General features: G+C 41.4%; 4 protein-coding genes, 2 long non-coding RNA genes and 1 pseudogene across 16 annotated transcripts; 3 read left to right on the top strand and 4 right to left on the bottom strand.

Moving 5' to 3' along the window:
* Positions 1-34788: 34788 nt before the first annotated feature.
* On the bottom strand, positions 34789-182997 carry TPRG1 (tumor protein p63 regulated 1). 2 transcript variants are annotated; one of them, XM_044251983.1, is made up of 6 exons: positions 182807-182997; positions 152719-152949; positions 143434-143525; positions 117725-117901; positions 51371-51524; positions 34789-38326 (listed from the first exon to the last, which is right to left on the bottom strand). In XM_044251983.1, the coding sequence occupies exons 2-6, from the start codon at positions 152938-152940 to the stop codon at positions 38132-38134; spliced, it is 840 nt and encodes a 279-aa protein (XP_044107918.1). In that variant the 5' UTR covers positions 152941-152949; positions 182807-182997; the 3' UTR covers positions 34789-38131. The 2 variants fall into 2 exon arrangements, with proteins under 2 accessions (XP_044107918.1, XP_044107919.1); XM_044251984.1 differs by lacking the exon at positions 182807-182997 and adding an exon at positions 177343-177448.
* Positions 182998-200775: 17778 nt separating this feature from the next.
* Positions 200776-215228, bottom strand: LOC122908800. 2 transcript variants are annotated; one of them, XR_006385027.1, is made up of 3 exons: positions 206440-206741; positions 205303-205499; positions 200776-202336 (listed from the first exon to the last, which is right to left on the bottom strand). It is a non-coding gene; the product is annotated as an uncharacterized LOC122908800 (long non-coding RNA). The 2 variants fall into 2 exon arrangements; XR_006385028.1 differs by lacking the exon at positions 200776-202336 and adding an exon at positions 215192-215228 and having other exon boundaries at positions 203793-205499; positions 206440-206689.
* A 14546-nt stretch (positions 215229-229774) lies between these two features.
* Positions 229775-230688, bottom strand: LOC122910116 (annotated as a pseudogene).
* An 87086-nt stretch (positions 230689-317774) lies between these two features.
* On the top strand, positions 317775-318488 carry LOC122910115 (cytochrome b-c1 complex subunit Rieske, mitochondrial-like). Its single transcript, XM_044254821.1, has one exon. It carries the CDS (start codon positions 317775-317777, stop codon positions 318381-318383), a length of 609 nt encoding a protein of 202 aa, XP_044110756.1. The 3' UTR covers positions 318384-318488.
* A 125946-nt stretch (positions 318489-444434) lies between these two features.
* Positions 444435-1117626, bottom strand: LOC122908796 (LIM domain containing preferred translocation partner in lipoma). 9 transcript variants are annotated; one of them, XM_044251972.1, is made up of 14 exons: positions 1117511-1117626; positions 1053961-1054083; positions 965385-965516; positions 962844-962895; positions 956319-956382; positions 904328-904535; positions 831885-831997; positions 792197-792322; positions 707312-708001; positions 615919-616045; positions 568146-568315; positions 468654-468832; positions 462645-462765; positions 444435-459625 (listed from the first exon to the last, which is right to left on the bottom strand). In XM_044251972.1, the coding sequence occupies exons 6-14, from the start codon at positions 904518-904520 to the stop codon at positions 459497-459499; spliced, it is 1848 nt and encodes a 615-aa protein (XP_044107907.1). In that variant the 5' UTR covers positions 904521-904535; positions 956319-956382; positions 962844-962895; positions 965385-965516; positions 1053961-1054083; positions 1117511-1117626; the 3' UTR covers positions 444435-459496. The 9 variants fall into 9 exon arrangements, with proteins under 9 accessions (XP_044107907.1, XP_044107916.1, XP_044107909.1 ...); XM_044251981.1 differs by having other exon boundaries at positions 792197-792319; XM_044251974.1 differs by lacking the exon at positions 1117511-1117626 and adding an exon at positions 1117318-1117333.
* LOC122908799 lies at positions 557028-567084 on the top strand. Its single transcript, XR_006385026.1, has 2 exons — positions 557028-557547; positions 566799-567084. It is a non-coding gene; the product is annotated as an uncharacterized LOC122908799 (long non-coding RNA).
* LOC122908798 (ATP synthase F(0) complex subunit C2, mitochondrial-like) lies at positions 923646-924327 on the top strand. Its single transcript, XM_044251982.1, has one exon. It carries the CDS (start codon positions 923710-923712, stop codon positions 924145-924147), a length of 438 nt encoding a protein of 145 aa, XP_044107917.1. The 5' UTR covers positions 923646-923709; the 3' UTR covers positions 924148-924327.
* Positions 1117627-1153433: the final 35807 nt, after the last annotated feature.

Here is a 1153433-nt window from a genome sequence, read left to right as displayed (position 1 = left end):
CCTCTCTGCTCAGCACGGAGCCTGCTTCCTCCTCTCTCTCTGCCTGCCTCTCTGCCTGCTTGTCATCTCTCTCTGTGAAGTAAATAAAATCTTAAAAAAAAAAAAAAAAAAGAGAGAGTGGGAAAGAATGACTACTTGGTCCTAACCCTGTGTCAGAAACTATGTTACATGCTTTACCAAGACTATTTTACTTTGCTGAAAAAATATCTAGGCTTACCCTTCCTAGTTCACTGATGGGAAACCAGAATTCCCAGAAAAGAAAACCAGGGGGACAGGTCACATGATGATGTAGAAGCAGACTCAGGACTAGATTCCCAGTCCAATCTGTTTTGTTCCCTTTCCTGATATACCCCGCCTTTCAACTCACTCACTTCCAAAGGCCTGTTACCCTTCCAGAAAAATTAGAGGTGATGCAGAAGTGAGAAAAATTTTAAAGGGGGAAAAAAATAAAAAAAACCTTTTTGATTTCCCACTGTTACTGCCCTCTATAAAAATAACTGCATTTTAGAAGTGGGGAATAATAAAATCTCTGAAAATAGTTAAGGATTAGCTCAAAAGAGCACCCTGGCCATCATGTCAGTGGATCTCCAGAAAGGCTTTGCTCTACCAGACTCGGGGATCACAGCAGCCACAGTCTGGAAACCCAGAATAACAGTGACAGAAAAATGTGCCCATTGCTTACTATGTGTCAAGCACAGTGACACTGCTTAACTCAACCCTCAAAGTAACCCATTCAAGGGACTATTATCAGGGCCATTTCAGATTGGGGAACCTGGGATTTAGCAGTTACACAACGCACCCAAATTCAAACAGCTTATAAGTGTCCAAAGCAGCATTTGAACAAACTTTAATTCTAGACCCTGAGCTTCTCACCACTATTTTGTACCCACCTTGGGAACCGGTGATGATAGTTAATACTTATGCTGTCTTTTGGGGTTTATAAATCTTAATACCCCCATCCTATTTAATTCCTGTAAAAATGTGGGAAGATGTCATGGTAGGAATCGTTAAATCCTATGCAGGAGATAAAAACACTGAAGCCATGTGAGGCTAAGGATCTGGTCTTGGGTTTTAGGTGGAAAGTGCAGAAAGAGAAATTCTGAGCCCTGGGACACTACATTTTTTCCTTACATCACAGTGACAGGCTAGGCTAACGAAGCAGGGATCATGGAGATAAGTCACGGTCAAGCCTTAGTCAGAGTCACTGCACAGGGAGTTATCTGACCACCCCCAACTCCCTGACCTTGAGGAAAGAGACATGGTAGTTCTCTGAGGTCATCGTAGTGTAATACTAAATACACTCTCCTCTTCCCACTGTGTTCCATGCGGACTGGCACAGGCAGAGAGACCCTAGTTATTCCTCTAAATATAAGAGGGGGAAGGAGAATGGAAATCACAGAAGATGGCTGGTCTTCCTGATAACCTGCGTTGGCTTCTTATTTTTCTATCTATAAATGAACTAAGGAATCTTTAAGCTCTGACATTTGCTGGTTGCACTGGCCTTGGGTGGTAGTTTAAAGGGGGGAAGTCAGGGCTTCTCTGCTTCTCCCTTATCATAAGCTCCTCCATTACAAGATGACGACTGCCATCCCTGTTGGCTCCCCTCCACCAAGTGCCACACCTCGCCATCTCTGCTGAATGCGTTCTCATCAGGCTTTCTGGTGAAATATGTCTGGTGGGCTGATGAGTCCACATCACACATTGAAGTACATTTCCAAGACAGAATATAAATGATTATAGGAAATTTAATCCTTATCCAACATTGATTTTTTAAAAATGTCCCCTTTTTATAAGCAAATGCCACAGATGCTAGATTTCTTATTCCTAAAAACAAAACAAACACCTAACATTTTAAATGAAGGGGGGGGAAGGTTTATATGAACACAGTTCTTGAATTATTCCAATGCTGATTATTCGGGAAGTCTTCATTGATTTTTAATGGAAAGTAAAATTATTTTGCAATCACTCCACTGCTGCCTTAAAATATCTGGAGTTCATCTTTTCCTTTTTTTTTTTTTTCTTATGCCTGTACTTACTGGCCATCAAAACTCTATATGATACATACTTGTAAGCATATACACACATTTTGATATGCACACTGTCATAAAATGCTAAGTTATAAACACATAAGCTCTAATATAAAGCTCCAAATCCAAAGGCTGTTATGAACCTCTTCTCTTTTCTGTTGTTAAGAGCTCAGGCAACATTTTTTTTTTTTTAAGATTTTATTTATTTATTTGACAGAGAGAAATCACAAGTAGGCAGAGAGGCAGGCAGAGAGAGAGAGAGGGAAGCAGGCTCCCTGCTGGAGCTCAGGCAACATTTTAACATGACGGGCTCTTATTTTCCATGCCTCTCAAATGGCAATAACCATTTTCACCCTGCCTTCTCTAAGATCTCACAGAATTGTTATAAAGATTAGAGTGAATCACTTGTATTAAACAATTTTGAAAACTATATGGCTCATATACATGTGAGGCATTTTTACTACATTTATTTCTCTTTTTAACCTCCTCCCCAATCTTTGTTCCACATAATGTGAGTTTGCCATCCTATTGTAGATATTCTTCTCTATAACCTTGCTTTATGTCTTATGAATATGCAACTATTTAGTTTTACTGCACAAGTCTTTTTATTATTATCACTTATTCTCTTAGTTACCTTACTGTGCCATTGTTTCAAAAATTAGAGGCTAGGTGCCAAGCTTTATTAAGAAGGTGCAGACGGTAATACTGTATTTATTTGTTAATGATTAAAAAGAGTTATTTTCCTTTTCATTCACCTTTCTATTAACTTATGGTTTTTATATGTTTTTTATTGAAAATATCACATTCAATATTTTCATCTGAATATTTATTCAAGTAGTCTATACTATAAGACCCAGACCAGACCTTGATAATAAATGTGTTGCCACATCAATTATATATATTTTTCCTTTTGCAAAGAATAAAGGAGGCAGGAATCACTGGGACCACTTGATATGTCTGCCTGCAACAGCCATCTTAAATGTACTCAATTAGCAATTACACATAGACACACACGAAAAGGAAAGCAATATCTAAGGCCAACAAAAAATTTCATTGTTTTACTTAGACAAGGGTGACAGCCATAAGATATTGGGAAAGAAAAACATTTCTTCTCTCTGAGCCTCAGTTTCTTATCACTAAGATGAGGTTAATAATACCTTTTATTATACCTTGTGGGTGAGTATGGGGAACAATTGTATAAATGGGTAGGAGTGCGATTGATAAACTGTAGAAAGTGATCCAGAAGGGAAAGAGTGTATTGTGAATTCTTGGGCGCTGGTAGCGTTTATAGGTAGACCTAAGCCAGGGACCAGGGTGAGCATTCACAGTCCGTGAATCATCCCTCAAGCCCTCAGTCCCAGTGTGCAAGACAAGACTGGGCTATTCCTTCATTTGTTGTGGCTTTATGCCCTTTCAAGCCACGCCTACCTATATAAGAATGAAGTTCTTATAAGAACTTATGAGAAATTCATTTGAAATGCTTGCTTTATTGGGAATACCACTTAGGTCCAACCCTTTCATGATAAGCCCAGGTTGATTTTGTTAAAGGCTTGCAACTGGTTTCCAGACCTGCCCTTACATAACCCCAGTGAGTCCTAAATCAGCCTCAAACTTTAACAATGACAGCAACCTTGCACATCAGGGCAAAGAGCCCCTGTTCTCACCAACCTTCAATCAGCATAGCTTGGGCATCCAAAGTGACACAAAAGGAACCAGTGTTTCACCATTTAACAACCAAGCAGACCTCATTACCATTACCCAGTTTAAGAGCACAGAGACCACAAAACTACCACCGTGTATACCGCAGCAGGTAAGGCACTGATTCCCGGCTTCTGGATCATCACAGGGCCAGGGAAATGTTGAAAAGCACAAGGCCTCGGGTAGCCTCCAGGAGAACTACTGGAATGTTGTTTATCTTCAGACCGCAACAACTGGCCCAGCGTTTCACAACAGGAAGGTCTGTCCTGGAGCTCAGACGTTGAAGGCTTAGAGAAGCAAGGCCTGAAATAACCCCCACTTCTCTTCTGCCTCTGTCTCTCTACCCTCCTGGACCCCCCTTCCTGGCTCAAGAGTTCAGATTTAAAAAAAAAAAAAAAGGCACAGCCAGGGCTGTGACCTTGAAATAGATACAGCTTTCCTAGCAGCTTGCTGTGAACCTGATACTCTAGCTGGGATGGGATACAGCCTGATCCAACAGCGCTTGAGATGATGGGGAAACCAGAAACTGTGTCTTCTTTTATTGTCTTAAGCCCTTGGTTCATAAAAATTACCCCCACCGCTTCCCCCCTCCCAGAGTCTGCGTTTTTAGAAGTTGAGATGCCTCCTGAATGAGAGAAAGAAGAAACTGATTATGATTCAAACTATAAAATAACTGTCAATGCCTGGTAATATCATTTTAGCTCCATGTGATTTGGGAAAGTTAGTTTTAAAAAGTCCTAATAAGTAGCTCTGTGATCTTGGACAAATCACTTAACCTCTCTAAGCCTGTGTGAATGTCTGGAGGAGAGAAGACAAGGCCTGTGGAGTGGGAAGATTGCGTGAGTCCTGCACGTTCCAGCTCCCAGGATCTCCGCATCTCCCAGGCAGAGAGCACAGAACTAGGAAGAATCTCGGTGGCTTTGTTCTTTAAAGTGATAGAAGCAGACTGATTGAGAAAGGAACCTTTACACAGCAGGCCCTGAGCAGGCTCCTGAGCCTTCAGACTTGGAGGAGGGACAAATGGGTCTGTGGTATTCGTGACCAGGTCTCATCTGGGTTTGCACAACCTGCTTCAATGCAGCTCCTCTTCCCTGAGGAGAGAGAAGAAGGAAAGCTAGGTCCAAGGAAAATGCTCCTTTTCCAGACATGCTAGGATGGAGAAGTACTTGACCTAAAGACAAGTGACTCGATCCTAATTATTTCAGAAAAACATAACCACTCCAAGCCCAGCTCCTTTTTCGGGACACTGAAGCCCTCTAGGTAGCCATAGTATGCCTACTTCGGGACAAGCTGAAGTCATTCATTTATTCAGCAAGCAAGTACCATTGCCCTGTCTTAAGGTCCAAGACGAGTCATACATCTTGGACTCAGGAAAGGCACAGAGAAAACAAACTGGTAAAAGAAATCATATCTCATATCAGGCAAAGTAAAACACAGGTACAACAGGTGATGGAGATGGGGAGCAGAAAAAACACAAACATTTAATTCCAATTGTAGATTTCAAAAAAGGCCTTCAGGCACTCAGTGCTCCAGGGGCCTGAACGTAAGGAACAGACAGGTTTTGATAGGGATGATAGAGGGGTGATCTCATTTCAACTTGAAGTCAAAGCAGCAGCAAGAGTGCGAAGAAGTGAGAAAATATATGTGAAACTTGTGGAAAACAGTGACAAACTAGACGTGAGGACGTACAGATTGTTACCACACCTTTCCAATGCCTCCAGAAGGACTCCCATTTTCAAACTGCCCCGTAGAGCACCTTCTTTATGAGAGCCGCATTATGAGGAGGTTAAAAACACAGTCCCTTGGTCCAGTTGCCTGGGTTTAAGAGCCAGCCCTGCCACTTACTGGTTGTAAGACTTTGAAGAAGTTGGCTGATGCCTCTAAACCGCAGGCTCCTCTTCCATGAAATGGGAACTAATACTACCTGTTGTGAGATGAAATAATGAAGGAAGGTAAAATACTTGGCATAGTGCCAGGCACATAATAAGGATCCAATGGTCCTGTTTTGGTTATTTGTCTCTTTTAGTTCCCTTATTAGATAAGTATCCTAAAAAACAAAGAACCATCTCTTCTCATTCTACCCTAAAGGCCCAGAATTTAGAATTGTGCTTTTGCACAAAAACAGGATTTCTATAAACACTTAAATGAAAGAATGTTCACTTAATCATAAGTGAACAGTTCACATGTAAGTTTTCCTATTACTGGGGTTCGACTTGGATTTACATCACTGAGCTATATAACTGTCTTAAAGCTTTTATATTTAAAAAAAAATGCTAGCAGACATTCTGGTCGTGGTGAGGTGTGCTCAGGAAGACATCTGGAGAGTGCCGAGACATGGGTAGAACATCCTAAGAGCCAGTGTGCTGCACATAGTCTGGCCTTTCTCCCTGGAGGATGTATGTTTGATCTGTAACAAAATTCTAACTGTAAAATAAAAATAATTACAGTGACTGCTTAATAGGGTGAACTTATTAAATGACTCAAAAAACAAAAACAAAAAACCTTTGAAAAGGCATTTGGCTAAAACCCAGCAGCAGGATAATGAAGGGTCCACAGAGAATTGCAAGACACAGTACCCATCCAAATCAGCCACCTGAACAAACTCCTAGGTGATTTTTTCGCATTCTGTACAGATTCAGAATCAGAGACTAAAAAGAAAGGCCACTATTAGCAGCTAACATGTTAATCAAATTTTCCAGATGTTTATCACATGTATTTGAAGACAGAGAATATATAGATAACTAGTCCTTTTGGGTAAGGAATGGGTTGCATAAAAACACTCACTCTTTTCAAATTTCCATGCAGGCTAGCTTAAAAAGTTTAATACCAGGAAAGAGTAAAAGGTAAGGACGCAAAACATAAACCCTATACAGAATGGATGGAGATTTTTAGAGGAACAAATGTAGAGAACTCCAAAAAAAAAAAAAAAAATGCTGTGACAAGTATCTTTGTACTAATGGCTTTGGAAATAGGTTTGAATATGTTTCTTCCATGGTCCTGGACCTTCCATGTTCTGCTTTCTGCTAGACACGCTCTTCCGTCACATCTTCTGGCCTAAAACCTAATTACCTCTCAAAGTCACCCCTGAAGGCTACCACTACCGCCACGTCTTCTGCCATTTCGATCACAGCATGTGGCATAACACGCATCTCTGCTGTCCTCGATTTCCCCTTCCATCAAGAGCCCCCTGAGGCCAGAATGTTTCTCGTGTTCACTGCCAACCCCACAGCGACAAAAGAAGCCAATATACAGTAAGTACTAACATACCATCTGTGAAATTTCCGAGTAAATAATAATAACAATAACTGCCCAGCTTCGAAACTCTGGGTTGCAAACTCCGAGAAGGACAGCACGCAAAGCAGATCATGCTTCTGAGTTCTACGTGAAGTTTCATGCACATCCTAGTGGCTTCGCTGTAGTCTTTTTGTTTGGCAAAAAAATGTCTGAGGCCCACTGAAGCATGCAGAGACTGTAATTTTGCTGTGTCGATCTTAGCTGAAACCGAGGTGCATTTGCATGAGACGGTAATCACTTAACTGCCTTGCTGCTAAGAACACTAATATTTTGGCCTTTCCAGACAGGCTGGAGAATATGATTAGGAGCCATTTGAAAAATGACACCCCACAGTCAAATGGAGCTTTGTGGCCTCTTCTTCAATCCCAGCTTCTGATCCTTTAAAACCTCCTTTAGAAACATTTTTTTTTCCTTTTCTTATGGATGTTTATAAAAAGGCGCGAATAAGAACTCTCTTCTAAAACTACCAGTACCTGCCAAATTATCCACTATTTATTTAGGCAATATTCAAGTCTCTGTATTTAAAATAAACCTAAAATCTTTCTATATCGAACCAGCCAATGAATTCTATGCTAGATTATGTAGCCACTCATTATTCTTCTTTGTAAAATACATATAAACAGAAAATTATGTCATGAGTTTTGTCCTGACTTTTGGTCTTCTGCCTATCTTGCTGAGTCTTTACAGATAGCGTTTGTCTCAGGCAGTGTTTTCACAGTGCCATTATTGGCTAATAGAATCTCAGGTTTGGGCAGGAACTCGATGCTGGATCTTCTGTATGTAGTTTTCTGCCAAATGGCTGTGGAATTTCTGATGAAGAACTAACCAGCTAACGCACTCAGTCATTCTGGGGAGCAGCTCACCCACCTTTGAACAACACTGGCTATTTCACCTTGTGAAATCATTTTTTCTGGCGCTTTCTATAATGTTAGTCCTAACTTATCCCTCAGGGCTGCAGAGCCTAAATACAATCTGTCCTCCCGGCCGGCCCTTCAGAAACCTGAAGATGGTAACAATAATTCCATTGAGTCTTCTGCAAGTGACTCCCTCCCGGGAAGTCATTTGAATCATACTCGTCTGAGGATTCCTCTGTCAGGGTCAAAAGTCTGGTCCCTAGATCTGAGAGCGGCCATCCACATCTTTTCTGACAAAGCAAAAGAGCAGGACCATTATGAACGTCCCTCATCCGCTAATGTGAGCCCCACATCTCTTTCCTTCATCTTCAATTTTCCATTCAGCTTTCAACTTGACCTTTCAGCTCATTCTTTAAGTTCATACGCTCATCCTCTTGCCTTTTCTCACCCGTGCTTTTAAAATGTGTAGTACATAAGGTGTTTCCAATACAGAAAACAAACATGCAATGAAACCTGCAAGACAGCCATAGAGGATCTTTACTGGAGCTTCTGCCTTGCTGTGGGTCAAATAAACAACTTCATATTTGCCATTCTGGGTAACTTTCATCACTTTAAATCTGCCTTCTGTCTTCTTTGCAAGAGTGCATTGAAGCTCTGAGAAGATTGATATCACACCATGCAGAGACATTTGTGGCCTATACTGTATCAGTTGTGGAAGCTGGTATTAACCAAGAGGTGTCTGTCTCTACCTGCCAACATCAATGTCCATGTGCTTCTCTGCTTTTCCTTCTCTCTACCTCTCCACCTGCACATAAGATCTCACCTCCACCAGAAAGTAAAATAGACATCCCACCCTTAACATATCTCACATCAATTCCTGATATGCCACAACCTCAAACCTCCTTCTTCAGTCCTTCCAAACTCCAGAAATGACAACCCTATCCTTCTAGTAGCTCAGGCCAAAAATGGTGGACTTCTCTTTGACTTTTTCTCTTTTTCTCATACTCAATATTTATTCTATCCTACAACCCTGTTGTTCTTATCTTCTAAATGTATCCAGAGTCCAACCACTTATACTGGTCTACATTGCAATACCCTGGTCTAAGCCACAATCCTGTTTCACCAGGATTATTGCAGTAGCCTCCTTACTGCTGCCTCTGCGTCCCCTTGAACCCTATGAACTATTTTACTCAGAGTATCTAACGTGATCCTGTTAAAAATTGAGTAAGACCATGTCACTCTTCGTGTAAAACAGTAAAAGGCTTCTCACTTCACTGAGAGTAAGAGCCAAAGCTTACAATAAACCACATGGCCCTACGTGATCTGGATACATGTGGTTTGTCTGACCTTGACTTTCCCTACTCACTCCTCACTCAGATATACTGGCCTCTTTGTTCTTTAAAAATTTTAAACCTATGTCTGCAGTAACCTTTGTACTGAGTGCTGCCAGGTGTCCCCCTGGTTCTGTTTCTTGCCCCTTCAGGTCATTGCCCTAATGAGACCTCCCCTGATTACCATATTTAAAATCAACTATCTCCCTCCAGGACCCTTCAACCCACTTTACTTTTTTGTGTTTTTGTTGTTGTTGTTGTTGCTGTTGTTTTTTGTCCATTGCACTTTTCAATTTCTTAAGTATTCCTTTATTGAGTACATGGGGTGGGCTCAGCCAATTAAGCATCTGCCTTCAGCTCAGGTCATGATCCCAGGGTTCTGGGATTGAGTCGCACATCAGGTTCCCTGCTCAGCAGAAAGCCTGCTTCTCCCTTTCCTTCTGTTGCTCCCTCTGCTTGTGCTCACTCTCTCTCTCTCTCCTCCTCTGTTCAATAATTAAATAAAATCTTTAAAAATATATTCCTCTATTGTGTTTATTTTCCCTTCCTTTCCCTCTGGTCGCATCATCAAAATCCTTCATGAAGTCAGAGATTTTAATGTTTTCTTTTCCTTTTTTTTTTTTCTTTTTTCATTAATATACCCCAAGTAGCTAGAACAGTATCTGGCTTTTAGTCAGCACTCGATAAATATTCACCAGTTGAAATCCCACAAGTCTCTTGCTATGTATTTCACATCACATACTGCTTTGACATTTCCTTTTGCTGACCGGGTGACTTTTTCAGGGTCTCAGGACCCTCCAAAGAGATGCATGGATGATTTCTGGATACTTCCCACACCACACCAGAGCTGTCTCTGGTCTCCTTTGTGCAGACATGACACAGCACCACTCCTTATCAGTGTGATCAGTATTCTGAAACCTGCCAGAATCCATTCAGGAAGTAGGCTCCTGGTCAGCTGTAATTGCAGATCACCTCTTCTGAGGGAAGTGGAGTATTTACCCACTAACCTTTCATCTTGTTCAAGTTCACTGCTGAGTGGGGGAGTCACGTCCTCAGAAACCTTCCCGAGCCTCTTACTAGTTTGGCTACCTCTCTTCCTCATCCTCAGATTTTTAACTCCTCATGGTCAATATGGAGACCAGTCTATGCTTAACACTCTGCCAACATTAGTCCATGCCAGAACCCTCATTACTGACTTCTAAAAGACTGAGGCTCTTCCAAGTCCCCCAAGATTTTCTCTGACATGTTTTTCTTTTTCTCTTTCTTTCTTTCTTTCTTTCTCCTCCTCCTCCTCCTTCTTCTTTTCCAATCTCTGTCATCAGCTTCAAAAAACCTATTTTGAAACAAAAAATTGAGGCTCTTCTCCTTCCTGGTGTCTGAGCTTCTGCAGTAACAATTCATCCTGAGGACATGAGACTAAAGTGAATAGCCCCAGGATCCAAGAAATCAGAAGGGGATGAACTCATCAATTAATATTTAAGATCTTATTCAGTGTTCCAGAAAATTGGAAGGTTTGGAATCCTTGCCAGGAAGGAGGGGTTAGGAAGCATTTATAATCTAAAATTCCCATAACCCTAACCTTTAAATCATCCAGGTTCTCCTGTTACAGAATCCCAAGACACATTCTCAGAAGACCTGGAAGAGTACCTTATTCCTGTACCATTCATCTCCCATCCAGGTGACATTACAGGATTCATTACTCCCTTCTGACCTACCTCCTGTCTGAATGAGTTGAGATACTCACGTGTAAGTTATAAGAACTCATTTGGCCCCTAATATCTCAGAGAGTAATTACTGGCCCTGCACGGAATTGTATCACCATATGGCTAGAACATGTCCTTAGGGATCCACACTCAGACCGTATCCTGGCAGGCTCAGAGTGGTGAGGAAGAGGGAGGCTGGGTCTGTGTAAAAGGCACTCACTTGTTACAGTGGTCTGAGTAACTGGAAAGTGTTGGCATTCTCCTGGATTAAAAATGAGGATGCTATGAAAAAACACAGGCCAGAGCAGAAGGCTAGTCCACCTCTATCACTGTGTGAGGAAGGCAGATTTCCACCATAAGAGGGCCTTCAAAATATGAAAATATTGAAATTGACCCATCATTATTAGTCCTCTCCTTTTTGACTGATACTCAAATTATGTGGTATTTGCTAGATCCTGGCCTCAAAATCAGATGAGTGAGGCAGTGTGTGGCCACTCGGGAAACATCAGCGCGTCCCAGGACTAGGGGCAAGCCAGTGATGAATAGAATAGTCAGAATGGGAAAGACAGTATCAGGGCTCCAGTAAGTGGGTGCAACAAAGGAGCTGGTGAAAAAGAAAAATCCCAGTGCCTGGGAGAGACAAAAGGGAGGAAGCCTTAGCCAGGGGTGTTGCTTTTACTGCATTTCTAGCACCTTTCTCCTCTGCACCCCGGTTCTACCATAACCCACTCTGAGCTCAGGTAATGCAAACTCATTTTCACATCAGCAAAAGGGATTAGGAAAGTAAATCTTCAGAGGAAAAACATATCCATGATGTATTTTAAAGTCGCGAGAAGTATAAATGATATTTTTATCCACTCTTCTGTATTATTCATGCTTCAGTTCCCTGTCATGGCCATGCATAAATGAAACTGAGCAAATGTTGTTTGGTCCACAGTGGTCCACAATCACCCTAGAAGCTGAAGATCAGCTGCAACTTATTCCAAAGACTCACAGAGTGTGAATGGGAAGGGCTTGGAGATAATCAAACTTAAAATCAAAATCAGAAGACTTCCACACTCTTTACAAACTCCCTTTGAGAAATAAAAATTCCCATACCCACACTTAATTGCATTTGAAATTCAAAGTAAATTAAAAATTGTGACAAAAAGGCAATTCAGATCAACAGAACAAAGTATGCTGTTGTGTATTTATACCAGACGTTCCCCTTGACCTATTATAGACCCTCTTTTGATAACTAAAGTGTAGATCAGGCAACAGCAAAATACAGCTTGCCACCTGCTTTTAAATGGCCCATGAGCTGAGAATCATTGTTACATTTTTAAAAGGTTGAGAAAATCCAAAGAGGAATAATACTTCGTGACATACCTCTGCCCCCCAAAATGATATGAAATTCTAGTTTCAGCGTCCATGAACAAAGTTTCATTAGGAGCCCAGCCATGCTCACCTGAATGGTCTGTGTCTTGCTTTTGCACATGGCAACGGGGCAGCATAAGTACAACGTTAGATCGTATAGCCTGCAAGGTCCAAAATAGGCACCAGTGACACCTGTCCCTGGCATAAACCAATGCCCTCTTTTGAGGATAAGGAAACACAAACCCAGAGGCAAGCAGTACCTCAGGCTTCCAGCACTGGCATGCGGCAGTGATGATGCTGGGATCACTTAAATCTCATCATGTAGGGGCTTTTCTCATCATACTCCGTGGCCTGGAGTCCCACGGACCATAGGGTGCAAGCCAGTGACTGAGCGGGCCATGGTCACAAGACCCACTTTGGGGGTCTTAGCATCAATGAATGTTTCCTAGAAAGAGGAGGGAAAAAAATAGACAACAAAACCAAAATGCTGAAACTAGTTATGAAGGTGTTGTGGCGAATTTATCGTGTCTTCTCATGTGTCCTGTTGGGTGACATGGCCATATATGGAACCTTCTGGTCTGAATGGATACTGCCCACTCTACAGTCAGAGTACCCATCTGCTGCTTGTACCCATCCCCACCTCGTGGCTGCGATCTAAGAGCCACCAACGCCGGGGTGTGGAGCGCGTCATGTGAGGGAGAGCACTGGGAAAAGACAAAAAACAAAACAAAACAAAACAAAACAAAAAGGGGAGAATCTGGGAACTGGGGGGAGTCAAACTTGGTTTTCTGCTGGAGGCTACATTTTTATTTTTATTATTTTTTTTCCGACTGGCACGCGTCTTCTTTGTTTTGAATAATGGAGATAATTATACATTCAAGGGATCACACTCTAAACCCCTTGAACGATTAAGAAATCTTATTGCAGGCAATCATGAGAAAATGTAAGGGAGGATTACCGGGAGAGACAATGGAAATCATACTTCTTCAAGTCGCTTGCTTAGCAGAGAGACCTAATCACTATTCTCCTCTTTTTCCCATGGTCTGATTGTTGATATTCCAGGTCTGTCTCAGGGAAAGGCCATGCTGTCTCCTAAAGCCTGTTCATGTGAAGTTAGAGGTTTGGATGGCTCCCTTTTGGGAAAGTGCTGCCTCAGTGATTTTGACACTGACCTATAAGCTCCGACTTACCAGCCACTAGGAGCACAAGAAAACCTCTCATTATGTTCAGGCTGCAAAGTTCTTCGTGTAGGGGAAGGAATCCTGTGGGTCATTTGCTTAATTTGACAAATATTTATAGAGCCGCTATCCCACGGCAGACGTTATTCTGGAAGCTGGGGATAAACCTGAAAAACTATAGTCCCTGACCTTAAGGGCTATGTCTACTCCATCCGGACAGATAGACAAGGAAGTCGAAAAATCAAATGTGTGTCATAAAGGAGATAAGAAAAGTAAGGACAGATGATTCAGGGGCTGTTTAGTAGAGCTGAGCGAATTTGAAGAGTAAGCAGAATTAACTTGGAAAAGAGGTTGGAGAAGGCGTGTGTCATGAAGCTGTGCAGACGAGGGAGAACATGGGTTGTTTATAAAACTAGGGTGGGACTGATCCAACCTTGGGGAGGGGAACAAGAGGCTGGTAAATTGGGAGGGAGAAGGGCAAAGGATGGGGCTGGGAACATCTGTCAAAACCCAGCACTGAGGATAAGGAAAGCATCCTTAGACTCTGAAGGCAATGCAGAACCTCAAGAGTGTTTTTCTTTTTTTAAAAGATTATATTTATTTATTTGTTTCTTTGTTTGAAAGAAAGGGAGAATGGTAGAGAGAGTGGGAGCTGGGTGGTGGGGGAGGAGCTGGAGCAAAGGGAGAAGGACAAGCAGACTGGGGAGCTGAGCACAGACCCCTACTCTGGTCTAGTTCTCAGGACCCTAGATCATGACCCTAGCTGAAATCAAGAGTCAGATGCTCAACCAACTGAGCCATCCAGGGGCTCTGCCTCGAGAGTTTCCTCATGACAGTGGGTGATTGAATGACATTTGCCTCTTTTTCATGACCATAAAATACCCCTCTCTCCCCTCATTAGGGACTATATATTTTGACCCACTGTGCCCTCAGTTTCGTGGTATAAAATAATAACAATAATAGCTAGCACCTATTGTATTAACATGTGCCTGCCACTGTGTTAAGCACTTTACCTGAATGTATATCATTTAATCCTTACAATAATCCTGTGAAATAAATAGTATTTCTGACAGATAAGGAAATTGAGGCACAGGTGTTAAATAACATGCCCCAAAATGCACAGGTTTGTTTGGGCTTTTTTAAAGATTTTATTTATTCATTTGAGAAAGAGAGAGAGAATGAGCATGGGCAGGGGGCGGGGAGCAGAGGAGAGGGAGAAGCAGTCTCCCCACTAAGCAGGGAAACCTAGGTGGGGTTCCATCTCAGGACACTGAGAACATGACCTGAACTGAAGGCAGAGGCTTAATCGACTGAGCCAACCAGGCAATTCCCAAAATGTACAATTCTTTTTTTTTTTTAATATTTATTATTCATTTGTCACAAACAGAGATTACAAGGAGGCAGAGAGGCAGGCAGAGAGAGAGGAGGAAGGAGGCTCCCTACTGAGCAGAGAGCTGGATGTGGGGCTGGATCCCAGGACCCTGAGATCATGACCTGAGCTGAAGGCAGAGGCTTTAATCCACTGAGCCACCCAGGTGCCCCCAAAATGTACAATTCTTCAGGCAAGAAGCTAGAATTTAAATAAATGCAGTCTTCCTCCAAAACTGAAGCTGAGCATGAGCCCAAGTATTAAAAAAACAGAAACAAAAAACAGAGCTTCCAACTCTGCCTCTCAGAGACTCTGCAATCATGGACTTTTGCTGGCTGAAGCCTTCCTTTCATTTAAATGAGAAGGATGGGTTAATAATCTACTACTTCAAGTCTAATATCAAGATATTTCATTTATTATGGTGCCTGGGTGGCTCAGTGGGTTGAGCATCTGCCTTCAGCTCACGTCATGATCCCAGGGTTCTGGGATCCAGCCCTGAGCGGGGGTCCCCATTGAGTTGCTTATCCCTCTCCCTCTGTCCCTCCTCCCTGCTCATGTTCTCCTTCTCTCTCTCTCTTTCCAATAAATGAATAAAATCTTTTTTCAAAAAAAGGTATTTTATTTCTCGTAGATGTCTGTAGAAAAAGAGGAGTTCAGCATAGCAATTTAATTCTTGCTGTTCCTAAGGCAAGAACCAAATTTACAAGAAATCAATGTTACAGCATACATATGATCTCTCTCAGGGATAATTCCCAATCTCTCCTCCACCCCCTCACCTTCTCAGTCTTTTTTCCCAAGGGTTGGGTGGGAAATCCAGTGACAGACTGATTTCCATAAACACATGTTGACTGTCAGTGGATCAGAAAATATAATATCTCTGGAACTTCTCCCCCCATGTCACTGTCATCAGGTTTTGTCTTCTTTATGGTCCATCAACAGTGACAATAATCCAAGCTCTGTTTTCTCTGTCAATTACATTTTAAGCTGATCAGAGTGAGATTTCATTAAGGAAAAATGAACAGTTCTGAAAAGGCAGGTGTTAAAAACTAACAAAAAGGGGGCGCCTGGGTGGCTCATTGGGTTAAAGCCTCTGCCTTTGGCTCAGGTCATGATACCGGGGTCCTGGGATTGAGGTCCTGGGGTGGAGCCCCAAGTCAGGCTCTCTGCTCAACAGGGAGCCTGCTTCCTCCTCTCTCTCTCTCTGCCTGCCTCTCTGCCTACTTGTGATCTCTGTCTGTCAAATAAATAAATAAAATCTTTAAAAAAAAAAAAAAAGCTCACAAAAGGATTCAAAGGAGTCTATGTTATGAATGGCTAATAGGTTTGGTAAATTTGGAGTGGCCAACAGGTGCCTTTTTCTGAGTTTATACCATGATCCATAATAGAGAATAGAAGTCATAACTAGAAAAGAAGAAGAAGGAGAAGGGGAAGGAGGAGGAGGGAGAGGGGGAAGAGAAAGGGTATGAAGAAAGAAACATCTAGAAAAGGGTAGAGAACCATCTCGTGTTAGTTTCCTAGGGTTGTCAAGGCAGTATCACCCTTCAGTTGGCTTTTGATGCTGGAAACATAACTCAGTGGTCTCAGCTTCAAAATTCTTAGACTTCCTGGAACCACAGGTCTAAAGTCTTGGCAAGCTTGAGTCATGGCTTCAGTCTCTGTTTCCTTAGAAAAAAATCTGAAGTGCAAGTGATTTATGGTATGTTCTTGTAGAAGAGCTCTCCAACCCCTGGCCACTGAATGGACTTTGAAATATGCCCACAGGGAGCCTTTATCCAAGGACAATCTCTGAGTGCTTATTATTCACTTTACTAGTGTAGAAGCTCTTTAATCATTGTCTCTGCATTTGCTTTAATCTACAAACTATCAATTTATTAGCTTGTAATGTGCCTGAAGCTTCTCACCATCCCTCCTGGAGAAAGACTAGTTTAAATTCAAAAGTTGATTCTAAAAGTCAGATTGATATGAGAGAATAAAAAAGACAAAATAATATAACAATTGTAGTAGAAAATTAAATTTTATTTAGGAAAAGAAGCATTCTATACTTTAAGTGGAATGAAACTTCTTTTTAGCTCCAGTCAACACCTGAAGGATTTTCAGCACCAAAACTTTGAAAGATGCATGTTTGAGAGATGCTTCTGAAAACAAAAGTGCTTAGGAGATACCAAACAAATTATTATTACACACACACACACACACACATACATGTGTATATATTACATATTATATATATATATAAATATATATTTGTGTACCATAAATATATATATGAGAATAACAGAGCATCAAAAAAAAATATATTTAAGATACAGGAGTCAAAATAGTACAAGACCAAAGCAGTAATGGGACAAATGTTAAAGAGAGGATGACATAAACGAGTCCAGGGAAAAAGGACTAAAGAATAGCAATGTCCTTGGCTCCTGGATAACCTACAGAGAGTCCAATCACTAGAATCATTGAGCTCTACTTATGGGATTCCTAATTTGTTGCTATTTGTTTCATATCTCTTCCCAGTGCTGTTTCATTCCTAAGCAAAATGTTCACTCTTTTTTTCCCTTACAGAAGAGACTTTAAAGATTACCTGGTTCAAGTCATTCACTTTACAAATGAGGAAACCAGGTCCCCAAGAGCTTAAAGTGAATCTTTCAAAGTTGCCAAAGTAGAAAGCACCACAGACAGGACCCAAATGCTGGATCTTCTAATGCTCAAACAACACTTCCTTACAAGGGCTCATTCCTCCTCTCAAATAATCACCACTTTCCTCTTAATCAAAGTAGTGATTTCTGCAAAGGCATAGAAATACCACAGGGAATTGCAAATGTCAGATGTTAAAATGAGCAATTGGAAACTACGTATCTATATAGACTCACCGGAAAGTGAAAGGTAGAAAAAATTATCCTGTTCCTTTTCAAGAGGGTCTCAATACAATCTTCCAGCCTATTGGCTAAAAATCATAGGTTCTTCCTGCCCTGTCAATTAGCCACCCTGTTATTTTCTTACCAGAGATAGAATTTAGGGATTCAAAAGATCTTAGACATAGCCTGGACTTACTTTCTTATCTTATGAATGAGAAAGTTGAGGTTCAAAGAGAGAAACAAAATGACAAAACATTAGAATTTGAAGGGGTAATAGATATTTAGTCAATCTGAAGTTTAATTTAGAGAAATAGATGTACAAAAAATACTCAACTATTACAACTATTACAACTCAACTATTACAACACCTGTACCTCTTTGACAACTGTTCATATTTTGCCATATTTATTTTAAACATTTTTATTATAGGAAATAAAACTATGCAGATATTGTTGAAATTCTTTTTCCCCAACCCTAAATCTCCCTGCCCTCCTTGTTAACCCAGGGACAGCCAGTATTTGAAAAATGTTTTAAATCCTTATAATCTACCATGTATAAAAGTCCATCTGCCCATGTTGATATCAAGGGATCATATATATTCTCTACTAGTTCCAGGGGTTTCAGGATCCTTCAGTCACAATTATTCTGCTTCTGTCCACTTCTATATTATTTTTCCTATAAATAGTTAGTAGAAAACTACCGTAACATAACAAAACTGTAAACAATTTCAATCTGACACACCCATTTAACAGACACGTCAAAGAGGTTACCAGACTTGCCCCAAGTGATACAGTGTCATCTTTCAGTTAGAACCCAGACGCCCTCCCCCATACCTGTGTCTTAAGTTCCCTTTTCACTAGAAAACCCCACCTTGTTGTCTTGTTCCCCCTCTTCTAAGTGCTGTGAATGTTTTTCTTCATTTTTTTAGAAAGCCACACTTCTCTCTCACACCTCCATTCAAAAAGAAACAATTCTGGGGTTGAGAAATCTCATCCAGAAACAATATACTCTTTAACTTCACACTTCGTTCTCAACAGCGAGGCAGCCAGGCTCACAAACCATTATGAATCTGTCAGCAATTAGAATTCTAAACCCTGTTCGGTTTTTACTTGCTTCAATCAACTTGTCACTGCAGCAAGGATTATCTACTTTCTCAACATAAACATCAACAGGAGTGAGTGCAATGGCTTGCGTCCTGGGCCAAGGCACCGCCAGGGAGAATGTTAAAGAGCACATTCTGCAGACAGGAGGGATCTGGGGCTTTAATGGGCCCTAATTAGAGGGGGCAGAGCCTACTAGCCTTTGTGCAAGGCTTCAGAATTCTGCTCTCTTTAGGATCCGGAGACATTTGGGGAAATGCAAGGAGACTCTTGTCTGCTTCTCCCTTCTCCATTTCCTGAGCTAAAGAAAGGAACACAAGACAATGCATCCATGCAGTGTTTCAGTCAGATTCCAAGGGCCCAGGAGGATCATGCCGCCCAACACCCTCATTTAAAAGATTAGGAAACTGAGCTCCGGAGAGGGGAAGACCAGGCCAAGGTTAAACCTGTGACAGAACCCAGTGTCCTGACTCCCAACCCTGTGTTCCATCTACCTCACCACACTGCCCTCTGTAGGGTGGGGTTGAGGGGTGGAAAGAACCTGAGAAATGAGGTTCATTCTTCTCCCCCCCTAAAAGCTCTCACAGATTTCTATTTGCAGTTAACAGTGCAAAAGACAAAGAGAGTCAGTACAAGTGTGAAAACAAACCAAGCCCAGGGTGCCAGGGACATCTAGAGGAGGGTCTCATTCTACCTCAAATCCCTTGTGAAGATAGTGTGTAAGGACACAAGTAGAAATTGGTTTAATTCCTTTCAACAAACTATTTTGTAAATCATTGTCTAAGGACATTAGAGTTGGGTGAGTGGAGAGAAAGAGACGTTGACATCTTCCACTACAAATAATAACTAACGTTATGTGGATTAATTTATTAAATCTTCATAACAATTTTATGAGGTCAGCATTATTATCTTAATCTTTATTTTACAGATGAAGAAACTGAGGCACAGAGTGTTGGGTGACTTGATCAAGATTATGCATTGACAATGGCAACACTAAGATTTTACCCCAAATGGTCAGGCCCTGGAACCTCCACTCTTGCATAGAAGAGTGAGGTGACCAATCATCCTGATTTGCTTGGGGTTACCCCAGGAAAGCCCTTGGCCATGAAGAAACCAGGACACTTGAACACATTACACATAACTGCATTCTTTTATATGTCAACAATTAAACTTGAGCCTTAAGAAGTGATCCAGTCAGTCAGGTTGCCATACTTGTCTTCATGCCCTTGGTAGACTGAGGTCAGAGGGAAGAGCATAAATATTAACACATGCCAGTACCATACTGAGAAGTTTCCATGATTTGTGTCATTTGAATTCTCATGTGCAATTTATATAAGGATCCCTCCAGTTCTGCATGCCTATAATCCATTAATTCTAATAGTTAGAATTATTCTTCCCTTTAGAGGGATAGTCTACTCCCTACTATAATAGGAAGGAAGGAAGGAAGGGTAAGAGAGGATTGGATCGGTTGCATAAAGTCTCAGAGTTAGCAAGTAGTAGTGCCAGGATTTGAACCTAAGCAAGCCCCATCACAATGACATTTCTTTACAGAGACATGCCTACAATGACAAAGTCTTAAAATATGAAAATCCTGCCTGTTTTTTTTTTTCTTCCTGGATATGGGAATTCACACCTAGAAACTTAGGTATAACTCTTTGAGTAGCATTTGTGCTTCCTCCTCCTTCTTACTCAGCTATGAGATATAGCATCAGCTGACCACAAAGTGGTGCCTAAACCCTCAATGCCCACCCCCGGCCCCATGCTATGTCCACACTATCTCCCCATCTTAGATTCTTGCTCTTCTGCTGATGTGCACAGGCACAATTCCTACCCAACTTTTAAGACCAGTTCAAAAAGTACCTTCCCTAAAAGCCTTCTGTGAATAACCTGGTTTAATCATTCTGTCTCTTTCCTTAAGAATCACATACCTTTTTAAAATAAGTATCCTGACCCACCTTATTCTAGAATCTCAGAGTACATAAATAAAAGGAACTTATGCTCTCTTTTTCCTGGGAACCCCACCTAGGTTTTCCCATATTTCCTTTCCCAGCACCCCCACAGTACAGAAAGAGCACCTGCACAAGCAATAGTCAGTAGTCAGTAGTTCACAGTCAGATGGCTTGTTGAATGAATATGTGAATCCATCAACGCATCTAGTTATGAACCATCATGGAAGTACGTGGGCATCTGGATAATGAAAACAAATGTCCTGGATTTTTGTGTATGTCATGGGGTAATTTCTTTGCCACTTCTAGACCAGGCTGTACTCTAAAACTAAAGAAAAAGATGAAGACAATCAGCTAGTTGATTTTATTAGGTACCTACTTCTATAAACTTTAAGTACCTTTACAAATTACTTAGTGTTAAGAATAGTGATTTTGAACTGTTTTCATGGAAGTGAATGCAGGGTAAGGAATCAGTTTCCACTTTTTTGGTAATAGCACAAACTCACAGTGCAAACTTTGGTTCTCCTTTGGCCCAAGTGATAGGAGAATGGTGGTAGAATTACATGATTTCTAGGATCCCCTCCAGCCCTACATGCCTACAATCCATTAATTCTAATAATTAGAGCAATTCTTTCCTCCAGAGGGATATTCTGTTCCCTTCTTTATAACCTTGGCATTCAGAAAATTTAGGATGAATAATAATATCAATAACAAAATGGGAAAGGACAAGTGGAAGCTACCTGAGGAAGAAAAGGGTGTTCTGTCTAAAGAAAGGAAGCCAGAGATTCTGGAGGGACCTGATGTGTGAAATGCAGGCTAGAGGTTTAATGAGTTTGAGGCGTGAAAAACCCAAGCTTCAGGGCCACATTCTCTGGCAGTGTTGAGCACAGCATGTCTCCATGGCCGTGTGGCTGAGTTCTATTTTAGAATGTACTCACGCCTGAATCCTCTAACACAGCTGTGACCGCCTGTTAACTTTTAGGCATGGTTTTCCATTCAAGCAGATGGCTTTTAGGTTTATTTTGACAGACCTGGGGGAAAAGGCAACTAGAGGAGGTCAAATCCAAAAACCATCAGCAAGTCAATTGATGGCAAAGAGGCGGGCTTTACTGAGATCGAGATGCAGCGAATTTAGCCCAATGAACCAGGGAAGAGAGAAGATTATCTAGGAAGGTCAGAAGCAAATGGAATAGGGAGACTCACTGGACAAACCCACCCATGAAGAAATGTTTCATTCAGCCATTGAGGGCCTCTCAAGCCTTCTCTGCCATTAACGTTCCTTTCTAGCTAAGACATACCCCATGAGACCTTAACCCATGGAAAAAATGAGACCACAGAGGAGTCGTTTCATCAGGCTCCCACCCTTCTCCCTTCTGGAATCCTTTCCAAGGTCCACAGTGCAGAGCTGTCAAGTCCTGCCCTGAATGTTTGGCTTAAGTGGATGCCCAGCCCAACTGAGGAAGCTGTGTCAGGCCTGGATTAAGCTCTCCAGCTGCTGGGAAGGGCTGAAGCAGTCACCATGGAAACAAGCCCCTCATCAATCATTTAGTGACTCACCAGATGATCATGGGGATGCAAAGGGGACTAGAGTCCCTGAAAGACAACACCTTTCTCCTTAAAAAGGACTATCAGACCACATTCTTGAAAAACAAGGCAGCCACTTCCAGAACAAGGTGGAATGGCTAGGGTTGCTCCTGTCTCTTGAACTTAGGCCTAGATGCTATGTGTCCTGAGCCTGTGAAGACAGGAATGCCCCCATCTGTGTGGATTTTGTTACTACAGCCAGTTCTATTTGATAACAATATCACGTCAAAGGGAGAAGAAGACTTCAGGAGTTATCTAGCCAAAAACTAACTATTTTAAAGGAATAACTGAGGATCAAGTATTGAATAACTTTTCCAAGGACCATACAGTGGATCAGTAGGAGAGCCAGGACTGCAATTAAGGTCATGCACTGCAAATCTGTTACTCCTTCCACCATCCTGCGTCAGAGCAGATTTTACTGGGAAGCTAGTAAAGATTAAATTCAAAATACTTCCTTTAAGGTATCCCTTCCAAGGCTGTGAGAGGGATCTTAGCAATGTATTCCTTTGGCTTCTCTTTCTTTCTCTTTCTCTTTCTTTCTTTTTTCTTTTTCTTTCTCTCTTTCTCTTTCTTTTTCTTCCTTCCTCCCTCCCTCCCTCCCATCCTTCCTTCCTTCCTTCCTTTCCTTCTTTCAAAAGTAAGATATTTTAACTCAAATGGGTTAAGAATGCTGTTCCTTTCTATTTTGCCTTCCATTGTCACTTTCCCCTCTAGATGGAAACTAGAACGGACATGGGAATTTGTGAAATCTGGCTAAGACAAAGTTGAGGTAGGTTAACATTGAGTTGGGGGGCTGGTAAGATATGAGTATGTGGTTCCTAGTCACTTTCATGAAGAGTAAAGTCATTTTCTATCTTGCTTGATATAGGACGGGCCTCTGAGAACACTTCTACAACTAGCACCAGTATTCAAAAGGAGGGCAGGGCCGAAGTTCTGTTCCCTGATGATATTAATAGGCCCTAAGGCATCTAACACAGGAAACATGAAGATAATGAAGAAGAACAAGGTTTAAAACACATGGTTTCAGGGGTGCCTAGTGTCTCAGTTGGTGAACCATCTGCCTTTGGCTCAGGTCATGATCCCAGGGCCATGGGATTGAGCCCCCTCTTTGGGTACTCTGCTCAGCTGAGATCCTTTTGCTCCCCCTCCCTCTGCTGCTCCCTCTGCTTGTGCTTTCTCTGTGCCTATCTTTCTCTTCTGTCAAATTAATGTATAAATAAATAAAATCTTTAAATCAATCAATCAATCAATCAGCCAATAAAACACATGGATTCAGGGAGGTCCGGGGTAGCTCAATCAGTTTGGCTCAGGTCATGATCCCAGGGTCCCGGGATCAAGTTCTGCATTGGGCTCCCTGCTCTCCCTGCTTACACTCTCTTTCTCTCTCTGTCAAATAAATATTTTTTTTTCCACTTCAAACCCCTCAGATTGTTTTTCAGAGTCCATAGTCTCTCGTGGTTTGAAGTGGTGGGGGGGAGGGAGGTTGGGGTACCAGGTGGTGGGTATTATAGAGGGCACAGATTGCATGGAGCACTGGGTGTGGTGAAAAAATAATGAATACTGTCTTTCTGAAAATAAATAAATGAAAAAAATATATATATTTTTTCCCCAAATCTCATGTCTTACATGTGAAAGAAATTTGATAGTCATTTTTCATTATCAATGATAATTCATGAAGCTAAATGAAACTTATCTGCTTAGAAATAACAATTTTGTAAGAATACATTTCAATAAACTGAGGAAAAATAGAATTATCTCCTCTTTATACAGAAAATAATTTTAAAAATGCATAGTCATAAGAAAAGGCAATCAACCAATATGCAGTCAATACTAGGTTTGAATAAAGTATTAAAGGTGTGGGGTTTTTTAATTAAAGTATAATTGACATAAAATGTTGTATTAGTTTCAAGTGTACAACATATGGATAGGTGAGATAATTAATAAAGGTAGTATGCTATTTTCTAGATTTTTTATTTTTTGTAGTATTTGTCAGGTTTGTAATAGCTACAATTTTTTGTAATTGTGATGTATTTTTTCATTCAAAAATATTCATTTCTGCACCTAATTTTGTATTTATAATTTTATATTATTTTTTCTTAAAGAGAGCCCCTATGTCATATAAGCTGTATGAAATTTGGATCTGTCCCCAGTCTGTGATACTTCTTTAATAATGTTGCATTCAACACAGGATCACTAAAAATGACAGAACTTGTCCAGTGTGGGGTTTGTGGGTCAGAAGCTCATCCTTACTGTACAATAACTCTAGCACCATCCTCATGGGAATTGGGCAGTTTAGAAGAGTGTTCAGAGTATTTTACTCTGTGCACAGGAAACATCTCCCAATGCCAGTCTGGAGCACCTCCCTTGCTGGTAACAGGAACCAAGATTCATAACACTTTGCTATTACTCATTGACATTATCTTTGTATACTGCCTATCTCCCAAGCAACCAAACCACTTAATCTCTTTTGATTTTACCAAATCCAATTCATCTTCCAAATATTCACATCCATGAAACATGTCCAGGAGAGAGGCTATTCCAGCCCATTTTACAGAAAGAGAAGACTCAATCATAGGGATGAATTATTAAAATTCCAACTACTCAATTCTATTTCTGAAATAGTCCCTACTGAGGGACTTGCTGTGAGGGTTAAATAAGATAACATATATGAACTATCCTAGCCCTGATGCTAGGACATGAGTGCTTGGTAAATGTTAGTTTAATGTTAGATGATTCTTTACCCATAGGTAAGCATTTGCCAAGTTGAGTTCATGAAGCACCCAGATGCCTGGAGGCATTTCTACAGTTCCTTGAAAGAAAATGTGGTCACAGTACACAAGCTTCAAATTTCTCTGCTTCAACATGAACCATGGTTTGTAAACCTGAATCAAGAAACCCAACCCATAAACTTTTTTGCAAACATGACTGGTTAGAAAACTTTACTGAGAACAGACTTGTGTGGTGTTCTCTCACCAGAAAACCTAATCGACTCTCAATGTACTTACCTCCCAGTTATGTGACCTTGGTCAAGTCATTCTACTTATTTCTATTGGATTTCTTTCTTTGCAGAACAAGGATATTAATAATTTATGGGTCTGTGAGAGAATCATTAAAATAAAGTACGTGGTAAATTTGAAGACATATAGATAATGAATTGCCATGTTTGCACCAACAGAGATGGAGGACTGAAGTTAAGGAGCAGATGATTTGTTTCACATCCTTCCTTCTACAAGGAAGTGATTCCCATCACCACTTACCTTAGAATTACTAAGTACACGATAAGGGTGACACATTTAATATGATTCCAGAAAAGAATGTTAACGAACTATGTAGAAGCTAAGATATATTTGACAAAGGGAAAAAATAAGAGCTGCTGAGAAAAGCTAAAGTTATCTCACCAACGACTTTATTGACCCTGAGGGGAGATGAGATAAAAACTAAAGTTGATAGAGAAATCAAAGTGAAAGCATATCATCTAAGTAAGAAATATAGTCAAAAGAAAAGAAAATAATGAACATTTAAGACAGCAAGGGAAATGTGAAGTATAGTATATGTGAACTAAGTCTGGTTCTTTCATAGAGGAAGTCAATAGATCATCCCTGATGTTGATAAATCAATACACAGAAATAGAAACATATTTGTCAGAGTATTCAAGGTGACTAACAGCATAACCAGAAAAGCTTAGAAAATAGGTTGACACTAAGTTGGAAGTTGGCGATGAGTGGGGGAAGCTGTTGGTTTCCAACAGAAGCTCTTCTGTAACATTTGATTTTCTTTAACATTTGACAAAATATAAAAGAAAAAAAATAAATAATTCAGAAAGGACTGTGTTTTGGTCTGTGTTCTGGTTATCAAGATAACCTCAGATATTCAACATTTTGTTTTTAAGGATTTGTTTTCAGCCATCTATTTTCTTCATTCTATATATGCTGGTCAATAGAACAAGACACATGTGGCTATTGGAGATATGTCTCCAAAGGCAAAGGAAACAAAGGTGAAAATAAACTTTTGGGACTTCATCAAAATCAAAAGCTTCTGCACAGCAAAGGAAACAATCAAGAAAACAAAGAGGCAACCCACGGAATGGGAGAATATATTTGCAAATGACAGTACAGACAAAAGGTTGATATCCAGGATCTATAATGAACTCCTCAAACTCAACACACACGAAACAGGCAAACATATCAAAAAATGGGAAGAAGATATGAACAGACACTTCTCCAATCAAGACATACAAATGGCTATCAGACACATGAAAAAATGTTCATCATCATTAGCCCTCAGGGAGATTCAAATTAAAACCACATTGAGATATCATCTTACACCAGTTAGAATGGCCGAAATTAACAAAACAGGAAACAACATGTGTTGGAGAGGATGTGGAGAAAGGGGAACCCTCTTACACTGTTGGTGGGAATGCAAGTTGGTGCAGCCTCTTTGGAGAACAGTGTGGAGATTCCTCAAGAAATTAAAAATAGAACTTCCCTATGACCCTGCAATTGCACTCCTGGGTATTTACCCCAAAGATACAGATGTCGTGAAAAGAAGGGCCATCTGTACCCCAATGTTTATAGCAGCAATGGCCTCGGTCGCCAAACTATGGAAAGAACCAAGATGCCCTTCAACAGACAAATGGATAAGGAAGATGTGGTCCATATACACTATGGAGTATTATGCCTCCATCAGAAAGGATGAATACCCAACTTTTGTAGCAACATGGACGGGACTGGAAGAGATTATGCTGAGTGAAATAAGTCAAGCAGAGAGAGTCAATTATCATATAGTTTCACTTATTCGTGGAGCATAACAAATACCATGGAGGACAAGGGGAGTTAGAGAGGAGAAGGGAGTTGGGGTAAATTGGAAGGGGAGGTGAATCATGAGAGACTATGGACTCTGAAAAACAATTTGAGGGGTTTGAAGTGGCGGGGGTGTGGGAGGTTGGGGTACCAGGTGGTGGGTATTATAGAGGGCACGGATTGCATGGAGCACTGGGTGTGGTGAAAAAATAATGAATACTGTTTTTCTGAAAATAAATAAATTGAAAAATTTTTTTAAAAAAAGACACATGTGGCTATATGGAATTTAATTAATTGAAATAAAATAAAAATTTGGTTTCTAAGTCTCATCTGTCATATTTCATAGCTCATGGCTACTGTGTCTGACAGCACAGAATTATGGTTTCCATTATTACAAGAAGTCCTACAATCTCATCTACACGTACAATTTTAACTGCCACTCATTCTTGGATGACTCCTTGATCTTTATCTCTAGCCAAAGATCCTCTCTCCTGAACAACACACCTTCATAAGCACCTGCTGGTTAGATAGGAATTATTTTCACTTGATGTCCCATAGCCCTCAAATGCAACTTATCCAAATCTGGACACATTGTATTTTCTGTGAAAATCACTTCTACTCTCTATGCTCCCTACCTGTAGTGTTGAAGTCACTCAGTTTTAGTGAGAAGTCACTAGAATCAGATGCCTGGTCTCCACAGCTTGCAGGTCATATCACTTTCCCTGAAATCAATGGCAGTCTGGGAGACCTTAGCTTATCACTTCCTTTAGATACACCTCTTCTGGCTGTAGTATCTACCAGGTCATCGCCTTCTATTTATTCTAGATGTGGCCTATACTTCTACAACAAGCCCCTGACTGACCCTCTGGGCATCACTCAGCTAGTCTTATGATTTTTTTTTTTTTTAAACCCCGGTGAAATGTCATTCCTTACTTTCCATAGTTATGATATGTTCTGAGAATTGCTATGTGTTTTTGATGTAACCACAACAATATCTGGAGCATAAAAAGGGTTTTGCTAAAATCAAAATACTATTTTTTTTTCTAACATCAAGGAGAAAGCCTAAGCTGGGCCACTGCTCTGTAAAACCAGACTGCAGAAAGGCAGTGGTTCCATGGCAGCTTAAACATGGACTACTGGAATGGGTTGAACCCCAAATGCCTATGGCATCAGTGTCATAAAAAACACATCTACTAATTGCATATTATGTAAGGTTCTGTGTTAAAGGAGAAATTGGGGTACCTTCAAGGACTTCACAATAAATCAGGGGAAAAAACACTTTAGCAGCTCTCTTTAATAAAAGGGAGGATCCAGTAGGATGGCCAGTTCAACAACCAACCTTGCTCTAGTAGGCCTTTTGTACTACAGAAGGTAGAAAGCTAAATATTATAACCTCAGATTCCTCTGTAGCTAGATTTGGGTATCATCAAGTTGCAACTTAATCCAGGTCTTCTATCTACAAATACACAAGTTTCTTTGCCTCTTTGTAGTCTGCTTTCTTCATTTCAAGATGGAGGTTATAACAATATATTCTCGACAGAGTTACAAGATTCACTGGTACAGTGAATACAAAAACCTTAGCCTCCTGCCTGGTACCTAGAAACACTCAATAAATTCTTGTAATTATTGTTAAGAGGAAGAATTGGAACATCCTTCCCATGTCCTGCTTCAGGATAAGTTAGGAGGAAGGAGACAGAAAGCGTCACATTTACTTTGCTGGTGCAGATCTAGCAGATACAACATAGCTCTTTACCCGGTGGGTCTAATGGAAGCCCCTGATCATTAGATGGTGACTCAGGGGTGTGATCCTGGTGCTTGCTGTTGGAAGAGAAACTTCCTGATTGCTTAGCTTCCTATAAGGCATTGACAACGAATCCTTAGGTGGACCAATTTTGCCCTGTTGTTCTGGGAATCACTTCCGGAACTCCAGCGTAGAGCCTGGGCCTCCAGACTTCCTAAGAATGCTGTGAGTACTTAAATCCATCTATTAAAACACTTTGCTTTCAAATAGTGAAGTGGTTTCTATAAGGTAAAACTGAATCCAAACGGGATAGAGGCAGGATGGAAGAAGGGCCGTCATCTCTCTGCCATTAGCAAGCTGCGGTGGCTGTGTGAGGTCCGCGTGGCAGTAACTGGGTCATATCACTAGTCCAAGTCTCTGTTTCTTCATTTATAAAATGGAAGGTAGTAGTAAAGCAGTACTCGTAAAGGGCATTTGATTCATTCTGCTCACTACGAGGAATTTTCCTTACTACTTGGTCTCAGGACCCCCCATGGAGTAAGTACCACAACTGGATACTTCCAAATCATAGAAAACCTTCTATATCATCTAAAACCATTTGTAAATAGGTTCAAAAAATTTCCCCCAAACCACTGGTTGTAGGAACTCTCCACAAAGCTGTAAGTGTGGGCCGAAAGAAAGAAGGAAATGTAGTAGGAATATATATCATGGTTTTCTGGGACACTTACTCATGCAACTTACATGTGACTTCAGGACCTACTTTAGACTTAGCATGTATATATCACCCCAATTGATGGAGTTCTGCTGTGCATACCCCAATATTTGACTTGATGGGTCACACAACATTGAGTTGGGCAATGTAGGCTGTACCACAAGTTGGTACCCTATGGCCAAGTGCTCAGTCTGTAAAACTGCCCAGTTGTGATCCAAAAAGAAAATTGTTATCTAATAGAATGGAATATCTTTGTTCAGAATCCTAACGTCTAGCCAGTGATTCACCTACAGGGGCTGGCCAAAGGTCCCATGCAGGATCTCAATCTGCCACAGATACTACAAGCAACATTGGATCTGCTGTATATATAACCCAAGTGATAAAATAGCCTGCACTGCAGCCTGAACCTGTTCTAGATCTTTCTTCTATTCTGTGCACCATTTGAAACTAGCAACTTCTTGGACTAAATGCACAATGGGTTCAAGTAGCAGACCCAAGTGAGGTATACATTACCTCCAAAATCTAAAGAACTCCATTAGGCACTGTGGCTCTCTCTTTGTAATAAGAGGGTGGAAAATTTGCCATTTGCCTTTGGACATGTATCTTGACATGTCCCAGACCACCGATCCCTTAGAAAAGTCAGCTGTGTGACTTTTGATGACAAAGGCCTCAGAATCTGGGAGTGGTATATTTCCACACATGTGTCACACAAGTGTTACAATAGTTCCTACTCCCTATTCACCTGGTTAAATCAGTATGATCTCATCAGTGAAACAGACCAAGGTGATGTCTTACAGGATAGCAAGATAATCAATTTCCCTTTGACTAGATTCTGACATAGGTTTAGAAGGTTGACATAAACCTTAGTGTACTAGTGGTCCCAATATCTGAAAGCAAACTGCCCCTGATGATCTTTAATAACAGGTAAAAAGAAAAACAAAACAAAACAAAATAACAACAACAAAAAAACCCTAGCATACCAGTTGTCAGGGAATGTACTTTTTACTCAAGCAAAAAAGAAACTTTCACACATCTGCATTCCTGGTAGAGCTGGAGTCAGCACTTGATTAAATGCATAATAATCCATTCTCACTGTTTGTAGACGCATAACCAAATTCAGTTTCTAACAAGTCAGTAAAAAAGTGTGACTCATGAGAAGGTATAATATACCCAAAATAATTGTGAGGTTTTGCAAATTTATATTAGCAAAAAACCGGAGAACATGAATGGGAACCAATCCTAAGGATATTAGAGCAGAGTGGAAGAAATATAATATAGGAGCAGACAAAATTTACTAATTACACTGCACCAAGTTAAAATTCTAGTTTCGATGCATATAAGCCACTAAAAACAGCTCAAAGAGTTTGCTTCATAAATTGCCTAAAACATGGGGCCAAAAGAAGTATATGCTGAGTGAAGTTGAATTGCCCAAGGAAGGCATCCAAAGGCCAAAGTGGATTATTATGTAGGACCCCACCTCCCTTCTGTGAAGGTCTGGAGATGCTTCCTTCACCAAAGCTATGAGAGATACGTTTATGAGGAAAATCTCGACATGCTTAAGATGTAGCCCCACTGTGGTTATTCTCTGTCGACAGAAATGGCAGTGGGAACTGCTGCCATTGAATTGGGTTTTCTGGATTCAGTGGGGTGAAGGGTATCCTGGGGTGGTGTCCTGACTCGAGACACACTTCCATTCATTTCTTCTCAGATCAAATAAGACTTGAGTGGGCTGCCCATTTATTTGTGCTCTAGGGACAAAACAATCAATTAACCAATGCCAAATATCTCTAAGGATCCAACCATGCTGACTACTGTTTTGGTTCAGCTCCCATCATGGTAGCCAGGCCCACCAAGTCCTCTAGATTGGAGATGGGGGAAAAAAATCCCACTTAAAAATAATTTTGGGTGCTAAAAACCATAGAAGAGGAAATGTCTTACCGATTTAGGGTTAAATATTAAACAGATTCTTTAACAACAAAATTTAAAAATAAATATAAAAGTCAGGAAGAAAATCAGTAATTACTAGGAACTAGTACAGGTTTATTATTAGTAATCCATAAAAAACTGGTCTCAATTGTTTGTTTGCTTTTGAGAGAGAGATGACTGCACATGCATGAATGAGCAGGGGCTGGGTTGGGAATTGCTGAGGGAAGGAGAGAATCTTAAGCAGGCTTCTTGCCTAGTGCAAAGCCTGACTTGGGGCTCGATCTCACGACCCAGAGATCATGACCTGAGCCAAAATCAAGAGTCAGAAGTTTAACTGACTGAGCCACCTAGGCACCCTTCATTTGTTTCTTAAGTGAAATTACTAAATCAGAAAAAAAAAAAGTTATATACAGTATGAGACTGACCCTAAGTTTCCTGTAAACAAATAGTATGATAAAGAAAACCCATATTTCCTCAATAGTAGTGTGGTGGCAAGTGAAGAAAAACTACACTCTAATCTGTATATGAACTTCCAGGCCTGTGTTGAATATGATATTTTCAAAGAAAGGTTAACCAAAGCGAATACCACAAGTAAGAGACAAGTTCAGTAAGGGCTCTCTATAACCTATCACATGAAGAACGGTTGTAGGAATTGGGGCTTTCGTGTCAAAAACAAACAGGAAAACCCCCACACAACTACTTTGTTGGGAGAATATCAATTAGCTGCCTTTATTTGAAGTGTGACCACATGGGATACAAAACTGATTTATTTGGGGTAACTTCAGAGGAAGATGTAGGATCAAATAGACAAACCTCTAGAGAGGAAGGTTTGGAGGCAATGTTCAGAAAAACTTTCTCCTCGCTGCAGCTGCTGAGCATAGTATTAGCTGCTGTAGAAAGCCACGGATTCAGGGTGACTGGGTGGCTCAGTGAGTTAAAGCCTCTGCCTTTAGCTCAGGTCATGATCCCAGGGTCTTGATATCAAGCCCTGCATTGAGCTCTCTGCTCAGCAGGGAGCATGCTTCCCTTCCTCTCTCTGCCTACTTGTGATCTCTGTCTGTCAAATAAATAAATAAAATCTTAAAAAAAAAAGGAAAGCAAGCAAGCAAGCAACCCAGGGATTCTCTGCCTTGCAAATGTTTTTGCAGAAGCTCCTTCTGCAGCAGCTTCTACGTGTTTTGCTTAACGGAATTCCTGCAATAGGTAGGAGGCTAAAGTAGATGACACTTAAGGTCCCTTCCAGTCTCAGCTTCTAAAGAGTAAGCAGAATGTAAAAGCAAAGAGGAATTTCTGAGATGCATGGTGTGGGCACTGTTGACAGGATGTGAGACACAAGGGGGCTATTTCAGATCCTTCCAATCTACCTAAAAACATGAGTTCATTACATCAGAACTACGTTTTTCTCACCACAATTTAACCCATCAATGGTGATACAGTGATTTAGATGTCATGCCTTTCCCTGGGAATGGAAGATACTTGGAAGAAACAGTGGACCAGAAACAGGAAATTGGAAGCTGTAGGATCTAATCCTGGTATTGCCAAAAAATCACCATCTGTTCTTTGAGCAACTCCTTGCAAATTCCGCGTGGCTTCACCAGGAGGAGACTTGGGAGATGTATGCTAAGGTCCTTTTAAGACTGAGCACAAATAGCCCATCAGATACAAGATCTAGACTCAGGTGCAACCTCATGACTTTGCCTCTCATTATTCCACATTGGCTGCAGCTCTGAAATGAAATCCAGCTCATGTACTTTTTGTCCCAGGTTTTAAGGCTGAAGCGAGATTCTTCTGTGATTCCTCTTTGTGGCTGCCGCAGTCAAGTGGAATAAGAAAAGCATGGATCAAACCTCAGTCACTTCCAAGGCCTCAGAAGGAGTCCTTCCCTAGCCTCCAAGGAATGGGTATCTGCCAGGCAGTGAGGAGGACTGGCCCCCTAACTGCTTAAGGAGCACGTTGTGGGAGGTGCAGACCAAGGTGAGTTTACACATCAGCGACTAAAGTTTCCTGCCACTAAGCACAAGAAGTCACTCATGAGCAGCGTCCCTAAACCACAGCTACAGGATGTGGGCATAAGCCCTTGTATAACTGTTGGCCAGGAGCCAATGAGCATTCATCCCTGTGCAAATACTTGGGCTTTTTTTTTTTTTTTTTTTTGCTGTTAACCTTTGAAAACCACAGGCATTAGTCTCTCTTTCTTCCCCTTGGCACGAGTCATCTTCTTTTCTCCAACTTGGTCTCTTGTGTGTAAAGAATTTCTGAGGAGCTTTTAAGCCTAAATTTAATACTTTTGCCCTCCCCTCTCTGGCCCCACCAAATGCCAGGCAGAGGTAAAGCCGCCTTACAAAATATCTGCTGGCTCGGCTGGCTTCCGCAGCTTTGTTTGGGCTTTTCGATCAGATAGGAAATCAGAGAGTTCTGTGAGTGACCTTAGCCTTTAAGAAAAGACAGGTAATTTCTGGAAATTCCCCTCAAAAAACGATGACCTATTGTTTTCTTACCTCAGAATCAGCCGGGCACCTATGAGGCCCTGATTTAGATGCTATGCCTTTCCCTGGGAATAGAGATATATGCAAAGAGCAGTGGGCCAGGAATAGGAAATTGGAAGCTTTAGAGTTTAATCCCAGTACCATCTGCTTTTTGAGCAATTTTTTTTTTCCAGTTTTTATCCCTTTGTTTCATTGTGAAATGAACGCACGGGGTTGGATGATTTTCCTGCCTCCTTAGCCCCAGGGTTCTGTGCGTGGCTTTCTTAGTATTGCTTGAGCAAGGGGACAAGGAGAACAGGCCTCGAGGCAAAAGATCCAAAGCATATCAACTGGCTTCTCTTTTCTGCCTTAGAGAATGGCCAAAGGTCAGGCCTCCTAGGAGGCCCTATTGCCCACTTGAAGGTCAGGCTCACCAATTCTTGACAGCTCCCCTTCTTGTAAACATTAGAGAATCCACCAACCTCGCCTCTGTACCCACGTATCCCACATCCCGGTATCCCAGTGTGAAAACTGAAGCTAAACTCACTCCAGCAAAAGAATTTTTTTTTTTTTTTTTTTTTTTAATTCCTGAAGTCTCGGCAGGTGGATGTTACAGAGTCTTAAACAAAAGAAGAAGAATATTCTAACCATCAGAACGACCCAAGATCTGTCAAGAAATCTTGAACTATCTGTCAATAAAGATGTTCAAGCAGTTTTTGAAAGGAGATTTATCAAGGACTTCCTGAATGGAATAAAGATCAGATAAAGAAGATGGCCAACCATGACATTTTTATGATGATGTGCCTGATACTTAATAGCTCTTATAAATAACCATATTCCCAAATTAATGATGTCCTTTTCAGAAACTTTATTAGTATAGTTCAGATGACAGTCTGAATGAACAGTCCAGGCATATAGTAGGTCCCCTGATTTGTGGTTTGTATTTCCTGTTGAGCTTATGGACAAGGAACCCAAGTTAGAGCACCAAGGATCAAATGGGAGAATGATGGTCAGTAGGTCCATAGTGACCAAGGAAAAATTCCCAGGGGGAACTAAATATAGTTCCCAAGGATGTTGTCCTGCTTTCTGCTTCTAAGTCTTATCACTCTACAGGCAGGTACTCAATGTTTTTTTTTTTTGGGGGGGGGGATTGTTTGCTTTTGTTTTTTAATACAATAATTTAACCTCATTTCATTCAGTTCTTACAAGATCTTTATGAACTGGGCAGAAAAGTTATCACTGTCTCCATTTTACAGATGAGGAAATTAAATCTTAAGGAAAGTTGAGATAATTTTCTAGGGTCTCATTTGACTGATTCAATTCTTTTCAAAGAAAAATGATTTAATTATCTAATCATTAGTAACAATTATTTGGAGGATCATAGTAAGGTCTCTAGCTTTAAAGTGTAATATCAATAACCCATTTGTCAATCCTGTTCACAATATCCACTTCACCTAGGCCCTACATCGAGTGACGGCAGGCTCCCTCTTCCAAGGGGCAACCATTCCATCTTCGACATCCCTACCTGTAAGAAGTTCTTTTTTACCTTAACGCACTTTCTAGACTCCTGAATCCTTTCATCCTCTAGTCATAGCCTGCTTTTTAGGTCCCACATATCAGTTTATGGGATATCACACTAGACAGTCTTTGTGAAATGTGCAAAGCATTCTCATGTCATCATCCCTGAGTTCATTCTTCTCCATAGCAAACAGTTTCAGTGTTATTAAATGCTTATCCTATTTGTTAGAGGCTAGACCTCAGGGCTAAGAGACATCTCCCTCCTCTCATCTTTTGCATTGGTGGGACTGCACTGTGCTCTTTAGAAAGTCACTTGGGAACAGTCTGTCCTAAGTTACAAGGGGGACAAATGTGCAGAAAGAAGTCTATTGTCAGGCTGATCCTTAAATGGTAACTCAAAAGAATATGCTGGACATTTCAGATGCTTCTGCCAACAAATGCCACTATCTTGAGGCAAACAGGGTTTTTCGGGCAACAGTGTTATAATAATTTGCCAATTATGCCTGCTTCAGAACCACTGCCAAAACAATCCAACGACTTTTCATTCCACTACTGTTGACAGGACAGCTAAGGATTTCAACATTTCCTTTTACAGTCTGAATAGAAGTTCCCTGCCTTGGGGACTAGAACAATATTTGCCATCATGGTGGGGCGGGGGGCAGAGGCTGTTGAGGGGAAGTGGATGCTGTGAAGGGGAAAGAGAGAGAAAAAGACAAATGTTAATGGAAGTAAACAATGACAAAGACTAAATAAAATGAAGGTTATTTAAGGTGTGGGTTTTGAATGTCTGCATCAAATTGATGTTTGTTAATGAATCAGAGGACAAATCTTTGAAATTGAAGAAATAAAATTTTAGAAGAAAAGACTTTAAAAATAAACTCTTCACAAGCCAACCCCCCCCCAAAAAATAGCTGGAATTTTTAACTTGAATACAAACCAAAGTGTCTTAACTTTCAGTCTTGAGACAGACTTGAAAAGCTAATTGTAATAATATTCATGGTGTTCATCATTCAAAGAAACTTTTCAAAATATATTAAAAAAATAAAATTGTAAAAGTGAAAAAAGAAAAACTCAAAAGAGATGAGAACAGATGAGATAATCTCCTGAGTTGCTCATCAGGGAAAGGAAGAGAGGAAAATATGAGAGAAAAGAGCAAAGGAAACAGGATAAGATAGGACAGTATTTTTGAAAACATGCTCTTCAAAACCTTCTGGGACCTATCAACATTCCACAGGGGGTACCTCTGAGACCCATAAAAAGAGGAATCTGAGGCATTCCCATGTCCACTTCAATCTTAGTGGCCTTACTTCTATCTGTTCTACACATTAAGAGTCTACAACATATTTCAATGGAAGAAAGTGTCTGCTATTGTAAAATGAAATGAAATAAATGTTTGAACAAAAAACTGCAGAAGAAACGAACCATTAAAAGTTCTTAAGCGGGGAGTGATAGGGTCAAATTGTGCTTTAGAAATCTGGCAACCGAATGCAGGCTGGATTAGAATAGAGTCAGCCTCAGATCAAAGATCCCAAGTAAAAGGCAATGGCAAAATTATCCAGGGGAACAGAATTAGAGACTTGATCTAATAATACACACCTGTGAAAATGGAAAGGCAAAAGAGTTCATGAACAAGGTTGAAAGAAGAATGAACTTTAAGTTTGACATCTGGGCATTGGGGTACAATGCTAAGCCATACATAAATTTGGTATTGTTATGGTCTGACCGTTTGTGTCACCCCAAAATTCATATGCTGAAATCCTAAAACCCAATGTGATGGTATTAAAAAGTGGCCTCTGGGAGGTGATTCCATCATGAAAGCAGAGCCCTCATGAATAAGATTAATAAAAAAAGCACAAGAGAACCCTCTTGCCCCTTACTATGTGAGGATATGACAAGAAGTCTGTCACCTGGGAAGAGGGCCCTCACCTGCCTATGATGGCAGCCTGTTCTGAATTCCAGCCTCCAAAAAAATACATTTCTGTTGTTTATAAGCTACCCATTCTGTGGAATTTTGTAATAAATGTCCAAGCAGACAAAGAAAGATCTTATATGAAATTATTTAGCAAGGAATTTAGATATATCAAAACTGATGGCTTTCAGGCATGATGACTAGAACCATAAAAATGCCACAGAAAACGCTAGGATTTTGAAGATGTTGAATATGAGTAGCTGTTGGAACACTGATATATATGATTAGCAGAAAGAAATACAAAACTGAATCTTGAAGCAATATCAGGGATATAAATATGGACTTGTAATTCATCCTCACAAAAAAGAGTATATAGTCAGTCAACGATATAGTCAGACCCCAGTGAAAGAGAAGATCAGAATCAAAGGACTCAAGGTCAAGATCCAGAAAATGCCTACATTTAGAGGACAAAAGAATAAGAACCCAGAGTCTACCCTCAGTTTATGATCAGGCATTCTAACATTATTTGATGAGCTTAAGAGAATGTATTTTCTGGCTTTAGGAAATTTGGTTACACTTACACGAGGTCTGAAGTGTACACATATCAGTCTAGTCAAGTTTTTAGATTTTCTGAGACACTAAGTATTCAAAGTCATGTTATAGTATTAGGAAGTCATGAATTGTTTCAATCCAAAACTATGGTGGCCTGAAACAGAATCTTCGATAAATATGTATTAGTGGATGGCATACTTATACATCAAAAAACATCTCAAAAACCAATACTCCCGCGGGCAAGGGAATAGCCAAGTTTGTTGCGGTTTCCAATGAATGACATCAGCCCCATGTAGGTTTCAATCAAAATGGGTTCAGTTAGCACCATCAGTCCCTTTCCTCTTTCAGATCCAGTCAAATTCTTGTGGGCATTCTGGATAGCTGGAACAAGCTTAGACGTGAACCCAGACAACTAAAGAGGAAAAGAAGGCACAGTTAGTAAATGTAAAGTAGGTCCAAAGACACTTCCTCCCCAGCCAGTCCTCACCAAAGTGGACAACTCTCCTGAGGCTGCAACTATCCTTATTTATATAGAAATTGTTTCTCAGATTATCAACATTGCTTCTGTTAGTCTTTATAAATTCATCAGTCAATAGATTATGTACATAATGAAATCATCTGCCTCATCCTGTTTATTTTTCATCCTTCATAATTTGTACAACATTAAGAAGTCAGTTTAATAAATATTTGCGGTAGTCTATTATGAATCAGATATCTGTTGGGTGCTGCTGAAGATTTAATGACAAGTAAGATAGAGTGTCTGTCTCCAAAGAAGTGATACTACAATAATCTAAGAAATGAAGTTCTTTTTTTTTTTAAGATTTTATTCATTTATTTGAGAGAGAGAGAGAGAGAGAGCAGGGTAGGAGTAGAGGGAGAGGGATAATCAGACTTTGGTGCTAAGCATGCAACCCTAGGTGAGGCTCAATCCTATGACCCCAAGAGCATGACCTGAGCCAAAACCAAGAGTCAGGTGCTCAACAGACAGAGATACCCAGGTGCCCCTAAGAAATGAACTTGTAACGATTACACAAAGTTTGTGAAAATAAAAAGCAAAAGAAGCACAAGATGCTAAGGTAACACAAAAGAAGGAGAAATCATATGTAATGAGAAGATCAGAAATGACCTCAAAAGGCAATTCTCGAGACAATCCTTAAAGGGTTCATAGGGTTTCATTAGGTAAAATGGGGTTAGGAAGAGCCTTGTCAACAGCTGTTGTTTTTTTCCAACCCAGCATCCTTTCCGTCATGGGAGATAATTCTTCCAACAAGAGTCCCTCCTTTTTTCTTTGGACAACCACCCTATCCCATTTAGCCCACAGAGTTTAAGTGGCTCTGACTTTAGCATATGGTTCAGACTAGCCAATCAGAGGACTCCATTTTTCTAGTGACAGAGATTGGTTCAGAATGAGCAAATGAACAGTATTGTTATAAAACTGATAGAATGCAAGCCTGGAGGTATTCATGGTCATTTTGCCACACATAGTAAGAACCTGACTGAGAAATAAGCCCACAAAAGTGAAAGAACTAAGATGTAGAGTAAGATGAATTCTTGACAAAGTCATTCAAGTTATTAGATCAGTCGACCCTGAGCTTTTAAGTTAAGTGAGTAAAAGAAAAATTCCTTTTTTTTGTTCAAGTCAAGATGAATTGGATTAAGAGGAGGTAATTCAGGGAGCATTCTAAACAGAGAAACAAGCAAGGAAATGAAGTAGGAAAGCTCAAATCTTTGTATTTCCAATAAGCTCTTTTTATTTCCATGATTTCTTTCTTATATAAATGTATTAGGTAAGTCAAAGTAGCTATCATGACTTCCATGTTAGAAAACCAAGGCTCATGTAAGGTAAATGACTTACCCACAGTAACTCCACTTTCTGCATCACAGTGAAAAAGAACATGGGGAATAAAATCTTATTCACAGTGAGATACAAATCTGTCTCCTAAGCAACTGGCCACTAATCTAAATTAAGACTCTTATTAGAGTATATTCCTATATCAATTCAAATTATTAAGCATACTATGTAAAGTGATCATTGTTCTTCCCATTTGCCCACGAGGAGACAAATCTTTGCTTTAAGGGACTAACACAAGATTGATGATTCAATGAAGATAGAGAAGCCTGTAGTCTTTCTCTATAATACAATTTTCCATATAGATATTATCCTGATGGCTAGTAATGATGAACATTTTTTCATGTGTCTGATAGCCATTTGTATGTCTTCATTGGAGAAGTCTCTGTTCATATCTTCTGCCCATTTTTAATATGATTGTCTGTTTTGTGTGTATTGAGTTTGAGGAGTTCATTATAGATCCTGGATATCAACCTTTTGTCTGTACTGTCATTTGCAAATATCTTCTCCCATTCCGTGGGTTGCCTCTTTGTTTTCTTGACTGTTTCCTTTGCTGTGTAGAAGCTTTTGATTTTGATGAAGTCCCAAAAGTTTATTTTCGCTTTTGTTTCCTTTGCCTTTGGAGAATATCTTGAAAGTTGCTGTGGCTGATATCGAAGAGGTTCCTGCCTATGTTCTCCTCTAGTATTCTGATGGATTCCTGTCTCACGTTGAGGTCTTTTATCCATTTTGAGTTTATCTTTGTGTGGTGTAAGAGAATGGTCGAGTTTCATTCTTCTACATATAGCTGCCCAGTTTTCCCAGCACCATTTAGTGAAGAGACTGTCTTTTCCACTGTATATGTTTTCCTGTTTTGTCGAAGGTTATCTGCCCATAGAGCTGAGGGTCCATATCTGGGCTCTCTACTCTGTTACACTGGTCTATGTGTCTGTTTTTATGCCAGTACTATGCTGTCTTGGTGATCACAGCTTTGTAATAAAGCTTGAAATCAGATAACGTGATGCCCCCAGTTTTATTTTTGTTTTTCAACACTTCCTTAGCGATTTGGGGTCTCTTCTGATTCCATATAAATTTTTGGATCATTTGCCCCAGCTCTTTGAAGAATACCTGTAGAATTTTGACCGGAATGGCATTAAAAGTATAGATTGCTCTAGGCAGTATAGACATTTTAACAATGTTTACTTAATATTATTGTACCACTGTTGAATTCCCAGGCTTTGATTATTATATTATATTATATTATATTTTTATATAAGTTGTTAGAAGAATTTGAATGACAGGTTCATGGAAACTTTACCACCTTTGCAATTTCCTGTAAGTCTAAAATTATTTCAAAATAAAAAGCCTTTAAACTCTTAATTGAAAGAAAATCCTAAATATTAGTTCCTCAAAATTATTGAAGTTTTCAGTTGATCAAGGAGAAAAGTTCCAAAGAAAACCAGGTGCAAGATGACACTTTCACTTTGTTTCTCTTATCTCTATATTTTTTAATATAAACCTACACCAAAGTTATGCCAGCATTACTGATTTTCATTAAGACTCTGTTTTCTGACATGAATTACACTAAGACAATTGGGTTTACTGAAGAATCTTCCATCTGAAAGAAATAATTTATAAACTGTTCCATTTTTTTTCTGAAAAATTTCCATTGGACGAATTCATGTATATACCATTAAATTAAATCAAAAAGTTTGTTTTTATCCATTTCAAGGTTTGTCATTTTTAAGTTTTCTTCTGACAAGATTACTTTTAATATTATTACTTTCCTGAGTGTATTTTTAGTTGTCAGTTTAAGTTTGTGCTTAACTCTACTAATGCTAACTTTCTTCAGGCCAAATTTTGCATCTTAATGTCAAAAATAACATGCAATTCTTCACTTTATTTATTAACTATGTGAAGTTACCATTTGTCATTTTAGTTTTAACAGCTTTAATTTTCTATGTATATATGAATTATTTATATCAGTATTAATACTGTAAACTAACTCTCAAAGTCACTAATAGATTAAAAAGCTCTAACATCATCCAAAAAATATTAATGAAACACCTACACTATTCACCAGGCATTTTCTAAGCACTGTGACTAAATAGGCAAAACAGCCATCCTATTCCCATGGATATTACAATCTTGTGGTATAAGAAAAAGTAAATATAGGTGATTTTGATGGTGATAAATTCTAGGAGAAAATAAAATGTGGAAAAGGGCAAAGTAATAGGATTGAGGGTTATTTTAATATTGAATTCAGGGCACATCTTTCTGAGAAAGTAAAACTTGATCTGAGGCCCAAAGGATGAAAAAGAGGCAATCATATGGTAGTCCAGGGAGAAAATAAAAGCACTTGTACAGTCTGTGGGATAGGGATGAGCTTAGTTTATTCAAGGAACAGGGAAAAAAATCCTTTACAACTATAATATAGTGATTAAACAAAAAGGATTGAAGTGAAATCTTAGGCAGAGAGCATCTTGTGAGCCATATAAAGACTTTTAAGTGATTTTAAAGATCTTTTTAAAAATTTATTTATTTGAGAGAGAGAGATCACAAGTAGGCAGAGAGGCAGGCAGAGAGGCAGGAGAGAGAGAAGCCTCCCCTGCTTCCCGATGTGAGCAGAGAGCCCGATGTGGGGCTCATCCCAGGACCCTGAGATCATGAGCTGAGCCAAAGGCAGCGGCTTAACCCACTGAGCCAGACAGGTGCCCCAAAGTGATTTTAAAGATAAGTTCAATGATGTATGTTTTTTGGGTTTTGGTGGGGTTTTGTGTGTTTGTTTTTTATTTTGTTTTGTTTTGTTTTAAATAATCTTGGCTATTCTATGGAGAATTTACTGTTAGAGTCAAGAATGGAAACAGGAAGATTAAGAGGAATTTGTAGATCACTTCATTAGCCCAGGCAAGAGATTATGGTGGCTTGGACAAAAAGAGCAGTGGAGAATATGAGAACTGGTTGACTTAAGGATACTACCTGATGCAGAGTCATAGAAATTACTGGTATAAGGAAATATAGAGGATGAAGAGGCCAGAGGAATCAAAGAAGACACCTAGATTTTTGGTGTGAGAAACTGGATAGAAAGTGATTTCATTATTGGATTGGGAAAACTCGGTGAGAGAAGAGCTTGCACTTGGTGAGGTATAGGGATCAAGGATTCTGTTTTAGATGTGTGGCTTGAGGTGTCTACCCAGTAAGCCTCTTAGTAATTTCTAATGTCAGCTGGATACATGAGTCTGGGGCATGAAGAAATAGAGAGATGATAGGTCTGTGTCTATAGTCAATGATTCCAAAATAATAATTATAGATCCTGAGGTCAAGAGCAATGTTCATAAAGTGAAGTTAATAGCCTACACAAGATTGGTTATAGGGCAGAGATTCGGAATCCACAAATTCAGGGGCACCTAGGTGTCTCAGTGGGTTGAGCCTCGCCTTTGGTTCAGGGCATGGTCTCAGGGTCCTGGGATCAAACCCACATCAGGCTCTCTGCTCAGCAGTGAGTCTGCTCTCCTCTCCCCCTCTGCCTGCCTCTCTTCCTGCTTGTGATCTCTCTTTCTCTGTCAAATAAATAAATAAAATCTTAAAAAAAAAAAAAAAAGAAATCCACACATTCAGAAAGCTTTGTTGGGCAAGATGCTAGTCATTGGGGGTAACACATAGGGGATCTAAGAGGTAAACTGAGGGTCCAAGTGTTTCAGAGATTTTTCTACTGATAAATAACTTATAAGCAACTGAGCAAAGTCTTGGACCCAAGTCTCTTGACTTAAGTGTTAGAGTCCTCTCTTCTATAAAATACTGTTATTATGAGCAGTAAAACTCTAATATTTAGCAAAGGATTTATGGTTCTTATTTTTCAGAAAGGATAGAAAAAAAATTATACTCAGAATTTTCACACAATGTTCCTTAGAACACCAGATTTCCTCATAGATTGGATGACCATGCGATTTATTATCCAAACCAAGATTCTTTTGGAAAGAAAGGAAGTGTTCTTATTAACAATGTTGGAACAACAGATATTCCTGATGGTTTGGGGAGAAGATATGGGAAGGCAAGGAAGTAACATACGCCTGTTGCAACAATCACATCAATTAGAGCTGCTCTATTTTTAACAGGTTTATATATTTGGGTTTCAAGTAAAATTTTATTTTTAAAAAGTTTTTTGCTTCTAAAAAAAATTTAAAAAACACTATACTATGCTTGCCTAGCAACCTCTAGCTCTGACAGTGTTTTCAAGTCCACAAAGATCTATATTGTCTATGTTCCTATTCATTTTTCAAAACCAAATGCAAATCCTATCTCTCCCACTTGCCCTCCCATCTACTGAAGGTAAAAATTGATATTTTATTCTATCACATTTCATTTAGATCTCCACTTAAATATTTCATCCAGTTTTCTAAGAATTAGAGTCAAAAGTGTGGCTGTTTGTCTATATAAGTAAACCAAGGTTTCTTTACCTTGGGACTATTGTTACTTTGTGCCAAATAATTCTTTACTGTGAAGGACAATGTCCTCTATATTTTAGGATGTTAAGCATCCTCAATAGCCTCTCCCTACCAGATACCAATAGTATCCCCACCCCAGGTGTGAGAACCAAAAATGTCTTAAGACATTGCTAAATGTCCCCCAGGAGGTAAAAATCATCCCCTGTTGGAAAGCACTGAACTAAAGGAAGTATGCATGATGTAACATGAGTATTGAGATAAAACCAATCCAGTCTTGGGCTGCAAATAAGGCACTCATGAGCTGTGTGACTGTGAGCAAGTTATTCAACCTCTCTGAATTTTATCGTTCCTTTTCCATTAAAAAATAATAATAATAATAATAGGGTCAAAGGAAGAGGGTGGCTGTGAAGATTAAACGAACTTTAATAACTGAAGGGTTTGTGTATAAGCTCTCCATGTACAGATACACATATTCGTGTATTTTAGGAAGGGCTGGGGAAATGGAATGAGATGAGGCTGGAACGTGGAGACATATTGCAAAGGCCATTAAGGAAGCCTATTACCAGGAATCAACAAATACTGTCAAAAAATCACTGACAATATCATCATCAAACTATGACTTCTTGAAGACCAAAATGCAATTCACCTCGACATTTCCATTGCAAACACCCTCTGGACTGTCAGGATATCTTTTCCTAGCTCGATAAATGTCTTTAGATTAGATGACCGGATGCTTCTCCAGTCCTCATCATCAGCTTCATTCAGAGAAGCCTCTGTGGCCTCAGCATCTAAGTGCTAGAAGAAAAAGTTGACACTATTTCATACTCCATGAACCTGGCATTTCATTAGCGTCAGATGCACTTCATTTCTAGTCATTTTGGTGAGCCCTCTAAAAGGAGGAGGGACCATGAAGACAAAGTGACAAGTAGCACATTGAAGGAAAGGCAGACAAAAGGCCAAGTCTGCAAGCTGGCTTTTGAGCATCTCAAGCACCTGAACTCAATCTGTGTGACAGGAACGCCGAGTCATCTGATATGAATGCCACCAGCCACATTCTTTTCTCTAAAAGCTTTTATACACCCACCCTTGGCTCCTTCTTTTATTCCAGTCTTAAAGACAGAGGGTCAAGTTTTAACAACTCAAATTACATAGGAGCTGAGTGCTGCTTGGGGTAAAGTATAGCAGTGTGTGTGGGTGGGTGGGTGGATGTGTTGGAGGTGGGGGGGAGAGAGGGTGGTGGGAGCCCGGAATGTTCTTCTTGACTCTACAGCAATTATTTACCAGCTGAGTGACTGGGCTCCTGGGCTGCTTCAGGTGCCGTCTGCCAGCAGTTCACTGCCTAGAGTCTCAGTTTTCCTTATTACAACCATAACTTGCTTCCTGTTTACACTAAGTAAAGAGACCAGGTTTCATGCCTGCAGGCCCACATTCCTCAGCTGAGCAGGTTTTCCAAACCTTCAGGCTATAAGTTTCCCTCTGTAGGAAGTGAAGCATGCTGGGATAAAGAGCAAGTCCATCCAACACCCAATCCTGGAAACCAATTGAAAAGCCACACAGCTGGATAGAATGTTTCTATCATCCCGGTACATTTCACCTGGAATTATTTTTATGGAGAGGCTGTCACTGTGGGTATGCTCAGGTGTGTAGAGAGAAAAAGGAGGCTGAGACAGAAGCTTCTTTCCTCTAAGAGAGGTTCCTCTACATCCTGATTTTCATCCTCTTCCTATTCCATTCCCCCAATTCTTCCCAATCAACACACACTTGTTCTAAATTTTAGCTAAAACTAAGATTTAGATTTAGATTTAGATTTAGCTAAATCTATTCAAGAAGATTTCATATATCTTGCAGCTTCCAGCCACTTTATTTTATTTTAAAATGTCTTTTCTCACATCTTTTGATGCTTACATCTCTCATACTTTGAGTTTCACTTCAAATGTTATCATACCTGCTAACTTTCAGATTTACTTTTTCCCTCTTGTGGGCTCCCGTAGAAACTTGTGTCCCTCTATCAACTGTCTTAGCGTATGAAATTATAATTTGTTAATTACCTTTTTTTGCTTTCTCCCTCTACTCTCCAAGTGTCTGGAGGGCAGAATCTGTTTTATTCTTCTCAGTATCCCAGCTTACTAGCTCATTGTTTAGTATATAGTATTCAATGCTAGATGGTCAACTCAATGAATATTTGTCAAATTGATGTGAAGGGAAACTAAGAAACTAAGGATGTGAAGTTACATTTGATTGCCAAAACATGAGTTCACTTTCATACTTCCCTTGAAAAGAAGGGTAAATATGCCAGAAAAGAGTAAAAATGATTGGTCTATACATCCCTTTAATTTGATTATAGATCATTCATGACCCATTCACTATTATTCACCACCTCTGGACTAGGTCATTAGTTCACCCCAGCAAGACTGTCCTCATCCTAAGAACCCAGCAAGGCAACAGTTAAAACAGGGGAAATGAGACTACAAATTACAGATATAAAGTGGATGAAACAATCAAGGATAATTGAGTCTTGTCATAAGTATAATATATCACATTCCATTATATCAATAAATATACACATACACATATGCACAAAGAATTTCTTCAGGTTTATACCCATTTCCTCGCTTACTAGTAAATTGATTAGGTTGGAAATAGAGCATTTTATTGTAATACCTTAGTCAATTCATTTAATCACTCTAAGTATACTCATTTTAAAAATAGAGATAACTATCTTGACCTCACAGGATTTTTGTTAGTTGAATTACATGAAAACATGTAAACTGTAATCAATAAATATCATCTGATTATACTATATTACATGAGATTATTTTTATATCTTGTAACAAGAAAGTCAATGCCAAAAAATGATTATTTCCTATTTTTACATCTGTTTTATATGAGTAATGCAAAGTATATGCATACACAGATTGAAACAGGTTGGTGAGGCTCAGAGACAAGTAAGAATGTCTGGAAAGAGGCCATTTGACCATTGTATCTGCCAGATGTAGAATGCTATAGAGTTAGTGAGATGAATACAAGAAAAAAAAGATGTATTTTGAAGCTGTATTGCATTACTTTGATAGTAATTTTTTAGATAAGTCTTAAAAGACTTAGAGATCGTATGAATTTGGATTTAAACATAATTAATGTGTCCATTGATGATCTTTCCTATGGTAACTGCCTGACCAGCAAAGCCCATGACTCAGCTTTGACCCAAAGTTATATGATTTGAGACCTCTATTACCAGTTTTTCTTTCTCTCTTGAGCTTCAGACCTAAATTTCTAGCTGCCTGAAACCAACTAAACTCCATGTTCCATGATGTTCTAAACTCAACAAGTCCTACACTGAACCTTCAAACGTACTCTCCTTTCAGTTTTCCCCATTGAAATTGATGGAATCACAATCTACCCAAACCAGAAACTATATCATCTTCAACCTCTTTCTCTCCTCCACCTTCTATATCATGTAAGTTACCTGCTTCCATTAATTCTGTGTCTTGAATATCTCAAAATTTCTTTATTTTCTCTCCATTCTTACTGACCTTAACTTAAGCCCTTATACCTATTATTTGAGCCATTATAATCATGATAGGAATATATGAGATAAAATTCCATAAACTCCAGATAAGATAAATTACTCTGTTTCTACGAATGTTACTTGTACTTTCATGTGCCTCCACTCTTCTTCATTTGATCTAAACTTCTAGTTTAATCAACTAAGTACTCATTTAAAAATCTTTGCATTTTTATCTGCCTCCTCTGTTAAGCAATGTCTTCCACAAAGATATAAATCTTGTCTCATTTATGTTTGCATCCCGAACAATAATACCCATACTTTGTAGATGTCAGAAAATACTTGTTGAATAAATAGATCTCAGGTACCATACAAGAAAAGACTCTGAGTAAGAATAAATTTGGATTTTTTTAAGGTATTTCTTAAATAAGTTATTCCATTGGATTGTACATAATTTGAAAATTTTGGCCATATGTAACCCAGCTGTATAGGATTCCTTTTTCTCTGCTATAATGGACTTGTTAAATTACTTCAGGTATTCAATTTAGTTATGCAATTTCCCCATATTTTTCCACTTTTTCCCATTTCATTTATAAGGGGAATGGAAAAACTAGTTTATATCATCCTTTTAAAATCTTATGTTATGCCAAAATACTCACATAAAAGAAATTATATATCCACAGAATCATCTTTCTTCTTATTTACTCATTTACATTAATATAACTGAGTGTTAATCAAGGCCTATCTTGGAAAGTATCCTAAGCACAAATAATATTGTGACATAAAACCAACAACAAAAAAGAAATTGAGACTCAAAGAACTGGATCAGAGTATTCATCATCTGACATCACAGATGGAGATCATTTGTTTTCATAGAGAATCAGGACTTGGGGTGGCCTTTGAATAAGAAATAGTTGGCAAATGAAAATGCCAGACTGTTGCCAGGAAGTTAAAAAAAAATAAAAATAAAAATAAAAAGCTTTGGAAGAGTAGATTAAGAGAAAAACCTTAAAGGAAATACACTTGACAGATCCACAAAATAGTTTGATTGATTGAAAACCAACCAACTAAACAACCATTCATTATACTCACATCCACACATGTGAGCTCAAGTGCACACACACACACCTGCTATCTTACTCCCATCTAACAGGAGCTTTATAAATATTGAGTTTTCCTTTTAGCCTTGACTAATAAGAAGGCTTATGTAAAATTAATACTCCATTCTACTAACCACATTCATTGTATTTGGGAGTCAATTATTCTATCCCTCCATTAGACATTTTGCTTCTTATCTTCCTTTTAAAATTATTTTATTTTGTGTGTATATATATATATATATATATATATCAGAATAAAACAAAGTACCATCAGAAATTAGAATAATGCTGTGTCATTTCTCTGCAGTGAATAGAACTTATTCTTTAATCCCTTACCCTGAACGTATTTCAGCAAAGGACACTCAGGGAGTAAGAAGTTAATGCATCAGGTATGAGGAATAAGAGACTGGCTCAGAAAGTGATGGATGTAGAAACCAAGGCTGTTGGTATTTATTTTAACTTACAATAAAATACAATTACTATTAATGCAAAATACATATTATTTTAATGACCAGAACTAGACTTTCTTTAAAGGTGGGAGGTTACTTTGGAAAAATATATTATTAAGCATTTGGGGTTGGATTAGCAGGTGTTAGAAAAAAAGAAACAGACAAAATAATCTGAACTATTAATAAGAAGAAAAGAAGAAGGAGGAGGAGAAGAAGAAGAAGTGGGGGGGAAGGAGAAGGAGAAAGAAAAAGAAAGGAGAAGAAGGGAAAGAGGAAGAGGAAAGACAAGTGTTTGGGGAAGAGAAAGACAGGATCCAGAGGAGAGGAGAAAGGATTGTGAAGCAATGTATCAGAGTATTATAATTAATAAGGATTTTAAAAACAGGGACGCCTGATATTCCCTGTGAAGTCTGGACTCATTATGATATAAATTCCCACTCCATCTCACTGAAGCCCTCAGCAAGTCTACTCTCACATCAGTGCCTTTGTGTAATGGGTTTTGTTGTTCTCATTGGTTTTCATTCTGTTCTGTTTTGTTGCATTTGGGTAGTAGAGTCAGGTTAGGGGCTGATGTTGAAGCTTGGGCTTGTAGCATCGTGAAACTGGACTATTACATGATCCATATAATGAACTAACTCAGTGTCTGCAATTAGCTGGAGGTTAACCTGGAGACCATAAGCCCCTGAGGACGTTTGCATCAATCTTGTAAAGACCATTGATCTTTCTGAGAGCAGAAGGGATTTAAGCCAGCTCCATCTATATATTAGAGAGAATGAAGACTCCATCTATTTTATAATCACATATGTTTTTGCCTCAAATCCTTTTTAAAATAGGGGGTTTATCAATCAAAAATATATTTATACATATGCATACTTGCATGAATAGATGTGTTGGAAACAACACAGGCAATGCAATGCATGCTGTCCCTCCACAGAAGGACTTGAGATGTATGTTGCTAATTTTTGAATTTATACCAAATAGAGAGTTGTGATGCTTGGAAGTGAATGACAGCATATAAAAGTAAATGTAGAAAGGACAGAGAAGGCAAGAATTTCTTCGTCTATCCCATTTAACCTTACAGTGCTCCAATGAAGTTAGGGGCTTATGGTTTCCAGGTTTACCTCTGGCCTATAAGCACACTCCTATGTGTATATAGATTTTACTGAAAATATAAAAGTCTGATCTTTCTCAGCATTTATAGCTCCAATTGTTTCACTTCCTGCCTACTTAGTGTGCTAGCACTGCCTGAATTTCCCTAGGGGGGATGAAAGAAGAGTAGAAAGACTCTCCCTGCCACTACCCCTCCCTGATAAAATCTATTTGGGGAGATGAAATGGAAAGACATAAAAATACTCTTAATTAACTCCTGATTGCTCTATCGTGTATAGGGCATTTGTATACACATTATCTCATTTAACCTTACAGTGCTCCAATGAAGTTAGGAGGAAGGGCAGTGATCATCTATATGTCCATTTTAGAGATGAGACTACCAAGGTCCAGAAAGAAAAATGACAAACATGACCAGAGGGCCATATCTAACTTTATGCTTCATACTATTCCACACTCCTTCTCTGAATAAAATTATTAGAATTTAATGACATACATAAAATTATATGTATCCTTTCAGCAATAAACAGAGTCAGACACAAGTATTGTGATTTTTAAATAATATTACACTATAATTTTTGGTAAGAAATTAGCAAGGAGGAATCAATATGGTTAATATAAACATTATATATTTTTTTATTTTTTAAAGATTTTATTTATTTATTTGACAGAGAGAGAGATCACAAGTAGGCAGAGGGGCAAGAAGAGAGAGAGAGGGAAGCAGGTTCCCTGCCGAACAGACAGCCCAATGCAGGCCTTGATCCCAGGACCCTGAGATCATGACCTGAGCCAAAGGAAGGGGTTTAATCCACTGAACCACCTAGACACCCTGACATTTTATATTTTTAATAAATAAAACAACTCCACTGTTTACTAAAAAGTACTGCAAACCTTATAAAGTTTGTATCTGTATAAACCCAGGTTGTTTCTTACCTTTTTTGTTTGTTTTTTGGAACACTACATGTTTTAGAAGCACACAGCTTCACCATCAAAGGTGATCTAAGAGTGATGCCCAAACTGCCTACCTCACAAATTTCGAGGAACTTCTCGTTGGAATATTTCATAGGGTGCTCAGTGAAGGTCGCATAAGGCACCTCAGTGGACCATGGGTTCCAGCGGGAAAAGAGGGACTGCTGTTCCAGACTTCCCCAGTAGATCCTAAGGCCTTCTCCTTGTCTCCTACAAGAAAGGAATTTCCTTTAGATTAGCCATTGCCATTAGATTAACACATAAAGAAAAGGATGGGAAAGTAAGGTTGTGTCTCAGTTAACCTTTATAATAATGCTAAATGACTTGCCTACTAACTAATTGATTATTCCAGAAATTTAGGAGGTAAGAATAAAAGGATAAATTCAATTCCAAACATGATGAGTTCTGGGTGTTGTTGAGAATCCTATATGGAAATGCCTTGCTGGAAGTGTGACTCTGGTGCTGAGGACCGAAGCCAGGGATGGAAATAGGGATATCAATCTCATGCCAATATTCCAATGGTAATGGTTAAATGGGAAAGGACAGGAAGATTCAAGGTGGTGGGACAGGAACTGAAGTGCTGAGGTGGCAGAAGGTTTCAGGAAGGAGGGGAATGACAGCAGTTCCAGTTTCTACAAAAAAGAAAAAAAAAAATGCAAGCAGGAAATGACTGAGAAGAGACATGAGACATCAAGAACAGTAGCGTATATATGATCCTTAAGAGGGATGATGACCGATTCAAAATATCTGTGACTTCAGCTTTGGTTCTCTGTTCTCTGCACACATTCCAGGCAGCAAAGTTGCAGAAACAAACATATCAAAGCTCGTAAAGGAATTGTGCCTGCCTTTTCACACCCTACCTGGTATAACCGAGGCCTGGTCATCTGGTAAACCCAAGTGCAAAAACAAGAGGAAGCTTGGGAGTGATGGGAGGGAAGTTGTGGCAGGAGAGTGTGGCCACGTTGAATAACAAAACTGTAATTCCTGTGGTCTCTTCTTTTACATGTGCCCATCAGAATTTATGGTTTGTGGTTTTAGACATTTCTAAATGCAAAGAGATCCCTGGAGGTTAAGCTAAGCTCAGGTGCTTTGCATTCAACAAGCTTTAAAACTAAGTTGCCTGTAATTCTAAACAGCCCCATGGAACATCATAGAGCTCTCATTTCTTCTAGAAATTAAATCCTGGGATCTAGAATAAAAACCCAGAGCTTAATTGTGGTACCTTCACAAAGCTGTCACTTCCTGTATTAAGGAAGAATACCTTTGGGAATGCTATTGTGGCTTCTGGGTGTTTATCCAAGTAGAGATGTGTATAAACACAATCTCACACAGAGACATATGCCACCCCTCTTTCCCATTGGCTGATCTCTGAGATTCTATTTTCAAAAGAAAATAAGAAAAGAGTCTGGTTCATTCTACTGCCCAGTTCTCAGATTTTTGATCATTATGTTTGAAAGCTGACACTGAACCATTTTGGTTTTTTTACTTAATCCCTCCCCACAAAAGAAAAAAAAAAAAAAGAAGAAGAAGAAGAGAGGAAAAGAAACATATTGTACATACCCCTAAAGTTCCCTTTCTAACCTCTTACCTTCCCAGCTGCTATGCTGACATTTATCATCCCTTACCCCCATACGTTCCTTCATTCTGTTTCTTTTCTTTCTTTCTCTCTCTCTTTCTCCCCCCCCCACCCCCACCCGCCAGGCCTGGTGTTAAACTCTAAGCTCAGTGAATATTCTATGCATGCTGGCTAATGGAGCCTTCTGGCTTTAGTCCATTCAAACAACTTGTACAATGGAATTATTTACTGCTTCATATGTCAATTTATGTGCTCAGTGCAATTTTGCTTTTATCCAAAGGCAATGAAAATCTGCCAAAATAGCTTCTCTAATAAGTACACCTTATATTTTTTTACCTTAGGGAAACCTCAAATGAAGTTTAAGCGTGAAATTCAAGAGGGACCCTATTTCTAAATAACCAATCAATTTGAGCATGACAGTGACATTTCTCAGAAATGTAGCATACTTCTAAATATACAAGTTCATACTCAGCCATCAGAAAGGATGAATACTTACCATTTACATCGATCTGGATGGAACTGGAGATATTAAGCTGAGTGAAATAAGTCAATCAGAGAAAGACAATTATCATATGGTTTCACTCATGCATGGAATATAAGAAATAGAAAAGAGGATCATAGGGGAAGGGAGGGAAAACTCGATAGGAAGTCATCAGAGAGTGAGAAAAACCATAAGACAAGACTATAGGAAACAAACTGAGAGTTGTTAGAAGGGGTAATTGGGTGATGGGCATTAAGGAGGGCATGTGATGTGATGAACACTGGGTATTATAAGCAACTGATGAATTACTGAACACTATATCTGAAACTAGTGATATACTATATGTTGGCTAATTGAATTTAAATTTTAAAAGAAAATAAATAAATAGGCATACAAATTCAGCCAACCTTCTCTCTTAAGTTCCGCTGGTGATATCTAAGAAGATAAATCTGCAACTAAGAAGTCTTTCCAAAGGTAAAACTAAGGCAACGCTTCTCAACAAAGACTTTAGTACGAGAAACCTATGAAAATCTGTCATTTTCTGTTCTGTCAAATGTCATTAGAATAATTCTGGGAATATAGATGCCTTTATGACCAGGAGCATTCTATTAGTTACTTAGGCTCACCATGAAAGATAGCATATGATGTAACAGAATAAAGTGAAAAATGCAAAGAATAAAATGTCATGTATAATTTTGTTACAGTCTTTGTTCTGACGCTTAATGCTGTGTGACTATGAATGAGCTAGTTTCATTTTCTAAATCTCAGTTTTACCTTATGCTCTTTGGCATGTTTCCATGTGACACCTCATGACCTCAGTAACTATGTAAATGGTGTAGACAGCTACGGACATGATGCTACTGACATTCATCCAGTCAAGGACATACAAGATCTGAAAGAAACCTCTGGGTTATGGCTTCAGTTTAGAGGCATCAAATTAGCCCCCTGAACACCTCCTCTGGTGCAAAGACTACACCAAGCATTGTCCCATGATTCCTAGGGAACTTCAGCACCTACCATGATACCTCACAAATATGTAAAAGCACAAATCCGCCACCGGTGATGGAATAGCATTTTAATGTTTATAAACTAGAGAACTTCATAGCTAGAAGGGCTCTTGGAAGGTAAAACCCAGTGCCTTCTTTCTGGATATGAGAAAACTGATACAGAAGGATTAGAGCTTCCTTGAAGCATCATTATACACACGGCTGAGCTGTTGAGAGCCCTGGTCTCCTAAGACTTCATTTAGGGGTGTTTTCACCATTCTGGGATATCATCACAAAATGCATTCCAAGTTAAGGTCCTGCTTTTGCACAACACAGCCTTATTTCCAACTGACATATAGTTAAAAGACTTGCCCTGAGGAGACCGTCATCATCTGTAGGCAAAAGGCCTGCCCAGAGATCACAGCTAAAAAAGTAAAAAAGAAAATCGCAGTCGCAAAAGGAACTGTGTGTGTGTGTGTATGTGTATTTATGTGTATGTGTATATATATATGTGTGTATATATGTGTGTGTGTATATATATATACACACACACATATATACACATACACACATATATAAATATTTATATAATAATATTATATATAAATAAATATTTATTATATATATTAAATACATAATAATAAATTATATATAAATTATATATATACACACATATGTATACTTGTGTGTGTGTATGTGTGTGTGTGTGTATACTATTTATGAGATTGCAGGAAAATAAGTTAGCCCTGGGAGTGAAGAGAGAAATTAAGAAATTATAAACAAGTTATGTCTTCAGGGTAAGAAGACTGATCTTTCTCACCGAGCTGCTATGGTCAAGTTTATCAAAGTGGGGGTACAGTTCTGGATAAAGAATGCAACACCAAATTATTATTTTTTTTTTAAGAGAGAGAGAATCTTTTTTTTTTTTTAAGATTTTATTTATTTATTTGACAGATAGAGATCACAAGTAGGCAGAGAGGCATGCAGAGAGAGAGGAGGAAACAGGCTGCCTGCGGAGCAGAGAGTCCGATGCGGGGCTCGATCCCAGGACCCTGGGATCATGACCTGAGCTGAAGGCAGAGGCTTTAACCAACTGAGCCACCCAGGTGCCCCCCAAATTATTAAGTAAAGAAAAATTTGCCAGCTTTCTGCTCCAAATCATATTTTGAGTGTAAACCCTGGCTTTGAGTGTTATATACCATCTTTCCAATCTTTAGGTAATAACAACTTCATGAGGAACAAGAGGATAACAGGTGAAAAAGTGTTTTGTATGCCATAAGGCATTGTCCCACTAGCAAATATTGAGTTCTTAGTGTATACCATAATGCTTACAGTGTACTGTTAGAAACTTTATATTTTTTTTCCAATTTATTTATTTTCAGAAAAACAGTATTCATTATTTTTTCACCACACCCAGTGCTCCATGCAAGCCATGCCCTCTATAATACCCACCACCTGGTACCCCAACCTCCCACACCCCCCCCCGCCACTTCAAACCCCTCAGATTGTTTTTCAGAGTCCATAGTCTCTCATGGTTCACCTCCAGTTCCAATTTACCCAAAAGCACATACCCTCCCCAATGTCCATAACCCTACCCCCCCTTCTCCCAACCCCCCTCCCCCCAGCAACCCACAGTTTGTTTCATGAGATTAAGAGTCACTTATGGGGGCTTAAGTGGGTAGGAGAAGAATCCATGAAACAAGATGGGATAGGGAGGGAGACACTTTATATTTTTAAATTTTATTTAACTGTTACAGAATTTTTCTAAACATCTTTGGTATAAATAAATGAATTTAATAAGAAATATGATAAAGAATATGACCAGGCTTAATCAGATCTGCAAGACAAGAACCACTAAAGGAACAGACTAAGAAGGGGGAGGAGAAATACCAGGACCCCTACATATACAAAAGCAGAAAAACAAATCTCTAGAACAGAGAAAAACAGAAGGTTCTGGAATATTCTACATTTTTCTTCACCTATTGATCTCTTCCTCCACCTGACTCTGAGTCTCTGGATACTTATGAGTTTAGCTTCTGCTTTATCAGTGTTTTGATGTGTATAACTTCCTACTTACATTAAATCCATCAGAGACTTCCATTCAGCTGAAAACACCCCTATAGCTCTTTTTTCTTCAGACTGAATCAACATGGTTCTGTAAAACTTTTCTAATAATTCAAAAATAATCTTTTTAATTGCCTCAGAGGTGATTCCCTGAAATAGTCCCAAGAAGTTTAACTTCACTCCCATAATGTAATTAGCATATTCTCTGTACAGTACAGTGTATTGTTGCAGGTAGAGAAATGAAGCCCATCATCCATTTTACTATCATCTCTTTCCCATACCTCAAACAGGTACGAATAGAAACCCACAGATCCCTTTATAAAAGCAGAAGTTCACCCATTACAATTTACTTCATTCCCGTTTTCTATCATCAGGAAAACCATCTGGATGTGGCCTCCATTCCCACAGTAGTAGAAGCAAGAAAGTCAATGTACCCTTCACTTCTGATAAATTTCAAAACCTTCCAGAAAGATATAGAAGTAGAGGAAAGTCTCCATAAGGATTCATAAGAACTTGGTGGAAGAAGAGTGCTTATAACAGTTGGAGATTTTTTGGATCCCGGACTGAGTTAGAGGCCTTTTAAGAGATATGTTTCCAATTTTTTCATTTTATGGATGTATAAACTGAGGACCAGAATTTTCAAAGATCAGCGTTCTTCCTTTAGTCTTGTTAATTACATGTTCTACTCAGTGACTCAGACTAGAATTCTACTCAAACACAGTTGTTGTCAGGATAGAAACCTAAGCAATTACTACTTTAAACCATCATAGCAGCTGAAGAGATTTGCCTTCTACACCACAAAAAACAAAGGCATGTTGAAGAGATGAGGTTTATACAGAAGAAACTATCATCCAAGTGCCAAAGGACCAATCATGAAAAATAAATGAACACCACAAAAAAAGGAGCTCCAAGTTGAATGGAGGGAAAACGTTCTTTGATAACAATTTTCATAAGACAATACATTATTTTTGACAGGAAAGACTCCTGTCCTTGAAGTCATTTTTAGCTGAACCAGAAAACTATGCCACCCAGTCACCAGACTGAGTTAATTTGCTCATTCCACACATTCTACTACCTTCAGAGAGAAGCCATGTATCCTTCAGCATAGTACAACATAGCGGTCGTACAACATAGCTATTCTTTCTCTTGACTTCCCACTCTCCTTCCACCCTGGCCTTCACAGAGGCTGAGCTAAGGCTTTCAACCACCTGAGAGAAGATGTGAATGAGGAGGCAAGTCCCCTGAAGGAGAGATGGCAACTTCTATTATTACTTCCATCAGCTGCCCCTCCTTTCTACTCATCTCAGATCTCAAAGCTCTACCACAGAATTAAAAACATAGCTCCAGGCACCAAGCCGAGATTTATGAGGAAGCACAGACATTAAGTCCTGCTCTAAACGCAGGGCGTGTGCTTGTAAGTATGTGAGCAAACAGAGGGAGGACGCAGGGGAGGAGAGCAGCTGCCCAGGGGAGAGAGCTGTTCAGAACAACACAATATATTTTCTTTATGTCTCCTTTTTCCCTACCTTACAGCCTATAGTGTTGAAAAGCAGACCTAGAACCATGAAATGTTAGTCTCTTGCTTATTTAATCTGGACAAAAGTGGGGGGACAGAGTTGGCACCCTGGAGGGTATTCAATGCTTCTTTTTGCTCATTGAATGACCTCAGATGAAATATTTTCCATGACAAGAACCCCAAAGACGCTGGCACAGTGTCAGACAATAAGATTTGCAGAATGTGTTTACATTCTCTCTGTGTCCCCAGGCTGTTCTAACCCATCGGCAGGTGGTGCCTTTATCTGCTCTCTTTGCTCACCTGGCTCCCTCCCAGAAGTTGCCAGGCCCTTGGGCTCAGTGAGATTAACCATTTCCTGGCATGGGAAACCAAAAAATTACGTGGGTTATTTTACATGAGGGAGAAGTAAGTGATAAAGTAAAACAGACCAGTAGTGTCCCTAAAGAAAGAACTCTAGGACAATGTGGTGTCATAGCAAACACCTTGGATGACAGATAGGACCTGGGTTCAAAGACTAAACCTGCTACTGACTTGCTGGGTAATTTGAACCATTTCTTCTCTCTGGGTTCCAGGGGACCATCTATAAAAGTAGTAGTTGAACTAGATCACCTCTAATCTCCTTTTATGCCCTGATAAATTAATATCTATTATGAAAAAAATAATTTATATCCTACCAGTTAGACAAAAAGCCAAAGGAGAAATTAGTGACTGAGAAATTCCTAGAGGGCTGCTGAGACTTTTTCTTCTTCTAGAGGAAGAATGGATCTTAAACTACAGAATAAAAGATGTAGGATTAAACCAGAATCAGAACCCAGAGAAAGTGAGATGAATTAGAAAAAGAGCTACAGAAAAAGGCTATGGAATCTCTCAGGATGAAAGTCCTGAAAAGAAATGTTTATTTGCTTGGGAAACTTAATGCTTGTCCTTGAGGGCTCCATGTTCAGGGCTGAGGTGAAGAAGACTAAGGTCCAAACCAGAGGTCCAACCTAAGATCTTGTGACTCACAGTGTTAGTGTATATATCTGTGTGTGTGCGCGTGCACACGCGTGCATGCCTACATACATACACACACAGCTAATGTTTAGGCTAAAGTTACAGTGTGCAAGGTACATAGTAATCACTCCATAAATCCATGTTTAATAAAGATGAATGAATAAATAAATTCACAGAATTCATAAGCCAGTTAGGATGCCTATGAATGCGAATGCCATATCATTCCATTCATAAAATCTTACATGTTGTGGTAGTAAAAGCCCTGAATTTGTAGTCAGTAAAATATGGGTCTAAACCTATTACTGATGCTAACTTTCTTTGTGGCTTAGAGCTGGGCACAGCATCACTGAGCCTCCATTTCTATTTGCTACAGTCTGATTATTTGTGTCCTACCAACATGTATATATTAAGATCCTAATGACCAAGATGATGAAATCAGGAGGTGATGACTTTGGGAGGTGATTAGGTCACAAGGTTGAGTCCTCATGAATGAAATGAATGTCTTTATAAAGGAGCCCCCAGAGAGCTCCCTCACCACTTCCCTTATATGAGGACACAGGGAGAAGGTGCCACATGTGAACCAGAAAGCAGACACTTCCTAGAGACTGAATCTGCTAGCATATTGATCATGGACTTCCTAGCCTCCAGAAGTATGATGAAGGAATTTATACTATTTATAAGCTAAACAGTCTCTAGTATTTTATTATAGCAGCCTCAGAAGACCAAGACATCCCTCTTATAAAATAATTGTAGAGAGCAAAATGGAGTCTCTCATGTCAAGCAGGAGCCTGTGTCAAGCAGTGATGCAAGCATTTAAGGTATTGCAGTCAGGAGATATCACCAGGACCAATGTCAGTTGACCTCCCCCCAGGACTGATAATGAGCAGAACCCGAGGAGGTCTGCAGAGACCCGAAACTGACTGAATCCCTTAAAAAAAAGGGAAGGATTTTGTCAGCCAACTGTGAGACTCTTCAGACATGACCCCTCTATGTCTGACCACTTAAAAAGGCAACTGCCACAATCTGCCCAATCAATCACCTAACAGAACAGAGATCCTTCCCTCCATGAACATCAGAAGTGGTTAAGTGCCCAGAGCTGACCCGGACCAGTCCTAGGCCTTATCTCAACTGTGTACCCACAGACTGAGTTCGCATTCGTTTTGTTTTCTTCCTACACCCTTCTGTTACCTTGTTTGTTCTGTGGCTTGTCTTCTCTCCTGCTCTGTGGGCTGTGTAGGAAGCCATATTTAATCACATGATGGATTGTCATTGAGTTTGGAATTCTGAACCTGCTTTAGAATTGTGATTTAACTTTGCTATCTGACTGAACAAAGCTGACATTGCAGAAAGACCCAACTCCTATGTGCGCCTTCGCCGTGTGCTTATGATGATGACGGAGGCTTTGGATCAGATATTCTCTAGAGGACGCTCCAAGTATGTGCCTGTGGAACACTCCTGACTCACCAGGCTTAATCATTACCTACCTCTGGGTTTCACTTAAATAATATACGGAGATATTTTATTTTCCAGAACTGACATGAATGGATTATTTAGATAGCAATCATTCTAAAACATACATACTTATTTTCTCAAGAAAATTATATTAAATATAAAGAGTATTTTTATGGCTTAATAAAAATCATCACAAACCAAATTTTAAGACCTAAAAGGGATTTATTATTAACCATTTGTGTCCTATGTTCTTGATCCCTTAATTTTACTAAAACAAAGACTGAAATCTAAAAGATTACCTGGATTCATACTCAATCTCCTCCTAATATTTTCCTACACTTCAGTGCTTCTCTTTATGAAAGCCAAGGGCTGTACATGAAGAGTAAGGCTATTTACCCAAACTCTGAAAGATTCTTGACTGCCAAGTTTTTTAGTTCTTATATCAGCCCTCTCTTCCTTCACCTCTGTTATTTCTTGCTGCTATCAACATTCCTGACTCCTTCTAATTTGCTTTTTCTGAACTTTCTACTGAGGGGGAATCTAGGAATACATTACTTTTGGGGTCATGGGCAAATAATTAAACAAAATGACACTCTTTTCTATGCCCTTCCTGTAAGGGATATTGATAGCAAAAGCTTTGGTTTCATAGATGATATTTAAATGGAGAGCTAACCCAATAGTGTTGATGTTGAATAACTTTTAGATGGGGATCTGAGTGGCTCAAGTTTTAGAAAGTCCTTTTGGAGTTCTATGCCTATGAGAATGAAATCTGATCTAAGAATTAATAATGACAACCACCTTTCCACCAATGGAGTTGACATGAAATTTTGTCATCCTTTTTTTTTTTTTTTTTTTTTTTTTTTTTTTTTTTTTAGAGAGAGAGAGAGAGAGATCACAAGTAAGCAGAGAGGCAGGCAGAGAGAGAGAGGGGGAAGCAGGCTCCCCGCTGAGCAGAGAGCCCGATGCGGGACTCGATCCCAGGAACCTGAGACCATGACCCGAGCCGAAGGCAGAGGCCTAACCCACTGAGCCACACAGGCGCCCCGAAATTTTGTCATCCTTAAGGTCATAGTCTGGTAGACTGACACTGTCATATTCTGTACAAGGAGTGGCACTGTCATATTCTGTATAAGAAGTCTTATATTCTGACCCATCCTTCAAACTGTTTAGAGTATAGCTCCCATAATACTTAATGATTAATCTGAGTAGCAAAATTATCAGCATATCTCTGCTAGTATTCTTCAATATAGTCCAGAGAAAATGCTCTAAATAAAATGTAACAGGGATTTAGCTGCAGGAACAGTCCCTTATATTTGAAGGTATCAAATAGGGCCTCATTCATTCCGTACATGTTTAGGAGATCTGAGGTGGATTGACAAAGAGGATATTTCGTGGCATTTCTGGAAGTCTGCCTACTCCTAGCAGTGCTCAGAGTAAAGATCTAGATCAGAACTGTGTCTACAGTGATGAAAGAGAAAGGCAGTTAAAGCCTATCTCCAGGTCCTGTTCTTGTAAACAGCAAAGCAAATCAGGAAGCAGTCAAGTCTCAAGAAGGACAGTAGTAAACTTGTTTCCCTTCTGGTTGAAGGATTGAAAGAAACATTCTAGAGTATTAACAATATTGATGCAATAGGATTACTTTCCTCCTTTTAAAATTCCCTACTTTCGAGGTACCTGGGTGGCTCAGTGGTTTAAGCCTTTGGCTTAGCCTTTGGCTAAGGTTATGATCTCAGGGTCCTGGGATCGAGCCCTGCATCGGGAATCTCTGCTCAGCAGGGAACCTGCTTTCCCCTCCCCCTCTGCCTGCCCCTTTGCCTACTTAGGATCTCTCTCTTTCTCTCTCTCTCTGTCAAATAAATAAATAAAAATTTAAAAAAATTCCCTACTTTCTGTAATGAGAATGTATTATTTTTACATGGAAATGAACAATTGCATATTTAAGATGATGTCATCCATCACAACCAGAGCCATGACTAATTAGTACCAGCAGTGGGCTAAGACCTCTGCATCTATTATCTCTAGTCCTTACCACAAACAAGTTTGGTTCATAATCTCTATTTCACAGAGAGATCCAAAGCCACCAAGTGGTAAGTGGTAGAATTGGGATTCAGATTTGGATCTCCCTGGTTCCACACACCCCCACAAATGCATGGAACCCTTTGGATATACAAGACAGAGACAAAAATGAACACTGTTGCCAACCAGCTGCGTGTTCCCCTCACAAACCTAAATAAAGCCCATCATCAATGCAGAGCTCACATTTTTATTTCTAGTTTCTGTTCACCTCAACTAATCCACGTTTTTACACCTTTCTCCAAAATGCTAATTTCGACACCTAAAGAGGTTTCCAGTTGCCTTTAAAATTCAGAAACAATCTCTCAGCCTCACAGTCGAGACTTTTTGCACTATGGTTCAAGCATTCTTTCATTTCCAAAACTCAAAGCCACAACTCTTCAAAGATCCAACCAAACAATGCAACTTGCTGAGCCCAGCTTACAGCATTTGTGATCATTCCACCAACATGATATTATTCTGTGTATTTGTCTCATATCATCAAATGAACCGCGAGCTGTCCAAGACGAGGGTCCATGCATAAATCATATACGTCCCTCCGACAAGATCTTATATAAGATATTCTTATATAATATAATAATGTATTATTATATTTTATTATTATATATAATAATATAAGATATACTTATATATAAGATATATGATATCTTATATAAGATATACTATCTTACAGTAAATGGTTTTTTTAAAATAAGTAGACCCATTGTCTTTACTATAAAAAGTACACATCAAAACAGAACAAAAATACTCTCCCTCAAACCAGATAGATCAGGCTGCTGCTTTTGTCTTTCATTAGTCTACAATTCTGAATTGCACTCTTTAAAACTGAGCTCTCCCATTGTTTTCTATTTGTTTAAGCGGAGGGGGCAGAGGTGTACCTAAAAGGACATGCTTAGAGAAAGGTCCAGGATGGAAGGGGCTGTACCTTTGCCTGCAGGTTGTCTAGGACCCTGCTCTAAGAGCACTGGCTGCAGGGGCTAGCATGCCAGGCCTGCGCTGAGGTTTCTGTGTGTACAGAGGAGAGGGCAACTTTTACAATCCAGGAAAATGCCACACAATAAAGGAAACGATTCTGAGGCATCTCCCTCTATTATGAATGGGGATATTTGGCAAATCACATTAGCCTTGAGTTTGTGTGAGTTTTGGTCTCCTCTCTCAACAGGAAGTTGCTTTTAAGCACCCTAAACAGCCAAGTTTCAACAGGCAGGGAGTAGCTAAGTTAAAGTAAAGAAAAGCATCTAAGAAAAACATTTTTTTTTTTTTAATCTCCTCTGCTTCCATTTCCTCTTAAGGGAGATGGAGATTAGATTGTCTGGAATACACACACAGACAAGGAGAGAGACCAGTTACCAGAAACTTGTGGCCCAGCTCTCCTGTGTCCTTTGGAAGCAGACGGGGCCACCCAGAAAGGCGATGGGCATATGAGAGCTCTGAATGAGAGAAGAAACTCAGCTCTGCCCACCAATGCTTCACCTTGATCTTGCTCCTGAGTCAGCAAGCATTTTGCTTTTTCCACTTTGGAGGAATTTGGAATGAAATGAAACAAATCTCAAGAGACTATACATGATATACCTATTTATTTTCCCGTTGATGCTTAAGAAAATATTTTGTGAGGAAGTTTATTTATGATACTCCCTACAGTATGTTATGTCGGCCAATAAACAATAAAAATCCGTCCCTCTCTAACTTCTACGCACAGACATGGTCCACCATCAGCATCACATTCTTCCCTGGTCACGGTTGACATGAGCTATTCAAACTGTTCAGCGAGAACGGTGTGTTCAGTGCCCGCCCCCATCCCTGCCCAAAGTGAATATACTCCATCACAGGTAAAATTCAGACAACATAAACATCCATATTGTTTATGAGGTACTTTGATATAATAAAGAAGTCCTCTCTCTTTTAGAGAGAGGATGCAGACCAGGGTTTGAATCTATGCCTTCATTTATTATGTAGCCTTGGAAAAAGCACTTTAATCCTCATAGTCTGTTTTCTCTTTTGCAAAAGGAAGAGACAATTGCCTATTTAGCAGAACTGTTGCTGGCTGGGTATAGTATGCCTGTCACCTTTCATCAGAGGTTTCAAGCCCTCCTTTAGCAGACCCCTGAAAAGTCAATCAGAAGGCAAGGCATTTCTGAATTCTCTTGCACTCTTGCTAGTTTCTTTTCCATCCACCAAAAACTGCCAAATCATAAATATGGGGCGCGGGTGGTAGAGGAGGACAAAGAAGGAACAAGGGGTGAAATAAAGGCTATATACAAAGTTAAGAAATCCAGACATTTCATGAAACAGAACTGATTTACCTACATTCCACAGTGCATATTTGCTTTGCGGTATGTGAGCAAATGTGTGTGTGGTTTTTTGGTGTGTGTGCATTTTTTTTTTAATCTTCATGTTGCAATTGTATTGCTTTGCATACATATGAGATTGGGGTTTTATAATTTTGTTTTCACTTAAGATTTACTTCTACCACAGAGCTTTATTTTACTATCCAGGCCCAGAGCAACAATACAGACAGAAACCAGGCATCTTCTCTCTTATTATTTTTTTTTTAAAGATTTTATTTATTTATTTGACAGAGAGAGATCACAAGCAGGCAGAGAGGCAGGCAGAGAGAGAGAGGAGGAAGCAGGCTCCCCGCCGAGCAGAGAGCCGGTGGCACTCTAGCCCTGCTATCCAGTCCCTCAGTGGGGGGCATTGCTTACATAAACGAGAACAATCAGCCCATATATCCAAGTTCCACCCTCAAATGGTCACCCTTTGGTTACCCCTCAGGCTTAAGGCTATGTCCCTGGGCAGCACAGTATGCTCTGGGAAGGACAGGCCCTGAAGGCCAATGTAGGACATTTTGGGCAGCAAATTCTAGGGTCTGTGGTACCCAGAGCATGGTCTAGAATAATTCCTGACAAGCTTTAATATGTGTTTGAATCACACGGGGACCCTGTTAAAATACAGATTCTGATTCACTTGGTGGAATGTATCCTGAGAATCTAGAAAACTCTGGTCTTTTAACAAGCTCCAGGTGATCTTGATGTCACCAGTCCCAATAACAAGTAGCTCAGTGGGGGAAGGGTGCAGGCTGTGGGTTAGGAATATCCCCATGGCCCTGTGGCCTCCTTAGTCTGTGGGAATGGTCACAGCTGGATAAGGATCAAAGGAAGGCTATCTACCATGTGGGACTAGGGCAGGAGTCATGGTTGACCAAGGAAAGGCCCAGAGGTTTGTACCTGATTGCAAGGCAAGAATCTAAGAGAAGAGGGTTCTATTGATAATCTGTGGTTAAAGGCAAAATCTAAAGCCTGCAATCAAGATAGTTTTCCCATCATACAATGGAATTATCTAACTGAAGTCCTGAAAAAAATTTATTTTTCATCAAGAGACTAGTGTTAAATTTGTTTAAAGATTACTCAAATGTTCAGTGATACAAGATTTTTTTTTATCATAGAATCTCTTCCCAGATAGATATATAGATAGATAGTACAGGTATAGATATAAATAAAGATATATAGGTATATATATAATGTTCCAGCTTTTGAGAGTCCTAATTAAAGTATATGGCCAAGAAAGGAAAACAATACTCCAATAGTGATCCAGTCAGTGTGGAATACCATGACAACTCCGTCTCTCCTTCTAGGGGCTGTACATCAGTGAATTTAGCCAACAATAATATTGGCTGTGCAGGTGACTTACCACACTGCTGACTCATCTGGAGTTCACCATAAAATACAGTTTCTAATTTCTAAGTCTTTTTCACGCCTGCTGCTGCTAAATTACATTGTGAAGAGTTGACTTTTCAAATTGACTTTGGAGAAAGTAGACCTGGAAAATACAGCTCATACTTAAATCCCACCTTTGGCACCTGATCTTTCATAAGGAATCTTTTGATCAGAAACTATAAGGCAAAACAAACAAACTCTCCTGATGACTTATTTAGGCTAAATGCTCAAGGCAAAAACAAAAGGAATTTAATGTGTTATATCCTGGTAGGGCAGGCATTAAATTACCAGCTCATCATAAAATGCTACCTCCATTTTAAATTAGTTCTTGAATTAAGGGAGGTAGAGCTGAAACAAATAATGGATTGGATGGATGGACGGATGGATGGATGGACGGACGGATGGATGGATGGATAGATAGGTATGTAGGTAGATAGATAGATAGATCAACTGCCTCTCTTGGCCAAAGCTTAAAAATGGTTTAAGTGTTTTAAAAAAATAAGGGAAAAAAATCATTTAAAAATGAAATCAAATAATTTTTCCACAATAAAATTAAGAGGTGGTAGGACATTTCAGTAACCACAACTACTTTTTGCATTATAAGCATTAACCAAAAGGCTATAGGAGCCACAAAGACAAAAGCTGAGCACAGTCTCAAATTAATCCTGCATCAGGCCTACTACAGCAGCATGCACTTTTGGGAGCAGATTACTGAAATTAAAATTCGCACATACAAACAATCTCGCAAAGATACTTGGAGTACAACTACAGTCTTCTTCTACCATATCTGCTTATATTTCTACAGAGAGCTGAAAAGATTCTCAGAATATCAAAAAAGCATCTTCAGAATAATTTAAAGGTCAAGGAGATGAAGATCTTTTTTTTGCAATTTGAGTTATGCCCAATAGAGTATGTTACCTAACTCCTGAAGACAAACAAAAATGAATTATCATTTAAAACCACAGAAACAATATCATTTAATGATGTAGTCCTTTTTCCACTGGATATTTTTTTTTTCCTGCTTTGTCGAAGATTAATTGACCATAGAACTGAGGGTCGATATCTGGGCTATTCTGTTCCATTGATCTATGTGTGCTTTTGTGCCAGTTCCATGCTGTCCTGGTGATCATAGTTTCGTAATATAGCTTGAAATCAGAAAATGTGATGTCCCCAACTTTGTTTTTCTTTTTCAATATTTCCTTGGTGATTTGGGGTCTTTTCTGATTTCATACAAATTTTAGGATTGTTCGTTCTAGCACTTTGAAAAGTGCCATTAATATTTTGACCAGGATGGTGCTTACAATGGAAAAAAGACAGTCTCTTCAATAAAATTGGACAGCTATAAACAGAAGAATATACACCATACACAAAGATAAACTCCAAATTGATGAAAGGCCTCAATGTGAAACAAGAATCCATCAAAATTCTAGAGGAGAACGTAGGCAGTAATGTTCTCGACATTGGCCACAGCAAATTCTTTCAAAATACATCTTCAAAGGCAAGGGAAACAAAAGCAAAAATGAACTTCTGGGACCTCAACAAGATAAAAACCTCTGCACAACAAAGGAAACAGTCAACAAAACAAAGAGACAACCCATGGAATGGGAGAAGATATTTGCAAATATCTTTTGCAAAGATAAGGGGCTGATACCCAGGATCTATAAAGAACGTCTCAAATTCAACACCAAAAACAAATAATCAAGTCAAAAAATGGGCAGAAGACATGAACAGACACTTCTCCAATGAAGACACACAAATGGCTAACAGATACATGGAAAAATGTGACTCATCACTAGCCATCAGGCAAATTCAAATCAAAATGACACTGAGATACCACATTATACCACTTAGAATGGCAAAACTTGACAAGACAAGAAACAACAAATGTTGGAGAGCTTGTGGAGGAAGGGGAACCCTCTTACGCTGTTGGTGGGAATGCAAGGTGGGTAGGGCTCTTTGGAAAACAGTGTGGAGGTTCCTCAAAACTTAAAAGGAGAGCTACCCTATGACTCAGCAATTGCACTACTGCACATTTACCCCAAAGATACAGATGCAGTGAAAAGAACCCAACGTTCATAGCAGCAATGACCACAATAGCCAAACTGTGGAAGGAGCCAAGATGCCCTTCAACAGATGAATGGATAAAGAAGATGTAGTCCATATAGACAATGGAATATTACTTGACCTCAGAAAGCATGAATGCCCAACTTTGGCATCAACATGGATGAAACTGGAGGAGATTATGCTGAGTGAAATAAGCTAAGCAGAGAAAATCAATTATCATATGGTTTCACTTCTTTGTGAAACATAAGGAATAGCATGGAGGACATTAAGAGAAGGAAGGGAAAAATGAAGGGAGGGTACATCAGAGGGAGAGGAATAATGAGAGTCTGTGGACTCAGAGAATCAAACTGAGGGTTTTGGAGGAGAAAATAAGTGAGCTCAGTGATGGGTATTAAGGAGGGCATGTATTACATGGAGCACTGGATGTTATACACAAACAATGAATCACGGAACATCAAAAACTAATGATGTACTATATGACTAACATAACTTAATAAAAAATTTAAAAAAAAAGATGTAAAGTATTGAAATTTATCTTAGAAGCAATACTCATTCAAGAGGTGTGTGCTCAGTGGAACTCTGTTCAAAACACTGCCCCGGCAATATTTATCTGAGATAAACAACGAAATTGGTCCTCATGCAGGTTGCTCACAGTCAGTAAGAAAGACTAACTGTCCTGAAAAAAAAAGATAGGAGGAGATAACAGTGAAGAGAAGCTATCGTTACATACAGGAAGATTCCACACCTGATTTGAGGATCAGCAAATCCTGAAAGTTGTGACAATCAGAACATGGAGGTATAAAATGCAGTGGGTATTCAACGATGAGGAAGATACTCCAAATGGAAGAACATAACATAAAGTCATGAATGTGGGGATGTATTGGAGTTTTTCTACTTCTCACCCTGAGCCAGGTAAATTGAGTATTATCCTTGAGCTTAATGTCTTTAACCAGTTCCTTCCTGTTCTAGAATGAGGGAGAAATTCTCTCCCCTCACCACCATCCCCTTCGTGTGTGTGCACATTGAGAAATTGGGGTGATGCAGAAAAGGGGAGCATTCGTGTTCCACATGGAAGCACATAGTTTGCAGGTAGTAGACCCTCTCTGGTAAGTCACAGTCTGGTATAATAAGAAGCCTAGCTCCGATGTATTAATCAGATGCTTTAGAAGTGCCTGGGTGGCTCAGTCTGTTAAGCCTTTCTTCAGCTCTGGTCATGATACCAGGGTCCTGGGATGGAGCCCCGAGTCTGGCTCCCTGCTCACTGGGGAGTCTGCTGATTGGGCAGTCTGCTTTTCCCTCTCCCTCTGTGCATCCACCCCATCCCACGTGCTAATACTGTTTCTCTCTCTCTCTCAAGTAAATAAATAAAATGTTTATTTTAAAAAATAGACACTTTACATTCCTCAACCACACATCTCATAGCAATTTTGTGGTAGATATTATTTTCTATATTTATGAAGAAATTGAAACTCAGACTATTCAAAAACCCTACTTAGAAGTATTGAAGTATTTTCTTCAGTTTTGTTTGACCTTAGGGCCTATGTGTTTTCTCCTATGATAAACAAGTCCGCTCTCCATCTCTCCAAAGAGGATGCAGGTGGGCTAGTAGTATGTTTTTCTCAGCCAAAGTCCTCACAAAAATCTTCGAAGATACAGAGTGTTTTAATAATGTTAGTTTATCATTTCACTTCTGCCTTTGCTCATTCTCTTATACCTAAAAAGCAAACTGGGCAGGAACACAAATTTTATTACATTATGGGGTGGTATTATGCTATCAACCTGGTTATTATCAACCTGGTTATAATTTAGAATAGATTCCAAGAAATAGCTTGTTTTTGTTATTGCTTTGCTTTGTTTCTATTTGTTTACTTTTTCTCTTTCTTCCCATGTACGGGTTCTTATATATCACTGTAGAGGTAACATAGTTTCTGAATACTGGATCCCAAATCTTCACTTTTATCCCTCTCTTTAAACTTAAATTTCAGTCTTCAAAATCTCCAGTCAGTCCCCCATAGACAAAACCATCTGGTAGGAAAGGTAAACTGATAAGGAGACATTCACATTGTTTTACGTACCCAATTAATTCTTAATCTTAAAGCTTCATATAGTATTCCCAAAAGAAATTGTAAAGCACATACAAAAGCTGTTGAATTTGCCAGTGTGACTTAAACCTAGCATACGTAAAAGAAGAAGTCAACAGAGTATGGACAAATAGATTGGAGTCAGGTAACAAAAGATAAGGAAAACTCAACCACAGAGTCTATCTTTATGCTGTAAACAACTGGGGGCTGAGGAAAGCTTTTAATAAGGGAAGAGATATGAACTTGACCATAACTTTGACTTTAAAGATTAAATGGTCAGAACCTGAGGGGTAGGATGAATTTGGAGGGTACCCAGTAAGGGAGACCAGTTAGGAGTCTCAGTGTGGATAAATCATGAGACCTAGAGCAGAGTGTTACCAAGGAGAATAAAAAGGAGACTGAGGGAGACTTCAGGGTTCCTGACACATCTTACCCCACCTTCCCCATGCCAAACCCTCTCCAGGAGTGAAAAGCTCTTTAATTATCCACACCCCAGATCAGGAGGCCTTCAGTGTTCAGTGCAGCAGGAAAGAAGAAAAGAGAGTGCCTACCCCATCCCCCCCCTCCCACCCCCCAAAAGGCAGGTTGCCACCAGGGCTTTGCCCAGTTTGTGAAGGGGGAGGTGCAAGATGAGGTCTTCCCATCCAAACAGACCAGGCCTCCAACTCTAGAAACTGGGAGTTAAGGACACTGCCAGAGGAGCCCCCACATCTCCTCATTTATAACCTGGGGAATAACAAAACAGATATGGGTGGTATGAACTCTCTCCTCACAATCTGGCTTCAAGTCGCCAATTTTAAAGAAAAGAAATTCCTAATGAATGACATAAACCAATTAGAGAGCTGCCTAAACCAAGCCCAAACCCTGCAACAGAGGCTTCAGGTTCTTAATAGGTGCAGTGATCTGAACAAGGGCCAACGCAAGCAGATGTGGGACCCTGGGACGCCTGAATTCTGGCCTGCCCTGGAAGACAGCCCAATACTCTGGGCTGTAGAAGCTGCTCTCATCCATCTCCTCACATTTAAGGATGTCTTTACAAACATGCTTCCCAATCTCGCTCCTGTGATCATCTGTCCTGGCTTCTTTGCTCATTGCCATGTGGCATTTAATTACAATATTCTGTAAAAGCCCATCACCAAAGGACATGTGGGAAAGCGTTAAGATGTGGGATAACTTGTCACCCTAAAGTTTTCACCTGCTTGTTTTTGCAAATGAGTATGTTTAAATTCTAAAGAATTTAGGGACGCCTGGGTGGCGCAGTTGGTTGGACGACTGCCTTCAGCTCAGGGCGTGATCCTGGAGTCCCGGGATCGAGTCCCACATCAGGCTCCCAGCTCCATGGGGAGTCTGCTTCACTCTCTGACCTTCTCCTCGCTCATGCTCTCTCTCACACTCTCTCTCTCTCAAATAAATAAATAAAATCTTTAAAAAAAAAATAAATAAATAAATTCTAAAGAATTTAGAGTTATCACTTAGATTTTTTTCTAGCCTGAAACTAATATAAATTTGAAAGGAGGGAAGAAGAGGTACAGGTGGTGGTAGACATATATTAGCTGATCAGTCCACGCCAGGATCCTTATAGTATATTAGTTTTTAATCCTCCCACAACCGTGTGAGTCGTGTATGATTATGATTATGATTATTTCTATTTTATACAAAAGAAATTGAGAAACAGGGAGGTGAAAGAGGTTTTCCAGGTGGTAAAGGCAGCAAGTTGGGGAGATAAACCAGCTCCAAAATGTGGCACTGTAGCCAAGCTAATATAATTGCTATTTTTACATAACATTTAGTGGGGAGAGAAAACAGCTAGCAAGTAAGGATAAGCAAGGAAAAGAAAGAAAGAAAGAAAGAAAGAGAGAGAGAGAGAAAGAAAGAAAGAAAGAAAGAATTGCATCTAATCCCACCACCCAGAGATAATCACTCTTAATATTCTGCTGTAAATCCTGCAATTGCAAAAGTTTTAAATCCCTTTTTGGAGTTCCTACACTGATGCTACAGAAGGCTTTTGAACAAATTACATCTTCTTGTCATATTCAGAATCATCAAGAAAAAACAGGAAAGATATTTTCATGTTTTAAAAAAGTGAATGTGAGAAGTAGTCATCAAGTCTGGAGAATTAGAAGGTATTCCTATTCTGTTGGTACCTGTCCTCCACAAGCTCCCCTAAAATAGCAGCCATGGATAAACAGAGGCATGGTCAGAGCTCTGGGAGGTCTCCAAAGTCGCAGTCAGAGGGGTCCACGGTATTTTCCATAAGCTTGTTTTGTGACCATGGACAAAAACTGAGGACCTCAGATTCAGTCTGTCCAAGTGGTATTTATCACTCTTACCCTGCCTAGTGATCAGGATTGTTTTCAGGAGTTAATGAGATAAATATTTATGAAAGCACTTGGAAATAAAGCAGTATGCAAATGAAAGATAACTGCTCAAATCTCTAATAATTAGGGACCCAACTTCAGAAATAAAGATTTTGCCACAGGGTAAAGGGAATCATGATGCTATCCGTTTATAACCCTAAACCATAAATTAGTTGCCAAACCATAATAAAAATGCTACTGTAATAAAAATTCATTTTCATAGATGTATATGAATAATAATAATTGATGATGATGATGATGATGACAGCTAATATTTATTTCCTTAGGCACCTTATTTTCAACACTTTGGAAGGGATTTGCATGGCTTTCTCATCTTAATCCTCACACTGACCTAGTGTGGAGCCGTATTATCTCCATTTCACAGATAAGGAGGCTCCATTGAAGTTTACAAAGTGTTGTTACATATAAACCAATTGCCTCATTTGATTCTTATATCCCCAATAGTTTTTTTATTTTGTTGGATGATAGAATTATGAATCAGAAAGTCAATTTGCCACGTTCACAAAATTTTCACAGGGCAGATTTGGTCTAAAACTTGGTCTACCCTGGGTTTTTTTAAACTAAACTGCTGTTGGCTCTGTATTCAAATAATCACAGAAAGCTTCACCACTCAGTTAACTCCTCAAATAACCCAAGGTCCATACATATGATCCCTGTTTTGAGAGGGAGTTTACCTGGCTTCATTCTAGCCTATGTAACTCAAAAGATACCTGCAGAGGTTCTCCAGCATGGACCTCATGCCAAACCTCCTCCTCTTCATCATTTTCTCCTTCCCCTCCTCCTCCTCCTCCTTCTTCTTCTTCCTCTTCTTTTTGTTTCCTTATTCCTACTTAATTTTAATTTTTTAATTTTTTGTTATGCTATGTTAGTCACCATAATTAGTTTTTCATATAGTGTTCCATGATTCATTGTTTGTGTACAATACCCAGTGCTCCATGCAATATGTGCTCTCCTTAATAGCCATCACTGGGCTCACCTATTCCCAACTCCTCCAAACCCTCAGTTTGATTCTCTGAGTCCACAGACTCTCATGATTTGTCTCCCTCTCTGATTTCCCTGCCTTCATTTTTCCCTTCCTTCTCTTAATGTCGCCATGCTATTCCTTATGTTTCACAAAGAAGTGAAACCATATGATAATTGATTTTCTCTGCTTGGCTTATTTCACTCAGTATATTCTCCTCCAGTTCCATCCATGTTGATGCCAAAGTTGGGCATTCATCCTTTCTGAGGTCTGAGTAATATTCCATTGTCTATATGGACCACATCTTCTTTATCCATTCATCTGTTGAAGGGCATCTTGGCTCCTTCCACAGTTTGGCTATTGTGGTCATTGCTGCTATGAACGTTGGGTTCTTTTCACTGCATCTGTATCTTTGGGGTAAATGCGTAGTAGTGCAATTGCTGAGTCATAGGGTAGCTCTCCTTTTAAGTTTTGAGGAACCTCCACACTGTTTTCCAAAGTGCCCTACCCACCTTGCATTCCCACCAACAGCGTAAGAGGGTTCCCCTTCCTCCACAAGCTCTCCAACATTTGTTGTTTCTTGTCTTGTCAAGTTTTGCCATTCTAAGTGGTATAATGTGGTATCTCAGTGTCATTTTGATTTGAATTTGCCTGATGGCTAGGGATGAGTCATATTTTTCCATGTATCTGTTAGCCATTTGTGTGTCTTCTTTGGAGAAGTGTCTGTTCATGTCTTCTGCCCATTTTTTGACTTGATTATTTGTTTTTTTGGTGTTGAGTTTGAGAAGTTTTTTAGAGATCTTGGATATCAGCCCTTTATCTGTAGTGTCATTTGCAAATATCTTCTCCCATTCCATGGGTTGTCTCTTTGTTTTGTTGACTGTTTCCTTTGCTGTGCAGAAGGTTTTAATCTTGTTGAAGTCCCAAACTTCATTTTAGCTTTTGTTTCTCTTGCCTTTGGAGACTTGTCTTGAACTACAACAATCTACACTCAAACACAGCCAAGCCTCTGTTCTGGAACCATTCAGAGATTTTTTCCTCCACAAAATCTTATTCCTTCCAAAGAGATCCAACAGCTCTCTAATAAATGCTCATCCTGAATTTCTGATTTCATTGATGACAAACAATATCTGTTTATCTCTAACAGACTTAAGACACAGCTTTCTGTGTGAGGGTACTCCATGGACAACACTTTCTTTTTCTTTTTTTTTTTTTTAAAGATTTTATTCATTTATTTTACAGACAGAAATCACAAGTAGGCAGAGAGACAGGCAGAGAGAGAGAGGAGGAAGCAGGCTCCCCGCTGAGCAGAGAGCCCGATGCGGGGCTTGATCCCAGAACCCTGGGATCATGACCTGAGCCAAAGGCAGAGGCTTTAACCCACTGAGCCACCCAGGCGCCCCCATGGACAACACTTTCAAGTCATCTTTAACACTTCTCTTTACTTCATCAGCTCCATCAGTTCATCACCAAGACACAGGCTTTAGGATATGGATGAATTTAGAGCAAAGGAAAGTAAATGCAGTATGCATGAGAGGTGTCATAGTTGGATAGCTTGGAGCAGCCCAAGAGGAAGAAATTATGTGAGAACATTCACTGGCAGTAGAATGATGGTACATGTATGGCAAACACTGATATGTCTGAATTGATGAGGTTTTGAGTTATATAAAGAGAATATAAGAATGGACAGGCTAAAAAAGTAGGTTGGGATCATAGTGCAAAAGTTTTGTAAGCCACACTATGAAACTGTATGTTACTGCTTCTCATATTTGCCTGTGGAATATTCCTAAGGCTGTAAGGGCAAGGCCACTTGCTTTAAACACTAAATTTATTTGCAATCTCTTGTTTTATCCTTAAAACCGTATGATTAGGTTTCTTGCTATATCTCATTTACATGGATTGGTTTTAATTAAAAAAATAGTATTTTAAAATCCTAACCATTTAACACTCATCAAAATTTAGACTTCAGATGGATAAGGCATCTATCTCTGTTACTTGAGCATATCTCTGTTACTTGAGATTTTCTGCAATACAGCTTGTGAAGCATAAAGAGATAATGGAGCATCACTAATGGAATTTTGAGGAAAGAGATGAATCAATCAAAGTGATAAATTAAGAAGATAATCCTAGAATGTTAAATTGGATGAATTTGAGGACTGGTGGACATTGGAGGCGGGAAGATGCAATAACTTCATAATGTTTAGTATTTATTTAGTGCTATAGCAGATACTTAAGATAAATAGTCTTAGCTAATCCCAATAATCCTATGAAGTGCAAACTATCATCATCTCCATTTCACAGATTTAAAGAAACCAAAGGAAATGGAATATAAGAGACATTCTGAAGAGTTGTTAAGATGGTAAGTGACTGAAACTGAACTTAAACCAGAACAAGTCTAGAGAGTCCAGGCTCTTAAACACTACATTGAAATGCTTTGGGGACCACCATATTCATTGAAATGAGAGGTAATCAAGACCCAAAGTAACATCATGACAGTAGCCATGGAAAGGGTTAGGTTTGAGTAATGTGGCAAAGATAGACTTGACAGAATTTGACGACCTGGTTAGATTTGGGGGAAAATAAGGAGTCAGAGATGACTGATTTGTGAAACCTGGATAATTGGGACGATAATGAGGCCATCCTCATAAATAAAGGCCTATAGAAGAGAAGCAGGTTTGTTAGGGAAGCACAAGATAGGAGGAAGATGATGTGTTGAGTTGGAGATGCCTGTGGGGCATACAGGTGGAGACAGCCAAGGGGAAGGAGTGCAGGTGTGGAGTGCTTCCCATCACTGGGCCCCCAGACTTGCTAAAGTTTCAATCAGCTATTTGCAGCCTATTTTCAGTCTTAGACTCACCCTGAAAATTGGTGAGTGACAGGATAGAATTTTCCATAAATGCTCAGAGTTGGAAAAGAAAATAACAAAAAACAAAAAACTATAAAACCCCTATAAATTCAGCCACCTCATAATAAGCCGGACACTTTTGCAAAATCACCTTACACTGCTTATATTCCAGACTCAAAATATTAGGCACACAAATCAGTGGCTTGAGGATAGATGCAGTAACAGTGGACTAATTCCTTCCTTCCCTGAAGCAAACTGCCCTTATGAAGGTGAATTTGCTCCTGCATGATAATGAAGTCTATTTGGAAGTTTCAGAAGTGCAGTTTAGCTCAAAATTATTTCCTTTGTCTGGAGTGAGGTCTAAGAGAACTCCTAATCAGGCTGAGGAAATGAAAGAAAAAAAGAAAGACGGGGACTTTGGGGAAGAGTCCAAAGTTGGCAGAGAAAAGAAGACTTGGAACACAGAAGCCACTGGGTTGTTTAAAATGCTCATGTGGGGGACACCTAACTGGCTCAGCCAGAAGAACATGGGACTCTTGATCTCAGGATTGTGAGTTCAAGTCCACACTGGCTATAAAGATTACTAAAAAAATAAATAAATAAATAAACTTAGAAAGAGAAGTGAATTTTGTGTTTCAGTTAGTAGGGACTTAGGATCACAGGACAAATTGGGATTGGTCTTTCTAAAAATAAGCATTATCACCCCAAAAGTAACAGTGAGTAATAGAGAGCTTTTCATAGTAGTTCTGTCTGCCATACCAGTCTTTCCTTTCCTCCTGCAATATATGTTGACCTCTGGAGCTTGTTCTTACTTTGCACTGCAATCTCACTACAGATTCCAGAAACAACCAAACAGAATATGGAAACTTTGCTCTCACAGTTTTTCACAGATAGCAGCATCTGCTGGTTATAGACAATATTTTCTTCATTTTTTTAACAAGTGAAGGGGATACATTATTGGTCTGAATTTTAAAAATTTTGAAAATGAATTTTATTACTTTAGGCTGAACTTTGGTTGTGTTCACACATACACACACATTCTCTCACTCTCTCTTATTGTGCTGTTTTTGATACAACCTTTCTGTTAAAAATCCAAATGCAAATTTCCATGATTATAGTATTGGGTAAAAAAGTCCTATCACTACAGATTCAGTTCTCTAAATCTGTTCCCACACTGCCACCTCAGAAGTTTTTTCTTTTAAAAATTTATCAAACCATAAAATGGGGGGACAACATACAAAGATAAATGCATTTAAGTTATACTTTTAGAGTTGACTTTTCACTGAAAAATTTTAATAGTCATTAAATATTTTCACATATAGTAGTTATTAAATATTTTAAATAGTCATCACCAGTGATTTTTCTGGGCAACATTAACTTAGCATCCTGAACCCAAATAACATTTGTACTGACAGATATTGTGATGCCCGGTAGCACTTAGAACATTAAGCAAGACCAGCATCTCTGAATACTTCCTCTCTGAATTATCAGCACCAGAGCAAATTGCTCAGATATTAGAGGCACTTTATAGAAATAGTCACAATGCCCTTTGAGCTGCCTGGGGCTCTCAGGTATTTCTTGTGTCTTTTCTCATTTTTTTTTCAGTGTTCCAAAATTCATTGTTTATGCTCCACACCCAATGCTCCATGTAATACATGCCCTCCTTAATACGAGGCTCACCCAACCACCCAACCCTCTCCCCTTCAAAACCCTCACTTTGTTTCTCAGAGTCCACAGTCTCTCATGGTTTGTCTCCCCCTCCAATTTCCCTCAACTCATTTCTCCTCTCCATCTCCCACTGTCCTCTGTGTTATCTATTGGCTTCTACTTCCCCTCTCCTTTGGGCTCATATCCGAGGCTCATATCCATCACAACATTTGCAGATTACAACTTAAAACAAGCATTTTAATAGCTCTCAGCAAAGTTTATAGTCTTGTTCTTTTTTAGACAATTGTAAGTGTCCAGTAGTATTTATAGGGGAACTACACACATTATTTCTATTTGAGTTCTAGAAAATATGCAGACAAATAAAATATTACCAATAAATCAGTAAATAACACCTTCTGACACAGAATTCTGAGATGTAGTATTCAATGACACGTAGATTCACTTATTATGGATTCACTGAGCCCTGACTATGAAGACAACTTGTGTTAAGAGTTTAATGGGAAAGTTAAGGCCCAGCCCAACCAGCAAGTGCTTACAATGGAGATGTGGAATCTTTAAGACATGCAGTTGTGCAAAGAAATGCTACTGGAGTCAAAAAAGTTGGCCATTAATATGGGTTGGAGCTGAAGCTTCTTTGGTAGAAAATAAGATGCTTAGAGGTTCCTGGGTGGCTCAGTCAGTTAAGCACCTGCCTTCAGTTCAGGTCATGATCCTGGTGTCCTGGGATCAAGACACACATTGGGGCTGCTTCTCCCTCTCCCTCTGCCCCTCCCTACCACCAATTGTGCTATCTTTCTCGCTCACTCTCTCTCTAAGATAAGTAAATGAAATCTTAAAAAAAGAAAAAAAGGAGAAGATTCTCAAAGACCAAATTAAAGCCCATAATCAACATCTACATATGATGGAGGCTGTATGTTCAGCATGTTCTGAAGGCCACAGCATTAGGTATGGTCCCCCTTTCAAATAGAGTACATTCAAACTAAAAAGAGAAAACAATTGAGAATGAGTAGAGCTAAACTCTGGAATATGTAGCAGGTTCTTTTGGCTGCTGTTTACAATAAATTCTGTTGAACTAGCCAACCAAGAGCCATTTGAAGCCTTCTTTTCTTTTGCCATCCTCATATAGAAATATCAAAAAAGCTAAAATACTTGATTACTTAAAGTCAGGACACTGTTCTAGACAGTGAGATATAGGAAGACAACCTCTCTGAAATGAAAAGGCAAGGAAAGCCCCACCAGGAAAACCTCTTAAACTTGGTCTCCTTCCCCTTTCTTCCTGTTTGATGTGCAGAAGTGATGCTAGGGGAGGTATGGCGCCACCTTGTAACCATTAAGTGACAGCATGAATACCATGGTCTTCAGGGGAAGGGCAGCAGAATAGGAAGATGAAAGAGGCTGAATTCCTGATGGCTTCAGGAGCCATCACTGGGTGCCAATGCTGAACTTTTTCATAAACAACTGTTAAATCACTATTTGTCTTAACAGCTGTCTTCAATCCTTACTACTAAACCACTCAAGCTTCTGCTCTGGTCTGGTACTGTTCTAGAAACCAGGGACACAGCAGGAAATCAAATCAAGCCCCAGCTGTTACGGAGTTCTGCTTTTTGGTCCATGGACTCAGGCAAGAAACAAGCCAACATATAATATGTGGTGGAAATATGTGGTACAGAGAAAAATAAAGTAGGAAAAAGCAAAAGGCTGATATGACAGGGAAAATTACTATTTTCCATAGGGTGGTCACGGTTCTAGGAAGGTGACATTTAAAACAGAGATCTGTAGAAAATGAGAGAGCATTTTATGTGATATCGGGGGAATGACATTCTAGGCAGAGAGAAGAGCAGATGTGAAGACCCTGAAACTAGATAATTTATTTACTTGACAATTTTCTAAGAAACACCATGGAACCAACACATCTTTAGCAGTCTGAACTAAGGGGCAAGTTGTAGCAGATAAGTCAAGTGAGGGGTCAGACTGCATCTTCTTAGTGTCCACCTTTGAGAGTAGGCCCCTGTTCAAACAAGACTAAGATGGGTTGGGAAATATTTCTCAAAAATGCCTACTACACACTGATATAAGGGGGCTAGAGTACATAGTTGGAAAAGAGAAATCATCATGTGCGGAAAGTTAGAAAAGTCTGTATGGAGAAAGTACAAGGCAGGATTGCATAAGGGAAGATCATGGGTTTGGAGTCAGAAAGACCCAAGTTCAGATCCTACCAGGACCATTAGGACAGCCGGTTCTTGGACAAGAGATCAGCCTCTTCAATTCCCAAGTAAAAGAGATTTAATGTATGCCTTCAAAGATTGTTGTGAGAAAGAACTAAGTTAAATTATGCAATGCCTGGTTTATTTATATGCAGAAAGGTGCTTGAGAAAAGAGTTCTTATGATCAAAGAACTTGTGGGAAAACCACTCTTTTAGACATTCACAATGCACATTAGTCTACCAGCATTCTAGAAGGTCCTTTTTAGGAGACCTATTTAACTCCTGCATTCTGATACTTCTTCATTTACTTGGAGCACTGAGCAACTTTTTGATGTGTGTGATTCCATGAAGAACTTTAGACCTGATGTCCTCAAAGGGCCTGGCTCTCTCTGATACAGAAAGGTCACAGTACTCTGTCTCGGTGAGTCCTACAGCACTGTGGACCCAATTTCCAGAGGTCTGGCAGGCCCTGGCAAGAAAGACTGACAAGTCAAGTTCACTGACACTTTGCAAACTGCGTGTGACACCTTTCCTCTCCCAACAAGGCAGCATCCTGTACTGTAGGAAAATAACCAAGGGCAATTCTAAGAAAATGTGAGGAATTTGAAGTAAAAATGGGGCAGGGCACTGGCAGGAAGTTTTCTTCCTGAAGTTAGTGGAGAAACATTGACGAAGAGTCAGGGAACATGAGCAGAGGTACATTGGATGCCTGACTCAAGTACATCTGTGCATCCATTTTTTATTAGATGTCCTTGATCTGCCCCCACTTTTAATATAATTCTGATCACAGGAGAAGAGGGAGAAGTCTCCAGTCATCCTGTCTGTTGCCAAACACAAAAACAGCAAAGTAAATTTGAACGGTTCACCCCTCTGTCTACATCTTTAGTTTATTTAACTTGAGATTTGGGTTTGGGTCCTGGCCCTGCTAGTTACTAGCACTGTGATCTAAACAAGTGATTTACTTTCCCCATGACTTAATTTTTCTGTTTTTAAAAAGAAGAAAATATTTTTTACCTCTCAAGATTATCATAAATATTAAATGAAACAATGAGTAGGACAGTCCCTTGCCATGCTCAGTTTTACCAAATATTTTTAGAATGATGGCTCGTTGTGCTGACCATTCCCCCATCATAAAAATACCCTCTCCCTTGGTTTCTATGACTCTATCCAATTTTATTTTTAAGGACACTGTTAAAAACATCAATCTCGTAGTAAGCAAATCCAACAGCATTCGGATACATTCTACTAAGACATATTCATAAAAAACAAAGCGCTGAGAATTTCTAACAAATCGTATTGCAAGAAAATTGTATTTTGTTTTTGAGTTTGATCTAAAAGAAATGACTACTGATCTTAAGGAAATGGTTATTTGGCTTGCTGAAAAAAAAAAATTCAGAATAAAGCCTGGGAGTCACAAAAGAGACATTCCCAGTTCTGAATTCTGAAAGAAGTTGAGTACCAGTTTAATGAATCTGAAAATCGTTACCAGTCCATCAGATCTTAGGTGTCTCATTACTTTAAAAAATAGGTACAAACATGATGCACAAATAACTGAGGTTTGATACAAAAATGAAAATGAATGATGGAGGAACTCCAAAGCCTTTAATAATTAATACCTAAAACTTCTGGTAATTTAAATTATGGGTGAGGTAACTCAGACCCAATACATTAATTCACCTTGAGAGAAGTTGACTTAAAATTTCCTTTTTAGATATGCATGGTTTACTCAGTAATCATAATAAAAGAGAACCACAAAATTCCACTTCTACAGCATCACTCCCTCTCAACCAGCCCCAGCACGCCAGGCTACAGAGCACTTAAACCCACACACCAAGAGTTTAACTTGAGCTTGGCTGGGGGGCTTGGACGAGACTTTCACTATTCAGACACAGAAAATATTAATTATCATCAAATCTGTCATTATCTTCCCATCCCCCCTCCCCACATCTTCATCTTGCCTATCTGATCCTTTCTCCCTCCAGCCAGCAAAATGAAAAGCAATGCTTTGCCGAGTGGATTGTGGTTTTACTCGAACAGAAAAGGGGCCAGCTGTGTATGCCAGCTCCGAGTAATCAAAACAAGGAGTTGGGAAAGGTATTCCTTGAACCGCCCCAAGGCATTTTTATAGAAAACCCCAGAAAATGCGATTCCATTAAATCAGCTACAAAAGAAAGTCAGAGAGGAAGAGGGGAGAGGGAGAGAAGAAGACAGACACTGACTGAGCTTGGGGGCCGGGGGACTAACAGAGAGGACTGCAGGGAAAAAACAAGAAAGCGGAGGGAGAAGGAAGGAGAAATTAGACCAAATAGAATGAGACACAAAACCACGTGTTTCATGCCCTCTCCCCAAGTTTCTCTGCCTTCCAAACTGCGTGTCTGGGCAGATAAAGGTGTTAGAGGAGTGTGCAGAAGCAGCCCCTAGAGCCAGCCTGGCATACTGAAGAGAACAGACGGAACAAGATATGACTTCAGGTGCACCTAGATGACCCACTGCCCAAAATAACAGCACTTTATGCATTGGCTGATGACGAAGATTCCACACTTCCTGCTTCATTTATTTTGGAAAGAGCTATGATGCCCACTGACATTGCCTTGAGCTAGGAAACTCTTTCAGCCTTTTGCAACCATTTATAATCTTCTTGTGGACGCCTTTCAAGAGCTTTCCTGGGTGCTGGTTTGGACCCAGGGTAAGAGGAGAAAATATGAAACTCAGAGGTACCGAAGCCGGAAAGAGTCAAACCGGAAAGCTAAAGTCACTGAGGACAAAACTTACCTACTCGGCTAGAACTCAAACCTGTGAACCCCAGAAATGACAGTAATCATCTAGTCTGTATTTAAAAATTAAGGAAGATGAAAAATACCAATTATCTTTTGATTTTGAATTTCTAAAGTTCTATGTGTCACATAAGTAGATAACAAAAAATAGTCCCAATATCACATAAACACTCATGCATACACATGCAGATCTGCTCTGATACAGCTCCAGGGTTGTTTGGTTCAGGAGTTAAGTGTCATTTTTTTAAAAACAGGCTCTAACAATCTGTTTGCTTTGCAGTCCTATATATTTCATGTTAGGTTCTTTCATAGTAGTACGGTGGCTAGAGCTATGGCAGGTCTCACATGCAGACCTAACAATGCAGAGCTCTTTTTTTTAAATCAATGAAGGAAACTTTTCAATGAAGAAAACTTTTCCCTGAAGTTCCTTAACAGAATTTCACTTATGTGAGAAGGCATTTTGCTTAATGAGGAGGATCAGATTTTAGGGACAGGCTCCGGGGTTTGAACACAGTTCTACCACTGATGAGCTGTGTTTCCGTGGACCAGTTACTTAACCTCTCTGATCTCTCAGTTTACCTCATAGGAGGTTAACTGAATTAATGTATATAAAGACTTTATGACAGCATCTGGTTCATAGTAAATCTTATTACATGTTTGTTAATGAGCTTGAACTGGGTTATGCTCATGCCTGAAGCATTAACTGACAAGGGAAAGAGCTTACTTAACCAATCACTCATCTCCTGGGACTGGAAATCCACCTTCCCTGAATCACATGACTTCTCTGAGGACAGCTGGATCTGGTTAGAATGGAGGGAGGGGGTAAGGGGTTGTTAGGTAGGCAATCAACATTGGTTACTACCTGTATTATAGACATGAATCCTGATTATAGTTCTGAGATGCAGATAGCATCATCCTCATATTACAGAGAAAAATTTAAGACTCAGAAGTGTGAACTTGCCAAAAGTAATGGAAATAGCAATGGTAGGGTTGGTCCTTGAAACCAGAAACCAGAATGTTTGCTAGTCATATGTTCTCTCCATAATGGCAATCAGCTTCACTTTAATGGAGGATGCAAGGCTTCTCTGAGTCTCTATTAGCAGAGTTTTCCTTTAGCCTTATGGAGGCATATGCAGGAAGGATTCATACTTGTCTCTGTGCCATGGCTTAGGGAAGGAAAAAATGGAAAAGGAAGTGGTTAAGAAGATCTACAGGTTCTTTAGTTCTCATTACTAATACATGCGTTTATTTTTTTAATTTTTTAAGATTTTATGTATTTATTTATTTATTTGACAGAGAGAGAGAGAAGAGGGGGAGCACAAGCAAGAGGAGTGGGAGAGGAAGAGGCAGGGAGCCCAATGCAGGGCTCGATCCCAGGACCCTGGGATCATGACCAGAGACAAAGACAGATGCTTAAGGACTGAGCCACCCAGGCACCCCTAATACATGTATTTATTTAAATGAACTACGTCTTCTATCACTCATGAGACTCCTACTTTAAAAACAAACAAACAAACAAATCTTCTACAGTCTGTTAGGCTGGAGGGACAAAGACCCTGTTCATCATCTGAAATACCTTCTAGTGTAGCATGGTGATGGTCTATGAAGGGCTGATGCTGATATGGGATTCATGCTAACAGCAAAATCTCTGAGTAGCAGAGAGAAGGTATAGTAGTATTACTACTGCTCCTGTCCTCCACAATAGGAATTTTACCTAACCCCAGATAACAGAAAGTGGTTACAGAGTTAGTTCAGAGATCTTCCAGATAAATACCCACGGTCTACCAGAATATTCTCACTCCATGTTGAGAGGCCCCTTCCTGTAATTCCTCTGCCTATCTGAAGGACAAGACTCAGTTTCCCTTTCATTTATCCATCCCCCTCTGTAACTTTCCTTAAAGACCTTGCTAGAGAGGGAATCATCTCTCTGTACTGTTCCCTCCAAAGTCACAATCCACAAGTTGATAATGATACCCCAGATACAATATGGAACAGTCATCAGGGGAATCAGCTTATGTGAGTTCTCCAAATCAGGTGATTTTCTTCATTTTGGTTGTGACCCAGAGAGGTTTTTCATACTACCTTGTACTGAGGGCTTACTGTGTGTCAGACATTGGATTAAATACTTCATGTATGTTATCTAGTTTAATCTTCACAATAAACTGAGACAAAGAAAATTATGCTCATTTTACAGATGAAGAAAATAAAACTCAGAGAGGCTGAATACAAGTTCTACAAGTTACCAAGAATTGTTCTAAACAAAAAATAGTAGAATTGCAGTTAGAATGTACGTCTATTTAACTCTAAAGGCAATGTTTTTGGCCACTAGGTTATATCTGGTTCTTTCTGCATCCTAGTCATGTTGCAAAATATAATAAAGGACATTCTAGATTTCTGAAATCCACAGATTTACCAGGCGTGCCCTCTGCCTTTGACTGAATCATGCACAGGAATGCTGAACAGGACAGAACAGGGCCCTTTCTATAAGCTGCCAAGCTCTGTCCTCCAGTTTGTTAGCTGTCCACCCTCTGGGGCAGGGATTGGCATATGAGGGTGTGTGGCCAGATCTGGTCCACTGCCTATTATTAAAAACAACAACAACAACAACAAAAACAAACCTATATTGTAAGAGAGCTGTGTCCACTCATTTACATATTTTCTATGGTTGCTTTTACTCTAAAAGAGCAGAATTGAGAAGTTGTGACACTTACCGTATCGTTCATAAAGTCTAATGTATTTACCATCTATTCCTTGACAGAAAAGTTTTTTGACCTCTAGTCTAGAATATCCCTGACCTCAAATACAGCCTAAAAAGTCTTGACTTCTGACGTTTTATTATTTTATGTTCTGTAAAAACTTCCTAAGTACTGGGGCGCCTGGGTGGCTCAGTGGGTTAAAGCCTCTGCCTTCGGCTCAGGTCATGATCCGAGGATCCTGGGACCAAGCCCCTCATCAGGCTCTCTGCTCGGCAGGGAGCCTGCTCCTCCTCTCTCTGTGCCTGCCTCTCTGCCTACTTGTGATTTCTGTCTGTCAAATAAATAAATAAAATCTTTAAAACAAAAAACAAAAAACAAAAAACAAACTTCCGAAGAACACTGAGCATAGATGCTAAGCAGTTTTGTCCCTCTATTATGAGATCCATAGTCAACCTTATTTAATGAGCACATGGACTAGGGAGGTGGGGAGAAAGAGGCATTGCTCATAGTATCATTTACCATGGTACTGAGATGAGATATTATGGATCTGGATAAGCAACCTGCTCCATCTGTAAGCCAGTCTGCTTCCCAGCACCAGCTTCTGGCAACCCACACTGGCCTACAAGACCTACATATCAGGGCTATGATAGTCCAGACTTCTGCTGGCCTCTGGACTCCTACTGTTCTTCCCCAACCCAGGGAAATTCTCATCATTATCTAAATGTTCATCTTGGGAACAGCCAAACAGATGACCCAAGTGGTAGATCCCCATGTTCTTCACTGCTCCTGAGCCTTGGAAGTCACAGTACATTTTTTTCTTAAGATTTTACTTATTTCTTTTTATTTGAGAGAGAGTGATTAGGGGAAGGGGCAGAGGGAGAGGGAGAGAATACCAAGCAGGGTCCCCACTGAGCACAGAGCCTACTCAAGGCTGAACTTGGGGTTTGATCCCACGATCATGAGGTCAAAACCAAGAGTCAGATGCTCAACTGCCTGAGTCACCAAAGCACCCCTCACCGCACCATTTTAAATCCATTAAGACTCAATGTCATAGAGGGATGCCTGGGTGTCTCAGTAGGTTAAGCAACTGCCTTTAGCTGAGATCATGATCCCAGGGCCCTGAGATCCAGCTCCGTTCTGGGCTCCCTGCTTGGTGGGGAGCCTGCTTCTCCCTCTTCCTCCACTACTCTGCCTGTTTCTCCTCTCTTTCTGTCAAATAAATAAATAAAATACTTTAAAAAAAAAAAGACAGAATGTCATGAAAATAAAAGTTACCAAACCCAAGTCAAGCAACCAAAGGTATGAGTAGGCATATATGATAAAGGTCCTAAATAGGAATTGATGTCCTCTGTGAAGAGGGTCCATTAGCCAGGAGACACATAGCCTGAGAAAGCACATGTTCCCAGATCTGAAGCCTGTGAATAGACAGAAAGAATTAGACTTTTCTGTGGCTCTTGATGCAAAAAAAGCACAGAGGGGGGCAGACTGGGAAAAACAGAAGAAGCTTCTAAGAGTTGTACCTCAGTAAAGAGCAGAACAGTTTGCCCGAGGAGGTAGTGAGTTCCCCATCTCTGAGCATATTGGAGCAGACACCACTCTCCCCTTCAGCAGACAATGCAATAGTGATTCCAACACAGAATGTGGAATTGGACAAGCAGAGCTGAAAAATAGTTCTAGTTCAGGAACTGATGCTACCCCTGCTGCTCATAGAGGTGTTTTGAAGTGGCCTTTACTGTGCATAATTTTCCACAACTGACCTCCCTACTTGAATCATTGGCATTCAGGACTTCAAGGCCGTAAGTTTTTATTTAGTCTGTTCTATTCTGTACAATGATCAAACACTGCTGACTGCAAAGTCCTACTGAGTGACGCATTTGATTTGGGGAGACATGAGTCGCAAATGGAAAAAGAACAACATTTAAGAAGAACTGTTTCAAATAGAACTGTGTTATAGTCCCATTTTTAAAAATTTTATGTATTTATATGAGAGAGAGAGAGAGAGAGAAATGAGCAGGGAGGAGGGGCAGATGGAAAAGGAGATGCAGCTCAGTGAGAAGCCTGATTCAGGACTTAATCCCAGGACCCTGAGTTTTTGACCTGAACTTAACTGACCCACCCAAGTGCCGCTGTTATAGTCCCTTTCTTTTTTTTTTTTTTTTTTTTTTTTTGGTCAAAATGAGAGAGAGAGAGAGAGAGCAGCACACAAGCAGGAGGAGCAATAAGCATAGGAAGAAGCAGACTCCCTCCTGAGCAAGGAGCCCAAAATCGGACTTGATCCCAGGACCCTGGGATCATGACCTGAGCTGAAGGCAAATGCTTAACTGATGGAGCCACATAGGTGCCCTTATATTCCCATTCTTAACTCATCCTACTATCTATATTCTTTTCTCCACTGAACTATTAGATTGCTCAAATCAATAATCCTAACCTCAAATGTACTGTTTTCTGATATCTAATGTGGTCTTGAAATTCCCCTGGGATCTCGGGTTATAAGGTGTTGTGTGTGTGCATGTTGTGTTTACGGTCCCCCCTCTGTAGCTGGAGAATTATATCTGGGGCAAATGCAGCATAGAGACCTACCCCCATCTCATACTCCATGCTTTCAGAGTGCTAGGAGGGCTGGAGATTATAGAGGAAGCTGTCTTGGTTGGGCAGAATGCCACAAGGCTACATGTTTCACACAGACCTCCTGTTCCATGTTATTTCCTCTCTACCCTTCTGTTGCCAAACCACCACCGTTCAGCTAATTCCTCCCTGAGCAGCATCTCACCCAGTGCTGCAATTACAGTGGAGACAGAAATGGAGCTGGAAGTGAAGTAATGAGGAGGCAAAGAGAAGAGACCACCAGGATTCATGCTGATAGCATGCGGGGTCAATAAATACAAATATATGTGTGTGTATATATATATATATATATATATATATATATATATATATAAAATATTTATTTATATATAGTATTTACATTTATATTTATTTTATATACTATATATTTATATTTATATATATTTATTATATATTTACATATTTATATGTATAAATATATATAATGTATATAGTTTTATATTATATATATATATTTCCATAATCATCATGCATATATGGTCCATTAATCACCAATTTTATCTGCTAATTAAAAGAAAAAAGAAAGAAATGAAAATTAGGTGTTTTGACAAAACCATGTCCCTGTTGGTCTCTTCCCAAGGAAGCAGCTTGCTGAAGTGTAAGTGTAAGTGTATGTGTAAGTTCCAGAGGAATGCCAAAGCAGTAATCCTATGTAATTTCAACATATTATTTAGAATGTCCATAGCCAAGCCAAGGGAGTCTAAGAATTCTTAACAATGTCTGGTGTTACACTTTCTAGTTCATATATATGATCTTTTTGTCTTAGACATCAATACTTTAAAGTGTGCTTGAGGCAATGTTTGGGCAACACTCCTGTGGCCTTGATTTTTGGGGGGAGAGAAAAGAGAAAAATTATGACATCATAGCTTAAGAAATTTTGCTCATTGCCCAGTTTTATGGAGATTAGCTTATTTTGCTCTCTAGCAGTGACCCAACATTGAATTCCACACATTTCCCTGGAAACCAACCTCTCCTGACTGCTGCATCCTTACCAATGGGAGCAACCCTCTCCTTGCCTCCCAGACCTCCAGTGCTACCCGTTCAGCTCCTGTTCAATTCTCCACTTCTGCAAACCCCTTTGCAGCATCTAATCAATTCTGCTGATGCTGCCTCTTCTATAGATAAGGTCACCCTCTCTTCATCTTTACCCCCATTTTAGCTCATGCTCCCTTCCTCTTTCCCATGCTGCTTTAGCAGCCACATAACTGGTCTCCCCTAACACCATCTTCCTGCCAAATCTCCCCTCCCTGTGTGCCTTGTGTTAGCAATCACACAAACTGTGACAGGGTCTTCTGGGCCAGCATTTCTCATTCTTGCCCACTCGACAGACTTTACCCCATGCTTGAGGTCCATTTAAGCAACTTTCCATGATCGCCTAGTTATCTGAGCACGATGCCCCCACAATAATTGTTAAATATATTAGAATAATTGTATTTGCTTCTCCTCCCACCCAGAAATGAAGAGTTCGTAGTATGAAATTATCTATTTTTTTCCTTTGAATTCTCAACAGTTCACAAGTCCAACCTGGAGAGAGTATGTCAAAAACAAACAAACAAAATCTATTTATGGACGCACTTCCACATTTAAAGTTCAACAGTGGCTTCAGAGCGACCAAGAAGACACAAGCACTTTACAATGAAATTCAAAGCCTCCTTCTTCATTTGGTCCCATTCTAGCCTTACCATCCACCCTGCCTTCATGATACTCAAGCAAAAACTGCACCTACTCACTTTTGTCTCTGCTTCCCTGCTTTTTTCCTGACCATATGGCTTTATTTTTGCTATACCTTCTACGTGGACCACCCTCTACCCCTAACTAGCTCTTTACATCCTAACTCCCACCAATATCCTAGTCCCATCCTTCAAAGACCATGTTACATACCACCTTTTTTATGTTCCTCGGATGTAGCTACAGTTGTATAAATATTCTCTCTTATGTCAACTCCGTAGAACCTTATGGTTATGCATAACCAATGGTATAACCAATGACATAACCTTATCGCACCTTAAAGCAAAGCTCTCCAGATGCTTGACTTAAATTTTCTCTGCTGTTAGAATGTGCACTATTTCCAGCAGGGACTGTGTCACTTAGCTCTGTATCACTACGACACGTAACACAGTGGTGTGTGCATTTTTGTATCCAGCGCATGCTTCCTGCATTTGAACTGATTGTTTGAACCTGGCTTGAAATAGTGCCTTTATGCATGTTCCTTGGTGCCTGAGCCAAACTGTCAAGTACAAGCTTGATCTTAGAAGAGCTTGGTCAAAGAGGAAAAGGCCTCAGACCTCCCTAAAGGCAATGCATTTTCTATTCTCTTCTTCTTAGAGCAATCAAAAGGCACAAATATGAGTAGTGCCTAACCTTAATAAATATTTCATAAATGAGTTGTTTTGTAGTTTATAATTATTACAGTCAATTATGACTTTATTTTTACCCATCCCTCAAAATTCACAAAATTGCTAAGGTATGCTTTTGGGAAAACTCCGTGGATATTATTTGTTTTAGAAAAAGCACAGATCCGGGGGCACCTGGGTGGCTCAGTGGGTTAAAGCCTCTGCCTTCAGCTCAGGTCATGATCCCAGGGTTCTGGGATTGAGCCCCGCATCAGGCTCTCTGCTCGGCGGGGAACCTGCTTCCTTCCCTCTCTGCCTGCCTCTCTGCCTACTTGTGATCTCTGTCTGTCAAATAAATAAATAAAATCTTTAAAAAAAAAAGAAAATAGAAAAAGCACAGATCAAAATTAAAGCAAGAATTGAGACCTATTCATATGCTTTCAGATATGATCAAAATCGCCAACTCTCCAGAATTTTTTAAATTGGTGAGGAATTTCTATTGTCAAGTTGAGGGACAAGCCTCATTTCTTTTAGCCTAGAGAAAAGAGAGGAGGTGGCAAATCCTGGGGATTCCTTTGCAAAATTCTGAATCAATGATGAAAGCTTACTGAAATTAGAAAAATCTTTACTCTGACATAGCAGTCTTAGAGAATTCTCAGAGCTACTATGTGGGTCCCATGTCTCAATTACTAGTCTCTCCACCATTCACATGAGAGTCATTCAGAGTCCAAAAATCAGTGAGTCCACTGTCCTCTCGGGTCCACATACTGATTTAAGTTCTCTATAATATAAAAACTCCCAAGAAAGATTGGCATTGACCCTGAAATTTATCCGGACAGGCTAAACAAATGGCAATTACATTTTTTCCTATTCCAAGAAAAAGAATATTTCATGTAATAGCACGTGGAGACTGGATTCTATATCCCATCATTAAGGTCTTTCCTTCCAGTGATTCTGAGATGCCCCTTTGACCCAATATTTTGCCTTCACTCTAGTTCCAAAAAAATCATCAGAGCTTGGCTGAAGCAGGTGGGAATAATGCCTACTTCAGTTCTAACAGACTCCTTACACCTCTGGGTCAGAGTCATTAGCTCTTTCCCTCAAAATCTCTCCAAGGATCAGTGAAAAAAAAGAAAAAAATGAAGTGCACAAATTAAAAAAAATAAAGGATTTAAGGCATCAAGGCACTTGGGGGTACAAAATAACCTGTCATTAGGCCATTTTCAAGGTACGTTTTTTTTCACTGGCTTCCAGACAAACACAACATTATTTCCACATAGGAGTGGGCAGACACTGCCTTAGTCATCTTTTTTGTGCTGGTCAATGGAAAGATCCCAGGGGCAACTTCCAATTTGCCTGGGCATGTCCGAAATTTCTGTGGGTTTTTCTAAGTGTGCTTTCAATTTAATGATTGCTGAAAACATCTCAAGTACGAGTTAAGGGTCACCCCAATACAGTCCATAGCATGGAAGAGAGAGCTCAGAGGGATTTGGTAAGGCCCAGCTGCAGGGAGAAGTAAGTACTGATCATCTACTTTAGGCTGACCAGTGATGAATAGAAATAAAGAGGTGAAAAATAACCTGTCATCCAAAGGCTAGGCCAGACTCATCAGATAAGGACATCAGCTATTTGTCTTAAAACATCAAGGACGAATAACATGAAAAGATACCATTTACATCGTCTACTATGGGAAATGAATCGACTTGTTCAGTGTCTCATAAGGATGATGGCGGCAAAACTGGGATTGGAACTCAAGTCTCTTGAGTTCTATGACTTCCAAAATTTCACTGCCTGTCACCTCCTAGAGGTACAGTTAGCCTGAGGAGGATAGAAATAAAGGAAGACATGAAGACTTTTGCTTCTCATACCCTTTGGGGTATCTCTCCTGCCCCCTTTTCTGGTTAAGAAGAACTCTGTGCCCCTCATTACTCCATGTTGACACACAGCAGCACTTGTCACAACATACTGTGACTGGTGATTTACTTGTCTACCTCTCCAACCACACTGAAGCCCTTGAAAAGAAAGATGTCTTATTTTATCTCTCCAGAGCTAGGCACAGTGTTTGACATACAGTTGGAACTAAATAGTTGTTGAATTAATGAACTGACTCTTGATTCTATGCAGCTGTAGTGAAAAACACTGGGACCAATAGATGACAGCTTCAAGAAGAGCTTATTTCAACTCAATATAGGAAATGTCATTCTTGCCAGAGCCTTCCAAGAGTGGGACAGGCGAGACAGATAACAGTGAATTCTCTTTTTACCAGAAGCCTGCAAACAGAAGCTGGGCAATCACCTGCCAGGGTTACGGGAGAGAAGAAACCTGCTTTGGGTGGTCTCCAGTATAGTGATTCTAGGACTATTCCATTCCAGCACCCAGGTCTCATGACTGATTTGAGAGAAGAGTCTCTAGCGCCACCTTCCTGTAACCTGGGGTACTTTATAAAGGTCTGTCCTCCCTAGAGCGGACTAGTGGGGTTGCTGATTCTATTTCATGTGGAGCCTCTGCCGTTAAATAGCAAAATCAAAACCAAACAAAAATGCGTATTTTAGTAGGAGAGGTCTCTGGCTGAGAAGTCAACTTAATCTTCCACTACTGAGTTGATTTGAGTTAGAATGACACATGCTCCTACTCCACAAGAAACATTATGAAAGTCATAATAAACCTGGGTCCCCATATATGCTAGAAGAAAACATAGACAAAGCAAATTTGAAAATTGATCAGAACATCATAAATCACCTGAACTAAAATGCTCACATTCAGGCCTCAAAGGGAGACATCTCTAACCACATTCCTAGTGCCTGGTAGGGTTGGCACAAAATCCCGCTGATTACAAGGCCAGAATTCTTTTCATTACCCAGTGCTGTGAAGCCCACTATAATATAACACTAATTATACAGGTTCAGGAATACAAGTCAAAGCAGATCCCAAATGTAATAATAGATGCTAAAACTACATATGGGAAAAGCATGCTATAACATGGTTAACCTATGACGTAAATAAATTATAAAGGGATTGATTGCACTGTATTTTTCCCATGAAAGGCTGAGTTGTACTCCTCTATCATGTGGGTCATCTGTGCTGTAAACTCTAAGACACATGATTTCATTAGAATCCATACCAAATCAGGGTCATTGGGGCATCAGGGTGGATAGGAAAGGCAAAGCATATAAGTACTACATGAGGCTTTTGAATATACTACCTCATTTAGACTGGCCAACTACCATGCAAAGTAGTTATAATTATCTCTATTTTTAAAGATGAGACTGGAACTCAGAGACATCGAGTGTTTAACCTGTGGTTATACTACCAGTAAATGACAGAGTCAGGATTCAAATCCACATTTGTTCATTTCCCAAGCCCAAGCTCCTCCCCAAGGGATCAGGACACCCGAGCTGTCTGTGGCCCTGTACATGGATTTGACTTTACATAAGTAACTTTCCTTCTTGGGGTCTTCGGTCATCTTGAAGGTCCATTCTCCGACGCAACCTCAAATATCCAAGATTTGAAATGAAGTTCTAGTATATGTCCTATCCAAAAATAAATAAGGTAAAACATACAATGCACAATTTCCACAATGTCTAGATTGCTTTCTTTTCTATTTTCTGCTATGGCACATTTAGCTGGATTTGTCTAAGTGTTGGCACCAAATGAAGACCTTCAGTAAAGACGCAACATATTCACAGTTTCTTTATATGCGTGATGTGCAAGCTTAAGTGAGGCATCTACTGTGTGCAGAGATCTGGAAGCAGCTGCAGCTTAAACAGGCATCATCTAAATGTAGGCAGGAATTAGCTCAGGCTGACAGAAGAGGGCCCTCAAGTTGGGGACAGTCAACTGTGTGCACTAAGGCTGAAGACTGTCCCTCCACCTCTAAGCCAAAGATCCTAGAGGACTAATCATGTAGAGAAAACAGCCCATCTCTTCAAGCCACTGTGCTGTGGTGAAAATGTCCTAGACTTAGCTATGCATCACGTACCCCAAGGACTTTGATAAGATGCCTTACCTTCAAGGGAGCCTCAGTTTCCTCATCCACAAAATTTAAAATTAACCACCCTCCTGCATTTATTATGGAAGGGGGGGTGTGTGTATATGTGTGTGTGTGTCCAAATAATGAGTGCAGGGCCTTGTAGGTTCTAAGACTCTGAAGTACTGAGAGCTGACATTCTCCTTTCTCCAACCAAAATTTTGCCTGACACTTCCACTCTCTTTGATTCCCCCACCTCAAAAACAGAGATGTGATTTGTGGGGTAGGCTTTCTCTTTATTATTATTTATTATTATTATTATTTTTTTTTTTAAGCACTCTTATGGTGGGGAAAGCATGGGTTTTAGTGTCTTTGGTTTTAAACCAGTTGAACTACTGGCTGGCTTGTTGTTGCCTTAAGTATGTTTGTTAATCTTTATTTTCTTCAGGTTCCCAATCTGTCAAATGGGGTAATAATACCTTTTGAGTGGTGATATTTGAATTCAAAATGACATATTGAAAGAGCCTAACACACTTTCTGGTCCACAGTGGCTGTTCAATAAATTGTGGTGGGCACTGTAATGATATACTACTCTTTTCACATGGCCAGTGATAAACCAAGGGAAAGGAAAGATTGAGTGCCCCCCCCATCCCAGTCCCCGCTCTTGCCTGCCAATCCAACACCTCACAGCCCTTCCGGCTTTGTCAGTGACTTGCTGTGGGGGCCACTCAGTGCTAAAGGAACATGGTCAGTTGTCTTCTCCCGTGGGCTAATACTTCAGTACGTCTGCTGCCACCCAGCAACTGCCCAGGGGAACTGCATGCATTTCATACATGCCGAATTGAAAGCGGTAGTTATTTGAAAAGTCTAAGAAGCAATGAAGGGAAACCTATTTTGAAAACCCCTTCCCCAGCAATAACTTATAAATGCGGGAAAGGTTCCATGCTAAGATTGGGTCAAATTTCACGTTCCTGACAGGTATAATTTCTACAGAACCACTTGGAGCTTCTTCTCTCCTCAGCATACTACTACTACTACTACTACTACTACTACTACTACTCCTCTTATTATTATTTAAGAGTACCCAGATAAGAATTTTGAATTACACAATTTTAGTTCTGAAGGACACCTGGAAGATCAGAGCCTATGCTCCCATTGCTCTGCAGATGTTTAAGAAAAAAAAGTCCAGAGAAGAGAAGAGAGAAAATCATCAAGAGCCAGGGTCAGGGAGCTCATTTACAGAAAGTCAAAACTCTAATTCCACATATACTCTCTGATGCTGATGCTCCACTCCCTAGATGTTTCTAAAGAGTAGATTCCCTGTTTCCTGATGATGTAAAGAGAACAACACTAAAGATTTAGTCAATGAACAACCTTCTTAATTAATTACCCTTCTGTAGGTTCTCCTCTCAGCCTTGTCATTGGGGTCCCGAGCACAGTCCCCTAAAACCACAGTTTATATCTCTCCTAAAAGGGAGACTGAACCAGACACTCTAAAATCCCTTCAAGCTCCAAAAGCCTGTGTTTCTCATCACTCACTCTCATTTACTGAATTATCATAATGGCACCTTGAAAGAATTTAAACACATCAAAGTTAACAGTTGTTTTTTTTTTTTTTTCCCCTGCAATAAATTAAAAGAAACAAATCCTGAACTCTGACTCTCTGCCAAGCGTCCCTAAGTTTCCATGACCTTCCTCCAGGTGGGTTCTCTCTGAGACATACGCTATGTAGCCCTGGGGCACAGGCCAACCTGGTAATTACTCTTGCCTTTTCTTATTTGTATGTAAGCTTGTACACATGGGTAAGAGCTCTTTTCTGAGGCGATCCATTAGTCAGTGAACATTCATGCCACCCCTAATGAAAAGGAGTTCGGGGAGTTAAAAAAAAAATAATAACATATGGTTGGTGATCAAGATATGATTCGGAAAATCATGGGAAGAGTCACAGCATGTGACCTTGAAGTCACACGTTCTTATGGCAATTGTATGTTAAAGATGGATCTTGACAGAAAGATCAGAAACACTGAACTTTGAGTCAGAAAGCTAGAATAACGGGCTTTTTATTTGTGCTTTTGCCTTATGCCCTGCTTTTTGCCGTGTGTTTTTATTTGTGTTTTGTTCTGTGTTCTTTCCTTTGGGGGGGGGGAAACTGAGGATGTTAACTGGGGTATTTCTAAAGATAGATGATCCAAATACCAGTTCTAAGATTTAACTGCTGATTCTTCAGAGTCTCATTTGGTGAAAATAGAAGGAAAATACATAATATAAGAGCATTTTCCCCACAGAAAGAATAGAAAAGCTAAATTGATGGGGTCTGAAAAGCTAACATCTAAATATGGATTACAAGTAAGAACAAAGTCAAGAGTGCCCTGTGTGTGAAAGATCCACATTCTCCAGCTTCCCAGACTCTATGCTTTGGATTCCGGCAACAATCAGGCTCCCTTTCGGAGAACTGATTTGTCTCTTCATTTATTTATGTATTTATTTATTTATTTTCTATTTTATTAACATATAACGTATTACTATTTGTCTCTTTAACACCGAATCCCTGACTTGGATTCCAAATATGCTTCAGAATTCGGCCATTACGCCACTGAAGACCACAAACGCTTCTCTGAAGAAACACGGTGCCTCTAACACTGATGGGTTTTCTTGTTATTTAGAGCAACAGACTTTAATAGAACCTCAAACTGGGTGCCCTAACAGTAAGTACACAGTAAGTACTTGCAGAGTAAGTTTTTGGGTAGTTTTCAAGCATATCCCCGCAGGGATGGGATCCTGCCCTCTGCAGGAATTCCTAGGCAACTACTTCCCAAGGAGGTATTGCTCATTTAAATAAAACCTCCTGGCAACCAAATATTTATCTAGAAGAAATTGGGAGTGGCCCTGTCCAATCAGGCACCTGGTTCAGCCAATTACTCAAAAATAACAGGATTGTGGCATCCGAGGCACGCCTCCTCCCAGGGCTTTGCCAAGAAATAGCTCAGCCACCCCCCACCATCCACCCATCCTTGTCAACACGCCTCCCTGGGCATTATAAGTGAGTGGACGACACCGCACCCAACATCCAATCCAGGGCATTCTTGGCACAGACCCCGCCCCCACCCCACCCCCCGAAGGCAAAGTGGCGAGCATGCGTGACAAAATCCTTGCCTGCTGCCCCGTTCACCATAGAATGCCACGTAACGCGATCCTTACTGAGGATGGTAGCCCCATAAACCTCAAGGCAATGTTTTCAGACTTTATTTCTATCCAAGCGAATCTCAAGCAACTTGGTTCCCATGGAATCTGGAGCCATTAATCAGTGTTGCCCACAAGAAGATGATACTCAGACTCTCATACATAACTTCTTCTTTCCACACCTAGGTTAAGTATCCAACATCTCTCAGCAAGACTGACTCGAAGATCTGATCAAACTTTTCTCAGTGCTCTAACCCACGCCACACACCACCACCTGTCCGAATCATTTATTTACCACCCATTGAATACACACGGAATATTGTGTTATCAGCTGTGAAAACACCAAGATGCATAAAAGCCTTTTTGCTCTATAACTTTTATGACTTCCTTTGACCAATCAAAATATAGAAAACCTCCTTATCCTGCCTTTTAACACCATCGATCAACAGGTTTTCCTTCCTCCCCTCCCTCCCTCCCTCTCTCTACCCTTCTTGTCCTCCAGTGGCCTAGGAGGCTAGTCATGGATTCTGAAACAACTTTCCACATTTTGTATCATGTCTTTTGATAATACTCTTTCCCTAGCCCATGAGGCACTTACTGTTCTCTACCAAAATCCATTAGTCTGTTATATCTTTAGCAATAATTTTCATGCTTAGGAAAACAGTTGCCTAATCAGTGCTTCCAGTGCTCCCACAGTGCACTGCCTCTGTCAGTCATTCAGGGTTTGTCCTGTATGTGTGTTATATGAGGATTAGTTTTCTAGGTATATACTCTCCCAGCCCAAATTAGATCTCAGGTTTTTGAGAGTAAGGCCAATGTGTAATTCATCTCCTTTCCCCTGTAGAAATTATGACACCATTGTTCTCATTGGTTGAATCACCACATTAATCCTATCAAAACTAAATCTTTCTTCCAGGATCTGGGTACAGCAATATCTAATTTGCCATGAAAGAAAACAAAAAACACACAAGGAAAATGCACAATGATGGTAACTATATGAAACAGCTGAAATAATTTTTAACTAAAAAAAAAAATCAAGGAATATTTAAAACCAAGGTAATATTAATATTAATCAAGGTAATATTAATTGCCTATCATTCTTAATTATAAGTTGGGTTTTGCACCAGAACCAACTTCCTCTACCTGCCACGCCTTCAGCAAATGGGACAAAATATAACACAAGGTGTTTTAGGTAGGCACACCCTGGATTTGGGTCACTTCTCTGTGCATACCTATAAAGTCATTTCTTCCTATACACGCCTTCTGCTTGGTCTGAACTGGGAGCTACATTCTCATTCTTAGGAGCATTTTAACATGTGCTTCCCCTACTCACAGAAATAGATCCCTTATCTCCTGTTCATATGGCTCAGACTCTCCCAAACCAACTCATGAAGTTGCTATTCCTCCCAGAAAATAGACCCCAGCTCCCTGTTAGCTTGACACAGAGGGACAGGCCTAGAGCTGAGTGAACAATTAACACTCCTTTCCTGCTGAACTTACAGTGCAGACCTGTAGTCCCAGCTGCCCCACTTGGTGAGTCAACAGCTTCTTAGGGGATAGCTGTCTATGAGCACTCCCAATACCTTGAAGAATACATGTAGCATGTCATCTCCCTAATAACTCCCAGAGTTAAGTAGAAAGCGAGAGGGAACTAATAGTTTGGAGCCCACCTATAGTGGTCACCAGCCCAGCATCTCTCAAGTATCCTTCCCTAATCTTCACAACTCCATGAGGTGGGTATTACTAACCCCATTTCAGAGATAAGAACACTAACCTGAGAAAAGTCATGTATCCAAGACGGCAAGTGACAGATCTGGGATTGGAACCATAGTCTGTGGAATCCTGAACATTCTACCACATGAAACTGCCATCTCTGTCATCATCAGCCTTCAGGAGTTGGCAGAATCACCTATGCTCTGTTAGAAGGAGGTTTGGTTGTATGTAACAGAAAAAATACCAGCTAATGATGAAATGCACGTTCTCTCTAGGTAAAAGAAGATCAGAGGTGGGCAGTGTAGGAGGGGAAGGGAAGTTCCACAGAGTCACTGAGAAGCCAGGCTCCTTTCAGCTGCCCCCCCTCCACCCTTAAGTTTGATCCTTGGATCCACCATCCAGGATTGGGGCCAGAGTGCTACATCCCTGTTATAGATAGAAAGAGGGGAAAGTAGAAAAGGACAGACAAGAGCGTGTCCTTGCCTTTTGAGGAATCTTCCCAAAAGGCCCTCCCATTTCTTCTGGTTACAATTCATTGGCCAGAACTTGGTCAAATGGACATACTTAGCATCCAGAGAGTCTGAGAAATGTAATGCTTCAGTTAGAGCTATGGCCGCCCCCAATAACTTAGGGATTCTGTCAGATGGGGCGAGAGAAGAACTTTACTGAGAACTGGCATAATGACATTCGTACTTCGCAGACATTGCTCCTACTCTGAAGGTTAATTTAATGTTTTAAAGACAGAATGTGCCAGATTCTAATGCAGTTGCGAAAAGGTAGAAAAAAGAAAATTGGGTCATTTTTATTTATGCTTAGAGATACTCTAAAGAGAAGGTAAAATTTGTTGCCTTTTTTTTTTTTTTTTCCATAGTGGAAGGATCAGATGACCCAACCATGTCTGGCCTCTCACCACTATGCCCTTTTCAGAAGAGAGGACTCCCTTGGCTTCCAGGGCCTCCATTCACACTGAAAGCAATACTAAAGATTTTGTGACCCTAAGCACTGTAAAGATTGTGGACTTCTCTACTCCTGTGTAAATCAGAATACAAGCAACACAGAATCAAAAAGTAGAATATGTTCATAACCACTGAAATTGAAGTAGTTTCTTTCAAGCTTTGCAGATTAACAGTGGCGAGTGAATACACCAGGATTAAGCGCCTGTCACCATTTGGTGACTGTACCTCATTGCTGCCATTCGCCCAGCGCTGTCTGCTTATTGTGTAATCTGAGGCTATTTATAATTTTTCTGGGATTTCATTTGTTCCCCGGTCTTCCTATCCTGAGTCCTGTGGAGTGCAGAACTACTTCTGTAAATAAGGATTAATTTGGGGAGGAAAGTACTGTTCTACAGTATCTTATTCACTTAGGGAGTATTTGGGGAAGAAGAGGATGAGAAGCCGGAGCCAGACAGTAACTTCTCAGGAAAACAACAGACTAGACTCTGGTCCAATCACCTCTTACCTCACTCACACCTAGTGAGGAGAATTTGCTTTGTGAGTTTTTTAAAATACCCTCCTTGTGAGATAAACGCTCTGTTGGATAGATAATCTAATATTCACACGTATTTAAGTGAAGAAGAACTTAACCTGTTTCACACTTGACTGGGTGTTTTTAATAAAGAGAGAAACAAGGGATGACAAAATGAAAACATGAACCATATGAGTGGGTCCAGGGACCGTGGACTAAGAAAAACAGGGACTGAGGCGGAGCGGCGGGGGGGTGGGGGGAGAAGAATGCATCTGCACAAGCTGGAAATAAGTGGATCAAATACCAGCTCGGAACTCTTTTCTCTTCACCTGTTCCATCCTTCTCATGGGTCAGCAAAATAAATGCACAGATGTTTAGTTTCTGCCGCCAACATTCAACTTTCCCAAAGCAAAAAACTGTCATTGGCCAGAGCATTTTTTGTCTGCTGACATTAAAGTAGTTCTTATTCTCTCATTTCATGGAAGCAAAACTGGAAACAATGTTACAAAAACTTGGTTAATCCCTGGCCCAAGAAATGGCAGAGACCCTAAAGATCATCCAGTTTAACCCCTTTCATGTTACACGTGGGTAAATTAAGGCCCTGAGAGGGGAAACACGTATCTTTTAAGGATATACAGCAAACTGAAGACAGAATATGGACGAAGAATTCAAACTTTTCTTTTTCCCAGAAGCAGAGATATCATAGTGCATTTTTAAAGTCTCCTTTAACTAAGATTAATAAGAGCCATGCTCTATCTTATTAAGGTGAATGGGTTAAAAGGAGCTCACCCCCAACCCCAACCTGCCTCTCCCTGCTACACCCATGGCAATCAATCTCTGATTACTCTGCTGCCTCCATTTCTGGACCTAAAACCCTTCCCAAGAACTCTGGAAAACTTCACAGGTCTCTTGGTTTGGAGTAAAATGCCATACCATCACCATGCACATCTGATTTTAATCCCCCAAATCTGTTTCCATCATCACTGATAAAGCCTTATGTTTATATAACACCTTCCCCCAAAAAGCCCAGGGAGATTTATGAACATTATCTCATTACATAATAAGTAATTATCCTAAGAGATAAGTGGGCAATTTTATTCATTTCGTACACTGAATCAGACCCATTTCCCAGCAGTCCAGAGACAGTTGTACAGTTCAGAGCGAGGGCTTTCAAACTCGTTTTAACTCTGAGCCCCCTCACTCTCTAGTGAATGCCAGCGCAAATGACAGATAAAAGCAGAATTACTCTAATTCCTCCAAAATAACATAGCTCATCCACAGCTATACACAGAACTCATCTCCATGTTGGCGTCCCTCTGGCCCTTCCTAGCTAGTGGGCCATGCTGGCTGGTTCATAGTTCTTCAGAGGTACTAAATTCTCTACTCCTTTGCACACATTCATTCATCTCTCTGCCTGGAACACTCTCTCCATAACCCCCTTCACTTTGTCAACACCTATCCATCCTTTTCCAACCCTGGCTTCAGAATCCCTTCCTCAGAGAAGCCTTCCCTGCTCTTCCCTCTCCAAAGCTAGGTCTAAATCCTGTCATAAGTGCTCTGGTATCCTTCAGATGATAGGCTACCTGTCTTTCAGATGGCCTCCAAAAATGTCTGCTTCCTGATGCACATGTCCTTGTGCCACAGCCTCCCCTGGAGTGTGAGCTGGATTCACTTGCCTCCAACGAGCAGAATGTGGTACAGATAATCACATAATGGTAATAGATGTCCCCTCCAAGATTAGGTTACTTAAAGATGGTGGCTTCCATCTTGCTCAACCTCTCTTGCTCTCACCTTCTCCCTTGCTCTCTCTAACAGAAGCAAGCAGCCATGTTGTCAGTGGCCTTACGGAAAGGCTCACAAGGTAGGAACTGATTTCTCTAGCCAATGGCCAGCTAGGACCTGAACCTGCTGACATGAGCAATCTTGAGACTCATCCTCTCCCATTGAGCCTTGAGATGCTGTGGCCCAAGTGATCTTGACTGAAGCATTGGAGAGATCCTGAATGAGAGGATCTAGCTAAGCCTCACCCACATCCCTGACCGAGGGATAATAAATGTTTTTCATTTTACACTACTTAGGTCTGAGGTAAATCATTACATGGCAATAGATAATTCACGCGTCCCATATATGTCCTTCAGAGCATATCCTTGTTGTAATTTTAATCTTATTGCTATGATGATTTCATTACTGTCTGATGGGGCAGAAACTCTATCACAATGGCATCACAGTACACAGCACAGCAACCGGCATGACAAGTACTTAATAAATGTCAGTTATGTGAACACTTTATCCAAACATCGCCCCATAACCAGTCAGTCTCCCCAGGAACAAACATGAAGAGCACCTTCCACTTGGAGGCTTATGGTCACCATCTCCCTCTGCCACCTCAAGAAAACCCAATCCAGTCACCATGTATCAGAGTCTACTTCAACTGAGCCTTCTCACACCCATGCCCTCCTTTTGCCACTCACTGGTCTAGTTCAGGTCTCTCCACCAGAGAATCTGTCCCCTAGCCAGCCCCTTTCTCCAGTTTCTGTCTCTTCCAAACCATCTCTTACATGGTTGCCACCTTTAACTTCCTGAGCAGAATGTCAATGATTTCAGGCTTCTCCCCACCCCCCAAAATTCATCCCTTTACATGCTAATATGACTAAATCTCAAACTCCTCATGTTATTATTCAAAACCATTCAGAAGCTTCCACTATACTTTCCCAACAGCCAGGACCAAGTCCCATGGAAGACTTGGTGTGGTCTCAGCGGTTGGGCTTTCACCTACCTATGCCTGGACCACACTGCCCCTCTCCATCTCTCTGCCCAAATTTGACTTATCCTACAAAGTTCTGTCCAGATTCCACCTCCTCCATTAGACCTCCCCATACCTCGTAGTAGAAATTCTTTTCCCCTCTCTGGTGCCCATGACACTGTTGCCTCTCCATCAAAGCATTAAATAATGCCTGCTTAAAGCATGAGTGTGTATGGGTCTGCCTTCTTGTGAGACTGTGAACATCTTGGGGACAGAGTCCATGTCTCATTATTTTGTCATGCTCAATGCCTGCCACCTGGCCAGGGCTTAGGAAACACTCACTGAATGTAATTGAATTACTACTTGGAAAGAGCATGCCTTTAGAGGGCCGCCTTCTATTTGCAACATGCTGTTGGGAGAACAGATTATTAAATCAGTGTTTTCTTGTTTTTTGTTTTTTGTTTTTTTAAAGCAAAGACCACAAACCACCTCTGAAGCCAAGAAAAAGATGCGATTGGAGGGAAATAAATCGGTACCTTTAATCCTCCACTGACTTTGGAAAAACAACAAAATGCCAGCTTCCACCAGATCATTTCTTTTTAATTAAAAGTTAGCCAGATTCTTCTGGAGCACTCAATTTTCTGGTCAGGTCAACAAAAAGCAACCAATGCCTTTCACCGCCCCCCATCCTCCACCCCCACTCCTGGGAGTTGGGCAACCCTTGGGGGCGGAATAGACTTCAGCTGTTTGCTCTGTGCTCGTAATTAGATTGTCTAGACAGGAGATGTTGCTGGAGCAATAGGAAAATATTTTACAAGGTGTTCCACAGAACCACACTTATAACAGTGATTAGAACACACTGACAGACGCAGAGACAGCAGAATTGGCCTGGGCCACCAGCTGGTTTCACCCAGAGCGGAGCAGAGGCACTTTGAAGCTCTTGTCTGGGAAAAAGAAGCCCAATTAGAACTCTGGGGGTACAGAGCAGCTCACTGGCCTTTGGATCCAAGGGAACACTGCTGAGCTGATGGAGTCATGTCTGGCATCCCCTCCTGCCGCCCCCTGGATGTGCTGACACTAAGTCAACAGGGGGCGGCTTCTATCTCCTGCTTCCACCAGCATCTCTATAGACAGAATGAGTGGTGGTGTCCTCCACAGGAAGTTTCCCAAGCCTCACTTCTGCAGCACAGTCTATCCCTTCTATTATGCCAAATGCAAATTTTAAACAGCATGGAGAGATGAATATGTGATGCCTACTCTTGTAGGAAGACATTTCTAGGCATGACCTTCCTGCTCAGCTTTTGTTGACATATCAATGTGACAGAAATAGTATTTTCCAGCATAAAACCTCTTTAGAGACATTTTTCACAGGAGTAATTGATTAGGTAAAGTCATCTAGGCCTCCAAGATGAATGACTTTTGAAAACTCGCTATTCCAATAGAGTACCATAAAGGTACAGAATTTCTATATCAAAACCACACACACAAACCAAAAACAAAACAAAGACCCTAAACCGAAAAGCGAAAAACCCTTACAGATTTTATCAATGAAGAAAATGAGTCTCAGCAAAGGGCAGAGACATATCAGGAAAGCCATCAGGACCCAGGTCTCTGAATCCTAAACTAGTATCTTCCCACCAAACCTACTAGAGAAGCAATAGATTTGCTTCTGCTGCATCACATACCAGAGTGCTCACTCATACCAGATATTTTTCTGAGCATTGGAAATGTATTATCTCATTTAATTCTCCACACATATCAAAGAGATAGATACTATTACTCTCTTCAGTTTATAAATGAGGAGACTGAAGCACAGGCTGCTATGGGACTTGCCCTATATGTTACTCATAAGCAGATCTAGGATCAGTTCCCTGGGCAGCCTGACTTCAGAACCTGCTAAGTTCTAGAGTTCCCTACCTCCCCATTACAAAGTTCAGACAGGAATGGAAGCAAAGAAGTGGGGCCCATTTATCCTCAAAAAGTACAATGCATTTGAGGATGAGTAGGAATCAGGAGCTTGACAAACGGAGGATTTGAATTCAGAAGACCTCAAGTTTTCAGCCCCACCACTGTCTACTTACATACAAGCCACTAGACCACTCAAGATCACAGCTTCCTCACCCTTAGTTCTTGTGGGCATTTTTTTTTTTTTAATGAGAGAGTTATCAAGTAAGTATGGATTTCTAGAATTCTGTGACAACTTACTTCATTTTAGCAGCTTTCAATTTACAAAACACTCTCACATTCATCATTAAAATTGACAGTAATCTATGAGTTAGCCTGGTAGGAATTTTTATTATTGGCATTTTATAGATTAGAAATTGAAAGCCCAGGAATTACAATGCATTTTCCAAAGTTGAACAGCAAGAAAATCGGTATGGTTAAGATTAGTCATAGCTTTGGGGCACCTGGGTGGCTCAGTGGGTTAAAGCCTCTGCCTTCGGCTCAGGTCATGATCTCAGGGTCCTGGAATAGAGCCCTGCATGAGGCTCTCTGCTCAGCAGGAAGCCTTCTTCCTCCCTCTCTCTATGCCTGCCCCTCTGCCTGCTTGTGATCTCTTTCTCTCTCTGTCAAATAAATAAATAAAATATTTTTTAAAAAAAGAGATTAGTCATAGCTTTAACCTGTGGTTAATCTCACAGAAGCCTAGTCCTCTCTCCTCTACTTTTTTCTTTTTTTTTTTAAGATTTATTTATTTATTTGAGAGACAGAGAGAGGTAAGGGATAGGAACAAAGAGAGAGGGAGAGAGACTTTTCAAGCAGACTCCCAGCTGTGCATAGAGCCCAACATGCGGTTCCGTCTCACAACCCTGAGTTCATGACCTGAGTCAAAATGGAGCCAGATAGACACTTAACTGACGAAGCCACTGAGAGGTGTCCTTCTCCTCTACTTTTCCGAAAGGTTACAGATACAACAGGATCATGAAAATGGGTTTCTAATTAAAATCTGAAAATAAATTCAATAATGATAGAAATAAGGTGTAGGGTTCCATTTGAGATAAGAAATAGTAACAAATGCTATGTACTAGCAACTAGTTGACCTAGAGTATAAACCAGGTCTTGTACCATTTCCTGACTTTGTCTCTAGTTAATGTTCTGATCCAAAGAGAACTGGTCTTCATCTCACAAATACCTAACCCACAGCCTCTAGTCCTCTCTGGCTATTGCTCTCTCCTTCACATGAAGCCAAAAGGCAAGCAGCAGATAAAACAAAACAACTTTGTTTTGTAAGCCCCAATATGTGGGATTCATTGGCACACATTCCACTAAGTTCCAAAAGTCCTCTTAGTGGCTTCTTAAGAGAAGCAGAGCTACATTAACAGGGGGAGATTATATTCACCCAGAGGGATGGAGAAGAGGAAAGGAGAAGGGACAGGATGAAAAACACAGAGGCAAGATCATAAGTAGAAGAGGGGGAAGGAAGAGAAAGGACTGGACCAGAAGGGAAGGAGGACGAAAGGGAGAGAAAGAAAGAAGCAAATAAAATAGTATTTATCCAAAAATAATACTGGACAGGGAGTTGGAAGAATTGATTTTGAAACCCAGCTCTGATACTAAACAGTGGAGCGTGCCCCAATCCCAGAGCCTCTTTTGTCTTGCCTCAACTCTAAACTGTATTCACTTAGCCTATTTCTTCTTGGGGGTTGAAGGGCAAATGGCACAGGGGGTTAAAGCTATTTGGTAAACAAGGTCAGCATTACCACCTACCGCCAGAGGAGGCTAATATTAAATCACTGCATTTTCTTATGAGAAGGGAATTTTCTCTGACTCTGTCCAAGCTTTCCTCTGGGATGGGCTTATGATTATTCAGCAGCTGGTTTTCCCTTGCCTCTCTTGCTCCTCTGCCAGCTGCTGCCTGACCTCTGACCTTATAATGGTGACTTAATGCCCAACCAAGGAGGGCCAACTGACTTGGAAACAAAGACAACAATCAAATCAGCCTACTTAGTTCCATGTTAACAAAAGCTCTTATCTGGGAGAAAAATCAGAACTCGTCAACAGTTGATATCTATGAGGCATATTACAAAATGCTTTCAAGCTATCTCATTAGAACCTTACAATATGACTATTAATGAAGCAGAATGATGATCAATGTCACCTTTTTTGAGAAATGAGGAAACAAAGTTAACAGCTATAAGATCAGGGCTGAAACCCAGATTCCACTCCTAGTCCAGCAATCTGCTATGGAGGTTTGCTAGAGAACTGAGGGGAACTTAGAACATCACCCGCCTTCCTCACATTGTGTTCCTACCACCTGGGGCTCAGGAAAGCCCTTTACATTTACCAACATGCCAGCTGCTGGCACAGGCTTTCTTTCCCTAACCCCAGAATGCAAATCTGGAGAAAGCCATACAAGTTAATTAGGAGGGCTGGAATTACATCAACTTTCTGTGGTAATAATTGGGTGTCTCGTGGGAAATAAAATAAAATCTGCCATAAAAAAATGAAATTTGTCTGGTAAATCTAATGAAAGAAGGGAGATGAAAGATGAGAGAATATGGGAATAGTATGAATATGCAGATTTCTTGGAGGTTCAATGTAAGCTATTTAAGATAACACATCGAGTGGAAACATATTATTTAAATAACCACTGAAGTAACTAAAAATGATCAGTATAGGCATTTTTTTAAAAAAGTGAATGACAGAGAAGTACAAAAAGAAGATGAAAGAACTGAGTTATTTGTTAATGTGAATGGGTTTATATTAGGAAGTCACTAGATATTAGTCAAAAAGGCTAGGATAAAAATACTGTGCTAAGTTACACCTCTAGTCACCCACAGAAAAAGATAGACTAAAACCTTCTTGTTAAAAGAAAAATACACTCAGAACACCTAGGTGGCTCATATAGTGAAGCATTCAACTCTTCATCTCCGTTCAGGTTATGATCTCAGGATCAGAATATTAAGCCTTTGACAGGCCCTGTCAGCACGGAGTCTGCTTGGGATTCTTTCCCTCTCCATCTCCCTCCCCCTTTTCTCCTCCCCCTGCGGGGATCTCTCTTTCTAAAATAAATAAATAAAATATTTTTTTAAAAAAGAGAGAGAAAATACACTCAATGGAAAGCAAAGGAAATCTAGAAAATATGGCAATATATTTCAAATAATATTACAATACAAAAATCAAGATGGTGGAATAAAGATTATCATTGTCGTATCATTATATGTAAGTAGGTTCATCTTTCCAATTTAAGTTGGATCACAATACCAAGTTGGATCACAAAGCAAAATTCAATCATATGTTATGTATATGAACATATGAAAAACAAAGAGACTCAGGTTTATAGTATGAACTAAGCAAATATATATGAAGAAGATGCAAAGAAAACCAATTTAAGTTTTACAATATTCACCAGACAAGAATAAAAACAGGCAAGGCACTAAATAAGATAAAATTTATAAGGAAAAAAGTATAATCTAAGATAAATATCAAATTCTGTAAGTGTTCCTATACTTACAGATTGAAATATACCAATCATCTGTCTTAAATAAGACAGTATCAATATTCATAATGTAAAGTCATGAAAGAAAAAAAAACATAGTAATTAAGGAAAATTTAATTCTCAACTCTCAGTCTATGACAGATCAAGTAGCCAAAAAAATAATAGTAATTTGTTAATTAATTAATAGTCAAAGACAGAGAAGACATATATAACATAATGATAGTGGATCAAAGTACCAGTTATCAGGTTCTATACACAGAAACAGAGACTGTACATTCAAGTATTTATGAAATGTGGATAAAAATTAACTATTTAAATGTAAAAATATCCAGTAAGTCCAAAAACACAGAAATAGAGAAGACAGACTCTAAAACCAATGTATACATCTAGAAATCAATAATATATCACAAAGGAGTAAAAACCCTTCTAACTTTAAAAAAAGTTACCTTAGTCATATCCTTGAATCAAAGATAAAACAAAAGGGCATTTGAAATATAATAAAACATTATAGCTAGAAAAGCTTAATTAAAGAAAATTTAACATTCATAGAATTTATGCATTTAATACAAAATAATTCTAAATAAACTTTAAGTGAAAAAGTTACAAAATGCACAACAGAATTTACATAAATAGAGCAACAGGAAATACAAATAAATATAAAAAATTATAAATGGGAAAATGAACAAGTAAACTCAAGAGGTGGTATTTTGAACTCAACTATTAGCTACTCAATTACCTACGTAAGGAAAAAAGCATTACATATAAAATAATGTTTTATTATTACTTTAATCATCTGTCTTCTTACTTCTCTCAACTCAATGAAAATTTAGAAACCTGAATAAAATGGAATGATTATCTAGTAAAAAATAAAGAAAATAGCTATAAATAGAATATCTAAACATGCCAATATGGTAGAGAGTATTGAGAAAGTTGTAGTGCTACTTCCCCTTAAAAAGCACCAGGTCCAGTCATGTTCATAGGTGAAATATACCATTCATCTTAGTAAAAGATAAAGTCATTTCTTTATTTGGTAAAAATCAAGAAGGGGAGGGGAAACATTGTCTTTTAATATAATTACCAAAATCTGCAAAGAGAACCCAATAGAAGATAATTAAATATCAATCAAATTTATGAATATTGATATGAAAAACACTTTCAAAACTTGCAATGAATATTCAATAGAATATTTATACCTTGAATATATAAAAATGTCTCAATATTAAGAAATGTGTGACAGTACTCATCATATTAATCAGATCTAAGGAGAAAAATAGTATCTCCAAAGATGCTTTCTATAAAAGCATTTGTAGAAACTCAATATCTAGGCATAGATTCCCAGAAGACTAGCTCTTCTGAAGATAACGACTAGAAATTCTACACAAAATACCAAAAAACAAAACAAAAGCAAAACAAAATAAAACCCAAAAGACCCATCTTCCTCCCCATAAATATTCCACCTATGGTATTAGAGAGTAAATAAAGGAAGTCTTCACAATGCCAGAAGGAATAAATTTGAAAGTAATCAGTATACAAATAATCAACAAAGTATGACCTATCCCTAAAAAGGCCCATCCATGGAAGCAATCCATTGATGACCCATAAGCTTGAAATAACCCTTAAGTTGGAATTATCAGGGAGAACTTTAAAGTAATTATTGTAATTATGCTAAGTAAGATAAAGGAAAATATATCCATAAAGAAAAGAAAATATATGAAGTATTTTAAGAGAAATAGAAAATATAAGAGAACTAAATGGATGTTTTAAAACAAAAAGAACAATTGTAGTAAAAAAAAAATACTTGATAGACTTAATAGCAGAATGGAATGAAAAAGAAAAATGTCAGTAAATGTGAAGTTACATTAATAGAAATTGCCAATATGAAGATGAGATAGAGAAGAGACTCGGAAAAAATAGAGACTCAGATACCTGTAGGGTAATACCAAAATTTCTATTATGCATGTAATTGAAATATCAGGGAGAAAAAAACACAGAGAATGGGACAAAAAAAGTTTTAAAAGGTAATAAACCCAAAATTTCCAAATTTGTTGAAAGATACAAATTTTTAATGCAAGAAGCTCAGGGAATCCCAAATACATACATGCACACACACATAACTAGGCACATCACAGTCAAACTTCTGAAAAGTAAAAATAAAAGTAACGTGTGAAAGCAGCTAAAGAATACACAGAATAGCAGTTCAAATAACTATGAACTTCTCTTCAGAAATTATGGAGGCCAGAAGACAGTGGAACATCTCGAGAGTACGAAAGAAAAGAAAATGTCAAGTAAGAATTCTCTAACTAGAGAAAATATCATTCAAGAATGAAGGCTAAATAAAGATTATATATATATATATATATATATATATATATATATATATCTCCAGATTGCAGTACAAGGAATAAAAAATTAATTTTTCATATGGAAGGCATATGGCATCAAAAGGAAATCTAAGTAATCTGGAACAAATGAAGAGTACCAGAAATGAAAATATCTATTTAAATACAAGATACAATTATATATCCTAATCTCTTAGAAATACATGTAATTTCTTTTAAAAAATATTTAATTTATTTATTTGAAAGGAGAGAGAGCAAGCACAGAAGTGTGTGTGGAAGGGGGAAGGCAGAAGGAGAGGTAGAAGCAGACCCACCCCTGCTGAACAGGAAGCCTGATGTGGGGCTCTATCTCAGGACCCTGAGATTATGACCTGACCCAAAGGCAGATGCTTAACCAACTGAGCCACCCATGTGCCCCACATATAATTTCTTAAAGCAAAGTTTATAACATTATTGTGGGGGGTTTAAAATGCACATACAAGTAATATGCATGACAACAGCACCATGAAGTTCAGTGAGGAAGGGGTGTAAATAGTGTTACATGCATATTGTATAGGTGTCTGCATGAAGGTAGGTATATATTTTAATGTATATTATGATGTTTCTACATATTAAGGGAGACTTTCTGTCTGGGGAGAGATAGCCCCTCTTGGGCAATAAACTCTTGGAGATAGTTTATTTTTAGAGATAGTCCAACCCAGAGTACACCAGTGATATGCATATAAAACAATCCAGAGTCATACCTCTTCTGTCTGGTCCATATACCTATGAGGCAACATTCTTCTGCCTTAATTAATCCAGGGTCAGGTACTAAGAAACAATGGATTACTCCTATGGCTTAAAGTCCACCAAAATTACTAAAACTAGCCAATCCCCAAATTAATTACTTTGTCATGCCTTGCCCTTCCTGTAGAAACTCCAGTAAAGGCCATGGTCAAAGTTCTCTCATAGCTCCTGCCCTTTCAGCCTCCTGACTGCCACTGGTGAATTCCCCTGTGCCCTATGTGGCATACAGTGACCTCCTATCTTGGACCGTGAATATAATAAACTTCTTTCTTCTAAGCTGCTTTCTCATTTTCACCTGTGACCACACCAACTTTATCATACCATATCCAACACTTACATTCTTAGAACAAAATGTTTACAAGATTTCTATGTTTGAAGTATAGCATTAAAAATTTAACTCTAAGTAGACTGTGAAAAACTAAATACTTACACTATAATTCCTTCAGGAATGGTTCTCAATATGGAGTGATTTTGCCCTTAGGGTACATTGGCAATGTCTGGGGACATTTTTTGATTGTCATAACAGAAGCAGGGTACTACTGTCATCTAGTGGGTATAAGCCAGAGTTACTGTTAAACATCCTACAATGCACAGAACAGCTTTCCACACCAAAGAATTATCCTGTCCAAAATGTTAATAGTGCTGATGTTAAGAAATTCTGCCTAAAGTAATCACAAAATGACATAAATGTTATAGCTAAAAAGCCAACAGAAATATTAAAATTGAATTAGGAAGATTTAAATAATTAAAAAGACTGTTGAAAAGAGGATAAAAGAATAAAAACTAGAAAGGAAAAACAGAAAAGAAGTAATGGGTAGACTCAACTTCAATCAAATTAAAATTATATAAAATGTAAAAGGATTAACACTCCAATTAAAAGGCAGAGATTATCAGAATGGATTAAAAGCATGATTCAATTATGTGATCTCTATAAGAAATGAGGTTTGGGGACACCTGGGTGGCTCAGTCAATTAAGCAGCTGCCTTCAGCTCAGGTCATGATCCTGAGATCCTGAGTTCCTCAGATCAAGTCCCTCATCGGGCTCCTTGCCCGGTGGGGAGCCTGCTTCTCCCTCTTCCTGCTCTGCCTGCTATTCCCCCTGCTTGTGCTCTCTCGCTCTTCTCTCTGTGTTAAATAAATAAATAAGATCTTAAAAAAAAAAAAGAAAGAAAGAAATGTAGCTGGAATACAAAGATGTGGAGAGTAAATGGATTTTAAAAAGATTTACTATGCAAAAAAGTATTAAAATGATGGAGTGGATAAAATAAAATTAAATATAAAAATAAACTTCAACACATAGAATTCTGGTAGAGATAAAGAGGAACAAATATTTCATAATAAAAAAAGCTCAATTTTTCAGGAAGTCATATTAATTATAAATGTATTTGTACTTAATAAAAGACTCTCAAAATACATGAAGCAAAGAATAATAAAATTAAAGAAGCAACAAGAAAACCCCATGATGATAGATTTCACCATTCCTTTCTCAATAACCAATAAAAAGCTAGACAAAAATCTGTAAAAATATAGATTTTTACAATGCTGTCAAATATAATGAACTAAATGATATCTGTCAAATGTAAACAATGCTGTCAAATATAATGAACTAAATGATATTTATAGAAAACTATATACAGAATTCTTTTCCAATGAACAAGATCATTCACAAAGATGTACTACTGTTCAGTCAGTAAAAGAAGTCTCAATATATTTATAAAGATTAAAATCAAAGCCATATGTTCTCTAAGTTAAAATTAAATAATATTAAAATCTTAAGAAAACTCAAAATATTTGAAAATGCCAAATCAATTTCTAAAGTAGTCATGGCTCAAAGAAGAAATCGCAAGAAAAATTAGAGACTACTTCTTGCTGAATGATAATAGAAGCACAATATGTCAAAATCTATGAGGTCCAGTGTAGGCAGTCCTTGGGAAAAAATCTAGACCTTTAACCACTCATATCAGAAAAGAAGAAAGGGCTAAAATTGATATCCTTGGGTTTCAAATTAAGAAGTTAAAAAAAAAAAAAAAAAGGAAAGGAAAGGTAAACCAAAAAGTAAGTACAAGAATGGGGAAAAAATAAATCAAAGAGCAGAAATCAACAAAATAAAAATCAAATGAGAGTGAAAATTAACAAAATTAAAAGCAAGTTCTTATAAACCAAAAAAATTGAAAGGTCCATTGGAAAAAAAAAGGAAAAAAAACCCACAAATCACCAAAATCAGGAAATAAAAGGGATATCACTAAATATCTTAAATACATTAATGTGGTAAAAAAAAGAATGTTTTTAACATGTTTATATTTTCAAATACCACGATGTTGGTAAGTGTAACAAATTCCTTGAAAAATAAAATTTACAAAAATTAACACAAAATCAAAGAATTATGACATTACCCAATATTTATAAAATATTGCAAATGTGAAATAAGAGACCAATATCTCTCATTAACTTAGACACAAAACTCCTTAATAAAATATTAGCACACTGAAACCAACAATGTGTAAAAAGAACAAAACATCATGACTAAATGTGTTTATCTTAAGAATTCAAAGTTGATTTAATATTTGAGAATCCTAGTATAAATAGGATTTTTAATTAAGCAAGCAGACAAAAATAAATATGCATAAATAAACATAAATTCTTTAAAAAGTCTTAAAAAGAACAGAAAATTATCTCTATCAGATATGAAAACATAATGAAATATTATAATAATGGAAACCACTTTGTACCTTAATAAACAGATAAATGGAATGGTGATTCCAGAAATAAAGAGAAATACACATGATAAAGGTTATATGTTAGAGAGGACAAGATGGAGTATTGAACAAATTGTGCTGAGAAATCTAACCTGCCATTTAGGTAAAAAAAAAAAAAAAAAGCTGATTGCATATCTTTTTCCTCACTTAAGGTAAATGCTAGATGAAATGCAAATTTAACTATTTAAAAAAATAAAATTATAAAAACACTGGAAGAAAATTCGGAATATATTTTAAAATTTCAATGTGGAGAAAGGATTCACAAAAAGAAATAAATGTAGAAAGTTGATTTGAAAGACTGATACATTTGAAAACCCAAAATTCAAAGAAAGTAAAAAAAAAAAAAAAAAAAGCCTTATAAAGAGAGCTGAGACAAGCTGAAAAAAAATATTTGTAAAATATAAGGCAGAACAGAGGACAAATTCTTTTACAGATAAAGAACTCTTATAAATCAATAATAAAATAATCAATGTCCCAATAGAAAAAAAACATAGGTCATTGTCGTGATTAGACAGGTCACAGAAAAATAAATAAAAGGGCTTTCTAACATAAGAAAAACATCCTCAGCTTCCTTCAAGTTCTAGAGATGGAAATTAAAACAAAAATGAGTTGTTTTTATTTATCTCACTGGCAAAGCAAGAGAAGATTCATAGTGTGTGATATTGGTGAAGATGTGTGGAAAAGGATACTTGTAAACTTTGTATAAAGTGTAAATGCTATAATACACTTCATTATAATGTATAGAGTATAAATTGGTGTTATCTGTGTAGAAGGCAATTTGACAACATCTATTAGTTAAAATTCACAAGACTTTTGATCTAATAGGAATTTACATTATAGGAATATTTTCACATTTGTGCCAAGTCCTTTACACAAGAATAGTTATAGTAGCATTGTGTGTAATAGCAAAGGTAAAAATAAATATCCATTAATGAAGGGCTGGATAAATAAATTAGCTTTCAAATAAAATATTCTGTACTGTTAAAAAGATTGAAGTTGATCTATAGATGATTATAAAATAAAATCTCCAAGGCATAATATCATTGGGTAAAATATCTTAAGGGAAAACAATTTATGACATGTGTTCCCATTGTGTAAAGTAATTTATGACAAATGCACATATTTATACTTATAAATATGTATAAACACACATAAATGCATACAAAAACATTTGTATTCTTTTATATTTGCACACTATTTCTTTAAAACAACAACAATGTGTAACTATTGGCTATTACATAGGGAGATAATGCTTGAGAACTGAGAGTCTGGGTTGAGGGAGAGATTTCCTGAAAATAAGCATTTTAAGATATTTAAAAATATATTTACAACTGCTTATATTATTGAAATATCCAAAAGTTTGAAAACTCAGCAAAAAATCAATTTGTTGCATCTTACATCTATGAAAAGTAAATTAAAAAACAGATCTTTGATATGGTGTGCTTTTTGTAAAGAAACCAACCACTCGACTGAATTGCACTTTTTTTTCCCTGATCTTACTATTTGTTAGGCCCAAGGCCAGGTGTTTAGAGAAAACTAAGCAAACAAACAAAAACAATGTACTTTCCCTCAAGGAGCTCACCATTCAATGGGAGCAGCTCACATTCAAAGACTCAGAGGAAGACTGCTGTCCTTCTGGCTTAGATATAAGATATTTAGAAAAACAGTTCCTTCCAAAACCATAACAAGAGCTTAGTACAGCAACTTTCTCCAGATCTCACCAGGTATCATGGTGAATGCCAACACAACATTGAGATGGTTGATGTCATCTCCACTAAGCTGCCAGGGCAGAGCTCAAAGAGACTTCTTCTAAGAAGAGCTATTAAGGGTGCCTGGGTGGCTCAGTGGCTTAAAGCCTCTGCCTTTGGCTCAGGTCATGATCTCAGGGTCCTGGGATCGAGCCCTGCATGGGGCCTCTCTGCTCAGCAGGGAGCCTGCTTCCTCCTTTCTCTCTGCCTGTCTCTCTGCCTACTTGTGATCTCTGTCTGTCAAATAAATAAATAAAATCTTAAAAACAAAAAAAAGAAGAAGAAGAAGAGCTATTAACCATCATAGATTCTGTCTGCTCAACTTACTGAATAATTTCAATTTCCAAAGGCATTACACTCTTCCCACCTCTACTCCCTCGACTATTCCTTCAGCTTGGAGTGTTGAATTTTTGTTCTCCTTCTTTGGCTAACCCCACCCAACATCAAATGTAGGCTCAAATCTTTCTCCAGAAAAGCCTTTCTGATTCTCTGCCACACAAATTAGGTCGGGAATCTTTCTTCCATGCTCCCACAGCTCCATCCACTTTTACATTCAACCACTTTTTTCTCATGCTCTCATATTAAAGTACAAATTTACTTAAAGATGTATCCCTGGTGTTTGACACACAGTAGAAACTCAATAATTGATGAAATCAATTTGTAGAGCTTCACTTTTTCCCTATGGATTCACGAAGCTTACCATACTAACCTGAACTTTGCGATTGATTCCCTATGTGACACGCCCCCACTGAACCACTATTCCAAATCTAAAATATCACACTCACTTGTCCAGTGACATCCCAGGGAAGACAAACTTGCCCAGGCAGATTCTGTAGAGGGAGCTCAGGGGAATCCGCTGCAACTGCACACAGCTGAGCATGATAAAGTCATATTTACAGATCAAGAGAGTCTTGTCTGTGACCAGCAAAATCCTCTCCTTCTCATTGTTCCAGTGGTCTATCCTGTAGGAATCATCACAGAGGATACGAGTTAATGGCATGGTCTTTCCAAGTTAAAGATAATGGCACTCCCTGAAATGCCTCTACTAACACGGAAAATAGGGAGATTTGATCACCTCAGAAGAAGGGTTGAGGGATACCTAATGCCATCCTCTCTCTCTCTCAGTCCAGCTCCATGACCAAGGGAGGAGGGAAGATGGAAGATTGCAGAAAGAATATGATTTCAGAGATGAGTAACCATGAAGACATCTATGAGGGGAATGACAAGCTTGTAGTGTGTTGACAGACACCTGATTCATGCTCCTTCATATCTTCCCTGTTCGCTAGAAAAACTTCATCTTCCTCCAAGGACACCAAAACATTGTTCTTTTCCCCAATTCAGTTCTTACCATAAACTTTACTCACCACACACTAGTTTTTTCTAATCCCAAAAAGTTATGTTGCTGAGTGAAGATAAAATGGAGACAGGTGCACTGACCTCCTCCCCAACAAGCCATCTGCTCATCCTATCGTATCCTTGAACAAGTGAACTGGTGTTCTTGTGAGCCAAGGACAAAGTAGACACTAGATAAGTGTTTACTAAATTAATTTGCTTTGGCTTTGAATGGAAAATTTTGATTCCAACAGAATCTCCATCAGAGAAAACAAAAAGAAATACAAGCAATGCTGTCTGGTTAGAAGAAAATGCACATGGTCTGGAAATCTTCTCACTCACAGCAATTTTGCTGTCTATCTACTATAGTCTTTAGGATATAACACTCACGATTTTTATTAGATTTATTTCAGTACATGTTTTGTTTTCCTTAGGTAACTTGAAAAGGGTGATCTGTGACTGATTCATTCCTGAATCCTCACTACACAAAATCAGTCTAATGTAAAGACAGAAAGGACACCCTACTCCCATCCATTCTCACACAGTGCTATTTTTAAAATACAAACAGAATGACATCACTCCCCTATTTATTTTATTAAATAGCATCTCTTTGATCTTAGGAGCGAATCCAAGTTAGGAGCAAATCCCACGGACTGTAGCATTATCTCATAACCCTAACTGTCCTATGATTTATAGGTCAAATGCCTCATGCAAGAGGATTTCTTCAGTTTCTATACAAACGTGGCACTCCATTATGTTCTCTCAAAGCATCCTGATCCTCCTTCATTTTTGGACCCATTGCTTTTTGTAAGGAGGGATGATATGTAAAACGTTTAGAGGTAAGTACCATGTGGACACTGACTAATCAGAATGGACACTAAAATACAGAGGGAAGACAGTGACAGTCAGTGTGAGCTCAGTACTCTGTGTGTGTGTGTGTGAGTGTGTGTGTTTCAAAAAGGTAGAGACTCTATCCAGCTCCTGTCAAATAGCCTACAATAAATAAATTCCTGTTGAGTGAATAAATGAGTGCTAATCAAAAATTTTGAAGGTTTTTGGGCTAGATGAGGGCGGAGGTAAAACTTCCAGTTCTATAACTTACTGACTCTGTAGGATTGGATATTTAACCTGTCTTTGGCTCCTGCTCCTTACCTGTGAAATGGAGACAATACTAGCACTCATCTCCTAAGTTTGGGGAAAGGATTAGGGGAAATTATTCTCAATCAGTGCTCTATAAAATCAGCTGTTATGATCAGGGGCAGGCACCTCAGTCACTAAGGAATTTTGGGCAACCCAGATATAAGCTTTTCCTCAGTACAGCATAACCTAAACCCAGACAGGCAAGGCAAGCCAAGAATTAAATCAGTGCAAGGAAAAGTAGACATGTAAAAAAGAGAAAAAAGATAGAAGAGAAGAAAAGAGAGAAAAGGAGAAAAAGGAAAAACAAGAAGGCTGGGATCATTGATAGAGGTCCTGTTGTAAGGTAGCCATAATGTGGTAAGAGTATTAGCTCTACATCCCCCACAACCCTTTGAAGAAAGTCACATCTGAAGTCAGTCAACTAGAATATGGTAATAGGATCAGTGGTGCAGAGTCTGAGAGATTTGGTTTAAATCCTGTCTCCTCGGTGTCCCTCCACTTCAACGACACTGCCATACTCAACTCCTGACGTACTGGGAAAAGGAAGGAATTCTAGATGATCTGTTTAACACTCTCAGTCTTAATCAGAAAGAGACTGGGGACTCTGAAATGTCTTATCGGATATCTACATAAATTTCTCTAAATAGCTTGCATCTACTTAGCAGCAAGTTAAAAGCTGTTGCCTAATAAACCAGACTTGGTTTTAGTCTAAAAAAACCACAGCTTTTGGTTGAATGGTTTTACTGAAAATGTCAGCACTCCATAATGAGATTTATTTTAAAAGGTAAAGGATTTGGGAAAAAAGAGAATTCTTTTTAGGAACACAGAGTGCTCTGCTGTGACACAGATTTTGCATAATTTACATGTCGGGAAAGTCTGAATTCAAGTAAACACACAGATTTATAAATAGTTTGGGGCCACATCTCTAGCTCCTGGGTGGTATATGTATTTATTTAGACTTCAATCGCACCTTTTTCCCCAAATAACTCATGGAAAAAACATTGAATTTCATATCCCCAATATTAACATAATTGAAGTTGGGTTGGCAACAGTATCCACCACAAATATAGGGATAGGAGTAACAGTGAAATATTGTGGAGATTTACAAAGTCCTTGGATATTGATGGTCCTATTAATCCTCACAACAACTCTTTGGACTGGATGTTATTACCTTCACTTTAAAGACAAAGTAGAGACATAAAACCCAGCCACGGTATTGGCTTTCTTCCTAGTACCATCCACCTCCAAAGAGAGGGTCCTTCAGGTGGTATGAGAATGTTGTAAAACCCACTTCTGGAAGGAGCTGATGTGATGATATATACCACTCCGGGGACTGTTCTTTCTGGGAAACCTTTCTCCTGAGAAAACACACATTACTGTCCCTTTCAAACGTTGTCCTCTTCCAGTGTTCCCAATCTTGGTGAAGAACCCTCCTTCCAGTTATGCAAGCCAGAGACATAGGAGGGAGTCATTCTGGACTCTACCTTTCCTTACCTCCTCTGCCAGGTCCTAAACATTTGATGCCCAAAATATTTCTCAACGTCACCCACTTATCTCCATCTTGACTTTGACCTCCTCTTGACTGGATCAAGTCTTCCCTCATCTCCTGCTTAGACTATCACAGTCATCCTCTGACTAGGTCTGGCTACTAGTCACCGAGACCCATTTTGCCTACATCTACTCTTGTTCCCTCCTAACCTCTCCACATTTTGAGGGAGACCTTTTGGAAAAAAAAAAAACAAATTTGGCCGTCACCTCTCCACTTTGGCTTCAGACATTTCAATAGTTCTCCAGAGTTCTCATAAGAAATGACAAAAGTTCTTCACCAGGTCTGAAATGCTCTCCACAGTCAAGCCCTACTTAACTTCTTCAGCCTCATCCCATGTCAAGTCTCTGCACTCATTCTTCTCCATCTTTCAGTTTCTTGTCTTCAACATCCCCACTCCTACTAAAGTGACTTTGCATTTGCTGCCTCCTCCTGGGATTCTTTACTTAACTGCTATAGTGCTGAGCTCAATTACTCCTTACTCAGGCAAGCCTTCCCAGACCTCTGTGACTACTTCTGCTCTTTCTAATGTACACTTACTTACATAATGCTGCACACTTCTCCTTCATAGTGCTTATCCCAGATGCAATTTTAGTTATTTCTATGATGACCTAATTAACGTCTGCCTCCTCTCCTATACTACGAACACCACAAAGATAGAGATAGTTCTGCACATCGTGTCTTTGAGGTTGCATGTGTCCAAAAAATATTTCTGAAATGAATTAGTAAAGAATGAACAATCCTTGTGCTGTACAAGCCATATGCTTTGGCTCATGCTGTTTAGGAATCCTATCCTCACGTTTACACATTGAAATACTCCCCCATAAAATAGCACAGTTTCAAAAACTAATCAGTAACATTGGGAAAATGTTCATGCAGTGTAAAAATCAGAAAGAGAGGATACAAAATGTTGCTTTCAGTATACTTCCAACTTTGTAGCAACAAATCCATAGATCAAAATGGTAACTGATTATTTCTGAGTGCTGGGGTTTTTCATGCTTTTATTAGCCAGTATTTAATTTCCTTTGGCAATGAACATATTCTACTTTCATGATAAAAAGATATTTAAAAAAATAATAATCTCACCTATCCTTCAAGTCCCCAGTTTAAATGCTATCTATTTCATGGAGATTCACCCTCACCAGTCTCCAGCCTACCTCTTGCAAAGCAGATATCATCTTTCTTTGCATTAAAGACACACAAGCTTGGGGCACCTGGGTGACTCAGTGGGTTAAGCCTCTGCCTTCGGCTCAGGTCTTGATCTCAGGGTCCTGGGATGGAGCCCCGAATTAGGCTCTCTGCTAAGCAGGGAGTCTGCTTCCCCCCCGCCCCGCCTGCCTCTCTGACTACTTGTGATCTCTCTCTCTCTGTCAAATAAATAAATAAAATCTTAAAAAATTTTTTTTTTTTTTTTTTTAAAAGACACACAAGCTTTTTATTAGAGCCTCAGCTGTGGCCCAGGTCACAATCTGCTCTATATTACAGTGATGTCTACCTCCAGAATATCCTCTTGTTCCCCACATTTGATGAGAGACAACCCCCCCCCCCAGTACAGAGAGGTGTTTTAGTCCTGTCTGGGTCCCCTCATTATGCCCAGCACAAAGCCGAGATAGAAATCATAGCAAGTGAGCAGAGCATGAAAGACGAAAACCATAAGATTTATCCTCTTAGTTGTGAGACTCAGTGTCTCCTGGCAGAGGCTTTGCCATATCTCCTGTTGCCACTATTGTTCCTCAACATTAGTGTCATTTCCCTATTCGATGAAGGGCCTGGACACCCCAGTGTAAAAGGGAATCTAGGAACTCCAGATTTGTGGTTTCCGGGGATGACAACAGTTTTGCCAGCAGAGGGCAACAGCGAACCAGCAATGACAGGCAACCGGGCAGAACAAGTTTCCAGGGCCCCTACCCGGTCACTCAAACCATCCAGATGCTTTCCTTGTGGCCCCAGCCCTACCCCAACAATATTTTCAGTTGCTCTTTTAAGGCTGTGTCACATTAATTTGTGGCTTAGAAATGATTTTCATCCCAAAATATTTTTTCTAACATTATTCCTTCACACTTACACACATGCATGTATGTACACACACACACACACACACACACCCCATTCAGTAGAAACATCGTCCCTAATACTGAATAGACTGACTATACCTCATTTACAAATTCATCTTCCTTCGTGTGTCCCTCCAGCCTCTTAGCACAGCCCAGACCTTAAAAGAAAAAGACAGTTTCTTGGCTAGCCAGAAATCGGCAACCCAGGAGGAAAACACTGAATCATTCATTCCACACATATTCCCTGAGCACCCACTGGGTTCCAGGCCCTGAAGAGAATCCAATTTGGGTTTGCTCTTGAAACACAAACAGATGAAAAATGCATGGCATTGAAGCAAAGCAATTTTCCTCCCCCTGGGTTAAGTGAAGTCTTAAAAAACCTGTAGCTAAATAATCCACATTAAATTCTTTCAATCATTTGGTTTTTCTTTCCTGGGCGCGCTCCAATTTGTTTAAAATAGGGGACCCTCCAAGTAAACATGGTATTCTAATAAAAACCCGATGCCCACAAACCTTCTTTGTTCTCAGATCCCCTGACCTGACTTCCTGTGGTTCGGTTTTCTCCCCACTACCCCACAGAGCTAGGCATGTTCCAAGCTCTGTGGTAGCTACTGGGAATAGTGAGAAGAATATTCTGCTCTTAAGGAATACACAATTTTCTAAGACATGAGATGAAATCATGTATGGAAGAACTAATATGGCACCCAAAGTTGTGACGAGATTTTATAGTATTAACACAAGTCCACAGACTCAGGTCTCCAGATTCCCAGCCCCTGTTCACAGGGCTGAGGAAAAGGAACCCCAGGAATCTACCTATTTCATGCCCTTGAAGAACATTCTTTTATCAACACTTCATTTCCTGCTGTTAGGTGTAAGATCTTTGTGCTGAAAAAACATACGTTGCAAAGCAGGAATGATTCTTGGAAATAAACACATGCAAAAAGTTTTCAGGAGTATTAAGTTGTGTGTGTGTGTGTGTGTGTGTGTGTGTTTAACACTTCCTTAATGATAACCACTGTAGGATAGACAAAGTGTCCCCATAAAACATAGACAGGATAGACCTGGAAACATCCATTCATGTACCCACAAAGACTGTTTATTTCCTGAGTAAGAAAAAACAATGGCCATTTTTTCCCTCAGAAAACAATGGAGTCTTTGAATTCTAAAAGATATAATGAAACTATAAACAATCAGTTTTTACTTAGGAAATTATACACATATATAATTTATATGTGTGTGTGTATATATGCAAATATATATATGGGTGTATATATACACCCATATATATGCCAATTCTAAAGCTTCTGAGATCTACATGCATATGAATAATTCTGCCATGCATTTTTCTTAGGTTATAATCAAAAGCCTTCATTTATTGGGGGTCTTCTCTGGATCAGGTAGTGTGCCAGATATTACACAAATATTACCTGTTTTAATCTGCATCGAACAGTCTGGATGAGTACTGGTGAGGAAATGGAGACTCAGGGAGTATAACAGACTGAATATTTATTTCCCCTCAAAATTCTGATGTTGAAGCTCTAACTTCCAAAATGACGGTACTAAGCAGTGAGGCCATTCAAAGGTGATTAGGTGTAGATGAGGTCATGGAGATGGAGCTCCCCCCATGAGATTATGGGCCTTATAAAAAGAGAAAGAGCCTCTGCCTTCGGCTCAGATCATTATCCCAGGGTCCTGGGATCGAGCCCCGCATCGGGCTCTCTGCTCCGCAGCGAGCCTGCTTCCCCTTCTCTCTCTGCCTGCCTCTCTGCCTACTTGTGATCTCTCTCTCTCTGTCAAATAAATACAATCTTTAAAAAAAAAAAAAAAAAAAGAAGTGGAAGAAACAGAATTTTCTCCCTCCAGGATGTGAGGATACAATGAGAAGGCAAGCCAGGAAAAAAAGCTCTCACTGAGAACCAAATCTGTGGGCATCTTGATCTTAGACTTCCCAGTCTCCAGAACTGTGAGAAATAAATGTCTGTCATTTAACAGACTCTATGGGCATTTTGTCACAGCAACCCACGTTGACTAATAAAGGAGGCTAAATTGTTCCAAATAACATAGCCTGGATTCATCCAAGGTATGTTCCACCTTAAACCCTTATGCTCTCCTCTCTACAAAAACACCACTTATTAGGAAGGTAATGAAATCTCATCATGTAATCAATTAATATTGCTGAGTGTTTATACACTTGATACTTGAACAACGTAGGTTTTAACTGTGTGGGTCCACTTATATGCAGTTTTTTTGGTAAACAGAGTACAGTAGTGTAAGTGTATTTTGATTTTCTTAATAGCATTTTCTTTTCTCTAGCCTACTTTATTGTAAGAACATATATAACATTCAAAATAGGTGTTCACTGACTGTGTTATTGGTAAGCTTTCTAGTCAACGGTGGGCTCTTGGTAAAGTTTGGGGAGCCAAAAGTTATAGATGGATTTTTGACTCAGTACCCATAATCCCTTCATTGTTCCAGGGTCAGTTGTGCTTTATTAAAGACATTACGTGGGCACTTAGACTGTAAAGTCTTCCTCAATTTTTCCTGTTCTTAAAAGCTTATACTCTAATGTGGGAGAACATAAATCAGTACTATTGTATTGAGTGATAAATAATAACGTGGAAGCTTGTATACAACGCTATGGAAATCTCAGCTGCCTACTATTGATTTAACGTTTACTTTGTAAGATTTTGGACTAAGTTCTTTGTATAAATTACTTCATTTATGCTCACAGAAAACCCATGAAGATGTGTCATTATCCCCATTTTATAGATGAGGAAAGAAAACATAAAGAGGTGAAATAACTTGCCCAATTCTGGAACTACAATTCACACTGAGGGTGTCTGCCTCTAGAAAACATACTTTTGATTAACCACTCTGCTACTGAAAGGCACTTAAAACTCCCAAGGAAATGAGGCAAGGCTCTGGATAAAGTGTGCTTGAAGAATTATTTTGAAATAACTTGATGCAGAAGGTGGATAAATTAATTTTAGATAGAGGGAACAGTATGTAAAAGACACACAATGACATGTACAGAATGACTTGTTAGAACACACATGTTTGCACAGTATGTAAAGGAAATTCATGAAAATAGATTACCATAAAAAGAGAAGGTAGAACCCAGGAGGATTCTGATTCAGAGTTGCTGAGATAGAATCCTGGGCCTCTATCCTTTTTTTTTTTTTTTCTTTTTTTTTTTTAAGATTTTATTTATTTATTTGAGAGAGAGAGCATGAGAGAGGAGAAGGTCAGAGGGAGAAGCAGACTCCCCGTAGAGCTGGAGCCTGATGCGAGGCTCGATCCCAGGACTCCGGGATCATGACCTGAGCTGAAGGCAGTGGCTTAACCAACTGAGCCACCCAGGTGCTTCTGGGCATCTATCCTTTTAAAAGACATCCAGAGGCAGAACCAAGGTTTTGAAATGTCAAGACATTGTCAGGAGCTGATTCCTCAGGCACTGAGGTGGAACCATTTTGAGCCTAAACCCAAAGAATTTAAAGGTGGCACTGGAAGATGTGTGGATTTACCCAACTTTTCAGAGTAGAATGCTACAGAGTATTTCTAAAGATTACTTTACCAATGCAAATAATTAATCATGATCACCATCACTTTATCAAAAGTTCTTTAACCACCAGGAGTGAACCTCTTCTGCTTCTTAGTCTCCCAGCCAAAATAACTAACCAGAAGGGATCATTATATTATGTCATAGTCCCAACCTAGTCCTGGTGTACCAGAAATTGTTTCGTGAATGTTAATTTCTTTTTTTATGTCCCTGTCCTGAAGACAAGCAGCCCTTGATCAGTAGTTTTGCCAATACTCCTGTGAGCTTTAAACTCATTTTAACCACAAATGGATCTTCATTTCATGGTACATTTCAAGTGCTAGATTCCTGAGCAATAGTGGGCTTCCTGTCACACAGACCAGAGTTAGAGATGCAGTTCTGACCCTTACTAGCTGTGAGATCTTACAGAAGTTACTTATCTTTTCTAAAATCCATTTTCCACATCTCTAAAATGAAAATAATAATAATACAGATATACTTCATAGGGTTGCTGTGAATTTTAAAAATAGTGTTACAGAGCATTTAGTAGAATGCAAAGCACACATAATGCACTTAGTTTTCATTGACTATTAATATGATGGTGATGGTGATGGTGATGATGATGGTGATGATGATGATGGTGATGAAGAAGGAGGAGGAGAAAATGATGATAAAGAATTATTTTAAATTCCCTTTAAACACTTTTGCAGCAGGGGCACCTGGGTAGCTTAGTTGGTTTAGAATCAGACTCTTGATTTCATCTCCAGGCATGATCCCAGGGTCATGAGATGCGGCCCCAAGTAGAGCTTCACCCCATATGTGAAGCCTGCTTAAGATTCTATTTATTTGAGAGAGAGAGAGAGTGCACAGGCAGGGAAGAGGGGTAAAGGGAGAAGGAGAGAATCTCAGTCAGACCACACTGAGTGTGAAACCCAATGCAGGACTGGATCTCATGATGCTGAGGTCATGACCTGAGCCAAAATCAAGAGTCAGACACTTAACCAACTAAGACACCCAGAGGCCCCAAGGAAGGTATTTCTTTAGAGAAGCAATACTAGATATCCAGTTCAGACATAATCCCCTTTAATGATCCAACAAATATTTATTGAGCCATAATTATGCTCCAGGCTCTACTCGTATAGTGGTGAGGCAAACAAGCCCCTGTTCCTCTAGTGCTTACATTCTAGGAAGGCACACAGACAAAAGGAAATGGACAGGCTCCATCACATTTCATAAAACAGCAAGGAAGCCGGCATGACCAAGGTGAAGGGAGCAAGGAAGAGAGTGGAGGGAGATGTAAACGGAAGCCACATCCCATGCTGGAACAACTACAGTTTCTTCATGATTTATGAATGTTTTTCATTTTAACGGTTGTTATCCTCCACTTTACAGATGGAGAAACCAAGCCCCGATAAAGCAACATGCACCTAGTACTGAGTAACAGAGGCAAGACCAGAATCCAGCTCTTTGGACACCCCTAGCCCAGGCAATATACATCCCATCCAGCTGCTTCTCCCACTTATTTTTCATATACAGCCAGGCAACTTTGCTCTCCCTGTCACAGTACCATCAGTAAAAGGATATTTTAAAAGCTACACAGAAGAAAAGACTCTGGGCACACCCCATTCTTCTCTCTTCTCCACAAAACGACTGAATAGCTGTTGAATAGCTCAAGTCCCCCCAGCGCACCAGGGGCTAACAGGACGCCCACCCCCTGAGGAGCTCTCTCCTCCCCTGAATTGACTTTGGGGATATTCACTTGATCAGAAGCCAAAAAAGCTGGCAAGAGAACAAGGCCTAATTTTGAGAAGGCGGCAGAGAAGAAAGAACAGTGGGACAAGATACAGCAAATGCTCACTTTGTGCCACCTCCATTGTATTATTCTTTTTAACGGGGAGAGATGTCTATTTACTGCACCATGTCAGTTCAGCTCTTCGGGTACAGAAGACACAGCCCAGATTGGGCGAGCCCAGAAAAAGGAGATATATAAATACTCTGAGGAATCCCACAGAAATCCAAGAGCAGGAACCATTGCGCAGTTGGGCTTTATGAAAGCTGGAAAGCCACAAGGATCAAAAGCTATTCCCTCGGGGGCTGTCTCTATCATGATTTCTGGGTCTCTCTGCACACTGCATGTTTCCTCTTGATTGCCATGTTCCCTTGCTCACTACCAGTGTTTGTTCCTCTTTAATTTCACCTTGCCTATGACCTTTGTTTCCTAACTGGACATGAACTTCCAGACCCACTTTCATAGCCATGATAGCTGTTCCTCCCTGTTCAAATGCTCAAGATCTGGAATTCTTTTAGTCCTGAACTTTCCTTTGAGCTGTCTTTTTGGATCACGGGCCAGTTAATGGATCAGCTCCTTTTTGTCCAATCAGCTATGGCCAGGGACTGAAGTCACAGAGCAGAACATAGGAGTGGTCAGTGAAAGGCACTTTCATCTTCATTTTCAGAACTGTTCCAGCTATTCTGATTCCTAGGTCTCTATAAAAATTTTAGAATGTATTGTTTATAGCTGCAAAAAACCTTGCCGAGATTTTGAAAGGAATCATCTTAAACCTACAGGTCAAACATTGGAGAATTGATATCTTGACTATACTGCATCTTCAGATCTATGAATATGGTATGTCTCTCACTTATTGAGGTCTTTGACTTCTTTCATCAGCATTTGGTAGTTTTCAGCATGCCAAATCCTTTACATATTTTATTAGATTTACACTTAAGTATTTCTTTCTTTGGATAATTACAAATGTTACTGTATTTTTAATTTGTTTTCACTTCTTCAATGCTAGCCTATAGAAATACAGCTAATTTCGTATGATCCTGTACCCTGCAAAAATAATTTATTAAATTACTAAAGTTATTTATTACTTCTGGGAATTTTGTTGTAGATTTCTTGGGTTTTTCTACAAATATTTTCATGCCATCTACAATTAAGGACAATTTTTATTTCTTCCTTTCTTATCTGTGTGGCTTTTATTTCCTTTCTTGCCTTATTGTGCTGGCTAGAGCTTCCACTACCAAGTTAAATACTGGTAGTTGAGAGTTGACTCTTTTGCTTTCTTCCCAGTCTTAAGGAGAAAGAAAGCACTAGTCTTTTCCCACTAGCATGCTGTTAATTATAGGTGTTAATAAATATTCTTCATCAAATCAAAAAAGTTCCTGCTGCATATTTTTGAGGTCTTTTATCAGAAATGTGCGTGTTTAATTTTGCCAAATGCTTTCTCAGCATCAATTTATCTGATCATGTAATTTTTCTTCTTTAGCCAGTTAATATGGTAGATTACACTGATTAATTTTCCAATACTGAACCAGTTTTATATCCCTCGAGTAAACCCTACTTTGTCATGATATATAATTATTTTTATATGTTACTTAATTTCTATTTGCTAACATTTCAATAAGAATTTTTGCATTTATATTCATGACAGATATAGGTTTGTAGTTTTATTTGTGACTGTCTTAGTCTGGATTTAGTATCAGGTTAATACTGTCTTCACAGAATGAGCTGGGAATTGTTTCTTCCTCTTCTATTTTCTGAAGAAGATTATGTAAATTGGTGCTCATTAGTCTCTAAACATTTCATAGAATTCTCCAGTGAAACCACCTGGGCTGGGGGATTTCTTTTTGGGGAGCATTTTTAATTATAAATTCAATTTCCTAATTGTTGTAGAGCTACTGAAGTTATCTGCTTCATATTGAGTGAGTTGTGGTCATTAGAGTATTTTGAGGAATTGATCCATTTCTTCTAAATTGGCAAATTTATGTGTGTAGAGTTTTTAGCTATAATCACTTATTATTTCTTGCACTTATTATTGTGTTGTTTGCAGGGTCTGTAGGGATATTCCATTTCATTTCTGATATTAATAATCTGTATCCTATTTCTTTTTTCTTTGTCAGCCTTGTTAAAAGTTTCTCAATTTTATTGAACTTTTCGGAAAACCAATGTTTCCTTCATTAATTTTCTCTATTTTTTTAAATTATTATTGACTTCTACTCTTATCCTTATTATTTCCTTCCTTCTTTTACTATTAAGTTTGTTTTCTTATTGTTGTTGTTTTCTAGTTTCTTGATGCAGGAGTTTGGGTTATTGGTTTGAGACTTTTCCTCAGTTGCCTTTAGCATTCTTCCATTAGTGCTACTAATTTTTCAGGACTGCTTTAACTGAATCTCACATATGTTATATTTTTATTTGAACTCAGCTTCAATATACTTTTGATTTCCTTTGAAACTTCCTCTTTGACTCCTGGATTGTTTAGAAATGTGTTGTTTCTAACAGTTTGGAGATTTTCCTGTTCTCTTCCGGTTATTAATTTCTTGTTTCATTCCATTGTGGTGGAAGAACACTTTCTGAATGATTTCAATTATTTTAAATTTGGTGAGGTATGTTTTGTGGCTCAGGATATGTTGGATCTTGGTAGATATTCTCTGGGTGCTTAAAAAGAACATTAATTCTGCTTTTTCTGGGTGCAGTGTTCTATAAATGCCTATTGGGTTCTGTTGGTATGGGGAGTTCTTCTAAATCCTTACCAACTTTCAGTGTATTTGTCATATTGTTTATTAAGGGAATGGCATTGAAGTCTCTAACTAGAATCATGGATTAGTCTATTTCTCCTTCCCATGCTATTAGTTTTCATTTCACATATTTTACAGTTCTCTTGTTTGGTGCAGGCACATTTAGGGTTGTTCTGTCTTCTTGGTAGATTGACCCTTTTATCATTATATAAGTCTTTCTTTGCCCTGGGTAATTGTCTTTGCTCAGATGTCTACATTTTTATTAATTCAAAAAGCACAGCATTTCATTTCTTAAACTTTTTTGTTCTTCCTACTAAAGAGACCAGTGGAAGCAGAAGTTCCCGCTTCTTCACACAGATTACTCTTCTTAGACTCACCCTATGTTCCCTAAAACAGGGCATTTGAGGACAGCCTAGGTACCTCATAGAGTAAACACAATTTACTGTTTGTGAATCAGGCAACATGTTTATTCATAAGACTCTTTAATAGTTGTTTGTATAACAGCTGTAGAGGCCCAAATGCGTTGATAGCCTCAATATTAAAGTTGAGGTCTTATTTGTTTTCTTTACTGAAACACACATTGGCAGGCCCCAAAATAATCAAGATTAACTTTAGATTATTGGTAAATCATTTCCAGAACCTATTACCTTTCTAAAAATGTCAAAACCCTGTTTGATATCTTTCAGTAACTCAAGAAAGAAATGCCTATAGTGGTCACGAAGGAAACATAATGACAGTGGTGTGTTGTAAACTGTAAACTCTTTCTAAAATAATAGTAATGATAGTGATGATGTCCCCATTTCATTTCTTTGGTATATATTTTCCTACTACACTGATTTCAAGATGCCAAGCTAAGGTCACTGATCATGAGAGGCCTACTGTTGGCGCTCATGACTGGAAGAGAGCATCACCCATCACTGCAACAAGGGAATAAAGAGGGGCCAGTATGAGGTAATGGGGAGTGACATGATGTTGGCAAATTGGAAATACATAATCAATTTAAAGCATTTGAATGATCCATGGATCTCCAATTTGTGGCTGCAGGAAAAAAATGCAATCCAAACTCCTTAGCCTGGCATTCAAAATTCCTGACTTTCTGCTTCCTTTCTACCTTCCTAGCTTGTTTCTAGCTCTCTCTCTTACTCTGGATCACTATAACCCAGATACACTGAACTATTTGTGGTTCCTGGAGCCTATGTCTGTTATTCTACACATGTTCTTTCCCTCTTCCTTGGAAGTTCTTCTTCATCATATATTTTTGGAAATTTCTCTTTCTTCTTTAATCCTGGATATCCCCTTTACCTAAGTCAACAATACGAATGCAAAGTTCTATGCTCCTGAAAGATCATTTGCAGGACTGTATATCAACATATATTATATACTGACTTCATTTACATATCCTCCTTCCCTCCAGACTGAGAGCTCCCTGAGCAAAAAAATCTTGTCTTGTTATTTTGGTATTTTCATCACTTAGGATAGAGTCTGGCTTATGGGAGGAGCTTGGTGAATACACAAATGAATGTATGAATGAGTCAATATAAATAATAACAATAACAATAACAATAATAATAATAAAAACCAGCTCTCAGGTGGTACATACACATATTGTAGGTGTTACAAACATTGTGAGTGTTCTACATATATTAAGTAATTTAATCCTTAAATTAATAACCTATTTCCATCCCCATCTTATAAGTAATAAATAATAATATAAATATAAATAATATATAGTATATATGTTATATATACTATATATTATAAATATAAACAATAATATAAATAATATGTTGTTTATATAATATTATATATTATGTATAATTTGTATGTTATTTATATAAATAATGAAATAATAGTTTTATTATTTATAAAACTGAGGCCTGGAGGATATAGGAGATTTGTATAATCAAAGTCACATGGCTAGTAAGTGATGGAACTGGGCATTTATCTGCATCAGACTTTTTCACCTCTTGGCTCTTTCTGACTCCTCCCTAATTGGTAGCAGTCTTGGGAAAACAAACATTTCCAAGTACATCTGTGACTGCAGTAACTAAATGCCCTCGCTGTCCTATAATTCAGGTCACTCCGGGACCATTAGCTATCTGGATGCGTCTGCTGCCATGGGGAATTTATAGAGAAAGGCAATGTGTTTAATTAAGTGGTTGTCGAAAACACCCACCCAGTATAAATGGTTTCTGGCAACAGAGGTGCTGTTGTTGCTGCCAGAGTCCTGCCACAGGTCATTAACATCTTAATGGATTTGAGGCACTTTCCAGCTTGACTGCTTTCACTGGAGGATGCAAGGGGTCTCTAGGAGGCCCAGGGAAATAGAGGCAGGACTCAATGGATGGACCGTGTTAGTGTCAGTGGAGGGCTTCAAACAGGAGATGACTCTATCAGAATTAAATTCAAGTCAAGTTCCTGATGGGTTCTGAGCCCCAACATGCCAGACATCCTTGGGAGGTGGGCAGAGATGGGCTTGGACAAATGTGAATCAGAATCAGGCTCTGCCTCAAGGGATGAATCCTTCACAGTATGTAACCTATGCTATGGAGTATAATGTGACCAGAAAGAAGAAAGGGAACATTTTGAGAGAATTATATGGGCAGGCTTGATAGACATATCACCTCTGAAGATCCAGAAAGTTCTGAACAAACAGAATGGAGGGAACAGCATACGAAATAAAGTGAGGGAGTACAATCATGGCTATGATGCCAAAGCACTGTGTCAGGAACTTTAGGAAACCAGTGTGCTTTGAGTTTACTTTGAGAATTTGTTCACTTTGAGAATTTGTAAAGGGACATCATAGTAAATAGGGCTAGGGAGCCAAGTTCATTCCATAATACACAGGGTTTTAAAGATACAGCAGAAGAGTATATAGGCAGTGAGGAGCCACAAAATTCCTCGGACGATAAGCACAAGAGTGACCTGAACAAGAACTTCTTAAATTTTAGTGTACAAACAAGTCAACTAGGGAACCTGTGTAAACAGATTCAGGTTCATGTTCCATAGGTCTGGGGTGGGTCCCGAGCATGAGCTCTGTTAATAAATCCCTAGGTGGTGTTGATGCTACTCATTCCAAGACCACTCTTTCAGTACAAAGGTCTAAAAGAGAGTGCATGTAAAAATAGACAGGGATGGGTAGGAGATACACTTCAGAATGTCAACTCAATTTGCACAGTAAGTTTATTATTCAGGACTAAAAAGATCAGAAATCCATGGTTCCAGAGTTCTTTGGGGTCTTTCTACTTTTCCGAAGTTATCAGTAGCAGTATTTTTCATTAAAAAAGTAGTTCAATACTCCTTACAATTAGACTGGAACAAGATAAAAGATGATGAGACCCACCCCTACAGGTATTGGACTTTTTAGCTGATTCGGGGAAAACACTAAGTAAAGTCAAAACAACAGAAGCAGAGTAAGATCTGGAGAGGCAAACGGGAAAATGTCTCTGAACTTGATCAGTGAGTCTCTGTCCTCCTCCCTTCAGACAGCAGACAATCAACAAAGAAACTGGACCCAGCCACAAAGAGTATTCAGGTAATTTTAAACTGTGGTGATCACTGTCTCCAGAGATGAAAACTCACAAAAAGCAGCATGAGCCACATAATGAGAAGACAAGGAGGCTGGGTGAGGGGCACTGTGAAATTAAGCCCTACTGTGACCTTAATAAGTGGTTGCCCTTAGGCAGGTCATTTAATCTCTGGGTTTCTTCATCCGTAAAATAAAGTCAATAGTTCCTTCTGGCCTCCCCCCATTGGTCTGTTTGAGGATCAAATGGGAGCGCAGCTGAGAAAGTGATCACCTACAGTGCTGCTTTGGGGATCCATTAGTGCCTGGGGCACCCTGTGCCTGGGAAATACTTTCCAGTAGTCTGTTCCTCAACATCCCGTTCTCTCTCAGGATGACTCTTTTTATTTAAGCTTCCAGGATAGCTCTTTCTTCTGGGAAATCTAAGTTAAGCACCCTTCCATTTACCCCACCCAAGAAACAGAATTCTGATTTTATCCAACCTGTTCCTGCTGGAAGAACGACAGACCACAACCCAGTAAGGGCCGCAAATGGAATCTGGGCACAACAGCAAAAGGATCATTTTAGCAAAAGTCAGGGCTGCAAAATGCACTACAGCCCCACCTCTCTTACTCTCTGAGCCTTGATTTCCTCACCTCCAAACTGGAGGTAATGTTTCTTATGTCAGAGGACTGCTATGAAGATTGGATTAAATGAAGAAGAGCACTTTTTAACTACAAAGTGCTATAGAACGTGACTTTAAAAAAAATCAAAACATAAACGGAGAATGTCTTATATATTTTCATTTCTCTTTCCTACTGTGGAGTCTCACTTTGCCCTACTGGTAAATATCTCTTACTGAGGGCTTCAACATAAACGAAATAATATCAATCCTTAAATTTGCGTAGCCACTGATAGTTTGGAATTAATCACCCAGTAATAGATGAATGGTCAAGTAACTTTATAAAAGCTACATGGAAAATATGAGGAAGAGCCCAAGGGAAGTGCCATTTAGAGATGATCTAAGTCATGTGTATTATAACAGTATAATGGCAAGTGCAGGGAAATCACTTATCAGAACATGTGGTACAATTTAAACATTCCATAAGTTATTTATTAATATTATTTCTGATCTTTAGCAAAGATGCATGAAGAAAAGCAGGAATAAAATACATCTAAAATTAACAATAGTTGTGCTTCTGTCAAGAACATTGAATTTCTAATGGACTAAAGACTATATTAAAACAAGATAAACTCAAAATGGATGAAAAACCTCAATGTGAGGCAGGAATTCATCAAAGTCCTAGAGGAGAACACAGGCAGCAACCTCTTTGACATGGGCCACAGCAACTTCTTTCAAGATACATCTCCATAGGCAAGAGAAACAAAAGCAAAAATGAACTTTTGGGACTTTATCAAGATAAAAGATTTCTACATAGCAAAGGAAACAGCCAAAAAACATAGAGGCAACCCAGGGAATGGGAGAAGATTTTTGCAAATGACACTACAGACAAAAGGCTGATATCCAAGATCTATAAAGAACTTCTCAAACTCAACACCCCAAAAAACAAATAATCAAGTCAAAAAATGGGCAAAAGACATGAATAGTCAGTTCTCAAAAGAAAACATACAAATGGCTAACAGACACATGAAAAAATGTTCATCATCATTAGCCATCAGGGAAATTCAAATCAAAACCACATTGAGATACTACCTTACACTAGTTAGAATGGCAAAAATTGATAAGACAAGAAACAATAAATGTTGGAGAGGTTGCGGAGAAAGGGGAGCCCTCTTACACTGTTGGTGGGAATGCAAGTTGGTGCAGCCACTTTGGAAAACAATGTGGAGGTTCCTCAAAAACTTAAAAATAGAGGTATCCTAAGACTTAGCAATTGCACTACTGGGTATTTGCCCCGAAGATACAGATGAGTGAAAAGAAGGGCCACATGTACCCCAATGTTCATAGCAGCAATGTCCACAACAGCCAAACTGGAAGGAGCCAAGATGTCCTTCAACAGATGAATGGATAAAGAAGATATGGTCCATGTATACAATGGAATATTACTTTGCCATCAGGAAGGATGGATACCCAACTTTTGCACCAACATAGATGGGACTGGAGGAGATTATGCTAAGTGAATTAAGTCAAGCAGAGAAAGTAAATTATTATATGGTTTCACCTATTTGTGGGACATAAGGAATAGAATGGAGGGCATTAGGAGAAGGTAGGAAAAAACGAAGGCAGGAAAATCAGAGGGGGAGGCAAACCATGAGAGACTATGGACACTGAGAAACAAACTGAGGGTTTTAGAGGGGAGGGGGTGGGGGGATGAGTTAGCCCAGTGATGGGTATTAAGGAGGGCACATATCGCATGGAGCATTGGGTATTATACACAAACAATGACTCATGGAACACTACATCAAAAAGTAATGATGTACCGTACGGTGAGTAACATAACATAATAAAAAAAAATACCCTAATTAAAAAAACAAATGCCAAAACCTACTTAAGTTTATTTCACTGCACTGATAGTGAGTAGCAGAAGAAGGATTCAAACCCAAGTCTTCTGACTGCAAATCCAAGACTCTTTCTATGACATGAGATTGCCACCTTGATTTCACTTCTTTTGTATTGTCTGTATGTTTAACATAGATAGAGAATTGGGTTTCATATATTTATTATGCCAAAGTGCTAGGATAGAAACCTTGGTGGGTTTAGGGGAAGGCAGACAATAAAACACACTGTATATTCCACAAAAATGAAGAGTGGGAGTTACTTGACCCCCAGCCACTGGAGGCAAGACTTCTCATTTAAGAATAAGAGGAATGAGAACATCCGCCCCACCACTTCAGATTAATGTGTTGGAGAGAAAGATCCCATCTCCTCTTGCCTCCTTAAGTACCATATACAAAGACATCTTGAGTACATTCTACTGAAGAACTACTTCATTGCCATTATAACACAATTTTTGAGACTTACAGAGTGTCAAGATGTTCTCCTTGGTGCTGCCTTAATGGATCACTTCTGAAACGATACACACAATTTCTTCAAAAAGTTCTTTCCCAGTAGGGCCAAGAAGGACAGTGAGAGGAGGAGATAAAGTTAAGATAAATACCATCCTGTCTTTATAGCTATAGAAGCATATAAAGCTCCAGGATGGGCTGGGCTGGAGGCCTGGGTCCTAACTAGAGTCTTCTTAGGGTTCTATTCTTAATAGTTTCAGCTAACTGGGAACTAGCTGGAGTTGATGGTTGCATCTCTTCAGTTCTTCATTTGGCCTCTCTGTCCATCCTCCTCATATCCCCCACACAAGTGCCTTCAAACTAATTTTTCTAGTTTTACTGAATAATCTACCTGTATACATACATTTAGAACATCACAAAGCAGCTCCTCTGAATTGGGGTGATAGTCCTTGGAATATGCCTTTACTGACTTAATGCTATTTAATGCCCTTAGAGACTATAGAAGACAAGTCTGTAAGAAACAAATGTCGTGAGGATCACTTAAGATAGTACCTGGATCCCTATGTAAAGCCATCCACTCAACATCTCCATGCAGATGCTCTATGGACACCTCACACACCTTTTGCCCCCAAACTGTACTGAGTTCTTTAAAAAAAGCAAATGACAAGACTGTTTGGATAATTAAATGAGATTACATGCACCAAGTTCTTTCTGCGACGTTCGGGATATGGCATGTTCTCGATAAAGGAGAATTACCTTTTCCTTCTAAACCAGGGATGGCGGTAGAGTGAACCCATCTGTTTCCCAGGCCAAAGACCACCAGCTGCCTTGAACTCTTTCCTCACAGATGCTTAAACACAGAGATCCACAAAGTCCAGCTCTGTAGGTTATTAGTTCACCTCTCAATCCCAAACGCACCCTTCAGCACATGCTCTATGCTGAACAGAATTCTGTGAAGCATTTCTTCTTTAATGTGTGCCCAATGTTACACTTTTGCAGTAGAGAGCACAAGAGGGATGAAATAGAAAAAGGAGGATTTTTATAATTTCCGGCTCATACTGGGGGTCAGCAGTCAGGTGTGAGAGCAGCAATGGCCTGGGCCCTAGCCTCAGGCCCAGAACACGAACCCTCAGCAGCCTTGCAGCCTCTGCTTGGCAGTAAGCTTTCCTCAGCTGCCTGTTCAGGGTTCACCCCCTCTTCTGTGAAAAAAAGTGACTTTCATGGAATAGGATAATAGGTTTTAGGTTTTTTTTTTTTTCCCTAAATGCTGGAAAAATATTTCAATATTTTGGTATATTATTATAGTATCACAGCCACAGACATGACATACTTTTGAATTTCATCGGCTTTTTAAAGACATTCTCTCTTGCTTTCTGGAGTTCAGACAGTCCACGGAGCCATACATCAAGCTCTAATCTCTCATATTTGCTGACTTCCATGGTTTACTCGTTGCCACCAGGGCTGATTCCAAGTGACTAATATGGCGGCATGGAAGGTATAACTAAGAAGAGGTGTGAGGTAACACCCCCTTCCTGTAGCATTTCCATGATACAAATACCAGAGGCATGAAGAGCAAATGGAACAACAAAGTGAAATCAAGAACGTCAGAAAGTAAGGAGGCTTGAGTTCATTATCTTTGCTTTAAATTGAATTTACTCGGTGTGGAATTTTATGTTTTAATAATTAACAATCAGCTCTCAACATTGCTGAAATGGTAACATTCACCGGTCATAAGCCTGCATGAACCGGTGCAGGCCGTCACTGGACTGGATTCCGCTGATACCGCGTGGTTTCTAATGCATCAGCCAGACTTCCTGCCCCTCCACCCCCTACGCTGATCCTTCACATGTCAAAGATGTGCACACCCTACTCCGTCAGCCATGATTCCAAATTCAGTAAAGCGCTGAAAATGGCGACTGTGACGGAAGCCACGTCTGAACCCTCACGCAGCCTATCACTCTACTTTTAATGTCACGTATTTTCCTGAAAAAAATGTTCATGTGCTTGATCATGGAGGGCTGTCCCAGACCTCCCTTGGGGACATCAGATAAAACACATATGCGTTGTTTTCCCTTTCAAAATTTTGAAAAATTCTCAATCTGATTCACATCTGGTTCCAAAAGTTTTAGATAAGGGATTGTGGGCCTTTAGTGATCCTTATAAAGTAGAAATAGAGTCACACTTTGGTTACCCATCAGTGCCACCCCATAGCCTACGGGGCAGAATCTAAATTCTTAAACAAGATGCTCAGGGCCCTTTAGCCCTCACGATCATGCCCACCCACATCACCCTCCTGTATCAAACCACTTCTGGGACTCACCACTTAAAGGTTGAGCTGAGCTCATTAATCACCCCACATCGACACATCACATCACATCCTTTGGGCAAGAATCAGAACCCAGCTAGTGCAAGAATGCAGTCTGCCTTCTTCGCTTTTTCTGTTATATGCTCTTCATCTGCCTACTTCCTCCTCCTTCACCTCCAGTTCTCACCTATCAAATGGCAGTCACAAAACCAGCAAGGCTGTCACACACATAAAGCAAGTTCATGGACACCAAGCTAGCTTGTCATGTGCCCTATAGTTTAAAGGAGTCTTCACTCTTACATTCTGAAACTGAAAAACTTGTTTGAAAGCAAACATTCTTTAAAAATTGCTGGATAGTAGCTAGGGGCTTCTCATTTCCATAAAAGAAGCTAACCATTGATGTGCATAAAGCCCAGTCATTTCTACCACACACAAAAGCCTTACATTTGACAAGAAAGAGCCTTATGTGGTTGGTGCAGTTGGGGGAGCTGATCTATAGAACAGTCTCTGCAACTCATAAGAACTGAATGGATGGGTCTCATCCCATTAGAAAAAAGAGAGAAGGAGGCAAGAGTAGCCCCAGGCTCTCACCTTTCTGGGCCTGAATATTTATAGGTTTGTTTAGGCGTGTTGTTTTGTTTTGCTTTGCTTTGCTTTGCTTTGCTGTTGTTATTTTGGGGATTTGGGGTTTTGTTTGATTGTTTTTATTGTTGTGTTTGCCTTCCCTACATCGGTGCACTACAAAAACTTAAGTGTGAAAGGTCATTCAGAAGGTCTAGGCGTGCCCTTCCTTTGACAAATACCTCCCATCTTCTGCTTGAACAGTCAAAGTGACTCAGAGCCTATTCATTTAGCCCAGATGCCTGACCCATCTTACTTACAACTGGCTCCGTCCATGACAAGAAGGCGGTCTGAACCAACTTTAAGGCTCAACAGGCAAAGAAAAGCAAACAGCAAATTCTTACTATCTAGAAATGACTTAATTGCATAAGACTGATGAATCAAAGACATGTACCCCTGAAACAAATAATTCATGTTAATAAAAACAAATAAATAATTTTTTAAGTAGTTTTTGATGGAGTGTGGGAAGAGGTGTAAAAGGATTTTGGCAGAGAGGAAGACCAAAGAGAATAAAAAGGAACTACCATTTACAGAGGGGAAATGAGGAGCGCGTGGCTGGCTTAGCTGGTTAAGCATCTGACACTTGGTTTCAACTCAGGCCATGATCTTGGGGTCTTGGGATTGAGCCCCATCTCAGGCTCCATGCTCAGCATTCAGTCTGCTTTGGATTTTCTCTCCCTCTCCTTCCCCCTCTGTCCCTCCCCTCTGTTTTCTTGCACTCTCTCTCTAAAAATAAATAAATAAAATCCTTAAAAAAAAAATAAAAGAGGAGAAATGGTTTCAAAGTGCAAATGGAGGAAAGTCTGACAGGGAACAACGATTGCTTAAAATTCCACATGAACAAGATACATCCCTCATTAGTGTCTATGACATAAAGAAATACCACAAAGCAAAAGAGAAACAGTTGCCAGATAGTCCTTACCAATTCTTTGAACTTCCCATTAGGTTCAGAGCTAAGTGTTAAACTTGGGTCTTTGGGGCACAAATTTATCTGAAAACTCCTGGATTTATCTGAAAACTCCTGGATTTATTAATCATCCTAGTTGATGTTAAATCAAATAGAATTATGATGCTAAGTCTCAATGCAGATCACACAGTTTCATTTATCTTTGGACAAATGATATACCTAGGCCTTTATAATCACTGAACAAATATATTTAAACAAACAAACAAACATAAAGCCAAATTTCTATACAAATAAGACAATTCAAACACATAATATTAAAGAAATTGCTGATTCTATTATTTGAGAATTCAAAATGCCACCCCTGATTTTTAAAGACTGGGTTTGTACATTTTTTTCTAATCAATGAAATGCACTGTAGAAAAAATAGGTGTCTATTTCTGATTAGACCTTAAGATTTTAAGTAGACATCAGTCCTAATCAAGGTAGACATTTTATTTGCACAAATCAAATTTTACTTTGCAGATGGAAGGTGGGTATGAAATGTGCATTGGTAAAAGTCAATCAGTAAAAAACCTGAATTATAGATTTTTCTTTTCATTAGAGATAACCCGGAGATGAAGGAGATAGAGATGGATGGGACAGGAATAAAGGCAGGGACAACCAAACAAACAAAAACAAAAGGCCTTTACCAATAGTTAGAACTTGTGAACAGAGGAGGGACACTGACATCTGTTGAAAATCCACTATGGGTTGGGGACTTTGCTAAGAATTTTACCATGCTATCTTATTTAGCTCTTATAATAATTCCTCAGATGCATATTAGTATCTCCAGGGTATACATGAAGAAACAAATGCTCAGAAATGATCAGGTTGGTTTTCCAAACTCATTTTCACTCAATTCTTAGAACCCATTTGAAACAATAATGTGAGATGGTGGTCAGTCAGATGGATCCACAGGTGATCTGATTCTACATTCCACTGACTGAGGGAGTTTTGTTGGCTTGGAAGGTTGAACATTCAAGTGTTACCCATCCCCCCACTTATCCCCACACCTCCCTTCCAAAAAACTTGGTTAAAGAAGATGTCCTGCCCAGGGGTGAAAGATTAAATGATCCTCTACTCAAAGTATACAAATTACTGAGCTTTTCTTCTGGACTCTTTGAAGCCGGAAACCTTACTGAATCAACTGAGTATCCAAAATGGAGTTCTAAGTACAGTCTCCATTTAATATTATGGATTCTGTAGGAGGGAAGAGGTGCTTCTTTCTGTTATTATGTAAATTCTATTATATGAATATATTACTGCTATTCTGTAGCAGAAAAGAGATGCCTCTTTCTCTTATTATATGAATATATTATTATGTGAATATATTCCTTTATCATTGTAAAGACCATGGCATTCCTAATAGTCTGCTGGTAAAAGTCACAGATTCTAGAATCTCAGGGCAAGACACAAAGATAACCATCTTCTTGGTGTCATTTGCAATTAAAGCCGTTAGAGCTAAGATAGGCCTTAGGATGAATAGAGCACTTATTAAAGGAAAGGAATCAAGTATTAGACTTGGTTTTTATCCTAACTCTGGACTGGTGGCCTGTCTTCTCTATCCTGCATGATTTCCCTAGTTTCATGGCCCAGGTTATTACACAAAAGATAAAATTCAAACTATATACATTGACCTCATTCATCTTTTTAACCTTCTTTTCCACTGTCCCCAGAGTGTGATGGGTTAGTAGCCTGATGTGCTGGAAGGAGAGTATTTATAAGAGACAGATTAGAACCAAAGAGGTGGGTGAGGAGGCCCCTGCAATAGTCCTTGAGAGCCATGATGAGGGCCTGTGAGAAAGTTAGAGTGATAGCTGAGTGAAGCGACTCACCAACCTCACCATACATCAGCCATAGGGCACCATGAAACTTTACTCTCTAACTGGGGGATATGTCAATCAATGATCTTACCTGGCATCCAGAATAAATTCTTTCACATGTCTGTCTCCTATTTTGTTACAGTGGTCTTAAGGAAAATGCCAGATTTCCACTGACCTTCACTTAGCCATAAGTACTCACTCTGTCAAGAGCCAGAAGCCTTGAATTTTCTCTCCAGAAGTCTCGGCTATGTGCCCTTTCAAGTCTTCCATGGCAGTCTCAATGGCCCCCGGCTGGATGGAAAAAAGAAAATACCTAGTTTAGAGAAATTGAGCCCTCTGTGTGCTTATGATTAGTGAGTATAACCCACAGCCTCCTCCGGAAAGTCGATGGGAAAGATAGCTCTTGCATTTGTCTGTTTCTTCTAGGCACAGCCTGCCGGGGAGCTGAGTCATGAACTCTGGTATTTACAAAGCTGTTCTCCTTGAGTGGGACCAAAGGGATCCGAGTGCTATCTCCCATGATCCAACTCATACTTTCTCACAGAAATGATGTCAGCCATTTTCAGAGGGCCAGTTTTCCTCAATAAACATGTTTAACAGAAATTTCAAAACATTTAGCAATATATACATTTTTAAAATCAAACGTTTCTCTCTTCAAAGAGCACATGGCAATAAAAGACCTAAGAGAAATCCTTTTCTAATATTTTGACCATAACTGTAGCTGGGTCTGGGCAATTAGCTTTTTTGTCTCATTATCTTGCATTCTTTACCCTTCTCCAAACAGGTGCTCCCAAGCATGGGCCTACCTCTAGTTCAAAGTTGATTAACCCTTTTCCTGATAAGATATTCAGAGATCTCTAGCTCAGTGATCCCTAAACTTTCAGTGCACATCAGAATCAGAAACACAGATGTCTGGGCACTGTTTCCAGCTTTTCTGATTTAGTAGGTCTGGAATGTGCCCGAGAATTTACATTTACAACAAGTTCCCAGGTGGTGCTGTTGGTGTGGGCTATACTATGAGAACTATTGCTCTCTAGACCGTTATCTTCAACCCTGGCTACACAATCAAAATCACCAGGGGAGCTTTTAAAAATCCTAATGCCCAAGATGCACACCAGGGCAATGATATCCAGATTCTCAGTGGATGGGACTCACATATCAGTACACCAGGATTTTTTAAAGTGTCCCAGATGACTCTAATGTGTAGACAAGTTTGAGAACCACTACAGCCCAGGGATTATCTAGCCTGAGCAATTTCATTTTATAGGTGTGGAAATGGGGGCTGTTGTGGGGAAGTAAGTTGTCAAGTTCATTCAGCTAAGAAGTGGTAGAGACAAAACAAGAAAACAGACATTTCATTGCCCCACCTACAAGGTAGTGCTGGCCTCATCCTCATTCCTGAGCTACTGACAAGTAGGTTGTCAGTTCTTGAATATCGTCTGTGTAACAGGACTTTGATACTAACCACCTAATCTTTTCTAAATATTAACATTCCTAATCCCCCCAGCCTGAGACCCTTCTCTCATGAAAGGAAACGAAGACACTAACCTGGCCTAGGACCCATTCAAATGCCTTTTCCTCTTGGAGGTAAAGAGGTGGTAGATTTGGGTTTGCTCGCTTTCTCAGTCTATGATGAAAGGCTTGGAACATTTTGGCCACAGAGTCCATTGGTCAAGAAAAAGACCTTAGAATAGGAGAATCCATATACAAAAAAAAAAAAAAAAAAAAAAAAAAAAAGGAGAAGAATGGCACTGTTTCAGAGGAAGTGGTAGGAATGGCACAGAGCTTTCCCAATTTAGCTCTGCCCCTCCCCGTCCAACTCACTGGACAGAGCCCAAGTCATCCAGGAAATGTCCATTAAACAGAGTCAAGTGACCTGGGCTCTGGCTCCAGATCTGTCGTAAATCAGTTCTGTGATCTGTAGCTAATGGTTTGAGCTTCCTTAGCCTACATTTCCTTATCTACAAAGACAAATGAGGAGACTGAACCAATGCTTTCCAAGCCAAGCTGATGATGGAAGCCTCCTGGAAGTCTTTAAGAAAATATGATCATAGCCCTGATACTGAGACATTCTGAGTTCCTCATTTTAACACATTTCCTGCTGAATGGAATAGTCAGCCAGTGGACTGAATGATTTCTGACTCCTTTGTCATCCTCAGCTGCTAATTCTTGGGTTGTCAGGGAGCTAACATGGCTGCCTATGTCTGCTGGAAACTGTAAGTCATAAAATCAGTTAGTTCTGGAGGATTAATCAAGTAGACCTTGAGCCTCCACTGACAGAGAAGGTTGTCCCAACATCACTGTTCTACCCACTGGCAGGACCAAACTAGGCTGGAGAGAAATCCCCTATGATCCCACGACAATGCTCCCATCTCCCAACCTGAGCTCCCCAGGATGCAGCCTGACTTCTCCAGACCAAATCATCCTTTCTTTGATGACTCATCAGGCTATTTTTCCTGTCTCTCCTCTTATATCCACATAATTTCTTCCTCTAGCTAACATAACTCAGTAGTGAAACTAATACTTTTCAGAAGAAGAAAAAAAAAACTGCAAGTGAAATTGGAGAATAATGAAATAATCCTAAAATAAGCATTTTGTTGAATGCTTTTGCACCAGGCACTTTGCCAGAATATGTGAAGATGAATATAAGATTGTAGAATTTCTCAAAACCTTACTTGTCTTCCCTATGGAAAGCAATTGGCAAAATCTATCAAAATGATCTATCCTTTGATCTACACATTCCACTTCTGTGAAGTCATACTATGGCTGCTCTTGCATATGAGAAAAATGACAGATGTATAGACAGTGTTCTCCACAGACTTATTTGTGAATAGAAAAATTTTGGAAACAAGGCAAATATCTATCTGTAGGGGACTTGTTAGATATAATAGGAGACACATCCATACAATGGAACATGATGAATGTGCAAAAACAATTAGAAAATCTGTGCTAATATGGAAAGATTTCAAAATGTATTACTAAGTGAATGAAAAAATGTTCAGAAGAAAGGGCAAATATGCCACATTTTTTATAAAAGAGAGGAGAACAGATAAGGATAAATATTTGCATGTGCTTATCTATGCTAAGGCAACTCTAGAAGGATACCTAGAAAATGTTAATTGTGGTCCCCATAAGGGGAGACACTTGATGGGACAGTGGCTAGAGGTGATGTTCTACTGTACACCTTTTCAAAACCTAAACATTGGACATCACTGTGGTTTTTATGAAATGGCTGGGAAGTCTCTAGAGTTCTGTCAGTGAGTGTCCTCACTGAGTGTGGTGTCATCACCTTTAGCAGAAACAGTGTTTGTGCCTTTATGGAACAGTTAATCACTGTATTTTAATATTTTACTCTCTTCTGTTTGCCATTGTTGGTTAACTGGAATAAATTAATTGCTGCCATTCGATGTAGAAAACGAGATGGTGTGTGAACACTCTGACTTGTGCCCAGGACAAGGTTTAGATCTCAAACTTTCTGCTCACCATGAGACCCATATTATGTCCTTATTATTCCAGATATCAGTTTACTCATTTGCTGGGTGGGTAAGATAATATTAACTATAACAGAGCTGTTGGGAAATGCCAAAAACATATGGGAACATTGAATAATAAAACACTGTATTTTCATTCTTATTGTTAATATTAAATACAGGGAAAATAGTCATACCAGGATTTGGGGGTCGAATGGTCACGGAAATGGAAAAATTAGCTTGAAGACGCCATGTTGCCTAAGACTAATAGGAAAGTACAATGGAATAATAAGTACCCATCATTCAATATGTGTATATTTCTAATGTTAAATTTGAAGAAAAATTATGAGGGGGATCCTTATTTATAAGTTATTATACAGCTGAGTAAGCAATATCTGTTCTAATAGTTCAGCACTGAGTATCTTCAGTCAAAACAAACCTACTAAGGGAATTTCAAAGACACGTGTGCGTGTGTGTGTGTGTGTGTGTGTGTGTGTGTGTTTCCCTACCTTTCCTGAAGCTAGACTAGCCAGGGGCCAGTTGTCACACAAATAATACTCCCATCTGCTGGTAATAGTTTACCATGTACTAGATCCTTAGACCATAAGAGGAGAGGGCAGCATAGAAAGGAGTGCTCCCAGGGACTCACACACAATAAGATCTCTCTTGTGAATACCATCATGCCCAGATAGAAATCACTCCATGGTAAACACATACAGGAAGAAAAACAGCTCTAAATTGGATGCAATTTGTAAAGTCCAGGGCAAATTTGTCTCTCTTTGAAAATAAAGGAAATGTTGCCTATTTTTTTATTGGTAAGTGCCTGCCCTCAGAAAGAAACACCACTTTTATTACAATCTTCAAGGGATTTCACTGTAAGGAGGGGAATCAAGAAACCTTTTGCCCAGTGAGATGTGTAATTTCTAGACCAGGAAGAAGCTCACACAGACAATAACAATACAACTAATATATTTAGTTGTTCCCAATGCAAGAGCAAGACACAGGGAACCCTATAGTAAGAGAAGAGGGGAAGGGAGAGAGTATGAAAGCCAAATTAGTGTCATGAAAGCAATGACATCTTGCTACACAATGGGAAGTCCCAAACCTGCTTATTAAAGTCTCGTTCCTCACAATAGAACACAGGCTATAAAAAGGCCATGGGGAACCATTAATTAAATATTAAAAGATCAAATAGTTTTAGTCCCATTAGTTTGTATGTAATTTACATTCTCAAGTATAAATTTAGAGATAATTCCCCATCCCTAATCGCTTTCAACTTTCTGATAAGGTATCTGCAAATATAGAGTCCTACAGGGAGTTTAAAAATATCTTTCCCCATGCGTATCAAGTATTGTTCCTTTCATAAGAAGTTGCTTTTGAATATCAGTCTCACAACTAAAGGGATTATCATAATATACCTCGAGTTATTAGCCTTGAGTGGTACTTTTGTTCAGAAAAGGCACTAGGCCTTTTTTAGATATGTCTAGGCAATAAAATAGCAAATGAACAAAAACAGGAGGAAAAAATTATCCAAGCAGAGTGACGGTAAGTGCTTCAGACATTCATTCCTATGAACTCTCATTCGTTGTCCAAGGTCAGAGGCTCTGAAGGGGTGGTAAAAAGTGTCAGGAGTCCTGGCTCTTAGTCTTGGCATGGCCCTTAACTGCTGGTTGACTTTGGACAAGTCATGTCTTCTTTGTGTGTTTCAGGGGTTGGACTGGATATTCCTCTAAGGCTCCTTCTGGCTCTGAGGAAGAATGTCTCTATGTTGGAAGGGCACAGTTCAGGAAATAAATAATAGTCTGGAAGTCTGTGGATAGGAAACAATATCCCAGATACCCCATGAAATAACATGAGAGGTTTAAGGAACCATATTGACTTCTTTTATGATCTGGTATGATCTAAGGCATTAGAGGTATGATCTAATGCATGAGGTTATGATGCTTGAAAAATGACTCTTGGGGACAGCTGCGTGGCTGGTTCAGTTGGCTATGTGTCCGACTCTTGATTTTGACTCAGGTCATGATCTGCGGTTCATGAGATAGAGCCTCTTGTTTGCCTTGGATTAATTTAAACTTCCAGACCAGTCACATCTTTGCATATGCAGTCTGACACTCATATAATTGACTTTATAATTGGCTTCTTTCTTATCATAACATTGGGGATCTGCTCTCGGTACCCAAGAAACTCAGTGACATTCTGCCACAGCAAGCCAAAGACTAACTTTCCTTTCTGGGATAAAAGATATAAGTAGGAAGGGACATCTGGGTGGCTCAGTGGTTAAGCATCTGCCTTCGGCTCAGGTCATGATCCCAGGGTCCTGGGATCGAGCCCAGCATTGGGCTCTCTGCTTAGCAAAGAGGCTTCTTCTCCCTCTCCCTCTGTCTCCCGGCTTGTGCTCTCACTCTTTCTCTCTGTCAAACAAACAAATAAAATAAAATCTTAAGTATATATACATATATATGTATATATACATATATATATATATATATATATATATATGTAGGAAACAATATGTCCATCAAAAGTTAAATAAATTAAATCATATCTCTATAGTGGAATGTTATTGAATGGTGAAAAATGATTTTATGGAAGTTTAGCTATTGACATAAGAAATATTTTTATACAACCAATTGTACATGTGAGGAGGAAAGTAAAAGAGAATATACACCAAAACATATAAGCACACACTCAGTATACTTTGGTTAAAGTTGGACAGGAAGATTATGGTGACTTTTACTTTGCTTATTGACATTTTTCTTTTTTTTTTTTTCAATAAACCACCTTCTGTGAAATGGTCTTAAAACATTTAATAAAACAAAATACTTGATCAAGGAATTCCTCAACTCATTTACTTACTGTTCTTCTGAATTTACAACCTATATGCTTTAAATTCTTGTACTGTAATAAACTTATTTCTTTTTAATTGCTTCATGGGATCACAGAACTATGAATTGGGAATCAGAAAACTTGGGTTCTAACCCTAGCTTTAGCACTTGTTACTAGCCTCTTGGGGAAGTTGGTGCTCACTAATGGTTATGACACTGGACAAGCATCCCTCTATAAGCCTTAATGTTGACTAGCTCATTGGTGCTCCAGGTCTGGTCTGTGGACAGATTGCATCTTATTGCCAGAAGATATGTATGAGGCTTTCCTCTAGGCCTATTAAGTCAGATGAGCATTATCACAAGATTTCCAGGTCATTTGTCTACATGATGAAGCTGGAGAACCAGGGGACCAGATCATCTGTCGACCTTGTTTCAGCTCTAAGAAGTGATACTTTATGATGAATCTTTCATAGATCTGAATCATTCAGAGCCAGGGTCTTATTGAATTATTCCCTGAGAAGTGAATTAGTTTCCTTCACTCAAACCTCTTTACTACTATAGATGCTATACATCTACATTTGTGTCTCCCTCTGGAAGTCATGGTGAGGTCATGGGCGCTTAATGTCATTCCTTATGACCAAAACAGAAATGGGAATGTCAAATCAACAGGAAAGGAAGAAAGCATTCATTATAGCAATGAGAAGCTGCTTATGAAATGTTAATAGATGTGCCATGCATTATACTAAGAATATTTAGAACATTAGTGCCACACATTGTACTAAGAATATTTAAACCTCTGTATAAAACTGGTATTTTATCTACTCATTGCAAATGAAAAAATTTATAGATAGATAAAGATATAGATAAAAAATATAAAAATACATATAAAGCACATTCATTACACACACATGCTCACAGAATATTATATTTATATATATAAATACACACACACACACACACACACACACACACACACACACACTGTTTCTTGGTCTGAAGGAGAGCAAATGCTGAGTGCCTTGAGCATGTAGCCCTCTCAGCCCCTAAAGAGTCCTCAAGTCTACTTTAAATTCATTAACAAGATTAGAAGCTTTCCCTCCCAACCTCTTGAGAATTTAGAGCTTGTTTCTGTATACCCAAGGAAGAAGATATTCTTCACATGGACTGGAGTCAGTCACTGGCTCCCTTAGGAAAGGGCTGTAAATGCAATTGTATTCGATGGTGGGAAGACCACTGGACTTACAAACAGGAGATATGGTTTCTAGCTATAGGCATTCCACTAATATCGTGCGACCTGGCCAGGTCACTTCACTCCACTGAAGCTGTAATATGTCCACAATGAAACAAGAATAATAAGCCCTCCTCAGCCTACCTTACTGTGTCACTCCAGGTGGCCTCACTGAATAAGTTACATAGAGCCACACAAATAGAAGCATCACTCAAACAAAGAAAACTCCATGGTGGCTTTACACTGTCGATGTAGCTAAGCTAGAACTGCATTTTCTAGAATTTCCTTTCCTATCTGTTTCCCAGTTAGAGTTGGCCACAAGAGACATTAGTGTCAGGCCTGCAAGGCAGAAAGTGACACCTCGGTCATTTCCCTGCAGATCAGTGCAGGACAGCAGCCACTGTGGCAGCTCGTGTTCTCGGCCTCTTCACTTGACAGCATGGGGCAACTTCAGGCCCATCAGCAGAGGCAAAGACGATAGCTTTGCAGAGCCCCCCGCCCCCCCCCACAGCCAGCCCTCATAACTGCACCCGCTTCTGAGCACGATGCCTCTCTTATTCCGTACCACTCATGGTTGTTATCTCATCAAGCTGTGACTGATACATCATCATTACCAAAGATGAGATGACTTTAAAGGGGGGGGGGGTTTGATTTCCTTCCCAGATGTATCTTACAACTTAATTTTGCTTATTCAATAAAGTTCACGGGATTTGGAAAACAAACCATATGCTCCGCATATGTTACCACACACACACACACACACACACACACACCCCACACACTGAGTCAACTTAATTCAACTTTTATCTTAACCAAAGATGTTCTAAAAACTACCAAATCAGGATTCGTTAAAGCTTTATATATTGTCACATCTTAGCCACAATTTATTCATAATATTGAGTTGAAAAAAAAATTTTTTCAAAATGTGTCCCATGTATTGCTTCAAAAATGAGATGGTCTCCATTGCCACACTGTGCAATCCCATTTATCCACCGACTGATTGTGGCCTGTGAGCCAGCAATTACTGTGTTAACAAGAACCCTGAAGGATTGGGAAAGAACACTGATAAGTAGGAAGGAGAGTTTGAGAGAGAGAAAGTACTCAAACCCAGGAAGCACTCTCCACTTGATCTAAATGCTAGAGGTTCAAAATTTCTTTTTTTCTTTTTTTTTTTTTTAAGAGAAAGAGTGAGCAGGGAGGGGCAGAGGGAAAAGGAGAGAGAATCTCCAGTAGACTCGATGCCCAAGACAGAGCCTGACATGGGGCCTGATCTCAAACCCCCCAGATCAGGACCTGAGCCAAAATCAAGAGTCAGATGCTCAACAGAATGAACCACCCAGGCGCCCCATTCTTTTTTTATATCTAGACGTACAAACTCCATATCCATTACTCATTCTTCCATTTGCTCTCTCAGCTCCAATGCTCAGGAGAAAGAGCTCAGGTTCAGAAAGCAGGCAAGGGTTTGGGATTTCGAAGTGCTACTCCCACACTATAATCCCAGTATCCCAGTGTAGACCCTGAGGTTCAACCTATTCTCAGCAAGGCTTTCTACTCCATCACCCCGTCTTTTTCAAACATGCAGCAAATACCCACTCTGCACACACAGATTTATATTCCAGCTGTTTGGATTTTCTCTCCATAGGTCATTAATCTATGGAGATCAAGGTTAACATGAGCACAGGACTGAGGAGCCAAGGATCCATGGAAAACAGATAACCAGCTTCTCCTCAACACTACATGATTATCAAAAAAAGACAATTAACTTCTCTGAAGTTCAGCTCCTTCACCTGTAAAATGCGACAAGGATAGCTAGCTAATTCATGTTTATTATGACTGTTAGGTAACAAATGTGAAAATACTTGGTAAAACTTGCAGCATGTATAATGATATTAGAATATTCTAAAGAGTAGTCTTGTGTAGTATTTTAGAAGGTCAAACTGTAACCTCAAAAATTTTACCCGTGTAGCGAAGTACTTCCGTGAGACAAAAGGTCGGTGATAAGGATTGGGGTAGAGGGTTGATTCAGTCACACTTGTCTGCCTTGAAATCTGCCTTGGCTCCGGGTCCTTGCCTGGGTCCCTCTCCTCCATGGACAGCTGGTCAGTCTCAGAGGGTTGGTCATCTCCCTCTTGCTTCAGAGACACAGGGTGGAATCCCTCAAAACTCCTAATCGTTGACATTTCTTCTACCTAAAACAAAGGAAAAAACAATCTTCTCAGTAGGAAAAAAAAAAAAAAAAAGGGGAAAGAAGTCACCTCTGTCCTTTGCTCTGACAAAAAGTTGGCAGTGTGCAAATGATGTTCCTGAAACTGACAAAAGCACCCACACGTTATCTAAACAAAGGCACTAATGAATCAGTTCAATAACACAGACACTACCACCCTGTTAGGCCATTTGGTGGGGGGGTGTAGGAGGGATGGGAAGCAGAGACCCTCTAGACAGACAAAAGGTGGCTGTAAGTAGATCCTTCCCCCGCCCCCCCCCCGCCTTGAATCCCAGAAGACAGGAAGCAGAGTATGGAGATGGGAGTATAAAATAATTACCAAGCAATCGATCTTCAAGATTTCATAGAATTTTTGCTTAAAAACCCATCAGCCTGACAACTTATTTAACACTTAAAAGGAATGATAATGCACCTTTTCCTATGCTGCTTGTGTAGTAATAGGGCACAAAAGCACTTAGAACTGAGCATATTTTAACTCAAAAAACAACAATTCCAAAATTTTATCCTAAGGAAATAATGTAGACAAATGCCCAAAGACATCAATATAGAAGGTAGTTCATCACATGTGTCTAATAGTAGAAAAATACACAACTTTATGTCTAATAGCAAAACATTGTGTATAACAGTCACATTAGACACTCATGCAATACTGTTTCTAATACCAAAAGAATATAGTAAAGTGAAGAACCAGTCAGTAGGGAATTGGTTAAATACATTATATCATAAAGTGAAATATAATTTACATTATATACATTAAAAATGTAAGTGCATATTTTTACCATGGAAATCTATCCAAAATATATTGTTAATTAAAAAAGATTATGAATAATTAACAAATTATTAGATTCAAATGGGTTAAAAATAATTCAAAAAGACAAAAAAGAAAGTAGAAAGGAAACTGGAAGTTGAATATGTATATACATGTATTATGTGGCAGGGTTAGAAAATATCTAAAAAGAAATAAAATAGAATATTCATGGTTATTTCTGGATGATAGGTGATTTTCATTTTTTGTTTTTAGAAGTCTCTGGACGCTTGCAATGATTATTTATATATGACTTAAGTAAAAACACAATAAACTTAATCTATTTCATAAATACACAGCACAATTGAACAAAATAAATAGAAAGCACACACTACTCTAGTAAAAAGCGCCTCCACATCAGGTCACCATGCCCAAGCTGAGGTCAGATAGTCTGGCCTGCAGTAAGTACACTGTCCAGGCTACACAGAAGGTGGGTTTTGTGCCCTGCTTCACTGTGACTGGGAACACCATCTTATTCTCAAAGCTACTTCAGTGTTCCTAAGTCAGATAAATCCCATCTCCTCAATTCCTGTGAAACACTAGACCATGAGAAACAGCCCCGACCTCAGCCGTGTACTCTTAACATTGGAATTAAGAGAGGTAAAAATAGTATGAGCATATAACCTATTGCCTAAAGCTGGACACTTTGGAGCATGAAAAGCGCACTATTAACAATTATGTCAGAATGAGAGGAGTAAACAGGGCCTCTGTCAGACAGAGGTGGACGTACCCAGTCACCCTGCAATGTTTGAATGCAGGAGAAAACACAGCTGGTTAGGGGACTCTGTAGGTCACATGATGGGTCCCCCATCGGATCCTCCCAGCAACCCTACAAGATGGTTTTACCTATATCTCTCTGGGAATCACAGCATTTAGGGACCCACCCAGGGCACACTCAGATAGCTGTGGGGGCATCCGGATGCCCACCCTGGGCTCCCAACCGGGCTTCCAGACCAGTCCAGCGCGCCCATCCTGAGGCACGCTGTGTTACAGCAGGATGGCTTTGCTGAGTCTTCAGTAATTTTTTTTAAGTTAAATGCACAAAAGGCAGCTATTGGCCTGTAGGAAATACAAGGCACACCCATAGAAGCAGAAGAAATCGTGTGTGCGTGCACTTGTGTGTGTGTGTGCGAGAGAGAGAAAGACAGAGACAGAGACAGAGACAGAACAATCAGTGAAGTACTTCAGCCTCCCTGGCAGGTCTGCCGCCTCAACCACCCAGCAGGCTGTTAGAAGGAAGAGTGTTTCTGGAGTTCCCTGTAACCTGTTAAGGAAGATTTGTGCCTTTGGGGGAAGGAAAGCCTGCTTCTGTATTTGCCACACTCTGCGAACGCATGCCTCACAACAGACATCTGCAGAAGGCTCCTGTGCCTGGAAAACAGGGGGAGGACTTAATTTGCACCACTTCCTCTCCCTCAGGCTGTCTTCTCTGGAAACACTCTGGGAAGAGAATCAGAGCACTTTGAGACCAAGCTGTTTGAGATCCAGGAAAGAAGGAAACTCAGCTCCAGTTCAATTCTTAACAGCCATGAATGGTGGAAAATGGAGACTGGCCGCCTTAATCCAGGATGATTCCAGCTCTGCTCTGGTCACGGGGACATCTTTGCAAGGACAGCAAATGTAACTTTCTCTACAACCTCCCCAATATGAGGGGAGCGCCCACATCGAAGGGGCCAGCTCCTCTCCTCATCACCCTCTTCCCAGACAATATATTTCCCCAGCGCAGCAGATAAGCTCTTCTACCTTTGCCTGAATAGTGGACATTGAAATATTAAAAGCGTATTAATACTGAAAACAAATCCAGACAAATTCAAATGTTTTTGCTGCTTCACATGGATAAAGCATGCCTTGTGACACACCCATTTGGGGCCATTTATAATTTAAAAAGATCATTATTCTCTAACACTCCATGAAATCTTAAGTTTTAGCATTTAGTACTCAAATCACACAATTTCTAAGGGAAGTAAGGTCAAGGTTTAGAAAAGAAGTCCATGCTTTTTGACCTGATCTCATCCCAGGAAATTCTAAAAAAGCAAAAGGGAGTCATATTAATTGCTTATTGTGGGAGGTAATGAAATAGAAATCAAGTAAACACCGAACAGCAGGAGTTGCAAAGTCTGTCCAATTGATAGCCTGCAGACATTTAAAATAACATGCATAACCACTGCCAGAGCAAGGAAGTGAAGGACGCATCTTCCTAGGTGGAAAAAAAAAAAAAAAAAAAGCAAAAGCAAAAAAAGATTTTCTCTAGATAGGATGAGTTGAATAATTTTTTACACTGATAAAGACCATAAGGAAAATACTTAGATTTATTGAGGTAATTGAACTGAAAGTGATTTTTCTTTTTGCTTTAAAAAAAATTAAATTGTGTTAGTGCTGCTTTTGTAATAAAACATACAATGTTTAGTAAATATGTTGATTTGCAAATTCTGGAGACGTTCTGATATAATATGAAGCCATCCCCCGACAGAGAGGGCAAGGAGAGATCAGACAAAGAGCAGTAGGTGGCCGGTTTAACAGGCAAGAGAACTTAATGTGAGTTGTCTTTGGTGCTTCAAAACAGGCACCTCTCTACATGTGCCCACTGGAACTGTGAAAGTTTATTAAGTTTTTAAAGATAGATTTATTTATTTGCTTGCTTATTTATTTATTTGTCAAGAGAGAGCACAAGCAGGGACAGCAGCAGGCAGAGGGAAAGGGTTAGAAGCAGGCTCCCCACTGAGCAGAGAACCCGATATGGGGCTCGATTCCAGGACCCTGAGATCATGACCTAAGCTGAAGGCAGACACTTAACCCACTGAGCCACCCAGGTGCCCTGCCTTTTTTTTTTTTTTTTTTTGAAGATTTTCAAAATCTTAAAAGTTTGTACACATGACATACTTGGATTCCATCATATATAAGGTCAATATGGTCTCAGCAACACCTTCACTCTCTCTTTTCCTTTCTCTCTCTCAGCTGTGTCCTGTCTCTCCTTAGCTGTGGTTCCCACTGTGGGAATAGTGGGTGGAATGTACATTTCAAGGGCAGGGGATGGGGGAGAATTTTCCAACTGCCCTGGGGCTAGCTAACTCGAAGGTCAACTAGTGATCATATCTTCTGCATGACCTTCAATGTAATGCCAAGTAAATATCTAAAGTAAATAACCTGAGCAATTCTTCCTTCAATTAGATGATAAGTCTTCTATATTTTTCAGCTGCCAGCAAATTCAGAGCTAAATTTAATACAGTATTGCAGTGATAACTTATTTCTGGGTCCTCATCTAAGTATACCTGCCTCACTATATACATGCTTTCATCTATCTCTCTATGATCTTTTCTGATAGTATTTCAGAAGCACATGGGGCATAAATTGTGGCTGGAAAATCAATGTCTAGTGCAACTCCTTCATTTTGCAAACTTTGGAACACTCAGGTGAGGGCCTCACCCAAGTAGCTAAATAGAATCAAAACAGAACTTCGGATTCTTGCTCACTGCTTCAAGTTGGAGCACTTAGGAGAAGCCAAGATACAGTTACCAAATTTACATGTTGATCAATTGGAAACACTTTTGCCGAATGTCTCAGTCAGTCAGCTCTGCTTTGCTCTGGGCTGGGAGATAAAACTCCCAGGAAGCAACTTCTCCTGCATCCCCAGCAGGTACCCAGCACCCAACCCCAGGAGCTAAAGCTTTCTCCTCTACCTCGCATCAGGTTGATTTATCTGTTAAGTATGACAGGCACAGTGCCTATGATCCACAAACCTTTTAGAGGCTCAGGAAACATGTCAATTTATTTTAATATTGGAAAAGAGGAGCACCTGGGTGGCTCAGTGGGTTAAAGCCGCTGCCTTCGGCTCAGGTCATGATCCCAGGGTCCTGGGATGGAGCCCCACATCGGGCTCTCTGCTCTGTGGGGGGTCTGCTTCCTCCTCTCTCTCTGCCTGCCTCTCTGCCTACTTGTGATCTCTGTCAAATAAATAAATAAAATATTTAAAAAAAAAAGAAAAGACAGTTTTATGGTCAAAAGAAATGTTTTGATTTAACGACACTATTTAATGACATAGATATGTAAGTTTTAATATTGACAATGTTATGGTGGAGAGGCCCATAAAGACAAAAGAGTTTTAGTCTCATGGAGATGATAATGTGACCCTGAATCAAAGCTCCATCCTACTACTGACACTGGCCCTTAATATTTCTGGAAATATTCCATTCCATTCTAATAAACTATCAGATCTAGAAACATTCCCCACCCCTTCCAGTGCCTCCAAACTCCTTATTCTGGAAGATTCTCCTCCACTATGTACTGAAAGATTTCTGTTTTCTGTCCTGTGGACAAACTGTGCAATCTTAAGATAATTATTTTTTGCTTTATTAAAATCAAAGAGACATCCTGAAGAGTTGACCCCAATAAATATTTGTTTTCTAGAAACGTGTATAAAGAACTATGCTGAAAAGTTCTGGTCAGCTTGAAAGAAGTAGCTGGCCACACTGAGTGGCCACAACTCCAACCAGAGGCAAAGAAGGGGGGAGCTTGGGGACTTTTTCCTTCTCACAAAAGTTTAATAAAGAATAGGATAGACATGATAAAAAGTATCACAGAGATACAAGTAAAATAAATAGCAGTAAGACTCAGGCTAGTTCATGGTGGACCTTTTTTCAAGGCCCATCCATGCCACTCTCCATCACTATCTTTCCCATTTTTCCATCTTCTTTTAGGAAGTCTTGGCTCCTCACCTTCTCTGCCTCCCTGGCAAGCCTGCACAGCTGTTTCTCCCTTACTTTCTTTACTTTCCCTGGCTTCTCCCATGTAACTCTGTAAGTCTCCATGGGATTGTTTTTAACTCTATGTAACCCTATTGCAGGTGCCTTGTGATTTCCGTAAAGCTTTTGAAATTTTAATAGCTATTTAAGTATCCCCCTTACCATTTTTCTGGATCTTTGCGCAGACAATGCCTAGTTAGGAAACACACATCTGTGCTAGCCTCCACATTTTGTCAATGAGGAAATTGAGGCCCAGGTGGGTTCTGTGTCTCTTCTGAACTTGACCAGTCAAGTCAATTAAGAAGAAGTGATAAAGAGTAAAGTTATGGCGGCCACCAGATTAAAAATACTATTTCCAGAGGATTATCTGTGGGCCAGCCAGGAGCTTAGGAAAGTCCATAGTTTTCTGACAAGAACTGCTACCTCTTGCCAATGATGTAGCGCACAGCTGGGGAGGGAGCGTGGGCGTAAGTTCCTGTGGCTTACCTTGCTTTTGAAGAAGTCAGCTGCTTTTCTGATGGTGACACATGTACCCACTAGAAGGGGTTAACAAGCTTGAGGCACATCCCCAAAATAAAAATCCACTTTTAATTCTGACATTTTGTAAAGGTAATTTATGTGAATTTATATGCACAGCCTTTCCTGAGTCTCTGTGAGAACAGCCAAGGGATGTGAGGTGGAGAAACAATACTCTAACACCGCAGAACTCCAACGAGCCCTTCTCTGTGCCAGCTGAGATAAGAGAATTGGCAAACAAGCCTTCACAATTTCACATTTTGTACATTAGTGATAAAACGTGCCAGCAGGGCTGCTTGTATCCTGGGGGAAAGTTGAATGGATGCAGGGTCTCTTCGATCCCAGCTGGGCCCCCCCTGGCGGGCAGGGCCTTGTGCTCATTCAGGGCCAAGGAGGTGGGAGAAACACAGGTCCGGCGTGAAGAAGGCATCCCCATCACTCACTGGGTAATTCTAGGGAAGTCCCTCTTCTTTCTGTACCGTAGATTCCTTTTCAACAAAAATGAGCGGCCAGACTTCATGGTTTGCATACATGAGTAACTCATTTCAATCAAAATTTTTCCACTTCTCCGGTTTTGGACCTTCTCTGAAGCTTTCATGTGGAGAGAACACTATGTGAAAGTTTGAAAACTGTTCGAGTGATTATACCCAAGTTTCCTTCCAGCTCAACAGTGCTACAAGATTTGGACTTTTCTCCAGTGCCTACAATATTCTAGATCTAAATTTGGAGAGGTTGCTCATGTATGGTTTTCCCCATCTCATCTTCACTATGTGACTCCCACGAACATGGTAGTTCCCCTGTGATGCACAGTCTGTAGGGTCAGAGGAAGAGAATTGCCATGTCATGAATTTGGGTGCCCATTGTGAAGACTCTGGGGTGTTTGGCCTCTGACTTCCCTCTAGTGCAAATGGCTATCTACATTGACCAGAGCTACTAGGGACATACCCTGGGCACCTCACTCAAGCCAGGGCTGGAGACACACTAGGGCCCCAATAAGTCTTCTTGCATATAAGAAGGAAAACATGCAGAGATTTGCTGAGCCCCTCACACCAGAAACTAATTTTTAAAGGGGGCTCTTCAAAAATGTATACGGAAAAGAATTGATAAAGACAAAGATATTGGCTAGAAAAATTTGTGAGGTTACAGATCCCTTGTGACTCCCTGAGATTAATTTTCTTACACATTCCACAAACACTTCCACCAGTCTCCAAGGTGAGGTTACAGTAGGGCTTGGGTCCCTGACTTGTAGCACTTATCTTGCTATTGTGTCATTCCCCACGACATCCCTGTCCTCACTCCTGGGCCATGAGCAACTCCAAGCACTCATCTTTATAGCCCACAGTTGGCATGGGCATGACCGAGAGCAGGTACCAAGTACAAATTCTCAAATGGGCATCCTGCTTGTTTCTCTGTCAGGTCTAAGTTTGAAAGACAAGGCTTCCGTCAGATCTATTGTTGCTGGCACATGACCTCATACTTCATATATGAGTACTCAGTAAATGTTGGTGAGCTGAGGAATGAAGCCCTGGGCACAACATGGATAGAAACACCTTCTGGACAGGCACAGACACAGACACACATAGAAGCACATTGCACAGTCTTTCCTCAGAGAAGCTCACAATCTAGCAGATAATTACAGACTTTGGTGAGCAAGTCACACTAGGAGAATGCACACAAATACTGTGGAAAGAGAAGGCAGGATTAACAGCGGTGAGCGGAGGAAGGGCTGAGAGTGTGGAAAGTTAAAGTTGTAGAGAAAGGCGCCGTAGAGCCAACAGCATGTTGGAGATAGGCAAGGCCAGTCCTTGCACAGCTGTGAGGTGTGAAAAGCATTGTGTTCAAAAGATGGCAGGTAATATGGTGTGTGTGACTGAAATGCCAGCTGCCCACCTCCAGCCCACACCCCTTGAGGAGTTGGTAACACTTGCTTAAAATTGCCACTCTCTAGCAGGATGAGAGTCTGAAGTCTTCCTCACACCTCCTCTCTGCTGTCACCACACCTCCATCCCTGCTAGAATAGCTCCCTCACAGGCAACCCAAATGCAGCATCAGGGCTGGCACTGTAGTGGTTTCACTTGCCCCAGATGATTTGTGAGATTAACAACATCACCAAGGACTGAGAGAAGTCCTGGAGGGGTGAGTCACATTGCATACGGTCCAACTTTGCACCATTCATCTGTGTCTTCTTTCTTTCCAGGGTAACAATTTCTTCCTTGTGTGTTTATTATTTGAAGGACATATCTGTTTCTTCTTTTTTTTTTTTTTAAGATTTTTATTTATTTGTCATAGAGAGAGAGCACAAGCACGCAAGCAGGCAGAGACAGAGAGAGAAGCAGGCTCCTGCTGAGCGAAGGGCCTGATGCGGGACTTGATCCCAGGACACTGGGATCATGACCGAGCCGAAGGCAGTGGCTTAACCAACTGAGCCACCCAGGCATCCCAGGACATATCTGTTTTACCCACATAGCCAAGTCACTCAGGTTCTCCCCTTCATCACCCCAAATAAATGGAGTTCCCCCACAAAGATAAATTCTGGAGGTAGCTATTAATATAAACCTGTACAAGGATTTGTGAGTTGGGGAGGAGGTGGCTGGGGATGTGCTTAAAAAAGCAGAAGGAGGCCAACGTATAAGCCAACCGTTAAGCCAGGAATCACATGTAATGACTTATCTCACACAGTAGCAGAGGTGTCCTAAATTTGCAATTGACCTGATGGTAAAGAGCTTAGGACAGGGAGGGGACAGAAAGTGGTGGAATTCTCCTCCTGGGAAGAAGAATAATTAAGGCTAAATCACCAACCTTCCAATCCCCTCCAGAAGACCAGAATCTTTATTCTTTGACCAGAATAAAGATGCCGGGTCCGGACGATGTGCTTCAAGGGGACTATAAGACCTCAAATATGGTTTCCACATACTAGTGAAAAAGGAAGGAGCAGAGAACTCAAAAGAATCAACAAAGGGCAACAATTCAGCCTACTGCAGCCTCTTTTCTTCCCTCTCCAAAGTAAATAGGTTCCCTGATTTTGAAGCCACTGATTCAGAGACTAGATGGTGATAAGGCTTAGAAATGAGAACAAGTCTCTTTCCCAGTTATTGGGATATCCCAGGGGAGTGTGTGGGTTATGTCACCAGGACTACTACCTGCCCAGCATTCGTCTCAGTGCCAGGGAGCAGTGCTAGCACACATTCCACAACCAGATGTTCCTGGCTGGGAGCTTTGTTGAAGGAAGTCACCCCCAAGCCTGGGTTTCCTGTTGAGCCAACTGTGACTTCTCACATAAAGATTTTGTGAAATTTGGGGAAAGACATTTATCCAAATGCTGACAACAGCATTCTCTCCAACCCCCCCCAAAAAAAAACCTGCATCCTTTATTATTTTAATGACATTTTTATTAGAAACATTTTTTACTGAAGTATGACATGCATTCAAAAAATCATAAATGAAGGATCATAAAATAAACACACCCAGGTAACTACCACATAGGTCCAGAAATACCATAGTAATGGCACATTGACAGGATTTATTTTTCTCAAAGTAAATATTCAGTCGGTTTCAAATGATGAAATCCAAGAGCACTGCCAGACATTTTAGATATCTGACAACACCCTCATTTTACAAATAAGAAACCAGATGCTCAGAGGAGTGACTTAGTTCAGGTCACAAAGCAAATTAGAGGAAGAGCAAGGTTTCAGGCTCCTCTTTCCTGTTCTTATTGCCCCCAACTCCTAGGAAGACTTAGCTGGCCTACGAAGAAAAGAAACCTACTCCTTGTGATGAATCCCTTCTCCAAGAGTCTGAGGTTCACTCTCTCTTGGCTCCATAAACCTCATCTCTGAGGAGCTGTCCTGGAGACACTCCTCTAAAGCCCACACAAATGATGGTTTCCTCTCTGATGGACTCCTGGTGTCTATCTGACACATGGTAAAATATTTGTTAAATGAAATAATAAAGGGACACTTTACCATATCAACCGATGCTTCTCAAATTCTCCCTATTTCCATGATCAGACTGGTCATCTTGACCCATGGCCTGTGAGATAACCTTCCCCTTTATTCTGAAGAGAATGAGGGACCACCAATTGTGGTCCCCAACATGAGGAACGATAAAAAGAACTGGAGAATTTTAGTTGAGATGAAAGAAAATATGGAGGACACTGAAGCAGTCTCTTCAGATATCTAACAGATAGCCAGGAGGAAAAGAGCACATTTATTCTGTTTGACCTTGGAAGCATAAGTAAGGTGAAGAGTCTTGTTTTTCATGACCAAGCTTCTAACAAAAAAAAAAAAAAAAAATGGTCCAGCCATGCTGTCTCTATTTAATTTTATCTCATTCACACCTGAACCCATAGAAATCTGTTTTTCAGTCCCTTTGAAATATTCTCAGTGATGCTTTTGTGACAATGCAATAGATACTTTCCATTCCTTATCCTTCTTGATCATCTTTAGCACAGTTGATTGATGACATCATCCTTCTAGAAATTCTTGTGTCCTTCTGACCCTTGGAACTGCACATTCCCAGTGGTCTTTCTACTTGCTTGTTCACTGCATGTATTTCTTTCAGGGAAACCCCACCACAAACGCACAGCACACACCCATGTCTCATACGCTGGTGCTTGTCAGAGCACACTCTGGACGTTCTCTCTAAGCAAGCTCCATCATTCTTACTGCTTAGCCATAATCTGTACGTCTATGACTCCCAAATCAGTATCTCCAGTCCGATCTCTCTCCCAGGCTCAAATCCATCTAAACAACTGCTTAATACATACGTCACCTTTGTTGACCCACAGGTACTGCAAACTCATTTTTAAAGTTTTTTTTTATTTATTTATTTTTATTTAGTTACTTGACAGAGATCACAAGTAGGCAGAGAGGCAGGCAGAGACAGAGAAAGGGAGAAGCAGGCTCCTCACTGAGCAGAAAGCCCGATGTGGAGCTCAATCCCAGGATCCTGGGATCATGACCTGAGCCAAAGACAGAGGCTTTGACCCACTGAGCCACCCAGGTGCCCCAAACTCATTTTATCCAAAGAGGAACTCATCATCTTCATATCTCCCCCGTAAACTCATTCCTCCTTTTCAGTCCAATCTCAGTAAATGAGGTCACAGCTATAAAGTCTGCCTGGCCAGAAGTCCGTCTGATTCTCTCTTTTTCTGCAATACTTAGCCATCAGGCCCCCAGTCCTATAGCTCTTAATTCCTCAACATCTATTGAATTCTCTATTATGCTCTACTGCTATTGCCATGGCCTGATGGTCACCTCTTGTGGATCATTTTAAAGGTCCACTAACTGCTCTCTCTCTAATACTTCCCTCTCAAATTCATGCAGCATACAGCAGGAAGACTACTCTTTCTAAAATACAAATCAGATTGTGTCACTGGCCAACTAAGTTTCAATGAATCCTCATGGCACTCCAAATAAAGTAGGAGCTCCTGAGTATGGCAGGCATGATCTGGACTCCTACTCACCTATAGAGGCTCATGTCTCACCAAATGTCTTCCCTCCATTTTCTTTTCCATTTTCTCCCGTCTTCCCTGCTATATCCCAGCACTCACAACCTGTGCTTCAGCCACACTCCTCTACCTTTAGACTCATAAATTCACCCTGCTCCTTCTCAGTTCCTTTACCTGATAACTCCCGTTGCCTTTCTTGTCTCCATTTAGAAAGCAGCTAGAGGCTTCCCTGTCCAATCTTGCCTCATAACTTACGTGCTTTTCCATTGTTTCTCCTTGTAGACTGTGTTTATCATTATGACAATACTTGACACACTATATCACAGCTATCCCTTAACGTTCACATTATCCTCATTATTACATAAAATAGTTGATGGGGACAGAGTTTTCTTACTGTGATATGCTTAGCACCAAGTAGAGCACATAATCAACATTCATTATGTGTTAGCTGAACAAATGGATCAGTCATAGATATCTTTATTCCATGGAGCACCCATGACAGAAAAGCAAAGGAGGTTCAGCTTAGAGAGGCTTTCTTCTCAGATGTGATGGAATCAGACCTGAAAAGAGAAGATTTGAAACCCTTTATTTTGAACCAGGCTCCAAACTGCCAGTTCCCATAAGTTTCACAGGAACGGCAATTTGGAAATGCAGTGTTTCCTGTGCTTTCCTGTGATCATGATCTTTTATCAGCCAATTCTTTAGTCATTGCCTGTAATTGGTCTCCCTGAGTAGTTTGTAAGCTCTGGGAGGGAATGAACCATGGCCTCATTTATCCTCTTGGATGCCCACAGGATACTTAACCCTATGTTCAGGAGAGTTTGCTCAGTCACAGCGGATGTCACAGAAGACATCTGCACCACCAGAGACAGAGCAAGGAGAAAGTCACTTCTGCCTCAAAGTACCCTGATGGGTAGATGACAAATATGACCACCTTTCCCGAAAGCAGGTCTAGGAATGGAAGGAGTAGAGGAGAGCTTTTCCTGAAACCAAAGGGCAATATTTGGAAACAGACACTTGAAAGGGGTAGAATAAGACCAGATAGGGAAGTCTGGTCTTAAAAACCTGGTCTTAAAAACAGATACTGTTAACTTCTCATCTCGTTGGTTACCATAACTGAAAAACAATCCATTTTTTTTAAGATTTTATTTATTTGACAGACAGAGATTACAAGTAGACAGAGAAGCAGGCAGAGAGAGAGAGAGAAGCAGGCTCCCTGCTGAGCAGAAAGCCTGATGCAGGGCTCCATCCCAGGACCCTGGGATCATGACCTGAGCCAAAGGCAGAGGCTTTAACCCACTAAGTCACCCAGGCGCCCTGACAATCCATGTTTTAATAGTGAAATACACATTGAAGTCCAATGATGAATACTAAACAAGACATCAAATGGCACAATATTTTTTTAGCTAGAAGAAAGTGTTAGAGTAATATCATCCTAAGGCAATTTTGACCCAATTCCACTCCTCCTAGGGAAGAATGTTAACACCTGGGATTCAGCTTGTTCTACAAGATGCCAAGAAGATCCAAGTAGGTCCAGAGAACACTGCCCAGAGAGCGAAAAGTCAAGAGAACTAAAGCAAAGCATTATTCTCCCATCCAAATAATGAAGGCCATCATACAGGTATAGAGAAATGAGGACAGTTCTGTTTCAAGAAGGACCTTCACATTCTTTATAAGATTATTTAAGAAGAGTGGACAGATCAGAATTCTAATGAATAAGAAGTAAAAATATATATATATATACTGGGGCACCTGGGTGGCTCAGTAGGTTAGGCCACTGCCTTCAGCTCAGGTCACGATCTCAGGGTCCTGGGATCGAGCCCTGCATCAGACTCTCTGCTCAGCCGGGCACCTGCTTCTCTCTTTCTCTCTCTCTGCCTGCCTCTACCTACTTGTGATCTCTCTCTGTCAAAAAATAAAATAAAATCTTTAAAAAAAAAGAAGTAAAAAAAAAAAAAATATATATATATATATATATATATATATATATATTAGCTTGCTGTAGTTAGATAAGAGTCGGAGATGAGGAATAATAACATCTGTCACAAAAGGCCTTTTTGTTATCTGTATTTCAGTAAGAAAACAAAATATGTTAGTACCTATGAGAATATAATTATATATGTACATAACTAAATAGCATGCACATAAATAAGTCCAGAATATTAGAAAGTAAGGATAAGTGTATGTTTATGTGTGGCCTCTGCTACATCTACTGTTGAAGCAATAAGCAGCATGACACAGAATAGTTAGTAAATGCACTGAGAAAATTAAAATGCTGCTGGTGATATTCACAGTTCCTTAGTTCTAGGAAGGTGTATATCAAGGCTGGCTTCCTGGGGAAGAATGCTGTTTGGTTATGCTCAGCCTTCTGCAAATGTATGACTTCACTCACAAAGCAATCAAGTGGGTGTAGGAACATGGACCAGGGAAGGATAAAGCCCGTCATTTGTAAGTGTTGTCAGCAATGCCATCTTCATATGTTAAGTGCACATATATGTTGTAATAATACCTCTCAATTTCTTTATCTGTGAAAATCTGCCTATGGATGCCTGCCCTGCTTAGTCTATGAGATTGTTCGTGAAGATCAAATGAAAAGGTTTTGAAGGTCCTTTCCAAATGATAGAGAGCACCTTGATCTTACATCTTTTGAAGAGCCATTAGTATATTATCCTAGAAAAAAGAGGAGTTAATAAAATAATGTCTGAGCAGTTGCTTTCCCATTCCCTAAAAGATGCCAAGGGGAAAGTGATCATGTCCAAAGCCCTTAGGGAAAGTGACTCCTATCTTGCTGAAGGCAGTTACTGGCAAAATGCGGGGGATGATAGTGAGGAGACACTGTGTTTAGATGAGGGATGTGCCAGATCTTCCCAGGAGGCAACCATTCCAACTAGGCCAGGAGACCAGATAGAAAATGAAGCCCAATTTGATGCCGATGCTTGCCAGAGTCATCCATATATACACTTCCTGCCTCTAGAGTATCTCTTCAGAATATCAACTTGGTAAAAGAACATCTGGGGCTTATATAATATGTCCTATTTGTGAATGGAGAAATTCAAGTCAATGGATAAGTGTAGCCACTCTTTGAGAGCTTCCTTTTTGAGGTAAGTATTACTTAGTGTAGGTTGGAGTACAGTGTTACTGTTTGGCAGTATCTCTGCATCTAAGACCTTCAGTCATGACCCTGCATGGTTTTTAAAGAGATCACTGAACTGTTTGACGTTTTCCAAAATAAATATATATTTAAATATAATATCCATATTCATCAGTGATATTGGTCTGAAATTCTCCTTTTTGGTAGGGTCCTTGCCTGGTTTGGGGATCAGGGTAATGCTGGCTTCATAGAAAGAGTCTGGAAGTTTTCCTTCTGCTTCAATTTTTTGAAACAGCTTCAGGAGAATAGGTGTTATTTCTTCTTTGAAGGTTTGGTAGAATTCCCCAGGGAATCCGTCAGGTCCTGGGCTCTTGTTTTTTGGGAGGTTTTTGATCACTGATTCAATCTCGTTATTAGATATCGGTCTATTCAGGTTGTCGATTTCTTCCTGGCTCAATGTTGGTAGTTTATATTTTTCCAGGAATGCATCCATTTCATCTAGGTTGCTAAGCTTATTGGCATATAACTGTTCGTAATAACTTCTGATGATTGTTTCTACTTCCTTGGCGCAGAAGATATGAACAGACACTTCTCCAATCAAGACATACAAATGGCGATCAGACACATGAAATTATGCTCATCATCATTAGCCCTCAGGGAGCTTCAAATTAAAACCACATTGAGATATCACCTTACACCAGTTAGAATGGCCAAAATTAACAAAACAGGAAACAACATGTGTTGGAGAGGATGTGGAGAAAGGCGAACCCTCTTCCACTGTTGGTGGGAATGCAAGTTGGTGCAGCCACTTTGGAGAACAGTGTGGAGATTCCTCAAGAAATTAAAAATAGAGCTTCCCTACGACCCTGCAATTGCACTCCTGGGTATTTACCCCAAAGATACAGATGTCGTGAAAAGAAGGGCCATCTGTACCCCAATGTTTATAGCAGCAATGGCCACAGTCGCCAAACTATGGAAAGAACCAAGATGCCCTTCAACGGATGAATGGATAAGGAAGATGTGGTCCATATACACTATGGAGTATTATGCCTCCATCAGAAAGGATGAATACCCAACTTTTGTAGCAACGTGGACGGGACTGGAAGAGATTATGCTGAGTGAAATAAGTCAAGCAGAGAGAATCAATTATCATATGGTTTCACTTATTTGTGGAGCATAACAGATAGCATGGAGGACAAGGGGCGTTAGAGAGGAGTAGGGAATTTGGGTAAATTGGAAGGGGAGGTGAACCATGAGAGACTATGGACTCTGAAAAACAGTCTGAGGGGTTTGAAGTGGCGGGGGGGTGGGAGGTTGGGGTACCAGGTGGTGGGTATTATAGAGGGCACGGCTTGCATGGAGCACTGGGTGTGGTGAAAAAATAATGAATACTGTTTATCTGAAAATAAATAAATTGGAAAAAAATAAATAAATAAATCTAAAAAAAAAATTAAAAGGACATCATCCTATTTGGATTGACTTTAGGATTTCTTTTAAAACTGCTAATAAAGAATATTTTCTTCCTTAAAAAATAAATAAATAAATAAATAAATTAATATAATATCCATGAAGGATATCCTATCTTCCCTTCTTTTTATTTTAACGTAAATTTTACTTAGTTAACATACAATGCAATATTAGTTGCCGGAGTAGTTGTCTTCCCTTCTTATTGAGCTAGGGCCAATCTCTAATACCCAGTACCATCCCTTGTTAATATTATTCATCACTTCTTCTCTTGCATCCCACCCAAAATAAGGAAAGTCAGGCTCCAAATTCCATTAATGTTGGACTGTGAAATTCTGTTAAGAAACAGTAATTTTCCCACCAAAGCCTAGGCAGAGGATAAAATTATTTGAAAATGCTAGAGAATAGTTGAAATCAACTCTTTGTTTGGAAGTGATTAGATGTAGACTCTTCAATGTAGGAGGCAGCTTACTTAATGGTAGTTCAGTATCATACCCAGTATAGATGTCTCTAAGACTGTTACTTTGTTTCACTAATAATGGTATGTATCTAGAGATTTAGATTGCATGGTAAAGAAACTGAGATTAAGCAGTACATTTTTAGATGCTGTGCTGACATATCTGAACAAAGAAAGAGAGATATCATTTAAAAATAACTGATATCTCTAGCTCTATTTTAAATTCATCATGTTCTAGTGGCAATGCCAACTCCTTTTTAAAATAGCACTACTGTTTAATTTATAATTTATTTATAATATCTAATATAGTTTAGATATAATATTATATAACTAATATAATAAACATAGTACAAATATAATAGAAAGACATCTAGGCATTTTTTTAAAAAAGACTACAGAATAGGACAGAGCGTGATCTTAGTTTTTATACAAATAAAATATGGCTATGTATAAAAGAAAGTTTACAAGGATAACCACAAAAATGTTAACATTGGTTTTCTCTAATACTGGGATTATAGATATTTTTCCTTAATTATATTTTCAAATTTTCTACAATAAAAATATTTTAAAGAGGATGAAGTGAAAAAGGAGTATTAGTTCTAGCCAAAACATTTGAAAACTTAATGGTTTTTTAAGCACACACATTTTTAAACTTTATTTTATTTTTTCAGTGCACCAAGATTCATTAAGCACACACATTTTCATCACAGATCTCTTATTCTCCAGCACTCAGTGGCAGAGATAAAATAAATTCTGTTTTTTAACAGAAAATGCATCAAAATTTGGCCCTCAGAGATTTCCCCAAAATTAAAGTCAGAAGAAGGCCAAAAATCATACACAGATAAAGACTATTTTCTGTACACAGATAGCTGGTCTATTAAGCAATGACTTTTGTCTGCCCACTAATACGCAAAGGCTGTATGGAGAAATAAAATCAAAAGAAAGTGAGAGATGGACAAAGATACTGTCTCTTAGGCAAGTTTTATCACAAAGAGTTATGAAATCACTATGTGGACCACAAGTTACGAACCGGTTATGTAAATTCTGTAAGGGAAAAAGGTGGGAGAAACATTTGTCTTAGAGAGATAAGTCAAATACACTTCCAATAAGCAGATCCTCTGAGAACAAAGTCCTTATTTACAAGTGGACTGGACAGAATAATTTGGCAGAAGTTGCAGGTTTCCAGCAAAAGGTCACAGCATGGGATGTGGAGTTGGAGAAGAGGCAGCAGGCCCCTCGTTTGGAAGAGTCTCCTGGGGAAGTGGCAGGGAGGGGCCTATTGAGGGGAACCCTTCCACACCAACCTGACCTTGACATAGGTCAGATTTTAAAACATCAATTTGAAACAAAGCATAAAATACTTTCCTTCATACCCGCTGCATTGTGCCAAACAGACTTAGAAGTCATACTATAACCTATAAAGCTTGAGAAGAGGTCAAGAGAAGATGCCTGGCCAAGGGAATCCATATCCCAAAACACAGCCCTGAATTTCCTTCACACCTGCTAACTCTTCAATGATTCTTTGTGCGTCTCTCTGAAATACATCCTTTCTTTTAGCAGAGATGACTTCACTTATGTGGTATTGAACAGGTTCTTATTTTCTTTTCCTTTTATGCTTTTTATTCTCCCCCAACATTTATAAAACTTTCATTTTTGTTTGTTTTCAGTTGTCAAGCTGCAATCCTGTTTGGGAGCTGGGCCAATCAGTAGGAGTGGCTAAGTTACACAACTTAGCTTCCTCTCCTGGAGCCTGGAAGATGTCTTTGCTTTTGATTTAAGTGCTGCTTTGTGGGGGATGTGTCAAAATCACTGACCCGCAACTCAAAGGCACAAATGTTTGGAGAGTTAATTAAACCAGCTCTTCCACAAGACAATAGACAAGGAATAGTAAAGACATAAATTGATTCATTTCATGCAATCGATTCCTGTATCAGGACAGAGACTGGCACAGTAGAAAAATCTTTGGAGTCAGACAGGTTTGGGCTTCAATCCAGACCCCACAACTTACCAGCTGCCTGAGGTTGGGTAGCAATTTTAAAATCCTTAACTTCCATTTTTTCAAATGTATATAGATTCAATATTTACCTTGCAGGACAGGATAAGAATGAGAGGAATTAATGGCTTAAAGACCTAACAAAGTACCTAAACTATAATAGAGTTTTATTGAAAGATTTCCAGGAAAAGGAAGCTAGAAGTCTAATGATCAACAGAATCTATGTTAGAGACACTTGAACAGTTGGGATCAGAGCATGTAGTTCTAAACTGAAGTAGAGAGCTAAAAGGCCATTTTCAAAGCAGATGAAATACCAAAAATAACAAGATGGAATACATTTGCTTTTATCACCTTCATCCCAATACAAATCAAAACTTGCTAGTCCTTGGTTATAGATTTATAGAGTCACATCTTTAAGAGAACCAGGGATATGAAATCAATAAGAAGAATAAGTTACTAGTTTGTTTGTTTTTTTAATCTTTTTTTTTAAGATTTTATTTATTCACTTGACAGACAGAGATCACAAGTAGGCAGAGAGAGAGGAGGAAGAAGGCTCCCTGCAGAGCAGAGAGCCCAATGCGGGGCTCGATCCCAGGACCCGGGGATCATCACCCGAGCCGAAGGCAGAGGCTTTAACCCACTGAGCCACCCAGGTGCCCCTTGGTTTTGGTATTTAATTCAACAAGCAAGAAACACCAAATGTTGGGAACTTCTTGCCTGGTTTCATTAGGTGTTCCCTCCAAATAGTGAGGGTGGCACTTTGGAGAGGATGCCCTTCCTAGGCATTCATCCTGCCCTCCATCCTGCCCACCTGACCCATTCAAGGACAAGTTGTTCTCCTACCACAACCAACCACAATGTTGTGGTTCATGGCCCCTTTCCACCCTCTGAAGTGACCTAGCCATAACTTCTTGGATCCATTCACATAATGGAAGCTTCCATTGAGAGGATTTAATCATAGAATAAAGGATTTCATCTTTTCAACTGGCTATATAACTACAAAGATGAAACAAAACTAGATCTTCTTGTATGAAGTTGAATAAATATAAATATAAATATCATTACCCCTTCCATTATGGAAGGGGTAATGATTTAAGCATCAATCCTAAATTAGATAGGTTTAAAATTAAAGATATTTATTGTATCAACTATGTGTACACACCCTTAGTGGAATATAATGGAACCATTAGAAATCATATTTTTAAGACAGTTACATGATGGATAAAAATTCATATAATAATGTTAAGTGAAAAAGCAGGTACAATGCTACACATGACCTAGGTTTTATTTTTAAAACCTAAAGTATATTTAAATAAGCACAGGAAAGTCCTAGAAACTAACATACAGAAGCGTTAAAGTGAGCTTCTCTCTAGGAGGGGGAGGTTGTAAAAGATGTCACAGCATAAGCCTGTAGTCAAATATTAATTGACATGAAAAGATATATTATTATGAAACAGAAATGCAGATTAAAATATTATATTAAAAATCACCCACACATGTATTAGAAACACACGCACCAAAATGTTATGAATGATTATCTCTGCATGACTGGCTTATGGTTGATTTTTACTTTCTTCTTTACATTTTTCTAACTTTTCTAAATTTTATTTTTGCATTAGACATACATTATAGTTATGCTCAAGGACCCCCAAAATGTGAAAACTAATGTTTCAAGGATGTTTATCAAATGATGACTCATGTCAGAGTCATGGGGGTGTCGGCACAAAAGGAATTGACTGAAATATAAGAATCAACATCTAAGACCTCAGAAAACAGGTGGAGAAAGAGGCCATCACACAAGAAATCTTATCAAAGGTAGTGGTGACGCAAGGAGCTTAGAAGGGCTCCATCCTAGTCAGAGATCATTCTACCTGTGGGCTATGGAAATACACTTGTTTTTAATGCCCCTCTCGTAGCCCCACCCTACCACCTTAAGATAGCTTTCTCTAGCTATCCAAACTCCCTTGAGACGGATGGATCTTCTCAACAAGATGAAGCATTACCTGCACATAAGCTAAGTGCGCTTCCCTTTGGAGGCACTAGAGATTCCTCTAGGTCAGAAATCAACCTTTGTGCTGCTTTGTATCCTCCCTCACCCCAGTAAGCATCCCCAGCACTCCCAACATAAGGATGCTTGCTAAATGTTTACTAGATACACCACATGGGGTACGGCAGAGAACAGGGTAGAGTAGTGAGGGGAACCCATGGGTAATCAGACTAGCACTACCAACCACAGCCCGTATGGCTTCCATGACAATGATTTGAAGAGATTTTGGTGACTTGACAGTGAGGCAAACAGTGGTAACACAGGCAAAGAAGTCCTGTGCTGAGAGATTTTCATTTATAGGGATTGATACTGATGACCATTTGGAGCCATTTAACATTTCTTATTACATTGTAGGTCATACATAAAAGCAAAAGGAAAAGGAATCTTCCCCTAAATCTACCATGCAGAGAAAATGAAAGTAAATTTTCATGTGTGTCTTTTAAGATTTCCATTTATATCTATAGATAATATCATTTTTTACTTCCAAAATGAAGTTATGCTGTAAATATTGTTTCAAATCTGCCTTTTACACTTCAGATATTGAGGCATATATTGTACATATACTTGCTATGTTGAATATTACACTGGGTGCCAAACACTTGGCTTTAACAGCATTGGCTGATTTCAACATCATAGCCCTGTGGTCCAGGTATTGGAGTTACCCTCATTTTACAGATTAGGACACTGAATCTCAGAAAAGTTGAGGAATTTTCTCAGGGTCACACAGTTAGTGATAAGAGCTCTAAGCTGATCAAAATTCTCTCAAACCTCATGCTCTGTTTTCTGTCAGTGCACTAAACTATTCAGCTAATAAATAATTTCCTACAGTAGCATATTGGGGGCCATAAAGGCTTTGTTATGCCATCATATTTAACTATTTATTTAACTCTATTATATTAACTCTATTAACTCTGCCACTATTTATTTAACTCAACACCTATTGTTTCTTATTCGTGTTGCTGCTTCTTTACCTTGCTTTTTTAATGACTATGCACTGAAGATTCTTGCAGGTAAAATTTTTCAAGATCCTTACATTTTGGGGCACCTGAGTGGCTCAGTGGGTTAAAGCCTCTGCCTTCAGCTTGGGTGATTATCCCAGGGTGCTGGGATCGAGCCCCGAGTCGGGCTCTCTGCTCAGCGGGGAGCCTGCTTCCTCCTCTCTCTCTGCCTGCCTCTCTGCCTACTTGTGATGTCTGTCAAATAAATAAATCTTTAAAAAAAAATCATTACATTTTTCCTTTGTATAAATTGCAGAAATGGAAATGCTGGGTCAAAGAGTTTGTAGATTTCAGGTGTTTGATAGATATGGCCACGTTGCCCCTCCCAGAAATGTTGTAAAATTTAAGTCTCTGTTGAATCTGAAGACAATTTATATGTGAAATCTAAGAAAGAGAGAGAGAAAGAAAGAAATCAACCAACCAATCAATCTAAAGCAAAAACAAAAAAAATAAGCTCATAGATAGAGATTGGTAGCTGCCAGAGGTAGAGATTGGCAGATGGGCAAAATGGTGGAAGGGATCAAAAGGTAAAGATTTCCAGTTATAAAATAAATAAGTCTTGGGATGTAATATACAGCATGGTGACTACAATTAATAATATTGTGTTGCATATTTGAAAGGTGCTGAGAGGGTAGATCTTAAAAGTTCTCATCACAAGGAAAGAAGGACTCTTGTAATGATGTACATTACATCATTGATGTAACGTAATGGACATTAACTAGAGGCATTATGGTGATCATTTCACAATATATGCAAGTACCGATTCATTACACTGTAACCTGAAGCTAATATAATGCTACATGTCAATTATAGTTCAATAAAAAATTTAAAAATATATATAGTCAATTTTCCTGCATGTCAGGAGAGAATTTTGTAATCTTAAAAAATACATGTTTTGCAATTAATGGTTTAAATGAGTCCAGTATTTGCTTTATCTTGCAATGCTTTTTTTTTAAATTATGAGTTTGCAGTCAAATGCTCTACCACTGAGCTATACCCCCTAAATTATGAGTTTGAAAGGTTGGGGGGATGTGTGTGTTTGGACTTTTATTAGTTTCATTGTTTGATCTTACTGATCCACAAGAATTCTTCATTTTACTAAATGCATAAACAAACAAATGTTCATAATGTCAACAGCTCTTAATGATTATAGTAACACTACTAAAAGTTACAGGTGTGTGTAGTGATGGTATAAAATTTTCAGTAAAGGCTTATCAGTTATACAGGCTTAGGTATGTCTGACTAAAGGGCACATGAACCACACCAGTTGGCTTCTAAAGTTCTAAGTTTGACTTGCCTAACTTACTAACTGCATATAAGAATATCTTGAACTTGGGTACTCTACTTTTTTTTCCTGTGTGATATAAATTAGTCTTCACGGTGCAACTCTACATGGTACAAAATACTTCATTTTAATTTATCAATTCAAACATATTTTGGGGAACCATTTCTGTGCCAACCATGGTGCTGGGGAAGACAGACAAATGGAGAGTAGAAGAAAACTTACAAATAAAATTTCTGCCCTTAAGGAGTAAATTGTCTATAAAAGAATCAGATCTGCCAAAAGATAATTATAAGATGGCTGGATAAAGATCTAGATAGGCATCTGCTCAAAGTGCAAAGAAGAATTCTAGGGGCAGTGCAGAGTCATGCTGAGCTGTCTGAAGCTATATGGATCTAAGAGTTCTTATACAAAGCAAAACACCAAACAGACATGTGCTTTTCTGGGCTGGGTCAAATAATATAGGTTTCAATGTATCCCTGATTACAGAGTAGTAATATCACAGTTGGAACCCATGTAGGGTTGAAGACCCAGAAACTTGTGGTTGGAGCTCCATGTAAACAGGAAGAGCTTTAATCATGTATGACCTTCAAGTAGAAAGAAAGCAGCAGACACCATTAAGGATGTATTATATATCGAATTCTCAAAAAAAAAAAAAAAAAAAAGAAAGAAAGAAAAAAAGGAAAAAGACAAGAAATTGCATTCTTGTGATCCAGCATGGAAATGGTTCAACACGAAACCCTGTGTTGACCATCCTTGGAAGATTCTTTCTAAATATGACAAGCTTGCTCTGATGCAGATGCTGAGTTCCCTCCCAAGGCCCCAGACATCCCGCATCTGGTTAAATCACACCTACAGTTCAGGATGCACTGCTGTGAAGTCCAGATTCCCTGGGATGTATGAAAGGGGCTTAAACAATGACAAAGTCAAAGCTTCATAAAGCTTTATAGAGCATTCTAAGGCTCCGATATTATCTGTGTAGTATGAGGCTGTGGTAGAGAAAAGAACAATGAATTTGACTTTCAGAGCCCAGATTTGAGTCCCATCTCTTATTAGATTGCTGTGAGGTTTGGGACAGATGACTTCAACCCCCTGAGCCTTATTTTCCTTCCCTGAAAAAAGGTAAGATGATTACCTTTACCAAGACTGCTTCACAGAGGTAGAAAAAAGAAAATACTTTATGTGTATCAGTTAGTTTATAAGCTCTCTAAAAGTATTTTTTGATCATTGCCTCCCACCTTAAGGGGGAAAAAATGTCTCCTTCTTTCCCCCTCCACTTTGTGTCCATTTTCTCTGGGTCCGTCTACAAATGAGCTCCTTGGAAAGAACATCTGTATTCATCAGCTCCAATTCCTCTTATTCCATTCTCTCCAGAACCCACCCAGCCATACTGCTTTCTGTGTATTCGGATCTCTGACCTCCTCTCCCTTCACCTCTCAGTAGCATCTGTGCCATCTGGCCTCCTTCTTCTCCTCAGAAATCTTCTGCACTTGGATCTCAGAGAGCATGGCACTCACCTAGTGTGGGCCACCACTCCGGCTGCTGCTTCTCCATCTTTTGTCTTGGTTCCCATGGAACCAGAGAGAAGTAGTGGGTGGTGGGAGTAAAAGGAGTAGTCTGCTCCAGGTACAGATTGTAAAGGGACACACTGTCTATAGAAAATATAAATGAAAAATACTCTTCATTATTACCATGTGCTGAGGATTCTGAACAATTTCAGTGAAGATCTCTCTACTATTGTAGAACTGCACCCACCATGTCCCTTTCCCTTTGGTACACTGTTGACTGGGTTCTTCTCACCTTCCTAACCCAAAGTCTTGCAGTATCCAGGTCAGCCCTTCAATCTCTCACTTACTTTGTTTCTTTCTTTCCTCTTCTTCTTCCTTTTTTTTTTTTTGTGTGTGTGTGTATATACAAACTCCTTTGATAATCTTATTTAATTTCATTGATGTAAATATCATGTATATATTGGTGACTTTTTGTCTTCAGTTCAGATATCCACATGGAATCTCAAATTTGTATATAAACTCACTAATCCACATCTCCAACTTAACCTGTCTAAAAGTGATCTAGTGTTCCTTCAAAACTTGTCCCTGCCACGGTCTTCTCCATCTCAGACAGAAGGCAGTAGTAGTACTGGTACTGGTAGAAAGCTTTCTACCAGTTGCTCATCAAAAGCCTTGGAGCCATCCTTGGCTCCTTCCTGTCCCATTATTCACCATTCAATCCATCTCAGCCATAAGATGCAAACACATGTCCTCATCTCTGCCACTACCAACTTGTCTAAGCTTCCTCATCACTTATCCAGATTATAGCAGTAACTCCTTTATGAACCCCCTGTTTCTGCCTGGCTTCTCCCTACCCCACCCTCGTCTATTCTCAACACACAGACCAAGGACTTCCTTTGAAAGGTAAGTTAGACCATGTCATTCCTCTGTCCAAAAATCTGCAAATGGCTCTCATTTTACTCAGAGTGAAAGTCAAAGTCCTTATTGTGTCTTACAGGGCTTGCATTTTGCTGTCCCCTTCCTCACCCTGCCATCGTCCTTCTAGCTTTATTTCTAAGGATTTTTTCTGCTCAGTCTACTCTCTGCAATATACTTTAAAGGGACAGGCAGATATGCTTCTGTTTGGGGACCTTTACCCTTGCTACTCTAGATGTGTGGACCACAATTTGCCCAGTTATTTACATGACACATTCCCTTGTATCATTAGGATCTTTACTCAAATAACAACTTATTTCTCCTCAAGCACCCTCTCCAAAATCTCAACTCTCCAAGACTTCCTGTATCTTTCCCTATTTTTTCTCTATATCTCACATATTGTATATTTTACTGATTGATTTGTTTATTTTCCATCTGTCTCATGAGACATGGAAGCTACTTGGGGGCAGAGATTATTTCTTTTTGTTCATTGTAGAGGTTTTCCCAAACCCTAGAATCCATATTCAATAAATAGTTTTGAAAGAATGAAACTTGAAGTGATGTTTGTATTGAACAGATATTCAATGGATACCTTTAAATGAATCTCTGTGCCACATTACCTGTGTACTTCCCTTCAAGCACAGGCCTTTGAGATGTGGGTACAATGCTGATCCAATCTCACAGACAAACATGTGCATGAAAATTAGAATAGTTTGGTCAATTACACAAATACCTTGTGGTATGTGTGGAAACATTGTTCTGGTGACTGGTGGAGTCCTTCACAAGACCAGAACCTTCCCTTCAGACCATCAGGAATGCTATAAACCACAGTGAAGTCTTCAAATATTTGCGGAGTTCTCCAGCAATGTTTTAAGGAAAGTGATTGCTTTCCAGACCAAAGGGAAAAGCTTATCAGCTAAAAATAACACTCTATATCTCACAAGAACTTATGCACATCACTTTTACAACTTTCAGATAACCCAGAAGAATAAACTTGCTCTAAAAAAAAAAAAAATCAAAAAATCTTTACCTTTTCCCCCCTGAGTATTCCTTATAAGTTCTCAACATATTTTAAAAAATATTTTAATCCATCTTTGTAATTCTTCTGTATATTACCACTTTGCCTCGGTCCCTAAGCAGCTGATACTGTCTACCATGTTTAGAAGTGTTCGGTTCTGTTTTTTGCCTCTTAGTTTTTTTCGAAAAACCTAAAGCTAAGCTAAGTGGTACCTACACGGATGTTCTGTCACTGCCAAGGTATGGACTTGGGTAGCCATGAACTTGGATTAAATGTCTGGTCAATAGTTTTAATGTTCCTTGAATCCACCACGTTATGCCTCTTCTGAAGCCCTTAGCTTGTCACTCAGCACCCAAGATCTGGTACAGACCTACCTTTCTAGCTTCAATCTCCCTCCATCCCACTGGCCCTATATGTACCCACAATGAATACTCTATCTCTCAAGTACACTTCAGATAGCACTGAATGTGTTTATTTAAATTCTTCTTTTGCTGGAAACTCTTCCTACCTCTATCTGTCCAAAGTGTTTCTTCCTTACAGCCATCCTGGTGACAACCTACATAGTTTCCATGAGTATCTCTTTACTCAGAAAAACCAACAACATTGGCTTTCTTCTTCTTGTAGCATTTATTATTTTTTATCCTGTATTGTGGTTATTTGTGTAAGCCCCTTTGGGGAAGCGTCTTTGCTCTTTATCCCTAAATCCCTCAGCTTAGGATGATGCACAATATAAGTGATTAAGAAATGATTATTTTATTAGTGAATGGATTACAGAAAATGTATTATTGGGTTAGTGTCCAGAATTTCAGCAATTTGTTCTGTATTCTTTGGGAATGTGGAGCATTGTGTTGTATTCTATGTGCTATCACACATCATAATTTCTTTTCTTATTTTTGTGACATTGCTCTATTGAGTTAAGAGTATTACCCTGTGCTTTTCATTTTTTCTCTTGTGGGCATCCAGAGATTGTGCTGCAACCGTGTCAGTAGCTGAATACTTAAGCTTCCTAGTCACTGAGCTTTGACATTTGGTTTAATATCTTGGGTTGGTATCAGGACCAATGGCATGTTCTGCTAAGTCATCATTTCTCTTCCTACCTCGCAAATAATAAGAGGTTAGGACTAAAGAATTAATTTCACCTCCTCCCGGGTGAAATTGATCTGTGGTCTAGCCTATCATTGTGTGGAACTAGGTTTTCCCTGATACACAGAATGATTTGAGCCCATGACAGATTAGAAGAGACCAGCACTGACAAATGAAAATACATGGTAGCCAAAATCAGGTCCCACAGACATGTGAATTATTGAGGAATACATGCTCTGTCTACAAGAAGCACATGCTGCCCAGACCCAGCTGATATGTTTTCCAAGTGGGTATTTGTACCCACTATAACCAGATCTTCCAATCTTCCTTAAAAATGATATATCTGAACTTTTACAAGAAATTCCCTGGATGTTAGATACTTGCAACAGGTTCAGTTTGGTTTACCACTGCACCACAAACAAAACAAATCTGAATGCTGGACTCACCTGTGACCACTGGTCTGGAGCCCCTGGATTAAAGGAACTCTAGACCTCAACCCTCCCATTGAACTTTATAATTCTGAATTCAAGATCAATCAGCATGACAACCAGTTAAACTGGGTGACACCTCTCATATCTAAAAGATACAAAGATCTAGATGGGATGAACAAAATGAAGATGCTGCCACTCCTTGCACATCTCCCAACCCTATATGTAAAAAGCAGTTCTGGAATTTGGCTGAAACAAATATTGGGCAAGAACCAAGCTAATAAGGAAAGAGTCTTCTCTAGAAAACTCCCCCACTCTCTTTAGGGTATAATATTTCCATCAAGTGCTAAGAAAAGGCCAAAGTTCTGTATCATGTTTCATTGAAAGGAATCTTAAAGGACATCTGGGTCTAATCCCCCTAATGACACAGCTCCTCCTTCTGCTGAGGGATCCCGGCACTATTCACTATGCATCATGGGCAGTGAAAGAGGAGAAATGTGTGTTTGACTGACAGCTTTAATAACTGCTGGCCTTGTGGGCTTGTGCACATCATGTCATCTTTCTGGGCTTCAGTTTCTCCATTTTGAATGCGGTAGTTGATTAAGTGACTTCTTCCAGATGCTTACAGCCGGGCACTAAGAATATACAGAAGTCTGCCAAAGATGGTGTAGCATGGCAACCCACTGTGTTGTGGTGGGCTCATGAGGATGAATATTAGCACTGTCATAACAAACTCAAACACATGCACACACACACACACACACACACTTGCACAAAATATTTCCTTCCACAACTAAGAATGATACAACCTTTTGAGCATGAAGGGAAAATGATAGCTAAAATTAGCATCTTAAAAAATAAACTACATAATCACTGAAGATGAGATTTTCTTAAAACTATAGAACAATGAGATATAATGATAGCTGTCATAAGAGAGGAAATTGCAGGAGTCAATTTGAAAAGGATTTGGGGGTGTTCCCTCCCCCCTCATTGAGATCTGTTTTCCACATACCACAGGAAGATGGAAAAGCTAAATATTTCCCCAGGGCTTTTGTGAGCTGTGCCTCATAAGGCTCCTGCTGACATTAGGAGAGTGTCATCCAGCCCCAGATGCAAGCCTTCTCATACAGAGAGTGAGAACATATTTCGGGCTCCACGGAGCCATTTTCCCACATTTGCATATCACTTTTTGGTTTGCAAGGCCTCTTTATATACATATTCTCATTTATTCTCTAGAAGCAGCCTTATCTGATGGAGCCTATATAGCATTATAAGATCTGTCTTGGATGAGCTCAAAAATATCCCTCCCAACCTGCCTGTAAGGAAATAACACCTTTTGTTTCTCATTGGACAGTGCAGGAAGCCTTTTCACTTTTCGTGGCTTTTTGAGATAAAGTATGACCTACTGGGTCATACAGAAGAGGAAGAGAGGGACACCTGGGTGGCTCAGTGGGTTAAAGCCTCTGCCTTCGACTTAGATCATGATCCCAGCGTCCTGGGATCGAGCCTGGTGTAGGACTCTCTGCTCAGTGGGGAGCTTGCTTCCCCCCCACCCCTGCCTGCCTCTCTGCCTGCTTGTGATCTCTGTCTGTCAAATAAATAAAATCTTTAAAAAAATAAAAAAGAGGAAGAGAGAAGGAGGAATCAAATCTAATCTTGGCCTTAGCCTGCTGATCTTCCTGGAACAAATCACTTCCAATCACCAAGCCTCTGTTCACTAAGCCATTGAATGGAGAAAATTATACCTATCCTACTGCTTTTATAAGGCAGTTGAGATCAAAATCAATATATAGATAAGTATGTCAAGTAATTTTATAGGCTGAAGAATGCTGGTCTACAAACCTCATCAATCCTGGGCAGTAAGGATGAAGGGAGGACTTTCCTATGGGTGAAGTGAGCTACAAGCCTAGACAAACAGCCTGTCCGTGATGGAAGTGACCAGAAAGCCAGGCGAGGGGCTAGGAGCAATTGACACAGAGAGAGAAATCCCATTTCCTTGCAGAACCCGGCACAAGCCAGCTGGTCTTACCTGACAAGGCTGTGGCTGACCCTCAAGGCTCTTCTTTCTCTTCTTTGATGAGGGGGGACAGAGCACAGAGAGTGGTTGGCTCAGATGAAGCCCAACACAAGGGTGCCCTTGGGTTGTCACCCCCTGAGTCTCAACCCTGCCTCACCAAGTGGACTGCAAGTTAGGAGCCCGGTCTCAAACAAAGGGTCCGATGAAAGGATTGAGGATGTTTACAGGGTGGAACTCCACCTGTCAGGGACAGGTTTGTGGGTGGGGCCTTTCTCGTTCTAGTGACACACCTCTCTCTCTCGTCCTCTGCTTCAAGAAGACCTGGATTTTCCTGCCAACTTCCTCTCTGACTGAAATCTTCTCAAGAGGTGAGCAGGGGCAGCCTCCTGTCCCTTCCTCCATGTCATCTGCGGGCTCCCAATTAGCTACAAGGAAGCTTAAGCCTGAAGCTTTCGTTCTATTGTTAATCTTCTCCTCCGAGGACTTGATTTATTGGCTAGCTGGGATCCCGAGCATCATTTCCACTTTCCATCAGAGATATAGAAGACATGCAGAGCAGTCTGTCTCCATGAGAAGACAGACACACGTGCAACACCACCTCTGGTCAGTATTTCTTCTGGGGTATTTGCCATATGGCATGGTTTTCCGTTCAAGTATATGTCCCTGTCATTAGACTGTGAACCCCTGGAGGGAGGTGACCACATCATATTCTCCCATACATTCCCCACCATGTCCAGCATGTAGCAAGGACCAAATAAATACATACTGAATGAATGATGATAAAGAATATCTGTTTATTGAGTCCTAATCTGCCACGGAATGGCTTTGTAACCAATGGGAGAGAACCACCGGCCCCTGAGCTGATATTTTTGGTCACCTGTAAACTGGAGATATCATTCCACCTTCAGAGATGTTGCATTTGAAAGGATAAGCATAGGAAGTGAACCTAGGATAAGAGTTGACACAGTAACCACTGCTAGAAAATATAATTCCATCATAATTAATTGATCTTGAAACCCAAATAAGACTTTCCTACATAGAGAGTCAGTGTATGAAGTATGAGCAGTAAAAAGACATCCCATGTCTGCCAGTGTTTTTACATGCCTCCATAATGTCTAGGACATAATCAATGAGTAGTTAAGTGAGTTATTCAATGTGTAATTAACTGAGCAACCCCCTTGGCCATTCTCAGTTCTCAGTGTAGACAAGGATAGAAAAATGAACTAGACACCGTGTCTGGCATGAAGACTCCAGAAAATAAAATATATAGAAAGTGATGAGCACCTGAGCACCACAGATAGCATCAGAACCACTGCTGAGGGAAACCCTGAGGAGGGAGAATTCCAGGAAGGCCTCAAGAGAGAGGAGACAGCCTTAGCTCTGGGCTGGTAGGAAGAGTTGGCATTTGACAAGAAAAGACGATGCAGTCAATGTGAGATGGACTGTCCCCTCATGTAACTGATTTAAGCCTTCCGTACTACCGACCCCAGGATGAAAAGAGGGCTTCACATAAGCAGTATCAAGGTCACTCCACTTCTACACCACAGAACTACAGGGCCATGAGACATGATTTCAAGACAAATATTGTTTCCACTCAGCCATGGTGTCTTTCTGGTACTTAGCCAGGGGCGGAGGGGAAAGTGGCTGAGAGGTGCAGGATCCCAGCCTGGGACCAAGTCATGCATCGCTGTTTGTAGCACGTTGTTTTAAAGGGCCAGAGATTCTGAAAAGACGTCTATGTCCACAGGGCAGCTGAGGATCACCAGGCTTCCACTGGCCGTGAGATGCTTCTCCCAGCCCGCGCTGTGCTCCAGCCACCCTGCAGCCTGCAGTAATGGGGGCGGCGACTCTATGGCCGGGGAGGAGGGCACCGCCTTTGAAGATTGTCCCGTAAAAATCCTAGGTTCTGGACCCTCTTTGCTACTCCCTGGAACTAACTGGCAAGTAGCTATGTTCTTCCCTGGCCTCAGGTGGCTCTTCCGTGCAGTGGGAATTCTAACACAGACCCCACGCACCTGCCCAGGCTGGCGAGGGAGAGCATGAGATCCTGGAGGTGAGATGAGCTTTGTTTTTTTTAAGATTTTATTTATTTATTTGAGAGAGAGACAGTGAGAGAGAGCATGAGAGGCGAGAAGGTCAGAGGGAGAAGCAGACTCCCCATGGAGCTGAGAGCCTGATGCGGGACTCGATCCCGGGACTCCGGGACCGTGACCTGAGCCGAAGGCAGTTGCTTAACCAACTGAGCCACCCAGGCGCCCGAGATGAGCTTTGTTAATGCTAAGTCCTGCTGTGAACGTGCAGCACCGTCACGATGGGACATATGATGACATGCGGGATTCATCTCTCCTCTGCTGGCTTCAGGGATAGCGAGGGCTGTGTCCTGGTGGCTGACGAATTCCACCACCAAGGAACCGAGAATCACAGAACCATTTTACCAGAGAAGCACTTAGGCATCATTTCTTTTGGTACCTGGTCCCTTCTCTCTCTTCTGTGATGGCCTTTACAGTTCTCTCTTTACTTTACTTTACTTTAATCCTGCTGTCACTGGCAGAAAATGTAAGCTGTTGCTTATTTGGGTCAGGAAACATGGGTTTATTAGATCTCCCCTCCAGCCATTTTGCAGGGGAGAGAGGGTGATTCTGATAACCCCTAGCTGCCCTCTCCCTGACTTCGGCAGGGTGCCTCCCTTACAGCCACGCCCGGGCCAGCAGATGGGTGGGAGAAAGGACAGGTCCGCACGGATCCTCACCAGGTCTGAGCCAGAACCCAGGGCTTCCCCCTCATGCCAAGAAGGACTGATACACAGGCATACCCCCGGGGGGCAAATGGGTTGTGTCTGTAGCAATCCCACATCCCTGCTCCCCAGCCCTGCCTCCTCCCTAGGAGTCTTTTCGTAAAGAGGAGCATGGGGATGATATGCAGACACTGAAAGGCCCTGCTGTCAGAGCCAACGGGAATCTGCAGGCAGGTTACCCGTCGAGGAAGGTAGGCAAAATGAATTTCCCTTTCTCCTGAGTTCCACAGCACACAGCACACAGCAGGCTTCACTGGCATCAGTCTCCACCGTGGTTAGTCTTCTCCCCTGATCTTTATCTGTCTGCTCTCTTTACAAGGAAGGAGCCTTGTCTAAAACATTGCTTTTGGGACCTAGTACAGGACAAAGGCAATAGGGGTGCTCAAGAGATGTCGGACAGAGGGAAGGATGGATGGGCAGACTGATAGATGGACAGACAGATAGAAGGACAGACGGACAGACGAACGCACAGGTGTGTGAACTACTGAACTACTCTGCTCCCCTGGCCCAAAAAGGCCCAGCACCGGAGAAACAACAAGCAGGAGGAGAAGCACGACGTTCCCCTGTGATTTTGACAGGGACTAAATTCAGCCCAAAGCATCTTTCTTCCTCTCTCTATTTACTCTGGACAATCTGTCCCTTATCAGATGAGCTCAAGGCTGGTTGGAAATATGCGTATTTTATTTGACAATATCTTCTTCTTCCAGTTTTGTTTTGCCGCAGAGACATTTGTCTGTTTTGCTGTATGTTGTGTATCAGATAGGACTCAGACAAACTGCTCTGGCTTTCTCAACTGTTTTGTTTTCTCCGTTCAGTTATCATTGATCACATTTCCCTTCCTGCCTCTCACTCTCGTTCCCAAATTCCAATTTCACCCACAGTGAGAGAGAACAATTCCACGGATACCCAGCTCTATCAAGGGCTACAGAGGGCAACAACGTTACAAGGCCAGAGAACCGGTCCCCAGGCACCAGCAAGGAGCGGCACCAGCAAGGAGCAGCACCACCTTCCATGGATCACCTTTCCTAGCTTCTCCCGCTTCTTCGCAAAATAAAGTCTGCTCTTGACTGCCGTGGCATCTGCGTGGGAAAGCTTGAAAGTCTCTGGCCACCAAGCCGCACTAAGGCTTGTGCCATTTTTCACATTCACTGCAACTGGGAAAAGATTTCTCATCTTTAGCTTTGGTTCAAGGCAATGGTCTGGTGTCTGTTGGACTAATGAAGTCCCCCCACTAACTCTCGCCTCCAGATCCCCATCTTACTCCCTGATCCAACCCACCCAGGGTGGCTTCCTGGGCAAGGATCCCACACAGGAGCCCAGAGCCCTGTAGATAGAAAGCCCCATGCTGGGTTGTGTTCAGCTGTCACTGTGTTAAAATTCGTAATTTTTGGACGAGGGGTCTGCGTTTTCATTTTGCACTGAGGCTTGCAAACAGTGTGGCCAATCTTACAAACCCGGTCCCCTAAAGCAATATAGAAGGAAAACATCAGAAGAAGAGAACAACGGACTAGCCTTACCAGCCACTGATGGAGGCAGGAAGGGCTCCCCACATGGCAGAGCCTGGCCGTGGAACACCCGTCACTGTAAATAGTTAACCAAAGAGAAGACAAGGTGGGAGAACATGAAACTTGCCGCAGGCCCCACCCCTATCAAGCTTCCCCATCTGGGGTGGATTGGGGGCCTGACTCATGCCCAAGGTGTGGCTCCCATTCCCGTCAGCACACTGAGCTCCTCCCTGCTCGTGGAGCTCAGGAGGAAGTGTGGGTTGCCCTGGAGTGAACGTGAAAACCATCTAGTCACCACCTGACCTCACAGAGCTAGACAGGGTTCCAGAGCAGTTGTCACAGGCCACCCTTCATCAGGGAAACAATCCGCTCCAGGTTCGAGAACAGACTGATCCACATATACACTGGGAGTCCATTTCCTGTGCTGCTCTCAGCATTAATTCCCTTTTGACTGACTTCTCTTTTCTATCTGTTTGGGATCCACATCCACCCTACTTGTCTGTCGCACCAGTAACATAATCCCACCCCAGGTACAGCGACCAGCAGGTTCCACTGCTTAACATAGAGATGTCAGATTAAATGGAGGATGAGCCTGGTCTTTTAAATCTGCAGTACAATAAAACTATTACCACTGGCTCTTCTCTCCTACCCAAAGTTCTTCTCATAGCCCAAGTCAGATCATATGTCTCAGTAAAGACGAAATCAAAGAAGGCAGGCAAAACTTCACCAAACTTAAACATGTAAATAAAGAGCCTATCATAAACAACATGCAAGTAAGACAAGGTTTTGAAACACGGAGACTCCAGCCCCAAGGGCACCTGGGGGGGCTCAGTTGGTTAAGCCTCTGCCTTTGCCTCAGGTCATGGTCCCAGGTTCCTTGGATCAAGTCCCACGTCAGGCTCCCTGCTCAGTGGAGAGCCTACTTCTCCCTCTGCCCCCTTCTATAGCACTCACGCTCTCTCTATCTCCCTCTCTCTCTCTCAAATAAATAAAGTATATTTTAAAAAAGAAGAAGAAGAAACATCGAGACTCCAAGGGAAGCCTGAAGGGCACTAAAGCCTGAAGGGCACTAGTTAAGATGAAAGGAATGACACACCTGTGTATGTACGGAGAGTCACTGCTGAGGGCTGGCTCACTAACGTTCTGGTTGTACTTGGGCAAGCATACACTTTGGAAAGTTTCCCTGTCCGGACTTAGGCTTCCTGACCAACAGCACAAGGAGGGTTGGACATGCTCAGAGTGAAGGTCATTCCAGGGCTGGCCTTCGCTGCTTCTAAGAACCAAAAGGCTAATGGGGGGCCTGCGTGTCTCAGTGGGCTAAGGCCTCTGCCTTTGACTCAGGTCATGATCCCAGGGTCCTGGGATCGAGCCCCACATCGGGCTCTCTGCTCAGTGGGGAGCCTGCTTCCCCCCCTCTCTCTCTGCCTGTCTCTCTGCCTACTAGTGATCTCTGTCAAATAAATAAATAAAATCTTTAAAAAAAAAAAAAAAAAAGAACCAGAATGCTATCATCTTTATTTCAGTGTCATGACTTAAGAACTGATTCCCAGAGTAAAATTATTGAGTGCTGACCACAGGAGGGGACCCAGAGAGGAAGCTGCTAGAGAATTCTTCTGAAGCTAGGGTTACAACCCAGGTGATGGAGGTACATCAGGGTGGTGTACCCCTGTATCCCAGGAGGGGCCCTGGGGCCATGGGTCCTCACTGCCCAGTGATGTGATTTAGACCAAGCCCTGCCCCCATGCACCGTTGCTAGAACAGTCCCCCTGCTCTGATGGGATGCGTGAGAATGAGGCGGATGGTGAGCTGGAGACAAAGACCATACTTACTGAGGGTCTGGAAATCTAGGCCAGGAAGCTTATACTTTATTTTTATCATTATTATGTGTTGGGGACTCTGTTGAGGGATTCTGTCTTGACATTTGATGCGCTCCTGTGGGCCATGACCAGATTGCAAGCAGACAGCCTCAGATGTTGCCCAGATCACATGGGGAAGGACCTATTCTAGTTCCTGTCCTGGCCACACTCCCACAACACAAGGAATTTTGCACAGAGGGAATGTTCTGTGACCACCTGAACCAAAGCCAGCCCCACAGTTTGGGTTTCATGACTCCAATCTAAGCGTGGACCTTTAGGCCATGGCGTCCTTTAGTGCAAGACCCAGAAAGGACAACCCTAAAGACAGCAAGCATTTGATGTGCAAGCAGTTCTGGGACTACCTGCCTGAGAATCTCCTGTGAAAAGTGTATATTCTCAGGCTTCATTCTTGATTTACTGGATTAGCACCCCTGGGGTGAGCCCAGGAATCCCCACGTTAAGATGTCCTGCAGCGTGGCTGGTGTGCGCCTAAGAGTTTGAGACGAGAGCACGGCACTTTCTCAGTCTCCCAACAGAGAGCTTCAACCTGGAGCAGGCTGCACGGAAACCCAGGACGGGAGCTCATGGGGTGAGGCAGTCTCCGCCTCACAGAAGCAGTGGCAGAACCTGTGTGGCCAGAGCACTGGGTGGTAGGACAGGTGAGGTGTGTGATCAAGTCAGAAAACCTGTGATCGTGCCTAAGAGACCCATGAGCCTTTTACCGAGGTCCCAAACTCTGGGATGGATCCCTAGGCCCTCACTGACTTACTAGACATGAAAGACCTAACAACGATCTGCCAAGGGAGAAGGGAAAAGAAGATGCCAAGGGACAGGGTCATGACGAGTTGCATGACACCAAGGTCTACAGAAAAGAGAATGAGAAGGGTTTCGTGAAGTGAAGGAGTTCCCCGAAGGGCACCCCCGCTTCCAGGAAGACTCTCTTCCACATGAAGGGTGTGAGGCCAGTGAGGACAAGCTCCCACTCCCTAGAGTTTTCTTCAGGAGCGTTTGGGACCCCAGGTGACGCGGGAACTGCAGAGGAACAACACGCCATATCCATTTTCAGAGGGTGTCAACACCCTCCTTCCCACACCTGCTGTTCCCAAATATCACAACCTGATTTTTTCTCTCCAACCTCCTGTCTTGATAATGATTAAATATTCATGGATTGCTGTGATGCCAACATACTTTGTGAAATTTCAGATACCTTTTTTTAAACGGAAGCTTTTTTTTTTTTTTTTCCCTGAGATTATCCCACTTTTGAAGAGAGGTAAAAGGAATGACAAATGCCAGGGACTCAAAAAGGAGAAACTGAACAGAAAGCTAATGATATCCTGAGTTTTCACGACAGTTCTTCCGGCCAAAAGTATCCCATTCTAAGAAGGAGAGAGCACCGAATTTTGAAAACAGAGACTTTGAAGAGCAATTGTTCACATTACAAAAGAATTTTTCATTTTAGCACAGGGCCCATTTATACAGCGAAGTCCCACGTTCTGTGGAAAATACAAGCAAATGCACATATGTATTATTATGCAAAAATAAGTTCACCTTATTTGAAAAAAATGTGTAATTTTAGAATCATAGACTATTAGCTAAAAGTTAACAGTCTCATCTTACCCGTAGTTTCCAGAATGAGTTTCAGGGGGCCCTCGGAGTCCCACTAAGGTGCCCTGGGGACTACCAGGAGAGACAGACTGATCCCCAGGGGAGAGTGAGGAGGTGCCATCCCAATTCAACCAGAGAAGCTCCCCTGCTCCCTGGGTATCCATTAGAGGTCCCTGTGACTTGTAGTTTGTTTTTTTTTGTTGTTGTTGTTGTTGTTGTTTTTGTGTGTGTGTGTGTTTTTAAGAGAGAGATCACAAGTAGGCAGAGAAACAGGCAGAGAGAGAGGGGGAAGCAGTCTCCCTTCTGTGCAGAGAGCCTGATGTGGGGCTCCATCCCAGGACCCTGAGAACACGACCTGAGCTGAAGGCAGAGGCTTAACCCACTGAGCCATCCAGGCACCCCTAGTTTTTTTAAGAAGTTGTGGGGGAGGCTCCAGTAATATCCATAGAAACCTAATTCCTTACGTTGACATTTTGGGAAACCAGAACACAGTGAGGAATGACTGTCCTGAAGTCTTACCTTTCGTTTTAGTGTCAGAGCACTTATTTTCCCTTTCACTCTCCTTTAGTACCCCACAGAAGTCCTTGGAATTTATTAAAGTCACCTGTTTAGTTCCTAGAAATACTATGGCTTAAGCTTCATCCTAGTAATCCATTAAAATATCCAGAACAATGGGTTATGAAGTCATCATAAACTGAAGGTAAGATGCAAACTTTTTGCTTCCTGAACAAGTCTGACATTCTTAAAGGTCTCCAGATTAGCTGAATAATGTCAGTGTGGATCACAGCTCTGTCTTGAATCATAACACAGATAACTTGGGCTAGCACATTCCCAAATTTTACTTAAAATATCAACTAAAGCAAGGTGTCATCAAATTGAATCAATGCCTCAGTGAGATTAGTCATTCAGAGGAAAAACACTAAGAACCTTATGTTGGATCAGCTTGTATCCTATATTTATTTATTTCTAGTGGCTTAACAAATACCTATAGAGTACTTAATTATGTGCCAGAAAGTGCTATAAGGGCTTTATGAATATTAATCATGTGTCCCCCCACAATAGCCATGTGGGGAAACTCCTACATGTCACTCCCATCTCACAGGTAGGGGACTGGGCACTAATGACTAACTTGGCCAGTATCACATCGCTACTCAGTGTGATAAGTACAAAAGATGCTCTCCTAGGTCACAGTCAACATAAAGGATACTGCATCACCATCAGGATTATTACACCAGCACCCCCCACCCCGAATGTACTTCAAGACCTCCAAAGAGCAGAACCAGGTAGAATCTGCACCATTAGTTTCTTTTTTTTTTTTTTAATGTTTTATTTATTTGACAGACAGAGATCACAAGTAGGCAGAGAGGCAGGCAGAGAGAGAGGAGGAAGCAGGCTCCCCACTGAGCAGAAAGCCTGATGCGGGGCTCGATCCCAGGACCCTGGGATCATGACCCGAGCCGAAGGCAGAGGCTTTAACCCACTGAGCCACCCAGGCGCCCCCATTAGTTTCTTTTTTAAAAGAAGATTGGTTTATTTATTTGAGAGTGAGAATAAGTGAGTTGGGGAAGGGGCAGAGACAGAGAACCTCCAAGGATATAGGGCTCAGTCTTACAACCCATGAGATCAGGACCTGAGTGGAAACCAAGAGTCCAATGCTCAACCGACTGGGCCACCCATGTGCCCCTGCACCATTAGTTTCATTATCACCAATCAGCTGATAATATTATCTCATCTTAGTGTCTTGTACTTTGCCAAAACTGTAATGATGCTTAATGGACATGACAATTCTGTTAGGGAGCGATGGTCATTAGACTTATTTTGTAAATGAGGGAAGAGACTCAAAAGTTAAGGAATATGCTGAAAATCATACCCTTACAGGACAAAGCCGGAGTTCAGCACCAGATTCATCTAACTATATTATGTATGTTCTAGCACAGCTCTTCAATGGATTCTTGCTGGTTGGTTTATTTTATCCACAGTGTTTTCATAATTTTTGCAACAAGATGCTAAAATCTAGTAATTGGGAGACTTTAATGAAAAAAACCTAGCACTGATTGTGTCATGAACCCCTGAAACTTATCAGCAAACTTTCAAAAGTTTGCAGAGCCCTAGTCAAAAGTCACTAAGCTACAGTGTAATTGCTGTGACCTGTGAAAATATTTTCTACTGCAAAGTATCACTGCATAGCATAAAGACCATGATTACAACTGGTAATTGTTTATTAACATTGAATTAAAAACAAAATGTAACTTACGTAGCGTGATGCTTTCAAGGTTCACCCACCTTGAAACTTATATCATACTTCATTTCTTTTTATGGCTAAATGATATTCCATTGTCTGGCTACCCCACATTTAGTTTATCTGTTCAGGCATTTGTGTTTGCCAGGAGCCAGGAGGAGCAGGAGTGGAGAGTGACAGCTTAGTAGTTAGGGCTTCCTTTTGGGGTGGTGAAAAGTTCTGGAACTAAATAGTGGTGATGATTGCACAACATACAGGTATACTTAATAGTTAGAATGGTAATTTTACTTTATGGGTATTTTACCACAATAAAGAAAAAAGGCTTTCATAGTTCACAGATCTTCCAAGAAGCCTGACTTCAAAGAAACAGTAAACTCATTTGGATTCTTTGTTTGATAGCCTTATGTGTACTCTGATCTCCTCTAAAAGAGAAACCATCATCACTGATAGGAGCTTCAAGATCCTATCATGATACCTGAAGTCATCTCTCCAAATTTCCCAACTTGTATTTTATACAAGCAGCCTAGATTCATCCGTTTTCAAATGATTTCTGAGGCTGTCCACACTCCGTGTCCTTATTTTCCTTTTGACTGAGAATCTGGAACACCATCACCTTTTCTCTCCCATATCAGCTATCAAAGACCAAGATAAATAGCATGATCTGGCTGTTGTTAGAACCAGATGCAAACGCCACTTCTGATACAACTTATTGCATCTTCCTTGTCATATTACTTACCCTCTTGCATAAAAAAGCTCTCCATGTTTTCTCACTGCAAATCAAACTGAGTACAATATTATTGTACTGTCATTAAACTGAGTACAATATTATTGTACTGTCATTAAAAACTCTTAATAATAATGCCTTACCCTTATTCCCCATTTTTTTTTCCCTTCAGAGATCACACATTCCATCCAAACTAAACAATCGCCACTTCCCCAAATATGTCTCATACACCGATACACCCTTGCCTTTTCTTGGGATGTGTCCTCTGCCGGGAGGCCCTCACCATCCCCTCCACTTAGAGTAAATCTTGACAGCTCCCACGACCATTCCAAACTCACCTCTTCCATGGAGCTTGCACCAGATCGTGTCATTCCTTCCACCTTTCAGATGCCACCCACGGTTGACTTTGACCCTCTTCCCCAGCTTGACCCTATCTGTCTCATGTCATGATTTCTAGACTGTGCCTTTTCCCGACTGATCTGTGAGCTCCTTAAGAGCAGGAACCATCCTAGTAATTGCTGTAAGTCCTTCATCCCTGTATCATAACAGGGACTCAGTTAAAATGTATCTCATGGAATGGAATGAAATAAAATAGAATGAACAGAGGAAAAAAAAAAGAATAAAGACCGAGACATAATCATTGCATTTAGACAAACCACCAGGTTTCTCCTGAGCCTAGACAATGGGATATTTTGTGTAGTCTTGGCAGCTGAGAAAAGTAGTTGGTGAGGGGAGGCAGGCAGATGTCGATAAGAAGAACAAGAAAGCAGGATTTACTAAGCTGGGGTTGGGGGGCAGCACTGTGTTAAATACTTAAAATAATTGTATCATTTGGTTCTTACCCTAGCTCTTCATTTTATGGCTGGAGAAACTGGGGAGAAACAAGAGTGAATAACTTGGGGCACCTGGATGGCTCAGTCAGTTAAGCATCGGACTCTTGATTTTGACTCAGGTTGTGATTTTAGGGTCGGAATGGAGCTCCACATGAGCCCTGCCTCAGCAGGGGGTCTGCTTCTCTCTCTCTCTGCCCCTCCCCTGCTCTCTCTCTCTCAAATAAATAAATAAATCTTAAAAAAAAAAAAAAAGAGCCAATAACTTGCCAAAGCTTCCATGAGTGGTCTGGTCTACAGGCTGTGCTGTTGTCTCATGGCAAACTATTTCTCTTAACAAATGAGAAGTGAGAGAGGCCATCCTAGCCTCTCTAACCCTAGCCCCCAGGGGGTTCTTACACCAGATTACTTCACTTTATATGTAATAAAAAAAGGCAATAACAATAAAAGCCAATACCTCCTAAATGTCTATCATGTATAAGTTAATAGATACTTTCAACACATTGTCCCAAATTCACCAACCATCCCATGAAGGGAATGTTATAAATCTTTTTACAGAGAAGGAAGTGAAGTCGGGTGATTTGTCCAAAGTCATGTCACAGCGAAAAGCCAAAACTCCAACAAGATCTTTTAAAGGTCCCCCTTCAGTTACGTTTCATCGTCTCTATATAGAGTCTAGCCATAAGTAGTCTATTAAAAGGAGTCTCCACCAAGAACAAAAACAAAACAAGAGGCCATGATGGCAGGAACTGCTATCTTGAATATGAAGAACACAGTAAGAATTTTCCATTTGGTGGCTGAGATCTTTATCCCTCAGAGAGGAATACACATGGAAACAAGTCTAGCAGGTGAAGAGGGTGCGGCGGTGCCAGCATCTCACCACTTCCTCTGAGCTTTCATCTTTCCCAAGAGTTGTTTTATTTTGATTCCTGTTGCCACCACCAAGGGAAGTCCCCATCTCCCAGGGCTGGGGAGGGGGAGAAGATGAGAGAGGTACTTTCCCTTTTTTCTTCGCAGCTTAAGGTAAACATGATCTTTCTTCTTGTTTTCCTTAGCACAACTGAGACAGGCTGACATATTCAACATGAAATTTACCAAACACTGAGAAAAACTCGAATGGAAATAAAGAAAATAAGAAGTGCACAAAATAGATGACTGATTACAAGACTTCTAACTAGAAAGGAGGGTTACTGAGCACCAGGTTCTATCATATTCCCCTAGCCAAAGATAACCTTGAGTGGGTTCATCCTTCCGCCAAGAAGAAATAACCCAGTCAAATCCCCAGAGTTAACTTGCTAACTGCCTTGGGTTTTTCCGCTAATTCTGGTTTCTTTTGATGAAATTCATCTCACGGATCAATTGCCAAAAGATACTGACATCCACAAGTCTTTAAGAGCACTGCCGCCCACCTCAGTTCAGGCTAACGAATCTGCCCACCTCCTCAGCCACCAGACGACCCTTGCACCCATCCACCCACCCATCCACCCCAGAGGCATTCCTTCGGAACTTGAATTTTAGGATTTATCATGACATTAAATAGAGAGACATTAAGCACTCTCTCCCAATGCTCACCAAAACTGATGACAGTGGATGTTTACAGCTCATGAACCCCACAGAAAAACACTCCATCAAAGCATCACCTACCACAACAGAGTTTACCCCAGGGCTGTGGGTATGAATTGCCAGTACCTGAGAAAAACAGGTGTCCTATCTCACATTTCTCATCCCATATTGCACTCCTAGGACCAAGAATAACATACAAGATAATTAAACCACACCAGCCACTGAATCAGATCATTCTTGTCCAAGATCCACGGCTGACTGCAGATTGTTGGTAATAAGAGTACGAACACATAAATAGCAACATCAACGTGAACCAACACCGCTTGCCTTATATTCCTGCAGCGCTCTCAAATTTATGAGAGTTTCCCCTCTCTCATCTCTACTGGGCCTCCCATCCGTTCTAAGAAATCGCCAGGACAGTGGGGGATAGCGCTGCCCCTCCCTCTTCTCAGCCTACTCCTCCAGAATCACTTCTCACCTTTCCCTCTGTGTCACCTTGACTTGCCAAGCTTGTTTTTGCTTCTCTCCTTTTGTCTGCCCTATTCTCTCTGCCTGAAACACCAGAGCCACCTCGCCCCACATCTGAAGGAATATGCCGTCCTCTTGAGATCCATTCCTTGGGAAACCTTTGGTCATTCTCAGAGTTGGGTCTACCCTTATCTCTTCATTGAAAAGACTGGAAAGAAACTTTGTTACTTTTTTTTTTTTTAAAGTACATTGCTCGGATTAATTACCATTTTGAATGTTTTTTGAAGAGTGTACCACGATTTTCGAGTTGAAACGAAAAGCTGTGAGCCCAGAATGGCACAGACCCAGGGCAGCAGGGTGTAAATGTGGTGTGAGAGGAGTGCATTTTTATCATTATAGGAAGAACTGCCAGCTCCTCAGGAGAAAATCCTGGAGACAATAAACTTTATTATCTTAACAGCTTTCATAATCATTCTTTTTAAGGAGAAAATTGCCTTTGTCTAGGACTAAAAAAGAAAAAAATACCTTGATAAGTTCTTGAGATAGAAAATGTGCTTTTGAAGGCAGCTTCAGAGAAGTGGGCAAACATCTATGGTGAAAATGAGAGTAATTTGGTTTCATTCCTCAGAAGAGGGAGTGTAAAAGGAAGACAACGGAGCTATAAAGTGGGGGAAAGAGGCAAAACCACCAAACTGGAGACAAAATGAACAAACTGGGGTGAGGCCCTTGAAACCCCATGTCTCCAGGGAATAGGAAAGGGGATGCCTATTCTTCCCATGTGAAGGTAGTAAAAGGCCCCAGATCCCCTCCGCACCTCAGAGCCTCAGTTCTCCCAGCTGAACAAGGAGAATAATGATGAAACCTAGCTCCTGGGGCTGTTTTAGAAAGTGAGTAATAAAAATGAGTGGGAGAACATTTTGAAAACCATAATGATGGTGACTACTTCCTACAGAATAATGTTTGAAGGACCCTTCCGTGTTGACAGTGAATGACTATGGTGTTGATATTCAGTATCTTTTTTCATGATAAATAGTTTGGCTAGAGCTTTTGTTTTATAAATGTGGCCCCCAAAAACCAAAAGTGTGACATAACATTTATAAAGTAGCACAGTAAATAGATAATACCCCTGGTATTTTTCTGACTTTTATCAGTCTATGTAATACACATTGCACAATACACGGCAACCATCATTCAGCCTTTATTGCTACACAGGCTGGGTTCCAGCCAGAATGGAGAGAAGTGGCAGAACTTACGAGGACTCCTGTCACAGAAACTGCATGTTCCAAGTCAGCAGGCTGGCCCAGGGAGGACGATGGGGAGCATGTTCACGTGGCAGATCTGCCCGTCCTCCTGGGAGGCAGTAGTATGCTGATGTTTTGCTTTGTGTTTTATTTTCATGGAAACTTCCTCCCGAAGGGTAAAGGATGCCTGCCATACTCCCTTAACAGACTACTCTCTTCCTTCTTTGCTTTTCCTGCTCTCCCTCGTCTTTTGCCAAAAGCATCATTAGGCAACCCGGAACAGAAGGTGGCCGGAACCTGGCCTGTGTGTCCGCCTCGCAGAGCTCCAAGCCAGAAGGAGGTGCCCCTCACTGAGTCCCTGGCATTTGATGTTCAGTCTGGAAAGGAAGCATGGCCATCTGCCTTGGACTCTATCAAACGGAGCCTGTTCTCGCTGTTAAGTCCCATGGACATGTGAATCGTGGACCAGGTGGAATAGAAGTAAGCTCTCCAACGTGGGCTGGGCAGGGACAGTTCTAGAGTCAGAATAATCTCCAACAGGATGGCAGAGAAGAGAAGATGAGAGAAGTAGGTCAGTGCCTACTCTTCAGAACCAAAGACAGAATGGTGGGGTTTGGGGGGGTGGGGGGCTGTTGCTGAGACCTTGGCTGGATGAACACTTGTTCAGGCCTCCCTCCAAGACACATAACTGAGGTCGGTAAGAACCAGAGAACCAGGTCCAAGGAGGCTTGTAGGGATCATTGGCTCCTGCACCTGCAGATCCCAGGTGAAGAAACGGAGATTTACAGCAGCTGAGTAGCAGAGCCAGAGTCATGGTCGGGTAGCCCATCTCCTTGACCGAGAGCTCCTCTCCCACACCAGCATGACAGGCGTCACTGGCTGAGCTTAGCCAAGTGTACTGAGGACAGAAGCACGGTGGTTGTAAGTGACTGTCTCAGTGATGCTCGGTGTAAGGAATCTGTCCCACAGCCTGAGAACCCCATCAGCAGACCATCAACAGGCCTCCAGATAATACAGTTTACGTCAAAACAACTTTTATTTCCTGAGTGTTTTCTCAGCTGTGCCTTAAAATAAAATGTATGTGTCTAATCTCATCCGGCTCTGTGCTGCTTCTGCCATCAGGGAGGCGGGAGAGGGGGGTTGATGGAGAGGCTGCAGAGAGTGGGGGGACTCTGCTGGGTGAACCCGGGAGAAGGGTGGTACCACCGCAGGCCACCCCCAGCCAGCTGAGCCGGCTGTATGCATCCTCCTGGCTCCGCCTCTCGGCCACATCAGAGCAGAAAGGGCATGGCTCTACAGCCCCTCAGCGTCCCCCTAGCAGGTCATCCCCATCTCACCATAGGACACCCCATCCTTCCAGTGGTTCCACCACAAATTCTTAGAGTTAACCCTGCCTCTCTTTCCCACGTTCTTGGCATCCAGTCCATCAGTAAACTGTTGGCTCTCACCCCACCACCCTGCCTGTATTTGTTTCTTATTGCTGCTCTTGGTGCATTGCCACAAATGCAGTAGATTAAAAGCCACTTTTTTTTTTTTTCTTGTAGTTCTGGAGGTCAGAAGTCTGCCAGGCTGCATTTCTTCTGGAGGCTGTAGGGGAGAACGTTTCCCTTGACTTCTCCCGCATCTAGAAGCCAGCTACGTTCCTTGACTAGTGACCCCTTACCCTATGTGATGTCAAAGCCAACAACACCGCCTCTTCTCTTCTCTCTCTGCTTCCTCATCACTGCGTACCTTCTAACACCACTGCCTCCCTCTTAGAAGGACCACTGTGAGCGTACTGGGATCACATGAATCACCCAGAATAATCTCCCCATCTCAGGATCTTTAATTTAACCATGTTTGAAAAGGCCTGTTGGCTAGAAGCTTCTAGGTATTAGGATGGGGACATGTTTGGAGCCTTTTTCAGTCTACTATGTAGCCAAATGCTGATTATTTTCCCGGGAACTTTCCTAGCTACTACCCTCATCCCAGCCTCCAGTGTCCCTCACTTGGGTTATTGAAGCAGCCTCCTGACCAGTTCTCCTGCTTCTGCCATCCTTCTACCAACATCATCTCCCCCAACACCTGGTCTTTTTTTTTTTTTTTTGCATTATGAACATTAATGTGATAATTCTATTTATTTATTATGTTTTGATTCTCTAATCTTACTTTTTAAAATTTTATTTTTTCAGTGTTCCAAGATCCATTGTTTATGCACCACACCCAGAGCTTCGTGCAATAAGTGTCCTCCTTAATACCCACCACCAGGCTCACCAAACCCCCCCCACATTCCCCTCCAAAACCCTGTTTGTTTCTCAGAGTCCACAGTCTCTCATGGTTTGTCTCCCCCTCCCATTTCCCCCAACTCACTTCTCTCCATCTCCCAATGTCCTCCATGGTATTTGTTATGCTCCGCAAGTAAGTGAAACCATATGATAATTGACTCTCTCTGCTTGACTTATTTCACTCAGCATAATCTCCACTAGTCCCATCCATGTTGATACAAAAGTTGGGTATTCGTCCTCTCTGATGGAGGCATAATACTCCATTGTATATGTTGACCATATCCTTTTTATCCATTCATCTGTTGAAGGGAATCTTGGCTCTTTCCACAGTTTGGTAACTGTGGCCATTGCTGCTATGAAGATTGGGGTACAGATCACCCTTCTGTTCACTACATCTGTATCTTTGGGGTAAATACACTCCTCCAAAGAAGACATACAGATGGCTAACAGACACATGAAAAAATGTTCGTCATCATTAACCATCAGGGAGATTCAAATCAAAACCACACTGAGATACCACCTTACACCAGTTCGAATGGCCAAAACCAACAAGACAGGAAACAACGTGTGTTGGAGAGGAGGTGAAGAAAGGGAAACCCTCTTACACTGTTGGGAATGCAAGTTGGTGCAGCCACTTTGAAAAACAGTGTGGAGACTCCTTAAGAAATTAAAAATAGAGCTATCCTAACACCTGGTCTTCAAGACACGGTTTATTAGAAATGTAAGTCAGAGGGGCACCTGGGTGGCTCAGTGGGTTAAGCCTCTGCCTTCGGCTCAGGTCATGATCTCAGGGTGCTGGGATGGAGCCCTACATCGGGCTCTCTGCTCTGCGGGGAGCCTGCTTCCCTTCCTTTCTCTCTGCCTGCCTCTCTGCCTGCTTGTGATCTCTGTCTCTGTGTCAAATAAGTAAATAAAACCTTTAAAAAAAAAAAAAGAAAGAATGAAAGAAATGTAAGTCAGATCCTGCCCATCCTCTTCTCAGATGTCTTACGGCCTCCAAAACCCTCTGGGGCTGGCAGATGATCCAGCCCGAGCAATTCCAGCCCTTCCCTCCTCTGGCTGCTCTTGCTCTTGCTCTGATCCTAACACACCAGCCTCTAGACGGGCCCTTGGACCTGCCAGGCACACTGGCACCTCAGAGCATGTAGCCTGTGCTGATCCCCCTGCCTGGACACCCTTCTCCAGAGGCTCAGAGGGCTCATTCCCTTATCTCCTTCAGGTCTTCGATCAAATATCACTGTCTTAGCAAAACCAACCTTGTCTGTCTGCCTGAAAATGATATCTCCATAATACAACCACCCTCCCACTCTCTTTCCCTGATGAAGTTTTTTTTTCGAGCATCGACCCCCATCTGCGATAGTATATGTTTTACTGATCAGTTACTCTGTCTCCTGCCTTCCCCACCACAGAAGTGCACACTGTGTGGAGGCACGTGTTTTTACTTATTTTGCTCATGGCCTCAGCACCTGGCAGAGAGCACGTAATAGGCTCTCAACAACAGTTTGAAGAATCAGGGAGTTGGTGAGTGAAGTTCCTTCTCTGAGGCTGTTTCCAAAACAATGAGACGGGGTAACAATGTCCACTCTGCAAGCTTTGCAAAAGGTGTTCTGGCCATCCCTCAGGTTTTCCTGCACAGCATCCAAACTTTCTTCCTACTTCTGAAGCAGATCCCACGATGAGAGTTATTGGTAAGATATAGTCCATTCCTTCCACCTGAGAAAAAGCTTTCCTCACCTTCCCTGCCATTCCTGGCATGTAGATGATGGACACGTGATCTCAATTAAGGATCCTTTGTCTTATCACTCTCTTCTAGAGCAATCTAAAATACACCTGTCACCCCTTTCATACAGTAGCTGTTGGCCCTTCAACAACATGGGCATGAATGCCACGGGTCCACTTACAAGTGGATTATTTTCCATAAATACAATATAATTCTGTAAATGTATTTTCTCTTCCTTAGGCCTGTTGTAACATGTTTTTCTCTCAAGCTTACTTTGCTGTAAGAATACATATATATATAATACATGAACAAAATATGTCAGTTGTCTGCTCATGTTATCAGTAATGCTTCTGGTCAACAGTAGGCCATTAGCAGTTCAGTATTTGGGGTGTCAAAATTTTACATGGATTTTCAACTGTGCAGGGGTCAGCCTCCTTGACCCCCACATTGTTCAAGGTCAACTGTGAGAGAGCGAAGCAATCCTATTCCTTCTTAGGCTTTCCCTTCATCAAACAAATGAGTCGAGGGAGCTGACATGATTGTCTTCTATCACATGTCACTCTGGAGAGGAAACGGCGCAGGCATAGACTTTGCTGGGCGACGGGCTTTCCTCCAGCTTAGGAGCAGCTACATTCATGGCTGTGGCAGGACTTGAAAGAGGGGTTCTGGCACTGATCCACAGCACCCAGAATACGTCTCTCCAGATGTTACAATATGGAGTAAACGGTGCATCCTGGCAGCAGGAAGAGAAAAGATTCTGAGAAGCAGAAACTGGCAGAGGTGCTGAGTTGTGCTGAAGGAGAAGCACAGAATGAGGCTCATGTCCTCTGATTTCTGTGGTCCCTAACGCAGACCCAGGGACCCCTGCTGGATCCAGACCATATTCCTATTCTAGGTACCGAGGTTCGACGGTTAAGTCAGAGACACCTGTTTCCACATGGGTGAACCCTCCATGACTCGATTTAACTTGGGTTTCCCTTTCTCACATCCAAGATTGCTTAACATCCTGCAAATTAAAGACAAGCTAATATCCCATTCCCAAGCCCTCTGCACTGCCATGGTTTCAGCTCTACCCAGGGTCAAATTTGCCTCTTCAGGGAACATCTCCAAAGTGCTTAGAAGTGAAGTCAGAAGACTGTTCCTTCATCAGCTCCACCTCTCAACTCGGATTCACTCTTTCTCTACCAGGGAGTCCCTAACAACAGTGTGCCCTGAAACCGCAAGGCCCACTTGCTTTCCTGAATGCCTGTGCTTATGGAACCCCAAGGACAAGCAGTGCAAAGAGACTCATGTTGGAGATATGCTTGCCATTTTAATTATGTGTGCAGATCATTGCACAGACGTCTTTAGAAGAGAATGGGAGCCAAAGCTGGACTTTTACTAATTGAAAATTACTCAGCAGTTTTAATCAAAAGATTAGGGCTTTTTTGGTAACAGAGACAAAAACTAAAGAAACCCAAGCCATTGTCAGAGATGGGAGGTCCTGGGGAGTCAATTCTCTTATTTCACAGATGGAAAAACTGAGGCCCAGAGAAGAGTATTTTGCCCAGGGTCACATTTGCAGGACCAGGGACCATCAGGGCTACATTACAGATGTCCTAACAGCCAGCCCCAACTCTCTCCATGAATACCCACTCATCCCTGCCTTCAAGGAGCTAAGGAGCTTGCTGGACAACCCCACCACATACATGGGGAGCACTGCATTCCCTCCACCACTCTGTTGATTTTTATTCAAAATGACTCCAAGAAAAAAAAATTGACCACCTGGTATTAGGGAAACTTTACTGAGGTCCCAAATATCTTTAGAGTTCTGATGGACCCTTGTAAATATATTGAAAATCCATTGAAAAAAAATAGTTATTGATTCTGTACTCTAAGCCAGGTCCTAGGCCAAACACGGAAGGTTTCTTTTTAGGAGTTCATGCCTTAACAAAGGGAGACAAGCAGAGAAACCAAGAGTTACAACTGAATGAGGTAAGTGAACAGGAGATGGCCACACGGTGTCTAAAAACCATGCAAAGATGTTCCTGCCTTGCTGCTCTTTATTATAAGACAGTAGGCTAAGTTGTATTTCCATTTTGTCTAATAAAACACAGAACAACTGCAACCCATTCATTCTAAAGTGTGATATCCATTCAGTTAATGTTTATTGAACTTGGCACTGGGAACATAAAAGGACACTGGTCACCGTGCCCTCAGGAAAATAACAATTAACCTAAGTAATGTAGGCAAGAATCAATGCTAAAGTAGTTGTTCAAGCGTGTGGAAATGTTGTGTACATAATCAAGTACTGGGCAAGTCTCTGAGTGAAAGTTAACATCTTTTTTGTGAAGGTCTCAAAGAAAAGGTGGGGGCCTGCCTTGGAAAGATCTGACAGATGTCAGCTGCCAGATGGCAAGAAGGAGGCAGTTCCGGACACAGGCTTGCAACAGAGAAGTTCGTGTGGGCAAGTGAGAGCAAATTGACCCCATCATGCAGAGAGAGTGGGCAAGGCGTGAGGGAAGACAGGGGGCACAAGAAGGAGTTAGAAGAAATGCTGTTGGGTGGGTGGAATTTCTGTTTTGCCTCAGAAAGAGCGGATCTGAAAGGGCAGGAAGATAACCACGTTGGTGGAACAAAACAGCTTTAGTCATCAGGGACCAGCCCCTCTTGACCCATTCTTGGACTGAAATCTCTCTCCCTGTGGCAAATTCCATCTAGAGGCTACATGTCTTCACAGAACAGAAAGACCTGTGCATCTTGAATATTCAGACGCTTGTAAAAAGGCTAGTGAATGCTTTTCCAGAGTGCTCTTCTTGGAATGAAAGCAACAAATTGTATGCCGTTAATAAATGTCAGAGGGTTCCTTCTACAAACTCCATCATAGATGTTCTGTGGGCTGAGAACAGCATGTATGCTGTAAAGGTTGAACGTGAATTAATGCAGTAGGCAGCAGGCAAGTGATGCTCACAGGACCCTGCAGGGGTGGCTGGTCTCTAGCCACCAACCTGTATTTGGCCTCTGGCAATCTAAAGTTGCTTGAGACTGGGTGACATGGGGATATACATCGCTAGTTTAGGAAAGTCAAAGTATCCATAAGATGGGGTCACCGTAAAATGGAGCCTCCAGGGCTGCAAGTGATTCTACCAACAGGGGTAAAAAGATGTTAATTTAAAAGGATCACATCCATTGGGTTTCCAACAAATGACATTTTTAGAAAAGGCAAAATTATGGAGAGAGTAAAAAGATCCGTTGTTGCCAGGGAGTCCAGGGAAGGGATGAAGAGACGGGCCACAGAGGGGTTTTAAGGCAGTGAAAAGAGTATGATACCATGATGATGGATATCTGCCATTACACACGTGCCCAAACCTATAGAATGTGCAACGCCAAGAGTCAGCCCTAATATGAACTATGAACCGTGGGTGCTAACAATGTGTCATGTAAGGTTCCTCCACTGCGACCAATGCACTTCTCGGGTGGGGGATGTGGATCACAAGGGAGGCTGTGCACGTGTGGGAGGGGAAGGTGTGCATTATCTCTCACCTTCCTCTTCATTTTGCTGTAAACAAAACTGCTCCAAAAAACCAAAATCTCTTTAAAACATAGAAACACAAATAATATGATTTGTCATTAATTAATGGATTAATTGAAGGCAAAGGGAAATATCTAGAACCTAATTTATGAACAATCATGTACATAGGAAGGACAGGACATGGTTACCCCTAAAATTAGAGCAGGTGGTCATGTGAGGAAGGAATCCTCCAGAGTGATAGGTGTCACATCAGGTCCTTCTGAGGCTCAGATGTTATCTGAAAGTCCCCGTGTGCATGAGGGTGGCAGGCTGGGAAGGAGACTTCTGCTTCAATCAGAACAGCTACGACTTCGTCGACTTCACACAATGAGCTTCTGTAGGAGATCTGAAATGATGACAGTGTTCACAATGAGTGAAAGCATGCATGATAGACACTTATCTGTATGCAGCAAAATGTGGTCCCATCATTTTTTCTGTTCTCAGACTTGTTGCCTTGGCCAGGCGTTCAGCGTCTCCCATGTGCTAGCCTCAACCTTCTTCCAGTTTCTGTCTACAGCTTCTTTCCCATGTTCCTTACTTATGAACCAGACTAATGATTTGCAGCTCATACTTGCCTGTGCCATTCCTGTGTTCCTGCTCCTGCTGGTAGCGTTAACTATAAGGCAGGCTTCCAGACCCAGCCCAAAGGAGTCTTCTGAGCCCCCAGAGAGAGGTCCTCTGCTTTGGTAACACTTAGTAACTTTTCTCTAACATAGCATTTTTTTAGGTTATAATTACTTGGTGGTGTGTCAGTTTCTTCCATTAGACAGGGAGCTCTCTAAGGGCAGCAATGGTGTTTTGTGCATCTGCTTTGTTAACCAGTTAAGGGAGTGCCTGGCCCCTTTGAAGGGTTTGTTAAGTGAAAGGTCACATTCAAGTTGCAGTGACCAATAGGTCCCACCAGATGGCAGTGTGTGGACATTTTTTTTTTCCCCCCTTACCAATCAGAAAGGAGGAGAAGGTTTTACAGCAACTTGACTTTCCTCTCTGTCCTTGCAGACAGACAAACAAATTTCTGCAGACATTAGGACTTTTGACTAGGCAGTAGAATTCACACTGCTGAATCGGACCCTCAGGCAGCCATTGTATTCCCTACATACCACTGCTTTCTGAAAGTATTCCTCCCTTAGGCTGAGAAAGGATTATACTGTTTAGTGCTCTATGACAGAGAAACTTGAATTTGAGTTTCATAGTGAGACACAAAGTGGCCATCTTTTCAGCACTTAGAGAAAATGGCCACCATTACCCACTGATTGCTGCCATCCATTGAGGTTCCTCCTGCTTACCTCCATCTGTGAGAACAAGACAGCAAGCCCAAGTCAGCCCAACACGTGGGCTTACTTTTAAATGTTCGGTCTTTCTGGGTTCCTGCCTCCTTCCTCACTCAAGAGCTTGGCGGGTCAGGTTCAGGAGAACTGTAGGTGCTCTAAGCATAGAGCTTCCGGCCTCTTCAGCTGTGAACCCTATGTTCAGCTGTGGAGCTCCTCATAAATAAAGGGTTCCCAAATGGAAGACATCTCCAATCCAAATGAAAAGCTGAAAGAAACATCCCCAAATGACTTCCCACACCAAAAAAGCCCGAAGGCCAAAGTTATCTTTGTCCTTCGGTTTCTGTGTCTCAGCTCCATTTACTTGCTTCCCCTCTTGCCATTATGTCATCTCCTGAATTGCCTCTACCAGCATCCCTGATGCTCTAATTCCTCCAGATTTGCCCTGTTCCCATGGACTTCTTTCTCTACTGCTAGAGAAGTAGAATAAGAGGCAAGAAGATTCTAGAGAACTCTGCTTCTTTTAACCAAATAAGGCGATCTCGCTTAAGGGCATCTAACTCTGTGCCCCACCCTTTCTCACCAGGCAAAATGCTTTTTTCAATAAGTAGTAGAATGGTTAAGCCACACCACATGCTCTGGAATCAGCAGCAGACCTGGGCCAAATTCTGGTTCTGTCACATCCTGACAGTGTGAACTCGGGTGAATTGCTTACCTTCCCCAAATCCTATTAAATGGGGAAAATGTATACATATCTCAGAGGGATGTTGAGCCAGTTAAATGACAAGGCATGTAAAGAGTTTAGCACAGTGCTGGTTTGTGGAGCACTGAATTCATGTTAGCAATTGCTGTTAGCATTAGCAGAAACAGCCTGCGGAAGGCATGGCTCTCCAGAAGCAATTCCTGTGTTGAGTACTATACTCAACACAGCTCCAGAAATTTCTAACAGCACAAAACTCTTCATAAATCATGCCAGGATCTATCCTTTCAATGAGATCCGTGTTGTTTTCACAGATTAATTTTTTTCATTCAGTAGGACTTACTGAGCTTATAAGCTGTGGCAAGCTCAGAGGAGACTGATACAAGGATGCCTAGACATGGGCTCTCTTCTCAAGGAGTTTGCTATGCACTGAATAGGCCCACTTGCTAATAATTACAGAGTGGCAGGATCAGTGCCCTAACACAATATGGACAAGACACAGCAGAGACAGGGAGCCTGAGCTCCAGTACTCCTTAGAAGACATTGTAGACCTTTTGTGATCTAACCCTTGCCTTGCTGGCAATACCTATTGCCAGAAATATTTGTCTTTCTGAGAATACATTTTGTTGTTCCATATCTCTAACCTTGGCACCTGAATGGATTCCTTTCTACATGGAAAAGCCATACCAATCCTCCAAGTATACCTAAAGGTAGTGTCCTGTGAAAAGTCTTCTCATCTCCATCAAGGAGACTTAGAGGCCTCTCCTCCCATCAGCTGTGATCTCAATGAAAGTGGGAGCCACGTACTTTTATTCTCCCCCTAATGCTTGGCTCAGTGCCCAGCCCAAAAGTGACATTGAGCACAAGTGACACAGAAGTGAGACATGCCTCGAAGCCTACTCCACACAACCGGTGTTGTCCGTGCTTCATTCAGTGCCACGACAACTAGCTGATCTGATGGAGATCACCTGTCCCCAGGTCACACAGACCCACTATAGGAAAGCTCTGCTGCCACAGAAAGTCTTCTAATGTCATGCACATACACCAGTTTGGCCTAGCTCTAATCATCAGAATAATCCCAAATAAATGTGTCCATATTCTATTCAACATAGCAGCCCTTCATATATATGAAGACATCAGACAGATATAACATCAATATAGGATTCTCCTTTGTGTTCTTTCCCTTCGAACACACATAGCTAATTAAACCATCATTAACATCCATTTTTAAAGTGCCTAACATATGCTTAGTACTTCTTAGAAGGTTTGTGTGTCATAAATTTAATCCGGACCCCTCCACTACCACCCACGTACACATACCATAAGTTTTGACATGTTTCATCATGTTGGTGTCAGTCCTGTGTTCTAGAAGCTCTAGACCATTTTAGATTTTAATCCTGTAACATCATGATTAATATGGCATTAATTCATTGAAAACATGTACCAAGCATAATACCAGGCCCCTTTTTAAATTCTCATATTGAACTGAAAAGACCAACAACCATATTGCTTCTTTACAGGTCTGAGGGTGAACGGTCAGAGAGATTAAGCCCTGGCTCCTGTCGTTTGCTGATAGGTGTCAGGGACAAAAGGCAAGGTCAGCTCAGCCTTCCTTGAAGCCAGCATCCTCTCCTCTAGCCCATGCCATCTCTAAGTGCCAGTCCCTGGTGTTTTCTCTTCATATTAGTCTGGGGTCATCTGAAAATCTGTACATCTCTCCTTCTACCTAAACGTCCAGGTCATTCATAAAAGGTATTGACCAGGAAAAAGACTCTGGTCCTTGCCAGAGACTTCTTTCTAGCTCACAAAAAGATGTTCAGCAATCCCTTAGAGCCATTACTGTGAAACCAATGACTGTGGCATGAACCCTCTCGAGTTCACCATCTCACATACAATCAGATCACGGGAAGTCATGTTAAGTCCACTGCTAAAATGTCCTCATACTGCTGATTCACCAACTCAGTGGCACAATAAGAAAGGGAAATGCAGTATGTCTAGCAGGATGTGTTTGCAGTCAACTTGCATTAACTTCTAGTGATGGGTGCCTTTTCTTCAAAGATGCCCACAGATTAATTGTGTAACAATCTGTTCCAAAATTTCAGCAGGAACCTAGATAAAACTCATATAATTTCCTGGCTTCAGTGTTTATTCCTGTGATAAGATCCAAAGGAAACCCCTTAATTAAAAGGGAAAACATTATGAATTTACCAGTATTATCTGTTCTTTTATCAAGCAACCCTACTGACCACCAACCCCCCACCACCTCCACCCCACCCCCACCCCAGTTAACATTTCAATGTTCAGGTTGACTGCAGAACTTCCCACTTCTTTGTTTTGGAGTGTGATGTTACATCAGTATTCCAGATCCCTTTTCCTCTTCATGCCTCTACATCACCTGGCAGAGTGGTTGAGTAAGTATTCATAACCCCCAAATTGAAGATTAAAAACTTTTCAAAACTGTAGGAACAAACGACTGCCTATGAGGCATGTGGACCTCTGGAGTCAACTTCCAGGAAAGTGCTGTCTTCCAAGAGCACATTAAATCCAGAGGATATGGATGGTATGCGATTATCCTCATTGTATCCCCAGTACCAGGAACATGGTAAATGCTCAAGAAGTATTTGTGATAGCCAGCAGGGAGAAGATGGTAATAAAAATATGTACACCTTTGGGAAACTCTGAGTTTTAAACTCATCCTAAAACGAGGAGGAGGACCTTGACAGGAGGACCTTTATAGAAAGCAGATGTGGCCAGAGGACTATGGGAAGAGTCCCTGAAGAGTCCTAGAGGAGTACGGGAAAGCCACAGAGAGGGGCAAGAGGAGAGAAAAGAGAAGACAAGGGAAGGGCCATGAGCTGTGCAGAAGCAGTGGAATGAGCCCTGATGATGGACACAGAGGTCCAAGATTGAGACTCTCGTGTCCCACTATGAGCTGTTTACCATGGAAGAAATCTCATGCCTTACAGAACCCCATTTCCTAACTGACGTGACAGACGCAAGAAGCCACATCGTGCAAGAGTGCCATGAACATCAGACGAGGTAAAGCATATAAAAGCACATTATCAAATCAGTATCTCCTCCACCTAAATCTGCACTGGAGTCACCTTGAATGGAAAGCCTGGATAGAAGAGCAGTGGATTACCAAACAGATTTAAGATGGACTAAGAGTCTGCTTCCTGCATGTGGACCCTTGGGCAAACATGAAATGTTTCTGACTTTGGAAAAATGCTGACCTCCACCAGGTAGAGAAGACAGTGCTTATACAGTTCCAGGGCAGCTGAGAGATGGAGCCATACAAATATTTATCTAGGGCTGGGTGCCCTCTAGTCAGTGGACCCTCAGCACATCCTAACCTGAAAGTATAATCTTTGGCAGAGAACCAATTATCCCCATTTCTGGTACTGATAGACCACTATCTCTAGCCAGTTGGGCCTGAAATCTGGGTCTTTGTTGTCAACCCCTGCACCAGCCTAAGAGGAGGGGGAGGGTGTGACATCCCAGGGCTGTCATCCTGAGAAATCTTTGAACGGCTCTGAGCCCCAGTATTCTCATATGTCAAACAGAGATGGCACCTCCTGCTCCACTCTGTTTCAGCATTTTATGAGACTCAACAGACTGATATAAAAGCTTTTGAAAACTTTAAGATGCTATTAAAAATAGATGGTCTTCATAATTGCAATATTACAGGACCAACTGCCTTTGTGTGTCCTGTACATAAAGAATCAAGTCCAAAAGTCTCAATTTAGTGATACCAAAGATATTGGTTCAAAGAAGTGTGACAGCTAGTCGTGTAATTGTTCTACTTGTTCTCTAACTAAATAGCTTGAATCTATGGAGTTCTGATGTCAAAGAAATTAAGAAAATCATCACCACATTAAAGGTGCAATTTTAAAAAAAAAAAATACACTAATGAGATGGTAGAAAGTAGACTGACAGCAAAGTAGGTTTGTAAGTGTTTGGTTTTCCTAATTAAATGGAGCTAATGAGTTTCTCCACTGAGCCCGAGTGCTGGGCTGAACAGTCTAACAAGCCTCAGATTCTGTGATCTCAATAAGGGATGGCCAACTGGCAGCTGAAAATACCTGTGTCATGGTGTGATTCATCCTTCACATCTTGGAGTGAAACCATCCCATCAGAATGCAGGAGCAGGTCATAAGCACCATGGGGGGTTGAAGTGAGATCCTACAGGGATCTACTCAAGGCACTTTAGTGCCACATCACTATGAGGTACAGAGAATCTCAAAGTGGAAGCCACCACAGATCACAAATCAGGGCTGAGAACAAAGAGGTCAAGAGGAGATGAAGTTTATAATTTGTCCAATTATAACTGAGCATGGATTTGTGGGTGGGATACACAGATACAAAAGGCATGTCCCTCCCCCCATGTAAAGCTTTGAAACAAATTGAGGAAATAGATATACAAAATAAAAATAAAAACAATTGAAAACATTCTCAGTGTTTCCATGGTGTCTCCAGATACAATCAATCCTTCGACATAGTGGATGAAGCCATTTATGAAACGACCGACCTCTCTCCATTTCTGGCCCCATCATAAACTTCCCTCCCACACACTCAAGGAGCATGAAGGGAGCTTCTCTGAGCACTGGTGTGGTGTCTTTTGGGGCACTCATTCCTCTGTAAGGGTTTCTCTTTCTGCCTGAGATGCCTTGTCTCTCCCACCAGATGTAGCCAACTGCCCAGAGTCACATGGGCTGTGAAGCCCTTCCTATAGCTCCATTTCTCTCAACTCTCAAATGCTAAGCTCATTCCTCTTATGGAACTTGGCACTTCCATCTGTCATTTTATCCCTACTCATTTCTCAGGTCTCCATTTAAATACAACTTGAAGAAGCATTCCTTGATAACTCACCAACATCTAAATCAGGGCGTCGTCTTATTTTCTACTAGAATCCTCTTCTGTTCCTTCATAACACTTATCACAGCTTTTAAGTGAGTAACAAACAAATAATATTTGTCTGAGTACACATGCTTACAAATGCTCAAGACTGTAACTTTGATAAATTTCAAGGGCTATCTGTTTTGTTCATCATGGTAGATTCCAACACACATTGGTACTCAATCAGTATTTGTTGAACAAATTCCTCAAAGTGCTCAGAGTACTTCGTATAATCTTTAAGTATAACACTTAGTCCATAATAATGTAATTACTTATCCACATTTTTATCCCCACCTCTGGAATTTTGAGCTACTCCAGTCTTGGTGAGGCAGCCCCCAAATCATCTTGTATTTTGGCAGTATTCTAGATCTTACACTCTGTATCTTAATAGGCTTCCATCTGACTGCCATCTTCTTAGGGCAGGAAAGGAATGTTTACATTATATCCCAGGTGCCTAGCACTGTGTCTAACACACAAATGGTTTCTAAGAGAATGAGTGAATGAATGAATGAATAGAACTTTTCCCATTTTCTCCTGACCCTCCAAAGTACTCTTCAAATGTTGGAAGAATTTTATATCCCAGCACTATGGTGTCTCATACACTTTCTGTGCACAAGTTTCCTACTTGGAGCACATCCAATAAAACCCATAACACCTCAGATTTACAGAATAGACATTAACTTCCTCAAAAAAAATATTTTTTTCTCCACAAAATAATGCAGAGACCTGTAGGCACAAAGGTCCTCCCCACCACTGAGTTTAAAGGATTAAATGATTTACTGAAAACAGTTATTGATGAATTTTCCAAAGAGAGGAATATTCTGTAAAGCTCACTGTAATCTGGTAAATCATTGCCATTGCATAGGTAGGACCTATGCAAACACCATGCTCACTGCAAACACCATGTTTGCTGTGACATGGACATACCCAAGCAAGCCCAAGCATGTGACCAGGCTAGCAAGGGGTGTCCATGCCGCATCAGACAAGGAAGCTGGAGGAACAAGAGGAGCTGAATGAGAATATGACATGCCTACAAGGTATATGATGGCCTCTCCAAATACCTAAGGCCTACCACCCAGTTAGGCTTTATGTATATGCCTCAGAAGAAAGACTCAGGATGGGGGTGACATTTATTTTTAATGTGAGAAAAAACTACTTAAGAGAGTTGCACAGAAGAGAACAGGCTGCCATGGAAGCGATGGGCAACCCAGATGCCACCCCAGTGTGACACATGAATAAGAGAACAATGGTAGCTTGAGCTGTGGGGGAGTGCGTAAGCATTGGATTTGGGTTTGGAGAGAGTGAGGAAGAAGTAATGGATACTGATGACCACCATTGATTGAGTCAGGTACTGTGCCTAAGCAGTTAATCCCCCCACAACATCCTACATCATGAGGGTACTCTTACTACCCTCTGTTTCACCAAGGGACAGACTGAGGCACACAAAGCCTCAAGGTCACCAAGCTAAGGATGGCATCAGGATTCAAGCCATGGTTCATTCAATTCCAGAGCCCGTGCTTTTAGCTGCAAAGATGGCTAAAGTCCCATGCAACTCTAATACCCTGGGACTCTCTGAATATTGAGGTATCAAGAAAACAATCAATAAACCATCTCAAATGTAACTAATGGAGCTGAGTCCTTCGCCTTCTCCTTTCCCTTTGTCCTCCAGTGTAACTCCTATGCTTGCACATACAGAGCATCTAACTGGGTTTCAAGTTTACTGTGTGTCTCTGTGTATATGTGTGCATAGATCTGACAGGGCTAGTTCATTTCAAGTAACCAAGTATGTCTTTGGACAGCTCTTGTCAAGATCCAATAGAAGAGCCAATTCCAAAAATATGTTCCTTTAGTGGTTTTTTAGGGTTCTCTGCTCTGCACGGATTGACAATGTGGTAACAAGAGACATTCTGGAGACTGGATTTAATGCAACCATATGCTAGACAGAATGAGAACCCATATTGCAACAGACCAGCCGGTACATTTCCATGTTAACAGAAGCTTGATTGCAAATTACATTTAGTCTCAACAGCTCAGTTCACTGCACACAGATGCCATGGGGGACTGTAAAGTTAGCGAGATGTGGGGGAGTACAACTAACATTTTTTTTTTTTTTTCGGAAAAAAAAAAAAAATTCTTCAGCTGATAGAATGCCAAGGAGCATCAGCGCTGATGCTGAAAAGAAAATGCTGCTATATTTGTTTTGCCAGGAAAAGAAAAATAATCATTGTCGCGAGTTGTTAGTCAAATTATGAATACGAGCTCGGCTGGTAATTGTCTGATAATACAAACAGCGATATTGGGGCTGTCAGAGGCTGCACGCGCTGCTTGACAGCTAACATGTACATGCTCTCTGAACAAGGAGCTGGTTCACTGATTCCAAAAGTCAGGCTGACAGAAGAGTAGCTGAGAGGAGAATTTCCCCCAGGATCCTGGCCCCATGTCTAGGACTGGATCTCGGTCAACTTTCCAAAGTATGGTCAGCATCTGCCCCATGGGAAGGAGGATGTGTGGAACTGTGGAAAGAATGCAACATGGGTTTGGATGGCTGGTCTGTCTCTTTCTTACTGTGCAACCCTAGGTAAATCATTTAACCTCTCTAGGCTTAGGTTTCTTCATTTCTAAAATGGGAATGAGAATTCTCAACCAGGTCCTTCTCCCAAGATTAGCGGGAAGATCAGCTGAAGACAGTGAACACGTAGTTCTCTATAAATGTTGAGGCTGTAAGTTGCCTTCTTGGCTGGATTTCTTTTTGTTCCCATTTTAAGAGCTGAGCTGAAATGATTTCTTGTCCATTTTCTCATGGCTGGAGCAGAATTCTTTCATCTAGATATAAGCACCCTTGAATTAGAATCATTCTTCTTCTTTTCTGCTGAAGAGTCTGGCCACAGGGCACTTCTCACAAACAGCCCAGCCTGACTCCTTTATCACACGCCTTCCCCCCAGGGAAGCTGGAGGCTTTCAGAAATTCCAATCTGGTAGGTACAATACCCTCATTCTTTCCATTCCCCTGTTCTCTAGACTCCAAGCTGTGGTAGAGATCATTCTGCTTGACATTTCATGTTCTCCCCTTAGCCTCTAATTCCCAGAACCCCTTGCAGTTAAGTGTGGCCATCTAGCTAGGTTCTGGCCAAAGAAATATGAATATCAGTGAAATTCACAGCTTCCCACTCTTACCTTTAAGTTATCTGTGCATACATGACCCATCCTCCTTCTCTTTCTCCATCTATGCATTGAGGCAAACACAGGCCTATGAGAGAACAGAGATACACACAGAAGGAATTCAGGCCACTGAATGATGGTCTGGAGAAGAACTCCTGGCAACATACACTGGGCTAGGAAGTGACTAAGAAATGAAGTCTACACTCTTAAACCTCTATGGCTAATTTGCTGATCATTAAAGTAACCAGCCTACCTTAAAGCTCAGACAAAGTCTATCTTATCTAATTACATAATGAACATTGTTATCGGCAACACAGTCAGCAACTTGTCAAACACTCCCCAAGCACTTTCACACCTCCAAGGCTTTGCTTACCCGGCCATTTTCTCCCCTTGTCCCTCAACCCCAGCTATACTTGGCTACCAAGCAAACTCTCACTCCAGCGTCCTGCTCTGAAGCATCACCCAGATGCAAGGAATCTCTCTATCCTTTGGGCTTTCCCAAATACATACATACCTTTTATTTGATTATAGTGGAATTATGGTCTACATAGGTCTCCCTCCTCTTGAGGCAGGGACCCTGTCTTCTTCAAACCCCTGATTAACATCTGAGAAAGCACCTTCTTGTCTTTTGGCTCTGTCTTCATTCAGTACCCATAGGATTGTGTGCCCTGAGACTATCTTCCAGCATAAAGATGGAGGAGTAGAGGGGCAAACATCAATGCCTCTGTAACTTAAGATGTCTTATTACAGCTCAGGGAAAGCAAGTTCACGTCCTCATTGCTAGACATCTACCAACCAAGGCACTCAACCGTTACAAATATGTGAAGAGTGGGAAGGTGTTGGATGGCCTGAGGAAAGCAGGCATAACTTTAATGTGTTACGGACATAGGGGAGGACCCATTAATGGGAGCCTCCTCCTCCCTGCTCACCCCACTCCTCTATGCACCCCATTAGGACTCCCCGTGATCATCCTTCAAAAGGTAAGAAGCCAAGCTGTGGCCTGTTCCCTTCTGAGTCCAGCTCTGCCTGTCAATCAGGACTGCATGGAAGATACAAATTGGAGTTCTGCTCACAGCAGGACCTGGATACTCACATCAAACACTTTCCCTGTAATGTAAGGACACCCTGTGGGGTTTCGCCTCTGAGAGAACAAACTACTTTAATTTTTGTTTTCCAGTGGCTATTACTGTCATTCTGTTCATTGTTTTGGTTTGGGATCTGTTCCTTCCCCCTACATTGGGGTTTTCAGAAGCTGCTTGATTTTCTCACTTTCTTAAAATTTGATATTTTGGGCTTCTCTATCGGTCACTCTGACATCCTCATTGGCATCAGCTGTTCTGAGTTAACTCCTGGAGATCGCTCAGGGATATTCAGCTAGGCAGAAGGTTGGCAAGATTAGAGTCCCAGATAGGGAATGGGAAGCCCAGTGGACACTAGCTCTACTACTGATCTACTATCATTTCACATTAGTCTCTTTATCTCTAAAAATAGGAGGGGAAATATGAACTCTGTCCCTCTAGACTATCAGCTCCATCAGAGCAGGGGATATGTGTATTTTGTTCAATTGTAGCCCTATACCTATCCCAACACATGGTATGTGGTAGATAGTCAATAAAGATTGTTGAGTGACTAAATGATTGTTGGGAAGACCAAATAAACTAATAGACATAAAAACACTTGGCAAATCCTATGGTAGTGTACACAGAGAAGCATTACTACTGCACAGATGGGAAATGCATGGACTGTCCCCAAACTGAAGAGTTACTAGGCTATTTAAAATATCAGAAGATATTTTGGCAAATATTTTTTGAATGTGCATAATATCGTTGATGTAGCCCAGGGTTGAAACTGAGATGGGAGGCAGGCCAGAGAGGAGATGAAGAAAGGAGAAGGCAGTGTGGATTAGAGAGAACCAGGATGTTCCTAGGTGGAAAAGAGTAACAAGTAGGGAGGAATCTTATGCTCAGTTGTTCTAACAAAACAGGTTTTATTGGCTGCCCAAGGGCACTGGAATCTAGAGTAGGATAAGAGTTTTCCCAGAGTCACTATTTCCTAATATTTTCATATTTATTTATAATCAAAATCTGAAACCAAATCTGAAAAATGACTTAAGGCAGAACTTGTCAAAATAGGCCCTCAAAGCTGACATTTGAGCCAGTCAAATCTCATCTCATAGATGGGAGACTTGGGAAAATTATGTGTCTCAAGTAACTCAGCTAGAAGTGATATTCAGTGCTAGCCACATTCCTAACACAGCTTTCTGAACCATAGATCGCTAGAGAAACTAAGAATACTGGCCTATAGCAAGAAAGAAGAAAACAGACACACAAAAAGAACAAAAGTACAACCACTTCCTGGACCCCCTATGGCTCTTCATCCCCTGGTTCCAACTCAGTTCCAGACCTAACTATTTCCTTGCCTTTGGATGCTGACACCCTCACATCCTTAAAATAAGTTTATCTTTGTAGCCCAGCTAGCAGCATTGGGTTTTGTTCATGGGAATGAGGAGTCTTTAACAATCTAACTACTAACTATTAGTTCCTTGAGGGATCAGGTGTCCCCAGGCTTCTAGCACAAAGCCTTGCACAGAGTAGGTACTCAGTAAAGATAAGATATTGATATTGAAGCTTCAGGAATCATCCCTAATACCTGCTCTCCTCTCTCAGATAACTTCTCCCAGAAGGTTCTTGTACTGTAACTGCCAACATACTTGCCCAATCTTGCTTTCTAAACCAATGTCTCCATGTCCCAAAGCATAACCCCACTGTTTCCCATCTAGACACAAGTAGTAATGGGGGAGGCAAAGAAATTAGAGGCCACTGTACTAGAATCGTAAGCTTGTTTATTGCATCAAGTTCATGAAGTGTCAGCCATAAGTTGTTGAATCAATACTGAAGGAAGTAAAAGAAAACAAAATCATCATTCTAGTCTTATGACAGGAAGATGAATAAAATATAGTTTCTAGCCCTTAAGACTTTACAATGTGTTGGGAAACAGATACAAACACACTCAACTAGAATATGATTTAAATATTATAATAGACACAGAATAAATAAACAAATATCATAATAAACTCAGGTGCAGAGTCCTCTGAGAACTCAGAGGTTATCCCGGGACATGGGATCAAAGAAGGCTTCAGAGAGTAGGAGACATTTGAATTGGACCATGAAACATGCGTAGGATTTCCCCAGATGGCAAGAGTCAGGAAGAAGGGCATTCTAAGCAATGGAAATAACAAGTGCAGTGACAAGTAGGGGTGGACAGATGTGACAATGATAAGGGGCTATAATTCATCTGGAATGACTAGACGAACATTGGCCAGACATACCCTGGAAACAAATGTCCATGGTTCATAAGTTTGGAAAATGCATCCTTTATTCCCACTTAGAAATTTAAAATTTATATTTGCTTATCAAATTGCTTTGAGAAATCAGTGAGATGACTACATGGATAGTCCAGGAAAATATGGTGGAAATCCTGGAAAGGTGAGAGCAGAAATGAGTTCAAAGAAGGATGCAGGAAAACAAGATTGCACAAATGGAACACAATCAGGACTTCTGCAAATGTGGAAGAGGAAGAGGAAAAGGACTTAAAAGGATTAGGTTTTAGCTTGTTGCACTGAATGGAAGACAATGCAACTGGAGGAGAAAAGGGAAGTATTTGGGGAAGATAACATAGATTTGGCTTCAGTCATGTTGAATGTGAGCTGGCCGGGAAGATAACCACAGATAGCTGACAATACAGGTCTAGGTTCCAGAAGTAATGTAGTAGTTCAAGAAGATGCTGGACAACCAATAGAACTGTTATAGAAAATATCTAGCCCTGGACAGGGCACTGGATTGGATGAACTCCAAAGTCCATTTGGCCCAGAGCTAACATAATTTTATGGCCAGAGGGACACACACTGAGGAGTGTAGATGGTCCAGCCTCTGCCTGCTGACCACATCCAAGTAGGTAACTTCCTACAGCTGCCCATCAAAGTAAAGACCACAAAATAAGCTTGACATCTGCACAGATCCCAGGAAAAGGAAGGGTTCATTTTGTTTGAGATTTTATACCTAAGAATCTCTATACCCAACATGAGGCTGGAACTCACAACACCAAGGTCAAGAGTTGCATGCTAGAAGTGGTTTTAAAGAAATATGTTTCACAAGGATGCCTGGGTGGCTCAGTCAATTGGGCAGCTCTCTTCAGTATAGGTCATGATCCCAGGGTCTTGGGATTGAGTCCCACATTGGGCTCCTTGCTCAGGAGGTAGTCTGCTTCTCCCTCTACTTAGTTCTCTCTCTCTCTCTCTCTGACAAGTGAATACATAAAATCTTTTTTTTTAAGTGTCTTTCATAAGTAATATTTTGCAGTGACCCTGGTAAAATGGCTCCCTTTCTTTTGGCCTGGTGTCACTGAGGAGAAACACTGTAAATACAAGATATTCAAGAACAGACATGGACTCTGGGTGTGTTCCTGGCAATGTGTTCCACTGACCTTTCCTAGGGACCAGTACAGCCCAGGAGAGCCAAGAGAGCATGGGCTGGGAGTCAGGTGGCCAAGGTTCTAGTGCTGACCATTAATTCACTGTATGTCCTTGTAAAAATTACCTACCTTCTATGTATCTCTATACCTTTATCTACACCTCTATGAAATACTATTATATAATAATACCTGCACAGCATATCCCAAGTTATCAGGAGGGTTCAATGATACGAGATTGTTTTGTGAAAGATAACCTTAGTAATGAAGATTACTTCATTACTAAATATTCATCCTAAACTCTTAGAGCTGCAAGGGGTCCCAGGCACTGATTAATTCAATACATGATGCCTATTTTGCAGATAGAAAACCAAGGCCCAGAGGGATCAGAGTATTTACCCAAGGTCAGACAGGAAGCAAAGCTGAGCCAGCAGTAACATGAGCTCTCTTTCTTCCAAGCCACTGCCTTCTAAAGACCAAGAACTGGTACCAAGGCAGGAAAGAAATCATAAGCTGGAAAGAAAATGTAGTTGAATATATAGTATTCAGAATTCAGAGCAGTAAATAAAGTCTACAGTGTGAGTAGGCCAGCTAAATCTATTTGCCCCATATTCCTATAAAGTGGGTAGTCTCCTTTGTGTCAAACTGAGCTGACTCCAGCTGTCTCCTTGATCCCTTGATGATTTCACACACATTATGATGGTGAACGTTTTTATAGTGATATCCTCCCTAACCAGATTAAAAATTCAAACATATTTATTCTACTCTTTTCTGTAGATGCTCTCCTTTCTAATCTAAGGGAATGTTCTAGGTGGGGAGCAATGAGCTGGTTTTACTCACGACACTCCTGACATCAAATGTGTGTAGGAGGGTTTCCCACAGCAACTGATTGCCCAGCTCTCTAGTACTAACATAGAGTTAGAGCAGGTCCCACAGGCTAAGAACTCTTTCCCACAAGTCTGCCCCCACTTCAGAGGCCCGTCTTACCACCTGTACTTCTGACCAACTGGCTATAAATTCAGCAGGTTCCCACAATCCTCTCCTCAGATTTACTACTTTGCTAGAACATCTCACGGGACTCGGGAATATTTTACTATCACAGACTTTTTATAAAGGATATAAATCATCGGGACTTATATCGTGGGTTTATGATATCACCATGGTTGATTAACTCATTGGCCGTTGGTGGTTGACTCAAGCTCCAGTCACTCCACTTCTGCCCTTCTCCAGGAATTGGGAGATGGGACTCAAAGCTCCACCCCTCTAGTCATACCTTGATTTTTCTGGTAATAAGCCCCATACTGAAATTATCTAGGGATCCCCAGCAGCCAGTTGTCTCATTAGGAAAAAAAGATATCCTATCACTCAGGAAATTCCAAGGGATTTATAGGAGCTCTGTGTTTAAAAATTTTTGTTAAAAAAAAATGCTCTTATCACTCCTATCACTGAAGAAATTACAAGAGTTTTAAGGACTCTTTGCCAAGAACCAGGGACAAAGACCAAATATATATTTCTTATTTTGCGAACAGGAGCCATAGTTTATTTCTTTCCTGAACTGTGATGAGAGTCCCTAACCAATCTTCCTTGATCTTGCTTCTCCATCTTTTCCTCCCTACGGCTGGCATTGTTACTTTTCCACAGTGTCTCTGCTTCTTCCCCTCCCCATCTTCACAGCATAGAGGACAAGGCCCAAAACTGCATCTTGGCATTCAAGCTCCTTCCGGATTTGGACTCAATCTGTCCTTCAAGCCTTATTTCTTCTCCTCCCTCACCGTGCACGACGCATCAAGCTCAACCTAGACTCACTGCTAAATCCTGAACACACGTAGGCCTTCTTCACACCAGTCTTTCAATCAGTGGACCATTCATCAGGGCCCACTACTGGTTCCCTCACACCCCCGTGGTCTTGGGCTTTTCCTGTTTCAGCACGTATCTCCTTTCATAAGATCGTGATGTGTGTGCCTGTCCACTTCCTCATTAGATGGTCCTCATGTAAGCTCACCTCTCCTTTCCTCACAGCACTCAGCTCAGTGCCCAGAAACCAAGTCTCAGAAAAATAACTTCTTTACTTGAAGGAAAACAAATATGTATACCACACCAGAAGTGAAGACCATCGTACAAAAACAAAACAAAACAAAACCCAGTGTTGGTTGAAGAGGAAATTTTCTACTCGTCTTCAGATCAGAGTTGGTAGCTGGTTCTCCAGAGAAGCACTTGGAAAAATCATTTTACCTGTTCCCCTTCTTGTATGTTCAGTTGCCTAAACCGCTCTGAAGTCTGTAAAATGGCCAATATCTCCAATCAGAGCAGTGTTTCCTTTCCAGACAGGAAGACTGCTGCGAAGGAGAGAAGCCACGCTTGTTTTTGCGGTCTGGGCTGCGACGATGACTCATCCCCTAAAGCCAGAGGCTGTCTATTTTGATCTCTCTATGTTCAGAGTCTATTTACGGTGGCAATTTTCTTTCTTTCTCTTTCTCCCTTCCCACCCCTGGTGACTTATCGGAATGGTCACACGCATTTGACAAACGGAACCTGTATAAGGAGGGAGAGTGCATGATTGAACATGCTTTCAGCTAAAGCCCACGAATGAATGCTTATGTTTACAGCTCTGATGATAGGGTTCCGGTAATGACTTGGCCTTTTTCTCCTTGATTGAATATTCCCCTGGGCCTGCCAGTCTGGGTTCCTGTTATTTAATGAGGACATTGGAGCGCAACCTCAAGATGTCTGCAAAAATGACCTTTTCTTTGGGCTGATTCCAAATGCAAAGAAAAGTAGAGCCCAAGTTAGACAGGGTGCTTCTGGAATACAGCTTTGGAATTCACTTTTTCCCTCTGAAGCTCAGAAGCCTGGAATCACATACTATCAAAGCCAGAGGGAACCATAGAGGTGATCTGGTTACAAGTTTTCATTCTGCAGATGGAGAAATCCAGGACCAGAGGGAAAAAGCAAGGCACCGTAAATCATACGGCAGACACAGTCACAACAAATTCAGGCTTGGAACCTGTCTTAGAGTTGTAGTCAGTGTTCTTTTGAATGGCTGGGGATTGAAATTAATGGCTGGCTAAATGGTTGCTTAAATAAAGGAAAAGCTTCTCTTCGTTTCCCGTGTTACACCATGACGGCAGTATGCCCTGTTCTCTCTACAGTCCACACAAGAGACGGGAAGCATGAGCAAACGGATTCACTTCTCCCTGTTAGCTCAGGGTCTCACTGTTGACATTAAACACCAATATAGGAAAAGCATAAGAGCCAGTGGTGGAAGGTCTTACCTGGGACAACCTTGGAGCTCCCACATATGCCTTATTCACTGTCTTCTCTGCATTTTTGGCTTCTCTTGTGAAATGGGACATAAGCTTACTGACTACAGCCTTCTTTGCAAGTTTAAGCAAGAAAATATGATCAGAAAATTCTTGGGATATAAGGATCTGTTCTACTTGTAAGAAGGATTATTACTATACTACTAGACTCCTATCTATGTGGTCTTACTTTCTCCAAGGTGACAACTTTATATTCTCCTGTCAAAAGAAATCCCTTCATTCTAAAGGAGAGATTTTAAAGATAATTTTTAGCTGTAAAATTTTTACATATTCATTGTAGGCTATTTAGAAATCCAGAAACATATTTTTTAAAAAGGAAAATCCATCTATAATCTTGTTACCTAGGTATAACCACATACACATACAATTTGAATCAAGTTATTATAATTTTGTCTTTTCTGAGTTTTTTTCCAGATCATTAAATATTGGGTATATGTGTGTGTGTTATATGTGCATACTATTCCAACAACAGAATGCATCATGATATATTTAAATGGCATAATTTCACTTTTTTAAATGTTTTATTTCAATAAGCTCTATATCCAATATGGGGCTTAAAATGACAACCCTGAGACCAAGAGTTGCATGCCTTTCTGACTAAGCCAGCTAGGTGCCCCTGACATAATTAGTTTTTAACACTTAGGGGGTTTATTAGGATTTCCTTAACATGTGTTTAAAGATTGCATGATATCTCAATGTGGTTTTAAAGATTTATTTATTTATTTATTTATTTGAGAGAGAGACAGTGAGAGAGAGCATGAACAAGGAGAAGGTCAGAGAGAGAAGCAGGCTCCCCGTGGAGCTGGGAGCCCGATGCGGGACTCGATCCCAGGACTCCAGGATCATGACCTGAGCCGAAGGCAGTCATCCAACCAACTGAGCCACTCAGGCGTCCCTCTCAATGTGGTTTCAATTTGAATCTCCCTGAGGGCTAATGATGATGAGCATTTTTTCATGTGTCTGATAGCCATTTGTATTTCTTGATTGGAGAAGTGTCTTTTCATATCTTCTGCCCATTTTTTGATGTGTTTGTCTGTTTCGTGTGGGTTGAGTTTGAGGAGTTCATTATAGATCCTGGATATCAACCTTTTGTCTGTACTGTCATTTGCAAATATCTTCTCCCATTCCGTGGGTTGCCTCTTTGTTTTTTTGACACCAGTTAGAATGGCCAAAATTAACAAAACAGTAAACAACATGTGTTGGAGAGGATGTGGAGAAAGGCGAACCCTCTTACACTGTTGGTGGGAATGCAAGTTGGTGCAGCCTCTTTGGAGAACAGTGTGGAGATTCCTCAAGAAATTAAAAATAGAGCTTCCCTACGACCCTGCAATTGCACTCCTGGGTATTTACCCCAAAGATACAGATGTCGTGAAAAGAAGGGCCATCTGTACCCCAATGTTTATAGCAGCAATGGCCACAGTCGCCAAACTATGGAAAGAACCAAGATGCCCTTCAACGGATGAATGGATAAGGAAGATGTGGTCCATATACACTATGGAGTATTATGCCTCCATCAGAAAGGACGAATATCCAACTTTTGTAGCAACATGGACGGGACTGGAAGTGATTATGCTGAGTGAAATCAGTCAAGCAGAGAGAGTCAATTATCATATGGTTTCACTCATTTGTGGAGCATAACCAATAGCATGGAGGACAAGGGGCGTTAGAGAGGAGTAGGGAATTTGGGTAAATTGGAAGGGGAGGTGAACCATGAGAGACTATGGACTCTGAAAAACAGATGAGGGGTTTGAAGTGGCGGGGGGGGTGGGAGGTTGGGGTACCAGGTGGTGGGTATTATAGAGGGCACAGCTTGCATGGAGCACTGGGTGTGGTGAAAAAATAATGAATACTGTTTTTCTGAAAATAAATAAATTGGGAAAAAAAAAAAGATTGCATGAATTCTCAGCTAGAATTTCTCTGAGCCTTACTATGGAAAGGGCGATATGTTGTTCTCTTGTCTAAGACAGGATATTTTATTTTCTTTAGAATAGAAAGTCGTACTATCAACAATTATGCCATGGCAGAAAATATAAATCTGAACCACTCCGAGAAAAATGGGTCATATGATCATACTACTTATAGTTATAAGGAATTTTAAGAATATCACTAACTGGAGGCAATATGGCGTAAGGCTAGAAACACATTTTCTGGAATCAGAACATTTGGACCCGAGATCTAGATCCACAATTGTAGGCAAAAATGACATAAAGGTACTGAATCTCGGTTTCCTCATCTCTAAAACAAAAGCTATTACCTGAATCAACTGCAGAAAAGTTGAAGAAGAATATAAAGGAAAGCATGTTGTAGCTAGAATAAGCTCTCCCGTTGGACAAAATTTTTTTTTAATGACATTAGTGTACATTAGTGTAACGGAGCTAGATTGTCTTCACATCAGCATTCTTCACAAGGGTGTCCTAAACAATTCACATTCTGCCTGAATATGCAAATGATTACTCTGATAGGAGACAGGAGAATAAACCACTGACCCACACAAGGAGAATCTATATTTGCCCCTAGCTGGATCTCATCACACTCCACACAGAAGGATAATTAGTGTTCTCTGTAAAACTGCCCTTTAGCTTTATTGACTACTGGTTAACATAATATGCTCTAGTTTGGAAATCTTTTGGCCATGCCAGTCCTTTATCGTCTGATGATATTCGGGGCACTGGGATTATGCCCATATGGTCAGTTCTAGTCACGAAAAATAGAAGTTTAACTCTTCCAGGTTATATAAATTATATATAAATTAATTCCCAATTTCCTAATGAGGAGCATGCTTGAATTCTCTGAAGCCTTGTGCTGTCTTCCAGACAGGAGAGGAATCATAGGCCCAAAGGCAGTCAAATGGTTCTCTTCTAGTTGGGGTCTTCTCTCTGAATTAGGAGAAAAAGTTTAAAATGCTCCTAACACTGCAGACTAAGGCACCAAGATCTTCCCAACATGATCATCTTGTTGGAGATGTCCTATACCACACAGCTTGATAACTGACTGCCTTATGAGACACTTGCCCTTGTCATAGTCATTGATGTGACTATTTTTCAGTTCAATATTTGGCTGAGAAGTTTCATTATCCCTTTTATTAAAAGTACCTTAAGTATGAATCTTTGACTTATCAGCCTTCTTTGGATTTTTTTGTACACTTCTCTTTCCTTCACTGGACCTCCTATAATGCCATGTATAGAAGTGTTTGATCAATACTTGTGAAATGAAAAAAATTATCCCTACCTCCTTCCCACTGCACATCTGAAACAATCATACCTTTACAGTAACCCAAATTCTTTCCCTTTTTTCTTCACCTGTGTTATAGGGAAAAGAACAATAAACTTGGAATTACAATAACTGAACTTAAACGAGGTAACTGGATAAACCTACAAGTCTTTCCTATGGAGGAATGCCAATTAATTAATGTAGAAAGGATAAGGACCACACTAGGCACGGCAGCAAGCAAGATCTACCAATAGATGCTAAAATTGGTGGATGAAAGTTTAATTGGACACAGGATTTGAGCATGGTCTCAAAGTATCTCCTCTAAAAATATTTAGTAATCACAAAGGGGAAAACAGTAAGTGTACAGTGGAAAAACCCAGCAGATGCCATCTTTAGCAAGTGGTCTAGATTAATATCACTGATACAACATGTCAACATAATAAACATGGTATGGCCCGAAAAGGACTATCTCCTCTGCGGATTCCTTCCCAGTGCCTTCCATAGAATCCTGAGAAAACATCAGGCAAACCAAAACCACAGGACATCCTACAAAATAACTCATCAGTACTAGACAAAAGCACTAAGATCATGAAAGACAGGAAAAACCGAGGAACCATTCCAGATGGTAGGAGACTAAGGAAACATGACAACAGACAGTGATGTGGGAAGCGGAAATGGATTCTGGGAAAGAAAAGGGCCACTAGTGGGAAAATTCATGAAATCTGAATAAAGTCAGTGGACAGTAGTAATATACCAAGGTGAATTCCTTAGATTTGATTATTGTTCTATGGCTATTTAAGGTGTTCATGTAAAAAGGAGTTGCCTAAAGGGGATACAGGAGCACCCTACTAGTTTTGCAACTTTTTTGTAAGTCTAAAACTATCTCAAAATAAGAAGCTTAAAAAGTACATGAGCTTGAATGCTGGCACTGCCACCGTCTGTGGCATGTCCTTAGGTAAGTCACTGAACATCTCTGAACCTTATCCTGCATCACATCCAAAACCAGAAGAACAACACTACCTTTAGTTAATGTGAGGACAAAGTAAAAAAAGAAACCTGAGCTCCTCCTCCCCTTTCTAAGATTTATTTATTTATTTGAGAGAGAAAGAAAGAGTGTGCATGAGCAGGAGGGGCCAAGGAAGAGGGACCGAGAATCTCAGGAGACTCCAAGCTGAGCATGGAGTCCTACGCTGGGCTCTATCTCAAGACCCTAAGAGCACAACCTGAGTCAAAATCAAAAGTCGGATGCTTAACTAACTGTGTCACTTAGGTGCCCTCCAAGGGTGCTTTTAAAACTATAAATTCTGGGGCGTCTGGGTGGCTCAGTAGGTTAAGTATCCACCTTACAGCCCAGGTCACTATGCCAGGGTCCTGGGTTAAAGTCCCACATCAGGCTCCCTGCTCAGTGGGGAGCTTGCTTCTACGTGTGCCCCTTCCCTTTCCCTCCTCATGCTCTCTCCTCTCTCTCTCAAATAAATAAATAAAATCTTTAAAAAAATTATAAACCTTTCTTTAAAAATACATTATTTTTATTATTATTAGCTCCATTACTATTTCCTGCCCCAAACACTTAGGGTTACCAGATAAAATACAGGATGCCCCACTAAATTTGGATCTAAGATAAATAATCGCTCTAGTCTAAATATATCCCATGTAATAAGTGAAACATATTTACCTTAAAAAATCATATTTTGACTATCAACATTGAAACCAACGGGGTATCCTATATTTTTATTTATTAAATCTGGCAATCCTACTTCTACCCAACTTCTAATTGTCAGTCCCTTTCTTTAAGACACTCTTCCTTCCTTGAGCCTCTTTTTACACAGTGCTGATGCTCTCTGCTCTGAAGACCCTCTGGCATAAAGATCTCACCCCAGCACCACAGCCTCAGCCTATGCTCCAGGAGGGGACACAAAGGTTAGTCACTAATAGGAGTTTGACTCTGGCAAAGTGAGGTCACAGGGAATGTGCAACTCAGAGGAATTTTCTCTCTGACTTGTAACTGTACAAAATTTGTTTTTAAATTTTTAGTGTATTTTTACTACCCACTCCTTAGAGCAGCCCAGTGATGGAAGTGTTATATAAATTGGTAAGCCAAAGGAAAAATATCAAAGCTACCGAGAGCGCAGATGATGCACCAGCTCTTGGGATCTGTGGGGAGGGAAGGAAAGAAATGAGGGAGCTTTTGGGCACAATGCTTTCCTCTATGTTAGCGGACCACATAGGAGAAGTATGCCTGTGCCCGTTTCCTGATGAGAAACTCAGGCTGAGGGAAGAAAAATAATTTAGACTCTCTCTAGCCCACCCAGAAATGATCACCTTTTTGCATTAGGGCCAATCATTGTATCCACACCTTTCTTTGGCATAGCAGCTGGTCATCGAGGTTCTATTCGAAGACCATCTCTTCTGGAAGTTTGTACCCCTGATTCTCCAAACCAGGCATAAGGTTTGTTTTTCTTTCCCTCTACATTACTTTGAGAAAAGCCTAAGACCTTCACCTGGGTCTGCTTTCTATCTTCTTTTTGGCTTTGAGGGTAAAGATTGTGTCATGTTCATGTCAAGATTTCCTCCAGTGCCTCCAAAGCAAAGGTGACACTTTCTAAATTAGGCGGGAAGAGGCCCAAGTCCTAGACCAGATTCCCCACTCACTTGGCATACGGGTAACAGCACATACTGTCACAGCTACAATTTTACCAGTGGCAAATAGCTTCTGCTTACTCCCATGCATAATCACCCAGATGATTTCGGAGATCCTTCTGGTTCCAGCATTCTGCCCTCTGGGACTCTGGTTTCTGATGGAGCGGCCATCTGAGTCATGGTCTCCTGTTGCTAGTGCCTTCCTGGCTTTGGAAGAGGACTTCCCGTGGGTATCCTCATTTTCCCTTTCAGTTGAGACTCCTATGTTCCCTTCTCCCTGCCTCATAGGTAGATCAGAAATATTAAAAGAAAAGATCTCCTGTAGGACATGCCCCAGGCTCAAGGGACACCTGAACAAGAATAATAGGGTTTCCATGAATCAAAAGCATGAAATCTTAGGGTATCTCCCTCTTACTTCAGGAAGGATGCTTGCTGCTTCAAAGGGTAGAAGCAATTTTATTCTAACTAACAGTAGTCACAATCTCCAAGTGTATGCTTTGCTTTAGAAGATATTCCTGCTGGATTTAAGTAGAGTAACACAATTCATCTTTCTAGGCCAGTGGTTACCAACCATTTCACAAAGGAAAGCATATGAATAAAAGCTGTTCTCTCCTCTCAGTGTTCGGTAGAAAGCAAGAAAGATAAAACCAGCAACCATGCAGACGGCTCATACCACACACCATGTAGCCAGCGAAGCAACTTACGTGCATCATTTACTCCTTCCTGATGTCCCTACAACTTTGGTATTGTCATTTCCATTTTTTTTTTTTGAAAAAGGAAATAAAAGCCTGCTTTTATTGATGTACCCACAGGTGGACCCATGATTTGGAAAGGAAGGCGACCCTAACAAGACACCCGTGGTTAATGCAAATGAAACACAAAGCAACAGGAGATGGCTTTACAGTCTCCTATAAAATTGTCTCCACAAGTTAGGGAAACAGACCGCAGGCTGGCTGCTCTCTCATTTCATCTTCTTCATGAACTCCTCTCAGTTCTTGATGGAGGCCTTCAGCTCAGGGATGGCTTCTGCTATCATCTTCTCTTTGAAAGGGGAGGTCTTATCAATGCCTGGATTCTTCTGGATGCCCTTTGCCCCCAGGAATAATGGTGTAGAGACATAGGGCCCGTCTGTTTCTTGGGACTTAATGAAGAAACACTGAACAACTCCTTCCTTCCTGTTCATTGCCTCCACAAGAGAGAAGACAAACTCAGCTCCCACATAGCCACAGACAGGGCAGCAGAGCCTGCTTTGGCTTAGACCTTCACCTCTTCTATGTGGGCTTCCTGACTCTTCCCAGTAACAGCTCTCAACTGGTCCTGGAGGAACGTCCACCTTGAGAGTGCTTGGGGAGATCGGAGGATGACGGTCTTCCCAGCATGGCCACCAGTAACAGGAACATTGATGCAAGCAGGAGCCAAACCCCTCAGTTCTATAATAAAAGTCTTGGCTCTGGCAACGTCTAAGGTTGTCACTCCAAAAATTTTACTGGGGTGTGTGCTCCGTGTTTCTTGAAAGCTTCCGTTGCCATTGGGATGATGGAGTTAACCAGATTTGAGAGGATGCCACTCATGCCTCAGGGCAATGCCAGGTGCAGAAGGCAGCCAGGGTGGCCACAATTGGGGCACTAGTGTTGGACAGGTCACCCCTGTCATGCATGGTTTCCTCGGGGCTCCTGCTGGAATAACAACCCCATGGCAACCTTTCGAGTAGTCTGGCAGCTACTCGGGTGCGAGGCAGCCCTTCCCAGTTGCTCCAGTCTCCGTGCAGCTCAGATCTGCAGCGACTCAGGGTGTGTGAGTAGCTGAAGCTGCAGAGGGGACTGGCACCAGCAGGGCAGGTGAGGGCAGAAAGCAGGACTGGAGCAGGCAGGGCATGCACTGCAGGTGGAGAAGCTGGATGGAGGCAGCTCACGCCGAGGACCTCCACACTGCACAGAAACCCCTGCCCGCTCTGCCCGGTGTCTGGTACGGTCATCTCATCTGAAAGCCGAGGAGACCTATGCTCAGTAAGTTTAAGCAAACTGTCCAAGGTCACAGAGCTAGCAAATAATTGGAGTGTGATTCAGACACAGACCAAAGCCCTCAAAACATGTGTTTTTTTTAAAATGACCTCCTGGCCACTCATTTGCAAATGCTTTAAAAATCAGAAAGCATCACACACAGGCATTGTCACTTAATCCACAGAACATACCAGGGAGCGAGGAGGCATATATATGTATATATATATATATATATATATATATATATATATATATATAAAAGACTAGAAGAAGTCATGCTATCTTACAAGAGGATAGCTCTACCCCCTTCCTGTGTCTTCTGAGTCAAACTGACATATTTTATCTGGAACAAGGAGTTTTCCTGGTGTCAGCACCTCATAACTCGAAATGGACTTCTCTCCGTCTCACGCATCATCCCCAAACCAAAACTGCTAGCGAAGTCCTGCTTCCAGAATTTTCATTATCTGCAAGGATGCTATGAACTCAGGGAAGGAGCCGAGTTCTGTTCCAGGCACAGCAGCACCTGCAGTGTTGACGGGGAGAAATCCACCTTGGTCATGGTCAAGGAAGTGAATTTGATCGGAGACGAGAAAGATGGACTGCCATCAGAGTAGTGCTCTTGCAGAAGCACTTTGCTGATTGTTAAAGACTTTTTTTATATATCAAACAAAATCTAACAGAATGAACTAAAAACTAAAAAGCCAGAAGCTCCATTTTCTGAGCAGGCAATGAAATCTCTAACTAGGGGGAGAAAGGAAAAAAAAGGAGTCTGACATAAGGAATTTGGCAAAGGGGAGGAGGGGGAGTTCGGATGGTCTTCCTTGAAATGTGAGGCCCTCAAGCCCCCAGAATCCTCAAGTAGGACTGGAAGGTACTGCCTCATTGGAGCCTTGTGATTAAGAAGACACAAAGGAAACAGTCAACAAAACAAAGAGGCAACCCATGGAATGGAAGAAGATATTTGCAAATGACAGTACAGACAAAAGGTTGTACCCAGGATCTATAAAGAACTCCTCAAACTCAACACACACAAAACAGACAAGCATATCAAAAAATGGGCAGAAGATATGAACAGACACTTCTCCAATGAAGACATACAAATGGCTATCAGACACATGAAAAAATGTTCATCATCACTAGCCATCAGGGAGATTCAAATTAAAACCACATTGAGATACCACCTTATACCAGTTAGAATGGCCAAAATAAACAAAACAGGAAACAACATGTATTGGAGAGGATGTGGAGAAAGGGGAACCCTCCTACACTATTGGTGGGAATGCAAGTTGGTGCAGCCTCTTTGGAGAACAGTGTGGAGATTCCTCAAGAAATCAAAAATAGAGTTTCCCTATGACCCTGCAATTGCATTACTGAATATCTACCCCAAAGATACAGATGTAGTGAAAAGAAGGGCCATCTGTACCTCAATGTTTATACAGCAATGGCCACGGTCGCCAAACTGTGGAAAGAACCAAGATGCCCTTCAACGGACGAATGGATAAGGAAGATGTGGTCCATATACACTATGGAGTATTGTGCCTCCATCAGAAAGGATGAATACCCAACTTTTGTAGCAACATGGACGGGACTGGAAGAGATTATGCTGAGTGAAGTAAGTCAAGTAGAGAGAGTCAATTATCATATATGGTTTCACTTCTTTGTGGAGCATATCAAGTAGCATGGAAGACAAGGGGAGATGGAGAGGAGAAGGGAGTTGAGGGAAATTGGAAGGGGAGGTGAACCATGAGAGACTATAGACTCTGAAAAACAATCTGAGGGTTTTGAAGGGGCGGGGGGTGGGAGGTTGGGGGAACCAGGTGGTGGGTATGAGAGGGCACGGATTGCATGGAGCACTGGGTGTGGTGCAAAAACAATGAATACTGTTATGCTGAAAAAAATTAATTAATTAAAAAAAAAAGACACATGAATAGGGAATCCAAAGAAGGATTAAGTGGGAGAGAAACTTTACATGAAAGCTACAGCTTTTTATTTCTTTGCCAATCCCCCCTCTGCGGACTTTAAAAAGCAGGCAGGTTGCAGGGAGTGTTAATCGACTGTAAACAAACAACCCTGGAAAAAGATCATATGGTCTGAGAGGCCCAGGGCTCAATGAATAATAAGCACCTTCACTCATACAGCACTTTATAGTTCAGAGTACACTTTTAATTAGATCATTACTTTTGATCCTCAACAATGATGGGAGGTCGCCTGGGATTAGTAGCCCATTTCATACCTGAGAAAGCTGAAACCAGGAGAGGAAAGTAATGTGCCCACAGTTACACAGCTGGCTTGTAGCAGAACAAAAACTTGAACCTCCGTCTCTGACTCAGGAATACAGGTCCCCCCCCCCCTTTATGTCACATTATCATAATGCAAATGTTGAAAAAAAATAATGCCTCTTGGGGCGCCTGGGTGGCTCAGTGGGTTGAAGCCTCTGCCTTCAGCTCAGGTCATGATCCCAGGGTCCTGGCATAGAGCCCCGCATCGGGCTCTCTGCTCGGCAGGGAGCCTGCTTCCTTTCCTCTCTCTCTGCCTGCCTCTCTGCCTGCTTGTGATCTCTGTCTGTTAAATAAATAATTAAAAAAAAAAAAAATAACGCCTCTTGTTGAGTATAAGCAAGCTTCCTGACATCATATCAAAATTAATTAAATGAATAAAATCTACTTTTACCATCCAAGATTGGAAAACAAAAAGTGTAAGTAAAATTAAGCATGGGCAAGTACCTAAAAGATCACCACCTACTAACCTGAATTAAAGCGAATCACTTAGGATCTCATTCAGAGATCTATTATTGCTTTGGTCCAAAGTGTATTTCACTTTCAGGCTAACAAACAAAATGTTACAATTTCTTTAAAACGGGTATTTTATACAAAGATGGGTCTAATCTCTGTCATCATTCAGCCAGTCCACAAATATTTGTCTTGCTTCCTGCCAATGACTGACCTTCCCAAACGGAATGTGAAAATACTTTGGTAGATTGGTTTCATGAAGGAAGAAATAAGGACCATTATTTTTGGCACTGACTGTGAAAAAACAAATGTTTATTTAAGATAAATATTTTCCTCCTATGTAAAATGGGGAGGACATTTTCTCCTGCTACCAGGATTATTTAAGGGAGCATTAAGTGAATTAACAGAGACCATTCAGATGGATCATCTGTATTTTTTTAAATAAAGCACTTTGTTCTAAAAATCTCTTCTAAGAAACATGTACATATGAAACAAATGAGAGGGAGTCTCCACTTGAGGGGAGCAGATGGCAGGGTTTGCACAAAAGAAAATCCAAGTCCTCCAGGCCATTGACATTTCCAGCCCAGTCCAGAGTCCTCACTGCGCAGAGAGAGCTCCCACCACCCCTTCATAATCCCAGCATGCCTTGCACCTGCTCCTTCCACTAAGCCACCATGTTTCACTGTCATATAGAATCTCTGCCTGCCTTCCACATGAAACTGAGCATTCCTTAAGGATGGCCACTATGTCTTAATCTGTGCCCCTACTCCAGAACATTCTCTACTGTCTCAAATACACAGACCTCATTAATTAAAGTGTTCTGAATGAATGCATGAGTTAGTGAGTGAGCAAATGAAGTCTTTAAGAAGATAGTGTTCTTGAAAAAGCTGACTCACGAGAACAAATGCAATTAAGATAATACGCTGTTGCATTACTCTCCTGCATTTCAGAACCTAACAATCATAAGGTACCATCTCTATTTTGTAAATGGAGGGGATGCCAGACTTGATGGACCTGCAAAAGCCAGCAAGTCAGGGTCTGAGAAAGACGAATCCAGGAATATAGTTCTCAGACACATTCCTAGTCCCAAGAAGAATCACTGCTGTCAAGTTAATCAGCCAAATCCTTCTGATTACCAGAGGTCAAGAGCACAAGCAGCAAACCACTTCTCTACTGGCTTTAGAGGCTTGAGAGAGTGCCAGGAAGTACAATGAATGTTTTACCTTACAAATGCTGAGGAGACAACATGTTCCTTTTAGCATTAATTGCTTCATTCAAAAGAAGCCGTTTAGAATCAGTCTGGTCTTTTTCCTTGATGAGCAATTTCAGGCTGCCTACCAAAGCTTTTGTTTGTTGGGAGGAGAGAGGAAGAGAAAGCATTTTGTTAAGGCATTTTAATTTTCATATTTAATGAAACAGATTGGGTAGCAGGTTCCTTTGATTTTATTTCCCTGTTCCCTGAATACCTTCTTGTGTATTACATATTCTGCAGCAGCTTCCTGCAAGAACTTTGCTACATTTCACAAGTTAAGGCTGTCAACTGTTACCCACTGAATCAAATATATTTCTTGTGCCAATATTCAGTTGTTATTATTATTGTAACAGACCAATCATAAATCTTAAAACTGGAGAGAATGAGAACATGGACTGCTATTTCCCCATATTCTTTTGAGCACATAAAATTATATAACTCTCTGAAGCCCTCCTATTATTGCTGCACCTAAAATGCTTTGCATTCTTCACAGGAGAAATCCTTTAACGGGGTTACCTATCCTTAGTATGAGAGAATCAATCAATCAGTCAATCAGAAATTTCATTGGTTTTAATTCATTAACAAGGATGGAGAGAAAAATCACTACCGGATTGGAGTCGGGAGGCCAGGTCGCTCGGTCCAGCTATTATTTATTATGGGGTTTTCTTCTTTTTTCCTCCCTGATAAAAAGAGGGCAGAAACTCTGTTTTGTTTATATTTAGAACAAAGCCGGAGCAGAGCCGGGCCCATAACAGGGGCTCAATCAAAATTTGTGGAATAAATGAGTAAGATCGTTCAACTGTTTGACGCGATTTTCCTGAGCCTCAATTTCCTTCTTTGTTAAAAAACCAAAAGTGTTGATTATGCCTGTGTTTCCTACCTCACAGATGAGATAAATGATGGCTTTGTGAAAACTGTTGAGTTATGCACATAATTAAAGGAGTGGCATCATTAGTAATAGCAGCAGGTCTGCACTTGATCAGCTGTGTGACCTTGGCCCAAACATTTCAGTTCTTCAGGCTTTCAATTTCTCATCTGTAAAGGGACAGGATTGGACTAGATGATCCCTACATTTCCTTCCAGCTCAAACCAGTATCTTTAAACCATCAACAAATACTTAGGTAGTACCTACTCTATGCAAAACAGTCTTCTAGGAAAAAACACAAAGGCATAATCTAAGAGAGTTCAAAGAAAAATAAAAACAATAAAATTTCTAAAATACTTCCTCTTGGTTATTTTTCTAATATAAAAGCAGGCCATTAGGGAAAAGCATGGGAAGATGTGAAAACCAGATTTCACAAGAAAAGTCATTTGGGGAAATCAAAAATTGAGTTTGCTGCTGGTATGCATTTTGTGGAGATCATTCTGACCTTCCAAATCGCTTGTGCAACAAACTTGGATTTGACATTTGGTGTTGGCTTTTACAATCTACCTAATGAGAAATATCTTTACAAAGAGCGACAGCATGCTGCTTAAAACTGTTCAAGAAAATGGAGATTTGGGGAGAAGGGAAAACCAAGAAGTAAAGCAGCAAAAATATGTTATTGTGATTTAAACACGTGACTTCCTTGAGTGTGTAGACAACTCAAGACAATTCCAGTCACAAAGAGAATACATATATGCACAGCTCTCAGAGGAATTCATTGATTCAAGGATTTAGAAAATTTCCTCCAGAATTCAGCTGATCCAGGGAGCCCATCAACAAATACAAATGGTATATAGATACTAGATACTACAGGGAATTAAACATGTAAGACCACAATACCTGCCCTCAAGAAGATTTATGAGATCATCCATATTATAAAGTAAAAAAATCCTTCTAATCTAATACGTCCAAAATTAATTTCATACTTTTATCCTCAAACCTACTCTTTTTCATTTGGCCTATCTTGAAAAATTCCATCTCAGTTCACAACTTTCCCTACACAAACCAAAAAAACAACAGCTTCCTTGATTCCTGCTTTCTAATTTCCTATGCCAAACAAGTTACCAAAGCTTAGTGTCATAAATGACCCTCATGAAATAGAAAGGCAGGCATGGGAAGACATCTACAAGGAGAAATACATTCATCAGAATAGACAAGGCTCTGCTTCAATAAAAAAAAAATATTATCAACATATCAATGGTTTAACACAACAAACATTCACTTCTTGCTCATGTTGTAGCTTGATGGAGGTTGGCTGTACTTGGTAGTTCTTCTAAGCCCTCATTCAATGATTCAAGTTGCTTCTACCTTTTATCTACAGTAAGTATATTGTCTTCCAGATTCAACATAAGAAGAGAAAGGGAAATAGAATATAGGAGCTATTTTTAAAGGTCAAGCTTAGAGGTGGTTTATATCTCTTTTGCTCACATTCCGCTGGCCAAGACTCAGTCCAATAAAACTCAGTCCTAATCTAACCTCAAAGAGGCTAAGAAGTGTAGTCTCAGCAAACCCAGGAAGAGAAAATTGTGTGGTAAACTCAGAGTGTTATCTTTGCCATGAGGGCTGATACCTAAATTAGATTAGGAGAGATTTTTCAAGCCCTAAGATCCACACATTCTCAGGGTTCTCCACCTAACTGACAGAATCGACTCATAATTGAAGTCTTCCTGCAATTCTGTGACTTCATCCTCTAGGACAATTAAAATTTATAGATCTGTGTCTTTACTGTCACCTACCTCACTCTGGGATAAAATACTTTTGCTCATACTGTACTGTACAGTCTAATAATTTACCTTTAGCATTTCTACAGGTGTCTTCCTTTTCTATTATAGAATAAACATGTCAGTATTCACAGGTTTCCCTATTCTTGCCACAATCATTTGAAACTGCAAAGATTCCAATAAGACCTGAAAATTCAGAAAATTTTCAAAACCCTGAAATCACTCAACCCACAGCAGCAAGGTTGACCAGGTTTGACTTTTCTTCTGTAATTTAGACAAAATCCCTTGAACCTTCCTAACACTCCATCCTCTCCAGGCACATTTATCAACTAACCCTCATTTATCTTTCAGGCCTAAACCTAGATATCACTTTTCTTTAAAAGACTTTCCTGGCCTCCCAAATCAGCCTGGGTGTCCATATTATGTGAATGCAGAGTACACTGTTCTTATCTTTCTCACAGCTCTTGCCAAACTCTGGGCTAATAACATTGATTTTTTTTGGAGGGATGGGTGTTTTGTATTCCTCAATGAGCTCTTTGACACAGACAGAATGTGTTGTTGTGGTAATGGTGATGTTGGCTGTGTCTCCATATTCTAAAGCCATTTAGATTCTCCAAATTGTTTGTTGAATGAATGACTGAGCATATGCTTGCATAATTCTAACTAGAAACTAAATAAATCTTGGAATAATTTTCCAGAGTCCAAACAATGTTGGCAGTTGGTGACCATAGTTGAAGCCCACGTGGATGGGAATAAGAAAGTTTCAGAAGGATTAACTATCATAAAACTTGCTCTGGTCACCTCAGATTAGGAGTTTTCATGCTCCATAATCAGAAGACCTATAATTCTTTAGGCCTTTCTTATGGCAATGAACACACATGACTTTTTGTCATCACGTCTTTGTCTTACGGCTTTAACTAGATGGTGAACTCTAGAAGACAAGGAATGGTCTCTGTCTCTGTGTATTTCTCAATACTTAGTTCAATGCCCTATGTGTAATAGGACTCCAGAATATGAATTGTAGATATTGCATCCTATAAATTCATGCTGAGTTAAAAATAGATACACCATATAGAATTTTATATCTGAACATTTGCCCTGTACATCCATGTTGATTCCAATTCCACTGTAAGGTCTCTGTTCCTAGTCCATCTCCCATCTGATAGTCTAATATAGAAATATCAATAACAAATAATTTGTAGGGCATAAATCAGATACAGGTCTTCTGGAAAATCCTTATTCCCTATGTCTTAGTTTTCTTTTTTTAGAAGTAAAATGTAGCTACCGTTGTTCTGCCTAAATCAAAAGGTGGTATATAACTCAAACTGGATATAGTTTATGATCAAACTTGTAATGAGAGAAAGACCATTTTTTTAATCTCTATTACATGCCACCTGAAGGCAGATTGGCTACTGTCCTTGGAGGAAGAGAACAGCCTCCCATCTTCATGTGATAATTCTCCACCCCCACGTCAACCAACCTGTTTCTCTGTATTTCTTCCTGAGATCAAGCAATTTCGTTTTTGTCTATAAAATGCTCAAATGGGTAAGAAGAGTAATTCAAACTATATTCTAGATCAAATGTCCTCTTGTTATTCAGTTATTCCCATTCACATTACCAATATATAGATAATGACATCAAATGTCATAGATTATCCAAAAAAAAAACCCTGAAAAACTAAAAACAATATAAAAATGTCTCAGATTTGAGCAATAAGAACTTCATCCCACTACCAGATTCTCAAAGAGAAACTGAGGTTCCCAAATTAACATCCCTAGCTATTGTACATTTTGTTCCAAGAAACAAAATCTTTCCTATTTTTTTTCATTTCAGCCAGAGCATCAGTTGGCTCAGAACTGTGAGCAGAACATGGGCTCCCATATCACCCCAGCCTGAGCTCTCTACTAATAGAACAAGAGTAATTCCTTAAAGGGCCTTCCAAATTCAATTAATCCAATAAAGCCTTTCTCATGTCCCACTAGTTAAAAAAACAGCAGGAAGTTAACATATACAAATGCTATCACAATACCTGTTCCACACACTCAAAATATAAATAAAACACACACACACACACACATCCCCAGCCCTTAGAACCAAGATCCCAGTCAAAATGACATACCTGGATCTCACTCAAGGACTACAACATTAAGACACACATAGCTATTCCCAAGACCCAACCAGAAAACCAGTATATCTGACTAAAAGAGAATAAAGAGGGGAAAAAAATAGTATCTACACCTTATTAGCCTTACCAATCTCTTTGTCCAGGGTCTACATCTTAAAGCTGAAACTTAGAATAAAATGTCTTATGATTATATTAAAAATAAGGATATTTACCCTAATTGTAGGTAGGGAGAACTCATTTGTGCATATTCTCAACTTTTTTTTTTCTTCAGAGAGTGACTTCCTTGGATTCCCTCCTACTCCCCAAAGTTTAAAAATTTTCAGTGATAGCAGCCCCTGTCATCAGGCCATTGTTTGCTTTTCTTCCATCCACCCTCTGAAACCCAACAATATTCAGTTTTACTTTCAACCTGTGTTCCTGGTTCTTCAGTGCTGGGTAAGAGCAACGTCACCTCCGCACCCTGTTTTAAGCAGGTTTGCTTCAGGTAGTGGTTCTTCCCATTGCCTCTGGCAAACACGGATATTGAAGGGTTTATAAGGCAGCTAGTGTTACTTATCATTACTAATCAAGGGACCCCTCCACTGCGAAAGTCATAAGGTCATGAGTTCCAAGTTTTCCAATTACATTTATTTTCGACCATATCTGGTCTGTCCATAACTCCCAGCATTAGATGGTCTCTTTCTGAATACGTTCCTCCACCAGATCAACACTTAGGCTAAGCCTGGACACCATCTCTTATTGACTTACTGTATTTTCTGTTAGTATGTCCCTGTGTTAGGTACAGTTAATATGCCCTCTTGGGTTTCATAGGTTCTCAGGGGCTTCCCAGATACTTGGCCACTTACTCATGGAGAACTCTACTGCTACTGCCATCCCCAGCACCCCCTGATCTGCTAGCATGGCCTCCATTGTGCTTGCTGTGGCCACAACCAGAGAATCTCCAGCAGCCAGGCCATGGAACTGGGATCTGACCTGACCCACAAAGGCGGTTGTTCCTTCTACCACTTTGGAACTTGGCTGCAGTCCTAACCCAAAGGACACGGAACCTGGCTTCCCTAGGGACTATCCCTTTAAAGGGGTCATGTTGTGTAACCTAATGAGTACATGAGTGTCTCTATGGGAAGAAACTTGACTACTGAATGACAGGTGGTAGTGAGGAGCTAAGACATAAATTCTCTCCCCACCTCTTTCCAGAGAGACCCAAGTGACCGAACAACCACTGATGATTTTTTTATGAAGAGGTGACCCACTCAGTAACTTACCACCTTATATTCGTTTACATCTTTTCCTCCCTACCATCTTTTCTCTCACCTTTCCCACCTGAGATTATACCTTCCAATGAAGTATTTGTATTAAACTTTGCCTCAGGTAAAGGAAGCAAAATGGTTTGAACAGGAGATAAGAGTGTTCTTTAAGGGAAAGTTTGAGATCTCAGAGGACAGGCAAACTGATATGACAGGAAAAGAGGATACAGCCAAGTCTAACTTCTCTTTGAGAAGAATATTTTTAGTGTTTTTTATTATTTTTATTTTAGATTGTGTTAAAATATGTATAACATAAAATTTACCATCCTAACCAATTTTAAGTGTACAGTTCAGTAGTGTTAAGTACATTCACACTGTGGTGCATCTGATCTCCAGAACTCTTCTCACCTTGCAAAACTGAAATGCTCTCCTCATTAAACAACAGCTCTTCCTCTCCCCTCCCCTCAGCCCCTGGCAACCACCATTCTACTCACAGTCTCTATGAATTTGACTGCTCTCGATAGCTCACATAAATGGATTTGTACAGTATTTCACTTTTTATGACAGGGTTATTTCACTTAGCATAATGTCCTCAAAATTCAAATACGTTGCAGCGTGCATCCAAATTTCCTTTTTAGGGTTGAATAATATTCCACTGCATGTATATTGTTTATTCATTTACCTTTCAGTGGGTACTTGGGTTGCTTCTATCCTTTGGTTATTGGAAGTAATGCTGCTATGAACTTGGGTGTTCTCTTTGAGACCCTGCTTTCAATTCTTAAGGGTATATACATAGAATTGTTGGATCATATATTAATTCCATTTTTTGTTTTTTTTTGGAGGGGGGCTGTCATACTATTTTTCATGTGCTGCCTCACGGTACATTCCCACTAAAAATTCAGGGATCCAGTGGTCAACCACTAATATTTTGAAGGCTTGTATAATGAAACACAATTGCGTTGGACAAATCTATGCCAAGGTGAGCTGTGGAGATCCACACCAGTGGAACTCCAGCTCTATAATCAAAATATGAGCCACTGCCGATCACCTAAGTGAAGATCCAAGAGAATTTGGCTTACCAAAGGATGAAAGCCTACACACTTCTTGCCTTAGCTACTGTGTAAGTGTCAATTTCTCCTGCAGCTCAGTCTCCAAATATTAGCCCCTGGGACTATTTCTTAAGATTCCTAGCCTATGTACCAATCAATATGTTGGAGTCGGCAGTGGAAGTGTAATAAGTAACACTCCACTCTCCTCTCAAGATCCGATCTACTTGAAAAATGACTCAAGAATTATCAAAGATCAAAATAGTGGTTTTACTACAGAAATCGCTTTTCTTCCTCCTCGGTTTCAAACTCTACTCCCAAGCTGAATGCACGCATCCTACCTCAAACAGAGCTGGGCAGGACCACCACAAGTTCCCACCAAGCAGAGTACATGTGTGTCCTACAATCAAGTCTAAGAGTAGGAGACATGAAGCAAAGATAAGTGGTCTCTTTCTTTACTTCTACAAAAATAGAAATTCCGACTTTATGTACAAAGAGAACTTAGGTAGGCATATAGTTCTGCTTATATTTCCCCTTAGATATAAGGGGAAACCACAGCTGTGGTTTAGTTCAGTCGTTCTATTGTAGTTGAGATTTTTCTATGAGAATTGCAGCCCCTTGAGGTTACATCTGAGGAATCCAGTCAACAATTCACTGGGCTCTCCTGTACCCTTAATCTATTTAGAGTTTCTATCACCCACCCTTCTGGGCCAAATACTAGGAATTAGGGTTTCTACAAAGTGTAAAGTGGTATGCTGAGCTCCTTCCCAGTGACAGAAGCCAAGCCTAATTCTACCACTGGCATCACTAGTCCTCTTCTTCCTCATCAAACTCTTATGTGGAGGAAGCTGGGTGGTGTGGGAGAGTTCTTATTCTGAGTGTCATTCATGGAATAAATTCAGTGATCTAAATTCTCCAGACTTGAGCTCGAGTTATTTAAAGAAGAGATTTAGAATTAAAACACATACATTTTACTTTCTCAAAGTATTGTCTTTTTCTTTCAAGAAAAGTTATCTTTATTGCCTGTATGGTTGGGTAAGGGCTCTTGAAAGCATAGGGATATAAAAACATTTCTCACTTTATTCTCCAAATACTATTTTGCTGCATATGGAAATAAGACTGGGAGTCTCTATAAAAAATAAAAATAGTCCATAAATTTTATTTAAGTTTTCTATAACAGCCATGAATTATTTTTAAAATCAGAAAAGAACACCAGAGCCTTTTTTAAAAAACAGAGTGTAGTGCTATCATTTGGACACATTCACATAAAAAGAAAATTACCAGATTTCATAAGGTACTATTTTCTCACCTCTAAGGTTGGAGAAATACTAGTATTTGCTGCTTAATTTGGGGAGGCATAATAGACATTCTGAACACACAGCACCTACGTGTCTGGTACAAAGTCTGTGCCCCACAAATTGATTTCCTATCAACAAATCAACAAAACTTGCCCTAGAGCTGGTGCCAGTGGAAATGCATTCATTAGTTATCTCCCAAAATACCCCACAGTAAAACTATCAGGATAGAAACTTCCTCATGTAATAAAGAGTTTGGGGTATTTTAGCTGCCTGTCAGGTAAGGAAAAAAATTTTTTTAACATATCCAGACAAACATCTGGATATTTTTCATCAGGAAAAACAGTTCTTAAGCAAGAAATAATAGCAATTACTCAACAATTCTTCCAGAATATAGAGTAGGAGGGAAAATCTTCTAATTTTATGAGACCAACAGTACTCTGATACCAAAACAAAAAGAGAGAGAGAGAGAGAGAGAGAGAGAGAGAGAGAAAATGAAAAAAGGAAAGAATAAAATTATACATCAATATCTCTTATGAATATAGATGTAAAAATTTCAATAAAGTAGTTTCAAATGGAATTTCATTGCATATGAAAAGGATGATATACCATGACTGAGTTGATCACAAGAATGCAAGGCAGGTTTAACATTCAAATCTCAGTAATTCATATCATACCAACAGAATAAAGAGGAAAACAACAGAGTAGCTCACAGGCTACAGAGGAATTTTTTAGGCAAAATTTGAGATTCATTCCTGATTTAAAAAAAACAAACAGACCTCTCAGTAAACTAGGAATAAAAGGGAACTTCCACAACCTGATAAAGGGCACTATTAAAGAATTAAGCTAATATCATACTTAATGGTAAAACACTAAATATCTTCCTCCCAAGACCAGGACAAAGACCAGCATCTCTGTTCTCAACACTTCCACTCAGTATTGTACCAAAAGTATAGTCCAGTGCAACAAGTCAAGGGAAGGAAAAAAAAAAAAGACATACTGAATGGAAAGGAAGAAATGAGTGTGTATTCATAGATAATATGATTGCTTAAAGAAAGAATCTCAAAAAATACTAAGAAAAAACTTTTAAAACTCAGACACGAGTTTAACAAGAGCACAGGATATATATGTTCAATCATATTTCTCTATACGAACAACAAATAATTAGAAATTGAAATGCAAAAAAGGTAGTATTTACAGTAGCAGCAAAAAGATTGAAATATGCATAAATCTTCCAAATTATCAGATATTTAAAATCAAGTTAAAATGTTAATTTTCCTCTAAACCGATCTATAAATTCAATATAATTCCAGTTGAAATCCCAGTGAGAATTTTTTTTCAGAAATTAATAAGCTGATTCTAAAATTTACAAAAAAAGATGATGAAACAAGAAAAGATTAAACAATTTTGAAAGGAAAAGCAAAGTTAGGGGTTATACTACCTAATTTCCAGACTTACTATAAAGCTGTAATAGTCAAAACAGTTTGGTGTTAGAGAAAGGTTGTTAAAGGTATAGATCAGTGCACCCAAATAGAGACCAAGAACAGACCCATATGTGGACAAGGGAGTTCAATAAAGGTTGCAAAGGCAATTCAATAAAGGGTAATCTTTTCAACAAACAGCTGTAACAATTATGTGTCCATTTGCAAAAAGCCCAAAGAACAAAAATCAAAAAAAGAACCTGGATCCATACCTTGTATCTTATACAAAACTTGACTCAGAAATGAATCGTAGACCCAAATGTAGAAACTATAAAACTTCCAGAAGAAAAGGGGGGGGCACTTTATAACCTTCAAAATATGCAAAGAGTTCTTAGATAAAGCGTAAGCCACAAAAGACAATTTGATATATTGAACTTTACCAAATACAAGAAGTTTTGCACTTTGAAACTTCTGATAAAGGCATAATAGCCACAGACTGAAAGGAAGTGCTTCCAAATGATGTATCTGGACTTATAACCAGAATATATAAAGAACTCTCAAAATTCAACAATTAAATTAAAAAAAAAATTTAAGTGGCCAAAATATTTGAATGGATAATTCACCAAAAATATAAAAATGCCAAGGAAGCCATGCAAACTAAAACCACAATGTAATACCATTACATGCTTACTAAAATAAAACATATAAGAAAAAAGTGACGATACAAAGGGGAGCAAAGTAAAATTCCTCCTATGTTGCTGATGAGAATGAAGCATTACACCCCCTTTGGAAGTCAGTTTGCAAGTATCTTATAAAGTTGATCATAAACCACACAATGAAGCAATCCTACTCCCAGGTATTTACCAAGCAAAATGAAAACCTATGTTCACATAAAGCCATATAAATGTTTATAGCAACTTTCTTTGTAGTCACCCAAATCTAGAAACAACCGTGGTACATACATATATCTAATACTATTCAGTAATAAAAAGCAACCCATACAGTACATGCAACGGCAAGGAAGGTTCTCAAATGTACTATTCTAAGTGAAAGAAGCTAGACTCAAATGCCTAGTGAAATCCATGAAAATGACTAGTTAATTCAATAGTGTGTGACTTACTTCTAGGACAATCCTGCAAAGCCAGATCTATAGGGTGAAGAACAAATCAGTGGTTGCCAGGGGAGAGGGGAAAAGGAGTCCTCGAGAGTCTAAGGGAGTGAGACAACTGTTCTCTGTTGTGTGGTCGTGGTGGTTATAAGACCATGTTTGCCAAAACTCACAGAACTGTCTCCTGAAAGGATGAGCTTTACTGTATGTTAATTTACCTTAATTTTTTTAAGTGAGAAAAATAATTCTTGATTTTATAACGAGGTGTCCTCTCACTCCACACACTAAGGTGTATTATGAACCCACAATTCAATGTAATATTTCTTTTTTTTTTCCAATTTTTTTATTTTCAGAAAAACAGTATTCATTATTTTTTCACCACACCCAGTGCTCCATGCAAGCCGTGCCCTCTATAATACTCACCACCTGGTACCCCAACCTCCCACCCCCCTGCCACTTCAAACCCCTCAGACTGTTTTTCAGAGTCCATAGTCTCTCATGGTTCACCTCCCCTTCCAATTTACCCAAATTCCCCACTCCTCTCTAACGCCCCTTGTCCTCCATGCTATTTGTTATGCTCCACAAATAAGTGAAACCATATGATAATTGACTCTCTCTGCTTGACTTATTTCACTCAGCATAATCTCTTCCAGTCCCGTCCATGTTGCTACAAAAGTTGGGTATTCATCCTTTCTGATGGAGGCATAATACTCCATAGTGTATATGGACTACATCTTCCTTATCCATTCATCCGTTGAAGGGCATCTTGGTTCTTTCCATAGTTTGGCGATTGTGGCCATTGCTGCTATAAACATTGGGGTACAGATGGCCCTTCATTTCACGACATCTGTGTCTTTGGGGTAAATACCCAGGAGTGCAATTGCAGGGTCATAGGGAAGCTCTATTTTTAATTTCTTGAGGAATCTCCACACTGTTCTCCAAAGAGGCTGCACCAACTTGCATTCCCACCAACAGTGTAAGAGGGTTTGCCTTTCTCCACATCCTCTCCAACACATGTTGTTTCCTGTTTTGTTAATTTTGGCCATTCTAACTGGTGTAAGGTGGTATCTCAATGTGGTTTTAATTTGAATCTCCCTGAGGGCTAATGATGATGAGCATTTTTTCATGTGTCTGATAGCCATTTGTATGTCTTGATTGGAGAAGTGTCTGTTCATATCTTCTGCCCATTTTTTGATGAGTTTGTCTGTTTCGTGTGGGTTGAGTTTGAGGAGTTCATTATAGATCCTGGATATCAACCTTTTGTCTGTACTGTCATTTGCAAATATATTCTCCCATTCCGTGGGTTGCCTCTTTGTTTTTTTGACTGTTTCCTTTGCTGTGCAGAAGCTTTTGATTTTGATGAAGTCCCAGAAGTTTATTTCTATCCTGAGTTTCTACTCTGCTGGGTCAAGTAGAACTGACAATGAGCTTGTCCAGCAAGTACTCTTGCTGGACAAGCTCATTGTCAGTTCTTTCTGGGACTTATTCCCCATCCTGGTTTCTCCCAAGCTTATGCCATACTCATGTCAAGCTTTCTCCCAAGCTTATGCCACAGACAGTAGCAAGGTGGGAGTGCTGTGGCCATGGATTCATAGTCCTAGGTCCACATGGCGGCTGCATCCATTGTCCTGTGCTGCATAGCCCATTATATCTGTAACTCCCCAGTGTTTCTGTCACTCTTGGGGAAAGGGAATTTTTCTTACAAGCCTGCTGTATATCAATTTTCACATGGATTTCCATGCACGAGGCAGCTATTTGCTCTTTAGGGTCTAGTCAAGGTTATGGGAAGTAGGGAGCAGGATCCTTCTTCTTCTCTCTGGACCACAGAGCTCTCTGCATCATCACTTCTTTTTGACTCCTCCCACCCCCCTCGCTTTTGTACACAGTGCCCAGAGGAATACTCTGCTCTCTCCTCTGCTTGCTTCTGGCCAAAATACTTCATCTATACCCTTAAATACCAACCTTTTACCTTCTCCAGGAAAACTCTCAAAGCTCCCCTGAGGGCTTAGGCTTTTCCATGACAAATGTCAGAAAGACAAGCAGGCTATTTCTGAGTTCAGCCCTTTCACTGCCTCCCCTGAGGCAATCAAGATGAGTTAAGTACAGGGGTGAAGAGAGAGGGAGGGGAGATGGAAACACAGCTAGAACAAAACAGATGGATATCTTGAAATATTGCTCCACCTCTCTTGGATGAGAAATTTTAAAGGTGCTACTTTAATTGCAGTTTCCTTTACAGGAAGATGGAAATACCTGATCTGACATTATTAAAATTATGTTATTGTGTTATGAGATTACACTGTTCCACAGAAAGTAGGAACAAAGATTTTTGAATGCAAGGAATAATGTACGAGCCAACAAGTATAAAAGAAGGGGCATAAAATCATACTAAGACACATTGCCGGTCTATCAGCATTCTGGGCAGCTGTTCTGAAGCGCGCACGCATACACACACACACACACACACACACACGAAAAACAAATTCTAAATAAGATTTTTGAAAAGTGTGCTGCCAAATATTAGGTTAAAAAATCAGTAAAAAAGAGTAATTAATTCACATATACCATTTTCTCCTGTTTTAAACCTCCCAATGGCAATCAGGTACTTTTGAAGGAGACATTTAGAAACCTAAGCTCACTTAAAACATTCTCTTTCCGTGTTGTTTAAGTGGGTAGGAGAAGAATCCATGAAACAAGATGGGATAGGGAGGGAGACAAACCATAAGTGACTCTTAATCTCACGAAACAAACTGTGGGTTGCTGGGGAGAGGGGGGTTGGGAGAAGGGGGGTAGGGTTATGGACATTGGGGAGGGTATGTGCTTTTGGGTAAATTGGAAGGGGTGGTGAACCATGAGAGACTATGGACTCTGAAAAACAATCTGAGGGGTTTGAAGTGGCGGGGGGGGGTGGGAGGTTAGGGTACCAGGTGGTGAGTATTATAGAGGGCACGGCTTGCATGGAGCACTGGGTGTGGTGAAAAAATAATGAATACTGTTTTTCTGAAAATAAATAAATTGGAAAAAAAAAAAAATTCTCTTTCCGGCAAGCAGCTAGTGAGGGACCTACTTGTTCTGAGGGCTATTGTCAACATGCCCCTGCCTCGAGCCCCAAAGGAAGTCAACCTGCCTTGTGACCAGATAGTCAAAGCAATCACGTGTTGGACTCAACTGTAGAGCACCCTTTCCAGATGTCCAGAATCTCAGGGAAGCTACTGTTCAAACCTAAATGAAGCCCTGTGCTTCACAGGCCAGCAACCTGCAGGGGGCTAGAGAGACCACCTTCAGTTGGGGAAAGAATCAACCCGGTTTATCTGTGGGTGTGTACAGAGGTCAGGTGGTAAGTTGCGGGACACACAAAGTATTCAAGGAGAGAATAGATGGGTTTGGAGGCCTTATTGTAGAGAAAATTCAAAGGCACGTGGTCTAAATGGCTTTTAAAAATCTCCTACCACCATAAGACCTTAGGATTCTATGAAATTGTATTTTTTCCAAAGAAGTGAGAAAAGAATACGGTATTCTTTTTTTTGATAATTAGCCATTCGTTTTATTCAATTTTTTCCACTATAAAATAAAATAAGGTGTATTTCTTCCAATTACATTTCAACGTCTATTAAAATAATAATGTATTTTATCTCATTTAATTTTTTTCTTATTTATTTTAATTTATTTTCAGCAGAACAGTATTCATTGTTTTTGCACCACACCCAGTGCTCTATGCAATCCGTGTCCTCTTTAATACCCACCACCTGGTTCCCCCAACCTCCCATCCCCCGCCCCTTCAAAACCCTCAGATTGTTTTTCAGAGTCCATAGTCTCTCATGGTTCATGGAGGACAAGGGGAGATGGAGAGGAGAAGGGAGTTGAGGGAAATTGGAAGGGGAAGTGAACCATAAGAATACGGTATTCTAAGAAACTTCGCTTCCCTAATGAATCAAAGCCTGGCTGAGTCCACAGAGAAATGAAAACAAATGATACCATATTTAGGAATTGTGTAACCTGAGGTATAAATCAGAGATAGTCTACTAATTCGGGGATTTTTTAAAACTATGTATTTAATTCAGTGTAATACTTGTAGTGGTTTATGTAATTTTTCACTTCGTTTAAGTTTGTGCTATAGGACTGCCCTGAGATTGTAGGATTTTTTTGAATGCAAAAGAACAGAACTTCCTCATTTGAAATAAAGCAAGAAGAGTAACATGATTCAGTAGGAAAATCGGGCCCACGTATGGGAATTTCTATAAAGCGATGACGTTGCAATGCTTTCAAGTCCACGTGTTATTGCAAGGTAATGGCTAATAGAGTGAAGTAAATCCATAGGGAAAAAAGTTGGGGTAGGAAATCTGTGATAGGCATACTATGAAGCAAAAGGCATATTTTGAGAGAATTTTTAATTTTTTAAGCCACTGGTTGACTGGTTGACAAAAACTAAATTTTCATTTTGACCAGATGCTCTCATAAGAAAATAAATGTGTTCAGACAGAGAAATTGTTTCCTGCTTTTAATCAGTATGTATTCCATACTGTTTGTCTGAAGTTCTATGAACCCCAAAGAAATGGGACCAAGTGCATGAGATCTTCTCTTTACATTCTTCTCCACAGTAGGTCACATGAAGAAGTCAAGCCATTAAAGTTGTGCAATTGCAGGGGGCATAGGGAAAAATCTTGGTACCTTTTGTACTCAATTTTGTTATAAACATAAAACTGTTCTAAAAAAGTTAAATCTCCTAAAAAAAAATTTTAAAAAAGAAGACTTCATTTTACCTAGATATTTCCAAGATTTAAATAGTATTTTTTTCAAATATAAAAAAAAAATGGCTCAATCATTGAACATGTGACTCTTGACTTCTTGATTCCAGCTCAGGTCATGATCTCAGCTCAGATCATGATCTCAGGGTCCTGGGACAAAGCCAGGCATTAGGCTTCTTGCTTCCCCTCTTCCTTTTCGTCTGCCCCCCCCCTTCGCTCAAGCAATTTCTATGTATCTCTCTCTCTCTCAAATAAGGAAATCTTTTTTTAAAATTACATTATGCATATTTAAATTATTTCTAAAAGCTATCTTTAACTTTATTCTTAAAAAATTATTACTGATTTTGATGAAGTCCCAAAAGTTTATTTTCACTTTTATTTCCTTTGCCTTTGGAGACATATCTTGAAAGAAGTTGCTGTGGCTGATATCGAAGAGATTACTGCCTCTGTTCTCCTCTAGGATTCTGATGATTCCTGTCTCACGTTGAGGTCTTTTATCCATTTTGAGTTTATCTTTGTGTACGGTATAAGAGAATGGTCGAGTTTCATTCTTCTACATATAGTTGCCAAGTTTTCCCAGCACCATTTATTGAAGAGACTGTCCTTTTTCCACTGTATATTTTTTCCTGCTTTGTCAAAGATTATTTGCCCATAGAGTTGAGGTTCCATATCTGGGCTCTCTACTCTGTTCCACTGGTCTATGTGTCTGTTTTTATGCCAGTACCATGCTGTCTTGGTGATCACAGCTTTGTAGTAAAGCTTGAAATCAGGTAGTGTGATACCCCCAGTTTTATTTTTGTTTTTTAACATTTCCTTAGCGATTCGGGGTCTCTTCTGGTTCCATACAAATTTTTGGATTATTTGCTCCAGCTCTTTGAAGAGTACCGGTGGAATTTTGATCGGAATGGCATTAAAAGTATAGATTGCTGTAGGCAGTATCTACATTTTAACAATGTTTATTCTTCTGATCCAAGAGCATGGAATGGTCTTCCATCTTTTTGTGTCTTCTTCAATTTCTTTCTTTCTTCATGAGTGTTCTGTAGTTCCTTGAATACAGATCCTTTACCTCTTTGGTTAGGTTTATTCCCAGGTATCTTACGGTTCTTGGTGCTATAGTAAATGGAATCGATTCTCTAATTTTCCTTTCTGTATTTTCATTGTTAGTGTATAAGAAAGCCACTGATTTCTGTACATTGACTTTGTATCCTGCCACGTTGCTGAATTGCTGTATGAGTTCTAGTAGTTTGGGGGTGGAGTCTTTTGGGTTTTCCATATAAAGAATCATGTCATCTGCGAAGAGAGTTTGACTTCTTCATTGCCAATTTGGATACCTTTTATTTCTCTTTGTTGTCTGATTGCTGTTGCTGGAACTTCTAATACTATGTTGAACAAGAGTGGTGAGAGTGGGCATCCTTGTCGTGTTCCTGATCTCAACGGGAAGGATGCAAGCTTTTTCTCACTGAGGATGATATTTGCTGTGAGTCTTTCATAGATAGATTTTATGAAGTTCAGGAATGTTCCCTCTATCCCTATACTTTGAAGCGTTTTAATCAGGAATGGATGCTGGATTTTGTCAATGCTTTTTCTGCATCGATTGAGAGGACCATGTGGTTCTTCTCTCTTCTCATATTAATTTGTTCTATCACATTGATTGATTTGTGAATGTTGAACCATCCTTGTAGCCCAGGGATGAATCCCACCTGGTCATGGTGGATAATCTTTTTAATGTGCTGTTGGATCCTGGACTTCATCAAAATCAAAAGCTTCTGCACAGCAAAGGAAACAGTCAAAAAAAAAAAAAAAAAAAAACAAAGAGGCAACCCACGGAATGGGAGAATATATTTGCAAATGACAGTACAGACAAAAGGTTGATATCCAGGATCTATAATGAACTCCTCAAACTCAACACACACAAAACAGACAAGCATATCAAAAAATGGGCATAAGATATGAACAGACACTTCTCCAATCAAGACATACAAATGGCTATCAGACACATGAAAAAATGTTCATCATCACTAGCTATCAGGGAGATTCAAATTAAAACCACATTGAGATATCACCTTACACCAGTTAGAATGGCCAAAATTAACAAAACAGGAAACAACATGTGTTGGAGGGGATGTGGAGAAAGGGGAACCCTCCTACACTGTTCGTGGGAATGCAAGTTGGTGCAGCCTCTTTGGAGAACAGTGTGGAGATTCCTCAAGAAATTAAAAATAGAGCTTCCCTATGACCCTGCAATTGCACTCCTGGCTATTTACCCCAAAGATACAGATGTCGTGAAATGAAGGGCCATCTGTACCCCAATGTTTATAGCAGCAATGGCCATGGTCACCAAACTGTGGAAAGAACCAAGATGCCCTTTAACGGACGAATGGATAAGGAAGATGTGGTCCGTAACACTATGGAGTATTATGCCTCCATCAGAAAGGATGAATACCCAAGCTTTATAGCAACATGGACGGGACTGGAAGAGATTATGCTGAGTGAAATAAGTCAAGCAGAGAGAGTCAATTATCATATGGTTTCACTTATTTGTGGAGCATAACAAATAGCATGGAGGACAAAGGAAGTTAGAGAGGAGAAGGGAGTTGGGGTAAATTGGAAGGGGAGGTGAACCATGAGAGACTATGGACTCTGAAAAACAATCTGAGCGGTTTGAAGTGGCAGGGGGGTGGGAGGTTGGGGTTCCAGGTGGTGGGTATTATAGAGGGCACGGATTGCATGGAGCACTGGGAGTGGTGAGAAAATAATGAATACTGTTATGCTGAAAATAAATAAAAAATAAATTTAAAAAAATTATTACTGGAAAGAGTCTTGGACTAAGAGTCAACATGTTCTCCCAGTTCTGATCACAGTCCCCCATGCTACCAGCTAAGTGAGACTGTGTTAATTCCTCTTTCTGGACCTCAGTGTTATTAGATGGAAACTGGGACAGTCTCACCCTTCCCTACCCAGAATGAGAGGAACATGAAAAATCTTTGAGAAGAATAAGGTCATATACAAATGTAAGCATGGGAGAAAGAAAACAGTATGCTATAAGAATTCCTTCCTTCTGTCTTTACATCTTTCCTTCTTCCGTCTTTCCATCTTTCCTTCTTCCCTTCCTTCATCTAGCAAATACTATGTGAATTCTCAACATAAAGCAGGCTCTGCCAGGCACTAAAAATTTCACAGCAAACAAAAGTAGATAGCATTGCAGCCTTTCTGGAATTTACAGTCTAGTGGAGAACACAGGTGCTAAATAATAATACAAATTAATATAATTAAAGTTGTGATGTTTGCCATGAGGAACAGTTAAAGGCAGGTTAGGAAATAATGATGGGTGACCTGAATTAGGTACAGGATTTAGGGTGGAGAGTAAAGGAATCAAGAGAAATTCTCTCAGAGACTTGAGACATAAAGAACTGGCAGATAAAAATTTGAGGGAAGAGGTTGCCGATAGTATTCCCAGTAAAGGAAAAAATACTTGCAAAGGTTTTGAGATGATAAAAGCTTGATATATCCAAAGTACTAGCAGAAGGCCTGGGTAACCACTGGTGTTTTTAATTCATGCTACCCTGATGATAATCTCCTACTGATTTTGAGATAAGACTAGAACAATTATGAAAACAGAATCCTAATTTTCACTCAGGTTAAACTTTCTATGCTCAACAAATGTTTCTAACTTAGAATGTCTCTGTATCCAAAGAAAATTCCTAATCCCTATATATTTAGTATTTATTATGCCTGAAGGACATTTTGGACATCCTCTATTCTATAGGTTTCAAAAAGAGTCATCTGGTTAAAATTAAGAATTTTTTTTAAAAAGTAGACTTATTTGTTTGCTTGTTTGAGAGAGAGAGAGAGAGAATGAGCTGGAGAGGCAGAGAAAAAAGGAGAAAACCTCAAGCAGACTCCACACTAAGCATGGAGCCTGATGTGGGCTTGATCTCATGGTCATGAGGTCATGACCTGCTAAAACCAAGAGTCAGATGCTTAACTGATGGCACCACCCAGGTGTTCCCAAATTAAGCATTTTAATAAGAAAATTGATAGATTAGAATCTATCCGGAGAAAAGATAAGTGGACTCAAAACCTTAACATTTAAGCAAAAGTTAATGATTTTAAGGCTGTTGGTCCTAGGAAAGAGAAAACAAAGGAGACAGAGCCTGGATCTGACATACTTACACAAAGCTGTCACATGGAAAAGAGGGGGCATCAAAGGTCTCTAATGGATACCAGAGGATGTCATGGTTAAAGTTCAAAGGAGGACAAAATATTCCTCAGTCTATAAGAAAGAATCAGATAAGAGTCAGAGGTGTCTAATTTGGCAGATGGAAGAAATAGGTATTCTTTTAGAAGTCACAAATGAATCATAAATGTATGTACAGATTCAATCATCCCTTGGACACCTAGAGAAAATTCCGACAAAACCTGAAGGACCAATGTAACAGACAACTTGTGAATTCTGGCACCAGGAGATACCGCTGGAAAGTGCCTCTTAACAGAAAGATTAAAGAAACTCTTCTCAATAAAAGAGAAGTTTCATCTCCCAAAACTGTTAATCAACTAGGAGACAGGAGCTATAATAAGGAGTGGGATGGCTTTAATAACAGCACCGTGGGAGAGCTGTTGGAAGCTTTGCAGCTATCAGTGGTTACCATAATGTATTTTATTAGTGGATGGAAATTTTTATTTATCAGAAATCTCTGTTAGCATTGCTCATTATGGGTTTAGAATTTTGGTACAGTTTGGTAAGGGAAATTGGGGTGGGAGGTGAGAGCCCCAGGATACCTGGCTTGAGCATAAATGTTCTGTACCAGATCTGGGGGAAAGTTGTTGAAGGACTTCTGGAGGTGGATGAGCATGGGCCAGGAAAGTCACAGAGCCAGAGCAGACACAGGGATGAAGAGCTATGGAAGTGAAGTTAACAAGGCAGGAAGAATCATTTTAATAGGCGAGAAAGAGAAAGAGAAACCCAAGAGAGTCCAAATATTTAAGAAAGCACAAGAATCAATAGTTTGAGTGTGGGCTGTGTGAGCTAGTTTGGTGAAGAGGTAAGCTGAAACTTTGCTTGTGAAAGAATAAACATTGATTCAGGAGGTCAGGGGTTCTTAACCTTGAGTTTCTGTTAGCCTTCTGAACATATGAATATAATCTCTTACAGGTACAAATGAGGGCTTGTTCTGTGATGCCCTAGAGTTTCCCTTAGGGAATATGGCAATTCAGCCTGAGCCAAGGGAGAGTCCTGGGCTTTATTTATGTTGACTTAAGTATGACTAGGAGACAAGATGGGACACAGAGACTGATAGAGATTTTATCAGTCCATCATGTTGATAAAATTTCAAAAAAGTGACTGGCTATGTTACATTCTTCCTAAGTCCCCCTCCCAATCCCAACCCAGATGATGGTTTAGACATTTAGATAGCATTTACTGAGTGTCTATTATCTGCCAGTGCACAAGTACTTTATTCTCAACACAAGTCTGTAAAGTAAATGCTATTCTCATCTTATAAGAGGAAAAGAGACTTAAAAAGGTTAAATCCTTTATTCATTTCACTCAGCTATTCATTTACTGAGCCAATATATTTGGTTATGCACCTCTTACTTGCTGGTGTAGGCAGCATCTACCAAGTGCTATTCTAGGGAAACCTACCAAGAGCTACTATAGGATGCACCCATTGCTTCATATGTCCAGCACCCTTTCTTCTTAGAACAGTACCACTTTGGGGTGCATGGGTGGTTCAGTTGGTTAAGCGGCCAACTTTTGATTTCATGATACCAGTGTCCTGGGATCTAGCCCTGCATCAGTCTCCATGCTCAGTGGGGAGTCTGCTCAAAGATCCTCTCCTTCCCTCTCTGCCCCTCTCCTGCTCATTCTCTTATTCTCTCTCTCTCAAATAAAAATAAATCTTTTAAAAAAAAAGGATTTCTTTTCTTTTGGGGCCTTCCTGTTTCTCTAGTCTATCAGTATGTATCAAAAAACTTTCATTTTCTCAACTAATACCTATTTCTTGACCATAAGTGGAGGTCAATTGACTTAGTATCCTGAGATTTGGGACTAAGAGAAAATTGGAATGAAGTCTGGTCACTGGCTGAAAACTATAGGATGAAGTATTCAGAAGCTGTGAAAGACCATGCTTTTTGTCAGCTGGAGGAAGTCCACAGTAAAAGGGAAAAAATGAAGCTGGCACAGTGAAAAACAGCAGGGACACGAGACAGCCTGGATGCTGATGGCAGTCATATATCTTCTCCATTGCTTTACCTTTCCCAGGGACTGGGTATTCACCTCTCCTTGGAGTCCATGAATATATCTTGGGGTCCTGCAAAAATTCTTTCTGCTTAATCTTCCCTTCTTTTTTAAACTTCTAATAGCTTATCACCATGTTATGCATGGAAGACACAAAGATGAAAAAAATACAGTTCCTGACTTATAACTTAAGAGGTATTGCATAAGGACACGGGTATGGACATAGATCATTACAACATTCTCAGCAGGGTTGGGTGGAACACTTATGACCCCTTACAGTGTGTATCTGACTCATCCAAATGCCCCTTCCTTTGTTATACATCCTCTACAAGATCTTGATCAACTTTCTCTCTCCAGGCATTGGCATCTCTAAGAATCTGGCTTTAGTGAGGCACAGTAATTGATGTAAGATCAGAGGTCTGCAAACATTTTCTGCAAGGGGCCATACAGTAAATATTTTGGCCTTGTGGATAGTATAGACTGTCATAATTATTCAATTCTGCTCTTACAGCATGAAGATAGCCACAGAGAATACTTAAATGATCATGTCTGTGTTCCAAGACAAATTTATTTACAAATTCGGGTTAAGAGGCCAAATTTCATCCACAGGTCATAGTTTGCCAATCCTAGCTCTCAGATATTCGGGGACAAAGTGAAGTTAAGAAACACGATGTGAAATGTTAATTGATTGACAGGAGTGTGCATCAGGTGCTGTAGAAACTCAGAGAAAGCACCAAAGTATTCCACGCGCATGAGGATAAAACATTTATTCAAGAGATGATACCCTCATGGAGTCTTTGAAAACAAAGGGATGTTAGAGGAAGAGGAGGTGAGTAGGGAAAGCTGCATTTATAAATGTGATGAGTTGTAAGAGACCCTGGCATTTGAAGGATTGCCAATAGTTTCCATTACTGGGAAAAGAAGTAAAAAGTTAGGAGAGTGTCAAAAATAAGACAAAGAAGGAAAGCAAGGACAATTTTAAGCAAACAAACAAACAAAACCAAGGTATTAGGGAGCCACTGAAGAATTTTAGACAGAGCAGAATAGACATTATCTGATTTCTTCTTCTTCTTTTTTTTTTCTTTGATACTATTTCAGGATCACAAGAAGTAGGGGCAGGGATTTCAGGTAGAAAAACACTGCAATTGTTTGGAATCACAGTGGTTTAAAGGCCTAGCTCTAGGCAATGAAGTCAACTGAAGCATTAGAATCCGTAGGATCCAATGTGGAAACAGGTTATATGCGGGACCAAGAGAAGAAGGAATAGACTATCCATAGGACTATTGGGCAGATAAAAGTGGGGAAAGTCATCAGCACTGAAATATCTGGGGCATCCTGAGTTCAGTATCTAACTGTTGAGTGTGAGATACCTGTGGAACATTCAAGTAGAGATGTAGGAGGCAATCACCTGGTCGTGAAGGTAGACCAGCTTTTTACACACATCGGTCAGCTAGGTGCAATTATTATTCCCATTTCACAGATAAAGAAAGGTCAGGGAAAATGTATTTTAACAATAACTCCAGCTGGATTTCTTATTTCTTGACCTGAATTACTCAATTAGGAGTCAACCGAGCATAGGAGCAGAGGACATACGAAGAGTATGTAGGATGAGAAAAGAGAAAGATTTAAGCTGAAATTCCAGAAACTAAGTTTTTAGGCTACAGGGGTAGCAGTGTCCATGGTGGTTATGTCCCTCCCCTGGAGCCAGAATGCCCGAGTTCAAATCCCAGTCCAGTTTCTTCTTAACAGTAGCATGATTTGGAAAAATCCCTTAGACAATTGTATTCTTGCTTCATCATCTGAAAAGGGTAAATAATAATAGCAACAAACTCCTAGACTCCTAACAATCAAGTAAAAGATGTATGTAAATATCTGACTATGCAACACAGCAAACAGTGAATACTCAAGAAATATTTGTTACTTTCGTTATTATTACCTTGCAAAGGAAACAGAAAATGAATGAATGGTAAAACAGGAAAAGTGGGAGAAAGTGCCATCCTTGAGGCTAAGAAAAGAGAAAAGAAAAGAAGTACACAGAACATCAAATACTGTAGAGAGGTCAAGAAAAAGGGGCCTTAAATAGATATGTGGGTTTACCCACTTTATGGTCATATGCAGGGTAGGGGAGACAGTTGCCAGGCTGTGGCTGGTTGAGGAAAGAGTGGGTGCTGGAGAAGCAGAGTCAGTAATAGCTAAGTATATACTAAAAGGTTTGTAGGTGTAAGCAGAGAACGTTGACTAAGGGAGATGTCAACAGAATGTAATTTCTAGTAAGTGTGGGTTGCTAAGGTAGGACAAATGGGTAGCTTTCCATGCTGAACATGAAAAGCAAGTAGTGAAGAAGAGGTTGAAGATACAAGGAACAGGAGAAAACAGCTAGATCAAAGTTCTTGAGGAGGAAGAGGTATATGGTGAGATTCAGAGTTCAGGGGGAATTGACCTAGAAGGGAAAGAGACGCCTATTCCACAGAAGCAGGTGTAGCCAAGATAAAGAGTGGTTTCAGCTATAATTCTCATCTAATAACCTCAACATCGTTGTCACAGAGTAAACATGCTATCTTGCTGGGAGCGTTGGAGCCATGGGATAGAGCAACTGAGTTTCCAGAAAAGTCTAAAATGTCTGTTGTCGAAAATAGCCAAAGGACCAAATTCTCAATACATAAAAGACTATGCAGGTGTCACTGAGCACCAGACAGAGGTTGGAACCATGAACTTACAGTGGCATCAAGTCATGTGGTGGCATGATTTCCCCCCAGCTGGCTCGGTGCTCTAAGTGCAGGAGCAAGGAAACAGAGTGGAGCTGATTTAGCATGTGCAATGTCCAAGGAGAGAGACTTAAGATACCAACAAGAGAATGGCCATCCAGGCTGGACAGGAGGATCAGAAGAACAGGAAAACAGAGAAGGACTGTTAGTGGGGGGAAGGTAGGCATGGACACCAGAAAACAGATGAAGGGGTAAGAGATGCAATGAGAAGTTTGTGGTCAGAGGATGAAATTTTGTATTTCTGAAAGACAAGGAGTCAAATAGTCCTCTGGATACTGATCACTGAGGATAATGGCTGGACTTAGGGAAGGAAGGAGAACAACAAGTGGTCCTTAGTCTTCAATGAATCAATGAATGTGAAGAGACAGTAAGAGGTCCATGGTTGACAAGGTGGTAGGGCACGGGGAGTAGGCAGGAGTGTGGAGGATTTGGAAGGTATAGCCAAATGCCATGTTTTTGTTTTTATTTTGTTTTCAAGAGAAATAGGGAACTGGAGGAAGAAGGATGATTTGGAAGCAGCAGCATGTGGGATAGAGAAAGGTCACGTTGCTCTACTTACAGGCAAGATTTAAGAAAAATGCACTGGTTTTCCAGATTAGAGAACTTCCAGGTAAGTGGTCTCTCTGGGGAGACCAGGCTCCAATTACTACAGAGGGTAGAGAATGAACCCTGTAAAAAGACTGACAGTAGAAGAGAGTTTGTCGGCATGAACAGGCAAGCTTCAAAGTTGCAACACAGGGGGTATATAGCTCAGTGGTAGAGCATTTGACTGCAAAGTTGCAACGCAAAAGGTCGGAAGGGGTAGTGTGTGCAGAAGGGAAAAGTGAAAGGAATCAAAGTAGGACAGAGGTGCAGGGATGTGCCTAGTGGAGCAGTAATAACCCAAGGGCACATCTGCCAAGGAAAGCTATGATGTGAACTCTGGCAGAGTTCACTGCCTTCAAATTTCCAAAAGAAACTTTGGAATAAACTTGTTTTGATGCTAGAAAACCATGGCATTTGCTGAGGGTTCCAAACAGAATGTTGGTAAAAAAAAATATGATGCCTCCAAAGTAATCTTTTTTTTTTTTTTCCTATGTGTGCCAGGGCAGGATTTTCTTTTACCAAAAGTGTAGCTCTTGGTGGAAGCTACTGTGACTCCAGTAACAAATAAGGGGGTCCAGATCTCTCTTGGTGGCACCACCAGCAGCCTGAGCTGGTCCAGCAAGTTGTCCTGGCACCCATGGTCAGCCCATGATTCAAGTTTATATTCAAACTCTTACCTGATGGAATCACGATCTATGCTTTCTATACAAGTTTGCCTCTATATAAAGCAGACTATCAGTAACCACTCAGCTATTTCTCAAGGTCGTTATAGAGAACAATGGAGTTGATATTCACCAAAGCAATAAACTTTGCAAATGGAGATACACGATACACATATCAGGCACTACCATGACCAAGTAGTTTACTAGGTGACAGTTGGAGATAAATACCAGAAACGAAAAATGAAGTGCAATCGAATGGGGTAGAAAGGTAGAGCCAAGACCCACGGGGAGTGACTTGGCAAGGGTTCTCTGCGGAGGTGAGATTGGAGCTGGAGGCTGGAAGTGTTTCCTTTCCCCCAAAGATTCCTCGCCTCCAGTTGCGCAGCCATACCCTTCCTCTCCCCACGTCAGCTAAGCCTCGAAAATTCGCGGTCAGCAGAGAACGCGAGGGAAGCCAGCAAGGCCTCAGTCCACTAACTGAAGCCGAATGTGGGGTGGAAACACACAGCCCACCTACCTCACAGGCCATTGTCTCCCCTTGGCAGAGCCACTCCTCGCTGCTCCAGCTCGGCTCCTGGGACCTGACCTCTTTTTCAAGCCTGTGGTCGGCCTGCTTATCGGGCCTGACCTCCTGCAGCTGGATCGTGTTTTTGAGTTGGCTCCTTTCTTCTCAGCTGTTTCCATTTTAGACCTCTGCTTCTGACTCTTGAAAGCAAAAGTAGCCAAGCCCCTTCCCTCTGCCCAGGCGAAGGTCAAAGGACTATATTAGGGCACCTCAAACCTAAGTGGGACCAAAGCTTGGTGTCCATCTTTGGCTTTCTGGTCGAGGCCTTATTTGGAACAGCTAAGCCTCCTCTAGGAGTCTGGGGTTCAGGAGAACAGCATGTCAGCCTGAGGGGAAGAGAGATTTCAGCAGGAAGGAAAAGGTAGAGGCCTTCTTTTCCCAGATAGGGGCTGAAAGCCCACTTCCTTTCCATTTTGAGCAGTTGAACTGCTGAGGAGCATGAAGTCAAACCCCATTTACTCTCCCGCTTTATCAGGCTCTGAGGCCCAGGGTGTGGAGAGTTCGAAATGCACCCATCTTGCCAAATAAACAAGAAAAACGCACAAAAAGCTTTCCCTAAATTTCTGCACCCCAGATTTGGGAGTGTGCCTCCACCTCCAGGAGCAAGTAAGTGGCTTCCTGGAAGGCTAAAGGGGATGAAAAAAGCAAGACTGACTCTCCCTATTGCCCACTCTCACGCCACTGCCTCGTCTGCCCCCCCTTCCCACCCACAACCCCTCCTACTCCCCAAGGGGTGCCATTTTGGAGCCAAAATCCACTTTGTCAGCACAGGAGCAGCCCTGCCTTCTCTTGCTCCACATACCATGTGACCCTGGAGAACCTCCAGGGCATATTTCATCTGGCATCAGCAACTAGAGGTCACCGTGACCCAAAACTTCCTGCTTTCCCAGGCCTGGCAGCCCTGCCAAAGCCAGCCGTGGCGGGGGAAGGAGAGCGCCGCTTGGGGGGAGCTGACCGAGTGTGGTGTCGGCCGCCCTGCCTGCCAGCAGACAGCAGCGCTGGTTTTCCACTGCCGGCCATTCATTGGACTTGGCCAGCTTTGTTCCTTCCCTGGGACCAAGTCAACAAGCTGAGACCAGAGGGGTTGCGGCTCTGGCATGCAGAGTGAAGCCATTTCTGTTTGCATGCACACCACGGGCTGTTGCTGTGCTCGGCGGCCCTCGCACTCTGATTTCCCACCTGTCCTACCTGTTGGGCTCAGCAGTGCGTCCAGGGTTCAGGACTCCCAGCAATGGCTGCTCCTTTTTTTTTTTTTTTTTTCCCCTTCTATGTAGGAGAGAAGAGGTCATTACAGAGGCTAGAGACTTCATACTGAATTTTGCTCAGTCAGAAGAGACAATGAAGGAGAACCTCTAGAGCCAGAAAACAATTTTAGTATCAGTTTCCAGGCTCCCCTTCCATGCAAGAATCATAAAGTTTTAGGGTTAGAAAAGATCATAAATGATCCATGTAAGTGGTTTACACAATTTGGTAAAGAGGTCTTTGGGTAACTGACCAAAACAAGCCACTCCCTTGCCCTAGGCAAAACCCAGCAGACCCTGGAGATTTGGCCCATAATTTGGGGAATGCAGGGACTCCTAGAGCCCCTGTGCAGTGGCCTTCTGGACCACTCCTTCCCCTCCCAGCCCTCTCCTTTTGCAGAAGGAGATCCATGAGACCCAGAGAGGACAGTGACTCTTGCAAAGTCAAGGCTAGATGTGCACCTGCTGAACCCAGATCCCTTGATTCCAAGGGAATCATCAGAGCCCTCACCTCTGGAACCCCTTCCCATTATCTTCTTGGCTTTGCTCTCAGTGTCCCTCTTTCTCTTCCTTTATTCTCTTCCTGCTTGCTCTCCTCAGGTCTTCTCTCTTTCTCTCTCCAATTATCTTTCTTCAAGTTTTATTCCCATCTGTGCTTTCCTTACTCCTACTCTCTTGTCTTCTCTGCCTCTTCCTGGTGTCTCAGAACCCAGTCAATTCATCAGTGTCAATTGTCTGGTCCTCTGGACAGGTCATCAGCTCCTGTGGAAGGATATCCTGTGTACCTCAAGGAAAGAATAAAATTGTTGAAAGTAGTGACATCAAGGAGAAAAATTTCATCTCCCTCCCCAAATCTTCAGTATAGATCTAGTGGAACTAGTCTTTTTCTCACCCTTCGTGAAGACAAATAATGTCTAGGGAGAGGAATACAGAAACCAGGAGATTAACAGCACTCATGGTATGGTTGGGGAGCTCCAGGGGGTCCCTGAGACCTTTTCAGGGGGTCTACAAGGTCAAAATTGCTCTCACCATAATGCTAACATCATAAAAAAAACATTATTTGCCCTTTTTTTTGTCGTTTTTACTGTGTTAACATTCGACCTGATGGTGTAAACACCACAAGGGATAAAACTGGGGAGGAGGGGTAGGGAAGGAAGGGAGAGGGTTAGCATGTATCCAGGCATTAAAACCAAATTGGATTCCCAGTCATTGTAATCTTCACAGTCATGAACAACAGTTTTTTTAAAAAGTAAATTTTACTTCAGAATACTCATAAAGGAGCTGTTAAAAATATTTTTTAAATATAGATTAAGTCTTATTAAACTGAAAATAAGCCTCGAGTACACATTTTTTTATCTATTCCCCAGCAAGGTGAGAAGCGTGCATAAAGTACTTCAGTCACACACTAACGTCTAACGGTTGCCTCAAGGAAAAGGAGTTACGCAGTTGAGATATAAGCTTTACCAATCACTTTTTTCCAGTTTTACCTGGAAGAACGACTGACAAACTGTGGTTGTCTAAACCTGTGTATTTGGCAGGCATTTTCCTAATAATGAACAAAGTGAGCCTGTCGCTTCCAGGGCAAAATAGACAGCACCTTTTGCCAATGGTAAATCTGAGCTTTCAGTCAAAAATTAAAATGTTAGAAATGTGTATCTAACACCATTAACTGAACTGTTTCCCCATACTTAAAACTTTTCTGGTTAGATCAGTGGTGATATTGACAAATGTGATTATTTGAATTTTTAGAATGAAGTATGTCAACATTTGAAAGACGGGTGTAAGTCAGTGAACTGGTATTTTCCAAATGACCATTGCATGGTGTTACAAAACCATGCCTGGGAAAACAGCCACTGAAAATGCAAGACAGACTAGTGGATTTTAACATAACTGAATACAAAGTGTTCACTAATAGGTTCCAAGTTTCACAAGGCAACTAAATTCTAAGAAACTACCATATCTTGAGTTTTGATGTAGTAGCAAAGAAAAATGTCTCCAATTATCTGAAAACACTAGGAAAATACCCCACTCTTTTCCAGCTCTGTATCTGTAAAAAGCAGGATTTCATTCATCTACTTCAATTAAACCAAGTATTATTACAAATTTAATAGGAGATAAAATCTACCAGTCTTTAATTAAACCATATTTTAAAGAGATTTGAAAAAAATGTACAATGATACCAATTTTTTTTCTTTTGGAAAATATGGGCATTTGTGAATTTTTAAAAATTTATGAGTTTTAATTGCTAATACATGTCTATGAATAAATATAACCCACACAAGCACAAGCTCTTTAGAGTTGAATGGAGTCCTGAGGCCAAAATATTTGAGTGCCACTCCTGTAGACTATTCTAGAAGGAAGCAGAGATAAATCTGTGCAATACTTGTTAACTGGGCTCAAGTATGGGTAAGGATCATGCTAAGTACTACAGGGGATCCAGCTCTTACAGCCCTCACAGTGTAGCAGGAGGGTAAGGCATGGAGACGAATAGCTGTGCTCTGAGTCCAGGAGTGCCACCAGAGAGAAGGAATGAAATGGCACCAACGCTCCACTTGGGTTGGAGGTAAGAGGACCTAGAAAAGTCTTTACAAAGGAGGTGACAGTTGAGAAGGCTGAACATTAAGAAAACAAAATAAAAAAGCAGAGAGTCTGAAAGCGTTGATGCAGGCCAAGCAGAGGGAAGAGGATGGGGGTGGGAGAGCAGAGAGTACATTGAATAGTGCAAGCATTCCTTCAGGCACAACAGAAATGCAAGGCACAAAGCCTCCTATAGAGCCGATGCTCCATAAATGCTTGCTAGATGAGCCTATGTATGAAAACAATGATTGGCTAGGCCATGGATGGGTTTAGCTGTGTCTTATCATCCCTTCTTCCCACAATATATGTGAGAAAATTATGTGGAGAAAGTTGATAGAGGCCAAAGAAGTGAGAAGATTCATATAGTACAAATAGTACAAAGTACAAATTAGAGACAGAGCTACGGGCCCTGACCTGGCTTCAAGGTCTCCTTTGCCAGACAATTCCTTCTTAAGTCAGGCTGATAGTCCTCTGCCCCAACTGAGTGACATGACATGACACTGAATGAAGAAGGTTGAGACTGACACAAGCCTTGAGATTCATCCTTGGAAGAACTTCTGCCAAACACCACTCCCTGATCAGGGCAAAGGGATTTGGAGAGGAAAAAGATGATGTTCTTGTCCTCACAGTCTCTAGAACAAGGTCTTCAGGGGAGAAAGACCCATCTGATCATTACTGTGAGGGTATAGTGCCACCCTAAGTACAGAGCACAGACAAGGCCTCCATCTGAGTGATGGTGAAGCTTTCAAGAGGGGATGGAAAGGATAGACGTGATTAAAATGACTTTTAAAGGATAAAGACTGATTAGATACATTAACACCCATTCTTGAATTCACAGGTTCCTGAAGGTCTGTAAAGCTGTCCTCTTTGTCTCTGCATCCCCAACACCAAACACAGTGCCTGTCATACAAAGACATTCCATAAGTGCCCGGTGCACTACTCTGAAAGAAAGGGTGAAGAGGAAATATGATGCCAAGACTCAATTTTTTTTCACCTTTTTCCATCATTCCACTAAGATATTTTTGGTATATCATATATAGAAGTTTAACGTGTACGACGTGATGATGTGATACACATATACATCACAAAATAATTATCCCAAAAAGGTTAGTTAACACTTCCATCCCCTCACATACTTATCATTTTGTGTGTGTGATGATAACTTTAAGATTTACTCTCCTAATAACTTTCAAATGTATAATACAGTATTGTTAATTATAGTCACCATGCCATACATTAGATCCCCAGAACTTACTTCTCTTATAGCAGAAAGTTTATACCATTTGACCACCATCTCTACATTTCTCCCTACCCTTTTACTCCTGACAATCACAATTCTATTCTCTACTTCTTTGTGTTCTGCTTTTTTAGATTCTGCATACAATGGAGAACATAGAGCATTTGTCTTTTTTTCTGTTTATTTTGCTTAGCATAAGGCCCTCAACATCCATCCACGTTGTCACAAATGGCAGGATTTCCTTCTTTTTTATGGATGAATAATTTTCCATTACAAATATGTATCATATTTTCTTTAACTATTTACATGTTTACTGACACTTAGGTTATCTCCGTGTCTTGGCTATTGTGACTACTGCTGCAGTGAACATGGGAGTGCAGATACCTCTTCCAGAGTGATTAATTCCTTTGGACATATACAGAAGAAGAAATGCTGGATAATATGTTATTTCCATTTTTAATATTTTGGTAAATCTCCATTTTTTATTTAAATTCAATTAACCAAGTTATAGTACATCATTAGTTTTTGATATAATGTTCAATGATTCATTAGTTGAGTATAACACACAGTTCCTCCATTTTGTTTTCCACTGTGATTGTACCAATTTACTTCCCAGCAACAGTGCACAACTGTTCCCTTTTCTCTACAGGCTGACCAAAACTTCTTGTCTCTTCTCTTTTTGTTAACAGCCTCCTAATGAGGAGCCTGTTTTTATTTGAATTTCCCTGATGATTAGTGATTTGAGCATTTTTTAATGACTCTGTTGGCCATTTCCAAGACCTAATTTTGAATATGCCACACATTTTCTATGCTCTGCTCTATGACTTCCCAATCTCCCCTTCTCCACCATTAGAAATTTTCTCAGTCATTGATACCCAAATCTGCCACTGGCAGGCAGCCTTTCCTGGACCAGCAATCAAAAGGTAAAAGTGTCCTGTTTCACTGCAGACAAAACCCTGTAGACAAACAAGACAATAGCTACTATAGACCAAGTAAGTCTCCGCCTCTCTTTACACACGCTCTCTCACTCCTTCTCAACAAGCAGGGAACAAAAGCATCACATTGGTACCCTAGTCATGAATCAGAATCTCTGTAAGAAAGGCTACAATCAATATGCATGACACAAGACTGATATGATGCCCTAAAATGAGGGACCATCTGCAAAACTGATGCCAATCACTTCCTAAGATCCCGTGTTACACTCCTCCAGGATGGATGGGTCTGCTTCCCACCTCGACTAGAGCAAGGAGGAAGGCTTCAATGATGGATAACAGTGAGGGATTATCAGCTCTAAAGAAGGACATTTTGTACTTCTCTTGCCACCCCATCAGCACCGATATGCACAGAGATGCAGTCCTACACATCATGTCTAAAAATGCTCACATTGAAAACACTTCCCCTTTTTGGGATTGGCTGTCAATACAAGTGACACCGTGAGAGAATCATTTATGCCTGGGTGAATTTTAGCACCATATCTCACAGACCTGTGGTCACCAGAACAAATGATGTGAACTTCAGATGCAAGCAGGAGCCAGTGATGAGGTGGAGGGCTTTCAGTGGCATAAATAGCAAGTTGAACTCCAAACCCAAGGACCTGAAGCAGTTGGTCAACCCAGGACTTCCTAACGCCACATAAAGGGAACCTCAGAGCACTTGGAATAGGTATTTTTTGTTCATAAAGAAATTTATAGGTGGGGGATCCAGCAGGGTGTTGGGGGGGCAGGAAGGGGCAGCTATGGAGTGGTTGAGGAAGGGTAAGAAAGGACTAACTGTACTGGGAAACATCTTTCTTCTTGTGAGATCCAGGTGGAAGGTTGCCTGGCCTGGACTTCAACTTACTCAGGCAGGGAGGCCCACTCTCATAACCCCCCTTCTCATAACCCTGTCACAGCACACATAATGCCTTGGGGGATGCTACCTCCAAATCTGTCTCACTATAGGACTCTGGTGACCCTTGCACTCAGGAACTTAGAAGAATGATTTCTGTGTCCCCAGACTTGAGCGGTAGGGCTGGGCCATGGTAGGAGCCCTCATTTTGTTCAGAGGCTGTATTCCGAGGGAGACTCAAATGACAAACTGAAAAATGAACAATTGATTAAAAGGAGGTAGACCTAAACAAAGCCAGTAACCCAAGGGCTGCTCTGACCATGACCTTTAGTTTAGGCTGCTCTCTTTACCAAGAGGAGCACTGTCTGATCATAACTGAGGACATTTAGAATGCCTCCTAGAGGCACAGCAAATATCTCATTTTAAAGAAACAGATTTTTATATATGGAAAATTGTGATTGTGTTTTCTTTATAAACCAAATACCTTTAAAAACAGGGGAAACATATTTTAAGAGTATGAGCTTAAAATTTCCCAGAATGCACATACTGTTAATTAGTGGCCTGAACCTAAAATACAGGGGGCTTCACCTGGATTTCCATTGTCCATCCACATTCTGAAAATTATAGGAAAAATCCTTCAGAAGAAAGATCACATTAAGCTGCAAATTCAAATCAGTCAGGTTCCAAGATTTAAATGGCTTCCTCTTTGGCGTCTACATAAATAGCCCATAAAATCCCTGTAAGCCCACAAAATAAGAGACCATTTTATTCAGCTCAGAAACAATCCATACAACACAGAACAAGATGTCTCTCCAATAACCTTATGAAAATCTGCCTTTTCGTAAGCCAAAATTAATATTCCTCCTCTTCTCCTGGTTTATGTCTATAAGGTCACTGCAGTGAGAACTCCTTCTGAATGTCGAAGGCTACTCAATTAATCTTCTTGTTTGCAGAGATCTGAAAGCATTTAAGAGAGGTCAAAAACTAACACCAAGCAAAATGCAGCTAAATTCCCCCCTGTTGTGCAAGGTTTACCCTAACTCATGTTCCCCTTCCCATTTTTCCTGTCTCTTCTTTATTTACCATTTTCCCTGACTTCTAGTTTTTATTTCGTTTTCTCTTCTTTTCTTTTATCTCTCTCTTAATCTCTTTACTCTGTGCACTTGCCATTATATGGGCTTTGACTCAGGTATTATCTAATTATCCTGGAATATTTGGTCAATTTTATATAGACAAATCTCTGTGTCTTCAGCATCCTTTCATTTACTCACAGAATTGAAGAAGGAAAAGAGGATATGATTAGAGTAAAGAGAAATCGTATTCCTTAATATAAGTAAGTTAGAGAGCATTAACAACACAGAGAGGAAGAGTTGAGGTGGTTTAGATTTTCAGAGCTTGTCAAGTTCCATCCTTTAAATGAATTCATACATGTAACACATAACAGTGCCTTTTATGAGGTGGGCACTCAATAATGCCAATTTCCTTACTTCTACCCTCATCCCAATGATATATTATGGTGGTAGAGCTATATAGCTGACCACAGCTGTGCTGGTCAACCCTGTCCCCAGGTTGTACTAAACAGTTGGTAGTTGGTTTCACCCATAGGCTAAAGCAATGAACTTCAGCTCTGAATTGAAAGAGGTGGTGGAACTCCCACACCTGCACTCCAAGCTACCATGCACTCCTGTGAGCCGCCTACCTGCTCCTTGCCCACAGACACAGGAACAGGTGAGCAATAGGCAACTTTGACAACCAGGAATTTAAAAAGAAGGAGGGCAAGTGGTGCCTGAATGGCTGACCCTTGAGTTTGGCTCTGGTCATGATCTCAGGGTTTTGGGATGGAGCCCTACATTGGGCTCCACACTGGCCAAGGAGCCTGCCTCGGATTCTCTCTCTCCCTCTTTCTCTGCCCCTCCCCAGCTCTCTCTCTCTCTCTCTCAATCTCAAAAAAAAAAAAAAAAAAAAGATGGAGAGGAAAAAGGAAAGGAGCAAAGAAAAGAAAAATATTTGAGAAAAACCAACACCAGAAGAGAAGCTACAAATGTAACAAATACGAGTATTAACATTCAAGAAATAAATAAAGTTAATATGGAGAACAAATAGGAAGACATTTAAGATACCAATTACTATCTTCAGGAAGATTAAGGAGAATATCACATCCTCAAGGACTTGGAAGCTAGAGGCTTGCTTCTCAGAGTGTGGTCCACATCCCCATGGCCTGCAAGCTTGTTAGAAAAGCAGAATGTCAGGCCTCACCCGAGAATGACTAAAATCATACCTGTAGTTTGACAAGACCCACAAGGTTTGTGTGTGCTCATCGCCATTGGTGGAGCAGAGCACTGTGTTAAACGGCTTGGAATCTGAAGTTTTGATCACAGGGGGTGAGGAAGATTAATGGATAGAAAAGCAGAAATAGATTTGGCTAAGTGGAAAGTGAGTTAAAAGCCCCATCTGAGGTGGTCTCTTTCAGCACTGGATCAGAACTCTCATTGGCAAAATCAGATGTCAGGAGAAAAGGAAGGAAAATATGATCAGCTTGGAACATGTGCCTAGTATATAAACTACCAGTAAAAACAGAGAGCAAAATAAAATCATATGCAGGTTTACAAAGATTCAGAAAAGTTATTGCCCTCATTGGAGTGAGGTGAGATGTACATGAAGTCATTTGAAAGAATGGATAAAACCCAAAGAATAAATAATACATAAGGTATGAGGAAGAGTGGAAAGTAAGCAGAAAACCTAGATTAGGTTTAAATAACTCTTGATGCATAATTTTAAAATATTTATAACTAAATATATCTCAAGTCCCAGATAATCTCAAAGTGGCAGGCGGTAGAGGGAAGGGAAGAACTACTTAGGTTCTTCTCTCATTTAAGGAAGATTAGAGAGATTGCATAACTCTCGATAATAGTAGCAAAATATGTTTCAATGTGTATGTCACAAAAGACTGCCTGCTGTCTGACTCCACATCTACATAACTCTAGAAAGGACAAAACTAACCCATAGAGACAGAAAGCATACTCATGGTTACCTGGAGCTGAAAGAGGCAAGGGTGGGAAGTGGGAGAGGGACTGTATGGGAAGGGTACAAAGTGTTTTGGGGGTGAGGGAAATGTTCAGTATCTCCATTTTGGGGATAATTAAGTGTTATTAAAATGTATTAAATGTAAATTTCTCTCTTTGGGTTTTATTTAAATTCAAGTTATTTAACATATACTGTATTACTAATTTCAGGGTAGAATTTAGTGATTCATCAGTTGCATATAACACCCAAGGCTCATTACATCAAATGCCCTTCTTAATGCCCATCTCCCAGTTACCCCATCCCTCACCCACCTCCCCTCTAGTAACTTTCAGTTTCCTATAGTTAAGAGTCTCTTATGATTTGTCTCCCGCTCTGTCTTTATCCTATTTTATTTTTCCTTCCCTTCCTTTATGAATGAAATCATATGGTATTTGTCTTTCTCTGACTGACTTATTTCACCTAGAATAATACCTTCTAGTTCTATCCACACCATTGCAAATGACAAGGTTTCTTTCTTTTTGAGGGATGAGTAATAGAACACTATATCGTCTTTATCCATTTACCTGTGGATGGACATCTGGGTTCTTTTCAGAGTTTGACTATTGTGGACATTGCTGCCAATCAAAATACACATTTAAAATGTGTCCATGATGTCACATGCAAATGATGTCTCCTAAAGTTGATTTTTAAAGTACTATGTCACATAAACAAAGGTAATTGTTAGAAGAATAAAAATTAAATATTTTAGATAGATTAGATGGAGGGTGGAAGGGAAGCTTAATTAACTCAATAGATACAAGTGGAGAGATAAATGGGATAATGATAATAAAATAGCTAACATTTATGCAGTACTCGCTGTTTCTGAGACCAGATTTTGGATACATTATATATAACAGTTTCCTTAATCCCTAGAACAAGTCCATGACATAGGTCTGATAATAGTCATTCTCATTTTATTGACGAAGAAACAAAGCACATCGGATTTATGTAACTTAGCACGACCAAACATCTCGTGTGACAGAGCTGGGGTGCCAAGCCAGCTCATAATTTGTTCTAGTAAATAGAAATAGTAAAAAAAATAGAAAATGTAAATAGAAAATGTAAAGTAAAAAGGAGAAAGTGCCAAATTGGTGTTAATCAAAGCAAAAGAATGTGTAATATGTTTTCCCATTAGAAATCAGATTGTATAAATAAATAAATAAATAAATAAGGCTTAGCGACATCTTATTTACAAAAGACATACCCAAAACAAAAAAAGAGTTGAAAATTATATCTAATCCATTTGGAAGGTATACTAGGTAAAATGCTAAGACTATAAGCAGGGCTGTTAATATAAAAGAAGTCGAGATGAAAATATTTTAAAATATCAGAGATGAATACTCCCAACTGATAAAAGGTACAATTGATGAAGAAAATGAAGCTGTTATTAAGCTTCTATGTATCTAATAGCACAGACTCAAGGCAGACAAGGCCATCAACTATGACAGAGCCAAAACTTAGTGAAGGTTTTCAATACATCTCTTTCAATAACTGACATTGTAAGTAGACCAAAACCAAGTAATGACCTGAATGATTCAACTAAAGAGGGTAAATTATCAGCCTTTTGTCAGGCACAAATAAATTGCAGTAAATTCTGTAAAGCAATAAATATTTATATCAGATTCTCTGACCTCGATGAAAATTAAAAATTAAAAACAAAATGTAGCTATCCTCTTTGAAAAGAAACAAAAGAAAGTCTATATATTTGGAAAATTTTAAATATTATTTTAAATATTCAGAATCTACTTAGAAATGGATGCCCATATAAAAACTTATGGGATGTAGCCAGTGTAACAAAGTAACACTGAGAGGAATCCATATGTTCTTAAATGCATTTAATAATAAGCAAGAAATGTTGAAAATGAATTAGCTATGAATCCAATTAAAATGCTATAAAATAAAAATAAAATAAATCCGAAGACTGATGAAGAGTAACTAATATATATGTTTTAGGGCTCATCAATAACTCCAATAGGTATTTCTTAAATGACTAATAAAATAGACAGATTCCTGGTAAATCTTACAAAGAAAGAGAAGGAAGATACAACCATATGAAAAAATAAACTCGGGATTTTATTACCAATATGGAGGAGATTTTGAAAATATTAAGAAAATACTATTTATAGGCCATATCAGTACATTTGGAAATCTAGACAAAATGGAGAATACAATATCCTGAGAAACTCTAAGTTTCCAAACAGATTCCAAAAGAATTGTGAAAAATTTGAATAGCAAGTGATAAAAAGAGAAAACTAAGAAAAAATACCAGAGATCTTTCTATCTTTCCATTAAAATAATGTCAGGTGATTTCGGATGATCTCTACTAAACCTTTAAGGAAATACTCTGATTTTTTTTTTTAATGGATGCCTTTCCATTTTCTTCCATAAGACTAATAAACCCTGGTGTTAAACATGAAAAATAGTCCCCAAAGCAGTCAATTTGGACTTAGGAACACAGAAGAAATAAATCCAAACTAAAATGTCTTAATTGTATCTTTTGTAAGAAGTCAGTATATATCTGAGAGAGAGAAGAAAGAAAGAACATGTTAGGGCTTGGAGAGGACTTAGTGGCAATTTAGTCCAATCTCCTCACTGTAAAGAAGAATTTCATGTCCTAAAAGGAGAATTTATTTACTCAAGTGTCACAGCAAATAAGTGAGACTAACTTACCCCTCTAACTCACTACTTGAGAGTTTCTTTAAAGTCCTATGTTTCTTCCTTTCCCTCACCTCAAACTTAAATCACAAATACTCTGTGTATGTAGATGGGATATAGGAAATGGCCTGACCATATAAAGACGGAGATGTTTTATTAACAGCTTAAAGACATTTATAAATAACTGAAATAAGGTTGGAATTTAGGGAAACAACACAAATATTAGAATCATGGTCAAGTAGAATGACCCTGACTTCTCTTTGTTAGAGTCAAAATACTGGAATCCTCAAACAGTGTCTCTGACTTACTGTGAGCATTAAAATGTTCCACCGGGTATCTGAAGAAGACTTTCAAATTTTCTTGGCATACATTACCTGTCTTGATTTCTTTTACAATTCTGGTAGCCAATGAGAAGCAACGCATTTTTTTATATCAAGAGAACTTCAGAAGATGTGATATACTTAAAAACCCTAATATTCATGTTATTGAAGTATATTAAAGCTGCAAATAAACTTCTGGTGTCAGAAAAGCAGAGGGAAGTTGGCAATAAAGAAGTTAAGATACATGTTCTATAGATTCAGAAAACAATGCTTTCTGAGCATTAAGATTTAAAGTGTGTGGTTCAACTGCTTTCATTCATTTATTCATTTAGAGTATGTACCATGTGGTAACCTCTATGATAAAAGCATATAATGTAACAATTAGAGTTGGCCACAACCTTTAAAATCTTCTTTTTTCCAGGTAAAATATAAGAAGCAGGATACCAGCATTTCCCATATAGCAACAGGCTCTCCTGCAGCAGAATGTGCTCTTGCTACAGGAATGGCTGAAGTGGGCTTAATCAGGTAATCATGCCCTGTCTAAAAAGCCTACTATCTGGTAAGAAGAAAGACACAAATAATAACAACACCATCCCACGCTTATAATTCTCTGTCTAGAATTTGTCAACAGAAACTTGGCATAGGCATCTGGAAAATACCTGTTTAATTTAGTGGCAATAGAATAATACACTTAGGAGGGAGAAAATGTTAAGACCTGGGAGAGATCTTTCAGATCAAACCCCAAATCCTCATTTTTCAGAGGGCAAAACACAAATCTAGAAAGGGAAGATGATTTGTTCCAGGCACCAGAGTAAGTCCAAGGCAAAGCTGATATTAAAATTTAAGTCTCCTGCCCCCTGCTCCAGCTGTTTCTGAGGGTCCTTGAACAGACTTGCAACAGGCCCCGAACTAGTAGTTCTGTAGTCAGCCAGTTACAGAAGCACCTGCCCTGGCCTTCCCTCTCCTCTCTGGGTTCTGCTGCGTCTCCTGGATTGCTCACGAACCCTCAAGGAGAAGTTTCACCACTATAGCTCCAGCCCCTGTTAAACCCAATGTCCAAGCCAGAGTCGTCAAAGTTTCCAGGCCTCTGCTTCCATGGCTGTGCTGGCTTCCAGGCAGTGTCAGTGAGAAGATCCTCCTCCCAGCTCAGTGCCACCCTTGGTCACCTGGGCCCCAGTGGTTCTATCTGTGCCAAGAATCTCACAAAATATTTTTTAAACAGACCTGCCAACTTCTGCTTGCCCTCTCCCTCCACAGCCCACGCTAATTATAGGCGCTCAAACCTAGTCAGTGGAAAAATATAAGAAATGAGCCTACTATCTTCCCCTTTTTTCTTGTCCTTCTTTTTCCCAGGCTCTGTTCCCACCCAAATTTCATCTCTTTCCCCTACTATGCATGTGACTGGACACCAAGGCAGGTAGATCTCTGCTGTGTGTGTGTGTGTGTGTGTGTGTGCATGTGTAAATGCAGCAGGGATGTTGTAAGCAGTCATATATTCTGCTATGCTTGGAATTAATTTGCTGGTCTTTTCTAGTGTCAGTCACACAGTTGATGGCTACTATAGCTGCATTTCTAACCCCTGGAATTTACCTCTCTGAGCACAAGAAATTCAAGGTAAATTGTGAAGCTTGAAACAGAATCAATTCAACCAAGTTGCAGTGAGTGGCAGGACACCTGAGGGTACATGTATCTGTAGCTCAGGTACATGATGGATTTGGAGTCATTGTTGAGACTCCATTTATGTGGATGTGTACAAACAAAGCCCAGAATACTTCCTGCAGCCTTAAGAAGTCAGTAAACAAGATTCACCTGGCCTTCTAATACGAAGCCTCACATGCTTCTAGGTTTTTTCCTTTCTGGATGAAGTATATTTAAAAAAAAAACTCAAGAAGGTCGACATTGAGCCAAGCATCATGCTCCACAGAGTCATTTTTTCTTGGTTAATCTTCTCCAAAGCCACATAAGGCCACAAAGAGGTCAACTAATGATCTGTCCAATATCATGTGACCAAAGATGGCAGAGCTAAGCAAGAAACCAGGTCGTGGGGACACAAACAAGTAAGCAAATGATGATAATATGGCTGCCTACTATGTACCAAACATCACACTACTGCTTTGCTAAAGTCACAAGAACAAAATCTTTTAAGTAGATATTATCATATATATCAGATGTGATATAGTACATATCAATTATCATATATTATCATATCATACATATGTCACATATTGCTATTGTACAGAATTAAATAAATAAAAACATAGGCTCAAAGACATTGAAAACTTGTTTAAAGTGATGCAGTTGGTGTATGGTGAAGGCAAGATATTTATTTATTTATTTATTTATTTATTTATTTTTTTTTTTAAAGATTTTATTTATTTATTTGACAGACAGAGATCACAAGTAGACAGAGAGGCAGGCAGAGAGAGAGGAGGAAGCAGGCTCCCTGCTGAGCAGAGAGCCTGATGCGGGGCTCGATCCCAGGACCCTGGGATCATGACCTGAGCCGAAGGCAGTGGCTTTAACCCACTGAGCCACCCAGGTGCCCCGAAGGCAAGATATTTAAATATAACTATGCTTAAATTCAGAGCCATGAGTTACTAAGTACATAATGCAGCATGATATATCCATCACCTCTAGACCATTGTTCTTCATACAGCCTTGAATGTATACAGCATTGAAGAGCTTCCAGAATTTCATGAGACAAAGAAATTTAGGCCACAATCTAGCTAGAGATAAGAGCTTTCATGGTTAATCTTATATTTTTCTTTCCTCCCTTCATTCAGTAAGAGGTATATGGGAAAATAAGAATCTGTCTGTAAGACTTTCTAATTATAGAAACATATTTTTAAGGAAAAGGGTTTCAGGAGAAACATAGTTAGACCAATAGTGCTCTTAAAAGCAGATTAATTGGCAAATGGCTCTGTGATCATCTTTGTTGAGAAGAGGTTTTGGCTTTGCTTGACGCATAGTGCATTAAATTTGAAGCACTATATGTTTGTGTCTCTTCAGGTATAGGGTTGACAATGTAATTTCTCAGTTCTTCAAATAAAACAAAGCCCAATATAATATCTACTAAATAAGGGATACTTTGCATTTCAATGCAGATTGATAACTAACTAATACTGAGTGCTTGAAAACTTGAGATGTGAATATTTTCTATCAGTAGGTAAGCTCAATTAGATTCAGAGCCTGGAACATATCAATTTCTCTATAGTCACATTTTTAATTGAGGCCTAATTAACAAATAATAAAGTACTCAAATCTGAAGTGTTTAGTTCAATGAGTTTTGAAAATTTTGTGCACCTGTATAACCACACCTCCAAAGAAAATACTGAATATATTCATCACAAAAGCAAGTTTCTTATATCATTTTCCAGTCATTAATAATAATATTATCATTGATTTAACTTTTATTAATAAGTCTTCTAGAAACACTGTTGTTTAAGTTTTTAGTTTAGTTTTCATATACCTTGAATAAATACCTAGGGGTATACCTGTTCAGTCATGGTGTACATCCATGTTTAACTTTATAAGAAATTGAAGAACACATCTCTATAGCCATGTATCACTTTACTCTCCCATTAGCTAGGTATGAGAGTTCCAGTTGCTCCACATTATCACTGACATTTAGTATTGGTCTTCTGGATTTTTGTCATTTGTAGTTTATCTTACTGTGATTTTACTTTGCAACAAGCACTTTCTCATGTGCTTATTGGCTATTCATATATAGTCTATTGTGAAGTATTTGTCCATTTGTCTTCATAGAGTATTTTAACTTTTTTTGTAATTCACTCAATACCACAATATTTAGCTATTAATTTGATAGTTCAGGTATTAACTTATTATTTCCAGAAAAAAACAGTGATAGATTTGCCTAAGTTGTCCATTAGCATCTTCTTGGAAATTATTGGGCAGGTGTTGCTTAGTTACATTACCTTATAACCCCCAGTAATAATTTATGCATTTGTAAAAGGAAAGGAGAGACCAATAAGTCCAGAACTTAACAGCAAAGTTCCATATAGAACCAATAAACCACTCACTAACCAGCTGTTCATGCTGGTGAGCCCATTCTATTTTGTCATTCCTTTGTCAAGGAGTATTTCATATAAAGAACAGTGACAGGGATGCCTGGGTGACTCAGTGGGTTAAGCCTCTGCCTTTGGCTCAGGTCATGATCTCGGGGTCCTGGGATCGAGCCCCGCATCAGGCTCTCTACTCAGCAGGGAGCCTGCTTCCCCCTCCCTCTGCCTGCCTCTCTGCCTACTTGTGACCTCTCTCTGTCAAATAAATAAATAAAATCTTTAAAAAAAAGAACAGTGATAGATAATGCACATATAGTAAAATTTAAGTGATATTCAATCAACAACTTACATGTTGCTGAGAATGGGTCAAACAAAAAGTGCAGATGAAAGGGAACTTAGAGTTCATCTCAGCCAAACCACCTAGTGTTGTAGAAGAGAAAACTGAGGCCTAGAGACTTAACAAATTTCCCAGGCAACAACAAAACCCAGATAATTCTACTAGAGCTTAAGATTCCTCCTACCATAACATGATGCCTCTAGAAAGAAAAAGTACCCTCATTTCATTTAGAAAATTAGAAAAAAAATAGAAAAAATCAGCTTAAATTAGAAAAAAAAATCTAAACTCAGTAGAAGTTTGGAAAAATACTAGATGGGAAAATAATGCCAAAAGAAAGACTGCTTGGAGTCACTAAAAAATTATGGAATCTAAAGCCAGGAAACCTAGATTTGAGTCCAGCACTTTCACTCATTAACCATGTGGCTTTAAACTAGTCATTTCAACTTAACATTGAGACTGGAGATAATAAATATGTAGTTATATTCAGAAACAGAACAGAAGTCTATATTGAGAAGGGGGTTGAATCAGACCTGCTGGCCCTGAGAGCTAGAAGTCAAAGAATAATGGGATAAAACAGTTCCTGCAGAATGAGTGACAAAAACTACACTGACTGATTGAGGCTGGGGATTTGCTATATGTGGAGGGTATCCTCAAGCATAAAGGTTGCCAATTTTATCCCTAAAATTATGATTTATAGGAGGCTGTGAACCCAATGAAGTAGGACTATAAAAGTACTGCCTGATGTAGAACTGAACTAGACAACTCATTGCCTCAAAAGTTGGATCTCAGTATCTCTAAAATCACCATACAACTGAAGCCCCAACATGCCATTTTAAAATTAGGCTCAGGACTTGATTTTCATGGGAGGTAGTTTTGAATGCTTGTAAGACTATCAACTACCGACCAGAGAGGAAGAGAGACAAAAATAATCCCTCTGACTCAAATGAGTACATCAGCCCAAATTTTAAAATTGATGAAAACATCTAGAGATAAGAAAGGCAACAAGTGAAATCAACAGCTAGAACATGAATTCACTCCTGTGAAACTAATTTTAAGAGACAGTATGACAAAAACTTTCAAGTTAGAATGTTAGAATGGTCAAATATAAATGAAAGAATAACATAATTAAAAAGATCCAATGATATGAAAAAAGCATGAATAATACTAGAATAGGTGGCTATGATAATAGCCATAAATGAACACAGTTGAAAAGAGAACAGCACAGAGATTTTTAAAAAAATAGAAATATGCCACAGCAACTTTTTTCAAGACATGTCTCCAAAAGCAAAGGAAACAAAAGTGAAAATGAACTGTTGGGACTTCATCAGGATCAAAAGCTTCTGCACAGCAAAGGAAACAGTCAACAAAAAAAAGAGGCAACCCACGGAATGGAAGAAGATATTCACAAATGACACTACAGACAAAGGGCTGATATCTAAGATCTATAAAGAACTCCTCAAACTCACCACACACAAAACAGATAATCATGTCAAAAAATGGGCAGAAGACATGGACAGACATTTCTCCAAAGAAGACATACAAATGGCTAACAGACACATGAAAAAAATGTTCATCATCATTAGCCATCAGGGAGATTCAAATCAAAACCAAATTGAGATACCACCTTACACCAGTTAGAATGGCCAAAATCAACAAGACAATAAACAACAACTGTTGGAGAGGTTGTGGAGAAAGGGGAACCCTCTTACACTGTTGGTGAGAATGCAAGTTGGTGCAGCCACTTTGGATAACAATGTGGAGGTTCCTTAAGAAATTAAAAATAGAGCTCCCTTATGACCCTGCAATTGCACTACTGGGTATTTACCCCAAAGATACAGATGTAGTGAAATGAAGGGCCATATGTACCCCAATATTCATAGCAGCAATGGCCACAATCACCACTGTGACTTCACAATCGCCAAACTGTGGAAAGAGCCAACCCTTCAACAGATGAATGGATAAAGAAGATATGGTCCATATATGCAATGGAGTATTATGCCTCCATCAGAAAAGATGAATACCCAGCTTTTGTATCAACATGGAGGGGACTGGAAGAGATTATGCTGAGTGAAGTAAGTCAAGCAGAGAGAGTCAATTATCATATGGTTTCGCTTATTTGTGGAGCATAGGGAATAAGATGGAGGACATTAGGAGAAGGAAAGGAAAAGTGAATTGGGGGGAATCAGAGTGGGAGACAAACCATGAGAGACTGTGGGCTCTGAGAAACAAACTGAGGGTTTTGGAAGGCAGGGGGTGGGAGGTTAGGTGAGCCTAGTGGTGGATACTGAGGAAAGCACATATTGCATGGAGCACTGGGTGTGTGCATAAACAATGAATCTCAGAACACTGAAAAATAAAATAAAATTCAATAAAATAAAAATGTGTAAATGTAAAAAAAAAAAGAAGTATGGAAGAACAGTTAAGAATCATGGAGAATACACTGAGATGCTCCAACATAAATCTAAAAAGAGTTACAGAAGAAAGCAATGGGGAAAAAATCAAATAAAATATCAGAGGGGTTTCCTGACTTAAAAAATAAAATAAAATAAATCCTTAGAATAAAAAAATCTCTAAATAATCTACACCACAGTACATATTAATGAATCGGCAGAACCATAAGAACTAAAAGAAAGGCCGAGTAACCACAAATAATAACAACTATACTGATAGCAGATTGCACGTTAGCATTAATAGATTTCAAAAAATAATAGGATACTGTATTAAAAATACTGATGAAAAATAACTAGCAATTCACAATTTTATGTCAAAAGTAAGAGTAAACTATATAGAGTAATATGGAGTATAATCAGAAAGTACTGATAAGTATAAAAAGGACAGTGTGAAATAATGGTAACATATACACTATTTTTTTAGTATCTACAGCAACATACATATATTACTTTTGTGTACATTTTGATGAGAAAGAAGGAGAAATAACATATATCTATGCTTATTTTTCCTAAAAGAGACATGGGAAGGATAAATCAGAAAATAATGAAATTGCTTACCTATTAGGATAATGTGACACTTCCATGAGTATATTTTGTTGGCAGTGTTTTAACACGTGAACTCTTGTTAACCATCTACAAATTCAAAACACAAAATTAAATCAATAAGGATGGGAAAGAAAACAGGATAATATAAAAACAGAACATAAGTGTGTATGAATAACACTAAACTAAAAAACACCCTAACTAAAGGGTGAGGGAAGAGCTATTCAAGTATCTTTTGATACTAGACTTTTTTCTAAAGAGGAAAAAAAAGAACAAAAGAACAAGAGAAAATCTTAAATTGTTTTTAATTGTTTTTTTTTTTATAACATTGTGAGTATAGCAATATTGACATAATTTCTGTGGTTTGTAGGATTAAACAAAAGAGTAAATGACATTGACACTGTTGGGAGCTAGAGCTCCTACTGGGGGGAAGGAAATATAAATATTGAATGGGGAAGGCAAGGAAGGACTTTGTCGGGGTGGAATGGAATTGGAGGAACCAGTTAAAACTCATGGTTTCAACGGATGAATGGATAAGGAAGATGTGGTCCATATACACTATGGAGTATTATGCCTCCATCAGAAAGGATGAATACCCAACTTTTGTAGCAACATGGACGGGACTGGAAGAGATTATGCTGAGTGAAATAAGTCAAGCAGAGAGAGTCAATTATCATATGGTTTCACTTATTTGTGGAGCATAACAAATAGCATGGAGGACAAGGGGCGTTAGAGAGGAGAAGGGAATTTGGGTAAATTGGAAGGGGAGGTGAACCATGAGAGACTATGGACTCTGAAAAACAATCTGAGGGGTTTGAAATGGCGGGGGGGGGGTGAGAGGTTGGGGTACCAGGTGGTGAGTATTATAGAGGGCATGGCTTGCATGGAGCACTGGGTGTGGTGAAAAAAAAATAATGAATAATGTTTTTCTGAAAATAAATAAATTGATTAAAAAAACCTCATGGTTTCATATTTCATGAACTAATCACTGGAGGACCTTAAGACTCCCAGAGCGGGGGGACCCGGGTGGCTCAGTCAGTTTAGCATCTGCTTCAGCTCAGTTCAAGATCTCAGGGTCCTGGGATCAAGCCCCACACACATCTGGCTCTCTGAACAGCAGGGAGTCTGCTTCTCCCTCTGCCCTCCACCTGCTTGTGCTCTCTTTTTCTCTTTCTCAAATAAATAAATGAAATCTTTAAGAAAAAAAAAAAATCACCCATAGCAATGAACACACATACTATCCAGATCCTGGTTTCTAAAGAAATTATGAAAGAGACCAGTGCTGTTGGGAAATTGTTAATTCAAGAACTAGGCAGAGAAGGTACAAAATAAATATGGAATACCGTGTGTCAGAAAGTAAAAAGTGTCTAAAAAATATGGAGCCATATACTAATACATAGAAGTCTGCTTGAAAGAGCTCTCATTTTAAAATCTATGGAAATTTGTGTGTCAAAATTAATAAGAAGGGGTGCCTGGGAATCAGTTAGTTATGTGTTCAACTTTTTTTTTTAATTAATTTATTTATTTTCAGAAAAACACTATTCATTATTTTTTCACCACACCCAGTGCTCCATGCAATCCGTGCCCTCCATAATACCCACCACCTAGTACCCCAATCCCCCACACCCCGGCCACTTCAAACCCCTCAGATTATTTTTCGGAGTCCATAGTCTCTCATGGTTCACCTCCCCTTCCAATTTACCCAAATTCCCTACTCCTCTCTAACACCCCCTGTCCTTTATGCTATTTGTTATGCTCCACAAATAAATGAGACCATATGATAATTGACTCTCTCTGTTTGACTTATTTTACTCAGCATAATCTCTTCCAGTCCCGTCCAAGTTGCTACAAAAGTTGGGTATTCGTCCTTTCTGATGGAGGCATAATACTCCATAGTGTATATGGACCACATCTTCCTTATCCATTCGTCCGTTAAAGGGCATCTTGGTTCTTTCCATAGTTTAGTGACCATGGCCATTGCTGCTATAAACATTGAGGTACAGATGGCCCTTCTTTTCACAACATCTGTATCGTTGGGGTAAATACCCAGGAGTGCAATTGAAGGGTCACAGAGAAGCTCTATTTTTAATTTCTTGAGGAATCTCCACACTGTTCTCCAAAGAGGCTGCACCAACTTGAATTCCCACCAACAGTGTAAGAGGGTTCCCCTTTCTCCACATCCTCTCCAACACATGTTGTTTCCTGTTTTGTTTATTTTGGCCATTCTAACTAGTGTAAGGTGATATCTCAATGTGGTTTTAATTTGAATCTCCCTGAGGGCTAGTGATGATGAACATTTTTTCATGTTTCTGATAGCCACTTGTATGTCTTGATTGGAAAACTGTCTGTTCATATCTTCTGCCCATTTTTTGATATGTTTGCCTGTTTCGTGTGTGTTGAGTTTGAGGAGTTCATTATAGATCCTGGATATCAACTTTTTGTCTGAACTGTCATTTGCAAATATCTTCTCCCATTCCGTGGGTTGCCTCTTTGTTTTTTTGACTATTTCCTTTGCTGTGCAGAAGCTTTTGATTTTGATGAAGTCCGAAAAGTTCATATTCTCTTTTGTTTCCTTTGCCTTTGGAGACATATCTTGAAAGAAGTTGCTGTGGCTGATATCAAAGAGATTACTGCCTATGTTCTCCTCTAGGATTCTGATGGATTCCTGTCTCATGTTGAGGTCTTTTATCCATTTTGAGTTTATCTTTGTGTATGGTATAAGAGAATGGTCGGGCCCAGATATGGACCCTCAACTCTATGGTCAATTAATTTTTGACAAAACAGGAAAAAATATACAGTGAAAAAAAGACAGTCTCTTCAATAAATGGTGCTGGGAAAACTGGACAGCTATAAGTAGAAGAATGTGTCCAACTTTTGATTTTGGCTCAGGTCATGATCTCATGGGTCCTAAGATTAAGCCCTGTGTGTGGAGACTGGCTGGGAATCTCTCCATTTCCCTCTGCCTCTTCCCCATGCCTTTAAAAAAATTTAAAAAAAAATTTTAAGGAAAAAACTGGAGAAACCAAACATTTTCAACACATGATCAAAATGAACATCACCAATGAAAATAGACATCATGTGCCTCTGGGTGTGATGCCGCAGGAAAGACACAGTATCATTTGTGAATTAAATGAGTCAGAAGAAATAACTTCATCTTTTCATGAGGCTACCTCTGAAAAATCCACACTGAGGAACAATTTTTACAACAGCAGGCTGGTATTTTTCAAAATTCTTAATGATATTAAAAACAAGAAACACCTGAAGATTAGCTCTTGATTAAAGGAAAATCAAGACATGACCCCGTAAAGGCAATGCATGAGCCCACATTGGATCCTGAGCCGGCAGAAAACAACAGTGATACAGGACATCATAGGACAATTGCTAACTCTGGGATATGACCTGTAGATAAAAGTTTTGTATCAATGTTAAATTTCCTCAAGACATTGATGAAATAAGGGAAATCCTTTAGTGATAGGCTCATTTATTATGACTTTTCCTCCATGTATTGTAGAATCCAAGTTCAGACAGAATATTAAATATTCATTTTTCCCTTCTCATCACTATCTAGTCTGTGTGATAAAGCCTGGTAGGGCCAACATTTCACATTCCCTTAACATACCCCTCAAATAATTGAGGTTTCGCTTCATTCTTCATGCATATGCCGGGTGGAGAGTGATGATGCCAGGCTCTTAGCAATCTGAAGCCTGTCTGAACCTGGCTCCATGGAGACCCCTTCATGGAGACCCAGATCCTGATTGTATTTGTGGGAACCAAAGCTGTGTTGAATTGAGCACACAACCTAATTAGCAGATTTTGAACCTTAGAAACTTTCATTATGTTATAATCCCACATCATCTTTTGAAGCTCAAAAAAAAAAAAAAGTAGCTCTGTCATTAATTTATTGCGATAAGTGCATCATCCCTGCCTTTGAATACTCTGAGGCTAATGATATGCCCAAAGGTGTGATGCCAAGAATGACTCATAGTAGTTTTCTTTCTAGGGAGATTACTCTGTATGCGCACACATGCCACCATGAATGAATTTTTCTCCACCTGTGTGACTGCCTCTTTCAGTAGTGTGTGTGTACATATGCCCACTGGTGCTTGTAGGTGTAGGTTCATGCCTCTGTGCAGGTGTGTAGACACCATTGTGTGGATAAATGCCTCTGTATTGCTATGCTCCTGTGTGTACACGAATGCCACTTACACATTGCTGAGCATAGAGAAGACAGACAATGCATCTGTTAATGATCTCTCAATTGCAAGTGGTACCAAACCAAACTAAGGTTTGGTCTAAGCCAAAAGGAAATGTATTGGCTCATTGAACTGAATTGTCTGTGACTAGTTTTAAATTCCCACTAGGTAAAGGTGGAAGTGGGGAACAATATCCAAGCGCTGCTCCTCAGCTCCCAGAGAAGCTGCTGAGCAGGAATGCCCTGGAGTCCCTGACCTAAGGTCCTTTCTTTGGCCAGCTTATCTGGGGCTTCCACTGAGCTCCCCACAAGGCACTCTCCTTTTTTGAGTTTTAGTTTGTTTGCTTCCAGGTAATTCCTGGGGCAAATACTAGGTCCAAAAATCGTTAACAAGTCACAGTATTTGAATCCAGAAACTGATCTGGGAATTTCCATTTTCCAGCAGCTGGTGTCTCTCTGTCCCCTCGCCCTCAGTTTGTGCTCTGTGTCTTAATCAATCAAAGGCCAATTTAAAACAATGGCCACCCAGGGCATCAAACTTCAAGTCCTAATTCAATCTCCTGCTATGTTTCTTGGGTCACTGCCTTTGCTCACTTGAAGTGTAGATTGAGAAGGGGGGGATCTGTTTTTGCAATACTGTAAGATTCTGGAATACCTCAGTATTCATTTATCTTAGCATTCAGGCCATAGGTAGGATTTTCTTAGTGAGACTTCATTGTCATTCTCTCTTTGTTTCTCTTATTATTTTTTAATATTGTGTTTATTGTTGATTCATATGCAGTTGTAAGAAATAATACAGATATCCCTCAGACACTTTTCCCATCTCCCCCAGTGGTAAAATTTTGCAAAATTATAGTGTGATATCACAACCAGGACATTGACATTGATAGAGCCTACCAGTCTTTCCAGATGGCCTCTCTTTAACTTGTGATTAATACTTGTGATTACTTGCAATGTGTGTGGGGGGGGGTGGAGAGAAAGCGAGAGGGAAAGAGAGATGCTCAACATCATATGCTATAGAGGAAATGCAAATTAAAGCAAAATATCACCACACATCTATTGCATGACCAAAATTCATAACACTGACAACACAAAATGCTGGTAAGGACATAAGCAATGGGAACTCATACTGAACAACATAGATAGCATATCTCATTCTATGGCGTCAACATTTTACCACCGCAATAAGTCACCACTGAAGTGTGGCAACTTTTCTTCCATGTGGGTCCCCTCACCTTTCCCATTTTTAAAAAATGTCATTGTCCTGGAGCTCCTGGGTTGGCTCAGTCAGTTGACTCTTGATTTCAGCTCAGGTCATGATCTCAGGGTCCTGAGATCCAGCCCTGATTCTGGCTCTGTGCTCAGCATGGAGTCTGCTTGAGATTCTCTCTCTCTGTCCCTCTCCCACTTCTCTCTCAAAAAGAAATTTTTAAAAATACATTAGAATAAAAAATAAATTTAAAAAATTTTAAAAATCAAGGTAACTATTAAAAGATTAGAAATAAATAAATAACATAATTCTGGGTACTACATATTAGAATTTTTGTTCAACCAGTTATGATTTATAAAACTCATGACAAGATAGTCTACTGTGTGTACCCCTATTTCTACTCTTTTTAGAGGTGACAGTTCTTCTGTATAGCACTTGAAAAATATTATGTCTCTTCCTTCTGACCTCCGTGGCTTCATATGAGAAATTATCTTCATTCCAACTAGTGTTCCTCAGTAAGTAAGGCATCATTTCTCTCTGGCTGCATTCAAGATTTTGGATGCATTTTGAAAACTAAAAATTTTGTCTTTAGCTTTCAGAAGTTTAATAATACTGTATATTGGCATTGATGTTGGGGAGATTTATCCTGTTTGTGATTTCCGCAGGTTCTTGATTCTGTAGGTTTCTATTTTTGCCAAATTTGGGGAGTTCTCAGCTATTACTTCTTGGACTGTTCTTCATCCTCATTCTCTTTTCCTCTACTCTGGAAATCCAATAATGTGAGTTGTGGTTCCTTTGCTATCATCATACAAGTCCCTGAGGTTCTGTGTTGTTGTATTGGGTTGTCTTTTTCAGTCAATTTCCTTTCTGTTGTTCAGATTGGGAGAATTCTCTCTGTCCTCAAGTTCATGGATTCTATTCTTCATCACCTCCCTGCTTCTAAGGACTCCAGCCAATAAGGTGTTGTTGTTGTTGTTGTTGTTTAATACCCAATATTATATTTTTTAGCTCTGTAATTTTTATTTGGCTCCTTTCTATAAATTCCACTTCTTTGCTGAAGTTTTCTGTTTTTTCATTTGTTTCAAGAAAATTTGTAATTGGTTGTCAAGTCATTTTTATTTAACTGCTTTAAAATCTTTGTCATAAAATTCCAATGTTTGATTCATGTCAGAGGTGATATCGGTTGTCTTTCTCATTCAAGTTGTGATTATTCTTAATCCTAAGTATGATGAGTGATTTTCTGTTGTATTCTAGACACTGTGTCAATTATGGTAGGTGACTCTGTATCCTATTTAAATCTTTTAATTTTATTACTCTGCTTAAATTAAGCATGCAGGTAGATCCTGGTCTACTTTCTTGGTCTGGTTCCAGTGATAGTTTAATTCCCATATTATTTTCAGTATCATTTTGTCTGGTTGGTTTATGTGAGTCTCTTGGTGTTCCTATGATCCTTGTTGGTACTGCCTGAAGTGGTAGAAAATTTTCACCAGGCTGGGCCACCAAGTATCTAAAGGTGGAAAAGGGTAGTCTCAAGTGTGTTGGCATAAAGAGGCTTCCAGACTAACCACTTGCTTTGGTAGGATCACCCTACTCATGCTATCCTAGCTCTTCTACTGTCTCTGGGCAGGAAGAGAATCTCAGGCTCTTGGGGTCTGGGCAGGAAAGGGGAATCTCAAGCTTCCCAGGCCATCTTCCTTTGGATTGGTCTTTCCTCCTGGTTCTACCCATCCATTCTGATGTCCCTGGGTAGGGGAAGAAATTCTCAAGCCCAGCTAGGAAGAATTCCAAGTCAATACACATTTGCTGGTGTTGTTCAGTTCACTTTATGTTGTCAGTCTTGGAAAGAAGAAGCCTATGTGGGATGCCTTTTGTTGCTAGACCAGAGGTCAGGAAATTCTGGGCATCCTTTTTCTGTCTGGTGGGAGATTAGAATCTTGACATTGTGTTTGTTTTTTTCCCTCCAGTGCTATGACCCTAAACTTGTTTGTCTTTTGCTTGTCACCTTTAAGAGATGTCTTTTTGGTTGCCTCTTACATTGTTTACATGGGTTTTGCTTGTGTTTAGCAAGGAGGAACAGAATCTAGGCTATCTTGTCCAGGACTCATTCTCTTTTCACCAGTAGACCAGCTTTAATCTTGGTTGATTTCTTTCTTATAGAGCTTTGCTGAAGGTCACAAGAAACAGCTAGTAGATTCTAACATCATGAAAAGTGTTGCATATTTCCCAGAACATAAAGGATCTTTCTCTGCTTTTCATCCAACTCAAACAGTTCTACAGTTTTAGTCAGTCACTTTCAACATCTCACTTCCTGGATCAATTTCTATATTCTTTAAGACTATGACTATAGGTAAGATAAACTAACTGAAACTTATGAAGAATATTAGTGTAAAAAGAGGATTACTCACAGAATTGGGGGGAAAGGGAGTAGCAGGTGAAACAATCAGGTTTGATGGGTCAACAACAGACAACCCCAGAAGTCTTACTGGGAGAAACTTCCTGAGCATCTCATCAGCCTTGCCACTCTGAAATGAATGGACAGGAAACTTTTCTTTTTCCTAGCCTTGGGTAATACTATTAGGACTCAAATCACAGAGGAAAGAGTCCTTTGCCTATTTTTGTCACAGACCCATCCCTTGGCCAAAAGAAGGGAGCTCTTTGATTAACAGACTTACCACGGCAGTGCATGATGAAAGAGAGACAATTCTCTAGAAGAATTTCATCAGGCTCTATCAGCCTCTTCTACTTGCTAACTAGCTCTCTAATTTATAGTCTTATCTTGGTCTGTACCACCCCTACGTTAAATCTCGCATTTGTATTTTATTACCTGAAATAAGTTTTTGAACTAATCGTTCTTGTCGAGATTCTTTACCTTCCAAGTGATAGAAATCCAACTCAAACTAGCACAAGCAAAGAAAAGGCATTAACTTATGTAACTGGAGGGTTCAAAGGAAAACCTCAGCCTCACTGGATCTAGGGCTTCAAAAGAAGTGACTTTCAGGACCCAGACTTTCCTTCTCTCCAACTCTCACCCTTCCTTGACTCTTCTTCAAGTGTAGGGTAAGATTTGGCTCCTTATCACAAGTTCTCATCCCAAGAGCTTCATGACTTGGTACTTCTCCAGCCTCATCTCCTGCAAATGTGCCTTTGACTTTAGATACTAACAACTCAAACTCCCTATATTCCCCCAAAGACTCCGAGCCTTGAATTCTTGGCTTGAATCTGGGAAAATTCCCTTTCCTCAATGCACATTTAGTTTATTAGTTACTCTGCATGCAATTTATGCAACTCAAACTCCCTATATTCCCCCAAAGACTCCAAGCCTTGAATCCTTGGCTTGAATCTGGGAAAATTCCCTTTCCTCAATGCACATTTATATTATTAGTTACTCTGTGTGCAATTTATGCAATGTCTTAATCTGTCCTTATGTATTGTTCTAAGAATACAATAACAATAAAAATTAACGTGTAAGTGCCTCTGGCGCCAGACTGTCAAGGTTTGAATTCCTTGAACTACTGGTTACACAAACTTAGGCAAATTATATAACCTCTCTGTACCTCAAGTTCCTCACCCCTCAAATCGAAGCAATAATATTATCTATCTTGTGGAGTTGCTTGAAGTCTTTAATCGAATTAATCCATGAGTTTAGAACTGTGCTTAGTACCTAGAAAGTATTCAGTAAATATTAATTATTCTTATTGTTATTTTTGAGACCACTTATGTGCTGAACACTTAACTTGGGTCTATCTCATGTAATCCTCATAACAATCCTGTGAATTGGAAATACCATTACCTACATTGTAGGTATTAGGATATGGAGGTTTAAGATTAAATAACTTGCTCAAGGTCACAGAGCTAGTAAATGATAGAGTCAAAAATGGTGCATATCTTAGCTGGGACACCCTCATGACCATTGGTATCTCAGCATTAGTACCTGGAAGGGCAAAACTAAATATGATCAGAGAAAGACAATTGTCTAAATGAAATTACCGCAGTCAGAGTTTGCTACATCTTGTTTGTGAACTGGTCTCTGTGCATATGGGTCTTTCTCAGTGCCTCTGAGCATGTCTTCTAACTCATATACTTTAAGGTCCATTTCACCAATTCAGCCTGAGCAGCAAAAGCACAAATCATCCATCTATTCCCCAGCCTCAGGGATAAAGCCTCAGTGTATGTTTTAAATACAGCTGTTTTAAGTTAGACACATCCTGGGTAAATCACCTTTACAGACAACCTATGACTTTCCCAAGAAAGCAACAGCTTTAAGAAACCAGCATTAAAGGATAAAAACCAGCATTTTTCTTAAAACAGTTTCATAATGCAGGCCTCTTTGTTGGGATTCCATTTTTGTGGAGACTGAATGAATTTTAACAGTCCCTGACCCTTCTAAATCCCTTGATCCCATGGGATGCTTTATGGGCCCACAAAGGGGTACATACACAGTTATAAATATACATAATAAAAGATAATTCTTTTATCTTTTGGTATTTGGTATTTTGGTGTTTGGCACCACAGTATAATAAGTAGCTAGATTTTGCACTTTCTACTTTCTATGTCACTGTCATTTGAGGCCAAACTATATTGTGCAGAGTTGCTTGCCCAAGTGTATACTCCTTGATCACACAGAAGGGAACCATTGGTAAGCTGGTCACTGATGGCTTCAAGGAGAGCAAATCATGAGATGGTAGAAAGAACCCAGGGTGCGGGGTTAAAACTTTGGCTCTAGCAAATATTTAAATTACCTGTTATTTCTGAGGCCTCATTCCTCTTGAAGGGGCCATGTAGGTGGGAGGGTGTTACATAATCCCTAAGGCATCTTTCCAGCCACCAATCTACTCACACAGAACTCACAACTTCCTTTCAGTCAACACACAATGCAAAGGAAGACTTCAAAGATCCAGAGGTTCCTGCCATATTCGTGTGTTAAGAGCCATACAAAAGTAGGAACTGTGCTTCAGAAATGAGAATAACCCCTTCTTGTCTTCTATCAGTGGGTCATTTAATTTTTATTTTATTTAATTTTTTTAAAATTTTTCTTTTTGTTTTATTTAACATGTTTGTTTCAGTGAAAGTTTTGCCCATAGCTGTTAACACTTTCTCTCTTGGGCCACACAGGAGAATCATTAAAGGATTTGCAGAAGGTGATCAGATTCTAGAAGTGAGGCCACAGAATATGTAAACAACAACAACAAAAACAACAAAAAGATCATGGCTCTATACGAAGTACCACCTCTTACATATGCCATCTTATTATCATCTCTGATGATTTTCCTTTTTATTGCCTTGTGTCTAGACAAAACAAAACTGCTGGAGTTTTATGAAATGATTTCCAATCCCAAAATCTTTTCGTGCATGTGTTACAGCCCAGAGGAGATACTTTCCACTCTTAACGATTTAGACACGGAGAGGTGGGGTACCAGTGCAAACACCAGCAAGCACTTGGATGCTGAAGTGTACATACATCATGTGCTGGCAACACAAACAATAATAAGCCCAGGGTCTCGAAAGATGCTGTGTATTGAACATTTTTGGATCCACTTACTGATTCCCACGGAATATTTTTTTACTTAGCCTCTACCGTGTTCTCAGACACTCCCCAATCCTAATGGGCCTAGAGAGCTTAGAGGAAGGATGATAGATGTAATGTCAAGCCATTAATTTAGCAATGCTTCAAGAAGGAAGCAACATTTCAGAAATTATTCCCCTTGGGGGTGGGAACAAACCTCAAGATGCCATTGGAAGAGTTAAAGCATGAGTAAGGGTGAAAAATCTCAGGCACTTAGGCTGTGTATCTTCAAAATTTACATGACATTGAAGTGTTCCAAAGGTTCTGCAATCATTTTGATAGTAGCCCAAGACCATGTAGCCCCAAAGGAGTAGGTGTGAACATGAATAAAAACTAAAAATCCCACCCCGATCTAGGACTATGCATTCAAGCTGTTCATCTATCAGAGAATGTTTCAACCATTCCAGCTGGCTTTGCCTGGGTCCCTACCATGACAAACACCCAGACTAGGTTCTGTCATGGAGAGTCCAACATGATTCTTGACCTCAAGGAGCTTATAAATGAGCAGGGGATTTAGCATATGCATATAAATAATTATGATTCAAATGAAAATGATGTAATCACAGAAAGTTCGTAGGGGAGAGAGATTACTTCAACTGGAAGGAGACTTGAAACTATTCATTCATCTACTTAACATCTACTGAGGCCTATTTATTGGGCCCAGCTCTCTGCTGAAAAGGAGTCACACCCAAATGAGGGAGAGAGAGAGAGAACAGCAGGAATACCTCTGGTTTTTACAGTGATGGAAACAGGCATGAAACACCGTGGCTTGCCCTCCTCTGACTCCTTTGGGGTCCTACTTCCCTGCTGCCTTGTGATTTGCTCCTGGGAGTTACTTTTTAAAAACTGGCTTTCACATGAATTCTTGCCTCAGGGTCTGCTTTGGGAACCCCAACCTAAGTGAGGAACACAACAAAATTTTCAGAACGAAGAAGAGGGAATGTGAGAGGACACCGGAAGGAAGGCAGCACACGGTGGTGGGGAGGCCTTGGAACTGGGGATGGGGGATACTATCTCACAGCTCCTTGGTAACCTGGGAAGAGGACCTCCTATTTTGGCTTTAGTGTCCACACACAACACTTTGAATTTGGTCCAGAGTAACTAAATACCAGATAAAACTTCATTTGAAAAAAAAGAAAAAAGGTTTGGTTAGGGCAAATAGATATTTTTGAAAGACCATATTATATACACACAACCACAGGCCTCAGTAATGCACATGTTAAATCTCTCACTCTGTTATCAATTCTTATAGCATCTTCCACACACTTGGCCTTGACAGAAAGAGCCATACCTGTATCCTCAGAAAAAGAAAAAAAGTTAAGCTACCTGGATTTCAAAACCTTTCTCTGCCTTAAATAAGGGTCTTACTCATTCCAGTACTTCACTTCCTCTCTGCGCTCAATGAAGAAGCGTGAGTTTTTATACCAGTTTTTTGGGGTGGTAAGGAGGCAGTTGAGAGAGTTGACTAATAGCCATAAAACAGAAATTGCATTCCCTGGGCAGCTTCCACTACAGGAAAAGCCTAATGGAAAATATCTTTAATCTTAGAACTTTTACAAAAGAAACTGGTAAATCTTTTAGAGAAGACTTAAAAACCCTGTTGTGATGTTTCTGTTACACAATCTTTCAATTTCCCTGGTTTGACAGATGATTCATTCCCCTTTCCTTGTTTTTCTCTGCTGGGCTTTTGACTTAAAGAATTCCCTGCATAACTGTTCCCTACAACTCAGGCCAGGAAAACTTTCCTAGATACTTTCCCAAGAAAGAGCCAGCTCTGCCTCTTATATCTACTCGCTGGATATTTGCAACAGTCCTGACACACAGACCAGATCATCAGCCTTACTGGACCACACTTTGCTCTCTGAGTCCTCCCAGGCTGTGTAGATTTCCAGACTCGGGAGGAGCAGAGAGCTTTCCAACAACCCCTGCCTACTGACATAGACCATGAAATTAAACCTTGTTGTCATTGATCTAGAATTTCAGTATGCCCCAGATGAACCACTGATTGATCCCCAATTACAACTCAACTGAGCTTTTGCCTCGGTTTCCTCAAATCACTGGTGCCCACACCCTGTGTCTTTGAGATGCCCCAGGAGTCTACAGAACTCTTGCCAGTTCCCTTTATAGGAGCTCTCTCCAAGGCCCTACACTCTCTGGATCCTGCCTCTCCCCCTGACCTTGGGCAGCACCCTCCTGCCACTGGATTTTCCTTTACTCTTCTCTACCTTCCTACTTAGCCTTCCTTTTCTGGCTCCAGCCCCTGCCTGAGCTTAGTGTGGATATTGGACCCTCCAGTGGAGACCACAGCTTGCCCCAGTGCCAAGTTCCCGCAGCAGGCAAGTTTCCTCAGTCTCTAACCCACTCAACCCAGGCTCCTCCCCTCCAGTACAGTCCTTGTAGCTGTGGTCCAAGACTACTCAGGAATGCGACATCATTTCAGTTATCCTACAAGTAAATTTTTACCGTGGGGACAGGCAATCTAGGGTGACTATGTATTAGTGAAAATGACAAAGATTAAAATAGCTACAGCTTAGCAGACAGTTACTCTGTGCCAGCTTCTACTCTAGGTAAAATACAGATATTTTCCCATTTGACAGATTAAGAACTGAGGTTTAGAGATATAATGACCTGTTCCAGCATCACTAATAATAACTGACAGAATCAAAACTGAACCCAGACATCTAATTTCAATAGCTATCCTCTTTTTCACTTATGCCATCAAATGTATAAATCCTGATTATTTAAAAGAACATTTTTGAGCCTTATAGTCCTTCTTTTCCTCTAGTGATGAATAGCAATTACATAAGTCATTTACTCCTGCAGATGAAAGGGAAAAGTAGACCTGGCTACAGATGAATTCACCGTAATCCTTGCACTTGAAGGCTATGCCATTGGCAGTTAGATAGTACTAAAGCTGAAAATAAATTCATATTTGTTTGGGAAGATCTTTAGTGCTCTTAGAACTAAGATACCATGTTTTCCATACAGGATGTTTGTCTTTAGTGTAGTGCTTTAAAAATATATATACAAGCATTGATTAAAAATAGACCTTAGCCAATGAAGGGCATGGTTAGAAAAACTCTCTAAGGGTATGTTTCTGCTAATGCTAGATAAATTAGATCATCCAGGGTAGCAGAGTTTTATTTGGTCATTTTCCAGAAATATTAATAAACCCTCTGATCACCTGAAAGAGTTCCTTTTCTTCACCCAGGATGAGCATTACACTTTCTTTTCTTTTCTTTTTTTAAATTTTATTTTATTTATTTGACAGAGAGAGCACAAGGAGGCAGAGAGACAGGCAGAGAGAGAGGGGGAAGCAGGCTCCGCGCTGAGCAGAGAGCCCGATGCAGGGCTCGAGATCATGACCCAAGCCGAAGGCAGAGGCTTAACCCACTGAGCCACCCAGGTGCCCCGAGCATTACACTTTCAAAAAGCAAATCACACTTTGACATAGAATCTAATACCACGGTCCTCTCATGGAGTACTGTTATTATAGGTCTAAATGAATTAACTCTAATCCTCTGTTCTGATCACATCATGCCCCTTCTCCAAAAAGATCCAGGGGCTGTCCGTTTTCTGCAGAATTCCAAAGATTCTGTCATCCTAGTTTTTTCCCAGTAAGACCAACCGACCTTTCTAAACTTCTTCTCCACTTCAGGTACGCTAGACCACAGTTCTTTTCTACACATAATACAGATCCTTCCTAACCTTGCTTATGCTCTCCTAACCAGGCTATCCTCTCCCTACTCTTTACCTCCCTTATGTATGAAAAGCAGACCTGTCCTTCAAGGCACAGCTCAAATTCCTTCTTTTTCATGATGTTCCAGCCACATAATCTCTCTACCTCTGAAGTGTCTGTGATACTTGACTTATCTCTTTTCTATAGCACAGGTCATGGGCTACCTTGTATTTACTCTTTGACATACACACATCCTCTCTTTCTTTCCTATTAACTCTTTGATTCTGGACATCAAGATTCATTTATTTATCAAACATTTCCTAGATATCTGCCTTGTGCCTTTATCCGGCCTATTACAGACACCAGTAAAACCTTGACATTGGGTCATCAGTTAGAAAAATGAGACATGAAAAAAAATTAAGGACCTTGTGTCAGTCCTGACTAGTGGGTTTAACTCAAATGCTGTAGATGGCACTCGTCATTCACAGACCGCCTTACTTCTAGAGAGCCGACTTTCTCCTTTGGTAATGAAAGTCACTTCTCTTAATGACATCCTTGTGGAAACTTTTGGCTCCAGTCAGTAGCCATCTTTGGATCGCAACCCAACTACTAGTTTTAAAGGGTGATTCAACCACTAGCCCCAAGCAGAAATGCCAATGTCACCGTGCCCTTCTCCAATTCAAAAGAGTGGGCGTCATAGAATTCCAGTGCCATTCCAATGCCGAAATTGAGGTGGTGAATGGCAGGCTTTCAACATACACAAGCCAGTCCCCAGAGTCAGTTGTCGCCCAAAAAATTTCAATAGGCAAAGTAGAGGATTGACTTTGGTGACGGTCTGCTTCTTAGTAAATCAACAAATTGTTCTTTCATCTGGGGTGAAAATATGAAAAATAAAGAAAGCACTTAATGTCACAGAAGGTCAAATCCCATAAAGGGCCTGTGTGATACATCGCCCAACCTTGTCATTTTAGCAGATGGAAAAACTGAGGCTCGGACAGAAATTGCTTGTGCCAGGTCCCAGTCCCAAAGAAAGCCAGTGGAACTGTTGAGAGCCTCTTACAAACTGACACCCCTAATTCCTAATCTCAGGTCTTTGCAGCAGCCCTTTTGTGCCCTTTTTAATCTGTACCCTCTCTATGTTTTCCCCTCAAAAACAGGACCTTATTTTCATAAAAATTCAGACATCATCGGGTATTTTGTGCTTCAAAATTATCATTTCTCTTAGTCTGGATTTAGTCTCTATATGTTCTTTCCTCTGTTTTCTGAGCAGGACTCATTTATTTTGACCTTAAAATCCAGGTGAAAGTAGAAAGACCATAGAGTTAGTACGTACTACAGCAGCATTCTCTTTTGCTTTACAAAATATTTGCAGAATAAACAATGAATGAACAGTATGCGCAGTGTTTTCAGCCACAAGTGGTGGTGGGAAGCAGGTCCACTCTGGCTCTTCTCAGCTGCCCCCATTGTGTAGATGTTTGGGCAGAGACCAGAGTTCCAGTACCAGTCCTGCCAGGGAGCTCCCACGCATCTCACGCAAGTCACTCTCCCTCTCCCTGGACATCAGTTTCCCTCCTCTATAAAATGAGGTTCCTCCCAGTCTTAGCCGATTATGCATTGTGATATGATGCTTTATCAAAATGCCTAAAGAAATTATTTTATTTTCTGTTTTGTTGCATAATTTTCTTCAAGTAAGACTGAGTTCCTTTTTACCAGGGACTTTCAGTGTGTCCCACGGAGCTGAGCTATAATATAGAGAAGCTGTCAGAAGTCCTGGACTCAAGGGCCAACTCTACTTCCTGCTGGACCAGTGATTTACATAATCACTGGGACTCTACTTCCTTCTGCACAGACATAAGATAATATGCCCTCCTCACTCCTTGTTCAAGCTTCCTTTTCCTTTATTGAAAATCTACTGTAAACCGGTGGTTTTTTTTATTTGTTTGTTTTTTTGGTTTTTTTTTTTTTTTGGAGAAAAATAGTTTTATTCTCAATATACTTTTTTTTCCAATTTATTTATTTTTAGAAAAACAGTATTCATTATTTTTTCAGCACACCCAGTGCTTCATGCAATCTGTGCCCTCTATAATACCCACCACCTGGTACCCCAACCTCCCACCCCCCCCCCGCCACTGAAGTGTAAACCGGTGTTTTAAGTGCTTTAAGTTGGTGTGAGATTTCTGAGACAATAGCTATCGAAGCAATCTATAAATTATGAAACACCATCAAGATGGAAAAGATTACCAAGATTTTTAATCGCCTCTGACTTAGAACTTCCTACATGTCTCGCAGACATGGATGACTCAAAAGGGGATAAAACATATGCTAAGATAGTAGAAAAACAAATGCTACCAAAAAGCGGGGAATTGGGAAAGAGATTTATTCTTGATAGTTCAAAAAATACATTAAGGTTGTCATTATGTGGGGAGCTCACCTTCCTTTGACTTTCTGATACTTATTTTATGACCCAAATGTTGTTTTTGTTTTGTTTTGTTTGTTTTCCCCAATTCCAAAAGATGAGAGATTTTAGCTTTGTAATGCTTAGGGCTTCCTAAGGACTTAACCAGCTCTAATGTCCCATAGGTAATGCAATTCACTGTATGGAGCAGCCCATTGGTTCAAAAACAGATCTCCGAGGTTGGTATTAATGACCCAGAAGGATCCCCCAGGCTTGGGGGGAGGGAAGTTGATTTTTATATCAAGATCCAAATCATTAGGCTTGCTATTTGTGTCCAGTTTTATACCTAACATTCAGCATCCTGAGAAAATAAATAGACCTGTAACAACGGGGACAAATGGTTCAGCGTGTGAATCCAAGGCCTTTGTGCCGTTGCAGAATCTTTTTTTTTTTTTAATTTTTTCAATTTATTTATTTTCAGAAAAACAGTATTGATTATTTTTTCACCACACCCAGTGCTCCATGCAATCCGTGCCCTCTATAATACCCACCACCTGGTACCCCAACCTCCGACCCCCCCACCACTTCAAACCCCTCAGATTGTTTTTCAGAGTCCATAGTCTCTCATGATTCACCTCCCCTTCCAATTTACCCCAACTCCCTTCTCTTCTATAACACCCCTTGTCCTCCATGATATTTGTTATGCTCCACAAATAAGTGAAACCATATGATAATTGACTCTCTCTGCTTGACTGATTTCACTCAGCATAATCTACGGAGTCCTTTCCCCATTTGAAAGGCTATGGAGATGGATAAGGAAGATGTGGTCCATATACACTATGGAGTATTATGCCTCCATCAGAAAGGATGAATACCCAACTTTTGTAGCAATATGGACAGGGCTGGAAGAGATTATGCTGAGTGAAATAAGTCAAGCAGAGAGAGTCAATTATCATATGGTTTCACTTATTTGTGGAGCATAACAAATAGCATGGAGGACAAGGGGCGTTAGAGAGGAGTAGGGAATTTGGGTAAATTGGAAGGGGAGGTGAACCATGAGAGACTATGGACTCTGAAAAACAGTCTGAGGGGTTTGAAGTGGCGGGGGGGGGGGGGTGGGAGGTTGGGGTACCAGGTGGTGGGTATTATAGAGGGCACGGATTGCATGGAGCACTGGGTGTGGTGAAAAAATAATGAATAATGTTTTTCTGAAAATAAATAAATTGAAAGAAAAAAAAAAGGCTATGGAGAGAGAATTCAGGAAAAGAGATCACACCATCCTCTGCCACCAGAGGGCCCCATCACCAGGTAATAGGGCAGAAAATTGCCAGCATCTGAGTGAATGACTCAGACTCGGAAGCATCCATCTCCCCACTCGAATGTGGCAGTTGAAGCCTTGAGCACCTCACCCATGCCCTGTGTGTGGTTTGGGTTTTTCTCCCTAATTAATAACAGTAGTAGCCCCCAGATATAGGATGCTACATGACATATATCTTACCTAATCCTAACAACAGTCCTGTGAAGTGGGTAATAATTGCTTTCTCCTTTTACAGGTAAAGTCAAACTGAAACTGATGATGGATAAGCAGTACACCCAAACCACAAAGCCAGAAAGGAACTGAATTAGGAATTGAACTTGAGACGCTCTGATTTCAGAGACCAGATCCATAGCCACAGTGCTGTATTTTTCCTGGATGACAGGAGAAGCTTTTAGTTCATCATCTTGGACCCTGCGGTAAGATTTAAAAAGGTAAGGATGGTGCTAAGTGAGAATCCAGCTTGTAAAATGAACCAATTTCTAGGGGTAGGTGGGCTTTTCCTTAACAAAGAGAGAGAGGAGCAGAGAAGGGAGAAAGGAAGAGATATGAAGCAGAGGGGACTACTGCTATCCTAAAATGGCTGTGTTGGTCTGTACTTCCAGCATTCCCCGAGCAAAGGGGTCCTAGGTCTAGCTATAGCTGTTGCCAACCTAAAATTGCAACAAATCTGGGGAAGCCTATAGAGGAGTGTCCTGGGAAATAAGTCAGTCTAAGGAGTGCCTACAACTGCCTCTGAGCTGGCAAGGAGGCATGGTATCGGTGATCATCAGGGCCTTCCCTTAGACTCATCACCCAGCTCAGTCCCTAGCAACTTGTGCTTAAATCCTGGGGATAGAAGACCTGCACATAAGTCCTAAATGAAGTGTTTTTGCCCATCGCGTCCATGAGGCTTTGAAGTAAGGGGTCACACCACTGTGGGACCAGTGTAAGAGACAATGGCATAAAGGTGGGAGACACTGTGTATCTGCGATGATGTCCCCATCATGCAGACATCAGTAACAGGAACACCAGTATCAGCGGGGGCCGGAGCTGTGGCAGGCAGGCACAGAGTGCTCTTAATGGTTGACAGAATGGCATTTTGATTCCATTGGTAGATGTTAAGGGCCTTAGTCACAGCAGGAAACAAAGCAATGGTCTGAGGTGGGATTAAAAGACCAAGAGAGAACCTCAAGAAAACCCTTGGTTTAACTCTCTGGGCACCATTCATGAAGCTCACCAGTGGCAGAGCAATGAGGAAACTACCAGGAAAACAGGCACTTTGGCAACCAAGGCTGAGGAGGTATATCTGTGCATCCATAGGTATACCTCTAGGAACACCTGAAAATAATTGGGGGGATGGTTAGAGAGAGGTAGAGATTCGCTGTTCTCTGTTTTCTTAAATGTCTAGAGGAAGATTAAAGTCATTTAATTTTCATTAAAATTAATTCATCTTCATTAAAATTTATTTCATTCCTCCACCACAATGAGGACCTCCTAGAGAAGGCAAGATTGATAAGGAACATGAACTCTCACCTCATGAAGGAGGTGAGATCCAAGAGTTATAACCTAACTCCTGAGTAATAGAGAGGCGGCTTTTCTGCCAATAACCCTTATCAGGAGCGGCTTACACAGCTTTCCTGAGGATGGGAAGATGTGTCCTAAAGTAATGGATTGATGGCCTATTTCCAGAAGAATCTTGAGGTTAAACTTATTAGGGAATGGATGCTTGTAGAGAGAATCCCATACTGGGCTACTGTTGTATCAGTTGACTTCTTGGAAACTTCCAGCTCTAAAGTTCTGTGGTTCTAGGAAAAAATTTAAAAGCCAGAAAGGAAGCTACCTGAGAATGAGCTCCTTTCTGAGGTGCCATCTGTATGAGGACAAAATTACCTATTTTCCTTGCTTTCCGGAAATGACAGGAAGGCAAGTGAACCTTCTCTTGTAATAACCTGGTGTTCAAAACTAGATTTCCACTAAAACTGGAAAGACTTTTGGCTCTCGGTACATGTTTTCACAGCCATAATCATGTATGAAGTAGTTTTCCTTTTGCTGTGCAAAGGGAAAGAGCAAAAGGGGTCTTCAACTTGTATGGAGCCCCTAAATGTCTACACTCAATGATGCCATGGATTTCTCTCTTATTGTGCTGTCACTGAACCCTATACTCTTATCATTTCCCCCGCCTTAAGAATTGCCCTCTCCCTGGGATCACATCCTCTTTTTTAAGTGTTTCACTGAATTCTTAACACTTTCAATGTATTTAACTTCCTAGACACTTTTCTTAATAGGGCACTGAAAATTTTAGAGCATGCCCGGGGGAGGGCTATTTCTGAGCCTTGACAAAATGCCCTAGGACTAGGGTGGAATGGGGCCATCACTGCTTCCTACTTAATGAAGATTCAGCAGGAAATACAAGACCCAGAAAGCCAACTCCAGTTTAGGGTGGTCTGTTTCTCTCTGAATGTTTTCATAGAGCAACGTCTCCCTACCCAAACTCTCCTGCTCTGACTATCCTTGTATATGTCACTTGTGACCTGTGTTTCTCTAGGTCCACAAGAGGAATTTCTGGGTTGCAGGATTCGCATATATTCAATTTCCTGACAGATTGCAGTCCAGAATGGCTCACCAGTTTATACTCCCCCCAGCAGTGCATGAGGATTCTCCCTTTGCCACATCTGTGCCAACAATGTTACCATCTGACTTTCTAATTTTTATCAGCCTTATGGGTGTAAGATGAGTCTCATTGTGGTTTTAATTTATATCCCTCTGACTGCTTGCGATGTTGGGGATCTCTTCATGAGCATGTAGGTAATTTGGGTTTCCCCTTCTGTGAATCGCCTATTCGTATTCTTTGTTAATTCATCTTTTTTTCTTGTTGACTTGCAGGAATTGCCTAATTATTCTAGATATTAATCCCTTGTCAGTTTTAAGTGTTGTAATTATCTTCTCCCAGTCTGTCTCCCATCTGTTATCTTTATCTACAGTGTCCTTCATTGAACAGAAATTCTTAATTTTTATGTAGCTAAATCCGTTTTCCCATTTTAGTTTGGACTTTTTGGGTACTGCTCAAGAAATCATTTCCCACTCCAAAATCACCAAGGTGTTTTTCAACAATTTCTTAATAGTTTAGAATCTATCTGTATACCTAGGTGTTTAATACATTCAAAATTTTATCAATCTCCATTTTTCTCCATTTGCTAAGCCACTTAAACCACACAAAATGTTTAAGAAAAAAATCTGTCTTTCCTCCATTGATTTATGACAATCTATTACATATAAGGACATCATATAATTTATAATCCAAACTGAGAGAAATTTGAGAGTAAAAGGTGTTATGATGATAATTTTGCTAGACCAACAGGCGTAAATTAGGGCTTTCCCAGACTAATTCAAATAGTTACCTTAATTTTGTACCATATTTTATATGGGACTATCTATGGCCCTTTAATCTGTTACATTATTTTATATGTTTGTTATAAGCCACACTGTTTTCTTTAATTATTATCTGGTAATATAGGGTATGGCAAATATTGCCAACCCTTGCCAATCCTTTTTGCTCTTCTATTCTGAAACTGCCCTTCACTTATGGACTTCTGTTTTTCCAAACATATTTTAGACCCACTATTTCAAGTTCCTCTGCAGAAGTACTTATTAGAATTCCATGCACTATTTATTGAATTGAGGAAAATTTGATGTCTTTAAAATGTTAACTCATCCCATCCATGAATATGGTTTATCTCTACATTTACTCAGATCTTCTTGTATGTCTTTTAGTACAGATAATAATTTCTCCAAAATCATCTTGTATGATTTTTATTAGATTAATGTATTTCGTTTTAAAGTTTTATTGGTCTCCCGTGAAATGACAAATGTATTTTATTATTTCTGGTGAGAATTCTGTTGATTGTTATAAGATCATCTTTTATCCAGAACTAGGGTTCTGTACCAAACAGTGTAAAAGATTGTTAGTTTTGATAAATGGGTATGTCTTCTGAAACATTTTTCTCTTTCAAATATTTATTCTTCATTGTGTTTCTTGTTTTATAAAATTGGTTATATTCTTTAGCATTAAAGTAAACCAGTGGTGGTGACACAAATCTTTCTTGTCTTATATTAAACATACCTAAAACTTCTTCCTTAAATAAGATGTTTGCTGGACATTTCTCATATATAGACTTTAACTAGTTAATCAGATTCTTTTCTATGTCTAACTTTGTAAAAAAAATTATATTATCAGAGATGACTGCATGGCTCAGTCTGTTAAGCATCTGCTTTTGGCCCAGATCATGATCTCAGGATCCTGGGATTGAACCTCACATTGGGCTCCCTGCCCAGAAGTGAAGTCTGCTTCTCCCTCTCCCCCCACTGCTTGTGCTTTCTCTCACAGGCCCTCTCCCTCTCTCTCAAATAAATAAATAAAATATTTTTTAAAATTGTATTATAAGTAGGAACTGAATTCTATTCCATAATCTTCTATCTCTATTAAATTAAGCATGTGATCGATTTCCTTATAAATCAATATATTGTTTTTTAAAAAGAATTGGGAGGGAGACAAACCATAAAAGACTCTTAATCTCACAAAACAAACTGAGGATTACTGGGGGGAGGGAGAATAGGAGTAAGGGTGGCTGAGTTATGGACATTGGGGAAGGTATGGTGAGGGCTGTGAATGTGAAAGCCTGATGATACACAGACCTGTACCTGTGGCAAATAATACATTATAAGTTAATTTCTTTTAAAAAAAGTAATGTTATAATTTGTTGGGGTGCCTTGATGGCTCCATCAGTTAAGCATCTGATCTTGATTTCAGCTCAGGTCATGATCTCAAGGTTCCTGAGATTGAGCTCTGGGGTGGGCTCTGTACTCAGCAGATGATTCTCTGAGGATTGAAGGTTCCCTCCTTCTCCCTCTGCTCCTCCCCCTGCTGACACATGATCTCTTTCTCTTTCTCTCTCTCAAATGAATAAATCTAAAAAAAAAAAAGGAATGTTGTAATTTGTGATTTAATAATTACTCTAGGACTTTCATATCTGTTTATAAATAAAATTGACCTATAATTTTCTTTACAGATAACATTCTTATATGCCAAAAAAAAATCAATGTTAAACTAGACTTACTAAATGATTTAATGATTTAGGCAACTCAGCTTCTTTTATTCTTCCACTTCCTAGGATAATCTGTAATATTCCCAGAATATTACTTATTTATTAATTTTTTAAGAAATCACTTACAAATTATTTGAGCCTGAGATTTTGGTAAAGGGTAGAGGTTGAAAGGAGGACTTTTCAATAATCATTTCAGTTTCTATTATGTTCTTTAAAATTGGTTTTTTTAATTTTAAATTTCCTATTTCTTCTGCTAATTATGGTTTATAGATTGTTCTATACCTTTTTTATTTTATTAAGAGGGATAATGACTTTATTAAGTTACTTGCTTAGTTACCTCCAATATCCATTATCCCTTTTTTCTGCAGTGACAGAGCCCCTGGCTTTTAGTTCAGCACAAAATCATCCAAAATCAAGACAACATTTCCCAGACTTTTTGTCATGTGACCATGTAATAAAGTTCTGGGTGAGAAAAGATGTGTGCAATTTCTGGAACACATACTTAAAAAGTAAGGATATGACCTTTCTTTTCCTCTTCTTTCAACCACCTATTTGAAATATATATGTGATTCTGAGACATTTTGGCCATCAGTGAAAGAAACACCCTTAAGAAGTTAAGATTAACAAGATATAAACAGCCAGGATTTTTTGGCAACTTGGGACAACAAAACCCTCCCACCGACCCTGGGCCACTTACCACTTAATTCTTACTTGAGAGAGATAACTTATCCCTTGTATATTGTTTTCTATGACTCCTGTAACTAATGATCACAACCTTAGTGGGGTCAATAAATCTATTATGATTCAGTTTCCGATGTCAGAAGTTCTAAATTCAAGGTTCAGACAGCACTGCATTTTTTCTGGAGGTCCTAGGGATAGATCTGCTTCCCTGCCTTTTCCAGCATCTTGAAGTCACCTGCCTTCCTTCGGCTATGGCCCCTTCCTTGCATCACTCCAATCACTCCTTCACTCATTATGTCTCCTTCTTATAAGGATCCTTATAATTACATTGCATGCACATAATCCATGGTCCTCTCCTTATGTTAACATCTGTAACTTAATCACATCGGCAAACTCTCTTTTACTATGTAATGTAACATATTCATGAATTTTAAGATTAGGCTGGGGGCATCTTTGGAAAGGTCATTATTCTACCTATAACATCTTATTTAAATGACTGTTACTTTGGTCAGTTTTACGCATAGCTAGACCTAAATTCTTATATTACCTTATTTCACAAATTCTATTTGTTTCTTCCTGTTAGTGCTTACTTTTATTACTTTATTGCTTCTTTTCTTGTTGAGGTACTGCTTTCAAGGGTGCTTCCAAAGAGTTCTTTGTTTGGGAAACTCTTTTTTTTTTTTTTTTAAGATTTTATTTATTTGTTTGACAGAGATCACAAATAGGCAGAGAGACAGGCAGAGAGAGAGAGGGGGAAGCAGGCTCCCCACTGAGCAGAGACCCCGAAGGGAGGTTGATCCCAGGACTCTGGGATCACAACCTGAGCTGAAGGCAGAGGATTAACCCACTGCGCCACCCAGGTGCCCCTGAGAAACTCTTTTTAATATGTCATATGCACTCTCTACCTCCTACTTCTTAAACAAGGGATGCCTAAAGTTTGCTCTCTTAGTCTCAATCACCCCTCCACAGAGCCAATTATCACTGGTATTATTAAGGAAACCTGCCTTGTACATATTTATATTTCAAGGGCCTAAAACAGTATCTAGAACACAGTATTCACTCAGTAAAAGTTTGCTGAAAGAAGCACTGACTTGATCTTTATGCAACAGTACAGCAAAAAGGGGAAAGTCAACAACATAAGGAATATGGCAAGAAAGACATAGAGAAAATGTTCATCTGCCACTCAGTCTTGCATGTCTTGACTTCCAGATATATCCAAGTCTATATATAAAGTGGGCTTGATATAAATGTATAAACATATATAATATCAACCATGCATATATCAAATATATGTGTGTCACATATTCTGTAAGGTAGATAGGCATTCTCTTTTCAACTTGACAGGATTTTTCAGTGTCCCTCTTCACTTTTGACTGATCACTTTCTTCAGCAGCTAGTGGTGCTGTGCTGACATTGATGACAAGATCCTTCTAATACTATGGTTAAAGGCACAGACACTGGAGCCACCCAGTCTGGGTTTCAGGTGCTGATTTTGTTTTTTAGAAGTGTGTGATCTTAAACAAATTACTCAACATTTCTGTGCCTTAGATTCTTCATCTGTAAAATGAGGTGGTGATAATAGAAACTAATTCATAGGATTGAGGAATGGATTAAGTGAGACTCATGTGTGGAATATGAGAAACGGCACAAAGGATCATTGGGGAAGGGAAGGAAAACTGAATGGGAAGGAATTAGAGAGAAAGAGAAACCATGAGAGACTCTTAACTATAAGTAACAAATAGGGTTGCTGGAGGGGACAGGAGTGGGGGGTGAGGTAATTAGGTAACAGGCATTAAGGAGGGCATGTGATATGACAAGCATAGCATGTTATATGCAACTGATGAATTATTGAACTCTACATCTGAAACTAATGATGTACTATATGTTGGCTAATTGAATTTAAATTAAAAAATTAAAAAATACATAAACATAAAGTACTTACATAGTTTCTAGCAAATAATAAGCTCTGTACATGCTAGCTATTTTTTAAATGGCGTTTATGAAGCCTTCAATCAAGATTAAATGAATGAATTAAATCTTCTTATACTTCACTGTAAAGTTTTTATGAGCAGCACCAAAATGAAATCCATTTCATCTCAAGAGACATAGTCATAGATGGTGATCTGCCATTAAGCCTTCTACATGCTTCTAGAAGTGGTCCAGCCCACTTCCGGGGGTGAAGTAAGTGGGGTGGGATAAAGGCAGGATTATAGTAACATTTCCAGTTCTCTTGACTTCTTCCCCTGCAAAGCGATTGCTGGTAAATAATTTTTAGTAAATTTAATTGGGAATAATAGCTGGAAGGAGAGACTGAATTTAGCGTAACTCAAAGCCAGATTATCCAACCCAGATATATTAGGAATATTTTTTTTTTTAAAATTGATATGTTGATTCCAAGTCCAGTGACTGTTCAAAACTTACATAAGGAAAGGGTATGAGTGACACATCACAGATAATGTTGCCAGATAGAAGATGCCCACTTACATGAGAATTTAAATTTAACTGGGTGTTAATTTGAATTTAAATTTAACTGGATGTTCACTTTGCTTTGTTTTATTTTTGCTTTTGTGTTGAGCTAATCTGACAATGCTATAGGAAACCCTAATCATCTTACCAAATTCCCTCATTTTATGGTAGGTAAACTGAGAAATAAATAATGAAATAAAATCTCCTACATCTAGTGACTGAGATCCAGGACTTAAACTCAGACCTCCTGACTTCTTTAATGAAGCACAGAGAATGTCAGGTGTATTCAGGTTAAAAAAAAAAAAAAAAAAAAAAAAGTGAAAGGGAAGGAAACATCTCTGGTTTCTACCCCCTGACCCAGTTACATAAAAATATCTCCTAAATTTGTAATCCACCTTTCAAGCCACTTTTGAAGCCCTATACTACATTATCTTTTCATTGTTGTTCCTAAAATCATTAACCCATTAATTAAGATTGCGTGGGTTTGCTCTGGAAAAGCTGATTGAATTGCTTTTGTCTGCTCTACAATAAACGACAACACAGAGGCAGGTTGGCATTAATTACGTGAAAGCCCTATTCATCTCTATTGATGTTAGTTCACATGGAATGTTTTATAACATCAACATTTTATACTGTTTATTCCCTGCTCTTTTTTATCAGAAGCACCACCATCATAAAACATTGCACCTTTAAATGAACCACATTTCCACGTGCCTGTTTTCAGCTATGGAAGTCACATCTCACACATAAACCGATTCTTTTTTTTCCTCTTTGAACAAATCTAAATTTCAATAAGAAGGTATTATTTTTTCTGGTTTCCTTCATGCAGGGAGCGGACATTATCATATTAACAATTTTAGGATAGAAAAACAGGCTCCATTTTCACTGAACCTCTTCCCAAACTGTTCAATTTACCTAAACTCTCATATGCAACTCACTACATCACTTTGTTTTTTCACTGAAAACAGTTATTCAGTTCCTTCTTCGGTAGGAAATGCACCATGATTAAGAACAGGGAGAAATTTAAATGAGTCTCCCTTCCCCCTCCATTCCAAGACACTCCATGTTTTCCTTAAAATGCTTATCATAATCAGCACGGCCAGCAAGTTATTTATGCATGTGTCCGCAATGTCTGCTGGAATGGGAGCTCCCTGTGGTCAGGGGCTTGTTGAACCCTAACTAGTATAGTAATAATTTAGTACTACATCTATGTAGCACATCTCCATTTGCAGAGACAAATGATTATGATAACTACCCTTCTTGAGCTTACCACTCTTCAGGCAATGTGCGTGGCAACTTACCTTCAGCGCCTCACTGTTGGTTGCAACCCTCTCAGAAATTCCTGGGTGAAACCAGGCCCCATATACAGAGGGCCTGGAGAGACCAAAGAAAGAGGCAGGACACTCCAGGTTGCTGGGTGGCAGTTTTAACAAGCAAAGGGATCTTACATATGAAGCTAGTTTGGGGCAGAAGCAAAATGAGTGGGTCCCCACATTTACTAACCAAATCTTAGAAGTTCATATAGCCATGTCAGTGGGGTCCCATCAAGTATATCATGCTGATGTTTCCAACATTTGGAATGGGACAAGGAAGTGGAACCCACATTCCAAGGTGAAGAGAGGGGGTAAGGAGAGTCCAGGTGCCCAAGTCCATTCCAGTGATAAACTGGCAGTCACACCTTTTCAATGACCTTTCCTAGCACTCACAATAATACTAAATTGTAAGAAATATTAGCACACCTAATTTACAGGTACCTTCCCAGAGGTTTGAGGAGATGGGTAATTTAAAAACACCTAGAGGGGCACCTGGGTGGCTCAGTTGGCTAAGCAGCTGCCTTCAGTCCAGGTCATGATCCTGGAGTTCTGGGATCGAGTCCCGAGTTAGGCTCCCTGCTCTGTGGGGAGTCTGCTTCTCCCTCTGTCCCTCACCAACCCCCCATGCGCTTGCTCGCTCTCTCTCTCTCTCTCTCAAATAAATTAAAAAACAAAACAAAACAAAAAACTAGAAAATGCTGCAGTGGGAATTTAAATCTAGATCTGCACTAGATGTCCCTTGTTTTCTCAGCCATTAGCTATAATGGGTGAAGACCTCAGATGTGACAGACCAGGATCCTAATCCTTCCCCATTTCTCACTTAATACCAAAGAATTAATAAGCAATGCATACTATTCCAAGGGAAGCTGAAAGTGACCCTGAGCACCTAGAGAGAAGATCATTAAGTGACACCATTGGTCATCTTCTAAGGCTTGATTATCCAGTTCATCACTGTTTTCCCCACCTTTGCACAGTGACCAAGGTGAAGAATGCGTAAGTGTCTACCTCAAGTGCCAGTATTTTGTGGCAAGTAGGGCACTGGAAAGAGGGTCAGAGACCTGGAAGCCTAGTCCTGACACTGATTTACCAGAGTTTCTTCATCTGTCAAGCCATGAGGTTAAACTACATAATCAAAGTTTCCTTCTAGCTTTTATCTTCCTATAAACTACTGGGGTGTGAGTTTCCTGAAAAACCCAGCATCTGGCACCTAGTAAGTTCTCAATAATAAAGACTCTGATGACATAATGAAAAAAATGAATGAACAACAAATATATGGCCCTTAATTCAGTTCCCAGGAATCATAAACAAGGCTTCCCTTCACTTCAAGGCATGAGAGAGGATGCAAGCTCACTGTTTGCAATGCTAGTGCTTTCGAGCCTTCTAACACACTTCCATCTGGCCCTGATTTTCCATTTTCCCAATTTGGAACAACTTTTCCCATTCATTGGAATCACTTCCTTTCTTATGTTTACAAAACAGATGATTTGGGGATTTTACATAATTCATCCTAAACACAGACTAACTCAAACTGAGTCCAAGTACCACCCACTAACAGCGTGGAATATTGCATTAAATGTAAAAAAAACACCATTCTGTGTGCCTTTAAGAACCTAGTGAGGAACTTCAATCTGACAATATTTTTAATCATAGTAATGTTGCCCTTATGGGGTTCTCCTGAGTGCACCACGGCGTGAGTTTATATTCCTAGGAAGAGTTTATAGTGTTTTGGTTCATTATAGTCTGGTTGTTGAAATGAATGCAGAAATATGAGATTTTTAGCATAGTTCCGACTTTCTATTTACATACCTTACTTAGTCCAGATGTAAACTTTTAGAACAGCTGTATCCCTTAGATGCAAAAGATTTATTGGTTGCTTAAGTGCATTCTGAATCCTGCTGGGGTATATTTTGGATTTCTTTTGGCAGGATCAGTGGAGACAGACTGGGGTAGGCAGAGTAAAAATCTAATTGCTTGCAAAAGTAGGTCTGAGATACAGGTGTAGGGAAAAATTACAGGAGTCATTAAGTAAAACACTTATTTTAAAGTTGGTCAAGGAAAAAAGAAAGTGATTTGGGACTTTTGTTTCATGATTTTCCACCTTTACTATACAAGCAAACAGTTCAGTAGCCTTATACACCAGGTACCTTTTTAAGTACCTTACGTATACGGACATGTGTAAAATTCTTAACACTTCTATTAGCTCTATATCACTTACAAAGAAACAACTGCTTAGAGAAGTAAAGTCATTTGCCTAAAGTAATCCAGTTATGTAAGAGGCATAAATCAGATTTGAAACAAGACAGCTTGGCTTTGGAGTCAATGCTCTTAACAACCACACCATATCAAGCTGTCTCTGAAGTGCCCTTAATTACTTCAATGGCCTTCTAACTGGCCTCCTCACTTCCCATCTTCTATGCCCCCCTCCAAGCTGTTCTTCACCAGCATCATCTGCTTATAGTGCAGCTTTGACCCATGTCATTCCCCAGCTCAAAATTCTTCAATGGCTCACAGCTACTCTGAGCCAAATCAAGTGACACAGCCTCACCCCAGTACTCCAAGGCTCTCCAACTTTGTCCCAACCTCTCTTTTCAACCTACATCCAAAATCTCTCCCTCAAAAATATTGTGCTCTGGGGGCGCCTGGGTGGCTCAGTGGGTTAAGCCTCTGCCTTCAGCTCAGGTCGTGATCCCAGGGTCCTGGGATGGAGTCCCACGTTGGGCTCCCTGCTGAGCAGGGAGCCTGCTTCCTCCCCTCTCTCTCTCTGCCTCTCTGCCTACTTGTGATCTCTCTCCCTCCCTCTCTCCAAATAAATAAATAAAATCTTTAAAAAAAAAAAATATTGTGCTCTGATTAAACTTAAACCCAGACTGCTGTTCCAAGAAAAAAAAAAAAATGGTTTTGTTTATTATCCACCAGCACATTGAAAACCTTCCCAAAACCAAGGCTAATATAAACCTCACCTTCTCCTTCAATATGCAAAAATCATGTACTCTGTTATAGACTGAGTTATGTCCCTCCAAAATTGCTAATACTAACCATGCAGTATGACTATATGTGAAGATAACACCTCTATGGAGGTAATTAAAATTAAATGAAGGTCTAAGAGTATTTCTAAACTCAGTGTGTCTGGTGTCCTTACCGAAGAGGAAGAGACGCCAGAGATACACATACAGAGGAAAATTCATGTGAGGACACAGCAAGAAGGCAGCCATTTGCAAACCAGGAAGAGAGAGGCCTTACCAGAAGCCAATCCTGTTGGTACCTTGATGTTAGACTTCCATCTTCCTCAACTGTACAAAAATAAATTTCAGCTGTTTTAGCCATCCAGTCAGAGGAATTGTGTATGGCAGCCTGAGCAAAGTAATACTCTCCTTCATTCCTTAGGGTAAGAATTATTAATCTTGTGTTCAATGACTGGATTTGAGCCCTTTGAGTTTAGTAATGCACTATTATGGGATTTTAAAAATTGGGGGAAAAAACCTCTGGGAAAAAATCACTATTAATGAGAATACAATCACTTCTGAGGAAAAACAACATCTCTCTATATTTAAATATCACTCATGGTTATTCCACTTTTTCTGGGCCATTATACAGTACAGTTATTTTTTTAATTGTAGATATTTTTACTGATTTGATAGTGTTTTCTTAGATATTTGAAAGACAATATTCTTTCACATTCTAGAGAACATTCCAGAAAGCAAGCACAGTCTTGATTATGCTATATCTCTTCCCTCCCACAGTCAGTAATTACTCTCTGTTCTTACTCGTATTTCAGGAAAGATGTCAACCATCAGAGTGTGTACAGTTAGTCACACCACAGTTTAGTTTGACACACTGCCCACATTTCTTCAGCATCCCTGAGAAGGCCCATCAGCAAACCAGTTGACAATTATTGCACTTGGGCAGTGACCATCTGAGAGTCATAGAACAACACCATAAGCAAATATTAGAAATAAATACTAAATTTATTTCTTTGCCAAAGGACTTTGTATTGATAAATGAACAGAAACAATGACCAGAAATTGTTGGTAATTGGCAGAAAAGATTACAAAGTGATTTTAGTTTAGGTTTTTTTTTAATGCTTTTCTGCATTTCCAAATTTTCTCTGGTGATTAAGTATACTTTTAGAATCAAAGAGGTAAAAAAGAAAGAAATTCTCACTGAACAGAATCTCCATCCAGCCACCCAGGTCCCTCCTTACTGAGTCTCTATAGATCTACCTTTCCTAATTACCTAATTACCACTATTCTTGTCCTGCTCCTTGGTCATCATTTACATTCACTAGACCAATGTCCATTCCCTCAGGTCAGTCAAAAAAATTAACCATATTACTATGAGCTAATGTCTTAATAGGGTTAAGTGCTCTATAACTCTAATTATCATATTTGAATTTCAGTCATACTTTCAGAAAACACTCCCAAAATGTGGACTCCTTAACCCTGGAGCTAGCCAGTGGTCCATGAAAGTGTGAGTGGGATTACCAGCCTTTTAGTCACTAACCAAAATGTGGTCACTGATTCAGTAGCCCTACTTATACTGGAGTAAATAATTTAGTCCTGTGGTAGCAAATGGACAACCACATCACCGTGCCAAATTGCCAAGCCTTAGTTTATTCTCTTACCTTTCTCTTAACCACCTTGGTTGATCCACTCACTCTCAATCTGGACAAGTTAAGAGGCCTTGAGAGAGAAAATAAAGTATTTAGATATCTAAGCCTTACTCTGTTGGAACATAATATAACATAATATATTTGAAGAGGAAGAGCTCTTCAAATAAAGAGACATTTTATTTTGTTATGTTTCTCTTAGCACATCTTAAATTCCAAATGGAATTTTCCCCATGACTGTTCCCTTTTCCATCCCCATTTGATGTTTCCCAGGGTCCATAAACTCTGCAATCCATTGTACATGGATATAATCTCTGACTGAAAATAAGAATGCCATTACTTTAGAGCCTCCCAGGCATCCTTCCACCCCACAAAAGACAGTAAAAATTCTTGCTTTGGAAGGAAGAAAACATAGCATACTAATTAATTTCTCATTGAGACATTCCACTAATTAGTTAAAATAAAATAGTGCCAGGGCTTGGGTTAGAACTATATTTCAGAAACTCAGGCCAGCGTTATTTCCACTACATTAATGATTCTCAACCTTGGCTGCACAATGAAATCACCTATAAAACTTTAATAATTACTGATGTCCAGTCACACCCCAAGAGATTTTGATTTAATTGTTCTGATGGCCTACGTATCCAGAGCTTTAAAACATCCCCAGGTGGTTCTAATATGCAGCCAAGCTTGCAAACCATTGATCACAGTGTGCTGCCTCTCCTAGTGACTAATGGCCAACCAGACAGGACACATGGACAGTGAATAAACTAGATGGTACCCACATTGTTCACCCCAGCTTCCCCTCTGTGCCCCCTCTCCCTACTCACGTATGTGTAGCTATGTGCTTAGCATAAAGAGTTGCTTATTTAACTGATAGATGCTGTCTCTGTCTAGAGCAGGTTTCTTTAAACATTTTCCTGAAGAGCCAGATAGTAAATATTTTAGACTTTTCAAGTCATAGTTTCTGTAGCATCATCAGCTGCATCATTGTAGCAAGAAAGCCATTGAAAATAGTAATGAACATGGTTGTATTCCCATAAAACCATATTTGTGAAAACAGGCACCCAATCCTCAGCCTATAGTTTGTTGATCCTTTATTTAGAGTCTCTAAGGCATATAAAGCAATTACTATATATTTTTTTCAAACTGAGACTGCAGTAACTCTGATGCCAGTGACCTTCAGAATTCCATTGTCATCACTGGAGTGTATTTGCCTGCCTGAAGGAAAGACTTCCTGCAGAATAGTTCTCCTTTGCCTTTTCCTGCTGTTGAATAGAACTACTTTTTCAGGGTGGAAGCGACGGTGTTCCCCAAAAGTCCATATCCATATATGTTCAGTACTTCCATGATATCCAAATGGGGAGGTCTCTCCCTCTGGACACCTCCAGCTCCTTCTTGTACATATATTGATTACATCACTTGTCACTTTTCACACTATTATTTTGCACATTCTATCTCCTGTTCTAGATCATAAGCAACTGAAGGATAGTTACTTTAACTAACACTACTACTTATTATTGTGATTATTATCATTTGCATACATAGGGTGCTTTGCAGCTCAGGCTCATTTTCACTTTCATTAGACCCTTTAATTAAACCCTCCCCTCCTCTCCCCCTGCCCAGGAGACAAATGGAGTCATTAGTGTTAAGAAACGCCTGGGTGTTAAGATGAGAAAACTGAGACTCAACGAGATTACTGAGCATTAAGAAGCAAAGTCTACACTTGAATCCAGATCTTGTGATTGCAAGGTGTGTTTAATGCAGGAAATTACATATGGATTCAGAGAGTTGTATTCAAATTGATTTGGTAGTGGGTATGAAAATTAAAAAAACAACAAAATACTTTCATTCATTGTAAATGTCAAGGCCAAAGAGCATCAGATTAAACAGTCTGTAAAGAAAGCTCAATGACATTAGTGTGGCCAATGTCAACACCTTCGCTGATGAGGCCTGATAGAGAGAAAAAGGCATATGTTCAACTTGCTTCCATGATGCATTGGATACTGCCAATAAAATTGGGATCATCTAAACTGAATCTAGTCAGCTAATTCTAAACATAAATATTTTTAAAAATAAAAAAAGAAGTTTAATTAATATTTTTGTAATCTTGAACAACTTATTCAATGTCTCCGAATTTTTGTTTTTTAAACTACAAAAATATGGATACCAGTAATATACTTACCTCTAAGAGTTATTTTGGGAATTAGAGACAATATGATTAATATTTCTGGTATGACTAAGTGGTCAATACTGGCAACTACCATCACTACTAATATCGATACTATTGTAATTAACCCTGCTACTATTAATACCACTGATTATCCAGGATTCTTTTCATTTTGTACATGCTTCCATTCATTGTTGCATGTTACATTATATTTAATACACTGCCTTTAATCTGACAGATGCTTAATTAAAAAATTTTTTTGAAGATTTTATTTATTTGACAGACAGAGATCACAAGTAGGCAGAGAGGCAGGCAGAGAGAGAGGGGGAAGCAGGCTCCCCGCAGAGCAGAGAGCCCGATGCGGGGCTCGATCCCAGGATGCTGGGATCATGACCTGAGCCGAAGGCAGAGGCTTTAACCCACTGAGCCACCCAGACAGATGCTTAATTAATACTGAATGAATTTAATCAATTAGTTTACTAGCGATTGGTTATATGTACCAATATTTATAAGCTCCTTCCACTATAAACCTTTTAAATCTCCCCAAAAGCAAATGACTCCCTTTTAAAAAGACAATATATAAAAGTAATTTCCTTCTAAACTCAAAGAATGTCCTTTGGCAAGTATACATTCCCAGAAACACTTTACTTAACCACCTGAAATAAGGGAACATAACCCCCAGCTGATCTTCTTATAGAATCATTAATACTTAAAAGTTAACAAAAGCAAAGCTGTCAGCAGAATTTTCTGGATTAGTAGATGTTCGACTTTGGCTGAATCATCAGTAAAAATGATCATTTTCTCTTGACTTACAATCTTTCTTGGATGACATGCCAAAACACTCCTGTAGACCTCTGGATAGGGTCAAAAGTTCAGAGATAGCTCATTCAAGCACCCCAGTCACCTCTAATCTGCTCCACTGAGAAGTCAGTGAATTGATTAATTAAGACATACTGAACCCCCACTATGTATCATGCACTTTACTGGGCACTGAGGTGGTGAAAGAAGCAAAAGACATTATCTATGAGTTCAAGCAGTTTATGATCTGATGAGTAAGAACCAATGTACAATTCTGAAACAGACTCTGTAAAGTATGCTCTGGGGTGATGTCTTAAAATTCCAGAGAGAGAGAGAGAAGTATGGGCCAGGATAGGCATAGAAAATTTCCAAAGGCAAATTTCCAACTCCAGACTTCTAGTGGTACATGGAGCAGAGAGGAGCAAGATGGAAGAGGAGTAGGAGACCTAAATTTCGTTAGGTCACAAGAATTCAGCTAGATAGTTATCAAACCATTCTGGACATCTACAAACTCAATGGGAGATTGAAGAGAAGAAGAGCAGCAATTCTAAGAACAGAAAAGCAACCACTTTCTGGAAGGTGGAATGTGTTGAGAAGTGAATCCAAGGTGATATATGGGAAGATAGACCACAGGGGAGGAGCCGGCTCCTGGCAAGTGGTGGAGCAGTGGAGCACAAAATCAGAACTTTTAGAAGTCTGCTTCACTGAGGGATGTCACTCCAGAGCTTAAGCAGGGAGTGGAGCTCTCACAGGGAGAGTGTGGCCTCAGGACCCGTGGGGTCACAGAAAGAGCAGGTATGCCTGAGTGTGGCAGACGTCACACAGACGTCAGGGTGCCTGACTTCTCTGACTATCGGCGCACTGAAGTGTTAGATGGTACAAAGTCTTCAAAAGAAAGCAGTGAGGTTAGAAAAGGTTTCTCCTATTTGATAACTGCAACAACTAGTATAGGTGTTGCATATGCTGCCAAGAATGTCGTCTCGCAATTTGTTTCCAGCATGAGTGCTTCTGCTGATGTGTTGGCCATGTCGAAGATCGAAATCAAGCTATCTGATATTCCAGAAGGCAAGAACATGGCTTCCAAATGGAGAGGAAAACCGCTGTTTGTGTGCCATAGAACCAAAAAGGAAATTGAGCAGGAGGCTGCAGTTGAAGTGTCCCAGTTGAGGGACCCACAGCATGATTTAGATCGAGTAAAGAAACCTGAATGGGTTATCTTGATAGGGGTTTGCACTCATCTTGGTTGTGCACCCATTGCAAATGCAGGAGATTTTGGTGGTTATTACTGCCCTTGCCATGGGTCACACTATGATGCTTCTGGCAGGATCAGGAAGGGGCCTGCACCTCTCAACCCTGAAGTTCCCTCATATGAGTTCACCGGTGATGACATTGTGGTTGTTGGTTAGAGACCTGGACTCAAGTGCTAGGCTCCTTTCCGGCTTGTCACCTAAGAAGACTTAAATAAGCAAGCCTTCTATACTTAAGTTGATTTGAAATATTTAAGAATTGCTAATAATTCTTACCAGGTATCAAATTCAACCAATAATTCAACCAGGTATCAAAGCGGGGAAGCCAACTACAGAGACAGACCTGAGGAGGGGGCTCTCATTTCGGGGTTATCTTAAATCATGATCCAAGGCACAGTCGGGCCACTGTTTTTCAAGGAGAGACCCCACAGGTGCCAGAAGCAGGGAGACTCACCCTGCTCCTCACAGGAGTGAGGAGCAGGAATCTACTGGGTTTGGAGACTCCAAATGGCACCATGCCCCAGAGACAGAAATGCTCAGTCACAGGCCAGGTGAGCACAGACTGTGGCCAGAGACCAGGGAGATGGAAGGGATTGACTGCTTTTCTCTGAGGGTGCACTGAGGAGTGGGGCCTGAGCTCTCAGCTCCTATGGGCCAGAGATTGAGAGGCTGCCATTTTCATACTCCTCCTCCAAAACTGTACAGAAAGCATTCAGAGAACAAAACTACTGAGAGTGAACTGGAGCAGATTACTTAGCCTGGCCTCAGGCAAGGGCAGTGCAATTCCGCCTCTAGCAAAGACATTTGAGAATCACTGCAACAGGCCCTTCCCACAGAAGATCAATAAGAACATCCAGGCAAGACCAAGTTCACCTATCAATGAGAACTGTGGAACTCCAGAGCTAGGGGAATGCAGCACATAGAATTCATGACTTTTTTCCCATGATTCTTTAGTCTTTCAAAGTTAAAATTTTTAAATTTTGTTTCTAATTTTATTTTTTTATTTTTTCTCTTTCCTATTTTAACCTCTTTTAACTATTTTATCTTATCAATACCTTTTTTAAAATATTTTTAAATTTTCATTGTTGTAGTCATATTCTATCTCTTCATTGTATTTAACCTTATTTTTATATACATGTAAGTTTTTCTTTCTTTAAAATTCTGGGGTATTGTTTTCTCTAACATATAAAAATATACCCTAAATGTATGATGTGGCTTTGTTCTAGTCTCTGGCCTAATCACATTCTCTTCTTCTTTTTTTTTTTTTCAACCAACTTCTTATCAATTCTTTGTTTAAAATCTTTTTAAATTTTATCTTTATAGTCATATTCCATCCCTTCATCGTGTTTACCCTTATTTGTGTGTGTGTGTGTGTGTGTGTATTTTTTTTCCTTTCTTTAAAATTTTGGGAGGTAGTTTCTTCTAACAGACCAAAATATACCCCAAATCAAGTGTGTGGCTCTGTTTTACCCACCAATCTAGATAGATAGATAGATAGATAGATAGATAGATAGATTTTTTTTTCCTCCTTTCTTCTCTCCCCAGTTTTGGGTCTCTTCTGATTTGGTTAGTGTACATTTTTCTGGGGTCGTTACTAACCTTTTAGTATTTTGTTCTCTCATTCATCTCTTCTTATCTGGATAAAATGACAGGCAGAAAAACTCACCTCAAAAAAAAGAACAAGAGGCAGTATCAATGGGTAGGGACCTAATCAATACAAACATTAGTAAGATGTCAGAACTAGAGTTTAGAATGATGATTATCAAGATGCTAGCTGGTCTTGAAAAAAATCATAGAAGATATTAGAGAATCCCTTTCTGTGGAAATAAAAGAACTAAAATCTAACCAATTTGAAAACAAAAAAGCTATTAATGAGGTGCAATAAAAAATGGAGATTCTAACCACTAGGATAAATGAGGCAGAAGAGAGAATAAATGATATAGAAGACCAAATGATGGAGAATAAAGAAGCTGAGAAAAAGAGAGATAAACAACTACTGGACCATGATGAGAGAATTAAAGAGATAAGTTATACCATAAGATGAAACAATATTAGAATAATTGGGATCCCAGAAGAAGAAAGAGAGAGGGGCAGATGGTATATTGGAGCAAATTATAGCAGAGAACATCCCTAATTTGGGGAAGGAAACAAACATCAAAATCCAGGTGGCACAGAGAAGCCCCCCTCAAAATCAATAAAAATAGGTCAACACCCCATCATCTAATAGTAAAACTTACAAATCTCAGTGACAAAGAGAATATTCTGAAAGCAGCTCAGGAGAAGAGGTCTGTAACATACAATGGTATAAATATTAGCTTGGCAGCAGACCTCTCCACAGAGAGCTGGCAGGCCAGAAATGACAGGCAGGAAATATTCAGAGCACTAAATGAGAAAAATATACAGCCAAGAATACTATATGCAGCTAGGCTGTCTGTCACTGAAAATAAAAAGAGAGATAAAAAGCTTCCAGGACAAACACACTTCTAGTGGCACACGAACATGTGAAGAGCACTGGCATCTGGTCAGGCATTCAAGGAGGTAATGGCTGGAAGAAGAGGAAGAGGCTTTACCATCCAGTTCAAAAGGAGATCTGAAGAGCAAATTCCCGATGAGTTCTGCTCTAGGCTATAACTCAGGGATCCACACGATTCTGTGACTTTTTCCTCCTCTAAGTCTTTGGGGTCTGCACTGTTCAGCTAGCAGATGAGTGCCAAGAGAGTAAGAATCACATGAAGAAGGTTTTTATGGACAAATCTGAAAAGGGGCACATCACTTCTGTTTTTTCATTAGTCAAAACTCAGTCATGTGGTCATCTTGAACCACAAGAAAGACAAGAAAAATGTAGTCTACCTGTATGCTCAGGAGGAAGAAAATACATTGATATTAAAGAACGCTAGCCATGTATTCCATAGGGTGCCATTCTGGCCATCAAACTTCTAGTTCATTCTTCTTCAACATATTGTACATACTTACATTCTCCCAAAGAACTAACATGGAGTCCTATCTAGTAACTGCACCAAACTCAAAGTCTGAATCCACTGAATTCAGCATATCTGATTCGATCCTTTCTGTCGGACCTGGATATATCTCCTTATGGTCTAGTAACCTTGGAGCTACATGGAATATGTAATTGTGTAATAATGAAGGATTACCAAAATAATAATACTCATTCAGAAAAAGGAAGGATGGGAGACACACAGAAGTGATTTTCCATAGCAATTCTTAAATCCCCCTTGGAAAGGCAGTTGAAGAGCTTTTAAAATGGGAGTGGGGAAGATTAGTTGACTGGGTATTGATGCTGCCATTGGGAGAAGATCTCCTGTCCATTTGTTGCTATTGCAACTGGCTCCTCCTTGGGAAGTACTTCTTTACCCACTATCTTCTGTGGCCATATCTTAAGTGAATGTTTGTGCTTTTTTGGAGCAGTCCAAATTTCACAGCCAGTGTCTCACTGATGCAAATATGAGGAAATGAAGAAAACATAAAAGCATTATCAGTCCTGAGTCACAGTTTTTTTGATGTGACAATGCATTAGAAAATGTGGTAGATTTATGATATATTTCCTTCTTGTCAGTTTCTCATGCAAATACACACAAAGTCTCTCCTACATAGAGGAGAACATGAATATTGGTGAGCATTACTGGTTTCTGCTATAATTACCCATTGTGCAAAAAGGGGGAGAAATACGTATATGCATTTATATTTGCTTGTCATTTTAAAAATAAACCGTAAAAGGATAAACACAGTAAGGAAGGGAAAACAGAGTGAATAGAGACAGGGGTGGGAGCCAGATTTTCTGTTTATATTTGTTAACATTGTTTGGATTTTTGAACCACATAAATGTATTACCATTTACAAAAAATAGCAACTTTTAAAATGAATGTAAAGAAAACCTGGTGCTCACATACATCCAAACAGTCTGTCTTCCTTCATCTTTTCAGTAACATCAATTCTCTCTGTGGGCTTCACTGTCATGTTTACTTATACCAATTTTACAAAGCAGATAGAATCAGGGAAAGAACCACATGCTAAGATTCACTCCTAAATCCTCAGCCCAAGAGCATAACTCTCTTTAGCTCCTCAGAGAGGGCATGGCAAGAACTGAGCATATAGTTATAAGTGTCCCTAAAAGAAGATTACAGCAATGATTACTGAGAAGAAGATATTGAGCCATGCATTCTTTGGCATTGGCATACATAAACAGTCTTTTTTTTAAAGGTCACATTTAGGTAAGTAGAAAGAAAGAGAAAGGAATTTCCAGACCAGACTACAAGAGAGAACTGTGATACTAACCCACCCAAGAATCAAATTTAATCTGTAGTCCATACTCAGCCACCAAAAATGAAGCAGGAGACTAGGTAACACAAAGTGCCTTTGAAACCAGTCAATATACAAGGCATAGTTCTACAAGTGTGTTCTAGAGTGATCAGCTACAATAGGTGCCTCCATATATTAAAGGGCAGTTTTAAAGAAGAGGGAAAGAAATTGGTCCACTTGGTCCCAGAAAACAGAAAGAGAAGTCTGGATGAAAGTTCCAGTGTTATATTTTTCCTAAATTAAGAAAGTTTTAAGACAGTTTTCTAGAGAAGGGATGCACCACTTTACCACATTGAAGAAGGAGTGCCACAGACACACAGGGTCAACTGGCTTGAGGTATTATTGGGGCATTTGGGACAGGTGGTTCCTGAAGCTCCTGTGATTCAGTGCCTTGTGGGTGATTCTAGCACTCTCTCTCTTATTCTCTCCTCTCTGTGCTACTGCTTGAACACTATGCCTGGGGTGTGGACCAAGTAGTAGTTATAGTCTCTGAAACCACAGCTGCAAGTAGCAATGGTATGTGGGAAAAAATATATATTTTGCCTTTAACACACCAAGTAATAGGCTGTAGAGTGTGTATTACAGAACTCCATGCAAAAGATTCAAAGCCATTAAAAAGATAATAATAATTATTATTATTATTATTATTGAATCCTTACATAGGTATGTTTGAAGATTTTTTTTTAAGTATTAAATCATTTAATCCTTTTGGAGGAGGTAGCCCTTGAGCAAATGCTTAAAAAATAAACAAGACATTGACATGTCAATATAGTGAGCAGATGGAATATAATGACTGAATTCAAGTCAAAGGTGAAGCCTGTGTCAGTTCATAGCAAAGTCTCAATCATAACCTTAAATTCTCTATGGTACTGGAGAATTTTGGTTCAGTACTCATCAGATGAAGAATGATGTCTGCAGACACAAAAGATGTCAGAAAATTCAGAAAATTCCTTAGGGTAATCATTTATCAACATGTAGCTCCAGAGAGAATGGAGTAAACAGATTTTTTTTTTTAAGTTACAGAGTTTGGAGAGATTTGGAGAACTTGGTATTAAGTATTCTGCTCTATATCAGAATCTGTTAAACCTTCAGGGATAGACTGAAATGTTTTTGTTGTGGTGGTTGAGCATGAAGATAAATAGATTGAGCCAACCAGATTGGCAAGTCTCTTCACAGTTCAACAGTTCATATCTAAGAATCACAAATAATTCCAAATCACAAACCCCTAAGAAAGATTTTGGATTCTAATAGCAAAGGAGAATAGTAAAGAAAGAGGATCGTAGCCAGAGAATCCTCATTCCAAGTCCAAGTTTTGCAATAAGTGTTGATAACTCTTGGACACAATCTCTAATCCTCCAATTTGGCAAGGCTCTTTTAATGGATGTGAAGAGGAACTGCTTTGATTCCCCCCTTCAAGGAAGGTCTGGTTGACCCCGTTGCTGGAACTGCTATTACAGAATGCCTTCAGTTGTCAACCCTCCAGGGATTGCCTCAGGTGTAGAGCTTCTTTGCCCAAGGTGATACCTTCCTGGTGTGGCTCATATCCAACAGAGGGAGGCTGGACTAGAAAGTCCTGGTTATTGTAATCAAATTGGGACAGCCCTGATGGATCATTATAGCTCCAGAGTTTCTTGTGGTGTTGGTTTAAGTGACCAGAAACGGAGTTTGCCTATGACAGCTCCACTTCCCCTGCCCCCGCCCTCTCCTGCATATGCCCCTTTCTTTCCACAGGTGTTGATTCTAAGGACATTCTCTAGCAAATATTCTGTGTACTAAATCTCTCTGACAGGGTCAGATGGAAACTTTCCACAGATTACTAATCACTGAGCTAGGACTTAACTGAATCATCTGTCAACAAAACAAAGGTTAAATTTGCATAAAGTGACTTTAAAAAATTGGTTTACCTCTTTGGGCATTAGCTTTCCATCTACAAAATGGGAGCACTGCATATAAGGCTCTTCTATATCTGTAAACCCATATCGTATGGAATCTGCACAGTGGCCAGGCAGAACAAGAAAGCACTATCTACACAGTGTGAATCAAGAAACTGTAAAATTCAACCTGATTAAAATGTTATTTTCCAACCCTTAGATGCCTACTGTGTCATATTTCTGCCCCATGATTTAGACTTTAAATCTGTCAATAGCTGAAACATAAGGAAGTACTTGTGAAGTTTAGACATATCAATTCTTTTCACAAGAACATGATTGGAGGAAGGAAAGTAACAAGGGAGATAAAAAAAAAGAAGTCTGGTCTCTGCAGAGGAGTAAAGGTTTAAATTGTAGAAACAAATTGTCCTGAATCAAACATATTTGTATTGGGAACAGCGTTGGGTACATGAGGTAGTGTACCTAATGTTTAATGCTCTTCAATCTAGACTCATCCTTTTTTCTTATAACCACTACTGATTATGCAGAGAAGTATTATAGAGCAAGCACTAAAATCCAAATGCCCTACTTCTGAGTCAAAGGCTGCAACAACTAGCTGTCCCACTCAGGGCAATCTAGGCATTCTGAGATAAATTCCTCTTCTGTAAGATGGGCATTTTAGACATTTCTTTGCTTTTCAGTAGGGATACTGGAAAGATGAAGTGACATGTGCATATAAAAATACTTTGTTAAGTAAAAAAGCAACACACACATGCAATATATTTTTGTCATTTCTTTATTTCCAATTGTCACAGTCAGAAAGTCTCCCTGGTCATTGAACTCATCTTAACTTCAGCAGCTTTCAAGAAAACAAAAGTCAAATTTCCTCAAGGGAAAGACGATTCTGGGAAGATAGTGGGGTGGTGGGAAACATTAGGAAACGTTCTGTTTACCTAGAAAACAATTGTATGGAAAGAATTTATCTGATTTAACTATTTTGGAACTCTGGAGTCTATTGAAGGTTTTCAACTTCCAGAGTAAATCTTGGAAAGCAAAGAACAGTTCATTTCAGTCAATTTCAACTCTTAGATAGTAGCAGCTACCACCCCCTACTCTCAAGCCCCATGGCAGGCAGCTATGAATACATTCCAAGAGCAGATTCTACCAAAAGCCAGACAAAAAGGGCTCTGTCCTACAAATATCTGAGATCTATGCTTCTGATCACAGTTATGCAAAGAGGTGGGTGACCTTGTTCTTACACTTCCTCCCATTGCTGGAGGCCCCTCCTCTCTGGCTGAAATGAATTTCAGGGGACTTAAAAGGTTCTTTTTCTTCTTCCCTTCATTTTTCTCTTTTTCCTCTTTTGGAGACTAGACATTAAAGATGGGGGCATTGAAAAACAACTGCAAACACAGGGAAAGTTAAAAAGTATATTCCCAAGGAAAAGCACAGACTCAGAAAAAGCCTGAAGAGACCTATGTTTACATCTCTTCTAATCTTTGGCATAGAAAGAGTCTGCCTTGGGGTGCCTGGGTGGCTCAATGGGTTAAGCCTCTGCCTTCGGCTCATGTCATGATCCCAGGGTCCTGGGATTGAACCCCACATCAGGCTTTCTGCTCAGCAGGGGGCCTGCTTCCCCCGCCCTGCCTACCTCGATGGCTACTTGTGATTTCTCTATATATATCAAATAAATAAATAAAAATCTTTTTAAAAAATGGTCTGCCTCAAAACAAAACAAAACAAAACAAAAACACAAGTAGCAAACCCATGGAGAAGGGTAGAATATAATTTCCAGAACTAATGAATCATTAAATTTGAATATTCAATCTTTAATATAAAATCACAAGGTATATAAAGAAACAGAAAAATAAGGCACATTCAAAGGAAGAATAATCAATAGAAACTATCTTTAGAAAAAGACTTGATGGAGAATCTATTAGACAAAGACTTTAAAACAACTTTCTTTTTTTTTTTAAAGATTTTATTTATTTATTTGATAGAGATGACAAGTAGGCAGAGAGGCAGGCAGAGAGACAGGCAGAGAGACAGGAAGAAGCAGGCTCTCCACGGAGCAGAGAGCCCGATGCGGGGCTCGATCCCAGGACCCTAGGATCATGACCTGAGCCGAAGGCAGAGGCTTTAACCCACTGAGCCACCCAGGCACCCCTAAAACAACTTTCTTATAGATGCTCAAAGAGCTAAAAGATAATGTGGAGAAGACAAGAAAAATGGGGTATGAACAAAATGGAAATATCATTAAAGAGATTTTATAAAAACTTAGAAAGAAACCAAAAAGAAATTCTAAAGCTAAAAATTATAATAACTGAAATGAAAATTTCACTGAAGGGATTCAAAGACAGATTTGAGCAGACAAAAGAAAGAATCAGCAAACTTAAAGATAGGATCATTGACAGTATTCAGTCTAAAGAACAAAAGAAAAAAGATTAAGGAAAAGTGAATAGGGTCAAAAGGACATATGGGACACCAAGGGACAGACATACACATTTGGAAGTCTCAGAATAAGAAATGACAGTAAAATGGGGGGCATCACGTTACCTGATTTCAAGCTTTACTACAAAGCTGTGATCACCAAGACAGCATGGTACTGGCATAAAAACAGACACATAGACCAGTGGAACAGAGTAGAGAGCCCAGATATGGACCCTCAACTCTATGGTCAAATAATCTTCGACAAAACAGGGAAAAATATACAGTGGAAAAAAGACAGTCTCTTTAATAAATGGTGCTGGGAAAACTGGGCAGCTATATGTAGAAGAATGACCATTCTCTTACACCATACACAAAGATAAACTCAAAATGGATAAAAGACCTCAATATGAGACAGGAATCCATCAGAATCCTAGAGGAGAACATAGGCAGTAATCTCTTCGATATCAGCCACAGCAACTTCTTTCAAGATATGTCTCCAAAGGCAAAGGAAACAAAAGCGAATATGAACTTTTCAGACTTCATCAAAATCAAAAGCTTCTGCACAGCAAAGGAAACAGTCAAGAAAACAAAGAGGCAACCCACGGAATAGAAGAAGATATTTGCAAATGACAGTATAGACAAAAGGTTGATATCCAGGATCTGTAATGAACTCCTCAAATTCAACACATACAAAACAGACAAGCACATCCAAAAAATGGGCAGAAGATATGAACAGACACTTCTCCAATGAAGACACACAAATGGCTATCAGACACATGAAAAAATGTTCATCATCACTAGCCCTCAGGGAGATTCAAATTAAAACCACATTGAGATAACACCTTACACCAGTTAGAATGAACAAAATTAGCAAGACAGGAAACAACATGTGTTGGAGGGGATGTGGAGAAAGGGGAATCCTCTTCCACTGTTGGTGGGAATGCAAGTTGGTGCAGCCTCTTTGGAGAACTGGAGTTCTCCAGTTCTTGGAGTTCTTTGGAGTGTGGAGATTCCTCAAGAAATTAAAAATAGAACTTCCCTATGACCCTTCAATTGCACTCCTGGGTATTTACCCCAAAGATACAGATGTCGTGAAAAAAAGGGCCATCTGTACCCCAATGTTTATAGCAGCAATGGCTATGGTCACCAAACTGTGGAAAGAACCAAGATGCCCTTCAACGGAAGAATGGATAAGGAAGATGTGGTCCATATACACTATGGAGTATTATGCCTCCATCAGAAAGGACGAATACCCAACTTTTGTAGCAACATAGATGGGACTGGAAGAGATCATGCTGAGTGAAATAAGTCAAGCAGAGAGAGTCAGTTATCATATGGTCTCACTTATTTGTGGAGCATAACAAATAGCATGGAGGACATGGGGAGTTAGAGAGGAGAAGGGAGTTGGGGGAAATTGGAAGAGGAGGTGAACCATGAGAGACTATACGGACTCTGAAAAACAATCTGAGGGTTTTGAAGGTGCGGGGGGTGGGAGGTCGGGGTACCAGGTGGTGGGTATTATAGAGGGCACGGACTGCATGGAGCACTGGGTGTGGTGCAAAAATAATGAATACTGTTATGCTGAAAATAAATAAAAAATAAATTAAAAAAAAAGAAATGACAATAGGAATATTTGAAGAAATAATGGTTAAAAACTTTCCAAAGCTGATGAAAGTCTTGAATATAAGCATCTCAGAAGCTCAAGAAACTGCGGGGAAGATGAACCCAAAGAGATCCACACTGAGATACATTATAATCAACTATTTGAAAGACAAAGACAAAGAATCCTGAAAGCTGCAAGAAAGAAGACACTTGTCATGTATAAAGGATTCTCAATAAATAATCAGCAGACTTTTCATCAGAAACCTTGGAAAAAAAAAAAAAAAGAAACCTTGGAAGGCAGAAGACAGTGAACATACATATTGGAAGTCCTAAAAGGAAAAACTGTTAATCAAGAATCTTAAACCATCAAAACTGCCCTTCAAAGGTGAGGGAGAAATTAAGATAGTCCCAAGTGAACAAGAGCTTAGAGAGTTCTTTACCATGAGAAATGCTCTGTAAGAAATTCTCAAGAGAGCCCTGTGAGATGAAATGAAGGACACTAGATAATAACTATTAGCCATATGAAGAAAGATCTCAGTGAAGGTAAATATATGGGCAGTTATAAAAGCTAGTATTTATTGTAACAATGGTTTGCAACCCTTTTTGTTTTCTACATGATTAAAGAGACTCATATGTTGTTAAAGACTATTAGTCTAAAACTTAGTGTTATTATAAATTGGGTGCAAAATTGCACATTATCTTTTCTACAAAATTTAAAAGACTAAAGAATTGTTAAAAATCATTAGTTATATTTTTGGGCATGCGATGTATAAGGATATAAGTTCATGACATCAATAACTTACCAAAAGTGGTGGGGACAAAACTGTAAAGGAGCAGAGTTTTTGCATATTACTGAAGTTAAACTGCTATAAATTCAAATAAGAATGTTATAACTTTAAGATGTTACCTTTAATCTCCATGATAACCACAAAGTGAATGGCTATTGAATATATACAAAAGAAAATAAGAAATAAATTTAAACATTTTATTACAAAATAAAAAACACAAAAAAAGAAAGTATGCAATAAATGGGGGGTAAAATATGTATAAGGCAAATAGAAAACAAATAGCAAGTGACAGAAATCAGTTTTTCCTGACAGTAATTACTTTAAATGTAAATGGATTCAATTTTCCAATCAGAAGACAGAGATTGCCAGAATGGATTAAAACTCATGTTGTAACTATATTTCATTTATAAGACACTCAATTTAGATCTAAAGACAAAAATAAGTTGAAAGTAAAAGGATGAAAAAAGATAACAAAAAATAGAAAATTGAACAATACTACATAAGACTAAAATAATCTGAGGTGAAATAGACATTAAAACAAACCCAAAAAATGAGACAAAGAATTTATAATAAAAGATTCAATAGAACAAAAAGATATAACTATTAAAAACATTTATACATTTAGTGACAAATCATTGAAATATATGAATCAAAACTGAAAAAATTGAAAGGAAAAATGAGCAGATCTATAGTAATAGTTGAAGACTTTAATCCCCCACTTTCAATAATGGGTAGAACACTCAGACATAAGTAAGAAAATACAAGACTTAATACAGTGAACTGAATATTTCTAACATATTTACAGAACATTCTACCCTACATCAACAGCATACACATTCTTATCAAAGGCAAAAAGGGACATTTTGTGGAATAAACCATATGTTAGGCCACAAGTAAAATCTTAATAGATGTATCTGTAATGATAGAGATACTATACAAAAATTTTACACCAACCACAACAAGATGAATATGAAGTTAGAAATTAATAACAGAAGTAAAACTGAAAAATGCACAAATTTTTGGATATTAAACAACAAACTCTTAAAACACCCAAAAGATCAAAAAAGAAATCACAATGGAAATTAGAAAATACCTAGAGAGGAAGGGCACCTGGGGCACCTGGGTGGCTCAGTCGGTTAAGCATCTGCCTTCAGCTAAGGTCATGATCCCAGGGTCTTGGGATCAAGCCCTGCATAGGGCTTCCTGCTCAGCAGAAAGCCTTCATCTTTGCCCTCTCTCTCTGCCTGCTACTCCCTCTACTTGTGCTCTCTCTCTCAAACAAATAAATTAATTTTTTAAAGGAAAAAAAATACTTAGAGATGAATGAAAATGAAAACACAAACATACCAAAGCTTGTAGAACATAATGAAAGCTAAGGGGAAATTTTATAGCTGCAAACTATAAACAATTCATATAAACTAAAAAAAAAAAAAAAAGAAAAGAAAATAAGAAAAATCTGAAATCAACAACCTAACCTTGCAACCTAAATTTGGTTGAATTTAGAATTTAGAAGAAGGAAGGAAATAATAAAGATTAGAACAAAAACCACAAAATAGAAAATTTTTTAAAATAGCAGAAAATTAATAAAACCAAAGTTTGATTCTTTGAAAAGGTTAGCCAAATTGACAAGCTTAGCTAGCTAAACTAAAAATAAAGAGAAAAAAATCAACTTGCTAAAATCAGAAATGAAAATAGGGACATTACTACCAAATTTATAGAAATAAAAAGAACTATTCCTAGGTATCTTGTAGTTTAGGTGCAGTTGTAAATGGGATTGATTCCTTAATTTATCTTCCCTTGGTCTCATTGTTAATGTATAGAAATGCAACTGATTTCTATGCATTGTTTTTGCTGGAAATTCTGGGGTGGAGTCTTTTGGGTTTTCCATATAAAGTAACATGGCATCTGTGAAGACTGAGAATTTGACTTTTCCCTTGCCAATTTGAATGTCTTTTATTTTTATCATCTGATTACTAGTACTATGTTGAACAACAGTGATAAGAGCAGACATCCCTGTTGTGTTTCTGACCTTAGGGGGAAGGCACTCAGTTTTTCCCCATTGAGAGTGATATTCATTATAGGCTTTTCATAGATGGCTTTTATGATATTGAGGTATGTTCCCTCTAACCCTACACTGTGGAGAGTTTTAATCAAGAAATGATGCTGTATTTTCTCAATGCTTTTTCTGCATCAGTTGAGGGGATCATATGGTTCTTATTCTTTATTTTATTAATGTGATGTATAATGTTGATTTGTTTGCAAATGTTGAACAACCTTGCAGCCCAGGAATAAATCCCATTTGGTCGTGGTGAATAATCCTTTCAATGTACCATTGGATCCTACTGGCTAGTATCTTGGTGACTGTTTTTTACATCGATGAGGATGGAACTTGAGGGTATTATGCTAAGTGAAATAAGTCAGTCGAAGAAAGACAATTATCGTAAGGTTTCACTTATATGTGGAATATAAGAAACAATGCAGAAGATCATAAAGAAGGGAGGGAAAACTGAATACGAAGAAATCAGAGAAAAGACAAACCATGGGAGACTTAACTGTAGGAAACAAACTGAGGATGGCCTAAGGGAAGGTGGATGGGGGAATGGGGTAACTGGGTGATTGGCATTAAGGAGAATATGTGATGTGATGAGCACTGGGTGTTATATGCAACTGATGAATTGTTGAACACTACATCTGAAACTATTGAATTTAAAATAAAAAAGAATTATAAAAGGGTACTATAAACTATTGTATGCTTTAAAAATTTGATAACTTAGTTGAAATGCACAAATTCTAGAAACACCAAATTTATCAAGACTGAATTATGAAAAATTTAAAAATCTGAAAAGATCTATAACTAGTAAGGAGACTGAATCAGTAATCAAAAATCTCTCAACAAGGAAAAGCCCTAGACCTAGCAGCTTCACTGATGAATAGAGAAAGAATCAGTTTCATCATAATAAAAAGCCATATGTGGAAAACCCATGGTGATCATATTCAATTGTGAAACACTGAATACTTTTCCTCTAAGACCAGCAATAAAGTAAGGATGTTCATTTTCACCATTTCTATTTAACATAGAACTGGAAGTTCTAGCCAGAGAAAATTAGGCAAGAAAAGAAAATAAAAAGAAATGAAGTAAAATTATTTGTTTGCCAAAGATATGAACTTAGATGTAGAAATTCTTAACAATTCTATGAAAAACAAATGAATACAATCAAAAAGAAAAAGAAACAAACAAAAACCATTAGAATTAATAAAAGCATTCAGCAAAGTAACAGGATAAAAAGTCAACACACAAAAGTCAGTTGCATTTCTTTATGCTAATAGTGAAAAATCTGGAAAAGAAATTATAAAGACAAGTTGTTTAAAAACACTATCAAGAAGAACAAAATTCTTGGGAAATAACTTAACCAAAAAGGTAAAAGTTTTATACAATAAAAACTACAAAATGTTTCTGAAAGAAATTTAGACATAAATAAATGGAAAGACACCTCATTAATGAACTGTAATACTTAATATTATTAAGATGTCAATAGTACCCAAAGCAATCTACAAAGTCAAAGCAATATCTATCAAAATTCCAATTAACTTTTTATACAGAAATAGAAAAGCCCATCTTAAAATTCTTAAAAGACCCCCAAATAGCCGAAGCAATCTTGAGAAATAAGAACAAAACTGGAGGATTCGTATTTCTGATTTTAAAACAATACAAAGAGAAAGTAAACAATACAGTACAATAGTGAAATAAAGATAGACATGTAGACAAATGGAATAGAGTAGAGAGCCTGGAAATAAACCCTTATGTTTATGGTCAAATGATTTTTAACAAAGGTGCTAAAAGCATTTAATGGGGAAGGACAGTCCTTTCAACAATTGTTTCTGTATATCCACATGCAAAAGAATGAAATTGGACCTTGTACCTAATGCCATAGACAAAAATTAACCCAAAATGGATCAAATACTTAAATGTAAGGCCTAAAACTATATAAGAACTCCCAGAAAAGAATACAGCAAAGACTTCATGACATTGGATTTGGTAATTTCTTGAATCCAACACCAAAGTCACAGACAACAACAACAACAAAAATAGACAAATTGGACTTCATGAAAAATTTTTAAATTATGCTTCAAAGGATGATGGCAACAGTTAAAAAGCAACCACAGAATGGGAGAAAATACTTGAAAATTACATATCAGATAAAGAACTAATATTCAGAACATATAGAGAGAGAATTTCTAAAACTTAACAATAAAAAACCAAACAACCCAATTCAAAAATGGGCAAAGGACTTAAACACTTCTGCAAAACAGATAGACACATGACCAATAAGCAGACGAAAAATGCCCAATATCTCAAATCATTAAGGAAATGCAAGTCAAAACTGCAATGAGTCATTACAATGGCTACCATGAAAAGAACAAAAGCAGCAAGTATTGGGGAGGTTGTGGAGAAAATGGAATCTTTGTGCATCATTTTTTGGAAGAGTATAATGATATAGCTGCTGTGGAAAACAGAATGGCATTTTCTTAAAAACTTAAAAATAGAGGGGTACCTCGGTGGCTCAGTGGGTTAAAGCCTCTGCCTTCAGCTCGGGTCATGGTCCCAGGGTCCTGGGATTGAGCCCCACATCAGGCTCTCTGTTCAGCGGGGAGCCTGCTTCCTCCTCTCTCTCTGACTGCCTCTCTGCCTACTTGTAATCTCTGTCAAATAAATTAAATCTTTTTTAAAAAAAAAGTTAAAAATAGAATTAACATACAATCCAGCAATTCCACTTCTGGATAAATACCTAAAAGAGTTGAAAACAGGGTCTCAAAGAGATATTTATTAATTGCAGCATTATTCACAAAAGCTAAAATTTGGAAGCAACCCAAGTGTCCTTCACCAGATGAATATACAAGAAAGTGTGGCATACACATACAATGAAATACTACTCTGTTTTTAAAAGAAAGGAAATTCTGAAATATGCTATAACATGGATGAAACTTGAATAATACTATACCAGGAGAAATAAATCAGTCAGAGAAAAATACTGTATGATTCTAATTTACTTGGAGAGCTAAAACTATAGAAATGGATAGTAGAATGTTATCCAAGGTCTGACTGGCTGGGAGAAGGGAAAATTGTTGCTTATTGAGTACAGGGCTTTAGCTTTATAAGACATAAAGTGTTATAGAGATAGATGGTCCTGAATGTTTTACATCATAAATGCACTTAATACCACTAAAGTGTACACTTGAAAATGATTAAAATGATAAATTTTATGTAATATATGTTTTATTACAATCTAAAAAATGAATAGACTACCAGGGAAGATGACAGAGTAGGACCCTGAGCTCCCCTCATCCCACGGATACAACTAGGTAACACTCACATCAGTGTAAATAACCAGAAAAATGACCCAAAGACTGGCAGAACAAACTCTCCACAGCTAAATGTAGAGAAGAGGCCACATCAAAGAGGATAGGAAGGGCGGAGACAAAGTTGGGAGCTAAACAGACCGCAGGGCTCTCCAAAGGAGGGAGGGACACCTCCGGTGCAGAAAGGAGAAAGAAACTGACCCTCACACCAGGGAGCCCACACAGGAAGACAAATTCCCATAACATATGTCTTTGAAAACTAGGCAGACCAAATATCATGAGTTCTTACAATCAGTGAGGCTTAACACCTAGAATTTTAAAAATCAGTGGACTCAACTATGGGAGAGCCAGAAGGCTAAAGACCCTGTCCTTAAAGAGACAGCACAACAAACAGCCTTATAGAGATATAGCATAGAAGCAGCATTTGAAAAATGCCGGGAGTATGTAAGAGGTGCATTTACTTACTAATCTCAAAGCATGTACTGGAGGAACAGGGATCATTGGGAGACTTCTCCAAGAACAAAAGAGCTGGCAGGAACCATTTCCCTCCCCTGCCCCACAGCCTAGACACAGGAATACCTATGAGAACAAGCATAGCACCAACACTTGCTACTCAACTTCCTAAGAGTGCACACTAACCTGCATTTTCCTGTGGGTATTCCCCCTCCATCCATGACTTGGATCCAGATATCCTTCCACAGCAGACCCATGTTAACCTTACTGACACTGCAGGCCTACCTCTGTGCTTTCCTTTGGACCTGCCCTCTCCAATACACCCTTTGCCACAGCTTACCTCAAGTGGTACAATAAGCCTGATAATGTGCAAACAGTTCCAGTGGGGACCAGCAGCACTCAAGTGACTCCAGGAAAGGGGAGGATAACCATACACAGTGTTTGACTGCAGCCCTAGCAGTGGGCTAGGCACAGACATCTGGTCTGACTACAGGCTCCACCCACCAATCTTCTCTCAGGAGACAACACAGGGACAGTACCCTGAAGTTATGTGTTACCACATCTCTTGCAAATGCCTGGTCTGACTCAACTTAAGCCTAAGATGGCCCCAGACTTACATTCACAACACAGGGACCAAATCCTACCCACAACAGGCAGTGATCCACTGCAAAATACTGGACTGAAGGCAAAAGTGGCTCAGCCATAACATCAGGGTGTATGCAACACATCATTGAAAACCCCCTGAAGAACCAGGTTCTGGTGAACAGGGGACACTGCCCTGCAGGGCATTACAGGACCTCTTCTTCATAAGGTCATTACTTTCAAGAGCAGGAGACATAGCTGACTTTCCTAACACATAGAAACACTGAGAGTTAGACAAAATGAGGAGTCAGAGGAATATATGGGATAAATGAAAGAAGAGAACAAAACCACACCAACAGAGCTAAATGAAACAGAGATAAGTAATATGCCTAATAAAGAATTTCAAATAATGGTCATAAAGATACTCACTGGACTTGAGAAAAGAGTGGAGGACCTCACTCTTTTCACTCTTGAGAGTGGAGGTCTCAAAGTGATGGGGAACATAAAAAAGAACCTTCCAGAGAAGAAGAACTCAAGAACTAAAATTAAAAATACACTAGATGGAATGAATAGTAGACTATAGGGAGCAGAAGAATGGATCAGTGACCTGGAATATAGAGTAATGGAAAACAATCAAGCTAAGTAGGAGAAAGAATAATAGTAATTAAAAAATGAAAGTATACTTAGGGAACTCAGTGATACCATTAAGCATAATAACATTCATATTATAGGAATCCCCACAGAAAAAGAGAGAAAAGGGGGCAGAATATTTTTTTGAAGAAATAATAGCTGAAAACTTCCCAAATCTGGGGACAAAAACAGAAATTCAGACCCAGGATGCACAGAGAGTCCCCAACAAAATCAACCCAAGGAGGTCCACACCAAGACACATAATAATTAAAATGGCAGAAAGTAGTGATGAAGAAAGAACATTAAAAGCAGCAAAGGAGGTCACTTATTATGATGAGCACTGGGTGTTATACATAACTAATGAATCATTGAACATTACATCAAAAACTAATAATGTCTTTTTTCTGCTGTATATTTTTTCCTGCTTTTTTGAAGATTATTTTACCAGAGAGTTGAGGGTCCATATCTGGGCTCTCTATTCTGTTCCACTGGTCTTCTTGTCTATTTTTGTGCCAGTACCATGCTGTCTCGGTGATCACAACTTTGTAGTAAAGTTTGAAATCAGGCAACAAGATGCCCCCAGTTTTGGTTTTCTTTTTCAACATTTCCATAGCAATTCGGTGTCTCTTGTGGTTCCATGCAAATTTTAGGATTGTTTGTTCCAGCTCTTTGAAAAATTCCAGTGGAATTTTGAATGGGATGGCACTGAAAGTAGAGAGTGCTCTAGGCAGTATAGACATTTTAAGAATGTTTATTCCTCCGATCCATGAGCATGGAATGCTCTTCCATCTTTTTGTGTCTTCTTCAATTTCTTTCATGAGTGTTCTGTAGTTCCTCGAGTACAGATCCTTTACCTCTTTGGTTAGGTTTATTCCCAGGTATCTTATGGTTCTTGCTGCTATAGTAAATGGAATTGATTCTCTTATTTCCCTTTCTATATTTTCATTGTTAATGTATAAGAAAGCAACTGATTTCTGTACATTGATTTTGTATCCTGCCACATTACCGAATTGCTGTATGAGTTCTAGTAGTTTGGGGGTGGGGTCTCTTCAATAAATGAATAGGAAAATTGGACAGCTATGTTTAGAAGAATGAAACTTGACCATTCTCTTCACCATGCACAAAGATAAACTTGAAATGGATAAAAGACCTCAATGTGAGGCAGGAATCTAGCAAAATCCTAGAGGAGAACATAGGCAATAACCTCTTTGACATTGCCCACTGAAACTTCTTTCAAGAATGTCCCCAAAGACAAAGGAAACAGAAGTGAAAATGAACTTTTGGGACTTCATCAAGACCAAAAGCTTCAGAGGAGGAGTCAAAAAATAGTGGAGGAGTAGCAGGCTCAGATGACATCAGGTCGCAGGAGTTCAGTTAGACAGTTATCAAACCATTCTGAACACCTACAAGTCCAACAGGAGATTGAAGAGAAGAAAGGCAGCAATTCTAGAAACAGAAAATCAACCACTTTCTGAAAGGTAGAATGTGTGGAGGAGTGAATCTGAAGTGATGGGAAGATAGACAGCAGGGGGAGGGGCCGGCTCCTGGCAAGTGGCAGAGGAACAGAGCACAAAATCAGAACTTTTAAAAGGCTGCTCCACTGAAGGACATCACTCCAGAGGCTAATCAAAGATGGAGCCCTCATGGGGACACTGTGGTCTCGGGTCCTGTGGGGTCACAGAAGGATTGGTGGTGTCTGAGTGTAGGAGAGCTCACAAGTATTAGAGTGGGGAAGATGGCTACAGAGACGGGGCTGAGGAGTGAGCTCTCAGCTCGGAATTAACTTAAAATGTGTTCTGCGGCACAATCAGACCACTGCTCTTTGAGCAGGGACCCCACAAGTGGCAGATCCAGGAGACTCACCTTCCTTCTCTGGAGGCAGGAATCTGCTCAGTTTGGAGATTGCAAATGGGGTTGTGTGCCAGAGACAGAAATGCTCAGTCACAGGCCAAGCGAGCTCAGAGTGTGGCCAGAGACCAGGGAGATGGGAGTAATTGAGCACTTTTCTCCAAGAGCGCACTGATGAGTGGGTCCCTGAGCTCTCAGCTCCTCTGGGCCAAAGATTGAGAGGCATCCATTTTCATTCCCATCCTCCAGAGCTCTACAGAAAGTGCTGAGAGCACAAAACCTCTGGAGATTGAACTCGAGCAGATTACTTAGCCAGGCTCCTGGCGAGGGCAGAGCAATTCCACCTCAGGCAAAGACATTTGAGAATCACTACAACAGGCCCCTCCCCTTGAAGATCAGCAAGAACATCCAGCCAAGACCAAGCTCACTGATCAAGGAGAACAGTGGAATTCCAGAGGAGGAGAAAGCAAAGCATGGAATTCATGGCTTTCTTCCTATGATTCTTTAGTCTTGCAAAGTTAATTAAATTTTTTTAATTTTATTTTTTTCTTATTCTAATTTTTTAAACTTTTACTCTTTCCTCTTTAAATGTTTTTTAACTAGTTTATCTTAGCAATAACTTTCTTTAAAAAAATCTTTTGAACCTTTATTATTATAGTCATGATTTATCCTTCTTTGTATCTAACTTTATATATATATATAAATATATATATATTTATTTATATATATTGAGAAAATTCTCTCCACTTTCTTTTTCTTTCTTTTCCCAAGCAACTTATCTTATCAACTCCTTTTTTAGAATTTTTTTTTAAATTTTCATCTTTACAGTCATACTCTATCCCTTCATCATGTTTACCCTTGTTTTTGTATATACATTTAAGTTTTCTTTCTTTAAAATTTTGGGAGGCAGTGTCTTCCTTTTTTTTTTTTTAAGAGTTTATGTATTTATTTGACAGACAGAGATCACAAGTAGACAGAGAGGCAAGCAGAGAGAGAGGGAGGGAAGCAGGCTCCCTGTTGAGTAGAGAGCCAGATGCGGGCTCGATTCCAGGACCCTGGGATCATGACCTGAGTCAATGGCAGAGGCTTTAACCCACTGAGCCACCCAGGTGCCCCAAGGCAGTGTCTTCAAACAGGCCAAAATACACCCCAAATCAAGTGAGTGGCTTTTTTCTATTCACCAGTCTAATATATATATTTTTTTAAATTTGAACTTTTTCTTACCCCACGATTTGGGGGTTTCTTCTGATTTTGTTAATGCACATTTTTCTGGGGTCTTTGCCACCCTTTTAGTATTTTATTCTCTCCTTCATATATTCTTATCTGGATAAAATGACAAAGTGGAAAAACTCACCACAAAAAAAAAAAAAAAAAAAAGAGGCAGGACCAAAGGCTAGAAACATAATCAATATGGACATTGGTAACATGTCAGATCTAGAGTTCAGAATGACAATTCTCGAAGTGGTAGCTGGGCTCGAAAAAGGCATGGAAGATATTAAAGAAATGCTGTCTAGAGAAATAAAAGCCCTTTCTGGAGAAATAAAAGAACTAAAATCTAACCAAGCTGGAATAAAAAAGGCTATTAATGAGGTGCAATAAAAAATAGAGACTCTTACTGCTAAGATAAATGAGGCAGAGAGAGAATTAGTGATATAGAAGACAAAATGATGGAGAATAAAGAAGCAGAGCAAAAGAGAGACAAACAACTACTGGACCATGAGAGGAGAATTTGGGAGATAAGTGATACCATAAGATGAAACAATATTAGGATAATTGGGATTCTAGAAGAAGAAGAAAGAGAGAGGGGAACAGAAGGTATATTGGAGCAAATTATTATAAAGACTTTCCCTAATATGGAAAAGGCAAAAAACATCAAAACCCAGGAGGCACAGAGAACCTTCTTAAAATCAATAAGAATAGGTACAGACCCCATCATCTAATAGGAAAACTTACAAGTCTTAGTGACAAAGAAAATCCTCAAAGCAGCCCAGGACAAGAAGTTTGTAACGTAAAATGATAAAAATATTAGATTGGCAGCAGACTTATCTACAGAGACCTGGCAGGCCAGAAAGAACAGGCGTGATATATTCAGAGCACTAAATGAGAAAAACATGCAGCCAAGAATACTATATCCAGGTAGGCTATCATTAAAAATAGAAGGAGAGATAAAAAGTTTCCAGGACAAACAAAAACCAAAAGAATTTGTAAACACCAAACCGTGCTACAGGAAATTCTGAAAGGAGTCCTCTAAGCAAAGAGAGAGCTTAAAAGTAGTAGACCAGAAAGGAACAGAGACAACAGATAGTACCACTCACCTTACAGTCAATACAATGACACTAAATTCATATCTCTCAATAGTTACCCTGAATGTTAATGGGCTAAATGCCCCAATCAAAAGACACAGGGTATCAGAATGGATAAAAAAACAAAACCCATCTATATGTTGCCCACAAGAAACTCATTTCAGACTCGAAGACACCTCCAGATTTAAAGTGAGGGGGTGGAAAACAATTTACCATGCTAATGGACATCAAAAGAAAGCTGGGGTGGCAATCCTTATGTCAGATAAATTAGATTTTAAGCCAAAAACTATAATAAGAGATGAGGAAGGTCACTATACCATACTCAAAGGGTCTGTCCAACAAGAAGATATAACAATTTTAAATATCTATGCCCTTAACATGAGAGCAGCCAACTATATAAGCCAACTAATAACAAAATCAAAGAAACACATCAACAACAATACAATAATAGTAGGAGACTTTAACACCCCCCTCACTGAAATGGACAGATCATCTAAGCAAAAGATCAACAAGGAAATAAAGGCCTTAAATAACACACTGGACCAGATGGACATCATACATATATACAGAACATTCTATCCCAAAGAAACACAATACACATTCTTCTCTAGTGCACATGAAATATTCTCTATAATAGATAACATCCTGGGTCATAAATCACATTTCAACTGGTACCAAAAGATTGGGATCATTCACTGCATATTTTCAGACCACAATGCTCTGAAGCTAGAACTCAATCACAAGAGGAAATTTCGAAAGAACCCAAATACATGGAGACTAAAGAGCATCTTACTAAAAAGTGAATGGGTCAACCAGGAAATTAAAGAAGAATTTTTAAAAATCCATGGAAACAAATGATAATGAAAACACAACTGTTCAAAATCTGTGGGACACAACAAAAGCAGTCCATAGAGGAAAATATAGTGAAATATCGCTATATATAGTGATACAAGCCTTTCTCAACAAACAAGAAAGGTCCCAAATACACAACCTAACCCTACACCTAAAGGAGCTGGAGAAAGAATAGCAAAAAAAACCCTAAACCCAGCAGGAGAAGAGAAATAATCAAGATCAGAGCAGAAATCAATGAAATAAAAACCAAAAAAAAAACAATAGAACAAATCAACAAAATGAGGAGCTGGTGCTTTGAAAGAATTAATAAGATTAATCAAACCCCTGGCCAGACTTATCAAAAAGAAAAGAGAAAGGACCCAAATAAATAAAATCATGAATGAAAGAGGAAATATCATAACCAACACCAAAGAAATACAGTTATAAGAACGTATTATGAGCAAATATATGCCACCAAGTTTGACAATCTGGAAGAAATGGATGCATTTCTAGAGATGTATAAACTACCAAAACTGAACCAGGAAGAAATAGAAAATCTGAACAGACCCATAACCAGTAAGGAAATTGAAACAGTCATCAAAAATTTCCTAACAAACAAGAGCCCAGGGTCAGATGGCTTCCCAGGGGAATTCTACCAAACATTTAAAGAAGAATTAATACCTATTCTGAAACTGTTCCAAAAAATAGAAATGGAAGGAAAACTCCCAAACTCATTTTATGAGGCCAGCATTACCTTGATCCCAAAACCAAAGACACCATCAAAAAAGAGAATTAAAGACCAATATCCTTGGTAAACACAGATGTGAAAATTCTCACCAAAATACTAGCCAATAGGATCCAATAGTAAATTAAAAGGATTATTCACCATGATCAGGTGGGATTTACTCCAGGACTGCAAGGTTGGTTCAACATCCACAAATCAAGCAATGTGATACAACACATTAATAAAAGAAAGAACAAGAACCATATGTTACTTTCAATAGATGCTAAAAAAGCATTTGACAAAGTACAGCATCCTCTCTTGATCAAAACTCTTCAAAGTAGGGATAGAGGATACATACCTCAATATCATCAAAGCCATCAATGAAAAACCCACAGCGAACATCATTCTCAATAGAGAAAAACAGAGCTTTTCCACTAAGGTCAGGAACACAGCAGGCATGTCCATTACCACCACTGCTATTCGACATAGTACTAGAAGTCCTAGCCTCAACAATCAGACAACAAAAAGAAATTAAAGGCATCCAAATCAGCAAAGAAGAAGTCAAACTCTCACTCTTTGCAGATGATATGATACTTTATGTGGGAAACCCAAAAGACTCTACTCCAAATCTGCTAGAACTTATACAGGAATTCAGTAAAGTGTCAGGATATAAAATCAATGCACAGAAATCAGTTGCATTTCCATACACCAACAACAAGACAGAAGAAAGAAATTAAGGAGTCAATCCTATTTACAACTGCACCCAAAACCTTAAGATACCTAGGAATAAACCTAAACAAAGAGGCAAAGAGTCTGTACTCAGAAATCTATAAAGTACTAATGAAAGAAATTGAGGGAGATGGAAAGAAATGGAAAAATGTTTTATGCTCATGGATTGGAAGAATAAATATTATGAAACTGTCTATGCTACTGAAAGTAATCTACACATTTAATGCAATCCCTATCAAAATACCATCTATTTTTTGCAAAGAAATGGAACAAATAATCCTAAAATATATATGGAACCAGAAAAGACCTCGAATAGTCAGAGGAATGTTGAAAAAGAAAGCCAAAGTTGGTGGCATCACAATTCCCACTTCAAACTCTATTACAAAGCTCTCATCATCAAGACAGTATGGTAGTGGCTCAAAAACAGACACATAGATCAGTGGAACAGAATAGAGAGCTCAGAAATTGACCCTCAACTCTATGGTCAACTAATCTTTGACAAAGCAGGAAAGAATATCCAATGGAAAAAAAGATAGTCTCTTCAATAAATGGTGTTGGGAAAATTGGACAGCAACATGCAGAAAAATGAAATTGGACTATTTCCTTACACCACACACAAAAAAATAGACTGAAAAAGGATGAAGGACCTCAATGTGAGAAAGATATCCATCAGAATCCTTGAGGAGAACACAAGCAGCAACCTCTTCAACATCAGCCACAGCAACTTCTTCCTAGGAACATCACCAAAAGCAAGGGAAGCAAGGGAAAAAATGAAAAATTAGGAATTCATCAAGATCAAAAGCCTTTGCACAGCAAAGGAAACAGTCAACAAGAACAAAAGACAACTGAAAGAATGGGAGAAGATATTTGCAAACGACATATCAGATAAAGGGCTAGTATCCAACATCTATAAAAAACTTATCAAACTGAACACCCAAAGAACAAATAATCCAATCAAGAAACGGGCAGAGGACATGAACAGACATTTCTGCAAAGAAGACATCCAGATGGCCAACAGACACATGAAAAAGTGCTCCACATCACTCCACATCAGGGAAATACAAATCAAAACCACAATGAGATACGACCTCACACCGTCAGAGTGGCTAAAATTAACAAGCCAGGAAATGACAGTTGCTAGCAAAGATGTGGAGAAAGGGGAACCCTCCTACACTGTTGGTGGGAATGCAAGCTGGTGCAACCACTCTGGAAAACAACATGGAGGTTCCTCAAAAAGTTGAAAATAGAGCTACCCTGCAACACACCACTGGGTATTTACCCTAAAGATACAAATGTAGTGATCCAAAGGGGCATGTGCACCTGAATGTTTATAGCAGCAATGTTCACAATACCCAAACTATGGAAAAAACCTAGATGTCCATCAACAGATGAATGGATAAAGAAGAGGTGGTATATATATACAATGGAATACTATGCAGCCATCAAAAGAAATGAATTTGCAATGACATGGATGGAACTAGAGGGTATTATGCTGAACGAAATAAGTCTATCAGAGAAAGACAATTATCATATGATCTCCCTGATATGAAGAATTTGAGAGGCAACATGAGGGTTTGGGGGGTAGGGAAGGAAAAAATGAAACAAGATGGGATCAGGAGGGAGAAGAAACCATAAGAGACTCTTAATCTCACAAAGCAGAGAGTTGCTGGGGGGAGAGGGGGAGGGCAACGTGGTTGGGTTATGGACATTGGGGAGGGTATGTGCTATGGTGAGTGATGTGAAATATGCAAACCTGGTGATTCACAGACCTGTACCCCTGGGGCTAATAATACATTATATGTTAATAAAAATTTTTTTTTAAATAAAAAGATTCTACACAGTAAAGGAAAGAGAAAAAAACAAAGAGGCAACCCACAGAATGGGAGAAGATATTTGCAAATGACACTAGAGACAAAGGGCTAATATCCAAGATCTATAAAGAACTCCTCAAACTTAACACACACAAAACAGATAATCACATCAAAAAATGGGCAGAAGACATGAACAGACACTTATCCAAAGAAGACATACAAATGGCTAACAGACACATGAAGAAATGTTCATCATTAGCCATGAGGGAGATTCAAATCAAAACCCCATTGAGATACCACCTTACACCAGTTAGAATGGCCAAAATCAACAAGACAGTAAACAATAAGTGTTGGGAGGATGTGGAGAAAGAGGAACCCTCTTACACTGTTGGTGTTAATGCAAGTTGGTGCAGCCACTTTGGAAAACAGTGTGGAGAGTCCTTCAGAAACTAAAAATAGAGCTACCCTATGAAACTGGAATTGCATTACTGGGTATTTACCCCAAAGATACAGATGTAGTGATGTACCCCAATGTTCATAGCAGCAATGGCCATAGTCACCAAACTGTGGAAAGAGCCAAGATGACCTTCAACAGACAAATGGATAAAGAAGATATTATAGAGGGCACGGATTGCATGGAGCACTGGGTGTGGTGCAAAAATAATGAATACTGTTATGCTGAAAATAAAAAATAAATTTAAAAAAAAGAAGAAGAAGATATGGTCCAGGGGTGCCTGGGTGGCTCAGTGGGTTAAGCTGGTGCCTTCAGCTCAGGTCATGATCTCAGGGTCCTGGGATCGAGTCCCGCACTGGGCTTCCTGCTCAGCTGGAATCCTGCTTCCCTCTCTCTCTTTCTGCCTACTTGTGATCTCTCTCTGTCAAATAAATAAATAAAATCTTAAAAAAGAAGAAAAAGAAGGAGGAGGAGGAGGAGAAGGAGAAGATATGATCCATATATACAATGGAGTATTATGCCTCCATCAGAAAGGATGAATACCCAACTTTTGTATCAACATGGACAGGATTGGAAGAGATTATGCTGAGTGAAATAAGTCAAGCAGAGAGAGTCAATTATTATACGATTTCACTTAGTTATTGAACATAAGGAATAACACAGAGGACACTGGGAGATGGAGAGGAGAAGGGAGTTGGGGGAAATCAGAGGGGGAGACAACCCATGAGAGACTGTGGACTCTGAGAAACAAACTGAGAGTTTGGGAGGGGAGCTGGTGGGGTTTGGTGGTGGGTATTATGGAGGGCACATATTGCATGGAGCACTGGGTGTGGCGCATAAACAATGAATTATAGAACACTGAACAAAATTAAATTAAATTAAATTTTAAAAAACTAATGATGTATTATACAGTGGCTAACTGAGCATAATAAAAATAAAAAATAGATTAAAAAATAAAAAGAAGAAAAAGAAAAGCAGCAAGAAAAAAGAAAACTGTTATGTACAAGGGAAACTCCCAGAAGGTTATCAGCTGATATTACAGCAGAAACTTTGAATGCCAGAAGAGAGTAGAATGATATATACAAAATGCAGAAAGGAAAGAACCTGCAACCAAGAATATTCTACCCAGCAAAGTTATAGTTCAGAATAGAAGGAGATATAAGGAGTTTCCCAGGCAAACAAAAGTTAAAGGAATTCATCACCACTAAACCAGCCCTACAAGAAATGTTAGAGGAGACTCTTTGAGTGGAAAGGAAATACCATAAGCAAAAGTAAGAAAAGTAGCAAGCACAAAAGCAGTAAAAATAAGTATATGTGTAAAAATCAGGGAATTCACAAGGTAAAAAGATGTAAAGTATGACACCATGTATCTAAAATGTCTGTGGGGAGGTTGGGAGTAAAGAATGGGCTCAAGCTTAAGCAACCATCAACTTAATACAGACTGGTATGTGCAGAAGATGTTATATACAAACTTAATTGTAACCACAAATCAGAAACCAGTAATAGATATGCAAAAAATAAAGAGCAATTTAAAAAAGAAAAAAGAAAAAAGACACAAACCAAAAAGCAAACTCTTAACTATTAAACAAACAAACAAAACCCAAAAACCCTGCTGGCTGCCTGAAGAGAGGAGGGTGGGTGATTGGGTGAAATAGGGGAAGATTAAAGAGTACACTTATCATGATGAGCACTGAGTAATGTATAGAATTGTTGAACCACTATATGGTACACCTGAAATTAATATAACACTGTATGTTAATTATATTGGAATAAAAATGATAATTAAAATTAACATAAAAAGTAAATACATAATAATAATGAAAAAGACAAAAAATTTTCCACAGAAGGAAAAAAGTTCTTCTTATCCTTCTCATTCCTTTATCCCTTCTTTTGGTTTCTTTGTTCTGTTTTGGTTTTGGTTTTGCAGTTTGTCTTTCTAGCTTATATGTTGCAACTCAAAAGTTACAGAACTTGAGGAACACCTGAATAAATGAATGTATGTTCTTGACTGGGGAAATTTGATGTATTACATTGCTAACATTCTCCAAAATTCATCTTGAAATTTAACAACGCTCCACTCCAAACTTGAATGTCTTTTTGAAATGAGACTATGTTGGGAGACTTACAAATCTAGGTAATAAATGGATTTAAGAGCTACAATTCTTTAAATAGTGGTATAGAACCACAGAAAGGGGTAAATAGAATAGAGGGAAAAGCTCAAAAAGAGAGCTGAACGTGTATGACAATAATTTTTTTTAAGATTTTTTCATTTATTTGTTTGACAGACAGAGATCACAGGTAGGCAGAGAGAAAGAGAGAGAGAGAGAGAGGAGGAAGCAGGTTCCCTGATGAGCAGAGAGCCCAATGTGGGGCTCGATCCCAGGACCCTGGGACCATGACGTGAGCTGAAGGCAGAGGCTTTAACCCACTGAGCCACCCAGGCGCCCCTATGACGATAATTTTTTACATTAAAACAGGGCATGTGCATTCCATTTTTTAAAAAATTTACTCATGTGTACATTTAGATATAAATTTCTGTAAGTATATCTCAATAGTTTTAGGGAAAATATTTTAAATTGGAGAATAAGAAATTCAATAGTCAAGTAAAGTATATCAAGCAAAATAACTATTTTGAAAAACAAAACCCATATATTAAACTTCTATCATATGCTAAAAAATTTTTCAGTTTAATTAACCTTTAAAAACATGGTTGATATTTATAGGATATCAGTATGGGAATGGAAGATATAGAAGATGTACACACTGAATTCAACAACCAACTGACTAACCTCTATTGAAGCATATGTAGCAGGTAAAAAGCTATTACAAATTGAAATAAAAATGCCAAATACTCCAATATAAAAATAATCAATGGTTAACTTTACCTCAAGCTTTAAGTCCATTCAATAATTACTTAATTATTAGGGACATGTTGTTTTCTTCCATCAATCTGGTGTGTTTTCTTTTTCTTATGATGCTATCAAAGTTTGTCTAGAGTATGAAAAAAATACGTGGCTAGTGGGAGTCTAAATTGGTACAACTTTTGGCAATAAGTAGCTAAAGCCGTAAATTCTGCATCTTAAATCTCCCACATGATTTGAGCCAGCAAATCCGACAGTAGAAATGTCTCCTAAGTAAAGAATCATGAGAGTGGAAAAATATTTCTGTACGTGAAAATTGTCCAGTATGGAACCATAGCTAACTGAGACTATTGGAAAGAATCCAAATGTCTGACAGAGGGAAAGATCAATTATGTAAACTATAATACATCACATAATGGAATATCATGCAGCTGTTAAAAGTATTTAAATAGAATCACTATCATTTCTTGCCAGATATTTTTGTAAGTGCTTTACATGTGTTAGCTTTTTTAATCCTCATAAAACTGTGTGAGCTCTGTATCCCTTATTATCCTCCTTAAGAAAACTGAGGCAAAGAAGTTAACTTAACCTATATCCATGATAAGTGGTAGGATGGAATAAAACAAAGTCAAGCCATGAGGCTCCATGGCTACTGCCCCTAACCACTACGCACGTGCCCATATTGTGGTGGAGGAATACTTAATACCATTTGGAAATGCTATACTCAGTTCAGCAATGTATGACTTTTTCTGTAGCTCTTACAGGCTACATGATGTCATGAGTGTATGATCAATGAATTATGTTCAGACACCAACAGCCACTTGCTGCCCACACCAAAAGTGCAGGACACATCTTTAATTCTTTTTTCCACACCCCCACTGACCCCCATTCAATAGCAAATCCTATAATCTCTAAATCCAAAATGGGTCTTAAATATGACCACTTCCTCCATCCCATCCTAGAACCATTCAGCTTTTACATTTATTTGAACAATCTCAATATCTCCCTAATTTGGTCTCACTACCCCTACTCTCAACTGTTACGATCTTACCCACAGAGAAGTTTAAAAGATATATACCTTCAATATGATTCAGACCACATTGCTCTCTTACTAAAAATCATCTAGAGTTGCCCCTTGAACAACAAGGGAGTTCGAGGCACTGACTCCCCAGTAGTCAAAAAGTTCTGTATGATTTTCACTCCCCCAAAATTTAACTACTAATATCCTACTGTTGACCACCGACCTTACCAATAACATAAAGTCAATTAACACACCTTCTGTATATGTGTTGTATACTGTATCATAATAAAGTAGCTAGAGAAAAGAAAATGTTATTAAGAAAATCATAAAGAGGAGAAAATGCATTTACAGTAGTGTACTATAAAAAATCTGCATATAAGTGGACCATGTAGTTCACACCTGTGTTGTAAGTGTCAACTGTAGTGTCTTCACCCAAATTCTTTGCCATGGCCTTCCAAGCCCTAGCATGCTCTGGTTCCTTCTTTCCAATACCACATAATAATAATAACATTTTTGTTTCCTATGTTCCAGCCATGCTCCTCTAGATGTTTTTCAAACAAGCCAGTTGGAAGTCTCTATAGTCACTCTTCTTTCCCTACATCTTCTCACTATTGGCTCCTTCTCATGTTTCCAGTTACAGCTCACATTCTACCTCCTCACAAACCCAGTTTAAAATATACCCCATTACGGTTTATCCTATCACACTATTTGATTTTATTCACACCCAAACTATGTTACTCTTATACTCACAGGTTTATTTGTTTATTTTTTACTTCCATAAGCACATAAATTCCATAGCAGCAAAAATAAGATTGTTGTTGTTGTTGTTTTTAATCACTAAGCCCCCAGCACCTAAGATAGTGCCCAGCATGTGGTAAAAACCCTACACATCTTTAATTGGACAAGTGAGTGAATGGGTGAATGAATATGAATTTTTAAATTTGCCCCGAACTGTTCTTACTCATAACATTTCTGGCACCAAATTTATGGTTTGGTTTTGTTTTTCACATGCTAACCAGTTATGATGCCAACTGGATGATCTACAATTCAGTTCAATTCTTAGTCAGACTCCACAGGTTTAAATGTTCAGTCTTATAAGACTGTCCCCACTTCAGATGCCAGGCATAAATATCAGATCCTCTGATTATCCATACTTCTGTCTGACTTGGCTACAAGTTTGAGGATTCTCCTAGCCCACTCTCTCCATTCCCCATGACATTTGATAATTTGCCAGAACAACTTACAGAACTCAGGAAAATGCTTTACTTATTATTACCAGTTCATTGTGAAGGCTAAGACTTAGGAACAGTCAGATAGAAGAGATACACATCACAAAGTACTGGGCAGGGGTCGGTGGATGATGGGGAGAGACAGGTAAGCAAAGCTCCATGGCTTTACTAGGCACACTGCTCTCCCAACACCTTGATGTGTTCATGCCAACCTTGCTAGCCTTCTACAGAGGGTAGAAATTTATTGTTGGAATATTTTTATAGAGCTATATCTCCAGCTCTGCCCCACCCCTTCCTGGAGGTTCCTGAATGGGGCTGAGAGTTCTGATCTTCTGCTGATCCTCTGTTCACTAGGTCTTTCTCTTGACCAGCTCCATCCTTAGTGCATCTTTCCCCACCCTAAGTCACTTCATTTGCATAAACTCAGCTGTGCTGAGTTATTCACAACAAAGCTCCTTTGGAGTCAAAGGAGCTTTGTTGTGAATAACAAAATATACTCCTATCACTCAGGAAATTCCAAGATTTTAGGCGCTCTGTGCAGGAACCAAGACAAAGACCAAATATATTTTTATACTATATCACAGTCTCTAGGAATAAACTTAAATCCTGGTATGTAAAAGAAGAGTCTATATCTAGGGCAAAGACAAATCGGGGAAGAAGAAAAATCATAGACCTTAAACCAGAAATCCAGAAATCAAGGGTTGAAGGAGTGGGAGGGAAGGAGATGGGAGAGAGGGGTGTAGCATAAGGAATATCACAAATGAACAGCAAAGGACGAAGTCTCTTTCTTTATAGTTGGTGATATAGGCATCGAGATGCATCAGAGATAGCTACTGGATTGTAATGTTCAAACATGCCTTCCCTGGAGATATTCCCAGGAGCTAGAGAGGTAAGGACTCTTTTTATGAACCTGAGCTGTTGTGCTAGTTCGTTGAGGCTGAAGGGTAGGTATCTTAGTGAGCTAGTTGTGTAAGATCTAGGGTGACCAACTCATTCTAATTTACTTGGTGCTACCCCACTTTTAAAACTGAAATTCCCATGTCCTGGAAACCTCTTCAGGCCCTGGCAAACTAGGATAATCAGTCACTCTAAAAGATCAGAGCATTGCACTCTATAAGCAAACTTCAAAAAAAAAACTTCATATTTTTCTTATCTTTGACATTATTCCCCTACAGCTTTCCTCAGAGTTTGACACATTTTTTTAAAATATTTTATTTATTTATTTGACAGATAGATCACAAGTAGGCAGAGAGGCAGGCAGAGAGAGGAAGGGAAGCAGGCTCCCCACTGAGCAGAGAACCCGATGCGGGGCTTGATCCCAGAACCCTGGGACCATGACCTGAGCCGAAAGCAGAGGCTTTAACCCACTGAGCCACCCAGGCGCCCCAGAGTTTGATACATTTTAAAGTCCCAGTACATTTTAGTTTTCTGCACTATACAGAAATTAAGAATGTTTAAAGGAAATCATATGATGGGGGCCATGTGATTACAGTGAGATAGCCTCAGGGGAAAGTGGCATATATGGGAACAGAATTGATGCTGCTTAGCCTAGAGGTTCTTATACCTGTGCCAACTCTTGACAATATTTTCCACAGGGGGGAAAACCTGAATGGAGAGAGGGAGGAAAACAAAAATGATGTGAATGAAGGAGTACACCATACTGGCACTGATGGAGCTCAGTTCCTTTGTTTTTCCAGCAATGAAGATAGAATTTATGTCAATTCACCAGTCCTCTCCCACTAAGTCACTTTTGTGGTCACATTGCCCATAGCTAAGAGATATCAACAAGACCACCTTCTCATAGTTTAGGAATCAGTTTCACTAGAAAATGTATTTGATGAATTTCAACACATTTTCCAGAGCAAAATATATAATGAAATAGGAAGTAGATTCGAATAGATGCAGATGCCATTTTGATTTCTGATCCCTTGTATGGGACAGTTTCATCTCTAATGACAGGCAACCCATGTACACTTTCAATCTTAAGTGTCACATCTTTTGGACTGAGAAGATTTAACAAAATTGTGACTTAGACAGTTTCTCCTCCACTGTTCACTCTGGTCTTTCTTTCTACTAGCTTCTATTAGGTAAAGGTTGGAGTTTATGGTTTAGTTTTTCAATTTTGTATTTTTCTATTGACCATCTTTTGTATCTTCATTCTAATTACCAGGTTATTTCTTTAACTTTATATCCCAACTATTTTTAAGGCATTTTTTATCACCATATTTTTTATTTTTATTTTTTTATTATCATAATTTTTAATTTCTCAAAAGCTTTGTTTTGTTCCCTGGTATTTCTATTTGTTTTTTTTTTCTTTAAATGTATGAGACATCTTTTTGTTATTTCCAGGGTGTTCTATTTTCCCTTATCTCTCTGAGGAAATTATTTATAATATTTTTTAAAGATTTTATTTATTTATTTGACAGAGAGAGATCACAAGTAGGCAGAGAGGCAGGCAGAAAGAGAGGAGGAAGCAGGCTCCCTACTGAGCAGAGAGCCCGATGTGGGCCTCAATCCCAGGACCCTGAGATCATGACCTGAGCTGAAGGCAGCGTCTTAACCCACTGAGCCACCCAGGTGCCCTTATTTATAATATTTTAATTGGTTTCTTCCATATGTCTCTTTTTTTCAAGTTCCTTTTTATTTGTTATTTTATTTATTTGTTCAGTCTGTTCTGTGAGAGACTTTTCTCAAATATCTTTCTTTTTTTCTTAGAATTGTCTGTTTCCTTTGCCAGTCTTTCTATTACTGAAATTTTGTTTTTACTATAGCACTCTTTATATAGAAAGGAGTTTAGCTTTATAGTTAAGTGTAGCAACAATTTTCCTGCTAATTAATTATTTGTCTTATTTGAGTATCTATGTAGAAAATTTAAATTTTGTATGATTAAGCTTAGTCATTATTTATTTCAGTTTATACTGCTATTCCATCCAAGACTAATTTTGGTATGATAGGGAAGTAAAGGGGCTCCTGGGTGGCTCTGTCAGTTAAGTGTCTGACTCTTGATTTTCATTCTGGTCATGATCTCAGGATCCTGGAATCTAGCCCCCCAACAGGATCTGTGTTCACTAGGGTATCTGAAGATTCTTTCTCTCTGCCCTACCCCCATGCATTCATTCTCTCTCTCTCTCAAATAATTAGATGATAAATTAAAAATAAAATTATCTTTTAAAAAGTGAAGACTCTACTTCATTTTTTCCCCAAAAAAACTAGGTATGTTGTTCCAACATTATTTACTGAAAGACTCACTGATTCAAAATGCCATTGGTATTAGTTAGGATTATATCTAGCTAAATATCTTAGAAACCTGATCAAAGTGATTGAATCACGTAATTCTTTTCCCCCACATTTAACCAGATATCTGAAGATAAAAAGTCCTGTACTGAGTTTTGTAATGCCATTAACACCCAAGTCTCTAGTCTTTGCTCCATATATATTTTATTCTCATGGTTGCCTCATGTAATATAAACCCGCTCCATTTTTTGCATAAAATCAACATATTCAGGAAGAAAGAAAGAAAGAAAGAGGGGAGAAGGAGACTAAAGAAAAAGAGAAGTATATTATGGCTCTTATGAGTATCTTATGGATGATATTTCCTGTAAGAGAGATTAGTAAATAATTTCTTTTAAAGTTCTACATATTGCTGCACTAAACAATTATTAGGCTTCCATTAAAAAGAAAAAGAGAGGGGCATCTGGGTGGCTCAGCTGGTTAAGCATCTGTCTTTGACTCAGGTCATGCTCCTAGGGTCCTGGGATCGAGCCCCACATCAGTCTCCCTGCTCAGTGAGGAGCCTGCTTCTCCACTCTCTCTCCCAAATAAATAAATAAAATATTTTTAAAAAGAGAGAGAGAAAAGGACAATGGATCTGGATAGCAGCTAACAGTGTTGGGTGCTAAATTGTTATATGTGGACTTGATAAATCACCTAGTACATTTGTGTATAAAATAATAATGCAGAATATTTTATAAAACTATTAGATCATATGGAGATTAATTATCTATGTGTACTTGAAAGTGAAGAAAAGTAATAAATAAGGCAATTATTAACTTTGGGAAAAACAAAGAATTGTACTAAAAGATAAACAAGCATGATTACTATTTATTTCAAAAATAAACGTTGCTTTTATAATCATAACAATATAAACACAGAAGTTTTTCTGACTTCAGAAGAGAAGAAAAACTATTTTAGGCATGGCCTTAAAGTTTCTATTTTTCTGGGGCACCTGGGTGGCTCAGTGGGTTAAAGCCTCTGCCTTCAGCTCAGGTCATGATCCCAGGATCCTGAGATTGAGCCCCGCATGGGGCTCTCTGCTCAGCGGGGAGCCTGCTTCCTCCTCTCTCTCTCTGCCTGCCTCTCTGCCTACTCGTGATCTCTGTCTGTCAAATGAATGAATAAAATCTTTAAAAAAAAAAAGTTTCCATTTTCCATCCTTGCTCATCTCCTGGGCTCCTGGTTACATGCATCAAGGACTCCCCTGAGGAGACTAAAAACAAAAGGAATACCACAGTCCCTCTGGGTTGAAGTGGACTTTACATCAATTAGGACAATTATACAGTTTAATTTTTCTCTATAATATCCCTCACAAGTGGTTACGAGGCTCCTGCTTAAACGTCTTCACTGATGGGAGCTCGCTGTTACTTCCAGACAGTTCATTCAATTCCTGGACAGCTGTAATCACTGCCAAATCATTCCCTATAATCAGGTTAAGGTCAGTGTACTCTAACTTTGCTGTATTCATCCTTCTCTACTCCCTAAAGTCCTACAGAATTCTTCTTTCACAAGAAAGTAACCAGCTATTTGAATACTGGTGTCAAGATACCTACTCCCAATCCTCCCTATGCAGAATCCTTCTCCACGTCCTCCAACCATTTTTAAATGATACGGTCTTACATTCCAGTGACAAGTTGGATACCTTCTTTTGGATGCACTTCATCTGGTTAATGTCCCACTTAAAATATTGCACCAAAAGAGAAAATATGATTGCCAGATTAAGTGGGAAAAAATATGAAAACAAAGTTCCTGAATTTTACTTTATGTTAGGAAGCATCATATAAGCTTCTATTTGGGGACCTTTTGGCCAAAGATAAGAAATAAGGTAAGAGATGTCTGTGCTTACAAAAACTTATGGAAAATTTTTTATTCCATTCCCTGGGCCTTTACCAAATACTTTTGTCCCAGTTCATTATCCACAATACAGAAAAAGTTCTAAAGTCTGGTCATGTAAAAATGGGGTCTGGGTGAGCCATCTTATCTTTCAAGAATCAAAGAAGAATTGTAAACTAAGATTCTTTTAACAATCTTGAATATCAAATAACTCTAGGATGAGATTTTTTTTTTTTTCCCAATACCTCGCCCTACCCACAAGGAGAACATGTCCCAATTTACTGGAGTCAAACAGCCAGGTTCTGTTTCTGATCTGCAGTGTCTGTCAGTATTCTTGTCTTCATATCTACTACTTCCTCTTCTTTATACTCATTTAGAATGCACTAATGGAAGTAGCCTGCCACGTGGCTTTCCTCTTTGCCACTTTTTCTCAGGAAATGTGATTAAAGAACGTGGAGTGGGCTGCTTTACGCACAAATATTCAGACAGTCTCTTAGCAATAAATGGCTGTCGCTTCTATTATCTGTCTGGCTTTGAGTTCTATTATCTGTTGTGAATTGGTGCAGGGCTCTGTAAAACAGTATTTAGGCAGCCTCATTACTCCCTTCCACACCTTCTGCTCTATCTGAGAGTGCTGCTGCTGTGATTGCTGGGTGATGTTTGCCATTAGACAAGGCACATAAAAGAATCAAGCTATGACTAATTCACTTGATGGCTGTGTGCCCTGTGTCATGCTCATTAACACCTCTCCACTCCGTTATTAGAGAGAATCACAGAGCAGATCTCAGCAAGTTCACATTTATAGTATAGGATGCTTTATTTTTCCATCTAAGCCACATCCTTATCACTGACTTGTTCTGATCACCCTCACTTTATACCCCAAGCCCACCATACCCTGCCACACTAAACTGGGTCTTTTACTGAATAAATAGATTTTCATGGGAGTCAGTTGGCAAGAAGGCCTTTAGACTGTTTGAAAATGGGGGTTTATGCCCTCTAATGACTCATCCACTCACCTTCCCTCTGAAAAATCATCAGAGATGCTTCTGGTAGAAATCCAAAGAAAAATGATAACAACTTAAGATACTAAAGTGTACCCAGGTTTTGTAAGCATTATTTGGTGTGAGGTTTACAACAACCCTTTGTGACAGGCTGCATAAATAATACTCTATCATTAACTTCAACACTAGATTCTCTAACTCAGAAGAGGTGTTATACAGAAGTAAGTCATCTACAATGTCAGGCAAAATAGAAAGAAATAGCATTATTTATGTTTGACTTTTCCAAGCCTAGTGATCAAAGTAATGGCAGAGCAGAGAGACAGAGATAGAGAGAATGTTTTCCTTAGTACTAACAGTGTTCTGTTCCAAGACTATGGGCATCATACTTAGCTGCCTGAATCATCACTAACTCCAACTGTAAGTTCACATGTAACCATCACTATCGTTCACTGATATCTAGGTATCCTTTACTTCTGAGTACACAGAAGACTATACTAATCTTCCTCTTGAACTTGAGCATAGCCATGTGATTTGATTTGACCATGAAATATGAGTTGAAGTGACAAGTGCAGTTTCCATGTGGAAGTAATTTACTTGCAGATGCTTGAAACCATAGCTTGGCTTTTCCTTTGCCATAAGAATTACAGAAGTATGTATCCATATGGAAGTACCATAAGATCTAAGCAGCCTAAGATACCGAGTTAGCACATCGTGGGCAGATGCCCTGGGGAAACTTTCAGTAGAATTTGAGCACTAGGTAAAATTTTGTTATGCTAAATTGCTAAGATGTTGGAGTTGTTACCATAGCACATCTTAGTCTATAGTGACTTAAGTAGTCTTCATTTGTTCTAGCTGTATCATAAAATTAAGCCATTTGTGGAAATGAAAAATAAATGCTGCATGGCCAAATGAAAAAGAAAAAAAAAGTAACGAATTTAATGCCAAAAGTCCAATTCTTTCTAAGACATGAACTCTCTCAGGTACCATGTAATGACTACCAAGGTTTTTCACTGCACAAGGGCAAACATGAGGTAAGGACAAGTGAAGTCTGAAATCTAATTCACACTTTGTTCACCAAGCTGTGCATCATGGTTCAGAGCTGTGCCCAACAGCAGGGTACCTCTTTCCAAATCACACAAAAGTACTCTATATGAAAGCTGAATCCCTGAACTAAGATTTCACTTACTCTCTGGATAACCTATGAAACATTACTCAAATTATCTAAAGCTTCCATTATTTTTTTCATATTTAAAATATGAACAAAAATCTTTACCAGTTTGGTTGTTGGGAAATTTAAACTGAACAAGATATTTAAAGGCATATATATATAGTGTCCACAACATAGAACAGTAACACTTAAACCAAAAATAATAAACTTTGATTGTTGAAAGATTACATCAGAAAAAAGTAGAGTCAATGTTTGTGAGTGGACAAATGACCACTCTTCAAAATAAGTGGTTTGGGAAGCTTTAAAAATGTGATTTAGATTACAGTTGGTCCAGTGCTCTGACAATACATGTGTCCAAGTGACAGAAACCTGGTTTGAACCAGTTTAATAAAAAAGAGAGTGGAAGGTAATTGGTTCCCAAAAACTAAACAAGATTTGAGTAAGCAAGTGATGAGAAGAGGAGAGATGAAGCTCGACTTTGTAACAACTAGAGTCAGGGAATTGAACGTGACCACACCCTTCTTTTTCTGTGTCTTTTTCTTTTTTGCTCTTTTTCTCTATGTGTCACAGTTCTTTTCTTCCATTGCAAATGGGGTGTTCCAAAGAAGAGGAAACTGAGCTGCCAAATTTCTTGAAATTCCAACCAGAAGACAACAACTAACACTTTCTCTCAATTACATTTCAAAAAAATTTAGAAGTAATTCTGATTATCTCATCTGATCAGGGACCTATACTCAGACCAATAAACTGTTTCCAGGAAACAAAACACTGATTATTCCAACTTGAGTAATATGCCATTTTTGGACCAATAAAATATGACCAAGAATGGAATCGAGGTCATGGAAAGTCATGGTAGTCCCAATTAAAACCAGTTGGTTTGAATGGGGGGAAAAAACAATTCCTAAAAGAAATGAAGCATGTAGATTAGAGAATACTATAGATTTCTTTTTCAGATAATATTTCAAGGTGAATCAGTTGGGGAAAGTGAGGATAACAAAAACAAGTTCAATATTATGATGGGAAAAGGAGAACCAATTATCTCTGACATGGGTCCAGTGGCAGAATTTAGCAATGTATTTCTATTTGAGTAATTTTCCAGAAAGACAGATTGCCTGGGGCAGCTGGATGTTTTCCCATCCATTACCTCTCTTATTACAGGACACCATTCACTCATCAGGAGACTTAGATAAACCAGAAGTCATCTGACTATATTTTCTGGAATCCCCCTTGTTAATGTGAATATACATTAGTATTTACCAATAAGAAAAACTCACAAGACATTTTGGTAGGCAGAAGTGATTTGGAAGATAAAGGTGGCCAGATGGGTGGCCAAGAGAAGGTTATTAACCAAGATAGTTGATTAAGAATTTTCTGAGACTCAAGAATTGCAGCAATTTCCTGGTGAAATTTTTGTTAACCACTTACTATAATTTCAAGCTGTTTCTCTGATATTTTGATTCCACCCTTCTTAATCTTTCCTATCTCAGTTAATCCTTAATTCCTATATTAAGATAGTATTACCTATTCTTTATAGAATTCAGTATCTCATATATTCTATATCCTACATAGAATTCAATATTCTTTTTATTTTATATTCTATATAAAAATATTGTTCCCATATTACTTAGAATGACTGTTTTCCTTCCCTAACAAATGCTGGTACAAGTAGAGATCTAGTGAGATACAAGTAAAGAGATTATAGGCTGATTGACTATAAGGTACCTTCAAAGATCAAAAGTCAGGGTAAATTTGGTGAATAAAAATAACAAAAAAAGAAAGAGAACCAGGGAATTTATTGCCCAATGAAATAATACAGGAAATCTCAGGGTCTAACATGAGAGGTCATACTTCCCCATAAAATATCCAAGATTATTTTTTTCTTATGCTACAAAGAACAAGTAGGACAGTTGGTAATTAATTATAAGATCAAATAATATATCAATGTTAATTTCCTAACTTGGATAATTGTACCAAGGTTATTTTAAAGAATATTGGTTTTAACACACTGAAGTTGTCATGTTTTGCAACTTACTCTCAAATGGTTGAAAGAAATTGGATAAAAATTTTTAAAAAAGAAAAATAGAAAAGAAAACTGAAAATTTCCAACTCTACCTAATAAAAAGCCACCTGTTGGGTGTCAATGGAGGTCAAGTTGGGAACCTACTACATAACAGTAACCACTACGTAACAGTAGTTACTACATAACCACCACATAACAGTAACAACACACTGCCTTCTTGCCCCAACCCCTGTCAAAATGGATTCAGAAAAAGTAAGCTTAAATGATGGATTTCAATAAAATCTGATTTGTCATAAAATAGATCCAAAATATCCAGGTTTTAATTTTAAAATATCATGCCAAATACCAGAAGACCTCAAATTGAATGAAAGAAGACAATCATAGTTGCCAAGACTGAGATGACAGTAATGTTAGAATGACCTGACAAATACTGTAAAGCAGCTATCATAAAAAGGCTTTAATGAGCAATTATGCGCACAGATGAAACAGGTGCCAAAGATTCTTCATAGAAGCTCTCGGTGAGGAATAGAAAATGCAAAAAAGAACCACGTTGAAATTTTAGAACTAAAAAATACAATGACTTAGCTTAAAAAAACACAATGCATGGATTCAAAGGTAAGATGGAGGAGACAGATTAATTAGTAAATGTTAAGGACAATAGAAACTACCCAACCCAAACGACAGAGGAAAACAGACTGAGAAAAAATGAGCAAAACCTCAAGGACTGTGGGAATATAAAAAAAGATATAACGTTTGTGTCTTTGGGGTTCTGGAAGAAAAGGAAAGGATAGGAATAAAAATTATTTGAAGAAATAGGGCCTGAAATTTTCCCGAATTTGTCTCCCCAAAATTAACAAACCCAAAAACAACACATAAACCTCCAGATTCAAGAGGCTGAGAAAATCCCAAAGAGGTAAACCCCCAAAGAAATTCATACCAAGACATATCAAAGTCTTAAAAACAAAAGACAAAGAAAAAAATATTAAAGCAGCAAAAAAGAAATAAAGCCACACTTATATGAAAAACACCAGTCAAACTACAGTTGGATTTCCCAGTAGAAATTACAGTGGATAGAAGAAAAATTCACATTTTTCAATTACTTAAATGAAAGAAGTGTCAACCCAGAATCCAACATCCAGTGAAAATATCCTTCAGCAGGGAAAGGAAAATCAAGGCATTTTTCAGAAACAGGGAAATAAAAGAATTTGTCATCAGAAAACCTACCACAACAAAATGGCTAAGGGAGTTCTCTGAACAGAGAAAAAAGTGATAAAAGAAAAGATCTTAGAAGAAAGTATCTGGTAAGCAAAAATATGTACCAATAAAAATAGACTTTCCTTCTCTTGAGTTTTCTAAATTATTTTGCACAATTGAAGCAAAAGTTATAATGTTGTTTGATATGGATCTAAGTGCATGTACAGAAAGTATTTAGGAAAGTTATATTTTAAATTGGGGAAGGTTAAAAAATACAAAGAGAGATAAAATTTATATATTTCATTCAAATTGGTAAAATGACACCAGTGAAGAGTGATGTTATGTATATATAATGTAAAATGTAGAGCAACCACTAAAACAACTATAGAAAGAGATAAGATTTTTAAAAAAAATACTATAGAAAAATGATAATGGAATTCTATAGAAAGTTCAATTAACCCAGAGAACAATAGGAAAAAAAACAGAAACAAACAAACAAAAACACCAGAATAAAAGCAAAGCAAAAAATAAAATTGCAAATGTAACTCTAAGATATCAATAATTATTAAAAAAATGTAGAGGGTGCAAATGCATTAATTAAAGATAACAATAGAGGAGAAAAGAATAATAGAGTGGTAGAAGTCACTGTACCTGATATATAGCTTAATCGTACCTACACTAATCGATACAATTTGATATTTATGGAAGAACAGACACATAGATCAGTAAAGCCAGATAAATAACTACGAAATAGATTCACAAAAATATTCCCAACTGATTTTTGACTTGGGTGCGGAAACAATTCAATAGGAGAAGGCCGTCCTTTTAAACAAATGGTGCTGGGCTAATTAGACATGTACAAACCAAAAAATTTTTAAAAATAAAAATAAGCTTCTTTTTAATCCCCACATCTTTTTTTTTTTTTAAAGATTTTGTTTATTTATTTGACAGACAGAGATCGCAAGTAGGCAGACAGGCAGGCAGAGAGAGAGGAGGAAGCAGGCTCCCTGCAGAGCAGAAAGCCCGATGCGGGACTCGATCCCAGGACACTGAGATCATGACTTGAGCCGAAGGCAGAGGCTTTAACCCACTGAGCCACCCAGGCACCCTAATCCCCACATCTTAAACAAAAATCAACTCAAATGGATCATGGACTGAAATGGAAAATAGAAAACTATCAAACTTTTAAAAATAGGAAAAAGTCTTTGGTATCCTGGGATAAACAAGAATTCTTATTGACGCTAAAGCATGATCCATAACAGGAAACAAATCATAAAATGCACTTCCTCAAAGTTAAATTTTGATGTAAAGAGACTCTATTAGGGGATGAGAGAACAAGTTATAGCCTGGAAGAATATCTTCGCAAACCACATATACAACAAATGACTATTACCTAGAATATATAAAAACTCTCAAAACTCAACGGTAAAAACAACCAACCAAGCAATTGAAGATGTCCATACTCATTTGCATTAGAAAAATGCAAATTCATACCATAATGAGATATCACTACATGCCTATCAGAATGGCTGAAATAAAAATTTAAAAAAAATAGTGACAACACCATATGCTGGAGAGGATTCAGAGAAACTGGATCACTCACACATTGCTGGGATACAAAATGGTACAGACACTTTGGAAAATAGTTTGACTATTTCTTTAAAAATGAAACATGTTGGGGCACCGAGGTGTCTAGTTTGCTTAATTCTCTGTCTATGGATCAGGTCATGATCTCGGGGTCCTGGGATGGAGTCCCACATCAGGCTTCCAGCTCAGTGGGGAATCTGTTTCTCCCTCTTGCTCTGCACCCCTCCACCCCTTGTGTGTGTGCCCTATCTCTCTTTCTTTCTTTCTCTGTGTGACTCAAATAAAATAAATAGAATCTTTAAAAAAAAAAAAAAAAAGAAAGAAAGAAACATGTAATTACCATATGAACCAGCAATTGTACTCCTGGGCATTTATCCCAAAGAAATGAAGACTTGTAATCATTCAAAACCTTATATACAAATGTTTATGGCACTGTATTAGTTTGCTAGGGCTGCACTAACAAAGCACCACAAACTGGGTGGCTTTAACAAGAGAAATTCTTTGTCTTACAGTTTGGGAGGCCAGAAGTCCAAGATCGAAGTGTTAGAAGATTGTTTCCTTCTGAGGGCTGTAAGAGAGACTTTGTTCCACGCCTCTTGCCTGGCTTCTGGTAGTTGTGTGCAATTCTTGGTCCTCCTTGACTTGCTGAAACCTCGCCCCAATCTCTGACTTCATTTTCACATGGCGTTCACCCTCTGTGCATGCCTGCCTCCAAATTTCTGCTTTCACAAGAACACCAGTCACCCTGAAACAGGGCCCATCTTAATGACCTCATTTTAAACTTGACTACCCCTGGGCGCCTGGGTGGCTCAGTGAGTTAAGCCGCTGCCTTAGGCTCAGGTCATGATCTCAGGGTCCTGGGATCGAGTCCCGCATTGGGCTCTCTGCTTGGCAGGGAGCCTGCTTCCTCCTCTCTCTCTGCCTGCCTCTCTGCCTACTTGTGATCTCTCTCTGTCAAATAAATAAATAAAATCTTTTTTTAAAATAAATAAATAAATAAGCTTGACTACCCCTGTAAAGACCCAATCTCTAAATTCAGTCATATTCTGAGGTCCTGGAAGCTAGGACTTCAACACAGAAATTCTGGGGATACACAATTCAGTTCACAGTAAGTACCTCTACTTGCAATATCCCATTCCTGGAAACAACCTGGATATCTTCCAATAGGTAAATATTTAAACAAAGTTTGGTTCATGTATACCATGGAATATTACTCAGTAATGAAAAGAAAAATACCGTTGATGCATGCAATGACCTGGATGACTCCCTAGGAAATTATGCTAAATGAAAAAAAAATTCCCAAAAAGCTACTTACACACTGTGTGGTTCCATTTATATAACATTCTTCAAAGATCAAATTTTAGAAACAGAGAACTATCTCCAGAATTAGTGGCTGCCACGGATTGAGGAGGGGATGGGGCAGGAGAGGTGTGGGCATGGCTAAAGGAGGATCAAAAGGGACCCCTGTGGTGATGGAATGTTCTGTATCTTGATTTATGCAAGTCAATATTCCATTTGTGATATTGTATTGGGCAAAGGGTACACATGATCTCTCTGTGTTAGTTCTTACAACTCCATGCCAATTTAATGTGATAAATAAAATGTTTTTTAAAAGTTCATGTTGGTTTTACCACATTATTATAATCAAATGTGATTAAAAATAGAAATCTTAGAAAATAAAAAATAATATGTGGAGAAACATTTTAAAATCAATCATAATCCAGCATAAGGTTGGACTGCTGTTTCTAAAAAGTAATGAATTATGATACATATATAACCTCCATAAAATCTGGGTGGGATCAGTCTGCCCCTTAAAGTGTAGATAAGACTGAGTTACACATATACTTACCCTCATATCCTTTTCAGTGTCTGTAAGAATCAAAACTGTTTCCCCAGATTTTTGTTCGTGCTTGGTGGTAGAAGTAGAAATTGATTCAAGCTCACGGATACCTGCTTCTGAAGTCCTGCTTTGGCTGAATCAGTTCCATGTGTGAATCATCTGCCAAATCTGTTCATGACATTTTCAGTGCTGCAACCCAGCCCCTTCCCTAAAGCTCTACTTTCATGAGATACGTGTGTGCTTAGCTGGTTTTACTGATGATCAGAGAAAGATGGCCAAGGAAAGGACTACATCACACCAACAAAAATATGTTTAAACTGACCATCAGACTTCTTTGCTCTAGAAAGCCTTTGCTTGACCCACAAATGGGTATTATCGCTGCCACTTTTCTCCTGAGGTCTTCAGGCTTTGTGCTACCTTCTAACATTCTGTCTTTTTCCTCTTACCTCCTGACCACTCTCCCCCAATTCCCAAATCCCTGTTCATCATTTATTGAAAGGAGTTTAGCCTTCTCTTTTGTCACCTTGGTTCTTGGTAGCTCAGAATTTCTCACTTTCTTACTCAGCAGCTTGTCAAGAATTTTTGGAGCCCAAGATATTTTCTTCCATAAGAAAAATCCTTGTACCATTTGTTAAGGAAACCCATTTATTTCCCTTACTATGCAGGGGGTACTAAAGTGTATGTGCTCAGTAGATACTGGCTAGCCCTGTGTCAAGGGACAGCTAGAGACAGAGGTGCTCAGTTATCCTGATCTTGGGTTCCTCTGAATCATTCCTAACATTGGCCTCTTCAAAATTGGTTCTTTTTTCAGGAAAGGAAGATATTGCAACAATAATTACATAAAAAATAATGATGCTAATAAGTAAGGATATCTGTGACATTCTTCCTTCTTTCTTAGTAAGCAAACCTCAATATTGCCTGAACAGTAATGTACCAAATTCAGGAGAACTAGTCATGATGGGTACTATGGGCTGAGTGGTATTCCCCCAGAACTCAGACTATATTGAATTCCTAATCCATGTTACCTCAGACTGTATCTACATTTGGAGAGAGAATCTTTAAAGAGGTAATCCAGTTAAAATGAAGTCATTAGGATGGTCCCTAATCCATTATGATTGATGTCTTTAGGAGAAAGGGGATGAACACATAAATACACATAGAGAAATGACCGAGTGAAGACACAGGTAGAAGAAAGTCACTTATAAACCAAGAAGAAATACTTCAGACAAAAACAACCCTGCTGACACTGATCGTAGATATCTAGCCTCCAGAACCTTGAGAAAATAAATTCCTGTTGGGTAAGTTAGCCAGTCTGTGGTACTTTGTTATGGTAGCCCTAGGAAATTAATACAGTGGGTCAAAGTCAGTCATGGAAATTTGTTTTTATTTTGCATATGGCCCAGCTATAGAGAATTAGATACAACAAGAAGTCTTTTAGGTCTTTCAACAAAGCTCTGATGTTGTGTTTTAGATATCATTCTAGGAAAACATGATGTTTGGAATGGTAATGGCCATCTTGAAAAATGGAAGGAAGAAAAAGGATATTCCCCAAGTATTGATCTTAACCTTTGACATTGATGAGTTGCTTATCTAACCCAGAACTGCTCATCTCTGGACATGCTGCTTTTTCACTTTTGTTAATAAATCTGAATCATTTGAACTAGTTTTGACAGATACTCTCTTATTTGCAGCCAAAAGCATCAAAACTGTCACATTTCCAAACATTGCATGAATTGTTTTCATATGAAGTCAGTCCAATCCTTTGTCTGAGATCTGGAAAACTCAATCACAGAGGTAATATTAGTGTATCAACCAGAAGAACGAATTTCGTCACATCAGAAAATACAGGGAAATGGAATAGAGGTACATGAGGAAAATACGATGAAATTGTATCTAAATTCATTTGGTAGAAAGTATTCCCTTCCTCGCCTCGTCATATTAATTTCTTATTCCAGCATCGTCTACTTATACTGTGCTTGGTGCTTGGTGCCATTTCCCCTGAAAGGGTTATTAGGCTTATTTATACTTTTTCCTGACTCTGGTTCAAGATTGTTTATTGTGTATATGAAGACTAAATATTTTAGCCAGACCCATTTGGCTGACACATAGAACCAAAGGAGTGAGGTCAAACCTGGCCTGGTGCCTTTGGCTATAAAAGCAGCCAGACACTCCCCTTTTTCACTTTCTGCCCCACGCCAGGCTAGGGGGTCCACTGTTAACCGGAAAAACCACTGGTCATATCATATACATGAAGCTACAACATTGCACGGCCCCATGATTTGGGAGCCGGGGGAAACTATGCAAAATGAGTCCCTGCCCCAGAAAGCAGCCCACAGGCACAGGCTGCTTTCCAGAAGGCAGTCCAGTGTGTGAAAGCATGCTGGCACCACGAAGACACGGTCAACGGCCACGCTCCCATGAACCTTGCTGCGTCCCAGGTGGGAGAACATCTGACACCATCGGTGGCAAGTTCAATCCTCCTTCTGAACCCAGCAATTAATCACTGGCGTCAGGAGGGAAAAGCAAAATAAAGCTTGGGTTTTTGTTTTTGTGTGTATGTGTGTGATGGCAGCCAAGGAATCATTATTTTCCTTCGAGGTGCCCAATAACTGAAAAGCCAGCTCCCATCTCCGTATTGTTGTTGTCCCGCCGAGGGGTGGGTAGGGGCTGGCAGTCAGACAAACGGAGCTTTAATTGGCCTCCTCCTGGAAGGGAAAGAGCCAAACGTTTGCGGGATGCTTACTTGAGCCGGTTTCAGAGTAATAAAAAGTGCATCTTTGATACACAGAGAGTTTATGTTCTTCATAAAAATGCTAATTGCAATCTTCGCAGAAAGCAGTGGCAAGAATGCTTTTCCCCTTAGGCTTTTCAATAGGAAAAGAGCTGCGCTATGTGGGTGACCTTGTGTTCTTTAACTAGGGACAAGGCTTAAGTCCTCCCTAAGACCTTTCAAAACCCACTTTAAGGATTCCACCACTGCGAGTCTGGGAGCATCAAACTCTTTTCATGGAAAACTGGAAAGCAATCTATTTGTTTCTTTTGAAAAAAAAAAAATCTCTTAATACAAATACACAGGGGGAGCTTAGAATATTTTTCCTTCAGTGAGTATGTTTTTCCAAGGTCAATTTGGAGGTTCTTCCTATTTGGCTGAGAAAAACTAAGGCCCCGGTAAACGCATCCACGCTCCTTCTGTGGCTTGGAAAACTTCCCCACCTACAGATGCTACAAGAAGTTGCTGATGTTTTTCCAGGGTCCCACTGTTTGCTTCTCTTGCTACAGAGAAGGAAGACAGGGTGATGAGTGAGGTTTTATTTGTCCTGTAGGATGACTCATTCAGCAAGAGTTTCTGACCCCAGAATTCTCCTCCTTCTTTGCTCTATCCATCCCCACTCCCCAACCCCCCCCCTTTTTTTTTTGGTCCTTGGCAGGGCAGTTTTCCATTTACCCTCTCCTGCTACCTTCTCCCTCGAATCTCAAAAAAATAATAAGTTTTTTTTTTTTTTTTTCCAAGTCAAACTTCCCACAATTGCATTCAATTTACTCTGGGAACTCATTTAAAGGGCAGGAGTTTTGAAATATGATCAACAAAATAATCAGTTCTGGGTTACATTAAATAACATCCTTCCAGACTGACCTAAGACTTAAGAGGGAAAGCAGTTGCCTGTGATCTCTCTCGCCATGAATGGGACTCTGTGTCTCAAAAACTTTGTGTTGAATATTTCCCGAAATGATGTCTGCCTTTCCAACAGGGAGAGAGCAAAGTCTTTCTCAGAAAGCAGTCTCATCTTTGGCCCAGCTGCAGGCAAGCGTTGTTCAACAAATAGCCTAGGGCTCGTCTGGTGCTCACACTGTCTCCACAGCAGATGTCCTACGGTCTCAGGAAGGCTGGTCTTTTTTCAAAAAGAGGTGAAGTGAGGGAGACACTCAATAGAAGGGAAGCAAAACATCGTAAACTAACTGGACCAAAACTTCAGAGCATCTAACCAATTTTCATTCCATCCATGCAAATCCAGGAGACCAAGTATCAAAACATGTGTTCATAAGCTCTGATTTCTAGCATCTCTATCGTTTCTTCTAATTTATTATAGCATGCATGAGATGCTGTTCTTTCAACTTTGTCCTTCCCCATCTGTAAACCAGACAGAGAAAGAAGGAACACAGAGCAATGATTTCTGATAAGGATGCTACTGCCTACCTGTCTAATACCACTTAATCCCAGGTCACATAATAAATAGTCCTATGGAAACTATCTGTTCTACCTCTTTAAATCTGGCACAGTCCAACATTGACCAAGGATGCAGAGTTACCAGCAGTCTCTGTGGATGGCAGCTTACAGGAAGCCGTCTCTACCCCCAGACAAGTGTGAACAAGGCCAGGAGGGATCAGCCAAATCGAAGATGGTATATCATTGAAAGCAGGGTTTTCCAGTCAAGGAAGGTGTGCTGCAAACACCAAATTTAGATCAAGGCTAGAGTCACAGAACCAAGAGTTCACAGCCAGATTAATCAGTATCAAGTGCTAAGGTGATGAGGGAACAGGTACCTAAGGGTGGAAGGCGGAGTGGGGAGAAAAGCTGGTGAGCGTGTTCCACTGCAGTGAGGAGTGCAAAGATCTTGCTAGGAATGTTGGTATCTGCATTGAGGAAGGTGTCTTCAACTAGCCCAGTAAAGAGCTGCTGGCTGCAGTGAGGTGAAAAGAGGGTAACACAGGAAGGAGGGACCGTGACGGCCAGACAGCAATCAGCACCGAGAAGCACAAGACGATATAAATAAACGAATAAGTGGCCCAAAATGAATAGGGAATAGCAAAGGGCATTGATGGCATTTGAGAGGGAAAGTGACACAATCCGGTAAATATGACCACAGTATGTTGCAGGGCCTTGGGGGAGAAGGAAGGCAGAGAGACCTGTGACATCCCCTGTTTTCCTTCTGAACATTCTGCTTTAGAATTTAAAAATTTTAGTGTTCTTTTTAATGCCCCTTCCCCTGAGAGAGGAGAGCGGGTACAGATCTTTTTTATCTTGTCCAGGCCAGGGTCTCCAAAACCAGTGTCTCCAACACCTGCTAGTTGTCTAGCATGCAGGAAGCATCTAAACAATGTGTGTGTTGAAGAAATAAGCATATGGAGAAATGAATATAAAGCTTAAAGAAACCGAGGGTAATGACAAGCGAGACAGAAGCAGAGAGAAACCCATGTAAGGCTCGCGAGGTGTTAAAACCAACAGCACTCCAGAACTAATGAGAGTTGGGGAAGAGGGAGGGAGTAGTCAAAGATTGCAGATTTAGGAACTAAGTGTCCAAGAGAAGGATGCTGCTTGGGGTGGGGTGGCGGGGTGTGGGGGGAGGGGCGTCTTCTCAGGAGCCAGAGTGGGTCCAGATCCATATGGAGATGCAGGTGGCTTTGGTCCTGCTGACTTAGAGTCATGATGGTTATCGCACTGAAATGTCCAGAGGAGCTGAAAAATACAGAGGTAGGGCCCACAAAAGAGGTCAAAGCTAAAGAGAGAGGCTTGATTTTACCTTCGAAAAAGCGTCAGTTAAAGCTGTGGGCAAGGATGAACTTGTCCAAGAAGGCAGGCAGAGAAGAGAAAGCGAACAAAGACGGAGCCTTAGGGAGGGTGGCAAGACGAGCCAGTGTCTGAAGTTTATGAACCACGTCTTGATCTCCTGATTCAGTTATCTGATCTCTGGTTCACCCAGCCAGCCCGGAAAACACCACATATCCTTGCCCTGCCCAGGGAGAGAAGGGCTTGAAATGCCTGCTGCATTCCAGCCATTAACTACAATCTCCAGTTCTTGCATCAACCATTAACAGCTAGAAGCCGCTCTGAGATTGCCACTTGAGGCTGTACGTTGCAAACTTACTTTTCCCTCTGATGTTCTTTACTTTCTGATGATGTTATTAAAATGAGAGGATTCTTTTTTTAATGAGCTAGAAGGGAATCCACTTAACCAAAGTGTTCGTAAAAGGAATAAAACACATCAAGACTCTTTGGTTTGCACCAATCCACCAATATAGGATCCTGCAAGAACCTTCTTATGTAAATATTTACAAGGAGAGTAAAAAAGGAAAGTGGTTTGGGGAGCCACCAGATGGAATAATACAAGAACAAACTTGAATACAGTCAAAATGGGCTGCAGCAACAACTGGGCACCATCTCAGGAATTTACTATTCCCTGGGGGGTGAGGGAGGAAGAATACAGAACGAAAAGGAAAAGCAGCTCAGCAGAGTGTCTCCTGAGCCTCGCCTTAGCTAATCTCTGAAAACTTGGTTTTTGTTTTTATTAAGATCTTTAAAAACTAATGGGAATAAACTTCTTAATACTAATATTTAGGGATTAACTCATTAGCCATCACGCTCCTATAACCAACCTCTTCCCTCTCCCAAAGTCTTTCAGAAGATGTCGTTTTCGGTGCTTGGTGGCTGGAAGGCAGGAGTGGGTAGTCTTCCTCCTGGGTTGCCTCCCTTTGGGTTGCCTGTCGTCCCTTTGCATTTCATTTATAAGGCTGTGGAGTCTGTTCATGCTGCTCCCCATGAGCTCATGATGCTTTCCCAGTTTCCATTGCTCCACCTGCCTTGTGGAGCCCGATGACAAAGAAAAGATCATTAAAAGATAAATCAATTCTATAATGTCTTTGTAACTGTTTTCCTGCCCTTCCCCACCTCCAGCCCAGAGAACATTTGAAGCAAACTTGACTCACAATGCATTTTGCAAATAAACCACAAAATAACATGATTGTAAAAATGTTAGCTGCAAAAGTAATAAATAAGGAAATAAATAGGTGTGGAAACACAGAGGCTTGTCTGGCTCCTCGGCCCTCTGACCACAGGGCCCTCTGCTGTCTGTCCTCACTAGTGGGGAGGCCAGGAAAATGGGAAAACACTTGGTCCTTGCCCACAGGTCTCATAGGTAGAAGTTACACAGAGATGGGTTTGTTTCTTTCTTTGTGAGGTAGACAGTTCAATGGGAAATCTTTGCATCAAAAAATTACCAGAACATGGAAGACAGGGGCTTCGTGCCACCATTGTTTCAGAGTCACCTAAGACTTCTGAGCACACGATAGGAGACAGGCTCCATGTCAGGATGTGCTCATGTGACAGCCCTTCAGTAACCCTAGGAGTAGATATGAGTAGTCCCAATATGCAGATAAGGAAAACTGACACCCATCAAGAGGGAAGGAGAAGTCAGACTAGAACATTTCACAGGTGCTATGAAATCTCCATAATGATTGTAGTGAATGAGGGAGCAAAGGAGAAATCTGTGTGATTATTGGCCCTCCTTTCAATCCTGACTGTTGGGATGTCCTCATTTACAAAGATTCTGGGACTTAAACATGAAAGTCTAAACACAAGGCTTGCCAAGTATTTTTGTTTTTTGTTTTTAACTTACTTTTACTTGGAAATCCCGGTAGCCCAAAACTTTTTGGCACCCGTGGTAGAGACCTGTGTGGCTGTAGGATTCTGCCAAGGGCATGACCAATCCAGTTCAATCAAAGACAAAATGGAGACTGAAAGCTGGGCCTGAAACCAGACAATAGAGGGACAACATTAAATTTGGGCCCAGAATCCAGTATTCGGCAATATTTTATGCCCTGGGATAGGACTCAAATATTAGGGAGGGAAAAGAGAGCCACTGCTGTTTAACAGTTACAGACAGTATGCCAGGCATTTTATTCAGAGCCTCTGCATCAGCCAACCTTAAAGGACCCTATTCACATGATGATCCTATGAATGGTGCCCACCCCACCCCCACGCCACCCCCCCGCCACCATAGTGTTGTGCAGGACGCATGACCTGCCCAGGATTTCAACGTACCCTTTCTTCAAGGAGACACCAAAACAAACAAAAAACAAACATGAAATCCAAGAAAAACACAGCCCCAAATAAGTAACAGCCCCAAATAAGTAACAATCAAATGAGGGAGATAGGTGTGTATGCCAGTGATCATTAGAGGTAAGAGTAGTTGTAAGTGCAGTTACAGGCTGAGAATGGAACCACCATTCAGTTGGCCAATTTCCCATCAAGTAGTGTCTTTGATTTTCACAACTCCATGAATAAGGGTTATTATCCCCCTTTTCCATGTGGGAAAACAGAGGTTCAAAGAAGAAAGGTGATTTTTCTAAAATCTCTGTCTCTTCGGTAGAAAGCTAAGCTCGGTACCCAAGTCCCTAGGCCCTGCCCTAGAGCTCCTCCCTGCCCTCACCACCACATTGGAAATGCCACAGAAGAGTGACCCAAAGTAGCTCAGGATGCCAGTGCCAGGGCTGAAAGCCACAGTCTGGAAAGGAGGAAAAGAAACTGTAGGAACACAGGAGGCACAGAGACAATAAGCAGCCTGGAAGTAGGGTGCATGACAAAAAATGACCCATAGCACTGTTGGGTTTATTAAAATTCAAATCGAATGATTCCTTCTATAGGATGGTATATGCTAAATGCCAAAGGTTTATGGTTTTAATATAAATTTTATTGTAACTTAGTTGGGATGGAACTCTTTCTAAATTGACTATGCATTTGTCTATATTCTAAAACAAATCATAAAAAATGTAATTTAACCTTATGGTTGTGGGGAGAGGACTACGGGCTGTCACTTTCTTCACCGAACTCTAATGTACAATGACATTCTAGTAGAGGATTCTAAATTTAAAGGACTGCTTAACTCAATTCAGGCTGCAGTGATTTTTTTTTTCCATACTTGTGGATTTGTGGTCATGTTTTGTTTTGTTTTTCCCTCTCCTCTCGTCTTATCAACCCATCACCTTGATACATCTCTCCATCTCCAGTAGCCTGCCCATGCTGGCCATTTCTTCCACTTTTAATTAGCTAGGTTTGGTCTCATGTATTTGTAAGCAACTAAGTTTATAGGCAGTTTTTAAAATTAAAACTCATCAATCTCTGGATGAAGGACTGTAGCCCATCGGCAAACCATGTAAATATTGGTGCATTGAGCTTGAGTCCTTCTTGTGGCTGGATCCACATCCCCTGCTAATTTGTCAGGTTTACTTGTATTCATTCAATGAGTGGTCTTTAAGACCTAACATAACTAAAACTGCCCAAAGTAACCAGCTAAAACTAACTTCTGCCTCTGAACTTCCAAATCAGCACGTGTGCCTTTGGGGGATGGGGTGGTCATCACTGCCTACCTTTGGTTTATTGTCAGAGGGTCTTCTCCTTTTATTAAAAACTGAAAGACAGGATTTGCATTTTACTTGTCTTAATATCTTCCCCCCAACCAGGTCTCTGTCCATAATTAAGATATAAATATTGTCCTTAAGGGAATTTGTTCTAGTAGAAAAGGCAAATGGGAGGAGGAAGAAAGCAGAAAAAGTTGAAAGAGAATGAAGATGGCGATGGATGTGGAGGGAGGGAAGGAAGAGAAAAAAGAAGTAGAAGACCCTCCAATGCCTTAACTTGGTCTATTTTGCCAAACAAAGGATCAGCCGCACAAAGTGAGGAGCCATTTCTGGCATTTCCTGAGTCTCTCACTAGTTTCCATCCAGTGACTGTCTGCAAATGTGGACAGATGCCACCAGAGCTAGGACCGAGGGACTGAACACAAGTACCCAGATGAACCTCCAAGCCATGCCCACTAGAAAGGACACCAGGGGCCAGGAGGCCGTGCTGCCTGGAGGCTCGTGGGAGGAGGGAGCAGCCCAGCTGGCAGGAGACGCTGTGGGCTCTGCCCTTTCCTGCCTCCCAGCAGCCTGGCTCCAGAGCACCAAGCGAGCATGGCCTGAGGTGAACTCATCAGAGGCCCTCCTGCTTTGAGACAGGTATTCAAATGAGTGAATGTTTTATTTTAAAAGACTTTGTTTAAAAATATGGTCTCAGAACTTTCTCTGTTCCTCTTGCCCTCATACTCACTAATGCCAGTATAAGAAAACTAGGCCAGTTTGAAATCAACAAAATCAAAGCAATTTAACTTTGGTTGGGTGCCCAATATATACCCTATGAATATCCCTGCTTTGGAACTTTCCACACCCTGTCTCCTTTAGATGAGTTGTTGAATGAATTGTGATGCCTCCAGTGACGGGCATTTTGATTCACCACAGTCCCTTCCCATGTGTGTGGCATTACCACACAGCACATCAGCCCTCTTCAGCTCTCTTGGCCTTGATGGATAAAGCTGTGGTGGGTGCAACAGAGTATCTCTGTCGTTTTGGCCTTTCGGGCACCCATTTTCTCCTATTCTAACAACAGGGCTCCGCTCTTCCTTTAGAGAACCACTCCTCCATCATGTGGTATTTATATGAGGAACTGACCTTGCTCCTCTCAGCAATGTTTGTGGGGTAGACCCAAGCTTGCTCAATGAGCACATCGAACTTCGCTGGCCACAGTCCCTGAATTAGAGAGGGGTACATGCCCCTGTCAGTCCACTGAGAGTGGATTATGGATGTTTTGTCAAAATTACTTGACAAAAGTCAAGTAATGACTTGGAGGAAACCCAATTTTTAGTTAAGGTTTTTCAACTGATATGACATAAACATTTAGCAGCGGGGAAATACCAACAGAAGCCTGAGAAAGAAGCCAACACAGAAAAAAGCACGGCTGATAAAAGAAGAGAAGCATTGGGGCACCTGGGTGGCTCAGTCGGTTAGGATCCTAGGGTTCTGGGACAGAGTCCCGCATTGGGCTCCCTGCTCAGTGGGGAGTCTGCATCTCTCTCTCTCTCTACTTCTTCTCCTGCTCCTGTTTCTCTGTCTCTCTCCAATAAATAAATAAAATCAAAGAAGAAGAAGAGGAGGAGGGTGAGGAAGAGAAGAAGGAGAAGGAGAGAAACATGGTTCTGTTGGAATTATTCAGTTTTGTACCCAGTATGTGATCTATTACTTAGTCTACTTTGTGTTGGGTTTCTGGTAGTTGAATCAAGAAAGTCCTGGTTAGTACAGGTGCAGATACAAGTGTAATATAAGATTCCTACCTTCATAATTCTTTCTACTTTGCAAAGTAGCATCAAATGCATTATCTCATTTAAATATCAACAAAGATTCAAAAGGTGCCCATTATCATGCTCCCTATTTAATCCATGAGAAAATGAAGGTGAACTAACTAAGTTATGCTCTGGTTGCTGGTAGGTTCCAGAGCTGGAACTGGTATCCTATGTTCCTGCCTTAAGTCCAGCGGCACCCATCCTTGTTCCGGGGAGTTTACAATCGAGAACAGAAAACAAGCTGAGCCTGTGGGTAAAGTTGTTGAACAACGCAAAGCCAGACAGTCCATGCAATGGTGAAATATACCTAATGAGGCAGCATTTGTTTGTCCGTAAAATTGATGGTCCTTAGAGTAAATGGTTTGTTTGTCCAGAGGCGCGTGAGTGCTGAGGCTTGGCAGTATTAGCAGGATGTATGGAGGAGAAAGGATGGCACTGTTGTTAAACTTCCCTAGAGGAGTTTAAGGCACTTTGGGATATTAGATTCAGAGAGCCTTTTAAAAACCTTCTAGTCCAGTCCCATCTTGAAAGGAAGAAAGGAAGAAAGAAAGAAAGAAAGAAAGGAAGGAAGGAAGGAAGGAAGGAAGGAAGAGGACTAGTAAGAGAAAGAAGAAAAGGGCCTTGTTATTTATTATTGCCATTCATTCATTATCTACTCATTTCCCAGCTCCATTTAAGGCCAATATCACCCATGCTCACATTAATGTTGCAAGTTGTTATTATCCGTGTTTTCCTGATTTGAAAATGAAAGTCAAATTTCTTCCCTTGGTTCTTCTGTACAAGCTGCGCTCTTATCTCAGACGGCCTTCCTTTTCTTATCTGAATGAGGAGCACCACTTTATCTTCTATGAAGTCTCTGAAGACTCCTCCCCCAGGGACTTTTGTGCCCTGCACCATTCACTGTCCCCTCCCCACATTCAAACCCAGCCAGCCATATCAAAGCACCACACTTCCCTAGAATTAGAGGGCTTTGCTCACATCTCTTCCCCCTCTACCAGACTACCAGCTCCTTGAGGTTAGGTACCACATTTTGCTCATCTTTGTATACTCAGGGCCTCTTCTAAAAGCTGGCACCAGCGCTGATGGGAGGAGACAACAAAAGAGAGGAGAGGAAATGGAGGACATAGACTTAGCCATGGGGAAGTGCCCACTGTAGCAAGGCTGTGAAAGAACTGGAGGCCAGGATGGAAGCATCAGAGAAGAACCAGAGTAATGGTGGGTCTCCAGAAACACTGGAGGAAAGACTGTCAATAGCATGCAATGTGTGGCAGAGAGAGAGCAGAGAACGGGACTGGAGAAAAAGTCGGGGAATGGAGAGCCATGCTGGTTTTGCAACCTGCTGGTAATTCCTCAGAGGAAATTATCAGGGGTTTCAGATTTATCAAGAGAAATGCTTTTCTCTTCAGGCAATCTGGAGGATCTATGAAGTTGAGTAATGGTGTAATTACACTTCTATGTCTGCTTTTGCCTAAGTGACCTCGGTTGAAAGACCTCCAGGGCTTCTGGTTTCCATTTTCAGAGCAGGGACTGGTTGTGGCAGCTTCACTTTCATAGGGGAAAACCCAGCACAATGATAGTGAAGCACATTTCATACACCAAGAAAACTGGGATTCAAAACCAAAGTACAAGCTGAACTACTAAGCTTCCCAAGGGTTTAGTTACACTGTCAGGTGAGAGATTCTTATCAGATTAGTGTAAGAAATCCAGGCTACGCCCCTAATTTTGGTTATTGCACTCAGGGAGACGAACCAGGCCCTTCCACATAAAACTGTCCATGGCTACCATCAGAAACCCAGTCCTGGGTGGGTTAGCCTTGGGTCTCTTCCCAGAGGGAGAAAAGAACCATGAAGATTTAATTTCAGCAGTTCTATTTATCAGATGTTTGGTGGTTGGGCAAGAAATTTCCCCACCCTGAACCTCAATGTTCTTATCTGTGAAGTGGGTAGTATAATAATACCTTCGCCACAGTGTTGGTGTGGGAATCCAATAAGACACTGGTCTTAAAAATTATTTGTCAGCTCTGAAGTGCTATACCAATACTGCAGGTTCCCAGCATGAATAGAAATGCTCTTGTTACCAATGGAAATCAAGGGTGGAAATAGCCCCAAAGTCTGAAACCATCAGCCTGCAGAACTCAATTCATTTCCTTCTTTTTCTGACCTTTAGAATGTATTAATCTCAGCACACCCCTCTGCTGAGATAAGGACTTTCTTTTTTTTTTTTTCTTTCCTTACCCATTTACTGAATACCTGTTACATGCTACATTTTGGGCAGAGGAAATATGAAGGGAGGAACAAGAGCAGTTATAGTAATGAATATCCAGAATTCCTTGAGCCCTTTCTACATTCCAGGTTTTAAGTCAAGCGCTTGACGTGTACTAACTCATTTCATCTTTTAATGTCCCTAAGATAATATTTACTATCTTCATGTCACAGATGAGAAAACTAAGATCTGAAGAGGTTCAGTAATCTGCCCAAAGTCACACAGTGGGTAAGTGGCAAAGCCAGGGCCAGAAGAAGGACTGGTCTAGGTACTTGTCCCTAAATCCTATACATTTACTGTAGTGCCAGACTGTCTTAGTGGACAGGATCTTTATAGCCCCAGAGCTCACAGGCTGACTGAGGATGCAGACAGGTCAAGAGTCAGAGACAATATCTGCCTCCACAGGGGAGCACCTGGGAAGAACAACCCCTCTCTGAGAACAAATCTATCAATTTGCTTATCAGTGCCCGGAGCCAAGGTCGGTTTCATTGGCAATACTGAATATTGTCCTCTGAAATATTTACAGCCTTTTATATCTAATCATAATACTACACCCCCCCTTCATGTTTCTGCAGGGTTTTATGACCTGTTTACAAGGTATTTTACATTCATGATCTCATTTGATCCTCCCAACAGTGATGAGAGGTGGGTGGGCCTGGGACAATTATTCCCATTTTACACATGAGGAGACTGAGGCCCTGAGAGAGAAAGGTGCTGGTCCCAAGTCATCCACTTAGCAATGGCAGACCAGGGATTTCAAACCAGGTCAGCAGACTGGGGTCCAGGCTTCACTAATATCTGTCCTTGAGAAAACGTCATCTAGTGTCTTGGCCTAGAAGCTTTGACAAACAGAATTACCTCTTTGGACCAATCTGCAGAAGTTAAAGTTCTGCTTCCACTTCATTCATTCATTCATTCATATTTAAAAATAAAGCCACTTTGTATTTATAGACTGTCTTTTGTCACTTGTTTGTAAACACTTCTCAGCTCAGAGTTTAGAGAATTTTGTACTCTCAGGATTAATCAGCCATTGACTTTGATCCCCTCTGACCTTGTCTAATGTCATGATCTAATGTGATCATTTTAAACCCCTGCTGTTCACAGTGCATATCACTTTGGGAGGCCTGGTGCTTGCAGAGCATAGGGGTAATCAGATATGCCCTGTACTGATTTCCTGGGACCAAGGAGATCCCTCCAAGCAGATTTTTCCATGGGCCTGAGCTTAAGATGTGAAATTGACTTCCAAGCATCAAGAAAAAGAGTCTTCAGAGACTTTGAACACATTTTTACTTTACATACCTTAGTACAACCAATATCCTTTTAAATGCCAGAATATGTTTTTTGTTGTTGTTGTTGTTTTCACTTTCTCTGTCTCTCCCACTTTTCCCTCTTGACCAAAAGGCACCCAGCCACAGACCCAGAGGAAACATGCAGGCAGTTACTTTTATAGTCTTTGACACTTGATCAAGGACAAAAATCATTACAACCGACTCTTAGGAGTCTCAGTGGTTATGAAGGATAAGAAGGTTAAAGTCTATGCTGAAGTTTGAGAAGTATTAATTTAAATTTAAGGGCCCTTCCCTTCTAAATTTTAGCCAGAGTGGTTCAAACAACAAACTATCCTTGATTCTGAGTATGTCGGAGATTTCTGGGAATAAACAAACTGAACTATGGATTCCTGTTGTGGGAAGGCCCAGGTTGAAATATGTTGTGATCTTACTTATTAAGCTCAAACTTTGAATATGTACTCTGGAATGTATGAGTATCTGTACAGTGACAGCAGAACAGAATCCCATGCAACCAGTAAAATCCTGGGCATGTGATGATCGATCATCACCAGGACGAGAGGTTATAGAAGGGACAGACCAACCAGACTGCGATTGAATGCATATCCTAAAGCCTCAAGGACATCAAAGCAAGCCTTGGACATCATAATCATGTAAAAGAGAGCTACTAGCACAATCCTCCAAAGTCATCCTTTGAAAAGCATAGCTCCGATCATGATACTCCATAGTTTAGAATTCATCCCTTTCCGTCTAGCTCCTCAGTGGCCCCTGTTCCTCCCTGGCCCCACATCTTTGCACAAATATGCCTGGAATGCCTCTCTTGGACTGTTTCTCTCTGGAGAATTCCTACATCCTGATCTCTGGCAAGCTCACATGCCTCCTCCTCTGAGAAATCTCCCCTGACTACCGTAGAATTACTTGCTTCTTCCTCCGTGCTCCCTTAGCACTTGGGACACACCCCTGGGGTGGCATTAAACATGTTGCACTGCAATTATTTATGTCTTTTTTCTTTGCTACATTAGACTCAAATGAGACCTTATAGAGTCTCAGTGTCTTACTCAGTGACTGACACATACAGAGCAGACACTTAGACGTTGGATGGAAGAAAGGAAAGAGAAAAAAAGAAGAGAGTGATGGAAGAAAGAAAGAAGAAGGGACAGGAAAGGGAAGATGGGGTGGGGAGGGAAAGAAAGGACACAGGAAGAAATGGAAGAAAGAAAAAATGGCACTCTCTTTCCTCAACTGATAATACTGTGAAGTAGGAATAATCTCTCCTCCCACTCCCCAGACATGGAGAATCCATATTTATTTCACGTCTCTCAATTAAGTGGCTCATTTGGATCTAATAAGACATTTATTGACTCTTGGTTTTTCTATTGATTCTGAAAAGGCCCCCAGAAAGGTTTAATAAGTATAGAAAAGATAAATAAGTGTACAGGTAATAAACTCTGGATTACATAAGCAAACATTACTTAATTACATTCCTATTAATACACTGACTCTATAATGAATTTTTGAGGCATTTAATTACTAATTTGACAAGATAATCTAGGGGTAGTTAATGATTATACCAGTAAATTGTTTTTAAAAATCACTGACAATTATTAAGTCTCGTAACAGACATCAAATTAACTTGCTAGAGCTGTCTGGTTAAATAGACAGCGGTTAATTATGAGGTACTTTCACATTGCTTCAAATCTTAATATGTAAGCCGTTTTAATTGTGTAACATCAAAATTGTTGTGTAAGGGAACTGTTTACCCATGGGGAATATTCATATTCTGTGCAGTGTGACCACGGGACAAGTAGGAGCATGATCTGTGATGCTTGGCCTGGTTTGTCCCACTTTTCATCTTGGAAAAAAAAGAACTCCCTAAAAGAGACAAATGGTTGTCATCCACAGTCAGGCCTGGGAGGCCATTCCAACTCTTTCTCAGAGGGAGGTACAGAAAAATGGTCAGGTGACAAAGATCTAGGATGATGATGGTAGTATTTGCCACTTCATGGTAGTACCTGGCCCACCAAGTGTGGGTCAGACAGTGCACCAATTGCTTTATAAAGACTATCTCTTTTAATGGTCAAAAGATAGCAAATCCACCAATATGCAGGTTTCCCTTGGAATGCTTAGTAGGAGAGGCAGAGTAAGAAATCACACACACCAGGCCACTGAGATGACTCATCTCAGCTTAAAATGGCAGCCAAAGGCTGCTGGCCACATGTCTGGAACCAGACAGAAGGCAATGGTCCCAGTGTTGAAGGTATAAACCCAACTGAATACCATTTACTTTTCAGGGGTTGAGAGTATCTCTTTTTCATCTCTTCCCTTACCCAGAATCTGTGGTTCCAAAAGACCTCTATCTGCCCTGCTGGCTGGGACACTTTTATTCAATGACCAGTGGACAGGAGACATTTTACAAAGTACCTTTATTCTGACCCTCACAGTTCCAGATTTGACATTCTTGCCTGAGACTTGACATTCTTGCCTGAGACTCTCTTACTCTCTATATTTTATCGTCATTTTTTTAATATGTGATTTACCCGTTGCCATCAAAACTCAGGTATCTTGGGTCCTACTCTTCTGGGTTAGCTCTCACAATGCTTAGTGCAGTGATTGCCAGCACAAACTCAACATTCAGAAGACTATTTGCTTTTTTTTTTAGAGAGAGAGTGCATGTGTGTGCTCCAGCGGCTGGCAGGGGAGGACCTAAGGGACAGGGAGAGAGAGAATCTTAACTAGGCTCCACACCCAAGCATGAAGCCCAATGTGGGACTTGATCTCACCACACTAAGATCATGACCTGTGCAGAAATCAAGAGTCAGATGCTCAACCAACTGAGCCACCTAGAAGAGTATTTCTTGAGTTGAACTGAATTAAGCTGAACAGGATTGGATTTGATGGAAAGGGGTTGCATTGGATTGCATTGCATTGGACTGGACTATATTGAATGAAATCTTGTGAAAAAGGAGAATAGATCACAAAACTCAAGTTTCTTCACTTTTAGGCTAAGGTGATTTCCAAGATAACAAAGCTGCATCAGAGCAGAGCATGGATTCTGTGACCAAACTACAAGTCCTAGGTAAACCTCAGCACTACCACTTACCATGTCTATGATACAGGCTAAATTCCTCAAACTCCTTGTGCCCCTAGAATAAAGCTAGGATACCAGTAGTACCTACTTTAAAGGACGGCTGTGGAGAGTACATTCAATTAATTAATTCTTGTAAAGTCCTTGGAGTAATGCCTGGCACACAGAACTCATGTAAGTGTTAAGTTTTTAAAATAAAAATATGCACTTAAGCCCCCATGTTGCATCATTACTTAAGTGGGTAGGAGAAGAATCCATGAAACAAGATGGGATAGGGAGGGAGACAAACCATAAGTGACTCTTAATCTCACAAAACAAACTGTGGGTTGCTGGGGGGAGGGGGGTTGGGAGAAGGGGGGTAGGGTTATGGACATTGGGGAGGGTATGTGCTTTTGGGTAAATTGGAAGGGGAGGTGAACCATGAGAGACTATGGACTCTGAAAAACAATCTGAGGGGTTTGAAGTGGCAGGGGGGTGGGAGGTTGGGGTACCAGGTGGTGGGTATTATAGAGGGCACGGCTTGCATGGAGCACTGGGTGTGGTGAAAAAATAATGAATACTGTTTTTCTGAAAATAAATAAATTGGAAAAAATAAAATAAAATAAAAATATGTTCATAGCAACAATGGCCACAGTCGCCAAACTGTGGGAAAAACCAAGATGCCCTTCAATGGAAGAATGGATAAAGAAGATGTGGTCCATATATACTATGGAGTATTATGCCTCCATCAGAAAGGATGGATACCCAACTTTTGTATTAACATGGATGGGACTGGAAGGGATTATGCTGAGTGAAATTAGTCAAGCAGAGAGAGTCAGTTATCATATGGTTTCACTTATTTGTGGAGCAAAGGAATAACAGAGAGGACATTGGGAGATGGAGAGGAGAAGGGTGTTGGGGGAAGTAGGAGGGGAGACAAACAATGAGAGACTGTGGACTCTGAGAAACAAACTGAGGGTTTTCAAGGGGAGAGGGGTGGGAGGTTGGGTGAGCCTGGTGGTGGGTATTATGGAGGGCACGTATTGCATGGAGCACTGGGCATGGTGCATAAACAATGAATTCTGGAACACTGAAAAGAAATTTAAAAAATAAAAATTAAAAAAATAAAAATAATTTTAGAAAATAAAATCACTGCTTTGCACTATATTCCATTATATTCCACACTTACAAAGCTTTTTTTCTGTATGGTAAATTAAATCACATATCCACAGCAACAATTCATCCCCATCTGGCCTAAAACCACATGCAGATCAAGAAGTCAAGAGGGACAAAAGTGGTTATAGACTTGAACTCAGTTCTGTCTTATTAAAGACAGATTTTCCTTTGGGGAGGTACGGTCGTCTGATGGTAACCCAGACAGTTTTCATACGTAGTTTTGACTACAGTATATGCTGTTGGTCGCCTGATAGGCAAGAGTTATGTAAAGTCATAGTATCCTCCATATTATCAGAAAAGCCTTTTTCTTGCCCAATACTCACCCCTGCAAGGGATTCCAGCCTGGATTAAGATGAAAGTTTTATGATGTGGTATGATAGAAAGAGCCGCAGTGAGGAATTTGGGAAACCTGAATTTGGGCCCTGCTCAACCACTAACTCTGGTGATATTAATAACTAACATTTATTGAGAGCTTTCTCTGGGCTGGGCCCTGGATTGTTATCATTTAAACCTCACAACAGCCCATGAGCATAGATATGTTTGTCATTGCATTTTGCAGAGGAGAAAACTGAGGTATGGTGGACAAGTAACTCATTCAGGTCAAACTGCTGGTAAGTGTGATGATAAGTCTGATTTGTAGATTGAGGGGATGGGACCACTATGACCTCAAAGGCACATTCCAACTCAGTCCATCTATAATTGAGTGCACTCTTGCCTAATCCTCCCTCCTCTGGGGGTAATTCTGTGGTTCTGGGCAACTCTATGTCAAACCTCAGACATCACAAGGCCTCTCAAGATACCAAGGTTGAAAAACTAGTGAATTGTTGCATAATGTGGGATTTTCTAATCATTGAAAGAACCCCAAGTGAAAAATTGGCAAAAGATTAAAAACTCCAAGTCTCCTCCAGTTTACCCTTTTCATATATACATTTATTAAGTTTGTAATCATGGGGTTCATTTCATTTTGCACTCTTCTTTTTTCACTGAATTTGCTCTCATAAACATTTTGTCAATAATTATTGCTAAAATTCTTCATAATTACCCTTCTCATGACTACATAGAAAACCAGCAACAACTACAACAATCATGAACTACAGGTTCACTGATGACCTGTTGTTGAACTTTAAGTAGTTTTAGGTGTATTTACTATTATATATAAACCTGCAATAAATGTCTTTGCAGAGTTCACTTTGTATCTCAGTCACTGTTTCTAGAACATGCATTCCCCAGAAGGCAAAGCTAAGGCAAAGGGCAGGTCCGTGTTTGTGGCTCACACACTCTGAAAAAGGGAGAGTGTAATATTCATGGTTGACCACAAATGGCCCTGTACTGTTGAAATCTTAAGACATTGAACAGTGCATCTGGTTCCAGATTTTGAGTAAATGTGACTGTTTTGCTAAGGTGAACAAACATTAATTTAATAGAGGTTTCTAATGCTGAAGTTTTGGCGCCTAGATTCCGAGACAAAGCTTACTTACTGGGGGAAAAGGGGGAAAAGGTCTGTGAGAAGTGTCTACAAGAAACTGACTTATAGAATAAAAAATAATAATAATAATAAAAAAAGATCTTAAGGGGGCGCCTGGGTGGCTCAGTGGGTTAAGCCGCTGCCTTCAGCTCGGATCACGATCTCAGGATCCTGGGATCAAGCCCCACATTGTGCTCTTCCCTCAGCGGGGAACCTGCTTCTCTCTCTCTGCCTGCCTCTCTGCCTGCTTGTGATCTCTGTCTGTCAAATAAATAAATAAAATCTTCTAAGAAAAAAAAAAGAGAGAGATCTTAAGGGAATTTTACCCTCAAGAGAATAACACTGGGGAGACACAGTAAACCAGTTCTCTTGTATCTCACTGTGCTATTTTAATCTTAATACTAAAGAAACACAGTCACCAGTGTCAACTAATCAGAAAAGTTGGCTAAACATGGGGTTCATATGAATGCACGTATTTTAAGTTAAGGCACTCATTTGCCATTCAACAGGCAAAATCCCCTCTTCAAGCATGCATGTCCCAAATCCCAATTTCCATTGCGTGTGTTTTTTTCCCTCATTTTGCTGCTTTAATAAAGGAAGACTTTAAAACTTGCAGAATTCTTCCAGATATTGAATTTTTGTCCTTCTTTCACAGTTGCCTGGTCCACAAATGCATTTTAGAGTATTTTTCAGTAACTCATCTCCTTTGAGCCTTTCCAAAGCAATTAATTTAGTTTTCATGGAAATAAATCTCTTTATTTTCACACTCATACTTGATCTGCTTGCATAATATTTAAATTACATAATTATATGAAGTACTAAAACGGACATAAATAGGTTTGGGGTGGAGAAATTCAACCAATATTTGGTAAGCATGCAGCTCAACTCGTGGGAGGAAATGGGTACCAGGACACTGGAGAGAAGGATGACATCCAGGAGTATTCAGTGTGCTTGGGGGCATCACTCAGAATCTTTGCAAAGTGAATGAAGGACTTCTGTCAATTAGGTGGGAGTTACATGTACGGAATAACCAGGTGATCCACAACCTGGAAGAGAAGAAGAGAATGTGGACTGAGTTCTTATACCCTGAATGCAGAACCCGTAAACATGGGTTTATGTTACCTGCTGTCCCAACGTCATCAACAAGATGGGGAGACATTAGTCTCACTCTGAGGAATTAGAGCTAAGTGTCAGAGACTGTGTCCTTCATTTTCTTGGACACCTCATCCCACTATTTTTTAAGTCCTTTCTTAAAGTTTATTTTTTTGTTATTAGCAAAGAATGTCTTATTTGTCTGAGAGGTACAGGTCTGTGTTTCATCAATCTTTCATAACACACAGCACTCACCACAACACATACCCTCCCCAGTGTCCTTCACCCAGTTACCCCAGCCCCAGCCCCCTCCCCTCCAGCAACCTTCAGTCCGTTTCCTGAGATTAAGAGCCTCTTATGGTTTGTCTCCCTCTCTGGTTTCATCATTTCATTTTTTTCCTCTCTTCCTCTATAGATCCTCTGCCTTGTTTCTTAATTCCATATATCAGTGAGATCATATGAGAATTGTCTCTCTCTGATTGATTTATTTCACTTAGCATAATACCCTCTAGTTCTAGCCATATGATTGCAAAGAGCAAGGTTTTAATTTTGATGGCTGCATAATATTTCAGGGTGTGTGTGTGTGTGTGTGTGTGTGTGTGTATCACATTTTCTTTATTCATTCAACTGTTGATGGGCATCAGGCTCTTTCCATAGTGTGGCTATTGTGGACATTGTTGCTATGAACATTGGGTTGCACATGCCCCTTCAGATCACTACATTTGTATATTTGGGGTAAATACCCAGTAGTGCAATTACTGAGTCGTAGGGTAGCTCTATTTTCAACTTTTTGAGGAACCTCCATACAGTTTTCCAGGATGGCTCCACCAGCTTGAATTCCCACCAACAATGTAAAAAGGTTCCCCTTTCTCCACATCCGTGCCAACATCTGTCATTTCCTAACTTGTTAATTTTAGCCATTCTGACTAGCGTGAGATGGTATCTCATTGTGGTTTTGATTTGTATTTCCCTGATGCTGAGTGATGTTGAGCACTTTTTCATGCATCTGTTGGCCATTTGGATATTTTCTTTGCAGAAAATCATTCCACTATTTTAACTTAGTGATATTTATACCTTTGGAGGTGGTCCTAGACCCTCCTGATGAAATTGAAGGAGGTTCTGCTAAGAAGTGGCATTGGCAACCTCATGCAACTTCAGAAAGTTCATGGATCTTCTCATGAATCCTGATCCTACAGGATTCTGTCCATTCTAGATTAGGGATTCCTATTCCAAAGGGGAGGAGTATTTTGTTAATGGTAATAGTTCCATCACTTTGCTAGGAATTCTGAACCAAGATACAAGATAAGGTTGAAGCCTTAAAGATTTGAGCAGGATAAGCCCTTATAGATCAGATGGTTTCCCCATTTTAATACACTGAGGCTCAGAGATAGCTCCAGTTTATCTAAGGTCATCTGCACCCATGACATGGTACTCAAACAGATTATCTGTTATCTGTTATGATCTATTGGCTTAGGAAAATAACTTCTTTTTAATGGCCAGTGAACAGGGCCATGAGCATACTTGGAGCCTAAATATCTAGCCAGGTTCCAGCTTCCAGATTCACCAAAGGTCAAAGACTGGGAGATGAAGGAATTGGAACCTGAAACTACAAAGCTAGCAAAAGCTGGGTTCCACTTCAAGTTTTACTACAAAGTCACTGATGATGGGAAATCATTTCTATTCATTTGGTCTAAGATTTCTTGTTTATGAAATTAGATCATTCGACTAGGAAATTTTAAGGTTCGTTTCCAATTTTAAAAACAAAGTCTGGTAGTCCTCATTTTCTTGGCTTTTTTTTTCCTCTTGGGTACAACCCAGAGATAGTGACCACTAGGGGTCAGATTTGCAAGGAGGAACCAAAATCTTGGCTACCCTTCAACACCCCACCCTTCCCCCAACTGAAAGGAAACAAGAGATCCTCTAGCCTGGCAAGTAGTGCCACATTTAAAGTCTTTCAACATGTGAGACTGTATTGCATTTTTAAATAGTTCTAAGAAACAGGTTTCACAACCCTCTCTTCCAAGAAAGTCTTGATTATATTTAACGACCAGCCCTCAATTCTAATCTATCTCTTATTGCAGTGTTCCAGTGAAGACTGGTAGTCATTGGCTATTTTCCTCTGGGGAAGATATGCATTCTTCTTAGCAAGTGTCAGTTCATGTCTCAGTTTCCATATCTTTAAAATGGGGCCTAGGATTAGACTCCCTTTTCCAATAAATAGCACTTAAGTACATGGAACCTTGGATAGGAAACACAGGAATGTACCAGCCCTCAAGGAGCTTTGGTGATCTCTAAGACCTATTAAATGAGATCACCTGTCATGTTCTTAAGTAAGACCTCATTTTGCATTTTTCAAAATAAAGGAGTCACAATAATGTCCTTTGAAACCTCTTAATGGATTTGCGGCTATAGGATTCTAGGACTACTGATTGTGAGTCTTCTTTCAGATTGTCTTTCGTTATACCTTTTTCCCTTCTCAAAACCCATATTTTATGCCTTGGGTGTATGTTTTTGTCGAATAGTCTTCTCACCCAGAGCTTGTCATCTCCACTAACTGTCCAGGCTCTGTCTACTCAGTAGCATGGAGAAAACTCTGGCAGAGAGGAAGTCTGAAGTTCCTTGGCACCAGACCCTCAGCCCTCTTCCCATCCCACAGGGAGCTTAGTTTAGCTGTTGTTTTTAAAATACTTTTATGTATTTTTAAATACATAAAAATAATTTTAAAATATTTTTAAAGTACTAAATATTTTTAATTAATAATTTTATGATTATGTAATTATGTAATGATTACATAATAATTAATTTAATTAGTATTTTAAAATATTAACTATTTTTATTTACATTAAAATACATAAAAACTGTATATTTTTAAATCTCTATAGAGCAGAAATTTAATCAATATAAAAGTATATACATCCACGAACAAAATTCCCCCATTTCCTCCTTTTGCCCCAGTTGCATATCTTGGAGGTAAAGGCTATACACATTTTGGGATTATCTTTCCAGATTTGTTTCTTTCTGTATACACACATAAGATTTTTGTTTTTACCAACTCAGCATTCTCAAGGAGGTATGTAAAACTACTCACTAAAGATAGCAGCCTAGTGAAAATGAACAAACTGCCAATACATACGGTAATAAGAATGAGTATCAAAAATAGTATGTTGAGTGAAAAAAGACTTATACAGACAAGTACATTCTATATATCGTTCCATTTATATGAAGTTCTAGAACAGGCCAAATAGAATCCATGATGAAAAAAAGAATAAGAATAGAGTTTCCCTCTATTTGGGGAAAACAGGGATTGCCTGGGAAGAGACATGACAGAACTTTACAAGGTGACGCTAATGTGTTTTATATCTGAGTAGGAACTTGGGATTCACAGATGCAGGCATTTGTCAAAACTCAGTGAATGCATAGTTAAGACCGCATTTCATTCCATATAAATATATTTGAAAAGAAAAATAGCAAACAAATATTGAACTCCAGCTAATGATATTCATGCCGAAGAATTGAAGGAGAAGTGTCTGTAAGTTATTTTGAAATACATTAAAGTATGGGTTAGTGGATGGATAAAAGAATGGATAAATGGACAGATAAATGATAAAACAAGTTCAGTAAAATGTTAATGGTAGACTCTAGAAAGTGAGTATACAAGCAAAAAATTTACCCATTGAAACCTAGAGACAAAGCTCCAGCTCTTACCAAAAAAATAAGCACTAAGGGACAGTGCATATCTGGGCTCCAGCCCTGGCTCTGAGATGATTTAATGATTATAAAATCATTTTATCTTTGACATAGATTTAAAATCTTTTCACAATAAAATGGAAAACATGCTTTGAAAAGCTTTAAACACATATAAATACAATAGATTACTACTGATAATAACAATGTCATCACATTTTTGAGCCCTCAGGAAACAGCATAAAGCAAGACGCCTAATCCTCTCCCCTCGATCGTCACCAATTAGTAGCTACATCATTCATATGGGCTCCAGGAAGATGATAAAAACCTCAGGAAATAACTGTAACAGCTACAGTATGTTGGAGACTCCTGCATACCGTAGAGTCCAAATACATCGCGTCATTAAACACTTTCACTTTGAAAAATAAGTACTAGTATCCATATTTGAAGAAAAAGCAAGAATACTAAGGCTCAGAGTTAAGCTACTAACTCAAAATCACACGGCCAGTGAATGGCTGGGTCAGGGTCAACACTAGGTCTTACATAATCATGAAGCCCACATTCTGCTCCCTAGAATGCCAGGTCTCTCATACAGCCCCTCCTGGCCTCGGCCTCCTAGGTAGAAAGGTCAACCTTGCATGAAGGAATGCAGGGGTTGAGGAGAAAAGGGCCCTCAAAGTTGTCATGGAGCAGTAGCTTCCTTAGCCACCTTGATTGCTGTGGCAGTGAGCTCAGGTTAGTTCCAGAAACCCTTGGCATCTCTTGGTATAGGCTTCAACATGAAGGGGCAAACTCCAGGCTTTGAGGAGGGAGCTGAAGGCAATAAACTAGGCCGGCAGTAAAAGGCAAATGTGTTCTGATGTGTTAGATCAAAACCTGGGAACCTCATGAGCTCCACCCAACACCCCTCCCCCCCATAACAGCTGCAAATGTTTGTCTTATTTCTCTAACATCTGGTTCACCCATGTGTAAACAGAATGAAGGCTCAGAGGGAGGAAAGAACCTGAGAATGCCCCATTTCTCAGCCTTGAGGATACAGTGAAATGGGACAGAGCCCGAGTTAGGACACTCTTTAATTTCACTGAGATTCGGGCAGCAGTTTCCAAAGCCACTTTAGGGTCCCTCACCTTTGAGTCCTTTTTCCAGCCATTGTAGGAAAGTTGTGTTGGGGAGCAGTGAAAGCTTCACACTGAGAATTAGATGACCCAGATTTCAATTTGGCCTCCTCCACCAACTGCCTGTGCACCTGTGAGGAAATTTGTCTTCCTAGGTCTCATTTTACCATCTGGGTTACAAAGGGTGGAGTCCTCTGTAAGGTTTCATCCAGCATTAACCGTCAATTTTTTGGCACAATTTCAGTGGTTACCATATTACTGTCTCTGTTTATTTAATAAGTACATTCCTTGCCGCTGTGTCTCCCATTGCCTACAGGGCACTTGAAAGGTTATCAGCCTCCAGCACTTGTTTATGTCAAGTAAGTTTCACCTTGATTTTCTCCTAAAAAATATGTTAGGACTAACTTCAATGCTAAAGATAGCATTCAATCTATCAATTATTGCTCCTGTTTAAAAAACTAATTATTTAAGTAGGGTCTTTGGCCTTGTTCAAAATTATAAGCAGATTAAGTATTTGCTGAACCTGATTTTAATGTGAAATGTATGACTTTGATATTCAAATACACTTTTAAAAACTTCAGTACATTTTCATTTTCTAAAAACTAGATCAAGGTAAGGTTCTTATTTAAAATAAGCATGTTATTAGCCTTGATATATGAATGCAAACAAAATAATGCATTATGAATTTACAAATACACTTTGAATGCTGAGGTAAAGAATGTTGACTTAGTTTAGTAGGCAATGAATGGCTGATTAAAGTTTTTAACCTAGGAAACAATACAAACTGAGATAGAAATCACTGCTCCGAGAAATCGCTCTTTGTAACCCACCCATTAGGCCTCAAGAAGGTCGAATTCATATTTTATGCCCACTTTCCCCTCTGTAAACCCCCTCTTTTCATCTCTTCAAAGATGATCTTTTGGGTTTAATTGCCACCATGAACTCTTTCCACAAATACTAATCAGTAAGATGAGGCAAAAGACAGAAACTGAATACAGGAAATCAGAAACGTAGAAGCTAAGAGAATGTCATGGAACGGATCCATCTTGTTTTGAGCTTGTTTGTTTCTATAGCGGTGGCTCAGAGCGTCCCTGAGTGGGAGGCGAGAGAACCTCATGGAATGGAACCATGTTATTTTGAGTTTGTGTTTAAGTAGGGGCGGCTCAGAGCTTCCCTGAGTGGGAACCTCTCTCTCAAGGAAACCCCAATCTTTCTTTTCATCCTTTCAGAGTTCCTGTTGGCCCCGCTTCCAAGATGGTTGAGACTGTTGGGTCCTGCTCCAATCCAGCAGAGGGCGCTCTTGGAGTACAATTGGTGATGGTAATGGGAAACTCTGGGAGGACAATCTCAACCTCCTTCACCAGAGGGCTGGCTTCCTATTATCTGAGCCTACTGCTCTGACCCGAAAGACTGATCATTGGCCCTTCTTGCCTTGCTTTATAGAATTCTACTCCAGTCCAGTTCAACTCTACTGAAGATCCTGTTTTCCAGTTCTACCTCTCTTCCCACCTAAGAAAAAAAGGGACTAACTGATCCTCAAGAGATAAGAAATGAGTTAAGAAGTATTTTACCCAGGCAGTTGCACAGAAAACCTGCTGAGAACTGAAAAACCAGGTTAACCAGGTGAGGTGTATGTCAGAGACAGTCAAACCAGCATAAGCAAGATCACCAATCTACCTCTCCTTACCTCACATTCTACAAGGGAATTCATGAATTTTTTTAAAAAGTGGTGGCAGATAACATGGAGAGAGCCCAATAATGACACAAAATGAACTTTGAACTAGGAATGGGGAGCAGAAATCCACAAAGATTTTTGAGCCCAAGAATGATGTAACCAAAGCTTAGCAACTGGGCTGCCTAGCAAAAAATTTACCCATTGAAACCTCAAAGCTCCAGCTCTTACCAAAAAAATAAGCACTAAGGGACAGTGCATATCTGGGCTCCAGCCCTGGCTCTGAGATTTTGTGGCTTTGTGTCTTGGGCCAAGTCCCTTGGGCAAGTCTTTTTGCCTCAGTTTCCTCATCTGTCAAGTGAGGGAGTTGAACTACACAATCTGCCAGATTCATTTCTCCTTCTATATCCTGAGTCTGTGGGTTGCTAATATCTTAGAATTATAATTTGAGTTTTCTTTAGGGAATTCGTGTAAGGAAGGTTAAGGGTAACTCTGTTCAATCATTATTCAAAGAACACATACATCCTTCATCAGGAAGAACAGATTGAATCCAAAAGTTCCAGCCACAACCCATCCCCCATTCATTTATGCCCTTCAACCACCAGCACTCGGGATATGGGTGTGAGGGCATTGGTTTCTTCATTGGTTTGTGGGCTCCGAGGTGGATCATGGAGTTTGATCAGTCAACTCAGTCAACTCTGAGTTTCAGCAAATAAAACATGAGCACTAGAAGTAACCTCAGAGCTCAACTGCACTCTCTATCATTTAATAAATGTTGAGACACACATCTCAAAGCAATACAGTAATTGGTAGAATAAATCTGGATTATGGTATCCTTATAGGCTAATTGTAACTTCCACCATATAAACTCCACACTCACTAATCCCATAACTCCACTAGGACTGTTTAAATTTTCTTCTTCCAATTATCATCTTGTCTTCGCACTGCTTACAGATAATCACAATCCCGTCAAACCCTCTCACACAAAACTACAACTCAAACATGGAAGCACTAGTCGAGTGATACTATAAAATTTGGACATTTTGCTTCAACTATAATTAGGAGGGTTTCCGTGGGTTCACTAATCAATCATAAGTGGGCTTATTTCTCCACTTCAAACACTAACTGAGGTCCAACTGAAACCTTTCTATTCATTCATTTATGTAACCCTACTTGGAAAAATATTTAAGGAAGATTACAGTAAAAAGTGTAAGTGCTGTTTTAAACCCACCCACAAGTATTATGCTGAGCTAAGTAAGTCAATCAGAGAAAGATAATTATCATATCATCTCTCTGATATGAGGAATTTGAGAGGCAGGATGGAGGGTTTGGGGGGTAGGGAAGGGAAAAAATAAACAAGATGGGATCGGGAGGGAGACAAGTCATAAAAGACTCTTAATCTCATGAAACAAACTGAGTGTTGCTGGGCGGGGAGGGTAGGGAGAAGGTGGTTGGGTTATGGACCTTGGGGAGGGTATGTGCTATGGTGAGTGCTGTGAAATGTGTTAAGCCTGATGATTCACAGACCTGTACCCCAGGCAAATAATACATTATATGTTAATAAAAATAATTTTAAAAAATAAAAAATAAACCTACCCACAAAACAAGAACATAAAAGCAATTATTCTTGAGCCCTAAAGGAGTTATTATAACCCCAAAATGACCAAAAACAGTTTTTAATGATGTCATTCTGTACTATATGACTTCACTGAGGGATTTGCTATGTGGGTCTTCACATAAGAGCTATTAAATAACTTAACAGATAACATGCCAATAGCACCTTCATAATAAAGAATCTTCTTCATGCCAATCTTACAACAGACCTTGGGAAATGTCAAATATATACTGTTGAGTTATACTGCCAAGGCAGAGTTCTGATGCCCCAAGCCATGTAGTCGTGGATGGTGTGAGGCTTCCTGGGGACCTAATACAGGATAGGGGGAGAGCTGAAGCATCTTGAAGAACAGCTGGTTAGCAGGAACCTCAGTGCTGTCTCCTCAGATATCAGCTGTCTCAGCCGGACCGGGAAGTAGAGAGTAGACAAGTCTAGACAGAGCCTGCTGACCAGGCCTGAAGTTCAGATGTGCCGTGTTGGGGCCTAAAGAAAGGTCTCCAGGCTCTGGACACACAGGGAGTCTTTCAGGCCTGAGAGGCTGAGACTGGTCAGGCTTCCTCCCTGAAGAACGAGGCTGTCAGACCTGGCTTTGTGTCTACTGAGCAGTCACTCCATGCCCACTTCTTCCGCCCATCCCCACACACGTGCCCACACACACACACAGAGGCAAGCTGGCTCTTCATGGTCTTTACTGTGGAATCACAGCATGCTAGAGCGATTCAGGGCTATTTTACCCATTTATTTTACAAAGATGGAAACTGAAGCTCAGACGGAGGGGAGCCCCCACTTGCTTAGGGACAAACTGGGATATAACAGAGGCCAGCTCCAGAGTCTATCCCTCCACCTAACAGATGTGTCTCACCAAAACACATGGTAGGTAATGCCATGGTCCTGCTCAGTCGCCTCCATTGATCTCCCACGGCCCCCAGGAGAGAATACGAGTGTCCCACCGAGCATCAGAGTCCTGCTGATAATGGTCCTGTTTGCTTTTTTGTGCTGGCTCCCTGTCCCCTTTCTTGACCGCTAGCTGGTGTGCTCCTCATCTGCCCCTTGCTCCCACTCAGGTTGGATTCATTCCAACTCCTGTCATAAGACTGATTCTTTCTAGTTTCTGAGAGGCTGTTCTCAGTGAATGGAAGTGTTCCAGAAACTAAAGCAGAACCATAAAATAGCCTCACACTTATAAACACATACTTATAGCACATTCCTACTTTTAATAATATTTTTACATAATAACCAAAGCCTCTTCCAGCCTCAGCCCCCTCCTATGTGGTAGGAACAGCAAATACACCCATTTTATAGGGGAGACAAAGGAAGTGAGACCCAATGCCAAGAAAGGGCATATGATTCATCCTCCAGAAACTAGTGAGTCAGAGGAGAAGTAGAAAGAAGACCCAGGCTTCCTGACACTGGGGCTCCATTCACAAGGCCAGGCATCTTGCCTGCTCTTCTTTCCAGATGCTTGATATTTCAGAAAATAAGTCAACAAATACCCCCAAGAGGTTTACTTTTGAGAAAAATTGTGATGAAGCTTAACTACTTAGTTTATAACAAAGCACCTCTAAGCTTTCCAGGTTGTGACCTCCTCCTAGACAACCACATTACTATCTGAAGGTAATGCTGAACAGTTGAACTGTGGAAGATATTGGACAAGACCAAAAATCCAGTTGAGGTTAAAAGTGAGCGCGTCATCCCAGCAGACCAGATGACCATCTCCGAAGTTTGATAGCTACTTCTAACCTCCAGTGGTGGTCCTACTGTTTAGGGGCTCAGAGGAACAGGAAGAGTTTCAGTGAGCAACTTCATATAGAGTCAGAGCATTTGGAAATGGAAGGCGTGTCAAAAAGACAATGGTACTGGGTGCTTATAGAGTTCTTCCCCAGGAAAGAGAAAGAACACTTGGGAGCATGCCTCCAGGCTGGAGAAAAAAGGTAGGGCCAAGAACCGCCACTCTACACACACCCCCCCCCCCCAGGACCTGGGTAGAGAAATAACTCTGACATGCTCTTTGTGGCAGCCCACCACATTTACTGAGTCTTATTAATGGGCAAGGTACTAGGATAGAGCCCCTTAGTAAGGTGACCATATATCATCCAAACTAGAGCACTTAAGGGAGAAAAGGGAGCTATTAAGAATGATTCCAGCAAAATAGCCATTAACTCGGAAGATGAAGCAGGGTATATGGGTGCGTAAACCTTCAGAGTTGAGGTCAACAAGAAAGGATCCCTATCCATGGAGAAATCTCCCCTCCTGAAGAAGGATACAATAATCACATCAATGCCATGACCCAGAGCTAGCTGCTTATACTGAGACCTTATGGAAGACCCCAAGAAGAGTTGAAGGAGAAAGAGAACACAACACCTCTAGAGATGAGAATTGGTTTTGAGGGATGCAAAAGATTTGAATGTGTGGCAATGAGAAGCCAAAAAGCCTTCCAGGTATTTGAAAAAAAAAAAAAAAAAAAAAAGGAAGCCTGAGCCAATGCAGTTGGGTGGAGAGGGCAGGGGACCAGGGGCCTCTGGGAAGCGTGGTGAGGAGCAGAGTAGATCTGTTGTGGCTGCAGAGGGAGATATAGTAAGACCAGGGAGGGATGAGGCAGAAAGGGCGTGGAGGCCCTGTTAGACTTGGTTCTAGTTTTGTGGATATCACCAGGGAGCATAAGCGGGGTGGCATGTATCAGTGCCCACGGTCTCGGACATCAGTTGAGACTACCCGGCCGTCCAGACACATCGCATAAGCTACTGCTGGTCTCTCCAGGCCGACTATCCTCCCTCCAACAAGTGAGGCAGTCTGATCATTTGAGGAACTGTGGGACCTTTTCTAGTTTCAGTACCAAGCACTTTCTCTCTCCATCCAGCTGCTAGAGAAGTGGTTTTGGACATTTGGGGGGAAGTGTCTGTTTGGCAATCCTGAGAGCTAGACAGCTTGGGGGGGTAGAATTTAGGGGCTATCCCCTGGTAAATATTCAAACTTTTGAAGTTCCTGGTGAGACCACTTTACATTCCTAATTTCCAGGAGAGCACACTCAAGTCCAGAGGAAGTCTGGAACTTGGGGCTTTCTGAAGGATAGAAGTCAAGGTAGTCCGGGAGAGTATCTGTGACACAGAGCAGAGCTCTGCAGTTGGTAAGAGACTTTCCAATGTGGGCCCCACATTTTGTGAGATAGGTCAGGAAGGTGTTATTACTGTGAACGAGTGGCATATAAAGGAATTAGGGTGCAGACACATGGGTGACTCATCCAAGGTCACAGAGCAAGTGAAGGAGGGCCTCTACTGGAGCCAGGCCATGTAGGCAAGCACCAACCCCACAGCCTGCTCTCAGAAGGGGGACAAGGGAGCAAAACCAGAGGGGAAGGAGGCATAGAAGGCAGAGCCAGTGGGAGGGAAGGAAGAAGTTAGAAGGGAGAGAATTACAGTAGAAGCTTGGCAAAACCCTTCCATCTAGTTGCGGGGACCTGAGATGGGCCTAGAACCTTCTCACTCTCCTTTTTCCTTCCGGATCCAAGAAAGTCAGGCCGAGGCTGTGCGGTAAGGAAGGGCTGCAGGCGTGTTGCTGGGCCTGCCCCATGTATACAGGGACCAAGCAGCAGGGGCGGCCGAGGGCCCGGGCCAGGAGGAGGGGCCGGGCCTGCCTTTGGTGCCTAGAAATCAAAGCAGCCAACCTTGGGCTTTTTCTTCCCCTCACACTGAGGCACTTTTATTGGCGAGATGAAGGGAGGCAGAGCGGGCCTACAATCCTCGCTTAGCTTTTGGAGGTTAATGACCCAGTTAGCAGCTCTTGGCTGCGTTTCCGACATTTTGCAGACATCAAGCCCCGCGTCTCTGCCAAGTACATTCTGTTCCCTGGAGCTCATCCAATGCATCTCAGATTACTATGTAATGCGACAAAGAGGGAGAGGTGGCTGGGAGGGGCAGCGGGAGCGGGCGGGCTGAGCGGCCGGAGGGGCGAGGGAGGGGTAAGGGGATGCCACCCTAAATATAGCTGCCCTCCTAGAGATGGAGGGCCAAGGTGCCTATTACTGCACTAGAGTGATCCCCAAGGGAGGGCACGGAGGCCTTAGGGTCCGGGAAAGAACTGAAGGAATCCTGCGGCGAGCTCACCCTGGGGGGCGGGGGGCCTGCCAGAGCCTCCGGGTGGGCGGGGAGAACGGGGGAGGGGGATCGGGGAGGGGGAGGAGCTACGGGATAGGCCCCGCCCCAAAGCCCTTCCCGCAGTTCCAGAGCTGCTGCAGCCCGCGCGCTAATTATAGACGTGAATGGAAAGCGGCAGCTTGTGAATGATCGCGTTGCTCGTGCTGCCTTTGGAGGCTGAGGAGCAGGTGCTGCCCTGCTAGATACAAAGTGATTCATTTAAAAGCCCTCTGTCCCGCGAGCACACTCACGGACGACAGGAATCCTCTAGTTCTCTCCTTCCACTGCCCAGAGGTGGATTCCACTATTGGTTTTAAGAGTCCTGGATCTGGGGATCCGGACGGTGAGAGGCTGGAGTTTCCCATCTCTTTCCTCCCATCTTTACAAATCTCCCCGTGGGTGAGAAGAACCCCCACGCCTTTTCAAGCTGTTGGGAAGTAGTATCTTGTTTTACAGATGGAGAAATTGAGGCTGGGACAGAAGCAGGGATGTGCCCCGCCCCCCGCCCCATGCACACATCCTGGGGCGCATGGTGAGTCAGTGTGAGCTATTTGCCTTACCAAGTGGGAACCTGAAGCAGATTTCACTTCAGTAACATTCATTTCCAGGCATGGATCTTTGGCATAGGATCATCCCCTTCCCTATCCTGCCTCAGCTTCCCCTCTTCCCCGCCCCCCATCCCGCCACTGCCACCAGGAAAACTTGCTAATGCTAGCTGATTCTCATTGGGAGGTTTAAGTTCCGGGCCTGGAAACTGGGTGAAGTGAAAACTATGCCCATTTTCCTGTCGGTTATGTGTGAGTCAATCTGATGTGCCCTCCATCAGCATAATCCTGTCATGAGGAACTCCAGAGGAGGCAAAATGCAGCCTTTTCTTCCTCCTCAGCATCTCACATGCACCCAGCGCTCAGATGCCACATGATCTCATGAACATCACCACGGAACCCAGGCCACGCAAGCACAGCAAAAAGTCTCATCACCATTTTACCAAGGGTTTGGAAGGTGGAGGAGACTTGCTCTCGGTCATCTGCTTGTAGTAGCCAGTTTGAGAGCCAAACCCAGGACTCCAACCCGCATGCTGCGCTGTGCCTAGTTCTCAGACTGTGGTCTGCAACAGGGGGCAGGGATCCACCTCGTCCTAAAGAGAGGTTGTGCTAAGAAGCCTGGTGATCTCCCACTTGGCTGCTGGCCTTCTCTCCTCAGAGGCTCCCACGCCCCCTTCCTCCATCCTAAGCCACAGTAGACAACTGGGTGTGAACAGCTGCCTTCTTTGGGACCGGAAGTCTCCAAACCCCTCACTGCTCTAGACTTCAAAGAACAAGGCCAATCCCACTCATCTGCTGGACCTATTTACGTTCTCCTCACCTCAGCTGATCCCCCTGGGCCTAGCTCTTTCCCTGTGTTCCCCTCAAGATGTCTACCTGGGAGCATCAAATACTACGCTGAAAAAAGAAGGAATAGATGTGAAGGATATTTTAATTATTCTTTTATTTGCCTCTTTGAAGCAAGGAGTGTATCTGAGTCTTTGTAGGTCCCCATCCAACCAGACATACAAGGGTACAGCTGACTGCACTAGCATAGCAGACACACAGAAATGTTGAAGAATCATAAAGCTTTCACATAGCTGAGGAAATGTGCATATACCGAGGCTGGCCATTGTCACGTCTCTCTGACAACACAGATCTTTGGTCAGAATCTGCAATTTGCACGTGCAGGATGAGGCTCTGCCCTGATCAGTTGTGCAATATTGGCAGGTTGCTTAATCCCTCTGGGTCTCCATTTTCTCATCTGCAAAATGGACATTATTATACCTCACAGAGTCAATGGTAAGTGGTATTGGCAGTGCTGGGCCAGGAAAGGAGGAAAATGGGTTCAAATGTGAATGGTAGTCTCTGTAGTCACTACTTAGTTTGGAAACCAAAACTGGCTATGGAACTCGGGTAAGCTTTTTAACCTCCACATGCCTCCACTTTCTCATGTATAAGGCAAGGATACTAAGCATACCTATCTTATAGTGTTATGTGAATTAAATGAGTTAGGAGGTGTAGAGGGCTAAAAATAGTGCCTGGCACAGAGTAAGCGCTCAGTACATATGACTGTTGCTTTTATTGGAATTAAGTGAGAATTGAATGGTGTAATGTGTGCGGAATTCCTAGCATAATGCCTAGCAGAGGGTCAGCACTCAGGAAATAATTTATTTCCTCATCTGTAGAATGGGATTATGATAGTTTCTCTTACACAGGTTGTTCTGAGGATTATTTTAGATAAACTATTAGATAAATTATTTAGATGGACACTCTCTGTAAAACTATATAGGACATGTTTTGTTATTAACTTTAATGTTGGGGTGTTGATTCAACCAGGGTGTTCTAACTGTGCCTGGTCCTGTTTGAGATAGAGATAAATAATATCTGCACTATCGAGGTGTGGCTAGGGAGGTGAGACCCGGCCTGGATATACAAATGATTCTAGAACATCAGGCAGAAGGTGATGGGTGCCCCAATTAGCCTGTAAACCAAATGCCAGGACCATCAGAGAAGGGGAAGCAGAGGAGGAGACCAGGCAGTAGAGTCCCAGGGAGCCCCAGGGAGCCCCCGGGGCCCTGTGAGCCCTACTGATGACATGGAGGGCTGGTGATTCATGGTTAAACTGCAAAATCTCAGATAGTGGAAGTGGAGACAGAGGGGAGGGAGGTTTCTCCAGGGCCAGAACTGGAGAGGCAGACACTGGGGATTTCCACAGCTCCTCTACCGGCACCTCTCAGCTTCCATCACTGCATGTGTCCCTTTGTTCTTCACACTGACATATAAGCTCCAGAAAAGATGGGAATGGAGTATTTCTTCCTTGTCCCTAAGGCCTGCCAGGCTGACAGCACATAGTAGGAACTCAATAAAGACTCACCAAACAAGTGAATGCTTCCTTGATCCTAAAGACAAAAGGACCACGAGAGTGGCCTAGAAATGGTCCACAGGGTCTCCAAGGAGGTTTTTCCTACCTTTAACTACTAACCTTTAACTTCAGCATACAGGTGGGCCCAGGGTGACAGAGTTTAAAAATTCACTAAACAGGAGTGCAGAATTTGTTTCATGATCCTTCAAATATAACTATTTTTAGAAAATTTTTTTTAAAAATTCTATTTTTAGAAAATAGAAAGGGCTGGGAAGAAAGTTAAAAGAAGAAACCTGGGTGGGGCGCCTGGTTGGCTTAGTGGTTTAAGTCTCTGCCTTCAGCTCAGATCATGATTTTGGGGTCCTGGGATTAAGCCCCACATCAGGCTCTTGGCTCAGCAGGGAGCCTGCTTCCCTCTCTCTCTCTCTGCCTGCCTCTCTGTCTGCTTGTGACCTCTGTCTGATTTTAAATAAAATCTTAAAAAAAAAAAAAACCTGGGGATGAAATAAATTTCCACCTGTAGCCCTCCATCTCTTATTTAGTTACTTTAGCTAGCTGTCTGCTATTTTTCCACTTCTCCTTCTGAAAAAGAGAAGGAAAAAGAAAAAACAAATAGGGAAAGAAAGGAAAAGAGAGAGAAGAAGAAAAGAAGTTACCCAAGAAAGCAATGAGTGTGGTCAACTGGTCTTGTTGTATTCTCAAACCCTCCATGACCTGGATCCCTTTCCAGCTCAAGTTGGGGAGCAGAAAAGAAATCCAACTGGTTTCGGTTGTTAAGGGTATAGAACAAGCAGCTAGCTGATAGAAGCTTTGCCTACTCTCCTTCCTCACCATCTTTAAAATAATTTGTCATTGTCTTTCTTCATCTGCCTTGGGTAGACCATTTGCTCCTGGGCTTCTTGATCAAAGGTACAGAGCGCTTAAATTCAACTCTTTTGTGTCATAAATCAGAAAACAAAGGAAAGAGCGTCAGGAAATGAAATGTCCAAGGTCTCCCAGCTCATTTGTCATGGAGAACAGGACCCAAGACTTCTGATTTCAAGTTTAATGCTCTTTCCAAACGCCATGACACTCCCTTTAATGGAGTAATGTTCATATTATAACATCAAATATTCCCATGTCCCTGAGAAGAAGGTAGCTCTGAGAGAGGCAGACCCAGGTTTGAATCCCACTTCTACTGTACACTAGCTGTGTAACTGGAAGCAAGAAGCCAGATCTTGTACAGTAACAGCAGCCATCACCGTAAGCATCTATTTTGTGCTAAACTCAGAAAAGTTGAGAAACTGGCCCAAGACGGTATAAGTGGTGGACCCAGAATTTGAACCCAGTCTGTCATATTCTAAATCCCATAATTTTCTACTATAGCATACTGTTTCTCTATACCTCAGCTTCCTCACCTACAAAACATGGGATTATTTTTAAGAATAAATGAGAGAAGAAGAACCTAGCTCAGTTCTTGACATGCGGTAGACACTCTACTATTATTTTGAACATTGCATTCTGAATATTGTTATACCCCAGGTCTTACAATTTTGACTATATTGCTCAAAAATGGTAGCAACTATCAGTCATCCTCACCATACTCAACAGCCTCTACCGTCCCAGCCTTAGCTTCCCCTGGTGTGTCCTTTCAAGGTGTTGTGTTCCAAACATGGAAGATTTAGAAACTAAATCTGCCTGTCAGTGCTGGAATGCTGAGCAGACAGCTCAGGTCTAGCAATGGTAGCTACATCCACTCATAGGCTAGGGGAGCAGAAGGCAACAGGATATCCACATGCAAGAGCCTGACAGATTTTCCTACCTAGGGGCTGGAGTACAGGGTTTGAGAGTGGGCAGTGTCTAAGACAGAGAGACCATGGCTTCCAAAAGTCCAAATCACAGGAGTCCAAGCCACCACTTCTGGCAAAAGCCAAATAAGACTTTATCTAGGAGGGAATAAAGCTGGTTAGGAAGGTCACCAGAAAAAGAACATAAAAACCAGGATTAAAGTAAAATCCAGTCGAAAGGCATAGTGATTAAAATCGACCTAGCTCTTCTGAACATGACAGATGAGTCTTTTTTTTTTCCTCCCCTGATTATAAAAATAAATAACCCTGCAATTCCCCTGGCCATAAATTATAGATACACTTGCTTAGAGTGAAGGCACCAAAACATTCATGGGAAGGATACCCATCAAATTTTGAATAGTGGTGGGAGCTTTAACCATGTGCATTACATTTGATTTCTTTGAACAAAAAAATAAATATGGCAAAATGCTAGCATCTGTTTTCTGATGGTAAGTACATGACATTTGTTACATCTTTTCTGTATGATTACATATTTAATAATTTAAAACATAATTAAATATATGTTTAAATTAAGTGTATAATATTAACATGTGACCATTACAGAAAATCTGGAGATTTTATGAGTCATAACATAGAAACATAATGAGTTTTTAGTGTTCTGATGTTAGCTATTTAAAAGTCAGGATGTGGTATTTCTCAGGTATAACAGGTCTCACTCTGGTGAGAATTCATGTAAGACCACTGTGGTAGATTTACATACTGACAGTCCACATATGTATGTTGGGAGGAAGATTTCAGGATCCTTCACATCATACTATCTGGCCAACCATTCCAGAAATACCCAACTCTTAACTCCTGACCTGGCTGAACAAAAAGTCCCATTTTAAGATAAAAATCAGGATCTCGTGCTCTCAATACAGAAAGAAAATCTAAAAGACTTGTTACAAATTTCATAAACTAAAATTCATGGATGGAAACCCAGCAAGGTTAAAGAGCAGAACACCACCATCAACCATGGGATCTAACTGACATTTATAGAATATTCTGCCCAACAAGAGCGAGATTCACAGTCTTTTCAAGGGCACATGGAACATTCACCAAGATAGACCATATCCTGGGTCATAAACCTTATGGATGTCTCCCATGAAGCAGAGACCTTCAGACCCTCACTCCGAAAAAAGTCTCATTTTACCTAAAATTGACAGACCATCTGGAGTCTCTGACCATAGCACGGCCGAAGAGAAAGCAGAATTGCTTCACAGTGGGCAATACTCATCAGTAATAGCTGCCTGCCAAACCATTCCGGAGGAGACAAAGTACCTATAAAAAGAGACTCAAGGGCCCAAAGCAAGTAGTCTGGAGCCATCTAGTTCAGGTGTAAACTGTAACAAGCCCAGAAATGCCCAGAAATGAAGCAGTCTGCACTAGCATACTTAATGGTTTAGTAGAAAGAGCATGGGAGTCAGCTGATGAGGGTTTGGGCATGGCTCTGCCTCTAACCCACAAAAGGCTGTGGGCCTGTCTCTTTCACTTCCTCTTTCTGGGAACTAGCTTCCTCTTGGGCAAAATGGAGTCACTAGAACCTACAACGAGACCTCCAAGATGATTTCCACTTCTACCTCTCTGTGGCTATTTTTGTGCTCATTCTAATTCCCCTGGGTTCTTCAAGGAAAGGATGAATAATTCTTGGTGATTTTTGTGTTTGAAGTCAGGGGAGAGTGTGAGCCCTCAGAGCGCATATTTGCTTACATGACCTAGCTTATCCCACACCTACTCCCCCCGTCAATCCTGGATCTGCTCAGAAGTATCCCGAAGGGTTCCACAAGGACATATTTACAAACAGCTTCCAAAAAGCGGTAAAATGGCAAAACAAGCGTTGCAAGAGAAATTCTGTATACCAGACAATTTAATTCTGAACAATGGACCACATGAGGGTGTATAAATAACTAATTACGCTGGACAACATGAACAGCTTTTTTGGATGATTGCAAAATTGGGGAGGAAGGAAATGTGATGGGTATTTATATATTTGGGCTTCAGTCAAAGATTTCATATTCACTCTTAAGCAATTTGACTTACAAAATTAGCTCAGACTAGAACACGGTCAAACGACTCAAAATTGGCAGAGTCTGCTCTCAAAGGAGGATGGTTTGTGTCCAAGCATCCAGAGGACTGGAATAGAGGATGGGTGTGCCCTCTAGTCTCCGTAGGGTGTTGCGTTAGAGATGCCTTGGTCTCTGCGATGACCTAGAAAAGTAGAGACAGTTTGGGGGCATTTGGAGAAAGTGTTTCGATGCAAAGTCAAGCTCATCTTGTTATCATACAAGCACATATTCCTGGGGACTTGATTCCACATTTTCCCCAAGTCCCTACTGTGTGACTGGTACGATGCCAAGTCTTGGAGAGGCGGATCCTGGGTCTCTGGAAGAGGCAGGGCATACGTTGCTCACCACTGTATATCTGGTACTGACCTCTGCCTCTGGTACCTACCTACTGGTTGTACCAACACAGCAGGCGAGCAGAGATACTTATTGGATAAGTGAATTGTTGAATGAAATGAGTAACACACAGTCCTTACCCAGACAGAATTCTCAGACCAGTGAAGGACAGAAAACTGTAGTTTTCTCTAACACAGAGCAGGTATTAATACATGTGGTCACCGAGGCTCTGTGAGCACAGAAGAGATACAGCAGTCAATTCTGACCTTTGCGATTGGCAAAGCTCTTTCCTCCTTGCTGTAGGGCCCTCACACACCCATTTTTTTTTATTGCTACTCTCTGCCTAAATCCTATTTATCTTCATAACATCCCTTCCAGAGAAGTCTTCCCTAACTCCACAGTTGCTAAGTAATACTCCCTCTCTTTTGCATCATTTTGCCTCAGGGCACCAATGTGCCCTGTGTTCTATGTATTCAAAACACATAGAACAACTCATTGTTTATATTTTTATGTGTGTTTATTTGTGTGAAGTCTACTCGGGCAAGACTAAAAGCAGCAGTGTGTGTGTTTTTCATGGGTATCTCACCAACACCTAGTACGGTGCCTCATGCCCAGGAACGCAGAGGACATTTTTTAAGTTGTTCATGGGATACACACAGAACTCTCCACAAAGGATGCAGAATTTGACCAGGACCTTGAAAAAAGTTCTGGCAAAGAGAAATGTAGGAGAAGAGAATTCCGGGAGGATGGAACAGCATAACCAGAAGCAAGGAAGAGAAAAGGTACAGACAGGAGACATTGACGTGGTCATGAGGAGCAGACCAGTGTTTGCCACAGGTGACGGGCTAAGGAATAGCAGCGGGAACCATCAGGGGTTTTTGAGAAAGAGAAATAAAATGACCAGAGCTGGAACTTACAAAACTGGCTCAAGAAGCTCTACGAAGACTGACTGATCAAAAGAGAAACTGGAGAGAAAGAGATTATTAAGAGGCTGCTAGTGACCCATGAAAAAAATGAAGGCAGTCTGACTGGGGCAGCCCTAGTAATAGTGAAAAGATCAAAGATACAGTAGCATGTGAGTGAATGGAATTATATGTGTAGAGAAAGAGAAGGACAATTCATCAATAACCCTCAAGTTCCCACCTGGGAGAGTGGGGGGAAGGGGAGGGAGCTGTGAGCAAAGATTGCGCACACAACAGAGCAAGGTGGAGTGTGGGAATGAACAAAGCAAGAGAACTTCATGTGGACCTCTGATGTCTGAGGTGTTGAGGAGCCATTAATGGTAACTACCAAGCAGAAAGAAAGAGATCAGGACTAAGATGTCCTGGCAACACCTGCCAGGAGTGTAGACTGGAGTTGGTGAGCCTTAGATGAGAACTTCCTGGAACACATCCATTTTTCCTGCACAAAGTCTCAGCCTGAGACCCCAGAAAGTGAGCCCAGAAAAGGGGTTCCAGAATCCTCCAGGGTGCCAGCACCCTGTTCCCACCTTCTTTGCTGGATGTTGGACAGCAGAGGCACACCCTGCTAGTCATTCAGTTGTTGGCACACAGGTAACCATTGCTCTTGGATCCTGGAAAATAGCCTTTCTACTTTGAAAATCTTCTTGATACTCTCTCCTTCCACTGGGTTCTCCCAACTAGTGCCTACAGCCTGAGCTTACGCTGCCTTAACTCTTTCTGATCTTAACACTCCAGGTATCCAAAGCTGAATTCTTCCTGGCCACAATGCACCCTGTGTCCTCATCAAGGATATGATAGACTTAAGGAAGAAACAAGAACACACACAGAGCTAGAAAAAAAAAATTATCTCCTGGTGGTAGAAACCTTAGCTTTGACTGACAGTAAGATTATGCTCCTAAGTGTTTCCAAACTTAAATAATAAGGAAAATCAGCCAAATGTCAGACTCATGTGAAAGAATTTCTGAAGGTGAAGAGTACCACATGGGTAGTTGGTCATGACAGTTGACAGAGAGAACATTGTTTCTCACCAGTCATCCACAGTCAGGCATGGAGAGGGGTGAGGCCAGACTGATGAAACAAGCTCAGCTCTCAAGGAGTATTTCCTTGAAGGAGAAGGACAAAGGCAGGATGTTAACTCTACCAGCTGCTTCCTTCAGGAGGCCTGCTGTGGCAGAAGTAGCCCCTCACAGATCCGCCAAGAATGAAGCTTTTAAAATTACTACTGACAAGGACATAGGGTCAGAAGTTTCTAGGATTACTTTCTACTTGAGTCAAAGAAGCTCAGGGAAGAAGGGAGTTCCACTATCAGATGTGAGTGATTTTGAACCCTAGCCCACACTCTGACCCTCTGGAGATCCTTTGGAGGTTAAGGAGGATCCTGCCTAGTGACTGAGGGTTGACACAAGGCCATTTGTTCTTTTTAATATCCCAAAGTGCCTAGCTTGAGCCTTTCTGCAGGAGCAAGAATATTAATGCCGTGTGAATAGCCCTGGGACAGGACCACAGCACTATCCTCCACCTCTCTGAACAATGCCTATCTTTTGTTTCAAAATTGTATATTTTATTTTTGGTATGGATATTTTTTCCTTATTGCCAGAGGCAGCAAAACTTGGATGAGAAAAGTCTGGAGTTCAAAACCTGCTCCTCTGACCTCTTGGTTTCCCCGGGCCCCAGTTTCATCAAATGTCCAAACGAGGGAATGACAGTTGCTTGGGTATTCTCAGGTTGTTATGAGGAGTAGGTCATATGCGCAAAGAGGAAAAGGCTTTGCACTCTTGAGCTCTCCACACATCAGAGATTAGCATCTGACTAAACCCATCAGGTAGATTTTCTTCTACCTCAATTTCTGCTCTATTTTCCTTGAGGTTCGTGAAGTGTGTTAAGAGGCTGTCACTGGCCATCGTGGGCTTCCTGCTCTCCGCCTGTGTCAACAGGGGAACTACGGAGCACAAGGCCTGTGAGCACCTCCAGTCTGTGAGAGCAACGTGGACTGTATATATTAGAGCACATAACATAGTCAAGGAAAGCAAACTTCTTCCCACCACCGGTTCTTCTTAACAAAGCACAGCCAAGCTGGTCTGGGAAAACTGGAGCAACCAACCTTGCCCGGAATGTTCTCTAAATAAAGAGTTCATTCTCATGGATGGGAACTTGGGGCCAGATCATCCCAATTTCCAGTCCCAGTGGGCCACTCCCTGGCTGGGTGACCCCAACAAGGTCACCTAACATAGCAATATAATGTGGCTAATAACACCAACCTATGAAAAGGGCTCTCAAGAGTAAATCCAATGAAGTAATAATTGTGAAAGTGTCTGTCATGCAGTAAGCCCCTTGTCATGGGTTTCCTTCCTTCATCATAGGGGCCTAGAGGAGAAGTGATGATAACAGTAGTAACAGTAGCTATTTTATTCAGCGTTTGTCGCAGAAGGCGCCTGTTCTTGCAGCTTTAATTCTACTGGCTCATTTAGCCTTCACAACAACTATTTACATCTTCATGTCACAGGTGGGTAAGTTTAAAGCTCTTTATGGTTAAAGACCTACCTGATGTCACGTAGTTCACAGAAGCAGATTCAGGAAACGATGGCGGCAGCTGGCCTCTCAATGTACACCACTTACCCACTAGGCTTTAGTGCCTCCCGTGATTGTGGATATTAACCCACAAGGGTCCCTTCAACTTTGTTCTGAGATTTGATACATAGGCTTTTATCTTCTTCTTAATACGAAATCTCTTTCTAGAAAATAGATACTTTAATGAGTTTTTTTTTAATATCGAAAATATGCTTTCCTGTCATTTGTAATGAGTCAGCTTCTAACAAGCTTGTTAACTGTAAGTTATTTTTTTCTCCACCTAAACTACCTTTGCAGAGGTCACACGCAGTTATTTATGGTTTAAGGGCATCATATGTTTAAACCAAAGTATGTTTATTAAGGTAGAATTAACAGTGATTGAGTTGATTTCACTGATTGGGTAATTGGGGAAATGAACAGGTAATTGGGTATTTACAGAAGAAGGTCAGGAGCAGTTCCTGGGAGGGACTAGTCAGTCAGAGCCATTCCAGACCATTTGCTCAGCCTTGCCTCCCCACCAAACCACCCGACTTTAGGGCAGGGAAGGAAAGCACCATATGAACACTTGCTTACGGCTGGTTCATTCTTCTCACAAAAACTGTACTCTGGTCTGATCTACCCCGACTCTTCCCAAGGCACTGTGTCTGCAGAATGAAACCAAACCTCAGTGCAGCCTCAAGGGTCCTCCACCCTGGTCTGACTCCAGACCACTTCTGCTATCACGCTTCAGACCCTGCTTTTCCCCAATCACTCCCTCCCTGGGGCCTTTGCATAAGCCAGTCCCTTCCCCTTTCACTCTGCCAGTATGCCAGCAAGTTTTCAAGGCCTTTCAAACCACATTTTCCCCACATGTATGTCCCAGATACTCCCCAATTCAGAATTAGCCTTTTTTTTTTTTTTTGCTTTACTTTCCTACTGTGTAGAATTATACTGCTATTTTAGAACCAAGCACTGATCATCTTGTGCGTGTGTGTGTGTCTGCTCCTTTCACCAAAAGTGAGCCCCTATTTGGCAGGGTGAAGGTGACTTTCATCTGGGAATGCCCCCACAGTCCCTCAACAATTCCTAGTGAGAGCAAACTTTCAGTCAAGTTTGGCTTACTTGAGTTGAGCTTCGAGCATAGCAGAGTGGAATCATCTCAAGATTGTGCTCTGAGTGGAGAGCCCACACCAAAAACTAAACCAGCCAATGAACTTTTCCTACAGTGACTCTAAGACAGTGACTCTAAGACTCTGTGAGTCAGAGGGAAAACTCAGATTTAAGCATCTGAAGTTTTACTTAACTGAAGGTGTCATTCCACCAGAAAGTATGATTGTGATTTCTCTTACTATTCAGATTATGAATAAGAATCATTATAGTGATAAATTAGTGGCAGGGACCATTGATTTTTAGAAAGGAGAATTAATAATGCATCATGGAATCGTAGTTGGAGACTCTCAGGCATCCTTTGCATACGCCCCGATAATAAAAATTTACTCAGCAGCACTTTACAGTTGGTATGTCAACGTGATTTCATTCTCATACTGATACAGAAAAGCTGGACTCGTCACCAATTTGCAGAACAGAAAATGGAGGACAAGGAAGGCAAAGAGACAAAAAATTGTGTGGTGCCAGAGTTGGGTCTCAGGCTCAGGACCCCTGCCTGTATCCTGGGTTCTCTTCTCCTGGGCACAGTGCTACAGACTGAATGTCTGTGTCATGTGTTGGAACCTAATCCACACTACGGTGGTCTTTGGAGGTGGGTCTTTGGGAGGTGATTAGGTCATGACAGTGAAACCCTCATGAATAAGATTAGTGCCTTTATGGGGGAAAAATAAGGGAGGCCACAGAAAGATCCCTCATGTCTTTTGCCCTGTGAGGACGTAGCTCTCTGCAAACCAGGAAGTGAGTCCTCATCAGACAAAGAAACTGCCGTTGCTTTGATCTTAGACTTCCCAGTCTCCAGAGCTGGGAGAAATAAATGTACGTTGTTTCAGCCACTCAGTCAATGTCTGTTACAGCAGCCCTAACCAACTAAGACACGCTGCCCTGCCCAGGGTCTCAGGAGCTTCCTCAGGATAAGGTTTGCCGATGAACAGCTTCCTCTCCAGGCCTCCGGTGTCCTTGTGGAAGGCTTGTCTGGGTCTGTATCACTCAAGCCACAGTTGGTGAAGTACAAGTTAGGTGCCTCAGCTGTGGAATTAATTGCTCACTCCAGAGTATCTCAGGATCCAGAACAGTCCAGAGTGTTTCACTGATCTCTGGTGATATTTCAGAGACTTACCTTCATTTTATTTTATTTTTTTAAAATTCCTGTCTTCAAGAAATAACTATGCCCTAATCCTAAACCACTCCTTCACCTCACCTTCCCCTTACACAGTAAACTGCCTGATTCTTTCAAAGATCTTCTTTCAAAATGAAATCAGTGACACTCGGTGGAGGGGTTGTTCTAAATGAGCTGAGTCTTCATCTATTTTAGTAAAATATTAATTCACAGTATAAGCTCCCTGGTTGACCAGAACAGAGCTTGGCAAACAGAAGCTGTTCAAGACATATTGACTGTTGGATAAAGTAAACAAAACAAGAAATAATATTAATAAGCGTATTACTTAGAGTCGTGGAACTAATCACAATAAAAACTAGAGCAAGGATGGTTAGAAGTCACTGTCTCCGAGTGCAGTGACTCACGGTGAGAAGAGCATGAATCAGGAGACTGCTGCCTACGATTATGTGCCTTCTGGAGTATTTGATTTCAGGGCGGAGTCTGCCTAATCCGATGGAAGCCTTTTCTCAATGCTCCTACCTGCAACAACGGCACCCTCCCACCTTAAAACGGAAAAGCACCCTCAGCACCAAAGCCCTGTGTCCACACCTGTTTTAACCAAGTGGCTCTATTACTTTAATAAAAATCCGAACATCAAATATATTTTACAAATCGGTTTATAGTCTTTGCAACTTGTGGTCTCTGAGATGCACAAAGGACCCAAAGCCTCTATCAAGAGTCCTTTCTTCCATCCTCCTTTCTGTAGCTTAAAATTACGAAGCCAAGTGGAAGAAATAACTAAGTGGCGACAGGGGAGCCCACTGCCCTTTCACACACGCAACACTGTGTCTTTCAGGGTGATTTGCTACACCTCTCCCCACCAACTCTGTCATGATCCTGTACTCAGAGTACACCAGAGCCCCAAAGCACCCCCCGTCTCATGCCGGGGGTGGAGGGGACAGTCTTTCCAGGTTGATTGAACAGAAAGAGCCCAGGACATGCCCACAGGACGTCCAATTCTACTGGCACCAAGGGTGAGTGTGAGGGCTACTGTACTGAAAATGACACAATTTAAGCAACAGCTCAAAATAAGTATTTAAGGCTGAAATTAAAGCATAGAGACAAAGATCATGGGGGGAAGGCAGGAGATGTGTGCACTGGGCCTGCCTATTGCTGCCCATTGGCTGGATGAGTCACTTGTCTGGACCAGAGGCTGTTCCCCCAATGACAGGAGGACAAAATCCTGCCCTACCAGCCTCATAGGGTGACTATTGGAGGAGATACTGGGCATTAAAAAGTTTGGGGGGCTCTGAGGTTCTGTATATTTTTGCAAGATTTTTGTTATCATACAGTGGACTGGAAAGAGAAGGAGACATTGTTTTTTTCCCCTGGCCTGGAACTTTGAGTCACAAAGCAGCTAACTCAGCAGTTTTGGGGCTGACCTAGGGGAGGATTTCTGGCCTCCCGCCTCTTGTCCCCATTGTTAAAATCAGCACAGTGCTGTAGAATAGAATCTACAGCACAGTGCTGTAGAATAGAATGCATCACATAGATGTAATCTTTAAAAGCAAACCCAGAGGGGACCACGTACTGCCCTCTAGGCTCTCCCTGCAGGGCCCCTAGAGGAATGTCATGCTGACTCTCCAAAACCTATGTTTTCTCCCCAGGTTTAACCTTTCAGAGACAGAGGCAGAAAATTAGCACTGAGGGCCACCTACTTCTGGGAAATCTTAGAGCATTTACCTGAATCCCACTAGCCTTGTAAAGCAGGCACTCTTATCCCCCTGTATTGAAGATGAGGACTGAGGTTGAGAAAGTTGATGGGCGTTATGCAAGTCTGCAGGCAATTCAAGACCTGGTCTCTGCCTGAGCTCCCTAGCTTCATGGTGACTGGATGTGGGGCCAGGAAACCAACTTGAAAGATGTCAGAACATGAGCTCCAAGTGAGGGGACATATCACAATCCATCCTCACTCCCAATAAGCATTCACTCTCCAGCGAGGTTCTAGAAACTTCCAGGATGAGCTTCTTTGACCGAATAACAACAGGACTAGTAGCCTAGAGGAAGATATTGAAAGGTTTTGCCTTCTCATATGTGTTCCTGGCTTCCCACTCTGGGAGACCCTCTCAGAAGACTGTTAAACTCATGACAAAGGTCCAGGGGCTCCCTAGGGCAGGGAACCCTCTCCAGATGGCATGCCCACTTCAATCTCACCCAGGCAGAGTGGACATGGCCTGCACAGAGTCCCAGCTAGCCATGGCCTCATCTGAGAGAATGAGTGCCCTGTAAGTGCCTGGGGACACCTAGAGTAAGTGTTCCTGATCTCCCCAGAAGCCTCCACTTTTTACAATTATGCTCTCTGGCAGCCCCCAGGCACTCCAGCTCCAACTCTGGGCTATAGGGGTATGTGGGACTCAGGGCACCTCACAGTTCACAGACTTCTCCTGCCTTTCTGGCCACAACCTGAGGCTTCCTGATCTGGGTTTGGGGGAACTGAGGCTTTGTGGCTGTAAGAACCTTAGGCCCTTAGGCAAACTGGTTCTGGTGCAAAGCTGCAGGAAAGCACCCAGGCCTGGGCCCACCACCTGGAGCTAGATATGGTTGGAGAGGCTCCAGGAGGGCTAAGGGTATGAGGCGATCCACTCAGCGTTGCTATGTAGGAGGTCCACTAGAAGTTACAATGTGGGCTCCTACTGTCCTCCCTCTCAGAGCCTACAGAGAGGAAGCAGTTTGACTGCCCTGGCCCCTGGCAGTGGGCTGGTAGGGATCGGATTCTGACACCTGCAGTTTGAAAGGGAAGGAAGAGATCCTGTCTGGGCCTCTCTCTGCGGCCCTCAAAAGGAATATCTGAGGGGATGCCTGGACGGTTCATTTGGTAGAGCATGCAACTCTTGATCTCAGGGTCATGAGTTCAAGCCCCATATTGGGTATGGAGACCGAAGGAAAAAAAAAAAGAAGAGAAAGGAAAGGAAAGGAAAGAAAGGAAAGGAAAGGGAAAGAAAGGAAAGGAAAAAAGGAAAGGAAAGGAAAGAAAGTAAGGGATACCTGAGGCTGGAGATGGGTAGGACCTTTTTATCAGCAGGATGGAGGCTGCAGGCAGAAGAAAGGGTAGTCACAGAATTTCAGGCCTCAGAATCCAAGGTGTTTTGGAGGGTACTGGACACTCAACTGAACTAGCAAGGATCAGAGAGACTTGGTGTATATTTTAGCACTGAGAGAAGAGAAGAGGATTTGGTATTGCCTGGAGCATGGTCAGGGTTGGTTGGAGAACTGCAGGAGCCACTTCCTTCCCTGCAGTCCCTGGAAATGAGCTCACAGTCTCGCCTTCTGAGATTTCTGAGATCAGTCAGGAGAAGCTGTGGATGGACAGGGTGATGTCAGATTCCGCTGGCACAAACACAGGAGTTTACAGTAGAAGGACTAGGTTGCAAGAGTGTGGTTTAAAGCTGTCCTGGCCAGACTGGGGGAGCCTGGAAGGTCCTGAGTACAGTCACCCCCTTTCATTTCCATTTCCACATCCCCTCCCCCAGGGTCTACAGAACATCCAGGCTCCTGGGCACAAGCAACTTGTCAGGAGAGCTAAGTCTAGTCAAAGAGAGAAAACTGCCAGGCCAGGTGCTAACTCGGGGAGGTTCTAGGAGGGTCCTGGGTAGCAAGTGGAGTATGACAGCATGATTGGGGATCAGCAGTGAACACAGACTCAGGTAGTGACAGGGGTTGGGGGGCCTAGGAGAAGACCTACATTCCCACACCTGGGCCAGGCTTGGGAGCAGGCTGGGTCCTGTTAGGGTGGGGAACAGAAGAAAGTCAAGGGTATTAGTAAGAAGATGGATCCCATTCCAAGAGTGTATAAAGGCAGGGCCTGAGGGAGAGGAGGAGTAGGATTGGACCCAGTTGCTAAGCACAGGCAGAGAATCATAGCACCAGGGCCAAGACTAACATGACACTTCTTTCCCCAAGCTACTGACCCAGGGCTCCTTAAATTCTTTTTTTTTATTTTTTAAGATTTTATTTATTTATTTGACAACAGACAGAGATCACAAGTAGGCAGAGAGGCAGGCAGAGAGGTGGGGGCGGGGGAAGCAGGCTCCCCACCGAGCAGAGGGCCTAACATGGGCATCCATCCCAGCACCCTGAGATCATGACCTGAGCTGAAGGCAGAGGCTCAACCCAGTGTCTCAACCCTGAGACACCCAGGCGCCCCAGGGCTCCTTAAATTCTAACTGATTTTTTTCTTCATAAAAAAAATTCACCCACTACAGAACCTAGGACCAGGCTGAGTCTTCTTAGGGCCTACATGAAATCTGGCCTAAGTTCCTGGAAGAAAGCTAGCGAGCCAACAGGGGCCTACAGAGCCTGATCCCATCACTAAATCCCTGTTTGATTTTTAATAAATCCCCTCACCTCCTTGGGCCTTAGTGGCCCCATGCGTGAAATGAGGCTGGAGGTCCACAATTGAGGTCCGTGAAGCCAGGGTATCTAAGGATGGGCCCAGGGATCAGAGAAGAGTGAGGCTTAGAAAGGGAGACCAGAAGCCCAAACTCACCACCACCTAGAGCACTTCCATTTTTAAGTTGAACATTTTGAGTTTCCATATAGAATTTTAGGGAGGAGCCACCAAAAAAAGAAAGGAAGGAAGGAAGGAAGGAAGAAAAACAGACAAAGAGAAAAGGGGGGGTAGTAAAGAACAGAAAAGAAAAGGAATGAAAGAAGACAGACGAGTGCTGAGCTAGATGGTCTCCAACAGTCTCAGTCCTGCTGGGCTCTGACTCACTAGGATGCTCTCCTGCCCACATTTTCAGGAACCACTTCTGTTCCTTACTGCTATCCTCTCAGGGAAGAATCCATACATAAACCCAGAAAAAGCCAGTGGTTAAATCTCATCTTCCAGCTCTGGAGAGTGGCTGGCTCAAAGAGGAGGAAACTGGGGGGCCGATGTGGGCTAAGAGGGAGGAGGTCTGAGGGCCTGAGCTGTAAATCAGGCTCAGAGATTTGGATACCCTGCTGTGTGACCTTCAGATGCCCCTCGGGGTTCCAGAAACCCGCACACTAACACCCTGGCTGAGGGAAACATGCCAAGCTCCCAGGCTGCCCCTGGAAGCTGGGCCCACTCAGAGGAGTTATTTTGAATTTTCAGGAAAAACTGCTCAAAGCCAAACCTTCCTTCCCAAGAACAACACAGGCAGCGCTTTTTTGATGTGCTTGGGAGATGACAGCTTTGGGCAGCTCTAGGCCGATGCCAGGCCACGGAGACACACAGATAACATCCACGCCCAAGTCAGTATGTATGGATCACAATTGTGATTTCATTTGACTCTACAGGCTTCCAAGTGTTGCCAAGTCTCGGGGATTCCTGACGTTCTTTAAATGGTTTTGCTCTACCATCTCTCAACCTGACCATACTTTGGCACAGTTGACTCTCGATATTCAGCCCACAAGGTTAGACATGCCACATGAGCTTGGAGATAGAGCAAATCCAGACTATATTGCTGGTTTCCTTGATGGGCACACACACCACCAGGTGAGAGCACTCTACTGCTCTCTCACACAAGAGGAGGAGTCATTGAAACTATCTGAAACAAAGGGTAGTGGAAAGAGCACTGAACTGAAAGTCGAGAGAGAATTCCCTAGAGCTAACACCCACTGACCTTCCCTCCATGAGCGCTGGTAGGTCACTTCCTTTTTCCAGGCCTGTTTCCTCCCTGTGAAATGAGGAGGGGAGGGGTCCTTCATTCACTCACCTGACATTTACCATGAACCTGCTCTCTGATGAAGTGGTTCTCCATGACCAAGGTGGCAACTCAAGGAATGGCACAGAAGCCACATGAGACAAATTAACTCTGGAGATCACTAGAGCACCTGATGTCAATGTCAATTTTGACTGTAAAAGGAATGGATTAGGCACATCCTCATCCCTCTGAAAGCTCCCAGAATAATGAAGGAGAGGGACATGGAAGGATAATCACTGATCAATGTGGAAATGCTTTACTAACAGTTACCTGGCTGTCATGGGGTTTCAGAGAGGATAGCTCTACAACGTGTCCCAGGAAAGGGGACAGCTAAGTTGAATTCTAAAGGTGGCACACAAGAGAAGGGAAGAAGCAAAGGAAGGAATATGGACAGGAGTTTGGTAGGTTCAAGAGTTTCAAGTAATTCTTCTATGATGAGACACTGTGGGGTGAAAAGGAAAGAGGAAGTAAGAGATTAGGTAAATCTGATCTCCAGGAGTCTGTGTGCTTCAGGCTATGGGGTTCAGGTTTGTTTGGGTTCTTTGCCCTGAAGGCAATAGGGAAACACCAAGCTGCAGGGTGATTTAGGAATTTTGCTCTGGCTGTCTTCTAGGCGATGGTCTGGAGGGAGAAAGAAATGGAAGGCAGGGAGATTGCTGCTCCAGAAGCAAGAGCAAGAGGTCATGGTGGTATAAACGGCACCAGGCATGATGGGAATGAAGAAAGGGAAGTGAAACCAAAGTATATAGGCAGGGCCATGACTAGATGAACGTTTTCCATTTCTAACTTTCTAGGACTCCACAGCTAAAGAAATCTCCCTGCACACATTTCACCTCCCATTTTTACTCCCCTCCCCCCACCGCCCCCACACTGCGAAGTCTGGCTGGCCCCTCCCACTCGGAGGCTTGGATAATAGGTGTGGCAGCGGGCCCAGAAGTTCCCGCCATCTTCTCCACCAGCATGTTCTGCTGCCTGAGCAGTTGGCCGCCGCCATGAGTGTTAATTGGAGAGACATCTGAAGTGACCAGACTGGTTCCGCCGCCGCCATGATAGACACCCTCCATCTGCTCTAACCAGGCGCCTCTCAGTACACACACGAGGCCGGCCCGCCTCCCTGTGCCCAGGACTTGTTAGAAGTGAGATTCAGAGAAGTTAGATTCGTAGGCTTTTTTTTTTTTTTTAAAGATTTATTTATTTATTTATTTGACAGACAGAGATCACAAGCAGGCAGAGAGGCAGGCAGAGAGAGAGGAGGAAGCAGGCTCCCTGCTGAGCAGAGAGCCCGATGTGGGGCTCGATCCCAGGACCCTGAGATCATGACCTGAGCCGAAGGCAGCGGCTTAACCCACTGAGCCACCCAGGTGCCCCAGATTCGTAGGTTTTTTAACTGAAAACTGCCTCAGGGAACATTGAGTGCGTGCCCTTTATTTTGATACGGAAAATGAGGCCTACTCTTGCCCCGGGTTCCACTAGGAGCACCTGGTGGGGGTCTCCTGGCCGGTCCTCTGCCCTTTGTGGGTGGATAAAGTGTGAAGCTGGGGCCTGAGCTTCTAAAATCAGAAGCTGACCAGTAGAGCTTCCTGAACAGATTTGCTCAGATTATGGACGAACTGGTCAGTGACTTTACTTTGGGGTGGAATTTTCATAGACAATATTAATTTCTTAAAAATGTTTCAGTTATTCTATTATCTAGCTGGAAGAGACTTTAGACATAGCCTCCTATGCCAATGGTTTTCTGACCAGTATTTGTTTTGTTTTAGTAGCAGATCCTTTTCCACAAGCTGGAGCAGAGGCTCAGAAAGGGGAGCACTTGGACAAGAGGCCGAATAAGTGACAAGGTGTGATTAGCACCAAGCTCATGAAACCTCAAGCATATATTCCACATCTATGGTCTTATTTGGTCTTCACAACAAGCCCACTGCCACCCACTCCCTGCTCTGCACTGGGAAGGGACATGGAAGAGGAAGGCTCCAACATGAGTAGGTGTGTCTGTCTTATTTTCAGCCCTAAAATCTTACAGAACAGACTCTTTTAATATTACCTGATTGTTGCGTGGCTCTTTCTAATTATTTATTCACATTTACACATATAATCCCATGAGAACTGTGAAGAAGGTCCATGCATATCTTTTTACAGCAGACACAGAGAAAAAGGAATAGCCACACTGTCTGGGTCCAGTGAGAAGGGCAAGACCCAGCTGTCTCATTGTTTGGATCTCCATGCAGGGGCCCCTGTAACCAGGAGTTATCACTCATCCCAAGAGCACCCACACTCTTATCAGTTGCCTTTTGCAGACTCCGTTCCAGTGGTGAAAACAGAGAACCACTGTTGCTAAGCTGCCGGATTACACATATCGTTGCAACTTCCTTGATTGTAGTTCATCAACAAGGGAGAATGGAAGTCATTAAGGAGGCCAACCTGGGACTTGCAATTAACGAGGAGCCAAGGTATCATGAGAAACCAGCAGGAACTGGAGGGATCCGTGAAGAGCAGAGGGTCAGGACTCCATGAAGCCCCATCTTGGCCCCTTCTGTCTTCTGAGGTGCTGAGAAGCGACAAAGGCAAAGCTGCGTGGTGGGCGCTAGAGCCAGCAGGCCTGCAGTGCAGGTAAGACTGGATGTCAGGGGACTGAGGACGTGCTCTTGGAAGAACCTGGTCGTCTGTAGGCCCTAGGTATATGCTCCTGCTGGGTGGGGGAGAGAGGACCATGACCAGGGGAGGTTCAGGCCTGGGTCATCTCCTCCCCAGTGAACACTTTCATAATAGAGAGAAATCTGGCTTAGGGTGATCCTGAGAGGGAGAAAGCAGTGGAAAATGCAGCTCAAAGTGAGACTATGGTGCTGTACAAGGGGTTTCATTGCATTCTCATTTAGCCGATTTTTGATCATATGGTGATTGAGACACTTGGCCGTGACAGCTGCCTGATTCTTAGAAGCAGCTAACAACTCTCCCACGATAATAATGGTGATAAAAATAATAAGGATAGCAGCAATAATTACAAGTATAAATATTAAAATAACTACTATTAAGGACAGCTCACAGACATAAACAGTTTTGATTCTTCTAGAATTCTTTACTGTTTGTTATTGCATTTGATTTTCAAAAAACCTACAGGAGATAGGCAGCGCAGGAAAGACATTCACACCCATTTTACAGAAGCAGCAGCTAAGGTCCAGAAAGGAGGAGTGGGCTGGTCAGGTCATAATCTGGTGGCAGCGCAGCCAGGATTCAGAGGTGGGAGAGTAGAAGAGGAAAGCTGAACAATTTGGGCCTGCCAAGTCCCAACAAAGAAGGATACTGACTTCCCTTTGGAAGGTATGCTTATTGTTGTTCCTTCTGGGCAAAGTAACGTTGAAAGGCCACACTGTTGAATGGGGCGTCTAGAATCTCAGAGATCCAGCTATGCAAGGGAAATGTGACTCATAAGGAACACTTTAAAAAGGGAGATGCTGGTCTCTGGGCCTTGAGCATAGAGTGGACAACGTTCACAGTTGCCTGGTCCTCAACCACATAACAGAAGCCACAGAACCAATAGAGGAGAAAAAAAATAAGCCACTGCATAGACACATGTCCAGCATTGCTCTTCAAGGTCACACGGAGATCTCTTCTTTGTCTGTCCTTCCTCCCCCGTCCCCAGCGGCCCCTGCTCTGGTGGGAACTTCTGGATATCCTGAACTTGATCTCTTTCTTCTCTGCATCCATGGTGCCTAGTACATTGCTGGGCACAGAGCTGTTGTTCAATCCACGTTGAATCCATGTGTGCATAAAGGAATGAAGAGATGAATACATCAAGAGACGACTGACTTGGAGCCTGCGGGGTACAGGGAGGACAACCTCTGACTGAAATAACTGGCTCCTTGTGCCAAGAACTTGGTCTCTCTGTGTCTTCTCCTCTTAATGTTTACCACAAATGTTTACGTCTTTGCAAACTTCAGGGAGAACAATAATGTGGAGTCTGAATGACAGAAGGTTAAACAGCAGCATAAACCCCGAAGTATCAGTACGAGGGGCTGCTTAATAAAACCGCACAGCTGCCTTCCTCCTCCCATCAGACCTTGGTAGCATTACTAACCTGATAAAGAATACCAGCCACTGGAAACCATGGCCATGTATCAGTTCCAGCCCACCGGATTCACATGTACAATAATTTCAGTCTGCCTCGGAGACTTCACGGAAAAGACCACGGACTTAAATACCCAAAAGAGAGCATTTAATTCAAAGGTGTAGCGGGGGTCTACATGTGCAAAGCCCTGTGTTAAGCACCTGGGGGATAAGACAATTAATCCGATTAGTTCTTGCTTTCAAGAATTTACAGTATTATGAAGCACAAGATAGTACCAGGCAAAAAAATAAATAAATGCTAAGTAGAGCATATTAATCTCCTATTGCAGCTTTTAACAATTCACCGCAAATTTGGTGACTTAAAAGTACATAAACTGACTATCAAACAGTTCTGGAGGTCTGATGGGCCCACAGGGCTGTGTTCCTTCTGGAGGTTCTAGGGGAGAACCTCTTTCCTTTCCTTTTCCAGATTCTAGAGGCTGGCTGCATTCCTTGGCTACTGGCCTATCTCCCATCTTTAAAGTCGGCAGTATAGCATTTGCCCTACTGTCCCACCTCCTAGCTCTCTTTCATAAGGACCCTTGTGATTTCATTGGGGCCCCTTGGATAATCCAGTATAATGTTCCCACTTCAAGTTTATTTTTTTTTTAAGATTTATTTATTTATTTATTTATTTGATAGGGTGGGTAGTGGTGGTGAGCATGCATGCAAGCACGGGGAGGGGCAGGGAGAGAGAGATTGAGAATCCTGGAGCAGACTCTCTGCTGAGTGGGGAGCCCAAGGCAGGGCTCAATCCCAGGACTCCAACATCATGACCTAAGCTGAAATCAAGAGTTGGATGCTTAAGTGACTGAGCCAGCCAGCACCCTCCACCATCATCTGAAGATTCGTAATTGTATCTGCAAATTTCCTTTTACCATGTTAGGTAACATAGTTACAGGTTCTAGGGAGTAGGGCGTGGGCATCATTGGAGGCCACCAGGTAAAGGAACAGTTAGTTAGAAGCTTTGGGAGTTTACAAAGAAAACCATGGTGAATTCCAACAAGAGGCTCAGCTGGGCTTCACAAGGAGGCACCATTTGGACTGGTCCTGAAGGATAGATAGGATTTTATGGGGGGGGTAGGAAATGGTGAAAAAGAATTTGGTGAAAATGGGATGAGTGTTTATGTGGGAGGGAAGCACTGGGAGGCATGGCAGAGGATACTATCTAGTCCAAACTGAAAACTTTTGTGTTCTTCATGCACAGGGAGACCTCAAACACTTTTTAGAAATGTCCTGTCTTTCCAAAAGATGATTCTAGCAACAGCATGGACAATGTACAAGAGAGCTAAACTGTGCACAAGAGGGCAAGGTGACCAGTATGATAGCCTAAGCCAGTAGATGATGAGTTAAGCCATTGGTATTGGGGCTGGAAAAGAGGGGAAGATTTAGAGACACCAGAGAAGTCAATTTGTCAGGATATGAAGACTCTGCGGAAGAGAAGAGAAACCTGGAAGAGATAAAGATATAAGTGCAGTAGCTTGAATTGATCCCCTTGTGTCGACTGTTAATTAGGTGAACCATTAGCCCAAACAGTACACGGGCAAAGGAGCAGATGGGTACATTCAGCACAGGCTGTTGAGTCCAAGGTGCTAGGGGCTTCCAAGTAGAGGTGACGGTAGGTCGGTGGAATTTCAGATTAGAACCTTAATTGAGAGATCATTGCCCTTTCTATCTGGCTGCCATCCATTTGTCTAGTATAAGGGTCACAGCAGACGTGAGTGATTAAAATGAGTTCTGGGAGGGGCGCCTGGGTGGCTCAGTGGGTTAAGGCCTCTGCCTCTGGCTCGGGTCATGATCCCAGGGTCCTTCAAGGAAATAATACTCACCCCTTACCATTGATTGTATTTCTTTTAGAATTCTTTGCCTGAAGTATCTGTTACTTTGTATTATAATCACTTATGTATTTAAGGCTCTCTTCCCTCCCAAACCCAGAATTTTTTGAGAGCGAAGGTACTGCCTGATTTATTTCTGTGAGCATGCTAGAGCCTGACATGATGTCTTGCACACAGCCAGGGTTCTATAAATTCAGGATAAATTGATAAGAATGGTTGTTTGTGCACTTATGTGGCACCCTCCTCTCTCTCTTACTTTATAATAAGTAGATGTTTGGGGACCTTCTTGTGGTCAGGGATTTCTTCTTACTAAAGTCTAAGAGTACCTCCTGTGTGATTGGAGCACCGTCAGTCATTGTTGAATTCAGCCATGTTGATGACTTGGGACTCACGGCAAAGAGATCTAGAATAATGAGGCCTGGTGGTATGATTGTTTTGAACCAATAGACCACAGAGCTTGAGGACAGCTCAGCCTTGCCCCAAGGCTGGGAGAGGTGAGGCATCTTAGACCCTGAAGAGAAGAGAAGGGGATCCAGAAGCAGCTGGAACTTGGCAAAGTGGGCAGATGTGTGGACTGAGGATTCAGGGGGAAAACCAGCATGGGTCAGTGAGCACAAGACAGGACGTCTGGAGTCCTGGATGTGAGGTCTGGGTCAATTTCTGATTAGCTGTGTGAACTTGAGCAAATTGTTCCACAACTACTTTTCCTCATCATTCAAGTTTCTACTTGAGTATCACCTTTTCTTGGAGGAAGGTCTTCCCTGACCGTTCAAACTACAAACATCCCTATCACCTTCTTCTAGTTTTGTTGCAGCAACAGTAGCCTACATAAATCTGAACGCATTTGCTTAGCACTTACTTTTTTTCCCCTACCAGAGCACAAACAGACCACAGCTCTGCCTGTCTGGTTCATCAATGTTTTGGTTTGCCATATTCTAGGAACTCAATATTTGTTGAGTAGTTTGACTATCTATAAGTGGTAGGTAAGATTTCTAAGGAAGTTGATTAGATGATTTCTAACAAAAATGATTTTTATTATGATTTCTAAGAAATTTCTGTCCTCCTAACTATACAATTGCACATTTCATTCTGTATACCTCTGATGATCTTGGAGATTCTGAAATGAAATATAAATTTAAGTCCCCAAAATTATTATAGCGGCTGCCTTTCGATGTAGTTGCTGAACTTATCCTGAAAAACAGTGGTTGTAAGACAAATTCTGCAGTCTGCAGTGTCTGAGTCTTCCATGCTGGTATTCAATTCTTCCCTCTGCAAATGCAAGATCAATCCACCTGGGCCAAAACATTGGGCTGTGAGGCCCAGGGACTTTGGTCACCGCGGCAGAGAATGTTATGGTGGAAGATGGAGAAGGAGTCATGAGATATTAACCACTTTAAGTGTTTTTGCAAAGAAATGGAGACATTGAAGCCAGAAGAGGAGGGGGCTATCCAGTTCTCCTGAATCTAAACCTTTAAATCATTGTGTTTTAACTACTCCCTGTGCCATGAAGACAATGGGGCATTCAAAACTGGATTTTTGATTTTAGAAAGGGGTGGCTCTTGTCTGCATTTCCTCTGACCTGGTGGGGGAAAATCAGAATCCACGAACAGCACAGAATAAGAGCCCCTTCTCTCAGGGAGTGGAGAAGAATGCAATCCTAGGTCTCTCAGAACACACCCCACAGCAAAGATGCTCTCAGGAGGTGGGTGGGGGGCTGTGAAATTAAAGTCACAGTCCCTTGAGTGAGCGCAACAACCTGATAGGCTCCGCCCCTCACCATAGGATGCCTCTACCTGAGCGTCTGGGCTGGAAACAGGGGAGACCCTAGGAGAGTGGTGCCAGGGAGAGAGCCGCCCCCACAGGAAAACTTACCCCATGAGCCCCAGATCCAGGCAGCCTCCAGGGGACAAATTGCGGAGACTGATTTTCTCTAAATTCACCAAAAAAGATCCGCCCGAGTCTGCCATTTTCTCCTCTGCAGAGCGTGGCAGGACAGCCATGGGGATTAAGAGGGACTTAGCTGTGACAGACGCTAGCACATTGGAACATTCTCATTTTACTTCTAAAGAAGCAGACCCCTTGACCAACAAACAAGGCAAGGGAAGGTGTTTTCTGATTCAAGGCCTCAAACCATGTGTTCTCCATTAGCGCTTAAGGCTCTCTGTACATAATCAGCATTTTGTAGTTCCCTCAAAGTGGCATGTTGACTACCTCACTTCACTCCACTGACAGTTCTGCGAGGGGGGGAGCAAACCAGGTTCTCACTCATTCAGGCACTGGGTTACTGTCAGGGCATCACTCTGCCAGGAGCCATGATGGGGGCTGCTGGCCATGCAGGTACCAAATGTGACAGCAGGGGAAACTGAGGTTCGGGAAGCCAGTGTGGTTTGCAGAGCAGTGCAGAACGATTCTGCGGGGACAACTGGAACTCACGCTCAGCTCTGCTCAGTGGGCGGGTCTTTCCTTGCCTGCTCCACACCCTGCTGCCCATTTCTGCACACAGAAATTCAGACGATGATCAACGTCTCCTGTCGCTCCCTTCCTCTTCCTTTCTTCTCCTGATTTACATATTGCTAAATGATGAAATTATACAGTACATAATTCCACAGCAACTCTGCTGCTTAAAAAAAAATCGGGAATGGAGTAATTAGGCAGAAAGGATTCTCAATTAGGCAGTGGATTCTGTTTCTAAAGCAGTAAATGGAGAAGAGATATTTTTTAACTGTCTCTTGAATATATTGCCACGGAGTGATTGCTGCCTCGTAGAGCGGCAGTGTGGCTCAGAAATGGAACCCTGTGAGCCTGCCTCAGAGCAGTGTTTTGCGTCTGGATTTCCTGCCTGGTTCTAGGTCTTCAGGTTTGGGAAGGAATCTCACACCGTAGGGTCTCTTACCTAAGATCAGCAGTCAAGACTGCCACTTAATGCTATGTATCTTCTCTAGTTTTCCTTGTTTTAGGGTGGATCATGGGAGAAGGAACATCCAGAGGTCTTCCCAGGATCCTTGGTGCTGGGCAGCTGCAGAAAACAATGGAAGGTAGCATCACTTGGGTTTCCCAAAGGTGATCTTGAATTCCCAACCTATCACTTTCCAGTTGGGTGGCCCTGCAGAATTCTACCTCTCGGGGCTTTAGTGGGCTAAAGAACATACATGAATCTAATCCCATGCAGTGACAAGGAGGATGGTGAGAGGTAATGGTAGAATCTAGCATGTGGTAGGAGTAGATGGAAGGTTCGTTCCCTTCTTAAGAGGGAATCTTTGCTATGTTCAGGTTGAGGAAGTATTGCCTTTGGGAGAGGGTACGGATTTGTTGAAATGACTTCTCTGTGCATGTAACTAGAGTCAGTGGGTAGACATTCAAGTCACTTATAGCTTATTAGCATAAATGTAGTGACCTTTTGTAAAGTTGTTCAACAGTAGAGCTCATCAGAGGTGAGTTTCCCATCACTGGAGATAATCAAGCAATGGTTCAACTACTATTTGGAAGAGATGTTTTAGAGTGGATCCCAGCTGCCAGCAAAATTTGAACAGTTTGACCTCTTAGGTCTTTTCCAAAAGTGAAATTCCATAATTCTAACCATGGTCATTTTCCTTCTGTAGCATGAGGAAAAGACCAAAGACACCTAATTGACATGCAAGGACTTGTGTCTGCTTCAAGGAAAATGAGCCCAGATGTACTAACCTTGAAGATCCCGGCCTTTCTCCTTCTGAATTACTGCTCTGCATTGGGTTAACACCAGCAGTGCCCCATTATGCCCATATGCCATGACTTCCAGGAGACACTAAAAAGAACCATAGATTGAGTTTAGACTAAATGCAAGTGAGTGGGCCTCCTAGCCTCCTGGGTTTTTTCATATAAAATAAAATCGTAAAGGATTCTAAAATGATCCATGGTGGGCTTTGCTAGAACTTTATTTACTTGCTTGTTCGTTGGAAGATAAGTCATTTCTAGAACATGGACACCAGTAACGAGGCCACTAACTCATTATACCAAAATCTGTATGTTCTGTGATGGACTGTGGCTTTGCCACAGTGGCCAGTAAAATCTTCCAAGTGTTTATAATGGCTAAGCCTCAAAAAGCTAAATGGATTTGATGCCAGACTTTGAGTGAAAGACAAAGCTCAACCACCCATCTAAGGTCAACAAATCTCAATATTTGCTGGGAAGGCAGAGCTTATCCTGTGAGTTTTCTTGGCAAGACTCGGTCAGACTGAAATTCATCCTAAGCACATGATGGGAAAAACACTGACAAGAATAATCCTTCCCATGGTACTTACACAGCCATTACTTCAAAACTCTATTAATTAAAAATATATCAATACCCCCATTTTATAGTTGGTTACATGACTTTCCAGAAGAGATGATAAAATCCACATGTAAAAACCAAGTGTCTCAGAGATCAGCTGTGGTTAAAAAAGATCTAGTCCAAAAGGCTCAGAGAAATTAGCAATACAACTTTTTTTCTTTTCTTTTCTTTTCCTTTTTTTTTTTTTTTTTTTTTTTTTGGTAGAAAGACACAGAGGTGGAGTTATGAAGGTCAGAAATGTGTTGAGGAAGTCGAGACAACCCAGTTAGGAAGTGACTCATTTGGGATCACACAATGTCAGGATCCCAAATGAGACTTTTTCCTCCTTAGCTGGGAAAGCATGAAGAAACTGGTTAACATGGAAACTAAGAGGGAAAGCCCAGTCCTCAGACTCTCCGGAAGCACCGGGCCCTCCAGCTCTGAGAATGTATCATGTACTTCAAAACCGGGACCTGGCTTTCGGACACATGCTGTTGGGGAGATTGCCAGGAGTGGATCCCTTGTCATCAGATTTTGCCTGTTGACCTGCTCAGCCAGACAAGAAGAACAGGACAGTCAGGGAGGAACACCTCCATCAGAAAGGAAGAAGCACACCCCTGTAATATCAGACAATGAACAAAAGTTCTTAAAGCATTTTCTCCAACAGAAGTAATTTGTATTGATCGATAACTCTCAAAGGACGCTCCCATTCCCTATTGAGTTTGGTCTTTACAAGAGTCTAGGGAAGTAGTGGGGGGTGGGGTCATTACCTCCTCTTACCGGGGAGGAAACTGAAGCTTGGAGAGGCTAAATGATGGGGCTGTGGCCAGAGTTTGTAAAGGGTGGTTCTGGAGTGATACTCAGGCACTACTCCTTGTATAGTTCTACCCCATGACCTCCCACTCTTTTTGATATGTGGGAAACAGAAGGGAAGATGTTAAAAATTTTTCTAATCATGTGCAGAGGCTATCTCTGATGTATAGGGAAGGTTTATACCCCTCTTCATTCCACCAAACCAGAGGCAGATGTTGGGTAGAAGGAGATCAATACCCCTAAATGGTGACGACCATATGGTTGTCATGAAAACCATCCTTTCTTGCTCTTTACCCTAAATATTATTATAGCAAAAATGGTGTAAGGATGTCAGGCGGAGGCACAGGAGAGCTGTGATTCCATGAGGCTCAACAGTTTTTAGTTTATGAGCCTCAGGCACATTCTTCCAAAAGGAAATACAAGACAGCATGTCTGATCTTCCTCGTAGATCATCCGAAGGAGCCATGATTTCTGTTCTAGTTGGAGGATATACACACGCATTCCAGAAACAATAAGAGTATATATAGATATATGAAATTCTACATACATGTGCTTGTGTAAATATATAGAGAGATATCCAAGAGAATGTTTATATGAACATTTTATATGAAGAGAAGGTAAATAGTTCCTAAATGAAGAAAATGCCTCATAGTTTGAGACAAAGTAATCAATCTACAAGTGTTTTGGGGTCAGTATGAGAAATTTTTATATATAACATTTATTGACTATTCTATACTAGGCACTATACTGAAGGTTTTTATGTATTAATGATGATAATAAGAATAATAACAAATCCCATGTTTTCCACATACCACACTCATCTGGCAGAAAGCATGGGGACATGATCTGAGTCCCCAAGCGGTCCTGTCCTGGTCCTTGTCCACACGTGTACATCTACAATCCCCTACAAAGTTCTTTCGGACTATTTCTGAGCAGCTTGAGGGAGTGACTCACGTGCATTCCCATGCACAGCATCATTTGGCATATTTCCAGTTACTTCTGTTGACTCTGGCAACAGACCACAGAAACACCCTCCATGCTGCCGCCCCAAACTGAAGGGCATGAGGCTGTCAAAGGTGCCGACACCAACTCACAGACACACCCTCAAAGCATTAGAGCTACCTTGTGCTGCCTTTCTCTCTGTTTTCTAGAATGATGTTCCATGGGCCCCAAAGTGAAGCTGCCAAGGGCTCCTAATCCTTAAAGACTTCAACAAAACCACAGAAACAGCAGGCCGACCAAGATAAAAATGGGCACATTATCTTGAGAATGGCCCGCCTCCTTTCCCCAAAGCCATTTTCTATGGACCTTTGGTAGACGCCTCCACTCTCTCTTGCCCCCCAGGAATGTTCCCTTTTAGCAGGTTTTTCAGTCGCCACCATAAATAGTTCACCTGCTGACCTACCCCCTAGAACTTCCAGCTCTCTGCAGACAGACGTCCACCACGGGAGGGACTCCGCCTCGCTGTAGGCCAGCACTCCCATGTCATGGGTGGCCACATTACAGACACACATATGCTCCACAGGTATTACATGGCTAAGATGGGCCATGCAGGCTACGGGAAAATATAGCTAACTATGGGGTAGATTTTTCAGCTGTGAGGTCAAAGGTGCTTCTTCTCTGATCTTGAAAAGCACAGGAAGCATCAGCTGCTCCAAGGGCATGGAACGGGCACCAGGCTGTCCTGTATTCTTCCAAGCCTACACACCACCAGGGGGAAATCTGTTTCCAAACACTCAGGTCAAAGGCTCGCAGGGCAGCCTGAGCCCCAGCTGCACTCAGACGCCCGTGGGGGTGAGTTCTCTGGTCGGCTCTTGCCCTTGTTTACAGGAGCGCGCCGAGGGCCTTGGCCAGACCAGCTCGCCTGGCAACTGTCTGCAGCGTCTTGAGTGGAGGTTTTGCTTTTAGAAGATAAGGCAGAAAGTCCTGGAAAGAAGAGAACCAGAGAACAATAGATCACTTCCTAGGTCCCCTTCACAGAGGAAGACGATATTTCAAGGAAGCGGATGTTTTACATCTACACAGTTTTCCACTTAACCTCTGACCTCTTCTACTGCCACAGTAAATCTGCTGACCACTTTGCTGTCAGCCTTCCCAACAGCATTTCTCTCCAGTGACCCTTTAGGAGAAGAAAAATGTGCACAACGGGAGAGAGGGAGACTGTCTCAGGCAAGTCCTTTTCTTCCTCTGTCTCTGCAAACAAAGCAAAGTTGTAGCCTAACAGCAATGAGAAGATGATGGTGGGGGGAGGCTGAGGAGGAGGCGGGGGGATGTGTGCGTGCACACATGTGGATGTGCACCCCTCTTGGAACACTGTCTTTCTGATGATCCCTTCCTCTTGGTGCCTCAGTGGCACTTAACCTTGTTGCTTAGGAGTTTGTTCTAAGGTCGCAGCTATGAAAATGGTTGGTTTACAACAGTGCATGATTTTCAAGTTGGCTTTCCGTCTTGTCGCTGGCCATCCGCTGGCTAGGTGACCTTGTGTGATCCAGGTAACTCCTTGAGTCTTGCTTGTCTGCACAGTTGAGAAAAACTTATTTATTCCACAAGCAAACATGGAGTGCCCACTCCATACCAGGCTTCTTGCTAGCTACCACGTGTGTGGGAAAAAGGGGGCAAGGAGATAAGCAAAACACAATCCTTTCTACTAAGTTCCTACTGGATGACAAAATCCCTAAAACTCTCCTCTCTTGGCTTGTGGGATGCCACCTTCTGTGTCTGGGATTGGGGCTCATCCAGTGCTGCCCACGCACCTTCTATGGCACACCCTTAAACACTCTCCTCGTGCCATTCTCTAGATTCTTGTTCCCCTGAACTATGGTGTTCACGTGCTGTTTGGAGTCCCCTACATTTTTCTGTTTAATACTCCTGGAGAGCCATTTCTCACACCCTTCTAGCATTACCACAGTCACAATTTTATCTTCATTTTAATCCTCAAACTAATGGTTGTCTTCTCCGCTTGACTGAAACTTCCATATAGACAAGCCTCACGTCTGCTCTCCCAGCACACTACCTGGTGCAGAGCAGGCATTAATATTGGTTACACGAGTGAACTAATGAACCCTTGGCTTCTACTCTGCTCCTTGGTATATTCTTCTTGGGCCTTATTTAGCCCAATTGCCTCATTTTACAGATGAGCAAAACTGAACTCCAGAGGGAAAAAATTTGCTCAGCATCACACTTGGCCTGAGAGGCTGAGGCAGAATGAAACACCAGGTCTGCTGACGCCAGGGGAAGACTCCAGGCTCTTTCCATGCTGTTCTTTTCCTAATGGAGGGTAAGAGAAATGCCTCAGACATTACCAGTCTGTGACGACTCAAGGAAATTAAGTTTCCCTTAAGATGTCTCCCAACTCTAGTTGGGAGTCCCTAGGGAAGATACCCACATGGACCCACAAAGCACAGTATCAGCGATAGCCACAACTCACCTGCTCTTATCTTAGGCCTCTCTTCCCACTTGTCCATAACCGGATTCCTGCAGAATCAGCTTGGGAGACCCACTGCTTCCATCCATCATCAGGAGAATATCAAGCTTGGTCTCGACTGTTTCCAGTCTGTGAATACAAGACTATCACTGATTTCTTGAAGGAAGGAAGGAAAGCATCTTGTCCCTCCCCCATGCCTTATGTACTGTTGTATGTGCTCGGTCTCATGAAAGTATGTGCAAATCCTCCAGATCAAGCAGCCTCCAAGCCTTCTCTCCTCTAGAGCCACAAATCTGCCCGAGGAATAGCTAGGGACAGCAGGTACCATTGGTACTCTAAATCATCTTCCCCAACACAAGCCCCCAGCCAAGTCTGTGCAGGGACAGCGGTGGGGACCGACACTGGGGGAGTGGGATGCAGGCTCATGCTACCTATGCAGGGTCTGGGCTCAGCAGGCAGAAATGTAACTTTTCATGAGTACCTGTGCTGAGGCAGCACAGAAACTTACACATTCAAACAGCAAGGCTGATGACCATGGTTCTCTGTAAAAGAGGCACGTTTGCTAATTTCAAAAAGTCCCAGGTAAAACTGCCTATTTTCTGGGACTTCCTTTATATCGTTTTGCGTCTCTCACAGAATGTAGCTCGCTGGGCTTCTCGTGGAAGGCCCCCATAATACATATGTTTTATGTTTATAGCACACCCTAGAGACTAAGTCAATTATTTTGATGCCGTGGACTTTGTCCAAATGATCACTTGGCTAAAAATCTTATGCCAGTTCCAAGGATGGTAAAATGGAACAAAGACTTACATGGCCTTCATGTCAGGATCTTAGAGGGGAAAAGGATTTCCCTACTCTCTCCTCCATTCCTTCGTTTATTCACTCTTTAGGATTTGGGCTAGGATCTGGGGCTACCAACATAGATAAGACCCAAACCTTGGCTTCAGGATGCATGCATGGACCAGCTGCAGTGGACCCATGCAAGCAGAAACAATCTCACATGCAGCATAACACGTGCTCTAAAAAGACCAGCCACTGGGGGTCTGGGGAAGAAATGCTTAGGATCCAGAAATCCGAGGAGCACAAGTCAACTCCAACAAGATCTGAAATAAAGAAAGAAATGCCAAAACAGGAAATGGAATATAATATTGGACAAATAAGGGCCAGGAAACAGAGTGGGGAAGCAGATGGCTAAATAAGACCAGACATCAGGCAAGATCACCAAACGGTATGTATTTGGGTGGAAACAGAAGCAAGCCAGGAGGAGAGAGAGTGTACATAAGTATCAGAGCAGCTAAAAACATAGGTAGGCCCCGGACAAGTGGGACTGACATAGCCAGCAAAACAGAATGGGCAGCTCAGACCCTCCCCCGGGCCTGTTGGACCTCGTGGGGCCCTTTGCTGAGTGGAATTTGATGTGGGATCCCAACTTTACAATGTGCTGTTTTTTGGGGGGTAACTCTAAGTAACTTGATCAAGGTCATGTCAAAGAGTATTTCGGGCTATAAATAGGGCCCTGGACTCCCTCCACAAATTCTCTCTGTTGTCTGAGGACTCCCAGCCTTGCAGAAGACAAGGCACAGAGAGCTCCACTCAGAACTGCGGATGTGGTGGGGAAGTGGAAACCAAGCCGACATTTGGTGTGTTGTAGCATTCCCAGCTCTGGTTTAACACAAGCGATGTGTTTCGCTCACAAACTGGCACTGAGAGCTCATTTACATTTAAATAAGAGGCTTGTTAATGCCAGCAGGAGGACGCTGTCAATGCCAAGCCTGGCTCAGGATTCCTGCCAAGGAGTTTCTAAGAGCATCGCTCTAGGAAACTCCCCCAGAAGAGAAGCAAGCATGCCTTCTCATTAAGACAACTCCACCACAGTGACATTTGCCTCAGAGTGGCAAGACTTTGGCTGGGCTGGAAGCAGGTTGTTGAGTCTTAGAAAGTTATCGGTTGCCAAGACAGTTGTTTAGTTCCGTTTGGCGCCGCACACATTCAGAGACCACTGGCACATGCAAGGTGGGGTGGTCAGCTGGGCAGCAGGCTCATTCCTGACCTCTGGCCCTTCCAGTCATGCTGGGAGGGTTGGGTGTTACTAAGAAGCACTTGCAGAAGCTCGTCTTACAACATGAAGGAAGAGAGGGTCCACCCTATTGTTGGACAACTCCTAATATTGGAAGGTTCTTCCTGGCATGAACAGGGAATACTTCTGTTGCAAAAATAGTATACTCAGAATGCTTACAGATGCCAAGCAGGGAACATAGAGGAGGGAGGCAGGCTGTTCATGAAACCCTCAAAAATGTTTGGGGTTCTGCTATCCTGGAGTGTATCTGTCTAGTCTAAAGGGGATTACACTACTTAGCAAAAGCCGATCTTGGGTTTTATAGACATGGATCTTGTCCTATATAGTTTAAAGACTGATGGAGAAGTCAAATAATTTGACAAGAATTCCAACACTGTTAATAGATATTATCAGGGGAAAGTAAAAAGTACCATAGGAGCACATGGGAGTGATAGGGTTACATAAACCAGAGTTCAAAGGTCATAAAGGGCTTGATGTTTAAGTTCCATCTGAAGGATGAACTTCAGAAGTTACCCAGGGAAAAATGGGTGGAGAGAAAGGGAAGAACAGGTCCAAAGGCCCTGAGGCAAGATAGATAGCAAAGTAGAAATGAGAATTTAAATTTCCTATGGTGGGAATTTAAAGTTCAAGGTAGGGAAAGGATAGAGAGGTAAGTAGGGATTAGAATTCCAAGGACTTCCAAGCCACTGAAAGAATTTGGACGTTAAGTTAAGATGGGTGAGTTAAACAGAAGAGTAACAGGGTCAGCGCTGATGCAGGCTGAGTTTTCTACAGATTCAACACCACGCCCCTCCCTCCCCACAGTAGATAAAGACCAGCTCAGGACTTGGAGTCAGAAAGCTGTGGGCTCTGGTTCCAGCTCCACTCCCGGGTGACCCTGAGCAAGCCTTATTCAGCTCTCCTGTGAGATGGGAAGAACATATACCCATGTGGGAGAAATAATGGGGAAAATAGGACTGTCGTACCATGCTAGTGCTATGGTAAACAGTAATCGTTAAAACTTAGGAGGGCTGTTTGACAATATGTATCAGAAGCCTTAAGAGTGCGCATTCTCTTGGGTTGAGCAATTCGGTTTCTAATATTTAGCTTAAAGAAAAAATTAAGTATTTTTTGGCAAATATTTAACTATAGTAGTATTCAATGTAGTGTGGTTTATAAGAGCCAAAAAAAAAGTATAATTCAGGTCTGTGCTGACTGGGTATTCCTTAAATTTTTATCCTGTTGAGTTAAATTTGGTCTTTAATATTTAAACAAAATTGGCTCAGGCACCGATCCCATGTGCAGGGAAAACCCTGTGGCCCCAATCCCAATATCTCTTGATACTCTTATTCTCCTACTTGCCTCTGCCTCCAAGTTCTGTCTAATTCTCCGTCTCTACTCTATATTTTACATAGGCCTATGCTGTCCTTTTATTTCAATGTACCACTTTGTGCAATATAATCTAGCCCAAGTGCCGTTTACAGCTCTGGGTACCTTAGCCATAGGCAAGAAGTGTGGTCAGATATTACTAAGAGCTTGAAAGTGGGGAGGTTGATGCCCGGGAGTCAACCACCTTTCTCAGCACCACCCTCCCTCATTCTAAGCCTCTTTCTATCTGTTCTGCTCTTTGTTTTCCAGGAGCCCTCATTCTTGCCCTCCTTATCTACCCACCCCTAAGCTATTGCCTTTCCTGTATATTTTTCAAATTCATTGGGCTCTCTACTTTCAACTTGTATGCCATCCTAACTAGAGAGTGGACTCTATGCAGGGTCTTACTCATTAACAGCATGAAAGAGTCTTTTTTGTTTTGAGAGAGAGGGAGGGGGAGGGGAAGGGGATGAGGGAGAGAACCTTAGGCAAGCTCCACACTCAGCAGAGCCCGACATAGAGCTCAATCCCATGACCCTGAGATCATGACCTGAGCCAAAATCGAGTCAGATGCTCAACCAATTGAGCCAACCAGGTATCCCAGCATGGATGAGTCCTAAGATTTCTGTCCTTCTCACATTTCCCCCGTGGTTTCTGTAAGTAGAAGGACAGAGCATAAGAATTTGTTTCCCAGCTCAAATGTATTATGTCAAACTCTTCCCATCTTAGAAAGAAAAAGAGCCACAATAATTTTACTTTGTTTTTGTTTTAATACTCTTACTACCCTTGGGGATAATCGGATTGTCCCCAAATTGGGGATGAAATAAACCAATCCACAACCACTCAATGGAGCCCATGGAGAGGTTATGGTGACGTAGAACAGATACCAACACGTTCAGAAACTATGTTTAAGTGAAAATGAAAATATGAAATAATATACATGCTATAACTCCATTAAAAATAGGAATTTACTAGTAGGTATGCAAGAAAGAAGACTGGAAAACTGTGTTCCTAGTAATCTTTAGAGCAGAGATTCTCAATGGGAGTGATTTCACCACTAGGGGGCATATGGCAATGTCTCCTGACATTTTTGGTTGTTCCAATGGTGGGGAGGTGGGGGAACAGGGGTCTAATGGCATCTAGTAGGTAGAAGCCAGGGATGCTATTAAACATCCTACAATACACAGGACAGCCCTCGCAACAAGGGATTATTCAACTAAAAATGTCAGTAGTGCCGAGGTTGAAAAATGCTTCTCTAGATGATGAGCTTAACAGAATATTAGAACTTTCTTTTTTGCTTATTTGTATTTTCTACTTTTTCTACAGTGAGCCTATAGTCCACATGTAGTTGTTGGTTTTTGTTTCTTAAAGCACATTAAATGAATATCTCTGAAAAAGAGCTGTATCAAATAAATGCCTTCATTTTTCCTATGAGACGAGACATGGGAAAGCACTTGGCACAGTGCCTCCGGTTTCTTGACCGTAACAGCGCCTTTCTCCAAATCCATACCTTTAAATCGGGACCAAGGGTCAGGAGCCCTGATACCCCAGACACAGAAGATGACTGTCTCCCCCATCGTGCTTCTAGTCATTCTCCCTCTGATGGCCCAGGCCTTTGGGCAGTGTCATCTCACAGCCAACCCAGTGAACTTGCTCTTCCCTGAAACTTCTTTAGTTTTGTCACTTGTGGTCCCCTGAGGCATCTCACCAGAACCAGAGGTGGAGCAGGGATTTGGCCAGAGGAGACAGGCTTAAGGCCCATGAACACCCATGTTCCAGGCTACTAATCCTCCATTCACGGAGCTGTGTCTTGGGGATGCAGTTGGTTGCCTTGGAGAACCTTTGCAAAGGAATGGTTCTTGTGGTAATCAAAGTGTGCTCACTTGGAAGTTTAATCACTTGAAAAAGCACTTTATTGCCCCCACAGACTCCTCTGCTGTGAACATTAGAACTAATTAGCAGTTGAAATAGTGATGATTTAGCAGAGCTTCTGCATTTGAAGGCTGTGGTTTCAGGGCCACCAATCGCAGTTGAAAAGAAAAAAGCAATCATCTCTGCCATGTAATGAATCCTTCTTCCCAATTCCCAGGGAACTAAAAGGCCCTGTGGGGACTGGCTTTTCATCTGACCCTAAAATTGGTAGAAACTCAGAGGTTATAGAAATGACTCACAACCTGGGAAAAGTGACCAAAACCTTGGCAGTGGTTTTTCAGAAAGGGGAGAGTTTCTTCATTGCCCCAGGCCGGCAGGCTTTCTCTGGAATGTAGCGTGGGTCAGTCACTCCTTTCTGCTGCCAGACTGGCTGGGAGAGAGGAGAAGATGAGGCTGTAACTGTTCAGAACAAAGGCTGAACCTAATGGGGTCTATATCCAGAGATGCTGGGTGAGGCAGGGGCGGCCATTTTCTAAGATTTTGGAAGGGAAGGAGGAGCAGAGGAAACACTGGGATTCTGTTTGGTCTGAAAGCCTTCTGTTAAACAATATATGCTGTCATCTGCTACTGATGAGGGAGGAGGGGCTCTCTGACCTTTCCCAGGTATATTTAATGGGTGTCCTTCTCTCTCTCCTGTCTTTGAAGATATTCCCAGAGCTTCGGTTCTGCTCATTTCTCCATTTTCTCCCTGAGAGAAGTCATTACCAATCCTGTCTCTAGTGATGTAGTCCACATGGAACAAGGCTCTGAAATCTCTTTACTGTCTGCAAACATAACTTGTTTCCCAGAAGGCAGAACTATGAGGAATAGTCTACAGGGAGGCAGAAGCAACTGTTGGCAGCCCAAAGGTGTGAGGACTTGTTTTGGAAGGGACGGCGCTCCCGAAGAAAGAGAGTGTTTACATCATGCTTGAACAGCTTGGCGAGGATGTCATGGTGACACTGCAGATCTCAGGAAGGGCAGGGAAAGTGTTGGCTCCTCACTAGATGACCTGGACAAGGTCTTTTCTAATGTGGATTTTGATATTCTTTCGTGCTTTTGTGAATAACACAGAACAGCTAAAACAAAAACAATAAAATTCAAGAACAACAACAAAAAACATTGCTAAACTTAAGGGAACTCTTGAGAGGTTTTCTTTCTTTCTTTTTTTTTTTTTCCCTTCCATTTTTTTTCCCCTCTCTCAAGTGGTTATGATGTGCAGGAAGTCATTCTGTCCAGACAGCAACGTATAACAACAGCCTGGAACTTTTCCATTCTACTGAGTCAAAAAAAAAAAAAAAAAAAAAAGTGCCAGAGGAAGTAATATTAGTCAGTACTTAGTCACACTTGAAAACAATGGGATAGTTTAGGTTGGCTTGACTTCACACATTTGCATCTGGTTATGGCCCAAGAAGAAGCCCTTTCAGTTGGCAGATTTTGTCCAGTGTTTGAAGGGATTCGAGTCCTCCTTCCCCTCTATATTACAGTAAAGGCTACAAAATGGTTCCTCACAGCCCTTGAGGGGAAGAAGTTTCACATAAAAATTTAGGATTTGAGAAGGGAAAAAAATGGAGTGGAAAATCTCAGCAGCATGGAAGAACAAGTCTATACGGGTTCATCTTCCTCTCCTCTTGGAAAAGTGTAATTGCCTTCCTCTTACTCAGCAGCCAGCTCCCTCACTCTCCATTTCCCTTGGGGACAAATCTAGACAGAGAGTACATCTTAACCCTTACCATCCCGCACACCAGCCCTTCCATTCATTCATTCATTCATTCATGTATTCAATGTCTACTTAATACACATTTATTCAAGGCCTGTTACCTACTTGGCTCAGTGTATATATAGAGGAACAGAACACAACTCCCAACAGTCAGGGTTTTAGTCTGGATAGAAGTTTGACTAAAAGAAAAATAAACTTTAGTTTAATATAAGATATATCCTAGTATATGTCTGCTCTAATTCGTATGGGCTTACGTATAGAAGAGTTAGAACCACCACGCTGGATGTCAAGGAAAGAATATTTCCTGGAGTGGGTAACGTGGGGGGCTGGACCTTGGAGTATGAGTAGTGTCAAAGGGAAACAAAGCTAGACATTCGTTCCAGTGGAGAAAACACTTGATTTGTAACTACTGACAGGAGAGGAAAGGGCTAAACTCCACTTCCATTTGTGCAGAGGCTGTTGGCATTTTAAAGGGAGCAGAAGGTACTAAGGATGGGAGTAGTCAGGAGCTCAACTGGAATCGAGGAAGTGAAAAATTACAAAAAGCCATCAAGAGAGTTGGTCAGTAGGACTGTGATTAGCCCGGCTGTGTCTGCTAGCTAGCAATCATGAAGTCAGGATTCAATCCTCCCAGAGACTGGCAGACAAAAGCCCTATCCTTTCTGATGATTGCGTGTCAAAGCAGTGGCTTTCAGTTCCTTGAGAAAGATATTCCTGGGATGCAGGAGAAACCTGTGTGTGTGTGTGTGTGCGTGTGTGTGTGTGCGTGTGTGTGTGTGCACGTGCGTGCGCATGTGTATGTCCCTCAAAGGGACAGAGGACGGACTTGTAACTGTAAGCTTTTTAAAGTCAATGTTCTAAGAAAGAGGGGTCAGAGGCCTATTGTCAGGGTTGGTCAAGGCCCAGTGCAGGCCTTTGGCTGGAGTCCTGTTGTATTTCTCAGTGGGTGCCAGCCAAGAGGAGGAAGGGGTGGTCTAATCTCAAAGAAGGGACTACAAAAGCATGGAGAAGTGAGAAGGCATGGTTAGTTTAGAAATGTCTGGTTTAATGGCGGGTATGTTGGGGGGAAGGAGTGGGAGCAGATAAGTCTGAAAAGGTAACTTACAGAGTCTGAAGAGTCATGCCAAGGAGTTTGTGTTGTATCCTGGGGCAATGAAGAGATCGTCAAGATTACAGGTGAGTGAGGTGACCCATTTGTAGCTTAGAGATGAGCTGGCCATCGTGGAGGATGGTTTAGAGGGACGGTGAGGTGATAGGTTCAGAAAGACTGAAACAGGGAGAAAACTGTGGACTCTGAAATGATTTCTTAAAGGAATGAAAGCCTGGATTGTGACAGGGCAGACAAGGTGAGGGAGATGGCTTTAAGAGGATGGGGCAGGAATGCGGAGATATTAAGATGAGCAAATGAGAGGGGGGTTTGGGGACCAAATTGAGGTTTGTGTTCTGCATGACTCAAAGAACATGGCAGACTTTGTTGACATGACTGTAGGGTGTTTGTTTCTTCCTTCTTCCTATTTACTGGACTCATGCCCTTAATAAGAGAGTTGAGAGGAAGACCCTTCCACCTGAATTCAGGAATCATGTTTGGGATGCTTCGCGCAGAGTTCTCTACCATTGTTACTTTTATCTCATCATAGGAAAGTAATGAATATTTTGCTTACTTCCTGAGCATAACAGCCAAGGCAGAAAGAGGTGAAATGCTTTGGTTTCAACATGAATCTAAGGTGGAGTTGAAACAGGACCAATTTAATTCCACTGGATAATCCTTCAGTTAGGATCTGTGATGTGCCAGGCTGTGCTGGATATTTTGGGAGCCCCTAAATTAGTAAGACTTTTCCCATCTCAGAAACAAAAACAAAAACAAAAACACAACAAAAACCAAAAAACAACCCATAGTTGTTTGGGTATGCAGATATGGACACAACCGAGGGAGGGTGGTACGCTAGTTTGCACTGTAAAGGGAACTTGGAAGAGGGACTAGTCAGTTTCAATAAAGAATGTAGTGGAGACTTGATGGTAGAAGTCTTTGTAGGAGATGTCAGGGGAAGTATGGGAAGGGAAGTATCCTGTAATTGCATGGCCTGCACTGAGAGCTTTGCTCTAGGTTCCATTTTCCATTCATCCTCATCTACATTCAACTAAAGAAGTGGGTTCTAGGATTTGTATAAAAAGTGCTGGGAGGGGACTTCTCTTAGCCCCTTTCTGAAGGCAGCCTTAATCTCAGATGCATCAGTCACTAAGGATGTATTAGGCACTTGACTCTGTACTGGAGTAGAAAGGGGAGTTACCAAGAAGCACTTCTTCTCTTCCTTTCTCTTTTAACGATTGTATTTTGAACTGTAAGATGCACAGAGAGCACATGGTATAATGTATCATGATGAGTGTCCATGAACCCACAAGCCAACTACAGAAATCAAGTATTAATAACACACTGAAGTTCCCTTATGTCTTTCACCAATCACATCTTCCTCCTTTTATCTTGTTCCCCAGTATGTATATAAGAATATGGATATAGAGATCCTTAGCATGATTAGTTTTGCTTAATTTTTTGATAAATGATAGAAATATATCTATCCTTTAAAACCATTTTTTCTAATGGTTTTCTAATATTATATTTTTGAGAACTGACCATATCAAGTTACTCAGCCTAGAGCATACTCACTAATGTTCAATTATACAGTGTCCCATTGCAGGAATAAGCTATGATTTACTGACCAATTAGCCTCAGATAGACTTTGTGTTATCTTTAGCTTATCTCATTAATAAACCGTACCGCTCTTTGTATCTTCGTACTTCCCTCTGGGGTATGTGGGCAGAAGTGGAGTTGTTGGTCATAGGATTTGTACATCTTAATCTTTATTAGATAATGCTAAATTGCTTTCCTTTTTTTTTTTTTTTTTTTTTAGATTTTATTTATTTATTTGAGAGAGAGAGAATAAGCAGGGGGAAGGAGCAGAGAGAAAGGGAGAGACAGGCTTCCCCACTGAGTAGGGAGCCTGTTGTGTGGTGCCCAGGACCCTGAGATCATGACCTAAGCCAAAGGCAGATGCTTAACCAACTAAGCCACCCAGGGACCTACTAAATTGCTTTCCAATGTGATTTTAATAACTTCTACTCCCACCAGTATTGCATATAAATAACCATTACTCTACATTATCTCCAATACTTGACATTATCAGACTTTTAGATTTTTGCTGATCTGGTTGATATAAAATGGTAACTCACATTGGTTTTAATTTGCATTTCTCTAATGACTAACTTAAATGTTCTTTCATATGTCAGCTAGCCAGTTTGTTTCCCCTTCCATGAAATATCTGTTCTTGTGCCCATTTTTCTACTACTTCTCTTTTTCTTAGGAATTCTTTGTAGATTCTGGATAGTAGTAACCCTTTGTTTGTTTTGTGTCTGGCAAATAGTTTTTCTCACCTTGAATCTGTTATGAATCTTTTGATTAACAACATTTCTTAATTTTAGTGAGGTCTAAATTATCAGTTCTTTGTAGTTTTAATGTGTTTTTTTTTAAATTTTGCTCAAGAAATCCTTGTAACCTAAAAGTCATAAAGATTTTTTAATAGGTCTCAAAATTTTGTCTGCATGAGGTAGGCATGGGATGTTATTTTTTTTGACACATGAAAAACCAATTATCTCAGCATCTACCTTTTCCACAGTGATTTGCAGTATCATCCATGTCCCATATTAAGTAAAGCATAAATGGATGGTTTTGTTTTAGAGTTCTTAACTGTGGTCCAATTGTATATTTGTTGTTTTATACAAATAGTACACTGCCTTAATGACCACAGATTTTGTAAGGTTTTATCTGATAAACAAAATTATCCTTGTTTTTCAAAAAAGTCTTGGGTATTTTAGAGTTTGCGTTTCCAGGGAAATTTTGTAATCAGCTTATCAAAGTCAATAGAAAAATTTGGTGGGATTTAGATTAGAATTCCATTAAATCTATGGATTGGTTTAAGGAAAATATATATATAAAGAGAATATATATATAAAGATTTTATATATATATATAGAATATATATATAGAATATATAGAATACATATATAGAATATATATATAGAATATATATAAAGAGAATATATATATAAAGATTTTATTTATTTATTTGACAGAGATCACAAGTAGGCAGAGAGGGGGGGAAGCAGGCTCCAGAGCCCGATGCAGGGCTCCATCCCAGGAGCCTGGGATCATGACCTGAGCTGAAGGCAGAGGCTTAATCCACTGAGCCACCCAGGCACTCTGAGAATTTATATTTTTATAATATATTTCTATCTTTGAGTACGGTCTATCTTTCCACTTCTTTAGATCTACTTTAGTGTCTTTCAGTAAAATTTTAGGATTTCCTCCATTAAGGTCTTCTACATTTAAAAAGATATTCTTAGGTAGTTTACATTTTTTGTTAATATTTTATATGGTTTATTCAAAATATATTATCAAACTTTTTGTGGTTGTTGCATAGAAATAAAATGCATTTTTTGTATATTAACATGATAGCTAGAAAACTTGTTAAACTTCTGGAGCCAATTATTTGCCCATTTTGGTTTTCCAATTTCTTACAGTTACATCCTCTATGATTGGTGACGGTTTGGTTTCTTACATTCCATTTTTTATAAATTTCATTTAGGTTTCTAGTATAACTGTACTGACTAGAGTCCTCAGTACAAAACTGAATGGAAGTGGTGATAGTAGTTATCTTTCTCTTATTTATAATTTAGAATAATTACTTCTAATGTCTCACTATCTGGGATAATTTGCATAGATAGTCTTTACTCAGTTAAGGAATTTCTACTCCTAGTTTGCTAAGGTTTTTTTTTTTTAATTGTATTTTTATTTTATTATATCTTTTTTCTGCATCTATTAAGATATGTTCATAAGATTTTTCTATTTTGTTCTGTGCAAGTTGCAAAAAATATTATAAATTATATTCTAGTGTTCCACTGTCCTCATATTCCTAGGACACACCTGACTTTTGGAGGTTAAACTCTGTGTCTGCCATTTTCTTTGCTCATCATCATCCCTTTTTGCATCACTGATATTCCTCCTTGGTTTATTTTATTTTGGAATTTCTCTAATTAGGGTCTATGGACATGGAGCCCTCTGCATTTTCATTTATTTCTAATATCTTTACTTTTTCATAGAAATGGAAATTATAGAGAGAGCACTTGTCCCACTTTCTTCCACATTATTGAAGTCATCAGTATGATAGCATTGGACTCAAGATGCAGCCTTGACATTAAATTATTTTGTGACCTTAGGTAAATCCCTTCATGTCTCTGGGACTTGGTGTTCTCTCATAAGATCAGAGTAAAAGTGCTCTAAGAGGACTTCATGCTCTCGTAGTCTGTGACTAGGACAAACGAATGTATGGTTGCTAGCCTTAGAATACAGAGAGCAGAAGAGAGTCAAAGAACAGAAAGCGAGAAATAGAAGAACAGGGAAAGGGAAGACAAGATTACATGTTTATGATTGTTTAGAATTTTCTGAGAAGAAATTATGTATGCCCTGAGTCCCAGTGATTTGTCTATTATTATTTGCTTATTCAAAACCAGCTTGTGTATGGCACCTTTAAAAATGGTGGCCTCTTGGGGCGCCGAGGTGTCTCAGTTGATACAGTGTGTCTGACTCTCGGTTTCGGCACAGGTCATGGTCTCTCAGGGTCTTGAAATCAAGCCCTGTGTCAGGCTCTGCACTCAGTGGGGAATCTGCTTGAGGAGGAGACTCACCCCTTTCCCCCCCCAACCCCACACTCCTGAATCCCTCTCCTTACCACCCTGCACACTCTCTCTTTCTCAAATAAAAAATAAATAAATCTTAAAAAAAAAAAAAAGGTGGCCTCTGAGTGCCGGCTTTCTGCATCTATGTTCTCAGATTCCACCAACATTGGTAGGCCGACACGTGATGCCGGAGAGATGAAACCCAAGGTCAGACTGGGAAAGACAGAGATACTCTTTTCTGAATTTCGTGGAGGACTTTCATGTACCCTCTAGTTCCAGTCACTCCTATGGCTTAGTGGACAAACCAGTGGACTGGGTGTCAGGGGCACCGGGTTCCCCTGTAGGCCTGTTACTTAAAAAAAAAAAAAAAAAAAAAAGAGAAAGGAAAAAAAAAAGCTCTTAGTGAACAGTCACAATGGATTATTAACTTTATGTCTTGCATTCTTATCTGTAAAATGAAGGTAAAAATAATTCCAGATCAGTGCATAAACAATGAATGCTGGAACACTGAAAATAAGTAAAATAAATTCGAAAAAAAATGATAAAACGAACAGTGAAAGTTTTCAAAATGCTAAATTACTCTCTCAAGTGTCTGAGTCTTTCTTTCGTTTCCCCAAATGGCTCCATATCTATCAGCTCTGATAGACTATAGAAGTCTTGAAAGCAGGAACTGCCTGAAGCATACCCATATCCTTCAAAATGCCTAGTACAGGGCAGATTCTTAGTGTCTGACAAGTCCACACAGTACGGATGAAGAAGTGTGAAAAAGTCAGCCAGTGTTGGTGGCGGAGACCTCCCACCCTCACATCCAGAGACCCATTGGGGGGTTGGATCCAGCTTTAAAGGCATAAAATCCTTCACTTGTAAGGTTAAGACACAGAGTGGTCAGGTAATTTTAGAACACATCCAACCTTAAGATCTTCTGTGCTGTTAGTGGAGGAGAGTGGGTGCCTTCATACTCTTGTTGGCATCGTGTTTGCTCTGAGAGGCATTCCCTTCTCAGAAGACCATCTGGAAAGCAAATGATATAAAAAATGAATCACAGTAAAAGGGGTCAGAAGAAAGGAAACCAGGATTATCCAACTCAAAAAGAATGCCACACAAAGACAAGTATATGTAATAAGAAGTTTATTGGATTTCTAAATATAATAAAGGAGTTGCAGATCTTTTACAGAAAAAAAAGGAATATCATTTTTGTATTTATTCTTATAGAGCATTGGAAAAACATAACAGAGGAAAAAAAGAAGGTAAATAGAAATGTTTTAATATAATTGGATAATACATAAATACAAAGAAAATACCCAAATCACTTGCTTATAACAGGTTTTATTCTTATTTTCATAAGGAATCATGTAGGTTATTTTGGATAAGTCAGTGATGGTTCACGATGTAGTGGAGAAATGTGATTTGCTAAGAATAAAATAAGAAAGAGGAACCTATATTTTAGGAATATCATGGCTCTGTCAGTACCACATATGTGAAAAAAGGCATATTCCCTATATGTGTTCGTGTGGCTTTCCCTAAATCAGGGAATGTTATTCTGATTAGCAGCTGATCGTGGTGGGGCTAAGCCTGTACTCAGTGGGACATTCTTGCTCTTGGAGAGAAAACCTGGCCTCTACCTGTCTCCCCCTTCTCCTTTACCACTTAACATTCACACAAAATTCTCTCTCTCTCACAGTCATGGTCATCAGGTTGACACCTGGAGCAGAGCCCTATCGTCGCTTTCCCCACCATCTTGTTCCCAAGGAGAAAACCCCCGTATCCTAATACTTCTGACACCACACAGAGATTTTTCAACTCTTATCTAGCACTGACATCTGATGCTCTAAAAAATAGAAAATGACTAGTGTTGAAACTGGATAAGGTAAAAACAGAAAACGAACGTCAACAGGAAGAGTAGACATTTTTAGTGAAGAGTATCACTCTTTCTCCAGGGAGCCAACTGGTCTCATAAAACGATGACAGCTAACGCAGGGTGGTCCACACTTGAGATTATGCAACAGTAATCTGTTCCAGCCTCATCCCTGGTGTATGTAGCCCCCTACATACACCTTATATGGAAGGCAGAATGGTGGCTGACTGCAGTGCCATGGAAACCATCTCCTATAGCTCATCCCTCTCTACTTCCTTTTGGTGAAAAGTGGGTGGGGCAGGAGATAACTTTGTGACCAAGACAACGTCAAGAGCTTCCTTGGAGAGAGGCTAACTGGAGGCATCTCTCTTTCCCAAAGGAGAGGCGTATTCAAATGAACATGGAGCCAAATGACTTAGAAGGAAAGAGAGCGACTTGGCAAGCGTAATTTGCCAGCTGGTTGAGTCAGACGACACATTGAGAAAGATCTTTTTTGGAAGCACGTCCTCTCTTCAACCCTTTTTCCTAAAATCATGCACGGTCTCCCTCGTCCTATTTCCCCGGACCCTCTCCTGCGCCACACCTGGAGACGAGCCCCTCCTTCCGGGCGGTGCCGCTGTCCCATCAGCAGCGTCTATGCCTGCGATGCCCACGACAGAACTACGGAAACAAAAGTCACTCGATAACATATGCTACTATTTTTAGGAGTCAAAGTAAAGATGCTCTAAGGATCTGGCAAGGACATTTGGCCCCCTGAGCCTCCAATCCTCACAGCCAAGACTTTTCTTTCATTTTCTCTGATGTTAGCCTGAGAGATAAAAGGAGGGAAAAAAAAAATGGGCTGACATGCGAAACCCACCAATGCTTAGTTTATAAAACACACATACGACCCATATCCTAATACAGATCCTGGCTCTATTAATTCTCCTTAACACTGTTTCCTTCTGACTGCACATTCCAGTTCCGTCCGGCATCGAGTCCCTGGGAGCAGACTATAGGAAGCCTTAGCGGTGTGCCGCCATCCAGTCAGATATAAATACCAAGTGGCTGTATCAGCAAGGAATGCTCAGGGAATGTGTTTGCAGCCTGTTTCACGGTGCCACTCGAGAGGGGATATTGGAAATGAGTGACTTTCTTCCATTTGGCAAGCGTTCCTCATCTTAGCACCTACTCCTTTAGATGGTATGTTTTTGAAGGCTGCACAGTATGACTCCGGGTACCGTGTGTACATACATATGTAGGAATAACGTTTATGTTTCTCAGAATAGGCACTTTTTGAAGGCAGTAAATCTAAAAGTAAAGTTAATAGAGCCTATATTTAGTGCTCATCTTCTCACTTTGCTGATGTGTATGCTGAACAGAAGATCACAGATTTGAGTCAGTCTCGCAAAGAGGCCGGAGTCGGCAAATGGCTATATTCAGAGCTGGGGAAGTCTTGCCAACTCAACTGTAGCTGTTAAAAAGGCAGACTTGGAGAAGGTGCAATCGTTTTTCTCAAAGGTGACGGCACAGAAGGAGAAAAGCCTGTGACAAAGCCACGAAATAAAAGCTCGTGTGTGCAGCACAGAAAAATTACTATCCTCGGGCTCCGCATCTCCATGTCACGTCTCCTTCGTGGCACAGATTTGCTACTCAGAAAGTTCTTTCCCTTCTTTTTTTTTTTTTTGGTGCGTCTTATAATTGCACATATTCCCAGTAGAGAAAGAGCCCCAAATCTGTTAAACGAATGATAAACGTGGAGTTTAAAAGACAAAACAAAACAAAAACAAAATAGTTCACTGCACAGATAGCCCGGAAGAAGTTAATGTTACATCCAGCTGTGAAAATGCAGCATCTAAGTTTAAATTTTCACTTAAGGCACATTCAATCACAGGATAATTTTATTCACACTAACGGATCAGACAATCAAGTGTCATCTTTAATTCCGTTTGCTCTTTGATGGGTTTCCTGAAAAAGAACAAGGACAGAATTCAGATTTTGAGGGGGGAAATAGATTCTGACTTTGTTTACTAAGGAAAGAATTCTTGGATCATTTACTTATCAGCTTTCCCAAGAGAGTAAACGGGGAGTAAGAGGAAGTAAGTCTTTTAAATGTGATTCTGCAACTACTTCACTATACACACTGGTGATAAGATTCAGTTTCCAGGGTCCTAAATCTCTCTCATCAAGGATATGTCTCAATTCTGACATTTCAGTGGGGATGAGGAGACCCGCACGGTGTCTGCCAGTTTCAGCGTGCTACCTAGGGAGAGAGGTCTAGGGCACTCTGGCTCGTTCTAGCAATCTCTCCCTGATGCATTGATGTGCTTGGCATTCATCGAAAAACAAAGCAGAAGGGTTAGTAAAATGCAAACGTTGCCTAAATATCGACTTGCCTTTTCTGATTTGAAATGAAAATCAGGCCATTTCTATTGTTGGCATTTAACTGATCAAAATCCCGTTTCCTCTGAAGTCTGAGTCTGAAGGAATGAACCCCATTGGCAGACACATCACAACCTGGCTATGTTCTTCTCCTACTTCTGGCTTATGGTTCCTAAGTGATCATCAGCTGTCACTCACAGAGAAAACGAGACGAGAAGGTATTGGACTTTTTCCCCCTTTTATAATTAAGTCTCTTAAGAAAGAAAGGAAAGGAGACATGCATCCAAGAAAAACCAGCTTCTCCCCTTTTTACATTTTCTAAAGCAGTTCAGAAATGGCGTTAAATAATTTGGTGAGGAAAGACATCCAGACTTAATATCTACTCCCTCATGATGGAGTAAATGGAGTCAGGAGAGGAAGTGTGATTCTCTCCTCTTGGCACAGAGCTGGCAGGCACCTTCCAACGCGGGAACAGGATGCTTCAGTCAGAATGGCCCGGGAAGAGGCTTTACTCTTTTCCCCACACATAGAAATGTAAAGAGAGAATCAGGCAGGAGAGATAAACACTTTGGTTTCCACCCCCACCTCAAATCGCTTTGGCGTATTTTAAGAGATAAATGGATCCATACAAAATTTAAAGAGCTTTCTCTTTTCCTTCTTGGCAGCCACAAAAATGGGTCAGGTCTAGGAATTATTAATTTCCTGGCCTGAAAAACCCAAGTGTTTTAAAATAAGATTTCTTTTTTGAAGGCTCGGCTTTCTTGGAAGACGTCTGTATGTGCATATGCGTGAGACTGTGTGCACGCACGTGCACGGGTGTGTGTTTTAAAGACAACGCAATTGTGTTTTCCCTACATATGGAGGACGGCATCATGTAGAATGGAGGAAGGAGAGGTTTTATTCATAATTTTCTTTACATTATGTGAAGGGAGATCAGTGTTTGTGACTCCCTTTCTTTTTTTAAAGGGCTGCTTCTCCATCTTCACTACCTCACGGTCCTTTTTTTTTTCCTGCTAAGGAGATGTCACAGGCTCCACCTGGGGTTGTTTCTACCTGGGTGGAGTCACCTAGATAATTCTGGAGAGTTCTCAAAATTCTTATTCTAGTCACCCACTCCCAGGTAGGGGTACTCTGTCTCTCCTACAAGAACTGCTCTCCACAGCTTCAGCCAGAGTATATCTCAAGCCTCACAGGAAAACGAGGCACCTCTCCAGGCTTGGAATGTTGCCATTTCCGCCAAGGGTACTACCCCGCTGGCCCCGCTGGCCCGTCCTGTGTGTTCCAGGTGTGAAGTGTGGAAAGGGGTGAGAGGCTGTCTGCGACTTTATGTGGCCTTCATTAATCCCAGGGACTAAGTAGAGGGAGGCTGAGAGCAGCCTGATGGGACGGTAGACTCTAGAGAGGGAAAAGCCTAGAAAGCTTATTAGATGAGATCATTTTACAGGTTTCCTACAGGAGATTTAACTCAGACGAAGAGAGAATACCTTGCCATCGGTTCACAGATTTTAACTGGAAGCCAAACAACTATAATGAGAAATGGGAGAAAAGGGAAGCCCAAGAGCACGAATCAAAAGGCGCGCCTTCCCAGGGAACGCAGCTCAAGAGAAGGAATGGGGAGTTGTTGGCCTGCCACGTAGGGCAGCTTCTAGAGTATCACGGAGGCTTCTGAGTGAGCATCCGGGGAACAATGCAGTACCAAACCCCCAGAATAGGCAAACACGAATCCCAAAACCATACCGGCCTGGGCAGCCCTGTCTCTCCAATGGCGAACACCGAAGGCAGAGCTGCATTCAGTCCTGCAGCCTCTGTTCCCAGACAGTTCAAGGTCATGGGGTGGGTGGGTGGGAAGCGCCTGGTGCAGTGACAGATGCCTTGGGCCTCAGTAACTGTGAACCGGAAGGAAGAACCCTCCACATTGTTTTCCTCCAGAAGTCTCTGTCTCTGGGGGTCGTAAATCGTAGCCCATGGGAGAGAGACCTGTCTTAGGGACCCAGTCGCCTCTGCCCTCCACTGCATTTGAAATGACATGAACTTGGTTGATAGGCTGCACCTCACGGCTGCAGAGCTTTCCCCTTTGTGGAAAGTAAACCAACAGTCTCTGGGGAGATTTGCTGCCGTGTGCTTCAGCGCCACAGCTGTTCTCGGTGGTGGCCTTCCCCGACCGCCATCATCACAGTGCCGGTCAGACAGAATACCTGGTCGTTCCCCACCGGATGACACAGAAGACGCATGCAGGCGCTCAGCGATCGGAGGCCCTGCAGCACACACGTGGCTTTGCCTCCTGAGGTCTAGGATGGGTTAGGAGAACAGCTCTGGATGCCTTTGCACAGGCGGCACATTAGTCTGGGCAAAGCACACATTGTGCTCGGAGGTATTCTGTGCCCCTAGAGCGGCGGCTGGAGAGCACACTGGACTTGCACGACCTGGCTGCGTCCCCAGATCTGCCACTTACCAGCTGCATTGCTTCTGGCAAGTCACTTAACAATTCTGAGCCTCAGCTCTCTCTTCTAGGATAGGGCTATTAATAACCTTCCTCCCAGGGCTGTTTCATGTGTGAAAGCGGTTTGTAAGCTCTCTTAGGAATTATTATTTTAGAGCTCAGAAAGCCACCCCCAGGTCCTGCCCAGGAGACTGGTGACAGGTTCTGCCAATAGGGCCCTCTAATTCTAACCTGGAGAGGAACAGGGTGACAGTCCATGGTAACCCAGGGCACCGCTGAAAGAATGTATACATTTCTACCTAAAACCGGAACATCCTATCAGCCTGTCCCCCAAGAACCATTTCCTCTGACAAAGAACAATTAGACAAAAGTAGAGTTTCAACAGAACCACTATCTTTTGCATTTGACTTCTTCCTTTTTAGAAGTGGAGATTTTTTCAACCCCTTCAGGTCCATTATCATCAGGCCAGGTAACTGGAGGGCGCTGTTCATGGGCTGGGCACTGGGGGGAGGGCATAAGCTATGTATGTACCAACTGTCAGAACCATTTGTCTTTTGAGTAAGAAAATAAAGACAACAACAAAAAAAAAATTATACAAACTCTAAAACCTGACCCTCAGAGAAGGCTTCAGACTCTTTTTAAGGCTCTTTAAAGGTTTTTTAATCTTTAGCTAAAAATCAAAGTTTTTTTTTTTTTTTTTAATGTAATGTGTTGCCAAAATGAAAACAAATACATTTGGAAGGAAAATGAAGGGAGGAACAACATTTTATTATGTGTTAAAGATGAGTTTTATGTGGCACTCAGGCAAGCATAATCTCCAAACTTGGTTCTGCTTCAGAGTCAAGGGGAGTTTGAACAAAGTCTGATGGAGGAAATGGAAGACCCAAGAAGTTATGAACGTGTTGATACAGGTGACGTGTACGCAGAGTCTGGATTACCACTTAGCAGTGACTCAGTAAAAGGGAATTTTAACACCAAGTGAAATTGATGATAGCAGGGTCTTTTCCAATTGTTGACCTAATGTAATAGGAAAACAAGGCTGTCTTGCTTCTTCTCTTGCAGGTGTTCAAAAGACACGTGTGTTTGCTCCAAGAGTAGAATATCTACGCTATAAAGCTTCTTGTATGTGCCGGATTGTATTGGGGCGGCTCATTCTATCTTCCAATTATAAAGATACAAGATAGAAAACAGCAATTGAATTAGCCTTCCTCCATGCCTTTTACCTTCCCATTGACCCTGAATATCTGGAAATTTTTTCTCCTGTTAAGGAAATTCCAGAATCTTTAATACTTAAAGTATAGGGTCTTTCCTGAAGACAGTTTTGCTCCTCTAGTGTTTCTAGTACCTTAAATCTTCTTCAACTACATCAAGTCAATGAATCAGTTCAGTATTTCTTACCAAATTTCACTCCTCCATGAAGCCTCAGTGATGCCACTGGGAAGCAGCACCCCTCTCGATGCCATCTTCCTGAGTCCCTGTTGAGCCTGTTTGATCTTACTGCAGCTGGACTGAATCAAAGCTACTTAGGGGCTGATTCTCCTACACTAATTTTTAAATTAAGATGAGTAAGGATGAGGAGGTTAGAAAGACAAAAGTAAAGAGAAATACAGACCCCTAAGGGTAGTTCCTAACTGATCTGCAGGGAAGCTGCTCACTTGGTCTAAAGTGCAACATCTCTTGGTACACATATTTGAGCACGGGAAAACGGAAGTGAATCTCGAAACCAATTAGCAAGTAAATATTTAGGTCAAACTCCTATAAAGTAATCAGAACTCTTTTTACATATTCAGTATGGGAACGTGGACCAAAAAAAAAGGTGTTATTCCTGGGACGACAGAGACAAAGGGCGAGGGCTACAGAGACTTTATGAACATTAACCAAGAAGTGAGAATCTCGTAGATGGCGTAGGGGTTAGCTTGCTTCTTGTTTTCAGAATGACTTGGATTTTGGCTACATCAAAAATAGTATAGGAAACAATGTCAAAGGTCTGTTTTATACACATGGAATATCTAGGGTCATCTATCTTCAACTCTCCTGAGTCTTGGTCCTTGGTGGAAATTTCCACGTTGACTACCAGTTTCCTTTGGGTGACTTCACTTCCATTTACTTTCAATCCCCAAAGAAAGTGTTTCTACCTAGGCCGACCCAAAGTGATTACTAAGTTTCATTGAGCAGCATGAAATAAAATTAAAAGCTATTTGTCCAAGTGTTCAAAGGAGAAGCAGAAGGGTGATCGGATTTGACACCATGTCAATAAATGGCAAAGAGTTGAAAGAGTTCATGATAACTAATCTCTAAGTAAAGATTTAGACATTAGCCTTGTTTTGTGAAGCCCTGGAGACAAACTTATATGCAGCACGAGGAAGAACTTTTGTAGAAAAGAGTTGCCCTAATAGTAGAATGGACTGCTGTGAACAGTATTACATACTGGCCAGGTCTAAGATATAGGATGGTGACTTGCTAGCAAAATAACAGAGGAGATTCAGGTCCTCAAAGAGCCCACAATTCTGTGTTTGTTTGGAATGCCACCAACGGATGTTTGGGGTCAGCTAGAACCCTCTACACTATATAATACAAGATGACATAGCGAGACCCGTCTCATTCTTGGTGAACCATTCTACTTCTGGGGCTTGAGAGTGAACTAGAAGCTACATTCAGTGCCAAGCTGACTGCATCTATTATGCGGGCTGTTCAATAAGGCTGCTGTTTGGGTCAGTGAGTTAAATGCCTATCACAGTTAGATGAATAAGGTTTTCTTTTGCCCCTAAGTGGATGAGTTGCTTGGAAAATTTAAAAAGGCATATTGTAAGGAAAGACTAATGCAAGTATCTTAAATTATACAAAGGAATTAGCTATATGTTTTCTCTTCTCTCTAGTATATATAATCTTCTGCGTGTAGAATATAAATTTTTGTTTGTAACAAAGGCTGGAGAGAGAGACATGTATTAGTGTGGTTCTAACCAGTAATAATCAGAAATAAACAGCAAAGCTTTTAGTAATTTTTTTGTGATTTTAAGGGGGGGTAATGTTTATGAATTTCATAAAAGTGCATCTTCCATACGACTTTTCACAAAAGAAACCACATGCATGTTGGATAACCAAAATAGTGTCTACAACTTCTTGCACAAGGGGCAGGAAAGTAAAACAGGGCGAGGGAGAAGTGTTCTTTACAGGAAAATAAGCCATTTTATATTTCCTTTTATTTTTTTAAAGTTAATAAGATAAAGTTAGTTTTCTGCGTTTGCAACTAAAAAAGAGAAAAATGAGTACAAGTCAGTTATAGTTTGGCTGCTTAGGTACCACATTACAGAGAGTGGATGACTGGATTTCAACAAGAGAACGACAGACCTGAACTCCTACTTCCTGTCATCATGAGGTAAGTATTGGAAAAGGAAAAACACTGCATGTGTGAAAGCAGGAACTTCTAACCTTCAGAGATGCTTAGGGTACAGTGCGGTGTGTGCCCAAGAGTGTGTCAGAATATAAATCACCATCGTTTAGGCAGAGAACGAGCTGTGCCCTGTCTTGGAGGGGGCGAAAGGACGCGTGTTACAAATTTCTGCAGTAGCTGCGATCATGCCATGGGGCCAGTGGCTGCTCTCGTTCCCTTTTCTTCCAACAAGGGAAAAATATATGGTGATCCGTAGTGATTTTTAAATTCCTCATAAACTATAAAAATATTTTACTTGTTTAAACAACTACAGTTGTTGATGTCTGAAACCCCTCTGCAAGTTCTCAGAGTCACACTTTACAAGAACTCTCCTGCCATCATTTCAGTTGTAGACGGTCCCTTTTCTTAAAACCCTCCTTCGTCTCCCGAATTCCACTCTTCTTGGAGACAGGTTAAAACAAACAAACAAACAAACAAAAAACAAACCTCCAAAAAAAAAAAAAAAAAACCTTCACAAAACTCTGCTTCTGTATCGAAACAACATACCCACTGAGACTTGGCAGATTCACGTTATGTATTGAATTAAACATGTATTAAGTATGTTTTACTTCCCCTACATGTGACCCTCTGAAAAGGGAAAAATCAATGTCATTCCTGTGAAAACTTGCAGAAAGTGGAAGTGAGAGCAGAAACCAAAGGTGAAAATATATCCCTAGAAATATAAGCTTTTTCCAAACAGATTTTAAAAAAACGGACACAGAGGGCACACGTTTATCAATATTAGCCAGAGTTCAAAAGAATCTCAAAGCTGAATTTTAACAAAATGTTTTACTGACAGACCCAGACTTGTTCTTCTCAGGTTGCTTTTTCTGTTTTTTATAAACATACCACAGGCCTGTGAACTACTCTGAGAACAACTCTGGCGCTGACCTATCCCTGTAAAATACTGCGATTCAACTATTAGGGTTTAATATTTAATATTTAATTTAATATTTAATATTGCTCATAGGCAAAATGTTGATATGTATAAAAATTCTGGAAAGATAAAGGCTTTTCTTTGCCATGAGGAAAATTACCAAGTTTCATTAAGAATAAAATAACATGCCACACCACTTAAAAATATGTTTGTTTTGGCCAAAATGCTTTGCATTTTTAAAAAAAATTCCTAACCTAGTCTTAGAAAGATCACTTTGCATATAGCTGAGAAAAGTAGGGCAGTCATAAAGAATTTGCCAAGAACTCTATGATCTGAGTCCCTGATGAAAAGTCATTAAAATCAACCTGAAAGACTCTATTATCTCATCTTGCTTTATGAATAAACACAATCTGGAAAATATGCCCTTTTAAAGGAAGGATTTATGGATGCCATGCATATTTGACAGTAGCTTCCTTCCCTTCCTATGGTTGTACATCTGTAAAGATCAGGATGCACTGATATAATTTACCTATGAAAAGTCCAAGCACAATAATATTAACAGGTAGGATGAAAAGCAGGACAGAATGTAAGAAAGGAAGTCAGGAGATAAAAAAGGAGGTGGGAGAGAAAAAGGCGAGGAGGGAGAGAAGAATTCTCACCAAACCATGGAGCTTTAATCAGATAATTTTTTAAAGGTTTGAAATAGTACGTAGTATGCTACCCAGACAACAGCCTCTTAAGAAGAATCTCATTCTACGTATCTGTCATGTAAATAACAACCTGATATGTCCACGGTTGTACCATAATAATAACTCAGACCTCAACCTGTTCTGTCCACTATTAAATTAAGACAACAGACAAACCAAAAAGCTATGACAATTCCTAAACATGGATATGCTGAGTGGGTGGTAAAGACGCAAATGGAAATCTGTCTTCCTTATCGGACTACAACCAGAGAAAGACCAAAACCAATCACTAACAACATCCAACATCACCTCCTGGCATAAAAGTGTTTTCTTAATTCAGGAATCCACAAGGTCCTTCCAAGAGACAAGGAGAAAAGAAACATTATTAGAACTCATTAAGATAAAGAGTTTACACTTCTCTGGATTTTGTTTTCCTGTCCGATGAGTGTACTTGGAAATCTGGGAGATGATTACTAACATTACGGACGCTCCAGTGAATATCTGTAGTGGCGTAGACACTCTAAAAATAAGGCACATATACATGTTGTTCTCGGACTGTCTCCCACGAAAGTGCCCTGCGAGAGCGATCTCAAGAAAGGGACTTCAGGCACATTTTGTGGAGGTATATCTTTTTCAGCCTACTGGCTTCCTACAGATGGCTAAAGCAGGGTATGGAACATGCTGTCATATTTCATTCATAACACACATGTACTGTAGCTCCAGGCAACAGATGGACAATCACTTGTTTAAACTACAAATGTGAAATACTAAGGTAGCATGGCAATATTTCTAGAAATGTCTATGAGAAAAAGAAGCCTTTCCAAGCCAAGAGGAGTGGTGAGAGGCTGGGAGGTCACATCAGTGTTTCCCTGATCTCCCTAGCAGCTGCCATAATTTCCCCGACACCCTTCAAAACGTGATGATGGAGGGATCAGGGGGCAGCCGACACAGATTTGACAAGAGAAGCCCAAACCATATCAAATAGAAATAACACTGTTATCCCCGGCTGGTTCACATTAATAGGATTTTTACTAACTAGGAAAACTGTTGGAAGTTGTGTTTTCAGAGACCGGTCTATATTCAATAAATCCTCTACTACAGCCCTCTTGTCAAAGTGCTCTCTGTCTTCCTCTGAACCCAAATAAAAACACTTGTTTAAATGTAGTTAGAATTTTATAGACTTTAAACATCACCATAAACAATTTTTCAGAATCTTGCGTGGTGAGGAAACAATGATAGTGTTGATAACTCGGCTGCATGGGTCAGCAGACAGCCAATGAAGCAATCTTGATCAGAGAAGTTGCCCCTACATAAACAGTTTAGCAATGACAGGGAAAAAAAAACCCACGTCTTTGAGCTGCAGAGATGTCCAGCATCTCAAAGCCTTGATGCCTTATGCTGGGACACATGACTTAGTTGTGAGTTTCAAATGCAATTTTGATTGCAAACGAGACTTCATGTTGACTCAGTGTGAGCTAGGGATCCAGACAGTAAAGGAATTTGATTTTGGAATGGTATGCAGAGCCCATGACATAGTGGGTTTCTTTTTTCCTTTTCCACATCTCTTATCACACAGAATTACCAAATATTTGTGTTCTTGACAATTTTTTAAAGCCGTATAGTTTAACAAACTTTCTCTTATATACTTTGATTTTTCTATTATTTATGAATTTAAATAACAATCAAGACTCTACACCAAAAGACAAAATAATTATAATTGTTCAGGTAATAGTGATCTTTCTGTCTCTGTTATAGGCAAAACTTAACATAACTAAAACACTAAAGAGTGATTTGGCATTAGTTTAAACCAAAGGATTAATAGAAAAGATAAGAAAGCAATATAAATCATATACTTAAGAAATCCTGGAACAAAATAACATAGGATCCTTTCCTTACTATATCTTGTGAAAGAAAAGAAATCTGAATCTAAATATTTCTGCATATGTGTGTGCACATTCATTATTACAAAAGTATAATAAGTCTATATTAAAAAGAGATTTACTTTAAAACTCTTTGGTAAAGATACTCTGAGGTTATGTGATAAAAATGTACTATAAAGACTGAAAGCCACCAGTATTCTGGCAATGCCACAGTGATGGGTCTGTGACAGCATTTTCTTATAACTCTCTCTCTCTTTAAAATGTTTTGGCTTGTAAACATTTAGTTACACAAGGACTTAAAGGTAACAAACAAGTAGAATGTATTGCATTTTTAGTGTATAAATATTTCATACATTTTCCTCTTTTGGCAAAATTCATAATAATATGACGATGCTTCAAGAGATAAAATTCATCCCTCAATAAATTGGGCTTTTGGCCTAAGCACAATTTCCGCCAAGTATTTCATAGAAAACAAATTGCTGAGGCAATTCAAGCAAATTACATTATCTCTCCAATTGGCTAATAGTTAGTGCTTTTTGAGGTCATCAGCAAGTCTGATCTTGAACGTGGAGGATGGAAATTCAGAGATATAGTCACTACAGTATCTTCAAATTCACACGCTGCCCATTGTGTTTCCCATTAAGAAAAATATAAGGCCAATGATAAGAGTAGCAAAGTAAGGAAAGGCAAAGTTTTCCGAGAAAACTTTGCGAAGTCCCAACTTTGGTGGTCTCTTTGGATGACCAAGGCAAAAAAGCCACACATTAACTTAGGTGAGCTAATGACCATAGGCTTAAGAATTTCTTATTGAAAAAGAAAAAGAAAGAAAGAAAACTAAACAATCATTCCTACTAAAGTAAAATCGATGTAACTGGAATTCCTGAGGCATGGGTATAATTCAAAATAGGCACAAATACTTTTTCATTTCTGTTTTGAGTGTTAAAATTAAAAATTCAAATAAAAGTCAGACAAGAAAATCAACTTTATCACTTAATCATGAAAAAGGTATTTGTGGACTCAGGAAAGGGTGCATAAGGGAATGTTAACTATATTTGTTATAGTTGATTTCTTAAACTGGGTGTTATGTATATAGGGATTCATTATATTATTATTTATATTTTGTGTATACTTAAAATACTTCATAATTTAAAAGTATATACTTGTGGAAGATTTGAAGAAACGTTTAAGAAATCTCAATCCAAAATACTTGATTAGTCTACAAAATGGCAACCTGCCGTTACAAAGATGGGCGTCTCTCTTTAAAAGAAACAAGTTAGAACCCAAAAGAAGGGTTCTGTAGTTGGCAAGCAAGCATTTCAGTGCCCAGTAAGAGTTTGAATAAAGATTCTAGGCAGAGACTCTGCATATTTTTAGCTCAGAAAGGCAGTGTTGTTTTTTTTTTTTCAGAGATTGTCTTTGAAAAGTGTGGTATAAATGTCACATTCATGATATGAACACATCTCCCGTGATATGCAATTTGAGTTGCGGCGGGATTATGGGAGTGATGAAACTGTGGTTTCACCATTTTTTCAAGCTTTCCTGTCTTTTTAAAGTAAACTAAACAAAACTCCACAATTTTATTTTGTGTGCTCTGATTTGCAGTTGTCAGGCAAAAAGGACCCGGGGCCTGGGGCGGGGTGGGGGAGGAGGGGGGAGGAAGAATAGGACAGTTCTTTACGACTGTCTTCCCCCACAGAAAGCTCAACTTTGGTAGTTGTGTTTGGATCAAAAAACAACATGGCAATATTTCTGAGATGAAAAGCGGGACAGTATTGTAAATGTAATGTTCCAGAGAAAACAAAGTTTGTCTGAATTATGAGGTCTAGGTAGCACGGAAAAGGGAAATCTTAAGACAGAATGGTGCGATAATAATAAGCTTTTCAAAATACCCCCAAAATGCTTTTTTTCCCCTGCATTCCTTTAGGGAAAAAAAAGTGAACTTTGGATCTCTCTCATCAATAACTGTTTTCAAATGAGCCCTAACCACTGGTCACGACAGATTTTGAATTTCCAATCAAATTTGGTTGCAAATTAAATTTGGGCTTATTTTAACCTATGTAATTTACAGCTTAAATTCTTTGTAGCCTAACATATACATGGCACACTATTTTTCCCCCCAAGGGGCATGACTGGTTTAGAGTAACCGAAAGATGTACTTTTTAATACACAGAAAAAGAGTGGCTATCCTTCCTGTTCACAGGCCACGTGGAACTGACAGGACGGACCCTTCAAGCCTAAAAGCACCTGTGAGTTGGCCCGACTCACCCAAGAAAAACTGCGTGACAGCAAATACCACACTAAAAAAAGCCATTCAACCAGATGAAAAGTGAAACAAACATAGGGATTAAAAGTTACAGGAATGCAGAAGTGAATGGGATGGAGTATAATCCGTGCAAAAATGTGGAAGTCCTTGGGAACAAAGGCCCATCAAGGTCCTACATGATTAAATGTGAAATGTGTATCTGGTGAGAATGTAAAAAAAAAAAAATCTCATCATCTATGTGCTTCTAAAGAAGGATTAATATTAGAGGAACAACAGAGACCATCTCACGGCTTGACTGCCTTTCCTGTATTTCCCATATCTTTGTCTTGTGCTTCCTTCTTCTCAGTGCCCCCAACTAAGCAGCTCAGCAGGCAACTGTATTTAGAGGTCGGTGCTGGCCTTGGCGGTGAGCACCCTGATGCGGGCAGAGTTGCAGGTCTTACAGAGGATGTGTCCATCCAGAGGGTAGCAGCCTTGGTTGTCTCCTTCAGACAGGAGACCACCACAGTCCTGGAAAAATGGAAAGGATGTAAGAAAAACTGGAAACTAGGAATGTGAGGACTGCTTTCCTTAGCTTTCTGTTTGATGCCTCCGTAATGCTCCTACGGTCCTACGTCCTACGTAGCACCGTCCTACGGTCAATAACACCTCTGCAGCTCCATTTTGGAAAGTGACACGTAACTCCTACCTTTCCTCTTTCTGTACCACTGGACCCCTCCGGTCCTTCCCCAGGATACAACATACCATCTTGAACAAGGCCGAATGAGAGATTGGGGGCATAAACACAAAAAGGGTAAAACGAACCCCACCTCCCACCGCCTTAGGTTACGTCACAGGAAATGCAAGTTCAAGAAGAGGAGAACCCAAGGGTCTGGGACCTCAAGGAGTAATTTTGTTCTCTCACCCAGGCAACAAAAACAGCAAGAATAAGAGAAAATAAAACAAGAGGAGATCCCTAACTGCTAAGTCATCTTAACACTTTATCACGAGTCTTGGGATCTCTCAAAAGGAATACACAGGCGCAGGGACAGAACTCCTGGGCCGTTTCTGGGCAGAAGCAGGTCTGGAGAGGGCCTGCTTCCAAGCAGAAGGGCCAGCCCTAGGCTCCGCATCCTGGTTCCAGCTGTAGCGAGAAAACAAAACCCTAACGTGTGCGGGGAGTACTGGTTTGCTGCACGTTCTGAGGGAGACAGTGTGGTGTGGGAACGTGTTGGACCGGGAGCCGGCCTCTCCCGGGGGCGCCCCTTAGCTCTGCCTTGGTGTCACTGAGAAGAGTTCCTGCGTGTCCAACTCACCAAGCCTTTGGGAGTATCAAAGAGGAAACTGGATGTGAGTGTACTTTGAAACAAATGCAGGGAGCACCAGAGCTGGGAAGGATCAAAGCAACGTCCTACGGTCAATAACACCTCTGCAGCTCCATTTTGGAAAGTGACACGTAATCGCCAAATGCCGGCCCTTACTTTGGGAGGACATGGAAGTTTCTTTGAAAAGAAAAATACAGGACCTCCTCTGGCCGTATGTGGCCCTCGCTCACTTCAGCAGAAGCTCTTCTAAAAGGCCAGCACCACCGCACACGCCCTGCTGCTGCTGTCTGCTAAGACAGTCGGGAGGTCACTGGGGCTCCCGTCTGTATGTGGCTAACGACGAAATGCAAGCTCAGAAAGGGCAGGGCTGACAAGCCCACAGCAGCAGCAGTGGCGGCAGGAGCCAGGCTGGCTCCCCAGAAGCCGGCCTTGCCCCAGTGAGCAGCCATCCTGCTGCTCTAGGGGCACCCGGGGCACTGTGCGTAATGGAATTAAATGAACTCTTCTCATCGCGATAAAGAAAGAAGGGAATTTCATAAATGACACAGCCATAAGCATTTAGTGAGCTGACCTCTACGGTCACCTGGGCACCGTGATGAGCCCAGAGTCAACCACAATGTCGGCACCATCAATGCCCGGACTCTGGGAACCCAAAGGGGCCACCTGGGGTATCCAGTGCACCCTCCTCATATCTATAGAGGGGTAAGTGAGGAGCAGAAGGGGACATGATTTCTCCAGTGTCATGCGGGGTCTGAGACAGGACTAGAATGATGGTCTGCCCTCTTCTAATTCAGTGCTCTTCCCGGGCTATAGCAATGCTTTGTAAACAAACAAAAAACCAACTTCACAGGCCTTTAAAGCAAACTTCATTTGTACTGCTCTCATTTCATTGGGAAGGAGGAAAGGCACCTTTATGCAACTCTGGGCACAAAACCCCAGGCCATTTAAGGTCAAAGCCTATTGGTATGCATAGCAAGTGTGTGGGCAGTGTTGGGAAGCTTTTCTTCTTTAAGCCTCAGTTTCTCCTTCTGTAAAATGACCTCAAAGGCATCTATCAGCTTTTTCACAGTAATGAATCAGGTCAGTTTTAAGGCTGGAGGTGGCTGTTCCTCCGTAGTCATAAAATCCGGCATGAAAGCTGGTAGATTATCTTTTCTCATGTTAAGGACACAGACACAGATGCAGCTTGGGCTCTAGGGCAAAACAAAGAACCCCACATCAATCAGGTGGTGTGTTTCTGCTAGAGCAATGAGTGGATCGAACACAGTCCTAGAGAGCCAGGGGAAGCTCCATCCCCAGTGTCTTGGGAAGATCACCCAGTGGGACGACATGAACCAACGGGCGAGGGTGTGGTGGTAAGGCAGTTCAGACTCTCCTTCCCAGAGGGAAGAGGGAGCTCGTAAGTACTGTCCTCAGATGAGCTAGTGGAAAACAAGAAAATGGCTTCAAAGAGGGGTCTCTGCATAACTAGAACCAGGATAAGAAAACATTTTAAAATCACTTCCTGAATGCAGTGCCCTTTTGATACACAGATTATAAGGGAGGGACTTGTGTGCTTTGCTGTAGAAATGATTACATGGCCCTTGCGCAAGAAGCCTTCCTTGTCATTTTCAGCCTGGATTATGAGCCTCTTATGTGTGTACCCACAGCACCTGTGCGTACCTCTGTGGGGCCCTTCGCAGTCTCCTGGCCTGACCTGACCTGACCGCCTGTTGTATATGCTCAGTCAGTGCCTGTAACTCAACCAATCTCTGTGACTTGGAGCATCAAGCTCCTACTGCTTTGAAAGGAGTTAATTTTCCTCCTTTCCCCTGAGTGAGGATGACTCTTCTGTCCCACAGAAGTATCAGAGCCATGGTTAAAGAGCAGTGTAACAATAATAATTATAGTAACAAGAATACCATTTGTCCCTAACTTAGTACTTTGTGATTTACAATGTCCTTTAATACCCAGTTTTGCATTGTAGTCACTCAGCCAAATCTGAGGAGGTTCCTAAGGATTTGAGTCCTTTTCACAGGTGGGGAAATTGACACTGAGTGGGGAAGTGACTTACCCAGTGTCGCTAGCCTTAAATGAAAGCCTAAGACCTAAAACCCAAGTCCTGTGAACACAGGCATCAGGGGGCTTTCCCGGCTTGAATAATTGCCATATTTGTGGAAACCCAGCTCTGCTGGGCCTTTCCATGCCTGCCGTGCAGTGATGGGGGTGGGGAGCTGACCACAGACCTCACAGCGGTAGCAATGAACGTGGAAATCACGATCCAGAGCCACAATCCGGACAGTCTCCTCCTGGCCTGGGGCTGGCATGATAGGCTCCTTGCACACAGAACATCGGGGGGCAAATTTCCTGTAAATGGAGACACAGGTCTGGTTAGATTCTGACCAATGGGGGAGACCCGGAAGTGAAAAGAAAAGGAGTTAGCAAAGGGTCAGGACATCTGCTCTGTCGTCTTGTGTGACCTTGAGCAAGTCACTTTCCTTCTCTGGGTCTGCTTCCTCAGCTATAAGGGATTTAAGACTTGGTGATTTGTGGAGGTCCTTCTAGATAAGAACATTGTGATATTTGGTGAGGTGGGGAGTTAGTGCATGAAGTGCTTCTAGGAGCTCCTGGCCACTTGGTGTGTGACATGAAGTTCGCTGGTGGATAGATTGCAAACACAGACCCTGGGCTAGGGAAGGGGCCTGGGGCAGTTACTTGTTTCCTTTTCTTGACTTTGTCTTGCTTGACTTTTTGCTTCTAGACTTGTGTACTTGCTCCCCAGGCCCTACACAAATATTCTGAGGTTGGTAATTGTGTCATTCCCACTTACTAGAGCCTCTTTCTCTCAAACTGAGCTCTAGCAATTAACACAAGAACCTCAACCACACACCTTGTCGATACAGCAGAGTAGCCAGTCTGAATACACCAAACTGGACACCAAACTCACTATGACCAAGTTTGTACTTCCTACGTTTCAGTTGTGTTAAACTGTGGTTTAAAAAGAAAAAAAAGCTCCAAAGCCATCAAGTTCTTTATTCTTTTTTTTTTCTTTAAGATTTTATTCATTTATTTGACAGAGAGAGATCACAAGCAGGCAGAGAGGCAGGCAGAGAGAGAAGGGGGGAAGCAGGCTCCCCTGCTGAGCAGAGAGCCCAATGTGGGGTTCAATCCCAAGACCCTGAGATCATGGCCTGAGCTGAAGGCAGAGGCTTAACCCATTGAGCCATGCAGGTGCCCCAAGTTCTTTATTCTTTAGAAGGTCTTAACACTTCCAAAAGGTGTAAACACTTACACGTGTAGATACGCATACACATATATGTGCTTTTGAGACTAACTGTTGGTGAGGAATCTTAATATTTCCTGATCTCTTACTATTCCTTAATACGATCAACGGCCCTAAAATTTCTCTCTCATAACAGATTAAGAGGCTGCAAATACAGGCTGTGCATTCATCTGTATCTTCTGGAAATTAGGGGTGGCATTTGGGAAGGTGTGAAATGAGACATGATTTGAAATGGCCATGGATTAAAAACTGAAGAGATGGAGGGGAAAAAAAAAAGGACAAACAGACTGAGCGAGCCAGTTTTTTTCATGGTAATGGTTTTGAGATTAATGACGTTAAAATTTATCTATTTGTAGCGAGACTTAAAAAGAAATAATGATAGTAATCTAATACTTTGCAGAGCACTTTATGGTTGTCAAAGCATTTTTACATACATTATACTCTATATGTACATATTAATTTTCTTGGCAGCACCCAAAAGGCATCTGTGTGGCTGCAATCTAAATAAATATGAATTAAGCAGCAGATCAATTGATTGCTATGAAAGAAAAATTAAAAGGATCATGGTACAACTGCAGCAGTAATCAGAGTTGTTATAATTGGCATTTTATGCGAGAAATTTACACCCAGTGGTAAAAAAAAAAAAAGAAAAAATGCTTCGGACTACCTGATTATTTTTGAATCTGGGTCACCAGTAGTGAAATAAGCAGGCTTTGGAATCCAGCGTGCAGACTTTCCTTTCCCCACGCCCATCGAGACTGTAGTCTGTGAGGTCAGAAGCATGTCTTGGCCCATCATGAACTGTGAGCCTGCTCCTTTTTCCTCAGCCACAATCACTTACGTCTTTAGGATAAACGATCCTTCACTGAATTTGCCTGTTTTAGTACTAATTGTTTGCCTATCTTTGGGGACCACTGAACTGTGAGTTTCTAGCGGGCAGGTTTTGCTCCATCTCTGAATCTCAGGAAACAACTCCTACGACCAGGGCAAACAAGGGAATTTCAGGCTCTAGCTAATGAAATGAAGCGTCTGCCATATTGCTCTATATAAAGATGTTACTTAGAGCTTCATGTTCAACCTCAAGGTCCTTCCTCTTTGGAAAGGCATAAACTGTATTCTCGCTGAGTCATGATTCCTTCCTACCAATTGGCCTCATTTCCATGATGGGAAAAAACAAAGTAAAGAGACAGGAAGTGGTTTCCACAGTCCCCACAGTGTTCTTGGGCCGGCATTTTGAAGACTTTTCTAAATCCCAGGTGGTCTGTTTCAAGGCTCAGCTCACTAAGTAGACAATAATAATAATAATAATAATAATAAAACATTTGAGGAAAACAACCACTTTTGATGGTTGAAACAGCTACCATATATTGTGTGCTGATTATGTGCCAAGCCTTGTTAAGCACTCTGTGCACTTGACCTCATTTTTTAACTGACAGCAACATTATGAAGAAGTAGCTTTTTTTTTTTATATCATTTCTGCTTCATAGCCACAGGAGCCAAGGCTCAGAGTGGGCCGGTCTTCATCATCTTTATCCTGGCCCATTTCTGGCAATCAACAAACGGGTGCTGATTAGACAAATAAGTGGATGGGTGTAATGTCTCTGATAAGAAAGCATGGACAGTGAAATAAAGGATCAACGCAATGAAAGGGTCAGCTAAATAAGCCGGCTCTTCTGAGCTCACTGTCCTGGCACTGGGAATACAGAAATAAACTAGGGCTCCCGCAGTCCTACTGGTGAGGGAGTTCTATATATTTCTGCATTTGTTCTGTTAGTCGAGATGTACACATCCTATCATATTGCAAAAATGCAATAGGTGAAGATATGTAAAACTGGGTGTGTGTATGTATATTCTTTATTACTAACCAGTACTAGGTTAAGTACTAGGTATACCCGATTTACAAAATTCTACAGAACATAAACAGAGAGATATAAATTCATTCAGGGGGATAGGGAGGGGTTGAGGTCAGGGAACTGTTCTCAGAGGAGGTGGTAAATGAGCTGGGGCTTAAAAGATGGCTATTTAAGTGAAATGCAAAAGTATGTTTGGTGTCTGTAGTGTGTGTGTGTGTGTGTGTGTGTGTGTTTGTGTGGATGCGGGTGGATACAGTCAGTTTGCCAGGGAACTAGTTTGAGCAGTCATCTGAAATAACATATGGGAAAAGAGTGGGTAGACCTAATAAGATGGAGGACTTGGGCCAACCTTGACTGAAGGTAGTTATGCAGGGGATGGCCCATTTACAATGCCTCAAAAATAGTATTTGGGAAGCTTATTACTCACCATGCAGTCTAAGACCACCGGGGAGCTTGTCAGAAATGCAGAATTGTAGGTCCCACCCTAGACCTACTGAATTAGAATTTGCAGTTTAACAAGATCCCTAGGTGACTTGTAAGCACATTAACATTTGGGAAGCACTGGTTTAGAAGACAGGATGCTAAGCAGGCGAGATGAATCTCTTCTCATGGGCCTTCTGCGTCTCACAGTGACTTCCACTCCCAGGCTGCTCTAGTTACAGCCCAGCAAACCTTCCATGAATTAGAGAAGCCCTTCTTCACTTTGTGCCCTTCTTTATTCCTGAGTTGTTCCTGCTGTCAGGAATCTCCATTTCTCACTTAAAATGCTCTTCAAATTCTGCTTCCAGAAGCCTCCCTAGATCTCAGGGCCAAGTAATCTTCTCTGACTCTGACAGCTCAAGCTTTTGCCTCTGCCTGTCTCATTGTGTCTGGCCCCTTCTGCCTGATATCACACATACTCTGTGCTTATTCTCCCCCTCCTCCTGGCAAGCTCCTTGCTGACAGGGGCTTTTCTCTCCGTGTCTGTGCATTTTCTACCCCTGCAATTTCTCTCCTTGGATCTCTCTCTCCTTTAGCACTGAGCACATAGAGGGCTCTTTGTAGACGTGGTTGAATTGAATTGAAAGATACCTCCTAAAAGCTCATAGAGTGAGACCAAGAATCAAGGCCGCCCAAAACAGTTTGCAGAAGGAGGTTGTATCCCCCAGTGTACGCTCTCGTTAGCCTGGCAATGCCTACCCTGGGTGGGGCTTTTAGCTGCTTTGTGTTCTAGTACTTTCAAGGCTCACAAACAGAGTTCTGTAAAATGTATCTCTAATTTTCCTTTGGGAAATGGTGAAAAGATCAAAAAGCTTTCCCCGCTACATAGCTGCCAATCATCCAGACAACATTATTTTTTAAAAAAATCATCTGTGTCTTAACATGCCATTGCATTGGTGGTGGAGCTGGGGGCTCCGAGACGGTTCTTCCCTTCTAGCTGCTAAGACTGCTTGTCGGGAGTGTTCAGACCCACACACCTATGTCACCAGACCCCAGCCTCTAATTATGCTCCTCACTCTTAGAAATGAAAGACAAATGGCAGAGATATAAACTTCCATTTGTCAGAATTGATTTCCTGTTTTAATTGGGGGGTGTAATAGATCAGTCTTTTCTAAGCAACAGAAACGTGTGTGCTCTGATTACATCTCCCCGTCCTCCTTGGATTAGGGTACGTCTAAGAAAGGAGAGAAACCGTGACAGAAACACACTCCCCATCGGTATCTTTTCACTTCCCTTAAATAGATGCAGGTTTTTTTTTTTTTTTTAAATGTGTAATTACAAGCTAAAAATATCAATAACGTGAAGTACAATTTATGCTGTGACTGCCCTTTCAAAGTGAGCCCTTACTTGTCTAATTCAGGTTGAGAATTCCTGCCTCTGGGTTTTTTTTTTTTTTTTAATTCATTCAGCCTCACGTCTTTTGGTGAGGTTTTTCAATTTCTTTGCTACTTGGAAAGTGTTCAGGAAATTCACTTTTAAAATAGAGGAGTCTTAGGTCCCCAGACTGCCTGTGGCAAGTACCTCCTGATTGTTGACAATCAACAGAGCGATGAAAATTAACCCGCAAGACTACACATCTGGAGGTCATAAAATGGAGACCCAAACTGGGGAGTCACGTGAGCTTTATCTCTGGGAGAGCTTCAGACTGTCCTCAAAGACCCAGACTGCCCAGCAAGGAAGCCAGAAAGCCTCTGTGCCAGCAGCTTGTAGATCTCCACTGTGGCTTTCATATCATTTCTAAATATATGCAACAGATCTCATCAACCAATCAGCTAACTAAGAAAGGGGCCAGATAAACAGAAGCAAAACACAAAATTGTACAATTGTCAAGAAAACCCCAGCTATGACAGAGGAAAGAGGGCCCGACGAGTGAGAAAACCGAATAAGGACACGTTTTTTTCCAGGCCCATGAGTAAGTGGTCTTGACCTTGAGAGTCGACTTCCTAATCTTCCCAAAAGACTCCACAGGACTACATTCATTAATGTTATTAGAAAGTGTCCTGAGGAAGAGAAGGCCTGGGTCGGGAAAGAGGTTATGGGACGATGTGAATGTGTTGCTAATGACAGGAAAATAACCCCAAAATGTGAGGGGCTTGCCCTAGGAAGAGGGAACGAACTGTTCCCTGTCCATTGCCCTCTCCATATTACCCCCTCTCGGCAGACTGGCAAAGATATAGAGGACGGCTCTAGAGAGAACCTTGGACTGTCACACCTGGGGAGCTTTAAGACAGGCTCTGTTCTAATGAGCAGACTGAAAAGCTCCAAGACATTCAGCAATTTGTCCACTGTAACACATCTTGCTCATATATAGGCCAGGGAAGTCTACCTTAGGATCCTTCCTCTTTCCAATACACATATTCTGCAGCTGAGTCAACATTCTTAGTATCAGAGCCGCACAAAGATGTGACAGATCAGCCTCAGGGCAGCCTGTAGGCAGAAACAAGGCTGGAGGACAGCTGCATTAACTGATACCCATTCCTGCATTAGGAGAGGGGGATAAACAAGCCCTTCTTAAGGTCCCACCAAATCCTGGGATTCTGCAGCTTTGACAGAGGAGAACGGATGGCCCAGAGATGAGGCTGTGAGAACAGATTCCAGAGGGGACTGGCAGGCTTGAGGGAACAAAGCAGACCACCTACTTGTGGAAGTCCTCAATGCAGTGAATGAGGCCACCAGCGTCCACAGTGAACGGGATCCCATCAAGGCTGCGGTGGCACATCACACAGGTAAAGCAATGAGGATGATAGGCCTTCCCAGTGGCTCGCAGAATCCGCTCCATGATGGGCTTGGAGCACACGCTGCACTGCTCCAGGGTATTCTGGGGAGGGGAAGAGACAAGCCAGTGTCAGGTTGTGACTTGCAGTGTTCCATGCATGTAGTCCCTTATAGCATGACTAGCACCTTACAGACACACTGGCTCGTGTGCCTATCACACAGTACCTGGAAGAAGGCAGCGTGCGTAACAAGGAAACACATGAAATAGATCGAGTGTCTTTTAAATTCACGCAGGGAGGTGGTGGCAAATCTAGGATTTAGAACACATGTCTTCTGACTTCTCTCCCTTTTCTACCACTACTGCAGGGTTGATGGCAAATGTTCCTGTGAAGGCACAGAGAGTAAGTATTTCTGGGTTTGTTGCAGCATTTCAGTTCTGCTGTCTGTCATAGGGTGAAAGCAGCTGCAAACAGTACTAAGCAGATGGGCATGACCGTGTTCCAATAAAACTTTATTTACAAAAGCAGGCTGGAGTTAGTTCACAGCTGCAGTTTCTGGACCCCTGAACTACATAACCCAGGTTCTCCGCTGGAAGAACACATAACTATTCTGAAACCCGATTAGTCATGAAAAACCTGGTAGGGTCACCAAGGACCTTGAGATTTTAGAGTGGTCTGCCTGATGATGGACATACACAGAGCATGCCGGGTGCAGAGCCCCATCCGAGCTCATCATCAATGAGGCTACTGATTATTTTAAGCCTTGATTCAAACACCACCTCCATGTTCAGTGTTGTGAACTCTTGATAGAAATGTTGAATCTAGGGAGGCTCCTGTTATGATAAGTGAATTATGATAGTCAATTTCTCTGGCTTAAAAAAATATGCTGAACTTTAAAAATGAAAAACAAAAATGCTCCCACAAAAGGATACCACATATTGAGTCAGGACTCTAAAAGATTGATATAATTTGCTATTAACTTTCTATCCTTCCCTAGAATCCCATGCTGTCTTACCAAACAACTATGTTTCCCATGTAATATGCTATATTCCAAGTGAGATGTCTGGGCTGATGGGGAGTTTACAATCCAGAATAAACCTGAGATGGGGGTCTGATTAAAAGATGCAGAACTGGAACTGCCCTCTCACCACAAGAACCTTTAAATGCCTGTAGGCATCAGTGCTGATGTCTCCACCACAGCAACAGTCTCTGACTGGCTTCCTTGTTTGCATCTCTCCTCCTATAACACTGTAACTCCTCTAACACTAGAACTCCCTATCCCCAAAATGATTTTTGGTTTCCTTTCTAAAACACAGATATGACCAAGTCACATGGCTGCTACCAAAAACTTCTATGGCTCTACAATGTGAAAAGCCCTCATTCCTCAAATGACATCCAACCTCCGTTTCTAGGGTCAGGTTTTCCTAATGTCTCAGACCGCTCACTCTTATTCAAACCTGTAGGAAACTCCCATACTTCTGTGCACAGGCTAATGCCAAGTATGAACCACAGTTTGTCATTTTGCCCTTTCAAGGTACAGATCAGAAGGTAACTTGCCAGTGAAGCCTTCCTGGATGCCTTCATTTGCAATCAACACCTTCTTCCTCTACCCTTCCCAAGCGCTTAATTAAAACTGCTTATAGTATTACAGTGTCCGCTGTATTAAAATTATTTGTGGGGCGCCTGAATGGCTCAGTCAGTTAAGCTTTTGTCCTTGGCTTAGGACATGATACCAGGGTCTGGGGATTGAGTCCCCCTTTGCTTCTCCCTCTGCCTGCTGCTTTCCCCTGCTTGTGCTTGCTCAGTCTCTCTCTCTGACAAATAGATAAATGAAGTCTTAAAAAAGTTATTTGCACATTTGTGCAAACTAATTTCTTTAAGGGAAGGGGCCATGTCTTTCTTTTTAAAGTCTAACATTTTAACTCCAGGGTAGTTAACATAGTGTTATATTAGTTTCAGGCGTACAATATAGTGATTCAATGATTCTATCACAGTGATTCTATATCACGCAGTGCTCATCATAAGGGAAATCTTTTTTTTTTTTAAGATTTTATTTATTTATTTGACAGGCAGAGATCACAAGTAGGCAGACAGGCAGGCAGAGAGAGAGAAGAAAATGGGCTCCCTGCTGAGCAGAGGGCCTGATGCAGGGCTCGATCCCAAGACCCTGGGGTCATGACCTGAGCCGAAGGCAGAGGCTTTAACCCACTGAGCCACCCAGGCACCCCAATAAGTGAATTCTTAATTCCTGTCACCTATTTCACCCATCCCCCTACCCACCTCGCCTCTGGTAACCATCAGTCTGTTCTCTAGAGTTAAGGGTCTTGTTTCTTGGTTTCTTACTTTCTTTCCCTTTGTTCATTTGCTTCCTTTCTTAAATTCCACATATGGTATTTGTTATTCTTTCACTGTCTTGTGTTGCTTAGTATTATACACTCTAGCTTCATCTATGTTGTTACAAATGGCAAGATTTCATTCCTTTCTTTGTGGCTGAGTAATATTCCAGTGTGTGTGTGTGTATGTGTGTGTGTGTACACCATATCTTCTTTATCCATTCATCTATTGGTGGACTTGGGGGGCTTCCGTCATTTGGCCGTTGTAAATAATGCTGCAAAAAACACGTGGAATCATATATCCTTTCAAACTGGTATTTTTGTATTTTGGGGGGTAAAAACTCAGTAGTGTCACTGGATTTCAGGATAGTTCTTATTTTTAACTTTTTGAGGACCATCTCTACTATTTTCAGTAGTGGCCACACCTGTTTGCATTATAACCAATAATGCACAAGGGTCCCTTTTTCTCCAAATCTTTGCCAATGCGTGTTGTTTTTTGTGTTTTTGATTTTTAGCCATCCTGACAACAATTTAGAATTGCATTTCCCTGATGGTAAGTGATGTTGAGCATCTTTTCTGTCGGCCATCTGGATATATTCTTTGGAGCAATGTCTGTCCTTGCCTTCTGCCCATTTATTAATTGGATTAGTGTGTGTGTGCATTTGTGTGTGTGTTGGGCTGTATACTTTGTATATTGGATACTAACCCTTTATTGGATATGTTCATTTGCAAATATCTTCTCATATTTAGTAGGTTGTCTTTTAGTTTTGTTGATTGTTTCCTTCGCTATGCAGAAGATTTTTATTTTGATATAGTCCCAATAGCTTATTTTTGCTTTTATTTTCCTTGCCTCAGGAGACATATCTAGAAAAATATTGGTATGGCCAATATCAGAGGAATTACTGCCTATGCTCTCTTCTAGGATTTTTATGGTTTCAGGTCTCACATTTAGGTCTTTAATAGATTTTGAGTGTATTTTTGTGTATTGTGTAAAAAAGTGGTCTAGTTTCATTCTTTTGCATGTAGCAATTTTCCCAATACCATTTGAAGAGAATTTTTGAAGAGACTTTTCCCACTGCATATTCCTGCCTTTGAAGAGACTTTGAAGAGACTTTCCCACGACATGTTCCTGCCTATTTGTCAAAGATTAATTGACCATGTACTTGTGGCTTTGTCTCTGGGCTTTCTATCCTGTTTCACTGATCTGTGTGTCTATTTTTTGTGCCGTACCATACTGTTCTGATGACTACAGCTCTGTGGTATAATTTGAAATCTGGAACTGTGATAACTTCAACTTAGTTTTTTCTTTCTCAAGACTGCTATTGCTGTTTGGGGTATTCTGTGGTTCCATATAAATTTTAGAATTTTTTATTCTAGTTCTGTGAAAAATGCTGTTAGTATTTTGATAGGGATTGTATTAAATCTGTAGATTGCTTTCGGTACTACAGACATTTTAACAATATTTGTTTTTTCAACCCATGAACATGGAATATCTTTCTATTTATGTTATCTTGAGTTTCTTTCATCAGCGATGTAGTTTACAGAGTACAGGTTTTTTTCTCCTTGGTTAAGTTTATTACTAGGTATTTCATTATTTTTGGTGTAATTGTAAATGGGTTGCTTTCTTAATTTCTCTTTCTGTCCCTTCCTTATTAGTATCTAGAAATGCAATGGATTTCTGCATATTGATTTTGCACCCTGTAGCCTTATGGAATTTATTTTTCAGTTCCAGTAGTGTTTTGGTGGAGTCTTTAGGGTTTTCTATGTATGTAGTAACATGTCATCTGCAAGTTGTCAAGGTTTTACTTCTTCCTTACCAATTTGAATGTCTTTACTTTTTCTTGTCTGAGTGCTGTTACTAGAACTTCTAGTACTATGCTGAATAAAAGTGGCGAAAGTAGACATTGTAGTCTTGTTCCTGATCTTAGGGGAAAAATTCTCAGGTTTTTTTTTTGTTTGTTTGTTTGTTTTTGTTTTTTTACCATTCAGTATGATGTTAGCTGTGGGTTTTTCATCTATGGCCTTTACTATATTGAGGTATGTCCCCTCTAAGCCAACTTTTTTGAAGGTGTTTATCATGAATGTTGTACTTTATCAAATGCTTTTTCTGCATCTATCAAAATGACCATATAGTTTTTAACCTTTTTCTTGTTGATGTGCTATATCACATTGATTGATTTGTGAATACTGAAACACCCTTGGAATCCAGGAATAAATTCCACTTGATCATAGTCATGATTTTTTTTTCATGTATTGTTGGACTTAATTTGCTAATGTTTTGTTGAGGATTTTTACATTAGTGTTCATCAGTGATATTGGTCTGTAGTTTCCTTTTTTGGGGGGTGTGTGTCTTCATCTGGTTTTGGTATCAGAGTAATGCAGGCCTCGGAGACCATGTCTTAAGAAGGTATTTTGCAGTCTCATACTACACCCAGTATCCTACCTGGAATAAAACTAACCCTAGGATGAATGTGTGCAAAAAGAATGAATGAAGGAATATTATTTACATCCTACCCGGGCATTACTGGACTGGTTTGACTCTCCTGACTCTGGAATCCATCCCAAAATGAATTGGTAAATTCATCACCATCTTCTCCTCAAAGCTGTGGTTGCTGGATGTTCTGAAATTGCTTAGTATGCCTCTGGTCACAGTCTAAACTCATGGAAACTATTAACCTATTTTCCCCCCATTTTGAAGTGGTGAAATTAAAATAGCAGAAGAACATAAGATGAAAGTCTGGAGAAAATGACCCTCTGGACAATGAGGGCCCTGCTTTTTCTCTGTCCTGGTGATCTGAGCTGATGTGGCTGCAAACTGTCTTCCCAGAGCTTGTGTTTTGCTCTTTGTGGCTTTTAACCATTTTTTTTTTTTTTTTAAGGCAGCCCTGTAATGGAAGAGAACAAACCAGAGAATGTTTGACCGGCGAATGTTTTTGTTCGCACTGAGGCCTGGCTGCAAGATTTAGCCCATTTATTCAATACCAGCAGCAGCATATAAGGGTGAGTCAGTTTCTAAGGAAAGACTTTATGGTCTCTGGAAGCACTGTTTAAAGGACAGGTAATCTGCACGTTTATGCTACAAAGGAAGAACAGTGTAAAAGATACCTAAAGTGAGACAACTATAATACGTCTGCAAATCAGAAAATGAAGGTTTTAAGAATATGGCTGACTGGAAGCTTGGGCTAGCAAATGGTGGAGGAGGACATATAAAACGTCTCTAGCCAGTTCCCTTTACTGAACCTTTCTCCTTTCAGTCTCTAGCTGGTCCACTAGAAGCCATAGACACATCTTCTCTTTGAGGAAGTGTAAAGACTCTTTACCCTTATCATGTTAAGTGTAGTTACCATCTGTCATCATACAAAGTTATTACAGTACTATTGATTCTATTTCCTGGGTTGTACTTTTCATCTCCATGACTTATTTATTTTATATCTGGAAGTTTGAATCACTATGTTGTGCACATGAAACTAATATACCATTGTATATCAGCTATAAATACCAATAATAATAATAATAATTATCCAAAGGTTATGAACATAGTGATTCAAAGGGGCACATGCACCCCAATATTTATGTCAGCAATGGCCACAATAGCCAAATTATGAAAAGAACCCAGATGTCCATTGACAGATGAATGGATAAAGAAGATGTGGTATATACATAGACACATATATGTGTATTATATACATATATATACATATATACAATGGAATATTACTCAGCCCTCAAAAAGAATGAACTCTTGCCATTTACAATGTTGTGGATAGAAGTAGAAGGTATTACGCTAAGCAAAATAAATCGTCAGAGAAGGACAAATACCACATGATTTCACTCATATGTGGAATTTCAGAAACAAAACAGATGAATATAGGGGATGGGAAGGAAAAGTAAAGTGAGATGAAATCAGAGATGGAGACAAACCGCAGAGACTCTTAACTCTAGGAAACAAACTGAGGGTTTCTGGAGGGGAGTGGGGTAAGGGGATGGGGTAACTGGGTGATGGTCATTAAGGAGGGCCCGTGATGTAATGAGCACTGGGTGTTATATGCAACTGGCGAATCATTAAATTCTACCCCTAAAACAAAGAAAACACTCTATGTTAACTAAATTAAATTTAAAGATTTAGTTATTTATTTATTTATTACAGAAGAAAGAGAGCGAGCAAGCAAGTGGGGGTAGGGACAGAGGGAGAGACTCTCAAGCAGACTTCCTGCTGAGCATGGAGCTGGACGTGGGATGCTGGACTTGAACACAAGACCTGTAAGATCATGACCTGAGCCAAAACTAAGAGTTGGACACTTAACTGACTAAACCACCCAGGTGTGCCCCTATTGAATTTAAATTTAAAAAAAAAAGATGCACTTTCTAATAAATAGATAGGTAGATAGTAAAGGACTTTCACAATGTTAGAGAGGAAGGAATAAGGAATTCCTCTAGTCTAGGTCTCTGATTTCACAGGTGAAAAACAGACCCAGAGCACTAATACAGTTGGATGTGAGTCACGGAGTTCATTAGGGACAGAGTAGAGACTATTACCCCAGGTTCCTGTAACTCCCTCACTCAGATATGGATCTGATGAATTAATTGTGTTGCCATAGGGAGGGAAAGCTGTTAGATGAAGAATATGGACCGTTCATTAACATCCACTGTTTGGGTACTTGGGTAAATCTTTTCTTCTCCCTAGACCTCAGTTTCTCAACTGCAAAACAATGATTAATTCTAACTACAATTGTATTGCTCTGTGATAAATCAGAATTAACAACAGCAGGGAAAGAACAACGTTTCCATTACTAGAGGTATACTAGAAACAACTGGGTGACCTCTGGTCTGAAGTTTGAAAGGAGGGTTCATGTGTTAGAAACCTGGACTGTATAATCTTTACTACGTCTTAACCACTTGAAATGACTAGTGGTAAAATTTCAAACATGACAGAGAAAGATCTTTGTGTCTTCTTATAGAAGGTTATTTTACAACCAAACCAAAAGATGCCCTCTCTGCATAAACACAAGGCTTTTCTAAAGTCAGTTAAGATGAAATGGCTAATAAATAAAACAGTTTTTAAGGAAACAGAAAAAGAAATATGTCTCCAAGCAAATAAGTGAAAGAAGGACATCTGTAAGTATGTCTACTCAGTGCATCTTGTGTGTGGCGTAGGGGTGTCATGGCGGAATGGGCGGGGGTTTAGGAAGGAAGAACATACTCCAGCTTAAGAACCATCCAGATCTATAGAGTGTTTTATGACCTGGCTCTGGATCCATCTCAGCTTCTCTCTCTAATGGACCCCACCTTCCAGCTGCCACTCCAAGTTCTTTGTCACCTCTTTAATAAGCTGTGTTCGTTCACAAGCCCAGAACAGCGCACATCCTTCTTTGCCTAAAGAATACTTATTCATTCTTCAAAGTTAAGCTCAAATGTCACCTCCTCTGCAAAACACTTCTTATTCTCCCTCTGCTGTACCCTGAGCAAAATAAGTCACTTCTATTCCCATAGGACTACATGATGCTTCTCTGAAGACACCCATATAACGTGCTCGGATTCATGATTCATGTCAACCTCTGCTACCAAACTGTGAGCACCCTACACTCACTGCACAGAGCCACAGCCCTAGGTAGAGCTTCCTAGGAAATAGATTCTGAAACAGAGATTTACACATGGGAAGTTAGTGAGGAGTGTCTTTGAGATCAGCACCTGTAGGAGAGTGCAGGAAGCCCTTGAGCAGAGGAAGAAGCGGGACTGTGATGCAGTCCTAGCAAAGGCATCTCATAGTTCCCTGGAGAACTCTGGAGTTAGGATGGTTCTGCACATTTGTCCTTCCTTGACGCAAGGGGGTAGGACCTTTATACCCCCTGCATCTACCAGTCAACGGATACAGAAGACTCTCGAGGAGGAGTGATCTTGGGTGAAGGGGTTCCCTCCAACTTACCAGAGAAGGAACTCCGCAACCAACGGTTAGCAGTGGGGAAGGAAAGCCTCAGTCCTGAAGAAGGATCCGAGCCATGTACTACCACATCCACACCATAACCATCCCTGCCCGGGACCTTGATATTTCCTGATGCACCGTCGGCAACTGCTGACCAGTTATGAAGCACCTTACAGCTGAAGCTGAATGAAGAGTCTAGGTTTCTTTTCTTTTTCAAAGATTCTAGGCACTGTTTGAGGTTTTTTTTAGAGTCTTTAGAAAATGTCTTAGGCAGTTACTCCAATGAAGGTATGGTTAAAGGGAGATGTGAGAGTAGCAGAAGCAAACAAGAAAGCTACCAAAAGGCACAGCTTATCAACTTTGCTCAAGTGATGGCAATACAATTGTGTTTAAAAGCAAGAAGTTAAGTGAAAATAAAAATAAAAGTCACAAACAAATCTTGTACACGAAACTCCCAAATGTAACTGTTTTTAAATTAGAGATACAATCTGGTTGTATCTTTTCTATCCTTGGGTACTGTATAAATAACTTGTCTAATTCACAGGCAGAAGAGCTAGAAGAATCATCTGAATATAAATGAAGCATATAGGTAACAGGAGCATTAGCTACTAGTTAGATGATAGGAAAAATAGTTCTAAAATTTACATATTGCATAGGTGTGTACACATGTTCAATGGTGAGTATTTCAAATCAAGGCACATAACTATTGGAAGGTTTGGAAGACTAAAGTGTTGCCATTTAGAAATGTTAAAATTTTCATTTCATAAAATTAAAATGTGATCTTATATTCAATCTTTATTGTTTTTTTAGGTACAAAAGCAGTTTTGAAACAGAAAAGACTCTTGGAAAAAAATGAGGGTGATATTTCATTTCTAGATACACTTTTGGTCTCGTTGGGATAAGAATAACAAGGTAAAAGAAGAGTTCAAAGATACTAGGCCTTTAGAGGTGACTCTTGCCCAGGAGTTTGAACTCCCCTCTCTTGCCTGCCTCTCCCATAATCCATCACTCCAGGCAACAGTTACCAGGGAAGCACACCCAGAACAGTCCCAAATCCCTTCTGGATGAAGAACATGAAAGGATGGTGCCTGGGCGGGGGGGGGTTCCACACTGTGCAGTTTAAAAACCATGATTCTAGTCCAACTATCCGATTCTAGACACTAAGGCACAGAGAGGGAAACACCTAGTAGTAGATCTGGGGTTAGAAAACTGGTCTCCTAATTCTCTCTCCAGTAGCTAATCCCTGCCCCAACACACTATACCTAGTTCATATTTCAGAAGACACATTCTGTATCAAAAATAAAAGGCATTCAGGCAGGCTACTTAAACGTTACCCACATACACAGAAAGAGAGGAAATATGTCAAGATCTTAACACAGTTTGTCTCTTGCCAACTTCATTGGTTCCCATAGGGTAAGACAGAAAACTCACTGTTGCATCCCCAGCATCTACAGCAGTATCCTTGCATAAAATTGCTGCTCCCCAAATACTGGTGAGATGATGACCCAATACACTCTGGATATGTACTTTACATAAAATAAAAGGGTTCTATTTAACCATGCAAAACAATTATCAGTAGGCAGGCTAAGACACAGGGTGCCTCACTGGCTTCCAGGGGTACCACATTTTAGGGGGGCAGTGGGGGTCAGGGGTTTCCATAGTTCCTGAGTGGTCATCTTGGGTTAGGAGAAGTCCCATCCACCAATGCCAGTGTGCTGACTGAATGCCATCCTTTCCCCCATAGGCCATGATGTAAAGAAGGTCATGAAGAACAGCGGAAGTGTTGCTGTCCCCAACGGGATAGTGGTATGGTATAGTAAGAGGAGAAGAGGGCTATGACTCAGCACATCTCCTCAGAAATGCCAGAGTGACACTGCTGAAACTCCAAGAATTACATTCCCTACCTTAATTGTGTACTTTAATTTCTTCTTTTTTTTAAAATATTCATTAAATTCATTTGACAGACAGAGATCACAAGTAGGCAGAGAGGCAGGGAGAGAGAGGAAGGGAAGCAGGCTCCCCGCTGAGCAGAGAGCCAGATGCGGGACTCGATCCCAAGACCCTGGGATCATGACCTGAGCCAAAGGCAGAGGCTTTAACCCACTGGAGCCACCCAGGTGCGCCTTTAATTTTTTCTTGATGTTGATAATCAGGAAGACTTCCCACATGATGGCAGTATTCTGGGTTTCCCAGTAAATGAAGACATCATGTTACCTTGGTAGTTCTAATAGGCTACGGTACAACGCTTCCCTACGGTTCTGCCTCCCAGTGGGGCACACATTTCTTATTAAAAGGTTTTTGACTTTCCAAGTGTCCTTCACGTATATGTGTATCTTTTTTATTTTTTCTTTTGGTAAAGATTTATTTACTATTTTGGGGGTGGCGCACGAGCAGGAGGGGCATAGGAGAGGGAGATAATCTCTAGCAGACTCCACGTGCAGCGTGGAGCCCAGTGTGGGGTTCAGTCTCACGACCGCTGAAATCACAACCTGGGCTGAAACCAAGAGTAGGACCCTTAACTGACTGAGCCATCCAGGTGCCCCCACCTATATCTATGTTTTAATCTAATTCTGTATCTGTATCTAATATGTGCTTAGAAACAGATTGAGAATAATAATGCTAAGGCCAGTGTCATCCGATGTCTTTGACTGTGATTTTTGAATCAGAATCCACATTCCTATTCTATAGATGAGAATTCTAATTTTTAAAGACAGAAAAACTCCCGAGTCAATTTATTAGATGGCATCAAACCCCTATAATGTGTTTTCTTTTGAGGTTACAACACACACACACAGAAGTGACAACTATGAAACATGGAGCTGGAAATTTAGTAAAAGAACACAACCTTCTTATTTTTTGTCCATTTCCGCTAATTTTTTTGAGCACAACTCTGTGCACCCAGTGCCAGTATTACCTCAGCTTTCCTATCAATCCCCTTTAAAGAAACTTCTTGTATGATTTTCTGATGAGCAGAGCAGCCAGCCTTCCCACTTAATTTAGCATTGCAGAAAGCCTAAAGAGGGGAACAAAATGTTCAACATCCTGGCAGGTACAGAGGCAGAGAGAACAAAGATACCATCCCTGCCCTCAGAGGTTCCCAACGTAGTGGGAGGAGCAGACACTTCTATAAATAACTGACTAGAGGCAAAGGGCAGAGCACATTGCTATTATGGAGGAATGAGTAATGTGTGATGGAAACACAGAGGAGAGAGTAATTACTTCTGAGTGGTGAAGGAAAAGGCAGCATGATGGTGGTGGGTGATGCTGGGAACCCATCTGGGTGGGATTTGAGTTGGCTCTTGAAAAAAAAAATGGCCATTATAACACTCTTTGGAATTAAAGTTATGTTATAAGGAAAGTTTTCATTATCTAAGTCCCAGGTCTGCCTCCACGGAAATGAAATTCATTTCCCAGGAAGAGTTTGTGACAGACTCGGTGTATTGAGCAGCACTGGTGAAGGAAAACTCCACCCTGTCAGAGACCAAAATCTGTGTCAGACTAACATCAATAAAGGACATGCAGGACTATTCATGTAGAATTTAGAAAAAAAATTCGTACAAAGTTTTCTGTGTGTATTTGGACTAAATAAACTGGATTTAAAATTAAGAAGTATGTCCTCACACCACAAGAAAAAGGGCTGACAGAAAGGACAAAAAGATCAGAACAATTAAGTCACTTTACTCAATTTTGCCCTGAGCCACAAGTCACATCTCCACAAAGTAAATAAAGCCCTGTTGCTTATTCTGAAGCACTCAGTTTGGGATGATGATCTGAGCTTTAGGAAATTAAAAAAAAAAAAAAAAGTCCCATTAAAGGACATTTAGTTTATCTATACCTCAAGGCCTAGAGACGTGGTATTTTACCTTCAACTGTGCAGCTCTTGTAGTACGCTAGCTTTCCCTAAACACTTGGCTTGAATGTCTCATAACCCTGGAGGCGTAGGATGAAGGCAGAGGGGGCGGAGCCCTGATGAGTGTGCCAGACCTTCATGCCAGGAGCAAAATTAAAAGATCACACGGCACTCCTTGGAGACTATTGTGAGAGGGGGGAAAAAAGAACAGAATTCCTTTCCTTCCCAGCCAAGTCAGATCACAGATTTGCCTTTACAACACCTTCAAGGTACAGTCTGTCGGGACTTGTCATCTCAGGAACCAGAACAGAGAGTCAGAACACAGAGTCTGTCATATGCAGTCAGAGAAGTGGTGAAGATTTGAGAAACCTGGGCTGGGAAGACCAGGCAGTGGTCCTGACCTTGTTGGCCTTCTGTTTCCTCCTCTACTAAGAGGGAAAGTGTCTATAGTGCGGTATTGGGAGCACCAAGTGAGATCCATGTATGAAAGGAAGTGTCCAGTGCCTGCTATATTCTAATGAGTTTTGTGTTCATCCTCCTTACAGATTCTAAGGGCCCAAGACATATATTTAATGAACTTGGCATGCTTTGATCACAGCTGAATTACCATATCTAAGCACTGCATTTCAATTTTTTTCTAACTTGTCCTTCACCATCAATTCTTCTATACATTATAGAAGAATTTCATATCTCTACTTTAAAAATATGGATTATTTAAGGAATCCTGTGTATGACACTCTGGGACAACTCAATAATGTAATATCAAATAAGCTTCTAGATTCCTAAGAGATTGTCCCCCTGCTTCCTAGGAACTTTGTGGAAACGTTGTTCTTACTTCTATGTAAGCATTATTGTACCTCAAACCTATACATTTCTCAGTCCTTCTTAAAAGTTAAGAGTTATTTTACACTCCCCAAACAAAAACTGACAGCTTGCCTGGGTTGAGTTTTTAAAGTTTACAAAGTATGTGTTAGAGGGTAGAATGGTAGAACTCTTGTTTTGGTTATTTGCTGCATGACTATTAATGTGCTTGGATTTGAACCAACGTCCTCTAAGTTCAAAGATAAAGTTGCTCATTCTTCTACTTCACACTGTCCCCTGATTTTCTCCTAAGTATCTCTATCTAGTTCATGTAATGCCAATTACACTGATTGCAGTTGCAACTCTCTAGCAAACTGCTGTACCACAGCCTTTTTAAGTATATAGTTTGCTTGGGCTTGAAAAAAATTATGAAAATCATCTCATTCCACTCTCTCCCCTCAGACAGTAGGACACTGCATTCAAGGAAGTCAAATGCCTAACGTTGTAAACTAAGGGAAGAGTTGAGTTCAGGGCCCAGTTGCCCTAGTTCTGTATGGTACTCTTTCCCAGACCTCGTGGGGGAACGTTTTGGAGTACCAAAACTTCTCTTTGGTGTTCTGGCCCTTGTTAGCAATAAGAATATGAAAACTAATATTGGTTAGCTATTGACAAAATTACTTACATCCAAATGAAAAATCATTAGCAGAGTATATGACATAACTTGAATTTTCGCCATTGTCAAAACGTGGTCATCTCACATTGGTAAGAATGGGGGCCCTCTGGCCAATGACTCGGAGGGCTAATCCTGTTCTAGGCCATGGCATGATGACTTAGGTTCACTTTTCATAATTCCTGCTACTTGCAACTTGTAAATAGAGGTTATGCATGGAACTCAGATAGGTTCCAGCGAGGTAGTCAATTTCCGGAGTAACTGGAATTTCACAGTTTCCTGAACAAAACTCCATCTGAGTGTCCATTTTTCATCTATTAGAATGGGATACTGATTATTGGCCTATCTTATAGAATCTTGGTAATTAAATGAGATAAGACATGTAAAATGCACTCTTAAGAATGTAAAGATTAACTATAGAGAACAAACTATACTGATAGTTACCAGAACGGACATGGGTCAAGGGATGGGGGACACAGGTGATGGGGATTAAAGAGGGCACTTACCATGATGAGCACTGAGTACTGTACAGAACTGTCAGATCACAGTACTGTACACCTGAAACTAATATAACACTGCAGGTTAACTCTGTTGGGATTAAAATTAAAAAAAAAATGAAAGAAGAATGTAAAGAGATGTAAAGATATTGTTATAAAGTTCTTTTCTCCAGGCAAAATTACTGTTCCATGTGAGGACTGACCGGAATTATTGGCTCTTTAGTCTCTGACTAGTCAACGGAGCCTACTTTCCATTGCTCTTACTACAGAGAGAAGACAATATGAGATGTAGACGTAGACATCCTTAATCCCACACATAGTGTGTTTTGGAAAATCCAGTGTGCTTTTTTTCCTTTTTTCTTTTGTTTTCAACAGACATTTTGTGTTGTTCTATTTTTCTTTCATTTACATATGTGGGACACCTAATAAGTGCCGGAACAGGTACATATTATATATTTCGAGTGTGCATGCACAAGTCTCATGGATGGTGTAGTTTGTCACAGGCTCTTCAACTAAGCCCTTGTGAAGCGCCATCTTGACTACCCTCAATTTACAGTGGACAGGAGGCCTCCATGGGGAAAACGATTTCATTCTAGATCACAACACTAACCCGAGCACTATTTGAAACTAGGACTGTTGAAGTAGATGTTTATGGAAACCCTGCACAATATGGTGACATAGAAATGACCCCAAGGCAAAGGCTGTGCCTAGTTTTGGAAGCCTAGCCAATGGCAATGAGGTTTGTGGAAAGGATTTTCTTCTGTTGGCCTAAATTCCTATACCTTTAAGATAAGAGTCTTTATTAGGGAGACCTCTTGGTCTCCTGAAGCTCTGTGATTGGTTTGAGAACCCAAGAGAAGTTTCAGCAGGGCAGCACTCTTTGTCTTATTCACTGCTTCAGCCCCAGTTCACTGCAAAATGGCTGGCACACAGTAGAAGCTCAATAAATATTTAATTAAGGAAATGAATCAGTGATTCGGAAGGAATATTCCAAAGAGTCATCCAATAGCACTGACTTCCATAGACCTACCCGAAATTCCATAACCATCTTCAGATGGCCTTCCATCACCACCCTATTTGTAGCCCCCTCTCCTGAGCCAGACTCTATCTCATTGCCTTTGTACTTTCTTTATACCCTTATCACTGCCTGATACCACCCTGAGCATCTAGTTGCTGACATGCTTATTGTTCATTTCCCCACAAGTCTGTTTGAGACACTACAACATTCACGGTCTTGGAGCAGTGCTGAACACACACCAACCACCTAAAATGTGTTGGTTGAATGAGAGAAGTAAATGACATTAATCTATTATCTAAGGTCTCTTCCAACTCTTGGTTCTTTGAGTCCATCTCAGCAAAACTCTCTCTCTAAAAAAAAAAGGTTAGTGCTACAATTTCTGCTTAAAAAACCCCATATGATCTGACGTTAATTATACAACACTGGTAGGACAATCTCTTAACTTGTAGCATTTGTCAACTGTGGGTAACTGACCCATCTAGGGGCCAAACCTAAAACCAGGGGTTTAAGTAATGATATTTTCAGCCACATGCATACATAATAATGACTGCCTGCCTGCACAATTCAGATCAGAATTAAATCCATTGTGAATCATCCATTAGAGTTGGGATCTGCAAGCAGAGACTAGAAATGTTCCCAATACCATTCTGCTCACGTGCTGCCTCCCTTCAGAGTTGCCTGAAACTCAGCTCTGCCAAGATGTTTATTTTCTACCTGGCTTTATGAATTGCAATTACTTCCTAAATTATAACAAGCCACAAGTGGTCTGAGCCAAACAACTGGGGTCACAGAAGGTCTATCCTTGTACTCCTGGGGATGACAGAAAAGCTTGTTTGAACCAAACTTGATCCTCTTTCAAAAGAAAGGGAAAACTTTAAGCCTCTAACTCTTGGGAGTGGCAAAGAGAACAGCCAGAGGGCCATGAGCTAACTTCGATCCTCTAGAGATCAGTTGAACAAATTTGGCAATGATTTGGCTTCTGTTGAAAACAAGCCCTTCTAATTACACTTCTGCCGATGGAAGACAGAAGACAGCACCATCGCTTAGAAAGGCCATTAATGACATGCCAACATCATGGTTGCGACTGTGTAGTTTCCTTCGGAGCAGAGCACTGTTGACGTGAACTTCAAACGCCTGGCTCTGGAACCCCTTCACGAGAACACAGCCTCCTGAAGAGCACAAAGGGAAGTCGGCGCAGTGATTTACTTCCCTTAAACTGTATCTTGGCTGTCATATTTTCTGACACCAGAAATAAAATAATTCCATGTTTTGGTTCCTCTCTCTATCCCCAAGGAGGCCAAAGCGGTTTACATTAAGGAGGTAGGAAAGGCACAGACAAGAGCACAGGGTTTTCCATTCTGTAACTCCTGAAAGACAAAGGGGACAGAAAATACAGATGTTTTCTCTTCGCTGCTGCAAAAGGGCGGGGGACTAACTCTTCCAGTGTCTCTGGAATGCAAATTTTCTTTCACAGTTTAGCAGTCTTTTTTGGATTTCAGCACAGTGAACTAACACTTTCCTGGATTCCAAGACCTCCAGAGAACCAGATGGAGGGGAGGAATTGGGAAAAAAGAACCCACGCTACTTGAAAAAGGTATGAATTTCTCACTCTGCATCCAGCCAAAAGCTCTGAAAATTAGAAGAGCGAAATCACTTTTGGTTTGTTCAAATGCATGCCATCCTAGAGTTGTTTGTGGTGGGGGAAAAAAAAAATGGAAAGTGATATGATGGTTTAGAGTCTGCGTTCAGTTTAAGCTAGGAAGCAAACTTTAACAGAGATGATATGTTTACTATCAAAGACAGGAAATAATGTAGATGGAAGAGATTGCACTAGAGGATCATTCTATAGGCGGGGCTCTAAAGCCAGTGACCACACCCCAGTGCCAGACTCTCTGGCTTGACACTGGAGACCCTTCAGGATATTGTCTCACCTCCCCTTTCCAGGTACCTATCCCGCCATTCCCCCAAGGCAGTCTTCATTCCTGTCAACCCAAGCTTTTGCTCAACCCACCTTCATGCTCCTTGTTCTTGCATGCCTATGCCTACGCTCGTGCCCCCGCCTTGAACATTCTTCTTTACAAGTGAGATGGCTCAACATTCAGGGCCATGGGCATGTGACTGTTGCCTCCTTTATTAATCATTTCCCTCCACATTTGTTTCTTCCCAGCACTGCTCATACCTTCATCATAGCAGGGGCCCCCATACAGTGTTTTTTATGCTGTGGAAAAAGCTGTCACAAAGTGCGCTTTCCAAGGACCACGACGCCAACCTATATCCCATGCCACATGCTCTTTTTCCAGTGTGACCCTGGTAGTCCACTACAGACAGGTGAGGTCTGGGAGGACATGTGTCATTCGGACATGTGCCACTTTTATCGGGATAAATATTTGGATTCCCTCAGCAGTTTTTTATGGCACATGATTTCATCATCTTGTCCTCCTATCCATCATTCTCTGCACGAGTTCTAGTTTGCCAGGTTGCCTTCGATGTGTGGGGCCTGGAAAGGAACACATCCCACCAAGGACTACTGCATTCCCTGTTTTGCACACTCATCTTTATACGGGTGTGGGGGAAGACTGTGTTTACTTTCATGTGGTCCTATTCATTATTACTCATCTTGGGCTCACATGGTCTCCCCTCTAAGTCTCTAGTTTTTTACATGAACATCTGTTAAATTAAATGACCCTCATGTATACTTGTATAGTTAGTTCTTTAAGCTAAGAATAAGATTTGACTTTTGTCTTGCTTATACTCTGTCTTATCAGATTTGGGTCAGGGTTCCAGATAATTCAGGGTTTTCATATTAATGATCATATTTTATAAAATAAAATCCCTCCTGTCTTTTACCTCAAACCAGTAAGTTCAGTTCAGTTCAACTTCAAGAGCTACAGTTTTGCTACTGTTGAAAGATGCTTGACATCAGCATGAGCATCACCTTTCCTATATCCCACCAGGCGCCAAGTCCTATTATTTTGCCTACTAGATATTTTTACTCCATTCATTATTCGCCCTCCGTCACACAGTTCCAGTATCTCCCACTTAGGAGATGACGACAGCCTCCTAACTGGCCTCTCAGCCTCCCGTTTCCCCCACCCCAGTCAATCACCAGATCAACCTGCCTGTGCCACACCAGCATGCTGGACTCAGCAGTCAGCTTTACAAATGGAAGGTTCCTGGGTCACCTCCAGACCCATTTAATCATTATCTCTGGTTATGGGGCTCAGGCATCCGTAACTTCTAAAAATTCGATGACTGTTCCAGAGCATCCAGATCTTTCAGGGTCGCTGGAATTGGAGTTTTTGTAAAGCACAGAAGAACAAACCACACATCAGAACAGACTGATTATGGGTATCTGGAGGAGAGTCAAGGATTTAGATTCCTTGCAGTTATTTTCTGGGAAGTGAGGTTGCCTTCGAGTTGGAGGAACCCCAAGGGAGGAAGGAGAAAGGAGACAGGACTGACACTTGCAGGACCAGACACCTGTTCTGTACAAGGAATGGCGTGAGGCCCTTTCACAGACACTGTCCCACTTAATTCTTAAAACAATGTCAGTGTGATGATAATATCACTATTTGAGAGAAGAAAAAACTGAGGTTTAGAGTTTTTCTTTATATGCACCCGAAGTCCCAAACTAGTACACAGGAATTAAATGTGGGTTTGCCTGACCCCTATTTATGAGGCCTCAGGATTAATAAACACAAACATTTTTTTAAACAAACATATATTTTTAAAGATTTTATATATTTGTTTGACAGACAGAGATCACAAGTAGGTAGAGAGGCAGGTGGGGGGGGAAGCAGGCTCCCCGCTCAGCAGAGAGCCCGATGCGGGGTTCGATCCCAGGACCCTGGGATCATGACCTGAGCGGAAGGCAGAGGCTTTAACTCACTGAGCCACCCAGGCGCCACAAAGAAATATTTTACTTATTTATTTGAGAGACAGAGAGAGCAACAGAGATAGTGAGAGAGAGCATGGGTGGGAGGAGAGAGAGAAGCAGGCTCCTTGTCCTTAATCCCAGGACCCTGGGGTCATGACCTGAGTTGAAGGCAGATGCTTAACCCACTGAGCCACTCAGGTGCCCCAATACAAACATCTCCTAAGCAAAGGAGATACATTGTATTTTGGATGGATATACAAGTGATGAATTTGTAAAACTCAAAGAGGTCTTACAGGCTTTGATTGAAGATCACATTTCTATGAGAAAAAACTATGGTATAGTAGAAAGCGCATTTGACTAGGAGTCTGGAAACACAACACTAGTCCTGGAAATGACATTAAATTGCTGTGATGCCCCTTGATAGTTGTTTCCCTACAGCTGTTCTCCCCTTATTTCCTTATAACCTCCAAATTTTAGCTAGGTACACAGCTGTTCAGAATATATATTACATTTTCCAGCCTCAGTGCAGCTAAGTTGGGCCATGAGACTGAGTCCTGGCCAAAGGGTTGAAGGTGGAAGGGAAGCGGCATCAGAGGGAATGGATCTGCCCTCAGTCCACTGAAAAGCAGAAGCCGCCATGCTGACCCCGTGCTGAGCATGGCAGAGGAACACAGTGGAAGACTGGGTCCTTGCCTACCACTTTCCTGGACCCCCTACTTCCCCAGGGAGAGAGAGAAGTGAACATTTCCTTGTTCTGTCACTATTACTGTGTGGTGTCCCTCCGGCTGAACCTAGTCCTCATTAACACACTGACTTTGTGATTCAAGTCCAGTGATTCCCTTCTCTGTGCCTCTGTTTTCTTATGTATGTAACAAAGAGGTTGGGCTAAATAACACCAAAGGTCCATTTCAGGTCTCCTATTCTAGGACTAAACGGCACGCCAGATGGGAAAGATTCGGAACTGCCATCAGCGTCTTGAAGAAAGATTCACGCTCCCACGTTCATGGCAGTACTGTTCACAGTAGACAACATCTGGAAACAACCCAAGTGTCCACTGACAAAGAAATGGACAAAGAAAATTTAGTATATACCTACAATGGAATACTAAGCAGCCTTAAAAAAAGAAAGAAAATTCTGCTATGCACAGTAACATAGATGAAGCTGGAAGACACAATGTTAGGTAGAATAAGTCAGTCACAGAAGGATAAGTACTACAAGATTCCAATTACATGAGGTATCCAAAATAGTCAAATTTGTAGAAGGAGATAATACAATCGTGGTTGCCAGGAGGTGGGGGGAGCAGGGAATGAGGAGTTATTGTTCAATGCGGGTCAAGGTTCAGTTATGCTCCAAGAGTAAGTTCTAGAGCTCTGCTATATAATATAATGTCTACAGTTGAAAAACTAGAGTTGTGTACTCGAAAACTTGTTAAGAGGACAGATCTCATGTTAAGTGTTCTTCCTATAACAAAACAAAACTCTGGGAAGTGTGGGATATGTCCATTACGCCCGTGAGAGTGGTATGGCGGGTGTTTGCATATGTCCAAACTAATCCCATTGTACATATTAAATATGTGTCATTCTTTGTATATCCATTATAACTCCATAAAACTGTTACAAGTAACAGATGAATTCAAAGTAAACAAATGAATAATCCAGTAATAATATTAAAACAAACACACCAAAACTTCCTTCCTCTAGTAGCTTGGAATGCTGACCTGCTAGTGAATGGTCCTTCCAAGTCTACGATTGCTCCATCAGTATGCGTAGAAGCTACTGGACGAGAGGGATCCATCCTGTGCAGAATCTGGATTAAGCAGCTCTCAAGCCCCTGCCTGTCACTGGATATTCCAATGATACTACAGTCAGCTCAGCCCCTCCTCGAAACACCTGAGAGAAGGTTTGGGGTTCTCATGGTATCCAGAAGCCTCAACCCAGAGTTTGTTCTGCCTGTATTACTCTATGGTGGGGACACATACAGTAGTTAGACTAGACTATAAATCCCCAATGATGAATTGCAATCATGACCATGGAAATCTCATGGGGTGAAGAATGGTATCTTGTGATTTATAATCATAATATTGTGACTTATTTAATTGCTAAAACTCCCTATGAGACCAGAACTAGGGGGAAGCAGGTGAGGCACTTAGGTGGCAAAATTTAAGGAGGCACCCTCTCTCTCAGGGTCTTGCAAATGCCCGAGAATCCCCTTCAGTCTGGTTCTCAGGAGTGTTACTTCTATCATCCCAGCTTCATGTTTTGTATTAACTTGTCCTCCCCTAAGAAATTGCACCCAATGGGTATAACTATATTTGAAATCTACATTTTACCATTACCCATGTGTTTCACATCAGCTGAACTAAGGACTGTCTTCTGCTGTCCCCAGGGTGGAATATCACCCACAGTGATAGGATCAGTCTAGGGATTTCATGCATCCCTTTTCCTTACTTGTTTTCTTGGTTTCAAGAATGGACATTTGCCTGACAACTCGTTAGAGTTCATGATAAAGTATATGAGACAGACAATGAAAAAAAAAGATACAACTGGTTGCGTCATAATATCAAGCTCTAAACTTTCAGCACAATGAGGCTACGGACTTACAGGTATATTTTCAACAGAGTTATTGATATTTTCCAACGACTTGAACTACAAAGGGCCACATTAAATGCAAGACCATTTTTCCAAAGATTCCTCTTTGTCCTGTGCGTAAGATCTTATGGGATCCTATCCATTTATTATCCAAAATAAAAATCCCAGTTTTTCCTGACTTTTCTGTCTCGCACATCCCTTACACATCGAAACAATGTGTGCACCATCACTCGGGTTTTCAGTGTGCCTGGAAGGACAACAGCAACATCAGTTCACCAACGATCTTTCTGACACTGGATTTGCTTTACTCCGTAAGCCTCACACTCAAATACAAGATCCAGAAAGACAGCATCGATGAGTGGCATGCTTTGTGTAATGAACAGAACCTAATGAACAGTGGGTGGTGAAGGGATTGTGACAGACTGCAGAATGCATGCCCCAGCGGAAGGTGGAAAGAAGGTCCTTCCACATTCCAGTTGGTTGTTGCCAGGCAGAAATTGTGAAGCCTACTTTTTATCCAAAGCTATAAACCGAGATTTTTAGGTGCATTCTCCCAAACTGTCAAAGTCTGCCATTAGTTTAAAATTTTAAAAAGATCTTTTGAATATCAGACAAAATACATCTGAGGGTACCTGGTCTGAAAGCTGTCAGTGTGGGACCTCTGCCAGAGGATCACCTCTTCAATGCTGTCAGAGCATAGTTCCAAAATGAAGAAAGCATCAGATATCTGCTGTGTCTAGAAACCATGAAAAGATCCACCATTCCTAGAAGAGATATCCAAGTCCTTGGCAGCGTGGTAAGAACGGGCACAACCTTGACACTCAACACTGGACACTCAACATTCCTCTTACGTACCCGACATCCCAGCCACATCAGAGTGCTACTATTTCCCTCAACATATCCTACACTTTCCCCGTTGGAACCTCTCTTCCGACACTCTGCCCACTTTATCTCTGACCGGAAACTCCAGACTCTGACCATAGGTACCCTCTTCTCTGACCCCTTCCCTGAGTCAGTCTCTCTCAGGCAGATGGGTTGTTATCTCCTTCTTCATCCATAGAACATTTGCAGGTAGATTCCCGTGGCATTTGTTACACTGTGTTCTAGTTTGTGTATATGTTTGTCTGCCCCTGCTATTTTGAGCTCCCTGAGAAAGGACCAAATCTTACCCATCTTCGGCATCTCCTACCACAGTGTCTGGTACAAAATAGTAGGCGTGCAATACGTCTTCCCTGGCTAATGGATGACTGAACAGAAGCACAAATTCAAAAAAGCTTTTAAGTGGATTTTGTTGAGGTAAACAGTGTGAATCCTCTTCTGGTTTAGGTGAAACTAGACTTCAAAGAAGAAAGCTGGGTTTCGAACACAAAAGCAAAAGGGAATGGCCTGGATGTCTGGGCAACAACACAGCCATTCCCCGATCTGAGGTAAGCCACAACCATAAACACTTTGTAGTGATGGAGCATCTTTCTCAGACAAGCTCTCAAGCCCAGTGCAGATATGATCTCCTTCATCTGGTGTGAGTTAACTTGCTCCAAGGTCACAGTCTGTCTTTGGCAGAAACAACAGACCTGAGAGCTCCCAATTCCCACGTCACTGCTCCGTGTTCCAGAGCAGAAGGTCTCCGTTAACAGTGTTGTCCTTGCCACTGGTATACGGCACATACACCAGAGGAAGTGGATGAAAGAAAGCGGCTGGGAGACCTACTTAGGTATGCTTCTCACTCACTCATGTTAGATCAAGGAGAAAAAAAAATCACAGCCACTCCACACAGTTACCGGAAGAGGGGACCAGTGCAAAATCACAGCTAGTAAAGTATCTCCTGCAAGTGAAAATATACTTTACAGTGCTGATTTGTTTTTAGTGGATCACTAGTCCTCCCTCACGTTCGGCGAATTTTTAATTTCTCTCGAGGTTTTCTACCATCCTCCCCCACGCTTTCTAGGGACAGAGGGATGATTTCCAGATTCTGGGGCTGTCAGAGCCTCAGCGGCAGAATCGGGAGACACATCTCCCTGCATGGAGGTCTCATCTCTGCAGTGCAGCACAGAACGCTCACGAAATGAACGTTCTGATCCTGTCCCTCCTGCTCCTTCACTTCACCAGGCCAGTAAAATACGTTCTTCTGGATCGAATCACAATGTGGTAAGATACCAGCAATATAATGAGAAGACTCAGACTCTGTGAGTGTGAAAGTTTATACTTCGTTTTGGAAGTTCTGAAGTCAGAGTTTAAAACATCAGGCTCGGGGCGCCTGGGTGGCTCAGTGGGTTAAGCCACTGCCTTCAGCTCAGGTCATGATCTCAGGGTCCTGGGATCGAGTCCCGCATCGGGCTCTCTGCTCAGCAGGGAGCCTGCTTCCCCCTCTCTCTCTCTGCCTGCCTCTCCATCTACTTGTGATTTCTCTCTGTCAAATAAATTTAAAAAAAAAAAAAAAAACCATCAGGCTTGAAGACTGACGTTACGATGAGAAGAAGCTGAAGGGACAAGTCCAGAGTAACTGCATGACCATCTCTATTGGGTTCCTACGTTGTGCACCACAAATTTTACATGGATTATCTGAGATCCTCAAAACAACCTTGAAAAAGAGACATCATTATTCCCAATTCACAAATAAGAACGGAAAGGCTGAAAGAGGTTAAGTGATTTTCCAAAGCTGTTCAGCTGGAACGTAGGTGGGCCAAGATGAAAAAAATTAGCCTTTCTGAGTCTCTAAGTCCACGTGCTCTTTCCCGCCCACTGGGCTGCAAAGAATATATCCAAGGAGACAGATAATAAAATTGATAGATATTTCCCAAATCCATTTTTGCTCAGAGATGGAATTTTGCATTTCCCAGTATATATGCATAAATATAGTAATCTCTAAGCTCCCTTGGTATCCAAAATAATTATATTACTGACCTCGGAGAAGTTGGAAAAATATCCTCCTTCACCGTTCCACTCCTTTCCGTTTATTTCATGCTAGGGACAGATACTATTTCTTCAACTGAAGCAAAGTTTGCCTTTAAAATAAAAAATTCATAGACAGCATTTCCCGGAGGGAGAGGGATTGTGTTTCAAAGGCCTTTTTCTATAAATTGTGAAGACAAGGAGAGGAGGTATTTATAAGTTGAGTTCTACAGTAAAACAGACATTGTCCAATGAATCATATTAGCCCAGGAACAGCTAAAATATAGGTAGGCCAGCACTTTGACTATCTGGTGCCCCCCAAAAGATCACAAAACTAGTATTACAAGTCAGGAGGACCAAACTTGACTCAGTAGTTTAGAAGCTACTACAAGATAGGTGAGGGAGACAGAAAAAGCAATTTCATAATGTAGTATGCCAAAAAGGATAAGTAAGTATAATAACCCTTATTAGCTTTGCAAAGTAATAGCATGGTAAGCACCTGACAGATGGGTAAACATTTAAGACTCAACACTTTCAGGGAAATCTTTCTCGCAGCAAATGCTTTAGACAACATATCTTCTCTGTGCTCCACTTCTGGAAAAGGGAAGTGCTGCGGGACATGGGAGAGGGGGGTACCGAAGACATTTTCTCAAATGATCTGATGCTTTGGATACCTCACCACACAGAGGCAGAAGAGTGAAATCCGGGGTTGACTGAAAAGGACAAGGTGTCCACAGCCTAGAGGAGCAATTGGAAAGGACTGCAGGGTCTCCAAGATGGAGAAGCTGAAGGTTTATCCAGTCCAAACAGACCATTTTATGAATGGAGAAACTGAGGTCCAGGGATGAAGTGGTCATTCCAACTGCTGAACAGGGACAGAGCAGCTGTTTGAACCGGGTCTCTTGGCTCTCTGGCTGGTGTTTCCACTTCACAGGGATGCCAGTGGGAACAATGGAGGAATACAAAACAAAGGTATCTCCTTCATGGTTCAGGTGGCTGTCAGGGCCCCTCACGGCAGAAACCTGAGGCCCATGGGTACTGAACAGAAGATGGGTCTGACCCAAGGATTCATTACTTATATTCCCACATTTTTCACCTTTATAAATTCAGGGCCAAATCCCAAAAGAGAATGGATAAACTAATGAGAGCTATACTTATCAGAGCAGTAGGATTCTGCTCAGTAACAACAAGGCACAGATCGCTGAGGTGCCAACACAGCAGAAGCATCTCACAAACCTGCATGTGGAAGTCAGAAAAAACATCAACTGGGTGTGATTGCATGTATTGGAATTAAAAGAACAGAGAGAATTTATGGCGAGAGAGGTCAGCAAGTAGTTAATTCTGAGGGTGGCAGGTGGGAATTCGTTGGAAAGCCTCATGAGGGGAATCTTCTGGAGTGATGTATACAGTTGTCCAATCTCATCACCAGTTTACAGGTTACCCCCAGAGACACTCATGATCTGAGTATTTTACTGCATGTGAATCATGCCTCCATTGAAAATGAGAAAAAGGCAAGAAGAGAATAGGGAGGAACTGTAATAAGTGGTATTAGAAATAAATACATCATGTTGTATATACCAATATAAAGTAATAAAAATAAAAATAAAAATGAAGTAAATAAATAAGTGAAAAGAGGGAAAAACCTTAATTTTATGGCCCATTTAACAAAGATGAATGCCCTAGCTCGGCAAGGGCCTAACTCTCTAAATGCAAACAAATGGAAATTGTGCCTTTTCTTTTTTTAAGAATGAACATCATTAGAAAGGGATGCTCTATTTCTTTGCTGCCTTAAATAGCTCCTATTTATAACTTAACCTTTTTTTTCATAATGAAGTCTGTGGCTCTTTCAATCAACTCTCTACATAGAAAAGTTAAAGAACAATTTCAGAGGAGGAAGCGATATTTGAAATCACCTGGTTCAAACACAATGGTAGTTGAGAAAACGGTTCAGAAAGGGCAGGGTGACTTTCTTGGGAAAGGCAGGACTAGAAATTAGTTTCCTAAGTTCTCAGGATGAGGTCTTTTCACTGTACCATGCTGACTGAGGGCCTGGAAAGATGCCTTAAAGCTAGCCCGCCTTCCATGTCCAACTTTTATAGGGCACTATAAGGAACAAATTATAGATATTGTTTTTCTCATGTGCCTTCCATGTGGAAGATGAAGCCACAAAGACTATGACTTACAAACATATTTTATCAATAGGCTGGTCTTAGTAAAGGGCCTAGAGTGCAATAGCCCCAGACCTCCCTAATTCTCCTGACAGACCAGGGAGAATCTGCTGACCCCACAGCCCACAGCAACCCCTTTGTTGGGGCCTGAGAAGAAGACAAGCCAGTCCCCAAAGAGCACCATTTCCCAAGTGGTCTGGATGCCTGCCATGTCAGATTGCTTCATCGTTAGTGCAAACCGAGCCCGAGCTTGCTCTATAGGCCCGAGGGAGCCAGAAACAAGGCTGGAGGTGGAAAAGAATGTCACTGGATTTCAGAACAGGCTGGGGTGCTAGTACTGGTGCATGCAATCTCCTATCACGGGCAAATCACAACACCCTAGTCTCTCATCTGTAAAATGAGGATAACAGTGTCCCTTTTTGGGGTTGAGAGAACAAAATGAGATGAGATGATGAAGTCCAAGTCCAACTCTCCTTGAATGCAGGGATTCACTATTATAAGAGGGGACATAATGTCTTTCTCCATGCATGGGAATAGCAATATGGCTTCCTCCTCCAGATCCACTATCTGGCCCTCTCAGTCTGAGAGGAAGATGTGGTTGCATAGAGGTACATCACAGCTTCCATTGACCCCAACTATCCCTTGAATTCACCGACACTGGTTCCCAAATAGCTCAGGGGGTGCTACAAAGATCTGAACATATCACTTCCTGTGCCCACCAATAGCCAGAAAAAGGAAGAAGGGAATCTTGAATTTTCTAGAACACGAGGTGGTAGAAAAACATGAAACCTGGGGATTACCACCTCTGTCAAAATGATAAGTTCTGTCTCTGGGCATTTGAGGAATGAGGGCTGGAATAATCCAGTCATCTTAAACTAACTAGATAGGTATTTTTTTGTTTTTGTTTTTCCCCATATCTTACCTGTAAAGCAGCAATTTCTAAATTACTTTGTGGACAGTAAACCTGAAGTTCAGAAAAGTAAAGTTTTAATCCTTAATGGGTGTATGATATTTTAGTGGTGGAGCTGGGTTTTATATTCAGGCCTGTCTGATTTACTCCTACGGCTTCTCCCTGCCTCCCTCTTGCTGTTCACTCAAATAACCCTCTGAGCAGATGTGCTATCCCAGTCTTGGCTATAATTCCCACATTGACTGCTAGTCCTAGAAGTGATGTGCAAAATGTTTGCTGGAGCCTTGAGGGCCCTAATGATAGAACAAACATCAGTTATCCTTGCTGACCTCATAAGGGAGCTGTGAGCTTTGAAATCTAACCTAGAGTAACAACTGATGCTTACAGAGATCTTTTAGATATTTAGATAAGACTCTATTAAGAGCTATTTCCCTATCTGTACACCAGACTGTCCGCCAGTTTCAAAGTTTAAAGCAGCTTTGTGTAGCCCAAGTACCTTTGTATAGCCGCGGTTCTCTGTTTCTTAGAGAATTTCAGGTAAAGATGGAAATCCTCTGGTGATTCTTATCAAGTTGTGAGAAGACAGAAGTGTGGGAGATACCCTCACAAATTGTGGCTTCTGTCCTTCAGTTTGTAACTTCCAAAGTCTTGTGAAGACATTTCAGATTTTCAAATGGGGAATGAAAACCGCTCCTATGAAACAGAATGGCTTCCAATCCAAGCTGTACATTTCCTAATAGCAAAGTTGTTTTGGGAGAATTCTGAGAGAAAGAGGATACCATGAAGAATGAGAGGCAGCATAAGCCAAACCTCTCTACATGCCTATGTCCAGTATTTAGGAAAAGCCTTAGGAAAGAGCATGAGTTTATAAATTTCAGAATGTGGGTGTGAATGTCCTCCATTATTTAGAAGCAAATTTATGTCACACAGTTCTTTATCCTCCTAGGATCTGTCTTTTTCCATCTATGAAATGTCGATTACAATACATCCAACAGGCACAGAATACTAAAGAGGACATTGCTTTTCATGCTAAAACAACATTAAATAATATTAGCAATAATAACAGAATGACAAAATAATACAGTGCTTCATAAGCCATAAAATGCTAAATAAATATTTGCCATCTCTGAAATTGCTATCCATTGAAGCTACCTGGCCAAACAAGACTTGGAACAGGAACCACTAAAGATAATGTGTGTGTGTGTGTGTGTGTATGTGTGTGTGTGTGTGTGAATAATATGACTTAGCATAGTTTAATCTCTGTTCTAAACTGGTTCCATGTTTTCCCACACTAGATAGACAGGCAGACAAGATTTCCGGGGTTCCCAAATCTCCTAAAATCATAATGCTAACAGGATGCCACACCAGAATCAGACCCAGATCTTACAAAACCGAGGCAAGGCTCTCCTCATTTCATCACTAGGGCCCCTTTATATTTCTTAACTCATTCTTGTTAAGTTTTTTATTTTTCTCTCAAGGTAATGACCACACTGAGAAAGACCTTAAAGATGGAGAAGCTTCTGAAAAGGAGGAATGCAAGCACAGAAAAAGCAAATGATGGCTTGAATACATGATCACTGGCCCTCAAACTTGAAATAGGTGCAATTTCAAGATGTATCACAAAGTATGAATAAGGTCAGCAAAACAGAATGGATTTCCCAGTTGGTTGAGGGTAACTACTGTTATTCTTTTCCCTGACCAAAAGCAACCAGTTTAGCAGTGAGCACAAAGACAGAGGTCTTGTCTGTCAGTAAGAACAGCAACACTGGAAATTCAGTAAGTTATCCGGATTACTTCTGAGCGCTTGTCTGTTTTTAGAATCAGTCTAGGAACAGTCACAAAACAGAGTGAACAAAATATTGATCAAAATATTGTGAATACACACATAGTAACTTGATTAAGGAGAGTGCAAACTCGTAACTAATTCATTCACTAACTGTAAAAAAAGCAACTATGTCAAGGTCCTCACCTGTAAGTGATAAGCATTTCCAAAGGCTCTCTAAAAGCCAGGGCAACCCTGGGAGTTGAGGATTTTATGCCACATGAACACAAAGTTAGGCAACTACACTGGCCAGGAAACTCAGGAAATGAGTCTTGTGGACCCAAGGCCATTTTGTGGGACAGTATGAAAAGATTAACCCTGTAACTGAAAATATTCTAATTTCTATTCATTGAGGCTTTTACTGAAAGTAACACAAACCATTCATTGAGCATTAAAAAGCAATACGAGGTTGCTGGGGTTGGGGAGTAGGGATAGGGTGCCTGGGTGATGGACATTGGGGAGGGTATGTGCTAGGGTGAACGCTGTGAATTGTGTGATGAATCACAGACCTGTACCCCTGAAGCAAATAATACGTTATATGTTCATTAAAAATTTTTTAAAAATCAATTAAAAAAAAAAAGAAAACAGAGAGGGAGACAAACCATAAGAGACTCTGAACTCTAGGAAATAAACTAAGGACTGCCAGGGGGTGGTGGGTGGGGAGATGGGGTAACTGGGTGATGGGCATTAAGGCAGACACTTGGAAGACATGAGCACTGGCTGTTATATGCAACTGATAAATCACTAAATTCTACCTCTGAAACTCATAATATGCTATATGTTAATTAAATGGAATTTAAATAAAAAATTAAAAATGGGGGAAAAAAAGCAATACGAAATATGTACCAATGAAACGTCTTATTGAAGACCTAGACAGTGCACCTAATAGAATTAAGCAGCTCATGGAATCAAACTGGAAGATTCATCCAAGCGTTCACTCGTGCCTTGAGCCCCTATTGTGTGCAAAACATAATTACGAGCCCTGCAGGGATAGACAGAAGAATCAGATCATGGATGCCACCCCGTCAAGTTGCTCACACAGAAACAATATGAAAGAACTTCATACAGGATTGGAAAGCTGACAAAACTGCAAAGTCATAGAGCGCCAAATGCTTATTGTATAAGGCAAGGGCAAATATGACAGCCCTAAGACCAGCATCAGTTATTGCTATAGAAAATGAACACGCAGGAATGTTTTGTGTTTGCCCTCCTCCAACCCTGTACACTAAAGAAAATAATCTTCTATTTTATGCTTAAAGGGGCAACATCAAAGAGTTTAGGGCTCAAGACGTGGGGAAACTGAAGCTCACACAAAGAGAAATCAAAACAGTAGTTTGGCAGTAGAAGCTTTTGATACATTTTCTTTATCCTCCCCCTTTCTTTCAAGAAAATTAAAATAAACATTTCCTAGAGTTTTAAAGAACCCTAACATGACCCTACAGTTCTGGACAGAAAGTAATATATGAAATTTATTTGAACTAGGAGACAAAATTGCCTGAAAGCATTTGTTCTAAATCCTGGCAGACAGGTGTTCACACAATATGCAACAAAGTCCTTGTTTCTGGGGCTGTCCAGAGATGGGGGCGCCTGGGTGGCTCAGTCGGTTAAGCATTTGACTCTTGCTTTCAGCTCAGGGTTGTGAGATCGAGCCCATGTCAGGCTCTACCCTAGGTGTGGAGCCTGCTTAGGATTCTCTCTTTTCCTCTCCCTCTGCTCCTCCCCGCTGTGCCCACTTGCATGCATGCTCTGTCTCTCAAAAAAAAAAAAAAAAAAAGAAAAGCAGAGACGTGCACAGGGAAAATATGCACATGAGTGATAATTAGAATGGTTTTTCTGGAATATACACCATTGTGCTTGCCTCTGAAAACTGGGCAGAAGGCTTCCCTTGATTCAAGAACTGATACCATCTTATGGAATCTGCCCCATGAGAAAGGAGTGAATGTAGCCTCTGCTGATATCACAGTGAATAGAGCCCCTGCCTCACAGCTGTGGATGTCCTTTTGGAAGCTACTACCGATGGCTGGCTAGAGCTGTTTCCCGCTTGTCTTGGAGCTTACTCCCTAGAAGTGTCAGGATTCTGGGAATAATCACAATATCTAACACTGGATTAAATGCGCTTCCTTGTGGGCCAAAGGATTGAACTACTTGGTATGTGTGCCTATGACACAACGAGCATAAGCAGTAAGGAAAGTATGTGGAGCCAGGCAGGAGTTCGTTCTGCCGTAAACTCTTTCCAGGACTTTCGGCAAGGCAATGCCCCCTCTCACGGTTGAGCTGCTGCATCTGTGAAACGGGAAGGCTGAAATGAGTGTATCTGTCAAGCTCTGTGAATTGTAATACTCATTCATCTCTGAACTACTGGGACACAATCCATCTATAATTTGGGAGCTGCCCACATGGATTTTCACAGATCATTCAAATCCTCTCACTTGGTGTCTCAGATACTATAGCAAGATCTAGGATTGCATTATCCGGTCCCTGGGAAAAATGTAACCAATGAACATTCTTCCCTTTATGAAATAGACAGTTATGGAACATCAGTATTCTGTAAGACCTTGTGCTAGGCAGCGGGGTCATCACGGATTAGACAAGCAGGTTCTCTGCATTGTAAGAGCTCACCACCTAGTAGGGGAAACTGAGGAATTAAACAGATCCATTAAAATTTCAACGGTGGGCTTTATGGCTGACTGGTGAAAAGTGCTCTAGGCTCAAAGATGAGAAAGCAGACTGAAGTCTGGTAGCGTGACACCCGAACCACTGAGATAACGAGCCAGAGGAACTCCAGGGAGCCAGGCTCAAATATTTCAGGCTAGTATTCAATTAGCACTGGATCTCAACCTCAAATTAGAAAACAGATACAAAAACCAAAACAGAGTAAGTCAACAAAATCCTTAAATGAAGGAACCAAACACCAAAAACTGAAGTTAGGGATAAAAACTAGGTTTGATGAAGGATGATGACCCAAAATGCAGCAGGGAGAGCACATTTCTGTGAGTTCCTGATGCTTGATCCCCCCCCGTACACGTCATCATGCCAACACGAGAACAGGATGTATATAGAGATAGGTAAAAATTCAGACCATTTTTGCGGGAACAAACATAACCACAGACATTTTGTAATGTATGTTTTAAAAGGAGTCGTCTCTCGGAAGGAGGTTGGTTTTAATAATGAGATCTTGATTTTGTTTTTCCTAAAGTGGGCAAAACAAATCTGCAGTGAAATAGCAACACTTTCAGAGGTAATGTGCATGGTGCCATATAAACGTGTCTATGAACCTTGCCTGGAAAATGCAAGTATAAACGTATTTTTCTGTTCCAAATGAGCAGAGTCACAATACGTAAATTGTCCATACAAAAAGAGTTCACAGGGCTTACTGGGACATCTACAAACAGACCGATTAAACACCTCCATAATTTCTCAGGCTCTTGGGGATTAATTTACTTTTCCCTGGTCCATGGTTGCAGGAAGGATGGTAACAAAAAGAAACAAATTTTGGGCTGACGGAGAGTGTAAAGGGCCTGGATTTGTAAGTGAAGACATTTTGTTTAGTGAAATCTTTCATCAGATAAACTGCCAAGGCTCCAACAGCCCTTCAAGAACAGGGAAACATGTTCAAACCAGTTTTGCCTGCAGACAGTGGGACGCTAATTGCCTTTACCCAGATTCTCTTGAACCTTCTTGCATGCAGAAGCATAAAAGTAGCCAAGCTGTACACACTGCCTCTAGGATCCAACCCTCCACCTGTGGAAAGGAATTCAAGTTTCAACGCTGTCTCGCTGCCACAGGTTTTCTTTGGAGCCTAATTACCAACTAGGTTTGATGACAGCCTAACTGGCTCCAGGCGCTTCTTGTTCCTTCCAAACAAAACAAAAAACAAATTCCTGAACCAAGACCTGAAATGTACCACTGGGAATCTAGAATCAGTGATGCAATTCCAAACTGGGGCTAGTCTCCTTATTTTCACATCAGCAACTTCCCTGGAGAGCCTGTCTCCGTAAGTGTGCACCAGCTTCGACAAATGTTTACTGACAAATGCCCATTACTTCAATAATCATCACCATTTGCAATCATTTGTTGATTTATAGCCAATAACACTTTCGTTGACGTTCTCTCACTTGATGGCCACAAACCTGTGAGTAAAAGTATACAGGGCAGGGCTCATTAACTTACTTAAGGGGTGAAAGTTTACGTCTCTGCTGAGCGGTAATATTGGGAGCAAGAGATCCTGGGTTGTGGACATGTCCCATCTGTCCCCTCCAGTCCGTCCTTGATGAAGCAGGCAGATAAGGACCATTCGCCAACTGGGATGGTCCAGGACTGAGAGAATAGGGAGCCCCCCACCAGGCTACCTGGGATCCAGGGTATATCAGAGGATGCCTCTGCGTAGTGTAGTTCCCTTTGGAGGGTGGAACTTGACAGCTTGCCAACTGGTTGACCCTGGAATGGGCTGTCCTGTGAAGTGGTTTCTCCCCACCACTGAAGATGCTTAAGCAGAACCTTCATAACTGCTGATTTAGAAAACTGTAGGAGACTCCTTTACTAGGTGGGGATTTTCTAAATGGCACCTGGTTAGAAAATACTGAAGGGTATTGTATTCGCTTTCAATCGCTGCTTCACAAGCTAAGTGGCTTAAAACAACATGTCCTTTTATCTTAAGGTTTCTGGGGGTCCATGCATGGCTTTGCTGGATCCTCTGCTCAGAGCCTTACAGGCAGAAATCGGGGTGTTGCTGAGAGGTATTTTCCTCTGGAGGCTTGGGCGGGGATGACTCTGTTCCAAACAGCATTCAGGTTGTTGGCAGAATTCATTCCCTTTGGTTGTTAAGGCTTTGGCTATTTGTTGGCCGTTAGTTGAAGGCCACCCCCTCAGCTCCTAGAGGGAGCCCACAGTTCCTTAGAGACCTTAGTTCATGGGCTTCTCCAACATGGTTACTTGCTTCCTCAAGCTTACAATAGTGTCTTGAGCCAGTCCGCTGAGATGGATTCTGAGAGAATGTGGGAGTTGAACCCCGATACCTTTGCCATTTTCTATTGATTAGAAGAAAATTACATGCCCCACCTGCACTCAGGAAAAGGGAATTACACAAATAGGTAAACACCAGGAAATGTCACATTATAGCCCATCCCCCAGAAATATCTCTGTAGAAAATCCAAGATCCTTTACAACTTGTCTCAGAATAAATACAGTGCCTTTCCATCCACTGAAGCCTTACCTAAATCATCAAGACACATCATCTCTGTGAGACCCTCCTTTACTGTCCTGAGAGGAGGAGATAGTAATGCATATCCAGAGGGTGGATGCTTAGCCCAGATGGTCTGCAATAGTCATCTTCAGGAAGCATATTAAGGTATATGTGGCTTGATATATTATCATAATAAGAAAGAGGCGCTGCTTCATTACACAGCTAGATGGAGACTCAAAAGACCTGGGTTCTCAACCAGATCTCCCATGGACTCATTGTGTGACCTTGGGCAAGCCATATCTGACTGTTAGGATTCTAAAATGAGCCCGAGGAGAATGCCGTAAGTGCTGAGAGTCTAATCTGAGCCTGCACCTATCTATGCAGTATATGCCTAACGCCAAGAAGGAGGAGGCTGGGGGGCTAGGCCCATGGGGTTCTCTGCTTGCCTTCTAGGCTTCCCTTTTCAGAAAGCAGAGCAGTGTCATGTGGTACCAGGAGGGAGTATGCCCAGCTACAGACCCCAATTGGGGCCTGTTTTAAATCCAGGCAGGTGGGGCTGGGCTAAGGCCTGGATGTCCAATCCTAAAAGAATTCGGAATCTCTAGCTGCTGTTGGGAGAGCTGCTACCAGGGAACCACCCTCTCCCAAGTGCTGGGTCTAGTCCCTAATAGAGATCTAATTCTTAATTTTGCACTCCAGGTAGATGTCTACATAGCCCTATCCACAGTACCCATGACCCTTTTAGTCTCTGCATTATAGCCGAATTCAAAGCTATAGGGATGCTCCCATGTGTGTGAGGAGGCACTGCTCATCTCTCTCCTCTCCCTCCCAGCTGACTCTGACGATCTGGATCAAAATTCACTATAACATGGAGCTCCTGCCTGGCACCATCTCCTGGTCGTCCCTGGTGCATCCTGGGGGAGCAAAGCAGAATGATGACAGAGAAATCTCAGTACTTGTGCACAGATTACTCCTGTCATCCAGGCCATAGGTCCCTGCTGCAAATATTATTCAGTCTAATTATATGTCCCTCTATTGAGAACCGATTATAAAAAAATAAAACACTAAGGTTTGAAATTTCACAAAAATCGCTATATAACTTCAGAATTTCCAAGTCCCAAGGGGTAGCTGATTTGTGACATGGCAGTTCAACAGCAATCCAGGATGATCACAGAATCTGAATGGGTTCCTGGACAAGCAATAAGCTCGGCCCATAATGCTGAGCCTCTCACTATAACAAGACAGATCAACACATCACTTCACATCACTGGATTTTACAGGTCACTGTAAACACCTCTGCAGTGCAATGAAAAAAGACTATCTTCTTTGCTATTTATCAAGTGTGTGTGTGTGTGTGTTCCTTGGGAGGAAGCTGTTTTTAAATAATATTTGGACTCTGGCAGTTGTGCACACTCCATTTTTTAGCCCATGTATTTAAAAAAAGCCTGCATGAATCCTATATTCTTTATCAGCAGTGCCAATGCTTAGTTATGCCTGATGATTCTAAAGAGCTTTTCTTTTTCTGGTGTGTGTGGAAATCACAAAGTGTCCACTTCTTCCTTTCGTATACATCAGTCATTATATTTTTACAGAGCTTATTCATTCTCCTGACATTTATTCTTTCTGAAATTTCTTAACATGTCTTTTAATCTTCAAAATATGCCTGTGAGTCAGGATGGGCAAGAGTTACTTTTGTTTTACAGAAGTGAAAACCAAGGCATTTCCCAGGGTCGAAATGTGAGTAGAAAGCAATGCCAGGGTGGGAATTCTGGTCATCCCAGTGCCAAGCATGAACTTTTTCGACCCGGTATGGCTGGAGATGATGGGAATTCAGGCGTCAGTGCTGCCATTTTTAGCCACGTAAACTTGGGAGTTTTCACTCAGATCTCTGAGCTGTTTCCTTATTAGAAACATGCCGCTGATAATCCCCGAAGTTTGTACCTCACATAGCTCTTTAAGGATCACATGAAAAAGGAATGAAATCTCTTCTTCGAGAGAGTAGGAGCACATTAGAACTACAGGGTTAGGGCACGATAGGTTTTGAGAGAGGAGCCTCACCAAGGAGCCCAATGGACAGAAATAATTTAAGTTTGTGTGAAAGTAGAACAAGCGACAGGAGCTGGCTAGATCCACAGGAAATAATCTCTGAGAAGCTCCTGTGCAGGAGCAGAGGGGTGGGATGGTCAGGGAGCTGGGAGAAGGAGGTGGGCATTCTGCAGGAGGTGGGAAGGAACGGTGGGTGGTTATAAGCAGGGAGAGGAGATGGACAGAATGCATTTAGGTATGACATGAGAAGGATCAGAACCAGAGAAGGTTCCAACAACTGCCTTTGGCACAAGATTATTGTGCCTTGGAAAGGTGTATTACATTTGTTTGTTTGTTTCTTTTTCTTTTTTTCTTTTTTAATATTACATTTGTTTCTAATTTAGCAAGCAAACATAGAATTCTCCATGTGCCAAGGAACTATGGAGGCTACGGAGATTCTCAAGATGTGGTTCTTCTTTTGTTTTTAAAGATTTTATTCATTTATTTGACAGAGAGAGATCACAAGTAGGCAGAGAGGCAGGCAGAGAGAGAGAGGAAGAAGCAGAATCCCTGCTGAGCAGGGAGCCCAATGCGGGGCTCAATCCCAGGACCCTGAGATCATGACCTGAGCCGAAGGCAACGGCTTAACCCACTGAGCCACCCAGGCGCCCCTCAGTATGTGGTTCTTGTCTTCAAAAGGGCACAGAGTAGCAGAAAAAGAGACACAGATAAAAATACAGGCATTTGAGAAAAAATGGAATATTATGGGTGCAAAGTTAATAATAATGCTATGTACACAACACACACACATATATGCTATATATGTTACATACATGATGTATATACTATAATATATAGCCTCATGTTACAAATAATACAAACCAACAGTCATTTAGGGTGTATAGGGAAGCAGGTCCTGGCTTGAACACCTTACATGCATCATCTCATTTAATCCCCCAAATCACCCAAGAAGATGTCAGTTTTCCTTGTGATTCTGGACATATAGATAAGGACATTGAAGCACAGTGAGATCCATTAGCCTGCCCAGTTCACATGACCTGGAAGGATGGAGCTAGGGTTCCAATTCCAGCCCCGGCTGTCCAATTCTGTACTGTGACCTGGAGCCCTCTCTCCGCCTACATTTCCTTTTCCAACCTAGCTTATTTCTTTTCCCAGCATTTACTACCTTCCAATATATTATAAAATTTACCAATTATTTTGTTTATTGTCCTCCCACTCAAACGTAGAGTCCACAGGGCAGAACTTTCTGTCTGCTCACTGTTTTGTTTACTGTTGTATCTTAAACAACTAGATGGTTTGGGCTCAACAGTATTTGTTGAGCAGATGTGTTAAGAGATCACATGATTCTACTGTGGGTCTCACAGCTGGGGAAAAAATATGGCCAGATGCAGACATCTGGAGGGGGAATGAGATGTACCATGGAAAGGTAGACGGAGAGGAAGGTAGGAGAATGGAAAATGTTATGTAGGTAAAGACTGAAAAGCAGGTAGTGGGGAAGCAGATGGGAGAAACAGGGGTTGTTTGCAGGTCAGTAAGGAGAAAGATGATGAGAGAGATTTACAGTCCACATTCCAGCAGGCACTCAGCTAGGAACACACTCAAAGTTCTGAATTCACTCACGTAATGCTCTGTTACATAGTTGGGAAAAGGAATCTTCCCCCGCCCTACCATTTGGCTCCTACCCTCACCCCCTCCTACTGCGGAAGTGCAGGACTCCCAACATTTTCCTCTCTAGTCCCCTCTCTGTTGAGGGAATGTCAGCCAGCTCCAACTCCCACTTCCTTTCGTGCTGTTTATGACCCGGCAGCCCAAAATTTGGTAATTAAGTCATTTAGAAGTACAAAATTGAGTAAGACTTGTCTTATCTTCTTACCCCGGTTTCTGATTCAGCTGTGCAAAACCACCATATGATAGAAGCAGTCATGTTTTCATCATAAGTTGCTGCTATTTTGTTGGGGCTTTTTATATCAGCAAGGAAATAAATGTATGGGCTGATGGGCTGTGGTGTGGGAAATTATCTTCTCACTTTCATGTGTCTGGGCAATAGAGTGTTTATGTCACTATTATTCGAGCCTTGTTTCAAAAGAACATGCTGGGTTGGATGCCAGACCTGAGTTACAATCCTAGCTCTATGACTTCCTTGCTCTGTGATCTCGATCAGTCACATATAACTCTTAGTTTCCTCATTTGAAAATGAAGGTGGTATAGGAAGGGACATAGTGGCGAGATTATCTGGAAGTTTCTGCGAACTCTAATATTCCATCCCATTAATATTAAACTATTTCAAGTCTCCTATATAAGCAATCTCTTCTCAGTAGTTCCAGTCAATGCAAGTACATCAGTATTCTATACATGGTTTCTGCCATTTACTCACTGACCTACTCAACAAGTATTCTTTGAAAAGCTATAGGATATGAGGAAATAAGCCTGCCCTAAGCCTAACGAGGGAGAAGGCAGGAGGAGGTAAGACAAGATCATGGCATCATCATGAAATCTCATATCCAGTAGTAGAAATATGGCCTATTCAACTAAATAACAAGTATCACAAGATAGGACTTAATTGAGGATGTCATAAGAGAGGTCGAGAGATAAGAGTGGGAGTTCAGAGGAGAGAACTGTCACTTTCAGCAAATATAAATACCTTTGCAGAGGAAGAGGTGTTTGGCTTGGGTCTTAGAGGCTGGGATACCTGCTGCTATTGCCACGGGTGGTTCTGGTGATGGTGGCAGGATGGTGGTGGTAGTGACATGATAACGGTGCTGATGGTGATAATGGTAGTGGTAAGGGTGATGGAGGTGATGGTAGTGGTAATGGTGATAGTGGTGGTAATGACGATGATGCTGATGGAGGTGATGGGGGTGGTGGCAGAGGCAGCGTGGGGTGGTGATGGTGATGGAGGTGATGGCAGGGGTGGGGGTGGTAATGGAGGTCGTGGTGGCAGTGGTGGTCGGGGTGATGGTGGGGGTTATGTTAGTGATGGGGGTGGTGATAGAGGCAGCGGTGGGGTGGTGATGGAGGTGATAGTGGGGGTGGGAGTGGTGAGGGAATTCCAGGCAGAGACAGTACAAGCAAAGACACAGTGATGGGAAAACCTATTGCTAATGTGGGTGGAGTAAGATAGAAGGTGATGTTAGAAGTTAGAAGTCAGGGCATGGAGGGCCTAGAATGCCAGTCTAAGATATCTAGATATTAGGAGATTGAAGTTATTCGACATTTCATATTAAGCTATATTTCTGCTTGTATGTAGTCTTCTGCCTACAGACAGCATGTAAAATGTCTATCCCAAGACACACTGCCCGTGTAGGGCTAATAGGGCAGAACTTTCCAGATAAGACCTTGAAGTAATTACTGCTGAAAGCTAATGGAAAAAGGATCTTCACTGAGGGAGGCAGGACGTCTCCAATAAATCAGTCTACAGAAACCAGAGAGTATTTTGTTAGTCCTCTTACTGGAACCAAACAAATATTTGATGTGTTCTAAAATAGTGAAAAACCTTAGTATATAAGAAAGCTGAGCTGCTTTCTCTCAAGACGTAACCTGTCCACTGGAGAGACTGGAAGTGCTTGCAATCTCTCCAGTCAGTCCTGGGCAGCCGTTTGCACCAAAATAAGTACAGGCTATAGAGCACAAGCTGTACTCCGCAGAGAGTGGCACATAAAGACCCAGGGGAGGGGAGGGTGAGGGGGGAGGCTGAGGGGGCGGAGAGAGGAAAGAAAGGCTAGGTATGATTATGTCACCAGGTATCCTTGGTAACCAGAAAACATCTCATACATTCTGCTTCAGAGTTCAGTAGCACATGGAGGAAAAACGTGCCCTACTTCTGTCAACATCAACAGCATGGCAACAGGACATCTTTGTGCCTCAGTCAAGATGGGATCAGAGATCTAGGGCCCTTAAATCTTAAGTATCTAGCAAAAAAAAAGCAAGCAAGCAAGCAAGCAAGCTAGAGTGTGAGTATGTGTGCGTGCGTGCACGCGTGTGCGTGTCGGGGTGGTGTTGGCCGTACTGGAGTGTGATGGTGAAGAAAGCTCTCGGAATGCAGAAGTTCAGGGAGGGTATTGTGAAGGTCCTGGGGCACTGGGGTTAACTAGTTCTGAAGGCAGCATCCAAGCAACTCCAGGGTTGGGTGGATATCCTGCAAGAGAGGGGCTCAACACAAGTGGCTCACACTCTCCAAAAACAGGATTCAAAGACACGCTGTTAATACCCGCCATTCCATAGATGACAAGGTTCGGGGAGAGAAAGAGGAGTGGATTTGGTGTGTCCACTAATAGCATATTAGTGTCCTAATAATAATGGCTAATTTATAGCTAATACTTCAATAGAACTTAGGATTATAGTACATCCTAAGTTCTCTCTCTCTCTGTATATATATATACATATATATATAGTACATCCTAAGTTATATATATATATAGTTATATATATTATATGTATATGACTACTGAGGCATATGTATACACATATACATATATGTATTTATGTGTTGTATGTATATATATATAAATGAGAACATATGTATGTATATGTGCTTATAATGTACACACACACACACACACACACACACATTCTTTTTATTCCACATACCTATCCTGTTATAGGAACTCTCATTACCCTCATGTTAGGTAAGAAAACTACTACACAAAGCAGGTAAGTAACTTTGCCAAGATCACCTCAATAGTTTGTGGTGGAACTGGGAACTGAGCAGTCAGCTTCAGAGTCCTTGCTAGGAAAAAAATAGGTGAAACTACCATGCCTAAGGAAAAAAGTGTCCTTTCACACACATGAGAGAGTGGGCATACGTGTGTGTGCACATACAGAGACACGCACAACACTCAGAGCGAGTCAGGCACCCCTGCATCTATACAGATGTGAACCTCAGACCATTCAGGCAGCCGAGATGGTCACCATGCTACGTCTTTAGCTGAGTGTTGCCCAAAAAAATCACTGATGATATTAATAACCAGTATTAACTTTGGTATACGGTTTTATAGTTCGTGAAGGACTTTCAAAATCAGACATTTCTACAGAATGTGGGGGGTGGGGCAGATCATAAGCAAAAGGGGCAAATGTCGTCTTCTTATCAGACAGCTGCTTCTGCATTCACTGAAGATGAATTTCTGCCAATCCATAGCAGCAACTTGAGTCTCAGATGTCCCTCACTCTCCATTCCCAGCACAATTATCCCACTTCACTTTAGGCTTTAGAGCTCAGCAAGCCATCATCGCCTTTGATGGCTAAATTTATGAAGGGGACTGTGAGGTTTCATTTTGGAACTCGGATGAAGTCAGAGAAATGTGCCAAAGACGACACTGGACATATGGTACTTAAAAACGATTCTGACAGAATTCAGAATAAGCAGGCCCACTGCTTCCACATCTGTGATGATGCAGCTGACATGCCACTGAGCACAAAGTAACCCTTCTCTTGGCATGCAATGTCCGTCGTCTCGCATGCGGCTCAAGGGGAAAGACAGACTACTTTGGAGATTGTACTATCCGCAGCAGTTCAGAGAGCAACTCAAAGAGCTATCACCTAATCTCAAACTGCAATTCCCAGCGTTAGGGAAGAGAGTGTTATTCTACTCCACGGGACTCTCTGTGATGATGGAACAGTTCTTCCGTGTAGTCCAATATGGTAGCTGCTAGCTATATGTGAAAAGTACGCATTTAAGATGTGGTTAAAATTTTAAAATGTTAATTAACTTAAATTTAAATAAGTCACATGCCCCTAGTGGCTGCCATCTTGGGCAGTGACATCCTGGATCATTTGGACCATGGATCCTTTCATCCTGCTATAAGCCATGTCCTTTAAACCTCATACCCAGATGAATGAATGAACTGGTCAGAGGATAACAGTGGGGCTACACAGGATAGCTACTTGCTCAAAATCACACAGTGCCAGGATGATAACACAAATCTCCTGATTATTCTGGTTCTTCTTCCCTTCAAGTACATATTTCTGAGATTAAAGTATTATACAAATAAATAGATTACTGTGAGGTAAGACATGACCATTAACCTTCTATTTTCTCCTTAATTTTAATAACTTTGGTAGTGGAGTATACCTAAGATCTAATGGTTATAAAAATTGGCAAGAGCAACAACAAAGAGTCAGTCCCAGGGATTGGGCTGATACATATAGGGAGGAATATAAAAGCTTATCACAACAAATAACAGAATTGAAGACATAATGTGAGAATCCTATGTTCATTATCTTCTTGGACAACAAAAAACATGATTAAGAAAACTCATTAGAATATTTACCAACGAACTACTATAACTTTACATCTTACCTCTGTCATTCTCTGACTTTATTTAACTTCATTTTCCCCCTGCGTTCTATACTAAAGGAGTTATACAGATTTTCATAAAATCCAGAAGTATTTTGGAGTCATGGGAATGCAAATAAGCCTCAGCAAAACAAAACATTTTAATTTGTTTTACTTGTTCTTTTTTTATTAACATTTACAACACAGAAATTGTGTTTGTTTTTTCCTCCCCCCTCCCAAATCTGTACCCAATAAAAAAAAATGTTTCCAAACTGGGATGCCAAGTTTCCATTCAAATCCCATTTTATTTTATATCCCTGGGTGAACCCTCCTTAAAACCAAGATTTACACTGAAGCTTGGATGGACTTACTAGTGAACACTGAGATATACCATCCTGCAGCCATCCGAGCCCACCACACCTCCAGAGCACTGGGAGGGGGTCCTTCAGAGGAAAAGGGCCAGCTTGAGCAGGACCCAGGACATGTGTCTCTCTGGCTAAGGAAAGCTGCTTCTAATCCTGAAGACATTTCTTCTCACTCATCTCTTTTTAGAAAGGCTGAGAAATTTCACATCTCTTGGCCACATTATCTTGATTATTATCCTGGCTCGTTCCTTGAGGACTCAGAGATTGGCTGGAATTTTAAATAGGGCGGTCAGGAGGAAGTCATGGAATCAGGAAATGTCCAAGTAAGACTTTTATAGAAGAAGACATGGCATCTAACCTGTGCCCAAGCTTTTGTGCAGGACTGTATCTCTCTCAAAAGAGAAGATACCTCTTCTACCCTAGGATACGGTTTGGTAAACAGTTTTCTGTACAAAACAAACACACACAACACAACACAAGAGACACCCTCCACCCCTAAACACACAAAACCGTGATGGGGGATTAATGCTGCAGGGATTTCACATTGACAAAGGAAAGCATTTCTTATACATATGGTTCCCAATTTTAGACACAATGCATGCCTGGAAATTTTGTTTTGTTTTGTTTTGTTTTTTTTTTTTTTTAAAGATTCTATTTATTTATTTCAGAGAGAGAGAGAGAGAGAGAGGATGAGAAGCAGACTCCCCATAGAGCTGGGAGCCTGATGCAGGACTTGATCCCGGGACTCCAGGATCATGACCTGAGCTGAAGGCAATCACTTAATCAACTGAGCCACCCAGGGTGCCCCCATTCCTGGAAATTTTATCATAAAGTAGATCACCAGAATGCAAAGTGCTAATTGTACCTGCTCCTTTCATTCAATAAGCACCTACTGAATGCCTGCTATGGCCCAGGCACAGGGATAAGTTCTGCCACGTTCACATGGCCTAAAACCAGTCTTTCAATCAGAAGAGGGAAGGCAGTAAGAACAGAAATAAGTGTTTACAAGGCTTCAGCAAATGAGCAGAGCATTGGAGTGGCAAAGAGTGGGGACTCTGGGACATTCCTTGGACAACTGAGTTTGAAGCATTATCATATATTACCTTGGATCGTTAGACAGATGTTTTCTTTCTGCCTTCTTGCAAGCAGACTCTCAGCATCTGGTGAACATCTACCATGTCATCTTAGATGACCCAAATCCCAGTGGGATTTCAGTGTTCCTCTGCATCTGCTGCTTCCTCTACCACACTTGACCCATTTGTTCCAGAGCTTGGCTCAGACCTTCCTGAAGCTTCATCTTCAAATTCAGGCTCACTTCTTCCAGCCAAAGTAGTGACCTTAACTTTTAATGCCCGAGGAGACAGTGTTCAGAGGCTACATTGCCCAATATTTCAAGATTCAAAGAGTCCTTGTCATCATTTCATGACCTGCCCCTTCCTTCCAGAAGAGGAAAATCATTCCCAAGTTAATTTTGTCAGTTAGTAGGGACTCCTTCAGTGTTAAGGTTCAAGGTTTCTAAAACCCGGAGCCAATCTGTGTTAAGTTCTGTGTCGGAGGAAGAGCAGGAAATAGCCATTCCTCCCAATGCTGGGAAGAAAGAGGGTACTAGGTAGCTCTTAGGGGGCTACTACTCTCCTTTCCAGCCCACACTGGGCTGACTGTCCTTTCACGAACACTGAAGGGATCACTTCAGTGGGACATCCCCACACTGAAGGGATCAGCAGATCACTTGATTTATTCCCAAGGTAAAAACTGAATTAATGCTCCCCAAATTGTTTAAGAGTATTTCCTGCAAACTTAATTTGTAAAAATAGAGGAATAAATAAACCGTGGTGTATTCGTGTACAATAAATGTTACATAAATATTAAGAACCAGGTTATTAGAAAATATTTCTGGGGATATATGGGAAAATATCCCATATAAATAAAATAGATTAGGAATAAACATACATGTACATTTTAATCAATTACATGCAAATATGTGAATAGATATCAAATATATAAGCACAAATATATAAAATTTATTATATACAGTATACATATATAGTGCATATATATGTATAAATATATAGGCACAGTTACTATACGTATATACACACACACACACACACATATATACATATGACTGCAGTTTTGTTTAAAAGAAGGAGAAAAATAATAGGCAGGCTAGCTATTCCAAAATATTTATAGTGATTAAACAGTAAGTTATGTGATACAGGTGATTCAAAATGTTATCCTTTAAAGGATGTGCTTGTATAAAAATAGCAAATATCATCATACACACAAAAAATATTTCGTATATATGCTGCTGTAGAAGAGCACAAACAAAAGGATTTAAACCAATAATTCTCAACACTGGAATCACTTAAAACACTTTAAAAAAATTCTGATGTCTGGGACCCACCCCAGATACTCTGTTAAGTGGTCTGAGGCATTGTCTGGGTATCAATTTTAAAAGCACCCAGGTAATTCTAATGTTTAGCTATTGGAACCATAGCTGGGAACCACTGTTCTTGAAATATGTTTCTTTTCAACCATATGTTTTATTTAGTGGAAATATACATGTCCAAAAAAGACTCTGACTTAATATTGCAATTTAAAGTTATATTCATTAGAACTGTTGCAAATGGAATCTGGAAAACAAAACAAAACAAAACACCAGACACTACAGAGGGGAATGGAGGCGAGAACTGTACCAGAGACTTAAAAAAAAAAAAAAAGGTTACAGTAGCACAACATTACACTTAGGCTTGAGCTTCCTGGCAGCTGAGAAAAAGAGGAAGCTTAATATGAAATAAAATGGTAATTTCTCTTAAATTCTACAAGGGAAATCATTTCATATATTCATTGACGTAGTGGAAACCATCTTTAACAAGTCTCACAAGAAACACATAGACACCCTTTCTTATAGAAGTTTGTTTCTTACACTGATTTCTTGTAAAAGCCAAAGGAAGAAATAAAAGACAAACATGGTGTTTGATTTTACTTTTATGAAAACATTTCAGGGGTGAACTAAGCTGAATGGTCTCGGTTTACTACAGGTGACAAAGTGTGACTTTAGAATAAAAAGGATTATTCAAGAATATTGAAAACTCAAATGCATACCCTTTCTATTGATCTTGCCTGTGCCTGCAACAGAGAATATCCCAGTTTAGCATTTTCCGAGATGCAAATGAAGCCAATTTAGAAAATTTAAGTTGGGGTATGTTGGGGAGTGGGATACAGTTGGGAGAAGCAAACACAATGAATGTAATAATTCTCATCAGCAAATACGAAAGTAGGTGTTTTGGAAAAGCACTTGATGTGAACTTTTGAGAACCGCTTTCTGCCTTCTGAACCAATTAATAACACACAGATGCAGACAAACGTAAACAAAAGACACACACAAACTTTCTGGTTTGTTTTTTGTTTTTGTTTTTGTTTTTTTTTGGGGGGGGCTAATTTCCAAAGGGCACTAAGAAACATTGACTTGCAAGAACTTAACTTCTATCACTTGGGGGCCCTGGGTGACTCAGTCGTTAAGCGTTTGCCTTCAGCTCAGCTCATGATCCCAGCATCCTGAGACTGAGCCCCTCATCTGGCTCCCTGCTCGGCAGGCCTGAAGCTTTCTTCTCCCTCTCCCACTCCCTCTGCTTGTGTTCCCTCTCTCACTGTGTCTCTCTCTGTCAAGAAAAACAAACAAAACGAAACAAAACAAAACAAAAAATAACTTAAAATTTTCAACATGAGCATCCTCTGATCTTTTACTCAGTCACGCGCCTATGTATATGCACACACATACACGTGCATATACACACACAAATTACAGGACAGCAAAACACAGCAGGGAGTGAGGAAATTCTAAGGGGGAAACTTGACCTTTAACACAGAAGCCATGATTTATTGCTAACAGCACTTAACGTGATGGCCTTAGAAAAAAGTGCTTACCACACTTCCTTGGGAGAATCTGCTAAAAAACAAAACTGACCCTGTTACACACCAGTGAAATAACTCCAGGGCTCTGTGGAGTTGGCTGGAGGAGCTGAAGTCATAGACACTATGTAACCTTTCCAAACCTTAGGAGCTTCAACTTAGAGCACAAAGTTTCCTTCTCAGATAGGGCCCCCCCAGTGTTCACAGACCTTCCTGTTGACCACCAGTGGTGACTGTGCCATTCAGGACCCTCTGGGAAACAGCAACCCCAACTGATCTTTCTGTGTCTGTTTTCTCCTTCTGCTCTTCTGCTTTTCGGTCCCACTGGCCAAATGAGCCTCACGCATGGGTTGAACTTTTCCACCTCGAACCTGGGGTCAGCTTCTTCAATTTCTTTCTACCTTTCAACACAACATGACCTGCTAAAAATCCTACTCAGTCCTTAAGATCCAGCCCCCACCTCCTCTAGAGAGTGGTCCCTGACCATCTCATTAGAATATGTTCCTTTCTCACCCAACTGTATACTTCTCTTACGACACCCTACAAATTCAACTTTTACTTTATTGCAAACTAAAGGCTTTTCCTTCCCTTGACGAATTCTCAGAGGACAGAGCCTTGCTGGGTGGGTCTTTGTAGCCCCTACAGAGACTCATAATATGGGTATGCATATTTTAAGAAATGTATTTGGATTTTTAAGACTAGACCAAGCAGAGAGTCATACAGGAATAACAGAGACTGCATACATTTTATAAATTATATACATACACAGATAACGTAGGTGTTGCAACTCTTCATAGGACAGAAAACAAATCTTTAAATTATTATCAACTGAGTTCTCATGACAATTATCAGACAATTATCTTCAGGACAAATTATCTTCTCGTCTCCACACAACCCAAGCTGGGTCGAAAACAGATGGCTGGCCATGGAAGGCTGGGAAGGAATCTGCATGTGCTACGGGCTTACAAGAAGTCAAGTGCTTCACACGTATAATCCAAGAGTAACACTGCAAGGGAGACTCACCTGTGTTTGTTTTTTTGTTTGTTTGCTTTTAAAGAATGTAACTCTCAGAAAGGTTAAAAATATGCCCAAGCCACTGCCTTTGGCTCAGGTCATGATCTCAGGGTCCTGGGATCGTGTCCCACATTGGGCTCTCTGCTCAGCGGGGAGCCTGCTTCCTCCTCTCTCTCTGCCTGCCTCTCTGCCTACTTGTGACCTCTCTCTGTCAAATAAATAAAATCTTAAAAAAAAAAAAATGCCCAAGGCCATATTACTAGAAAGCTGTATAAACCCTGGGATGTAGAACTGCAAAATATGTACTCTTTCCACACTACTAGGTTGCTGCTCACAGATACATAATTGAAAATGAAACTGAAGACTAAAGAGAGAGTGCTTCTTGTGCTACCTTGTATTTTATAATATATGTGTGTGTGTGTGTGTGTGTGTGTGCATATATGGTTTTAGAGTAACACCTGTCCAATGACATGGAACCACAAAACCCTGGCAACTGCTTAGAGACTTAGGGAAAGAAATTGCTCAAGAGAGAAAACAGTAGTAGAAGATACTACTCAGAAGAGCTTGAAAATGGTTAATATGAGGAAGCCTACTTCTTCTATCAAGCATTAAACAGTTCTGTTAAATTACACACACTGTGCACTATCACTCACAAGAAAACCACCAGTGGATGTACTAGAAAAATAGAGAGCCCTGGGAAGATATCTTGAGATCCGGATTTTAGTACAAAAAACCATGAACTTGCTGGAGTATCTTGAGCAAGTCCTTTCCTTCGCCCGGCTGTTGTTCTGCCCATTTGTCCAATGAAGGGGGTGAATACGTGACTTCCCACGCATCTGTTCTAGAAGCCTAAGGCTGCTAACCAAGATACCTACTAGATATCTCACTACCCAGGAAGAGAGACTCTGCTCATCCTTGCACTTGGGCCATTATTTGATGTGCATCACATTATGAGCCACATTCTTCCCTAAAAGCATTATTTCTAGCACACTGAGAATACTAAGAATCAGAGGGAAGAACAAAAATGTAAACTCCTAAAATAGGAGTTTGAAAGCGATTCCCTCGCTGCTTTTGTTTGAAGTGAGCCCAGACATCCCAGGCCTCTCCAGCGTCTGTTTCTTCACTTTGGGTTAGGATTTGGAATTTCAGTTTTGAGACAAACACAAGATCTGGTTTTCCATTTTCGTTGTCTATACAAAGTGAAGTTACAACCGTTTCAAGTTAGGCAAAACTCCTCTCCGCCCCACAGCCCACAAGAATGTGAACAGGGCTGGGTTTTGTGTTGGGGTGGGGAGTGGCAGTAGCAGGAAAAATACTTGTAAACATGGAAGAAGGGGTGATGGGCTGCAGAAGGGGAGGGACAGGCATGAGCAGCAGGGAGGGGAAAGCCTGGCATCCCAGCAGAAACAGCTGCAGAGGAGGCATCCGGTTCCGGTTTGTTACATTCATTTGTGTATCTCTATCCTCCAGAGCCAACTGCTTTAGCAGGCCTTTGGAAATCTGGAGATGGGTTTTCCATTCATTCAGAGCTATCCATTGGTGCAAACTAGCTCTTGTTCAAAATGGTCCCCTGGTGGGTCATTGCCCACCGTGCACCAGCCTGTACTGATTCTTCAGAAAGCTTTGCTGTCGACAAGGTCAGGGCCGTGGGATGGATCTGTAGAACTGCACCAGTCTCTATGCCAACCCTACCACTCTGAGAGCCAGTGGCCATGACATTGGGCATCCCCACAAACTGCAAATGATGAAGAGATGACAGGGAATAGACCGATTCACCCTAAACACTTTGTGTTGGCTTCCATACTGGTTCGTTTTCAAATCTGCTTGAAAACATTACAGTCTTTTCAAGGATCCAAATTTCCCCCTTTCAATTATTTACAAATGCCTGTTTTCACGCAATCATCAAAAACAAATGAAGGTACCGCTTGCTTCTCATTGCTTAGTTTTCAGAGAGAAGAAAGGTCAAAAGTAGCTTTTCCTCAACTAGTGAAGGAGCTGTTATCAATGATTTGTGAGTAATTGAGATTACTGTAATATTTTTTATACTCATACCTGACACTTAGTATTATGCTAAGTGTTGAGGAATACGTAAGATCAGTGCAGTATTTAGGAGCACAGGGTTAGTTATTTCCTATAACTTGGTCTTGTTTTCCTAAGTACATTCAAATGTTGTTCACTTTCCAGAAGACAAAAACAAAACCCTAAACGCCCCCCCAAACCAAAAAAAATCCATTGATTTATTTGGCACTAAACCCAAATTGTATAGGATTTCAGAAGAGAATAAATAAGAGAGAATATCTGGAAAAGGTCTCATTAATATTGATTTTAATAGATGTGAAGGGAGGTATAAACTCTGACTGACATGGAAAGTGGAATTGGGAGAGCAAGTAGCAGGGGAGCCTGCTTCTCCCTCTGCCTACTGCTCCCCCTTCTTGTGCTTTCTCCCTATTAAATAAATAAAATATTTAAAACAAAAGAGAGAGAACAAGAAATGACTATGAGATACTGAAGTCCTTATGGAGCACTTCATAGTTCATCAGTTATAGTTTCTGATTTTATATCAATTATCTCATTTGAACAAACAAGGCCAAAAGTGGGCAGAAATTTTACTCAGTAAAAAAGAAAAAAAAAAAAAAAGACAAAACAATGGGTAGGGGAGAAAACAAATCATTTCGGTAGGGCATATGTTCTTTTCCTCCTGTGAAATTTACATTTGGATTCTCCCTAAACAGAATGAAAATAACATAAGCGATCTGTTGATGTAAAGGCACTTACTAAGGCGCTATGCTTCCCTGTGGCCTGTAGGGGCCTGCCTGCAGCCCACCCCTGGCTAGAGGCAGAGAGAGTGGCTAGCCTACCCTGAACAGTTGCCAAGGGAACAGCCAGCATTTTATGACATTATGGTCGGATTAGGGGAAATAGACTGACCCTGTAACAATGCCAGGAGAAGACCAGCTGCTTGGGAAATCACAATGATTAGCCAAAGCCTTCTTTCAAAATACACAACAACAGAAAATCCAAACCAACACACATGACCATGAAAACAATTGCTTTTTTCAACAAATCCCTTGTGGAGTCCTGGCCTACTCATAAAAGTCAATTACTGCTTCTTCTTCTTCTTCTTCTTTTTTTTTAAGCAGTTAGAATGCCCTATTATTTTGTCTCTTCAGAGATACAATCTTAAAAGCAGACTAAGATTATTGTAACTAACATTAGCCAAAAAGGAAATGAGTCTATGCCGAGGTCCTTTAATAGCAAACCTATACCCGCTTCTATAGTCCTTGAACATCTTGGCTCCCCCTCAGAAAGCACTCTTGGGAATAGATGCAAAGTCTAATTATGCCTGTATCACATCAGCGTGTTCATCGAAATGCCAGAAAAGTTATCCAGGTGGCCCAGGAGCTGGCTTGAATACAAGGGATACAGTTGGGTTTGGAACCAAATCCAAATGGCATAATAAAGCTTTGTTATCCATATGGTAGATATCAGAGTGAAGTGTGTGAGGCACTAAATTCTAGTCCATTGAACAAATACTTATTTAGTGCCTGGATCTTTGTAAATGTTTAATACATGTTGGCTGAGGATAATAATAACTAGGGTTGATTAAGCTCTGATTGTGTGTGAGGCACTGGGTTGGCTGCTTGGCATGTGTTTTCTCATTTAATTATCACACTTACCCAAAGGTTGGAGGGCCTATTATCACTGTCCCCATTACACAGATATGAGCACTAAGTCTTGGAGAGGGGTACAGTAATCTGCCCGGCCCTCTGTAGCTCATGAGCAGGCAAGCTACTCCCTGGGCCTTGCCTGGAGAATACACTAGAACTAAACTAAAATGGAGCCAACGGTGTTGGGGAAAAAATGTATACAGTCAGTGCAGGAGCATAAAGGAAATTTAACCTGGCTTTACAGAAATTTACAGCTTCTTCTCAGAGCTCAGCAGAAGACGCCAGCCAATTCCAAGTACCAAATCCGCTCACACCCTCTCTGGACTTCTTAGTTCCCTGGACTCAGCTACACTGATTCAAATAGGAAGACTCCTAGGCAACCAATCAGCTGAAAAAGCCAAATGACTTCCACATCGATCCCCCCAAAGTCCCTTAGCCTGCGAGAAACTCAGGACCCACCGCTCTCATAGCCTTGAATTTCCCTGGCTTGCGGATGGAGCCCCTTGCAATACACTCATCTCCCAGCTCTGCTTCATTCGGCATGCAGAGTTTGAGTGGTCAACACGTGCACAAACAGCCCTCAGCTAAGCCAGAATGAATACTACGAGAGAGGAAAGGAGAACGTGTGGAACAACAAAGAGACTTCTAATGCCACTTGACCAGGAGGAATCCAGTTAATTTATTGGAAAGGGAATTTAGGGAATCCAGGTGAGGGGGAAGGTTGAGTGAAATTTCACTTACTAGAAGTGAATAGAAAAGCTTAGTCCTCTAACCCAGAGCCATAGGCATGAGAACGGGCTGTAATACCGCAAGGGTGTACATGAGAAGGGGGAGAGGAGATGTTCCATGTGCTCCGAGGGTACGAATGAGCTTCACCTCTACTTCTGAACTGGGTCAGTGCCATTATCAGTAATACTGGTAAGGTGAGGGTGTGAAACTGCTCCCAAGCGAACTCCTTATTGGGGCTTATCTTCTCAGTTATGACCTCGGTGTACATTTTGGGGCAACTTCTCATCTACTCATCTACTGAGAGAGCTAGAGCACGTGACTTCCCCAAAGCCAGGTTACCATGTCCTAAGGTGTATTGGGATGTACTGCCCACGACAGGTATCTAATTAAGCCCAATAACCAAATATCCTTGGGGGAAAGAGTTCTTCTAAAATAAGCTAGATTTTGCTCAAGGGGAGGGGGTCTGGAATTCTGCAATAGCATTAACTTTGCGGAGCCTGGCAGTTCCAAGGGGCACAGTGTAGCCTTTGTGTGGTATCTGGTATCATCTGGCTGGGACCTTAACGATGCCATTAGAAGAGGGCCTAGAATTCTGCCTAACACATAGCAGGCACACAGAGATCTATCGAAAAGAATGAACAATAAGTACTGATTAAGAATTCATGTTCTAGAGGTACTACTTAAAATTAAAATTTGCCACTATCTACCAGCTTTTTAACTTAAGAGTAAGCCCTACTTTTTCTCTTTTGGTATCAGGTAAACCACCATAATAATGCTAAAGATTTAATAGGTCACTGATATGATTACATAAGCTCAAGCGCGTAAAGGGTTCAGCACAAAAACTAGCACAAAATGAAGCATGCATAAAGGGATGTCGCCGAAGGGCCCAAGGGCCACGGCAGTACTGAATAAATGAGTGTTGGAGTTACCACAATTAAGTAGCCAAGGTATTTTTTACCTCACTGGAGATTAACAGACGCACGCCTATGAAGCTGTACATAGCACGTAGTTTCTATTATTCAAAGGCCAGTTTTTAATCTGATTCATGAATTCTGTATATATCTGTGTGGCACAAGTGTACAAGCTCTAAATGCTACATTAGTTGCTGGGACTGGCTCTAGAAATTGAGGGAAACAGTAGAAAACTTCACACTGATTCACAGGGTCTACTTTGTTCAAAATCATCCTCAATTGCCCTGTTAGTTTTGGTTCAGCTTCCTCTCCTTCCCCTGCCCTCACCAACTGAGACTTTAAGAACATAAAGGACACTAAGAGAAGTGCAAATTTTTCTCTTGAGTCAAATCTGTACCTGGGATATTGGATGTCTGGAGTAAAATTTATTAGATATAAATACAAAAATAAGAACATATAATTATCTGCTGGGGGTGGTGGTGGAGAGAATCTTAAAAATCACTCATGAATAAAGGAAAAAGTGTCAGTATGGGGTTAGCCCTCTGAATCATTTAATAATCACATCTACAAAGAACATACTTATCTACCCCATCAGTGAACATCTCGGAAACTATTTACTTGGTTTTTAAAATATAATCTTAAAAAGTCCTCAATATGCACAAGAGAAAGGAAAAAAATAAACACAGATGCGAAAGTAACAAACTGAATTGTGCTTTTTTGGGTCGTCCTAGTCATCTTTGCAAATTCCTTCAAAGTACGCATTTAGATCTTTTCATGTTCTGATTATATTCACCATTAAAACATTGGTTAAAATCCACCACTGCTACCATTGTGGAAATGGAGTTTTATGCTAGCTGGAAGAAATAAGCTTTCAGAATTCTCTCATTGCATGAAGGATGCTGTTTGCCCACTGGCACTGCAGGCACCGATAAAAGGAATCGGGAAGTACGATAATGAAGAATTTTGTAGTTGAAACACACAGAAGAAAGAGAGAGTAATAAGCAGGATTCTCCAGATTCTACTTTATTCCTTCTTGCCTAGATCATTATCTGTATAAACTACACTTGATTTAGGAAAAACAACAAAACATATTTACAAAATATTTATAAACTTGCTCACTCATGCCCTTGAATGGGCCAGGAGGAGTGTAAGGGAGTAAGAACTCTTTCCTATTTTCCATAAAGATCCACAAAGTATCCTACACAAGGTTTTGTGGATAATAAAAGAGAAGTAAGACAATGTTTCACTCCTCAGAGCTCTGAGAATACCTGAGGGACTTCGACAAGCACCTCTCTCAGTGGAATGCAACCCCGGACATGTTCCTTTTTCTCTCTAGGACTTGTTTTTCTCATCTGTGGGCATTTTGGACCTGGTGATCCTGAAAGGTTTGCAATTCCTTAATGAAGGATCTAAGATTATTTCTTCCAGGGCAAAAGACCCAGATAACCTCAATAATTCCTATAAACAAGGCCATGGGTTTCTTTCCTGACATAATGACTCTAAGCTCTATGAGATTTCTTTTTTTTTCTTTTTTTTTTTTTTTAAAGATTTTATTTGTTTATTTGAGAGAGAGAGAGACAGTGAGAGAGAGCATGAGCGAGGAGAAGGTCAGAGAGTGAAGCAGACTCCCCATGGAGCTGGGAGCCCGATGCGGGACTCGATCCCGGGACTCCAGGATCACGCCCTGAGCCGAAGGCAGTCGTCCAACCAACTGAGCCACCCAGGCGTCCCTCTATGAGATTTCTGAAGAAAATAACTCTAAAGTAAAATTGATATAGGATAATGATGAGGATGACAATGCCAGCTAACATTTCTTGACCACTGAAGTTGTGCCTGATGGTGCATTATTTATGTTGATATTAAGATTATTTACATTTTAGAGGAAGGAAGATAGAGTTTTATCCAACTAGGATGTGCAGAAAATAAAGTCAAGCCCAAATGTCTAGATACCAGTTCTTAGCTGAAACCTACACTACCAAACTGATTTTTTAAAGATTTTGTATTTATTTATTTATTTATTTTTTTACAGAGACAGATGCAGCAAGAGAGGGAAAACAAGCAGGGCAAGTGAGGGGGAGAACAGGCTTCCGGTGGAATAGGGACCAAATGTGGGGTTCAATCCCAGTACCTGAGACAAGGCAGACACTTAACAACTCAGGCACCCCCCCTACACTACACCAAACTTAAAGGTCAAAATCAAATGGGATCTCCAATACGCTTTTCTTGATTTTCCCAGTTAGGGTTTCTCTCTCTTCACTCATTTTTTTTTTTTTCCCTGTATAGCACTTGATCATATCTTATCTTTGAAACTCCTTAGTGGCAGTGACTTCTCCCTCATCTGTCATTTCCTACATGCACAGTATGGAAGAAGTTCTCAGTTAATGTTTGAGTATATGGAATATCCATAGATCTAGCGTGTTAGAGTTTAAAAGATGTCCTGTGGTCATTTAAGATGTTTGTACTTTTCTATCAGTTATACTTCACTGAAAACATTTATGAAAATAATTTATTGACATTATACACATATACTTTTTCACTCATATACACAAATCTGTACTCTGTAACTCATCAATTTTCCTCCTATGTCTATACCTTACAGAAATATTCCTATATGTGTACAAAAAGACACATGATCATAGAAACACTATAATAATGATGCCAACTATAAATAATATAAATTTCTCTTGAGAAAAGAAGAGTTAAGGGGTCCTTTTCATACAATGGAAAACTACACATAAACGAAAATGAAGTGAGCTATATGGTTTCGGCATAAGATGGAGAAATCTGGAAAGACCACTGTTCCCATCCTTATGACAAAACAAAATCAAAATCAAAAACAAAAACAAAAACAAAACAAACAAAACACATGCCAGACAGTCTGCAAATCTACAACTTTCTTTGTACCATTAGACAACTGAGGCTGTAGAGAAACTAATTAACCTGAAATCTAGGGAAAGTTGGATGCCTCCAAGGACAGACAGAATTTGGGCACTCGCTTACCTGAGGCAAATGCTTTTGAGTGCCATACTACGTGGTAAGAAGAAATCATCTAAATCATTCAGAAAGTGTTAAAGCTGGTGAGACTGGTAGAGCATAATGTTCCTGGGTAGTGTAGATAGAAAGGGAATTCAATTCATGCGCATTTGTAGGATTGTCTCTACAAATCTAACCAGATGCTCTCAAGAGAGACTTGAGGTAGGACGAGAGTCCTGATAAAGTGTCTGTCCTGGTGGAGGATGGTAAGGGGAGCTACAGTGGCTGCGTAAGAGGTGTAAAGCTCAGAACAAAAGTCTTGAGCCCTTGGGAAAAGGGTAGTGAACCCTGTTGCCCTTACTATACCAGTAAAGACCCACCGGGGGTTGGGGGGATAGGGAGAAAACAAACTGGGGGAGAGACAGAATCACTGAGATGATCTGCTCCTGAGACCCAGAGACACAGTACTTCCCTAAAACTGAGGCTGAAACAGAACAGAGAGCACCTTCCTGGCTTTATGAACATCAAGTCAAAAATAATAGCAGGGGAGCCTGGGTGGCTCAGTCGATTAAGTGTCCTACTCTTGATTTTTGATTTTAGCTCAGGTTATGATCTCAGAGTTCTGAGTCCTCACTGGGGCACGGAGCCTGTTTACACATCCTCTCTCTCCTTCTCCCACCCACTCGCATGCTCACTCTCTCTCTCTCCAAACAAACAAACAAACAAACAAAAACAAAAACAAAACAAAACTATGCAAGTGAGAGAATAATGTAATAATGGAAGGACATCTTAAAGTGATGAAAGGAAAAAGCAGTCAGCACAATTCTATCACCAGCAAAACTATCATTCAAAATGAAAGTGAATTAAAAACTATTTCAGGGAAACAAAAATTAAGAGGGAATTCAGTTTCAGCAGACCTATACAGCAAGAAGTGTTAGAGGAAGTTCTCTAGGAAGAAGGAATAAGACACCATACAGGATACCTGGATTCATACACAAAAGAATGAGGAGTGGTAGACAAGCCTACATAATTTTTCTTATTTTTAACTGCTCTTAAAACTATCCAAGGCAAAATTAGCAATAGTATGTTGTGTGTTTATAGCATATATGCAAATAAAAAGAATGGCAAGAGCATAAAAGATAGCAAGAAGATTGGGAGTACACTACTATAGGGTCCTGACACTGTACATATAATGATATAATATTATTTGAAGATAGACCATGATTAATTAATGGTATATATTATAAATCAAAATGTGAAACTAACATTAAATTCAAGAGTATAATAAACAAATAGTAGAAATAAAATGATTGTGAAAAATACACAATGCCACGAAAGACAGAAAACAGAAAAAATTTTAAAGCCAGCAAGATTGGTGAATTTTAATCCAGCTATATCAATAATCATATTAAATGTAAATTGTCTAAACATGTGAATTAATATACAGAGATAGCCAGTTTGGATAAAAAGAAAAGTAAGATTCAACTTTATTTGCTGTCTATAAGTAACCACTTCAAATATAAAGACATGTATAGGAAAAAATAAACAAACAAAATGAATGGGTAAAAAAAGAAATGTGATTAGTTAATCAACGAAAGATATAGTCACATCAATAGAGATCAGAATAAGAATATTTTTAGAATTAAAGAAGCACATCATATAATGATATAAGGATCAATTCTGGGGTCAAGAAAACCCAATAGTCCTACTGTGTATACATTTAGTAGAGCTTCAAAATACATTAAAATACACAAATAAAACTCATACAACTAAAATGAGAACTAGACAAATCTACAATTATAGTCAGGGTTTCAGTCCCTTGTCTCAGTAGCTGAATAGGCAGACATAAAATCAGTAAGAATAAAAAAAATTAAACAGCACCATCAGTCAACTTGACCTAGTTGACAATTATACACTCCACTCAACAACAGGAGAATACAATTACTTTGGAAAAGCATGGAACATTGACCAAGACAGAATATATTCTGGGACATGACACAAACCTTCACGAATGTAAAAGAACTGAAGTAATACAAAATATGTTCATAGACTATAAGGAGATAAACTAGAAGCCATTAACAGAAAGGTAGAAAAAAGAATCCAAGTATTTGGAAAAAAAAACTTCTATATAACCCATGAGTCAAAAGGAAATCATAAGGGAAATTAGAAAATATCTTTAAGGAAAATGAAAGTACAACATGCCAAAATTTGTTAGGCTGCAGCTCTAGCAGTACTTATTAATTAAGTGTTTATATTAGAAAAGACAAAAGACCTCAAATCGATGACTGAAGCTTTAACTTTAAGAAAATAGAGAAGAGCAAATTAAACCCAAGGCAAGAAAGAGAAATGAAATAACAGCAGAAATCAATGAAATTGAGAACAGAAACAATAGAGACAATATTGATGGAAACAAAAGCTGATTCTTTTAAGAAAAAAAAAAAAGATAAACTCTAACCAGATTGATCAAGAGAAAAAATTAGGTAAGATATAAATCATAAATATCATGAACAAAAGAGGGAAAAACACCAGAGTATCTACAGATATAAAAGTGATAATAAAAGGATAGTGTAAACCATCGCTGTAACTATGAATGCAGCCAGTTAGAGTAAATAGATCAATTTCCTGAAAAATACAAACTGTTAAAGTTCACTTTAAAATAAGTTGAATTTGTAGATAAAAGACTTCTAACAAAGAAAATTCCAGGTTCAGGTGATTTCACTAGCAGAGTCTACCAAACATTTAGGGAATAAAACCAATTCCCATAAATTCTTCCAGAATATAAGAGAGGAGGGAACACTTCCCAACACCTTTTATGAAGCAAGCATTACCCTGTTACCAAATCTGGATGAAGACATTACAAAAAAGAAAATGATATACCAATATCCCTCATGAACATTGATGCAAAAATCCTCAACAAACTACTGGTAAGTTACATCCAGCAATACATAAAATGATTAGTACATGACCAAGTGGCATTTGTCCTCGTAAGGTAGGCTGATACAACATTAAAAATTAACCAATGCCATCCACCATATTAATAGGTTATTGGAGAAATAATATCCTATCAACTGATGCATAAGATCATTTGACAAAATTTAATATGCTTTTATGATTAAAACTCTCAGATAACTAGGAACAGACATGGAATTCCTCAACTTGATAAAGAACATCTACAATAACCTTACATCTCATATTATACTTAATGGCAAAAGATTCAAAGCTTTTCCTTAAGACCGGGAACAAGAATGTTAAGAATGTCCACTCTTGTGACTTCTGTTGAACATCTCACTGGAGGTCCTAGCCAGTGAAATAGGACAAGAAACAGAAAAGGCATAGATTCAAAAGAAAGAAAAGAAACTGTCTCCATTTGCAGAAAATATGACTTTTTTTTCATTAAAAATTCCCCACATTAAAAGAAAAAAAGCAACTAGAATTAGTAAACTAGTTTAATAAGATCACAGGACACGGAGTCATTATTAAAAAAAAATCAGTCTTATTACTATATAGCAATAACGAACAGTTGGAAATTGAAATTTCTAAAGTATTTATAAAAGCACCAAACCCCATAAATACCTCATTATAAATCTTATAAAATATGCACAAGACTTCCATGCTGTAACTGAAAAACATTGATTAAAGAAATTACAAATCTTGGGGCACCTGGGTGGCTCAGTCGGTTAACCATCTGCTTTTGGTTCAGGTCATGATCTCAGGGTCCTGGGATCAGGTCTCACATGGGGGTCCCTCCTCACAGGGAGCCTGCTTCTCCCTCTCCTCCCCACTCATGCTCTCTCTTGCTTTCTCTCTTTCTTGCAAATAAATAAAATATTTAAAGAAATTACAAATCTAAATAAATGGAAAGATAAAATGTATTGCAAGACTCAATGTAGTTAAGATGTCATTTCTCCTCACACTAATCCACAGATGCAACACAATTCCAATCAAAATCCCAGCGGGATTTTTTATAAAAGAAAAACAATTTTGGAAAAACAGAGCAAACCACACTGCTTGATTTCCAGATTTACTGCACAGCTATTGTTGTCCAGACAATGTGAGAACTGGAGAATGGTTCTTGTAGATTGATGTACACAACAGAAAATCCATAAACAGACTCATGTATGGTTCCTAGGGTCCATATAGTTTACATGGCTCACCATCCACATATGATTAATTAACTTTCACTAAACGGTGCTGGAATATCAGAGAACCTTGATCCATAACTTACACCTTAGGTGAAAGTTAACTCAAAATGATGTCAGATGTAAATGTAAAACCTAAAATGGTAAAACTTCTAAAAGAAAACAAATAATGGTTATGCCTAGAATCTTAGAACTATGCCATCATAATATAGAAAAAGGAAACCTGCATAAAAGCAAATATAATAAAAGCGGTTAATACTAACATACAGCATTATCACTGAGGATAGCGGCCGTCTTTGGGAAGGAGAAAAGGGACACTGATGTTTGGCATGAGGGAAGCTACTGAGGTTCCATGAACTGCTAATTAGTTCTGACTATGAAAACGTGTTCACTTTTTGGTAATTCGGCCAACTATATATTTATGATTTATAAATTTATCTGTATGTATATTATACAAAAGTAACACTATTTTTATTTTTAATTTATTTATTTTTTGTGGTATTTAAAAAATTTATTTTATTATTCAGTGTTCCAAAATTCATTGTTTATGCACCACACCCAGTGCTCCATGCAGTATGTGCCCTACATAATACCCACCACCAGGCTCACCCAACCCCCAACTTCTCCCCTCCAAAGCCCTCAGTTTGTTTCTCAGAGTCCACAGTCTCTCATGGTTTGTTTCCCCTTCCAATTTCCCCCAACTCACTTCTTCTCTCCATCTCCCAATGTCCTCTGTGTTATTCCTTATGCTCCACAAGTAAGGGAAACCATATGATAATTGACTCTATCTGCATGACTTATTTCACTCAGCATAATCTCCTCCAGTCCCGTCCATGTTGATACAAAAGTTGGGTATCCATCCTTTCTGATGGAGGCATAATACTCCATAGTATATATGGACCACAAGACACTCATTGGGTTCCTCTATGAATGCTAGTTGATAGTTATTTCCCTTCTTTGCAACTCAATTCGAGATGTTTCAATCAGACCACCTTGGTTCCCTGCCTGGAACAAAGGAGTAGCTCGATGGATATGTCTTAGGTTGAATTAAGCCGATTGGATGTTTTACACTTGGGACTGACAGAATAAATTTGCATGTCTATCATTGATTCTGTAACTTGGGATGAACAGTAGAACTTCACATAATAATATGCTTCTCAAATGGATCCTTAAAAGGGCCTATCAGGTTCTAAAACATCTGAGCTCTCCTCTCCATGTTACCAAAATATCTGTGCTCTCTTCTCCAAGTTAACCTCTCTGGTATCAGGTTCTAAAAGATCTGTGCTCTCTTCTCCAAGTTACCTCTCTGCCATCTTATACCACTCCCCAACTTGCTCACTTCTCCATGGTTACTTGGACCCTCTGATGTTCTTCCAACACTGAAGGCACACTCCTGACCTGGGGTCGTTAGCATATGGCACACTCACCTCTTTCACCTCCACACTCAAAAATTATCTCAAAGAAGTCTACTCTGACCACCCAACTGAAAACTGTAACCTCCAATTATATAGTACTCCTTTTAAAATAAGATTTATTTATTTACTTATTTGAGAGAGATAGGGGCAAGGGTGAGGGGGAGAGGGAGAGAGCAAATCCTAAGCAGACTCTGTGATGAGTGCAGAGCCCAACACAGAGCTTGATCTCAGGACTCCAAGACCATGACCTGAGCTGAAACCAAGAGCTGGATGCTTAACTGTCTGAGCACCCAGGTGCTCCATGTACTGTACTCTTTATCCCCTTCTCCTGATCATTTTTCTTTTCATTGCATATATCACCTTCATATATACTACATAATTTACTTTTGTATTAGGTTTATTGTTTATCATGTGTGTTCCCCTGCTAGAGTATAAATGCTAGGAAGACAGAACTTTCTGCTGTTCTGTTTTCTGATGCATCCAAAGACCCTAGAGTATCTGTGGAAATAACTGAATGAATAATTATGAAATAAGCCTAGATAACTGCGATTTTTAAAAGGGATAAAGAAGATTTTTGAGTATGCAAGAGTAAATTATCCTGTAATATAAATACCCACCACTTCCCCATTTTTAAAAAAAAGCTGTTTTGAATAAGTCTTTGAATAAATCTGTTATAACATGTCTTATTTAACAGTTAAATTGGTATAAAAGAGTCCTGTAGATGTTGGTAGAAATTAGGCCCTTCTTAAGTGAACAAACACAGAAAGAAGAATTCCAAAGAATGCCCTCAGGCAACTACCTTGACCCTTCAGAATTATGGTTCTGCTCTCATTTCACGCAGTATGAAAGAATGAAAGCCACACGCAGTTACATTTTCCTTCCTCCTTTCTTTTTTTCCCCTTCAAACCTAAAAAATTAAACTAGGGAAACAGAAGTTACAAGAGCTAAAATATCAACACTGTTCTACCTGATTTGGGAATATGCTAAAAACAAAACACAGTGAATTACTACAGTTGCTGTTCAAACTGGCAATTCTATTTTAACACCATCATAAAGGGCCAGAAGTACTTGAATTATTCTTCACATTTTTGTAAGTTACTATGCTATTCACAAAAGGTAAGAACATTCATTATCCCTCCAGCCCTACCTTAGTCAGAATGTCAATGCATGCATTCATTAGTACTCCCATTGAAAGAGAGAGGAAAGAACTGAGATTCAGACATGCCAGGAAAATCTGCCCAAGATTAATCAGCAAAGAATGGCAAAGTGGGGAAAAGTGGACTGCACAAGGAATGAAGACATCAAGGGTAGGGAGACCACCCTGGTATCTGAGGGCCTCCATTTGCATAATTGAAAGGTTGGCCCCCATTAGCTATTCTCAATGGTGGGCAGCACATTCCCACTGGCCTCGAGTTAGTAGAGAGTCCTCAGAGGAACACATCATCAGTGGACTCAGTGCAGTAATATGATAAATAACCAAAATAATAATAAGCCCTGAGCATGATCTATAGTCATATGCATACTTCCAGTTTCAAATATATGTGGAAGCTATTATGAAGAAGAAAATACACATCAGTATTGAGGCATTATGGAAGTTACGAAAGCCATCTGTGAGCATTTTATGTATATCAACATATACTCACAGAACAGTTTACGTGATTTAGGTGTCTGTAATAAAACAGGAACTTAACATTTAATCTCTAAGGGCTTTTCCTATTTGAAAGTGCTAAGCTGTAGAGCCTGAGATAGACCATTTTATGACAAATTTGGTGCTCTTCCTCCCATAGCAGTGCTTTTTCAACATCTTTTTAGCCTCAAGAGCCTTTGTTTAATTTCAAAGTCCAACATGAGGTGCAGGTAAAAGTTGGGCTACTCTGGTCGGTGTTTCTCTGTGGTCGGGGTAAGGGGTTGGAGGGAGCGTAGGAGCCCCGAGACCCTGCCAGCCAGGCCATTTTTCACTCAAGATCTTCTTCAAGGAACTTACAGGACCCTGCTCTGTGCAGGGTTTCAAAATGTCCACTAATGAAAGGGTAAAACTCAAACGTTTTATTATGTCAATATATACGTTTTCAATACATCAACACAAAAAACATGAATACTCCAACCAAAAAAACGAACACAGGAGATGGGAAGAGGCAAGCATATGAGACAACCCTACACCCACCCAAAATTACAAAAACGCAAACAAACAAAAACCAAAATCCACCTGATCAGTATCCTGTTTTTAGACTCTTTTTGGGCGAAATTTCAAAGCTAACCATGTACAAGGTTAGTAGGCCTGTGTGTCATCTGGTATACTTATACACCCCTGAGATGAATTAACTGGGACCCCGTGTTTGGAGGGCTATTTCAGTAGGTATGAAAATAGAAATGCACATACACTTTTGACTCAGCAAGCTTGTTCTAGAAATCTTATGCTATGGCAAGTTTCAAAATTGTATAAAGATCATTGCACAAAGATATATGCTCTTAAAAAATAGATTTATTTGTTTGAGAAAAAGAGTGAGAGAGGGGGCAGAGGAGCAGAGCCAGAGGAGAATCTTAAGCAGGTTCCACACCTACTACAGAGCCTGATGTGGGGCTCATCCTCATGACCCTGAGATCATGACCCGAGCTAAAACCAAGAGTTGGACACTTAACTGACTGAGCCACCCAAGCGCCTTACAGATATTTGCTTTTAATGGCAAAGGATGGAAACAGTATAAATACCCGCAGGGAAATGACTATGAGCCATGCAAACTATAGAATGCTTTGGCACCATTAGAAAAACAAAGGGTAGACCCTCCGGTACTATCATTTTCCGAAAGACACCACGCACACATTGTGAGGGGGAAAACAAAAGTAAGGTGTATGCACATGTGCATATATGTGTTTATAATGCATAAACAATTCCGACTTCTGGAGCTAGATACACAGAATGGTTAACAGTAGCTTATTCTAGAGAGAGCAGTTGGGAAGAATTTCACTTATTTTAGATATTTCTGCATAACTTAACTTTTTAGTAGAAGACTACTTTTATAATTCGAAAAGTCAGAACTCTGTACTCTAAGCATGCTGTCTGTCTACATATCTACCGCCTGAATGCGTCAATGTGAGCCCAAGTTTATACATGAAGTGCAGAGGCTTTTCTGAACCCTACTCACACACCCTTTTCCTGGTAAAGTCTATAAAGCGAAGGTGGCAGGCAGACTTTATGGGGAGCTCAGCACCTACATGCTCTGAAAACAGAAAACACCAGCTACGTCTAACGATGGGAAGAAAAGGGATCTCAACAACAATAAAAAAGGATTTCGCAGCATTAATTAAGAACCTCCTTAACACAGCAAGTCACTGCTAAGATAATTCCTATGGCGAAGAGGACATGAGGGCAGTGACCCCCCCCCCTTCCCACGCTTCTTTCCACAGCCCTTGGTGAAAAAGTAGATCAGGGATGGCTGGGTGGCTCAGTGGGTTAAGCATCTGCCTTTAGCTCAGGTCATGATCTGGTGGTCCTGGGATCGAGCCCCATGTTAGGCCCTCTGCTCAGCAGGGAGCCCTCTTCTCTTTTACCCTCTATGGTTGCTCTCTCTCTCTTTCTCTCTCTCTCTCAGGTAAATAAATAAAGTCTCTCTAAAAAAAAAAAGTGGATAATCATCCACACCCTCACAGAGAGGTTTACATTTTATGTGGTTTTTGTATCTGTTATGAAGATAAAGCTTATACAGGTATTAAGAGAGCAGTAATTCTCTCTGATTAAATTTGTATCCAGAGATAGAGTACAATGTTCAAAATGAAGTAATGGCTGTATGAACAGTTCCGGGAGATGCTGGGGAGCTGGTAATCTGTCGAGCAGAGAGGGATCTTTTCTTTCTTTCTTGACGGTAAAGGTGATGTTGTAAAATTGGAAACTTCTCGCTGTGCCAGACTGAATGAAAACCTGTTAAAAGGCAGTTGACTAATTCCGGATTATTTTTTATTATTGAGAAGACTTGGCTTACACCGAGGGGGGAAAAAAAGCAAAACAACTACACACATGTAGCTGAAATGGCAATTAAATAATTATCCCTCACAAATAGTTAATCACCCTTTTAAGTGAAGAGGGCGGAACCCAAATTGCAGCTGGATTTGAAGATACTGAGCAAGACAACTCACCAGCAACTGACAGAGTTCACAAAATCTCAACGTGCAAAGACTTTGCAGACGGTGGGCTCTCCCTTCTCTAAAGCCTCCTTCCCTATTTCTAGTCAGCATCTTTCCACCTTGGGCTTCCCATGTTATTGTGAGTGCTTGACCCAAGTCAGCAAGTGGCTATATTAGGGTCCCACAAGTGTCCCCTGACATCAGAACTATGCCTTCTAATTATGTCACCTCACTGTGTCGTATTTCAAAGCAACTGTATCTTATCTGTTAAGAACAGAAAAAAGAATGGGAGCCTATCCAGGACAGAGAAACCAAGATGGACAAAGGTAGAGAGCTGAAAATCTGACCTGTGAGGAAATACGGGAAATACGGAATGGGCATGGATTGTTTTACCTTGCAGAGAGGGTGGCTTTGGGGAGAACGGAAATTTATCTTCGAATGTCTGGGAGAGTGAACAGACTTTATTATATTCCTGGAAGGGGTAGATTTACAAGCTACATTGTCTATTTAGGTGATAATTCAAGATGGAAAAGGTATCCAGAAAGCAGTGCCAAGAGCACAGGTTTTGGGGTCTGACTGCTTGAGTTCGAGGTCCAGCCCGCCCAACATCTGTGCCAACTTTGGACAGATTACTAACCTTCTCCAAGTCCCATTTCTCTCTCCTATAAAATAGGACAGATTAGAGTTCTCAGCTCATGGCATGAAATGCACATCACCATGCAGTGAATACTATGATCATCATTATTGCTTGTAAGATACACCGTATTTCACATACACATTAAATACCAACCAGGCATGTAAAGGTATGCAGGATATAAAGTACTGCTTCTGAATATCGATCATAAGTTAGGCCCCCCACTGGGAGTTCTCTTATAAGTCTGCTCATTTATTCCTTACCAATGAGATATCCCCACTATCCTCTGCAGCATTTAGGAGGTTTAGATAGGTTAAAAAACTTGTCCAAGGTCATAAATAATTGTTTTAATCACAGAGCTCAGTTTGAACTTAATTTTTACTGACCTCAAAACACTTTTTCCCACTAGAAGGAGCTCTAGGAAATACAAATACAAAGATAAATTACAGGCCCTTCCCTCAAAAGCTGTTCTTATAGAGAACAGAAGACAACCTGTATAAATGGATTAGAATATAAAGAGAGATAATCTACGACACAAAGTGAGAAGAGGGACGATGACTTCCAAAGGGTGAGGCAAAGAAAAGCTTCAGGAATGAGGCACTACAGTTGGCCATGAAGGATCCTGACACAAAGATGTGGGGAAAAGTTTTTCAAGGCAGAGCACAGAATGAGCAAAAACAGAGGGTCCCAAAGGGTGGGGATTTTGAGGACTACAAAGCAGGTCAGGAAGGCTGGAGTCTAGGATATATAAAATGAGATGACATCGGGTAATTGCAGTCGTGAGCAAGGCTTTGATCTCTCCAGCTCTTCTATATCTAGAAGTCTCGAAGGTTTCCTGATTTGAATCTATAGGCAACATTTCATCTGTAGGAACGAACACTCATTAGGCAGCATGGACAGGACGGACCGGAATAACTGCAATATGCCTTACCACCATTTTATTCATCATGAACCTCAACTCTCTTGCTTCGAAGTATTATAGCACATGCATTGTAATTTATGGGCAGCATGCACCCGTGTATTAGCAAACCAAAGGAAAGCACTTGATAGCTTGACTGCGGCTATCTAGCAAATCCGGAACAAAGGCATGCCCCATCAGATTCTGTCTTCTCTTGCTTTGTTTAAGTCTCCAAAACCCACACTGAGCAGTCCGGAGCCCAGTGTTGTGTTTCCAAAAAAAAAAAAGGCAGAAGACAATTCCCTCAAGCAGCTATTCTGTTCAGTGGGAGGGCGATATAGTCAACAAATTTGTAGAGAGGGGAATGTTGAGCTCCAATGTTACAGTTGCTTCCAATTTTAGAAAGAAAACAAAGGTCAGCTCAGTGGGGAGAAAATGGGATGACAAATAAGTGACCTGGTTTGACTGGAAGTGATATTTCCAAGATTATGGAGAAGGGAGAATGATGTTTGGATCTTTGTGGAAAAGTGTAAAGTACACTGACTAGGAATCGGACTGCTATAATCGAGACCCATTTCTGAGAAATAACTGCTGATAAGATGGAATTGGCTAGCAGTGGAAAGGCCTGGAAATATGTGTCATTCTACTAACGTACACACTGGAAAAGGCAGACAATGGCTCCCATTTGCAAGAGGAAAAGCCTTTCACTCTTCAGACTGTCTTCTTAACCAGGCCATGTTCCCTTCGAGCTTGTCTCACTTCTAGCTCTAGGAAACATTGAGGAGAGCAGGAGAGATGCAGAGTACATGGTGTGTGGCTAAAAACCACAACACTTAGCGAAGAGGTTCTGCTGTTTACTTACTCATGAAGTTGCCTCTCTATCTCCCCTATTGCCAAAGGCCTTTCAGGAAAAACCTGTGATGGATGAGTGGTGTACGAAGTAATGAAATGGCTGGGCTTTCCTTTACTTTTGGGAGAAAGGCCAAAATCCTTAACACGGCCTAAGTCCTTCACAGTCTATCTCTGAAAACTCGTCTTGAATCATGCTTCTCCCTCAACCTCTGAGTCCTAACCACACTGGCCTTCTTTCAGTTCCTCAAATACACATGCTCCACTGTCTCAGATGTCTAAACTACTCATTCCTCATAGCCCAGTGAAGTTGCACTTCCCCAGGAATGCTTTCTTGGCCCTTCTACTTATGGCTTGTTCCTTTGTCTTAATTCTCTTAACACAATGCCTCTCCTTTAAAATACTCTGTCCATCTTCTTTAACAGAACATACACTTCCCAAGAGCAGGCTACTTGTCTGTTTTTGGTTACCACTGGGTATCCAGTGACCAGTGTGCGGTAGGCTCTCAACAATAACTCAATACATATTCTCTTCCTCAAAAATTTGGTACATCTCCCAATTGTGGACATGGAGGAGTTAGAGGCTAAATCATCTAGTTGGGGCAAATTCAATCTGGTAGTCGTTATTTTAAGTCAGACCAAGACAGAAAACACGTATTGGAATAAAAATATATAGGAAAAGTGCCTTGCACATAATTTGTTAAGCTAAATAACCTAAAATTTTTGACTTGGGAAATTCCAGGAAATCAAACTGATTCAAATTCAGCTGTGGTGATGATGCTGATGCTGATGATGGTGATGACGGCGACAATGATGAAAGTCTAGCAGAGACTAGTTAGATATATATCAAACCACTTCCTCTTCTTTGAGGCCATGCAATGTAGCTACATTTCCAGACATTCTTTGCAACTATAGCCCTGTGACTTGAGTTCTGGTTAATGGAAAGTGAGTAGGAGGATCACTATGCCACATTTCATAGTCTGGTCCTTAACTATCCCTGCCGCCACCTCCTGATATCCTCTAAGCTTTCTCTGCCCTCATCCGTTAGATGCAGTGACTCTAGCACAGGACCTCCAGGCTTCAGGGAATGGTGGAACCAGTGGATGGAAAAAGCTAGAGCCTGATTCCCCCAGTAGAAAGCAAGTGACAAATACCCAAGTAGATTTTATCAGAGAGAAATAAATTAGTGTATCAGATCACTGAGATTTGGGGGTTTGTTTGCTACAGCATTTAGCATTATTTTGTCCAAATTACACATGAAGTCAGACACAAGAAAATTATATTTGTTTTCTAAGTTATCATTCTTGATAATATTTGAGGCAAATGCATACACGTAGATACTTCTAACATGGCTTTTCTATCCCGTTCTACTGCTCCATTTCTTCAACAGCTATAGATTCCCAGCACTGGGCAGGATCTTGGAGCCATTCTGTCTAGCTCCTAGCCAGTGTGGAAAGTGAGCCTCATCAATGAAGGTCGTAAATAACCTCAGCCCAAGACTTTCATAAGAGAGAGCACATGAGGACTCACAGCCTGTATTAACTGTTACAAAATTCTTTCTTGTGTCCAAACCTCCTCCATAGCCTTTTCCAATGAATGATTCTCCTAACACTTAAAAAAGTGGGTTTAAAAAGATCACTTTCTTCTATCTACCCCTCTTTACCTTCTAATATGAATCTAATATGAATCCAGGTAAATATACCTTGGGAGCATGACTGAGTGGTGAGGACAACAAGAGTCATTTAAGCTATAGTTGCAGAATATGCCAGCAAATTAAAACCCCAAAATTAAATTTATCTTTATGGGGTTGGTCCTGGGGCCCGGGGGGTTATCTTTCCCACAAATGAGCCTTTAGTCAGACTTTTATGTGATACTAGTTTATTAAGTGATTTGAAGTAATATATTACCTTACTTTTGAAGACTCTAATTTTTACTGTTTTGGGGTGGGAATTTAGGCATCACAATTAAAAAAAAAAAATTCTCCTGGTGATTCTAATGTACAGCCAGAGTGGAAAAACACTGAGCTATACCTCTACCTCTCAACTACTAATATAAATTATCCATATAGGAATACCATCAGGAATAAAATATAATATTGCTTACAAAAAAACCTGTCCAAAACAGCCACTGAAATCAGGCTGAATTCATTGCTTGAAGAAAAGAGAAGCATCTTTTCTTGTCATGATAGTCACTCCTTATTTGAGTACCGTAAGTTGGAAGCTAATGAAGAGTCCTGGCGAGATAAGCCTAACCGAAGGTCACCTAAGACAAGGATTTATGTCCTGAAAACCACCCCCAAAAGAAATTACACCAATGAGTCACCGTACTTATTAGGCAGGAGAAGGCCAAAGCCCCTTAGTGTGGGAGTATGAGCTTTATGAGGTCAAGGACCAGAGTACCTTGTTCCCAGCTCTTTCCTAACACCAGTAATACTGGCCCAGCACCCAAAGGTGCAGGTTCTCCTTAAAGGTTCTTTAAATAATACAGAACCCAGCTGGATGGGAGACTAGAAAAGCCCACTCACCCGTATGGGAAAGGGGCTGGCTCCCCACGGGCCCCGGATACCCCTCAACTAATCAATAAAGCTTATATGCTCCTGTAAGAGCCAGCGTCACTTAAAACTCTGGCCTCAGAACTTCAGTGCAGCGACGGGTGAGATCTCTCATCTGGGTCTCCCACTATCAGTTCAAGGGAAAAGGACAACTTGACTCCATTGTCCTTATAACTGCTGCTTTCTAGAACTCTGAAGAAAAAGAAACTTCTCTATGCCTCTGACTGTTGTCTGCCAGGCCTTCTGAAGCTCCCAGCCACCACAGCTGGGTTCCTTGTGATGTGGACCAGTGCCCACCAGAGGGACTAGAGGTACGCTCACTCACAGTCCTGACTTCTTCCCCTCCACGGAAGCTTCAGGATACTGTCGCTTCTACTTTTTATAAAAATCCTCCCTCAGGCCAGAAAGTGAAGAACTTTTAAACTAAATGTAGCATCCTCTTTATCTTACATTATCCATACTGCTGATACCTGAGTGTGAGACCTCATGCAACTCCAAGGTCTTATTAGCAGGGTGGGGTGACTGAGCAGAGGAACTCACCTTGATTTTACTTTATTTCTGATTTCAGCACACATTATGAGTGAGTGGAGAGGAGGAGGGACACATTCATCTCATCCATTCTCACTTGCTTTTTGCTATTCCTCCTCTGCCTCAGAGTCGGCCAAGGGGTCTGTTGACTCTAGATGGATTCTGTGGACTCTCAGATGGTTCCCACTGCACTGAACTGTGTCAGAGAGGCTGGTCCTAACCGAGGAACAGTAGCACTTTGGAAGAAGAGAGAAGGAGCTTTTCTAAAACTCTGCTGGTATAAATTTTGATTCTCGTATCGGGACTTTGAATGAGAGGTTGACTGAAACCCTAAACAGAAAGGTGGGATCCAGGGCCCCACTTCTCTACAGTGGCAAAACCGGAAATACCCAGCACAATCCGAGGTGGAAGCAGTGAGCTTGTGTTAGACATGAGGACGGAGAGTCCTTCCGGTGTCCCTTCTGAAAGCCGTATGAGGATGGGCACATGCTCAATCTGACTGAACCTGAAACCAGGAAGGACAGAAAACCGTTCCAAAACAAGAACAATTCCAGGTATTCTCTCCTTTCCCTGCTAAACAAAATCTGGAAGGACATTAAATTCTCATTTTCTCTCCTGTCCTAACAACCCTGAGTGGGTTATACATAATCAGGCTGCACACTGCACTTGGGCTGAGGAAACAGAATGGGGGACAGCTGAGGGAAGAGAGTCTCGTCTAGTAGGAAAGCAAGGCACTTGGGCCAGGAAGCCGTGGGTTCTGTCTTGTCTAGAGCTCCTTTCCGTATCTACTAACACAGCATCTACTGTGTTATGGCAGGGGAGAGAACAGCATCCTCATTTAAACTTGAGGATAGTGGGGTGCCTGGGTGGCTCAGTTCTCAAGTGTCTACCTTCAGCTCAGGTCATGCTCCCAGGGTCCTGCTCTGGGGGAGCCTGCATCTCTCTCTCCCACTCCCCTTGCTTGTGTTCCCTCTCTTGTTGTCTCTCTGTCAAATAAAGAAATAAAATCTTAAAGAAACAAACAAACAAACAAACAAAAACAACCAAAAGTCCTGAGGACAGCAACATACCTTGTTTTCAAAGAGTGGGATGCAGGCAAGCAAAACCTAAAAAGTAACCAGAGCCAAGAGCCAAGAGCAGTGAAAGGAGACTCACAGAGCACTAGAAGCTGGCCAGATCCGCAGGGCAGTCTCGAGATCCTCCAGGAGGAAGGGAAAGGTCAGCTGACACCTGAAGGGAGGGAATGTGCTGGGCAGGCAAATACCCAGGAAAGAGCATTCTAGGGACAGAAAGATTATGCACAATGAGCAATGGGTCAGCCCATCATGGTGTAACTGGGAAATGAAGAGTAGCTCAGTGGGATCAGATCACAGAATGGAGAGGTGAGGCTGGAGGGACACAAAGGTCTGTCTGATCTCAGCCACCAGCTAGCAGAAGCTCCTTCAGGCCACACAGGCATCACAGGCTCTGGGCCAGTGACAAAAGGCCACATAAACAAGGGCACATTAAAATAGGTTAGGAAGCTTTGCTTTGATATGCAGAATCACGAGGGACAGGGAGCATTGGGAAAAGGAACCCCTTGAAGCATTTTTTTTTTTTTTAAAGATTTTATGTATTTATTTGACAGAGAGAAATCACAAGTAGATGGAGAGGCAGGCAGAGAGAGAGAGAGGAGGAAGCAGTCTCCCTGCTGAGCAGAGAGCCCGATGCGGGACTCGATCCCAGGACCCTGAGATCATGACCTGAACCGAAGGCAGCGGCTTAACCCACTGAGCCACCCAGGCGCCCCCCCTTGAAGCATTTTAAACAGGAGAACAACATGATGAGCTTTGAATTTCAGAAAGATCATTCATCCTTCCCGAGGAAGATATTTTGGAGTAGGAGTCAAGTGCATGCACCTAGAGTCCAAAGCAGCTGTAAGGAACAAAGACCGGATGGGCCCTCATTTCTCTCATTCTGCAGAATGAGGCTATCCTTAAGAGGTGAAGGGGTGTCATTTGCGAGTATCTTCTCCCATTCCGTGGGTTGCCTCTTTGTTTTGTTGACTCTTTCCTTTGCTGTGCAGAAGCTTTTGATCTTGATGAAGTCCCAAAAGTTCATTTTTGCTTTTGTTTCCTTTGCCTTTGGAGACATGTCTTGAAAGAAGTTGCTGTGGCCGATGTTGAAGAGGTTACTGCCTATGTTCTCCTCTAGGATTTTGATAGATTCCTGCGTCATGTTGAGGTCTTTTATCCATTTCAAGTTCATCTTTGTGCATGGTGTAAGAGAATGGTCAAGTTTCATTTTTCAATAGATAGCTGTCCAATTTTCCCAGCATTATTTATTGAAGAGACCGTCTTTTTTCCACTGGATAGTTTTTCCTGCGTTGTCAAAGATTATTTGACCAGAGAGTTGAGGGTCCATATCTGGACTCTCTACTTTATTTCACTGGTCTATGTGTCTGTTTTTGTGCCAATACCATGCTGTCTTGGTGATCACAGCTTTGTAGAAAGAGCCAACATGCCCTTCAATGGACGAATGGATAAAGAAGTTATGGTCCATATATACAATGGAAAGGATGAATACCCAACTTTTGCATCAACATGGACAGGACTGGAGATTATGTTGAGTGAAATAAGTCAAGCCGAGAGAGTCAATTATCATATGGTTTCACTTACTTGTGGAGCATAAGGAGTAACATGGAGGAAATTAGGAGAAGGAAAGAAAACGTGAATTGGGGGAAATTGAAGGGGGAGAAGAACCATGAGAGACTGGGACTCTGAGAAACAAACTGAGTTTTAGAGGGAAGGGGTGGGGGGTTAGGTGAGCCTGGTTGTGGGTATTAAGGAGGGCACGTACTGCATGGAGCACAGGGTGTGGCGCATAAACAATAAATCTTGGAACACTGAAAAAATAAAATTAAAAAAAAAAAAAAGGCGACGGGGGGGCCTCCTGGGGCCCTTCCATGCTGAGGCCTACATTCCATGACTGCTGACTCATCACAGTGTGCAAGAAATGCCAAAGATTAGTCGTCTGCTTGCTATTATATTTTGAGGCTGGTGGTGGGAATTCTGATTTATAGAGTGGGATTATTATTTTTTACTTTAAAAGTCATATAAATCTAAGGCTTCTGAAGTGTTGTTTTTCTTTCTTTCTTTCTTTTTTTCTTGAAAGTTTTTCTATTTGGATCAGTGAAGTTCGGTAAACCAATAAGATACATCATAGCTCAGGAAATAAGGAAAAGCATCTCAAATTTTCATAGGTATATTCCTTCAAAATTGTAATTGTCAAAAAAAAGAAAAGAAAAGAAAAGAAAATTTTAATTGTTACTGCAGGATAGAAAGTGAAAAGTCAAATTCCTCCACCAGAGGTAACCACGCCAAACTTGACTACTCCTATGATTTTCCTCTGCTTGTACAAGTGTGTGCGTGTGTATGTGTGCACACGTGCATCCAAATTTAAACACCCAATTTTAAAGGTTTTTTTAAAACACGGATGAGATTTCATGTACCGTCTCTGTACCTTATCTTTTCTTCAACTAGTTTTTCTTCAGTGTCTTTGGGAGTACCTCTAGATTTACCTTTTCTTTTTTTAAAAACTTCCAAGTTATCATATGAATTTGCCAGATTTATTTTATTTCGTAATTTTATTTACCTAGTCTTATTACACTATTACAAACAATGACACCAAGTGTATTCTTAAAAAGGTACTGCTGTGTCCTTGTACAAATATATCAAATGGCATATTACTGTTTGAAATTAGTGTCAAAATCCATGTATAGTAAAAATTTTGAGAGAGAACACTGCATTTTGTTTCCAAAAGGTTGTATGAACTTGTACTCCAATCCAAAGCACAGGAAAGTACATGGTTTTCCTGCATCTTGGCCAAAACTGAGTGTCAAACTTATAAATTATGGCCACTCCCATGAGGGGACAATGGTATTTTAAACCACTTTTCTTTCAGTAAGATTGAACTCTTAATCAGAGTTTTATCAACTGTTGTTACTATCTGCTCTACAAACACCTGTTGATGTCTTCACTCTTTTTGTCTAATGGATGTTGTCTTTAGATCAATTTTTATGAAATCTTTATGAATACTCAAACTGGGCCTCAGTTTCCAAATATGTCAGGATTAAATGGGACAATGGCTGTGGAGCCATACTGAGAACTATAAAGCCAGGCAGGGACAGAAGAATTCTTAGATTTTATAAAGATGTCTCCTATGGACTGTTTCAAATCATTGTGCATACACAATCCATCCATATAGCAGGTCAGAATGAGATAGTGGCTTACCACCATAAAACACAAACACCCTCTAAAAAGGGATCCTGGGCAGCTCTTTGTGGCCCCATCAGGTGCTCCAGGGAGGCCCCTTGGAAGAGGCCGAGCAGGAGGTGGGGGGTAGGGGGAAGAGGAGGCGGGGGCTAGCTTTGCTGGCTGCTGTGCTCTGTACTAAGCCCAGCATGGGCATTAGCTGTCACATAAACAACGAGTTTAGAGGGACCAGAGAGCGGAAGGCTCCACATGTTCCTCCTGCCAGAAGCTGACTTGGAGCAGCAGCCCGGGGACAGGGGATGGGTCCCAGGGCAGGTGACTGCAGCACTTACAGTCAGCAAGGGTCAGACCCTGAGTCATAATGGTCCATACAATGGAGAGGGAACTTGAAAAACAATAAGAGTACTGGCAAGGCTCAGAGGAAGTGACTAAAAGGTCTGGCAATCAGGGTTACGTGGCAGGGTCGCAGGAACCGCGAGCCCTTATTTGGGGGGAGGAGGAATCTTTACCCTACAGCCTGCCCTGCAGTGCTCACACACCCCACTTTGCTGGGCCGTGACCTCATCCTTGTTCCATGCAGTAACAATCTGTCAAGAAATTAGATGGGGTGCTTACCAGAGGATGCAGTAAGGAAGAAGATACTTCCCCACAGAGTTCATGGGGTACATGAGAAATCAAGGGGTACCTTAGATGCCATCTTCCATGTAGCAGGAAAGGGTTAAAGCAGGTGAGGCCTGAAGGTAGAAGATGCTGGGCTGGGGGACGGAGATGGAGGGAGAAAGCAGCACATTCTAAGAAGGGAAAGGAATTGCCAGCCCCAAGGGTAGCAAGCATCCTCCCTGTTTTGGAAATGTGTGTGTATGTCTATATGTGTGTGGACACACGCTTGTGCATACGTGTGACTGTATGCTTTCTATATGCCAGTCTGAGGAGGACGGACTTTATCGTGAAAGCAATAAAAAGCTACTGAAGAATTTCGAAGGCGCTTGTTCTATAAATGAAGGGAGACATAAAGTAAGTCGAAGTATTCCATCAGAATTTCGTGAGTAAGTGTTAAGTAAGAGGAGAGAGTCAAGGGGCTGGCTCGTGGGACAGAGAGCTCCCGTGCCTTCGGTTAGGGTAAGCAAGTGGTTCCTCTGATGAGAAACACAGGCAGGGGAGGGGATAGAAGAGAAAACCGTGGTTCTGTTTTGAAAGGGTTGATATTTGTGGGCCTATAAGCCTATTTAGGAAGACTACTACCTGGTCAGTTGACAGATCCATAGTCTGGAGCTCAGAGGGAGCTCAGCCCCAGATTACGGCCACAGAGTTTTCAGCACCTAGATGATCACTGGAGTAATGGGATCAGATGCAAGTTCTTAGGAGAGTGTGAAGTGAGACCAGAAGAGGGATTAGGGTAGAACTAAAACAACAACAACAAAAACAAACCCCACTGAATTTAAGGAGGTGAAAGAAGAAAGAAAATCTGCTACAGAAGAGTGGGATGTTATGAGTCTGAGGTGTTGGATGAAAACCCAGGTGTGTGTGGGGTCACCAACACCACATGAAGACAATGTTTCAAAGAGCCAGTTTCAACAGCTTTCTAGGCCACAGAGGGCTCAAGACAGATGAGGGCGGAAAAGCCCTCAGTGTATTAGAGGCTGCCGGCGAGGCTGAGGAGGGCTACGTAAATGAAGAAGTGGGCCCAGAAGTCAGATGGCAGGGATTTGGGGTGTGAGCAGGAAGGAAGATGGGCAGAGAGAACAGAGCTTAGTTGTGTGTGAGTGCACGCCCATGCGCTCTCACACACACACCTACGCTCCTATCTGGTTCCAGACAATGTCCTCCCAGGTGTGGATTCATGTGTCCACCATGTTGGCTAAGATCCAGAACGGTTCCCTCCTGCTGAATTTTAGAACCACATCTACCCTCCTTAACCAGATTCCTCCCCCAAACCTAACGCCTGATAACCACTCACCTGTTCCGCATTTCTATAATGTCATTTCAAGAATGTTATATACGTGGAATCATACACTATGTAACTTACTGGGATTGACTTTTTCCATTTGGAATAATTCTCTTGAGAGCAGAGCATAGGAATACTGGCAGTGAGTAGGGTTAAGGTCGGTCACAATTTATACTGCTATCAATGTGCCTAGCTGTGTGCTTTTCCCCAGCAACGTTTAGGTGCTTTGGTGAGCAAAGACAAGTCATTGGGCTCATCTAGACTGCTGTATTGCCAGGAGAATGCAACAGGAGAGAAAACAATGGATTGGGGTAAGATATTACAATTTAAGTTTTTAGGGTACAGTTACATAATCTATTTGCCAGAGAGGATATGGTATGACCAGTGTCTTCACGGTGAATGAATATCAGCAATAATAACTAGTACTTATTAAACATATATTAGGAGGCAGGCACTATGTTTGGCACTTAACCCACGTGAACTCAGTTAATGTTCTCTGTGGTCACCCTGTGTCCAGTACTATCAGCCTCTTTGCAGTGAGAAGCAGAGAACTGAAGAAACTTGACAATTGTCAGCAAGTAGAAAGTAGTTCTAGGTTTATTTAAACCCGTGTCTCTTCAATTCTCAGGCTGAGTTTGGTACACTGCCTTACAGCCTGCAGGTAAATGGAAACTGCACCAAGGAGCAAGAATAGTTTTGAATGTCATGAGGGACTGAGTTTGGATTTTTGCATCATGGTATTTCCTGATGTGACCTTGCAATGGCAGATGAAGCCAACTACTCTTTAACTGTAAAAGGCAGTAACTGGTAAAACCAGATTATTTCATCCAGATCACATGAATAACTAACTATACCCTCAAGAAGATGACATATACCACGTGGGCTACTGGCAGAAGTGTGTCGGGGGGAGGTTCATGTAAAAACAGGTCTTTCTTGGGGCGCCTGGGTGGCTCAGTCGTTAAGCATCTGCCTTTGGCTCGGGTCATGATTCCGGGGTCCTGGGATAGAGTCTCGCATCGGGCTCCCCGCTCTGCAGGAAGCCTGCTCCTCTTTCTCCCACCGCCCCTGCTTGTGTTCCCTCTCTCACTGTGTCTCTGTCAAATAAATAAATAGAATCTTTAAAACAAAACAAAACAAAACCAAAACAAAACAAAAGACAAGTCTTTCTTTTCCTGTGTTCCACTATAATGGTGCAAGACCCAGTATAGGTCATTTCTTCCACTTTCCCATCCTTGACAAGAGTCCTGTCCACTGCATCTCTGATGAGGGATCCTTTTGTCTCTGCCCCTTTCCTTCCAGTGGCAACAGGCTCTGTTTCACAGTGTGTCCAGTCTCTATGGGTGTCTCTCAAGTGTCTACCTTGCTTTTAGTGTAGTATATATTACTGAGAGAGAGCTGAATCTGTCCCACCAATGGCACTAGCCATTGCCCCTAAATTTGTGTTTGATATTCACAAAACCCTTCTACATATTGTTATAGCCATTTTACCTAATGAAGAAACTGAAAGTCCTATGTCCCTCGCCCATGAGTTTTGCCCAAGAATACCGTTTCAAACTGCCCTTTCACCCAAAAGCTCTCTGGTGCTGTCAGTTGGGTCCAGAAGGGCCTTTCAGCATCCAGACTCTGGGTTCACATACAACTTGGAGACAGAATTGCTCAATCACTTTTGAAAGTGTAATCCATTGCCTAATAGCTGAAAGTGTCTCTTCCATTACTGGAATTGGCTGCCCAGGATTGGGATTACTGGAAAGGGTTGTTACGATTGGGACATTTAATCAAATGTGCACATTTTCAGGAACTTTCTAGAAAGGACAGTGGGCCCTGCTTGATAAGGCAATGGATCCCGAGACAGAATGATGTAAGGAGAAGGTACAGGGGCAACCGTGAAGTGGGATGGGTACAGAGTGATGGTAGTGAGGTCTGGGAGGCAGTGAGAAGGAGGTTTTTTTCACAACAAGGGAGAAACAGGTAGAAGCATTGGATTTTGACCAAAATTCCAGACTAAGCTTAAGTTTGAGCTTCTGTAGAACTGTGTCCAGCTGGCTGGAGAAATTAGTGGGAGGCAAGGAGCCCTAATACCGAAGGTTTTCCCTGACTCTATAGCTGACTCATACAGGAACATCATGCTCCTCACGAAAGCCTCATTTCTCCCACTTGTGCTTAGGGATCTGGATACAAAAATGAGCCTCCTACTGGGACCCCTTAAGACACTCCATTTGCTGCCCCAGTTCTAGTCCTCACAGACTACCCATTCGTACATGCTACTGCAGATGCCTTTTGGAAAGAGACACGGTGATGCTCCCAAGAAATGCTGTTTTCCCAGTTCCTAGAACCCAAAGGACTGCCTTCAAATTTACCAAATCCTTGAATCAGAACATCTCTGATAAGGAGAATGAAAGCTCTCCCTCCCTGCAAACCATTTACAAATACTTCCTATCTAGATCGAAACCAAGGAGGCGACAGGAACGGACTTAGGGATGCTCTAGCCTAAATGACAAAAGTTTGAAGCCGCAAGGACTTGCATTTGAAGCCTCTGACCAGCTCTGCGTTCTTGGGCAACTCCCATAGGCCTTCTGAGCCTTGACACCCTCACACTAAAAACAAAACCAAAAAAGAAGCACACAAAATAAACCTGTACACTGAGCTTAAATTTAGATTGGAAATGGTTTACAAACTGGCAAGCAGTATACAGTTATTATTATTGTTCCTTAATTCAACAATTAAGGGACATCGGCTATACCAAGACAGTGAGTGCCCAGTGCTATATGTGCAAAGAAAATGAGTAAATCACCCATGGATGGAGATGAAACATACATATTAAAAAAAAAAAAGATTCATTTATTTATTTTAGAGAGTCCTAAGCTGACTCCATGCTGAGTGCAGAGCCTGACATGGGGTTCAATCTCACGACCCAAAGGTCACAACCTGAGCTGAAACCAAGAGTTTGTCGCTCAACCAACTGTGTCACCCAGGCGCCCCTGAAACATATACTTTAATGTAAGTTAGGAATTGATAAATGTCATAAATCTCATTCTACTTCTGCTTAAAATAGATTGAAGAGAACAAGATCTAATATGCAACCTTACTTTACTCCACCAGAATTTGGAAATAGGTTATAAAATTTCCCTTCAACTTCATTATTTATTATTTTTTAAGATTTTATTTATTTACTTGACAGACAGAGATCACAAGTAGGCAGGGGTGGGGGGAGCCGCCTCTCCACTGAGCAGAGAGCCCAATGTGGGGCTCAATCCCAGGGCCCTGAGATCATGACCTGAGCGGAAGGCAGTGGCTCTAACCCACTGAGCCACCCAGGCACCCCTTCCTTCAACTTTTAAACCTGTAACTTAACTCTGAATCTTCTTGTTACTTTTTTACTGTTATTTGCCTGTTACTTGAGGTTCTCCATGTCCTATTTGGTCAGTTTCTGTAGTTAAGGCAATGGAAATTCTAAAGGCTAAAGAATGATAATGACATGTTGGACAATCCAAAAGAAAGTGATCAGAATACTAAAAGGCTTTGATATCAGGATAGACAACAAATGGATAGAGGAAGTAGAATTTAGCCAGAACAAGAGAAGACTCAGATGGAGTTGAAAACTTTCTTCAAATACCTAAAAGGCTTCTAAGTGGAAAATGTATTAGCTGTCTTTTCTGTGGACAGATGATGTTGTAAGGAAATAGACTTCGGATCAAAATAGGAAGTAACTTTGTAACCTTTAGAGAGTTCAACAAAGGAAAAAGATGCCTTGAGAGCTAGTAAATTTCCCATCCTTGGAACTATGGTCATTTAAAAGAATATAATGGTAAATCCATTGCAAAATAACTTTGCAAAATCCATTGCAAAAAGCCTGCTTTTTGAAAAGTGGGCAAGCACCCCTCTGTTTACTTCTTTTATAAATTGTTCACTTGGCTAACTGGCACAAAATGAAAGTAGACCTCCATATTTCAAGACCCACCCATAGAAAGAGAACCAAACAGCACATTTAATGAGTCTGAAGGGACCTTTTATGAACTATTCAGTGAGCCTTTGCCATCATCAGGTCTCTGGGCTCCAGCCCCACTGATCCATGTTCCTTCCGGATTTTCTGTCAATTGTACTAAGTGAAATAACTCATTGTCATAGAGCCTGCTTTACAATCCAGTTTTACTCATCAAGGGAATGTGTCTGCAATATGCACTTTCTCCAACATCCCTATCTCTTGAGCACATTATCATCAGGTACTTTTAGAGAAGGGGAGGTGGCAAATTACTTCAAACTGCATGAATTTCTGTAAGTGCAATAACATTCCTCAGTTTTTAAAGGGCATCTTTTTTTTTTTTTTTTAAGTTGTCATTTGAATTCAAACTCTTTGGAAAACATGCATAATAATCTTAATGATCCCATTGAGCAGTTTAAATTCAAATTGTGGAGCATTTGAAATACCATGCTGGCAGCACTTTCCATAAATTACTCTCAAATTCAATACATCCACACACACACACACACACACACACACGCATACACGCATGGGCACGTACCACACTCAAAAATCTCTAAATTACAGTTTCTCTTTTCTTGTCCCATTTAAATTGTGATTTGGTTGATAAATTAGAGCTGTAGTGTCTGCTTATAAATTTCAATATTATTTTTTAAGAGAATAATTTTGTGGCAGGCATACATATTTATTTCCCCTGAGGGTAAATGCAGCTTTGTTTTGTTATAGGGTTCCCGGGTTTGGTGTGAGCATGTACTTGTGTTTGTATGCACACATGTTGGTGTGCCTTGGTGTCTGGCACTCAAGACTCATTTACTTCTTTACCTCGCAATTCACCCTGTATATCTGATTTTAAGGAAATGCTGGGAGACTGAACCAAAAGGTCACTTCTGCTAAAGAGACTACTCACCTAGGATCTTTATAATGAGCTCCTATCTAGAGCAGAATTGGACTAATTGCATCTTGGGAATTTAATGATTGAAGGAAGTTCTTTCAGATAGTTGAGAGAAAAGACCTAATTTTCACTTCATTTCTAGTACCTTTGAAAATTAATATTTGCTTACAGAGTTTGCCAGTAAGATTTCAGAAAACAAAAAAATGTATATATGCATGCTGGGAAACATTCTGTTTTTAATACACGGCCAATGTACGTCAATCCAGAATGTGGGCTCTATGCACAATTCCAAGCCTGTGCAATTCACAAGTGTAACCACAACTCAGCTGGGGGGGTGGAAATTTCCCTCTAATTTTAAAAATATGGGTGCTCTTTGCTACTGAAATCCATCCGCTTCCTGTGAAAAACAGTTGGGATGCTTGATAACACTCAAAACATCAATGCAACAGTAATGATTAGATACTTGGGAATAATTAGATTTTTAAAGACCGATTACAGTCTGATTTGATGTGTTAGCCCTTAATGAAAGTTACAATTCACTGATTTACAAGAACAGCTGATATAAGAACAGCCCACATCGCCTGCCAATGTTGGGAATGAACTGGTTAAAACAGAGTATCATGACTATACTGAGTGGTATTTAGAAGCTATTTCATAAAGTTGTGCATTTCCCTTTAAAATGATTTCTAAAAGGAGAGCTCAAATTTTAAGTTAAAATCTATTCTATCCAAAGGGCAGCCGAAAACCTCCGCAGGGTTGTGGAAGTCAGAGGGAAAAATCATCAGTACCATCACCCACAAACGCGAGCTGAAGGCCCGCAGAGTGTGAGGACGGGGCACGGAGCCTTTATGGAGGCTGAGGGGAGAGAGAGGCATGACAAGCTCAAAGAAACAGGGACCAGATTGGTCCCTCAGCCTTGTGTGTCTCAAAGACAGTTCTTATGCTCATTATGCAGTTAGCATTCTATGGATTTGTCTGTTGGGACGGCCGTCTCTCTCAAACGGCGGGCTCCCCGAGGACTGGGATCCCATCTTGTTCAACGTTGTATCCCCGATTCCCTAAACTATCTGAAATATGGAGGGAGCTCGGTAAATAAATAGTCACTGGATGAGTAGTGACTGGAAACCATTTAAAACAGCCAACTGAGATGCGGTGGTAAGAAAACTCACTCAACTCGGTCAGAAAATGGATGTCAGAGGCCTGTTTGAGTTTCTTCGTTATCCGGGCCACCTTCTCTGGGCCTCAGTGTTCTCACATTTAATCTGAGACTAACACCTGCCTTGTGGGATTGCTGGGGACATCAGATGAAAACAAGTATAAAAGTACTTTGGGCACATGCATTTAAGTGTAAGGTATTATTATGCTAAGCAATTGGTACAGGTGGTAAATGCTGTAAGATATATAATTAACATAGCTGAAAAACAGGTAGATTATTAAGTGAAGTTGCCTAATGCCATACAACGGTGACTCAGGGAATTGCGAATCAAGTTCTTCCTTGAGCAAGCCTAATAATCATCCTCTACCATGTAAAGGTAACATAAATACCAAATGACAAATTGGCTGCTATGTGATTTGGGAAATTCGCATGGCTCTCTTTCATCTGGAAAAACGGCGCTCCTACTGGGCTTTGGTTTATTAACCTGCAAAAAGAGGGGCTGGGGTTAGAGACTCTTCAAGGTCCTTTCCAGCCTCAATGGATAAATCCTTTGTCACTCCATTCTATCAGCAAAATGGACTTAAACTCTCTAGAAGTATGTACGTGCTTCTTTGCTAGCTTTTAAGTATCCACCTTTCTAGAAAACGAAACACAGCATCACCCTGGCCATCCTTTTGGCTCTTGCTCCTCGTGGTCTCAAGACAAAGGAATTTGGCCTTGTGATGAATCTCTTTAAGATGCCATCTGAGGAAGGTGATGGGTTCAGGATGATCTGCCATGTATACAGAAAAACCTACGCACCTGGAGATACTTTTTACCTCTTCTGCTCCCAAATTTTCCGCAGAATAGCACACATACAATGAATACTCTATAAATCCTTCCTTACCATTAGGCTGATTTCTTTTCCTTTGATTCCAGAAGTTGTAAACTTCAACAAGGAAAATAAATATTCAGAAATTCAAATTCTGCTCATTCATTCTTTTCCCTATACCAAATCCTACTCTGCTTTTGCGGGGGGGTGGGGTGTCTTTTTTGATGTTGGTCTCCTCCTCTCCCCACTCTCTGAGCTCCCACCACTGCCTGAATCTCTCTCCCAGATGAATTAGTCTTGTATTATGCTTGTGCCCATGTCTGGTACTCCTCATTCAGCTAAGAGCTCTCTGAGAGCATGGCTGAGTCTCAGGCTGCTTGTATACCCAACCACACCGAACTTGGCCCTTCGTAGGCAAAAAGTGTTCATTCACTGGCTCGTACAATCGGCAAAGAGTTTACTCTTCAGTTAGAAATATTCAAAAGACATGTTTAAATGCTTGCTTTTCCCAACGCTGTGGAGACAGTCATCCCCTCCATTTCCTGGATCCCCCTATATAAGAACTCAGAAACACCCTTAAGCAGAATTGGGACCGCACAATTTCATAAAAACAACCTTCTTCATTTTATTTTACTCTGAACTTAATTAATAGTAATGCTTAGCCTTCCACCTCTTAATTACATTGGCAAGTGGGTGAGGTTTACTGATCCCTGCATAAGGAGTTAATTCCAAAAGAGACTTTGACAGAGAGTACTTTATGGGAGAACACATCGTTACTCCAGCAGCTTTGCTGGAATGACCTGTAGACACTGCCTGGGCAGACTCAGGCCGGTCTGGCTTCCTGCCACGCAGGCCAGTTTCCTAATGATCTAATAGGAATGCACAACAACCCAGTAAAGAACTGGGTCTTTCTCTCTCTTTGGTCTTAAAAATGAGATAAGGACTAGTGGGTTAAAGTGTATCCTTAAGGGAAAATGCAGCATGGCTCTGCAGTGTTCTGAACATTAACAGAGACCTTCTGAAAGTCTAGCAAAAAAATTTAAGGGCAACAGGATGCTTGATAAACACCTGTTAAATACCTAACTACGCAGGTTTGTTTTTGTTTTTGTTTTTTATACCAAGAAACAGGATTTTTCTAATCATTACTCCATTAACCAGAGCCGATAATGCACTCACAGACATCTGGCCAGAAGATGTTATCCACTGCTATGGACTGAACTGTTTTTCCACCCAAATTTGTATGTTGAAACTCTCACCCCAGTGTGATGGTATTTGGTGCTGAGGTGTCGCGGAGGTAATTAGGTTTACATGAGGTTATGAGGGTGGGCCTTCATGATGGGATTAGCGTTTTTATGAGAAAAGACACCACAGAGCTGATCTCTTTCCCTCTCCTGGCTCTGTGGGGACAAAGTAAGAAGCCATAAAGGGGGCTCTCACCAGAATCCTACCATGCAGACACCCAGATCTTGGACTTGAAGCCAAGTAAAGCTGTGAGAAACGAATTTCTGCTGTGTAGAAAATTAAGTCACCCAGTCTAAAGTATTTGTTACAGCACCCCAAGGTGACTGGTACATTCATTAAAAGAAAAAGAAAGAAAAGAAAAGAAGAAAGAAAGGAAAAGAAAAGGGAAGGAAAGAAAAGAAAAGAAAAGAAAAAAGGGGAAAGGAAGGAAAGAAAAGAAAAGAAAAAAAAGAAAAAGAAAAAAGAAAACAAAAACCAAAAACCCACACAAACTGACAACTAAATTCCCCTCAGGGAGAGAGGTACTGCTCTGGGCACTATTTTGGGTGATGCAGAGTAAGGTCTGGGGTTGAAGAGGGAAAAGAGACACAAAGAACAACAGAAAAAAATGAGCTTGCTCCTGAAGGAGCTTACAGTGAGAATCCATAAGGCTGAGATTGTGAGCCGATGGAACGTGGGAACAGTAAAGGGTTAAAACAGGTGAAGAAGTGAAACCAAGGTAGAGAGAAAAGCTCTAGGGACACAGAGGGTGGAGTGCTTGTCTTCAGCTAAGAGGAACATAGGGAAAGATTCTCAAAACAGTGGTAACCAAACTGGGGCCTGAGGTTTATTAAAAAAAGACTTGCTGATTTAAAAAAAAATCCTATCTGATGACAGGCCATCTGTTAGCTTGAATTTACTTCAAGAGAAAGGTAGAGGCTAAGATTTAGAGTGCAGGAACTAGCTCAAAGTTCTGCTCTAATCCTATGCTAATTCCTCATTTTTCCAAAGCCCTTGGTTTATTAAGCCTTGATTTTGTTAATTTGTAGAAAGGAAGGAATAGTAACAGTTCCCACTCGTCTGTCAGGGGTGGAAAAAGAATGACTATTGTGGCATTAGGAGAAAATCAGATTTACCACACGACACCCTGGTACATGCCTCTTCCTCCGTGAAGCCTTTTTGTCAAGTGCCTCCTTTCCGCCCAAATGTGCCTAGTCTCCGCCCTCAGCCCTTTCTTATGAGATCCTGACACATATCGTATGATCTGTTTTGTGGAAAACCTATTTGTGTATTTGTTATGCTTTATAATAGAATTTAGAGCCTGCCTAAACTAGACTAAAAATACACATTTTTACTTTTTAAAGGGATATGTTTTAGAAAATTCACTTTTATTCTAACTAATGTGTCCCAATGACTTTATTAACGTAAACTGCCTCAGATACCTTTTAGCATTAATAAAGAGCCAGCCCTTAGAGTAAAGAACAGCTTCTGTGGAATATATTTACTCTTCTTTCAAAAAATTTTTTTTATATAATTTAAAAACTCATTACATCCTTTCTGGCTTTTAAGGCTTAAATGATTCTCAGTGTCTCCATCCACCTGTGAGACCCCCGAGCACATCTTTCGCCCTTATCCTGGCATCCTGTTTTCCCATATTGTAAATGTAAAAGACTGTTTTATTAAATAAGCTTTAAGTTAAAGAAGTAAACATTCTTTGAAGACCTACAATATACCAGGCTGTTGTCAGTGTGAAGTGTTCAAATAGAGCACTGGCCATGTTACAATGATGATGCTGATCTTGCCCACATTCCTTGATTTCAGGAGGTGGGTGGGAGGGTGAGCAAAAGAGAGGGCCAGGGAGTAGATCTCTTTTTTCCCTTTTTTTTTTTTTTTTTTTTTTTAAGGTAAGCCTGGCTGGAGGCTGGCTTCCCTGGCTGGAGGGAATCACCATGTCCCATGCAAAGTCATCAGAACATCGGAGAACCTCCATTCAAACTCTGACGGTTTTCATCTGGGAGTCAGGTCTGTGTGTTTTGACCTTGAGTGCGCCAGCTCTTATGATAATTCTCGAATGGAAGCTAGACAGCTGGCTTCACTCTCACATCTTTCCCTTCAATCTTTCACATTTACATTTCAGCAGCGACTGAAATGAGCCAAGTTCTCCTCTCTGCTTCGTATATACACAGGGAGTCTCAAATCGAAGGTGCACCGAAGGGCAAAGAGTCAAAAGCCCTCTTAGGAGGCACGGGAATCTAGAATGAAACCGGGTCCCTCTGACCCCAAGACCCATAAATATCAAAGCAGGGATGGCTCACCTAGTGTGACAGGAAACATGGAAAATTCGAAGATGAACAAAACGAGACCTCCCCACCCCCAGCCCAATCCCAACACAGCACACTCTCCACAGGGTTTAAACAGTAAGAGAATGTATCAAAAACTCAAATGACTTCATGCCAGTTGTAGGAAGTGAAATCATACCAGAGAGGAGGAAACAAAAGCATTGCATTGGAAAAGGCCACATCTATTTGGGGAAGTTTCAGGAAAGCTTTTTAAGATTGGCTGATACAGATTTTCAAACCATGGCACTGGGGAAAGGCACAAGGCAGACAGCAGCCAGGCAGGAGCACAGTCAGAGAAGTGTAAAATATCAATGTCCAGGAGAAGACAGTCCCATTTGGCCAAGTGTGGTAAAAAGAATGTGTAGGAGCAAGATGGGAGATAGTGAAGTATTTTGGGACTACTTCTTAGATGAGCTGGGCTAGAAATACAGACACGTGGATCTCAAAACGGAGTGTGCAGAAGAACCTCCCTCAAGAGCTTTGTAAAGGAGGCACATTTCTTGGCTCCTTGTGCAGAAATTCTGGGGAGTGGTCCAGAACTTTACTTTTTTAATGAGGACTTGACAGTGATTCCAAAACAGGTGACCTCTGACACATTTTGGGGAACCAAGCTCCAGAGTCTCATGACTTGCTGCGGCCCCTTGGACGCTGGGAGCACTTGAATCTGCAGCACACAGGTAACATTCCAGAGACTTCCACGCTGACTCATAATAAATAGTCCTTTGGGGATTCAAGGGAAGCCAAGTTCTCTTCTGTGGATTCTATTTGCACATACCTGGGGCTTGGCCCTGTGAGGTTATTTGCTATCTAAAGGCACCACACTTGGATTTTTGCCCACCCCCCCGTCAGCCTCTCTGAACCCCCAGTTAGCCACCAAGGTAAGAAATATTACTTTCTATTTGTGGGGAAACAAGGTGAAATATGGAGGAGAATGCAGAACAGCAGCTGGTCAGGCTGGGTGTGAATGAGGTCTGACTTTACATTCCATGATTTTTTTCTTGAAAATCATTTGTTGCCTCACACCAGGCCCGCTAAGTGAAAGATTGAATGTCTTACCTAGGACTCTTGAACTTATTTTCAGGTTTATTTTTAACATTGATTTTAAAGCATAAACATACACATACACACACTCTCTCTCCTCTGTCCCAATCCTTTCCTTCTAATTGGAAACATAAGGTTATAGACATTTTTCTCTTTTGAGGGTACAGAGCAGCTCCGAAGACCCCACTAACACAGGTTATGTGCTGTACCTGGGTAATTATCATTCCTTTATCCTTTGAGAGACAAACGAGAAATATGAAAGAAAACGAGGAACAGACTCCTTCCCTGTTTTCTTTCTATCCTTTTATCTCTAAAGTAGGAAGTTTTACTGAACCGCTGCCAACAATTCACTCAGCCTAATGAAGTGTACAAGTAATAGGATTAAATAATCTTAAACCATTATTACAGTGGCCTGATGCTGACATTCATCCAAACTCTGGCAAACACCGAGTGGTGAGTTCATGCTTGATTTAAAAATAAACAAACTAGGGCAGTGGGAAGGTTCTAGCATAAAGTTTCAGAGGCACTGAACCTGGAAATCTGAGACTCTCCATCTTGGTTAGAGCTGAAGCAAACTTTGTCCTATTTCTACACTCTCCAACCAAAATTTATGGAATCCAACATTTTCTAGGGATGTTGCTCTGGAGTCTGTAGCCACATATGATTAAAACTCTTCATGTCAGTCCCAAAGAAAGCAGCTCTTTGAACGGCATCATCAAGGTTCACAGTTTCTATTCCTGCCTCTGCCATTAATAAACCATATAACCTCAGGCAAACTAGTCAGCTTTCTTGGGCTTCAGGTGTTCTCAGCTGTAAACTGACGTTATTGAATTTCTAAGGTTCCTTCCTTCTGGCCTTTAAAATGCATTCTAATTCTACAACAACAGAAATGAATATACTTTGGGATAGGAACTGGAGAAAAAGGTTTTACTTCCCGAACCTCTTCCTTGTTCTGGGCAATCTGCCTGCAGCTCTTTCCCTCCCCGCCCTCAACAAGGGCCGACTCGGAGCCTGCCGGGATGTGGTGAGCAGGAGCCTTAATCAGCAGAGGGCTGGGGGCTAGCTGGGGAAAAGGACTAAATAAAAACGTTTACAAGAAGCTGTGCAGTAACTGTCCCCCCTCCTGCAAAGCCTTGCTCTTGTTTAATTAGAGGGTGAGGATGTGAATGCATGTTGTTGAAGTGAGATGTGCTTTCCGAAACATATTCAACCCCCAAATCATTTCGTTCATGGGGTAATTATCCTTGTAAAATTTTATAGCATTCTTCACTTAGATCATTTATGCTTTTAAAGGTTAACTTTATATTTTATGGTTTTTTAGGTATTTTATAGTTTTTGTTTTTAGGTTGTTTCTAGTTTTTGTTGCTTCTTGTATAGGGCTTTTTTTTTCCTGTTATGTTTTCTAAACCAAAGTTTATAATTTTAATTTTGTTGTTACTAAACTTTTATTATCCTTTTTTAAAAGATTTTTATTTATTAATTTGACAGACAGAGATCACGAGTAGGCAGAGAGGCAGGCAGAGAGAGAGAGAGGAGAAAGCAGGCTCCCCGTTGAGCAGAGAGCCGGATGCAGGGCTCGATCCCAGGATGTTGGGATCATGACCTAAGCCAAAGACAGAGGCTTCAACCCACTGAGCCACCCAGGCGCCCCAACTTTTATTATTCTAAGACTTCATATTTTTCTCAGATTTTCCAGAATAATCATATCACCTATAAATATTGCTACCTCTTAGTATTAACGATTTTGAGGGAAAAAGTCTCGGAAAAATGCGTATGACAAATGTTACTCATTTAAAATTAAGAAACACTATACACAAGTAACACTATATTTTTAGAGATATGGAGTCAAAATATGAAGAAATGCATGGGTAGGATAAAAAAACAGATTTAGCATAATGACTACCTCTGTATTAGAGTTTTGGGAATGTGATTAGGGACAAGGACCTAAGGCTTTCAATGGAATTTCTAATCTTTTATTTGTTAAGACTAGATACAGGGTATGTGAAATTTCATCATATTATGCTTTATATCTTTATGTGTTAGAAATACTACATAATAAATTAAAATATATATGTAAAACAAAGAAAAAGTTATATATATGAAAGTTTGTATAAGACTTTGCATTCCACAGTTCTCATTATGAAGGCTAGAATGTTAAAAACAATATTAATATAATACCAGTAATCCTATGGATACCCAGAAAGATATCGGAAGAAGGCTGGCCATCAGTTTGTTTTATGCTATTAAACACATATTTTCCTTTTGTGTTCTTGCAACTGTTTTTGTTTTAAATAAGGATGTAGGATAAATTTCATTAAATGCCCTTTAGGCATTTAAGGAGATGACTGGTTTATTAACATTCGATATCTAGATGATGGATTAGGTTAAAATGTCCCTTGTATTGTCCTAACATTGAATTACCTGGGATGTTTCATTTTGCGGCACTCGAATTTGCTAATACTTCGGTTAGGGTTTCTGCGTGGGAGAAAGTCAGATGAGCATACTTTTCTTTGGGGGGCAACCTGGTTTGTTAATAATATTATTAACCATGATCAGGGTAGCTTTCTAAAATGATCTGAGAAGCTTATCTTCTCTTGCTAAGCTCAGAAAGTTGAACTCGTACAGCAATCATTTGTTCTTTTAAGATCTGAGAAGTCCTCTCAGTGAAATCTCCTGGTGCATTCTCAGATGGTAGGTCTGCATTCCATCTGTGTTTTGGGGGTTATTCAAGTGCTCTTCCATAGCATCTTAAGGATGCACAGATCATAGCCTGTTCCATAAAATTTTAAATGCAATAATTTTTAAACATTTTCTATACATATGCTAAAGAGGTTCTCTTTCATTCCTAGTCTTCTGTAATTTCTGTTTCTCTCTCTTTCTCATCTTCCCTGAATGCTTATTTTATTTCTCTTTTCAAAGAATCATCTCCTGGACCTAAAAATTCTAGTATTTTTCAGTTTATCGATAACTGCCTTTAACGATTTCCTTATTCCTGTAGGGTTGACTTTGTTGTCCTTTTCTAGGTCTATAGATTAATATTATGCACCTTTTCTTTTGCAATTAATGATCCCAGCTGTACTGGAATTGAGCTCTGGCTGGGTCTCATTCTGGCTGTCATGCAGTATTACCGTCAGCACTACTTTTAAGATGTCTTCAGCCCACGGGTATGCTTATTTATCCTCTGATAAGTTTCTTGTCTTGCTGTACTGTTATATGCAACTCTGTGAGCCCAAAGTGGGAAATGTCTATGTTTGCCTCTTAGACTATGAGAGGATATTTCTTTAAACCTTCCATGTAGATTTGGAAAGAAGATTGGACCGATCATATTAATCACATTACTCAACTTCCATAATTGGTTTGTCAAAGATTGCACGGAATGTGTTAAAGTTTTATAAAGCATATGGTTTAACCATTTTCAACTCCTAGTTCATCAATATTTTTGTATCATATATTTCAACATAATGATATTTAATGAAGAAAGGCTGAGGGCTGTTCCTCTGGAACTGTGGCCTTTATCAATAAAGTAATATACTTTGGCCTATGTAATAGTTTAGTTCTGAATTGTACTTTGACTGCTATTAATACTGTAGTTAGTAGGTGATGAATATTATTTTCTTTAAGCCTGAATTTGTTATTCATCTTTTCCTTTCTCTTTAACTATGAGTTCTATTGGTTCACTGCTTATCACCATTTTATTAGCCCTGGATTTCCTATATACTTAAATTTAATTAATTTATTTGTCTGTTGGAATATTTCTCTGAGTCTTTTTTTTTTTTCCCAGAAAATGTATGTAGGTGATATATATTCTTGAATGCCCATGGAAGACACTTTGAATGCCCTTTGGAGAAGGCAAAATTTGATGCACTGTCTTGTAACAAAAGCAAGTTACCGATTAGTACAGATGGTACGATCCCATCTGTGTGTGTGTGCCATATGTCTATGCCTGTGTAAACCACATGTGTACAGATGTATGGTTTTATCTATACACAGAGATATTGAAATAGAAAAGGAGTCTGTGGTAAAATATAAAGTGTTATATTATTTAGAAGGGGGAACTATGCATATTTTAATACATTTTCTCATTTTTCTTAGTGAGCATACAATACTTAAAAACAGAGTTGTAGTTTTTTAAAGAAAGACTACCATAAGATAGGATATTTTGAGCTTAATATTTCTCTAATATGTCCAAAAATAAGGCAAGAGCCACTTTATAAAATTCAGAATGTAGGCTAACTGTAGTTTTTTAAACTTGACAGTATGAAAAAATGGTAATAGAGAAAAAATTAATTACGAGAAAAGAAACCTAGGAATAACAAATGAAATTTCCAGTGACTGGTTGGGTGCATGAAAGGAGAGGGGGGACTTGAGAATCAAAGGCCAGGTCAAGTCTTGGATCTGACGGTCATGCTTTATGGAACAGAGCAAACTGACTTTTTCTAAAACTCAGCTGCATATTACTGGAAAGGCAGGCAATAATAATTGTACTATTTTCTAGGATCATTAGAGGGTGACATAAGTTAAAAGAAAAGTGCTCTATAAAATAGAAAGCACTAAACAAATATTATTATGATTATTTTTAACCATAAAAAGCAGGGTTTCTCTTTAAAACCTGAGGCATTTCACAGAGAGCCACATGTAAATGCTCAAGAAAATACAGAGAGCTTGTGTTTTATTGCCAAAAGAAGTTGAGTATTTCAGATTCTGGAACGCTGGAAGGCACGATTTATGTGGCCATCAGTTCAAATGTTGGAAATGGAAGGCTTTAACCACAGAGGGTTATCAGTATCTTCGTTATCTTTAGGAAGTTGGATATTTGTTTCAGGGTGGTAAGCTGTCCCTAGCCTTAGTTTGTTTTTTGTTTTGGAAATATCAAAGCGGTCATCAAGTGGGACGGATAATTCCCCCATCCCACCCCCGCACTGGTCTGTTAGGAACAGTGAAGCACAACAAGGGTGCTCCGGAGCACTGTCAGATGGGGGGGGTGCGGTGCAGAGAGAGGGAACGATCACTAGTAGTTGGCATGGTGAAATCGCTCTAGAGGACACTTGACAGATGTCCCTCTTTCTTGAAGCATTTTCTCCTTTCCGGGAGAGTGCTTGAGGGATACTGATGAATATCAAGAAGCAAGTGTGTGTGCAGGTGCGCTTGGTGTGAGGGGGAAAGAGAGACAGATGCTCCTCGGAGGTGAGGAAGCAGGGGTGGGCAATGAGAAAAGACAAGAGGAGTTCTCATGGATTTTTCAGCATTTGTCCAAACTCTAAGCACTGGCCATAACTGCCTTTAAAACACTATTGGGAGGAACTGAGCATATAAAAGGACAACTTTCCTGCAGAGGTAGGAGCCTGTGGCCATTTAGGGACATAAGGGAGCAAAAGGCCGCGAGCATGTTGGCCACGGATGGGTCAAGCTCAGGAACCTTGCAGTGTTTAGTCTCCTGCAGAGCTGGCCTCTGATTTCCTGAAGCCTTTTAGTCACTTGGATTTTAATTCTAATAAAAATGTCTGTAGTGACTTCCACTGTTGGAGAGTTAGAAGCTGGATTTGATCCACTCTGAGTAAGAGCCCTGGTTTAGGGGAAGATGTTGGCTGCCATTTCGTAAACAGACTTCTGCTGAGAATCTCGGATGTGCTATGTCTCAGGCCCAGACTCCTCAGCTGTGCTAAGGACACAGCAGTTCTTTGTTAACCTATACTTGCGGCTAACCCGGTCTCGTTCAGGATAGAACACCTAAGTGGGACGCACGGCTGTTGCCCCTCATGCTCATACCAACAGAAAAATCTTCTCAAGCCAAGCATGCACCTCTTCTTCTCCTGTATGTCCTCATATTCCTTCTATGACGTCTATTTATTTCAGTATTTCCATAGCAACTGTAGCTATGAAATTACCCCAAACACAGAGGATTTCTAAATTGTATCAGATTATGCTAAGGGACAAAGTGATGATAATAATGTTATTAATGGATCAAGCCCCTCTATTAGTAAACAATTTCATAATGTATAAAATATCACAACTGGTCATTCCTTTTCTTTGAAGACAGGCAGGAAATTACTATCTCCCTTTCATCAATGAAGATACTGGTACTCAGAAATTAAATGACTTATCCAAGGTCACACCAGGAGACCAAGGTCTAGAAGAAACATATTCTATTTATATCACCTTACTTCTCAAGGAAGCTTAATACTCATAATTTTAATCTGTTCGTTTATACAACTCCATAAAAATAATCAAAACTAAACTTTTAAGAGATCACCAAAGTTGAGAAGCATCTTAATTGATTTTGCTAATAACCATACAAATGTAAATTAAATAATTATTATAGTGGTGCCTGGGTGGTTCTGTTAGCTGGTGTCTGACTCTTGAATTTGGCATGGGTCAGAGTCTCAGGATCCTGGGATGGAGCCCCACGTCAGGCTCCATGCTCAGCGCGACCTGCTTGTCCCTCTCCCTCTGCTCCTCCCCCCACTTGAGCATGCTCTCTCTCTCTCAAATAAATAAATAAAATCTTTAAAAAAATAACTGTTACACAAGGTACTTATTAAATTGGTTCAAATTAAATATAAATAAGCCTCTTCAATAGTGGATAGGTTATAGTTTAACATATGGTTTCACATTGCTGATGGTTCTGTGAATTTGAGAAATCTTTCTAAAGAAATCTAGCAAAAGTTCTCCAAATTGCTGCAAACTAAACTTGGTAATATAAATCAAAGAATTTAAGCTAAGAAAAAAAATCCAAAGTAAAAGAATATAAAACTTTTACTCAGCTATTTACAGTCATGTTATTTACAACACTGAAAGAATGGAAAACACCCAATACCTTTCTAGTGGCAAATACCTTTAAAATGTATTATGCAAACATAATGTAAAACTAAATGGAAAAAAACCTAAAAAATAGAGATTATTAACAGTGGAAAACTATATACATATTTATATTAGGTCAACCAATAGAAAACACAAAAGAAAGCATATATAAAATGATTAAAGAGAATTATAGTGCCTTACAGAACCAAACCAGTTTAATTACAGTTACATATGTGCAAGGATTAAGGATTCAAGAGACAATAGGAAAATCTGAATAATCACTGGAGCAAAGATGAAAACACAACTGGTATATTTTCCCTCCAAATTATATAAATGGTCAATTTCAATATGATCTAAGTTGATCAATAATTAATTTAGGCAAGAAGAAATTAAGTTTATATTAGATGAGTCTCCTTTCTAAACTCAGAACATCGAACATGGGTGGTCTTTACACAGAAATAATGAACTAAACCACAGTAATGAATATTCTGATTCTATTACCAAAAAAAAAAAAAAAAAAAAAAAAAAAGAAGGCCCAGGGCCTGGGTTTTCTTCACTTTGTTTATACAGGATGTCTCTTGGACATCAGTTTCCACCAATGGAACAAGACGCAGTTTGACCAGATGCCATTGGAGGTGTTTCTGTTCAAAGGGCTTTGGTTCCAGATGACAGACAAACAGCCCGAGGATCCTCCTTACCACACACTTCTGTCTTCAAAACCAACTTGTTTCATTTTAGACTCTCAGCTTCCCTGATCCCCTCAAAAGAAAACTCTTCACATTTCTGGTGTGGCAGCTTATTGGACTTACGAAAAGTCCCAAAGAAATTAAAATGCTAAAACATCCATCTGAGAGCTGGAGGGCTGTGCTGAACTCTGAAATCAATATTGAACAGGGTCTCTAAATACAGTTTAACTGAATTCTGATAAGAATTAAATTACATTTTAGAGTCACCATGGATAGATCTCATAAAGAAAAATCTTGATTAAAGGTTCTTCTGAGGGAGAGATGTTAAAAAGGATGGTAAAAATTTCCATTGTTTGAATTCACCCAGCTCTTCCGAGGATGTGATTAAATATTTCCCAGATACTCTTCTTTGTCATAAGCACAGTCTAGCAATAGGGCAACCAAAGCAGAAGGAACTACCAACCCAAGAATCACTGAGCTCCTCATGCCCGGCCTTGGAGAGCAAAACCTGAGCCCACACACAGTAGAAATCCATAATTTAGCCAGAGGACACTTTTTTCAGTCTTATTACACACTCAGAAGGGCAAGAAAAGCATTTAAAAATGGGAAAGGAGTATGCCTGTGAGGCTAAAACAATTCGCTAAAGTCCAAGGAGTCACACGGCACATGTAAGGTCCGCATATTCAGAAGTACTAAATATGCCAGAAATCTTACCAAAATTCATCTCAGAATAACATGCATTCCATTACCATTCCTTGGGCAGGCCAAGTGTGCTTTACAGGATTGCCTCATTTCATCTTCACAAGTCTCTGGGGAAAATTCTGCAATGACCCCCTTATCTGTGGGGGGACTGAGGCTCAGAAAGAGCTCTCTCAAGGAGACAAAGCCTTAAATGATGAAATGAAATTCAAACCATGTTCCTCACACCATGTTACACCACTTCCCAATACTGCTCATACAATCCTTAGCCCTGAGGGATACAAGAAAAAATGAAGGAGACTGTCACCAGAGCATCACATAAGTAGAAAAAATCAACAATGCAGTCCAAGGAAGGATGAAAAATAGATGGAGAGCCACACAAAACACAGCAGTGTGGTCACTTTGTATAAGGACAAAGTGCCACAGGTGCTTGCAAAGGTTCTGTGGACATGACTGCCACAGAGCTTACTGCAATAAGCAATTTCATGTGCTGGCCCGAAGTCACTGTCCACGCGGTCTGTTTACAAAGGCAAGGGATTTTGTATTGTTTCTCTTTTCAATAAAGATTTCAAAGGGTGATATTTGAAATATTCTTATTTCCTAAAGAGGTAAGCTTCTGTTCAGGAGACTTTCCCTCATAGATGTAACTGTCCCCCCCGCCCCTCGATCAATAGGACATTACAGTATTTCTGCTTATGTTCTAGATAAACTAAAAACGTGTGCTGTCAGCAGAGACTACAGGACGAGGGGTATGAAGGACTGAATATAGCCTTGTCTACGTCCCCAGTGATGGAACGGAAGAGGTCATTTTCCTCCTTTCTGTGATTCTGTATTCTCACGTCTACAAAGAGGACTTGGTTTCCAGCACCAGCACTGTGTGGCACTAGTACGATGTGACACGTACTTAAGTTAATTTGTCTTTGGGGAGTAAAACGAAATAAAATTGAACCTAAGAGATGCAAAATAATATTAAATCCTGCAAGATCTTAATCTTGAAGAACTTTCAGATCTGTTCTGTAGACTCCAGGGTTGTAATGAGTTAGAGCCGGCAGGTCATAGGAAGATACTGACAGGGCCAGAAACTTCTGCAGTGAACTTGAGCCTCGGGGTTCTGCAGAGCTCGGTGTAACCCCTGAGACCTTGCACCCAAAGCTTCCTTTATGTTATGTTTGCAAAAATGCGCCAATTTTTCCACCGCACCAATTTTCCACTAACAAGTGTTAAACAGATTAAAATCATGCAGCAAGACAACAAGGAAATGTATTTTTAAGTTTAAAACCAGTTTATATTCATTCATCAAATTGCTGTATCAGAAGATAGCTTAATGTGTAGATTTAAGTAGCCTGAGAAATAACGAAGATAGAATATGTTTTAGCCACCCAGCTATGTTATTAAAATATAGTTGTTGTGTTCTTAAAAAACAAAACAAAACAAAACAAACTCAATTATTAGCTCAGTCAGCCTACTGTTCATCTTCCTTTAAGGGAAATTCATTTCCCTGTATTATAAAGGATCTATCTGTTCGCATCATTGAAAACCTGCTGGGTACTGTAGGTTGGAAATCTTCTGGGTGGAGAAGAGGTGATTCAAAGGTCCCAGGAATTTGAAAGAGCACCAGGGAGTCTAGAAGCCCAGCAGTGTTTCTTTACAAATACTGGCAAATTCAAATGCAGGGTGAGACCTAATAACAAGAGGTATGACAATGGCACTTGGGAAAACTTCTGCTCTGTACGGGTGTGTGTGTGAGCTTGTACAGTACATGCCTGAAAGGCAGGAGGGGATGATCTTCCCAGCAGACCACTAATTGATGATGAACAGATCTTCCTACCATGTCTTTCTGACCTTACAGAAATAGGGGACAATTGGAAAAAATTAAGATATGCCAATCTACACACACACACACACACACACACACAGGCACACGCACACTTTGAAATCTGGGGAGAAACAAAGATCTGCTGGCTACATTCTATCTAGAGCGACTGGCATTCTGCCAAAGAAGACATCTTTGCAAAGCACCCGAGGAGCAGCAGAGCAGAACGTGAACTTACAATGTAGCAGGGCTCACAGTAAGCTTTCTTCTCCACGGCATAGAAGGGCTGTCCCCGGAGCTTGTTGCTGCAGATGATGCAGGTGAAACAGTCCACGTGGAAGACCTGATCCATGGCAGTGCATCCCGTCCCTTCCCCAACGACATTCTCCCCACAGCGAGCACAGCGGCCTGAAAGACAGAAAAAGGGATTGACTCCTGAGAATATACCAAGGAATCCTTTCAGTCTTTCTAGGGCTGAAGGCAACATGGAGGAGACAGCGGACTCAAAATGGCAGCAGCAGCAACAACAGGACTGACACCACCAGTGCTGCCACCACCAGGAGCAAGATCACTGGGGTAGAGCCACCCCTGGTCCGAGTATGGCCGCCATGATAGGGATTTTCCATGAGGCATTTGAGGACCTGAGCCTCACAGCTCAAGGACCTACAGAAAGTGACAGAGTAGAAGTCAGATCTCCTGATGCCGAGGCCCTTGCTGTGCCTCTAATCTCACACCAAGTGTAAGAGGAACATGACTCAGGAAGGTAGCAGTGGAAGGCACATCTAGAAGGTCTTTCTGCTTAGAGAGTCTCCATGTCTGGTTAGACGGTGGGGGTAAAAAAACAAAAAAACAAAAAACAAAAACCCACCGCTTCAACTCCTTTCAGAAAAGCCCAGGTTGTAAAATCTCTGCATCCAGCCCTCAGTGATAGATCAAAAGCAAGTCCCTTTTATTTCCCGACAGTTCCAACAGCTACAAAGTTCTTTCTCATATTGAGCCAGACTGCTTCCTCAAGCTAAACTGCTACCCCGTACTTCCACTTCTGTTTTTTAGGACCTCGTGAAACTGTCTCATCTCTTACACCTGACACCATTCAAGTTATTACAACTCAGTTAGTATTGCTTCCAAGTCTGATCCTGTTTGAACATCCCTAAAATCTGCAACAGTTCCATAGACTCTAGGGTTTTGAATCCTGAGGTCCTGGTTGTCACTATCCAGCCCAGTGTTCCATAAACTTCCAGCACTCTTAAACTGATTTATGGGGCATCTGGACCACATATGGACATCAGATTTAGGTTTAAAAATTTCATTGTTTTAAATAGGAATAAGAAAACATAACTGAAGACAAATATTTATGTCAGTGTGAGGCATCATGCTGGCTGCAGTCTGTATCTCGATCTGGTTCCGTCATGGGAATCTTGAGCCAGAGATCAGATCCACACCCAGTTTTCCTTCCTATTCTTTATTTCTATAAGTAAGAAGTCTTCACAAATAATTATTGGTCACTAGGAATGTCAACAAGAATCGGAGGGCTTTAACACATAAGCTGTAGTGAACCTCAGGCTTCCCCGTGCCAGGCATCTTCGAGGTGCTTTTAGACATGTTAGCTCATTTCATATTGATAGCCCCCTATATCATAGTTCTGCTACTGTCCCATTTTACAGATGAGGATACTGAGTCACAAAAAAACAGTTAATGAAATTCAAATTCAAGTAGTCTAGCTTCAGAGTCCATGGTTTTAACCACTATGCTGTCTGGCCTCTGTTTCCTTCTGTGCATCAGGATTGAACACAGAGCTGACATTATGGGGAGATTCTCACTGAAGACTGCTTTCAGCACTCCATCACATTGGATTGACAATCATTTCACACCTACAAACGAGAGGCTAAATGTTTCAACTTGGGAGAAAAGAGGCAAATATATTTCTAATCCTCTCTGGTTATATTGGCACTGGAAAATATTCCTATACGCTCTGTTGCAGGACTCAAATGTATTTTTAAAATATAACCCAAACTACAGATCAGTTTTTGCCCTAAGAAATAAGAAATATCAAGTACTGGAAAAAAGAGTTAAACTCCCGGAAACTGAGCTCTCTCCACTACAGTTGACATTATGAAGTGCTGATATCATAGTCTTAATATCTGATAAAAGCTTTTGTAATAACTTTGTGGCTTATTCTACAAACTTCCACCCAAGAGTTATTCTGTTTTTATCTATTTATATCTGTTTTTATCATGAGATACATAACCTTAGAAAGTTGCCTTTAAAATTATGGACTTTCATTGCCTTTAGTAACAAAATTAGGTTATTGCATATGACACTAATTTTGTGATTATTCAGGAGAAAAACCCCAATAGCTTAACTGGTTTACTAAAAAGTTCACTGTGCTATGTTTGAACTCGATGCTACATTCCTGAAAGCTTCATGTCACTATCTGTCATTTCATCACAGAAAACACATTGTGATTGTAGGCCAATGGATCACCAATTCATAAAATCCTATTTTTTAAAGAGTCATCATCATACTTAGTATTCAAACATTTCCTTTATAACTGTTTGTGCAAACTTACACATTTATCTTAGAATTTACAGATTCACTTCCAATATTTATATTGGAATCCTCTTTCACCAAAATCTCCATTTTTAATATTAATCCAAAGTGGTATTTATGGTATTACCTTTATTACTATTTTTCCTGCCTTCACTGAATCATACTGAAATCACCGAACTATTTTGTTGAAGAAATGTAATACAATAGTGATAATGAAAAATATAGGTTTAGCAGCAGCAGCAGAAAAATAATACATACTAATGACACGAAAATACTCTAATTTTACATTTCAAATGTGTTAAATTCAAGTCAACAGAATTATTTTTATTTATTCCTCTTTCCCCTTTAGACCTTAAATAGGGCTCCCTGATAGTCCACCAGGGACCATTAATGATGTGTGAGCCACACCCTGGGGGAAAAAATTCTGGCTAAATGTCACAGTCTACTGGTCATTGCCTCCATAAGACAACTGGAGGTAGCGATTCTGATCTGGACCATGGCTGGTCTGAGGTATAGTCTCTGGAACCCTAGAGCTGGAGTCTACATAGTCTATGGAGAGTTTGCTTACTAACCCTAAGGATGCAGGAGAGAATCTCAATCACTGATTAGAGAGAAAGATGAGGGGAGATCCCTAAAGGTCAGGCTGAAAAGACAAGTTTTGAAATTTTCATTCTGTTCAACAAACGTTCCCCAGGTATCTGCTCTTTGCCACTACTATATTCGCCTTCTGTGTGATCTACGGAAATGGATTCGATGATGTCAGTGCCTTTTACAATCACTACAAGACTCTATACAATCTATAATCACATGGAAAAAGGTGCCAAGTGCCAGAGGAGAAAGTGCTATGGAGGTGTGGGAGGGAAATCACGTGTGAGAGGGACTCGGCAAAAGGTTCTGTGGAGAAAGAGGCATTTGAGCCCAACTTAAGGATGGAACTGTGACAGGTGGAGATGGGAGAGAGAAAAACATTCTGGTGTTTCCAAAGGGAGTGAGTGGCTGGGCTTGACTAGGTCCCAAACCTCTGCAGGGACAACAAGGATTTGTCTTCTCAGCTATGAAAGCAGATGGGCTGTATTCATAAGGAACAATCTTCTCCTTTATAATTTGGAGAACATTCTTCCAGAGTGGGTCAGGCTAATATGCTGGACCCAGACATGACCAGCTCAGCTGCCTCCCGTATTTTTCCTATTCTTGGGAGAAATCGGGGACACAGGCTCGAGGGCAGTCAGTCTGGCACCTTTAAAATCACAAGCACAGAAAAAGAGCGAAGAACAAAAAATAAAAATAGCCCTACCCATCAGCAGGACAGAAAAGGTGCCCGAATGTTCCCTTTTCACATTAACAAAATTTACAAACTATGCCTTTTAGGGAAGCATTCACAATGGGAACAAAGTTACTCAAGCAGAGTACATCCTTGCCCCTAGAGGGGCTTACACTACACATCATTAAAAGCAGACCACAGTCTTAATGCCCATCTTTTGGACAAGTATCTCAGCACTTTTAAATGAGAAAAACCAGGGGAATGGTACCAGACTGGAAGGCATCAGAGCATGAAGGAAACAGAGTTGATTAGGGGCCGGTAGGAAGCTCAAGTTCAGACCCAGGGCTGGAATGAGGAGCTTGCAGGCAAAGCTTAGCACAGTAATTTAAAAAAAATCCAATGACAGAGGATCAGACAGGCTGAGGAGAATTTTGATAGTAAATTAAGATGCCTGAATCATCATAATAAAAAAGAACCCGTTTTTAAAGCTTGCTTATACATACATTATTGCTTGCTATGTGCATGGCTTTGTATTTTCTTCAGAACCAGTTACGGGTTCTTTTCACTCCTTCACCCATGGACCCTGTCCCAACTATAGCAACCTCTGGAGTGATGCTTTCTGGAAGGCTTCTTTCCACTGCATGCCTACTACCCAAATCAGGACCCTTCACCTTCCATGGGCCATTAGAATGGCTTCCTGATTGCTCCAGTATCTGACTTATTTCCTCTTATAAATGGAAAAACTCTATGGGAGTCTTAGTCCTGAGTTATGTCTGGAAGGTTATGCAGAATTGGAACAAGTCATTTTTAGGAAGGGCATGGGTGGGGGGTGACATTTCAGGCCACTAACAGGTTGAGCAAGGGAGGCAGAGTAGTAGGATATAGGTTTTCATATTAATTGCATCCCGCTCTCTTTCGGTAATGTGGATATATTTCCTTTAGAATGTAAAAATAAAATTTTTAATTAAAAATGCTTTTTTATGTGTGCGATCCTTGTACCATTAGCAAACACTGTTTGTTTTCGAGGTAGGATCAAAAATATCCAAAGCCATTTTGAAAGCTGGTGATACTCCCAAAGTTTCACATTATTCAACATCAAAAGTAAAATAGAAAATGTATGCGTATGCAGACATCAAGCCAGGTCACATTTGTCTTCATGTCTTCCTTGCTATCTGACTTATAATAGAAATTTTAGGCACAGGCAAAGCCATATTCTATTTTTAACTATCACAATGAATTGAAACCCTATATGCCGATTGTATGATATATCAGGTTTCTCATTATGCACCTTCTGCAAAATATTCTGAGCACAGTCCTGTTTGAAAAGTTGAATCAATAAGGTTATATCAGGGTAATGAAGTCATGGTAAAGTATTCCTAGAAATAAAGATTGCTCCAATTATCCTATATATGGCCACTGGAATTATCTTCCAAGAGCAGAGCCCCCATTAAGCTGATTCAGAAATTATCTTCCACTGAAGGCACAAAAAGATAATAGAATAGGTTTGCATTCTTTTTATGACAGGTGCATATGACATTCACTGAAGGTTCTGGAATGATGGCATTTTCTCATCACCAAAGCTTTTATTTTATAGAACCCTGCAACATTAATGCGTGTCATAAGAGACGACCTGTTTTTTCAACTACTTAAGTCCTAGGACAGTTGATTTTCAACCTTGTCAATATATTGGATAATCTGCGGAACTTAAAAAATGAAATGAAACAAAGCACTGATTTCTGGGTTCCAGCTCCAGAGATTCTGATTTCATTGAATGGGATGGGATGTTCTAGGCCTGGAATTTTAAAAGCTGGAATTTTAAAAACCCGATTCTCACATTCAGCCAGGTCGAGCTGCTGTTCCAAGGGGTCCCTATTTCTGTACTGCTCATTAGGATAACAGCTGAGGAGTATTGCCCACATAGGTTTGATTCATCTGCATCCAAAACAGTTCAGGGACAGACTGCTAACACTAAGTGGGCTGAAAAAAAAAAATTCTACTTTTCACGAATGAGTTATCGTCCTCATGCTCTCTCTAAGTCTTATTTCGAAGAGTTTTCAATGGCTTTCTACTCACTGACAACATACAAGAACAGAGTCAGCTAAACGTTCTTAAATTTGACCAGCATTGCATAAGTTCACTTATATTAATTAGAAGCACCCTATAGAAGTGTTCTTTTGTTTTGTAAATGAATGTATCCTATAGCAGTGCTGTACGGCCTTGAACAACACAGAATCTATCAAGAATGTCAACTGATGGCCACATAGGGTGTGATTGTACGTGTCAGTTTTTTCCTACTTTCTTGAACACCTTTAAGTACCATGGCAATATCGAGTCTCCTAGGGTTAGTGCTATTTAGCTGTGTGAATAATGGGATCCTTATCATATCTTAAAAGCTGGACTGTAGGGCACACCGAGTGTGGTCTCCCGACTTACATATGTACAATGGTATCTCACGAGTTCATTATGGTATCGCTGAGGTGATCCTTGCTGAGATGCCTGAAGATTCCATGACGACTTGGGTGGGAGGGAGGAGGCAGCAGATGGCAGCTCCTCTCTCTCTCTCTTCCCTACAGACACATGCCTGTGCTCTCTCGCACACACATGTAGCACAGACATGGCAGGCAAAGGAGAGAAGACTGCTATAGCATGATGACCAGTGGGAGACACGGGAAGCCTTCAGAGAAATTAAAAGTAAGGAATAAAAGAAATTAAGTTAGAGTAACAAAACAAAACAAAAACACACCCCTAATTGTCAGGGAGAACAGTATGTGTGGGTGGATAAAGGCCCAGCCCACAGACCTGGTAAGATGGGGGTGAAGGCTGAATCCTACCGATGAAAGGAAGTCATTATGAAGTCTAGCCATGAGGTGATTCATTTCTAGATACATATTTGCTCAGGCTGGACCTTCAGGGAAGACGGGGGGTTTGGGAGGGGGAGTCCCACATGGGGTTGCAAAAGCAAGCAGGTCCCATAGACTTAATTACACTTCATTGTGAAGAAGCATAACAAAAATATAAAAGAAAATTACTGTGTTTTTTTCTTTATGCCAAGCACTGCTTTAAGCACTCCACATACATTCTTTCACAGTGCTATAACCCTTACCTATTTTTATTTGATAGGTAAGATGTCTGAGGTTAAGTCACTTGGCCAAGGTCTCAGGGGTGGAACAGCCCCCACTCCTAGCCAATGCCAAGGACGTGAGAGTTATGATTGAACAATAAGCTGTACTTGTAGAAAAAAACACATGCTGCTGAAGAAGTCGGGCTTCCAAAGTCTGACCTGGTTCCAGTCTCAGCCCCACTTCCTGCTGCCCTGAGATCTTCACAGCCAGGGAAAGAAGAGCCAATCCAGCATCACCTCTCTGACCCCGAAACCTTAGCAGCTCTCAGTAAACATCGGAATCTGCGACAGGTAGGGAGATCCATAGACATGAGGGGTCCTTCAGAGAAGATTTTAAAGTATTGAAACTCAAACTCTGGCTTCCTACGAGGAAAGCTTTATTTAAAAAAAAACAAAAAACAAAAAAACAAAAACAACCCCAAAACACTGATGTCCATACTTTGCTTCCAGAGAGTATGGTCTGGAATGGGGCCCTGACATGATAATGCTAGCGTGCAGTGGGTTCGAGAATCGTTGCTCTAGAAGGAACTGCATGTGTATGTGCTGCACAGTATAGTCTGTCCTACAGGATTCTGACAAAGCAATGACGGTTAGGACCCAAAGCCCTGGTCCTATGGGGCCACCTCCTAGTAAGCTGTACTTAGTCGCATTGACAAAGGTGGTGAATTGGGACAACGCGCACCCTGGTCCCAACCTCCGCCAAACCAAGTAACACACACATGCATGGGACATACACATGTCAGGACAATCACTTTCTCGCAACTTCCATTCTCAGGGAAAGCAGCTCCAGTAAAAGCAAAAATCAGATAACAACAAAAGCAAAACAAAAAACCAACACTACTTTGCAGTTCTGAATGCAATGCCTAACACCCGTTAACAAGTTATATATAAAGGTGTAAAGGAAATCAGACAGAACTGAGAGTCTTGCCTTTGTTACTCACTGGCTATGGGAACCTGGACAGATTTCCTAAATTTCCAGAACCTGAAGCATGTGTTTTCCAAATAAGCAATAAGCGCCCCCCCCCCTCAAGGATCAGGTGGTCTCAGCTGAGTCAGGTGTCCAGCCGTTCTGTCAGCCCCTCAGCAAACACACTTATCTGTGGTAAGTGTGACACACAGAGGCAAATTTCCTCAGCCTCGGTATAAAGGGGACAGTAACGACTGCCTTCACTACCTGGCCACAAAGTTCCACAAGAGCCACAAAGGGACTCATACAGGCCCTGATTCTTTTTCCCTCCAACTATAGCAGGTATAGCTTAACCTCAAATGGAGAGATCACTGCAACCAAAAGCAGGGAGACATACATTCTGGACCCACCTATAAAGCTGACAGTCAATATGGGGACAACAGAGACAGTTGCATCTGTGAGGCAGTTACACAAGATTTATATTCATCAAACTGTTACTAGAGAATTTAGTGTTCAACATTCATTGTGGACCCCCAAGGGAAGATAGTAGTTAATATTTATTCAGTACTTAGTATTTGCCAAGTATTGTTTTAAGTATTTAAATATATTACCTTAGGTAATTTCTCCACTGACCTGCTGGTGTAGGTCCTATCATCATCTCCTTTATAACAGCAGAAATGGCAGCCTGGAGATGGTTAAGTCACTTGTCTGCGGCCAAGGAGTTAAATACTGAAGCTGGAATAGGGACTCAGCAGTCCGGCTTTGGGGCCCCCTTCACCTGTCCTCTTACCTGGCTTATTGCTTTAGAACTCCAAAGTTCCTAAAAATATCCAGCCTGGCAGGAAGCTCACATGAACCTCACAATATGCTTGACAGGAATATCAGCATCTATCTTGACTAAAGTCAAGATTTTCCTTCAACTTAGTTTTTACACATGGACATTTTCATACCGCCCCCCTGAATTCTTAATATATTTTCCTATATTTAAAATTTACTTCATGATTGATCGGTTACAAGAAAAAAAACATAGTATTTACTACATACAGTTACAACTGCTATTGCCATGATTATTTTTGATTTATGATTGGAATCTGCTCTATGGTATCTCTCGTGGGAATTTATATTTCTCTCAAGCTCCATCCCAAGCTGAAAATACTTTAATTTGCCCAATTATTCTTAGTCTCTGTGATGGGAAATCTCCAAATGAATTGTGGTTATTTAAGAGCAAACCTAACCATGATGTAACTCGAGAGGATGTTTCTAAAGTTTTAGTATCTCAATGCCCAACAATAGCTATGAGCATCTTATGATGTTACCAAGCACTCCTTACATTTATATAGTACTTTATAATATTAAATGTGCTTTCTCACTTGATGCTACCACAATGAGCAAAATGAAAGTTATGACTAACATTACTTTTAAATTTCTGATATATCAAGATCGAGAGAAATCCTGAAGGCTCACTTAAAATTCCACCTCTTTCATATTGTTTGAATGTTACCTCACAACAACTACACACTAGATAAGGCAATTATCTAGCAAATGAGTTAACCTAGGAATCATTTTGTGTGTGACTCGAGAGGTTGACAACAGAACTGGAATTTAGGCTTGGTTCATCTGGCCCCAAGTCTAGCGGTCTTTGACCTGGACCTCATTACCCACGCTTGTGGTACTGAATTCGGAGGTGGGGGATAGTCTCATCGGAGACTACACCCCAGCTTTTGTTTTTCCACTCAGTGCTGAAATGCCCTTAATATAATGTTAAAAGGATTTAAAAGTCTAGGAACGAAAGAACATGTGGAAAATTTAGAAAACATCTGGTTTAACCTCAGCTACCAATGCAAAAACAAAGGCTCAGAGAGAGGCGGTGCCTTGACGGAAGAGATGAGACCTAGACCTGGCTGCAGGCTCTAAGCAGAGTGGTCTTCTAGCTCCCAGGGGTGCCACCTCAAATATTAGTTTCTGTCCACTAGTAGGCGCTGTTGCCTGAGCATGAGGAATTCCTCCCTCCCCATATGGTGAAAGGAGTATCCTGTGGCACAAAGTAGTCCACATGGATGACTCCTGCATGATTCCAGAACAAGGACTATCTGAAACAGCAGAACCAATCAATTCTGTATGAAACACCCTGAAATGTTCTGGAGTTTTCCACCTGGGTGCTCTGAAAATCAAAGGAATGGCAGCAAGATGTGTGTTAGTGGGTTCTGCAGCCATACCTTTGGACCTCTGCTCCCTCTTTGACCATACCCAGTCTGAACTGATTCGTTTTTGTATACTGGATTTACATACAACATTCACTTGACAAAAGGCTTCTTTCTGTTTTGTTATTAACTTTCAAAGGATAAAAAACACTCAAGGTGAAAGGTAGTAGATCTGTAATTATAACTGGGTTCCAATCCTGACTCTACCATATATATAACCTGTGACTTTGGGCAAGTTACCTCAACCACCTGAACTAGTCCTGAGTACCTCAACAGAGATCCCAGCTCTTGGTGGCTTGAAGTGTTACGGGGAGGAATTTACATATTAAATTATAAACGATAACAAAGCGTAAGGAATTCCTATAAGATATATCACTGTAAAATACATTTTTGGTATGATCGTTGATATAAATCACATGCACAAAAGAGCACAATGTACTTTTCTATCTGGGCTTTCATCCAGAGTTCATATTCTAAGGAATTCCTGTGCAAATCCACAAGATGGAATGTAGTCCTAGATGTACGTGGATAGATTTTTGAGGATCTAAGCTCCCTGGAAATGCTGGCAGTACCGTTCATCTTCTCAGTGGAGTGGGCAGAGGGATGCCACGAATACTTGACACATGATGCTACATTTGAGCTCAGAGGGAGATCCAGGCACCAACTCTCAAACCTGTGGCCATCTCCATGTCCGCCCTCGCGTGTCTGGAAAATCCTTGTTGCTAAACTGCAGTCTGCATTGATTCCGTCTCTGGCACTTGCATAGCAACACTGAGCTCTCGGAGTGCTAGCGTGATGTCTTGGGAACAGTTATTAATACATGTATGTATGCACACAGTATGTGGAAATATGCAAGATTGAAAGCAATTAGTGTATTACTTTTAGGTAATACTTCCCACCGGGACTATGCTTCTGAAAAAAATTCCCCTCACTCTCAAGAAGCTTGAACAGTCGTCTGCTATCACCAGAATGTTTGGGATAAAAATGGTGTCAATTCTAAGGAAACACTTCTCAATTTTCTTTGTTAACATCTGAATAAAACATGAGAAGGTTCCCACTTTTCCCCTCTCCCCTTTCATTCAGAGAATAAGTTCCTTCACAATCTTACTTTGTGTGAGAGAGGAAATAAATAGCCACCCTTCTTTGCCACCTCCAGATTAGCAGAATCACTGGGTTTAAAAGTAGAAAAGTTTAAATTTCATTCTAATAAACTGCACTGGCTATCATCATTTCTGAGGTGTGGCACAACACTTTGTAATAAGAATGCAGCCAGAAACTGCATTTCTCCCTTGCCAGGGCTTATAGCCCTGTGAGAGCAGGTGAGAAGAGGAGAACGAAGTCTCAGAAAGTTCTACAGGAAGGGTTTGGTTGGGAATAAAGGAACACTTTTGGAATCATAGCAGATTTTGGAAAAATGGAACATTTCTATGTACCTGGAACGGGCAGATCCTTCCTATCTCCTCTGATAAGACCTATACATGGAGTGGGGTGGCTGGGTGATGGATTTTGGGGAGGGTATGTGCTATGGTGAGTGCTGTATGTTGTGTAAGACTGATGATTCACAGACCTGTACCCCTGAAGCAAATAATACATTATATGCTAATTAAAAAAAAAAAGCCAATCAGTTCAGAAGTGGCTCAAGTAGAATAGGGGGAAAAAAAAAAAAAAAAAAAGGACTTTCCCAGGCTTCAAGTTTTCATTCTCAGGTAAATTAGAGTAAGCCTGTCTGAAGGTAAGAAGTGATCTCTTCCATGGTGTTCCACGGTGATCTCTGGACAGAAGACTCAAGACTCCAAAATCACTGAAACACTCTGAAAGTTATTCAATAAAAGAAACAAGAAACGAGGCAATAGGCATGTTCTATTTATGTCAGCAGAGTATTTCTGGGCGAATCCTCTTGCACTAACGTAGTTTCCATTTTTAGATTATCATATTCGGTAAACACATTTAATTTTTATAGGATGACTAATGCCCAAGTGTCTAATAACTAGTGAGATAACACAAGGGTTCTTCCTTACTAAGGCTTATAGGGAGAGCTCCCAGAAACTCTATAAATCCACAGAAACTGCCTAAAAACAGATAAGCTCTGTAATGGGTTCTTGCATCAGCTCCTGCTCAGTGCTTTTATTTGTAGTTCTGTCTTGGGCAAGAGATACCACACAGGGGGAGTGCAAAGTTGAAGGTCTTTAGCAAAAATTTGGACTATAAACACAGCTTGGCATTATCAGCATTCTGCTAAGTTCAAAGAAGAGATAGTTACAACAAATACAGCTTGCTTTATTTCTGAAACAAAACTGTGCACATATTTGTGACCATACTACTAATTAACCTGTAGATTGTTCCTTTTATCTATTCAGGGTCTTTTCTCCCCCCTGTTACAACATGTTGGGGTTATTTTTTTCCCATCTGGAATATACTCAGACTGTTCTCTTGTAGGAACCAGGGAGGAGAGTAGTGCTCACGATGAAGGACAAGACAGACTGACTGGTACAGGAGGATTAAAGGAGCCATATATGTACACAGAGCGAGGCTTGAGGATGACTAAGGAGTGCCATGATGACGGTCTATAAATATTTGAAAGGTGTAAACACCGAGGAATAATTTAGCTTGCTGCAGGTGGTACAAATGGGAGCGGTGGTGTATCTTAAGAAAAGGAAAGACTGCTTTGAAATTAAAAAAAAAAAAAATTGAAACACTGAAGATATTATCCATGGGGCACGGCCAACTTGGAACAGAAGAATGGATGAAAAAGCAATTGTATTAGTGGAAAAATGTGCATAGGGGTGAGCTTGACCATGTGTGGTTGGCTGACTTTACAGAGGTCACTGAGACACCCTGAGCCTCAGATCCCACTTCTCTCAGTTAGAGTAAGGAGCAGGGTCAGAGCTTTTAAAAATGTGCTCCAAAGAATCCTAAGGGTCCTGAGAATTCAGCTACATTCAATCCTGAGAATAGGGAGAAGGGTTGGGGGACTAGTGACTGACTAGAACCCCTTGTCACTTTCATCTGTATACCATCCATTTCCTTGGAACAATTTTTAAGGAATTTACTGACAAGAACATTTGCCTAAGAAACTTATTTCCTTAATGAAGTTTTATTATTTTTTTAATTTAATTTTTCTTTCCTCAGAGAGAGAGCGCGTGCCCTATGCATGAACAGGGGAGGGCAGAGGGAGAGGGAGAGATAGTCCCAGGCAGACTCCTCATTGAGCTCAGAGCCCAGTGGGGCTTGATCTCACCACCCTGAGATCCTGATGTGAGCTGAAATCAAGAGTTGAATGCATAAGAGACTGAGCCATCCAGGAAGCCCCCTTAATGAAGTTTTAAAGAGATATTAGCAGAGATTGGTTTTAGACCCATTCCTGTTCACAAGACTCCTGACAAGGCACCAGAGGCATCAAGCTTATGCTTTCAGAAAATGTTTACATGGAGTCACTACTGTGGCTGACATGGCAGATGTACTCTTGCGGAAGTCACATTCCAAGTGCACTTTTAAAGTAGGGTATCCAAAAATTTGTAAGTAAACAAGGGCATAACCCATGGAATTCAATGTGAGTCTGCATGTAATCAATTCAACTGAATACTTACTAAGCACTTAACTGCCAATTCTAAAGGCTCCTGATAACTCATGCAGACGGTAAACGTTAAATGAAACTGGTATTGAGGACTCACTGTCTCACGTTGAGGTCTTTTATCCATTTTCAGTTGATCTTTGTGTACGGTGTAAGAGAATGGTCGAGTTTCATTTTTCTACATATAGCTGTCCAGTTTTCCCAGCACCATTTATTGAAGAGACTGTCTTTTTTCCACTGTATATTTTTTCCTGTTTTGTCGAAGATTAATTGACCCTAGAGTAGAGGGTCCATATCTGGGCTCTCTACTCTGTTCCACTGGACTCACTGTATGTCAGGAACTCTGTCAAACTCAGGATCCTCAATTTCCACCCCAGGGGCCCCTCAGGTATATATCTTTGTGCACAGCCAACCAAAACCACTACAAGCCGGGCCTGACTCCTGCTCCAACGTGCTACCAGAGTCCGCCGTATTTGATCCCAAGTCTAGTCATAGCACTTGAATTTGTTATAGTAATTATACTATTCAATTAACTATTATATAGATTAACAAAAAAGAGTGAAACGTTTTAATTTTTTAAAAATAACATCGAAGTAGGATGTTTTGGAAAAGTTCCATAAGGACAATTTACTTAGGAGGAAAAAAAAAAGATAAATTGTTCTATTAGGTATGAATAAGTAACCTTAAGTTATTAAAAGAAAAAAAAAGCTTAAAATTACAAAGAGTTCAGCACTCACATTATTTCACAAGTGCCTTCTCCACTTTCACAAGTGTCTCCTTTAAAGGAACCCAAACTGGAAATTGTTAGAGGACTCATGACATTATGCGCTAGGACTTATGCAAGATGAAAGGCCAACAGCTGTCACTCAAATATGCCTTGGCCATGTTTTTTTAATATGGTGAAATATGCTTTTTTATTGTTTCTTTATTAAAATAAACTTTACTGAAGTAGACTTTTCATGCAGCAAATGAGGCCATTTTAATTGTGAATTTTAATAAATAAGTTCATAGGCCCTTGTAATTATCACCGTGATAAAATTCTAGAACATTCCCACTACACAGAAAGCTCCCTTGTGCCCTATTAGAGTAAAACCTTTCCCCTAGCCTCAGAAAACCACTGATTATTTCTGTCATTATAGATTAAATTTGTCTTTTCTAGGGTTTCATAAAAATGGAATTATATAGTATATATTCTTTTTTGGGGGAGGGAGAGGGGTTTGACTTCTTTCACTCAGCATAATGTTTGTGTGATTTTCCCATGCTGCTGTACTTACTCCTCGGTCAGTTCCTTATAAATGATGGGTAACATCTGGCTGCAAAAGTGTAGCACATTTGTTCTTTGACCTACTGATAAATATTTGAGTTGTTTCCAGTTTGGGGCCATTGCAAATAAAGCTGCTATGAATCTCTGTATGCAAGTCATTCCATAAAAAATAAACAAATAAAAAAACAAACAGCTTTCATTTTCCTTGGGTCAATATATGGGCTGACAAAGGCTGATCATACGGTAAATAGGTGTTTAACTTTTTGAGATACTATCAGACTGTAGTTGTATCACTTTACGTCCTCACCAGCAATATCCAAGAATTCCAGTTCCTCCATCTTCTACTTAACACTTGGTAACGTCATTCTTCTGAATCTTAGCCATTCTGATCATTGTGTAGCAGTACCTCACAGGGTTTGAATTTACATTTCTCTGATGACTACGGATGTAGAGCATTTTTCATTTGCTTATTGGTTATCTCTACATTTTATGTAGAAAAGTGTCTATTCAAATGTTTTGCATAGTTTTTAATTCAATTGTTTGTCTTCTTTTTCTAGGAGCTCTTTCTATATGCTGGAAACAAGTCCTTTATCAGATACATATATATATATATATATATATTTTCAATTTATTTATTTTCAGAAAAACAATATTCATTATTTTTTCACCACATCCAGTGCTCCATGCTAGCCATGCCCTCTATAATACCCACCACCTGGTACCCCAACCTCCCACCCCCCCGCCACTTCAAACCCCTCAGATTGTTTTTCAGAGTCCATAGTCTCTCATGGTTCACCTCCCCTTCCAATTTACCCAAATTCCCTACTCCTCTCTAACGCCCCTTGTCCTCCATGCTATTTGTTATGCTCCACAAATAAGATACCTATATTTTGTGCTTATTTTCTCCCAGTATATGTCTTGTAATCGCATTTTTTAAATGATGTCTTTTGAGAAGCAAAAGTTAATTTTTTTTCCTTCCCTGGCTTAACTTTTTGTATCTTCTCCAGAAAACGTTTGATTACCCCAATGTCATAAGGATCTTTCTTGTAAAATTTTATATTTTAGCTTTTACTTTTAGGTCTATGAATGAAAATATGTGCAAGACCTTTATAGTGAGAACCTGAAAATATTGATGAGAGAAATTACAGAGGATCTAAGTGACAGGACAGATATACCATGTTCAGGTACTAGAAAGCAACATTGTTAAGGTGTCATTTCTTCCCTATTTGATTTATTAAATGTAAATCCTAGAAAATTTTATTGCCATACATTGACTAACTCACTATAAAATTTGTGTGGAAATGCAAAGAATGCAGAATAATTCAAACACTTTTGCAAAAAGGGAATAAAGCTGGATGACTTATATTACCTGGTATCAAGGTTTGCTCTAACGCTACAGTAAATAAAACACTGGGGTACTGGCACAAAGGCTGGCATAAATACAAACATTTTAAAATTAAATTACATTATTTTCCTTTCTCTCTCAGATTCTCTCTCTCTCTCTTCCCCACCCCCCTTCCTTCTTCCTTCATTCTCTCAACTGGGATTCCCCAATCTGAAGGGCATTTTGATGAGCTCAGTGGACCCAAATGCATTGAAGAAGGTTCTATTATATATTTTTTTCCATAAAATTTTGTCCTAAAATTTCAAAGTTTTACTTTAAATAACAAGTTCTTCAAAATACCATGCTTATTTCATGCATACTTTTTTTTTTTTTCTGATGGTGCATACTTGTAAAACATACTAATGGCTCCTTTATTTTCTCTTTTGAAAGGCTGTTCATACTGGGACGCCTCGGTGGCTCAGTTGGTTAAGCAGCTGCCTTCGCTCAGGTCATGATCCCGGCGTCCTGGGATCGAGTCCCACATCGGGCTCCTTGCTCGGCAGGGAGCCTGCTTCTCCCTCTGCCTCTGCCTGCCTCTCTGTCTGCCTGTGCTGGCGCTCTCTCTCCCTCTCTCTGACAAATAAATAAAATCTTTAAAAAAAAAAAAAAGAAAGGCTGTTCATATATATCTAATGAAGTAATTTAATGTTTTGCCTCAAATGCATTTATTTACTAAAATAATAATTGTGCTTGGTCATGGAAACTAAGAAGTGCCAGAGGATCTGCAGAGAGATTTTTCATTTTGTCAAGAGATCATAATTAATATCTGATTTTTGATGTTACACAAAGAAAAAGACTTTTTTTTTCCTGTTGGGGGAAAGATGATAATCATTCTGCAACTTACAAAAATCAAATTTAAAAGTGTTTCATTATGATGAAGTCATCTCCCATGGATCACCACAGAGAGATATGAATTTTACAACCTGCTAAGCACATCAAATAAGTTTAACTGTATGATAACAGTCTGAAGACAAAAGACTTGTAAATGGTCCTTACCCTATGAATTCGGGCTTATTTTTCATTTCTTACCATTTATTGTGCTTGAAATATTTAAAGTAAATTATGAGGTCTTAAAGTATAAAGCACTCCTTATAAAGAAATGTTCTTCAGTATAAGTGAGTGTAATTTTTCTAACTCTGTGGAATAAAATATTCATAATGGATTAATGTAAAAGGATAGAGAGACACAATTAATATACTTTCTCTTTATGAAGACTGGTGTCAGATATTGGGCTTGGTATGCTCCAATAGAAACTATGAATGTAGCAAAGTATAAAACATAGTCACTTTTTTTTTTACAGTTCCAAAATGCAAGAGTATATTCTGAAGTCCAGAGATAGATCCATTTACTCACTGTTATTATCTTGAGCAAATTAAAGTTCAGAGCCCATTTGGCAACACAGTCCCTACTGCAAAAGCAACATTTAGTAAACTATAGCAACAGAGTAACTGGCTTGATGGTGCCTGCGTTAATGTCCACATTAGCTCCCATAATGACAACCTGGAGGAAATTGCCTTATAAAGTCTGTTAGTACATATGGGGAATATTTGGTCTGTGGGTTGACATGGATACCATCACTGCTGATTTCTGTGGACATTCAGCCTGAGAAGCAAAAGACAAATCTGTTTTACCTCCTTCGTATCAGCAAACTCAAGCCAAATGATGGCCACTGAATGACAGTCATTGATCATTTACTTTCCAGAAATATGGAAGACCCCAGAAACAACTTTCAGATTTTTTTTTTATAGATTGCTATAAAATGGCACTTTTGTCAGTCAAACTGTGTTAGAAAGCATTTAAGGGATTAAGCTGAATACAGGTCTTTAACAGGAGATAAAGGTAGGATGACTGCAACTCAAAGGCCTACTGCAAATTCTGGTCTTTACTATGCTCATAAACGATACTGTTACTTCCATACAGTGCTGGTTTATCAAAGATATATGTGACCCTGAAGTAACTAACTCCCAGCTATAGTTACAAGACCATTCTCCCACGTGGGAATCATGTTAATTCAGTTTATGCTCCAGGCATTTGTACATTTGCCTCATCTCCCCTACAAGAACTCGAAGAACGGTTTCAGTGAAAACTATGCACATTTGCTTATATATTCCATGCGGATCTCAATCAAAGCCTGATACCAGGAAGACTTCAAATAAGTACATGCAATGGCAAGTCACCATTTCCGAGAATTTTTTTAAAAGATTGTATCTATTTATTTGACAGAAAGAGACAGCAAGAGAGGGAACACAAGCAGGGGGAGTGGGAGAGGGAAAAACAGGCTTCCCGCTGAGCAAGGAGCCTGATGCGGGGCTCAATCCCAGGAACTTGAGATCATGACCTGAGCTGAAAGCAGAAGCTTAACAACTGAGCCACCAAGATGCCCCCATTTTTGAGATTTAAAAAAAAAAACACATTAGGGCAGCAAGTCTTTGCAAGAAAGATGTTTGATACTTATGCCAGCTAATGTTCTTATAGTAAAAGTTGAAAGGTATATCACTAATCGGTTAATAGGAATTGTGTCTTGCCCATGTCAAATGAAGGAATGAAATGAATGTAATTTTCAAAACAGAAGTCAAATATACATAGCACCAGGGATCCAATTAGATGTTTATAATTAAGAATTAGGGGACACCAGAAGCTTGATGTAACAAGTAAGAAGCTATTTATATTTGTTATTAAAAAGCAGCCCCCATTCTATCAAGTGACTGTGTTTACAAATGGGGATCTCTTGTGCCTATGTAAGTACCATCACAAAAAAGCTTTAAATTCACTACCTGTGGAATATAAATTGTCCAGATAGTTTAAGTCATACTACTAGATTGAAAAAAAGAACAATTAGGAGCAAGGTTTCTGAGGTCATTCTGTCTTTAAAACCTGGCTCTGTCAACTTAACCTGTTGTGTTGTTGGTCACATCACCTACCTATCTGGGCATGAGTTTTCTCATCCGTAAAACATGGATATAATGGTATCTATTTAATTAGAGTTGCTGTGGGAATTACCTAAGTCCATGAATAAAAAGTGTGTTGGATAGGACCTGGGCACATGAAATAAGTAACACCTTTATTGTTGCTGTTACTGCCAAAGAGTCTGTAGATTCCCTATGTGAATGATCCTTAAAATTTGGAAACAGCACTACTGAGGACTTGTTTGCTATACAATTTTATTTTCTTATAGTAACAGATCAGGATGATGGAAACAACTGCATCCCTAGACTCTGCTGAAGTAAAACCAGGTAAGTATCAAAAATCATAATGGCAAAAGTAGGGGAGAGGGGAAGGAGAGGAGAGAAATGTAAGTGGAAGAGGGAGGTTATAGCAGACAAGGTATTCCAATTGGTGTCTGGAATTAAAAACAAAGAGAAAAAGAAATAAAAACAAGTTGATTAAGTGGAACAGGCCACATCTTAGAACAAGGTGGGTTGGAGCTGGTAAAAAGAGGTAAGATGAAGGCTGAACCACAGACCACCCAAGCAGCACAGGTTTTCTCAGCCAAGGGTTTCCTAGACACTCTGACTACAATTTCAGTCTGAATCACAGGGTTGGAAAAGGTACACTAGGACTTCCTTGGTCCCATATCTAGAGGGCACTGCCACATTTCCTGAGGCTATTAAACATTGAGAAGGTTTGTGATAGGTATATTCAACAAAAAGCCATAGCTAAAGTCAGTCAAAAATCACTCTGGTTGTACAGTGCTATCTGGGTCTAGAACTGCCTAGGACTCAAAATACTGCTTCCCCTACTGCATAGCAAGCAATTTCTGAGTTCTCTTCTAAAAAAGTGAAAAGGGGTGATGATGGGGAGTAGTTCTGAAATTCATCCATGGGAAATTAATCTGGGGTGTTTACCTGTCTACCAGGATTGGCAGACCCATAGGTACACTAGGAATGGCTCTTCGGTAAAATATTGGCTTGTAGAATCTTTGGGCCAGAAGAGATGATTTCAACCAATCTCTCTGGATTCTAGAATCCAGGGCCCGTAATGTTCAATCTAGGGATCTCATCACTACCCTGCCCAAAACATCCTTAATTTGTTCTTCCATACATTCTTATTTTGCTAGTTGTTTTTTTGAAAAGCATTTTATGATTATAAGAATAACACATGTTGAAAATTAAGGAAAATATAGAAAATTAGAATCATATAATCTAATTACTGAGAAATAGTCTTTACATTTTAAAATATGTGTTTTCTTAAGACAAATACTATAGGATTTCACTTATATGTGGAATTTAAGAAACAAAACTGAACATAGGGGAAGGGAAGGAAAAGTAAAATAAGATAAAAGCAGAGGGAGGCAAACCATAAGAAACCCTTAACTCTAGGAAATGAACTGAGGGTTGCTGGAGAGGAGGTTGGTGGGGGGGTAAGTGGGTGATGGGCTTAAGGAGGGCACTTGATGGAATGGGCGCTGGGTGTTATAGGCAACTGATGAATCACTATGTTCTACCCTTAAAACTGACAATACACTATATGTCAACTAAATTGAATTTTAAAAACATGTCCTCTTAAAGACTTTCTATACATATTTTTAACATAGTTTTGATCATACCAAATACACAAGTTTTAGCTATTTTCCTCCGAAGAAGAGCATTTTCTTAACTATATTAAATTCTTCAAATACAGTATTTTAATAATATCCTATCATTTGGGGGTCTATAATTTTTTATAAAACAAGTCCCCATTTTCAGTCATTTGACTTTCTATTTGTCATAAATTGTGTCTCCGTGAACATTTTTGTAAAAGATGTTCAAATTTCTATTCTCTTAGGATAAAGATAGGTGTATCTCTCTATATGTATATCCATCTGTCTATCTACCTGGGTTGAGAGATATGAAACACTCAAAGTTCTTGAGGAATATTGCCAAATAACTTTCCAGAACAGCTGGGCAAATTTATGCTCTCATCAGCAACAAATGAGAGTAATGTCTTTTCCTAAATCTTTGCTAATTTCATAGATAAAAAACTACTTAGGTTATTTTAATTTTATACCATTTTATACCAGTGAGAATGACATTTCTTTAATTATCCACTTGTGTTTACTCCTTTAAGAATTGTTTCCATCCAAAAAAAAAAAAAAAAAGAATTGTTTCCATCCTGGGCACCTGGGTGGCTCAGTGGGTTAGGCCGCTGCCTTTGGCTCAGGTCATGATCTCAGGGTCCTGGGATCGAGTCCCGCATCAGGCTCTCTGCTCAGCAGGGAGCCTGCTTCCTCCTCTCTCTCTGCCTGCCTCTCTGCCTACTTGTGATCTCTCTCTGTCAAATAAATAAATAAATAAAATCTTAAAAAAAAAAAAAGAATTGTTTCCATCCTTTGTCTGTCCCTATTGAGATTTCTGCAACTACATGAACATTTTCACATCATATTTTTTGCAAATATAATTCCCATTTATTTGCTTCTTAATTTTATCTCTGACCTTTACACACAGTTTTAAATTTTATTGTCAAAGCTACTGATAATTTATTTTGTGATTGTTCCTTATTGCTTTGTATAAAGCATAAAGAAAATCCTTTCTCAATACTGAATCTAACCAATATTTACATTTCACCTTGGTTTTTAAAAAATTTTAGTTAAAAAAATTTTTTTTGAAGTAAGCTAGATGCCCAGTGTGGGGCTTAAACCCATGACCCAACGGACAAGAGTCACATGTTCTACCAACTGAGCCAGCCAGCTGCCCCTCACCTTAGTATTTTTTGTTTTGTTTTGTTTTGGTGTTGTTAGTTACTAAAAATGAAAGTTTTAATCCACCTGGATTGGGTAGACCGTGCAAAATAAAAAACAAGGGGCCTTTTTTTTCCCCTGAAAGCACAACTCCTTTGATAAGTTATTATCCTTATTCTTAAAATCATTTAAACTTTTGGGGTGCCTGGCTGGCCTGTGGCTCTTGATCTTGGGGTTATGAATTTGAGTGCTGTATTGGGTGTAGAGATTACTTAAACATAGAAAAACCTTAAAAAATAAAGATAAATAAATAAATAGTTTAAGCTTTCAGGAAAGGTTTGTGGCTGGTCCTGTCTACCTCTGCTAATTAAATTAGTCCACTCTCTCCATTCTGTTTTTTCAAACAACCTCCCCCAGGCAGGGGTATCCTAAAAGACAATCCCTCTAAATTTTCTGGGATAATTAAATGAAATCAGTTGGCCCATCCCATGTCTACCTTTACTATCTGGCCAATTTGTCACCTGTGCAGACAACTGCCCAACTGTTGGTTTCTAACTATAATCCTTATGACTGACATATCATTCTGAAGATATCTTGGGGCACTTCTTTCTCTATGACTTTAAAATAGATTAGTACATTATACATGATGGAAATGATCTTAATAAAGGTAATTTAGCTTGGTTAATTTATTTAAGGATTTTGTCATTGTACCTAAGATAAATTTATTGCTGAGATGCTTAGGACAGCTCTACTGGAGGATTAATCAGGATATTTAATGGCCTGAAACAAACACAGAATAACCTCTGAGGAGCAAGGTTAGAAAAGTTAAGGTCAGTAGGCCAAGGCACGATTATCTGGTTTAACCAAAAGAATCAGATTCAACAGTGTATCTAAATTTCTAGGCATGGATCAGTTGAGCTGTCTGTTAAAAAATAACTTTATGATCAAACATTTGAACATCTCCAATGTGAACGACATGTGCATATAACTTACAAGCTTGGAATAACTTACTGCTAGGTTCACATGTAGAAGATGGCATTTTTTAATTTGGGGCACAGGGTGACACTGAGTAGGCTCCAATTTCAAGAAGGGCTGAAAACTCTTAGGCTCTTGACCATATGCTCCCCAAACCTATCAGTGTTCCTCCTGGACTCTTTTCAAACTCAGCAAATGCATCCTTTCCATTGAAGTCAACTGGGATGGATGACAATCTTCACAGGTCATCTAATCCGTGCACCTGCCTTTAGGCAGGGCTGCTCTTAAAACCACCCCAGACAGGTGGTTCTTTGCTGCTCTCAAAATTCCCCAGGGAAGGAGGTTCCACACGCTGCCACCATAATCCATTCCCAAGTCTCCCAGTTACCCCTAGGACACTGAATCCTAAGCATTTAGTTAATAGCAGGTGGCAATGAGACAACTCTTTGTCTCTCTCTGAGGAATTGGAAATTGGCCAAATTAGCCATGGGGCAATTGCCAAAGTGTACAGGAACCCCAATGCTACTCTGAGCTTTGCAAATATCAAGTTATGTGGGGGTATTTAGTGTTCCCAGCTGACAAAATACCAAATTCAGCAATGAGCAGGGCAAGTTGTATAATGCTCAGTGAGGAATTTGTGTCAGTAATAAATTTCAAGGCTTAATTTCTTTTAATCATGAAACTGGAAAAATAGCAAAAAAGATAAAAATAACTTGGAAATAAATTTCTAAATAAGTCATAGGTGGAAGAAGAACTGAATTATAAAATATTTATAATTTAAAAATAAATATTTATATTTTATTTAATGTGTAATTTAAAATTTATATTTATTAATATAACAATGAAATATATATTCTATATAAATAATATATAATATAAATTTATATATATTTATTTAAATTTATAATTTAAAAATAAATTTAAAAACATGCAATACAGATGAAGTCAGAAGGATATTTATAAATGTAATTGCTCTCATTATTAAACAAAAAAATAGAGCACAAATGAACTAACACTTGGATTAAGATGCTTCACAAATGAATAAACAAATAAGCTGAAACAAAGTAGGAAGTAAAAATTAATAAAGCTAAACACTAGAAATTGGTTATAAAACAAGCAAACTTCATATGCACAAACCTACACACACCAGAAAATTCTTAAAAAGATTTAAAGTGAAAATCAGAAAGTTAGACAAAATAAAACGATATATAGAGAGATATTTTAAAAATTATAACTGAGAATATACCTACATCATAATAAGACTGTAAAATCTTTATGAAATGAATATTTTTCTAGTGATATGCAAACCACAAGTGGATTCCAATAGAAGTAAAACAAAACCAAAACTGAACTTCAACAGCCCGATAAATAACCACTGAAGAAACTTAAAAGTTTGCTAAAGATTTACAAATAAAAAAGATGGCTTTAAATCCCAGTTTATCCTAATGTTTAAGGAAGACATAATTTCTAAATGATTCAAACTATTCTATATAAACAAATATGTAAACATATAAACAAATGGAAAGCTTTCAAGCTGATTTTAGGATGATATCTTGTGCTTAACAACAAAATATCATATGAATAGAAAGGAACAGACCAATCCTAATGTATGGATATAATTATAAGAATTTTAAATGATAACATTAACAACTTGAAGTTACCAGATTAATATATAAGATAAGGATTACAATGAAAGGATGGATCCACATTAGGAATCCTAACATAATTCATTTAAATGAGAGGGAAAAAAAGGAGGAAAAAATGTAAGTAAGGTTGAAAAAATCTAAGAATTTAATAAAATTTAATGTCCATTTCTAATTTATAAAATCCAAGTAAGAGAAATAGAATGAAATTTCCTGTAAGAAAAAAGCATTTGACTAAAACTAGTAGCAAATATTATATAAAAATATGAACTGATAAAGGCATTGCTATTAAAATAAGTAACAATAAGCAATGTCCAATATTATCATTATCATTCAAAATTATTTCAAAAAATTATAATTAAGCTATAAGACAAGATAATGAGATAAGCAACACAAACACTGAGAATGAAAAGATAGAATTGGTAAATAATACTGTGCTTGAAAGAATCCAACTGACTGCCCAAAAATGTTTTAGAACTAATAATTAAGAAAAGTTTTTACATAAGTAATCGTAAGTCAAGAGCTTCCTTTTATATAAGCAATAGCCACTGAGAAATGGAAACAAACAGAATGCACAACAGCAACAAAAGTTGATTCACCTTGAAATAATATTATTGAGAAAAAGGGTATGACTTAGATAAAAATCTATAAAAATGTATTGAAGGGCACAAAACACAACTTAAATAAAGGGAGAGACTATTACAGGGAAGCCTAATTTTTAAAAACCGATTTTAGTACAGACTGGTGGGGACACATTCTGTGAGTACAGACTTACAGGGCAACTTGCAAACAGTAAATTCTTCTCAAAAGTATTACATAATTGTTTGGCTTTTCCACAGATGTTTTTGGAATTGAGGCTTATTAGCGGGTGCCCATGCACACACACACATTTTGGTGAAGGAAAACAAAATTCTTGAGATAGGTTGAGAATTCTTTACAGTAGACATAACCACCCATATCACAAAAATTAGGAGGGCTCCCTTTACTTATACATAGTCACACTGAGACTTGGATTAGAATTTAGAGCTTCTATCAAGGTAACCCTCCCTAAAACAACAGCATTCAAACCCTCTCTGGGCATGACTATGGCAGCAGGAGCTCAAGGGCAATGAGGTCTAGCACTTTCTCTCCAAGTTTGGGTTCTACCTGGGATTCTCCTACTTTGATTCCCATGGCCAAAGTAGTGGCCGGTTTAATTTTTCCTTGGCTCAGGTAAGAAAGCAAATTCTTTCTATGGTGAGATAATAGAGGAGGAGCAGGAAGAAGAACTTGTACAATTCCAGTAGTTTAGAAAACATTTTCACTAGTATTAATCAGCTTGATCTAGATCATAGCACTGTAGGAGAGACATTTTTTACCTTCATTTCATGAAGAAGTATGAATGAGATACTGTAAACATTTTTGACTTTTCTCATTCCAGCAGGATATTTATGATCAATACTTGTTAATCTAATTATCATAATCAATTAGCTTTAGTATGGCAATTCGGAGTGTGGAGTGGTTCCTGGAAGAGGGAAATTTGGAATGTAATGCAAATCTATCTTTAGGGCTTTAATACACATTCCCTTATTTTGACTCTTAATCAAGATCCTGGAATAACTTCATTTGTATCAGAATTCTGTCTCATCTGATTCTCATTGTTAGAAATAAGTTTTTCACTTGGCAGCCATGTTGGTTTTCTAATTTAGAAAGAATTAGATGCTTCGATGAACACGTCCTTTTCCATGATTATCAGTCCCAAATCTCTTAATTTCCTTTAGTCTTTAATGGATCTACTGGTCCTCCTCAATTCTTGAATTTCTGCCTTAATCTTTTCAGAAAATAAAACTACCTACATTGGTATAGAAACCATGATGGAAAACCTCTCCTTCTGGCATTTTCTCTTTACCTACATACTCTTTAACACATTTATTTACCCACATCTTTCTTTCCTTACCCCTCTGCTTTCTTTCTTCCAGTACTTCTCTGTAAATGAAATGAAGGAAAGAAAGGGAGATGGGGTCGGGGAAGGAACAAATGAAGGAGGGGAAGAGCCTAGATACATTAAGAGAAGGAATGGACCAAAACGGAATTTGCTGGGAGTAACCATAGTTGGGTTTTTAAATGCTTATATGCTTAAATGTTCCATCAAAAGGACTAGGGAATCAGCACATATATTCTAAATATTCTAACATCTTCATATGGTTGTTTAAGTCAGAATGACCTTTCCCAGAGTGGAGCTATTAGCACAATAAAATTTATAAGCAAATCTCAAGTTTTCCTTTGCTCCAAGATTAGAATATACAGGAAGATCTGGGCCCCTTAAGAAACAGCCTTTTGGGGGCAACCTCATGCATGGCCCCCAAAACAAGCCTGGCATTGTTATCTTTAGAAAATCATTGACAGTTTTTCAGAAGGGCATTGTGGTAGGCAGAATAATGATTTCCCAAAGACAATACACTAATACCTAGAATCCATGAATATGTTACCATGTATGACAAAAGGGACTTTGCAGATGTGTTTAAATTATAGATCTTGAGACAGAAACAGTATCTGAGATTATCCAGGTGAGTTCAATCAAATTACATAGGTCACTGAAATCTGGAAACTTTTTCCAGCTGTGATCAGAGGGACACTTGACTATGGACAAATGGCCCGTGATGCTATGTTGCAGGGTTTAAGAGATGAAAGTGGGGGGACCAAAAGTCTCTAGAAGCTGGATAAGGAAAGGAAATAGATTCTCTCCTGGAACCTCCAAGAGGAATGCACCCCTGTTAACCCTTTGATTTTAGCCCATTGAGACCCATGTTAGACTTCTGACCTCGTGAACTCTAAGATAATAAAACCTGGGTTGGAAATTTTTCAGCGATAGAAAACTAATATGGGCATCATAAACTAATACTGACCCAATCCTTTAAAGTTGATAAAACACCCTCTCCTATCACATGAAACCAATATGAGGGTGAAAATAAAGGGGGAAAAGTCTTAACATATTCTCAAGCTTGGCACACCCATGCTCTACCCGCTACCCCTTTTGAGAGATGACTTGAGCTAAGGTTACCCATAATAGATCCAATCATATTTTCTTATGAAATGTCCCAAATAGTTCTTTCTTATTGTTTCTACATTTATAAGTGAGTATATTAAGACAGCTGTTACTTTGGGATTATTCATTCAATTCATGATTACCACTTTGCAAATTAGTGATACAAAAAGGAAATGAGGTTTCCAGAGATAATGGAAACACAAGATTTAGCTTGGGTACTGCCATTTGGTGACTACAGATTTGACTGCTCTTTCACTCTGGACATAATTTTCTTCATCAAAACAGTGACAGAATTAGGAGATGACTTCAAGGTACTTATCACCCTAAGCATAGGTAAATTATTAAGTAGGCATAGAGAGCTAGAAATGTTTTCTGCTTGAAGGTGGGACCAGCTCAAGGAACACATATGCCCATACACACACACACACACACAAGGATGATTTCTGAGGATCTGCTAAACTTTTTTTGAAAATTGAAAATAACCTATAAATCTCTTCATAGTATGCACTTTAAAAATCTGATGATTCCCCCCTGGAGTTGAATCTGGTAGATAATTCACATAGCTATATTCAGCAGTATTATTGCTGATGTGGGAAAATCAACATACATGCCAGACTCACTAAAAACGTAGTTGACTTAACTTGCATTTCTGCATACCTAGGCACTTCCTGTTTTGAACCATGAGAAAAAAGATAGAAGTATCTTTTTTTCTCACCCCACAAATGCCTTAAATTTGTTCTCATGAAATTTCCAGCTCTGTTACTTCTGTGAATCAGCTTGCTAAAGTTACCTAGACCATTAATACTGTTACATGGCAATAAAAGTGAGCAGTCCCTCATTTGGGGGAAAAAAAAAAAGTCACTAATCTGATGTTACCTTCTACTTAACAGTAGTCAACAATTTTCCATTTTGCACAGAAAAAGATCCAAAAGATCCTGTTTATGACATATCACATCAGATCTTTCATCATTGGACCCTAAGTCCTCTATCTTCCATATCCTACCACTTTTCCTTCAGCTTTGCTTTAGTCCCAGAGAATTTCTGCTACAAAGTCTGCAATGTCTTACTGTTTCCCAGGACATCATGCTTTACTACCTCTATTTTTCTGAACATGCTGTTTCTTTTTTATGTAACATCTTTTCCTTCTTTCTCTATTTGGAACAATTCTGTTCCCCCTTGAAGACTTGGCTTAGCTATCAACCCTCTGTTCTCTCCAGGGCCACCAGACATTCTACCTCATAGCTACTCTGTACAGCGATCCTTTACAACATTTATCACATGGTAAAATGATTAGTATATATTTTTGACCCTTTAGCCTTTAGTAGTCTATGTATTTCTTGGGAACAGAGACCTCTTAATTATAGCACCTTTTTTCCCCCTCAGAAAGGATGTATAGCATCTCTTGATTTGCCCACCTAGGTAAGTGAAGGATGTATTAGGCTCTCAACAAATATTTACTTAACAAACAAAGGAAATAACTTTATAATCTACCAAGTCATTACTAGACACACTGACTCACTAGAGAAGAGAGATCACAGAAAATCTAGGAGATAATTCTCCTGCTGAGTTTCACCATTTCTGCTATTTGTTTAGTTATCAAAGGAACAGAAATTGAAAACAGACACAAAAAAGCTACGCAACCCACAAACCTACTATTACGAAAGTGTGCATTCCACACTGATGAGCTGTTACTTAACTAGAACCAAGTGACTAGGTGTAGAACAGCATAATCAACTTATTTATCCTTTTTTGATCAACTGATTTGTTATGGGATCCCAGGCAATTTAATCACACCTTTCTTTCAGCCTTGTATTCCTCTAGAACCATCAAGGAGAACACAGCACATTCCTCAAAGGCAGGTTTTTTTTTTAATTTTGTTTTTTTGTTTTTGTTTTTGTTTTTTAAGATTTTATTAATTTGACAGAGAGAGAAAGAATACAAGCAGGGGGAGCAGCAGGCAGAGGGAGAAGGAGAAGCAGGATTCCTGTTGAGCAGGGAGCCTGATGCAGGGTTGGATCCCAGGACCCTAGGATCATGACCTGAGCCGAAGGCAGACGCTTAACCGACTGAGCCACCCAAGTGCCCCCCTCAAAGGCAGTTTTAAGGACTAACCAATAAAACTGTCCAAAGCTGAATGTCAGAAGGACCCAGGTTCTGCAAAAAGATACGTAATGATTAGCCGAATCCTGGTGATGTTACTGTCACTCTCTGGTTCTCAATTTTCATTATATGAAAACTGATAAGTAATTCCCAAGCTTTTTTTCCTCCCTTTCCATCACACCTGGGGAATCTGGCACACTCCATCAGCTAAATTTCTCAGCCTGATAGCACTTCCTCAGTAGAGGTGGGCTTCAAGTTATGTCAGAACCACAGTGCATATACAAGGTAGGTGTGTACAGGCACAGTGATAAAGTTCCCTCAGGTGATTCTACGTCTTTGAGTTGAGAACCAGGAAACTCCCTCCAGGCCATTTCAGCAAGAAAATAATCTATTATTTGATAATTATATGAATGAGCAGTAAGAATGACATAGAAAGGATGGTAATGTAAAGCTCAGCTTAACTGCAGAATATAGTAGCTAGGTGAGAAAAGTAATTACCATTAATGGCAGACACACTGAGCAAACAGAAACAGAGATCAGCTGATGAAGATCTAGGTTGTGTCTCTTACCATCTTATCTGGGTGACCTTGGACAAGGTACTGAACTGCTTACGGTCTAAATGTTCTCATCTATAAAAACCAGATACAAATGCTTCCCTGCAGTGAGAATTAAGTATGATCAGCTGTGTAAAGCATTCACCGTGGTGCTTGGAGCATAGTCAGTACTCAGTACATGAGCACTGTCAACAATGATACGGCCAGTCTGTGCTACATACACGTAAGTGAATAAGACATGTCCCTGTGTTTAAAGGCTAGGGTTCCACTTCTGGTTTAGAATCTCACATACTCAGCTCTGACATGAAATCTCTTGAACTTCTGTGAATGAAAGAAACGAAGATCAGATATTTTAGTGTGTTTTGTATGTACTCAATGACCCCAAAAAACTAGTTTGTATTTTAACATCTTAGTTAGAAATTCCAGAAGATCTTATGCATAGCCTTCATCAGAGATTTGTTTCAAGTTTGTGCTCAAATACACAAAGCCCAAGCAATCTACATCATGCTGTTCTAATATCCTCAGTATTACAATAATGTAGTGAGTGTTTTCTGAATGTTAACTGTATGTCAGGCACTGCTGAAAGTAATTTACATGTATTACTATTAACTTATTTAAACCTCAAAAACATTATCATAAATACTATTATAGTCATCCCTATTTTGCAAATGAAGAAACTGATGCAAAGAGAGGTGAAATTTGCTCAAGGTCACTGTGGCAAAGTAGAAGTTCAATCCCAGGAAGTCAGATCCCAGACCCCAAGTTGGGGTCTCTCTGCTATGCTGAGTAAGGGTAGGATTCCTAGATGGGCTGGCAGGGAAGCTGACTTCCAGGCTTACCTGGGTGTCCTTCAGTAAGCTACTTCCTAGCTGGAGCAAGGTGTCTCTGCCTAAAGTAAGGGATTGGGTTAAATCTGAGGTCCTCCAGCTTCAAGAATATCAGAATTATTATACTTGTTCAAATATTGATTCTCTCTCTCTCTTTCTCCCTCTCTCTCTCTCTCCTGTCTGTGACTTTCTAATTCATACTATCCAGCGATCTGAATGACAAGGCTTAATGTCTGAGGGAATCTCCATTTTTCTCTCCTTTAAAAAAAAAAAAAAATTGGATACTTATTTTTTTTTAGCTGCTGTTTTCTTTTGTTTTTCCTGGCATGTGATATGTTGGCAACACAAAGCATTGTGTATACATCTATGTGTTTGTAAATGTTTATGTTGATAGTTGCTGTTTAGGAGAAATAATAATTTATAAAATAAACACAAATGGCAAGAAAATAAAATTAGGCAGACCAGATTTCACCAACAATAGGAACTCCATGATTATATTTGTCACAGTATTTACTGTGTTATTTCCATCTGTATCACCACTGTAGCATTTACTATTCCCCTTCTCCTGCTTAATTTTCCCTATAGGATATACCACCAGCTGACATGCCATAGATTTGACTTATTTATGTGTTCTCTTTCCTTATTAGAATGGAAGCCCCATACCACAAGCTAACTGAATCAGTCATGTTGTGCCAACACCACCAATAGTGCCCGCACACAAGGTACTCAGTAAGCATTGATGAATGGAATTCAATTGCTTCCCAATAAGTACCACCTCTAGGAATCAAAGGCACATCACTACTGAACTTTTGTTTCCTCACCTCACTCAATAATAATATCCTCCTCAAACCAAGACAGAACCCCAAGAATGAGCCTCAAGTTATCCCTCTCTCTTTCCCCTGAATTATCACAACATGAAGGTCTTGGTTCAAACTCCTATCATTCATTCCTCATAGACTAAGGCAAAAGACACCTAGACTGAACTCCAGTCACTGAATCCTCCCCTGTTCAACACCCATCCCCCTGGTAGTATCCAGAGTGATCTTTAATCAATGCCTATAGGTCGTGTCATCTCTGTGTTCAAATCCTTCAGAGATTCTCAAGGCCTTCAGGAGAGACTGCACACTCTCTAGTAGCAAAGAAAAAGCCATTTTGATGTGACCACTGGTCATTCTTTGGTCTCATTTCCCCTCCAATTTCTTATTCTCTTGTCATATTTTATTTTTTTTTTGCAATTTTCTGATCTCTCTGAACCCATTGGATTGTTTGTCTGAAATGTCCTTAAATTCATGCTTTGCTTGGAAAATTCCACTCACATTCAGTCCCTGTGAGAACATAACATCACCTGTTGGAAAACTGTTCTCACTTTTCAAATCACAGTAAGACATTCTAACCTCTTTCCTTTTGTAGCACTTTACACCGAACTCCAGTAACACACTTACCATACTGTCACTGAGTTATTTGTAAACACATCTGTCTCCATTTTGTAGACTAATGTTGAATGGAAATGCCTAGCACAGTGCCTGGCTTGTAGCAGGACTTCAATAACTATGAAGGAATGAAGGAATAAACAAATATCATAAATTTCTGATTCAGAAATCTTCCTCCTCTTCACTTAAAGCAGGTATATAAATGAACTCAGATCCCAAACCCTTAGCAACAACAAAAAGTTTAGAATTTTTCTAGTCTTACCTAAACACGTCTCGTGGCCTGTCTAGGGAATCTCTTGACTTTAAAAGTAATGGCAATGCTAAAGATATTGCTTCCATACATATCTTCTTATGTGATCTCCAAATGAAAATGCACCTTGAGCTTAATGTATCCATGAGAATGTTGCTAGGACAGTCAAATTCTCGATGCCAGCCGGACGCACACACCTGAGCTGTTATTTCCCTGATCTGCCAGAGAGGAACTGGAAGCAACAGTATCTCCACACCACCTGTGACCAGAGATGTAGAGCATGGGAGATTCCAGGAGAGCAGGATGTGGGGTAGATTGTTCCCAAGGTTGTTTCAGAAGCACAGAAAGTTTTCTTTAGAATCAGGGTGTCACAACAGCTGCCTGAAGACACCACACATCCAAAATTAGGAGTGGGAACTAAGTCGAAGAATCAGTTAATCAGTGTCTGGCTTCCTGAACCACCTTAATGAAATAAAATGCCAAAATTCACAGATACACTGACACTCCTGCTGATGGCCTAAAATAGCATCAACTTCCGACTGAGCGAGCCAATTGCTAGCTATTGCACTGAACTCTTTTGACTGATGATATATCAATAGGGTGACCTTATTTTCAAGATGAGCTCCCTTTTCCATGCTCTTTCTCATTTCCACTTTGGCAGAGAGACTGGACTTAGCCTTTTTCTAAGGCTCACTGGACTAGAAGATGCCAGTGCAGATGGATTGATAAAAATTATAAGTCATTAATCCTACATGTGAATGGAGGCAGCACAAGATTGGGATGAAGGGTTGGGAGAAGGAGGTTTGTGGATGTAGAGATCACTAAAATCACAAGAACCAGGTTTCAGGTTCAAGAGAGAACAGAGGAACAGAGCTGTAGATCTAAGTGCTGCTATCGTAAACAGCATTACATTTGGTACTCGTCTTACATCATCTGGACTAAGTGGCACAGCTGGGCACTATTACTCTTATGGGAGAGCCAAAACAGTGTCCCTGCAGACATCTGGTGTGGTGCAAACAGAGTGGTGGTGCACCTGGATTTCCACCCCCTGCCTCATCAGTAGTGAGATCTTTCAATCAGAGGAAATCGTATCATACCAAAAAAAATCCTCCAAGAGAAGCAGGAGGAGTAATAAAATGGAATTCGTCAGAAAATCCACATGATGAGTACAGACTCTGTGGGCCCAATCTTCTACCAGAACTTTTGCAAACTGTAGTCACAGGCAATTTATCTGGGGGTTCAGAACTGGGCTCTAGGTTCAAACTGCAACTCCCCAAATCACCAGACTCTGGGATAATTATTTAACTTCTCTTTGCTTCAATTTCCTCATGGTTAAAGAACAGTACCTACACTGTAGGGTTATAGTCAACAAGTATGAGTAATGCATGCTAAACTTTCACTATATAGTAAGTGATCAGCATGTGCTTATCTTATTTTCAATGAAGCATTAGTAGGAATATTTGGGATCAAGGTTAGAGAACCTTCATTGCAAGTCAAAGTCTTGCCAGAGTGGCAGAGAGAGATTTAAGGATTCATAAGTTCCACCTTCTTATTTTGCTCCTTGGGCAGAGCAAGATAAGGAAGATATGGCCTCTCCTCTTTGTGATCTTATGGTAAAGTAGGTGACACAGACTCATATAAACATATGATATATATATATATATATACACATACATATATGTATATATATGAATGATATGTATATTACATAGCATACATGACGTGTGTGTATACATAAACATGAGAAATCAAGGCTACAAAAGTTATGAATAAAATATAATGTTAATGAGAATTAGAAAAAAATTAATTCTCACTTAGGAACTGAAGACCACATCCTAGGATAGTCTATAGTGACTCTCTACAAAACCCCTTAAAAAATTGTAAAAAGCTACATTTGCAAGCAAAGTAAATTATATACTTGGATCCTGGACTCCAGTAGGACAAAACCTTAATTTTTTCTTTAATTAATCATATCAACAATTCAAATAAGTTAAATTCAAGGAAGCAGCAATTCCACCATGGCCAAATTTCTGTTGCTTTGCTTTCTCCCTGGTCCCTACTGCCTGACAAAAGGACAGAGGGACAGAAAGTGGTCCATGCTTGTCTAGTCTCTGATTGGCCCCTAACTGTTCAAGAGAGATCACTAGATTTCTGAATGGTTTGGGCAAAAACTGCTGACAGGTCCTAAACTCTCTTGATTACAATATTTTAACCAAGGCAGGAAAAGAAAGGCAATTTCAAGCTGACTATAGACAAAGAAAAATTAACCTGGTTTTCTACTACCTGCAATCCTCAGCCTGGTAGTAAGGCACTCTTTGTTCTGCTAAAAACACACTCTGTATCGATTATGCTGACACTGACAGTAAAGCTGTGTGGTGGTTAGTTTTCTTTAATTTCTTTTCTTCACATCTCAGATGAGAAAGTGGGTTATGATTCATCTTGCACAATCTGAGTCAAAATTCATTTTTGTCTCTTTTCAATTAGTTCTTCTGCATTCCACATTAAAAAGCAAGAGTAGTTTTCTCAGCAAATGAGGACACTGTGGTAGGTCTTTGTGTGTTGCTTTCTCACACACAACTGAAAAACATTTTCTGTATCCTTTAATGATATTCCATTAACAAGAGAGCACCACCAGAAAACACAGCATGCTAATTCAAAGAGAGACAAATACTAACATTAAAAATTCAGAGAGCTTGATTATTACACACTAATCATAAATGGCATAAATCAAGCCAGATACTGAACTGGGAAACAATGTTAACAGCTCTTAAATTTTTGATCTAAATTTTTGATCTTAAATTTTTGATCTTAAATTTTGATCTGTCATAGTTTAGAATGCATTTTTACTTGATCCTTATAATACATATATAAAATAGGAAAAATGATCATCTTTAATTGGTTAAATAAGTGAAACTCAGAAAGGTTAAGAGGTTAAATAAAATTGAGCAATTACATTTAACCTCTTAACCTTTCCGAGAGAAAGCCTAAACAAAAAACTTGGTTCCATCTCTTACCCTGTCCTTGGATAAGCTGGTTTCTTTGACAAGATGATAACTCTAAGCTTAAAACTGCCAAAATAAGGTTTTAAATAATGTGTACCAATATGTTCTAAAGCACACCAGACATGTCAAATGTCCACACTGGACATGTCAAATGTCATACAGAGAAGATACAGAACTTACACTCAGATTTCCTGACTCAAAGTCCAGAGCTTGTTTCCTGGTGCCATGTAACAAAAGATGAACTCTCCATTTTTGTAAGAGTGCTGTATTATCTACACTGAAGACCACTGTAACATTGATGGTTACCAATATTAATTTCACTTACATATGCCAACTAACATTAGTGAACATTACAGACTCAGGAAAATCCTTAAATAGCAATGCTAGAGTACCCACCTCAGAAAAGAGTATTTCTTATGTTCTATAATCCTGTTTTATTTTTATTAACTTACACTTAAAGCTACTGTAAATGCAGTGAACCTTCTCATCAACTTTAAGAAATGAGGAACAGTACTGAGCAGAGTATAAAATGGTCTGGGGAATATAATTCTGGAGCACATTTTCCAATTCTTCTGTGAAATGCTGAAGTGAGCAATGTTGTAATTTTATAAAGGACAGCTGTTTTTCTATCCACCTATGTTTTAATGATGTCTTAGAGGACAATACATGAGAAGTATTTGAGGCAAAAAAACAAAAAACAAACAAACAAAAACTATAAGGGGCTGAAGGAATCCCTATAAATCATGTAGTCTGATCTCCTAATATAAAAGATGAGTCCCCTGGAAACTGGGCTGGACTAGGATGTCACAGCAAGTCAACAGGATAATGTTAGGCCCAGATTCTGGCCTCTGAATGCTTGATTCTTGGCTTCTTACACAACTACACTGCTTCTCGTGATAACATAATGACTCTGGGTGCAAAAATATTGTTTATTTTGTAAAAGTCAACTCAGTGGGTGACCTTGAGGCAAATATGTTACCATGGTGTTCTATCAATTTGTCTTCTTGTTGAATTACATCCACATTTCTCAATACTTTGAACATTACAGGGTTCATGGATGAACATTTTAAAATTAAAATATAATATTTAACTTAATGTATTTTAAGGAGAAAAACAGCACATATTTCAACCCATAAGATCTAATTATGGATACTATTGATATGGATGAAGATAAAGTAGGCTAAAAAGTTAATTTCAGTAAAATATTGGGTAAATAATAGTACAGATAGTTCATGTATACAGTAAAAATTATAAAGGTGTCTCCAATTATCACAGAATGGGAGCCCCGAAGCTATATGATTTCTATGTGTCTCTCTAATTTTGCCATGATCCTAAGGCTAAATGGGAGAGACAGGGAGGCAGTGGAGGTTAATAGCCATTTTCTAGTACCTCCAGCCTACTGCATCCTCTTAGCCTCCTTCAACAAGTCACTCCTGCACAGTGTTTCTGTTTTCTCACCGAAATTTAACACATGCTGCTCATTTATAGGTAGCAGTGGAGTTGAGTCTAGGATTCAGACAGATTGAAGGTTTGATGGTTAGAGAGCCAGCTGAGGTCTGAGTTCGGAGCTGTGCAATCCTGTAACAAATTGGGGAGAATTTAATATAATATGACTGACATTGGAGTCAGTTAGGAAGAGAATTGGAGTAAGATCATTAATTTGGACCTACTTCTGGGTCTTCCCAGTTTACCGGCCTTGGATATTTTGTTTGTTTTTCTTTAAAAGGATTCAACTGTCTTTGCTGAGAATTCAAGCCATTCAAGTTGCCAACTAGGCTACTCCCTCAAAATAGGTCTCTCTTCATGTGAACTCCTGTGATATTTAATCTGTCCCAGGTCAACTGGTAATAGTGGGAAAAGCCCCTGAACCTGGATGAAGAACAATGTATTTTCTACTGCCAATCATAAAATTGGCTCACCATTAAAGCCCTTGGTGCTATAGGATTTAACAATGCTTTATCTTCTTGGCCATTATGTTACATTGTATTATTTCCCATAGTGTACACTACAATGATTGGAGTATAGTAGGCACTCAATAAATATTTGTAGATGACTGAATACATTCAATTAAAAGTACAATAGATGCCTACCAAATAGAACTCCACAGATGTTCAAACAATGGCTTTGCTGACAGTCAATTAATTAGCCCTTCTGACAAATCTAATGTCACTTCAAAGTCTGGAAGGAGATCATTATCTGTGTGTTTTAGAGAAAGTTGTGGGGAAAGAGCAGGTGAGGGGGAAGAAGGATGGTTTGGGCAGTAAAGCGAGCAGAGTTCAGAGTTATCTGTATTTGCGTGTTTAAGATCAGAACATGCATAATTAGCACCTGTAGGCTCAGGGCTCAACTCTAGCCACACAGTTCAGCACACAACCATAAACAACCTATGAACTGGAACTTTTTTTGGGTCACACAATGTGTCCTCCCGCCAGCTCATTCTCTCCCAGAATGCCAAGTCTGCTGTCAGTTATTAGACCAAAAAAAAAAAAAAAAAAGAAAAAAAAAGTTTCATTATGAAGTGGGAATCTCTTTTCTAGATTTCATTCTCTGATGAAGGGAATGATGATCTCAATGTAACTGAATGAGTGGGCGTCTGCTGTTGATATAAAGACCATATGAAACAGCCATCTGGGTGGTGGTTCACAGCCTGGAAGGGTCTAGTTGAAGTGAACGACCTTTCACAGCTGGTTGCTATGGAAAACACACATAAACATGGGGTAAGGATGGTTTCTATCAATGAAATGCCCTGCTCATCTGACCCAATTAGATTAGAATTGCAGAAAATTGAGGAGTTAAGAGATTGGCCTGGGAACCAAAGATGATGAACTCCACAGTGGGAAATCAGGTAAATGTGATCTAGAACTTAGAATATCTCAGTCATGTAACCCATCAACTGACCAATTTCAGTCCTTAATTTTCATAAAAAATACATGCAAAAGAGGTCAAGTTCAAGGGTGTCAATTTAATTTTCACTAAAGTTCAAGGAATGTAGCAACCATATCTCACTCTACACATTTAAGTGATTTAAAAAGCAAACCAAAAAAAGGAGCAAAAAGTCTGAATTATAATCCATGGCACTATCACTAACTAGTTTACAACTTAGAAAACTAACTCGTTTCCTCATCTCTAAAATTCAGGGGATTTTCCTTCGATATTCTCTGATTCTCTCCAGCTCTAACCTTTTATGATCCCATAAGGTGCTAAATAAATGTCTGTTAAATGATGAAGTATTTTCCCTCTGTAGTTTACTTTACACCATGTCCTGCCACAGGGAATGCCCAATGTCTACTCACAATTTTCATTTATATGTTTACTAGTTAATTAAACAAATATTAAGCATCTTCTATCAGTCAGATAGAAGATGTTCTAGAGGTGAAGATAGGGTCACAGCAGTGAATGAAAACAAAACTATTACTTCAACCAGACTTTCATTCTAGTGGGGAAAATAGACATGGGATACTACAAATAAGAAATTTGATGAAGTGCGTTGGGGGAAACTGGAGGGGGAGACAAACCATGAGAGACTGTGGACTCTGAGGAACTAACTGAGGGTTTTGGAAGGAAGAGGGGTGGGAAGTTGGGGGAACCAGGTGGTGGGTACTGTGGAGGGCAGGTATTGCATGGAGCACTGGGTGTGGTGCATAAACAATGAATTCTGGAACACTGAGAAGAAATTAAGGAAATAAATATAAATTTTAAAAAATTGATGAAAATGAAAAAAAAGATATTGAGAATCTCTTCATTAACTTTGTATTTAAAAATCAAGGAGCTCATGACAGTATATGCACATAGGTGCTAATAAGTCATTGATTTTATTTTATCATTTTTAAGGGTAATGCATATTTCACTCAAGTTTGAATAAGGTGTATCCAGGAGTGGGTTCACAAAAATATCTGGGAAACCCACTTTCTCACCTTTGTGAATAGGCCTGCCATCCCTCTTCCCACCAGCAGAGACTAGTTTCTATTCTTTATTCAGAAAGGAACTTTTGGCCCTAGAGTTTAAAACACTTCCAGCTCTATGACAGTGAGTGAGTCATTTGGACTTCAGTGTTCTGGAAAATGAAACATTGTTGTAGATAGTTTCTACCATTAAATTCTTTATGACACTATAAGTCTAGGTTCCCAAATCAATGCTTAAAAACACACTATATAGCCAAATTAATTAAAAATTAACGTGTGCTAAGATGGAACACATAAATGCTTAGGATTATTTATTTAGTGCTGTAAACATATATTGCCCCAAGTAAACACCTTACCAGAAATCACCACCACAAAAGGAAATATATCTAATATGTCTCATTAACTAGAAAACATTCTATTCCCATGACCCACAGATACCTTAAAGAAAGAGCTGGAAAGAAACAAAACCGAGAAATCCATTTTTTCCCAGATCAATATAACCTTTTCTCTAAGCTACTCATTTTCTAATTTTTCTTCCATTGTGGTTTTTGGGGTTTTTAATTAATTAGGTCATTTTTTTTTTCCTGGGGAAATAAGATGCTTAATGCCTCAGGTTCCATTCGTACTCAAGGCAACTATCCACCTGGAGTCATTTCCCAGTTTGTAATTGACAGGAGCACTTCAGAAATTATTTTCTTGACACAAAATAATAACAGCAAAGAAAAACAAATTACCTCGCACCTCTCAGTTGAGACCCCCTCAGCGCTTTTCAAACCAGACACACTGTTCCTTGTACTGATGAAAAAGGTAAAGCACAGAGCATGTTCACGGACCGGCCTCCCAGTTCATGACTATCTAGCAACCCCGCAGGAAGAGTGTGCTGGGGGAGAAAGAGAGCAAGATCTGGGGTAGGAGGCCTGGGCCTCAGTGCAATGCTGCTGCTTCAGGGAGCTGTGCTTCTGGGATCTCTGACTTGTAGGGATGGGTGGTGGCCCTGGAGAATGGGAGTCCCTTCATTCCTCAGATCCTGTGTGTCTTCAAGTGCCAAATGGGGAAAAAATACTGTATTTTAGAGGGCTGCTGTCTAGCTCATATGATATTACAAGTATGAAAGTGCTTTAGAAAACATTATCTAGATGTCAGTTGTAATCACCTCATAGAAATGACAATCTGGGGGCAGAATAAGAAATTGGATGCAGGAGGTTGATCCCTGGGCCAGTTAAGATGCCCCGGTCACTGAACGTCAGAGTAGGACAGTACTTTCCAAATCCAATCTCATCATCCAGGGGACTCCTGAACACCTATCATCACTTCCTCAATGGGGGGCTATAGGGCTTGGACCTAGACCCTTCCAAGAACTTGTCTCTGTCTGCTCAAAACGTTAACTCATCATACTGAAGGCAAATTCACTGGCTTCCCCGCCCTTGCCATGCTTTTGTTGCTAACTTTGGAGGCGTGGATATCAAGTTTAATTCTTTTGCACATAGCAGTCTTCCAGCAGCACCGGGGCTCCAGGTTTCTTTCCTCCACACCTTCAACTGTACCTCAAAGAGTGGTCTGCAGCTCCCTAAGCATCATTGTCCAAGTCCCCAACGCATGCTCACTTATCAACCGGTCTTACATCGTATCGATAAATGGACTACCAATCCTCCCTGACGGGGGCACTCTGTTTCTACTCAGGGACATTCACTAGACCTCCATGTTGCTCTCAACTGAGAAGATACATAGCACCAAGCATGGTGAGTTAGCTTGATTAATGAAGGAATAACAGCACATGCCAACCCGTGCCTTTCTTCTCTTGAGGAATAATTACCACATGCCAGGCCCCCACTGCCTCCTATGTTCCACTTCTGTCCCACTATCCTAGTTCCCCCCAGAACAAACTTCTGGCTTTATGAAAATTTCCCACTATACCTCAATAACAATAGTCAGAGAGAAACAACAACAACAACAATTCTTAGACAAATGCCAAGTTCTGTGAAGAGAATTTACCTAGTGCTGCTCTAAAGGCATAGGGATTCTTCAAATAGCTCCCTAAACAATTTTGAGACTCACACACTTCAGTTTTTTTTAAAAGAAGGAATAAGACAACACTATGTAAGCAATGCCAAGATAATTACAGCTTTGTGTTTAAAAATAAGCTGGTAGATATTTTCATTCTATCCTCAGATATATTACAGTTCTCATTTCCACAGATACTATATTCCAATGGTCTTATTTTAGGTATTAGGGTCTGCACAGCCAGAACACCATTATTTTGGGGGAGAACTATGGATAGAGGGATAGACATGGAACTTCTCTTACGCAAACATATTTTGTCTTTCAAAATGAAAGAAAGCACAATACTTAGAGGCTCGGGTGTGTCAACCAATAGGGAAAATTCTTGGATTAATTCAAAAGATGTGGCAAAAATATCTAGAGACATACTTGACCTTCTATTACATTTCCCCCCTTATAACTGTCAGAAAAATATAAGCTCCAATCAGGACAACTAGCCCTGTAAGCTCCCGAATATTCTGGCAATGGTACCTTTCTCCCCATTTATCTTAATAGCTAATTTTAAAATTCTCCCTCTCATTTTAAGTTCTGAAGTTTCCCCTAACCTAAAATAATTCATAGTTCATCACCTCTTGTTCTTTCTATACATCTATCCTTGGAACTGAGAATCTCCTTGAGTATAAACACACTTTCCTAGTTGCCCAGGGAAACAGGGTGCTTAGATTTGGGCCAAAGGCCCACTGCCTGATTACTGAAACACCTGAGAATATTCTACCTCCAATTTTCTTGTATGTTTCCTTTCTTCTCCCTACAGGGTAGTGTTTTGAGGCCCATTCAAGGACCCTATTACCCATGGAGAAAATACTTAAGAATCTTCTATAGCCCAATCACATAAGCCAAAACAGATGGAAAATGTTCAGAGCACGAGAAAATTTTGTCTTTCCTTTAAAGATACGGACTTATCCATCTGCTGCATTATGGGTTCATTCCTTGTGGTATTTATCTAATACCGAAATGCAACAATCCCTGATTTTGATGAAGATGGAAGAGTATAGAATACTAAAACTAACACCATTTTAGAAGAAACCATTAAAAAAAAAATAACCAGCTGAGACTCAGTTGAAGGTTCCTGATTGTAATATTTATCAGGAACTGACTTAAGAAAATGAGATGTGCTGTAATTATGAGCAATTTGCCTTCTGCAAGGTCAACAGAAGGGCTGGTCGCTAACACTGTTGACAGGAAGGTATTGGGTGTGCTGTATTAAAGTATGTATCTAAGCCATGGCAAAAAGGTCACGCTCAAAACAAAACAAAAAAACCCCAAACCCAAAACCTAAAAACCGAAAAACTCACACTCAGTGCCCCATCAGTTAATTTAGGTTCTATACACACTTAAAATATATTGCCAGAGACACTGACGTTCCAGCTACACAACTCATGGCCCTGGCACAGATGGTCTCTCACTTGAACGTCATGACATCGGGAAGGAAAGCATGACAAGAGGCAGGACAGTCAGCTATTGACAGGTGCCGGAACAACATACGCCGTTCTATAATGGTAATGAATCAGCACGGACTTGAGATGAGAAGAATGAGTCCACATGCTGAAGCTTATTAACTATGTACCCTTGAACAAGTCATTCAGCCTCTCTGAATCTGTTTCCTCACCGAAAAAATGAAGACATCATCACTAGACCTGTCATTCAAACTATGAATAGAGGTTTAGATCAGTATCAGCTCCTATCATCACCATCCTAATGACTATCATCTCATCAGCAGTAGTAAAGGTATGTGTCCAGTACGAAACAAGGAAACACACACAGGAGAGGGAAATGTCAAAGATCCATTGTAATCATTCAAAGATTCTGGTTTGGAAGGCATAGGAATCTAACTCTCTCTACTTTTCCCACCCAAGAAAGGAGTCTTAAAATAATTCATTTGTGAGGCTTCAATACATTTTTGAGGAAGAAAGGTGTCGTGGGTACTGTGTAATAATGGCATCTCTAGCTGTTTTAAAGATTTATTTATTTATTTGACAGACAGAGATCACAGGTAGGCAGATAGGCAGGCAGAGAGAGAGAGGAAGGGAAGCAGGTTCCCCGCTGAGCAGAGAGCCTGATGCAGGGCTTGATCTCAGGGCCGTGAGATGATGACCTGAGCCAAAGGCAGAGGCTTTAACCTACAGAGCCACCCAGGTGTGGCATCTCTAGCTGTTTTAATCTAAAGTGATTCAGCCCTTCCCACAATATCTATATCTGTATCGGTATCTTTATGTGTAGATCTACAGATCAATCTATCACCTATCAAGTAAGTTGCAGATATCATGACACATCTCCTTAAACTTCAGTACATTGCTCCTAAAAATAAGGATATCATTTTGTATAACCACAATGTATAATCACAATACCATACTCAAGAAATTAACATTGATGTAGTATCGAATATATAGCTCATATTCAAATTTCTCTAACCTTGCCTCAAATATTTAATAGGGTTTTTTTTTTTTTCTCAACCAGAATCCAATCAGGACTCCTACCTTATTCTCCAATTTTATTTCCCAAAATTTATTCCTTCCCACATTGGTGATTCACTTTAATGATTTTATTCTGTATCATGTTAAATTTCCCTTGTCAGAAATGACATCACTTCCTTACCATCATTCCTCTATTCTCTATTCCTCTAGATCTTCCAAATCTCCATTAGCGTACTTTTTTTTTTTTTTAAATATTTTATTTATTTACTTGACAGATAGAGATCACAAGTAGGCAGAGAGTCAAGCAGAGAGAGAGGAGGAAGCAGGCTCCCTGCTGAGCAAAGAACTCGACATGGGGCTCGATCCCAGGACCCTGGGATCATGACCTAAGCCAAAGGCAGAGGCTTTAACCCACTGAGCCACCCAGGTGCCCCTCTATTAGCGTACTTTTAAAGACTTAACTCAAAGGCTAACCATTCCATAAACATATTTCCATTTCTGCCTGGGAATGTCTATTCTCCTTTTTCTGAATTCTCAATGAACTTTGGCTGAAATTTGATTAAGTCACTTGTCACTTCCAGTCTTGTGTTAGGATTAAAGATCATTGCTCTGTATATATTCTCTGTTAGGCTATAGGAATCTTCAAGGTAAGATCCATGTCTAGCCAAATGCCTCTAACACTTAGCAGAGAATTTTGTACATTATAGGCACTTAGATATTTTCCACCTAAAGTAAATTTTCCTTAAATAATCCTGGTCTCAATTCATACTTTGTTCATTCTATCTACTCCAAAGAGAATACCTTCTTCTATCTTCTGTGTATCCAAAGCTGATCTCCTCCATAAAAGGTTTCCTAATTATCCAGCTTAAACTTTTGGAGATGACAGTTATGTTTACTACCTGGATTGTGGTGGAGCAATACAAATGTATATACATCTCTAAACCCACCAAGTTATGGACACTGATTATATGCTTATGTCTTTTGTATATCTCAATAATAGCTGGGAAAAAAAATTTTAGAAGAAAAAAAAGTATAGAACGAAGTCTGGATTCTAATCAAGTCCTACAATTTATTAGCTGTTGATGCTGGGCACATTACCTAAACATTTCAGTGCTTCAATTTCCTAATATGGAAATAATAGTAGCCTTTATAGGATTATACATTTTCTATAAGGATGAAATAGATTAATTTCTATAAAGTATGTAGAATACCAATGCCACATTGTAAGTACTCAATAAACATTAATCATTATTCCACAATCTCTCTCATGGTTCATAATCCTTATTTGGCAATTATTATTTACCAATTGGTGACATGTTCTATTTTTGTGATGAACATAGGTTTAAATCAGGTATTTTTAATGGATTTCTAATAGTCATATCTTATTATCTTAAATAAAGCATGGGATAACTTTGATTTTTGAGGATATTCTATATGCCAAGAACTTGGCTAAGTGCTTTCTATAAATACTTCACCCAAGACTCAAAATAACAGTATGAACTAGTGGTTATTTTAATAGTATAGATAAAGCAAAAACAAAAACAAAGATTGAGAGAGCGTAACCACATTGTTCAAGTTGTCTAAGCTAGTAACTATTAGAGCTAGGATAGTTCTTGAAGGCAAAGATAACATTTAATTTATATCTGTTTCCCAGAAGGTTTAATACATATTCATCAACACAATTACTCTCCATGTTCAATTTTCTTTATTGCTATGTATTTAGTTGCTATGATATTTGAGGCATATATACTTGTTACATTAGTTTGCTATTTATTTATTTATTTACTTACTTACTTATTTTTTAAAGATTTTATTTATTTATTTGACAGAGAGATAGCACAAGTAAGCAGAGCAGCAGGCAGAGGGAGAGAAAGAAGCAGGCTCTCTGCTGAGCAGGGAGCCCGATGTGGGACTGGATCCCAGGACCCTGGAAACATGACTTGAGCCAAAGGCAGCTGCTTAACCAACTGAGCCACCCAGGAGCCCTGCTTTTTATTTTTATTTTTATTTATTTATTTATTTTTAAAGATTTTTATTTATTTATTTGACAGAGAGAGATCACAAGTAGGCAGAGAGGCAGGCAGAGAGAGAGGAGGAAGCAGGCTCCCTGCTGAGCAGAGAGCCCGATGCGGGACTCGATCCCGGGACCCTGAGATCATGACCTGAGCCGAAGGCAGCAGCTTAACCCACTGAGCCACCCAGGTGCCCACTGCTTTTTATTTTTAATATGCTTTAGTACTGTCACCTTATTTTTTGCTTTTAACATGCTCTTTTAAAAAGTTTACCTAAGATTCCAATATAAAACTTTCCCCCACATCAGTAACAAGAGCATGGTATACTTTTAGTATATTTTAATAGAACTAGAGACTTTAAAAAAAATATTCTCCATGCATTCCTCCTATCAATTTGTGTTTAGCTTTGAGCTTTGTTGTATTTTGTTGGAGTAATGCTGTTCCTACGGAAACTTACTAGTGTTGAAAGAAATTCTCGAAAACATTTGCTCCACACTTCTGATTTACTAAGGCGGGAAATGGGGCTCAAGCAGATGGGGAAAATTTCACTATTGCTTAGCCAATCAAAGGCACAGGAAGAGCCAGAACCAGAATTCCTTATTTCCACCATTGACTTACACATATATACAAATCAGTGCCATATTTTTCATATCTCACACCATTCCATTTATGGTGTGGCTTTGGAGCAGTGCCCTCAGTTCACCTGTTACTACACATTCCCAAATAGGGAGCAAGGGGAAGATATGAAAATAGTAAATGTCTGAAGAAGTGAAAACCTGTGTAATGTTTCCACCTCTGTGCCTTTGCTTCTGCTCCCCCCACAAATGAAATCTCCTTTCCCTACATGTCCTTAAAGTGATACTACTCAAACTATGGTCCCTGGGTGGGGATCTAAGAAATGTTTGTCACCCTCCATTGAGACAGAGTACAAAAAGAGAGGGAGTATTTAGGAAAGAATGTAACACTTTAATAGGGTAATTGATTCTTATTCAATCTCATAGTGGTAAAACGTGGCCTTCCATTTTGTATTCTCTTTGTTTCACTTTCTTAGTAATTAATTTTAATTGTGCTCTATACAAATACTGGCCTCCAACAGACTGAGGAGGAAATAGTTTCCATCATAGAAAATTTGAGAGGCACTAATATGAAAGGCCCAGGTTTAGGTACCACCAGTTTCTTGATAAGGCATTCCTGACGCTCCTGATGAAAAGAGCTTTTAAATTTTATAATATCTCACATAAGCCTCTCTTATGCCTCTTACAGCTTTCTACCAAGATTAGTAATTACTCATGTGTTTTTCTTATCTCTTCTGAATAATTACAATCTCCCTGAAGACAGGTTATGTGTCTGTAGCACCCTGGAAATTGCATATAGTTCATCAATCCACACGATCCTCATGGACTGGATGGGATAACCGTTCATAATTATTCACAGATTTGGAGAAGGGAGAAGATTGAAAAAAAAACAAAAACAAAAACACAACAGGAACATCTTTTCCTAAATTCGCAGAGGGAAATAATTGAGAGTGCAGAATTTAGACACTATCCACTTCCACATTTTGTATATAAATATTTAGACGAGTGAGGAACCTGAACACATACAGAAACCCTATTTCTGCCTAAGGAGAAGCTTAGAAGTTGTCAAAAATTCATTTTAAAATCAAATTTGTATCTCAAGAAACTGCACAGTAGTATCCTTGCACTTTCAGTATGAGTGAAACAGATACCCCATTTATGGCAGTCTCACAAAACCATTTCCAGAACACTCCGTCATGTGCAGAAGCACACCAACTCCAATGCATCCATACTCCAATCCTTTACCCGTGGAACTGACAGTACTCCTAATTAATAATTAAGAAAACCAGAAGGCATTTACTTCAGGAGTCAGCTTTAAATTCCACTCACCAAAGTATTCATCCGCAGGTGGATTTTCCATGTCATACAGCATCTTCTTGGTCAGGTGTTCGAGTTCATCTTCAGGACGGAATGAGGGGGGAACAGCTGGAGGCCCCATGGAACCCGTTTGTCCACCCTAAAAGGCAGAGGACACTTAGTTCTTTACATACAATCAAGACGATCATATAGTATTTGCATTGTAGACAAAAAAGTACTGAACGTGGCTATTAAGAGATTTGGGTTTAACAATCAGTTTCATCGGTTCTTTAGTGTCTGACCTGGGACACACCATTTTACAGGATTCACTTGTCTTATCCAGATGAGTTATCCACTGGGCTTTGGAAATCCATGTTTACAACAGTAGGGCTTCATTTCATTCAACAGTTGCTAAGTAGTCACTGCGTACCAGTTGTATATTTATAAAAACAATATACACAGAGGCCCCCCTCCCACTTATGGAGTTTATGGTCAAGGGAGAGATTCATGTTCATCAATAATTAAAGATAAAGCAACTACAGAACATGCACAACTAGGGTACATAAAGGGACCTCTCCTGTAGCCTGAAAGGAAGAATTCCTGAGGAGAGGCCAGTACAGAGTAGGACATACTCAACTAATGGGCAAGAAAGTTACAGGTAGAAGTTTTTCACATTCAGGTGAGAAAAAGGCCAGATGGCATAAGGAGCTCCTCACAGCTGAATATTTCTGTACCACATATAAGCTTGAGAGAGGAGATGAGATGGGTCTAATGGGGAACAGGGGTGCAGAAAGTGAATGACCCTGTGTTCCATTTAACGAGGTTGAGAAGTTTCTCCCCTTAGTACTACAAACAGCCACGTACCAAATGAGGAGGGTAGCACTGATCCTGGGGTGGTGTTTAAAGAGGTGGACGACCAAGAATTAGAGCCAGGTCACGATATCAAGTGTCAGGGGAAAGATTACTTGAGATGTTCAACCAAGAATCCAAAGTAGGTAGAGAAAGAAGGAAGGCCAGATGCCAGATGTAAGATTTTGCAGTATGTAAACAAGTGGAAATTTAAAATTCTATTTCCCGGGCGCCTGGGTGGCTCAGTGGGTTAAAGCCTCTGCCTTCAGCTCAGGTCATGATCTCAGGGTCCTGGGATCGAGCCCCGCATTGGGCTCTCTGCTCAGCAGGGAGTCTACTTCCCTTCCTCTCTCTCTGCCTACTTGTGATCTCTGTCAAATAAATAAATAAAAATCTTTAAAAAAATAAAATAAAATTCTGTTTCCATTTGCCTATATTATAACTTTGGCCATATCCAGTATCACACCCCAGCATCTTTAATCAAAGTGTTTGTAACAAAAACTTACGAAAAGTTAAGAAATAGTGACATCCCAATAGCTGATGGGGAGAGCTGAGACTGGGAATGTTCTTCCCTTGATGTTTATGCATTCTTAAGAGTCTCTCCTTTCATTAAGAGTTTACAAGAATCAGTTCACCAGAACCTGAAGCTGCACATTCATTCACCTGTTATCCTCACTATAGCAAATGTGTTCTTGGATGTGAAAATCCTGTAAGGTATAAATCCCTGTACAAATGTTTCTTCCTTACTATGAACACTTATTTCAATCAGTCCAAAATACATATTAATTATTTGTGTGATGTCTGAGGCATAAAATGCCTCCTAAACACATGTGAAGTTGTTAATTGGCACCTACCTGGGACTCTTCTCTGGTTATTTTCCAATTTTTTAGGTTTTTAAAAAAATGGATAGAAAGTTGGAATACAGACATACAGATGGCCAAAAAGGCTAAGAATTTTTTGTGTTGGTTACTAATCTAACCCTGGGATTTTATTTCACTGTTGGACAATTTGGATTGGAGAATGGACAGCAGTGAGCAAACTATGACATGTGGCCAGTGACAGAGACTAAAAGTAGAGCTGTATGCCAGAATCTCTTATTCATTGTGAGATAAGGAAATCTGACACCCCAAATGATCAGGGCCAGGCTAGTTATGATAAACCCAGCATAGGGGCCCATCCCAGACTCACTTATTCAGTAAACATTAAATGTTATATGGAAGGCCTTCTCTAAAGTACAAATAACATTTGAACATTGGACGAGTGGTTTGCAAGTAATATTAAACTTTCAATGGCACAGATGTTATCTGCTTTTAGGAAAATTTTGCTGAAATCATAAAATTATAGGACCAAGGCCAATCACAGGAACTTTATTTGGAAAAAAAAAAAGGAACCAAAAGTAGCAGTGTAACTATCTGTCCATGGATAAGAGGTCACTTAAATGGACAATGATAGATACATACAATAGAATGTGAACAGGTTTTAAGAGAACACTGTACGCTTACCACTACAAGTATGAAAAAGATGGCATAGCCATGCTATCAAAGGTACAGATCCAGTGACAGGATAGGAAATCTAAATGATGGCCCCATTTTTGAAAAATAAGTAGAGCTGAATTATGTATCGTTCAATATACAGGTAGGGAAGAAAGTCTGAAAGGACATGTACTCCTATGTTAAAGGGAGGCTTTGTTGGGTTTGGAATGCTGAGAGCCTTTTAATTTCTAAGTTTGTGTTTCTTTTACAGTATTTAATTTGACTTCTGCAATCCATGAAATATAACTTTTCAAATGCAATTAATTCAAGTGACAAAGGTAGTCTGGGTACTAGCAAAGCCCTGGAATGGGCTAACCCAGGTCAAGGCGGAGCTCTAAGAGGAGTAAAAGGCCAAAGGTGGGACACAGTTGGGTGGACGTGGGGAAAAATGCAAGTGGTTCTGTTTAAGGCTGAAGAGGTGAGAGAGAGGAAGGGCCAGCTCCTGACTGCCATGCCATCCGGGGCATAGGTCTTCTCTGTGGGCCAGGGGCTCTAGGCCCTGTGATAGACCACAGGAAACTCTGAAAATCTGATGTGCTCAACTCCCTTTTGGCAGAGACTGGCATTCATAAAAATACACATCAAATTTACCTACATTTTCAGAAAGCCCACGGGCTACAGAGACACATCTAAAGACCCTCAGGGAAGAACGCCCAGACAGCAGAAATCTCAATGGGGATGTTCAGCAGGGAGGTGAGCTCAACAGATTAGAAAGTTGTCTTTGGAGGGTATGTGCTATGGTGAGTGCTGTGAAGTGTGTAAACCTGGAGATTCACAGACCTGTACCCCTGGGGATAAAAATATATTATATGTTTATAAAAAATAAAAAATTAAAAAACAATAACAATAAAAAAAGAAAGTTGTCTTTGGAGTGGAGGGAGGATGGGAACACCAAGAGACTGGAACCAGGTGGGAAGTTTATCCTGAAACATTTGTGGCCAGAGAGTGAAGGGGCATATTGTGCGGCAGTGGCAAGATAGCTGGAGACAGAGGTTTAACTCTGGCAATGGCTTGGAGTCTTTGTGGGAGCTAGTGAACTCTTTGTCACTTCTGGTTTCCTTCTATAAAACGGGCTTGTCTGCGCTACCTCTGTCGTTGTAAGGATTAAAATCGGAGAGTATGTGGGGGTCCCTGATTGGCTCAGTGGGCTAAGCGCCTGACTCTCAATTTCAGCTTAGATCACGATCTCAGGGTCTTGAGATCAAGCTCCGTGTGGAGCTCCATGCTCTGTGGGAAGTCTGCATTGTAACTCTCTCTCGCCTTCCCTCTGACCCCACCCCCCCTCCATGTGAGGCTCTCATTCTCTCTCTAAAATAAGTAAATAATTCTTAAAAAAAAAAAAAAAGAATTTTGGAGCTTGCATCTCATGTTATAGAGAGCTTAACTACTTTCTCAAACCAAGGTAACAAAGGGACTCTCTTTGGATCCCCAACCCACTGCTGAGGGAGGGGATAATCCCAGTTCAGGTGACAGAACTGAAGACAAGGGTGGAAAAATGACATACATCTTGTTTTCTAGACTTGCAATAAGGAGAGAACTTGAGCCCCAAATAGGTGGCCATCTGACTCCAAATGCCATGCGTATTTTCCAACCAAACATTGTTTCCCATGGAGACAGTGGAGACTTGTATGAAAGATTACCTGTCATAGTAATGGCACTGACTGTTTTAATTTAAATCAACAACTATTAAAGAAACGCTGATCGTTCCTGCTCCCAGTGTTAGGGCAGACCCTCAGGGAATGGACATGGCTTCTCATGGTTTGGGCTTCCAGTATCTGCTTCCCTCTTAAATCAACAAAGGCAGCAAGAAGGCCAGGTCTGTCCTCTGCCAGAAATTTGGATTCTACCCTTAGCACTTACGTTACAAGCACAGGTCTTTCTTTCAAAGTACTTAGACTGTTAGGACTTAACAGATTTTAAGACAAATATATTCTTCCTTTTATTCTCCAAATACGTCCTATTTGCTTGCAATACAGCTTCTGGAATAACCCATTTGGAAAGGTGCATTTTTTTTCTTTTACATTCCAATCCCATATAAATGCTAACCTTGGATTTCTGGTTTTTCTTATGTGGAAGGACCCCAAGAGAACATCTCTTCCAGAGTTTGTGAATGCTATTTGGCACAGAACTCCCCCCACTCCGCCCCCTAGCCTCTGACCCCAAACAGTGCACAAAACTAAACATCCCTGGAAAACATATTGGAAAAACACGGGGTCCTCAATGTCCACATGTCTCCTCTCCCATGAAGGAAGACGCAGCCCACGCCTTTTCTCTGAAGTTCAAGTCCTTTAAGAACTTCAGGGCTTTTCTCCCTGGGGTGAAGAGACCCCTCTTCATTTCTCTTTCTCAGTAGTGCTAAGGGCTCCACACGTCCTAAGAAAAGGGAGCAACCGTCCAATGTATCTTTTAAACAAGTAGCTTCCAGCATTGTGTCTGGGTAATAGAACATGATTGAAAATTTGTGGGGTGGGGGCTGGTAAGGGATGTGCTGCATTATTTTGTTTGTTTGCTCTTCAAACACAGAGATGTGCACAGGACCAGCAGGGTAGCTCCCGTGGCATCATCATAATTCCTTGCATTTCTGTGTTGCTTTGCAGGGTGACAGTTTTCATAGCAACAGCCCCATGTAGTAAGTAATCCTACTTTAGGGTGATTAAGGTGAGGCCCAGAGAGGCAAAGTGAGCAATCCGGCATCTAGGACAAGTCCTGAAAATTGGTGGAGTCCTGACAGCCACTGGCTGTGCAGAGTTGGCCTGTCCCTGTGACTCTGTGCTGGCTCTCAGTGCCCGGGGCTATGCACGCCCTTCTACACCACTCTTCTGTAATGACTTGGATTTTTTTCAGAGTAAAGTTTTACTGCTAAACAGTGAAACGAAAGTCCTGCAAAGCAAATATAAACAAAGCCTCTAGCCTTTTCTAAGAAAAAAACATTCTTCTAAGTATCAATATTAATCACTAATATGTATGTTCTTTGAAATGCCTGAAACTCCTGGAAAGGGCAAAACACATTGTATGACCTACGGATGAGTTACTGAGAGATGAATTTCAGAAGATGACTTCAAAATTCTCCTAAACATGTATTTCCTAAGAAATCACTGAGTGCCAGGCACTATCATTATAAATTCAAATTATTCTTGATCCCCTCCCTCCCCGCACTGACAAGTCACAGTTTAGGAAGAAAGAGACGCAAAAATAGAAAAGCACAATGAAGTGTAAATACTAAAACACAGGGATGAATTTGGTGATCTGAGATGGGAGAAGGCTATCAGTAAGGATATTACCTCTTAGTTGGATCTTGAAGGGTAAGTTGGATTTCAAAGAATGAAAGAGAGAGAGAGAAAGACAGAAAGTGAGACAAGACAAGATATTCCAAGAACATGTATAAAAGAACATGAACATTAGGAAAAAAAAATGTTAAGAAATAGGGGAGGAACAGAGTTAGATGAGGCTAGAGAAATGACCTAGGGTCCATGTCAAGACTGTTGTAAGCAACACAGAGTCATCAGGAGATTTAAAACTGGGTGTTCACTCTATTAATGTCACGTTATTGAAATATACATACTGGCAATGTCTTCAAACACTAAGTCTAATGATGCCTTAAAAAAATGCAACCAGACAGCACAGTACTTCTTTTTTTTTTTTTTTTAATTTAAAGATTTTATTTATTTATTTGACAGAGAGAAATCACAAGTAGACGGAGAGGCAGGCAGAGAGAGAGAGAGGGAAGCAGGCTCCCTGCCGAGCAGAGAGCCCGATGAGGGACTCGATCCCAGGACCCTGAGATCATGACCTGAGCCGAAGGCAGCGGCTTAACCCACTGAGCCACCCAGGCGCCCCCAGCACAGTACTTCTGAGAAATTTAATGGCTAATACGCTTAAGGTGTCTCATAGTTACTAAGTGAGGCAGAAACCACTAACAGCTCTCCAAAATCGAATTCGTTCTCTTTCTGGGCACACAGCTGGACTCCATCTGCCAGTCTTCCCTGCAGTTAGATGTGGCCATAGGAGGCACAAGAAAGGAGGAGCATACCCCACGGAGAGAGCTAGCCCCTGACCAAGCTGGCCAACCTCACATTGCTATACAAGTGAGACTGGCAAGAAACATGCTCAAAGGTTAATGGTTGATGGCAGAGTGGTTTATATTCCTTTTCTTTATATTTTCCTATATGTGCCTCTTTTTATAGTAGAAATTTTTCCCCTTAGGTAGGAAAAAAAAAAAACACCACTTTTTTTCTTCTTGACACAAAAGTGTCAGAAAATGGAAAATGTCCAAGCATCTGCAACTGGTTCCTCTCTGTCATGGTTCTTTTCCTGCTAGCAGCCCAGCTTATAATATTCTGGGGAAGGCTTATTATGAATACTGTAGCCAGATTTGGATCTAGGTCCCTGGTAAAAGTAATGGGTGAGACTGTGCAAAAATTAGGACTGTTTCTGCAGACAAAGTGAGTATGGACAGAGTCCTCGGTGAGCAAGGAAACTGCCAGATGAAGGACACAGATAAGGATGTTGCCATACTTATGTAACACCTGATGGTATTTGAAGGGTTTTATATATTTCTACATAGGAACCCACAAGCACAGAGGGACCTATTTACCTCTTTAATCTGTGTTCTGCCTTTAACTAGTCCAGTCATTTTGATCAAATCACTTCTATTCCCTGAGCTTAGTAGCATTCTGTGCAAAATTATGTTTTCAAAGATTCCTTTGATTCTACCCTATCTTATTTTTGTGCCCATATTATGCAGGGCACATATCATTACAGATATTTATAGGGAAATCACAGATAATTCATATTTTCGGGTACTTTGTAGTCTATAAAAACAGACACACACTGAGTAAATGGAAACAACATCATTAAAGAGATTTCCATTTACAGGAGGATTTAGACTACTTGTCAGCATCCGCTGAAACAATCTAGAACTTCATTCAGCATTCTGAATCTGAGTAAGCAGCTGGCAGGTCACAGGGTTTCTACAGCCTACTGAACTTTCACTACATGTGGGGCATGAAAGTCAAGAACAAAGGTTCAACACCCTGTGGGACCACCACCCCTCCTTGGGTGGAGAAAGAATTTCCCCAGCCCTCCTACATAAAGCCTGCACGGGGGTGCAAAGGGCGAAGACCCCCAGGGAACACCTACTACCTTGAATTTCTGTTCCCACCAATGTAACTATTTAAATATGTGGGTTAAGCATCCATTTTACAAAACGGCTACCCACCCTCTGCCATCACTTCAGCCTCTTGAGTTGTTCTGATACTGACCTCGAGGCACCGTGGGTCATTTCTCTCTCATCGGTCCTTACCCGCCTTTCACTTCCTAGTTACTAAGTGCTAGATAAGTTGAACTCAGTCCAAATCTGAACCTTCCCAGAAAAGCACCGCCCAGGCAGATAAACACCGGGAAAAGACAGCCAAGATATTCAGAGAGATTACATGATAATGAGTACTCTATCACTCGGGGACCAGAGCTGCTCACTTTTCTTGTCCATTTGTAATGATGTACAAGAGGTTCCTTCTCTCAGAGGGAAAATAACTTCAATTATGTGTTCTTGAAAAAAGAAACATTGAAATTATCTTCTTTCAAAAGGTAGAATTAGCCCCATTTTGGAGCTGAAAGCCTGCCAGAAAAAAATATATTTCTGATATTTTCCTTCTTTTTTTCCCCCCTTTCTATTTAACTATGTCAAGTTTGCAGTCTGCAATTTCCTGAGGCTGCTTCTACTTTCTGACTCTCACTGAATTACCATACTCTACTCTCAACGTCTCACTTTTAATGGAAGGAGCACCCTTGCAGGCCAAGGGCAGAAGATTTGCTGCATACTGACTCCGCTTGGGGTTAAAAGCAATGGGCCACAGGGAAGTAAGGGGCAGGGTGAACTGCCTTTTAACAACTAGAAACCCATAAATGAAAACTCCTCACAGCTGCAGAGGAGCAGAAAAGCGTGCTCTGGGTTCTTCTATTCTTAAGCTCCATTTTCTTAGAGAATGAATGGTAAGGCCACAAAGAAGAGGACCCAGAAATGTTGGCGTGAAATAGCTGGTGCTAGCTTTGAAACCCCTTCCAGTTAGTTTTCAACTTTCAAAAGCTTGATTTTCTTCCGACCTCTTTTTCATATTCTCTTGCCTGTGTCATGCATCGATACCTCCATCACCTTCCTTCAGACAAATTAGAGGAGTCATGGCCAAGGATGGATGATTCTGAATGACTGCATGGTAGACGCCACTGCAGCCGGAAGTGGGGGGGATCACCCGGTGTCCACTAAGGGGCCTTGTGATGTTTGCGCACAGGGTGCAGTGGTGATGCAGGCTGAGCACAAAGCAAGGTGGCCCCTCTCTACACTCACCGCTCTCAGTCAGGTAGCCTCAAGAGTGCCCGGGCATGGAGCATGCTTGTTCCCAGGCCTGATGTCTGGGGCACCATTTGAGTTCCCCAGTGTTTGTTTCTCTATTACTGATTTTCTCATCCATCAAATGGAAGTTAAGAATATCAAATTCATAGGGAGAACCTTTGTAAGATATTAAACATCACATAAATGGCAGTTCTAATTACCAGGAGGGACAGCTTACAAACCACCAACAAAGATGATTTTCTTCTTGGAAGTGGAATGTCTGCAGAGTAATACTCTCTCTTGAGCTCAGTGTTTGCTGATGAAGCACTCAGGCTAGTATACCTGAATTTCACCCTAATCGTTTCAGCAAGAGATGGAATCTCTCTGAGTTCTTTTAACTACAGACCTTGAACAAATATACAACATTTGGTGAATGACGCTTTGCTGGCTCTCCGAATGGTCAACTGCCCCAGTTGACTTTGGCACCAAAAGATAAGTTATACAGCAGGGCTCTCATGTTTGGCTCTAAGGAACAAGGTAGACTCCCCTCATGCTTTCCTGCTGCAATGAATTTCAGGGAGAAAAACAGATGCTGTCCCACCTGATAGATAAGAAGTAGGAAAGGTGAGAGGCATGAAACCCAGAGCCTCAGCATCAGGGAGAAGTGATGCTCCTCAGCATCTTGCCAACTGAACCCAGAGTTCCCATGTCGGTGCTCCCAGACAGCCCTCCTTAAGGGAGAAAGTGAGTTGCCTCTGTGGGATCTCTTATATTTCACTCCCCTCTTATATATACTGTTTCTACCCAAAGCTAAAAGAAGCTGTTTCCATAATACTATAGCTAAAACCCATATACATTTCCCCTTTCTCCCCATTAATCAGGTCTTCTGTATGTTATATCTAAGGGATTAGCTATAACAAAGGAAGACAATTATAAAACATTATTTCCACTGGTAGGTTTCACCTCAATGAGACACAAGATATAAAAGTTTGATGAATAGAAGGAACTGTCCTTCAAGGTTTTCTTCAAACTAAACAGGTCTTGGTCTTCGTTGTGCCCCACTAGTGCCTGACCAAGATTTCTGAGAAGACCTTCGTCTTCATTTGGTTGTCTGGAACAATGGAAAGAGCTACTCGCTCCAACATTGGGAAGAAACATCTTACCCCAACACACTCATTCCTGTGCACTGTCCCACAGAAAAGTCGTCCTCAACCAGAAGATACATTTAATAAAGTTGTATCAGACATCACAGTCTGTGTCCTATGAGGGCTCGACCCTGACTGAAGTTCTTTTTTTTTTTTTTTTTTTTAAGGATTCTATTTATTTATTTGACATACAGAGAGAGATCACAAGTAGGCGGTGGGGGGGGGAGGCAGGCTCCCTGCTAAATCAAGCAGGCTCCCCGGCTTGATCTCAAGACCCTGAGATCATGACCTGAGCCGAAGGCAGAGGCTTTAACCCACGGAGCCACCCAGGCGCCCCTTGATTGCAGTTCGAATCCACTGTATTCAAAATGGGGTTTTTGCAATTCCTTATCACGATTTGGACTATCTCGTCATTCTTGCCATTATCATGATACCATAATTCTTGCCATTCTCAAGATATTAAAATAGTACATCTAATAATTACAAATATATAAAAACATATATGAAAGCGTGCCCATATATGTCTATATAGGTAGGTATTTAAAAAAACAGATACTAGAGGGAAATATACCAAAAAAACTCATGCTAGGATGGTCGGATTATGAGTAATTTAAACTTCTTCCTAATAATTTTTAAACTATCTACACTGAATATAGTCAAAATGGATTACCCTTAGAAAATAAAAAATAGACTTTATAAAACATGGGATTTCTGTCTTGTCTTAAGTATTTTCACATACGAAGCCAGAAGGGAATGGAGAATCTAAGGTGGGGACAATTTGCTGAAAAAAATAAAAGCACCTAGATTTTCAGTCCTGATATGCATAGAAACACTTTCCTACTGTACAAGCTGTTTCTATCTAGTGGGCTTGACAGATGCCTGAACGTGACACAAGACACTGAAATGACATGCAAATCAGTTTTTCGGTTTTAATATGCAAATATGACGCTTGGCACATCACTTTCCATGGCTGAGGTAAATTGCTGTTTTTGAGTTTTTCGTGGGAAATGCACGCCAGCCAACAAATGGTTAACTCCCCACATCTCACCTAACACAAGGTGGTTTTCATTTGAGTCAGAAAGGTTCTTGCTCTGCCCTCCTTGGCACTTCAGATGCAAAGAAAGGGCATGTGTTTTGTTCAGTAACAATGTCACTGGCAGCAAATAAGGCATGTCTTCCCACAGAGGCACTAATCACATTGGATTTCTGAGTCCTAGCGGGGAAGCGAGCAAAGTATCTCCATGAGAAACACAGAGAAAAAGGTTTTTTGCTTGACCCATGAAAATCAAATCAAAGTAGTTCAACATTATGGGAAGATGAGCTTCTGGCTAGAGACAAAGAAGGAGTCAAAAGTCCTTGCTTCTAGGGGCGCCTGGGTGGCTCAGTGGGTTAAGCCGCTGCCTTCGGCTCAGGTCGTGATCTCAGGGTCCTGGGATCAAGTCCCGCATCGGGCTCTCTGCTCGGCAGGGAGCCTGCTTCCCTCTCTCTCTCTCTATCTCTCTCTACCAGCCTCTCCATCTACTTGTGATTTCTCTCTGTCAAATAAATAAATAAAATCTTTAAAAAAAAAAAAAGTCCTTGCTTCTAGGGCTTTTGAGTGGTGTGGAAAACTATAGTTTCTGTGAAATCTATGCTAAATTATCCACAAATACTAGTAATTAGGTATTAAGTCAATCATCAACATAATTGAGAGTCATCCAGTTCAAGGAATTCATAGTCCAGACAGGCAGTCAAGTCTTGTGAAGGAGAAATACAAGAAGGAAGCAAAGCGTTGACTGTTGATGGTAGTCACTATGGCGTAAACACTTGAGAATATAGGCTCTAGGGATGTTCTACCTGCTTGGGTTCAAATCCCACATCCTCTACTTCCCAACAGTGTGACCGGGGGCAAGATGTTTCAGCTGACTAAAGATGTGTTGCCTAAATCATAAAATGGGGCCAACTGGGTTTGCCTCATGAGTTCAATGACAAGGTCCATGTAAATGATTTAGCCGCCTGGACTAATTAAGAATTTCTTATTATCCTTAAAGATAGGCTATGGTATGTAAATATCCCGTGAAGAAATCAATGGATATTATAGATTCAGAGGAAAGACAGGAGACAGTGGACTAGGGCAGACCAAAAGCATTCCAAGAGGATCAGGGGGCTTGATTTTAGGGCTTGAGGGAAAGAGAACAAACAAACACTTTGTAGTTCCACGGTCCTTCACAGCCAACAAGAATCCCAATATAACACTCACACACGCTGGATCTCAGTTAATACTTTCCAAAGCATGAGAGCATGTTTTCTGTACAAAGAAACAAACCAAGTTAGTGGTTTAAGTGACTATGTTAAGTGACTTAGCCAAAATCACACCCATAATAAGTGGCAGAGCCAGAAGTTAAACACGAGTCTTCTGATCCAAGCTCGGTGTTTTTCCACTAATTTACAGCTGCCTCTATATATTCATTTAGAAATATGAAACTTACATGATCTATCATAAAGGTTAATCAAGACAGTCAACCTCACTGATTAAAGCATGATGCTAATTATATCGGAGGTTGGAGACCGATGTGGCCCCTTCTACTTTCAGAAACATTGATTGTGGTATAACGGAGAAAGTGTGGGCTTCAGAAGCAGACAAAGCTGGTGCCAGTACCAAGTTACATCGCTTCTTTTGTATAACATTTTTGTCAATGTCTCTTAGCATTAGCGTCTGCATCTGTACAGGGGGTGAAGGGGCAGGCAGGGGAGAGGGAATGCCCCATGTCAGAGCCATTGTGACTAATACCTAAAATGGTACATAGTGTGTGCTAATATTTAACAGCGGCTCAAGACTTGTATTAAATGCTCACAAACAATCGGTCGCATCTGAGCTCTGGAGGTCGTTCAAATGTGGCAGGAAGGTGGATCAGGGAATAAGAATGAGTCAGTGTCATTCATGAGTACTGTGGCAGAGGGGAAAGAAGCACACAGTGATGTGAATGCAAAGACCAGCAGCTTGCATATTGCTAACTGATCATCAACCATGACTCACGTAATACTAAGTCTCCTGAAGGGATATCCCTCTCCATAAACTCCGAAAGACAGAAATGCGTAAGCGTTTAATTGATAATATTTACCAATTTATAAATGACAAGACGGAGAATAAGCAAGGAACACTGAGTGCTCAGCAGGGGCCAATGTTCAAAATATTTTACATCAACTCAGTTCCTCGTCACAGTCACCCCATCAGATGGTTACTGTTCTGATTTCACAAATGAGAAAACTGAGGCACAGGGATCACCCTGATGGGAACTGGCAATTTGGGATTTGAATTCAGTCATCAACTCCAGAAAGTGAACACTTAACCACATCATCAACTGTCTCAGCTGCTTGACCCATCTGCATCTAATCAGAGGGATTTTATGACTTTTTAGGGGAATCTTTTTAAAGATGTATTTTTATTTATTTTTTTTAAGGCGGGGATGACAGGGGGGAAGGGAAAGAGGGAGACAGAGAGAGAGAATCTCAAGCAGACTCCTTGCTGAGCATGAGCAAGAGCCCAGCGTGGGGCTCGATCTCAAGACCCTGAGATTGGGACCTGAGCCAAAACAAGAGTCGTATGTTTAACCAACTGAGCCATCCAGGCACCCAGATTTTTTAGGGGAATTTAATCATATATTACAAAATCCTGAATGATCAAAGGAATCTTTCTTAAGCACAAATGCTACATTTTATCATGCAATATTTCCTCCTTGTAGAAAGATGGCAACTGAGAAAAAAAAAATAGTAAACACCCTGGGAAATCCTACCACAAATGGACTGAGTACAGAACTTTGAGAGGCACGGTCATTTTTGAGATCTTTGCTCACGATCCAGTAGGAGAAGTAGAACTGCTCTTCAAAAGATGACTTACTTAAAAAAAAGGAAAAAAAAGACTACGTACTTCATCAGTCTCTGATACAAGCTGGCATGTTAATGGCAAATCTTAAAATAGTAAGAGGAGATGATAAGTAGCACTGTGTTTAAAGGTGGGTAAAGGGAAACACATGGGGAAGACACAAATACACTCTCATGTGAAAAGATAAAAGATAATGCCATTTTCTAGTGACCAAAGTAATATTTTTTTCTGCTGGGCTATGACCTAACCATGAATAAAATACTATGAAAGTATTACATTTGACAAGAACTAAACCCTTCCCAAATAGTGTCAAGCAATAGTCTGTCTGGGAGGAAACTCCAGATCCCGGGACAGCAGATTCTCTGCAAATTTTAGAAACAGAAGACACACTAGAGGTCACCAACGGGTGGAGGAGTCCCTTTATAACTAATAACATGAAAACGGAAGGCTGGGGAGGAAATGGAGTTGCCCAAGGTCACCTAGAAGAGGAGTGGTAGAATCAGGAAGAAAGCCCAAATCAGGGAAGGAAGTCTAATTCAAAGCTAGTTAGTTCACTTTCTATCATGAAAGATTCACTGAGAAGAGTGATGCATTCTTGATGTCCTATAAAGTATGCTCATTCTTGGCAAAAATTTTGGGAGCCCTAATCTACATTTATGCAGCATTCTGAGATCCCAAGATGGAAGTTGCTATAAAGTGAAAATCATTGCTGTTATTCTCAGCAAGCCTACACAGGCTGACAACAGCTGGCACAAGCAGATGTGGTCCACAGCGGATTCTGCCAGGCTTGTTGGTACCAACCCCATGCAAGGCTCTTTTCCCCAACTTGGCAAAAGGTGTTTCTCCTCAGTTTACACAGAACCCCTGAGCTTCTTGTTGCTATAGGATGAGCTCAGAGTCCTACTCAGGCTTTAATTCCTCCTTTCTCCCATCATAGATATTATTTTCTAATGACATGCCTTTCAGAGACACTTGTCACGTGGTGAGGATTTTCTTCATCAGGGGTCTTAAACAGTGTCTGAGGATTCCAACAGTAACCTGTGTGGACCCTGTCCAGACATTCTCTCCTTTAACATGAACTCTGAAGTAATCCAATGACCTAAGTTCTTTTGCTACCTCGCTTTACAGTTGAGGAAACACACAGAGAAGCTAAATAACGTCTTCCAAGTCCCAGAGCAGGTATGAGAAAGCTAGGGTCTGTGCCCAACCATACTGATTTCTAGAAACTGTCTCCCGACTTCCAGTAACTAGAGATTAAGACGCAGAGGAATGGGGTCCAAAGCGTCACTCCAATCAGAAAGAAATGGTCTGATATAATTAAGTGCCACAAAGATTCAAAGGGGTATTATTATGACACCATAATATCATCAAAAACTCTATATCCATCTCTATCCTCCTAACTCTCTAGGGTAAGAGGCAGGAAGCAAGGTATTAGTGACTCTGACCCAGGTCATTCAGCCACGCCTCAACCCTCCTGACAAGGCTTAATATGACTGACTCAGCCTTCAGTGTTTCTGGAATATAGAGAGTCTCTTGGCAAACAAGTAATTAGATGTTACAGTAACATAGAAATGTTAAGAATCACATTGTTTCACTTCTGAGATGCAACTCAGACAGCTTCTAATAACACAAAAACTAAACATAACTGAGGAGATGTCTGTAAATAATACATTTATTCCAAGTGTATTTGCTGTGTGCCCCATAAGTACTAGTGCTACAGAAATAACTGAAATATGGGTCCCACCCTCTAGGAAATACAATAGGAAATATGAGACACCTGGAAATCTCCAAAAATAAAATATCCAAAGTACAATGGTTTAATCACTGCTGCCAGAACACGGAGGAGATGACTCAAGCTGGGGAGATGAAAGGACACTCGTAAGAGAGGGAAGCATTTTAATCAGGTCTGTGACAAAGATGGAAGCCACACATCCAGGGATATAACAGGAATGACATCCCAGGTGAAGACCTGGAGAAGTACACACAGAGAGTCAAGTTGAAAGGCTACCATCTTTCATTTCCAGGTAAAAACACATGTAACTGACCCCCGGCTCTTATGTCTCTCTGTGTTCCTTTTTGATGATTGCTCTGTCTGTGCTGTGCATGAAGAGGTCAGGCATGCTTTAGTGAAAGTGAGGGAACTGTCTGCTGGTATAGTCAGCCCAGACACAAGGATCAGCTAGGGAAACATGTTTGCAGATGAGCCCCGGACTCTGGCACAGCAGGTCAGCTGTTCTAGACTCGGGTGAACACTACATATTCAAATACATGCTTTTTTGCTGCTGATCTTAAAAAAAAAAAAAAAAAAAGAAAGAAAAGAAAAGAGGTTGCTTCCGGGCGTCTGGCTAGCTCAGTCAATGGAGCATGCAACTCTTGATCTCAGTGTTGTCAGTTCAAGGCCCATGCTGGGTGTAGAGCTTGCTTTAAAATTTAAAAAAAAAAAAAAAAAAAAAAAAAAGAAGAAAAGAAAAGGAAAAGAAAAAAAGTTGCTTTACCGAGAGGCTGAAGAAAGTGAGCCACAAAGTGACTGTGATGATTTCTGATGCTAACAACTCCACGCTTGGTGGAGGCTCCGTCAGGGTAGAGAACCACGGTTGCCCCAGGCTTGTCCTGTAAGGGCTACCTGCCATGTAAGGGATCAGGGGCCCCGTAGGTTTTGTTGGTTTGTTTGTTTTTGCAGGTTCCTTAGTGTTAGGTGTTGTTTCTACATAAACGCATAGCTGCACGTTCCCAGGAGCCCTCTCCACTCACTCCTCAGGTGTCTATGTTCCAGGGGATATGAGGCACATGTCAAATGAAGCCAACATTATCGTAAAAGCCAGACTGAAACAGCTCAGTGTGCTTGCCTGCATCTGTAACTTAATCCATAATCCCAGGAACTAGGAGTCAAGGATTTCTTTTTCTGACAAAGAACACAGGTAGACGATAAGGACAGAACAGCCTGGCTATTACTAGTTCTAGGTCCCTCTTTGCTCAGCGTCGCTGGGTGCTGTCTAACCGCATCCCCTCTCTGAGCCTGGTTTCTTCCAGTGGGTCTTCCATCGCCTAAGGCACATATGTCTTGTGAGAAGCACTATGGAATGCCTCAGAGGCACCTCGCCCTCCCAGCCTCCTGTCTAGGTAGCGGCTCTCACTGCCCTCCCTCACTGGTGAAGAAACGGGAGCCAAAGCTCTGAGACCTCTGAGGACTACAGTCAGGACTCCAACACGACTCTAGACCACGGCGTACCGCGTGTGGTATTTTGTGTGGTGCTGTATTTGTTTTCTCTTTCCTACCTCCTAAATTTTTGGCTATGTTGTTACGTGTCTCTCATCACTAGGATATAAAACTGGTTAATCCAAACTGTGTTGATGTGCGTGGGCCCACGGTGGCCGATAGTGCAGTTGTCACACTTTGATGACGCAGTTAGGGCTGAAGTGAGAAATGAAGAGGACCCCGTAAACACAGGAACTTAAACTGACATTAAATGTAGCTGATACTGTCTCCTCTCTGCAGGAGACATAGACAGAAGTCTGCAAAAGACATAGAAGTATGCTAAAGGGTAGAAGAAAGGATCCTGGAGGAAGACAAAAACAGTGGCCACAAGTACCCATAATTAGCAATTACAAATGTTTGAACTACGAATGTTCAAGCATTGTACACAATGGATGGTCTACAAGTTACATGTTATAACAATTAAACCTCTTTTTCCAAAGGCCCAGGACAGTTAAGCAGGTTGCCTAGAGACATGTAGGAAGTACAGGAAGGGGCAAGACTTGATTATTTGCTCCAGCTCTTTGAAGAATACCGGTGGAATTTTGATTGGAATGGCATTAAAAGTATAGATTGCTCTAGGCAGTATAGACATTTTAACAATGTTTATTCTTCCAATCCAAGAGCATGGAATGGTCTTCCATCTTTTTGTGTCTTCTTCAATTTCTTTCATGAGCGTTCTGTAGTTCCTCGAATACAGATCCTTTACCTCTTTGGTTAGGTTTATTCCCAGGTATCTTATGGTTCTTGGTGCTATAGTAAATGGAATCGATTCTTTAATTTCCCTTTCTGTATTTTCATTGTTAGTGTATAAGAAAGCCACTGATTTCTGTACATTGACTTGGTATCCTGCCACGTTGCTGAATTGTTGTATGAGTTCTAGTAGTTTGGGGGTGAAGTCTTTTGGGCTTTTTATATAAAGAATCATGTCGGGATACCTGGGTGGCTCGGTGGGTTAAAGCCTCTGCCTTCGGCTCAGGTCATGATCCCAGGGTCCTGGGATCGAGCCCCACATCGGGCTCTCTGCTAGGCAGGGAGCCTGCTTCTCTTCCTCTCTCTCTGCCTCTCTCTGCCTACTTGTGATCTCTCTCTCTCTCTCTCTCTCTGTCAAATAAATAGATAAAATCTTTAAAAAAAAAAGAATCATGTCACCTGCAAAGAGAGAGAGTTTGACTTCTTCATTACCAATTTGGATACCTTTTATTTCTCTTTGTTGTCTGATTGCTGTTGCTAGGACTTCTAATACTATGTTGAACAAGAGTGGTGAGAGTGGGCATCCTTGTCGTGTTCCTGATCTCAACGGGAAGGATGCAAGCTTTTTCCCATTGAGGATGATATTTGCTGTGGGTCTTTCATAGATAGATTTTATGAAGTTCAGGAATGTTCCCTCTATCCCTATACTTTGAAGCGTTTTAATCAGGAACAGATGCTGGATTTTGTCAAATGCTTTTTCTGCATCAATTGAGAGAACCATGTGGTTCTTCTCTCTTCTCTTACTGATTTGTTCTATCACATTGATTGATTCCAGATCTGTCCGGGTCTAGTATTTGTGTTCTTTTTTTTTTCTTTTTTTTAAATTCTGCAAATTCTCCCTTTATTATTTTTTTTAAATTTTTTATAAACATATAATATATTTTTATCCCCAGGGGTAGTATTTGTGTTCTTAACCACCCAACTACCTCCAGAAGAGGGTGGATGATGTGGAAGGAGACACAAGTGCCTTGACCATTCTCTTGTTCTACCTGGTTCTGACTGCAGGGGTTTTGGTGAGTACTTATAGAACCCATCTATATTCCACACTGCCAATTATCATCCTTTAAAATGTGTTATTGCTCAGGCTTGAAGGGAACACAGAAATTAGGCCAACCTCTCACTTCCAACTTGTAGATTAAAGGGACTTGGAACAGTTTTGAGGGGGATTTAGGAAAATCAGTAGTACAGTTGGGAAATAAATGCATATACTTCTCTTCAAGCAAGTGGAGCAGTCCCTTTGAAGCAACGTACTTTTCACTTCAAAGGGTATTTCATACTAGCATTATTATGGCAAATGTAGAAGCTTGTAGGTTTTGGCTTACCAAGCTCTAACTTTCAAAATGAAAGCCTAACCCATAGCAAACAGCAAGGTCTGATCAGGACTGAGGTGCCATGTACTGTAATAAACACTGGACTGAGAAACCAGAGAACAGGATTTAAGTCCTAAATCTGCCAGATACTGTTCACATCACCTACCATATGTCACATAATCTCTCTAGACCTCACTTGCCTATTCTGGACCAAGTAGGTTCCACCTATACTTCCCAAGGTAGGTTTGAAGATGACTACCTTTGGAAGCATCATATGAACTTTAAGAGTTTGTCCAATGTCAGTATTTATAATACCTTGAGTAGCAGACATGGTCTATGATGAAATGACTTTACCTTAAGATCAGTCAGTGTAAGAGACACAGTGATCTCACAGGTCAGAGAAGCAAATTCATCTTAGGAATCGCATTCTGAATTTCCTAACGTTACTCACTGAGCCAAAAAATGAGCTCACATCTCCTGACACACTGTCATGTGCTAACCAGACAAAAAGCACTAATATCTTTGTAAAGTTTCTTTGATGGAAAAGCAAATCTCTCACAGCACAAGAAGCTGTATGATGTAGGCAAGTCACTTTCCTTCCGTGCCTTTCAATCTCCCCAGCGACTGAATGAGTACAGTAAAGGGTACTAATTCCTACACTGGGACCTCAGAGTGACTTTATTGGGAATGAGTGAGATCATGAATTCTGAAAATAATAAAAAGCCCAACAAAGGCCAGGGACAGCCAACACCTCCTCTTGAAGCCACCGTGAGAAGGACTTTGTCACCTGCAAATACAATTGATTGCACAAGCACCAGCAAATCAACTTCCCCTGCCAAGAAGAATTGTTGCCCTTGGTGAAATAATGCATTTTGGCCAGAGAGGGAATTTCATCATTTTTCTTTTGACTTTGGTTCTGACTTTTGAAAGATGAGTGCCTGGGATTTAGGAACTGAGCTTCCAGAACCCAACGCTGGCCTTGACTGTAGTTCATAGCCTGGAGTAAGCAACTTGGTCACTGAAACTGCACTGAGAAGCAGCCTGCTAGCTACAGATCCCAGGCTGAAATCCTCCCAGACCTGAGGCTTTAAACTGGCTGGGCAGCAGAGATATGTGGAATGACCACCATGCACCAGGCACCGTGATAGAGAGCCACATTGACAAGAATTCCTGCAGCATCCAGTGGACCCCATCCTTCTCTCATTGAATCTTTCCACATCTCAGCGAGGCAGGCACTAGTGGGCCCAATTTCCAGATCAGTGAACTGAAGTGAACAGAATAAAAAGAACAGAGCTGGAATGATAATCCAGGGTGAACTCTGAAACTTACACTTTTTTCAGTTGGACAAAAGTGCCTGCCCTCCAGGAGCTCACAATCTAGTGGGAAAGTCAGAAAGGCAGCTCAATAGACTGTGAGCTCCTTGAGGGCAAGGACCGTTTTTAACTCTTGTATCTTCAGAGCCAAGCACGGGGTCTGCCATGCAGAAGATGCTCAGTGTCCGCTGAGCACCTAAGCCATCATCAGATGTTTTCCTCTTCAAGTAAAAATCTAATTATATTACTCTTCAGGGCTCACACACCTCTGCTGAATGCTCTTTGCCAATCCCCTGAGAATTATTTTTAAAAGTTCTTTGCCGTCCTGCCTTCACAGCTATAGTGCCCAGTATTCATTCCCCTCCATAGCCCCTGTGTACCACCTTCAGATCCTCCAACTCCCTCAGCCTATAGGTGAGATTCAGTAAAATGTTCATTGAGTGAACATACAAATACGAGAGGGGTTAGATCTGCACTATATACGACCCATGAATATAATAATGCTTGTGAACTCCAAGGTCAGATTTATCCATTAGGAAGCTTCACAGAAGACAAGACAATTGATTTGGGCCATCTAGCTCTAAAATCCCAAAGGCTAGATGACATCAGAAAAATTCAATCCCCTTTTTTTTCCTTCTACTATTAATTAGACAAATTACATCAGAACAAAACATTTTTCTTTAAATCAGAGTATGTGCTGTGCCAAATTCCATCTTCTAAAGGATATGGGTGCAGGCCAAAAACCCATCATATACATTATTGTTTTTCTTCTCCTAAGTACTTAGGGAAAATTAAGTCTCATCTGGCATGCAGTGGCTCTCAGCAAGGTCATGGTGCTTCTGCAGTGGTGCCTGGGGCAGCTGAGGTAAGAATCTGTGTTTTCAAAATAAAGTTTCGCCATCTTTGAAAATAAGACACTGGTTTCCACGGTGTCATGGGAACATTCGGGGCTTTGGTGGAGAAATCAGAACCAGTAAGAAAGGTGGAGATCCTCCAGAGGCAGCCCCCCCATCCTTGAACTCCGGCTGACTGGACCATGATGCGTTACGTGAGGGGAGGACGGCGCTGCCACTACCACGCTGGGGGATGTCCGTCTGTGAAAGGAGACAGCTGGAGCTAAATGAGACAGTCTCCCATAACGCGGAAACTAGTAATGAGAAAGCACGGAGAAAAGAGAGAAGATGCGAGCAAGCACATCAATCTAAAGACTCATAAGAAAACCACCAAATTCCTTTATTATTCTGACAGGAAGCAAAGCTAAGAAAATCTCCATCCTTTCAGAGAGGCGGACATTGAGGCCCTCACATCAGTACGTACACTTCACCTCAGCCCACATAGACCAGCTGCCTTTGTTGTTCCTCAGGCTACCCTCTCAGGGCCCCTACCCACTATCTGTTTGAAGATTAGAAGCCGCTTTCACATCCTTGATGTTGAGCCCCCCCGCCTTGTTCTGTATTGACTGCAAATGCCGCACAGACGAGATAGAGCAGAAGCAAAGCTTCAGCTAGGCGAACGCTGGCTAGGTCTGTTTGGCATTGATTCTTCTCAGGGTCGCTGCAGAGCATGGCCATTTCCCCCGGGCCTGCCAATCCTCTCGGTCATGGGTTCTTCATCCCGGCTGCGCATCCCAGTCACGTAGAGAGCTTCAAAAATAATGTTCTTCCCCCTGCTCCCCACCCAAGAACCACGAACTCAGTATCTCTGGGGCTGAAGATCAGGAATTGGTGGGGTTAGAAGCCTCCCCAGATAATTCTGATAAGCAAAGGGAACAAGACCAAGTTATACACTGAGTTAGCTCCGTATTACTGTCTGGCATTTCTCTGGGGGAATAGTCCATCCACCCTGCATCCATGGCACCCATGAGATTTCTCCTCAGGGATAGCTGTCGAGGTGACAATTGCAAGACAGAAGATAGGGGCAAGTTGGAACCACTCAGCTTAGCATAAAGGAGCTTAGAATGTTCTAGACCTTCCCTTTATTACCACTGCCTTTGGTATAGGTCTGTGGCTTCATCAAATAAAAATCACCCAGAGGAAGAGCTAGGTGCTTTGTTGGGTATGATTTATCCTCAGAGCCTCGTGTTGTTATCGGTAGTAATAATGGCTACATTTATCGGACTTCTGTGTGCAGGTAAGTACTTCACATAGATCACTGAATAAATCATCCCCCGATTCCTGTGGGGCAGGTACAGTTAATACTCCCATTTTATGGATGAAGAAACTGAGACTCAGTGACGTGAATAGTGCATGGGCACGGTCTGGCCCAGGGCTGCCCAAATCCAGAGCCTGGAATTCTACATGTCAGGCTGCGGTCATACCCCGACTGCAGCACTGTCTTCACAAAGCCAGAAGGAGAATGAAGTTCTCAGTATGTGAACATTTGACTCATAAGAGGAAAAAGTCCTCCTTTTGGACCTATTTCCGTTCCTAAAAATACCCCTGACACTGATGTACATAAGGGCCAAACTGGGTGGGGAAAAAGAGCAGTGGTGGCTGGTGGAGGCAAGAAACTCCCCAAATCTAGAGGAAAATCAGTTGGTAAACTAAGAAAAACTTGAAGCGTAGGTGACAGGATCGGCAGCTAAACTCAACACAGGCTCTGGAAACAAATGTCTTTCCAGAAGATTCTGGCGAGATCTGACAGAGTAAGCCATGCAGCCTCCAGGCACCAGGCACGTCTTGCTGGTGGTTCAGATGAGCTGCAAGCACGCGAGAGGCCACGGTGGGTGGCTGGAACTGACGCCAGGGAGGGCAAAGATGCTTCCCTCAGCACTCGCCCTGCCAAAGGGCGCTCCTACAGTGGGCTCTTTATTCCTGGCTATCTTCTTCTCTGAGGAGACTTGTTCCTGCCTAGCCAGGAATATGCCAGAAATTATTCTCTTTAACTAGAGTAGAGCAGAATGACCAAGGAAGTAAGAAAAATGGATACACCTCAAAATTCCTCAGCTCTGAAGGGACACGAGCTTCTAAAGAAGTGGACGGGTTGAACTTGGGAAGCTTCCTTTCCCAACGGAGAAATGGATATTTCTTTGGGAAATGGTCCAGATTGCTTAATTGGGTTAATGCATTGAGGGTGTTCACAGCTGGCTTCTTGACCTCAGGTGGAGTGCTGCTGCGGACACAAGGCCTGTTCTTGCCACTCTCAGACCTTTAATCGCCTAGTGGCCCCACGCAGACAAATGAGACGGAACGGATGGGCTCCCTTCGTTTGATTCTTGAGCCCCTCATAGTCTGGCACTGAGCTTAGTTTTCATTCTTACTTTCTCCTTAGCTATATTTCCTATTCCAAAATAGTCTACTTACTGTTCTCCCAACACAGCCACAGAGGCCATTTTCCACTGCAACGTCACCACTGCTTGTATTAGGTTCACTGCTATGAATGCCAAGAGCCACACGTTCCCAAACACCTCCTGTTGGGTTCGTGCTACCAGTCCTCACATCCTAGTTCAGATGCCTCCTTCCCTGATCCACTAAGCCCAAAGGAACTCCTTTCTCCTCTTGCCCCTCTGAGCACGGCAGAGTGGTTCGGAGCACACACACCAAAGCTCACATTCCAAACGGCTGTTCTGAAGATGATATGGGTTAATGAAGCACATGGAACAGTGCTTGACGTAAGTACTTGATAAATAAATAAGAACCTCCTTAGAGGCACCAATTACTGTCTATAGTCGGTAGGGTGGTTACAGGCTTTTAGCACATTACAGGGACTCTTAAGTGTCTCTTTCATTAATGGCATCTGTGCTTTCCATAGCATGGGCTCAGCACCTGACCCCTAGAAGGCAAACAGAAAATGTTCACTGAATTGAACTGTGTTAAGCTATTGAGTATCGATACCACATTCCTAGGATTGTGCAGACAGGATACCGAATACAGTGGTTTTGGCGAAGTGAGCACCTTTGCTGTCCTAGACTATAGGATGCTCCCAAGAACAGAGACAACTAGTAAAAAGGGACATTCTGTTTTCCTTTCAGTGTTGTATAATTTTGGTCTCATATTAACATGCCTCAGGGAATAAAATATGTATTTACATAAAAATTTCTGGTAATGGCATCTTGAAAAGTAATTACATGAAACAGCAGATTCTATCTGCTGAGGGCTCCATTTCCAGCATGAGGTAGGGGACGATGTCCCGAAGTGAGACCTGCGTGGCGGCGGCTCCTCCTACCCCGAGACAGGCTTCACCATAGAGCTTCCGTGGCAGACCTGATACAGCCGGGACGTCTGCACTCCAGAAATATCTGAGGATCATGCAACAACCGGACGGGCGGTAGATTCCCTGGCATAACTCCACGTGTGAGGAGAGCATAGGTGTTTCACAGTATAAGAAAGCACACTTCTCTCCCCACCTTCCTGGTCAGCTTTCTCTCCCCAGAAAACATCAAGATGGAATTTAGCAACTGAAAGCCCAGAAATGATTTCAGAAATCATCTAGGTTAATGGTTCTCCACCTGCTGCCCTTGGAGGCTCGTGTGCCCATCAGTCCTGTGGGACAGTGCAGAAGAAGCCTAAAAGTGCACAAGCACAGGATGGTGATTAGAGAATTTATTGCCAGATTACCAACTCAGCACTGTGACACTGGTCTTGTTACTCTATGTGGTTCTGGTTGGTCAACGCATACGTGATACGGAGCATAAAAACTGGGACAGGGATGCATGTTATGAAAATGCAGTTTGCTGGGCAGGATCTTCAGGACGAGGAGTCCAAATTCCAAAAATAAAATGAGCTCCTCTTTTATATGGGAAGAGCCTGAGATTAAAATGATACCGCCACTCAGGTTCCCGACTTCAAGTGCGGTGTTACTTTGACTCTGCCAGTGAGGAGAACTCTGCAGCGGGACGGTGCTCGCAGGGATGCTACCGAGCCTCTATTTTCTGTGTGATTTTCTTTGCTTCTAGAGAATACGATTTCTTTTCCCTCCCGCTATTCACTTCCACTGCCTTTCTTAGTATCCTAGGCTTTAAACATTTAGAAAACTAGACACGGACAAGTACAAACTGCCCTCCCCTCCCCAACACATGAGGGATTTCCTAACTGACCAGTCATTTTCATAAATTTATTTTTAACACATGTAGAGGGAGTTCCCCTTATCTGGGGCCTCGTGCCTTTCCGTCAGATTAGGAAATAATCAGGGTGCACAGTCAAAAACCCAGGCAGGCGAAGCAGATGGACAGAAAGCAGTAGCTCTTACAAACTGTTTCCCTAGGAAACCAGGCAAAAAAGCAGGATTTTGCGCAAATATAGAACTGGCAGTCAAAATGTGGAAATAGAAACTGCAAGCCGTGGACTGGTGGGAAATCCCAACAGCCCATCCCTGCAGACCACATCCAGGAGGTGAAGTCAAAGTGGAGGCGCGTCTCATTGGGCGAAGCCAGTGAGCTCGAAGGGCACGCACTTCCACGATGGGAATTCTGGGAAGAGAGCACACGTGGTTCTCTGCGGAGTCTCCTGAGTCATTTATGAGAAAGGAAAAGGGAAAGAGAGAAGCCGCAGAGAAGCCCAAATCCGTGGATGGCAGCCTGAGTCATGGTCAAATGGAGAAGCAGACTTGATGTCCCTTTCACCTCACCACCATCTGTCTGAGTGACTACGAGAGGCTCTGCCCAGTTCCTAGGCTCCTCCCTGCCACTGTCGCAGAGTCTGTGGCAATGTGTGACTTCAGATCCCCTTCCCCCACAGGCTTTCGATAAAAATGAAGGCCTTGGTGCCTGGGTGGTTCAGACGGTTAACATCTGACTTCAGGTCAGGTCATGATTCCAGGATGGAGCCCCACATGGGGCTCTCTGCTCAGCGGGGAGTTTGCTCCTCCCTCTCCCTCTGCCTCTCCCCGTTTGTGCTCTGCCTCACTCTCTCTCTCTCTCAAATGAATGAATAAAATCTTAAAAAAAAAAGATAAGAAATATGAAGACTTGCTTTCTCCTGTACTTTTCAGGTAGGATCCCCTACCACCATATTCCTTTTTTTAAAAAATAAGATTTTATTTATTTGACAGAGAATGAGAGAGCAAAAGCTGGGGAAGTGGCAGGCAGAGCAGGCAGAGGGAGAAGCAGGCTCCCCGCTGAGCAGGGAGCCCGATGTGAGGCTCGATCCGGGGACCCTGGGATCACCACCGGTGCCGAAGGCAGACACTTAACCGACTGAACCACCCAGGTGCCCCCCCTACCACTGTATTCCTTATGCCCCTTTGTAGTCCTGTTTTATGGTAGAAAAAAACAGAGGGGCCGGAGGATGGGCAGGACTGCCAAGGACACCAAGGCATCTCTAATGCCATCCCTGCCCCCGGGCCTTCAGGATGGCCCTTCCTGGCTCCAGGATCCACGCCAGATCTGCAGTGATAGGGAGACCCCACGTGCGCTGCCTGGCTCTGCTTTCAGTCAAAGAAGGAGGTTTCGTTTTGAATTTCACAGAGATTATTGACATCCTTGGACATTCAGCACAACTTAGTAATTTGCATGGGTGTTTACCCTGCTTACCCATGTGAGCTACAATTAGGGTGAGTAGAAACGTTTACAACAACAAGCCAGCCTAGTCCGACCCCTGAAAATGCCTGCTGGGCCACTTCCCTCCAGCTCTCCACCTTTGCCAAAGTAACCATAACAAATACTGCTGCCTGTCACTTGGCCTGGGCCTGACCAAGCAGCCCCGAGAGGAACCGGGGATGGCCAGGGCAGGAAGTGCTTCTGAAAGGAACGAACAAGGGACTGGAAAAGTACAAGCCGAGAGCTGCCGGGCGTGTGTGTGTGTGTGCACTGACACATACGCTAATAAAGGCAAGAGGATGGGAAAGAAAGGCTTCTCCTCCTCAAAATCACACAATCTGTGTTACCATTGGATTGAGAAGTCAGTAATTTCTTGTGTATGCATCATGAATTTAAATTTGGAGACAAATTTTCCTTGGGTGACATTTCTTGCTTTGCTATTAATACAGCAAATCCCCAGAAGACAGAATGAAAGGAAAATAGAATAGAAAAATCGGAGTTCAAGTCTTGGTTTGGCTGATGCCTGGCCGTGCAACCTGAGGTGTGCAGGCCTCAGTTTTGCTAGCTGCGAAACAGGAAGAGAGCAAACGGGTACTGTATGCACTTCACGAGGTTATGGTCAAGATCGAATGAGGTCATATCTTCACTCATTCATCTGATAAACGTGCATGGAGCTTTCTCTTAGTCAGGCGCTGTTCAAGGTGCCAGGGATACAGACATGGACACAACCATGTCATTACCCTCACAGAGTGTACACTAGTGTGCATGTGAAAAGTGTGTGTGAAGAGGGAAGAGAGGGAACAGAGAAAAGAGAGAGAGAAGCGAAACATACATGCACATACATGCTGTGTACCCACACACACAACAGAATTACACACAAGAAAATACATGCAAGGAAATAAGCGCAAAAAAAAATGACGTAGTAAAATGGCATACAAGTAAAAAACATTATTTACTGTTATTGTATTAGGGCGCTAGATAGAGAAGCATCTTGCAGTTGTAATATTTCATTGTTTCCATCTCTTCCTCCCTTCATCTGTCCCCCTCTTCCTCTCTTCCTTTTTCCTGTTAAACACTGGTGAAGGGCACGCTTAGCGTACTCGTTAGGATGCAGATCCGTAAGGGAAGTCTATCAATTAAAAGCAGATCCTGCCCGCAGGAAGCTCACAGATGGTATAAAGATGAAGTACTACAGACACTGCTATTGTCCTAGGTACATAGTGATAAAAGCCTTCTCAAAGATGAGGAGGTCTAAAGCCGTGGAAATGCCTCCATGAGGAGATCATTTTCCAGGAGGGAGAGGAAGGGCTCAGGGAGCGCCTTCTGGAGGCGAACTCAGTGCAGTGCCTGGGGTGGGAAGAAAGGAGTAAGCAACAGGAGTGTATCCTAACATGGAGTTGTGACACTGGGGGATTCTGAGTGTCTAGGAGGAAAATGCACCTGGGAAGACAGAGGAGGGGATGCACCTGCTCACGCCCCCCAGAGGACAACTTGCTTACTGATGTCCTCAGCTCCATTTCTCCCTAACAGAAACTCCTTGCTTCTGCCAGAAAACTCAGTTCTCTTGCCTCTGAGTTCTGGTATTAACGTGAATGAAAAGAGATCTGTGTTTCATAATGTGATTTTTTTCCCTACTTTTGAATTTTTTGGTAACTATTAGAAGCCTCCTTTTTTGTAACCATGGCCCAATGATACTTTCAAAGATGATTTCTAAGTTAAATGATAATGAAGTCATGTTCCTGTATCGGGTCTGCGTTCTACTTTCTTCCTCAAGACAGACTTTCAGGAAAGCTGAGGCCTGTCCCACAAATGTAAACAAATGATTCTTTTCTTTCTTTTTTTGCTGTTTGAGTCTGAATGCTTCACTGTCATTTTCTGCTGCTGATCTGGGGTAAGGTCATGTAGTAAAAAAAAAAATTAAAAAAATGTTCTTTCATCACTGCAAGCATCTGTAATATGAAGTTCGAGAAGTAGTTATGCTTTTTGGCCTTATTTCAAATACCCTTCTTATTATGAAGGGTGTGAACTGGAAATAAAGATGTCTTCTTTCATTTGAAAGATTGTGAGCATTCTTGCTTGATAGTCCAAATAAATGGATGAAAGCTGCCAACAGTATGTGGCTTCAAATCAGCATGTTCTTAAAGCCACAGAGAACGGAGGCAATCTGAAGGGAGCCAATTTAGAAACTCCTCTAATTGTTACGAGTTAAGAACAAAATCCAAGGAGAGGGTAAGAAAGCAGAGAGTCATAACACACATTTGCGATTTCCCTGAGAGTTGGAAAAGGGAAAGATGAGAAGGAAGGGGAAAGAGGAGGAGGAACAGCCTCTGCTCTGTGCGGGTCAAACAGTCATTTTTAAAAGTGCCGGAATAAAACCATTCTTTCCTCAGATGGATGCTCCTTTGGGAGCGATGAGGATTCAGTGCTCATTGACTCCTATTCACCAACGATGCCGATGACCGTTTTGCTGCTTCTTCCCCACACCGGAGGTTAGAACCGATAAACATGAGAAGGTGGTGGGGAAGCCTGTGAGAGGTAGCACAGTGACAGCAGACACAGGAGCTGACAGCCTGTAGTGACAGGAGAGGAAAAGGACTACTTTTCAGCAGAGCGCAATGATAGATGGCCAGGAGGATGACCTTCAGTCATCATGAGGACTCCAATGCTTAGCATGGCCTCTGTGAAAGGCGAGAACTAGGAAATGCATTTTAATAAAGTTTTTACCAAAGCCACTGCACTTGTTGTTTATTACTATCGTTATCATCATCATCATCATTATTATTCCTGATTTTGCCTGATGGCAGAGGATGCTTAAGCTTTGGGGAAAAGTCAGGCCACACAGAGCCTCCATTTCACACCTTCATGAGTACACCCAAATTCACCAGCTTCCCGTGGAGGCCAAATGTTCTTAACACTAATTAAACACGCCACACAAACGCATAGACTACCCAAGGTCTTGATAAACTCAAGCAAGATAATGGCAAAGACTAACACGCTCTACTTGCTTGGCTGTTGTGGATATAGTAATGACAAAAGGAACAGCTTGTGATTTAAAAAGCAGGTGAAAGGACACACTCTTAGAGAAAGTGGCTCTTTTTCATATTCTTGGCAGTATAAAAAACATGAAGATTTTTTGATTTATAATCCCACCTGTGCCATTACCTGCATCTCTTCTAACCACCCCGTGAGGTGGACCTTCCAGCGACCTCCATCCCCTTGTGGAGTCTACTGCGTCTGCACACTGGGAAGCTGGCCTGCAGCCGTATGATGCTGGGGGACTAGGGTCCGGGTTCACTGACCTCGAACCCCCCCCCATGTTTCTTCCTCTACCTGGCTCCACCTCTCCTTAGCTGGGGGGGCCTCTCTACCTAAGATGCCCCCAAGTCCATATGGTTACCTCTTCTGGATATGCAGTAAATACCAGCCATTTTCCATGTTTTCTCAATTGGTCTTCCCACCCAACCTGTGAAGCAGGGATTATTAACCCCAATCTTCCCATGAAGAAACAGCTCTTAGAAAGGTCAAGTCACTTAACGACATCAGCAGATTTATAATCTAATTGCATTCACTTGAGCCTGGCCTTCTTTTTGTTCATTTTATCTTTCTTCCCATAAAACTCAGAAGTTAACCTATTTAATTATCTTTTTCCTTATAAGGACAAGGTCTAGGCTTTATTCTTCTGTATATACCTCATCATATCTAAGCCTGTACCGGGGATTGAGGGGGTGCCTGGAAAATGTTTGCTGAATACACGTATGTATATCATGGGATGAGGATAAAGTCCGGAATCAGAAAGACTAGGATTTTTACCAGTTTCTTGCTATTATTTGAGCTATGCGTCCTTAGACAAGTACTTCTAACCTTCAGGAGTTCTCTGCTCGCTGGCAAGGCAGCACAATATGACATACTCTAAGCCCAGAAAATAATCAATACTTTCCTGGTTAGGTTACAGCCCAATTGATTCCCCCATTCTTTGGGTGACCCACTCAGAAATGTTTTAGGAATAGTTTAACAAAATGCTTAACCTATAAAAATAAGTCTCAGCTATACATAGCTACATGAAATGCAATGTCCCTCAAGAAGAGATTGGTTCCTTACAAAATAGCATCTAGAGCATCCTCACCTGCCCATTCATTCACTTGTTCGTTTGGAATCGAGGGAAATCTGCTCTAAGACAGCACCACGATGGAAACTGAGCCTCCAAAGAAGAAGGACGTGCTCTGGGGATATTGCAACAAAAGCCAGAATGATGTGATAGAAAGTTAAGAACTTCACAAATCCCTCCTTCGCTTCTAGTCGGTTAAGCGATTAAAGAAGTGCCAGAGAGCTTAGTGGAGCGGTTGGCGATTTCCCCGATAAGTCAGAAGCGGCATGACCAAAGTGGGGCCATGTTTGGGTTGCTCTAGGCCTACAACTTGTTTGAAGGTATTAGGATCCTCTGTCCTTTCCAAAACGTCAAGCCCCTGACTTCCGGCAAACTATATCGGGGATCACCCATCATCTGGCCAGTTTGGGTGCCTGCTCTGCTTCTGTAAACTTCTTCAAGCTGAAGAGTAATCTTGTAAAATAGCGGCTTCCTTTTAAGGCTTCTTTTAGTAATTTTTAATTTAATTCCACTAGTCTGCAAATACAGAGAAGCTCAAAGAACGATCACCTCACCCTACTTCCTAGAAGAAGTTCTGATACGCCACCAAAGACACAGCCACAAGAAGATTTAAAAATAGTCTTCAGAGAAACTCCTCTTTATATAATTCAGCTGGATTCAACAAGTATTTATCAATGATTTTCGATCTTATCCAACTCCCTTATAAACCAGAACCAAGGGGCATCTCCCTTGGAGAGAGCAGAAACTGAGGGGCACATTAAGGACCTACACAAAGTCAGGGGTAAATTGCCTCTGAAAAAATCCCTTCATAATCTTGGGGAGGGGTTAACAAGCCACTTTCACTTAGTAACTATTCTGTAAGGAAGGAAAGATGAGGAAACTGGTAGATTCTAAAACAGTGATGGTATTAGCTCTCTACTGTGGCATGACAATAAAAACTTGGAATAAAACAGCATACATTTATGATCTCATTCTCTGTGGACCATGGGTCCCGTTGTGGCTTAGCTGGGTCCCCTGCTTCAGCGTCACACAGGCTATAAGCAAGATGTCAGCCAAGGCTGTGGTCTTCCCATTAGGTTCCAACAGGGAAAGGTCTGTCTTTAAGTTCACATGGTTGCTGGCAACATTTATTTCTGCAGGCTGCTGGACTGAAGGCTTCAGTTTCTCTCTAGCCACGGGCTACCCTGCCTTCCCACACGGCCCTCTCCCATGTGGCAGCTTACGACATGGCACCTGGCTTCTTTAAAGCCACCAAGGGTTCTTGTAAGGCGGATGTTACAAGCCTACAGTCTTACCCAACATTATCTTACACAAGTAATCATGTACATCCCATCACCTTTGCTTTAGTCTATCGGTTAGAAGTAGATCACAGGTTTGGCCTACACTCAAGAGCAGTGCCATATACAAAGGCATGGGTACCAGCAGGTGGGGATAACTGGGAGCTGCCTTCGAGTCTGTCTCCCTTCATGACATCTTCTGCCTTCTCTGTAAGCCTCTGCGAATTCATGCTGATCTTAGAGTTAAGAGAGGAGCTTTCCATTGCTGACTGGAAAGGAACTTCGGGTGTTGATGTATATTGTCATGATTTGTTTGAAAAAGAAGGCATATTTTCTTTCTTTGTCAAGTACAGGGGCATATGATAAAGACTGGAGAAAACACATTCACGGTTGTCGTTTTAAATCCTTTACAGTATAACCCCTACACAGAGTTAGAAAAGTCGGGGGTGGGGGGCAGGGTTTGAGATGTGTTATTTCTGTCTTAAAGTCTAGCCCAGTACTCAACTTCGGTGCCAATGGCCTATCCTATATCTAGTTTAAGTAAGTTAAGAAGTGGGGATACACAGGGTAGACAAATGAAGACACTTACTTGAGAGTTGGTACAACATGTCCTTGGGATAAAGTATAGCCTGTTTGAATAATTTGGTGTATCCTCTCAAAAAATATAAGACAGGATTTATCTAGAGCATTTCATAAATAAATAGTCAAAGATTACATTCCACCAGAATACGATTGTGACTGCTACCTATTTTCCCCCAATGTGTCCCCTTTTCTAAATCCTCTTAAAAATATTATCTTTTTCTCTAGTCTCTATCAAGATAAATTCTGAATTACAGATGAGTAACCTTCTGCTTCTGGTACTCTTTCTGTTTAATAAAAAAAAGGGGGGGGGAGATTTAAAAAGGGGATTAATCATCAAAACTTAAAATTGGCTTGCAATGAAGGAGGAGGACCATAATAGCACAGACATTAAAATACAAGAAGGAAAACTCAAAATTAAGAATTCTGAATACATGATTCTATAGTGTTTTCTATAACAAGGTCAGGCTTTTGCATTTTTGAAGAGAAAGAGCACACCTCGTTTGATGCATATTAAAGTAGTTAATATATGTCCATGTAATGCAATGAACGATAATCAAAGCACACTAAAAACTTCAAAATCATTAACTGCTGGAGTTGAAATAAAGCTTTATGATCATAAGCCTAATTCCTACAATTCCAGGAGGACACAAGGGGCCTGGGAGTTCTGTGATTTGCCTAAGGCTCTACACAAACTCGATGGTAGAACCAGAACCAAAATTACAGTATACTGCTTTTAAGTTTACGTATCTTACCACTCCTTTTGATGTGTTGTCCCTCACATACAAACATGCATATGTGATATCCAGGAAATCAGACTTGAAAGTATATCTCCAAATTGAGTTATTCACCATATCTTTCTCTGACTCCATTCCTTCCTTCCTTCCCCCTTCCGTTCCTCCCTCCTTATTTTTTTGGTTGACTTTTTGAGCAGGGAAGGAAGCCAGGCAATAGAAGTGGAGATCAGGCAGGCTACCTGTTTAGATCTTACCTTCCTCTACTACTGGTTACAACGCAACCGTCCCCCGCAACCCTCACCAGCCACCTTGGGTGGCACCTTCTCAGTATACTGCAGCCAACACTGACTTGACACACTGCCTTGTCTCTATAAATGAATCTAAGTTATTTCACTGTTTCAATGCTCCCGTCATTTTATCGACCATCTGGAAGGACCATTCTTCTGCTTTTATGTTATACAACTAACAAAGCTTAATGCTAGGCATGGAGAAAATGCTTAAAAATACTTCTGGATTACTCCAATGGCCTCAAACTCGGCATCATGCTAAACAGTCCAGGATCAGAATGGCACCAAGAGATCATTCTGTCGATGACTTTACACAACACTAATATTTCATTCACTCACCTCTGACTGGAAGGAAGCAGGCATGTTCCGGGATTATACGTTTTGAAATAATAAATATGTCATAACTTCTGAAGGTTTTCCATGAGATGGCAAGGACACGGGCTTGGAAGTCAGAGATATCAGAGTTCAAACTCAGTTCTGCCACCTAACCTCAGGCAAGGTATTTAATATCTCTGGGCTTGAGTGTCCACATTGCAAAGTGGAATGGTAATCCACACTTAGCAGGGTTCTCATAAAGATTAAGTGAGAAACTGTATAAAAACAAGCCTAGCCTGGTGTCTGTGGCCAGATAGGTACTCACTGTGTATTAGTTTTCTTCCTTACCTTCATTAAGAGTATGGGATTGAGTGCACTCAGGACTTGGACACAATTGTGTCAACAAAACCAACCGAGGTCTACAAATAAAAAGTTTCCTAATTTAAATTATATTGCGGTAGGCTAAAAGATGATGCATTCCTGTGTATTGAAGGCAGGATAGAGAAGAAGGAAGGGAGCCAAGCCATTTCTGCTGTGAATGAAAAGTGAGAAGAGAGAAGGGAAAGAAATCAAGCATAAAATAGCAAAAACCTACCCTAATTTTTCACAGAAAAGAAGTTGGGAAACTATGAGCTGAACAGCAGTAGGGAGAGAGCATTAGGAGCTTCAAAGTTGGGAACTCTTCTGAGCCAATATTAGGAGTTAAAAAGTTCCCAACTACACTTTTGTAAACTGTTGTTGCCTTAGTGTCCCCAAATGTACTATAGGAATGCTGAACCACATATGAGTGGTTCAGAATGAGCCAATTCAATAGAGAGTGCTTTCAGGAGAATTCAGTAAACCCGGAGTTCAATAATATATTCCAGAGGGCTGCTTTTGTGTTTGTTAAGACATGCCCATGGCTATAATGGGTAGGGAATGTTCTTCCCTACACTATTCGGGAATGAGATGCAAATGACCCAAAGGTACATTTCATGAGTTATCTCCTCAGAAGACTGAATCTTACTCAATCTTCTTTGAAAGCAAGACAAAGATGAAACAATAATTAACAAAAAAAAAAAAAGATTTAATTATCCCCAAGAGATTGGGTGGTGGTCTTGGCCATATTCCAATCTGTCTCTTTCCATTCACTCCACCAATAAACACCCCTACGGCCACCCCTCCAGTTTCAGCAAAGCATGGTAAGTTTTCTTTTCCTGTCCTCAATATGGAGAAGCAGCAGCTCAGCCCAGCAGCAGCAGGAAGGTGCACAGAATCAGAACTAGAACTTCAAGGAGAGTTAGAATTTTCGGGATGTGTGGGTTAAATTAACCCTTAGCTGTGAGTACATTCCACTAGGTGCCCCCCCCCCATGATGTTTTAAAAGCCTCAGGGAGAAGGAAAAACATGAGTCCAATCATCATTGATATGGCTGAAGCTTATTTAAAATGAAAATGTATCACAGAGATAATGCTATGCCCATTAATTATAGAGGCTGCATATTGCCAAATCATTTTACAATCTTTAATAATACATACAAATGTAACACAAGCGAACTTCCTTTGACGCTGTTTCATGGTGGTTTTTTGTTTGTTCGTTTCCCACGTACGGCCCTCCATCATTCAAGAGGTGAAACAACAAAAACGATCAATCAAAAAAGTTGCAGATACCCAAACAAAAGAAGAGCCTAGAAGACAAGGTACCAAACTCAACAGGGGAGCCCTGTCCTTCTAGTTTCTCTTTCATGTATTTCCACGATGGGTAAGTAAACAAACAAACAAAAAATAATAACATTGTTTAAACAAATTGTTTAATTTAAAAGTTAAAGACAAAAAGCTCACTATGAACAGCATTTGGAAAACAGACTCTCTTTTATTAGAACCATGAAAGATTAGAATAACCTGAGTTCTGCCTTCCAGGAATGCAAATAGCTTCCTCATTTCTGCTCCTCCCAGTTCTTACTTAAATTCTTGTACAGTCAGTTCAGACTCATTCAGTCCCTTGATACCTAAAATGTGAGCAGGGAAGCATTCAAAATGCAAAAATGAAGATTAATGGAGGATTTTCAAGCACTTCTATTTAAACACTGTTTTGCACAGAATGTGTTCGCACTCTTCTGTGACAGTGTTGCTAGGGCCACTGAAGAATACTTTTTTTTTTTTTTCATAATTAGATATCCGACAAATGTAGAAAATGATGCAAAAAGAGCACAATGTTCAGAGCTGTCACTTACGGTTAAATAATTAGTCAATGTTACACTCAAATGCTACTTCCAGTATTACTGCCATTCTGGGCCTGAAGGGTGCTGTACTTCCCCAAAATGGGAGGACCTGTGGCACTAATTTGTGTAAATTTGCTTTCAGGAGAGAATGGGCCAGCCCCAGGACCCTAGTTACATTCAAGTGCAAATAAGGAATAGCAGAGAATTCTAACTTTTTCAAACAAACAAAAACCAAAACAATGTAACTGCCTCTTGATCACTTTTCACTAAGTCACTGTCTTTATTTAAATCCAGGTCCACACAGACACACACATACACACACAGGCACATATGCATGCACACATATGTGCTTAATAAAAGTGTTAAGGAGGCTACCTCCACTTCTGAAGGAAAATCATGTCTGGTATGGGCAGACGGTCAGGTGACTCTTTGGAAAACCTGATGTCACACGGGTTTTGAAATCAATTCCCTCTTTCAGGAGATATGCTTTGCATCTGTACATGCAAAAGACATGCTACATACATATCACAGGTGGAATCAAAAGTGAGACCAGTCTGTGAGAAAGTACACGGCACAGGGACGAGACTACCACACGAATGTTAACATAGGGTGTCTGTGCATATAGCTGTATTTTATCCAGGGGTTTTCCGAAACTCAGTATTGATCATAGTAGATGTAGAATGGCTGGTCATCTTAAACACTACATCAAAAACTAATGACGTACTGTATGGTGAATAACATAAAAAATTTTTTTAAAAAAAGAATAAAAATAATTAAAAAACAAACAAAAAAATCTTAAATACAGCAGAAGCTCAGAATAAAACGAAAGCCTGTTGCACATGAAAACCGGTGACATTCTGATATTTCTCTGCCTCTCCCACTCCACACCCTGTTCACTGGCAAATCCTGTCAACCTTTGAAATATATCTACTATCTGAGCACCTCAGCTACCTCCTTTGTCCAAGACACCATCAGTGCTCCCCTAACCTACCATACTAGCCTCTTAATTGCTCTCCTGTTAGTGGCTTTACCCCTTCAGTCTATGGTCCATATAGCTGCCAGTCATCCCTTTTAAAAGGTCGGTAAGCTGATGTCTTGCCTCCGCCCAGAACCTTCCCATGTCTTCTCAATCCATTCAGCACAAAATCCATGTTCTTAGCCTGCCTTCTTAAAAGCCAACAGCATCTGGTTCTTGGCTACCTCTCTAATCTCAACTTCTGCCCTCCTGGCCTGGCCTTTCTTGTCCCTGCAAATTTCAAGTGTGCTTATGCTTCAGATCCTTGTGTTTCTGTTCCCTCTGCCTGGCAGGCTCTTCCCAGGTCCTTCACACAACCAACACTTCATCCCAGTCTCAGTTCAGATGACATCTACTCAAAACAGCACTTCCACAATCTACCCCACTGCATCTCTACTCTATCTTCTCATTCTTTATTTTTCTTCCTAGTATTGATTTGCACTGAGCCCACTGCTTACTGTTGTTGTTGTTTTTATTATTATTACTGTTGATTGTCCTTCTCTACCCTCTGGAATTTAAGCTCCATGATGATGATGATGATGATGATGATCATTATTATTAACTGTCCTTCTCTATCCTCTGGAATTTAAACCTTGTCCATGAGAACAAGGTTTATTTTGTTCTCTGCCAGGGTGAACACTGTGGCAACTAGGATAAAGTCTGCCACATGGTAAGAGTGCACTAAATTCTGGAGTAAGTCCTTAAGGGACATGAAAGGTGAGGGAGCAGCAGCAACCGAGTCATTCAACCAATGAACTAAATCAAATTCCAGTGCTTTGAGGACACTCATTCATTGAGCTATACTGAATGCCAACTACGTGTAAGGCACTGTAGTACTCTGCGTAAAAAGTCCAAGATGGAAATTGCCCATGAGTTGCCCATGAGTAGAACAAAGATCACACAAACTCTAAGAAGGCGGGAGATCAAAGACATCTCTCAAAGAGTTTGGAATCAGAGTAACCACTGAGGTCTACAAAGCTAGTTATCACCTAGAAGGAGAACACTAAAAATACTTGATTTATTATTAGTAAAGACTTTGATCCAAAATCTTAGGATTTTGGTCTTTATGATGCATGGATTCTAGGTCTTTATGATGCATGGAGCCTTGGTGAACCTCTTGACCAATTTTCATTTCAGGTGGCACGAAAATTATATTTCTAGAACACATCGCTTCACTTCCATTGCCTAATCGGGCAGTTCTAATGAAAATGTTGCAAGATTTAACACTGATCAGAGCTCCCTGACCTATTTCTGTCCATTGTTACTCAAGTTTGAAGAGTGGATCTAGGCCAGATTCTTAGAATTCATGAATTTGTGGGTGAAGGGGGCAATGGGACAAACTATTAATATTAACAAAAAATTGTCTCCTTTTATCATGTAAAGATATTGCTTCATATTGCTGTTGTGAAGGGAAGGAGGGGGAGGCCTCAGGGAAATTTGTGCTTTCTGTAGACAAAATGGCTGTGTTTTTTTTTTTTTTTTCCAATTTCACAAAAGTAAATATTGAAATGCAATAAACTGAAGGAAATGCTGACAGCTCTGCCAACACATCTAGATGTTGACTTTTATAGTTTTTAACTTGATTGCAAAAAAAGTCATGTGAAATTTTTAGGGGTAAGGGATATTACGTGAAAATAATTTATTCCTCGTATACTTATTAAGTGAAAGAGCCAATGCTATGTCCTAGGGGACAGTCACTGTGAATACAAACTATTTCTATTTTTAAGCTTTCAATATCTAGTGTCAGTATAATAACTATAATCCAAGACAGAATTTCATAAATGTCATAAAAGAGGCAGAGCCATTTTAAGCTGGGAGGTACTTGATCTGAGACTTAAAAATTGGAAGGATTTTAAAAGGTGGAGAGAGCAATCCAGGTGGAGCTCAACTGCATGAACAAATAGGTGGAGAAAAGGCAACTTGTGTAGAATATGGGGGTGGGGGGATGAAATTCATCCATTAGGTTAGAAACATGTAACTGACAATGAGCATCAGTGGAAGCCAAGGCCAGAGAGTAATGAAAGACAATTATGGAAGGCTTAGGATGGCAACGGGGACAGCATTAATAACGGTACCTGGCAAAATAAAAAGCCTGTAGCCATGAAATGTGACAGTCTGGAATCCATTGATTTCCCTCTTGCCTCCTGTTCCCAACCCTACCCACTCTGGAGGCAAAGGAGGCTACATCCAAAAATAAGTAAAATCTTCAAATATGTTTGTGGTCAAAACCTTAGCACCAACCACACGGGTTAAATCCAATAGCAAAATTATAAAGGGGGAGAGGAAGTGATGAGTGTGCCAACACGGAGGTGAGTTTAGTTCAACAGGCGAACCCTGTCTCAAAAATGTCCTCATCTGGAATTGGTTCAAACCCCAGTGGCTGGCCTGAAGTAGCCTTGGGTAACTGTGGACACAAACACAAAACTACAAGAGTGGAAAGACTTTGCTTTGAATGAGGACAAACCTAGGTTCCCATCTTGGGTTTTGTATTAACTAATGTTGAACTTCTACAGGACCTTTGGCAAATCCCCTCCTGGCGCAGATTCTTGTTTCTCTCATCTGTTCACAAGGAGCTTTGACTAGAGGATTTAGGGTATGTCTTTCAACTTCAATAATCTGACTTCATATGCTGCATACTGTGAGCAGGTAAGACTCTACTATCACCTCAGGGCAGACACACAGAATTTGAAATGGTCTCTTCTGTATCACCATCTCATTGCTACTGTCCCTTATCAAAAGGCTCCCTACTTATTTCCCTTCTCGGTTTCCCTAAAATTACACCTTCATGTACTCCCTTCTCTATACCAGTTTCATATTTTGCAGGACTCATTCCTATTTGGTATCTGTACTCCAGGGTCTTACAAAGAACGATCATCAACAAATATTTACAGAGAGAAGGAATGAATGAAATGTTAGCGTCTTCGAGCAATGTAGCAGGTTATGTTCATCAAAAAGAATTTCCATGGGGCGCCTGGGTGGCTCAGTGGGTTAAGCCGCTGCCTTTGGCTCAGGTCATGATCTCAGGGTCCTGGGATCGAGTCCTGCATCGGGCTCTCTGCTCAGCAGGGAGCCTGCTTCCTCCTCTCTCTCTCTGCCTGCCTCTCTGCCTACTTGTGATCTCTCTCTGTCAAATAAATAAATATATATCATGCTTAGCGAAATAAGTCAAGCGGAGAAAGACAACTATCATATGATCTCCCTAATATGAGGGAGTGGTGATGCAACATGGGGGCTTAAGTGGGTAGGAAAAGAATCCATGAAACAAGATGGGATAGGGAGGGAGACAAACCATAAGTGACTCTTAATCTCACGAAACAAACTGTGGGTTGCTGGGGGGAGGGGGGTTGGGAGAAGGGGGGTAGGGTTATGGACATTGGGGAGGGTATGTGCTTTGGGGTAAATTGGAAGGGGAGATGAACCATGAGAGACTATGGACTCTGAAAAACAATCTAAGGGGTTTGAAGTGGTGGGGGGGGTGGGAGGTTGGGGTACCAGGTGGTGGGTATTATAGAGGGCACGGCTTGCATGGAGCACTGGGTGTGGTGAAAAAATAATGAATACTGTTTTTCTGAAAATAAATAAATTGGAAAAAAAAAAAAAGAATTTCCAGAAAAATCATGGAGGAAATATTAACAATTAATATCAAGGAATATCACTCATCATTACTCCTATTATTTTTTACTTTTGGGTGTTTCTTGGGAGGTTGGCACAAAAAGTGGATGTAATTGTCTCTTGGAAGAAGAGCAAATCGCTCGGCAGTCTTGCACTTCTAGGCCAGGCTATGATCCTAGCTAAAGGCATTATCCACAGATTCATGACTCCAAAAGAGAAGTAGGAACTCCAAGGATCTAACTTCTAGTCTTGCCTCTCATGCCCATTTAAGGAGGCCGATTTCTTCTTGGCTGTTCCTGGGTCCACGGGTAATTCTGGAATGAAGAGTCATTCCACACTGACAATCCCTTGTTGGGAAGCTATCACAGGTTCTGCCCTCCCTCCATCATCCAGTGAATCTTTCACACCTGAGAAGTTACACAGTTCACAGAGCAACCACGCCACGGAGGGCGGCTTAGAACTTGGACATGGTGTTTGCTATAAACACCTCCCTACACCCACTCTGCACATCACATGGCGGGTGTGAACTAAATGACTTCCCATTGTACATTGTTCATGTCACAGGCATAAAATTATAAGAGTTTCCATCTTCAGAGTCAAAAAAAGAGGAAATAGCAAAAAAAAAAAAAAACCCTAATTTAACACATCATCTTTAAGAATAAATGAGGTTACAAATCTACATTTGGAAGAACAGAATCTAGTCCATATGTACCAGATACCATTTTTTTTTTTCAAACTAAAACTCCGAATTCCAAAATGTATACTCTCTCTCTATACTGAGGTAACAGCTTGTCAGAGGAATGTGGCAAGCAACAGCAGGACCGGCACAGCAGATGGGTAGTATTTTTATACTGGCTTTTAAGTGATAATGTGAGTTTACATAGGGTCATCCTAAATATTGTTTTAAGTGCATGGAATGACTCGAGTCACTGTCTAACCTTGAGTAGGCTGTTTTGCTTTCCATTCTTGTCTAAATTTGCCACCCTCAAGGCTTTATCGAGAGAAGTCTATCTTTTCTTTGAAATAGGAACTGCACAAATGCTTCAGAAATTCTCTTTTTCAGATTCCTGTATGTGTTTGAAATTGACGTTAAAAACATAGAGAAGAAAACAGCTATGAAAACTTTCCTAGCTAACGCAGTGGACTAACTCAGTTTCTGTCAACGGGTCACAGATGATCTGTGTTCTGAGAGAACACATATGAAACTGTAGGTGGTGGCTGGCGGTTGGGAGCCCAAAGCCTTATTTTCAGCTCCCCTACTAACTGGCTCCATAGCATCTCTGAGCCTCAGTTGCTAAATCTGGAAAATGGGCTTACCCATAACTACTGCACAGAGTGGCTGGAGTGGGAGGTGTCAACAGCAAATAAAAGGCCTATTACAACATTTAAGGTTCATACATCAGCCTAGTTCACTTTACGATAAAATGAAGGGAACAGTGCTGCTGACCTTCAGTTTCAACTTCAAGAGAATTTATGCACTTAAAACAAACTTCTGAAATCATGTATGTGAATCTTAGAAAATCTTAAAAAAAGCTTCTGATGATCATGTTTATCAATACTTTTACTGTGCAGGCAATCCTGAAGGATGTATCATACAATCGCTGTAAACAGTGGCTTCCATCAAAGGCTTTTTAAGTAGGGTGAATGGGTTGGAAGACTATAGAAGATTTTAGAATTTTGGCAAGGTACTAGGCACTACTTCCTTCAAAAAGCTGGGTCCCCCACATAATACAGTCAGAATACAAGTGTCCAGGAGCCACGCATATTTGATTATTATGTTTAGTACTGCAACTCCAGTGCCTAAGAGAGTGACTTAGGCATGAATAGTTACTAGTCATGAATAGTTATTCAATGACTACTGAATAAATGATAGGTTCATCCAAACATATCCCTCTTCCCTGCTGAAGAACCACTGCTCTAGAGAGATCTGTAAGGTATACTCTCTTTCCCAAATAAGACAGTGCTGTTTTCAGAATTTAACACCTTACCTAGGTTTGCATATCCAGAGAGTACCTGAAGCAGATCTCTTCCTGACCTACCGTTCCCTCTTCTTTCTACTACAGCCACACTGCTGGGATGACTCTTACTAGTTGAAAGGCAGATATGTCAACTCATTTGACCACAGACAAGGCTGTGAACCCTTCTGACCTTTCAAGCTTCCCACCTGTAAGGATGGGTTGATAATATAACACTTCAGAGAGTCATTGGATCAAAAAGAGGTCAAGTCATAAGTGAGTACACGTGAAACAAAAATGTGTTCTTAGGTCTCCTGGATACAAACAGAAATGGGTAATTTTGCCTTGTAAGTTACAAAACACTACAGAAATATTTACTAACATGACAGAAATATTACTAACAGAATGATGCTTAATTTATAAGCTTCCTGAGTTGGGGCACTTCTCTTATTCACCCCCTTATGAATGTACTGGCCAGCACTTGATAATGTCTGGCAATGTTGACATTCTGGGATTGAACAACCAGATAAATGAATAAGAATGATGAGATCTTAGAGGGATAAATGTAAATGACTGCACTCCTGCTAAAACATTAATTGTAGAATTACAGGATGGGTCAGAGCCTGCCAAAGACGACACGGGGTAAGAAAAAATTATGCATTAAATGCAAAATTTATGGTTCCCCACTTACTTCTTCAACAAAACTGATCCATGTTACAAAGGAAAAGACAAGTTGGCCTCAAGACATGTATTTTTAAAATTGTATTTAGAAACAAAATAATATGTTAGCTATGTTTACAGAGGGAATTAAAATTTTCTAATAAAACAGTAACTACTCAAACATGAATTGTAGAAACTATAGTGAAATAAAGTGATTTACCAGAGCCCTTCTTTCTTTTGCCCTAAAATCCTACTCTTTGGATCGTCTGCAAATTTTACATTTTCTAGAAATTATCGATTTTCAGGAGAGAAAAGCAGCACATACCCTTCACAACAGTCTTCTGCATTTTCAATTTAACTAAAATGGTAGTTATGTAGGTCAAATAGGGCACAGAGCAGCAAAATCTAAACTTGAGAGGGGCTACAAGAAAGAGAAAAACAGCACAGAATCCTCATGCAACCCTTAACCACAGTCTTAGTGGACCACAAATCTAGACCCTAGTTTTCAAAAGATGCGGGAGTGAGAGGATGCATTCCTCCAGGGTACATGAGGCACTAGGGGTGTTTTTGGTTATAACAATGGGTATGGCGAGGTGCTCTTGGCATTTAATGAAACCAGACGTGTCAGTGCCCTGCCATGCACTGGACATTGCCAAAAAATGAGGGACTGTCTTGCCATAATTGTGACTAGCCTAAGTTGAAAAACAGCACGGCGGACTATGCCTTAATTTACTTTCCAGTATTCCATAATCTTGATCCCCGGTCATATTTCTACAGCCATGGTGATGTTTCTGTGTCAACTTGATTGGGCTAAGGCATGCCCAGATAGCTGGTAAAACAGGGTGTGTCTGTAAAGGTGACCCCAGAAGAGATGAGCATTTGAATCAGCGGGTGGGTTTCATCCAATCCACTGAGGTCTTGAATGGAACAAAAATGTGGAGGAACAGTGAATTTCCAGTCCATCGGAGCTAATACCTCTATCTTCACCTTCTGGCACCACCGCTTTGGGTTCTCAGGCCTTCAGATTAGGACTGACACCAGCAGTGTGTCCTCCCCACCAACCCCACCATCTTGAATCTCAGACCTTTGGATTCTGACTGAATCACGCCTACCAGCTAGCTTTCCTGGGCCTCTAGCTTGCAGACGGCAGATTGTGGGACTTCTCAGCCTCCATAATTGCTAGGACCAATTTCTATGATAAATCTGGATGGATACACACACACACACACACACACACACACACATCCCATGGGTTTTGCTTCTCCGGAAAACCCTGATAAACCCTACACATGAAAATTCAATCTTTGATCAAAAAAGATCGCTAACACAAAACACAGAAGATGCTGACAGTCTCAAAATTATTTAAATGATTTGATTGTTTCACACAACTAGAGAACCAAACCAATGGGTCAACAGGCTCTCTCTCTCTCTCTCTCACACACACACACACACACACACACACTCCTCTCTTTCTCAAATGGCAAGTCTAAGTAAAATTCTACAAATTGTCTTGATCAGGCCACTGAGTATATGAAAGTGTTAGGATACACAAAGTCTGAACTTCAGATGTTTTAATAAATGCAGAAGTCTTTTGATAGTCAAAGAAATAGGTCAACTTGAAACACCTTGTCTGATGTTGTTTGTACATTCATTCCAACAAGGTTATGGGACGCCATCCAGTTTCTATGCACTTAGCAGCATACCAAAATGAGTCAGTAAAAAATTCATTTTCACAGAACTTTACATCTAAGAAGGGTGCTAAGGCATACAAATAGTTTTAATATGAAGCTGAAGATTAAAACTTCCATTAAAGGTGTATGAGTAAGGGCAACAGGAATTCAGAGAGGGTACATTCACTTTCCGCTCTAGGATCTGAAAAGCCTCACAGGCAGGCTGGCACCCGAAAACAAAATGTTCCTGCTCGACCCTCCCTGCCACTCTGTCTGGGCACAGCATGCGGCAATACGTGGCCTGTAATGGATTTAGTGGGCATAGCAGGTAACATTTAACGGTATAAATTCTATAGCCAATTCCATTACAATATCTTACAAAATCATTTGTCCCAATTACAGCTTTGTAAAAATCATCCAGAAGATACAAATGACAATATTTTGCTTTTTCTCCACTTGCGATAGCTCTTCTTCTTTCTTTCTTTCCTTCCTTCCTTTCTTTTTTTTTTTCTTTTAAGATTTTATTATTTGAGAGAGAGCAAGAGCACAGAGGGAGAGTAAGAGGGAGAAGCAGACTCCCTGTCAAGACAGCTTTTTTCTTATTGCATCAGAAAACAGTGTCACGGCATTGGGCCCTGAATATATGTCTAATATTTGCCATATGCACACATTCCAAGCATAACGGCCACCCTACTCACCTCAGTTTTAAGCAGTGACATGCTTGATACTTAATAAGACAAAAGAGGGTAGGAAAAATAGCAAAAACTTGCTCAAGAGAGTTTGTCTTTAATTTATTGGGTGCAAAGAGATTTAGAAGGTAAAAAAAAAACAAAAAACAAAAAATAAAAAACAAAAAAATAGAGCCTCCCACGGAAATATTTCATTTACCTAACAGCTTGAAATCTTTACCGTGGATTATTTTTTATGTGAAGCTCCCCCACCCTGTTCTGAGTTTGTGTACTGCAATTAAAGGAAATGTAAAGCTTTAAAGCCAGAGACACTAGGGCCCTTTAATCATCCAGATCTGAGCTGCCTGCACACTACATAAGAAGGGGACGTCCACGTACGTGCAGATGACTACACAGCCTCGTGTTCCAACAGAGATGCCTCCCAGTGATCTTTACCTCCCACCCCCACCTCCCACAGTATCTGGACTTTTCTCTCCCCTGTTGCTTCTGCTTTCTCTTTGCTTCTTCAAGGGACTTGTACTGTCGTCTTCTCTGTTTGATGATACCTTGTCAATTAGATGCATTCTGTTCAGTTCAGAAGTTCATTAAATTCAGATAACACATGATACTTGCAAGCAGCCTGATGTTTATTAATGTAACGTGTGAAATGGGTAATTCAGCAGGGAATGTGGGCCTTTCTTTGCATCACTCAGCCATCTAGAATAATAGTGTGTCTGGAATTCATCAGGGGCTTTATAATATTATTTACATATTTAAAGAATTCTTGAAAGTCACATGCCTCTGAGAAACTCGGGAATGTATGCATTGAGCAGAGAGAAATCGGATATAGGCGATATGCTGATTCACACATCCCTAAATAGCTTTGATTTCTGTGCCTGCCCCGTGGGGGAGGGAAAAGTAGAGGGGGTGGGGAATAGGCAATGAGAAGCTCTTTATGTAATTAAGCATTGGGTTTTTAATAAGATGTTTGAGATTATTAACAGCTACAATAATATTAACCTTTAAATAGTGAGTGCAATTTTCAAAGTTTTTCTTCTCTATGTGTTATCTCATTAAGCTGGATTTTTCTATTATGCTTTTTGGAACAATAAAAACAAACATGAATGAAACAAATATTAATTGATCCATCAGTCCTCAATCACTTACATAACCTTGCCAGCAGGAAGGATTTCCAAGTACATGCAATGAAAGAACTAAAACTCAGAGAATAGATAGTACCCCCTACCCATCTGGCTCCCTCAAATTCTTCTAAGTTTTTGTGCCAATTGAGTCCATTGAGATAAGACATGGTGAGAAAAAGCCCAGTGATGCCATATCATCTCAGAATAAATGAGGCTAGCCAGTTTAACTCGAGACACATTGCCTAAATGCCCATTCCCTGCTGGGCACTCCTAGATTCTAGGGGATAAATCCCTTCCTCTCAGGGAGCTCACAGTTTAGGAAGAAATAAACAAGTACCATGCCTGCACAACTATGAGAAATTAAATACTGTTATTGTTTCACATAAGTAGCGGATTGAGCCAGTGATTCTTCTTTTTTTTCCTCTCTCCCTTCTCTTTCTAGCTACACTAATAGCAGGTGTTGAAATGTCAGCATGTGTGTACAAGTGCATTGCATCAACAGTCAAAAATTTTACTTAAGAGTTAAAGAAAAAAAGATCAAGTATTCACTGAGCTCAGAATATTCTTGTGTCCCTCCCCCCACCTGGCAAGGCTGCTCTCTATTACGAAAAGAAAGACAAAGGAATACAGTTCTCTACGAAAAACCAGCTGCTCCCAAGCTAATCTTTTAAACCTATTGCAAGATCTGCCATAGATGGAGAGTGTTCATTATAGCCAATACGGCTGGCTGAGAATATAACTTTGTCAAGAGGATGAGAAGACAAGCCACGGATGGGGATAGCATGTTTGCAAAGACAGATCAGATAAAGGACTGTTACCCACAATATACAAAGAACTCATAAAACTCAACAATAAGAAAATGTACAACCTGGTTTAAAACACTAGAAAAGATCTGAACAAATACCTCACCAAAGTAGGTATAAAGAGCAAATAAGCATATGGCAAGATGCTAGACATCTAATGTTACTAGGGATTGCAAATTAACAATGAGATATACTCCACATCTGTTAGATTGGTCAAAATCCAAAACACTGACAATACCAGATACTGTCCAGAATACAGAGCAACAGGAACTCTCGTTTACTGCTGTGAAAATGCAAAATGGTACAACCACACTGGAAGAGTTGGACAGTTTCCTACAAAACATACTCTTACCATAAGATCTAACAATCACACCATCCTTGGTATCTATCTCCAGGGGCTGAAAACTCACACCCACCACAAAAACCTGCACATAGATCTTTACAGCAGCTTTATTCATAATTGCCAAGCCCTGGACACATACAAGATGTCCTTGAGTAGGTGAACGGATAAGTAAACTGTGGCGCATTCAGACAACGGAATATTTTTCAGCACTAAAAAGAAATGAGCTAGGAAGCCATGAGAAGACACGTGGGAAACTTAATCATGTATTACGAAGTGAAAGCAGCCCATCTGAAGTGACTACATAGTGTACACTTCCAATTATAGGACCTTCTGGGAAAGGCAAAACTATAGAGAGAGTAAAAACAGGAGTGGTTGCCAGTGGTTGGGGGAAGAAGGGATAAACAGGTGAAGTACAGAGGATCTGTAGTGGTAAAACGACTCTGTGCGATACTAGAATGGTGGATACGTGCCCTTATATATCTGGTCCACGCGCATGGAGTGCGCGGTCCACGTGCGTGGAGTGCACAACCCCAGGAGTGAGTTCTAATGTAAACTACAGACCGGGGACTCTGACGAGTCAGTGAAGGTTCTTCAGTTGTTACCAAAGTATCAGTCTGGGGCTGAGATCCTGATAGTAGGGGAGGGTGTGTCTGTGTGTGTCTGTCTGTCTGTCTGTGTCTGTGTGTGTTGAGACAGGGGACTCTCTGAAAAACTTCCTGCTCTATGTTGCTACAAGCCTAACTACTTGAAAATTAGTAGTTATTAATTTTCTACTCTGAACTACTCTGAAAATTAAAGTCTATTCAAAACACACACGTCCATCTTTGGAAATTCACTTCACACCAGGAAGGGCAGAGAGTCTTAGGACATTTAGTATTAAAGCTTATAACAAGTGAAGGAAAGAGGGTCCTAAGGAGAAAGGAGGGATCTGACTCATGGTTCTTCTGGGTAAGAACTGTTAACAACCCTCTAACAATCAGTCTCCCTATCTGTAAAATGGGACCCAACGCCTACCTACAAAGGAGTTTTGTGAGCACGAGGGTGAGCTAATGGATACACAGATGACCCATACACTTTAAAGCAGGTACCTGTCCTTGAGTGGCTTGGCAGTTCTCTTAAAGAACTGGCTCGGCACACCTCAGGTTTTCTGTTTGCATGTGCAAAATGATGACAAATAACCGTGCTGCTGCTCGGTTTTCCGCACGACATGGGCTGGGGAGTGACAACCTTGCCACTGGTGGTCCGCCGGGGATTCTCACATATCCTGATTGCAGAGGCAAAGGGGAGGAGGCTGAGAGTATAAAACACAATGCACAAATATTTGAGCTGTGCCACATGCCCTTCCACTTCTGTTCAATTGCACACCCTTAAGCCTTAAGACACCCAACCACCAAAGTCCAGAATAAACTCATTTCTGTTCTACGTAAAGTGAAAAACACCTCCGTGGGAGATGAAGAACGAGGCGAAAGGGATTAAGAACAATGAGGGGGGGGCTGGGTGTCTCAGTTGGTTAAGCGTCTGACTTGGTCTAGCTCGGACTGTGATCTCAGGGTCCTGAGATGGAGCCCTTCGTGGGGCTCCGTGCTCCCGGGGAGGGGAGTCTGCTTGAGAGTCTCCCCCCTCTCTCTCTCTCTGCCCCTCCACTCTCTATCTCTTTCTAAAATAAATAAAATCTTTAAAAAAGAACAATAGAGATTAGAGACAAAGGTCAAATGGACTATAAAATGTTTTTTAGCTCTTGAATTGTATGTACTGTGTCTATTCTGAGGTATGTGTGTACAGGATCCAATGTGCAAGTGGAACCAATAATATAAAATAAAAACTGAATAAATTGATCAAATATTCACCGTATCCATGGGCTCCATGCAAAAAGCCTGACGGTGAGAACCCTTGTAGGGTGTGAGGTGAAGTGAGGCTCTGGAGCAATCTTGGAAGCGTGAGGAAGAGGACAATGGCCGCACTCCTGGGTTCCAACGGGGCCTACCCCAAGCTACCAACTCGCTTGCTTGCTTGCCAGACTCGTTTAGCATAAACTGAACTCTAGAAAACAACTGAGGCATCCTTGATCTCTTTGCTAACAACTTATCAGCTACATGGGTAACCAAATACTCTAGCTCACTTGATGGTTCAACAAATCCAGGGTGAAGTCTGGTAATCCTACTTTCAAGATGCAAACACTGAGGCACGGAAAGAAGATTAACAGCGTGAGAAGACTGCTAAAAGGCAGCTAAGTCCAGATCCCCAGACTTCAATAACTCTCTACCCACGGTGCCATGTTCCAGCCACCTCTATACAGCAATCATTACATCTCTGGAGGGCAGACAAATACATCATACATAACCAATCTCATGCTGAAGAAAAAATCCTCCCTGATACCCCATAGACTATTTTATACCATAAAGAATCCATCAAAACACACTATTATTTGCTAATACTTATTAAGCATGTATACCATATTTATTAGCGAAGTTGAGATGTAGGGGAGCCTGCCAGCTGTGGTCACTAAGAGCACCCTGCATGTCTTGAAAGGACATTAAGGATTTCCAAGGTGTTCTATCATTATTTCACTAAATCCACTCTGCAATTTTCAAGCCTAAGTGTTGTATGAAAATGGGACCCTAGAGGATCATCAAGAAACTCTTTTGGCTCAGGCAAACATAATCAACCTAAAACACCAGGTCAGCGGGCCAGTAATGAAGCCTGGCAAGAGAGGATCTGGTTGTCATAGTTTCCTGATTATGGAGGGAGAAGGGCAAATGCCCCCCCCCCCCCAAGGAGAAGGCTCTAAGAAGTCAAACACATACAGATGGCCTATCCATGTATTTTTTGTACTGGTAATCCACAGATCCTGTCTATAATTCATGAATCCACAGACAGAAAACACGACTTTTTTTTCCAAAACATTCCAGGGAGAAGCAGCTAAGAGTGTCTTCTGCCAAGTAGGACTGAGGGGGTGGTGGGGATAGTAGAGAGGGGTGGGCAGAAAAGGGATGATGGTATTTGTTTACACCTGTTAGTCCCATTAGATTCCTGAAGCCATGAGTATGTATTACTTTAATAAAAAAACAAATACAAATTTGAGAAATAAGGAATGCTTATCCATATGTTTAAATGACCAGAACATTTGCTCACTCAACATTTGCCATTGTGTTGATTAATAAATATATCCGAAGAGGTCCGGGGCATCAAAATTTAGTAAGGATATTAAGATTGGACTCATGGAAGCTGCACCATTAGATATTTTTATATGTCACTGTTCAGTTTATAGAACACACTCTCATAGGGCTATAGGAGAGGTTCAGTTCAAAAATGTGTTATGCAGGAGAAGAAATTATTATTTCTGTCTGGAGGAATTTGGGAAGCCATCACAGAGGTGGTGTCTTTGAGCATACCCAACCTAGATTAAAAAAAAAAAAAAATCTTCAGAGAGGTACAATTTAACTAAAAACAGAGGAATGAACAAAATATGTTAGTATGCATAGGGATCAGCTCTTTGTTTGGATTTTGTAAACTGTGGGGAATATGAAGGAATATTGGGGAAGAACCTTGCAGAGGTTAAAAAAAAAATCAACAGATATCAGGATCTGAAGTACATAATTGATTCCATAGCTATGGGAAGCTGTTCAAAGCTTAATTAATGAGTAGCAAAGTGACTAAAGCAAAATGAAAAAGCATATAAAATATAAGAAAACTAGTAGTAAAGCTAAATTTATACCAGTCTGTGATCAATGATTTAAAATACTGAAGAAGGCCAAGTGTAGCAAATAATATAAGGGTGAAAATTTCTGTAGTTAAGGTTGTAATGATAGCCACATCAAATTCATTGTCTTTTTGACAAAGACAAAGAATTGCTTCTTACTGGAAGCAGCGTACAACACCTATTGTAAATATCTCATTCTCTCTGTTTTGGGGTATACAGTCCCTGACAGGTCTGGGAAGCTAACACACCACCCCAGCATTAGGGAGAAGGTGCATACTGGAGGAGAAAGGGGAGAACATAACTGAATTTGGATATGGCATCCCGGGACAACCTAAACACCTCTAACCATTAGACAAGAAATAAAATACCGAAAAAAACTTGCAACATATCCCATGAACACCAGCCAGCATGGACTGTGTTTGGAAAGCCCTGTGGGAAAGCAGGGATGTGGTATTATCTTCAAAGGAGGTAACAGAATCTCTTTTTCAAGAGCTACTGAATGGGTGGCTGGCAAGAAGCAGGATCATGTAGGAGAAAGAACAAGGGATGGGACATTGGAAAGCCTGGGCTTGAATTCTCACGTTGTATTTTACTGGTCTTGTGATCTTGACGTCTTTTCTGTAATCCCCAGGTCCTTCACGTCTTTCACAGTCTGTTGTGAACCCCCAGGGGTGTTCTTCCAGTGAATGCCTGACACCAGTGTTAGTTATTATTTAACATTACTCCCTCAAGTAGAGAGATTTCAAGGCACCCTCATCCCAAGTGGAGAAAGGAGCTTGATTTGCTTAATCTCATAACTCTAGCCAGTGGGAAAGTCCCGTTACAAGTGAGGGCTCCAAAACCCCTCCAGCTTCAATGACTAGAAATAGTTCACCTATCAGTAGGACATGGTCGGATGTCACTTGCTGTAATTTGACAAAAACAGAAGCTTAGCAGCAAGACCTTGGCAGGTGAGCAAAAAGGTTGTCACTATTTTTCCCCCCAACACTTTGTTTTTAAATGTAATTGTTTGTTTGCTGTTTTTTTGAGTCTACACAATCTGTTCTTTGATTTGGGATCTCAAACAGTTTGCTATTGCTTCACGGCTTTGAAGATCAGCTTCAAGAAACGAAACCAAGGAGCTGTCACAGGCTGTGAGCATGAACACAGCCAATATTTGCAGGCATTGCAAGTGGAAGAACTCAGGTTTGTCTTCAGGACCCTCAGTTGGAGGCCTGGCAGAGCCAGGGTGCTCCGTGGGATGGGTCCTCTTCTTAAAATCAGGGTGTCATCTAAATGTGAGATTTACACTGCTTGCTCTTTGTGCAAGGAAACACCAACACCACAGGCTGATGTTTTCCAAAGTTGCAGTTAAAAACTGCTTATAGTAGGTTTTGCCTGAAAAGTTCGGAGCAACGTCAGGATTATCTAATTTAAATAAACTTGTTGATGGGCCAATTCTGTCTAAGCGCTGGTTGATCTTTCTCTTTCCTTTGAGAACATCTCATTTCAACTGTGAAAGTTTGGAAGCTTCATGTTGGAAACCGTGCATGGATCACCGTGGGGATCTCTTCAACGCCCAGGCTCTGCTGTATTTGAGGACCAAATCCCGCTGCCATGTTCCAGCCTCTCCGGGACACAACCTTACCACCTCCAAAAGTGATGGGAGTCTTCTCTCAGTGCTATTTTGGCTTTCCTGTCGGTGAGCTAATCTACGCTTTGCCCAAGCACCTTCCACACAGGACCACTGTATCGGGATGCTTACTGAGCGACCTTCCTGCTTCTGTCTGACAATCTTGTTTTACTCATTCTCTAAAAACCACCTTCAGTGTATTTTTCCCTTGAATCCTGGCAGAACTACTCTACTCTATTCTCTCCTTTTGAAGTTTTAATTTAAATTCCAATTACCTGACAATGTATTATTAGTTTCAGTGGTACAGTTTGGTGGTTCAGTCTTTTCTCATATCTCTTCCCTCATCGTGACTTTATTGTACTTAGTGACCACCAGGCTCTGGGCTCTTTTCCAGGTGTTGCTAGGACCCGGACCTTCTCCTTTGGGCACCTTCTTTCTTTGTAGTTAAAAAAGGAACAGTGACTTATTTTATACCCACACTGGTATTTGGTGACTGGATCATGAGGATGTATCCACGTGGGCTAAAGGAACAGTAATGCATCAGACCCTTCATTGCAAAACAAAACAGAAGCCCAAGAACAGTTCATTTTGCATCTTCTGTTGTTAGTTGGCTTTCCAATGATAAACATGTTTTACCCGCTTAAAAACTTCTACCATTTTATTTTATAAATATACATTTTTCTGTATAAATGACCTGTCTCTGCCCACCCCAGCTCAGGGCAATTTCCCCCTTCGACAGGATACTGGTCTGAACCCAACAAACAAGTGGGCTGAGACTATTCTATTGGTGTATCCTCTGAGGACGATCAGGATAATTTCCTCCCTGTGGTATAACCATGTTGAAGCTATCTTCTTAATTCCTGACTAAAGGTACAGCAGGTTAGAGTGCTCTGGAATTTATTTGTGAAGAGATCCTTGTACTTGCAGACACACAATCTCCTCTCTTCAACCGCGCATCCAGGCAAGGACTAGCTAAGCTATCAGAGACCATGCAGACACTCAGCAGGACTGAGAACTATTGACAGACTCCATCATTTTGCTGAGTGCCGTGCCTAAGCATGCAGCCATTTGCAGAAAATTGTGGAAAATTGTTTCATTTTGCATCGTCATTGACCTGTGGAAATACAGGGAGTCTGTGTGTGGGGGTGTGTGTGCATGTGTGCATGTACACACACAATTCTGAGAGAAGAGATTGATAGTCTACATTGTAAGAGTATTGTTGACTTTTGGCCTAAAGTATGTGAGGAACTTGAAGTAAAATGAGATTTGCCACTTTTAGGGTACAGATTTAATTTCCAGAGTTGCCCACCTCCCTACGTTAGCAAATCCTAGGTTTACTCATATTTTGTTCTCCATCAGAAATGTCACTCTCCTAATATGCCCTACCCCAAGGTCATGGACTGCCCAAGCCAGTAGGCAAGATCCACTCAATGCCACTTACCCCCTGACCTCCCTTCAAAGCCCAGTGGACATTGTTCCTCTTCACGGAACTTTCTGCTTTCTATACCCGTTTATGTATTTGTACAGATCAACCTGGATCTATCATCTTTGCACAGACCACAGGACTTCTAGTTCCAAGAACATTTGTAAAATCTGAAATAAGGGTAATGGACATTTTATAAAGCAAGCAAAAACCTTCAGTGAGATGGAGCTCCCAGAGAACAGGGGATACTGCTCTGGTAATCATTCTCCCCATCCCACTGCCAAACAATGGCAATGGTGGCAAAATCTCTAAGCGAGACCAGTTTACAGACCTGAGGACAGATATGATAGGACAACCAACTAGATTTGTCAGTATTATACCCATGACTCAAAAATGGATGCCAACTGACTACTGTCAATCTTCTTCTTCTTCTTCTTCTAGATGTTTATTTATTTATTTGAGAGAAAGAGAAAGCAAGAGAAAGAGCATGAGCGGGGGCAGGGTGGAGAGGGAGAAGCAGGCTCCCTATTGATCAGGGAGCCAGACGTGGGACTTGATCCCAGGATCACAACCTGAGCCCAAGTCAAATGCTTAACTGACTGAGCCACCCAGATGCCCAACTACTATAAATTCTTAATAAATGAAAGAACAGATAAAGTCAAAATGCAAAGAAGCAAAACAAACAAGGTAAATACATTTATTTCATAAATCAAATGATTGAGGACAGTATATATGACCCTGATTGGTTGTCTTGTGGCTGCTGCATTAGAAATGCTTATTAATGTTAATTCAAAAATACCTGTACAGTTTGTGCCAATATTTTTGCAGACTTTCAATGACCTTTAACCATCAAGCTCCTTCTTCAAGTTGGACCTTCTCACCAATGAGTGACTTCAGTCCAAGGGTTTCTTTGCAATGCATCTGTCTGGAACTCAAGAATTCACTTTCTCATAAAAACAGTGCTATAATCAGATGGGAGGTTCCAAGACTAACCAAGAATTCTACTAAACACATATGTTAACCATCTTTACTGAACCCCAAATAGAGACACGGTATCCAAAGTATGAGACAAAATATACTAATAAGAATACCAATAATAATAACCAAAGTTTTGCACAGCCAGGAACAGTTCAAGGAATTTAACATGTGGTCATTTAATCCTTACAACAGTCCTAGGCTGGAGAGGTTAGAGGTGTTCAAGGTCTGGGGCTAATAAATGAACCAGCAAGACTAGAATCCTGTCAACTGATTCCACAGCCCATCTCTTACTCTCTGCTTTCTTGCTTTTGGCTAAGAAAACGTGCATGGAAAGCTCCAACTTCTCTCTTTTTGAGACCACTCTTCTTGGGGTAAATTGGCTGTAGACTCTGTCCTCCTCTTGCTGCAAAGAGGCAGTGGGAAAAGAGACATTTCCAGCACAACGTTATAGGTTTCCATGCCCCAACACAGAGAACAAAGGAGGAAAAAGAGGTTTCCAGGGGTAAAGAGCTTGAACACTTGGGGCTGGGAATTTGGAAAGATGACTGAACACATCAATGTAGAAGATACCTCTGAACAGTACCTGGTCAAAGGAGTGAGCCTAAGGATGGAGGCCCCATGGAACCAGTGCTGCGAAGAGCTGGGAGAGATGGGATTTGCTGAATGGTGAACTTGAGGCCCCTGCTTCTTGTCTCACACACCAGGGAGTATTGGCATTGGCATAGATTCCCCTCCCTCTGTCCATAACTCCGAGATGGAAGGAGGGAACTGTGTGATGAGGGAGAACAATGGTATATCCACAACAGCAAGGGGAAGGAAAACACAAAATAGAGCAGTATCCAAGGAAAGCTTAAAGTAGGAGAGAATTCTGGCACCCATGCATGTGTATGAGGGCACCCATGCATGTGTAAGAGAAAGACACATGGAGTCCAGACCACCATCACTTCAAGCAGCAGCATGCGCTATAATGTCAGGTGCAAAAAACACTTCTTGGCAAGTCTGAAACAGCAGGTTACTCTAGTGCAGGCAAAATAAAAGGCCCTTTTCTCCTGTATTTCAGACCAATTACAAATTTCAGGGAGTATTTGTAGACTTAGGCCAGGGAACTTTGACTCAAGGAGACAGTCCTGTGGCTTTGGAGTCAGAAGTAGGGGCAGGTCAGTTTTACTGTTTACAAGCAAAGGAGCCCTGAGCAAGACACTGAGCTGTCCTGATTGAGCCTTCGCTCCTAATAAAATGTAGAAAATTATTACAACTGACCTCCATTGTAAAGACCAAAGAGACGAATGAGACCGTATTTTATACGCTCGAGTGCAGTTACTAGCAGATCAAATTATTTCAAGGTAGAGAGATGTAGCCTCTAAAAATACATCATTTGTTTCCACCCTTGCTCACCTATCATCCTTTCAGATGCAGGTCAAATTTCAACAATCCCGTGAGATGTTTCCCAGAATTCTAAGAAGGCAGGCCCCTCCTGTTCTCTGCCTCTTCATTCTAATTCTTGTATAGCGTCTATCACTGGAAGAAGCATTTGCTGATTTGCATGTCCGTCTCTGCTAACAGACTGGGAGCTCAGATTGTGTTGTATTTGTCTGAATATCCAGCATCTGGGAGAAATTCCTGAAACATACAATATCCTTACACAAGTTGGTTGAGGAAGGGGTGGGGGATATAGTCTGTGGATTTCTTGTCCATCATCTCTCAGCCCAGGTTTTTGGTTTTGTATTCTTTGATTGTCCTGAGTTTTCCTGATTGAACCACATGTTTTATAAATTGAAAAATATGATTAGGGACGCAAGAATATTTCTCCTTTGTCTGCTCTCTTTCAGAGATTCACAAGTTTTCTCAGATTGGCAAACTTTTGTAGGGAGACAGATGGCAAATAGTGTAGGGTTTGTGGGACATTTGGTCTCTGTGCAAACCACTCAACTCTGCTGTGTAGAGAGAAATCAGCTACTGACAACACACAAACACATTGACCATGACTGAGTTCCAGTAAACTTCATGAGTACAGGTAGTGGACTGGATTTGGTCCCTAGCTTCCTGACCTCTGTCCTAGAAATGTAACTTATATCCCCTTTCTCCTACTTCCAACAGTTCCAAGTCACTCAGAGAATGGTAAACTCTCAGCATCAAATGCCCTATTGCTTCAATGGCCAGTCCTCAACTGCAACCAAGTGTATCACACTTTTGAAAATACGCATGCACCCCAATTCCTAGGTTCTCACCTTCTCCCAGTACTTGGCATGTGTCCACCGAAGCCCAACCACAAGGACGGAAGGGAAAAGGAAAGACCAGTAGCGGAGCCAGTATGTACATCGCTTGGCTATCAAGGGCAGAAGCAGAGGGTCAATCACAATGAGAAGCATTCAGGGTTCGAAGCATCCAGATATTCGAAGATCATACGCCTCTGTGGAATGAATGCATGGGGAACGCACGGAATAGACGATAAGAAACCATGATTCCAGCTCACCGTCACAGTTATCGGCAGGGAGTGACTACAATCATTATATGATTATAATGACATCATTTTCAAGAAGCTCTCCAGGTCTTTTTTCTTTTTTTTCTTAAACTCTTTTATGATTCTATAACATTTTCTCAGCTGTTTTTAATCTCCATTACAAAATTACATGTTACTGCCTAACTGAATTATGTATCTTCTTTAGGATATAGCAAAATGTCTGTCATACAGAGGGCATGGATTTTTGAAGAATGCATGGATGGATGGATGGATAGATGCCAAGTATCAGTCAGACTGCATTGTCACATGAAAACTAATTCATAATCTGAAACATACCATTAGGTTGGAACACATAAATTGACAGAGCTATAAATACCAAATAGAGATACAGATAAGGACAAAGTAGAAACGAAATTAATGATGATTACCTGTGGCCAAAGCTGATTCCCTCAGGAAGAGCTTCTTGGTGTCCTGCTGATTTTACTTAGTTTACAAATTAGTACATAGTTTAGCTATGTACATATCTGTCTGTCTCTCTCAATTATTATAAGCCCCATGAGGCCAGGAATCATGGTTAACTCATCTCTCAATCTCTGTCTGAGACCCCACTCCATTTCTCCATTAAATCAAAGTGCTTCAACTGTCACCCAAAACCTAGAGGCTACTCTGGCAAACAGCACTACTCCCTTCCTCCAAGAAGGGGTCTGAGCAGTTACAACAAAACAATAGTCTGGGTTAAGCATCACCTTTTACCTGTAAACAGTACCATGAGAGTATGATGCGTGGGAAGCTAAAGCTATTTTAACTTTAGGGTTTTGAGAAATATAAAACTAATTAGTATCTTTGATATTGGTATTTTTTTCATTTGAAATTTCCTTTGTTGAATTTATTTAAAATATGAAATATTCTTGGTACAAATAGAACATGCTTGCTATTAAGCTGGAAATGACAATGATGATAGTACTCTGACAAGATAACATAGTGATAAAAACAGTTTGTAGCAAACATTTCATATGCCAGAACTGGAATCAAGCAAACACTTTTTTTTTTTCCCTATCCTCAGGCATGATAGAAAAGAGGAAAGACCTTTGCAGAGAGAAAGAAAGAAAAAATGCTTTTTGACATGTATATCTTAGTCTGGTTACACAAGCTAAGAAATCAACACAACTTAGCAATATGCTGGCTCTAAATGGTCAAACAGTGGGGAAAAGAAACCTCTAGTGCCAGTTCCACCTCTAGTGGAAACTTTCCTGGTGCGTGGTCATCAGTAAACTTTGAAGAAATCGTCCAGCCTTGGGAACACTGGAAACAAGTATCCAAATGAGGGTGCTGTTCGCCTAAAATAATGGTACCATGCAGAAGATGGCTCAAGACCTCTGGGAGACTGGAGAGGGCAACAGAAAGAGAAAGTAGAAGAGGCATCAGGACAAGGACAGAGCTTTATTTGCCGTGGGCAAGGTCATGTCTTGAGGAGAACTGAATCAGACCTACATGCAAACATCTCACAGCTCTTCACCAATCTTACTTGGTGAATATTCATTATCTGCAAAGAAAGACTCCATAAGCCAGCAATGAACACTAACCAGGAGGAAGCTTCCCATCCTGACTTGGCATTATGTAAATCCCTGTGAGCTCAACGGATTCCCAGGGACCTGCGTTCATCACCTACACAGTGGCAATAAGACACAGTCCTTTGAAAGCCTATGCTGTTGGTGGAAGTAACTCATCTTTTGTGCAGCTGTAAAGCCTATAGAACCACACTGATATCTAATTTTCTCCAAGTAACTCTTAGACAAAGTTTAATTTGAAGTCAACTGTATCATGTGCTCAGGTCAGCTACCATGACAATGCAAAGGACCAAGTTATTAATGAAGCATGCAGGAAATCCAATGGAAAACGTCCTATTTATACAGTGTTCTGTTGTCTGCAAAGCACTTTCTCATTGAGCCTAACATTTAAACCTCACAAAAGTGAATGAAATAGACTGTTCAAATGTCATTCTCCCAGGTTTCCAAATCAAAACACTGAGGCAAACTAAGACCAATGGATTTGAACTCAAGCTCTATCTTTTGACCACAGGCCTTGTGTGCTGGCCACCAAACCATGCAGTTTGCTTTGCCTGGAGTAGCCTCATCTTTAATTATGAAAGAGTAACACTTCTTGAGAAGGGAAAAAATATGCTACTGTAGCCAAGGTAGAGCAGAGAAGACCAGGCAAGGACAGCAGTTAGACATGAGGCAAATGACCGGCAGTGATGCTCTACTTGAAAGAATGCTGGAGGTAAGCATGGGCACTCTGGTGGTCTCTGTTAAATCCCTGTGGACAGTGGAGAGGTGATGCTTGTCTGGAGGTTCCCATAATGACCAGGGCTCAGGGGAATGCATGCTCTGTCTCATATCTATATCCCTTCCTTGTCTTTTAAAGATGTCTGGGGAGACCTGGGGGGTAGCAGAGAGAGGTTTCTCTTAACCTTGGAAGAGCTTCAGTACAAGCTGTGTCCTGAGGTACAAACACAGTAAATTAAACAAAAAGCAAGGGAGGGAAGAGAGAAAAGGAGCAAGTGAATCAAGACCTCTATTTGCTTACAGTCCTTCCTGGCAAATATTTTGTTACTAATGAAAGATCCATTCATGAAGCTCTATCTCCCAATTAGGCAGGCACGCTCAACCAGGCTGTGTAGCAGAAGCCCCTAGGCCAGATCAGTCCAGGTTCCCAGATGCAGGAAGCCCCGTATGAGGACCACTGCTGGGATCCCGAGGTCACCGTGTCCTGCAGAGGACAAGCCCAGAGCTGTCATGGTCGGGGGGCTGGGGCCGCACTGTATTCCTCTCCCAAGTGAGGTGACACCGGGAAACCCAGAGCATAAATGAATAGTCCAGAACAACAGCCTCAGTAGCTCGAGAGGAGGAATAAATGAATGAAAGGAAGTATGTATTAGTTCAGCATCTATCACGGGCCAAATATGAGGCCAGGCACTGACATGTTATCTCGCTTAATGCCCACACCGTGATTAGCCTGTGTTATTCACAGGGAGCCTCAGGGACGGGACGTGACCTAGCTAGACCAAAATGCCCAGGAAATGGCAATGAGATCTGCACCAAGGTCACGATTCCAAAGATTGTATGGGCTTTTATAGCTCCCTGATGATTCCCTGCGTTTATGCATCCAGCCCTCAGCAGAACAGGATGTAAATGGAACTTGTGTTTTGTTCCCAGCTCCGAAACGTTTTGGCCTTCTCCTGCCAAATGGGGGCATCCGATGAGATGAATTCCAAGCAGCATTTCAGATCTTGTAATGCTCTGGTTCTGAGGAACTCAAGGGGCTTTCTATACCAAAAGGCAACAAGATACCAGTGGTTTTGAGGTCGAGTACCACAACATACCAGGTTACCATGGGAACCCTCCTGGGAATGCTCACCATGATGAACAGCCTTATTTCTATGGGCTTCAGTTCAGGCAATAACAAGCCTGCTTAAAGGACTCATGAATTTGCAGGGAGGATCTAATGAGTTTACAGCACTTTGTATGCAAAAAAATGATTCTGTAGATATTACCAGCACTCCTGCTCCTCCAACAGACAGCATGTAGGGTTCATGATCACTCATTCACTGGAGACCAGAACTGCCTCAAAATGCAGAATTTGGGCCTGGCTCTGTCTAAGGTATTCTGGTTCTCATGGCCATTCTTGGCCAGTCCGCTGGGTGAATCCCAAAGAATATGAGGGGCAGAGTGATACTAGGCTAGTAGGGTGAATGACTGAACCTCTAACAGCATATTTCCCTAGCAAAACATCTTACCCTACCAACAACCCATTCCTTCTTGACAAGCCTCCGATTAAAAAAAAAAAGGTCTCCACTTTACAGGTGAGGAAACGCATACAATATTAAACTCCAAAGAAATATTAGAAATGACTTAGCGCTACTTCTTTGTGTAAATTTAGTAAAACCGAAACCCAAGTTTCGGGAAATATGGGCAAAGACATAAGATATAAAGGTTAAGTTCAGTACTCCTTGACCTAATAATTAGAAACACTTTTGCTCCTATAAATTTTGTTCAGAACCACATTCATTTTTTAAAAATATAATAATTATTATTATTTTTTAATTTGGGGAGAATTCGTCCCTCTTGCCCCTCTTCTTTTCTTGTTGTTCAAGGAATAACATTTGGCATTCAATGCAAGTGAACTATATAGTCTTTGCATTGTAAAGTAAGCATACAACTAATTTCTTCTAAATGTACTATCCCTTTACAAATATTTTTCTATGAGCAGGGAAAGAAGGGCTCAGCAGGTTTCTCTGAAGCTACCCTTGGTTACAGAGGAGCATATGGCAAAACTGATATTAAAAAGAAGGACCCAGGTTCCTCCAGAACAGTTCTTATTGGGCACCTATCACCTAAAAAGAAAGTTAACAGTTCACTCCACTGGTGAATCCACACCTCAAGGATGACATCTGATTGTGAGCCACATATTTCTTACAAGGATGAGGGTAATAACCTGAATACGAATGGTCCTAAAAACCATATTAATAAAAAGTTCCTTAAGGACCAACAATGGGGGGCGCCTGGGTGGCTCGGTGGGTTGGGCCGCTGCCTTCGGCTCAGGTCGTGATCTCGGGGTCCTGGGATCGAGTCCCGCATCGGGCTCTCTGGTCAGCGGGGAGCCTGCTTCCTCCTCTCTTTCTCTGCCTGCCTCTCTGCGTACTTGTGATCTCTCTCCGTCAAATAAATAAATAAAATCTTTAAAAAAAAAAAAAAAAAAAAAACTTGGGACGCCTGGGTGGTTCAGTTGGTTAAGCGGCTGCCTTCGGCTCAGGTCATGATCTCGGCGTTCTGGGATCAAGTCCTGCATCGGGCTCCTTACTTGGCAGGGAGCCTGCTTCTCCCTCTTCCTCTGCCTGCCATTCTGTCTACCTGTGCTCCCTCTTTCTCCCTCTCTCTCTCTGAAAAATAAAATCTTAAAAAACAAAAAAACAAAAAACTATAAAAAAAAAACTTAAGAAAAAAAAAGGACTGACAATGGCCATTTGTGAGTACTGCCTGAAACAAAGAAAAGAAAGCCATATAGATAGGTAAGCCCTTCCTTCTCTCCTCCATCCCTCTCTCCCTCCTTCCCTCCCTTCCTCCCTTTCTTCCTCTAGTATCAGAAAAAGACCCAGACCTTAAAAGTAGGACCAGGGTTTACAAATAATGGGAAATCATTTTCAGCTTAATAAAAGTAGAATAGATCTATTTGAAGATGGGATGAGCTGCTCTGGAAGGTACTAAGCATCTCAATGACTGGGAATAATTAAGCTTATAATAATGAAAGTGACCGCTTTGATTGTGAGTACATAGTATATATCCAACTGGGTTCCTTACATGTATTTTCTTATTTACTCTGTAACACAATCCAATACGTAGATGCTACGATACCATTTTGCAAACAAGAAAGTTGAGGCTTAGAGACAATGAGTAACTCATTTAACACATCGCACAGACATTAAAGCAGAAACAAATTTTGAGCCCAGTTCTGTCTGATTTCAAAATCTATACTACTCCCTTTCTTCCTGTCCCTTTCCTTCTCTGCACCCCACACCAGGGCATAACCACCTAGGAAAGGATCTTTTTCAACAAATCCAAGGTTCAGAAGACCTTATGGTCCTTTTGCTGAGTTAACAAACCTGTTATAGTCTGTTTTATGCCATGCATCATCAATAATCATGGTATTTCCTCCCAGTTGTTAGTCCCTTGAGTGAAAGACACCATCAGGCCATAGAACAAGACTCAGAGTTGAAGCCAATGCATCCTGAATCCCTAACATTCACAGTTAATCTCTGAAAGAGAGACCTTACCAAACATGAGGACATTTATTCCACTCCTTAGTCCGGCACTGTGTGTGGCTACAGGAATGCTGTTGATGACTGAAACGTTAACCAAACACCCTATTTTTAGAAGAATATTTAGCTCCATCTTTGTAGTGTCTGGACTCATAACTACCCATTTCTCTAACATTAAGCTGAGCCACACCAGAAAATTACTACAGTGATAATATTTCCAGGGCACACTGAGTCATTGTCCAATGTCTAAAATGGGAAATAAATAATTTGTGAGGATTTGTTGGCACAATGAGAAGGAAGGGATGCCACAGTTGGGTATTCTATCATAAGCCTCCGTGTTTAACATGGGGGGGGTGTTCTCTTCCCCGCAAAAGTGGGATGTTAGCTTTTTGTTTGTTTGTTTGTTGTTTTAATACTTGAGGCTTATGAATAAAGGCCAGTATCACCAATAATTATCAAGTGGAACAGCTATCCAAGCAAGGATGCGGTTTGCTTCTGATGGTAATAGACCTTCTTGGGAGAATGAATGAGGAGGGCCACCCCACCCAGCAGCCAGCCAGAGGAGAGGCAAAGGATCAAAGACCTCCAGATTCAAATCCCAGGCCACACAGAAAGGAATAAAGAGGTTTCTATCAGATCAGGCCAAATGTCACAGGTATTGTGGGAGGCTGCCCCGTCCCAGTGTGAATTAACACAAGCGTTGTGTCTGTACTTCGTCCACCTGAAACCTTCCTTTGCCGCCAGCTTTACCTCAAATGAAAACAAAAAAAGGGAAAAAGAGGGGGAAAAGAAAAACAAAACAACACCAACTGATTATAGAGGTAATGGTAATGTGCCTGTCTTCACTGTGGCCAGCATTATTTTGATCAAGCCTAAGGTTCTTTTAAGATCTTTCTCCAACAAATATTCCTCTATAATTTTGATCTTTTCAGAGGTGAAGAGAAAGGAAAAGGATAAAAGGAACAAACAAAACTCAAAATACTATTTACTCTCCCAGCAGAGCAGCATGGTGTAAACAAAAATAATCGTTATGCTCCTGGGTTCTGAGCCCTCACAGTGTTGCCGTAGAAAATAATTTTAATGGGGAGCCGGAGAGTCTTGCAAAACACGTAACCAAGCCATAATAAAATGGGATACTTATCCCGCTGCTCCGATTAGACCACTTCCATTCAATGGTTGAAACTAATGACTTGTTTTTCCTTTGGTATTAGGAGCCCTATTACTGTGCTGAACATAACATACCTCATTTTGTTTCCCTAGTCATGCTTGTCTCTTTCACCGATGACTGCAATTTGATATTTATGAAATCACATAAAAATAATGTATAATCCTCCCTATTACCCCTTTCCAAATTGTATAAAATTATTCAGAGGACAATAGATTAATGTACACTCCAATGCATGTGTCCTTTTCTCTAACCACTTCTCACTGACAGCCTCTCTCTCTCTCTTGCTCCCTCTCTCTCTCTGGCTAGAGAACACACTGTACTTTGGAGATAATTGACTGTGGAATATGATGATGTTTATTCAAAAACAGGTCACACAGACTGCAATTTGAGAGTCTTCCTTTATCCTCCTTACTTATTCTTATCCAAGGGAAATGCATAATACTGTTTCCTACAAATCAGAAATGTGGAGTCTTAATTACTTCTTTAGATTTAACCTACTGAGAAACATCCACCGCAAATGTACCCTCCTCCCTGGAGAAGGGTGACATTTAGAAAACTAACTTCAGATTACTCATTTAGAACAAGCTGGGATGAGACGGAGTATGCACTCATATCATTTTTAACAGTATGTTCCCTGTTTCTAAAAGAGCACATTATGGCATTAGATCGTATTTTTCCAGGAGCAACACACATGGACAATAACTCTTGGGTGGGAACGGGCAGTTGAGAAAAGAAATCTCTGGCTATCCACCATCTCTGGCATGGTAGGGACACAAAGACTGGTCTCCGAGCAGAGGTTAGAGCTTTGTCTCCTGTTTGCTGTCAGTTACTGTCATTCTGACTGATCAGGCAAAGCACAATGTTGTCAATGAGAATGTTGGCAATGAGAGTCCTGCCCACAAGTGGGCTTGTGGAAATCATTTATGCTGTAAAAGCAGTCATCGTATTGAATGGGTTAGGTTTTTACCCTTTAAGGTGACTGTCATGATATGCCATTAGGGATCTAGCTCTCAATTTATAATACCATTCAACTTTCATTTGAAAGATCTGGGCCAGACACTGGGTGGAGCAGGTGACTAGTGGCATATCGTCTCCCCCTCCCCCAAAAACAAACAAACAAACAAACAAACAAACAACCCAAAACATCACTTTCAAGCTGCTTCTCAACATAGTCTAATATAGGCTGTGTTTTGGAAACGGAGGTAATGATATCACAATAACAATTACCTCATTTTACTGTAGTCATCTAATAGAACTTTACCATGTGCTTGCTCGGTTCTCAGAAAAATGGCAGGTGCTGGAAGGAGGAAGAGGATGAGATAGAAACCTGGAGTTTGGCTAAAAGAAGTAAAGGACTATTGATTACCTTGTCATTTGAATCATTGCTATCGGTACTGCTGTGGCCTTCTGCTGACAAGTGGTCCTTAATGAATTCGTGAGTTAATATCAAGCATGCACATTTCATAAGCTCTTTAGGCCTCTACAAAATAGAAAGTAGTCCAATTTCCTTGTTTAACATAACTGAGTAAAAGGGAGAGAGTCAACTTGTCTTGTCAACTTTGGATTATTAGCAGGAATTAGAGCCTGGGATGCTTGATTCTGATAGATCAGAAATGGCATATGGGAAGCTGACTTATTGAGGCAATTCCCATTCCCCACACATGTGGAGTGGGACCCCCAGGGAGTCAAGCAGTGCTGTCCGTACTTCCATCATACGCAAATGTTCAGCTCTCACATGGTTCAGAACATCCTGTCTGAGCATGTCCAAATGATCTGACAAAGCCAGTTCTCACCACATCGGGGGGGTCCTGGTGGGGCTAGAACTAAACATACTATACTGGTAACCTGTTGAGGACAAACGGCCTCATGAGCTTTATGCTCCACAATTCAAACAAAAGAGCCTTAGAATCACATCCAAACTCTGCGTATGTCTAAATGCACCTGCAAGCTTTCTATATAGCCCCTACTGCTGCTCCAGAGCCATTATCACAGAAAGGACCCTTTCTGGCAACCCTGAATGTGAGAGCAGAGGCTTCAGAAAGCTTAGAGAGGCCCCTTCTACTTCCGGATTCTATGGAATTAGTATTAAACACAGAACACCCTCTTCAAACACAGGGTTTCAACACAGAGTCCCATGTTATAACCAAGAACAAGAACTACGTCAGTGCAGCTCTAATTCTCTGTGTCCTGGGTTAGGGAGTTGGAGGGGTGGAGGGGAATCAGAACTGAAAGAATGGCAGGCTGGGAGACCTTCTTCCCGTTCCAGTTCTATCTTCTATGTCTATAGTGCCTTGCGCAAATGGCCCTCGGCCTGAGTTTCCTCATCTATTTCTTATCCCACTGAAATCTCTGCGAGCAGGAATGGCTTCCTCTCCATCTCGGTATATACAACACCGAGCACAGAGCCTGGCACACAGTAAGCACCCAAGAAATGTCTGTAGAACCGAAGAGAAGAATGGGGGCTTGAGCCAAATGTTCTCTACACATCCTCCATGTTAAAGTTTAGTGCAGACAAGAAAACACAAGCCTGGTCCCCTGAATGTCCGAGAAAAGGAATGAAAAAGAAGAAAGCTTTGGTTCCAGAATCGGAGGCACTAAGTGCTTCCCGTTACTTTTCTTTTATTAAGGTTTATGTAACTACATTTTATGTGGAACATTTTCATTCAGCCTTTTGTACAGATCCCCTTAAAATGCATCTTGTGCTGAACCGCTAGGCTGACTGAAGCGGGTCGTGCTGCTGTGGTCGAAGCAAACTATGCAGTTTATCTGATAGTTCTATGGCAGATGGAATGAGCCATGTCGGGAACAAAAGACAAAAATGAGATCGGAAAGTTAAAAGCCTTCAAATGAACTCTCACCACCAAAAGCAAAAGAGTAGAAAGGAAGAGTGCTCTATTACATTACATAACATGGGGATGAGGCATCAGTTAAAGACGGACCCGTGACAGTTTGGAGAATCACTTTATAGAACGATGCAGAGATCTATTTTTCAGTGATATCCCTGCCATTTTACTTGTAAATATTGTGACTGTATTGCCTGCCGTTTGTCAGAAGAATGATTGATTCTTTTTATTGGCATATTCCCCTCACCCACCCAATTTTCATATTTCATGTCATTAAAATAACTTATGTGGAACAAAATTACCACAGGGAGCAACATTATGTGAGATTTAATGTGTTTCAGACAAGTGTGTTCATTCACTGTTAGTGGAAGAGTAGTCTTTATATAGTTTTTCCTGTTATTATTCCTAATAACTCAGTATATAGACAGCTATTCCCACCTGAGAGTCATAGTAACAGTGCTCACAGGGCTGCTATCTGCCACCATTAAATCCAACAAGACCTGTTATGACAGCAATGGATTCATTAGCATTACTCCTCAAATTATAGTTAAGAACAGTCATGGAAGCCACAACAATACAACAGTTACTGAACACTGGCTCCGTGTAAAGAACAATCTTTCAGCAATGAAGTGGGAGGTGCCCTGGCTCAGTTCTATTTACGCTGGTTGGTGCCTGTGAACCACCAGTCACCAAGATGGTGTGTTTTACTACACAGCTCCTTACCTCAAGCAGCTCCTCACCTAGTATGTCGGTGACGAAGTACCTGTGGCAAAAAGACGGAAACCACAAACAGATTTGTATGACTTGGCAGAATCATGCAAAGACTGAACATCAAGCCATCCCAACTGGTTCGGTCATGGGGTCACACTGGGTGATGCTAGGCCAACCGCCTGTGTCAGACTGCATATGGATGAAGACACTGTGCTAGATTCCTCTCTCCTAGGCCAAGTACAGTTCAGGAAGAAGGTCACACCTAAAAATGTCTTCGATGGGTGAGACACATCAACCTGGCATAAAAAAGAGCAAATGGGAAATGGGGAGAAAAAGATAGCTTAAAGCAATACTTAAGTTTGGCAGAGGGGAGGACTAGCGAGAGAGAAAAGGAACAAGTCAACACTGTGTGAAAAGTGGGGCATGAACATTGCTATCAAATATCATGGAAGAATAACCTCCATTTGTCCATGGGTGGTAGTTTTAAAACATGAGGTCTTAGCGAAGACCTTAGACCTTAGCTGTATGAAGTCTATTTCTGGCAAAGTGGGTAAAACTACTCGCTTAATTACTTCAGATGTTGTCATAGAGATTATCTATGGGATTCTGGAACACAGAAGTGATCAGATGTAGTGAACCTTGAGTCTTGAAAGAGCCATCAAACCCTGGAGGATATTTCTCAAAGGCACTGAGGTGGCCACCAAATCAGGCATTTCCTTCAGTTTGTTTTGGCCTTGTAACCAAATAAAACTTAAAATGTGAAGACACAGAAAATGTCTTGTAGAGACACAGCCATATACAATATCATCCCTCTGGACTACCCTTCTCTCTCCTCAGAATCACCAATTCTAATCCTCGACATCCTTCAGACGAGATCAAATGCCGCCTCCTCATAAAGCCTTCCCTAATTGCTCAGCTGAATATGCCGCTAAGTCACCAGACTACCGAGTAGGTTTTATCATTAACAGCTTTGGTTATATACATTAATCTATGTGTCTTCTCCCTCCCAACACAATGTCTGGTATACGGTATGCACTAAATAAATGTTTGAGGAAGAGGAGGAAGGAAAGAAGAAATAACTCTCTCCAAGCAAGTACCCAGAGAAGAAGAAATACTTGCAAATATGTGTGGAATGGCATGGAAGGAAACTTTAGGGCCTCTCACTTGCTTTGGCCCCTTCTAATGGCCCGGCGGGAGGCGGGGGTGGGGCTAAGCAATGTGTTCACTGCTGTGTCTTTGGACTCTGATTGTTGTCTGTCACACACTCATGTGGAATGGTGTCGGAAATCTGGGGTTTGGTTAGAGCAAGTTCTATGGAGGATACATTTAATTGAATATGGTGCCAAAGATCTGCGTAACATGCAGTCACTATGGTACGCACAGAGGCCGTTGCCAGGTATCATCCTGGAGCAATGGCTTCCTGGAAAACTCTAAATGAGCCCTGGCCCACTAGCTCTCCTAGTTCTGGGAGTCAGAGATACGGAGCCAGAAATCCCGTGATATCAATGTTTCCTACAACACCCAGTGTGTGGGTGGATTATGCCGGTGGAGGAGTGAAGCAGTGTGTGAAGTCTGGGGAACTAGAAGCTGTCGGCCAAACATTCTACCAATCATCAGATGTGTAAAAGTACACATGCAGGGAGGGCTACTGGGTACCCAATGATGCAAAAGGTGTTACTTTCTCTTACCAGGAATGTGCTTGGCAATGTCCTGGAAGCAATTATAAAGGCACCACGGCCTTGATTTTTCCTTGTGGATACGAATTTCACAACATAGAGTTTGTCAGAGTATGAGCTTATAGTAACAGCACGGGTATTTTTCCAGTAGCTGACAAATAAAAGAAACTGGATAGTAGTCTCCTCAAATTTGACAATCACCGTAAATTTTACAATATCACTGATAAAAAGTCATGCAGATAAAAGGAAGTTATCCAAACTTTTAATAATACAGACATAATATTAATAATAACTTTCTATCAACCATGCTAGAAGACTGAAATTATCTTTCCAGTCTTCCTAAAGAAAACACTACAAAATTAGTTTGCATGGGGAAGTGACCGGAGAGCTTACAGCCATAAAATGTAAGACAGAGTCATTGAGCCTTTAGTTAATTGTTAAGACACTTTTTTCCTGAATTTTGTGGTTTTTATCATATTTCACAGCTTTTTAAAAGTCAGTTTAAAGTGTTTGCATTTGCTTTTCTCATTTATAATAAATATTCATTTCTTACCTAATTGCTATGGGATAAGTTATGTCCCCCTAAAAGTCATATGCTGAAGTGTTAACCCCTAGTACCTCAGAATTGGGGGACAGGGCCTTTGAAGAAACAGTTAAATTAAATCGGGATTGGTAGGTTGGGCATGATTCAGTATGACTGATGTCCTTGAGAACAGCAGATCAGGACACCAAACAACGCAGAGGAAAGACCACATGAGAACGTGAGAAGACCAGCTACCAGCCAAGCAGAGAGGCCTCAGAAGAAGACGACCCTGATCACACCTTGGTCCCAAAGTCCTAGCCTCCAGCAATGTGAGAAAAGAAATTCCCTTTTGTTTAAGCCACCAGCCTCTAGTTCTTCATTATGGCAGCTTACTACTACAATGATTTTCTGGTGATAATTTTGTATTTTTTTAAAGAGGTCTCCCCAAAGTTATAAGCTCCAAAGCGTTAGGTCCTAAAAATTTGAATATATCTCAACACACACAAACACACAATAATCTCACGATTCACTATTAGGTCTATTAACCAAAGCAACTAAGGCCAATGCCATTTTGCAAAGATCCTTACTTTTTATACATCTTTATAAACACTTTCCCTCTTGAACAGTCAATTATACTGCAGCACCTATCACATGCTTCATACAAGTGAATCATTTAATCAAAATGTTTATTTGGCTTGCGAGGTTTGTGGAACCTTATCATGTACAGAATCAGTATCAGCACACTCTTCTCAGAATACTGAAGGATAGATATCACCAGATATCAGCCCAAGCCTTTTACTCAGTGTCTTCTTTAGCACATTTCCTATTTTTCCATCTAAATGTTAAGCCACAGAAAGGGGCATTCTGCAAACAGAAAAGTTGCAAAGTGCAATTTCTTTTAGTTCCACCTGTTTCATGCTATGGGTTTTATAGACAAGGAATGAGGATTCTATGATTTATGTAGCGTGCAAAATTGAGGAAGTGACTGACTTCTCTACAATTTTATCATCATCTATAAAAGAGGGTAATTATTCATTGTCTGTAATTATTCATTGTCTGTCCATCTCAAGTTCTTTGTTGAAAAGAAAGAGACAATGGATATGGAATGTATTGGATGAAAACGTTCCCAGTCATTTTATCAAAGGTAATCACAAAGCATCTACCAACATAGATAAAGAACCATCCTCAACCACCCAGATTTAAAGTCCTACCTCTGCCGTTGAGGCATTGGACATTCTCTGGATCTTAATTTCTTGTGAATGGGCAAGATGGCTTCTTAGAAAAGCAAAGGTAACACGTTTATTTGATCTCTGACCATCTAAAAATCTATGAACTCCCCAGCCACTGAGCAAATATGCTGGAGTAATTAATATGTTTCAAAAGTCTATTCGTTGAATTTGATTTAATTTCTAGAACTTTTTGATTTTGCAATCAGTTGACCCTCAAAATGGAAAACTAGGCTTCTGTTTTTCAATAGGGAAAGTTAACATTGAGTATTGGATATAAGCATGGAACATTGGATATAAGCATGGAACGAAAGGATATAAAATGGAAACCAATGACTCCCTTACCACAAAGACTCTTGCTAAAGAAATGGGTCTTTGTAAATATGATCCATGAAGGTTTAAAAAAAACAAAACTGCAGCAGCACACTTGTGCTTGACTCCCTATTAATAGCCTGGTACTAGAACTCATAGAACAATCACAGAAGGCTGAACATTCCCCAGCTTCTCATGTGATCACGTTCACACTTCCATGGTTCTCCAAATAAGGCTTTCCAAACAAACCTGGCCTAGGCTTGCTCATTTGGCATTCCTCCTGTAGGAACGCAACTCAGTGTTCTACCCAAGGGTTTCAAGACAGGCAATTTTTAGATATTTATTTATTTAATCAATCCTTTCTCAGAACAGGCTTATTTTGAATCAATGGCAAATGCTGTTGGTGTATGGAAAATCTGTTTTGTTTGACTGACTCTAAACTTCAGACATAAATGGGCTGGATTTTACAGCTTATTTTAAGATTTTCTTTCCCCTTACCTTCTTTGTATCAGACATTCGGTGATGCTGTAAATTATTCATGCAAATATACGAAACACTGTTACTCCTGGCATTTGGCAAAGAGTAGACATGTTTGGGTTACATCATATCACTCTTAAGAAACTGGCCATTGTCGGTCTTGCTTCAAGTCTTCTTCACACTTGGAGCACTGTGCTGAGGCAGTACATTGGCTCTGAGGATGTCCTGAGCTTTTGTATTGCATCTCTCAGAGTTCAGTAGTACTTTCCTCTCTGAGACTGAAGTCATTCTGCTTAGTGCCATTCCATGGCCCAGCCACCACACCCCTCATTCTGCCACTTGCTTCAAAAATGCCTGGCAGGGCAGACCAGCAGATGAAAGATGAAGAGATGAGCTAATGTCCTCTATTTGAAAAAAAATAATTAGGAAGCTTTCCTGGCAGATAACCTCCAGAATTCTCATTTTAGAAGAGGGATCTTCAGCAGCTTGGCATATGGGACCTGTTCAAAATCGGAAGAGAACTAGATTTAAGATTTAAAGCTGGATGGCTAAACATCAGTGTAAATTTCTGTAAATATCTCTTTACAAGGAGACAGTGTGGTTTAATGGTTAAGGGCTTGGGCCATACGGTCATGGGCAAGTAACTTAATCCTTCCGTATCTTACTTTCCCACTCAGTAAAAAAAAACAGATATTAATAGTATTTTCTTCATATACGTTTTGAGAGGACTAAATGAACCAATGCATAAAAAGGCATTGGGTAAAGCAATAATGATTTAATTTGGGTGACTTCTAGCATTCACACTTAAGAGCAGGTTTTAAAACTTCAGAATGCGTGAACATTTTACCACTACAGTGTTTTAAACAAGACATTTCCCAATGGTTTAAAATTGCTTCCTAAGAGTACATGGACTCCAAGTCATTAAAATTCATTATTGCAAAATATTTAACATTGGGAGAGGTGTTACTTACCTACTAACTTTGGTCAGTAACATCAAGTTATGTTAGGGTCTTCATTATGCATGCTTGTCTTTATGCTATCACATGCAAAGATATAAGTAGTGAGCCAGCTTTGAAACTGATCTTATTTTTAGAGGCAGATGGCTATAAATGTGGAGAATCAGAAAGGCACTCAATTAATATTGAAATTAATCTAAGTTAAGGAAGATCTTTTGATTCCCCAGCTTTTAGACGTTCTTGGCAATTACACAATTTAATCTCGTCTCCTTTTCCCCACTCCCCATCTCCACTGATTAAAGACTAATAGGGGTCATACACTACATGAAGCCTTGCAAAATTGATCCACTCTTTCTACCTCCACTAGAACTTTCCCAGGGCTTTCTTTCAGCACTTTTACGATTTTTGTTTCACAAGGGCTCTTGGTCCATGTGTGGCTGATCATGGGGGAAATGCTCTATTCTCTAAAAGAGTAGGGATATCAGCTCTATTTTTTTAAAAATAATACTTCACCCTGATGAATAAGAAGTGAATAGTCAGAGACCCATATCACCAGTAATACATATCTGATCTTTCTCATTAGATTTTAAGCTCGTTGAGGATGAGCTAAGTTTTAGCTGATTTTTCTATGTCCCTTGGCATCAAGAAAAATGGTATCTAGATGGTATGTGCTATTTACTGAAAGTAAAATTTTAAGAAAATAGGTCTGTGCAGCTATACACTAGCATTACTAATTATAATTAAGACCTACATATCTCATCAATGCTTTTTTCCTAAAATATTACTACATAACTCATATATGCTTGGTAGTACTCATGGAATAAACAATGTGGCTCAACTATATATGTGCCTGTCTAGATAGGGTTATTTTGAAAGCAGTTTGGAAGACTCTTAAGATGTCCCAGTACGACTGCTGGAAAAGCAGGTTTCTACTGATATACACTTTGGGCCATTTACACCGAGAATATTACGAAGCATGAAAAATATTGCAGAAGTTATTTCAAGACAAAGGGATAACTTGTAAAGGGTAAAGTGAGTTGATAAGAAGCACAGTTAAGGTGAGCAACACCTGGTGTGAATAGGAAGTCTTGAAGAACTGATGTCATTATTTGCTCTTGATCGTTAAATTGCCACAGTGGTAGAGGGAGGGATGAGGAAAGGAAACCAGAGAAGACCACCAGAAGGATCCATGGTTGCTTAAAAGAATGTTCCTGCAAACCTCCTGACCTTGCCTCTGTAACAGAAGTAGGTGAAACCTTCATCCCCCCATCCCCACCTCCCATGACTACACTGTCCCTGACTTTAGAGTTTTCAGTTTTTAACTGTTCCAGAGCAACTGAAAAATGTAGCGGTGTCAGACTGTGTCTTTTTTGGCTCAGTAAAATCTGAAGTTTTGAAGTTCCTTAGAACATGCAATATTAGTTCATCCCCCAAACTCATACATCTTGAACTATTATGGCTCCCATTACTGCCTGCATGGCATTCCATTGCTTGCATAAACCTCTCTCTGACACTTGCGAGAGAGACTGGTGTGTCTTTTGTTTTCGCTTCTCATTCAATAATCATACCCCACCCCCCACCACTGCCCCTGGGGCTGGAGGCTGGGAGTCTGCCTTAGGACACAACTATAGAATTTAGAGATACAAACTCCATACTAACGAAGTGGCCCATACGTTCATGTTTCTTAATATAAAAGCTCTTGTATTTTCAAATAAGAAAGTTTATAAGCCCACCTTCTCAACAGTTTTTAGGAAAACTACAGAAGCGCCAGAGCCTATGAAAGCCTCCTACATCCACTCTGATCTTACACAGTGGCTGGGATTAATTACCTTAAAACAAAACCAAGCCCTATCACTCCCTTGCTAAAAATGCTCCAGTGGATTTTCATTTCACTTAGAATAAAGACAAACTCCTTACCATGATCCATAAGTTCTGGACGCTGCTTACCTCTCCCACCTCACTGTATTCCATTCTCTTCGACAGACTATGTTCCAGCACCCTGGCTTTCTATTCTTCTCAATGCCAAATCGGAGGACTCATCCTTGCTGTCCTTGGCTTAGAATGTTCTTCATCCAGATCTTAGAAGACTTGACCCCGCTACACTATTCAGGGTTCAGCCCAAATGTCACTCCTTCAGTGACTTTCCTGAGTTGGCTACCTAAATCACTCTCTACCCCAGTATTAAAATTCTTCTTTTTATTTTATACTGAGCCAGTATCCCTGCCTAAACTGTCTTGTTCCCTACCCTTTGAAAAAAAAAAATTAGAATATAAGTTTGAAGAGGAAAGCAATCTTATTCTGTTCCTGACTCTAATCCCAGCACCACAAAATGGGCAATGAATAGTTTTCAAGAAAAGAACCAATGATCAAATAAAGCCACGTGACACAGTAAAACAATTTCTCCTGCTTTAACACCTAACTATTCATATTCATGAAAGTTTCTGGGTTGGGAGAACTACTTAATCTTTTTAAGACTCAGTTTTTCTCAGCAAACTAGAATAGCACTTTTTAAAACTGTTAGTGTTACTGAGAAGACTGTGTGTGTTAATTCACAGAAAGTACTTAGCACAGTACCTGACATAAATGCTCAATCAATATTAGCAGCTATTAATCCACACGGCTTTAAAATATTTAATAGTACCATCTGTCACTTAAGATGTTTAATCCCCCTCCTGTAGCTTAAGCCCTTCCAAATATTAAAATAATCTCTTATACAGGTATGGAATTTTATAGTCAAAAAGTACCTCCACATCTGTCATCACACACAACTTTCCTTATGGTTTGAAACTCAAACTCAAAGCTGATTTCAAGTTCCAAAGTCTTTCTACTACGTAGACATTATCAAAATAGACAACACATGGTGTGGAAAGGAGGGCCAGGAGACTTGGGTGGAGTGGGGAGTATAGAATTTGGGGAAATCTACATAAAGCAGGTGTCATACGCTGGAGGCCCTCAGAACTTGTGACCTTTCCCACATAATAGCGATATGGATGAAAAGTTACCAGACAGAATGATTCTGTTCTCAGCATTTACTCATTCACTCGTTAAGGCATCTTTTCCAAGGATTTATTGCTTGTCAGTCAATGGTCACTATATAGCAATGAATAAAAAGGACAAATGTCTTTGGTATTATGACACCTTCAAAGGGGAGGGAAATAAAGAACAAATGATGAAAATGTTTAGGTTAGACAGTGATTTACAGGGTAAAGTAAAGGTGGATAAGGGCATTTTAGGGCAGGGGAGGTATTTTTGGTAGGGTAGTCTGGGAAGTCTTCCTCAGCAAAGTAGCATGTTTCAATAAAGTCCTGTAGGAGGTAAGAGAGCAAGCTATGCGGAGATCTGGAGAAAAGCATTCCAGGCAGAAGGTCAGCGAAACAAGGACCCTGACACAGGAGTGTGACTGCATGGGGTGTGCCTGGAGCAGGGGGAAGGCGGGTGGGGTAGATGAAGTCAGAGAGTTACCAGGGACAAACAGAGTTGGGCCTTGTAAGCACCATGCCTGCTTCCCTCAAGGGGAAGGTGTGGAGCTGGCAAGCTGCTGGAGAGTTTTGAGCAGGAAAGTGAAATAATTCAATTTTCAAGGATCACTCTAAGTTGGAACAGGCCAAAGTGGGACCCGAGTGGAAAAGACAGAGCAGTAGGCGGTCATTGTAATAACTCAGGAAAGGCCGGACCAGGCTTCCACCAGGGAAAGGGCAGGAGAGGTGGTGAGAAGAGAGATTATTTCATCGCCTCCTTGAAAGCATGTGCTGTGTGACGAAGAAGAGTCAAAACAACTTCGGGTGTTAGGCCTGAGCTCCTGGAAGAGCAGAACCATCAGGACTGAAAAGGTTAACAGCCACGTGTGGGAAAAACAGGGTTGGGTGAGGTGATATCCCCTCAATGATGAAAAAAAGTTCACTATCCACAGCATTGTGCTGTAAGGGACAGAGAGAAGAGCAGTTCAAGTTGACCACAGCAAGAGAAAAACTCTACAATGATGCAGGCTGGGAAATTAGCCTCAGTGATGGAAAGAGAGTGCATCTAAATGAAGAGTAATCTACTGGGAATGCAAGCTAGGATCTAAAGCCTCCATGAGACTGGGAACACAGCTAGAATTAACCCCCCCCCCCAAAAAAAGAACATCAGTAAGAACACACATATTCAAAAAGAACCACATTAACAACTCTCAGTAATAGGAACTGTATGCAAAGCCGTATCAAGTCAGTAACTCAAGTTCTTTCACTTATTGACTGACTGATTCATGAATTCGTAAGTTCCTCTTACAGGCACTGTACCATCTTTGGAATATAAGAAACAAAACCCCAGTAGACCTGAGTCACACCCTTGAAGAACAGAAATGTATACTTGAAGAGACAGACATATAGTGTCATTAAAATCCAATGGGATGCAGAGATGGAAAAATCAGAATGCTCATGAGCTGCTGGTGGGAAACCAAGATGGTATAACCCCTTTGGCAAGCAGTCCAAGCAGTCCAAGCTTCACAGAAGGTGAAACATGAAGTTACCATATAACCTAGGAAATTACAATATGACCTATATACCTAACAGAGCTGAAAACATATGTACAGTTAAAAAACTTGTACTCAGGGATGCCTGGGTGGCTCAGTCAGTTAAGTGTCTGCCTTGGCCTCAGGTCATGGTCTCAGGGGCCTGGGGTTAGGTCTCTCATCAGTCTCCTTGGCTCGGCGCAGAGCCTGCTTCTCCCTCTGCCTGCTGCTCCCTCTGCTTATGTGCTCTCTCTCTGACAAACAAAAACAAACAAACAAACAAAAAACTTGAACTCCAATACTCATAAGAGCCAAGAAAAACAAACTCCAAAAAGTGTCCCTCAACTGGTGAAAGGATAAATTGGATGTATGTCTGTACGATGGCATGGTATTCAGCAATAACAAGGAATGAAGTACTCAGATGTACCTCAACATGAATGGAACTTGGAAACATTATGCTAGGAATCCAGTCACCAACGACTATATATTGTTTGAATCCAAACGTCCAGAAGTGGCAAATATATAGATACAGAAAGTATTAATAGCTACCTAAGTCTGGAGGATTTGAGGAAAATAGGAAGTGGGAATTAGTAAGTATGAGTTTTAAACTTTCTAGGGTGAGAGATTGCGGTGATGGTCACACAACTTCATGAATATACTAAAAACAATGGATTAAACTATACATTTTAAGTGGGTTAATTCTACTACGTGAATTCTATTCCAATCAAGTTATTATTTACTGACTTATTTATGTATTTTAGAGAAAGAGAGAGAGAGATCCTGGGAGTAAGGAGAAGGGCAGAGGGAGAGGGAGAGAATTCGCAAGCAGACTGCCCCCCTAGCACAGAGCTGGACATAGGGCTGGATCCCAGCACCCCAAGATCAGGATCTGAGCCAAAATCAAGAGTCAGCCAGTTAAGCAAGCCACCCAGGAACCCCAAAATTATGATATACTTAAGATATCTACTAATATGTATGTTATGGTAAAAGAACAAGAAAAATGTTATGAGAAAATTCAGAGGAATGACAATAATGTGTAGGAGATTGGGTGAATGAATGGTCAAGCTTCTCTAAGATTTAATATTGATAGATTCTGAAGGCTCAATAGAAGTTTACCAGGAGGGATACAGAATCCATTCTGCCAAGTAGTAGGATTTTTGGGTTTGATTTTTAATTCTTTCCTTCCCCCAAATTATCACTGACCATTGAAACAACCTCTAGCTCAAGATTCTCAATCTACTGTATAAGAAAGAATAGTTGAGAAATATTCAAGACATTTTAATGAGAATCTATATTTTGTGAAGTGTTTCCATATTTTAATAAGATGTCAGTAAACTTCTTCTGTAAAGTTACATACAGTACATCTTCTGGGCTTTGAAGACCATACATCCTCTACTGTAATTCTCAACTCTACCACTGTAGTCAGAAAGCAGTCATAGGTAACAAATAAGTGGGCATGGCTATATTTCAATAAAACATTATCTACAAAATCAGGTGGTATGTGAGATTCAGACCATGGGCTACATTTGCTGGGTTATGGTCCATATTCCCCCGCTTGTCTTTTCAAACTCTTTCCCAGCTCTCTGCAAGTCACCAGAAATTTTCCTGCCCTCTGCAGGGATTGTAGGGATTGCTAGCACCAGTTATTTTCTATAGAGCTTGCTTAATTAGTACTTTTTATCTTTTGAATGGGATGGAGAGCAGGACTGAAAACTGGATTTCCTCTGGTAAAAATTGGGAATATTTTTATAGTAACTATCCAAATTTTTGTTGAAGATGTTAAGTATAGACCAGGAAAAACAAGTAATATCTAACAGATCCCAAATAAATATGACTAGCATTCTTATACCCTCTTGTCTATATTTTCACAATAATCCCTAAAGGTATGCCCAAAATGAATATATTGTCTACGGTTGAAGAGATATAAATACACCAAATACTTATGAAGACTGAATAAAAGGGAATCTTTTATCTTGAACTTAGATTAGGGTATAGTTTCAACTGCTTAAATCTTGATGATATAGTATTGACTGAATTTTGGGGTTCAAATAATGCTAAATGTATGTTATATCTCAGAAACACAACTCTAAAGTTGTATTCTCCAGACTTCTGGAGCCAAGGGATATTTGATATTTGAATAACTACTATGAGCTAAATGGAGGCAAGTGCTATAGAATGGGAGAATTCTGGGCTAGCAGTCAGAAGACCCATTTCTCACCCTATCTCTGACATTTGGTATTAATGGGATACCAGACAAGTTGCCCCTAGACATGATAAAGAGTTTTCCACATATATGAAATTGTTTGGTAAAATTTTATATGGGGTTATAAAAATATTACATGTTATTATGTATGTATTTCAAAATAATATTGTAAGTAAGTAACCTTCTGAGGTTAATCAAATTTATTTTCTGAAGAACATTCACTGAGTTCTAAGGATAAAATAGAGCAAACACCATATTCTTTGCCAAGAATGTATCTAAAAGTTGAGTTTTCCATATTCCTAAATCAAACAGCTAAAATAACAAGTAAATCGTTATTACTTGGCATTGGCACTTTTGGAAAGTCAACTATTTGACTTTCACTATGGGAACATTTCCCAATACTGTGTGTGTAAAATCTTTAAAAAGTATGTATATTCACCACTAATCATTATACACCAATAATGGGCAAACTTCTTTGTTTGCTGGGGAAGACAACCATAGTCTTTCCTCTGAGACAGGATAGCATGAGTGTTTGCAGCTGGCCATTCGGGGGGGAAAAAATTCTAGAGGGACACTATCATTTAGTTGGGTAGTTCTTTCACTATAGGAATGAAATAGAACAAAGACAAAACAATGGTAAATTGAAGTGAGTGCTCTGAGCTCTATAAATGCAAAGAATTACATATTGTTAGAATCATTTGTTTAAAGTGATTTACTTAATTTTCTACAAAGATTAGGGACCTGGAATATTTCTAAACATCTAAAACCCTGAAGAAATAGGATTAGCAAAATGAATAATATTCACAGACATTTCTTAGTGTATGAGGACATCCATTCTGATGATAAATTTTAGAGTTAGGGGAAGAAGAAATTATGGACTGAGTAAAAAAATCATACAGACCCTAAGAACAAGTCTTTTCACAGGAGGAACAACTATGTATGAGACAGAACAAAGAACACCGAGATGATAGCAATTTTCTGTGATTAGAGAACGTATAAAACTGACGGGGAGTCTAAGGGTAGGTGTAAGCTCCTTTTGGCAATGACTATCACACCTTTTAAAGCTCCTTTATACTCCTGATTTCATATGTTTTGAGCCAACGCAGAGGAACCGTGGTATAAAAAAACCAGTTTTTACTGATATGTGCGACCTACTAGTTGTATAACTAACTCTTCAAATCACAGTAACACTTCAGGCCTCAACTGAGGTATTATCTTATCTGTAAGTTTAAGGGATTATGATCTAATAGTTCTGAAGATGACTTCTATGTCTGACAGTTTCAGTAGGCTACTCTAGAGAAGGAAATGTTAAAGATTTATTATTTTTTCCAATTTACATTCTTCAATTTTGTGAAAAACTTCTTCTTCAACCAAAAAGGCATATCTTCCAAATGTAAGAATTTGATGGCTAGACTCTTATCCACAAAGGAAATAAACAAGTGAATTGACAACTATTTGCTGATAAACTGATCAGGTAGAAAAGCCAAAGGAGTCTTAAACAAGCTCGTAAAACTGTTAAATTTAACAATGTCATATGATACAAGGTCACATTAAAAAAAAAAAAAAACCTATATAATAACAGCCAACAACTACAAATTGAAACTTTTTAAAAAATACCATTTACAATAGCATTCAAAAGGTGAGATGCTTAGGGATAACTTAACAGAACATGTGTAAAACTATAATACAGTGTTGAGAGAAATTAATAAAAATCAAAATCAAATGAAAGATATACCATGTTCATGGGTTGGAAGGCAACACTGCTACAATATAAACTCTTTTCAAATTGACTTATAGATTCAACAAAATATGAATCAAAATCACAGCAGGCTACTTGTGGAAACTGATAGGCTGATGTTAAAATTTATATGGAAATTGAAAAGACTCAGAATAATCAAAACACTTTCGAAAGAACAAAGATGGAAAATTTGTACGGTCTGATTCTAAAATCTACTATTAAAGTCAGTGATAAAGGTAGTATGGCATTGGCATATATAAATTATTGGAATTGAAGACAGAGTCCACATAGATCTTCACATATATGGCCAACTGATTTTTGTCAAATGTGCCTAGGTAATTATAATTTAATTTTTATAAATCTAAATTTACCTGTAAATATCTTTTAAAAATGCAAGAATACAATCTTTGTGACCACAGGGAAGCAAAAATATCTAAGGAAAACAAGTATAAACTATAAAAGGATAAAAGTGATAAACTGAACTTGATCAAAATTAAAAACTCCTGTTCAGAAAATGAAGCAGCTCATCTCAAAGGAAAAGAAAAGTTAAGTCACAGACCAGGAAGAAATACTTGAAATGCATATACCTAAAGACCCTGACTCAGAATATACAAGGCACCCTTACCACTCTCAGTAAGAATCAACGATTCAGTTAAAAAATGGACCAAACTCAACACACACAAAACAGATAATCATGTCAAAAAATGGGCAGAAGACAGGAACAGATACTTCTCCAAAGAAGACATACAAATGGCTAACAGACACATGAAGAAATATTCATCATCATTAGCCATCAGGGAGATTTAAATCAAAACCACATTGAGGGCGCCTGGGTGGCTCAGTGGGTTAAGCCACTGCCTTCGGCTCAGGTCATGATCTCAGGGTCCTGGGATCGAGTCCCGCATCGGGCTCCCTGCTCAGCAGGGAGCCTGCTTCCTCCTCTCTCTCTCTGCCTGCCTCTCTGCCTATTTGTGATCTCTCTCTGTCAAATAAATAAATAAAATCTTTAAAAAAAAAACAAAAAACAAAACCACATTGAGATACCACTTTACAACAGTTAGAATGGTCAAAATCAACAAGACAATAAACAAAAAGTGTTGGAGAGGATGTGGAAAAGGGGAATCCTCTTACACTGTTGGTGGGAATGCAAGTTGGTGCAACCACTTTGGAAAACAGTGTGGAGATTCCTTAAGAAATTAAAAATAGAGCTACCCTATGACCCTGTAATTGCACCACTGGGTATTCACACCTAAAGATACTGCTGTAGTGAAAAGAAGGGCCATCTGTACCCCAGCTGTATCCCATGCAGCAATGGCCACAGTCGCCAAACTGTGGAAGGAGCCAAGATGCCCTTCAACAGATGACTGGATAAAGAAGATATGGTCCATATATACAATGGAGTATTATGCCTCCATCAGAAAGGATGAGTACCCAACTTTTCTATCAACATGGATGGGACTGGAGGAGATAATGCTGAGTGAAATAAATCAAGCAGGAAGAGTCGATTATCATATGGTTTCACTTACCACTGGAGCATAAGGAGTAATGTGGATAACATTGGGAGAAGGAAAGGAGAGGTGAGTTGGGGGAAATTGGAAGGGGAGAGAAACCATGAGAGACTGTAGACTCTGAGAAACAAACTAAGGGTTTTGGAGAGGAGGGGGTGTGGGGGGATGGGTGAGCCTGGTGGTGGGTATTAAAGAGGGCACATAATGCATGGAGCACTGGGTGTGGTACATAACCAATGAATCTTTGAACACTGAAAAAATATATATAAAATTTAAAAAATAAAAAATAAAATAAAAAATGGGCCAAGAATTTGATGACACTTCTCAAAAGAAGACAAATTATGGCCAATAAGTGCATAAATAAAAGACATCCCACATCATTAGTCAAAAGGGAAATAAATATAAACCATAATCAGATGCATCTATAAAGTATGAAAATAGCTAAAATTAAGAAGACTGACAATAGCAAGACTAAGAGTTGCCAAGACTGAGGACCAGCTGGACCTCTCATACAATGCCAGTGAGAAATTTAGGAAAAGTCTGTTAGTTTCTTAAGCAGTTAAATGGTTAACCATACGTCTCCGAAATGCTCCTGTTGGGTATTTCACAAGAGAAATAAAAACTGTCCATACAAAAACTGGCAGATGGATGTTACAGTAGCCTTACTCATAGTTCAAAATGCAATTAAAAGTGTGCCCAAAGGGGCGCCTGGGTGGCTCAGTGGGTTAAGCCTCTGCCTTCGGCTCAGGTCATGATCTTAGGGTCCTGGGATTGAGTCCCGCATTGGCCTCTCTGTTCCTTGGGGAGCCTGCTTCCTCCTCTCTCTGCCTGCCTCTCTGCCTGCTTATGATCTCTCTCTGTCAAATAAATAAAAATAAAATCTTAAAAAAAAATGTACCCAAATTAGTTAATGGCTAAGGAAAATGCAGTATACCCATACAATGGAACACTGCCTAGCAATTAAAATGAATGAGTAAAAGCAGCTCTGACACAGGCATGTATACTATGGTATGATTCCATTTATACGGAATTCTGGAAAGGAGAAATGTAACCTATGTTGGAACACAGACCAGTTACCTGCCTGGGGCTGAGGGTAAAGGGAACTGAATGCAGCAGGGAATGAGGGGGATTTCTGGGGTAGCTGAAATGTTCTTGAGATTGCGGTGGGGGTTACACAGGTACATATGTATGTCAAAGGTTCACTGTCGCATGCATTTAAAATAAACACATTTTACTGAATGTAAATCAAACCTCCAAAGGTTGAGGAAAGAATATGAATCAACAAGTTCCATGGACCTGTGGCAAGTTGGGAAATAAAAAAGACTGTGTACGTAACAGCATACATGTACACACACACATTCCAGAAGGAATGTAAAATGTTAGCATGGTGGTGACTGTGAGATATTAGCTAACTCCTTTGGATACTGAGTTGCTGATGTGACAGTGCCTGTGTTCCTGAGGTCACCTAATAGACTTGGTGCAGTAGGTTTGGATTTTGGCATTTTGCTGAATAACCCCATAAGTTTTTTTTTTTTTTTTAAAGATTTTATTTATTTATTTGACAGAGAGAAATCACAAGTAGGCAGAGAGGCAGAGAGAGAGAGAGGAGGAAGCAGGCTCCCCGCTGAGCAGAGGGCCCCATGCGGGACTCAATCCCAGGACCCTGAGATCATGACCCGAGCCAAAGGCCGCAGCTTAACCCACTGAGCCACCCAGGCGCCCCACCCCATAAGTTTTAAAGCAGGGTTTTCTCCGTATTTCAGTAGGATGTCGGGAGTTTCTTCAAGTATCGTTATTATACAAGAATGTGTTACGTACTATGTTAGTTACTCTGGAGGAGACAGGGTCATTCAGATACTGTCTTCACCCCCTAAATCATAGAGTCCAGTATATGCTGGGGCAGAGCCTGGCAGAAGATCAGTACACATAACCCTAGTACAGGAAGAGTGTGGAAACTTCCAAAGGAAAGGATGAAATAATGTACAACTTGATCTTACAAAGAGAAGACATCATAAGAGAGATTAACCCATTAGCTTGGTATTCCTAAGTCACATTAGATGTCCGGCTCTTTTATTTATTTGGGGGAAGGTCTGAGAAAGCCTTGCAGGAAGGTGTTCCATGAGGAAAGCTACAAAGATGAGAAATAACTAGAAAGAGAAGTACTCAGCTGGAAGTTGGGAGGCTTCAAGGGGGAGATGAATCTGGAAATCTAGGCTGTGGTTTCAGTTCATTCCATAACTGGCTGGGAATTTTTGAAGGTTTTTTTGAGTTTTTGTTTGTTTGTTTTTTGTTTTTTAAAGGCAGTTATTGACAAAGGCAGAGCTGTAAGGTAGAAAGATTCATCTGCTCACATACATGGGATGGACGGGTGTGGGCAGAGACTAGAGGTGGAGATACCCATTAAGACGCCATTTCCGTAACTCAGGTGAAACATTAAACACCAGAACTAGGACAGTACCAAGAGGATTTAGATAAGAAACCAGATTTTAGACATTGTGAGGTAGAAACAACAGGGGAAGTTGTACACCGGTGATAGGGAAGCAGAAGTTGAGCCCCAGGATGGATGTCCTGCAGGGATGAACAGGGTTCTTCCCCTCTATTTGCTGATCTCATGGCACCGCACCACAAATGCCTGAGCCCGCTTTCATGTCTGCCAGCAAGTAGGGCCACGGGGGAGCCACGGCCAGTGTTTGGTGCTGCCGATGTGGTGCTTCCCACCATCCAAACACCAAAGCATGACAACATGCTGGGCTAACTAGGGGGAGAACATGATGACAATATTCAGAAGACCCACATCAAAACCGTGGTTCTCCCATGAATCTGACATATGATCTACAGAGAGTAACTCTCAATCCTGAGCTTTTGAACCCTTGTGGCTTCTGTGGGGTCGACAACGTGCTTTGGAAACTGAAAAACCCTGTACAAGGGGGGATTAGTAATGTTCTGTCACTGTCTCATCAAGCAACCTCTTCATCTTCACCTCTGTATGTACCCAGGTATTAGCACCTGGCCTGAGGGATCTATCTCTCTGCCTCTGCTCATCTATCACCCTAACTGTCTCTTCTTTTTTTGTTCCTCTGATCCTGGAATTGAGAGCTATTTAGTACACGGTTTACCATAAAGGAAAGCTTTCTCCAAAGTCCTGCCGTTTGCTTGCAGTTCACCCAATACGGATATCCATCTCTTTTCCACAGTGAAAGTTTGTTCCACATTTTGATACTATTTGAATGTGTGAAATACTACCATAACAACCTTCTCTAGGATTTTTGGAATCGTAACAAAATTATAGATCTTAGGACCCTTTAACATGGACCCTAAAAGTCCACTGCCTTCACTCTCTTCTCTATACCATTAAATATGCCCCAGATTCAAAAGCTAAATGCAGAGCAGTGATCGGTCCTAACTCTGGATTAAAAACACAACCAAAAACTAAACAAAACAAAAAACTAAAACATAAACAAACAAAACAAAACAAAAACAACTTTGTGTCGGAATTATTGAAAAGTAGTTTGCTGATCTCCACACTCTCACCATCATGAAGAGGTTTTCAAGAAGATGTTAACAGCAGATGATTTTAGAACTTAACAAAATCCCCCACTCCAGTAGGAGCCTACCCCCTCCTCCAAGTTTCCCTGGGATGCATAGCCTCAGTACTTCTCACACACTGTGAGGCAAATACCATTTTTCTTTAATAAAATGGAGGCTAAGACAGATTAGGTTCAGGACAAGAAGTGGGTATTAAAGCTGACCTGCCCCTGGGCTGTTGTGCACTCAAGAGCGATGACTGGCCTCCAGGTCCTGGCTCTGGCGCTTTCAGCCTGACTCACCTTATCTGAATATTGGAGAAAAGCCACATCGCACCTCATGGGCGTGGGCAGATAATGCACAGGACAAGAGTCTCGTGAACTGCATGGCAGCTAGCCGATAGGAGCTTTTAGAAAAGAGCCAAAAGAAAAGATTCCACTGTGTCTTTAAGAGGATTTCCAGTGGGAAAGGAATATTTCTCTTATAAAAACTTGCTTATAACAATATTTTTCAAGGAACTCAGCTCAGATGGTCCAGGAAACACATTATGGTCTACTGTAGCATGCAAATTCACTGCTCAGCACATTATGGGAACATAAATATAATCACGATCCCCCACACTTTATAGGTTCTCATGCTGCCTCCTTCCGTTCTTTATTTTTTTCTTCTTGTCTCTCCTCTCCTTTTCTTTCCCCTCTTCTTTTATATTGCAGGGAAATCAAAGCAGCTCATCTCAAGTATAGGAGAGATTTCATTCTTTCACTTAATAACAACAACCACTTTTTCCTTAATGGGTCCAACATCAAATTCCTCCAAACTTCTCAAGGTAACAAAAGATCATTGTTTTAAGGTAGGAAGGTCCATTTTCCACCAGTGATTGAAACAACTGAAAATAAATGAAAGCCAGTAAAAAACCCGAATAGTCCTCCCTTGGCAATTATTTAGTCCTTGGAAATTTCCAAGCCCTCTGCAATCATTAATTAATTAGTGAAGATGTTCTACTTTACTGAGGCTGGAAGCGAGACACAAAGAGGTCTTTCCCCAGGCTGAAAGAGGACTGTCAAGAGAGGAACTGGGATTAGAATTAGGAGCTCACTTCTCCAGCCAGTAGTCACATCAGGAAGCCCAGCAGTGGCAATATTGGGACAATAAGGGCCTCTGGGTACAGGCGCAGTAGAATACAGCAGTGGTCTGCCCTAAGAGCAAATGTGGAAAGCCCACCCCTTCAGCCACCAGTGCCCCCACAACACACACAGGAAATGTCTGCAGCTTCCTCAGCCTCTTTCCCCTTCCCCAAACAAAACACAGACAGATGGCGAAATACCAACCTCTAAGCACTCCCCTCTATAATGGCAGCAAATATACAGGATTTAATTTTCATTTTTAAAATGCACAATATGATGTTAAAATGCATGGCATGGTTATAAATAAATATTTCCAAAAAATTTAAATGACAAGAAATCCCCAGATATCCAGAATCTATAATAACGTAGTAGAACATCCTGAATCATGACCTTGTGCCACTAAGAAGGAAAATGAAGTTCTGTGCTTTCTGGTGAGTGGTTCATCAAAGCTGATTTCTGTACCCTGACTGGATTAGCAGGGGCAGACCAAATGTTCATCATGTGGCTGCACCTGACATCGTAGATCCAGCTCTTGCAACAGGTGCTGATTTTTTTCTCCCTACAATGCTGGATTGGTTCAAAAGGTGGAAGAGGAACTCCTGGCTTAGTCCTTCTCACCAGATGATTCACTCCACCTAGACATACTTTTGCTCTGGCTTATGTCTGTTTTCCCAGGTGGGATGTTGGCGTAACATAATCTGAGGCCCATCTCTCACAGGAACGTCGAGTTGCTCTAGACAGGGCAAAACGGCATGTCTATATGAGTTTAAGTGTTGATGGCAATTTTCCCAACCTAAACTCTTAATCGTCCATAGGATCATTTGTTTCAGTTATACCAAGGTGAGGTAAAGTTGAATAACACCCTTTTTTTCTGACCTGGTTGTTTTCAGGTCCTCCTGGAAAAACTCTTCCTTGAAAACTGTAATGTTAATAAAGAGGAAGCCTATCCAGCTTGGCCATTCTGGATAAGCTTTACTTAAAAAACAAAACAAGGGGCACCTGGGTGGCTCAGTGGGTTAAGCCTCTGCCTTCGGCTCAGGTCATGGTCTCAGGGTTCTGGGATCGAGTCCCACATCAGGCTCTCTGCTCAGCAGGGAGCCTGCTTCTCCCTCTCCCTCTCTGTCTGCCTCTCTGCCTACTTGTGATCTCTCTCTCTGTCAAATAAATAAAATCTTGTAAAAAAATAAAACAAAACAAAACAGAAAACAAAACAAAACAAAAAACCCTTAATAAAATCTCTCTGCATGGAGAGATTTTGAAAAGAAGGGCTTTCCAAGAGTAATGTTTCAAAAACATGTATCATTGTAACTTGGAATCTTCATGCTGGAGAATGACGATGGCTGGTCCACTTTCATGTAATGAGAATTCACAAGGTTAACAGGTGCCTCCAGTTACTCACAGGTCCCACTGGGAAGGGTTCCTTTCAGCTAAAGAACCTGAAATTCTTTTGGGACATAATAGAGCAGATGCTTTCATGTGAGAATCATGATTCTCACATTAAAACAGAAAGTAAAACACCTTATCTGGAGAGCAAGGACCTAACAAATTTGTGTTATAATGTTGAAAATGGGATTAGGTATGTCTGGAAATTGACAATCTCAAATGGGTAAAGGGTTACACACTGGCACATATCCATGCTTCCATAATCCACCTCAACAATTACCATTTAACTTTCAGTTAATCAAGGACTCTGCAGTTTCTGATTTCTCAAAGCTCTAGCTAAAAGGGAGGGCTCAGTTCCAACTCAGTTAATTGGAAACTAGTTGGTTTCTCCATCACATCCCTTCCAAGTAATTCTCCTTGGTTCCTCTTGTCAGGGTGGAAGGAAACATCATCATGCTGGTTCTAGCACTCAGGGACAACCCAAGTTGTAGGTGAGTAGGTATGTGTGGTGTTATATCTTAGCTTTTCATAGGAAGTAACTGAATGTGTTGACTTAAAAGACATGCATACTTGCAATTAAGTCAAACCACTGTCACAAAGAATTTTTAAAACTTTCCTAATATAGTTAAAGCCTGGATAGGAAGATTCTTCCTAGAGGATCAGTGATGGGGATCAACAAGAGACCAAAAAACGAGTGCCATTATACTTTAGCCCCTTCCCAAAGGAAACTAGATGAGGTGTCTGCAATATCTTGAATCCCCTTGACCTCACCCACCTCCTGGGCCCAGGGCCACTTGTTCTGTCCCAGCAGCCCTGGGCTCATTCTGCCTAAAGCAGAACCCCAAGCACCACCTTGGCTGGGGTTCTGACTGACTTTACCTGAACCCAATCTGACAGCACCATATCTCGTGTGCCCTATACACCACTTCCCTACAATCCTGGGAATGTCCCGTCCCCACTAAAGTATGAGATACTGCAGAATCTACTCCCTACTCGAGCCCAAGTAAATGGAACATCTAAGTGGGAGGAAGTTTCTGATCCCCAGAGGAAAGCTTTGACAAACAGGAGACAATAGCTGGAAGATAAACTATTTTCCCTTTCTCTCCCTGGTCAGACTATCCTGATCTGTTCATACAGAGTCTTCTGGAAGATGATCCTCAAGACTGAACAGCTGGTTGTACTTGATACTAATCAGTAGCCAGACTGTTAACATACCCCACATAGGATCCCCGCCCCTTTCCTGTTTCACTCAAACTTCCCTGGGACTCTACTTCCTAATGACATAAAAGGAGCACATAACGCTTTTGCGTTAGGCTCTGTTTTCTGGGGAGAGGAGGCCACGGTATATTCTCCTGCAATCCCATCACTATGTGAGCGAGCTCCCTACCTTTTGTTGCAGTGGTGGTGCACACGGTGCTGAAACGGGATCCGTGATGTAGGTCTTCTTGGGACCAGCAACTGGATACATCCCAGGGGGGTTCTGGTTTCCTGTTCCAGAAGGAGTATACCCTTGCTCCCGCTTCCAGGTGTTTGGGTGACCTTGCTGACCATAAGCTGGATCGGTGTCATTTTTGCCCCCATAGCCAGGCCCCGCTGGGCAATAGGCTTCATAATAACGTCCTTGGTTAGGGGCATACCCATACCCAGGCTCAGGCTGAAGTCCTGGTGGTGGAATATAGGCATAATCCATGCCCCCTCGTGTTGAAGGAGGTGGGCACTGCCCAGAGATAGAAACTGGGGGAGTGTTATAGCCTTGGGGTCCTGGGCCTTGGCTGTAAAATTGTCCTGATGAAGGAGCAGCCATATAAAGAGAGCTGGGCTGGGCTGACTTCACTTGCACATTGAAGGTAGGCCTGGAAGGGGTCGATGCCGTCGTATAGGAAGCAGGGACTGGTGGAGGCTGGGGTTTTAGTGTCCCAATTGGTGCCACGGAGATGGGTCCAGCCTGGGGTGCAGGCTGTGGTTTCAATGTAGACTTTTTAGTTGCTGTTAGAGGCGGTTGGTTTGGTATAACCATTCTTTTGTGTCCTGTGACAGGGGTGGAGACTGGAGGAGAGGCTGTCGAGCTAGTAGAGCCCTAGAGTAGGAAAGAGAAAAGGATAAAAATAAAAAGGACAAAGATTACCATCAATGAAAAATAATAACACAGAAATGAACACATATTAGCAACTGCTATTATTATCTCGTATTAACTCTGTAAAATACAAATAAGGCATGGTTCCTGCCTTCTGAAAATTCACAAACACACATAAAAATCAGGTGCATTTTTTCGGTACTAGCAATGAACAACCCCCCCAAAAAATTAAGGAAAAGATTCTGTTTATGATTACATCAGAATGGAAAAAAAACAAAAAACAAAGCAAAACAAAAACCCTTAGAATAAAGCTAATCAACAAGGGCAAAAGACTTACATCGAAAAAGTAAAAATACTGCAGAAATAAAGACAAAAATAAATATGAAGACATCCTGTGTTCATGGACTGGAAGACTCAATATAATATAGGTTAATAATACCTAGAGTATTCTAAAGATTTAAGGCAATCCCTATCAAAATTCCACTGGCAATTTTATAAAAATAGAGAAAATTCAGCCTAACATTCATATGGAATCTGAAGAGACTCTGAATACCCAAAACAATATTGAAAAAGAACAAAATGTAGATCTCATGCTGTGTAATTTCAAAACTTATTACAGAGCCACCAAAATCCAAACAATATGACAGTGGCATCAAGACAGATGCGCAGACCCAAGGAATAGGACAGAGAGTCCAGAAGTAAACTCTTGTATGCACAAATAATTTCTGATGAGGGTGCCAAGATCATTTGTTAGGAAAGGATAACCTTTTCAACAAACAGTGCAGAAAACTGGATGTGCAGAAAACTGGAAAAGAGTGATCTTGGACCCTTACCCTACACTATACACAAAAAGTAACCCAAATGTTTAGCTCTAAGTGTTAGAGCTAAAAGTACACACACACACACACACACACACACACACACACACACACACACATAGAAGAAAATACAGGGGGGAAAACAAAACTTCATGACATTGGCTTTGGCAATTTTTCCTTTTAATTTAACACTGAAAACACTAGCAATAACAACAAAAATAAATGAAACAATGTGATTTCAATTAAATTACCCAAAGACTTAGTCACCATTCATCTAAAAGGAGGTACCAGGGAAAGAGAACGGAGGACCGGGCCAAGGGAAAGAAACACTAAAGTGAAGAGGGGTATTGAGAGAAACACCCCCAGCCCAACCCAGATGCTAAATTTTAGAACAAAGTTTCCTGTCAAAGAGTGATTGACCCAAGATAACTCAAGCGCTGACTCTTCCTCCTTGTCTCTCTGTCCGGTTACTCTTGTAGTCATTCATTCAATTCAGAAACACTTACTGAAGATCCTAGGACTGTTTAAGGACACAAAGATGAAAAGCTCTCACTGCCAAAACACAAGATGTCTTGGTTGGGCTGGGGATAAGGGCTCGGGGAAAGCCTGGAGATTTAAACTGCCATCCTCGGGCATTACACTATGAGGGATCTGAAAATGTGCCCATGACAGAATGTTTTCATGTTACTCTGAGTTACAAAGATTAGATTTGTTGCTCTAACAAAGGAATGACCACACGCTGATTCTGTTGTTATTAATTTCCGAGCAAATTAATGTATGCATAGAAAGAGAGAATGCAAGGCCTTCTATTACTCTAGTGTCATTCATCCACACCAAGACACTAAAGATATGTAGCTCGTGGGAAAGACACTTCTAACTGCTTCTTCATGTCTACTTCCTTTCTTCATTACTCAAAGAATTTCAATTCTATTCAAGGAACAATGTGCCCAACTTAAAATACTTCCCTCGACTATGTAGTAGATAGGAGTTGCCTTGGGACACAGTTCTGACCAAAAAGATATATGCTAAGCATTTCTGGGAAAAAAAACACTCTCCTGATTAAGCATCATCTGTACTTTGCCCACTTCCTCTTTCCTGCCTGATATGTGGATGTGGGATCCTAGATGGGGTAGCTATCTTGTCCCCTCCATAATATGCAAGTCTTTCGATTCAGACATATAGCTTTCTGGTCATCTACGTTGATCAGGGCTATTTGTTAAACATATAGTGATTCTCACCTGGAGAAGAAAAACCACCTACTGACCAGGGAAGTTTGGGATGAGGGGGGATAACTCGATTGTCATGGTGACTAGGGGACACATGGGCAGACAGCAATTGTCATCATTGTCAAATCCAAGATGGCAACAGTGCTCCTGATGAAAAACACGGATCAATTCTTGGGCCTCATTTCTTCTGTCCACCTACCTGTGAAGTTCCCAGATGTGAGCCTAGGAGGTCACTGGTCCTCTCCAGCATCTCTCCTCTACAACACTCACCACCTCTTGGTTCAAAATCACTGCTCTCCCCCTTTGTCCCCATGAGCCTCGACAACATGACAGCTCAGACTCTGCTAGCTTCAGATTATGGTTCTGTCCCTTCAGGCTTCTCTCTACTCAAATGGGCCTAGGTAGACACTGCATTTATGAATTGGCTTACTACCATTTGTATTGGGATCCTGACTGTTACGGCTCTGTTCCACATTTTATTTGTCTCAAATTCTATTTGTCTACTTTCCTAGGGAATTTGTAATTCTAGGTGTAGTTCTCTGAGTTACAAGAGGCTGTTGAATACAGCCATCTTTTATCCCCTCCCCCTTTTAATACTAGCCTTTCAGGGGACAAACTTGCCAATTACTTTTGTAATTTAAGCAACCTGAGTAATATTGTCTTGGCAGAGTAGCTTTTCCCTTCTGCATGAAGATGGTTCCAGTAGTACCCAAGAGAAAGAGATTCAATTTCCTTTTCAGCAATGTATTAAAATACATATCCTGAAGAAATTCCTAAATAAGTTAAGGTTAAGATCCTGACATTTTGTAGTAGAAACCACAGTAGAGTCAATTTGAACCAAAAAAAAAGTCATTTTTTTTTTCCTAGTCAACCATGTCAGTCTTGAAAAATGTCAGCATCGATGGAAATGAATATAAGAAGGAATAAAGCTTTTCTTTTCTTTGATGACTCAAGATCAGCAGAAACCCAGAGTTCCTATTTTGAACACTTTACAAACCCAACTATAAATGGAGACAGTGACTGAGCAACTGGGCTAATGACAGGCACACTCTCTGCTGCAGCTGTAACGAAGTCTGCCCCCAGAGCAGATCCTTCAAAAGTCACCGATTTGAAAATGAAAGCCAATGACATGGATAAAGTAAAGCAAAAAGACTTAATGCCGACCTAACTCTTTAGAAGAAACTTTGTTCTAACATCTCTTTTTCTTTTTTAAGATTTTATTTCTTTATTTGTCAGAGAGAGAGCACAAGCAGGCAGAGACAGAGAGAGAAGCAGGCTCCCTGCTGGACAAGGGGCCCGACATGGGACTCGATCCCAGGACCCCGGGATCATGACCTGAGCCGAAGGCAGCGGCTTAACCTACTGAGCCCACCCAGGTGTCCCCAGTTCTCTTTCTCTTCTTCTTTCTTGATGAACCCAGACCCAGACTCTGACCCAGAAACACACACATACAAACACACACGCACTTTAAACATCCCCTAAGTCTTTGATGAAAGGCATCAGGGCACAAATTCAATAGCCATCGCTTTCTTCTAGGAAATAGCTCGCCAGTACAGCTCTCCTCGAGGGATGAGAAGGTTTCTCACAACTTTATTATGAATTCTGCTGTGTATGTGCCGGCATGTTTCTGAGTATTTCCTATATCATAACTACGTTAGTGAAAATAGCACATTTAGCTATATTTTTTCCCCCTGCGATTTTACATTCTTTACCTCATTGGAGGTGGAAGGGGTAAAGAACAAGAATCATTTTAAAGCATATTTATTTATGTTCTTCATAGTTAAAGAAAGCTATGGCAACATTTTCCTGGCCCACATATTCAATTAAATACATAGTGAATCTTTTCTACTCGCTGAATTAGTTGGCACTTCCGAGTATTTATTTTTGGCATATCGTTTCTTTTTTGTTTTTGCAGAGATTCTTAAAAGTTTTATCATGATTTAACATTTTTATTTTGAAAATCAAGCACATTTTAAAATTATGAAAAAAAATACACACACACACACACACACACACACACATCCCCGGAGACTTGAATCTCTGTAACAGTCTTTCTATGGGGTTATTTTTCCATTAATTATTCTCTAAGGATCTTGGACATGTAAAGTTCTGTGAGGTTGATGGGAGAAGGGCAATATCCTCAGATGAGGGTTGCATGTCTCCCTGTCCCCTGGGAGCTTCTAGTCAGGTGGAAGGGCTAATACATAATCAGTAGCTGTTGAATGGATATTCCCATTACCAGGGAAGAACTGGCTGCGGCCGTAAAGACAACAAAAGACTAGGGGTGCTGACAGCAACTCTCATGCTCACCCTGTGGGCCAGGTCCTCGACTTCCTTTATAGCCAAGTCAGGATAACAACTTACAGTTTCTCAGTCTCTCTCTTGCTTCTGCCCACCCACTCCCTGGACATGCCTGTGCACACACAGCGCGCACGCACACACACACACACTCCCCTACTCTACTCTACTACTATGTCTTCTATGGAAGTCCGCATATTTCTTAGAACCTTGCACTTGACTCCAGTTTCATTTTCCTTCCCCTACTATTTGTCTCCATCCCCACTTCCCTGAGCTATTTATTGCCATCAGTGAACTCCACTTCTTTCTTTCTTCCCTTTCTCAATAACACCAGGGTCATCTAACGTGACTGAGCCTGAGCCCCATCTGCAAATGACTGCCTTGTGTTGAATTCTTTTTATGACATTGCACTCTTTGTTTTGTTTTATTTTTTAAATAGGCTTTGCAAAGACTTTCCAGTCTAGCCCCTGCCTCCCTGTCCAGCCACCTCCTTTTTTCCACCACCACTCACATCACACACTCCAGCAATTTTAGGCGTATGCAGAGACTGGAATAGATCAGACAGTTATGTCTGTACTCATATCTGTCAGCCAGGACCTCCTTCCACAGTCTCTGATCCGTTCCATCCAACTCTCTACCACGTTGCTCCCCTGCTGCTCAAACACCGCCATCTGGGCAGTTGCTTACTTATTCTGCAAGTCTCAGATCAAATGGTGCGTCTTCCCGAATGTCATTCTTGACGCTGCTGGAAGGATTTTGAGGCTTTTTCTGTGGTCCTTCAGTTATATTCCCCATGAACTTTGTACATACCCTCATTAAAACAGTTACCTTACGGTGTTTTAATAATCGACTTGCATGTTTTAGAAGTTGGAAAGAAGTCAAGCTGTGAGCTCTAGCAAGTCAAATTATCATGATCTCAAACAGACAGAGACTTGTCTTTCATAATAGATAATCCAGGAATAGGCAGCCAAGAACTAATATGTCTGCTCAACAGTGACAGCAGGGATTCAGGCTCTTTCTAGGTTTCTGCTAGAAGTTCTTTACTTATCTTGCTTTCAAATTGCTACCAGTGACAGTAGGCAACTTATTGCCCAATGGCTCCAGAATCATGATCATCTTTATTAGACACAGGACCTCCTCTCTTCTCTCTCTCTATTAACTCTTTCCAGGACCCTATATATATAATTTAAAATACAACCTACGTTATAAAGATTCTCATGAGTTCCTGTCTCCAGAATTCAGAGTACTCTGAATACCAGACCCAGATAGTCAGCTGTTTATTTCATGGGTCTGCCTGGATGTCTCTTACGCTCTTCAGGCTCAACACGTTCATAAAACTGTTTTGTCATCTTCCTTCAATCGGCCCTTCCTGCTTTCCGTCTGTTTTTCTCATCCACACAGGTGTTGCTCACACGAGAACACGAGGAGTCATTCTTGAGCCTCTCCCTCTCATCCCATTCAAGTACTAAATCCTGAGGTTTCTAGTTCCTAAATAAGGAGTTCTGTGACTCTCAAACATTTCCACATTTCCTCATTTCCTCTGCTGTGACTCTATTCCAAGATAACATCCCCTGTCACCAGGAATTCTCCAACAGCATCCAGACAGGTTTTCCAGAGTGTACTGTTGCTCCCCCTTCAATGAATCCCTCATTCTGTAGACAGTGCGATCTCTCAAACGCAGACTTAACCACACTATTTTCCTGCTTAAGGGTTTTCAGTGGCTTGGGGGAATGGTTTGGACTCTCCCTCTGCTCCCTCTCCTTGAGAGCTACGCAGAGCTACACTCTCTGACACCGACTTTCTTTCACAGCCACTATCCCGAGCTCCTCTCATCTCAGAAACTATATCCATTTGGTTCCCCACCTCTCTCTGAATTCTGATGAACTAATCCCTAAAAACCCCTTAAGTCTCAACTTGAGTACCTGCCTGCTCAGTGACCATCACTGAGTCTTCTGGCAGAGTGAGCACTCTCCCTCTACACGTCTCACACTTGTACCTGTTTTCACAGTGTTAGAGACCGTCCCTCTCATCCACTACTGCTTCCCCAGGAAACCCAGAAAAATCTGGCTTTTTCACATTATAGCCACTAGTAGGCATTTGACAAATATTTGAATGCATGAATTTGAATAAATGAATGACTAATAGACTCCAAAAAAAATTCATTTCTCTTGTCAGATTATAAACAAACATGCAAAATATGAGCTAGCTCATTTCTCTTACTTGACAATCAAGAAACTCTGTCATGCATTTAATGCATGCTTAATTACAGTAATCTCATTAGTCTCTCCCTTCCTCTAAATAGTTCAATGACTCTACTTTGTGAATTTATTACTACTACTATCTTTCAAAGAAGCATTGAGATGCTTATTTTCATTTTGATGGTTATATTGTGTATGCAAATTCTACTTGATCCTGGCTCAAATCTCTTACAGAAATAGTCAGGGGCCAAATTTTAAATAAACTTATCATGAAAGAAAGGAGACTAATGCATTTTAAAATAATCATCAACAACATGTACTGTGACAAAATGCATTTGAACTACCAAGGAATCACAATACTCCAATCTCTAGAAACTTAATTAATCAAAGCTATTTATTCAATTTAAAAAATTGAAATTCTGCTATGTGTTAGTTGCTGAGCTTAGTTGCTAAAAGCCACAAAAAGACACATGCAGAGTCACTGCACTCAGAGAATTCTTAATTACATTTTTTGGACAAAACTTGGTATGATAAGTAAAAGGTTTCTACTAAGAAAGAAAAGTTTCCAAGGTAATAGAAAGTGAATGTATGCAAAAGCTAAAGTCCTACATGAAAGCAACTATATAAAATTCAGAGTCCCTTCATATATTTTGATTCCAGCTATTACAACTGAGGTGGAAAAATGCCCAAGACAGACAATGAAAATATAAATGCTAAACGACAATCACAGAATGTGAAACCAATCATATGTGCAACATAGTTGAAGCTATGTGAAATGTTATTTCCATACAGACAAGGAACAGATAAACCTTGGAAAGGGGGTTGGTTGATTTGTTAGAACAGATTCTGGGCATTTCAACTTCAGTTTTATTTTCATGACACTTATCTTATTTCCAATTATGCGAACAATCCAGTAATTCTAAGAGTAAATTCTGAATATTCACAATGAGTTTCAATGGCCAATAAGAGCCTGATCTCATCATTAAGGATCCACACCAGGTAGATACTTAATAAATAATGGCTGGATAAAGAAATAGCTAGACTTGGTTTCTGAGTTTGTACAATTCGAAAAAAATGTAAACACAACATACCTAAGTCAGTTACACTACCATTCCTCATACTTGTTACTTGTTTTGCTCAATAAAAAAATCAATTTCTTGTTTTCTTCAAGCCCTTAATTAAGGACTAACTTTATTTTGATTTCTTGAGTACCCTTACTAATTATCTTCCAAAATTCAGGATTCATTTCTTGATTGTTAAGTAAGTTCCATGCCCAACGTGGGGCTGGAACTCAGAACCCTGAGACCAAGCGTTGCCTGCTGACTAAGCCATCCAGGATTCAGAGTCCCAGAATTCAGGATCAGAACCCACAGCAAATCAATTTCTCAAATCATTCAGGCCACTCACATTATCCACTTGATAGATGACTCCATGAGCTAGAAAACAACCTCACAGACCAAGAGTACAATGCATAAGCATACTACTATACATTTGACAACTATTTCTCAAATCTGGCTATACAAAAGGATCATGGGGGGGAGCGGTATTGATACAAATTATCTTTCATTAGGTCTTTCTAGATACAAATAATCTTAGACTCACCCACTTTGAGAGTGAAATCTAAAAATTAAAAAGGAAAGGGGCAAATGATTCTTCGTTGAACCCAGAATTCACAACTGTCTCCTTAGGTATTATTAAATTAGTGTTATTAAAGCAAAATAAAGGGGTACAGTTGGAGGTAGAAGGTAGGAGTAATAGGAGGGGCTTACCCTAATTATCTCCAAAGGGCAACATTTATATGAGTTAGACTTAGGGACCAAGGCAGTGTTTGTTTGGTTCTATAAACTCTAATGGACAATGTTTCTGGGTTAATTTGGTGATATGTGTATCAGAAGTCCTGATAAAGTCCATACTTATTGTTTCTAGGAATTTAACCTAAGGAAGCTAGCATAACCATTTGGTTAGAAACATTCATGGCAATATAATATAGGAAAAGAAAGATTATAATCTTATAAGCAATTTAAATAATGAATACACGGGAGTTGTTAATATGATGTTGCATTCATATAATGGAATACAATTCAGCAATTAAAAACTATATTGTTAAATGTTTCAAAATGTAGCAACAATCCACCAATCCCATTTCTGGTTATATACCCCAAATGAACTGAAGGCAGGAACCCTGCACACTCATGTTCACAACGGCCTTATTCACAATGGCTAACATGTGGCAGCAACCCAAGTATTCACTGAAGGCTGAACGCATAAAAAATGTGTAAATATATATACAATAGTGTATTCCTCAGCCTGAAACAAGAATGAAATTCTGACACGTGAATGAACGGGAAAACATTGTGCTAAGATGCACTAAGCCATTTTACAAAGGGACACCTACTGAATGACTCCGGTTACAGGTGGTGTCTAGAGTAGGCATTCACCACTGACAGAAAGGTCAATGGGGTCAAGGGGGAGGGATGAGAAGGGAGGAATGGGGAGTAATTATTTAATGGGTATGGAGTTTCAGTTGGGGAAGGTTTAAAAAAAAAAAAAAGGTCTGGAGATGGATGGTGGTGTTAGTCATACGAAAATATTAATGCATTTAATATAGTCTTAAAAATGTGGGTTTTTGTCATTTTAACAGAATGAAAGGTAAAAAAAGAAAAAAAATATAAAAAGAAATAAGAATTAAAATATCAGTAACTTTATACATAGTAAAATCGGGTTAGGCAACATTTTAAATTTGTTAATATTTGTATCTATCTACAGTTTTCATACATGCTATGCATATACATATGGCTAGAAATATTTCTTCTCAAAATAATAACAGTGGGTGGGGTGCCTAGATGGCTCAGATGGTTAAGCCTCTGCTTTCGGCTCAGGTCATGATACCAGGGTCCTGGGATGGAGTCCCGCATCAGATTCCTTGCTCAGCAGGGAACCTGCTTCTCCCTCTCCCTCTGCAGCTCCCCCTGCTTGTGCTCTTTCTCTCTCTGTCTGTCAAATAAATAAATAAAATCTTTAAAAAAAATAAGAGTGGGTAATTTAAGGGAGTGATTTTTAGGATTCTGTCTATATTCTTCCTATATCCCAAAGTTTCTAACAGAATTGCGATTTATTTTTTTTTAATCAGAGTGTATTTGTACACCTGTTGTGTGTATATATTCTTTCAAATAATATATGAAAAGTACCTTAAATATAAATTATTTTAAAAATTGACACATACCAAAACCTAGCATAGTCTGCCAATTTGTGTGTGTGTGTGTGTGTACATAGAGAAAAAAGGAACATAATAAGACACAGGAAATGTTTTAAAAATATTTTTAAAAGGTGGAAAACTGCATCCACAGATGCAATTAACAGAAATTGGGGTTTTATCATATTTTTTTCCTGTATTTTCCAAATTAAAGAAAAAATTTACCTCGTAAATCGTAGCTGAAAACCGGTGAATGGTTAAAACAATCTCAAACATGACTTTTGAAATACCAAGTTCAAAATATTACTGTCAATACAGAGACACTACAAGTACACTCATTTTCAGCTGTTACACACCCAAGCCACACACATACACATATGTGTGTGTGTGCACGCACTCCCCCAGGAGTTCCTGTCAGAGCTATGCAGACAGCAATCTCTTACTTCTGTGCACTGTATCAACACCTGTTCACGTCACAGCACGGCGTTCCACACACACATGAACCACAGCTAGGGAGGGTCTCCCCCGGAAGCTTTTCCACTGAATCACTTCTCAACATTCCTGAATGGGCCCAAGAGACTTTGAAGACAGGGGGCTCCCTGGACTACTGAAGACATGAATGCCAGCATGACCCTCTTGTTTCCTGGAAACAAAATCAAGGTGCTACCTTGGAAGCCCTCATTTCTTAACCTTAACTTCCTGACAGGGAAGCAATGATCTGGGTGAGGTCCCACACTTACATGTTCATATAATGATCATGTCATCATGTTAAAACCAAGAAAGTCCGTACTTCAAGGAGAGTTTTCCCCCCAAATAACTGTGAAATAAGATGGTAGGTATGTCATCCCTTCTGAATTTGAGAGGTCTTCAAGGCTGCTGTTGATACAAATCCCATTCAGGAGAGAACACTGAGTCCGAGCACGCACGTGGCTGCTGTGGATAAAATGCCATTGCAAGGAGCATTAAGTCAATCTGAGTATGTTCAATAATCTAGGAACCCAGCAAGAGAAGAGCCTATTTCCATAGCAAACGACCTCCTATGCAGAATCATCCCCTTCTGGGGCCTCTGCACTCTTGCCCAATCAGGTCAGGGGTCTGGCGAAAAGTACTGGGTGTAGAGCTAATTAGACAAGAAACAATAAAACACAGTCTCAGTGGGAATATGATAGTACAGGTTTGTTTTCACATGGCTGGTAGCACTGGAAGCTGGAATAATGCTTTTGGTGGATAAACTGGCAATAAGGAGTCATTAAAACACCTATAACTTATGTTAATTGTATATTTACAAACTATGAGAGAGTGGTTGAAAAAATCATGGCGCACTAATCTGATGGAATGTTCACAGCTGGTAGGCAAGGGAACACATATTCAAAATAAGTCTATAAAGAAAAGTAAAATAAGAGTGCATATGTATACTGAGAGAAATTTTGCGCATCAGTAATATGTTAAGGTTCCGGGGTATCTTAAAGATGCACAGTCATGTGATTAGATGTTTTAATAGAGTCATATGATGTTTTCTCCCCTTGATATAGCAAAGCTTATTGGTTCTGTCTCTTAATTACCTACAACCTTTCCAGTTCTCACTGCCAACTTACTGATCCCCAGTTCAGGCCACCATCACGGGTGCCCTAATTGACTGTAATTATATATACTTATTACATGTAAACATATATATATATATATATATATATATATATATATGCATTTTAAAACTTGAGCTCTTACTGTCCTCTAATATATCCTTTATGCTGCAAACAGAATATTTCTAAATCCAATATATTTAGAATATTTCTAAAATCAGATCATCATCTTCCTTTATTAACATCTCCCGAAGACTGTCACTGCTCATATCAGGAAGTCCAAATTCCCTCCCGAATAGAGCCAGGGCTCACCTTCCTAGTTTCCTCCCTTCCCTCCCCTGGGACTGGATGTTCCAGCCATACTGTGATTGCTTGGCTTGAACACATTCCAACCCACTCCCACTTCTCAACTCCCCACGAGTATTCATCCTTCAGGTCTGAAATGAATGATGCCTCTTCTGGAAAGCCCGTTCTGAGTCTCTCTAAGTCTAGGTGAAGTGTCCATCACTGATGTCCCTTTAACTGACCAAACTTCCCGTATGATAACCCTTGTCCATTTTTCACAATTCCTTCTTTAATCTTCTCTTCCCCAGACCCCCAAGCTTCCTCTGGGTGAGTACTCCTCTTTCTCATTCAACACAATGCATTTAGCATTTAACAAACCCATACTGCATAAGCATTTGTTCAACGTATGAAATTTACTTCCATAATGTATTATTGACAAATGCTTTGAGAGGGAGATGTTTAATTAACAACAACAACAACAAAAATATAACGATGGCACTGGGTGGTTAAATTATAACCGTCCTGTACCCCTTTTGGTCCCTCCCGGTTTTGTGAAGCCAAAGCCTTAGTTACTAATAAGTATTTAGGTATGAAACTGGGTTCTGTAATTCAATCTAATTAAAAAGATATTCTGAGTTAGTCTATGTATTTTAGGTTTCTTGGCAGTAGGTAACAGGAAATGTGGTGAGTGTGGTTCAGTAGCTTTTGGTTATAATCAACTACTATAATAGAACCAACCATTCCAGTAGATTAGTGCTACTCAGAAGTCATTAAAGACAAAAAGATGAATAAATGGGTGGGATCCCTTCTCTCAGGAAAGCCCCAGGTCCTGTAGGGGTTTCTCATTGCTATAATTTGCATATTGGTGGTAAAATTTAATAGAGACAGTCTGTGAAGAGTTGTTTGGGGCAGATGTAAGCACAAGGAAACTTTTGAGATAGAAGAAATAAAGTTGAACTCTTTATGGGTTATTATACAATACTCTCTACAGAATCATGGAGTAGAAGAGCTTGAAGGAATTCGAAAGTCACACATTTCTACCTTTCCTCCAGGAAATGCAGCTTAGGAAGGATTCACCCCAAGTGACAAGGGCTTGACGGGGTTGGAATTAGAACCCAGTTTTCCCGACTCGAAGATCCATGCTCCTGCCATCACGCCAGGATGACCAGACTTAGCACCAAGCCTACAAAAGGCAACAGACTCAGTTCTGTTTTTCAACAAAAGTGAACCTCAGTATATAGACATCAGGCAGCTTTGCATGGAAATCACCAACAAGGCTCAATGGGGACAAGTTGGGTTGCTGTGTTTTCGTACAGGAGTTTCCAAAATAGTAGTGGAATTCAGTAAGGGAAGCCACCAGTGTGGGCAAGTGGTTATATTTGCTACAGTGGAGACAAACAGACCTTCGTTCACATGTTTCCCAAGGAATGTGGGTGACCGAAAGCAAAGCGAAAACCGGCTAGGTACTGTGTTGCAGTTCTTAGAGAATTCATGTGCAAAATCTGCGAAGACCTATCAGATATTTAAAATAAAAAATGGGAAGAACATCCTATTCCCAGCACATTAAGCTCATAGCAAAGTCACTAGATGGTTGCCCTGTTGTCATCGTCGATTTCCCTGCAAAAAACAAGCTCATTTTTAAATGATCACTGTATCATTGTGATGGGAATGTATGTCCCTCACATGATACACTGTATGGGAAAATAAAGTTTCTCTTTGAACATGTTTGTTCTCAGAAATGGAGACTGTTTGTCCACTTACCCTAGACGGACAAAGGGGCTGAATCACAGAAGGGTATAATTTCTAAGGAGAGAGCACTTCGCCACAGAGTAGGAGGAAGGATAGAAAATGTTTTCATAAAAAGCGACTATTAGGGACAAATAAGAGCTCTATTCACCAAACCTGTACATATCCCTTTATCCTTGTAAAACAAGCTATGAAAGCACATAATGACTAACTGCAGCAAAATTACTCACATTCTAACTTTGCATAATCACTAAAATGGTTCTGGTTTTTTAACCCTCCCCCTTCAACAATTCTGCACTCTTAAAAAAATTTTTTTTTTCAACCACAGCACAAATGGTTATAGCAAACGAGTGTACCAGGCACATCTGCTGTTCCAGAAAGAATTTACTTTCCTGTGCCAAATCCACGTCTATCGAAAGAAATAAAAATAAATTGCGAGCAGGTTCAGCAAATGCCCGGATAAATCCTGCAATGACCACATGGAGTTGATGCATTTCTGGTAGCTGGTGTGGCCTGAAAAGGGTGAGGCAATGGAGCAATCTGGAAGCAAAGACTGTTTTCTCCCACCAGTCTTCATCCCTCACTCCTGGAAGGCACAGTGGAAGTAGCCCCTTTCCCATTCTCTCTAGGTGACTATGTAAAGAATAGTTTATAACTTCAGAGGTGAAGGGAAATGGGCAAAGAGCTTGCAGTCTATGGATAGTCATCTTAAAAATAATAATGACAGGAGCGAGCAATGAATGACAGTCCTAGTTTGAACAATCCCCCAAACCACTCCTTCCTCTTCTGTCCATTTATATTTTGGAAAGCTTGGCTGATAAGAGTCTATTTGATATTTCAGATCCTGCAGTGTAGTAAACATGCTAGAATTTGGAGTAATAAGGAATTTATGTTTTCTCTTTTCTAAACAGCCACTGCCAGCTGGAAATCTGAGGATGGTGTGTGGAACAGATCACTATGACTTTGGCCATGGTACATGGTGACCAAGCTCTACGGATGAGCAAAGGGAAGGTGGCCAAGCCAAGAGCAATGTATTAGCACCACTGTTGAAATCCTTTACTAGCTGAGTGGTGCAAACGGCTGACAGCTCAATCATTCTGGAATCATTCTTCCAGAGGAACCTCCTTCTGATGTTAAAATAAAGAACAGTTCAGTCCTGTTATTGTTGTTGTGTTGTTTTTCAGTTATAAAAAAATGTTTCTTTTTATTTTATTACAAAATACCAAATAATAACCAATTCAAAGATAAATAAATATTCTTTGGGGCCCAATTTTAAATTGGGACAAGGTCTGAAAAGTCCTGGGTCAAAACAAGTTCCCTTACATTGTTCTCAGTTTCCTTTTTATATGCAAGGGGATATTATTGAGAAAATTTAAATATCTCTGGTGGCTTAAAACAGCTAAGGAACACCTTCAATCTCAGATAAATTCTGATAACTGAGATCCTTTGGAATGGCATAAAAACTGATACCTTCCAATTCTAATATTATTTTCAAGATTTATATTGGTAAGTCTCAAGGTCTAATGTTGCAGAATGCTTAACTCCCTTATTTTATACTGTTAAATGAAAATAAAAGGATATAAACTTATACATATAGCACAATCAGAGTCCAATAGTTGAATGAGAAAAAAAAACAGAGTGATTACTATGGGTATTAGAAACAGGTATTTTGCTCTTTTTTTTTTCTTTCAATTTTTTAGAAAACAAGTATTGTATTTGTTTTTGAAATAAAACAGTTTTATTTACAGAGAAAAACAATCATATTTCCAAATATCTTTTCCTTTCCAAGAACACACTGCATCTGCCCAAACCACCTTAAAGCAAAGAAATATGACACTACTTGCCTTAAATATATGACTTTAGAATTTCTTTTTGAAAAATGGCATTCATACAGGCATTGACCATTAACTGACCACCTTCTAAATACCAGAAATTTTGCCAACTGCTGGGTAACAAGTTATGGTTCCTAGCCTCAATGAATTCAACTATAGTTGGGTGAAACAGGCAGAAAACCAGTGGAAACTTCTCATATACCCAGAAGTCTGACAAACTCTACTTGGAATACTATGCTCTATAGCAACCCATTCATTTTTTTAAAAAAAGATTTTATTTATTTATTTGACAGAGAGAGACACAGCGAGAAAGGCAACACAGTGAGAAAGGGGACACAGCAGAGAGAGTGAGAGAGGGAGAAGTCTTCCCACCGAGCAGAGATCCCAATGTGGGGCTCGATCCCAGGACCCTCGGGTCATGACCTGAGCCGAAGGCAGACACTTAATGACTGAGCCACCCAGGTGCCCAACCCATTCTTTTTTCAAACATGGAACTGAGTTCCAGCTGGCCAAAGAACACTGACTTACAAAGCCAAGGAGCAGAGTCCTTTTTTCTACTATAACTACTGGATGACATTAGGTAAGATTCTATTTTCTCTGTTGTTCAGCTCCTTCCCCCTCAAGGGGCTGGCTAAAAATGCTTTTTCACACTTGACATGGGCAGCTGAATTCAAGTATCTTCCCCTGGCCTGCTCTTCCTGATATCTTCTGTATCTCAGATAAATGTCATCACTTAGACAATTCTTATACTCTCTCAAGTTAGAGAACTGTTGTTCACAATTATAAAACCCAAGAACAGTAACCATGTTCCAATACTCATTATTCATCCTTTCATTTAGATATGGTAGCACAAAGATGAAGCTACAGTAGGCTATCAAAACATCATTGAGGAATAAATGCATTATTGGATAAATATATTCAAGTCTGAAGTTATCCCCCATTTTCTTAAGTTTCTTTATCCAGTCTCTGTATGTGTGAGTCCTTGTGGATTCTGGGATAGCTGACATTATAGAAAAAGAAATACAAAGAACACGATAGGTAGCCTCAGCGACATCATTATTTGGTGAGAAAAGAGGAAGTTACGTTTTTTTAAAAAATGAAAAAAAATATTAACTACAAAAGATCCTAGGCACCAGAAGTGCAGCCTAAGGAGCTAGTCATTTGATTTCTAGATTTCTTTACTCAGTACCCCCGCAGTTAAAAAAAAAAAAAAAAAAGAACAAAAAGGCCCCAAAACACACAATTTTCTCAGGCATATTCATAGATGGTACATGACTGAGCACTCAGGAAGATATTTTACTATTATAAAAAGGTAGTTAGTTCAACTTTGGATTTGTTCTGTTGTTGCTCCATGTTTTTGTTTTTTTTTTTTCCATGATGGTTCAACAATTTTTTCACTGTAAAGGGCAGGGCTGGGTGAACCCTCATGTTAAGATGTAGTTTCTTCAATAAAATTAATATTCATTGCAGAAGATATGGGAGATACCAATAAGATTAATAAAGAAAATGGAAACAGCGTTGGTGGTATAGTGGTGAGCATAGCTGCCTTCCAAGAAAATGGAAACATCCATAATTAAAAACCTTAGTGTTAACAATGGTTAAATTTGGCAAATTTTTATGTGCATTTACCTGTATCACTGTATGTGTGTGTTTGCATATGGACATGGGTGTAGTTATTGTGAGTGCTGGTGCTTATAAGGGAACCTTGTTTATATGCAATTTAATATCTCATTATTTTCCTTTAACATATCAGAGAGAGACTACAGATTGGAAAATGCTTCAAAAAAGCTGTTTAGGGTGTGGTGACCAAGTAGTCAACCCACCCTCGCAGATGGGGACACTCAAAAGCAGTAACCTCTTTATCATACATGTTTCATTACAAAGCCAAGATGAGGACGTGAAGCATTAAAGATTCTCCCACTGTCCTAAAATGTGCTATAGTCTCTTCACAAAGTAGTTTATCTCTGATAACAATGATTTGAGGAGGTGCAATGGTATAGCAAAATACCAGGCATGCACTTCTAACAAAATGTCATCTCCCCACCCACTCACTTCTCATGTCTATCAGATGATCTTTCCATCAGCCAAACTATACACATGCAATGCAGACCCATGCCAAATACCTCAATGATAAACCCTCTGATACTGAATTTCAAAAGCCTGTTGTCTCAAGACAGTTGACATTTGAGATGGGGCACCCAAGAACATTTATTATTATTGTTACTGCCATTCTTACCATTATAATTACCACATTCCTTCTATCTCTATAATATGTAGATTGTTAGGAAGCCAAATATAGAATGACAGGACCAGGGCTGTGTTGGAGAAATGCTAACCTGGAAGCCATATGGTCACGAAGGGCATAAAGGTGGCTAGACCAGAAGCTACCACAACAAGCCAGGAGAGAAAAGAGGGGGCCCTAACAAGGGCTGGAGTTTGAAGGAAAAGGCTCCCAGAGCATCAACTAGAGACCTTACACCTGTACAGATGGTCTCAGAATACCTTTTCCTAGCAACTTTTGCTTTGTACAATGATATTCCCAATTATGAATAGATATGGGGCAAATGAGATCCTCTGTGTGGCTAATTTAGCAGAAATCAAGCAAATATTCTTGAAACATTGGGAGTTAAGACAAAGACTAAACTGGGGTATTAGAACAAAGAGAAACACAACCATGGAATAGGGTTGTCACAACTGAAGGCCTCAATTCTGGCGCTCAGAATTAAGGGACGTTATTAGCACTGAGTAGTCTATGGTTCCTTCAAGGAAGAGGGTAATTTGTTGCTTTTGGGAAATGTGAGGAGCACAGCAGTCACGCATATGCCTTACAGAGGGGGGCAGACAACTTTGTGGAGAAACACCACGTAAGTGTCTGAGTGACCTAAGTGATTGTACTTCTGGACAAAAATTCAAAGATTAATCTTGCCTCAGATTCTGAAAGTGATCATCTGGCTGTAGATGTTCCTAAACGAGCCCTCAGGGGGAAAGGAGAAAGGAACATTAACAACACCCACCAAAATATACCATATTTCACATACTGGCTAGGCTTTGTCACAATGGTTTAACTAAACTTGGATTCAGAATTAGAAAATAACTACCAATTTAGCCTTGTCAGACAGAACACTAAATGCACTGTTTTCAGTGGTGTTGAATCTCACAAATCAAAGGCTTTAGAGGTCTTAGGCCATCCGACAGAACTCAGTCAAGGGGTCGAGGAACACTGAGTCTAAATTCACACAGGTAGCCTGGGTCAAAGCTGCCATTATTGACCACTTCCTAGGATCCCCCAGTCAGAGGCTAGTATCAATTAACTGTTTATCTCCTTGCTTGCACTGTGATCTGTCCTTTGATCAAGGGTAAGGAGAAATATTTCTTTTGTAACAACTGGTCTATTTAAAAAAAGAAGGATTTGCTATAAGAAAAGTGCACCACAGGGGCGCCTGGGTGGCTCAGTGGGTTAAATCCTCTGCCTTCGGCTCAGGTCATGATCCCAGGGTCCTGGGATCGAGCTCCACATCGGGCTCTCTGCTCAGCAGGGAGCCTGCTTTCTCCTCTCTCTCTGCCTGCCTCTCTGCCTACATGTAATCTCTGTCAAATAAATAAATAAAATGTTTAAAAAAAAAAAAGAAAAGGAAAGTGCACCACAGTGTAGACTACCCTTAGGCGTCATCCAGGTACATTAGCAGCATCTGTAAAGACAGAACATCACCTCAAATGTTGTTATGAAACAAACCCTACATTGGGTCAGCTTCAGTCACTTACCTGAATCTGTGATACTGTAATTACCACCCCAGAATAAATGAACTATGAATCCACACTGCAGAACCAAAGAGAGTCTTTAATTCTACATAAAAGACTGCCTTGTGGGGCCACAGAAACAAGAAGCAGACATGCCCCCAGCACTGCAAGGGCAAACACTACAACGGTCACAAAGCCAAAAAGTCAACTCCAGCACCAATTCTACAAACAACACGAGCAAACCTTCACATTTTCAAATGGAGCTACACAAACTCTGTATTTTGCCTTCAATTCATGAATTGTTTTTGACTTGCTTAATGAAATTTGTTTTGCTTTTTAATAAGTTTGTTCTTTAGTAAAGTCTATAGTCTTCAAAAAGTTCAAAAATAAAATAGCCAATAGAAGAAGTGAAACTATTACATTTTATGATTTTCAGCTTTGTTTTTAAAATATGGTCAAGTAGTTTCAATGTATAAAAATTAAATTCTTTTGGGCCTCCTAAGTTTTCAGCAGTAAAGTAACAATGCCACATGACTTTTATCATGGAACATAGAGTATTAAAACCTTATTTCAGAGTATAATTTTATTTTAAGGAGGTAACAGCATTAGAGTTTTCAAAATGTAATTGTTTTATAATCCACATGAATGTGACCAAAAAAAAGAAAAGCCCAACAAACAAAATAAACCATACAGGCGCCAAGAGTTTTGTGCACAGTTTTCATAAATGTAATGTGCTTAAGCCATATATAAATATTCTAGTTATCTATCCATGGATAAAGAATACCTTTCATATGATAGAAGTAACAGATCTGCTTTCACTTTCCTTTAAATAAGGAATTAATTATTCTTTTACAAAAGTATTGGGATCTAACTGAGGAAAGGAAAACACAAGAGGAACTTACATATTGCTTAAACAGGCTAAATGTATTTTTGTTCCTCCTAATTTTCTGACCTTTGCCAACGCCCGGAAGTGATGGGATTAATGCAAAAGTAAGCACATCGTGTATATTCAAAAGTGTCTGAAATAAGATACATGTAAAGAAAAGCAGTCCTCACTAATGAAACGAGCCCAGCAGATGACAAGGCACTGGGCTCTTTAGAGTAGGGAGAAATTTATGACACGAGATCCCTGGATTCAAGGAGTTCACAACACAAAAGAGACAAAAGAATACTAGTAGATGCCTATAACATAACCTTTGAGAAAGCTAAGCAACACAAGAGAAGCGACTAAGATTTCAGATTTCAAGTGGGTTATTCCCAAACCCACAGGCAGAGAGCGGCTCTCCCAGTGATGCTTTCCTGGGGGAACAGAATGGGAACACAAAGATGGTTTCCTTTTGTGGGCTTGTGTGCCTGTGTTGGAGGAGGAGGCTGGTTGTTTCAAGTGAATGATGTGAGCAGATAGGCAAGGACAGAGGAGGGGGCACATGGGGAGAACAATCAAGTTGGGCAAGAATTTAGCAATTTAGCCGATCCATACCACGTCCTAGTCCTTATTTACGTGCTTTCCACAGAACTGAAGGAGGGCCAGTCATGGTTCCCATTTTATAGATTAGGAAACTGAGGTATAGGGCAAGATGAAGTAATGTGTGCAAGGTCGTAGGATATCTCACACTGGTGTCTGAATCTAGACTTTGTAGTTCCAGAGTTGTTCTGTTGGCCTCTTCACTACGGAGAGCAAGTGCCTAAATCAAGGCTGTAAAATTAGATCAGGATAGATTGAAGGGCAACATCTGCCTTTAATTTCAGTTGACAACGAATCTGATAGAATTAAGGGACAAATATTAAGGCAAAGGAAGGGCAGGGGAGGAACACTGAGTGCTGAGGGGAAAAAAAAAAAACACATTACAAGGAGAACAATTACTCTCTGAAGAGAGGGACTCTTGTTTCATTAAGAGTAAGGACAGACACAGCTCTGATGCAAATCACATCTGTTTAGCTGAGGGTGACATTTTCAAACAGTCTTGAAAAAGACAGCTTACGAAATGTTATTAAAGCCCCATTGTCAGAGCAATATACACAATATTCTGTATCCACATATGATCTCAGTTTAAAAGATAATATTATTTTCAAATATCAAAGTTTTTCCCCATGCGTGGTGCCATTTAAAATTCTTTCCTCACAGGACAGCCATGGGAATTTAATTAGCATGTTAACACACTGCAAAAATTAAAACCACATCAACGATGTCCACAGAACCAGAAGCATGACCTCATTAGGACCCATCACGGTTCAATGTACTAAACACTTGAAATTAACATTTCTGGGTTTTGGGGGTTGTTTTGCTTTGTTTTGTTTTGTGGTACTGCTTGGGTTTTTAAAAGGACTGAGAGGAGGGAGGAAGTGTAAAGAAAGTAAATGAATTACCCCTAAACCTCTTAAACAGGGAGCTCCCTGAAAAGCAAGACATCTATTTTATTTTCAAGAAAACAACATAGTACTGGAGCCTACAAGATTCCTCACTATAATTTAGACTCCTGCGTACATTGCATCAGTTAATTCTGGCCATTAATCTCTTAATCTACATTCAAAATTCAACAGACACAAAGCACATAACCACTTTAGGAAAGGCTGTTTCAAAACACACTGCCTTTTTATTAGCTTATTATACAAAAATTATGGTAATTTCCTAATAAAGTTATGGACACAGGCCACATTATTAATTGTATTGCAAATACAATATTTAATTAAAGATACATTATGTTGATAGAATTTAGCATCTGGCACTCGGGCTTTGCAGACCACAGAGGGTAACAGCATGAAAATCATCATGCGAAATGCTCTCTTGTGTTCCAGTTTCCTATCAGAGTCAACTCAGAACACCATTTAAGGGCCATTCCGTTTTGCAGGCATACCTAGGACGAGGGGAGAAACTCATCAGCAGCAGTCACATATGACCTCCCCCCCAGGCATTCTGTGGTCCCTTTCCCTCCGGAGACACACGGCTTTTCTCTAAGCACCTGCCAATGAGAGGGTTGCCGCTTTGTGGACCCCAACACACAACCAACTGTTGCTAATTTTTAAAACAGATGCTAATCACTTTGATTAGTTTAAGACCAAGTTTTCTTCTATATAGTCGCAAAGTTTTTTAGATTCCTTTCTAATGTCAATTAAACATAGTCAATGGTGGACTAATGAGACCTATTTAGTCGTGACTGATAATTTACGGCACTTGTACCGTTCCCCGCGGGCCTTTTCTTTCTCCACTAAACCACAATCATATCTCATTACTGTGGCTTCATGACTACTTTCTGGTCTAAATTTTGTCGCTGGCATTTAGTTAAGAAAAAGATTTTTCTGTAATATCTATAGAACCTTTTCCTGTTAAAAATGTCAAATCAGAGCGTTCTTAACTTAAAAAATACTGCCACTGAATTACGACAGCGCATCTCAACAATAGAAGAGAAACACCAACCAAGGGAGGGTTTTTTTCCCTTTGTTTAAAAGTTATCCCATGCTGCTATGAAAACTGAAACAAATCTGGAGAGAGCCACTTCTGTAGGTTATCAGTGACCCTGCTCTCCTTAAAAGGACAGTGTAAAGGGTCTCCACACCTCATCCTGCCCCAAGGAAACCCCCCAGCCAAAAACTGCAATCTTTTATTACAAGAGGCGGCCAGGAAATACCTGTGACAACACCTTGAAGATGGACGAAGGGACGCCACAGCAGTGTTAATAATGCTGCTCTCTCTGTACGCAAACACACTCTGTATATTTCATACACATTTAACAAAGGAACAGAAATAATCTTGGCAATTCAGATATAAAACAAGTACACTTCTGTGTTCACTATTTTTTCTCCTATGAAATGTACATATAAATACATAGTGATAGTTAACAGGTTTTCAATTAAAAATGGTTTTACATTTTCAACTTCAGCGTTTTAAAACCTGGACCCATAGCCCCAGGGCAAAAGCAAGGTGTGTACATGTCAGCCCCTAGTACTAAAACTGGAATGTCAAGTCCATCATGCTGGCCCACCATGTTAGAGAAGGGGGCAGGCATTTCTCTGGTCTCTTCCCTTCCTCACCCTCGGCACCGATACCAGAGTGGTAAGAGCTGTCTCTCAGGAATCCATTCAGTCACCAAGAAAATGGCTCAAATTCAGAAGTCAGTCTTCAAAAAAAAGAAGAAAAAGAAAAAAAAAAAGTAAAATAACCTGACATACCCTAATCCAAATGGTGAAGTATAGAAATAGAAAAATGAATTGTTAAGTACTACATCAAAAACTAATGATGTATTATATGTTGGCTAATTGAACATACCAAAAAAAAATATTTTTAAAGTTTTTAAAAAGTAATATAAAAGGAAGAGGGTCAGGCCAGTGCATTTTTACAACTCCTATGAACTTGTTATAAAACCCAGGTATTAAAATGCCAAAGGCAACAAGTTCAATAAACCTCTAACGTGTTATTCTATCTTTCTGAGGACTCTGATTTTCTAAATGAGTCACCGATTCTCTGCGAAATTATAAAAAAAAAGTTATGTCAAGTGATTTATTTGTCTGTTCCTTTAGGTTCCCTGAAACATGGGGTCCCTAGAGAAAAGAACGAATGACAGGTATATTTGCTAGAATTCAGTGGAAATGCTTTACATTTCAAAGTCATTTCTTAAATAACGAGTGAGAAAAAATATACCTTCTAAGCTCTTCAGGCAATGATGCTACATTTCTATAATGCCAAATAACTTTTGCTCAAGTTTTCAAACTGTTGTAGAAATACTGCACGGATGGAATTTTTCAGAGAGGAAGGAGTTTATATCACAGAAGTAAGTTAGGCTCTCTTTGCCAGTTTTAACATTAAAAAAGAAGTGGGCTGAAGAGATGTGGGGTTGAGAAGTAAGAGGATGTGGGAAGTATTAAAAATAAGGCCCACATAAAAAAATATGAAAGAAAAAAAAAAACAAGCAATGGAACAGGATATAGAATAATTCAGATATAAAACATGAGACAAGAACCATCCCAATAAATAGACATAATTTAAAATAGGAAATATCCTGTTATTTCATGTCATGACCAAATTCACACGTACACACAAAAGGCCAAAAGTAAAAAAAAAAAAACAAAAAAACAAAAAAAGTAAACCTATTTTTTTCTAGTCTAAAACTGGAAAAAGGAGCTTACTTTTTAAAGAAAAAAAAATCCCTCATTTAATTCTTGCTCTTATCAGAGAACCTTCTTTGTCAGTTTTAACAGCAGATTAATCACTTTCACAACCTACGGAAAAAGTTTTCTGGAAAGCATAACAGCCTGCGAGTGTAAATGACAGTATTACTTTTCCTGCAGCTCAGCCGCCTACAAATTCTCTCTCATCCATGACTCAGCATGAGGTAAAGGGAGCTAATGAAAAGGACCACATTTCCTTTTAAAATTTATGAACTTTCTTTCAGCATACAGAACTGTTTAAAAAAAAAAAAAAAGAAGTCCCCCAAAAGCTTGATAGGAAAGTAAAGCAGCTCTCCATGAATGCTTGTCAGTTATATACCTAGAAACTTCCTTCCAAGTAATGCTAAAAATAAGTGTGTTATCTGCTCCCCCGCCCTACCTAGGGCTTAACATAATAATCGATGAAGGATTTAGGGCGTACACATTTCTGTATTACATTTATAGTATTACTGGGAGGAGGGAATCAAAAAGTTGCTTTGCTGAAACCAAGATTTCAAGAGGAAAAGATAGAAAACACAGAACTTTGCGGTCAAGAGAAGGGACTTGTCCTGGGGCTTTCCCTCCTAGTAAACTACCACTTGATTTGATTCTGTAAACAGCTCTCTGGAAGTGCTCAGGTTCCCAGGGAACCACTACAGAGGTAGGAGAATTATAGTTTATGATATGTGTTCTTCTCCAGAAAAAAGAAAAAAAAAATGATGTGGTCACTTTGTTGGAAATGTTTGTGAGCTAATAAGACAGTCTCATCTATAAGCATTCATCAAATATCTACCCGGAGCTTGATCTCTGCTAGACAATCCATCAACCACAGAACAGCAGGAATGGGAAGCTTAACAAGTTAGGGTCATAGTCTATGTCCTTGTGGAACCCACAGAGTTGGAGAAGTGGGTGATCATGGGGGAGGAGGCAGGGAGGACATGAATATATCCAGGACAGGGTGAAAAGTATGGGGATTCACAAGTTCAAGGAGAAAAAACACAGAAGCATATAGCAAGGGTCCCTAAACTAAGAGCACAGGAGGTGGATGGACATTTTTCTAGGCGAATGACAGCCATGTTGAGACATGGCAATAGAGGGCAGGGGGCAAGAGTGTGTTCCCAGCAGAGAAAATAGCACGGGACTGTCCAGTGGCAGCTCAGTGTCCTTGGGGATCTGGAAGAAGACCAGCGGAGGCAGAGCATGGAGCACCAGACAACGACTTGTAGAAGAAGAAAATGTAGAGGCACAAAACACCTAAATTGGAAAATGCTATTAATATTTCTATTGTACACGTGGGAATGAATCAAAAGGGGTTGCTTGTCCGAGTTCGCACAGCATGGAAGTGAGATTCAAACCTATTTCTGTCTGATTTCAGAGTCTGTTTTCCTTGTCACTCTTATACTAAGGGGCTAAGGAGATAAGGCTCTAGAAGAGAGTAGTACAATGAAATTTGCATTGAGACACAGCTGAGTGGAAAAGCCTGGGAGCAAGGGGAGTGACAACTAGGAAACACCTTAGAAGTTTATCACCAATGTGACAGCAACCTGGTACCCATGAGATGAGGGTGACCTGGAATCTTTATAGGTAGTGCAGACAGAAAAAAGTAAAGGTCTGTGAAGTATCTTGGAGGTAAAATGGACAGCAAGGGAGAGAGTGGAGTATAGACAAAATACCCAGAGAGCGAGACGGATGGGCCTCAGCAAGTCAAGTTCACAGAAGGCAAAGACACTGAGGAAGAGCAGAGTGGAGCTGTCTGAAGGAGAGCTGGAAGAATATAGGCTTATGTCCAGAGGGAGTTTTTGGTTTTTGTTGTTGTTGTTTCAATTTTATAATTAATGAACAAAGCAATGACAGGACCCCGGGGTGTAACCTGGGGAATGGAGGCCGCAGCTAATTGGAGATTAACACAGGACATAAATGGTCAAGGGGCTGAGAAGATCTTCCAAACAGAAGAAAAGCCTGGACACAGGCGAGGCAGTGAGCCATACGCCAGGTGGTCAGTGAGTGACTGCCAGGGCCAGGAGACCGGGGGATGACAGCCATGTGGAGGAGAATGTGTTTTAGTCAGACGATTTCCACCTTGAAGAAGCACATAAACATACTAGTAAATGGCAACTCAAGTTAAGAATGCACGAGAAACTACCATTAGTGCTGCTGTTTGTTAACTCAGAATGAACACCAAGAAACTATATGACCAACAACAGCTCTATCTCCAGAGCGAAGCTCTCCACATGCTGAAGGCAGAACACCAGTTTGTCCACATTTACCAGCTCCCGTGTCTGTCCTCATTTCTAGCTACCATTCCCAAAGATGACACTGGCATGCTCACTCTTCCTGAACCTTTTCTTAGCTCCCAGTGCCCATGGCTTCACTGTTCTTCTGTCGGAAATGGCTCGCCTTCTGTGATGGCCAGTTTTCCTAGGCCCCAGGCCCCCAAAACTCAATCAAACACTAACCTAGGTTATGGCTACAAAGGTACTTTGTGGATGTGCTGAAAGCCTGTAACCCTTCTGTAAGGAAGGGAGATGATCCTAAAGAACCTGAGCCAGCCTGATTGAAAGCTAGAATGGAAGGCCTTGAGAGCAGAGCTGAGGCTTCTTGAAAGAAAAATAAATGTTGTGGACAGTAGGGTCAGATTTGTAGCAAAGTTCCAGCCTGCCCTTCCTAACTTAGGTCTACCCTAGGGATGGCAGATTACCTAGCCAGCCCACACAAACACAGAAACTAATTCCTTGCGATAAAACTATCTATCTATCTCCTACGGGTTCTAGTAAAACATTGACTACTACACCTTCTGTAGGCATCATCAGTCACACTGCCTGCTCTTTGACTTCGGGCAGAAAACACACCATTCCTAAAGGCTGCCAACGTAACTGCGTGTCTACATGTAGACCATTCCTGCTGCATTATGATGTCCACCCAAAACAAAACTGTAAGGTTGCTTCTGAAGAAACACACCTTCCTACAGTAACCCAATAATACTAGTAATGTATCTTCCTAAGGGCCTTTTGACAAAACAGGGACTTCTTGGACCTCTAGGAAGATTGCAGCTGTCCCATAAGGAGGGGGAAGCCATTATATATTACAGAAAGTTACACAAAATGTCTTAGTACTCTGTCTAGGAGATAAAATCAGGAAGAGGGGAACAAAAGGTGTAACAATCATGGAGAAAAAAAAATACGAGTGAAGAGGAAGAGAGAGGTCCTAGACATTACTGACACATCAATTCTTTAAAGGTTATTTCTGCCTGCAACTATAACTAAATGCTAAATGCACTGGGCCATATTTTTAGATCCACTGAGAAAAACAATCTCAGTAGTATTTGACATAGGAAATATGACAGAATGGTGTCACTTTTTGATACAATAGCTCTTGGTACCCTGTTAATTGTATAGCCTATAATATTAGTTTGTATAAGCCATAATTTGAAATGGACCTTAACTCAAGGGGTCTTTCAAAGTAATAGTTAGAACTGCTAATTTACACATTGACTAACCAGAAATATTTTATATATATAAATATTTTATATATATATATATATATATATATATATATATATATACTTTTTTAAAAATGTGATTGCTTCTATTGTTTTTTAGTTTGGCTTAGTTTTGTTAACACAGAGACATAATGAACATGCATGACCTTTCTGTGCTAGAAAAGCTGAAGCTCAGAATGTCAGTGATGTAAGATCTTAGTTGGACATCTTTCCTTACTTTACACATGAGACCTGAAGTTCCAAGGAAGGTCGATAAGATTTCCAGTGCCAGGTAATTAGGTAGAACCAAGTCTAGAAAGCAGGTTTCCCAGACCTTTTGCCAGTGTTCTTTCTACCTCACAGGGCTGGGTAAGAAAGCTTTAAAAAACACATTCGGATACACACCTCCATATCCCTCACTTTCCCTACCCTTAGCAAAATCCCACGGGATGCTTTTGGCAGGACTCAGAGATTGCTTTGGCAACTCTAACAACATTCCTGGAATCCATTTGTAAATGCTGGTCAGCAGAGCCCGCTTATTCCCTTTTTGGTATTACTCACTCAATAAAGGTTAAGTGTATGTGAATTATCACAAGTTTATTTTTGTTTGCCTACCACCCCCCCCTTTTTTGGTAAGTGATCATTGACTACAAGGCACAGGAAATACATTTCACTGAATGATTTTTCTAAAATCAAAACTCCATCTGGGCTGGAAACTAAGACAGATTTAGGGATGTTCATTTATGACATTAATACTGGCTACACTAAACCACGCAAAGACGATCGGGTAGAGAAGGGGTCTCCACCTTTTCCTGGAAGTACTTTCCAGGCCGATTCTTGGCTACCCTGCCATCTCATGTGCCGTGTGCAGGAGCAGCTGGCGATCGCATTGTGACTCAGTGCACCACAGGGGAGAGGGCCAGGGCAGGAACTAAGTCAGAATTGTAGACCACACGTCTCAACTAGCAAGTACTAAATGTGGTCTCCTCACTTGGACAGATCAAATTGAAAAGGGGAGGGAAGGATGCTCAAGTTAGTCTCCTTAAAGTGAGAACTATCCCCCCTTAAAAAATACACAGACACAAACGCTAGCTCTCTTCACTTGGGGTTAAAATAATATCATAGTAGCTAAAATTAGCAGCATAACACAGACTGATGAGGAAAACATCACACAAAGAAAAAAGTCTACATGGAGCAGCAGTGGTCCCAAGAGGAGGGAAAAAAATTCATAACAATAGTAGACATCTGGAGAGAGAAAAATACAAGTATATAAACTTTAGGTATTAAGACCCCAACTGCTGGCTGGTACAACAAAGCTAATCAACCAAGACCTTACAAACACTTTTGAAAAGAAGGGAAACGGAATCATAATGGTCACTGGGAACCATCAAGGTCACTCAACATGGAAGTCGGTTACTATAAGCACTGGACTTATGTTCCAGTGTTCTTTTCTCTCTCAGGGTGGTTGGCAAGGAGCAGAAGCTCTATTCACTAAATATTTAAAATAGTGCTAAAAATCATAGTTATACTTTTGTTTTGAGCTAGGTTCAAGTACCACAATGATACATGGATGCAAGAACAAGTCATCTCTTCTCGAAAGACTCATTCTGTATCTCTAACATACTATATTTAAGATGAAGATTGTTTCCGTTTCTATTCTGAAAGATGCTGGACAATGACTAAAGAAAGGAGGAGGAGGAAGAGAAAGAGGGAAAAAGAGATAAGTAAGTAGATAGATGAAAGAAAGGAAAGGAAAGGAAGGAGGGAGGGAAGGAAGGGAAAGAAAAAAGGAGAAAGACCACGGGAGGGAGGAAGGGAAGAAAGAGGGAGAGAAAAGTTAGTAAAAGTTTTAAATGTGTCTTTAAAGAGATGTATTGCTAAAAGGTGCTTCACACTGCCAAAATATTGTGTATGTGTATATAAACATGTAAGTTATACATTTAATAATTAAAATATTAAATATTAGGGGCGCCTGGGTGGCTCAGTGGTTTGGGCCTCTGCCTTCGGCTCGGGTCGTGATCTCGGGGTCCTGGGATCGAGCCCCGCGTCGGGCTCTCTGCTCAGCGGGGAGCCTGCTTCCCCCTCTCTCTCTGCCTACTTGTGATCTCTCTCTGTCTATCAAATAAATAAATAAAAATCTTTTTTAAAATATTAAATATTAAAATAATTAAAATGTAAATTATACATTTACACAATGTATAAAAATATACAAATTATACATGTTATAAAAATACTTATATAAATTACATATAGATGTAATACAAAGCAAAGTAGGCGCATTAGAGAAAGTTTAATATACAGAGAAATAGGGGCACCTGGGTGGCTCAGTTGGTTAAACATTTGTCTTTGGCTCCAGTCATGATCCCAGGGTCCTGGGATGGAGCCCTCTGGCAGGCTCCCTGCTCAGTGGGGACCTGCTTCTCCCTCTCCTTCTGACGCACCCACATACTCGTGCTCTTACTCTCTCTCTCTAGTGAATAAATTTAAAAAATAAAAAGCTATATATATATACACACAGAAGTGTAAGAAAGAGGTATGATCTCCCATTACCCAAGAAATAAGTTAGTGTATACAATCCTTTAAAATGTTGTAAAATATGCACATGTACTTACATGTGTACAAAATATGAGTCACAATTCAGGAAATATATAGATCTGTATCTAGTTAAGAAAAATATATAATAGATGTGTGGATGGTGTTACTTCTTATTTCACACAGAGAAAACGACACACAAAAAATTTGCAACTGTCAAAGAAATAAAAACAGAAGTAGGATTTTTAAATCTAAGACCCTACAATTATACATAAGGAGTATCACAGATATTTTCAGATGAATTTATAGAACCAGAAAGTACTGGGGTAGAGACAGAGGAGAATGTGAGAGAAAGCTGGACGAGCACCAGAGAACATCCATACCTTACGCTGAGATAACCACTTTGCAATTGATTGAATTCTTCTGGCATATTTCTTCACAATTCAATATTTTCATGCAACATTATTGTTCCATTTTTCTCACGGGAAAGGAGGCTCAAAGATGGCAACTACATTGGTTAAGGTCGCCAAGCCAGTAAGTGGGGGAGCTAGAAGGAACTTCAGCCAATGCCTTGAAATAGGAGGCAAAGCTAACAGAATACATACTGTTCTGTGAAGATGTGCAATTACCTTCATCGCTCTGAATTTCTGCTTCTGGAAATCTGCTCACTGGTGACAGAGAAAGTGATGGAAACATCACCTCTTCAGGGGTCCCTCATAAGATGCAGTCCCCTCTCCTCCCTGACTCCTATCATTCTAGACAGGAATGGCTACAAAGACTCTTTTCGAGACAAAAATAGTCCTGACCGTTAGAACTTCAGGAGTTCAGATGCAGCATTTTTAACCTGTTCTGCTATCTGAGATGAAGAAGACTGACCTTGAGGCACTATGGTACAAAGCAAAGGACACTGGACAGCAAGCTAGGAACCCATACTCAAAACTCATCCTTACTGAACAGCCCTGCCAACGAGCAAGCCATCTCTTCCAGCTATGCTTTTACCTCCTCTGCAAAATGGAGCTAAGAATAGAACTGATGGAACTAACAGAAGTAATGGGTGAGGCAGCGGCCTGGTGCTTGACATGTGGCAGGAACTAAGGCAACACTTTAGCAGCCCAGCACTTACCACGGCAGGGAGGGAGCCAACAACCAACTCCTATCAAGAACATCATTGCCTCCAAGCTGGGGCTGCGGGACAGAGTGCTGTCCTTATGCATTCAGTTCTATTTCAATTCTGTGTATTTACAGGAAACTTACTAAGCATTTTGAACCAAAACTAATTCTTGGTCCATCAGAACTCTGTAAAGGGCCAAAAAAGATCCAAGCGCTGTGACTTTTCTTGAACCAAGTCTGGGTATAAACTAATGGCCTGAAGTGGATTAAGAATCTCTCTAACTGCGACCAGACCAATCGGGAGCCTAGGCTATTCAGACCTGAGTCAAGGGATGCTGCTGGGGGTGGGAGCGGCTATGCAGAGGGCTGGCAGAATTCAGTCATGCTTCTTTCTAGGCACTTCCCTGCTTCTCCAGAACCTGCTGAGAGCCAGTGGTCCAGAAGGATAATCCCAGGTTATCCTCCAAATCCAACCAATAACCCAAAGAATCATTTTGCTTTGTTTTCTTTGGTGCAGTAGAAGAGAATGACCCCAAGTGGTCCTCGGAGGCAAGAACAACGGATGAGAACCCATTTCTCAGCATCCTTCAGTCAAGACGTCCGCGTCGTCAGCCACACTAATTTAATAAAACCGGAGCGGCGGTGCTATAATTGGATTGCCATTATAGCTAGTAGGTTTCCAGGGTAACTGTGTTCTTGCCACAGATAAAATCCACCTAGCAGCATGAAGATTAAGGGTTTGGGGAAAAGTCAGCATCCAACAAGAGGTCAAGAATTCCGGCTGAAGAGAAAACTATACCAAAAGCAAATTAGTTAAAGCAGACAAAATTCAAACCCCAGCCCTGCCACATCTTAGCTATACGATTTCAGAAGGAAAAAAAAAAAAAAAACCTGACTTCTCCAGGCCTTGTTTCCTCTTCTGTAAAACAAGCATAATAATGGTCTTTGGCTCAAAGGTTTGTTACAAGTATAAAAACAGGTAATTTTAAAAGTAACTGGTATATTTTAAACCCTGATTGAATGTCAGAAAAAAAGGAGGGGATGGGACAGGACAGATGCCCCTAAACCTAGATATTCCAGAGGCCTGGAAAACAGAAAAATAAGGGGTTTGTTGTTTTAGCAAATTTGGAGGGAAAGCACCCTGAACGGGGGAGCCCGAAATGGCTTATAAAAATTGCACTGTCTTGTGCTTGTGGTCTTGTTATTACTACCACCACAGCCCTGACTTCTGGGAATGTGCTGCCTTGTCAGAGCAATTCGGCAAGACTTAATTGAGGAGGGACACAACTTTTCAGGCCACAAATTAAGGATCGGGAAATCATCCTTGCTTAGGGTGTAACAGCTAACTGGAATGCTTCATAGCCATAAACACAGTGGGACCATTTAGCATGTTTCCCCTCAGGGGAAAGACTCAGTCATGGCAAAAGTAACAGTTATGAAGAAAAAGGGGAATTTTCCTTCTGAGTGAAAAAGAAGACCAGAAAGAAAAAATGATTTACAAGATTCTTCAATATATGAATTTCAGGGTTGGGGGAAGGGGGCGAGATATCTTCCACTGGCTCTGTTAGGACCAGAACAGGATCTGAATGATGGTGAAGAGCAGCCATGACCGTCACTGGTAAAACCCCTCCTTCTGGGTCATCTGTCCCCCAACCCCACCCCCCCCACGCACACATTAATCTGACAAGGAACCACCACTAATATGCACCTGTGCTCATCGCAAAATGACGTCCAGGCAGCAAACAGCAAAGCAGCGAGGAAGACAAAGTTTGAGAGCAAGAACACGCGCACACAAAAAAAAGTTTCTGTTGTCCTAAGATTAAATGCTGAGGCAGGAAGAGATACTATTCTTGAATCAAGTGAGAAAAGATGGTAAAGCGCGATATTAAAATGCAGCACACTGGAATAAGTTTGCCTCTCTAAAAACTGTTATGTTCTGTATGTGATTTAAATTAATGCCTATATTTGTTGGAGATAAAATTAAAATGAAGATAAACGGTGCCAACATATAGCGTGTTCGCTGGAGCAATAAATAAGGCAGTGAAAGGTACTTTACATTTCAGTCACATGTATCCGAACGGGGAGCTCAAAGCATTTGAGGAACATTTGTTAATTAAATGCTATAATAGGTTTGCGAGGCACTCAGACGGTGAGTGTACACATCTTTCAAAAAGCAGACGGGGAGGTTCAGTGACCTGGGGCCTTCGGGATGTTGCTGAAGTGCCGGGTGCTGAAGGCAGCAAGCTTTCCAGCTCGGCAGCTTCTCTGCCTGGCGGAGGGTCCAGGACACAGAGCCATCCTGTCCCCTGACAGACCTCGCACGTCCAGCTTTCTCAATTAGCTACCCCAGTGGCGGGCAAGATTCCAGTTCAAGCCAGGGAGAAAGGCAGTAATTTGACAATTCTACATGAACAAACCTCTCCTTTCCCCTCCTTACCTGGCAGGAGTGACCCATGCGTGATTCGATACAGTCGTATCATTTATCCTCTTGGATAAACTTGGCTGAAGAATCGATGAGTGATGTCCTCTCTTCACACTGACCCCTTCGACCCTGTCCTCCACATGTCCTGCCTGAACCTCCCAGCTCAGCGCTGTCAGCCGGTTGCCGGCTTTCTGTTTCCGGAATCCTGTTCCCGGAGCTCAGTCTGCCTTCAAAGCTCTGCTTGATAGGGGGCCAGATTAATGGACAAGGCTAAAACAAGCAAGACTGGGGGTGCACCGATCATTGTGTGTGGATAAGTCATGATTTGGTATACTGGGGTCCCTCTAATCTTGGACTTTTACATATGTTTGAATTTCCCTAATAAAAAGTTCAAGTAAGTCAAAGGGGGAGCATTTCCATAAACCCAGGCAGTCCATCAGTGGAGATGACACTCCTCTCTTGAGCTACTGGGCAAGTGTGCTGGCCAGGGGAGGGCCTCTGCTTCAGAAGAGGAGGCTATAAAAGAAATACATGGGTCACTTTTCTGGCTGGGTCACTTTAGGCTGATCCACGTGAAATTTTAGGGAGTCTGATAATCACCTCGTCCACTCCCTCATTTTTCAGAACAGAAGAATTCTCCATTCTCTTTGTATTTTCCTTTTTAAATGCTCAGTTTAAAAAAAAATGCATTCAAGTCCATTATAGTTTGATACAAGTATCAATGCAAAAGATGGGAAATCTCCGTTCTGCCTCCTTTGACCAGGGTAGTCCACCTCTCTGTGCCTCAGTTTTTCACCTGCACCACGGAGATCACAAGCGTGCCCATCTTTGGGAGGGCTTAAAGGACTCTGCCCACAGAAAGTACTTCCAACTGTGCCTGGTACACAGGACACATTCCCTGATTGCAACCATTATCATTATTACAAATGTGACAGCCATAAGTACTGCTCTGTGCCGAGCTCCCACTCACTGCTGTCTGGCACCTTTCTAGCTAGGGGGGAACCATATGAATAGCTGTGGCTAACAAGTTCTGTTACTTACAGGCCAGAGCCATGGGCAAGGTCAAGATCCTCAGAGCTCTCTCACTCTGGGGTGGGGGCCAGCAGTGTCTGAGATGGTGCCCATACCTTAGCCTGCAAAGAAGTGCTTCTGACCCACAGTAAACCCATAGCATAAGCAAGAAATGAACCTCTGTTTCAAGCACAGCGATCTGGACAGTGTTTGCGGCCATAGCATTACTTCGACTACCTCACTGACACCTCTTACTTGGGTTTACCAAGTGCTTTCGGTTCCATTATTCAAATGTAATTCTCATAATCAAAAAGAAAAGTGAAGTGTACATGCACTTGGCGGACATAAATTTCAGCCCCACTTAGTGCAATATTCACGGAACGCGTAGAGTCATGCTGATACAGCGACAAGTCACGTGCTCTGGACTTCTGGTCAATCCCGGGTATTCCTGCCACACACGCTACTCCAATTCAAAGGCTTTAGGACTCCTCGAAAGTGTACCTACCACATCAACCTTAACACACACACTAATGAGAGATGCTAACACTTACTGAGTACTTACTGTAATATCCCATCGAAAAAGATGCCACTGGTTACAGAACATACCATCAGTTACAGCACTACCAGAAACAAACAAACACTGCTACAGAAATGATGACACGGTGTTTTATTATGAGGCGGAATTTTTGTTACATGCTTATTTAAAGAAATGTCTTAAAATTATTTAGACACAGTACTTCTTTTACCATATGTCACCCACTACTTATAGAAAAAGAAAAATACAAGTGAAACAAATTGAAGCATTCCTAAAACTTCTTCTTATTCAAATTCAACCCTTTATACCACTTTTCCACGGAAAATCATGGGATTTCCATGTTTTTTGCTTTGTTTTGTTTACCCATGACATTGTCCTCTTTGGGCCAACAAGAGCAATGACCAAAGTCATCGGTCTCCGGGATTTTCTTCCAACTAAGTTTTGACATGCAGGTGGGACAATGACAATCATGCCAGGATTGCCACCTCAGTAACAGAAATCTGTCAGAAATGTTTGGGATGTACATAAATATAGGACTTAAGCTGGTAAGCGGGAAGAATGCTAAGAGATGCAGTGCTTTACTATCAACGTGTATTGATGATTTATTTCTCATAACAACTGCAGGAGGTAGGCTCTGTATTATTATAACCATCTGGGCATCAGAAACTGAGGTCTACCGGAGGGATCACTCTGCTTGCTGAAGAACACACAGCTGGTGAGCAGAGCGTCTAAGGTTTTCCAGCTAAGGTAGTTGACATCTTTAGAGCAAGTGCTCCCAGCAAATATGAGGTCAGGCTTCTCATAACAGCAATTAGATGAGCATTCCTCCTCCCCACCCCCCAGCAGTGGGGCACAAGAATTACAAACTCCCCAGAAAGTGTTCAGAGATTTAAGTCTCTTGAAGTTTACATACTGGGCTTCTTCTTTGTTTAAAGCAAACCCAAGGGAAACTGACCCTTATATTATTTCCAACTCCCTTTGATATAAATAGACAATTTAGCAGATGTCTGGGCCCTCTTCTGGTTATCCTGAAATAATTACTAAAAAGATCTGCAACTTTGCCTATTTTCTGAAAATATTGGGATATATGTGCAGCAAACACAGTGAACCTACATGGGAAAGATCTTCAAATACATTTTTAACATGTTTAGTTTTATTTGTGTCTGTGTTTCTACATGGACATCGTCTTCGAAAAGGCAAAGAAATCAGCCCTGTTAAATAGGAAGACCAAACGTGTGCTTGATCCTCATGGAGCATGAAATTAGACTCAATCCATGCCCAGAGGGGAAAACCTTACTGAACAAGTCTAACAGTTGAGTTTTTTTTTTTTTTTTTTTTTTCCGTTTCTTTTCCAGCAGTTCTTTATCTCCTCTCCTATTTTAAGGACAGTTAGCACCACTGAGCAATTACTTAGGAGGTACAATACAGAGCTTGGAGTGTAGTTCTTTATACACTTATCAAATGAGTATTATAATTTGCTCTAATTCTCCCTCCTGATTACATACAGTAGCTATTTCATTCTCTAAATAATATCTTATACATTTTTTTTAGAAGTAGGTTAAATTGCTTAGGAGAATATTAGGCTCAGTTTCTTTCAATGGTAATACAGGGGGAGTGACTGCATGATTATCTCTACCAGGCTCGCACCCACTATACAATGTCGTCTACTACATCGACTGCTTTCCTGTCGAGAGCTACACTTTATCCTCACGCACAGGAAATGGAGGCAGGCGGATTTTATTTTTAACTTGGGACTGGGAGAACAAGAGGAAGAAATACTAAGATTGATCAAATATGGTGCATTTTTTAATTGTAAGCCGTTGTAGACAAATGTGCTACCAAATAGGTACAATGATTGGAGCATGACAGCTACTTGTCCCAGTGTCCTATCGGGGAAGCTCTGCCTGAGACCAATTGTCCTCTAAGCCACTCCACAGCTGGGCTCTTTTATGCCTGGCAATTACTACTCTATTCTGGATGGGGAGTTTTATTATATTTCAAATTGATGGGGATTTTATTCTCAAAATGCTAAGCATTGCAAATGCTTCATACATACAAGATTTTTACAAACAATCCTATGGCTTCCAGCAGGAAGAAGTTTCACACAAGTCCTTCAATAAATGCATCAGGAATTCTAGAAGAGTCCCATTTTCCAGTGTCATTGAATAATGTATCTATTTTTATGTCTGTCTGTCCAAAGGACAGATGGAGAGTTCAAAGCGGGGGGTCTGAAGCGTTTTACTCACACGCACATGAACAGAGACTGACTTGGGACCTGGCACTTGAACCCTTCTTTGCCCCAGATTTTGAATAGAGAACACTAACTGCATACCGGTATTAGAAATTAGAAGTTCAAACTGTTTCATACTCCTAAATTACTGAATTAGGCTTTCAGATTGTTACTATTCAAAAGAAACTGTCACTAAACTATAGTCATGTTCATTTAAAGACATCACCACTGAAGTCGATTGGAGGTTACCCTAGGGTTGGAGGTGAGAACAGAGAATGACTACAAATAGGTATGAGATTTCTTTTTGGAGCAAAAGACATATTCTAAAATTAGCTCAGGGTAATGGTTATGAAATCATTGAAACAGTAAGTCGCAACGACACAAAACAAAACCCTTTACCCGGAATCTCTCTTCACAAGCACAATTATTGTTAGTATTTTGGATTGTACATTCAGTCATCAATTCAGATATTTAGATTTGGAGGTAGAGGATATTAGCTAAAACGCCAGCTCTGCTCCTTGCTAATGCAGCAAGTTAGACTTCTCTGGGCCACAATCCCATCTGTAAAATGGAGGGAAATGGCAGATTACCTCATTGGGTTGCAAAGAGCAGCAAGTAGTGACAGTAGTTTCCAATGCCTTTTGGTTATCATCCCATGTGTTTCAGTCAATTATAATTTCTTAATATTGAAAATAATCAGCCATTGCTGCAAAGGGTCACTGATGTAGAGTTCTTGCAAAACCCTCGCTAGACGAGAACTATCCTAAACAATACAAGTGACTGACTTCTGAGTTTCATTCACAACCCAGGGCTCCTTTCCAGCAACCTAGCAAACTCCTACAGGTTTCTCAGACTTCTGGTTAGAGACAACCATCTTTGGAAACATCTATAGGTCTACCAAGATTAGATTTTCATTATCTGTCCCATGTGTTCCCGGAGCACCCTTTGGTGATCCTAAAAATTGCCCTCTAACACCATATGGAAAATATTCTGTCGAGGAACACTCTATGAGAGGCTAGGTCTCATAGAACTGTTGTCAGTCTCTAGAACTCCAGCACCTAAAAAGTCCCTGGGTCCGTGGCAGATGTTCAATACATATTTGTTCTATAAATGTACTGATTATCTCCTTTAGAAATAATTTCACTGAGACACCTGGATGGCTCAGTCAATTAAGCATCTGCCTTTGGTTTAGGTCCTGGGCTTCTTGCTCAGTGGGGAGCCTGCTTCTCCCTCTGCCTGCTTCTCCCCCTGCTTGTGCATTCTCTCTGACAAATAAGTAAATAATCTTTAAAAAATAATTTCAGTCTGGGAATTAAATGGTTAAGTAAACTGTATCTCAAAAAAAATCTGTTAAAAAAAAAACTGAGTTACCAATCTACATTTTTCATTGTAACTTCACTTTCCAATTGCTGGACAAGAGTGTTATGTACTTATTATGGAACCTGGTATACATAGGATGCTTAATTATATTTGCTGAGATTTCATAAGTGAAATGTTATGCCAGATTCTAAGCCACTGAATACTTTCTATAAACAACAAATTTATATGATGCTCCTTGGTAGGTAAATTGATAGTGATCTCATAAATCACAGAGCTAGAAAATTCATTTATTTCAACATCCACATTTTATAAATTTAAAAAATTGGGCTCAGTAAAAAAAAGAAGTAAATATACATGATCATGCTGATAGGATTCCAAAAGAATACCTCCTCCCCTCCTCCCCAATCAATAGGGTGTCTGGCTTAGAATGATTTATGTCATAGCTGAAGCCAAGTTTCGAGTTATGAGTATGGACTATGCATGCACCAGATACTAAAAATAAAAGTAGGAAGTAAATAAATCATATATATGTATGTGTGTGTGTGTATTTATATATATATATATATATATAATTAGATTAAACAGGTGTTGCTAATCATGTAAAGAGGAATAAACAAACCCTTGGCTTGACATAAGTCACTATTTGATAGGCTATTTCAAAACAGACCTGATATTTCTAAATGGCTGATACCTCGAGAGGCAACACCAAAGAACCACAGAAGTGGAAAATAATCACTAATGACTTCTTTTATGGAACAATTCCATAGACTATGAAGAGTTACCACTTAAGGATTATAGTATTGGAAATTTCCACTTGCATGATTTTAAGCTTTTAAAAACCCTCCAAAGCTGACACCTAGGAGTAAGTATGTGACTCAACTAGATATCACTAGTGTTGTAGGATATTGGAAAATTTACTAGGGAAAATCATTTAATGTCTGGTTTCTCAGCATACTCAACTAGAAAATATAATAGTCCGTGTGCTCACATGTCTCTTCACAATGCAAGAACTTTGCTGAAGTACCCCCAGAACACAAGCTTATGAGGTATGGTAAAGAATACCCAAATTCTTTGCTCCTCGGAGCTAAAACTCAGCATATACAATCTGAAGATTAAAGTACCAACTACCTATTTCCTATCATAGGATTGAAGGCATTTATTCGCACGGCCCATCCAGGATCACTCTAGTTCCTTGAAAGATCCACGCCCCTTCCCTGCACATGCCCTGTTCGCAAATGCTCCTCCTCAATTTGGTGTTGAGGTGTCATTTCAGAAGCCAGCTCTTCTGAGAAGCATTACCTGACCCTCCCGGTAAACATCACTCCAGAGGACTCCCCATCTATACCTTCTATCCTGTTTGACTATCTGAATATGTTTACTGGCTTACTGCTTATGTCTTTACATTCCCTTAGCTTCTCCTCAAGCATTTACGGTCAGCCAGAGAAAGCGGCTCATCTGCCTTAGTTACCCTTTAATCCTAGTACCCAAAGTTCATAAAACATAGTAGCACTCAGGTGTGATGAATGAAGAATACATAAAACAACCTGAGTTTATAACTTAGATCTGTTACTTACCAGTTGTGAAGTCACTGGAAAGTCTTCCATGTCCTATTTACTTGAATAAAGACCAGAAATCATAAATATATCTGTCTCATACTGCAGAAATCCCTAATATTAGGAGCAAATGTCTTATAAACCACAAATATGGTTCAGACAGTGGTAACAGTAACACTCTGTAAGACCTATTGTATGGCCAGGCTCTGTTCTAATGAGCACTTCACATAGGCACTATGATGCCTGTGACTAGAAGATGCACTCTTATGTTTTTATCACTAATATAGAAATAATTGGTGCCGGTGAATCTGTAAGATGATGATTTCTCATCATACTGATTATGCGATGAGTTTCAATCTCAAAGAAATTAATGGAAGAGAAAAAGGTACTTCATAGAACAAGGTACAGTTTTATCCATTTAATACTCCTCTAGTAATCCTATGTGATAGGTCCAATTAGCATCTTCATTTTACAGGTGTGGAAACTGAGGAACAGAGAGGTTAAGTTACTTATTCAAGGTTATAGGAGTTTTAATGATAACAAGGAAAGATAAACAGGGACTCCTAAAGCCCTACAGCTGTAACTCTCTATAAACTATCAAGAGTTAGGTTCACTTCTCTAAATGATAGAAGTGAACCAGGAAATTCTCCCTGAAGTGAAAGGTGCTCTGACTTCTAATAATGCTCATGGCAAAGTATTGTGAAAATAAAAGTAGAGAGAGAGCAGTTTTACACACTGAACTTCCAGTTTTCTCAATCTGCCTCCACTTTGCAATTATATAACTCAGTTTTCACCAGACCAACTTGCACTCATTTAGATTTGTTTTCTCCTACCCTCCAAAAACATAAGGAGAGCCCATATTTCTTGGCATGTCATTTATGACTTTTCTTAATTTGACCTTTTTTCTTTTTTTAATTTTTATTTACTTTTTTTTCCCTTTTCAGTGTTCCAGAATTCATTGTTTATGCACCACACCCAGTACTCTATGCAATACATACCCTCCATAATACCCACCACCAGGCTCACCCAACCACCCCTCCCCTCCAAAACGCTCAGTTAGTTCCTCAGAGTCCACAGTCTCTCATGGTTCATCTCCCCCTCCAATTTTCCCCAACGCACTTCTCCTCATTTAGATTTTGCTTTTAACTTTTCTTAATCCTTTCATTTATCTGTTTTCTGTATTCATAAAGACACTGAAAGCTATTCTGGAAATGACCATCTATTTCTGTTTAGATCTACTTTCCGTCCTTCTCCACTCTCCACTCTCCTTGCTCTGAGCATACGAGGCATTAAATAAATGTTGCTGACTAATTAAAACCAAGCAAGAAATGTGACTTGGCATCCTATCTCATGGCACAATATATTAAAAAACACGACTCAAGCATATAATACCATTAGCTTCCCAAATTGATTAGTGGCAATCTTGGTGTTACTTACATAATGAGAGAGCATGGCTTTTTGAGCCATGCAGAAGAATCTAGGGATGTGGGGTGTATGGTGGCAGGAAGAAAGCTGAAACACATACACCACTTTCAGAGATGGGGCTGTGATATATGACCCACGCTAATATCAAATCGCTAATAAATTTAACATACGAAATAGGACACAGATTTAAAAGAGCACAATCACCATCAATGCTCATTTCTAAAACCATATTCTTTAACATTTAAAACACCTCGACACAGGTAAGTGGTTGGTGGTGTTCTGATCCTCCATGTGAAAGTCAAGACATGTGATATTCCAAACCTCCCATGAAATTCTAACATACTTACTATTAGGAAAAGCAATTCAGACATAAATCCATAAGAAATTAAAAACAGAGCTACTGTATGACCCTGCAATTGCACTACTGGATATTTACCCCCAAAGATACAGATGCAATGAAAAGAAGGGCCATCTGTACCCCAATGGTCATAGCAGCAATGGCCACAATAGTCAAACTGGAAAAGAGCCAAAATGCCCTTCAACGGATGAAGGGATAAAGAAGATATGGTCTGTATATACAATGGAGTATTATGCCTCCATCAGAAAGGATGACTGCCCAACTCTTGTGTCAACATGGATAGGACTGGAGGAGATTATGCTGAGTGAAGTAAGTCAAGCAGAGAGAGTCAATTATCATATGGTTTTGCTTACTTGTGGAGCATAAGGAATAACACGAAGGACATGGAGAGATGGAGAGGAGAAGGGAGTTGGACTCTGAGAAATAAAATGAGGGTTTGGGAAGGGAGGGGGATCGGGGGATGTGTAAGCCTGGTGGTGGGTATTAAGGAGGACATGTATTACATGGAGCACTGGGTGTGGTTCATAAGAAATGAATCTTGGAACTCTGAAAAAAATATTTTTTAAAAAAGACATAAATCCCTTATAATCATGTAGGGAAGAATGAAAAGAAACACAATTCTATCATTTTTTTAAAATTGTTCATCAGAGATCTTGGCTAGTTGAGAAACTACTGAGAATATAAAAACCTTATTAATCCATTTGCAATCATACAGAAAGTTCTATTAACTACACTAGAAAAGCTTCCTTCCTTCACATACAGGTTAAGAACTGTTCCAAAATTGCTTTGTCTCTAAATCCTGCATGTCAGTATATAAGCCCCCACCCACCCCACCTCTTAGTAGCAGGTAGAAATGACTTGCATATTCTGGCCAATAGCTTTGTCCATATATGAAAAGTCTGGAAGTTTGTGAGAAGGAACATCCATTAGTTTTCCAATAATAAATGTTAACAAAAATAACCTTGAGGCATAGTAAAAATCCCTTCTGAGTCATCACCTATTGAGTGCTTTCAGTTATTTTAATATTAAATGTGTTTTATCCTATTTGGTTCTTCAAATTCTTTGTCCACGGTGCATGAGACACACATTTATAAACAAATAAAAATACTATTCAGGGTTTTAAGAAAACTATTAGAAATACTAGCTTTGAATAAAACCTTTTAAAAGCTCTAATAATGTCCCACAACTGCTTTCTTTCTTTTTTTTTAAAAATTAATTTATTTATTTTCAGCATAACAGTATTCAGTGTTTTTGTACCACACCCAGTGCTCCATGCAATCTGTGCCCTCTCTAATACCCACCACCTGGTACCCCAACCTCCCATCCCCTGCCCCTTCAAAACCCTCAGATTGTTTTTCAGAGTCCATAGTCTCTCATGATTCACCTCCCTTTCCAATTTCCCCCACAACTGCTTTCTAATGGGCTCATTGCTGTGCTAATTCTGTTTATCAGAAGTTCATAAAGCATGATACATATGTATATATTTCTAATTCATCCCTTTTAAGGGATGTTGGCATTTGAAGCAATGATTACTTGGACAGGAGCTTACTTGCCCTATACATACACATAGGTGCGTTTATGTATGAAGGGGCATCTGTGAGGAACCTGACATTTCATCATGATGGTATAAACAACGTAGAAGCATCAAGGGAGCCAGTTTCTCCTGCAAGGATTTTACTATATGAGCTTTAACAAAATCTCTTTGGCTGTTTTATAATCTGTTAAAAAAAAAAAAGGGCAAATACAAAAAGTTGTTCTTATATACCTTAAAGAATTATTAAAATGATGGAGGCGCCTGGGTCGCTCAGTGGGTTAAAGCCTCTGCCTTCGGCTCAGGTCAAGATCCCAGGGTCCTGAGATCGAGCCCCACATTGGGCTCTCTCCTCAGCAGGGAGCCTGCTTCCCCTCCTCTCTCTCTGCCTGCCTCTGTCTACTTGTGATCTCTGTCAAATAAATAAATAAAATCTTTAAAACAAATGTGAACATTATTTGAAATATAAATCTTTACTAACAACAGTAATTTCCTTCATTAATTGTCTCCTATGGGATATTTTCCATGGTACTTGCTGCAACTACATATCACAAAGCATTCCTCTTAATGTCTGGAGCAACCAACATGATGATTTTAGAAAATCACTTTAAAATCTGTCACGGAAGGCACATCCTACTGCAGATAAGGGAGCACGGTTGTGATATGAACTGACATTGGAGGCAAGGCCACATGAGCGTTTGTATAAATCTAAATGTTAGGAGTAATCGGAGGATCCCCGCTGTCCTTCAGTTAACCCAAACCAGATGAGAGTGCACCCAAAAGTAGAGTGGATTTGCTATTCTTCTGAAACTACATTGAAAACAGTACTGGGGGAACGTGGGTCTGGAGCCAAGGAAAAGGCAGTAGGAAAATGAGAGGAACAAGTCTCTACATTACAGAGTTTTTTAACTTGGAAACATCGGGGGAGAAATCCCATCTCAGATACTCAGTTCACTCTGACATCCTAACCCCTGACCGTGCATGTTCACTCAGCGATCCCCACCGCCCAGTGACATTCCAGACCTCCCCTCCACGTTATCGCCATGCTAGCTCAGAGTATGTTCTTTTAGTCATTTGCCTTAAGCCAGCTGGAGTCTCTTTGCCTCTATAAGACCTCGACTCATTCCATGTTTACCTGTAATCTCTGAAGCCCTATTTGGTCCCCCTCCAACCCTATACCAGGCTGGAGGTAGGCCCACAAATCACTACCTCAAGGGTTGCTGTCATTAAATGCAGGGGAGAGATCCACTCCCTGCTGTCATGGGGAGGGACCTTCTGTGGAGAAACATTCACAACATGTCTATGCCTCACACATTCTTCTCCTGATGATAAGCTTGCTGAGGAGTCAGTGCACTGACCTAATGGACTGCTGACTTTGAGGACAGCAACAGGGTATGTATGGTTTGGCCCCTTCCAAGATCCACTCAGAACAGCTGCCGGCAAGAGCGTGGTTTTCTCTGCTTTTTCAGACTCCATATTCTCTGGGCATGAAGCAGTCACCTCAGGAGAAGCCTGCAGGGGACCTGTGCTGACCACTATCAGGAGGGCAAATCTGTCTGTTTGGAGGGGAAACAGTAATTTCTCTTGACCTAAAGCTGATGAAGTCAGCCAAGGTGGTTTTATCAGTCCCAAGACTGACAGTTTGGTTTCCATCTGTCTGCCTCCTCTCTTTCTTCTTCTCCTGCTCTTTCTTCTGAGCAAGGACAGAAAGGAGGGGCACTGTCCCGTGAATGCTCACCCAGCCTTTCAGTTGACCTTTATCTCTAAGTCACTCATTACACTGTTTTTAGTGGCTCTGGGGTTTTATGCATTCTTGAAAAAGCCAAGAAATGTGAGCAGACCTGTTCATCAAATTTCCAGAGGGCTTCAGTGTGGCACCACACCTTTGCACGAATCCATTTAGGGCACATCCCAAAGGGTCCATCTCCATTTCCTTGGCTTCACACAACCTCAGGCACCCTCTTCTGCACACCTAACCGCCATTCCTTCTTTTGAGAAGAACAAGGTTATGTAGCATACATTTTCTCCTCTAGTGACACTCTGTTCAACAACCTGTTTGTGTTAATCGACTCTTCTCCGTGCAGGAATAGAAATAAAGAGATGCCCTATCTCTGTACTATGCAAATCTTCCCATTCGTGTTCTTACTCCCATCCTTTCCACCTCCTCCAGGACCCTGTTCCCTTGTTCACTCCCTTCTCCACACCCACTAATATCTTCCACAGCTCCCACCCCACGCGAGCCCTCCCTTCCGCATCTGAACACAGGTTTCACTTTGATTTGGGGGTAGTGGGAAGTTAGCTTTAGTTCTCTTCTTGAAAGCTAGCTTTTCCTCTTCTCCAGCAAATTTCTTGAGAAGATAAAAGCCTAGAGATGAGAGCAAAACTCACACACACACACACACACACACACACACACAAAACAAACAAACAAACAAAAAACAACTCTACTGCTGGTTAGAGCCAGGTCAGAATCAGAATCTCCATCTCTGAAGTTTCTGGAGCATGTGGACTTGAATGCTACACCCTGACTAACTTAAGAACGTGTGCGGCTAACTTAAGAACCCATTGTGATGGAGGAGGACATAGAAGGTTGAGTCTCTACCATATCCACAGTTCTGTTTAAGGTTAAAAGCTCCAAAACACTGTCTGTTTGTTTGTTTTTAAGAAATACATCTCCCAGGCGCCTGGGTGGCTCAGTGGGTTAAGCCACTGCCTTCAGCTCAGGTCATGATCTCAGGGTCCTGGGACTGAGTCCCGCATCGGGCTCTCTGCTCAGCAGGGAGCCTGCTTCCCTCTCTCTCTCTCTGCCTGCCTCTCTGCCTACTTGTGATTTCTCTCTGTCAAATAAATAAATAAAATCTTAAAAAAAAGAAAAAAAGAAATACATCACCCACAGCTTTGTAATAGGTAATTCGAAATTCTGGCCACAACTAATTAGATGAAGAGACTGAACCCAAACCAGCAACATAAGATATGCTGAAGGAAGAATGCCTTCCCAATTTGTCCTGGAGAAGAACCAGCTACAATAATGGACCTTATTGTTTCAAACATTTGAGGGCAAGGCAGAGCTCCTTGGCAGCAGAAGTAGAAAGGAATGGAAACACGAGATACACAGAGTAGTGGGAAGCAGCTCTGAGGCAGAAGGCAGAAGTCACATTAGGGAGTGAACGTCATGGTGTCCTATCCAGAAGAAGGCTACACGGCACTACTGACAGCAACAGCAACAGGAAACAGAAAGAAAAATGGAGAGACGCTAAGCCATAGGAATGGAGACCACTGTTTAAGGAAACATTGGGGGTTTACTTTGAGGGGATGACAAAATCGGCTGCTGTTGTGTCCTCAGTGATATTCCAGGTTTCCATGTGGCTTGGTTATCTGGCTGCTGACATGGTAAAGTCAACTGAGATAACATTGAGCCCATCTAGACTTCCTGCAACCTGAAAGATCCTAACTACAACAGACCAGAGGAACTGTGTCTTTTTATTTTAAAAGAAGTTGGACAAACATGATTCTGACCATACTGGCATATCACAGTTTTAAAAATAGCCAAGTCTTTTAACACAATGAAAAGGAACATGGAAAAAAGGTGAAAGAAAGAGTTTACTTTGCATGTCTGCTTGCAGTCTTGTAACACCAAACAAATCATTCAGATTAGCTCTCTTCTCTTCCATGTGCATTTTCAGGTTTTAGGCCCTTTTAATTATCTCTAGTCCAAAGCAGTTAGGAAAGGTGGCAAGAGGCAGGAGGCTTGGGAGTAGAATTAGCTCTCTGGATTTAATCATATTAGATCACATAAGTTAGATCATAAAAACAGTACAGAAGGTTGAATCATATATTTTTCAAGCCTGATTATGCAAAATACCTGTTTCTTAACAAAGTATAAGATAAAGATATTTTGCAGTACATTGCACAATTTGGGTTTTTAATTACAGTAGACATCTTTATTGTATTAAATACCTTACGTTAGCTGAGTGAAGAGTGTGATTGTTTCAAGTAACCAGAAGAGTCACGAGAATACCTTACTCTTCCTCCATGGCCAGCACCTGTATCCGAAGTGCAGAGCCATGGAAAATAACCTCCCCAACATTTACTCTCCACAAGTATCTGTTTCGAGAGGTGTCTGCATTGGTCTGAACAACACATCACCAAGCAATAAAGTGGAAGCTCAAGTTGATAATATGAGTTAATATGAAGACTCTAACATTTGGGGATGGTGGTTAAAACTAACTTTTGACAAAACAGGAAACAACATGTGTTGGAGAGGATGTGGAGAAAGGGGAACCCTCTTACACTGTTGGTGGGAATGCAAGTTGGTGCAGCCTCTTTGGAGAACAGTGTGGAGATTCCTCAAGAAATTAAAAATAGAGCTTCCCTACGACCCTGCAATTGCACTCCTGGGTATTTACCCCAAAGATACAGATGTCGTGAAAAGAAGGGCCATCTGTACCCCAATGTTTATAGCAGCAATGGCCACAGTCGCCAAACTATGGAAAGAACCAAGATGCCCTTCAACGGATGAATGGATAAGGAAGATGTGGTCCATATACACTATGGAGTATTATGCCTCCATCAGAAAGGACGAATATCCAACTTTTGTAGCAACATGGACGGGACTGGAAGAGATTATGCTGAGTGAAATAAGTCAAGCAGAGAGAGTCAATTATCATATGGTTTCACTCATTTGTGGAGCATAACCAATAGCATGGAGGACAAGGGGCGTTAGAGAGTAGTAGGGAATTTGGGTAAATTGGAAGGGGAGGTGAACCATGAGAGACTATGGACTCTGAAAAACCGTCTGAGGGGTTTGAAGTGGTGGGGGGGTGGGAGGTTGGGGTACCAGGTGGTGGGTATTATAGAGGGCACAGCTTGCATGGAGCACTGGGTGTGGTGAAAAAATAATGAATACTGTTTTTCTGAAAATAAATAAATTGGGAAAAAAAAACTAACTTTTGATAAATCTCAAAAGAACAAAAACAAAAACAAAACAAAACAAAAAAAAAACCAAGCAGATGGGGTGCCAGGATGGCTCAGCCAGTTAAGTGTCTGCCTTTGGTTCAGGTCACAACCTCAGGGTCCTGGCATCAATCCCCGCACAGGGCTTTCCACTTAACTGGAAGTCTGCTTGTCTCTCTGCCTCGCTGCTTGTGCTCTCTAATAAATACATCTTTAAAAACTTAAGAAAACAAGCAATTCCAGTTCTGAATGTCTAATTCTAGATTCACAAAAAATACAGACATTCATGCAAGAAGCTCTTCTTAATATTTATAATAAAGAAATGCCAACCCTTAATGCCCATCATCAGAAGAAGCAAATGATGGTACCCTCATACTATGATGCAAGGGACAGGTGTTAAAAACAACATGGCAAACCCTTTCTGAAAAGATCTAGAAGCAAAGAGCAAATTGGAGATAATATCATAACATTCATGTTTAAAATAAATGTTAGCTATAGAATCATACCTATAGCCATGTGTATTTAGGTATTGTTAAAAGATGGTAAAGATGCATGACAAACAGATGATACTGATTATAACAAAAATATGGAGTTGGGGGTGAATACACAGCAGTAATCAATAGAGTGGGTAGTGAGGGAATGCTTTTTAAGGTCTATTCTATATGCTTCTGATTGTTGGAATAGGTTGTGATGAGAATGTATTCTCATACTCCATATATACATATATACACATTTCGGTAAAGTTAAGGAAAAGGACACCTGCAATGTACACATATGTGACTGGTGGGTCAGCACTGATCAGTGGAGGGATCATTGGATTCAAATCAAAAGGACCAAGAATGAGACCCAGTTCTGCCACTTTAAAAGTAGGATTTGGGGTAACTCACTCAACAGCGTGTGTAACACTGGGACAACAGTTTCTTGCCAAGCAAACTCACAGCATAGACTCGATGTGAAGGTACAATAAGATGAACACAAATCCAGTCTATAAGCCTCCAAGCGCTCTATAAATCTCAACTACAATCACCATTATTGTCTGTATTATTTGACCTCTTAAATTCCCCTAGAGAGAAACAGCTAAGTTTGTGATAATAGATAATTCGCTTTAAACTCGTCCGTTTGAACCACATCACTTCATCCTGTCTCCTTTCACTAAGGTCTGGAATTAAAACAAACATCAAAGGAGGCCGTAGGATTTTATTTTATCTGTCACATACTGCTGTCATTAAACACACTTGAGATGAGTGGGTTTAGTTCAAATAAAACTGCTTCTTTCCCAAACTCAACAAACATGAAGCGGGGAGAAAAGGAAGCGTGCACTTGAATCATGTTCAGAAGCACTGCACGTTACATTTCAAGGAGATCCATCTGGCAGGCTGACACAGTAATAAGTTCTTTTAATTGTCAGGTCACTTAGATCCAGGCTGTCAATTTTCCCACTGAAGTATTTTTTTGTTTTGTTTTTTGTTATTGGTAGCTCCTTTAAAAAAAAAAAAAATGCCTCTAGTTCTTCTCTATGAGAAAAACTACCATCTTCCTCCCCAAGAAGGTAAGCAGGCAGCACTTCGGTGCAGCATGCATTTACTACTGAGTACCAACTACAGTGGAACTCGGCTTGCTCTTAGCAATTCAAGAAAGAATATATAAAAATACCCGTTTTGCCGGAAGTCATAGGCAACAGGGGCAATACACTATTACAACTCAAAACGACATTCGTAATGGGATCAAACTTTCTGGTACACCTGATGTGCCCCATTTTTTTTTTCTTTTTAATGTAATTCCTTCTCAGATGCTACTTAATTCTGGCAGTTTATCTGCCTGCGGAAGTCAAAGGAACAGTCAGGAGACCCTCGAAAGGAGTGCGGCTGTGTGTGCGCGTGCGCACGCGCGCTTTACATACTGCGGCAGTCCTCCAGCGGAGGCCTGGACTGCCCTCCCACACAGTCTCGTGCACTGTCGCTTCGCAGGGATACCCCATTCTCACCAAAATGTGCACTTTCAAACTGCTATATCGCTACTCACAGAGTTTCCTTTTGTGGCTGTCTGCCTCCCACTTTCTTTATATTGCACATAGTCAGTACTCAGTAACCTGGAAGGAGATCGACTCGCTGGAGAATTTTCCGAACACTGGAGTTGAAAAGAACCTGAGAAATGGTCTAGTGTGGTCCTTCATAATAGATCAGCTAATGTTCAGAGAAGTAAAGGGGTCTTCCAAAGTCAAGTAAGTAGTGGAAGAAGTGGGTTTGTAATGCACTCTTCTGACTTGTCCAGTGCTCCTACAGCACGCGGTTCCCTTACACTTTTGAGGAGTGACAGGACATGCACTGACAAGCTCAATGTAATAGTAGGCATAGGTGACATTCCATTAAAAGGATGGGGAAAAAAATCAAGAGCGCTTATTAAAACAAGCCTACTTTCTTTTACAGTGACTGCTTCCTGAGACAATGTCTAAGATGTACTTTCAGGTACCAAGTACATCTCTCTTGCCCATCAGGGTGGAAGAAAATGTGCATTACTAAGCTCTGAAGAAGCCACTGGCAACAGTGAATTCCTACACTGAGGAACATGCTCTTGGAGCTTAAGAAAGAATTTAAGGTTGGGAATATATTAGAAAGGGAAGCAAATGCAGATCCTATAAGCTTAAGAAAATGCTTCCAAGTCTCATTTCATTCTCCTGCAAGAAAAGACAGATTTGCTTAGGGACTAAGGAGCACAGAGACATCCTAACTCAGGCTGGAAGTCCCATCTACATTCAGAACAAAGGCCAGGGCATTAGACCTAGAAAAGGCTGCTGTGTGAAATCTAGACGATGCTGCATTTGTTATACAACTCCAGAGCACATCATTTTTTTTTCTTTTTTTAATATTTACTTTTTTTATTTGAGATACTGCACGTGCACACACACACATACACACACACACACACACTCAAGTGGGAGGAGGGGCGGAGGGAAAGGGAGAAAGAAAATCTCAAGCACACTCCCCTCTGAGCAAGGCACTAGAAGTGGTGCTCAATCTCACAACCCTGAGATCACAACCTGAACCAAAATCAAGAGTCAGATGCTTAACCGCTGAGGCACCTAGATGCCCCCACAGCACATAATTTCATCTATCAGACTGTTTCCTCATCTCTAAAGTGTACAGAAGTATCCCCATCTTCAGGACTTATTATGAGATTTCAGTACTAATGACTAAATGAAGAAACTCTGTAAATATTAAGATACTAAGTGAAAGCCCTGAAATGTCATTATCAAGAAAGAGTATCAGCCTTCCAAGGGCCTCTAGGTCCAGCAGGCTCAGAAATGTTACCTGTTTACTATTTCGGGGGTAACAGCAGGAATGTATATACTTTGACTCACAGAGAAGGAAGCAAACAGAAATGGATGCTCTCAGTGCTTGAGTATGCAACAGACTAAGGGGTGAGTGAATCAATGTGGACAATCTGTGCAGCTCTAGAGAGACCCAAGGGATAGGACTATCATTTCAATACAGAGAAGGAAACGACTTGTCGTTGATCAACGAGGAGGTAATTCTGAGAGTTAGGACTGGAATCCAGGTCTTTGGGATCCCACGTTCCATTCAAAGGAGACTATGAAACAAGAGAAGCCTGAGAAACACTCAGAGAAATGGACAACCTAGCGCCACAGAGATTGTGGAGTAGTGATTTGCGGCTTCACTAAACTGGAAGAGATTGTCTGGGATGACTGCGGGCCATCTTTCTCTCCTTATTACAGCAATGGAAGATCCTTTGGGGGTAGCACAGCACAGAGAAAAACCAGGTGAAGAAAGACACCCCAGGCCACTTACAGTGGGGGAAGTAAAGCTGCCCTTACTCAGGGCCAGTCTCGGAGCTGAGGGCCATCTATGCATTCTCTCTCATAATTCTAGCCATGTCATAATGTAACATACTTATTCCTCTCTTACCAAAGAGCAAATTAGGATCTAGAGAAGCATCCCTCCAGCACTCACAGAGCTACTGAGTGGTAGTGGAGACTCCAGGTCCCAGACAGCCGAATGTGAGCATGAGCTCATTCTCCCGGGCCAGATGAACGCCTGCACCAGCCCCAGCCCGGCAGGTAAGGGGCTCAGGTGCTGGGCTCAGGTGGTCAGTGGAGCTGCTGTGTGCATAACTGGCATTCAAAGGAGAAAGTGGTTTGGGGAACATTGTTAAACTCACATTTTCTGAAGTGAGTTTGCATGAGGTAAGTGTTACTATTTTTTCTGTTTCCGAAATCAGGGGATGCTGGGTACCTTTTTCAAAGTGCAAATACTTCTCTTTGTGGCACTGGTATGGCAAAAGAATAATAAAATATGCATACATATAAATTGAACTGGAGTGGGTGAGGAGTCAGAATGGCTTGAACAAGAGGCTAATAAGCAGCTTTGTTTCCTAGTTCCGAGTGAAACAGTTGATTCTGTGAGCACAGACATACAAGAATGAAAACAGCACATTCTCACTGGTTTTCCCTACTAGACACAGCTCTACAGACTTCATCCCCAGCCTTCATATACTGAAGCTCTTATTATACCATCATCCTTAACACATAAAAATCAAATTGTATTACTCTGTTATCATAATGTTCTAAGTCTTTCTCGCCTGGTGCATATTTCACATATCATTTTACACTCTAATGAGATCCTGAATAGGTTACATTACATATACATCTGATAGAATATTTAGGACTCAATTTTCACCATCATTGAACAGCTTTATGCAATTCATATATTCAAAAGTGTGTGAATAATCAGGTACTTGTGATCATGATGGTGGGCCAATTAAGAGCTGAAGGTTGGGCCATATGTCATCGGAAGGAATTACTTCCCAGTCCCAGCCTAGAATTCCGGGCTGGAAGGAGCATTGGAAATTATACTTCAGCTCCTGCATGTGACATCTGGGGAGACGAAAGCCCAGACAGGGACAGGGACATGTTGAAGGACACATAGCTAGACAGAGGCAGAGCACATACTGGAATCCAGATATTTTGTTTCCTAATCTTCATAATACCTTCTTTGTCTCCCATTTGAGACAAAGTCAAGATCTCTGTTTTATCAATAACTCCTCTTTTTCCCCATGAATTAAGAACAGAACAAAGGCACTGCTACTCCAAGAAAAAGCAGAGTCATGTACACATGTCTCTCAGTAGACAGAAAGTTAATCAAATGTAATCAGTGTAACCCAGTGTACTTTAGATCATCAAATTCATTTTTGACATTTGGGAGAACCTATGGTTTTATTTTGCTTTTATTCAGAACAGCAAGTGGGAGGTAAAAATGTCAAAATAACTATGGCATAGCAGTTCTGGTAACTCTGTTCACTGAATTGTTTTAAAGATTGTTGCCCGTTTGATCCCCCACCCACAATTGTCTTTACTTGTTCAGCAAACATTCGCTGAGTGCCTAACCCATACCAAGTCCAAATGTGTTAAATACAATGGAAAATTCAGAAATGGAGGCAACACACACACACACACACACTTTACAAGTTTCCTATCTTATCAGAAGGGGAATGTATGCAGCTGACCTTCACTGTCACAGAGTACAGAATGTGACAAGTGCCAGGAGAAATGTGTACATCAAGTCCAATGGGGAGGGATGCAAGTTCCAAGGATGAGAGTGGCAGGAAGATAGTAGAGTCTTTATAGGAAGCGGAAGACCAAGAACTAGAAATGATGGAGCCCTTTGGAGATGTTTGCGGTAAGAGAGATTATTAATTCATTAAACTATAGCACTGTCAGGTGTATAGATAAGGTATGAAGATACAGCTTTTCATCCTGGTGTGTTTAGGACATAATAGTTTACCCCAAATTAGGAGTCTGTTTAAGGGCTTGTGTTTCTATAGAAGAACAAAAGAACTAAGAAGCAGAAAAGGAACTTACTGGCCAGGACTGGAGAAAATATTTTGTCTGAGTAATCTATGTGGGAGTAAACAAGCATGTGTACACATGCACTTGGCTTGCTTTCTGATCAAGAATATTAAATCGGGGTGGGGGGGCGGACAACTGGTGGTTCAGTGGTTAAATGTTTGAATCTTGATTTTGGTTCAGGTCATGATTTCAGGGTCTTGAGATACAGCCCTGCAAAGGACTCCATGCTCAATGCGGCGTCTGCTTGAGATTCTCTCTCCTTCTCCCTCTGCCTCTCCCCGCTCCATGCTCTCTCTCTCTCTCACACACACACATAAAATAAATCTTGTTTAAAAGAAGAATATTAAAAAAAAAAAAAGAAGAATATTGATGGGGATGAAGCAGTACACTTGTTATGATGAGCACTGGGTCTTGTACAGAAGTGTTGAATCCCTAAATATACACCTGAAACCAATATGACACTGAATGATAACTAACTGGAATTTAACTAAAAACTTTAAAAAAGAATACTGATGGGGCACTTGGATGGCACAGTTGGTGAAGCATCTGACTTTTGGTTTTGGCTCAGGTCATGATCTCGGGGTCATGAGACTGAGCCCCACATCGAGTTTTGAATTTCTCTCTCCCTCTCCCTCTGCCTCATCCCATCTCTGCTCTGTCCCCCTCTCCCTGTCAAACAAATAAATAAATCCTTTAAAAAAAGGAATATTGATAATACCTGTTCTTTATTGGATTGTGGGATCTTGTACAAGTGAGTTCACTTTTCTGCACCTTCTGGTAACTTCTGACATGAAGTACTGAAATGGGGCTCTTCTCGTGTCCTCTGTTGTTCTGCTTAGTGCACCATGACAGGCAGACAAGAGAATACCAGAACACCATGAGTGTGGTTCTACACACCTGAATCAATTATGGCATGAGCAACAATAAGATAAGACTTCTAAAATCTCTGGCTTCCCCCAAGTTCCTTCCTGATTCTTTTTTTTTTTTTCAAAGACTTTATTTGTTTATTTGACAGACAGAGATCACAGATAGACAGAGAGGCAGGCAGAGAGAGAGAGGGAAGCAGGGCCCCCGCCGAGCAGAGAGCCCCATGTGGGACTCGATCCCAGGACCCCGGGATCATGACCCGAGCCGAAGGCAGTGGCTCAACCCACTGAGCCACCCAGGCGCCCCGGTCCTTCCTGATTCTTAATGCTTATTCAGGTGGTCATGTTAGCCAAGGTCCTATCACAGGGGCACAGGCTACACAGTGCTCTGAGGAAGGACAGGTTGCTAGGAAGTATGGTTATAGCCTTCTCAGTAGGAACTCCTCACACAGCAGCCTAAGAGGCTGAAGAGACTGCCTTTACCACTAAGACTACAGCCACGTGAGAAAGTCGAGCAACACCAGTTGACATTTCCTGACCTAGGGCAGGAAGCACAGGAATTGGAGGGATACTTACTCGTGGTATCTCACTCTGTCGAGAGACACAGCTGTTACAATCCACCACCCATTGCTGGGGTTGTTGCTGACCACGCTCCTCCTGGCCCAGTGTTTTAGATGTAAAAACTTGCTCCAAGAACCCAAGAAATAAGGTTTTTGTTCTATTTCCCATTAGCAACTGCCCCGTACCTACCAACCAAATGTCATTTCTAGTTTGGATCATCACTGGAGCCTACCGGCCTCTCTCACAATGCTGCCAGAGTGATCAGCTGATCGCGTGACGCCGAATGCCGCCATCTCACTGGGAATAAGAGTCAACGTGCTTCCACAGCCTGCGAGCTCCTGCGTGAGGAGCAGGGGCCCAGTACGTCCCTGACCTCATCTTGTCTCACTCCCTAAGGTCACTCAGCTCCAGCCACTCTTGGCCACTTGACTTTTTCTGAAACGGGCTAGCTGGCAGCCCTGCTCCTCTCCCAAGGCTTCCATACGCGTGCTCTCCTCTGCCCAGAACATGATTCCCTTTGTCCCAAATATCTGCGGGGCTCACTCCCTTACCTACCTCAGATTTCTGCTCAAATATCACCCACTCATCAGGCCTTCTCTACCTCTCCTATGTCAAATAGCAAGTGTTACTGCACTCCTACCAAAGTATTCCCTCCCCCTGTTGATCTCACTTTTTCTCTACAGCACTTCACTCCATCAGATTTAACATTTACTTGTTTATCTGCTTCTTATTCCTCTCCCCAGAGGAATATGAACTGTTTAAGGAAATACATTTTCTCTTATTCAAAGCAGCAGCTTCACCTTCTATAAGAGAGCCTGCCATTCAAGAGGGGTTCAAAAAATATTTGTCATATTAATAATATAATAATAATGCCTCCTTATTCATGGGGGATACATTCTAAGACCCCCAGTAGATGCCTCAAACCACAGGTAATACTAAACAGTCTATATGCCATATTGTTTTTTCTATTCACACATACCTATGAAAAAGTTTAATTTATAAATGAGGCACAGTAAGAGACTGGCAATAATAAGAAATAGGAAAGTAGAACAATGATAACAATATACTGTACCAAAAGTTATGGGAAGGTGGTGTCTCTCTTTATCCCCCAAAATACTTTATTGGGCTGTACTCACCCTTCTTCTTGTGATGTGTGAGGATAAAATGTCTACGTGATGACTGAAGTGAGTTGAGTGGCACAAGCATTGTGATGGAATGCTGGGACACTAGTGACCTAACAATAGGCCAGAAGGAAGATCATCAGCTTCTGGACCCAGGCTGACCACAGGTAAGTGAAATTGTAGGAACCATAACGATAAGGGATGGGGGGGAGCTGTTGTATCGAATACGTGCTTTCTCTGGTCACTCTTGCTGGTGGTTCCAGAAGTCAGATTCAGCTTGAAGAATCCATAAGAATAGCGTGAAATGGACTACATCAGCGTAAGCACTTCTAAAAGTGGCTTGAGGATTTAGAATCAGAGTAAACTATTATACATCACTATTGATCTGGACTGTGAGTCACAGACTGTCAAACGTGGGAGGCAGCTGGGCTGGCCTATGGTGTAACTGGGAGTCAGGTGATGCTGGCCCCAATCCTGCAGGCTGCTGACCTACTGCATGACCGCGGACAAGCAGCCTCAACCCTACAGATGTTCCTCATCATCCAGAGAAAGAGTGATTCACCCCAAGTGCTAATGTGCATTGGTATGAATTCAACTACCACTCATTCACAATGCACTTTTTCTGAGTTTACACAGAGGAGAATCACTGCTGTCAACTCTCCTTACAAGTGAGGAAAGAAGTCACATTTCAAGTTGTGTGCCTTTTCTGTAAAATTATGCCACATCCCTGACATCTAAAGTGGGAGATAGGTTATCCTCCCCAAGCACCACAGTGAGTGTAGAAATTATCAACTACAACAAAGAAGTAACAACAACTCAGGATGCTAATTCTTCCAGAAACACCCATGCATACATGCATACACATGAAATCCATGCACACGCATACACACATTAAACTTACAGACGCACGCATACACACACGACATTCACGTCGAGAAAACAATTTGCAGTTTTCCTTCATATGGACTCATTTCTCATCCTGATATGCAGTCTCACATGTGTGTGAAATGTGTTTTCTCCCAAGTAGCAGAGACGACCTTTAAAAATACACCCCCTCTTAATTCCCCAGCCTGCAGTCCCGTGAAGATCAAAGCCAGTTTGCTATTCTGCACTCACATTTCTGTGATCAGAAACAATGTGAGCACCTCGATTCTATCTTTACCTAGGTGATTCATTTGGTAGAAGCTCGGGCATCGAACATTGTTCTGACAACCCTCTCCTTGGAGGTTGACTCCACATTGGTGGTGTTATAAGCCAATGTCCTCTTCAGCTGTTTCCCTCTGCAACACAACAGTGTAGTTGGAACCGAATGAACAAAAAAAACCTCAATTTCCCAGCTTCATCAGGAGAATCTTTCCATTTACTGGGCTTCCTCTATTCACTAGCTCCTCCTGTGTGTTACGAATCATTCTTAAACAAGCACACAAGTCAACTGCCCACTCACACACTGAAGGTACAAGGAATCAGTGCCAATTTTTTTCATTAGACATCCTAGATCTGCTCCCAGAGAAAACAGTGTTACACCTGCACTGACTATATGAAGAAGCTATTCCCCTCCACACTCAGGCTCTGTCAGCTCCAGAAAGCACACATTCACTGTGCTGGTCTTCCAAGGGACAGACATCCCTTTGCCCTCCTAAACTCCTTGTGCTGTGACCAAGTTCCAGAATCCAAAATCTGAAACACCTGTGCCCAATGAAAACCTTCCTGAGGTTTTTACCCAATAAGTCATAGACCATGAACAGCATTCCCACAGGCTCCAGAAAAACCAAGTAAGGAGATCATGTAGAAAAGAACATGGTAAAAGGGATGAGAATGGCAGAACTGCATTGTAACCCAGTATGCTGAATCAAAAAATCTAGATTTAATTTTCCCATAGAAATATATGCAAAGGGTTTTTGCATACCATGAGCTGCTCAATTCAATAGTTCATTACAAATGAAATATCCCTGTGCTAAGAAGAACTGAATAGCTCCCTACTGCCATCAGAGTAACTTCAGAACTCTTTACATAAAGCACAAAACACACTTCATGGTCTGTCCACTTTATCTCTTCTCACTGAAGAGATAGCCTCACTGTCAATGTGCAAACAATGTGTAATTACTTACATTCCCATAAACAGACTGTAGAAGGCAGGATCATGGTTCATCCATGGGTGTCCACAGTCTTAACTCCCAGAACCTGGGAATATGACCCTTTAGCAACAGGGACCTTGTAGATGGGATTAAGGCTAAAGATCTTGAAATGCAGAGATTATCTGGGATTATCTAGGTGGGTGTTGTCTGATCACATGACTTCTTGAAAGCAGAGAACCTTTCTCAGCTGTGGTCGGAGAGATGCAACAGTGCTGGCTTTGGAAGGGCTGGGGAATTTCCTTCGGAGGAGAATAGGCCATGAGCCAGAGAACGTGGGAGACTTCTGGAAGCTGGAAAAGCCAAGTAAAGCGTCCTCTAAAACCTCCAGATATGAATGCAGTTCTGCTAACACCTTTATATCAGGTGAGGAGATATGTCCTGGACTTCTAAACTACAGAACTTCAAGATAATAAAGAAGTGTGTTGCTTTAATCACCATGTTTGTGGTGGTGTTACAGGAACAATAAAAAACTAATACATCGGCCAAGCTCACTCCCAACTTCTGGCCTTTGCTCATAAGTTTCATGAGCAGATGATTGTCCTTATGGCATCCTCTATTACTTCTCAAGAGTTTTCCAGATCATATTGAGATAAGAAACACATGACTATTTTACCAGCCCTAGGTCACAGACATGTGCTCACTCACCGACGGATGCCTAGCAACCAGCATGCAGTACTGTCCATCCACTAGAAAAACCACTGCCGTTATCAGTACTGATGATAAAATGATTCACGGATCTATGGAACATCGGAGATCAGAGTCATAACCCTCATTTGAAAGACAGACACTGAAACTGCGAGAGGGAAAGGCCTCATGGACACCATATACTTTTCTTTCAGTTAACCAGTTAATATTCAAAGTATTAACACAAGCTCCTCCCCCTGATGTGCAAAGACCTCCAAGATGGTATCACATCTTTCGAATCTGAACTTTGACCACTCCTCCCTGCTCCTACGCTACTCCCAGGACAAAGCTTTCTCTGGTCCTGAAGCAGCATTCCCCCACCCCCACCCCAGATGTTACTGAATGCCCACAGCTGACCAGTAAATAAAGGGCCACGTGGGACATTTTCAGTGGAGAATAATCCAGAAAGTAAGTTCAACAGCCGCCACCACCCCTCCTACCTCCAACACACACAAGGTGTCTAGTCTCCATCATCCTCCTACCGATACTCTTCTATAGTCTCTAGCAGCACAAACGTGATGGTTTCTTTATTGAAAGGACGTCCCTAAATGGAAGGTGTATTTTTTATAGCCTGGTAACCAACATAGGATCTGTTCCATATACTCATATTAGTTGATGAGGAGCCAAAATATTTTAAAGTATTTGGAAAGACTAGACGTTTTATAAGCAAGTAGGTTTATTATTAAATTTAATAATAGAAAATGAACTCTCTACAAGAGTTCACAGTTTGGACACTACTTCTCTACGGAGAGATTTATGCAGTTCTTACTGAAAACATCCTATGACCCAGTTGCTTTCTCCAGATCCAACAAGCTCCCCGAGGCTCATAAAGAGACATATTGCCAAAAGATACATGGATACCAACTAATGTTTGGAAATGTAAAAAAGAATTTTCACTGATATCTCATTTAATACACAACTTCAGGAATTCGTCAGCACAGCTCCCATTGCCTCTTTTCTGGAAATAAGGAATATTTGTTCAGGTAACTTTTCTCACCATGATCTGTGTGTCCTACCACTCGTAACCAACAGCCTTGCCAGCCCAGTTGCCAGTAACCTGAAGCCTGTAAGTGCAATGGACCAGCTAATCTGTGCTTTTCAGAGATTTCAACTGCCAAAAATAAATGAGTGCTTAGGATATGCCCACCATGGTGAATACCCAAAGGTTTGTTTTGTTGGCCTGATTTTTCAAAAAAATGTCGCTTTGCTGGCTGCCGCTTTATTTGATTTCTTATTCTGCTCTATGTTGTACTACGCTTTTAAAATGTTGGACAAATCACTCTAACACAGGAGTCTTGTTCAATTTGAGAAGTTATGGAGACTGGTGAACAGGAGCAGGAGGGCTCTTTTAAGATCCCGATACAATAAAGATTGCCTTTGAAGTATCTTGGTCACATTCACACATGCATTCACTTCTCTGACCATTAAAGTGCCTCATCAGAATACTACATAATCTGAAACCTGCCCACAGTTCAGGAAAGCCTCCGGCCACTGTACCAACTGAAGGTATAAATACAGTGACAGACACTTTTCACAAAAGTGGGCATTGCCACCTAGCACGGATATCTGAATGCATACCAATCGTGAACCTCTATGCATCCACAACTTCAAGGCAGGAATGACAGATGAAGGGAAAAAGAACTTGACTGGTAATTGCAAGTCCTATTTTCTAAAGTCCCTGTCTTGTAAAATATCACCTCTGCAATAGTAACTCAGTCGCATATCTCCGTGTTCTCACTTCCAGGATGGACAACACAGGTGTGGCAGTGCTGTGGGGAAGATGCCACGGGGAAGGCCTAAGATCCTGGTGCTTCCAGCGAGTGGGAAAGCATATCAACTAAGAGCCATGTCATGGCTCTGGATGTCTCTGCAATGAGGTAATAGTGAAGCCGGTCCAAGTGTGTGCTACAATAAATAAGAGGCCAGAGATGTGCTCTGACATGGCTCCCTGGCCAACAACCAGGTGAATGTGGCAAGAAGGGTGTCAGAGGTAAAGGACAAGAGTCACCATATCTCAAATGCAGATCATTTTGCATGTTTTTGAACAGCCTTCTTTTGGCATACACTCCACGGAACTTAGTTACACTTCTATGCAGCTGTAAATGGCATTTCCCCCCCTCATTTATGGACCTCCCTGAGTCACCAGGAAGTGACAGAAAGTGATCAGGACCTCTGCGCTCTGATCTCTAGTCTGGATTATTTCCATCAGAATATCTCCCCTCCTTGTCTAGAGAAATCACATGATACCCATTGCAATGTGCAATTAATTGGTTTAATTTTGAAGATTCTTTCAGGGGACCAAATATTTTCTGGGTCCTATTTCAGAGTAACCACTGGAGGGCAGATAGAAGTGTGGGCATTGGAACCAGATAGCCACAGCTGCACTTACAACTTAGTTATGAGATGTATGACTTTAGGAAACTTATTTAGGAAACTTATCCGCCACACAACAAGCTTCAGTCTCCTCATCTCTTCAACGGGGATATAACTAGTACCACCTCCTAAGTGTAAACATTAAATAAAACAACACATGCAAAACGTTGAGCACAAATCCTGATAATTAGAACTTGTAATACTAACTAGGACTATTATATCCGGAGACACAAAAGATCACACCTCTAAGTTGGGCTCAGAAAGCACAGGCAGGTGTGTGTGCATACGTTATAGATGTAGGTGTGCACATGTGTGTACATGTGTAAGGAAAATGGGGATGTGCATGGCATCTGTATTTATGGGTAACTCTGCATACATGTACGTAAGTGCCTAAGTCTCTACTACCCACATTGCTGTATGAGCCGGTGTGTGTCTGCCTATGTGTGTACAAGGGGCCGGAGGAAATGAGGAAAGGAAAAGGCAAAAACTGAGAAGACAGAGTCGGGAGATAGCGAGAAGCTAGATTACAAATAAAAATAAAGGCCTCGACAGAAAATATTTCTAAAAGCACATATCCTGACCAGCAGAAGGGCAATGAGAGATCTCATACCACAACAATGACGTATCTTCAGATTAAATTTCAGAATCTCTTCTCCCATTTGAAAGCCTTTTCTTCCCAGAAATTGCAAAACAAGGAACAAGAATAGATGTATGAGCCCATGCATGTTTGTTTCTTACCCACTTCAAGAAAGGGCGCAAGGTGGTCATAAGAGCGTAGGCTTAATTCTTATGAAAAAAAAAATAATAATAAAGTAAATAAATAAAAGCCTATTCCCCAGTAAATGGGTGGGAGTGGAGGCCTCTGTGCTACTGAGCCTGGGGTAAGCCGAATCTATACTTATTGGGTTTATCAGGCTTTTCTACATCTCGGATGCTGCAGTCTGGAGATAATGAGATAAAGCACAGTGCTACAGTTTTCTGTGACAAAGCCAGAGCATTACTATAAAGCAGAATGTTCTGACGGTCAGGTTTGAAGCTACCAAAAGTACATAAAGCATATAAAATCACATTTTAAAAAATCACCATTTGCAGGTTTCTGAGCTATCCGGCAAGTCAACATCCTCTTATCCCTTTAGATGGCATCAATGGCAAAAAAAAAAAAAAAAAAGTTTTGAAAAAGTAGAAGCAACACAGTGAGGTTCCATCAACTTATACCTTTCTTGGATTTAAATTAATAATATGTGACTTTAATATATAGGGGGAGATAATTTATTCTGGTGCTGTAATCATACCTTAATATGTTCCACCCCTCCAATGTAATCAAAAGTGAGTACAACAAAATAAAACAATGAAATATAGACTTCTCTTAAGCTGTCCATCGATCTAACCGGCTGACATGGACATTGCCTTGTGTTGGGGCATCTCATTATAGTTTTCATAAAATTATGTCATAAATTTAGGGCCTCTAAACACATCAATCATGTATATTCCAGGAATGACAGTGGTTCCTACTGTTAACAAAGTATCACACCCATGGGTTTCTTCTCCTGCCATTCTTGTGGGAGGCTTGGTCTCTTCTCTTGGTCTCTAATCCCTAGTGTCAAGCAAATTCGTGATGATTTAGGTGAACCCATGACAGAGGGCAAACTAGTACTGGTGCACTGTAGGGCCCCCCTGGCCCCTGCACCATTGTTTCCTAATGGGGTGCATTTATGAGAGGGATGCCTAGTAGTAACATGAGTGTGCAAGTCACTCCCCCAGCCGGGCCCCAAGGCCCTCCTCTGTGAAACAGAGGGACTCGATACAGAAGACCTCCAAGGGCCCATCCCATGTCGGAGAGTGGGACAAGGACAAGTTGAAACATGCAGCATTTTACAAAAAGCTCTGCCACTGATAGCATCTGTGCCCTCCTGGTTGCTACCATCCTCCTCTTTCTACCTTTTAGATTGGAATCAAAACTAGCCTGATTCTTCCAGGACAAGAAACACAGCAGCTGGCAATTCATATACATACAGCCCTCCTCCTATTCTGTCTTTCCCCTCCCTCTTCTTCACTCCAAGGATTTCCTCATTTATTATCCCTGAATTAAAGGCAGCAAAATAAGTCAGGGAGCCTACTGAACCATGAACCACCTTATGGATAAAAAGTGAGAATGTACTTAAATTCCTGCATGGTAATAACTCATTGAACTCATTGAACCAGAGGTCAAGCTTCCTCTATCCATGAAACAGGACATTTCCAAAACACCTACCACAGCAGGGCAAGAAAAGGAGTGTGAAACAGTAGGGTCAATCCTCCTTTTGGGGTCTGAGGTACGAAATAAGCTATATGTCTTCTTCAGGGAATGATTACCTCATGGGATATTTCCTATTAGAACCTGAGGGCTCCAGGCTTCAAATTCTTAGTATTGTGAGTTGAAATGCTGGCACAATAGAAGGGAAGCAGGTTGCCTGGTAAAAATCACACAACATGCTAGGGGAAGAATTAAGATGAGAATTTCCACATTCTGTCGACTGTATCACGTTGCCTTCATCCTCTTCTGGTTCTTCTTCTTCTTCTTCTTCTTCTTCTTTTTTTTTTAAGATTTTATTTATTTATTTGACAGAGATTACAAGTAGGCAGAGAGGCAGGCAGAAAGAGGGGGATGGAAGCAGGCTCCCTGCTGAGCAAAAAGCCTGATGCAGGGCTAGATCCCAGGACCCCGAGACCATGACCTGAGCCAAAGACAGAGGCTTAACCCACTGAGCCACCCAGGCACCCCTCTTCTGATTCTTTCATTGTCTGCCTTTTTCGTCTTTGGGGCTTGGCTTTGATCCATGGAAACTCATGGTTGGATCAGTGGGGAATGATGAGGCCGACCCCACATGGACAGCTGTATCCTTCCAACATTAATCCCAGCCTAGCCAAAAAAAAATAATTAGGTCTTTCCTGAAAGTTCCGAGGATGAATGAATGAAGAATTTGCACAGTAGAATGGGACTGGTTTTCACTGTAGAGACAGAAATGCCTCAGTATGGCCTCCAGAGTGAGCAGAGTGGGGCTCAGCAAGGCTTCAGGGCCCCAAGTGCCTACTTCAGTCAAGAATAGCTCCACATTGGGGCACCTGGGTGGCTTAGTGGGTTAAAGCCTCTGCCTTTGGCTCGGGGTCATGATCCCAGGGTTCTGGGATCGAACACTGCATCGGGCTCTCTGCTCAGCGGGGAGCCTCCTTCTCCCCCTCTCTCTGTCTCTGCCTGCCTCTCTGCCTACTTGTGATCTCTGTCTGTCAAATAAATAAATAAAATCTTTAAAAAAAAAAAAAAGAATGGCTCCACATCAGCCCTCTGAAAGATCAAGTTTCCAGTTCAGATTTCATGAACAGAGTTCCCAGCTATGGAGAACCACGGACATGCTAGAAACATGATGGGAACTGGAGACAGAAGAAACAAATTTAACCACTAGATTCTCTAGGATGGTTTTTTGTTTGTGTTTTTTGGTAAAAGCAAGTCATCATTTTTCAGGCTCTCCATTTTGCCAGATATCCAGTGAGGTAACAATGAACTCACATGTGCTGAGTAAAACAGGAGACAACGCCAATGTGCTGTGTCTGCAGTACAGCACTTCCGAGTCACGAGTGTTACCACGTGATAGCGCTGCACGGACCTCACAGCTTCCAAAGAAGGGATGCCAGAGGAAAGAAGGCTGACACCAAAGGCCTTATACTGAGTTACGACTGGTTTGATTTTACCCTGATAGGAAACCAGACTTTGTAGGATCCAGTCCTCACACTTTTCCGATGAGTTGCTGGCACTGAGATATTTGCATTGAGGACAAAGATCCCTGAGGGATCACAGAGAAATGTCACATCGTGGACGTATGTTGTTTGTTGCCTGAGATTCCCAGGACTGAGTCATCACTGCATATGTAAGGCAGACAGGAAGACAGAAGTGGGAAGTGTATCTGCACAAAGATATCTACCTGCCTTCTTTCCCAGGGTTAGCTCATGACACTTGCCCTACATAACCTGATATCCAAACAGGCTGAATGATTTCTAGCTCCTTAATATATTGACTTAAAATGCCACTTCTGTCAAGCCTCCTCTGATCTATCCAGAGAGGGTTTGGAGCACCTTCCTCCATGCATTCAAACAGGCATGTTCATTCACTCAACACTGTATTTATTATATACCCTGTCATCTTTTTGCTCAACTGTTTCCAATATTAGAAGTTCCTTGTAGAGTGGGCAATGGTAAAAACTGTTCTCCCTTGATTTTAACCTACATTCAAGAGGAACTTAACCATTGCTAGATGAATGAAAGTACAATATTCAGTGAATAAAGAAAGTGTCAAGACAGATACACACTAGCATAAAACCTAATTGTGACTTTCTCAATTAGTGGGTTGGACTTTGATTTAAAAAAAAAAAAAATCCCAACACAGAAACCAGTAGGATTTAAGTATTAGATAGCTCGTTACCGTCTAGTAAGATAGCAGAGCTGAACTTCTGGGGGACAAGGAGAGATGCTTCTCAGCTCCTTTACTTTTCAAATATTAGCCCCTGTTCCCATTTTCTTTTCTTTTCTCCTTTTTTTTTTTTTTTTTTTTTTAAATCTTCTCACTTAGCTGTTCTCCCTGGGCTTCCTTAGAGTCCAATAAGTCTTTTTAAATTAAAGGCACAACCATGGCCCCTGTAAATCTGTATGGAACTAGTGGCATGTTAAGTTGTTTCTTTTCTTGGGGCCTCCTAGCACTAGCCCCTGGAGTACCTAAGGACAGACTCAGCCCAACCCCTCCCACAGATACTACTACTGCAAATGATTCCTCCTTCATCAGCCTGCTTCTCTCCCACTCATTACTGCTACAACAGACAAAGATGTGGATGCAGAAGGAGTGTGTAAGAGAATGGCATGCACATGATTGGAGATTTAGATACAGATCAAAGCACAGAGGCAATATGGCAGAGGGATTAGATGTAGGGACTTCAGAATTAGGTCAACGGGATTTAAATTTGAACTCTGCCACTGAAGAACTGTTTTGACCTTAGGCAACTGACTTAACATCTATGTCCTTTGGTCTTCTCATCTGTGAAAATGGGAATAATGACTAACTCACAGAGTTGCTGTGTGAATTAGGTGAACTCTTAAGAGAATTACAGATCTTACAACATGTCTGGCACTTAGTAAGTACTTAATAATAAAAACCCATATCACATTCATCATTCTCATATGATTATGATCAACCACAGCATGTAAGAATACAATGCAATACAATGGCAGATTGTATTTTCCAAAGATGGCTCCAACAGTATCTCTTGCTCACATTTTCTTCTAGAACCTTGCCCCAAACCCATCAAAAGATGGGGTCTATGTTCCCCATCCTTGAACTTAGGCAAGCCTCTGTGACTACCTCAACCAACACTATACAGTGGAAATGGCACTCTATGTGACTTCTAAAGCTAGGTCATCAAAATGCATGATTTCTACCATCTTTTGGCAGGACCTCTGCTGTTGTAACTCAGCTATCATTTTATATGGAAGCCCCACTGACTGGTGGAGAGATGTACATGGAGAGAAACCATGGCTCCACAGCCATGGCTCCAGCCAAGCTCTCTGTGGCAACCTGTTGGCCATTATTCATCTAACCTGAAAGCGAATTATCCACCCCTGAGTTAATCCACCTGAGCTGGTTTCCGGGAGCAGAGATAAGTCATCCTCATGGAACACGACCAGAGGTGGAGATGTATGAGGAAAATAAACAGTACTATGTTTTTCAATAGTTCCTCATGTACAAATAGATTATTTACACTGATTTGGAAACCGATAAAAGTTATCTATATCTTTATGAACGGATACTCATCTTTTGTGGCAATAGGAGGTACTTGCTTTGCCTCAAACTATGCATCATTAATTTCAACAAAAACATGCTTTCTTCTAAAGGCTGCTAAAGTTTATAAAGAACTTTCACCAATGAGAGCTAATGTGTTCATTAGACATAAATAAATATACATGACAAATGACAGTGTCATGTTAGACTGAGTAATCACATCTCAAGGAATTAACTTGTTCAATGTCACACAGCAACTCAGAAGCAAATCAAAAGTTACAAAGACAAATCTCTTTACTCCCAGTCTGGAATTATTTCCATTACAGCAAGCTGGCAATCTGAAGAAAGGAGTTTGAGGACTTTGGTCTAATTCTTGGCTCAGATGCAATCACTGTGGCTTCATCAAGGTTCCCTATCAGTTTTGGACTCCTTGAGAAAATGAGGTGAGTTAGATCAAAAGACCGCTTAAGCCCAGTCTGGCTTTAATGCTCTCAGAGTGTGAAATTCGTCCTACATCTGTAGCCTTTTGTAACCTATTATTTCTCCTAGATTGTTTTCTTCTCTTGATACCTCACCTGCCCCTTCTATTCCTTAACTTCACACATCCACCAGATTCCAGAAGTGCTACCCTGGCCTGTGGTAGGCAGGTTTCTAAAATGGCCATCAATGATCCCCACTTCTGCTCTTCACAGTTGTAACTCATAATCCCCTCATTTTACATGTGGTCTGATCCTAATCACTACTTCTAACAAAAAGAATACAGTAAAGGGGATGGGATGTCACTTCCACAATTAGGTTACCGATGATTCTGACTTATATCTCATGAGCAGACTCTACCTATTACCCTCCCAGCTTCCATGCTTTGATATAATGAGCTGTCATATTGAGGAAGTCCACAAGATGAGGAGGTGAGGGCAGTGTCTAGCCAAGAGCCAGCTAAAAACTAAGGCCCTCAGTCCAACAACCCAGGTGAAACTGAACTCTGGCAACAACTCCCTTAGCTCTGAAGCAGACCATTCCCCAGTCGAGCCCTCAGATGAGACTGGAGACTCTGGGACAATAGCCTGATTGCAGACTTGAAAGAGAACTGATAGTCCAGCTAAGCTGTGCCCGGATTCCTGACCTACAGAGAAAATATGCAAGAATGGGTTTTGTTAGTTGCTAGGTTTTTAAACAATCCATTGCATAGCAACAGAGAACCAGTACTTTTTACTATGTGTTAATAAGAGAGATCCTCTGAATATTACTGAAGGGAAAAGCTCACTAAAAACATGAAAGCTGTTGCTGCCACCACCTCCCCAGCCCTAACAACCCATCCCAGGGAACCAAAAAAGAACACAGTCCTCTTCTATTTCCAACCGTACCAACACAAACACATCCCTCAGAAACCCAGAGATGTCTCCCTAGAGACTAGCCATAAGCTGAAGGAAAGGTATGGGGGAGCTTTACTGCATCAAGATGAAAGTAAATGTCAGTTAGGCCTTGGTTCTAAAAAAGGGAAATATCTTACTAGAACAGACACAGGTCAACAGGCATACTCTACCAGAATTTCTCAGGAAAATGAGGGACATCATTTAAACTGCCTTATAACTCCAACATCATAGACACTGAGAGTGGAAAGAATGAGTAAGAACTAGCCTCATTTACAAATGGGGACCTGAGGCTTAGAGAGAGGAACTGACTTATTTTACACAACCTGTTAATTGCAGAACTAGAAGAATCCATTTCTCTTGGCACAACTTGGTCTTACTTCCAGTGCAAATGCCAAAAGAAGATTAATTTTAAGCAAAATAGCAACTCCCTTATTTCATTCTCAATGAATGTGACTTGTAGGTATCTTACCAGGATACCAGGGAACTTGGAGAAAAATGCATAATGTGACTATGTACGTGATTGCATCTCACATGTACATATGTATTTGGAAGCATAAACAGTTAAATGACAAGGTCTAACTGCTTATTTTAAAGGCCTATTAGGAGAAAAATCAACGCAGGAAGGAAATAAAAGGATGCAAAAGGTGACAAGCTTATACTATACTACTTCCTCCTGAAAAAATTGGAACAGTATTTACCCTAGATGATTGGGGAACGATGTGTCTATCATAAGATACATTAGGTTTAACCTGATATGGCATCTGATAATTGGGACGAGGGTGAGAAATATTTACATAGCCCTTCATAATTACAAAGCCCTTGAATGCACAGTGCGCCATTCACTACTCACAAAACCTTGTATAGTAAACAGAGAATGTATTCCTATCATAGATGAGGAACATGAAGTTCAGAGATAAAACAATTGAACCCATGCTTCCTAGCATGGCAGAGCTGGAACTGGAATTCTAGTTTTCTAATCTAAATGCTGAGTCCAAGAATTGCAGTTGTAAATCATTCTCAATGAAACAACAAAAATCTGCCAGGGTCTGTCAATTTACTATATAACCAGAGAAAGACACTTCTCTAAGTTAGGGTTTCCTCCTCCAGAAAATGAAGACATTAGACCAGTGTCCATTGTTGACAAGAACAGAGCCTTAAGGGTAGACAGCTGTAGAGAAGAAAGAAAGGAGGAAGAAGGTGCTGCTTACAAAACATTCAGCTGACAAGTAGCTTTGAAGGTTCTCAAAGTGTGACCCCAAAGGCAACACCATTTGGGCCCTTGTTGGAAATAAAAATTCTTGAGACCCACTGGAAAAACTGAGGGGGTGGAGTCCAGCAATCTGTGCTTAACAAGCCCTCCAGGGCATTCTGAAGAACAGTAACTCGGCCATAGTTCTACATGCTTTAGTCTCTGTGCAGTTGAGAGATATAATGAGAATAAATTATACCAAGAGTCCAATGGTAGGCTTATTAAATTGTGACAAGTTCATAAGTCATGATTTTTGTTTTTAAAGTGAACCTTGCTCAATTACAAGAGGGATTATGGTGTAATGCACAGAAACAGATGTTGATGATTCATGCATATGTCAGATGAAAGGACAAGACTGGTTATTGCTCTAGCTTTGGCTTTCGAGTCTGTGCATTAAAAGCCATGGAAACAACTGAAAGGACTGGACAAAGGTTCAGTGACAGCAATATACTGCTTTTCAAATACTCATAAACTCTACGAGGTAGGTTCCAAATCATCTTCAACACCATGAATTTGGGTTCAAATTCTCTAACAAAAAACATGAACTTGGTCTTTCAGTTTGCAGAAACTTCCCTCGGGTTGTACATCAACTTTAACCCAATCTTAAAAAAAAAAAAAAAATCTTCTATAGTGAAATAATAAAAAGACAGGGAGGAAAATCAATACAGTTTTTTTCTGTTATACAGGGCAAAAGCCATGCCAACTCAAAGCGAGAATCACCATAAGAAATCATCTCAAGTCCAATTTACAGATACTGAAACAGACCCAGAGAGAGGTAGTAACTATCTGCTAGACACCCTGGCCAATCACGGAAATTCTGGACTTCTGATGACATCTTAAATAATTGTTTCCAGAGGTCTAAGTTGTTTCACATTTTTGTTTTTAAGAAATAACGTATTTTTTTGAAAGGCTGAGGAAATAACCTCCTTCTGCTTGACCCTCAGAGCGTCTCATGTATAACTCTTCCCAGTATCAACCAGAGTTCTATTGATACAAAGACCATCTTCCAGGGTCTCTGCAGATTCTTCTCAGTAATAATCCTAATAAATCACACATCTGTACTAGCTATCATGGCAAACTGCACAAAGCCATTATTGAGGCTGAATAGTTTGTCGTAGAAACAGAAATAGTCCATTTAAGGACCTGGAATAGAATCAAGGTCTTTTGTATTTCTTTCCAAATTTTATATCAGGGAACAGAAAACTCCAAGCCCTGTAACCAAGAATGAGAGTACCATGAAATACTAGCATCATTCAAATCAATTTTTCCCATCTGTTGCCTGAATTCCTTTCCCAGAATTCTTGCCAAAATTCATGTGATAATGATGATGGTGGTGAGAGCGACAGTGATCACAGTGTTACGTGCAATGGAGTGTATTCACACGTTAGAGATCCACCCATTACTTCATGTGGTCCTCATGTCAACTCTGAGAGATGTTATGGACTCAGATTCATCACTGAGGTTTAGAGAATTTTTTTAAAATGCACTTCATAAATGCCAAAGGATCATTTCAAATGTTCCCAAGGAAGGTGAACTTGCCATCTTCTAAGGTGGCCTAACTTCAACTACCCCCCGCCCACATTAGAAAGGCATTGTCCTTATGTTGCATTGCTGATTGCTTTTCTCAGCTTCTAAATAGTGATCCTTGTTCTGCTCTCTGGAGCTGCTCAGAAATGTGACCCTACTTGCAGAGATTCCTATCTGCAAGTTTACTCTATCTGAGTAAAAATAGGAGGAACAAACAGTGTCCACGATATCCAGGCAAAGTTCTACTACCTCTTCTTCTTGAAACAATATCCTGAAAGTGCTTCGTCCTCAGGATGAATACTCTGCTATAATTGTCAGTCTGTGTTCTCCCAATAGATGGTGAGCTTATTTAAAGTAGGAGCCCTGCACAATTTTGTATGTGTATTCCAGGCATACTGTTCAACACAGAGCTTTTTTTAAAAAAAATATTTTGAATTGAGATATAACTCACATACCATAAAACCCACTTTAAAAATGTAAAATCAGTGGTTCTTAACATATTCAAGGACTGTGAAATCAATATCATTACCTAATTCCACGATATTTTAATCATTCTCAAAATAACTCCTGTATGTATCAGTAGTCACTCCCTATTCTCCCCTCCACCCAGCCACTGGTAACCCATCTCTGTGTCTATAGATTTGCCTATTCATATAAATGGAATCATAGGATAGGAGGTCTTTTGTGTCTGACTTCCTTCCTATACTGTAACACTTTCAAGGTCCATCCATGTTTTAGCATGTATCAGTGTTCCATTCCATTTTATGGCTCAATAATTCTCAATTTCAATGATATGCTACTTCTTATTTATCCATTCATCAACTGGTGGATACTTAAGTTTTTTCCACTTTCAGGCTACTATGAATAATGCTGCCATGTACATTCATGTACAGGTTTTTGTGTTGATATATGTTTGAAGTATTTTGGATATAAAAGAAATAGACCTTCTTGGTCTTCTGATAACTCTATGTCTAATATTTCAAGGAACTGCTGGACATTTTCTAAAGTGGCTACGCTGTCTTACAATCAACCAGCAATATATGGTAGCTCCAACGTTGCTATATCCTTGCCAAAATGTGTTACTATCGATGTTTTTGATTACAACCATCTTAGTGTGTTATCAAGTGGTATCTCATTGCAGCTTCATCTGATCATTTCCCAAATGAATAATGACGTCAAGTATCTTTTCTTATGTGTGCTAGCTTTATCTTTATCTGTAAGAGATATCTTCTGTATCTTTAGAGAAATATCTACGCAGATCCTCTGTCCATTTATTAATTGGATTATCTTTTTCTTGATTTTAAGAATCTTGATACAGGGCATATCAGAAATATGCTTTGCAAATGTATTTCCCCAGTCCATGAGCTGTTTTTTTTACCTTGTTGATGGGTGTCACCTCAGGTACACAAGTGTTTACATTTTTTGTAAGGATTTATTTATTTATTTATTTTAGAGAAGAGAGAAAGGGGGAGAGAGTGAGAGAGCATAAGTGGGAGGGGCAGAGGGAGACAGAATCTCAAGCAGACTCCACACTGAGTGTGGAGAGGACACAGGGCTTGATCCAGGATCCTGAGATTATGACCTGAGCTGAAAATATGAGTCAGGAACTTAAGGAACTGAGCCACCCATGTGCCCCCAAGTGTTTACTTTTGAAGAAGTCCAATGTATCTGTTTTTTCTTCCTTGCCTTGTGCTTTTGGTGTTACTAATTCAAGGTCATGAAGATCACTCCTATGTTTTCTCAAATAATTGTATACTTTAGCTCTTATATTTATGACTTTGATCCAATGTAAGTTAATTTTTGTACATGATCTGGGACAGAAGTCCGACTATAATTTTTTGCATGTGGATATTCAGTTAATCTAATATCATATGTTGAAAAACTATTTGTTCCCCATTGAATGTTTTGGCATCCTTGTTGAAAATCAGTTGGTCATAAATGTAAAGGTTAATTTCTAGACTCTCAATTCCATCCTGTTGAGCTCCATGTATCCTTAGGCTAGTACTACATTGCTTGATTCCTAAGTTTTGTAATTGGGAAGTGTGAGTCTTCTACTGTTTCTTTTTTCCCCTCAAGATTGTTGTGGCTCTTCCTGATCCCTTCAATTTTCATATGAATTTTAGAATTTTCTTGTCAAAGAAGAAAGCTGGGATTCTGATAGGGATTGCTTTGAGTCTGTACAACAACTAGGGGAGCATACCATCTTAACAATATTAAGTCTTCTAAACAATGAAAGTCTTCCATTCACTCAGGCCTTTAACAAGTCTCAACACCTCAAGAGAAATTTTTTGTTCACTTTAGTAGTCAATCAACAAAAGAAAAAAAATGAATAAATGAGTGAACAAACCAATCAATAAGTAAGAGCGAGAAAATCCAACCAGGTCTTGGAAAATCATATGCAATGGCCACCATGTTCTTGAATCCCATTTCCCTGCTCATAAAGCCACCCTTTATGAGTCCCAGTTTTCAAGATACAGCTTGGTCTTTTTCTCAGATCTTCAGCAGTAAGTCCTGCTGTTGCTTTCTCTTTCACCCTTCTGATGACAGTACTAGATAGTACCAGATAGTACATAGTACTAGATAGTACATAGACAGTACTGTGATAGACAGTACTAGAGGAGTGATGGTCTCAATGACACATCTCCGTTCACACCCTTCCTTCAGAAGGTACTTCAGGAAACTTGTTCTAACACAGCTGCAAGCAGACCACCCTAACTCTCCCTCTTTTTACTCCCCTTGCTGTTTGTGAAGTCTGATCTCAAGTGACTGTAAAAACAGACTTGCCCATAAACAAAGTTAAACATCATAACTTTTAGCTATGCTAGGTTGGCTAATGAGGAAAGGAGACCTAAAATTAATATTATATAGAATATTATGTCATCCAGGATGCTGTTTATAAAAACTGTTTCCTGTCTTTGACTGCTTGGGTAAGGATCAATTTAACATAAGTTGGCCATTTGGGAAATAAAACATCACTCTGTGTAGGTTGGGTGGTAGAAAGAGCCAAGAAGATTCCTTATTGCTAAGGAGCTTAGCACATCTCACAGCATCTAGGAAGCAGCATTTTCCAGTGTTTTCGTATAAGTAGTACAATATCAAGATAAAATTATAAAAAGTTTAAGACACTCCATAAATGATTCAGGTAACGGCCTCATGCATATGACTATAGTCCTTCAAGCTTTCTGAAAGATCACATTTCTTAAAAGAGACAAATATTCTATCTCTTTAGCCCACTTTAAATTTTATATTTTATTTATACCAGCAAATATACATATAAACTTTAATGGAGCCATTTTTGCCATCAATATAAGCAAAGAATCCATTTAGAATTAAATGATCTCTTTTTGCAAAGTCTTCAGTTTACATATTTTGAAGGATGCTTATGGGCATACATATATGTACAGACACACAGAACTTATTTGCATTTTAAAAGCACGAGTTAGATTTAGGAAAAGTCATTAGTTTTGAAATGGCTTATCACTGACATTTATTGATGACATTTCAAATATTGGTCAGGAGGTATCAGAAACAATGTGGTAAAGAAAGGAGAAGATGAATCATAGAAACCCAAAAGAATCATATGATACTTTTGCAGGGGTTTTTTGTGTTTTTTTTTGTTTTGTTTTGTTTTTCCTGAAGAAAGGAAACATCTATCAGTTCATCATTCAGGTAACTTTCATGTCCTATCACTGAATTCAAAGAATTTATCACATTGATCTTTGTATTAGGAAACACTGAGTAATACAATGGTTTTCTCGTTTCAGCCATTCTAAAGAGGATACAGAAAATAACTTGATGTTTATTTTTTATCCCATCCCAATAATAAGAGGATGGTCTTGTATTGAATTATAACCTAAGACAGTATCATCTTCTCAACCAAGTACACTGCCTTCAAGTGTTAAAAGGCAATCTAAGTTTACTCCGGCTGAATCAGCAGCTATCATGAAGCTGTCCTTAACAAAACTCTTTGGCCTCAGTTCTACTTATTTTGTATTGACGCAAATACATGCCCACTATGTAAAAATCAGAAAACAAAGAGTACCTTTGCTACACACTAGTCTGACGTCAAATCTAGACTGCATTCTCTGCCAGACCTCTAGGGTGTGGATACTTACATCATTACTGGACTTGATGACAGTATTTACTCATTTAGTCAGTAAATATGAATTTGTCTGCCTCTTGTGTGCCAGAAAACAAAAGATAATCATGTCTCAAGGACTTCACAGTCTGGTATTTATCACAATTGTTTCTTTGCTGTTCAAGCTTAAGGCATTACACACTTTGATCTTGTCTCTGTGAGTGCCGTTGTAAGACGTCTTGCTTTACCTTTAAGCAATGTGTGGCTCAGTACAGCAAAACATAATCCAATTCCCTTCTATGGCCTTTAACTCTGATATGACAGCATAGCTGAGGAGCACATTTGGGTGAGGGCCCAGGGACCAAAGCAGGGAAATGAATTCCAAAATTCACAAGTGGCCCTCTCTGTACTTACTAATGAAGTCTACCTGCTGATTCAATATAAGTATGTGCCCAATTGGTATTTCAATAAAACTCTAGGTTAGAATTATATAAGGAAATATGCATGCTCAAACTAAGAAACACAACAAAGTATGGTTTGTAATTAATAGATTCCCTGAAAGGTAACACATGACTTGCCTGGTAGTTTTTCCACAGTGTGAAAAGAACCTTAGCAGTTACTGTCCACTGTGGTATTTTGCGTGGAGGACAGACCAGTTACTCACCCTGATAAGTGGTAATACATGGAATTGGTAATTAACCACCTCCAATCTGCTGTCTAGTGAGACCATCATTATTACCATTATACTTTAGTTTGGCTATGAAGCATATAAAGGAAATGGGTATCAAAATGGACAAAACGATGACCATATCTTACCTGAGGTATGCCTTTTTCCCTTAACAGTCAATATTCTTATGTACTTGCCACAGTAAAGTCTAATCATCTTAAGTGAAAAACACAACTGGATTTGTATTTTGTTGTTTTCTTTTTAAATTAAAAAAAAACAAAAAACAAAAAAAGGTGGGCAGGGAGACCATGGGGTTTCAGACCAAGGCTACTTGCAAAATAGATACTTAAACAGTGGGAGAGGAGGAAAGAAATGGGGAAACCAGTCTTGACAAGAAAGCTCTTTAATTCTGCAAATGCAATGTGTGCTTCTGCATGGACACAGAGTTAATCATTTTCACCAAGATGTTGTTGGAAAATGGGAGAAAATCAACAGCCAGCTTTGTGTGTTTCTTTTTAAACCAAGGCCTGGATTGAGAGATTCGGTGTAATGTAAGACAATCAACTCTGAGCCAAGGACTCATCCAGGTCTGGCAAAGAAATCAATTATAGGCTACCCCAGGGACCATGGCCAAAGCACCAGAGATGACCCCCCACCCACTCCAGGCTCTAGCAGGGCTGGCTTCTCCATGGTGTTCAACAGCAGTGACCCGCTCCGCTCCCTCTCCCATCACTGCTAGGACCTACCCTACACCAAACACCGGAAGCACATTCTTACACTGGGGCAGGTGAAATGGGCATTTTTGTGCCGAAGTTTTGTAGAGATGCAATCCAAGGTATATTTTCGGCCCAAATTTCCACTCTGAAAATGTTACATTCTCATGGCACTCAAAACAAAGATTAAAAGCTAACTTTATTAATAAATTATTTGTCACATATGACACAAACAGAAGCATTACCGTCTAAAAAAAGGGGGGGGAGGAGGTATAAATGTTATTCAGATGCAATTATATACAATCTAAAAATTAATTGCCCGTCATCAAACTCTTGGCATGCAGGTCTGAGTCAGCTAACCACTCGTCCACCCCCATCGCGTTGTTATTTAACTGCTGAAGTTTTCTAGCAGGTACAGACTAATTCAAAATAAACCAGAGCTGCTCAATGCAGACAGTGCAAAGAATAAGATCTGTTTTTCTTCTCAAGTGGTGTTTTCAGACATTTTATTTTATTGTACTTTGGCTTTCATATATATACTTTCATACACACACACACACACACACACACATATATGGTTTCTACAGTGTTTCAACTTTCCATATAGCTCTCAGAGAAAGCTATCAGTAAACAGACACTACAGATCTAGAGACAACTTAGGTGTTACTTTTCCCTAGCAAATCACAGCATGCTCCTAAGTTTTTCCCGGGACAATATAGGAAAAGGAAGACAACACTGCCCATACCTATTCCCTTTCTCAAACAGCCTAAGAACTAGCTCCTGTCTCAGTTCTCAAGGAGCCCAGTAAGGACCCAACAAAGTCCCAGCGTGCAGTGATAGACCACATCCCACTAGAGTGGCACCGCTCAGCATCTGTCCCCCAGTGGCCTACATGTTTGAGTTTCACCAAATAATATGAAATATGAAAAGTTTAATTACTAATTAATCTCCTCTGCAGCTGCTCATGGCTTTTGCAAGCTAGAACAGGGTGTGCAAGAGAATAAAAGATCCAAGGCACCACCAGACTCCACCCTGATTACACCGTCCCAAGCCCTCGGGGCCACATGAATTCCTAACAAAAAGCCTTCCATACAACAAGCACACACCTGAAATACTTTCTCAGTTGGTCTCACAGATTATTGCTCTATGAAAAGAACTTAGTGTGGGAGCCCAGGGATTGTAATTAAAGATGTGTCCACGTGACCAAACAGTGTGCATGTTCTCCATTTCCAAATAGACTAAGAAGTTACAGTCATTTTTAAATGCCTTAAATTAGAAGGATAAATGTGTCATTTATAGGGTAAACAGCATGCAGAAATGATGAGCTCCAAATCTTCAAAGACCCAAAGCTTTAAAGCAAGCTCCAGACACAAGCTAACAATCCCAAAGCAAAATGGGAAAAATCGTGTCAACAGTCAGTTGCTTTGAGCCAAAACCTTATTTCTTGTAGCTCTAGAACAATACTGCATCTCTGCAAAAGGGAAGTCATTGTAGTCACCATGTCCATCTTAGAAAAAAAGGAAAGGAAGCTAAGCCCGTTGATGTGCTGGTTCCCACAAATGAAGGTCTTCCTAGAGAGGTGAGCACATGGAATGGAGAAGACAGTAGTCTTCTGTCCAGCAAATTCGGAGTCTAAGCTCTCAAACTATGCCTGGGCCTATCCTTATCCCCAAAATCTCTCCAAGATTTTCATACTAACAAAAATGAGGATAGTGAAATCCCATTTGATCAATTCAAAATCAACTTAATTGAAAAATTACTAAATCCCCAGGTACTATGAACTATTAACATAAAATACCTAAAAGTTCTTCCAGGTCACCTAGGGACCAGCTCCAGCGCTACCCAACTCCTTGTGTGAAGAACAGGCAGCTTTGTACTAGGAATAAGAAGAACAGCATTCTAGCTCTGCCTCTGCTCAGAGAAAGGGCGAAAAAGTTCATGATCTATCCCTTGTCTTCTAAGGAATTGTCAGAATTGCACAGCTGCACGTCCACAAGAAATGACGCTCAGTGGGTAAGGTGTAGATATATACTAACTCACAGATGCTATATGGTCATAAATTTTCTCTCTACCTTTGGAGGCATGTTCTTTATCTCCTCCTTCTCATGTTTCCAAGACATATTTTTATGGAAAGTACCACAAAAGAGAGACGCTGTGGAATAAATTAATTGAGATGCTGAAAAGAACCAAACTGTCCCTTGGTTATTGTTATCATCCACAGAGAACCATTATAGCATGGTTCAGGAAAAAGAGAATCATTCATCTTGCCTCTAAGCAAGCCTCATTGAACAATATTCTTTCCCTCACTAGGGAAAAGCTTTCCTTCTGTAAAGTAAGTGTTGGGCTACATGACCTCAAGAGCTCACTTAAGCTCTATGATCACACTGGGTCTGTGATTCACCCCAAAACCACCTCTGACCTGCTCACATCTATTCTTCTAAACTATTTCCTGTTACATACATTATAAAATGATTAGAAATTCTAGTTTCAAACACTGAGGTAGTTTCATTGCATAACTCTGTATGGTATCACAAATGTATATTTTTATGTTATAAAATTTATTTAAAAAATTACCCCCAATCCCACTGTAGCCAGAAGTTGCTATGGCTACCTCCCCCACACCCCTGCCCCACCCCACACACTGTCCATTCCTCCTCTTACTATGAGTCCTTGGGCATGAAGAGGGAAACCTAGGTATTAAGTACTGGTGATTTCCTCATCTACCATTCCCCTTTGAATTCCACATATCCTATCTGTCACAAAGGACCTAAGTCATTCCTCAAACAAGGCATTCACTTTCAACATTCCTTGAATTTCTTATTCCTATTTTTCTGGTACCTTTAAACCTATATCCTTCCCATGATGTATGCAGCCAAGTAATGCAATGTTCTGTAAAGTCTGCCCTAACACTTCCCTAGAAAGGTATAAAGTATAATGCTGATATTCCTGTTTTTGATTTTTCAACAATTTCAACATCTGGTGAGTCATATGATAACTTCAAGTAGCACAGGGAAATGTTTGAAAAAAATGTTTGAATTGTTTATGGGCTTGTCTCCTCTGCAAGACAAGGAATTACTCTAGAGCAAGGACATGTTGATGCTGATCTTAATATTTCCAATGCCTAATCCACAGTGGGATCTCAATGTTAGGTGAGTGAACGGATATGTAGAATTAAGTCAAATTTCCCAAAATTAAAAAATGGATAAATAAACACACAGAACTAAAATTGGGAAATCTGAGAGCACAAAGAAGTCCCTTGGGAAAGGGAGGAAAATGTCCCATAAAATATATTTTTAATAGCTCGGGCATTTTTTAAAAATTTCTTTTCAGCATAACGGAATTCATTGTTTATGCACCACACCCAGTGCTCCATGCAATACATGCCCTCCATAATACCCACCACCTGGCTCAGGCATTTTTTAAAGTTATAGAGCTCCTTTGGACCTCTCAGTCTGCAAATACTTCACATCTATCATCATTTTTCCTTAGATCCATTAGTCAATGCAGCCTAACAAAGGTGATTCAGAGGTGGGCTTGGGTAAGCATATAACACATGCTTAAATAATGAGAAACCATGGACCTACTAGCCTACTTTAAGTACTTGGATGACTCAACAGATTCTATAATTTGCTTTGTATCAAAAATGGAAACATCAAAGTTGGGCATTAACAGTCTACATTTCTAGGACTTTCCAAGTACCTTTTAATTACAACACAACACCGTCTCCTGCAAGCATCATCTCTTGACACATAATTTTTTTTTTATATATTTTAAGTGTGTGATTATTGTTCTCACAGCCCATAATTATGTTAACCAATAAATACGAACACATCTAATTCAGTTCCACCAGAGTGAAGGTAATTCAGAAGAATGAGATGTATCTCCCAATTAATCCTTACTTTCCTGAATCTGAATAATAATAAAAAAAAAAGTTAGAAAAAATCAACTCCTTACATTCTGAATTGAATAGGCATATTGAAACTAGATTTTCTCCTAATCCTCAACCTCTTCTATTTAAGGGTCATCATTATTAGCTTCTTTAACCTTCTAAATGTTTTATTTTTTTATTAGAAGCCATTCTTAAGGGATACTGTTACTCATATGATTAATTTCATAGTTTTGTCATTGGCTAAAACAAAACACAACAAAACAAAACAAACATCAAACACAAAACCAAAACAAAACAAAATAAAAAAGCCCTGGCATCCCCAATCTTGTTCTAGAACTTATAACCAAACACACACAAAAGCCAAGGTCCCGCTGGGCCCACACTATCTTCATATGTCCTGAGACATGTCACTTACCTGCCACATCTTTTGTTTCCTCAGCCATGAACTAAGCACACCCTCTGTGTCTTAGAGTTGAGGCATCTGTATGTTACTCAAGCAAGAACATATGTGAAAGCGCTTTACAAACAATAAAGTACTGTCCAAACATCGGGGATTATGGGTTTGCGTGCACAGTAAGATGGCTCAAACAAAGAGGTAGCTGCTAACTAACCCATTAAAATGTAGCGATTTATGGGAGGCATGCATAGACATAGTCTGAAAGAAAGAAACCTATATTAAGCAAAAACCTCTAAGCAAAACATCCCCAGTATATATTAGGGTATAAGAATTTAGGAGATAAAAAACAACAATAACAACAACAAAGACTAAAGAAAAGCCCTATTACAGAAAGGTAGGTCGGTGCAGTGGGGAATAGAGGTATTTAAGAACAAGACAGGTGAGTCCTCCTGTAAAGTCCGTGGTCTCACTATCCCAAGAAACTGGACTTGAGGTATGTGTTGGGTGGAATAGGAAAAACCTTTAACATCAAATGATGGCCAGGGACGACGAAGGAAGTAAGGCTTGTTGAATAATCATTCTCAGACTTGGGCTCATCCTCCTGGACCTTTCCAGAGTTGGTCTCATTTCTATGTTTTTGCTTTTGTTTTTTTCTAGAATGAATTTTAAATATCCCCCTGTTTGAGAACTTTCAAATATTCCCCATTATCTTTAGAAGCAACAGGCCAGAATATTAATCCAGCCTTCAACGGTGTCCATGGGCTCTCAACAGGGAAACTTCTTGTCCTAGAGCCCACCTTCAGTGGTGCCCTCTGCAGCTACCCAGTCGCTTGCAGTGCCCTGAAGGCACCTGGACCTTCCTGCTTTCCAGCTCAAACTGTTCTCCCTTCTGGCCCCCAACACGGTACCCTGCCGCTGAACATGCAGGTTCTTTGAAAAACCTTCTCAGAGTCTACCACATTCATGGGCTTCTACCATATCTGCCAGAGTAGGACTTCTAAAATCATGGGCCCTTGGAAGATGGCAGCTTGGTTCTTTTTCCTCCCTTTCGCTGATTCACTTTCCTTCTCCCAACAGTTCCCCTCAAAGACCAGAGTGTCTGCTCCACACCGGTTGCTCAGGGCATGTTAACAGAAATTAAATGCTCTTCCACCACTGACAGACCTGCTAGAGCCAAGACAGCTGAGGAACCACCAGGCTCCGGTATTTTGCCTTGTGCCCCGCAGGGCGGACACAGCCCCATGATGTGTCTAGAAAAGGTAATGGGAATATATCTAATGAGGAAAGGACTGCCATCTTCTGTGTGGAAATGACTGACAGAGGAGAGTCCAGATCGGCCCTTAGCTCGTGAAAGAATCCCTGTGAATGCAGGAGCTGTTGCCCAAGAACCAGAGCGAGCTTCAGAGTGCCACACACACTGTCACGTATCAAGCAAGCTTCAGAGTACCATACGCACTGTCACGTACCAAGCAAACATTACACGAGTCAACAGTGACGGCAGTGCCAGTCCCATGTTTGCACCTAGAGCTCTGCTTGCTGTCTTCTGAGGACTCAGAAGCCCTTGAAGAGATCTACCATGGCCCCCTTGAGACCTGAGAGAGATACGATGATCCACAACAGTGGAAGATCAAATTCTGTGATGTAGGTAGTAAATTGAAGAGCCGAGAAAGAGCCGAGCCCCAAAGGGAGCAAAGAAATGCACAGAAGAGCTAATGACAAGGCTCGGTTTGCACTGAAAATACAGATTCTAATTGCTATGACTAATTCTGGTGAGATGGAGGAGAAATATGTATTTCCAAAGTGTTGATGCCCATAGAAGCCATTCACAACCTTTGGAAAGAACAGTAAGTGGTCATGCTCCTCAATGTAGAAATCTACCCTGAGGAGTCTGAGACAGGGAAAGAACTCCAGAGAAAATGGACATGAATATGTCCCTCAGAGCATTATGTATAAGAACTCCCTCAGTACAGAAGCCACCTCAAAACCCAACATAAAGGATTTCTTTACGGAAGACAGAGCCCTCACCGTAACTTGAACCTAGCCATGCTAAACTGTATTTGTGAATACTATACCAACATACTACAAAATACCCCTCCTAGGGAAAGCCAGAAAGAGGGCAGAGCAATAAAATAAGAGAGGGTGTAATTTTCATGGCATTTTTGTGTAATGTTCTTGCGTTCCTTTAAAAAAAAACCTTGTAAATTCAATTGAAGAAGTTTCTGTCAACGAACATACGTTGATACTTTAAAAAAAAAAAATACAAGGTAGAACACTAATTCTGAGAAGATCACACAGGAATGGAAGGGCAACAAGACGCAACCTGTTCTCTCAGGTCATTGTGGACTCTGGGTGGCCTGCAGTGCGGACTCGTTTACAGAAGGCTCTTACCTGTGGGGGTCTAGGCTTGTAGGGGGAGCTGCACTCAAGGTCGGCCAAGATGCTAGTCAGCGAGTCTATCTCGGCATCCAGGCTCGAACGCCTCTCCTCAAGGGTCTTGCCTCCAGGATTTCCCTGCTAGAAGAAACAGAGACACGTTACCCAAAAAAACATCTCCAGCATCTAGGGATATCAGTCTGCGTGCAAATCTCTTGAATTACAGTGTGGTTTTGTCCAAATTTTTTTGCACTTCGTTTATTTTAGCTTTTACAAAATGTGAAGTAGAATTATCCTGTTTTGACAAATAAGAAAACTGGAAGATATGAAGTGATTTGCCTAAAATCACACCCATTAGAGGCTTTATTTGTATGTTTTTTGTTGTTTACAAGTAAAAGGAAATAAACATCTCTACCCCAGTGCTGAAGGAGCAGATTCAACGGAGGGGGGGGTGGATATTACAAGTTCTTTGTATTCAGAAACCATCACACAGAATGACAGCGTTTGAGTTGGAGCAGGACAGGGCACAGGCGGGAGACTAAAGGTCTAGGAAGAGGAATCAGCTAAGTGTGGATATTAGATGTGTCTGTGAGAGAGACACAGTGCATTCTAAGCAGTGCACTTTCAAAGGGCCCTAGAAAGGTTCTGCTCAGATTTCTGGCCAAGGGACTGCAGATGAAGCATGTGGCAGTGGTCACGGATGATGCAGCTGGAGATCTATGAACCTCACCCATCAATACCCCGTGTTATCACAAGTACCAGTCTCCACCTACACTCAGAAGCACAGGAGGTGAGAGGAGGGCAAGACACAGTCACAAGGGCATTCCCAGGAATCCTGGACAGGCTTGGGGAAAACAAGCCAACAGTCTGCCTAGAGGTTAAGGCAAAAAAATAAAAACTGAGACGGTCCTTAGATTTGGAAGTGGGGTGAGTTAAAATAATATTTTAAGGTGACAAAGCATACTGATTGTGGACTGTATTAAGAGTGTCTCTTAGGACTCCATGAAGAAACCAAAGTGCTGGGTGCCTGGGAGGCTCAGTTGGTTAAACGTCTGCCTTCAGCTCAGGTCATGATCCCAGGGTCCTGTGATCGAGTCCCAGATCAGGCTCCTCCTTGCTCAGCAGAGAGCCTGCTTCTCAGTCTGCCTGCCATTCCCCCTGCTTGGGCACGTGCTCACTCTCTCTCTCTCTCTCTCTCCCTCTCTCTGACAAATAAAATAAAATCTATATATTAAAAATAAAGAAAGGAAGAAACCAGAGTGTATCTATAGCAAGACCCAATCAAAATGAAATGATGGGAAATTGCTATAATCAACTTTGTTGAACTAAGGCCATTAAATATCAGGATAGGATGTGAAAGAGTTTAGAAAAAGCATTGACCAAGAAACCAGAATATCCCCAGCAACAACAACAAATAGGGTACCCTGACAAGCTAACATTAAATATTTTAATCCTCTAAGTAAATGTTAGTGAGTACACTGCATTGAGTAACAATAGCGTAATAGTATTGCTTATTAATATCACTCACTCTTTTTCCTCTAGTAGCTTGCTCACCAACCCACCTTTCCTGACTCCTGGAACTTAACTTTAAGTCTCTGCAGAAAAGAGATGTAATAGGATCTGGTGTGTCTGTCAGTCTCTTGTGAATTTAGCTTATGTGAGTTCATCCCTCTGGACCTGATCTGTTCCAGGCATACTGATAACATCAACATATCTATGAAGTCATGGCCCAGCCCCATGGAGCCAAAAGCAGACTGTTGACAGTCCCAGAGGCAGTGGCATCCTTACTGGTGAGCTCTCGATAAATAGGGGTAACATTTATCCCATTATCTAACATAGTGTCCTCATCATTTTCCGGGTCTGAGTGTATTTCTATGACCCTAGTACAGCACTCCGACCCCTCACCCTGACTTGTGTATTTTTCTCATAATATCTATCATCTCATAATATCTATCTATTATAATATCTATCATCTAACAGTATCTTTTATATGTATTTGGCTGTCTATCGTCAGTCTGCTGAAGAGAACACACACTTCATGAAGATAGGAGTCTGTCCATTTTGCTCCTCGCTGTTTCCCCAGAATCGTGCTTGGGTCCTAATCATGGAAGTGTTCAATAAATTCTTTGAGTAAATAAATGAATGGGTAGTGAGAGACTCTGTCACAAGTCATCAGCAACCTTTCTCATATCCACCATCTTTTGGGTGAACACGGCTAGAGGCACGACTGGGGCAGGGGCTACTCTTGTATATGGAATATACAATAGGTTCTAGAAAGCGAATCAAAATCCCAGGATACAAGTGTGTGCACATCTGTGTGTATCTTTATATCCCTGCTGTATGGCCCAGATTTGTAGGTCACCCTTGAGAAAATGGATTTTCCTCTGCTCGCTTGCCATAGCCAAAAATGGAAAACAGTAATAATAGCAGGTGGGTTATGTTTTCTCAAGGTCTGAATTTCCAGTGTGACCAAGCCCTACAAGGCCCATGGGTCTCTGTCCTAGGAAGATAAGTTTTCAGAGTGTTAGTCCCTCAATCAGAAGTGATCTCACTTATCCCACTGAGCAGTAATAACTATGAAATATGGCACTATCATAAGGCATAAAGCCCCTTTAAAATTGAACATTCATGTAAACATCCTGGGGAATGGGTCCTGGCACAACATGAAAAGATGGGACATTAGCGTTTGGGAAGGCAACAGAGAATTACGTGAATCTGATTCTCCTATTATGTATTTCCATAGCTTCACAGGCAGCATAATATATTGGTAGGGGTGGAGGACTGGTTAAATGCTTCTCTGGGCCATAGTTTCCTCCCCCTCACCTGCCCTACCTAAGCCAGAGGGATGTTACAAGATTCTGATAAGAAAATGGATGGGAAAATACTTTGTAAATTGTAAAGTGCAATAATTACGATCATTTTCTTAAATAGCACTAATTATAGTAACCAGTAACTATAAATTAATATGAATAATATAGCTATTGTTAATTATTCTTCTTAAAGGGAGCATCATTCATTAAGTGTCCCCTTGGGGTATCAGTGAAGAGACAGAAATCAGGTCTTCAACATCTGTACTTTAACAGCAGTAGAAAGTACATCAATTGCCCATGCTCTAAGTACTGGGGTACCTAACAACAGAGACTCAAAAGTCGCAGAATCAGCCTGAACTATACAATGGAACAAGTAATTACAGTGCTTAGCGAGCCTGTACATGCAAGGCTTCAGTTGGAATCTAGCCTCCTTATCCTCTCTTCCCTCCATGTTGGGACTACTCCCCATTTTTAGTTCCTCCTAGAAGGTTGACATAATTGAACAAGCCCCAGCCTAGTGCTATGTGATTGTGCACAATGACCCCCAACCCCTTGCTGCCCAGCCTGACCTTCCCATAAGAGCTCTGCTGCCACATTTCAAACCCCATCATAGATTAGAACAGGTCTCTTTCTCACAGCTGTGTCTCTGTTTTATGCCTCAGTTCAAATAATGGAAGTACTGCCATTTCCTCCATCACTGTTCCTCTTGGTAGTCTCCTCTATGAAACCTGTAGAGGCAGGAACAGTCCTTCTACTCTCAACAATCTATGTTACATCTCAGAGGCAAGCGTCTTACAACCAACTCACAGAATGGTACATGCTTAGCAACATGTCTTCCTAACTTCCTATCACTGCAGCCTTACAATTACCTGCTCAAGGCCCAGTAACACTAAGGAAGATTCCCCTGGTGCTTGGCTTAAAACCCTTTTTCTATGGATAAAGAAGATGTGGTGTGTGTATATACAATGGAATACTATACAGGCGTCAAAAGAAATGAAATCTTGCCATTTGCGACAACGTGGATGGAACTAGAGGGTATTATGCTGAGTGAAATAAGTCAATCAGAGAAAGACAATTATCACATGATCTCCCTGATATGAGGAAGTTGAAAGGCAAAATGGGGGACTTGGGGGTACAGAGGAAAAAAAAATGAAACAAGATGGGATCGGGAGGGAGACAAACCAAAAGAGACTCCTAATGTCACGAAACAAGCTGAGAGTTGCGGGGGGAGCTGCTAGGTCATACCCACGCAGAGGCAGGCGCCGGAGCAGCGGCTGGGGTGTGCAGGTGGGAGGCGAGGACCCAAGGCTGGATCCCAATGGAGTCCAGTGCCTGTTCTGTTCACTCGCTAACGGCTCTAAAACCCCCATGAGTTAGCCATCCATAGGATATTATTTTCTATAAGGTATTTATTTTCATTCATTCAATAAAAATTTCTGCGACAAAACTCACCAAACCACAACTGGGGCTTATTATAACTTGGAAAATCGTAATTCTTCATGCCACGAGCAGAATTATAGGGTGATGACTTTCCCAGTGCAAACATGTAAGAACAGACTCGAAAGCAGAGCCAGGAACCAAAGTGTATAGCATGGAAGCCTATTTCCAAGAGTCCGACTTGAAATAAGTAACATTTTTGCCCACACACTGCTTATCCATGAACTACAGGTGATAGACAAGGAGTGACCGCATTGAATTAGGAAAGAGTATTTACTTGTATTTACTCATTCTTTATATCCAAAGGTCTTTACTTTAAAAAAAAAAAAAAAAAACCCTCACAGGAAAGTTGAACTCCACCCACATGCATACCTTTCCCACAGATCATCAATAACCAACACTTTGCCATACTTATTTGCTCTTGCATTCTCTCTCTCTCTCTCTCTGTCTCTCGTAGCAAATACATTTATTTGTTCCATTTGTTATTGTAGCTAAACCGCTTGAAAGAAGTTGGCAAACCGCCCCTCCCCCGTATACTTTGGCTTACATCTCCTAGGAACTCCTTGTACCATGATCACACCTGGGAAGTGTAACAGGTGTGGATTTTTTTTTTTTTTTAACATAGGCTCCATGCTGAGCCCAACATGGGGCTTGAACTCACGCCCCTGAGATCAAAACCTGAGCTGAGATCAAGAGTTGGATGCTCAACTGACTGAGGCACATCGGTACCCCCGGGTGTAGAATTTTCCAATGTGCACACATGCTCACATTCACCAGCAATCTCAGTAATGCCCTCTTATTTATTGTTACTACTTTCCATCCAGAACCCAATCGAAGATCACACGCTGAGATGACAGTTCTACACTCTCCCCTCCGCCCTCCCTCCCAGCCTATTTTTAATCTTTCATGAAACTGACTAAGAATTCAGGCCAGGTGTCTTATAAAAAGTTCAACAATCTTGCTTTGTCTAATGATGAGAGGTGGATTAAAACAAGTTGGACAAGAATATTATGTGCACAAAGCTGGGTCCTTCCCACCACCTCACAACAGGAAACTCAGGATGACAGCTGGGCTTGGTTTTGATATCAAATTTGATGCCCTGATTCAGGTGGTATCTACCAGAGTTCTTCATTGTAGAAGTTACTTTCTTCCCTTTTCAATCAATAAATTATCTGTGAGGTGACACTTTAAAACCCTGCTATTATTCTGCTCATCAAGAACCTTTCCCCTGGGGCACCTGGGTGGATGTTAGTTAAGCCACTGCCTTTGGCTCAGGTCATGGTCCCAGAGTCCCAGGATTGAGTCCCACATAGGGCTCCCAGCTCTGCAGAGAGTCTGCTTCTCCCTCTGACCTTCTCCCCTCTCATGCTCTCTCTCTCAAAATAAATAAATAAATAAATAAATAAAATCTTAAAACAAAACAAAAAAGTTTCAAAAAGAAAAAAAAAAAAAAATGAACCTTCCTCCCAAAGGTTTTAGCACCCAGAGATGGTTCTTGCTTGGAATGATTACTGCATCGGTGGGTGCAAAATTGGGACAGTGTTCACTATTAATGAGTGGAAACCAGTGCATTCTGCATAGCATAATAACAAGTCATTTGTTAAGTTTTCATTTCCGTTTTGAAGTAGAAGAGGAGGACAAACCAGGAAGTCCTCTGCTATGAAAACACATCAGGAACCGCCAGATCAAATCAAGAGTGTCAAAAAGAGAGTTCCTACTCAGGCTGTTAAGAGAAACAAAGGATTCAGGGGAATGGTCTAACTAATTAAGAACCATTGTCTGTCCTAGGAAGTTTACTTCCTAGAATTAGAGCCCATACCCAGTATCACATTCAAACCATGCACGGGCCTGACCTCATCCTTAGCAATGCCCAGAATCTTTGAGGTGGCCAAGCAATCACAAAGACACACCTCAAGGGCCAAGATTTTTATGTGACCGCTCAAAAGCACATCTGTGAAAGAAACCAAATCATCAGAGAATAAAACTTGATGTTCAATGTGCTAAATCGATGATATTTAAAAACCATGCTTCCCAACGCACAGGGAACTTGAGCAGATCATGTGTAACACCAAGGGAATCCCAACAGGACCCAAGCTTTGGCTTCTTTTTGTGATTCATTAGGGAAAGAAAAAAAAAAAAAAAAACCCACTTAACTTAGAAATATAAAACTATCTCATCTCAGGAAACCCTAAAAGGCTAGGAACACAAAACAGTGCATTCTTTTTTTTTCCTTTTTTAATTTATTTATTTTCAGCATAACAGTATTCATTATTTTTTCACCACACCCAGTGCTCCATGCAATCCGTGCCCTCTATAATACCCACCACCTGGTACCCCAACCTCCCACCCCCCCGCCCCTTCAAACCCCTCAGATTGTTTTTCAGAGTCTCTCGTGATTGACCTCCCCTTCCAATTTACCCCAACTCCCTTCTCCTCTCTAACACCCCTTGTCCTCCATGCTATTTGTTATGCTCCACAAATAAGTGAAACCATATGATAATTGACTCTCTCTGCTTGACTTATTTCACTCAGCATAATCTCTTCCAGTCCTGTCCATGTTGCTACAAAAGTTGGGTATTCGTCCTTTCTGATGGAGGCATAATACTCCATAGTGTATATGAACCACATCATCCTTCACACGCAATTTTGATTTTCTTTTCAGTGGAATTAAGTATTAATAATACAGCATGGATTTCACTTCATTTTTATTTTCTTTTAGGGTCGGTGAAGTTCATTACTCCCTTATTTCTAACATTAATGAAAAAAATGAACGTGGCCGGTGACAACAAAAGGGATACCAAAAAGCTGTACGGTCTATAAACAACAAAACTACGTATCTATCATTGATCATCTCTTTCTCTCTCTCTAACGAAGCTAAGAATATAATCAATGAATTTCTTTGTGATCATTTTTATGAAATTCCCCTACCACACAAAGAGTAGTGGCAAAGCCTCTGGTGTCAGCCTTGCAGGGGTTAGACACCTACAGCTGCCACCTGTCAGTTTGGTGACATTAAGCAGTCTACCTAAACTCTCTGGGCCTCAGTTCCGCACGCTGCTGTTATAAGGATTAAATGAATTTATATGTGCCAAGTCTGCTCACAACTTAAGTATTCAATAAACAGTAGCTACTCAACTATTACCTTGAACACAGCTTCAAAATAAACGCTTTGGCTGACACAGTCACAGTGAGTATGTAAGTTTTAAAAGCATCTGGATTCAAAGTAAACTCAGAGACTAAAGCTTCTGTTAGATGAGGCTCCTGTGCTTCTCAACCCAGGATGGTGTTAGAAATGAACTATGAAGAACCAAGTTTAGAGCATGGGCTCTCAAACTGTCATCTGTTGTAGAACCACCTGGAGAGCTTGTTGAAACACAGATTCCTGGATCCAACTCCCAGGGTTTTGGATTCTCTGTATGTCCCCTGAAGCCCAAGAATTTACATTTCTAACAAGTTCTCAAGGGACTGAGGACCACACTTTGAGAACCACTGCTCTGAGGAGATTTCCTAACACAACGAACACCTTGAAAATACCAAGAGATAATCCAGATAATGGATAACAAAGATCTAGATAAAAATAAAGTGAAACAGTAACACCGCTTCTTACCATTATCCCCCATGCTATATAATAATACAAGTCCCCTTATCACACTGATTCTGATAATGTTGAGTGGACAGGCAGCATACAGTAGTGAAAATATGACCTATTTTATCTAAGAGAAATGTCACTTTATTGAAGAGACCCAAAATGCTGGAAGAGAGGGGAAAGGTGCTTTAATTCATGTCTGTGTACTCTCTTTCCTACTCATTTAGCTGAAGGGCATACCTTTCTAAAACCCACTCACCTTATCAAATGTACTCTCCTCCAAGAAGACATTACTGATAACCTACTGACTTGATAACTGGCTCTTTGTCTAATTCTGTGGGATAGCAATAGTCATAGTGTAACTCTCATTGCTGATTTGCGCAAACATGTCTCCCATGCTGCTCTAAGAAATGTTTGTGCTAAGAAGCATGCAGGCTTGATCGTTGACCTCAAGGGGTTTACAGTCTACTAGATAATGTTACTTTCATATCTGCCTAGTAGTATCAAATACACTATGTTCTTTGAGACCCTTGTAAAACCATTTGGAAAAGATGAGATTTAAAAACAAAAGCAATCTCCTTCCCTAAGAAGCCTATTATCCAATGGCTGGCAAAAATACTATTCCACTTTCTTAATGGGCAAAATCGGGCTAAAACGCCAGTCTTTTTAGCATCTAAAAAGATTCATCTACCCACGGGATAAGGACAGTGGTGAAAAGTGCCACAAAAAGCCATCTTTGGAGAAAACTCTGTTGTGTTCAAAATAGAGACAACAATTTTATGATTCAAAAGAGTAACAGCTTGGCAACAGGGAACACAGCATTGAAGAAACAGAAAGTAGGGTAACAATAGGAGACAATGAGAGTTTCCCATGGTTCTCATATAGCTGAAGCAAAACATCAAGGTAAAACCTAAACACTAGACATGATCCATACCTCAATTTTTTTTCCTTTACATTCCGTATCATCTCATATTTTTCAGTATGAACACACCCAAAGTTGAAAATGTTTGGCCAACCCACATTTCTTTAAAGGAAACAGTCCTACCACTATCCCTAGTTGCCAAAAGATCCATATTCTGGACCATGTAACTCCATTTCAAAACACTGTGACCCACAGAAACAAGGCTGGTCACCTGGCCAAAGGTCCATGAACAGGCTGGTGAACCCAACCTTGGGCCAATGACACAAAGATGAGAAGGACTAATAAAACTCCTTCCCTTACCAATTTGAATGAAGACGCATGTCACAAAACTACCATGAGGATGAACTGTGGTCATGGTAAGCCAAGAAGATCATGATCGTGGCTAATTACTAATAGTCAAAACACACAAGAAGTTAAGAAGCCAATTACTGGGGGCAGGTAGGGAGTAACAGACATGCCAATAATGGAGAAGCCAAGGATGGAAGAGGGAGGAGTGGAAGGGAAGGAACAGGAACGAAAAGCAAAGAGAGATGCCCTACCACAGAACCTTCTGCTGCCAGATCCCACCACATGCATTCTTGAGATAAACTCCTTGACATGGAGATACTCTGTGGGGTCTCCGTTCCCCAGTCAGTGAGACTGAGCCAGCCAGTACAAGACCCACTTACTCAAATGACGACAGTGGAAAGCTAAGTCTACCTATGAAATCACAAGCACAGACTTTTGCTTCCTAAAACTCAACTTCTTCCTCTATAAAATGAGAGGAATGAGCCTTCTAGGTCCTCTTTTATTTTTTTTTTCAGTTCTCTCATTGGATCTATATTGACATTTCACAACTCACCCATCATGATCATTACTGCCCACTTGCAACCAGATCTAAACCCACCTGAGATGGGCCAATTCAGAGTGTAAGCTAACTTAGTTGTAAATAAGAGCAGGGGCACGGTAAAGTGGTCTGTGCCCCAGTACGCACCAGCAGCCTCACTTCTGCCAACTCTATGCAGAGAAGAAAGCAAAAACAACAGAATACCCACCCCCCAAAATGTACCTTTCAGTGTATTCACTTCCAGAAGTACTGCTACTGTATTCTACTCTTACAAAATTAAAATAATTATTCCTAAAGAAGCTCCTTACAATTAAAATAAGATCAATTTGCATGAGAATACCTATATAATCACATGGAAAAATACATTATCTATCTATCTAGCTATCTATCAATCAATAAAATGCAAATCATAATAACCACAAGCAGGTAATTCCACAGTAAAATAAACACGTGCCACCCCTTTTTAAATCAGAAGAACCCTCTGTTGAAAATGAAATTACACACAGAACCCCATGATTTACACAGATAAAAACAGAGCAGCTCTGGCTACAACTACAGCAGGGGAAACCTGGGGTTCTGCCTGGAGGGTGGGGGGCCTCCCCACTGCCTCCAGTAATGTCTCTGAAACACTGCTACAACAGATACCTGAAAAATCACTGTGGCAGATCTTGTCAGCAAGCTACAGATGGAGAAACACGATCCTTAAGAGCTACCTTGCCAGTCAGCGTACATACATAGTTTAGCAAACACTATACCAAGCTGCCTGTTCTGCACTGTGTGTGCGTGTGTGTGTGTGTGTGTGTGTGTGTAAAAAGGAGGCACAAGCATACCTCAGATACTGGTGGTTTGGTTCCAGACCACCACAATAAAGCAAACATCACAGTCAAGCAAGTCAAAAGAAGTTTCTGGTTTCCCCCTGCATACAAGAGCTATGTTTACACTATATTGTAGTCTATTAAGTGTACAATAGCATCCTCTAAAGAAAATAATGTATATACCTTAACTTAAAAATACTTTGTTGCGAAAAAATGCTAACCATCATCCGAGATTTCAGCAAGCCAGTCTCTTTTTGCTGGTGGAGGGTTGTGCTCCATGCTGCGGGGCAGGGGTGCGCTGAGGGGCTTGGGGAAGGGGGTGCTGTGGTGTGATTTGTGTCTTCTAATCAGATAACCATGGAGTTGACTGCATTAATAGAATCTTCTCTTCATGAACAATTCCTCTGTAGCAGGTGATGCTGTTTGATAGCACTGTACCCACAGAACGTCTTTCAGAATTGGGAGTCAGTCCTCTCACACCCCGCTGCTGCTTTATCAACTAAGTGTATGTGATATTCTAAGTCCCTCATTGTCATTTCAACAATCTTCACAGCATCTTCACCCGGAGTGGATTCCATCTCAAGCAACCACTTTCTGCAACCACTTTCTGCACTCCTCCATGAGAAGCAACTCCTCGTCCATTCACGTTTGTCGTAAGATCGCAGCAATTCAGTCCTATCCTCGGGCTCCACTTGTCAGCCTCGCTCTCCTGCTGTTCCCCTGCCCCTGCAGTTTCTCCAGTGAAAGCTTGAACCCCTCTCTAAGTCATCCATGAGGGCCAGAATCAACTTCTTCCAAATTCCTGTTAATGTTGGTATTTCAAGCTCTTCCTGTGAATCATGAATGTATTTAAAGGCATCTAGAATGGTGAATCCTTTCTAGGTTTTCCACGAACTCTGCCTAGAGGAATTACTGCCTATGGTAGCTATAGCCTCAGGAAATGCATTCTCTTAAACAGTAAGGCTGGAAAGTTGAACTCACTCTTGACCCATGGGCCAAGAACATGTGTTCTTGAAGCGTGAAAAGATTAAACTCACTGTCCATCTCCATCAGAGACTCTTGGGTGACCAGATGCGCTGTCACTGAGCAGTCACAATTTGAAGGGAATCTCCCCCTCCCCGTCCCCTGGGAAGTAGGTCTCAACCGTGGACTTAAAATACTCAGTAAACCATGTTGTACTATATGGTGACTAATATAACATTAAAAAAAAAAAATGTTGTAAACAGATGTGCTGTCATCTAGGCTTTGTTCTTCCATTTATAGAGCACAAGCAGAGTAGATTTTGCATAATTCTTTTTTTTTTAAGATTTTATTTATTTATTTGAGAGAGAGAGAAAGAATGTGGGAGATCGAGCCTGAGAGGGGAGAGGTCAGAGGGAGAAGCAGACTCCTGGCCGAGCAGGGAGCCCGATGCAGGACTTGATCCTGAGACTCCAGGATCATGACCTGAGCCGAAGGCAGTTGCTTAACCAACTGAGCCATCCAGGTGCCCCGATTTCACATAATTCTTAAGGTTCCTACCATTTCCAAAATGGTAAGCTAGCATTGTCTTCAATTTAAAGTCACCAGCTACATTAGCTCCTAACAGGTGAGTCGGCTTTTGAAGGTCTGAAGCCAGGCACTGATGGCTCTCTAGCCATCTCTAGGCATCCTCTCCCTGAAGAAGGCTGTTCTGTCTACACTGTCTACACTGGAAATCTATCGTTAAGTGTGGCCCCCTTCATGAATTATCTGAGCTAGATCTTCTGGAGAACTTGATGTGTCTTCTACATTAGCACTTGCTGTTTTACCTTGTACTTTTATGTTCTGGAAATGGCTCCTTTCCTTAATCTCATGAATCAACCCCTGCTACCTTCAGATTTTTCTTCTGCAGCTTCCTTATCTCTCTCAGCCTGCACAGAACTGAATGAAGTTGGGGCCTTGCTCTGGATGAGGCTTCTGCTTAAGGGAATGTTGTGGCTGGTTTGATCTTCTATCCAGATCATTGAATTTTTCCTCCGCATCAGCCATAAGCCTGTTTTGCTTTCTTATCATTCGTGTATTCACTGCAGTAGCACTCTTAATTTTCTTCGAGGATTTTATTGCGCTTCACTTTACTGCATTCACAACTGGGCTAACTGGTCCAAAGGCCTAACTTTCAGCCTAGCTTGGCTTTCAACATGCCTCCCGCATTAAGCGTAATCATCTCTAGCTTTGGAGTTAAGATGAAAGAGGTACAACATTGCCTTTGTAGAGGTCACTGTAGACTTGTTAACTGGACTAATTGCAATATTATTGAGTCTCAGAGAACAGGGAGGCCCAAGGAGAGGGAGAGAGACAGGGGGGCGATCAGTCTGTGGAGCAGTCAGAACACACGCATGGATGGACAATGTCTGTCCTCTTCTATGACTCTGGTTCATGGCACCCGAAAACAACAGGGATGTCAAAGATCACTGGTCACGGATCACCATAACAAATATACTAATAATGAAACATCTGAAATATTACAGAAGTACCAAAAGGTGACAGAGACAGAAAGTGACCAAATGCTGGCAGGAAAATGGCACCAATTAATGTGCTCAATGCAGGGTTACCACAAACCTTTAATTTGTAAACAAAAACACCAAAACAAATAAACAGAAAAAAACAATATCTGTAAAGGACCAGGTATGCTGTACATCCTGTTGAAATATTTATAAAGGTATCCATAAAGTCATCTGGGATCAGGGAAACTTTCCCAGAAATGCTTGCATAATACAATTAATACAAAATAATGCAAGTACAAGTTTTAAAAGGCAGAGAAAAAAGAAACACTTTGATTTTCCATTAAGGAAACATTAATTTGAGGCGTGGCAGGGAGAGAACAAAAAATCGTTTGAACCTATGAATTAAATGAACAGACTGAAGTATTGTTGCTTCTCACTGTAGAAAATACGCAGTAGAAAACAGGTCATGCCAGATTTTTTTTTGCTACTGATTTTGCTTTAAAACTTTATGGAAGATGGTTTTCTTCTTTTGCATTTTGATACGATGCGGTCAATGAGTTAAGGCTCGATAAATATCAGAAGCTACTTTTTCACATTCCTCCATCACATAATAGAAGTAACCAAAAGCAAATGTGTGAATACTTAGAAATTTGATGTTAACATTCTGTATCAGCTCATCATCCTCCAACCTTTTATCCTGAATCCTTTCATGACCCCTCAAAAAGGGACCAACATCAAAAAACCAAGGCAAGTATTCAGTTCTCACTGAAGCATCCCATGTCAGATAGCCAGAGCCGAAACACAAGGGACATGCCAACCAAGTGGAGGAGGGGGACATTCTCTTACACATTGGCAGTAGGGATTCTATGTGCTAAGCACCATCTAGCACAACTTGCCGATAAAGGATGTATAGGCAAAGTGTGACTAGATTTTAGAAAAGGGTAACTTGGGCTTATAAAATACAAGAACTGGAATGGAGATTTGAGAAGTTATTCCAACATTTTCATTGAAATATCATAAAAGTGCCCCAAAGAAGTGATTTAGATATCTGAGATAACAATTTAGTGAAGGGGTTGGAAAAGGACTAGAATCTGAACATCCTTTACTAGGAAACATCTTCTCCAAAGAAGTAGCTCATAAATTATTTCAACTGTGGGGGAGGAGTCAAGATGGAGGAGAAGTAGCAGGCTGAGACTACCTCAGCTAGCAGGAGATCAGCTAGAGAGCTTATCTAAAGATTGCAAACACCTGCAAATCCATCTGCAGATCGAAGAGAAGAACAGCAATTCTAGAAGCAGAAAAACAACCACTTTCTGAAAGGTAGGACTGGCGGAGAAGTGAATCCAAAGCAACGGGAAGATAGACCCCGGGGGGAGGGGCCGGCTCCCGGCAAGCGGCGGAGCAACAGAGCACAAAATCAGGACTTTTAAAAGTCTGTTCCGCTGAGGGACATCGCTCCAGAGGCTAAACCGGGGCGAAGCCCACGCGGGGTTGGCGTGACCTCAGGTCCCGCGGGGTCACAGAAGGATCGGGGGTGTCTGAGTGTCGCAGAGCTTGCAGATATTGGAACGGGAAAGCTGGCTGCAGAGACAGAGCCGACAGTAAGCTCGCAGCTCGGAGTTGCCTTGAACCGGTCGCAAGCTCGGTGAGCTCGGAGCGCGGCCGGAGGTTAGGCAGACGCGAGTTACTAGGAGCTGTTCGCTGAGGGCGCACTGGGGAGCGGGGCCCCGGGCTCTCGGCTCCTCCGGGCCAGAGACCAGGAGGCCACCATTTGTATTCCCATCCTCTGGAACTCTACGGAAAGCGCTCAGGGAACAAAAGCTCCTGAAAGCAAAGCCAAGCAGATCACTCAGCCCGGCCCCTGGTAAGGACGGTGCAATTCCGCCTGGGGCAAAGACACTTGAGAATCACTACACCAGGCCCCTCCCCCAGAAGATCAACAAGAAATCCGGGCAAGACCAAGTTCACCTACCAAGGAGTGCAGTTTCAATACCAAGGAGAGAGCAGCAGAATTCCAGAGGAGGAGAAAACAAACCACGGAACTCATGGCTTTCTGCCTGTGATTTTTTAGTCTTGCAGTTAATTTAATTTTTTTCTTTTTCATTTTTTTTTCGCTTCTTCTGCTAAAATTTTTTATAACTTTTACCCTTTTCTTTTTTAACGTTTTTTAACTAGATTATCTAATATATATATATTTTTCTTTTTTATACATTTCTTTATTCATTTTCTTTTTTTTTAATACTTTTTTTTTCTTTTTTTTCTTTCTTTATTTTTGAACCTCTTTTTATCCACAAATCAAAAGAGATCCTAATCTCTTCAATCTTTTTTTTTCTTAATTCTTTTTTAAATTCTTGATTGAATTTTTAATTCAATCTCTTTTTTTAATTCTTTTTTTCTTTTTTTTCTCTCTTTCTTTTTGAACCTCTTTTTATCACCAAATCAGAAGAGATCCCAATCAGAAGAGATTGGGATATCACAATCAGAAGAGATTGGGAGATCCCAATCAAAGGAGATCCCAATCAGAGGAGATCTCTCACCCAATCGTGAGGGGGGATTTCTCTCTCCCCCTCACGATTGGGGGAGAAATCCCCCCTCACGATTTGGGATCTCTTCTGATTTGGTTAAAGCATATTTTCCTGGGATTGTTGCCACCCCTTTAGTATTTTACTTGCTCCTTCATATACTCTTAGCTGGACAAAATGACAAGGCAGAAAAATTCACAACAAAAAAAAGAACAAGAGGCAGTACCGAAGGCTAGGGACCCAATCAATACAGACATTGGTAATATGTCAGATCTAGAGTTCAAAATGACAATTCTCAAGTTTATAGCCGAGCTTGAAAAAGGCATGGAAGATATTAGAGAAACCCTCTCCAGAGATATAAAAGCCCTTTCTGGAGAAATAAAAGAACTAAAATCTAACCAAGTTGAAATCAAAAAAGCTATTAATGAAGTTCAATCAAAAATGGAGGCTCTCACTGCTAGGATAAATGAGGCAGAAGAAAGAATTAGCGATATAGAAGACCAAATGACAGAGAATAAAGAAGCTGAGCAAAAGAGGGACAAACAGCTACTGGACCATGAGGGGAGAATTCGAGAGATAAGTGACACCATAAGACGAAACAACATTAGAATAATTGGGATTCCAGAAGAAGAAGAAAGAGAGAGGGGAGCAGAAGGTATACTGGAGAGAATTATTGGGGAGAATTTCCCCAATATGGCAAAGGGAACGAGCATCAAAATTCAGGAGGTTCAGAGAACGCCCCTCAAAATCAATAAGAATAGGCCCACACCCCGACACCTAACAGTAAAATTTACAAGCCTTAGTGACAAAGAGAAAATCCTGAAAGCAGCCCGGGAAAAGAAGTCTGTAACATACAATGGTAAAAGTATTAGATTGGCAGCTGACTTATCCACAGAGACCTGGCAGGCCAGAAAGAGCTGGCATGATATCTTCAGAGCACTAAACGAGAAAAACATGCAGCCAAGAATACTATATCCAGCTAGGCTATCATTGAAAATAGAAGGAGAGATTAAAAGCTTCCAGGACAAACAAAAACTGAAAGAATTTGCAAACACCAAACCAGCTCTACAGGAAATACTGAAAGGGGTCCTCTAAGCAAAGAGAGAGTCTACAAGTGGTAGATCAGAAAGGAACAGAGACAATATACATTAACAGTCACCTTACAGGCAATACAATGGCACTAAAATCATATCTCTCAATAGTTACCCTGAATGTTAATGAGCTAAATGCCCCAATCAAAAGACACAGGGTATCAGAATGGATAAAAAAACAAAACCCATCTATATGTTGCCTCCAAGAAACTCATTTTAAACCCGAAGACACCTCCAGACTTAAAGTGAGGGGGTGGAAAAGAATTTACCATGCTAATGGACATCAGAAAAAAGCAGGAGTGGCAATCCTTATATCAGATCAATTAGATTTTAAGCCAAAGACTATAATAAGAGATGAGGAAGGACACTATATCATACTCAAAGGGTCTGTCCAACAAGAAGATCTAAGAATTTTAAATATCTATGCCCCCAACGTGGGCGCAGCCAACTATATAAACCAATTAATAACAAAATCAAAGAAACACATCAACAATAATACAATAATAGTAGGGGACTTTAACACTCCCCTCACTGAAATGGACAGATCATACAAGCAAAAGATCAACAGGGAAATAAAGGCCTTAAATGATACACTGGATGAGATGGACATCACAGATATATTCAGAACATTTCATCCCAAAGCAACAGAATACACATTCTTCTCTAGTGCACATGGAACATTCTCCAGAATAGATCACATCCTCGGTCCTAAATCAGGACTCAACCGGTATCAAAAGATTGGGATCATTCCCTGCATATTTTCAGACCACAATGCTCTGAAACTAGAACTCAACCACAAGAGGAAGTTTGGAACACAAACACAAATACATGGAGACTAAACAGCATCCTTCTAAAGAATGAATGGGTCAACCGGGAAATTAAAGAAGAATTGAAAAAAATCATGGAAACAAATGATAATGAAAATACAACAGTTCAAAATCTGTGGGATACAACAAAGGCAGTCCTGAGAGGAAAATATATAGCGGTACAAGCTTTTCTCAAGAAACAAGAAAGGTCTCAGGTACACAACCTAACCCTACACCTAAAGGAGCTGGAGAAAGAACAAGAAAGAAACCCTAAGCCCAGCAGGAGAAGAGAAATCATAAAGATCAGAGCAGAAATCAATGAAATAGAAACCAAAAAAACAATAGAACAAATCAACCAAACTAGGAGCTGGTTCTTTGAAAGAATTAATAAAATTGATAAACCCTTGGCCAGACTTATCAAAAAGAAAAGAGAAAGGACCCAAATAAATAAAATCATGAATGAAAGAGGAGAGATCACAACTAACACCAAAGAAATACAAACTATTATAAGAACATATTATGAGCAACTCTACGCCAACAAATTTGACAATCTGGAAGAAATGGATGCATTCCTAGAAACATATAAACTACCAAAATTGAACCAGGAAGAAATAGAAAGCCTGAACAGACCCATAACCAGTAAGGAGATTGAAACAGTCATTAAAAATCTCCAAACAAACAAAAGCCCAGGGCCAGATGGCTTCCCGGGGGAATTCTACCAAACATTTAAAGAAGAACTAATTCCTATTCTCCTGAAACTGTTTCAAAAAATAGAAATGGAAGGAAAACTCCCAAACTTATTTTATGAGGCCAGCATCACCTTGATCCCAAAACCAGACAAGGATCCCATCAAAAAAGAGAGCTATAGACCAATATCCTTGATGAACACAGATGCGAAAATTCTCACCAAAATACTAGCCAATAGGATTCAACAGTACATTAAAAGGATTATTCACCACGACCAAGTGGGATTTATCCCAGGGCTGCAAGGTTGGTTCAACATCCGCAAATCAGTCAATGTGATACAACACGTCAATAAAAGAAAGAACAAGAACCATATGATACTCTCAATAGATGCTGAAAAAGCATTTGACAAAGTACAGCATCCCTTCCTGATCAAAACCCTTCAAAGTGTAGGGATAGAGGGCACATACCTCAATATCATCAAAGCCATCTATGAAAAACCCACCGCAAATATCATTCTCAATGGACAAAAACTGAAAGGTTTTCCGCTAAGGTCAGGAACACGGCAGGGATGTCCATTATCACCACTGCTATTCAACATAGTACTAGAAGTCCTAGCCTCAGCAATCAGACAACAAAAGGAAATTAAAGGCATCCAAATCGGCAAAGAAGAAGTCAAATTATCACTCTTCGCAGATGATATGATACTCTGTGGAAAACCCAAAAGACTCCACTCCAAAACTGCTAGAACTTATACAGGAATTCAGTAAAGTGTCAGGATATAAGATCAATGCACAGAAATCAGTTGCATTTCTCTACACCAACAACAAGACAGAAGAAAGAGAAATTAAGGAGTCAATCCCATTTACAATTGCACCCCAAACCATAAGATACCTAGGAATAAACCTAACCAAAGAGGCTAAGAATCTATACTCAGAAAACTATAAAGTACTCATGAAAGAAATTAAGGAAGACACAAAGAAATGGAAAAATGTTCCATGCTCCTGGATTGAAAGAATAAATATTGTGAAAATGTCTATGCTACCTAAAGCAATCTACACATTTAATGCAATTCCTATCAAAGTACCATCCATCTTTTTCAAAGAAATGGAACAAATAATTTTAAAATTTATATGGAACCAGAAAAGACCTCGATTAGCCAAAGGGATATTGAAAAACAAAGCCAAAGTTGGTGGCATCACAATTCCGGACTTCAAGCTTTATTACAAAGCTGTCATCATCAAGACAGCATGGTACTGGCACAAAAACAGACACATAGACCAATGGAACAGAATTAGAGAGCCCAGAAATAGACCCTCAACTCTATGGTCAACTAATCTTCAACAAAGCAGGAAAGAATGTCCAATGGAAAAAAGACAGCCTCTTCAATAAATGGTGTTGGGAAAATTGGACAGCCACGTGCAGAAAAATGAAATTGGACCATTTCCTTACACCACACACAAAAATAGATTCAAAATGGATTAAGGACCTCAATGTGAGAAAGGAATCCATCAAAATCCTTGAGGAGAACACAGGCAGCAACCTCTTCGACCTCAGCCGCAGCAACATCTTCCTAGGAACATCGCCAAAGGCAAGGGAAGCAAAGGCAAAAATGAGCTTTTGGGATTTCATCAAAATCAAAAGCTTTTGCATAGCAAAGGAAACAGTGAACAAAACCAAAAGACAACTGACAGAATGGGAGAAGATATTTGCAAACAACATATCAGATAAAGGACTAGTGTCCAAAATCTATAAAGAACTTAGCAAACTCAACACCCAAAGAACAAATAATCCAATCAAGAAATGGGCAGAGGACATGAACAGACGTTTCTGCAAAGACGACATCCAGATGGCCAACAGACACATGAAAATGTGCTCCATATCACTCGGCATCAGGGAAATACAAATCAAAACCACAATGAGATATCACCTCACACCAGTCAGAATGGCTAAAATCAACAAGTCAGGAAATGACAGATGCTGGCGAGGATGCGGAGAAAGGGGAACCCTCCTACACTGTTGGTGGGAATGCAAGCTGGCGCAACCACTCTGGAAAACAGCATGGAGGTTCCTCAAAACGTTGAAAATAGAACTGCCCTATGACCCAGCAATTGCACTACTGGGAATTTACCCTAAAGATACAAACGTAGTGATCCAAAGGGGCACGTGCACCCGAATGTTTATAGCAGCAATGTCCACAATAGCCAAACTATGGAAAGAACCTAGATGTCCATCAACAGATGAATGGATCAAGAAGATGTGGTATATATACACAATGGAATACTATGCAGCCATCAAAAGAAATGAAATCCTGCCATTTGCGACAACATGGATGGAACTAGAGCGTATCATGCTTAGCGAAATAAGTCAAGCGGAGAAAGACAACTATCATATGATCTCCCTGATATGAGAAAGTGGTGATGCAACATGGGGGCTTAAGTGGGTAGGAGAAGAATCCATGAAACAAGATGGGATAGGGAGGGAGACAAACCATAAGTGACTCTTAATCTCACGAAACAAACTGTGGGTTGCTGGAGGGAGGGGGGTTGGGAGAAGGGGGGTAGGGTTATGGACATTGGGGAGGGTATGTGCTTTTGGGTAAATTGGAAGGGGACATGAACCATGAGAGACTATGGACTCTGAAAAACAATCTGAGGGGTTTGAAGTGGCGGGGGGGTGGGAGGTTGGGGTACCAGGTGGTGGGTATTATAGAGGGCACGGCTTGCATGGAGCACTGGGTGTGGTGAAAAAATAATGAATACTGTTTTTCTGAAAATAAATAAATTGGAAAAAAAAATTATTTCAACTGTTGTTCTTAGGAGCCTATGATATACAAAGAAATTCACGCTTGTCCCACCTTCCAGATGAAGAAACTTCACAGAAGACAGGAGCAGAAGCACTCCCCAAGGATTTCCAGTTCAATGTTGGGACCAGATCAAGAAAATGAAGGAAGAAGAGTCATCCTCGAGCCAGTTCAGAATAAAATACTGACACATGGGTGCAAATATGAGCTACAGAAATTCCTAGAATGGAGATTTCAGAATGTGTGGAGATATTTACATTCACAGATATTGTAGACAGGAAGAATCTCACTTAGCTTCTATTATGATGCCATGTTGTACCAAAAAGGAAACAAAGAACCAGAGAGCTTAAGTGACTTGCTGTTGGTCAAAGAGCCAAGTGATAATGATGGAACAGGGTGACCTGAATAATCAATGCCCCCTGGTCCTAGTCTTCCCACTCAAAACTCAAAATTATCAAGTAAAAGAAGTCAGTATTACAATTTTCTTCTGTGAAACTTACAACTTCTGCTAATGTCAGAAGATGACTATTTAGGGCCAGAAAAGTGATCCTGATTACTTACCCAGAACAACCAGAGAATTCTCCTTTGTGAACAGGAAGGCAGATGAGATTGGGGGGGGGGTGAGGAGAGGAGAGAAGCAGTAAACTAGGCATTCCATCTTGGGTCTGCCATAATTCATTCTGGTGACACTAGTCCAATCACTTTTTTCCTTCTAACCTTACATTTGCTCACCAGCAACATGAGGGGTTTAAACTAGATCTTTATGGTTTCTTCTGATTTAAAAGTTCTGTTATTCCAACACAGTTGCATAAGTACAATCTACCTACCATTAAAAGGAATTTTAAGTTATTCATTGTTGTTGATATATTTTTTCTCACTTACAGCCACTTACTGGAACCAAATTACTCTGTTTCCATTTAGTTTAAGTGTACTTTGGTAGTTGAAAATACAGAAGATAGAGAGCAGCTACTAACAAGACACAATCGAAACACCCATTTCAAAAGTAGGGTCATGGATAGCAACTTTATAAAGGAATTCGCCTGTGTTACATTGTTTGGAGAGCCAGCAGCTGATCCAAGGAAATGGAGCAAGATAGGGAAGGATGACAATGTCCTAGCAAGCAGGCAGGAGAGGACAAGACAAAACACACACATTACCTCTTACCTCAGAGGCAAGAAATGGATAAGATATGGAGAGGGAGGTTTACCTAAAATGTCAGGAATCATATTTTCTAATAATAAAAAAGGCATCCTCTCCCTAATCATTGTCCCAAATCTGTTCATCACTTTATCTTGGTCAAACGTGCTGTTCAAAGATGGTTCTGGGAAATGGCCTATGAGGTAGTAGCATCACCAGTCCTCATGGCCACTCCATACACTGTGCACAGCCTGGGACGCCATTACTGCCGGGAACATTGGGAAAGGAAATCATAGCTCCCTCTGCACTGTCATCATCAACCGAGAAGTAGCTGAGTTTAGAAAGGCACTTGCATAAATATTTCTCATTGCATTGCTCAGGCAGTTTCCTGTTTGTGGAAAAAAAAAACCTAGAGATTGGCAGATAGGATTCTTGTTTTACAAAAAAAAAAAAGGATACAACAGGTCAGAAGAATTTTCCAAAAATGTAAGAATTAGAATCTAGGACTTAGACATTTTGCGCCAAGCTCAGGCTCTTCCATGACACCAGGCTGGAAATGTCTTCCCTTCAAGCATCAAACTGTGATTATCCTACCAGGTCACTGTGAATTAGGTTATGGCTGTTAAGTACAATTAAAAAAGCCAAGCTCCCATCATCTCTTTCACCTTCTATTTCCTCATATAGTAAAATTTTCATCCACTTTTCCAGAAATATTTACAAATATTCAGGCCCCACTGATATGAAGGACAGGAATTTAAACCAAAAAAAAAAAAAAAAAAGGCTCTCTGCCTTCCAAGTGCTTACAATTCCATTAGAAAAGTTTGCTTATCCACAAATAAATATATCTTGGAGCTGAATACAGGCAGGTAAGTATTAAAGGATATGAAATCACGATGCCAGAGCACAAATTAGAGAGATCAGAAAAGGCTACATGGACTCAGAGAGAACTGAGAAGATCTTGAATGGAGAAAAGATCCTTAAGATATTTACCATAAGAGCATAGACACCAGAGGAGCACAGGGCATGTCCCAGCCTTCTGCAAATACAAATGTTATTTTAGGTAAAAATAAAGGAAGAGCAGACTCAAAGGATGGGCTATGGTCAGAAAATGCAGGTGTCCCAGGACTGCAAGGCGGGACCCCGGCCCGTCAAAGGGTAAGCACGTCCCCGTGACTCAGAGAAGGTGGGCAGAAGTGGTTGTATCTAGGGATGCAGCGCTAATGTGGGAACAAACACGTGGTATGAATCACATATATTTTAGGCGGTGCACAGACAATTTACATTAACGATGCTCCTAGCAGGAATTCCTATTTTTATAAAAAAAAAAGTTTGCCATTGATAAAAAAGTAAGTACGGGACTATATCAGGAAGCTGCTGGTTTCCCCTTCATGGGGAATGAATGTGAATCCACGAGACAGCAGGCATTTGTGTCTCCATCCTTGGAAGTACAAGTTAACTGAGCTCTACGAGAAGGTGGAGTTTCCTCTACAGAAAGCGGGAAGGATATGAAGTGAGGAACGATGCTGTCCCCAGCTCACCATTCTCGTCTCCACTTTAAAAGCCCTTTTTGCCTCCAGAACGCTGCTCACATCTCACCTCAGGCTCTCCTGAGAGACGTTTCCTTGTTCACAGAAGAATCAAGCCACGGTCAAACAGATACCATTTACTCAGCAATAATGCACTATCCAGGTTACGTTACAGAACCAGGACAAATAACCAAGGAATAAGAAAGATCAGGATTGGCCGCCCCTACCTTTCCCTCCCTGGTCTCTCCTCTTCCAGTGGGAACTCTTTTCTTTATGATAAATTCCACTTAAACCCAATTTGGGGGTTGTGTTCCCATCCGTGGTTCAAAGTGGACCCCGGGCCCTTGCCTGGATTTAAATGAAAAGGACTGAAAGTCGTGAGATGTTTTTTGAGCCAGTCACGTCCCCTCTCAGTTTTATGTCCTCCTACAAAATTGGGGAATCATAGTACAAACCCCACAGGGACATTCTGAAAACCCCGTGGAATAAGGTCCCAGAAATGGCATGCCCGGCAGAATGGCAAATGGACTGTACGTCTCCTATAAACAGCAGCTAGTTGTGTGTTCTGTAAGTGAGAACATTGCAGGATTATACCAGGTGAGCTCTAGCAGACCCTACAGACACTAAATGGAAAGCCTTGGTCTTCAGACTGAGGCTAGACCTGGGGGGCTGAAGATGGATCTCTCAAGAAGAAAAAGGCTGCGGTTCTGAAGGGAGGCTGAGCCTCCTCTGAGGACAAGAGCATCTCAGACACGCATTCAAAGGAAAAATGCTTAGTCCCCTTCCCAGATTTACCAAAATCAGAACCTTGGGGAGCGGGGCCTAGCAGTCTGCACTTGACGCGCCTTTCATCCCTCCCCCAATTCTTTTTCACATTAAATTTGAAATCTGCTGGCCTAGAATTTGGTTGCCTGGTGCTAATGCAGTGCTAACAATAACTGGAACAATTCAATTAAAATCCCACAACTCTGAACGCACTGAAGGAGAATTTTTCACTAATGTATGCTAACCCAGTTCCCGGGGACAGGGAAAATGCTTGTCTCTCATCCGACAGCACTCCGTTCTCACCCACAGTGCCAACGGAGCAAACACAGTCTCCTTCACTTTTCTTCACTTGTGGAAACGGCAACAGCACTTACCACCTCGAAGGGGTGCTGTGAGTTCCCATTTATTGGTGTTTATAAAGTCTTCTGAGTGTTCTGATAAATCAACTATAAATTGGCATTATTCACAGCACCCTGTTGGAGCTTAATACATATTCAATTAAAAAAAATGACAACAATACAGCGATATCCACAATTAGCATTAATTACAGCGCTGTGTTCTTCTCACCCGGCTGCCACAATCTGATCTAGGCAGAGCTGTTTATGTCTAGAGACAGCACAGAGCCCTCTCATTAACGAGGGCAATCTTCGCTCTGCGGCATCCGCGTTTCCTCTTGGAAAGTTCTATCACACTTGCCTCAGAGCACCCATTTTTCAGAGGATGCTCCCATTTGGCAAACACAAGGGCAGGAGGCAAATCTCTGTCCCCTGAAGAAAGGCAGGATCCCCCAGTCCTCTGGGACTGCTCCCTTTCCCATACCCGTCCTCCCTCGCTCCATATGGCTCTGGACTCTAGCTCCCATTCTCAGGGGTGGTGGCCCCTGCCCCGGTTCAGGCCCTCACCAACCTCATCAGATTCTTGCGGTCAACTCCAAGCCATTCTACCATTGGCACTTCCCACAGGTCAAGTCCTGCTACACTGCAGAAATCCATCTGAATGGAGATCAGGTCACTTCACTCTCCTTTGTAAGGTTATCATTCCCTGATGATTGGGGAAAATCCCCCAAACTGTCCTCTAAACTATGAAAGAGAAGGAATCCATCGAGTTGAATTAGGGGAGTGGCTGTAAGATGGTCCGGGAATTTTTACCAAAGACAGAGCAGAAAGGGTGACGGGAAGACAGAGAGAGACACTGAGGCAGAAGGAAGAGCTAAAGCAAGGGCTATAAAGCTGGGTCTCTGCGGTTCAGGCTTCAACTTTCTCCAGGGGACATTTGGCAGCCAGCCAAGCCAGCCACTGATCAAGAAGGAGCGTCGCCATCCCGTCCCCCGCCTTCCCTGTCCTGTCTCTCATAGGCACCCCGGCACATCTTGCTCTCAGAGGGTTTGTTGACTCCAGTCTCCTGCTCTGCGTGAGCCTCCGACATGCATAGTTGAGGTTGAGGACTGTGTGCCTAGTGGGTTTGAGGTTTCATCAAGAGAAAAAGAAGGAACTTCTGTGATTTCACTGAGTAACTATTTTCACTACAAAAAATTCCCATATTTATTTTTCCCCTTTTTGAAATGGCACTGAGGAAATGCATACCAGCCTGCCATGAACAGGGGCTGTACTTTCCAAACAGTAGCAAGGACTAAAAATAGGAAAGCTTGATTGGCTCAAGATGTATATAACTTCCTCTCTCGCTTCCGTTCCCCACCACCCTGAGCCAGTACACAGAAGTGGTACATGTTGAACAGTTTTGTTTGTTTACAACAGCATCAAAAGCATCAAAAGAGCGATAAGCCTGTGTATAGTGCATATTCTGTAGATGTTTCCAGAAAATTCCTATTGCCAAGACAAAGAATGACTGAGTCAATCAATCAATCCACAAACATCAACCAGATATCCCTCAATGAGATACGGACTATGGATGATATAGGAATATGAACCATGACCCAGCCTTCAGCTCATTTCTAAAAGGGGAATGAACAAAGGATAACTGAGTGAGTTTAAGCATTTGAATCCAGAACTCTCCAGCTGGTGCTAGGGCCAGATCTCATACTAAAGGTCACATTGGGTGGTTTGCTTAAAAAATCTAGCCCTCCCCTCATTTCCTCTTCACAAGAAAGAGGGGCAGGATTAGAACCCTTTCAAATCTGAGTCCCTATGATTTGTGATATTCAATAATTTCTACAGGTCTCTTCCATGTCATAGTTTAACTCTGGCTTTTTTAATATATAGTTTGGAGGCAGTATTAATGTACATAATATAATTATATCAGTCACAAAGAAACATGTATTAAATCATTAACTGATTCATTGTAGCCATGAGTATGAACCAGACACTACTGGATCCTCTATACTCCTTCCCTTAATTAATCCTCAAAATAACTTTCTAGGAACGTGTCATGATTCCCATTCTGCACGTGAAGATGGGTCACACAACTGGTTAGCAACAGAGCACAGCTTCCTGGCACCGTACCCTGAGGTACGTCACAACCCCACGTTATCCAGTCAACAGAGTCTAGGAAAACCAAAGGGAGGGACTGTAGCGAGCTGGGGGGGTATCAGAAGCTACAGCGAAGAAAGTCAGGTTTGAATCTGGCTGATCAAAATGGGAAGGATTTCTCATCAGGTGAGAAATGAGGATGTTTCAGGCAGCAAGAAAGACAACAAGGAAGATTAACTCAGCATGGGAAGCTGACACTGAAGGTATCTGTCTCATAAGAGCAAAGACTGCAAAGAGCCCAGTGGGAGAGGAGGTGTACTTTAAAGGGTCAGGGAGGTCAGAGACTACTCTGAAAATCAACCAAGAAAAGAAATTTAATGTGGCAAACAATAAAAAGCCAAAGGAAGAAGATATCATTTTTTGAAGACTAATTGGTTAGGGATATGCAGCTGGAAAAGAAAAACAACAAAAACTTAAAAAAAATAAAAATAAGAAAGAATCAAAGCAATGAGTCTATTGTGTTTCAGAGAAGGAAGAAGCTAGGACAATGAATAGGAAAACAAGAGATGAGAGCAAACCTGACAGTCCTTTTTGAACCAAAAAATATGAGATGTTGGTAACAGATATATTAAAAAAAAAGTAAGACATACCAGCAACGACCAGAGTTTTGAATTTGGAAGAACAGAAAATATGGTGGTATTTTTAACAGAGTGGAAGTGTTGGGCTAAGACGATGAGTAGCTCTGGGATATAACGAAGGTAAAGAGACAGGTTTTCAGTGTGGAAAGACTCTATGACTAATGGCACAACGCTTATCTAAGGAAAAAAGTCATAACCAGTTCAAGTCATGAAATAAGAGATCAAAGCTGACTCTATTAGAGTGATGACTTCTACTGAGAAAAGACAGGAGGTCAAAAGGGAGAACACTGAGTGGACACCTAAATTTAGGGAGAGATGAAAAAAATGAAGGGGGATCTGGTACAAGAGAGAGAAAAGGAATCATCACAGATCCAGAAGGGGAACTCAGGGAGTTCTCTGTTGTGAAAATTGAGGGAGGAAGTGAGGAGGTTCAAATCAAGTGTTACCTGCCTGAAAGAGGTAGAGGACATCAGAAAAAGAACAGTCACTAGGGGATCAGAGGGCACGGCAAACGTGGACAAGGGCCGTTTCGGTAGCATTGAAATGACTTCAGTCAATGCTGAGACTATGGCTTAAGTCCCGGTTTACAGAAACATGGCAGGCTTGGAGGGAAGGCCAAGACAGACTCATTTAATGAATCTGTAACTCCATGAAAATACCTCTCTGTAGTTGCCATGGTCCCAAACTGGTCTCTCTCCCCACCGGGTCAGGAAAGAATGACTAAAGTGACACTGTACGACTCTCAACAGGTGAAAAGGAAATGAAAACAATCCTCCAGGCACATTTTGACTCACAAAATGGTTTGACATAAAATAGTCATAAAAGTAATGAAGTCTCCTGAATGTGCATCGTGAAAGACTCTTCTGGCGGCCATGTTTTTTATTTTACTTGTTTGATCATCTCTTTCTGGACTATCTAAGCCTGAGCCAGCCAGGTACTCTATGAAGCTCTGAGACAGGTCTTTCAAAGTCAGAACCCTAACTCTTAAATGCTCATGAGTCAGCGAGGGCTGCCCGAGCGACAGTTGCCCCTTCACCTCTCGATACCCACCATGACATTGACTACAACACTGAAAGGCCATGTCGTAAATGTAGGGGTTATATAATTGCTAAGAGTTAGAATGAAAGCTCAAAGATGTTGAAACAGTATTACTCCCCCCTCCAAAAAAAGTACTTTTAAGGTAAATTCTATAATTGCTATTTTAGAAAGTGCTATCAAATGGGTTATTTTTATGCAATCATTTAAAAACAAAACAAAACAAAACAAAACAAAAGCAGAAGATAGGAAGCATCATACTAGTTTATGGCTAAAGAAACGGAGACTTGGTTCTTAGGGATGGTCTGCCCCAGATCACATATCATGATATATCATGAAGGATTCAAAACAGAAGGTAGGCAGAGACAGACTGTTTTAAGCACTGGAAGGAACAACAGAAATTATGGTCAAAGTAAGGGCTCTGAACACCCTTATGCCTCCAGAGCGCTCGTTCTCTCTCTCTCTCCCTCCCTTTTGTTTTATTGGGGTGAGTGGCTCATTTGCCAAATTCTGTACTTCTAAAAATACAGCGAAATCACACTTCTTATCATGTGAATTCATCTGTCGTGTGTTACTCCCATCTCCCCTTTCAAAAAACTGCCAAAGAAACAGTTTATCTATACCAGGTACCACCGATTTTACTCATTTTCCAATATCATAAAAATTGTTATCTTTACTAAAGTTTATTGGTAAAATAAATATAAAAACAAACAAAAAATTATGGAAAGAATTCCATTTGAAAGGTTTGTAAACATCTTCTCCATATGTTAAAGATTTTATTTATTATTTGAGTGGGGGGATGGGCAGAAGGAGAGGGAGAGAGATTCTCCAGCAGACTCACCACTGAGCACAGAGTTCAAGACAGGGCTGGATCTCAGCACTGTGAGATCATGACCTGAGCAGAAATCAAGAGTCTGGCACTTAACCGACTGAGCCACCCAGGCACCCCTCTTTCCAATATTTTAATACCAAAGTACATTCTTATAGTCCACAATGATACAGACTATTGGGGGAGGGGGGATAAAACGGAGGCTGAAGACAATATTGCCCTAGAGAATTCTACAGCACAAGTCATAAGAGGAAGAGATTCCAAATACTGAGTATGTGGTGAGGAAGGTGACAATTGGTGTTTTGTGCCCTTCATCAAAAAGGAATATAATAGAAAAGTAACAATAAAGCAGCGATGGCGAGAGAGAGAGAGAGAGAGGTGGGGGAGAAATGGAATGGACTGACAGGACTCAGGGTCTGATCCCTGCCTGGGACACTTAATACCATGGAAACCTAGAATATTCCTTAGCGTCCTTGAGCCTCAGCTCCTTTACTTGCACAGGACGGAGATTATCCCTACCCTTCCCGTTTCATAAGTTATTTAAAGGCTCAAGTGAGATCAAGTGTATGAAAATCTTTTATATTTAAAAATAAGACAAAAGACACTCCAAGTCCAATTTGGAATTTACGGAATTTGTAGGCCTTGGACAGGTCAAACTCACAAAAGCGAAGGATAAAAATGATAAGAAGAGTGGAACCCCTCAAAACTAGTATAAGTATTACACGCGAAAACACACTGTAAATTATCTAGTTGGGATGCATGAATACTTGACTTTTGAATGGATCGAGCAAAATCAGTTATGCAGAGAAAATCTCCCCAAAACATTGGGAGTTTCAAAAATAAAATCTGAGTTAATGCCCTGGGTTTTCAGACTTGGCATCTTCTACTCCCTCTTTTACCCCTTCTTTCAGATCAAGTTGTTTTGTGCCCATGTTGAGTGGATTATGTAAATTACAAAGGAACTAAAGGATTTGGGAGCCCAACAGAGCCTCTTACCAAATCCATGGATAAGAAGAACATGGTACAATCTGTGAGGGGTTTGTCAGAGAATATGCTGACGGGTAGGATGGAAGATGTGGCTTATTTCCCTAAAGAACCTCACAGAAAGCTATCTCAGTGGCCCCTGGCCACCATCCATGAACACATATTGTTGATGACTTTGGCTGCTTTTTGAGAATTCAAAATGATCTGCCTTCTCTCATTTGTAAGGGAACTGATACTAAGCCAAGAGGCTTAAAAGTCCCCAAAATACATTTTGTTTTTGTTTTCGTCCATTTAAAAATAAATCACTGCTTCCATGACACTTGTGAGATCTAAAAAAGTCACCTCAACAACTTGGACCTCAATTTTTTTTTTAATTGGTTAAAATATTTTTGTTTCTTTTTTTTATGTGAAGATCAGATAAGACAATATAAAGTATTCTGCAATTTGTAAATCACTGTCAAGTTACAAAGAGGTGATATTTTATTACTAAAGCAGTGAATTTTAGAGCTAAAAGAAACCTAAAAAGATGAGTTAATCCAATCATTCATTTTACAGATGGAGTTTATGGAAGTGCATCTTTAGCAAAAGGCCCCAAATCCCCAAGCATATACAGGAGTAAGGAGTGGGGTCACCAGTGAACCTTAGGGAAGCAAACCAAAGACACTGACAACTGTTCCAGAACTCAGCACAGAGGCCAGCTAACCCAGAACTGCCCAAAAGTGATGACATCAACAGAAAACATTTTCTAAGCACTGGGATATGTCAGGCACATACAATACTGTCTACGTGCATCATCTCTTTGAAACTCCACAGCAATCCGAAGAGTTAGATTCAATAACTGCCCAGTTTACAGATGAGCAAACTGAGGTGCGGAAAAGGTTAAATAGCATGGCCATCAGCATACAGCTAGTAAGCGAGGGGCCGGGTGTCTGGACCCTATGGTGGCCCTGTTCCCCAACATACTAGGCTATCCCTAGAGCTTGACTTGGTTTAGATGATGCAACCAAGGAGGGCTCTTCCTGATGAAGCCCTGGAGGGCAGGAGAGTGAGCTTGAGATAAAAAACAAAAGGTAGCAACACCTGACTTTAATAGCTGACTCTGAACTGTCACAACAAGAAGGGTGAGGGGGTGGGGAGCCTCTTGGGAAAGGATGTTTGGAGTACAGAATGTCATAACAGCAGTAAAATCACTTAGTGAGTTCATCCTTTCTAATAAAAAGTTCTTTGCCACATTCCCTGATACTTTGGGTAACATAGTCATTGAGATGCATGGGAGGGGGGGATAGGGAGGGAGGGAACAGATAAGCCTGGAGAACTCACCAGAGACCCTGTCCCACCCCCCACAACTGGCTGCTGCCCTCACTCAGCATCTATGTGACAAGCGCAACTAGGGATTTGCTACCTGCCAGGGGATCCTTGAAGCTCAGACATCCATAGCTTTGAGGGCTCCAGCAGAGCTTGCTGGGCTGCTCTTGGTCTATGCATCCAAGGCAAACCATTTCATTAGCCTATCCCCCCTAATTACACACAGAAGGTGAAGACCAGATGCAGACACCCACTCCGTGGTCACCACATTATTCAAAGGACCACATCTTCCTGATCAAGGTAAAACATAAAGTCTGGAGTACACAGTAGGGAGCTCTACCAGAACAGCAGATCCAGAGCCACTCCCGCCACATTCCCTCTTCTAATTCAGGTGGATGTCGCATTTCCAAGTCAGGAGCAGACCGTCTCTACAAAACATTAAAAAAGAAAGAAAGGAAGCAAGCCGAGGGGATTCTTCCAGAGGCAGAACTACTGAAAAAGAATACCAACATGAAGAATGGAAAAGAAATCCAAAATGATAAAACAGGGGTTCCATAAGAAAGAAAACGGCAAAGGAAAAGTTAAAATGCTCCCCCCCCCAGTAACATAAGAAAACCCCTCCTAGCTAAATTAAAAACTGAACTTCTCCAATCAAACAAATCCACTGATGAGTGGAAACGCTGGGGTGGGTAGGGACCTAAGCCCAGGTGCAAGGCGGGGAAACCACAGACTCCTACAAATAAGGCTGGCAGATCCAACGAAGAGAAGTTCATAAACTTGGGTGGGGGGGCAGAGAACAGACTGGAATCAGATTTCTCACTTGCAATGCTAAATGATACTATAGTGACAGTATAGAAATCTTCACAGAATACTGATAAAGGAAATTTGACCCTCGAATTCTATCTGCAGCCAAACTTTTACTTAAATGTAAAGGCAAAAATCATTTTCAGATATATAAAAACTCAGGAGCTAGGTCATTCATGTAGGCTTCCCTCTCAAAAAAAATTACTTGATAAAGTACTAATGGCAGAGAAAAAAATAAAAAAGAATCAGGATATGAATTCAAGAAAGAGAAACAGCAAACAAGACATTGCCATAAACAAGTAAAAGTTATAAGTTATTAATAAAGTGGTGATACAATTTAATGTGAGAAATGATCCCTTCAAAACAGGTTGAGTTATGATGTTTAAAATATTATAGCATGTTCTCCAAATCATATTACTAACCGTTTGGATGCACCAAGAAGAACGCTCAAAACTCACATGGTGTAGAGATTCTAATTTTTCCTTGACAGAGAAACATGATGGCAAATAGTTGATCTATACTGTTTGCTTCATTTATATTAAGAGACAAAACACATTTTTAAAACACATTTTTAAAAAATATATAACTAGGCATATTAGAGCTTTGAAGAAACCACCAGGATTTTGATGAGAGAAACAAGGACCAACTGACAAGGACTTGTCTCCAGGCAAAGAACATTTTCTGAAATACGCAAATAGGGTCAATTACTCCCCATTCAGAAGCTCAAGAGCTAGAGCAAACCTGACCTCGTTGGTTACCCTGACCTACAGCATTACTGACCACAGCCCATCTCCCTGGAGGACTCTTGCCTGGCTATTCCTCAAGACCTTCCCTGCAGAAAGCATATGGATGCCCTAGGTCACTAGAAGGTGATGGGGCCGTGGTAATTGGGTTGATAAGTGTGAAAGAGCGCGTGTGTGTGTGTGTGTGTGTGTGTGTGTACACACTTGACTTCTGATCCCCAGGAACAGGTTTACCTCTTTAAAATAGGTCCTTAAGAAAAAGGGAGAGAAAACTATGACATTCCATGAAAAAGGTTCAAATTGCTAAATGAAATACTAAAATACACCCTAGGGGCTCCAGGCCTGCTACTTTCAAAGAAGCGCTTAGAAGTCCAGACACCAAAAATCTCTCTCCTGGCTCATCGGGACACCCAATGAGATGATGATGCGGAGAGAAAAGCAAACAGAAAACCTTTGAAATTTACTTGTAGAAAGTCTTACTGACCAAAACCCAAGCACCTCCAGGCCCCGCTAAATACACACTGGCCTCCCAGCACAGACCAAAGAGGAGAGTGCCGTGAAGCTACTGCTATTGCTAGGGTCACAAACAACCCTACAAATCGACAAGGGCTTGCTAACCCGAGGCCCAGGAAACACGGGAAAGGGCCAGGAAGCATCTCCATCACTCCTTCAGTCTGTTCTCAAGGATCGAGATACTCCTGTCCTCTCACTATGCAGAAAGGATAAGCACTTCTGAGCGCCGAGTGGATCAGAGCTCATCCACTCGTGACCATTTCTGGTTTGTTCTAGCAGGACTGGACATTACCTCTCCTCATCGCCATGACTGCCTGGATCTCCTCTTCGCCATGACTGCCTGGATCTTCTTTTTGACCCGGCCCGCTGCTTGCTCAGTACACTCTCGGGCGGCAGAAGGAAGGACCTCTACGATAGGGCATGTCAAAGCCATATAAAGCAAGTCCTACTGCCTAGTTCTGTGGGCGCGTTGAAGAAGGTAGCCATGGTCGTGGGCCTGAGTCCTCTGGGTCTACAAGTAAAAATCTGTCATTCCACACCCGTGACCATGAGAAGACGAGACCGAGAGTCACGAGACACGGAATCCAGTGCCAGCCATGCTAACACCAGGGGAGACTTTAAAATTATTACTGATAGGGGCGCCTGGGTGGCTCAGTGGTTTAGGCTGCTGCCTTCGGCTCAGGTCGTGATCTCAGGGTCCTGGGATCGAGTCCTGCATTGGGCTCTCTGCTCAGCAGGGAGCCTGCTTCCCTCTCTCTCTCTACCTGCCTCTCCATCTACTTGTGATTTCTCTCTGTCAAATAAATAAATATAATCCTTTAAAAAAAATTATTACTGATATAAGCGGAAAACTGATGGTAAGCCACCATCCACCATGTACATAAATGAGCTCTGAAAATGTTTTCCTAAGAACAGAAATGAGCTGGCCTTAAACTTTTAAAGACAGACTAAGACAAGACCATAAATGATTTCAGAGATTTTCCTTCTCCCTTCTCTTTTCAATTAACCCTGGGCATTGGCCCAAGTTCAGTGCATAGCTCACATTACACTGTTCTCCCTCGGTCCTCAAAAAAGTCACCTCATTCAGCAGACTTAATGATCAGCTTCTTGAGGCAGACTTTACTTATCCCTCAGTGGCCCAACGGTCACTCTGCAGGTGTGCCATTGGCTTGAAGAAGGTAGGAAGAAAATCACTGGGAAGAAGTCACAAAGAAATAAATTTCACTTCCATAAGAGAAAGAAGTTTTTAACACAGGGAGTAACCGGTGACAGGCATCACAGTCTGTTTTCTAAGGTGGAGGGGCTGGAGCAACAGCACCAAATGGGGTCTTGGCCATCCTGCCAGGATGAGCGGAAAGGGGGAGATGAAAACCCAAAGTATACACATCCCTGGAGAGGAAGCAAGTAAAGGCAAGCCAGAAGACGGGCTCACAGAGAGAGGCAGTGAGGAGCCATCAACTAGAAAGGCAAGCACAGATGTTAGAAAAAGTGGCCATTAAGTACCGGACACCTGAACTCAAAGCCATTGGGTATCAGGAGACAAGCCCCTGAGCGCTCAAGGAAGTGTGCCAGATAACTCAGAGCTCTCTGCACGGGGTTTCCCACAAGTGCAACAGGTTATGCCTGATGGGCTGCTGAAAGCACCACATGGCACCCAACAACAGATCTGGGGATGTCACCCTTATAACTACAATATTAACAAACATCTGCAATAAACTGTCAACGATTTCAGAATCAAGGGCAAAATCCACAGTCTGGAATGCAGGCAGGCCCATCACACTGCTTGGTGCTTTCCTTCAATACGTCTATTTTTCTTACTTTATTGCTGAAAGATCTATTCCCCTGCATCTAAAAATTAAGGTCCTACCCATCCATCAAAGTGCAGGGCAATGGCAACTGTTTCTAAAAATCCTTGTAGCTCTCCTGCCAGTTAATTTACTTCCCCCACCCTCTACCACAAATAAGGACTTAGACTGTGCTTCTGATCACAGCATGGTGACTAAGATGTAATCTATGACAGAACACCTTAGTTTAAAAGCTGCATCTGTGTGCATCTCCCAAACTTGGTTCAGAGGCACCGTATGGGATCCAGCATCTCCTTATCTTCCAAAATCACGTCACCTGCAACAGTCACCCATAAACATTTTGTTCAACTGGGAAAAAGAATAAGGAGATCCAAAAAAAGAAAGGGACTTAAATGATGAGCTCTAATTTCCTTGTAAACCTGAAATCCTGTGAGACACTCTCCCCTTGTGAAACTACTCTAAGTGATACCACAGACCTGCCCATCAGCTGCCGAAATAAGAACTAACGACTAACTATGGCATCAGATCAGAACAATGTTATGCACTCCCAAGGTCAAGACTCAGGGCCCTAGAACCATGACACCAACATCTGAGGCCACAATCCCTAGCGTATGGGCCTGACTTACAAAAGGTATTCAATTCATGGTGAAGGAAGGAAGAACAAATGAACGAAAGAAGGGGCCACTCTACTGGTCACTCCGAACCTCACAGGTACTGAGGTCAAACAGATCCTGACAGAAAAGAAAAGATAAAGCCCTCATTTGATTTCCAAGATTCGTCTTTTTTCCTCAAAAAAAGAAAAAATTATCAAAGTAAAAAATACTGACACTAAATATTTGCCTTTTGCTAAATAAATAAAATAAAATAAAAGTGCCTAGCAGGTATCGAAAATTCAGGGCACCAAGCAAAACCCCAGCAGTGCCTGTAATCCCCTGGTCTGAAACTCAGAGCCTTACAGGCTGGGGGAGGACTAAAGCAAAACCATGTGCAATGTGCAAGGCCTTCTGATGGAACCGGAAGGACAAACCCAGAAATCAAGATTCCTTAAACACAGGTATGGATTAGAGGATGCCCACCTCCTTTGGTCTCAGTTTCCCCATTTGTGAATACAGGGTATTAATTCATTTAGCAAGTCCTCAAAGAGGCTGTAACTCACGGCTGGTGCCGGGGGACTGACTACCTGATCCCTAAGGTCCTTTTCAGCGCTGAAAATCTTATAATTCTTATAGCAAGACTTAGTAGACATTCTTTTGATGCTGACCTGAAAATCTGGCTGGAAACATAAATAGATCTCTACATAAAAACACCCATTTGCCAGCTATAATTTGGACTTGGCAACACGAGGTTTCACCATGGCCGAGAGGAAAAAGTGCAAAATCTTCTCTGGTGATTATACTACTTTGGGCTTTATTACAGTTCAGATTCCAAAGTGGTTCAAATATGGCCAGGGCAGGGCCAAGTCACTATCACCTCACACAAGGGAAGGGTGTGCCTGTTTTCTTTTGAACTTGCACAATCTTCCATATATTCAAGAATAACATGCCTCTCCTACCAGATCTGTCCTTTCCCATTTGGCAAACTCGATTTTATGTTTTTCCTTCCTTGTATTTTACAAAAAACATAAGCCAACATGTCAACCAGATTTTTATTTCCTTCCTTTAAAAAAGCAAAGTCATGGGGGCACCTGGGCAGCTCAGTTGCTTACGTGTCTACCTTTGGCTCAAGTCATGATCCCAGAGTCCTGGGATCGAGTCCCGCATCGGGCTCCTTGCTTAGTTGGGAGTCGGCTTCTCCCTCTCCCTCTGCCTCCTCCCCCCTGCTCATGCTCTGTCTCTACTTCTCACTCTCTCTGTAAAATAAATAAATAAAATCTTTTTTAAAAAATTTAAAAAATAAATAAAAAACAAAGTCATGGTTTTAGTATTGTTATCAGGATGCAGTCCACACAGGAAAAGAATATTTGTAATTTTTATGAAAGCCCATGTTTGAATTTTTCTTAATTAAACCTTTTGGGAAAGCCTTATGATTACTGCTGTTGTTATATTTATATAGTAACAGTTAAAACATCAAAATATCCGTACAACCATTATAACTTGGCAATTTCAAATCCATCTGTATTTCATCTAGCTATTAGAGGTAGACAGTTACCTTACTTTTAATTATAAGAAAAATTGGACTTAGTGTGACCTGTTCAAAACCATGTAACTAGAGGGGCACCAGGGTGGCGCAGTCATTTAAATATACAGACATTTGGTTTCTGCTAGATCCTGATCTCAGAGTCATGAGATCAAGCCCCATGTGGGGCTCCGAGCTCAGCACAGAATCTGCTTGAGATTCTCTTTCCCTCTCCCTCCGCCCTTGCTCCTTGTGTGCTCTCTCTCTCTCTCGTGCCCTCTCTAAAATAAGTTAATAAATTTTAAAAACAAAACAAAACACAACCCACATAACTAGATTACGTTGTTCAACTAGCAATCAAACACAAGTCTTCTGTCACAAGGTCAAACAAGCTTTTTAGAACTCGAGATTTAAAATGCAAGAAAGCAGTTTCCATAATACTCTAAGAGACCAAATAGACAAAATGAAGTTTTTAATTATGTAAATTCAATAATATGCAAAGAATAGCCCAGGACAAAATAAGAGCAGAAGTATATAAAAGACAAATGTAGGAGGCTTTTTTTTAAATTGTTAAAAAAAAATGACTAAAAATAAGAAAGAATGATCGTGTTATTTCTATTTGCTAAATAGCTGCTACATAAAATAAATATAAACTTTGTACAACTCCTAACCTTTAGTGGAATCTGAGCTTTGACTTTACTAGCTCACTACATTTTATCAGCAAGATTTATAGGAAAGTCAAAATTTTTGTAGAAAATCCATGATATGTAGCTCTAAGATATAAAATTTTTAATAGATTTTAAAAGATCTGGGCTCCAAAGTGAATGAGAGGTCCCTGGTTATAACCGGAACATAATCATTTTAACTTCTCAATAACACAAAAAGTTTCTTCCGTTAAGTTTTCCTATATGAAAATATGCTCACAAGAAACTCACATGGTTACTTCCCTTTTCCCCCTCCAAATCTTTGCTTAGATGTCCCCTTCTCAGCAAGGCCTCCTGACCACCCTGTCCTCCAACCCAGAGCCCTGATCTCCTTCTAAGGCACTTTGTATCAATGTACAAATGTTGCCTACATCCATCAGTTTCAGTAACATGTGGGTTTTGTGAGGACAGAAGACTGTATGTCTTTTTGCTACAGAATTCCTGGTGCTATAAAGGGACACATACAGGCATATGGGATATTAGCTGAATGAATGTATCATTTCTTCCTTTGTCTCTCCCAACCTGAAATTTAGGAGAAAGAAAACTGGACAATGGACTAAACCATTTAACTAGTTCCCATGACCTGTCCATTCCAAAACTTAATATGGAAAATTGTAAATATATATATACACATACACGTTAGTTATGAGTTGATAATTGTTGAGCACGTGCAGGTTGATTCTATTATTTGGTCAAGGTAGACCAAATAATAGAATCAACCTGCACGTGCTCAACAATTATCAACTCATAACTAATCTTTCTTTCACCTATTTTCTCACTCATCAGCTCCCTACTCTTATTATTTTGAAGACCATACCTGATACCATTAATTTCCTCTCCCCAAATATCTTTGATGTTTCTCTGAAAGACAAGGGCTGGTTTTTTTTTTCTATGTATCTATAGTAACATTCTCACCTGTAAAACACAACAATAATTCTATAACTTTGTTACTTAGTTTTCCTTCCTGATACGAACAGCATTTGGATGCCAAGTGGTGGCATATGGTCACCAGTGACTCTATGCAATCACAGACTGACTATTCCTACCAGTGCTTCTGATTCCAGCCCCAAGTTACTTGCAATCAGCACTCTCTAGAGCACACCACTTGTACATAATCAATACATACTCTAATGTGCATCCTTGACCTCACTCAGTAAAGCATACCCCAAGAAGGTTTGCTGGTGCTTTTGCTAGAATGATGCCGCTGACCAATTAAGTGACCACAGTGACCAACCAGAGCCTTTGAAGATCACTCTTACTCACGCAGAATGCAATGTTTGTGGATAGAGAAACGAGGCAATAAAAAAGCATGGCTGGGTCCCCAGGATAACAAGAAAATGTGGAATTCTCAAGTGGCATTTCTAAAATGTGGCTTTGAGTTTCAGAACAAAATTAGTAGGTAAAAGGATTTCTGGGGCTTTCGAATGCAAGCCAGCAGAGTTCTGAGAAGCTTCAGGCAGGGAGGTGGCATTAAAGGACCTGAGCTTTCTTGAGTTGCAAAGCCCTCTTCAGGCTCTGAATAAATGTTCATCCACCATGGAAATAATCACTGAATTCACCAACTTCCAAGCACGGCTCATTGATATGACTTCAACCATACATCTTACCTGTGCCCTGAAAGCACCTTCGTCAAGGGGTGGTGGAGGAGGGAAGTTTCCGGGGCTGGACGGAAGAGCACCAGGATCATCTAGAGGTGGAGGCGGGGGTGGAAGAAAGTCACCTACAGAAAGGACATGCACACAGGAAGTGAATATACAGGCAATCACACAGGGCTCTTGAAAATCACACATTTGTTCAAGTTTACCGCACGGACATAGACCTTTTTGTCTCTTCGAGCAGTTATCCCCCATGATAGCTCTTTGCAGTTTCATCAGTAGCCTTACTTTTGAGAAGAACGAGGACCAGATCTGATACTTAGAAGTGACATAAAAGCTAGTCGAGAGGGGGCAGGAATGTTTAGCCAGAACAGAGAAGGTGCTTGGGGTTGTGGGGGCAGTGGCTGAGGGGTGGAAGACTTTCACAGTCAAGCAGAGGAGGAAAAAAATGTGTACACAAATGAAGATAATACAAGATAAAATATATTGAGATGGAGAACCAGACTCTTCTGGAAGCTAAGATAAAGGAAAGTTTATGTCGAGGTGGAGGGACGAAAGAAGGCTTATACTGGAGCATTACAATGGCCCCTGAACATCATGATAGGGACAACAAGTCTGCCTGGCAGAAAGACAAGGGAACAAAGGCATAGATTAAAACATCCAGGGCCTAGAGAATAAGGAACAAGTTATTAAGAGAGCATAAATATGGGAATGTAAAATAATACTAGTAGGTAATAAAAATAAGTGCGGTGACCAAAAAAACAAAACAAAACAAAACAAAACAAAACAAAACAAAAAACAGCAACAACAACAAAAAAACAACTTTCAAGTGTGTTGCATGTCTAGTAAGTAGTTTGAATTTTATCATGCATGCGGTAGGGATCCAACAAGGACTTCTGAGAAGAAAAAAACCTGCTTGCAATACCTAAAAGTCTATGTAGGGCCGATCAGGAGAAACTAAAATAAGTAACATCATTGAAATCTACAGACCATCCAGGCAGGATGTTATGAGGGGTCAGCATATCAAGAATCCTCAACACCACTGGCCAACCAGACCAGCATACCGACGTTACGTTGTCATAAGAGAACGCCTAACCTCTAAGATCTGAGGTATATATATAAACCCAAGAGCTCTGTGGCTTCATGACATGGAATTTTTTAAAAATACTTTGCAAGAAATCCTATTAGGAAAAGGAAATGTCCATTAAAAAAAATATTGATTTGCCTTTTCTTCAAAAAATAATATTTAATAATAATAATAGATAATATTCATATATGAGTCGCCTTTCTTTGCATTTCAGATGCTCAACACTTACTGGTAAGGCCGCGAGTTCCTTCACCCAATGAGTTGCTTCTGGACAGTACCAAAATATCACAATTTAAGCCTTAGTAAAAAAGACTCTAAATGGCACTGGAATGAGAATGGATTCAATATTCTGATATACCTTGGGGATGGTTCACTTGGGCTCTATTTGCCCTACAAATAACAGACTTAGCATTGAAGAGTAGCTGTCCAATCTAGCTCCCCATTATATGCAGACTCCCAAGCAGTCAAACACACTATGTTTAGAATACTGTGCTTTTTGGACTCTAACTATGCACCAGTCATGGCTAAGATTTTCAAAGGCTACCTCTTAGTCCTCCATCCCTCCGTGCTGATGGTTCTCAAATTCTGGAGGTCATCAGGACCTCAGAAAGGTCTGGATAAACACAGATGGCTATGTCCCAATCACCGAGCTCCTGATTCTGTAGGTCTAGAGTGGCATCTGAGAGTGTGCATTTCTAATAAATGCCCAGGGGATCCTGATGGTACTGGTCCTGAGACCACACTTTGAGAACCACTCCATTTAAGCCAATTATTACATTGTTCCTATTTTAGACCCCATAGGATTAGAAAGGTTGAAAGACTTATGTCATATAGAAACATTTCTGTTCCTCTTAACTTTCTAGATGTGCACATCTGGATACATGCATTGTCCATGTGCCTATTGGGGTTATAAGTCTCATAAACCTTCAATAACACTACCCAGTAGTTCTGAACACTGGCTACTTACTAGAATCACCAAGAAAGCTTATCTAAAAATGCCCTTGCCCAAATACCAGCTCACATAAATCCAATCAGTATCTTGGGGATGGGGAAAAGGGGGTAGAGAGGAGATGTCAGGTCCCACTCCTCCCTTAAAACCCAGATGAGACTAATGTACAGTCTGAATTGAGAAACTAACTTGGCCTCCTCTGGCCAAACACTGCACTAAAAAGTAATAATAATTATATATATATATATAATTAATATATATAATAATATATATAATTAATAAATATGTATACATATACATATATGTAATAATTATAGATAGATAGATAGATAGATTTAATACCTGTAAATAACAAGAATTGTCACCAAGCTCTTTTCTGCCTTGAAAAGTCAGAACCTATGAGAAGAATGCTCACAATGAGATCTTCAGTGATCAGCAAAGAAGGTCTATGCTGATGGAGACTGATACTACCAAATTCTAGTGCACGGACTAATTTTCTGGTTCAAATGTTCTATCCGGACCTTCTTCTATCTATGCCTTCTTCATAACTAATTTAAACTTCTGAGCACCGTCTTATACTTTAGCACCATTTATTATATCACAGAGAACTGTTAGAACATTAAACCGGATCAGAACTGAATGGAATCTTGGAGATCATATCATAAATGTAGAAACAGAGGCCCATGAAAGCCACATGAACAGTCCAAGTTCTCAGCAAATTAGTCTTAGAATAAAAACTACAACTGCTTGTGTCTGTAGCCCCTTCTACCTACAGTCAATCCTTGGAAAAAATAGGTTGGCATTCCACAGGTTGACTGACACACAGATTTTGTACAGCACAGTCCTGTAAATGTGTTTTCTCTTCCTTTTGTTTTCCTTAAAATGTTCTCTTCCCTTGCTTACTTTATCATAAGAGTACAGGATATGATATATATAACATACAAAATACATGCAACCAAGTGTTCGTTTATTGGCCAAGAATCCAAAGGATTAGCAGTAGCTTTCAGCAGTCAGTGTTCATGGAGAGTTGGAAGACATGTGGATTGTCAACCGCAGGCGGTCAGAGCCCTTCATTCCTGTGTCAGTCAAGGGTCAACTGCATATCCTTCCCGATTCTATTTCTACCTCAAAAATTGAATATATAGTGAAGCATAGGTTTTCGACAATCCTGGGAAGGTGAAAAGGAACAGAAAAGGAAGACAGAACGTATTCTTAAAAGAAATAACTTGAAAACAACAAAAATCTAGACTGCTAATTCTAGGTGAAGATTAGATTAAGATTTTAAAATAGTGATACGTTCATAATAATTATCACATAATTTTCAGTTTTTCAAGCTCGACCATCATAGGCCTCTTCCTTCATTCCTTGGAGTGAAGCTCACATTTTAAAACAGTGTGGAGGAGCAGGCAAATGCCTAAGAAACAGACACACACATGATAAAGGATAGAAAATGGGTCCTTTGGAGGGAAACAACCAGCTGAGACAGTTGGAATGAAAAGCTCTTAATAATTATCTTAAATCAGACTAGGAACTATTTCAAGAACTCTGATTTATGGTTCACCATTTTAACAGGCAATTAAGCAAAGGAAAATGCTTCTAAGTTGCAGGAAAAATAAGACTGCAGAAGAAAGAAAGCAAATTTACATGTTTAAAGAAGATGGTAAAATGGAAAGAACAAAACAACAAAGTGTGTGTGTGTATCTTTGAGTGTCTTTGTGTCTCTGTGCCTGTGTTGGTGGGGGAGGGATCCTATCCATTCTTGCAGACTTTTTCCAACAATGAGGGAGCATCTGACTTAGAAGCTCAGGTGGTGACCCTCCAGAAACACATCCACAAGGAATCAGCTGCAGGACCTTCCAACTAGCAATGCTAAGCTATAGACCTTCACCTTAGTGCATGGCCTGTCCTCCTCTCTGCTTGCAAGGGGAAATCCAAATGGAATTTTCAGACCCTGTGAATTACAGGGGCATGGAATAAATCAAGCAAGCAAGTCAAAACAGAACACACCATCAGGCTACTGAACAGTGCAGGGATACCTAAAATCTAAGATGGAAATATTTAGTTTCAGAAGAAGAAGGGTAGGGTGCTGGGGTAACTCAGTCAGTTAAGCCAGTGCCTTTGGCTCAGGTTGTGATCCCAGGCTCCTGAGATTGAGCCCCGCATTGGGCTCGCTGCTCAGTGGGGAGCCTGCTGTTCCCTCTGCCTGCTGCTATCCCTGTTTGTGCTCTCCCTCTGTCAAATGGATAAATAAAATCTTTAAAAAAAAAAAAAAAAAACCCACAAAAGAAAGAGGGTAGTCCCAACCATATGCCTACAGACTGGTGTCCTCCTTACCCTTTTCCTAGCCATCCAAAGCCTATCCACATACAAAATACATGTATCCCTCACTTGCCAGGCAAAGAGTTAACTCAAGTTACACAGCTAGTGAAATATGGAGCTGGAAATGGATCGTCACTCTGCATGGCAGAGAAGCTAGGAAGTATCTCACTTAATTTGCTCTGTATCATCCCAAAGAATTCAGCTAATATTCAACAGATTTTTTACTTTGTGCCAGAGGTAGCACCATGAGGCAGCTAAAGGGTGAGTCGTGCAAAAGTGTATGTCTCTGACTCTCAAAGACCACTTTATGCCAACTCACTGCCACTGCCACAAAATAATGCTATGCAATGCATAGCATTAACCTGAGAAGCAAGCAAGGCAAATCTGCCAAGAACCCAGGTATGCATCCTTTCTCCGGCCACCCTTCCTAGTCTAGGGGTCAGAAGGCAAAAGCACGAAGAAGCTTATACAGCTACCTGCTAGGAACTGAGTTATCAGCCACAGTAGGTGCCCTAGCGACATGGCTTGGGCACCTACGAAAGGCATCTATCGACCTGAATGCAGCGCTCACTTCTCCCTTCATCAAATCAAGGCCAACATCAGAGGGGGGAAAAGAGCAAGAATTTACTAGCAAAGAAGGTGATAAATTACTAATTGTATGTGATGGGAGTGAAAAAACACAAGGGAATAATTAAACTCTGATCATCAGTGAAGTCTGAATTTACTATAGTTAAAAAAGAACAATGGAAAAAGCATCATTCTTTTTCTTCTCCCAGCATCCGTGTACACCTGCATGCATACACGGGGATTCACACAGCAGCCCCCTGTGTGCCCCACATAGGGGTCTATCACAGCACCTCTAATACCTGGTTGCACTTAGGTATTTGTGGTCATTCTCTCCTACTTAGAACAGCAAGGAGAGCCCACTTACAGTTTCTTTCTAGTTCCACATCCTAGGATAAGATTTGGGCCACAGTACACTCTCAGTAAATAGATTAGCTGAATAACTGACATACACAGAAAGCCATTTCATTGTTCAATTGATGTTTAAAAAAAAATGGCCTGATGCCTTACATAGTGTTCAAATGTCAATGTACAAATGGCCAAGGGTATCTAGAAAAAACGCAGACTCAGACTCAGCAGATATGGGATAAGGCCTGAGACTCTGCATGTCTAACATCCTCGCCAGGGGCTGAGGCTGTAGGCCCATGTGCGCCACAGGGAGGAGCATGGCTTTCTTTAGGGGCCTTCCAGTTGGCCACTGTTGGTTCTCCAACTTTCTTATGTGGCTACTTTCTGGTGTTTAAGGAAATAAACATTAAGGTAAAAATAAAGAAAACCACTTACAGGCTTCTCAAGATAAGTATTTAAATTATGAGTATATAACAGATTGGGTTGGAACACACATACATGTACACGTACACACACACACACACACACACACACACACAAAATGTCATTACAGTGACCAAATCATAAGCAATTACAGTGACCAAATCATAAGCTTCCAGTAAAAAGTTATCTATTTCTGTTTATAGTCACTAATAGAGGACAGAAATATGTTCAGAAGAAAATCACACAAGATCCCAAGCCTAGAACTTGAAATGCAAACCCCAGCTCTACCTTTTACTCCAGAAAAGGCCATACTACCATCTCAGGCTCAGCCTCCCTCACCTATGAAATGAGGATGACCATATCTACTTCCGTGTCACCCTCCAGATCAAAGCAGTTTAAACAGAGACTCTGAACCTTTTTGACCATCACCCGGAGTAAAGAAATACCCTTTTATATCATGATGCAATACGACCACTAGGCCCTATCTAAGTACAAGCATATCTGAAACGAGGGTTTCACGAAGCCATACGTCCCACATGTTACACACACTGCAATTTCTATTAGATGTATTTATTTACAAACTGCTGGTTATTCATGGAGTCACCATCACTACAGTGACTGTGACCCAGACCTCAGAAAACGACCTCAACTCCCAACCAAAACATCAGGAAGCAAATCTGAATGTGACTTGTACCACGTCTACATACCCTGGGGGCCATTCTTGCTGCTTTCCACACAGGCACAAGGGGACAACGGAGTCTAGATTTTATTTATTTTTTGACAGAGAGAAATCACAAGTAGACGGAGAGGCAGACAGAGAGAGAGAGGGAAGCAGGCTCCCTGCTGAGCAGAGAGCCCGATGCGGGACTCGATCCCAGGACCCTGAGACCATGACCTGAGCCGAAGGCAGCGGCTTTACCCACTGAGCCACCCAGGTGCCCGGGACAACTGAGTCTAAAGCTGCCTCCTCAAGAGACCAACTCGGAGAAGGCAAAGCTCTCTGAAAAGGCTGAAGAGATTGAAAGGAAGACAAAGCAAAGACGACAGGAGTGGCCGTCTCCATAGGTGACAGAACAGCATCACCCTTGTAGAGTCCTCTTCAGAGATGAGAGGCAACTTATTACAGAACAAAGCAACTAAAGACCCATGACAATTCCACCCTCAACGCCACCTTCACTTTATATTAAACACACTTCCAGGAAATTACACCAGAAAACACACCGAGTGAAATATTTTTTAAAATGACGCATTTGCAGGGCGCCTGGCTGACTTGGTCTGTAGAGAGGCAACTCCGGATCTCAGGGTCGCAAGTTTGAGTTCCACGTTGGGTGTAGAGTTTGCTTAAAACAATGAGGCGTTCATGGTTTAGGACAGCGTGTATAATGGTATCATTTCCATGAAACTATATATGCCTGCGTTGTCACGGATTATCTTGTAAATGGATTCCTAAGAAATTGTTAACAGCAAGTTGCCTCTATGAAGAAGTTGAATTTTATCACTAGGAACAAGAGTGGAAAAGAAACTTACTCTTCGTGATACAAAATTTTCAACTGCCATTATTTTACCCATTTACTTTTTTTTTGAATTCCAGTACAGTTAACGGACAATATTATATTAGCTTCAGGTGTGCATTACAGGGATCCAGCAATTCACACATTAATCAGCACTCTTAATCCCCATCACCTGTTTCACCCACTCCCCACCACCACCTCCCTTCTGGTAACCATCAGTTTGTTCTCTACATTTAAACGTCTTCTTCTTGATCTGTCTCTTTTTTACCTTTGTTCATTTATTTTATTCCTTAAAGTCCTCATATGAATGAAATTACATGGTGTTTAAAAAAATTTATTTAAACTCAATTTAATTAAGTGCATTATTGTTTTCACAGACAGAATTTAGAGATTCATCAGTTGCACAGAACACCCAGGGCTCAGTACATCAAGTGGCCTCCTGAATGTCCATTACCCAGCCACCCCATCCCCCCAATTACCTCCTCTCCAGCAGCCCTCAGTTCCTTTCCCATAGCTAAGAGTCTCATGGTTTGTCTCCCTCTCTGATTTCATCATATGATGAATTTAAGAAACAAAACAGATGAACATAGGGGAAGGGAAGGAAAACTATAGCTATTTTTAAAATAACATGTATACACAAAACCAAAGAGAAATTCTCAGTACCTAGAAATGTGTCATCTGCAAATATTGAGCTCAACAAGGTTTTATTTATTTATTTATTTATTTTAAGATTTATTTATTTATTTGGCAGAGAGAGATCACAAGTAGGCAGAGAGGTAGGCAGAGAGAGAGAGGAGGAAGCAGGCTCCCTGCCGAGCAGAGAGCCCGAATGTGGGACTCGATCCCAGGACCCTGAGATCATGACCTGAGCCAAAGGCAGTGGCTTAACCCACTGAGCCACCCAGGCGCCCTCAACAAGGTTTTAAATACTACCAGGATTCACTGGGCTATGGCAGAGGTTAAGAAACCATTGAGGATAAGTCCCATTGAATGCATCACCTCTCAGGCTTCTCAAAGGATTTACTACCCACTGGTAGTAACTAAAAATATGAAAGGAAATACCCTGACTTTGTCAACCAGTTATCTGTAGTACGGAGAATAAAAAGACTGCTTATTCCTAGAGCTAAAGCCTATGCACCATCTCAGTGTGACCTCAGACCTCTGTCCTAGAGAGAGATTAAGTCTTCATGGAGCTATTAATAAAGCAGCTCTTATATTCCCATTTTGCTCCCGTTCTTTGAGTGGGTAGCCCCTTTGAAATCTCTCTGGGAGAAGTGATAATTATCAGGCCAAGGCTGGGCATTCCCAGTTCCCTGTCCTCGTCATCCAAATAGCAACACCACCAGCCCCCTTAAATAATGCATCTTCATCTGTAAGTGAGGAGATATGTGACCTTACGCAAGTGATTCCAATTCCTTGGCTCTGACACCAGACACTTTTGGAGTTCGGGCTTTTATTATACATAATTATACATTAGAAAATTAACCTTTCTATTTTCCTTCCATTTTTATTTTCTGTCGCTTAACTAAAAAACAGATTGTTGATTGTAATAGCACTTAATTTTCTAATCAATGTCATTTACATGGTAGGACTAAGATTAAAAATAATAATGAAGGGGCACCTGGGTGGCTCAGTGGGTTAAACCTCTGCCTTCAGCTCAGGTTATGATCTCAGGGTCCTGGGATCAAGCCCTATATTGGGCTCCCCGTTTAGCAGGGAACCTGGTTCCCTCCCCCTCTCTCTGCCTTTCTGCCTATTTGTGATCTCTCTCTCTCTGTGTGTCAAATGAATAAGTAAAATTTTAAAAAATATAATGATGAAACACAATATTGATGACAAAAAAATCTGCATTTTTCTACGCTAGTCACATGTAAATAGAGGAGGGTTAAGATAAGACTTTTCTCAAGAAAATCTGACAAGTATCAAGAGCCGTAAAATATTTATACACTTTAATGCAGCAACATCACTTTTAATGAATTGTCCTACAAAAGAAGTAACTGAAGAGTACATAGAAAAGCACATGAAAGAATCTTCATCACAATGAAATATAATGGAATTAATCAGAACGTTCATCAGTAAAGTATTGGTAAAAAAAAAAAAAAATGAACTGTAGTCAATCACACACTGGGAAACTGTGTAGCCATCAAAATAATGATTTTCATCCAGATCTGACATCTATTTACCCATGGACTGAGTGCCTTTTATGTGTCAGGCATTATTCTACATAAGAGGGGAAATCAAACATTAAGAACAAAAAATAAAATAAAAAAGTGATGTACTCATGGAACTTATATTCTATCAGAAGGAGAGGAATCCTTAAAAATAAATTCAACAGGAGCGCCTGGGTGGCTCAGGCACCAGAGGCTCAGAAGCCTCTGCCTTCGGCTCAGGTCATGATCTCAGGGTCCTAAGATTGAGCCCTGCATCAGGCTTTCTGCTCAGCAGACCCTGCTCCCCCTTCCCCCTCTGCCTGCCTCTCTCCCTACTTGTGATCTCCCTCTCTCTGTGTCAAATAAATAAAATCTTAAAAAAATAAAAATAAAAAATAAATTAAAACATAGTCACAAATGGTGGTTAGCACTAGGAAACAGAGAGCAAAGAAATCAAGGGAGTTCTAGGGTGGGGATGGAAAGCCATAATTTTTTAAGAGAAAGGTTGGGAAATGCCTCACCAATGTGGTATTTGAACAAAGACTTAAATCTAGTGAGGGAGTGAGTCACGGAGTATATGGAAGAAGAACCTGAAGAACTTTCTGACATATCATATGAGGAAAATAGTGGGCTACTGAATAGTGCTCATCACATGGTCCTATTTTTGTAGAAACCTGTATGTTAACAATGGTTGTCTAGAGCTTATGGGAAGAGTTGTGGGGTTTTTTTTTCCTTCCTTTTTAATCCTTCTCCTTTTGGTTCAACTGTTATACAATAAATGTGAATCACAGACATGCATTTTTTAAAAATCAAAGGAAGACACTGTGAAATGAATCGCAGAATCGACTCAAACCCAGTGTTTAATTTTAATGTGCCACTATATTTACCCAAGCCCAAATGTAATGTCTCCGTCATCTTTCTAAATAACTTTAGCTTGAAATGTTCATTGTGATTCTCAAATTAAAAGCAAGAAGAATTATTTATCCTAAAGCGGATGAAGTCTTTCTGATTTTCAAATGGGCAGTTTCACTCTACAATTCACTAATACAGAATCTCTAGGTCTTCACTAAATCCAACAGTCCCCGTGCTTCCCCACAAATAAATTATTTGTGTGAAGTTGGGATACATCTAAGCATACTGCACTCCTCTATTTTACTGCAGTTTCCATTTGTTGAAAATAAATTCAATTTCTTAGTCGAAAGCACTGAATGATGTTTAAGTAATACGAAATTAGGAGGACAGTCTGGCTCTGCAAATGGACTAGAACCAGAACAAACATTTTTAATCCACCAATTGTCATCTGTCTTAGAAAACGTGCTAATTGCTACCCAAACAACAAACCACCCCATAAATCTCGGCTTCCAAAGATGGGCACTCAAAATGAATAAAGCAACGACCTAAGTAAGCCTAAGCATCAATCTTCTACCAGCTACTGAGATATCTTCAGCCCCAACATCAAAAAGTGAAATTCTCTCTGTTCCAAACTGAAATGAAAATTAAAAATTCATGTTGTGGACAGAGAATGAGGCAACAGTCCAGGGAAACAACAACAACAAATCTTCATTCACCACTGAAAAAGGAAGGTGGAAAACAAATAGTGTGCTGAAAGACAATTCCAAAAAATACCCCCTTCCTCGGGAGATAGGACATCGCCCCATGGCAGGCATTGAGGGCAGAAGCCTCCCTTCCCCCCAAAGATGGCGGGAAGCTTAAGGGGGTAAGTTTTCACAATAAAAACGCTTAAACTATCTCAGTTAACTTATTCAATCACTGCTGCATTTGGATAAAGTAAGCCATCCCCACTTTGAAGACAACATACCTCTCTGTCCTGATTTAGCTCTATTAAAGCAAAGCATTCTGCTCTTCGTTAGTTTAATTACTTATCTACTGGTTTATCTTACTAGACTACATGTGTTTTACCCTGGACAACTTTGTTCCTTTCCAATTATTGACATAAGGTTAATACAATACAGTACTGGTGGGTCACAGGTTGGACAGCTAATGATATCAGTCTTAAAATAGCCACAGAGTTTTGCTGTTCTTGGTAGCGGCGGTGTTTCTACACATTCCCTTACTCAAAGCATGTCTTCAAGATACAGGCAATGAGTCCACATTCCAAAGTCATCGCCTGATTACGGGGGCGTCCCAGCCTCCAGACACACGACATCATATGTATAGTACTTGACCTTCCTTCCACAATAAGAGATCTGTAGATAGGTCTTAACAGTATCTATACCCCACCAAGTATCTAGAAACTTCTTGAAAAACCCTCCAGGAATTTTGAAGAGTCAGAATTCTTCCCATAAACGAGAAATGGGAATGGAGGAACAGGGACATGAAGGATGATGAAAGAGAGATGTCACATGGACAAAATCTCAAAAGGTCAGCTCTTGAGATGTTGGAACAAATCTGACTTTTAACTGAGAGTGTACATCCAAATCTCCCGGGGCACTTCCTTTTCCACTACCTGCAGCCAGACCTTACTCTAGAATTCTTCAATCAGCATCCCTGGGTTTAGGATTGAGATACAAGCATCCTGGAAAGCTCCAAGATGGAAGCTGATGTGTGGTCCTGTTTAGCAGTCATTGAACTCCATGAAAAACAGACTGAGGAACTGGCCTAAGTTAAAGAAGACTAAGGAGACAAGACAACCAAATGTAGCTTGTGACTCTGGATAGGATCCTAGACCAGAAAAAGGAGAATAGTAGGACAATAATGAAATCTGAATAAAGTTTACATACTAGTTAGTAGTAGTGTGTCAGCGCATTCATTACCTGGTTTGGGTACCTGTACTGTGACTGTGTAAGACGTCAACAATTAGGGAAACCAGAAAGACTAAGTGAAAAACCCTTTGCACTATTTTCCAGTGTTTGGGTACAGTCTGAAAATATTTTAGAATGAAAGGTCAAAATTTATTTTTAAATTTTAGGGGAAAAAGAAAAAGTAACTTTCCTAGTCCTGTAACTCTATCTTATGAGGAATTCTGGACCCGTGTAGTGAAGGGAAACGGACAAGTGGTGTAGAACCATACCAAAAAAATCCACCATGACTCCAAATCTCCTAACTTCCAGCTAAGGACACATGTCCCACAGTACATGACAGATTTAGTGTGAGACTCTGAAATCTGTTGGGAATAAGAAGGAAACTTGTTCTGCCCCTACAGCTTCAGAAGACTACGGTGAAGAGAAGGGGCCCTTGCTGTTTAAGAGCAGCCTACCTGGAACAGATAGATCAGGAACATATAAAATATCTTCAACTAAATCCAGGCTGACTGCAACCTGGGCAGACCAATAATGTTAGCTCAGCATGTTACATGTTAGATCAGCAGCAGTGAAATCCCCTAAAGCTTCCTTGTCTCCACCATGGGACCCATTCCCCTGCTTCAGGAGACTCCTGATGATGAAAATGGCTCCATGGCCAGGGGCTTTCTATGGTTTCTCCAGTCTTCATCTTTTCTGCACAAATGACTTCAAATTCTTCTCACTGAGAAATTCTTGTTACTATTTATATAAAATGATGCCAACCATTACTCACTCTCCTTCAACCCTGCCATTTCATCTAGACTGAGGCTTAGCAAATGCATAAATGCTTTAAAAATAATCAAATAGAGACACTCATTTCATTTCAAGGTGGTTGTTTTTCGGCATGATTTTTTTTTTCCAAAGGAGTAATAAAGCTGACAGGTACTTGCTCTAAAAATTTACTTCACCATCTGCTAACTGAAATATTGCTTTCACGGATTTATATTGTATTAAAAGGTCACTGGCTGTTTAAGACTTAAACAGTTTTAATCATTCTAAAAGTCTCTTAACAGTAAGAAAAGGAAGCTCAGAACAAACAGCAGCAGGGACTCTAATTAAAAGGGCCAATTCATCTAATTTTATTTGGGGTTAATTATTCAGGATTCACTCTTTGATGTGTAAGGAATAGCAATTAGTAATTTTAGTGATTTGAGAATCATTGGAGGTGTAATCAGTTAAAATGAGTGAGTGTTTACAACACAAGATGGTGAATTACTCTCTCAGCTGGAGAACAGGAACATTAGGCTCCAAGAGATCAAGGCTAAGGATTTCAGACCCGAGTAATAACAGTCACTTCAAAATAAAACACATGTCAACAGCATCTAGCATTCTGTTTGTTCTTCGCTAAAGCAAGGCACAGAAGCTTCGCAAATTACCTTTAACCACATCTCCATCTTTGCTGCTGTCCCCAACCACTTCCTTCTGTTTGGCTCTTGCCACCATGGTAACCATAAATGCATTACATTGAAAAAGCAATTCTAAATGAATATACCGGTTATAAGCAACAGAGGACCCAGAATAAGCATGGCAACCACTTAGCCCATGTCTCCGTCTCTGACCTCCACCGGAATCTCAAGTGCAGTGCTCAAACTGAAAGCAGATATCCTAATTCACGGACCCGCTCACCTTCCCTGTGTCCTCTACTTTTCTCTTTACTTCATTACATCACATGATTCTCCCGATCATACAGGTTCAGCGAGAGCCCCTGTTCTCTATTTTTTGTCCCACCATCCTCACTGCATATAGCAAGCTATATGAATCATACCAAACTGTTCAAGTCCGTTTACATGAGTCCTCCACCTTTCCTGCCGCCAAAATGATCAACTTCTCATTACCTCTTATGGAGGCTTAGTAAACAGCCTAGATGGTGCCCACTATTCCTTATTCAGTTCTTTCCAACTAATCTAGGATACCATCACCAGACTGAAAACATCCATTGGTCCCCTAAAAACCAAAACAATTTTAAAAAAGGACAAAGTTAGAGGATTTGCCCTCTCTGATTTCAAAACTCACCACAAAGCATCAACAGTGTGGTGCTGGCCCAAAAGCAGACATAACAGAGCGATGGAAAAGAGCACTAGGTCCATGGAAACAGGAGAGAGCCTAGACATAAGCCCTCACATGTAGAGTCAATTAATTCTAGAGCAGTTGCATTGGAGGCTTAGAGAATGATGGTTTGAGAGAATTACGGGTTTCCCAGGACTTGACAGGACCTCATCCTGGACAGGCAGAATCCTAAAACAGGATGGGCTCCCTGGGAGGAAATGGAGAGAAACTTGACAAGCTCGGTTCACTTTATGCTCTCCTGAAGGCTCTGTAAGTATGCATTCCTTGAGATTACTGCTGCACACAGCAGCTCTGGAAGTCTGGTACTTTACAATGCCAAAGGTCCTATGCCACATACCCAGTATTCTGCCTGACCACTTCTCCTTGCTTCCTTGACTCCAAGAATTTGCTCATTCTTTGCCTCCATCAGGACTTCCCTCTCTAACATGCCTTCATAGCAGAGCCCAGGTTATTCTTGAAGCCCTGGTCACCTGCCAACCCCACATAGCCTTCTTGGCTGCCCCTGACAAGGGCACCTTCCCACCGCTCACCCTCTCCAGCACTTCTAGAGCACACCCACAGAGTGTCTGGTTGAGCATGCAGGAGCCATTCACCTGACTTTACTGTGTTCTCCCTGAGCGGCCCCATCATGTGTGACTTGGCACCCCAGCCCAATAGCATCCCTCTCCATGCCTCACAGTTGAGATTGAAAAGAGTTAAGGAAATATTTGCCAAGTGGGTATAGGCATGAATTCTTGACAAGTACAAGCTGAATCCTAGCCAAATAAATTATTCTTTAAAGGAAGAACCTGAAAAAGTCAGTGGCTCTCATTCCCGAAATTTGTGTGTGGTGTGATGGGGGGTGGGGGTATAAGAGAGAGAGAGAGAGAAAGAAAAAGAGAGAGTGGGAGAAAGGGAAAGGGGGGGGAGAGAGAGAGAGAGAGAGATTGAAAGAAAGAAACTCAACTGAACATCCCCATGGGGTTCATGGGGGAACATGTTCTTGACTTGAACAGTGACTCGGTTAGCTGCCTTAGAAATATAAAAGAAACAGCACTGTGGTATTAAAATACATCACTTATAGTCACACCTGAACTATTCACTTGCTGTGTGAACTTGGTCAAATCACGAAACTTCCGAGTCTCAAATTTTTTTTTGTCAGATGAGAATAATAGCACATGTCTTTTATACTGCCCAGAGCTGGACAGACCAGAGAGACAAAATTAAAAATAATTTAAAAATCATAATGTCCTAGAGAAAGAAAAATTACTTTTATTTTGAGGTGATTCTCTATGCACCTTGACCATAAACCCTTTCTTCACCTTTAGAGACTCAAATAAAAACACAATTATTAAGTGAGAAGATGCTATAATCTTAATACAGCTCCTCACATGCAGGGGTCCCAAAGAATTAGGGGTAAAGGCAAAGAGAGAGAGAGAGGAAAGAGGCAGGGAGGAAGAAGAACATGAGTAACTAAACAATAGCAAAATGAAGTCCTAGCAGTCAAATAAACAGTGTGCTCTCCCCGGAATGTTTAGAAATCTTGGAAAGGAACCACGTAAGGAGCCCTGAGGTGGCACGATCTTGGCACATCAAGCACTTCTGTGACTGATTAACCCGACATTTCCTTGGGTCTGGAAGTATTACTAGGTCATTCTTTCTCTAATGGACAAACTGTTCCTGAACAATTTTTAAGGCACAAACAGCTATTGTGACACATCAATCAAAGAGGTCACTTTTGCCCTCAAAACCCCGTGGAACAGCCAAGTCAAAACAATCACAAAAGCATAACCAGGAAGTCAGACACACAAGAACATCCCCAAATCCCAGCGCCCTCTGCTCGGTTCTGGATGGGCTCCTCCTCACCCACTGTGATCTGTAAACCCACACCCCCCCATCTACGGTGGGCAAGTCCGACATGAGGGCCAAACCAAAAAGCCTGCAAAGTCGACTGGATGCTTATCCTCCAGGAACTTGTGATTTTTTGAATGAGAACGGAAAATTCAAAAAGTAATCTCTTTAAAAAATCAAGTTTTGTCTCTAGGGAGGCACTCCAAGAAAAAACCCATTCCTTGCACTTCATTCACTCTGCTTTCTTCACTGCCTCACATTAGGAAGCCATGTGATGGAAGACAGTCCCAAATGCAAAGCTTGGTGACGTGTTCTGGGCAGAAGTTCAGGCACCTTGCTATTTTAGCAGACCCAGTCTGGCTGCCCAAAGACATAATTTAGCTGAGTGAGAAACTCATCCCCTCCTCCCACTTCATCTGGCCAGCTGCCTCAGAAGGGCTATTGTTCCAGAGGGCAATGCATGTATCACTCCCTTTCATTTCTCCAACCGTACTTCCAGCTCTCTGAGTTTTGAGTTCAGTGAGCTCAGCCTTGGCATTCAAGGATCTCCTTATGTCTCATCCTTAAGAGCATTTGTCCCAGGTCTGTTTGCCAAGGACATGGTGGCAGTTCCCTTCCTGGCACTTGAGTCTGCAATATTATGCCGCTTCTTATAAACAGACCCATCACATCACTTAGGTTACCTCTCCAAGTCCTGCTGGCACTTTCATGGCTTAACTGGCACTAATGGTATAACTTTATAAATTCACCAAATCATCAGATTAGAAAGGAATTAGAATGGAAGAAGGAGGGTCCACTAGTCTACTCGTTAGCAAACAAGAGCCAAATGGTAAAATCCAGCCCATTTTCTGGTCTTGTAAATAAAGTTTTATTGAAACACAGCAACAGTCATTCATTTGTTTATCATCTATGGCTGTTTTTTGTTTTTTTTTTTTTTAATTCTGCTAACAGATCCAAGCAGTTGAGACAAAGATATTTTAGCCAGCAAAACCTAAAATATTTTCTATTCAGACTTAGAGAAATGTTTGCCAACCTTGATCTAGTCCTTAAACTCCTTTTACAGATGAGAAGATAGAGATTCAGTAAGGCTGAACAACATTCCTAGGGAGTCAGTAAAATCTGCAAAGCACAGTAACTAAGGCGGTGCTGGGCAGATGGTTTATACACGCTCAGTAAATACTAGTTCTCTCTAGTGTTTGACAGGAAATTTTATGTTTCTTAAATGTGGAACTGTGTTGAGATGATTTTTTTTTTTTAAGAACACTGTTGCCCTTGAGAAATTTGTCTAGAGGGGAGAACAGAAATATAAAGAGAATTTCAACATCATATTGTATGTATTGGTTTTCTATTGTTTCTGCAACAGATTACCACATACAATTATTTAAATAAGATAAATTTATTACTTTACAGTTCTAAAACTCAGAAGACTCCCATGACTAACACTGGGTTAAAATCAAGGTGACTCCAGGGCTGCATTCCTTGTTGGAGTCTCTAGTAGAATCTATGTCCTTGTTTCTCCAGCTTCTAGAAAGTACCCTCGTTCCTTGACTTGTGATGTCCTCCCTCCATCTTCAAAGCCAGCAAAGGCTATTGAGTTCTTTCCCATATTGCATCACTCTAAAACCTTTTTTGTCTCTATGGCCCACTTATAAGGTCCATCCAAATCCTTGGAAATCTTCCCTATCTTGATTAGAAGCCATAATTCTATCTGCAATCTAAATTCCTCCTTGCCATACAACCCAATGCATTCACAGGTTCCAGAGATTAGAAGGTGGACATCTTGGGGGGGGGTCATTATTGTGCTAACCCCAAGATGCCATGAAGAAGGGAAGTGTGCACACAGTCCTGAAAACCTCAACAGATAATTCATCAGTGCAGAGCCACCATGGAGACATAAGCAAAAGCTCTTTCGTGGCACAAATTTTCTGGAATTTCCCACAATTTTCTGAAAATTTCATCATGTTTTACTGTATTCTTAGATTCACATACATATTACTAAAAATAGTTCCACCGTATTCCATACACATCGTTCTTTCATTTTTCCAACTAGCATCTTGATGCCATATTTAAGAAGAGAGAAACAAAACAAAATCCTATTAGATATTAGGTTAGAAATTTTGAGAAGCAAGTTTGAATGAGAATGCAACAAAACCAGCCACATACTCTCCCTGTGGGATCGCTCTCCTCAGCCCCAGTTTGTGGATAAATAAACTCAGAAAGACCAGAAACCTGCCCACACAGACCACAGCTAAGGCCCAAAGAACGTTCCTTCATCTCTCTGAACCTCCTAAATGGAATGAGGAACATTTCATGCCATGTTCCTGTGGTGATCTATATGGCAATGTCCTTAAAGGGGGTAGGGAATGGATAAAATTGGTTACTTTGAGAAAAATGCCTGTTACAATTTGGCAAAGAAGCGGCACTAGATACAGCACATACCTGAAAACGACAGAAATGTTTCATTTCAAGTATGTTTACCTCTTCAGACAAAAATATAAGTAAGACTAAAAGACACAGAAATAGAGCCTCTACTGTTCTTATGATATAGAAAGAAAAATTATGTTTCTTTAGAAAAAAAACAGGAAGCGTCTCACATAAATATTAACAAAAGTGTATCAACAGAATGTAACTGCCTTATAGATGCAGAGACACAACAGAGAAATTAGCTCATCTGAGGAGAAAGAAATCAGCCTCGCTTGAGAATGTGTGAGTGCCAAATAACTTGAAATATTCAAGTAGAGGCAAGAAGACTACTTGACATGAATATTATAAAGGAGATTCGGGCTTTATAAATCGAAGGAGCTTCATAAATGGCCTTTAAAGGCCCTTACAGCACTGACAGTTTATGATTCCATGACTCAAAATACAAGGGCCCATTAATGGCAATGAGAGACTGAGGCTTCTCTTTAATGGTTACAGTCAGAAAATGCCCCCTGAGTCCATGACTGGACAGTTATCTTAACTGCAAATATATGCCTATCAAGAATAGGACATGAAAATAATTCTCTAGGCAAGATTAGAAAAAAAGCAACTTGTAACGTAGATAATACCTATGTCCGACCCTAACTCCCACGTGTCACCGTGCCATTGAAAATGAAGCTATTTGTATTCCGAGTTTCCTAATGAGCTATATTCTGCTATCAGGCCATAATTCTCCAAAGGACAGATGGGTGCTGACCTGGTGGTGTGAAGGGGGACACGGAGGCTGTCCACCCTTACAAATCCTACACATCCTGCAAAGGAATTCATAAACTTTCTTCACAAAAACAGCCTATTTCCTTTGACTTAATAGGTACATAAGATCTAGTAGAAAGGCTTCAAAACGTGTGAGAACTTTCTGACCCGACCCCTGTTAACTGAGATGAAGGTGAGGCAACCATATTTCTTAAATTCAGGTGTACACACTTCTATCCTTTACAATAAAAAGCAAGTAAAATACCAAATTACCAAGACGGAAAATTCCCACCATAAACAACTAGAGCTACCCAGAAGAGAAAAACAAGACATCCAGTCACAAGAGCTAAATGCCCTCCTGTTAAGAGAAAAATATATACACATTCCCACGCAGAACCCTTTCCTTGTGAATAGAGCTCAAGGTGCAGGAAATAGTTTGATAGAGACATTATATTACTTAGACAAAACTGAACTAGATTATCTGTTTGTTTATTAGATTATAGCTTTAGGCACATTGTTCTTTACTAAGAGCTCTTGACAAGAACCGACACACACATTCTTTGGAATGAAGGCTTTTGTGAGAGTATTTTATGGTACTTAGGCTCTTGAAAAGACTTGTGAATGCTGTCACACCAGAGGATTAAACCAATCTTTGGGGCTACCACATTGGGAGGGTCCAGTTCACTTCGCACAGCCTTAACTAGGACATGTGAGCTATCCTGGACACAATACCTAATGGTTCCAACTCACTCACTGTGGAATTTCTCATGTTAACCCCCACCCACGCATCTTAGTCACAAACCACACACAGGATCCTAAGTACCAAGGGATGAAAATGAAAGCAGATTCCTCCAGAAATGGGATTCAACAAGATTTCATTTCTACCTATCCTTAAAATGGGGAGGTATGCTCCTGGTTTTATTTTTTATTTAAATTTGTCAGAGGCATTCTTGAGATAATAAATTCCCAGAACAGATCATACTCTCTATCTGATCCCCTACTTCCTTTACTGGATGAACGATCATGGCATCCACTGGGGGTCTAGTTTGTTTTCCTTTGTTTGCTTTCACAGTAAGGCTTGTTCTGCATTGAATTTGGATCTGCAATTAAACCCTGGGCCCAGTTCAAAGAGTCCTATTTTAAACTTCCTTAAAGGAGGGACTCTCCATGGCAGGCAATTCAGCCCAAACCAACAGCGGCATCCGTGTAAGGAGACTCACATGTCTAAAATCAGAAGGACTTCTGATAATCCATTCAAGCACCCTCAATCTTTGTTTCTCTGATAGTTAAGGGGCTAGGCTGTGGAGCGCCTACTAATTCCTTCAGTTATAAAATAGGTAAAATAAGTATTGATCCATTCTTACAGTCAATAGTCTATCTTGCTGCTCTATTGATTCGTGTCTATGAGATCATTTGAAATCGTGGTATCTCAATATTTTATCAGTCACCAATAATATTTTACGGCAAGGGTTCTTTGCACTAAAACATACAGAAACCAACAAAGCACACTTCTATGCTTGCTCCTTTTCCCCAACACTTCCATTTGTTAAACCACATGGACCAACGTTCTTTGTACAAGAGAACTTTCCTCAATTTTGAAAATGTTCTATATTGAGCCATGTGTGACTATTGAGCACTTGAAATGTGGCCACTGACGGAGAGATTACTTCTGTTTTATTTAAGTTTAATTAACTTAGATAGACTCAAATTCAAATCTGTATGTACTTAATCACACTTGGCGGATTTAGTCATGTTATACTTAAAATGGTTTGCGCCACTCCCCATCTCCTCCCAAATTCTGCTACAAAAGCAAGAAATCTAACTTTCCTGATTCCAGCTGACATAAAATTAATTAATTAAATCTTATCAAAGATTTTCCATTAAGAACTAGAAACAGGAGCACACATTTAAGTTCATTAAATTCTTTGGGAAGAAGCATTATGCCTTTCTTTCTCTCAAAACTGCTAATTCAGTCCTGCGTCAAGCACACTCACAAGTGAGAGACTGCACGTGGGGACAGCGTTCCCAGCATGCCACGTATAGTGTAAAGGAGAAAGCAGCCCAGAGAAAAGTCCCAGAGCCCAGTGCTGGCTCCACCACGAGCTTGCTGTAATCCTGGGGCAAATCATACACAAGCCAGTTCTCATGCTTCACGGATGCAAAAGTTTCTCAGGAAAGCCTGGCATGGATCAGGCAATGAATGAAACCTGGTGAAAGCCTATTCCCCAGCTCACCAAAGAAAGAAAGTCAAGATGACCATGCAGTCAGAGAACTTTCTGCTCAGGTCCTCTCCTAGCCATGATTAGCTAGCATGCTGCCCAGGTCCTTGGAAACAGAGGAGAGCATTTAGTAAAATTAAGTTGGACAGAACTGGACTCATGCAGGTCCTCTCTTTTTAACGACAGTACCCAGGTGGCTAAGAAAATCTCAAATGAAATTGGCAGAGGGGATATGTTTATATAAGAACAGACAGATTTTTTTTTTTTATTAAAGATTTTTATTTATTTATTTGACAGACAGAGAGCACAAATAGACGGGGGGGGGGGGGGAAGCAGGCTTCCTGTTGAGCAGAGAGCCTGATGTGGGCTTGATCCCAGGACCCCGGGATCATGACCTGAGCAGAAGGCAGAGGCTTAACCCACTGAGCCACCCAGGTGCCCCAGAACAGACAGATATTAATGGGAGAAAAGAAGCATGTGTACACACTAAATAGATAGTAGAAGAGAAAGCAAAATTACCAAGGAATGGTAAGACTCATCAACAACCATATCTGGAAAAATATACAAGCCATTAAACATTACTTTAGAACCTTGCCTTAAACCAAAAGTTGGTCAGTTTGATTAAAAGCAGAATTTTTTTTTTTTTAAAGAATTGAAACCATTCTGTGCCTGGTTCCAAATTACAACAAAACTGAAAATAAAACACTTACATATAAAGCTCATAGCAATTAACTAACCTTGAGAACAGCAACAATATACAAACGATTTCTTTAAACCAATTTGATCAAAAGGATGTACATGTGAGAGGCAGCAGAGTGTCCTGCTAAATAGTACAGAATCTAGAATAAACCATAAAAATGCCACAAATTAGCTTCATTATATTGCACGCATCACTTGGCCTCTCTGTCTCTTAGTTTCCCCAGGTCAGAGATGAGAATGTTAACACAGACAATAATAACAACAGTCATAATCATAACCATAATGTATCTATTTTAAAAGTTAGTTTAAAAAAGAGGTAATGTGGGGGCGCCTAAGTGGCTCAGTCGGTTAAACGTTGCCTCAGTTCATGATCCCAGGGTCCTGGGATCGAGCCCCGCATCGGGTTCCCTGTTCAGTGGAGAGTCTGCTTCTCCCTCTTTCTCTGTATGCTCTCTCTTCCCCACTTGTATGCTCTCTCCCTCTGTCCAAATAAATTCAAAAATAAAAACAAAAACAAAAGAGATAACATGTAGAAGGAATTTAACACAGTGACTGACCCTATGTACCAAATGTATAATTGGTTTACAAGTATGTGAAAAAAGTTACCACATTAATAATTCAAAAAAAAAATGTTCTCATGAAAACAATGTACTTTAAAATAATTATCAGCAAAGCAGCTCTTTCTTCCCACAGGTCCTGTCCCCATGCTTTAATAAATTAATCACCATTTTGCACCAAAAAAAAAAAAGAATTACCAGCATATGGTTAAATCGGCATTATCATGCATTACTAATGGAAGTATAATTCGGTAACTTTAGGATAAAATTTTGCTAAAATGAATCCAGAGCATTAAAAATGCATCATATCACTTGTTCTAATAATCCCACACATGAAAATCAATCTGAAATACTGGGTGGAACAATAAAGGTAGAGAAAAGGGACAGAGGGGAAGGGGAGGTGACATGTCCAAAGACTTTAATAAAACTGAAAACAGTAAAAAAAAAAAAAGAGAGAGACAGTAAAAAACTGAAAACCTAAATCTCCCATGTCAAAATACTGGTTGCATAGACATGACTGGGTCCTCTTGATCTCAAAACAAAGGATCCCAAGTGAATAATCAATATATGTTACTAAATGGAAAATCAGTATGCTTTTAATCTGATTCCAGTGATAATAACCAGATATTAAAGTTCAGAACTAGGTTTGGTGCAGAATATTAGGAAACCCTGTCTTTCCCAGGGCCACATTGGATTAGAAAGGCAATAGGAGGGTCACATGGGTGGCTCAGTGGTTAAGTGTTTGCCTTCAACTCAGGTCATGATCCCAGGGTCCTAGGATGGAATCCCGCCTTGGGCTCTCAGCTCAGCAGGAAGTTTGTTTCTCCCCTTCCCACTCCCCCAGCTTGTGTTCCTTCTCTCGCTATGTCTCTCTCTGTCAAATAAATAAATAAGATCTTTAAAAAAAAGAAAGAAAGAAAGAAAGAAAGAAAAGAAAGGCACTAAGGCACTAAGAAATGAAGTCCCAGAATTTTTTTTCCATGGTTTTTCTTTTAAAATAGTCAAACCATACTCAAGAGTGCCATTTTGGAAAATAAAGCTAATAAAGGAAGCTTCCTTGGGAAGTCAAAACCTAGCAGGTAAAACACTTGGAGAAATGGGAATGAGGAACCAATGCAGACCTTCTTCCCCCTGCCTCCTGTTAATGAATCATTCTGAGACTCACTAAGCTGGAGGCTTTGGTGAACACGTGCTGGAAGACCAAGCAATCAGAGGTACTTGTTAGCGAGCAAGTCCTGGTCAGCTTGGTAATGCTCCCTTTTGTATCCATTCTCCCTCCTTCCAGCCCTCGCTCCTCTTCTCCTGCTTCCCTGGGCCTGCTCCTTCCATCAAGCAACACAGGCTCTTGCCCTGGGCTCTGTTTTGTAGGTAATCTAGTCAGAAGCAAGCACTTAGGCTGTACTCTGCTTGGTACACCAAGACCTACTTCCTGGGCTTAGGGAATGGGAGAAATCACTGCAGTAAAGTATCAGGGTGTGCTCAACCCACTTGGCTGGCTGGCCCAGTCAGTAGAGCATCTTGGGATCATGAGTTCCAGCCCCCTCCTGAGTACATACAGAGAGTACTTAAAAAAAAAAAAAAAGAAAAGAAAAGAAAAGAAAAAAAGGAGAGTTAATGTTCATCTAGTTTATCTAAATAAGTATTGATGACAAAATCAGACCAACCTGGTGACTCTCTCAACTAAATATATGTGACTGAACATTTAAACTGTTATCAAATAACATCCCCACATGGTGTCCCCAAAGCCAAGACTACATCAGAACACAGAAAAACAGGCAAAACAAAAGACTGCATTTTCTAATCTCCTGCATAAAAGACTCACCACTGCTATCCTCATGCAAAGGCCACAAGATCAATAACTACCTTTCAAACGAGGCCTCCCCTAAGATGTTCTTCATCTTTTAGGAATCTTGTAGACATACCTACTAACGATTAAAATTTACAATGGTAATTAAATGATATGATATCTGGGCTTAGCTTCAAAATAGTCTTGGGTGAAGAAAAGAAATAGGTATATAGATGGAAGGAGACTGACTTAAGGCAAATCATTGCCAAAGCTGCATCATATATTCATGAAGGCTCATAAGAGCATTCTCATTACTTTTGTGTACATTTGAACTTTTCCATGCTAAAACGCTTGACAAATGAGAAGTATGTATTTTTAAAAGTTATGATAAGCCACCCCTAAGGCAAAAAAAAAAAAAAAAGGGGGGGGGGGTAATACAGCTTAACCATGTTCTCCTTGTTGCTTAGGGAAATGTACTGCCCTCACCTTGTTTTATAAAATAAAAAAGTAGACGACTCCTCAGGATCAAGAAAAGCCCATCTTCAGGCTCGTCTCAGCCAGTATAAGTTTAATGTTTCATGTGGGTTGGAAGTGCCTTAAATCCCTGCTGAATCTTTGATACATATACACAACTTACCCCATACCCGAGTTCTCCTTCACTGATCTCCTCAGAAGCTTAAAAAGGCACCTAGTGGATGCAAAACTAATAGTACCACTTGGTTCATATTTACTGGAAACTGTTTGCACTGGAAATCCAACTTGTGAACGCCCGAGGTAACTGTGCAAGCATAATATTTGCATATGCCTAAGGAAATAAACTAAAAATACAATATCTAATGCTCCATAGAGCAGCTCGTATTTTAATACAAATCTGCTGCACATTACTATCAATAACACCATTATTATTTGTATAGCACCAAGCCAGTGACCTCAGAAGGTAAGGGGAACACTTCCAGATTGTAATTCTCACATCACCCACCCTCCCCTGTCAAACACAAGCACTGAGAGCAACGGCCCCTCCACAGAGGCGATTCTAGACATAGGCACAGTTCACGCGCTTAGACCCATCGTCGCGAAAAGCTACCATGGCACTCACAGTGTGGAAACTCCATCCAGGCAAATTCTAGCACGTTAACGGCATTTACTCTCTTTTAAAAAATCAGATGTAATTGGAATGAGATGGGCACCCAAATGTCTCGGTACTCCAGTCCATTTTTCTATGTACTAGGAGTTTTTGAAAATTACATGATTTAACAGAATAACGAGATGGTGAGCATAGAAGGGGAGGCTGCAGGTAGACTAGAAAAAGATCTTCATGCCATCGAGTTCTCACCCTACTGAAGCATCTCCTCCCCTAGATTCCCAAGAATGGTATCATCCAAACTCAACTCAAAGACTTCGGCACCTTTTGAAGAAACCTGCTCCATTTTTTAACAGGATCAAATTTTTGGGAAGAGCCCAGCACTCCAAATCAACCCCCCTTGTGCATTCTGAATGTTCGCAGAGAAACCTGAACGCTTCTCTCTGATGGTTCTCAAATAGTTCTCTTCCAGATATAAAATTCTGTGACTTTTCAGTCTGTCTCTGCTTTGGGTAAAGAAAGGGTGTCCCCATTTCTAAAGAGTTAATGCAAATATGAAACCCCCCTAATTTTCCATAAGGAGTAACTCCAGCTCTGGACAGTTACTTCCTGCCCTTTACTAGAAGGATTCAGGAACTAAATGACTGCCACATCTTCTACGTAAAAGGAATTCTAGACTATTACCATGCTGCTCCATGCACTTTTCTTCCTTGGACTTAGCTCCTTTTCTCATAAATCAATAGGCATTTCCTAACACCCCAGACCCACTTGCTCCCTGACTTCTCTGCTCAGTGTGCTCACATTCTTCTTAAACTCAAAAGCCAAGGTTGGTTCTGCCATTAGCAGCCAAAAGAAATGCAATACTTCCTAGAAATACCATGGAATGATTCCATGCCTTCAAACAGATCAGCACACACCAGTCCCCAAACTGCCTCCCATACACTAAACGCCGCTAAGCATCAATCGACTGTTGAAGTCCAACACAGAGGGCAGCTCCTCCATTAAACCTTTGCTGATTTCTTCATTCGAATTGTTTTCACTGCATACTCATAGTAGAGATCTCCCTTAAAGCCTTACTACTTTCTACCTTATAATTGTACCTATACCTACCTACCTGTGAGCTCTCTGTTGATGGAAACTGTGATTAATTTATCTGCCTTCTATGGCAAGTTTTTAGTTATTCTTTTAGTATGATCCAAAATAAAAAATGCATTTTACACAGATATCCAACACATACATAAGCACGTGTGTGTGTGCACGCACACACACACACACACACACACACACAGGGCATGCAAACTCAAACAGGTTTTCCAAACATTACTTACTATATGTGTTTATTGTTGCTGGTCATATCACAACCTCCTAATGTGATGCAGGACCTACGACTGGTTGTGCCCCACATGGTAACGCTCCCTGTAGCCCATGCTATAGGGTTTCTTACAATGGCAATACATGCCGAATGAATGAATCAATGAATGAATGAGCCAGCCAAAAAAAAACAGATTTACTTTTTCACAACCATTTTTGCAACTGTAGTTCTCTTTGCCCCTTTAATAAAAAGGGCCCTATAAAATTCTGGACAAAAGTAATATCCTCTTTACAAGTTCAGTACTGAGAGGGGGTTATACCATATTCAGAGCAGGTCACATTCATTTTTTTTGTTCTAACAGATTCACCAACATTGGCCTTCTTCTTCTCCAATCAGAATATGATGACAGAGCTTACTTCCAGCGTCATTTTTTTTTTTTTAAAGATTTTATTTATTTATTTGACAGAGAGAGATCACAAGTAGGCAGAGAGGCAGGCAGAGAGAGAGAGAGGAGGAAGCAGGCTCCCTGCCGAGCAGAGAGCCCGATGCGGGACTCGATCCCAGGACCCCGAGATCATGACCTGAGCCGAAGGCAGCGGCTTAACCCACTGAGCCACCCAGGCGCCCCCAGCGTCATTTTTAAATCAAGTATACGTATCTACTGTTTTCAGCCATGGCCCACGTCTTACATAAAGCAGATGAATGATCAAATTCCACTGACTCAAATCTTATAAGTGATATTGATTACGTCCCCCAATCAAGAAAACCAAGGATTTGAACCCTTTTCCTCTGTGTTTTGTTCATCCCAAACATTAACTAAGTCTTGTTATCAGAAATGTGGAAAACTAGTCTTCAGCTTCAAGAAAATCACATTTTCCTGAGCGTATACAGATTCTATTTCACAGGAAGCACTGAAGAATCTTTCTCAAAATAGAAGGCCATAAACAATGAATTCTGTTACACTGAAAAGAAATTAAATAAATAAATAAAAAGCAAACAAACAAACAAACAAATACAAGGCCAATAACATCAGGTCAATATGTCCTCTCACTTTCCATGTCAGTGCTTATTGTGGTAGCCCTCTGCTAGTCCCCAAATGTTACTATTAATAATGGCCTTGAGATTTTACCAGGCTCTCAACCCAGAACATACTCTACATAAACTGCCCTGAAATGACAGAGCTTGACAAATAGCACCTATGGTATCCATTAAACTCTCTTCCACTCTGTCTGTCCCGAGAAACATGATTCTCTTCTTGCTCAGCTCTTGTAAAGATGAATGTAAAGATGGGGCATTAACAATGTGTGTCATCTCTCTTACTTGTATAAAGGAAACTTCTCCAAATGCTCAGTACTAAGAGAAGTTGTGTTTCCACCAATATGTCGTGACTACCTTCTGGAACACTAGTAATTAGCTCATCCTGTGGATAATGCCTAAAACTGGAGTTGTTTTCAAAAAACACAAATACTTTAGAGCTGAATTATTTCCAGGCAGGAAAGTGTCAGCAATTAGTTTATCTCCAGTTACAAATTTCAAGCATCCACAACAGAGGAATCTTTGAAAATCATAAGGTCTCGGAACACATCAAAGAGACACACTGGTTTTCCATAGAGAAAAGTTACTGAGAAATATTACAGCCCACAATTGTCAAATATCATTAACTGAAAATGTCAGTGGCTTTAGGCTTCTATTTCGAGCCCCTGCTTATCCACAGCATTGCAGAGCAGTTAAAGAACACGGGCTGTGGAGCCAGGACGGGTCAGTGTTGTGGCTGCCCTGTGCTAGCGGGATGACCAAGACAGCTTACTCGGGCTTTCCGTGCCTCCCTTCCTCAGATGGACGGAGGGGATCATAAGATTACCTGCTTGACAGAATTTTATGATTATTAATTCTGTTACACTGAAACATAAAATATGTAAAACATATTTTTGAAATATTTTATGTGTTTTATTTTATTTAAACACATTTTATGAAAAACATAAAATATGTAAAACGGTATCAGAAATATATTAAGCACTCAAGAAAAGGTAGACATTAGGAGCGCCTGGGTGGCTCAGTGGGTTAAAGCCTCTGCCTTCAGCTCAGGTCATGGTCTCGGGGTCCTGGGATCAAGCCCCGCATCAGGCTCTCTGCTCAGCAGGGAGCCTGCTTCCTCCTCTCTCTCTCTCTCTCTCTCTCTCTCTCTCTCTCTGCCTGCTTTTCTACCTCCTTGTGATCTCTGCCTGTTAAATAAATAAATAAATAATCTTTTAAAAAATAACTTATTAAAAAAAAAAAAAGGTAGACATTATTCCAGGACCCTGTCCTCGACTGTACTGTAGAAGGTAGAATTTTATGCATGATATGAAATGGAAAGAACATGGTACAGTGTGACAAATAGGGCATTTTTAGTTAGAACGTAAGTTAAAACCTCCACAGTTCCACCTGCTATAGTTTTGAGTTTTGGAGTCACTGAGACCGAGTGCAGTCTCCTCATCTGTAGAATGCTGAGAAACAGAAGTCCCCATATGTAACAAATCAGATTAAGTCAAAATAACTTTCCTCTAAGGAAGCAGAGGAGACTTTACTGAGAAGGTACTTTTTTTTTTTTTTTTTGAGAAGGTACTATTTTGATAAAGACTGTAGAACAGATAGGTGGAAGTAGAAACACTAAAACGTATTCTAGACAGAGAGAAAGGTTTGGGTGAAACACAGAAAGGAAAGGAAAGCATGGCATGTTCTCAGAGAACAGTGCACAGTCCAATCTGGCCAGAACAAAGGGCATAACGGGAAGCCACTGCCGCTGAGGTTAAACAAGCCAATTCAGTCAGCAAGGGATCACAGATTCCTGGCCAGACTGGAACTTACGCCGATAGGGACTGTGGATACAGGGCAGGTTGTAACGGGCCACGAGCGGGATCAGGTTGATACTGTACAAGAAACGGAGTATAAGGTACAGAGCAAATGGACGCCCGGGACCTGGAGATAAGGAGTTCCAAGTCCATGAAGGGTCTAAACAAGGCTTCTGCCAAAGAATGGAGGGAATGATGCCACGGAAGGGCAGATATGATGGGGACACGAAACGGGGAGGTCTCAATGCTGAGAAAGAAGAAAGAGTCAGGGAGAAAGAACGTGCTTCTGCAGACCCGGAACAGTTGCCTGGGGAGAAGCATATTTAAAAGAGATGAAACCAGAGAATCCAAAAGGGGTGGTCCACCTAGGGAGGAATCTGAAATAACCAGTCACGGTCTCCTTCCTGCAGGTGTCTACATAAAAACGGGAACCACATGGAGCCGACTTAACATTGGGACGAATTAAGGGGTGAGATTATGGGTCTAGCTAAAGACTGTAATCAAAAAGGGACTCAGGCATGGGGCAGTACTTGAAGAAAAGAGACACTGGAAATAATAAAATATGAATGAGATGTGATCATATAGGGGGTTCTCCACAGGACCCAAACTAAGTACACCAAATAGATAAGACAAGGCAAAACCAGGCTGGGGTCACTAGCCCATAATACGCACCATCTCTATCCTGGTCAGGGTTATGTTCATTTCACCCCCTAGAAAACAAAGCGAAGGCCAGTAAAAGGATCTCCCTTCGACAGCAACCATTTTCCCCCTCACAGACTCTGAGGGTAGATAGCCAACATCAAAGATACAAAGGGTTAAGTTATGAGATCGGGAAACCAGGAGCGGGTGGAAATTGTCCAAGGGCCTTTTCTTATTTGTTGTTTTCCTTTCACATCACATGTTAAGTAAAAAACAAAAATAAAAATAAAATTAAAAAGGAGATTTCATCATCAGTGGGCAAAAGAAAAATAAGCTCCAACAGCTTGTAAGCCTTTTGCTGAACAATAAGAGGAAGCACACAATAGCCTGACTTTGTCAAGTATGGTCCTTCCGGGGAAAGGAAGAAACAAGGCAGACATGTGAAGATCAGGCCACGGACAACAAGCTCCGATCCCAAAGGCTAACTACATTCACAACCATTCGGTACAAACACACCATGTGCCCTTGAAGACCGCCTCACATACTGCTGGCTCAACAGCAAAAGAAGAAAAATAAGGAGTGGCGTTTGCTGTGAACAGCAAGGAAACTTAACTCGCATCAAGCATCCATCTCTGCTGGATGGTAAGACTGAAGATCTTACTTCCAGCTCTGCAGGCCTCTGCCGAAGAGGGTCTGAGACAAATTGTACCACCCTCTGGTAAAAGTAAGTCAAGGTTAAGAGAGATCTGAAGCCAGATTATTAAAAAAAAAAAAAAAAAAAAAAAAAAAAAAAAAAAAAAACCTGGAACACAGGCTGCTTGAATTTCAGAAAATCTAAGGCAAATGAGGGCATGATAGAGCCCTGTCCCCACCTTCCTAGCTTCGTCTCACTCTCCTCCTATGTTGTCCTGGACCACAGCAAGCACTCAATAAAAATGTGTTAAATGCATGCATAAATACCCTCAAAACAATCCCGGCCTTTCCTTTCCTTGAGAACATCAGATTCCCTCTTTCCTCTGGGTCCCTACAGTTTATTCTGTCTCAATATCCCCCCCCCCATTTCTCCATATCTTCTGCATTCCTATATAACTGTATCAAATCAGCATAAAGAGATCAGCCATGCCTATTAGATACCACTGCTGCCTCGGCTTCTCATGAATAGACTTGCCATGGTTCCATGTTTCCATGAGTTGATTAACGGCTACCTCCCAACTAGTGACAGGTTCCAGGAAACCAAAGGGCATGTCTATTCTGCTTACAACTGTGTCCCTCGGTTTCACTCAACAAATACTGAAAAAAGGAAGGAATGAAAGAAGGACTTGTCAGTAATATCAGCAGAACAGCCTACATAGATGACACCACTTTTTCAGAGACTCTGTTCCCACTATAACCACAATCTTAGAGATCTATATGACCAGAAATGGGCACTTCACCATTATAAAAGAAATCCCTTTGCTCCCCAGTGATTTTGAAAGACTGAATCAGCTTACCACGTATGGAACAGCAGCAGAACCTGGAGCTACCACCTATAGCCATCACATTAATAAAATACATGATGTACTGTATATTGGGAACTATACAGAGAAAATGAGAATCCTACTGTTTTCTTGGGGGAAATGGACCATGGTGTAGCCATTATGGGGGAAAAGAAAATTGGCAAAACCTCATGAAATTGAGTCTGAAAATGTACTATGACCAAGCACCTCACTCTTAGCTACAAACTCTGAGCAAACTCTTGCCAATCCTTAAAAACAACCGTACAGGGATGGCTCGGTGGCTCAGTCAGTTGAGCGTCTGCCTTTGGCTCAGGTCTTGATTTTGGGGTCCTGGGATCAAGTCCTGCATCAGGCTCCTTGCTCGGCAAGAAGCTTGCTTCTCCCTCTGCCTGCTGCTCTGCCAAGTTGTGCTCACTCTCTCTCTCTCTGATGAATAAATAAAATCTTTAAAAAAAAAAAAAAGAACAATCGTACCAAGATGTTCATCATAACCAGGTTTGTGGGAGGAGAGAGTTGGAGGTAGCTTTAAGGTGTATTAGCAGGGAAATAAATCCATGGAAGGCAATGGATACACACTTCAGAATACCCTGCAGTGTCACTAACAGTAAACTTCTAGATCTTTAAAAGACTGTGCTGGTCATATTAACAAATATAAATTAACATGATTGCTCAAAACCATTAGCAATAGTAAAGGACGCTGTCTGTGCAGAGTGTGTTTCAGAGATGCTATAGGAGTCCTAATCATTAAACGCTCTTTGAGCATTACTTATGTATATGACTCAATATATCTCACACATGCTTGGCCAGTTTTGAAATGTATAGAATTTTTTCTCACCTGTAAAAAAAAAAATAATAATAATACCAAAATCTCAGAGCCACTCAAAGTAAATGATGTAACCCATTCAAAGAATGTCTTATACAACCTGAACCCTCAACAGATGTCATCTATGTATTATATGGCTCATAATAAAATCGTTGCTTCATTTGGGGACCAAAGAAAGACTATGTTGGGCCATAATAATAGCAAAAAAGGCAAAGAAACAGGACCAGGTCCATAGCACCGTCCCATAATCTACAGACACAAGAGCAAAGTAAACAAGATGAGCTGTGCAAAGTCAGATGGCTTGGGTTTGAGTCCTGGCTCAGCAACTGATTCACCAGCTATGTAACCCTGGGAAAGTTACTTTCTCTGTGCTTACCTTCCTAATCTGTACATCAGGTAAGGTAATTGTCCCTGCCTCACAGAGTTTGTCGTGGCAATCACCGGAGTTAATACATTTAAAGGATTCGGAAGAGAGCATCTCATGTGAGAAGCGGACGACAAGTGTTGGGCATTATTATTATGTGAGTTTATGTAAATTAAAATACTACAGAAGATTCATACATATAAAGACTATTCCAAATGCATGAGAGCAGGACTCTATGAGGTAAAAGGGAAACTGGGATGGGGATGAAGCATGAAGCAAAGGAAAAAATGGAAGAGACATAAAAATGAAAACAAGAATGTTCTGCAAGGACCAATAATGAAACCTGACCATCCTTGGAGTCATACCCTTCATTTAGTCTAATGCTTGTGATATCCATAAGGAGGAAAGGGCAGAGATGTTCAAAGGAAATTCAACAGAGTGAAAGTTTTGAAACTCTTGGTTCCTAAAGGCCTGGAGCTACTGTTGTTCCTACCATCATAGCTTCCAACCTCTCCTGGGATTTACTAACACACGGCAAACCACATTTACTTGGCTTGTGTGAGCTAGTCTCTGTTTCCTATTACCTTATCTTATTAACTAAGGAAGGTCCTCAGCAGGGAAAGAAGGTCAGACTTTCTCAGGGTTAACCCAGAAAAAAGATTTAAGAAATCTTTTTCTTAAATCCTGGGCGCCTGGGTGGTTCAGTCGGTTAAGTGTCCGACTCTTGATCTCAGCTCAGGTCTTGATTTTGGGGTCCTGAATTCAAGTCCTGTGTTGGGCTCCATGCTGGGTATGGAGCCTACTTGAAACAAAGATTTCAGAAGGCAGAATCCAATAAAAGAAATGTCTTTCAACAATGTGGTCTATGCAGCAAACGAACAAGCTCCAAAGAGTAAGAGTCGCACGACTTTGGAGGTGCAAACAGAGTCTATGCAACCATTTATCTGGGAGGCCAACTCTGGAGGGGAGGCTGAACTAGTGAACATCCAAGGTTTTTCAGGAATGCATGATTCTATAATTCACTACACTCATTCTGAACATAAAAAGCCTCCAGCGCACTAAGAAACGGTACAGGAGCCTCTCGTGATACGAATGTCGGGGAAAGGACTAGCACTTGCCTTACAGTCCGGACTGTTTCCTCCCTCCAATACCATACACCATTCACGTTCCACGAGCTGGGACCTAGCTACGGTGTGCCACTTCAGTCCTACTGACTGTCCTAGGCAAAGCTGACAGAAGTCACCCTTCTGATTCGGCCACATACTTAGTACTATCTTATTCGCTGTAGCAAAATGTTAGACTTGCCTGACTTCTAAAGCAACGCTCATGAAGTTATTTATCATGTGGCAGCAATGACATATGTCATCTCCAGGAAACTTCCTAAAACTCAGAGAAATGGGGGCAGTATGTCCACTGTAAAAACAAGGAAAACAAAGCTCAAAATGGGTCAGAGTTTGTCCAAGTTTCCAGAACTCGTAAGGACAGAATCACAACCTGAACCCAAGACATTTGTCAATAAATACACTACTTTTACAACACACCACACATACCTATTATGAATACAATCATATTTTGAAGTATCAAGTCCGAAAGCTAAATCTTATGATCCTCTCCTCAGGAATTCAAATACACGCAGTTATCCAGATACCCCTTCTTTCTTGGGTCAAGAGCCTACAAGCTCAACCTGTTCTAGATCTAATCGTGTTGAGCACTAAACAACCTCCAGTTACTCTCCTGTGTATTTCGGGCTTTGGAATTCTGCCCCCTACCCAAGACCACAGGAGACAATCTGATACACGAAATGAGAAGAAATGGGATTAAGGGTAGTGGATATAGTGCTGACTCGAAATCAGGAGACAGATGTTCCCTACTCGAACAGCCAGCCATCCTGCTAGGAAAGTCTAGAGAAGTCACTTTTGCTTCAGACCTTATCTTCTCCTGATAAAGTCCGGTGATGAGAGGAACTCAACGGTCCTCAAACCTGGTTTCACAGACTCTTAGGCAAAACTTCTATAAAGCATGTACGGACCCACTGAGGGACAATTAAGTCAGAGTCTCTGAACCGGTGTGGGGGGGGGAGCCCTACATTTGTATTTTATAAAAGCTCTGCTCCCAATTTTAAGGTACAAGCTGGGTCAATGCCCCAGGTAATCCTTGAGACTTTCCAAGATTCTCTACCTCAAAGAATCAAAGACTGAGACCATTCAGGCCATAACTCCCACATCAGGCTTCCTGAAGCTCCCACACTTCCACATTTCCAGTATCCTCTGTAATGCCAGCAGCTGAAAGAGAGACACCACCTCCTCTTGCCATCGTCCTGTGGTTACCAGCATCTGCAGTTTAGAAAACAACTATGAAAACAGCAGTTCTATAGTAAACACGCTAGTTCAGGAAAGAAAAATAAGAATTACAGCTAACCAAGACCTGGAGAAAAGGTAAACAGAGCAGTAAGAACTGCACAGTCCTACGCTGGACAGCTCTGCCTAGCTGCCATTTTCGAAATATAAGTGTTAACAAGCAAAGAAAGGCTTTGAAAAAGGGAGAAGGTGAGCCTGGCCTTGGAGACTGGCAAGGAACATGACACACCGAAGAGAAGGAGACACGGTTTGGAGTAGGGACAGTACTTCAATCAGCCAGTGAGTCCCAAATTAAGGAAACTCGAGGAAATTGAGTTTGACAAGTCGACTGGGTTTTGATTATTAAAAAACAAATGAAAATAACATGTAACAATAAAAACAAAAGAAAAAACCCACAAAAACTTCCAGAGGTGACCATCAAAGCAGCTCCTTCAGGAGCTGAAGACAGAGAAGTTAAATGGCATCCACAGTAACCAACAAGTTCCAGAGAAGCTTTTTCAAAGGAAGAGCTGAAATGGTCTGTGGTCCATTTCATGAGGGGTTGACCCTGGTAGCCCACTAGGGAGTGGCAGAAAGAAACAAATTCCAAAAAAACTACAAGCTCAATGCCACCTGCTACTTTCACTGGTTCATAAAGGGCCAGGTGAGATTTGAGTGGCAAAAGGAAGCCAGAACTGCAGCTCACTTCAAATAGTGAGACAATCCCAGAGTGCTTACTAAAGAGAGCTGTTCCTAGTCATTTCAGCGATACGCCACAAGCCTTTTTAAGGTAAGTTTTGTGGACAGGGCTCTCCTGAGATTATTAAGCACAAAACACACGTGCAAGGTCACTACCTATGAGCAGAGAATGAGAAAGTTTTTACCAAAAAAATGAAAGAACTGGGTGCAAAAATGAGAGACAACTCCTACTCCCTACCAGATGGGACACGGATGGAGCATATGAAATCATTCATAAGAATAGAGGCCTCGGGGTGCCTGGGTGGCTCCGGGGGTTAAGCCTCTGCCTTCAGCTCAGGTCATGGTCTCAGGGTCCGGGGATCCAGCCCCGCATCGGGCTCTCTGCTCAGCAGGGAGGCTGCTTCCCCCTCTCTCTCTGCCTGCCTCTCTGCCTACTTGTGATCTCTCTCTGTGTGTCAAATAGATAAATAAAATCTTAAAAGAAGAAGAAGAAAAAGAAGAAGAAGAAGAGAGGCATTTAAGGATGACAAAACTGATGGCAATCATGACACCTATTCCATATCACGATCGACCAGGGAATTCTTCATCCACTAACCCCAATGTGTGTGTGTGTGTGTGTCTTTGTGTGCATGTGTGATTTTCTCCACTTTGAGCTCTCAGATATTTCGTGCCTTATCTTCCTCCTTTTTGTGAAGTAAAACCCAGGAAGGTAAGGAATTTGGTCACCGCTTACTCTCAGACCTAAAACAGTATCTGGGACTCATGATGGGTTCTCAAACACTGCTTGGCTAAATGAATGAATGGATTAGTCTTTCTTCTTTTCTTTCTTTCTTTTTTTTAAATATTTTATTTATTTATTTGACAGAGAGATCACAAGTAGGCAGAGAGGCAGGCAGAGAGAGAGGAAAGCAGGCTCCCCACTGAGCACAGAGCCCGATGCGGGGCTCGATCCCAGGACCCTGAGATCATGACCTGAGCCGAAGGCAGAGGCTTAAACCCACTGAGCCACCCAGGCGCCCCTCTTTCTTCTTTTCTATAATGAATTTATGTTTGCATCTTTTCTTCCACAAAATTCTGAGAATAATCTAGCTCAGGGATAACAGATCTGTTTTCCTAGTTAGGATATAATCAAAGAAGCAGACACAATCTTTTGGTTTCAAGGTTAGAATTGAGATGCACTGCTCAAGTGATGAGACGATTTTGTCCATAACTGTTTTAATTTCTCAAAATTTCCCTCTATACTTTTGATCTTTTCAAAATATGAATGCATAGATACAAAACCAAACACACACAGACACACAGAGATGATCTGTATCATTAGAAGAAAAATACAGCTCTACCGTATCAATGCAGTACAGGCCGAAAATATGTCATCCTTGTAGTTTCTAAAGTACTGAAATCATTCGGTTGTTCTTTTCAGAAGTAAAAAGTCTCTGAGTTTCCAAAGACAAAATTTCCAGGCTGAAACATTTTAATGAAGGGAGGAAAAAACAGATTCAGAAGAGGTTGGAGGCCGATTTAAAGGCATATTTGAAAATTATGCACCGTATTTGCAGCGTAAAGAATTTCTACTTAAAGTACATTCTTTATACACATGCTGACAAAATTAAGGGCACACCATCTTCTGCTGAATGAGAGCTTATCAGAAGTGCTGGTGTGAGCCATTTCCTTTTGTTCCCTGGAGAAAAGCTCAGGCATGAAAAATACGTTGATAATGAATCATCTTAAGCTTGCAAATTTAAAATTTAAGTCAGTAAGATTGATAAATTAAGGTTCTGATGGCAACACGATTCTTTCCTGTCATGCACATGGTAGAGCTATAACGGGAACACCTGTTTCCATCTTAAGGCTTGGGGAGGATTGATACAATGCTGAAATTCAGCATTGCTAATTAGGAATGTCAGCAAAAGAGTGCTGAAGCCCTAGGTGTGCTGCTGAATCGAAATAGCAAAGGAAGGTACGTAAGAGTCCCGCTACCAATGTCTCCGTAGCCAGGGGGTGAACTAAAAACACCCCTTCATATCTGTTCCGCACTTACAATTTACAATTCACTTTCGCACGCAGTTGCCATTTGAAGTAGAAGTGAGTGCAGGCCGATTTATCCCCATTTGGTGAGCAGGACAGGTGACCTAGCCCATGTCACGGAGCCCGTAAGTGACGAGGCCAGCCCCCAAGAGCAGGCCGGTACTTTCTCACTATCTTTTTTTTTTCCAATTTATTTATTTTCAGAAAAACAGTATTCATTATTTTTTCACCACACCCAGTGCTCCATGCAAGCCATGCCCTCTATAATTCCCACCACCTGGTACCCCAACCTCCCACTCCCCCACCACTTCAAACCCCTCAGATTGTTTTTCAGAGTCCATAGTCTCTCATGGTTCACCTCCCCTTCCAGTTTACCCAAAAGCACATAACCTCCCCAATGTCCATAACCCTACCCCCCTTCTCCCAACCCCCCTCCCCCCAGCAACCCACAGTTTGTTTCGTGAGATTAAGAGTCACTTATGGTTTGTCTCCCTCCCTATCCCATCTTGTTTCATGGATTCTTCTCCTACCCACTTAAGCCCCCATGTTGCATCACCACTTCCTCATATCAGCGAGATCATATGATAGTTGTCTTTCTCCGCTTGACTTATTTCGCTAAGCATGATACGCTCTAGTTCCATCCATGTTGTCGCAAATGGCAAGATTTCGTTTCTTTTGATGGCTGCATAGTATTCCATTGTGTATATATACCACATCTTCTTTATCCATTCATCTGTTGATGGACATCTACGTTCTTTCCATAGTTTGGCTATTGTGGACATTGCTGCTATAAACATTCGGTCGTGCCCCTTTGGATCACTACGTTTGTATCTTTAGGGTAAATACCCAGTAGTGCAATTGCTGGGTCAAAGGGCAGTTCTATTTTCAACATTTTGAGGAACCTCCATGCTGTTTTCCAGAGTGGTTGCACCAGCTTGCATTCCCACCAACAGTGTAGGAGGGTTCCCCTTTCTCCGCATCCTCGCCAGCATCTGTCATTTCCTGACTTGTTGATTTTAGCCATTCTGACTGGTGTGAGGTGATATCTCATTGTGGTTTTGATTTGTATTTCCCTGATGCCGAGTGATATGGAGCACTTTTTCATGTGTCTGTTGGCCATCTGGATGTCTTCTTTGCAGAAACGTCTGTTCATGTCCTCTGCCCATTTCTTGATTGGATTATTTGTTCTTTGGGTGTTGAGTTTGTTACAAAAAATAGAAATGGAAGGAAGACTTCCAAACTCATTTTATGAGGCCAGCATCACCTTGATCCCAAAACCAGACAAGGATCCCATCAAAAAAGAGAGCTATAGACCAATATCCTTGATGAACACAGATGCGAAAATTCTCACCAAAATACTAGCCAATAGGATTCAACAGTACATTAAAAGGATTATTCACCACGACCAAGTGGAATTTATCCCAGGGCTGCAAGGTTGGTTCAACATCCGCAAATCAGTCAATGTGATACAACACATCAATAAAAGAAAGAACAAGAACCATATGATACTCTCAATAGATGCTGAAAAAGCATTTGACAAAGTACAGCATGACTTCCTGATCAAAACTCTTCAAAGTGTAGGGATAGAGGGCACATACCTCAATTTCATCAAAGCCATCTATGAAAAACCCACCGCAAATATCATTCTCAATGGAGAAAAACTGAAAGCTTTTCCACTTTCTCACTATCTAATGCCACATTCAAGTGTGGCTCCTATAGGCAAGAACTCACCCTCTGCTCTTTTGCTTGGCTTTCGTTGTTTTCAGTAACAAACAGGGAGTGCCATTTATGTTGTCAGAATAATGGCAAATAAATGAACCGTTACATGGAGCTCCAGGATGGAAACGGCATCTTGCACTCTGAGCAAGTATTACATTTTCCTTTGTGTGTAGCTGTGTGGGTCATAAAAGCATGGAAAATGAAGTTCAAGCAGTGAAAAATCAAGTTCTGAGAGGAACGATCACAAGCGTGCCTTCAGTGACCAGTCCCTCTGCCTCTACCCAGCCTTTGAAAGAGAAGCGAAACTTGTATTCCTTACAGCGTTTTTTTTTGTCACCTCCACAAGAGTTGTACAAAGAGACACATACACCCTGCAGTGAGTTCCTAAAGCAAGGAGGCCCTCGGAACCAATGAGAGCTCCACACAGCCGGCCAGCACGCTCAGCCACTGAACACCTCAGCCTGGCAGATGACAGCAGAAATCTCTAGGCGTCTTGGCAGAGCAGTTTCCATAAAAAAAAAGATCTTCTATAAAAAATGTGTACCCAGGGCTGGATTCTCAAGGTTAGAAATTCCCCACAGTGAAAGTATGAACTGAAGCCACGGCCACATCACAATCTGAGCAAAAAATAGCAAAAGAAACCTACTTCGGGAAGCACCTCACTCAGCCTCATGCTACAGATTACAGAAAGTGTCTTGTTCCCCAGACCACCCATCTGTCACATTAATTTATGAACAGTGACAGTTGGTGCAACAAACTATTCACTATCTAAGTATCAGATTTGGGCCAGAAAGGTGGGAGGCGAGGGGGAGAACAGCAAAGGAGAAGAGAGGAGGAGAGAGTTGAAAGAGGGGTTAAAGAAACACAAGAATGGGTGGAAAGGGAGAAAGAGTAATGAGCACATTTCACTTTGCACAGTCACGCTGAGGCCAGACGTCAGGCTCCCGGCTCCCGCAGTCCCTCCATTAGACCCAGTGACTCATCCCCATGACCCATTCACTAAATACACTGCTCTTTCCTAACACTGTTCCCATTCACGGAAAGTCTCCTTTCCAAGACCCAGATGAAATGCATCTCCAGGAAGCCTTGCCTAATGTCCCTGATCAGAAGCAATATCTTATCTCTCTCTTACCATTCCCAACAGGCTTTGCCTAGAGCTCTGTTACGATTCATTTCCCATATTTTAAATGCCCCCCATTACATCATTAGTTTCTGAGCATGGAAAGCATGTCTTGTTTGTCTCTATGAACTCCAAGGCATCTCTGTCAGTGATTGAACAGATGAGGTTTTTAGTGGTATTTCATTAAGTTGAACTCAGTCAACTTCGAAAGCTCCTTCTAGTGCTGACGTTCTGGACTTTAAGTCTAGGCATCTCGTTTAATCACTTATTCAGTCATTCATCAAACAGCAACTTATGAAGCACCTATTACTCGCCATCCTTTGTGCTCAGACCCCTAAGAGACCACAGGGCCCCTGTAAAGTGTATAGTTGCGTCTGGGAGGAAGGTAGTGATCAACTAATTGCACGTATAAACAGTTACAAAATGTGCTAAGGGCAGCAACAGATAGGTTCAGGAGGATCGGGGAGCATTCAGTCAACTCTGATGTTGCACCTGCCACCAGCCAGTTATCAGAATACAGACAGAGGTGGCCACAATACCAAGAAGATATAGGAAGGGACCCCAAATGATGACAAATGCAGCTCTGCTGTAGTTTTGTTTCCATTAAATACTTAAAAGGCATTACGAGAGAAGTGAATGTTCAACTTGAATCTGAATCCATTCTTCTAAATTATCTTCTGAGATCCAGATCCAGATCACAGATAGAGGTATAGATCTGGGTAAAAAGTAGCTGCCTTACAACTTTGAAAATCTGGGTTCCACCCTTGCTCTAGAACATGCTAGTCATTAACTCCAAACATCCCCATCAATATAACAGAGACTGTAATCTCTGCTGTGACTAATAGACAGGGTCAGTGTAGAAGGACTGAATGACAACAAATTAGAAACATATCTGAAAAGTACATATTGTTTGTACATAAAAAAAAGTCAACCCCAAAGCCTGATATAGACAAATATACACACATATATTCGCAAATATCTGAAAATATATACAAATATGCACATATACTAGGATTTCTCGTTACGCTACATTTTTTTTTTCATCCCGGCAATTTTCAGTCATTCTGTTGCCTTAACTTACAGAACATTTTCTCGGCCAGCAGAAACTGGGAGAGGTAGGAAAGAGGATGTCAGAGTCTTGCTGCCTGATTCCTCTGCCTACGCCAGAATAAACAAAGGACAAAGGATCAAAGTCAAACCTCAAAGACCAAGTCACACTACTCAATGAGGACACTGATTCACCTAACGTCTGGTCAAATCAGTGTCCACAGCAGGCATCTAGAAAACTTCAGAGATTTTAATGGCACCACGAATTGATACTGAGGGGAAATGGTAGCATAATTTTTACATGCTGGCTTGTCAGCAATCATACAAGAATGCAAGATGGATACAACTGAAATAGCATATTTACATCTAGTTTCCTATATAAAGAAGGTTGACGTGAAATCCTAGACTGCATGTCTCTCCTCTATCAATCATAAAGAACGACAAGAAAATCCTAGAAGGAAATGCTGCCGCTTCATAAGCAGCAGTAAAATTATTTATTAATGATAACATTTAGTAAGTGCTTACCAAATGCCTGGCACTATTAAAAGAACTTTCAATTTAATTCCTAACCTTCACAACAACCTAGGAAGTCAGAATTAGTACTCTCTTTTGTTTGGAGAGGAGAACACTGCAACCCAGAGAAGTTCATTAACTTGTCTGAGGTCACACAGCAGGCATTCACTGCCCACACTGAAGAGCTACCATTCATCTGGCACGAGGCTAAATGCCAAGGAAAGGTGATGAGGAGGGGAAAGCTCAAAGGGGAGCAATCTCTGACCCAGAAATGAGTCCCACACTGATTCTACTCAAAGAATCTGCCAAGGGGGCACCTGGGTGGCTAAGTGCATTAAAGCCTCTGCTTTCGGCTCAGGTCATGGTCTCAGGGTCCTGGGATCGAGCCCCACATCAGGCTCTCTGCTCAGCAGGGAACCTGCTTCTTCTCTCTCTCTCTCTCTCTCTCTCTGCCTGCCTCTCTGCTTGCTTGTGATCTCTGTCTGTCAAATAAATAAATAAAATCTTAAAAAAAAAAAAAAAAGAATCTGCCGAGAAACTAAAACATGAACATAAATTACTAATTGGCCAAGGCAGAAAAACTTAAGTACCATGAGAAATGCATAGTTAAGTACCACCTCAGTGTTTATCAGGGTAAGGGGAGCACAGATGAGAAGTCCAGGAATAAAAAAATACATAATTAACATGAATTACCTTCTTCACAACTTTATACATGTCAGCTGGACTTGATTCCTTCAGGACAACCTACAGGCTATACAGTCTCTGAGTTGGTTTTTCTAGTGGGTAATTCAGTAATACAGTTCACAGTAACTAGATTGGAAACTTCCTAAGGACAGGTACTCTGTACTGTATCCTCAGTGCAGAGGATGGTATTCAGTACACAGTGTTCAAGAGACAGGTCGGTAGATACTGAATGAATCAATGTGCTAATTAATTTAAAAGTGAGCAAATGAAGGAATATAGAAACAGGTGTACACCACTAAGAAGTTCAGACTACACTGGAGTTCGTGAACTCAGTTCCAATTGCTGATGTCTCTGTCCCCAGGTGTAACTTTGCAAAGATGAGTGCCAAGGGACTTTTGCTAGACAGCAGGTGGGAGTTCTCTTAACTGAGAGACCACACTGGTGACCTAAATGGTCAATGATTTCAAGAATACCAAGAAGCAAAACATCAACTTTTGTTTTATCCCCCATCATGGCAGGAAGCACAGAATGAACCACAAAAGCTGCATTATCTAGAACTTTCTTGAGAGCTATAAAGCAACTCATTTGCAGAAGTTGTTGATTTTGTACATGGGGGCTGTTTGGCAAATTGAGGAAGCGAACGATGGTTGACTTCCTGGAGTGACTCACGGCTGTAACCCCCTTTGGCAGTATTAATAGAACAGGGGGAAAATTTCCAGGAAACATCAATTACCACAACTACCAAAATAGAAAAGGCGGCTGGTGACTTAATCACTAAACTTTAGGGGAGACTACTCTCTTTCTTGATCAGAAAAAGGCAATGATAAATCAAACTAATACATTTGGAAACTAGTTAACAGCTGCCTCTCACACACTGCAGAGTTCGCTTTTAACTAAGATTTTGCTGTAGTGAAATGCTCATATCTACTCTGAGCTGGTTATAGCTGAACCAAGGTTCTAAGCTCACAATTAGACCTCCAAGAAATAGGTATACATATGAAGTGATCCATTCATCCATTCCTTCCTTTCTTCCTTCCAGTCTTGAATTAATAGGTATTTAATAGGCACCTGCTACTATATTCCAGATTCATACTCCCTAAGGAACAAAGTACCAAACAAAAGAAGGAACTACAATAAATATATTTACTATAACATTTATTAAAATAGGGGTACCTGGGTGGCTCAGCTGGTTGTGCTTTTGCCTCCAACTCAGGTCATGATCCCAGGGTCCTGGGATCCAGCCCTGCATCAGGCCTCCTGTGGGGATCCTGCTTCTCCCTCTCCCTCTGCTGCTCCTCCTGCTTGTGCACCCAGTGCGTTCTCTCTCTCTCTCTAATAAGCAAATAAAATCTTTTTTTTTTTTAAGAAAAAAATTTTTTAAAGATTTTATTTATTTATTTGAGAGAGAATGAGTGAGAGAGAGCATGAGAGAGGAGAAGGTCAGAGGGAGAAGCAGACTCCCCAAGGAGCTGGGAGCAGATGTGGGACTCGATCCTGTAAGTCTGGGATCATGACCTGAGCCGAAGGCAGTCGCTCAACCAACTGAGCCACCCAGGCGCCCCTACAAATAAAATCTTTTTTAAAAATGTATTAAAATAGAATATTTTCATATTTACATAAAATGCTTGGAATAATATCTGGAACATAGTTAATGCTACAGAAAACCTTCTTCTTTTTCTCATGATTATTATTATTACCCCAGTCGGTCCACGGTGGGGGTTTCTCATTAGTCTGCCGAGAAACAGACTCCGGTCGTACATGCTAACTGATCTCCGTCTGCTTACTCCCTTATCACGGTCACCGTGTTCTACCATCCTGACTGCAACGGAACCACATGATCCAGCCCCAAAGGAAATCATATCCAGGCCATGTAGTGGGACCCTCTCTCCCTCATCCCAGCTGATTTGCCTCCATGGCCTATTTAAATTAAATGGGTGTGACTCAGCAAACAGCCCACCCATCTCATCCTCACCCACCTCACACACATAAAAATCTTCTAACCACTTCCAAATATCCTCCCTGGGCCCCAAGTACTTCACAACACTGTTGTACTTACTGCGGAATGGGATTTACGCAAGACGGTATTTTGGCAAGTGCCAATTATCAGCCGGTAATAAACATGCTCCCAGTTTCTTCAACTCGCTACCTCTCCAAAAAGCTGTACCCATGAAAGCCCTCATTATGTCCTCTAGGAGAAAAAAAGCACTGGAAGCAACACATGACTGGGAATATGGCAACAGTTAAATAAATTCTGGTATAGCTTCTCTAAGAACTATATCGTCACACTGCTTAATATGATGAGGAAAATTCTTACTCTGTAATATTAAACTGAAAAATTAAAAATTCTCTCCCTTCTTGATTACACATTACAAAAACTGCAAATGCATACTGCCAAAGAATAAATCAGTTCATAGAAAATGGAATTGTATCATGGGAGACAGGATTATGAGTATATTTTTGAAAATGAATTTGTTTTCTTGTTCTTATGAAATAACTTGTGCACATTTTTAAATGTATGGAAAATCTTCAAATTTACCTGCGTTCACAAAGAAAAACATATCCAGGGAGGATTTTTCTGACTGAAATATATTCGAAAACTTCAAGTGTGTAACAAATTATCCTAATAGCAGGAACTTTTCCTTCTGAAGGATACACAAGTACTCCCCAAATTATATCCAGGCATTACTTAGCATGTCAGTCAAACACAGACACTTCGGAACGGAAGCTCTCACATCCTCCCAGATCCATTTAGCTTGAAGCCTACAGAAGAAGTCATGTGCCTCAGTCTCATTCATCAGCAGCATCAAGTGCTATTTAGGAAAGTTGCTAACTTCAAAGAGCATCATCTTAATTTCTAATTATGACCATGTGAGCAGCTACAGAAATGGCTAAATTCCAAGGAGTTTACATCCTGACCTCACACGGGCTCCAGGCTCCAGGCTGAAAGGCTGAGAGAGTCTACCTTTCCCTCCTCTGATCACCCCTTCCCCACCTGGGAGACCTAGAACTCCCCACCGGCCCATGTACCTCGTCTCATACCCCTACCACGGTCACGGGCCTCCACTGCCGCTGGCCACCCCCACGCTCCCAGCCCACCTCGCTCTCCCCATCCCTCACCCCTTAGCCAACTGTACCATTCCAGCCTTCAGGACCCACTTTCCCTTTGTCTATACAGGCCTAAACATATAGGACCTTTTTCAAAATCCCTATTGAACTTAAAGTCTTGATTACTTTCCAATCAGTGCATTATTTTTGAAATCTCACCAAAAGTACTCCCAAGGCTTTCATATATAATTTCCAAATCTTAAGTTTCTGTTATTGATTTTTTTTTCCCCCAAGGCAATTGATAGTACTGGAGAAATACTGGGCCCCAAGCACATACAGGCTTAAAAGAAAACTGATTATATAGAGATGGTACCAACAATAAACAGGCGTTATTTATGAAGTGCACACACACTTCTCAAGTAACAACAGCTCTGTCCCTTGCTAAGGTCACAACCAGGGATCGGGCAGGGGATCGGGGATCAAATCTGTGAGATACTATACTAACCACCTCCCGGACAGGGAATGGAAACTCCGTTTCTGTGTCCTGACCTCCAAAATGCCAGTACCTCCATTTCTCTTAGCCTCAAGTTTCTTCATCTAAAATGGAAAGCATTCCAACGGGTCATCTGAACTGACTGTCAGCAGGGACCTTCCAAGATCCTACTACGCTCCCTTGGGTCTGGAGTCCGGATCCCTTCACTCTGCTGTTGACACCATGATTTGGCTAAGTAAGGGATACCAGGGGACCTCAACTCCAGATACTTCGGCTCAGTCATCTACAAAATGGGAGTAGTAAACCCTGCCATGTACCTAACCAAATGCCATTTACCTAGCAAAAAAAGAGTTCTAAAGATCAAATAAAATAACGGCTGTGAATGGGTACTACGCATGTAGAGTGTCCCAGAATAATATGGAAATGTATTTACTCCTGTCATTATTAAATCAGGTTTGGGGACAGAGGAAGTCTTGGGAGTACAGGCCAGGGGGGAATACTGCTCTAGAAGAAGCCTGTAAAGAGGAAGGAGGTTAATAAATGCACTTCAAGACAGCAGCACATCTTTCTGTCTCCTCTGCCAGCAGGAAAGCTCTAGAGAAGCAGGTGGCTGAACGAGGTACTTGAGTGCCCGGAGCCTCCCCAAAGAAAGGCACAATATGGAAGCAAAATTAAAGTCCATTCTGGTTGTTGCACTTATTTCCCTTAACTGACTTAATAACCAAACCAGCCAAACTTCAGAAAGTGCCATCAGTGAGAACATTACTTCCAGCATCCTTAATAATGTAGAGTATGTCTATGGTTTATAAGCTACTAAAAGGTTGGAGAAAACTATAGTATTAATTTGTATTTCCTTATTTACTTTTTAGCCCCCTGAGGGACAAAAACATTATAGTAACACCTTGTATTTGTATGAGCATGGGTCTCCCAGCAGCAGGAAATACTGTACAGAGATTATTTAATCAAACTTCACCTTATCACTGAGTAGTGAGCAATGGGTCATAATCAGGGAATCATGTTAGTTGGAAAGAAAAAAAAGTCCCTTAAGATATAGAAAATTTCGTGGGGGGGGGGGGGACACCTCATCAACTCTGATGAGTTCAGGGAAGTCAAAAAATAACCCAGAGGAGGCAATTAAGTCTCCCCTCTCCCATGACTTACAAAGTGTCGTCTGCCTGAAATGATCTACCATCATCGACCTCTCCATGTGTGAATCTATCCCTTTCCTCGAAGTCAAGCGCAAAAGCTCCCTTCCCCTATGCTAGGGTAGCCTTCAGCCTTCATCTTTCCAGTCATATTAAATTATCCATTCCTCTGAGTCTTTATATTTTAATTCTACCCTAACTGCAGTGTTTAACAAATTGTACCTCATCGGGAACTTTGTTGTGTATATGTCTTTGCTCCCATACTAAACTGGGGTATTTGAAATGAGGAACCAGGATTCAGTCTTTTGTGAACATTTCTTTCTAATACAAGTCTTAAAGGACACAGGGAAATCTATCCATGTTCTTTCCCTAGGACTAAATCTTGGAAACAGAGAATTCGATTGGATGATTTGTGGAACCCTTTCCAGCTATAAATTCCAGATATGACACTGCAAAGGACTTTATGGCATTATCGAATTCAATCTCATTGAACAAGGGACTCCAAGTGAGAAAAGGATGTGTCCAAGTAGAACTAAGTTGCTTGAGTTCAGCCCAGTGCTTCTTGGCTTCAATACAGTACCTTTCCAAATTGCTGAAAGTCCGAGAATTGACTCAGTTTATCTCCCTAAACTTCAAGCTAGGATCTCTGGATACATCAACCTAACAGACAACAAGGAAATATTAGCTTAAATAACCGTTACTCTGAACATCACAATGCTGGCCAAGGGCTCTTCACCAGGGCTGAACTTGCTGTCTGACAACACTTTGATAAAATTAAAATGGAAGGCAAATGCTGACCCTAGCTTGGCACTTTTCAAACTGTATAAAGCAGCTCGTTAAAAGGTCATAAAATCAATTTACTGAACCTCCAAAAGTATTTTTAAAAGCTGAAACAGAACAGAAAACATCAGTGTGCATCACGTCAAGTGAGAGCCTACACTGATAAGTGACATTTTCTTTCATATTTTTATATATATGGACGTGTGTGTGCATGTGTGCATGTGTGTAATTATCAATGTAAAATTTATTTTTTACTTCCACTTGTCTCAAAATAAGTTGGAGAGAGCTACTACCCCAGACCAAAGTCTGTAGCAATAAATATCAGTAGCTACAGAGCTGACTGCCATGTAGGTAACAAGAAGGGCAGGCAAAAGCAGGTCTTCTACAACTAATAAGAGCACCTCTAGATTTTGCATTCCTCTTCCTTGGAAGGACAACCCAGATCTCAACTGATAATACTAGGCCCAATGAAGAGCCACCACCTCCCTTCCAGACGTCTACTCACGCTTAGGACTATGGAGTCCCGTACAGGGAACAAGGTTCCTTTGGTCTTTGCCCACCCTTTGACTCTTTTCCCCTCTTTGTAAATTAAAAAAAAAAAAAAAAAAAAAAAAAAAATTACCAAAAGAGAGGAAGGAAGGCAAAGAAAAGTTTCCATTTTAGAGGGGTTTTGTTTGTTCACTTATTTCTTTTTCTTTCTTTCCTTCATTATAAGAAGAGACCCAGGCCAGCCTATAGGCGATGCCACATAGGACTCATGGCCCTGGGCACTTTCAACAGACCTTCAGAATATTTTTTCTTTCCACTTCCCTGGCTGGATGGCCGGGTTTGAGTAATTTTCTCTTTCTCCTGAGGTTGGTTGCTAAGAGACACTCTATTACTTCTCTTTCTCTTATGACCCGATTACTGTGATCAGCAAAGACAGCACGCAGGCAACACCCCGACATGGTTCACACAAGATCACTGGGCCTGGTTACAAAACGACGGGCTCTCTTAACCCTCTCATAGCCATCAGACCAAGATTTTCCAAGTCCTTTTTTAAGAAGGGTCTAAGGATTCTCCCAGCTTCCTTTAAAATGGTGGTCATGACAAATGAACTATATCCACCGTCACGGAGGCCAATATTCAAACTGAAATGCATTTCAACAAAGCTTTCATGCCATCTCTGTAATGTGTGTGTGTGTATGTATGTGTGTGTGTGTGTGTGTGTGTGTGTGTGTGTATGTGTGCGTATTTCACAGGTAATAAAAAGACAAAAAAAAAAAAAAAAAGTTGTGAGTTAATCTCAGCTTGGAGAAGGATGGAAAAGGCTGCTAAAAAGGCTTCCTAGCCAGGGTCTTCCAGTCTACCATTCTTTCTCAAGCACACACCGCCAAAGTAAAGTACACACCTTGTTTATCTCTAATTCAACATAGCTCTTGGCATAGATGTTTGTTGAATAAATAAATGATTAGTGTCCAGATTAAGGTCTTCTTCCCATCCCTTGAGGCTCCTACCCACACCCCCACCATGCACACATTTCAGCAAAAGGATAATAAATACTTACATCTTCCTTTTTAAAGGTTTTGATGCCCTAAAAACTGACCAGGATGGTTTTTTTCAGATTTTATTTATTTATTTGAGAGAGAAAGAGAGAGAGAGCACAAGCAGGCAGAGGGGGAGGGAGAAGCAGACTCCCCACTGACCAGGGAGCCCAACGTGGGGCTCAATCCCAGGACCCATGATCACTACCTGAGCCGAAGGCTGACACCCAACCAACTAAGCCACCCAGGTGCCCCAGCAGACCAGGATTTTGTTGTTGTTGTTGTTAGTAAATGTAAGACTGTAACAAAAGGTTCTGGACTTTAGCCAGTGTATGGGCCCTAGTTTATATCTCCCTCACACTACCTGGAAGATTCAGGAAGCCAGCCAAACATTCATTCACGTATGTATTTTACCTTCCTCCCCACCACAAGGTAAACCTGGAAAACTTAACACTTTTCTTATCACAAGGCCAAGTTCACATATCATCTATGGCATATGTCCAAAGGCATCATGCTCCCCAGATCCCCCATAAATGATACCTAGAATTTTATCATTAGAACTTCATGCCTTCAGCTTAAGCTTCTGATTTATAGTAAAAATGGAAGTCCTTCTAGCAAGGTTCCACTTGACATACTATTAAGAATACAGATTTACCGGGGCGCCTGGGTGGCTCAGTGGGTTAAAGCCTCTGCCTTCAGCTCAGGTCACCATCCCAGGGTTTTGGGATCGAGCCCCGCATTGGGCTCTCTGCTCAGCAGGGAGCCTGCTTCCTCCTCTCTCTCTCTCTCTCTGCCTGCCTCTCTGCCTACTTGTGATCTTGGTCAAATAAATAAATAAAATCTTTAAAAAAAAAAAAAAAGAATACAGATTTACCTTTTGACTGAGGGATAGAGAAAGAGAGGGAGATAAAACAGATAATGATACAGATGAAGGCAAATCTCAATGGGTACACATCTAATGGATATTTCCCATATACAGTCTGTGAGTCAACATATAAAATAGAAACACAGAAAGATTAAGAAATTTGGATTTAGAGATGGCTGCATTCAAAGCAAAGATTTGTTAATGATTAGCCACAGGACATCAGGCCAGTTACTAATAATTTCCCTGAGCCTCAATTTTATTATTTGAACACGGGAAATATTTGTAGCAAATTTCAAATGATGCTATAAAGATGATTTATCAGATACCTAGCATATAGTAGGAACAAATAAATTGTTAGCTCCCTCACGGACTGTATGTACTTAAGAACATCAATTTTTACTTCGCTGCTCTGTACAGAAAAGAACATTTGAGGATATTAGCCTACAATGAGAGAGCCAAGAGAGCACGGAGGTGACAGAGGAACGCACTGAAGGCATACAGAAATGGAGCGCCGATGGCCCATTTCACAGCCTAACTAAATTTATAATATTCCATGGGAACAATTTTAGCCCAGCCCTTCAGGAGTAACCAATTTTATGCAATTTTGGTAGCTGAATCATACTTTCATATAATTTTAGAGAAAGAAGGAAGTGAAGAGACAACATTGTTCAATCTCATTGTTTTACAATTAAGGAACCCAACTCAGGGTGGTTCGGTGATATGCGTAAGCCCTAATGTGCCACAAAAGCATCTTTCCCGTGGACACACTTCCATCCAGTTGGGTTGTATCACGTGTGCTGATTGCCTTCTTGACTGGCTGCCACCTCCTTTCAGTGTGGTCAAGGTAAAATTACCTTTATTCTAGTAGGTCCTTTTGTCCTCCCATTTCAGTGGAGTTTCCATACACAGTTCTGAGCTTGTATTCAGAACAAAGTCAAACTTTGCAATAGATCCTAGCTACTAACTAGGAATCATGGTTCTTTATACTCAGTCTGGGGAAAAAATAACAGTTGCTATGACAGTTGGGTTTATTTCTGAAAACAGGATGTTTGAAGGGCACTTCAAGCATAGTGCCCAGCTTCTAACTATGAGGTTTTTGCCCTGAAATTCCCTTTATGGCTCTAGTTTTGTCCTTCCTCTACTTCCAGCAAAATGTCCAGTTAATACCCTGTTCTATTAGCAACAAGTGTCCTGGCCGTTGTTCCAGAGAAGAAAAATTCCTTGGCAGCTCCTAATATGGGCACAGGTCCTAAGATGTCTCCTTTCTCAACCTTGGAACAATACTGTTTTCCAGAATAAGAGGTAATTCCCAATGACAATTTCAGTGTAGAATGGGCAATGTTTTCATACAGGTTAATTTTTATCTGGGCTATATCCAGTAGAAAGCAAAATACATGAGATAAAGTACCTCGGACTAGTATAGATTCATCACTAACAAAAACACAATGCCTCAAGTAACCCAATCTTTAAATAGAAATACAGCTGAAGCCCTCCAAAATAATAAAATCACTTGGAATAAAAAATAAATAAAATAAAATAAAAACCTGGGGGGAAAAAAACAAACCTTAATTATGGTTGACAGGGTTCGATTAATTGAAAGAAAAAGGCCACGATAAATAAAATCCATACCAAAAAAACATCTAAACTGGGATGGGGGGAGGACTTTTACTGGTATAAAAGGGCTTTCAATTTTATTGAACTTGGCTTTGAATCATGCCTGTGCCTTCTCAGCTTGGCACAGAAAGATATTTAGAAGTTTCTGGGAGATGATCTTGTCAGTGCTTCCTCTCCAGATGTCTACGAATATTGAATCACCTGCTTCTGCAACTCTGTGTGTTCTTTACATTGTGACCAAACACAGGGACTCATAAGTGACAAAGAGGAGTGTACCTGTGGAACAACTTGCTGCCACTTCATCACCTGAGCTATACAGTGGAAGTCTGAAGAGCTTTGTGCACTTTTCCAATGAGTCTATGCCTGAGGCACACTGTACGCAGGTAGGGCAGCGTGTGCCTGTGATACCCAAATAAATCGTTGGCATAAGCAGAAGAAAGGTAGCAGATTATCCTTCTTAAGAAAAAAAGAGGGGCGCCTGGGTGGCTGAGTCGGTTAAGCATCTGCCTTCGGCTCAGGTCATGACTCCAAGTCCTGGGATGGAGTCCCGCATCAGGCTCCCTGCTGAGCAGGGAGTCTGCTTCTCCCTCTGCCCTCCCCTCTCTCATCCTTTCTCTCTCAAATAAATAAATAAAACCTTAAAAAAAAAAAAGGGAAGTAAGTATAAAGATTAAGGAGCTGCAAAACAACTTAAACCTGTGAGCAAGGTATACCAGGAAGAGCCGTTGCCGAGAACATACAGGTGATTTTGATAATTTTCTTAATATACATAGTTTTGCTCTTACAACCGGTTATCCCGCACTCTAGCTTTTCCAATTGGTTCCCTCATAATTTAGATTTGCTCGGATTCCAAGAACTCTAGTTTATTTCTCTAACTGTAAGTGCTATTTGTCCTCCTCAGACTACTTCATGGAATCACAGGAATGATCTCAATTCATTTGTGGCCTTACTACCTTCCAAGACCCTGTATTCTTTTCCATGCATAGTAAAGGAAAAATCGTATTTTTAAGAAATATACACATGATTTTTTTAAAGGTCACCATGAAAATACCACAGTATTAGTACATATATATATCATATATACCTACATAAATCAGTCAATATACATATACACATCAGTATTTTATTCCAATAGAACAGTGCTACAAGTGAGCCTGACTGTGCCATCAATCATAACGGCAATTCTTGGTACTCGCATCTTTGTTGAGGACAAGGGATCCCCTTGGGAGAATTTGTCATTCTCCATCTGCATTCAATGGCTTCGCATTCAGTTCTGGCTCCCGACAGTTGAGGCTTCCCAGGATAGGCTGGATACAAATAATTAAAACTGGTAGAAGTTACAAACTTCCAGTTACAAGATACATAAGTCCTGGGGTTGTAATGTATAGCATGGCGACCACAGTTAATATACGGTATTGGACATCTGACATTTACTAAGAGATTAGATCTTAAAAGTTCTCCTCATGGGGCACCTGGGTGGCTCAGTGGGTTAAAGCCTCTGCCTTTGGCTCAGGGCATGATCTCAGGGGCCTGGGATTGAGCCCCATATCCGGCTCTCTGCTCAGCAGGGAGCCTGCTTCCCCCTCTCTCTCTGCCTGCCTCTCTGCCTACTTGTGATCTTTCTCTCTGTCAAATAAATAAATAAAATCTTTTAAAAAAGAAAAAAAAAGTTCTCCTCACAAGAAAAAAAGAGAAAACAGTGTACCTACACAGAGTGATGAATGGATGGATAGTAACTAAACTTGCTCTGCTGATCATTTCGCAGTAGAAACATACATCAAACCATTCTGTTGTACACCTAAAACTAACATGATGCTATATGCCAGTTAGATCTCATTTTTTTTAAGTGTTTTTAAAGTTTTACAAACACTGCAGTGGAACTGTCCAGCTTGAAGGAAGGGAGGAGGAGAAGAGAGAGCAATCACGATCCTAAAGGCATGAAGGGCTCATCAGGAAGGTACTACAAGCTTGAATGGCAGAACTAGGACCAAAAATAGATTTGAGGGGCAGCAGGTTCCACGTAAGTACGGGGAAATACCTTTCTAATCTAAAGGTAATGCAGGTGATACTATAAATTAAATCTCTTCCCACCTCCACTGGATATCCAAGTTAAAGCATACCTAAGGCTGCCTAAGAGGACATATCTGAGCCAGGGGATTGCTACGAAGGCTATGTCCCTCCAGCAAGCTTGAGAGCTGTTATTTCAGGTTTGCTGGTGTTGTTTGGATATAGAACCCTCATATCTCTTATTAAATTTGTGAGTAGATATTTTAAGCTTTACTCCCTCTGCAAAAGGGAATTTCTCCACTATATGTAAAGTATGATTATATTTAAAATATCAGGGTTTTTTTTTTGGCAGGGGGATGCCTGGATGGCTCAGTTGGTTAAGTGTCTGACTCTTGATTTCAGCTCAGCTCATGATATCAGGGTCCTGGGATTGAGCCTTGGATCGGGCTGTGGGCCTAAAGGGGAGTCTGTTTAAGGATTCTCACTCTCCCTCTATCCCCCTTCCCCCGCACACATTCTCTCTCTCTTTCTCCCCCCACCACAAATAGACAAATGTTTGAAACCATCAGTTTCTGTATATTTAATCCAAACTGAGCCACCTTAATCAACTTTTTAACTCTCATTTATTCAATAAGTATTCATTAAACGCTTCCTCTGTGCCTGGACCGTGTTAGACATTGTGAATTTAATGCTGACCAGCACAGAGTTCCTGTTCACAAAGCCAAACTGTCTAGTTGACAAGGTAACTCTGTCTGACATTACCTCACCAGAGTAAGTCCTTGTTTGGCTTGTCCCTTTGCTCTTCCCTATTCCTTTCCCAGAGATTTATAATGCCAAAGTCGTAAAGGGGGAGGTACCATCTAATGAGGACTGGGTCACAATCATCAAGGAGGTGTGACCAAAAGTTGTTTTTCTGTTATTATTATTTTTCTTGGAGGGCAAATGCTTATAGCTTTAAGTACTAAGTAAACTCTGTGGCAAGAGATTATAAAGGTGTAAAACTCAAAGAGATGGTCACATTTTCTGAAGTCAGATTTCAAATCAAAGTAAAGGTAAACTTTCAAAACACATCAGAGCTGTCCAAAGGCAGAAGAGGGAATTTCAGTTTCCTGCACTAGAAATATCCAAGAAAAGCTGGAGGGACACCCTGGGAAAGATGGGGTATCAGATGATCAGTATCAGGTAAGAGAATGGCCTACCTCAGTAGTTCCTGAAATTTGAGTAGTATTTTCCCAAAATGGTGCCAGTCCCAGACCAATTCCATTAGAATATCTGAGAGTGAGGCCCAAGTCTTGGTAATTTTTGGAGGTGCCACGTGACCGTTTAGTATAGTGAGGGGTAGAGAACCATCAAGGGATGGTGCCCTCCACAATAGGGCACTGGTTACATTCTAGGAAGTGTGCAGACTAAAGCAAAGAGGAAGGCACACTGGCATACCCTTTTCCACACAAGCAAGGTCTTCAAGGAGAAGAGCAAATGAGCTACAACACTAGTTCATAATAAACAAGTCCAAGGACTACAATGTGCTCATGAGGAAGAAAGGCTAGAACTATGAAGAACACAAATGGATGGAGACAGAGAAAAGGGGACATCCACCATTTTGAGAGATTCCAGAGATCACTATGGCTCTGTGTGGAATAATTGTATTGAGTAAGAGACGGATTTTAGGTTGTTAGGAGTACTTATTTTTTTTTCTTTTTCTTTCATTTATTCATTCATTCATATAATCATTCTTCATTCATTCATTCTTTCTTTCTTTCTTTCTTTCTTTAACCAGAAAATTCCTAGTTACAGTCTTACCTCTACCAAAGCTACACTCAGGTTAATGAGGTGTTTAGAAAATTCACAGGGATTTTGGGAAGACTGGCAGGAGAGACCGCTTAGCAAAATTCTTCTAGCAAGGGAAAAGCTGTGGCTTTTGGTACTGAACAAAGTACTACAAAAGGCATAAAAGCAAGAGACAGGCATATTAAATAAGCTCAGGGCCCCCACTGATGTCTATGATTTCCAAGTACCATAATATGCTAACACTAGAAAACAGCCTATTTTTAGTACTTGAGGTTGTTTTTTAATATCACCATGCTTTTGAACATTGTTTTATTTTTTTTTCCTACTATAGCTTTTCTGTTCCTTCAAAACTACTGAGGATTATTGACCAAGATTCCCCACAGCAAATGAGAACAATAGTAAGGTTGGCAGAACCTGGGAAAGGAGGGTCCACCTCTACCCTTCAGTGGCCTAGAGGAAGAGAAAGGTAAATGGGGAATAGAAAGGTAAATGTATTGGTCAAGGCCAGAGTGAAAGCTGGCATTAGCCCCAAGAGAAAAATGCAGAAGTTCTGATTCTCAGCCCTTATTGCAAACCACCAGCCATTCTCACTTCCCCTGCCAACAGAGATGACTTTTGCCAGTGAGGGAAGAACGAGTTTCACAAACAATTATCTCACTAAGAAATCAGGGTGGGGTACTAAGGGACCATAACCATGTCACATCGCTTTTTGACTCAAAGATCACTGTCAAGCTTGAGAAAGAAATTGATTTGTTCCTTCAACATTTTAACAGACCAGTTTATAAGAATAAAGTCAAGTGGGTAATTGTTGGTTGGACTTATTCAGCTGACCCTTCTGTCCATGAGTACAAAAAGCTTCAGAGAGTAGAGAGAGGCAAAGTTGACCTGAACGGTTAACTTGCAAAATATGAAAGCTGCCACAAATTAGCCAGGGCAGAAAAGCAAAAGGGGATTCTCTGCAGCCATTAATTGCCATATTACCATTATTATCATTACATAATACAGTACCATATGGGGAGCATTAAATAGTGTGCTTTCCAAAGAGACTATGGCCAACTGGGTTAGGCAATGGCCTCCTTGCATCAAAACCTATTGCTCCTTGAGGCTCGCATAGCTGCCTTGATTAGACACAGTGGCGGGCTCCAGTTGAAGGGACGAGTCTTCTTTTTTGAAGGGAGGTAGAACAGAGTAATTGCCAGATGTTTGCAATTTTAGCTATAAAAAGATGGCTGCTTTCCATTCCTGAGTATGTTGAATCTTTTTTTTTTTCCCTTTCTACCCAAGCTATTGTGGTTCAGTAAAATAGGCCACTGCATGAATGAATCATCATTCAAAACTGCAATAATGGAAGCAGAACAAATATGACATTTGAAATTCACATATAAGAGAAATAAGTAAAAATGTATGGGTAATAGTTCTATGCTAAGCAACAGAAAACATGCTGCCATATAAAGAACCTGATTTTGGTTCAGAAGAAGTATTCTTGAATCTCCTCTCTACCTGTGAGACCAGGTACAAGCAATCTCATCGCAGAGATTTGATCTCCTCAGCTACCAAATGGGGTCCCTATCTCAGCCCCCAGATCACTATCCCTGCTCTGCATCCCTCTTGGGGGAAAGAACTCATGCCTCAGCCATCCCCATACCACACCTGGCATTTGCAGTACCCAGAGGAGAGGTGCAAATATATATGGTATGAAGGTATATGAAAATCATATAGCATGATATAATTGTATACATGGTGTACATTGTATTTTTAAGCATTTATTTTCTGGTATAATTATTAGAAACACCATCATCACCACCATGAAATACCCAGCTCTCTCTTCACACAGTGCCTCTTAACTCTGGCAAGAGAAAAATGGAAATTTGGCTCTTACTTAAGCAGCACCAATATAACTGGCATGAGGTAAGGTAAGGACCTCTTAGGCAAGGGGTGTTGTCTTTCTTAATGAGTGAATTAAGCATCTCTTTGAGGGTCTGAGGACATATGGACCCCTTCCCTGAAAAAGACAGACACGTGGACCAAGTATAAATACAACTTCAGAAGACTGGTGAAATCCCAAGTATAAATCCCGGAGATGAATTGGACCCAAGATAAAAATTCCTAACTAAGGAATTCCTAATTAATTCCTAATTATTTTTTTCTCTGATAATATAATTAATAACATCTCTAAGCTCTTTCTGTATCATTTGATATTTTGGAAAACAAAAGATTTTAAAATTTAATAAAATATCACTAGTTTAAATATTTTTGCTTTGTATTATGTTGACATTATTATCTACAATGATAGTGCAATAATAAAAATGCTCCTTCTTAAAGAGACCACAAATATGAATTTTTTTTTTTTTTTTTTTTAACAGCACACTTAAGTCTCGGAGAAACTTGTTCTACAAATTCAAAATAGGACATACCAAAACATCATCATTCTAGTGGGGACAAACTAAGACAAGCCAATCCTAATACATCTCTATAGAACAAAAAAGGATAAAGTAAGGTTATTTTCTCTTTTTTTAATTAATTTATGTAAGAGTAAGAGAACATGAGCAGTGGGGGAGGGGGCAGAGAATCCCAAGCACTGCATGCTGAACGCAGAGCCCAAAGCAGGGCTCGATTTCATGAACCTGAGACCATGACCTGAGCCAAAATCGAGAGTCCAACGCTTAGCCAACTGCACCACCCAAGTGCCTTGAAAACTAAGTTTATATTCAAAAACAGCCAGCAAGAGTTACATCTGGACAATAATGATTTTAAAAAATCTATGGGTGAAAAACTACGGATTATGACTCCCAGATCTAATATCCATGCTTTAATTTTAATAACAGTGGCAGTAACAATGGCGGCTTCTGTTGGGTTAGCTATTATTTTGTATGATACTCTGTCAACACATTCACTGGATTTTTGAAAACAACTCTTTGAGATACATATTTTTTAAATATACATACATTTTTTTGAAGTAAAGATAAATTGAGAGATCTTAAGTAGCTACTTAACCTAAGTAGCCCACGTTCCTAGAGAATTAGACACAAACTCAAACTTAAACCCAGGTGTATCTGATGCTGGAGTCTCCACACTTCAGCACTGCCTATACTGAGTCTTTCCACTAGCAGCCTTCCAGCCCTGTCCTGCCCCAAGTAAACTCTTTTTTCCAAGTCCTCCAAGAAAATAGCCAGAGGGCCACTTCACAGAATTGATAGCTCTTTACTGTTAGTTAACTTGTCCTTTCTATATGTCAAGTTTCTAATACAAATATAACCCACTGAAGGACGAGGATGTGTTTGTACTCTTTTCCGATCACTTACAGAGCCCCATTCAATAAAATGCCATTAAGTGTTCCAAAAGTGTCCCTGCTGGAGGAACCGGAATAAATGCAGAAGGTGAGGTGCGACAAAGTAAAAGCCATTACTGGGGACCATATGAAATGGGCATGTAGAACACTCTAAGGTCAAATGGCGATATTTCCAGATATACATCATGTATTGGCCATCTTTCCTAGTAAATAATTTTAACAAAGGAAGCACTCAATAGGCTCCAAATAGCTATATATCTAATGTGTCATATATCAGATATCAAATAGCTACCAAATAGCTATTACATATCTGACATATATATCTATCAATAACAAAATCAGCAAATTTAAATGTCATTTAAATTTCATTTTAATGCCAATAAGACTACCAGTGATATCTAAAAAGCTTAGGGAAGATAACATAATTCACCTGAATTAATGGAGCTTTCAAAGGGTTATTCAAAAGCTCTCTGAAATGTCTTCTTAGTAATGACTTCTTGAGATTACTTCGGCTGTTTTATACTTCCATACGTTATCCTATACACACCCATGCACAGGTAATTTTTGCATGTTATTTGGAAGAATTCAAATTTCTAACAGCTGTGAATGGTAATGATTGGGGAAAATTACAGTGGTAAGTTTTTCTTCTTTTAATACAAAATACGAATAGCATTAACAGTAGCTGCAGTGTAGTGCTAAGGAAAAGCTCTATATGTGGAATTAGGAGACAAGGTTTCAAATCCCAGCTTTGCCTTATGTTGGTTGTTTGTATTATATTATCTGGAGATTGAGGGTGATGATACCTACCTTTTACAGTGCAGCTAAAAAATCAGGTTAATAGTAAAGCAGAGTAGCTTTCAGATGAAATAGGCTAATAAACCTACAAAAAAGTTTTTCCCATCCTTATGACAATGTTCTGCCAAAGAAATTGTTTTGTAGTAGTAATAATCAATGACTATTACACAGTGGTTATGTATATTAGTAATATTTTACTTAAGGCAAAGAATTAAAATTTGGTAACATGTGGCTTCTACATTTATAAGCCTCGCTTGTGGGTTCTCTGAATCTTAGATTTTTCATTTGCCTTTAGGAACTATAATAATGTAGGAACCATAATAATGTTAACAACATATGGTGGTGACTGAACACAATATTACGTGGGAAAGGAATTTAAATCCATTCACACACAGGCACACACATACACACATCTTTAAAGTGGCAAGTTGTAATGAATATTTCATAATAAAGTCCTTCTTTCATCGCTTCCTGTTTTCTCAGGATCATCCAAAATGCAGATAAGTAAGAAAAAAACACATAACAACAAAAGATTTCAAGTTTCCTCACTTCACACATTTGTTTGCCTATGTAAATAAGGCTGGTCTGACCTAATTTGGGGAGTGCTTTCTTTATTCTTCTTGTCTGTCTCATCATCTATCTATACAGATATATTTCATTCTCAACCATGATAGACACTTGGTGGAAATGGCATGTCCTTCCTGCCAGGACCAGGCAGAGGCTTCTTGCCCATGGTGTGATAAGGTCAGTTTCCTTTTTTTCTTGGTGCTTCCTCCTCCTGGCTACTCAACTTCCTGGAGCTATTCCTACAGTTATGTTTTAGAGCATGCTAGAATCTCAGTCTACTCAGGATGAAGTTCCTTGGCTCCTACTACAAAAGGGACTTCCAGAAGACCAGATTAACTGCTTAAAGACATCAGCAAAAGGCTGCCAAAATTACAAGGATGAGAATGGGTATCCTTCTTGGCTTTTGCATGTTATTTCCTTTGCTTGCTGTTCACTACCCTTTACTATGTGGCACACAACTCACCCATTCTCCAAAACCCCGCTCAGATGGCCCCTCCTTGGTGAAGCTCTCTCCTACAACATATCCTTGCTATTCTTTTACAGCACTTAGTTTACAGAACTATATGGAGATATGGTGCCTATTCTAGGTCTATCCTGTGTAACGAGCCATCTACTCTCTTTGAGATTAGCAACATATAAAACTAAGAAGAGACAGCAATGGAGAATACAGGTGGTCAAAGTGCTAGAAAGCTTGAGGTGTCACATCTCAGGGACCTGTACTCTTCTGTCCTGGAGCTGTGCTTAGTCTTCCAGTCTCCAGCTACAATAAATTTAAGAAAAAATGATAAAAATATAGTACCGTGATTTTTTTTTTCTCTTTTGCAGCTCCTAGGATCAACCATTGTTCTAGGGTATGATTTCCTTATATGGTATATTTGCCCAAAGGCTCAGGTATCAGATTTACTTTTATAATATCCATAATAAATCGATTTATAGATGATTAACATAGGCCTATCATGACCCAAAACTGGATAAGGTTTCAGGCATCGCTACCTGAAATAACACAGTACCAAGCACTCCATAGTGCAGAAGTCTGGGCATTGCTAAAGCATTCTAGAAGGAAAAAAAAAAATTTTTTTTTAATCTTCTTTCTTCTGTTTTTGGGTCCCAATTAAAATTCCTTGAGACAACATATGCAGAAAACTCCGTTATAATGAAAGCACAGAGGGAAAAGCACAGCAAGGTGAAGAATGATTTGAGTCCCTGAACCTCTCCATTGTTCACATGATAAAAGATACTTAAGACTTCAAAAGCCATGTCATTAACTAAGAAGACAGTGTGTACCCACAGGACCTGAAGACGATTCAACAGGCATTAAAACACCATTCCGTGGAGTTACTGAAATAAATGAACGGTTTCCAAACTTTGGTTGAGCCTCAATCTGAACTCTCTAGGGAGTTTTGTTTTGTTTTGGTGCTGATGCCTTGAAATTCTAAATCTGTAGTTATGACATGAGCCCCAGGGTTTGTGTGTTTTTTCTTAAAAAAAAAAAAATATGTTCCCGTGGGCACATGGGGGGCTCAGTTGGTTAAGCATCCGACACTTGGTTTGGGCTCAGGTCATGATCTCAGGGTCATGGAATTGAGCCACCACGTTGGGCTCCTCACTCAGCAGGGAGTCTGCCTCAAGATTCTCTCTCCTCCTCTTTTGCCCTTCCCTCCGCTTTCTCTCTCTCTCTCTCAAATAAATAAATAAATCTTAAAAAAAAAAAAGTTCCCCAAGTCTTTATGAAGACTAGTCAGCTTTGAAAACCTCTGGTTTAAGCCATAGATTATAACAGTAACCATTAAAATATGGTGCAGACAATTTGCTGCCCATGTATGATGGCACTTAAGAAGGAGAAGAAAACATTTAGAAATCCATATATATGATGTAGTTCTTATCACTGAACTTTTTATTTTGGAATTTATACTCATAGAAAGTTGTAAAAACTGCTTAGATGCCCATGTACCACGCGTCCAGCTTCTTTCAATGGTAACGTCTGACACAGTAGAATACAATATGGAAACCAGGAAACAGACATTATTGTTTTATTGCTAGCCAGCCCTTACTCTGTTTTCACCATTTTTTTTCATCTGCGTTCACTTGTGTCTGTATAGTTCTATGCAATTTCATCTCATGTATGGATTAATGCAACTACCAATACAACCAAGATAAAGAACTGCTCCACCAACACGAGAAGACTCCCTGTTGCTTTTTCTTGGTATGAACACCCACTCCCTGCCCCACTCCATCCCTCATTTCTGTTCCCTAGCAACAATGAATCTGTTCTCCATCTCCAGAGTTTTGTCATCTCAAGAATGTCTTATAAATGGAATCATACAGTATATGTAACCTTTTGAGACTGACTTCTTTTTTCATTAAGCATTACATCCTTGAGGTCAATCCAGGTTGCCGCACCTATCAACAGTTCGTTCTTTTTTATTGATAAAGAGCATTATTGCATTGTTTGATGTACCAGAGTTTGTTGAAACATTTACCCACTGAAGGACATTTGGATTGTTTTTAGTATCTTGTCATTATGAAAAAAAGTTGCCATGAACATTTCAGGTACAAGTTTCTGCGTGAACATAACTTCTCACGTCTCCAAACTGAATTTCCAGGAGTGTAACTACTGAATCATATGGTTGATAGATGTTGGGGGAAAAGCTGCCCAAAAGTTTTACAGAGTGGTCATACCATTTAGCACAGTCTAATGTATGAGTGATCCAGTTCCTCCACATCACTATCAGCATTTTTTTTATTTTAGTTATCCCAATAGTTGTATAGTGATATTTTATTTCTATATTCACTTTTATTTTTGAAAAAGAAATTAAGCTTTGTTTAGATTTAAACTATGGAGTGACGATAATATTATACATTTATAGACTTCAAAAATAAAGAAAATTAATAAGCACCTCACTACAGAACATAGTATTTTTCATCGTTTTTGAAGTCCTCTACCTTATTAAGGAATTCACTTCCACAGATAATTATGCTGACAGGTTACAAAATAAAAGAGGTTTTGTTAACAATCCATGAACTTCTCTTTGTTCTAAAACACCTAATCCACTCTGTCCACATAAATGAATTCTATTGCTGGAGCTTCTAAACAAGTCATCCAAAACACATCAGTGACACAGAACTGTGGTTACTATGGAAGGGATCCAGAGGATCAAAGCTCAACTGGACCACTGACTGCTCTGTAATACTGAACAAGGCCCCTGACCTCTGAGCCTCTAAAACTGGGGAAACCACCCTCACCTTCAATTCACTAATTCTGTTTCTTATTTATAGCACTCCTAGGGCAAAGGCCTGACATCTCCCAGAAAATTAGTGAAATAACTATCCTCGTCTAGGAAACGAAAGGGTTGCATGAGATAATTTGCAAGATTTATCCTGGTTCTAGAATTTTATAGTTTATGTAATACTGAGGCACCGTGATTCCCATCATCACTACTTGAAGTTAATAATCTTTATCAGTATATATTAATACCTTTATTAGTAATAATTAGAGTCATATTACTACGCATGTATTAGTCTTATAATATTAGTACTATAATTTAGGATAATTAGTATAGTATGTATAAGATTATGAAATGTATTTATTAAATAAATGCTATTTTTTTCCATATCACTTATAATGAATAAAAAAGTTAATTATTTTTATTATAGCAAGAAGCACATTCCATGAGGGCAGAAATTAATCTCTGGTTTGCTCATTGCCATTCGTTCAGCCCCTAGAAGAGAGCCTGATACAAAAATTTGTTGTAAGGAAACAACTGTTGAATAAGCACACCACAGCAGTTCCTTAGAGCTGTAAGGTATTTTCTGGTTTATAAAACATTTTCATACTCATTATTATATCCGATGCTCAAACAATCTTGTCAGGTGATCAACACCATCAGCTACTTTTATAAAGTAAGGAAAATGTCATCATCAAGGTCAGGTGGTGAACCTGAGGTTCCAGTGTGAATACCCCAATCAGCATGAACCTTGGCTCTTTGGAGCGTCAATAAGGCCTGTGAATATTTGGTACAAATCTAACATCCCCCACAGAACTACAAATTCTTTTCCCTTCAGAAAGATGTGATGTGAAGATCAAATTAATACAATTGTTATCTGACCCTTTAATGAATGAACAGCTTGTCCTTTTCTTTCCCCCCTGAGGCTCTGAAAATTAAAACTCATGTATAGCACTCCACAGTGATAGATGAGGCTCAACACACTTACCCCAGACCAGAAAAGGAGCATGCCAGTCAAACCCGAGTGTCATTAGAGCTCCTGATGTTTCCGTGACTTTGTGACTGTCCTCATGACAACCCATGCATAATTATAACAAACGTCTAAGAAGCTGCAATTGTTCTCATGTGGTTGCTGGCAACTTAACAGGACTGTCAGGATTATGGAAAGAAGACGTCCGCCATTTGTACCTGCAAAGTCGCAGGCTGGATTCACCTTTCAAGGTGGGGGACAGAAACTACAGGACTCCAGAGACAAGCTAGCAAACTATGAGTCTAAATATTTAGATATCATTGTTCAGAGTTCACAATCAGTCCTCCCACATTTTCTGCCACCTACTCTTCTAAGTTTCATTAAAAAAAGAAAAAAGAAAGTTTACTAACCATAAGAAAAGAAGCAGCACCAAATTGGCCTTTTTAAACACAAAAATGGTGGAGAAAATCCATGCTATGTTATTTAACTGTATTGCCACTGGTAGTCATCTATTTCCTTCACATGTTAGCTTCTGTTGAGAAAGAAAGTATGTCCAGCCAAACCAGTGTCATATCACTAACAGTTACTTCTCTACCAAGTATCAGTAATCCAGGACTCATCAATTCCTAGGAGCCAATCTGTAACAATGCAGATGCAGTGGAATGCGCACATTTGGGAAACCTGGGCTTGGATCCCAGTTGAGCCCCAAACCCTTGGATTAACGTGGGAAGCCATTCCCTTCCCTCTTATTCTGAGTTGTCACATCTGACAAATGGAAGAACTAGAACACATGACCTTCAAACTCTTTTCTAGTTCTGCTGCTCACAAAGACTTTGTGATTAATGCATGAAGAACCATTCTGTCACAAAAGCAGAAATGAAGGAAGAGAGGCTGTCTTCTCCATCATGGGGGATTCCATTGTTGGTGACGGCATTTCGTTTCAGCTACTACGCCTACTCCAGATTAGCAAACTGCCTATACCTATTCCCTTCCTCCTCAAAATGGGTGAATAACCTTGGGGAAGCAGAAAGCATGGAGATCTAGTCACAAATTTCCAGGTTTAGAACTCTCATTGAATTCATTTCACCTACTCTGATTGGATTTTTCAAGTCTAAAGGTGAACCATTGTAGGCAAAGCTTGAAAACAGAGGTCTTACATATATTATCTAGAAGTGTATAAGGTAATATATGTAGAAACAGTTTGTGAGAAGAGCAAGCATTTTGAAATCAATCCTAGAAAAATCATGCAACAATGAAGTAGTGGAGTTAGAGGAGAGGAAGCTGTCTATCCTAATTTCCAATAAAGAGAATCCTTTAACATCAGTAAGAGCAACAGACATAGAAAGTAGAAGCTGGCTCTATTATTTTACCGGCTACAGGGTTATTACTGAATAAGTTATTTCACTTCTGGTAGTTTACCACTCAGCAAAATGGCAATAACATCTGTTCTACCTAACTCATAGAGTTGGAATCACCTATGGAGAATGAAATGATGGTGAATATGTAGGACAAAGTATAGGAGAAACTATAAAGGGCTATACAAACACAAAGGACTTCTACTGAAAGAGCTCCCTTGACTTCATACCCTAGGCAGTCAATTTTTTCAAAATTTCATATAAAAAATATTTTTCAAAGGAACTTCAGAAAATGGAGAAAGGAAATTTCAGTTCACAGGGCAACCCCAAATTTACAAATGATTCTGCATGATAATCTATTATAATTATCATATTTCATTCAGCCAGAGTACAAAAAGAGAAAAAAAGATTGTGTGTGTGTATGTGTGTGTGTGTGTGTGTGCGTGCGTGCACGCGCTCATGCATGTGTATGTGATTATATATTTCCAATTCCCAGAGCTGTCATGACAGGAACATTTCAGAACCATCTCAAAAGAATAATGTATTAGTAAAGTAGGAAAGTTCACTTACTTTCGTATCTACCAAGAACAGAAAAAGATCTATACCCTGATTCTGCCATCAAAGTCTAAGGCTTTGTGTTTTTGGTTTGGTTTTGTTTTTGCAAATTTGGAGAAGAGGGAAAACCCATATTATAGAATACAGAACATTACTGGCAAGTACTTAAAGACTAGGGAAAAAAATTATCTTGTTGTCCTCATCAGCCAAAAATAGAGGATGATAAGACAAAAATCATACATACATAACAAACATCCCACAAACAAACAAACAAACAAAAAAACCAACCACGGGTATTTAACAGTATAAACTTTGTAAGCAGGCAAAATAATAAAAAAATATATACGGGCTCATAAGCTTAATGTACTAAACACAAGAAGACATTTAGAAATGCAGGGTTGGGGGCGCCTGGGTGGCTCAGTGGGTTAAGCTTCTGCCTTCAGCTCAGGTCATGATCTCAGAGTCCTGAGATTGAGCCCCAAGTCTGGCTCTCGGCCCAGCGGGGAGCCTGTTTCTCCTTCTTTCTCTGCCTGCTGCTCTGCCTACTTGTGATCTCTGTGTGATAAATAAATAAAGTCTTAAAAAAAAAGAAAAGAAAAGAAAAGAAATGCAGGGTTACTCAAAGAGGACTGAGATGCTAGATACAAGTCATTAAAGAAGATCCCCAGAAAGTCTGAGAACAATAGTAGCAAGAAACGGGGATATGAAGGCCTAAAGAGCAGCTAACTAACAGGAAAAACAACAAAGCCCTTTAGAGAAAGGTTATTAGCAGAACCTTTTAAAAGGAATTTATGACAGTTGGGCTCCCAGCTGACTCAGTCAGCAGAGCCTGTGACTCCTGATCTCGGGGTTTTGAGTTCGAGCCCCACACTAGGTGTAAAGATTACTTAAATAAAAAAAATACATATATTGTTTTAAAAAAGAGAGAGAACTCATGACATATGGGATCCCATAAATATAAGCTGATGTGCAGAACATGTGGGCACTTAGCCACTCTCAGTCAGAATACAGAAATGAGAAAGCACACCCCAGACACTGCAGACAGAACACAAAGGTAAGAAACGGCATCGAAAACTTCCAGGTGGCAGTGGTTCCCTCACTCCTGGACTTAAAAAGCTCAAGGAATGGGGGGTAGAAGGATAGAAGTAATTCAAACACAAAGCCTAACACCTAACAGGTAGCTGTGAAGCCGGGATCTGTGCCTGAATAGGTAGGTTTTTATCGCTACGGCTTAACCATTTTCCCCAACATTGCAGAGAACCTACTAGGTGGTAGGTATCCTGTCGGTGTCCCTGGGAGCAAAGGAGTGAGTCAGGCAGCCCCTGCCTCCACAAACTCCAAGCCTACCTGTCTCCAAGAACACAGGCTCATTTACAAAAAAGTGTGTTGGAAGGCACATTGTGATAAGAATTCTACGAGGTGGATGAAGAGGTTATGGCACAGTGAGAAAGAGGTCTCACTAGAATATAGTCCCAGGTCCTGTGTAACTCTGGACTCAGACACAGGGGTCCCAAGTTCAGCCCTGAGCAGGCCATGCACCTCTGAGCAAATAACTTCTACCTGTGCCCTGCACTTCTCACATTTCCACCAGAAAAGGAGAGACTGTATGCTTTCTATTAATTCTAACTCGCTGTCTTTGCAGTTAAACTTCTTAGACATCAGGCTCTGAACTAAGCTGTGAATGAAAAGACTCTAGGGGCAAGAAACTAAGGGAGAGTATGTACTAAAGGCAAAGAACAGGTAAGCTAGGGCACAAGACCCCAGCATCTTCAGTTTACCCTGTGTGTAAAAACTGTGTTACCTACTGTCTGGGGATTTCACTAAGGGTTCAGAGCATTCTAAATGGACCTCGGGGCGGGGCCGGGGTGGGGGGTTGGAAAAGGAAATCGGATATGAACTTTAAAAATGTATAAAAATATAAACAAAAAATAACATAAATCATAAGTGTTTAGAGTAACAGAGAATGTACTAACATTTAAATTAAATAGAGAGTAAAGCAAATCTCACACTTCCAACCAATATCATGTCATAATACAGAGCAGATGAAGAGATGCAGCTTCATTTAAAAACAAAGTCTGAATATCCATGAACCTTTCCCCATATTTATCTTTAAAATGTATATATGCAAGGGAAATTTCTTCTTTCACGTATTCAAAAAAGGTTATATTAAAAAAAAAAGAGAGAGAGATTGGCAGAATTGCAAGAAAGAATCAAGACTTCAGAAATTAAATGAGACTGAGTTGCTTCAAATGAGGTGCCATATTCCAAACTGTTTATTGCAAGAGAAGAATTACTGAGCAGAGCACTCACCCATCCAGCCATCCGCCATCCATCCAAATATATACATACAGAAGAACATACAGACATACATTTGACCATACACAATCATTCCTACTAAAAACACAGTAGCATAATAGGAGCCAAGAGGAACATAAGGACGAGTGAGAAACCATGTCTTGTTGCTTAAATGGGGAAACAAAGCTTACATTCTTACAAGGAAGTACCACCATCACACGGGGCCTGGGAGCCAGAACTGCCAGGAAGAGAAGGGCAAGCAGGCGAGCACCTGGCCGAGGACAACAGACTTGCTTCAGGAATGTAGGAGCCACAAAACCATAGAGAAGGTCACCTCTCCTCTCTCAACTCCCATTTCCCATATGAAAACAACACTTACCTCATAGGGTTGTATGAGAAGGCAGAACGTTTTGCAGAGACCATACGTTGAACAGTGAAAGAGCAAGAGAAATGACCAAAAAACAGAACTGTGAGACTCAAGAAATGCGATATATATGGAAACCCAGAGAAGGGAATGATAAACTCTGATCTAGGCCATGTCTGGCCCTTTTGGAGAGGGCAACACCAGTAAGATGTTGACAGGTAACAAAAAAGGTGGGGGTGGGATGTTGAGAAAGAGCAAATGGTTGTGAGGGCAGAGGTCTGAAGAGGTGGCCAGTGTCCCCAGAGAAGTAGAGAGGCAGTAAGCAAACCTCACAGAGCACAGTGAAGCGAGCAGAGCATCTCAAGAGCAAGAGTCACCTGAGGGGCCACACCACTCAACTCACAGCATTCAGAACACAGGGGTCTGTAGGGAGATGGCTGCTTGCTCCTCCTCCCTCATACACCATGTATTAGCCTACTTCATATAGGACCTGCCCCCGCATCCCTGAGGTAGGTAGAGGCTGTCACACAATGAAGCCTTCCTCACAGGCTTTCTTCCTACTCCTTATTCTTTTCATATGAGAGGGAAGTCCATTTCAGATTTCCAAAAAAATTAGGGGACAAAATAAAAAGGAAGCAAATAAGGGAAAATGTTGAGAAAACAAATAAGGAAGCCAATATATGGCCCTTCCTGTCCTAGTAAGGAGGGATTCTCTTTCAAATCCTAGCCCCAGTCTGGCAACACTAAAGCACCACCAATAAAGAAAAAAGAAAATCAGTTCCCCTAAGTCTTACATTGACTGTGGAGAGGCAGTCTCCTTCAAGACCGATAAAGCTCATGGCCATGGTCGCCAAACTATGGAAAGAACCAAGATGCCCTTCAACGGATGAATGGATAAGGAAGATGTGGTCCAAATACACTATGGAGTATTATGCCTCCATCAGAAAGGATGAATACCCAACTTTTGTAGCAACATGGACGGGACTGGAAGAGATTATGCTGAGTGAAATCAGTCAAGCAGAGAGAGTCAATTATCATATGGTTTCACTTATTTGTGGAGCATAACAAATAGCATGGAGGACAAGGGGCGTTAGAGAGGAGTAGGGAATTTGGGTAAATTGGAAGGGGAGGTGAACCATGAGAGACTATGGACTCTGAAAAACAATCTGAGGGGTTTGAAGTGGCGGGGGGGTGGGAGGTTGGGGTACCAGGTGGTGGGTATTATAGAGGGCACGGCTTGCATGGAGCACTGGGTGTGGTGAAAAAATAATGAATAATGTTTTTCTGAAAATAAATAAATTGGGAAAAAAAAAACTCAAGACACTGCCATGGAGATTAGTAGAACACCCAGAGTGTCACTTCCTGTTTTTCCAGAGTGGCTCTCTGATGGTCTCGTTGCTGCCCTCTTTGGAAAAAGGATACCCAAAGACCCACGGCCCTAGCTCAAGAGTGCGCATTGATGCCCAACTTCCCTACCACCTCCCTAAGCGTCCAGCCCCCCTCACAAAAGCTGGGTATCTGGAAGAGGCTTCTGACTCCCGAAGTCACTCGATTCTAATGATAACACCAAAGGACAAGTGATGTATTTGCTGGGGGAAGGGAGAGGACTGGGAGGAAAAGAGAAAGACCGAACTATACCACAGAGTGTAAAACAGTATCACAAAAACTTGCCAGAAGAAACACAAGCATGTCACCCAAAAAGAAATAAGAAACATCATAGCGAGGGGACTGGTAAGATCATTTTTTTGAAGTGTGGGTGGGGTAAGAGAGAAAACACAGAAAGGGGGTGCTGAATGTCCTTTGACTGTCTCTCAGCTCTCCACTCCCAGAAGTTCACCATTCCTCTGTTGTCAGTTACAAGTCATTGTTTCAGGGATTGGGCTGAGCTGCTGACATTGATCAGGAAAAACACAGAAGCTCTTCAACCCAACAGTATGGCACTCTTCATGCTGCCTATGACGTTCAGTGCACCCCCCGACATGCTGAGCTCCCATGGCTCATCCAACTCCTGCTTGATGAAAATTGAACATACTGCTGTCACCACCCCTAGAGCTAGGCTACGCTCACATTCAGCAAATGCAGATCTCACTGAGCTCTCCAGACAACTTTATCCTACAGCAGCCTAGGGGAGTCTTAACAATTTTAGTCTTAACAATTCCAGGTGCCTTGTGAGGTTCACTTCTTAAGGGTTTCCCGTCAGACAACTTCTTGGCAGCAATATGGAGACATGTGTCCAGCAGCCAGGGGGAGGTGGAAATGGGTGACAGACACCTCTCTCTAGGACAATGGGATGGAGTGGAAGGTAAACACAGTAGAAGGGCACTGAGCTTTGAATGAAAAGATCAGGGTTCTAGTTCTGGCTGGGGCCCTAACTCACTCTATAACCACAGCCATATAACCCCTAAGAGGTCTCACTCTCTTTATCCCTAAAAGAAAGGTTGGCCTTGATAGCTTCTAGATAGTTTTCAAACTTTGACAGTCTATTAACTATGATAAGCACACTGAATTCCTGAGCTACCTTTTCTGACACAACATAGTGCAGATAGATGACTTTTCTCACACTGAACTCTCCCACACTGGGCACCTGACTCTGAAGCGCCCCACTTACCTTCACCTCCAGGGTGCTTGTACGGGTTGTATTTAGGCTTTGGAGCAACTACCGGTGCAAACTTCTTGGGTGGTTGTTGTGTGGACACTGAAATGCTGGGGGTCCCAAAGGAATGGGTGGTCTCCATCCGCGCAGGCACATGGCCGAGGGGCTCACCAGTGCTTTTGGGTGGCAGCCAAGATGGGTGAGACATTGTTGGAATCTGGAACTAAAGAGAAATAAACAGAGTTGGTTTATGGAAGCCTGAAAAGGCAGGCAACCTACCGCACTTCAACATTATATCCTCTGAGTCCGTACTTGATGAAATCTTGACAGAGCTCTCTGAGGAGGAGGAAAGAGGAAGAGAAATGGTGAATGAGGGGAGGAAGAGGAGGATGAAACACTGACTTTCACTGGAGGAGAATAAAATGGCACATTCCCCTCAGCCAATCTTGAACATGTCTTCTGACAGTTACCTATTTAATGTCTAACTCTCGTCAGGAAATGGATATGGTAAGAGATGCTCCTTAACCTGAAGAAGTTTCTACAGTAGGAGAGTCTGATACCAGCCAGGTTGGAAGAAAGCCTAAGTTTTATTAATAACCTATTGAAATGAATACCACATCAATTAAATTGTGATTAAGTTCCCTTAGTGAGGTGATATTGCCTAAGTGAGATAAAAATAAGTAAAAAGTTTCTGGGGTGCAGAACACAGTAAGATTACTTCTGGCAAGGGAGCAGAACAAAGACCTCATTAATGAGCTGCCTCTCAGACTGGACCCTGAGTGCTGAGCATGGGCTGGCCTGAACCATGTCAGCACAGGCCAGAAAGTACACAGCACTCGTGTTTGATGTGACTGGAGGGGGCCGAGGGAAAAGCAGCTAGTAAGCAACTAAAACATGGGATGGAACCAAAGCACAGACAGGGAAACCTGAATTTACTGGGTCAACATCAAGGAAGCACCAACAGTTTATTCTCAAAGCAAAGGCATAACCAGCGCATGTCAGGATACTTAAAAATGATTCTTCTCATTGGAACAGTTATGCTCCCCACCAAGGGTCATTTGCAATCTGGGGGGAGGGGAACCCTGGGGGCCACAGAGCCGGGGCCCCTACTGGCACTTAATAGCCAAGGGTTAGGAATATCCTAACCCATAATGAACAGGTCGGCTGCACAGGACAAGCATCAGGAGCCTTGCTGAGTGAATCTCAGAGGGAACATCTGTGAAAAACATAACCAGGAGCAGGCAAAGCAGCCCAGCCAAAGTGCTATTCTGATCAGATTACAATACAGCATGTGAGGAAAGAGAAATGATGTCTTGCCTGTCAGGGTGAGCCAGTCACCCCTGCAGGCAGCCTGCAGGCTGGGGCTGAGCCTCCCAGACTGCTTGCTGCCGAGGAGGGCTCTCCAAGCCTGATTGCAACAGCTCTCCAGCACAGGGAGGCCCGGAAGGCACCCTGCGCCGGCTCCCAGCCCCAAATCCACCCCGTAATTTATTAATTGAACTGAATTAATTGAGAGGGCTACATGATTACCTCCAGATGTCTGTAAAGACAAAGAACACTGGAAATGCAGGGAAAAACAAAGGCCTTAGCATGCAGCAGGGTCACAAAGATGCAGGGTGAAAGAGAGGGACGGGGGCACCATGGAGGCAAAGGTGGCCTCTTGCTCACGCTGTGATACTTTCTTTAATAAATCAATCTTAATCCTATTTCCAGTAATGTCTATGGTAGTTGAAACCATTTTATGCTTCTTTTGAGATCATTTTCATATTCTGCTGGAAATTCATCCGTTTCTTCTAGGTTTGATCTCCCTCCATTTCTATTTCACTACCTCTCAATTAAAATGATGCCTCCTCTACTACGCATCATTTAGATCCTGAGCATCACTACTCACTGATCCTTAAAGACATCATTCATGTTTTCTATCATCCAGATCAAGTTATATACCCTTTCACTGCATGTCCACAAAACCCAGAGTGCTGTACTCATCACACATCTCTGTCTCTCCGCTTGCCTGTAACCCAAACTAAACTCTTGGATCCTGAAGAGCAGAAGTAATTATCACTCTCAACTCCTAGGGTCTGATATGTAATAAATACTCACTAAAAATGTCTGTTAATTTAATGAATGAATAACTGTATTTGCCTGACACTCGGGCTCCAGATGAATCAGATTTTCATCCTGTACTGAGATGAATCAGATTCTCATCCCATATTCAAGAAGCTTAAGGCCTACCTACAGAAGAGATATTTATATAGGTGAAAAGAGAAAGAGAGCAATACAGAGCATACAAGAAGAACTGGGGTGTGTGTGATAGGAGCTAGCATAGGGAGGGTGGCCCTTGACAAGGATTTTGAAAGCTGGCTGGTTCTGAAGATAAATGGAACAACAAAGAGAATGCCTGGAAATGCTGGAAGCTCAAGGAAGAAATAAGGTCTTCCCGTGAAGCAGACCAGTTGTATTAAAACAAGGAACTCAAGGAGAATATTTGAGGAAAAGGTTCAGAAGATAAATTGACCTTGTTTTTTAAAGGTTTTATATGGAGAAATAAGAAGCTAGAACTTTAATCTCTATACAATCATCTAACAAGAGTAAAAACTCTATGTACGAAACATGAACCAGTTCTGGATGGATCCAAGGAAGGTGATAAACACAATAGCATCAACATACAGCCTCCACATCCCCAGTTCCCTAGTCTCAACTTTGCCAGGGTGACCTTTAACAAGAGAGGATACTCATTTGCAAAATGAATGTCTGTAAAGTCCCAATGCGCTCTAATATTCTATACTGCTTTCCTTCTCTGAACCCCAAATTACAGCCCTTTATTTTGATAAATGGGTCTGAGGAAACCTCACAAGTTTAGTGAACACATGAACTAGCACATGTCAGTCGAGGTTTCTCAGCTTCTCCAAGGACCACCAACATAAACACGAAGATAAGCAGTGGTGAGAGCTGGCTTTGCTGGACCAAAACTCAACCCTGTGCTCACTTCCTCTGGTTCTAGGTCAGTTTCACTGTAAGCTCACAATCATTGCGAAAGCAAGAAGTGAAAGGGAAGATCTCCACAGAGGCTGTGAAAATACACAAACACCATCACAAGAGAGGCAAACAAGAGAAATGGCCCCTGTCAAAGTGAAGGGAGGCTGAGAGCTGGGCTCCCGAGGTACTGGACTTTCAGGAACTTTTGTCACGTGCAAAGCAATGAAGAAGCACCTAAAAAGCTTCACTTATTATCCTCTCTCCATTGCTCTCTGTCTTCTCTTCCTAGCTGTTTAATGGGTACAAAAACGCCATTGAAAATAGATAGCAAGGGTTTACTGAGGACACACCATAGGCCAAGGAATTTTCTAACAGTCTTCACTATTATAGGAGGTAGAGCTATCATTCTTCACATTCAGCAAGGCAAGAAAGTAAGACTGTAAGAATTAAATAACTTTCTCAAAGATATGTGTGTGTGTGTGTGTGTGTGTGTGTGTGCAACTTGCTCAAACATATACATGTGTGTAAATAATAACTTGCTCAAATATATACATATATTTGAGCAAGTTGTTTACTATGTTTATATATTCACACTAACAAATAGCAAAGCTGAAGTCTTCAACCCCAAATCCATGGTCTTCATCATGGCACTACCTTCCTGTTCGGAGGGGGGAAAAAAATCACAATCCAAAGTCATACTTAGAAACAATAGATTTTGCACTTGTGTCCATTCCTAGCTCCCAGATATTACTTGCCATCATGTCTCCTCTACTCCGTTCCACCAAATGATAACCATGATGAGCCACAGGATCATACACCGATGAAGCACAATGGATCACAAACAGCCACAAAAGGCTAGATGACGACCAAGACCCTTCCTCTGCAGATGAGACAACAGGACTACAGGTCAACTGAGATTTAACACTAAAGAAAAAAGGCGACTCAACCTCTCTAAGGATATCATATGAAAGACAAGTCATTGTCAGCCACAAAAATAGAACTAACTAGTGTTGGCTCAAGTTCTTCTATTTCCTAAAATCAGTACTGTGCACTTCTTTAAACATTTACATAGGTCATCAAAATTTTAAAAACAACCAACCAATCATGCCATGGCACCATCTAACACCAAGTACTATAAGCTTTAAGTAGTAGTTTTCTTTTTTTTTTTTTTTAAAGACTTTATTTATTTTTTGACAGAGAGAGATCACAAGCAGGCAGAGAGGCAGGCAGAGAAAGAGGAGGAAGCAGGCTCCCTGCTGAGCAGAGAGCCCGATGCAGGGCTCAATCCCAGGACCCTGAGATCATGACCTGAGCGAAAGGCAGTGGCTTAACCCACTGAGCCACCCAGGCGCCCCTAAGTAGTAGTTTTCAAGACTGTCTGTACAACAGATTCATCTGTGGATCTTTATACGTCTGTTCTGATGGAAGGGTTGAAAATAACTGACTTAAGGCATTTATATTAATCTCTAACTCATGTTGCTTTAGTCCCTAAATCTCCTTTGGCAATTAAGCCAAAGCCTAGCTCTTGGTCAGTGTTTGTTGATAAATGAATGATACTGAAGGAGGCGACAAGTTTTAACATACTATTTTAGTGGTAGGAAATTTGAGAAACTGAGGTGCTAAGTGAGTTAACGACCAGAAGTAGCTAATGGCAGACTCAAGTTCAAGATCCAGGTCCCTTAGCAACACTTTCTTTCTTTCTTTTAACAAGCAATAGGGAGCGTCTGGGTGGCTCAGTCGGCTAAGCATCTGCCTTTGGCTCGGGTCATGCTCCCAAGGTCCTGGAATCGAACCCTGTGTCAGGCTCCCTGCTCAGCGGGGAGCGTGCTTCTCCCTCTCCCTCTGCCACTACCCACCCCACTGCCTCCCTCATGCTCACAGTCTCTCACTCTCTCTCTCAAATAAATAAATAATAAAAAATAAAACAAGCAATAAAGATTTAAATGGTACTTTTTCTATAACTTTGGAGATGTTTCACCTTTACCCTTCTTTCCCCTTTACCTAAAAGTCAGCACCTTCTTACAATATCAAAACTGCTTTCTTTCTTTTTTTTTAAATTAACATATAATGTATTATTTGCCCCAGGGGTACAGGTCTATGAATCATCAGTCTTACACAATTCACAGCACTCCCCATAGCACATTCCCTCCCCAACGTCCTTTCTGAACGATCTATTAAAATGGGACAACGTGCTTTCCTCTTTGGGCTACAGCTAATCATCCTTCTATAGCTCGGTATCCAGCTGGAGGATACCTGATGTTCTGAATAAGACCCAGTTTTCAGGCAGAGCTCCACCACGAGCCTGCAAGGCACCCTTGCCTCCCTCTCTGAAAATGAGGTGACTGGATTAGATGAGGTCTAACCCTGCTCACAAACTCTTCTGATTCCATGGAAGATCCTGACTGTAGAACAGGCCCCAAATGAGCCAATCCGTGGAAATTCCAGATCATCTACAATTCTCCCCTCAGTTCATCAGTAAGAAAGCACAGCCCTCTTTTTTAGTTACTCTTCTTTTTTTTTTTTTTTTTGTCACCTGCTTCCCTGACTTCTCAGTCTTCACCACTGCAGGAAGGAATCATAGATTGATCACAGAGATTACCAAGGTATCAATCAAGATTTATGATGCACAAGTAAATAAGCACTTAAGGCAAACCTTTTCCAAGCACTGGAGGTAAGTCTCTACCAGTGTAATTATGAAGCAGATATACTGTGGCATGTGATCGAAGCGTGGGAAGACAATGTTAAAGAATGAGGCAGGCTGGAAATTACACAAATTGTTAGCTGAACAGCAAATGTAATCACTCTTCCTCTGAAGTACCAGGTCAGGAGAGAGCCGGAAGGGCAAAGCGGGATCTGCCATGGGCTGAAAATGTCAATGCATTCACTCAACTTCTCTCTACAGGCAACTTTGGCCCAGCACTGGCTAAGCGCCCCACTCTCTGCATGGACAGCTGGCATTCCTTGGAAGGGGTGACTACAGAACAACTCTGCGGAAATGCCAAACCTTTATATAGGCTATCGGAGACACAATTGGAAATACTGGAAAAAGCTCTGGACTTAAATGCGAGGACTCGGGTGTAATTTCTAGCTCAGCCACTAATTGACTCGATGATGGCAATGGACTCAAGGAGTCCATTGACCTCCTTGAGCCTCGATGGCTCTCCCTATCCATAAGCAAACGATTAGATGCCTGCTGCCATTCCTTCCACCTCTCATGTTCCATGATTCCTCCCACAAGTCTGCAAGTAGAGTGAGCTGAGGTTTCTTATAAACCTGTCTGGACTCCCCTGAGTCCCACTGACCCGGGAGTGTAAAGTGAAAGGAGGCAGGACAGGAATCCACACAAAATACCAACCCGCTTTGCAGAGAGTTAGTATGAATGTCAACTAATGGCAAAGGCGGAATCTTTATTGCTGGCAACACTGTGGGTGATAAGAACCTGCCCACCGCATGGTAGATCCCGGTAAACAAAGAAACAGGAGGGAGAAAAGCATCCATCCAGACAAATAAACATGTGCTTCTGACAAAAAAAGTGAAGCAGGATAGAGATACACGTCCACGCTGAGTTTTCATCTCAGACTGAGAATGTCACCCAGCAAGGGAACATCAGCCATGACAGGGAAAGACCAGGACACTCGGGAGAAGGTAAAAAAGAAGAATAGAACCAAACCAATTACTAACTAACTAATCTTTCTTTGCCACAACTCCCATCAGTCACAGAAAAATAGGCATGGATGACAACAGCCAGGACCATGGCCAGTCTAGCTGTGAGAAATCATGGGGACTGATTTGTTCCTTCTCATTCGAAAATTCAAAACCCAAGATTTAGAGAAGCTGGAGCAACTCTTCCAAGGTCACACAACCCCTAATATGTATCAGAGGACACATTCAAACCCAATTGTTCTGCCTCCAAAACGTGTTTACAGTAGAAAACTTTCACGAAGCAAGTCTGTAAATCTATTGATTATTGGATAACTAGAGTGGCTAAAAGGTATGGAAATAGAGGAATAAAGAATCACTCTTCTAAGAGTCAGGGGAAAATCATGCCATGGAAAATCACCATCGGTCGTGTGACCCCAGGCCACATTTCACAGCAATGGTTCTACTGGGCTAAATGATCAAGAAAATATTTACCCTCCCTGACTTCCGTCTCTCCAGCTCTACAATAGTAAGCCTTAAGAAGGTGATCTCCAAAATTCCCTCTCATTACATCATTTTATGTTCTATAATAGCACGGCAAGTCTGTGAAGTGTACCAGGCTCACAAAAAAATGTGTTCCTAAGGAGGTTTTCTCTAAGTCTCTGATGCTAACAGACCGGTTTCCGTCCAAGGCTAAGAGAAAGGGGCAAACAGTACTCTGAGACTTTGAGTTCAGAAATCTACTAAAAGTGGACATCTGAATTTACAGAGATGAGATTCTGAGTGCCCAGTTCATAAAGGTTTTAAAATCCTAGTTTATGTCTTACTCCTTTACTAGGGAAACAGGGAGCATGGAAAAGTCACAGATACAAACTCTAATGAGGCCTAGCGATCCCTCCAGTGATACTTGAAATCTTCCCATTCCAAACCCACCACTGGTCCACAAGTTAACCGCTGTTTACTTGTCTGCACTCCCCCAACAGCTTGTTCCCACTTGTAATGAAATATGTAAAGACTATGTTTTAGTTATGTGTTTACAAGTCTGACGTGCCCATTAAACAGGTCATGGAATTTTATTAGCACTTTGAGGGATATTTAATTGATTTCAATTTTTTAATAATTTTTTGCACTCTCCTTTATTAAAAATTCACTTTAAGGGGAGCCTGGGTGGTTCAGTCAGTTAAGCGCTTGCCTTCAGCTCAGGTCATGATCTCAGGGTCCTGACGTCAAGCCCCGCATCAGGTTCCCTGGTCAGCAGGGAGTCTACTTCTCCCTCTCCCTCTATTCCTCCCCCTCCTTTGTGCTTGCTCTCTAACTCGCTCTCTTTAATAAATAAACAAAATCTTTTTTTAAAAATTCACTCTAATACCCCAATAAAAACAAAAAGAATAACAGACAATGTCTGTTTTAGATATAACTTGGAAAAGTTGAAATATTTAATTTTGTCCTCACTGAAGATGAGTCCACCACTGACAAACCTCAGGCCATATTTCCTTTGGACAATACTACATAAGACGGTGTGAAGCAATGTTTATTCAGGCCATATATCCCACGAAGAGTAATCATAGCTACAAAACAGAGAGTTCATCTATACTTCAGCCTCCTGAACATTCCATCGCTCAAAAACCTGTTACCTGTCAAGTATGTTCTTTGTACCTTAATGTCACAGCTGCTGGTCATAAACTAGCTTAGAGCCTCTGCACAGTTTAGACACTGTAATTTGAATTAGAGTTTTGGTAATATTACTACAAGGTTTCCAATGTAATCTTTGTTGCCCTATTACTTAACCTTCATCTTAAATTTCTGCCAAACCCCAAATCTACTTTACTCTTAGGCTAAAACATAAGGATACTGTAAAATCAAATGAAAATGCCCAGATGTTGGACAAATAAAGGGGGAGAGTGGAGAGACATACACAGATTTTTAACCTTCAAGTACCACAAGATACAATTTTAGAAAACAAAGAGATTCAACTTCAACTTCATTCATCATCATATGCTCTGAAATAATAACTTTTGTTTAGCACCCGTCCAAGAGCCTGGAGAAATTTCTCAGTATTAAAAATCGTATGAAAAACAGGCTTCTCATTAGAATGTGTTATAAATTCAAATTATGTAAGAAAGGGTAGTTTTGCAACATCACATTTAATAGCAAAACAATTGAAACCATTTTCAACTGGTGACCTTTTTCTTAAGTCACGTTGGAAGTTGTTCCACTTTTATTTCAAGATTTTGAAACAGAGACATAATCTGTGGAGGCACTGACCAATGGCAGCGGAGTAAAAACGAGCCAGGCTGTTTCGAAGAGGTTTCAGAATGACATCGGTGAATGTTATTCCCTTTTAAATTTCCCTTGATGAGAGCACTAACGTTGTGCCTTCTGCATTTTTGTCAATTACTGACCACCATGCAAACTAGACAATGCACCACATGAAGAAAATACAGGCTGGCTAATACTCTGGGAAATCACACACACACACACACACACACACGCACGCACGTGCACGCACACACACACACACACACACACACACACTGTATACATTTGCAAGGTGGTAGGTAACAACACTCATCAATACAGAAGTTTAATATCCAAGAAACATGAAACTGTCCGTGAACATATTTCTTCTTATGTGGAGCTGAAGTTGAAACTTAACCACCATCTGTGAATTTACTTGAACATATCTAATGACCAAGAATTCATTACCTCACAAGGCAGCCCCTTCCATGGCAGAAAACTGTAACTGCCAAAAGAATTATGTGTTCCCATAAAAATGACCTATCTGTCCTACCACTGCCCTCTGTGACCACAGGCCCTCTGACACAGAGCAGCCCTCCAGATATTTAAAATAATTTAAAATAGTTTGTTTTTAATTTTTCTATTACTTTTTAAATTTTCTACTGATTTCCTCAGTTTACTGGTTTCTGTGTTCCAAGTTTAAAAGTCCAAACCCCCGACTTATTATTTTTGCAACTAGCCTTATGATTTTAGAATAATAACATAATAACATAAAATTTTTGACCTCCAACCAGTAGTTCTCAAACTTTCTTTGGAAAAATAAATAAATAAATGTTTCCTTGTGCCAACTTTTTTTTTCCAAGCTTTCTCAGTGTACCATCCTTTTTTTTTTTTTTTCCCAATTTATTTATTTTCAGAAAAATCCTTGTGCCAACTTTTTAAGAAAATCCCAAGAACAAAACAAACAAATTGATGGAGCAGTTCCTCGCACCTTATTTAAATGTTCGTCCTTTGGCAGAATACATTTCATCTTGAGGAGGCATGTCCAAAATGCGTCATTTCCCTAACCTTCCTATAGCGGCCATGCCAGGAGCCAGGCTGAAAATCTGCTGCTCTAATATTACAACAACAACGACTGCAAGTAAATAAAGAACAAAGATGACATCTCCCTTTATTTTCCTAGTGACTAATACAGAATCTGTTCTATCATCAATGCTCAGAAAGTGATTATTACATAAAAAGGAAGGTAAACAGAAAGGTTTCGGAATGTAAAGAGTTAAAATATTTTTGCATCATGTTAGCTCACATTTCAAACACTGTCCTCCACAGTTCATTAAAATCAGGGTAACCAAACATCCAATGTATGCTTGTTGTTTTGATGTAATTATTAGCGATGTCCCTTTTCACTCTCAAAGGTGTCCCAGTTTAGATGGTAACTTACATACAGTCATTTACTTATAACACTGTGATAATGAGATTTCGGTTGCTGAGTTCAAGAGAATTCTCAATATGATGGGGTCTTCTCCCAACGGCTCCATATAGCCAAAGACCTCCCATACTTTAAATTATTACTGCCGTTGCTAAGAGGATTGAGCAATTAGCAGTGCTCAGGAGAGGAGTGTTTCGGACTTCCCTGCTCCAGAGACATGTGCTTCCAGTAAGAGAGAATGTACCAGAATGATTCTGCAGGAGTTGAAGAATGCAAGATAAAGCAAAAGTCTAGCAGAAGCTAGTATCAACAACCCTACTCACTCAGCCTTTCCGTTTAAGTAAAGAATGTTGCCCTGGCAAAGAAATCCAGAATATTTACTTCAATTACATCCTTACCATCTGCCCATTCCTGTCCCCTACCCCAACCTATATTACCAGTGATTTTATCATGTCTGCTAGGCTTCAAGTAGAAGGACAACAGGTTGGCCTGATTCTTCATTTGGAACAGAAAAAAACAAGGGAGTGGACAAGAAACTGAAATAAAATGTGTCCAAATGTATTCACTAGGATATAAGACTAAAGGTGGGGGGCATTACTTATAATTGTTTTACATTTCTAAATAGGTACACAAGAGTTAAGGAAGATGAAGTCAAAAGCATTCAATAAAGTCCTACAGGCTATAGATCAATTTAATTTACTTTAAAGAAACTATTTTATATTGATTTCCATTGCAAATTCTAAATGTATATTCTACAGGGGTGGGGGAAGGGAGGAAGCACACAAGAGGGACAGTTGACAACCCAGTGCCAAAGACGGAACTCCCCCCACACATGGTAAGCAATGCTATATCATAATATTGCATGTCTCCCTGTAGTACTTTCCAAGATGTTTGAAACCAAAACAGTTTAGAATACTCTCCCAGCCTAGGATCTTCCCTCCTTATGGCATTTTCTCTGATAAATAGGAATTTCCCTTAGGGATTCCCTAAAGTAAAGTGGTTGCATTACCTTCTGTTATATAATTAATTGCACTGACAGATAGAGGTCTCAAAGAACGTAATTATTACTCCATTCTCAGTGCGCTATCTACAACGCACAGAGGCTTATGGAAGACATGCCCAAGTTGTGAAACCTGTAAGCCTTACTGTCTTGCATATGGTGGATTAGCACTCAAACTTGCCATATTGCAGAGGATGTCTTGTAAGTAGGGCTTGATCCCAAAAGATGTTCTGCCAAAATATGCATACTGGCTTGAGATTTGGAAGACAAAAGTAAGACAAAGGCCATGTTCCTGCAGCTCTGGCTTACTTTCTTCTGGAAGCATGTCCAAGGAGATGAGAATTTTCTCCGTCCATACTCCCATATCCCATACTAGCATTGTAGCTGCCAGCTATGACAGATGCGTGGCTGGACTCTATGTCTCAGGGTCTAGGTGCTACTTTCCTGACTTCTTATTCACAGTGCAGCATTCCTCAACCCAACAATTCTGTGGTAGCCTCTCGATTTTCTGCTGTTCAAATGGTGGAAAATATAATAATCTTGTGTGGGTCTGAGCTTCATTACTGAAAACTCAGCCTTGAGCCCGCTGTATACAATCCTTGCAATTATTTAGAAGCACCTAATACCGTGACTTAAATCTTTCCTGCCTAATATACCTGGAGTGTTTGTTTCCCATAGTAAACCACAACTAAACCCTGCAATTCTCCTTAAAGTTAAGTTTGCCAATAACAGTAATGGCACAATACCAACCAAGAGACAAGTTCAAATCCTTCACGGTACAAACAAATCCCAAGGGCCTATGCAAGTGCACTCACTGATCATCGCTAGGGAGCAGAGCCATGCATGGAACCATCACAGCGCCAGCCCTCAGAGCCCCAAGTCTGGTGGGAAAAGGCATGCCACAGTGGGGACAGCACTCAGTGACATGGAGCAAACCCATAGCAAACCTCACCTAATCTCGGTGCTCTCGCCTCAGCTCTGTCACTAACTAGCCACTTTTCCTAATTAAGGGGGCTACGTGGATGAAAGTCCCCTTAAATTCTAACATTCCACATCTCTATAAGTCTTTGTACTCATGAGGGAATTTACTTGGATTCAAGTCCTAACAAAACTTCCTAAATTTCCAGTTCTCTAAATCTGAAGGTCAGAAGACAAAGGTCACATAATACACAGAACTCACACAGTTAAAATGGGAACAGGAATCAACGACCCCCAAATGTTATGTACGGTAGCAGCCTACAGCTAGAAAGCCACAGGGAGAAAAATCCAAAACTGTGGTTGCAATGCTATTAAAAGTACCAGAGAACTAACACAGCTTCTTCAGGGTCTCTATCTTCTTTGAAAATGTCTGCCTCACTGTTTGAAGAAGAGGGGAATATTTACATGTCCTTTCTTCTCTGAAAGTACTCAGGCCAGTAACAGAGTGAAAAAAGTAATAAGCTAAAGCACTAATGCTTAGATCTCTCAAGAAAAGTCATTAATTTCTTCATGTCCCAGACAAGAAAATCTCTGAAACTCATTAAAGAGAAGCAGTTTTGAGGACAGAAAGAAAAATGTCAGGAGAAACATGGTCACACATCAAAAGGCAGCTGTGGTACCAGCTCCAATGGTGGCCTCAGGCCAGCACCTCCCAGACCACACTGGGCCTTCCTTTCCTCACCTGCAAAATGGAGACAACCCACCCTGCTCTGATTACTTCACAGGTGATTAAGGAGATCAGGTGAAACACTGAACAAGAGAACATTCCATAAGCAGCAGATGATGTATGTGAAGACGGGTCACTAACAGAGGAATGTCAAACAAAAGCAGTACTCTTCAAGCCCAAAGCAGCAAAAGGAAATATAAGTATAGCCATATTTTTACAATCTTATAATCTGGAGAAAGAAATGGTGATCAGAATTGTGACAAACAATCAAGTCCAAAAGAGAAGAGAAACCAGCTCAGCTCTGTCATAATTGTCTCGGTTCCTGTGGCACATACAACAATGGAAAGATTGCAGGGAGGGGCAGGGACAGCCTTTGTGCAGACGGCACATGAAGGCCATGGACATGCTGGACCAAGAAAGTGACATTTCCACCTCGGTAATTATAATAATCTCACAGCGTACGTCCTCTAAGAATCTTTGCATGGCTCTGTGCAGGCGATTTCATCATTTTCTCCGTTGTATCTCTTGGAAAATAGAAATATCTCTCATAACTCAAGGGTGAAACAGAACACTGACTGTTCTGTGAAACTGTACAAGGAGAGGGTGTGAGGCCCAAGGTCTAGGTTTGCTCACCAGGATAGACAGAAATGCAAAGGCAGACCTTGCCCGTGGCTAGATTTCAGAATCCCAGGCGCACAGGCAGGCTCGGGTCATTTGGGCAACAGTGAACTTTCAAGGTGGCGGAGAGCCTAAGCAGTCATGAACAAACCAAAATCTGAGCTCAGGCACAAGAGGCAAAGTAGTGGCAAAGTAATTCTCCATCTTCAGTCTATTGGCAAGCAGCCTGCTTAGGACTCAGTTAAGGCGGGAGCTGAAAATCCACTCCCAGACCCATAGACACAAAGTGACAAGAAGAGTTACATGTCGCCAAGTTACATGTTACAAATGGCACCCCATTGGTATGCAATGGGCTGGAATTACCCAATCGATGTCCAGGGCCTTAGGACATCAAGTGACAAGAAGCTAAAATAAGACAAATTAACTCTACCTGTAATTCACCAAAGAAGAGGCCTCAGTGGCAAACAAATAGAGCAAAATAAATAAATAAAAATAAAATATACACACATTTACACAACTCCGGTAGAAGGAAAATACAAGTGAGGGCAACAATGAAATAGTGCTTTTCACACAGAGTATGGTAAAAAAATTTAAAAAATCAGAAATTTTACTTTGGGTATAGCTGTGTGCGGAAAGTGGCACGCAAAATGTTATGTTTCCTCTTACAAATGAATATTGTGGAGGCGCCAGGTGGGCTCAGTTAGTTAAGAATCAGACTCTTGATTTCCGCTCAGGTCATGATTTCAGGGTCCTGGGATCGAGCCCCATGTCTGGTTGCCCAGTGAGCAGGGAGTCTGCTGGAGATTCTCTCTCACTCTCCCTATACCCCTTCCTCTAGCTAAATAAATAAATCTTTAAAAATAAATAAGAAAGTAAATAAATGCATGTGTGCATGCAAGTATTTGACGTATATTTGATGTCACGTCTGCTCCAATGGCAGAGCTGAGTGGCTCTGATGACAGAGACCACCTGGCCCTCAAAGTCTAAAATAGTTACTCTCCGCCCCTCTGCAGACAAATTTTGCAAACCCCCAGTTTTAAACTAAAAATGGTATTGTTTCCAATTACTACAGATATAATAAAATCTGTTCTTTCTTCCTCAGCCTTTTCTGGTTACTGCTTAACATACCCTGTAATTCCTATCAGGGTCTATTTGGACCATTTTCATTAATACCAACTACCCCAAGGCCATTAGAGAATAATCCCTCCTCCTCAGAATGTTTCGAGGCGTTGCTTGACTGCATCTTCAGTTCCACGCCCAGGTGCTCTGCATAGCTGGGGGTTCTGCACGGCAGCAGTCTCCCATCCCAGCACCAACACAACCACGTCAATGAGGGCTGCTTTCTAATGTGCTTCAGCATCTGGCCGGCTGGTCCCCGTTCCTCATTACTCCTGTTCATCAAATTTCTCTCAGCTCTTTTGCCTAGGTTTTCATCAAGACAGTTTTAGAATTAAACTCTGAGAAGAGTCGAGAACAATAAACTTGAAAGTTGTGCCGAGATGACATGAAATGTAGAGGGAAACAAACTACTTCCCCACCTCTGTATTTCCATGTAGGAATAAGATGCGGCTTTCCATTTACTCAAGGGGCCCTTCACGTGACTCAAAAAGTTCTAGAACCTCTTCTTCATGCAAGCCACGTACCATTCTCATTAAAATATGGTCTCTTTGTTTTGCAGTGAATAGGCTCCCAAAGATGGCAAAGTATTCATTTTCAAATGCCATATACAAAATGTAACTACACACGAGACATGAGGAGACATGCTTAACCTTACAATAACCAAAGAAATGCTAATACCAAGGAAACGACGTATCTAGTGCTGGCACAACTGGCAAGATTCTGACTCACTCACACATTCCTGCTGCAGTTATGGAAACATCCCTTTGAGAACACAAGCCCTCAGTGGATTTGAACGACCACAAAAAGTTAACCTCTGACCCTGATACCTCCATCCTCCGACACCATGTTTAAAATTTTTGATGGACTACGCTACATTTATGCATAATAATGGTAATCACAGCAATACAGAAAAATAATGGCATAATTAAGTAAGATATGGTATAACCACTCAATGAAATATTAAACAGATTTTAAAATTGTAATCATTCAAGAATATGCAGTGATACAGAAAATACTTAATGTATGATGCCAAGTGATACACAGCACTATGGTAATTTATGCTAATGGCTGGAGATTGCAAGGGAATACACAAAAATGATAGATTATACCTGTAGCTGGGTGGTGGAATTATGGGTGACATTTGTTTTCTATTAAGTGTTCTGGGCCTTACACAACATTACAACATTATTTATACAATTAAAAAAATAAAACAGAGCAGGCCAGTTTTCAGGTATCTTCCAGATCAACAGTTTACAACTCTTTTGTTATTAAAGGGGGGGAATGAGGCGCAGGCAAGTGCACCAGCTTTCTGAAGACGTACAGATCAAGTCACAGGAAGAACCAGCCCTACAGCCCAGGTCTCAAGACTGGAGAGGTGATATTCTTTCCTACACATACTCCGTGGTGTCATTTTTCTAGGGGCAAAACCAACTTTGGGGTCATTTTAATATTCTTACATATTATAAATACGTAAATGAAAAGAGCAATCTTCAGTTACCTCTCTAAGAGAGCAAGTGCTTTAAACATCTTACCAAATGTTTTGATTAGCTGGAGGTTAAATGAAAATTCTATTCTAAGTATGGGTATTCCACAGAGGAGTCGTCTAGCTAACTCTTAACCAACGAAGGAGTCAAGGCCACAGACTCCCCCAGGCAGTGGAAAATTCATGTATCTCTTTCAACACCCCCCCAAAACTTACCTACTAATAGTCCACTGTGAACTGGGAACCTTAGCAATGTCAGAAACAGTCGATAATACATATTCTGTATGTTACATGTATTATACACTGCATTCTCACCATAGAGGAAGCTGGAGAAAAGGAAATGCTACTAAGAAAATCCTCAGGAAGAGAAAACACATTTACTATACTGTGCTGTCCTTATCTTTTAAAAATCCATTTAAGCAGACCCACACAGTTCAAACCTGTGTTGTTCAAGAGCCAACGGTATGTCTTTCTACAAAAGCTTGCTCACTACGAAGCTTGCTTGTGTAGAAGTACTACCTCCCTCAAAAAGTCACAAAGCAACCTCAGCGCTAAAGGAAGCTTAACAAAAAAGATAAACTTCAGTTGTGGATGTTCACTTTCGGTCTCAACTTGCAATATCTCACTCCAGGACAGAAAAATCCCTTCCAAATTCAAAAGTTAATGAGACGCAGCCTGACAACACATTTGGCAGAGAGGTGTTTATGTACCTGTATACACAATGGATAACCATAATTAGTTTCTAATATCCTGTAATGTCTAAAGACAACATTTGGAGCCCACATGCATTTCGAACCTTCTGTGAATTCTGAGGGGTTCTAATTAGGTCCCAGTGGAGGTAATATTTAGAAAGTGACAGGGTAAAAGAAATCATCTAATAAAAAACAGTAAGAATAAATGGTTAATAAAGCAGAGAGACTGTGTGTGTGTGTGCGTGTGTCCATACACTAGGATTTAAGCATTATCCACTGAAGGCACATCTGAGCAACCATCTCCAGCAACTGGCCAGACAGTTTCCTATTTCCTGATATGCCACAGACCTTTCTCCTTAATCCCTATGGTTTTCTAAACATCAAGATACGTATCAATCACCCCACCAACTGCTTTTATGGTCACCTTCTGAAAAAAATGTGTAAGTCTTTCAGTCTGTCCGGTACTATTCAAATCGCAGTAAAATAAAAATTGAAGGGCCAGGGGCTAGGGTGAGGCAGAGGTCAGGTAACATTTTACATAGTATAAAAACAGATACATATAAATATATTAAAATTAAATATATTCACATAAGTATATGATAATTACAGATAAAATATACATTGTATATAAAGAACCTCAGCAGAAAGCATGAATTACTCAACACACTGGCAACGTCCTCACTCTTGTTTATTCTTTGCCTCTCACATATTCCTCTAATACAAAGCTTTGTGCTTTTAATGTTGGACATGTCCTAGCCCAGCTGGCATTACAACCTTCCTGCTAAAATGCCTGTCTCCTCCCCCAAACATAAAGGACCTTGATACTTCAGCAGAAACTGTATTTGAATCCTGTTTTCAAGTCATAAAGCATCTTACACAGTGCCTGATAAAGAAAATACATTTTATTAGGTAAAATGTTTATCTATTGGGGGCATGCTAAGAAGGTGAGGAGAAAGTAGAGAACACTGAGAAGGCTAATACCAAAAATATCAATTAAGATGGGTATGTGTCCACACTACCCACAGTTACCACACTAACGCACATACTAAGTTTTCCAGGGAACGCAACAAAATATTTCCTGGGTCCCGTGTCCTCCCTGAATGCACCACAGCAGGGTGAAAAAGGAAGTACAATGGAAGAGACAGGAGAACGGAACTGGATTCAAAGACAGAATCCTCCTAAAACTGAATATCTGAAAGAAGTCAGTAATTTCACAGTAAGAACTTAAAAAAAAAATAAAATAAAATAAACACAAGCAAGAAGCCAGACACCAGTAGGCCTCAGCGGAAAGCAGAGAACGTGCACTGGTGATAAACCAGCACCATGCTGTCTAGAACCAAATATGGATGAACCCTGTCTGGGCCTGGAGTTTTCTGTCAGGCAGCTGGGCCCTCTGTTCCTACGGGGTTTTAAGTGTCCGCAGAGACAGCGAAGGCACCACGGCTGGGGCAGAGTCAGACTCCCAGGAGACACAACCATGCATGGCAGGAAGAGGGCACCCGTGCAGAGGGTAAGGGAAGGGGGTCAGTAAAGTCAAAGAATAAACTTTCTATGGAGAAGTTAATATCCCACTAACATCTGGGAAAAACTCTTCAAAAAAAAAAAATGCTACAACAATTAAAAAATAATAACACCCTAATTATTACCACGTAATCAACATCTCACATGTACATTGTTTTGGGTGTTGAAGAGGCCATAAAAGGAAAAGTGTATATAAATCCAAAGGCGCCTAGAGTTTACCTAGAGAATGAAAAACACATCATAAGTACTATATATGTTAGTGTGGAAAAAAGACAATTTGTTTTTTCTTTTTCTTTTTTTCCCTAACGTGGAGCTTGAACTCACGACCCTGAGATCAAGATCTGAGTGGAGATCAAGAATCGGACACTCAAATGACTGAGCCACCCAAGTGCCCTAAAAGATGATTTCCTCCAAGACCCCTTTTAAAGAGCTTTCATATCTATTACAGTAGTTAAAAAGTACACAGCAACTCTGTGACAAAGACAAGACAGACATTATTAACTCATTTTTACAAACTTGGAATTTGATGTTGAGAAAATCAATCGATCAATCACATAAACAGCAAATGACAAAGCCCGGATACAGAGAACAAGACTACAGATTCTGAAACAAACAGGAGTTCCACTGTATCATGACCCCTCCCTTTCAGCTTTACTAAATACACAGGGGGCCCGGGTGAACGGGGGAAGAAAAGACAAAAGGACGTGTACAGGAGGACAGAGACTGGTGGACCTGGCCTGAGTTAGTAAGAGGAGGAAGGGCTACTGCGGAAATGGGACCAGAGACAGGTGCCAGCTCTGGAAGGAAAGGAGGCAGAGGCCTTGCTCCTCTCCAGATCCTTTGAGCAATCTCCTCTACTGCTCTTGTTTTTGTCACAGCCTGATGTTCCCAACTCCAGTCCTGACCTTTCTTCTAAACTCCAGGCCAGAACACTCAGCAATTCATTTCCACAAGCCTCAGATCTGAAAAACTTCTTAAAACCTCCCATCCAGGGCCCTGGGAGCAGCTCTCCTGCCACAGCCCCTCATTCCCTGAAAATGTACGCCTGTGTAAAGTTCGTCTCCAGCCCGTTCTTGGTCAGGAGCACCTCTCAGCTGTTGAGCCGATCACTGTCTGCAGTGGTGCTAAAACCACCCAAGACACTGACAGATGAGGCACCTTATAAGGGCCTCAGCATCTTGGCAGCCCCACGTCCCCTGACCTCACTTATTCCTAGCCGAAGCTTCCAAACCAGCGCCATTTCAAGGGACATGGATACAGCAGCCGAGTTCATTGGGGCTGGGGCTGCCACGGTAGGGGTGGCTGGCTCTGGGGCTGGAATTGGGACTGTGTTTGGGAGCCTCATCATTGGTTATGCCAGGAATCCCTCTCTGAAGCAACAGCTCTTCTCCTACGCCATTCTGGGCTTTGCCCTCTCGGAGGCCATGGGGCTCTTTTGCCTGATGGTGGCCTTTCTCATCCTCTTCACCATGTGAAGGAGCAGTCTCCACCTCCCATAGGTCTTTCTCCCGTGTCTCATCTGCCCTGTATAATCCTTTTCCTATACCTCCCCAGGCAGCCTGGGGAAAGTGGTTGGCTCAGGGTTTGACAGAGGGAAGACAAATAAATACTGTATTAATAAGAAAAAAAAAAAAAAAACCTCCCATCTACTCCATGCCCGCAGAAATGTGCAGCTTCCTTCAGCACTGCCTATTTTAATGATGAGCACCAACCAGTCCCCAAAATCAGAGATTGAGGGGCCCATGCTGTACTAGGGTGAGGCACTGGTTTCAGGTACCTTGCCTTTCCTCAACATGGTTTCAGGTATGACAGCTCCCGGGAGGGTCCTCTAGAGAGTACTGGAGAGTTGGACAGTCCTCAGGTCCCCAACCATAAAGTCACGCTAGACCTAATAAAATACTCGATTACTAATAATTCCATCCCAGCTCTGAATGATGGGAGTATTCAACCGTGCTTGTTGAAGAAAGAAAGGAAAGAGAGACAGAAAAGGGAGGGGGGAGAAAGGAGACAACAAAAAGGGAGGGAAGGACAAGAAGATATTCAGTGGCAGAACCAAAGGTCAAAATGGAGCATGCTTAATTTCATTTAAAGATTTTATTCACTTATTTGAAAGAGGTGGGGAGAAAGAGAGAGAGAGAAGCAGACTCACTGATACGTACAGAGCCTGATGTGGGGCTCCAACCAAGGACCCTGAGATCACAACCAGGCCAAAGGTGGACGCCCAACCGACTAAGCCACCCAGGGTCCCCGCATGTTTAATTTAATTTAAAACTCTGTGTTGATGTTTCATGATCTGACTTCGGGTTTGTACCACAGCCACATGCTGATGAATGTGTGCCTGTAATCACAGCACCACCGGGGACGTGTTTCTGGGTCTCTAGAACCCAATTATTAGACGGGGGCCCGTCAACTCCAGGGCCTAAAACATGCAGACCAGAACAACGCAAAGGATGTGCAGGTTAAGGACACATGAGAGTGAGGACCACAGGCGCCGGCATCAGACCCCACAGTCCGAAACTGGGTTTTGTCACTTCCTAGCTCCACGACCTTGGGCAGGTCAACAGAATTCTGTACTTAGTTTCCTAATCCATGAAGATGAGTTGTAAAGGTTTAATGGAATAAGTAAGGAGCTCAAAAATATTCATGGAAAAAAGAAATTCCTCTTCGGAGGGACACAAAGCTGCTGAGATTCTGACAGAGATGGGGGTGAGAATACACCCCCACACAAACACCGAGAATTATGCCAACAATTTCAGGAGACTCGTGGGCCGCTAACCCTTCACTTCATAGTCCTTCAACCAGATCGTCTCTCAAATCCCTCCTCTCACAAAAGCCTGTGACATGAGCAGCACAGAAACAAGCACGGAGGGATTTCTGTAGGCTTCTAGAGAAGTTACACTGAGGTCTTAACCCTCCAGATCAATATTGGGAAGTGGGGCCTTTGGGAGAGAATTAGGTTTTGATGAGGGCGGGGCCCAAATGATGAAACTAGTGCCCTTTTAAGAAAAGATCCCAGAGAGCTTGTACCATCTCCCCCTCTGCCCTGTGAGGACACAGCGAGAAGGTGGCCTTCTACAAACCCGGAAGAGAGCTCTCACTAGACCCCGAACGTAACCACACCCTGATCTCTGATCTCAGACTTCTAGCCTCCAGAACCACAAAAAAGTAAACGAAGCAATAAATACAATTCTGTTGTTTAGGCCACTCAGGCTATGACATTTTGTTACAGCAACCCGCCCTGACACAGACTCTTTACCCAAAAAGCCTGCCTATAGAGGCAACCAAAGGGGCGAGAGAGGGCCTGTTTCCTCATGATGTGATAAAATATACATAGCAGGCTTTACCACGAAAACACTGCCTCATCCCAAGTGCTGAGGGAAGAACATTTTTAACTATAACCTAAGCAGGTTTATTTTTCCACATGTTTCTAATAGTTTAAACAATAACTATAACGGAGAGAGTCATATGCACTTTTTCTACTTACTCCAGCTAACAAACATGAAGAAAATAAGAGGCAACAGACTAGGAGGAAAAAGTACCTGGGAATTAGGTATCATTAATCTCACACTTTGGCTCACCACAGCTAACCTGGGTGACCTTACAGTATTAATTATCAATGTTTCTTCATATCATATCCATCAAGTCATATTACTCCCCTTTCAAAACCATCTGCATCCGGAAAAAAACTTCAAACTTATTCATCCTACTCGTCATATTTTGCTTTCAAATTCTATTTCTGACTACATTTCCCATAATACATCCCCCCCATAGGCCCTACACTGTGGAGTCCATCCAATATTCTACTATCAACCTCTCAAACGCACTCCATACCTTCTAAGAAGGTCTCTGTGTTAGCTCACGCTATCATTTTGCATCATTTGGGGGCAAACCTTCTTCCACTCTTCAGCAATCAAACACCTACTCATCGTGCCACAGCAAGGATGAGACTGGAAACCACCATACTAAGTGAAAGAACCCAGTTACAGAAGATCACCTATTACATGATTTCATTCACAGGAAATATCCAGAATGGGCCACGCTACAAAACAGAAAGCAGATTAGTGGCTGCTCAGGACTAGGTGAAGGAGGTTTGTGGAAGTAAGGGGTCACTGCCAACGGGTGTGGATTTCTTTTTGAGGTGGGGAAGATGTTCAAAAATTGATTTTTCATGACGTTTGTACAACTCTGCGAATATAATAAAAACCCTGAGTTGTATGCTTTAAAAAAGTTACTGTATGATCGATGAATTAGATCTCAATAAAGCTCTTGTTAAGAAAGAAAAAAAGAAAGAAAGAGAAAGAGAGAGAAAAAGGGAGGAAGGAAGGAAAGAAGGGGGAGTGGGGAAGGAAGAGAAAAAACAGAAAGAAGAAAAGAAAGAAAAAGACGTACCCACACACCTAGGCTCTTTGAATGTTAAGATAAATTTATTCTCTCCACCCTGTCAGAGATAAAATCCATCAACTGAGCTCCCTTAGAATGTTACTTGTACCTTCGGTTAACATCTCTCATTCTAGCTGGCAATATAATTATGTTTATTTCTTCCCGTGTCTGCCTCCCCCACTAAACTATGAGTGCTTTCAGAGAAAAACAAACCTGTGCCAGACATTTCCAGAGCCAGGCCTCTGCTAACCGTTAGTTTCTTTTGTGCACATTAGACAAGCGCGCCTGGCCTTGGGTGGGCAAACAGAGGGAGGGTAGGACTTGAGTTTCACTCGCCCTCCGGCCATCGAGCATGACATATCTGAAGGTCCGTAAGCAGCCGCTCTGCCTCTACCCTCCGTCTTACCTCCAAAAGTCCAGTAAAACACTTAACCTAAGCGAGACACTCTCGATAAGTAAGTTAATACCTGCAGAAGGAAAATGATACATCTGAAACCATGTGGAACAACAAGACACTCCCAGATTTCAGCAGAAAGCTCAAGGCATCCATATTTGGGTTTCTCTTTACCAGTTATTTATTTTGGTGTTTCTCAACAATGACATTAAAAAAAAAAAAATGTTTGTCTTACTAATTGGATTCAAAGACCTTGGGCATACATATGATATACAGTGAATTATTTTAACACATTTAAGTAGTAAGGAAAAACAAAATATTTTTCTTAAGTCAATTTATAATTGCTAGAACAGGTCATGATATTAGAAAAGCCTGCCATTTTTAGAGGGGGCAGCAAGTATATACTTGTATATATGCATATATATTAATATATATATATTAATCTCATATATATATATATATATGAATTTTAGCAGCAACCCAGGTTGATGCACTAACTTCCACACTTGATCTGAGTCCTGACCATTGCGTACCTCAGATGAGAGGTGTCTATGCCCAAGCCCACTCTCCAGTGCCCATCTTTACCTGGTTAACTCCACTTCTTTGAGGAAATATACCTCGCCCACAAACCAGGCCAAAAACACAAAGTGTTTAATATTCCCACAATAGCCTGCACCTGTGCTTTGTGGCATGTACCACAACCATAATCACATAAGTATCTGTGAAATTATGAATGTGGTCATCGTCATTCTTGGACCAGAAACCCCGTGATGAGAGGGCCTGTGTCTGCCTAGTACCCACAGTTCTGGTTAAAGGCCTGATAGTTGGTCACAGTAGGCACTCAAGAACTAGTGTTTGATTGAATTAATGACCCCTCCCTGATCAAAGTATTAGGTTCTTGAAAACAGGGATTCGGCAGGGTGGGGGGGTGGGGTGCCTGGGTGGCTCAGTCAGTTAAGAATCTACCTTCAGAACAGAACATGATCCCAGGGTACTGGGATCAAGACCCATGTCCAGCTCCCCACTCAGTGGGAGGTCTGCTTGTCTCTCCCTCTGCCTGCTGCTCCCCCTGCTTGTGCTCTCTCATTCTCTGTCAAATAAATAAATAAAATCTTTTTAAAAAAATTTTTAAAAAGAAAACAGGGATTGTGTTTAATTCATTTTGGTATCAACTACCATGCCTGGTTCAGCGTCTATAGATAATATCACATAATTCACATGCAGGCAGACGAATAAAGAAGCTGCAGAGTGGATCACACCATTCACGGTGTACTCCTGGTACAACAGCACACTTGCATGGGTTAGGAGCAAAGGGCAACTGTCCAAGAAAGCTGGACCCAATAAGAGTGGTTGGAATAGCACCACACCAACACAGGAGGCAGAGACAGAGATGGAAGATGTCCGCAGTCTAAGATTGATGTCAATTTCCTTGGGTTTCTAAGGGTCCATTTTCTACCAACTCCCATAGGTGTGACTCTTTTCCCAGATGCAACTAGGCTCCAACTCTTGTGTTGCAGCAAGAAAACCAGGCCTTTAGAAATAATAAAATCACTCAGAGCAAAACCAAAGCCGGAGCAGCCAAGGCTGGCAGAGTTAAGCAACCGTGAGAAGGTCAGAGTGCGCACGCCTTACAGAAAACAAACAGGCTGTGGCTAGAAACACGTCTCCCCTGCGGAGACTTGTCCGGTGTCGTGCCCCAGCAGCCTCTTCAAGTGGTTTCTGATGTGAAAAGGTCACGCTGCCAAACACAGTTTAGGTAGATGCCAGCAGCAGGCCTCCCTGAGGGGTTGGAAGAGTTTGGGGGGGATAGAAAAAATGTGTGGGGAAAGGGGGACACAAACGAGGGCCACGCCCTGAATCAGTGGCTGGCATCCACATTCCAGTGCTGCAAACCTGGCAGTCAAGATGCTGGGGAGCTAACTGGGCCCTTAAATGACAACAAGACCCACGACCCGAAAGAGAGCACTGATAACCACGAAGCTGATTAGACTGCAGTCTGACAGCACGGCACCCGGGATCACTGGACTGAGATCAAATCATTCAGCTGCCCCAGGGTTGCCAGAGCAGGGTTTCCGTGTTGGCTCCAACACTCACAGGCTGTGTGGCCTTGGGAAAGTTACACAAACACTCAGGGCTCGTGTGAGAAGATTACGGCAGCCCTCAGTTACATGTGAGTTCTGATTAACGTGACCGAGCCAGTGAGGGACAGAACACTGCCCAGCAGAATCACAAATGCCAGAACAAGCAGGGCTGGACATTCAACCAGCGTCCAAGTTCTTCTTTTACCGAAAGTCTAACAGGTCCAGGGAAGAGAAAGGACATGCCCATAACCACTTAGTAATCCACCTTCCCTGATCCTGGGGAGCAGCCGGGCCTGGTGATTTACAATGCCCGGGGCTGTCCATGGCCACACAGAGCTGCCGTCTGCACTGTTTGCTAACAGATGCACAATGCTTAAAATGCTACCTGGCTCAAAGGCAGCCGTGCAGACATCATTACCACTGATAATAATAATGACGGTATAAATAATGTATATATAGGGTGCTTTGTAGTTTATGAAGCCTGTTCGTATCCATTATCTCATTTAATCCCCACAACAACTCCAGAAAGCATGACTCCACAAGCCCCACAGAGATGGGGGCAAATGAGGCTCAGCAAGGTTTCTTGGTTTTCCCAGGAATCCCATAGCTCATGGACAAAGCCATGTAGCCCGAAACCCATGCTCTCCATCACCCAGACCACTGGGCTTCCTTCCCCGTGCTACCACAGCACAGATAACAGTTAGCACAGGACTAGAGATTTTTTTTTTTCTTTCTTTTTTTTTTTTTTTTTTTTTTTTGGTATTTCTGAAAGGACTAGAGATTTCTCTCATGGGGGCCTGCCCATGACCTCTACTATAACAAATCTTCTTACCTGAAGGAAGAAACTGAAAGGCACGAGAATTTCATTTTGCTTTGGCTGCAGCTGGCTTGCCCCTGGAAGCAAGAGTATCTTTTCTGGAACCGAGCTGCCTGCCCTGCCTTCCTGCTGAGACACGGGTGATGGGCAAAGAAGAGGCTGAAACTGGAATGCAAGGGGAGTGAGGGAGAGAAATAACCACACGGTGGCTGATAATGAAGCCACAGCCCTAGAGCAGCTGGTGATGAGCCAGTCCTCCTCACCACGGAGACTTCGACTCCCACTCGCCCGAGGGACTCCCTCAGCCACGACGGAGACCGAGAGATGACACGTGGGGCACAAGCCTCTCTTTCACGCGTATCTCCTCCACTAAAGTGAATAAATCTCTCAAGCGAATAGTAACAAAGGACTGCCCTGGCCTGGGTGAAGCCAAAGGATGAGGAACAGTCTTCCTACCTTGAAGGTAAAAGAGCTTCTAATTATGGGCTTTTATCTTTCATCCATGCATGTAGTTTTCTATGTATGGATGCATCTATCTACCTACTATCTAATCAAGAGAAGCAAATGTCTCCTTTCTTTAAAACAAAAAAAGTTATTTAATTATATTTTATATTTATATTTATCATATATCATATTTATATTTATATAAATGTATATTTATATATAAATATATAATACATAATAAATTATATATAAAATTTATATTTATTTATATTATTAAATTATATAATATATTATATAATTATATATAATATTTATTTGTATTATATTTATATTTATTTGAGAGAGAGAGCACCAGCAGGAGGGGCAGAGGGAGAGGGAAAGAGAGAGTCTCCAGCAGACACCCCGCTGAGTACCGGCGCTGGGCTCAATCTCACAAACCTGAGATCAGGACCTGAGCCGAAACCAAGAGTCAGATGTTTAACCAACTGAGCCATTCAGGTGCCCTAATAACTCCTTTCTTCTTAAGAATATACTATTAGGGGTGCCTGGGTGACTCAGTGGGTTAAGCCTCTGCCTTCAGCGCAGGTCATGATCTCAGGGTCCTGGGATCAAGTCCCGTGTGAGGCACCCTACTCAGTGGGGAGTCTGTCCCAACGCCCCTGGAACAACTTGTTCTCTCTCTCTCTCTCACTCTCTCTCATAAAAAAGTTTAAAAATCTTAAAAAAAAAAAAAAAAGTACTGAACAGATAAATGATAGATCTTGATTTTACTTCTGGTTTTGTCAATAACTAGGAGATTGAATTTAGAAAGGTTACTGAAGCCTTCTGAGACTTTTATTTCCTCATCTGTCAAGTGCAGGTTTGGGCAGATCAACAAGGACCCTTCCAGCTTAAAGGAAAAAATAAAGAAGAAGAAGAAGAACAACAACAACAAAAGAATGAAAGAAAGAAAGCTAATATCCTAAATAAACAGAAGAAAACACTATCATAATGGTCAAACCAACTTTTCAGAAAAGTTAAAAAAAATTATTGTGTCCTCCATGCCTTGGTTTTGAATGCAAGAAACATGCCACAGTTTAAAATCTCCCAATATTCATGCCTTTGATGGTGAAAAAAAGCCTACCACCAGAAGGCAACAAAGTCTTGCTTAAAAACAAGTTATTTTCAGGAACAACTCCCCAAGTTAAAGCCCTAATTCACAAAATTGGGTTTGGCTGGTATAACACTGTCTTCTTTCTCCAATTATTAGGCTCTAGAAGGTTTTTTTTTTCCCCTCCCCTCCAAACAACATTTCATTTGCAATGTGTTTGATCCTGAAATAAGTCTGTAATTCCTCCTATGGTGCAGGGAGAGCAGAGGAAGATCTGTAGTACCTAAATGACTTTGTATTTCACAGAAGATTATTACAAGATGACAGATGTGAACCTTAAGAATTTTCACAAAGCCATGCTATCCAAAGAATGTTCCACAAAACTCGAGTCTGGGAAACTGTCCACAGAATGGTTCCATTATAAAATAAATTTGACAAAACCTGAATTTAAGGATATAAATTTGACAAAACCTGAATTTAAGGAATGCTGTGGCTAATGTTTTTACCTACAGGACTTCTCTGAGTTAATCTTGCTGAAGATGCACGGAGAATTCTCCAGAACGAGTGGCTTATAAAAATAGCTGATTCCCAAGTTCATCTGGCCATTTGTGGAGCTAGCGTTCCATGGGAGCACATTTTAGGAACTACTCCCATGCAAGTGACAATGGATTATGACAAGGACACAGCTCTATTTCTGACAGCAACTGTACCCCTGGAAGGAAAGGTCTACGATTCCAGTAGAAACTTCTAGGGTTTTTTTGTTTTTGTTTTTTTAATATTTTATTTATTTATTTGACAGGGGAGAGCTCACAAGTAGGCAGAAAGGCAGACACAGAGATAAGGGGAAGCAGGTTCCCCGCTGAGCAGAGAGCCCGATGCAGGGCTTGATCCCAGGACTCTGAGACCGTGATCTGAGCCAAAGGCAAAGGCTTAACCCACTGAGCCACCCAGGCACCGCGAAACTTCTAGGTTTTTGTTTTTTTTTTTAGCAGGCAGGGAGAGAGAGGCATAAGCAGGCTCCCTACTGAGCAGAGAGCCCAATGCGGGGCTCGATTCCAGGACCCTGAGATCATGACCTGGGCCGAAGGCAGAGGCTTAACCCACTGAGCCACCCAGGTGCCCCCCGAAACTTCTAGGTTTGACTCTACCTTTATTTTATAACAAATGCAACCGCAACCAACCAAAGATGCTGACACTCAAAGTGACTTGCATTTCTTGAGACTTTCTTGTTACATAGAAGGATCCTCACCCCAAGGGGCCTGGGTCTTCTCTAAGCTACAGATAGAGTCTGTAATAGCATGCAATGCAAAAGGAACTTTTTTTTTCCTTTTTCTCTATCTTTCTCTCTCTTTTTCTTTCAAATGATGAATAGGTTTTACTCAGAATCCATTTTCTGTATGGATCCATTTTCTCATCGTCTTTCCGTAATGATGAGAAACTATCAAGCGGAGAGCTCATGGAGATCTGATGCTCCCCCGCTCCACCCCTCTAAGCGAAAGACCCCTGTGCTCAACAATATTTTTATCAGGGCCTCAGTTTTTCCCACACTTGGAGCGAGGTAAGTGGATGTCACGCTCTCACATCTCATGAGTCTCTGACTTCTACAGACGGCTCATCATGACCTCTGCAGACAATGCCATGAACGTTTAAAGCAATGGCAGCCACTTCGGGACCAGCCCTCCCCAGGCTGGAACGGCACCCCCAGAAACAGTGCTGCTTGGCTAACTCTCACCCTTGCGAGGACATGTTCCAGGGTAGCCTCGGTATCGGGAAGCGACGCCAGGTACCGTCTGGCCACCCAGAGGCCCGTGATGGTGCCTCATCGGGTCACTCGCTAAAAGTGACAGTAAATTTAAAACCACCCTGACATGGCCAAGAGCTGAGACAGGTAGCCACAGTGTGGAAACACACTCCTCTACCACCACAGACCTTCTGGGCACATCCCCACTTGGAATGACCTTCTTTGATAGGAAAGGTATTTAAACACCCAGATCTATTGTCCAGCAAGGAATGTATTCCAGGAAATACTGTCTTGTGTAACCCCACCCAGATTTATGTTTAAGGGCAGAGGACAAGAGTAATTTTAATAATGTCTCTTACGAAAAAGTAGAGATAAAGAGAGAAAAAAGGACACTTGGATATTTAAAAGGGGGGGGAAGCAAAAGTACTTATATTACCCCAAAAGTAATCTGTGAGAGAAAGATAAAGAATATGTGATAGCTTTCATTCTAATCTGTGTACAAGCGTGCCTCATGTCTCGCCTTTGTCCCTCCTAGTCTTCCTCTCCCCCACCCCCACCTAAGAGCGAACTCCCTTTCAAAGGCACCTAGGATATAAGTGGGGGTAGGGGGGTGGCTCCTCTGTCCACTTTTACATAGGACCCAGAGACTATGAAAGCCTCACTCACACACTCATTGGCTTTCCAGGAGAGGCTCCACCAGCAACAGCAGCTCTCCAAAGGGTCTGGATGGTGGACAGCACACAGGAAACTCGAAAAAACCAGGTGCCATTCATACCCTTCACTTAGCCTGGAGAGGCCTTTCCCCTTTTCTACCAGGTTACATTCCACCCCGTGTTCAGGTCCCACATCAAATGCTTCCTCCTCCAGGCAGACTTCCTTCATTCTCTCTACATCTGTCTCCAATTCCACCAAAACTAACATCTCTCTCCTTCAATGACCACAAATCGGCACATTAGAGACACTATCTAAATATCATAACTCTTATTGGGGAGATCGTTAATCTAGCCAATTCTCTCTCCAGTAAGAGTTACCCACATTAACTTTCACCAACCCAAGCCCGTCCACCAAAAAAATCCCTTAAGGGCAGAGACTGGGTCTAGTTGAATTACTGAATATAAAGATAAAACCTATCTAAAGAGTTAAGACAAGTATATAAATAATTTTCATACAGGAAAGACAAAGAAGACAGGACGAAACGAGAAACTCCAGGCTGAAAGCTCCACGAGGCCGTGCTGGATGTGTGGGAAAGACCTCCACACACAACAATGCATCCCCTTAAGAAATGGAGGCAGCTGCCTCACACGCTCAGCGACTAAGCGTGAACGGTAAGTCAGGCAGAGCGCTCCACGTCTTCCAGGTACTAACTCTTCTAATCCTCAGAGTAACCTTGGAGGCCAGTTGTATTTTCACCTCCATTAAATAAGAGGATGAGACAAAGGAACTGCCGAGAGCACACACCACTCAAGGGAGCAAAGAGAGGAACCGGCTTCAGACTCGGCAAGAAACTCCAGCGAATGTTCTGGACCCTCGTGCTTCTCTGCGTCTGCCGCAGGCTGCTGACACCCCCACACAAAGCAGGTGCCATGTGGTACTTTCTGTAACCCAAAGGAGGGATTTTTGGAAAAGGGCCCAAGAAGTGGTATCACCTGAGTAAAGGGGAAAAGGAGTGGATGGATATCACCCACCTGCATTTGCAGAATTCGAGAACAGAAGCCTCAAGATGTTGACAGGGACAGCCTTTTCTAGTTGACCAGACTTTCTCAAACTGGGACTTACTTACTCCTTGCTGTGAGCAGTGAGGCTGAATTTCTAGGCGCACGGTTAATTTGTGAGTGACTGAAACGCAGTTTTTACCTTGACTGTAAACATCAGAAATGCTTTGGGATGATCTGACCAGCATTTTCCTTCCAGAAAAGGTTAAAGGCCTTTTAGCAAAGAACTAGATGTGAGAAATCGAACTTAAATAGTGAAAGAGAGCATCTTGTGGCCAATCTTAATGATACTTAATTCTCAGATGAGGAATTCTGTAGTAAACAACCTCTTGATTCTGTGCAAAACATTTTTAATTTCATGGCCTGCTAATCACACAGCTGTTAAATTTCCCTTCCCATCAGTTGTAAAAAAAATAAATAGATAATAATTGTAATAATAATTTAAGAAACAGTTGGGCCTCAAACAAAATTTGAACCCTAATGAATTTTCCCATCTGGAATTAATAATGTAGTGGATGCTGAAATTGCCTGGATTCAGTTGATGTAAAGTTATATGACATTATTAAAAGCATCAAAATGTAAGACTCCAAACATCAAAAGCTGCTAACAAAGCCAGCCATAGAATGTCAGGTCTACCTCGCCTTCTCAGACAAGCTGAGGACTTGATTCTTCATTCCAGCAGCTCTTAACAACCTGTTTCCTTTCGCCGTGACCTTATCTCCTCTGGGCCACAAAGGAACCATTCACACGGAAGTACTGACTTGACTTTGACATTACAGCCTTGATGATCCAGAGCCCAGAGAAGAGAGTAGTGTCTCCATAAGGCAAACACATCAGTGGAATTGATACATGGAAGATGGAAGAGGGCTTTGAAATATTTGGGAACAAGAGTAAGAGGTGGTCCAAAGGAATATGGTAGTGAGAGTAAGCCAATTCTGCAAGAAAGAAAGGAGAATAACCAGGAAAGAAAACTTAAGCATGGAACGTTGTGGGAAGAAGGAAGGGACGCATGTACTAAAAGAAATAAAGTAAGCATAGTCAGCTGGATCAGGAAATCAGCAGGAGATCTTTAAAAAGTGTGCACTGACGCTTTTCCCATAGCCTTGGCGATAAAACACGATCGAAATGCCTAGAGTACTAACGTACTGTCTCTTCGTCTGGCTTGTTTCAACCTAAAGTCCATTCGCTGAAATCCTTTTAGTTCTTAAAGGTGTGCTCAACTGCCACCTCCTTTGGGAAGCTTTTCCCCGATTCTGTACCCACTGAAACCCTCCTCCAGATTCCCACAACATGCTACCTCTCTACATCTCCTTTGTCACCCACGTCATTTTGCTAGGTAAAACAGCTGGTTATTTGTGTGTCTGAGTCTCCCCTTGGATTATAAACTCCATGAAGGAAGAAATTACATTTACCCCTATTTCTGGCCCTCAGTACCAGGTCTAGGCTTTAAAGGGATGGAAAGGCTTTCTTAAGAAAACTGAGAAGAGAATACTTCCTTTTTTAGGTATTCTTATTATAGAAAACCAAAGTTCAAGGATTTAGCAACTTACCCACTAGCAATCACCCTACAAGCCCTTATAAGTGACAACTAACATCATTATTTCATTGCTCAAGTTTACATGAGAAGTTTAGAACATGAATAGATTTTCATAATTGTTGCCCTAATCTACCTAAAGACAGAAGTACAGTATAAATGTACACTGCTTTTCTGTCCTGAACACTGGCTCACAGCTATTGGTGCGAAAATCATTTCCAGGAACCTACAGTGCTTTCTTGAAATCCCAGTGTCCCTTCAGCCCTACTTCCAGTCCCCATTTCATTGAAAACAACAGCATTTCCTTCATGCGTCATCACTGATGATAAACTGAATGAGTCAATTCTACAAAACAGAATGCCAACAATAATTTACTACGAATATCATATTTGTATAGCACTCCTACATCACTATCTCATTTGATCTTCTCTATCTATGAGCCTCTGCAGCATGAGGAAATGGAATAATTATTTTAGAGATGAGGAAACTCGACTCCACAAGATAAGATTTGTCCCTAAAGCACAACGGTCATGGAGGCGATGTCAAGATGCGAACTTAGGATTCAAGATACCCCACCCAGAGTTGTGTTCATTTATACAACGTGGCCTCTCTTATGTAAAGTGTTTAGTAAGGCACTAGAAGTCAGCAATGGAGCTCCTGAGCCTTAGATGAATGAAAAGTTACTTAATTCAGATAAAGTCTGAGATGGGTTCCATGAACATACAAAAGAAGAAGAATGAGAAATAGAGAAAAAAAGAAACTACTTTGGGTTAAGATAGTCAGTTAAATTTCCTGGAAAACAGGGGTCTTGAACTGTACTTAAAAGACATGCTAATGAAAGTGAGCCCACAAACTGACAGTTTCAGAATCATCCAGAAGCTCATCAGAAAGACAAACTCCCCCACACTGTGTTCTCAGATCTACTGGACCATAATCTCTGAGAGTGAGTGTAATCTACATTTCCAACGTAACACAGCTTTACAGCAACTGAACCACTCCAGGTGATTCCAATGCATGCCAAGTTTGAAAACTAGTGCTTGATAGCTAAGACAGGACCTGGATGAATAAGAAGGTACCAGGTAGACTCCAGGAGTGGGGAAATGACATTATAAATAAGGAGGCCTAGAATCTAGACAACTCAAAATTAAGCCAGATCTAGAACAATGGACTAGAGAGGCAGCATCCCCTGACAGACTAGGTCTGAGAAGTTTCCTTTGAAGTCAGGACTATAGAGAATGCCAAATGCAGGCCAGCATGGCCACTGAAGCACATGGACTCTCAGGTCACTCTGACCCAAGTTCTGAATCTGGAGAGAAAGCACACACATGTAAAGAACAATGTCGGCACACAATTCAAGACAAGAGGCCACATATGGTTCAGAGACTCTTCAGAAGAGAAACTCTTTTAGCCATAGCCTGGAGGAACTCAAGTTCACCAGGCAGACAGGGAGGGAAAGGACCATGACAAAGGTCTGAGATTTAAAAAGAAAAACAAAAACAAAAAAACCTGACCTACTCAGCACAAGGGAGGCACCCTGGGATTCAGCATCCTCATCTATAAAAGAAGAGATTCTTAATCCTGACCTACGTGCATTGTTGAGGGGATTAAGTGAGGTCATTTTTACATGGGAGCTCCTGAGGGAGGGTCTGGCACAGAGCAGACCCTCAGTGCAGCCTTCCTTTCGCTGTCAGGCCGATGGAGGGTGTAAACCAGGCACCGAGGCCTCTCTGGGGCTAGGTGGTGAGCGACTAACACTGACGCTGTCGTCTCAAAAAAATGTTCACAAGGCAGCCTGCTGGGGGAGTTCCCGTGGTTGGTGTAACCAACACACGCGGGCACATTCCATTTCAAGACCTAAGGCCCCTTCGCTTCCTGCTTCTCACTCTTACTTTTTCAGAGGGGCTGCAGGTTCTCAAGTTTATCTTGAGCACAGCTTTCTTTCTAAATGACGCGTCATCGCTACAGGCAAGAACGCTCTAACTTCTTTCAGATGGGACTCGCGGCTGCCCTGAGGATGGACCTGGCTCTAATCTCAGACAATCTGTCAGAAAACGGACGCGAATCAGCCCAGCTTGTTGGCTGGGGGTCTCCCAAAGGATGTCTCCTAGGAGAAATCAACTAGGGTTGCTCGAAAGCAAAAAACAAAGTGCCAGGGTCAAAGGAAGGCCAAGCTGACTGTCATCCCAAGGGGCTTCCTAAGAGAAGCTAAGGTACGTTGTCAATACCTAAGAGGGCGCCAGAGTATACGGCATTTCCCAGGCTTCTGCGGCCACTCTTTTTAGAGTGGTATCAACTTGGACAAGTATTTATGGACCATGCATAAGAAAATGATGACTCAACACATGATCTAGGGAAGGCAGGCGTTAGCTCTCTGCCCATAGTCAACCCCCAGAAAGAATGTGAGGCTGCTCAAGCTTTTCTGTGATGCTTGATCATCTTCCCATTCGCTACCCCGCTCACTGTTTTCTCCCCTGTCTAAACAAGCGCCCTCCCTTCCCCAGGCCTCCACACACAGGATCTGCTAACTAATCAACCACCACTGATGAACTAACTGTTCCACCAGCGTGCACACTGCTACCTCGATTCTGTCATTTGTTCCATTGACTCAGAAAATATCTCCCTTTACCAAAATCCCATCCATTCAAAGTTTACCCAAACATCACTTCCCCCTCAAAGATTTCCTTCATCCCCTGCCCCGCATCCCATTTGGAAGTAGTGGTTCTTTTTTCTTCTCTGAACTTTCTCACCAAGGCTCTACTTTCTACCTTTTTTTTTTTTTTTTAAGATTATTTATTTATTTATTTGACAGCCAGAGATCACAAGCAGGCAGAGAGAGAGAGGAGGAAGCAGGCTTCCTGCTGAGCAGAGAGCCTGATGCAAGACTCGATCCCAGGACCCTGAGATCATGACCTGAGCCAAAGGCAGAGGCTTTAACCCACTGAGCCACCCAGGAGCCCCAACTACTTTCTACTTTAAATCATAGCTATCTGAGAGCCGTCTCACCTTCACCTGGTGGTTCACCCCTTCCCTAACACTTCACACCTATCATCTTGTTTCCGCCTCCCCACATGCTGGGACATAGAACATGCAGGTCTAATTTCACTCAGGGCGCAGAGACCATATAGCTTAGTGGTTAAGAGGACAGCTTCTAGAGCCAGACTATCTGAGTTCAACTCCTGGCTCTGCGTTTCATGAACATATGACCTGAGCTAGCTGTGTGAAGTCGCTGGTGCTCAAATTTTCCTCTGTGAAATGGTAGGAGTAACAATACCTTCCTCAGAGAGCCGTCAGGAGGACTGAGTGAGTGAATGGTGATAAGTGCTTAGAATAATGCCTAATTCAATAAACATTAAGTAAAAGTCCCAGGGAATTTGGATGTGGCCAGGTGAGAATTTTCCAGATTTCTGTCATGTTTCTTCTGTCCATAATGTTATCTTTCAATACTGCTCATCCATTCAGTAAATATTTATTGAGCTCATAAGTGAGCCCGGCATGACTCTAGGCAACTGGGAAACAAAGACAGACAAGGCTCTAAACTCAAGGTCCTTACACTCCAGCAAGAGAAAAAGGAGGCAGAAAGGAGTCCATGAAGAAGTAAGATAACTAAACAAACAAGACAAATGAATGCTTTTTGTTTTGGTTCATCCTCATGTCATCTCCCTCCACCCTAAAAGCCCCTCATAGTATTCCATGCACAGAGCACTTCCTGCTTCATTGGAAACTGTATTTCTAGAACTCCACATTTGTTTAGAGCATTTTGCCTGATCTCACCAGTGTCTTTAGGGAGTGAGCCAGGAATCAGTTCAGGGTTTTTCCTAATTATCCTACACACACATTTTGGGTCATCCCTCCCCTCATCCAAATAAACCCAGGTGCCTCCCCATGGCTGATATGTGACTCAATAAAAGAACATTCTGTCTTGGCTTTCAGCTGCTGCTGCTGGACTCGCACCGGTTTTATGAGATTTATTACCAGAGGGCATTTCACTCTAAGAAAGTGTCACGCACAGACCAGGAGACTTGACCATCCTCTCCCTTCAGGATTCCAGCTATTAAAAGAGTTGAATCAAACGAATACCATAATTTGATTCCTGCGGAACTTTGAAAATGATGCTTCTGCATCTTGCATAATAGACATCATCTTCCTTGCCATCTTTAGGACTTTTTTTTTTTTTAATCTGTGAGAAATATTTTCTCCAATTTGATTTTATTATGCACATACTTCAAGGCTTTTCTATAGTGTTACTAAGTCATATGCCTTAATCATTCCTCTCTTAACCATTTCTACCTTGATTTGCTAATTCACAACTTTGTATTCTCATGCTACACCATTCAGGGGTATATGGAGAGGAACATGCCCTGAACGATGGATCCAGGTGGTAATTACATATAAACGGGGTGGGAGGGAGGGGAAAATCATAGATAAATTAAAAACTCAAGTTGCGGCTGCACACACTCCTCCCCATACTATCTGCACCTCTCCAGCTTAAACATAACATTCACATTCTTGACCAGAAGCAGACAAAAATACCCGCAAAACCCCTATCCCTTCCTCTGGCAAGACTTGTTGTAAATCGTGGTCTTTGCTACCCAAAAATCTGCTGAATTGGAAAGTGAGTTTATTAAGACTACAAAGACGTAAGGATTAAATTCAGACACAGATGCGAGCTCAGTTAGTGGCCCTTGCCACAAATTTCAGTATGGAGAACCCCTGGTCATTGAAAGTACTTCCATGGGGGCCTCCTGGTCCACAGGTGGAAACCGAGGTCAGACTAACCCACCATCAGGTGCCTTCCCACCAAAGAAAACTCTCAAGAAATGAGCCACAGAGTGGAAGAATGCCTACTCTAGATCCATCTAGTAGGGTGGGTGCCAACCAGTGGGCAAACTGGTTATTTAAGCCACTGAACCTTGTACTTAAATGAAATAGCACATAAAACTAAATTAAAACAAATCCATGAGGGCAGTTACTCAGGTAGAAAAAACCAGGGTCCTCACTGCTCACCTTGTACCTCAGGATCCAAGGCCACATCTCCACTCAGGACCCCAGGGTTCCATGAAGCATAGATTAAAAATTCACTGATCTGATCTAATTTCAACCTTAACAATTATGCAGAGGAAACTAAGGCCCAAAGATTAAGAGTAGCCCATGGACACAGAGCTACCAAGTAGCAGAGCCATAAATTCTCCTGAGAAAAATCATACCGCATTTTCCAAAATATGAGACACTTATGATCTATGATTTCTACCCTTTTAATAGGATGAAGAATTTGGTAAAATCAGCACGCCAAACAAAATTTTTAAATGCACCCAAGTTTAAAGAGTGGCGAAAAGCAAATAAGGACACCTGAATTAGACCTTGGGGCTCCCAAGTTGTTGAAACACAAAACATCCATTCTCCATGTTAAAGTTTCAAGTAATGATTCTGCAGTGAAAACAACAAAATTACAGTAAGGGAATTTTATTTTTTTCTTTTAGCCACTATACATAAATGTGTCAGGCACAAAATCAAACCACTCAAAAATCATGTGAAATCCATTCAGTTTTTAGTACAGAAAAACAGAGCATTTGTGAGGTAGGTGTGGGAGACACGTAACCTGAATGTGCTCCCTGGGTTAGTAACTTGAACTAGGAAATCACGAAAAAAGTGTGAGGAGCCTACAAGAGAGAACACTGAGCAAAAACATTGTGAGACACATTTGATATAATAGTCACATGATTAACAAACTGTCACATCAAACTTTCCTGCAATGTGGGAACACTTTGACACTTCATATTTTTAAAAACTGACATTTTGATTCATTACTGTAAATAGCATGTTGGGTTAAATATTGTGACAAGGAACAGATCATATATATATATACATATATATGCACTCTATATATTACATGTGTATATTTTTCCTAGCTCTGTAACATTTTGAAATATACGAAACCTTTTCTTCCAGTAACAGTTTGGGCCAGTGTATAAACAGGCTACCCATTTCTCTTGTTCAGTAGGCAGATGGACGTTTCTTCATTCCACAGAAAGGAAATGAAGCAGAGGGATTTCAAGAGTAATAGGATGACTTCTAAAGAGATTCTAAAGAAACCTGCCAACTCCAAGCAAAGGACATGATAAAAGTTGTTTTAATTACTACACCTGAATTCGCAAAATCATTGGCACAGACATACAGAAAACATTTCTCCTGTCTTCAGGCTGCTTCTAATCTGCTTAGAAAAATAGACACACACGTATGCAATTCTAAAGCAAGGTAAATTGCTTCAAACATGCAAGAAAGCCACAAAGTGCTGCTTTTTTCTTTTCTCTTTTCCTTTGTCTTATTCAGAGTGCATTATTTACTGTCAATAATATATTCTCTTAGCCATTATTAGAATAAACTGACTCAACTGAATGAAAGTATAGACAAACATGGGAACCAAAAAATTCAGAATAATTGCAAGAGTACTCAAGATACCCTGGACACTTTTTTCTCCAAGAAAATATAGTGTTTGATTTCCACCTAACACCAAACAATACAATATTCTAATTTTTCAATTTTACCTACAGCTCTAAAACAAAAGGTAAAATATTCATCTCCCTGAACACCCAAGTTTAAATTTCAATTTTTCCCTTCATAATTCCAAAGTTATTACATACTTTCAAAGTACAGACAACTTTATAAAAAGACCAGAAGCTAATGTCTCTCTCTCTCTCTCTCACACACACACACACTCTACAGAGACAGACTTACAAACATATTTGTCTTATATATTCAAATTTCTCTCTGGACATTATGCCATTATTATTCAACTCATCCTCCTCCTTAAACACCTGGAAAGTTAGATATAAAAAGGAAACATGGTATATATATATAATATCTCTATATAGTATGTCTAGGTATATATATACAGATATAGATATGGATATTATAGATATATAGCTAAGGTACTATACTCACTACAAATAAGCTTTGCCTCTGTTCTGAAATTTAAATTAGGCAACAGTGTCCTTCCTGAACACATACATAAAAAATAAGACTCTTCCACATTTATAGTTTTTCAGGAAGAATGTAGAATGCTATCAATCAAACTCATCCAAATCCAACAGAAGTCAGGAAAGCAGAATGGGTATCACCTACTGAATATAGCAAATGTTGAGAGGAACCTACAAAACAACAGTACCAACCAAAATCCAGGCTTTAAGTGTAGCATTCAAAAAGTCTTACATCCTTCCTTTGTAACTAACAGTAATCTAATTTTGTTCTTAGATAAATTAGTCAATTCCTTTGGGCAGAGGGCTTTTTGTGCCCCTATCCTGGATGTATCTAAAGTTATTAAAAGTTTACAAATTCTTTTTTTTTTTTTAAAGATTTTATTTATTTATTTGACAGAGAGAGATCACAAGCAGGCAGAGAGGCAGGCAGAGAGAGAGGAGGAAGCAGGCTCCCTGCTGAGCAGAGAGCCCGATGCGGGCCCCGATCCCAGGACCCTGAGATCATGACCTGAGCCGAAGGCAGCGGTTTAACCCACTGAGCCACCCAGGCGCCCAAAGTTTACAAATTCTTACACTCTATTCTGAAGTTTATCCAATTCAAACAAATTAAGGAATATAGAAATGCACTGTTTTTCCTTGACTTACTGAAAAAAAACAAAAACAAACAAATTAAAAAAAGCTAAAGCATTGTCCAAAGCATTATGACAAATCGCTGTTCGAACCTGAAGCCTCAGGGCTACTATCTCAAACTCTTAAGGAGGTAGGTTACAACCTTAAAAGGTTGGAAACTACTCAAGGAAAGTCTGAACCACTGTCTGTGGAACAACATCCCTCCCCCATAAGCAGTGGTGAAGAACAGAAGTAACATTACATTATTTAAAAACAGAAGACCTGAATGCAAATCAACACTCCACCATTTATTACTTGAAGTGAACTCATGTCTTCACTGCATAATCATATAATAATGGACAGCATTACTGCGTTTTACGGAAATTAAGAATATAAGAGAAATCACACAGAATCCAAACTGGTGAGAACACTGTTCCCCCATATCATAATTTGCCAACTTTCATTGTCAACTAAAAATATGTTAAGAGGTCATCTGAATTCAACCAAGTTCAACTCCACAAAAACGTTGAGTATGCCCATCACATGTGATTTAAGCTTATGCCAGACGCCATGTTTGAAAGGTAGTAGAGAGAGAGGGAAAGAGGGAGATGAGGAAAGATGAAAAACCAAAGGGAGGAAAATCCTTCTATCCCCTCGGGGCTCGCAATCTGCAGAGGGTCAGCGTCTCATATACCAGCCATCTGAAGAATGCCTAACACTATACGATAAGGCACCTGCCAAGAAAGAGCATAGTCCTGACAATGGCTCTTAAGGCAGTCTTCCGTGCCGTCCTACAGGAGACCAGGAAAGGGTTCAGAGCAATAGAAAACATGACATTTCTACCATCCCCCCTTACGCATCTACTTCTCAATGACCTCATCTGTGGCATCCCATAAAAGAGACTCAGCAGCCTTCACTGTGGGATCCGTCAGCCCCATGCTATCCGTAACTCCCAGTCACTTCCTCACTCCTTCCTCTGCACTGAGTGCCTATCCCTGTTCACCTCCCCTACCCATTCCTAGAGACTGTGATGTCCCCAGGCCTAGCCCATCTCCATCCACAGTGTCCTGGGCTGTAAGGGGCCCTCAGGTAGGGCAAGTGCAGCCCAGCTGGAACCGGATGGAAATCGGAGACCCGAGTTCCCGTCCCAATCTCATCTCTGCTTCCACTCTGGACCTTGAGCAAGTCACTGCCACTCGATGGGCATTAGTCTTCTATCCACAGCATGAGCAGAGGATATTTAAAAGCCCATCCTACTCCAAAATGTTCCATGTCTGTGTCCTGACCTATAGCTTCCAGTGGTTTCTAAGTGACAACTGGGGCTCACCAGTCACACTGCTTCTGAAGAGGCAGTGACATGACCACACCAATGGTTTCTATTGTGGGGAAGGTCAGGGGCTCCTTCAGAAAATAGCTGATCTAAACAGAGCCCAAGGACTGTCATGGCAACACTGCTCACAAGCTGCCAGAGGTAGGGAGGAAAAGCAGCCAAGATGCCTGCGCAGCTGCCACATTTCAGAGCAGCGCTCAAACCTCGTTAATATCATCTTGCTTAATACCAAGCCCCATAGATCATAAGCTATTTTTACTATGTATTTAACAGATTTGTGTCTCGTCTTCCCTGCCAGCATTTTCACAGTCCAGCGCAGAGGACTCTGCCACCCAAGAGCCCTGAGAACTTTAGGCTGCCCAGGGAAAGCTCGGGAGAAGGAGAGACAGGGGGAAAAAAATGAACAGGGGAGGGAAATATACAGTTGGTGGGTTGGAGGCATGGGGCAAGGAGGGAGAGAGACATAATAATAGCAAAGACAAGCTACAAATGTTACAAATGCTCGTGTGGGAGGCGCTCGAGTGCGCTGGAGTCTGGCTTGCCCAAGACTCAGCTGTATACTGGGGAGAACACAGGTCTTCCCACCTCAGTCTTGTTTTTCTTTAGATTGTTTATTTGAGAGAGAGAGAAAGCACCAAAAGGAGGAGGGTCAGAAGGTGAAGCAGCCTCCCTGCTGAGCAGGGAGCCTGATGCGGGACTCGATCCCAGGACTCCAGGATCATGACCTGAGCCGAAGGCAGTGGCTTAACCCACTGAGCCCCACAGGCTCCCAACCACTGCCCACCTCAGTCTTGATCACAATGTCGGCTGGCTTACTACACTTGTCTTCACAGTCAGTGAGTGACCCTTCAAACAGTCGGGTGGGCGACTTTGCAGAGTTCTGTGCCCATGTTCTGGGAGCTAAGCTCCCATCTACTAGAGTACACTCATCAGAGATGCTGAGGAAGGGCTTTTGCTAAATAGCCTATTTACAACCCCCCTCCTCCACGCAGAGAGCAAATTCTAGCTTACAACTGACGGACTGAGCTCAAGTCTATGAACGTACCTGTCGTGGGGCCCGTCACATAACAGATACCTGATAAATGTCTGCTTGGTTCCCTTGGTTTTACACGGCAGTGCCGTGGGTAACACCTTTATTCCTATGGTCTTCAGGGAAAGGAGGAACCCAGCCAAGGCCTGAGTGGTGAGGAGGAACTCTGGCCACAACTGTCCCTCTACTGCTTGGTTGGATGGGGATGCCATTTTCAGACCTGCTGCTAACTGGGCAGGTAAAGTATAGTCAGTCTTTTCCTCCCTGGGAGAGAAGGCTCTTAGACAGCTATTAAGTACCCTTCCAGTTCTGCAATTCTCTAAGCCTATAGGGATAAGCCTCATATCCACCTTAAACACAAACAACAGGGAGTGGGAAAAACGGTTGAAGAATACAGTTATGCGCTTCTTTATTGAACATTATGTCTAGGGCATGGCTGGGAGCTAAAGGGGAATCAGAGAAGCAGAAAACAGCCTTTATATTCAGAACCCTTATACTCTGTGTGCAGAAAGGGGGCAGCGGAGGGGTGTGAGGAAACATGAAAAGATGGCAATCAAAATAAAGTTTCACTATAAAACCAAGTCCAAGGCTAAGACCGTATTTCAGAGCCAAGGGGTACAAAAAGAAGCCTCCCCTGGGAGGGGGGCTTTGAGCCGGTCCTTCAGGCAAAACAGCAAGACTCACACAGCCTTGGAGGGCACAATGGAGGGAGGTGACCGTTGATAGGAGTTGGCCCTCTGCAGGAGAAAGGTGAGTGGTAACTTGGATGGTTAAACGTCTTATTTGTTTTATGTCTCAGATCATTTTAACATTCTGTGTTTTCTGCATTAAAGGCCGGCATAATAATAGTAATAGTCACGTCACTCATCCCTCATCACGATGCTACACGAGGCAGCAGGAAAAGAACAGGACACATGAGACCTGGGTCCAGTCCCACAGCCACAGGCAGCCAGCAGGATGGAGCTAAATGGCTCATCTGGCCGTGGGATAGGAGATCTTACAGAATTGAAGTGGGGGTTGAAACCTCTTGACAACCGTCTTATCCAAAGCGCACATTTTGCAAACGAGTAGCCTGAGTCCAGAAAAGAAGAGATTTCTCTCAACTGGATATTTCTGTTAGCCATTTCAAGCTCTCTGGACATGGCTGGCCATCAGTCACCTGCTTCTGGGTCTTGCCTAAGGATGATTCTGGCCTGCCCAAATTTTGCCATCCACTTCCTGCAACATCCCATCAAAAGTCCAGGGGCGCCTGGGTGGCTCAGTGGGTTAAGCTGCTGCCTTCGGCTCAGGTCATGATCTCAGAGCCCTGGGATCGAGTCCTGCATCTGGCTCTCTGCTCAGCAGGGAGCCTGCTTCCCTCTCTCTCTCTCTCTGCCTGCCTCTCTGTCTACCTGTGATTTCTCTCTGTCAAATAAATAAATAAAATCTTTAAAAAAAAAAAAAAAAAAGTCCATATAATTGCCTTCCAAAGTCAACTCCAATCCAGTTTCTATAAGAAACCCCCAGGTAGAAAAGAGTTCCTCAAATTCTCTCCCTCACAAGGTATAACTACTGAGCTCATGCGTCACACTGAGTCTTGGCTGGCCAGGACTCAAACTCACCTCGATACCCCTGCCACCACCCTTCTTCAATTTCTTAGCAACCCACCCTGCAAGGTGGGTGCCAAGTAAATGCTTGTTAAGTCAGGTTGGTCTGCAACCTCAGTTTTCTGATATTCGGCCAAGCACCTTCTTAAACATATCTTGCTGCCTCTGTTCATTCCAAGCCTAGAAGTGTGCAATCCCCAGAGCAGCAAAAATAGCTCCAGCCACCTCCAAATCCATCAAGCTACTTCCCAGACGGACTAAATATGGAGCAAGAGGGAAGAGACAGAGAGGAAAGGAGAGGAGGAACAAAGGGCACGCGGACCACGCACTGAATATACAACTGTGCCTGCGAGCTGTGGAGCATGGACGTGGTCCTCCCAGCCTCACAAGGAGGGAACCTGCTGTGCAGGGAGACTCAGTGGCTGGCCCGGGGTCTCACACAGGCTCCCCTGTGGAGCAAGCACTTCCTTTTCTGCAGTCTAAAAGGGTTCTGTCTCTACCACTGTGGACGGTCTCAACACACAGCCGTCAGCAGGGCAGACCCGTTGAGTCCCCAGCGGAGGATGGGAGCCATCTGGCAAAGAAGAGCATGGCGGCCACCTACGGCAAAGGCCGTGTACCGAGAGTCATGCAACCAGCAAGGTCAGAGTGAAATCATCATGGCAGAAGAATTATGAGACAGACCTGTGTAACTCCAGAGGCAACTCAAGGCACACATCAGATGGGAATTTAAAAAAAAAAAACCTCTTTAAACACACAAGGACTCAGATGCCAGCACACAGTGATGGCCCCAGCCAGACAGCAAAGGCATATTGGCACCACTGTAATTTGTCCATTCACCAATATGCTTCCCGAAAAGCACCCATATGCTTTCTTTTAGCTTCCATATGCTTTTTTAGCAAGGAAACTAAAATATTTCATTAGTTTTGAGTAATTAATAATTACTTATTTCACAATAGTCACCCTCATTAAAACACGAAAATAACTGATTAAGCTGCAGGATCCTGGCTTTCAACTCAAGCTCTTTTCCTTTTTCCCTTTTTTTTTTTTTTTTTTAAATCTTCTCCTCTAGGAATTGAGTAACAGAGTAAAACAGCCAGTGTGGAAACGTCAGCGCGGTAGGAGAATGGGGAGTTCTCACATGCACAGCCCGGCGTGCCTCTCGACTGAGACATCATGGTTTAATGAAAAGAACATGGACTTTGTGAGCAGAAAGACTTGGGATCCAATCCCAGGTTGACCCCTGTGAGTCGTACTTCTGAGGAAATGAAAGGCGTTGAAAAGATAAAGGCTGCTGGATTCCTTCAAGCTGGCCTTCCATGATTCCCAGGGAGCCACTTCACAGGTTTCCCTCCCGCCATCGCAAGGCATGGGGAAGGCATGCCCCAAAAAGGCTGGCAGCATGCCAGCCACTGGCACCAGGCCATGGCCAATGGTCTTGACATTGATCTCAGGCATAAAACAATGCTTCTCCAGCTCTAATGAGCATAGGAACTACCTGGGGATCTTGTTAAAATGCAGATTCTGATTCAGGAGGTCTGCAGTGTGGCTTGAGGTCTGCATTTCTAACAAGCTCCCAGGTGATGCTGATGTCCCTGGTCTTCAGACCAAACTTTGAGAGAAGCCAGAGCCTACAAGGTACCAAGATGAAATCAAAAGTAGAATCTGGAGAAGGAGGACAAGGGTGCCTGTCTCTTCAGGCTACGATGGCCTCATCCAGTCCGGTTAACCATCATGCTGCCACGTACTGAACTTGTCCTCGCCAGAGTCCTGGCAGTATGGTCCTGGCAGTACCATTTCCATTCGACACACAACAAAACCGAGACCCAAAGAAATCAGGTCATGTACCAGAGGTCATGCAACGAAGAACACCAGATTCCCAATCCAGGTGTGTTGGCCTATCGAGTCTATCTGCTATGCATCAGGCAGTGGAAGACAGAAAATCTTAGGTGGACACTACCACAGAGGCTGGTATTAAGTCTGCTTTCTCCTTTGCCTCTGTTTCCCCACAGCTGAGGTGAAGACATGGCACCTGACAATCTCTGGGGCCTCTCCGACCCTCTGACACCACCTTTCACTCTCAGAGCTCCCAGGTCCACTCACAGGGGGTCACTGAGCAGGAAGCATTAGCTTCACACATGTGGCAGACATTATATCTTGGCACGATCCAAATTCTAGCTGCTCACATCTGCATTTGTGCTGATTCGTGCATGGTCAGAAGTCTATCTCTGTTTAAAAAAATCCCACGCTCAGTCTAACAGAGAGACGTTAATACGCAGATTCCCCAAAGCACTGACATTCCAATCCAGCTGATAACTCACAGCTATCAGGGTACTGGGACTCTAATCTGTTTTGTCTCTTCCTCATCTCACCGACAAAAATGAAGAAATTAAGACCACTAACCTGACAGAGCTTGAAGAAAAAGGAAAAAAAAAAAAAAAGAGCTATTTACAATGCATTTTATACAACTATCCAACATGTTTTAGTCTGACTTGAGGTGCCAGATAAGCATTTAATTAATAATTTATCATTTGAATGATTCAGGATATGTGATCTTGTCCCTCTCTGAACTCCCACAGCACACATGGACTGCACTCCTCTGGGATCCACGGACCGTTTTCTACCTGGGATGTCTATGGTTTCTAGAATTTTCGTTGTCCCTATGCATATTCAGTATGACTCCCCAGAGGCACTCACATATTTGGGACCAGATCTGGATTGGAATCCAGACTTTGTTATTTATTAGCTGTATGACTGGACAGATTACTCAATCACTCTGATCTCAGCTTCTGTACACGAAAAACGGACAAAAAAAATAATTTTCTGTTTTGCCAGATTAAGTGAAATAATATATAAAAATGGCTATCCTTTACTGAATCTGGGTTAGAAGTAGTTTGAGTGAGTGAGAGTGAGTGAAGCGAGCAGAACAGCAGTCTCAATGTTAAAATATCACTCAACAGTTTGAGACATTGAACTGTGCAGGTCACACTCATAAACAAGGCTGAGGCTCCGAGGAGAAACACAGGTGAACTACAAAAAATCTAGCAGCAACAGAAAATGTAGCCAAATGTCATCTTGGGCCTTCCTTATCAAAGAATGCCTTCTGCTTAACCTAGAATCTACACTGGCCTTCAGAAGCCCTAGAAGCCTCCTAAAATTATAGCCAACATTCTATACAGATGTGCATTTTCTAACTATTTCATAGATTTACCTGAATTCTTTAATATTCCATAATCCTCTTCCGACGCTGCCACCTACCCCCCACCCAACACACACAGGCATCACACAAGAGTTAAAAACACCTTAAAAAACCTTAGACAAGTCCCTTGACAAAAAGAGACCTTCCCATGGTGCGGGGGGGGGGGTGATTTTAATATTTAAAAGCTGAGGGAGGCAAACACACTGTTTAAAACCTCCATGGGCAGTGAAAGTTAAGATAATGAGCACTGCAAACCCAAGAGAAAGGCGGTTCTGGATTCCAGACCTGGCTCAGCTGCACATTGCTCTGGGACCAGGAGCTAACCAGAGATTCATGGAAATCAGAATGGAGAGAAATTTTGACATCATCTATTTCACCTCCGTCTCCTCCCATCGCATAGATGGAGAAACTGAGGTTCAGGGCAAGGTCATGGCTTCACTGGAGTCAAAGCAAATTAATTAAAGCCAGAATTTGAACTTCAGACTTGGCAAAATGATTTTCACACCCTGTATTTCAGTATCAGAAGGTCCAAAATACGTGCTTAGATCCAGTGTCCTCTAAACAGACTCCTAAATGATGGATAATTTCAACTCCCTCCTCTGGACCTGGAAATCTCATGAACACATGAGTTTGGTCTTGGCAAAGATCACTCCAGCTGCTTCTCAGTCCAGCCCAGTCCCATAAGAATAAGGCAGAGAGACGGTCTGAAAGAATGAGAGATGCTGCCATTAATCTTGTGTAGCACTGCACCTGGGAATTACAGGCCTTGAACTAGATTTCACTGTGTTGGCTATTACTCTCCTGTCCTCTTCCTTATTAATCCTTCATCCGTCTTCTCTTTATTAATGCTCCCAACTATGCACAGTAAACAGCCAGCTAGGAGCTCCTCCTCAGCCTCCCATAACTCACTGGATCAAAAAAGGACAGGAGGCGGGTGGAGGAAACAGAGGTGATGTCAGGGTCAAGTAATCTCTTACAGGAAGGGCTGCAGGGGAATCCACAGTGTCCTAATAAAACACAGACAGCAGAAGCCAGCCAGAATCTCTTACTCCACTGCCCCACGGAATTAACAAGAATGGCCGGAATCCACTTTTGCTTTAAAAGCATCTCATACCCCTGCACTGCCACACAATGGCCCTTTAAATACTGGGACGAGAAAGGAGAATTTATAGAAAGAGACCTCTCTCCTCAAACAGAGACAGAACTATGGAGTCAGATGAAAAGTCTAGACCAGGATCTGCCACTAATACCTTAGACAAACTGGACTCCTTCCTTGACCCCAAGTCTCAGTGTCTAATAAGGGAATTTGGCTAGACTGCTTCTTAGAGTCCCCTCCCTCCGGCTTTGACATTCTGACCTCTCCTTACAGGTCAAGGACTCAACCTGGAAAAATCTAACGGAAGACCCCAACGACGTTAACCAGTGGTTAAGTTTCCCAGACCCTCTCAAAATGAGACCCAGATGATGGAGTAGAGAAACATGAAGGAAGATGGACTTGTTTTCTTCCTTTCTAACCAGAACCTGAATGTTCCTGGAGGTAAGGGATGGCCAATGCATACACACCCCACTATGGCATAGACAGACTCCAAACCATGAACTGCTCTTCTGATATGTAGAAGATCCAAAGCTAATAGACAAATACCTACTTCTAAGCACTGGCTCTGTCACAGGGTCCTAAGACTTACCTAGGACTTCAGAAAAGTGGCAGCAGGAGAAAGAAAAGACTGGCTAAGAAATAAAAATCACAGACAATAGGACATTTGACTAGACGTCATGCCATGATCAACAGGTCCAACTCCATCTGTTGTGAGATGCTGAAATGGGCCCTAGAGAGGGAAAGTGACTGGCCAAGGTGACACAGCCAGAGCTGGGGTCAGAACTAGATTCTCATGACTTTTGGTTTGCACAGCACAAAATAAAACACATGGCTCCACTCCCCCAAAACGATGCTATTCTACCCAGGTAAGTCAGAAATGATTTCATGTACCACTCCTGCCTCTATCTCCACCTCAAAAAGCAGCAATTGGTTAAACGGATTTAAGGTAGACTAGGGCCATTTCCATCAAATTATAATAAAAAATTCACTCTAGCAATATAGACAAGTCCATGGTAATTAATTCAGTATTATTCATCCTCGCTAATGAATCACCCTGTGGAAAACAAGGATCATCAGCGGTCTCCAGCAGGCCAGAAGCCTATTCTTGTTCAAGTACAGATCTTGCCTATTAAAGAACATTGGGTATCAGCTCTAAATAGTAAACAGGGTATACTGTTTCAGATTCCATGAAGTGCGGCTTTAAATAGATTTGGTTTGGAAATGGAACAGGGAACACACCACAGTCAGTGGATCAACGCTGAAAGCAGAGAAAAACATGATTACACTCATTAAGTGGGTACCTGTTGACACATCTACTGTCAAGTCTAATTATTTATTTAAACTGTTATTCTTTCTTCATTACTGCCACTGATACCAATGATTATCACAAGATTATTTTCAGTTTCTACAGCATGCCCCCAGAATATTTACTTCTCTACCTCCCAAAGGTTATTTGAGAAGTTTTTGTCCTTTGCTGCCCACCAATCCCCACCTCCAAAATATGGATGGAGAGCTGAATGGACGGGTGAAAAGACAGAGATGAAATCCCTCTTTCTCAAGAGCAATTATTTCTTAACCTTTCAAGTCTTGCTTAAACCCCTATTCATAGTTTCAAGATGGGTTTCCGTGCAGAACAGGGGCATACTTACAGTGTTTCCAAGCTTACTCTATTAATATTTAACAACTGGCATTTGGAGAAAAGTTAATATAACCGCAGCTTCTAAATGAACCACTTAGATCTCTGCCTAACAGGGCTATCAAAAATTATAGTATTACGTGTCTACATGACATTCTTTTCTGATATATTTATCTATGAAAACACATGAAATATATTAGAAAGGAGTTTTTGCAGGAGTAATTTAGGGACTAGAGAGGGACCAAAAGATGGGCAGGAGTCATCCCTATGTTTTTGGCTACTACCATTTTGTATAACCCTCACTTTTGTAGGAATGAGAATAAAGTCTAAACAATAAGCAGCAGCTCTGTCTGATCTAATTACAGAGGAGTTCCACAGTCCATACATCACCCACTTGTTTGTCTATGACATGTTATCATGTGACGGGTGTGGTGAATAGCAGCTTTAAAAACCGTATTAATTTTAAAAAGTATTAATATAGGGGCGCCTGGGTGGCTCAGTGGGTTAAAGCCTCTGCCTTCGGCTCGGGTCATGATCTCAGGGTGTCCTGGGATCGAGCCCCAAATCAGGCTCTCTGTTCCACGGGGAGCCTGCTTCCTCCTCTCTCTCTGCCTGCCTCTCTGCCTACTTGTGATCTCTGTCTGTCAAATAAATAAATAAAATCTTTAAAAAAAAAAAAGTATTAGTATATGTTGTTAATACATATGATATAATGTAACGTATGTTATATTAATAACACCATAATTTCCACTCGATACTAAACTGCTGATTCTGACAAATATGGGGCATGACAATAAACTTCAATTTATTTCAAAGGTCTGTGTAACTAAAGTCACACTGACAGTTCAAGATCATGGTAAAAACTTACCAAAGGCCTTGACTGAAATTTTCTGCAAAACAAACGTTTACAGTGTTTTAAGGGCTGATATCAAATCTTCCACAGAGCTGCTATCCTACAGGGCCCGACGTTAGGAACACCATATCGAGGGTGTCACCACTTTTTCACCCAAGACTTCTCAAAGACGACATGGAACCCAGCAGAGCTGACTGGGAAGTGCAAATATTGGCTGGTTAGCTGCAAAAGAAAACTCCCATCTTGCAAGTTTTGCAACCACCATGCTTCCTTTAAATTTCTTTCTGGCCCCTGTTTTCTTGACAAACTCCAGACAGATATGTTCTTTTGCCAAAGGCCCACCTCCTTAGCACTGGTTCCCCCCCGCCAAACAGGGGCGTGTACACACTATGGGGCCTGAGTCTCAAAAACCTCGAACTCATTCTCTGTATTCTTAGGATTCCGGTGTTGCCACTGTAGCCCTGAATAATGTGTTTTGGGGATCTTCTGGAGGCAGCTAAAAGACAGTGACAAACACAACAAGCGGAGTTTGGTCCCTTCAGAGCCAGGAAGCATTGGCAGAACAGTAGAGTGAAAAACTCCCTTCTACCAAAGGCCAGGAAACCAGAGAGAAGCCCTCCTGCCAAATGCTTGCTAGGGATACAAAGAGACAGTAGAAAGGAACATAGCAAATTATGGGGACACCTGGGTGGCACAGTCAGTTAAGTATCCAACTCTAGGTTTCAGCTCAAGTCGTGATCTCCCAGTTGTGGGATCATGCCCCGCACTGGTCTCCATGCTCAGCGGCCTCTGCCCCCTCCCACCACCACTCATGCTCGCTCCCTAAATAAATAAATAAATAAACATTTTTAAAAAAAAAAAAAAAAGTACATAGCCCATTATAGACACTGAAATACTTGTAAAATCTGAATTTTCTGTGTTGCCCAGATTTTTGTGCTTTTGGTATTAAACCAGGAAGGCTACAAATTGAAAGGGTAATATTAAATCAAGGAGAGAGAAAAGGATGGCTGTTCACTGCTTCAGCCATTTTTTCAGGTTGTAGTGCTCATGAAATACTTTTGCATTTCTTCTGTAAAATCAACCTTCATCATCATCGCCAGGATGCCTACTAGCATTTCATAAATATGAATCCTCTCTTACCTCAGAGAGCAAGTTCCTGGAATGGTCAGACAACACAAGGTTTGGCAGACTGCAATGCTGTTGTCTGTAAATGAAAAAGGTAAGCGTTACTCTTAGGCATTAAGCTATATTTATCATAAATTCAGATATATAGAGCAGTTTCTTGTTTTGTAAAACATTTTCACATGGCTTCCCCTCATAATGACATAAAGAATATTTGTTTCAAAAGACAACACCTCAAAATTTAAAAATTACATGTCCTCTCAACCCCAGAAAGCAAGAGATGCTGCTTTAGGTGAAGGACCTCACTTCAAAAAGGCATGGAGAAACAGACAGAAGGAAAAGGAAACAAACATATTTCTCATGACTAACTCCACAAATATATTATGAGTGACTATTACTGTCTTCATTTTACAGATATGGAAATAGAAGTTCAGGAAAGGAAGGTGGGTGACTTGTCCAAGACTACATAGTACATACAGCAGGGTGCAAGTTTGGACTCTCAGTCTCTGCCTGTTGGTCCAGTGATCTTCCCTTTATAGCTTAGTATCTCCTGGGCTATTAGGTTAGGAAAACACAAACACCACACTGACTTTACACCACACTGACTTTATCCACTAGACTAGGTAGGAGAGGGAATAACACAATAAAGTCAGAACATCTGATTGACATGAGAAAGTAGAAAAAAACATATGGGATTTATAGCCAGTCAGACTTGTCTTCCTCTTAAGGATGTCCTTAGGCAAGTTACTTAAACTCTCTGAGTGTCAATTTCCTTATATGTAAATGGGAATTATAATATCTACTTCCTGGCCAAAACTCAAACATTTTTTTTTAAGATTTTATTTATTTATTTATTTGAGAGAGAGAGAGAGAGAGAGAGATCACAAGTAGGCAGAGAGGTAGGCAGAGAGAGGGGGGGAAGCAGGCTCCCCGCCAAGCAGAGAGCCCGGTGCGGGGCTCGATCCCAGGACCCTGAAATCGTGACCTAAGCGGAAGGCAGAGGCTTTAACCCACTGAGCCACCCAGGTGCCCCATAAGATTTTCCTCCATTATTTCAGATCTATAGGAATGCACAGTGGTGGTATACAAAGCATGAATATTTCTTCCTATGAGCCCATGTTTATCTGATCAAAGAATGACGTTATAAGCACATAATGCTGGAGAATATCTCTGGGTTGGGAATTTCTTCAATTCATATGCCTAGTTCTAAACCACTGTGATATTTACCTATGTGTATGTCCCATGGCCTCCCCTAACAATGACATGGAGAACGTTAACACTTCAGCATTTAAAAATTATGTGTCCTCTTGACCCCAGAAATCAAGAGATGCTGCTTTAGGTAAAGGATGTGCAGGTGCATCTCAAATCGTTTGAAAGTCTGTGCCTTTGGGCTGGAAGTTCATCCCTTAGGTTCAGAGAGATGGAGCTTCCAACAGAAGAACATAGGGGACTCAAATAGGATTAAGAATAAAACATGGTATATAAGATACCTTGCAAGAAAGTCTTGTCACAGGCCACCAAATTCATTGGTCAAATGACCAAAAATTGGTCATTATGACCAATTTTACCAAGAAGGAAACCGAACTTCCAAAATCATATGGTTAATACGGAGCAGACCAAAATATAACCTTGAATCCTGACACCAGAGCCAGTGAGGACCCTTCTGTTACATGGTGTAGCCTCCCATTTGGGAGTACATACCATACAAAAGTCAACTGTAAAGTCACCAAAGCACGTTTAGTATTGAGCCCTGCTTCCCTGACAAGTGAAAGGAGAAAGAGAGAGAGAGAGAGAAGACTTTATATCTGTGGTCTAACCAGAAGGTGACACATTACGAAGCTGTTCAATACAGAGTTACCATGCAGACTTTCTCAGCTCTCACCAGTGCAGTTTCAGAGATGCAACATCTTTGATAAATTCTCAAAACATAAGCCACAGAAACAAAGAAGCCAGCACCCCTGAATTTTCTCTCCAAGAGGTCTCCATGCTCAGCAGTAGAGAAGCTAAAGCCCCTCGCTACGAAGTTCACCAGCCCTCTTCCCATGATTCGAGGGTCTAGTGTCTCAGTAACTCAGTATTACCTAATGCAGTGGAGTTCTCCACTAGACCCAGAGCATCTTGTTAATAAAGCCAGTCATCCTGAGCCAACTCTGCATTTATGACTGCTGACCAAGACCCTGGCGGTCTGCATCCTTCGTCAAACCACCCATCCTCTCTCAAGAAAAATATTCTCATCTTCAGAAGCAATTTCAACCCAAAAGAAACCTGTATGCTCAGCATTCAATTTATAAACCTTCAACCTATTCATTAAAGTACAGGCAAAAGCAAGACTCACCAAGTCAACTTTGAGCTCAGATGGAATAGTTGGTAATTTACACTGTATTTTGGGAAAAACAGGAAGGAACAAATGAAGCCAATGAAAAAGAGAGAGAGGAAAAAGGCAGAAAGGAATGGAAAGATATAAGAAATGAGGAGAGCAGAGAGAACTGCTCCAGTACACAAATTCCAACCAACTGACACCAGAATTACTGTGGCCAATGTAAAAATACCTCTGAATACTTGATATTTTACAAGTGCTATAGTACCAATGACCAACATGACAGAGCCCTGTTAAAACTTGCACTAAGCCAACAAACGGTTAACTCTTGAGCACCGTGATCCCAGATGACCCTCCAGAATATGGGGGTGTTATCTTGAAAAGAAGAGCTGGATGGGGAATGAGTGCCTGGGTTCCGCTCTTAGCACTTTAATTCCCAAATCTTCTGTATTAGAAGCTGTACGAAATATGGTTTTATGTGTTTGTTTGGATCTCTTTTCATAGGTCTTGACCACGGCTGTCCCTAAACCACCTGTGAAAGGCCAAAAATTAGTTTGTTTGCATTTTGTGTGTCTGCCTGAGTTTTAGGTAGGGGTAGAGGTAGAGGGAAAAGATTAGTAAATCGATTTAAATTAAACTATTCACTTGTTTAAATTAAATCATATACTAGATTTGCTTAAATTAAACACTCTCATAATCTTTAACATGATTATTAGGAAGTCTGTCTCTGAAAACAATTGAAATGTTAGACCAAGCCAAAAGCATTAGGTAACAAACACAGAAAGGCCTCGACTCCCATCATCAGATCCCATAGAAAGAGCATTTTTAAATGCACTCTACTCTCTCACCCGCCACCCTAAGATACTTATCAAGAATACAACATATTCCATGGCTTATGAATGATTTGGTTGTCTCATTAAAGTAATGTTTGCCAGTATTTAATTGCTTCCCTCCCTGATTTTAATTTCCTCACCTGTCAGCATCTATCAGAGGCACTGAGATCTTCTGACATCCTGGCTGATTGTGTTGAAATTAATCAGATTTTTAAAAAGTAAATTGCTTTGGCCTAAAGGTAATGCTCAGCTTCTTAATGTGATATTTATAAGGGTTCTATCAATGAACTTATAATCTAGAAATTAGATGAGAGGCTTTAGGAATCCTAAGCAAAAATATAAGTAGCTTATAGATTTCCAGCACTGGACTTTAAAAGGTCAGGACTTTAAAAAAAAAAAAAAATTAAATCAACAAGTGCTTATTATAAGGACATACAGCACGTGCCTACAGTCCCTTTTGGCTAAATGGAAGAGAAGAAGACATAAAGCTACCTTAGAAAGCATGGAGAAACAGGTAAAAATGAAGTTGAACTCATTTTGACTAAAGGAGCTGACGGTCTGATCACTCAAAGGGTGCATTTTGATCTACAATTGTGACCAATTATATACATTATGTTCTCACACAAATTAATGACTCTACTCTGTATCTCCATCCAGTGGGGTGAAGCTGGTGTTACTGTTAGTAATAGTAGCAATATTCCCATTCGACAAGTAACAAAGCTGAGGTACAGAGTGCTGAAGGGACACCTTCCTAGAGGCCTCGTTATGGGCAGACCAGGTCCTGTGATCTGCATAAAATGAGAAATACAGCATGATCATCTTGGAATAAAAGAGAGAAAAAAATTATTTGCAAACCCTCCATCCATAATTATTCAGTGCTAACTCTTATGCTCTTATCTATCAGTAACAGTGCTTAAGACACTCAGGAAACCCACAAGCACTAAGCTGTTCTATAAGAAGTAAGAGAAATGATGGATTGAGAAATACTTTGTAATATGTCATACTATCATGAGATTATTTTTATGTATTTATGTTATTATTGCTACTTTGGAATGCAGAAATATGCATTCAGGCAGTAATTAGGTCCCAAAAGCAAACCTATATATATTAGCATCACATCTATCTTTCAGTTATTCTGCTGGTTCTAAGGTCCCTAAAATAAACAAAAGAATGAAAAATGTTGTATGAATACCATTGGAGGGAGGAGGAGAGTCAAGGGGAACATATGGAACTTGGTGGTTGATTTTCCCAGAATCCACTTATTATTAACCATACACAATCTAAACCCTAGTAGGGTCTTATTTTTCCAATGAACTTTAAGCCCCTTACTCAACTTTTAAGCATCCCAACCTAGATCTGACTCTTTTCCCAACCTTGAAAGGTTTGGTGAAGTAGTCCTTCTCATATCCCTGGTAGGATCTAGTTCTAGATCACCAAAATTCCCACCCTGTCTTCATATGTTTATTTGATTATGTGTCTTGAGGTAAGAAACCCTGTCTAACTCAGTTTTTTGGAACCCCAAACCCAGAATCTGATCTTTAGTACTCAAGAAAATGTTGAATGAATGAATGCATGGACAAATTAAAACAGTATTTTATGTAATTCCTAGGGCACCTAGCCCAACGCATGTCCTATTACAAGTGTTTAGTAAATGTTGGTTGAATTGACATTTAAATGAATATTTAATTTAAAATATTTTATTCAACTAAGCAACTCTAAAAGCTACTGAGTGAGGAGTCCAATGAGGACTTGAGTAATCTGCAATGGCCCAGTCATCATTAACCCATTAAAGGTGTGGACAAATGTTCTTCACAGGAAAAATAATAAAAGCTTAATACACAAGTAGAGATGTAGGCAGAAGTTGAATAAATTCATGTAGCTAAAAATAGGATTTGCAAAAAAAAAAAGAGGAATTTTTATACAAATTTCTATACAAAGTAACATGAATGAGATCTAGAAACATCTAGAAATAATCTAGAAGTAACAAGAATTTTTTTAGGATTGGTATGAATCCTAGGTATGAATAAAATCTAGAAAGAAAGGATAGGGAAAGAAAGGGAGAGACAAGGAGAAATTCTTAAAATAATGAATTCTAAAAATCAACTCATATCTATAAAAAATAAAGAGAAATCATTGGAAACAATTAAAAAAACTAAAAGCCTACTGAATGGGAGAAAAATATTTGCAAATGACATATCTGATAAAGGGTTAGTATCCAAAATATATAAAGAACTGATACAACTTAACGTCAAATAAACCCAAACAATCAAATTAAAAAACAGGCATAACACAAGAAAAGACATTTCAACAAAGAAGACATCCAGATGGCTAACAGACACATGAAAAGATACCCAACATCACTCATCATCAGGGAAACACAAATCAAACCTACAACAAGATATCACCTCACCTGTCAGAATGGCTAAAATCAAAAACACAAGAAACAAAAAGCGATGGAAAGGATGTGGAGAAATAGAAACCCTCTTGTAGTGTTGGTGGGAATGCACACTGGTACAGCCACCATGGAAAAGAGAATGGAGAATTCCTCAAAAACTTGAAAATTTAACTACAATATGATCCAATAATTCCACTGGGTATTTACCCCAAAAATACAAAAACACTAATTCAAAAAGGTATATGCACCCCTATGTTTACTGCAGTATGATTTATAATAGCCAAATTATAGGAGCAGCCCAAGTGTCCACCGACAGAGGAATGGATAAAGAAGAGGTGGTGTACATATATACATATGTATATGGAGATCTGAGCTCTTGTTTATCTCTCAATATTGGGCAGCTAAATCTTGGAAACACAGAGTTAACAGTGGCCCATCTTACATGCTGACTCCTTCCCACTGTCAGGATGCTACACATGCTTTTCCTGACATTTACATATATCTAAATATATATTTTATATATTTATATATTATTAATTTTTATTTATTATTTTTATTTTTATTTAATTTTTATATTTTTATTATTATAAAAATATACGCATATGTCATATACATATGTATGTATGTATATATATATATATATATATATATATATATATATGTATGGATGAGTACTATTCCATTGTATATATATATATATATATATATATATATATACAATGGAATAGTACTCATCCATACAAAAGAATGAAATCTTGCCATTTGCAACGGCATGGACCTAGCTAGAGAGTATTATGCTAAAGTTAAATAAGTCAGAGAAAGAAAATTTATGATTTCACTCACACGTGAAATTTAAGAAATAAAACAAATGAACAAAGAAAAAAAGAGACAAACCAAGAAACAGACTCTTAACTATGGAGAACAAAGTGATGGTTACCAGAAGGGAGGTGGGTGAGGGGGTGGGTGAAACAGGCGTTGGGGATTAAGAGTGCACTTACCACGAGGAGCACTGAGTGACGTGTGGACTTGCTGAATCACTATACTGTACCCCTGAAATTAACGTAACACTGTACGTTACCTGTATGTTAACTGTACTGGAATTAAAATTTTTAAAAACGAAATCATTGGAAAGATTAAAAACAAAAAGAGTTAATCAATCAAAAAGTAAATTTATTATTATAATAAATAATATATATTATAATATATTATATATAACATAATAATTATTATTATTTATTTATTAAACAAACTACATTTCTGCAACTGAGCCAAGCATTTTGCATACTTCAATCCTTAAAAATATTCTTAGAAGTCATTAATATATACATTTTGTATCTGAATAAACCAAGGCTCAGAATAATTAAGTAATCTGGCTGAGATCCCCCGCTAGTAAGTTACGGTACTAGAATTTATATCCTAGCTATTTTTCCTTAATTATTGAAGTATACTTGATACACAATGTTACAATAGTTCCAAGTGCACAAGTGTTCCATAGATACACATGGTGACCCAACAGTAAATCCTGCTATGCTCACCACAAGGGGAGCTGTCATCATATAATGCTATCACAATATCACTGACTATTTCCCTATGCATATCCCAGCTTTTAGACCCACAGACTCATACTGTTTCCATGTCTAACAGAGAAGTGGGCTGGAAAGAGAACTTTAGAGGTAGAAGTCATGGCAGAAATCTAGAAAGTGATGTGGACCTCAGGGGGAGGGCTTGGGCATAAAGAATATAAGCATCCAAACCTGCTGCAATCCTAAGAGAGACATAGCAAGCAGTGAAGGGGATGGAGGACTCAAAGCTACCCTTGAGAATCAGAGAACTGGTCATGTATAAGACACCCTACACGTTTGCAAAATACACAGCGCTAGAACTCTTAGGGCTAAAACCATGAAAACTCCAGTTTCAGAACAATGCAGAGGAGGACTTTAAACATGAAGCCATCCAGCAGTAGAACAAATGGTCTCCCCAAGAATTGGAAGTGCTCAAGTAGAGGCTCAATGGCCATCTGTCAGGGAAGGTGTGTGTAGCACCCCGGCAGTGGGAGGGAGTCAGCATCAGAGGATGGGCCGCTGCAGCTCTGAGCTTCAGAGATTTAGCTGCCCAGTGCTGAGAGATAAACAACAGCTCAGATCTCCAGATACCAATCTGAAGAACAGCCTTTAAAAAGGAGACCCTGTGTGAAAAGAGCGCCCACTCAGCACCTCCATGGAGAGGCCAGGATGCGCCACACACAAGACAGGCAGAAAACGCATTAAACCTGAACTTCTGGTACATAGTACATGAGCCTCATAAATGGCTAGACAGAGCCACAATCTTAGTCTCATAAAGAAAGAGAAGAACCTAAATGGTCAACATGGAAGCAAAGAAAAGGAAGTCATGGAAGGCCGAAGTGTAGGAAAGAGCTGATTCACAGGGTGACCAAAGAACATATCAGAGCTCACTTCCGGTATTCCAAGATATTGGAAAATGAGAGAAGAATCTATTTGAGAGTGCACTGGCCCAAAGTTTATAGTCAGCCAGATTCACTCATTTTCATACACTGTGACCTGTCTCACCCCAATCCTCCCAAAATCTACTGTAAGTAAGAGAGGGGGACTGAAGAGAAAATGTGGTATCTGGGTCGGGCGCTATGGCCTTTCCCAGCATCCACCATCACAGTGTCAGTCTGACCAGTTTTTACTGAAGAAAACAGATCACATAAAATATTAACATCGGTAAGAACGAAAGCAAAGGGTAATTTTTATTGGACAACCTCCCTCCCATAGGAAAGAAAAAGGGAGGGGAGAGGATTCTAGTAAAGAAGTGGGAGGCAGGGCGCCTGGGTGGCTCAGTGGGTTAAGCTGCTGCCTTCGGCTCAGGTCATGATCTCAGGGTCCTGGGATCGAGTCCCGCATTGGGCTCTCTGCTCGTCAGGGAGCCTGCTTCCTCCTCTCTCTCTCTCTGCCTGCCTCTCTGCCTACTTGTGATCTCTCTCTGTCAAATAAATAAAATCTTTAAAAAAAAAAAAAAAAAGTGGGAGGCAGGGGTCGTCCAGCAAGATGAATTCGCCGTGACAGATAAGAGAACAGGTGTGTGTGCAGTTACTTTTCCTGGGACCCTGAGCTAAGTCAGGTGAAGAAGGAAGTGGCTACTTCAGCCCAAAGTCCCTGAGTCTTTTTCCCCCAACAAAGCTGAAATTCTAAACCAGAAAATGAATAAGCACTGAACCACTCCTTCAACTTCTCTCAGGTCTTGGCAAACACAAAACCCTTTCTGTTTAAAGAGCAGCAGTGGTCACTACAAAGAGTGGGAAAAGAGGGCCATGGTACAGGGCTGAGCACAGAGTGGGGAAAATACGCCAAGGGCTTCATAAGAAAAAAATATATACATACATACAAATATATATATTTTTATATATAATTATATATATATTTATATAAATAAATAGAAACGTGTGTGTGTGTATATATGGAAATCTTCCCAAATAAATTCAATAATTATATATGTTTGGCATCCCATATTCATAAAAGAAGTTCAGAAACATCTACCTTGAGATTCCTGAAACTGGCACAGGAAATCAAAAGAAGAAAAGAGGAATTCACTAATAACCGGGTTCTTGTCCAAGTTCTGCCACTAACCAGTGCTGCGGTCCTGGCTAGGCCCCTTTCTGCTCTGCTCGCCTAAAAAACGAAAGGACAGGATTAGATCAGTGGCTCTCAATGCCTATGATGAGTGTTTTTCAGTGTTGACACTGGCACTGATGGGGCAAGAGCAATCAAGAAAGGGTAAAAATGGTCAAAGTCGTAACACAAATCGAGCAGTGGCACCAAAATGTCCTGAGAGTCATTGTACGTTTCACCACCAGGTCCCCACAGGAAAGGGGAGACAGAGCTAGTTCCATTTATAACACTCTGCCATGCACTAAACATCATTAATTTTATGAAACTCAATCTCTGAGCACATGTCTCGCTAATATCCCGCGTGACAAAATATAAAAGTAGGCACCAAGACCTTCTGCTGAACCCTGAACAATAATGGTCATCTTCGAGAAATGCACTTGTATGACTGTCCAAATCAACAGCTAACCCAACAGCTCTTTGCATAGAACATTCACTTTTATTTGAAAGAATGACTGACAAGCTGTGGTCATTCAGACTTCGCATTGCCAGACACTGTCTCAAAAATAAACCAAGAGTTTCCATCATTTCAAGGAAAAAAATTAACAGAATTTGTTGCCAATGATAAAAATCAGTTTTAAGATAAAAATTGTAATTTTAAAAACCTTGCATCTACTATTATTGTATACTTGGTATATTCTTAATAATTTTATAATAATATATGATAATTATAAATACATATAACAATAATATATTTTTATGAAAGCAGTGGTGATATTAATGAATGTGATTTTGTTGTTGTTATAGAACGAAACTTGTCAACATCTGGAAAATTAAAGTGAGCCAGTATTTCCAAATGAGCAATTTGTGGTGTTACAGAGGTGGAGATCAATTCAAAGTGAATATTAGACCAATGGATTTTAATGTAACACAGTATGAAGAAGTTTAGTGAAACAATTTCAGCTTTCACATTAGGGAACCACCACTTGTCAAGTTTTGGTGTAATATTAAAAAAGGAAACTCATAATTACATCTTTTCTACTTCTTCTTCCAGTCCTTTGGTAAATTCCTTCAGGATTTTCTTTTTAAACTTTAATCAAAGCATATGTTGTGACAAATTGACATTTTTCTCACTATTTTTCTGAAAATGTACCCATTTCCATACAAACATTTTTCTTTCAAATCCTTTCTATTTCTGTTTTAATTTCTAAGATGAATAGCATTAGCTATCATCCATATAAACAAAAACTCATGTTAAAGAATGTAAACAGGTCCTGAGACCAAACCCAAAGCACTTGGATATGACTTAGGTATGCTCCCTTCCAGACCAGTATCAATCTCCTTTGCTTCTAAACCATGAGGGAAGACACAGAGTGGCTTAGCGATGCCTTCAGACCCTGCTCCTGTCCACCGTTACATAGCGTCCACATCCGTGAATGTTTGGAAACACTGAAACATCTGTGCGACTTCTCGGAGTAGGCCCCTTATTAGTAACAAATATCTACTGTGTGCCTTCTGTGGGGCAGGCACCGGTTAAGAGGACACTTAGATCAGAATTCAGACTCCATGACTATTTGGGGCATCCTCTCGAACAAAATACAAAATCTCTCTGCATCTGTTTCTTTAATGTGAAATAAGAATGGCAACAGAGCTACTTCATAAGATTTATTGTGTAGTTCCACTGAAATGACCCATTAAAATCCTTATTACAGGGGCACCTGGGTGGCTCGGTCAGTTAGGCATCTGCCTTCAGCTCAGGTCATGATCCTAGGATCCTGGGATTCGAGCCCCAGGTCAGGTACCCCAATCCTGCTTCTTCCTCTTCCTCTGCTCATTCTCTTTCTCTCTCTCTCTCTTCTCTCTCTCTTCCTCTCAAATAAATAAATAAATCCAACCCTACAACACACAATGCCTAGCATACTGAATGGAAAAAAACTCAGGAAATCTTACCCATTGTTATGATAACTAAGATGTCTCTCATTGTTTGCGATGTACATGAAAGAAATAAACACAACTTAACCATATAGTATCAGGGGCTCAAAATCTACCCCACTTGTCAACACATTCAGCTCCATGAAAACTCAGAGGCAAAAGTATCCAGGAGTCCTCACTTCTCATCCCCAAAGTGAAAATAATCCATCTTTGGTCAGGAAGGGAAGCAGGGTGGTCACAGGGACCAGGCACTGCTTAAGTTCCTCCAGCTTCTGGTAGTGGACCGAGCAAGGGCTGCCTCCCCAACATCACTCTCCAGGCACTGTGGTGACAGGTCAAAGGACAGGGAGGGAGAATCTGGACCTAGTTCTTGATCAGACAAGAGAGGGGACTTTCATTTTCCCTTACTCCCAGCCCCCAGGGGCAAAAAGTCATGTTCATTTCATCTCTTTACCCCATGTAAAGCCCAGCAGGAACAGGGCTGGGGGAAAATAAGGATGCTCGTCAACCCGAGGTCAAACCAAAAGAAAAAGAGATGCCCTCATACTGCTAAGAAGAGATTGCATGTAGGAGAGAGGAGGGGCTTAATAAATTTCTTTCAATTAAAAATATAATCTGGAAGAATAGAACCATGCGTGCTTACCTACAATTTCTTTATAAAGATATAAGGGAATTAATCATTAAACTAGTTATACTGCTGAGGCCCAATTTCATTTTTAAAGGAAAAAACATGATGCCACCTTTATTTTTCTTCATCAACTCCACACACAACCACTCAAGTGTCAGTATCTTACTAGCCCGATAAGACTTTAACTGCTGATTTAATAGAATGATGTAAGTTATGCTTCCAGAATAATGTATAGAAACGATTATGCCCCCTTAACAGCACTTGGATCTTCAATCAGGAAATTCAATTTTAGCTGCAAAACTATGTTTTGGCAAAAGTGCAATTGAACTCAGTGTACTTGTCACATTTCTAAATATACTCCGGTCACCATGACAACAAGGGAGACTGATGGATCGCTTAAAAGAGTACGGTATATTTAATTGTCAGCATTTTAAACTGACTCAGAAAAAATGCTGTGTGATAGGTCTACTCACCATGGTTACTGCCGGCTGAGTCCATAATAATAAAAGGCTCACATACGCACATCAACAGCGTGTGCGCAAAGAACGTAAAAGTCATAAGGCCCTGTATTTCCAACCACGCTACGCACCAGACTTAAAGAGTTTAGCAACGACTTGTTCTCATTAAGGCGCCACTCGAAAACCCTTCTCCTAGACTGTCAGGATCTGCTTCTGTACTACCCAAGGTTGCAACAACAAATCCCAACTCTGATTCCATCGTCTGCTCCCTTAGACTAAAGATAACGATGTACTTAAGGCTATTTTCTCCTTGAGCAGGGGATGAGGGTCTCTCTCTTTTTCCTTCCATGTAGACTCATTCCCCAGCAATAACCTTCTGGGGTCCACACATCCCCTAAACAAGCATTTGCTGAGCACTACTCCTCTTCCTATGCTGGGGCAACCTTCGATAGGCTAGGAACAGAGGACCAACAAATAGATACCATCCTCACATTTTGGGAGCTGACATCCTAAGACGAAGAGAAGACAAAGACAGAAACAAAGAATCCATTAAAGAGAATGAAATAATCCAAACAAACTGATCCATTAGACTGTATTAAGACCGTGCTTAGTACATAGGGAGCACTCAGCAAGTCATCAGCAACACTGTTTTAACTAAGACAGCTCCCACCAAATGAGCCTGCCAAATAAGGGGGAAAAAAAAAAGGGGGGCATGGTAACCAGGCTTCCAGAGAACCTCAAGTGTTATATAGAACATAAAGCCAGATAAAGGGAGAAAGAAATGGGGAGCAGAGAGGTGCGCTACTTTAGCTACAGGTTAAGGAAGATCTCTCCAAGGAGATACTTGTACTGACCCTAGAATGAAGAGTCCAAGCCAGCCATTTGCAGAATCAGAAAGTCAAGTGGGAACAAAATTGGCTTACACACAGGACAAAACCCTACTGAGTGAAGTGATTACGGAGTGGGAGATAAGAAAAGCCCACCTCACAGTGCCTTTGTGAGCTACAAGAAGGTCTTGTGAATGTTTCTAGATACCATGGAAGGCAATGTATGGTGGGGGTGAGCTGCAATCCAATTAACAACGTTAGAATATCTCCCTCTGTGGTGTACAGAAGGGCAATAAAGGGAAATCATAAAAGTATAGAAACCATTTCAGAGACTCTATTGTTGCAGTCAAGGTAATGGATAGTGACAGACTGAGCCACTATTCTCCTATTCTAGTGCTTTTCCACAGCCCCATGCTTATTACCCTCTCGACCACCTCTGGCAATAAAGGTACTAGAACAACCAGAAATAGGGAACAGCCCAAAGGCAGAACACACAAGTACTGGCTAAGCATGTGGATGGAAGCCCTATAGCATGGTGGCAAACATGCCCCTGATCCCACAGGTCTGGGTGGGACTTGAGATGCTGTATTCCCAGCAAGCTGGAAGGCTTGTTGGGGGTGCCACAAGCCCAGGAACCACACAGTTTAGAACCAGGGTTTTAGGAGAGCCTGGAGGCAGGAACCCCAGAGCAGCAGGAAGCAATGAGAGTTCAGTTTAGAAGAAGAATCGGTGGAAATAGAAAAGAAGGGGAAAATCCAAGAGCAGTAGCAAAAAAGATACAATCCAAGACTTGACGACATATAACCCATGAGCAAAAATAAAGAAGATGGTGGAACTGATCTTGAGCTTTCTTTAATTGCATTATTCACCGTGCAGATAGTTTCCATCTCTCTAGTGCAAACCACTTTCACAATGAATACTGCCCCTGGCGACAGTCTATCCCTACGAGAGAGGGCCAAGGAAACGACTGTGGTGACAGATAATAATAAGAACAATAATAACAGCAATCTCTTATTGAGAGCTTATTCAGTGCCAAATGCATCACAGCATGTATGATCTCCAGTTCCTACAACCATATTCCTATCTCATAGATGACAAAAGTGAAACTCAGAGCCATGGTGTAGTTCACCCAGAGTCACTCATGCTTCAGTCAGATTCAAACACAGGAACAAACCATAAAATCTGTTACCTCAACCTCCATTTTGCCTAACAAGTTGCATCTATGGGAGAATCGGATGCCCACTTGGGGCATCCATCCTCAAAGTCAGGGCTCCCTTGGCCTCTGACTAATCTTCATGACTGTAAGTGGCAAAAGTTGATACATGGACTCTAGGAGCTTAAGAGGGAAGTATGCAAGGTCAAGTGGCTGATCTGTGGCAGAACTGTGACTCATGTCATAGCTTCCTAACGCAAACGTAGCTTAAGCGTTTTTACGCTCCTGCTCAGACAGGAGCTCTATTCTGTACCCCTTCTCCAGGACTCTTCCGTGGCCCCATTTTTCTTTTCTCAGCTTTAATCTACATTTACTTTACCACTGTGTCTGCACAGAGAGGAACTGGCTCTCTACACAGTGATGGTCTGGAGTAAGAAAGAGGCCCTTGTTTGTGAAGATGCATGGGGAACGGTAGTAGATATTGACAAGACATCAGTAGATAAGAAAGATGAGCTGAGACATTTCCCCAGCCCAGGAAGTGGGTAAGAAATGAGCCACAAGATCTTCCTTCTAATCACCCACACTGTGCTTTCCCAGGATGATTCACAGGTATGGCTCCACCAACCTGACAGAGGGGACCATCATCAGGAAGATGAAAGGATGTTTTTATGCCTGCTCTCGCTTTTTTTTTATTTGTTCCTTCTTGAGTAATAACTATTAATTGTGCTATGCGGGCAGTGCAGAGATGAGTCTACCGGGAAGCCGGCACAAATCCATCAAGTGCTTTTAGTCCGAGCTTTTTAGAAGCAATTGCTTACCACATTCTCCCTGCTCTTTCTCTCAAAGCTAGAATTAAAGTGGAATTTACCACACAGTTACCCAATACCCTCCTCCTCCTCACCTCCAAAATGAAGACAGAAGATGGCTATTGGTCTATCACCCACAAAATCACAAGACACATGTGAAAAAAAACCAACTCTTTTAGTGTTTATAAAGCCTAAGGATCGGTCCCTAAAATAGGCACTCCCTTTATATCAACGCACAACCACCCTGGGAAGCAGATATTGTCCAATTTGGACAGATGAAGAAATTAAGGCTCAGGGATGATGTGTTATTTGTCTAGAATCCAACAAGCAGTCAGAAAGTAAACAAAGGCCTTCTCACTCCAAGGCCATTCCTTTCTGAACCCATTACAGCTGTCCTAAACACATCTCCAAGAGAACCCGGATCTTCCATGCTGTTCTGCAGAAGAATCAAAGCTTCAAATGTTTCTTAGAAATAAGGCTGTCTGTAACCAAAAGGGCTCTTTCAAGGGGCCTTTTGTAGGAGACATGAGCAACACACCCATCGCAGACTCCAGAACGCTTGCCCCGACCAAGGGTCTTGACTACAGCTGGATTCAGGAATCAGTGAGAATCATGCCTAACGTGGAATCATAGAAGCTCTTGATTTCCCAGCACAGAGTTCTGGCCAATAACATCCAGCAAAGACTGTCCCCTGACCCAGCTCCAGGGCTTGACCAAAGAAGAACCAATCAAGGGTGTACCTAAAATGAAGACTGAGGGCCTGTAAGTCCTGGGTTCACATGGGCTCTGGCTCATTGTGAAGTAAAATAAAATTTTTAAAAAGGTGAAAAGTTAATATAGGTCAAGCTTAAACTCGCCTCTCATTATTATTCCCATGCCCTCCACTGTATCGGTAGGTGTTAGAAAGGATCAAACAGGAGAGATAATAAGAAGAATCCAATCTTCAGTGCCTTAGATACACTGTCTGAACAAGGCGAGGATTACTATGTGTAAGCAGCATCCTTTTCTGTCTCCCCTTCCCCACAGGGGTGATGAGGTTAAGCATCTTGAAAAGATTCTTTATCATAAGCAGAGCTGACAGGGACACCTGATGAGAATGGTAATCAAATCAAGAAGTAAATAAACACTTGGATCAATGTTCTTTAATTTTGGTGGCTGATTTAAGAAAAAGGGTTATAAAGGTAGCTATTTCTCTCTTCTAACCATAAATACAGGGTAGTTTCTTAAGGTTTACTTTTTTAAAAGTTATTTTGTATCTCAATAGATGCCAGCTAACCATGTGCTAGTTAATGTGTGGTTTCGGAGGAAAGGATGGTAGAAAGAAAAAAGGACACTATCCCTATTTTCAAAAAGCTCAAAGTCTGGTACCTAAGGCCAAGCACAAAATGTTGTGCTTTTTTTTTTTTTTTTTTTAAGTCAGCAAGTTATGTTCTCAATTATGAAAATACCAAATGTCAGATTCTTCTCCAGTCCAAGCAATAATGTAAAATGAGCCAATTCTTCTGAATCAGATTTTTTTTAATGAAAATTATGACTGTTGAAGCTTTTCCTTTTAATGCCAACATTATTAGAACTCAGAGAAGAACACAAGGTCAATTTACTGTGTTCCATATTCTTCCCAAGCTCACACCACCATCCAAGAGAAATATAATGTGAGCCACATACACAATTTTAAATGTTCTAGTAGGAATAGAAAATAAATTAAAATAAAATAAAATGAATAGAAAAAGATTTACTTCACAAATGCATACAGAATATTATTCTTTTTTTTTCTTTTTTTTCTATTTATTTATTTATTTATTTATTTTCCAATTTATTTATTTTCAGAAAAACAGTATTCATTATTTTTTCACCACACCCAGTGCTCCATGCAAGCCGTGCCCTCTATAATACCCACCACCTGGTACCCCAACCTCCCACCCCCCCCGCCACTTCAAACCCCTCAGACTGTTTTTCAGAGTCCATAGTCTCTCATGGTTCACCTCCCCTTCCTATTTACCCAAATTCCCTTCTCCTCTCTAACGCCCCTTGTCCTCCATGCTATTGGTTATGCTCCACAAATAAGTGAAACCATATGATAATTGACTCTCTCTGCTTGACTTATTTCACTCAGCATAATTTCTTCCAGTCCCGTCCATGTTGCTACAAAAGTTGGGTATTCATCCTTTCTGATGGAGGCATAATACTCCATAGTGTATTCTTTTAACAGGTGGCACTAAACACATTTCAAATGCTCAGTGGTCATACGTGGCTATGAGCCATCCCATGGGATAACACGTCCCCAGCCTCTCCTCAACTTGTACCTCCCAGTAAGTGAACAAAGCAAAATGGTTGGTGGAGACAGGGAAGTTTTACAACAGACATCAAGACACATAGATTCCCACAGGCAGAGCCAACCCACCCAGTATTGTCAATTATGTCTTTCAATCTTAAATTTCACGACCGACAGACTGCAGGACACTGCTAGCAAATGGCTCCACCCCGAATGTGAAGATGAAGAGACCCAAACAAGACCAGGATCACTACCAACAAAATGGCAGCTTAGCCGCTCTACCCACTGGGATGCTGGTTTTGGTCCGTGGATATGGAAGATTCTGTTCCCTTGTCATGGAAGATTCTGTTCCCTCATCAAATGACGAAGAGCTCTTCCTCCATCATTCTTCATACTTCCTTCATACAGGAAGAGGACTACTTCTAACTGACCAGTAAATGGCTGGCATCCACGACACTATAATAATCAAAGGAAGGATCATCTCTAGAAGTCAGTAGGAGAGATAGACAAGCTCTACCTCTCACTTCTACCTCCTTTCCTTAGTGTTCTTTCTGCTGGACATCTGATTTCTAAAGCAGGTCCTGATTCCTGTATATTCCCTGGGTAAAAATACACAAAGCCAGCATTGTAGCTCAGGTCTCCCTCAGGCAGGCCCCCCAGGGTTAAGACAGAAGGACAGATTGGCAAACCCAAACACAGGCTTCAGGTCCACACCATGTTCCCTAATTGAGCTGTGGGAGCTGCCTCCCTTGAGAGCATTGGCCCTCCATTGCAATGAAGCTAGTGGCTTGAAGACTAGTCAGCAACTGTCACCACTAATTTGCAAAAATGTCAGAATGTTAATAATCTCAGACAAATGGTCGTTAGTTAAGACCTAACAAAACAAAACTGATCACCAGTAAGGTGAACATCTCTGTAATAGGTCATCTCAGGTTAATATCATGTACTTCCTGATATGAATCCCTAAAAGGGCATTTTGCCTGGATGGTGGTCTTAATGTAATGAAAAGAAAGGCCATCTGTAACCCAATGGCTAGCGGCAATGGCTACAGTGACCAAACTGTGGAAAGAACCAAGATGCCCTTCAACAGATGAATGGATAAGGAAGATGTGGTCCATATGTACTATGGAGTATTATGCCTCCATCAGAAAGGATGAATACCCAACTTTTTTATCAACATGGACGGGACTGGAAGAGATTATGCTGAGTGAAATAAGTCAAGCAGAGAGAGTCAATTATCATATGGTTTCACTTACCTGTGGAGCAGAAGGAATAACATGGAAGACATGGGGTGATGGAGAGGAGAAGTGAGTTGGCTGAAGTTGGAGGGGGGAGATGAACCATGAGAGACTGAGGACTCTGAGAATCAAACTGAGGGTTTTGGAGGGGAGAGGGGTTGGGGGTTGGGTGAGCCTGGTGGTGGGTATTACAGAGGGCACATATTGCATGGAGCACTGGGTATAGGTACATAAACAATGAATTCTGGAACACTGAAAAAAAGATTTTTTAAAAATTGGAATGATAATTTTGAATCTATGTTTTTCACTTAAATTTATTATGAACACTTTTTGCATGCAATCAAATATTTGTCAAAAACCTAATTTTAATAACTGCATTATATGTAAAATGCATAAAATATTTATGTATATTTCCATGTTTATGTTATATTACACATAATATATAAATAGCAGTTCTTCCTGTTTGGGGGGGGGGGAAGAATCCACAACCTTAGTCTAATCATGAGAAAACATCAGATAAACTCAAACTTGGGAACATTCTGCAAAATACCTGCCTAGTACACTTAGAAAGTATCAGGATCATGAAAAACAAGGAAAGGTTGAGTAAGTTACAGACAGAAATGGACTAAAATGACACAATGAATAAATGCAGAGTAGTATCCTAAGCTGGACACCAAGAAAGAGACAAAAGGCATTAATGGAGAAACTGGTGAAATTCTAATGCAACTACAGTTTAATTAACTGTGTTGTACTAATGATAATCTCTTGGCTTTGACAAATATATTTGGTTATGTAAGATATTACTATTAGAGGAAGCTAGGTGAAGGCATACAGGGACTCTGTTACCAGTTACTATCACTAGTTACTATTTTTGTAACTCACCAACAGCAACATGGTAAACATTACCTGGGATGAATACCCCAAGGCTGTTTCCAGCCAAACCAAAAGTCCGTCAGGAAAAAGAGCTGACAAACCGAAAAATGACAAGAAAAGACATTACATAAAATGATTTCCTGCTTTGTCTTGTTCTTGTAATAAATTAAAAAGTATTTCAAATGCATTTGATTAGTTAAAAGACTCACTGGAAGCTAGGAATTAGCTCAATTAAAGAATTTTTTTAATTATAAATAAAGGAATAGAATGACAAAGGCCAATTTTGCCAAAAAAATTGTAGTTGAAAAATTTGTGTTTTTGCTAATTTTAAAAAATTTTATTTTATATTTGGACCAGCAATAGATAGAGAATCATCTCCCCAAAGCATGGTTGAAGGTTTCAGATATTATATTGGCTCTATTTTACTGAAAGAAAAAAATAATAAAAAGGCTTCTCCATCTGTGCTAAGAAGGAAAAAAGCTCAGCCAACACACTCACAGGGTTTTCAGAAATTCAATGTGTTCAGACCTTTTAGTTCTCATCCCAAGTGTCAGAGAAACTGTATAACCTATCCTGGGAAAAGTTCTTTTCAAAAAATCAGGATACCTTTTTTTCTCCCCAAATTTCTCTCTCAAAAGTCAGTTTTTCTTCAACTCAGCTTATTTGATCCAGCAAACCAAACAAAGATCAAAGAATAAGAAAATTAAATTCTACCATCTTGCATGGATAGATATGATATGTGGGTGGGTAGGTGGTTGGATGGGTGGGTGGATGGATGGATAGACAGATGATAGATAGACAGATATGGATAGATAGATAGATAGACAAGAATAAAAGCTGAAGTTATCCGAGCCCAGTTTTCAAGCTAGTCCTCTGCTAAAGGAAAAGGACTTCCAAAACCATTTTATTCCTTCTGAGCCCTCAACACTATAACACACACATCAACATACTCACCAAGTATTTTTTCTCATCCTACATGAGAAAAATGTCTGCCCTTCAACAAAGGTGGTGAGTGTTATAGAAGGCAAGTCATGGAGATCAACACTCTTTGGATGAGGAAACAGTGCACCAGAAAGAGAAACAGAATTATCCAACTCAGGTCTTTCCTATAAGAATCCCTCTTAAACATTCCTTCAGACATTCAGACTTTACATTAAAAAGTGGGACCAAAAACAATTAAAAAAAAAAAAAAAGGCAAGTAGTGGGAACCAAGTACCATGCTAAATAAAAGAGCAGAGACAAAGAATACCAGGCTCTTCTTGGCCCTAAGGAGCTTTGGAAGAGCTTCCCTCCTCCTTAGAGGGCATCTGGTGGGCTTTCTTGGGACATGGCTCTTCTGTGAGGACCTGGGTTTTCCTGCAGCCTCTCTATCTGCACCCTTCTGACCCCCTACACTCCAGATACACAGACCCCTAAGCCAGTGTCAGCATTTTTCCGATGCCTCTTGTCACCACTAGGCCAATGACTACATTGTCACACAACTAGACTGTAGCCTCCTACTCCCCCTCCTCTAATTTTTGCTCTTAATTCTCCAATGAGATTCTCAGTTCCTGAGATCCTCCCTTTTTCCCTGTGTGCCATCCCCTCCTGGCATAATTTTTCCCCGGTTCAAAGTAGAGGCCATATAAAATAACATTTTAGGCATGATTCTGGTTCTTTATTGGAATTACCTTCCCAGTCCTCACACCTACACGGTTTGACTGTAGTATATGACATAAAACCCCAAGAAGCTAAGACACCAACACTGCAAAAGATCTTCAATAACAACGCTCTCAATTTAAAGAGCAGAGTTCATTAAGCATTTTCTTACTCAGTCCTTATTCGACTCCCAGGACTTTAGTAAATTAGACACAACAGAATCAGATGCCCATTGAGCAGAAGAGCAAGCAACGATGCAAAGAAGGGAAGTAACCCCTACCAAGGGTTCACAGGAAATTTGGGAGCACTGCTGTAATCTGAATCCAAATACCCTCACATCTAGCCCAGGATGCTTTCCATCACCCCATGTACTCGAGGCTTTAGGATCCCAGGCACGAAAAAATGACACACCACTAATGGTGAGGACCAGTCTTTACCCTACACCAGAATTAAACTAGTATTTGTACTTGACTTAGAAAGGGGGAAATAAAAAATTTTTAAAAAAAAAGAAAACTAAAAAAAGTTCTCCAACTGATTCTGGTAGAGACGATTAGCAGAAATATCTTGCAAAGAACGTGGGTGTCCTGGAAGACTCATCGCCGTCATCATTATAATTTCTAATCATGCTGTGTGGGCAGGTGTCCGTGTAGCAGAAACACCATTGGCACCCAGATTAGCAGTTTCATCGGGAGACTAGAAACTAAGTCTGCAATTCTTAGACCTCAAAGTCTGAATCACAGCTTTCCCCTCGGGGATCAGCAAATATGCAGTCTGTGCCTTAGCAAGGACTGTTGGGCCTGCCACGGGAGGTAATCAAACACCAGGTCCATCCAAAAACACACAGCAAAGCAAGGTACGGGAAGCTTCCCGTGAGCCTGGAAATACCACAAGATTCAGAAACAGAAGGCCGGAGTTGTAGTCCCACATGATGGCTCTAATTCACTGAGTAACTTTGAATGAATCATTTGCCTTCTTTGCATTTTTTGTTTTCGTTCTCATCTGAAAATGGAGAGTTTTTGAACTATTGGTTTTCAAATGAGACATGGGATAGGATTAGGAGGGAAGGCAGCCAGGAGCAGGGTGCTGGGCTTTCCCTCGCTCTGTGCCCTCCCCACCAATAGCAACACATCTGTTTTCATCATTTTCCATCGACAGTCGGGCCTCTCTGTAAAATATAGCTTCAACAAAGGGGCCAGACTCACAAAAACTGATGGGCATGATGTCTGCTAACCCGTCAGCTCTTAACATTCTGATTCTACTCAGATATGTTTTCTCCCAGGCTAATCTTGACAGAGATCTTTTTACCTAGTTTTACTTGACTGGGGGAAATTGTATTGGTAGACTTCAAAGACGTTAATAACATACTCCAAAAATGTAATATGAAGCATGTCAATATTTTCTTATGCCTCCACATGAGCAGATACCTAGAGAGAATGGCCAAAGACAGCAGAGGAGAAGTAGAGCAACAGAAGGGAACCCACCACAAATCCTGTAATTATTTCACAGGGATTTATTAATTCATACAAAAATACTGCTTAAACACCTGCTATGTGATAGGCATTATGGTAGTCTTGAAGCAAACAAGCAGACACGGTTCCTGTCCCCATGAGGCTTATTCTGACTGGATCTGGCATTTTTTTAATTTACATTAATAAAAAAGTAGAAATGAAAACAGATGAATTAAGAGTCAAGCTCAGACAATTAGAAGAACAACAAAATAAACCTGGGCAAAGCAGAAGAAAACATATTGAAAGAGAAAATTAAGAATGGTACAGCCAATAAATAAGGACTGTTTTCTTAATAAATAACAAACAAACCTGTGTTAAATTAACCAAAAGAGGGAATAGAGAAATAAAGCACAAAACCACAAAACTTTCAGTAATAATGCACTAAATACAAGTAATAAACACAAAGAAAACACAAAGCAATAAACACAAAGAAAACACAAAGTAATAAACACAAAGAAAATGAAAATGATTATAAGAACTCCATGCAAATCACGAAATAGGTGACTTTCCTAAAATACAATTAACAAAAGTAACCACAGAAGAGATATAAAAGCAAATTAGTTGAATTAGTACAGGAGAAATATAAAAAGAGGAAACACCTCCACCCCTCCAAAAAAGGCACCAAGTCAAGGCAGTTTCACAGGGGAATTCTTTCACATATTTAAGGAACAGATCATGTAAGTGGTATTCAAAAATTTCAAAAAGAAACAAAGGAAAAGGAAGGCCTCCTGATTATTTTATGGTGATTTAAGCATAACTTTTATACTGGAATCTGGCAATGCATATATACACATATACCCACCCACACAATTTTCAAATAATCTCACTTGGGAAAGCTGATGCAAAAACTGTTAATAAGTCATTAACCTCTGCATTCCAACAACACTAAAAATATAATACACAAACTATGAGTAACTGGATATTATTCCAGGAACACTAGCATGATTTCATGTTTGAAAAATGTATTTATATATTTCACCAAATTACAGAACAAAAGATAAAAATCTAAGACATTTTCTCAGCAAACAGAAATGGAGACAATGCATAATTTCCAGTTTCCAAAAAGGTATTAAATAAACATTTAACAACTGTCTCCATTTTAAAAATAAAAGAAAACTGTCAGAAGAGGTATGGATACTTTTCTAACACAGTTTATTTCTCAAGCCAAAGCCAAAATTACAGTTAATATGGAATATTGTAAGTACAGGCATACCCATTAAAGTCAGGAAAAGTCAGGAAAAAGAGAAAGTCATTCAATCTAACATTGCTATTCAATATTTACTTTTCTAGAGGGAGTAGATAATACAATTAATAACATCTGTAAGAGTTATAAAAACTAGAGAGAAAAAGGTAAATTACAGTTATTGTCAGATTATATGATTACTGACCTAGAAACTCTAAGAAATTCACCTAAAACTTACTCAAATAATGGAAAATTCAGGAAAGGGGTGGGTAGAAAATCGATATACTGGTATCAAGAGGCTACATACATACTACATACATTAGATGATATAACAATTCCATTAGCTAGAGAAAGCAAAAAATACCTACGAAAATAAACTTATAAGAAATATGCACAGTCTACATGAAGGTAAATTTAAATGCTCCTGGTAACATACAACAAGACTTCAATAAACAGAAAGGCATTATGTTCTAGGAAAAAGAAATAAGCTATTTACAACACAATGTAAATGATTAAGTTTAGAGCAATCCCTATGAAAAAATCAACAGGACATTATTTTCAGAACTGAACAAGTCCATTCTAAAGTTTATGGAGAAACAAAGTACTAAAAGACAGAAAAGTTTAGAAAAAGAGGAACTAATAAGATTGTTGGAGTAGCCTCATCAGGTAACAAAACACACTATACAAGGGCAGTAACTGAAAGCATGAAAATGGTGCACCGGAATGAAGTGACACAGGAATGGAACAGGAGGTCCCCAAAATGATAAATTCCTAAGTATTAAATATTTAAGTAATTAAGGATCAAGAAACTTAATATATAATAAAGGTGGCTTTTCAAATCAGTGTAGAAAAGATGGACTATTCAATAAATAGTATTTGGACAGGTGGATCCAGATAATATCAAAGCAGGGGGCACTTGGGTGGCTCAGTTGGTTACGCGTCCAACTCTTGATTTCAGCTCAGGCCACGATCTCAGGGTCAGTGAGATCGAGCCCCTGCATCAGGTTCCACACTAAGCATGGAACCTGCTGGGGGTTCTCTTCCTCCCCTCTGCCCCTCCCTGCTCGTATTCTCTCTCTCAGATAAATAAAATCTTAAAAAAAAAAAAAAAAAAAAAAAGATCCCTACCTTACATCTTTTGCCAAAATATAATTTCAGTGAACCAGTGATGAGAGACTGAGCTAGAGAAAAAACAAGACAGAGGATAAAAGAAAAAACAACCAAATGAAAAACAGATAAATTGGTAGATTTTTTTTTTAAATAACCAAAGGGGAGAAGGCATTTCTAGTGTTACACAAAACCCAAACTATAAGCCAAAAGACTGAATGGAGTATATAATTTTTTTTAAAGTTTATATGCAACTTTAAAAAGAAAAACTGATGGGATTTTGCAACTCTTATCACACACTAAAGACTAATTTTTTTTTAGCTGAAAAAATAAGCAGAAGTCCAACAATCCAATAGAAATGGAGGCAAAAGAGAACTCACAAAAACAAAAAACAAATGATTCTGTCCTATTTAAAATGGTGTTAAAAGCCACTAATGGCAATAGAAATGCTCATTAAAACTACAAGATACCAGACATAAGATACTGATACAGAGATGATTATCTAGCTTTATGATTATATGAGAAAAGCAAGAGCCAGAATAATGTGTGCAGTGTGCTCCCCTTTGACTGAATATTCTATAAGCATGGAAATATAAAGGAATGTAAATACATTATATGTTTGTTTAGACCCAGTTTATTTCCAGAAGGAGATACAAGGAACAGTGTTGGCCTCTGGGTAAGAAAAGTAGAGAGAACGAGACCGTGATAGGAGAAAAACTTATTTTTCCATTATACCTCTGTTTTGTGACTTTTTAATCTTCCACTGTATTTTTGTGTTGTTTATTCTGTTATTTTTTAGTTTTCTTTAAAGAAAGACTGGACAACAATGTACCAATGAGAACACTGAATGCAGGGCAAGAGATTCAGCCAGATAGATGGTCTGGAACCTTCCAGCTCTGCAATTTACTCTGGCCTATCAGAGCGAGGATGACAAAGGGGCTGAGGTTTGAGGCCTAATGCAGCTATATAAGGGCCTTGACTTTGGGGAAGTTTTTTATTCTTACAGCGTCTCAGTTTCCACAGTTGTAAAACAGAAAGCTAAAATTTACACCTCAAGAACTTGCTGTCAAAATTAAGCATGATAACATATATCAAGCACCTAATCCAAGGCCTGACAAGGAACATATGTTCAAAATAATAATAATAACTCTAGTGTTGTTTTCCTCAACCACATACATCAAACCCAGTAGCTACCCTACCCACACCGGCGTCTGCTTCCCGTCTCATCGCCATAACACTCCGAGTCCCCATGAAGCAAGAGCTTAAATAAATAATGACCAACCCTAAACATCAGTCAGGAGAATAACAAAAAAAATGTATGTCAATTCCCACATTTCACTGAGGAATGAGCAGCGGATAGCTGTAGTTAGGGAACTGGGGAAACAGATGAAAACTCCAGTCTATTGACCTCCAGACTTTCCACCACAAAATTTCATACGCTGGCAAAGAATGGGCCTCTTTCCCTCAAGGCCAATGTCCCGTTGTTTTTCAAGGTTACCTTGTTTCCCCTCCAAGAGCTCCATGTTCACTCTGAAGGCCCTGGAGCACACCCCTCCATCAGGTAGCCCAGCCTCACTCCCTCGTGAGCATGGAGAGTTCCAGTGCCCACAAGGCCTCCTCTTCATTCTCACACACATCGGAGGACAAAATCACCCTGCTGTGTAACAAAAAGCCAACTTTATCAGTCTTCTAGAAGAGGAGGAGGGAGAGAAAAAAAAAAAAAAAAAAAAACAACCTTGAATGAAGTACTTGATCCTGACAGAAGGAAACGGGGACCCTCTTTCTAGAACCCAATGACTTCACAATGGATGGAAACCGTGCATCCTGAGAGCACCAGGTTTTCTTCGTGGTGATGGGGGCGCTGAGGTTTTTGTGTGTTTATTTTGCTTTATTTTTCTGTCTTTCTGTGTTTGGTCTTTGAGAAAGATTCTATTATGGTGGCTATCAATTCTCATTTAAAGAAATAAGGACAACGGTATTAATAATGAAACAAAAGTACTTTTTACTCTCTGTGGTCTGCAAGTAGTTTCACATTTCACTCCGACAGAACTCCGTGTTTTACTGATGTGAAAGTGTGTGGTTTTGGCAATAGCAAAGCTCTTCTAATATTCAACTTTCTGTTGTTTCTTACTTGCCATTTACAGTAAACGAATCCCGGCTTTTTCCCCTTTGTCAAAATCATTCTGACATCTTTAAGACAGCCAGGCCACCTCGAACACGGTACTTTTCATGAATACCCCAGAGGTATGAGCCTATTTAGATCCAGTTTTCTGCATTAAACAATCCCCAGCATGAAACCAAAATGCCCCAAGTTTGTCTTTGGACATTCTGAAGAATGTCCTGGAGACTGTTCTGGAGAAGCACAGAAGAAAGCCCAGTCCTGCCTTTGTTTGTTTCCCCTTTTCCCCAGAGTTCCCTCAACCTTCATTTTGGGCTAAACTGGAACAGAGAAATCAGGACAGGTCAGGAGAAAAGCCACCACTGTCATGGTTTCCTTCATCATTATCCTTATTTTGGTAACTTACTCTGGAACTTCTCGAGAAACCCCTTCACAGATTCTTAACCATCCCGTCAAGCCTGGTAAATAGGGAATGCCAAAGCTACTCTCCTCCACCACATCTAGAAGAAACTTGGGCTCAATAAAGGCAAGCGAATGGCCCAGGAGCCTCCTGCAACAAGTAGCGAAATCAGGTCCTCCATCTGTTTTTCCTGTTCTAGAGCAAGGGCTCTTCCCACTATCTATGCTGAGGAGAATTGCCTGGAGTTCCCCTCAACACTACATCACTGACTTTAAGCTGCTTCTTCATGACACACTGTGACTCCAGCAGGAAGGCTGCCCATTAGCTTGTACTTGGGGGCCCAACTGTGTATGTGGGGGCTGGTTCTGACTGCTCAGTGCTTGGGCCACACCAGGCCTGAAGTAGGTATCTTCACAATGAGTAGGGGGCCATCGACTGTCAGCTGTGTCACAGGCAACCTGCTACTAGTCATTGTTAAAGTCCTAAAAGTTCCAAATGAATCATTTTTATTTAGAAACCAGTACTCCTTCAAGGTTATCTCTACGATAGTGTCACTCACGCTTTCACGTACCTCCTCACGTAGGAGATGAAGAGGCAGAGTTATGGATGGGTCTACAGTCATTCTAGGTAACCTCTGCCTGCCTTCCCTTGGTCCCAGCCTACGGGGTGCCATCAGATGAACATACTCCACTGTCAGAGATTTTGACAAGTAAAGGCAATGGACTCTTGCTATAGATAAGGAGAGCAGAGTACCCTACAGAAGCTGGCTTTCCTAGAAAGAGATGATAATATCTAAATTCCCTAATGACTGGGTAAACTTCTACCATCAGTCCTGAATTAGTTCTAGGACCTGATGTTTGGATAATAAAACTCAGAATGCTCTGCTTGCTGCCTCACTAAAACAATGTACCCAAACAGAGGAACACCAGTGTGTTAGCATGCCTCAATGTACACAGAGCCACACCCACAGCCACCCACCCACGCACACCCATACCTCAGCGAACAGAACAGATCCAGCCTAGCACAGCAAGTGTCTAAAAATACTCCACACTTCATTCGGTACAGGTCAGGACAATGTCCCATCAGTGTCTAAAGATAAACACAGTCTTACAAGTTTCAATGACGTTGGCTTGACCATCACTGTTACCAACTTATCTCATGGGACTGTAAGTCTGTATTGTTTGCCCCCCTCGCTAGACTGTAAGCTCTCTGCAGGGAGGGACCATTTCTTCAGTCAAATAAATACTTAATGAGCACCTACTATGTGTCAGGCACTCATCTAGATGGTAGAGATACAGCAAAGAATGAGAAAAGACTAAATGTCTGTACTGCAGGAGCCTACAAAGGCAGGAAATTCACAAACAGGTAAATGAACACATAATTTCCTGAGAGCAATAAATCTTAAAAGAAAACTAAAACAGGTATAGGAGATAGGAGTGCTTAGTGTGGAGGGAGGTGTGGTCATGTCTATGACTTCTACTTTTAACCATCGATTTGGAGCTTTTAAAAGAATACCTATGTCCGATCTCACCCCTAGACATTCTGATTTAATTACTCTGGGGACGGACTTAAGCAACAGTGTTTTTTAAGGGTATTCCCATGATTCTCACATAGCATCAGGATGGAGAACCACTGGTATGCTTGATTTTGAAGGTAAAGAGGCCCGGGCTTGAAGTCTACCTGTTATGTACCATCTGTCTAATCTCAGGAAAGGTACTTAAATCTGAGTCTTGGTGTCCTTATCTATAAAAATCGGATACTAACAGTAACACACACACCTTTTGGGGTTGTTGTAAGAATTAAATCATATATGTTATATCTCTGACAGAGTGCCTAGCTCATGGAGAGGACTCAATAAGTGTTGGCCATGATGTGCTGTCATCTTTATCAATTAAGAATATGTGCAGGAGATGCACAGTAGAGGGCTAAGGTCCAATCTGTAGTTTGCCACAGTGTGCACTTTTAAAGGGCTTTGTTGTTGCTTTTAAGAGCCAAAGCTGAGGTTACTGAGTGAGATCACAAATTGCATTTCTCTCCTTCCATGAAGTGTCTCTCATAGTGTTTTTGAAAAATTTCAGTGAGTTATTACATTTAAAAACAAAACAATCTCACATAAAAATCTGGCAATGTGGGGCGCCTGGGTGGCTCCGTCAGTTTAGCATCTGCCTTCAGCTCAGGTCATGATCCCCGGTCCTGGATCAAGTCCCACGCTGGGCGCTCTGCTCAGGGAGCCGGTTGCTCCCTCTCCCCCTGCCCCTCTCACCCCTGCTCATACACGTTCTCTCTCTCTCTCAAATAAATAAATAAAATCTTTAAAAATAAATATGGCAATGCATTCCCACAGGCAATAATTGATGAGCACGAGTCAGCTGCCATCTTTTTCAGAGAGAGTCCTCTCGAGCTATCCATGTCCCCCACCACATCCCGTAGCTTTTTTCCCAAATTGCACACTGACTCTGGCCAAGAGCCAGTCACATCTCATTAACACATTTGCACTGTTATCGTCTCTACAGGAAAGAGGAGAACAAAGTGTTACCTCTACCCAAGACTCCTAAGTGGGAAAATGAAAGCTAGCTAAAAGGGTGTCATGTTTCAAGAAGACACTGTAAGTATTTATTTGTGGAAGTCAAGGCTAGTTCTGTATATTAACTATGCAAACGAAGTGTATCTGTGTCAAAACCATAAACCTTGCGAGTCACCTGTTCACTCTTTTACATAACTTAGCTGGCCCTGTAGGCAGAGGACCTATTGTGTCCCTGGCACTGAAATAGGAGCTTGGCAAACAGCTCCATCATCTCACAACTTTGAGAGGTACTTTCCTTTATCACCATTTTCAAAGATGAGGAAACTGAACCTAGGTAAGGATAAGCAAAGGTCCTGGGGTATGTAAAGAATAAATGGCAAAGATAGCTATGGAACCAGAACTGTCCGACGTCAAAGCCGACACTTCTTCCACCTAGGGAACTATTTGGTGTAATTTAACTATTGAAGAGAACAACCACCAGATGGGACAACTCCTTAGAACAGTATATCTTTCTCCCTCTGGCCAATGTACTTGCAGTCCATGCCACTAATGGTGAAGACCATCCCAATAAATTTCTGGCAACTGTGTCTTTCAGATGTTGAGAAACCTGGAGATCACACAATGAAACCTGTTCCTGTCTTTCTCTTGTCCTATGTAAAGACTGCTCAACTTTTAAATCTACAGTCTAACAAATCACAAAAGAAAACTGTTACTGTAGCTGTGTGTATGTGTCTGTGCACATGTGCGTGCATGTGCGCATGCGTGTATGTACACGTGTTCTGTTGATGAAGATCAAAATCAGTGACTGAATGGAAGGATTAAGACACATTCGGGCTCATCTCAGTGTCTTTTTGCTGAAGCCTCCCTCAATTCACCTTGTCAGAACTTCCTTGCCACCCGATTCTAAAACAGGTTACGTGTACATACCTTAGATCTGTAAATCACATCATATTTATATGTTTTGTGTCAACATCCCTCCCAAATTAGAACTCTCTGAAAAAGAGTACTTTCATTCACTTTCATCTACCCCCCCAATCCAACCCCATTACCAACGTTAATAAGCACAAAGCACAGCACATAGTCAGGTGCAAAAATAAGTGAGTAAGTGAAAATAAGATTCACCATTTTCTAACCATGCTTAAACAAATGCCTATTTAGTTTTAGCACCTATAGGGCAAGATTTTGTGGGGAGACAGAAATTAGGTTTTTTTAAACTTCAAGATGCATATCATCTACTGGAAGAGAAAAATGTAAATCCATAACTATAATGCAGAAAAAAATTAAAATTAAATCTTCAAAGAGACACAAACAAAAGAAGTCCTGGCAGTTGAGAGAAATGTGCAAGATATGAAAATGCTCAGAATTTTGCTATAATCTATATTTTAAGTGGTCAATTAAAATATATCTACCCAAATAAATATGCAATTTCTTTCTCTGATAATTTACTGACATTTCATTTTTGAAGTTGCTGACATTTAAGTATCAAAAGAGCTGTTAAAAAAGGTCTCCACCATAATGGGTTCAAAAGGAATTCAACTTTTTTCTTTTAAAGAAGCTTAAAGGAAAGTAGCTTTGTATTTCAGCAATTCTAGAAGAGCTTGACTTTCTTGACAATATAAGTGCAAAGAAACTTGAGTCAAAACACACAAGAAAGAAAAAGATGCTCAAGATATTTCAAGTCTACAATTATTTGCTGAACACATGCTAAGTGCCAGGAAATATGTTAAGCTCTCCAAGGAAACAGAGCTCAGTCTTTATTTGGGGTAACAGTGGGGTACTGGTCCAGGAGAAAACATTAGGATGTAACTTTATGATAAGCAGCATAGAAGAGATGTGGGCAAAAGGCTATGAGATCCAAGGGGGAGAGAAATTATGTAAATTAGGAATTCTATTGATAAATGTGGCATAGCACTATGAAAAGAAAACTAAATTGAGTAACTTGGCATTTGCATTATAATCCCGGTTTTGCCAATAATTTGGTGACAGAATTTGAGCAAGTCACTGCCTACACTTCAGACTTCAGTTTCTGCCATCATTAAAAAGGAGACATACAGCCCTCCCAGTGGTCACATTCTAAAAATCTGGGTATTAAGTTAAATAACCTTCTGAACTAGAATTATGGCAAGAGAAAGTAAGCTTTCAACTGTGTGTTTGAATCCATTTGTCCCCTTAGATGTGAGTCAACCAAGAGTTTCAAAAGCAATTAAGTCTAGCAGCTACATAGAATTGGTTATTTTTGTTACATTTTAAATGAGTGACTAAATTATACATCGCTTCATCATAAAGGCTGATGCACAAGATCAGTAGGGGACATATGAAGGCAGACAGAGGAGTCAGATGGATTTCCACCAGGGCTCCCTCTCCATTCCATGGCACAGAAGGTACAAGGAAATTCTAGGTCCAGCTGCCAACAGTCAGTACTGATTCAGCTGGTTGAAAAGGAAGAACCTATTGTCCATCAGAAATGACCTCAGCATATCTTTCCAATGACATCTTCCACTCTTACTTCCTTTCAAATCTTTATTTTATAAACAAGCATTGGTCAAATCTGCCTTACCAAATCAGAATCTCTAGGGACGGTGCTAGAAATCTGTATTATTCAAGCAAGTGATTACCATGATCAAGCAAGTCAGGGAAATCCATTCAAACTACTCTTTCTTCACTACAAATGTCCTGCTTCTTGTCCACACTGTGCGTTTCTTCCACCGGCCACATGCGTCTCCCATCTCGAGCTGGTGACACACACTTCCCTATCCTTCAGGTCCCAATTAGAATACTACCCAATTCCACTAGCCTGAACACTCTCATACATGTATTTCTTATTTTCTAATTGGATAATGAGTGCCTAGAGATCAGAGGCGGATTGTGATTCATTTATTCATTCATTCTTTCATTTAACAAATATTTACGCAGCATCTACCATATGCCAGGCACTACTCTAGGCCCTGGTGACATAGCAATGAACAAGACAAAGTTCCCTATTTTCATGGGCATTCTGGCAAAGGCATTGGAAAACTGTGGCCCACAGACAAATCTGGCTCATTGCATGTTTTTGTCAAATTGTATTGAAACATGGCCACACTCCATCATTTACATATTGCCTATGACAGAGTTAAGTATTTTATTCTTTACAGTGTAATATTTATATTTACTTTATATTGTCAGATAGGAGAATGAGTAGCTACAACCGAGACCATATGGACCTAAATATTTAGGCTAAAATACTTACCATCTGTCCCTTTACAGAAAAGTCTGCTGACCCCTGTTCTAGCATATCCTTCCCACATAGCACTATGCCTGGTTGACAGTAGGCAATTAATAGGTGCCTAGATAATAAAATAAAGGTGGAAAGTGAGAATAAGATCATATAAGCAGATTCTAAGGCAGAATGTCTTTTGTCCAGTCGCCATCTTCCGCCTTAATTACACAACATGAATTTTCATCCAGGATAGAACGATAGTAGCAATGCTACAGTTCAGCATGATTAAAAAGGGAGGGGGCAAGCTTTCAAAGTTATGAAAAAGTTAAAAAGGACATTGATAGGCTCTGTCATCAAAAGTCATTACTATTTCAGGCTCATTTGTGATTTTAACAGCTGGCCTGGCAAAAATACATTACAATATCTGTACTGCTGGCTTTCTAGAGCTTACCAAAGTTTGGGGAGAGTTGTTATTGTATTTCATTGGTTTGTTTGCCTCCCTAAGATGCATCTTGGGGAAGTGATCTGTGTGCCTTTTGGATCAAGCTAATGAAAAACTTAAAGAGGAACACAAAGACACGGTGCACCTAAGGAAAACCCCATTCTATCAAATACCAAAGTCAAGCTGAGAGATTCAGTCTTATAGTTAGATCCTAACAATTGTCTTCTTTATCATGTCTCTCTGCAAACCCTCTCACCGTTCACAAAACGAACCGAATGATCTGAGAGCTGTGCTATGCTGAGTGACTATAAAACTGGAAGTGGAGAGTGATACACAGCTAAGGTTTTAAAAGCACGGTGTGGTGTGGTTTACTGCAAAGAGTAACAGTTTCAGAGCCAAACAAGTCTTGATTTCACTGAAGCTTCACTACTTGTTAACCATGAAATTTGGGCAAATCATTTAGCCTCCACCAGTCTCTGCCTTCTATTATGAGACGAACACAAGTTACACTGCAGGGCTGATGTGAGAACATCCTAAGGATAGGTAAGTACAAAGCAGCCTTCTCGGAATCAAAAGAAAACAGGTCTTCAGTAACAGCTGGTTCCTTTCCTTTCATTTTATCCATATCAAGTGTAACACTGGTCCCCACGCCTCAAAAATATCTTTGTATAATATACCGAAAGTCCCTGAAAGTGTTACAATATTTTCTTTGACTCAATAAATTTGGAAAGATGACATCTTACATCTTTGACTCTTTCCTAGTCTAAACTCAAGAAATTCTTTTCTCTTCTGAATTTACTACTCAGAAGTGATACAATAGCTCTTGTTTATTCTATTTCCCAGTGACGGATTTCTAGCAAAACAGTATTTGAAACAACATTGTCCCAAATCCATTATGTTAACAGCACCCTGATGAGTATCAGGGTGGGCTACCAAGTCAATTCTGAACGTCCCTCCAGATTTCCGAGCGAAACAAAAATGATCAAGTTCTAGTCACTTTCACTTTCTGGTTCTGGTGCCCTCGGCCCCTGTGATCCCTTTTGTAAAATGCAACAAAGAAATTCACATGCTCCCATTAAAACAGTCTCCATTCATTTTTCAGACAAACGTGGACAGGTGAGTAGATGGATGCGGGTGACAGATGAAGATGGAAAGAGATAAATGAGAGGGGAAGGTGAGAATGGCCAGAGGATGGATGATTACACGGATGACTGGATGGACGGGTGGGAGGAGAGATGGGTGGGTACATGGACAAATGGGGGGAAGGAACTCAAGCCAACATACCTGGCAAGATGCTAAGCAGACACAGAAACACGAAAAACAGGTGAAGACATAAATCCATGACAAAAACACTAATCTCGAGACTGAAATAGTACTAGGCACAATTCCCTCTCCTAGCCCACTGCTCCTTAAATCTCCATTTTAAAATATCCAAAGGCCTCTCTTCATCATTATGTCATCACATCCCAAAATGTGGTAACTGTAGTATTATGTATGTGCCCAGCAAGAGAAAATGAATCCTTTGGGCAAAACAAATTTACCACAACCTCCTAATAAGAGGATATAACAAGTATTCCAGAAGGCATAAAGCAACTTATCGAGAGCAATGTATTCAGGAGAAGAACCATACTATTTTTCAATGTTTCTCTAATTAATGTTATGTTAATTAAGAGAACTTGGCCTTATAGATTGGGTTGCAGTCAGAATTTTCTCTAAATTAACAATTCTACAGGTCTAACTTTACCTTGACTGAGAGCTTAACTGAAAGTACTGCTCAACCACAGCCCAATACATTTTAATTCAGGATGAAATAAAAGATGCCAAATTCCAATACTGCAAAAACAGTGTCGACTCCCTCTGCCCTGTTTTATAGCAGGTTCCCTCCCTGGTAAATAAGAACCACTGTTTACTGTGCTACGGAAAAATGACATGCAAATGCATTGCTCACATAAGACAGAGACGATGTAATGATTAAAATGCATACTTTTGAAGGGTATTCAATGAACTGGAAAATGTTTATAAGATAATATTATATTTTAAAAATGTAAGAGTAAGTACATATAACATGACTCCCCCCTTTAAATAAAGAATACTGTGGTTTTATGTGTAAAATATAGAACAGCAATTATCTTGGATGGTGAATATGGGTGTTTAAGTTTCTTCTCCATACTTTTCAGCATCTTCATTTTCTAAGATGAGTATATTTAACTTATAATTTAAAAAGAAAGGTTATTTTGTTTTAGGAAAAAGACCAGCACCTGTGCGAAGAAAACAAGTAAGAATAGCTGATTTGGTTTTTGTTTTGTTTTGTTTTGTTTTCCATTTACGGAGTATTTTCCTATGCAGGAACTCATCTGATCCATTCAACAACTTCAAGAGATGGGTTTAAGGATCCCCATGGACACCCAGGCAGTCAGGTTCACAAAGCGAAATGGGACAGCACACGTGACTCAACATTTCCCGAAGCTCTACAGCCTTCTTTACAATGACCATTCATTCGTCTACCCAAGGAAAAACTTCGTCTCTGGATTATTGGTTGTTTGGCTTTGTTTTGTTTTTCCCCTAACGGGATCTCCAAAATTGTTGTGCTCTAAAACTACCCCAAAGTACCAACGTCACATCAACAGCACAACAACACACCTGGGCCCCTTAGTACCTTGCCCCATGATGGGAGGGAAAGACCTTGTACGAGAACAACAAAATTCCCCAGTGTTGTTTTCATAAATGTATTAAGTCAATTATCCTAATGGGACCAGTCCAATCTATTAAGGACATGGACAGGCACGATTTTTAAAAAGACAAAGTCTGACCTAGATCAGGAAATCTGAGACAAAGATTCGAAAGCTGCTTCGGGCAACAGAATACAGAGGGAGGTTCAGGGTCAGCATGGAAGAGGCACCACAGCTCAAATCTAGCTGGTCTTGAGATGACTCACCAGTACGTCTGTGACACCTTCCTGCCCCGTTCATCAGACAGGTTTTTCCATTAGAATTTACTGACTATGTGCTCCCCAGTGAGGTGGTGAGATCCGTTCTGCAGTTTTAAAATGGGGAAGATATGACTGAGAAGTCTTAATACTGATTCCACTTAGTACACTCAGAAAAGCCCAAGGAGAGGGTAACCTCAGTTGGAGGAACACCGGCCCCCACATCACCTCCACCCATGACCAAATTCACCAAAATCTGTTTATTATAGATTGTTGACTAATGAGTTAATGGAGTCTGGCAAAATCTGGTGCATTACTAAAAGCAGAAGACAGACTAATTATATGTAGGAATGTGTAGAGGAAAAGGGGCAAGAAAAGAAGGTGACTCTCTGTGGAAAGGCTAGAACCTACAGGATAAGATGACTGGCTTCACCTTTGGTGGGGCTGAGTGAAAGATGCCTGCCCTGAGTCCCCCTCCTGTGGAAAATTCTAGAATGGAACCCACAGTCACATACATGTAGGAGTGAGTGTTGCTGGGCAGAATAAATACTCATTATGGGAATGAGCCTGGAGAATAAAAGCAGCAGATGGTCAGGACATTGGGCCTTTGTTCCCTTGGAGCACCATCCAGCTTCCTCTCCAGCTGAGGCCATGGCCTTTCAAAAACCTTCTCACTCTTTTTCAGGCCCTCGGTGTGGCTTTCTCGTCCTGGAACCAATGAATGAAGTGTCTTCTAAACAGCTTTAGCTCTAAGCATAGCATGCTAGAAGTAAACTGATAATGGTAAATTTTAATAAGCAGAGGTGCCCATCAGAATTACCCCAAAAGGTTTTAAAAATGCAAATGCCTAGACCCACAGCCAAAGATTTAGGGATACAGAGTGAAAATCTGAATTCCGGTAGAATTTCCCTGATGAATGCCGGTCCATGAGCGCAGTGGAGAAATACTGCCATATGAAGCAATCCCCAACCTGGGTACTCAAGAGCACCGGGGGTACCTGGACAGGAGGTCCCGGGAGGATCACGTGGCCAGCACATAACCTGTGCTCATGGTGGACAAAAGGAAAGGAGATGCAGGGAATGACTGGGGGGTCAGTGAGGCTTCTCAAGGTGCCAGAAAATGGCCTCCAAGAGAAGAGCAGGGTCATATGTCAAACATCTCCAGAAAAGAGGATCCACTTAGGGACCCAGGAATGAGGTAAACAGGGAGACTGGGGCAGGATTTAGGTTTGGTGGAGACAGGTTTACAAAAAAGGCGTTCACCTTCGGCATGCTAGTTAAGCAACTACACAATATATGCAGTTTGTGATCATGAAAAAAAAAAAAAAAAAGGCAGGAGGTAAAGGCAGAAAGCATATCTGCTGTATACGGCCTGAACATTGTTGAAAACAACAGGATCTGGACAGAGCCTGAATTGGGAGGAATTTGCCAAGGCCGCCAAATCAAAGTTGTATAATCTATCACGGCTACCAAATTGCTATGACAAACCTCCTCAGCTAAATGAGATAGAAAACTTAACTAGTTACATCTCCCAGGTTTCTCTGGATATCGAAACCCAAGTGTAATTTAGTCATCTTATGACTCCCTATAAGCAAATCCTACTGTTTCACTTCCATATGAAATCTCCAATATAAACCAAAGGAATAAGGTAGTTCATGAAACATGGTCCAAGTGTCCTGAGATAATGACCTTTATATCTGTCTACCGCTTTTTCATTTGTAAAACGAAATAACAAACTCTTCTCCACAGTATATAAAAAAATAACGTCCCAGAGAGCTCTCAAATAATGAAACACCTAGCTGTAATTGCTAAATTAACTACTGACCTATAATTTTTAAAACCTAATATACATTCCTTCGTTTTCTAGAAGCAACACAGAGTTCCTAATTTACATCATCAGCTTATTCGATTTCTGATTTGCAAGAATCCCTTCTGCTTTATCCAAAGTTCCAAACATGGAATTTATCTGTTTGATGAGACTCTCCCACCTCTACTATCATGACGGAATTTATGCCTTCACTTCATGGATATCTTTATCCTGTGACAATCTCTCAAGAAGCAGCCTGGGAGAGAAGCAAAGAATCCAATGTTCACTGTGGTTGCTATTTCCGATATGGGGGCTGATTCTCCCACCACAGACCTTGATGACATGACACACAACACCTGCTTACTCCAGGCTGAGTGATCTACGTGTGTCCTTCAGCTGGTGTCCCCAAGCAGATCAAGCAGCCTGAATTATAGACGACATTATAGTGTTCTCTGCTGAGAAAGTTGTCCCTCCTACCCACACTATGGCCCTGTCCTACCCACTTCGCCTGAAGAAACCATGTTGGGATGCAGGTAAGAGTTGCGGGGGAGGAGCCTGGTGTTGGCACAGCACCGTTCTACCTCCCTTTTGGCCTTGTCAAGCACACCTCCCCTCTGGTGGGACCCTTCCCCTTAAGCTTGGGATTTAACCCTAGTGCTGGAAGCATAAACTTCCCCCTGCTCAAGGTCATGGATTTTATAGGCATTACCCCCTAATGGGGAGCTGTCACATGCAGGGGCTATCAGAAAAAAGACGGATACTCTGATTCAGGAATGCTGCAGACATAAAGCCCATTATACAACCAAATCTTTATCTCCAGCTGCCTGACCCATGCATTACTTTCAACTAGGTTTTAGATGGGGACAAAAGAACAGGAGGCAAAGCAGCAAAGAAATCTGGGACTGAGACTCGGGGGCCAAGGCAGAGGCTAAATTCAGTCTCCATTAGCTTCCTCAAGCCCAATGTATCACCTACTCTAACCACACCTACGGCACCGTACTGTGCAAGTGCCCACGGGGACTCATGCTTTTCGTTCATCCTCAGAGTACCTTCCCAAACCCTGCTCAGCCCCTGCCCTGCCCCCTATCTAAGACGCAGCCAACCTCAGGGATCTCTTCATTCTCTGTGCATTATCTCTTCTGGGCTTTTGGTCTTTGACAATGTAATTGCAAAGCCATTTTTAAGTAGAAGACACATCTCTAGGAGGGTCTAAGTTCCTTCATGGACAAGAGCTGATCTCCCTTCATCTCCACGACCTCAATCTTTGGCGCAGGTTACCTAACATTTACTAAAAACTTAAGACTCCTGGGGCATAAAACTAAGGGCATTATACATTATCTGGTTTAATAAATAGATACAGGAAGTTGATACAGTTATTCTCTAGAAGGAACAGGACCCATGCTGAAAAAGGCTCACCCATCTAAGTGCATCTTGCCATCTATGGTGTAGCTATAGGCATGCTTGTAGAGGTGAGGCAGAAGAGCAGACAGGGCCAGGAAGTGAGAACCAGGGGGCCCAAGTTAGCTCAAAACCACGGGTTCTGCCCTCACTGCCTTGATGTTCAGCCATACAGCCCCTGGGTTTAAGGAGCAAAAGAAGTCCCACTTAAAAAAGAAGAAGAAGGAGATGGAGAAAAATAAAAGTCCATATGGTCACTAGTCCACGAAAGTGAGCAAGTCTCCTCCGCAATCCCCAGTCCTCACTCTGGAAACAGAGGCCTGGATGACTGTGGCTGTGTCACTAGATTTACAACAAGCCCGAAGACTGCAAGAACTGGAAGGCCCACACCGGACCCGCTCAAACAGAGCTGGAAGCTTTCTAGTAACTCCAACCGTGCATGGGGGGAAGAGCGGCTCAGAGAAGTGAGTCACTTACTGGAATCTGTGCTGCCTGCATTACTCAGCTGATATTAATACACCCACTTGTTCATTAAAGTTTAATTGGAGTTCATGTGAATTGGTTTCACCGGATACTTAATCAAAGAGAAGTGTTTGTATCTGAACTGTTCCCATACAAAGCTAGAAAGCACCACTTCCCTCCAGCGTCTGGGCACATCCACTCCCTGTTGTTCTAACACTAAGTTAGTCCTAGGGCAGGGAATGGTGAACTGGAAGGAGAAGGGGGGAGAAGCCATCCCAACAAACACGAAACTAGAGTTAAGTGAAAAATGCTCCTTGAGGCACAGCTGCAGTTCCCTAGCTCATCAGCTGCATCCTGACCTCTGCCAGGACTCAAATTCCTACTCCCAAACCCGATCTCGTTCCTGCCCAGGATTCCTTATCAAAGCCACAGGGTTCCTTCTTTCTTTGGGCACCTGTCTTCCAGGCATACGTCTTTATTTTTAAAATGGGTGGATAAGGAAATTAACCATCATTCAACATAATCACACATCTCTCTTGTACTGACAAGCGAACCATGAACACAATCCCAAACGCCTATTTATACAATCAGGGCTGTCAGTACCCTGTTATTTCTTATCGGATATCTCACTAATCAACATTTCTGGGAGTATAAAATTTTAAAGCTCCTGAAAAGATCGTGCATAGATTTGTTGGGGAGGGGAACAGATTTCCAGTTTGGGGCAGCTCTGTGTGTTACCAAGTTTTCCTTAGGCGTGGTCACCACCGTTGAGGAAGCCTGACTTCTGGGCCCCAAACAAATCAAGACGAATTTAAATAAAACTCCGCCCTCCCTCTTTGATTCACTGAAAACAACCCTGAGAGATTGTAGACTGAGAAGCAACTGACTTACTTCTTAAGAGCTTTAATTGAGATACCATTCACAAGCCATATAATTCATCCATTTAAAATCTGTAATTCATTGGGATGCCTGGGTGGCTCAGTCCATTAAGCCACTGCCCTCAGCTCAGGTCATGATACCAGGGTCCTGGGATGGAGCCCCACATCAGGCTCTGCTCAGAGGAGAGCCTGCTTCTCTCTCTGCCTGCCCGCTACTCTGCCTGCTTGTGAGCTCGCTCTCTCTCTGGCAAATGAATAAAGTGTTTAAGAAATAATAATAATAAAATCTGTAATTCAGTTTTTGGTATACATATTCAGAGTTGTACAATGATGATCACAGTGCAATGTAAGAACTCAGAAAGAAACTCATACCCATCAGAAGTCTCTCTTTGGGACCCACTCCACCGCTGTGGACAAACACTCATCTACTTTCTATCTCTATAAACTCTATGGATTTGCCTACTATGGACATTTCATATAACTGGGAACCATATAATATGAGGTCTTTGGTAACTTCCTTTACTTACCATGTTTTCAAGATTCATTCATCTGGTAGTTTATGTATTAGGACTTTACTCTTTTTCATTGCTGAATACTATTCTGTTATACAGATATACCACATTTCGCTTACCCATTCAGCAATCTACCCTCTAAAAATAAAACAGACCCCCATCTACATCAGAAGAGTGAATTACTTAGCACTCCGTTGGACAGGTCATCTCCTTATCCCCTCAACGATCCATTCAAAATTATCCCTTCACACATGTAAAGGAAATGACCCCATGGGAGGGACTTCTCAAATGTGGCAGTGGGTGGCAAAGCCTTGTAAGCATAAGCCGTCCTGCTCAGGAAACTCACCAGGACCACCCACCTGTGCACTGTTTCACAGTTTGGGAGGTGTTCTCACAGACACATACAGCTTACATTGTGGCTCCCTACACAAGGAACTGTGCTATCAGTACCTCTGACTTCCCCTAGGCTCCATGCAAAGTTTGGAATGCACTCAAGCAGCAGCTCTCAGACTCTCCTTTTCCCCCCTTCTTCAGATCTGACCCCACCACTTAGTAACAAGCACCTACTGTGTGCCAGGCACACTCATGGTGATTAACAAGATATGATACCAGCTTTCCAGGAGGGCAGAATCTAGCAGAAAAGACCAAACCAACACACAAAGGACAGATTCATGTCAGATGGAACAGAATTAAAGCTATAAGAGAAATTCAGAGACGGGAACTGTTGGCTTGCTCTGTCTCACCTGCCGTGCTAGTGATTTCATTGCTAACCTTGTGGGAGCTAATTATTCTCTGACAAGCGGAGATGGCAGATTTTCATGAATGTCGAGCATTCATAGATGTGTTTCCTGAAAACGTACAAGCTGGGGTATAAGTCAGAGTCAATTTCAGCAGCCCCATCAGTAATATTACCAGACCATGTGGACTTAGGAAGCCATCAGAGATCAGAAGTAGAGAGAGTCATCTATCTAAACTGAAACTTTCTGTCTCCTTCTTAAGCAGCCAGGACACTATCAGGAGGCTGATAAGCCACCCAGAAGTTGCTGTCTAAGAAACCATGCAGTGTGCAGGAAAGTAACAGGTATTCAAAATACATGTACTTGAACCCATACTCTAACGCATGAGGCTAATAATACAGCCCTGGACTTATCTGATGCCATGTGTCTGAGGGACTCAAAGACATTTGTCAAAGAAAACTCAGTCCTTCCCATGTCCCAAGTGAGGGCCACACTTGACTCCAAGGCTTAAAGAAACTCAAGAGCATCCTGCATCACTTTGTTCTGTGCTGGGAGAACACACTTGAGCTTCCAGATAAAGGCACCTCACAATCAAAACTAAAAGCCCAACTCACGCTTCTGGGGTTTTTGTTTTGTTTTGTTTTGTTTTAATTAAATTTATTTATTTTCAGAAAAACAGTGTTCATTATTTTTTCACCACACCCAGTGCTCCATGCAATCCGTGCCCTCTATAATACCCACCACCTGGTACCCCAACCTCCCACCTCCCCGCCACTTCAACTGTTTTTTCGAGTGTAGACAGGTTTACCCCTTTTGGATCCAACTCATGGAAGAGATTAGGTTTTCATGTACACCAAAAACAATGTATCTACTTAATGAAAGCTTCTTTCACTTAAAACTTCTACCAGGATAAACCCTCCAGAATATACTGATCGAGTATGCACATCAGTATAAGTATTCCTCTTTAAATTCCCACAGCAAGTTCTCACATCCTGTTTCCTAATTAACTCACTCAAAAGAAGACTTTTACCTTCACCTCTCCTGTTCATTAAAGCAAGTTTCAGGAAATACTTTGACATTTGATTTCTGAAAAACACATGCTGGTTTACAAAAATTCTAGAGATTCATCATTATTTCTACTTGGGGAGAAACGAATCATATCAAATCACAGTTAACTTTTTAACCAAAAGAAAAAAGAAAGAGAAAGGCAAATTTTTTCAGATTTATTACATCTCTATCTAATCTGAGTAGCGCGTGGTAAGAACGATCTCATTACACCCAAATCTGGGTGGTGAAGCAGAAAGACACAACAGAGTCAGCGATTCGGGATTCTCATCCACCACTGCTTTAAGGAAACTCACTCCATCTCTGAACCTCGGTTACATCATCTCCAAAAGGGAAACAATAAGGTCTGCCTTGCCCACTTCACAGGGACGCCAAAAGGTGCACATAAGAAAATGTGTTTTCAGTGACTGTGAGAACCACAAACTCCACACATAATATGAGATATTATTTTTTTTAAGATTTTATTTATTTATTTGACAGACAGAGATCACAAGTAGGCAGAGAGGCAGGCAGAGAGAGAGGAAGGGAAGTGGGCTCCCTGCTGAGCAGAGAGCCTGATGCCGGGCTAGATCCCAGGACTCTGAGACCATGACCTGAGCCAAAGGCAGAGGCTTAACCTACTGAGCCAGCCAGGCGCCCCTGTGAGGTATTAACATCCTTTCCTATAAAGACATTTTTAAATGACATGAACAAAAACTTTCGCCTTTCTGTTTCTATTTTGAATAAACCAAAGAAACACCCTCAAAATTAACCTTACCAATTCCTGGAAGCTTCACACACACGCACACAGACACACACATACACGCTCTGTAAGGAAAAGCGCTACTTAGGACAACAAGCCCAAGAAAGCAAACGATCCTCAAGAATCTTCTGCCTTAAGAGATATCCTCAGCAGCATGACTTTAACATTAAGTGTCCTTCAGTGCATTCTTATTTTTTGAAGGTAGGCGAAACATATTAAGAGTGTATCACCCTCCAGGGGCACCTGGGTGGCTCAGTCAGTGAAGCTTCTTCTGACTATGTCTCCGGTCATGGTGTCAGGGTCCTGAGAACGAGTCCCACGTCGCAGGGAGCCTGCTTCTCCCCGTCTCTCTGCCCTGCCCGCCCCCACTCATGCTCTCCCTCTGGCTCTCTCGCTCTCTCACTCTCAAATAAATAAAAATCTTAAAGAAAAAAAAAAAAAAACAGTATGGATCACCTTTCAAAAAATGGTAGACAAATGTCCCTGCTCACCTCCTTTGGGTACAGGAGAAATGGTTTCAGGAAGAGCAGCCCCAAGATAACAGTGCTTTCTACAGAGAAGGAAAATGGGAGACAGCTATGAGGACAGGAGCCAGGCACATGCAGACTGAGGGAGGGTGGAACCTGCCTACATGACACAGGGGAAATAGCCCCCTACTAGCCACCTTTTAACAGCAAAGTGACCCTTGGTGGCCATAGAGCAGCTCTCCAGGAAGCAACTCCATTAAGGACGTGGACGCATTCCACTCCCACGCACACTCTACCATCTGAAGTTTACCCTCCCAACTACCTCTGCAGATAAGCAAAGGTCAAGGGCGGAGAAGCCAAAAACTTTTCCAAGGTCATTAATGGCTGCCCAAGTGCAACTCCTATGTCCCAAGCTACCCTATATGGTTCATCACTGCCTGTTCGTGGGTACTCCCAGCGCGGGCTGAACCACCACCGTAAACCAAGCACCTTCGGAGACTCTCCCCTACATTTTCCAATTTATTCTCACAATGACATTGGGAGAGAGATTTTATCATGCCTAAGTCAAAAGAAAACACCGAGACTCCAAAGGTCATTCAACCAACTTTTTTTACAAACCCTAAGAAGCACACAAGGGTTTGAACCCCTGTCCAATTTCAAGTTTAGTGCACCTTACGAATATCTAGGTTCTGTACCAGCCCTGATATCAAGAAACTCCATAGCCTTCATCATCAGTATAGCTGCCCACCTGCTCATGCATGTCTTGCCAAGTGGTGCAACAGAAAGAACAGGGACTGGGGAGACAGGAGAACCAGAGAGTTTCCACCACTCACTAGCTGTGAGACCTGGGTAAATGACCCAGACTCTCTGAGTCTCAGTTTCCTCACCTATCCAGTGCAAACAATGCTAACTGTGCCTGCCCATCATCTCATAATATTCTTATAAAAATTAAATGAGATGATGCACTTAAAACACTAGGACAATGATGGGTACATAGTAAGGGCTCAATAAAAATTACTCCAATGAATAATTGAAGGAAACATTAGGATCAAATGGGACAATCAGAAAAATTCCTACTACAGTTCCTCTCATATAACAGCTGCTCAAAAACAAAACACTATTCATTTATCGTTAATATCCTAACAGCCTAAATACATCCTGAGTCTCACAGCCCCATAACCACACAGCACCCTCCATACTTGGGACGTTCAGACTCACTGATTCTACACTCTTTCTCTGAACTTAGGAAGGAAAGAAAATCTAAGATGCTGAGATGACTTCTCTGAAAGTTTGGGAGCTTCAGATATCCATTTTCACCCCAAATTTTATCTACAGTTTTAAAATCATTATCCATAATTGAAGCGTAAGACACACTAAGAAGCCACAATTTAATGTTCTTACTTATTTCTGATACATTCCACAAGAAATAAAGAAAAGTGATCTCCCAATCTCCACCTTTTTCAAGCTTATCTCTGTCTTCTCTACAAAGACCGCCACGTTACTTATGAAAGCATTTATTTTGTACCGGGTCCTTCACAGATGGTAATCCCAAGTGCTTTCCGGAATCAGTCACCAGTGAGAGAAAGAATGGGAGAGACAGGGATTGTAAATGCCAGAAATGGAAGACATTTGTCATCATGAGAACATTCGCATGGCAGAACTGCTTTAACCAGGACCTCAAAGGCAAAACAGCTGCGAGTACACATCATTAAATCTGGGTGGGGGGTGGGGAGCGGATTTGCTGTGCATGTGTACAGATGTATGTGTGGACAGATGTGTGTACGTATAAGAGTGTGTGTGTATGTGTGTATGCTGTGCATGTGTGCAGGTGTTTACATGTACAGATGTATGTGTAGGTGCGTGGAGGACATATGTGTGCACAGAGGTGCATGTATAGATGTGCACGTGTGTGCTTGTATAGGCATGTGTGTGCATACAGGTATATACACGCACACGTGTGCATCCATGGAAAAGAGATGGGATGAAACCACCCGCTACAGACCAGAAAGGGCCCCCACGCCAGGATGTTTGGGCAACAGTGCGAAGGGTCACAATGCTGAGCAGGGTCTGGGGGCCGAAAGGCGGGGTCTCGCAGCGGGGCTCTGCCGGTCAGCTGCCTCATCTGGAACACAGCATTTCAGCTCTTCTACGCTCAGAATGGGGCCCTGCCAGAACTGGTGTGAGACATGAGTGACAAAGGAGACCTGAGAGCGATTTAGAAACCCACGTGAACACATACAGGCGTTACTACCCGTTTCTCCCAATGCCGAGGAGAGTGACTTCTTGAGCCAACAAGCCTCACAGGAGAGTCTAACCCTCTCACAGGCTGCTATCAGCAAAGGAAGAAGGGATACAGACCATATTCCGAAGATGCGCTGCTTTTTAATTCTGTATTATTTCCAAAACAAAAAAGCAGAATCTCCCCCCTTTTGTTTTTCCAAATAAAAATAAATTATAACCCTAACTTGATAATGAATGCAGGCTGAAGCTGTCCTTAAGTAAAAGCTTTTGATAACAAATTGCCTGCACTAACTGCTATTTTATTGCTGAATTTTTTATTGTTGCTTAAGCACAGCAATTATGCTAATAAGCCTGGGAGGATGGTACATCGAGTATTGAATCTGACAGATAAAATACTCAATAAAATGCTAATCTCACCTGAAAATTGGAATCAGACAGCCTTATTAGTATTTATGGATATGGCATCTTAAACATGTTTTTTTTAAAAGATGAATATATATGAAATCAATGTTGTCTCCTCACACAGCCTGCCATGTCTAGGCCTTTATGTGCTTTAAATTCAAGGTGACAATTACTCATTGCTGCAGCTTTGCTTCTTCACAGAGACACGAGAACTTACTGGTCATCTCAGCCACATAAAGAACCAGGCGATAAAATCTTTTTCTTCCTCCATCCACCACCTCCCTCCCTCTCTGCTTGCCCCACCTGATCCCCCCAAAAAGGGAAGGTAAGAACTGTGTCGGAGAGAGAAGAGAAGGCAGATTTGACAGCAACAAGAACCATTTGTCAAACCGTCTGGCTGCTCTCCACACCTGACAGAGGGGGAAGAACAGCCCCTCAGAACGCACAGGGAAGGGAGGGTCCCAAGAACCAGCCTCTCGTCTTCATTTTTGCCATTTCCTCCATGAGTGGCCTTGCCGGGCCTCAGTTTCTTAAACAGGGACCATCTGGAGCCCCAAAATCAAGTCTCTGTACCTTTCTTTACATGAAAAAGGGGAGACCAAAGCCCCTGTGTCTAGGAAGAACTGAGTATCATCCTAAGCCAAGGTAGAGATAAGGCAGGTGGGAACCTGAAATCCTTGAACCCGTGCTTTGATTTACACTGTCCCCTCTTACCATGTATCCCCAATATATATCTGTAACGGTCCAGGTTTAAATTCAGAGACCTCAGATGCCAAATATAAAAAAGACTGGACTGTTTACCAATAGTTTTCTTTTATTCCTCTGGCTGGGAGCTAAAAAGAGAAGTCAGACACCTGGCTTAAATGGCAGACACTAGTGACATCTAAATATCGCAATATTATTAAAAAAAAAAAAAAAGTCCTCCATCCATTCATTTCCATATGAACACTGTGAATCAGTAAGAGAGAAAAACGTATTCTATGGGCAAGGGAACTGAGGATCAGAGAGAGCTTTCCCATCCATGCAGAGTATATGGGCTCTGGTGTCAGGACGAGTAGTTCTCCCCTCTGACTAATTCCAGCACACCACACGTCCTCTGGGTCACGGGCCTGTTGACTCACCCAAAACCCAAATACTCAAGTAACTAGTCACCACTGGACAAACAGAGAGGTGAGTGGGAACTCAACACATTCAGCAGTAGCCACACCAGAGACTTCTCCCACCACTGTTTCGGCTTCCAAGAGCTGAAGCCCTTCCAGAAGCTTCTGTCTCCCTCTGGGTCAGTCTAAGGAAAGGACAAGTCAGGCTCACAGCGCAGAGTGGAATCTGGCATGCTGTGAAAAACCGGGCAAAGGTCCCAGGCCTTGAAAAGTCACTTCCCACTATCTAAGGCCCGTTTCTGCCTCTGTACCAGTTTCTCTTTTCAAGACCAAAGAGGTCCCTTGGCCAAGGCCTTGGAGGAAGGGAGAAGAGAGAGAAAATGGGCTCCCAAAATACAAAGGGTTCAATGGAACTTACAAAGGATCTTCACATCCCTTTCTTCAGTGAACCCTCATAATGCAGGTGAAACTAAGCTGTTTCCTCCTTTTGCAGAAGAAAGAATAAAGGTCTAGGTGTTCAGAAATTCTCCCAAGGTAACACAGGAGCTCAGAGATCCTCCAGCCCATAGCTAGGGCTCAGGGGACTGCTGATAGGGTGGCTAGCCCAGGCAGGGGAGGACAAAGTAGTCAACAGACTACTACAGTCATGAACCACCATGCTGAACAATTCCCCACCCCACCCCACAACACTGGATCACATGCACAGAAATGAGACCCAAAGTCAGATATCCCTTCATCTTTTTTCCGCCATGACCAACACCACAATAGGCAAAGCACCATGGCAACAAATTTATCAAGTAGAAATCATTCTCCCCCGATTTACAGGAGGAAAAAGCCAAGGCAATAAGAAGAATTTGCACTGGCCTAGTTCTCACAGTCTCTAAAAGCAGGGCTAGCACTCAGACCCAGACCCCTGGCCCTGAATGCCCTCTTCTTTCCACCTGCTTCTGATGCCCATGATCCGCTGGGGCCACCATTTCTTTCGTAAACAACCAGAGCAGAAGGTCCTCTCTGAACGGAGACATCTCCCAACAGAGTCACGATTCGAGTCATCCTTCGAGGAATAACTTCTGGGAAAGCAGAGGAGGTGATGCATCAAACAGTGAAACTTACAACTCCTACTCACGACCGGCCTGGTGGGGAGCAGGAAATGGGGCCAAGGTTCTTTCCCTACAGGCTCCCCCTGCCCATTTCAGTCGCTCTCAGTCATTACTAAAGTCAGCTCTTTAAGCAAATGAATGCTGTTTCCTAGCTGTACGCCCTTGGGTAAGTCCCCGACCTCTCTGGTCCTCTTACTTACACACATTCATGCACACGCACGCACGCACAGATGTGCACACACTCATACTCACATATATACACACACACACACGAAACCATCCCTTCGTTTACCTGGAGGGATGGTGACCACAGAGAGCCCCTATCTTTCTTACCCTGCAAAGCACCTCAGCTACACACTAACAGTTCATGGGTTCAGGTAGCGCCCTCCAGCCTCTGCACCCAGCACTCCAAGCAGAAACCTCCACCTCTGGCTAGGGCCTCCAAGGGCCCATCCCCCTCCTTCTACTCTGCCCCTCTCACCAGCCCCACTTCTCCCTCCTCACCTGCCACCTGCCACCTGCTACCATCCTGGGTCAGGCCTGGCCTCCTCCACAATGGAGAAGTACCCACTCTTCCCTCCATCACCAATCTCAATCCTCCTGTCCCTTCCCATCTCAAGGCCATCTTTCTCTGGGTCAAATACTGCCAACTCCTCAACAGCTCTTCATGGGGAAGCTCTTAAAACACCCTCCACCATCCAGGCTGCACTGTCCACACAGGCTATGGTCTGTATCCTTCCACACCCAGCATCTCCTGATGAGGTCTAGTCTACGGGTCTGGTTTCAAGACAGAAAGGGATGAAACAGGATCACAGAGGGGAATTTCAGTCACCACCCCTGAGGCATGTCCACTACAGAGCGCATGATCCTTCCAGAGAAGTCAGGGGGCAGTGATGAGCATCAGTCCCTAGCCCGGGTGCTGTGACACACCACTGTGGTAGACTTTCTACAGACATTCTCCAATCTTTGTAACTTAGCAGGCAAGGCACATTTAACTGAAAATAAAATCCATTTAAACTGTGACTCCAAGAGGCTTGGTACCTTAGTGTCACTGAAGTTCTATAAATTGTCCCAATAACAATGGCTGTTGGGAGCCCAAGCTCATGAACGAAGACATCTCCCATCAACTCCCAACACGTCCCCACAGCTTCACTGAGATACTCTACTGTTGAAATGTGTCAGGTGTCCTATCACATGCTTCCCCTCAGTTCATTTCTCTAAGAACTCTTCCTAATAATTATCAGTGTCCCACCTTACAGACGTGGAAACACACAGCATGCCTCCGGCTGATCAGGACCAGAACCAGAGGTCCTAGGTGTGCTCTTTTCCCCCTCCCCCCCATCATTTACCTTGTTCCACCTCAATTCCTATCCATGGCATAATAACTGTAGAGTATTTCTGCACTTGAGTCTCTGAAAACCAATATTCACTCAGCCCTACTTGCAGAGTCTGAACTGCAAGTCAGGGAAAGATGCTTTACAAGCAGCAACTGAGTTAAGATCAGTGAGGGTGGGAAATGGATTTGCCAAGCACACCATGTGAGCAGAGCCTGTCCCTGGACTGTTCCCGAAGGTCCAAGTCACAAAATGCGGCTGGATTTTCCATCCATTTCATAAAGGCCAACGGGGACACCTGCAACGTCTTCTTCAACAAAGTTCATAATCAAAGTCAGGAAATCAAGAGTCCTCATGTAAACCACTCCCTTCTCTTCAAAAGGTGAGTTTTTCTGATAGAAGAAAGGTTCGTATTCTACAACTCGAGGGCTAGGAGAAAAGATTTTCTCTGGGAATGTCACCGGCATCTTCACCAGGCCCCTCCTTTCCTCTGCCTCTAGAGACACAGGCTGAAGAAGGAGCCCAGGGAAAAACTGAAGAGTTGTTCAGAAAAGCGACATGCTCTGACACCAGTTCCCAGGGGCCCTTCTCGCTCCTGGGGTTGACTGTAGTTAGCTTCCCCACCCCTCAGACCTCCTTGGTCCTCCAACTCAACACATATTTACAGAGTGCCTAAAACTGCCAGCCATTGAGCTGGGCTCCAAAGGCGGAGATGCCTGCATTTTGGAAATCCAAGCTTAGAAGTAGATGTCACTCATTAAAATCCAAGGTGGTCTGTGAAAATGTGACTGAAAGTATGAACCAGGGGATAAGGAATATTGGGGGGGGGCAGAGATGATTCCCAGTGGGAAAGCTGATGTTTCTAAGGAGGTAGAATTTGAGCTAGGTATGAAGGGAGGTGCCCAGCAAAGCTAGCCATGCAAGAAGGCCCTCCCCTTGGGGTGAAGGGCATGAGCCTGAGGTAGATGGGGTGGGGGGAGTCAGGGAGCAGGCAGCAGAAAGGCAGCTGGAAAACCAGACTGGGTGGAGCCCTGTGCGGGGATGTCACTTATGCTAAGGACATGGGAAGTCCAAAACAACACATGGCAAGTCTCACAACAGAGCCTCTCTGCTTACTGCACCCAGGGGTGCCAACCAAAATAAAACCTACTCCCCCATAAGCCTAAGGAACGTGTATGTATGCAAGCCAACCCAACACCCAGCATTCAGGGCAGAAAACTACATAAGACAGGTGTCACCCCCCCACCCTAACCTGGCCTCTCAGGCTGAACCATGGTATCAAAACCTCCAATGTAAAAGACAAGGAAATAAGCCCAAGAAAGCATACTGGTGGAGACCTGACATTTCAGTGTTAGCATTTGGTAGCTGAGGCCTGACTCTCCAATCATGTAAATGCCTAGTCATTAAGACCCAATTTAAGGTAAAGACAAGAAAGAAAGGAAGGCAGGATAGGGAGGTAGATAGCAAGGCAGGGAGGAAGGGAGGAAGAATGAGAAGGAAAGGGAACAGATGGGAAAGGAAGAGAAGGTAGGTATAGGATAGAACCTACAAAGGAAGAAAGAAAGAAGTCTCCCAAGGGCCACAGTGAGAAGGGAAAGTGGCTCAGGTACCACTCTGCCTATGGATATAAGGATGGTTAAATGTAAATCAAATGTGGGACTGCAGCGCCAAGTGACTGTTTTTCTTTTGAAAGTCCGGGTATTTTAAGAAAGAACAAAGCATGTAAACTTTGTAAAAATAATTTTTGAGGGTTTTTTTAACCAAAAAAATAAATATGTATTTACAGAAATAGAAACGTACAGGGGGAAACTAGACACATAACAATTTTAGTGGTGGTTACTTCTTGGGAGAAAAAAGGAGGAGTAGGACGGGGTTGGTAAGTTGAAAAAAAATGGTCTCAGACTCTCCCGGTCTCTGCATCCTCACCCTTGCAATATAATTTTGAGGGCTGCCCTATCCAAAAAGTGGACTCTTTCTCTACCCACGTCACTAACATATGTGCACTCATTCGTGGATCCACAAATTCATCCACTGCCTATTTCATACTCCAGCTTGTAGGTCTCCATCTTATCCATACTAAATTCAAAGGTATTCCTACTCTGAGTAATTTACTGAATGCTTAACATGAGCAAGGTGCTGTAAGCCCTTCCCATGCATGATCTCCTCCAGCCTTCACAGCATTCTTCCTCAGTCCTATCATCAGCCCCATTTTAGAGAAAAGGAAGCCAAATCTCAGAAATTCAGCAATTTGCCTAAGGTCAAGCAGCTACTAAGTAGAGGACCCTGGGTAAACCCAGACAATGTGACTTCAAAGCCAGCACCATCCACGCTGCATCTGGGATGTCCCTCTAACCCACCACCCGGTTAGCCCAAACACAAAGGGACATAGCTGACCCCATTTTGGCTCCTCGTGGACACAGCTTCCTTTCAAAGGCTCACAAATCACCTGTCCAATAAGCTTGTCTAAAATGATACCAGAAATCACAATAGAGTCAGCAGACTGAGGACTCCGGATACCTGATTTTTTTGATAACTGATATCTATTTCCTCATCTCTCACTTCTGGCATTTCTGCTGATTTCCAGGTTTCCTCAGAATTCCTGGCAGCAGTCCGACGGTTACCACCGGAAGTTCTCTGCATACCCTGAGACGTGTGCGCGTGGCCCGCAGTCTTTGCAATCAGCGGGCTGAGCACCCTGCTCGCACATGACCTCCTCCACTGTCGCGGACATCAGTTTCTCCTGAATGATGTCGATTCCGCCTTCCCCAGTTTGAAGATCACCATCCCTTCCCTTGATAGAAATGACAATCAGGCACACAGTTCCGTTTTCTCTGTGATCTGGGCCATGACATCACCCTCCCCAGGTTACAGAAAGCTGGGCATCCCCCAAAAAAAGCTCCCCCCTCCTGGAGCCCATTCTAATCCCATCCTGGCCCAGGAGGTAACTGGAAAGGAAAGGCCTGATTGGCTGCCAATTACATCACTGCTCCACAGGCCTGATTAAACTCTTAATTAACCGGATGCCACTTTACTTCTACCCCTGACTCCATGGACAAATAAATAAGCACAAAGAGAACAGCATAGGGGCAAGGCAGCAATAAACTATAGCTCCTGGCTCAGGTATGAAAGAGAAGCCATTTGCTAGGGTTACCTGTCATTAAGAACGATTTGGTCACCAGGTGGGGACATACAGTTCTCTATATTAAATTAGAGGAATGATTCAAAGGGGACCAATTTCAGCTGACAAGAGCAAAAAGAAAATCAATTTCAGGTTGCCAGGACAACTAGACTTTTCCTGCAAGAATAAATTTGATACAGCCCTAAAATCTGACAACTAAATGTTTCCTCGCATTACATCACATCCCGAAAACGTGTGTTGAACCAGTGAGATAATCAAGCCTGCTAATTACTTTCTACAACACCCATACGATGCAGGATTGATGGTCTGGGCTCCAGTCTGATGTTCCTCCAGCAGCCCCACTTGCTCTCTTAGTTTTAGAGTGAATGAGGACTGCATGCTTCTTAAAATGAATCTAAAGGCAATATCCTTGTCAGTTAGTCCTTGCATCCTGGAAAAAGGAAGGTGAGCGACTTTTTAATACATATCCCCAGCGTTCCCTGTCACACAATTCATTGGCAACCCCTTCCAGAGAAGGAGTCCTAAGTCACAGAATTAGATCTAACACAATGTTGGACCTAAAGGGACCAGAGTGTGAATCCAAAACAAAAAGAGGCAAAGTGACGGTTCAAGGTCAACACCGCTGGCCAACAGCAGTTAGGACTGGAATCCCGCTCCTCTGATAATGGCTTCTGTGCAATTTCTTTAAATAGCTGCCATCATTCTGCTCCTGCCTTAGAGACTCTGGGAGCTGAAGTTAAGTCCACTTGATCTCCTATTAATCCTCATGAGGCAGTGACCCCAAATGACCTTATCCCAGGAGTTCAGAGTCCTGACCCCAGATCCAATAATATCTGATGAGATGAGCCTTCTCGCTGCATTTACGTTCTCAGAAGGCTGAATATCAACTTACCTCCAGGGGCTATTAAAAACAAGAACAGCTAATAAATCACTGGAAAGCACTTTGCAAATGTAAAGTAATACAAAAATGCGAAGCACCAATAATAGGAGCGGCCCAGGCGAAGGCAGTTCCCTGAAGAGCATAAGGATTTCAAGCAGCCAGGCTGGGCCCACCATCACCCACCAGAAGATGGGAAGGCCACGCCTCTCGCTCTACCTCACTCTCCTTTCCCTCAGATTCTCAAGTGTGCCTCTAGACACTGCTGTGACACATCACGTCAGGATGGATCCCCAGAAATGTCCTCTCTGTCCATTTGTATGGTCATGGAGTCTTCATTAAGTACGGAGAACTGTGAGAGGAGGTCTGGATCCAGCAGGCAGGAAAGCAAATGTCAAGCTGTCCCTAGCTGTTAATAAACCAAGTAAACCATGAAAAACAATGAACCCACTAGAAAGTGCTGGTCAGCGAAGTCAGCCTTGAGAGCTGATTTAGAATCCGGTGAGAGGTCGGGATAGCACAGCACATACTCAAGGGCTCAGGCCGATGGGAGAAAGAGGAGAGGGTAAAGCACTCCTGTGTGGTCCTTGGTTCTCACACGGGACCCACACAAGGTGAACAGAGAAGCACAGGAGAGGAAACGGGGGGGAAGCAGAGTAATTAAGAAATTAAAAGCCGGTAGCAGAGAGACTTGGATTCTAACCCTGGCCCTGCCATTACACGTTGCATGACCTTGAACAAATTATTCAAACCTCACTAAGCCTCAGGCTCCTCCTTCATCCAATATGGAGGACACTAGGATCGACCGCACAGTAGGGCTTCAGGGATTAAATGAAATGAGATATGGAAAGCAGCGCAAAGCCTGACACGTAGTACGTGTGCAAGAGCCGTCAGTTATTGTGCAAAGCATGGGTGATCTAGGGCTAGAATCCAGCACAAAACCAATGGCAAGACATAAAGCATAAAGTCAGAGGTCAAGATTGCTGGGACGATAAGGGAAAGATCTATCCCATAGGTTCTACTTTGTATCTACATAGGAGTTATCACTGGCCCCATTCCCAAATACCTAATTTAGGATGACATCAGCCCAGGGCTGGTGAGGCACCTACAAATACAAACCTCAGAATTGAGTAGAAATCCAAGGGCTCTGGAAATCCAACCACTTGATCAGCACAGAGTCAGCTTTCTGCATTTGAGCTGAATGCTAAAATTCTAGGATTCTGGGTATTCAACGTGGCTGCAAGATCCTCATTACAAAAGAAGGACCTAGTTTTCACGGGTGGAAAATGCTTCCTCCAGCACCAGTTCATTTAACACGCATGGGCATAGTGCCTGCTCCCACAGAAATAAAGCAAGGCACAATAGCCAAGAAACTCCAAACCAAGCCCCCTTAGGTCAAGCCCAGATAAAGAGCATGGGCCTACAGTGAGGGGAAAGAAATGAAAATTTACTGAGCTCCTATTTGGCAAAGATGCATTAGAAAAAGGAAGAGGGAAGAGAGAGTCAAGAAGACTTCCACGGGCGCCTGGGTGGCTCAGTGGGTTAAGCCGCTGCCTTCAGCTCAGGTCATGATCTCAGGGCCCTGGGATCAAGCCCCTCATCAGGCTCTCTGCTCCGCAGGGAGCCTGCTTCCTCTCTCTCTCTCTCTCTCTCTCTCTCTCTCTGCCTGCCTCTCTGCCTACTTGTGATCTCTCTGTCAAATAAATAAATAAAATCTGTTTTAAAAAAAAAATTAAAAAAAAAAAAAAAAAAGAGAAGACTTCCTGAGTGAAGCCCCTTTGAGCTGCCAACAGGCCGGGGCCCCACCCATTTCTCCAGCAGGATCGTGACAAGGCACCCCAAAGCCCCAGGGCCAGGGGCCACTCTTGCCTCCAGATTCCGGTTCACAACACAGGACCTATCCATCATACCGTGACTGGGGGTAGAGCTAGGGAATGAATACGGAGCTGAGACTGAGGCAGCGTTAAGCTTCATCTGCTTCATCTCCACAGACAACACGTAAGCAGACAGAGAAGAGACAAAGAGGAGACTGAGAAGAAAAGATGTTGTGGTAAGGCAGGGGGACAGAGGAAAGCCTGTTGACTCAGGTTATGAAGAGGGACAAAAAAAACTAGAAGACAAGAGAAAAGAGCAGGAGGAAGGAAATTGCTGTGTTTGGGGCTTGTTGTGTTTATTTCTTTAAGCATACTTCTGTCAGGTCATTTTGTAAAAACCCTACTTCTGTGAAGTCCTTCAAATGTTAGTTCAAGAGGACTTTGTTTTGGTCTCTGCCCAGCACCACGAAGCATTCCTGGAATATAGTAGGTGCTCGATAAATATTTACAGACTGAATGAATAATGCCCCGCTAGAGTAGGTCGCTGTTCCTGAGAAGAAAGAGGCTTTTCCAGTCACCAGGAAAAAGAGCAAGACTCTGTTTGTATTTCAGCGCAGTCACTTAAATAAGGTGTGGAATAACACAGGTGCAAACCAAGTTCATGCCTCCTGGTGCAGTCACCGTATACTCACCAAATTTAAATCAGACTGACCCACACTCTAAGACAAAGGAAAGGGAGGCCGTTCCCGGATACAACCCCAACAGAAAAAAACAGGGGCTCTCGGTAAAAGACTGAGAGGGTATCTGGGAAAATGCCGTCTCCCCAGGCAAATGATGTTTACTCTGACAGTCCAAACCCAGGAAGGGCCCTGGCCATCCCACTGCCTGCTTCTGAGAAAGGTGCCAGTTTCAACCTCTTGAGAACAGAGGTGATTACAGACTGTTCAGAAGAAGTAGCAGGAGAGGAGAGGGCAGGATCCAGAAAGGACTGGCTTCAAGTCTCACCTGGAAGGCTGCCTATCAGTTTTCAGGGCGTGCCTCCAGTCCTTCTCCTAAAGATAACTGGAAGGTTTGCAGAGAGTTCAGAAAGGCAACTGTGCCCATCATGAGGAACACGGTGACTGGGCGATCAAAGTGCTCCCTGCAAAAGGAGGAAGGTCAATATCCTCCGTTTCACTCTTCCACTGCGATGTCTATCGGACATTTCGATAGCCTGCAAGATCAGCGCTTCTTTCTGTGGCTGTGCCTAATCTTGAGAGACCATTATTATTTATTACACATGAAGCACTTTCCATCTGCAGAGTGCTTTGGAATCGCTTTTTATTAGTTACTCAGCATTCTTAGATCGAAACACAGCTAAAACCCCGGTGGACGGCAGAAAACCCCTGATTTACTTGTCCATCACACGCGACGGGTCCACACACCATTCCCGAACACTGGACAAGTTGAACCAGGGGCAAAGGAAGCACAAGATGGAGACTTCCCATTCAACCGAACACGTGTTCACAGAGGCCACCCAACACGAGACTGGGTGTTTGGAGCTCAGCAGGAGGAGGTACAGAAATAAACGAGACATAGCTCTGGACCTCAACGAATTTAACGTCCAGGGCTATTTGAGAGGAACTTAACGGTGTCTTCCCGCTCGAGGATTCTGTGGTTCTAGGAAAGTATAATAGGTTTCAAACGTTACATGCAAAAACAGCTTCCTACATGACTCAAAATTTGAATAATTCTATAGGTATAACTCTAGTCCCAAAAACAGAATTAAAAAGAAGAATGCAGTATGAGCTTACTGCCCCAATTTTCAATTTTCAGAATTAAGAAAGGCAGCCCCAAATCACCTAAGAGGAAAGTTTAGGACAAATGAGTTCATAATCTCTCTCAGGAGAGCCCGTAGCCAACCCAAGAAACTTACTCCAAGAAGAAAACATAAATTTAAGTTTTCAGAACACCACTTAAGAGAAGCATAAATTGCCATTGATGGAAGTTACAAATAGTTTGTGTATATCCCTAAACATTAAATATGATAGCCTTTGGAGCAACTCTACTCTCTACTATAAAATATCACATAAAATCATCAAGTACGGGATGCCTGGGTGGCTCAGTTGGTTAAGCAGCTGCCTTCGGCTCAGGTCATGATCCCAGCGTCCTGGGATCGAGTCCCACATCGGGCTCCTTGCTCCACAGGGAGCCTGCTTCTCCCTCTGACTCTGTCTGCCACTCTGCCTGTGCTCGCTCTGGCTCTCTCTCTCTCTGACAAATAAATAAATAAAATCTTTAAAAAAAAAAAAAATCATCAAGTAGATTTGGCCTCATCACCTGGCGAGAATATCGGAGGAGGAACTGCACGATGAGAAGAAAGATGGGGTATTTGACATAAATTTGAAAGTCCTTTCCAAATCCTGGTTTGTGATTCACTTCAGAGATCAGTATCTCACACAAAACATGATGGCACCTATCAAATGTTCGACAAGCCTGAGTTCTTCGCTGTCGATGAATAAATGAAGTTCATGGGCAAGAACGAACAATCAGAAACCGGAAGCCCTCAATTCCGTTAACCATCACGGTGCTCTACCTGATAATTAAGCTGTGAAAGCAAGCTGACCGACACATCACCCCACTCATCACCAAGCCTGATTCACCAAATACTGCGGCTTACACAACTCACTACTAATTAAACATCATTCTCGGCCATCCTCTGATGGAGGAGGTGAGGACAGACAGGTGTGTGCATCTCTCCTGTTCTACTTGCCAGGCTGGAGCTTCAGAAAAACAGGAAACACGGTGCAGGCATAAGAGCAGGAGGCAAGTCCCCCCTGTGCCATTTCTTTACCATGTGAAACTGGGCAGCGCCTTCTTTCTACTCAAGCATCACTTTGACTTGAGTACAATGAGGGTACATTCCTTAGCCTGCCACTATCGTGGACCCATTGTGAGGTGCTGCTGGGTTAAGGGGTGTGGAAAGGGGTGAACCCACTATAAAGCCCTGTGTGAACCTATGTCACATATCGTAGTCCCCAATAGGTTAATCACAGTCAATAAATTATGACTGTTTTTATGATTGGTCCTCCCTATGGTTTTCTCGTAACAGTGCTAAGCATTGATAACCATTCAAATGTATGCTTTTTACCAAAGCAGAAGGCACACCATGTGTGGTTTCCTGAGAACCTCCCAACTGATGGGTAGAGTCTATCATGGAACCCCTAAAATCTGAAGCATTCTTCTCAACTCCACTTTCAACCCAGGAAAGCCAGCCCCTCATTGTGTGCCGTCTGCCCTTTCCGTTCGCACACCCACCTCTGTGGCACCCGAAGGCCCACAGCTCGCTCAGTCTGGACACATGCCACCCACAGAAGGAAAGGCTGTGGAAACCCCCATTCCCCAAAACTAAGACCTCCAGGTGGAGAAAGATGGTGAAGAGAGTTAGTCGAATGCTGCACCAAAAAAAAAAAAAAAACAAAAACACCTGGTTGTGATATCCCAGTGAGCAGGGCTCCACAGAAAGGACCCCTTCGTTTTCGCCCTCTTTCAAGTCAAGGAGAATACAGCACAGTCGAAGCTTGGTACAAGCTGCTGAGATCAGTGTGGCTGGGAATACCGTGCAAGAGAAATATGAGACATGAAGGGCCCATCTGGAAACACATTGCCCTCCTGCTTTGAGAGCCCACAGAGGCCTTCCAGACCCAGAAGCACTTCACTTTTTAGATGGAGAAATGAAGACCCAGGGACTTGAAGCCCGTGAACGTGTCCTGGGAGAACACAGACCTCTTAGCTTCTACCGTCTCTGGAACAAGTGCTGCCACATCCTCAGCTCCCACCCACCGCTTTCTCTGACTCCCAGCACTTGGCTGCTGGGCAGTGGCCAGCTCCAGCCAAGAAGCCACCGCAGTGAGGCTGGGCACAGCGGTGCCCGGCGCCTCAGCCCCAGAAGGGAGGAAGGCCCCTCCACTGTGCCTTCCTCAGCACGATATCCTTCCACAACCACTCTGTGTGCTGCTGAGGGACAGGCTGCATCAAGGCAGCTAAGCCCAACGGCTCCAATATTTTGTCCCGACACAAAGAAACCTCCCTTGATCTCAGCAGAGAAAATAATGCCTTGCTTTCAGAAAGCAAAACAGGAGAGATCAACTTTGGCCAGAACGCCTTCTGAAAGGAATGGAAAAGTACAAACTTTTGCAACCTAACTGCTGTAGTGTGTTGACAACGGACTACAGAACCCGTAAAGACAAAGAGCGTTAGATAGAAATCACACCTCGTCTCGTAAAGTGAAACTGACTCTAATCTGCTCTAGGACCAGAATTCCGCATTTCTGTTTCTTCCTAACCTTCTCAACATCCGTGACAGGCAAGTGACTCATCCAATTACTGACTGGAAAGCCAACACCTCAGTTTCACATCCCTCGTTCCCTTTGCAAAGGTGTGAGGAAGCTGTGGGGGCTGCCTCCTGCTGGTCCTGCCTCTCCCACAGGGAAGGCAGAATTTCTAAGAGAACCAGACTACCAAAAAGGCCACTCAGAGAGTCGGCGTTTCCTAAGTGCACACCTGTGCCTACAATTCAGTGCTACACATACCCCAATTCTTCTCTGACCGCAGGAGGGACAAGCGGAAGGGGATGACCACGAAGACGCAGTAAATGTATTCATCTCCACCCTCGGTACAAAGTTATCTGCCAAGTCAAGCCTAATAACGTGTCCAAGGCATATTTAAGGAAATCACAAAGACAAATTCAAGACTAGGGTTTTATTTGGTCTTTTTAAGTTCAAACCACAGAAAGTATTGGGAAGAATCAGAAACTACTTTCCGCAGGGAATTCCACAGAAACTGGAAAATCTTGGGCAAAATTAGAACCAAAGAAAACAGAAATAGCAGAGATCTTGGCGATCACCAAATCCAGCCCTGCCACTCTGACTGAAAAAACCAGGCCAGCGAGAGAGAGTTTCACAGCTGGATGGCGGTCGAATGGGCTGAGAACCCACATCTGCTGACTCCAAGAATAATTTCTTAGTCCTCATTCCAAGCTTGCATTGACTTGAACACTGACTCCAAATTAAACCTACATGTGACTGAAAAGAAAAGGGAAAATAAACTGTTCTCAGTGGCAGATGCTTGGAACATTGGCTTCTGTCTCAAAACTTCACAGTTCATGTTCTGCAGAAGATGGAAACCAGTGGGGTCCTATTTTGTCAGTTGCGAGTGCACATTTCTTAGGAATGCACTGTATGTCTGGTATTCTCTCCTAACTCCCTCTCCCTGGGCCTCTTTTGGCCATATATGGCCCTGAGCTCCAAAGCCTGGGTCACAGAACTCAGGCCTCGGGTATGAATGCAATCCAGTTTCTGAGCTGTTTGTCTTTACTGGAAATCTGAAGAATCCATCTAGGAAACATTTACTAAAATGCAAAAGGCAGGGAGAATTGATTCACACCCTGAACTTGGCATAGAGAAAAAGATTCTACTTTTGCTCACCCAAAGGTCTGCACCAGATTCTGTGGAGAAAGTGTGTCAAGTTTAACAGAGGCACGGGGGTCTCTATCTCAAGAATTGTGTGTGCGAGCGTGTGCATGTGTGTGTGCATGTGCACCTGCACGCACATGTTCACGCAGGTATTGGGGGGAGGGGAGCACTGGGCTAACATGAGAGTTAGAGAGGCAAACCGACACTGGGGAAGCAAGACACAGCCAGCCAGCCCGTCAGCACATGTCCTCGGCACTCATCTTTCTTGATATGCCTTAGTTATCTCTTCACGTGGTGTCTGACTTTCAAACACTTGTAAACTACGTTTCAGAAGCAGAAAATCTCTTTGAAAACAGGGATAATCTGCAATTGCCATTCCCACTTAAAAAAAAAAAAAAAAAGGTTTTAAGTATCTATAATGCCAAACAATACTTTTGAAAGGAATTATACAAAGAGAATTCAACACACACGTTCCCCAGACACGTAAAACTTAAAATAGCAATGTCAGAGCAGAAGGGGAGAGCTACTTTGAGAGGGGATGAAACCGAGGCCCCAGGAAGAGAAATGACTTGCCCAATGGCACACAGTCAGTATGACAAAGCAGATCTCAATGTGGAGAACATCAGATATAAAAAGAAAACAGAGGGTAGCGTACAAGGGCATTACGACCTCTGAAAGCAAAGAGAGAAAACCACCTGTTAACCCTTAACAGTGAGTGTGCAACCTTCACTGTGGTACAAGGCCACCCACAAACTAGCTTTGTTGCTTTCCAAGAGTGCATTTTGCATCTCCTCAGGGAGGAGTAAGAATGGACAGAGACCACGTCCCATATGGCAGCAGACAGTCCTGGAGAGAATCCAAGGTCCGTCAGCTCTCTGAAGCAGAACTTGAGCAAGTTATTCATCCCTTCAGTATCTCTAGGGATTCATCTGCAAACTGGACACACAACCGTGTCCACCTGACAGGGACTTTGAAAGATTAAGTAGGCTTTTTACAGAGTGTCGTTCTAGTGGTGTCTGACATGTAAGGAAGCACCTAATAAACAGAACCTGTCCATAGAACACCCGTTCACAGTTCCCACTTCAAGAACCATGAGTAGTTTGATGCGAGGGTCAAAGTCAGAGGGCCTCTGCTTCAGGTCCCCACACTTCGTCTCATCCAAACTGTGAACTGTGAGCCTAACCGTGGAGTCTCCTTTGCCCTGGCGTGGTTGAGATCTTAGCTGGGAGAAGTTCTGTAGACATAGTCTTGCAATGTAAAAATGGAAAACACAATCATGAAAGTCAGCACCTTCCTTGGGGAGGAAGAATGTCACGTGAATGTAGATGCCGCATAAATATCAGTGGAGGATTAAGATAGCTCGTGTTCTACGTTCCTCACCAAAAGCAAATACAGGGGCGCCTGGGTGGTGCATCCAACCCTTGGTTTTCCACTCAGGTCATGATCTCAGGGCCGTGAGTTCAAGCCCTGCATTGGGCTCTGTGCTCAATATGGAGTCTGCTTAGGATTCTCTCTCTCCCTCTCCCTCTGCCACTCCTGCTAGTTCTCTCTCTCTCAAATACATAAATAAATCTTTAAAAAAAAAAAAAAAAGCCACCTGAAAAATAGCTTGACTGCCATGCTCCTCCTTCCAGCAATGTTCCTGAGACAGAGGCCATAGCCCAGAACACCCTCCCCCCACAACGTGTCAAGGATTCCTGTAAACTGCCACTCGGCATAGAACCAATGAATAATAATGAAGGGCTAGCCAGGGGTACCCTGACTCACAAGCCAGGCATGGCCCAGTGAGGAGGCCCAGGGAAGAGTCACCCAACGTGACCAAGCGAAAAGGCCTTCATCGCATAGACTTTCATAGCCAGCGTGAGGAAGCAGTAAGGGCTATGTTTCCCTCTGGGCCACATTTCTTCATCGACATAGGTCCCACTTTCTCACTGTTGAGAGACATCCGGGGGGCAGGAAGTTTAAAGAAGGCAGTACAGTGGTCCTAGGGGCTGCCAGCAGTCTTGACGTGCCTCGGGACAGTGGTTTTCAAAGTGGGTTCCCCAGAGGCACAGGGTTCCGGAAAGATAAGTGGGCCCGGTGTGGAAGCTTATTGGATCTTCCAAATGTAACCACAGCACCCCCATGAACTACCCTGTGGTTATCTCCTATCCTGGGATTTCACATCACACATCATGAGCAGCTGGAAATAGGAGTCCACAAAGGAGAAAACCCAAAGAGCCTACTGTCCAAAGTCATACAGCCAGTATATGCCTTCCTGGAGGAAGGCGTGGGAATGACAGGCTAGTGAGAAACAAGCAGGGAAAGTAGATAAGAAAACTCCAGAGAGATCAACCCAGCACCCCCAGAAGGCTGGAGCTCTCTAGAAAGATCTGAGAAGGAAGAAGCGAAGGATGATGGGAGCCAGGCAGAACAGAACATCCCAGGTCTGGAACTCCGTCCCTTCTCTCCTCTGTGCTCATGTCTGGGACTTCACTCCCAAGCGAACCACCCTGGGAGAAAGGCCTTCCTGCTTGGTGCTGGGATCTGGAAGGGGAGGGGAAAAGCTGCCCCAGAGGGCAGCACGCACTTTTATTCTTTCTCTGACGATGCGTACGGCACACTGGCCCCTCGGCAGGGGGAGAAAGACCTCTGAGACAACCACAGACTTGAGCTTTTCATTCCTCCATCTTTACACAGGCCAAATAGGGATAAGGGAGCCACATCAACCCCAGAGCTGTCTGGCAAAAGCACAGGGAGGGCCTCCAATCTGCTTAGTAACAGCAATAGAAAGTGCTAAATGAGTGAGTCAAGAAATATTTCTGGAAGAGCTATTCAACTGGAATGCTTGGAGAGCCACCCGCATTGCAATAACTCGATCTGTCCTCATCTTTTAGCACACGCACGAGCCCGGCTTGAAAAAGGGACTTCACGGCTCCAGAGGCAGCCAAATAAATAAATAAACACGCAGCAATCTCTCGGCGGCTTACTGAAGTTACCGGGAAGAAAGTTATGTCCGCAATAAGGATGTGATTTCATTCTTCTCTCCCTGTCTCCTTTCGCATCTTTTCCCCAACCACTTTTGGTAGTGAGCAGTTTGTCACGCATCCAAGGGAAGCGACACAGCCTCCTGCGTGGCCGATCCATCTAAAAAACATATCATCTGTCTGTGCGGCAGAAAGCCCAGTTGGAATAAGCAAGTTCTGTGCGTTCAACTAGAAAACACTTCTTGTTCTCGCTGTCAAAATAATTCTGTATTAAACTTCTGGGATATGTGACTAATGTGCCTGGAACCTTTTGGAGCGACTGGTTTATTTATTTTAGGGAGGGGAGCGCGGCTGCTGGCAGCGGGGGTGGTGACAGAGAAAGAGGAGGAGGAGGAAGAGAAGAGGGGAGGAATGGGAAACAGGAACAGGCAGAGAGGGGCTGCCCGGAGAGCTCGAGCAGCAGCCCCTGGAACCAGCACTGCCAAGCTGCTTCCCCCAGAAGCATCTCGAGAAGGAGCCGGGCCAGGCCAGGAGAGAGAAGAGAAGACAGATAAAGGTTGGCAGTGCACACTTCCCAGAGTCAAGGTTGCCCAACAGTTCCTCAAAAGACTCGGAAAATGAAAAAGTCAAAGCAAAACAAAACACACACACACACTTCACCAGAGTAATCCTATCACAGTTCCTTCCAAAACCCATAAAAGCTCCCTACTGCTTACAGGAAAAAGCCCCAAATACAATAGAGGCACATGTTAAACTCCAATGATGTGACGGCAATGCCTTCTCCGAGCGCACCTTCTAGACTCAGCCTGCCATCCCCAGTCCCTCTGCAGATTCGCACGCCTCTGCGGATCCCTCCCTCTCGAAGACACAGCTCTCCTCCCTTGTTGATCACAGCCTAGCAATCTTTCAAGACCTAGAACAGCAAAGCCTGCCCCACTGGCAGCCAATAGACCCCGTACTCTCTGCACGCTTGTAACTCCGGTGTTGATCGGAGCTGGCAGCCTGCCTCCAGGTACCCATGGCTTGCTGGCACACCTGTCTGCCCACTCCCTTGCCCACCCTCTCTCCCTGGAAACCAGCCTCTCCGAAGCACCCCCAGTGTGCGTGCACACATCAGTACTGACTGTCCAGCCATCAGGGGTCCTCTACACCTGTCTCAGGACGCCTAGGGGAGTCGGAGGGCCACAAAGACTAAGCACTGAGTGGACGTATGCCCATCACCGACCCTCCGTGCCTTCCACAGCGAACCATCTTTAGCAGTAAAGTTGAGGGACAAACAAAACAAAACAAAAAACTCCGCTGGGAACCTTCAGAAGGAAAAGGCCGGGAATATGCTGCTGCGAAACCTCTAGAATCAGCCCTTCTCCCTCCTCAAACCAGTGGAGGAAAAGTCTCCTCTCCTGCTTTGAGCCCGAAGTGGATGGAAGGGTGAAGAGACACTAAGTGAAGAGGGGTTTCTGGGAGGGGAAGCTTCCAGGGGGAAACAGAGAGGTGATGAGGTAAAGAGTTCTAAAACCCATCAAATCGGTTGAAATCATTGGCTTACTTTGGTTTGTTTGGATCCCCCCCCCCATTTTCTTACTTGTAATAGTTCTATGTTGAGAAGGGAAGGAAGGGAGGGAGGGAGGATGGAAGCAGGCAGGAAGGAGCTGTGCGGAAGGGCAGAATAGGGACAGGACTGCGACACGGTCCACGACAAAAGAAACAGTGAGCTGGACAGCTTTGGCAGGCCCGCCTCCTGAACCTTCTCTCCAGGGTTCCTTGGCAAAGAGAGCCTCAGAAAACAGTTTTCACTTTCCTTCTCCAAACCCTCCCTCCCTTCCCTACCTCATTTAAAAAATGACTTCCAACCTCCTAAAGAGGGAAAGGAAAAATGAGGCCCAATTCACTTCACATTTTCTGCCACTTAAGGAAAACCATGTCTTGGTGTGAATGCCTTGTGATTCAGAGGAGAAGCTACTCTCTCACCCTCCTTCTCTCTGTTTCTCCACCCCACTCTCCTCCCTGTCTTCATGCCTTTCTTCTAGTTGGAAGTAGTCCTCTGCCCTCAGAGCAGTCTCAACCCTCCTCCCATTCACAATCTCTGTTTCCCTCTCTCCCTCCTTCCCTCTCTTTCTCAATCTCTCTCTCTCTCTCTCTCTCACACACACACACACACACAAATTGAGTTTTGTTTCTATTTTTTACCTTCATTAGAGCACAATAAATACCCACACTAAGGCTAATTCATTCACTTATTCATTCATTTATTCATTTTTAAATAAAGCTTAAGAAACACCTACTCGGAGAGGGCTAATATTCTATGGGGACCCATCAGCAACCGTAAAGAGATGTCGACAGGGATGTGGGGGGGAAGGCATATGGGACAGACCATCCGAGGCCAAGAAACTGTGGAAGCCTTCCTACAGAAAACACCTGCAACACAGGAGACCCTCTACAACAATCTGTTAAAGGAATGAGTGCAGAAATAAATGGACGAAGGTGTATTTGAGTTCAGCCTCAAAACGATGAGTAGGATTTGGATGGGAAGAAATGAGAGAGCCCCAGTTCACAGGGGAGCGTTCCAGAGGCACAGAGGCAGGGAAATGAGAGGCCCATCTCAGGAATGCCCAGAAATCTAATGCAGAAGGGAAATGCCATCAGAAGAGGCACTGGAGGGGTGTTCCCCTCAAAACTAATACCCTGTAGCACTTTCGGTGGGATGGGTGACCGAGTTCCTGGTGCGCCTTTACAAACACGAACTCATTTAATCCCCACAACAAGCCAACTTCCATTTCACATAGGAGGAAACCAAAGCCCAGGGAGGTTCAGTGACCTCCCCCTGTAAGAGGGCTGGCAGGTGGTAGGAGAGCCTGGCTGCAAATGGGGGATTATGACAGTCCCATATTATATCGATGTCCTCTGAACAGGTCCCACAGGGCCAGACCGAGGAGACTATGCTTTTTTTTTACAGGCAAGAGGTACCAACTCAAGGTTTGGAGAGCTAGAATAACAGGGTCACAGTTAGGGAAAATCATCTGTATTTATGTAATAAGATTTATCAGGGCCCATGGATGGATTAGGGAACGAGAGATGACCCAACCTCAACATCAGCCCCTCCCCCCCACCCCAGCCAGACACACACTCTTCCATCACCGTTCTGTTGTGGCGCACGTAGCCCAACAGGATACACAGACATTATTCTCTGTGTATGCTCAGACCCTGAGATTTGATTTTTTGTCTTGGAACAGTCTGTTCCCATCTTGTTTCCAGGCCAAAGATTCCACGGAGCCTGCCATGAGGGATGGTAAGGCTGCAGTCAGCCATGAGTGGCCTCTCAGTCCGGCCGAAGGCTCCGAGAGGCAGCGCCGTACATGTACCAAATAGTCACAAAAATAGCTCGGCCAAAGGACACAGTGAAGGAAAAAAAAAAAAAAAAAAAACCTGCACTCTTCAGAACTGACGTGTTTTTCCTTTTCTCTCTCTACCACTGCTTCTATGACCTAGTAAGGAGGTATCACTGTAGAAGCGGCCCTGGACCAGAATTTGGGAGAGTGTTGACGGCCACTTTCTTTCACGTATAAAAGCGGACAAGTTCTAGGCCTCGATCTTTCCGTCTGTAAAACACGAGGCTGGCGCACAACTGCGGTGGTTGTTGCCCTGTGTCTGAGTGGGTGTGCACGTGTGTGTGTCTCTGCGTGGTGGGGGAGGGATGTCAAAACAGGTACAAGTGCATTCTGGCTGAGACGGGATTTCTTTCCTTTTTTAAACTTAAATCCTCCCTAATGGTTCTATAAAGTAGAGATGAGAACGAGGGCCTGGAGGGTGGGTTTCCTATGTGGGGTCACAGAGCACCGCAGACTTCCCCAAATAAAATGGCACAGTGGTTCCCTGGAAAGGGTGAGATAAGTGATTTTTTTTTTTTTTACTTTTCCTGGACCTTCTAAATTGATTAACTTGAGGTATTTTCCAAAACTTGAACAACGGACTTGGGAAGACTTCTATCGTCCACGTCCTACTCTTCTGCATTGTTCAAATTCTCTTCGGTGCTTGGCAAACATTTTTTCAGAAATAATAGAACTACAGCATTTAAAAATACAAGACAACAAGAGAAAACCTAAAAGAGGGGGAAAAAAACAAAAACAAATAAAAAACCAAAAAAAAAACAAATAAAAACCCCCAGGCTCCTGTACTTGCCCAAACACGTTTTCTAAACTCTAAACTTCCTGCCCTGGCTGTAGGATGGGTGAGGGAGGGTGGGGGGACTCCTTCTTTAAACTCAGTGCTCCCCTATTTTTTCCCAATTAGTTGAAATCCATTACTATGTGGTGACAAGTACGGTGAGGACAGTGGCTTCCCTCACGCAGGTGTTGCCGAGGTACAGTTGCTAAAAAAAGAAAGACTGTAAGCCCCTTGTCAGTGTAAGGAGCTTCATCACACAGCAGCCCGTGAGGTCCCCTTGAGGGGCTGAAGTGACACGCACAGTAGTTCTGTGGTTTAGCTTCAGGTATGGTGACTACAAGGACAGCAACGACAATGGTTACCATAACAAGCAGCTCACCCACCGGACGCTCCAGCCTTCCCGCCAGTTATCACAACTACAAAGAAGCAGACTTTTTTCCAAGCACAGGACACTCTACATTATCCCATCCCGTTACCACAGGGCAGGTTTTATTCATATGAGCTGGATGTATTACGGGTGATTTTTCTTTTCTTCTTTTGCTCTTATCCCCATTTTCTCAATATTCTACATGAGAACACACAACTTTTATACTTTTAAAAAAAAAAAAAAAAGAGGATCATTTTTAAAGACCTGTAAACAACCAGCACCATAAATAAGCCAGGCTCTCCTTTCACAGAGTTTAAACATGAGCCTTCCTCACCAGTGAGCCTGCAGGGGATATTGTGTAACTAGGTCACCGGATTTCACTCCATCCCAGTGTACCTCTCCAAATGTTCACCAAAGCCACCAACATCCCGGGAGGTGAATTTTGGACAACTGCTGAGTTGAACTAAAAGGAATACATTAAATCAAAAAGCATTTAGGGAATGCCTCTAATATTCTTGGAACAGCAGGACACACCAAAGCAAAGGGGCTGTCCCACCTTCCAGAAACCTAAGGAAGGGTAGGAATTAATATGCACACATAAATAAGTACAGCTCTAGGTACAATGTGGTAAGTTCTCAAAATGTTCCCGTACAAGGCTGTATGGGGGATATAGGAAAGGAAACGTTATTTCTAACTGCCGGGATGAGGGCTGGCTTCAGGACAGAGCTAATGGCTCTGCAGGAGGAGAAACGCCAACAAAGGCAGGGATGGGGCAGATCCATTGTGGTCCGGGGTACCGGTCAGCCAGCTGGAGTGCAGGGGCAGGAAAGAGGGCCTTCATTCTGGAGAGAAAGACCATTCGTTGTCAGACAGTCGAGAGGACACGGGACACCGGGCTGGAGAGTTGGCATGTACTCCCATCGGGGCGAGGTACGCTGTCCCTGCATGCATCTGAGTGCCACAGTGACCATTTCACCTGAAGTCACCCCTTTACATGTAGTAGCAAATGAAATTAGTAAGCAGAAAACAGAGAGGACAAATACCTAAGCTAGTATAAATAAGCCATAATATGTTCTGGAGTAACATCGATGGGAGTGATTGTGATTAGCTCACAAACTAGGGAACACATACCCTTGATGAGGAATATCTGGTCAGTGTGGGGAGAATGAATTAGAAAGGAAAATCACACAAGTAAGGGGTGCCTGGGTGGCTCAGTCAGTTAAGCATCGGCCTTCGGCTCAGGTTGTGATGCTGGGGTCCTGGAATCAAGTCCGATATCAGGTTCCCTGCTCAGTGAGGAGTCTGCTTCTCCCCACACTGCCTGCTGCTCCCCTGGCTTGTGTTCTCTCACTCCCAAATGAAGGAAGGAAGAAAGAAAGGTAGGAAGGGAGGAAGGAAAATGGAAAAGGTCATGGCTCTGTCTTGTGGTTGTTCCCAGTGACCCAGTCCTAAGTGGCTCAATCCCCTTCTCCAGAGCCATTAATTCAGCATCTGTGTCCATCCCTGTAACACCTCTCCACAGCCTGAGCCACCTCAAAAAAGCACAAATGCTTCTGGTGAGTAAATTCTCCCCCTCGATGGAATGAAAACATCTTAAGACTGGGGGTTCACTTGGGTCAGAAAAAAAGCATACCGCATCAACAAGAGTGAAGAGGGCTTTTCTGCCCCTAAAGCATTGGTTCTCCTCACTGGCTGAACATTATTATCCCTCGAGGTTCTTAATTTTTCAAAAATGCAGATACTTAGGTCTCTACTCTAGCCCTACCCCAGTCCCTGGGAAGCAGGGACCTGGGCACAGTCACTATTACACAACTTCCTGGGAGATTTCCACATGAAACCAGGGTCAAGAGTCACTGCTGGCAGTTTGGGTACAAATGCTCAGAAGAAAGCCAAAAGTCAAGCAAAGAACCAATGGACTGTTCTGCTCAAGCTCAAAGTAACCCTTAATCACATGCTGGTGGCTTTTCAAGGCCTCTTCTCCCCTGCTTGGGGCATCCAGGGTGAGCTCTTTCCAGAAGGGTGTAGGTTCCCCTGAGGCTGTCAAAAGGGGCCCGGGGAGGGTCACCAGCACCATGTATTCAGTGAAGGTGGGCGCTTGTCTCTGAACACAAGTCAAGGCCCCCGGGGCCGTGAGAGCCAGCACCAGCCCAAGCAAAGTCCTGTGTGGTACCGTCAGGGCATTGGGGGTGGGGGTGGGGGTGTGGAAATATTGATCTCAATGACCAGTCATCAGCTCTGTGGCCGTGTGGGGGTGTAAGAAGGGACTAGGCTTTGCAGTTAGACACACACTGGCTCTGCCACTTTCGAAGTGAACTAAAACAAGTCCTTTAATCTCTCTGGGCCTCAATGTCCTTATCTGCAAAGGAGAGGTTAGAATGTAAGCCTTGCATGTTGTTTTTCTTTTGGGACTGGGGATGATGGTGTACACAGTCTGGCACACAGTAGGTGCTCAATCAGCGCAAGTCAGCAAATATATTATTCCTATAATTATTAAGCAAATAAACCAACCTGAAATTGTCTCCAAAACTGCATTCCGTCACCACACCAGGAACTGAAGACAAAAATGAGAAATACATGTGGGAGACAACCACATCTACATGTCACAGACCAGGAAGAGGTATCCAGCACAACATGGAGGAGAGATGCTGCGCCATGACCAGTGATATGGTTGAGAAAGACAAGGCCTCTGGGGGGCTGAACGGTTAAGTATCCATTTCTGCTGGAAGTCCTGTGGGGAAGTGACCCTGCAAGCAGGCGACAAACCTTCAGGAACGGTTGCCCAGGGGAGTTTTGGTCATTCAGCGACACGAGCCTCATCTCTTGCCTGAGGAGAGGCGATGAAGTAATTCCACCCACGTGTCTGGTGGGGATGAGTCTGTTGGTGCCCCAAAGAGGAAGACACCTGTGGGGCAGGGATCCATCTCCTTTCCATCCTTCAGACCCTTTGCTCTGTTTCTTCCTTCACCGTGCAATGCCTCTGCCAACCAGTCCCATTTCCACCACATCCGAGGCAGAGCACAGATACGAGGAGACCAATTAATGCAAAGGTCTTGCTCCCAGGCATGTATGAAAAAGGCACCGGGTTGATTCTGCGCTGCCTTCCGAGTCTGACTAATGCAAACCTGTTTCCTCCCCTCCCCACCACGGAAACCCTGATTTGCTCTTTCTAGAAGGGGTGGGGGGTGGGGGTTCCAGGCTTAAAATGATGAGGACCAGATACCAACTGTGCCAACCATACAATCAAGGGAGGTCCTGTCTTGTAAGTGGCAGAGACTTCCAAGTCACCAGGAGCAACACCTACTGAGCTGTTAGAGTCTTATTAAAGTCTTCCTACCCTTAAAAGGGCGGCTTCATCTGCTTTGGCTGTCACCTTCTTTTGTAGTTTTGGAATACATCATTTGTAGAGTTGAATTTCTTAAGAACAGGTGGGCAGATCCAATTCCCGTTTAATGCCTAGTCACCTAAATTCATCAGGCATCCACTGAGCCAAAAATATGTGCACGGATGGCCCTGAGCAAGACCTGGGAAGACCAAGGGTGAATGAAGATACAATCACTACAATCATTGGCCTCGTAGGCGCGAAGTAAAGGTTAATGGTTCTGTATTGCAATACGTAAATATTATAAATATTAATTGTGATGTTAAAAGGACAAGACACAAATAACAATGGAGAACTGGTTTAAAAAGCAAGCCCCAGAATAGAGGGCTGCAATGTTCACACACATGCGCACACACACACACACACACACACAACAGAACACTATTCACTATAATGTATGTTGAGGCAATAGGATTCCAGGCAATCTAGATTTTGTTCCTAATACTTTATTTGTCCTCCCAATTTTCTACAGTGAAAATTAGTTCCTTGTGTATTCAAAGAGAGCATCAATAAAATGTTGAAAACAAATAAAGCACACTAATAGCCTCAGAATCCTGAGTTCACAAAGAACGCCTACACTACACCTAGATATGTCATACCCTAGTCCCTCACTCCAAAAACCCAGTGTGTGTCTGCATGTGCGCATGTGCATGGCTGCGTCACACTACTAACCCAAAATATAGGCTCCTTTGTGGGATCCTGGTTGGGTGGAGGAAAACTGGGCGAGTTCTGGGAGACGAGGCCATCTTCCGGGACAGCTGAAACCAGAGTACATCAGAGTGGCTGCCAATCAGAAAAGCTATTCAAACACAGAAGATGCATAGGCAGAGAAAACCAGCAGCCATTTGGTCTAGCTCTTCAGCCGGAAAAGAAGAAGGGCAGACTTCCCAGCCACGGGCATTGGCTTGTTGAATGAGGGGCCTGTCCAAGGGGCAATTCTATGGGCCTATTCCTGGGGACAAGCAGCAATAGCTAAATCATTTAATTTAATAATGATCCCTGGCTAACCTTTATACTCCTAGAAAGGCCAGAAACGTGACACACATAATTCTTTACAAATATGTTCATTTGATTAGTTTAGAAACTGCTATTAAAAATACATATTTGGAAGGGGAAACCAAACCAGAAACACTGCAACAAGCTAAGTGAGAGTTGACAACTTCAAGTTCAGAAATACTTAATGTGCACCTACTATGTGCCAGGCACCGTAACAGGTATTTGTACTACAGTAAGGAATAAAATGGCAGCCCTGCCTTCAAACAGCTTACCTCTGGAAGAATTTAGGAGGAAACCATAAAAACAAAAAGTGGATGTGGAATGCTGGTGCTGCAGGACACATTATCACAGCCCTAACAAAATGGACTGCGCAGGTCAAACTGTCAAAGCTGCTAATGGGTGGAGAGGTGGGGGTAGATTTTGGTTCCCGATCAAATAAATTTGACTGAGAAGTTCTGAGAAGTTCTACAGCAAAGAAACATGTCTTAAGTTGACATTTCCCAAACGTGTTTGACCACAAAACCCCCCTTCTTGTGGAATACCTATCAACATATCATAGAAAACTAACATTTACCAAACTAAGCTTGCCAAAAGCACAATAACGGCTGTGTCAACAATATTAAATTATCATCAGGTGAGTTCTATTTAAAAAGACAGGAAGGTTCATTATGCTTTAGATAAAAATTTACAGACTTTTAAGTATTGACTCTTGAAGGTATGAAAATTTACTTAGAATTCTTCATTCTCCAAAATCTAGGAGACAGAGAGTTTGGTATATGTCTCCCCTTGCCAGAGAATTATGGATGTAAAGCTAGGCCTTACCAAACCCTAAAACCTCCAGAGTCCACTGCCCACCCCCACGAGGCTACGGGCTTCCTGGAAAGATACCCGGATCCAGGCAGGTGCCAATAGAGAGTATAGTGAGTAATCAGCATGTGACCAGGTGCTAGAGACAGCAGACACAGAGTCACAGGTGCTCCCAAAAGCATATGCCACCAAGTTCTCACTGTCTATTTCAGGGAAGGGGAGTGGTTACGGATACTGCTGACAGGAAGGAAAGCAGAGACAGTCCCTAAGCCCTTCTTTTGTTTTAAATACCTTTCCTGTTAAATATGTCAATCAATTTATCAATAAGAAAAATGGATGGGAGAGGCTGACTTGTAAAAGAGAAACTGAGTTCTGAGTTGAAAATCAACAGACTTATATTCAACACAGTCATTAGTTAACCAACACCCCATTTTCCTCTGATCATCCTGTTGCACTGATCACCACTGTTCGGTCCCCTTCACATCAAGTCGTGTGCATTAAGGAGTAACCACCAAGCTCAAATCAAAGAGACGAAGAATTTTCTCGCTAAATGGTGTTGGGACATGTAGATAGCCATTTGGATACGGACAAAATTAGATCCATTCATCACATCATATACAAGAATAACCTACAAATGAATCAGACATCTAAATGTGAAAAATGAAATTATACAGGCACTGGGAAATAACACAAGTGAACACGGCTGTTGAGAAATGCTTTCTAACCATGATAAAAAAACCAAGCAATGGAAGAGAAAGTTCATAAATTCATCTATATGAATATAAAAACCTTTGCGTTACCAAAAAAAGCACTGTAAGCAAACTCAAAAGATAAATAAGAAATGGGGGTAAATATTTATAATGTATTTCATAGAATAAGAGCTAATTTACAAGGACATTTTTGAGGGGAAAAAAGACCACAATCCAATTGAAAAAAATGGGCAAAATATATGAACAGAAAATTCACAGAAATGAAATTTGTAAAATTAACAAATATGGTCTTTAAACACATGAAAAAACATTCAACTTCATTCATGATAGGATATATACAAATTAAAACGATATCAAAATACCATTTCTCATCCATCACACTGGCAACAATTCAAAAGCCCGACAATATGCTGTGATTGAGGGCTCTAGTGAGACACTCCCACACAGAGGAATTTGGTACTACCTACCTAACACCACGTTCATCCTTGACCCAGCCTTCCCACTTCTAAGAATAGAGCCTGAAGATTAATCTCCACTGATATCAAAATAAATATGAATAATAGTATCCTCTGTAGGAAACCACTCAACTGTCCAAGCATAGACTGGTTGTATAAGAGAGACAGAAAGGAGGAAGGAACAGCAGAAAGACTGAAGGAAGGAGGAGAGGGAAGGGGAGAGATGAGGAAGGGAGGGAAGGAGGAAGGGAGGGAAGAAGAAAGAAAACAAAGAAGAAAACAATTTTTAAAAAGCAAAGTGCAAAAAGGCTTATTGTTATAGTATGTTACCTTTCGTATAAGAAAAAAAAAGGAGTATGAAAACACACATAAATCAGGTTTAAAAGAAATATGGGAAAGATAACAAAGAAAACAAAAAGGCTGGTTCCCTATAAGAGGCAGAGGGAGTATCAGGATGGAAGGAATGTTGAAGGGAGTAGCACTTCTCTGGGTACATATTTTTGTTTAGTTTTGACATTTGGAAGCATGTTAATGTTTTACATATTCAAAAAAATAAAATTAAACCAACAAGGCAAGGGTGAGAAGGAGGAAAGCTAAAACTGAAAGCAAACTTAAAAGAATTAAACCCAAATACATTTTAAATGAACAACATAGTGACACTAGGGGATTGGGGGGAAGGCCCATAAAGGGGGAAAAAAAAAAACACAACACAACTCCTTTGGGCGTTTGGGTGGTTCACTTGGTTAAGCATCCGAGTCTTGATTTCAGCTCAGGTCATGATCTCAGGGAGAAGAGATTGAGCCCTAATGGGATTCTGTGCTGGTCGTGAAACCTGTTCAAAATTCTCTCTCTCCCTCTGTTCTCTTATTCTAAAAAAAAAAAAAAAAAAAAAAAAAAAAAACAGAAACAGAAACAAAAACACAATTCCCAAACATAGTATTTGACAATAAACCCTCAGTCTTAGGCAGGGTTAAAGTTGGGGGAAGGGCAGCATGAGGAAATCCTGAAATGTTTTGAGCAAGCTTGTTTTGTATAGTGGTATGAGTTTTAAAATATTACTATTATTGTTATTATTATTGTGTATTCACATATATTTTTCATCCCTATAGCTATAGGTATATGTGTATATATAGGTGATGTAGATCACCAAAGGCATCACCGTAGCCATGAGCACACCTAGCACTCAAATCTTGGTCCCTAATCCCATTCTCCATTAAAAAGAATCAGGACGTATTAAAGAAATGGTTGATTTCAGAGCTCAGGCAGGGACAACAAAGATGAAACCAGAACCTCTTTTTATCCAAGCAGGTAAGTGTTAACAACAACAAAGATGGGAACATGCCACAGAGATACAGGAGCCAGATTAAAGGGGCTCTCACGGGACAAATCTGGGGCAATCTAAGCATCAAAATAATTACATAGCGCTAATTATACAAGATTGAGACAGAAGTCGGGAAGTCCATCCCTATGTTAGAAACGGAGAGAGAGATGGGAGGGGCTGTCACTTAGAGCAAATGAGAAAAGCCAGGCCGTTCCCTTCCGCAGCACGGCACTAGAATGCTCAGGATGATGGTGAAGAAGACAGGATAGCGTCATTCTGCAGGCATCCAGAAAAGACTGGTTTAGGCAAGGAATAAAGGGAATAGAGCACTCATGGGTTGCTTCATAATTCCAAGGGAAAACCAGTGACTCTAAAGTGGAGAAAGTGAACAATACCTTGACCAGGTGACCATCGTCACCATGAGCTTCCCGATGTAATTAATCCCCGAGGAGGACTTATCTATGCCGTATTCTAGCAGGGAATACACAAGTGAATCCAAGCACAAAGAAACAACTGCCCAATGCAAACGGGGAGTATGAGAGGATGGAAAAGGAGCACCATATGCCTCCAAACTGTCAAAGCCATCCAAGACAAAGAAAGGCTGTGGAAATGTTCCAGAGTGATGGAGACAATAGAGTCCTGACAACTAAATGCACTGCTTGATCCCAGGCTGGACTCTGTACCGGAGGGGGACATGTTGTCAACTGGACAAAGTGACAACACAGAGGTAGAGACATCAAAATACCCAATCGGAGTCGGTGTACTGAACAGGGTAACCGGAGTGCAATTAGGAAGAGACAACCCTTGTTATTAGGAAACACACTGTACTCAGGCGCAAATGACTGTAATGTATCATGACGCATGCAGCTTTCTATCGACTACTACAGAAAATAATCATATATGTAATACACGACATATAACATATAATATATAATATATAACAAAGAGAGAGAAGGAAGCGGGAGAATGTAAATAATACGAAATATTAACAGCAGACGAATCCAATGAAAGCAAAGGAGTATGAGTCGGACTCTTCCTGTTCTTGCAACTTTTTCAAGTTTGGAACCATGTACAATAAAAACTTAAAGAAAAAATGACCACTGAGAAAGAGAAGGAAAAAAAGACAGTCATGAAAAATTAGCTCAATTTTTGGGCAGGATTTGAAAATAATAATTAATCCCAAAGTACTTCATTCCATATAATAGTTGTACGCGCATGTATTTCGCAGTGACACAAAGTAATCTGTATATTTTAATTTCTTAACACAGGAAAGAATTCTGTAATTTCCTTTTCTGAAACCCCCGGGGACAAACAACACCTAATATATCTAAGGCCACCGTGGATATGCAACCAGGGCTACAATTACAAGATTTGTAGGTCAAGGCAAGCCTCTGAAATTTCAGTTCGCCTCTGCAATCCGAGTACTATTTCCCTTCTAGAAAGAGCAAATTTAGAGTTAAGAGGATGAACCGTATCTAACAAGCTAATAGCTAGAATCAATTTTTTAAAATCTATCAGCAGTGGCCTTTGAGGTTAAGTATCACCAAATGGATGAGCAAGGAGGGGCAGGGCGCCCTCTTTTTGTCAAAATATGGATCAGGTCACATGTGCTGCCTTGTGCTATGCACCTGAACTTCCCAGCAGCAGGAAAAATTAGTGACTCGGGCCTTGAAGTTTCCTTCCTGGATAAGTTTAGAGAAGAAAAATAAAAAGATAGGAAGGTTAGACATTATGAGGTCAAGAACCATCAACCAAATGGAACTTGACGTTTAAAGAGAAAGAGGTAAAATATCTGGGAAGGCAGCAAAACTCTCTGCCCTCTGATTCCAAAAGAGTCTCTGCTGACTGAATATGTGTGTGTGTGTGTGTATAAATATATATTTATATATTTATATATACACACACACTGCGGCTGAATACTAGGTATTATTGCCTTCCAAAAAGCATTAAAATATAAAGGTCAGTTAGCTTAAATGGTATTTTATTGCACATACTTTAAAAAGACCTTGGACAATTAAAGCAATGAAATATATTCCTTGCCATCATTTTTAAATGTTCTTAGAAGCATAAAAAGAAGGCACACCCCCAAGTAAAAAATGTAAACTCCTTCTCTTCCTTTACGCAACATTTATTTCAGCGCCTCGCAGGGCATACAAGCTGTCTTAGTAGTCTCCAGTGCCTCTGTCCTCCAACAGTTGTCCCTGTGGTGGCCAGAGATGGATGGCCCAGCAGTGGCAAGGCCACTCCCGGAGTAAGATGGTAATCAAGAGGCCAGAAAAGACACAGGTCAAAGATCAAGACCAGATCAGTGGTTCTCCCAGGAACTTACTTAAAATAAGACTAAAGCTCACGGCCCGACCCACAGACACTGTGACATCAGGTAAGAAGCTGAAGGAGGTAGTTTGTTTTTGTTGTTTTGTGCATGGGTGCGTGCATGAGTGCGTGCGTGTGTTTGTGCGTGTGTGTGTTTGTGTGTGTTTAATTCCTTTGGAGATGCTGGTCGGTGGCCCTGCTTGCAAACCACTGACCTAGAAGATTCTAAACTCTTCTGCAGCTCCTAAGCTCTCGGAAAAGCTTCAAAGGTCTATGGCTTTACCGTAGACGTCTGAGTGGGACGGACAGCATCATTTTATTTCTCATCCAGGGTCCAGTGTCCACCGAGATAAAATGGCAAAAATGACAAATCAATTTCACTAGTCTACAGCAAATACATTTTGAAGTATTTTGCATATGTAAATATCAGTTTTTATCAACTTCCTTACATAATATATGAAACACTTCCTTAAGTTTTCAAAGGTATTGTCCTCCTAACAAAGGTACTCTAAAAGTCAGCCTTAACCCTTTTTTCCCCATCAAACTACTTGGCTTACTAGTATCTTGGGTGTGGGTTGTATTCAGAGAACCAAAGCTCCCAGGGTAGGAGAAATTCTCCAGAGATCCTCTGGACAGGCCTCTGACTTCAGGAAGCAAAGAGATCACTACCCCATTTCACAGGCAAGTCTGGTGAGGCACCCCCTCAAGACTCCGTACTCCACGCTGACATGCCTCTCTGATTTCTGAAGGTCAGAGACCTTCCTGCCGGGCCTTCACGGCTGAATACAGGGCTTGTTCTGGTTCGTGTGGGTGACTGTGACAACCAGAGGCGTCTCTCTAGGCCTCGGTTCACTAATCTCTAGCAAAGCAGGCTGAAGCCCCATAAGCTCTCATCCGAGATGGTAAAATGAAAGAAGCATGCGATACCAATCAATCGTTAACTCACTGAATGGATTAGTGACTTTGAACAAGACATTTAGAGCAAGAGAGAAAGAAGCCCCTATAATTAAGTATCAAAACCTGAGCCTGGGATATGAGAAGGGGCAGAGGATGTTAACCCCAAGTGAGTGCACCAAATTGTAAGGTGTCTGCTTCCCAGGGGCTTCTGAACATTACTGAAGCTGACGGTGACAGGGCTGTGGGGGTCATCCTTTCCACTTAAAGGGCAGAAAAATAAACAGATGCCTAGAAATATCTGTTCCAAAGCTCTCAAGGACCATGAATTTAATGCCAACAGGGGAAAAAAAAAACCAAAAGTTGTGGAAATTGCCTTTTTCAGTAATCTCCTTTTAGAGATAAAGAAATAATGAGGAATAAAGACTCTTACTCAAGATAACAAAACAATTAAGAAGCAGATAGAATACCCAAGGATATTCTAACTCATTCTCCATCTGAAAATCCTCACATCACCGTCACACTATTTTATGGTAACTCTCAACAAAATAAAAGGAAAACTGACTATACAGTTCAACAGCTACAGCCACAAAACGGAAATCTTGGAGCACCTGGGGGGCTCAGTCAGTTAAGCAACCAAATAGATTTCAGTTGGGTCATGATCTCAGGTCATGGGATCAATCCGCATGTCAGACTCCATGCTCAGCAAGGAGTCTGCTTGATATTCTCTCTCCCCCTCCGCCCCTCCTCTCTCTCTCTCTCTCTCTCAGTCTCTCTCAAAGAAATAAATAAGGAAAAAGAAATCGTTTTCTTTTCCTAACATACTAAGATTTCATAAGCAAAGGGCCACAGTAAGGGTAACATGACATATTTGCCATTTTTTTCTTAAGCAGGGCACACCCAAAAGTAAAGTTACTTTGATCTATAAAAAAAATGCAGAGAAGGAACAAGGTTTGTTATTGGATTATTAAGTTAACCCTGCAGCCTTCATTGTATGGGTGGCATTATCATATAAGCTGGCTCCTAGGAGGAGGTGAAAGGCGGTAGGAGAGCAAAGTCAGTGGGATGAAATTCAAGTCTGCAAAAATTTACTGAGCATCCTCTCCATGGACGGCTCTGTGCCAGGACCCGTGGCGAACACAATTATGAGAAAACGCCAGCCCTGCCCACAAACTGTTGAAAATCACATGAGACAGGATTATACAAACAATCTACCCTGACTGAAGCCTTGAAGGATAAATGCAAAGAAGAAGAAAAATTGACACCAGACCAAGGATGAGACCCCTGGTCACTAGCACAGCCAGCCCAGGAGACCAGGTGTGACAGGGAATGAGGAAGGGCCATCACCTACTCGACCCGACCCCCCAATGGTGCTCCATCAGAGACCCACAAATGCTCCAGGACCTCTGCCAGCCCGTGACCAAGCTACACGATGTGTGTTTCTCTTTGTGCCCTCTCTGCTGTGGGCCCATCTCCACCTCTCGTCATGCAATTCGACGAACAGCAGTTAACCACACACTGCGCTCGAAGCCCTGGGCTGGGCATCCTGCAGATGGAAAGAAACTCATCAGACACAGTCCGTGTCCTCAGGAGATGGACAAGCCGGTGAGGAAACCCGGGATCATCACCCACCCCCATTCATTTAACATTTACTATAAGCCAGGTGCCAGGGGACATGCGGAGGCTTCCGAAACGTGCAGGACACGGCTGATTTCACAGACCAGAGCGGAAGACAAGCACGTAACACCGAATAAGCACCATGCGGTGATGTCAGGTCTAAAGAGAAGTGTGCGCACCTGCCGCGGTGAGAGGAAGTGATTTGGAGGAGACGGGGTGGGTTATCAGAAAGGTACGGAATGGCGCACAACTAAGACAACTAGCAAGTATGATTCTGACTCAGATACAAGGTCGGAGGAAATAGGCATCCGATAGAAACACAAGCGATGCACCGTGAAAGGGCCCCTGGGACTCTTCTGAGCAAAGCCCGAGCTTGAGGGCCAGGGAGAATATCATCTCATCAGGCCAACCAGCCAATCAGACCTGCAGAAACTTCAAGGGGGTCCCACAGGGCTAGGAGCAGAAGTAGGACCGACACCCAGAACTCCACAGGACGGGACGATGCTTCTTCCCCAAGCCCACCCTGGTCCTCTGGGTCTGGCCACACCCAGCCATGCCACCTTGTTGTCCGAGGCCGTGGACTGAGGAGTCACCTCGGCAGGTGGCTCATATCGTGGACAAAGGGTTCCCACCTTGGCAAAGTGGACTTTCCATCCTTTTTGTTTGCCCACGAGGGGGCATGTTTGTTTTTAAACGTTCCCAAATGAAAAGCCATCCGCTGCCTTCCTCAGCTCTGTATGAGAGCATGTGGACATGAATTCAGTTTAGTGTCAGAATAAACATTCTAGGAACCTCTTTCTTCCGTAGTGGGGAAACTGAGGCCCGCTTGCACCACGGGTCAGAGAGCATCTGGAAGAAAGGTCTAGCACGTCTTACTAAATGCCCCCAGCTTGGTGGCCCATAAGCTCAATCTCAAAGTCCACATTTTCTGTCACCTCCCAAGCAACAGGACATCGGAGGGCAAGCATGCTGCCAAAAGGAGACATTAATTAACTGTATATTGCACAGACAGATCCTAAGAAATTGAGAAATAAAGAGAAAGAAATCATTTCAAAGTCTTCTCTCAAACTTCTCAAAGGTCCTTCTCAAGCCCCTTCCCTCTGCCACGTCCCCTAAGGCCTTTGAGGTTTGCTCTCTCATTCAACTGCCCCAGCTCCCACCATTCCATCAGCATCCAACAGCAAAGGTGGGAGAGGACTGCCAATTTCTTGTGAATCCTGAAGATTTCCTTTATGAGTCATGGAAAACTGAAATAACTCAGTGGGCTGGGGGGCGGGGGGAGGGCTTGAGAAAAAAACACAGTTTTAAATCAGTTCCCACTAATTTGTTCCTCTGTGGGGTAGAACTCCTGAGCACAGGAAAAATCAAGTTTCTAGAGCTGACGCAAAAACGGGAGTTTTTGTTCGGTTGTGTCAATTGTCATTGTGGCATTTCTTATTAGGATTTTTCGTACTGTCATTTTTTTGTTAAAATAATTATAGTTTGATCAGTGTAGGAGCTATTTTGAATCCACGGGACTTTCCTAACCAGATTGTTTTGGCATTTTAAAGTCACTCACATTCAGGGCCTAAACAATATGGCAAGTATCTCCTTTTTTTCTCTCCTTTATAGTCAAATTCTAAACAAAAGAACCATCTGTTCTCTCTCTAAAAACATCAGCCCTTGTTTTCATTTTTCCGTTAATAATAATGCCTCAAACCTATATCATGTCTTTCTGCAACTTGCTTATTAAAGCACTCCGTCAATAATGCCTCATTCAACTTCAACATCTCCCCCTATAAACTGGGGAGCAAGGGGAAATGTTTGCCAATTCTCCATTAAACGAGTGATTTTCGGCTATTTGGCGACTCGTGCACAGGTGATGGCATGGTAGCCTCAAAAGGGACCTTGGGGCCATCATCTAACCCCGTTCTGGCTCTTCGATATGTAAAAGGGAGACCCGAAAGGAGAAGTCACTGCCTGTTCTATTTGTGTACTTACTCTCAACCCCCCGACTGAAAGCAGTGAAGGTAAGAACCATGTCTTGCACATTTTTGTATCTCTGGCAGCTGAGGTGTAAAAAGTGCTCATTCAAATATTTGTTGAGTAAAGGAAAACGTTTGTGAATTCCACAGGTGGTTGTGGCAGAGCTGGGGTCAGAGTTCGGCAAGTCCGTCCTCCTATTAAGTGTATTACTCTTCCTAATACCACACAGATCCGAACGCAAGAAGAATCGAATAAAGAGCCACCAACTCGGGGTTGGGGGAGGGAGGGGATGAGAAACAGGCCTGTGTCTAGGAGCTGGACAAATCCAGTAGGAATCACCAACTTTGGCCAGTGGCCACGGTCAAACGTCACCCATGTTAAGGGTGACTCTCTACCAGCGCTGCACTATGTACATGTTCCTCGTACTTAGGGATTCGGTGGAGCTAGTCCTTCAACCTTACCCAACTGGAAGAAGTGATGTGTCTTAACGCCAAAGTACAGCACGTCCCCATACACCCATGAGCTCAATAAGAGCATCTTCTACCCTGCGATTTGCCCTCATCACTCACTGTAACTCGAGCACCCAGAGTCTTGGGATCATGAAATCCACCAGCCCCGAGTTTTCCAATGAGCAGAGAGGTCACTGAAATAAAACCTTTTTTCCATGTGCCTCGCTGGAAATCAGCAACTCATTTGGCATGTTTTTCTTATTTTCAGACTGCCCTCTTCCCTACTGCTACTCTTTGAAGCTAAAGTAAAAATAAATTATTTCTGGAAAAGCAAGTTAAATGTGGGATTCTGTCATCAGAATTGCTTCTACAGTAGCAGTTCTAACACAGTCAATAACTCCCTGAAGAGTCTTCAGAAATCGTTTGTCCATGTAGACAAGAAAGCTGGAGGTCCAAGGAAAAAGGGATAAAACTTTTTTTTTTTTTTTAAAGTAACAGAAAAAAAGAACTCCAAGCCGAAGAGAATTCAACTATATGACACCGTGGTCTCACATAAAGAGAGTTAGTTTCAGAGAGGAACAAGAACCAAATTAGTCACAAAACACAAAGAAATCAACATAAATAAACTTTCAAACAATTTTGAGGTTTTGTTTTTTTTTTTTTCTGGCAAGGGGGAGGCATGGAGGTGTTGGTAGGGGAGAAGAGAGAGACACGGAGAGTAAGTGGAGAGACCCAAACCCTAACACGCGGTGTCTGACACGGGCACCGGGGCTGCTGCGGTGTCTGGGACTGTCTAGCACGCCGTGGAGGGGCCCACAGACGGCACGTACCACCTAGCACACAGCTGCGGAGAGCTGCCCCTGCACACACAGCAGGTAGAACAGGTTCAATTCATGCTACATCAACAGTCCCTTCCTCCCTCACCACCCTCTGCTCCTAGAGGCCTCCCATGTCAAGGCTGTGCCCAGGGCCATGGCTCATTCTTGAAGCCACTACACACAACGTGAACCCTCTCTCCGTAGGTTCCTGACAAGCTTCCCTTCCTGCTCTCAGGCCATACATCATAAATCATACACCATAAATCCAGGATCCGCACGTTTCACATTGAAAAATGAAAGGGAGAAGCACCTGAGTGGTGCAGTCCCTTAAGCCTCCAATTGGAGATTTGGGCTCAGTTCATGATCTCCGGGTCATGAGATCAAGCCCCGCGTCCCGCCCTATGCTCAGCGTGGGGTCTGCTTGAGATTCTCTCTCGCCTCCTTCTGCTCCTCCCACTCGTGCTCATGCACGCTCTTTCTCTCTCTCTCAAATAAATAAATCTCTCCAAAAAATAAATAAAAAAATAGAAGTGAAAGGGTCCTACATTTAAGAACACATAAAAGAGCCACAAAATGTTACTTCACTGGTCCTGATTTCCAACCTTAACTTTTTCAGAGGGTCACCTGTAAGTTATTCGTTGGGGATGTCAGTGAACTAAGCGTCCCTCTGACGTCTGATTAGGTATCTGTAAGGTCTGCAAGAACAAAGAAGGCCTGAATCTGGCCCTTGCAGCCCTGACATTCTCCTCGTGCCAAAACCGTACCTCAAGAAAGAACACTCCCTCCACAAAAAAAGAAAGAACCCCAAAGCATGCAGGTGCTCCATCCCATAAAAGCAGCCCACTGGCTGAGAGTAAGTAACCTCTGATAGTGATGACTCCTACTTCTCCAAATAAAAGTTTCTATCAAAGGATGCTGTTGCTTTGTTATTCTACACACTCAATTAAAGTTGAATGATTTGGGGGAAGGCTCTTAACCACCCAGGACATCAGCTTCCTTTTCTTTCTTTTTTTTTTTTTTTTTTAAGATTTTATTTATTTATTTGACACAGAGAGAGAGAGAGATCACAAGTAGGCAGAGAGGCAGGCAGAGAGAGAGCGAGAAGTGAGCTCCCTGTTGAGCAGGGAGCCCAATGTGTGGCTGGATCGCAGGACCCTGAGATCATGACCTGAGCTGAAGGCAGAGGCTTAACCCACTCAGCCACCCAGACGTCCCATCATCAGCTTCCTTTCCTACAAAATAAAACAGTCAAATTCAGTACTCTTTAGCCTTCCTTCTTGCTCAGAAATTCTGTGCCTAAATGTGAAGTTCCCACTGCCAAGCGGTCTGCCCTCTCCCTCTGAGTACCCCCATCTATACCCCAGGCTCACGCGCACACACAAACACACACACACACACACACACACACACACACACACACACGGGTATATACATACTCACTCTTAAACAGTCCACAGCTTTGTCAGGCAAGCTGTAAGCAGTTCCCACCCACATTCCCCACCGCTGCTTCTCTGCTTAAGACCTGACGCCAAAATGATCTTTAACTCAGGTTACAAGAGGGAAATGAGACATGAAGACACGGTTTACATACAGACCTTACCTTGAGATGACATCTTCTGGGTTCCAGCAGTGTCTCCATCACCCCAGGCCCCAGAGGAAGCCATCTGCCAGAGTTCCAGCTGTTCAAGTCCAATCTCTACCTCTCACTCACTGAGACCTTGAATAAGTCATTTTACCTCTGCAGGCCTCAGTTTCCCTGAGTTTGCCAAAGTATCTAAGAATTAGGGCATCCTACTCTAGAGCTCTCCAGTGTCACTGGAAATCAAAGCAAACACCCACCAAAGCCCTCCATCTGGTATTGCTGTTGACCTACGAGCTCTCAGGTGAATGGAAGTGACTTTTTGCATGATCTTGCACAACAAATAATAATAGCACATCGACAGGGGCAAATACTTCTACTTTGTGCTTGTTTATTTGTTTATTTCCAGGCTAAAGAAGTTGCAGGAACCACCTGCCCACGGCTTGTGGAGATTCCACAATGCCCTTTTTTTAAAAACAATGATCCAGAAGATCAGAAACTAAAAAAAAGTGAAAGTGGAAACCACACGGTAAAAATATGGAGCCTAAAATATTGAGAAAATGATTTCAGAAAAAAATCATACCGCTTCCCTCTTTAAAATGCTTTTTTGTTTAATAATAATAGTAATAATGACTGTATATAAAATAATAATCTAATTGAGTCCAGAAAATACTGATTTGCCTAGGATTCCTTTCAGCCGTGTGTTCAGCACGCACAGCAAGACCATAATACTCATGTTTCTATTTGTTGCCCTCAACTGACATGGTTGGTCGTTTGTTTTGTTTTAAATAAAATGAGGAAGCAACAAATATATTAAATTCATCTGCAAAAAACCCGTATTTGCATGCGGAAAACAAATAAGTGGGTGCCTGAATGGGTGATTAGGCGTGCAATTGCCCATCTGCCCCAGCCTCCCTGCAGGTGCGCCTGCCATGGCAGTAGAGTCAAAAAGGAGAGTCCTCTGCCAGGAAAACCAGGACCCTGCACATCTGGACTGGTTCTGAACTATGTGCCGCTGAGGTCCCAGCTCCCACCTCCTGCCCCTGAATCTTAAACCTGAAAAGCAGAAAAGCTGAGAAGTACTTTTGTTAGACTTCCATGGATTCTCTACATCACAAACATTTTTTTTCCCCCTGAGAATCTTCAATAGGTATTTATTAACAAGCATTTGTTGTTGCAATGGTTTTTAGGAGCGATGGGTGAGCTCCTCTCCTATATGCTTCCACTCGGGCACTCTACTCCAGCCACCAGCCTCCTCATTTTTCTGGAGGGTACCAAGCAGGCTTTGGCCTCGGGGCCTTTGAAACTGCTTTTCCTCAACCTGAAACATTCTTCCTCTTCTGGGCCCCGACTTACTGCTTCACTCCATTCAGGCCCCCACTCATGGGGACCCTTATCAGGAAGAACTTCTCAGACTAATGAACTTAAATCTGTGTCCTCCCCAACCCCTGTGGCCTTAACCTGTCTTATTTTTCTTCTGAATATAGATTACAACTAAAATATTATATATTTATGCATTAACATGTATATGGCCTGTCTCCATCAAATAGAAGGCTGGTTAGATGTTCATAGAACCTGGAGTAATGTGTAGGACACAGCAGATGCTCAACACTTGTTAAGTTAATGAGCCACCATTATTATTTGCAAACCACTGCCCTAGGCACCATAGGTCCTCTTAAGGAATAAGACAGGATTCATGCCCTTAAGAAGCTTCTATAATCTGGTAAAGAAGGAAAACTGGAAGTCCACTTACACAGCAGAACTAAATGACATGAATATTCCACTGGATGTATAAGCAAAGCACTCTGAACGTACACAAAAAGCATACCATTGACGGTAGGATAGGGAGGGTTGAGGAAGGCCAACAGAACAGAATTCTCTGGAAATACCTTGAAAAGCACAGATATCATCCTCAAAAAATACACTCCGTATAAAAAAGTACTAATACATTCTCCGTTAGCCTGCTTTCCTTCATCAATAATGCTAAGTGAGACAAAAGATTGCCCGAGATACGTCAGCATTTATGTGTGCCAAGACCATGGAGAAGGGAAGAATCACTTTCCTCCATAAAGCCTTCATTTCAAAATGGAATTATTTAAATGCACATAAAATGTGCCTTCAGAAAATTCCAGATTCTGAGGACAGGGAGGACCTTAATAGGCATCTTATTCCCTCTACAAAGGACCCACCAGTTTCAGCCTCCACCTATATACCTAGAGTAGTGAACTCAAAACCCCTCAAAATGGCACATCCCAGCGCTGGTCTACCCATAATACTAAGTCCTTCTTCGCATGTCTTTCTGTTGCTCCCACTCCCTGCTTCCAGAACTCCTTGTGAAGTCACAAAGAGTGAGTCTGTGTCCCCTTCCATGGCAAAGTCCCACTCTACTCCCTCTTCCTCCATCCCCTTTTCTCTCTTCTCCACACTAACTATGTCCAGTTCCTTCTTTCATCCCTCAAAAGGCTCTATTTCCAGTGTCATCGGCCATCCCAATCATCCCTCTTCCTTTACCTCCTCCATCGCTCTCCCGTTCCAGGACCTATTTTTGTTTGGAACTGACCTAGAGTCCGAGCAATGTAGCACTCTGCTGAGAGCTAAGCATTTTGTCTGGGATCAGGGAGAGGGGAACTGAGGATCCAAAAGATTCCATGGGTTAACTCTGTGAGCCCTGATCCTGGCAAAGTCATCTAACTTTCTGACTTTGACCTTAATATGCCATAACTGACATAAATAAGAATTGTATGGCCATGAAAACACTTTCAAAGCAAAGAAGACAAAGAGGTGAAAGGCATCTTGTGGCCCTTCCCTACCTCAAGGATATACAGATTTGGGGGGGGGGGGGGGGAATCTTGTGCCTCCAATAAACCATGGCCCCTCTAGTCTTATTTATCTCAGCTTCTCAACTCCCACAGCCAGCCTGCATGAATACAGTGTGAGATTAGAGCATATATTTTTAACCATCTCTAAACCTGAGACTGGATTCTTGCCACTGCCAGCTGTGTGACCTTAGCTAAGACACTTCAAGTCACCAAATCAAAGCATCCCAGAAGGCAAAAGAGAAAGAGATCTCTAAATCATCTAGTCAAAAAACAGCCAAGAGACCTCTTTGTACGCCTCCACCATCCCTTCCCCAACCACAGCCCTGGCAAATATTGCCACATGATCATGGACTCTTTTCTACTCCATCAAGACGGAGCTTCAGAATCCTCAACACATCATCTCAAGGAGCCACAACCACATCGCCACATGAAATGAACTGTAACCACTCATTCTTCAGAGAAGGAACACGAACACTCAAGAAACGGGCCATGACCGTCCCATGACTGTGTCAAGGGCAGAACCAGAACTACAGAGGCCCCTTCCCCACTCCCCTAAGTCACTTCTCCTCTTCCAACTCTGATACACTGTGAATACGCCTTGACATGGGGATAGGGAGCCTGCCACTGCACGGAGTTCTGTAAGAAAGACCGAGAAAGGATTTCCAAGTAGGGGACAGAAGAGAAGGCTGGAGGAAGAGGTATATCTGAGCCAGAACTGAAGAGGCCTACTATCTGTAGGAACCAGTGGAGGGTCTCGGACTTTAGCAGAAGAAAAGTCAAGATCATAGAGGCATTAACAAGAGTAGGTTCAGCACAAACAATGGAAGGATGAGGGTTGCAGGGCTCTGACGAGGGCGACAGGCAGCTGGGCAGAGCAATAGCCATGACGGACGCCATGGTGGCCCTGGGGAGAGGAGCAAAGAAGAAGATGACAAGACAAGATTAGAAAAGCAAACCAGAGTCTGTGTGGTGTTCCCAAAGCTGGTATGTGTTTTATTTTTTTTAATTGACTTAAAGGCCTTAAGACTCATAAATGGGAAAAGAAGATAAGGAAGGAGTGGGAGGAAAGGAAAGAATCTCTCTCCATTCTCAATGGGAAAAAAAAGCCTTGCTATAAAATGTATTACAGGAACACTTTCATTATGTAAAAGCCTATTTTGTTTTCATGTCATTCTTAGATTACATCATAGAGTGGCTGCAGCCGTCTCGTACCATATTATAAATAAATCACTAGCTTAATCATAGGATGAGCCAGGGCCCTAGATTTAAAAGGGAAATATTAGATCATTTTTAATAACTGATATAACTCAAGCCAGTCGCCATTGAAGCGGGGTGAGGTGATGTCATCCTATAGAAGCCCGAAGAGGAAACCAAAGAGGGTCAGTGTGGGCAGGCCCAGAGAAGCTTCCACGTACAGAGGAAGAGGTGGCTGGTGGCAGCTGAGTGGAGCTCATCCTCTGGACCAGAAAACCTTGTCATGATGAGAGCAACACTTACTTTTCCCGCACTGGTACCCCCAAGGCCTCGCTCATGAACTACAGGGTATGAGTATTTTGTTCTTAGAGCTACTATATTCCCAAATGCCAGAAAATATGAGCATATTATGATGTCTGTATTTATGTCTTGACAAAATTATAAACCTAAAGGCTATTTACCTATTCCGGAATGACACATGTAAATGCTGAGGGTCTGGTTCAAGCCAAGTGGACAGTGCAAAGGGGAGGCATTGGGAAAACGGCCTGACAGAGCCCAGAACTGAGGGTGATTCCCAGCACTTACAGACTGTTAAGGAGAGCACAGGCTAATGTTTCATGGACACCTACTATGTGCTAAGTACCAGGCTCCACAGGCCCTCTGAACCCACTATTCTGCTCTGTGAACACGAAAGAACCCAAAGAGCAGCTGCTCTTTGCACCCGTTTTTTCAGACATGGAAACCACTTAAAAAAATGCATAAGTGACTTCAGTCTCCCTTTTCCAAATTTTGCTCTACCTTGTTGCCTTCACCCAACAGAAACTATTTCCTGTTACAGACTTTCAGTAAGAAATTAAATAAGAGACAAGCAATACTTTGAAAGCACTAATGATATAAAAAAATATATAGAGAGAGAGAGAGAGAGTCAAAAAGGGCCACGGAGCAGGGGAGTAGTATTAACATTCTGGCTAGTGACAGTCTAACCCAAGCAGGCTTTCCTTCTTTTGGCTACAGGGCTACTAATGAGCTTGACCATAATTTTCAGTTTTCCAATTTCCATGAATTTTTTAGGAATTTTAAGGAAAACTCTAAGGAACCTGTCATCTTCTATGAAATGGACTGCTGAGCTTGGTTTTATAAAAGACAGTTTGCTTGGGGCTGGGGAGGGGGGCAGCAGGAGGATAGATTCTCTAGAAAAGAACTTTCTGCCAGTTCTGCCAGACAGAAGGTACTGGCTGAGGTTTTATGTCTGATCCTGTCAGTCCCACAGCGATGCTGTATATCGGCTCACTATTCTTAATACAAATGTTATTCCTACTGCAGAGACACACCGAGCCAAGTAACACTGATTTATGCAACTTTTCAGGACACAGTTCTACCCAACAGGAGATGCAGACCCTGAAATTTAACTAAAGGGACAACATGAAGGCTCAAGACCAAATTTCAACCTGTTTTCCCCTAATTGGTTTCTGGGACAGGAAAGAGGCTGTAAAGAGCAGAGAAAACATGCTGAAAACTGGTATGGACTGAAGCAGAGGCAGTATGGAAAGATGGAGAAGCAGCAGTGGAGCCAGAGCCAAAGGAATCTCTGGGGAACCCCCCAAAGGCTGCTGATGGCTCTGTGACCGCAGAAGGAGTCTGTCCCCCTCTAGGTTTTGGTTTCTCATGAGTAGAGCAAAAGCTCCAGCAAGAACATCCGAGCACTTCTATCCAAGCAGCTCTAACTGCTCAGGAGGGTAAAAATGTAGAGGCATGGGAGTACAGCACTCTTCCAAAGTGTGTGTTCCTCCTCTGAGAAGCCATGCCAAGTTTGCATTCTGTGCAGTTATAGATCAATGCTTATATCTAGATTTTAAACAGCGTTCTGTCCCAAAAGCCTTCAAGTTAGGTTGTTCCACAGAAGTGTGCTGAGTTTCTTCAGTGGCTCCGTGTAACTCCTTCTCCCACCTTCATATATGCCATGTAACCTAGGGCATCTGTGTAGACGGCCCTTAAGGTGGCTGTCTATAACTCCGTCTCCTGGTATTCATACCCTTGTACAATCCCTCCCCTTGAGTGTGGGCTGGATTTCATGCCTTGCTTTGAGCAATACAGTGAGGCAGAGAGAGAAGGTGTGCCACAACCAGGATGAGGTTACAGAAAGGCTGTGCCTTGTATCTGGGGGATTCTCTCTTACTCACTTGCATGGAGGGAAGGCAGCTGCCATCTTGTGAGCTGCCCTATGGCGGGGCCCTCATGGCAAAAAACTGAGGGCCACCTTCAGCCAACAGTCCACAAGGATCTGAGGCCCTCAGTCCAAAATCCTGAGAGGACATAAATCCTGCCAGAGCCTGGGGGGTGGGGGTGAGGGGGGTCTTCCCCAGCTGAGCCTTCAGATGAGACTGCAGGCCAGCAGACAACTAGACTACAACCTCAGGAGAGGCCCTGAACCTCCCATCTAAGCTGCTCCCATGTCCCAAATCACAGACAGTGTGAGATTATAAACATTCCTTGTTTTAAGCAATAAGTTTAGGGCTTGTTATGCAGCAATGGATAATAAAGATAGCAGCCACAGAGGAGAGGCCTGGTCCCTACCAACTCCACCATTTTTCAGGCCTAGGAAGTAGACCATGACATTAGCTATCAGAAACTCTTGGGGGGAACCCTGTCCCCCCCCTCCCCAGGCAGAGATGCTTCCCCATTTGGTGACACATACCCAGGCATGTTCTGACCACACAGAGAGGACCCTGGAAATAAAATCAGTATAGCTCAAGGTCAACATGACACTTTTGGCTGCAGGATGTTGATGGGAAAAAAACTGGAGATGGAACCACACCTGGAAGGTCAGAGACTCCTTACACACCTAGCCATACCAAGGACTCACGGGGCTCCCCATGCATTAGGCATCAGACCCTTCCTAACACACAGGAATCCAAGGAGGAGAACCTAAGAATTCCTCTGACCTTCTAGTGCCCTACGCAACACAGAACAGAGGCATCTCCACTGTGCTGAAATAGAAGAAATAGAAGAATATGGACTTAGGAGGAAGGAAACAAAACAAGAGGGAGAGTGAGAGAGCTCTACCTTTGACTTTCATGGATAGCAAACATTTCCTATAAGACATCCCTGGGTTACAGAACCGTCACAGAGCCCTAGATGGCTGGATGCGCTCCTGCTCAGACCCAGCAAGTCTTTTTGTATTTTTGAAGCAATAATATAAAAAGCAATGAAAGCTGGCTCAGCAGATGGTCATACATGCCCAGAAACCACCTGACCAAGTGACTGTAGGGAGCCAAGACATTTACCTCTGGCGGAAGTGACCGTAGCTTTGCTTCCGGCACAGACTAATACCTGATCCTTCTAAGGACCAAAGAGGAAATATTAAAAATGAAAGCCCTTGGCTACCGTCAACAATTATACAGTAGTATCAACAGAGGAAAATAATTTCCTTCCTGACTCCCACTGAGCCGGTGACGCCTAGAGCAGAAGGTGTGATTATCTAATCAAACAGAGCAAGAGTGGAATAGCTAGACTGTAACTTCTAAGGGATTTCTCAAGAATGGAGACTTCTTCAGTCTCCCAATTCTAGCTCCTTCCACCTCCTGCTACCAAGAGCAAAATCCAATATGAAAAGCACTAACAGCACACAATTTTATTTCAACGTCAACCACGACCATTACACAAGGTTCCAGATCTAGCTCTTTTCAAAGACTAAGGACAAATTAGCGCCCACCCAGTCCTAAAGATGATGGGGCTGCAGGACTGGGAGGAAAAACATACACTGAGCTTATACCATGTAGCTGGCATGGTCCTGGAGACTACACATTACACTGTCTTCTTCTTTATATTCAAGATTATTAATTAAACCAAAGAAGACAACAACCTATCTATCATGTAATAATCTATCATGTATGGACCGCACTTCACAGTCTGCAAGACAGGTTGGCCTCTCCCGATCCATCTGCTCTAAGCAAACATGAGAGGCGGGCAGTGCAATGATTATTACTCCTAACTCCCAGATCAGGGAAACGAAGGCAGGGAGCACTGTTTTTCTGGGGGTGCACATCTAATAATGGAAGACCTCTGATACCCCATCCCACAAACTCACAGCCTTGTTAGGCACTCACAGATTTCTTAAGCCATACTGGCCCCCAAAGACTCATTTGTTTCCATCTCAGAGAGACATGAAGGTAGCCTCATCTGTGCTAGATTTCCTAAAACTCTCCAAACAGAATGGCCAGTGTCTGGTGGAATGCCCTTGGAAGGTTCACTTACTACATTTAGATTCATTCCTTCTATCCATGGAAATGCACTGTGCACATATTATGTGCTAAAGATTCCACTAGACTCAAGATACACCTACGAATGAGAGATGCTACCCCTCTTCCAATCAGGTTTTGTATTCTTTTCTTTTTAAAGGTTTTATTTATTTATTTGACAGAGAGAGAGAAAGAGAGATCACAAGTAGGCAGAGAGGCAGGCAGAAACAGAGAGGGAAGCAGGCTCCCCGCTGAGCAGAGAGCCCGATGCGGGACTCAAGCCCAGGACCCTGAGACCAAGACCTAAGCCGAAGGCAAAGGCTTAACCCCCTGAACCACCCACATACCCCCTAGGTTTTACATTCTTAAAGGCCATCCTCAATGTATACTCTGCCTCCTGCCCTCTCCAGCGGAGTCTCATTCCCGTAACACTTCCTGGTGAAACGTCGTTTCCAGTCTTTATAGCATTCTCGTATAGACAGTCCAGCTGGCTAATGTTCCTCTCCGAGGACGAAGAAAGGACTAAAATCTGACTCTCGAGGGGAGCTCTGTTAGGAAGGTAGGGAAAAAGTTCCCGGTCACCCAAACAACGCTAGGCCTCTCACCACCTCCTAGCAACACCCAGAAATTCTTTGAGAGACCACTCTTCTATGCCATGTAACTGCCATGAGATTTGGGGGGGGCTGTCTTCCGGAGCAGAGACCAATGCACAGGCGAGTTAGCACAGTCCCGTCCTCTCGGCCTCAGTGGCTGTGTGAGGAATGCACAGCAACCCAAGGTCATGGGGACATGGCAAACAAGGCTCTTCCCCCGCAGTGGGAAGAGGAGGCCTAGAGCCTGGATGGAGTAGGCAGCCATCTCATGACCACAGGGTGAGACTTCCAAGGTTGAAGTCAACACAGAGAAGGCAGAGCAAGGAGCAAAAACAAAGAGACAGAGCCGAGTCCTGTTCAAACTAGGGCTGAAGCCCACCTCACCTCTGGACTGGCCAGCTTCTAGCAGGATCCCCCATCCACCGAGTTCTAGAGGACACTCTATTTCATGCAGTCCAAGGCTGCATAGGCATTTTAGTGTTCTGGTTTTTTGTTTTTTGTTTTTTGTTTTTTTTAAGATTTTATTTATTTATTTGACAGAAAGAGAGAGAGCACAAGTAGGCAGAGAGGCAGGCAGAGAGAGAGGAAGGGAAGCAGGCTCCCCACTGAGCAGAGAGCCCGATGCGGGGCTCGATCCCAGGACCCTGAGATCATGCCCTGAGCCGAAGGCAGAGGCTTAACCCACCCAGGCACCCCCTGTGTTGGCATTTTAGGAGACATAAACCACTGCTGGCTCACAATTAGCTTCGGACAATGAAAATTTCTAAGTGTCTTCCAGCTTCCCCCCGCTTAGGCGTTCTATCCCATTCTGTCATCATACACTGCGTGTTTGTTTTTAATCCAGGTTCAAGTCTTCATATTAATCATAATTTCACTTTAAACACTGAAAAAACTCGGGAAATAGAGCAGGTAACAAAGATGCACATTTGATTCCTAAAGTATGTGCTGAGGGCAAAACATCCAAGACCTTGTGTGAAATTTGAACAAGCTAAGGTATTTAAGAGCCGAAGCAGTGGTTGCCAGCCTTTTATCTGATGCAGATCGATTGGCACACAGAAGATCAGTTGTTCTTTTAAGATACATTGATGAAGAGAAGGTGACAAAATGTAACTGTAAACTGTCACACTTTTAAATGAAGTTAGGTTTTATCACTCACTACAGTACCTGCTCTGTTCTGGAAAACTATGCCCTAAACTCAGGCAAGGCATATTATGTACTCAGTATACAGCCAGCGCTTGGGGTACACAGGGACTGGCCCTCAGGAGGGGGACCTCCGATCTCAAAGTCTAAATGGAAGCTCTTCCCAGAATTGTCCCGTTGTTTTCCTCAGATCTCTGCCCAGCCAAGGGGGGACCCCACCACTATCCTTTTCACTGCACCTATTTTCTAGAACATGATGTTCTAGTCTACCAGCTGAACGCAGAAGTATTTCAAAACACAAGGGAAAGCTTCCCTTACCTGTTCGCCATTCCCCTTTCTGAGCATGGAACGGAATCCCAGCGGAACTCTAGCAGGCCCTTTTAAGACAACGGCTCACACTCTCTGCCTGAGCCAATCTAGCCTCCCTGGCTACCTCGAAGGATTTTTGTGAAAACAAAATGAGATTGCAGAAGAAGCAGCACCTCGAACGGGGGGTAAACAAGAATCATTCAATAATACAACTTTTCTTTCCTTGCGAACACCCATACCACTGTTCACTGACATTTTCATTTTGGTCTTTCAATTTCAAGAACGCGTCCCTCCCTGCCAAAGGAGAAAGAAGGAAGCAATACAATTACTGGCAATCCAAACTCATCACTACTCCCAATTTTCTTCCAATTTCTCTTCATGCCTCCTTCCAAGAGCTGAGGCCTGCCTCTGCTCTGCCACACATTTTATTAGCACTGTTCTATTTTGTCCATGACCAGTGAAATCAACTCAAGATAAAAAGAAAGAAGACAGTGGTTCTTCCCTAATCCTCATTCCACCCAGCTACTAGAGTCCCCACATTCCATGGATACTGTGGATTTTTAAACTCATTAAGCATACGCATTATTTATAAAATCATAAAGTATAATATAATTATAATTATAAAACAAAAGAGTCTTCTCTTCTTCATAGAACTCACCAACTGAAGAAAAATTGCTTCCCTCTGAGGATGACGCCCAGAAGAACAACGAGAAAAGGCCTCAAATGAGAACCAGGTGACTGGCTTGTCTTCAGCTGTATTTCTGTGTCTCAAGGTCTCCACCTGTGGAAAATGGGAGACAAGGGCTGCTTACAAATCTTTTGGATCTTGGGTGCCTGGGTGGCTCAGTCAGTGGAGCAGCCAACTCTTGATTTCAGGGCTCAGGTCATGATCTCAGAGCCCTCAGATCAAGCCCCCTAAGTGGGCTCTGTGCTCATCGTGGAGTCGGCTTCAGGTTTCTCGCTGTCTCTCCCTCTGCCCCTCCCCACCCTCCTCTCTAAAAATAAATAAATAAATCTTAAAAAAAAAAAAAAATCACAACAAATCTCTAGGATCTTGCCAGCTTTAGAACTTTCCAGCTTTAAGAACTCACTTGACTAGGCCAAGCCAGGAATGATGCCAGGCTTGAAGCCTACAAATTTGGAGGCTTCCCTCTACACCTGCTAAGCCCCCAGTCAGCTCCTGGCACTTCTGTTGTACCAATTTGTCACAGAATCACTAAAAGAAGATTGCAGGCCCCCCAGTTCTCCTGAGAAGAAGACTTCGTCATCCTCACTGAGAGGAAAGAAACCAATAGTTAGATTTTCACACTTTAACCAAGAAAAAATTAATAGCAAAATCTGAACAAATAAACATAGAGCAATATATATATATGAGTTTGGAGACAAATTTCCGACTATGGGATCGAGTGACCCCCTCTCCCCCAAAGTTTAGTTTCTTTGTCTACAAAAAGGACAGCCCGTGAGCAGCAGAGAGCTGGACGATCCTGATGCTTTCAGATCAGTCCTCCTTACAGGTTTTATTTCATTAAGACCTATTACTATTTTGCTAAGGATGATGCAGTACATATTCCAACTGACAAGTATTCCGAGGCAGTGGCTGTTACAACATGTGTGCTTTGTATAGGCAGGAGGAACCCATATACCAGAAAAACCACTACTCCCATTTTCATTGTTGTCATTTTAAACATTATCCAACCAACCATGAAATTGACTTGTGTATATTATCTCATTCAATCCTCAAACACTCAGATCCACTCAAAGTTGGGAGGAACCTTAAAAATGGCCCGCCTCAACCATTCCAACTGACAGGAGGAGAAGCTGGGGCCAGAGGAGGGAGGTGGCCACTCCAGGAGCCACAGTTAGTGGCAGATGGTCCCAGGCCATCTGGTCCAGGGCTGTCAAGGATAGCCTGATGGCAAAAAGAAATTAAGTCAGGAAGATGGCACATAATCAAGATGAACTTGCAAAGCAATTAGACCTAGTGGTCTTTAAGGACATGAGAATTCTCAATGCCATTCTACTGACATGAGAAAGGCATCGTTTCACGCTTGCTGAGGAATGAAGTAGGCAGAGGCGAACAACAGACCCATGGACGGTACAGTCTAGACATCACTCCCCCGCAAGTCCCAGGGAACTGAAGTTTCTCCTTGTGGAGGGAGATCGAAATCAAAACGGTTTCTCCAACAGCAGTAGAGGGCATCAGACTTGGCTAGATCTCTAAACTGGAAGGTGAGGCTCTCCACCTTGGCCCTTGGGCAACCTCTCACACATACACAGAGGACAGTGGTCTCCTCTTCCATCATCAGCTTCTCTCTTAATAATTTTTTTTCTTCTTTTCCATAAAGCGAACAAGGAGCTTTGCTAAAGAACCCTGTGAAATGATTGAAGTTCCCATGCAAACAAACTATTAGCAGAGTTCAAATGCAATTTAAATTACTAGTTGTTAAAGTGCTCCTCCATTTCGTGGTAAGTTTCCAAGGAGAATTACATGCTATATACTATTTAATTGGTTGTTTTCTATTTTTTAACATCCATTTATCCCCCCCTCCCGGTATTTCAGAAGTGTCTATAAAAGCGTCCCTTTAAAAAATTATACATTGTTGAATACATTAAATCGAAAGATTGAAAAGTATTAGAGAAACAGCTGCAGGATTACACAGCTCCCCAGAAACTGACGGTTCTGACACCACAAAACATGTAGAATTTTGAAATCTTGGGAGTAACCCTGGAATGCCCTCAGCTCTTTCCAGGTGAAGAAACTGAGGTCCTTACAGAAATGGGAGGGCTGGGCTCAAAGTCCCCTGCCTGGTCAGGGACAGACTCAGGATGACAGCCATGACTCCTAATTCTGGCCCTGTGCTGCCTCTTCTCATCATGTTTGAATGAGATGATGGGAACTACTCAATGAATTTTATTTTCCACCTGTAATTTTTTCCTTTTTTTTTAAGTTAAATTCAATTAGCCAACATAGAGTCCGTCATAGTTTCATACGTAGTGTTCAATAATTTATCGGTTGTGTATAACACCCAGTGCTCATCATGTCATGTGCCCTCCTTAATGCCCATCCCCCAGTTACGCTACCCCCCACCCACAACTCCTCCAGCAACCCTGTTTGTTTCCACCTATAATTTTTCAAAATGAAACATGAAGTCCTCTTCAAATACATTCCTGACCTCAAAACGAGAGATGTGCAATGGCAAATCTCTCCGCGAACAGGAGAGCAGGAACAGGCTGAAGAATGAGTAGTCAAAGGAGCTTAAAATGAGCAAATTCTTGGCAGGAACAGGAAAGACACTCTTCCAGGGTAATTAAACGAGTTATGGGACATCCACACGGCCGATTTCTACTGCTCTATCTAGTCCAGAACCAGGGACCTCTCCTGCAGGGAGAGGATAAAGGACCCACAAAGCAAAGGCAGGCACCGTCACGTCTGGAAGGGAAAGCATTCTAGAGGCCACCATGAGTACAGGATGCAGGTGAATGCTTGGATACAGGATTTGTGTAGGTTACTTAACCTCCCTGAGCTCAAGTCTCCCTGTCTGCAAAACAGCCCTACTACCACCTACCCATTGGGGTCTAAGTAATTCCAACTCCAGGAGGCACAGCACAGGGCCCACAAGCAGCAGTCCTTAATGATCAGTCCCTTGTCTTCCAAGGCTTCCAGAATTTCTCAAAGCTATGATTTTGTGGCTTTAATTTATGTGGACTGTAACTGAGTGTCGTAAGCTATATATGTCCCCTAAGCGTGCTGTATGAAAATTCACTTGTCATTGAAAACATAAAACATGTGTGTGCAAACTTACATATCCAAGCATTTTCCTTCAAAAGCAAACATTTTGGAACTTCTATTTTAAAGTGGCCTTCAGTAAGACCTAAAATACAGAGAACAAACTGATAGCTGTCAGAAGGCAGGGGGTGGGGGGATGGGCAACAATGGGCAAAGGGGAATAGAAGTATAGAAGTATAGGGAATGGGTAGGTCACAGAATAAAAGGCACAGCATAAGGAGTATCGTTAATGATATTGTAACAGAGGGATATGGTGACAGATGGCAGCTACACTTCTGGTGAGCCTAGCGTAACACATAAAGATATCGAATCACTGCATTATACACCAGAAACTAATGTAACATTATGTGTAGATGGTACCCAAAAAAAGAAAAAAAAAAAAATAGTGAAAAAAAATGGCCTTCAAATCCAACTCATGAATTAAACAGGAATAAAAATCCCAATTTAATGCCCAAAACCTCATTTATACCTTGCAACATCCCTGTAAGAACAATTTCCCAATTGTCTACTAAAGAAACTGAGGGTTACAGAGGTCAGGCAACTGCCCAAGGTTTTGAGGCTGACAAATGGTAAAGCCAAGACTTGAACCCAAGTCTTCAAAATCAAGCTCGATTACCCAGGTTTTATTATTTGCAGTTACAACTCTACTATGGACAGTTATTCTGCTAGAGGCAGACATAGACTAAAAAATTCTCCCCTTGTTTTTACATCTTAAGGAGCTCTGGGATTTAAAAACAAAAAACAAACAAACAAAAAAAAAAAAAAACCACCACACAAAGCCTGGACTTTTTTTTATTTTTTTAAGATTTTATTTATTTATTTGACAGAGATCATAAGCAGGCAGAGAAGCAAGCAAAGGCAGGAGTGGGAGGGGTGAGGGGGAGAGAGAAGCGGGCTCCCTGCCAAGCAGAAAGCCCATGCAGGGCTCGATCCCAGGACCCTGAAATCATGACCTGGGCCAAAGGCAGAGGCTTAACTCACCCACCCAGGCGCCCCAAAAGCCTGAACTTTCAAACTAAAACATGTTCACATTCCAAGCAGAATCTTCCCTGATTTTTACCTTACTCTATGTTCTTAAGTGAAACAAAAAGCTCTAAGGCCTGGCACTAGGCAGACATCTGCTGGGTACGTGGGAAGCAGGCCTGAGAGAGGGGAGCAGTGGACTGCTATCAGGCCAATTCAACAGAATTCCAATGGCTGGGCTCATGATCAAACGAACCGCGGTAACCCTAGCATGAGCTTCTCAACATCCCCTCCGGCACAGCTGTTAGTTGACATGATGTCATGTGCCCTGCCTTCACAGGTGCTCAAAAGAGACATTTGCTAGCACCTCCTGTCCTTAATAAGGCACAGTATATGGACTTAGCAGGTGTAGGCGCTGAATCAGACTTGGCCTTGAGGTCTCAAAGAGCTCCTAGGCTCACCAGGGACACACTGAAATATGTAAGACAGAATGAAAAGTGTGCAAAGCACACATGCATACACCGCCGTTCTGAGGGTCTGGAAGAGCTCTGCAGATGCTGACCTCTGAACCAAGCCTGAACACCCAAGAGGATTTCCATGAGTGAGGAGGAGGAAAAGAGGCCCAGGGAACACGATGTGCTAAGGGCCGTAAGGAGTCCAGGGTGTTCTTATGGAAAGTGACTAATCTGGTGAGGCCAGTGGCAGAGCCCATGGAGGGCTGCGGTGGGAGATGAGGCTGGAAAAGAATGTTGCAGCCAAGACATGAATGACCTCGTGTGCCAGGCTAAAACACTTGGATCTTGAGACTCATGGGTACTACATTTTGGGAAATGATTCGAGAGAAAGTTAAAAGACAGAGTTACCCCTTTAAGAACTGTATTTCCCCTTCCATGGTCAGTTTCTAAGCACACCGAGGGTGAGGGGTGCCTAAAGGACAGCTTCCTCCTCCAAAGGCATGCCTTCCCCGTGTCCCCGCCCACAGAGAAGTCAGAGGAGGTGGCTCTCAGAGGTGCCCCAAACCCACACCTCCATTGATCTCCTCTAATCTGGAACTCCTGTCCGTGAAAGACCCAGAGAAGAAACCAAGTGTCACGTTCCAAGCAGGATTTCCACTCTGCCTTCAGTGAAATGCCAGCACTACCCAACGTGATGAATCAGAACACAGGCTGCACACAAGCTCCAGCTTCTGTCCTGTTACCAAGCGGGAGCCAGAGGCCCATCCAGCACATTCTATGTGTGCCCAAAGCTCCCTATCACAGCGCTCCCGTCCAGGCCTGGCACCATGTGACCGGGGCTTCCAACTAGTAATGAGCCTGACGTCACCAGTTAGGTCATATGGAACCTTTCCCTTAAAGCAGCCTTTGTGAAAGGTCCCATTTGTTAAAGGCACAGGCAAGATGCTTTTCCCTCCAAGCCCTTAAAGGAGCTCCCAATCTAGGAGGAGAGACAAGATACAAAGTAGGATATGGTGCACAACCACAGAAGAACCACAGATAATGTGTGATAAATCCTCACAACACTGGGCTTCCTATGATTGTTTATACCCATTTGACAGATGAGGAGCCTCAGGTTCAAGAAGAATAACTGACCTGATGGCTCACACGTCTATCAGTGTCATGGCCAAGATCTGAAAGAAGATGCCATGCTCATAAGCACCACAGAGCTATACTCTATTGCCCCACAGCCCACTGTGCTGTGAGTTAGGAGAAGAGAGAACACAGAGATCCTTCCTATGTGCAGGGTGCAGAGTGGACGGTGATCAGAGGTCCCCTCCATCAGAAGGCGGCTTCTGTGCAGAAGCGCACAGAAGGAACAGAAGTGCTCTGGATGAAGATGGGAGAGGTCACCTTAGGCGAAGGGAACAGCATGAGCCAAAGCATGAAGGTGAGAAAAAGCAGGTATGTCTGGAAAATAGCAGGAAACCTGGCTGTCTTAGGGATGAGTGAGCCAAAGCCTTGAGGAAGCTCAGAGTGGACAGGCATTGCTGTCCGGCTATGATGAGCTGGGTACTGGGGCAAGAGTTTTTATTCCTCATTGGCGAAATCAGTAAATTTACAGTCAGGGACACACAGCTGAATATACGAGGAAAATAATAAATGCTTCAAAACAGAACTATGGCACAGTTTCGGCCCCACTTGGGACTCTGTGCTTCAGAGCTAAGGTGATGCACTAACCTTCCAGGACCTGGGGCAGAATCAGGAATAATGACCTCTAGGTCTCTTCTAACTGATGTACACAGGAACACTGGACCAGAACTTCTACACCTCTTTGGAATATTCCGACCCTCCTGAGAAAAGTCCCTACAGCTCATTAAGTGAATTCCAGGCCCCAGCTGGAGCACAAGTACCCTGCATGATGAACGGAGCACGGAGAACAGGACCAGAGTCCTAGAATCAAAAAACCCTATGCTTGACTCCTGGATTCTCCGTGAATTATCTCCATGGAACCCTGAGCAAGTCACTTCCTTCTAATCAAGTTACAAATTTCTTCATTTGTAAAATGGACACAATCATACTTACAGAGCCAGGTGTGAGAATTAACAATTAATGTGTGATCTTAAAGATAAGGATATGTGTTTCTACATGCAGCCTGACAGGTTGAGACTAGGTACCCCCCCCTCAAAACCACCATGATGATAGGGGTGGTATAAAAACGGAGCAATCCTCCTGGTGAAATGTCTAAATCTGGAATTGTCAACAATTTTCCCCCTGTTGAAAATTGATCTGTATTCCCCAGGCAAGTCATTACATCTTTTTGTGCCAAATTGTTTTCATCTTTTAAATGACCCAGTAATCCCACTTTGGGCAATATACATAAGGGAATAATCCAAAAGGAAAAAAGAAGGCAATTTGTTCAGAGATGTTATTCATAGTGCTATTTCTAGCTCTTTACATATCCCTCTATTATAGCGCTTATCTCACTGTGCTGTAATTATCCACTCCCCTTCCATACGCCTCCAAATTATCTTTGAATCAATCCCCAGCGCCTAGCACAATGCCTGGCATACAGTAAGAACTCAATAAATGTTTGTTGACTAAATGAATGGGTCATATGAAAGAAACTTTAAAAGAAATTCAAATGAGCAAAAATAAAACAGTTTTTAAGAGATAAGGCTCAAGAGGTTTTATTAAAAAAAAAAAAATGTTAAGACAGACTGAAAACCATTTGAAGAGAAGTGTGTAAAGAAGCCCCAGGAGTGAATTTCAAGTTATTTCAACTATGATCTCTGAGCATCACCAGGCTCAGGCCCACCATCATATAAGAATGCCGTGAGATACCAGGGGACGTGACGTACCATGCGGGGTCACTTAGGTCTGGTGGTCACTTAGGTCAGAGAGCACAAGGCTCGGTCAGGATTCTTAGATTCCCAGCCTGACTCAGACACAACATCACATAGACCCTATCATCTAACTTATTTTTTTTAAGATTTCATTTATTATTTATTTTTATAGAGAGAGAACACATGTGCAGGGGGGAGGGGGAAAGGCAGAGGCGTAAGGAGAGGGAGAGAGAATGTGGAGCAGACTCCGCACTAAGCGTGGAGCCCAACATGGGGCTTGATCCCACAGCTGTGAGATCATGACCAGAGCCAAAACCAAGAGCCGGATGCCCAACCAACTGAGCCACCCAGGTAACTAAATCATCCAATTTCTATGAGACCAGTTTCTCCATGCCATTGAAAAATAGGGAATTTATAGGAAAGTCCAGGCCGTTAAAAGGAATTATAAAGGGGGAGGCCAGGGCCAGTAAGTTATGAAATCAAATGTCCATGAAATAGGTCTAGGAGGTACCCTTGGACCAGGATCCTCAAGCCAAAGTGGAGCCTTGAAATCCCAGCTCTACTGGGTTCCCACTGAGCCTTCCAGACCCATCTTACAGAGTGGTTGAAGGCCGCTCACCAGGGAATCTATAGGAGGCAGGAATCCCTGCAGGGTTAGACGACACATCAGGGAAAAACAATATGTTAAATACAGCCCACAAAGTCAACATCACTCTGAATGTTCTGCAGGCTTGGTGGGAAAGAATGCTTTATACAAATACCCAGGGAGAGCAAAGGAAGCAGCATGTTCTGTAAGGCTTATTTTGGGGCGTTCTAGCAACTCTCAGCCAGGAAGTCAGAGGCAGGAAGCCACTGCCCTCTGTTCCCTGGCCAGAAGTTCAAGGCTAGAAACCAAAGCAGGGAGCACACAGACTCCTTAGTCTGAATCAGCTGCAAGTCTGTGCACCCTCCACTGCACATTTTCACCTACATCAGGGTCTCCCAGATTTCTGCCCATTGACCTCGACACTTTTTAGAAGGACACTGCACTTGATATCCTGTAGACAACCCTTCCAAAACACGTCAGGCACCAAGTCACTGCTCTCTGGCCCCGCTTCTACCACCCTAATTAAAGTTACCACTACCTGATTCCAGAAGGAGTCTCCTCCTAACTTCCTTGCTTCTACCCCTGCCCCCATCCTTGTAATCCATTCCCCCGACAGCAGGCAGAATGATGCTGGTCCAGTACTCAGATGCTTCCCATCACCCCTCCACTCAGGTCAGACCCTTCCCTAGCTTACTTACACCCAGCAGCCCTTACCCTGCCCTGCTATCATGATTCTCTCTCTGCAGCCCACTACCTCCTAGCACTCTAGGCTCCTTCTATTCCTCAAACTCTCACTCATTCCCGCTCCACGGCCTGGGCATTGACAGAACCCTCTGCATGCTTCTCCCCTCTGACTTTTGCATGGCTGGCTTTCTGGCATTCAGAGCTCAGCTTAAACATCACCACCCAGATCCCCTCCCGCATTCACTCATCGTCTGAGCACCCTGGGTGAATCCTCACAGTGTTACTTATCATTCCCTCCTGTTTACATGTTCATTTATTATCTGCCTCCTCCACACACCCCTACTAGAATGTAAGCTCCAAAGAATCATTGTTCTGTGTGTCTTTTTCTTCACTCCAAACCCAGTGCTGGCTCGGTGCCCAGAACAGTATGAAGCACATAAGTGGGAATCCAATAAACATTTAATAAAATTAGATGAATACGTGCCACCAAGGGAAGAAACCTTACAGATCACTAAGAGCAAAGCACCCAGCACCGTGGCTAAGGCCCGGGCCTTGGAGTCGCACATGGATCACAACCACTTGCAACTCTGGAGCTGAGGGCATTTAGGCAAGTTTTCCCATTGCTCTAGAACTGACTTTCCTCAGGTAAAATGGGGATAACAGACCCGGTGGAGTGCTAGGAGGACAGAAGGAGATCAGTCATGTAGAACACCTCATGTGGGCTCAGCACAGACTGCTCCCTGTCACAGACAACCAGCCCATCGTCCAGGTTGGAAAAACGGAGGCTCAGAAAGAAGCATCATATCCCAAGTCAAACACTAAGTCAGCAACAGAGCCGGGTCAGACAAATCACACGAGCAATTTCTGTCCACTGCTCTGTACCCAGCATTCCATAGACAGAGAGGCAACAAAAACACCTGATATCACATCACTGACTTATATAGTCTTTCTTATCGCATAAAGGATCTTAAGTATCTAAGAAAGAGGCACACCGTTTGTGATTTTTTTTTTTCCCCAGGAGGAAACTGGGGAGGGAGACAGAAAAGTAAGAGGAAGGAAAGGGACAAGGATTACAAACAAGAGAAGCCACAGATCTCCTACTATTTGCCAGAGGAGGGCTTCACGTGTGGCTGGAACACAGAGGAAAATACCTCTACAAGGTCCTTTGGAACACGTGGTTACTGAAATGTCACAGCAAGGTGTGAGGAGGTAGTTGTTCCACTCTTGCTAACTGAAATCAAACAGCTGCTCACTCCTGCTCGCATGCGCTCTGACATCCCACTACCTGGGTTCAAATCCCAGCTCCGCTACTGACCACGTGACTCCGAGCCACTGAAGCTCTCCAAGCCCCAGGTTCTTCCTCTCTGCAATGGAGGTAAAACAATGGTACCTACGGGGATCGACACAGTGTGGTGTGTGCGTATGTAATTCTCACACACGCCCCGACGCGGATGAAGCATGCAGATGTTCCTCGGAGTGAAACAGGGCAGTCACCAAAGGGATGATACTGGACGATTCCACCTCACGAGAGGTGCAGAGAGGAGTCAAATTCACGAACACAGAAGGGAGAATGGCAGTTGTCAAGGGCCAGGGTGAGGGGCATGGGGAGTCCGTGTGGAACGGCTCTGGAGTTTCAGTTTTACAGAATGAAAAGGGCTCTGGAGATGGGTTGCAGGAGAGGTGACTGCACTCAACACCACTGAGCTGCACACTTAGAAATGTATAGATGGTAAACGTTGTGCATTTTTTACCAAAATGAAAGATAAAGTTCAAAAAAAAAAAAAATAGCACCTACTCATGGGTAGCGGTAGTAGAGACTCAGGGATTGAGGTCAAGTGCTTACCCCAGTGCCTGGCACCCAGAGAGCCCTCAATTCATGTCAGTGCTCCTTCTTCACCGTACCAGCATGTACACCCGCACCACCAGCCCCAAACTCTCAGTGCCCCTGTCTGTCACCACCAGAGCCAGGAAACCTCCCAAGCCCTTCCTGCTTCCAGGCAGCCTCCTGCTCTCCAGGCTCACAAGCCGCCCAACCGTAGCCATGGAGTAGGAGACACGCTGGGTGCAGATTCCCAGGGTCCTGGGCAGGTCCCTTTTTCCCTGCTGCTTCAGAGCAGCTCAGGGAGCTGGGGGGCCTCCCCTTAAGCCCTGGACAGACAGAGCCTCAGAGCCCTTTCCTGTGCTATTACTATCTATCGCCTAATGCCACTGGCTTGAAAGAGCTTCCCCAAGACACATCTCCAGCATCTTCCCTGAACTAGAGGAAAGGACCCCCAGGTTCACCAGAAACCAAAGTAACTACAAAGAACTACTCGTGGCCAGGTAGACAATCTATCAGACTACAATCTGGTAGACTGTAAGAGAGGACGGTGCCCTCTTAGTCTCTCTTGGTATCAGAGAAAGCAAAGAAGTGTGTGTGTGTGTGTGTGTGTGTATCTACAAGTATTTGTGTGTGTGTCTGTGTATGTCTGTGTCTATAAGTGTGTGTCTGTGTGTACATGGCTGTGTGTGTGTATGAGCATCTGTATGTGTGTGTGTGTCTGTGTATAAAATCTGTTCAGAGTCGGGCTCACCTTTCAATGGGAATTACACTCCAGGATCCTGGCAGCTTCAAGAACAGTGCTAGAGGCTAAGACAGCAAGTGTGCTCAGTCTCTTTCAAGGCCCATGCAAAATCTCCACCGCCTGAACAAACCGAAATAAGGGCCCCCACTACTCAGTTCTACAGCCTGGACAAGCTGTCATCCCCTTTCAGGCAAGAAAAAGAGACAGACAGCAGAGCAGATCAGAAGGCAACAACTCACATTCCAATAACACTCCCATGACCAGAAGCAGAACAAAAGGAAGTAGAAACTGAGAAAGGGGAAAAAAAGGAAAAATTTACAAATAAATTCAGGGATCTGAGCCCATGAACATGACAAAAAGAGGTCTGAACTGGCTGAACCAGGTGTTAGCTCTGTCTCACTCATGGGATCGGTAAGCGTGGACAGCTCTGGCATCCAGCATCCCTGTCTCCTCACCTGCAGAACGGGCACGTTCCTCTCCACCTCTGCTTATGGGGGGAGCTGAAGTGGAATGGAAAGAGGAATGATTTCAGAGTCAAGAGACCTGGGCTCCAATCCCCACTAATCGGCCCGGTAGCCACAGGGTGAGTCAGCTGTGCCCCCGGGAGCCTCCACTGCCCACCATCCTACTACAAACCAAAGCAGACCAACCCAGTTGTCTCTAAGGCCCCTTCCAGCTTTACCAGTCCATCCACCGTCACAACATCCTGCACCCCGGGATTTTAATCCGAACTGCGAAGCCATACAAATGCTGCATAGATAGCAATATTATTTTATGCTCTTAAGGCCAACCATAACTCTGCTTTTCAAGCTAAAACTATCCTTCCCCAAGTGTCCACAAACGCCCTTCTGGCTTCAGGCTCTAGCCCTAGCAATCGCACAATACTCCCAAATTACCTTTCTACCCATCTCTGGCCAGGCCTCAGGTGGGAGGAAATTATCTCTTTTTTTTTTAACATACAAATAGAATTTTCCCTCGGGCAGAGTCGGTCTCTAAATCCCACTGTGAGAAGAGTTCCCCTGGGAAAGCAGCTGTCCACACCCCAAATTAAAGTGGCCAGCGCTCCCAGCAACAGGTTCCATGGCCATGCAAGCCTTCAGGGCTGCAAGCCCCAGATCTGCGAGCAGAACTGCCATTCGCTCTATCAATAATGATGTACTCACGCGAGTCAGGCCCCACAGGCAGCTGGCCCTCCGCCGGCCCTCACTCCCTCTCACACACCCTGAGTCTCACTGCAAAGAGGTGGTCCCAAGGCCCGAGGGGAACAGCACTGACACATTCTCTCCTCAGCTTCCAGAACAAGGGGCAAAGGAATGGAGGGGACGGGGGTGGGTGGGGGGTGGTGGACGGGGGCGACTTTGTTTCTGGAAACAAGAATTCAAATTCTGCTTCTCCTAAACCCTGAGTCACCTCCTTCTCTTCCAATAGATCAGTGTGGTGGGTAAACATTTCCATATATGGAGAAGCAGGCCAGAGGATGTCAGAAAAATCACCCTTCTCTCCCCTGGCACTTGAAGAACATGCCCCCACTTATGACACAATTCCTTACTCGGAGTAAATGATTAACCCCAAAAGAAGTAGAGTCTCAACTTCTCCACAGGCTGTCCTATTCCACGTAAAAAGGCTCCCCAGCCCAAACAAGGAAATGACGGGGTTGAAAGGCTTTACGTTCACCTGAGGAATAGGGCCGTCCAGAATACAATGACATTTATGGAGTTAATCTATTAATTCAGAGGAAAGGGGGATGGCATCTGGGGTGGGGGTAATGTACCTGAAGAGGTCACCAAGAAGCCAGTCCACAGTTCTTCTGATGCCAATGAGGCCAAAAACAATCCCCACCCTTGACCGCAATTCCCTGACTCCCTTGGGCCAAGAATCCTCCTGGGAACTTAGTTTTTGCATGACTTATTCATAGGACAGACACCAGGCAGGAAAACCCCGAATAAAACCAGACTTTCAGGAGAACATTGTTGTGGGGGTGGGGGAGAGGGAAGAGGGTTAAATGCCCAATTTAAATTGTTGATCAGAAGGTCCTGAGAAGGGGGCGCCTGGGTGTCTCAGTCATTAAGCATCTGCATTTGGCTCAGGTCATGATCCCAGGGTTCTGGGATCGAGCCCTGCATCAGGGTCCCTGCCCAGCTTCTCCCTCTCCCACCCCCTCTGCTTATGTTCCCTCTCTCTCTGTGTCTTTCTCTGTTAAATAAATGAATAAAATCTTTATTAAAAAAAATAATAATAAGGTCCCAAGAAGTGTTTGGTAACTAAATTGGACCAGTAAAGTCAGTTAGGAACAGATCTGGTCTAAAATGACTTCAGACGGAACTAACAGAAGAGAAAGGAAAGAGATGGGATGCTGGGGAAAACGGCAATGCAGGGGAGGAGGGGTATGCCCAAAGAAGGGAATCTACACCTCGGCTTCCCAGCAGTTCTATTATTTTACAGTGATCTTGTTCTACTGTTGGCAAAGGCTTTCTCCAGGTCATGTGAGCCATTTTTCAGAATCCTTGCCCACCTTCTGGTCTGCGCCATGAGGCTGCTAGTTCTCATCCCCAGAGAACCTTCCAGCAGTAAACAGCACCACTCAGGGAACCAGGGCACCCAAGCCCTAAGCCCAGGTCAGGCACTCGAGATTGTAGAAAACTCAGTTCTCCTCTTGTAGCTTATATTCTATCATCTACAAAGCAGGTGGATCACCCGAAACTTTCCAGCAACGTGCTCTAAATGCAGCTTCTATTTGGTCTGTCCCAATAGTCATGACACAGTTATCCCGATTATTTACTTTATATTTTTGCAAATATGCCCTAAATATCCACAAAGCAGCAAGAATTTCTTGCTCATTGCGTGTTTAAGAAACACACACAAATATAAGGTAGGGAAACAGGGTCACCACATGCCAGAACCAGAACTCAGTACCAAACTCCTGCCAGTGCAGTACCCCCAAGAGGTCCCAGAGGCAGCTCCGCAGAGGCTAAAGGGATGGTCTTCCTTTGTAACTGAGAAGTCTGCATGTGGAGCCATGTGACTTGGTGGTTCTGTAGAAAAACTGTCCTCCGGTCAGGACCTCAGAGTCCCTTCCAATACGCAAACAGGAACATACCAGCAGAGGGAAACGACATTCCATGGGGAACAGCTGCCCGTGGACAGCCTGGAAACTGTGAAAACCAAGGAGTAAGCAGACTACAGGGACAGGAGTGAAAACCAAAAAAGACCTTATGTCTCCCTTCCATTTTGCAAAATTGCATTTGGAGATCAGTTTCCATACCCACAAAGAGGACCCGCATTCCCTGATGTATGTGTACCTCTGGTCCCCTTGACCACTGAGAGCCACAGGTTCTGGGAGCTTAAAAGGAGAGAAGACCCTACCACTAAGCCCGACAGCCCTCCCTGCCCCGGTCCTAAATCCCCCCATGGTCGCCCTGAGGTCTCCAGTGAGGGGCTGATCATTACCTCTTGCAGCTGTAAATTCCATCTTCCCAATAGAAAGTTCTTCCTTATATGGTAACAAAATCTGGCTCCTGCATTTCAACCTCCTATTCTTCATCCTCCTGCCCCTTACAACCATTCGAACAACCTGTGTCTGTTCCACTGCCTTGGAATTTTGGTAGGTGAATCTGGATACAGAAATGAAGCTACCCACGATCTCGACCCTCAGGCACTCTGGCCATCTCCCAGCCCCATCGCGCCGCTAACCTCAAAGCATCTGTTGTCAACTTGAAAGCCAGCCTTTCTGGGTTTTCCCAGGAAGCACTGCTGCTAAGCAACCCTTCTCAACCCCCAATACTGCATGTGGATGGCCAGCCTTAGGGACTCGTGACACCCGCCCTAGTAATTCCCAGTTGCTGAGAAATGAGGAGAGGGACCTTGGAGACCTGTTCATCCGCCCACCTCTACCCCCTCCCCCACGGTGCATTCCCACCCTTCCTGACAAAAGCTCAGGGATGCAGATCCCATTCCCAGATCCCCATTCCTGCTTCACTAAAAATGTCTCCAGGAGACAAGGCTGTTCCAAAGAACATTAAGACCAAGTTCTGCAGGAAAAGAGGGTCTCGCCTGCTCAAGCACTCTCAGAATAACAAAGCAGCCTGCAGGCAGGACAGTGGGGCCAACCTGCCCATCCAACACCACTGCAGACCTTTCTGCCTTTACCACACAGGGGAGAGAACGTTCCGTTCTGCCAGTTCCAATGGCACAACTTGAATTCAGGGTACACGCAGCAGCAATGCCGCACATTAGCAGCACACTTTATCAGCTTATAAAGGCCTTCCCAGACAGTCTCACTGAATCCTACTCGCAAGTCCACCGGGAGTAGTATACCCAACATCGTGACAGCAAAGAGGAGGCTCAGAGAGCCCAAGTATATTCCCAAGGTCACACCCACAGCAGATCACAAAAGGAAGACTGGTTTAGAAGTCAGACTAGTTGAGATTCCAGGTCCAATTCCGCCAGGTAGACTATGTGACCTCCCGGCACCTGTTTAACTTTTCTAAACCTCACTTTCTACACCTGAAAATTAGAGATTAAAATGGCCCTTCTGCCTCCTCTCAGAGCAGTTCTGAGGATCAAATGAGATAATGAGAGTTAAAACCCTCTGGAAAACGGGAAGGCGGACCAAAAGTGTAAGGGATTATTGTGTGATTACTTGTAAATGACTGCGCATTCCATTACAAATACAAAAAAGCAGTGAGGTCATTCTCAAGACAAAGAATCCTGAAGGCTCTGGGAATGAAAGGAAAATGATTTGACAGTCTACAGGGTTCTGCCTTCTCTGTGCTTCTCCCTGGCAGCTGAGGCTCAGCGTCCAGATTTTCAGCGCTCCCTTTTCAGCTACAAGCAAATGCCAGCCCAAAGCGAGGTAATACCGAGAGGGAGGTACGGAAGACCCCCTGAGAGCCTCAGTTCCGGAAACGTGACCTGTGATGTTCTCCTTGGAGAAGTTGTTAGAAACACAGGCTCCAGTCTCTCTGCAATAAGCCCGTGGGGAAATAAGCGTACAGTAACGAGCTATTTACCAGAGAGCACTAAGGAAGCTCCCAAGCATGAATTAATCAAGGGCACAGGATATTTCAAGTTGCACATACTAAAAAGACAAAAATCAGCAACCCATTTAACCTCCCAGCTCAGCTCTCCTCTCAGAGGCTCAACCTGGAATTCAGGAGTCCCAGGCCACAGAGAGGTCCATTTGCATACCAGAGGTGGGCTGCTGATCACCCGGGGGAGCAGAGGGTACCCAAGAATCTCTGAGAGTACGAGTTCACTGGACTGGCTTCCTTCAGGCCTCTCCCAACATGCTAGTCATCAGGATTCTCTTCAATTTCTGCAAAGATCCAAGTCATCAATGTCATTTAAGGAGGGGCCAGAGCTTCCCCAGAAATCCATTTCCAAGGCTGATGAGCACACAGCTCAGTGATGATTGTTTTCTGGTTTGCATTTTATCATCTGCTTCCTTGTGCTTAACATTGGAGAAAGGCACTAAATTAATTTATCACAGCGATGTGTGATCACCTATTAAAAGCATGTGCCCGAATCCCAAGGGAAGATACAGCAAAGGGCTCTGAGATGCAGACATGAATGCAACATGGGACAAGAGGTGGCCAACTCCTTTAGTTCAGACTTCAGCAGGGAATCCTCTGTGGGAGGCACAGACTTCCAGGCTAGGGATTAAATGAGGGTGGGACAGGGGCAGTGACAAAGGACATTTCCAGGCAAATGGAAGGATTTGAGCCCAGGCAATAAAGAGCCATGTCCAGTGACCAGCTACGTGTGTGGGCCATTAGCGGGCACACAAGTGGAGACAAAAAGAGGTAAGTCAGCCAGGCAAACTGAAGCTAATAATTAGTGTGGCTTAAGGTGATTGGATTGATTCTATTTCTGAAAGCAGAGTGCTGTTTTTTGAGATGCAAAGCTCTGATCAGGTTTTTTAAAAATGGCCTCCTTCACTCCTCACTGGAAAATAACAATAATAATCACAAAAACAACCATAATTTAAAGAACGTTTACTCTGTGCTGGGCATTATACTAACCAGGCTGCATATATTATCCCATTTGACCCCATCACACACCCTGTGACATAGGCAATCTTACCCATCATACAGATGAGGAAATAAAGGCTTAAAGGAAAAGTAAACTGTGCAAGTCCCAGAGACAGTAAGTGGAAGAGGCCAGGAATAACTAACTCCCGATGCAAACTCAATCCCTTGCAATTCTAGAATGCACTCTCCAATTTCTAACTTTCTTTCCTATTGTCCAGACTCTGCCTATCCCATTTCTACGAGATGAAATCATCCTTACATAACTATCACAGATAACCATCCTATATACCACAAGCATAACTCTACAAAAAGAGTTGACCATATTCCTGATTTTCTTCTGTCTCCCCAGAAGGCCCTCGGAGTCAGAAGCCTGGCCTGTGTTCTCAGCACTGTGCATACAATGAACACTCGATTGTCACATGTTTTCAGTTAAACAATGTCTTTGAAGGTTGGGCCAGGGGAGTAACACAATACTGGCTGTCCTCTCCACTCTATCCCTCACAGAAATGGAACTAATCTCAGTGAGGTTCCCAAGGTCTGAAGAGGAGACACAGCCAAGGTGAAGGAGGCAGGGCAAGGATGGTGTTCAGGGGGTGGCCTGAAGTTTCCGCAGCTACTCTAAGGCAACGTGACCCTGAACCTGCAGCCAGGTGCCCAAAGGCCTCAGGAGGAGGTAGACAGAAGGCACAGTTCCTTGAAAAAGGTAAAAAAAAAAAACCCAGGACCCCTCACAAATGTGATCGGTGCTAAGCCACTCTGTCTCTCAGCTTTAGTGAACAGACACACTGGGCTAACACAGTGGTTTTCAAACTTTTTTTTTTCCTCCCCAGCGGCAGAGACCTTCCTTTAAACAAAATGCTCTGCAGATGCTTACTTGTAAAGGAGATAACACCAGAGCTGCTCCGACTGGGTTCCAGAGCTCCCCTTCCCCCGGCTCTTCTCCCCCACTTGCCGCCTCCACCACCCAGTACCCCTATCCAAACCCCACTCCGGAGTTCTGCAATGCTGTGTTACTCAGGAAAGCACAGCTTGAAAACCAGCAGCTTTCTGAGCTCTTCACAGTACCTCCCAGCTCTCATGGTGTAACCTCCAAGGTGAGCTGTACCTCCTTAATTAAGCAGCTCTGTGTTTTTACCAGGGAGACAGCTAATATATGGGACAGCAGGGAGGAAAGAGTTCTCCAATTAGGAAACTTGGAGCTTCGTCTATTTAGGACCTGTGTTCTCACTAAGCAAGTTACTCATATCTCACTAAGCCTCAGTTTTCTCATCTGAAAAATGGGAAGTAACAGTGTTATCTACCAAATAGGGCTCTTAGGAGAGCTACCTAATGCGTGTAAGTTGCTTAGTAAAATGTGACGATAAATATTGCATTATGATCTCCTCATCTATAAATGGATATAAATTCACAGATGGAAAGAGGTAGCACTGTGTCCAAAGCAAAGAAGAGGCTCAAGAAGTGACTGGGGCTCAGTGCTCTCAGGCGCATTTCCAACCTGAAAAAACAATATGACAGCAATAAAGAGCTTGAGGAAGGAAAACATTTGTGTTCCCAATTCCCCGCAGCTCATCTGTGAAAAATCTTACAGCTTGTTTCGGGAACCTCTGAAACCCAAGGCCATTTTAGGCTTCCAAGAAAGTCAACCAAGACAGTCAAGGGTGGAGAAAGCAAGGTTAAGAAAACCACTGACCCAGGTCATTGGCACAGGAGGAAGTGTTAGACTGGGCATCCCCGCTTCTGCCTTCCATACGAACCAGCCAAGTGGCTTCAAAAATCCCATCTGTCTCTGAGTCTCCATTTCCTTATCTATAAAAGAGGAGTGAGAACAATCTTCCTTTCTATCTCCCCCTAATTTAGGTAGAACCAAGGAGTTAATGGGTATGAAACTTGAAAACTTCTCAGCTCTATACCTATATCATCATTTTGATTATAACCTCAAGGAGAAAGTGGAAACACTCTAAGAAATAAACGTGCCCCAAACTTGGGAATCGTCCCATCTGAAGGCCCCTGCTCCAACCGCACGATCCCCTGTCTGTTGCCTGAGTTTCGCCCTAGGCTCCCTGGCCATCCTGAAGGTGCTGCCAGCTCAAGCCCCAGGTCACCCCGGCATTCCCAGTGGACCCCAACCAGTAATATGAACTGCACAAGAAATAATATCCCAGAGCCCTCGGGCCAGCATTCAGGATCTCCAGGATGGGCCCAACCCACCTCTCTAGCCACATCTCCCATTATATTTGCTACATGAATCCCCCGCTCCAGGGAAGAATGTACCCCCACTTCCTCCAACCCTGAGATTTGCCCATATCTCCCCACTAGTGCTATGCCTCCAAATCTGATTGCAAAATCTTTTTTCTGTGCAATGAGGAAGTGGATCCCCAAGTTTTCACCCCCCATCCTTTCTCTACAGACAGTCCCACCCATTTCCAGTCCATTAACACCCACATCAAAAGAAGAAGAAATACTTCCGTATTTCTTTGTAGTTAATAAATCTTTTCGAACACCCAATCTTCTTAAATGCTTAATGTCAGATAGGACCATGACACCCTTTTAACAAATGAGGAAGCTGGGGGTCCATATGGTAGTTAAGTAGCTGAGCCCATGGGCCAAGTTCAGAGCCTGTGTCATTACCCACTCTCCCCCAGCAGCCAAGGACAATCAAAATCCCACTATAAGGGTGCTGGGCTGTCCTGCCGCTAGCTCACTGTGGGACCCTGGGCAAATCACTTCCTTTCCCTGAACCATAAAATGAGGACCCCGGGGCCACCCCACACATCCACACTCCGTTTCTCTCCTCCTGAAGGGTTCAGAATGAAACGTTGGAGAGATGTTAACAAGGTAGCGTCTCACACATGTCTAGGCAGTCCCCTTCCGAGCCTTCCCTCCCACGCCCCAAAGCCCATCCTGAAAGGAGGAAGGAACACTGACCAGAGTATCCAAGGGCCCCCCCAAAACTCTATAGGGTGGCCCAAGGCACAGCACATGACAGCATCCCCACCTGGACCAGCAAGCCGCTCCCCAAAGAGCAGCTGCAGTCATGGTCATGGCGCAGGAAGCTTGTCAGCAAACTGCTGGTGGGACCGGCAGTGCTTCATTACCTTGAGAGACAGGAGCATTAATGCGGACTCAGTCTGCGCTCCACATGCCTCGAAGCCTGCAGGGTCCACAAGGGAGGGCAGCGGGTGAAGCCCTGTCTCCTTCAAGCTGCTTAAGACATCAGCTTCTCTCTGCAGTGGAGGCAATGTGACTACTGCCTGAGGCCCACCCTCTCGTCTCCTGTGGAGACAGGATGCATGTAGCAGGCCGCCCGGTACTCTCCTGAAGTCCGAATGCTGCCTGCTGGGCTCTTCCAGGACCACAGACTCCGGTACCTGGCAAAAATTCAGGCACCAACGAGTCCAACTCCTGTTAACAACGTGCCCGGGGCATTCATTCATTCAGAAGGTATCACTGATGTCTACTTGAGACACGGTAGTAAGACGAGGCTAGGTTTCTGCTCCACGGACTTTGCGCTAATATCTCAAATGGCTTCCCAATGGCAAGAGGCTAAGTCCAAGTGCTCTGTGTGGTATCTCAAATTTCTCAGTAACTGGGACTCAACCTTCTATTCTCACCGTGAACTAACTCCCTCCCACTGCCACTCAGCACTCATTCTTTGCTTTACTCGGCCTGAACTCTTAGCTTGCATTGTTCCCTTTGCTTGACCTACTACCCTCCCCAGCCCAAGATCAAGTAGACATATCCTAGCTATCCTTCCAGGCCTGCTGGTCATTCCCAACAGGAATGTGACTGCTCTTTGAAGAAAGGCAGCTATCTGCATAGTGCCTCATGCCCTTACAGGACACCTAGCATCTCCAGCCCTGCCTACTGAGTGACAATCATGCTCTGGCCTCCAGCCCTGAGACAACAAAAACCACTCCGCACATTTGCACAGGTCCCTTGGACAGATGTTATTGCCCCACCCGAGAACCACCCAGCCACAGTAACCCTCCATGAAACTGCCTTGCTTCTCAGTACAGTCAAGGCCATTTCTCTTTCAATTTGCTCAGCCTATAGTCCAGCATGTCAATCATAACCTTCCTGTTGGCTTATCATGTACCTGACTTAGTCATTCTCTTCCCAGGGAGGGTCCCCAATGGAAGAATCCATAATCTCCACCCCCAGTGCCAAATCCAACATAGTGTCAGTCTCATAGTAAGTGTCTAATAAACAGTTGGGAACAAACCGTGTAAACAAGACAACCGTCCGGGGCATGACCCAAGAGGAACTGAACTGAACAGGAAAATTACAAATCAACCACTTTGATCAAAACTAAGGAAAACCCATTATGATGAGCACTGAGTGACGCATTAAGCTACTGAATCACTCTACAGTACGCCTGAAATTAATGTAACACTGCATGTTAACTATGCTGGAATTTAAAAAAAAAAACTAAGGAGAACACAACTCAGAAACTGAAACTGGGCAAATGGCCTGCATTTTGGGGATAACAAGTGTATTAATGTTATATATTTCATGTAAATAAATACTGAGTAGAACATCAGACCTAATATATTGTGGTATTATAACTGATGGTACATATTAAGTGTCTGGGGATAATACTGCATAAGCACTTCTAAAGGAATGTGTAGTGGCGGGTACATATTCTTGATGGACTCACCAAAACTCCTTCCCACCCCTAAAGCACCTTCTCATACTGCAGAAGCAGACTGCTAGAAACTACATTTCCCACACTGCCTGGAAGCTAGTGAACCAGCATCCAGCCATCGGATGTACTTGTGTGAGACCTACAAGGTGGGAGTGAGGCTAAAGCTTCCTGCCTCCTTCTATAGGCAAGCACCATCGTGAGTCCAAGGCACTCCATGTGGCAATCCAGTATCCAATAACCAGCTGGGAAGCTACTGAGATAAGTGTGGAGGCCCCAGCAATGGCTTCCTCATCCCTGGAATGCAGCCACACTGTTCCAGCCTTTCCAACAATTTTGTGAGCATCTCTTCCCCGAATGAACCCCATTCCACTCAAATGATGTGGAACCTCTGTCCTGCCCTCTAAGCCTGAAGATACAGAGGCCTGGGGCAGGATGGGGGGTGGATACGGTAGATCAGCTCACTGATGATCCATACCTCGACTTCTTCAAATGCTGAAGTATGCCTTAAGTCTGCCTGTACCTGGGCCCTTCTCCCTGGCCTCTGTGGAGGGAAGAAAAAGAGCTCACTTTACCACAATGAGCCTAACAGACCTAAGGAACAGAAATAGAGGGCATAAGCTAATCAGAACCACACAAACTAGTTTACGGCCAACTTAAACTCTAAGTCATGTAAAACAAAGAGTGTTCACAGCAGAAGTGCTGACTCTTTCTTGAGAATTCTTGGCTTGACCTCTTTGTTTTCCAGAATTGCCACTGAATACTTGAGTACCTTAAAGGCATGCCGGCTGCAGACCGAGCCCATCTGCTCCGTGCAGCTCCACAGAGTAGGCCTCCAGAAATGTCTGCTCCTGTCCTTGTTTCCTCATTTGCAAAATAGAGATAGCAAGAGTGCCTTCCTTACCCGTCTGCTTAGAGGATTAGATGAGTCACTGTGAGCAAAGCAGCAGCACCAGTGGCTGGCACATGGGTACGCCGGCCAAGCGTCACCTGATGTGTGATCCTAAGAGCCAGCGGAGGACACTGCGAGAAGTCCTACTTTACAAACGAGGAAACTGAGACTCAGAGAGATTATATAACTTGTCCAAGGTAGGACGGCTGGTAAGCAAGAAGTGGAGGCCGGATCCAAAGCCAGCCCCACCGCCTTCCACCAAGCCTGGAGCTCCATGCATCCGAGCACTCTGCTTGCTGATAGGCACGCTGAATGGAAAAACGTATGCATCTAAAGGAAGAAGATCGGCCCCTATGTAACAGGGCTGTACCCTGGGAGCTCTCTGGGCATCGCAGAACGCTCAGGTCAATGTCATAAGCCCTGCCCTTCAGCAAAGTCAGCTCCTGTGGGTAAAATTAGCTCAGCACTGCTCCAGTGCTGCCTAGAGCCCCGAGGCAAAACCCACCCTGGGCACAGCGCAACCTCACCTGACCCTCCCAGCAGGGGTCCCTCATGTACCTCATTAGGGCCTGAGATGACTCATTTTGCTCTTTCCTGTCTCTGGCTGCTGAGGTCACCTCTCTACTATCCAGAAAGACAGCTCCAAAGGAGAAGTCAAGATGAAAATGCAAGCCATCATTCTGCATTCCTTTCCCCCAGGGCAGTTCACAATCAAGGATGGGGTGCCTGTCTGCCACGCCCGCTGCAGACTGGGGGAAGGCAGCTTTGCCGAGTTATATAACCAAGTCAAGTACCAAAGACAGACACCAGCCCAGATGGACTCCCAAGACTGGCCTCCTTATTTTACTCTAGCGACGACAGTACTGAGCAGGGGAGGGGCCTATTCTAGATTCCTGGGCCCTATAGAACACCGCACATAGAGAATGACCGCTGGGGTTTCCTCTGCATCTTCCCAACCCCATGCCACCATACTTGAAGGCAGAGCTCCAATGCCACCTCTCCTGGGGCCTTCCCTGCTCCCATCCCGACCCAGCTAGAATCACAACTTCTATAAAAACTTCTACATCTACTCTTATTATTTGGCACTTACTCATTCAACAAATATCTCCTGCATACCTGTTTTGAACTTGAAGATTCAGAACTAAAAGAAATGAGTTTTGTTCCCAAAGAAACAAAACAAACTCCAATAAATAGCTGAAAATGAAGGAGTTACCGGGAATCAGAAATTTATTCCAAATAGAGATGTCAGGGTGAAATCTTGAAAGGCATATGGGAGGTACCGTGATCACCTGGGGCAAGGAGCGAGGTCTTCCCCAGGGAACAGTGCGTGTGAAGTCATGGAAGCTACAGAGAATCTCGTGGATATTCCTGGAATGCAGGATCTGTCTCAGAGGTTAGTGAGATAATGATGGAAAGAAGCAGGGGCCAAATGACCAAGAGTCTTCTTCTTTAGGCAAAGGATTGTGGATTTTATCCTGAATGAAGAAATCAACCAAGGATTTTAGGAACAGAGAAATGGCATGCATGGGTTCGCATTTTTGTAAAGTCACTCTGGAAGAACAGAGAATGGGGTGGGGGAAGGGAAGAATGATTAAGCCACTACAGATGAGAGATGCTGAGGGTGGGGACTGAGGTGGGACAGTGAAGATGGAGGAAGGGTGGGTAGGAGTTTACCACACTTGACTCTGATAAGATCTGAGGATGACAAGAAGAGAAAGGTGACGGGAAGGGTGCTGACATCCAGAACGAGCCCCAGTTTCCAGGCTTGGGTGAATGAAGAGACAGAGCAGGATATCATTGGCTAAGGTGACAATGCTAAGACGGCTGAGTCTGAGGTAACTTTAACATTTCCAACAGGAGTATACAAAAGGCACTTCCATAGATGGGGCCGACTCAGGAGGCATAAACTGAATGTAAGGCCCCAGGAGTCATGAGCGCAAAGACAGTGATGGGAGCTGAAGACAACGCTCTACAATGCCCCATACCTATGAGCTGTGTTGGGAACAAGGGTCAGGGAAGCATCCATGAGGACGGGCCGGAGGGGCAGAGGAAGACTGAAGGCCGCAAGAGTGGTCAACAGGCACAATACCATCGGGCCAGATCAGAGCAGTGCTACAAAGAAATGAATTTGGTCCCCAAAGATATGGGTAAGAACAGCTTCAGTCAGACCGAAATGGACTAAGAGGCCCGAAGAAGTTAAGGTAAGGCAGAGAAGAAAAGAGGGGGAATGGCATGTTATCAGAGAAGGACACGTGGGTGTGTACCTTACTTCCCCTACTAGACAACAAGCTTCCAAGGCAGTGCCACCCAACAGAAATAGAACACAAGCCATAAATGTAACTGGTCATTTGCTAGCCTGAGTCACGTTTCTAGAAATCAAGAAAAAAGCCGGAAAAATTAATTTTAATAGTACATTTAATTTAACCCCATACAACCAACATACTACCACTTCATAAGTAAGGAACACAAAATGTATTAACAAGATATTTGACATTTTCTTTTCTATAAAGCCTTTGAAATCTGATGAATACTTCACACCGACAGCATCTCTCAATTTAAACTGGCCACACTTTAAACCCTCAATGGCCACACGTCATTCTGATTTACCTTTGCTGAATCAGGGCCCAGCATGGAAGCTGGCACACTGTACATTTTTTGTAAAAAAAAAAAAAAAATATATATATATATATATATATATATAATGAGCTGAATGGATAGGAGATGGACGGAAGGATGATGAACACGTGGATGGATGGATGGATGGATGGATAGATGGATAGACTGTCATCCACTGATCAAATCTCTGAACTCTCATGGCTCCTTCTCCCTCTATCAGTGGTACTTGAAATTCCCAGTCTTGAGTCATATTATGACTAGAGCCTTGGTATAGCTTAATATTAACATAAGCAGCATAATATCCATTCCTTCGAAACTTCTCTTCCTTCAAAAATCACAAACGTCAGTCTAATTTTCTTAGAGCAAAACAACTCTGTGAAACGCTGAGAAGACCTACCACTCACATGTATCTCAAGCTGGCCACTTACCTCTCTGAGCCTCCACTTCCCCCACCCTAAAAATATAACCTCAACTCAGCATACCTCATAGACTCACTATGCAACTAAAACTCGTGCAGACACTAAGATTATACAGAAGTCGGGTATCACCCAGAAGTCTCTCTTCATCATACACATAATACACCATATGAGCTTAAAACATGATAAGCTACCATCAGGTCCACGTGCACACATTCATAAGCAGGCTTGGCTGCACGAACACTAGTATTTTCATCGCCAGCATCACTTTTCTTCCCTTCTCCCTGCAAAAACCGCACCCGGTGTGGCCACTTGCCAGAGGAAAAACAACAAGGTTTTCCCAGAGTCATCACACTCTTGAGGTCTCCAGAACTGGATAGAGCTGACCTCCCAACTGGAGACTTACAAATGCTGCTCAGGGTGTGACCGAGCCTGGGAGATGGGGTGGTTGAAGGCTGTTACCTTTCTACCGATGGCACACAGAGCGTGCCCTATACAGACATCACTTAGAGTTTCACAGTGAAAATCTTCCCTGCCCCACCCAACTTCTAAGAGCTACACGTCCATGGTAATAACTAGTTGGTTTCATCCTGCTTTGAGTATGACACACAGAAATACTGGGGGGATTAGAAAAGGTATAACGCCGAAAGACAGACTTCTTAGGTGTACAGCTGCCAAGTGGAGGACAAGAATGAAGACCATCAGTTTGTTTCTTTTGCCGGTCAAGGTCACCATCAACAAATCTGATTTAAAACTTCCTTCAAAATTCTGCAGTTAATTGACCAAAGTGAGGGTCCCTCACAGACCCCAGAGATGAGGACACTCACCTGACTATGCAGCAGCACCCTAAATGAGCAGGAAAGATACAAGAAGAAGAATGTATGGAGGCCTGAGATGCGGTAGAGGATGGAGGGTAGGGGGCCATAGGGATACAGCAAAGCAGAGCCTTTAACCCTCTTGGTCCGAACCCACATCTTCCACGTTTCTCTTCATGTGATCCCATTTTTTAATGCCAAATTTAAAAGTACCCACAACTCACCCAGCTAGATAAAACTATTGATACAGAGGTTGCAGAGTTAAAGGAAAAAGTTAAAAAACAGATAAACTCTGTGGCAAATGTCATTTAACCCAAACTCAGTTCTACTAGCCAAAGATAAATTATTGTTCCACTTGGTATTTCTCAGCCACACATTCTCCACGGACAGTAAAATCCTGCTGGCAAAACATCCATCACCACCAGTTTCCAGCCGATCACACACAGAACCCTTTTGTGTCACGCTCCTGGGCCTGAACCCACAGACATGTGTCATCACCTGCCCTAAAGTTAGAGCAGAGGCCAAATCCTAACCAGGCACCACGTTACTGACTTATTCTGAGAAAGACCTGTCGCAAGACCAGAAATATACAGCGTCCACAAGATCACCACTTTCTGTCTGTCACCATCAGAAAGTGGTCTCACGGGAGTGAAGGTCAAGTCGAAGGCTCAGGAACAGCAGGAGATGGACTGAAGCAGCCCTCTCACCACCAGTGGTCTCGCCAAGGAAACTGGAAGGCACTCTGAGCCGAGGCTCCCTCTTCCCTGAGCCTTGCCAATGCTCAGGAGCAAGGACTCTGGTCCTCATTTTGCAGAAGAAGATACCAGTGCCAGATCCTCATAGACATCACTACAAATTCACAGGACACAGAGGCGACGCGGTGTCAGAGGGGGGTGTCCAGGCTTCGCAGTCAAACAAATCCAAGTTCTAAGGCCTGCGCATGCCACCCTGTGACATGGCACAGGTTACGCACTAAGTTCTGATTTCACCTGTAAGCTGAGGGAATGATGAAAATCCTCCCTCCTGGGGCTGCTGGGAGATCGGACACTGTGCTAGCAAACTGCCCCACACCCAGCACATGACAGTTAGGATTTAAAATAAAAATAAAGATACAATTTGTCTGCTCCTTCCTGGTCCAGATCTTTCCCCTCCCCTTGTGAGAAGGGTAACATGGAAATGCTGCTCTTCCTCCCTCCTACAGCACAGGTGCCACTGTGCTCACACAGAGCCTCCTAATTACCAGGACCCTCATGCCCCCATCCCTCAACCAGTCAAGTTCTAGGTTGTTTCCCACCCTGGCACTCTTGCCCACATTCTCCCGTTATCCTAGAATATTCTTTACCATACTCCTATTCATCTCACAAAAGCCAACTCTGCACCACCGCCCCCAGGAAGCCTTTCCAGTCATTCTCTCCTCTGTGTGCACATGAATGATTACACACCGAGGGCAGGAAAGGTATTGCACACCAATGCAAGGCGGGTCCTCACCAGTACACAGACATATAGTCACACACACTGCTAAAATACTGGAGTATTTCTTTGCCAGCTATTAGGAAGCTACTGCTTCAAAGCCACCAGGTGTTCCCCAGTTTTCCCAATCCCTCCTTAAGACCCCAGAACCTCTCCACAATCCAGGAACACAAAGGATCCCCGGGCAGACCCAGTGGCCCTTGAGTACAGGGTATTCTACACTTTTAAATATCACACCACCTACATGAATAACTTACCCACTAAACTAAATGCTGATTTGCCTCCTTTGTGGCACAGGACAGATATTAATTACGAAGTAGGATGTTCCTTCAGGGCCAGAAGCGCGTGACTCCTCGGCAACCACAATACTCAGCACAGGGCAAGCTTAGAGCAAACTGTGACGTGATTCACAATGTCTCCTAAGCCTCCCCCTCCTCAGCCATGGCCCGGCACGCAGTAGGCTTTCAATAAGCTCTTCCTGTCCATGGGCCTGACTGCCCTACTATGTGCCAGTCTGGACCCCATCTGACTCCCATCTCCCACAGACACCCAGTCTGCCTCCCTAGCCCCGGCTGCCGTCCTCTCCTCCCATCCCCCCCTCCTCCAATGGCACAACCTTGAGGCCAGCTCTCCACTGCCCATTTCCAATGGCCTCGTTGCTAACAAAACCAACCCAAACTTGCCTGAGACTGGCCTGGGTTCCTCCTTCTTGGACCAAGGAAGTGACCAAAAGGAACATGCTCCCTCAAGGTACACATAAGAAGCCATCCATTTCAAAGTTACCCAAAACTGTTAAAAACGGTCCTTGTATTTTTATAACCTCTTGAGGTTTGAAAAAAATGGGTGCATATCCCATTGATTCACTTTCTCTTCCCTCATCACGAGTGTGATAGGAAGGACAGGGTCTCCTCAATATTAGTGATGGCGACGTGACTTCTCCCAGAAACGCAGTTGGTTCACAGCACGGCCCGGGATACAGTCTAACCTCAGCGTGTCAGTCCAGAGCTGCTGGGTCTCCCTGGGCCAGCCCAGCTCAGTAATGCATGATCTTCTTGTGCCAGGATGTGCGGGACCAGGATGCCACTTTGTCACCCACTGTCCTCTAATGCTGCTTTGTTCTCCCCTGTAGCCCCTCCCACTCTCTGACAGCAGGGACTTCTTTACTTGTTTGTGGTCTATGTGGCTTCCTAGACTGCAAGCAGGAAGAGACCTTGGACTCTGCCTGTTGCCTGTCCCCTTCATCAGGGCACACTTGGACCATGAAAAGAAAAGGGAATTTGAAGCCAGACCCAAGAGTAACTCCCTGAACTACTAGCCACCAGCGACCTAACCATGGACAAATAACTCAATCTCTCCAAGCCTCAGTCTCTTCTTCTATAACATCCAAATAATGACACCTATTTCCCGGGTATTTGGGTAGTTTAAATGCCAGTTATATGGTAGCTTAAGAAAAGGATATTCACCAGACCTCCACACATGACAAGCAGTCAACACATGTCTGCTTCTATCTTTCTGTACCAGTCACCAGCCATGCCTCCTTCACCCCCTACCTACCCTCACACAGCTCCTTCTCCTATCCATTACTACAGCACCAGGCCACAAATGGCCCTTCCCCATCTCACCGTGTCAGCCCCCTCCCACACCCTTCCGAAGGCAGGTGTCTACAGAGGGGACCCACACAGAACTCACAGCTGGAGCAAACTACATTTTCATGTCTGCCAAGCTCTGACCTACTTCCCAGCCAGACCAAAGCAGGTGACGCTGGTAATGATTCAGCAAGAACTTGCTTATTTTTTTCAAGTCATCTTGAACTTGCTTATTTTTTTCAAGTCATCTTGGACATGGGACATAACCCAGAATTGTGGATTCATGGAGCTCAGAGCTGCGGGGTCTACGAAACCAAGCTCACCAACTCCAACTCTGTTATTCTGCAGATGTAGAATCTGTGTTCTAGAGAATGGAAGTACCTTAACCAAGAACCAACCCCCAAATCTCCCCAATGATTAGAAACAAGAACATGGCTCCACTTATATCCTAACAAAGGGCCCTGGCCGGCCTACCACTGTCCCTCATCTCAGGAATGATTCCTAATGTCTCAGAGTTTAGATTCTTCCTGATTCCATTCCAGGCAAATGTATTCTCTCCATTATTAAATATTCTGTACCTCTCTACACGATGGAGAATTTCTCTAAATTTCCAGCCCGATGAAGTACAGTTCATACACCTAGACATAAAACTGCAAATGTTTTAAATTGGAAGAGATGGTATAAGAAAAACCAAGAGACTAGAAGTGAGAAAGTATGGAGACAAAACTAGGTTCTGCCACTAACTACTTAGACGACCTTAAGTGAGTCCTCCCCTCTGGGTCCCTTTTCTCATATTAAATGGGGACTGTTGAACCAGGCCTTCTCCAGGCTGTGATATTCCAGATCTATGTGTCTCACTGTCACTCTCAGAACAATATCATCACCCACTATCCAAAACAATCAGACTCTGATTCATTAAGCTCAGAAGTGAACACAACTGGGAATGTATCCTTTAATACCTGATCGGTGTTCGTCAATGAATTGCAAAGCTTTCCAAAGGCAAGGGTCTTACTTATATGTTATTACGCAAACAGACTTCGTAAATACCATAAACTAAATGTTGCCAAACTGATGAAGTTGTTCAGTAACGCAAAGCCGTGGGGTGACAGTAAAATAAGGCAGTCTCTTCAACGGATCACAATTTAGGCTTCTTGTGACTGTGGATTTCCTCGCAGTGGTCCCTTTACTCTAGTAATCCTGCCACTGCTCAAGTCCCTTCTTTAGAAACTAGGTATGGAAGCAGCTATAGATCCTGAAGGATACTGTCAATGGGAATACCTCTTTGATTTTTGAGAATGATTCTGATTTTTCAACAGCCACTGAAAGACAATTCCAGTGAATAAGGGAGGCAGGTGATCCAGTTGGAGGGGATCATGCTGAATAAAACTTGACCAAAAGTCACACAGCCCCAGCTTAGCCCAGATGCCTCTTTTAAAGAAAGTAATTTAATTCAGTGGATTTCTAGGCAGTACCAAACTTGAAGTTAGACACACTAGATCTTCTTAAGCTACCAAAAAAACTCAGCATGTTGATTCAAACGTGGTACTTCTCTCCCACTTCCCGCTGTTCCCCCCCAAAAATGGTTCTTAAAACAAAATGTCAAGTGACCCCCAGTAGACTCCAACATGAGTATATTCGTGGGACTATGTCCATAAAGATAATGTCAGATTTCCCAGTTTCCTTTCCCTACTAAGCACTTGTAAAAGAAATTAATGAAAAAGTCCAATGCATTAAAATGTTCATAGCAGTGTTATTTAGAAGAGCAGAAATTGGTAACAATCCATATCTAAAAATATGTAAATGGCTAAATTTAAAAATAGCACACCTAAATCAATGGACTATGAGTGGCCATTAAAAACAAAGAATTATAAAATAATCTGGAAATGTTAATGAATATTCAATGGGGAAAAAAAGAGTAAACAAAACTGCCTTGTAAGAATATGTATAGGAAAATATTGGTGGATAATATTTTAATAATATATCTGCTTTGGAATAATAATGATGATGACTAACGGCTACTAGCATGACTCAGGACTCCTCCATGAGAGCCTGGAAATACTTGAAACTATGATAAAGGCTGGAGATTTAAATAGAAGAAGGCAATCAGAAACTCCACAAGAAAACAAAAGACTGCATGAGAAATCATAACCAAATTTAGAGAAACCAGCCCAATATAAAAGGTTAATGAACTTCAGAAAAAAACACAGAAGGGACTCCAAACAGGCAAGAGAACAATTAGAAAGGCAGAAGATACATGAGATATGGCAGAAAGCACTTAATTTTCTTCTTCCAACCAAAAAAATACAACCTCGTACTCCAAGACTATTAAATTAGAAGAAAAGGCAAGAAGCTCACTGTACAAATAAACAAAACCCTGGGACCATTTTAAACAACTAGAGGAGGAATAAGAGAATGTGCTAGATTGTGATGCTAAGGGAAAGTTCCGTCCCCTATGAGTGGCTTGAAGGTGGTGACCTCAGAACCCTAGAAAAGGAAATGAAACCACAGCACGACTTAGCCCCAGGTTGAGCAATATTTACCTAGAAATCATAATGTATATGTTGTTGATTGCTTTCAGCTTTTGAAATCAACCCACAGACATAGCACAGAAGACTCAGTAATGGTTACAAAACCAGGCACAAGTGCATTTTACATGATCAATTATATAAACAATGGAGAGCAAATGTCACGTAAAACATAAGTGACAAATTATGAGTAGAAGTGAGACAGGAAAGGTGGAGAGAAGCCCCAGCATCTTCATCTTACAAAATGGTGGGTAAAGAGGTACTGTCCAAAGTTGATACCGCAAAAATGGAGATTTATGCACATTATACAAACTTATAAAGGAAATGAACAAAGAGAGTAATTATGTGAGGTCACTGTCAACAAATGAGAAGGGGGATGTGATGTACCCCTCAGGGATAAACGAGCTCATCCCTGCCTATCATAAAAGTCAGCAGACCTATGTAAAACTAGTAACTCAAAAACTAAAGACACAGGCCCATTTTCTATAGATATGACAAGAAGCATGAGAAGAATTAAAAGCAAAAATGGCTATATGTGGGGAATGACACCAGGGTGGTGAGAAATAGGACAAAAAACTCTTATTCTGCATTATTTCACTTTATTTTTACTATGAACATTTATTTGAAATATTTTAAAATTTAAAAAAAAAAATTAGGGGGTGCCTGAGTGGCTCAGTTGGTTAAGCATCCAACTCTTGATTTCAGCTCAGGTCATGATCTCACGGTCATGAGATTAAGCCATGCATCAGGCTCCACGCCACACTGGGTGTGAAGCCTACTTAAAAGTCTCTCTCCCTTCTCCCTTTGTCCATGACCCCCTCCATCTCATACACACTTTCTCTCAAAAAAAAAAAAGAGAAAAATATTACATTCATCCAAAAAAGTGAGATCTTACCATTAGCAATGACATGGATGCACAAATTGAAATAAGTCAACCAGAGAAAGACAACTATCATATGCTTTCACTCATATGTGGAATTTAAGAAACAAAACAAATGATCACAGGGGAAAGGAGGAAAAAATAAAACAAGACAAAATCAAGAGACAAACAATAAGAGACTCTCAATCTCAGGAATCAAACTGAAGGCTGCTAGAGAGGAGAAGGAAGGGGGGATAGGGTAACTGGGTGATGGACATTAAGGAGGGTGACGTGATGAGCAATGAGTGTTATATGTGAATGATGAATTCACTGAACTCTACCTCTGAAACTAATACTACATTGTATGGTAATTAATTGAATTTTAATTTTAAAAATTTTTATTAAAAAAATATTTCAAAGGAAAATGCATACAAATGGAATGACCCTGAGATCACAAAAGCCAAATGCAAGGCAATGTTCTTGGGAAAACCATTATAAAGTGGCACTCTTGTGGACATCGCTAAGTACACCACGAGGCCTCCTTTTAAAGCCCCTCTGCCCCTCTTCCCATTCTCCTCAAGATCCTTAAGTTTCCCTGAACATCCTGCTAGAAAATTCTGAACAGATAATACCCTTTGCTGGCTTCGAAATAAAAAGCAGCCCCTATTGAAAATCTGAAAATACAAAGAATCCCTGAGGAAATCCCGGAGTCAACGGACAGCTCAGGCACACAGTCCTGTGGCCTAGCAGCAGCGCTAGGGCCTGGAGGTTGGAGCTATAATTAGCTGCTTCTGGGCAGACAACAAGGACTCCTGTTCCCTGGAAAGGAGGTAATTAAAGGAGGCAGATTGAGGCCTGAGGTGGTAAGTCTCAAGGAACTGTGGCTCGGGGCAATCCCAACCTGCACCCTAAATGAGGAAATAGGAACCCGCAGGCCTAATGCTCCATTCCTAAACCATTTTTTCCTTCTCCTCTCGAGACCCTTCAAAAGCCAGGGGCATGTCAGCCATCTGTCCAACCACTTCTTTGTCTCAGTCACCTAAGAGCCATTCACCAGGCACCCACCACTATGTGCCAGGCTCGGTGCAGAAGGGCAGAGAAGAGTCACACCGAAGCCATGACCTGAGGGAGCTGACGGGTGAGATAGGCATAAATGGAACTCCCAGCACACAGCACTGGAGGGGACATGAGCCACATCACAAGAAGACAGAAGCAGGCCACTGCTCGCTGGGATGCCGGGGAGGGCGTCCTAGAAACCACGCAGAGGCTGGATCTGAACAAACGGAAATAAGAACATGTGAAGGAAAGGTGGCTTTCTAGAAAGTAGAAATTCCATAGCAAGGGCATGAAGTCAGCCAGTGGAGGGGCTTACGGTTGGATAGGAGAGCTACCCACTGTAGATGGAACATTCGTGCTCGTGACTCACTCACTGGGGCCCCCCACAGGCTAGTCTGGACCCCAGACAGACATTCTCTCCAATCCCTGCCACACCCTACAGGGAAAGAATCTTTCCCCCTGTGATGCAAATGAACATTGTGGAGCTCAGGGGAGGAGGAACAACTTGCCCAAGGTCACAGAGTTATAAAGGAACAGAGTACAGATTCCAAATCAGGTCTCTGTGGCTCCAAAACCCAAGTCTTTCCTCTCTGTACCACCAAAAGGAGTAGATAAAGAAGGGTCTCTGCCAACAGGGCTAAAGGGATGGTCCAGTGACCTTCTGCAAACGCTCCTCAGAGCTCACGGCAACATGCTCATGGACTTCTGAAATTTCACGCCACTAACATTTCCATGCTTAGTGACTCCTTCCCATAGTGTCCGACACTGTCCTGACCACCACCACAGCATCTAGAGGTTTTCCAAGCCCAGGCCACTGGGGCCACATCCAGCTCCCAGGGGTTCACACACCAAGGGGTCCTTGCTTGGGGAAGTAGGAAAAGAGCACACAGCACAATCTACCAAAACCCACGGGTCTGCGCCCCACTGCCATGAGCTTAGAGTCGGGAGTTCTGCCTCATGCCCTGCATCTCACATGTCAGCCTCCATCCACCGGAGGCCCTCCCCACACAGCCAGCCTTCTCCAGAGAGACAGCAGCTCTGCCTGACACAACTCTCCGAACACAGCACGGGGCAGTCTGCCTTCTGTAGCTCTGTGTCCATCTGCTTATTTTCCCTACATATCCATCAAAACCTTTCCCCCTAAACTTGACAAGAGCGATGCCAAATTTCCTCTGTTTGGGAAGGAAAAGTCACAGAAGAGGGGAGGCTTCCAACAGCACTGAACTGTGACCTTGTCAGGAAGCGAAGACGTGACATCCAACTCAGCTACAAGACCAGCCGGATTCCCCCTTCCACCGGGCAACTCCATGATTTAGGGATATCACTCCGGTATCCTGTTCAAGAACAACACCCAAGAGTCTAGGGTTCTACCACAAGAACACAGCCTGAGGCTTGCTCTCCCCACATCACATCCACGGATCCACTGTCCCACGACACACCTCGTACACACATGTGTGCACACTCTTGGCCCTTTCCTTAGACCTCAGGAAATCTGCATCAAGGCTGGTAATGAACTTAGCACCTTCAATATACCCGTGCAGGGCCTGTCCTGGCCCATGTTCATAAACATACTACACATTAGCAAGCGTAGCGCCTGGCTATCAGCTACCCAGATATTCCTATAAGATTTTTCCATGAATTCTTCAGAACTCTCTAGCCTAGGAATTTAAAGGAGTTTTCCAGGCATTCTCTCACTCATTCTTAATGGTCTTAATCCTACAGAAGAGGGAAGGAGTAACTTACATGTAGGATGAGCACATGAAGGCAGAGGGATGTCCTTCACTCGTGCATCTGGCAAAAATGTACCGAGCAGTCGGTTGACATAGGCTCCATCTACCTGTGTGAGCTGCCTGGTTAGAGAGCTGAAAACACATGGAACCTACCAGCAAGGCATGGGCAAGCAAATTATTAAACAAGTCTTGGCCGTGGCTAAAACCATGCCGTCCACCCCTGGTCTCCAGCCTCCATACCAGCCGCCAACGCACATTTCCCGTAAGTCAGCATTCCTGGGCCGTCAATAGAATGCCAGAACACACTCGTCCATTCCCTCAGCACTTCTCCCAGCTGGAAGGAGTGGAAGATTAAGTACCCGATAGGTTAATGATACACAGTGGAATCTATTTCCTGCTAAAGGGGGAGAAAAGAGGATAGAGATGAAATGGAACTTTTTCGGAGGGCTTCCAGTTCCTCCTCGTCATCAGCGTCCAATCACTAGACGGAACCAAAGTCCTGGGAATTCCCTAGCTCTTTCTGGCTCCACACACCAAGCTACTGATTCTGGATCCTTCAGTTCTGTTAAGATCAAGAAAGAGCCAAGAGGTACAGGAGCTTCCACACCACATACACACTGAGATAAACGAGTCTGGTCCGCACCCTCATCTACAGAGCTCCTCCTTCCTGGGAGGCCACCGCCTGACCTCGCCTTCCAGCTCACTGCTCCTCATCCTCAGTGGGAGGTCGGCTCTGCCCCCTTCAGCCACAGTGGCATCACAGCAAGTGCTTCCTGAATTCAAGAAAGCACCCCTGCTTTCTCTCTGCCACCCTGCCAAAAATTGGTTTAGCAGCTCCTATAAAAACATTAGGAGGAAGCCCAAGTGACTCACTCTGCAGCTCCTTTATCATCAGAGACCCGAGACACTGGGGCCGACCTGCCTTCCCTGCTCACAGACCCCCACCCTTCTTCTGAGCTCCTCAGGCACACTCTTGTCCTCTGTCCCTACAAGGTCCAGTCTCAGTCTACATGGGAATATGTCCTCCCACCGCTACTGGACAAGGAGCTCCCTATGGACAGGTCCTCATGCCCAGGACACCCCCAGAGCTGAAGTCACGACACAATGCAGACCCTTACTTAGCACCACGGCTCTCGTGGCTAGAAGCAGGCTATACAAAATCAAAAGCTTCAGCACCCGCCCAGCACCCAGTCTATATATTTCCATCTAATGTACTCTGTACTGTTCTATGACCGGATCCTCCCATTAGATTCACAACTTGTTGGCCAGCTGAATCCCCATCTGACCGTCTCCTCCCAAGAAGCACACAGTCTCTCCTTAAACACCTCCACCAACCAGAAATGTCTGACCACGCGATGCCGTCCACCCCATTTTCTGATACCTCCTTCTATGTGTCCTTCAGTATGGAGTTCAAGGCAACTCCACGAGCTTTCTGGTGAAATCCCTGGGAGCGGCAGGTGAGAGGGAATCAACACAACCAACCAGGGAAGCAGTGTCACAGGACAAATAAGACCATAGACTTTGAAATCCAGCAGAGCTGAGTTCACACCCCAGCCAGCTACTTGGGGGAAGGCTTACAACTTCCCAGGTCTCTCCTGGCTGTTAAAGGCCTACTAGAAACCTCACGCAGGCAGAGTACCTGGCCCAGTGAGCACTCAATCCGTGGCAGCCCTCTTGGTAACTGGGCTCTTCCTGCTTCCCATTCCAGCCACTGCATAATCAGAGTGCCAATAACACACCCCCTACCCCCGAGTCTCTCCACGATGTCTGCACACCCTTCCATGACATGTCTTTGCAAAGCCTCCATGAACAGCCCATCCTGTTTGCCTCTGGCTGGCATAACTGGAAGCAAGGTGGAGCTGGGGCTGAGATTCCTCATTTTAACAATTCCCAGCTAATGCTGATGGTACCAGCCCAAGAAACAAATCTTGAGTAGCAATGTCCTGACCACAGGCATTTTGAAGGGGTAAATTTGCACACAAATATACTGAGTGACTACCTACGTGCCACTCCATACAGGGCTGGAAGGAAAGGGATAAAGAACACGTGAAAAACAAACAGCTCAGCAAATATTCGCCCTAAAACATGTTTTCAATTCTGTACCAGAGACATGGGCATTCCAGCAAGAAACCCCAGAATACTACTGGGCAGCACAAAGCAGAAAACCACGAGGGACAGTAGGAAGGTAGTTACCTTATGGAGGAAAACAATTCCAGAACAGTAGGGTACAGCATGGTCCCACTTTGGGGGCTAGAACCAGGATGGCAAACTATCTGCACGACCTACTAGCCAGGAATGGTTTTTATATTTTTTTTTTTGAAGTTTTTTTAAAAAGAAGCAGCAGAATATGTGAGAGAGACCGTATGAGGCCAAAGAGCCCTAAAACATTTACTATCCGGACCTTCACAGAAATTGCCAGCCGATCCCCGGGCTAGATAGGGAGACACACACGTGCAATTATACACGAAATTTCACATGGGTTTTTACAAGTGGCTACAGGTGGTTTTGATTTTCTTCCTTATGCTCTCCCGTATGTTCCTAATTTTCTTCAGTGACCATGAGTTATTCTGAAATTGAGGGTGAAAAAAGTTCATGCCCTCTGAGCAAGCAATTTCATGTCCCACTAATCTACCTTAGAGTCAGCGGTACACGTAAAGAATTCTGTAAAAAGGACATTCATCACAGTGCTACTTACAATAATGGAAAACTAGAAATTCAAATGTCAGCTATCCAACAAAAAAGGATTAAACATATGGTATATTCTGAAGATGAAATAATATGCAGTCATCAAAAAGTACACATATGAATAATTCCTAAGGCCTTGAGAAGGGGCTCCTGCTACTGTCTGGTGAAATGGATAGATATAAAATTGTCTACACGGAAAGACATCAAGTCAGCAAAATGCAAATGTACAAAGAAGTAATGAAAAGGACTACTCAAGATCATTAAAAATAGTGCTTGCATCTAGAGAGTGGATATATAAAAATAAATAAATAAATAAATAAAGAGTGGATTTATGAGTGATTCTCATTTCCTTCTTTATTTGGTTCCGTGTATTTGAAATATGTTACTATGAGCCCATATTACTCTTGGAACAATACTGCACATGGTAAAATTTAGGTTTATATTTTGCTTTCACTTCTTCCTGGGGGCACTGAGAGGAGGTTCAAGACATCTCTGCTGCGTTTTGCAGGACGAGCAGGGGTTCATCAGACAGAAATAAAGGGCCCTCGGGACCAAAGGGAACACACATGCTAAGACACACGGGCGTGCAAGGCAGTATGCCCAGGAACACACTTAGGACAGCGGAAGCATGGCTGGCAAGAGGCTCGCCGGAGACCATCCTGGAACAAGCACAGGGTCAGGTCACGGCAGGGTGGAGGTGTGCACCAGGGCAGAGGACTTCCCCAGGGGCCATGGGAGACGGTGAGCAAGAAGCCATGAGGCCAGCTGGGACACTGCAAGGAGAAAGCTTTCTCTAAAGCAGAGTCTGGGATTGCAGTGGCCCATGGGGAGCAGAGCAGGAAGAAAACTGGGAGCTAATGAGTGCCTTTCAGTCTGTCACTCTGTTCCACTCATAAAGCAGTTCTCCCAAAAATTATCCCAACACAGCGGTGCATATATTTGTGCCTAGGAATAAAAGTAACTGGGGAAAGTCAAACCAAAACGTTCTTACTGTCCCAAGCACTGCTAGGGGACTGTGACAACTTACTCCTTAAAGCAAACCCAGCCAGCCCTCTGCGTTGCTTCTGATGGGACCCAAGGCAGGATGAAACCGGGCACAGAGGAGGAAGGGCAAGGAAGCCTCCCACATGGGGGGTGGGCGGGCTCAGATGAGAGAAGGCCAGGCTAGTCACCGCTCCAGCCAGAAGTCCTGATCTCAGAGGACAGAAGAGGCTGCAGAGCGGCTGCATTCCTGGCAGCATGAGAAGTGGGGTTCCAGTAAACCAGAAGGAATGCTGCTGGCAGGAGACACTCAGACCTGCTCAAGAGGGCTTTAAATGGAAATACGAGAACAAGAGAGGAAAGTACAAGTGCATAGCACGCGCAGGGGAGACAAGCGTGTCCCAGATAGGAACCCCCCAGAAGGGCAGGGGCCCTGGAATCCCAGGGGAAGCCAAGGGAGACACACCAGTCTGGACAACCCTCCCAGCCCCAGGGGCACCAGGCTGAGACGGGAAATGAGCCGGAGGGCTGAGGCGGGAACCTGGGAGGCTCTCAGTGCCATCCAAGGTACATATGTAAGCCCAAGAGACAGCTCTGGAGACAGCCCAAATTCACAAGCCCGGGGAGGGGGCTCAGCCCAGTTCTACGATTACAGGGAATGGGGAGGAACGTGGCTATGTTGGGCCCACATCAGTGCATTCAAAACACCTCTTTTTCTTCTCAGTGGCCAAACCCATGTGCATGTCCTGAGCACCTGATGGGCTCTCTCCGCTACCCTGCCACTGGGGCACTTCTTCTGCATATCGTACACACCCACTGGCTACGTCACCCACTGCCGCAATTTTGTTTGCATGTCTGTTTCCTGTGTAGACCACAGCCTCCTAGATGGCTGAAGCAGTGTGTTATCTAGTCAGTCCCTGGAATGGCAGCGGTAACCCTGGAGGCCACAGCGTCCCTTGCTCATGCACAAGGCACCTACTAAACAAGCCATCTGCAGGCCTCTCTCCCTGCCTGTCCAACAGTGAGACCTAGAGTTAAGAGAGCCACGGAGGTAAATGGTTACCAGCAGTCTAACGCCAGCCAAGAAGGAGTGGTTTGATGCAATGGGCAAAAGACAAGACTGGAAGAAGGATAATGTATTGTCTTGAGCTATGACCTAAAGAAAAGGGAGATGCTGGGACCTTGGAAAAGCAAACAGCAGCCATCCACCCCAAGGTGCTTGGAGCAGTCTCCAGGCAACAGAGACCAGCCAAGGAGTGTGGAGAAGGAAAACAGGTGGTGGGCTTCACTGGGGTACAGCATGATAGGGAGCCAGAACAGCCAGAGAGAGGAGGAACGGCAGGAAGGGAGGGGCTTACAGAGCACAGGCATCTCCTGCGGGGGAGGGGGGTCACCAGGTTGTAGACAAACCTCCCGCCGTACCTCCCTGGCTCTCTCCATCCTCTCCCCCTTGGTGACATGAACTGAATCCCCAGGTCTCTATAAGCACAGGGGAGCTCCACCCATGGCACTGACACTGTGCAAGCGACAGCACATGAGCCTGGCTCCTCTTGCATTGGTGCACTAAGGATGCTGCAGGGTTCCCCCATCCCAGCCCCCAGGCCCAGCCGTGGTGAAAACTCCACTGTGAGAGGAGAAGACAATGCACTGAAAGAGCCCAGCTGAGCAGTACTCCCATGGGCTCCTAAACCCTGCACCCTCCCAGCATCTCTGGCCTTCCGTGGGCAGCAGCTGTCACCATCCTCCCTAGGATGACCTCCCAGAGTCCTCCTGCACCCCTCATTCTTCTCCTGCTCTTTGATCTTCCCTGTAACAGGGATGCCATGCACTGCTCCGGTGTCCCTTAAGCAAGAAGGGTCTTCCCATGGACGAGTACAGCTGACCTCTGAACAACGCAGGACTTAGAGGCACCAACCTCCGCACAGTCAAAAATCTGTGCATAACTTTTGACTTCCCCAAAACAGCCTACTGTTGACCAAAAGACTTACTGATAACACGAAGAGTCGATTAACATATATTTCATAAGTTACATGTATCACATACTGTATTCTTACAACAAAGTAAGCTAGAGAAAAGAGAAGGTTAAGAAAATCACAAGGAAAACACATTTATCATACTGTACTGTATTTATCAAAAAAAAAAAACACCTCAAAAAAGTGGAACTGCAGTTCAAACCTGTAGTATCAAAAATCAACTATGTTTTAGTCCTTAATCCATATAGGATAGATGACATCAGCATCATCCCCATTTTATAGGTGAGAAAACTGAGGCTTGTGGGAGATCCTATCTTTCTCTTCCCCAGGACCATCCCAACTTGCAGCCAGACCTCTCCCAGACTGAACCAATCATGAAAGATACAGCAATCATATGCAGTACCTTTCCAATCTCATCTATTTGCTACTCACCAAACCCAGCAACCAAGGTGTCAAGGTCAATCCTGAGTCTTATCACTCCGCTGGCCCATACCCTGAGTGTGCCTCAAGGCCCCAGTCCAAAGCAAATGCCATCATCCTGGCCAGATTCACCAGTCATGCTCCAGCACCGGTGCCTACCTCACCTCATTCCCCCCTCCCTCCCAGTCCCAGAGACTCTCCACTGACCCTGACATGGGAGTGATGACATCTCTCCTGGTCTGTGGACAGGCCCCTCTCTGGGCAGGCTGGCCTGCTCAGCCATCACTGGACCACCCCCAGGCCAGCTGCTCCTTCCAACACGGAGCCTTAGGCCACCAGCACCTTCCACCAGCCCCTCCTCAGTCACATTCATTCCCCACCCACCCAAACATGTACCTCGTAAACAGATTTCCACCTCTTCCCAATTTCCATCCTTCCTCTTGCTCCTTATGCTGCCTTTTTACATAAACTAAGTCTACTTGCTTCAAATCACAGCTCGGAGAGGTCCAGTGACTTGCCTGAGACTACACAGCTAGTGAGTGACAAAGCCAGGGCTTGAAAGCCAGTCCTCCAAACTTGAAGCCGTGCGTTTGTTCCATGAAATCCCGGCTTCCCTCTACGAGACTCCGGAAGCCCCCTCCTATGAGAGCTAGGGCCCACAGTTGTCCTCTTTAGTAAAAATGATTGCAACCCGCTCTAACGGCCACAGAGTGTCACTGAGGGCAGATACGTGCTTGGCACTTCCCCTGCAGCCCCAGGAGGTGGTACCGTCCTCGTGTTCAGATTAGAAAATGAGTACGTAACCTCGTCAAGGTTAGAGTAGCTGACGCCCTTGCCTTCTGACCCCCCCCCAAGGCTACATGTACCACTTCCAGTTGCCGTGTGATTCCTAGAGCACAGTGGTGGTCAAGATGTGGTTTAACTGAGTAAGAACACAGAGCTGGAGAGAGCTAAGTGGGAGGGCCTGAAAAAGAGTCTATGACCAGATCAGGCAACACCGGTGAAACAGAGCTGTCCCTCTGCTGGAGAACTAAAAATAGCACAGTTCCCGGACTGTCTCTGGTGACAGGATGGAATATTCTGCAAGTCAGGATTCCTGATTCTGACTTAGCTTTGCTCCTGTAAGCAGGGTGACTCTGGGCAAGTCTTTTCCACTCATCTCCAGGTCTCACTTCCCCATCTCTAAGACACTAACCAACGGTTTGGACTTGGTCAGGGGTTCCCCTCAGTCTCAGCACTGAGCACTGAGCACGAATCAGCGGGCGTGGGGGATCGGAGCACACCCCCCAGGGTGACTCTGGTCTCCTTCAGCTTTGAAGCATGACACTACACGGTCTCTCTGATCCTTGAAGACATGCTGCACAGAGAACGTAAGCTTCCCCAGTTCGGCGCCATCAAACTCCTCCCGATTCTGCCACTCGGATTGCCACCTGGCATGAACATAAGTCAGCTGGCTCTCTCATCTGGCCAGGACTGATGCTTCCTCCTGTGATTAATACTGAAGGCCCCCAGAAACAGACTGCACTTCTTTTTCCCATTTACCACCTCAGCGGTAAGCACTCTGTCACTATATTAAAAAGTAAACGTAAAAACATTAGCAAGAAAGCCCAACCAGGAACACTGTGGCATCCTGGCACCATCTTTTCAAACACTGGAAAGGGCATTTATCCCTAAGGCAAGTCAGTAAGGAACTGCCACATACTCTGAGAGACAGGGCCTTTCTAAACCCAGTGAGCTCTCTTCGTACACAGCCAGCCGAAGGAATGAGAGAGCGTTTGCTTTGCACACTGATGACATGTGCAGATGAAACAAACCATTTCTTCCTTAGTCCTCACATGTCAAAAGAAAAAGAAAAATTACAGACAAACCTTACAGGTATAAAAATACTTCCCAAAGAATACCACTTTCTCTATGTAGACTATCAACAAATGGACCATTCATGGCTACAACCCTGAAATAGTGCCTGAAAGTCTACTGTGGAATGAATCGATGGATGGATGGATGGATGGATGGATGGGTGGGCGGAGAGGGTGGGGGGTGGATGCATGGACGGATGGATGTGGGATGGGTGGGCAGATGGGCAGGCTGATGGGTATGTGGATGGACGGGGGGTTGGGGGGTATGTGAGAGGATGGATGGACGGAAGGGCATCTTCTCAGTGCTGGTCCTGAGGCATGCAGAGATGAGCAAGTTAAAATCCTATTCTAAAAAAACTAAGTTTGAGCATACTATGGACAATGTCAAACCTGTCCATCTACCCATCTGTGCACCTGTCCATCCATTCCACACATGTCTGCCAGATTCCAGACAGGGATGAATGATGGGAGTGATTATTTCCTATTTAGGGGCAAAAAGTGGAAAGCAAGACCTGCTTCACGGAGTAGGTGTCAGACCCTAAAATAAGCTCAAACAGGTGATGATGGCAGGGAACAGCAATCTAGACTGAGGAAATGCTGTGACATAGGCAAGAGTGAGCAAAGGCAACGGAGATTAGGTTCCAAAAACCAGTTGGTCCCGTTCAACAAGACCCTAAATGGATATCCTTGGACACCAAGATCAATAGTTGCCAGGTGTTGGGGTTGGAGATAGGGAAGAACAGGCAGATGACAGAAGATTTTTAGGGCAGCAAAATACACTGTATGACAGTGGTAGATACATGTCATCACGCATTTGCCCAAACCCCCAGAACATACCACACCAAGAGTGAACCCTAATGTAAAGTATGGACTTTGAGTGACAATGAAATGTCTGCGTAGGTTTCTCCACAGCAACATATGTCCCACTCTGATGGGGGCTGTGGATTGTGGGGGAGACTATGCATGAAGGAGGGATAGGAGAAATCTCTGGATCTCCCTCTCAATTTTGCCGTGACCCTAAAACCATTCTTAAAAAACAAAGTCCTTGAAATTTAAAAAAAAAAATTATGTTTTCAGGATATACAGAGGGCTGGCATCTCTAGGATTCTCGCACTGCCTCCACTGCCCCAGCTTCTTCCTTCAGTCTCCCCGCTAAGATGGCCTCCCTCCATCTCTCCTGGCACAGAGCGCCACAAGCGCACCTGCTCTCCTCATCCGGCTTCCCGGCTCCTGTGCCTTCTCAGCTGCCTCCACCATGTCTTCCTCCTGGGTATCAGTGCCTGCTGCAGGCTTAACTATACTTACTATGCCATGTCTTTACACTACTGTTTTCTGTAATTTATAAAACACATACTGCCCACGAGTTTGTATTTTTAATTCCTGTAAGAGGTTTTGGGATCCAATTTGTGTGAAAGTCAGACTGCAACATAATGTAGTATTGTATGATAAAAGCCTCCAAGAATAAAAACAGACAGTATATCCCGCTTATCAGAAGCTCAAACGCCGGTTCCATTCCTGAGTGTCACAGATTTCCTCATGAATGACTCTTCTTTGTTTTGCCGCGATTTGTCCCCGTCTTCGTGACACACGTTCTAAGGATAAAGTTTCCTAATTTTTGAGGTTCCTTTTTTCCAAACATTTATTGAGAACCTACGGGGTGTCAGCCTACACTGTAAGTCAGCACCTCAGTTCACGTCATCTCCACAAGGTCCAACTGTAGTACGTGTGAGCAGTCAGTACTGTGAGGTTGCACTGACCACAGAACCCACTTTACGGATAAGGAGTCCTTGACCGCTGCTCACTCATTCGTTCAGTGACAGGGACAGGATCAGGGCACTGCCATGATCCTTTCTTGACCTTCTTCCGGTTCCCAGCTCTGCCCAGCATTGTCACTCTCCATTTTGGGGCCTCAGTTTCCTCTCCCCAAAACAAGGCTGTACCGTGGGGATATTGAAGCCCTGCTTTGTCAGAGCCCCTTCAAATCAAAGAAGCAGAAGAGGACAACGAAGGTGGGTCCCACTTGGCCCCACGTCATTCACAGCGGCTCCGGTTTCTTTGTTCAACGTTAGAGGTTCTAACTGGTCTATAAAGCATCCTTGCCTCGCTTTTATAAGATGCCAGCTTTAAAGCCGCACTAAGGGCAGTATGCCACTGTGGCCTGCATCCTGGAGAAGAGGATGTTCACGGGAAAACTGGTGAAATCCAGAGGCTGGAGTTTAGCTACTAGCAATGGGCCCATGTCAGTTTCTTAGTTTTGACAAATGGCCCACGGTGATGCAAGACACCCCAAATCAGAGAAACTGGATGAGGGGTGGATGGAAATTCTCTGTACATTAACAATTTTTCTGTAAACTTAGAACTACTCCAAAATTAACCATTTATTTAAAAAGATGACCCGGGGGCACCTGGTTGGCTCAGTCAGAAGAGTGTGCTACTCTTGATCTCAAGGTTGTGAGTTTGAGCCCCATGGTGGGTGTAGAGATTAATTAAAAATACAATCTAAAAAAAAAAGTGGATGGACACCCCCCAAAATCCACTCATCTGTAATGCCTTCTACAAATCACAATTTTCTGACTGTAAGGATAACACATAAAAAGAGCGGCTAATATTTAATGGGTACTTAGTATATTTCAGACTCCAAGCGTTTGGTGTGTATTAACTTATTTCATCCTCACAACAAGGAGATAGATAATTTTGTTATTCCCATTTCATGGATGAGGCCACAGAGGCCTACACAGGTGAAATAACAAGTCGGGGTATCAGTGGTACAGCTAAGACAAGTCTAGCTCCAGAGCCTGTGCTCTCACGCACGACTCCAAGCAAACCTTCCCAAATACTTCTGGACTCTTCAAGCAGGCATACATAACTGGGGAAATCCAAAGGGCTAGAAAAAGACCAAAAGCTGAGTTTCATGTTTAATACAAAGAGGAAACTAAAGAACTCTCAAGGTAAATTCCTACCTTTTGAAAATCTTTCCGGGAGTGGAACCAAACCTCACAGCCATTATCAATGGCCTCTCTACATGTGACCAACTTCTCTGGGCTTCTACTGTGTCCGGTGCTCTCAGTCACACCATTCCAGATGATCCGTACCACCAGCCCACTTGTCTGTCACTTACCAGGCTGCCTGAGGACATGTCTGTCCAGGTGGATGGTGAAATGAAACATGAAAGCTGCCTTTTCTTCCTTTTTAAAAAAGATTTTACTTAGTTATTTGAGAGAGAGAGAGAGAGAGAACACAAACGGGGAAAGGGGTAGAGGAAGAGGGAGAAGCAGACTCCCCACTGAGCAGGGAGCCCAACTCATGACCAGAAGATCATGACCTAAGCCAAAGTCAGACATTTAAGTGACTGAGCCACCCAGGCGCCCTTCAAGCTGCCTTTTCAAGGTGGGCCAAACAAGCTTCAGCGTAACCAGCTTTTCCAGATTCCTGGGAATCCATACTGAAAACCCAGGAGTGCATTGCCCCATTCTCTCTCTAAAATAAAGAAAGAAAATCTTCCTAAAAAAGAAGAAGAAGAAAAGAAATACAACCCAGATCTCCCCATTTGTCGCCTGTGCTCCTTTCCATACAGAAATGGTAACAGGTGCAGACTGAAAGAGCACAGCCTGAGGTCACATCTCCATGACACCGTGGGCTAGACCCATATACCATCCTCCAGTTCATCTAGCATGTTCCATCTGCTGATGGCAACTGCCGATGAGAAAACTGGTAGCATCACATTTTAAATGAAACAGATGACTTTCAGGAAGAATATAAATAGGTAGCTGGCCTTAGATGAAAACGATGAAACAAAAGGGTAAGAAGAAAAAATGAAGACACATGATTCATCAGAATAAGGGAAGCTGGAGGGGAAGGGAAGGTGGAGAAAGGGCATGTGATGGGGTACGTGGACATGAGACCTGCCAAAATGAAGCCAGCCATGAAGGAACCCCGACCTGCTCCTGAGAGAGACTGCGATTCACAGACAGAGGCTTTGCCCCAGACAAGACGTCAGAACATCTTACAGAAATGATGGCTTCTGCAGATGGACAATCACTCAATTGGAACAAGGCCTAAAGCAGAATTCTGTACCAAAACCCCTGCTGCTTCCTGCCTCTCTCAAGTTTAGGCTATTTTAGGCTGTAACGAAGATTCGTTTAAATTGTGTCCATGGGTTAAGGGCTTCTCAACCAAGCCAGTCACGTTCCAATTTCACAGTTGTCCCATTGCTGGTAACTCTTGACAACCTTCCCGGCGCCTCTACTTATACAACGGTCCCTCCTTCACGAGCCCAGTCCTCCTGCTCTGATTATCACATCCTCAACCCTAGCCACACCATCTCCAAGTCTGAAATCAACCACTGTGTCAGCATGCCGTTCCCACAGAGTAGAACTTCCAGCCTGGATCAGTGTTTAGGGTGCACGTCTGAGTACCCCTCCCAGGTTCGGAGGCTACAGGGGCTCCATGGCTCACAGTAGCTTTTCCCAAAGCACACAGGAACACTAAGCCTAAGAAATGTCCTAAGGTGGGGGGGGGCACTTGTGTGGCTCAGTGGGTTAAGCCTCTGCCTTCAGCTCAGGTCATGGTCCCAGAGTCCTGAGATCAAGCCCCATATGGGGCTCTCTGCTCAGCGGGAAGCCTACTTCTCCCCCGCCTGCCTGGCCCTCTACCTACTTGTGATCTGTCTGTCAAATAAATAAATTAATCTTTAAAACAAAACAAGAATGTCCTAAGGGGACATTTAAAAAAAAAAAAAAAGGCAGGATTTGGGTCATACAGGGACTCTCTGATCAAATAACTTTGAGAAACAAATGTCACAGGGTGCATTAGGTTGCTAAAGGCTAAGAGAGCCCCATAGTAAAGATAGCCATTTAATTTTGTTTAACTTGGACGTTACCAAAACTTACTTGGCTATAGGACCTTTTTCTCATACAACAGTCCTAAGACTTTGGGCAACATAACCTCACAGAATCACAGTATTCTAAGGCACTTCAGCAAGCTGTCCAATATTTATTCTACTGCACCTCTCCTGCTAGACTGTGTATCTTCTTGAAAAGCAAGGACCTTTTCCAAATCATCTCAGTATCCCTGACACACAGCAAAGAGCTTTACAAACCATAGGTCAATAAAAATGTGCTAAATGAATGCACTAAACCCAATCATCTCATTTTTAAGATGAGACGATGAGAAGCCAAATATGTCGACATAACTTCCTCCAGATCTTCCTACGCACCTACAGGAATGTCTTGCACGAAGAAGGCACTTGGGAATTCCTGACGAGTGGAACAGAGCAGAATGGATGGAACAGAAACTCCTCATCTCTGCCCTAAGCCAGAAGGCCTCACAACACAATGGACTCCTACTTCTTTCCCTCCTTCTTTCCCCAAGTTGTGCCAACCGGAAGAAAATGACTCTGGCAAATCAGAAGAGGAAAGCCATGGGAAAACCCAAGGCCCTTTGGGGTAGGAGGTAGGGAAATGGTGTTTGCAGACTGACGGGGATAAACAAGACCTGTCTGTATCTAATTTAGACTTAATAAGATAGTTTGCTGAATGTTAATTAAATACTCAGTGGTTGTTACCAACTGTGGTGATTAACTTAATTTTGAATTAAATAAGCAATAAATGCTTAACTGAAGTTCTATTAAATTTTACCCAGCAAGTAAGGAATATGAGGCTCTTAATTGACTTTAAACAAGATAGTTATGGCAAGTTAGTTGAATTTTTATTACCTGAAGATAACTGCCTTATTAAATCTAAATTGACTATTTTATTTGATAGAGAAATATGTCATCTGTTATTTCCATTTATCAAAAACATGTCCAAAAAGGTTCACACTTGTTCCAAACTGCCCGGATTAGGGTTATTTTGTTTTCTAGTACTGCTTTAAAGATTTGTTTATTTACTTGAGAGAGAGAAAAAGTGTAAGAGAGCAGGGAAGGGGGGGTGGTGGCAGAGGGAATAAGATTCCCAAAGGGACCCCATGCCAAGCACAGAGCCTGACCTGGGCTCTGCTCAGGACCTGAGCTGAAATCAAGAGTCAGATGCTTGACCGAGTGAGCCACCCGGGAGCCTTTAATAATAAAGTTTATTCATTTAAAAATGAATGTACATGTAAGAGGAAGAGAAGTTTAGGAAGGAGTCTAACTAAATAAGACTGCAGGGATCATATTTTCGAAACCAAAAATCAGGTGTCCGCTTTCTCAACATAGGTTCAGGTTGGGGACGTTGTGTAAATGTCACCATTCTGAAATCTCCAGGATGTTTCCCATGGCTTAAAAGGCTACTGATATAAAACGTATGAAATCACAGTAAAAACAACTGGTTGGCTCCACTACCGAGTACACCATATGTTGCCAGGGAATTAACCTCACTCTTCCAAAGGCCTCAGCGACCCACATGTTAAAAGACAAGGCTGGACTGCAGATCACAGACTTTATCCACTGCGTTTTTCTTTGTGCTGTGTGTAGTCCCTGGAACAGTGCCTGGCATGGACTAGGTGCTCAACGAACACTGACCGAATGAATGAATAAAGGAAGAGGCGACATGAAACGCTGAACACATTTAGCCCCTTTATACCAAGCTTCTCCAGCCCACCTAAATACTACTGACAATTCACACAAGGGAAAAACATGCTCTCAACTACTACATCGGAAAGTTTTTCAGGAATTAAAGGAATGCACATTAAGACAATAATGAAATACCATTTCTTACATATTCACTTAGCAAAGACAAGTGCAAGTTGTACAATGAAATCCTGGTGAAGATACAGAGAAACAAGGAGAATCCCACACTGCAGAGGAGTCTGCTGGAGGCTGCATGGCAACCGGGATGAAAAGCATTAGAGATATTTAGTTATTTCGGGCCAATAATTCTTCTTTGAAAGAACTGAAACTTGTTTAGTCAGCCGATAAACGTTTTTTAAAGGTCTCCCTGGGATGGGTCATGCGTTACAGGGAGAAGATCTTGGTGGTCTTATCATCTGGCGGGCTGACACAGAGAAACTGGACAGAGATAACACTTTTCAGCAGGCACCACAGGGCAAGCGCTGCTGCTTTACTACACTGACCACAGAATTCCTTCCACAACCACATTACGTGAAAGGTATTATTATCCCCTTTCATGGAGAAGGCTAAGTAACCAATACAAGGTTATAATGACTAACAAGTGGCAGAGACATGATGTGAACCCAAAACCTGCCTCCCCAACCATCCATGCATTTTCTTTTTTTATTATTTTTTATTAAAGATTTTGTTTATTGATTTGAGTGCGCAAGGGAGCACAAGCTAGGGGGAGAGGCAGAGGGAGAGGGAGAAGCAGACACCCCTCCAAGCAAGGAGCCCGATGCAGAGCTTGATCCCAGGGTCCTGGGATCATGACCTGAGCCGAAGGCAGAGGCTGAACCGACTGAGCCACCCAGGCATCCCTGCATTTTCTCCTGCATCCCAAAGGAGGTAAGAAACATATTCCTAAGAACACATAATGCAAGGGACAAAATGGCAACCACTGTCAGGGCTAACTGGAAGTGACAAAGAAACAGTTGTCTTTAGGAAATGATTTAGAAGGAAGTAAGAGCTATTCGTCCACTGATGTTTACACTGTACTTTTTAACATATCGAAGTGCATATAATGTGTTTATACTGAAAACTATCCTACTGTCCACACAGGTAATGTTTAAAGCAGGATTTATTAATTTCCACAAATCTTTCATTATATAAAAGATAAATATAGGGCGCCTGGGTGGCTCAGTGGGTTAAGCCGCTGTCTTCGGCTCAGGTCATGATCTCAGGGTCCTGGGATCAAGTCCCTCATCGGGCTCTCTGCTCAGCAGGGAGGCTGCTTCCCTTCCTCTCTCTCTGCCTGCCTCTCTGTCTACTTGTGATCTCTCTCTCTCTGTCAAATAAATAGATGAATAAATAAATAAATAAAATCTTTAAAAAAAAAAAAGATAAATATAAAGCCCAGGCCAAAAAAAAAAAAAAGTTAGACTTTTTTATAACAATATTAAGTGGAAATATTGTACACATACAAAAAAGTGGACACCCACGTCGCAGGGGTTAAGATTCAGGTTATGGTCTCGTAAGAGGTAAGAGAGGTTTCAGGTGAAAGAGTTTTGCTAGGAAGGATTTTTTTTGTTTGTTTAAGGAGTTGAGTGAATGTATTCTAAACGAGTTCTTTTTGTCTTTTGATAACAGACTGATTAATGTTTACATGAGTTCAATTTGTTTTTTTTTTCATTACTAAACATATTCTTAAAACTCACATTCTCATTTATTACTTTGTTTATATAATTCATTTGTTCAGACATTCATTCAACAAACACTCAAATGGTTGCCACACATCAGGATCCACAAGGGATAGGAATATCAACAGAAGCTACAGCGTATCTCAGGGATCTGCACAGGCTAGCATGAAGGGATCTGAAATGGTGCGAACAGAAAACTCAAGTTGAAGTCCTGATTCAACATCCAACTAGCCTGGGCCCCTGGAAAGTCATATAATCTTTCTCTCCTCCCGTTCCTGGTCAGTAAAACTCAGACAGTAAATAACTACTCACAGCACCGTCGTAGGGATTTGCCTGTAATTCATAGGAAAACACACAATTAACTGTAAAGCAGTATAAAAATGGCGACTGGTAGAAAGTCATAACCATATTCCATCTTGATCAGGATCATGCAGGCCAGTCTAGGCCCAAAAAATCTCCCTGGAGAGTATCAACCTACAGGCACCAAAATGGTCATTCCCTCGATACCCTGCATGAACTACAGCCCACCACACTTAGTGCCTCATCATCCATTTTCAGCTTTCTCTGCAATTGATCCAATTTAGCTAAGATGATCCTGAGAAGCCAAAGGGACAGAGCCTCGCCCCCGCCCCCCCCAGGTAAGATGGTTACAAGCATCTATTTCCAGGAAGAAAGGAAGGGAGGGAGGAAGAAGGAAAGGGAGGAAGGGAGGGAGGGGGAAAGGGAGGGAGGGAAGAAAAAGAAGTCAGGGTTGGCAGACCTCAAAAACATTCTACATCAAAACTTCAATCAATACCTGAATTCTCACTACCATTCCAATCAGCCACTGCTTGAATATCTCCAATGATTAGAGATTCAGTAACTCTAGAAAGAACCAATTATATTCAGAATTAAGAGACTTCATGAAATTCTGAAAAGATAAAAAGGGATAGAGATCTTCCCCCTTGACAAACAGCTACCTCCACAGCCATGCACTCTGTCACCCTTCTACAGACACTGAGCGAGGATGGGATCACCTGGAGGTTATGATGGAACACGGGCCATTGGACTTTGCATGTCTCACCTGCTCAGGGTCTGGGTTTCCTCTTGTTCAAACGAGATTAAGTGACCTCTCTTTAACCTGTGAAACATCCACCATGTCCATGGCCTCTACCCTAACTCAGCTTCCCTTTGGTTTTTGCCTGGCCTATTACAGTACATGTTGCCTAGGACCCACCCGCCCAGCCCACACACCATAACCAATGATCTTCCTAAAACACAGATATCTCTTTCATAGCCCAGCCTCATCTCCTTAGCAATCAAGACCTTTCTCAATTTCAGCCCCACCACACCTCTTCACCCTCACTGCTCTGGCCTCTGTGTGATGCAGTTCATCTCCAGTGACCCCAATTTTCCAAGGCACTGAGCACTTTCTCACCTCTGCGTCTCTGCCACATTATGTGGCAGAGACCTTACTTAAATACCCTCTGCTCTTCTTGCCCACCAAGTTCCCACTCATCCCTCAAAGCCCACTTAAGTGACAGTCTTTTCATCTGTGAAGTTTCTCCCTGGTCCCTAGAGTTAGTCACCATCCAAATGAGCCACCAGATACCTCTGGCATGCATTTTTCCATCCCCAGAACCCACACTAGAATTTCACTCATTCATTCACAGGTACATTCAGCACATGGGGTGAAATGAAGGAGTACAGGTGCATCCTATCAATGGGCAAATGTATCTTTAAGGTCCTGCCCCACTGTCGTTACTGGAACCCTAGGATTCCTCAAGTAAAGCTGCAAGGCTGGCCAAGAAAAGAGATTTCCAGGTTAGAAATGACCAGACATTTGGAAAGCTGACTTACCTTTCACCTCATTCTAAGAAAAGGCACTCCTTAACCTCCAGGTCCCTTTGGTTTGCCTTTCCCACAGGTCAGGGCCCCCACACCCTGCCTTGTGGGTGGCCACTCCCTGCTGCATTTCTTGCAAATGGTTCGTTTTCATACCAAACAAGACAAGAGCTCCAGGTGCCAACTAAGTTTTATTTTGCTTCCTGGGAACTGAGTAAGAACCATATTCAGTGGAAACTCATTAGGAAGAATAAGGCAGGTTACTCTGGTGACTTCTTGGCACAGAATTCAGTACTGCATTGGGCTTCCACAGTGATCCTTGAGATCATTATCAAGACAGGCCAATGAAGGGAAAATAAATGATTCAAAAACCCAGTTCGAGTACACCTACAGAGAATCCATCCTATTTCTTTAGATATAATAGCAACAGCAATTTCAACTGCCCCACTGCATGCTGAACTGAGTCTTCCTGTCCTCCAGTGTCTAACCTAAGACCCAGCCCTCCAACAAACTCCCACACCCATTCCCATGCACTTGTACACCCCGTGTGTCCCCTACTCTACCACTCTCCCACGGGCACCTTCTTACATTCTTACAGGCAGGAGCACGTTTTCATCAACCCTGACCAACCCTACATGCCGACAATCTTGACAACCTCTTCTGACATCCTCAAACTTTACCTTACAAAAGAAGGTCACTGGACCAATGTTTCTTGAGCACATAACATCTCCTCTAACAAAAACAGTGGGTGTCTGTTGAGTCATGATGACAGGAGGCTTAGCCTTATGCTCACTTCTTACATGACCTCCCTCGAAACTCACCTACAAGTGGGGCAACCACACATACCACGGATCCTCCAGATCAGAACACCTTTGGGAATAAAAGGGGTCACCTTGCAGTGGTACACGGACATAAGCCAGGGCTGTGCTGGGCAAACCAGAGAGTGGGGTCCTTCTACTTGTTAGCCAAATATGGCTGTTGCGTCACCTTTACAGACCAGAAAACGGAGGCTCATGGTAAGGACAGGAATTCCTTAACATCCACCAAGTGGGCTTCTAAAGATGCCAAAAACCTCACACTACATGCACCCAGAGCCATCTTCTAAGGGGGTCGGGCCCGCTACCTCCCAAAGCCCTTGGATGCGGTGGCTGATCTGCCCGTTAAAGGGCTGAGTGATGAAAGAATGTTAACAATGACTATGGCAGGAACAGTGCCTATACTGGGGGTGGAACAAGGCCAAAACACACTCCTTGAAGGTCACTAAGTCACCCCACCCTGTCCTGACCCTCTCACGGACCTACGCCTCGAAAGGTTCCCACACAAGCTTCGGAGAGAGGACTAGAAGCACCCCTCCATACCAGCCTTCCATTTTAACCACAGGGGGCTTTTGAAGCGAGGCCACGACACAAGCAATTACTGTGACAGAGGCCAACCCTGCAGGGCTGCGAGGCACAGACACCACACGAACAAATCCCAGGAGAGAGTGGGACAGTTACAAGAGACGAAGGACCACTGCTTAGCCTGGAAGCACCGTGGCTGTCGGGGGCAACCAGCCCACTTCGCAGGGTACCCTGTTCTCCACAGCGATGCCCCCATCGATAAGATATCGGAAAATGAGTAAGTCCGCGCATGTGACCACCGCTGGGAGCACCCTCCAGTAGGCGGTGCAGCTACCATTCGAACGTGGAACAGCTGTCTGGGTCTATTCCACCTCCACCGGGAGGGCAAGGGACTTTCACCGTGTGCTAGACCCCATGCTCAGCCCAGAAACTGCCCCAACACCCACTGCATTACAGTTTCTAAAGCACTGTTAGGGAAATTCCTCTGGTTCTTACAAACGTACTGTGATATTTGAAGGTAACTGAAGCTCAGGGATGTTCCAGAACTGGCTTTAAGACCACAGCGCCAGCGGGGGGCTCAAACGCAGGTCTCTGCTCTTCATACACCAGAAAGTTTGGCGATGGTACTGCCAAAATGATAGGCCAGACCTTCAGGGTTTGGGGTCTCCGACCCGATTCTCAACTGCCTTCCAGAATTACACACACAGGCAGCGAACAGGAATGAGCACACAGTGAAATACTACTAAGAGTCTCTTGCCTGTGTATAGGGACTGCTAAGGAAGGGCTCACCTATCAATGTCAATTTCTCATGCTTACCTGTGAAAGCCAAGGAGCAGGACCAGAGCTTTGGAGATGGGAGTCTGATCTCATTCTGCCAGATAAAATGGAGCACCCCATCGAAAGGTGCTTCACCCCAGCTCTTTCCCACACTCTATAGATATGACTAATCCTTCTAACCCATCTCTCGGATTGCAGTCGGGAGCTCTAAGTGATTGGAAAATGCATCGGCCCCATAAAAAGTGCTACAAAGGCAATGCAATTCTAATGGGCTCTGTGAGATGGGTTGTAAAGGGTGGGTTTAACAGAGAAGGAAAAAACAAGAGGATCCACCCTGTAATGGACCCAATACTGGCAGCCCCAAAACCTTTATGCAAACAAAATAACGAAAATTGAAAGGGGATGATGACTAGGGGTGGGGCTGAGGGGCTCTCACAGGCAAGGAGCCTTAAAGTGATCCTGCAGTCAGAACCTTGGTTCTTGAAAAAAAAAAAAAAGAAGAAGAAGAAGAAAGAAAGAAAAGAAAAGGACATAAGTGGCAGTAAAAGAAATCAATCCCCTCGCACAGACTCAAACTGAATCCTCTTGATCACTTTGTTTCCAAGTGCAAAGTACAAGGTTCAAGCCCAGGAACAGCGATCTCCAAGTTATATTCCCTCCCAAATTCTCCAAAGCAAATCCCTGGAGGTGGGGGATGGGGGGATGGGAGGTGGTGGGGGTGGGGGGTAGGAGGGGGGAGGTTGGACAGAGAAAGAATGTGTCAGGCCAGGCTCAGCAGAATCAGAGGTAAAACACCTTTGAAATAAAACAAAACTTATAAAAATACAACAAAACAAAATAAAACCAAAAAATCTCCACCTTTGAAAGCGATCTAGCCTGGCCTGGGAGTACGGGCTGTGGCCCAACTCGAGCTCAGCGGACAAGGATGTGACAATGCAGTGTGTCCCTTTCCCAGGGCCTCGGCTTCTTCACCTGTCCAAAGAGGGATCCAGTCGCTCTAGCGATCAGGGCCCAGCCCACACTTCTCGGGCAGGAACTGGCTGCCTTCTCAAAGTTTCTTCCACTGCCCATACACTTTGGTCACATAAAAGTATTTTCCAGCTAAGGCTGATAACCTGGCAAATATTTACAAGGACAAGAGTAGGAACTTAGCTGCCTGATCTGCTTCTAACAGCAAATAGCTCCTGGAACCCATCTGTCCCTCCCTTCTCTGCCAGGCTGGTGCAGGCCCCCTGGAACGGACCAGTCGTCCCCTAAAGGGGCTCCCTCCCTTTGCACCTGACCTGCTACCACTCTGCTCTCTGAAGCACAGACCCACCAAAACCCTTCTTTGCTTGGTAAGTAACAAAAGCCCCACTGTCCCCCTACTAAGGATGCCATCATCCTTAGTCCTCCTGCCTGCCCTTTCCCACCTAACCCTCTAGATCCAGCCCCATCTTTCACCATAAGCTCTGCACACATACTGCCATTCACCAAACACTTTAAGCCCTCGGGACAATATGTAGATCTCAAGGTCCATCTATCTGGAAAACTCTACCATCTCTGTCCACCATACGCACTCCTACTCACTCTTCAAAACCCCAACCCAATGTCTTCTCCATGAGCATTGTCCTGTTCTTCCAGGTGGTGGGTCACTCCTTTCTTAGAGCTCCCATCAGCCCTGTGTGCATCGCTCTAGTAGGGCCTTCCTTACCTTGGTCTATTTTAGTCTCTCTCCTACACTGGAATAAAGAGCTGCGGAGACCCAGCCTTGGTTCTCTTTGTCAGCCAGTACCCAGCATTTCTGTCTGGCACATGTTAATGTCACTGCACCCCTGGGCTGCACTGAACACAAGAGACTGAGGTGTATGTGAGCACCCATACATGGGGGGTGGGGGAGACAAGAGGGCAAGGAGTCTACGAATAGCTTCATGGCACAAGGTGGGCTTGGGCCTTGAATTTAAAGGGCCATAGGTTGGGGCCCCTGGGTAGCTCAGTGGGTTAAGCCCCTGCCTTGATCTCAGGGTCCTGGGATGGAGCCCCGCATTGGGCTCTCTGCTCAGCAGGGAGTCGTCCCACCCACTCCCGCCTGCCTCTCTGCCCACTTGTGATCTCTCTCTCTCAGTCAAATAAATAAATAAAATATTTTTAAATAAATAAATAAATAATAAAGGGCCATAGGTTTATAACAGGTAGAGACTCTGGCCAGCCTGGAACTCCAGGCAGAGAGAACGGCACAGGCAAATGCACGGATTGAGAAAATGGAGGAAGGTTCAAGGGTTTTAGGACCACCTGGCTGTGGAAGGAAAAGTGAAAGAGCAGCTGGAAATGCACTCAGCCTTCGGATGGCATGCTGAGAGACCCCCCTCCCATGCTGACAGGCCCTAGTCTTCACCCTGATAGTGAGACTACCCAATGCCAATGAAGCCTGGGCAGGCCACAGCCTAGCTGGTCCTCCATCCAGTCCTGGGTCTCCAAGGGCCCAAGCTTCCAAGTGAATCAAAGTCCCTCTCCTCCCATTACTGCTCCCGTGTAGTTGCAGTGAATTACATCAATCCCTTTCTTCATCAAACCAGTGCTTCCCAAGCGCCTACCATGTGACAGGCACTCTTCTGGGCCTGGGGATATGGCCATTAACAAAGCAGGCATTTCTGCAATCCTCCAGAAGCTTATTTTAAAGTGGAGGGGGGACAAAGATTAGCAAATATATAAAGTCAGGTCGTGACAGGTGCCTCTATTGTGTCAGTAAATGCTGTTCATTCGCTGAACAAATAGTTCTGAACATCTTCAGAGCACCAGAGACCAAGAGAGATTCAAAGATGAGATAGGCAAGGTCCTGTTTACTTTGCTGAGTGCCATTCTGAGCATGCTGAGTGCTGAGTCTGTTTCCTCACCTGAAAATGCCTTTATCTCTGATTCAGTGAAATGCAAACGATACACCTGAGGCAGGTGGGCCACAGGAAGAACCTAAGTGCTGAGCCAGAAAGCCTTCTTGCAGGAAGGAGTGTGCGTGGCCAGAGGAAGGGCAGGCAGGATCGAACAGTAGTTTATTCAGCTCAAGTACAGAGGACACTCAGCATCACAGGAGGAGCCACAGGTCAAGGGCAAGGACAGGGATCAAGACCCTCCCTCATTTCCCTACTTGAGTGATCCTATTGCCCCAACTGCCTCTCTCTATACATCAAAGCCTTATAACTATAGAGGGCCGAGGAGGGAAGATGTGGGGGAAGGTGCAGATGGTTTGCCAGAGAGGCTCTGTTCTGTCTTCTGTCTGGCTAGGTTTGAGCAGAGAAGACACCCAGTGGGTAGAGGAAGTGGTAGTATCTTGAGAGGGAAGGGGCTGGGCAGCAACATGCAGAAGTAAGTAGTCTGTTCTGGTACTCAAACCTTCAACTCTGATCCCACCCAGCCCCGTGCCTATGAACTGAAATAAATTCCAAGGAAGAACACTGAAAAACACCACTGACGTGATGTTTTTTTAATCCATTCTGTGGATACAGAGAATAGTGAAGAAGCTATAGATCAGGAAAAGGCTGGAAACTTAGCCATGTCACTAGTAGTTGTGTGACTTTACTTAACCAAAAACTGATCTTCTCATCTGCAAAATAAGACCAAAAATCATAAAGCCTCCTTTAATCAACCAGTATGAGAATTACATAAGCACCCGGGAAGCACTCAGAAAACTGTCAAAATTATTGTTATATTATTACATATTGTTATATATATATATTTTTACTACTGTTATTAAGAAAAAATGATAAAAAGAGAAACGTCCACCTGTTGCCAGGCATGAATCCCATTAAGTCTCCTGCCACTCACCCACCCTATTCACAGACAGTGAAGAGTAGTTAAGTCCTCGTCAGTATGTCAGTATTCTGTCTCATTTCTGTGACCCGCAAAAAACATGCCAGCCATTCACACCACACATACAGATAGTGTGGACCAGGTTCCCGTTAACACACTTCCGTTCCCTTGCCTCACCTCTAGCTCATACATACCTTCGAGCCCCCAGATTTCCACCCAAATAGCAGGTTCCCACCTACCCGCAACACAGCTTTACCTCCTCCCTCCTCACCTGGGTTTCTTCCAGCAAAGTGCAACCTTCCAACGCCATGTTCCAGGAAAAGTCCCCACCAACACCCACCCACCAATACACACACTGCGCTAGGACTCCTATTACTGACCAGGGTCAACGTTTCAGGTTCACTCAGTTACTAAATGCATTACTGTGCTTCCTGTGTTACCATCCAAATACCTAATTCCAGGGACTCTTCTAGAACCCCCAGCGCATTCTCAAGTCAGTCTCTAGAGAAGCAAGTACTGACCCTTTAGCCTACAAGATAAATTTGAATCTACTTTGCAAATTAAATTTAAATTTAAATCTCTATTTCCCACAGCCCCCTTCACACTGCTTGTTCCAAACACAGCCTCATGCGTAAACCTTCCCTATGGCAGCGAATGCCTAACACACACACACACACACGCACCCGTATCTTACCTGTCCTTCTTCCACATAGGCAAGTCCCACTCAGCCCTAAAGATTCCCTTCAGACACCACTCCCTCTGTGGTTGTTCGCCTGAAGTCTACCCTCCTCAGTGCAGAACAGCCAAAACATACCCTTATAATAGCATACAGACACATACACACACACACGTGCACACATGCGTGTGCACACACACACATACACGCACACTTGGGCTCCTCAAGGAGGACAGGGGTGGTGTCCCCTTATCTTTGTACTCCCAGGGCCACCCAATTGCAAAACTTGTGCACCTCACACACTGCTCTTCTCCTTTCTGTGTACAGATTAGCTGTATGTTCCATCCCCTGCTTTTACCAGGTCACCAGGCCTCTTCTGTCTTGACCAAAAACCCATCATTATCCCAGCATCTTAAGCCATAGCTCTGAAATCAAATCCAACCGGACTCTTCCTTGTTCCCAATTAACCGGTGCCAGGCTTACAGTGAAGTCAAGTCACATATTAACACCAAGATCAAAGTTCTAGGCTGTAATTTTGAGCACATCTCTAATTAGCACTGTGACCTTGGGCAAAGGTTCACATGCTGATGATAGTATCATCAGGCCCCATTCTCAGGGGACTGTTTGATATCCAAATGGACTATCTGATGGGAAACTGTTTCCTCAAGTGCAGAGCCCTGCACATTCATAAAGGGTATAATGAACAAATTTTATCAAATCTAACCATCAGCTGTTAAGATGTACCATTATCAACTTAGAATGAAAAACTGCTCAGCCATGACATATCTGTGATTATAAGAGAACCCAATTTCAGTCATACTAAAATGTGAAGTGTGTTTTAGAATTGATGAAATAAAATTTATTTGTCTCAGTAAAATATAGAGACCTGCTACAAATTTTTCATATTTGCCAACGGCCCATAATAGGTACTTGGTAATATATGCCAAGTAAATGAATGAACGAACACCCACTGAGAATACTCTTAGGCCAAATTATTGCCTCTTTTGCTGGAACTGGGCAGCAGGAGGCCTCCCCATGCCAGTTCCTCCACCTCTCAATCATGTCCCAGCCTGATCAAAACCCTCAAAAGAGGACTTCAAGTCATCTCCAAACCCCCCTCATAATGAAGGCTCCTCTCTACCAATCACTGCCTAGAACTGCCTACCTTCCCAGAACAGTGACTTCTCCACCAGAATATGTCACCACAGAGTCCTACTCAGTCCCAGCCATAGTAAACAGCTCAGCAACTCAGCTTCTCCTCCCTCCAACCGTCCCCAAAACCAACTCTAGGCCCACCCACTGCTTACAAGGAGCTGGAGCCTGGGTGAATGCATGATCCAAAGGGCCCAGGCCTGTATCCTCAACCAGACAGCTAACCCCAACTACTCATCTCCCGTCTAGAGTCCACATTCTAAATTCTAAAAGCCTGGTGTTATGGATGGGGGGCTGCCTTGCAAAGATTAAATGTAAGATACACTCTCTTCCTTTTAACTGACGCCTGGAGCAGACAGGAACCAGGAAGGAAGGAAGGCAGGCAGGCAGGCTGGTTGTGGAGTGGAGAACCCTATTTCAAGTTCTAGGCCCCCTACCATCCACCATTACTCACTGTAGGCTCCAGAAATAGCCCCCACCTCCTATGAGCCTCTACATTTGTTTTCCTACCTGTAAGCCTACCTGTAAGCGTGAGGGACAGTAAGGAATTGGGGGTGGGGAGCAGTTAGCTGCTTTCCCTCCTACTGTTAGGACACTTTCTGAAAAGGCACAAGTGCTGGGAAAGGTAAGCCATTAAGTCACTAACACCTTAGTGAGAATGAGTTTCATTGGGAGACAATTTAGAAAAGGGTATTGGAAACAAAGTTAAGTGAGTATGGTATTAGGAAAGTAGCTCAGGGATGACCCTACATTTTTACATTCTGGGTTGAAGGCAGGAAGGCAGTGAATTCCTGGGAGGGGGAGGGAAACCAGAGAGCCCTTTCAGTTCCCAGAGTACTCCTTAATCCCAAAGGCGTCGCTCTGTAGAGTACTCAGGCACAATTCCACTCTATCTCATCTCATGCACCCCCTCCATCCAACCCTAAGCCCCCAACAATCACATTTAGAATTTCGTCTCCACTCTCTGTATTTTATTTAGCCTTCTCTGCTCTGCATCCCCCACCCCCACCCCTGCACAAATGGCCTTCCTGTCCCTGGCTGGCTTCAGGAAACCCCCTATTCTTCAAAGCCTTGACCAAGCGCGGCCCCTCCAAATGGGAAAATCAAACTCCCTTCCTTAAGCGCCTGAACTTTACCCATGCCTACCCCCTCCCCGCCCCACCCCTCGCCGCACACCGCACTTTATCTCCGGTCAGCTTGGGTGCCACGGTTGACTGTGCGCTCCCTGAGGGAAGGGACTGGGCCCCAACACCCTCTCTGAGCTCGCACACCCAGCACAGAACGTGGCACACAATGGGTGCTGGAGAAATGCTTGGAGAAAAAGAACCAGGAGTTGGGAACCATCTATGTCAGTTTGGCTCGGCCTCCAGAGAGTGACTCCGGGGAGGCCCTCCTTCTCCCTGGGCCTCAACTGAGCCGACTGTAAAATGGGGGGACTCGAATTACTAGGTTCCTAGGCCCTTTCCGCTGTGACAACTGAGATTCCGCGAAAGCTCCAAGCTGCTGGGTGTGGCCCCGCCCCCTGGACGCCCTGAATAGCCCGGGCAGGGGGCGCTCAGGGAAGGGCGCCAACCCCGCCCAGCCCCAGGTCCGCGCTTCCCGAAAACTCGGGGTCCCCCTCCCCCATGCGTGCACCCCGTGATTGCGCCGCGGCCGGCACTTCCGCACCGCGGGCCCTGGGGCCGGGGCTGGGCGCGCGCTCCGCGCCCTGCGCCCCGCGCTCCTGCCTCCCCGGAGCGCTTGCGCCCGGGGAGGGCCGGGGGTTCCCGAGGCGCCCGCGAGCGGAGGGTGGGGGGGAAGGAAGGAGGATTTGCAACAATACCTCGGGGAGGAGGCAGCCGGGGCAGCGGCGGCGGCGGCGGCGGCGGCGGCGGCGGCTGGAGGCGGAGGCAGAGGCGAAGGAGGAGGTGCCCGGGCACTCCCCCTCCCATTGTCCCCGGCCCCGGACAGGCCCGGCCCCGCGCCCCGCACCGCGCCCCGCGCCCCGCGCCCCGGGCCGTGCAGCCAGCCCTTACCTTGCAGCGCTCGGCTCTCCCCTGCTCGCTAGCGCTACTTATCCCGGGAAAGCTCGCGCGGGTCCGGGAGCGGACCCACAGACAAAAAGTGAAACTTCGGCAGGACTGGAGCGGCTGCTGGTTGGTGCCTTTCCCCCTCCTTCCTCCCCACCGTCCCCACCCCCTCCCCTCGGGCTCCCGTGCGGTGCCCTGAGAGCTGGAGGCTGACGTCAGGGGCCTGAATTCCTGACTTTGCCTGCACGCATTTGTCCATGTAAGGTATGGGAAAGCGTGTGCCCGCGGGGCCGCCGCGCTGCGCTCGCCAGGCGGGGGAGGGGGCGCCCGCTGGGGCTGCGGCTGGGCCAGAAGGTGGGCGCGCGGAGGGCATGTTACTTCCTGGGAGGAAGAGGAGGAGACGCGGGGATGCAGGGAGCTTGCAAAGGAGGAAGGGAATGAGGGAGGTGTGGAGGCTATGCCTGCACTGGAGGAGGAGGAAGCAGACGTAGAAGGAGGAAGCGGCTGAGTGGAGGGGCTGCTGAAAAAATGAGGGGACCGTGTCTACTATGGAAGCGCCAATTCAGCAGAAGAGATCCTGCCATGGAATTCCCTTCTGAAATCTTGCTCCTGAGCCTCGCCCTGGCGTCCCAGCAACACTCAGAACCTACTGGATGGCAGAGAGGGCCAAGACCACTTCACACAGGAGAAAACTGAAGCCTGGAAAGAGAAATGACTTGCCCAGGGTCATACACAACACAGATTCAAGCGCGGGACCGGGATGCTTAGACTCCCAGCCCTGTCCCCCGCTGCCAGGCAGGGTCCTGACTCCCTTCGTCCCACTGAGCCATGAAACAGGCTATGTGTCCCTGGACAACGCGTACCACCCTGTAAGAGTTTGCCAACTTCTCCTGGTCCCTGAGTCAGTTCCTGGAAGTTTCTGATTGACAGCCCTGAGTAGCAGTGACAATCAGTTGCTTCCGGTCAGCTTCCTCTGTCCTGTACTCAGAGGAACCCCTGCAGGTTAGCATTTACTTCCCAGCCTTGTCCTGGAAGCCCAGAAAGCTTGCTGTGAGCTTATATTTTCAAAAAAAAAAAAAAAAAAAAAGTGGAGGAGGGAATCTGTGAACTGGGTGAACTGGTTTGAATAGAGGCAAGCCTGTTCTTGGAAGGTTTGAGTCGTATTTTTTTCCCTCTGACATTTGTAAATAGAAGCAACCATGAAAACCACCATTTACTTTGTTAAGAGGTTGTAATGTTCAGCAGCTAGTGCCTGGAAGGCACTCCAAGGCTGTGGACTTTGTTTCTTTGTTTCTGGCCTCCTGGTACGTAAAATAACCATCCCTCACCTCAGCATATCATGAAAGTGCTTTTTCACAGGTTTATTAGGTCTTTGTGTTGGGTGGAACAAATTGTAGTCCCTCTTTAGTAATCTGAGGATAAAAAAAAACAGGTAAAATGATTTGCCCCAACACAAAATAAATGACTGAGCTAGCATGTGAACTCACCTCCTCTCATCCAGGTCATGTGACTAATCCTGTGGTTTGGGGCCAGACAGGATATTGGGGATATTGGGTTCCACCCAATAAGGAGGCCCTGACTGCCAGCATACCCTAATTCCCATTCATGGATGTTGAGAGTACCTATTCTTGAAACTTCTGGAACTTGGTTCTTCTTGGATTTGGAGGGATTTTTTTTTGACCAAGAATTAAAGAAGTGAATGTAGAAACACAGCATATTGCACTTTCCATTTCTTGGGCACCTTCTTTGTGCAAAGTTCCAATTACTTAATCTCTCTTCCTCTAGATTTCCCATCTACACCTGCAAAAATTAAAAATAGCAGAAATAAGGTAAAGAGTACCTATGCCATGCAATCATGAACCATTTTTTTTTGCAACTAATATGGTTTGAAATAGGAAATATGAGCTCTTGGTTTTTTTTAAAGATTTTATTTATTTATTTGACAGAGAGAGACCACAAGTAGGCAGAGAGGGAGGGAAGCAGGCTCCCCGCTGAACAGAGAGCCCGATGCGGGTCTTGATCCCAGGTCCCTGAGGGAAATATGAGCTCTTAAAAGAGATTTTGTCCTGGGACTTTCAAGAGATCAGATCCCATTACAATACAATTCACTTAGTCTATCTTCAACATTTCAGCAAACCCATATTCTCAATGCTAATGTTTAGTACAAGAAAACCCTGGTATCACTCAAAGTAAAAATGGGTTCACCCAGTCCCCATCCGATATAGCGGGACTTGACCAGCATTTCTTTTTTTCTTTTCCCTAGTAAGCCACTTATAAAGAATAATAGGGTTCTAATGAGTATTAATAAGATTTAATAAGGTATAATTAGAGTTATTCATTTCCTCCATCATACACATTATAAGAGTGCTGTGTTGGATCCAGAAATGCTGCTAATTACGTTGAAACTGTTGTATGGGTGTGTTGGGGAAGATCATTAAGTTTCTTCTGAAATACTGAGGAATTGCTCAGATGGGCATGTTGTTAGCACAAGCATTAGAAGTGAATCAGGAAAGATCATTTCAACTCATGAGACACTCACCAGGAGTATAAGAAGCAAACTCATCAAGTCAAGGGCATGTGGTGTAGTCATCAGTGCAAACCCAAGTCAAAAGCCTCATTCTCATTTGCTGATCTGGTTTCTTTTGTATTCTCACTTTTCTCAATATGCCCATTACATACACACACACAACACACACGCACACACTTGCTGTGTTCAGGGGCTTAAGAAAGCAGGAAACACTGTGCAAATTTGCAGACTCCATGCCAGAGAAATACAGGATTACCCACTCAGAGACTAAAGGACACAGGATTTCAGGTATGGCAGAGGTCATGTGATCTGAGGATTGCACACTGGTGGTCTGAAGACCTATAAAAGTATTGTCCCTGTTCCAGGGATGGCACACAAAACTTTCAGGAAGGCAGGCTGTGGCCCCACCAATCCCTTCCATCTGCTACAGCCCCTTACCCAAAGGCCTCTGTGTAGCTCCTGGCAGTCTCCTCCCTGTGCGTGGGAGAAGCAAAGCAGTATTCTGAAGATTTTTACATTTTATTTAACCTCGCAAAAACTTTCTAAGGTCAACAGTATTATTTTTCTCTATTTTGCCCTGTGCCCATGAGAAAAGTAAAGCCCAAGGAGGTTATGTAGCTTGCTCTTAACACAGAGCTAGTCCATGGGGAAGCTGAGACACACACACACACACACACACACACACACACACACACACACCCGCACCGCTGCCCCCACCCCAAGCCCAAGCAGCCCAGCACTAGCTCCCCCATTGCCCAGTGAACATCTGGTCTCAGTCGCAACCCTCCCGTGTGCAGAACTCAGTCTCCCACAGCTGACCAAGAGGAATAGATAGGAAGAGGCTATTGGAGATATACTAAGGCAAGAGGGGCAGGGAAGATGGAAATGAAACACCAACCCAATATTGCTTCTACCGAGCTTAATCACATCAGGCCAAACCCCTTCGTGTGGTGATCACAGCCTCTCAGCCCCTTCTCTTCCTGTCCTGCCCATGCCATGACCCTGCAGCCAACCAAGGTCACGTGGTTGTCCAAACACTTAGTACTTGTCCCTGCTCATCTGCCTTTTCAGGGGTTCTTTCTTTCTCATGGGAGTGCCCATCCTTCTCCATCCACCTGGCAACCCTCACCTAACCTCTTCTTTTTTTTTTTTTTTTTTAAAGATTTTATTTATTTATTTGACAGAGAGAGATCACAAGTAGGCAGAGAGGCAGGCAGAGAGAGAGAGAGGAGGAAGCAGGCTCCCCACTGAGCAGAGAGCCCGATGCGGGACTCGATCCCAGGACCCTGAGACCATGACCTGAGCCGAAGGCAGTGGCTTAACCCACTGAGCCACCCAGGCGCCCCATCACCTAACCTCTTCTAATTCCCCAACCACCTACCTTCAATGGATGCCTTGCCCCCCCAGAAATGTTCCTGTCACTCTGCTTATCCTCAGTCCATGTGGCTCTGGATTTTGTCAATGGTCACCTTGTCTTTCTCCGCTATTGGACTGAGGCTAATTTGGCTCTGAGTCCTTAACACAGTCCCTGCCTTGATCATTGCACACATCCAACTAATTGCCCCCTTACTCCCCACGTCCCCCCACCCCTGTCTTCCTTCTTCCTGGTCAGGGGAAAAAAAAAAAAAAAGATTATGGAGGAGGTATAGGATATATGTGTTTAAATAAAATCAGACATCTCCCTCGAGATGAGACCTAAATGTCAGCAGACCAGAGAAAGGGAGAGCAAGAGTAACAGGAACATGACCATTTGGAAGTAGAACCAGGATTGGCAAGGGAGGGAGAGGAGAGGAAGGGTCATTGTCCTTTCTTGCCTTCAAGTTACTGTGTAACCTCATAGCAAGTCACTTTCTCTCTGGCCTCAAGTTCTATATCCATACAATAGGTTCTTAGATTTGATATTCTCCTACACTCTCCCAGCTCTTCAGTTCAATGCCATGCTCAACCTACTGACCAAATTCATGTTCTCAAAGGGTAGCATGCCACATTGTCCTCTGAAACTTTTCAGTTTCATGAAATCAACTGCATTAACTCCAAACTCTTCAGCAGTACCCTCTTGGTTCTGTGATCAAGCCCTAATGGGGTCCTTTCCACAGACCACACTTCCAGCCCCCTACTATCATCATCACATACACACACACAACACACACGCACACACACTAACACGTGCACACACTTGGCACACAGAGCTTCCAACACTCTTTGCTTTCAACTTTTTCCGCATTTAATTTCCTCCTCCTAAAATACTTTCCTGGGCCCATTTCCACAAATGCAGATTTTACCTGTCCTGCCAGCTCCCTTTTAAGCAATCTTCTCCCTGTTTCTCCTTCCCTCCAAGCCTTCTCCATTGATATGAAAGTAATCACTCTATCTTCTAGAAAATGTACATACTTGATTGTTCCCATTGCATTGTAAATTTTTTTTTTTTAGGTGTGTTTGATCGCTTCTTCTCAAACATAAAACCCTTTGCAGTAGACTTCCTGTGTTGTTCATTTCTCCTCCCCAGCAACCAGGGCAGAACTTGGGACTTAGGACCAAATGCTATCTGGCGAGCAAATGAGCTTTCATCTTGGGTAGAAAAGCAACACAATTGGTACCTTTCCTCTGGAAGATTAGTCATCTTATCCTAGACCATGACTCTGGGCAGGGAGGGGCTGGGAGGGATGAGGGGGAAGGAAAGGATGATTTCTCATGTATTACAGTGTGCCCTGGTGTGCACAGATCTAGGCCTTCTCACATTTAACATGTATAAATTTTTATAAATTGGATAAGGTTAGAGTTCTACTATAGCAGTAGATGCAGAATTAAAACATTGGTTATTTTGCCGCTTCGTATCCCATAAATTCTTAAAAGAACACCCAAGTTTACCTTTTTCTAGAGAAACTAAGCACAAGTGATAGTTTTAATTTTTTATATACCTGCTCTATAATTGAACTTCATTCTCTTTCTAAGCCTGTTGTACACAATGCATGATGCAAACATGACCTCTGGCCAGGACAGATAAGCATCAGCCTTTGTAAAGAGATGAAAACTTGAGGTGGTAAACAGTAGTGGTAGGCTTTTCATAAATGCAGCATTGAAGATAATGAAGCCATTTACAAAAGGTTTATTTACTCTGTTCTTCACACCTCCTTGTACAATGGGAAAAAATGATCTCCATGTAAAAAAAAAAAAAAAAAGGAATCCATCATCAGACTTCCTAAATGGATATTTCTCCCTGTTTTGAATACAAGGTCTTTTCTTGAGGGAAAATGGTGTCACAAAGCCTACTGGCTTAAAGGAATCAAGCAAATATGGACACACAGTGACTTGTATCCACCCCTGGGTTTCTGCGCAATTATACCCAGTGTTCAAACCTGCCTTTCAGCCAGTAGCTATAAAGTCATCAATGGTTGCACTTTGCCAGATCACAGGACCACATTATCTTAATGTATTTAGCCTATCCCAATGCAGGCCCTTGCACAAACCTGCTGGCTCCTGACTCGCAGGTAAGACCAGAACATACAAGAGTTGGGACAATGCTTGGAAGTGAATGAGGTCAGAGGTCAGCAGTTTGGTCTGACTGGGGCCTATCTGTGGTGGCAGAAATGCTGATGGATGGAGCGTTAGTGCCTCTAGGGTCCGTTATCAATGAAAGTTTTAGAGACTTCAGAACACAAAGGGAGATGGTTTACAAGGGTCTACTCTGCCCCTACTAGCTGTTTTAGGCCTAGGAATTCAGTGTTGAGAAAAATGGACACAACACCTATCGTACATAATAACACAAAGACAATATGTCATACCATTTCCAAAGGAAAGGGTCAGTGAGGTAGCATGGGGGAAGGGGTCTTCCCAATGGACCACTGGATGGTCTGGACCTGACACTTCAGCTGACAGCCTCCCAATGGGACAGGCAACAGTGAGCTTGGGGATAGACCCCAGGGCTTGTTGGTGGAACATAGACATGAAGCACACATTTTTGTCTTCACAACAGTAGCAAGGAGCTAAAGGATGCTGTCTAAAGGTTCAGTCTCTGTGGTCTTGGTCTTTATGGCCTCACTGATGCATAGAACCCTGTGTGGAATTATCCGACTGCTGGTTCTTTATGATCTGGGCATCCAAGGATAGGCCTTAAGATGTACTTTGCCTCATTCCTAGCTGCAATACACATCCTCACACACTTCTGGAAAATCACAGCAGATATCAGGGTAGAAGAGAGCATCTCTGACCAACAACAGGGATTTGATTGGGTTTATATTTTCAAGTACAGTTTTAGGTGAATGAAAAGAGTTTATATTTTGACAGCTTAGTTAAGGTATAATTTATATGCCATAAAATTCATTCATTTTAAGTATACATGATTTTTAATAAATTTATGGAATTAGGGGCACCTGGGTGGCTCAGTGGGTTAAAGCCTCTGCCTTTGTCTCAGCTCATGATCCCAGGATCCTGGGATCGAGCCCCGCATCAAGCTCTCTGCTCATCAGGGAGCCTGCTTCCTCCTCTCTCTCTGCCTGCTTCTCTGCCTAGTTGTGATCTCCGTGTCTCAAATAAATAAATAAAATCTTTTGAAAAAATTATGGAATTATATAATCATTACTGCATCCTAACATTAGAACAGTGCCATCATCCCAAAAAGAAAACCTTGTACCCAATTATAGTCATTCCCATTCTAATCTGCAACCCTAGGCAACCCCTAATCTACTTTCTGTCTCTAAAGATTTGCATATTCTGGATATTTCATGTGAATGGAATCATGGAATGTGCCAGTTTTTGCATATGGCTTCTTTTACCTACTCATAGTGTTTTCAAGATTCCTCTATGTTGTAGCATGTATTAACACTTTGTTATTTTTATAGCCAAATAACATTCCACTGGATGGATAGACCATATTCTCTTTATCCCTTCACCAGTTGCTGAACATTTGGGTTTTATCTACTTTGGGAACATTATGGATGATGTTATTATGAACATTTCATGTACAACTCTTTGTGTGGACATAGATTTTCACTTCTATTGGGTACATTGTATTTTTTTTAAAGTTTTTTTAATTTATTTTCAGCGTAACAGTATTCATTGTTTTTGTACCACACCCAGTGCTCCATGCAATCTGTGCCCTCTCCAATACCCACCACCTGGTTCCCCCAACCTCCCACCCCCCCGCCCCTTCAAAACCCTCAGATTGTTTTTCAGAATCCATAGTCTCTCATGGTTCACCTCCCCTTCCAATTTCCCTCAACTCCCTTCTCCTCTCTAACTCCCCTTGTCCTCCATGCTATTTGTTATGCTCCACAAATAAGTGAAACCATATGATAATTGACTCTCTCTGCTTGACTGATTTCACTCAGCATAATCTCTTCCAGTCCCATCCATGTTGCTACAGAAGTTGGGTATTCATCCTTTCTGATGGAGGCATAATACTCCATAGTGTATATGGACCACATCTTCTTTATCCATTCGTCCGTTGAAGGGCATCTTGATTCTTTCCACAGTTTGGCGACCGTGGCCATTGCTGCAATAAACATTGGGGTACAGATGGCCCTTCTTTTCACTATATCTGTATCTTGGGTAGATTGTATTTTAAAGTGGAAAAGAAAGTACAGATGTATAAAAAAGGGTCTGAAAGATTACGAACCAAGCTTTTAAAAGTGGTTATCTTTAAATGGTGTATGATTTCCTCTTTTGACTTACCTAAATTTTCTTACAATAAACATATATTATTTTAAATGTTTCCTGTGTGTCTGTAATAACACAAAGACAAAAAAGTGTTGTTGTTGTTTTTTCAAATAGACTCCACACCAGCATGGAGCCCAATGCAGGACCTGAACTCACAGCCCTGAGATGGGAGATCTGAGCCAAGATCAAGAGTCGGGTTCTCAACTGACTGAGCCACCCAGGCGCCCCAATAAGGTGCTTTTTTAAAAAAATATATATTTTATTTGTTTACTTGAAAGAGAGCAAGTACAATGTGGAAGAGGGGCAGAGGGAGAAACAGAAACCCCACTGAGCAGGGAACATGATGCAGGATTTGATCCCAGGACCCTGAGATCACCATCTGAGCCACCCAGGCACCAGCCAGGTAAAGCATACACTTAACTGACTGAGCCACCCAGGCATCTCTAAAAGTGATTTTTTTTTTTTAAGACAAAAAACAATAATACATATTTGGAAAGTTGCATTCCTCCTTTTGATAATTGAATCTTCTCAGGAATCCATGCTAGATGGTTTGTGTTGGGATATTATTTTGAAATATTCAATGAGATCTTTACCCATATTTCTAACATTTGGCCCTTCACTCACCCAATTAACTTAAGACATTCTTTGTTAGTGCATTCCCAGAAGAAGGATGGAGTGGACTTCAAACTGAATGACAGTAGGTTTCTCCTTATTTGCACAATAAATTTAATTTTAATTGGAAGCTCTCAATTTTAAACAATCTTCAAATTTTCATGTCTTGCTTTTGAGTTGTAAAATTAAAGTTGTGTCCTGTATACGTATTCAGCCTTTATTTGAGAGCCTTCAAGCTTAGAATGGCTTCAAATTGCACATGTCCTAGTCCTCTCTTCTCCACGCCTCCCCATTTCCACCTGTGATACACCAACCTCACCAGTCACAACCTAGGGTCATTCTTGACTTTTCTCTCTCCCCAACTCCTCTCTCCAGTTAGTTCTCAAGTCTGGCCAATCCCTGCCTAAAAAGTTCTCTCCCATTGTCCCCCTTCTTCGAAATTAGGTTCCCATTATTTGCTGTCCCATCATTTATGAGTTTAACCTTCACAGATTCAACATGAGAACAGAGAGAGGAAAGAGAGAAAGGAAGTCAAATGCTACCAGTAGTGCCCCCCACCAAGGCTTTTGGGAGTGGGAGATGTGAGAGGCAAACCTGACCCACCCTAGGTCTCCCATTCTCTACCCACTTTCTGTAGTGTGGTCTCTCACCTTGCTAATTCTGTTGTTTAAAGATATCCATTTTGTATTCAGCATGGTCCCCAGTAAAAAGCCAGATGCTTCTTATGGTGCTCAACACAGAAACAGCAATTGGTCCCAAAGCTGGAGGAAAATTAGGCTGGGTTGGGCTCCCAAAAAAAATCCTAAGTATTTTCAAGGATAATTTCAAGCAAAAATTTGCACTATGCACTTTTATTTCAATCACTCACATTAGATGGGTCTGCACTGTATGGTCACTAGAAAAATGAAAATGCATTTTGAACACACAAAATTAGGAAGATTCTACCAAACAAATAAGCCTTGGTGTACCTGGAGACTCAAGCACCTGCAGGAAACTGAGAGGCTCTGGCTAAAGATCTAACGGCCTTTCATCAGGCTACTCTATTATTCGCTTTCTCTTTTCCTACAGCACGTGGCCTAATGGGCAGCCAGACAAAGAACCAAAACCCTGCAAGATAATCTGAACAGAAATACAAACAGCATGAAGGCTTTGGGTGACATTCACAAATGTCAAGTAGGTCCCCTATGCCATGTGCAGCTGAAGCTCCCAACCTCATAACAGAGCACAGCGGAGGATGTTGACTAGCCCTCAGGAGACAGGTCCTAGTTCCAGCTCTGCTAATGAAGGGATGACCCTGAGAACGTTGTTTCTTCCCCCAGGGACTTGGTCATTCATTCATTCATTCATTCATCTACTGGGTTGGGATCTACTGTCCACCTTCTTCTGTATCTTTATGACATGGATCTGATAAAATAATGAATATAACAGCAAACTATAAGAATATGAAACTATTGCTACTGAAGTTCATAATCCCCAGCATGGCTTTCCCTTTCTCCACTCAACCTTTCAACACCGCCATCAAAGTCGCCTATCAGTGTTGTCTCATGGTGGATCTGCTAAAACACAAACTGCCCCAAATGCAGTATGTATGGAACCTTGATTGCCCCACATAAAGCATGGATAAGAAGACTTCCCAGCATCAAGCTCTTAAATATAGGATCACTGAACTTTTATCTAAATGCTCTAAGTGTTTTTCTTTAAGGGGAAAAAAAAAAAGTGGTTACTGCATGAGGATGATGGGTAAATCTCCAATTAAATTCTTTAAAGCATATGGCTTTGACATTTTATTCCTACCTCTGATTAGTAAAGAATTATGCTTCATCACTGCTGCAGAGGTAGGAAGAAGAAATAGGTTTTGTTGCCTTCTTTTTCACAATGACCAATTATTACAGTTCAAAAATTGTCTAAATTGCAATGTCTCCCATTGCATGTGCCCCACTTAATTGAAAGGCAAGTAGAATTCACTTGGGTAAAGAATGAAGGGAATCAAGAATCCTGGGCACTTTATCTGTCCCTGTCACTAACTCACTGCTTGCTGTTTGACTAAGAGATAATAATCTTCCATATCAGTTTGTCCTAGAGAGTAGGTATAACACCAGAAGCTCTCCCTGACCCAACATCTTCTATCTTAAAGTCTACAAAACAACTCTTAATGATCTGGCAAAGGGGTGTTTCTAGCTAAATGGCATGATTGTATGCCCCACTTGCTCTAGACAATCCCAACTTATGCCTGTTGTCTCAGTAATTATTACTAGCACTGTTTTTCTCTCTCGAAGTGTTCCCATTTAGACAACTGATTTTTTTCACTCACCCTATAACACAAGAGTTCTCTAAGCAAATATTTCTTGAGTACCTATTAATATGAAAGTTCCTGAACATAGCATTAACTTGAACCAGTCATCTATTCTACTCCAAAAGAACAGAGTCTAATATACTATAAATAAATACTTCACACAAAGAAGAAAGTCATTGTATTTTAAAGTGCTATGCATGTTCTGGGTTGGGGAAAAATTACTTCTAATTATTACTATATTTTTTCACAAATATTTTCAAGTACCTATTATAAGGCAGGCACTTGACTAAATTTTAGGGAAACAACAGGGAAGAAGACATAGACAACAGGTTTACTAGAAGCTAGTCAAGGTTATACACACACACACACACACGCATGCGCACGCACAAAATCACTACAGAGAGTGATTTGTGTTCTGAATGAGTCAGCCCATAGAAGGAGCACATAGGTCTTGGGAAAAGGAGGGCAGAGAATATCTGCTGAAGGAAACAATAGATAAGATGGGACCCAAGAGGGGAGCAGGTATTAGACTTGTGAAGAAATGTAGGGCAAGGAGGAATGCTCCAGGCAAAGCTAATAGCACAAGGAAAGACTGAGAACTGTAGGATTAGGGAATTAAAAATAGTTCATTATGGCTTGAGCATAGAATGTGAGGAGTATAAAAAAAGATGGGTTGTGGGGGGCAAGTAATGGAGCTAGCGAAATTTGGACCAAAGGGTGGAGGGAACATATTTCAGCTTAACCAGCTGAGCCACCCAGGCTCCCCACTCTGTAGAATGTGTCTTAACTCAGTGTTTCTCACATGGTAATGTGCCTAGGAGTTACAGGGGAATCTGGTTAAAATTGAGATTGTGATTCTGAAGATCTGTGGTGGAGTGGGAATTCTGTCTTTCTAACAAGCTCCCAAATGATGTTAATGCCACCAGTTCACAGACCACACTTTGAGAAGCAAGGTCTTAGAGTATTTTCTTTTTCATACTTATGATGTCTCTTTGTTGCTTTCATAAAAGTAAAACAAATTCACTTGGTCAAAACCTTTCTCCCACAAATCCATATAAATACTGTTTTACTTACTTTTGACATTCTTATTGTGGTTGAGATAGCTGAGGTCAATGTGTTTTTTGTTTTTTTGTTTGTTTGTTTGTTTGTTTGTTTTTAGAGAGAGAGAGAGAGACAGCTAACAGGTGGGGTTGGGTGTGGCGGGAAGCAGAGGGAGAGGGAGAAAGAGCATCTGAAGCAGACTCCACACCCAGTGAGGAGCCCGACATGGGGCTTGCACCCACAACCCTGAGATCATGACCTGAGCTGAAATCATGAGTTGGATGCTTAACTGAGCCACCCAGGTGCCTTGAGGTCAAATATGATTTTGATTCCTTTCTAGGTAAATTATTTTTGCCACCTGGATGTTTGTTGTGCTTTACTCTTATTCTTCAAACATTTCAGTCTCATGTGTCTCAATGTGAATCTCTTGTCTTTGACTTTGCCTTGAATGCAGTGGACTTTTTAGTTGGCATACTCATAGAAACTCTCTGCAGCTCAGGAAAGGCTCCTCTAGGTATGCTCTTAATCATTGTTTCTGATTGATATCATTTCTGACCTAAGTCCTGCTTTTCTTCTAGAAAGTCTCATGTTGGATCTCTGACTTCTGTCTTACATAGGTTGTTTTCTCTCTCTTTCTCTCTCTCTCTTTAGATTTTATTTATTTATATGACAGAGAGAGACACAGTAGGAGAGGAAACACAAGCTGGGGGAGCGGGAGAGGGAGAAGCAGGCTTCCCACCGAGCAGGGAGCCTGATGCAGGGCTCCATCCCAGGACCCCGGCATCATGACCTGAGCCAAAGGCAGATGCTTAACCCACTGAGCCACCCAGGTGCCCCCGTTCTCTCTCTCTCTTGCTCTCTTTTTTTCTCTCTGTTTAGGCTTCTCTCTATAATTTAAAAAAGATTCAAGTTTATCTTCTATATCATAGACTAGGATTTTCCAGGTCATTTCTGCTCTGATTCTGCCCCCATTGTGGATGTTAATTCTGCTGTTATACTTTTTAAATTTCCTAAAATATTTTTCCATTTTATCCATTTCCATTTCTGTTGTTCTTTTGTCTTTTTATGTTGGACTCTTTCTTTATTACTTCTGTTCTTTCAAAAAGGCATCGCCTTTAAGCTTTTAGAGAATGCCAAAACTTCTTTATCATTTTCTTCTGGTTCTTCCAGCAAATCATTTCCAGAATGTTGTTCTCCCTTTGTATTTCCAGGCTAATGTTCTCTTTTCCCTTGTTCTGTACTGTAATGAACATTTGTCATTGTTTTTGTATCTCAGCATCTGAATCTCCTCCTTCTCCCTTCCCATGCTTGGAGAATCTCCCATTTTATGAAGCAAAGCTTGTCTTCCATATAGAAACTGAAAATCACAGAAATTTAATTTCCCAGTCTCCCTTACTAGTAGAGCACACAGTGTTGGCTCTGCCAGTTGGATGTATCTGCATTGACTAATACAAGTGGTTCAAAGAGGCAGGACAGAACTAGCTAATTCCAACTTCCAGAGAAAAGAACAGGGGAAAGTTCCAGGGTGTGGCAGGGCAGCAGGTAATCTATCCTGGACAATGACTTTCTCCACAGTTCATGAAGAATTTCTGAGCAAGGGATGCGCTGCCTATAGCGGTGGTCAGGATGGTTGTTCTAAGCAATGGGACTGGGAATGTGTGAGTTTGGTTCCTGTCTCTGGTCCCTCTTGAACCTGCCTTACCTGCATGCATACGCTAGTATGGAGCCTTTAGAGATCGCTGAATCCCATCCTCTGATTTAATAGATGAGAAAACTGAGCCAGTTGAGGTGATGCCTCTCCATGAAGACGTTACTGATAGGACCACTGACATCCTAACTCCTTAGATGCCATTTCAGGTCTTTAACACTTTATATCCCATGATATCATATTATGAGTATTGTTAGTACTAATAGTAGTAGTAATGGGCATGGTAGCAATAATATTCTAATACTTTGCTGTACTGTGAACTCTTCAAGCCCTTTCAGATTTTTTAAAATAACTTCATTATAGTGTTAAAAACAAAGACAATGGGTCCCAGATGGAGTCACTTACACCAACCCCCATATCACCAAACCAAGACATCATGCTTAACTCAATTACAATTTTGGGTCTTCCAGAAATGGAATCCTAAACTAGTCAGTCAGGTATCACTGGGTCAGCCCTAGTGAGGAAATCTGCCTGAGAGATCCCTCTCATCCCCTAAGAGAAAGTGACCCCTCTCATCCCCTTGCTACAACCAATCCACTTCTTGCTGATAAAACTTCAGTGTGCCTGTTCCCTTCTGCCTATAAAAATTTTTCATTTTGTACAGCTCCTTGGAGCTCCTTTCTATCTGCCATATGGGATGCTGCTTGATTCATGAATCCTTGAATAAATTCAATATGATCCTTAAAATTTACTCTGTTGAACTTTTTTTTCTTTTTTTTTAAACAGTTCTGGAAGCAGAGACAGGATCTGAAGGAAACTCCTGACAGTTTGGGGGACAATGAGAAACACAGGCTAATACCCATGAACACTTTGAGCTCTCCATCTTTCTAGCCATTTTTGAGGGCCAGGGGGTAAGTTCCTCTCAGTTCTGAACTCCATGCTCTTTGTGTTGGGCTCCTGGTCTAGTTGGATCTCTGGTCCAGGGCAGGCTAGTTTGAGCTAGCAGATGGTTCCTCCCAGAAGTGCAGTAGCCCTTGGTGCAGTGTGAAGTTTCCCATTTGATCAGAATCTCCATCCATGGTCCCCATTTTTTGGGGTCTGCTAGTTCAGTCCTTTCCCCTGTCCCAGCTCCACATTGGGGATTGCTGGTGGTGTATACAAAGCCTTCTTGTGGCCTGGTTACTGTTGGTTTCTATTAATGTGCACATGAGATAAAGGCTGTTGCTAATGGGAATCTCAGAAGCCAAAGCCACAGAATTAGTGGGCATACAGGGGTCAAGCACTTAAAAGCTTGTAGAGCACTCACCACCTAATTCTAAGACTCCCGTGTTAGCATAACTTGGTCACAGAATGGTTTAGATTGACACTAGGTCACTTGCCAACCTCAAGAAAATTTCCATGAAACATGGTACACCATAAACACCACACAATCCCAAACCCAGGGACATATCCCTCCTAGGTATTAATTTGGCTTCCAGAGACCCAAGGGAACCTTAAGTTCTGAAGAGTTGAGTGTTCCACCTTCCAAAACATCTGCTTATTTTATGTCTAAGATACAAATATCTTATGTCTATAGATATCTACAAAAATGAAAAAATCTTACTAAAAGTAACCCAAAATTACATTGGCCATTATGGGACTGTTCCAAATAGACAAAATCGCCTAGTTAAAACATGCATTTGAAAGCAGGGGTTCCCAAATCAAACAGAATGGGATCCCTATTTTAATTGCTATGCAGAAGCTTCCAAAAGCTTCAACGTGATTTCTGCTCCCTTCTAACCTCCTTTATGTATGTACTCACATTCTACTGGTGCTGTTCTAAATTGCCCCTCCACTTGGAGGAGACTCCTGAACAGTTACATTTTAAAATAAGAGCACCAAGGCTGCAGGTAGAGTTCACTCCTTGGTCAAAGACCAAACTAAGGACCATAGTTAGAGAGTTTGCTAAGCCCAGAGAGGTTCCTCAATAGATTAAAAATAGAGCTACCCTATGACCCAGCAATTGCCCTACTAGATGTTTATACCAAAGATATGAATGTAGTCATCTGAAGGGGCACATGCACCCCAATCTTTATAGCAGCCATGTCCACAATAGCCAAACTGTGGAAAGAGCCCAGATGTCCATCGACAGATGAGTGGATAAAGAAGATGTAGTGTATACACACACACACACACACACACACACACACAGGAATATTACTCAGCCATCAAAAAGGATGAAATCTTACATTTACTTCTATGTGGATGGAACTGGAGGGTATTATGCTGAATGAATTAAGTCAATCAGAGAAAGACAATTATCGTGGTTTCACTCATATGTGGATATATATGAAATAGTGCAGATAGCTCATAGGGGAAAGGAAGGAAAATTGAATGGAAAGAAATCAGAGAGGGAGACAAACCATGAGAAAGTCTTGACTCTGGGAAGAAACTGACAGTTGCTGGAGGGAAGTTAGGTGAAGGCTGGGGTAATTGGGTGATGGACATTAAGGAGGGCACATGATGTCATGAGCATTGGGTGTTACATGCAACTGATGCTTTATTAAACTCTACATCTGAAACTAATAATGTACAATAAGTGGGCTAATTGAATTTAAATAAAAAAGAAAGAAAGTTCTATAGTGGGAGTATCTAATAAAATTTAGAGAGAGTTTCTATCTCAACCAGCATAAATGACTCTGGGACTTTTCACTGGAAAACATTCCTTTTTGCTGTGTGATACAGCCGCAGTCAATCAGTTGGGCAGCAATCTCCTTTCCTAGAACAAGTCCTGTAAGAACTGCCTACCCTTGGGCTACCGAACTCTTCAAAGCCTTTCACCTTCTGTGTGCTTGAAAGAGATAACCAAGCCCTGGATTTACTCCTTAGTGGATTTAACCCCAGGACTAACCTCCTGGGTGAGCCTCCTGCTTTCATACCCTAATCTACATCTTTAAAATAGTGCCACATTCTGAATCCTGCCACGGGTCCCTGCCCCTGCCTGAGGAAGGTATACCCCCTGCTCATGAAATAGTAACATTCCGTTTCACTACTCTGCATTCTGATTTACGGGACACCCCTTGACTAATCCTGAACAAACTTTGCTCCTCAATGGGTCAGACCGCAAAAATGAAATGCGGGATTTCCAGGCTGGCTACGCTGTTGCAACCCCGTCTGAACTCCTTGAGAAGGCGAACCTCGCACAAGCTCTCTCAGCCTCACAAGCCAAGTTCCGTGCCCTGACCAGAGCATCCTGGTTATCAGGAGGATAAACAGTGAATATCTATCCTAACAGTCAGTATGCCTTTAGGCCATCCATGATTTGGAGATGTTACGCAAGCAGACAGATTTTCTAGCGTCCACAGTAACTCCAATGAAAAAATGAACAATAAGTAAATGCCTTCTTGTGGCTATTCTCCTAGCTCCTGAAACTGCTGTCATCAAAACTGAGGCTCACGCAATAAACACCCTGGGTGTTGGGGAAATGGCCCGGCTGACTCTGATGCAAAGGCAGCATCAACAGCATCTGTGAAGGCTGTGGCCCAAGTGGGTGAAGTCCATTCTGCGTCTACAGAAAATGAACCTTCTCTGCCAGATCTTTGCCATCCTGATCTTTGCCATCCTGATCTTTGCCATGCTTGCAACATGGCAACAGTGTGCTCCTACATCAGAGAAAGTGATGTGGGCAAATAATGGTTGTAAATTCAAGGGCACTTAGTTCCTCCCAGCTTCCATCTTTTAGTTTTTTTGTTTTGTGTTGCTTTGTTTTGTTTGTTTTTGCATTATTTCATCCGCCATGGTGCAGCTACTGTGACTCAGATGATGAACAAACATTGAGGAGGAGACTTCTGTAAACTGTAAAAAGTTTACCACCAGTGTCTCACCTGTTAGGTCCATAATCCTGGAAAATTCTATTCGTTTCCAGAGGCCTCAGATGTCCACTCCTTGAGCTGTGGCCACTATACTTCTCATATAGTATGTGTTATCAACATGTCCTTGTTGTCTGTGTGTTCTCTGGAGGTGTCGAAGCCTTCCCTTGCTTGCTTGTCTACCCTTACAGGAGCCAAGAAACTGTTCAAAAATGTGTCTTCCACTTGGACTACACTTCCACAGTCTTCAGTGACAGAGGCACCTACTTCACTGGGCAAATCACATAAGCCCTTACCAACTTCCTGGAGTTATCACCCTTGCTCATCAGGCAAGGTTGAGAAGAGTTAATGAGATCCTCAATCTCAAAACTCTGAACTTGCTGAAACGAAAGGACTCCTCTGGCCCAAGATATTCCATCTGGTCCTTCTGTCTGTTTGCAATACCCCCATTTGGAAACATAAACTCACTCCCCGGGAAATAGTCACTGGTGTGCCAATGTCTACTGGCATACAACCTTCTGCTGATCCCTTGTTAACTCACAGTAATGTCACCAGCTACTATAAGTCTGTAATATCTTATGCTGAAGCCTGTCCTCAACAAGTAAAGAACCTTTCCCAGAGTCTGATGCAAAGACCCTCTTGGTTCGCGTCTGGAGCTTGGTGAGTAGTTATTCTGGAAATGTCACCAAAGGATGACAACGTTCGAACTCCTTTAGAGGGGATCTTACCAAGTGCTCCTGACAAATAACATTGCTGGGAAACTAGAAGGCATTGGACCTTGGGTACACATCTCACAGCTGAAGAAGACTTCTTCTGATGTCTAGTCCTGTGCCAAGACTGGTGAAGTCCAAATCAAATAGGCTAGGAAAATAAGTGGCTAATGTTAAGGAAGACTGTGTCTACCCAAGATTCTAGATGAAGACTTTATATTTTAAATACAAAAGTCTTTCTTCCGCTTTTTCTTTCCTTTAGTCTGGTATGGGCTTGGGGAGATAATGCCATCATATGTATCTACCAGGCCATTGTTAAGGGGGATAAGCTTTTAGACTGCTGGGTTGTTATCAAAACCCTAAAGTGTCCATGATGATAGAGACCCCCTCATCCTTTATGTGACCAATTTTTCTTTCATTCCCAATGTCACAATAAACTACAATTAGCCCTTTTCAGAAATTAGAGAGTCCAAATTTTACAGCCAGAACATCCATCATCTTGTTTTTACCTTTCTCTAATTATAACTTTACTTGCCCCACTAGACACAAATACCTATGCAAATTGTAGTACATTTGCACCCCCACATTCCTGTGATTATCTAAATCAGATCTGCCTCCAATCTCCAATTGTGAAAAGATCTCACCAGCGTCCTTGGAAAGAACATAAAACAACTTTTTATTTCAAGCTAGGAGATTTACTTCCCAAAGGTGCTAAAAAGCTGAACATCCCTGGTTTGAACAGGCAAATGCAACAATTTCTGTGAATGAATCCATTCTCCTTGGGCCTGTGAATACCGAGATGGCTGGTACATAACTGGGAAATGCCTCCTTGGTTATGTAACTGTGCCCTAACTGTCTACAATCAAACTGAGACACTTCACTGATTAAGCCCCCTAAATTTGCACCATCAAGTTAGAGGGGGACACCCAGGTGGCATCCATGGTTCAGGATTTGCTTCCTTTGGCAGATCCATACTTCCTTGGTGAGGACTAAGTAAGAATGAGGTTAAGATCAGGAGCATTTTCTTAACTTGAAGATATCACAGAATCTACTGCTAAGGCAACAGCTGCCCAAAAAAGAACCCTATACTCTCTGGCCAAAGTTGTTCATGATGATAGGATAGCCCTTAATTATCTCCTAGCTGAGCAAGGAGGCATTTGTGCTCTGGCCAACACCACCTGCTGCTCTTAGACTGACGCTTCTGCGGGAGATGAAACTCAGCTAAATATCACAGAACAAGCCACTTGGCTTAAGAAAGTAGCTCCTTCAACAGAGTCTTTCTTCAACTTTTTTGATTTTGATTGGTTTGGGTCTTGTGGCTATGGCTCCAAAGTGCGCTCCAGAGATTGGGAATTATCCTACTTACAACAAGCCAGCAGTCTCACTGGTATGCTATATTCTTCTAAAAGCTATAAATGCATGTTTGCAGCTGTTTAACCACTAAGCTAATTATCTCCCTCAGACTAGAATGTCAGAGAATGAATGAAGAAAATAGCCGACTTGAATGAACATGAGCCCAAAGTCATGACTTGTGAACACCATGGGGAGGATCAGCAAAAACTGTGAGAACTTCAGAGTTACATCTGGGAGTGACACCCATGGCTTAAATTTTGCTCACGTCACATCTCTCAGTGAGGCTGAGAGTCTGACGAAAAGGAGGGGGGGAACGGGATTGTAAAAAAAGACAATAGGTCCCAAATGGAGTCACTTACACCAAGCCCCACGTCCCCAAACTAAGACTTAATACTTAATTACAGTTTTGGGTTTCCCAGAAATGGAATCTTAAACCAGTCATTCAGGAATCACCAGGTCAGCCGTAGTGAGGAAATTCTGCCTGACAGACCCCTCCCATCCTTTAAAAGAAGGTGGTCTCGCTATAAACAATCCACTTCTTGCCAGGAAAAATTCACTGTGCCCACTCCCTTCTGCCCATAAGAGTCTTCCGTTTTGTACAGCTCCTTGGAGCTCCTTTTGCTGCTTGATTCATGAATCACTGAATGAAGATAATCTGTTGCTTTTTAAAATTTACTCAGTTGAATTTTATTTTTTAAACAATAGAAAACATCAATAGGTGATTAAATAAATGATTAAAACTTTGTCCTAGGATTTGAATCAGTCCCGAAAATTGTGAAAACATGCCATTTCTTCTTTTATCTTTTACCAGCTCTGTAGCATGGCTTTGAATTTAGTTTAATATAGCAACCCAGTGCTTTTAGTATCAATAGCTCTTTAGGCTTGACAAATAGAAATCCCAAGAAAATACTTAAGTGTTTCTTAAAGAAAACAAAACAAAACAAAACACCAAAAGAACATGTTGTATCTCTCTTTATTTAGAACAACTTTCTATCCTACCTTGAGCAACTGGTTTCCTCAGCTCCAGAGAAACTGTTTGCTCTAAAATTAGACAAAATGAGTTTGGATTAAGAGCTCTCTAAGGCCCCTTCCAAATCTAGCCTTCCATAATCCTGAAATGATGATAAATCCAAGTTTGGCTAGTAGGGACTTCAGTTGCTATGGTCCAAACACTATAGTGTCAAAATACAATAATTTTCAATAATGCTTAGTTATTTGCAAAGTGCTCAGTCTGTTCCTTTCTGGCTCCTCACATCATCCAGTCTCTGCTCTAGTATTATTATTATTATTTTTTTTTTTTCCTAGAATGACTTAAAGCCAAAGGCTTCATCTCTGATCTGTGTGCCTTCTCAAGGGGAGGCGTGCTGTCTGTAGCCACAGCTGTCCCTAATTAACCTTTCTCCTAGCCACCAGTGCATGTGTCCCCATGACTCAGCAACCCAGGCTCTGAAGGAGCCCATCCTCATGACAAAAAATTAACAGTTACATCTTTTCATACACTAGTCCTAAATTAGGCAAGTACTACTTCACAATGTATATTTTCAGCTCCAATGGAATGGCCAACTCTTAATAAATCTGGTGGAATTTGTATTGCTAATCTACATAATGCATAGTTATACTTTATAAGCTGTTGATGATATGTAACACAAAATCTACCATACCCCAGACCCTAACATTTATTTCCAATTTTTCAGTCAATGGATGGCTTCCACATGTATGAATGCCATATTATCTCCTACAATGAGATGCCATTCATTTAGGTCAATGATTAGTTACTCAGTGGTTATTGAGTTGACTTTCAAATGTGTTGTCCTTAAGAAGTCTCAAGAGAGGCCTCTCCAGATACTTTGTTGTGGCCAAACCGGCTGCAGAATCCAGTAGTGAGTACTGCTCAATAGATACAGATGGAGACATCCTATTTTATTCATTCAGCCCTAGGTGATCACTCAGTATATCCACATGCCAATTCCACCACTCAAGTTCAAATCAGATTTTTTTTCTCTGTAAAGTTCTTCTAGATCTTCACCTCTCCAACAAGAAATATTTTCCCCCTCCCAAATACCTATAGCACCTTTCCTATTCCTCATATACTATATTTTCAAACTATTTTTTAAAGATTATTTATTTATTTATTTGACACAGAGAGAGAGAGAGACAGTAGGAGAGGGAACACAAGCAGGGGGAGTGGGAGAGGGAGAAGCAGGCTTCCCATGGAGCAGGGAGCCCGACGTGGAGCTCAACCCCAGGACCCAAGGATCATGATCTGAGCCAAAGGCAGACACTTAATGACTGAGCCACCCAGGCACCCATATATTTTTATTTTCATTTTTTTAAAAAATCGATGACACTGTTTTCTTCCTGCTTACATTTTATAGCCTTTATCACTCTATGAATATCTACTCTATACCTATTGACTCAGAATCTAAAGGGCATCTGTAAGTGTAAAAACCTCATGGTTCATGTACGGAGCAAGGGACATCTGTGTTAAGGGCAGGAACCATATGCGTAAGTCACATATTTCTTGTGACAGTAGAAGGCAGTGGTTAAGATCCCAGGCACGGGAGTGTAGGACTGCCTGTGTTCACATTGCAGCTCTGCCACTTACAAGTTAGACCTTTGACAAGTCACTTTAATACCATGAACTTAATGTGTAAATGGAGGCCCAATACTACCTGGTTCAGAGGCTTATTGTGAGCTTAAAAGAGTCAACATGTATAAGCACTAGGAGTACCTGGAATTCAATATATCAGTATAAGCTGTATGTTTCACCTGTCATTGTCCCCTATGGTATCTGTACCCAGGAGTTGTTTTCTAATTGAATATATAAAACAATAGACACATAATCTTATTGATGTGAAGCATACTACGTGCATACACTTGTATTACATATTTCTCAGGGCATTTAGAGGAACAAATTGATTTAGATTAATAAAACAGAGACCTCTGTGATCTTTGCAAAGCATCCATACTAGTTTATGCATTATTTCATTTTTTGTGTTTTTATGATTCCTGACTACTTTATTCTTTCTGTGGTCAACTTCATAGACCATGTAATTGCCATCAGCAGGCATGTATAGGGCATTTCTGAAGACCTCACTGGCCCAGAAATGCCATGGCAGGTGTCGAGAGTCTCCTGCAGAGGAACTTCCATGGCCATTTCCCAATGCTATGTGACAAACTGGAATCCAGACAGAAGCCTGGGATGAGTGAGATATGAGTACACAGGCCAGATATGAGGAAGCAGTGGGCAGGAGATTAGGCTCTGTAGTAGCACAGACAAATTAAGGACTCAGATTATTTTTATTCTTTCTACAACTTGTATATATTTTGGGTACAAGACTAAATTTTTTTATATACTAAACCTTATTTAAATATCAGGGAGTAAGAAAATCAAATATGGTATATTTAAGCAAAAAGGAGCATTAGTTACGGCAGTAACATGTTTGCAAAATTGTCACAGTCGTCTTACCAGTCCAATATGCTTAAATCTTTGCCCTGGGACTTTGCCATCCCTCCCATGAAGAGGTGGTGTTTCATTATCCACCCTCTCAGTTTAGGCTGGCCCTGTGACTTTGGCCAAGAGAAGAATATGGCAAAAATAATATTTTGCAACTTTTGAGCCTAAGCTCCAAGAAGCCTTGCAACATCTGTTCTTGCCTTCTCTTGCTGTGTCCACAATTCAACAGTGTGTGGAAAAGACTGAGTTAGCCTGCTAGATTCTGGAGACATACAGCATTCGTGAAAGGAGCACCAATCAGATCCAAGCCACCCTGCCAGCTGATTGTAGCTGCATGAGCATACCCGGCGAGTTCATTGGAACAACTGCTCAGCTGATCCCAGATCAAATTACTGACCAAGAGAATTGTGAGCTAACAATCGACTATTTTAGGCCTCTACATTTTGGACTGGTTTGTTACACAGCAAAGGCTAGCCAATACGCATAGTGCCGCTCACTGAAAGAAAAAGCTGCACTTTAGCTCAGTGAAGGTATTTAGATGGCTAACAAGCCTTGTGGGCCTTTAAAAGGGAATCTGAAGTGAAAGTGGTGGATTATAAGAGTGTGGGTGCAAGTGTACCCCAGAGAAAAAGTATGTAATAGGACAGAGTTTTCACTGAAGAGGCACTGGCTTTTTGTGGGGATTAGGTAACTACAATACAGGACTTACAAAAAAAATCTCTCAAAATGATTCATACTAATCTTTACAGTGTTGAGTCCAGTTTATAATTTTCCAAATACTTATAGCTACAATATCTCTTACAGTTTGGAATAAAATTGAAAAAAATTGTTCAAGCTGAATGGGGCTGTAAATTCTAACTTGTTATCATAGTTAGAAATGACCAGGGGCTGTCACCCCAACCTTCCATTTTATCAATTTTTAAACACTGAAGAACAAATTAAGACTTCATCTGAGGGAAGTCTACAAGTGTGTGCAATGATGTTGCCGTAACTCAAACAGTTCATTCACAGACATGGACTAAAGTGAGTTAATGATCCCCACCCCCAGCAAACCCATGTGAACTCAGACATCCAGATTTCTTTACCGCAAACTCTAGAGCACCACTGTAATCTCCATTTTCCCACAGTTGAGGAACCTGGGCTCAGATGCCTGTTTGAGATCATCTAGCCTGGGCAAGGCTCTAACACAATTTACTGATTCTAAACCCAGATATTTCACCCTGGCCGGTGATGTCTGGGAACTGGGACTCTGGTGAGTCAAAGCTCAGCCTTTGGAAAATTATATGCTACATGTACACGATTGCCCACTTGTCATGGTCATCATAAACCAAGATTGATGATTAATTTTCAGAGAGCGAAGTGACCTATGTTTCAACATCTTGTAGAAATCCTTGCACCCTAATGTTACAAAAGCAATGGCATTATTCCTTATGCAAAGCACAGAAAAGAAACAAACTTGTCCTTGCTGACCCCTGAGGTACAGAAGTAGGATCAGAAGTTGGAAGTAGTAAGAGATAGATTGCAGTGTGTATTTTTTTAAAAAATACTTAAAAAAAAACTTAACTGCTGTCATAAAATCAGCAGCTCCTGTCTCTGAAGATGTCCAGAATGGTACAGATGAGACTTCCGGATCCATTAGGAGGCTGGATAATCTGACATCTGAGATTCCTATAAGGAAGTTTCTAAAAGCTCAGGTCCTTGGTATCAAGTGAGGATTACTGCTTTTATTGAGTCTCTGAAAAATCTTGTCCCAAGAGAAGAGGCCTGCTGCATCTGTTTCCCTGAACAAAGAGGAAACCTTTATTCCGGAGTCTTAGAACATAAAGAACATTTGCTCTGACTAGTGAGCTTGGAGCCTGAAACTCATCAGCCCTTCATATGGGCACACTGCTTTAGGGACAGTATTTCTGGGGATTTCGTCAAGACTCTTGAATGTCCTTGGCCAAATGTGGTCTGTACTGGGGAGACAGGCTTCAGTAGGAGCAAACACTTCCTCATGGTTTTGCTTATTTTGGTTCCCTCACATATGCCAAGGCAGGGAGCAGTGAAGTGAGGAGGGGGCAGGAAAAGAAAGAACGTACATAGATCTTGAAGCTGCCCCAGGCAGTGGGCCTGGGGCTTTGCAAGAGTTACCTGCTTAAATCCTCCAGATGACCATAGAGCAGCCAGTTTAATGTCCCGATTTTGCAGAAACCTGAAGCTCTGAGAGCTTAATGGTCGTAAGTCACATTGCTGAAAGGGGTGAGCTGGCCCCAAGCCCTTGCCTTTCACGCCAGCAACCTGACTGGAAAGGCTTTGGGGAAAGTAGTTCAGTGTCTTTACTGGAGTTCAAAATAATGATGGATTCGTCTTCTCTAGCCACGTCATCTGTGTCATACCCACACACCCTCACCACCTCAGGAAGTCCCTGAGGAGGGGGAAACAGTGTTCGCATTTAGCAGAAAGCCCACTGGGCTGACCAAATGCCCTTTGCTCCGAGCTCAGCTGTCCACTTGTAAATAAAGGGATTTGGACTACGTGCTTTCTTGGGCCCTATTTCTAGCTCTAAAAAATTTCCATGGAATCAGTCAAAGCAAATATTACCTGACTAATGTGTGTTAAGGAATTTCTTTCAATGGCAGAGAATCCCTACCTCTGTGAGTTTTATTTTTAAAGTCTTTTTTCTTTTCTCCCCATGCGCCTTCTCGGTATGAGTAGAAGGTGTTAGAGCAGGGACTTTTATTTATTCCCAGGGTGTTTATGGCATAAGCAGGAACTGCGGCAAGAGCTTCCCCCACACACAGGAACGTCACAGACACCTCTGCCAGGAGTGCAAGCAGAACCCCTCTAGGCCTTTGCTGAGAAGACAGCTGCCCGCCAGGAACGGCTGGAGGTGACAGGGAATGTGATGGGAGACAGCCAGAAAGAGCACGACAATTTTAGCAGGAACCCCAGCTCAGAGTATGATGGCGGGCAAGCCATGGTTCTTCCAGGACTCTAGTTTCTCTGCTCTGAAAGGATGCACTTGGGCAAATGGGGGGCTAAGGAACCTCGTAAGATGGCCTGTGCATGATCATATATTTTTTTTCCATTGGTTATAGACTTCAGTCCTGCAGGGTTGGATTTGAAAATGTGCCTCTTAGACCCTCTTCCAGCCTCCTAAATCACCTTAACTAGTCTAGTCCACCCTGTAGATAAGATATATACCTATGAATTTGCTACCTTGTATGCTATCTGATTAAAAATTCCAAACCCAGGAACAGAATAAGATTTTGCTCTTTACAGAGAAAAAAAAAAAGGCATTACTGAGAACCAACTGGAAAGCACCTCTAATTAGACAGAAATGGCTCACAAACAAAACCAGAATGGGGCTCACAATCAAGTAATTAATAGATTTAACTCAGTCTCAAGGAGACCAGAGAAAGATGCTAAATTCAGCCTTTCCCACTGAGGCTCAGCCCAAGTCACTCGTCTTCCAGCCTGAGAGTGTTTGATGAGCACGGTCAGCTCACAGGCATAGCTGGACAAGGGCTGTAGGTCTCTAGCATGTGGAAAGCATTTTTGTTAAACCTGTTGACTGGATTCTAGTCCATTCTCCTGCTGTATTCAGGAATCCCTTCCAGAGCATCCAGGACAAATGATTGTCTCCTCTTTGTTTTAACTTTTCCTATCACTGGAAATGAACTGATGTAATGCGGAAGTTGGTCCCATCCGTTTCTAGCAATTAGAAAGTTATACCATCATACAGTCTCTATGGAGAGAGAGTCCATAGAGAGTCTCTATGGACTGAGTAAAAGGTATCTTTCTATCATTCACTTACGTTAAACTTTCTGATGAAGGACCCATTTCCCTTAAAATTTACCAGGATTGTTGACTGTGAGCAACAGAAATAGATTCTGGTTATCTTACCTGAAAAGGTACTGGTGTCAAAGTGGTATGAGGGATCACAAAATAAGTGGGAGATTGAAAGTGTGAGCTTGCACAACAGGCATGACCTGCAGCCAAGATCAAATGTCAGGAAGAGTCTGGGCCATGTGTGGGTGCTCTAACTGGTCCAACCTGCAAATATTGCCTTCACCTGGCCCTACTTCACGAAAGAGTCAAAGTCCTGGGAGTAAGTATGTGATTGACAAAACCCAAGTCACATGTTTTAGACTCAGCTCTTCTTCTAATGGGGTGACCACAAGACTTTGTCACCGAACTCTCTGAGTACCTATAGATGGCTTACTTTGGTGTTCCCTAATTGTGCCTTTTGCCCACTGCCTGTCTCCAGGAGGGACACAGAATTCTCTTCCAGATGACTCTTTTGGAAAGGTGAAAAAATTAATTCTGCCATCAAATCCAGTTGTACCTTCCAGCTTGTTAATACCATGTATAACTTTATACTTCTATTACCTGCAATAAAACACACCAATATCATTTAGTGAACTTTTTAATTGGCTCTTTAAAATAGTAGTGCAATCAGGCTCCTCATTTGATTCATGCACAAAAATCTGCAGCCAGGCTGAAAGGCAAAATGTGAATCACAGTTTAAATAGATGCTTTTCGACTGCTCTGTAAGACAAACAGATGTATTAATTAACACACACTTTAGGGCGTGTTTTATACTTAAATGGAGGAAGGAGAACAGAATATCATTTCACTGGGGGCAATAAGAAAAATTTGAACTCTGACCCCAGACACAAAATGGCAACTTGTTTTCAGAAAAGCCTATTTCTGAGAACAATGAATCCGGGGCTTAGAGTAGCCCTCCAAGGGCTTGAACAGCCAAAGGAATGATCTCTGGATTTAGGTAACGAGGAGGCTCTTATCTAAGAGGCATATAAGAAGTAGACCACTCCCTTAGCAATGTAGAGAAAAGCCTTTTTAACATAGACACAGATGAAGAAATCCGGTAGTCAAAGAGCTAAGACATTTTAAAAAGCCTTTAGTAACACAATTGTGCTCTTATACACCCAGAACTTAAATATAAGGAGATTTAGACTGAGGGTATAGTGACATTCCGAGTGCGCGTGGTATTATGCTAAGTGTTATTGAGATAATAAAAGCAATAGGGTCCCTACCTGGCAAGAGATGTGATGGGATTCTTGGACACAGACATGAATTTAATATAACGTGTTTTCATCTTCGGGCAAATTCGTGTGTGCTTTTTTAACGGAAAGGGAACACCTCTCCTTAGAATGAGGATCATGTGAATCTTTCTTCCCTTGAGTTGCTCGTCATCCATCCCCACTCACTGTGGGTCATTACTTGTGGGTAGGTCTTCTCTCACTGGACCTCAGACATGAGACAAAGGACTCTGTCTCACCCCTTTCTTCCTTCTACCCCATCCCCAGTTTTTGCCTAGCCCATAGAGAGTTCTCAGTCTGTGTTTGCTGAATGAGTGAATCTTGAACAGAATAAGAAAGACATAGGGCTCCTTGTGTTGCAGGAAGGATTTTCCCAGATCACTTTAGACAAGGCTATGTGAACTTGGCATGTGAATTCATCACTCGGGGGCTTTCCTATAAAATGAAGGGGTAAGGTGCTGGCTAGATTGAGGATGTAAGTAAGTTTCAATTTACATGTCTGCTCACATTGATAGTGGCTGAATCGAGCTCCAGTTCGAGAAGGATTTGGAGGCCATCCCTGGGCTCAGCCAGGTAAAGGACTGTGAATGATTAGCCATGGTTGTCATGGGCATTGGAGTAGCCAGTAGCACCTGTGTCATCCCTCAGGCAGCAGACAGAAGACATGTGCATCTGGACCTTTGCGTGTTACTCAGACTGAGGGTGATAGTGAGGAAATAAGTCGGAGATGGACCAAGGAAATAGCCAACTCCTCTGGGCTCTTAGGTCAGATGCTCCTTTTGGCCACATTGCACATTTCTGGTGTGAGCAGTCAGGATACTACCTGATAAAAAAAGGAAAAGAAGGGATGCCTGGGTGGTTCAGTTGGTTAAGCAGCTGCCTTCGGCTCAGGTCATGATCCCAGTGTTCTGGGATCGAGTCCCACATCGGGCTCCTTGCTCGGCAGGGAGCCTGCTTCTCCCTCTGCCTCTGTCTGCCTGTGCTCGTGCTCTCTCTCCCTCTCTCTGTGATAAATAAATAAAAAAAATAAAATTTAAAAAAAAAAGAACATTTTGAAGCTTCTGTGTTTCTGATAACCCACATGCTCTGCTCACCTATAGGCTATTGTATCTACATGGGAATGAGGAAGTATGTGATTTTTCTAAGAGAACAAACACTAACAAAATACAAAAGGTATGGGAAAGTCATTGCCTGCCCTTCCATGCAGATATCTTCTTACCCTCCAGACAGTTTCCTGGGTATTTGCATATTCCTTGCATATTTATCAAGTATGCAAGTGAAACTGAACAGGGCAGTTTGTGGTATACCCTGGATTTCCAAATGCAGGTCGATGTGCTGACTAATTACCACCTAAGATGTGTGTTTTATTTATAGCTTCCAGGGTCCTACCATAGAACAGATGAATCAAAATCTCGAGGATAGAGCTCAGGAGAAATATTCATGCTCAAAAAATTTCCATGATGATTTTAATATGAAGCCACGATTGGAAAGCACTGTTATTGATGGCTGAATCATAGGCCCAAAGTGTCTGAAAAGAGTGAACCAACAAGATAAAATGTCAGAGACAAATGTAAATTCCTCAAGTTTACAATAACAAGAGCTGGAAAAACCTACCCTGACAATGGCATGTGTAATAAATCTGTAGTATTTAGTTGTCTGTAAGCTTGGGATGAACTACCTCTGAGACACAGCTTCCCGAAATAGCTATGATGGTATCAGGCTGAATGCATTGAATGTAATATCTAGATGAGGGGAGGAGATCGCTTTTTCCTATTCTGTACTCTCCGAAGACAAGTGGATTATGTTCTTGATTTACTAGGAGTAATTGTTATTTTTAGGAGTAATATCTAGTAGCAGTAATAATTTTTTATGTAGCACTTTATCATTTATAAGCTTGTTGTGTTCAATATTTTATTTGCCCTAAATAAAAACTTCACTTCCCTGCATTGATGGACTATTGGCCCGTTGGTGGATGAACAATTCCAAGCTGGGTCTTTTATTTCTCAAGTCTAGGTCCTGCTTGAAAATATGGAAAGTGTTTGGACCAGGAGAGTAGGATAGCTGAAAACCATGTCATTAGAAAAAATAAAGTCTCTTATCCCAGTGAAGACTTCATGAGGCCTTGCCTGTTGTCTCCAAAGGTTTGGTGCCTTTCCATGGGAAAAGAGAAGACAGATTTGTCAGGGGAGGTCTCAGAGGGCAGACCTGATCCATGTAGGAGTTACAGGGATACAAACCTTGACCCACAACTTGGCCCAAGATATTTCTTATAGTCAAAGCCCCCTAAGACAGAACAGGCTGTCTTCAGGCAGAGCTGGAAAACTATTTACCAGGAATGCACAGGCAAGATGTTGGGGGTGGTTAGTTATCTGAGAGGTCCTAGAAGGGCCCTTGACTAGTGAAACCCAAGCCTACCAATCTTTTGATGAGCAGGATTGCTAGAATAGCAGATCCAAGGCAAGGTTCCATTCAGATCTGGAAAGCTTCCACTCTGTGCCCATATGGCCAAGAGACTCGCTCTTTCACCTTGTGACCTGGGCTGGAGAACTTCTTGCCTTAGGCTGAGCTAGAACCCTGGAAACAGGCTAGTAGCCATTTTGCTTTTGGCAATTACAGCCTCCCTACTTTATTATTTGTTCAGTGAGCCCTAATTCAGTCATAGAATCACAGATTCCTAGAGCTAGAGGGCACTTAGAGGTCATTTGGTCCAACCTGGCCACAGCACAGGTGAGGGAACAGTGAAATATGGGACAACATTCACAAACATCACTAAATGTTAGGATTGGGAGACGCTCTTGGGGGCTATCTGGCCATGTCCCTTTATTTTCCCAAAGACCAGAGAAGGGTAGTGACTGCCTTCAATAACACAGTGAGTGAGAGCATGGCCGTGGTGGTGATCACAGTGGTGGCTGAGATCGCAGCCCAGCCCCTTCTCTCTTCACATGGTGTTCTCCTTGGCTGCCCATTTCACCTCCTGTTTCCCAGCAAGGATACGTTCTCTCTATCCACCCATCTAGGACAGCACCCTGTGCCATGGGACAGAGCTGAGCTTACAGGGGGCCAGCCCTGTCAGGCAAAGAGCCACCTTCACTCCAAGCTGGGCCAGCACTGCCATGGCATGATGCTGAGTTCCCCAAGCACACAGTGAGATGCAGGTATTTTGTAAGCTGGATCTCATACCATTGAGGTTTGCAGATAAACAGACTTAACGTTTTTGGGGGGTGATTCTACATACCTATTCTGATCCTTCCTTGGGTTAGTTTTATGTATGTCTTTGTGTGTTGGAGACTAGAGTGAAGTTTATGGGTAGAACATAGAATTTACTCTTTACTCTTGAGAATTTTTTTAATGGGGTGAGGAAAGATACAACATTTGGCAATGTTCTTCTCCCTTCCTTTCTCCCTCCTTTCTTTCCTCTTGAATTTTCCAAGTCAGGGCAGCAAGTGTTCATCGATTGCACAACGAGTGTCCTCACTCTAAGAGCTGGTATATACCTTTTAATTTAAGGATGCTCTATTATGCCTTTCAGCGTCTTTGCCCATCTAAGAACACAACTCCAGAGAACTGGGCCATCAGACACTTTTCTTTGTGAAAGTCTATACCCAAAGCCAGTGCAAAATCCCTCTTAAGTCTGACTAACACACTCATTTGTTCTGAAGTTATTATCTCTGCAAGGTCTAGCATTTGCAGTAACAAGTACCAAGAGGTTACCAAATGCCTGTCCTGTCTGTTTCAAAATTCCTCTTCGCAATTGCTCACTGCTCTTTAAGAAATTTTCCTTTCTTCACTGGAATTTTCCATAGAGTACTATACACGATAGGTGAATTTTTCTGATGAGGGAATGTGAATATACCATTTACAGATGGCTTTGTACTAATCATGACTGTGCCTGCCATTTTTAGCAGGAAAACACAGTTCCCAGACCAGAAGACCCACCTCTCCCACAACTCATTGCCCTAGGACGGGACTCTCTAGGGTAGGAAACAGTTTCCCCAAATGTACTCAAGAAAGAAGAGTTTGGAAACCTGTGACATCATCTCCAGAGAGAATGGAATGTATGTGAAGGGAGCAGGAGTCTCTTTGGGTAGGAAGACCCGGACTCATCTCTTGTTTCCATTCCTTACAACCTAGACTGGCAGCTCTTCCATTTACAACCTGTGTGTCCTTGGGCAAGTGACTTAACCTCTCTCTACCTCACATGGGGATAAGACTGCTGTATCCCTCATGAGCTTGTCATGAGGAATAAACCAGTTGCCCAGTCTAAATCACAGTGAGAGGGCTTCTCTGGTAACAGAGGAGCCAGAGTCAGGCCTGGAGGCTGGAGGGAGGCGTGTGTATGGGCCCCAGGGCAGTGAAAGGAAGAGCATCTGATGTGGGCAGGGCTGTGGCAAAGAGCAGTGGGGCAGCAGGAGGCCTGGGCTGCCCAGACTTGCTCCCTGGGGACCTTGGGAACATCAGATTAATGAAGCTGGGATTGTCTCTTCTTCAATGAAGAGATGGAATTCACAGCTGGGAGTAGGGAATGGGGCCATGCATGGTTTTAGAAATTAAACCATAGAACAAATGACCATAACTGAAAAGAGCATGCGCCTGGAAGGTAGAAGATCTCAAATCTCTCCCAGCATGCTAGGAACTTGCTCCTTGACTGTGGGTGGGTAACTTCCTCTTTCTGAGGCTCAGTTTCCCCATTGTTCCTCTGGCTCCGATACTCAGTGATTTTTGATTTTTGAGCATTCTCTTTGGTGTTTAACAAAGACCAAAAAGAATATGCTGAATTATCATTTAAAAACAAAAAGAAGACAGAAAGGAAACTTTAAAGATTTAATAGAACCAGTGAACTGCACACCATTTCTAGCAATCCCTGGCAAATGTTCCGTAACAGCAGCAGCTTGCTCACCCCTTATGGAATGTTTGTAGAAAAGGCGGTACAGATTGTAAGCAGGAAGACACCCGAGATATTGAATATCTTTGAATGTCTGATAAGAAAAGGGAAAATGGGAGAAGGCATTGGGTGTTAATTCTATTCATTCTATAAACATATGTCAAGTGCATGCTGTGAGCCCATGCATCAGGCCCACGTGAATCCCACTTGGTTTGGGTCCTCAAGAAGTCACAGTCTAGGGACGCCTGGGTGGCTCAGTTGGTTAAGAAGTCATGGTCTAGTAGAGGAAACAGACATGTAATAGAAAATCTAATTTACAGACCGAGTGAAAGAAGAGCTGGAGAAAGGGGGGACTCATCCCAATGAGGGTTAGGAAAGACTTCATACAGGGTGATGCTGAACTAACCCTTAAATAATGAGTAAGGTCTTACAAGACGGAGAATGCAGAAGAAGGGGCATTCCAGGCTGAGCCACTTAAATGAACAGAGGATTGCAAGTGGGAAAGTCTGGGTATTTTAGGGTGCAGAATTAGGCTGCTTTTCAGAAACACAGAAGCATGGGAGATCTCAGAGAAATGACTAGAAAAACAGGATGTTTGTTTTGTTTTTTAGTTGCTTTAGTTGTAACTGACTTCCTTAATGGTTTTTACTAGAGAATTTACCCAGTATTCATTTGGGGAGCAGAGAACCATTAATCAGATACTTGGGAAGATTATGTCGATATTTAGTAATCCAGCCAAGGTGTAATTTGCATGTCTGCAGTACAGAAACATATGGAAATGACTGACAGTCTTTAGAAATGGATCTTGGGGGACGCCTGAGTGGCTCAGTAGATAAGCGTCTGCCTTCGGCTCAGGTCATCATCCCAGGGTCCTGGGATCAAGTCCCTCATTGGGCTCGCTGCTCAGTGAAGAGTCTGCTTCTCTCTCTCCCTCTGCTGCTGTCTCTGCTTGTGTGCTCTCTCTCTCTCTCTTTCTTTCTGTCAAACAAATAAATAAAAAAATATTTAAAAGAAGAAATGGATCTTGGTTTTCATTCTTTGGCTTATTAATAGCAGGAAATCTGTGGTGCTCAAAGTGACACATGGGGGACTTCAGTGATTGTGGTTAGGGGACTTGGAGAATTTACAACTCCAGGTCTCTGTAGATGAATGACCTGGAGTGAATTATGAGTGATTTTCAAAAATAAGAATTCTGTGCCTGCATTTTCCAAGCTGATGTGGCTTGTCACAGATGAACTCAGTGACTTTAGACCCAATCAACTGACCTTTTGTTCCTTTAGCTTTTTCCTCAGAAAACTGTGGCAATGCTACAGTGCCCTGAGTCACTGTGGGAGGCCCAGGCTGGGGGTGTAAAGAGCCCCAGAGCATGTAACAGGAGATGGGGCTTTGAAGGGAGGTGCTTCAGGTTACCTGGGTTGACCTTGAGCTCCCATAGCCTTGCGTGTAAGCCTACTTCCCTCATTCTAAGAGCAGTGACACCACTATCCATGGCATAGGCTTCCATCAGAATTAAATGAAATCATGAATATGAAATAAAAATTATAACAAGATGATAAAATGTGATTAGATATAACTACTTAAAAATTAGCTAATTTATATATATATGGGATTATTAAAAATTAGTTAATAAACTTGCATTTGGAGTATATTCAATCAAATCACACATTTGCTAGCCAAATCACATGTATTTAGTATAAAATTCACCTACAGTTCAACACTCATAAAAATTTAAGATGGAAGATGAAAAGGAATGTTAAGACTTTGCTTGAAGAATTCTTTGGGATAAAAAATGCAAGATGTGAAGGCACCTCTTCGGGTCTAGTTTACTATCTGGGCTAGCAGGTGTCTCAGAAATTGTCCCCTCTACATGGAGGCTGAGCATCATTGGTGCAGAGCAGGCCAGTCCTCTGAACAGACGCATCTCCCTTGGGGCAGCTCTCAAGTTTGAAAAGTTTCCTTCTGCTCTTTGCTCCTTGGACTTTTGAAATCTTAGAAATTCAGAAAAGGATATGCCTCTGGTGTTCATCTAAGCCCACCCCCACAGAGGGTGGAGATATCTTCTATAACTCAGCTTCTTGGGCTGTGGGTTCCCTGACTTTGACTAGCATATTTTCTCTGATGGGTTCCTCAGTTCTCTAAGAGATAAGCCATGCCACTATGAAGCAGGGCCTAATTGTTAGAAAAGCTGTCCCTCTTCTTGGCCATGGTCCTGGTAATGTAAAACCACTACTGACGTGGTGGCTGAACTGATATTCAGAATCTCAACTTCACAGAGCAAGTCCTACCTGCCTGTGATTGGATCATCCTTCAGAGACATGGAGACCTAGAACTGTCTCCCCCCACCGCCAGTGAATCATTTCTAGTTTCTTGAGGCATTCGTCTTTTCACCTCTTTCCCCAAATCCTTGCTCATTTTGGGTCTTGGCACTTAACCTCTGATTCAGCGGCCTCTCCCCTAACATCTTCCTACTTGAGTCCTTCCATTCATGGAAGCCTGGGCCCTTTCTCCAAGACGCATTTCCTGACCTCTCTCAGAAACAATTACTCCTTGGTCTAGACTCCCATCATGCTCTACTGTCTACCTATGTAAAGGTAAGGCAGACTATACGGTAAAAGAAAAGGTGACATTTTCTTCTCATCGACCTACACTTGGGGAGTGTTTAAGCTATCATTCATCTTCAACTTGAAGAGTATGTAACATCCTCTTTGTATGAGCCTTGGCTAATCATGCTACTTCATATTTATATCCATGGTGGGGATAACGGAAAAGGAGCATCATTCCTTGACTTAGTACTATGGGAAAATTCGGTGGGAAAATTCGGCTGACATTATATAAGATGTCATATGCTGTCATGA

Source organism: Neovison vison, chromosome 6 (genome assembly GCF_020171115.1).
Source record: "Neovison vison isolate M4711 chromosome 6, ASM_NN_V1, whole genome shotgun sequence".
Taxonomy (NCBI): Eukaryota; Metazoa; Chordata; class Mammalia; order Carnivora; family Mustelidae; genus Neogale; species Neogale vison.
The sequence above is the reverse complement of the archived record's forward strand: the minus strand, read 5'-3'. Positions and strand labels throughout refer to the sequence as shown.

Excerpts from the sequence above, each read along its gene's own strand:
- LOC122908796 (XM_044251972.1), bottom strand. The coding sequence starts at position 904,520 with ATGTCTCACCCATCTTGGCTGCCACCCAAAAGCACTGGTGAGCCCCTC. Across the intron at positions 708,002-792,196 it reads ACAAGCCTAGACCCCCACAG|GGCTCTACTAGCTCGACAGC; the intron begins GTAAGAGCCTTC and ends TTCCTACTCTAG. Across the intron at positions 568,316-615,918 it reads ACCTGCGGATGAATACTTTG|GCCGCTGTGCTCGCTGTGGG; the intron begins GTGAGTGGAATT and ends TCTGTCTTTCAG.
- LOC122910115 (XM_044254821.1), top strand. The coding sequence starts at position 317,775 with ATGCCTGAGTGTGGCAGACGTCACACAGACGTCAGGGTGCCTGACTTC.
- TPRG1 (XM_044251983.1), bottom strand. The coding sequence starts at position 152,940 with ATGTCAACGATTAGGAGTTTTGAGGGATTCCACCCTGTGTCTCTGAAG. Across the intron at positions 117,902-143,433 it reads GGCTTCTGGCTCTTGACAGA|GATAGACCACTGGAACAATG; the intron begins GTGAGTACTTAT and ends TGATTCCTACAG. Across the intron at positions 51,525-117,724 it reads CCTGGGATGTCACTGGACAA|GAGACAAGGAGAAGGCCTTA; the intron begins GTGAGTGTGATA and ends CCTTTCTTGTAG.
- LOC122908798 (XM_044251982.1), top strand. The coding sequence starts at position 923,710 with ATGTACGCCTGTGTAAAGTTCGTCTCCAGCCCGTTCTTGGTCAGGAGC.